Raw genomic sequence first — 854,044 nt, 5'->3', positions numbered from 1 at the left:
ACCACCTTCTCACTCCAATAAATTAAATTTCGATATGGTTGGGGTAATTGGCGGCGAAAGTGCCGCCCCTGAAGCTTGAAGCACGACTCAACGAATTTGTGTCACTTCTCTTGCCCATCTTGTACAATCACAAACATCACGGTTCGCCTACTTCTTCTTATTTTCTGTTCATTTCTTCTCAGGTTCTATGCACTGGCTCTGAAAAGGCCTACAGAGGAGTCTCTCAGCTGGGATCCTGCGTGATCATCAGAGCGAGAGGTTACCCCGTGATCAGCTTCTACACACCGCATTCAAAATCAAATGCAACCTGCCATGTGGCCATATAGCTGATCATTCATGGTTTTCTCGGGGTTGGATTCTAACGCTTCGAAGTTCGCGCTGTAACCAGTTGCCATACGTGCAGACACTGTATGACGGATCTGTGTCCCTGAGCGTGGAACCAGTAGAACAGAAACATATAAAGACGACACACCACGCGCGACAATGCCGCTGCTACTTGCCTCTCACAGTGCGCTACCCTTCGATTTTTGGGATCTACTCGTCGCTTTGTCTGACGCGATGGCGGGATTTTGGTGGTATTTGACTGCTTTTTTGGCTTCGGGGGCTGTTATGAAGCAGAATGGGAGCGGGGGAGTGCAGACAGTGTCAGCTCAGTATTTATTAGGACTTGGTACGTTATGTATCTTTCCTCAGCGTATGAAGGTTCCTCATCTCTACTTATTAGGTATTGGTGATATCACCGGGTACGGTCTCGGAATCTCCAAGATACCTTGAAGTACTGAGTTAGAATCACATTTCTGTTGAATCCGTCGCGCAGGCCAGTTGTCGAAACGAACATGATGGTGCGTTTGGTTTCCGGAGAAGGAGGGTGCTATAGAGATTCAGATAGCTTATCTTCCAACCAGGGCTATGCATCGTTGGCGCAGACCGATACGGGATTGCACATGCGCGAACGAAGTCGTGCGTTTATCGTGGCCGACGCTGCTGCGCCAAGCAACAGGATTGTGTTTATTAATGCCGGTACGTCAGCGCTGTTACACCCGAAAGGAAATCATGACATCATTGATGCAACGACCGTTTTGCTCTTGCAAAGATATCGCAATGGGCGACTCAGGCGTGCGCCGCTCAATTGTCGCCCAATTGTCATCACAGTTTCCGGGACTGTACACGGACGATAATATTGCCTTTGTTGGAACTCACCAGCACTCAGGTGTTGGTGGGTACTTAGAGAACCTGCTGCCCCAGATCACCTCATTGGGGTATGTCAAGCAGACAGCCGATGCGATTGTGGCTGGATCTGTGTTAGCTGTCCAACGCGCCCATGCAAATCTTGCACCAGGGAAGCTCAGTCTTGGGAACACAACGATCTTGAACGCGAACATCAATAGATCACCGACTGCTTATCTCGCGAACCCACCTGAAGAGAGGGCAAGATATCAATTCGACCAGGACAAGGATATGACGGTTCTACGATTTGATGATGATAATGGCAATGCAAGAGGATTGTTGAGCTTCTTTGCTGTGCACGGAACAAGTCTGTACGAGGTAAGTGGTCGTTAAAAACTTGGAAGAATGTTGGGCTTAACTGAGAATGGGATTGCGTTAGAACAACACTTTGGTCAGCGCGGACAATAAAGGAATGGCAGCATTTCTATATGAGTGTAAATATCAGACACCTATTAATTGGTTCAGAGACCCCCAATTTTTTTCTAATTATTTTTTGTCAGCTTCCGTAGAACCAAACACGGCTCCTGGAAATACAACATTTGTAGCTGGATTCACACAATGTAAGAAAGTGTTTGACATATTTCGAACCATCCTCATTTATCTTTCAACTTCGAAAATCCTCAGCCAATGTTGGTGATACAAGTCCAAACACGTGAGCAAGCTCTATTTTTGTTTTTGACTTCGTGCGCAGAGTCTTTCGATGTTGACCTTTTTTGTTTAGGCTGGGTGCCTTCTGCGAAAGTCCCGGACAGCCCTTTGACGGACAACCCTGTGAAGCCAACCATTCAACTTGTGGAGGCACTGTACAAGACTGTCATGGACGGTGCGTTTGCCATGGCACGGCATTATGGCAACGAACTCATCTCATGATCATGTCAATTTCCATTAGGGGACCCGGCTTCCGTACTTCAGACTTCGAATCAAATAGATTGATTGGCCAGGCTCAATTTCTTGGAGCGCAGACAGTCATGAACGGGCCTCTGAGTCCTGTCCATGGCACTGTCAAGAGTGTCCATGTCTATATGGCAATGTGCGTCTTTTCTTCCCTGCAAAGCGAACTGCTTACCGATGTCGAAGTTCATGTCCTTGTCTATGTATGTAGGGCCAATCACTCTTTCACTCTCCCTAACGGAACCACTGTATCGACATGTCCTGCTGCCATGGGTCAGTCAATTGTTGTGCTTTTAGTCTCCTTTCTTGACACCTAATACATCTTTTACTGGTGAATAAACTTCTATTCAACAGGCTTTGCATTTGCTGGTGGAACAACGTATGCCTTTCAAATTGACATATTAGTCATGCCACTGAATATCAGCTTCTCTGTAACTCGACGATTGTTACAGTGATGGCCCCGGAGCATTTGACTTTGTCCAAGGCGACAACTCTTCAACTCCTCAGTAAGTTCACACAGCCTTGGGAAGCGCTTCACAGTAATGAACCTCTTTTCTTGTTGTAGAAATCCATTCTGGGAGATAGTGAAAGGTATGGACGTCGGTGGATGGATTTTGATCCCACAGAAAGTCTGACATCACTTTTGACGTCTCTTCAATCAACTTCTCTCCGATCCTTTCTCTTCCGTGCGCCGAAATGAACCAGGCGCTGTAACCCCTTTCCCCAGTCCGGCACAAATAGCCTGCCAAGATCCTAAACCCATCCTACTGAATACGGTACGTGATTCTAATCCAATGCTGTGGTGTCCCCTGTGCCGTTCATTTCGTTGATTTTTTGACACTTGCCGACTTCTTTTCTTTCTATCAGGGATTCGCGCATACGCCCTACGAATGGGCACCAAATAGCGTCGATATTCAAATGCTGCGCGTTGGGAATTTCGGTGCGTCAATTGTCATGTCTTGTCGTGTTTTATTCTCTATCTCCTTCTCCACCTCGGAGTGGATAATGCTTTGCACCCCAACTTTTTGTTGGATTAGTTTGGATACGGGCCTCATCGATCGTTGTTCTAACATAAATGCTTATCTGATGCCCCCGTTCAGTAATGTTGATAATGCCGGGTAAGACCTTTTAATCCTATTCCCACCTTGAGTTTTCCGCTGAGTGATTATCTGATAGGTGAACTTACCACGATGGCTGGGAGGCGAATTCGGTGAGGACCCCAAATGTTATTCGCATTTATCCCTCTTGACTGACTTTGATATCGCTTCTTTACTTCGTGTCAACATGTTCTCAATTAAAACAAAATGTGTTCTATCTCTATCGGTCCCACCTCACCATATACCTGGAAAACCCAAACTCTAATTCGGCTTCCGTTATCTTTAACGTGGTGATTCACACGGAATGTCGGTGCCAATTTCGAAATTTCCTCTCGAACAGCGAGGCAATTCGGGCTAAGCTCATTTCCACTGGCGTTCTCGGCGCGGATGCGTATGTGGTAGTAGCGGGACCTGCTAATGTATACGCACACTACGTCACTACGCGTGAAGAGTATGGAGTTCAGCGATACGAAGGCGCGAGCACTATTTTTGGCCAATGTAAGTCGTTCTTCTTTGAGAATCCACTCCAACAAACATGGTCTCGTGGGAGGTGAAGGCCTCTTGGATATTTATGGGCATTCCTTTATCCGGACATTTTAAATCTACGCGCATTCAATCCGTGTCTCTTTTAATGAACACGCGTGACTGCACGGAAGTGTCCAATGAGGCCGCGGTTCTGACATATGCCTGCCCTTGGCCAATATTTGCCGCCTTGCCTGCGCCGTTGCAAATGTCTGCCCTTTTATTCTGTTCAATAATCTGATTCATATCAACTTATGGGATATAGTCACTCTGGAAGCGTATATCGACAAGTACTCCAGTCTCGTGCCCTTCCTAGCCGACAATTCCACGGGCACTCCTGCGTCTGACCCTCCACCACCGGAGCAAACATCAAAGGCCATCTCACTACAGGTAGACCCTGCATTATCCCCTTTATGAAGTTTCCGTCAATTTTGGTGATTTTTGTAGACTGGGGTCGTTTTCGATGCTTCGCCGATAGGAAAGAAATTTGGTGCTGTCCTAACCGACGTAAACACCAACGCTCCATATCATGCCGGAGACACTGTATTCGCACAGTTTGTTGGCGCCAATCCACGGGTGCGTTTGCTTAGCTTGAGAATTTTCTGAAAGGGTCCTGAGTTGGTCAATTTGCTGATGTATACCTGTTCATATAGAACAATCTTCGTCTGGAAGGAACGTTCCTAACCGTCGACCAGCTAGTTTCGGGTCAGTGGAAGACTGTGCGGACCGACTCACATCCATCAACGATCTATAGCTGGACAAGAGTTAGCACCGTACGTAATGCGTTCTGTCCTTAGAATCACATTATTAGGGCACCATTTCATTGATGATGCTGATTCCCTTCGAATAGATTCTGGGGACTAGCAATGTAAACATTTCTTGGTAAGAAATTCCCTTTGATATACTTAGCGCACAAGTTTGACGCCTGGGGTGCTATTCTAGGACAATTGAAAGTGGTTCTCCGGGTATGTCCCAAGTCTCTCCACTCTCTCACCACAGACATGCATCATGTGTCTTACTCACTTCAATGATTACAGCGGGAACCTATCGTCTAAGCTATTATGGGGACTCTAAACCACTTATTGGTTCAATATCTTCCTTTACTGGAACATCATCTTCGTTCACAGTAGCGTAACTGAACTTTATTCATTTCGGTGTTACTTATGAACGTCAAGTCTGCATTAACTGTACTATCATCGTGATTGCAACATGTCTCCAAATGGTAGCCTTGTGTACCCCGGATTATTCGAGTATTATTATGTAGCCAATTGTAAAGCCTCGTTGAGGCCGTGCGTATAATTGACGGAGTTGGAACAAATTGCCTCGAGGCCGCCATGTGCTGATGTGTGATGACTCGGTACGACTCGTATACGAGTATCCCAGTGCCAGTGAGAGTCGTTCTTCCTCTCGAACCACATCCTTCTCTTTCTACATCCCGCCTCAAAATAAGCCATGTTTCGTAATCTTAGCAGTCAACTGGCAGGTGCATCCGGAGCAAACGCAGACACCAAGAAGGAAATGTCGCCGTCACTTCGTCCAGACATATATAACTTGATAGACAAGGCAAAGCAATGGATGATAGGCGGAAATGGTGGAGGAGGTCAGGCAGGGGATGGCGTATCCTATAGTCCCCTTTTAGCGGTCATCCAGAAGCATTTGCCTAATACGAAGAAACCCGGACTAGAGTCCTTCGGGCAGGCAGAGGGCGAAATCGCGGTTATTGTGGGGGGCATTACCAACATGATTTTGGAATTGAGCAAGTGGGAAGGTTTGTCGGCAGGGATGGCCATGCGCACATGGGTCGACTCGCTTGTCGAAGCCCGTAACAAGGCTTCTAGCCAGACCAGGATCGACTTAATCGCCAAAGGCGTCACCCGAGGGCTTAACCAGTACACCGACGTGACACTTCTGACAAAGGACTTCACTACTCGAATCCAAATTATATCCTGTCTGAAGACTGGTGAGTGCTCAGAAGAGCGTCCATTTTTGGGATCTGTAGACCATACATACATACTACTTAACAAAATGACTCTGTCGCTCATGAACTGACATTGCCATCACCTCTTTCAGTTAGCTCGAGAATATATGGTGCCGGAACCGATGAAGCCAGGCAAAGCGAAGCTATGTGGAGTTCGAAGTTCATTTAAGGGGTGTTCAAGTAGTTCAATGCTTTTTTCTATATGGATGGGCAAGCGTTACATATACATGTTTTAGTAGCTACTACGGAGATGCTATCACATTTTCATAGGAAGGCCGGACGGCCCAGCCGCTCCCAGTCAATAAATGAGAGAAATAAATGGGGGTATAGATGAATGAATACTACTAAATGACTGCAAAGCAGAATGAGAGCAATAAGAGTGCGAAGAACGAAGCAACAATGATGTCAGTGGTACAATTATCTGTAAAGGAATAGCGTTGAGTTTGTGGAACATATACGTATGATCTCATAAGTGAACGTACACAACTTGGTAGATTGAACTAATGAGGGGGAGCGAGTAGTGGTAGAGATAAAGCAATGGAAATATGATGTACAAGAAAAGAATAAGCCACCCGCATGCGGCATGGAGGAAATCTCTGATGCCTACAAAAATAATGTACGTTAGAACGTGGAGTATCAAGATAAGAAAGATACTCACATACTAATAATGTGAAGAAAATGATGATGTCGGAGACATAAGCTGGTCGTTGTGCATAATACCTGATATTTGTCTATTACAGTCCATGGGACTTGAGTACACAGAGGCGGTTGAAGACGGGGCACTCCAGTCGGACCTCATATAGGAGTGTACGTCGAAGTAATTTGGACCCTTTTGGTAGGCCATCAAATCGGAGAGGCCTTCCGAGTCCATGGTCAGAAGATTGTCAAATGCAAAGTCCTGTTTTTGTGTCTGGGTCTCTATTTGCATCATGTTGTGTGCGGAGTAGGAGTCTTGTGTGTGCGAAGGCTGAGTGATGTTGAACTTGTACATGGCTGAAAATATCGTAGACGACGACGCTGAAGAAGAAGCGGGGTCTTGAACTACTCGCTGAATGATTACATATTGAGAGGCGTCTAAATAAATTGATGGGTAAGGAAGGTTGCAACATTATAATCGGTTGAAAGACGCGACGCACCAGAGCTTTGAGCAATTGTACTCCAGAAACCAGGCACCAGGGAGGTGCTATATAGGTGAGAAGTTTCCGCCGTTGACCTGGGTTCCACCGGCTGCAGCACACTCATCTCAGAAAATGCGATGCCCTCATCGGTGTATACGGTGAAGTATGAATGAGCTGACGTGGTTGATTGGGAAAGAAGTGTGATTGTGGGATCAATATCGCGAATATGGCGGGGCTGTTGAGAAGCCCGGACAACCTTGTATCCTCGTTCGATCCAGGAGCGTTCTTCGGCTACCTGGCTCGGAGAGGACGTCCAAGAGGATTTAAGTGGGTCGATATCACTTCCGTTAGCGTCAATAGGAGCATCGAAGGGAAGAAGATCAATGTAGACGATGGTATCTGGAGTTTCTTCAATACGAGGTTCAACACCTCTGTATAGAAGACTCTGCAATGTTGCATGGGCTTCTGTGGGAGTCGTAGGCGAGCTTGCTGTCGAGTCACTGCAAGACTCAGATTCGTATCTCAGAGAGGGAGGTCCGTAGACTAGATGTCCATCTTTGTGTTGGAACTCGGGCGAAAGCGAAGGGGTACGGCATGGTCGTCGATTGGGCGAAAGAAGGTTAAGTACTGGTGTCGGCGATGGACAGCGTCGTTAATTTAGGCTAGTCTAGAGCTTATTATATGAACAGGGACTCACGTCGTTTTCCGCCACATGTATCTCTGAGCTGCTGCAATCGACTACCGACCTGCTTGGCTGTTCGTCGCTTGCCAGTTTTTTCGAATATCCAGTCCGAAATAAATCTGTTACGCATAGGAAAACGTCCTAGAAGACGCGTCTCTCTTGAATCATCCGGTTGATAGTTCTCAAGCCCTGGACAAGAAAATGTGAGAACATGGAAAGAGAACGAAGACGACAACCAACCTTCGATGAGAGCAGCCTCAAGCTCAGGGGGCCAAACGACTTGACCATCTCGAAGTGTTTTCCAGCTTTTTCGGCCTTTGACAATGGACTGAAAGACGTCCTGGGTGCGAGGGTTGTGAAGAGGAGTACATTTAAGAGGGTCGAGAGAAGAATGGCGCGTCGATGCTGGCGAAGATTCTGGGCTCGATGATGCCATTGGAACTATACCGTGAAGAAAACACACAAGTAATAGGTCAACGGAGCCGTTGTTTATATATCGAACCTGGCTTGTGTATAAAGACGGACATGACACCTTTCCGAAGGAGTTTAATGAATCGAATTGTTCGGTAGCCGTTCCCGATCAGGGTCATAGGAAAGGAGATCTGGTTCTTTGTCAGGTCTTAACCAACAGGAGTAAAGCTGTACAGAGAGATCTAGCTAGAAAATAACACACGCCGAGATGGTGGGTCACTCGGCTTGATCAAGAGATTGTCCGTGGTAGCGCCTCCGGCATAGGGTTCGACGAAGTGGTCCCAAGGTTCCTGACAGGTCTTCTGCAAAATGGCTGCCTACGGATGACCAGCTTGTTTCACTTCCAAGTCAAAGAAAAACAGCTTGAATAATGTCAGTGTTGGTCATCCTGGAGACTGGGGACAAGAGAAGGTTTTGAGATGCGGCGTTTACCTTTTGGTGGAATCTATCTAGACAGTGTCAGTTTTGCGAGATCCTTGAGCTCGTGCGAACCGTCGATCTTCCATAATACAATCTGAGATCCAAATTTTTACAGCCACATCACCGGAGCTAGAGCACCCCGTAAACAAACAAATACAACTTGTACTTCGATTAAAATGGACATTTTTTCCAATGTTTATATAAATTTAAACACGAAAGTTGCCGAACTATTACGGTTTTGCCATAAATCTGGGTCAGTTAGTACGCTCCGAGCAATCCATATTTTCACCTGTTAAAGCTCCGAGTTAAAAGAATCCAAGGAACACAATAAAAAGTTGCGGCAGCCTACTGGATGGGCTCAGGACCGATTCATGCGACTGTTGAGTTCGTATAATGTTCACGGAATTATCGCTAAATGAACATGCAAAGTCGGTTTGTTACCCAGAAAGCACCGTTCAATATTTACAATCAGACACGGTATTGCGGCACTCATAGTGTATGTCCGACGCGCCATGTATTCGCTGTCTGACGCCCAGCTTCTCTGTGAATTATTACTTGGAGGATATATAATAACTCACCGTAACGCAGAGACCACGTACATAAAACTAGGGCATCGATTGTATTATGGCCCACTGATGCACCTAAAATGTGCATTACTATCATTTGCTTCATGTCTCCACCACTGAATGATAGACCTGGAAACACACTCACCCATAAGCATTTTCTGCCTCATCGCATAGAGGCGCCTTGTCTGAGGATCTTCGTCTCACATTATTCATCATTATGCCCGTCGGTCTATTGATGATGTGTAGAGGGAGCATAAGTCGGAAAGGCGACGTTGATGGAACCTTTTGCCAGAGCGATCCATGAACACTGGTTATCGACTGCAAGACAGTGGGCTTGGAAGCGTGTAAAAGTAGACCCGCCTCGGATTCGTAGTTCTGCAAAGACGGAAACTGCTTGGATACTGGTCAAAAGTGGACTCGGGCTTAACTGGCGCTACTTTTCAACGGTCGCTTCTCTTGAACCATAAATCAACCAGTTCGCTACTTCAACGTGATGGCTCCCACAAATGATGGTGATTTTCCAGAAGAAAGGCTCTATGGGATACTACTGAAAACAGAATGTAGAAACTGTATCCAGGATAGACATGAGCTAACGAAACTGACAGATCGGCACAAGCCTTCTTCGTTGGGTGCTCTGGGGACGGTTGAGGTAGGTACCCTCAGAATGAATTATCAAAATTCGAAAGTCACTTTGAGAGGAGCCTGAAAGACCCCAAGAGCATCATCGCCTCCCACTGAACACTAATTGAATTCTTGTATCTGACTTCGCGTAATGATGAAGAGGTCTTGTTTGTCTTTCAGATCGATGTCCGGGTGAGAAGACATAATACAAACACCAGGGGAAATCAAAGATAACAACAGCTTTCCAAAGACATGTATCAAAGTATCAAAGTGTCTAACTGTACAAGGATGTGTACTATGTTGTCCGAGCCACGAGGGTCCAAATTTATTTTGAGATATTTCCACAGCAAAGTGAAAGAAATTAAATTACCGCCGTGTTCATCGCTAACGCTCCCAGAGCTATACCATTTTTTATATCATTACGCTTAGCGGTCCAACTATTTTCAGGCCTTTCGCTTTCTAAGAGCTATGTTTTAGACGCGGAAGGGGCCCACAAACCTCACAGCAAGGTAATCGCGTTCCGTTATAGCGATCATCGCTTTCATTATCGGGGTCATAATTTCCGCGATCCGTTGGCCTCATCGACGTCATTTCAGGATTTTGAGTCTGAGGCGCTGCGCCCTCATGTTTTTTTTTAAAAAAGGCGTGCCGCGCTCTGCGCCAGTGGCACAGCAATCCGCCGCGCCTCGGACCTAATGGCGCTTGTTTTTTCTAAAAAAGGAACCGATCAAAGCTACTTATTGTCAATTTTCCATCAATATTGTGGGAACACCTGACAGACAAACAATGATTACGCCCACTCAAACTCAATTGCGTCAAGTTCTCCTTCCTTGTTTAGGTCGATTGATTCGAGGGAGGCATCCTCGAGGCGGCTTCGGGGAACCCTCATATCTGGGCATCCTCCTTCCCTGAATCCCTTTGAATGGTGTTCCTGGACGCATGGCCAGTCCTAGGCTAGCGTGGGCTAGAATCGATGGGTTACTGATGGTAGATATGGTATATCGATCCCTGGCTTGCCTTGCTTGATATCTCAAGTCAAGCAGATTCACTTGATACCGTCCGTTCTTGACGCTCAGAGGTACTCTTGTTACCTACGACGATTCTCTCTCAGTTCCCACACACGCTTCCCATCACCTCGTTTGCTCAATGGTCGCACAATGCCAACCAGTCGGATTGACAAACGGAGTCCCACGCCTAGATTATGGTTGGCATCGGAGCAGAACTGGAAGGGTTTGCAGTAATATGGGCAAATTTACTTTCATATGTAATGTACGGACATCCAGTTGGCTTCGTACTACCAGAAAATCTTCGGGTGACTGGCGAAGTTTTTCCTCTCTGTACTCGAGTCGGATCCTGGTCGGTCTCTTGGCCGACTAAGAGTCGCTCATGTTTATCCTGCGAACCGAGCATAAGAACGGCGAAATACTCTAAAATTTCATTTAACAGGAAAGTTCCCTGGAGCAGAACGTCATTTCATCTATTCATCTTTCCGGTATCTTTGTAATGAAAATTCTGTCGAAAAGAATTGATAAATCCAAACGTAAACCTTGATCCATTCAGTTTTTCACTCGATGTACGCCTAGTGGTTGGTGAAACTTCTTAATTTCGAGATCATAGGAGCTATGATGGGACTGGTTGTCTTTTATATGGTCCCACAAAATGTATGTATTATCCTACTGAAAATACAGCATCAGAATTCTCCTCGACTCCATGTGGCAGTAAACCTAATATAGACCGTGCAAGTGATTGGATGTGAACATCATCGAATTGTCGATCACGATCAAGACCTCACTGCCAGGAACAACGAGGTGGCAGATGAGCATAGCCAACACTAGCTTGATTTTCTACGCGATGCCGTGATATGGATTCCTACACTGATCCTCCCATATTTATCAGAGTTGAGTGACGAATGCCCTATCTATATCACCTGCATACCCATCATGACTTGTTTATAGCCTCTTTTGAAAGGATGAACTCACCAAGACTGACCTAATGAGTCCGATCTATGCTGGAAGAATCAAAAGTGAATGATATGGATTGGCATATCCTCAATAGACCCTATAAGCGGTTGTACGAGCGCCTACGTCTCTGCTCTACAGTAATCGTCTCTAGACCAATTTTCTTTGGTCTATCAATAGATCATGGCGGCCTGGATAAACAAATGAATTAGTTTGGTGCCACCATGTCGGTATTGAAATTCTCCGTTGACTCTGGGGAGAGTTCCTTCGAGTTCCCAAGTTGTCGCTTCGCATGTATGGGCCGGTTTACACCTCCCTGTGCTACTCATATCTACATATCTGTAGAGCTCCACATTCTTGCTTTGCTATTAATATGCACCACAGGAAAACACATTCCTACAACACGTTATTTCAAGGAACGCGGACGAAGTGGAAGGTGAGAGAGGCGTGTTCGTGTAGAAATGATAGATAGATCCATCAAGCACGGTGTTCTGTTTTGGGGTGCTTGCGGTCGCCCACCTGGATCTTTGACATTTGTGAATGACCAGAATACAAGGCTCATCAAATAGGGGTCTTTATTCTGTGTCGTCCTTACCTGAGAAAGTTCCTGACGTGAGTACAGTTCCTGAGCGGAATTGGCTGAGCGCCATGAATTCCAACCAGTTGGCCATCACGGTATAGGCATGTGTAAAGCACGAGTCTACTAGATGGCTAATAATGTATAATCTGCTAAAAACATTGCGACAAGCACAACAAAAAAGTCCTGGTATGTTCTGTTATATATGTCCACATTATCACGGAAAATCGGAATGAGCGGCATGGGTATAGGAGGCCCTGTAAAACAATATCCAATATAACCCTCGTATACAACCCTTCAAAAATAAAGAAAGGTTTTTGTTGGAAACGACAAATTGTTCCCATGCAATTTGTCGCTGTGTTAATGACGATGATGGCGACTACGCGCAATCATAATGAAGTTCATAACCCGCGTCGAGTCGGAGGTGGTGTAATCACTGCAGGAATAGCCATTGCGACGCCTGTCGGGCAACCAGCTGGGAGTGTGTCGTTGAGTGCATTCCAAGGATCTGGATATGGACATCCCGGAATGGTTGTTGGAGCCAGAGCGTTGTCGTTGATGTTAAACCACCCATTGGCAGTAGCATCAATAGGTTTCCCTTTCCTATCGGTAAATGTGGGCATTGGGAGAGTGACAACTGATCCGGTGGAGGTGTAGACTGGCATTTGGCTAGGAATATTGCCATCAACTAAAGACGCAGGTGGCCATGGGTACTGAACAGTCTCAGTGGGGTCAAGAGTGCCGGCACCAGCGCCGCCAGTCATCCAAGGCTCGAATGTGCCGTCGAAAACGGGGCCTATAGAAGGACCACACGACCCAACAACCGTTCTTGGGTCTTTGGCAATCCAGCCACCTGCAAGACCGAGCGAATATGACCAAAGTGGAGACTCAACAATCCCCCTGTTCGAGGGAGCAATCTGGTGACGATGATGCGTCAACATCGCAAATAATGAACTAATAAAAGGAATTCCCATACTTTCCACGTCCAGAAGAACCAATCTCGTAAGGCGTCCATGCTGGCGGAAGAAAAGGCCAAAAGACCAGCTACAGTTCCAGGAGTCCATTGTGAGGAGTCTTGCCAATCCTGACAGTTGCCGCCATACGTGGTAGAGCCGCCAACGCCGGTCAAAAATAATCCACAGTCGTTGAAACCGTTGCTGAACTCTCCAGCAAAGGTAACACCGAAGTTGGTACGGCTAGGATGCAACGTGAGCAAGAGGTTACTCAAACACAACCTGCCATCCTTACCTAGTGTTCATGATTTTCTCCCATCGGTTGCATGCAGCTTGTGGCCAAGTTCCTCCCGCTCCTGGGCCAACTCCAGTGTCAATGGGATCAGTTGCAGCTCCACCATCAAATGCAAAGTAGGGATGAGTATCGAGCATAACCCTATCAGCTCCCTCCAAGAATCCCTCCCAGATTTGGAGCCCAAGGAAAGCGTCGTGAATACTGATGTAAGGCCCTTTACCGATACCAGTAATGCCTCTGATCATCTCGTAAGCTTCCACATAGCTAATGACCGTTAGAATGAGACACAGGAAGGTTAATAAATGTCTCTCACAAGCCGCGAACTTCAGTCATGCCAATGACTTTGACTTGAACTTCGTTCATGATCCCAAATATTTGCACTACATTCTGCCATTCGGGCTGCGAAATGAACTCAGTAATGATTCGAATATAGTTCAGTGCCCGCTGCGCATTAGCAATGCCCATTATGCCCTGGAGGAAGTTGATCTGGCCATCCTTTCCAGAGTGGTTGAAGCCTACATACAGTTAAGACAACCGACATGTGAGAAAGTAGAAGAACCAACCGTTCTGAGATCCTGGAATTGTGTGTAAATCTAGTTTCACACGGAGCCCATACTTTCTGCACCACTGAAGTGCCTGTACAATATACCTTTGAAAGGTGTCAGTATTATTGCCGCATCCTCGGAGAATGACTATCGGCTACGACTTACTTCCAACTGGTTTTGGCAAGGAAAGGTTCGCCGTCCCATACTTCGATGGCCCAGTATGGGATCGGTATTCTGACCCAGCTTAAACCGGCCGCTGCTATTTGGGCAATATCCTCTTCAGTCTATATTGAAACGTTAATCAATATGTGGTCGACATGACACGAGGCATTACGCACAATGAACGTCTTATAATGGTCCTCTAGCTGGTTCAGGCCCCCGCTGGCTGTATCGGCTGCCATGAGAGTACTGAGCGTCCATTCGTCGACAGCGCCAGGGTACTTCTGGTACAGAGCGGGGGTGATAAATGGCTCTAGCACAAACCAACCGCCAAGATTTACACTAGTGAACGTCAACGTTATGCGTTAAACTGGGACTGCTAACATTGCGGGGATAAGGTGGGCTCGTACCCATGAATTCGCATGCTACCAAAGTCCCAGCTCTGATTCAGAGGGGGCGTCCATGAGTTGGGATAAGCATTGTTATTGTAGGGGTCATCAGGATCGGAATACCCTAGGTGATAACTGTGGTCAGCGATGTATGAAAAAATAGATTGATGGGCAGAAGCTCATGCAACCGCCCGCTGTCTGGAAATAGACAAGCAGATGCGCTCTAGAGAACGTAGGCATCAAGGAAATCGCCGTTGGGTGTATAATGCTTCTAAGAAATCGTGGCTGGGATTGGAGACTTACAGATTCCACCGAAAGGATTATTGTAAGTGAAAGTTGATCCATTGTTAGTCGTGACCGTTGTGCCATCTCCTCCACTGACGATGGCGGAAACGGGAGTAGGTTTTCCATTGGCACCAGTGGTAGTACCTGTAGCTCCACTAGAACCGCTAGAGTTGCCCGTAGATTTTTCATTATGTGGCTTGATGACGGCGAAGTAAAGGGGAATGACAACCGCCGCGGCAACAACAACCAAAAGAATTACACCGATAATGATGAACCGCCCGGTGCGTCTCGGTTTGGTGCGCGGAGTGACGAGAGGCGCCGCCTTCTCTCCATATCCACCATTGTCACCATTGTAGTAGCCTTCGGTTCTTGTTGGAAGGTAAGTATGGGAGTCAGCAACCGACTGAACGTAGGAATCGCGTGGGGAATCCATGCCCTCAGGATAACCTGTGTAATGTGGCTGCGGACGAGCAAAAGAAGAGGCGTCATTAAGAGGTAAAGGAGTGTAGTTAGTCCTGTGCATAGAGTCTGGCTGGGACGCCTGGGAGTAGGGGCGGTCAGCCATTGTACGCCAGCAGAGGGAATGGGCAAAGCGTGTGATGGGTGGTGGAGAGCAAGAAAGGGATGTCGAACAGCCGAATTAAAGCCACAACATGACCCTGTGAGTTAAAGGATATAATAAGAACTACCTAGCTACGTATGTAGTGACCAACATCAATAAAATGACCATTATGTCGAACTCGGCATAGCCCTGCCATAGGCCAGAGGGACGGCCGCACGGCCAGAGTAGCTAGCGGCCAGTGACTTGCCGCATCCGACACATGATGGTTTCGTAAAACGTTGATTGCCCCGTAGATCCACAGAACTTTCAGAATTAACGCCGTCTTTTGAACAAGACATACCAACAATCCACCAATTCTAAGGGCCACTTCTCCTCAGCGTAAACAGTACTCGAGCAGTATTTGCGATTTAAGACGATGGAAAGAACCTTATTATCATCCATCTTTTATTGTACTCAGATACTTCCGACTCCACTCTGCGTAATGCTTCGTCTATAAATAGACGTGCATAGTAGATTGATATATGAACGCAGCAGACGGCGAGCGGCGACCACTTGCCATTGAACACGGGGAAACTTTTGAGCCACTTGTAGTTAGCATTTGCGGTGCTTCATACTCGTTGAAAATGTGCTACACTGAGGCTATTCATGAAAGGGTATACCATTATCGTATCACGGCTGCCTCCTTCACATCAGGTGGAAATTGGACAAGGCAGCCTTCTGACGACTATAAGTTGGCCTCGTGCACACCTCGAAAAAGCATACAAACATCGAGTAAAGAAGAGCTGAACCCGTGCTCAACAGTGGTCATTCCGAGCACAGGTCCCATGCCATCCATAAAAGGCAGAAAACGTTATGGTGCACCTTTCTACTTATAATGACAAGCATCGACAATCCTGGTTGCACTTGCATTTCGCCAAGCTTGCGCCCAAACGAGAGCCAAAGGAGATATAATTAGTGGCGGAACGCCGCCCGATTAACAGGAACACAGTTAACTTCAACATAGCGACTAGAGGAGACTGCAGAGAGTGTACATGGGCTGCATTAGTCCAGAGAAATCATGACCACGGTCTCAACTTGGAAACTAAAGCCAGCCCAATGAAAGCGATCGGCAGGGAAGGGAAATAGTGTATAATTGTTGAGCTCCGACCCAAATAACAACACACAGGCAAAGATCGCAGAAGACAGTTTGTTTGTTGAACAGAACAGGTTGGAAAAAGAAACACAACGTTCCTTCTCTGGGAACGTGTTGACATCACAGCGGGTATACTTTTGTTGCCCACAAAAGACATCGAGGCCCCCACAATAGAAGAAACAACAAACAGATTAGGAACCAGTCCCGAGGTAAGCCAAAGTTGGAGAAATTGCGGAACGTCGAGCCAGTACAAACTGTACAATTGAGCTGTGCCGAGAAAGAAAGACCTACCATTCGATGAATCTGACGAAGGACACGCAAAATGATTAGAGAAACCTGTTGAGATGGATCTCGAATATAATCCATGCAGTCTATCTTGACGTTATCGCGCACCATGCATGGCAGATGTGGAAATGACCTATCAGGCTGAATGGAATAGATAGTGTCGACGATCTCTCCACAGGCCAGCAGATGCCAATAAATCGAAGTGAGGAGACATAATATGTTATGGCTGAAACGTTCCACTTGTTTATCGCATTTCGTTGGGAATGACTATGGTTCCGTATGAATTGAGAATGCTGGAAGATTTGACATCTTTCTTGATGTGAAGCAGATACCCCACCACAGGATGTTAGGAGAAATTGAAGAATGTATGACACATCTTTAGCTGGAAATTAAACTCCGTGAATGATTGCCAGTGGGAAAACTCGTGTGGTGGCTTTCGGTAGGTGTGATGATTTTGGATTTGATGGATGAAGGTGACCAGTCAGTTGCAATGAAAATATGGCCCTTGCGGCACCGGCAGAGCAAGTCCAGATACTCAACATGTGATAATGCAAATCTTTCCTTCCAGATCAATTTGGAACTACAGTCAGTCTCCTCCAAAAATGCCAGAATGTTGCGCACCAATGCAACATTCAAACGCTTTCATATTTGAAACGTGATTTGGCCTTTGCGATGTAGAACTGGTTCCACGGTGATGCAATTTGCACATATATTTATGTTTGAAAAGGTCCAACGTAAACGTAGCTGTCGACGATCCGGATCCGAAATCGAACTCACATTAATGAACGCCTGTTAGAAGTTAAGCCATTTTAGGCCCAATGCGCGGTTTCCATTGTATAGGACGTGTAGTGGTGTCGTGAGAGATCTTTTCAAGATAAGAAGTTCATGAAGATTTGGGCAGTCAAATCGAAAACCTAACCTAACCGCGAAGCCCCTTGGAAAACAAGCCCTCAACCGATGTTGGATGCGTTGATTCAGAGCGCAGGCATTTTTCGTAACAATCTTCTAGGAATATCGATCATCACGGAATTACACGTTGACTGTGCCCACTGAGTCAAGGATATGGGAGGTGTTCATGTTCAATATCAGAGAAAAAAATTTGTGGTCGACGTGAGTGACAGGAGAAGGGGGGTATCAAGTGGAAGTGGCTGTGTTCATTCTTGTTCGTTTCTGTCTTCGATGTCGGTGATGGCCACACAAGCCCATACAAAGCCAAACTTATTGCGTGGCTGAAATTTGGCTGAAATTGGACTTCTTTTGCTTTTCGTCGAACGATATGACTCGAATATGATGAAGTTTTGAAAATTCATTTGTCAGATCCAATGTATAATATATTGAACGAGCTTTTTGACCCGTCGCTACGCGCCGTGGGGTTCGCTTCGCTCACCCACTTGCTTCCGCTGACGGGCCAACAGCTCGCGGGGGCTGCGCCCCTGGACCCCGTCGGCGCTTCGCGCCTCCTCATTGATACATTATTTCAATTTAATCTTTTTATCCCTTTGTATTCTTTCCCTGTAGTACCATATATATTGAATTTCTGAAATGTGTTGTTCGCTTACCTGAACACTGCATAAATAGAAATTATGTCGAACTCAGTTTCGAATCTTCAAGTTTCGATGAATGTTGTTGGGTATTTGAAGTTGAATCTTGAACCAATTGTAGACGTAACCTGATTCTCATGACTTGTTGACTTGGTTCTAAATATTGGACTGGGACAAAAAATAACATAGGCTCATAAGATTTTCCAAGTAGGTCGACGTGACGCCCTTGTCAAGGACTCAATTTAATTGTATAAGTTTAGGAATGACTCCCTAGATAATAGTGAAGTTGACCGGACTTGACTGGAACCTGGCTCGGAGATTACACTCTTCCTCGAGATAGGAGAAATCGGCTCCAATAACTCCTATATGAACATTACTTCCAAATCTTTCTTTGGTACTGCATAGTAAGCAGCCTCTTCCCAAGTTCCTGGAAGTCCCAATGCGTGAGACTATGAACCTTTAAATATACCTGAGAGAAGTTGCGTCCATTCCATTTTTGCCCTGCGCCCATTGCTCTGGGAGCACTAAATTGACACTCTTTATGTTGAAGTTGTAATGAAGTAAACGTGTTTCAATCAGACACTTATTCAGAATCATAGCGCCCGCAGGTTCCGAAGTACCTCAATCGTCTACTGAACGTCCCAACTTTAGTATGGAGTCGTGTTATTCCCCTTTTATTTAATGAGATTGTATGAGCGATGTCAGAATATTCGACAATATGCTTCGTACAACTGGGATTGACATCAACGACCAGTAAAAAATGCAGTAGATATTATGGAACCACAAAAATCTATTGCATTCTTTAATCGAGTTGTGCACATAAACGCATAACATTGCATAAATTTCTCTCCATGCCCGGTACTGTTGTTAGTCTATGAGTCCCACATGCATCCGATATATTAATAGAGAGTGACTTGCGAACAGGTCATTTTCCCAATGTGCAATGTGTTTTAATCCATTCGAGTTACTACTTTGACTGTGTCGTCACCGACAAAACTATAACACATACCTATGTTAGGAGAATGATGTGTGTGCTACTCTGATGTAATTGATATCCTGCAGGATCCACCAAATCCACTAGTCTGAAATTAGCGCCTGGGAAGAATAGGGATCGAATAATAACATTAATAGATGCCTATATATAACGATGACAATATTCGCTTAAACAAATATATGGACGCGAACAAGGGGTTTGGAACATTCTCCATGGCCGCACGTTTACCTTTCGTTACGCTATTCTTGTTTTATAATAATGGTGTTACTTTACAGAAATGACGGTTGTATCTTTGTATCGATTCATTTTTCAATGGAAGGTGGTTACCTCGAACATCTAAATTCCAGGCATGGGTAACAAATCAATCGTCCATAATAGTTTATAATACCTTTGCAGTTTTTATTCAAGAAGCATTGTTTCGTTTTAAATTACCAGTTTGCATAAGCGCCTTCCATATTTGATGGCTGAAGACGCATTGATCGTGCATACACGCACGTTTAAGACGAGACCTTCAGGATGTACGTCGAAAAGTCACAATGAGAAATGAATAGAAGACTCTTCCAATCATATGGTATTGCATCCGATTTCCTTCTTTGCTCTACAAGTTGGAAAATACACAAGACAGGCGCTGTACCAGGCGTCATTTTCTCAAGGCATCGTTGGTGAATATGCACCGGCAGTTAGATGATGTGGATCATGATCATATCAACTGCCATCACAATGGCCATAAACTATGCAATGGAATCAAATACTGCACCACAAGAACCAAGCATATCAAAATATCAGCTTCATAGTGTTGTGTTGATTGGATTGTGTCGCAATTTTCTTAGGTGGCTTATGTAGGTATCTCGATGCGTTCTGAACAAGTACTTCCGAATTATCCTTCAAAAATTTAGGAAAATAAGCGGAAATTAGTTTATCTTCAGGGTATTTTGTTTATCTTTGGAATTTGTTTAAATATATTGAAGAGGAGCTTCGAGTATTGTTCTCTTTTTCTTTAAAAAATTATGGATTTATTCACGATTTGAGGCTGCATTCAGTACACCAAAATGCTGATCACGTTTGCAATCTTGCCAAAATCCTTCATGAACATACTGTCAGTGTTTGAGTCACTAGAATGGTCAGCAACGCAAATAGATCAGTTCAAGGTGTTCCTTCGGCCAGAATATCAGAGGAATGGCCACGGACCTGGAACTGGTTGGCACTGGGAATAATACTTTCAATGTAGATGGTTAGCAGGGTAGAAGACGTATTGCAACATAATTACGAGAGACCTACCTGGTTAATCCAGACGCATGTAGCCCCACTACCGCAGACATTCGGGCCACTGTATCCCAGTCCTGTTGTCGCGTTAAGTAAGACAGAAGTTGAGACCAACCACCCATAATACACGAACCTCCGCATTGCCACCACTAAGCAGGTCATATACCGTATATTGGAGAAAAATTTATGACGATGATATGGTACAATGACTTACCAAGGGAACGCCGGTCTGCCAGGGTAGAAGTGTGACCAGGGTGGTTGTCCAGCAACTCGGTGCAGGATAGCTCGTCGATGCAGTTGTGGTTGTTGGAGGGGGGGTAGGTGTCACAGTCGGGCCATCGGTGCCCGTAAGCACCGAGCCTAGCTAAATTTCAAAGCCGGAACTGGTAAGTGATACGTTCCACGCTGGACTGGAAGTTGGAAAAACTCACCGATATCGTTGGAGCAAGAATAATTAAGCACAGAACTCTGTTGAAGGAGCAAGATATCATACTGGAGCCTAGAAATCCTTCCTTGTTACAACGGGGACTGTTTATATAAGTCTTGTTCTTCACGCTGTATCCTTAAGATGGAGATATCGGAGAATTAGTGTCATTGAAACAGAGAAATCCCCCAAGCGATACCATGTGGTGGTGCTATGATGAGGATTTGCCGAAGGTTCTGTGAACAGATTCGATAACGTATCCTGAACATTAGAGTCGAAGTTGACACAGTACTATGAGTGATCAGTTGTTCGGATTGGACACTGATTCGGATCTCAAGATCCTGTGCTCCGTTCCTCATAAAAATCGGTACATACATTCTAATGTATACTATCTGCATGAAAATATAAAAAAATTGACAGAAAATGAATAGGAAATGGGTAGAACAAATGAATGTCCAAACCGACTTCCCCTCACCTCCCATCATTGCCATCAATCTGAGTTAACAAGCGGCATCGCGTTTCTATGAGCGATCGTATGGTCGGCACGACTCGGAGTTATAAATTTTGCTGTTGACCAACCCATCAATCCGAATGAATGTCCAATCCGCACAAATGATCACCCATAGTAGATTGCCAAGATTTTCGACCTCTCACTCAGGTGACATGCAGTGATTCCGTCTACCGTCTTTATTTATCCGATTTTACTGCAAAAGGCGCTTGTTATACAGATGAAGGGGTTTACAAGCCGTGTCGTCCCAGCCATGGACCAAAATTGAAGCTGCTTGTTGTGTTAGAGATCAAACTTGGATAATTGCATATATCCGGGAAATTGAAGGAGCTGAATCAAATGAGATGAAAAAAGGATTACTATGGATCACTGATATATATACATGACGATATACTTTCGTACACACAGGAAAAAGGTGAGAACGAAGAAAGGAAAAGAAATAACGCACTAAAATCAGCAAAACGTCAATACTGCGACATATTTGTTGAGTTTAACATCCTCCAACATGTGAAGTAAATGACAATACGCACCTTGACCTAAAAACTAATACTCTACAGCGTCATCGTCGTCTGCTTGCATAGCAGAAGAATTATCCTTTTTCTCTGGTTCGCTGGCCGCAGCAGAAATTTTCGATGCCTCCTTAGCTATTACCGGGGTATCATCCACATCCATCGGGGCTTCTTTGATCGTACCTGCATCAGCAGCGTCTTCAACGGTTGCAGATGGAGGTGCTCCATCGTTATGTGAGGGTATATCGGTCTCCATGTCGTCTTTGTCCATATTTTTATCGGCCTTTTGTTTTGATTCTGCTTCTGCTACACGCTGACGAAGTTGTTTGATTTCTTCAATGCCTGCGGACCTTTCGTCACGGAATTGCTCCCATTCTTTTTCGGCAGCCTCATCCACCTGTACGGAAAGTTAAATGATTGATGTGAGAAAAGTTGCCATGATGCTTGCCTCTGCTTTGCGTTTTGCTAAAAATGCCTTCTGCGTAGGTGTGAGAATTGCTGGGAGGTAGTATAGTGGCGGAGGGTGGGATCTTGGAACGGGCATCAATGGATTCGTGGAAGGGGGTGATGATTCGTCTATGGGGATCACATCCGAAGTTACTAAGAAATTGGCCAATAGTGGTAGTCTTGTGCGACGAAGTTTATACTAAGACACATCAGAATAAAACTCATGTCGAAATTAAAAGACATACGATTGAATCCTTCAGCTGCAGGTCCTCCTCTTTCCTATTCGCTGTAGTTTTGTCCTTTTTCGCGTCCTCGGCTCTCCTGACAGAATCAGTTTCTTTTCGCAGCTTAGCTTGTAGTCTCTGTTCAATTAACTGCCTCTTTTTTGCCTATAAGCAATGGTCAGGAACGCGCTTGTTTATTAGCCAACCATAGACATACAGCATCGCTTGCATTTCTCTCTTTATCTTCATTTTTGGCCTTATTCAGGGTTCCGACAAGAATTCCGAACATGCTTTTACCGCGTTTACGTTCTCTCCCACCCAAGGCAGCAGAAAGGTCCAACCGCGGACGCTTCTTGGTATCCCCCGTTGTTTGAGTAGCTTCCCTAGGCGATTGCGGTGCGTCTGCTGCGTCCATTTGAGGCTCTGGAGTGGGATTCCTAATGTTTCGGTGGTCTTAGAATTAAGTGAACTAGTGCACAGGAGAACACATACTCTTCCGAAGACATGATTTGAGGTTGGTGGTCGGGGAAGAGATGCGTCAGAAGTCGTGGGAAATTGTCAGACGACGGCCGAATGTGATATGGTTGCTCGCCAGCATTATTCTTGACAACATTCCTCCACAATGCCTCCAAAGCCGTCCAAGTCGTCTCCTCCTACGCATAAGCCAACATGGAAAGATAATAAAGGAAAACCTAAGCAACAGCCATCTACTGCCGAACGCTTGAGGCGCTTCTTCACGTCCTTGTGTGCCCAAATCGATGGTGGACACTTCAGCAACGCGGTAAAGACATGCGATAAGAGTGCGTCATTAATTTTACAGTATAGAACCCTGGCTAACAATTGAATATAGTACTGCGCTTGGATCCCACAGATGCCGATGCACGACAGACCAAATTGTTCCTTCTATTGCAGACTGAGCAGTACAACGCTGCTCTGAACCTCATTGCCACCGATAATACACATGCGTACGAAAAAGCATACTCTTTATACCGCCTACAGCGTGAATCTGAGGCAAGAAATATTTTGGAATCGATTAAGGGAGAACGCGGGGAGAACGATCGGGGTATCGTTCACCTTGAAGCTCAGCTGGCACGTAACTCTTTCCTGTGGATGGCCGACTACTTTTGACAACTAGTTTAGTGCTACAGGGAAGGGTCTTACCAAGAAGCATTCGATCTCTATAACGATTTACTCGATACTGCTGAAGCTGTGAGTACGTTTTGAAGCCTTTGAAAGTAGCCTATTAACGTCACTCCCAAAGGACTCTGAAGAGCATTCCGATATCTTGACCAATCTCCAAGCTTCGCAAAGACATCTTGATTTCATTAACACTGGCTTTCTCCATGCCTTGGACGCTCTTCCGAATTCAATCACATCAACTTTGGAGTCTGCCCCGCCTCCTTCTCAACAGCAATCCACTGCTGCTGTGATTGCCTCGGCTTCTGCACTGGCGGGTTCATCCAATGAACGTCAGAGTGCCATTCCTGTGGTCAAAAAAGTACGAAAGTCGCGTATCCCAGCTGGTGTGATCCCCGGTGTCACCCCACCCCCTGATCCGGAGAGGTGGTTGAAGAAGAGTGAGCGTTCAACATTCGGGCAAGGAAGGAGAAGAAGAGGAGCAGGTGGTGGAGGTGGAGCAACCCAAGGAAGTGCGACGGTTGAAAGTACAATACAGGCTGGGGGTCACTCCAAGAGTGGCGGGGGAAAGGGAAAGAAGAAAAAGTAGAAGCAGGTACATTATCGTCTTTGATTTCATTCGTGAAAGACTAATCCTTCTCCGGTCTAGAATAATTTTATGTTCTTTACTCCCAAATCCTATATGTATGCCTCATGGATGCCTGTCCGCAATGTTACGTAACGATAAAAGTTTGTCTAAGGACTAAGAGTTCAAGGTACACTAATCAAAGACGGGATTGTAACTCGCTGGCTTCCAGTCCTGTCCTGAAAGTCGGGATGGTATCTTGTCAACCGAACGTGAATGTTGAAATATAGGTACGCAGGTTAGAATATAGATTTTTCATTGGTTAGGCGTACTTACAACTGCCTCGTGTTTGCCTCTAGTCGTTCCCAAGAGCCTCCTTGCACCATGCAATTAGCTGCCGCACCATTTTCACCTCCTGCGCCTGGTTCTCGAAACTTGTTTAGAGTAACGTCTCTTACCACATGACGACCCATGGTTTAATGATTGACATCAACCATCAATGAAAATGCGCAATATCCCTCATTTGCCCCAGCGTAAGTATCCTCAAAGAGAAATGGGTTCTGAATGGGGTATAATCTGCCCTTTGGTACGTGCACCCCTCCATATATGCACACTTCGATGACAGTTTTCATTACAGGTGTTACAGAATTTCCGAACCATTCAACTCGTGTTTCTGCTCCCCTTGTGTACGCGTTGTTCGAATAGAGGATTGTTCATTTTGTAAGCATAAGGATCCATATAAGCTCCAGCTGATTATCTTACCACATTACACGTGTGTAGAAATTGTAACATGTTGAAGTTCGAAGCCTGCTGGCCTACTTGCATCACCAACGCTATCACAACAATGTGTCGGAATATGTGCATGCCCGTCGCCACGCTCAAACTGCCTGGCTCGGACCATTTGTTTGGTCAGCGAGAGGAACAAAGGCGTTTCTCTACCTTAAAAGACAGGACCCACACAGGGATTTGGACTACAACCCATTCCTCCCATTTGCATCTCTAACAATTTAAAATGTTGCTTTCAAAGGTTCTTGGTGTAATTGTCATCGCCCGAAATGGAGATCGCTACAACTACTATCAAGACCCGTTGACATATGCTGGATCTAACACGGAGACCACTGCTCTCGGCGAGGCATGTTGCCTCGTTACCTATCTACTTTCTTTTTTCTGATTGCGCGTTGATATAGGTCCAATCCCACAGCCTTGGCTCCCTCATCCGGTCGACCTACTTCGACAGTTCCTCTCCTTCCTACATTGAAGGAATTCGTTCTGACCTCGTCGACAACAACGAAGTGAAAGTCCGTGTCAAAGCTGGTGTCGAAGGCACCGTCGTCTTTGATTCTGCCATTGCCCTCCTCCAAGGGCTCTTCCCTCCCAACCCAAACAACAAAATTGTTCTTGCCAATGAAACCACCATCGTTGCTCCTCTCGGAGGTTACCAATACGTCCCTGGTGCGTAAATTCATTTAAAATGTAAATACTTGCAACTCATGTTTTTGACATTCCTCAGTTGAGACTGTTGAGCCTGGCAATGATCGTTCGCTTGAAAGCTGGACCAACTGCCCCGTTCGTCGTCTGATATATTGATAGATTTGATCATAGCTCATCACACAAGCGCTCATAGAACTTTGAAAAGCACACCAAAGCTGTCTATGGTTCTGATGACTTCAAGACCAAATCCCAGGAGGCGTCATCTTTCTTCAATGCCGTAAGGGACTACGTCTTTGGTCGCCCAACTACCCTGCAGAACGCCGTATGTTGCTTCCTTTTCTTCTATAGGCCATTACTGATTACATATCTCATGTAGTGGAATGTAAGTGATGGCAATCGCGCCACCTGTTACCTATGAGATGATTAATCATTTCCCCCAGATCTACGATTTTATCAACTCAGAGCTTACTCACAACAAAACCTATGCCCACCGTCTCCCTCCCACTTTCCTTGAGCAGGCGCGCCACTGGGCCAACTATCACGAGCACAGCGTCTTCAGCGACAATGACATTGCTGGCATTGGAAACAGTAAGTTTTGAAGAAACATTCACATGATAACACTCTTAAAATATTGCTGTAGTTGCTGGTCGCACTCTTCTCCACACCGTTCTCGAGTCTTTGGAACGCATTGCTTTCAATGGTGACCCACTCCAATTCATGTTAGTTGAGACGACCTATCAGCCATTCCTTTCTCTTTTCCAACAAACCGGCATCACCAAGGACCGTCCTGACCTTTCAGGATTCCGTAAGCACTGATTTCTTTCATATTTGATACATTTATTCATACATTTGTTGTTACAGCCGATTACGCATCTGCCCTCGCCATCGAGCTCCGCCGTGGATCGCCCCCAGATGTCCGCGACTTCCTCCGCATCCGATTCAAGAACGGAACCTCCCATGGATTTGAAGATGTCCACGTTTTTGGCCACAACGCTGATATCCCATTCACAGAATTTGTCTACCGCGCTGAGGTGCGTATTCCTGTCTACCTTACATAAGACATGTTCTTATAGAGTAATTAATCAGGGTGGTGCCATTACCAGCAACAAGCAGTGGATGGAAGTTTGCGGAATCAAGTCCCCGTCCATGGATATCCTTTCCGTCCCCGCGTTCTCCGACCACGCTTTCACTTACGTCGTAGCCTGCATCGCGCTCGGCGGGTTGCTGTTCAGTGCCGCTTTGGCTGTGAAGAAACGCCGCGCTGAGAAGCGTCGTCTCAGGCTCCTTGGTTCCGAGGTGAGTCAGGTCGTTTTCGCGGACTATGGCTCTGTGGTGTATTCGACGAGAAATCAGAGGGATATTCCTATATCTACTCTCAATGATTCGTTCGGAGAGCATTCATTTGCCGGCGTGGATTATTATCCTGAAAATCCGGTGTGGATTCTTTGAACACGTCAGAGCTGTAGTCCATCCAAGATGAAGCTGGCAGGATCCAGCAAAATTAATTTATGGTCTTGCTTACATTATTTTTGGGTTGTTTTCCACAGACTGCCATTCTTCCGGTTATGAATGAGAAGATCAGGTTGATCTGAAGAGAATAGAGCAGTTGACAGCGATATCAATAACAATGGAAACTGACGGCATTGACAGCGCCCTCGTCCACTTGTTCTTTATCCTCGAATCTCTATTATCTCACCTCTAAAATGCATATCTACTATTTCTTCTGTGTTTTCTTGTTGTCACTGTGTTATATATAAATGGACATTTCTTGCTTCCCTGAAACGCTAATATGAGCGTATAAATTCCTGATGAAGGAGTGTTGTTGTCTAGTTGGCACGCTGAACTCGGTTAGTGATCGCCAAGAACGTTTTCCCCAGGTAAATCCTTTGAACTGTAGTGACAATCACATATTTCCTGCCTAACACGGTGCCAAAACTTTCCCCGTAATTCATGGCAGGACTGGCAAAAAACAAGAATGTATCAATGCTATGAATTATTTTCGAAGCAGAAATCAGGAAACAGGAAGTACCAGCCAATATGAAGTACGTAGTACTGCAAGAGTCTGCACAACACTACAACATCATTAAGAAAGTAGAAAGCACCGACTAGGCAACGATATCTCAACTGCGTTGCCATAATCACTCGGCTAAATGTGTTCTGATCCGAGAATCAGCTCTCTGTTCCGATGCCCATTCTAAGACGTTTACTCCCTCGATTTATACCACCACCTCGATATCAAATGAGTATTTGACTTTCTTCTACAAGCAGCAAAGGCTGTGCTAGAGGCAACGGCGCCATGGACGCGTTATGTGACCTACTATGCTCATTTAAGTTCACAGCAAAGTGCCTATTTGAACAACCCCAACTTCTCGCACAGAAGTTGGCTCGCGCCTTCATTTTCCAAAACTGCATTGCATAGTTCCCTCCTCTCATACAAATATCACACTTTCGCTGGATCATGGCGGACTTTGCTGACTGCTGTGGCGTCTGTTGCTTATGCTGCGCATGTTTTTGTAAGCATTTCACTGTATCGCTGCCAGCCTAAATCCTAATACACCGACACATAGCTGTTTGTGGGAGAGGGTGTCTTTTTTGTAATCAAATTCCTGTGGATATACATTATGGTTACCTATTAACACTCTTTTGTAGGGCCTTGTTGTCCACGCAGAAAGCAAGACGACGATGATGAAGAATTTGCCGCCAGTGTAGAACGTGAAAGTCGATTAAAAGAAATGGACCTGCACACTAATGCGCAGCCAACACAGCACACGAGCATGTCGCCTAATGGCCGCAATGGTGAAAGTTTCACCCAAGGAAGTGAGTCTGTATTGATATTCATAGTCAATGCATTTATTAATGCTCGTTGACCCACCTTAAGGTCACGCCTATCCACCACAGGCGCACGACAGAATCGTGGCCCATGAAGAGAGAAATGGCTATCTTCGAGACGCACCATATCCAGGCCAGCCCTCTCAGAGCAATATCATTCAAAATGGCCATCCGAACGGTCATCCTTCAGCTCCTAGTAAGCCGACATCATGACAACGCCACTTAGATCGGAGTCATCTGCCCAGTGCCCTACCGTATTTTACTAACTTATCCGTCGATGGGTGCTTCTTGACCCTGGCGATATCGTGCAATACCAATTTGTCCTGGTTAAAACCTGTTTCCTTATATCGTGTTAGCATTTACTTATTGTTTTCTTTTTCGAGTTTTTAAGAGACAATATGGCTGATCTGGGCTGATCCTTTGGAAATTGAAATGTTATGGGACTCAATTTCATGAAAATGAAGAGAATCAAACGATTTTACAGGCTCTGCGCGAAGAAGTTCGATTTCAAGACATCGACAACTAGCTGCTGGTGGCAACCAGAAAGCATGCCGAGATTTAAAGGTAAATCCATCTTGCCCCTGCAATTCATTCCTCAAATTTACTTGCCACAGACCCCATGAGACAACGAACAATTTCATCTCTTCTGGGTTCTGGATATGCGTCTCTGTATCATGTTTCTGGGTCCTCCGCTGATTGAGTTGGCACTGCGATCCAGACGGCGCCCATGCAAGCCATTACCACCAATAAACTGATTCATAATCAGACCGTGACAGATAGAGGAGTACTTATGCATGAATAACATACCAGGGCATCAAAATTTCTATGCCCCACCTTAGGGCCATCCTCCCGGTCAGGAATGGTAACAATGCACTCCCCGCCGCCCCACAGGCCGCAATCCAACCTATCACACCCGTAACAAGACTGCGAGGTATCACTCGCGCTGCATGCCGAATTGCAATAGGATAGAGAGGACCCAGAAGTAATCCGATTATGCACACCAACAAGCCATTCAACTCCGAGGAAGAATTGAAGGTAAATACGAGTTGAAAACTAAGTGTAGTAATGATTTACTTCAGAAGCTCGTAGTGGTGGTAAGATACCCACATGAACATGAACGTGATGTATAGGTACACCGCACGGACTTCTCCGAGCTTCGACAGTTTCCAAGTGAGTAGACAGTTGAAACAACCTTCAGGTGAGATACCTTTTTATTCAACGGGATCCAAACAATTCGCGCCATTGTGAAACCTACACCATCGAATATTTCATGCATTAAAAAGACGGAATGCAAGTTGGACACTGACCTGCAAAAAATCCCGCTGCGATATAGCCTGATTCCAATCCACCCCCTCGAGCTACGATGATGAATGTTACAATCCATCCTTAATTCTCAAATGTGAGTGCGAAGCCAAAGGCCCAATTCAAACTCAAGTCGTACCTCCCATTGTAAAAAGGACGCCGTTATACAAAACCAAAAAGAGCGCAAGGAGGTGAACTGCTTTCAGGCGGAAAATTTGGGCGTACTTGCTATTCCCGTTTTCAGTGCAGGTAACACCATTTCTTTTTACCGGTACACTCTCCCCTGCATCGCTTAAACATTCTACATAATAACTCAGTGTGACGCTTGACATCATTGATAAGGTATCAACAACAAATGCATACCATCCTGAGTTTTATTTCGGAACACGCGAACCAAAGTCACTATGTTCACGATAGAAAAGGCAAAAGATACAAGGTAATGGAACGACCAAGGGATAGTATTTGAAGCTTGCGAGAATCGCGTTGCGCACACAGGGGAAAGAAGAGTGCCGAGACCTATACGCGGTTCGTGAATGGAGTAAGTGGAAGTAGAGGATAGTGGACTAACCGTATGCAGCTTGTAATAGGCCCATCTTGAGTTCTCCACTTTGCTTGAGCACTGCAGTGTAAGTGTTAGCCTGAGCGTCCTAATGGTAGGGAATCGTGTTAGGTTGTTATCAATAAGAGGTGCCCGGAAACCGTTATCCTTCAGTTCTAATTTCCAGATGGAATATTTTCTAAGTGTCTACGTGCCTGTATGGCCAACCCAACCCCGCACAAGAAGAAAGATGCTACAAACGCGGGGAAAGCGAGGGTATGCCCGAGTGATTGACTAAGAAATGCGAACGATTGGATCATTGATCCCAATGCAACTGTCTACGTCCAAGGAAGTAAGCCATGGAAAATACACGAACGTTAGAAACAGGTTTGTACCTTGCCGTAACCCAATTTGTCGTTCAGAGGCATCGCTGCTAGTGCCCCAAATATTACTCCCTGAGAAGAAAGCAATAGAGATTTAACAGTAAATTTAGCGGAAATGGTGTGTATAACAAACCATGCATGAAACGACAAATATCCAGGACACAGTTCCGTAGTTCACCTGTTGACCATCGAGATAGCAGAGAAGAACATACACTCCTTAAGCAACGTAAGCCAACCTCATAATATTGCATGATCCTTGGAAGAAGTGGGCCAAGGGAGCCGTCATTCCATCCAACCACAAAAATTGAAATGCATAAAGCGAAGAACTGCAATCGTCCCGTTCGTTTTTGTGCTTTTGAAACAGATAGGGGTTTCGAATTCTCCAGTAGTGGGTCGCGTTCGTCAGGCATCATAGATCTTCTTGTTGAATTAGAGGCCTCAACGGATGGATTAATCTCGAGCATTCTGTACAGATTATTGAGAACGATAGTTTTCAAATTGTCAGTGCTGATCGATAGACGCGACGTCGGAGGAATGAGGGATGACTCCCAACCATATGTGTCCCCTTTCAACTGGTAACCGTTCTATAACTGATTCATAGATCGTCGGGATGATGCGGAGAAGCAGAAGAGGACGCATGATAGAATTTCTGGTCCATGCCGGCTCAACGAGGTAATTATGAGGTATTTATGTCAATGAACAGTCAAGGTCGGGTGATTGGGTGCTTTCTTTACGTTTACACAGTAGTATTAGTATTATCACGGCAAAAACGGCGATCGTTGAAACAGCGGACCTGCAACTGGTGTATTGTTGCACTGAATCTTTATCCTCGCTCATAGGTGCTTGTGAGTCGTGACACTGAGTCGTTGAGTAAAGCGGAAAGTTGACAGAGAAAATGCACTTGGGTTTTCTCAATCACGCCGGCAGCCGTTCGGAAGTGAACAATACAGAAATGCCGAGATGCCGTTTCGGTAACTGCCAAAACAAATCTATTTTTGGTCTTTGCCGAACTCCCTTTGGTATTGACTCATAAAGGTGGCGTTTTTATCATATTAAGAGATGTAATTACACGACTCACGTAGACCCTCTGGAACCGTGTCGCTCAAGCGAATCTTGCGCAACTTGCCTTGGGGTGTATCGTTTCTCCCCGAAAACTATGACAGGAAATGACCTTGAAGAATTGCCAAACGTCTTCTCGAGCGCGCGACAGATCATTGGTACTATCCTATGTGCTTCCGAAGGAGGGCGATAGTCAGAAACAGAACCATATCCAACTTCAAGTATACGTAGATATGGCATAGCGACTGCTGTGTGAAGAATATCATACTGAACACAAAGCGGTTTGGTTAGCGTATCCTTTCCACTCGATATACTAGTATTTGATGTAAAAGCTCACAAGATCATCTATGTGGCCAGCCATAATAGTAACGGTGAGATGCTCCAATTTTTCGCAAACCGAAATAGCGTTCATATCGTCGAGAACGCAGTGCCCTTGCGTATTTGTATTAACCACTTTGAAGTATTTCAAAGTGCTAGCATGAATAGGTAGAGAGTTTTGGCATAATTCATGGTAAAATGCCAAAACGTCGAGCGAATTGGGTCGGGGGATAATAACAGTGATCTGCTCCAGACCTGCATAAGACTGCAGATACAGGTTTAACGAACTGGTTATAGCACCGACAATCTTCCTCAGTTGTATTCCGTTATTGAGGATGCTTGACCAAATTTGAGACTGCGAGAAGGGTTCACTTCCGTGCGACAGGTCGAGAAATGACATCTGGCGTAGATGTGGCATCGTAAGTGAATTTAGCGCAAGTTTCCATCCATGTACTCGTAAGTATTTGATCCTGAGAGGTGTGTTTTTTGGGAGCGCTTTGAAAAACTGATTCATTAATTCTGCATTCTTTGAGGATTCAGAATCTGTAAATCCGATATCCAGCCTCGATAATGATGCTGTGGGCATGATTTTCTGAAGTTGGTTTATCAAACCCTGCGCCAGTAGCGCATTTGCATCACGCGCCAAAAAACCAAACGATTGCAGCTGAGTCGATTTAAATTGACGAAGCGGTATCATTTCAGGAGTTTGCCACCGTAACGGTAGTTTGGAGAAGTCGAAGTAAAGCTCTTGAACATGCGGTAGGTCCATAATCCCCTCCAATACACTGTAGAACCCTTCGAGAGCGGAGATAGTCCACCTAAGAATGTTCATTAATTTTGACATATGATAAGGAAACTCATACCCTACCGGATAGATCTGACCTCGAGCAACGATCGTATGGCATGGTTCAACAAATTCACATATGTCCCTTGACTAGTTGATCCGGAAAGCTGGAGGTTCGTTGACTCGATTACAAGAATTCTGACGCAGTGGCGAATCTCCGTCTTTTGTTGCGCAATGTGGTCAAGCTGTGTCAGAACATCTTCCATTTGGCGCTTGGAAAAGTTGAACTTAAGCTCCGAAAACAGAAAAGTGGTTGCTGCCTCTCGAAATTGCCAGGACACCAGCCTTAGCTGTTTAAGACTTTCTTTTGATAGGCTATCGTCCCAACATTGGCATGCCTGTCAAAGGAATGTTCAACGATGAAGAAAACGTAGTCCCGAGGAACAGTACTCACTCTCACCACAATTTCTTGAACTAATTCCAAAGCCAAATCTTGAATGCAAGTGGGAGGCATCCTGAAAGAGTGCTCCGTTACGAAGTATTAGGTTAGAGTGACTCGGTCCATGGGATTCAAGATAAAACTTGAATACAGCGCCGAAATCGGCACGGGTGGCAACTGACGCCCCACCAAAGGTGAAATTAGTACTCTCGCCGATGAAGTTGGAAGTATTTACCCATCACCAGTACGATGATGCCTTTTGCATCATTATATAGACGAAGTTCGAGAGCAAAGCCGGGAATAATTATAAGAATATTGGTAGGCTCCGGAAGCATGAAAAATGTTGAAATGCGACATTGCGCTCATGCATGACGCAATTAAATATGCTCTATTTTCAAACTCCGACGGAGGTGTTTGTCAGGCATGTAATTTGCAAGCTTGTCATTCCGACTCATCCGCTCTCGCATGCTCCAAGTTCGCTCATGCTTCACTCGCAGTACCAAGAAACGCAGCAAATTCTTGTGATGAGACGCTCAACACATATAAAGAGTTTTAACAACTCACGTCGATGGTTGATGGCATGATATGCGACATTCATACTTTACAACTTCAAAATTATTTCGTTTGAAAGGGTTACCTATCTGCGAAGGGTGTTAACGACGTGGAGATAATAAAAGCAATGAAGCCATAGCTCATTGTTATCCGTCAGAGGCACCATCGGCGAGGATGTGAGTGGACCCGAGAAGTGGCGCGTGGATAAGATCGCCACCGTGAGTATGTCAATGCAAACTGGTTTTTATCTGTTTCTAACATGCCTTTATTGTACAGTTACGGAACGTCTGAACACCTTTATCGCGAAGGTGACAGATAGGCTGCTTAATCTGTCCAGTCTCGATTAGAATCAGCAATCGACGCACGAACGCCGACCATCAAAACATGTCATCCACATCCGTGTACGGTGCTTGCTATAAATTAGCTGAACCCTTGATACCACCCACTGTACCTCCATGCCGCATATCTCTTTCAAGCTGTTCTAAAGGTGTACACAGTTGAATCAGTACTCTGTGGTTGACTTTGTTGACAGTGACAAGTAGCCTGTATCTATCTGGCTTGGGCATTCTGATTTGATTCGCCTCGTTTCTCGACGACTACGATTGCAACTACACCGTTTACTGCAGGGCTTGTTTCTCTCCTTCCCTGGTTCCCTCCCTGCTTGTGTTGCCTTTCCAGGACAGGTCTACCCAATATAGTTGGTTCACCATCGATTCATATCAATCGTGAAAGGGCACTCTTGGATTTTGAATCTGGTTATCGCCCTCCGATTCCCGCTTCCGCCTTTATAAGAGCAAGCAGGTCTTTTTGGCCGTGTGCTCATACTTTTGCCACCAATGGCACGCATACTACGACTTTCGCCTTTGCAGCGCAACACGATTACATGCATTGCCCTCTTCATTATCACAAACATTGTCGTAATCTCACAGTATTGGGGCCCGCGAACTTTAGCCCTTTCATCCTCCCCTTCAGATTCAGATTCCAAAGACGTCGGCCACATTTTTCTCAAGTCAGAGTCCGAAGCTCAGGAGGAGGAAGACGCGATTCTTAACCCACCTCGTATTCTCCTGGTTTCCGCCCTATTTGACTTCCCGACCGCAAGATCATCCGTTTCTAATGCTTCTCATCAATATTTCGAATACCTCCCGCGCTTCCTCGGTTCTATTACCAACGACGTCTATTTCTATACCACCCCCGACCTGGCACCTGCGGTCCGTGCTGCTCACGGTAGCGATGCCGCTTCTAACTTGATGGTTGATACTTCATTCATGTCACCATTTGACATCCCGCCACTCAAAGGCAGGGAGCTGGTTTACAGCCGGATGCGAAACGCAGCGCGGAATATCGATACTACTAACGAGGGGGACGAAGCGGACATTGTCCATAGTCCTAAAACATTGGCTTTGAGAAATGCAAAAATGTTCTTTCTAGAGCATGCGATCCAATCTTCGCGCGGCGGCGAGGAAAATTATTCCGATAACGACTACGACTACATCTTTTGGGTGGACCTTACAGTTTTCAACGATGATCAATCTTACGTCTCTTTCCCCGGCCCTGCCCGCGTGGAGACAGTTTGGAAAGAAGGGAGCCTGCTGACCGGGAGTCCTAAGGAGGACCTACTCTTCTTCCCTATCGACCAAGCGCCTCCACCGGATATGCACGATTGGACGGAGGATATGGGTCCCATTGAAACGAATTTCACTCAAGGTCTGTTTTATTTATCCAATACGTTTCTCGCTCGCCTATTAACTAATCTGACCAAAATGTTTTCCCATCCCACGTTCATAAATTCAGGTTCGTTTTTCGGAGGTCCTCCCCGGTCTATCAAGTGGCTTTCAAAGTCGTTCTATGCGTACCACGACTACTTCATTCAACTTGGTTTTGCCTCTGCACTTCCACGAGCCCGGTTGCCTTCGCATCGTATGGGGATAGTAAACACGCTACTGATGATGTACCCAGAGAGGTTTATCACAGTGTGGCCCAGCGACCCAGAGGTGAATCTTGGTACCAAGAACAAGCCCAAAGGGCTGATACACAGTCTGTTCAATATCAACTGGAAGATCAATCTTAATCAAGCCAGCGGAGCGCAAGTGAAAGGGTATCTAGGTGAATGTGGGGACGAACAGGTCTATTATCAGTGGTGGCTTAGCGGGCATGAGGCGAGAGAGGCTGCGAGGAATTGGTGGAATGGGCTCGGGCGTGACCCTCGCGACCCAACGAGACTTTTTAACGATAATCGTGCGGCGGAAACCGATTGGTGGAAGACAATGGTTCCTGTTCAATCTACACCATGTCATTTGTCGCGGGTGTTGAGTGTCGAGAGTGTTTTACACAGAACGTTCGGGGAGGGGTGGCAGGTCCCCACGGCGACTGTAACAAAACCTAGTCGATCTTGGTGATAGTATTTAGCGTCGAACCTTTATTAACGAACATAGTATATCGCAATGTACAGTAGTGCGTAAAAATTTGCCGTTGGAATGATAATGAGGTGATTCGCTGGCAATGGCACTTCCAGCACTAGCGTGAGGCATATTGAATCATGTCGTGCTATATTTTCTGTTGTAAGTATAATGCGCAGTGGTGGTAAAAGATGTAGATTCACGACGTAGCTACACGGTTGTACCTACAGTAACTACGGAACCTATAGTAGAATAATCTAGAAAAAATATGATAAGATAAACTACAAGAGGAAGATAACGACTTAGCGACCAAGTCGCTCGCCGACTATCATTCCAACACTCCCCCTTAGTCGGCCAAAACTCCCAACTGCAACGTGAAACCATCGTGTGCAACGCGAGGTAAAGCCTTTGTGAAAACGTCTGCCAAATTGTTTGAAGTGTTGATGTAAACCGTGTCGAGCGTCTTCTTCTCCACCAAGTCGCGTAGGAAATGAAATGCAATGTCAATGTGCTTCGTACGGGCATGGAATTCTGGATGATGCGCAATCGAAATGGCTGCCGTATTGTCGGTAAAGATGGTTGACGTTGATGGAATGTGGAAACCGAGCTCCGTGAAGAGTGAGCGGTGCCATAAGACTTGCTTCGCCGCATGCGTTGTGGAAACGTATTCGGCTTCAGCGGTTGAAAGTGCGACCGTATTCTGTTTCTTCGAGCTCCATGCCACAGCGCCGCCTGCTATCGTAACCACGTATCCGCTAGTTGATTTCCGATCGTAGTTTTCAGCCCAATCGGCGTCGCAATAAACATTGAGATTTACGTCCAAAACTTGCGAATCGCCGCCGTAAGTAAGTTTGTGATTGCGCGTGCCCTTCAGATAACGAAATATACGTTTGACAGCGGTCCAATGAGTCGATTTCGGCTTGCTGGTGAATTGCGCGAGTTTGTATACCGCAAACGCGATGTCTGGACGAGTTCCGAGTGCCAGATACATGAGCGAGCCGATGACCGTTGCATAACTGAATCCTAAACGCGAATTAACCTCCCCCTGACCGTCTCCATCCTCCCGAACACCTTCATCCTTATCCAATCGCACGTTCGGGTCCATAGGCGTCGAAACGGGGTTCGCGTCTTGTAAACCAAACTTCTCGAGGAGTTTGTCGATGTAGTGTGCTTGCGAGAGCGAAATGTAATGGTCCTTTTGCTCGAGCTTGAATCCTAGCATCATCGAGGGCTGACCCATCGATTTAACGTCGAATTTCGAGCCTAATTCTCGCTCCAGCTGGTCGTTGAGCGAGTCGTTTGTTGAGAAACTGATTATGTCGTCCACCCAGGTAACCAAAATCGTAAAATCGCCGTTTTCAGCTCGACGGATGTAGCAGCAGTAATCGCTCTTGAGTTTCGTAAAACCGAATGAAGTGAGAGCGTTATCGAGTTCATGGTTCCATACGTTTCCTGCCTGCTTGAGACCGTAAAGCGAACGAATGAGACGGCATGCCTGACCAGTGCCATCGTCATAACCGGGTGGTTGGACCATATATATCTCCTCCGAGATGTAACCATGCAAATATGCACCCTTTATATCGAATTGACGCATCTTGAGATTGTGTACGGCCGAATATGCGAGTAGCGAGCGTAGCGTGTCGAATCGCATGACTGGTGCGAATGTTCCGTCCTCGCTGTAGTCTGTACCAGGTCTCTGAGAGCATCCCTGAACGACTAGTCGGGCCTTGTACTTGATGACGTTCCCGTTTTCGTCCCGTTTCTTCGCGTAGACCCAACGGCATCCAACCAGTTTCCTTCCATCCGGAATCTTCATCATCTCCCAAGTACCCATCCGTAAAAGCGTCTCAATTTCTTCGTCCATAGCTGCCTTCCACGCAGCTGCCTCACAGCTTTCCAAAGCTTCTTCAAGTGTCCGAGGTACGTCCAATTCGCGCATGGCAAAGACACGTTCCGAATCGTCTAAAATCGCGCCCCACAGCTGTTCTTTGACAATGTTTGCTTGCTCCGTTGCTGTAGACTTTGCGCTCGAGGTCTCGGTCGATTTTGTAGCGATTTGTGGTGCGTTTAGAGTCGTTTGGGATCGTGTAGTCGGTAAACGAGCATTCGGGTTGTTTGCCTTCTTGTAATCAACAAAATTGTGTTCACGAGCTGATCGACGTATGCTGGGCTGTGGAATCGATGCTGTAGACGAAATAGGTTCGTTCTTGACGGTTTCTGGCTCGTTTTCGCTGGATTTAACGTCTGTCGATTCGTTACGCTCCCCCTCAGACGATAATCCAGGAATTTCGACGTTCTGCGGCGTTTCGTTTTCGTTAAACGATACGTTTCGCGATGACTTCACTGTGCGCGATTTGGGATCGTAATAACGCACAGACTTCGAGCCTTCGTTAAAACCAACGAATACCATCTTCTTCGACCGTGGCTTGAGCTTCGAAAGCCCCTTCGTCTCGTCTAACACCCATACATCGCATCCGAACTCCCGAAGGTGAGAAACATCCGGTTTCTTGTTGTGCCAGCCTTCATATGGTGTCTTGTCGTCGAGTGCTCGAGTAGGCGCGCGGTTGCGTAAATAATTCGCGTAATTGACCGCCTCGTCCCAGAGAAAGAGAGGTAAATTCTTCGCAATAATCATCGCACGTGCTAGCTCCAACAGCGTACGATTGTAGCGCTCTGCGACGCCGTTCTGAGATGGGGAATATGGCGCCGTCGTCTCGATTTCAATGCCTCTCTCCGCCGCCCACTTCTTAATCCGCTCGTTCACGAGTTCCTTGCCATTGTCCATGCGAATGTACCTCGGATACTGCCCAAACCTCCTCTTCACTCGCTCCCCATGATTCTCAATCGCCTTCGCCGCCTCCTTCTTGTCCTTCAAGAAAACCACGCCGTTGTATCGCTTCGCGTCGTCCATAAACGTAATGTAGTAATAAAATCCATTTACCGAGCGTGTTCCGATAGGACCCCATACGTCGCTCATGGTTCGCTCTCCAGGAACCGTGGATCGATTTTCTGCTTCTCCAGGGAAAGGTTTATGCGTCTGCTTCGCTTGGATGCACGCCTCGCACGATGGGGATGGAATAGACGTTTCGTCCACGGAAAGACCGACGACAAGATCGTTCCGGACGAGTTTCTGCAACGACGACACTGAGATATGGCCAAAACGACGATGCCATTGATCCCAGGTGAGTTTTGGCGAGACGTAGTTGACCTGTTCCCCTGAATTAAGCTGAGCGCGAGCGTGAAGAATATACATCTGACCGCGTTTCGACCCTTTTCCAATAACCTTATCCTTCGCATCCATCAAAAGAACCTTCCCATTCTTAAACGACGAGCTCCTCCCATCCCTCTCAAACCTTCCGAGCGACATCAAAGCATTTTCGGCTTCAGGGATGTGTAAAACGTCTTTCAAACGATGAGTAATCGTCTGCCCGTCGACATCGAAGTTGAGGATGACTGTTCCGCGGCCTGCAATGATAGCTGGACTCTTTCCGACACCACGAACGGAGGAATTAACGAGTGGCGTATACTCGATGAAGGCTTCACGGACGGGACAAACGTGACTGGTGGTTGCAGAATCGTAAAGCCAGTCGTAACGAGAGAAGTTTGACGTCGAGTACGTGTGGTACGCAACCTCATCGTTGAGCGTAGTGTTGACGTCCTCCCGAGCCTGATTCGTCCGCCCTCTATTCTTCGTCTTCCGCCCCCTCGGACCCTTTCCTTCACGACCTCCGCCCTTCGCCCAGCAATCCTTCGAAATGTGCCCCATCTTGTGGCAATTATAGCACTCCTTCCCGCCGCTGCCATCCCTCGAACCATTACCCTTTCCATCCGACGACCCTTGACCTCCACGAACTTGAAGCGTAGTCCCTCCGGCACCATCACCTCCACGCTCCTTCCGACGACGAGCTTCTTCAAGGAGAACACCAACGAGCTCTTGCGAAGTGAGCGTAGGACGATTCCCGCTCGAGCCCAAAAAGGATGACGCATAATTCTCCCAAGATTCCGGCAACGAGGTGAGCAAAATCATGACGAAATCTTCGTCCGATACAATGCTGCCCATGATGTGCAGCTCCTCCTGGAATTGACGTAGCTTTGCGATATGCTCTGCCATGTCGCATCCCTCCTCTGCGGTTGCCCGGAAAAGTGCTCGTCGTGTCGCCAAAACACCGAGTCGTCCCTTGGATTCCTTCACTGTGCACAACTGCGTCCACATCTCGCGCGCCGTGCGCGCTCCCAGGACGTGTACCATCTCCGCATCGCTTAACGCGAGTTCGATCCTGCATCGCGCTTTCGCATCTCCCTTATCCCACGCTGTCTGAGCTGCGATTTCTTCCGCCGTGGGTGCGTTCGGTTTCGCTGATCCTGGTCGAAGCGACGTGCCGTCCACGTATTTCTCCAGTCCGAGGTCCACCAGTACTGCTAGCATGCGCCGCTTCCACGGCATCCAATTGTGGGCCTTCAGTGTGTCGATGCGATATCCGCCGATGTTGACTTCCGCGGTTGTCGAGTCAGCCATTTGACGTCGAGTACAAGTTTAGATATAGATCGATAAGAATAGAACGAGTTTAGAACAAAGCGAGCTTTAGTTATGACCTCTCGGGGCCCATAACCTGTTGTAAGTATAATGCGCAGTGGTGGTAAAAGATGTAGATTCACGACGTAGCTACACGGTTGTACCTACAGTAACTACGGAACCTATAGTAGAATAATCTAGAAAAAATATGATAAGATAAACTACAAGAGGAAGATAACGACTTAGCGACCAAGTCGCTCGCCGACTATCATTCCAACATTTTCATTTCTGAGAATCCGTCTCCTGCACTTCCACCCCTCCTTCATAGAACGTTTGTTGGAAGACTTGAAACGTAGCATGCCCAAGCACAGCAAACACCACTCGGTCAAATGAATGTTTGAACCGCGCATTATCTCCAACAAGGAGATTCTTCCAAATGTCTGCCACGACCTCCACCTTATTGCGGAACACTCCAGTGCCGAAGCTACCCAGAACCAGGTTTCTAACATTATGACGTTCAAAAACGGATAAAATCCGCCCCATACGTTCTCTCATTGCTGCAGAAATATCCTGTTCGACCATGTTTTCGTCGCGCGCGTTTCCGTCCTCCTCTCCGGCTTCCAAATCCTGATTTATGCGAAAACGACGACGGACGACTCCGGCGTTAACTGCTGCACTCGACACCACATCAACTTCAATCGGAGGGAGCCATTCACCAGAGTCCGAGCGGAAGAAGAGCACATGGGGGATGTAGAGTATCGTGTGACTATAGTATCCGCCCTTGGGATCCTTCTTGTGAATACGAAAGAATGGTTGGGATGACGCGGATACGAGGCTAGCGTGGATAGTGGAAGAACGAGCGATGGATTCCTCCTTGAACGCGAATAGATTCCAGATTAGAAATTGCTGTGTACAGGCACGCGTTGGCATAAATGATAAACGCACCTGTGCCTGTGCACCTTTGGCAAAACCTCCACCTGGATTCTTCGCTGATGCAAAATTGAGCACGCCGATTCGTGGGATTTCGTGGGCTTGTTTTGATATGGGCGTTACGCCAGACGATACAAGTTGGTGTAGCGCACGCGCTCCCACAAGAGTCGAACATTCTGAAACTGTGATTGATGCACCTGGGTGGGATATTGTTCGATTCGGATTTGACGTAGCCCAGGTCATGACAGCAGGATCGTCTGCGGCGTAGAGACGTGTTTCTTGGATCATGCTCTCCACTGTGTTCTTGATATCGAAAAGCAGACCATCGACCTCGATTTGTCCGTCCTCAATAACCTGCAAGGTGGACGCTGCTATGTCTCGCAACAAAGTCTTTGTAGATTTTGAGGGGGTCGCGGTTGGTACATCTGTGGAGGAGCTCCCTATTTTCGGAGTTGCTGTGTCCATTCCGAGCAGTTAGTAGATAGGGAAGCGCTTGCCGGGCGCTGAGTGGTAATATGTTGTGTCCATCAATAGAGAATGAAAACTGTTTAGTTCAATTGCGGTGCCGCAGAGACAGTCAGATGGCTGTGACAATAGTAGGATGCAGATGAAAGTGACTCACACGGCTGTTTGCAATTTTTGCTCAGGGCGCTATGGGGCGTTATGAGCGGACACGACAGCGGGCATGCCAAATTGGCTTGGCGCCTGTTTGAACGGGTTTGTTTGTCAAAGACCACCAAAGACCACTGATGTAAACATTGCCATTTCCGAGCCAAGCAAGGTCGGAAACCAGCATTGGGCCCCAAGACGGTTCCATCTTCAATGCTGTCACTGTGTACCATCATGCGGCCTTTTATCTGGTTTCTGTGGGTGATACCTACATACAGAACGGTATGTGCAAATCATACCCTAGAACAGCGTGTATTGACACTGAATTTGCACTAAATATATATGCGCCTCGCGGGCAGAGTAAGCCGAGTCCAAAATTGCAGGGTTGAATGCTCAACATGGCCTAGCATGTTCCTCCTACTTATCGGTGAGCGAGAATCATGCTGTAATTCGAAAGCTGAATTCACAATCAACTTGAAACAGAATTCCCCAAGCCACAATCTTCTTCATTACAATTTCACTGCAACATTTCCGGATATGCAAGAGGCATGTTGCTTTTTGTCGGGGCTATTCCAGATCTACATGCCACCTTCCACTATCAGTTGGATCCTGAGGACTACGTTGTGCCATCTGACTATTCCATCATGTTCCCAGATTCTATAAATAAGGTACCGGTGTATTTCGTCGGCATGGTTGTTTCTGTTGTTTCTGTTGTCCGGGAGAATAGGGCACATTAGAATAAGCAATGCTCAGCAGGCGCGGCTAACAGGTGAATTGTTATTTCGTATCGTGTCATAGTGGCGGAAGAAGCCTCATATTGATATTTAATTCACTTACCACCAAGATAGAACTTGCCGTCTGCCGTCGTCCTTGATGCCTACTCGGGTCTTCAATTCAGACAGGCTTCAAGGCAACGGATTGCAAATCAGCCAGGTGGGCGGTCCGTCTGGTAAACTCGTCGCTCAAGTAACTGGGATTATCCGCACAGCCGTTCATTTTCATTAACCTTATGATGTACTCAGCATCGCAAATTCGTGTACGGGTACTTGGAAAGCGACTCATTCAGTGGGAAGACAGGGCCGATGCGTGGGACACCGAAATTGCGTGAAGTATAACAATCTCCTGAACGAGGCAAGCTTGTGTTTTCCGTACTACCTACGTCCCTATACCACGTATGACACCCATCCGAATCCAGGATCTAGCTCTGGAGCTTGTCCAGGAGATTGTACTCTACGTGAGTAGTTACTCCACCAAAGTATCCGATGGTCTGACGAAGTGATGTTAAGGTCAGCCAGGATTGGGACAAATCGTTTTCCAGAGAAGAGCTTGGCCGGCTGAGGCTAGTATCGCGGCCTTTCAAAGCTGTGGTCGATCCACTACTCTTCTCTGAGGTCAGATTCGACTTTATTAGGCGCCCGGTGGTCGGGGTTCTTCAACAACTCAACGATTTGGCATTCCATATGACCTCGGTCAACCGACATATCAAAACCCTCAAGATTGAGTCAACAGAGATACACTTATCCGGGCCCATTGCACATGGCAAATACGGTTTTTTGTTGATGAATGCCCTGAAATCTTTGGTCAATGTTCGCTCTATCTAGTATGTGACTTGCATCAATGACATACACCAAGGAAACTAACCTTTCACCAGCTGGACGTTGGACCGATTTGAGGGAATATACACCGTATTGGACGGCATTGTGGACTTACCTCTCCTTGAAGATATACGCTTCGAGTTTTCAACACTTCCTCTATTATGGCAAACAACTGACATGATAAACCTCCGACGATTTGCTCACCTTAACTCGGTGGGCTTCCGATGTCGCAATGCTTCCGCCCCATTGGCAGCAAGCTTCATACAGCAGCTACGCCTAATCAGTTCGTATAAACAAACACTACAAAGTTTGGAAATAGATTTCTCCGACGTGGTTGAAGGAAACCTTCTTGGATCAGACGAAGTCTACCCAAAACATTCCATTCTCCACGAATTAGTCAGGAGCATTCCCCAGGGTACTACCCTGAGGCTAAAACATCTGCGGGTGTCCGGTTGGAATTTTTTACTGGACTCAAGCACTGTACCACACCTACGCTGCCTTTCCTCTCTTAATATCGCTTCAATGGAGGATACTAGCTCTGATCATCAGATGCATATTTGGCACGGGATGATTAAAGCCGGCATTCAACTTCAAAAGATTATCACGGCAGCGATCAGTAAACCATTAATTCGCTACCTTGCCTCTTACACGGGGCTCGTTGAACTGAAATTTGCGTATCGCATGACCAATTTTGAATTCACCGACGACTCAGATTCGTCGGACGCCCTCACTGCCGAGTTGTGTCACTCTGCTCTCCCTGTTCACAAAAAGACTTTGAAAATATTCGAGATGCTCGATAGATCCGACAAGAGTCGCTGCATTACTCTTGACACCATTTCTGCCATTCGAACGTACGAGCGACTGGAATCTCTCACAATTACTGTTAGGGTCGAAGAGCTTGATTATCCGGAAAACATAGTGAGTGCATTTCTTGTATTCAAGTGGAAAGTGGTTTCCTGGAATCCTTTTCAATGTATCCAGAAACAAATCATCATTATGGCCCTCGAGATTCCGCATCTAAGGATTCTAGACATAGACTACTCTCGACCGCGTGTGATCGGACATCGATGTCAATGTGGCAACGCACGCAGAATAAGACAAACAAACGACAAGTTTGAGGCCATTATCACATCTATCGACGTGCTAAGGCAGTTCACTCGAAGCTTGGGATCAACTCAGATCATTTTTAATCGTAAGCGTTATATCGCAAAGGTTGTCGAGAACGGTAGGGTACAATTTCAACCGGAAAGCCGGTTGGCGCGCTCTGGGAAGTGGGTGAGTATCGAGGAATAGTATTTGTTGGTAGTATGGGAATACAAATATGAAGGCCACGACTCTGAATACTTCAGTGACAGCAGACATGGACTCAGAGTAAGTTGCCACTGCATAAGCAAGGTCGCTCCAATGAAGACTTCCTCCACAATCAATTTCAACGTCATGGTAATTGGACAGAGAAATTGAGGTTGTTGACCTAGTCCGGGATTCATAACTGACATTAAGGCCATGTGAAGTAGCCTGACTAATAGGTGATAAACAGCACATACAGCATAGTATAAACTGGGAACAGGCACCCGACCAAGATCAAAGAGGGTATTGCAACGGTTGTCCCATCGGACAAAAATAGTGCATAACTTTTCAAGTGGCGTTTCGGCACCGTTGGACATATGACCTCTGATGCATGATGACCTCTCCGGACTCCGCCTATGGGGCAGACGCACCGCGCAGACGTTCCCCACCCTAAGAAAACAGACATTCCATCCACTACCACACATCAACACAATCATTCAACAAAATTAGACTTGCTCTCTTTTCACCTTTAAACAACATGTTCAACCTTGGAGTCGACGCGCAATCTGCAATCGATGCTTACCAGATGTGCAGATTTGCGAACATAATTAGTGGGAACTCAGAGTGAGCTTCAAATTTAAATATAGCGAGATTTCCAAAATTCCAGGACTTTCGGACAAAGTTGTACTGTATATATATTGCGTTTAATCTCACCTTTTACTCTCCTTCCTTCTTCCTCCTGTACACAGGTCTGACTTACTTTGACCCATTTGACAACCATGTCAATTGGCCCCAATGAAATGCTACCTCATTACAATGAAGACAATGTAGAGGCTATTCCTCTCATCGATTCCCACACCGATGAAGTTCTCACGGAAAGGCCGATATCTAAGTCAGAGGAACGTGTAGGTCGGATTCAATTTCTGGCTCTGTGCTTTTCTCTTTTTATGGTCGGGTGGAATGATGGATCGATTGGACCGTTGCTTCCTCGAATTATGCAAGTTTACAATGTTTGTCCACTTCTGAATAATTTCGGATTCATATCGCCACGATGACTTAAAGTTAAATTCACAGGTTAGCTACGGTCATTTGTCTTTTATTTTTGTGGTCAATTGCGTGGTAGGACATTTCTTCTTAAAACTGTATTTTTGCTATCTCAATTGTTAAAGGGTGTAGTACTTGGGGCGCTAGCAAACATGCCATTAAGTGATAGGTTTGGCTACGGCAAAGTAATTGGCTCGTTGGAGTTTTCTGTACCAGCGCATCTAATATTGTATACCCTTCACAGATAATCGTTCTTGGATCTTTTTTTCAATCAATAACCTTTCTGACACAATCCATCGCCCTTTCATTTCCTATCTTCGTATTGTGCTTTTTCATTTCAGGGATTGGTATTGCAATACAAGCGAGTGCTGTCAACTATTCCATGTCTAGTACATTAATTATATCTGCCTTCCAATAGGATGCTCAGTGCAATGGATACATTGCGTTGGTCAAGCACGAAGGGGAGCTCAAAATGGGATTTCTGCAAGCAGCATATGGTAATCTTTTTGCCATTTAATCTCACCTACTTAAAATCAACTTGTTAATAGGTCTCGGAGCCCTCATAGCACCTCTTTCTGCAACACGATTCTCACAGATGACCCACTGGACATTTCATTACCTTGTCTCGTTTCTTTTTTCAGCTTTAAACATGATTTTTCTTTCCGTCATTTTTCGGTTTAGAGAACAAGATGGTGCGTATTTCTTTGATAAACTACAGCATCTACCTTTTATAGTCATATATAATACATGGTAGATTGCTTGCGTGAATCTGGAGAAGTTGTCCCAGAAACTGTGAAAACAGATAACGGCAGTACCAAATACGCTCAGATGCTACGGCTTAGGGCGGTTCATCTTCTGGCATTGTACCTCATTTTGTATATTGGAGTCGAGGTTACTATCGGTGGTCAGTAGTTTGTATCACATCATACATTGTGTTTCATGCTAATAAAGGATTTGAATGATTGTAGGATGGATTGTAACGTATATGATTGATGTTCGTGGAGGCACACCTTCTTCTGGTTATGTTGCCACAGGCTTCTTTGGAGGTGAATACATAGCCTATGAAAAATTCTCGGACCTAAAGCATGACTTTTTTCAGGTCTTACAATAGGGCGAATTGCATTGATAGGGGTCAATCATAAGGCAAGTATTTTGTTTCGACAGATTTCTGTCATTTGGTCTGAGCAGAATATAACCTTGAAGCTTGGCGAGGTTCGCGCAATATACATTTACACGACGGTGGTCATCGTGTAAGCTAAATTCCCTTGATACATAACTTTGCTAACGTGCTTCTTTGTAGATTTCAACTTGTTGTCTGGCTCATTCCTTCTATAATCACGGACTCCATAGCTGTCTGCCTGATTGGGGTATTCCTCGGCCCCCTGTATCCCATTGTGATGAGGCATGCAGCATACATCATTCCCAGAGCGCTGGTTACTGGATCAATAGGATGGATAGCCGCCTGCGGGGCAGCTGGAAGTGCGCTTCTTCCTTTCCTAACTGGAAAGCTTGCAGAAAATTTTGGAATTGCCAGTATAGAGCCATTGTAAGTAGCTTCAAAAAAGTAAGAGACATAAACTAATGTCTCTTCAGTTTGTTAGTCATGATGATCCTCATGGGTATGGTTTGGTCGGTTGTACCTACCCGCCCAGGTGGAGATGTTTGACCTCAGAGATATTTGCAACGTACCAATTACATAAGGACAACCCAAACAATGCTCCTTTCTGCGATTTAAGGCTTATCCTATTCCCTACTTTGTCGTCAAGATTGTATCCGTATATAGCAAGGCTTTAGCGCCCGAGCCAAGGACATCGGAAATTTCTCGGAACATTATGTCAATCCTTCATGACCGACTGATCTCGGTTCCCGGTGTGGCGCATATCCATGTTTTCAGATGACGATAAGATTTATTTAATAATATTACAGATTCTACGATTGTCTTCGTCCTCAATCAAGTAAGTCTGGTGATCATGATATTTGGACAAATAGATCATCGGTACCGGGTTCCAGCAGGTCCCGAGTGAATATATTATGATCAGTGAGATCCAATAGTCACCCCCACATTACTTCATTGCTGTTAAGCAGTTTTTCTGCGCGAGTAACCGCAACCGCAATGCATCGTCCAGGCATGTTATTCGCGACACGTACTTCGGTACTAACTGGCTTCACAAAGGCCGAGAAAAAATTCATGATGACCGCTGCTGCCAGCACTAGAGCTCCCAAAGCGGAGGGTTCTATAGCAGATATCTTCACCTCGCTCACAGGAGAGGAGCACAACGCGCTTCCCCAACGATTCTCTCAGTTGAAAAAAGAGTTATGGAAAGATAGTTTGATTGAAAGCTGGAAAGGGGTGCTCGGATCTCTTCCCCAACACATTAAGGAGATTGAAGAGAAGGGCTCCGAGGTGCGATTATTTTACTTGCAGAAGTGATGACTCTAACCGCATTCAAGATTATTCCCAAGATAAATTACGCTGATCTGGAACGTGGTCTGTCCAAAGAGCAAATTGACAACATTAAAAAAGTCGGTGTTGTAATTGTGAAAGGGGGAGTCCCATCCGATCAGGCTCTTCGTTGGAAGCAAAATATCAAAGACTATGCTGCAACGAATGGCGATCGAGTAACTGGTAACTACGTCGAATAACAATCCTGCGATTTATTTTCACTCGCGATTTATCTTTATTATCAGGTTTCCCTTCCGACAACATTCAAGTCTTTGAGATATATAACTCCGTGGCTCAAACACAGGCACGTACTCATCCTGCACTCATTAAGACACAGAAATTCCTTCTGTCGCTTTGGCATACATCCGATCCACAAACCGAAGTTAGCTTAAACACACCCATATCATATTTTGACCGCTTACGCATTCGGCAACCTGGTGACGCTAAATTCACACTGGGTCCGCATATTGATGGTGGATCTGTAGAGCGCTGGGAGGATTTAGGTCTGAGGAAAGTCTTTGGGAAGATACTTGAGGGCGGGGAAGCGTGGAAAGCACACGACCCATTTGATGTAACACCGAGGATAGGAGCTAAACAGGACATGTATCATGCTCCGTGTGTCATGCTTCTTCTCCACTTTCCCGTTAGGTTGCTAAAGTGTCTCACAGAAACGCGTGTTCAATCTTCCGTGCATGGCAAGGGTGGACTTCGCTCTCTAGCACGGGGCCCGGCGAAGGGACGCTGCGTGTTCTCCCAATGCTCTCACTGGCATCGGCATATACTATTTTACGCCCTTTTTTCCGGCCTTTGAACCCAAGCTCGCCCTCTCTACATTTTGATGATTGGGTCCCTGATTTGGAGAACCCGACATTCCCGGGGAGTAGTATTGGAAAGACACAGGAGTTGAACGAGAAAACACATCCGCACTTGCAGCTCGGGAAGACGATGGTTTCAATTCCAAGAGTCGAGCCTGGGGATCAGGTATACTGTGAGCCATTTAACACATATTTCTTCATAAAATACCAATGATACGATTTGTGAGCTTGGATTGCACAGGGCACTGCGACGTGGTCCATGCTGTTGAGGGCCAGCACGGAGGGCTAGGAGACTCGTCTGTATTTTACATCCCCGCTGTCCCTCTAACTGTACATAAGTAAGCGGATATGATTTGGGCTTCACATTTCTTACTGATGGTGCATTTTCAATCAGCGCGAGTTATCTTCGCGATCAAAGGTTGAATTTCCTAGCTGGCCTACCTCCTCCGTGAGTACAAGAACATCATGGAACACAGTACTTCTCACATTAATTGTCTTCATTGTGGTCAGGGACTTTCCGGGGGGACAAGGGGAGTCCCAATTTGTTGGAAGAGCTTCCGCTGCAGATATTCCCTCCAATGACGAAGCGAGGCGCCTGTATGGGATGCAGGCAGTTGTTCCTAAAGAGGGTTTGAGCAAGGATCTTGCTGAGAAAGTTAACATGTTTTTCTCATAAATAGCTGTGGTCTCTTACAACTACATCTGTGACTCATATACATATACGCAAATTGACCCCATTACCGAGACGTGGCCTAACATGCCGTCATGGACGTGCGGTATAAGCGCCAACGATGCATAACTCGTGGTTATAAAGTTAGACACGATATTTGTATTCTTGGAGAATCATTTTTGGAATCAAGGTGGCATAGGCCTTGAGGCACATTGTTCTCGTTGGTTCGAATAGGAGTCTGTGGAGGCATTCGGCGTTAAGGTGTGGCGCTACTCTAGAGTCGTTGGCTGTAAGTAACATCCGAAGGCACGTTTTTCTACTACGCCTTATTGTCGGCTATCCGGTATCCATTTTGTATGGTTTTCAGGATCTACCAGTGACATGAAAACTATGTCATCCCACTGGCTATGCAGCAGTCGTTCCATCATAGCACTAGAATGTGTGGTCTTCAAATTACTAGTCAAACCAACGGAGGCATTTTGCTATGCCGCTCTGCTACTGGCGACTTCATCCTATTTGATAAGTATATTGCCCTCGTTGCTGACTATAGATTATCGATTTCCTTTTCGTGGTTCCTTTGTTCTTAAGCGCTCAAAGAATTCTGTCTCAGAATAGCGTACAAGTACCCGTGGAAATTCTTTGATCGTTTAAATACGCTCATGAATCAGGATATGATTCGTTCACATCTTTTTGCCAATCCGATTCCATCATCCAAGTTACCTGCTTCACTAGTCATGTCCAACCCTACATCGACGCCTCTCGCTCCCCACCCAGAATACTATATAAACGGGGGAGATTTGTATCTTGTTGTACGTCGCTAAACTTACTTTATTTTCACTCGAGATTGTAGCAACTAATTCTGAGTTAGGCTGGAAATACGCAATATCGGGTTCATTCGTATTTCTTCGAACGCGATTCTGAATATTTCAGAAAGAAGCTCAATTCGCACGCCCCGCTGAGTGCCCCCCGCCTGGGCTCCAGCGATGCCAACGCCATTATAATCAAGCGCGCAGGCCCGAACGAATTTGAAAAACTTTTATGGGTTTTCTATAACCCGTAAGCCTTTGCTTCCGCTCGTCTGTTGCGCCTGGCACTTACAACCATTTTATAAGGAAATATTCCTTATACGAGGCTACCGCGTCCGAATGGATCACCATCCTGAAGCTAGCCTGTGATTATCGATTCAACGAAGTCAAGCTCCTGGCTATTCGTGGCTTGGAGATGAGTAACCTTACCACTGTCCAGCGTATCCAGATCTATGAGCTCTATCATGTGGAGCGCCAGTATTTGGTTCCTTTATATGATGTACTGTGCCGACGGGAGGAGTGTCTAACCGAAGAAGAAGCCAAAGAGCTCGGCTTACCGACTACGCTCTTGATTTTTCGTATAAGGGAGATCCTTCGCTCGCAATCTGGGGATGGATCGGATAAAAGCCCCCTTCCGGCGAGTTTGGACGACGTTTATATTACGAGAACTATTTGTTCATCTCTTGGTGTTGATCCACAGAGCCTACCAGGTGCTGGTTCGTTGGTAATTTCTCTTGTACCATAATTGAATCGCGTGTGGCTTATTTTATTTTTTCATTTTCTCCTCTATCAACACTGTCATTTAGTCAAGAATATGGGCGCCGCTCCGGGATCTCCAATCAAGCCGCAGCTTTCCCCGAAGGATGACAATATCTCAGGACAGCCGCCCAATAAACCTGTCAACTAATAGGCAGGGTATGGTTCTGGACCACATCATTTGTTCTCCAGGACCTGAAGGATGTAGGTTTGCACCGGTCGGTAAAAGATTACTCTCTATAAATTTGACGTTTGGTTGATTATTTTCTTGACAGGCGCCCAAAAGAACGATGTCACTGACGAGAAAGATTCTTGGAGGCTTGAAGATTGGGAAGAAGGCTTAGTCGATACTGGCCATTTGTCTCAATCAAACCCATTTTATTTTGTCTCTATAAGGTTTTCGGGCTCTGTTCGGTTGTCAAACTATTGCTCTAGATGTTTTTTGGATCATGTTCTCTCTTCCAGTTTAGACAAATATATTGAAGGCTTTTCTCGAGCTGCAATGTCAAACTATGATTACCTAGAATCTTCAAGTCCATTTCCCTCGTCATTTACTTGTGGCAATCAAACGCGACGTGTGTCATCCACACTCAGATTCTCAAATGGCCCCAGTGGCCCCCGCCGGAACTTACCGAGTGACTGCCAGTATTGCCGAGACGGCCAAAGATGAGTTCACTTCTGAATCTGAAGTCACCATTACTAATCTCATGCTTGATTGTCAGTCGGAACAGCAAGTTAAAATTCGTTGTTGGGTACTCGATAAAAATGTTCCTCGCTGTGAAGTTTGTCGTCTCTTCTCAAGTGAGTGGGTAAGCTTCTATGGGTTCCCGACCGGCCCGATCGGCTGGTTCAAATTTGCCAAGCGCAACGAGCATGAGCACTCAGCACTACCAAAGTTTACATAATCCTTCAGGACACAGTCCACCATGTTCTCCAGCCCGTACGCGCTGCATATCCTCTATGGCCTTGCTGTAACCTCTATATCTATGAACCTAGTCAGTCTCCGCCGCTCAGCAGAGGATGAAAGGTATCGCATTGAGGCACAACTCTCCATACTCGATTCGATCCGCAAGCAGCTCAAGGACACAACGATGCCGCTTTCGACCGACGAACTAGCAAGATTAAGGCGGTTAGCAGAATCTTCCAAGATCCCTGCTGAGAAATCAAATTTAAATCTCAATGTATCGGAGAACCTAGCCACCACAGATGTTTCGTGGAGTGCCATTTTCCGCGGTAAGGGGCCTGCATTGTCGGAAGAGACTAGCAAGTGGGAGAAGCAGGATATGGAATCTAGTGAGTATTTAAGCGCCTTTATCTGCTTTTTTCGCTTCTCTAACTTTTATACAGTCCGAAAAGAGTTTGAAAAGGATTCATAACGATAATGTTTCCTCTTCGAGGACAAACTCGACCCATGATGCATGAAGCTTCAGAGCTTAACGACGTGACCCTTCTTTGTTGCTCGACTATCTCACGCCAACCAAGAAAACGGACACGCTTCTCAGTATTATCCATTTTCTTTGGTCAAACAAAATTCTGAATCCTCATTGTTAATTTTTATGATTTTAAAGAGATTTTCTCTGGTATTATACAGTGCTCTGACAAGACGATCACGGCTTGAGGCAACAGAACCAACATTTGCCAGAATATTTCGCAACCTGACCTTTTCCGCAATCTGGCCTAGATGAGAAGCACGCTCGCGTGCATTCCAAAGGATGGTCGGGCTGGCAGCAGCCCCATCATCCTATACATCCCGAGGGAGACTCTCCTCTGGGGCAATTAAACTTAGTCAAGGGGCAGACAGCGGGACAGATTCGTAAATCGTATACAACGTCGTGGAGGTCCTGGGGTGCAGCGTGAACCCCTGCTGAAATGGAGGCGAAGGCTGCTTGCAAAATCTCATATTTATTCAGGCTGACAGAAACATCAGGAAAGAAACATTCGCTGCATTACTCATGACGTTCTGGCGACGAACAGATACCCCGAAGATTCTGTACACCTGGTCTTTTCCATGTTTTTTTACCTGCAATTCAAGGAATTTAGGATGGACTTGTGACATCACCGTTGTTCTGCTATTGCACTAGTAAGCACCAAGTTCGTTCAGTCTACGCTAACATGCTTCCAGAATTGTCATGCCGATCACGGTCAACTAAAAATTTACTGCTGCCCTTTACGACCTCATACAACAAGTTGCAGACTTGATGTACCCTGGCCAAGTTGTCAACGATCTCTTGGAATAAAGGGATTGGTATTAACCATCAACCAATACAGGTCTTCTTTTATCTCCCAGGTGTTCGACTGGTAATGACTGAGAGGCTTCTGTTCAAGGCATTAGGAAGGCCAAAAATATATCGACATCGTAAATCGACATCGTAAATTGACATAGTAAGGTTCACTAGTCCTCAAGATATAAACATCTTTCTAATTACTGCCCTCTGATCCTTGCCATGTATCGTCGACATTATTTCTGCGTACCAGAGCAACTGAGCACAACATTTATTGCGCCGGTGACCTCCTGAGCCTCCTCGCGTGTCCGGCGTTTATCGAAATATGGAATGATCGGAGACCATCAGAGACGATCTAATCTAATCTTCAATTTCATAAATAGGGGCTGGGTTGACTGAGTCTGACTTTCTCCTCTCTGAGTCAAAAGAACCGTAGCTGCCTCTATTCACAATCTCTTCGTCGCCATCCATTAAACTATAGAGCATTTATCGACATGAATCCTCCTGAAACGAGACCAAATATCATCCGGGACGAAGATTTTTATTTACAACACTCAATATTCTTGGTCGAAAACCGACTTTTCAAAGTGCCTATTCTCCATCTGGTCGAGGAGTCGGATGTTTTTCGAACTATGTTTCAACTTCCTCAGGCATCCAACTCTGATACCTTAGTTGATGGAATGACAGATGAAAGGCCAATTGTTTTACAGGGTGTCAAGAGCGATGATTTCAAACAGTTCCTCCGCGTTGTATATGCTAGGTGAGCTTTCATGGAGTCATTTGGTTTCAAAGTTAATCGATACGCTCTTCTGTTACACAGAAGACCGCTGGAATACGATGCCTTGACTCTGGACCAGTGGGGCTCTGTCCTTGAACTATCTTCTAAATGGGACATGGAGGGTATAAGAAAAATGGTCATAAGGAACATGACACCCTTATTGGCCAATGATTCGCATAACCTTGTCGTGTGGGGATCAAAATTTAGCGTCATGGGATGGATATCCGACGGCCTTGTTGCACTTGTCAATCGTCTCGACCCCATGACCGAGACTGATGTTGCAAAAGTTGGATTATCGATCGTCATGAAAATTGCGGCCATCAGAGAAGGTGCTAAAGCTCGAGAGGTCATTGAGTACCAGGGTCTGAACTCGTTTGTCAACCGAAGAACTGTAAAAGAAAAAACCGCTCCAGAGACCGAGGAACAAATCCGAACCATGTTGCTTGCGATCTTGAATGGAAGTTCTGCAAAGCCAAGTTAAAAGTTGTTGGGAAATTGATTCAAGTGACTACTTAGTACTTCAAGTCCTGGTTTTAGGGAGCGATAATAACCAACGAGTAGGCTTGGGATTGGCTCCAACTTAATGAATCATTATAATTTTGATTGTCAAGCGTATGGGCATTTGCAAAGGTGTTTCTGGAAACGTTGAAGTCACTAGACTTCCGGGAGACTCAATTTGGAAGTCCGACGTCGGTACCTTTGTCACCGTCTCGTCGCTGTCTCGTCGTCAGTTGCTCTCACGGTTACCTACAACTATAACCACATCATGACCTCTCCGTTGAGCCACGATGGTCTTCCCCTTGAACTTGTGCTGGCAATCATAGACCGAGTAGAAGACGACGAAGATCTTTTACTTCTTGCCAGAGCATCACGGCTCCTCAATCAATTTTCGCTGGCAGCTTTCTTCGCGCGCAACGATTTTGATCCCGCTCCCAGAAGTCTTCTGTTGGGCACATCCGATGGCTCCATGAAGCATTTGACGGGCCTGGTAGCCTCTCTAAGAACCAATGGCGCGTCACTGGAACATCTTTCCTACGACTTTGGGTTCATTAACCACACCAACCACCTCATCAGAGAGGTCAGATTGCTTAGACAATTTGTGAGCAAGCTCTCGACAGTGGACAGAGTTACCCTCCGTTTGGCAACATATTTTACCGGGGATCCCAATCAATGGAGATCCGAGAGCATCGTTCTCCTTCGTACGGTCCTTCAGAAGTCGTGTAAGAACATTCACATCACGACATCGCAACTTTCGTCTTTTTATGAAGAGCCAAAAACACTGCGTTCACCCAAGCCCTCGGAATGGCTAAACAACTACTGGCCGGAGGAAGTAGCACCTTTTTTGAAGGAATCCGGTCACTTGAAAACTTGTTTCATTCAAACCTTTCCCACCTTTCTCAGGCCATTCTATTACCATACACTGAAATGCAACGCCTCCACATTGACCGACCTTTCATTCAAAAATATTTTCGGTGGAGGTTCCGACTGGGCAACAATGATTGCAAACATCCACTTCCCTCGTCTCACCCGCCTGGCCATTATATACGGAGTCATCCCCCGCCAGCCCTTGGTCAAATTCCTAACGAAGCATCCAAATATTCAAGAGCTTGAATACCATCGTATTCGATATGACCCTGTCCCGAAACACCCCGCTCGACTAAGCTCTGCTGTCTTCGAGCATCTTCGCTCTCTTGTCACCACCCCAGAACATATTCTCAACTTCTTTCCCTCCATGGAAAAAATGGTAGCTCTCACAAATCTTTCTATCAAAATCGAAGAGAAAGTGACTAGCTTCAGTGCGCTAGAGGGTGCACTAAAATGCCTGGCTGGCTGTGTGAATAAGATTACCCTGACTCTCGAAGTCACCCGCACTGGGCTTGGTTTTGGGGTCTGGCTAAACACTATCATGCGCACAGGATTGAACTCATCAGGAAGACCAGAATGTCGTTTACAGTGCGTGGAGACCCTAGTGATGGACAATGGGGATTGGGGATTCACCGATGACCTTATCCTTTCCCGTCTTCCTTCTTGGATAAGATTGTTCCCCGCTCTGCGAGTTTTAACTCTTAAGAAGGAGGCGAGTTATTCTGCACTTCGGTCACACAGCCAATCGACTCTGGATGGCGCCGACTCTGACTCGGATTCCACTTTGGATAGACTTAAAGACGCCTGTCCAGGAATTTATATTGAATGGGGCCCATAATACGGTTCAACCCAGCAGTTAACAACTTAACATTAATCTTAACTTAACATAGTTTCTCCCTTTTCCATTGGATATTCGTAGGCAATATTTTTCCTTGCTTGGTTTGTAAACCTTTGGAAACGGTTCCTGGCCAATTAATGGATCCGTGTGACCCCTTTTTGAATGCCGAGATGATTGCTCAGTTGGCCGATCCCTTTCTAATTGAAACCATCACCCAATCATCAATTTTGCAGTCCCTCAACTCTTTATATCTAACCTTGCGGTAGCCTCGCGGACTTGAAAATACAGAAGCACAAATGTTTCGTCTACAAAAAATACACAGCAGTTGTGGAGAGGCACTGTCTAATTGGGGCTAGGTATTTAGGAACCGAGGAGAGTATGTGTACAGATTTGTGTCAAATATCACTGCCTTCAGGTTGATTGACATTTCGTTATGTGGTGGTTTGCGGAAGTGATATATGGGATATCCATAGTTGACAATCATCACTTCTTTCTGCGCTTCACGACATCCTCTCCGACTCCTTCAATATGTTCAGAATCACTAGACGCAACTCAGAGTCTGAAATCTATGAGTCCTCAAGGGAGGATAAGAGGGATGAGGCACCCACAACAGGCTTCTCAAGATTCAGCAAAGACGCTGTATGTGTTTAATACCTTTCTTTGTCAAAAATAGTAAATAATAGCTTCCGCTCAGCGCAAGGAGCCCAAAGTTTGGAAGTGTGGTAACCCACAAAATTCTGAATACAAATTCCCTATGCCAGAGCCAAGTGGCGACCACTGGGAAAAGCTTCTGGCGCCACTTTTGAAAAAGGACAAAATCCAATGTGATTCATGGAAAGAGGAAGTACAAAACCTGCTGATCTTCGTGCGTTTTATCCTGCCACCTGTCTGCGATGCAACGAGTTGCTTAATCATAATTCATAATAGGCGGGTCTTTTCTCCGCTGTCGTCACCGCCTTTGTCGTTGAATCTTACAAGAGGCTTCAACCCGACCCGGACAGCGACGTTGTGAACCTCTTATCGCGCATTGCCGCGCGTCTCGATGATCCTGGAAATGTTACTGGGGTAGCGATTCCTACTGTTGCAAATTTTTCTCCTTCACAATCTGCCGTCCGGCTAAACATATTTTGGTTTCTCAGCTTGGTCCTCAGCCTCACTACCGTTCTTCTTGGAATCATATGCCTTCAGTGGCTCAGGGAGCATCAACACTACCAAGGTACCACCCCAAAACAGTCGTACGCCATCTTTCATATGAGGGCAGAAGCCCTCGAGAAATGGCACGTACCGCAGATCTTCACTGCCCTCCCTTTGCTCCTCCAATGCGCTCTCGTTCTTTTTTTCACAGGAATCATAGAGTTCTTGCTATCACTTGGTTCTAACGTCGCGGCACCCGTCATTGTTGTCATTGCTCTCACATTGTTATTTTTGTTAGCGACGACACTTCTCCCGACGCTGCAAGCTTTACCTCTTTACCTTCCTTTGAAACTCCACAAGGAAGGTTCTCCAGCACAGTGTCCCTACAAGTCCCCACAATCGCAAGCTTTCCGTGCAACATCAACGGTGGTCCTTTGGTTATGGTCCAAATTTATGACAGTCATCATCTATCGTCCCATTGCATGGGCAAGGGGACTACTTCGAGGCTATGAGGACGACGATCCCCCAGCTTGGATAATCAATATAGAAGATATTCGTGTTGCCTGGACAAAGAAGTCGTGGATTGAATTTGACCTGGCATGGTTAGATGTACGTGATAACTATCTGACGACTGGCCAGGGTATACATGCAGCCCCTACTTTCCCTTTGCACGTACCTCTTTACGACCTTATTCAAGGTCTATGTACATCCATCCAAGAGCATGGCGTTGAGGATTCAGAAGAGTTCGTCGCCAGGGTGTATCATTGTTTCCAGGAAGTCGCCCAAAACACTCATGACATTCACCACTGGCAATATCCGTACCAGCTTCATCTTCAGGCTCTCGTAAAACGGTTCCTCAAACGCGGTGTATTTGGGTACGTCTCGGATGTCGTTCACGGCGAAGATGTGGATCTTCTGTACGACGAAAATAATTTGGCATTGCTCAATGTTATGATGGCAAACCGTAACTTGGAAGAGATCATACCGAAGCTTGAGCATTTCCATGAACTTCAGCTCCGCGTCTTAGGGTTCATTACACAGTCTCCACGTCGACTCAAAGATGAACCAACTGGTCAAAATTTCCCCTTCGTCCTCAAGTTTGAGCATCCCGGAATGGAACCTGAATGGGACAAAGATGTATTGATAGGTATAGTTACCATCTTGAATTCGTTTCCGTCACGTTTGGCATGAATTGACTTATCTTTAAATAACAGAATTCAGTGAACAGTGGGCAACGACACTGTATTCGTTTTTCAAAGGGTTCGACACCAAGAGCGCTTCCGATTTTATTCTTGAAAGAAGCTTCCACGCTCATAGCATCTCCCGGGACCTTATCTGGGGCGTTCTGGGGCGTCTTAAGTACTCACATGAAGCGGACGTTGACCCCGAAGACGTGTCGGACGTTTTCGTAGCTGTCGCGGAGATGATTGCGACAGGTCTTAGCGCGTTCCTTGAAGACCAGAATACACGACGCCCGGACTTGTTACTCAACGCTGCCAATTGTTTCGTGGGCTATGTGAGTGGGCAGTCTTGGACTCCAAGCGTAGTGTTTGCTGCACTCGCACAGCTGGCGCCTATCAAGGAACGATACACAGACCTTTCGAATGAATTAGAGAAGAAGGGACAAAAGTCAGTTGTTATTTTTGGTTTCTGTATTTGGTCAAGCGCCGTGGTTTCTGATGCGATGTGTGTTATTTCTGATACAGAAAAATTGCATACATCTCCCCTGTGGGCTATAGTGATTCGGACGCCAGTACTGTAGGCAAGGGCAAGGGTGTTGCGTGAGATAAATGAATTGTCTTGCTCGGTCCACGGCATCACAATGTTCTAAAGTGTACTCCATCCCAAATTTTTTGACGTTTGCTCGTAATTATGCGTTTCATCTTCGTTCTGTGGTTCTTTTAACGTGTTCTTCATACTCTAGTTCATATTGTGGCATTGGTCGTGTTATAATTAACGCCTATAAGTTGCATTCTGTGCCTCTCAAAGCCTCCGGAGACTTCGTTGTGTCAAAATATCCGCCCAGGTAGTACACACACCAGGGCTAGAACCATCAGCTGCCCGCTTTGGCACCGCCAAGGTCCCTATCGTATGTATCTTCGAGCACATCATTTTTAATTCTATCAATCTTCACAAAAACAAAAAATTCTATAAAAATTCGGCATCCGCCAGAACACCCTACAATGCGCCACTGATATCCCAAGTAAGCTTTTCTCCAGATGTCAAACAGCATAAGTCAGTTAAAATGTATATCGGAGCAATCAAATGACCAACGGAGGCGGCTGGTTCGTTTCACTGGTAGACTAATGGTAGGGCTGGGCCGCCTTTACAGGAATGGGTTCCGTCGCGGTATACCCAGGCTCTAGGGTCATAATGCACGATGCCCATGGTATCCTCACTCCAGGGACACTGGATACTACTCTTATTAGCACCGCAAGCTCGTAACGGTAGTCTCCATCGTGCGGGAGAACAGCACAGAATACGAATACCTACCTCTGAATACGACCGCTTGCTATCATTACTTAGTATGGACACTGAATCACTTCCCGACCGCCTTCTGACAAGTTGCAGTCTACATATAGCTACTAGAAGCTTTGCAAGATGAACAGACGTGGGACAGAGCTTGGCAACTCAAAAAAGAAGCTGTCGATTGGATTGAATCCATCAGAATGACAGACAGAAAACAGACAGACAGAAGCGCTACAGGAAGACGAGAAAGGGAAGGGGGTGGGGTGCTATGTGTACAACGAATGAATGAGGGAATGAGGGCGTAATGGGATGCTAAGCTACTGTATCTATGAACTACATTTGGTACATAGAAGAAGAAAAAGGGCAAGGACTCGTGGTGGTGTGTGGTTCAGCTCGTGCAGGGAAGTCCATGGATACAACAAATGAATGAAGGAACGAATGAGATAAGTGATATAAATGCCAGCAATGAATAACCAAGAATATACTAAGATGCTTTTAATATCAAAGGGGACCGTGGGTGACAATGGCGAAGGGGTATACGGTGCGTAGTATACAGAGGCAGGAGGTGACGGAATGACTGACGGAATCGGTGGCATTAGGTGGTCTGGTGGTGCGGTAAGATAAGTCAAGGAGATTAAGATGACCAAACTATCAAGTGAGGTTGACATACCAACACGAACAGAAAACGTTTTTCATTGGGCGGGCGGTCTCACGAATGTCAGTCTTCCAGGCATCAGGTGAGCGCGAAAGGCGGTAATCCGGCTAGATACGCTCTTTTTATGCTGGGTAGTGCGTACGGGGAACGAGCCAATGGCGGAATCGGACGCGTTGGGCACTGACACGGGCATTCGTGGCTTTTGTGGCTCAACGATCATAAACGAGGTCGAATCGTCCTCAAAGTTCAACCGTCTAGGAGTGTAGGTTTCCTGTCAAAGTCAAAGTGTTCAGTTAAGATTAAATTATTGCGGGAGAACATGCCCCTCGCCGAAGGGCACGAGGAGAGAAGAAGAAGAGAGATAACGGGCAGAATTTACTCACATATGACGAGAACTCTCCCACTCGCTGTATGCCTGACCAGACGCCGTTGACAGGAATAGCCTTGATCACGTCTTCTTCGTTGAACGTCCTGCACTCGTCCGAATCTGTATCCGAATCGTCGGAAGAACCGCTGGTAACCATCGCCAGAGGGAAATATGGGCTCTTCCTATCGCCGAAGCTTTGAGTCGGGGCAGGGATAGGCGTAGGCGTAGGCGCTGGCGCTGGCGCACTGCGCTTCTCAGTAGTAGGCAAAACCGGAGGCTCCGCAACCAACCCGTCCTCCCAGCAGACATCGGCAAAAGCGCTCATCGGAGAGTAAATAAGGGTGTCATCAAGCCCGTCAAAACACGACGTATCAAAGCCGACTTCAAGTGTAGTTGGGTCAAAGATAGCGGAGAGTGACAGGTTCATCTCCATTATGGTATCGGAATCTTCGTGGCTTGGTCGTGTAACGTCGCTGGGGAAACTTTGTGTTGAGGGCGAGAGCGATTGTGTCTTCATCATGGCTGACCACGATATGAGTTCGGGGAAAAGGTCGGTATTAATGGTGGAGATACTGAAACGGCTATGCCTGATCTATATAGCACGATTGAATAAAAAACGCAGGATATATAAGCTTTTGTGTTGACAAAGAAGTGAAGAAATACAACGACTTTTACATTCAGTACAGCCTTGGAATCGAGAGCTTGGTGATTGTGGGTTCCTGTGACTGTAGAGGACAGCCATTTTTCGGAGATGGGGGCGCGCGAAATGTTCAGCATGGGGTGCGTTCGTCAATCGTTCAAGACAGAATCGTGGATTGATGAGGTTGCAAGGTGTCTAAGAGGACGCCTTCAATGCACAACAGGGCACGGTATAGACCAGGGAGGGGGAGAGGGGAGAGGGATTTAACGCCGTTCAAATCCTTAGTCCATTTTATGGAAGGAGCTAAAAAGCTTTGGTAAGATGACCCGTTCCTTTTTGTTTGCCAGCCCCTACGTTTAATTGTCCCGAAAGGTTTTGACATCGCCGATTTAGAATTAGATTAATCTACAATTCAACTTGGTTGCAGCCGCCAGCGCGCCCGGACATCATAAACCCTTCGGCTAACTCTAATTATAGTGTTACACCCTCACGTGAAGGGGGAGGGGGGACGCCCTTCTCAGGCAAGGACTTAGCTACCACTTACAATCTGGGTTGCCATTTTAACGTTTTTTAGGATCCAACCCTGAAAGATAAAATGACAATGGACATTGAGATCCCTCCCAAGAAAGACCAGATAGTCGAGCTGCGGTTTCAAGGCGAGGCGGCACAACTCGCGATTTACGGGGTCGCGGACGTGTCCCTGTCCCGAGGATCTGCCTGATAAGGCTACGTACCCGGGGGGGAGGGGATGCATAAATTACGCTTAACATTTTCATGACTCGTCGCTGAGTTTCAGAAAGGCAAATGTCGCCGCCAAGAGCCCAGTGCTCCCCCGGGGCCCCTCATGTTATAATGTAATGTAATGTGATGTGATGTAATACTAACATTAACCATCGATTCTGGTCTACGAACTTCTTTCAAAATTCCGCCCCACTGTCCAGTGTTCATTGTCCAGTCCCAGTGTCCACAGCCCACTGCCCTGAAATTTAAGCTTGAAATATGGTAGTACGAAACTGGGGTTCTGGGGTTCCCTGCCTCATGTCATCTTGTACGTTGGCCCGTGCCCGTTGGCCATTGGCCAGTCCACGCTCCTTATCTGCTGAATATACATAGTTCTGAAACGGCCCGAAATGGATGTAAAATAATATATATCGGATTTAGACGCGTCGAGTCACTTGCCATGCGCACTCCACTGCGAGGCGAGGGGGATTATAATGCGAAGTGTACTGGAATCAGTGATTCGCTCTTACGTGCCTCTGCAACTCCCAACTCCCCATACTCATACTCGCTGGCACAATTATATTGGATTTGGGAGGAGCAGTAGTACTAGCAGCAGTAGCAGCTTGCGTGTACCTTGATTCACCGAAGATCAGGGAGGACTTGATTTAATAGCTGTTCAAAGGGATGGGTTCCCAGTGAGATTAGCTAGACGCGAATCTGGAACGACGTTCAAACTTCCACGAAGGTCGAAGTGCTTGCAATCATCAATTGACGTTGGACAATGATGACATGACCTTTGCATGGTACTGCCCACATGTCTCTTTTAATTTTACGAGTCTAAAAATAAGTTGTGGAGCATCATAAGTACCAGTTTAGATTAGTAGTACATACTACTAATCTATGTAGGAGACGTTCATTCCCATCCCCATAGGTACAATTTTGAACTAGAAGCCAGTGTTATTAATAATAATATTCTCCGCGATAACATACTAGTACTAGTAGTAACGAAGAAACGCTTGAAATTCTGAAATTTCGATCGACGATCGACTCTCGACGACTATCTACATAGTGGTATCGAGTCATACTACAGAAGCATCATGCAACTTCTTCGCGGGTAGATTCATAGCACTATTTCTAACAGTAACAGTAAAAATGTCAGGGTCCAGTGTACGCGATTCAAAAACCCTAGATCGGCGCATTTTCGCCAGTGTGCTTTTTTAAAACGATTAAAAATGCTATCTTCCGCTCAAGGTAGTGCGGTCACGTAGGGGATGGTGTTTACTCAAACACAGTTTCTATCACCGAGTAGACGAATGAATGAGAACCGACGCTATGTGCATCTATTGGGCACCCGGCCAGAGGGTGAGAACGTGTCTGGAAAATGACATATTAGCCTCATTATGAATATGAAGAAAACAATCACCGAGAATATTCAATATGTTGACCAAGTACATACTGATACGACCGTGAGCAAAGCAAATTGACTTTACTTCTTCTCCGCCTCGACTCGACTCTACTCCCCGTCGATCGTGGCATCGTTACCACTATCGAGACTCGACGCGAATGAAACCTACCTAAAGTTAAAGTCAAAACCCGCTAGGTTCTAGGTTCTAGCTTGAGGTCGTGCGTTACAGTTGCTATAATATAACACCGTAACATAATCCTAGCAACATTACCCATTAAACATTGACCATTAACCATTAATCATTAAACGTTTTAATTTCTAATTTCTAATCTAAATCACAGGCAGGCAGGCAGGCACATTAAAAGCATATGTATCATTATCGAGTCGATTCTCAGGGTCTCCATCGCCGTGCAAGGAACATAGGAACACCAGCGTACAGCAGGCAGCCTCGAGGCGCGTCACGGTCCAGCATCCGCTTTCCCTGGCCCCAGCTTACCCGGGGAACACCCACCCAACACAGATTATATCCCACGTATTCCGTTGATTTCTCTTTATCACTTTTCGAGGTACTCTTACTCTTACTCTTACTCTTACTCGTACTGTTATTATTATTGTTGTTGTTATTATGGATGCTATTAGTATTATAGATGATAGATCGACGATCCATCATCACGATTGTATTTTGTAAGTAACATCAAAATTATCGCAAGCGAAATCACACTCGATGCGCATAGTAGTACAAGCGAGTGACAACAAATGCAATCCAACAATTCAAAGAATAACTTGGAACAAAGAACAAAGGAGTCACCTACAGCGCCCCCGGAGTCCAAGTCGGAGTCCGAGTCCTGCGTGTGGACACGCATCACTCAGCACCGCACCACTCCGCACCGCACCGCGACTGCATATGCATATGCGCTTGCTTTGCTTTTCTTTTCTTTGCTTTGTTCACTTTCACTCTGACAAACTTGTGGGATCATTGAGGTGTTACACAGATATCGATGCAGCGTGTATTATAATTTTTTCAAATACAAGTGTCGAGAATCAAGAAAAAAGAACAATATACTTGAATTCAAACCCTCTTAAATCAGCCTCGCTAGCGGTGTCTACACTCTACATACACTCTCGGCGTACACGCGTACACTGCATGGCATGGCATGGCATGGCATTGTGTACCTGGGACTGGAATGGGGTCGATAATACATATCATTGCATCTCTTCACATCCCTTCACACTTCAGACTTCACATGTCAGATATGGTCCGAATCGACTTTAGGAATTTGGACTACATACCCTTATCCTTGAACCTCTCAGCGAATATATGCGCGCTGTCAGTGTAAGCTGTAACCTTGTCCATCTATAGTATATACCCACGCCACGGACTGATGAGTCGTCGCCTCGACGGCAACTCCACACTGAAAAGTGCAGGAGTTCATTGCCAGTGGCAATTTTCATTGTTCAATATTTTTTCTTTTTCGTTCAATGTGCAGTACGATATCCAAAAGCAACATAAGTACAGTCCGTAAAGACAACTGAGCGGACAAAGACAAGCCACACGGCGGCCCACTGGGTCCGCATCGCATTTCGCATTCACGTATCAAGATTCAATTGAACAGCATTATCCTCCTATCCATAAAACGAAATAAAACAAGTACAAAGTGAATAGTGACTTGTGTAACAAAAAAAAAACAAACAGAATATCACGCGTCCACTTCCACCTGCACCGCGCCCTCCACCTCCGCCTTCTTATGCCGCCTCTTCCGCTTCTTCTTCCCTCCTCCCACCGGTGCCGCTGCTGCGTCGACGGAGCCGGGCACAGGCGCGTCGTCGTCGTCGTCGTTGTTGTTGTCGGTTTCGCGCTTACGTTTGTGTCCTGTGCTTGTGCTTGTGCTTGTGCTTGTAGTGGGAGCGGGTGTCGAAGTGGACTTTGACTTGTCCTTCTGTGTCTTATCCTTGTCCTTCTTGCTTTTGCTCTTCGTCTCTAACTCTCCATGCTGTTGTTGCTGTTCCTGCTCAACGTTGGCTTCACCACCCTCGTCATTGCCCTCATCCCCACCAGCACCGGCACCAGCAGCAGCCTTAGCCTTCATCCTCTCCTTCTTCCCCTTCCTCTTCTTCACCTTCTCACCCTCCCCTCCACCAGCACCCGCACCCCTCTTCCCCTCCCACCCTGCATCCCCTCCACCCCACCCATTCCCACCCATCGCACCCCACCCACCAACCCCCACCCCCGCACCAGCCCTCTCCCCAACCCTCACCTTCAACTCCCTCAACTTCTCCTGCGCCCTCCGACTATACCTCGCCCTCTCCGCGTCCTTCCCCCTATCCAGCCGGTACGGCGCGTATTTCTTGACGCTCATGTACTCGTTCAGCTCTTGGTCGGTCGCCATGAGGATTTCGGCGGGTGTCAGTGCGTAGGATTGTTTAGGCACCGGTACGTATTTGAAGCGGGTGGGTAGGCCGCCGGCCTGGATGGAGGTAGAGGTGGGTGGTGAGTATGATGTGATGCGACATGAAGTAAATAAAGGAAGGAAAGGAAGAAAGAAAAAAAAAAAGAGAGAGAGAGGAAATTAAAGGCAGAGTGGTGGTGGTACTACATTACACCAAGAAAAGAGAGGTAAAAGAGACACATACCAAATCATTAAAATCCAACGCATAAATCTCCTCCATATACTCATCAAGCTTGCGCTTCCTCATCTCCTCCGTCCCATCCCACTCCTCATCAGGATCATACGCGCGCTGCACATCCGCGTCCATCATATCCACGTCCACTCCCCCCTCCTCATCCTCCGCACCATTCTTTTTCTTTTTCTTCTTCTTCTTTTTCTCCTCCTTCTGCTCCTTCTTACTTAGCTTGGGCGGGGGCGCATAGACAGCATCGTCGTCCGAGACGTGTATATCCCCAATATCAATATCGTCGTCCCAAATAGGCTTACCATCCGCGTCGTATCTCACATCCTCATCCCCATCCCCCTCCCCATCCCCATCACCGCCTGCGCCGTCATCGACAAACGCATCATCCGCACGATCAAACAAGCCCGCCATCTGCCTATCATGCTTCTCCGGATCCCACTCTCCCTCCAAATCAAGCTCGCGCAGCGCCTCATCCACAAAATCTCCCTCTCCCTCCTCTCCCTCTCCTTCTCCCTCCTTCTTCGCCTTAACCTTCAACCCCCCCATCCGCCCAACAACCTCCAACTTCCTCCTCACCTCCCTCATCTTCAACGCCTTCAACCGCCTCACCTCCTCCCTCCTCCTCTCCACCTCCTCCTTCTTCCTTGCCTTCCTCCGCTCTCTCGCCTCTTTGCGCTTGGACTCCTCCCGCCGTGCGAGGGTGGGCAGTGTGCGTGGGTACGTGGGGATGGAGGATGCGCCGGGCTCTTCGAAGCGGTGGTTGTAGGACGCTTCGAAGAGGGAGGCGAGCGAGTCGAAGGAGGTGTCGGAGAGGAGGCCGGGGTCGTTTTCTTCTTCTTCGGCGTCGGTGGCGGCGCCGTTTTCGTTGGTGTTTTCGTTTTCGCTTTCGTTTTCGTTTTCGGAAGAGACGTCCCCATCCCCTTCAGATTTCTTCTCCTTCTCCTTCTCCTTCTTCTTCTTTTTCGATTTCGATTTTTTGTCGCGTTTATCAGACGTAGCCTCCGTCACCTCTTTATACGTCGGCACATGTCCCTTTGAATGGTCGATCCATCCGCGGTTCAGGATGTAACTGGACATGCAAAGATAAAGATAAGTAAAAGCATACATGCATATATATATATAAGGGAGAGGAAAAAGAAAAGAGAAAGAACGCACTTCATAAGAAACTCCTGGTCCTCCTCCTCCTTTGACTTTTTCTTTTTCATTTCCTTTTCCTTTTTCTTTTCCTTCTTTTTCTGTTTCGACGATGACTCAGCTCCACCCTCCGACGCAGACTTTTTGCTCTTCTTCTCCTTCTTCTTCTTCTTCTTCTCCCCCTCGTCCGCACCCTCGTCCGCACCCTCCTCCCCCTCCTCCTCCCCACCCTCATCCTCATGCGCGCGATCAACACCAACACCAACAAGCTCCCTCAAATCAACCCCCACCTCCCGCTCCAAAAACGCCCGATACTCCCTCTCCTCCCTCTCCCTCTCATCCAGCGTCTTTTCACGGGGTATCAAAAAGTCATCCTCCCCATCCCCATCGTCCTCAGCATCATCTCCATCAAGTGGACCGGGCACGGCGCTGTGGAATGCAGCGATCGTAGCGCGCCGTAGCGCTTCTTGTTCTTGTACGTGTGTGAGCGGTTGTGGTTCTGGTTGGTCTGTGGAGGTGGAGTGTGAGTGGTGGGGACGGGGGTCAGCGGAGGGAGAAGGAGAAGGGGAGCGGGAGGCGTTGATGAGTGAGGCGAGGTTGACTTGGCGGATTGTTAGTGGTTTTGAGGGCTGTGCGGTAGAGTAGGTTAGGTTAGGTTGAGTTGTGTTAGGGTAAGTTAGAGAGGGATGGGGGAAATGAGGGAGGGGTGGGAGGGGAGGGGGAGGGGAAGGAGAAGGGAAAGGGGAGCGTACCTTGCTTTTGGATTTAGATTGCTCATTGAGCAGAGCGGGCGTTTTGGCCGCTAGTCGTTCGCGTTCCTCTATAAAAAGTGAAAAAGTGAGATCGTAAGTATTAGATGAGTAAAAAAAAAATCAAATGTAACGCAAAGCTGAAGTGAAAGATTTAATTGTTAAAGTTCACAAAGCGATAGAGATAGAATCCAAAGCGCACGAAGTACACGCAAAACACGAAAACACGACCACAAAACCACAAAACCACCACCCCAAACCACAAACAAAAAAAAAACGCACCTCCAAAAATACTCCGGCTCGAATCATATATCCCCGGATCGCGCTTCCTGATCCGCGCGAGCGTGCGCAGGATCGCAGCGTCCACGGCGGGTGTCAGTTCTTCGCCGTGTTCGTCTTCTGATTCGGCGCTTTCTGAGTCTGTTGAGTCCGAGTCCGATGAGGAGGAGGAGTTAGAGGAGGAGGAGGAGGAGGCGTAGTCGGAGCCGTATTTGGCTTTTACTGAAAGAAGATGGGTGTTAGTGGAGGTGAAGAGGTAGAGAACGAAGAACGAAGAACGGAGAACGGAGGAAGGGGGAGGGAGGAACGAAGAAAGAAGAAAGGAAGAAGAAAGGAGGAACGGGAAGAAAGGGAAAGGAAGGCAAAGAAAGACGCACACCGCTCAAGCTCCTCGCGCTCCTTCCTATACTCGAACGCTTTGGCATAGTGCTGGTTGATAGTCAGCTGCGTCTTTCTCTCGCCGCTGTCGCTGCCGCTTTCGTCGTCGGAGAAGAGGTTCATTGTAGTCATCCTTTCTTTTCGTTTGGCTTCCTTTCGTTTCTTCTGATTTTTTTTGGTTTTTTTGTCGTTTCAAGTCAAGTTCGCACCCCTCGGATTGCGGGTGTAACTTCACTACCACTTCGCGCGCGCGCGTGTGTGTGTTAGCAGTGTAGTTTTGGCGGTGTGTAGAGATAGATGTGGATATCGACCCTCGCAATCGTCGTCGTCGTCGTCGTCGTCGCTCGCGTCCACTTTCAGACCTTCCTCACACCCACCAGCAGAAAAAAATGATGCACGTGAGACTGACAGTGGCACGTGATAAGGGACGAGGGCCGAGGCCGCTTAGCCGGACCGGGACCGCACATCAGTGGCTGTGTCTTCACAACTTCATGAGAACTTGAACTTGAGAACTTGAGAACTTTTTTCTCCTTCTGACACTGTGAGAAGCCTTCCCACCGTCGCATGTTCATATTTGGAATGCTGGGAATGTGAAGCGTGAAGTGTGAGCTTTCTATGCGGCGCGCTTTGAATTTGACCCGAGCCGCAGCTAGATGTCATAGTACGAGAATTTCTGAATTTCTGAATGTATTTGATTTTAATTCTTATTGTAATTTGTTCGCACGGCTTTGGCAGAACTTGAGAATTTTTTTCTCTTTCTGGCACTGTGAGAAGCTTTCGCACAGTAGCACCGTGTTCATGCCAAACTTCATGCTCATATCGGGAATGCTGGGAAAGTGAAGCGTGAGCTTTTTATGCGGCGCGCTTTGAACTTGGCCCGAGCCGCAGCTAGATGTCATAGTACGAGAATTTCTGAATTTCTGAATGTATTTGATTTTAATTCTTATTGTAATTTGTTCGCACGGCTTTGGCAGAACTTGAGAATTTTTCTCTCTTTCTGTAACTGTGAGAAGCTTTCCCACCGTTTTCATGTTCATATTGGGAGTGCTGGGAATGTGAAGCGTGAACTTTTTATGCGGTCTGCGCTTCTTCCCCTTCCCCGCGGTTTTATGTGTTATTTCTGAAGATCCTAATTAATTGTGATTCTACCCAGAAAAGCGGCGTGCGCAGTACTTCGACATGCGTTCTGTTCTTTTGTGTTGGAAAATGGGAAATTGTTACCAGTAATTGGTGTGAGTTATTTTTGGGTGACTGATTGATTGATGGGAGATGGGAGGTGGGAAATGGGTTTGAGCGTTTGTTCTCACAGGATAATTATAAGTGTGGGGATGCTTGAGGAGGAGGAAGAGGATTAGGCCTAGCATTAAAATCGACGAAAACAACGAACCCACATCGTCCTCACCAGCTAACTTCGAAAGAGCCTAGGCAATCCCAAGGCAGTATTCTGTACACTACGGTTTACTTGAGCCCATTGACCGTTACCAGTTGGGATATTCAGGTATCCAACTCCGTTACTTCACAGCAAGAAGCCAGTTATCTTATTGCTCTTTCTGTCACTGTGAGAAGTCTTCCCACAGTGGCACCGTGTTCATGCTCATATTGGGAATGCTGGGAATGTGGGGCTTGAACTTTTTATGCGGCCTGCGCCAGTGCGCTTTGAGCTTGGTTCTGTTTTATTCTTCCCCTTCCCCGCGGTTTTGATGTGTTATTTCTGAAGATCCTATTTAATTGTGATTCTACACCACAACTTGAAAGCCTCAAGTGAATGAAGACTGCGTGCGTAGTACGTCGGTATGCGTCCTCTGAGTCTTTTGTATTGGAAGATGGGAAATTGTTACCAGTAATTGCTGTGAGTCATGCATTACTTATTTTTGGGTGACTGATTGATTGATGAGATTGAGTATTGTTCTCACAGGAAGTAATTATAACTATAAGTGTGGGGGTGGAAATGCCTAATATAATCACCAGGGAATGTATAAGTAGGTATAGATTTGCAGGAGAAAGAGTATCGAGTCGACGACGACGGAGCCAACCCATCGTTCTCGCCCAACAAACCAACCAACCAACCAACCAACCAGCTAACTATTAACCTCACCTCATTAAACAAACCCAGCATGATGATTGTCCCCCCCGAAGACACACACTCCTCTCCCCCCTCGCCCACCCCCTCCGCCTTCACATCCATCTCCCGCTTCACATCCCCACCTCTCTCGCTATCGCCATCTCTCTCTCCATCGCCCGGGCCGCCTACCAATAGCACCGCACACATGGAACCACACGCGCACGCCCATTCGTACCCGCATCCGTATCCGCCTATGCATATGTACCAGCACGGGCACCACCACAATTATCCACACCCCCAACCGCATATGCATATGCACCACCACGGCCACGGCCACCACGGTCACCACAATTGCCAACATGGTCAACACCACGGCCATCAGCACAATTATCCACAACCTCACCACCACCACGGTCAACACCACCACCACCACCACGATCACGATCACCACCACCGGGACGAGTCCCCGGACCGCAAAGACGGGGGCTCTGACGCTGGCGGAAGCGGCGACGCAGGCGCAGGTAATGGATCGCACAGTGACTCGAACTCGAGCTCGAGCAGGAACAGAAACTGGAGCTGGAGCTGCAACTGTGACACCCCCCACTCCGCGCACTCCAACGCGGGGCAGGCGCACGCGCCTCTTTACACTTATAACAACAACCACGCTCACGCTCATGCCCACAACCACGGCGCGCCTATGTCACCTATGGCGCCTATGGCACCTATGCAACCTATGCAACCTATGCACGTTCCATTCTACGGTGCATGACAGCATTTCGTGATTTACGTTTCCGGATAGGTTGATAAATCGTTAAGTATCTATGCGGTGGGGTGGAGTGGTTGTGTGGCGGGTGATCGTGGTGGGGCCGTGGGCTGTTGGGGACGCCGACGCCGACGCTAATGCCGTTGGGGATGCAGGTGTCGGTGACGACGTTGAGATGGACGCGTAGCGAGTCGCACGTTCTGAATCGCAGCGTGTACATATATTCCAGTGTCCAGTGTTTCAGTGTTTCAGTGTTCCGGATAAGATTGATATTGACGATTTGTGCTTTCTTTTTCTTGCTTCTTTTCATTTCCTTTCCTTTCTCTGCTGTTTTTCACTTGTTTGTACCTTCGTGTTGGCTTGACCTTTGGCCTGGGGTATGAAGGTCACTATCCAGTTTCCAGTTTCGGTTTCCAGTTTCCAGTTTCCAGTTTCCAGTTGCCTGTCCCCGCACAGCCGCCTGCGTTTCGCAATATCGCACTGATGCTGATGCTGCACTGTGTGCACTGTGATATACAAGTATCCTATATTTATTTTCTAAAATACAGTAAAAAAATGTCTTTTTCTTCTTCGACAGTTGCTCGTTGTGTGTGTGACTATCTATCACGACGGACCTCGTTATCTCTGATTAAAGACCACAATAAACAACTCACGCCAGAATAGAAAACGGAAAGGGAAGAACTAAAGTCTAACTAAGTCAATGCGATGTCAAGCGGAGTCTTAAGCGGGAAGCCAATGGGCCAGTCGTGGGAATTTGATGACGCCCCCACGTGTCGTTGAACTTTGACTCGCGCGTCGCGATTGGGGAAATTAGCAACGTCACGTCTCCCGAAACTATATAACTTGAGATGTGCTAGATTCCTGTGGCATAACTTCATCACCGTATCACCTCAATCATACAAACAGCATAACCCACTCAAACGCGCCCCAAGTTCAAGTTGCAAGTTGCAAGCTTCGCCGCCGCTGGTGGCACTCCATATGTGAGCCCCCAACCAACCCCCGTGCCCGTGCCCCGTGCCCCGACGGTGTTTTCTTACATCAAACATCAGAAATCCCTAACTCCTAGCTTAGAACATCCCAAACCCCTCGCACTCTCACCCGCCTCGCCAACGCGTCTTTAAGAGCACAAAAGCATGAGCATCCCAGCAAATCGCACTAGGAATCGGATAGCCCGAGAGATGGACAAGGAAATTATCGTCTGTAGCGTGCAGGACTTTATCAATTCTTATCTCCCCTTCGTCGCTTCTCAAGCTGATCTGGATGGGGTAAAAGATATTCTGAAGCGGAAAGAACTGATTGTTGAGGATCCATTACAATTTACAAAGTTTCCTAGGCAGACGGCTAATATAGCTTGGGGAAGGGGAAGGTCTGCGGAGCAGGGAGATTGCAAATGCGATTGGTGAATATAGGTTTGCCGGGAACAGTCCTGCAAGGAACGATTTTCGCTATTGTGATTGCTCGTCGAATACTTTGACTTCGGATGTTGAGAGGAACGGCGCTTGCTTCACGTCAGATGGTCCTGATACAAAGCGACTATCGATGAGTGGTATAGTCGTCCCTATGCAATTCAAGCTCGATGGGAATGACAGAATAAAGGTGGGCCTTTACCTACTTGCCTCTGTAGTACAATGGGTATGCTGATTTTTTTCTCTGTTTCTCTGTGCTGGTGCCACTAGAACAACATCCAGTTAGTCTCAACGAACGTTCAAATCATGAACAAGGATCTTCGTTGGATGTTTACTTTCGGCGTAAGTAGTAACTTCTAGTGAAATTCTCACTTCAACAACTCCAATCCAATCCAATCTGCGGAATTGTTCGATAATGATTTGCTTTTTAGATCACAATTGAGGGTGACTTAGCGACGTTGTGGTATCATTGCCGATCCCATTCGGCTGCTTCTCATCGATTCAGCTTTGTCGAGGTAAAATCTCTCTCTCTCCCTCCCTCCCTCTCTCTCTCTCTCTCGAGGGTTTGTCGCTATTGTTAACTAACATGAAACTTACACATAATAGGACCCAACCACACTCATCCAAATATTCATCTCATTCATGTTCAGCACACCCGAACAACTGGGATACGATCCCAATGTGACTTTAGACACGACTGCGGACCATCGTTACATATTCACCATCCCCATGCTTCCAGGCGACACACTCAACGCCCAATCTCGGCGTTTTCGCACTGTCGAAACGATTTCTGAGTATCGTTTGAACAATATTACGGGTCGGATGACGCGTATCCTGCTCGTCAAAGAACTCGACACTGGGAAAAAAGATCCACCACGCTTTGTATTGAAGGACATTTGGCTCGACAAAGAAGCACAGACTGAGCGCGAGCTGCAATCGGCCATTTTCTACGATATTCGGGGTTTTTGGCAGGGCAGGTCGCCTGAGAGCGATAGCCTTTCTCTTAAATTGTTTAAAGACTTGCATGCTACACTTGTTAGCACGGGAGAGTATAAGAACTATTTTCTTGATATTGTAGCTGATTATCGTGGAATGGTCTCCCCGGATCCTCCGATTGATGCTGTGTCTACGAGAGGATTGTTGGATGCACGCTACAGCGTAAATCCTGCTAACTTGAAAGTGTACCCCACACCGGTACCACCACCACCTCGAGCTTACCGTGACCAGCAAAAACTACAATACCGTGTTCTTTTCAGAGAATTTTGTACCGCACTAGGCGATCTCGGGACTATAGGTGAAGTCGTGGATGTATTACAGCAAATTCTGACTCGTAAGTTCGCTATTTTTTATACCCTATGATGATGATGGGTACACATTCACTTAGCCTTGCAACTTCTCTTGTGCGCTGGATGGGTCCATCGGGATATTAGCGCTGGAAATATTCTGGCGCACGGTTCGGATGATCATGAATCTGCTAGTGGGCAGTGGCAGGCTAAGTTGGCGGATTTGGAATATGCTACGAGGTTTCCTCCTCCTGCCGGTTACGTCCCTGATGCTGCAGATCACCAGATTGTAAGTCTATACATCAACTTGAACAAATGATTGTGATATCTTAGTGTTTATGGTCGGTCATCGACATCAGGGCACTCCATTTTTTATGGCACACGAGATTATGGCGCATTATCAACTTTGTTCAGTGCAGGATCCATCTGAAAGAATAGTCACTTCTCCAGACAACGAAGACGAATTCGACATGGCTACTATAACATGCGAATACTTTCGACCTTCACCGGCAAAGAAGCACACCGCGAACCCGCTAGCCATCCATAACTTCCAACATGACTTGGAGTCCATCTGGTGGCTTTTACTATGGAGTATAACTTGTCGCGTTCGTTATCTGCCTTCGCAGATATGGGGGCGGTACCGTTTCCGTACCAGTGGAAGTGGCCGATTATCCAAAGTGAGATCCGACTGCTTTCTGTATGAAATGGACGAGTCGCTGTATGAAGCGTTAGAGCCGTCTGTGAAGGTTTTGGCGAGGCTGATGAATGATATGCGGTTTAAAATGCGGCATGCGTTGGAGATGAGGCAGAGGGCTGGGCGGGTTAATGCTGTTCCGGCCTATGCTGTTATTCATGCTAGGTTTTATGGGTGGTTTGAGTACATTCAGCATCGACTACCGGAGATAGCTTGGCGGGATGTTCCACTTGGTAATGGGGTGATGGAGTTGGAGCAATTTGAAGAGACGTGTGCAGCGAACCCGACCGTTGAATATTCGTCTGTGCCTACTATTGGGAGCCCGAGGGACTCAACTTCAGCGCCAGCCTCGGATAGCGGTGCTCCCATCTACCAGGAGCGTCTCGAAGACCTCGACATGCCTGCGGCTTAACTTCACATACACCTCAAGTAAAGGATCATAGTTCACCTTATGTTGCCTATCCGACTTGACTAGCGACTCTGAGCACGAGTCCGATTTTGAACCAGGAAAGATGATACAATCGAATTTAGCTTCGGAAATTATTTTCTGTTTCTGGTTCATCTGGTTCCATTAAAGCGCTGGAAGGATGATAACGGGCATGCGCTATTGCATTTTTTTTAACTCTACAAATTGATCCCTCATTTCTCCAGTTTGTTTGTTTTATTTAGTTATATCTTCATTATAGTCTAGCTTCAGCTGCATTGGATGTAACAGATACGAATTAATGATAGATCTGGTTCAACACGTCGGCGCAGCGCAGTGTGAGAATTTTCAAATCAGATTCCGAGTCGGACACCGCCTATTTAGTATTGACTCTGTATTGATTCAATTGTGTACGACGATACAAAGCGCTTTGGCTTTGGTATAGCTTTTGAGGTCGAAATACGAAGAAGGTCAGAATCAGATTGTGATCATGATGGAGACTTGGCACGCGCGCGCCACCATGCGCCTGTTTGACTATATTTACTTCAACTTCAACTTCATCGCCCGTGCAGTTTACAGGTTTAGTCCTTCTTTTGTAAGTACTATTCAATCATCAGGATTTAGGACACTGGGGTACACCTTACTGAGCACTCGAACGCGAACGCGAAGAAACCAAATTGAAAGCCCAGCCAAACGCGATGGTATTCCAATTTCCACGATCGTCGATTTGGAACTCGTTACTCTACTATGACATAGATCCACGAAAACTCTGAATCGTATCAACTAACAGCGTTCGAAGGAACTTGACTCTTCCTCTTCTTCAAGCTTCAAGCTTCAAGCTTCAACGACGAATCTAAATCTACCCTGCAAATGAGCGAAGCGGGCGTGGTGCTGTTCTGTACCGTGACTGCGACTGGGACTGCGCGCGCAGTACATGGACATGGTTCCACATGATCCCGGGGCGGCTAGAGCCTAGTTGTTGAATTACGCAGTGAGTCATATTTCGGTTGATTGTCAATGACTGATTGACGGGATAGTTCAAGGTTCTCACAGGATATGTGTATGGTGCTTAATATACATACGTGTTATCAATCCATGGAGGTATAAGTAGTAGGTAGGTATGGAGGTTTGAGTCCTTGGTTAGCGGACTCTGACTCTGACTCTGACTTGGAGGAGTTTGTCGGTACCTTTGGCTGTGTTATCACTTATCAGGCTCAGAGCAAAACGACGAGGAGGAGGGATTACATTGTCCTCATCCAACTAACTAACTGGCCAACGTCCAACTATCGTACCGAGCGCCCCAGCGCCTACCCTCACGCTCACCCCGCTCAAACCCTCACCGCACCCCTCACCCTCACCCAACCACAAAAAACGATGATCGTCCTCCCCGAAGACGACCCCTCCACATTCTCCCCCACCTCCCCCCTTTCCCCATTCTCCCCCACTTCCCCCTCCTCACCTGGCACACCCGGCTCACCCACCGAGCGCTCCCCGCTCAAAGGCTCGCTACTAGCACTAGCACACTCCCCAACCACCACACCGCTCCCGCCGCCGACGTATGCGGCGGCGCTTGCGGTGCCTGGGTATAGCGCTGTGGATGTGGGCGTGCAGCATCACCACCATTCGCACCCGCATCCCCATCATGGTCGCCACGGACACGGACACGGGCACCACGGACACGACCGCCACGGCCACGGACACCACGGCCACCACCACAGGGACGAATCCCCGCACCGCAGGGGATCGCGCTGGCACTGGGGCTGGCGCTGGCGCCGTACACACGACCCGCACCATCTGCCTCACCACAGCCCCCCGCATCATCACCCGCACCACCCCCCTCATCACCACCCACACTCCCCTCATCACCCACACTCCCCTCATCACCCACACTCCCCTCATCCCCCTCCGCACCACAATCCCCCTCCGCACCACAACCCACACCACCGCCGCTCGACCGTATGCGCGCGCTTCTTCCGCACACTGTTTCTCGCTGTGTTAGTTCTTATTTTATGGGGCATGTTCGTGGATAGTTTTCCGGGTGTTGTGTGGCCCCGCGCTCTTGCGCTTGGGGGTGGGGGTGGGGGTGGGGGTTGGATATGGACGGATGTCGGTGGTTATGGGACTGCGAATGGGATTATGAATGCGAAGGATATGCGGACTGGGACGACACAGTCGGGGGAACCGTGTCGGTGTCGCGATAGTGATAGTGATAATGACAATACCGGTCCCAGTCCCAGTAATATCGACAGTCCCAGCGAGCGCGACAATGACAATGGCAATGGCAATGTCGGGAACTCCGGAAGCTACGAAAAACAAGGGGGCGATGTCATGCTTGCTTCCCATAGCACCGACATCGACATCGACAGCACCAACAGCAAAACCGAGCGCACGAGCGTGCGGATGATGCCTATCGCGTATCCTGTGCGGGCGCGTATCCGGTGAAGCTGCGGAAAGGCTGCGGTTGTGTCGAGTCCTAGTCCTAGTCCGAGGCTGGATCTAAATCTAATTCCAACTCCAACTCCAAGTCCAAGTCCCAGTTTAACGCCGGTGTCGTGTCGGTGACGGTATCGGTGTCGGTATCGGTGTCCGCGTCGAATTTGATGTCGACGTCGACGTCGCGTTGGGTTGAGTTGGGTTGGATGTGAGGGTGAGGGTGAGGGTGAGATGATGTGAAAGGGGCGCAGGTCGGGCCCGGGCAGCGTAGGACCGTCGTTGGCGGTGTTAGCGTTAGCGTTAGCGTTAGCGTATATGTGTGTATGCGTGTCTGCGTGTCTGCGTGTATGCGTGTATGCGCTGCGATAGGGTGGAGAGGGGTGCAGCGTGCTGTTGCTATTGCTAGTGGTTTTCGAAAATTTGGTTTTTTTTCTTTGATTTTTCTTTTCTTTTTTTTTCTTTGCCTTTTTGCACTTGCACTTGCACTCGCACTTTCACTTGCAGTTTCACGTTGTCCATTCTCCGTTTTCAGTTTTCATTTTTCACTTTTCGGTTTTTACGTTTTTACTTTTTACACTGCGTTTCGTTGTGTTGTCACTACTACTCCTTTCTGTATCTCTCATGCTGTGTAATATATGTGTATATTATTGTGTACATTAGAAGTCTGACTGTGTGAAATCGGGTGGATGATTGAGGAAGTGCAGTCTGGTGTAGAAAATAAGTTTAGGTTACTTATATGCTATAGCTTTTTTGACCCATGGCGGTATACGATACATGAGCAGTGTATCTCTATTATCTCTATTCTCCGTGAAGATCGAGGCTTGAGCTTGGGTTTGGGTTTGAGCTTGGTGACTTGACGATTGACGATTGACGATTGAACGTTGAGCGCGAGCGCAAGCGCAGGCGCAGGCGTAACGTCCGCGTCGATTTCGAACCAAGAGTCGGAGATGGCTATCGCGCTACTTTTAACTGTACAATACAATAGACTCGACGTATCTGTCTAGCTGTGATGTATGATCTATGTTTTCAATGGCGTGCGTTACGCAATAACTGCGGTGTAGACTGCGCCTGCCTGCGCGTCTTTCTGCTTTGATTCTGGAATGTGCTGGCTCTGGCTCAACCCCGGATTTTCTGATTTTTTATGTCCTGGGTCTCCTGAGTGAGTTCCTGATGAATACACAAGGATCATGATGCAAGAGGCTTGGCGTGCCGATCCGTACCCCCCGCGCGTACGTAGAAAATTGAAAAACGCGTCCAAGCCCCCCTAAGAGATGTACAGTAGAATATACGCATGGCGTGGGAATGTTGCGTGATGATATTAACGGTAAGTAAATGGAATGGACAAGTACACCTCTCCTTGTTGTGTTAGTTTGAATCTTTGAATCTTTGAAGGTTGGATGGATATCGGGCTGGAAGGGCACAGCCATTCGGATGATACTGGCAGTTGGGAAACAGCTAACGTGTACTGTGGAAGGAAGGAAGGAAGTCGTAAAGGAGCCGGGAGATGTGTGATTGTAAATAGGCTGACGTCAGACGTAGAAGACAGGGCAGCTTGAGACAAGAGGGGGCAGCAAGGGCGGGCGCCGGGAAATGTTGTCCTTTTAGGCTCGGCGCCGGGGCGGGAGGGGGTGTGCATGCCTAAAAAAGGGAAAGTTGCCCAGCCGATGGGCAGCGATGGACTGCGGGATCGTCTGCATGCCATAGGACGCCATGCCATGCACCAGCCATGCACACCCCCCTCCCAAGCAAAAGCAGGCAAAAAGCAAAATTAGAATTTTGTCGGTTTTGTTTTCCCGGTTTTTCTCATGTTGCTTTGCTTCTGATACGCCCGTTCGTTTTTGGTACTTATACTTATACTTATACTTTGTATATCACGCACGACTCACGTTCACGTACGCTGCACAGCTACAGCTACAGACGCTCTTTCCCCTTTCCCCTTTTCCATTTTCCGTTTTCTCATCCTTTGACGTCGACTCCGACGCTGACTTCGACCTCGATACCCGTTGGGCTATGCTCCAGCGCATTTGAGGGATTCTCCACTGATACATATTCATATTCACATCCATACCATACCCCACACTATACCTGAACTGACTCTTCCCTCGCATATACCGATACCGACTATACCAACACATACCCCCGCCGCATGGCCAACATATTCTGGCTGCAGCTCCGCGCGCTGATATGGAAAAATTGGATTGTGCTCTCTAAACACTCCTTTGTATGTTTTTTTTCATTGATCGGTAATGTCTCACGGCGTAGGCGCAGGCTAACCGGTTTTGGTTTTGTTTTTTTCTCTTTGGATTTGGATTTGGACTTGGGTTTGGGGGGTAGTGGACGATTCTGAGATGCTTTATTCTCCCGATTGCGTATGGCTCTTTTTTGGCGACCGCGCAGGTGTTCTTGAACAGGCTTAACGATGTGCGTGCAACTTTTCCCCCTTGCTTTTTTTGATCTGTGGGGTGTTTTAAGCGAAGGGTGTTGATGATTGATGATTGACGATTGAATATTGACGATTAACCTAATACCTGACAGTACGGCATCGGCGACCCTGTACCCATAAAATCCCTGCAAAGCCAGTTCGACCCGAAACTCGCGTTCATCTGGTCCGACGCTACAGCCAACTCCTCCTCTTCCTCCTCTGCGTCCTCACCTACACCATCCGCGATCATCGAGCGTATCACAGCGGACTTTACACCATCCCAACGCGCCTCCGTGCGCCAAGTCGCGGATCCGCTGAGCATCCCGTCGTTGTGCCCGCAGAATTTTAATTTGTTTTCGCAGTGCTTTGCGGCTGTTGTGTTTTATGATGTGCCTGCGCCCGGTAACGGCAATAGCAATAGTAGCAGCGGGGGCGGGGGTGGAGGAGCGGGAGGGGCAGGGGGAAGAGCGGTGAATTATACGATTTCGGCGGATTCGGGGCTCGGTTTTGTGGATGTTGTACACCATACGAGTGATTTTGAGAAGAGGATTTTGCCGTTGCAGTGGGCGATTGATAAGGTGCGTTTTTTTTTTTTTTTTTTGGTTCTTTCTCTTTCTCTTTCCCCCTCTCTTTCTCGGCTTCTCTGTTTCTCTGCTTCACTCCTTCACTCCTTCTCTGATTCTCTGCTTTTCTGCTTCTGTTTCTTACCTTCACCCTTACCTCATGTGATATCCACAGGCGATCATCGAGCTGCAGACGGGTGTAGAGCAGCAGGTCCCGCTCGAGTGGCCGTTCACGCAGGAGACGAACGAGGAGCAGAAGACGGGTATCAGGCTTAGTTATATCAGGGGGATTAGGTCCTTGCTTGTGCTTGCTTTGTACGTTCCCCCTCCCTCTCTCGCTCTCCCTCTTCTTCTCCATATTCCCCCTTCTCCCCACACCCTTTTTCGTTATGTCGTCCTCGTTGAATGGTATCAAGCTGACTTGCGACTTGCAACTCATGTGTGTGTGCGATGCAGCTTCGTGACGTTTGTAGGCATCTCGTATCAGCTTCCTGGATCGGTCGCGGGGGAACGAGCGTCGTTGATCACGGAGCATATGAAGGCTATGGGGTTGAAAGATTCAGCTAGGATTCTGTGCGTCTTTTCCCTCCTTCGCTTTTAATTTTCTACCCCTAACCCCTAACCGTCTCCCTCTTCCCCCCTCTCACCCACCTTTACCATGCTGCTACCACTCACCCACCCATAGATCCTGGCACATCTCCATATCCCTAACATACCTCCCCGCATGGATAATCGTCTCCCTAACCTGGCACTTCCAAGTCTTCAAATCCTCCTCCGCAGGACTCATCCTAATAATGCACATCCTCCTCGGCCTCGTCCTCGCATCCTACTCCTTCTTCACCTGCGCGCCCTTCGGCAAGTCCCCGCAGCTCGCTGCCGTTGTAACGACGTTTTGGGTGATTGTGCTAGCGATACTGGCGTTGGTTGTAAAGGCGAGTGGGAGCGGGGTGCTGTTTGTGTTTGCGCTGGTTTTTCCGCCGGCGTGGTATGTGTTTGCGGTTAAGGCGCTGTGTGGGTGGGAGAATAGGGAGATTGGGGCGTTGGTGGGTAAGGCGGATCCGGAGAGTGGGATTGTGATTGCGCCGTTGCTTTTGGCTGCTGTGGTGCGTGCTTTTTGTTCTTTATTTTTTGGTTGGGGGTGGGTTGAGATTAACTGGACGATTGCCTTTTTTTTTGCTTTTTGGTAGATTGATATTTTCTTGTGGCCGTATCTTGCTGTCCTCCTCGAACGGCACTTGTACGATGCGCGTCGCGGTCCCTCTTCCTCCCCCTCCCCCTCCCGTCGACCATTCTATAAATTCTGGCAAAGAACGCCCTCCTCGTCATCATCATCATCATCAACACCCGAACACCCGCCAATTGCCGAAAACACCGCGATTTCGATTAGAAATCTGACAAAGACGTACAAGACGACGCGGTGGTTTGGACTTGGGTCGAAGAAGGGCGAGGTCACGGCTGTTCGAGAGCTTAGCCTTGATGTGCCGCGTACGGGGATATTTGTGTTGTTGGGTTCGAATGGGTGCGTGCTTTTTCCCCTCTTTCCTTGTCATTCTGTCATTCTGTATTCTGTGTAATTTTCGCAATGTATGCGTGGATTTTGGATGAAGATTTGATGCTGATTTTTATGTTATTTGTGTTGTTATTATTATTATTGTAGAGCTGGAAAGTCGACTTCGTTGTCTGTTATTGCGGGATTGTCAAGTCCTACAAGCGGGAGCGTCACATTTTCCGTCCCCTCCCCTTCCCCCTCCCCCTCCTCCTCCTCAACCACCACCACCACAACCACCTACACACAAACCACCCTCCCACCCCGCGGCACACTCGGCATCGTCCCACAAAAAAACGTCCTCTTCCCCGAACTCACATGCCTCCAAACGCTCCGCGTCTGGCGCGCCGTCAAGTGGTCTGAGCATTCGGATGAGGGTGAGGATTTGGAGCAGTTGCTGAGGGATTGTGATCTTGGGAGGAAGGTACATGCGAATGCGGATACGCTTTCGGGGGGACAGAAGAGGAAGTTGCAGTTGGCTGTTGGGTTGCTTGGGGGGTCGAAGAGTGCGTGTTTTTTTTCTTGGTTTTTGGTTGTTTTTTTTTTGTTGGGAGAGGTTGGTGTTGATGGTTGACTTTTTTTTGCAGTTGTTTTGGTGGATGAGTGTACGTCGGGCGTGGACCCGCTCAGTAGACGCGCGCTGTGGAAGACTCTGACGGCGTTCCGCGAGGACAGGAGTATAGTCTTCACAACCCACGTACGTCCGCCCTTTCTTGCTATTATTCGGTGAACTCAACCTAACTTTGAATATTGGGCAGTTTTTGGACGAGGCGGATCTGTTGGCGGACTATATCGCGATCCTCGCTGCACCTGGAAAAGTCGTCGCGTCCGGCCCGCCTGTTGCGCTCAAGCGCGATTTGGGAGAGGGGTATTCTATGCAGGTCGCTTTTCCCTCTTTGCACACCGCCAATGCCGATGCCGAAAAGACGTCCCCCGCCGACGCGCTGTTCCACAAAATCTCCGCTATCGCGCCGCAGATGTACACTACCTCGCCTGACCCCGCGCATGTGGTTTATCATCTTAAAACGAGGGATAGTAAGGTTATTAGACAGGTGACGGACTTGTTGGATGAGGAGATGCGCGTGGGCGCGGTGGTTGGGTATGATATCCTCGGCACGACGATTGAGGATATATTTTTGGATTTGATGAATAAGAACGATGCCGTATCCGCCACGGGCGCAGGAGCAAGTGCAAGTGCAAGTGCAAGTGCGGCGGAGCAGGACGAGGAAAAGACGTCGCGGGGCACAGTCACACCATCTCCGCCTCCGCCCGGAATCTCTCTGAAAGCATCGGGACCAGGAGCAGCACTAGACTCGCACATCATCGACTTACCAACAGGCCGCCCGGTGCACGCGTACAAACAGGCGCAGACGGTCTTTTACAAACGATGGCTCATCGCGCGGCGCAGCTGGCTCACGCCCTTCCTCACCGTCCTCCTCGCCGTCGCGGGCGCGTGCATCCCCCTCGTCTTCATCCGGCACAAACAGCAGTCGTGCGTGCGCCGCTTCGATACGCCCGTCTCTATCCCCCTATTCTTCCCAGACTCCCCCATCCTCCTCAGCAGCTTCACCTTCGGCCCGTCGTCCCGCGTACTCAATCAGCCGCCGGGTATTATACGTCAGGCGCTCGGAGCTTCCGCTGGTGCACTGCGCACGACGGATGTGAGGGATAACGCGACGTTTGTGGGGGATATTACGAGTAATTATAGGAATTTTTCACTTGGGGGTGTGTCGTTTGATATGAGCACGGGTGCGGCGCTCGTTGCGTGGGAGGCGACGCCGCCTGGGTTGACGGGCCCGACGATGTTGAATTTGGCGACGAATGTGTTGTATAGTCGTGCGGTGAATGCGAGTGCTGTGGGTGGGGGTGGGGGTGCGCAGGGAGAGGCGGTTATTAAGGCGAATTATGCGGCGTTCCCGCCTGTTGCGGCTGGTACGCTCGTGTCGCTGCGCTGGATCGTATTTTTCGGGGCTGTCATGGTACGTGTCTAACGAAAAAGATTACAATTCGATACACAATTCACCCTTTTTAAAAAAAAATTATTTTTGCAGGCGGTATACCCGGCGTTCTACACACTTTACGTCGCGAAGGAGAGACGGACGTCGGTGCAGGCGATGCAGTTCTCGAATGGACTGACGAACCCGCTTGGGCTGTGGTTAGGCCATTTGATGTTCGATACGCTGTCGGTGGTGGTGTTGTCGACGATTATCACCGTTGTGTTTGCGGCTGCGGCGTCGAATCAGTTCCATGGGCTTGGGTTCTTGGTGCGTTTTTTTTGTCTTTTTTGTTCTTTTTGGATTAGTGGTGGCTTGGAGAATGTACTGACAGAGTGTGGGTTGTTATACAGTGGTTTGTTATGGTGCAGTATGGAATCACTGGGGCGCTGTTTGCGTATTGTGTGTCTTTGATGGTTGCAACGCCTCTCGCGGCCTTTGCAGCTGTGGCTGGATACCAATTCGTCATGTTCATTGTACGTTCATTTCCTTCTATTTTATTTTATTATTTATATGCTAAATTTCTTTCTTGTGAAGCTTTATTTGTCTTCGTACCTTTTGGTATTGACGTATGGAAAAGTCACGGAGGCTACAAGGTTGACTACTATCATCCACTTTTCGACATCGATCGTCGCGCCTGTAGCTAGTGTGGTGAGTATTTCCGTCGCTCGATACAACTAGTCTTGCTAAAATATTTTGTTTTCAGACACGCGCTGCACTGGTCTCCGTCAACCTGTTCTCATTACTCTGCGATGGAACGACTGAAGTCAACGCCTCCTCCATGGGCTCAATCAAGCGCTATGGCGGGCCCATCCTCTACCTCTTCGTCTACGCCTTCATTCTCCTCGCCATCCTCGTCTGGGTCGACTCGGGCACGCGCACCCCACGACGTCTCCGCGCGCGCAAGCTGCCCTCTGGGTCCGGTACGCCCTCCTCCTCCGCGTCCAAGGAGGACGTCATGGCGGCTGCAGAGGCGGTTGCGGGCTCGGATGACCTGTTGCGTGTTGTGAACATTTCGAAGAAGTTTGGGCAGAATCAGGTAGTGGATGATGTTAGCTTGGGGGTGTCAAAGGATACGATTTTTGCGCTCCTTGGACCGAATGGGGCTGGGAAGACGACGACGTTTAATATTATCCGTATGTTTTTTCTATTTTTTTTCTCTCTCCTCCTTTTTATTGATGGTGTGGAATGTAATGTAGGCGGTGATATTCTACCGGATGTCGGAGACGTGTTTATCAACGGTGTGTCTGTCGTGCGGAATCCACGCACGGCTCGCGCGGCGCTTGGCGTCTGTCCGCAGTTCACAGCCATCGACTCGCAGCTCACCGTCGAAGAACATCTCATCATCTACGGACGACTCAAGGGCTTGCAACAAGGTCCAGAGCTAGACTCGAGTGTGCGCGCAGTACTGCTCGGCACCTCGCTGGGGATGTACGCTGATAGACTTGCGAGCAAGCTGTCGGGGGGAAATCAGCGCAAACTGTCGCTTGCGATATCGCTCATTGGTAATCCGTCGGTTGTGTTGATTGATGAGTTCTCGACGGGGATTGATCCGAAGATGAAGAGGGATATGTGGCAGACGCTTAGAAGGGTTGCGGTTGGGAAAGCGGTTGTGATTACGACGCGTATGTTTCTGCCTTTTTTCGTCGTCTTTTTTTTTGGTTTGATTTGTTCAATTTTTTTTACTTGTGTTTTTAGATTCTATGGAGGAGGCGTCTGCTCTGGCGAGTGGTGTTGGTATTTTGGCTAAGCGTATGCTAGGTAGGCTGTCATTTCATTCATCTGTCTCAATCGTGTACTGATTTTATTTTCTATTACTACAAGCTGTTGGCACAACCGAGTCCCTATCCGCGCGTTATGCGACATACGAAGTACACTTTACATGTCGCACGCGCGACGAAATTGTCAAAGCGCGTACACTTATGTCGCACATCCCTGGCTCGCGCATGGCGGACGACGTCGCGACGCGCTTCGAGGTGCCCATCGGGACAGCAGCTGAAGACGGCTCTGAGCCGTTCACGCTCGGACAGCTATTTGACACCCTAGCGACCCATGGCGATTTCACGGAGTACACGGTTGAGAAGGCGAGCTTGGAGAGTGTGTTTTTGAAGGTTATTAGGGAGAATGATGTGAAGGAGGAGGATAGTGCTGCGCGTAGAAGAGAGGGTGCTGGCAAAAAGGCGTGGTGGAGGTTTTGGTGATTGATTGGTTTGTGGGTTTTTTATGGTTATTAATTTGTTTCCTTGCTCTTTTTTTTTTTTTTTTTGTTCATTCATTCGTTTGTCATGGACTATACTGCTTTTTTGCGTCATTCCTTTGGATGGGAGGGTGATAGACTGAGGGGGGTGCATGATCATCTACTACTTACTTACTTTAGCATGTAATAATTATTTGGCCAGTAATATGGCTCAAGTAGATAGATTGTGTATTCAATATTCTTGGAACAAGGGTGTTTACAACACTTTTATGAAAAATACACTTGCCCCACTTGGTGAAATGATATTTCCTGAAGTGTTTAGTACTCTCATTCCAAAGTCCAATCTCCCGGGCTCTTGAAGGTTCCACTGCTACTTAAATCTTCGCGACTTCACACTTTCATTTTTGTCCCAAGTCCTCGGCCATCTGTTATCGCGGTTAGAATGTAAGTGAAGGATAACGGAGATCCAAATATCGCGGATATAAACAAGCATCTGTCAGTAATCTGAAATCTATGCATTTTCGAAAATGGCAAAGCCTATATGTGGACTAGCATGCACCGTCAAAAGCAGTCATTCTCATGTCAGAATAGTCAAAGTAATTTGGTGTGGTGTGGTGTGGGTAAGTTATATGTAGGATATTTGTCAAGGTCAAGTCGAAGCAAAGACGTGGACGTGTTGTGTTATAATTATTTAATACTAATAGAAGTTGAACGTACTATTTGTGCCCTGATTCGTTCTGATTACTCTCCGAGTCCGAGGGTCTGACAGTCGTGAAATCTTTTCGTACGGCCAACTGCGCAGAACCTGCCCACGAACACCGGAGATTCTTTGTGAGATCCAAGCACTGTTCCTAAGTATATGTCTCGAGCATATGCTTTGGTGTACAGTCGACAGAAAGGCGCATTGAGCGGAGAAAAAAAGGCACGAGTCGCGGTGTCCACAGCACGTTGGCCCCCCTCGTGTTTTCGAACGCGACGAAAAAGCCCGCTATTCTAAGTATTCTTCCTGGATTCCCAAAGTCCTGCCCACAGTGTGCAAAAACGCCACCATCCACAAACGTCTTTCTGTCCTGGAATTGTGGATGATTCGAGTGTGTGCGTGTCGTCTAGAAGACGTGGATTATGCCGCAGCTGCACCTAATGACTCCTATGCGTGGCACGAAATACACAAATGAGGGAAAAAGGCCTGCCCACGCTGCAGGAAAACCTCGTCGAAGGATCACAAATAGGCGCCCATTTCGGTTCGATTTCGATTTCACGCACCGCGAGGCGTGTATACACAATGCATTGTGCACTGTGCACGCAGCGCAATTGCGGAAGGCACAATGAGGGGTTCTAGGTGAGGGTAGCTGTGCAACACGTGTAAGCGGCAATTAACGAAATCCGTCGGACCAGCATCATGGAAGAAAAAAACGTTGTTATACTTATCCCCCTCGGTCAAGATGCTCGTCTTATCCAAGGGTTTCTTTCCCGTTTCTCGTTTCCTCCCTCTTCATCCACCGTCGCTACCTTCATTGCTACTTCCCTTCTCATACGACTTCAAAGTTTGAACCTTTGGATCCCGCAAGATGCATCACTCGAGAGAGAGTAGCATATCTATGCCTAAAAGGCATCACAAGTATTACATCGAAGGAGGGGACCTACACATACTGGTACGCATGCTTGTACTTTTTATGCTCTCGCGAGGCAATATGTGATTGACGGTACCTTCTACGTGTCGCTCTTCCAGGCCGGCAAAACACTCTTTCGAGTCCATGGATATTTTTTCTCTAGAGAGTCCCCTATCTTCAGCCGCAAAGTAAACCCTACCTCTCCTGGAGATGTGAAGGAGGGCATGACAGACCATGACCCTGTCATACTCGAAGGTGTACCCCCCGAAGACTTTGAAAAGCTCCTCTGGGTTTTTTATAACCCGTGCGTCCCATCCAACCTCATGTTCCTCTCATTGTATGCGACTAATGCTATACTCGTCACAGAAAGTATTCACTGTACGACGCCAGCGTAGATGACTGGCAATGCATTCTAGACCTTGCCGACCGATGGGACTTTAAGGAGGTCAAAGAGCTCTGCGTGCGCGAGCTCCACAAAAAGCGCGACCTCGACCTCGTACACAAGATGTCCCTATACCAGAAGTACAAGGTCGACCCACGACACCTCGTCCCTCTCTACGCGGAGCTCTGTGCCCGCGATACGCCGCTCACGCTGGCGGAGTCGCAGATCCTCGGGTTAGAATCTGTCGTTCTCATCAATACGACGCGCGAGAAGCTGCGCGCTGACCCTTCGAATGAGGGGCGGAGCCCCCTGCCTAGTGGGCTGGAGGAGGATGATGTGTTCCGAGCGATTGAGCACGATCTGGGCATCGAGCTCGGCGCGTCGATGAAGTATAGGCAGGAGACCCTTGCTTCGCTTTCGCCGTCTTCATCTAGTGAGTTTTTTTTTGACTTGTGCTAGACCTTTCTTCATGACGCGACGCTGACCCTATTTCCTAATTTTTAATATTATATTCGTTTCTAGCTAATGCTCAGAACGACGCTCAAGGATTCAAATTCCGTGGGTCCCCGCGGAAAGGAGGGCGTGGTGTCACCCTTGCTCCTAACGGCAATCATCGTTAGTGGTCAGCGGAACGCGTCCTGCATTCATCTCGCCTTCATCACTATCCGTCCCTCGTATCGCTATCATTTGTCTTCCTACCCCTTTTCTTGATTTGGCTGTCTTCATAATTTTCTGTTCCACATAAAAGCTTACGGACTCACACAACCTCCAACCATTGTAACATAGCTCTTTGCTTGACGCATAATATCTTGGATGTAATGCTTACAATTTACTTACGATATTATCTGTAAATCCATTGTTTACTACGAAAAAGTTGTATTGTACTATTGTACGTGTCTGCATGTTTTATCGCATATTTTTTGGTAGAAGTTTGCACTGCATATATTATAAGATCAACATAGAATCACCTACATGTATAGAACACTGATGTGGTTCCGGGAGATGCTCGTTCGATTGTGCAATCCATTGACGATCGTAGAGCTGTCCGCATTGTCCAGGCGGCCAACACGAGGCAGATGCCGCGCAGCTAGCCGACCCTCCGACGCCGTCACATTTCACGAATCCATGATCGCCATCATCCACAATCATCGCACGAGGTCTCTTTCTGACTCCCAAGACCTCGAAGACAGCGGCGACCTCCTATTCTCTTACGCGCTCTTACTCATACAAAGTATCGATTTCTTGCAATGCACCAGATTACCTCAAAGTTAAGGTGTTGATGCTGGCCTGGAAACCCCTCAAGCCGCGCGTAAAGAGCCTCGGTTCGCCGACTTTGCCCCGTCTGGATTTTACCGCCGCTTGCTCGGGTGCCTCGAGGCGCCGGAGCAGTCAAGAATCCATTGTATCTTTCAGATTTCAGAATCAGAACAATGGGAACGTGTTTCCGCTACACGTGTTCGTTAGTTTTTTCTCTGGGCTAAATACCTGAACACCCGATGGAACCCACTGCCCCACTAACCCACCAACCTATCCACCCTCATCCGATACCCTTTGGACCCAGTCGCGCTTGAAGCGTGTATATAACTGGTTGTGTACTACTCCCTACGCATACGATTACAAGCATGGCGGATACGACGAATGGCAACGGTGCGATCTTGCATGTCGAGAGACATCCTCAGTACTACATCTCTGGCGCTGATCTCAGCATCCTGGTGAGTTTAACACTCATGTAGCATATCTCTTTATTCATCAACACGTTCTCATTCTCTATCCATCGAATCTTTCTATGTAGGTGGAACATATCCAATTCCGAGTCCACCGCTATTTCTTCGAGCGAGAGTCGAAGTATTTTGCGAGCAAGCTCGCTGGGCCTGCTTCACCCGGACAGCAGCCTGTCGGGTCGTCCGACTCCAGTGCGGTGGTACTGGAGGATTTGACCGCATCACAATTTGAGAACTTCCTATGGGTCTTCTACAACCCGTACGTTCCTCTAACCACTGGGCATCTGATTCAAACCCCTGACTCGTTTTGATATTGTCAGCCGCTACTCAATATACGAAGCCGGTGCTGACGTCTGGGAGACGATCCTCACCCTTGCCGAGCGATGGAGCTTCCCTGAGGTCAAATCGCTCTCCGTGCGCGAGCTCGAGAAGAAGTCACTCACGGACGTGAAGAGGATCAAACTATATCACCTGAACAACGTCGACCGCAACATCCTCATCCCACGGTATGCCGCGCTGTGTGAGCGCGAGGAACCATTGACGCTCGAGGAGGGTCTGGATCTTGGGATGGAGACGACGCTGATGATCGCCAAGGGTCGTGAGGAGGTCCGCGCGGCGCGCCTGCCGAGCGGAGCGCGCAGCCCGTTGACGCCGACGGTACATGGCGAGGATCTACGGGCGGTGATTAGGGAGCTGTTTAAGATTGCTCCCAAGGCTGAGAGCGGGGCGGAGGAACCGGAAGCGGCGACACCCATCATCACAGGTGCATTGGTATTGTGTGCTGTTAATTGCGTTTATGTCGTTGATTGCTCATATCTGTCCCCTTCTTTTTTGTTCCACTTCTTTCTTTCATTATAGACAACCACAAAGCCGAAAACGGTGACAGCACCGGCGAAACCGCCAGTGGAGAAGCCGAAGATCCAGACGCAAACGAAAACGAAGGCGGGAAACAAAAAGGCGGCAAAGGGACCGCAAACGGCGGTTCCTCCCTCCTCGACACCGACAACAACGACACTGACTCCGCCAACAAAGGAAACGAAACCCCTGTCTCTGCCAAGCACACAGGAGGTGGTGGACAAAACAACAGGTCAAACAAAGGCGGAGGAGGAGGAAGGAGAAAATAAGGGAGAGGATAAAGCTGAGAAGGGAGAGCCTGTGTCTGCGAAAGATGGTACGGCGGTTGGTGCCGATGGAGGGGCAGTAGCTGTTGATGCACCTGCTGCTGGTGAGACTGACTCGGCGTTGATCGACATCGTCAGTCCTACTCCTACCACCACTACCGCCAATAACACCACCTTACCTGACGACTTGTTCGGCTCCACAACTACGACCACGAACACAAGTCTCCCTGATCCTTTATCTAACCCTTTCTCTTTCTCTTTTGGCTCACCGAGTTCAGCATTTGGGAACACCGGCTTTGAACCCAACCCCAAAAATGTTTTATAAGTCTCCACCGTTGTCGTCTGTATATTCTCTTTTCGTCTGGTTCTTTCTTTTTTTTTTCTCCCTCATTTTTCACCGCTTCTGCGATCTCTGTTTCAACTTGTGGGCCTGGTTTTCTGCTCGTGCGTGTTTGGACGCGTTTGTATATAGTTTTCTCTCACACGGGTTGCTTGTTGTACATTTCTTAGTCAATACTATCGTGGATCACTGCTGAAGAACTTGCTTGGTTTCAACTTCAGTTTTTGAATTTCCAACTCCGAACCATGGGATAGGAATTGAGAATTGACACCGACGCCACGCTTTCTTTTACATCTCATCATTCAACAACCACTGTCGCCCAATTGTCTTTTCTGGTGAAATCCATCGTCTGGAAGGGCCGATATCTCTATTCGAATAGTGCATGGTTCAACCATTCTATTGACGGATTCACAATGCCTCCTTGCGGGATGCAGTTCCTTGTCAAATTGACGCGTTCGATCCATGACACGTTTGTCAGCTGCGGTGTGCCCACACACACTAACGCTCTACCTGAATGAAGACGCCGTTCATCGTGTCATCGCGTCAATATGCCTAACCCTCAGACGGACAGTTCGCTGTTTAATTTGGCGTTCATAATCAAGTTCATTCAGCTTAAATACCTTGTGCCGGCATCATCAGTTCACCGCCAATGGAAGAATAGAAAACTTACACGCGCTAGGCTTGGTCGCCGGTATATCAGCATCTAGCTCTTTCGATCCGAACTCATTCACGTCTCGCAATACGGTCGGAAGGTGGTAAATGAGACTTCGATGTGGCCTGCGATGACTGCGCGAAGTCCTTAGATTAGATTTGGAATGAACCAGCTAAGATCATTTGCAGTGATGACGTCACATTGTCTCCCCCTAGCTTCCGCTCGATTTCGTTTACTAGCACACTCCATTTGACCACCACAGGCGTCAACAACTCGACCTTTCTTATAACAACAGCATAGGATACTTGAGGCACCTATAACCCACTTACTTACCCCTGTTATTCAAAACTTCCAACTACATTCCTTTGCCCGTGAATAATCTTCACTCGTCATGGCCAACCAGTGGCAAACAACCAATACGCCGAAACCGTATTCTGCTGTCTCGAATCCTGGGCCTGTCCTACAACAGCCACATCAATCCCAACAGGAAGCTCCGCCACCGTACACCGGACCACCTGTATACCATGATACTCAACCGATCGTGGAGTATGCCATCATCGTACCTCGACCGGGAGCAGGCCGGCGCTTCCTCAGTTCTTTCTTCGTAGCCACGTTCATCTGGTTGTTGCTCAGTCTACTAGTTCAGAGTTCTGTCAACGCGTTACAGTTCGGCCATAAACACCACGGACGCTCAGTAAGTTTGTTACAGCCTCACAAATGATAATAGTAAATTCAGCTATACAATCTATGTATATAGGTGGGTGGCTCTGCAGTCTCTTCTGACCTGAATTTGGGAAACTGTGTCAGTGGCAAATCTTGGAACCAAGCTCGTCGAACATCACCCTTTGCGCTCTTGAGACTCAATTTCGGAGGTGATGCTCAGGCTTCAGGATCTACCAACTTTACCCTCCCCATCTCCTCCGATGCGCTTCTCTTCCTTTCACGAGGGCAGAATTTAGGTGGATCTATAACAATTATCACCTCACCCACTCAATCTTTTCAATCCGCAACGATCAATGTTCAAGCAACGTCCAACAGCCAACAAGGCCTTCAACAAACGAAAGCTTGTCTCTTGACCCGCAACGCTAATGAAAACGGGGTTGGCGTCTTCGTTAGTTATCCATCATCTCCCCGAAATTGTTTACTAAGAACCCCATATTCCTGTCCCTCGATTCTGTAGACTCCAACAAGTGGATATTCGCCGTTATGGAATGTGAACTTCCATATCACTGTCATCCTACCGGACGTTGGCAATGGTGAACCTCTCCATATCAAGGATTTAGAGACGGACCTCCCGGACAGTAGTCACCAAATAGGGGACTTGAGCACAAAGATTCTCTTCGATTCTATATCTCTTAGTGGATCAAATGGGCCTATAGCTGTTCAGGTGCGTGTCATTCTTCAAGTGGTAGTTTGTTACGGCACTGCAAGAACTGATCTCGTATGCAGTCACTGGCCACTACTTCTGGAAAAATAAACACCAGCAACGGTCAAATTTCAGGGATATTTAACGCTTCGGAGTCCTTGCTTCTGGCCACCACGGATTCCGGTATCCGCGTCGATGTTGGACTCACTAGCCAAGGAAGCGATTCTAACCCAATGCTTACCGCCCGCACTAGTAACGCGTAAAGAACTTTCACCCCACTTGTTTCAATTGCAGCACTAACACTATATTTGACACGCTATTAGGGCCATCGATGCGAACATAAATCTCTTTTCTTCTTCTGGATCTGGAGGGACATTCACAGTAAACGCGGAGACCTCGAACCAGCCGCTCAAAATTGCGTTCCCTAACGCCCCTTCTGGGTCGACCCTCGACCTGCAAGCGTCTACGCAAAACGGACAAGCGTCCGTCATACTAGACGCTGCCTACGCAGGAAGTTTTGACGTTCAGACGTCTGCTTTTGAAGACGCGAAGGTGAATGTGGTTAGACCCAATGTCGATGGACGCCATGTCAATTTTAGTGGCGAAGGGAGAGGAGAGACGGCGGGGACTGTTTCATGGGACAACCAGTCGTCTTCTGGCGCAGGCAAGGTGGTGGTAAGCACAACGAACGGACAAGCTACTCTGTATTTGTAATTCATGCGATCATCTGGATGGTTCTGGACGGTTATATGGTTGGGTAGGTTGAGGTATCTGGTTTATACGTGTACAAAAAGTATTACAATCGGTATGTACAACAGGTCTCGAATATAAAAAACAATGTTTGGTATCAGAGAATCAACTCTCTAGTCTCGTTGACTAAATGCGAGCGTAGAGAGCGGCGTTGGTCCTCACCACCACTGACCCCCTGTAGCTGTTTCGTGGGTCCCAACTGACACGGCCCACAAACTCATTATTATTTTGGTGAGTGAACGCGATATGTCTGTCTCTGTTCTTCCCAGCAGGATCTACGCCTTGGAATAGATCTATATTAACTTTGGAATGCGAGGAGGTGTGTAGGTCGAATGTTCCCTCATATGCTGGATTCAGGGTGACGCTAGCGCGCGCGTCCTTCGTGGATGCGATGAAGTTGAGTGTGGAGTCTACCGGGGATTTGGGAAATTTCACGTCGAGCTGGGCGTCCTTGGTGGTTGTGACTACATCGAAAGAGCCACCGCGCCCGCCATTCACTCTCGAGATTAGGTTGATGTCGGTTTCAATACGGCTACAGGTTACGCATACCAATAGCGTCAAAAAAGATTAAAATCTGCGAAGGCCGAAGTGGCTTACCCGTCTTTAGTGATGGCCTCTAGTTTGGGGCGTGCGGTGGCCGAATCACTTTGTAGATCGACATTCGCAGTGATCCTGCCGTCGCTTGTCACCAGCCGTAGAGTATCGTTTGTGCTGAACTTCCCTGAGATCCTCCCGTTGGTGGTATAAATGTATCCATGTTGGGCGGTTAAAGACTGCACGCTCGTCAAATTCTATTCAAATGGAAAGTGCTAAATCAAAAAGGATGTACCTTTGATTCGAAGCCCGCATTGGTCCCCTTCAGGGAGATGGTTTCAAACAGGACTCTGGATCCAATATCGGCAATATCATGCCTGCCATTGGGGACATCCGTTTCAAAGTTTTTGATGACGAGAGGGTTCAAAGCAGCGTTTTCAGGGAGCGTCACTGTTATTTCAAAGGAGAGCTGATAGTCCCATCCCGGGCGGCCAGGAATTCTGTATACTGGAGCCTGTGTAATGCCACAGGTGAGAAAAAATTTCATCGGTGAAGCTCTGAAAGAAAGTACCCACAAATAAGCCGACGCCATCCTCATTGATGCCTCTGCTCACCAAGCACGCCTTGGTGCGCTCAACTGCAGTAGGAAACCAGTAGCGCATGAGAACATGCACTGAGGCAAACCCACTTGCTTGATACCTTGACGTCTCGACTTTGACCGTACCATCGAGTCTGTCGCCTCGAGATAGAAGGAACAGAGTATCGGATGAAAGGGGCAGCTCAAAGGAAGTTTCAGCAGCCATTCTGTTTGGCACTTTCGTCCATTCGGCCCCTTGTACACAGCTATCAAGGCTCACTTGCGGAGGGACAGAGTAATACCATGAATCCAGCTTCGTAAATTCCACAAATGAAGCGATGCAAGTTAGCACAATTGAAAGTGTATAGGAGCATCCAATGAATGCACACAATAATGAATCGTAAAATTTCGACGTACCCAATCGCCATGTCTGGCCCATCGATGTGCCAATCTCAGACTCTCGATAAAAGCCGTGAGCATGAGCCAGATCAACCCGGCGACAAAGAAAGCGCCAAAGAAGCGCCGGGTGGCATTTCGTCGAGGTTCATATCCAGGATAGAGGAGTCTCCTGTCGGGTGAGCCTAGGTGGGGATGAGGGTATGGACATGATTGAGGCTGCGGTTGAGGGTAATAGCTGTAATTTCCGTAGGACATAGGGAGGGGGAGGACGAGGTGCTCTTGATACCGTTTTCAAGTCTCGTTATCTATCCTTCCGAGTGCTGTTGTCGCTGTAGATTAGGGTATTGAGGAAAGGCAGAGGAGAAACGTGGTAATAACTGTGCGAGCTGCGCTTATATCTCTCATTCATCACCGAACTGCGTAACTTTCTGAATCCTACGACATTAGCGGGTGTCATTCAAGGAGTAGGCTATCATGTGGACCCAACTTAAAAATAGCTGCCATCAAGGAGAAGCGTTGGATGCACAAGTGTATTCTGAGCGTGCAGATAGATGACCTAGAACTTTTCCAAATTTCCCCTGCACAAATGAGATGGTTGGGAAGAATTTAGACCTTGACTGGGCAAGCCGCATGCCTTTTTTGCTGAATGCGAATATGAAAATTGGGAGTATCAATATAATCAAAGCAACATTGCTTTTTCGATCACCCAAAAATTCGAAATATGCCTGAAAATTAACATGATAAATTACCTCCCGTCTTTCCGTGCAAAAACACTAGGGAATAGCATGATGAATTGCTGCCCAACTTTCCGTGCAAAGCACGGGGGCACTGCTAGTTTTCATTATAGCGGAATACCTTCCAGAACTACTCGGAAGCCCACAGGAAATCAAGAAATTATAGTGGTTATATTGAAGCATCTGTCTTACTTTGGTACAAAAATTACATTTAGGATGATGGCAAACATGTTGAACAGAACCAGGCCTTTTGGTATAAGTAACATCGATTTTTTGGACTAAATGCGAGCATAGAGAGCAGAGTTAGTCGTGCTGACCACCACTGATCCCCTGTGAGCGTTTTCTGGATCCCAACTGACGTATCCCTTAGCCTGATTCTTCCTTTCTTGGGTATAAGTAACTAGCCTCTTCCTGTTCTTTCCAGCAGGATCTTCGCCTTGGTATCGGTCGATGTTAAGCTTAGTAAACGAGGACGTGCGCAGGTCAAATGTGCCCTCGTACGCGGGGTTCAAGGTAACTCTAGCGCGTGAGTTTGTGGTAGATGCGGTGAAATCGAGGGTAGAGTCTACTGGAGATTTGGGGAACTTAACATCGAGCTGGGAATTGGTAGTGGTTGTGGATACATCGAAGGCGCCACCTTGCCCTCCACCCAGCTTCGAAATCAGGTTGATATTCGAGTCGATGCGGCTGCAGGTTATGTACGCAGTCTGCGTCAAAAAAGGCCTCGATTTTTTAGGGATAATATGACATACCCATTAGTGGTAGAAGCCTGTAGTTTGGGGCGCACTTCTGTAGATTCACACTCCAGGTTAACATCTGCGGTGATCCTCCCATTGCTTGTCACGAGCCGCAGAGTCTCGTTTGTGCTGAACTTCCCTGCGATGCCACCGTTTGTGGTTTGAATGTACCCTCGGCGGGCGGTTAACGACTAGTCTCTAATCAGATTGAACTGCAATGATTGTTAACATAAAAGGACAGTACCTTCGTTTCAATGCGCCCATTTGTCCCTTTAACGGTAATAGTCTCAAAGAGAACTTTGGCCCCGAGGTCTGCAAAATCGTGCCTGCTATTGTGGACATCCGTCTCAAAGTTTTTGATATCGAGTGGATTTGAAGCAGCGTGTTCAGGGAGAGTGACTGTGATTTCGAATGACACTTGGTATTCTGTTCCGGGAGATCCCCCATGGTATACGGGTGCCTGTGCAGTGGTAGTTAAGCATAACTCGGGAATGAGAGTTGCAGAAAGGTTACCCACAAACAGACCAACACCGTTCTCGTTGTTGCCTTTGTTCACCAAGCACGCTTTAGTGCGCTCAGCTACAATCGGCAAACGGTACCGGATTAGAACGTTCACTAAGGCGGTATCTTTTGCTTGATCATTCGATGTTTTCACTTTGACAGCGCCTCCGAGCCTATCCCCTCGTGAAAGCAGAAACAGGGTTTCGGAGGAGAGGGGAAGTTCGAAGGAAGTCTCGGCAGCCAGTCGGTAGTATTCGCCGGGCACTGGGTTGGGCACTTCTGTCCATTTCGCGCCTTGAACACAGGTGTCGAGATTTACTTGCGGTGGAATTGAATAATCCCAGGAGTCAAGCTATGTTCCAAAGAAATCAAGGAGGGAGCATAAGCACAAAGTATGCAGAGCAATATGCTGCAATATGAGTTAAAAGTAGAATGGTGACTTACCCAGCCACCGTGTCTACTCCGGCGAACCATCAGGTGCAAACTTTGGAAGAACGCAGTAAGCAACAGCCAAATCAAACCCGCGACAAGGAAAGCGCGTAAGAAGCGCCGGCCGGGGCTCTGTCGGTATTCATTTTGAGGATAGAGGAGTGCGCTATCAACTGAAACTACATGAGGTCGGGGATGTAGATACGGTTGATGCTGGGGTTGAGGATAATCACGGTAGTTCTCATACGATGGTGGAGGTGGAGGTGGATGCTGGGAGCTTGCACCTGCCTGGTTGTTCTGGGATGGAATCGGTGACTTGTTATGATTTTTTGGCGTTTCGTTGCCGTGGTATATCATGATGAATAGTAGCAGGGGTAAGCCGTAGTGAATGTTCCTGACGAGTTTATATGTTGTTGTACGTGATAAACCGCAGCAATCAGGACCGCTGCGAGTATAATGGCGAAGCACATGGGATATATTTGTCACCCCCACCTAACCCAACTGCGCAACCTTTGCCGATGACGGACTGGAGTCATTATGCTATTTGATGTCATTGAAATTCCTGGATTCAACCTGTAAGTACCTCCGGCGATATAGCATATAAGAGGCTTACAGCCTATGATAAATTACTCACCAAATAATTATCTTTTCTATGGTTGACCATCAGGAATAAGCATGTTGAACTGGTGGTACCAATATGGTTGACTAGCAGTGGTAGTCGGCAAAGGGCCGGCCAACGTCCGAGTCGGGCATAGAATGCATCGTTACCAACACCATGTGGCCATCCCGATTGGTCCGGGCCCATCTGGTTCCCGGCAAGTTCCCGGCCATCTAAATAACTTGAACATTTTTTCCTGGTCTGGAGTCTGCACAACTTCTGCACAGTGCACCTCCTTTTCTGGTGAACTGAACATCTACGAACAAATTGTATTAACGTTAGCTTCGTCTGATAAGGCTCCTTACAAGTTCTGACACCTTCAGTACAACATAAGATTATTGTATGTTTATCTGGATCAAGCAGATATAACTCTGTAATTTAATTATTGTGTAATGCTATAGTTAATTTTTGGGAGATTTCCGCATAGTGAATAATTTCTCCGGGCGCCAGTTGTCTGTCACTATCACTTATTTGCTTTTCAGTGTCCCCTGTATTCACTTGCTACAATCGTGCACGTGCTTGCGCGTCCCGCGACGCGTCCTGCGTCATGTGACAAACGCGTCTAATGCAGGTTCATACGCTTTCACACGATCGGTCGGTCTATTAATCTGTTTATTAGTGTTTTCGGCCTCTTCCTTTGACCGTCTTCGTTTATTTTGGATTTTCACCCATCTCTTTTGCGAGGTTATCTACACCCTTCTACACCGTAAACTAACAACCCCGCCTTTTTGATTTGAATACCTATCAGAGGTCCTTGAGGATTGACGTAAGGGTTTCGGTTAACATCTAATCTTTAGGATATCGCAGTACTAATCATAATCGATTCCAGGTGAACACATCCTAAAGCATATACCATATTCTTAACATCAACCAGAAGTTCTTGGGTTAGGCATTTACTTCACAACATGCCCAAGACGAGAAACGTTACCCGCTCGCAGTGGGATGCAGCAAATACAGCCAGCACCAGCGGCTCTCGTACTCGACGTCAGAATGTGAACAGCATGGCCGGCAGCGAGAAGGAGAATGCGGGTCCGTCCGGAACTCGAGAAACCAGGTCGCAAGCGCGAGCTGCAGGCCGGACTGGACTATTGGCAGGCTCGAACATTGCCGTTCTCGGGCAAATCACCCCGACGACAAACAAGGTACAGGCAGACAAGACCACCGCAAAAAACAAGACAATCTCGAAGGGAAAGGGCATACGCCCGCCTCCTGCTCTCAAACGAAAGAAGCAACCGCTGCAGGACATCACAGCAGAGTTTCTACCAGCGCAGGCCGAGGCTGCCAACCGTGGCGAGGAAGCTCCTGTTCATGATGGTGCCGATGGTGTGGTAGGTTCTCGACCCACCGAGACCACAAATGTTGTCGCAAGTTTCGCATCTCCTGACATTATCGCCGCATCCGCAATTCCTGTTCCCAAGTTTACATCACCCCTTCCCCCGTCTTCTCCACCCTCCGCTCATTATGCATCGCCATCCATGCGTCCAATTTCTTCTGCTCCAGTACTTCTTGACAACGTCACCTTCCCCTCCACGCACTCAGCTGCACAAGATGTTGATGAACCATGGCAGGACGAAGACATTGGCAATCACGACTCCGAGGCCAGCGTCGGCCCACTCAGCTCGAACTCTGACCCTTTTGGCTTCGTATCCCTGGAGCGCAAACTCAAGGCTGATCGTGAGGCAGCTGCCCTTCTCGTTTCTGGTCATGACCACGAAGAAGAGGCAGTGGTCCTGGTTGCCGAAACATCTTCACCGCGCCCCGTGCCTCGCTTGAAGCGTTCCCTGGAAAACGAAGAAGACGAACCTTCAAAAGCTGTTGAGGAAATACACGACCAGGTCCATTATGCAACCCCGCCGACGCCTCACAAGGACAAGCAAAAGCGAAGGCGAATGTCGCACGAGGGACACGACATCTTCAGCCCTTGCTCCTCTTCTGTCGAGCCTTCTCCCTCCCCTACTAAAGCATCGGCGCGTAAACTGCCGACCCAAGCCCTCTCCAACAATCCTCTTGACAAATTTAACGAGGAGTTTGAGCGCAGCTTCGAGGCCTTGAAAGGGTCGCAACTCGACCTAACCACTACCGTCGATCCTGATGCCGTATCGCGAAACCTTAGGTCTCGAGAGAAGCCTTTGCGCCGATTACAGTTGGGCAGAGAAGAAGAAGACCGTTCAAATAAGCTTGTCGTCAAGAGCAAAGGAAAGAGTGCCCAGAAACCTGTCAGCAAGTCTCGATCGGCAGCAATGAGAAAGAGGCCCACATCGAAGCAGGTGGCTAATATTGTCAATGTTCACGAAGAAGAGTCGGAAGAGGTACGTCTTCATTTGTTGCTCGTTCAACGTATCTATTTTGGCATCGTGTAACTAACCAGGGTTTGTTGTAGAGTTGGGAACGAGCGCGTCAGGAAAGAATTGAATATTTCAAACGCCTCGAGTCCTACGAAGTCGAAAAGGAGGATGTTTTTCTCATCTAATCAACCCAATATGTCTGTACTCCCGCGATGGCGGTCTTCTTTCTATTTTTTATTTCTTTTGGACCCTTTCTTGCATTGATTTTTAATTTCTCCCCTCTATGCTGTTACTGTACCACACATGCATCATGTCGCTATGAAACCCCAACAAAAGTTAAGTCTATGTACCATCACTTCTTGTATATTTGTGCTGCTACTATGTTACACACTACAGCTCACTCTCTACTGTACCTTATTGGATAAATAACATCTTTAAACACGGTTTCCACGATTTTGTCGTACAACGACAAACCCGGTGTACGATCACTCGATACAAGCACTCGGCAGTTGATATCTATATATCTCTTGCTTCCACTATCGCGAAAAAAGGCTGACACAAAATGGCTGGTTGGTACGCTCACTCAATTCAACAATCGGCCTCTTCATTTTGGCATATGCACGCATCAACGAATTACGTGCACCACTGCGCTTAAACCACGCCTGAAGGCCAACTCGCGTTGCAATGCCTTCCATGGTGCAGACAGTCCACGCGTATTGGTTTTTTTATATTCAAACGCTTACTGAAATTTTGTGTATCTGATAATCATTTCTAGAAAATCTACTAACAATTGACCTGAGAAGTATTTAGTACGATGGCGGCGGCCAGTACCCTAGGGTTCAGGTGCAATGACCTACTCTTCAATTTATTTACAGTATATCTGCATCCCCATGGTATTACTTTCTCGACACTGTGCATATGTACTTGTTGGACTCGCGCTGGACCACTCAAGGACCACACAAGACCGGACTCTCATCAAGGATGGTCAATTGGTTCGGAACTTGCCCCTCGCTAGGTGGCTACCTGTGTCTGCACCAAGTGCTGTTACCTCTGATTCTAACCCCAAATTGATGTTCTTGTCGGGCGCGAGATCAATTGAAGTTGTCTAATATACTTTGAACTTGGCCCATATTGATTTTCTCTGTATAACCCTCATACTTTACCGGTATCGATCCCGATCTCTCGCTAAGATCTCGTCTGTGGGCTATCAATTTTAATCTATGATACTTATCGGTGAGACCCAGCGGCTGCCCGATAGTTTCCTCTTATAACTGGTCCTTCATTTTGGCTCAAGTCTCCTTGGTGCTCTGGCCTGGGTGCGCCTCAACTTCCCAGTGGCTACAACTGCAAGGGGACTTCTTCATGGGAAATCGAGTCTAATTCTCTCAGGGCCCTTTCTCGGAAGAATAGACCTCCACGCCCCTTGACATAAAGCTGCTTATAACTGTAACGTGAGTATTTTGAGTCCGATCAGCCGCTTTATTATCTCGACGTATATCACTGCACCTCTTACCTTACTGCTTCCAACTATTGCTTTGTGTGGGTCCATTTCAATATCGCTAAGCCACCGACGCGTCAGCTGCTGTTATTCTTCTTTGAAATAACTTCCCCAATCATCTGCCAGCTCCGCTTCAGAGACCACAACCGTTACACCCCCACCCTTAGCCATTTACCGATGATGTCGTCCGACTCTCTAAACCGCTTCAACCCTAGCGAATCTCCAAACTATGGGTTTGTTGCTCCATCGTCACCATCCCCTAATCTACGCGCGTTTCTTGCATACGTTAAAGCTGCCGAAGCCTGGGACGTCGATCGCACGATGGAATTTTTCGATGACGCTCTTGAACATCGCATCCTGCCACAGTCCCTGGGTCGCCCCGTCCTAAACAAACGACAATACGGAGAGTACCTGAGAGCTTTGCGTCCCTTCTTCAAAACCTACCAGGTGAGTCTCTACCTTGACATCTGCCACTTGTGACCTGTTCTGATACGAATTCTCTTTGTACCTTTTGTTTTCAATCAATCTCAATCCACCCTGACACACCGCTCGACTCAACCCTCAACTCGGAACCTGAATCATTTACAACACAATCATGATGTGCCATAAACTCGTCGGCATGTTCAACCCCCAGGTCACAATACACGAAGTGATTGAAGCCGACAACAAAATGACGGCCCATGTATGTCTTGCACATATTTTTGATTCACTTTGCTCCTCTTCTTGCCAAGATGAGAACGTTGTCTATTTTTAACCCTTCGGCGATCTTTCTGTATGTCAACGGCTAATCATACTTCAATTGAATGGCAGGCTTCTTCAAATGGCGTATCAGTCTCTGGTGTGCCATACGCAAACGAGCACGTCCTCGTTATCCACTACGCTCCAGTGTCAGAATCTGCTGGACCCGACGCGCTTCCGAAGATGCGATTAGTGAAGGAGTATGTTGACAGTTCCTTCAGTTTGACCTTTTTTGCCCAAGAACGGGCAAAAGCAAAAGAGAGACAAGAGCGTTTGGTTCGAAGTAAATAACTGAACTTTTTCGTAGCTTAGAACAATTTCCTTCCATAATTTAACGCATAATTTTGTTTCAATTAGGAAAATGAATAACTGAGTGACGAGTCTCTCAAGTCGGACTATCATCACCGTACTAATAGTGAGTATTGGTTGAGGGGGAGTTTTACAAGTAATTAGACCAATCACTCTCGATCCTCGTTACGCTAATTAACTATTGTTGAGAAGATGCTCATTTACTAAAGCTCTGGCAACCTTCCAAGATTTCATATTCTCCTTGACCCCCTGTCCAGATGATAGTACCTGTGCTCGAATGAAGAATATTTTGGCTACGGTATCCCACTCAAGTGAATATTCCCCGCTGGTAAGGTCCTCGTAGCTAAGGGTGTTTTTTTGAACAAGGTCAACGTATGCATCTCTGAGCCAAATTGTAATGTTGAACTCCTTGGCCGTCTTTATTCTTTCTGCCCAATCTTTATAGATTATGGCAGACGAAAGCCAATTTATGGCCTTATCACGAATCTTTTATAAATTTTATCAATTAAACAATAAAACCAATGTTATCCGTTGCCTGTAGAAAAAAACCCACTTGATCGAATTTCCATAGAGTCGACAGACGAAGAACGCTTTTCCAATCTTCGTACGCCAACGGGTTGTGGCGATCGATACTGTTGAATGAAAATATACTACATTAGCTATTGCATAATCGGAAGCAATACTTTTGTCTCTCACGGGTATATAACACTGAGAAATGAACGAAAATCTCTTTCTGTAATGCCACTTAGATAAATTGGGCCATCATCGTATCTGTCGTCCATTATGGTTCCACAAGCTAGATCATGCCGTAGAACTCGAAAGAACGTGTTCCCAACCTGCCAGTGAGGTTTTGTATATTAGTCCTGTCTCTGTAACAGATACGAGGTCATCAAGGATACCTGAAAGGTGACGAGATCGAAGTAGAAAATTTCGTCAGGCCTTGCTAATTCTTGTGATTCCGACATGTATCTTCGCGTTTTCAGGTTGTGGTATACACTATTAGCAGGATTCCGTTAGTTTCAAGGCAGAAGGTGCCAATGTGAACGAGGGTAGTTATACCCCTACCCCGAATTGCAGTGCATCATATATCCACTGGCTTCCCTTTGTCCATATTATTCGCTTTGTAGGATCCAATTCCAGCTATTCGATACACAAAGAAAGTTGGATATAATTTTTCCAAAAGTCAATCATATCTTTGAAGTTGTTTGATCCCCCTTTATTTTAAAATAAAGCGTTCCATTAACAAGCCTCACTCCCACATCCAAGTCCCTCAGACGGATACATGTCATTTTTTATCAAAACGATCACAACGTAAGACTATTCCAGAACAACACGATGAATTGGAGCAACAAAACCCAAGGTCAGTGGAGGTACATACGTCACTGCCATGTGGGCAAAGTCAATGAGGATCAGCAGTCTGAATTAAATATTCCTAACATCGACCTTAAGGAGGTATTGGTCGACCAATTGTCTCGCTTCATTGGGAAATGATGGCGTTGCTGCTTCGTTCTGTGACCTAATAGGTGCGTTCGCGCAACCAGGAGGGCAATCCAGCATTTCGCGAATGTAAAAGATTTTGGCAATGGTTTCCCAATTCAGTTGGGATTCGCCGAGTTCTGTTAACTCGTCCAAAGTGAGGCGGCGTTTTTGGACAAGATCAATGTAGGCATCTCGACGCCACTCAGCCACGCCAAATTCGTTAGCTAACTTCAGCTTCTCTGTCCATTTCATGAAAAGTATCCTGGTAGAGAGAATGTTCATGGCTGTTTCATGGATCTGCCCCAGCCAAATTCATGATCCGTGAATGTCGCTAGTAATCGTGTTTAGCTTAGGGGCAACGCACTTTATTGAACCTCCACAATACAGAAAGACGTAGCACTGATATCCAATCTTCAGCGATCATTGCAGGGGTGTTACCGTTACTGATTAATGAGGCAAAAAAATGAGAAATACTGGTCAAATGCCAACACTAAAGACGCACGAATGGATAACAACCAGGAATGAGCGAAAATCTTTTGCTGTAAGGCTGATGCCATTAATACCGCATAACGGAATCGGGTATTCGTTACTAGAACCCAGGGTTTCTTTGCTGGATGACTGTGGCACAGAGAGTATCGTCTCAAAAAACGTCCCTGGAAGCATGATGGTGTGCTTCAGAATACGAAATACTGTATTTTCTACCTGCAGCTCATAACAAGCACGTCAGTATCTCATGTATTAAGATGCCACAGAACATGCCTGAAAACATACTAGCTCGAAATTGAATAATGTGTCAGGAACCGTCGAAGTCTGCGCCGTTGACATTGTGTCTTGTGGTTCACTGGAGTTGGTAAGTGAATTACTTCGAGAATGAGTCTGACTGGTGAGAGTTGAATGTAGGACACAGCTCAAGCTCTTCGAATCAAATTTTACCAGTGTAATGGACCCAATGAGTCAAAGGCTTTTATTCAAATGCACGTATGAACGCATTGATTTGAAAAAATCAATGGCTTCTTTGTTCATTTCGTTTGACACCGAAGGCCACTGAGGTGGCCTTGACAGCGGAGCCGTAGTCACTTTGACACAAAAAAACAATTATTGAATCACCTTGCAAAGAAAATTAAACGAACTGATTAAACGTTTTCCATCTATGAAGAAAACGTGTCCATGGCAAGTTGTTTACAAGTCGATATGCCTGTTCTGAAATGAAACCGTCTTCCTCTTACCCATGGTTTATATTGAATAAGCACTGGTTGTACTTGCCACAGTTTGGTCCTGTGTTATTTTGGTAGGGCATTCTCGAATTGAAACTTAAAAATAACTTGATTATGGCGAGAGCGCCGTACCCTCAACGGCCATACTTACCCGAAAATACCCGAGAATTTCAATGCCTTACAAACGACAAACGACCTTCGATAAACCAATCTTGGACCCTATGTCAGAGGCCAAGTCGAACAAGTTCTTTAGGGTCCTTGTGGTTCGTGGGGGGAATTCTCCAGACAGAGTATTTATCAATATCTGACAAAGGAAGAGGATGTACACTTATCTACCACTTTGAAAAGGCACAGGGCAGGAAGATGCAGAGTTCTTTCCAGTCAAAAAACCTTCTCTACCTAGATTATTAGCATATTCAAATTTCCTAAAAATTGGCTTCCTACTTCGGCGTGTAGGTAGAATTTAACTTTCTGAAACCAAACTTAAGCAGCAAGATGGTATCATTAGAGTGATTAGTTATTAGGAGCTTACCTCGTCACGGTCCCCTTCAAAGGTTCATACTCGCGCTAATCGCGATGCGTCCACAACGTGACATATATGTCCTCCGGCTACCGGTAATATCCATAGCCGGTATTGATGAACGACATCCAGCGACATCCGACACACATGGAATGAAATCTGCCATACAAATGGTTTCGTTGAATCTTCGCCATCGATAGCGTCTTTATCCGGTATCGTTTGAGTTATCTTGAATTTAGATGGCAGAAATGGCTGACTGACTCAGGGTAATTCGCGAAGTTTGTGGCGGAGGCATTTGCCGGGGTTGTTCCGCTTGTGTCATCGCCGAGAGATTCATGACACGATAATCACCTCAGGCGAGCCTCGACAATACGATGCTCGCGGGGATCGAACCATGCCGCCCTTTCGGAGGCATGACTTTCTTCAAAATGGTGCACTACACTCTGCTCTCTGATGACACCGACAAGTCGACATTAAGTCAAATCCTTACTCCACGCAATTTCGAGTCCATAAATCAAAGACATTCTTAAAACAAAAAGATCAACTTCCACACTATAACAAAAGACAAAATGTCGACGACATTTGCTCACCGACGTCTATCACACGACTTCATCTTCCGCGCCAGCCCACAACTACGACGATGGATGAGCGTTCGACCTCCATCGCAGGACCCTGCGACGCCTCCAATCCCTCGTAAAAAAGTCACGATTCAAACGTTACAGGCTCTTCGCCAATCTAAGACACCGATTTCAATGTTGACTGCGTACGATTATCCATCCGCACTAGCATGCTCGTCATCACTGCTCACCGATATCACGCTGGTCGGCGATTCGTTGGCGCAAGTATGTCTCGGATATGCATCGACGACACAACTCACATTGTCCGAGATGATTCATCATGCAAAGGCCGCAGCACGGGGCACCACACATCCATTCCTCATCGCCGATATGCCCTTTGGCACCTACCATACGTCGGTACAGAATGCCGTCGCCAATGCTGTTCGGCTAGTTCAGGAGGGCAGAGTTGAAGGTGTCAAGCTTGAAGGTGGTCGCGAAATAGCAGACGTGGTCCGACGGCTAACGGATATTGGGATCCCGGTTATGGCGCACGTTGGACTTCTTCCCCAAAGACACTGCGCGCTGTCGGGCTACAAGGTGCAAGGGAAAAGTGCAGAGGCCGCGAAGAAAGTTGTTACAGATGCGTTGGCTCTTCAGGAGGCTGGCGCATTTGCAGTTGTCGTCGAAGCCGTCCCGTTGGAGCTCGGAAAATACATCACGGACCGACTTAAAATTCCGACAATTGGAATCGGAGCAGGTCCCCACACCAGTGGACAGGTGGGTACATCCTTTGATGTACATTCTTCGTGGCTGACTTGGTGTCGATTAGGTCCTGGTGTACGACGATGTAATGGGCACATGGTCAGGGCACAAAGCAAAATTCGTTCGTCGTTTCGGGAATATGAAAGAGATTCGTGACAATGCAGTCCAGAGTTACGGCGAGGCAGTTAGGGAAGGGTCGTTCCCAGACCCACAAGCCGAAAGTTACACCATGGACAAAATCGAATGGGCACGGTTCTTGGAGAACGAAATTTCGGAGGACATCCGGTAAGAAAAGTGCGTATATGCGCGTTAGGCAGTTGGGGCATGGTAAATGAGAGGGAAAGAATTCAATGTATCATTATTGTCTTTATTCGAGTTACCTTAAAAGCAGTCTATTCAAAGATTCGAGTTGGTTTGCATGAATACATGCTTGTTGAATTTGGAACCGAGTGGAGGTGAAGATTCAAGAACAACCACACTGACACTGACAGCATTAACCCAAATCTCCCGGTTACGTCCGGTCGGGAAATTAAATGTAGAGCAACGGACAACTGTCATTATTGTGGACCTGACGACAACGCCCATCATCACACCACTATCACACCTCCTGAGCCATACAAGAACCCACAAAGCTGACTCTTCATCGAAGAACATTGTAGATCTACCGACTAGGTCCGAACGCGCTTAATCCCCAGAGATATCTATTTGGAGAGCCCTCATTTACAACCTTATTACCAAAGTTTGGCTTGAACGTTGAATTTTCTGACCTCTTCTCGTCTACATGAGATCACAAAGACTCATGCTATCACATACAGCCGAATCTGTATCATTCAATTCCTTGCCTTCATCCCGATAACGGAAGTTTAAGGGGGTCCAACTCACTTCGCTACTTTTGACTCTCTTCGTTTCCCGGCCGGCTTTGTTCTTCTTGCCTGTTTTAAAATTCTGTCTTTCTCCCGGGAGTGCTCATAAACCCGACCGGTCAAGGTATATGCTATCACTTCTTGGAGTACTTCCCCTTGATTCTACGTTGTACCCAATCTCATCCAACGCATCTCGACAATGTCAAACTCGACGAAACCCATGGAAACGACATCCAGCAAGGCAGATTCGCCAAGCAAGGTCCAACGTGCACTGGGATTCTTCCGTACCGGAGTGAGGCCTGAATCAAAAGGGTATCAATGGACTGCGAATACGACTCCGGTAGAACAAAGAGATGTTAAGATCGATGATCCTGCAGTCGTTGATGAAGAAGTCGCCACTTCCGCGACGAGGAACTATGTCTTTGCCCAGTATGTATACTTGTTCCTTCTTTCGCGGAATCGTTGATTTTTACTTTCATTCAACAGTTTCATGGTCGGGAATACCTACGTCCGTAATTTAAAGTGGTCACTGGAGTCCAAAATCTGACAGACGTATTTCTAGCCCTACACCATTGATGACTGGTATCAAGATATCAAACTTGCCGCTTCATATAATATGTACGTTGTTTTCGTGAGAATGTGTTCTTTATGCTGACACCTTTCTTCCAGAGATGGGTTTGTCCTAAATGTAGGGAGAGAAGATTGGCAGAGGCAGCGCTGCGCAGATTGTTTTGCAGCGTCAAAGCGTCTACCAGAGTCCACCAATTTTAAATTCTTCTTTAGTTTTGACATGACGTACGATTCGGTCGCTCTTCTGTCTAGCTTTCATATTGACTTTGGCTGTATTATCAAGCTCAATTCCTGGGGGGTCTTCTGATGATGTTTGGATCTTTCGTGAATACATTTCTGCAAACTATAAAAGCCCTCGAATGTTTAGACATCCCCGAACCAACGGGGTTGTCGTGTCCACGTTTTCAGGAGAGAATAACTCGTTTGGGCGGGGAAGCATGGAAAACGGTTGGGCATACGTAAAATCGGAGCTCAGTAAAATTGTCCCGGTAAGTTCTTCTCCTTCTGGTTTGGTCTTTTTTTTCACGGACGTCATATCTATAAGATCTACTTCATTCCGTCTTTCTTCATCAATCCATCGCGCTATCATGGTATTTCCGCTATGGATGGCGCCTTCAATGTCAGTGATAAGCCACTTCGATACATCACATATAAGTAACCTTTTGGTTATAATGTAGTGGAATGGTGGATGGCCCATCCACTTGCATGCCGGCTCACCACGTCACGAAATAGAAAATCCCTCCCTTGATTCCGACCAGTCACATTTACAGAACCTTTCTGGTGGCCGTACCTTTATGGCAGCAGTATCCCCCTGGTTTTTTACAGTAAGGTCATATCTTCCTCTCCATCCCATATATTTTAACTTTTTTCTTCCTCCTTAGCATTATGGTGTCAATTCCTGGAATAAGAACGTGCGTCCAAGGTTTCTTTGTCCTAACGATAATTCTCACAAATAGCGTTTAGTGGATATATCGTGGGGACGACTGGCTCTACGTTCGGCGATGGGAACAGTTAATTTCGATGCGAGATAACATCGACATCGCTCAAATTATATCATGGAATGGTAAAATGCAATCTTTCCGTCGTTGCTAATATAAATTCACAAGAAAATACGTTTTTAGACTATGGCGAATCTCACTACATTGGACCCATTAAGGTATTCCTTTTAACTGGTCATCATCGTAATTTCTTTTGACTTTCGTAGGGCGCCCAACCCAACTCTCAAGCATGGGTCGACGGTTACCCTCATGAAGCTTGGTTGCCTCTGACTCAATATTATACCAAAGCGTTCCAAACTGGGAAATACCCTGCCATAACCAAGGACAGAGTCTTCATGTGGGCGCGACCTCACCCAAAGCACGCAACGTCTGCAGACCCAGTCCCTCGTCCAAACAACTGGGAATTGGTAAGCATACATATTTGATAGTACAGCGGGTACTATGATAACTGACGATGCGTGAATACATGCAGACGGATGATACTGCCTGGATTGTAGTATTTGCGACCGCTCCCGCTAGGATCTCGGTTTACACAAATGAGAACAGCGCAGACAAGAAGAATTACGACGTTAAGGCCGGCGTGACCAAGCTTTCCTTTGAACTCAAAGCAGACGAGGGTATGAAGGTGTCCCTAATTCGCGATAACAAGACTGTTGTGGTGTGTAACCCAATGGCGTACAGATTCGAGAGCCGGCCAGGAGTGTACAACTTCAACGCATACGTCGCCATATCTCCCTAGACACTTGAAAGAATGATCACCCTGGCTGACACGTCGTTCCTTCTTTTTCTAAAGACTGAAACCACTATAGAGAATGAAAAAAATAATAACGAGAAAGGAAACGTTTTCTTATTCCTCTAATTTAACGGCAGAAGTACTCTAATGTTTATTTTCGAATTATTTGGCTCCAACAATCTCATGTGCTTTGCTCCAAAACTTTCGTAGCTGGTTTCCAGGCGCAGGGCTTGAGTCTGGTTTGTATGGTCGATTCTGGTCGATTCTGGTCACTTCTAGAACGATTCAAAGATAGGTCAGGCTTACACCACTTGGTGGCATCGATTATCCTCGAGGTCGCCTCGTGCCATCGATACTATTCAGAAGAGTGTCGGACCTTTAATTTAGGCGCCCATATCATCAACTTTATAAAGCGGTAGTTCCATTCGACTTCCCTTCAGTGAATCTTTTCCTTCACCTCTGCTTCAGATGTCTCTTTGGGGATCGCCTGTTGAGCTTCCGTCTACATCTCCTGAGAACCCTGTGCCGAGCTCGGTCAACGGGGACTCCAGTCGTCCCAGGACTCCTCATATATCCAGTCCGGCCCCAAATTCTACTGACTCTCGGGAACCTAACGCAGGACCAAGTAATGAAGCTCCCGTAGCACGTCTGGATGGCTTATTCAACTTCCAAATCGTTGTATTCCAGGTGATTCAAATCTGTTTATCTACTTGTATGCTTCCGACCTACGCCATTTGTACAGGTGGAGAACACCCTCTTCCAGGTTCTCAAGAATGGGTTCATGGTTCCTGGAACACCATTTGAGGCCATGTTTGCCTTGCCTACTCCTTCAGACGATGACGAACAACCATTTGCTGAAGGTGACAGTTTGACCAATCCCATATTCCTTCCTGGGGTGGTTGCCTCAGAGTTCCGAGCCTTTTTGAAAATTTTGTATCCATTGTAAGTCGCAAATTAAATTGTCGCAATACCTGTCCTATTAACGCAGTCTTTATCAAAGCATGGGTCCGTCAGTGGTCACTTCGTACGAAGATTGGGTAGGGATTCTGAACTTGGCTACTATGTGGGAATTTACACACGTAAGAGCGTCTCTAAATCAGTTGGTGCAGTTCTAAGGATATCCAGATACGCGAGCAAGCAATTACCCGGCTGTCTATCCTTTTAAAGGATAAGCCAATTCCAGAGCGCATCATTTTGGGCCGCACATATCGCGTTGTAGATTGGCTCAAGGATGAATACATAACCCTCGCTCAGAATCCAAATCTCGATATAAAGAATTTACGCGACCCATCTGGCATACAGTTGGACTGGGAAACGATTGCAAAAATCATGTTCGTGCGTGACAAAAACATGTTAACCAACCTCAGGCAGGGACGATCTTCATCTGGCTATCACTGTGGTACATGCAACATATACTACGGATATCATCATGAGGTTCTCGATTGTCGGTGTCGAATCAAGCCTTTAATCGAAGAAGGCTTTCAAGAGGAGTTTCAAGATTTAGCCGGAGCCCCAAGTGGCGGTTTGAACACTTCGCCACCTCTTCCTACAAGTACGTAATCACCAGTGCGGCTGATGATCTCTCTTTGTACCTCAGGAATTGAGATTTTTGCTCTCGGTCCCCATAGGCACTATTGGTGGAGGGAGGAAGAAAAAAGGGAAGAAGATTTCTAGAAACCCGATATGAACAATGATGATTGGAGTCTGGATTCAGTGTATATCGATATCTTGATGGCCTTTCATTTTTTTCATTTTGACCTGAGATTGTTACAAATTGTATGATATATTTTAACATGCGAAACATCTCTTGGATTTATTGCGATGTTATTACATTATAACTTTGACCGTCCCTGCATATTTCCAGTTATTGAATCAAGTTATGGTGTCGAGTACCACGAAGATACCCATATTTATGGAGTATTTACATTGTGGTCTGTACTGTATGGCCATCATAATTGTTGATTGCTATCGGGACAGCATGTGAAGCATCCATCCGTCAACTCTACTGACTTCATGGGAAATGGGCATGGCAAAGGTCCTGACATGCATAAACTTAAACAGCTAGTTGGAGCTGGACTAGCATTGATACTTCGGAGCGAAAACGATAACCCGGTCGCGATTATTGCCCAAGATAGCTTCATTGTGAAAAGGATTCTGCATAGGAAACAGTCAGTCACTCGAGTGGAAAACAATAATGCATCATAGCACGAATAGTTGTCGTGAGGTGGGATGGAAGTCATCAAGAACGTACCAAGATACAGGGGCCTATTTTCAACTGCCTTTCAGAATGAATTATTTTCAGTCTTTATACAATTCAGATAGTCCGAAGCGTTTCCGTAAACATGCGTTCACGCTGTCTTTCGGATGCCGCTCTAACCTTTAAAGGCAATGCCCAGATATGGGAGTGTAGAGATCTTCTCCGAGAATTTAGAAACGAAAATCCGTTTATCCTCAACAGGATTATGCCTGTTATGCCACTTGATGTTAGGCGTACAGGCGAATACCAATATAGGGATAAAGATTTGAATGATTTCAGGTGATCACGAGGCCACTGACAGAGTAAAAATTTAGACCCCATGTCATACACAGCATAGAACCCAAGATGGGGCCAGAGATAGAATAAGGAGATATTAGAGAGCATAGACCTACATGGTAGCAATCCTTCAGTCGGACTTTATGACAACAAAAAAAGCTATAGTATGTAATGCATTGCGAACAGTGACTGGCGTATAAATTATAATCCCAGATGCAATAGATGAAATAAAAGAAATGGAATCCTTCTGCATATTTCTACCAGGCGAGCTGGTTCACTGTATGGGTTGGGCCCCGTTGGCATTAAGTAAGAACGTGCCTGCAAAGCTACATCACCCGTGGGGAAATGGCGCCCTGTGTGAACTTACCGCCTGCCGACGCTTGTGATGCCGCAAGATTCTACTAGAGCATCTCTGTTTGGCTGCGGCTTTGCCGTGCTTTCAGCCCAGTTCAACCCGCTAGTTTGCCCGAGGTGCAGGGCTTCGGTCTGCATAGGGCGTCAAAACACTGTTTCGAGTATATGTTTCACTTTCTCGGCTTTTCATGAACTTCAGCAGCATTAGACGCCTGGCATTCTATTACTGACCTCGACTAATTAGTAGAAGTTGAGTTGTTGACAGCAAAGATCTACAGCCACGAAGGCAATGCGCCTCGAGGATTCGGTCTGGTTTCCTATCGAAGTATTACAATTGAAATTTGTATTTATACATCACAACGCGTTCAGAATTGTTCTTGTTTGTCGCCGGCATTTAGTTGACTCCGGAAGACACGCTGTGTAAACGAGGGATGTAATTCACCAGAATGTATAAAAATATCTCACTGCCACTCCATCGCTCATCGCTGCTCAACCAAGAGTAAAAACCATTGGTGGATTGCATGCTCTTATTTTCAGCAAGACAACGTCAAAGAGCGACCTTGAAAACCTTCTTGGACGAAGATGTGAGGGTGAAGGCTTTCTTTTTGCAAGACGCGTTCTTGCCTCTGATCTATTCAACTTAAGCGCCCTTGGAGTCGGAAACATTGCCGAACCGAATGGGCGCTATCTACCAATTGCAAAGATAGAACTACTTCATCACTATTGACTCTTGGTCTTCACATCGATAACACATGTTTTTTCATTATATAAAGAAGTGATATATTCTAATACTCCATCTCCCTTCCCAGACACTCCTGCCTGGCTAGCAAAATGTCGCCAAATTTCTTCCGAGTCAATATCCTCCCAACTATTCTCTTTTTGTCAGGATTAATTCACATAGGAGCCTCTCAATTCAACTGCCCGTCTGCATGCTTTCAGGGAACTGTTCAAAACGCAGGTCCTGCAGTATCGGACTCCTTTTGTCCTCTCGCCGCTGATATCGTTAATCCTGTCTATACACCAAACTGCCTTTGCTACACTCCTGAGACGTTCGACGGAACCCCGTAGGCAACCATTGTTCTTTGAAACTCCTATGAGCTCACAGACAAGTCTTTTCTTTGAATCAATTTGTTAGCTGGCTATTTTGCTACACGTGCGGTCCTGTGCTAAGCGGCGACTTTGCAGACGTGTGTGGCACGAGGACAGTCACCCAATCCTGCCCTAATCAGCAAGACGGTATCAATGATGCCTGCAAGGCGAGCAGTAACATCAACGATGTCCTCGGCAAGCTATGCGATAACGGAAAGCCAAGTGCCATCGTTGCAGGGATTGGAGCTGCCATCACATTCTTTATGCCTGAGCTTGCAGAGGGCGCCAGGCCCCGGGAAGCTCCCCTACAGGCGTATCCCCGCCGGACCCAAAATATTTGTCTGAAATCCGCGAGATTTTGGGTCTCCAATCCGCGAAACCGGACGGTCATTTTGCCAAGACCTTCTTATTTAGGTAATTTTTCTCACCCTCGGATGGAGTCAAAGGAGCAAAAAAAAGGCGCAAAAAATTCTACAGCTTTTTTCAAGCAGTCTTTTTCACAGTTCTTCTGTTTTTGGCAGTCAGAAAGCGTTTATGTCCTCACAAGGAAACTAATTTTTGTCCATATTTGGCAGCGCGCCCTATTTGCCGGCCAGACCAGCCGCCTATGCAGATTCTTCTCCTCAAATCCGCAGTGCCCCGGTCAAAGGTAGGCCTCCGGACCTCTCAAATCCGCGAAAAACGGACAGTAAAATGCTATTTTTTCAGGTCTCAAATCCGCGAAAAGTCGATACGCCCCTAGGGGAGCTTCCCGGGGCCTAGGGCGCCCTTTCACTCGTCGAAGAAGGTTGTGTCGAAACCAAAACTGCTTCTACGATTTCATCCACGGTTGGGAAGGTCTGCGATGTGTGGCAAACCGGTAAGACCTACGGTATTGTCGTATTAATTAGTTAACTGACAGACTTTGTAGCCGGATGCGGTACAGTGGCAGCTGTAAACGGGAACACAGGAACTACTTCAAGCTCCAATTTCGCCGAATCAGCAACACAAGGAATGTCGGTCCAACTGGCGTTTGGTATCATGGTGCTTGTTATAATTTTTAGTTGATTGTGTCACTAGCAAGCACAGGGATGTATGCAGAGGTTATGTAGCGCACGATTTGCATTGTTATTGGAGACAGACTAGCTGATAATCGATAATCATTCAATCGGAACGCGCAGGTCGGTAAGCATAACTTCAATTCCCAGGGGTGCGCCACCCACTGGATTGCTGTCTGAAGTCTTAAATTAACCGTCGGTCATAGAGAATACCTTTAGACGCCAAAGAGTAAACCTGCATGATGCATATCGACGGCTGTGCTATTCATTTGAGTCTACATGAACAGACATCGTGAGAGGCGGTTATGGTGCACACGCCTCTGAACGAGGCACCGGACAGCATTCATTTGTGGGACGTGAAATTCAATGAGGACCAGTAGTAGTAATATACACTGGTTTGATGGTGATAGAAAAAGAAATACATAGTCAGCTTCATGTTGCAGAGCAAGATGTCGAAAACCCTTAATCAATCAAATTCTCGTTTGGAGAGTTTGAATAGCTTTCTCATAACATCGACGGAGTCCTTGCGGATGCCGTCATGAACGAGTTGGTTCGTAATGTATTGTTCCGTGTTTTGTATTGTCGCCGCAGTTCTTTGTGCAAGACTGAAGTCCACGTACATATCGTTGAAGTATCTGTTCGTTCGTGAATTAGTGTAACAATAAAAGGCTATACAAAACGGAAAAATAAACATACGTGACAGCAGAAACTTTCACTTCATTCTTTTTGAGCTGATCCAGATCATAGAGAGGACCCCAAGATGAATCCCTGGCTAGAATCTCCGCAGCACCTTTCCATGGGCGAAGATTGGTGTAGTCGTCAAACATATGAGGAAAGATCTATTATTAGATCTAGGAATCAGAAAACCGAATTCGCGATCCAGAAAATCAACGGAAATAGGCGAACCATTTCTCCTGTGAAGAATATGGGGGAAGAATCGTCTTGTGCTTTAACTTTCTGCCAAGAGAAGCTATCAAAATTCTGTACTGTCCGAGCTGCTGACCAGTTTGCCGCTTGGCTACATCACGTATGGGATTAAACAACAGATGGATCTGGGAAAGCATTGGCTCACCCTTGACAATATATTGGTTCGTGCAAAATGGCATATAAGGGGTTTCCATCAAACGTTTGTTGGTTCTGAATGCTTTGAAGAGTTTTGTAAGAAATTTTCTTAAAAAGAGCCAGGTCGTTGGAGGCCCGGAAGACAAGTTCTGCCATGGTTCGCTGAGACCTACCACTAATTGAGCAAGGGGAAACTTACGATGAACAGAATCAATACCACCTGATAACATTGGGAATTAGAGCCATTCAAAGAACACACCTCGAATAAGTTCACTAACCATGCATCCCGAAGTTAATGCCTAGTTGCTGCCATCGACGCGGCGTCAACTGCCCCCCATTAGGAAGGATAACTTCAGTCGAGTCCAGGTAAGCAAGGATATCCCGTATCTAAAGATATCCATAAGCCTTGTAGCTGAATCAAGCACTGTGGCAGCATTCACGCGTTTGATGTCCTGTGGATACTTTCTATAGTAAGCCTCGTTGCGCTTGAGAACTTGGTCTTTTGACCGGCAGAATATCAGAATACCCCGAAAGTTCGCATCCATGGAAAACACCTACGGACTACAGTCTCGTACACCAGGTCAGGTTGTTCTACCAAAGGGGCTAAGCCTCCGGTGATAAAAACTTCCTTCACGCCCTCGCTGTGGAATGACAAATATGTAATTGCACAGAAGCCACCAAAGCTTTGACCCAATAATGTCCACTTTTTGTCTTCTGGTAATTCTTTGTGCCCTAACAATTCCAACCGGATAAATTCACAATCTCTTACTGTTGTAACCAGAACAAAGCAAAGGTCAGCGGGGTGCATCGTATGACACCGACTTCAACAAAATACCGATATTATCCGCTCGGAAATGTTTCAGGTACTGTGCAATCTCCTCGTCGGTTTTCACATGTTCTGGTAAAGTATCGGGTGACAAAGGCGTGCTCAATCCTGTTCCCCTCTGATCGACCCAAAGTGTCTGTTGCATAATTCATCAGCATAGCTTTAACATATAGAACAGTAAGCCAAGGACCTGGTATCCCTTGTCGTGTATCTAAAAAGCTGTGGTTAGGATTTGGACCAGGACTTTAAAACATGGGCCACACCTCTCCAACGTAACCACCACTGGAAGGCAGATTTATTTCGAAACCAGGTCCACCTAAACCGAAATTACCATTCAACCTTACTTCGCCCATTTCATTGAGCTTCAATCTTCCAGACCTTGCAGATACACCACTGAACATGCCATCCGGTTCAGAGAGTTATATAGCAACCAGATGGAGGAGTGAACTCACAAAAAGGCAATTTTGCCTCATCCTCTTGTTTAGGTGCCTTGGATTTAGGTATCACATTCCTCGCAAAAATCGTGATCCTTTCTCCCTTTGGTTTGCTGTAATCCAAAGGAACGGAGAAGAACCTCTCAATGATCTTTAATCCCTCTTGCTCGAATCATCAGCTGAGGATATTGGTTTGAAACTGTAAGAAGTCTCACCTTTGATGGTGTAGGACTCGTGCACGATGCTACTTTTCGCTGCAGCGCCGCCTTGGTTAGAAGGAGTCATACTGGATGAATGTCGTCGAGATGAAAAAATGGGAGCGAGAGGCAAGTTTAGAGGATGGCAAGAGCCTCGTGCCACGGTGAACAGCCCTCTATTAATGGTGACCGTGGCAAATCTCATCGAGACTGGTGCCAGCGAAACCGAAGCCACGTTACTTCTGCGTAGTACTTGGTTTGCGCATGGACGACAAATACTCCTGAGATTTTGTGGCCTTGAAAGGCATCTGGGGTGGGATTGAAGGCGAGACGTCGTGGCAAAACGCGTCAGGAAAAGGACGCGACAACATAATTTGTGATGGTTTGGCTGCAAGTCTATTCCGTCAGCAGCTTATGTACTTGATCCAAGAATCCATGTAACATTCACAAATTTCTAACTGTAAATCCACGTTGGGTTTCCGTCGACCGTAACCCAAAATTGATAGAATGTGGTATAATACAAGATTATTGTACACAAAACATCAAGCATGACGAAAAAAACCAACAGAAGAAAAATTAACCAGAGTTCCAGTCATCCACGAGATTTATAAATTATACTAAGACCAAGCACCTGTTATCGACCTCCCCGAATCATGTCAACGCCTGTGATGTCGTCTTTGCTCTGATCATCTTCAAGATCCATAGGATCGATGTTGTTGGATTTAGGGGATGATTTTTCAGCGTCCACTGGATCGTCGCCGCAGCCACAATCATACTCGTCACTCAAATGAGCGCAGTCAAATTCAGGCTTGTTGAGTCGAGCGTTCACTTGATTGTGGAGAGCGCATAGCCTGAGTTACATCGACAAGGTGATCAGCATGGAGGCAAAAGGGATATTCAGATGACCTCGCACCAAAGAGATACAGCGCGTCTAGAAGATGTCTATAGCAATAGCAACAGTGAGATATAGTTTACAAAATCCAAAAGGTATTAATTTTACCTGCGGAGGGTACTTTTCGAGAAGTTGTTGGAATTCAGCGGCGCATTCGCCACATGGATACAATCTGGAGCTCAAATAGAAGTAGGAGTTTAGCGCCTCTCGTTCATCAGGTGTGGGATGCTTAGTAGTGCTAGAATGAGCCTTTATATGTCCAACTTGGCCTAGAGTGCGCACACCTCAGGGTATCGTAATGTCATGGTATGTCTATTGATTTCAGAACAACATGGGGTGGTGAGGCGTGAATAGGACTCACAATAGTTTCCACGTAGCACGCCCAAGGGCAGCTCTGGAAGAAGTAACACGATTTAGATGCTTCACAGAAGTTCAGAGAAAATAACGAACTTCGCTGTTTCGTTGCCCAGCTTTCCCATAATAACCTTGCCATGCACGCCGCTGATGACAGGCGTCTTTGCATTCGTTTCTGGGTGCAGGGTCTGTTCCACTCCTCCTTCTCCAAATAATTGACCCGTCCGTGAATCGAGGTAAGACCGGGAGGGTGGGTGTACCAGCGCAATCATAGTTAATACAAGCTGTGCAAAAGAGCAGTTCCGTCACTCTAGTATCCTTCAACCTTGAGAATATTTGGCCTCACCATAGCAAACACGACAAGCATTAAGGACTTAGCGAACCTCGAAATCATCTTGAAAAATTATGTTAGAAGCAAGATAACGTCGGGTCTACGAGAGCCGACTTGGCTTGTAGTCGACGACCTGGTCAAAGCCTTCTGTTAATTGGACGGTAGACGTAGTGATCGGGAATGTTGTTGTGCTCTGGCTTGAAAGGAAAACTTACGTAATACTGCCTAAAAAAACCCCCGATTGGGGTGGATAATATTAACATAAAATATTATTAATTAATAATATAAATACTATGATTATGTAAAGCATCAATAAAATAATTAAAATTCGAAACGGAGCCAAAACGGAGCTGAAATTTGCTGGAGAAATTCCAGCTCCGGACAAACGCGCGAGGTTAACCTTGAACCATGTCTTTCTTCTTTACTCGATCTAGCTGCTAAAAGACCTCGTTCTAGAGCATGTCGGTCTCCTACCCGGAAGGCATTCACTATCGATTGAGTGGAGGGTGCATGAATCGAAAAGGGAAAGGATCTTCGTCCATGAGGTCTCCACGATTCACCATGATCGCTCGGTTGGTTCATTCGAAACCTCTGTCTATGGGGAGGAAGTTTCAACGCAATGTTTGACTTCTATGTCATACCAAGGTCATCGCGCTGATAATTTTCGGTGTTTAAAATCATCGATATGCGTATAAATCACAGACTGGAATGTGTCGGGACACAACACTTGCATCCCAGTCTCAACCTCTCCCAATCTCTGTAAACCATGGTGACTACAAAATTTAAAGCAAGGCTTCTTTCTTTCAGTATGGCTGGCTCTAACATAGCTTATCCGTTTCTATAGACTGGCGACCATGTCAAATACCGTGCCATTGGTGGCGAGCCCATTGACGGCAACGAAACCTCCACGACCACTGGAGAAATTATAGATATTATCACTGAAACGCAGCCTCTTGGGTCGACTGGTGTTAGTGCCAAGGTAAGTTTATCACCATTATTACTCGTACTCTATGTTTAATTCTTTTTTAGGCTTCCGAAAATGAGCCTCGTTACCTCATCAGGAATGATAACACAGGAAAAGAAACTGCATATAAAGAGAAGAACATTCTCGGTTCAGCCTGATCTTGAAACGATTGAAACAATGTTTTTTTGTGGCATGCTCGGCCAATTTCGAACGTCTTATGATGCTCACCATTGACTTGACGACCATTCAAATCGAATTGACTCGTAGGCCCATTAATTGAACGCTTGCCCACAACGATGTTATAGAACCATGTATCTCGCTACTCCCTAATATCAGGGTGTGTAACATTTTTGGGGGATATACATATATTTCAGTCACCACATCCTCAGAGAATGGTAAAGGTAACGCTCTTCTCATACTTAGAAGCGGCAAAATTTCCCTGTACCATTTAGCTAACAGACTAGTGTACTTTGTAATATGGTAGTCATCCAATGGGAAGAAGACACATATGCAAACTAGCAGGCAAACCACTAGTTCAGCTAACTTTGTTGCGGCCATTTTTGCTGCTCGGGAAAAAGGACCTTAAAAGGCATTTGCTACTAAAAAAAAAGGCGAGATTAGATAACAGTCGCGATAACAATTTCGAGTCAGAACTTTGACAGCGACAAAAGCCTCCATCTTGGAATCCTGCTGGCAATTGAACCTTGGATACCACCACCAATATCGCTCAGATGTCCTCGATTTTTGTCGATGAAGCCGCTGGCTCTGATACCACTGGACAAGGAACCAAAGAGGCCCCATACCAATCTCTCGCTTATGCCGTCTTCAAGCACGAGACTGCCACTTTTCAAATCCGCAAATCCCCAGAAGCAGAGTACGACGAACCAACCCAGTCATCTTTGAAGAAGGCCAAGAAGAACGCTAGTGGAATCGAAAAGAAGCTTAAGAAACAGGAAGAACTCGCAGAACGTGAGGCAAAGGAAAAGGGCGAGGAGCGAGAGAGGAAGGAGAAGCAGTTGGAAGAAAGCAAGAAAATTGTTCTCGAGGAAGATGCTTCCCTTCCCAAAGCCATCAAGGTGTGTAACTTGCATTGTAAAAGTCTTTTGATCTAATTAAAAAAGTTTCCCAGTCCAAAATCGCTCACTTGGAGGCTCACAGATCGAAACGCGTCCGAGTCTTTGGATGGGTCCATCGTCTTCGCCAGCAAAAAGATATCATCTTTCTTGTCGTTCGAGACGGCACGGGATACTTGCAAACAATCTTATCAGGCCGTGTAGTATGTAGCTTCATACTCTTAAATTTTAATCGTCACATCACTAAACATTTTCAAGGCACAAACTTATCACGCTCTTACTCTTACCCTCGAATCCTCAGTCGAAGTCGTTGGAACACTCCAAGAGGTTCCTGAAGGCAAAACTGCGCCAGGTGGACATGAGCTTATCGTGGACTACTGGAAGGTTGTAGGGTCTGCCCCAGGAGCAGATGACGCGTTCACCAACCGTTTGAACGAGAAATCCGATCCTTCGATCCAGGCCGACCTTCGACACCTCGTTCTTCGCGGAGAGACCGCTTCGAGTGTCCTACGTCTTCGCTCCTATCTTCTATCTGCATTCCGCGAATCACTCACTGCCGAGAATTTGATTGAGGTTACACCCCCATGCTTGGTGCAGACTCAAGTCGAGGGTGGCGCAACACTCTTCAAACTCGATTACTACGGGCAGCCAGCGTTCCTCACCCAGAGCTCCCAGCTGTACCTCGAAACATGCCTTCCCAGTCTTGGAGATGTTTTCTGTGTACAAGAGAGTTTCCGCGCGGAGAACAGTCACACTAGACGCCATCTGAGCGAGTACACTCACCTGGAGGGCGAACTCGCGTTCATCGACTTCAACGACCTCATGGCTCACATTGAGCAAATTATTTGTAAGACGGTCGACATCCTCCTCGCGAACCCCACCTCCGCCGCGCTCATCAAACAGCTCAACCCCAACTTTCAACCTCCCGCGCGTCCCTTCCTCCGCATGTCCTACGTCGAAGCGATCAAGTGGCTCAACGAACACGGCATCCAGCACCCTGCTGAAGATGCGGAAGGTAACCCAATCAAAGATGAGAAAGGTCAGGTGGTGCTGGTAGACCACAAAGTCGGGGACGACATCGCCGAAGCTGCTGAGAGACAGATGACTGACATCATTGGGACGCCCATCTTTCTGCACGGCTTCCCCGCTGAGCTCAAGGCGTTTTACATGAAGAAGGTGCCTGTTGAGCCTGGAACACCCGGACCGATGTTCACTGAGAGCTGCGATTTGCTCATGCCCAATGTCGGCGAAATCGTTGGTAAGTGGGGATTGCTAGTTTTATTTATGGCGCACATGCGCCCGTTCGTGAATCGTATTTATTGGTTATTTCGGAATTTATTTCTGATCTTGCAATCTTTTTTGTGATAGGAGGATCGATGAGGATTGCCGATATGGATGAATTAATCGCGGCATACAAACGAGAGGGAATTGACCCTGAGCCTTACTATTGGTTCACTGATCAACGCAAATACGGTACATGCGAACATGGTGGCTACGGTCTCGGTGTTGAGGTGAGAGGATTTATCATCGCATGGCTAGAAGCACTATCCCTAACATGATCATAGCGATTCTTGGCTTGGCTCGCCAACAGGTACACAGTACGCGAATGCTCCTTGTATCCCAGGTATGTCATTGATTTACTTTTCGGGAGGGGGAGATTGACAAATGAACAGGTGGCCTGGCCGAGCTACCCCGTGAAAGGTCAGAAATTTGTCAGACCTATAGAATATCCTGTTGTATTTCGCTCAAAAAAAATCAATCTAATCCAATGCACATTTGTATTCTTCCTTTGCGATTTTTCTCCAAGTTTCCCGGTTTATAGCAAACTCCTCGGCGTATTCAACTTCTAGGTGATGCAGCCGTTTTCCAACTATGACCAGACTATGTAATGGCTGGCCATATGCTTCGGCAGGGTGATTGAGAAGTTCACGTAGTGTTCCCGCAACTATTCGTTCCTCATCTCCTCCGCCTACGCGTGACAATGCGATAGCTAACGTGGTATCTGGATTCAATACGTTTTCTTGACGCGATTCTTCTGTTTCAATTATCTGTGAGACAGCCGTCGGAATTGACATGTATCTTGGTGGCTCGTATATCTTTCGGCCCCTAGAAGATGACGAAGAAAGTTCGATCAGAAGGGATTATCAGTCAACTGAGATGAGTCCGAATCTCACCTGGCCATATTCTCTTCGCTTTGCTCTTTCACCTTGATGTCCAGCAGAAGAAGGGTATGCATCCCAAGGCCAACATTTTCCTTGATTCTATCGTAGAAGCTATCTGGTTTCCATGTCTCTGTGAAGAACACCAAGGAGACGGTCTGCCCAAAGTTGTATAATTGCAATCCGCAAGCACCCATGGCGTTCATGATTGACGCGTTGTGAATTACGCGAACCGGTATCTTGAGGGCACGCGCGCGCAGCACGATATCGGTATGTGTCGTGGCCCTGAACGGTCAATGATGTTAGTATACATAGCGGATCATTGCAAGAATTGCGCACTATACCCAAACGGATCACCCACTACAAGGAGAGAAATATCCTCGACATCGGCGTTTCGCAAAATTTCGTCGCTTTGGGTCTCAACCATGTCGCGGTCGGCAAGGATCACAGGTTTTTCATAGAAAGCTTCCTTTTATACAGAATAATTCTTCATAAGTGAATTCATAATGCCAGACGATGTGTGGAACTGACCAGACGATCTTTTTCTATCATCAAGATACTAGTGTAGGCCTCCAGATATACTCTAGCCGAGTTTTTGATTGCCTAACAGAAATAATGTCAGTACTCGTGGGTTTTATCGAACAGACTTAGATTACCTGCAGACCACGAAGAGTAATATCCTTTTCATCTGAGAGCCCAAGCCCAATTATGTAGAACATGATCGTTTGGATGGCCGCTCGAACAGCTGTGAATCCTATAATCGCATAAAATCGGGAGCTGAATCTGAGATTGAAACTGAACACTGCTTCAGCGCTTTTGTGTCATGTGATGTTCTTCTCAAATCCCCAATGTCAGGTTAGAAGGGGGTGTGTTTGGTAGCGACCTCCACTATCGACAGTATTGAAATTTGAACACGGTTTATCGCCCTTTTTCAAGCTCAAAGAGGATTCTTGATTGCGGACGTCATATTCTTGCGGTAAGGGTTCACTTGTGCGTGCCTCGGAACTTGGAAGTCCGCTTATGTCCTGGCTCGTCATGTGCAGCTTGATCCTCGAATGACCGGTATTTTTGTCAGATCATCATTTATTTTAGTTTTTTAAATGCCCTGTGTGCTGACTTAGGGCTAGAATCCAATCGCTATCAAGTTTATTCCCCACATTACGCTCTATCGTGCCAGGAATGGGAATGGAACTCATCTGACTTGGCATCTCTTTTATAGATTCATTGAGCGGTACCCGGATCAGTAAGTCTCGGTGTGCTCGGACAACGTTTTCCCTTACACACGCTAATGCCTCTCATTCATAATACCATCATCTAGATTCTATATAATATCTCTGCCATACTCTCATGTACGTCCCCACCCCACCTATATGATATGCGAGCTCAGACACGCCATGAACGTCGCGCACTCTTTAGGGCACCTTTCCAGGAGCTACCTGTCGATATCCTACCTCCTATACTCTCCCATCTCGCCGAAAGGAAAGATTGGCATGCATGTACACTCGTGAGCAAGACTTTCTGCCGAGTGGCTACGCCATTGCTGTATAGCACATTGGACTCGAGGATTATTTCCAAGGTGAGTGTGCGACTGTTTGGCCATAGCAGGGTACCCGCCGTGGTCAGCAGACTAGACTCGAATAATATATCCCTCCAGTGGCGTTTAAGAAGAAACGCGCCGTGTTAGCGTGTCCAAAAGGCACCTATATTTCTCCGCTTCTACGTTTATTCTAACGATATTTCTTGTATTCTTTTACTAGACCTTGTTACACCATCCCTGTACGACTCTACTACGACGACCAGAGCTCGCACGTTACGTACGTCGGGTCACAGAGACTGGTATGTAATCTACTCAAATTCATAATCTCCCTTTCATCCATCACAAAGTCCGTGTCCCATGGATTGCGTTGAGATATTGATAACGAATCAATAACTTTCTTCAGTGTCCTTGATTGATGATGCACTGTCATCTGATATATGTGGTACAATTGATTCTTACTACACTTTTTTTCGTAGGAGCTGTCCATCGAGGAATGTTTTTGACATATCCAAACATAACCAGAGACACTCTGGCGGCACTATCGTTGTGTACGAATCTGCGTTCCATGACTTGGATCGATGATATCTCCTCAAGAACGTCAAGTAATGCAAAATTGCTTGCCTTCATTGATGTCCTTCGTACCCTTCCCATTCGGGAACTTACTATCCGGACGCACACCGATCTCGGAGAGGAGGTTTGGTCACAGCTGATAACCCTCACAGGTTTACAGAAAGTCTCCATCTGGTGCATGGAAGGACCTCCCCGCGTCCTTCAAGGGTGGTCAGGTCCATTGGGAAGCACCCTGACCCACCTTGAACTGGGAGTCAGTGCATTTTTATATCCCTGTTCCGAATGTACGTTTTGATTTTACTCTTCCCATATGACTTCACTTCAAAACAGAGATGTGCTGGTGTTCCACCGACGATCCTTATCACAGTGCTCTCGCAATTGCCGCTTTTGAAGGACCTCCGGCTCAAGGGCGCTCCCGCAACGTCGATCCCCACCATTCTAACATTTTTACCAAACCTGGAGTCTCTGGATACAGAATATCTACTTTCAGGATCAGGCTCTTATTACAACCGGCGCCCAAGACCATATAAAGTAATTCGACCCGGTGACGAAGAAGAGGATGAGGAGCCCGAAGAGCCTCCCTTGCCCGCGCTGCGCAGACTGACGGTGCGCACTAGCTCGATGGACAACCTCGGTCCCCAGAAATTATGGGGATGGATACGGGAGCTTGTGCCACGGCCTGGTTTGGAGTCATTCCGCCTGCATGCGTTTACGTTCAACATGGGCTACACCGGGATTCCACGCATGTTTATTCTCGATCTCGCGGACGCCCACGGCTCAACTCTGAGAGAGTTTATAGTGGGTGATGCCCATTTGACCTTGAAAGACGTGGAGTGCCTGTGTTCAAAATTTCCGAATCTAGAGACACTAAACTGCTCCTTGGCGAGTCCAGATGTGGTAAGCATTGTTCTATATTTCTGCCTCTTCCGAGTTGTCCCTTCATGCCGCAGCGGATTTTGACCCTATGCCCTTTGACTTCACAGGCATCCATTGTGGATGCTATCTCCGCTGCCAAAAATATCCAGACACTTAAACTTCAAGTCAAGTGGATTCCAGACGATAATAACCCTCGCAAGGGGGATAACATCTTTACACTTGAAGATGCTACTGGTATGATGCTTCGCAACGAAAATTTGAAGCTAAGGACCATCTCTATTGGTTATAAGCAATTCACGGTGAGTACCGAATTTTGTAGTTAATTACTTCTTTCGATTCTAACCAAACATTATTTAGGGTAAATGGGTTCTTCAAGAGAGCGACGACGGGGAACTTGGAAAGCTGAATTTTGTAGTATCCGAGGACGTGGCAGAAGATAAATGGAAAACATAATTTTATATCTAGAAACGTCACGGCCTCTGGCAAACTTATGACGACGGAATGTAAAGGCATACTTGGAATGGGCTTTGTACTTCCGTTCGTTGGAAAATGGAAAATGGGCATAGGGATATTTAACTCAAAGGGTGCCGTCATTGATTTAGCGTTTTTTTTCTCCGAGTTATGGAGAAGGTATCCTTAATGATTCACCACCAACATTTTATGCGCCATGGCTTATAGCTGGCTAGTCACAGGCCTCAATCAGATGTTAATAGGCGCCCGCGATAATCAGCACGATCTTGCCCACGACACAACGGCCATCAATCCATCACATCCATTTTTTGATTTACCCTTCCGTGTTGATAAGAACATTTTATTTTTGCCTCACGCCTCGTGTGTGTTATTCCTCAAATACGAGCCTGTTCCCTGTAGTCAACATCTCAGCTAATGATGTCTGAATCTGATGGGTTTCACACATCTACCAATCTCTTGGAGCAACCTGTAGAAACGGTCGTGACACCTACAAGGCACAGTATCTACTATTTTGAATTAGTGATATTTCGTGTGAGTGATAGATCGCCTTTTGTTGCATATGTTATCGATTACATCCCGCCACCAATGCATTTCAGGTTCAAGATGTCCTATTCAAAGTTCCAAAACACGGATTTATGATCGATGGAACAATTTTCCCAGATATGTTTTCTCTTCCAGTCTCAGGAGGAGCTATGCCACAAGGCTCTTGCGACGAAAACCCCATTATGCTTCCCGTGGATATATCCCAAACCGATTTCCATGGATTCTTGCTTCTCCTATACCCGTAGTGAGTTAAATCTGGCCAGAAATTAGCCTACGGCAATATCGACCGAATATCTGTCAGCTTTGACCGCGAACGCGAAACTGGCGTCGCGACATATGAGGAACTCGTGGGTGCCCTTAAACTCGCAACGATGTGGGAATTCGACGAGGTTCGTAAGGATTTTGTAACCACATTTTTCACCCAATTGACCTACGTACCTTGATGATAGGTTAGAAAGAAAGCTATTTTCAGACTTTCCCCGATTTTGACAGAAAGACCAACCGTCGAACAAATTTTATTGGCGAAGGAATACGACGTCAAAAGCTGGCTTCGAGACGGTTACCTAACGTTGATACGCAAAAGTGATCTGTCCATCCAGCAGCTCTGTGACCCATTTCAGCTTGACTGGAAAACCATTGCTAGAGTATTTGCTATACAGTCGTACTCACGTCACAGTACCTGGCGACAAACAATATTCCTTGAGGACGAGTTTCAATACCCAAGCTCAAAACAGGTGGAGGAATATCTTGACACCGTATTTGAAGATGAGTTTAAAGTAATGAGGGTGGATGTCCTGGAGTAATCGTCTGTTCAACGCTAGAGCAACTTAGGATTAGCTATTAGGTCGATTTTCCGCCCGCGCTGATTCAGAACTTTGTTATTTTGTTTTAATTTCCACCAAGTATATCGAGAAATATGATATTAGCTATTGCATACCCCCGGGGGAACAGACCGTGAGTGCTCCCACAACACGAGGCTACAATCAGAGGGGCAGAAGCCTCGAGGCTCTGGTGTAATTGTCATTCCACATCATTCTTTCTTTACCCCCTTCTACCCCTACTTATCTATACACGCCGAGATGCATGAAGACAACGTTTTGGAAGTTCAAACACAGATGCTCGCTTCAGAGCCTGTTGTAATGAACTGTGCCTCTGAAAAACAGGAGGCGGAACCACCACATATCAGACACCACCCTATCTACTACATTGAAATGATGACTATCCAGGTGTGCCATTCTTGCATGAATCGTTCAGTGAACATGGCAATGATTGACCGTGGCTTGTACGACTCAAAGATTGGTGGCGATCTATTTCGCCTTCCAAGTTATGACTTTTCCTTCTTGAAGGAACGTTATCCCGGTTCCACCAATGTCGATGACAGCGCGGTGAATCTGACAGGCGTTATTACTTCTCTATCTTTCTGTAGGTTCCTGATGGTTCTTTATCCCATGTAAGCTGTGTATTCAAGGTTGTTTGCGATTTAACCTTGATTAATGATAATATTAAAGAGTTGAAGTCCGAGCCAATTACGATGAATGGGTGGACACAATTAAACTGTCAACTCTATGGGGATTCAACAAGGTGTGTATGCGAATTGGAAGTACAAGTATACTTTGAGTAGATTGAACTCCTAGATTCGGGCCCAAGGCGTCAAGGCCTTAAACCCTCTCGTAAAAGAGAGAAGCATCACAGAGACAATCCTTACAGCGAAAGCGCTTCGTGTGAGGCCCTGGCTTATAGATGCCTATGAAACTTTGGCCATAAAAGACACGCTCACGGAGGAGGAACTCCGTACTCCGTTTGAACTGGACTGGGAAACAATTGCCAGGATATGTTTGGTGAGGCTTCAGAAACCAGGGACTACTACGAGTAGTAATTCCCAGTCCATGTTCACTGTGGCTCGTCCAAGGACCCATTGTCAATGGTGTGGTATTCAAAGCAAGGCCCATGGTTCACTCTTAAGAAGGCTCCAATGTCCTTATACATGCCGAAATCTTGGACTAAATGGTAACGTCGACATAAACTCCCGGCAGATATCGGAGGCTGGCGATAGCAATACATCGCTGAGTGTAAGCTGGGTAAAAAGAGCGGTTGAGGAGGTTTTCAAGAGTGAATTGAATAGCATGGTGTTTGAATGAATGTTACATAACACCTCCAGTTAAATCTGTTATACAATATGGATGTTATAGGACGCATGCTACTTGCTCGATGACTTTCCGCACAAGAACCCATATTGAATGGGGGTTACAGAAGTGGACTTCGAAAAGCTGAGAGGTGCTATTGAGAACTCCTGAAGCCCTTAAAGTCGTGATGGAAAAATGTACATCAAAACGACAACACGTAAAACATTAATAATAATAAAACCTAAATAAAATTGTTCGTGCCAAAGTGAAACTCTCATGATTTGAGAGATCGAAAATGAACGAAAGCGGCAGAGAAATTTCGGTTTCAACACTGTATTCGTATGCACACACAGAAGAAATCACTGCATCGACCATACTGTCAACGATATCATTATGGGAACGATGACACCAAAAGCGACGGCGCCCAGATTATATCTGGGTATGGCAGCAGAATTTGAGGTCGTTCCTGCATTTGGTGTTGAGTTTCCGCTTGAACTAGAGTCAGTACCACTAGCCCCTGATCCGCTTCCAGTACCAGAGGTAGGGGAAGCTACGTTGCTGGTGCTTGTTGGATTATTTGTAGTAGAGCTTTTCGACAAATTAATCAGGTCGCCCCCCCAGAAGCCATTATCATACTTACTTTGAGAAGACGGTTATAGATCGGATTTCCCAGTATGCATCGTTATAATTTGTAGGGTCAGTGACTAGGTCGGTGCATTTTCCAGACCCACAAGTTGTCGAGAACACATCAACTGCAAAATTCCCGCAAACGTTAGTTTCCTAATCAGCAAAGGGTAATGATCTGTGAGAAAATTTATCCATAAAGAGGGAAGCGTTAAACTCAACCAGAATCATGGTTTGCGGTCCGAAGAACCTGGACACGTCGCACGTTGAGACAGGATATGAGGCCACAGGGGTCGGCCAGCTCGAAGGGTTAGGTGATGGAGAATCGATGTCCGCTGGGATTGGCCCACTGCGAGGGAAGAACCAGATGTTGATGCCATTGCTGTCCCAGAGGGTGGCAAAAACGCCACCTCCGTTATTTGCGAAGGCAGCTCCGTAGGACAACGGACCATCGGCGACAAGACATCCCTCGTTGTGCGAGGCATTGACGAAACAGTTGGCGTTGTTGAGAGTTCCTGTCTCCTGAACGACACCATCCGGAGGGTGGCTGCATCCATCCAGCGTATGGAGAGAGTACTGATTCTTAGTCGCGAGATTGACGTTCTCTACTATATCAATTTCGCCATTAGTAGGCCAATCGGCACCAATCATCCAAAACGCAGGCCAGACCGAACACTACAGCACGATGCTTAGTAAACCCAACAGGAACATGCGGAAAACGTGAGGATACTTACGCCAAAGGGCATGTGGATTGCGTCCAAAACGACAAGACTTCCGGCTGTTATCTGATCTTTGCTAAGCATTTGCACAGAGTTTCGTCCATAGGTTCCACCAGGAGCAGCACTAGTCGTGTTGTCCACCTTGACAATGACATTGCCCACATCGTTAACGAAGGTGAGACCAAAGGCGGCTGAGGTTGCTTGGTCGGTCCAATTCACATTGCCTAGCAGATGGGTGTTTAGGAGTCAGAAACCAGCCGCCATTGGCTTGGCCCAAGCTTGGCCTAACTTCATGGCTCACCGTTATTTCCTGGCTGCCCGAAAAAGTCCGTAGCGTCATTTCCGGTCTTGAAGTTCCATAGGTCGAAGCTAAAGAGTGGATTGTTATGGCGTGCAACCTTGATGTTCCCCACACAACATTGATGCTCACAAGCCACTCCCACTATAGTTTCTAGCCAGGGTAAGTTGTTGTTGGGCAAAAGCAGATTCGAAAAGAATGGCAAGCGCTAATCCACGCAACATTTTCAGAAGGAAGGTGGGGGATCAAGTTGCGAGCGTATACCAGGTTATTAAAGATGAATCGAGTACGGAACAGAAAGGCCGAAGGAACATCGCCTTTTGTAAGGCAATCGCTTTTAAGAGCGAGAACGGCATTGATGGCATTGCCTTGTGAGAAGGGTTAAAATTAGACACATCGTGGTTGCTTAACAGTCAACATCGCTGAGCGATGTCAGATGTCCAACGTTCACTTGCCGCCGTCAGGACTCATGTCTGTAAGAGATCCTTGGTATAAGACTCAGAAATTTTGCTTGAGCGTACCTTTCACCTTCAGTATGATAGAGAAATAATACATCGGCTCCCCACGCGCCTTGCGAATGATTCGGACATTGGACAACTGATTTATTTTCGGTGCTGTCAACAGAGCACGGTCAATAATATGGGATGATTTGTTCAACACCCAGGTTTGACGGAGTGATCCGATTATTAACGTCGCTCTGTGAGGCCCGCTACTTTGGGGCCAGGTTTGTGTTGTGCAGTGCAAAGTTGAACATATGGCCATGGCTTACTTGAACGTTCATCTGCAAGCAAAAACGCGGGTTTCAGGAAAGGTAGGAATCACCATGTTCGAGCCTGTAAAAAGGATCGTTATCCACATGAATTTAGAACTGGCGCCTCAAATATAGGTTCGACATACCTTGGAGTGAGAATTCAATGACCTGATTAAGAACACAGCACGTAGCCAAGAAAAAGAGTAAGCGCCCGCAGGCTAAGACAAACAACTAAGCCGACTTGGACATTTATATATCATTCGCCAAGGCTTGGAAAGCAAGGGTATAACAGTTGTGTCAATCGTGGTTTGAATTACAACATGTAAAACAAACATAGGAAACATTATGGAAATGTAAATAGTAGATCGTCCATTGTCCTTGACGTACGGGTGCGCAGTGGAGTACAAGCTAAAGGGAACAGTGCTTGGGCAATTACAGAAGGATCCAGGCGAATAGGGGAGCCAAGACACTAGCAGCGACTCCGATGGGACCAAGTGTGTGTGAAAGAGCAGCACCAGTTGGTTGCGGTGCGCCTGCACCTGAACCACCTGTGGTGCCCGCACCAGTGCTCCCCGTTGGATTGGTGGTCCCAGATCCCCCAGTGGAACTAGATCCGGGGGTGCTAGTGGTCGTGCTAATGACAAAATAAAGTGAGCAAAAAAACGAAAACATATTAACATCAACTCACTTGGAGAAGACAGTCAATGACTTGATCTCCCAGTACGCGTCGTGATAGTTAGATGGGTCAGTAATGAGATCAACGCACTGCCCACGTCCGGGGCAGGTGGTCGAAAAGACATCGACTGCGAAATTACCACACACATTGGTTTCCTGGTGATAGAGGAAAAAAATAGAAATGGTCGTAAGCAATTACGGCAAGTGCACGTGAAGGTGTCAACTCAACAAGGATCATGGATTGAGGGCCAAAAAATTTAGACGTGTCACACGTAGAGCTAGGGTAGAACGCAACAGGGTTTGGCCAGCCAGCAGGGTTGGGGTTGGTGGTAGTGATATCTGCAGGAATGGTCCCGCTGCGAGAGAAGAACCAGATTTTGATGCCGTCGTCGTTCCAGAGCATAGCAAAGACGCCTCCGCCGGCGTTAGCGAAACCAGAGCCGAACGAAAGGTTAGAGTCGGCGATGAGACAGCCTTGGTTGGTTGCCTGGCCAGTCGCGTTGACGAAGCAGTTGGGGCTGATCAAGTTACCTGTCTCGGAGGACGACATGGTGGGTGGGTGAGCGCAACCGTCAAGGGTGTGGAGCGAGTATTGATTCCTGGTAGCAAGATTGACATTTTCAACAATATCAATTTCACCGCTGGAAGGCCAGTTGGCGCCGCCAGTCATCCAGAAGGCAGGCCACACGGAACACTAGAAGAGGTCAGCACCTTATCCAAAGTAGAAAGGTAGGTTACTTACTCCAAAGGGCATGTGGACAGCATCCAGGATGACAAGGCTCCCCGCAGTAATCTGGTCCTTGCTAACCAGTTGAACAGAGTCTCTACCATATGTTCCACCCGGAGTTGCGCTGGTGAAATCATCCACTTTCATGATGACATTGCCAGCTGCGTTGACTGAAGTAAGGTTTCGGGACGCAGCAGTGGCTTGGTCTAACCAGTTTACGTTGCCTGAATGTGAAAGGTGTCAACAAATCATTGGCAAATAAACCCAATATCACGAACCGTTGTTTCCTGGCTCTCCAAAGAAGTCGGTGGCATCGTTACCTGTCTTGAAGTTCCATTGATCGAAGCTGTAAGCAAAGAATGAGTATGTATGACTGCAGTGTGTCTATATTGACACGCACAAAGTAGTTCCACTATATTTCCTTAGAAGGTTTAGTTGTTGTGAAAAGGCGGTTTCAAAAAGAATGGCGAGCGCGACAGTGCGCAACATTTTGAGTGAATAGTGTAGAAGAAAGAGCCGGTTGCCAGAACAAGGCTCGCAGTGGGAAATATAAGGGCCGCATGTAGTAGCTCCTTCCATCACTGATGCAGATGGACGGACCACCGTGAGAATTCGACTGTCAATCGCCGTAGGGCCCGTACTCAATAAAAATAGAATGTATCCTCGGTTTACATTGCCTGTCTACACATCATCATAAGTTATCGAAGGACTAGGGCAATGCAGCATCAATAAACGCTGGTGCACTGACGAATGCCAAGTGTTTGATATCTGGAAAGCTTACAAGAGATCCACTTTCTAGTTTCTACTGAGGTCACAGGAATTCCCTTTTGATTTCACCCCGAAGACTGCAGGGCCAGGAGCGGACTCAAAAGCCCTACAGGTGAGGACATAGTAAAGTCATGTTGATTTTCCACTCTCCTCACAAATGAAGGATATATACTGATAGGCCAATGAATTAAACTTGAGACTTGAATTTGAGTGCGTGCCAAGTTCACGGACAAGCCTTTTGTAAAAATTGCGAGTTTCCAACCGGACACCTGAAGCTAGACATATAAGCAGAAAAAGAAGGTCTGAAAATGAAAATACCTTCTTTCTCAATCAGGACTGAAGCGATGGGTTGGAGAAATACACCTCCAGGCGAATATCTCCACGTTGGCTGATTAGCTGCGCAGGACACCTACAGTACATGTGCCAAGGATGGGAACAAAGGAAGTGTCATGCCAAGCAGGGGAGGTGTTCAGCCACTTCATAGGCGCCCGTGTGCCAACGCTTTGGATTAGAATATCACCTCGAGTCCATGTTTAGCGTAAGTCTAATCTTTTTAACATGAGTGTGGATGAACTCGATACATGCCAATAGGTGCCCCTATCCACTGCTATATCAAATCTGTGTCCCAGCCAAATGACCTCACGATTAACAGCCTTCGATTTAACAGCCTTCGATTTTTCGGGTCTGAAAAAGTCAACAACTGAAGTGGATTTATTTACTTACTTTGGTTCAGGGGAAGCAGTTGAAGTTCAAATGGCCAGGACAAGACAACCGCAAAAATTGTTGTTGTCGGGTATGGTGTAACGGCTAACATTGCCGCCTCTCATTCTCAGGATCGCGGCAGCTCGGGGTTCGATTCCCCGTACCCGAATTTTTCTCTGGAAACTTATATTTTGCATGCAGCAGTTACTAGCGCATGTATGTTAAATATTGATGTACATTATGGGTACATTATCGCTTACTCCCTATATTTTCTTTTTAATTCTGCTCTGTGGTTAAATAGTTCCAAGCTTGAACCCAATCTCTGACTGAGGAATCGCTGGATAAGTTTAACGGTTCTTAACCTTATTTTCACGCATACAGGTATAGCATATAGCAAGCATATAGGCGGTTATAACATACGCAGAATTGACGTCTATGGCCTCATCGCCGGTACAAAGCATCTGTGTACACATACAGACAAATTCCACGTGTGTCCCTACCTCTGGGGTCTGTTGCATAAAACAAAAAAATGCGAGGTGCATATCAAGGTAGGAAGTTAATCCTTAAATACTAAGAACAAAAAATATCCGCTATCCACTAAGGAATCATTTACTTTTCCACAACAGATATACTGAGCTAGTAAGCTCTGGCCACCTATTTCCTTCTCTTGTAACCAACGGACTTTCTTCCAATGGCTGTTGGTTCTGGGAGTGGATTGGCTTCTGCCTGGACCTCGATTTCTAATTGAGGGGTTTCAGGTCTGAACTCGATTTCCAACTCAGGTGTTTTGTAACCTTCTTCATCTTGACGAATGGCCTGCAGCTCTGGTCCAAAGACAACCTCAACATCGGACACATTCCAACGGTTCTTAATCCTGTCCTCACGCATACGGTATAGCTTGTAGGCGGTGGTAACATAAGTGGAATCGATGTCTATGGCTTCATCGTCCGTAATGCTGTCATACCTTTCGATTAGCCTTACAAACCCTCCTGTGATCCATGAAGAGATGCGATATTTTCTTCCCAGTGTAACCATTTCAATAGAGTCGAGTACGCCGGAGTGCGCCAGCTCCGATATAGCCGCGTTCCTGAGTTTGATAAAATACCACATTGTCGACAACTTTAACACGGAAATCCATTCAGACTTTGAGAGATCTACTGTGATGTTAAATGATCTATGGGGTACATCATCACATCGTTGTACTTGAAATGACACGAAATTTTAATGTTTGTCACTCACAGTGGATAAAGAGCTTTTAAAAGGCTCCGAAAATCCTCCTTCAAGTATTCGTTTGGTAAGATGATCGGTTTGGTAACCGACAATCCTTCCACATTGTCTGGGTTATCAAGGTCGCCTGCTTGGGGAAGGTGGAACATCCCAGAAAAGACTTGAGACTCTGCAGAGAGAAGGTATGTTGGAACGCGAAATAGACAATTTTGGACCTAAGCCAATGGTGGTCGTGGTTAGCGCAGGACTGGCTCCAGGAAACAGAAAATATAACGCTCACCTGGAAGACCATAAATAAACTTTCTATGAAGTAGGTGGAGTCCCTTTCGATTACTTCTGGAGTTTTACCCTTAGATGATGAAGAATTTGCTTCTCCGGGGACAGCCTCTGCGAGATCATCCGCGACCGAGAGCCCAGTCGTTTCGGGGTCATGGTCTGAAATATTAGGATTGAAGTCCGAATATAAAAGAGAGCCTGTGTTGGAATACAAGTCTTTTCATCCCTTTCCATTCTTTTCGCTCCTTTATTTCTGTTTTATCCTCAAAGATTCCTTTCTCGTCATCGGGTCGTTGAGCCGATTTCCCCTGTTCATCTTCCAGACTGAGAAACTCTTCTTCCACTTTAGTACAACGCATCACCTTCCCTTGACCATGATCAACTTCTTCAGCTACGAATTTTTCACTTATACTCGCTACTTTCTGCCTCGGTACCTCAGCCTTTGATTCCTTCAGCTGAGGTACATTCTTATTCTGTTACTCGTAGAAAGTAGCTGACCTAGTTTATAGTTGAGACTCATTTCGTGTTCAGGTCAATATATAAGCCTTTGATTCCTTCAGCTGAGTTGAGACTCATTTCGTGTTCAGTTTCCTTCAGGTTATGGGCCCCGAAAGCGCCTGAATCAGACGAAGACGAAAAGAACTCAGCTTAAAGGCTCACATATTTTCCAAGGGACGATAATCCCTTCAGCATCTCTCTATATCTTTCTCTCAACAAATAGCATATCAAGATGTCGGCTACGTCAGGGGAAAATCCCAGCAATGCCCATACCACCATAAACAATTTCACAATGAATACGAAAATCACACCTGCAAATGCGAAAGTCGATCACATCGTCAATCTTGAAGGGACTTCAAACTTCATAGCGTGGAGAGACGATATGCGTAACATTCTGAAGGACTGCGGTGTATATGGACACATTGAGGGTTCAACCAGTAGAACTGCAAGATATCCGATATCAGCCAAACCTGCAGAACCTGCCGAAGACGCGTCCGACGATGTCATAGCAGCTTACCGGAAATGGTGGAGCGACGACGACAGTGCGAAAACACTGATTACGAGGAAAGTGTCTGCACTAGTCAAATCCAATCTCAATGCGGGCGAAGACATCACAGCACGCATGGTCTGGAGTCAACTCATGACCAGGTACGCACGCGTCGACATAAACGCGCAATTCGCCATCAAGGAAAGACTGGCCTCGATCAAACTCAAGGACTATACGGAAATTGAGAAGTATCTGGGTGAATTCCGAACTGGCAGGGAGCGTCTCAAGGATATGGGGGTAGATTACCCGGAAGGCGACGTGATTCATCACATCATTCGAGGCCTGCCTTCATCAGGTGTATGGCCAAACTTCAAACAGTTGATGATACAACTGTACCAAGATACCCTTGATAGGGATAAAGCTGCGACAGATGAAGGAAGGGCACCATCAGCGCCGAATACTGCACTAGAACGAATCACTTCCCGCTTGACAATTGAATGTCAACGCTTAGAAGCCGAGGCAGGCTCTCGACGCAATCCTCCCGGGTCGGAATACTCAAATTTTTCCAACGACAACCGACCTATCGTGAAACATGTCAACAATCCGAATGGAGTTCGATGCACGAACTGCAAAAATCGGTCTCATGACAAGGAGCACTGTTGGGCGAAAGGAGGTGGCATGGAGGGTCAGGGCCCTGCGTATTGCGCAGCGGTAGCGGCGAAAAAGGCAGCGGAGACTGCTTCACTAGCAGTCGATTCCAATACCCTCGAGACGGGAGAAATTTCTTGTGCACTCATTGAGGAACTTGGAGACGAAGAGCTCGGGCCGCTTGCAGCATCCATCAACGTGAGATCTTTTCTGTCGACATCGATTCTCCTCGATTCAGGAGCCACTTCTCATATCATAAAATCTCGCTCCTCATTCCACACATATTCCGAAGGAGAAGCCAGAAATGTTACCACCGCCAACCTCGGAACTCTCAGAACCCAAGGAGGAGGCACTTGCATAATGAATGTCACTTACCAAGGGAGAACATTGAGAGTCAAACTTAACAATTGTCTACATGCCCCAACTGCCGCTGTAAATCTCCTTTCGGTTAGCCGACTGTTCATTGCAGGCATCGGTTGCAATTTCGACCCTGGAAAAGGAATACATCTTTCCAAACAGGGTATTCCATTTGCTTCCGCCTCATTAGTTCACGGCCTATTTGCCATGGACAAATCCGTCTTCGTGCCAGGCATCAACTCTTCCACCGTCGAACGGGTAATGTTTGTTAAAGTCCCTGAGACGGTGCAACTATATCACCTCCGATTGGGTCATCCTGGTGAGCAGGCGACACGGATGCTGGTCAAGAGAATCCTGAAAGCGGAAGCAAAAGACGATAATATCAAATGTGAAGCATGCATAATCGCTAAACATACCGCTACCCCGCATCCGCCAAGTTCTCTTGGTCAGCGCGCCTATCAACCTCTAGAACTCGTTGTTGCAGACACCTGTGGACCTTTCCCAGTTCAGACCCCACACCACAAAGAGTTTTTCGTAGCCTTTCGATGCTCAGGAATGAAGATCAACAACGTTCAACTCACCGCCGACAAAACCTCTGAGACTATGTTGGAAGCGTTCAAGATCGTCAAGGCTCGCTGGGAAACCCGCACCGGCTTCAAAATCAAACGATTTCGCTGCGACGGAGGGCCTGAGTGGAAGGGGGTTTTCTCTGCTTACCTGTTGGAGGTTGGAATTGAACAGGAGGTTACTCCGGCGCGCGAACATTGGATGAACGGAGAAATCGAACGTTTCATGCGAACGATTCAAGGCAGGATGCTTGCCATGATGACCACCGTGCAACTTCCCATGACTTACTGGGGCGAGGCGGCTCTTACGGCGTCCTACTTGCTCAACATTACCAGCACAGATGAAGATGGCATCACACCTTTTGAAAATATGTATCATCGTCCACCGAATCTCTTGCATCTTCGCGTATGGGGCTGTCGAGCATTTGTTCATGTTCCAGAAGAGTAGCAACTAAAGCTTGGGGCTAAATCTGTACAATGCAGATTTATGGGATATCCACCTGGTGGGAAAGGCTATCGTTTTCGACATCTTGAATCCGGACACTTTTTTGATTCCTCAAATGCTATGTTTGATGAAAATGTACCTTCGCTTGTTTCTGGTAATTACAATTCTGCTCCCATAGATTATTCCTCTTTGCCTTTTCAACCAGATGTATTTTCTTCTTCGTCCACTTCTCCTTCTGCCCCCGCTTCAGCTGTTCCAAATCTTGTAGTTTCGCCTTCCGATTTAGATTCTCCACAACTTCTTGAACCTTCCACTTCTTCCAACCTCTCTTCCTCTTCCTCTTCATCTTCTGTAGATATTCAGGTCGTGCCCTCCACTCCTTTAACATCTAATCCTCTTCCTCCTCCTTCTACCCCCATTCCTCAACGTGTACTTCCTCCACCTCGATCATCCTCTCGCGAACGTCATCCATCCTCAAGAGGTATCCTATACTCTCAACTGCGCGAGGCTGAAAAAGCAAAAAGCGAATCAATCATTGCTTCGCGACGGGCAACGAGTGCTGAACGTTTGTCGAGTATGCAGCCTTCCAACGAGCAAGGGGGTGACGTTGAAAACCCATTCATTTCACTTTGCTCCGTTGGAACGTTAGAACCTTCTCCCTCTCAAGTCATCGACACCTCTCTCATTTCGCTCGACGTTGAAGACTATCTCTCACGAGACAAAGACGCATTTTTCGAGGCCATTCTGCTCTCAGTCAGGAGCGATCGCAAACGGAATCCTCTCTCTCCCAACTATGATCTCAAAATACCACCTGCCAACTATCAGGAGGCCATGCAGCGCCCCGACGCCGATCAGTGGCGAAAGGTCATCGAGAAAGAATTGCACATGCTCAACTCGATGGGTGTCTACACAGACGAGGAGCTTCAAGATGGCATGCACTGCATAGGATGTCGATGGGTCTTTGAGTTCAAGATCGACGATCAGGGACAACTTGTATACAAGGCCAGGCTAGTTGCTCAAGGATTTTCTCAGAAATACCTCATAGATTATCATGAGACCTTCGCGCCCGTGTCCAAATCCGTCAGCATTCGAGCAATTGTTGTTCACGCGGTCCTGAAAGGCTGGCACATTGAGTGCTTTGACGCCACGAGAGCCTTCCTCTGGGGCGACTTGACAGAGGTCATTCACATGAGATGCCCCCCTGGCTACTCGTCGCCTTTTACAAAGGGTGTTTGGAGGTTGAAAAAATCACTCTATGGGTTAAAACAGGCAAGCAGCGTCTGGTACATATTAATCCGCTCAACCCTGCAAGACATAGGTTTTAAACGCTCAGAAAAGGACCATGCCACCTTCATATTCGAGGGAATCTGGAACGGCGAAGACGTCCAATGCTGGTTGTGCATCCACGTAGACGACGGACTTGGGGCATCCAATTCCAAATCGTTCCTCGACCATGCGAAATCGGCAGTCAATCAACGTTTTGGTATCAAGGACCTGGGACCTTTACGTTCATACCTGGGAGTGCAATACGAGAGGAACTTGAGCACTCGAGAAGTATGGATCCATCAACAGCCGTACATCGAGAACATTCTCGATGAATATGGTCTCAGAGAATGCAGCCCTGTATCTACCCCACTTGACGCCAACAACATTTTTGGACGCGACACGGACACCTTCCCTGATATACCTGATCTAAAGGCCACCTTCCAACGGCTGATAGGATCCCTCCTCTTCTTGCAAAGACATTCTCGCCCCGACATCTCAATTGCTGTTCTTCTACTGTCTCAGCATGCTTCAAACCCTTCCCCTCGTCACTTTGCTACTGCTAAACGTGTTCTGCGGTATCTCAGCGGGACAAAAGATTATCGCCTACATTATGGTGGAGATGCCTCCTCGCAGACTCTACAGGGATACTCGGACGCCGACTGGGCTGGCAATAGGGAGTCTCGTGCTTCTGTTTCAGGTTTCGTCTGGATGGTAGCTGGGGGCCCTCTGAGCTGGTCTTCTAAAACGCAAACATGCATATCTACTAGCTCGACAGAGTCGGAATACATTGCGCTAACGCGTACCGTCCAAGAGGGTTTATGGCTGGGATCTTCACTGTCATACTTACACATCACCTGCCCAAATCCTCTCGTCGTCGCGACCGATAATGAAGGTGCAAAGTCTCTGTGCGAAAACGATTCCTCTCATTCGAAAGCTAAACACATAGACATTCGTTACCATTTCATTCGATCTCACATTGAGGCCAAGACCTTCAACATTCTGCACATTCCGGGTAAAGACAACCCTGCCGACATTCTCACCAAACCACTTCAGCGCGTCAAATTTCTTGAGGGCGTTACTCGCTTGGGTCTGGTTGCTCCCAAGAAGGTTCAGCAGGCGATGCGTTGAGGGGGTGTGTTGGAATACAAGTCTTTTCATCCCTTTCCATTCTTTTCGCTCCTTTATTTCTGTTTTATCCTCAAAGATTCCTTTCTCGTCATCGGGTCGTTGAGCCGATTTCCCCTGTTCATCTTCCAGACTGAGAAACTCTTCTTCCACTTTAGTACAACGCATCACCTTCCCTTGACCATGATCAACTTCTTCAGCTACGAATTTTTCACTTATACTCGCTACTTTCTGCCTCGGTACCTCAGCCTTTGATTCCTTCAGCTGAGGTACATTCTTATTCTGTTACTCGTAGAAAGTAGCTGACCTAGTTTATAGTTGAGACTCATTTCGTGTTCAGGTCAATATATAAGCCTTTGATTCCTTCAGCTGAGTTGAGACTCATTTCGTGTTCAGTTTCCTTCAGCCTGAGCTATCGGGCATTCCGTTTTGTACAAGTACGAAGTATTTCAAAGTGTGCAAAGGGAAAAGGCAAAGGTCAAGGTTGGGTCAAGGTTGAAAAGTTCCGTCTTTATCGATGTAAATAGACGCCCGTCACCCACGATCATGCTTACGCTGACCGTCATGTCGGACATTTCTTCTATGATGGCCCCAATGAATCTACCTATATATATATCCTTCCTGTTTCTGACTTGCAAAAATTTAGGTCTGTTTTCATGATATGTAGACATCCTATGATGAGAAGCACGAAGCACTTGTAGACCATACTGTCGTTATCAACGTCTGCTTGGAACTGCTTGATTTTGGTTGCACATTTACTTGTAAAGTCAAAACATCATTTGAGATCCGGCACAAATCCAGCACCGTAATTCAATTTGTGCTTCATGCTTTCGACACAACGTTCGAGCTAGCACACACCTCTGGACGACATTATCAACCCACAATATTACTTATTAGTAAGCACATCGGGTATGGTGTAACGGCTAACATTGCCGCCTCTCATTTCAGGATCGCGGCAGCTCGGGGTTCGATTCCCCGTACCCGAATTTTTTCTCTTGAGCACGATGGCAATTTAATTGTATTTTTTCCGAGTCGGCTTCAAGTCGCCTTGTGTTGCCAATGTGTGCCGGAGTTGAAATTTACATTGGAAATTTAGGCGGAGTGGCCAACAAGTTTGAGCTGTTTGCCGAGTGCCGTACGAGGCCTGAAGATATCTTGCACTTTGCCACAGTTGACAGGGGAAGTCATTTATACTAAAAACTCAATGTAGAAAGATTATGGGCCATTAGAAGGTCTAGCAAGTACAATTTGCCTTGCAAAGAAATATGTCGGAGTCCGGAAATTGCCCGCAAATTGTGTAGTTGCCGGATCAATCGAAGGTGGGAGTTATTCTGAATGCCGTTGTTGTTCGGCATTCTCAACAACACTGTAGTCTGTCTCCACTGACTTGATTTTTTTCACTACCTTGTGTGCTTGTCGGTATTCATTGGCTCCTACTTTTGTAGCGTCAACATGCCGCACTTGTTCTATGTCCGCGATATCGTTTGAAATGGTGGTTATTGGCAATTGCTGTGTATGCGCAACAGCTGCGTTCAACAGCCGGGACACTTGCGTCACTGTATCGGCTCTTGACAGTGCGTTGTTAAATCCTGGGCTTCGGCTTCATATCTGCTTTTTGTTTAACATCCATGCCCTTCTATCCGTTCAGTAGCTTTCCAAAACTCACAGCGACTTCATTCGCACTGCTCATCGCCTTCACTTCCGTCTACATACGCAACCAATCAATGGCTCCTCATCTTTCTGCTATTTCCCAGAGCAATGCTGCTCTTGTTGGAGGTCTCAAAGGCGCCCCTGTAGCCGTTTTTCTTGGAGGAACATCTGGCATTGGTCAAGGACTTGCGGATACCTTCGCCCAGTGGCGCAACGGCAATGCGCACATCATTATTCTTGGACGAAATGAAGCCGCCGCACGAGATATCATTGCTCACTTCCCCAAACCCACCGCTTCTGGGGCTTCTTGGAGCCACGAATTCATCCAATGCGACGCGACCCTTATGAAGAACGTTCGCGCTGCTGCCGAGCAAATACTTGCTAAACACCCCAAAGTCAATTACCTCGTCATGAGTCCTGGATATTTTTCGACGTCTGGAAGAGATGAGACACCAGAAGGAATCGACAAGAAGCTTGCAGTGCATTACTACTCGAGGTGGAGGCTTACATATGATCTTCTACCCGCATTGAACAAGGCCAAAGAGGAGGGGGAAGACGTACGAGTACTTTCTGTTTTCTCTACAGGCTATGGCAGGAAAATCGACGGGAACGATTTGGGGTTGAAGAAAACATTCTCTGTAAAAAATGCGGCAGAATCTGCCGCCACCTATAACGACTTGATGATCGAGGTATGATTCGTATCATTTCATTTCCCTCTCATTTTTGATATATTTTCCTAGGCATTCCATGAACGAAACCCCGGAATCGTTTTCTCACATGTGTTCCCTGGTGGTGTTTCCACCAATCTTATGAACTCCGCGCGTACACCGTGGATGCGTGCTGTCGCACCCGTTGCGAATGCTCTCGCTAAACCATTTCTTGTTACTCAAGACCAATGCGCGGAGTATTTGTGGTCAGGTCTTCTCAATACAACCATTGGTGCTTATAGAATGGGAAGAAAGGGAGAAGATCTAGGCAAGAAAGGGTATTACGGAAACAAAGAACTGACGCAAAAGCTTTGGGAACATTCAAAGGATGCCACTGATGTATGATTGTACGTAGAAATTAATGTATATCGATATGATTTTTGTATAGCTTTAATTGAGACACTATGATACTGCGTGTATGCCGTGCCTGCAGGCCTTATTTACTTCGATTCAATTATCCTAGCATTTCCCTATCTCCCTTGAATGCCACATTGAAAAACTGAAGACATCAACATCATAGTAAGTAGATAACAGGGTACATCAATCAGCATTGCCTCGTTTTGAGCGTTTGGACGGGCCTGCACGTCGAGCAGGCGTCAATTCATCCTCTGACAGCTCCCGTTTGATTCGGGCAGGCTTTTCCAACTGCGCGACGCCGCTAGCAGCCGCGGTGGGACCATTGGCCTCTGTCCCGGCAACATTATCTTCACGTTGTGCACCTGAGCCTGGGGATAGAGTCGTGTGAAGAATTTCCTCCCCGCTACCGTCCTCTGGACCATTGACTACAAGCTTTACTTTGCGCCAGGTAGAAGGAAGCTCGGAAAGAAGGGAATTAAAGACGGTTTCGAACGCATTGTGGATCGGAACGTATGATTCGAAAGAATCAAGGTCGCCGAGCTCTTCACGGGTGACGTATTCTCGTTTCAAGAAATGCCTAAGGTCCTCAATATGGGGTGCAAAACACTTCAGAGGCTTTGCCAGAATACGCTTCATGTCGGTCAAAACCTCGTCGATGATACAGGCTCGTCGGGCCCAAGTTAGATTGAGGGAGTTGTGAAAGACATCTCTCGCCCACTCGTTGGAGATCTTTCGATTACTACGGGCGGTAATGTTCCATAGTAGCACCCACCAGAGGGATTCCAAGTCGTGTTGGAAATTGTGGACGACTATCCGGTTGGGTTTTGTCTCTGCATCGTCATCGTCATCGTCATCGTCCTCGTCCTCGTAGCTTGCGTCAGAGTCCTCCGGTCCATCGTTAATGACTACGCTCCCCTCTAAAAAAGGGTTTGTTTCTTCATGCTCAAAGGGACCGAATACGTCGCCGTCAGACTGATCACCGTTGCCTTGATTCCTACGGTTGAGTGGTGGCAATTGATCGAGCTTGGGATGGTCAACTTGCTCGGTATTGGAGGAGTCGCTGATAGCCTCAGCAGGGAGCTCTTTCTGTGCATTAAACACTGTGCTGTCCTTTTGCACAGTCGTTTCTATCTGAGGCACGGAGTCTTGGACTTGTTCCCCTTGAGAAACAGTGACATCGGGAGTGGCAGGTTGCTGAGTGTCGGCATCCTTCTGGTCCTTCTGTTTGCGGAGCTGCGCATAACTGGCGAATTTGTCAGGTGCAGCATCTGAAGCTATGTAGAGGTACCGCCGGTCGAGAATTTCATGTGGCATAAAATAAGGTGTCCCCTAAAGGAAAATAAGTATCAGGCAAGCGTAGTTGAGGAAATAAACATACAGTTTTAGGGTCAGTAGCAGGTTTGTAATCTTGTGGCGGGGGAAACTGCTTTGCATATTCTAGATCAGACAGCTTGACCTGCCATTTAGCATCATGCATATGAGCTAAGATATTGCCACAGCTGATATCACGGTGAACCCAGCCAGCGCAGAACATGAGCTGCAAAGCTAGACAAGGAGCGATCGTGATTAATGGCCACGAACGTGTAACAACACACCAGACTTACGGGTGAGAACTTGACGTAGCACATCAATCACTTCTCCGACGTAGACCAACTCCCCAATCGACTTGCACACCTCCTTAAAAACGACACGATATTGCTTCTTCTGCAGGTAGTCCCTATGCAAGGTCTGAGGCTTCTCTGCATTTGAGATTGGACGCGGTGTTCCAGCAGAATGACGGGAACCTTGGCCGGAGAAAACTGAACGTTGCTTTGCACGTAGGGGAGGGTTGAACAGTCCTCTCTGGAGAGAATATGCAGGAACAATGTCCTTAGACAAGGAGCCTTCTAGGTCGGTTTCAATGGAAAGAAAATAATCCTTGTACCCTTTACTGGCAACAAGCGCTGCATGCTTCCTTTTGAGATTGGCGAGACCTTCTTTTTCTTCGGGGAGGGTGGTTTCTTGCCAAAATTTCTCAATGTCGGCGAAAATGGCTTCCTGAATCTGTCCCTCTGTGTTCGCAGATTCTTCAATCCAAACATCTTTCAGAACAAAAGTAGATGGGGGATTAGAATTGACTTCCGTGACTTTGAATATCCGTGACATGCGACCCGTAATGTTATTGGAACGGTATATCGATATTGGCCGGATCACTTGAAAATGTCGAACTGGCCCGCCATCCTTCGTCATGTTGAAAACGTAGTTGTGATGTTGATCTAACGTTACCAACGGGTCGTAACCGAGCTTCATCCGTTGCAAACAGGATAGACATGAACACCTTGATCAATTTCTTAGGTTCCTGGTAAGAAAAGTTGTATGAATATAGATTCCCTGTTACATGTCTAATTATCCATACCGTTACAAAACTAAATGGCACGGAAATCGCAGAATGCGATCGACAATGAAACCATAAAGTGACTTGATCACATTCAATTGTGATCTTAAATTTCAAAGTTAGATCAAGACCAGAACTTGTGAAGAGAAACAAGCGCACTCCAAATGTAAACATGCGACGAACGTCACCGTTCATGATCTGGACGTTCGCCGACACGATTTTTTTGTTGTTCTGAAACCGGGATCTCGTTAGAACGTAGAAAATTTCAGGCAAATGAAAGTGAATGACCTCGTGTCTCTTGGACGAAGACAACTTGAACCCAAGTGGCACAGCCATCGAAGTTGTGTTTAATTTCATGGCTTTATTATTTGAACGAGAAGGGGTAGGGTCGGACGTGAAGCAAGCGTCTACTTTGTGAGTAGAGCCAAAAGTTTCGGAAGTGATATGGCTATAGGGGGTATCCCGATAGTGGAACTGATTACGCTTCCGGGTAGGGTGTGCGTATAGGCCAACAGCGTGAGCGATGTCTTGTATCGATTTGTAAGTCTCCATTTCCGAGCTTGCGGTGGTCGGGGGTGCCCGATAATGATTAAAGCAAAGTTTGGACGCGTCGGTGCCCCCCATAAGCTGCCGAGGTCTGAGCTTCTTGTCGATGCATTCCTTAACATCTGCGTCATCCGGCACGAAAGGGAGATACGCTTTCATAAATGCGTCGAATTCGCAACGCACGAATTCACGCTCCATCTCGTGTGCGATCTGAGGTCTGACAGAGGGAAAGGGATGATCGCCAATGTGGAGTAACAGATACTCTGCAAGAACCATGTTAATACGACAATTCAAGTATCAATACACACAAAAGCGGCAGTCGGCACCTCTGCCAGCGTGACGTACACGGCCTGAAGGGTTTGCGGTTCACTGAGCAAAATGATGATAAAGTAAGAAATTAGAACAAGCAAAATGACAAATGATCTACCTAGTTGATTGTTTGTCAGTCATTCTTATGAAGTATACGGAAGTGAAGGTGTCTGTGCACAAACCACCATTATTTCCGATCGCGACCGCGGCCCATTCAACAGCACGTGAGGGCGTCATCAATTCGGGGGTTTTTCACACGGCTTGCCATTGCGCTTTTGTCTTCCATATCGCCCATTAAGTACAAGCCTTCAATGGAAATGGTGGGCCATACGCTTATGTCCTGACTATATATTTCTTTGAAATCCCTTCTTGATTCGTCTTGGAATTCTCAAACACTTTTTCAAGTTCAGTGATTCTACATGTCTTACCACTGGTGAAATTAGTTCACCAGGAACAGCTTTGGTATATCTGGAACCCGCGACTTCGGCTCGCCATATTTTGCACCATGATCAATCCAAGGTCGTATACGGAGGAAAAGGAAAGGTACATTGCTAACGACATTTAACAGCCTTCAACAAGACCACTGGATGTGCAGCACCGGACGCCTTCTCCGGCACAAGTCCCCCCCATAAGAACTTGGTGACTGTCCGAGTCTTTCTCCAACTTCGAAACCTATCCTGCTCATCCTTATTCCGTTCGCGATGTCCCCACCCTCCAACTCATCTTACCGTACTTCACTTTCTAGTCTCTCAAAGCACCGCCGCATCAGCATCCATCGACCCCAACAAGCCATTGGCAATGCTAACTTCTGCTCCAGACTCCAGTGCTTAGTTTAGTACACTCAACGCGTGAACCCTTTAGGGCGTCTGCCAATGGGGTCCGAGGCAGCTGTGATTCGCGAATTTACCTTTTTTGGTGTATGTTTCTCTCTCTGGCGCGGGCGGCAGAGTGGAGCTACTTATGGTACGTGCTTCTAGCGCGGTTTTGCTTGTACAGGATGCCAGATGTGGCCCGTGCGACTGTGTGTATGGCACTGTATGCGGTCAGGGTAGCGTCATCCCCGTCTGGTGTTGAGGTGGGATCTCGTAATAGTGAGTAAATGCTTTGATCACTTGCTCCGCGCAAGTACTACAAATACACTGTTGATTAATTTTTGGTGGGGTCGTTCGAGTTTGATGAAGTTGTTGTTGGGGTGGTATACTATAGAGCTTGTGTTATAGTTGAAGTGTGTTTTCAATTTCCTTTGATATTTGGGACTCGGCGGCGGTGTGCTTGTCCGACGGATATTCGCATTTTCGTTGTCAACAGATATGATAACGAGCTATTCGGGTGGTCCATATTAGTGCATATGACCACTGACCCTAATCAGCCTCGCTGCATTCGCGACTTATCGCACTGACGTTCCCGTTAATTTATCTATGTGCGTTCACGGCTATCTCGACAACGCCAGAAATGAAAATGTCATGTTCATATCATATAAGGCCTACGACTGGTTCGTGATAACGGACATGAGGCGTGACAAGTTCGAATAACCCCCTCTAGACCTCGACCCCATTGGCTACATCACCACTTCAAAGGGCAGAGGGTAAAGCAAAGCAGAGACAATGAGAGCGGCTACCCAGGCTGTCTGGTGGGTTGTCAGTTGAACCGTGTCTGTCAGGATTGATAATGGATATTCCTGGCAGGTATGTGTCGTGCAGACTGACATCACGGAAAAAAAGGTGAATAGAAACAAAAAGAAACACGCAGAAAGTGTCAGTGTCAATGTCAGTTGACTTTTGTGGATTATACCTACACTGTCGGGTGTCGAATTAATTTAATTTATTAACTCGCGAGTAAGTAAAGCGAGTTGGGAAGGCCAATTTTGTGAAAGTGCGTTGAGAGCTCGGAGCTCGGGAGAGACATTTTGAAGGTCACGGTCAGATACGACCAGAGTCGAAAAAAGAAAAAGTGGCAGGATGAATTTAATTAATGTTCTTCCCTGAACATTGAATATTGAATATTGAATATTGAATATTGAATAGTAAATAGTAGATGGTGTTCTCACTCACTGTAACTGTTAACCGAGTGGGCATCGACATTGTCCTCGACGTCCAAATCGACTCCGGTCGGATACCATACAAGCGCTAGACATCGTTTCCGAGTCGATTAGCCCCGTAAGGCTCCTTCAAACCTTGTTCAGTTGAACATTTCTTTCTCCCTCGAAAGATCTCGATTCTCGATTCTCGATTCCTTGAGGACCTGTAAACACGGAGACGCACCATTTCAGGAGGGGAAAACGCCGGGATTGGATTTAACACTTAACACTGCCAATGAGCGGTTCCTGACAGTACAATTTACAACCCCACCACCCACACCCACACCCACACCCACACCCACCATATCCACCAATTACCGCAGCAACCTGGCAAACCCGCTTTCACATCAGTTCGTTCACATTCCACTGGGACCGCCGCACGGCTGTCAGTGACACAGTGTCAATGCAGATATTGTTTTAATATAATTTTAAATTCAATGAAAATTGAGGTACCGGGTCTCGAGGATGCTTGCAAGTGCGAGAGTGAAAGTGAAAATGAAAGTGAAAGCGAGGACGGGAGTGCCAATTGAATATTGAATATTGATCGAGTCCGAGTCGTGGTGGTGTGGTGTCAAGTTGAACACGCCTGATGTTAATTATGTTATTTGGTCCAGGACTCACCAGATATATCAGAATAATCAGATATACTTAGGTGTACCCCGGAATCCGATGATTGGTTTGATGTTCCGTGAGCCAGCCAGCCAGTCAGTCAGCTCAGTCAGTTATTGGCTAGTCTGCGGAAAATCACGATGGATTAAGTGTTAGTAGATGCGTAGGACGTACCCCTTACCCGTACCGATATCCGGAGATTATTTCGTTTATTGGAGGACTCGACGAGAATTTAGATCGTGGATATGGATATGGATGTGGACGTGGAAGTCAGGTACAATTTCCGAATAATGCGGTGGGGTTTTCTATCGCTTCTTGTACTAGGTACATAGTATAGCAGGTGACCTGGAATTTATGAGATTTTAGTTCAATACATCTTCCTCCTCCTCCTCCTCCTCATTTTTTTGGTCCCCGTTACGTATATACACTTAGTAAAAGTAAAGGTGTACTTCCCGTATACCATCTACCAACCAGGCACCGCATTACATTCTGACATTCTGACTCCGAGTCCTGACTCTGAAAGAAAAAGAAAAAGCCTCGTATATTTGCTCAGTGCCTGCTACTGGCACTGGCAGGTCGTCAGCAGGTCAGTTTCAACCCTCCATGTTCCTAACCTTTCACGTCAGGTTTTGGTCAGGTTTTGGTCTGGTTGTTTGTTTGTTTTTCGAGTTTATGTTTATGTTTAAGTTTATGTTTTATCTACGACACTGTCCAGGTCAGGCTTGGGTCAAACTCAGGAGTCAGGTTCAGGTCCCAGGAGAACATGAACGATGCCGTACTAGTGCAAGTACGTGTTACTGTAAGTGTAACGTTAAACCAGTGCGGGTGCGGTGATTTCAGATTATAGCAGGGAGCTCGGAGTGTACGTGCGGACATGGAACTGCGATTTGTTGTAGAATTCGTGTACTGTTGATTTATTGATTGACTGTGAAGAGAAGAATGAAAAGACTGAGAGGAGGATGGGCGCTTATTGCTTGACTAGGAAATAAAATAAAATAAAGTAAAATTGAAGGCGAGGGAAAGAAAGGTACGGCGCTCCGAGGGTAACGATGTGTATGGGCCGTTTACCCGGCTTCAAGGCGTAAGTATAATTACTACTTGGTGATTTAAACTTGATAATAATAAAAGACAAGTATCTCGATCAAGCCGTTGTAATGAACGTGCATTGAATGTATGTATTGAATAGTTTAACCTGTAAGCCTGAGGTACAGAAACGGATTCACGGGTCACGGATTCACGGTTCAGAGGCAACATACGCATACCATAAGCATAAGCATAACATAACATAAATAATATATGTAGAGCAGAATCACGACATACATTACGAGTTGTAATATATACGTAGAGTTTTACCTTTCCCAAGTCCATTCCCAAGTCCAAGTCCATTGACAAGGCGAAGTCAAAGTTCTTCCGGCGTGCCTTGTTCCTGCCCTTCATTTAATTTAATTTAATTTTTACCCCTGGATTTGGATTTCTCCGACTCGTGAATTGTCCGTCCGTGCCAGTCCGTGCCCCTGGAGATTTATGTACATGTGTCTGTAAGTAGGTGTGTGTGTCGGTGTTGGTGTGTTGAGTTACGGTGGAGAGGTACGGTGTTGGATGTTGAGTTGAGTAATTGTCTGTTATTGAATATTGAATGGTGATGGTGATGGTGGGCATAAATTTTGAAAGCTGTGTCCCTCCCCCTCCTCCCCCTCGCCGTCGTCGTCGTGGAGAGCATATGGAACTGATGATTGATCATGGTGGTTTGGTATTTTACTCGAGTCTCGGATGCTTCGGGCACACGTAGTTGTAGATTCAAGTTTAAGTAGAGGTATATGTAGGCAGGCGTACGTGCGTACGTAGGTTTGTGCCATAGAAGTGCTTTTTTGTTTTGTTTTGTTTTCGTTTGGCAGTGGTTTGTAAATTGTAGAGAGCCTTACATTTATTATTAAATTATTGGTTTTCGAAATTCTATCGACTGTCGACTGCTTATTGTCGATTGGATACTGTTTTTTGATTGTTGAGTGGTGAGTGGTGTGGTGAGTGGTGTGGTGATTTGCGCTTGGGATCCGATCGTACAGAGGTGATAAGTATGATAAGTATGCCTACTACTACTACTACTACTAGTGATGATAATTAAAAACTGTAAACGTGGGTAGTCAAGAACATTGTAAAACGTGGTTCAAGTTTAAAACGTGGTGATATAATTGTTTTCATAGAGATGATTTGATGTGATGTGATGTGCGGCGAGGTGATGGGATGGGATGGGATGGGATGTGCGGCGATGGGATGGGACGAAAGAATAAATAGAATAAATGTACTGGTGCTGGTGCTGCTGCGCGTGGGCGGGGGCGGGTACGAGTACGAGGATCATATTAGATTCATGATGATGATGATGGTAATGGTAATGGTTATTATAGTACTTGCAATGCGAGTAGTGTGAGTAGTGTGAGTATGACGACCGTCTTACTTGTGAACATGATCATCAACTGGAATCAACTGGAATCAACCCGAAGAAGAATTTAGATGATTGCTCTGCATGAGGGTTATGGTACCGTGTACGAGGGTGGTGGTACTACTACTAGCTATAGGAAGTATTACTAGTGTGTACTTACTTAGTAAAGATCGGCGTTTGATTTGGATAGTGATACTATAGATCATTGATCGGAGTGATTTTTCTGATAGTTATATATATAGTGATACTTACTATGATAATAGAAAGTAAGGAATGGTAATTGTAAGACGGCAGCGAGGATGGATGGAATGGGGGTGCTGCTGCGCGTACGTAGCGTAGCGCACGTTGACTTAATTTACGACTGGTATGTTATATTATATTATATGTTATTAAGGGGTGTTCATTATTGATTCAGGGCACATTAACTATTAGTATTATTACTTAGTATTATGAAGACCTAGGACCTGGACGGAGATTCGGTGAAGATTGTAATGAAATGGGATTAGGATTGGAGGGGTGTTCGACTCGTGGTGTGATGTGATTGTCTGTGCTGGTGTAGGCAGGTGTAGGTTTAGACGGACGGACGGACGTAAGAAAGCACGCGTACGCGTATATGAATATGAATATGAATATGTTTATGGATATGATATGACATGACACAACTACGAGAGGAGGGGTATGTTGTGAGAGATATCTTGCTTGCAATTAGAATTAGAATTAGAATTATATCTATAACTTATAAGTCGAGTTGGAATTGGTGTTGGTGTTGGAGTGAATATCAATGAGTCGGTTCGCTCGATGCCTCGAATTCGAACTCGAACGTGAACTTGAACTTGAACGTGAACTCGAACTCGGTGGACGTGGGTAGATTGGACAGGAGGGTAAATATAACATTACCATTACCATTAACATAGATAGATAGATAGATATATGTATGCACGACAAAAATGGGCTGCCGTACGTACATACATGTATGCCTACCTACTTGACTGACGGCAGGCATGCGGCATGGGAAGGAGATGCCGGTGTGCCGAGTGCGGCATGCATTGGCAATTGGCATTGGGAGTGGAAGAAGGATGCCTGTCCTTGTCTGCGTTGACTTTTGTGCGGATGGGGGGTGGCAGTGGCATGTGGACGGGTGTGGACGTGGTTCGTGTTCGTGGGTTGTCTAGGACTAGAGAGGCGGAGGAAGAGCTCACTCGGGTGGACTCTGGAGGGATGTAAGACGGCCGCGGGCGTCGTGAGTCACTAGACTGTGGCCGCCAATTCCGAGATGGCAAATCCGATGCCAGTGAGGGCGTTGAGTGGGTTTCCGACTCCTCGAGCTCGGTGCGAGAATAGAATGGGATTCAATTTTTTTTTTTTTTTTTGCAGACGGGACGGACGGGTCGCGGGTCGCACGCGCGCATTCTCACGGCTTGCGAGCCAAGACGCCAAGCCGAGGAAGCAGTCGTACTACGGTTTGTTTTTTGGGGGGTATGGTGCGTACGTACGTACGTAACGTGCGGTGGCATAACACATCTTCCTGGCTGTCTTTGTTATCAATATCACACATCGCACATATCACGCGCGTATACACACGCATAGCTAGGTGGCAGAAATGTAACGGGGTATTTGCAGAAAAGGGAGGGAGGGGGGAAAGTCAGGGCTGAGGGAAGGGAGTTAATGGATAGCCAGGCACGGTCGGAGGTATATTTAGTCAAGACCGGTTTGGTTGGTGGGATGTGGATGATGGATTGATGGGGTGCCTAGTCCTGTGAACGAACGCTGGCTGGCAGGATAGATACGTACCATCCCAGATTCCCTTTTCGCAGGGCTGCGAGCTAAGTAGGATACTTTTGTTTTCTTCTTTCCACTGCTTCTTCTCCCCACCGACGGATTGACGACGAGAGCAGAGGAGGCTTGTGCTGCGAGCGAGCGTTATCGGGGAAAGCACTTGGCCCTGTGTTAAAAAATCGTACAAGACGAATCTCCCATTCTTCTCTACCCCGCCCACTTCTTCCGCTGCCCCCTCCTCCCTCCCTCCCTCCATTCGCTCGCTGTCGGCCCTCCGCATCGCCCGCCGCAACGCACAGAGCAGAGCAGAGCAGGCGGGACACATCACCCACATCGCCAGTGTCATCACCCCGAGAAACGAGAGAGAGAGAGTATTGTGCACTGTGAGTCCCATTCTCCCCGTCATCCTCCACCTCCTGCTTACCCCGCTGGCTGACACCCCACAGCCTAGTCGCCATCTCAATTCCTAATCTCCATCCTATCCGTCATTGACAACATCTCCCTTGCAATTCCTATCACACCGCCTGCGCACCCACGCCCCGTCCCACCACCAACACCAACCTCTACCACCAACACTTTACACACTAAATGCCGCGCGGCCGCCCCCCGTCCTCCGCCCGCCCAACCACATCCGCCTCCGCCCGCCCCACCACCGCCGCAGGCCGCTTCCCCTCCTCATACCTCCACGCCCAATTCGCCCAGCCCTCCCTCGCACACCCACACCATCCATCCCCGCACTATGAGATAGAGGAGGAGTATGAAGAGGAAGAGGAGAGCGACGATGAGGATGTTTTTGCGTTTTTGCCGCCTACTACCGCGGAGCAGGAGCAGGCTCAGCAGGCTCAGGCTCAGGCGCAGTTGAACTCGCATTCGCAGATGCAGACGCAGATGGCGCAGTACCAGGCGAGCTTGAACTCGCCGTATGCCCTCGGCGGCGCGGGCACAGCGGCGTATTATCTCCAGCAACAACACCTCCAGCAGCAGCAACTCCTCCTCGTACAGCAGCAGCATGCGCAGATGCTGCTCCGCCAGCAGCACCCGCCGCCGTTCGCGTACGCGCCGGTGTCCCCGCCCGGGACGAGTGCGGGTGTGTCCGCGGCGGCGTCTGAGCTGGCGACGACGACGACGACGGCTACGAATATTCACGCTCATGCTCATACTTCTACTACGACGACATCCAATACGACTACGAATACCCATACGAACGCAGCTTCTCTCTCCAACTCCAACTCCAACACCACCAACGCCAACGCCAACACCGCCAACGCCTCTAGCTCCGCGGTACCTCCACTCCCCACACACCCCGACCCGACGTTCGACGCCTGGGGCCGCCGCTCCGGTCCCGGTGCTTCTTCTTCTCCCGCTGTTGCTTCGTCATCTGAGAGACCTACATCCACGATCAGCCTCACCAACGCAAACGCAAACTCGAACAACCCGTATGCGAGCTACGTAGCACACGGACAAGGACAAGGAGAGGAATACGAATACGCAGCGTCGCCTACGAGCGCGACCTTCCTCGTCTCCGGTTCCAGCACCGGCACCGGCGCCTCGACGTCGACGCCGGTGAAGGGAAAGGGCGGGATCAGCTATCCCTCCGCGTCGCCTTCTTCTCTCTCCGCCTCCATTTCCGCCGCCGCTTCGACTTCGACTTCTACATCGGCTGCGCCCATCCCAGCGTACACGTCCTCTTCGACGTTCGCATACCCACAAACCCAACCGCAACCGCAAACGCAAACCCAATCGCAGACGCAGACGCAGCATGGCTACTCATACCCGTACTCGTACTCGTACCCGTACCCACCACCGATGTCGCCGCCGTCGCCAAGCACGGATTCGCATCCTAGCACGGGGGTGTCTGCGTCTTTGTCGGGGGGGATAAGTGGGATGGGGATGGGTGGGGGTGGGATGGGTGGGGGGGATGTGTTCAAGTTGAAGCGGATGGGTGCTAGTGCTGGTAATAGTGCGGGTGTGGGTGCGGGTGTTGGTGCGGGTGCGGGTGGTAGTATTAGCACTAGTGGTGCCCAGCAGCAGCAGCAGCAGCAGAAGCGGGTATCGGGTCTCCGCGAGGAAGAAGAGGAGGAGGAGGAAGAAGAAGAAGAAGAGCATGTTGCTGTGCGAGATGAAGGTGAAGATGAAGATGAAGATGAGGAGGATGATGACAGGGAGGGTAGGGCGGGTGGGAGGAGGAAGGAGGTGCGGGTGCGGTTGCCTTTGCCTTTACCCGGACAGGGGCAGGGCCAGGGGCAGGGGAGGAAGAGTTTGGAGGGGGGTGTGAAGAGGAAGAGTGTGAGTTTGAGTAAACGGAGGGGTGAAGAGGAGGAGGGTGTTGAGCAGAACAAAAAGGATGCGAAGGATACGAAGGATGCTAAGAAGGAAAAGGAAAAGGAGAAAGACAAGAAGAAGAAGAGGACTTCGAAGCGCGTCTCGGTGGACGCGTCCTCTCCTTCCTCTCCTTCTGCGCCTGGTGCATCAGCCTCGGCGGACACAGACGCAGACAGAGATGGAGACGCAGATGCGTCAGCGACACCCTCGCCTATGCCCGGTACACCTTCGACTCCACTCACACCGTCCCATCCGTACCCGTACCCGTACACCCATGCATATGGCTACGGACACGGGCAAGGGCAAGGGCAAGGACACGGTTACCCGTACCCCCAGCAGCAGCAGCACGAGCGCCGCCCGCGCAATCCGAACGCGCAGCCTTATTATGCGTATGCGGCGCTTGCGCATGCGTATGGGCATCGGCCTTCTTCTGGTACCGGTGTGGGTGTGGGGGTTAGTACGGGGGTTGGTGCGGGGACGCCGGGGGGTACACCTGGAGGTGCGGGTGGAGGGGCAGGGAGACCTGTGTCTGGTGCGGGCGCGGGGGATATTGATTTGAGGAGGCGTTCGAGAGGCGGGACGCCTGGATACATTGTTGAAAGGGAACGGGATGCGAGTGGAGGTGCAGATAGAGATAGAGATTCGATCGTGAAAGACCCTTCTGCGCTCGCGCGGAGTGGGACGGGGGACGAAAGCTCATTTGTGGATTCGCTGAGTATGAGCGTGCATAGTCGGGTGGGGGATTATTATCGTGACGATGATGGTGGGAGGAGGAGGAGGAGGAGGAGGAGAGGGGGCAAAGCAAAGTCCAAGTCCAAGTCGAGGAGGCAGAGTAGTTCCGATGCGGGGACGGGGACGGGGGATTTGGAGAGAGGGACGGGGACGGGGACGGGGAGCGCGAGTGAGGGTGGATGGAGCGAGTATGGGAGTCGGAGGAGGGGGACGGAGGAGGATGAGGATGGGGATGAGGAGGGCGATGAGGAGGATGAAGAGGGGGATGGGGAGAGTAGGGAGGGGAGTATTAAGTGAGTGTTTTTGTCTTTCTGTCGTTTTTTGGAGATTCTTCTCTTTCTTTCTTGGTTTTCTTTCTTTTCATTTTTTTTTCTTCATTTTCTTTTCTTTCACTTGTGATTCATTTCGTTTGCATTTTTCTTCACTTTTTTCATTTTTCATTTTTCATCTTTCATTTTTCGTCTGTTCGCTCTGGTTTATTCTTATCACTCGCTGGCTCGTGCGCCGTGCGCCGTGCGTGCATCGTGCGAGAATCATCGTCATCATTCCTGACGTCGACGACGGACGCGGATGCTCATGCTCATACGGATATGGATATGGATACGGGCGATGTGCGGACGCGACAAAACTGCCACTTGTAACTTGCAACCTTGCCATTCCGACGTGGTTCTCTGGCACTGGCACTGGCACTGGGTTTGACAGGCAGATCGATGGTGTCCCGGATGGATGGATGGACGAGATGGACGAGATGGATGGTTGCTCTGCCCTCTTTGCTCTGCCCCTGCTCTAGGTTCCTCATCGGCTCGTGATGTCTCTGGTTTGGTCGTCAGGCCTCTGGGATTGTCCGTGCGCGTGTGGGTGGGTTTCTTTATTTGGAGTGTGTTTCTTTTTTTTTTTTTCGAGTTGTGAGATGGGTGGGATGGTGCTGTCGAGTGGCGAGTGGTGCCACGCCGCCCCGCGCATATACTCATGCTCATTCATACTTGTGCTCGTGCTCTCGTATTCGTGCTATGTGCACTGGGACACTCTTACTCGCCTACACCCACGCCCACGCCCACGCTGGCGTACCGCAGCACTGTCACCCCGTTTCCTGGGATTGAGATATTGATAGCGCGGTGTTGCATGGCATGGCATGCCTATCTTTATCCTTTATCTCTCTCTCTCTTTGCTGCTGCTGCTGCTCTGCTGTCTTTTTTGCTTTCCATTCTGTCTTTTCTGTCGCTTTTTTCACTCGAACATTTGAAATGTTCGTCTCCTTCATCTTCATCTTTTTTTTTTCGCGGGGCTATTTCTGGATCGATGCTGGAGCTGGATGGAAGACGGCCTCGTTATGTCCTGATTTTCTCAGTTCCGGTGTGTTGGGTATCCGGGGTTGGTGTGTTACCGTTTCCCGTTGGTGGATTTGCGGTGCTGTTTTTTTTGTGATTTGATGTGATGTGATGCGTGGGTGGAAAAGCGCTGGTGGTCATTTTACGTTTGCCTTTGCCCTTTGGTGTGTTTTTTTTGGGTGGTGTTTTTTTTGTTGCTATTTTTTGCGGTTTTGTGCGAGTTGGTTACCTTTTTTGGGGTTTATTTTTCGTTGCGTGTAAGGCGGTGCGGCGAGGTGTGGGATTGGGATGGGTATGGGATTGGATGGTATGAACTGGGTGAATTTCTTTTTTGGCTTGGAGGATGGGCCTTGGGATGAAACCTGGGGGAGCAAAGGGGGTTGATGGCAACCTGGTTCGGCTTGTGTCGAGTCGAGTCGGGTTGATTTTTTTCTTCGATGTGGCGGTTCGGCTCGCTTTAGTGGGTTGGTTGGTCAATTTCCCTTCTAGCGCTTCGCCCGCAGTGTCCACTCGATCGCTGGATTACCTTACTTCGCGCGTTCGCGGTTGGATTTGCGTTGTGAATTCGTTTCTGGGATGTCCTGTTTTTGCTGTTCTTTGTTGCTGGATTCGCGGGTAGTGCTTCGTTGCGCGTGGATGGGCTGTCTTCCTTTTTGCTTTTTTTAAAATATTTTTTTTTATTATCTGTCCTGTCCTGCTTGTTGTTTTACATCCGCGACCCGCGAGGAAGGGTGTCAGGCGAGAGGTGACGACCTTTTTGCGTTCCTTTATGGCTCTTCGATGTCTTCTCCGCTTCCTATCCTTCTTTCGTCCTTTTGCAATGCGCCAGTGCGCGTGCGCATGCACGATGCCCGACGTTGTGGTTTTGTTTACGTTCCACTTAACTTGGCCCTATTTTTTTTTCGCCGTTACGCCCTTTTGCGTTTCTTTTCTCTGTTTTCCTTTTGGCTTTTTTGATCCTCTTTTGATTGCCTCCACAAATCCCACCGCTTGCTGTTTCTTGCTACTGCTACTGCTACTGCTACTGCCTTATTGCTACCATTTTTTTTCTACTATGGAACTGGATCTGGAGCTAATGCGATCTGCGTCTCCTTCGTTATCTAGGATGGAATTCGACTTTGACGCAATTGAGGAGGAGGACAGTCCGTTCCCCGAGGTTCGCGCGTCCGTGTCGAATATTGACGACCCGGATATGCCTGCTATGACGATCAGGATGTGGTTCGTCGGGCTGCTGCTCTGCATGGTCAGCAGGTGTGTATATCCCCTCCATTTTTTTAAAATTTATTTGCTTCTTATACTCTGACGGCACAGTGCGCTGAACGTGTTCTTCAACTTCCGCTCGCCGGCGCCGACGATCGTGCCGCTTGCGCTGCTCCTCGTGTCGTACCCCTTTGGCAAGTTCCTCGCGTTCACGTTGCCCATCAACACATACCGCGTGCCGCTGCCGCACCTCCCACGGCGCATGCTCCCGTTGCATCAGCCGTCCTTTGCGCCCTTCCGTCTTATCACGAACCTTCTCCTGCCGCTGACGTACCCGCGCACGCTCGAGTTCTCGCTCAACCCTGGACCATGGAATATCAAGGAACACGCGTCTGTGTACATCATGGCGAACGTGTCCACGACGAGCCCGTACGCGCTCAACGCGATCGTCGTCGCGGAGGTGTTTTACCACATCAAGCTTGGATACTGGTTCGGACTGACGCTCGTGCTCGCGACGCAGCTCGTCGGGTTCGGGCTCGCGGGGCTGTGCAGGCGGTTCCTCGTCTGGCCAGCGAGCATGGTGTGGCCGCAGAATCTCGTGGCGTGCACACTGCTCAACACGCTCCATGCGGAGGACGAGGACGACGGGATCGGGATCGTAGGCTACGTCGGCGGCGGACCGGGCGCCAAGGGTATGTCGCGATATAGGTTCTTTGTGATCACGACGCTGGCGGGGTTCGTGTTCTTTGTGCTGCCTGGGTACTTGTTTGAGGCGCTCTCGGTGTTCTCGTTTATTTGTTGGGCGGCGCCGAATAATGTGCCGGTTAATCAGCTGTTTGGGGTGCATTCGGGATTGGGTATGAGTGTGCTCACGTTTGATTGGACACAGATTAGTTGGATTGGGAGTCCGTTGATGGGTAGGGTTTTTTACTTTGTTTCGGGTAGAGTTGAGTTGTTGACGCCGATTCTGTTTTACAGTTCCTTGGTGGGCAGAGGTGCATATCTTTGTTGGATTCGTGTTGTTCTACTGGATCCTCACGCCAGTGCTGTATTACACCAACGTGCGTCTTTTGCGTGTCTTTTCCACATACGCTTTCGGTGCTGATAGATAACCTAGTCATGGAACCTGGCCTACTTCCCCATCTCCGCCAACGAGCCATACGACCGCTTCGGGAACACATACAACGTCACCCGCGTCCTGCGGTCCAACGACACCTTTGACGAAGCCGCATACAACGACTACTCCCCGCTCTACCTGCCCGCAACATACACCATCACATACCTACTCGCATTCGCCCTATCCACCTGCGTCATCGTGCACACGGCGCTGTACCACGGCCGCACGCTGCTCAACGGGTTCAAGAAGATCAGAGTCGAAAAGGATGATATCCATGCGAAGCTCATGAGGAATTACCCGGAAGTACCTGATTGGTGGTTTTTGATTGCGGTTGGTGTGTTTTTCTCGTTGGGGGTTGTCACGGTTGAGGTGTGGTCGACGGATGTGCCGGTCTGGGCGCTGTTGTTGAGTATTTTGCTTCCGGTGATATATATATTGCCTAGTGGGTTCATTTATGCGATGACGGGCCAGGGTGTTAGTACTTCTCTTTCTTTCTCTTTTCATGCTTGTTTTTGCGGTTTCAGCTAACGGTTTTTGTTTGTTGGTTTGTTTGTTTTGTTTTTTTTTTAGATCACACTTAATTTGCTAGCGCAAATTATTCCGGGGACGTTGTTACCTGGTAAACCGCTTGCGAATATGGTGTTCAAGTCGTATGCGGTCCAGACGCTCTCGGCGGGCACGTCGTTCGTGCAGGATCTCAAGTTGGGACATTATGTCAAGGTGCCGCCGCGTGCGACGTTCATGGGTGCGTGTTGGTCTCTCTCTCTTTTTTTTATCTTGTATTTTCTGCGTGGTGTTGTTGGTGTTTTAGCGTGTTTTTTCTTTCGTCGGTTGTTCGGATAACTGATGTTTGTTTTATGAACTTTTAGTGCAAATGGTGGCGACGACGCTAGCGGCGTTTGTGCAGGTTGGCGTGAAGGAGTGGATGTTCTCGAATGTGCCGGATATTTGCCAGAAGGACCAGCCGTCGCAGTTGACATGCCCGCATAACCAGGTGTTCTACACCGCGTCTGCAGTTTGGTACGTTCCGCAACGGGTTATTTTTCTGTGGTGTTGATGTTGATTGGGGGGTGTTGTTTTTATAGGGGTCTTATTGGACCTACGCGCCAATTCGGGACAGGGTCCATTTATCACCCGCACTTGTACGCGATCATCGTCGGCGCGTTCCTCCCACTCCCATTCTTCTTCTGGCAGCGGCGCTATCCAAAATCGTGGGTGCGCTACGTGAGCACGCCCGTCGTGCTGAACGGGGTATCATACATCCCTCCTGCGACGGGCATCAACTACTCGTCTTGGTTCGCGGTCGGGTTCGTGTTCCAGTATTTGATCCGCAAGAAGAACTTTGCGTGGTGGAGCAAGTTTAACTATGTGCTGAGCTCGGCGCTGGATAGCGGCACTGTGATTAGTGTGATGCTTATTTTCTTCACGCTGCAGTTCCCCAAGGGGGGCAAGATTGTGTTGAATTGGTGGGGCAATACGGTGTATACAGAGAGTGCGTGTTTTCGATTTTTATTTTGTTTGTTACTGGTTGTTGATGATGATGTGTGGGTTTTTGTAGCTGCTGATTGGAATAGGACGCCATTTTTGCCTATTCCGGATGGAGGGGTGGTGTGGAAGGGATGGACGCCTGTGCCGCTTCCGACACCAACAGCTACATGATGAATTGGTTGAACGAGAAAAGTTCAACCAAACTCAAAAAAAAAAGTTGAACAAGAACGACAAAGTAAACATTGTACATCACTATTTTTTTTATCCTCTCATTGCTTCGGGTTTTCGATTTTTTTTTTTAAAAAAAAAGAGAACATTCCTTTTTGGGTTAGACGGACGATTCTTTTTTTCTTCAGCTGCATGCGTGATATGCGTATATCCCTCGCTCTCTATCTCTACCTCTACTCCTCGCCGAACAAAACGACTCTTGGGTCGATTTTATCCGACTGTTACTACTACTACCTCCGACTATCTGGCATACTGGCCTCCTACTCTCCTACTCCGATTCCTCTCTCTTCCTCTTTCGGACGATGCTGCATTTGCACGTCTGATCATGATATCCGCTATCTGTACCTCCTGACGGCTGCTGCTGTCATATGTATGGCAGCGGCCTGAGAGGCTATACCACATCGCATTATATCCCTCTACCCAAGCATTTTACCCCATATCTCCAGTTACCCATGCAACCAATCCCCAGCCCCTCCTCCCCTCCCGCCAGCTAGACTGTCCTCCTACTAGGATGACAACCAACATTTTTTTTTTACAAAACAAAAATGTCGAAAGAAGAATCGGTATCTCTCATCGCCCATATACAGTTTCCTTTTTTTTTTGTATCTCTCTCTCTCTCACTCTGTCGATTCTTTTCGAAACCTTGTCGCTTTGTCTCTTATATTTTTTTCCCCCTTTCAATTTGTGTTTCGGTCTCTTTTGGTTTACTTGGTGTAAAAAATTCTTTATATTATATGCTGCAGATGCAGGAGTCGCTTCTCGATCTTCTCCCTACCCCCCCCCCACTGTCTCTCTCTATACTTTACCGACCGTCTTCATAAGTCCTTTATATTCCTTTTTTTTTCGTCTTTCCTTTTACTTTTTTTTCTATCCTGGACTTTTGAATATGAAGCAAAATGTCAAACAGTGGGTGATGATTTAGGTCTTTTTTTCCTCCCTTGATTATCTCTCTTTCAGTTTCTTTTTTTTTTCAAAGTAGATATAGTCTCTTTTTAAATCTGTCTCGTCTAGTCTGGTTCCGTCTTTTTTCTTTTCTTTTTTTTCTTTTAGTCTTCCGTCGACGCCCTATTGGTAGTCGATGACCGGTGGATTTATTCAGTATCTACTAGTAGTAGCCGTGATTCCAAACAAAGCAAATAAAATTCCTCTTTTCTATCAATTGACGTCACTGTGTTATATGAGTTGTAGTTTTGAAGTATTTGTCGACCATCTTAGTTACTTATATTTGTGTTGTGTGCGTGGCAGATTTGACTAGTGCGGCGTGTGGCGTTGAAGCCACTATACTATGCTATGCATGGGGATCTGTTTGAATGCGACGCCCCTCGGCGTTGCCTCTGCGTGTGATTATTTTTCCCGAGGTGCAAATGCGACGTCGAGGAATTCCAGGAATTCTCGAGGCGAGGAGTCGTAACGACCTTCGGCTAGCTAAGCCACTATTTCAATGGGTCGACTATCATATCATGCGCCACAATTATCATATGCATCTGGAGAACCCCTCCCTACCCCTCCCTTGCAAACAAACGCAACATTCGGAAACGCGCCCAGACGCGTCCGCGCCAAACGCAGCGTTGTAATTAGACCTATTTTGGTAAGAGTGGTTTTAATGAGTACCAAGTGCACACCATCGTGATCCCGCTCAGGGGCTGCCTTGGGTTCAAATAATGAAATTATGTGATTCGATGGTGCTGTAAGGTGTAACTACATGAATGGTGGCTTCCACTGTGAGTTATCCTCGTGTTCTCCTGTTTCGGTAATGAGAAAGGGGTTGGTTGGAGGGGCGCTGAGTGGCCAACTTAATTGATAGGAACGCGAGGTGCCAGGGTAGGTAGTGCGTCTGCCTGCCAGGGATAAACGGGAATGGCGCGTTGCAACGTCGGTGCCTGTAGAACACGCACTTTCTCTCCTGTTCAAGCTCGTGCAATTAAATAACAAGCCGGAATGTACAGTACATTTTTGCCTCATTTACACGGCGGGTGAGCGGGCACGGATGTATATAATGGCGGCTGTGGGTTAAATTACCGGCCTACCGCAGCTGGCGCGTCGACTCCCTTTTCGTTTTTGCGGAATTTTTTTTTTTTTCGTTTTCGAAAAGCTCCCATTTACCCTTCCTCGGGAACTTTGGCTTGCTTGCCCTCGTTCCGTCATCTCCTCCATTGCATTCAACACCCCTAGGCGTCCATATAGCCTCTCCGTTCCCTGTGGTAAATATTGATGGGTCACCGATTTGAGGTGAGTTTGTTGCTCGAGTACCACTATAGTCTTGGCTAAATAGGAGAAACCATTAGCTCAACTCACGGGTATACTTGACACCGAGAGGTGTTGAACACCTGTTGAACACGTTTGGGACACTCACTGGTTCACACCACCCATGGACCGTCATTGCACAAACATTTTCGGTGGTATGTATCCATCGAGTACTGTTTTATAGCGTCTATTAACCCTTGTGCTAGATTTCGCCTACATTTTCTATTCGGAGTATAACTGGGATCCTTTATGAAGGCGTCAGGGAGGAACATCTTGAAACGTACGTCATCTTCTGTTCATGCGTAGGGAACTGTGAATTAACAGATTATAATTTTGTAGTGAAGCCGAACGAGCACTAGCACTGAGCTAGTTGGCGCGGTTGTTGCAGTTACGAGTGGCGTCAGCCTTTCGGCGAGGCGTTTGGCTGGCGGGTAGTGTTTGCAGACCAACTTCAATCTCGACCCAACGGATACAAATAATGGACTTCATCAAATAATGAAGGGATGGGCAGAGAGCGAGGAAGTCGGTGATAACTTATGTTAATTGAACTTATGGCTCCAAGAAGACTCCAAGAAGACGAACCACGATTGTACAATACCATTTTGTAACGATGCATTACCCTCACCGAGGAATAATTAACGACAATTTTTGCTTCACCTCAGAACTCTTCAGAGTTGAACTCAGATCTGAACCTTTGGGCTCGTTCGCCTACTTGTGTAAAAAAAAATCTACCGGTTCGGGGCGTCGCCTCCATTCTATCTATTAGATATTTTAGTATGAGTATAGTTCACAGAAAGATGGCTTGTTCTGGATGTTTATCTATCGCGCAGCGTATTGACGAGGACGGGTGGAGAGTGAAGTAACACTGAAGCGAGACCTAGCGAGACAGAGATGAATAGACACGGTATCTGATTGGTCCATGTTGTGGTCACGTTTTTTGATGGCTGGAAAACGCGTCCGTTGATGAGAATCATCATAGGTTTGCTTCCCTACCACTTCCTCTTACCATGGTATGCCATTCCTCCCCGAGTACTCGCTGCTATTAAATGTGTTACATAGCTACCCCTATCGCTGTTAACCGCTGCTCAAAACAAGCCTATGGTACGACTTTGAAACCTTTTAATGTGGGCAAGACACTCACCTCCGTGTCACTTCCTAAAGCTTGTCGAGCTCAAGAACGGCGAAACTCTCAACGGTCATCTGGTCAACTGTGATAACTTCATGAACATTACACTACGAGAGGTCTATCAGACAAATCCAGATGGAGATAGATTCTGGAAGTTGAAGGAATGTTATATTCGAGGGAGCACAGTACGTACAAATCACAAAACGCGCCATTATTTTCTTGGATTGGGCATGGCCTTTGATGATTCGCCTCAAAATCCATAGAACCAGCATTGAATAGCCTTTGACTTTGATATCATCTAGATCAAGTACCTACGGGTACCGGACACGCTTTTAGATGTTGTCAAGGAAGAGCAGAACAGAGCTCGTGATATGAATCGATCAGCTAGGGGAGGACACATGGGCGGAGGTGAGTTGCGGGTATATATGTAATATTGATATATCTTCTGAGATTCCAGTTTCCATCGTTCAGGTCGTGGTGCTCCAAGAGGTGGTCCGTCGTCTCATCATCCCGTATCAAAATTATTTCTTGATGCTAATACTGTAATGTCGTATAGGTCGTGGTGGACGTGGTGGACCTATGCGAGGAGGAAGAGGGCGCGGCAGAGGCGCTTAATACATTTTCATACTGTTCGTCTGTTTGTTTTCTCTATGTCGCGTTCTCCACCGTTTTGCAGGGGTTAATCTTTACGCTAAGTACTATATCCACATCTTTTGTAGACTCTGTCTATTGCTGTATAAAAGATTTATCACAGGTTTTCCTGGATCCTGTCCACCTGTATGCTCTCCTTGGCTGTGGTTTAGTCTCTTGTCAAGATCATTGAATGACCAAAAGGTAACATTACGACTTATGCTATTTCGCTAATCATGGCTGGCGAGTTTATGACTCTCAGCAGTATATCGACTCCAAACCAGAAAATTGAACTTGGATTGGTATTTCAGTTTTCTGCCTCTGAAATTTCTACATCCGTAGGCTTATGAGGTACGTTATCTATCTGTTTCAACGATGTTTTCTGAGTGATGATGTTTACTGTATTAGCGGCAAATTTGGACTTTGTATTATTACAGATCATAGTACATAGCATTGAGTACTCAGTAGGCTCATCTTATACACTGATCGACAAGATCCATTGGATAATCAAAGCAGGTATGACGGTCACAGGTATATAGTTACTCAAACAGAGGAGTGCTAATTTTATGTGCAAGTTTCTCCTCCAAGATCTTCATGACCCTCATTTTGTGGTGATCGTCGTCCTTTCATTTTCCCTTTGAAGATTTTCATGATATCGATCAGTGCGGCGTCTAGGCGCTCCCGTGGAGCGACGTCACCGCCGCGAGCCTTCCATCCGCAGTTTTTCCCACCGACATTGCACTGCCCATGCTCCAAAGGTTATAATTAGTTAGGCTTACATCAACAGTTCCTCTGAATCCACAGCCAGCCTCAAGGCCTCACTTCTGGCTCGACATCACAGGATGCTTACTTGTAGGCCGCAATATTTTTACAGCATCGTTCTATTATTGGAGGAAATGACCCCCTATAAGTATTTCGAAGTCGCCGAAGGACTTGATGTCGTTCCCCTTTCCTCTCCACACCAAAATGCTGCGCATCGCAACTGTCGCCGTTTTACTAGAAACTGCCCTCTCCCAGCAACTAAACCTGCAAACTAACTACAGCGGGTCAAGTTTGTAAGTTGGTGTAGCGTCCTTCAGTTGGCATGTGTGTACTTACCATGGTTTGCAGTTTCGACCAATGGATATTCAAAACGGGCAATGATGCCACGGATTTCTATGGTTTGCCTGGGAATCAAGGTATGTGTAACTCCCGTTGTCAATGCAACTTTTTGTGTTCTTATCCTTCAACTCTTGCCACATAGGAAATGTTAACTGGACAGATCAAGCCTTTGCAGCCGCACAAAATTTGACTTCAGTCAACGCAGCGGGGAACGTTGTAATCAAAGTTGACGACACCACGAGTGCCCAACCTGGAGGCACGTTCGGCAGGAACTCTGTACAACTATTGAGCAAGACTCAAGTCCTTCCCGGTAGCTTGATTATACTGGACGCCATGCACATTCCCTTCGGAGTAAGTTATTCTGCCTCGTGCTTTGCGTGGTGCCGGCGGACTTACAAACATCAATTTACTTCATCACGCTCCACTAGTGCTCAGTTTGGCCAGCGTTCTGGACTACGGGCGGTGCTACCTGGCCTAACACCGGAGAGATTGATATCGTGGAGAACGTCAACCTTTCACCTCACAACCAATATGCTTTGCACACCGTAGATGGATGCACACACCCTACTGATGGTGTGGAGGAGACGGGCAACCTCGTCAGCCCCAACTGCTTCATCAACGCAACCGGCCAGGCGACGAACGAAGGGTGTCTGATTGCTGATACGAGCGACAACTCGTTTGGCCAGGGCTTTGCGACTAATGGCGGTGGAGCCTTCGCGACGCTGTGGAATGATGACGGTATTAAGATCTGGTTCTTCCCGCGTAGCTCTATTCCTTCGGATGCCCTTTCGGCCAATCCTAACCCATCGAATTGGCCCACGCCCACGGCTTTCTATCCCAGCTCGACTTGCAACCCGGCCCAGTTCTTCGGCCCTCAGACTATTATTCTTGTTGAGTCTCTTTTGTCATTTAGTGTTTTGGGACGTCCCTTCTCACAGGCCGTGCCTTTGATTTTATATATAGGAAACGAACGTATGTGGTAACTTTGCAGGCGGTGCTGGTACCTTTCAAGCAACGTGCCCGAACATGGGTAACTGTGTAGACCTCGTTACCGTACCCTCAAACTATGTGAACGCATTCTGGGAGATCCGGTCGATTACTGTCTTCTCAAAGTACGTTTTCAATCTTATTTTGCAAAGCTTAGGACTAATTGTATCATTTTCCTGCTATGAATAGTGCTACATCTCCCTCAAATAATTCTGGTCCTAGCTCTGGATCTGGCGCAGGCTCAGGCAACTCCTCAAATCCAGGAGGCGACAATACGACACAATCCTCTTCTTTGATTAATACTCCAGTTGCTTCCTGGAACTTACTCGCCGGCATGGTTCTAGTGTCTGGGCTTACCCTACTATCATTTTAGTGATTCAATATCATATTCCAAGCTTCCTCCCGTAGTCACCTATGATTATGTGAGACTTTCGCGTATGCCACCGATTTGACATTGTAGCATAACTTCTGTAATACATATTTTAGAGTCATTACACGTCGTCTATATTAGAATTAAGTGCACTGCGATTAGCTCCACGTTGACTTACAGCTACTTTCATATTTACCAAGTCTCGGTGGAATAGGCGAAAAGTCAGGTTTTTGGGAACTTTGATTACACCCTCACGTCCAGTTGATTGATATAATAACCACCACCACCACCAAGTGGGACAACCGATACCGCTCATCTGGAATCTTCTTCCAATGCCCTGCCAATTCCAGATCCGCCTCCCCGCAATTATTTACAAAAACACAGAAACAGCAATACCGTGTCGTTTTCAAGGAACATTGTACTGTCACCCTGTTCTATCATAGGGATGGCCTTGATTGCGAGAAATAAGTACAAGCGTGAAGACAATGGTTAGCTCGTGGGAAATGATGGCACCATCACATGTAGGTTCACTAACGCGGTTGCGACTCGGATTGGAAATTACGAACTTGTCTCTAAACCTGTAAATCGCGCTACTGTGAAGGTACATTCAGTTTAGTAATAACTTTTTATCAAAGTCACTTATTCCGAAGACAGACAAAGTATATTCTAGGTAAAGAACTCACATTTCAACACAATCCCTTAACGTCACGGTCTAGCTAAATTGTTTCGACTTGCTTTCAACTTTATGTCCATTGCAGCCAGACCAAGCCCCGAATGCATGTGCCCCATCGAACTCCCCCTTTGAATTCTGTCCGTTTTTCTGACCCATTGTTCGCAAAGCCACTCAGACACGGCTCGCTTCCCAAGATCTGACGCGGGTATCATCAACATCCCTACAGTACGCCCCCAAATCGCCCACGAAATGGAGCGCGAATTTATAGTTTGCGACCTCGATCAATTCATGAGCTCATACCTGCCTTTTGTGCCGTCAGAAGCAGATGTTTCCAGCTGCATATCTCAGTGCCTTCGGCCAGATAGCATGGTGGTTGGGACTGGTGACACGACCCGCTTCATGCTCTATCTCTCTCCACCGGACGGCTCACAATCAGAGATGAAGACGTACAGAAATTTGGAAAAAATTAGTGCATCCATCGCTAAATTTGAGTATCCCGGTAGAACTCGAAACAGGTTTCACTATAAGCACACTCCGTACGCCTCTATCGCCAAGTCTACTCATAAAATTGACGCATGCTTCACTGCGGACACCTTTTCGTCCGAATCGAAGATATTGAACACCTATGCGATGGCAGTTCCAATGGAGCATAAGGTTGACCCTGCTCAGAGATACGATGTATGCCCATTTTCATGAATGTTAAATCTATTCTAACACTTCAATCATTTAGAGCAACACCAAAGTAGTTTCAGCCAATGTGCGTATTATGAACGATGATGTTCGTCGTATGTTTACTTTTGGGGTAGGTGGCTCTCTATGTCGAAGAAGTATTCTCATATACCTGCTCATAGATAACCATTGAACGAGACGAAGTTACTCTTTGGTTTCATTCGCGGTCTCATTCTGCCATATCGAAATCATTTAGTTTTGTCTATGTGGGTTTTCTTCTATTTCCGTTGTCAACTACCTATTCTAAATCAATTGCAGAAACCAAAGAAGCTTATCAAGGTCTTCTTGTCCATCTTATTTGCAACCGAGGAGGGTCTTGGCTATGACCCCCTAATTACACGGGAGGCAGACTCAAATTACACGTTCGAAATACCTCAAGTAAATGCCCCGAGTCGCTTCTTCCGAACGATCAGCCCTATTAGCGTCTACAATTCCAATAACAGCACTGGAAGAATGACTCGAATTTATCTCGCCGAAGACCTTAGTACTAATCCTCCCAAGCGGTGTGTTTTGAAGGACGTTTGGATTGATTCTACAGAACAGACTGAAGGCCAAATTCAACAAGCACTTTTTGACGATATCGAGGCATTTTGGAAAGAGGAACCAGCCACACCGACGGTACCTGGCGACGAGGACGACATTAACTTTTTTAGGTCTCTTCATTCCGATCTAGTCAAAAGTAAACGGTACAAAGACTTTTTCCTTAGTATTGAAACCGATTATGCCAGTCCAGCTTTGCATGACGTAGCTCCTAAGGCCGTCCCTGTAAGGGGTTTGCTTACTGCTCCTGCTCCTGCCACCCCCCTACCCCCTGCATTTTCCAATTCTGGTCCGGTACCCGATTCTGCTCGCAAAAGCCCTACTCCAAGAAGCTCCCTAAGATCTGCTGGCACGACACGTCCAATGACCAAGGCCAGAGGACAACTTGCAAACTCAAAGCCTGTTGCACCACGTAGGTACATGCCAAAGAAGCGGTACCGCGTGGTATTCCGAGAAATATGTACCCCCGTAGGAAATCTAGGCAAGCTGGGTGAAGTCGTTGACGTACTTCAGCAAGTCCTAATCCGTAAGTTTTTCCACTGAGTTATTTGCGAAATGCTCTCAATTATGGTCATTATGTAGCGCTACAACTCATGTTATGTGCCGGTTGGGTCCACCGTGATATAAGCTCTGGGAATATTTTAGCCTATAAGAGTACTGAAGCCGTCTCCGATGGCACCATGTTGAACTGGCAGGCAAAACTTTCAGACCTTGAATATGCAAAGAAATTTCCGCCTCCAGACGGCTATAAAGGCGCCAGTGACCCTAAAACGGTATATTTCTTGGCTTGATTTTGTCGCCATTATTGAGATATGAATCAACAGGGTACACCTTACTTTATGGCACATGAAGTCCTTGGGAGGAGTTATATATTCCAACCAGTTGCGACTGAAGCAAGATCAGTGACATCGGATGAATCAACAAATCCTTTTGCACCAGTGTCAGAGATGATAGTTGGTGTAAATAGGGAAGTTGTTGCCCACAACTTCCAGCATGACCTAGAATCGATTTGGTGGCTACTTCTGTGGACAATGGCCTGCCGAATTGATTGCAAATCGTCCCATGCATGGGCAAGGCCAATCTTTCAAAACGTTGAAGACCTCACCGAGGAACGAGCCCATTGTTTCTGTTACCCAATCAATCAAGCCATATCGGTCTCATTTCACAAAGACATATCCGAATTTGCGAAACCTATGGAAAAAGTAAGGCTTATAATGCACACTGCCTACTTTGACCGTGTCAGCCTTCGTCGACATTTTGCTCCAGCGGCCTACGTGAAGTTTCATCGATTGTTTCGACTATTCTTCATGGGCATCCAGCTCATTTCAACATCCGACTGGCGTGAAATTCCTCTTATTCCAGACGATCTTACCGTGAAGAGGAACCTCAAAATTCTCTGTTAACTGTAGAAACCGAGACAACAGTGCCGCCATTTATGGGCACTGCCATTGAAACTCACATGCAGCAAGAATGTTCCATCTCACCAGCTGCAACACCGGTTCAGCCAAGTCAAGAGGGTGGTACTCGATTTGAGGGACCAACTAGGGTCAAACGCGGGCACCCAGATGGCGATTTTGACTTACTTTATCTTGGGAATCACCTAACAAAGCGCTCCAAATGGAATGGACTTTGAGCCATGTAATTCATATTTGTCCGGGGATTATAAGCCCCATTGTATAGCAGGATTCGTGTATCGTATATGTGTCCATTTAAGATCATTTGAATGATGCATTTGTTGGCCTATTGCCTCATAAATCGACTTGGAGTGTGCTCTTCATATTTTTGCCAAGCTCTCACCGTCCAACCGGGCTGAGCGAAGAAGTACAACTCGGCGGTGTAATAAATCAGCCCTTGTGAAAATTCTACTGCGGGAACCTCAGCTGATGTGCTTTCAACATCGCCATTGTTCCATACTTTCAGGGCCTGCGGATGACTCTTCGCGATAAGCGTGCACAGCCTTATATACAATTAAACAACAGTCCTGGTCTCCGTTTCATGTTGTTTCAAGATAATTGAAGAGAACAGTAAACGAGATACTGAGGTTTGTGTGCAACGAGCATCGTTTGCTTCGTCCACCACTGATTTGCGTAAATATCGATAGGTGAGCCTTGTTTTGCTACTCATTATATCACCGTGTGATCTTCGGCTGCACTCCGTGGGGAATACGAAACTGTTCTCTTTGCGCTGCGGACCGACGTATTTGCATCTTATTAATGGCATATTACAAGTAACGTTTGCCAGGGGACGAATTACACATTTCCCAACCTCTTTCCTCCCAAGCAGGACTAGCATGATCGTCACTGACTCTGTGGATGGCTCCGATACCGCGTCAATCACGACTCTTGTCACGAAAAGCCCGGAGAAGATGCCTCGTTTCTTCGCAGGTCTTACCTACTCTTCTCTTTTTTTCACCATCTTCCCATTCTCCTTTGCTCTCGTCAATGTGTTAACAACTCGACTTTACACAATACCTACAATCATAGCATACGTCCTCACCACACCTTTCCATGTCGGCGCTCTGCTCATCATCTGGCAACATAAACGCCAAATTGACATGCAACTTCCTTTCAGTCCCACCACCTGGAAAAATATATTCCACATTACGTTTCTTATATGCGTCTGGTTAACCTCCTTCATCGCATCGAGTATTGGCTCGCGGCAGCTGATGGAGAAGAGGCTGTGTTGGGATTCTGAAAGACAGATGGTTGTGTCCTGTGATCAGCACAACTATACCAGAACGGCAGCTACATTTGTTACCTCGGCCTTGCTTTCAGCATTTGAAGTCCTACTCCTTGCAACAATCCTCATTACATGCTACAGGAGCAAACCTCGCGTGGAGCCCCTCCTGGAGATCCCCCTATCACGGACACCGTCGCCAAAAGCCATCTCAGTATGATATCCAACGTATTGTTTGACGGTGAGCATCTGTACTCTACACGTCATGCTAATTTAACTCTAACGTTTGTTGTGAAGGATTGTGCAATAGTCAGTTCTCCTTGAAAATACAAATAATAATATCGCTTATGGTAACGCTTCCTGTACAACGATGACTCCCGCAAAGTATTCGGCAGATTAAAGGACCATGACTTAACAAAAGCCAATATCATATCGATAGCTCAACGTCAGGAAGGATGTACCGCGCTAATGAACACAGGAAATAACTATGTTTGTTAAATCCATTCTTCACCCATTCTAGATCGGCGAGGCCTGGGCTAGAGTTGTAAATCAAAGGTATAAGCAACATATTCAATTGCTTTGAAAATATACACAGAGAGCATAATTTATAGCCGACGCAGTGACGCCCCAGTCGAGTAAGAGGTCAAAAAAATAGAAACAAGGAACTGCATCTAATCCAGAACTAGTCAACTTCCAAAATATCAATTTCAACCAACTGGTGGGCCCCTCCATTGCGACTAGCAGTTACGACGTGGGCCTCAGCCCTCATGAACTCCCCAGCAGTTACAGTCTCGAAGGCTTTGACTTTGGTTCCTGCTTCCGTTTCGGTGCTTTCCAAGGTGCCACCGATTTGAGGCATTTCATCATAACGTTTATTAATTTCCAAATCGCGGAATCCTGGAAAAGACCTCTCTAGAAAGTCGACTGCGGACTGGACGTCAGCGCATGCCGGAAAGCTGGACAGAGAGGTGCCAAGGATGGTGTGGTTGACGACGAGGTCGGCGAGTACAAGGGCCAGCTCCCTGTTCGCTTCTTCTATAGAAATGGTAGACTTGTCTTCGAGTGCATTTTGGGATTTCCGAAACAGATTGATGCAATCTATTTCACAAAGGGAACTCATAAGTTGAGTGAGAGTGATCTACATTTCGATTGCCAGAGTTATGGGTACGAATCAATGGCTGGCATTCTCGGCTGGATGAAAGCTTGACTAACCTTGCTGTTGTTAACAAGCTTGCGAATTGAATTCAAGGTTTCTATCAAATTTTTTGCTCATGAAGAAAGCATCTGCAGCATGTCAAACAAACCCTTACCTTGATTCATATGTGCCATTTTAGAAACTAAAATAATATATATTGCTGAGCGGGGCCAACACTTGAACCAACAAGTTTGATTTCGATAGGCAGCGTGGAAGGAGGAAAGTTAGAATACAGCAAAACGCTACTTAGAGTAGAGTTACCTTGACAATAGTCGGAAAGACGATTGTTGGATAGTGTTTACTGGGGTTGAGGTGGAAGATAGAGGTCTGAAGAGCAGCGACCACTCTGTCCCTTTTATTGCTTTCAACCCTTTGGCAATTAAAAAGTTCCGGCCTGACATTTCTGGACTACAATGGCCATCTATATATGGATATGAGTGGTTTTAGGACGTGCACATTTGGAAACTAGTTGGCGTACTTAGACATAGCATGTGTTATTTGAATTGGGGCCTTCTTTCCATTGTCTTTTTACGAGCAAATTTGGCCCTAATTTACCGAGGGAAGTTATTGATACACTGTAGCCCTATCTAGGACTACGGCACTTAGCGCTCTGGAGGCCCTGTTTCCTTAACGAGGCCGGTGTACGCACATGGCCCGCTGACAGTGCCCCAATATCTTAAAAATAATCTGAAATTCTGCAGGTTCCCGTCATGTAGTGGCGGCTACATAGCTGGTTAATATATCCTTGCTTTAAAATTTTTAGTTCTAATTTCTCTCCTGCCGTCTACTCAAAACAAACAAGTATTATTGTTGCTTCGACGATGCCCAGTTTGTCGAACTTGAAAAAGTGGTTGAGAATTCCAAGACGAATCAGGAAAGGATTTCTAAGAAATATATAGTCAGGACATACGCGTATGGCCCATCATTTCCATTGAAGGCTTGTAATGGGCGATATGGAAGACAAAAGCGCATGGAGATAGGCCAGAAATGGGTTCGGGCATTGCACTTGATTTCTGTGAAGACAATGGCAAGGCGTGTGAAAAAGCCCCTGCTAAATTGGATACTAATAGTAGTCCGGACTCTACTATTTTCATCACGACTTGGAATCACTGCCGGCATCAATCGTAAGATTTGAAACGAATGGGCTCAAGATGTCCTTCACAATTCCCTTATATCGTCTGTAGCTCGAAGGAACTGCTTTGACGCACGAGTGCATCCGGCATTTCATGAGACAATGATACATCAAACATGAACAGGATAACGACCTTCATTCATTCAAGCCATACGTGCGAGCCCATAGCGCACCCTACGAGAGATGTGAAACCAAAGACGAAAGGGAAGATAAGACGAAGCAAGTCCTACTTATGAGGTATAGTATGTTTTCCTAAATTTGTCAAAGGGCCGCTTGGTGGCTCTCATGGAGAATCCTGGTATTATCGACTTCAAGGATAACGAATACTGGTACGTATTATCATACATCAGTGGCATCCTTTGAATGCTCCCAAAGCTTCTGCCTCAATTTTTCGTTCCCGTGATATCCTTGCTTCCCAAGATTTTCTCCCCTTCTCCCCATTCTATACGCACCAATATTCGTATTGAGAAGGCCTGACCATAGATACTCAGCACATTGATCTTGGGTAACGAGGAACGGTTTGGTGAGAGTGTTCACAACAGGCGCAACAGCCCGCATCCAAGGGGTACGTGCTGAGCTCATGAGATTGGTGGAGACGCCGCCAGGAAATGCATGAGAGAAGACGATGCCAGGGTTTCGTTCATGGAATGCCTAGGAACGTTCATTAAAAAAAGGGGGAGAAATAAGAGGAAATAGTTCGTACCTCCACCATTAAGTCATTGTATGTTGCAGCTGACTCCAAGGCATTTTTCATCGAGAATGTTTTCTTCAGCCCAAAATCATCCTCATTGATTGGCCCTCCATAGCCTGTGGAATACACTGAAAGCACTCTCACGTGTTCTCCCTCCTCTTTGGCCTTCTTCAATGCAGGTAGGAGATCATATGTAAGCCTCCACCTAGAGTAGTAATGCACTGCAAGCTTCTTGTCGATCCCTTCTGACGTCTCATCTCTTCCAGATGTCGAGAAATATCCCGGGGTCATGACGAGGTAATTGACTTTGGGATGTTTAGAGAGTATTTTCTCAGCAGCAGCGCGAACGTTCTTCATAAGGGTCGCGTCGCATTGGATGAATTCGTGGCTCCATGAAGCCCCAGAAGCGGTGGGCTTGGGGAAATGGGCAATGATATCTCGTGCAGCGGCCTCGTTCCGTCCAAGAATGATAATGTGCGCATTGCCGTTGCGCCACCGTGCGAAAGTTTCCGCAAGCCCTTGACCAATGCCAGATGTTCCTCCAAGAAAAACAGCCACTGGAGCGCCTTTAAGACCTCCAACAAGAGCAGCATTGCTTTGAGCAATAGCAGAAAGATGAGGAACCATTGATTGGCCGCGAAGGTACACGGAAGTGAATGCAACGAGTAATGCAAGGGAATTAGCTGTGAGTTTCGGAAAGCTAGTGAAAGGATAGAAGGATGAGCGTTGAACAAAAGCAAGTGGAAAGCTCATTTTTATCAACACACTGTCAGGAGCCGATGCAGTGACGCATGTGCCTGGCACCCCGGCCGTTGAAGCAGGTCTTGAGCGTACACTGTAATTGCCCTTATTCATTCGAGGAATTTGATAACGTAGGCATTGCAGTGATACACATGTTGATGCTGCAGGTTTGAGCGAATGAATAACGATGTCAACGAATACTCATTCGCGCAATTAGCAAACTCCGTGGACCTATATTGAGCATGCCGAAAAGCCGCATCTGAAAGTGGAAGTTTTCACGGGTGGTCACTGCTCACGGCAATCATCAATTTGAACTCCGACCTCGACCGGGATACAGTAAAGGATGCGTAAACGGCTCATGGACAAGACTCCAAGGTTAATACATATCGAAGCTCTAAATCATACTTGGACGCTGTGGTGGAATAAAGGTTGAGAACTCCACTGGTACGGGTGCAAGTGCCCCCGTCGCACCTGGCACAATCATCCCAAATCAAAGACGAGTTTCGAGAGGATGAGTTTTCTCTCCTCATCAAGGCCCATCCAAACGTTTTAAAGGATGTAACGACGAATGATTACAGTATATTGTGTTTTGTTGTCCAGCCGCTAACGTGAAATCTCAAGTTCTGAGACTGGACGAATATTTCGATCTCTACGTACATATTAAAATTGATCAATACATTGTGTATTCATAAATGTTCGTATCTACTACATGAAATTCCGTACAAAAAAACTAAACTAGTAAAATGTGAAGTACCATCAAGCTGTGGAAATCTCCATACTCGTAGTCATAAGTGAAAAAGAAAAATCGTGACATCGATGAACGAAGAAGGGATACATAGTACAATTGATTCTGGTACAGATAAAAGGGAGTTTGGTAACAAAGAAGACGAGTGACAAATACTCGGTCACTCAAACATAGGAAAGTCCAGAATTGACAGAAATAGGCCGAGTATGCACCCGTTCTTGCCCGTTGTAAATCGACGTACCCGCACCATGCGGTTGTATCAACTCGCCAGGCCCATTTGCAGACCAAAACGCAGGGTCAACATATTCTGTTGGATCATACTTTGAATAAGAACCCACTGAACGCAGGGATGTCGACGATTTCTGACGCTGCATCATCTTTGGATGTTCGAGATGTAGGCCTGAAGCGTTATTAGGCAACTGGGACGGCGATGCGCTCATATCGGGGTCAGGGTTGTGCAACACAAAGCTAGACTGGCTTTTCTTAGGTCGAAGACTTTCATTTGGTCTTCTGGAAGCATAAGAGCGTACGCTTTCTGGGCGAGGTTGCGGTGGTAATGCTTGTGAAGATGGAGGAAGAAATTGTTGTTGCTGATAAGGCGTCTGCGAAGGTGTTTGGTCGCGGTAGTACTGCCCACTTGCCCGTGAGTGTGCACGAGACGACTGCACTTGTGTTTGTTGCGGCAGGTATTCGTGTTGTTGCTGTAGTGTGTAATTTGAACTATTGTCTTGTGCATACTGATTACCAGCAGCTCGAGACGGGGCGGGAGATGATGTAGGTGGCTGACGAAGTGGGACTTGGGGCTGATGTTGATCATAGTTGGTATAACTTTGACTCGACTTGGACCGAGGATCAGCCACAGACATTGGATGTTCAGCCGGGGTTGAAGCAGAGGGAGGTTCAAGGCGACTACCGCCTTGAGTGTGCAGAGATGTCACTGATTTCATAGCAGCCATTCGTTGACTAGCCTGAGATGGAGGACGATAGACATGGTATGGACTGAGATGATTGACGCCAGTATGAGGTGGTGATTGAACAATGTCAGGTGCCATGCCGGACTTGAGTTCAGTGAACATAGAAAAAATTAAAGGGTGAAGTCAGATAAAGTCTTGAGTCCTTAGCTCATAAAATACTTACAGGAGGAACGACATCAATAACGATAGACGTGTCGGGTGTTGTCTTTTCAGAGATGCGCGATGGCCGCCGCCCTATATCTGCTCCTCCGGTATAGCCGCTCGGCATGCTTTGGCTTCGATTATGACGTGCATAGGCGACACCGAAGGGTTCCAATTCTTCGTCTGGGTCAGGTACAGTGATAGTAGGTGGAGGTGGGCGTCGGGAGTGACGTTTACCCTGCACCTATATATTGATATCGAACCCGGAGGTCAGAAAACTTGGAAATTAACAAAATTATGGCGATGCCTAACTCACCGAGCTTGCCAGTGTGCCATAGGAAGGCTGCTGATGTAACGAAGGCTGTCCAAAGTTAGGCTGGGGTATAGTTTGCATTTGTTCTACCGGGGGGTATGCACCGTGATTATACCTATCGGTACTGGGGGTATTGCCTCTACTAGACGGGTCTTCCTTGATAACACCAAGATAATTATCTTTGGGCTCTTTAACACGCTTGACGCCTTCCTTTCCACTTTTAACGCTCTGCGCTGGAATATATGGTGTGGATAAAAGGTCAAATTCCGATACCCTGGTCGACATGGACATCGCATCTGAACCACGTCTGCGTCTACCATATGCAAAGTCCTGGCTGCGCACAGACGACGCCGCAGGAGGAGCAATGGGTCGGTTTGCTTGATACCATGATATTGGCGGTTGGGGAGGTTGGCCATACATTTCTGCGGAAGCAATGGGTTCGTCCACTGCAGCGTGCGGTTGGGATTCGTTATACAGCGGCGCAGACATCGGTGTTGTTGTGGGAGTAGGAACAGTTTTGGAAGGGGGCTTTTCATTAACTGGGTCGGTGACTGGTTTGGCCTTCTTGCGCAAACTTAGAGAACGATACCAAGATGCGGCCTGTTTGAAAGATGCACGTTGTATAAGGGGGAGCCTAACAACTTTCTGCATCGTCTTCGCCTGGTTATTAGGCGGAGGGTCACGAGGTGGGAGCGTCAATTGCGGAGGCATGTTTTCTGGTGTAGGCATGTCAAGACGTTTCTGCGCAGTCACCCATTGGTCTCGCGGAACTGTTGCGACGTTATGGTGAGGGCTTTCGTTGGCATTACTGACGATCTCGTTCGGAGTTGGCACCGTTACCGACCATGTTACTATATCTGTGCTTCGAACGCTGGGAGGGCGTGGCGCTTGCTGTTGTTCTTGGAATTGTTGCTGCAACTTCTGCGGTGTCGGCGAACGGTGGTGGTTAACTGGAGGTTCGCTGGGTTCAGAAGGTTCGGAATGTGTTTCGGTAGGTGGCTTAAACGGCCTGAGTGGACTCGACTGTGAAGGACCTGCCTGCGATAAGCGGGATGTCGGAGGAAGATTTCTGAGTGGGAGTTGTGATACAGACATCACAGGACTGTCTGGACTAGATATAATATCATCATCCCGTCCTCGAATCGATTCTCTTACTGGAGGGTTTTGGCGCCGGGTATTATTTGGAGGAGGGTCGTGCGGTGGGCTGTCATTATCTTGCTGACTATATGCACGTTCTTTGCCTTTGCCTTTATCGACGCGAACGCTGGGAGCCGGTTCCATTGAAGAGCGACGTTTATGAGTAGGTTTTGGATCGATCGGTGGTTTCTTTGTCCTTGCTGCATGCATCTGGCGTTCTGCCCTAGCATGCTCGAAGCCAGCTTCAAAACCCATCCTCCGCCCTTCTTCCCGAGCAGCAAGCATCAATTTCTCTTCACGCAATTTCCTAGCCTTATCCCGAGCACGGGCGGCTTCCGCCTCCGCCTCATCCCTCTGTTTCTCAATCCTCCTAACCGCCTCTTGACTTCTTTCGATCTCTTTCTGTGCAGTATCAAGCTGAAACTGATACAGCCGCTTTTCCTGGTTTGCTTTATCCGCTGCTTGCTCTGCGGCAAGTTTGTTTTCATGAAGGATCCGAGCGCGATGCTGCGCTTCAAGATTGGCCCGCTGAAGTTCAGTGGCACGCTTTGCCTCCATGATAGCATGCTTCTCCACCGTCTTCAAGATCTCACGAAGCCGCATTACTTCGTCCCGGGGGTCCTTGCGGGAGATATCTACATCCACCAACTGAGAGAGAGCACTCGGTCGTCCGACTTCCAGTGCCAGCTCGCGACGACTGCCCTTCGTCCGCGACTTCCTACGCTTCCCTCTGGTATCGACAATGGCATTGTTAGGGTCAATGTTCTGATGACTTGACACGGGACCAGTTCGTAAAGATGTATGTGAGAGTAAAGCTGATCGTGGTGACATCGATTCCTGGCGATCTTTAGCTGTGAGGTCATTCACAAACTCTCTCAGAATCTCCCTACAAATCGACGATGAGCCTCCTGCGTGCAATGCTCTCTTTTACAGTATGCGTACCCTTCAGAACTTGACTCATCAGATACTGGCGATGGGGTTGAACTTGACATCTTCATGCGTCACAGACTCGCGGAACTTGGGTCAAAGGGCACGATGATATCAGCCTGCCTGTTGGCACAACCACGATGCACAAACAACGGACCTTGAAGTAATGAATCCTTCACGGATATTCAAAATTTGTCAGTGATCTATGATGAAAGGCATTGAGGGAGCAGAACGAGCAAGGCCGACTGAGCAGAGTCAGGACGCCGCTGTGAAAGTCAACATGAACATGACTTTACAGCGGCGCTTGCGGGCCTCGAGGCCGCACAATGCGGACAAATTTCCCATCATTCGGCACTTTTGCTCCGAAACTGAATTTCTCCAGTCTTAGGTTACTGGGGTCCTCTATGCGTCATGGAAAATTGGAAGTGATACTTTGTGTTATCAGATCATGATGATAGTTCTCAGTGAGTACCACTCATTAAGGTGAAAATCAGAAAAATCTCTCGCGAAGCAGTACTATGTTACAATCAAAATGATTACAATTCTGAGAGGCAGAATATTATGTAGTGCACCTGTTTAAGACAGGTTGCCAAAGATTGAAAGTTGGGGGATACTTATGAGGGTGTCGCCGAAGAATAAATAATCCTATAAGATAAAAGAGCGTGTCGTCCTGGAATAAGCATCAGGGGTAAAGAAGACAGGAATGGTTTCATCCATAATACAAAGAAAAAATCCGTGAACCAGAATACACCAACATTTTTCTCTTTATAGAGACACAGTGCCGTGTATGAATAGCTATGGGCGCTCGATGGTTCCGCAAAAGGTCAAAGACAAGGCGCAGTGCGAAGCCCTCTGCGGAAGACCGGTGACCATATTTTCTGAAATAGAGTAAAACGCAAACGCAGATACCATCGGCTATATCAGCTCTCCAGTTCCAGGTATCATATCCTTGGAAACAACACATACCTCATCCCATCGCTCAACCGGGCTGATATCTCCAGCTGAGTGAATGCAGTCCAACGGTACATCTGGACCGCCCACAAAATCATGTGGTGTCCATGATGCAGCCTCTTCTGCTAACTTTGGAGGGAAAAATACGGAGGCCGACCATTCAGTGTTGTAAGAGGTATAAGTCGTATCCACGAACAGAATACGCCCGTTTCCTGACATTGCACCATCTTCTGCGTTTTCAAACGTATCCGGGGTACGGGGAACATCGCTATCAGACAGGGCGGACAGAGTTATCACTTGTTCTGCCATTGCTATATCGTTATCAGGGAATATTCCATTCGAGAAAGGTGCATGCCCGAAAGGTGGAGGCGTGGGTGGTGGTTGAAAGAATGTGCTTTGTGGAGTAAGTAGCAGGACTTGGCTGCCGTCTTCGTCCACGTATACAGCGGAGCTGGGTATCTCAGGGTCGTCCCAGTCTTCAAAAACGGATTTAAGCCCCTCTGCAGGAAGTTCACTGGTACTAGGTGCTGAGTCCCATGTAAGACCAGGTGTGCCAGGCATACTGCTCGCCCCTGATACGCCGCTGGATTGATCCTGGATTTATCCGTTTGAATCAATGAGATGGTTGACACAACACCTATTGTACGACTCACATTCTCGAGTTCTTCCATTTCATCCGAGCTGTAGATACTGGATGGGCTCGACACAAGGCATACAGTTGTCATCCTCGTCGTAATTTCTGGCAAGTTCTCCAAGGATGGCAATTCATGTCGTCCTACACCCGATGAAGTTGAAACAGCTGATTGAGATGCAGACATCATCGAGGGGTTAGTAGAGGGAGTGAGTGTGGCCTGTTGAGTGGATGGCGCTATAAAACACAAGCTGGAAAGAGGCACAACCAGGTTGGCGAATGATGAAACACTTTATACACCCTCCAGAGAACCTTATGACCAACATTTTGGGAATTGCTTGTTATATATATTGTGCAGAAATAGAGCCACACCATCAAGTTCATAGCTACGATCGAAATGACACCGATGCCGAAAGAGCGGTGTTGCGAGGCTTTGACCTGATATGTTGATATTTTGGCACCAATTATTGGAAGCTATGAATAGACGTTTCATCACGGCCAGCCATCTTATCATCATCATGGGTTGATGGTGGGGTATACGTTTTCAACGCTGGAGGGTTCTGGAAGATAAATTATACGTGAAATAGAGTTGATGGATGGGGTCTTCGGTCGGGTGGGTGGGCGCAGATAGATGCCGGAAAAATTGGAGGTACTCAATCGATACCAGATTCAGATTCTTCAGATAACGAATAACCACTTGCAAAGCCGAAGAGTAAACGGGCATCCGATGGGCTTGTCGGTGTATCAACAGTCAAAACTGGAAATGGGAATTATCGTCCGCCACCCGACGTAGCAACGACCTGGGGAATCAAGGGTTATCGCTTATCCAGTGAATGAATTGGGAGGATAATTGTGCAGAAACTGCTCAACCATTGTTGGGTTTGTACGAGCGGAAAAGGCGCACCAAGGGGAACTCTGTTGTTCCTAGTGTCATTCCACCGCCACTAGCCTCAGCAAATCGAACAACCTCGTCGAAAGCCAGTTTTGCGTTATTCTGGAACTGCTCGGCCTTTTTTGACTCTTCAATTAGCTTTGGCTTTACGACCTTGGGTGATACTGGGTCCCACTTGTGCATGCGCGCGTACTTTGATATCAAACGCTCCCTTTCGTTGCCAACCATGAAAGCAAGATTGCGGGTCACTTTGTGGGGTTGACCGCGGGACTGAGACGCCGTATATAAAAAGGAAAGTGTATTATCCACTGTTTTCCGAGGAACTCGATTAAATCCATGTCCAAAGGGGAATTCAAAAACTCACTGCGCTTGTTCCAAACCCTAAGCCAGTCCTCGCGTCCCTTTATCCATGACTCTGACGCGTCTGTTGGTGCATTTTGAAGCTCTCGACTCACTTTCGCCCCTGCGTCGAAAACAGGTCGCCAACGTTGTCGAAGATTTCTCCTAGCTTGTCTGTGGTGAAGCACGGTAGCGGATGCTGTGCGCAGAAATAGACGATACAAGCTGCGGAAGGTTGGGGGCAGTCGAGGTTGTTTGTCCATGACGATTATTGGAACGAAATTGGAACCCGACGCCGCAACTGGGACCTCATAAATTCCCACGCCTCCTGTAAACTAACAACCGGAGAGAATATTTTCTACAACATCGACTTGACCTTGATGAACTTGACCGCCGCCCCCAGCAACATAAGACGTCTCCCGACTGAACAATCTTCACACCTTCATTCCAAACAAGCAAACTTTGGATCATGCTCAATCATACAGAGAAACTATCACAGAATCTTGAGCCCCTAACCAATGTTAATCCTCGACATCGCCAAATGATTGGGTTGATACATCGAAGTTACATCTACCCTATGTATTGGGAACATGTGTAGATAAACTCAGGCAGGTTTGTTTCCGTCAGAAAAGATAGAAGGTCACAGCTTGAGGCACCACAGCCAAAAGTTTTCTCAGATGGATTTTAATTGATTCTCATTATAGAGCAATATAGACCTATCTTTGGCTTGGGGAAAGAACATGATCATGATGCAAACTGTCATCGGTGTGTCCATTACATGGCCAAATTAAACCTGCCTACTGAAAATGAGCACAGCCGTCGTTACGGAGTTGAATTTGAGAGTGGTCCCTTCCCATACTGTATCATGCAGATTGAAAATATGGTGCGCATTCGGGGATCGCAAGTAAGTTTTAACCTCCCATCTGGATTAATTTTTCTCATTTACCCGTAGAAAGAAAAACTTGAAACGAACGATCAAAGCAACGAATAATACGAACTTCGGGGAGCTCTTCCACTGTTTGTATTCTTCCGACCTTTATCAGCATCCTGAATATTCAATCTGGATCCCCGCAGTCGCATGGCTCCTTTTCCTATCTTTCAAGCAAGCAAAATCAAATCCATACATTTCGCAGAAGTTCTGAATGTAATCATTAATTCTTATGAACGTTCACGGATTTGAGGATACACCATGAAGATGATTGAAATAGATGTAATAAAAATAGTCAAGCACAAGTAACGAAACACGAAGCAAACAAAACGAATCCAAAGTCAGTTGTCCAAATGGGCATTCCTCATGAAGTTGTTCCCGTGTCCGTTCTCTGTATTATGATAGCACGGTGAGTCGTCGTAATGCTTTATAGAGGTCGGAATTTACTTACCCCGTGGACATGAATCAGTTGGCCAACGGCAAAAACCAGCTTTTGGCGTCTAATGACCACGCCCAGCCATCTCTCAGGACTATGCTGCGAAAGCATAAGGGTCCCTTTATCTTGCAACTCCCTTGGGAATTCCACTGGTTGGCCCTCTGTTCCGATCATCCGAGGCGACGAACGGCTCTGTACGCGATAATATGAGCCTGAGAGGGCTATCGCTTTCTTAAAATGGTACCTTACCTTTCTTAGCCCAGGAGCGTGGTGCGTAACTTCGATTTCTTTCAATGGCTGGAGGGCTCTCGCTCGGGATCTACTTGACGACATCGTTGTTCTTTGCTGGAGTGTATGTTATGGAATTGGACATCTTCTGGGTACTTATACCCTCCGATATGCACAAAGCAAGTGTAAAACCACGAGGCACATGTGATGGCACGCACGCAATCGTCCCCCTGCCTCAATGCTTTCCGTGACGGTAGGCATGCTTTTTTGCGGGGTGTAAGCTGTTAGTGGCCCGGGCATTGTTTCTGTGGCTAGCAAGCCTGGTTGGGCCAACAGTGTATAGGCCCACAATTTACCACGACGAATTTGCTTGGCGTCGGGCCACACTCACTAATCTTGAACAATGACAGGCCACTCTACAATAATTCAAGTGCCCACATTAATTTACCCGACAGCGAGATATAAGAAGACTTCACTTCTGTATGAACGGCCCCATACCCAAACACTCTATCCTCGCCCAACGATACAAGTTTGCGCATCGATCACAGCTACAGCCTATTTTGAACTTCTAGTCAAACAATCCTTCCTTTATATCAATTTTCTGTTTATCTGTAAACATGGCGCCAACTCGTACTTATCCTCTTGACACCCAACGCTATGATCCAGATTACCACAGTTCCGTAAGCCACATCCAGATTCATCTGTTAATATAATGCTAACTCACCCGCAGAAAAAGGATGATATGGTGGTTAAGGGTGTTCAAGAAGCGCAGTCAGTAGCCACAGCCAAAACATTTCAACCCAACAATCTACTGACCAAAGACATTCTCAGCGCTGCTATCGTCAACGGCGAGGTCGTCAGTGAGGGTTGTCCGATACCGTCTGTTGACAGCAACTCTGTTGCTCATATCGACGGCTCTCAAGTTATATGTGAAAAAATACAGGAAAAAGGCGGTAAAATGGACAGCATCAGACACATTGGTGCACGAAAACTTCTACGTTCTCTAGACTGCAGGCGAAGAACCGCAGCGACTTTGTTTGACGACACCAACAGCGACGTGGTCAAAGTTCCCAAATCCTTAGCATCTGTATCAACCCATGCGAATGTCGATACACTCACGGAGAGCTCTGTGCACAATTCCTGTGGCCCGGAATATAGTGCCTATGTGACCTCGAATCAAGTTCGCCTCACCGAAGAGTGGCAGTATGATGCTACCGATATACGAACCCGCAGTGTCATTCGCACTCGCAAACGGAGCCTCCATGCAGCTAAAAACTCAAAGAGGGGCCGAATTTCCCGTATGCGCAGTTTGGACTGCATGCACAATAACTCTGCGTTTGAGACTAGTGTCGACATCTTTCAAAACCAAACCTTTGGCATTCATCCTGACTTGGTGATCAATGTTGGTGAAAACCAGTCGAAGAAAGAAGATCTCATTGCTCGCCTTCCCAAAGAGGAATGCGAAACCAAAAGAGTATCATTCATTGAAGTCGGCCGACAATGAAAGCATCATGGTGGCTGGGACTTCTCATAGCTCTGAGTTATTTCTACTTTTATATCGACAAATTCTATGGATTCCAGGTCTTTCATCTATCTTGTACACCTACCTTACTTATTGAATAAATCTGGTCGATTTTTACTCTGTATAACAATAAAACAATTGTAAGCAAAGTGCACGGTAGGTGGGAACAGTTTGTCGGACCCAAAACAGAGGATTAACTTTCCAATCATCCTGTTGGCGGTTAGAGGGTATTTCGTTATAAAAATTCACGAAAGTTCCAGATACTTATAAGCATTCATGCCGCTATGGTGAGCAGATATATAACCCATTTCGAAAACTTGTTCAACGTAGCCTTCACTTTGAAGCACTCACTGGCGCTTACGTTCGGCTTACTAGAAACATGATATATCACGGTCAGGGGGCACCCACCGGGGTTTTCCGTTCATAGGAGTGGGTGTCCCAAACGGGAAATGACCAAAAAATGGAGACAAAAAGAGAGAGACTCGCAATGCTTTATTTCTGTCAAAATTTTGAAGAGAAATGAGTTGAAAGTGCTTGACAATATGTACGGATTGTCACAAATACAAATTTTGTTAAATACCGTGTGAAACGAGAGGCTAATTTTCAAAAATTTCGCGCTGACGCGCGTCCAAGAAGTAGTCTACATAAATATGTTTGTCTGTACTCTGAGTTTCTATAATAATTTTTGCCTGGGTATCATGTAATGTACATATAATTCATAATATCACCCGAAGAGCCTCAGCCTCAAAAAACCAAACCAGAATGCCCGTCGAGCGTGAATTGAATGCGCAAGTGCGCAAATGTGGCTGTGTTACGGCACCTCGGCTGGCGGATAACATTGAGCGTGGCAGATAACATCCAGACGAATTCTACTAAATTGATTGCACTTACTCAAAATTTAAAGGCACTGATGTGTATATACGCTTTCTACATGCTTGAATATATAATTTGAAGTCAAATCCATCCAAGGTTTTATGGTGAAAATTTTGAAAAGGGCAAGCTCGGGTTCTGCCGGGCAGATACCTATGATCGGTAAACCCCCACCGGCGCTTACCGAGAAAAACAACGGCCAAGGCAGTGGCTGCGTTGCCGGGGCGGCAAACACTGATGGTCACACTAATGTCACCATTACTGATCTGTGGGGAGACATCTCAAAAGAGAGGAAGGACCTAGTGTAGACATATCTAACACAGCTTGATATATTCTGGATACTAAACTATGTAGCATTTATTAAGGATCCTCAATAAGTAGTCCTAATGTCTTTGTTATATACCTCTTTCACTAGGTCACACCGCCATCACGTTATGGTGATTGCTTCCTCGGCAACACAGCCACTCCCTTGACCTCAAGGGAGAGGTTGTTTTCTCGGTAAGCTCCGGAAATTCCTAACCTTTCCTAACTTGACCCTCTCAGACTTCCTTTCAGAATACAGGACAACACACAGACTCTTTTTTACCTATCTCAAATATCTCTCAAAAAATGTGAAGGTTCACAACCGCACTAACTGTGTTTTTGCAATCAAACGAACAGCGCAATGGTACCGCTCTTAATCGACGGCCGTTGCACCAGACGCTTGCGTCACACTCTCGGCACTTCAGCGCCAGCGTTAACACTGGCAAGTATGAGTTCAAATACCAAGCCAATACAGTAAAGATAAAAGGTCATGTCTTTCCTCTGGTTAAACAGGTTCCCAAAAATCTTTGCGACGGCTGCTGTTTTCAGAAACATGGCTCCTGTACTTGCCGCCTTGGATAACAACAATGCAGCCATCGTGGAAAAACTCTTTGGGACTCCAGTCGCAGTGTTCATTGGTGGAACCTCTGGAATTGGGCAGGGAATGGCCGAAACATTTGCACGGTGGAGAGATGGCAAGGCTCATATCGTTATTGTTGGACGCAATGAAGCCGCAGCAAAGGATATCATATCTCATTTCCCCAAAGCCACCGGCTCTGAGACATGGAGCCACAAATTTGTCCACTGCGATGTGACTCTCATGAAGAATGTTCACATAGCGTCTCAGACAATTTTGGAGAAATACCCCAAGATCAATTTTCTCATTCTGAGTCCTGGCTTTTTCTCTACTTCAGGACGGGATGAGACATTGGAGGGAATTGACAAGACGCTCGCAGTGCATTACTATGCTCGATGGAAATTTATTGACGAGTTACTTTATGCTTTGAAGAAGGCAAATGAGGAGGGAGAAGATGCAAGGGTTATGTCCGTGTTGGCTGCTGGTCGCGGCGGCAAGATTGAATCTAATAATCTTGGGTTGAAGAAAGGTTATTCTTTCCGCACTGCTACCGAAGCGGCAACAACGTACAACGATTTGATGGTGGAGGTGAACCCCTACAGTGCCTGTTAAAAAATGCCCAAATTAACCTGCCTCTTTTTTCAGTCCTTCCAACAGCAAAATCCTGGGATCATTTTCTCCCATTCATTCCCTGGTGCTGTGCTCACCAATATCATGAGCTCAGCACATATGCCATGGCTACGAGCTGTTGCACCTGTGGCCAACCTCATCGCAAAACCGTTCACTGTGACCCAAAATCAATGTGCAGAATACCTATGGTCTGGCCTTCTCAATGGTACCTCAAGGATAGGTAAAAAAGGCGAGGATATTGGGAAGACGGGATATTATGGCAATGATGAGCTGCGGCAGAAACTTTGGGAACATACGGAGGAGGTGACAAAGGTGTAGGTATGTAAATTGTGGTTTATGACGAATATTGAGCGTCAATCCATCATGGTTGGAATAATACCGTGCACCAGCGTCTATAAATTTTAATGAGATGAAAAGTCATGCACGTTTGAGTACGCAGTGAGTCAGAGACTTGATCGAGCACCTCGGCTGATGTTCCTCGCATTGTCATCAGGGGTCTATTCAGTAGATGGCAATTATGCAACTCTGAAACTAGCTGGGCATAATTAAGTTGGAGCCACATCAATCATCGATAGTCGCTATCTTGCATCACTGTAGCACCTGGTATGAATGTCCATCTCCAGTACCTCCAAAATTTTGCTGCAGTGGTATCTCCGACTCCATACCATCGCTTACAAACTGCCCTAACTTTGCCCTGCGCCTCTGTTCCTTTTTGGTCTGCTTGGTAACCCATTTTTTATGCTGTTCTGGCGTCATGTCTGTCAGCCGCGTATCACCCATAGGTCCAGTACCGAATTTTTTTCTAATATCAACCGTAAAAAATATGAGTGTGCAGAGCCACTCTGGAAGAATGTGAAAGATGTAAAATGTCGCCTTTTCTTTGCCTTCGTTTACCGCCATGTGTGCTTCAAGAGATGTAGTCTTGTGTCCCATTACGCTCAGACAATAAACAGCAACCACCAACTATGATAACTGGTGAGCACCGTATAATTTCTTGCGTAAATTTCAACATGCTTACTAGCAAACAGGCTATAGCAGCTATGATTCCAGCAGAACTTTTGGTGTTGGTACGGAACGTGGATACACTCCATCAAGTGATCAAGAGAACAGACACGGACACTGCCAGCGCAATCGCTGAGCTGACGGTTCTGCAATTAAATGAATTGCAATTAGCAAAACATTCATTCAGATCGTGACTTGAGTGTGGTACTAGAAGACCTGCCTAAGGACTGCTGTGACATCTGCTTTGTGCTGATCATCGAAGTCTTGACTATACAGTGAGTTGCCGTATGCTGCTAACACAATTCCGCCTATAAATAACTGCATTTGCAAAGCGCCCATCATCTTCCGACACTGAGATCGTAATCGTTTTCTGTCGGGTACATCGGCGGCTGGTGCGCCGTAGAAGCCTTCCTTGTTTTGCGCGGCAGGCGATTGGTAGTACATGATCGAGCCATATGTCGGGTTCACCAGCACACATCGAAGGATGGCGATCACGTCATGCAGAAGGCCGAGGTATCCCATGGATAATGTGACCTGTGTGTATCTCACAAGGCCAACACGGAAACGTTGCACATAAGACAGTTTATTTATAACGTACATTACCTAAGATTTAATAATAAGGATATTACGTGAGACACGGTGGATTTACTCCCGCTACCTAATTAGGAGATTAGCGTGATGTACGTGTGATTTATCCTGGCAAATCATAGCGTACATGACGTGCCATTTAGCACTAAATGGAGCCGCCGGATGGCATGCGGGATCCGCGTGTCGGGCTGCACGGGAAAAACACGGGCCGCAAATGAACCGGACGGGTCCATCTACATCCCGTGTATTGCAAGCAGACGGATCCGTTTTGACCCGTGTTGTGCTGTCAGACAGACCCATTTGACCCGTGTCTTTCCAGAGAGGGAGGGTTATTTATGGTGTATTGCAAGTCAATGAGCACAAGGGCTCCAAAAATAATTTATTCATCTCTACCGGTATACAAATGCTTTTCCAAACTCGATTCAATCCCTGCCAGCCCAGCGTCAATTTCCTCCAGCGCATTATAAGTCAGAATCTCTGACTGCAGCTGATGCAGCCGGAGGTTCTTGAACGTTGTAACCTTTCCGTCATAACTACTGTCGCCGACGGAACTGTCAATTATTTGGTCGTATGTTGCCCGTAGCTGCTGCTCGGTATAATTCTAAAATAGTTGTCAGTATCTAGTGCTTGGTAATATCTGAGTATATACATATAGAAAAGGAGGGTTAAAATACGCCGTCTGATCTGTTACATTCTCGAACTCAATGTCAGACTGGGTGGGAGGCGAACCGGGGTAGCCGCCCATGGGATCAAACCTGCCGTAGGTTCAAAAATAAGGGTTTTGAAGGAGCAGGTGGCATGCTTCAGGGGGTGGAGAATAGCGACCTTGCTTCCTCTCAGAGGAAATAGCTGGACGAGAGTCCATAATGATTTTGTCGACGACAGACGTGTATGAAACATGTGCTGCCATCAACGGCGGAGCCGCATCATCCCGGATGACAGGCATAGGTGGAGGATCCAGGGTATCTGGAATAACAGGCATAGGGGGAGGATCCAGGGTAGGTGGAATGACTGGCATAGGGGGTGGAGCCAGGCTAGCTGGAATTACTGGCATTGGCGGCGGAGCCAGGTCTTTCCGGATGACTGGCATAGGGGGCGGAGCCAGGTTAGCTGGAATAACAGGCATAGGGGGTGGAGCCAGGTTAGCTGGAATTACTGGCATTGGCGGCGGAGCCAGGTCTTTCCGGATGACTGGCATAGGGGGCGGAGCCAGGTTAGATGAAATGACTGGCATAGGGGGAGGAGCCAGGTTAGCTGGAATAACAGGCATAGGGGGTGGAGCCAGGTTATCTGGAATGACTGGCATTGGCGGCGGAGCCAGGTCATCCGTCCTTGCTGTGCGTTTGCTTTCCTTAGAGTTGCTAATATTTGAAGACATTGCTGATGCTCAGAAATCAATTTAAATTTACTTGAATTAATGCAATTAGTCTTACATTTTATAGGTTTTACGGGAGGAGGTTCCTTCAGTTTTTTGAGAAGCCTGGTAAGATTGTTGAGACTGGTGTAGTCAATGGGGGAATTTTTGCTAGAGGTGGGAATAAAGTTGTAGGAGGACATACAGTCCAGAAAGTGCAACTGGGTGGGCTTGTTTATATATCTCACGGAATACAATACTATCCGAGGATTCTCCATGACACGGAAATAGATTCACCCGTGTATCGAACTTAGCAACTTTTGCACAAACTGGATCTGGTGAAGAAATCACATGACTCAGATTGTACATGTTTGTGTATGGTTTTGTTTTGCGGGACCGCTTTTTTTTAGACTTTTTTTAGACTAACTCCAACCACGATCACCACCCCACGTTCTACCGTGCCTCACCCATTAACGCGTCTTCCCCCCCAAAAAAAACGCTTTCCCAATGGCCTCTTCATCTTCCACCACCGCCACCTTCGCCCAACGCCTTGCTGACTGGGAAAAAACCTTTACAGAGTGCTACCGCAATGGCGAAAGCGCGTTCAACGCTCAGTTGGAGCAGCTCTACAGGGACTTGGTGAGTAATCGATATCCCTTGAGCATAAGACTTACTGAACAAAAAAAATTCATCCAAATAGGTTCCACTGTGTCAAGAACACGTCAGGGACGCGGCCAACTTCCGCCTCGTGGATTATGTCGCAAGCCCTGTCGTGTATTCATACAAGACCAGCCAGGGCAAGGACGGCAAGCAGGTAGGAAGGTTCGAGGTCGACTGGGCAAATTTGCATCATCAAGTCGCAAATTTCAAGGCATACCAGCAAGGCCAGGAGGCACAGAGGAAGAGGAGGGAGGAGGAAGAGCAAGAGAAGAGGAGGGAGAAGGAGGAGCAAGAGGAGGAGGAGAGGCAGAGGGTGGAGGAGAGGAGGAAGAGGGAGGAGAAGAAGAAGAGGGAGGAGGAAGAGGAGAGGCAGAGGGAGGAGGAGGAGGAGAGGCAGAGGGAGGAGGAGAGGAGGAAGAGGGAGGAAGAGAAGCAGAAGGTGGAGGAGAGGAGGAAGGAGGAGAGGAGGAAGAGGGAGCAGGAGAGGAAGACCAGGGAGCAGGAGAGGCAGAAGGCGGAGGAGAGGAGGAAGAGGGAGCAGGAGCAGGAGCAGGAGACAGACGAGGAGAGGAACAAGGAGGAGACGGAGAAGAGACGGGCCGAGAAGGGCAAGGGCAAGGCAGTCGAACCCCCGGTAGAAGACGGACCCGTGACAGACGCCCACCATTCAGTTAGCTCCAGCGGACTACAGGGGCCCACGGACAAAGAAGGGGGAAATCATTCCCCACATCACCGCCTCCAACATGCCTGGTCACCCAGCGTACAGGGAGAAGCTGGAAAGATTGGCGAAGTCCAAGCAGGGGAAGTTCAGGAGCAAAGCAATCATAGGAAGCCACACGGACGAAGACGCGGACGCCGACGTCGACGAGGACGACGAAGGCGATGACCAAGAGGCCCCGCCTACCACCCCCACCCGGAAGATGCTCACCCGGTCTGCAAAGAAGGACGCCAACCAGGACAATATCTCCCCCATCAGGAAGGCGCGGTCGAGATCCGAGAAAGCGCGCCAGGTGCCGGAGGGGATGGTGGATATGGTGGAAAGGTGCACAGGATGCACCAAATTCAAGGTGCCGTGCCATGTCAAGGGAGAGACAGGCACTGAGCCTCTCGTCCCCGTAAAGCACCAATCTTGCGAGTCTTGCAAGTCTCGCAAGATTCACTGCAGTTTCTACCCGGGACGTTTCTACCCGGGACGCAACACTGTCGCCGGGCAATTCAACCTCTCGACGCCGCTGGGAAGTTACGGGGAGGTGTTGAAGTTGGAGGAGGGAGAGGATGTTCCGGCGAAGGGGAAGGCCGGGGAAGGGTCGTTCCCCGAGGATGTGGGAGAGCTGCTTGTGCAGCTGTTTGAGCGACAAGGCCGACTGATGGAACGGATGGATGGCCTTTCCGCGTCCATGACGGCGATAAACGCACGGATTGCAACGTTCGCCGAGACAAACTTGGCGGTGGAGAAGAGGATGAAGACCGTCGAGGACAGCTTCCAAGAGCTGAAGGCCGAGTGGACCACGGCAATAGAACAAGTGGCAGGAAACACTTCGCTTTCCGTCACGATGTTCAACAACATCAAGCAGGCGATCCAGGACGTTCAGTACGTGGTCGGGGTTTTGCTGGAGCAGGATGAACAAAGGAATCCCGCCCCCAAACAGGCAGCAGAACCCTCCAAGACGGAGGTCGAACAAGAATCGGGTCCGTCGCGGACCCGTGAACCCACCTCTGCGCCACAATCCCCCAGCCCACCACCACCGCCAGCACCCCTCCCTTCCCTACCTCCACCTCCAGCAGCACCCATTCTCCCTTCCCCTCCTCCACCACCGCCAGCACCTGTCCTCCCTTCCCCACCCCCACCTCCACCCGCACCCGTCTTCCCTGCCGTGTCTGCGCCACCAACAGCGCTATTCTTGCCCGGTTCGACTCCAGAAGCGCCTTCGCCCCCCCCAGCTGGCCGACCCTCGCTCCCACCGGTACCACCCGTCCTTTCCCTGTCTCCACCACCCCCTCTCCCAGCTCCACGTCCTCGAAGTTCGACGTCAAAGGCCGCACCGTTGTCAAAGGGTGCACCATCGTCAAAGGCCGCGCCATCGTCATCGTCAAAGGCCGGCCCATCCTCAAAGGCTAAGCCATTGTCAAAGGCTAAGCCATCCTCCAAGGCTGGGCCATCCGGGAATGGACACTCATCGGAGTTGTCTGATCCCTCGGACAGCGACGAGGTTGAAATTGTGGAGGAGGATGTTGAGATTGTGGCGTCCACGCTGCCCGCGTCGAACATAGCCACAAAGACAAGGGCTGGACGGAAGCGAAAGGCGGAAACGACTCTGGCTGAAGCATCGCGCTCACCCAAAAAACCCAAGGCCCAAAAAAAGTAGTGTATTTCAAATCTTGTAACTTTTTTTGGTCTCCTTTTTTGCCTTGTCTCATAGATTGCATTGTACAATTTTTAATATTTGGACTGTATATAGTTTTTACTCTCATGTGCTCATCTGTTTTATATCTCTCCCAAAAAGTAGCACTTGATGATTTTTAATGAACCCGCTTTCTGTTTTGATTTTGTGTGAAAACATGTTTGAGAAACATCAAGATAAGAATGAAAAGCATCACATTCAATAGGTATTATGAATCTACTTCAGCAGCTAGGCTTTCAAAGTTTTTTTTCTTTGTCTTTTACCTGCTACAACAAGCAGACTTGCTTCCTGAAGTGCTAAGGCATCCGAAGTCACATTCCTGCGGGCCCGTGTTTCATCCGTATCTGGACTTGTTACTGTCTCCACAAAGGCATCACAAGTCACGTCCCTGCCGGCCCGTGTATTATCCGTGTCTTGGGTTGTTCCTGTCTGAACTCCACTTTCTTCCACTGTGTCAAGTGGATCTGAGTAGGGCTTTGTTTTTTTCCTAGGTTGAATCCTTCTAGTTGGTTTTGGCTTAACTGGGGCCGGTACAGAACTCTCTTCATCGGGTCCGTCCATTTCCGCCGTTCCGACATATGGCTTTGTTCTTTTTCTTGGCATAATCTTTCTAGCTGGCTTGGGAGGCGCCTCCTCAACCTCTGGAGTTGGGCTGGATGATGGATTGACAATTGTTGGGCTGGATCTACTTGGTAGAGAGGGTGGCTCGCTAGATCTTGAAGGTGCGTCGGTAGGAGTCTCATCCGTCTCTGGTGTGACTTCAAATCTGGCAGTAGTGCGTGGCATCGCGGATGCCGGACTGCCCCGTCCATTATCAAACTCTGACAGATTGGATGATTCAGAGTTGCTTGAAGATTGGGTTTGAAGTCGTATAGCTTTTTGCCTCAGGCAACGTTTGGTTATTGCTGCAGGAGGTGGAGGTATCGGGTGGGCTTCTAGGCCGTCAAACAAGTTGGACGGATAGAGAGGTTCCATAATATCATAGCCATTTCCAAAAACCTTTGAAAATTTAAAGGGGATGTCTCCTTGGGCTTGACGGTCCCTCCATAGCTTGAGAATTGCAGAGGTTGACTCCAGGCGGAGCCGGCTTGGATCCGTCACGGGGATTGAACTTGGCCAATACTCTGGATCAATCATTTCTGCAGAACGCCTTTCAAGAGCATCCCAAGGAACACTTGAACCAGGCCTGTCCTTGGCTAAAGCTGTATACATAGTTAGCAAGTTTGTTGAGGACATAGACAAATTACACACCATAAACCTTGTTCATGTAAATTCTAATAATTGACTTTTGTGCATAAGCGACTTCTTTCCCAGTTGAGCCATAGATAGGACTAGGTACTATTGGAAATCCATTGCTGCTAAACTTGAGGGATTTTTCATGAAACGATGCATCTGGCAGTGCTGGATTGGCCACACCCTTCTCTATTTCTGAAATGTGGACGAGGTATTGAACAAACGCTCTGCGAAAAGCGGCCAACTCGGATGGAAAGAGTTGCCCAAAGGAAGGAATTCTGACATCGTCGAGTGCTAGATCGCTTGTCTGGGTCCTTCAATGCCCATCAGTCAACATTAATACGGGCCAAATTATTCCGCCGCGAATGCTTACGGCGGAAACTTTATCCGCCGTAGGGTGTTTACGGCGGATAAAGTTTCCGCCGTAAGCATTCACGGCGGAACTTGTTCATGCCGTGTTTAACACTTACATTGAGTATTCGATTTTACCCTCAATATCATAATGCCCCTCAAAGGTAATGGACCTCATACCCATTCTCTGCCACTTAAGTTTCTCCATTTGTCAAAGTATTTTTCTGCCTTGCCTGGCAGCAGTCCTGCAGATGTCAGATTGACGGCGGAAACAAGTTCCACCGACTCACTTTGCCTTCATTGATTTTGAAACACCTTTCTTATTCCATTCCTCGAGGATCTCCATGAACCTGTCCCGCTCCTCCTGAGTCAATCTGGCCTCAACCTGCTTACGTCCTTGTTGATAAAACTTCATCCAATCTTTACTTCCACGAGCAGCATTCCCTGATAGAAGCGCAACCTCGGAGTCAATCTCTGCCAACTTCTCCTCACGGAATACCGTCTGAAAGGTTATACGGGAGTTCAATCCTTCCAATTTTACACCAATTCGATTTGACGCATGGTTTCTAAACCAATTAAATATTCGCTATTGTGATGGTTTATGTGTGTAACAAAATTTTCAAAGAAACAACGAGCTCACATGCTTCTTCACCTTCCATTCTTTGTGTAGTTGCTTATCTTCCTTCCTAGCACGTCTAGAGTATCTGTGATCCCATGTAGCTTGCAGCTCAGGTATGACAGTGTTCTGTATGTAGTCTGCTTTGGATGACTTTGATGTATCTTTGTAGGGCTGTACATGCTTTTTCAACACGCGCATTTCCTTTGTTGTCCAAATATTTGATTCTTCCGGCGGAAAGTCACCCTCCGCCGTCTGTCCGTTTCTGGGTCCGTTGTGGGTTGTGGCATTTGCGGTAGAAGGAAGCGGATCCGCGTCGGGGGATGCATTGGTGGGCATAATTGCAGTGATGTAACAAGTAGCTTATCGATGAGTATCTGTGTGATCTGGTCAAATCTCACGTCATACGGAGATAAAATAAGCTTCCGATCATACTAAATAAATGATGTGATGTCATATTTTTCCCAATCAGGTAATCCCGCTTCATCGTCGGCCACGATGATCAAAGCATGCTGGTCGCTGTCACATACATTGACCTCATGATTTTGCAATAGTTCCCTCTGCATTCAATCAATAAACATGGAATTTTGTAAACATTTAGCGCTTTATATAAAGATAATTTTACAAGGTTTTAAATTCTTGTCAGATGGCTGTAAAGATACAGAAACACAAAATGCAAATTCACGTCTTCTCACCCAAAACTTGTGAAACCCAAAACGGCAGTTATCTCAGAGACCATGAGAGGTATTCAAATGCATAATTTTTTTTCAAAAAATATAATGATCCCAGTGAGCTCATTTTGACACATTTTCTAGTATATTGAGAATATCTCCTTAAATACAAGGATTCACATTCTACAAAAAATGTCATTCGGTAGCTATTAAAAATATCTTTCATATGATATATGCCGGAGGAATGAGGGGCCAGCCAGTGAAAAGATATTTCAAAAACACTCCAAAGTGTGGTTCTGAAAGGGTCGTTCTGCATCATATTGTACATTTATGATGGGATCACGTCCATTTTGTGCATCTCTGGATTAAGTTTTGTTCATAACATTTCACTCACTCATCCAAATATGCTGCAAGATAAGTCATATGAAAGCTATTTTTCTCCTCTTTAAAACGGCATAATTGAGGGAAATTTATCTACAGAAATGAACATGTTATACTACATTTAGATCTGCACTCACAGGCTGTCAGACTCTTTGTTTCCAACATCCATGGGCTTCAAGAAAGTACCTGATAGGGGATCGGATGAGGAGTTTCCCAATGTTCGGGAGGCCTCCTGGTCTAGTGGGGCCAAGAAACGAAAGAGAGGGCGGCCGAGGATCCACAAACTTCCTGCAGAATCATCATCAACAAACCTCCCTCAAACAACGACTTACTCTTTCCAAAACCATGAACACAACATTCTGGAAGAAGAAATACCTCATTATCCGGGAGATCTAACTGATCAGCAGGTACTTGATAACCTGAGACAGCTAGATGACGACAGAACGGGAGGAAAGGTATGTTTTAACATGTTTTCAGTAGAATGATCAGGATGACTTTACCTATCCAGTCTCAAAATGATTACCTGAGGGAATGGCTCCCGAAACGAGAGGTGTATCTTGGAACAATGATTGGAGGAGAAGCCCCGGATCCGGATCTGAATGGACAGTGTCAGCAATGTCAAGGAATGTCTGGAGTGTGGAGATGTTGCCAATGCTTTGGCTCTAGAATTTTGTGTTCTGAATGCCTGCGAAGAAACCATCAATTTACACCTTTCCACCGCGTTGAGAAGTGGACGGGTCTATATTTCCGTCCGGGAGCTCTGTGGGAAGTGGGTGTCAAGTTGTATTTGGGTCATAATGGGAAACGTTGTCCTTATCCCACGGATCCGAGCCACCTAGGATGGGACGGCGGAAACAATTCATCCGGGAGTCATGGGCACGGCGGAAACAATTCGCCCGTCTTTGAAGATGAACACGGATTGGACCTGGATCCGCTTCCTGCGAGCAATGACCAAGAATCCTTTACGGCTCAGCTTCTGGCGGACCCGGAGGTACCCCATTTGGTTGAGCTGGACGATGGAGACGATGAAGACGATGATCTATTCGAGGAAGTCGATACAACCTATCTGGACCAACCTCGTCCAAAGGCAGCAGACAACAATGGAATTCCTTTCAAGGCAATTGTGCACACCTCCAGAGTCCATTATCTGCCCGTGCGAACATGCACATGCCGGTCCGTCCGCCTTCCGTCTATCGATTTACAGTATCTGGAGATGGGATTATTTGCAGCCAGCTTTGAAAACGTTCAAACTGTGTTCACAGTTGAGGTCCTTGAGGACTTTCGGATGGACAACCTCGAGTGCAAAACGTCGGCTTATCAGTATTACCAAAAGTTGCGAAGACTGACTTCGCCAGCGTTTCCAAAAAAGGTGCTGAACCGCTATCGTGAATTGAGAAGGCTTAGTAGAGAATACAGGGACCTTGTCCTGAGACGACAATACGGAGAAGGGCATACAAGAGAAGTGGTGGTCCCTTACTATCGTCATTGCCATGATTCATCACCAGAGAGGATGGGTATTAATGTATCTAATCCAATTGACGGCGGATCTGATAGTCCGTCTCAAGAAGTCGGAATGTCAACGGACCCGTCTCTGGGACACGGCGGATTAGATGGTCCGCCTGTACCACAAATGACGCGGACCGAGGATCATCCCGAAGTTGAAGATAGGAGAGGGAAGTTGGCCTTATTCTGCCCCGCCTGTCCACAGCCTGGAATAAACCTACCTGATACCTGGATTGATGATGCTGATAGGCAAGTTTTAGTTATTCTTCAAGGGTGACTGCAATTAACAGCAAGTAGCAATCTGTACATATGTAGTTATGTTGCAGATGGTAATTTCAAAGCAGATCACCTCAATCAGAAAAACGAGGGAGACAATGTTTGGTTGAGCGTTGGAGAAGGATACATGACTGCTCCGGGCCCTTACAAGGAGCACATTAAGGAAGCAATTTCTCTTGCTCCACGTTATAAACGGGTGCGTTATCTACCATGATTTATCTTTCACGGCGGATGCTTACGCTCCGTGTCAAAATCTTCTACGGCGGATGCTTACTTTCCGTGTCAAAAAATATCAGGAACAAACATGTCATAACTACCACGCCCAGAAAGCTGAAAACAGAGTCAGCCCGGGTAAGAGAGTACGTGGAATTGGGGCACACGCTTGCGCTAGGCACGGATGCTTCTGTCCATCCAGCGTTGTTGATTTTGACAAAGGTGAAAAGCAGATGCACATGGATTGGTCTTTGACTCAGGCCAGGGAAACTACCAACACACAGGGAATCACAAAACATTTGGAAATCTACGATATAAACTGTCAATATTGCGTTAACTTGGCAAGGCGTCTCTCAGAGTCCACAAAAATGCATTGGCCACCTTCTGTTAAAATGATTTTTGCAATTGGTTTATTTCACGTCCACGGGCACAAGACGGAATGTCTTTACAATTATGCATCCACCTATGTCCCGGGTGTGGGAATCATTGACGGAGAAATCCTGGAGCCGTTGTGGTCCGTGTTAAATGACACATCCCGGAGTACACGTTCCGCTACCACTGCCCATCGAGCAGAGGTTTTGGACGACCACATGGGGGATTCCAACTGGAAGAAGACCATTAATATGGCTGCAACAATTGCTGCAAAGTTCAAACGGGCACGGGAACAGTCTGGAATCACAGACCAATTTTATAGGGGTATCACGGATCAACAAGATTCCGGGCTCATCAACACTTGGGAAGATGAAATTTCAAAAGCAGAAGCGGACCGAGAACAAGGTGTGGCCGACGCTGTTGGCAAGGTAATGGCAAGCAAAGTGAAAACGGCTGCTGGACGCCAAGAAATTGAATTGCATCTTTCAAATATGGAACTTACATCTAATGGTGCTACTGGAAAGGCAGCATGGATATCATCCGGCTTAAAACTGGAGCAAGCGCAGTACGATTATTTCAATTGCATCCTACAGAATTTAACATGTTTTTAGATTGGAGCTCAGGGACCATGTCAGAAAGCTCGGAAAGCATCCTTCCACCGCGCAGAAACTTGACTTGGTCAATAAACGTCGCTCCATGCGGACCCGCGTTGAAGCCTTCTGTCGATCCGCTATGACCTTCATGGGCGAAGATGTCTTGGAGGATATTCAAGGGGACATCGCTCCCATACTTGACTATGAAGTCAGTGACAACGACGATCCTGATCTTGGAAATGTCAACATTACCCGCGCGGATCCGGAACGACAGCCGCTTCCGTTTCCCTCCACCGTCAAACAAGATTTCTTTGACGGCCTTGACGCGGGAACAAACCTCATTTTAAAAGGGCTTCGCAAACTTGAACTTCAAATAAGACATGGCCACGCAGAGGACTGTCTGGAAGCGGTCCGGTCAGCCTTGATCCAGCTTTCTTGGCAGTATAAATATCAGGTTCGGACCGCCGACTCCGTCTATATGGGGACTCGTGCTTGGGATGGCGTCAAGCTTTTGAATGCTTCCTGGAAATTGCACCGGCGACTCTACAACACAAACCGTCAGAAGATGATCTATTTATCTGCTGGCGTGCGAGACGAGGATAATATTCGGAAACAATATCCCATTCTGCAAGTCCATGATTGCAAGCATAGTAATGCCGTGTCGGATCCGAACATTTGCGGAGGAAGCTCGGACCGTCTAAGTTGGATTTGGAGATCCCGTCAGGGCCTGGACAATGATAATCAATTATACGTTAATGAGTGTGAGTACTGCCATTTGTATTTCTAATTTTTTTCTCAAAGGTTTCTTAGTCTTCAGGCTAAACTGGCTCCGCGCGCGAGCTCAGAGAAATAGATGGCAAGAGGAGCTGGCTTTGACAAAAAAGGAAATGGAATGGACTGTCAGATTTTATGTGTATATGGCAAAGACATGGCGTGCACGGCATGATTTTGTTCCTGACAGGTTAGTTGGTCACAGGGCAAATGCTCAAAAGCAGATTGCCATGTGGAATGATCTGGGGCGGGCCGCGGATAAGGTCTTCCGTCAAATTAACCCGGAGTATCCGTCCGTGTGGAGATTTATAATTACAGATTAACCAGTTCTTTGAACATTCTTGTTGTATCTCATCTTGTTGAATTCATGCACTTACCGCGGCTTTTTAAACCTCCTGTCGAGGACAAACATCATCTCCTTACCTATGATGAGCGACGTGCTCTGGCCAAAGTTCATGTCCATATTTGTGGTGCACGGATCCGTGCCGGATACCGTTTGTTCATTGCAAACGGAGACTCTGTTTCCTCCGTGCGTCGCCAAAAATGGATGTATTTGCTTGACCTAGAGGTGGTAAGACAGTAATTTTGAACTATTATATCTTGCATTGAGAACTGCTCGATAGGCTATACTGCTGAGAGTACTCGGATACTGCTATGTCAATGGATTCCAAGTCGATATTCCATTTTTTATATCAGAAATTCTCAATCAGAGCGTACATGCCGTTTTGAACCGAACTCTCCACCATCGAGCTGTTCTATTTGAATCTCTAAATCAAAGCTGGTCAGCATGGGAAGATGATGAAATTTTAAATCAGACCAAGAGCTGGGGATATTGGTGGAGGGACGGATTTGCTGAAGGCGATGAGTGGCAAGTTGCCTTTGTTACCGTTGAATCGCAAGCAAGAGAATTTTGGAACAAGGTATGTTTTTTTATTGCTGTGGATTATATCTGATTTGCGTCCTTCCCACCAGGTGGTTCTGCCTGAATACCAACAAGAGGTACTCCGGCTAAATAATCAGAGGAAAGAAGCTAAGGAGGGCGCAAGTTCATCCACCTCTGGGCCTCCAAGAAATCAAGAAAACAATCCCAAGGGCAAGGGAAAGGCGGCTGAACGGACATCCGTCCCCACCTCGGGGAAGCACGGATCCGCGTTGACGGGAAAGCACGGCTCCGCGTTTTCACCGCCCACGGGGAAACCCAATCCGCCGACCCGTGTTGCAAACACGCGGGATGAAACATCCCCAATTGCAATTTCTGACCACAGACCGCCCTACTGTCCCCGCTGCGGTCAGCCTATCCTAACGGGCGTAATGAGGGAGTTGGCTCACCTGCGCCGGAATGTGGCGGACAAAATGAAGAATGCCCATAAAGCAGTGACTACTTCTTCGGCTGCCTTGGGCAGATATTCTGTATTGGAGAAGATGTGGATTGACTCTAAGGAGCTCCCGTTCTCTAACGGCAAGGGGCTTTCAGCCAAATACAAATTTCAGCATCCCGTTCACCCTTCTCCTGACAGTTGGGGCGCTATAACGGCTCAAGCCCGGTCCTTCGAGGTCTCAAAGCTCAAAGTCGCTTCATTTTACATCAACGACATTTTTTATTCTTTTATTGCCGTCAAGGAACTACCTTTTCATCCACTCTGGTATCATTCGCCGTCCTCCAACACTGCAAATATTCATCTCCCAACAGATACTCTGCCTACGCCCGGTTCCGTCAGCCCTCCGTCAAATGCACACACCAGCAATGCCTTCCTTTTTAACGCAAGGTCAAGACCTGTTTTCCCGGGAGAAGAGGATGATATTGATAGTACGTCCGATACCACTGAATCCTCTACACCAGCTACGTTTTTAGAGCATCTCGCACAGGACTTTGAAGAGGAGGCGGATGAGGAGTCTTCCGCCGGTGATACGACGGAGGAGTCAGATGCTTCCGGTAACTCGGAAGAGCTTAGCGAGGACGTGTCGGAAACACCCTGGGATGAGGAATCTTAGTTGCCCACCTCTCGCACAGGACATCGAAGAGGAGGCGGATGATGCCTTTTCCGCCGGTAATACGACGGCGGAGTCCGATGATTCCGGTAACCTTGGAAGAGCTCAGCGCGGACGCGTCGGAAACACCCTGGGACAGAGAATTCTGGTTGTGCTGTAGCTTTCGTACTGTTTTGGTTTGGAAATATAAAAAAATCTTCCCCAAACCCAACTTCCAAGTCAAAAACTGATCATATTTCAAAATCAAAAGCGTTGGTGGCCGGTAAATTTGCAAAAAGATCGTACGTAGTAGACCATCCCGCCTCTTGGACTCCCAGCTCTTCAAATACAGTCCTACGCATGTAATAGACTATGACTGCCCTGTCTCCATCGCACACCGCGCCGTGTTGAAGCAACCTGCCGGTAATTGCAACAAGGGTCATGGGATCATACTTGTACCGAAGTCCAAGGCCCGGAAGCTCAAGCCGTCCGTGTTTACCCTTCCCAAGTGGCATCAAAAAATCGTACCATGAGTAGCACGACCCATTATCCCGATGGTATGGTGTATCTCGGTTGCTGATCACGGTCATGACTCCAAAGGGCGAACTCCAAATTGTGAGAATTTGCTTCAATATTTCAGCCTTATGGACAAGCTCCGGTTCCGCAGCAAGCCGTTGAAGAAATTTCATTCCCGCCCGGTACTGCTCGGGATGTATAATGCTCAAGATGGCTCCCAGCAAAGCCGAAGATGTCGTCGTGTCTCGTATAAACTCCTGTCCAATTGGATTACACAAGTCCAAGGAGACCTCAAGCGGGTTGGACGTCTGAGGAAAATATGAGGCAGTATAATAATTAGCATACAAGTTTCTCACCTCATGGCCTTGCTGAAACCATGCCGGGGAGAAGTTAATATTTCCAGGTTGAACCCAACCTGGCTCATGTTGAAAGTAACTGTCATTGACCCTCCAGCTTGTGGCCAAAGGTACCGCCTTGTGAATCATTGTTTCAATATCCCGTAATGAATTCCACACACTCTCCTGTTACTCTTTAGAAAGCATAATATATGAATTAATTGGTCTGTTTCTAAAACTCACCACCCTTGTCTCTGACAAAATACCTGGCAGGTACTACACCAATATGTTGCCTGCACTATCGACCACAGTTCCGGGCAGGGTTTGGTACTGTAACGCGGAATGCACTGGAGAAAACTTGTCTTTCAGGCGAGCCTCAACGGTAAAATTCTGACCCGTGCAACGTGCACTGAGATGAGTCAAATATTCTTCTGCATCCCACGTCGTATATTCTGCCATTCACACATTATTTAATCTCAATTTTCAAAGCTTATTGATTGCATACCTTGATTTTCAAATGCCTGCAAAATCACCTCCACAGCTAGATTGCACTCAAACATGGTCTCAGCACTGAAGTTTTCCCGGATTTGATTAGGCAGTTCTGCATGCCAAAGACGACTAGCTATTTGTGCCTTCATGTAGTTTGAGAGGGATTGGGTTAGCTCAAAGGCATAATCCATGCTATCAGGGTATGTGGAAAGGAATGTGCTGCCAGTATAATCTATACACCTTATTACATATATTAACGGTCATCCGATGTATGATTCTTCAAGGCGGATATTTGTCGGAATACAGAAGCGGGTGGATGAATGGACCCGTCTCAGCACAACACGGGTCAAAACGGATCCGTCTGCTTGCAATACACGGGATGTAGATGGACCCGTCCGGTTCATTTGCGGCCCGTGTTTTTCCCGTGCAGCCCGACACGCGGATCCCGCATGCCACCCGGCGGCTCCATTTAGTGCTAAATGGCACGTCATGTACGCTATGATTTGCCAGGATAAATCACACGTACATCACGCTAATCTCCTAATTAGGTAGCGGGAGTAAATCCACCGTGTCTCACGTAATATCCTTATTATTAAATCTTAGGTAATGTACGTTATAAATAAACTGTCTTATGTGAACGTTGCGCCTCATTGCGCGACTGTATTGCCCGTATGACGAATACGGCCATTCTGGATCATTACAGAGTGTCAGTTATTTTCTAGCTGTTAGGTCAAGACATCTCCTACCGCTCCACGCAGCTGAAAGACGCTGCTATCAGCAGTATTGTCCGAGACCTCCTGTTAAGCATTCGGTATAACATAAGAGGGAGCAAAAAGGCATAAAGTGCAATGAAAACAAGCGAAGGCACAAAGTCCGATGGGTATACTATGCCTCCCACTGGTACAGGAAAATTGGCCATCAAAATCACAAAAAATGCCAACAAAAAACAAGGGACACCGATCAGGTGTGGTCGAGGAATATTGAACTAGAAATCAAAGTGTGCACCTTTATATCCAAAACGTCTCTTCATAAATCATAATGACAAAACGGAGAACGGCTTCTTCAAGATATTGCGCAGCCTGTTCTTCGCACTGGCATGCCCAAACAACGTTACTTTTGAAAAAGAAGATTCAATTGGTGTGCAAGTGTCAACAAGCGAACAACCACAAGGCCAACTTTAGATACAAATCCAAGTACGTAGGAGGCGATGTGATACAATTTATAGGGACGAACTGCAAGGAGTCTAACCATTTAGACTGAGGATTTCATTTAACTGAGGGTTGCTGCGTTGCAGGTCACCGCACCAGTGAAGACAATTTTGATCATTAGAGCGATTAAACCACTTGAACAAACCAGTAACCTACCCGCATGAAACCGTAAAACGTAAGCATTCTGACCCAAACAAAGCCGTTGTCCGTTGGTAGACAAATTGATGCACTCAAAGTATACTAGCTGTTCACGTATTCATGTATGTGCTAGGGGAACAAGGCGTCAAATACAATTGGTAGTATCAGTGTATCAATGATAAATGCCACTGTGATCTGTATAAATTAAGAAAAATCAATCTCTTTTGCAACTTTAAGATTGTCTACGTTTGAAGACATAACGAAGCCATGCGCCATGTAGTATGCAAAAGAAGTGTGAGAGCAAAAGGAGCCCATCCATTTGGCTAAGAGGGTGGCAGAAGGAGGATTATTTGGCAGACCCATCGCCGCCACTGCTGGATCCTTGCGAGTTGTAATATTTTGCCTTATATCTCTTGCTGGTGGCGTCACGTACAGCATTATTGTCGATATCATCCGGAAGAGGTCGTTTACGATCCAACAGCTCGATATACTGATCTTGCATGTCCAATCTAGTAGATGACCATTTGTCTTTATGTTCAAGTATATCAATGAAAAATGATCTGAAAGAAACCGTAACTGGGGTATAGGAAGATACATTGGCAAGTTCTTCTCTCATTTCACAAAGTACGTATTGCTTGTACATGGCCTTGCGCATATGATCCATTGGTCCTGCAAAATAACTTGCCAGCGGGCCCAGATGCTCTTCGAGATCCGGTTGGATTGATTCCATGAATACCTTTTGTCTTCGTGGAGAGGCCTCAACGCTGTTCTGAAATATTTGTCGAGCATAGGATTTTGTATCTTCAGGTGCATCATTGACACGAGAAGTAATGGTCCAGAGAATGAGCCACCATATAGATTCCCAGTCATGTTGGAAATTATGCACAATACCATTCCAAGTGACGGTGGTCGCATTTTTAGGGCCAGAAAGTGTATCCTCTTTGAACCGAGCATAGTCATCGTAGTCATCACTATCGGACGATCCAAGATCCAGAGGGGAAACTTGCTCAAGGTGGGACTTCCTGGCGTTCGATTTTTTAATGGCCTTGGTTACAACGTTTTCTTGATTACGGTCGAACAGACTACGTTGCATCATGATTTCAATAGGCATGAAGTACGGGGTGCCCTGCTTACAACCAATTATTAATCGACATGTATACTCAATTTCAAATATTGAGATATAACGTACTACCCTGAAGTCAGAAGAGCTGGACAACTGTTTGAGAGGCGGGTACTTCTTTGCATATTCAAGATCGCCTAGTACCATGCTCCAAGGCTGTTTGGGATTATCGAGATTCTTTCGATATGCCAATACATTGCCTGAACTAATATCCCGGTGAACCCAACCGGCACAGAGCATCATTTCGAGTGCTAAGGCAACAATGAGCATAAAGATTGCGAATTAAAAGTGAGGGCAACATACGAATCAAGGCTTGGAACAAAACATCAATCACTTCTCCTAAAGTCTGGAGGTGTCCGACTGTGGTACACAGCTCGTTGAACACCAGTCGACACTGCTTTTTGGGAGTATAATCGATTTGGGAGAACTTATCGTAAACCGAGCTTCTGCGGAATGCATTGTCCATTACATGGGTCCGAAGAGAGGCATTTGCATGACTTGCTGAGGTCTCAATACTGTTGTCTTCCAGTCTTATAGGATAAAAGCCCTCCGCAAAAGGTTTGGTTAGAGCCCCCTCGTATTCATTCTCGATGGAAAGAAAATACTTAGTGCTCGAGGGGTCCTCCTAGTAGACCAAAATTTTTTGATATTGCTGAAAATTGCATCTTGGAGTGCCTTTTCTGTTTGAACGGTTTCATCTATCCAAACATCTTTGAGCACGTATATTTTGGTTCCATATTTGCCCGTAATGGGATTGAGTTTGACGACCTTGAAGAGGCGGGTCATTTGACCTGTGAAGCTGTTGACTCCAGCTTTCGAAATTGTGCCAACAATTTTGTAAGTCTCGAGAACATTCCGATCTTTGACGTTGGGGATACCGCGGAAAACATACTGCTCTTTCGAAATGTGCACGACTTTTGGGTCATACCCCAGCTCCTCTCTACTTGCAAATAGGAACAAGATAAAAACCTTGAGCAGCAGCTGTGGTTCCTATGAAAATTATGTCCTTGAATGCGAGGATCAGGTACACATTTGCCAACACTTACTTTGACTACACTGAACGGTTCAGACACAGCGGAGTGAGATCGTGAGTGGTACCACAAAGTAACCAAATCTGCCTCAATGATGATCTGTAAAATGTAAGAATCACAGCAGGTGCAGTAGAAAGACACGGGCGAACCGCATATGTGAACATTCGACGGATGTCATCGTTCATAATCTGAATGTTGGCCAAGATTGCCTGTCGGTGGTTGGGCTCTATAACGACTGCAATGTTATGTGTGGACGGCGTCGCAGACTCCTCCCCCTGCATTAAGCAGGCGTCGAGGCTGTTAGTGGACCCATCGATTTCTGACTTCATTGTGTTCGAAGAGACTTGTCGATAATGATATTCATTGTGTTCACGTCCTGGAATGAGATTATCAATCGAAGAAACATACTGAGCAATTTTTTGCAAAAATAAACAAGCAACTTGCTGGGACCCATTTGATGTAGTCGTAAATGCCCCACTGGATGGAAGTGCGAAATTCTTTTTAATGAGATCAATGGCCTCCTGACTTGGAACAAAAGGTAGATATGACTTGATAAAGGAGTCAATTGGCACTTTAACGGTCTCCCTGTCCATCTTGATTGAAATAATGGGTCTCAGATCGGTGCCATTAGAATTTCTTTCATAGCTATAAGATATCGCTTCAGCAATTCTCCTTTTAAAGCCTTTCTCTACGATTACACACCAGTTCGTCTGCTCTCCGATGTGGTTGCCAGTGGTTGAGTTCATGCTTAAGAGGAAACAAAATCAACCCGGGTCCAGGTCAAGCAAATCACCAGAGGAGAGTGAAACTCAACATACCACGGTGGGATGGAATTCATCACGGGGAGAGAATATCAGAGTTGAAACTATGTAGTTGTGCTGCGTGCATGTATCAAGACTGAATTGAATTTTGGATACGTTGAGATGACGGCGTGCCTCCTGACACAATAAGTTGAATTTTGACACGTGGTGGTGTCAACAACATTTCTCACGACCTGATCACTGGTGAAAAGGACGTTACATACACATATTGTTGAAAATATACCGCAGACTCTCCAATGTTATTACTTATTCTGCGTAACTCTGAGTGGTCTAGCTAGTAGCAGAAAAAGATGAGGAAATCTCAAAGGTAGTATATCCTGCACGGTACCACATATATAACTTCAATGCCCCACCACCCACTTGACCTCACTTGATCCACTCAAAGAATATTTAAAAACATGGTTTGAACCGGATACCTTACTAGCAAAATTCGGATACGGGGAATCGAACCCCGAGCTGCCGCGATCTGGATAAATCATGAGAGGCGGCAATGTTAGCCGTTACACCATACCCGATGTTGAATTTGTGATGAAGGGCGCACACCCTTCCAGCCCCATTGCCAATGCTAGCGATTGTAAGCCTGGAGACTTACCACACACGCAAACACGCACCGCAGGCGGACGCGCACAACAAAACGGCGCACAAACGCGAGCCCAGATTGGGTCTCGCTAATCAACTTACAAAGATATTGAGACCGAAAGACAAAAGGGAAACAAATGACCTTCGTTGCTTGACTAGAACGCTACGCAACGAAGGTAAATATATTATAGTAATTTACTACACATCATGTATTGACTAGAACGCTACGCAACGAAGAGAGCGTTGTCCCTTCTGTTTCAGCGAGTGAGGCTGCCGATCCCGACAGCCTTCCACTTTTTTTTTTGAAGCCGACTACGTACCACCGCCGCACACTGTTACCGTTACCGTAAATTGCCCACACTGTATACCGAATCGTCGCGGACCACTCGAGCGTCGACCCAACGACGAGAAGAGCTTGGATTACCCTCAGAGCTTGTTCCAGGCCTTACTGTTTTCCGCAAACCACGAACTGAACCCCAAGGTCCACCGCCGTCACCGTCTGCCTCATCAGTGAATCTCAGCTTCTCAGATTCAGCGACCTCTAACTCAGAGGACGAAGACCATACCGACACACACACTCCCACCGCGATCAGCAATCCGATCAGAGATCGACGCAATCGCCGCAACCCTAGGTATCCCACCGTTGTCAGAGTCAAGATGCCAAACGATGACGATAAACCGCTCGCTACGGTTGTCCAAAATAAGATGAAGGACGTACCGATTCTCACACCAGGGAAGATTGATCCTCTGGTAATGCAGCAGTGGGCGGTTGCTTGCCGCAAATACATGAAGCATGCAGCGAAGTCGCCAAAAGAAGTTGTGAAGTTTGTGGCCGATGGAATGCAAGAACCAAGACTGGTGGCTTGGTATCAAGCAGATTCCACACGGATTGATGAACTGCCGCTGGAGAAATATCTGGAGGAGCTTCAAGTGCTCGTGTTGGAGAAGAAGTGGGCTCACAAAGTCCGTGAACAGATCCTAACGTCCTATCAGGGCGACCGTATTTTCATCGACTGGAAGATCGAAATGGAGAATTTGAATGCGATCTTGAAGACGATGGCACCAGAGGGGTACGCCTTCCCCAATGAAGCATTGAAGATACAGCTCGAGTCACACTTGAACCAGGAGCTTCGTGAGTCGCTCGGATTCGAGCCAGTCAAGGCCACCGAATTAGCCGCCTGGTCACTGGAAGTAAAGGACCGTGACGACCGCCTTCGTGAGGAACGTGCACGCACCCAACGTCAAATCGATGCGAGCTACGCAACACGAGTGGCTGCACGCAGGCTTGACAAGAAATCCTTGTTATTGCGTCTCTCGGATAGTCCAAATCCCAACCCTCGACCATCAAACAGCGAGTTCGATAATGGGGTGCGAAGGCCACTGTTACCTAAAATCACAGCAGAAGAACGTACATTACTCGACAATCACAATGGCTGTACCAAATGCCGTCGATTTTACGTCAACCACCGCGCAAGGAACTGCCCAAATGGATGGCCAACAGCAAACGGATACAAGACCCTTACAGAAGAGATGGCATTAAAGGCACAACGTGAGAAGGATGCCAAAGAGCAGGGCACTAGGAAGTCCTTGCCCGTGGGGCAAATCAATGCTTCCTCCTCATATACCGTGCATGACGAGGAGACAGATTCTGATTCGTACGTCCCTACCATGTCTATGACCGTTCCGCACCTCTTTCCAGTTATGGAGATTGAGGGGCCAGCGGTTGTGGATTTTCCTCTTCGCATTCGACCAATGCTTGATACGGGATCTCCTTCCACAGTGATTGACGAGACACTCGTCACCCAGCTCGGCCTCCCCCGATATCCACTACCACCCGCCGAGGACAATTTGTCATCGATTGACAATACACCGCTAGAATGCAGGGAGTATGTTAAGATTCGGGTTGCATCAGGAAACGGGAGCTGGATATCACGGACACATAAAGCAAAGATTCATCAAAACCTATCTATACCGCTGCTACTTGGATTGTCATTTCTTTCCCCAGAAAATATAGTCATTGATACTCGGAAACGAACGGCTATTGATAAGCGTTCTGGATATGATTTAATGAATCCACCAACAAGAGATACTCTTGCTGCAAAGAGCACTGCTATCTGTGAGGGATTAAAGACGGACGCAGGGATAGATCAGGACAAACAGAGAAGATCGGCCATGGCAAAGGAACAACATCTGCGATCACAGGTCGAACCAGAGCGTGCAAAACAGTTGGTAGCAGCGATTAATGAGCAAATCAGCAACATTCAATTTCAGCAGAAGCTATTGCGCATGGACAAAGAAATGAAAGAGAAATATCGAGATCGCTTTCCTGACCGCCTACCAGACAACGTAGATATTCCTGATCACATATATCACCGGATACGATTGGTGGACAAAGACAAGATACATGCGGGTCGAGGATACGCTGCTCCAAAGAAATATCACGATGCATGGAAGAAGCTTCTTGACGAGCATCTGGCCGCGGGACGTATCCGACCATCCTCATCTGAATATGCATCGCCAGCATTCTGCATTCCAAAGTATAAAAACGGAGTACCTGACCTGTCAGTACCACCACGATGGGTAAACGATTATCGGGAGATCAATAAGAACACTATATCTGACAAATTTCCACTTCCACGAGTAGATGACATTCTTGCAGACTGTGGAAAAGGCAAATTCTTTGCAAAATTAGACATGACCAACAGTTTCTTCCAAACACGAGTACACCCAGACGACATTCACTTGACAGCTGTGCGTACACCATGGGGCCTATACGAATGGGTTGTGATGCCAATGGGCGGGAAGAATGCGCCAGCTACACATCAACGGCGAATGACAGATGCATTACGGGAACTCATTGCACAAGTATGTCACGTCTATCTAGACGATATTGTGATCTGGGCAGACACCTTGGAACAACTATCAGAACGAGTAGAAAAGGTCTTGAAAGCGCTTCGGAAAGCGGGACTTTATTGTAATGCGAAGAAATCAGTCCTTTTTGCAACTGAAATTATCTTTCTGGGACATGTTATTTCCGCAAACGGCATTCACGCAGACCCTGCAAAGACAGACCGAATCAAGAAATGGCCACGACCAACAAACGCAACAAATGTACGTGGATTTCTAGGACTCACAAGATATCTGGCTGTCTTTCTCCCTGCGCTCGCGGAACATACTAGCATCTTATCACCACTGACAAGCAAAGAATGCGATCGCGACTTCCCCAAATGGACCGCCGATCATGATCGAGCCTTTAACGCAATCAAGGAACTGGTTACAGGGGCGGAATGCCTCACTGTCATTGATTACGATGACCCTGAAGGGAAGATCTACGTGACAACAGATGCAAGCGATAGGCGAACAGGTGCAGTCTTGAGTTTTGGAAAAGATTGGGAATCAGCAAGACCAGTTGCATACGATTCATATCAGCTGAAAGACGCAGAAAAGAACTATCCAACACACGAAAAAGAACTCCTGGCAATTGTGAAAGCATTGAAAAAGTGGCGCAGCAGTCTTTTAGGGGTCAAATTTGAAGTCTACACTGACCACCGAACATTGGAATATTTTCAGGCGCAGAAAGAGATGTCACGTCGGCAGATGAGATGGTCGATGTACATGGCAGATTTCGATTTCGAGATATGTTACATCCGAGGGGAGGAAAATGTAGCAGCAGATGCCCTATCAAGGATGCCGGACGAAGAGCCAAATTCAAGATTTGCAGCCTGTGCATTGGCCTATACACGGAACCCTAATCGCGCCCCAAGAGGATTTGTGGGATCAGTGTTATCTATTGAAATTGACCAGGAGTTTGTACAGGCAATAAAGGATGGGTATGATGCCGATCCGTTTGTTAAGCAATTTCGAGATGGAATGCAAAAGCACAGTCTAACAGGAGCACGAGAAGAAGAAGGGCTGATTTATCTTGGACAAAGACTAGTAATCCCAAACGATAGGAAGATCCGAGAACGACTGTATTATCTGGCTCACGATGTTTTGGGTCATTTTGGATTTGACAAATCGTATGAAGCATTACACGGGTCGTACTACTGGCCTAACATGCGAAGAGATCTCGAAAAGGCATATATTCCTTCGTGCACGGAATGTCAGCGAAACAAAGACCGAACAACCAAACCTACAGGACCACTTCACCCACTTCCTGTCCCAGACAAACGACTCACGTCAGTTGCATTGGACTTTATTGGACCATTGCCCGAGGAGAAGGAACGCGACACAATACTCACGATGACTTGCCGTTTAGGTACTGATATACAACTGATTGCAACTCACTCCTCATGGACCACAGAACAAATTGCGCACAAAGTTGTTGACCACTGGATTTGCGAAAATGGATTGATGGAAGAATTAATCTGTGATCGCGACACAATCTTTACATCAGATCTATGGACTGCAATATGCAAGATTTTGAATGTAAAGATCAAGATGTCGACCGCCTATCATCCAGAAACCGATGGAGCGAGCGAGAGAACAAATAAAACCGTCAATCAAGCAATACGATACTATGTGGATAGAAACCAAAAAGGCTGGTTAGACAAGCTCCCTCGCATTCGGTTCGCAATGATGAACACAGTAAATGCATCGACAGGATACTCGGGTTTCCAACTGAAGACAGGTCGATCTCCACGGATTATTCCTACAATGGCAAAGGCAAACAAGGATGCACCAATGGTGGAAACATCAGCAAGAGAGATCATTCGGAAAATTGAGATCGATGTGAAGGAAGCGCAGGATGCCTTACATACAGCCAAGATCCGACAAGCAGCTCAGGCAAATGAGCAGCGAGGTAACGAGATCGTGTACCAACCAGGCGATATGGTAATGCTCTCTACAAAGAACCGGCGACGCAACTACAAACGGAAGGGGAAGAAAAGGGTGGCAAAGTTCATGCCACGGTTTGATGGACCGTACGTTGTAGAGGCTGCCTTCCCCGAACGATCAGAATATACACTGAGGTTACCAAACAACCCAAAGACGTTCCCGGGGTTCCATGCCAGCCTTTTAAAACCATTCGTGCCGAATGATCCAGAGAAATTTCCGGACAGAGAATTGGTACGACCACCAACAGTGATAACCGAGGACGGGGTGGAAGAGACAGTGATAGAGAAAATTGTGGATGCGAGAAAACGTGGTAGAGGGATGCAATATCTGGTACGATGGGCTGGATTTGGGAAGGAGCATGATGAGTGGCTTCCAGGGCGTATGCTTGAAGAGAATGAAGCACTGGATAGATGGGAAGAGGAAGAGGCCGAGGACAAAGAAGACGAATAACGCCATAGAGAACAGACCCTTTCACGATGGAATTCTTCAGAGGGGGGAGGGGTGTAAGCCTGGAGACTTACCACACACGCAAACACGCACCGCAGGCGGACGCGCACAACAAAACGGCGCACAAACGCGAGCCCAGATTGGGTCTCGCTAATCAACTTACAAAGATATTGAGACCGAAAGACAAAAGGGAAACAAATGACCTTCGTTGCTTGACTAGAACGCTACGCAACGAAGGTAAATATATTATAGTAATTTACTACACATCATGTATTGACTAGAACGCTACGCAACGAAGAGAGCGTTGTCCCTTCTGTTTCAGCGAGTGAGGCTGCCGATCCCGACAGCCTTCCAGCGATTAATATGTAGCCGCAAGTGTACCATACAATGCGGAACCCAGAAATTCTTGACATTTTTGGTCTGTATACTGTCTGTATCCCTAATGTATAAATTGAACCCAGCTGACAGAAAGAGATTAGGGCGAGTACAAAGTAGCCAAGAGCAGTGGTGTTACAATGCATATCAAATGTATATTGTACAAATATTCGATTTGGGCGGTGTTGAATGGACGGTGGAGTGAATATATAAGTCAGAAAGAGAGAGCGAGAAGCATAGAATATCGTGATAACAAAGGAAAAATCTTTAATGTCCAAAGTGTTGAGCGTGTCGAGCAAGAAAGCATAAATCCACAATGAAGAACGAAGAAAGCAGAGGAGGCTTAGACGAGGCTGGGCTGTTACATGTGGGTTCCGTCGGGCCCAAATTCCCAGAAGGAATAACTGGTAAAGCCGAACTTTTCCTTGACCAAATCAGAGATCCGTGTGTCGTTGCATATGCCTCTGTATGTCAAATTGAGAATGCTGTTCTGTACTTCCCAGACCTTGATGACGGTAGGAAGGTCCAGCTCTTCGGCCTCCTCTAATGTAAGAGGCGAACGTCTCGAACAGAGTTCGGTGTAGGCAGGAAGAAGCCATTCGTGGTTCGAACCGAATGAGTATTTCTTTGCAATTGCAATTTTCTCAACTGCAGTAGTCAGTGGCCCAAGCTTCTGAATTGCAAGTGCTTTAATTTGGATCATTTGCCACTTCTGTCCCAGAGCTAGAATAGATGTCCAGCCAGACACAGTCGTTATATCAGGTTTTGTAAGGTCGCTGCATTCCCGAAAGATATTGTCAGATGGAAGAAAAATCAAGACGAAAAGCAAAACTTACGTAGGATAGAAAATAGAAAGCAGCCGTTCGAACTCGATCTTCTTAACGTCAGGAAGGAAAACATGGTTCGTCGGGTCAAACCAATACGTAGCCAACATTCTACTCAACGTGTCCGAATGACGATCAAAGAAGTGGCGATGAACCCTATATAAACAGTCCTCAACCTGCGAGCGAATTAGACTTTGATTTGTAACAAATAAACCATGATTGGACTTACTCGGAAGACAACGGTGGCATCGGAAAACCAGTACTTCTTACTTGAAGGATATGTATTATTGGAGAAAACATTCAATGGGATAGCTGGCTGCGGATTCACATTGGGCAAAGGGGGGTTAGGGTAGAGCTGAGGTATTACAGGCGAATGCGCATATGGTCCGTGGTATATATAACTCGGATTGCTGTAAAAGTTGGAGGACGGTAGGGTGCCAAACGACACTGCTACTGGAGTGGGTCCGATACCGAGGCCAACCCGGCCCGCCCCTTGGGATGGCGTAGGCAAAGGCGCGAATCTTAGTCTGCGAGGAGGTAGCTCCCAGTTTGGAGATGCTGGAGCGGGCAACTTACGGTCTCGAGGCAATGTTGAGCCTGTATACTGAGCAGAAGAACCCTGACCGCCTTGGAATGGAGTGCGCTGCCAAGTGGGGCTACAAAAAACAGGTGGCGGTCTCGGTGGAGGAGCAGGGTTGTTCAGCGGAGGGTTAGTGGATGGCCATTGCCAATCATTTGTTCCAGAGGGCATATATGAAGTAACAGAAGGTAAGGCAGGGGGCGGAGGGGAAATGGGGGTGTCGGCTGACGTTGCTGGAGAATGCCAAACCGCTTCGTCCACAGTTATCTGAGGACTGAAAGGTGGCGGAGGTGGAGTAGGTAGAATACGAACACCCCATCCCGAGGGCATCGCCTCTGCAAAGTACTCATGTTGAGTTTGCGGACTCCTCGCCAGGTCAGAACGGAGGGCAAATTGTGGTGTGGGTTCAGTTTCCACTTTCGAGACAGGAACAGGAGGCAATGGCGGTCTCGATCTCGGTACATGATTAGTGGCCGGTGTCGTCTCCGAAGCGCGGAAATGGCTCGACCTGGAAGAATCAGCCAACCACTGAGGGATGCTAGAAACAGGACTCTGAGGAACCTCCAACTCTTGATGAAAGGATTCCGGACTAGCGGAGAATGCGGAACGAGGCAAGGGACGCGAGACGCCAACAGGTGACCCATGTTCCTCATGAGGTGCAGAAATGTTAACCGAGTTCCTAAACGATGATATGATATCCGACATCTCAGATTGCGAGCGCATTGGATTCTGTTCAGATTGAACAGAAAGGATTTCAAAGTCGGGCATGGTGTGGCGGGGGAATTCAGGCGACAAGGAGAATCGGGAACCTCGAGAAATTGATGGCTTTGACACCCTAGGAATGGGTGCACTGCGAATCGCGTAGTTAACACTAGGTAGAATAGGCGCCCGACGAGTGCTTGCAGGAGAACTGGACACAGAAGCAGGAGCAGAACCCTCTGTAGGACTATTCCTTGGGCTCAATTTTGCCGGAAGATCATCATTTGGACTGTTAGGATACAACAGTGGAGGAGAAGGTGGCCATACCGGCGGTCTATTTGAGTGTACCATAGGAGCATTCTCTTCCCTGGTTAATCGACAAAGCAGATTGTTTACGCAGTGATAGGGCATCTGTCCTCTCTCCGAGATAGGTGAAACCTGAGCAGGTTTCCATGAAAGAATACTGTGCTCTGTGGGCGTGGCCGCCCTTTCTGTAGTGCGAGGGGATGACTGGGCGACTTCTTCGGCATCGGCGTGGTTACTATGGTTCTGGTCATTTCCTTGGTTTACCTCAACTGTAGAGGCATGCACACTTTGGATGACGGGAGAGATGGGCTGACTGAAGTAGCTCAAACCAGAGTTAGTACTTGAGGGCCTCGTTGAGGGTTCCACACCAGGGCTTGGTGCTCTAATAGCCAGGTCGTCGGCAGACAGAGCTTTACGTTGGAGGTATTCGCCGATAGAGATAGCCTCTGGTTCAACTTCCTCCGTGGACAGCGCTACAGCTGGAGTTGTGGTGGAGGGGTCGGAAGACATGGCAGAAGAAATGTTATGGTTGGGTACGGTGGGGTGGGCCACTTCAATCACTGGACTATGAGGAATTGACGGGGTTTCGATCACACCTCCATTTCTCGTCTTTGTGGTAGTTGCCATGGAAGCCGAACCCAACGAATCCGGCAAGTGAGGCATAATTATGGTACTGGCAATGGAGGAATCTGGATTTGTGTAGCTTGGGGTCGGGGCGCTTTCACCATCATCATCAACAAACCGCGGGGAGTGATTTCCATCTGAGGAAGAGAACGACAATGATTCTAAAGCAGTTCTGATTCGAAATAATTGTTCCCAAGGCTGAGGGAGGATAGAGTTGATTGGCTTCACTGCCTCCGAATCAACAGGGGCAGTGTTGTCGTCATCAGCCACAGCACCGCTGTCACCTCTACGGATGATGGGCGCTGCTCCCGCCTCCTCGTTGAAGAAGGGGGCAGTCATCTCCCACTGTTCCAGGAAGGGGTCTTCTAGGTCCGACGGCGTCTCGAGCCTGCTATCGTCTGCCAGAGGCAACGAAAAGACAATTGAGGGCGAGAGGGTACCAGGTGGAGGCGAGGGCGTCGCTGTTAAGGTGCCCGGAGACGATAGCTGGAGCAGCTCGCCGTCAGAGTTAGAATTCCAGTCCAAGATGGAGGCCGACCCGGTGCTCGACGTTGGTGAACTGGTGAGGGTGTCGATGGGAACCAGCATATGACTCGGTGTCGCTTGCATGGAATTGAAGGAGGACCTATTGTTCAACTTTACAGTTGGCGAGACCATGATCTGGTCCTGAGTAGCGTTGGCACACCGGTGTGTGATTAGGTATACGGACGGGATGGATAGAGTAGGGGCACGATAACGGTCTCAACGACAATAGAGAAATACGAGTAGAGGTGTAGTTGGGGTCCAACTTATAAAGCAGTGATGAGCGCCTCTACATGGGAAAATACGCTCGCTTGATGGAGAAGACGTCAGGCTCTCAGGAACATTCATTTATAATTAGTCCCCCTCCAGTTTCATTAGTTGAAATAATTTGACGATTCTGATCATGGAGCAACGGGCATGTGTTTAGAAAAATTGAGTGCTACGATAAATTAGTTTGTCCAAGGAAGTCAAAGTCGAGGCAAATCAGAGGAGGTCTCAAGTTCCTTGTCCATCGGCTGAACCGCCATGACCCCCTAAGTACATCACAGCATGCACGTCAATGAGGCGATTTATGAGGGCTGCGTCGACGGTGCACGAACGCATCTTCACACGCTGGAATTAAAAACAGTAAGGAAAATGATATGATGTTCGGAGCATAACTCACTAATGCAAAGCAGACCCCGCGATAGACAAAGTTGAAGAGCTCCTTGAAGTCGGGGTGGCTTTTGACAATGAAACCAGTGGGGTCCTTCGTACGAGCAAGATATTCCGTCGTAGATTTCTTTATGGCCTGTCGGTCGATTAGTAAAAAGAAACAAAAAAGAAGCGATTAAGCGGGTTGCTTACGTTTTTATTTGCCTTCTCGAACGCCGCCTCGTTTTGGGTATCGTCTGACTTTGTTTTGCCTTTCACAACAGTTGCACGTTGAACCTCTGAAACGTCTCCGAACACGTCTCGTTCTTTTTCCTTGCCTTTCGCGGTAGGTTTAACCTGCTTCGGTAGCTCCGGAACTTTGAAGACCCTGTCCCCTTCGACGTCAACAGCACCCAACCGTACCCCACTTCCCAGATCGGCTGCTATTCCAGCAGTTTTTTGCCTTTTCAAAGGCCCTCCACCAACTGTACTGCCGCTCGCCACGCGCTTGAGGTTGCCTAGACTGCCACCTCGCTTAAGGTCGCGAATAAAGAATGCCGGAGGTTTGCGAGGTATTGGGTCATCTGGTCTCGGAGGACGTGGTAGGGAATGTTGAGGTAATGGCCGCGGTGCGATGCGTCCTACTTGTAATCTGATGACCTTTTTCTCGTCGGAAAATCGAGAAACTTGTGCAAAAATAACGACCTGAGTTGTTTCAGGTCCATCTGTAAAGGCATGAGCGAAATATGACTTGTAGGATTAATTTACATACTGCTGTCTCCGAGAGCAACTTTAACGCCAATAACAGACCGTTCTGGAAGCGGATCTTTTGACGTCGAAGCCGAAGAGAATGGTTGCAAACAAAACATATTCTCGAAATAGATTTGCGACAAGGTAGCAAGTGGGTGAATGTCCCTAGGTCATAGTAAACACCTGCGTTACATCGTTTTCCATACGACGCACATTTCTACCTTCCCACTTTCATCCATATACACATCCTTCAATGCGATCGTGCCCATCAAACGTAAAGTCGGCCGTCCACGCATACTTTCCAACGCCAACGCCAGTGGGTTTTCTAAGAGATGAGATGTGCTTTGTTTGGAAGGCGAGTCTAGCCGAGCTGCAAAGGTAAGACCGTCAAGAACAAGTAGAGAGTCAGGTAACGATAAGGCCCCGCGGTAAAGAAGACGGTAAGAAGGCGGTACATTTGCGATCTTTGATGGGGTGAGTGTGCCCTGGGGTTCTAAAATGGTGGATAATCGTGACTGTGAAGATGCATGCACTTGTTGTTCCATGTTAGCACGCAAGGTACTCCTGGAAATGCGGTATTCAGGTCGTAGGATCGTTGTCGTGGTTCATGGTCAAGGTACGCGTTGTTTGTGCTTGTTGGCAGATCACCACCCCGCGTTGACATTCTTTCCCACGACAAACGGTCGCATTGGTGAAGTAACGACTGATGGCTTTCTTCTTTGCTCCCTGGTGGCCACATACATACTCAAAACCCTTTAAAGAAGAAAGATAAATAAAAAACTCTTGACTTCTGTATCTATCCAAGGACACTTGTCTCTACCAACGCAGTGGGTTCTCAGATTTGGTCGTCCTCCACAGTGTCTCACTTAACTATACCTATATCATGCATTCCGTAGTGGTTCATTGCAGTGGTATCAGTTATCCCCCGACTGTACCTTGGACTATCCATTGATCTCAGATGTTTTCCCCCTCCATACCTACTTTTATTCTCTGCGGATTCTCTCCAGCGTCATGGTCCTACTGTCTCAGAACCAGAGTGGAGCATGAGTGTTCTGCGACCGTGATATTCCTATCTAGGATCTGTCCGACGATGTACCAACTTGGGAAATTTAAAGTCCTCCGCGACTTTAATCCAATACCCCATTGCTCTACACCATGCGCATTTTCCCACTCTCCTTGTGGCTCGTCGGTTTGTTGTTGGGTTCTATCGCAACCAATGCGTTATCCCTTTACTCAACGATGTTTGACGACGATGACGGTGACCTTTGTCCAGCGGAAATCTGCGACGAGCAATTAATGAACCCGGCTGCAATCCGCCACTACTCCTCTGAAGCTAAAAGGCCCACTCGCACCACACGACGATTGACAAACGCAATGCGGCTCGCCCTCGGACTTCCCCTCAACCCTCCAAAATCGCGTCGCGCCGATGGTAAATAACGAATACACTCTATCTTCTCTTGGATTCACAGCTCCTGCTTGTAGCTCGGCCGCAGGTATCCCCCGTGCCGCAAACCACCTACGAAGGTCTCATCGAAGTCAGAAATTTGACGGATTCAAGTTCTCTAGGTTACATATCCTTTCGACAAAGAGCCAGCGGCGTATTCAGGATTAGGCCAGAGGTTGAGCATGCCCTGATTGTAACTTTCTCTTTGGATGTTGGTGCAACTTTTGGTTCTGGAATCGGGTTCGAAATGAATGTGCGATTTTCTTGTTTGCTGTTCTATCGCAGTCCAATGACGGTTTGATTCCATAGAATGCAGATGGCCCATTATTGGGCCTGGTTCAAGGGCGAGAGAACAACGGTTCTGATCTTAGTTCCGGCAGCGCTAAGTAATTTTGTTCCTAGTGACTCTGAATGCGCCATTGATCACTTCGAGCAGCTACTTGTATTTTAATGGAATCGGTCTTCCAGGATGTAAGCCTACCTCCGAGTCAAGTCACCTTATCACCGTGTTAATTACATGTCTTCAGCTCCTCCTGGGAGTGTTCCCACAGAATTGCCCAATACATTCACGTTAAGGACAGGGGAACCCAGGACGGCAGAGTCTAGTGTGGTTTGTTTCGGATTTTCTACCATTACAATATCGTTATGGCTAATTCTTGCTTTGACTCAGTGGACCGTTGACCTTGTCACGGGTCAGCTTTCTGTTGTTTGGACTAATTCAGATGGAAGTAAGTTCACTTATCCGTATGCTCCCTGTCTCTAAAGCACTGAGCGCGTCGCAGAACCGGCCACCCCAATTCACACTTGGGTGCAATTTAACTTCCTGTACGCAGGAGGCAACCCCGACCTTTACCAAGATTTGTTTCCCATATATCCTTTGTCGTTAATCGTGAGTATTTCTTGGGTTCATTGACTATCGACATCGACAGTTGACGATGGCACAACAGTCTCTTCACTTCGTTCCTCAAACACCCTCATAGACCTTCTCGTGCTTAAAGTTATAATATGTGTGGTTTACAAGTTCTACTGTATACCATTTCACCACCTGATACGGTGCGACGCCGTGTCTTAGGCATTTGTATTGATTGTTTACAAGTACAGTTGTAGGTTCGATAAGCATATATTTATGATTTTCAAGATCATTTTGTATTGAATGTATTGTTTCTTAAAACCAATATTTACGAATGGACCCGATTTTCTCGCTCAATCATGACTTCTTCACGCTCAATCATGACTTCTTCAAAGATGATTATTGACTTAGCACATCTGGCATTGAGTGTTTTGGTTTGAAACTAGGGAAACAAGCCGTTTTATTTCTTGTTACTAGTGTTGACTTTCTACGCTGGTGTTCTTCATGGTCGGAGGGCAATGTTCTCCAAGGTATGTGATTTTTGGTGTCCTCTATGACGATGTTGATTTCTTTTTGGTATATAGGCGTCTTCACCGCATGACCCAATGGTTCGGTATCCTTCCTGACAAATATATCACCTATTTGCTTTGATAATTTGAAAAATACGAGGTCAAATAACAAGCTTGTATATCCATGTATAAAAGGCTCAAAGGTGGTCTTTTAACCCTCCATTATCGTGTTTTTCCCCTACCGATCCTGTTACAGCCCACATCCCTTTTAGCATCACTCCTTTGCATCTTTTCTTATTGGTTTATAGCCATCTCATTCAGCAACATCAGCACCACTTCCGCCCTTCGACCTAGGGTCAGCTTCATGACGGGCACGGAATGCTTGGCAGAGATCTGTGAAGATATTGCACACCCTCACATCACCGTAGTCCAGCGTAGCACCTGGGGCCTGCCTCAACTCACCTGTTCGTCGCGATGAAGAGTACGCGTACTTTCGTGCATTATTCACTTCCGGGTACTTACCGCGCCTGTAATCAGATAACCCTGATCATCCACTCCGCAAGAGACCTGCGAAGCGATGATTGAAGTCGTTCAGCTGTCAAACGGCCGGAGTCTTGGCTATAGTTCTACCGTAAGATTTACAGCATGTTCCAACATGGAGCGGAAGCAACGGATGCTGTGAATGCCGCCTTTCCGATGGATGTTGGGAGTAAGACTGAGACTTGGGTGTCGTTGACCATGACGGTAAGAAAAACTGCATATCCAATAGTCAGCTCCAGCTATAATATCGTATCCGCTAGGAAGCGCGCCCACCGCTTGCTTGAGTTTTCTTATCGAAGAAAGTTAATATTCCATTTAGTGGTATATTCACCCTCCAATAGACAAATAATGATGGAAGTGAGTTTCGTTACAATCCTTGTTTTCATGTCTAGAATTCCCATAACGCGTTGGTTTGTTTGTAAGCCACGTTAACAAACAAAACCTGGGGTCAATCAGGTTATATTTCCGCAGGAGGAAGTTCTGAGCTTTAAGGAAAGGTATCCAGTGCAATTTTTCTATTTATAAGTCACTTTGGTTTATCTGGAATCATCGTCAACTGATTTTCTTTGTATAGTTGTCCTTCCATGTTGTTCTGGTCAAATCCAGTTCCATATAGTTCCATTTGGTATATCACTATACCAATTGAGAACGGCATTATTTATGAACAGGATCACATTTCCCCTGTCACATAAGCACATTATGAAGCTTAATAAGTGTGGTGCGATTGTCTTCAACCATATCAGAACTCAGGAGCAATGATATTCTCTCCTGAGTGAAGTGGATAGCGGTGCCGTGAAAATTTGACTGTATTTGGCGCAAACCTTACAACTTACCTTTGATGTGTATTGTGATACATACGTACAGCTACTTCAGGGAGTCGAAGTGCAGATGCCAAGTGAGCGCTTGGTGAGCGCCAGGGGTCGCCTAAGTACTTTAATTGGGTCCCAGGGGTTATAATTATCTTACCGTAAGTACAAAGAAATGTCTAGAGGTAGATGAAATGCTTTGATGTTTGCATTATGCCAGGTATACTCACCCTTTAATGTGACAGGGCGTTCCACCTTCAGCTTGACTTTTATGAACTGCGTGAAGAGGCCCAATACGCCAACGATAGCTTCCTCCAACGTAATTCAACGAGCGTCATACGAGAATATTCCAGTCTGGTGCTCAAGGGTGCTCAAGGGTACTTATCGAGGTAGTCAAATATCTTCAAATATTCGGCAAAAATTTAATTTTCATCTACTCAAGGCACGATCGACGGCATCCATCAAACGCAAAGCCATATGTCTTTGTTTACTGTGGGTGTTGGTAAATCGGTGATGGATGTCTATATTATATATATGGTATTACTTTCCTAATCAGGCTTCCCTTTGGGACGGCTATCAGAGGCTATCAGCGGCTATCATACCAGATCCAACGGATTTTGCGATTCAGTTCGTTCCACCGATTACTCGGAAAAGATTGGTGATGCATCACTCTCCGATATCAAATCTGTTCCTTGTTAAATTCATATAATGGCCGCGAGTTCATTTGAACACCACCGGTTCAGTCTTACTCCACGGTTTTCTTCTGATACTCTCACTCTTTTTTCGTCGGGTTCAGAGCCCACGACACAGCGACTATCCATCCACACTCTTTTAACGTTACAGTACTATGCGCCTGTTCACTTCATATGCTCTATGGACTCTGGCGATTTTAGCGGGTCTGTCGACTGCAAATGCAGCCGTCGCATCGGATAGCTCTCAATGCCTTGCTGAGATCTGTGGAGAGCCACTCTTTGGTGTGGAATCCTCCTTGGTTGCGCGAAGCACACCGCAAAAGCCGTGTCCTTCCGCTACAGCCACCCTCAAACATAGGGATCTCACGAATGCCGAACGGCTCGGCCGCGGTCTTCCTCTCAAGCCTCCCGTTCGTCGTGGTCAGTCGAAAACTCATGTACTCCTTTTCCAAAAAGTTCTCAGTTCGTTATTCCCATTTTAAACAGGACATGCCGCACGTTCACAAGTGTCACCAATCCCTCAAGTCCCCGAGCCCGAGGAACCAGAACCTCCCACCACTGAGCCTGAGCCCAAAGAAGTTGTTTACCAGGGTAAAATTGAAGTTCGTAAAACAGATGGAACGTCGCTTGGATATATCTACGCCACTAACAGGGCTAGTGGGCTGTTCACCTATGGAACTGTTGAGGGATCTGCTCTCACAATCTCTTTTTCGTTGAACGAAGGCGTCACCTCTGGCACAAATCTGGCCATTACTATGCTCGTGAGTTGAATGGCTTCAATATTGGTTTATCTACCTAACATCTTGCGCTAGAACTCCGATGGCCCCTTGCTTGGACTTGTTCAAGGTCGCGACAGTACCACTGTTGATATTGCAACCGGTTCATTCAAGTAAGATCCTATTGGATGTCAGACATTAAACCGAGAGAATTAAACATTTCGTTTCAGCTATCTATACATCAACGGGATCGAACTTCCTGGGTGTAAATTTGAAAAACTTTGGGAAATACGGATGCTGATTAGCTTTTAGCATCACCTGGAAGCGTACCCATAACTATGCCCAATGGCTATTCATCAAACAGGGCGGCAGAGTCACATATTGTGCGTTCCCTTGAATGCCGTTCTTTCACTGGACTAACATTATTCTATCTGTTTCACAGTGGAACTTGGATCTGACTACAGGGGATCTTTCCCCTCAATGGATCAACTCTGACGGATGTAAGCCATCCTTGTTCTCCATGACCAATTTTGCATAGTACTTGAATTAACACGACACTCTTCAGCTTCTCCTGTTACCAAGCTTTGGAGTCAAAGTAACTTCCTGTATGCCGGTGCCGACCCCGCTGCCTTCCTTGCGAAGTATCCTTCCGCAGTGACCCCATTGGTGAGTGCATATATATTTGATATACACAAACCCACTATAACATGACCATTAGACGCTTCACTTCGTCGTTGATGATCAATCGTCGACCTGATGTTGCACAACTATTGCTTTTACACCAGCATTGGACATTTACTATTAGAACTAATTCACTAGCCACTTTACACGATCATTCGTACTATAGGATACAGACGATGTAGTCAACGGACCCTCTATTTCCTCATCATCTGCTGAATTTCAAGGGCATCTTCCAGAGAATTCGCATGGAACCCACGTGTTAACCAAAATTTGCGGACCTCAAGGGAAAGGAATAACAAACAAATTTATTCTGCAGTCTGCACAAATCCGTACGACCGATTGCCGTTCATTTTAGAGCTTAAAGCCTTGCTTTAGCAGCAGCAGCGTCTATCAGTGGATTTATCAGCCTAATATCTTGTATGACATCGTCCAGAAGCTTCTTGTATATATTTCGCTATATATACATGCTCTCAGTACTGCCAACCTGTAGAAAACGAATATCTTACCTTGATTAGCCCCCAACATCCGGCCTTTGCATTCACAGAAACTCGATTTGCGACCTCCTCGGCTGCTTTCAAGATATCTTTAGTTGTGCCCTTAACAATGTAGTCTATAACACCATCTTTTAGAGCCTCGGGAGGAGTAAAACGGTGACCTTCGAGAGCAATTTTACGGTGCAGATTGGTGTTCCCATATTTGGAGGTTAGGAGCGAGGCCACGGAAAGAGGATATGGAGCTCCGAAGTGGATCTTTAATTAACTCAAAGCTGAAAAAATTGCCACAGCATTCATGCGTTCCTTGGAGGTACATACCTCGTTCATACAGAGCCATGCATTACGTGTTGAGCCGTCGGTCATTACTCTGTAGTCGCATGCTTGCGCGAGTACGAAACCACCTGCAAAGCAGTGCCCATTGATTGCTGCGATAGTTGGAACTATGTTCTCGAGGTATAAGTACCGAGTCACAAAGAAGAAATCAAGGAAACACACTCGGGAATGTTAATAACCTAGTCAACATAGGATTGAAGGTTTGTTGAAAGAAGTTGGGGTCCGCCAACGACTCTTCATAGTTCAAACCTAAGGATAGTAAGTATAAGTACATATCAGCGCGTAACGCAGGGCGCATTACGCACCGTTGCTGAAGAATTTATCTTGGTCTCTCCTCCCAACTACGATGAGCGCACCATGACCGGCGTCTTCGCGACCCGCCTGCCGTTGCTCTCGCCATTCTCTTTCGACAACATCAAGAGCAGGCTTTATGCCCTTGTTAATGAGCGTATGCGAAAGACGATTATCTACTCCGTTGTGGAGCTCTAGAATCCATAAAGTAGTCGTCGCTGTACAATTCTCCCCGCGTTAGTAACCTCAAGGCTTCTATCTATATACACAAGGGCTGTTGTGACAAACAGACATACGATGGGTCAAAGTAACCATTGAGTCACTGGCAGGCAGCACAGTTATAGGATCTGAGGGCATATTCGCACCTGGCAACTGTGAATATGGGGGTGGAAGAGGCAATCTTCATGCTATGCTGGAAGAGTGGAGAAGGCTAGTCACCTGCCGCCCACAGCTGGCGACATAGATAGGGGCTATGTCCTTGAATCGGCCCTTCATATTTAACTGAGAAAATACTCAGTACTCGGTACTCATTTATTTAGTGCTGACTTTGGCTTTCGACCACGAATAGCACAGGGAAAACCTTTTTGAGCTACTCTTTCCAAATTCTTTCCAACTGACCGGAGACCTTGAAGCTTGACACGTCGTCCGAAATAGGAAGGTTTGGTCCACGCCATTCAACCTCCGGACCCTATGATTTCAACACCCTTCCACCTGCCAGGATTGTGGACATTTTCTCAGGTGGCCGCCACTAGCGCGCCCCTGGCACTGTATACGTGGAGCTCTACTTTTATCACCTTTTCTGCTTCTAACAACTTCTGGTCTCGTTCAACTTCAGATTCAAACCAGGGTGTTTCTGGTCAGCGAGTTATAATCTTTTACAAAAAGATAGGATACGCTCGTCGCTTGGCGAAGGTACAATCTAACTATGGGGACCACCGACCTACTACTTTCAGTCTTCGGGTGGACATTTATCCCCGACTTTGCCACTAAACACCTTCTCAATTTCGTGTACTATCAGTCCCCATTTCGAATTGTCGCTGCGCCTCCACCAGGTAGCCCAAAGCATAGAAGACACTATGCCATCACATACGCCGTGGTTATTTTCTCTTACCTCTCCTACACCCTCTTTCAATCTGCACGTACGATGCCACCAAATTTCTACCAGATTTTGGGTGTCCCACCCGACGTGGACGAGAACGGACTCAAGTTCGCGTTCAGAGCGTTTGCAAAAAGGTATCATCCGGATAAGCCGGGTGTGGGGAAGGACGGAGAACTGCTGTTCATGTATGTGAGGGATGCCTTTGAGGCACTCAAGGACCCTGTGGTGCGCTTTGCTTATGACAGGTGAGAAACAGTGTTACAATTCATTTTAACGCGTTTTTGATACTTTTCGCTGCAAATTGATAGGTTTGGACCCGACGTCCTAGGGTGGCGGAATCAATGTAAAACAACGCGCGAATTCGTGCGGCATGGTCTCTTGGTATCGTCTGGATACCATATTGTGGCCGGTATCATTTTGCTCTTCATGTCCGCTATAGGACGCCCTAGCGTCATCTCCTTCGTGAGTTACTGTTAATCCACTCCACCTCCTCCGAAGTTTAGCTTAAAAACCTACGACAGTGGCGCTACGTCTTATTCGCGGCTTTACTAGCTGGCGAATTGTCCTTCATCCTGTCACCATTCCCCGCTTCGCAATCAAGCATCCATCCTCCTTCCCCATCCCTTTTCTCTTTCCTTGGTTCGTCTGTCCAACCATCAGAAACCGCTGCCCTATCGCTTGCCAGAAATATGGCGCCTAGGTCGTTCTTGCAAACCATTTTCCCCAATCGCATCCCGTACCAGCACATCCTATTCCTGCACCAGGTCTTCATGTTCATGAGCGTCGCTGTCAGCAGGGTCTATCCACGGTTCGTAACGATGTTCAGTGAGGACGGAAGCGGGGAGTCGAAGCAACTCGATGCCCTGGAGAAGGCGGTTTGGGAGAGGGTGTATGGCACGCTCGCCATCGCTGATCGCGAAGGTACGTCCTCATCAGTGACGCCCATAGGCCAAATCATATGGTCTAATTTACGTTGACATCAAATGCAGCTTCCGTCATATTGCACACTGTTCTCCGTTCAATCATGCCTTCCAACTCACCTACGCCCGCGCAGCCATATCATGACCCGACCCTAGCACGCATGCACCCACTCTCCCCGAGTCAGACACTCGAGGCGCTGGAAAAAGTCTCACCTACAATCAGAGACCTCATTATCGAAGCGAACATCAAAAATCAGACAGCGGGGCCGATTGCAGTTGCATGGGATGCTGCCCTCCGCAAGGCGTTGGATGCGCTCATATTAGAGGCCCGGACTAACAGCACCGCTGCTCAGGCGCAAACAAACATGGACGGGGCTGGGGTAGCTGAGACCTCAAGCCCCACCGTCTCCGCTGCTGCTGTGCCAATTACACCCCGCGCGAAGAACTTCTGGGAGAAAGACACTGCTTCCGAGGCCGATGATCTTGTCACACTCGTTTCTGAAAGCGACACGACGTTGGTGAATAAGGGCTCGGAGTCGCGTCCTGCGAGTCCGCACAAGACTCTGGGTCGCGTGCCCTCGACGCCTCGCTTGGCCAGCGGAGGAAGTGGGAGGGTGAGTCCTACAAAGTCGCATTCACCTGTGAGGAAGGCATCCTTCGGGGGTGGAGCTGGAGAGTTTTGATAGTTTGAGAACGTGTTTTCAAATTAAATCATGACACTTATAATTGTATTTCCTGTCATGGAAATCTGGTCGGTGTAACCAGGAGCGATGTTACACGTTGTGATTCCACGGATAATGAGGTAAGAAGAACGCGCAGTATTTAACAAATATGTAAACTGTCGTTTAGGAAAAACCTCAGTACTATCACGCTTGCTGACGCTCGTCGTCGTTTTATTGAGTGCTAGTTCCTCGTTCCTGATGAGAGCATGTACAAATGAACAAGAAGTGGTATACCGGATCTTGGAGAGTGCTTGATAGTGAAATTCCGTTAATATTGAAGCAGGGCCGTCAAGTTAAGAAGTGTCTTGAAGAATCCATCAGACGCCCTGAATAGGACAGACGTTAGTCCCTCTCTCCAAAAATGTCGTGTCCCTCCAATTCCAGCGAGCAACCCATATAAAATGTAAATAGGATTCCCTTGCATTGCAATACGGAAGCAGAGCTTAATCTCTTCTTGAGCACCTTTTTGCTTTTGTTTGAAACTCGACAAAATGCGTTTGTTCATGAAAGGCTCAGAATTTTGAGTAAAAATTCGGGTACGGGGAATCGAACCCCGAGCTGCCGCGATCATGAATGAGAGGCGGCAATGTTAGCCGTTACACCATACCCGATAATAATTGAGAGCCAAAATAGCATATCTATTTTGCAGATGGCATTGAGCAGAATGAATCAACGAAATTACTCTGAGGCTGAACCGTGGTGAGCATGGATCCAGTTTTCGCAACTTGCAACTACTTGAGTGAGAAGTGGTAGCCTTAGCGCTCTTCATTGAGAACTTGAATCTCGAGAGTTCCATTAGAACGTTAAAGGCCGTAGATTCCTTAATGTGTAAAATAGTAAATATTTCTCTTTCTCTATGTATCGTCCGAGTCAATAATGGATTGATAAAAGCCCAAAGAATGTCATTTCACGCGATCGCGACTGTTGCGTAGATTGAATGAAGCATTACGTTATTTGTCCGGCATTTCCCGAAATTCCCGCGCAGTCGTTCGCCACCGTAGTTCGTTTACCAGTTGGTGCTATATAAGTAAGCAGCTCGACTAGTTAAGATTTTCTTTTGACCCTCCATCCTTGCATTTTCTTCACGATTAGATCAAAATCTGATGCCTCTGGAGCAATTTGATGTTCCAGCGCATTCGACAATGTTCAACGGTCAACCGACAACTTATCAAACTTTCACCGCGCATGGTCTGGCATGCGCAGCGGATAGCGCAGCATACATTTGATGGGCTTCGATAGGCGCAGATTCGGCATTACGTTTCTTGTGAGTATCGTCATTATCATTGTCTGTTCTTTGAAGTTTCTCTGGTGTTCTTGTCAATCATTTGCGGGGAAATCGGGCATGTGTAACCCATTTTGCCTTCTGACCTCTACTGATGGAATGTGTCGTGATCAGTTGTGCTGCGCGCAAAGAGTATACATAAAGTGCGATTTTGATATCCCTACGACTCAACCTTACATTCATCCCTAGTTTAACCTCCCATGCAAGCTTACTCTGATAACCCTCTCTTAATCAAGGCTCCTATAGGTCAACAGCCTTACTCACTTTTGCCTACTTCAGAGCAGGCTCAAGTCGACGACCTTGTTAGACTCAGGAAGAAAAGACGAGCAAGACGATTTGGGCATGCCCTTGTATCAACACTGTGTCTGGGCTATTTAGTCTACTTGGCGTCTAAGTACACTGGGATTTTCCACCACGGACATTGCGGCGATAGCGTAGAACACGATGTGAGCGTCTACTCTATGACCGTGTCCCTTGTTGCTACATCTGAATATCCAATCAGGTGGTTCACACGCTTTCTGGAATTGGGTATACTATTCCGAGCAACGTTAGCCTTGTTCATTGCGTTGACGGAACCCAGGACCGGATCGAAACTACCGTTGACTCTTCCCAAGATCTTTATGAGTCGAGGTCATCATTCCAACTTCCGCTTGATTCTGCAACCATCTTTTTGGTATCTCGAGGACAAAACTTACATGGCGCGATCAGCGTTGTGACTAGCGAGGACCAGGAGGTTGATTCTGCTAAAGTTGTCGTTTCTCTTTACCACACAGAAAAGTCTCAAGACTGGGCCAAAGTGTGTTTGCTTTCCCGCGGTCAAGGCGAAAATGGTGTTGGCATCTTTGTGAGTAAAATCAATCCGTTTGGCGTGTCGTACATACACATTCACGCCTACGCATGCTGCGTGCTACCCCTGTAGACACCAATCGGAAGGAGCGGACATCACTGGGATAGGCGATCACTTAGCTATAGCATTGCGGTGATTCTTCCTGCGCTCGATTCCGACAAACCTCTTCAAATCAACAATCTGGAAACAGATTTACCAAACACCTCTCATCACGTTGGTGACCTATCGGACGTCCTCTTCGATCGCATAAGTCTTCGTGCCACAAATGCGCCCATGAATCTGGAGGTTTGTTTGCAAAAAAAATTATCAAGAACCATTGCAGACTGAAAAATCTGCTGCAGTTGCTGGTCACCGATTCAAGTTCAGTCATCACCACTAATGGACCCATTACTGGAACGCTACACAGCTCGCTGCAATCTGTTTTAACTACAACTAATGGGCCAATCAAGGTCAATGTCAACTTGACAAGCACTGAGCAGTCCAATGCCACCTTGATTGCGCATGCGACAAACAGGTATGTCCATCTGATAAATTTTCTGTCAGATCCAGAACAATTGACTGAGCTTCTTCGTAGTCCTATTAATGCAAAAATCAACCTACTCTCTTCTGTTGGTAATGGCGGGACATTCTTTGTCTCGACTACGACCACAAATTCCCCATTGTCGGTTGACTTCCTCACGTCACCTGTGGACTCCACGCTCCACTTGGTCTCGAAGACTACGAATGGATTTGCGTCCGTGGCTTTAGATCCAGCCTATGAAGGAAGCTACGATATCGCCACATCAAGGTACCTTAGTGCACGGGTCCACCATAAGGTACCCGTTCCAGAGGATCCGTCTGGTAAAGGCAGGCCAAGAGAAGGACATGCTATAGGAAGCCGAAACGAAGTTCGTGGTGAAATTTATTGGGGTAGATATGACGAAAACCGAAGCAATGGGACGGTCTTCATCAGAACTACCAACTCACCTGTTTTGTTGGATGTGTGAAGTCCGTAGTATAGGTAGCTTCCTGTTTTCTAGTCGCGCTGAACAACTTAGCATTCGTTTCTGAATATAATGTTCCAATTTTCTTTGGCGGATACTTAGGGCACACCCACGTGCAGGATTGAGCGCGTCGCCGCAGATCCCATTTCCAAATCGTGAACTACTTACTCGGTCATGATGCGGCTTTCTGGGGCATTCTTCCTCTCATTCCATATAAGTAATAAACGATATAAACTCGTCGAGGTGAGACACATCTAGATTTCATCATGACAACTCTGAGATATTCTTATTATTTGCTTCCCTGAAAGTACTGTTCGATGCTGCTCAACGTTGTATGTGTTCAAGATGCTTCGGCGCTTCATCAAATTAAAATAAACAAGCTAAGCTAACGTCGGTTTTAATTTCAGCACTCCCGAAGTCTTTGTCCAACCTCCTCCAGCAATCGCCCAAGAGAAACTTGTAAGGAACCCAGTTGCGGATTACACTGCGTCAGACATCATGGAATACAATGGTCTGATTGGTGCTGCATACCTAACCACCAAACCAAGTAAAACCAGCATTCATTCCGGACAGCGCGACCTTGGCCTTCAAGCATTTTCCGAGATGAAAAAGTTGAACACACCTATGTCGCTCAAGCTAAAAGGGCAAATCCACCTAGGAGTAGAGAGAGTTGCTGAGACTCGGACGTCGTCGAAGGGGGTATTGATCGTTCTGGAATCGTAGAGAATATTGGAGTTAGAATACTTATTTGGACTGCAATGAAGATATTGTAGGTCGTGATTGGCCCGACACATGACATTAGAGACTGGCGTCCATTGTCGTTGGGTTTGGATAATGTCGCCGTAGTCTCGGCCTCCCACCAATATCCGAAAGAGGATGAGGCCGAGACTAATGTCGCCGAGGTGATGGGCCAACAGAAAGACAATGGGAGATCCGTGAGAAATCTAAAAGGCACCCTCACGTGCATCTGATTAAACGCGTCGCGGACATAACGCCAAGGCCTTACAGAACACTACTTAAAGAGCAGCCAAAATTCGGGTTGACATTCGCTTTTCCACCAGTTTTCGCCAAAAATTACCAACAAGAACGAACACGAGTAAGTTTATGGCAACTCTTTTCATCTTGATGCTCAACATACCTTCTTCAGTCTAGGTTCCTTGAAGAACTTGAACCCTTCTAACCCTATCACCAACCATAGTGCCATGTCAAACTCAAAGTCGGGCGTCGTGTAAGTCAGAGCCTCTTTTACTTGTCTCGTACTTTAAACTAACCATATAAATTTATAGAATACCAGACACTCCTCGTAGCCTTAGATCATTTGGAGGCGATGCTGGATTGGTGGATCTACGCCCCACGATTGCCAAAGAAATGGACGGCGAAATTGTGGAGTGCTCCGTTGAAGACTTCATAACTACTTACCTTCCTTTCGCGCCAAATGAAGAGCAGACCCAGCGTCTTGTGCAACAGCTTCTTCAGGAACAACCTCCAGCAGGAGGAAAGGTGGCAACTCGCAGTACTAAGGCTCCTAGGCCCTCGATTTTAGTGGGCAACAAGGATCAGTATACCTTCCGTTCATACCCTAATGAGAAGGGAGATGTCAAGCTATCCTCACACGGCTCTGAGAATGTAGCATTCCGTGGATGGTCAGCTATTGCTGAGGCCATCGCAGCCGCGGCGCCAGCCATAGGACGCCAGGTCACCCAATTCAAGTACCACGATATCCCGAACAAAAGGATTGCTTCGGACATCTTGGGTTCTAATAACAGGATTGATGCAGGATTCATTCGTAATTTTCCGGGTACCTCATCTGAGCCCAGGACCACAGACATAGCCGTCGTCGTAGAGTTCAAACTCGCCACCAATTTGAAACAAGCTGTGAGTTTTCAACCATCTGCTTGGGTACCTCCAAATACTGACCTCTGCCATAGAATGCTCGGCAGGCTGTTTCAGCAAACGTTCAAATTATGAACGACGATGTTCGTCGTATGTTCACCTTTGGTGTCAGTGTTGTAGTATGACCGTATGAATTTGAAGCAAAACTGACCATTTCCAAAGATCACTGCTGAGTCCTCCGAAGTGACTCTCTGGTATCATTGTCGTTCGCACTCTGCGGTATCGAAGCGATTTAATTTTGTCAAGGCAAGGCGAATTTGACAATGGGACTGCTTTTTTCATGTTTACTTATCTGGCCATAGGAACCGCATCTCTTAATCAAAGTGCTCGCCGCTTTCACCTTTGCCACCGAAGAACAACTTGGTTACGACCCTCTGATTACTAGAGAGCAAGATGGTCGTTATACCTTCAACCTGCCTGATCCTACCTCATCTGGTCCTCTTCAACAGTTCAGAACTATTGGAACCCTCTCCGAATATCGTACGAACAACATCACCGGTCGCATGGCTCGTGTATACACAGTCAACAAACTGGACCCCGAAGGGAAACCCGTCGGAGAACCTCTCGTTCTCAAGGACGTTTGGCTGGATGAATCAGCCCAAACTGAGTGGGAAATTCAAAAAGAAATATTCAAAGATATCGAAAAATTTTGGGCCAGCTCGACGGATATACAGGGGATGAAAGAACTTCACGACACCCACAAGCGTCTTGTTACCAGCGGAGAATACAAGAAATACTTTCTCGAAATTGTCCTCGATCATGTTGGTACCGTCACTACGAGCCGTCCGGCAGCATCAACCCCTAAACCAGGGCTACTCTTCAGCTCCACAATGAAAACGCATAATCCGAACATTTCCAGCACCAACAACGTTACGCCTCAGGGTACCGGCACCAGCTCTACCAGCGTTTTTTCCGGGACGCGAAATACAAACGCTGGAACTCATCCCATAGAATTTGACAATGTCACTCCAGTTCCCGTTGCGGAGCGCCCTTTCAAACCTAAAAAGCGTTATCAAGTGGTGTTCAAAGATGTTTGCCTAACCGTGGGGCAACATACAACCCTTGGTGAAGTTGTGCGTGTGCTGCGCCAGACCCTCATTCGTAAGTGATTGACTCGCCATATCTCGACATTATGCTTACGCTTTGTCACGCACTAGCTCTTCAGCTGTTGCTCTGTGCCAATTGGGTCCACCGTGACATCAGTTCGGGAAACATTATGGCACACAAGGTCGAATTAGAGAACGATAAAGAGCCCTGGCAGGCCAAGTTGGCGGATCTCGAATATGCAAAGAAGTTTCCTCAACACGATGCTCATGAAAAATCTGTTGACCCGAAGACGGTACGTTTTGCATGAAAAGGCTCAATTACCGGACCATCATTGATGTGGCGTCTAATAGGGAACCCCATATTTTATGCCACTGGAAATTATGCTCAAGCGCTACCTTTACCATCCGAGAACACGGAAACACACCACTGCTCTGGAAAGGGGAGAAAAGGCTAAACCAGCCAAAGTTGTGTTCCGCGACAGGAAAAAGCTGAGAGGCGTTTCCTCAAAGCCGGCTTCGACTAGACATGTAATTCACAACTTCCAACACGATCTCGAATCTCTTTGGTGGATTCTCCTTTGGACTGTTACTTGCCGCATCGATTCTGAAGCTGCTTACGCTTATGGGAGGCCAATATTTGTCAATCAAATCATTCCAACCGACGAACGACAAGACTGCTTCAACGCCGAGAGCATTCTGGACGAGCTGGAGCAGTTCTTGCCGGCACCCAAATCAGAGGATGAGGACACCTTCGCAGAGATGATTGACAATCTCAGGAACTTCATGAATGACGCCTACGTTGCCCGCGTCTCCGAAGGGAATCAAAACAAACCCGAGCATTATGTTGAAATATTCGCAAACTTCAATGTTTGCTTCGATACAATGCTGGAGACTGCGTCTGATTGGGCTGGACTACCTTTGATTACTCGTTCAGCAACCCAAGGTCAGCCACAATCTGTGGTTCCGGGACGACGAAAACGCACACGCGAGGAAGAAAGCATCGCTGATGCGCGCCTGGTTGACGGCGAGGAGAGATCTGAGGCAAAGCTGCCAAAGATGGAAGACAATGAGGAAGAGGAGTAAAATTTTAATGTCTACTACTCATTTGTTTACTTTTAAATACGCGGCTTGTACCTTCAATGTATATATACATTCCTACATCGTATGTAGGTATTCATGTGTCTACCATACAAATTAACTACTACTTATGAACTAGTACATTATCGTGCTGTCGTCTTGAAGTCTCGAAGAAGGCAAATGATGAACACAAGGCCTACCTTTCTGATCCGCCACAAAAATATGTAAAACAAAACATTCATTCCGTACGTGCAAGGTCGAGGTCGAGGGACGGTCCAAGCTCTGGGATTCAACAGCTTAGAGGGGGGAGGACGTGACGAACAGTGCTTCTTGCTGAGGAGGGATGGATGAGTGCATGACTTGAGGAGGGTTATGGTTGCTTATCGACGATGGGATGAACGACGGGAACGGAGAGCAAGACGACCAACGAGGAGGGAATGGGCGGATGGCATGATAAGCTACTCTGCGGGAAGGTGAAGGGTGCCGGTGGTGGGGAATGAGGAGAGACAGTTGCAGGATGCCATCTTCCGCGACATCGAACGCATCTGGTAAAGGCAGGCCAAGAGAAAGTCATGCTATAGGGAGGCGAAACGAAGTTCGTGGTGATATATATTGGGGTAAATATGACGAAAACCGAAGCAATGAGACGGTCTTCATCAGAACTACCAACTCGCCGGTTTTGTTGGATGTATGCAGTCCGCGTTGCCACTCCCTGTATTCTAGTCGTGTTGAACAAAAATTCACTCTTTCATAAACATGTTATTGCAAGTCTTGGGGCCTGGGCCTGAACGTTGACGGACCGTATCCTGAGTATACTTTGGTTCATTCCGGTTTGGGTTTATGGCAGGCCAAACACGACTTTGAATTTAGTCGCTTGGCTGGTAATTTTCTGGTTAAAAACCAGATGAAATATACTAGAAGAGTATGTGTTACCACGTTTCCACCGATGTACCTTGCAAAAAAAACCTTTGTGGCTATCTCTTGGGCTATCTAGTTCCCTATGATGAATTAAATTCCCAGATGGACCGCCATAGTGCCGCGTCAATCGCACTGAAAACTCCGAATTCATTGACTAATGCCACGGTGAATTGAAACTGTGCACACCAGGCGTTCTGGTTATCGTCGGGTATGGTGTAACGGCTAACATTGCCGCCTCTCACGTGATCGCGGCAGCTCGGGGTTCGATTCCCCGTACCCGAAGTTTTTCCTTCGTCCTTTATCCTGCTTCGCAACTTGTGCCATTTATCTGTGTTCGAGTTATGATTAAGGGCCTAAGGCCCTACTCAGTGTAGTCTCAAACAAAGCTTATGTGGCATACTGCCAATTCTAAGGTCATGAAGCACAATATTTAGGTGAGTCTTTTTGGCGAATTCAAACAATGGAAGGCTTGAGTGTGGCATTTTATGGGCCATCCAGTGCCAAAAGCAATATTCAGCAGAAAGACAGTGGTAATTCGTGAGAATCAAGGGCACCATCACGTGCAAGTTTGAGCGCGTCGCGAATCCATTGCCAAGCTCTTTACGATAAACTACTTAAACTGGCCTGCCATCTGGAGGGTATCCTCAACCCCCTCTCCCCAATACTGCATCATGGTGAAGAACACAAACCCAAGGTGAGGCTTCCACACTCTTTCACTTCGCCGACACTGAGATATAATTAGTATTCCTACTCCTACTAACAATGTTGTCCGAGGCACAACTCTGTATGTGCTCCAGATTATTTAACGCTTGATAATCAGCGAGCTAAAGTTGAATGGTTTACCAGTGTTCCAGACACCCCTCGTAGCCAGAAGTCTTTCGGGCGCGATGTTGGTGTCGTCCAACTTCGTCCGGCAATTGCACAAGAAATGGACGCTGAACTTGTCAGGTGTCCAGTTACGGATTTCATTGAAACATACCTTCCTTTTGCTCCCAATGACGCCGAGATGGCTGTTCTCGTTGAGAAATTACTCAAAGAGATAAATCCCTCGCCTGTTGCGGACGGCGCCAGAATCACTCGTAATGCCGCGAAACCAAAGTCTTCCATCTTGGTTGGAGACGAGAAAGCCTTCCGCTTCCGCAACTATCCAAAACCGGGCATGATCACACAATCTTCTCATGACAGCGAAAGTTCTGCATATAAGGGTTGGCTTGATATCGCTCATGCCATTCGGAACCTCAAATTTTACAACGATAATCGCGCAGCTAACAATTTTGAATATCGGAACATGCCTAATAAAGAGATCGCATCAGATATCAAGGGGTCCAACAACATGATCGATGCTGCGTTTTTAAGGCAGAATGCACATTCAAAAGAACTGCGTACCACGGATATAGCTGTTGTCATCGAACAGAAGCGGTTGAAGACTGCTTCCAAGAGGCGAGAGGTATGTTTCTCTTTGCTACTTGCGGCATGCTCTCCCTTAATTAAATGATTCTGCGTCAGAATGCATTACAGGCTGTTTCTGCAAATGCGCAGATTATGAATGACGATGTGCGACGAATGTTTACATTTGGGGTCAGATATGCTCTGTTTGTTTGAGTTGATGGTAATTAACCGCTATACTGTTCATAGATAACTGTCGAGTGTGATTATGTTACCCTTTGGTATCACTGCCGCTCGCACTCTGCTGTCTCCAAGCCCTTCAATTTCATCACGGCATGTTAATTGACAAGCATATTTTTGACTGTGAACTGACGCTGTAGTTAGGACCCTGGGGTATTAATTCGAGTATTTGCCGCCTTCTTGTTTGCGAAAGAGGCAGAGCTTGGGTACGATCCCACAATCGTTCGGGAGCCAGATGGCCATTACACTTTCAAATTCCCTGACCCGAAACGAGAGAATCATTCCCTACTCTATCGCACCATCAACACACTCTCAGAGTATCGTTCGAACAACATAACTGGACGTATGGCTCGCGTTTATACAGTTACAAGGCTTGATGATCAAGGCGCGCCCTATGGGAATCACCTTGTTCTCAAGGATGTTTGGCTTGACACTTCTGCATGCACAGAAGAAAAAATCCAGGAATCTATCTTCGATGACATCGAAACGTTTTGGAAAAATGAAAAGGCACCGAGTGTGGAAATGAAAAAGCTCAAGGAAAAGTTCAAACACTTGATCGAAAATCAGGAATACAAACAATATTTTCTTCAAATAGTCCTCAGCTTCTCTGGGGAAACTACCCAAGAATATCCCAAAAGTGCCAGAATAGAGAAGAAGATTCTTTTCGACCCATCTCAAAAATCAGCACCTCCCAATCCGAGGAGTGGAACAGCGACTCCATCCTCTCTCGTCCGCGACGTTGGCGAGGATACGCGACCCCCGGTGGATTCTGAAGTCGAACCTAGGCCTATTCGAGGATTTGAACCCAAAAAGCAATATCGCGTAATATATAACGAGGTTTGTAAGACAGTGGGTAAACTTGAAACACTGGGCGAAGTCGTTGATGTTTTGCGACAAGCACTCATCCGTGAGCATTCATTAGATATTCATATAAACGATCGTACGCTTACTTACGTGCTCAACACAAAGCACTTCAACTTCTCTTTTGTGCTGGCTGGGTTCACCGAGACATCAGCTCAGGAAATATTATGGCATATCGTCAAGACCTGGAAAACGGCGACCAACCTTGGGTCGTGAAACTTTCAGACTTGGAATATGCAAAGAAATTTCCCATGCCGCGTTGTGAACCAGCAGCCGACCCCAAGACGGTAGGTTTGACATTCTGCGAGATGAAAGCAACGCAGTTAACGTTTTTGAATTCTAGGGAACACCATACTTCATGCCTCTTGAAGTAATGCAAAAAAGCTATCTGTTCAATGCAAAGCAAGCTACACTGTGGGCAGCTCCCATGGTCAGTGCGTCAGACATCGTAGGCGGGGCATTGAGGGCCACCAGAAAATCCGATGGGCTGGATGCGTCCTCCAAGATAGTCGTGCACAATTTTCAGCATGATCTAGAGTCTCTTTGGTGGATTTTGGTCTGGACTCTCACCTGTCGCATTGGGTCAGACGCCGCCTTCGCATACGGGAGAACTATCTTCGTGAATCAGATGAAGCCATCATATGCAAGAGCTGAATGCTTCACGGATGACGCAGAGCTTCTTGAGAAGCTCATAGGTTTTCTCCCGCCTTCAACTTCAGAGAACAGCCTACCCGAGTTGGTGAATGTCTTGAGATATCTCATGAACTTGCATTACGTCAAACGAGTGGGTACACGGACTCACTTTAACCCCGAACAATACTGCTCTATCTACAACGACTTCGATCTCGTCTTCGATACCATGAAGGCGACCGCAACGGAATGGTCGTCCATTGAATTAATCACACGGAAAAGTACCGATAGTGTCGAGGAGGAATCTGTAGCACCGATTCGTAAACGACAACGAGCTGATTCGGAAGAGAATGTCGAGTCTCAGGGTGATAAGAGAGGGGATGCAGCCCAATCCAAGCCGAACAAGAAGAAAAAGTAAATTCTTCGAATGAGAGTGAAGGAATATATCTGTGTAATAGTTTGTTGGAATATTTACTCAGCCTGTAACACCAATGCTAGATAGAACCATTTGAATGTATTCAATAGTAACAATCCGACTTCGAGGATGGACACGGTAATTTGAGCCTTGTATTATACATCACTAGGCTTTGGAAATCTGTGCTGCAAAGTCGAAGAGTTGTGTCGCGTTCCCACAAGTCGAATCCAAAATTGTTCCTTTGGTAAACACGATCCCCGTTGGATTTAAGAAATTTCCCAGAACAACCGTGCTGTTCGTCGCAGCATCGTACAGAGGCCATCCATAATCGACCAGCCCCCGGTCTGGATTCCTTGCAAAGGCAACCCAAGCACCTTGCATATACTTAGAAAGAGAGATTTCGTTGGTCGTAATGGGAATGGAGGGATTGATCGTTTTGTACGTCCCGAAAATTAATGGGATTTCGGAGAGATGGTAAGACCTGATATCGGGGCGTGGAGATATGTTGGGAAATACAGCTGCAGCATGAAATGTGAGATAAGTGCTTTTAAGTTAGAGAAACCTTACCTTGGTATTGGTAGCGCCAGGTTCGAACGCCTGCATTGACACGATCTTGAGCGGCAGAACCTGCAGGGCACGTAAAATTGACCTGTAGATTGTATAAGTTGGAAGCAGGCAAAAGGTAGTAATAGGGAAGCAGGTTACCTGGGTTAGTACATCTGAGAGTATCTCAGAAACAAAGGGAGAGGCAGGCGGAGACAGCCCAGCCACTTCAGCAGCCACGGTGAGAATATCCCCCTCGTTAGCGGTGCTGCCGCCCAACAACGGCACTTTCAAAAACTTTCCAGCTTTGGCGCGTTCTGGGATGTCCGAGAAAAGGGTAATGTCTAGAAATTTTAATGAGTTCCATCATACTTGGATAGTATAGTGACATACACGTACTATCGAAGAGGAGATTGAACATCAATCCTGATCGGATGACTGTATCTTCCAATGTACGGAAAGGTACAGCTCTCATACAAGCCAGCTGAGCGGCATCTGGAACTGCAAATAATTCGTCATGATAATTGGTATCCGGTCATTCGACATCTTACCTGCTCCACACCCAACCTTTGAGGCTAAAGTATTCCATGTTCCGTCAATGGTTGGACTGCTGAGTAAACCACTTGTTGCGAATCCAAGACTAAAAGAAAGATTTAAAAGAATTCATTTATGTGAAGGTTGACTCACTTTCCAGATTGTTCGATAGCGCCTAAGCTCATTGAAATGTGAATTACCCATGTCTGTGGCATAAAATAAGCGATGACTAACCTTTCACGATGGTGTCATTAGGGTGCGCGTATGTATAAGCTTCAACGGCAAGAGCTCCGGCACTCTGCCCAAAGATAGTGATACGCTCTGGGTCGCCTCCAAACGCACCAATGTTTGCATGCACCCAATGAATAGCTGCATCGATATCAAGTAGGCCGAAGTTCTGCGTTAACATCCTGTTCGCAAGCTGTGGCGAGTTCGGTTGGCCGAATACGTTCAAACGATAGTTAAATGTCACCACAGTAATGTCATCGTGATCATTTACGAAGTGTTCCCCATTATACTGCGGTAAATTGCTCTACATAGACGGGTGTACATTAATTAGCACCAGTCAGCGGTCATCCAAAAGAAAAGAAAATTTTATTACCGAGCCAAATTGAATTCCTCCACCATATATCCAGATGAGGACTGCCGTTTTTTGTTGTCTCCCTATGCTTGGTGCCCATATGTTGGCCGTGAGGCAGTCCTCTGATTCTGATACATTGATGCCTTGCCCTCCCGCAACCAATAACACGCCCTTATTGAGTGGGGAAAGATTCTGAGGACATGTATCACTGTAATTGCTGGCCTTGAAAATAGATGTATGATTAGGTGGGTTGGTGGGCGCCTCCCAGCGTTCAGCCACTGCGTAAGGAATTCCAAGGAACTGGCGAACATTTGGGGTAGCCAGTGTGCCTGATACCGGTCCCTGTGCTGTGTGGATGATCAGGCCGTCCGACTTCAACCCAATGGCCACACAGAAGCTGCAAGATATAACCAAGAATAAGGTCGAGAGGATCATACGGAAACAGATGATTTTGTAGACGCCATTTTGGGCCCGCTTTTATACCTTTTCAAATGTCGGTGAATATCTTTTACAAAGCACACTCGGTGGTGGTTGGGGTGACTCACAATTTCATGCAGCCGAGGTTGCATACGATGCTATATTTAGTCCGCAATTGTTGGACAATCCCTGGATGAGATGTCGCCTCCTGTGTAATACTTTGATTTTTAGCAGGCAGATGCACAGAAGATATCAACATATCCCCCACTGTTTGAATAGATTTTTGTCCGGGTGATTATGGTGGTACCTTCAGAGGTCAATTTGCACAGTCAAGGAGAACAACCTGCCGTCCACATCCCTGTGAGCCCTTGGTGTCCAGCCCAAGTCAGGGTGGAGCGCGAATCCGCCCTCGATGTGAATTAATAAACAGGCCACTGGAAAACAATTTTGTGCCAGTAATGCGTTGTTGACAAACTGAGAGGGTCTTGTCATCCAGTGCAATGGTCGGGACCGCTTCCGATGGCGCGGCTCGTCCTCCGTCTGTGAACTTTGAATAGAAATTGAATGAGAAGTTTCCCAAGCGAATCTCGTTAGTGCACCATAGCGTACTTCAGGATGAACGTTCTGTCAAGAGTGTCAGATCCTTGAAATATGCCGGTATGAATTACTGAAGCAGCAAAGTGTGAGCGGAGGGAAAGGAAGCGGTTCCCGCCGAATTTTCAACGTTAAATCGCGATCGCGTGATTGAAAATTAATGAAATTAGGGGCTTCACATGGTCTTTGATCAAACTATCACATAAAAAAGGGGTATTACAGGATATAACCCACCGTCTGGGTATGGTACTTCAAAGCGTTTTCAACTAAAATGAGAGGATGTACACTCGAGTTGATGAACCTGAGAAACGGAAATACGTGTCTTGATAGGTGAATCAAGGTCTTGAGCATTGCGTTCCTGCTGATATCAAGAGAATACACGTTTCTGTGTACAGACGAAAACATCAATAGCGCGCAAAGAACAGAATAGTTCTATCGGTTTCTGAAGCTATGGCACATCTGCGTATAATACGCTGCCAGCCTCGCAAGTAAACTGGTGTAAATGGAAATTTTCCGACCATTTGCCAGTGCTTTCAACGTAAGCTCACAGAAGTTTATTCAGATAAACTATTGAAGTGTTTACATAGCAATACGAAAAACATTCGAAGATATTATATATAAATGCGATATCATAGGAAGGAAATCGACGGAAATCCCAGAGTGCAAAAGTATGCATCCTTAGACTTGTGTGACAAAGGCCGCAAAGTCGAGGAGCTGTGTAACACTTCCACATGTCGAATCGAGAGTTGCTCCTTTGGTGAATACTGTCCCTGTCGAATTCATGAAATTTCCAAGAACCACTGTGCTGTTTGTCGTAGCGTTGTACAAGGGCCACCCGTAGTCAATTAATCCCCGTCTGGGATTTTTCGCAAAAGCAACCCAAGCGCCTTGAATATACTTGGATAGGGCTCTTTCGTTGGGCGTCACCGGGATGGAAGGGTTCACCGTTTTATATGTGCCAAATACTATAGGGATTTCGGAGAGATGATAGGATCCAAGGTCTGGACGTGGTGAGATATTGGAGAAGACAGCTAAAGAAAATCCAATAAACTAAACGGAAGCTTGAACGAGACATATTGTATCCTTACCCTGATACTGGTAGCGCCATGTAGGTACACCCGCATTCACACGATCTTGGGCTGCAGAGCCTGCCGGGCACGTCCAATTCACCTAAGGTGATGTGTAAATATTTTTGCTAGCCAAAAAGTGGAGGTGCTTACCTGAGTCTGTACATCAGAAACTACCTCGGAAACGAAGGGGGAAGTGGGTGGAGACAGCCCTGCCACGTCAGCAGCCACTGTGAGAACGTTTGCTTCGTTAAGGGTGCTACCACCCAAAAGCGGTACTTGCAAAAAGTTTCCTGCTTTTGCGCGCTCCTGGATATCGGAGAATATAGTGATATCTAGATACTTCGATAAGCTGTAGTCTAATAGCGTAGAAATGAGGACATACTATCAAAGAGGAGATTGAATGTTAATCCCGATTCGCTGACTACATCCCTCAATGTGCGGAAGGGTACGGCTTTCATGCAAGCCAATTGAGCGGAATCAGAAACTGCGAGGAACAATTAGTGGTCGGAACGGGTCATATTCCTTCAACTTACCATTTCCACACCCAACGCTCGACGCCAAAGTGTTCCATGTCCCGTCTATGGTTGAACTGGCAATGAAACCACTTGTCGCAAATCCAAGACTATGATGAAAAATCAAAATTTATCATTCGCGTTTGAGTGGTGTGTAACTTACTTTCCAGACTGTTCGATGGCACCTACATTTCTTGAAGTGTTATTTAACCGTTTCTAAATGGATAGAAGAAACAGAGCCAACCTTTCACCACTGTATCGTTCGGGTGCGCATACGTATAAGCATCGACTGCGAGACCTCCAGCACTTTGCCCAAATATGGTGATACGATCTGGGTCGCCCCCGAATGCACCAATGTTCGCGTGGACCCAATGAATAGCTGCATTGATATCAAGTAGACCAAAGTTCTGAGAAGACGTTGTGTTTGCAAGCTGGGGTGAGTTTGGTTGGCCGAATATGTTCAAACGATAGTTGAATGTCACGACCGTGATGTCGTCGTGATCGTTTACGAAGTTCTCACCACTGTACTGAGGTAGATTGCTCTACATGAAATATGTATAGGTTAGCGACATTAACCACTGTAGTACAAAAACACCTTTACCGAGCCAAATTGGAAACCTCCACCATAAATCCAGACGAGAACCGCCGTTTGTTGCTGTCGCTTTATGCTCGGTGCCCAAATATTGACTGTCAGGCAGTCCTCTGACTCTGGAATATCTATTCCTTGTCCTCCCGCAAGTACCAGGGCTTCTTTAAAAATCGGAGTGAGATTCTGCGGACATGTAGCACTGAAATTGCTGGCTTTGAAGACAGATGTTCGATTCGGTGGGTTGGCAGGCGCCTCCCAACGCTGAGCCACTGCATAGGGTACCCCGAGAAATTGGCGAACATTTTGGGAGACCAATGTGCCAGATACAGGTCCCTGTACCGTTTGGACTGTCAAGCCATCTACCCTTGCAGTAGCGGCCAGAGGCAAGCTAGAAGATATAATCAACAATGTCGTCGAAAATATCGGAAAGTATTTCATGCTTTAACACAACTTGAACGGGACTCATTCCTTCCCTTATTTATACAGCGATAAGCAGCTGTGAAGACGTCGCCTGGCATACATATTAATAAGCCACTTATAGTTGGAGTGACTCATAAGTTCATGGAACCAACGACAGAATGTATAACCGAGGTGTATCATTAGTCATTCGGAAGGGGTTTATCAACCATATTTGATGGCACAATTGTCGAAGTATGGCACGGAGAGTGTTGGATATGGTACCCTGTGAAATGACATGATGAACGGGGGTATAACAACAGAGCGCTTGCATGGCGTAACGTTCGAGCGACCGACTAAACATTTTGTTGTTGCTTGGCCTCAAAGAAAATGGGTAGCGTGCGAGGCGTACTTACCGGGATGAGGTCAAAACTTTGCTTTCATCCAACACCAACTACTTTGAGAGTAAATTCTGGAAGAACCCCGCTATCCCCAGTCCTTCCAAGTCTCGAAAGATGCGAGCGGGATAGTTTGTTGTCAACTCAGCACTGGGACAAGATTTGTCGTCGTCATCTTGCAGCTCCGACGGTTGTGATTCCATGACCTGGCCAAAAATTTGCATAAATGAATAGCCTGACATGACGTATAACGCCGAAAAGAAAGGAGAGTTATAAAGCGACTGTCATTCTGCAGGATGGAGCATTGGTGGGATATGTCGGAGTTGCAGGATAAACTAGAAGGTCAGATTCGCGCGGGTTAAGATCAGGTACGATGCTTGGAGTGCAGTTCAGAGAGCATTGACAACCCTTCGAGCTGGTGGCCGACAGTAACTTCTGATCACATGACCCTAGAATCTCGATCACAGGAGCGACGCGACTGACGCGACTTGAGTTGCATAGGGGTCATTCCGGAATCCGAACGCGAGTTATAGTTACAGAGCAAATTTACTTAGCGAGTTAAGCTATGTATATCTACTGATTCTGTAAATAATAGTATCTGTAAGGGTGATTCTTTTCTCACTAATGAATTATGCCTCACATTGAACACTTGATATCATCATGGGCATAGTTGGATTCACGCTATCCGGATCAATGTTGGGCTGAGCAATTCCAAACATCTGCCAAATAATCTTTTTCCGCCCAAGAGAGAACTCCAGGTTTTGTAAGAGTAAAGAGATGACGGCCTCTACAAATAGGTGTTATAGAACTCCGTTGTATACATGTAGTCAATCCACTTACTCATTTCCAATTGAGAAAACTTGAATCCGCTAAGAAAAATAGATATGTGAGCAATAAATTAACATGGTATTAGACGCTGCAAATTCTCTTACATGCAGGATCTTCCTCCGCCGAGGAAAGTCATTCTGTTGCAATATATTGTGGTTACTATTTTCAACCAGCTTGTTCTTTCCACTTACAAGTGCGAATATATACCAGGGACATGGGCAGCAATCAAATTTTCGGGAAGTGGGTTAAGCCATCTCTCGGGTTTCCACTCGTGAGCGTCCGGCCCCCAAATATTTGGATCTCTGTTTGATGCGAGAATTGATACAAGTACGGTGGTACCTTTTGGTAGGGGGATTTCTCGGATTTCGTTGTTATTACAATCTTTGATAGGATTAAGCAGGGGCAATACGGCGTCCTGACGGGTGCTAAGCTGAGGATTAGTTGCTGTTGGAGCTATCATGGGGAATAATTTCGTACACTCTTTGAACCATAGATACTGGGGGATATCTAGGAGTAAATGGTCAGATCAGCACTCTGGCGTAGGACTGAGAAAAGGTGATAAACTCACAGGCGAAGCGTTTCTCTGCATACTGCATCCAAGAATGGCAGGGACACAAGTTGATCGTAATCAAGGTCTTCAGCTCCGTTGGCCTTTCTCGCGTCGTTCAATTCCTGACGCAGTTTAGCCTGAACATCCGGGTGCATGGCAAGCTGGTGTAAGATTCGAGACAGGGCACCTGAGGTTGTATCAGTGGCCGCAAATGTCAAAGACCTGGAAGAGAAAATGAGTTTCAAATTGCCTCTTGTCAATAGAAGAGAAGAAGGACGTTATCTGAGCGATGACCTCGGCGTCCGAAAGCTTCTCCCCTTCGTCGGCCAGCATATTTGCTTTCACTACAAAACGTCCAGTTAAAACATGATTTTCTTTTTTAAGTTGACCATCTTACTCAGAATGCTAATGATGTCTTTTCCCTTTCCCACCTGGGCTGCAAGTGCTTCGTCTCCCTTCGCAATGGCCTCTTTCTTTGATTCAAAGATTTCCACAGAAGTTCGGTACAGCACATCAATAATATTTTTCATCTCTTTGACGGCTGCAAATGGCATGATGTCGACAACGAACTTTCGGAACGAACGAGTCCCAATTCTGGCTATTTTGGGCATTACAAAATCGCGTATGAACTCGTTTCCTTGCATTGTGCTGGAATCAGAGCATTAGAAATTTTTAAATAGGGTACAACACGGATTGCGGGGGACCAATACTTACACCAACCGTTTAGAGACAACGACGTACTCGTGTTGGACACCATTTTCGGTTAGGTCGTCGAATGTGTAGCCAAGCCCACTTTGACCTATAATCTCCATCGCAAGACGTGTCATCCAACTTACGACGTCAATCTGCCAGCGGACAATCATTGGAGTCTAGCCAATTCATTTGTTATTTAAAACCCACCTCTTGCGGTCCTGTCTGAGTCTTGGCGACTAGGAGATTTTTCACCTGCATTGAGTAGATGTAAGTCCGTAGTGAGATGGATATACCGCCTGTCAACTGTACCTTCCGTGTAACATCATAGAATATGGGGACTGTTATTGAGAACAGCGATTTAATGGCAAAGAGTACTGTGAGAGAGAAAGGATCACCATACCCATATGGCGCATGTGAGCGCTAGAGAAGACGGGATTGAGCATTTTTCGATGTCTCCGATGTTCGTCTCCTATTGTAATCAGAACCGAGTTGTCCGCCTGTCCAATCCGTTACAGGTTTGAAAACTCACCCAACGACGTGAAAATTCCAGAACCAAACATGATTTTATTTCCTCTACAGAGTGGACATAAATATACTGAGCGCAAAACAGCATATTCTATACTCACTCGATGAAAGAGTCAGTTTCTTCGTAAATGTGCTGATCCTTGATGTGATATAATTCTCAGTGAGAATATAAGGGTCACAAAGCGCTTGTGGCCTGATGCATACCTTGACAAGAATATGGTGCATGGCTTTCGGGTCGAAAAGATAGAGATTATCCGCCTGTGAGTAACAAACGTCTCTTTCAGTTAATGACCATCGGTTTACCACAACAACTTTACCCCGAATGCACCCTTAGTCCTCACGACGCTCCCATCTTCGTGCAAATGGTTAATCAGTGCTACTACTAGCAAGAATCGAAATGCACGAACATGTATCGACAATATGCTGGTGAAAATTCCAGGCTTTATGATGCTGCAATTGGCTGAGAGATCCTATATATAGCGTTTCAGGAAAGAATTCAAGTCGACAATTTGCAGAAACACATGGACAACATACCTGTGATCCACGACTCTCCAGGTGGACCACGAATTCTCTCGAGGGCAGTTGGAAACAGACGACGACGGATAAGGCGAAATGAGAGCCACAAAATGGCGAGAGAGGTGATGATAGTCGGAAGGGGAGGCATCACGTCGGATAATTTCATCTCCAATCCCAAGGCTCTTTTTAAATTGCGCTCTATTTCGGGCACGGCGGTATCCACAAGCGCGCATTGGCTCGTCATCCCAAGCGTACTCTATATTTTCTAGGAATTTTGAGAACATCGGGGAGTTTGATCATACCTCTCATGGTCCGAGGCCGTATCATTTATCGAATTTAAGAGGATACATGCCTCCAGAGAGTAATCGAACGAAAACTTCAGACGAGGCGCGGAGCTCAAGTGGGGAGATGTGGTACGGCTGGAAGGAAGCGCTCTATCCGGTCTTGGCTGTGGGTCATGATGGCATTGATTGACCAATCAAACCCCTTATCGACGTGCACTGCATCACCCAAGTGACAATATTAGTCTACCATGATGAGCGAAATAATACAGTCGCGGGTACCATACCGAAACATTCATCGAGAAGGCCTTTCGTTTCCGCAGCATGATTTGATAAAAGGTCATACAATTATATCTATATACATGTAAAGGAAAAATTAGACTGTAGGGACAAACGAGGCGTTTCGAGCATGGCAAGAGAAGTGGGCGCAAGATCTTTGGAGTCGGCTACTTAGCCATGCTGATGATCATCGGCATGGTGGGTATCACACTGTCGGGATCGACGTTGGGTGTGGATATGGCAAACATTTGCCAGATAATCGGTTGTTTGCTGAGCGAAAATTCAAGATTTTCCAGCAACAAAGTGAGGACAACCTCTGAAGAATTCGTCAGATTATCAAGAGTATAGATAGTGTTGGGACCAAACTACGTACTCATCTCCAGTTGGGAAAATTTGAATCCACTGGGGAAGATATCAGTGTGCTTGAGGAATATTGCAAAGAAGGATACTCACAGACAGGACCGACCGCCTCCCAGGAATGTCATCCTGCAGAAGAAAGCGTCACAGGATTAACGCTGCATATCATATCTCGCATACTTGACTTACAAATGTGAGTATATTCCGGGTACATGGGCTTCGACCAAAGCTTCAGGAAGAGGGTTCAACCACCTCTCAGGTTTCCATTCAAGTGCGTCAGGTCCCCACAGATCTGGGTCTCTGTTAGCTGCTAGAAGTGAGACGCTGACATTGGTCCCCTTGGGAACAGGTATTTCCCGAATTTCTTCGCCATTCAAACCTCTGATCGGCTTGGATAGAGGAAGTATAACATCTTCATTGGCCCTGAGAGTGTATAAGCAACAACGCGACCTTGTTAGAGAACGATACTTACTCTCTTGGAACCCATGAAATCGGGGGATAACTGTAGGTAGAGGCAAATCAATGTTTTTTCTATCTCACCAGGTAGTGCCAGTGCATACGTACAGCCGGAGAGTCTCTCTGCATACCGCGTCAAGGTAGGGTAGTGTAGCCAATTCGTCATAGCCAATGTCTTGTCCACCATTCTCCCGTCTCGCTTCTTTGATTTCTTCTCTGACCCTGTCTTGGGCGTCTTTGTGGATAGCCAACTGGTGAAGAATACGGGACAGAGCCCCGGAGGTAGTATCAGTTGCAGCGAACGTCAACGAGCTACAAGCCGATTGTCAGAGGCTATGCAATATAGTGCAGGCTAAAACCCATACGTGATTTGTGCCAAAACCTCCTCGTCAGAGAGCTTGTCTTCATCTGACGCCAGGACGTTTCGTTTCATGGAAAGAGGATTAACGAATATAGTAAAAGTAATCTAGAATACCCACTCAAGATGCTGATGATATCCTTCCCTCTGCCGACCTGGTTTTGCACGGCTTCATCTCCCTCAGCTAATGCCTTTTTCTTCGTTTCAAAGATCAGCACGGAGGTATCGTGCAAGACATTCACGATCTCTTTCATGCCAGCAATTGCCTCAAACGGCATCAAATCGACCAGAAATTTACGGAACGCAGGTGTGCCAATTCTAGTGAGCCTCGGCATAACCCAGTCTCGGACAAATTCGTCCCCTTGCATGGTACTAAGCGCAACCAGATTTTGAGTGTCTATGAGGCGACATGCATCTGAAAAATAACTCACACAAGTTTCTTCGACATCAAACCATATTTATGTTGAGGGCTGGTTTCGGTTAATTCGTCGAACGAGTAACCGAGACCGCTTTGCCCAATGAGTTCCAACGCCAGGCGTGTCATCCAATTGACAACGTCCACCTGTAAACACTTGAGCACACTGTGGACGAAGTAGAGTACAGAAGTATCTACCTCTTGTGGCCCATTCTGAACCTTGTTGAGGAACACGTCTTTTACCTAAGAAAAGAATTGATTAGGAAATGGCGAGGGTTTGGTATAGGAGAGGTGTTTACCTTGTGTGCAACCTCGTAAAATATTGGAATTGTATATTAATAAATACCTAACGGAAGCATCACGCAAGGTAAAAGTATGCGCACCCATTTGTCGCATATGAGCACTTGAGAAGACAGGGTTCAACATCCTCCTATGGCGCCTATGTTCGTCCCCTACAATGAGTTAATATGAGCCATGATTCGTCAAGATTGCGGCGTACGAACCTAGCGAAGTGAATATGCCATGTCCAAACATAATTTTATTTCCCCTTCAAGTCAAGATGAGATATAAGATGTCAATCCAAGCAGTGACAGCTCTTACTCGATAAAAGAGTCTGTTTCTTCATAGATGTTATAGTCCTTGACGTCCGTTGTATCATTACATGAAATACTGCGGGCTAGAAAAATCCTACACACCTTGACCAAAACATGGTACATGGCCTTCTGATCGAATACGAGGAGCCTATCCGACTTCTATGCTCCTTTCAGACGAACAACCTTCCCAACTTGATAATGATAATTAAAAGATGTTTAGCGAAGATGCGAGCGCTTACATGTATCAGCAAGATTTTGGTGATAATCCCATCATTTGTGGTTCCGCACATAATTCAAAGAGCCTGAACATATTCAAAAAAAAAAAAAAAAACATGACAATGTAACAAAGAGAAATGTCGGCTTTAGGGCTTACCTGCAATCCAAGACTCGCCAGGAGGCCCCGGAACATTTTCTAGTACTGTTGGATAGAGACGCCGCCTGAGGAAACCCAAGGAGATCCATAGAACTGTAAGAGCGGATATGATCTGCAGGATAGCCATATTCGTCAAGGGGGTAATGCAGGAATTCCAAGTGCTGGTTAAATATCAAGTCCATATTAAGAAAACTACATGTCTGCTTTCAATAAGCAAACGGAACCCAGTATCGGCCAACCCGGGTCTACGCCTGAGGCCAAAAGGAATTTCGACTAGGATTCGATAAACCAAACGCGGATACCCATTGGAGTCAAGGAAGGTTCTCGTCTAATGTAAATGAAGTCAGAGGCATGCTTTCCGGGTGAAGATGCAATTGTCAACCACAACAAAGCGACAATTGGAAGTTGGTGGGCAAGTTGCAACCGGCGGCATGTGAGATGTTGAGATCCTGTTTGTTGTCGATTGTGACCATCTCATTCCCCACCACCGGCACCCTTCACCGTCCCACAGAGTAGCTTATGATGCCCTCCGCCCACTCCCTCCTCGTTGGTTGTCTTGCTCTCCGTTTCCGTCGTTCATCCCGTCGTCGATAAGCAACCATAACACTCCTCAAGTCATGCATCCCTCCTCAGCAAGAAGCACTGCTCATGCCCTCCCCCTCTACGCTGTTGAATACCAGAGCTTGGACTGTCCCTCGACCTCGACCTCGACCTCGCACCTAACACCCATCCAATTGTATGCCTCACACAAGTCAAGGCTCCCCGATGGACCCATCCGGCGCAGAGCAACGTCGGGAGGGCTGAGTACACTTTGTAGCGCAGAACACAGATCAAGCAAGTAGAACCACGAGTGGGCACTGGTAAGGCGAAAGCGAAAAAACATCGAGCACTGGACCTTTGTGATTGTGGATGTCCCACGGTCCCACAAATTTGCTACCTACCACACGCTATCACCTTTTAGCTTGAGCGACATAGGTGCGTTCAATTTTTTCGTTTCGGAAAATGCTTGAAGGTCAAGCTCGCCATGTCCGGAATGAATGTGGGTTTTAGTTGCTTTTCTGGCGGATTAAACAGGGAGGCCTTGCATTCATTTTGTTCTAAAATAGTAATTAATTTGTATGGTAAACATAGAGTACCAACCTATGATTTAGTATTATCGACTCGGAGACGTTGAAATCACAAACCGCGTGTTCGAAAATGAGTAAATTACATTGACATTTTATTCTTCTTCATCAGATTCCTCCGTTTTTGGCAGCTTTGCCTCAGATCTCTCATCCCCGTCAACCTGACGCGCATCGATGCTTTCTTCCTCGCGTGTGCGTTTGCGTCGTCCCGGAACCACGGATTCTGGTTGAGCTTGGGTCGCTGTACGTACAATCAAAGGTATATCGGCCCAATCAGACGCAGTGTTCTCTATGACATTGAAGCAAAAGGTGAAGTTGTCGAATATTTCAACGTAATGCTCGGGTTTGTCTTCATTGCCTTCGGAGATGCGTGCAACGTATGCGTCATTCATGAAGTCTCTGAGATTGTCGATCATCTCTGCGAGGGTGTCGTCGTCCTCTGTTTTGGGTAGTGGCAAGAACCGCTCTAGCTCCTTCACAATACTTTTGGCTTTGAAGCATTTTCGTCGTTCGTGGGTTGGAATGATTTGATTAACAAAGATTGGCCTCCCATAAGCGAAAGCAGCTTCAGAATCGATGCGGCAAGTAACAGTCCAAAGGAGAATCCACCAAAGAGACTCGAGATCGTGTTGGAAATTGTGAATTACATGTCTGGTTGGATCCGGCTGTGAAGAAACGTCCCCCTTCTGCTTTTTCTTGTCTCGAACCTTGTCTTTGGATGGTTTAGGCTTGTCTCCCCTTGCCACAGCATCCCTATGTTCCTGTGTCCTCGGATCGAAAAGGTAGTGCTTGAGCATAATTTCAAGTGGCATAAAATATGGGGTCCCCTATTGCACACCACATCAACAATGGTATGTTGAATAGACGTTGTCATGCACAACTCACCGTCTTTGGATCACCAGCTTCACGATCGTTTAGCGAAGGAAACTTCTTCGCGTATTCGAGATCGGCCAGTTTGGCCTGCCAGGGCTGTTTGGCAGCCTTTAAATCCGCCCTATGTGCCATAATGTTTCCCGAACTGATGTCGCGGTGTACCCATCCGGCACATAGCAGCAGATGAAGAGCTGGTGCGTGACGATATATAAGCATGATATCAAAATATGGTGCCGAGTCGGTCACTTACGAATGAGGGTCTGGCGCAGCACACGCACAACTTCACCAAGGGTTGTAAGTTGCCCCACGGTTAGGCAAACATCTTTGAACACCACTTGATAACGCTTTTTAGGCTTGAAAGGGCGCTCCGCAACGGGAACTGGAGTGACATTGTCAAATTCTATGGGATGAGTTCCAGCGTTTGTATTTCGCGTCCCGGAAAAAACGCTGGTAGAGCTGGTGCCGGTACCCTGAGGCGTAACGTTGTTGGTGCTGGAAATGTTCGGATTATGCGTTTTCATTGTGGAGCTGAAGAGTAGCCCTGGTTTAGGGGTTGATGCTGCCGGACGGCTCGTAGTGACGGTACCAACATGATCGAGGACAATTTCGAGAAAGTATTTCTTGTATTCTCCGCTGGTAACAAGACGCTTGTGGGTGTCGTGAAGTTCTTTCATCCCCTGTATATCCGTCGAGCTGGCCCAAAATTTTTCGATATCTTTGAATATTTCTTTTTGAATTTCCCACTCAGTTTGGGCTGATTCATCCAGCCAAACGTCCTTGAGAACGAGAGGTTCTCCGACAGGTTTCCCTTCGGGGTCCAGTTTGTTGACTGTGTATACACGAGCCATGCGACCGGTGATGTTGTTCGTACGATATTCGGAGAGGGTTCCAATAGTTCTGAACTGTTGAAGAGGACCAGATGAGGTAGGATCAGGCAGGTTGAAGGTATAACGACCATCTTGCTCTCTAGTAATCAGAGGGTCGTAACCAAGTTGTTCTTCGGTGGCAAAGGTGAAAGCGGCGAGCACTTTGATTAAGAGATGCGGTTCCTATGGCCAGATAAGTAAACATGAAAAAAGCAGTCCCATTGTCAAATTCGCCTTGCCTTGACAAAATTAAATCGCTTCGATACCGCAGAGTGCGAACGACAATGATACCAGAGAGTCACTTCGGAGGACTCAGCAGTGATCTTTGGAAATGGTCAGTTTTGCTTCAAATTCATACGGTCATACTACAACACTGACACCAAAGGTGAACATACGACGAACATCGTCGTTCATAATTTGAACGTTTGCCGAAACAGCCTGCCGAGCATTCTATGGCAGAGGTCAGTATTTGGAGGTGCCCAAGCAGATGGTTGAAAACTCACAGCTTGTTTCAAATTGGTGGCGAGTTTGAACTCTACGACGACGGCTATGTCTGTGGTCCTGGGCTCAGATGAGGTACCCGCAAAATTACGAATGAATCCTGCATCAATCCTGTTATTAGAACCCAAGATGTCCGAAGCAATCCTTTTGTTCGGGATATCGTGGTACTTGAATTGGGTGACCTGGCGTCCTATGGCTGGCGCCGCGGCTGCGATGGCCTCAGCAATAGCTGACCATCCACGGAATGCTACATTCTCAGAGCCGTGTGAGGATAGCTTGACATCTCCCTTCTCATTAGGGTATGAACGGAAGGTATACTGATCCTTGTTGCCCACTAAAATCGAGGGCCTAGGAGCCTTAGTACTGCGAGTTGCCACCTTTCCTCCTGCTGGAGGTTGTTCCTGAAGAAGCTGTTGCACAAGACGCTGGGTCTGCTCTTCATTTGGCGCGAAAGGAAGGTAAGTAGTTATGAAGTCTTCAACGGAGCACTCCACAATTTCGCCGTCCATTTCTTTGGCAATCGTGGGGCGTAGATCCACCAATCCAGCATCGCCTCCAAATGATCTAAGGCTACGAGGAGTGTCTGGTATTCTATAAATTTATATGGTTAGTTTAAAGTACGAGACAAGTAAAAGAGGCTCTGACTTACACGACGCCCGACTTTGAGTTTGACATGGCACTATGGTTGGTGATAGGGTTAGAAGGGTTCAAGTTCTTCAAGGAACCTAGACTGAAGAAGATATGTTGAGCATCAAGATGAAAAGAGTTGCCATAAACTTACTCGTGTTCGTTCTTGCTGGTCATTTGTGGCGAAAACTGGTGGAAAAGCGAATGTCAACCCGAATTTTGGCTGCTCTTTAAGTAGTGTTCTGTAAGGCCTTGGCGTTATGTCCGCGACGCGTTTAATCAGATGCACGTGAGGGTGCCTTTTAGATTTCTCACGGATCTCCCATTGTCTTTTTGTTGGCCCATCATCTCGGCGACATTATCCAAACCCAATGACAAAGGAGGCCAGTCTCTAATGCCATGTGTCGAGCCAAAAACGATCCACAATGTCTTCGTTACGGGACTAAAAAGTATTCTAATTTCATTATTCTTCGCGATTCTAGAACCTTGTCAAGATCAATAGTACCCCTTTCAACGATGACGTCTCAGTAACACCCTCAAGTCAAAGTTCGTCGAACCTCTGCAATTATAGTCACTGCTACACCTTTCCTTGAGATTTGCGCTCTTTTTTAACGGTCATTGATGTTACTGCCATAGTATTTTATTTGTTACTATAATATAGATAGCTTAAGAAATACACTTGAACTAGAGTTTGGCAATCACGATTCTCATGTTTTAGGCAACTTCATCTTGGGTTCTGCTCCGTCGTCAATGAGCCCCGGAAAGCCTTCGTCGTCATCCGGACGGGGTCGCTTGCGTTCAGCTGGATCAATGTAATGGTTTTGAGCGATCAACGGAATATTCGCCCAAATATCTTTAGTCTTTTCAATATCCTGGAAGAAAGTCCGGAAGGCTTGAGAGATCGGCACATAGGAGGAAACTTCCTTCGTTTTGTCATCGCGCTCTCGCTCTATGTAGGTGAGGAGCATCGCACTTCGTAGATCTTCCAGCTGTCCCGCAAAATAATCGCCCAGGGGACCCATACATTTCCTGAGTTCTTCTTCGATTTCGCAAATTACCGCCTGCCATCGTTCGGGGACGAACTGCATGGTATTCTGAAAGATCTGTCGGCTATATTCTTGGGCAGGTTTGTCTCCAGTGCGAGAAGTTATCAACCAAAGTACGAGCCTCCAAGTGGACTCGAGGTCGTGCTGGAAGTTATGAGCGACGCCTTTAGGGCGTTCAACGTCTTTCTCTTTCTCTTTCTTTTCCCGTGCTGCTTGTCTTTTCCTCTGCGCGCGGAGGTATATGTCTTCCTCCTGTGAAACTGAAGACGAAGATTCAAATATACCTGTACAACCACCAGCGCTGCTTTTATTGGTGCTGGACGCCACTAGTTCCCGACAAACATTGCCAGAAAAGAGTGTCATCATCGTCATAATCTCGACGGGCATGAAATACGGTGTACCCTAAAATGCATATTAATCTTTAGGGAGTGTCTAGACATTGAAACTTATATACGACCTACAGTTTTGGGATCCAGCGATGGCAAATAGTCCTCTCCAGGTGGAAATTTTTTTGCATATTCAAGGTCAGCAAGAATGACCCTCCAAGGTTGATTATCGTCGTCAAGATTCTTGCAATAACCCATGATGTTTCCCCGTTTTCCCCACTGATATTGCAATGGACTCATCCGGCGCAGAGCAACAACTCGAGGGCTTGGTATAATTGTCAGTTCAGACAGACCACAGCTCATGAGATTGTAACTTACGAGGCACTGATGTAGAACATCAAAAACTGTGCAGTAGTTGCCACTCGCACAGCAACGGCCCCTGTGCCATTTTAAGGTACACAACAATGCTTTTCATCGTATTCTACTAAAACCATAATATATCGAACTTGCAATAAATCCTGAGGTGCGTTGTCAGCAATGGTATGATTTGGTGTGACTATTTGCTTTGTGCAGCCTCCTGACCACGGTATCATTGCATTCTTTTTTTTGTTTTGAAGTTTAAAGGGGTGCCCTCCTAGAAAAAATGTCGGACACTGGCTTCAAGTCAGCTTTCATTTCATTCAATATCAAATCGTCGCTGATCCAATGTTGATACAACTAAATCGCAAATACTAAGGGTACGAGTACAGATTAAAGTAGTAGCTCGAATTGATTCATATCTTAGACACACGAGCACCAACATAAAAGAGGCAACAAACCACCGTGTTGATATTGAAACTTTATTCCTATTTCCTGTCTTCCAGAGTCTCTTCTATCTTTGGCATCTTCGCCTCAGATCTTTCCTCTCCGTCAACCTGGCGCGCATCGGCAATGCTTTCTTCCTCGCGTGTGCGTTTTCGTCGTCCCGGAACCACAGATACTGGCTGATTTTGGGTCGATATATCAACAATTAAATGTATTCCTGCCCAATCAGACGCAGTCCTCTCCATGGTATTGAAGCAAATAGTGAAGATGTTGAATATTCCAACATAATGCTCGGGTTTGCCTTGATTGTCTCCTGCGACGCGCGAAATGTAGTGGCTATTCATGAAGTCTCGTAGATTTTCAATCATCTCTGCAAACGTGTGGTCATCCTCTGATTTGGGTGTAGGCAAGAATTTCTCCAGCTCGTCCAAAATGCTGACAGCAGTGAAGCATAGTCGTCGTTCATTCTGGTTAACAAAGATTCGCCTCCCATAAGCAAACGCAGCATTGGAATAGATACGGCAAGTAACAGTCCAGAGGAGAATCCACCATACAGACTCAAGATCGTGTTGGAAGTTGTGAATCACGTATTTAGGAGATTTCGACTGCAACAAAGCAGCTCTTTGTTTCTTCCTTTCACGGATAAAATCTTCAAGTGGTTGTTTGATATCATATTCTCCCCTTGCAGCAGCTTGTAACCTTGGATCGTAAAGGTAACTATTGAACATAACCTCAAGTGGCATAAAATAAGGGGTTCCCTATTGGATACTAGATCAACAACGATCTTGTAGTGATTCCATTCAGAACATACCGTTTTAGGGTCACGGGGTGTCAAATAACTATGGGAAAACTTCTTCGCGTATTCGAAATCGGCCAGTTTGGCCTGCCAGGGTTGTTGATTGGCCTTTAAATTGGCCCTGTGTGCCAATATGTTCCCCGAACTGATGTCGCGGTGGACCCATCCAGCACAGAGTAATAATTGAAGAGCTAGTGCGTGACAATGTGTAAGTATGATATCAGGATCTGAGAGCGAATCAATGTGGCACTAACGAATGAGGGTCTGGCGTAGCACCTCCACCACTTCGCCAAGAAATTTAAGCTGCCCCACGGTCCGGCAAACATCTTTGAAAATTACTTGATAACGCTTTTTAGGATCAAAAGGGCGATGCGAAACGGGAACTTTATCAATATTTTCAAATTCTATGGGATGAGTTCCAGCGTTGGTGTTTCGCGTCTCGGAAAAAACGCTGGTAGAGCTGGTGCCGGTACCCTGAGACGTAACGGTGCTGGTGCTAGAGAGCTTTGGAATATCTGTTTCCCATATGGAGTCAAGAAGTAGCCCCCGTCTAAGGGTAGACGCTCTAGGACGCTCGGTGGTGACGGTACCCACATGATCGAGGACGATTTCGAGAAAATATTTCTTGTATTCTCCGCTGTTAACGAGATGTTTGTGGGTGTCCTGAATTTTTTTCATCTCCTGTATGTCTGTTGGGCGGGCCCAAAATTCTTCAATATCTTTGAATATTTCTTTTTGAATTTCCCCCTCCGTTTTCGCAGATTTGTCTAGCCAGACATCCTTAAGAACGAGTGGTCCTCCGACAACTTTTCCTTCGCCATCGAGCTTGTTGACTGTGTACACACGAGTCATGCGGCCAGTAATGTTATTCGTACGATACTCAGAGAGTGTCTTAATAGTTCTGAAGTTTTGAAAACCAGATGAGGTAGGATCAGGTAGCTTGAAGGTATAGCGCCCATCTTGCTCTCTAGTAATCATGGGGTCATAACCGAGTTGCTCTTCTGTGGCAAACGAGAAAGCTGCGAGCACCCTGAGCAAGAGATGCGGTTTCTATTTTCAGATAAGTAAACAGGCGGACGTATCAGAGTCAAAAATCGTCTTACCTTGACTAAATTAAAACGCTTCGATACCGCAGAGTGGGAACGACAATGATACCAGAGAATGACTTCAGAGGATTCAACAGTTATCTTTGAATTTTGTTAGCTTGAGGTTTATTTGCAAAGTCATACTACAACACTGACACCAAATGTGAACATGCGACGAGCATCGTCGTTCATGATTTGAACATTTGCAGAAACGGCCTTGAGGGCGTTCTATGGCAGCAATCAGTTTGAAAGTTCTAAAGAAATGTTTGAAAACTAACATGTTGATATAACTTGGGTAAGGGTCTGTGCTCTATGACGACAGCTATATCTGTTGTACTGAGCTCTTTACAGCCCTCCCCCCCTTTTCGAATAAATCCAGCATCAATTCTGTTATTTAAACCCCGTATTCCCGAAGCAAGCCTTTTGTTAGGCATGTTATGATATTTAAATTGGTTGACCTGTCGCCCTACTTCTGGGGCCGCCGATGCAATTGCCTTTGTAATATCTGCCCATCCATTGAATGCAGTAATGTCAGGGCTTCCTCCTGCTAAAGGGGACTCCTGAAGAAGCCTCTGGACGATACACTGGGTCTGTGCTTTATTCGGAGCGAAAGGAAGATACGTCTTTATGAAGTCTATAACTGAACACTCCACAAACTCGCCGACCATCTCTCGGGCAATCGTTGTGGGATCCATCAGTTCTACATCACTTCCAAATGATGTAAGGCTACAGGGAGTGTCTGGAAATCTACAAATTGTTTGGCTTATTAGTTTAAACTACGAGACAAGTAAAGCATGCTCCAAGCTTACAGGATTCCTGCCTCTAAGTTTGAAATATTTGCACTGTGGTTGCCACTGGTGATGGGACTATCGGAAGGGCCTTGCAAGTTGGACCTGAAGAAGGTACGTTCAGCATCAAGATAGAGAAATTGGTAAGAAATTTACTTGTTCTCGTTTTTGGGTGTCATTTGTAGGTTGTAGCAGAAACTGGGGAAGCAGTTAAGCCAGATCAAGTAGTGTCCCACACCTGATCAAACGCGTAGCCGCCAAAGTTGTTGCACGTGAGGGTGCCTCTAGGATTTCCCACGAATCTCAAAGACATGATGCTGGCCCATCATCCAGCAAACCCAACAACAATGGATGCAACAGTCTCTAACGCCATGTGTCGGGCCGAAAATCACCTACAATGTCTTCGTTACAGGCCAAAAAAGTATTCTAATTTCAATATTCTCCACGATTCTAGAACCTTGTCAAGATCATACCCCCTCGACGACTTCAGTAACATCCTATGTAATAGATAAGATAAGACTTGCTTGATGTGCTCACATTGAAGGTAAATCTATCTGCATTTTCTCGCCGATACCAGGCCCCCATCTCACAAGGATCATGATGTGTACGGCACATTGTTCCTGGATCGAGGAATCGGTTATACATTCGAAGGATTGAACAGGCTACCACCTCGACGATAACCTATTCAAGTGGTGAGCGATATGTCAATATATTCAGTCTAGTGTTTCCTTCAAATTGAGACAATTACTCAAGGGTTCAAATGTTCCCTGACCTTGTTCATTAAATCGGTGCTAAATATAGCACCCTATACGTTGTATAGTAAAGGTATAAATGTGGGGCCAAAATGAAGTTCACAGTATCATTGGTTTCCGTATGCACTTCCTCCAGATCCTCTCGAAATCGTTGTTAGCAATATATCACACCGTCCGCGTGGACGTTACAGCGACATCAGATGGCCTGACTGTCCAGACAGCACAGGGGCCAGTTTCAGGTACATTGGTCACCCCAAGTGTTCGCCAATTCCTAGGAATACCGTATGCAGTAGCGCAACGCTGGGAAGCACCGAATAACCCACCTAACCGCACATCTGTTCTCAAGGCCACAAATTACAGTTTTACCTGCCCACAGAATCTTTCTCCGATCTATAAAGGGATCTTATTGGTCGCGGGAGGGCAAGGTATTGATGTACCAGAATCAGAGGATTGCCTGACGGTCAACATATGGGCTCCAAGTGTAAAGAGGCAGCAAAAAACGGCAGTACTCATCTGGATATACGGTGGCGGGTTTCAATTTGGCTCAGTAAATATTTTTTATACAACTTATTCAAGCGATCGCTAACTTATACGTATTCTATGTAGAGCAATCTACCTGAGTACGGTGGTGAACACTTCGTAAATGATCACGACGACATCACCGTGGTGACATTCAACTATCGTATGAACATATTCGGCCAACCAAACTCGCCACAGCTTGCGAACAGGACGTTAACGCAAAACTTTGGCCTGCTTGATATCAATGCAGCTATTCATTGGGTATATGCAAATATTGGTGCCTTTGGGGGCGATCCAGACCGTATCACCATCTTTGGGCAGAGTGCCGGAGCCTTTGCAGTCGAGGCTTATACATACGCCCATCTTAATGACACCATCGTGAAAGGTTGGTCGTCGTTTGTCTCCATACCATACACACAGGTTAATTAACATTAGGTGCCATCGAACAATCTGGAAAGTGAGTGAATATTCACATAAACGATTTCATCTAAGTCTTCCTTTTAGTCTTGGATTCGCGACAAGTGGTTTACTCGTCAGTCCAGCCATTGACGGAACATGGAATACTTTAGCCTCAAAAGTTGGGTGTGGAGCCGGTACGTTATGAAATGACAGGATGTCAATCACTATGACTGAATCTCTGATAGTTCCTGATGCCGCTCAGCTGGCTTGTATGAAAGCTGTACCCTTCCGTACATTGGAAGATATAATTATACAATCGGGATTAACGTTCAATCTGCTCTTCGATAGTACGTGTATTGTTACTATACTATCCAAGTATGATGGAATTCATTCAAATTTCTAGACATTACCATTTTCTCGGACATCCCAGAGCGCGCCAAAGCTGGAAAGTTTTTGAAAGTGCCGTTGTTGGGAGGCAGCACCGCTAACGAGGGGGATATTCTCACCGTAGCCGCTGAAGTGGCTGGACTGTCTCCGCCAGCTTCCCCCTTCGTTTCTGAGATACTTTCAGATGTGCAAACCCAGGTAAGCCACCAGCATATGCCATCGTTTGACTATTGCAAAGACCTACTATAAAATTCGGCAGGTCAATTTTACGTGCCCTGCAGGCTCTGCCGCTCAAGATCGTGTCAATGCAGGCGTTCGAACCTGGCGCTACCAATACCAGGGTACGATTACTTCTAGTTTGAAAATTCATCTACCTCATTTTTTGCTGCAGGTGTATTCCCCAATATCTCTCCACGCCCGGACACTAGGGCTTATCATCTCGCCGAAATACCTATTATTTTCGGGACGTACAGAACGATAAATCCATCTATTCTCATTACGCCAAATGAAATCGCGCTTTCCAAGTATATGCAAGGTGCCTGGGTCGCTTTTGCAAGGAATCCCGGCCGGGGGTTGATCGACTACGGATGGCCTCTGTACGACGCCACGACGAACACCACGGTGGTTCTCGGAAATTTCGTAAATCCAACGGGGATGGAGTTCACCAAAGGAACAATTTTGGATTCGACCTGCGGAAATATAACCCAACTCCTGGACTTTGCAGCTCTGGTTTCAAGCGCCTAGTGATATATAATTTCGTCAAATTACCGTGCATGTCCTGGGATTGCTACTATTGGATCCCGATTATGGTAACGCTTTGTACAAATTACATCAAGGCTTTGGTGTTACAGGCTGAATAAATACTCCTACAAATTATAAAAATACATTCTTTGACTTTACGTTTGGTCCGAGCTATAGTATGAGCAAACACTAGTAATACAGTGGCAACGGCTTCATAGCTGAGAAGTCCGTTTCGAGTCCGTTTGTAGTTACAGTCCTTGAGCGACGATCAAAAAAATATTACGTTTCGATAAATTTCATGGTCTAGATATTGTGGATGAGCTGTGTGACATTCCCAATGCCATGTTATCACTTACAAGGTGCGTAGCCTCGCCTTGGAAGAAGGAAAGCAGAGCCTCGGGGTCTCCTGTAGCGTACAAGATGCCTCTGAACGAATATATGTATGTGTCAGGTTGACCTGTGGATAATAACGTCAATCTGTGTCGTTGAGTAGTAGAATCCAAAAGCAGACTTACTTCCGTCCTCATTCGTCCATTGAGCGATCATGTTCCCTGTCTCAGTGTTAACGCTCCACTAAAGCCGAAATCCATCAGACATGAAAAATTGCAACCTCAAAAATCGAAACATACCACGCTAGTTTCTACTCCTCTTTCGACGCTCGTAAAGTTCGAGAGACTGTTGTTAAGAGTGACAGCAGGGGTCAATGGTGGGGCTATAGAATCCGAACATCAGAATCTAGGCTGATCATAAGATGACATTGAGCACATACTTCCAGGAAGCTCCACACCGCCAAAGATAAGGTAGCTAAACAACGACGATGTCAGTCATTACGGGAGGGAATTTGCAGGGAATCGTGGTGACTTACTGTGTAGACTGAGGCCCAATATTAGTATCATTATTATGCACACCTTGCACCAAACCAAGCAGAGGGAACGCCCTGCGAAGTTCCCATTCACTCTACAATGACAATGACATAAGACGCATGAACAAGTGAATAAAGGTAACACATACAGCCAAAAAGAACGGCACGTTCCGCGCGCGCACGCGGCCTACGCGGGTGGTGAAGCAGACCGTCACAGCGTCCGAAAGATCTTCTTGAACGCGGATATACGCAGAGTCAGGTGCGTTGCTCCCAACGTATCCAACCAATTTATCGTTATCGTCCCGGAGAGCGACGACACCACAGCGCTCGATGGTTGAAATGCGCGCTGAATCAGGCGACGCGCGCGGTTGGGGAGGTGACGCGGGCGCAGGGGAGCGGTTCCACAGCGGGGCTAGCAAGATGTACCATGAGTACTTGATTTAGAAGCACAAAAGCAATGAAGACGAGCTCACCGTTCTTCATACGGAAGATGGGCGGGTTGAGCGGGATCCCACCCGCGAGGCGCTGGGCGTTCGTCTTGAACTCGATCGTAGGCGACGGCGCCCTCCTCCCCCGCGGCGGGAAGTTCGCAAAGTACTTTGGACAATACCCAACAATGCATTGAGATCCAGGCTGGGGGAGTGGGAGCGGGTTCGCGGTGCATGTCTCGAATAGCACCAGCGCAATCGCCAGGACATAGAACACGGCGTGGAAATTGGACCCCATCTGGACTGATGGGCGGTGAAAGCGAAAGAGAGCAAGCAAGCCTCACACAAGGGGAAAAATAGCAAGATTAAATATGAAAAAGTCAGTCTAGCTTGAATCCCCTCAAACAATGAAGAGCGGCGTGTTTGAACGGCGACGTTAACAAAAAAAAACAAAAAGGGTTACATTTTTCAAGTGGGGCGGCGAGAAGATGTGAGATGGAAAGCGTCGTCTCCACCACCCCGCAAGATAAAACAAAGAGCGTGAAAAGGGACTTTGTCATAGTAGTCTAGGCAGAGATATAATCGGTGTGATTTGTGGCCTGAAAAAGGAAGTACGACGAAAATGGTAATGGATCGAACTTCCAAATTGGGAAACACACCTTCCGCATACATCCAGGTTGGGAAGAGTGACCAACCGTCGATCAAAGCACCTTTAGCGTCCTTGATAGTTTTGTGTTCGACGGCCTATATCTTTGAAAAATTAAAATGAGTCCATTGGATTTCTAATTCCCCCAAAAACAAATCCGGGGAGAAAGGAGATTAGGTCAGTCAACTCTAATAGTTTTTACACGGACCTTACTTACTAGTACTACACGTCTGAGACACTCGTGTTTCGCAGGGCATCCTACTTTTGCATATTGTAAGGTGAGCCCAATTCCGCGTGAAATTAAAGGTACGTCATAGCCAAAAAAAAAAAACCACGCTTAATGACGCAGGGAAGAATGAACTTTGCGGTGTTCCATACCCCAGTGAAGATTGCAAGTTGGATTGAACAAAGAGCGCAACCAACTCCAAGAGACGCAGAGGACGACGGGCACAAACGCCCAAATCGGGAAAGAGCAGCGGAGTCCATAAAGCAGCACAAACACAAAATGGAAAATTCCGCAACGGACCAAGGAGATTGCAGAACATCTATAGATTGCGGTGGGGGTAATAGTAAACCAGATATACAAGTGGAAATGGAAACATAACCGTGAAAAGTCAAACGCTGAACATCAGAAATTCAAATCTGGTAATGTCGTGCATGGGGGGCATGGTTCATGGTCATGGGCATGGTGTCTATTAAAAGGGGGAGAGATAGAGTAAAAAAAAAATGTAAGTGCAAGTGCAGCATGGATGGATGAAAGTATAGAGTCGACGTTACCGCGACAAGTGAATGACGGAAGAAAAACATTTTGATATCCAAGGTATAACCAAAATCAGCAAGTAGATGAAGCTCTACACCACCCTTCCTCCATTATTGACCCGCAATATCCATTCGTCGTATATCCCTTCCTTTCCGTTCCCAACGATCCCAATGTGCGCGATCGATCAGAGAGTGTATCCGTCTGTAGTATGATAATAATTTTTTTTGCGTCCGTCCACAATCTATCGATTTATCCTTCATTAACGTCATTGTCGTGGTCGTCGTCCATTACATTGTGTTTTTTTTTGTGATCGTGATCGTCTCTGTACACGTTTCGTAATTCGTAATCGTTTCACCGACTTCCAAGATAATTCGATTCCCGCATACGAGCATACGCAGATCCTTCGACGATCGCCATCGCATCAGCGACATTGTCTCTAAACGCACCAGACCCAAGCAAGTCAAAGATATGTGCTTTGATGAAGGTTTTCTCTACAGTCGGCCTGAGATGCGTGATGAACAGTCCAACACCGCGGTTCTGAGACACGACACAGCACAACCACCGTAAGTCAATAAAAATGGCATGGGGGGAAATGAATAGAGACAAGAAATACCTTGTATTCTTCAAGCAATTCGTAGAATATCTGCGCGGCGCTATGATAACAAACTTTGTTCAGTGAATGTAACAAAAGAGGTTCAAGTGAAGACTCACGAAGCATCGCAGCTATCCACATCAGCCAAATGGAAGACCAACACAGACGTCTGCCCGCGTCTAGGCTCCTCCGACGGATGGGACTTATGAATCCCATACAATTCCAGCCTACGAAGTCTCTCTGATACGATACATAGACAAACTCGAATTAGCCACTATTCACCTATCAATGCAGAAAACAGCATTACCTTTTATTTGAGCGGTATTGGCTGTGAACAACGAACCAAGTTAAACACAGAATTCTCCCAATACGCTAACTTGTCGAACAGAGTCCACTCACCAAAGTCCAAGTTCTCGCGAATCCGTACGATCAATGCGCCTGCTACACTTTCCTCGGCCTCAGGATTCTCCTTCAAAGGTTTCCATCGATCCGTACCGGGAATACGGCCCTAAAGAAGAAGAACAAAGAACATTAAACCAAGAAGTCAATGGACGTCAACTCTCGCAAATTTCATAACAAGCGTGGGACACAAAAAGAGAGAGAGAGAAAGAGAAAGAGATTTTAAGACCCTCACCAAAATAGTCATCCTCGTTTTCGACGAGCGGTGTACGACCAACAGGAGCGAGACGACTAGTCCCACTACCACTCCCACTTCGATATTCCAGATTATAGAAAGGAAAAAGGTGAGACCCATGATGGTTAAGTCAACCCACGCTCCCATGCTATAATAAATTAGCCCCGTGTTCAGAAGGAATTTTTTGGGTAGTATGAAGCGAGGAAATTTGGATTCTTACTTCCAGTAATATAAAATTTCATGGGGAGCCTCGGCAAGAAGTGAATAAACCACAAGCCCGATGCTATACGAAAAAAAAAATCAGTCATATCCCCATCGTCAAAGAACGTTATCACATACATAGCAGCCAAAACGCATTTCGGCAGGAAGAAAAGCCAAGGCAGAAGGAAAAACGTAGCCAGCAGAATAACACTGGAGCAAACCAACGATGCCATCTGAGTACGTCCTCCTACATCACCGTTGATTCGTGACCTACACACAGAGAGAGACAGAGCGGGAGGGGAATAGGTCAGGGGAGAGAGATTCTCAAAATTATCACATCCTTAGAGACGTGATTCAGAATTCCCCCTACTTACCTCGTGATGGATCCAAATGCCGGCAGCGTTCCCGGAATAAACGACCCGGCCAGATTAGCAGCTCCAAGTGCCACCAACTCGCGATTGGGGCTGATCGAATACCCGAATCGCGCGGCGTTCTGTTTGGCTGCAACGATACTGTCCAAGAATCCGACGACGGCAATGACACTGCGATTTGTTAAAAACGTCAGTAAAAGAACGGTTGGAAGGGGTATTATGCAAACTGATGTGTACATACACTGCGGTGGACGTTGTGCGCCGAAGGAACCTAAAGTTGGATCGGCGGAAGGGGAACTCGATAAATGAACTACTGTTTTGGACGTCAACTGCTCCAAGGATGTTCACGCCCAATTTGTCCCATCTAAGTTGTTCACATAACACTAAACGCATGTTTATTAGTTTTGTCTGAGTAGGATTGGAATTAACTGCTTACCAGTTGACACAATGACCACGACCAAGACTTCAGGCACGCGATAAATCCACCAGGTGTTCTTAAATCGGTTTTTTATGGATCGTAGGGCTACCAAGGTGAAAAGGGCCGAGAAACTGATGAGCGTAGTAGGTACATGGGAGTGGGTGAACGCATTTTTGATAAGGAATATGGCCTTGTCATAGGTTGTTTCGGGGTCAGCACTGTGCAGGAGCGCAGTGAGGCCAAGCATGGGAATAAACTGTTCGCTATAACACCGTTAAAGATGAGCATAGCTAGTAACAAATGAAATGGCTCACATCATAATTACAACAGCAACTGCCGAAATGAAACCCCGCAAGAGTGCCCGACTCAATACAACATCGATGAATCCCAGTCGAAAGAATCCAAGAAGGAACGAGATCAAACCAACCTGCGCAGATAGTAATTAGACACGTTTAGAACCCAAGGTGCTATAACTAACCTGAAGCGTGATCATTGTAGCTACGCTAAGTCCAACAAGATCCGCCTGGCCGTCATGGGGATCAGGATAATCGTGACGGATCTCGGAAACAGCTTGGCCAAGTAGAAGACTTAGAGCAGCTTCAGGGGCTACATTCAACTGCTTAGAGGTCCCCAAAAGAGCGTATGCAATGCCTGGAATGGACGCTGAAAACTAAAAAAAAATCTCATGAGCAGAAGGAAAGTGTGCAATAAGAAAACGGCGCACCAATCCCGTAACTGGACTAAGCTTTGCCAAAGACGTGGCGTAACTGACGGACTGGGGAATGAGCATAGAAGCGACTGTAATTCCAGCCAAAAAATCGCCACCGAATCTGCGAAAGGAATTGGTGAGATTGAGCCGAACAGGGGTCCGAGGTCATTGGACATACAATGACGGGGAGTAACTGGGTATCCATGCGGTGGATGGTATATAGTACTTGATCCTTTTTAACAGTATATCTCGTTTCTGGTGAGAGTTGGATGGCACTATTAGAGGATGGGTTAGCGCAAGCTTGGCCCCTAGGTTTGCAGGCGCGGTGGGAATCCGTACGACCACGAGGCAAAATCATTTGAGCGTACAGATTGATTTCTGCTCGTTGGATGACGCCGAAAAAAGTGATGTTCAGAGATTAAAGATAAGGGAGTGCTTACAGTAGTGCGGAGTGCCTGCAGCGCCATAAGAATCAGGCCCTCGTTCAACATCCAGCAAAGCAGTCCTTTCCTCTGTCTCCTGGGTGGGCTCCGGGGAAACTGAGTCGATTGCCATGATGGAGGTGGTCGACGCTGCAGATGATGCAGGTGGATCGGGTGGAAGTAAGCTGTGGCTCATGTGAATCGGATTCCAATATAAGATGGGTGCAGCGCTGAAAAACTGTGGTCCGGACGGCGCACAACTTTGTTGACCAATGACGTGAGTTTATATTATTAATACTTTCTCACGCATAATTAAGCCCCCTGTCTGGCCTCAAAGCTCTCAATGTATGCCAGCTACTGGCCAACTAGTTGCACTTGTCGTTATGAACGGTTGGCCTTCCTCGGAGTTCCACCACTCCTTAATTGAGGTCGAACAGATCCACTGTGGCAGACCTGACCTTGATGTAGCCAGCATTGTACGTCATTGATGATTGAGAGCCAACTGCTTCTTTCGCATTACTGGAGGAATATTCTTTCCGTACATAATGCGCCAATCACTTCCGACTTGCAACTTTCTTCACTGTCCTCCCGACTCCGATTGATGTTTCAGTCTGAGGGTGAAATACACTGGCTGTCACTCTGCGTTGCTTCAATCAAGTCAACCCTCCGGAACATCCGGCCAAGCAATACCCTATCTGGCATACTCACCCCCCACAGCTGAAGCCCATAATCCACCCCGGCTCATTCTTCTCTGCACCGTGAACCGTTGCGACATCTTGTCAGATACCTATCCGCCAAGTCATGAGCATGAACGCGCGCATGAACTGTTACGCTCCCATCAGAATACTGGACAAGGCATGGTCTCACAACTGGCTCGCGAAAGTTCATCACCGTCATGAACGGTCATTGAATTTGAGGATAATAACCGCGACCGCCCCCTTCTGGCTGCGTTGATGGATATGCCCCGCCAGTCTAGGCTCTTTTTAAATGCTTGCCTCTTTCCCAACGCGATGTCGTTAGTAATCTGAATCTGCCGCGCATATAACTGCTTCTACGATCATTACTACAACCGACTCAACATCGCATTCAGGGCTAAGGAGACCTTTCCTAGTTATACGAGTTCGCTCGCTTATTCGACAGACGTTGTGAACACAATTACAAAAAAATTAGTACGCATATGCTCTCAAATCTACCATGTCAATGACTCTATATGCGCATATATTTGCCCTGACCTCGCAGTTGGGCATTCCAGAGAGAGCTTGCCACATTCCAAATTAAAATCCGCAGACTATTCTGCTTATATCGCTGCAAGTAACTTCGGTAGGATATACACACCCCACACGGGGATCATCGTAGGATAATTTTCGTATACCCCAGCGGGCCGCCTATTCCACAGGGGTAAGCGCCTTGAGCTAATGGCCAAAAAAACCCACTGATGTTCTGCAACGCCAAGAAACTCAAATACACGCTTCCATGACCACGATGGCAATTGAACGACGCTCGGGCTCAAATCCCCCACTGCTCAATCTGCTTCTTTCAGTTCAACGGATGTTTTTCGGTCACGCATTCGATGTTTTTGACTCCAACGGAAGTTTCATTCTGATAATAATTTCCCCGGTCCCTCGACCACGAGGCAGCCACGCGTAGTATTTGCCTCTTTTTCGAATTCCTTCCATCGGTTGATCATCGGCAATAGACGGTGTCGTTGCAAAGGGGTGTCGACTCACAACTCATCTCTCAATCTTGTGGCGGGCCGGATGAGTCCGTCGACCAAGAAAAGCAATTGTTTGTCGGTGCGCGCACACACAAGCCATGTACTACTTGCCTTGATGTTATCACCATAGACAAATTTTTCTCATTTATTTTTTCTTTTTCTCATTGAAGTACATAAAAATGAATATGTAAGCCGCTCGAGGACCCACCTTATAAGGCATCGAGGTCCGACATACTTGGGTTGAACAAGTAGTACCGAAGGAGAATCATGAAGCAATGGGTATTTTTGCCGCAATGACTGTACCTCGCTCAGCAAACAAACTCGTACATGAGTAAAGGAGCGGCCCGGTGGATCTACACAAATTCGACGCTGAAAGGTATAAAAGCTTTGCTTTTCTAGCTAACATGTTTCTATAGTTCAACAACAGCCATGAAATTCCAAGGCAGCTTCAAATTCCTGCTCGCATACCTCTCTGTCGCTCTCCCAGCTCTAGCACAGTCGAGCTGCGGCACTCTTCCATCCTCCATCAACTTTTCCGATTCCAAGCTCAGCAGTCCCTTCGTCTTCCTCAACGGCACCGCTGTCACAACCAAAGAGCAATTCGCATGTCGTCAAGCCGAAATAAGCGCCTTATTCCAGAAATACGAGCTCGGCACGCTCCCACCCAAACCATCGTCAGTCACCGGCTCCGTCTCTGGAAACACCATCTCCGTGACAGCCAGTAATGGTGGAACCTCCATCTCATTTACCGCAACCATCACCCCTCCTTCTGGTGTAAGCGGCAAATACCCTGCTATCATCGCTATAGGGGGGATGAGCATTCCGAGCCAGGCAGGCGTCGCAACAATCACATTCAACAACGACGATATTGCCCTGCAGAACGACTCGACGAGCCGCGGGAAAGGAAAATTCTTCACGCTGTACGGCGCCAATCACTCAGCAGGCGCCATGATCGCTTGGACATGGGGTATCTCGCGGATCATCGATGTCCTCGAGTCAAGCAGCACCACGCACAACATCGACACCAGCAAACTCGGCGTCACAGGCTGCTCGCGGAACGGGAAAGGCGCGTTCGTCGCCGCCGCGTTCGAGCCGCGCATTGCGCTCGGGCTGGTGCAGGAGTCCGGGTCCGGCGGCGCAGGGTGCTGGCGGATTTCGAAAGCCATGCTCCAAGCTGGCGTGTCCACGCAGGACGCAGTCGAGATTGTCGGCGAGAACGTGTGGTTCTCGCCTAATTTCAACCAATACGTGAATAACCTCCCCGCGCTCCCGTTCGATCACCACATGCTCGCTGCGCTAGTCGCTCCGCGCGGGCTGCTGATCATTGAGAACGACGGGATCGACTGGCTTGGTCCGGAGTCTGTCTGGGGGTGCCAGACAACGGGCGCTAAAAGCTACCAGGCGCTGGGTATTAGTGATTCCATGGGAATTTCTATGGTGGGGAACCACGCGCACTGCGCGATGCCGTCGTCGCAGAACGGGGACGTCGCTGCGTTCGTCAATAGGTTTTTGAAGGGCCAGTCGGGTGTGAACACCAATATCATGCACACGGACGGCGCTAATAATGCCGGGTTTGTGCCTGGCAATTGGGTTACGTGGATCGTCCCTACTCTCAGCGGAGATGCCATTCCGCCTGTTGGGACTTCTTCGACTGATGCTGGAGGTTCTTCTACGGTTGCCTCGTCTACTTCTACTGCTACTTCTACTGCTCCGCCAGCTACCACTACGGCGCCTGCTCCTGCGCCTCAACAGACTAAATACGGACAATGTGGAGGTAAGGATGTTATATCCATACAAATGAAGTGGCTTAAATCTAATAAATGGATTAGGAAATGGTTGGACGGGTCCTACTGTCTGCCAAAGCGGATCGACGTGCAAAGCCGTCTCTCCGCCCTATTACTCTCAGGTGTGTAACACTCGGTAAACGAGGACATTTGGCTAAACATAATTTCACTTCAGTGCTTGTAAAGGCGGTGGGATCAGGGATATCTGGGTAATGTACGAGATAGGGTCTGAAGCGGAACTATGCCTTGTTATTTGACGAGTAGTACTCTTTATTAAAGCTAAAAACTAAGAATAAATGCGAAATGTTCACTCTGAGTCAAAGAATATTTCCAAGTCAGCTAAAGCCGCAACTTGCCGAGACAAAAGAACGCCTTTAAAAAATCGGGGTGAAATTATTAATAGCACAGCACAAAATTGTAAAATGTGACGACCGGCATATTCCCGTCGTATTGTCACAATCCCTGGCAATATGACGGGAATGTACTTGAAATGTGCACGTTTAGACATTGTAGGACCTTTCCTCAATTTAGACGGCAATGTGCTCAGAATGTACTCGGAATATACTCAGAATGTATGTAGTTTTGGTCGGAACATTTTACTTGGGGTAAAAATAAATCGAGGGTACAGTCAGGGTCTACTGGCAGTAGCGGGGTATACATTCCTTGGGGTCCCTTCCAGCAGCATACTACAGTTTTGTCCAGTAGAATACAACAGGTTTTATAAAAAATTATAGTGGTGAAGAGATATACAAGTAATAATCTAGAGAGAAAGAGTACAATGTATGCGAACTGCCCGCATTGGCAGTACCGTCTAAAGGCTTCACGACCATGAACCGATAAACACCCCGCCGTTAGAATGTCCAACCCAATTCCACCTTGCTTTATACATGAGTGTTAAATTACTTGGTAAGATTCTTTAACACACCTTATGCTTGTGATAGTGTTAAAGTTGGTTAGGTTAGGGGTTGGTCTGCAAGGCGGCGGTCATACAGATTCATTGAAGTTAATACGCACCAGCTTATACTAATAGTGCCCGCCTACTACCCGCTAATTTTTTTTCTACTTCTTGAGATCACAGCATATCTCCGGTTCGCTCGCCGAGTCGAAAGAAATGATGAGTGATTGGCGGGGAGATATAATGTGTCACGAGTAGGTGTAATGGCGAGTGGGTGACAATGGCAAGTTAGTGGCATTGGCGAGCAGGTGATAATGGCGAGTAGAGTGGCAATGGCGAGTAGGTAACAATGGCGAGTAAGTGGCAAGGACGAGTAGGTGATGGATGCAACAAAGGCGAAAGAGAAGGAACAGCGCAAGACCTGGTGATTCAGGCTCCGTGCTAAATCGAGCGGCAGAAGCACGTGATATCCTTGATTGAAAAATTCACTAAGTTCTTTTCCAGAGCAGGACATTTTGAATGAATTTTTGTCACATTCTCGGCTTCCAAAATCTGTCAAAATCTCGTAGAATGCAACGTTTTCACATTTTCGGCAGTCACATTTTCGGCACATTCCCAGATCTTTTCATAATCTCCCACAATTTGCGCGTTTCACATTTTACAATTTTGTGCTGTGTAGTCGCCTATAACACACTCAAATATCATTTATATCAAAATTCAAATCAAGCGGTCTGAGCAATAGTAACACAGCACCCCCAGCACCCCTCGCTCCCAAGGGGAACCTGTCCCGCAGGGCACGAAGGCTTCTCAGCCAAACAGACGTCCTTGCAATCCTGGACCTGCACCGTGCAGCACCCCGTGCACCCATCGCCAAAGACCCTGGGTGCAAAGCCAGTGGGACAGGCTGGTAAGGTCTCTGGTTGGCAGACGATGGTGGAGCAGGCGACGCCTATTGGTGAGGTCACTCTGATTTGAGGCACGGCGGAGGCGTGTAGGAGAGATGCGAGGAGGATGGTAGATGTGGTGAGTAGCTTCATTGGTGGTGATAGCTGGTTAATCAGGGATTAGTTGCTAATTAGATGGTGGAAGCACTAGAATCAGCGCTTACATGTAAAAGATGTTCAATCTGGCCGCGAAAATGTGTGTACAAATTGTAGTGAGCTATAAATATTAGTTAGCGTGTTATCTACTAAAAGACGAGTCGTAGACAGAAAGGGCACCTGTCGAGGACAATGTTCAGTATCGTCTATGCCTTAAAATTGGCCTACCTTGTAGGCTTTTATGGTCTCAAAGCTAGTTCTGCTGACATGCTGCGCATGTATTAATTGGCATCAGTTACGATGGTTGTGGAATTATTGAAACTTGGAGTTGACAAAAGTGACAGTTTCACCGATCATCGAATGACCCCTGCTCACGCCCATACTTGCTTAAAATTCACTGACACCCTGTCAAACTACTTGCCGAACGTCATAGCTCGTCCCTCATTTCGCTCCAAACAATTAGAGAGAAAATAAGGATAACGACAACCTGCTCTCTCAAAAATACATCGGTCATACAAGCTCGATCGGAATAATGGTGGCTGACTGTGGATGACGATACCACCAGTGTCAAACTTCCCTGCAGCCCTACTCCGACTTGGAATCCGGGTTACCAAGATATTGCCTCCATTTTGCTCCTCGATACATGAGGAAAACAATCGGTAAAAAAGAGACGATACTTTACAATGGGAAGCATAAGAAACGACTCGTATACGAATGAGATAAGTAAGGACGGACCATATACCAGCAAAAAAGGTGAAGGACCATTCGAAGCCGATCTGACGAAGGAAACGGAAAAATTCCCAAAAATAAGTCTCTTCAAAAGTCAAGATTGGTACCCAGAAAGAAATGTGACCTTTTCACCGAAAGGGATTCTGTTCAAAATGAGCATTACAACAATAAGTCATACTGTGGCAGAGCGCTCACGAGTAGAATCCCAAGGTCAAGCCGAGCACCTGTCGAAAGAAGCTGCAGAGCAGTTGGTAAGGATCGGAGGGTGAGTTGAACTCGTCCATGGGGTAACATACTTGAAGCATTGGCTGACGTCGTTACTTCTCGAGCGGTAGCAATCGCTGCAGCTGTACGTGTAGCATACAGAGGTAACGATTTGGACTGGGTGTCTGTTTCAGTATGAAAGCCGACACGAATAACAAAGGTTCTCACTTCCAAAGCAGGCTACCGCTGGTAAGGAGGTCGTGGATGCCGAACATGAGTTACTTAAAATTTATTTTTACGCAAAAAAAGCAAAGTTAACGCACCCATGCCTATGCACGGCGCGATGAAGGTAATTGAAAAGTGGATTGTTAACCCATCTAACAACAGGGTTTAAGATCATCTCTGACATTCGCATTCGGAACGGAATGACTTGCATCTAAACATTTAATTAGTCATTGATATATCATTGACATATTCCAAAAAAGTACATACATGAGCAATCCAAGGGGGACAGTCACGGCCCCTGTCCAGATTCCTTGAAGGCGCACCTCTGGTGCGGCGGTTTCACCCCGTATAAGAGCCTGCCGCCGTGCACGAGCCATCATGGCGTCTGTTACAGGGCCTGAACACAGTTCTCCCAATGTCCTATCAGGTGTATGAATATCATTTAACTCAGAACTTGAAAGTAAACACGTACGCTCCAACCAGGAGACTCACGCCGTTGGCCAGGCTAGGTCGTGGCGTTTTTTATCAGGCATGTAGTGAGCAATTTGAATTAAAGCGAAGCTGACCCGTTTCTAATGGTGTCAAAGTGATATATTTTGGTGAATAATGTCGCCACTGTGAGAGCAGGTTCGATAGATGCGAAACCATACGTCACGGCGCTAGGTGATATTTTCGTTATAATCGAATGCACCGAGTGGGGAGGAAACTCTTACTAGTACAACGCTGGAAAAGCCACAGAAGGATATTTGAGCATGCTCAACGGTTTGACGAGGAAGTCAGTTGCTTTTATTTTTCGTGTAGCAGGTTTGTCGAGATCCCATATCCAAAGCCGACGTATGTAGGTCTTTAGGGACATTGGAGGCGCCTTGCACACGTCACCCGTTATAGCATCCTCTATCCTCTCTTCACTGTCTTTGAGATCGTCCAACACATTCTCATCGGTGCTACGTTCTTTCGGTCGATCGAATATAGTTTCCGGCATAAATATGCATGCCATGACAAAGAACGCGCCGTTTAAAATTGCTCCAACCCAAAAGGTCCATCGCCAACCTCTTGCCTGTGCGACGTATCCACCGACCTTTGAGACGTAGAAAATCATGTGTTAGCCGGATGACAACGCAAGCATATCTACCTACAATGGGAGCTAAATGAGCACCATTCGTGGACATCAAAGCGAATATCCCCATTGCCCTGCCTCGATGGTGTTCAAAGAAGAGATCTACCACCGTTCCAGCACCTAGTCCAAGAGCAGCCGAAGAGCCCATCCCATTGAATATTCGAGCAACGATAAGTGTGCGAAACGATGTTGCCTTGGCTGAACCAACAGCAGATGCAAAGCCGAGAAATACAGATAACAGGTACGCTGGTCGCCGACCGTAGACATTTGCTATTGGAGTAAGAAGAAGTGGACCCAGTGCGCTTGTACCGATTGCGACAGTGGTCTGATATGTTGCAGTTACTGGCTTCAGGTTGAACTCCTCGGCTAGTAGAATGACTGCCGGATTGACGATGGCGACATTCATCGTGGATAAGAAAGCAAGAAAGGATACTTGAGCCAGGATTGTGTACTTCAACCACTAAAGGCATTGCATTAGAAATGTATTTCCCTTGTATTATTATCGGATCAAGTGGATTAGACACACATTTGGGTAGTTCAGAGGGTCAATTGGTGAATTCGTTGGTTGTGGAATCAACGGAAGTCCTGTGTTGTCCAGTTTGAGACGATTCTCTGATAAAGATACGACTTTTTCATTTCTAGAAGAAATTTCTTTGGTTGAATCCATAAAATGGTTCGTGGGGTATGTGTGGGGATGCCTTGAAGACCAAATTGGATGAATGCTTCTGCACCTTCCACATATTTATAGCGGACTAGAATAGATAGGGAGTTACTGGGAAATTTGTTCATCCTATGGAGGTAAAGTAAAGTAATTAATGATTTTCGGTATGCATTACCTCCTCGCAAGAAGATGATGGGGGACAGATATGACCGGATAACATAAACGTGTACTGAAGTCAAATAGAGGTTGGAGGCAAGTTGTGGCATCGAAAGAAAAGAAAAGAATGCAATCAAGTCTGAGCGTGAACCGAATGATCACATGACCTAGATATCTCCATTTGCGACGTGGGTGTGCGCGACGTGGACACTCGAAAGCTGTAGGCGACTGCCAACGCAATAAATCTTTTGACTAGAACCCCTCCACTTTCTATCTCTCCGCAGATTTAAGGAATAGGCAGAGGGATATACGCTTAAAATGCGGTCCTGGTCTATCCTTGGCACCGTAGCACTCCTACTGGTCAGCGATTCCTGGGCATTCAAGGCTCACGATTTCAAGACATGCTCGCAATCGGGATTCTGTAGGCGCGGTCGCGCACTCTCAGCACGCGCCAAAGAAGCAAAGTCGTCTTGGGTTTCGCCGTACCGCATTCAAGAGGACTCCATCAACATTTCTCCTAGCCAAGCTGTATTTACGGCAGCCGTGAAGGGCCTCTACGAAGAAATCAATTTCGGTTTGGAGGTTCGCATCCAAGACGATGGTGTTGTTCGAGTGCGGATGGATGAGGTTGGGGGTCTTCGTAAACGATACGATGAGACTGCATCTTGGGCACTCATTGCGGAACCTGTGATCAGCGAGGACATAAAATGGGCGAAGTCGAAAGGAGCAACACGCGCCACATATGGGCAGAAGAAAGAATTCGAGGTCATCGTCAAACACCAACCTCTGCAGATATCTTTGCTTCGTAACGGAAAGGAACAAATCGTTTTGAATGGGGATGGACTACTACACATGGAACACTTCCGCAATAAAGTCGAGCCTCCAACCTCAACAGAGGAACCAGAACCTGTTGAAGGAGAAAGTGCAGAAGAGGAAGCTGGAACTCAGAAGGTTCTCGAGGTGAAGACTCGTCCCACAGCCTGGTTCGAGGGCGAAACTGAGGATGCGCTCTTCGAAGAAACTTTCTCTTCATGGACAGATTCAAAGCCAAAGGGTGCGCTCTCTATTAATGACGTTATGTTGAGATTCGCTAAAGACCCCACACAGGCCCTGAGTCCTTGTCTCTCGACATTAACTTCCCAAATCATGGAACTGTCTATGGTATTCCCCAGCATGCCACGCGCCTTGCTTTACCTTCAACTGCAGGCGAAGACCCCACCTTCTCGGACCCCTATCGCCTATACAATTCCGACGTTTTCGAATATCTCGCATCCTCTCCCGTTTCTCTATACGGCTCTATTCCTCTTATGCACGCTCACTCTGTCGACTCGACGGTCGCCGTGTTCCACGTAGTTGGCTCTGAAACCTGGATCGACGTCTCTCACGCTTCGGACAAATCAACCCAAACTCACTGGATATCCGAGTCTGGTATTCTTGATACTTTCCTCCTTCCAGGACCCACTGCGGAGGACGTCTTCAAGCAATATGCGCGTCTTACGGGGGCACCAGTTCTTCCCGCGGCCTGGAGTTTGGGATATCATCAATGCCGTTGGAACTATGTCAGCAGTGATGATGTTCGTACAGTCCAGAAACGTTTCGATGAGGAGGATATGCCAGTCGATGTTTTCTGGCTCGATATTGAGTATGCTGAAGATCACGAGTACTTCATGTGGAAGGAGAAGAACTTCCCCGACCCTGTTGAGATGACCAATGATGTTGCCGCTAATGGCAGAAAGGTCAGCGAACAAACAACTCTCACCCGCTCGTCACTAAATTTTCCTTTTCAGATGGTCGTCATTGTCGATCCCCATCTCAAGAGGGATGATAACTACCCTGCATTCAAACAAGCTTCCGAACTTGGCATCCTTGTTAAGCCAAAATCTGGAGAGGGCGAATATGAGGGATGGTGTTGGCCTGGAAGCAGTTCTTGGACAGATTTCTTCAACCCTGCCTCATGGGACTGGTGGAAGGGTATCTTCAAACCCGAAGGCAATCCAGACAAATGGACCTGGACTAAGAGCACAACTGACATTCATATCTGGAATGACATGAATGAGGTAAATCCATTTTCATAGACCGATTTCTTCACCGTTGACCTCAGGTTTAATGGATTACAGCCTTCCGTCTTCAACGGCCCCGAAATTACGATGCCAAAGGACAATATCCATTATGGAGGATGGGAACACCGTGATGTCCACAACATCAACGGTATGCTCTACGTGAGTAATTTGCGGCAGCTACTAAATGTATGCTTTCTGATGTGTCATACCAGTCCAATTTGACCTACCAAGCAGTGGCAGAACGAACAAACCCTCCAATGAGGCCCTTCGTCTTGACTCGTGCATTCTTCGCAGGATCTCAACGCTTTGGCGCGATGTGGACTGGAGACAATCTTGGTACATGGGAGCACATGGCCGTTGGGATAAAGATGGTGTTGGCTAACGGCCTAGGAGGCCTCAGCTTTGCAGGATGTATGTACATAATCTGGCCTGCTTTGGCTTCTGGTTCTAACGCTTTGGTTGTGCATTCCAGCTGACGTTGGTGGTTTCTTTGGAAACCCTGAGCCGGAGATGCTAGTTAGGTGGTATCAAGTTGGCGCGTTTGCTCCGTTCTTCAGAGCTCACGCCCACATCGACACTAAGCGTCGCGAACCGTTCCTGTTGGATGAGCCTTACAAGTCGATTGTCAAGGATATTCTACGCCTTCGTTACACCTTGCTGCCTGTGTGGTACACCGCGTTCCGCGAGACAACCGTTACTGGAATGCCAATCTTGAGGTAAATTGCATATTATACATTTTATCGAAGTCATGTTCCTGATTTATTTATCAGGCCTCAGTTCATTATGTTCCCTAAGGATAAGGCTGGCTTCGACATTGACGACCAATATTATATTGGATCAACTGGATTACTTGTCAAACCTGTCACAGAAAAGGGAGCCACAGAGGCGAAGGTCTACCTCGCTGAGGATGAAGTATGTACTCATATCTTTCTCTCGCTCGTCGAATCTTAAATCTACGATTAGGTATACTATGACTACCTTACCAATCAAGCTTACCGCGGCGCCGCCAAAGGAAAGGAAATCACCGTCCCTGCTGCCCTCCACCAGTTGCCCCTCTTCCTGCGCGGCGGTTCCATTCTCGCCACGCGCGAACGCCCAAGGCGGGCCTCATCGCTCATGAAGCGTGATCCATTCACCCTCAAGATTGCACTGAGCAAATCTGGCAGCGCGCGCGGCGAACTCTACCTCGACGATGGCGAGTCGTACAACCACATGCAGGGCGACCTCATCTGGCGAGAGTTCTCAGCGAAGGAGCACGGCAAGCACGGGCTGCGCATCTCAAGCGCGGATCTTGCTGCTGCGAAGCCAGACGAAGCGGTTGACGGCGTTGCGCTCAAGACCTATAATCCGGCAAACGAGTTTGTGAAGAGTGTTGCAGATGTCCGTGTGGAGAAAATAGTGGTGTTGGGCCTGCGCAGTAAGCCGCGCAGCGTTAAAGTGCAGGGCGGCGGTGAGCTTGTGTATGAGTATACCCCTGGTGTTGCCGCCAGCGACAAGAAGGGTGGAAGCCCTAGTGTCTTGGAGATCAAAGATCCTAGAGTTTTGATCAAAGAGGATTGGAGCATTGTAATCGATTAAACAGCAACTTGGGGGAGGACGCATGTAGAGTATGGGTAGCATGCGTGTTTTCTACACCCACATATACATTTATCCAAAATGATACCAGAACTTGCATGAAAGATAATGTTTCTGCGATGCATCTGACTGCCGAAGATTGTATATATAACAATTGAGCAAGAAAACCAAGAAAAAACTGGCCCAAAATATGAGAATGTGTTGGCGTTAGAACCCGTCTGGCTGGTAATATCAGAGGCCAACTTCCAACGTGAATGCAACAGGCACAAAAAGTGGAGAAAAGGAGAAGCAAGAGAATAGGTGCTAAGAAGGATCCGGGATTTGAACTACGCGATGAGTTGGTTTTGATGTATATTCACAAACTACTTAATGCAATAAAGGGGAAAAGGTCCAGAAGCAAACCATATCAACTAGCAGAGCAGAGACAGCTGGAAAAGAATACATGCATACTAAAGAGAAGAAGGAAATAGAGAAGATGGATGGTTATGAAGGTTACGAAGAGGATGAGGTTTAGTAAATAATAATGTGTATTGTTTTTTGTGACGTTCACCACAGAGTATGCTTCGCCCTGTGAGACGTTGTCACATTTGGCGAGGATATCGCTGACGCCATGTTCATAGCAGGCTTCGTTGGAGCCCCAAGAGTCGGCATCATATATTGAATTCCGGCCATGGGGTGAACAACTGTGCCAGCAGTTGGAACCAGATGGGCACCATGCCCATGCATTGGCATACCCATCGGATAACCTGGCATCTGCAAAAACGCCGCAGCGTAAGGAGAAGTCATGGGAACTGCTGGGTACGCAGGAAAGAAATAGGGGAACGCGGCTGTTTGAGGAGAAACCATGTGCTGGGAGTGTGGATGTGGGATTAACGTAGGCGAGAGCTGGGGATAGCATGGGGAAGCTGCACTGAAGGTTTGTACATGAGAAGAAGAGGTGGATGATATAGATGTGCGGGAGCTGTGGTGGGAGGACCTCTTCCGCGAATGTGAGTGAGAATCCTTGGGGTTGGATGGCGCCGTCTTGGACTTCTTTTGCGGTTCTGGTGGCACGTTAGGTTTACTTTCGATCCAACCATCGGAACTTGCCGCAGCGTTGGAGGTGGATGTGTTTAAAGGAGACGGTGACGGTGACGGTGCAGGCGATGGAGATGTTGACATATCGCGTGGGTTTGGCAGTGCAGAATCCACTGCTAACCTAGTTTCCTTAGGATCGCCTGAGGATGATGAGTCTGTCCGTCGCCGTGTGAGAGCAAGGAAAAGCTCTCGAGTTCGTTTCGATTTTTGTTCAGCTTCAGGCATAGCGACAGGTTGACTGATGTCGATCCAACCATCATCATCATCCCAAGGTGTTGAAAGACGAGAAGGACCGCCTCCATCTTCAGAGACACTCAGCCGAGGTTTTGCAGCAGTCGTGTCTTCTTCGCTTGTTGGACTTGTACTAAGGCTAGCATAATTAGGTGTAATCATGCTAATGTCAAGATTGGGGCTTGACTTAGTGAAATCCGGAGCGGTTTGAGACCGAAGCTGATCAACGATTTCACGGGTCCTGGATTTTCGAGAACGGTTGCGCTGAGATGGATTTTGCAAGAACGCAGGCAACAAATCAGACGAAGACCGTGCAGCTGCCGAACCATCGCCCTGCACATCGCTGAAGAAGCCTTGATCGTCTTTCTTGACTTTGGTAGCGGAAGGCGAAGCTGGGTTCAATGTAGGGAATGTGAAATTGGCAAAGGCCGAGGAAGGAGAAAAGAGGGAAGGAGGGGTTGTGGGGTTTTCGGATGATAAAGCTAACTGGGTGGGCTCGTCGCTTAACTGTGAGCAAAAGGTGGGGACGAATGAAGACGCCGTCGCACTGAGGGACCTGGTTGGTGACAAGTGGGGTGCGTGCCTCCGGTTTCCATCAGGACTTCCGCTGGGGGAGGATGTCTTGATTTCCACGTCGCTGAAGTAAGGCTTTGGCTTTGGAGTTGTCGGCATGGGAATTGAGTCAATAGAACCTTAAGATGAAAGCATGTCAATAGGCAAACGAACAGAGGTTCGATGAATGAACTTACCATAAGACGATATGGAATCTATGAAAGAGCTTTCCAACGATTCATCACTATCTGTCGTGCTTTCAAAGGCCGGGCCATTCATCAGTTCCTCCAACATCTCGTTCCACTGATCCTTTCCGACTTGCAAATCTTTCTCGTCAACGTCTGCACTCAAATCGAGTTTGTTTGCCAACGACGACGACAGAATACCAAGGTCCAAAAAGTCAAACCCAACATCCTTCTCGTATGCCTTAACGGCCTCCAAGGCAAACTTCACCCCAACCAATTCCAAATTCAATTCATCGTCTTCTTCGGAACTTCGGCGTGCTTTACTCAAGACTCTGGGAGAAAGATCTACAGGCGAAGGCGAACACCCCAACGTCGATTTTTCAGAAACAAAAAGCGAGCCTTGAAAGCGAGTTCGGTGTGGTGTACTGCCTTGCAGATAGTTGTAGGACCACGAGACTGCCATGAACGAGGTGTTCCACCAATCGAAAGGAACGATCTCCCAATCCAAGTCCTCCTCACCAACATAACTTCCAGGATTTGTGTTCATTAATTAGATTGGAATTCCCGCAGTCGTATCTAGCATTGAAATGGCTGTCAGAATGGAGAGGTGGTGCAATTGAAATGACTCCAAATCTCACGAAGTGGCACCAAGACGCGAACAAAACTTGGTGAGACCTTCACAGAGGACCAGGAGAGAACAAAGAAGGACCCAGATAGATAATTGTGGCGGGTTCGCAAGGAATAAAATGGATTTACAACATGCGGACGGCCTTGCCACCCTCGAGTTGCAAGGACAAAAAAGCTCGAGCACGTTCAACCAACCGGGAGTCACAGCGGGTCACGTCAACGAGGCGGATACATCACGCAACTCTTCCTTGTCCGAAACCATTATCCACATTACAAAGGGATCTAGTCAAACTACTCCAACCTAGTCCGACTACTCGACATAGCATTATGAATGTCATTTCGACTCAAAAAGAACAACCAATTCACTTTAACACCCATGATTAACCGATTCGTTATCAACATCCCATCGGGGAATGGGAAGGCGTTTGGGCAGCTTGGCGTTTCCCCGCAATCCGTTTTTCTTCGGTTGGTTGGCGGCGACCACGGGCCCTACCCCATTTTCATCCGGCACACCTGCACACGCCTTTGCTGTCAGTGATGTCTTAGGAGGCGCGTTATTTTGGACTCCTTCGTGCGAGCCAGCGCTGGATATCACCGCGTCTACTCTTGCTATCACCGCCTCTGGTCCGAAATTCTTCAAGTCTGTCAAAAGACTTCCATTACCATTAGAGGGTATGTCAGAAGGTCTCGATATCCTCCGTGATTTTTGCATTTCCTGCACCATCATTTCAAAAGTCGGCTCTTTCTTTCGCATACTTGCTTTCACGGGGCCAAGTGGTCGCTTGCGGCGTAGAGTTGGTGCAGGGGGCTGTTGGTCCATCTGTCAGTTATAGGTTTCAAAGAGAAGAGACGAAGGACAACCAGGACGAACAACGTCGTTAGATATAATCCCCCGACATGGTTTTGGAGTCGGTGACAATCCAGAGGGTGGTCCAGGAAGAAAATCTATATTGGACAACGAAATGTCTCCAAACGCCGATATAACGTGTTCTCCTTCGTCTTCAGAATCGGTATCGTTTTGCAGTTTTGGTTTCTGTGTGCTGATGGGTACCATACCGTCCGCCTTAGTTTCGGCAATTAATTCTTCTGTAGGTTCCTATTCCTTATTGAGTCAAAGGAGGGGACCATAAAACATCGACTTACAGGACGCAGCATGATTTGTGGGTGCAAAAGTGAGCATAACGAAGAAAGGTCGGGCCATTTTATACCAAACCTGATTGGGCCACTGTGGAACGTCGTCCATTGTTTCTCATAGCCTCAGCAACGCAAGAGTGCCACTGCTTTGCCATCGGCCTTTTCGTGACAAAGGATGTTGACGGTTGGGGTATAACCTTTTACCGCGCAGTTTGAAATTGGATTGATTTTGCCACCCGACCACTTCGATATCTCCTCTTTGTGCTGCACCTTAGAAGTCTCATCTTCGGTCCAAACCGATAAATTTCCTTGTCCTAAAAAATGGTACATGACTTCCAAACATGGTAATTGTACGACGCTCATCACTCTTCTCGTTCTCTTAGCCACCAAATAATATCGCCGTGAGCTGGTTCCCAATAGCCGTTAACTCTGCCACATTGTTGCAACCAAAATCTATCAAATTTGCCTTCGTAAACACTACACCAGTTGCATTCGCTATGTTCCCGAGTTGTGCCAGGCTTGTCGTATTTGGGTTGTATAAGGGCCACCCGAAGTTAAGGAGGCCCTCGGTCGGATCGCGGGCAAAGGCAACCCACGCACTTTGCATGTATCTTGACAACGCCATTTCAGTCGGTGTTGCTGGAATACCAAGGGTGCTGGCATTGTATGTCCCAAAAACGAGCGGAATCTCGGTGGAATGGTACGCCCGTAGCTCAGGGCGAGTTGTGAGGTCTGGGAAGATGGCTTGCAGTTGGTAGCGCCATGTTGGGACGTTGGCGTTTATTCGAGAGACAGCCGCTTCACCTGTCAAACAAGTTTCTTCGACCTGCCATGAACCACATCAAAATGGGTTCGGTCGTTTGATCGGCACAGGTAACTAAAGCTCTTACCAAGGTGTTGATGTCTGAAATCATTTCGGTCAATACTGGCGGTGCGAATCCAAGGGTTATCAATTCCGTGTCAAGTTGGAAGACGTCATCCTCGTTGGCCGTTGTTCCACCCAGCAGCGGGACTTTGAGGAAATTGCCATTCGCTAGCCGAGCTGGGTTGTCGTCGAAAATGGTGACTCCTGGGACGAGTTGATCAGGTAAATATTTTGATTATTCATGAGCGTATTTCGCTTTATTTACCATCGATAAGGATACTAAAGCTCGTTCCTGTGCTGACCACCGTCTCTGCAAGTTTCTCTGCTGGTACCTTTTGCATACATGAGAACTGCTGGGGGGTTCCATCTATCCATTCCATCAGATTGGTGTTGGATAAATCACGATTCAACCTACTTGCTCCACATCCTACGGCTACAGCTACACTGGTCCAGTCAGAATGGTTACCAGGCAGCATTGCTAGGCTTGCTGCTCCTGGTGATCCTGAAATTCTGTAATTATTTATCAGTATATGTGGTTGATAATAGGTAAGACACTTGCGTTCCTGATTCCTCGATAAGTCCTATCATTCACAAAGCTGATAGTCAGTCATTTGTTTAGTTTTTGTGTATGCAAAAAGGTTCTCACCTTTGACTATAGTATCATGAGGGTGTGAAAACGCATACGCATCTACTGCCACTCCTCCTGCACTCTGCCCAAAAATTACAATTCGATCAGGGTCGCCTCCGAAGTTCTCTATGTTAGCATGGACCCATTGAATCGCCGCGTCGATATCCAGAAGTCCAAAATTCACGTTTTTCCCAGCTCCTAGCTGTGGCGCATTTGGTTGCCCAAATATATTGAGGCGATAGTTAAAAGTGACGATCGTCACGTCGTCGTTGTCGCGCACGAAGTTTTGGCCATCGTATAATGGTAAGTTACTCTTTTGATCTCGTGGTTCAACGGATTGAACATGAAATATTTCTCAAATGAATATGCTTACAGATCCAAACGTAAATCCTCCTCCATAAATCCAGACCATAACTGCCGTTTTCTGCTTCCTATCGACGCTTGGAGACCAGATGTTCGCGGTCAAGCAGTCTTCCGACGAAGTGGCATTGATTCCTTGTGTCTGTTGCGCCAGCACGAGGTATCCGACATTGAACGCACTCATTTCCTGAAAGCATACGTCGCTGAACTTGTTTGCCTGAAATACGCCTTTTCGTTTTGCTGGGAGTTCAGGGGCCTGCCATCTTTTTGCGGTGGCAAAAGGAATACCCAAAAATCGCCGTACAGTGGGTAGCACCAACGTTCCAGTCACGGGGCCCTGCTGCGTCGACACCGTCAACCCAGAATTTTGTGCTGAGACCTGGAGTAGAAATCCGAAAACGCAGAAGAGAAGATTGGACCTCATCGTTGGTTCGCAGACCTTCAGTGACCGGGTTAAAATGTTTAGTTGGAAAGTTATTTTCAGTCATTGGGTTCGCTTCGAAGCTGTCTGTGGAGATTTAGCCGCAGCATGGAAAGAAAGGCACCGGACCGATGATAGCTTCGGGACGTAGATGGATTGTGTTTCCCAGAAATCTTGAAGAACAACGCCTCAAGGCAGTTCCAGAGTTGCCTTTGTTGCATATTACGGGTGACTATGCAGCTCATTTCATATCGACATATGCTGTAAAGCATGACGCGGCATGAGATCCGTGTTTCAACTTTCCCAGCATTCCCTTCGACGCCTTCTTTTTGCAGCGCTCAATCTGGACTTTTTCATTCGATGGGTAACATGACTGTGGACACCTGCTGCAGTGTGTGTTTACGTAAGACTATTTTGTTGGCATCTTATCATAGCGTCGCTGAAGATTCATTTTTAATATCTGCCAGTACAGTGGCATTTGCGCACGCGAAGTCAACAATTCTTCCTTATGCGAAGACGACTCCGGTCTCATTAGCTGAATTGCCGAGTTGCCAGGATAATATTTTTGTCGCTATGTTCGAACAACAAGTCTCATTACCAACTTCGCAGAGGGATTCGGCCTTTTACCCATTTGCCCTATCCAGAAAAGAAGCCAACTATTTTGCATGGTCTGTCACCTTCAATGAAAATAATGGAAAGTATAATATTCATGTACCCTATGTTCATCCTTTACCCTCCTTCAACCATCGTCAAAATTGGTACGTTATTATACGTCATATGCTTTTCCAGGATTGATCAGTGTCAGGCTCCTAAGATGCCCAAGAGTTGATTCTGGATTTCGATTAGTGCAGCCTGGTTACCACAAGCAAAATCGACCAAGTTTCCTTGTGTGAAAACCACTCCGGTTTGGTTCGCGGCGTTTCCTAGTTGTGCCAGGCTGGTCGTGTTTGGGTTGTACATTGGCCATCCGAAGTCAAGCAAGCCTTGCGCAGGATTACGAGCGAAAGCCACCCATGCACTTTGTATGTATCGAGACAGAGCTACTTCTTCCTGTGTTGCAGGAATATCGCTGACATTGTAGGTTCCAAAGACCAAGGGTATCTCGGAAGCGTGATAAGCGCGCAGGTCCGGACGTGTCGAGATATCCGGAAACACGGCTACAATGTGGAATCATTCCGACTTGTTCATTTTGCTCTCCAACATTGATCCTTACCTTGATGTTGATATCTCCAAGTGGGAACGTTCGCGTTGATACGATGTAGAGCTGTGACTCCAGCCGGGCACGTAAATCCGAGCTTGCAAAAAAGTCAGACAGAATGACATGACGGCAGGGAATATGGTACTTACAAGCGTCTCAACGTCTGACAGCATTTCTGTGACCGACGGAATAACAATCCCCGCCGTCACTAACTCTTGTGCAACGATGAAGATATCGTCTTCATTTGCAGCAGTTCCGCCGAGCAGAGGTACGTGGAGGAATTGACCATTCGCGGCGCGTGCATTGGTATCCGCGAAGATGGTGGTGTCTGTTTTAGTTGATTAACATTCTGCCAGAGGGTTGTTGCGAGTTTTCATTTCTTACTGTCAATTACAAGATTAAAAGTTGCACCTGTACTGACTACGGCATTTTCTAGAGTATTCGCTTCGGTTTTCTGCATGCATGCAAATTGGCTGGGGGTCGGAGCTGGGACAGAAATGTCAAAATCGACGAATTGCACCATTGGTACAAACAATTGTGCAAACGGTACCTTGGCCACAACCTACGGATGCTGCAACTGTATTCCATGCGCTCTGGTTGGCAGAGGTAGACGCTATGACCAGAACACCAGAACCAGATATGCTGCAGATGGGTTTATTGGAACCGTTTAGAGCATATTCAACCAACGACATACCTTCCGGACTCTTGTATGACACCTTGGATGGTAAGGTCAGATAGGGTAATTGCTAAAATACGTGCTTGCCGATACTTGCCTTTGACAATGGTGTCATTGGGATGGGCAAATGTATACGCATCGGTTGCCGCCGCTCCTGCACTTTGGCCGAAGAGAATAATTCGATCCGGATCGCCTCCGAAGTTAGCGATGTTTGCATGGACCCATTGAACAGCAGCGTCAATATCAAGGAGGCCAAAATTGAGGTTGTCTTTCCCCAACTGTGGGGCATTTGGTTGCCCAAAGATATTCGTGCGGTAATTGAAAGTCACAATGGTAACATCATCATTGTCTCGTACAAAGTTCTGCCCGTCATACACAGGTATATTACTCTTTTCAGCGTCGATTGTCAGTATCATGTTGCAGAGGGACTACAAAAAAAATCTACCGTTCCGAAGACGAAGCCACCTCCATATATCCATATCATCACTGACGTTTTCTGCTTCCTCTCCACACTAGGTGCCCATATGTTGACGCTCATACAGTCTTCTGAAGAGGTGACATTAATCCCCAGCCCACCAGCAAGCTTCAAGAACTCCACATTTGGTGGACTGAGCTCCTGGATACAAGAGTCGCCGAACTTTGTGGCTTGGAAGACGCCTTTCCGAACAGCAGGGAGATGAGGGGGTTTCCATCTATCGGCAGTAGCATAAGGTATACCCAAGAACTGTCGTACAGTAGGCACAACAAGAGTCCCTACGACGGGGCCTTGTTGCGTCTGTACGGTTAGCCCAGGGGCACCGACTGCGTACACCGGCAGCAGAAAGGCAGATAGAAGCACCAATGAAAGGTTCATTTAGAGACCTACAGTTTAATGGTCTTTGCTCCTTCTTGTTAAATCATTTCCTGCCCATTCTATTTTCAACTTGATGAAAGCGGCAGCCCATCTGCTTGACGTCAGAAATCCCGCTTACTGCGCCGTCAAATCACATTCATTCTGATTTGAACAGAGACAGGCAGTCATAATTCTTTAGACCATGGAGTATCCTGCTTGAAATGACCTGGAACGCGCGTGTATGCGCGTCGTGTTCAGCATCCGTGCGTTTAGGAATTCCATCCGTAGGTTCGGCTACAGTCTAAAGGCGTTGCGTCAAATCATCCGTGGTAGGACAAGTTACTCTTTAGCAACATTTTAAAATTGAGTAGGTTTAGTAAATGCAAAAGGATTGCCCTATGGTGAATGTTGCCATATTTAAAATACCTAATTACTCGCAGCATCTCGGCTCTAATTATATTCTTGAGTCAGTTGAGCATCCAGGAAGCAATTCGTTCGTGGAAATAACCCACGCACCTAACCTAGCCATTTTCACCGTTAGCAATCGGGGACGTTTCCATCGTATTAACAGACTGCGCAAATATTAGACATTGACATTAAATTGTCCCGATTAATGGGATGATGATACTTTATCTTATCATCTTGGGCCATGGCGTTTAACCCATAGAATTGGTAGGTGAAAATGCTTGATCTGTAGACCAGACCAAGTGTTCTCAAAGAAGACAACGTGTGGGAAAATCAAATTCTGAGGTTCAGGCTTGAAACCAGCCGTATGGATTGAGAGTACCATTAATTATTAATATTGGAATAGAATCGATAATTTTGTACTAACGTGGGTTGTAGTAAGTCTCCAATGACCTTCGGAGTTGATTACTGGAACAGTAGTAGGTCATCCTGAAACTGCGCACCATATATAACAATAGCTCGCTTCAAACTGACGGAGGGAGTTACCTAATACGTGAGAGAGAGGAAAGTCTAGAGTATCGACCTTCTTCGCCTCAGAGTGGCTGAATCATGCGTAAACTCTTTGCTATCATGGTGTTCTTTGGGTGTTCTGGATCACGTCGAAGATAGGAGGTTGGCGAACTGCGTTGAAGCCGTCGGAGTTTAGAACTATGCCGAGAATAGGCCAATCATTTTTCCAACTGGCCTTCATCGACGTTCAACATGCCACATCGCATTTATCTTGTCAAATGCCACTTCAGCGAACGCATGCGCAGATCCACGTAGACAAAAACTATGATGAACATTTCACCACTGCTCAACCTTGTAGATCCAAACTCATTGGCAGGCAACTGCGTCACATTCCGCCGGAAGAATGCCTGAACACATCCGAATTGTATTATCAAGTTTACTCAAGTATTCTAAGCGAAGTTGGAAGATAGTTGGATAGCAAAGGTGAGCAATTCATCAGAATGATTGCAGGTGTGGTCAAGCAAAGAGCCTTGTCCGAGGGATAATCCGGATGGATTAGCTGGTCCGCCGAGCTGCACAAGGCTGTCTGATGTTGCGTTGTAGGTTGGCCAGCCATAGTTGGTCAATCCATTCGCAGGATCTCTGGCAAACGCTACCCAAGCTTTCTGCATATACTTGGACAGATTTACCTCTGTGGTAGTAGACTTCACAGCGGAAATCGCTGTATCGTAGGTGCCGAATACGATGGGGACTTCTGCCTGATGGTAGGACCTCAACTCTGGACGCGTGGAGAGGTCGGAAAATACAGCTGGCAGAGAAACTTGTCGTCAATTAAATGTTGTAAATCGATCGCTCTTTTCACACCTTGATATTGATATCTCCAGACAGGTAAATTGACGTTGAGCCGATCTTGGGCATTGGTTCCAGCTGGACAAGTGAAAGCAACCTGCCCAAACAAATGAGCTGCACCCACACATCAGGGAATAAAAATCCGCGTACCTGCGTTTGGAGATCTGCAGCTACCTCCGTTAACAAGGGGAAAACAATACTAGGAGGGGTAGTGAGTTCAGCAGCAACCACAAATATGTCGTTCTCGTTCAGGACACTACCCGACAGCAAAGGCACCTTCAAAAACTTTCCAGATGCTATGCGCTGTGGAAGATCAGTGAAAAGGGTGATATCTACAATGGAACATCACAACTTCAGTTTCTTCTTATAAAATTGGGTGAGAAAACTGAGCACCATCTATAAAGGCTTTGAATACAATGGCACCAAATTTCATGACAGCATCCTCCAACGTCCTAAACGGAACTGCTTTCATGCAGGCGAGCTGCGCGTCATCGGGATCTAAAATAGGTAGGAGTTTAGTAAAAGTTTGAGTATTGAACTTGGACTTGCCATTTCCACAGTTGAGGCTCTCTGCCAAACTATTCCAAATGTCGCCTTCATATGTTGCATTCGCCAACCCTCCTGGAGAATCGCCTTGTATGAGGCTGAGAAGGTCAACGGATGACACTTTTCAGAATCGGTACTTCTGTCCTATTCTTATTCAAGTCCACTCACGTTCCGGACATTTGAATTGTCCCTGAGTACAGATTTTCAGATTGCAGGTCGTGCATATAATAAGGCAAAGCCACCTTTGACAATTGTATCGTTTGGATGCATGAACGAATACGCATCCACAGCCATACTCCCGGCGCTCTGGCCAAACAACGAGATGCGCTCAGGGTCGCCTCCAAATGCAGCAATATTAGTATGAACCCATTGGATGGCAGCGTCAATATCGAGTAAGCCAAAGTTCTGCGATTTTGTCTTGCTCAAAAGCTGGGGTGCATTTGGCTGGCCAAACACGTTCAAGCGGTAGTTGAACGTGACTATGGCGATGTCATCGTTGTCGCGAACAAAATTCTGGCCATTGTAGATGGCAAGGTTGCTCTTGGGAGATAGGATTAGCTGCAGAACAGGTGATATGGTGAGACATTGAGCATACTGTTCCCCACTGAAACCCGCCACCATGAATCCATATCAGCACAGCGGTCTTTTGCTTTCTGTTGAGACTAGGCACCCATATGTTGGCGGTTAAGCAATCTTCCGACTCTGGAATACCGATTCCTTGACCTCCTGACAGTTTTAGGAACTCCAAGTTGGATGGGGCCAAATTCTGAACGCATGCGTCGCTGAACTTTGTCGCTTTGAAAATTGTGGTACGATTAAGCGGAAGTGTCGGTGCCTCCCAACGCCCTGCGGAAGCGTACGGTACACCAAGAAATTGGCGGACGTTTGCAGTTGCCATTGACCCGGACACAGGGCCTTGCTGAGTATTCACAACCAATCCATTGGTTGAATCTGCGCCGGAGTCAGCTGCTAGCACGCCACAATGGCAAGTCAAGGCGGAAAGCAACACAATGTTTCCGAGATATTTCGTGGTTGTTATGAGTTGTAGGTGTATCGCTTGAGTGTCGACGAGCAGACTTTGTTGTGTTTTACGCGCCTTTTATACAGGGGTATATAGTCATACATCGCCTATCTATTTGATCAATTCCATGTGGTAGGCACTTGTACATTTGAGGTTTCAGCCAAAGCATGGCGCAACTGGTGGCTAACGGCGTTCCGAGAGGTCATACATCTGAAGTAAGCGCTATCCTTTCTACCTTGTCCCTATTGTTATATGGATGACCAACTTGTTCTCGTTATGATAATATGAAACTATAGTGATGTACAAGTTACATGCTATGCATTTAAATGTATTCGTCCAATCTCTGCTAGGAAGTTTGTTAAGCCCCGCGGATTTTTCGCCATTGTCCAGGCTACGCCGACATGGCTAGCTGAATCCCGATAACCACATTGTACATAGAGAGTTTCTACTGGTTTGGACTATTTCGCTATCTTTGGTAAGGACCTGATATCCTCATTACCACTGTCATTCAGTATGAATTTCTCATAGCATTGACTAAGATTTAAATCAAGTGTATTTGTTTTAAAGTGGCAACTACATTTTGTTGTCCCACGTTTACATCTGTTCATGACGAATTAAACTGTGGTAGATTCTGGACAACAGTCCCAACAGCCAGTGGTTCCAACGACTACATCTCCTTCCGGGCAGAACGGTTTGGTAGGAAGACACGCCGAACCACAAATCTTCCTACAACATCCCCAGCAACCATCTCCTCCAGTTGGTGCTTCCCCAGGTGGACAGGTTGGCTTTACCTCCCTGCATATATCTGGACACTCTTGGGCAGCACGAGTGCTAGCGACAATCGATAGTACCATGACGGCAATTGCAAAAACGACCTTCATATCTATGGTTTTGGTAAGTGGATGGCCAAACAAGGTCAATTATAAAATCATTCTGACTATTCTTGTTACTCTTATGGAAATCTACGAAGAAGTGTATAGTAAATGTATACTGTTGCCGTGAATCATATGAGCACATACCAAAATGAGGGCAGTAGGCCTGTTGCGCTGAACAATGATATGGGTGACTTAGATTGAGAATTAAAACCAGAAAAACCTCGTTTCGTTCATTTATACACTGCAATTGATATTTTTGGCGACCGCCCAGGAACGTCTACTATTTCTGTTAGATCAATATCTAGAGTCCAGCAAAATATCCGTGTTTAATATTTGATATTGTAATTCATTTCATCTCCGTTGACAATACTTCATTCGTGTCTAATTAGCATGAGAAAAATACCAACATTCATTTCAATCTATTGACCCCTCCAACACTAAGGTCCTATAACCTGAGCTTATTATTAAACAGACTCAATGGTATTTATTTGATGTTGAAAAATGTTTGATTGTCGTTTGATATGACGCCTTGTTAGATGCTTGCCGTGTCAATGGGCTCCAAGAGGTAGACATCCAATTATTGTAGTTATTTCTATCAATTTAGTATACTCTACGAGCCTTAAAACAGTTCCCATGTATCACTACTATTTATGAAGTTCATGAATTAAAGAATGATACTGTAGGTCTAATCGTTGCGTTCAATTTCTCACGGATCTTCAGGTCGAGTCGGAAGATAAGTCGGTAGAATGAATTATGGGACACAGTTATTGCATTTAGCTACGTATGGGCTCGCAACATCCCCAACACCCAGGTCCTCCAGTCGGTGCCTCTCCTGGAAAACAGTCGGGTTTATCCTCCCCACAAGCCACCCCGCAAGGCCTAAGTGTAGTTACGGAGGCGTGGGCGCTTGTCAGGAATGTTATAGCTACTATTGCGACTGTAAAAAACTTCATTTTCTCAGGTGTTCGACGGTTCTATACGACTATGAAAAACAGTGTCAGTGCGTAATTTCTCGTTTCGGATAAATCAGAACACCCACTATGCAAACAGTCTTGGTGATTAGGCGCTGAAGTTGGTACTCTGCGTAAAGCTGAATAAAAAAAGGCACTTGTCCTTGAAAGTAGCTGTACTCACCAAAGAGCCAGAAGCGTTTTCTATGGGATGTTCTCCTCTTCTCGATGCCTGTTTTTAAGTATTCTTGCCCACCGAATGGAGATCAAAATGGCAATGACATTGTCTCTTCATGACAACCAAAGCCTGCATTCTAATACAGATTTTCCGAGCGTTCATTTGATGTAGTTTCATCTTATCCGAAACTTTCGGTACGCTCTGAGTGGAACATTTATTCTAATCTGAGGACTGAATCCCCGGTGATGTGTGTAGGCAATGGATATTTATTTACAGAATATTCAAGTCGTGGCTTTGGGGCTAACTACTTTGCGTAGAAGAGTTTTTGGAATGAAAGTAAATTCGAGTTCTTCAACATGAGATTTGTTTAGCCCCCCCCACTCCCGCTCTGCTCACTATCTACACCGCAACACAGCATCCCCAGCATCCTTCCTGTCCGGTTGGGGCCTCACCCTCTGGGCATACAGGCTTTTCTTCGCGGCATACAGCGGTGCAAACAGTGGGCGGATCATCAGGTGTCAGAGCTGCCGGAACAATATCCACGCAGCATCCCCAGCAGCCTTCTACTCCGGTGGCTTGTTGTCCGGGCTTACAGACCGGCTTTACTGGGCGGCAAACGGTCGCGCATACGTCTTGACGGGTCACCAAAGCGTTAGAGCTCACAACGATGGAGGAGAGCAAAAGGATGTTGGCAAAGATTGATTTCATCGTGTAGAAACCTAAGGAAAAGGTTTTCATGAATGAGTTCTCAGAGTCTTGGAGTGAACGAGTGACGTACTTGGGTTTCAATGTACAAGTCGCGTTTTAGACAATGCTCTAAAACAGACATAAAGTGTCAAAAGTTAACGTCAAACTGTGTAAGAAAAGTCAGGAAGCTCACCTTTGATGAGGCTGACCTTTCGATGAGGGTGTAGACAAAGTATCTTGAGTATTTATAGGCATTCGGCTATGCCAAGATAAAGTGTTCGGAGGTCAGAATTCGAGGTCACTTGAAGCTGAAAGCATTGCTCACGTCAGACTGCTTATTTGCATATCCGTGTATAATGGGTGAAGCTATCCCACATTGAGCACAAGCAAGTAAGCGACGGTCAAATCGCAGTCTCGAAGTATCTTTGAGTTGTTTATTATCTCCAAATATTGAAGGTTAGAACATAGGGAGACTTTAAGACCTGTACAAGCTTTCATTCCATCACTTGGCAAAAGAGCAAAAGATGACTTTTTAAATTTAGGTCTACCCACGACGAGGAGTAACTTATGATTTTGAATATCGGATGGAGCACTGCGGAGGCTAGAGACTGTCCTGTGATCTATGAAACGTTCGAGAAGAAGGAACGTGTCGTAAATCATTCAGCTTCGTGCCCAGGCGCCTTGGTTGATAACCTCGGAGATGTGCAGATCAACCACCTAATAGCGCCAGGATCCCTCTTAATTGGGTCTCTTAATAAACTTGGTAGACCTGGAACACAAGACTAGTTCCAGTCCCTTACACAAATTCGGATTTTTCCGCTTACTGAAGTGAAAGAACGTTCAAGTCCAAATTGAATCCATAATTAATTTTCGACTGCCAAGCAGTATTCTCTACTTTGTCCAAGAAAAATAATGATGATGCGCTAATGTCATGCAGACCCCACATTTACGTGAGGGTTGCTGAAATTCTGAACGCATAGTAAGCAATGACGAGATATAACGGAAATAGTGTTACAAAAACCAGTAAAAACGGTGGATGAAATGCTAATACACCACTGTTACGCATCTTTCACGGGAAATTTGCGAGTGTCGCCGAGTATCACTTTCGTAAATTATGTGATTTGCACCTAAAACGTTGACAGTCATCGTTCTTTCATGGAGTAATCAGCAATTCACCATTTACAGACGGCCAAGTGACATTTCAATTTTTTGTCAGTCCCGACGGATGAGTAACCTGACTGAATCTAGAATACCTTCTAAAATTTGTACTAATAAGCTATAGTATGAAAAATTAACCCCAAAATACTACGTCACTCGCTTAGAATTGAGGGTGCAAAGGACAGAAAAGACCTGGATGGTACTCTGGAACTTGGGTCCGACAAGCAGTGTGCGGTTGATGTTGGTAACATACGGGCGGAGCTCAAGTATTGTAGATCCGTAGTCAAAGAGGGTGTGAAAGTTAGAACCTGGAAGTCAACAGACCATGAGGACGGTACCATATTGATACGAAACAAAGGTAACCAACAGGTTTATGATACTATGTGGGATTTTGGTACCATTTCCGAGCTTGCCAACGAGTGAGAGATTAAGCATGTTTTGAATAGGATATGTGAGGCCCATTGTACGTTAGTCATAGCAGGAAGAAACCAGTAAGGGAGCCCTTAAGCACGGTCCAGAAGAAAATGTCGCAAGTTTGTTTCTTGAAGTGCGCAACTTCAATAAAGTTGGCATTCGGACTCTGAACCTTTTAAACTCAGAAGGTCCAACCGGCGACCAACTTTCCCGAGGCCCGGACCTTTTTGCAGATGAAAACTGAGTTGCGCTCAAAGTGCGTTTCTTCGTTCTACCTCGTGGCTCATAACGTTCTTCACTTCTTTCGACCACGTATACATGCAGCGCTGGACTGGTTGCATCAGTTCATGAAAAAGGACTTTGCTTGGGATTTGGCTAGACCGGAAGTCAATTTCGACGCTCTTGTTCTTGGAATCCGCGTCTCACCTCTTGGTTTTCTCTGCTCTAACTCTGCCTTCATTCCTACATCGCGTACTTAGTTGCGCAAATGCACTAAATATAGAATCTGTTATACGGGTTCGGCGGTGGATCACGATGGCCAAAGGGTTTCGTTAACCGCGTGTCCATAGGGTCATGGCGCACGGCGGGCCGCCTTTCTGGAAAACAGCTTGACGTCGAGCGGGTTTGGTATCCCAGGTTCTGCTCCATTCCATATGCCTCTAGACAACCTTCTTTTCTATGTTTAACACACGATGGGGGGCATATTTATTATGCATGACTTGGTGTTGTCGAAAAAAGGCCCACTTTTCCTTTGGATTGTCATGGGCATTCTTACCGCACTTTTCCTAGTGTATTCGCTCGTTGCTCGGGAATTTTATCTTGGAGATGGTGTATTACTGTTCGCTGCTGCTAAATCCCCCCCTCTTGTATCGGCCACGACATTTCACGTCACAAGTGGAAGTAACGAGAACTATTTCTATCGGGATAACATCACGACCGCCCAATTACTGCTGACGAGCACCACCGCCAGTAACAACGTTACCCGACGTCTTGTTGCGGCTCTTCCAGCAGGGAATAATGGAGCGTTGGTCTATTTCCTACCCCAAAAAGAACCCTCTTCGGTTCCTCTCAACCTGGAACTGGTGAATGGCTCGATGAAAAGTGTTTCCCTGGCGGACGGAAACCGCGGAATTCAGGCTGATATGACGCTTACCGCCAATGCGACTTTAGGCGTTACAATTGTTGGTGCTGTACGAGCTTTAAGAGGTGAGACTTTCGAATAATGATGAGCGTGGACATTGTAATTGAGCGAGATCAACTATGTCGAACATAAGATTACGTCGAAGGCTCTGGGACTATGCACGAAATATTTAACTATACCTTGGCATCTCATTCCCCGACAGAGGTCAGGCTCCACAGGCAGTACATAAACAGCACATCTGTATCTCCAGAAACACATGACGTCCTGAGCTCCACTGACAATACCATTCTCAAAGCTAAGCCGTCGGCCCAGACGTTCAAATCCGTCGATCTCTACCTCTCAGTACCACCCGGAAGCTCTGCGAGATTCTCTGTCGACGCGCGAAATGAATCCTCTCCTGTTATTAACATTGTTATACCTACTGTCCAACGTCAACCGGTGGCTGGAATGAGACCTCCGACGGTTGACGCGAAATACAACGTCCGCATACAGGTGGTGACGAACGAGACAAGCCTTGCGGGACTGGATGTAGGCGACTTGTTCTTGAGCCCTGTTGATGCTGCGACGGATAGTGTTAAAACTGCATTGCAAAACTTACCTGCAGATGTTTCCGAGCAAGTAGGTCCTTCCTGATATTCTATTTCCTTGTATATGTGGTCAAATCACTAACATGATATTGTAAGGTTTCGTTCTTGACTTTCCAGAACAAGTTCACGGCGGGAGGATGGAGATTTTTAACTGTGAGGTTTAGTCCTCCCACTACCCATCTATCTGAATTTTGACCATTTTCTTCATGTTCGAAGTACTTTGGACGGGATTCACTTATCGCATTGCGGATGCTAATGCCGCTGCTCACACCAAGCGCCATTGAAGATGCCCTTGGTGCTGTTATTGAAAGAGCCAATAGCACTGGTGCTTTGTGCCACGAGGAAACAATTGGTTCGTCTTCATACTAAATATTCGTTAATTGTTATTTCTCATAACATTGGATACTCTCAGGGGATTATGCGTCGTTCGTACGTTGAACAGTATGTTTATATCGAGGTAATTATCTAATTATCGTATTCAGGTCAACATTGGAAATGGCAGACCCGATCTTGGAAACACTCCGTTTTATGACTATAAAGTATAGTACTTCTCACTGTTCCTATTATGATGCAGCTAACATAGACTACTATAGATGATTGATACAGGTATATATTTTTTTTGCCTATTCAATCCAATGAAATTATCTTAAATGTCGATTAACAGACCTGTTGCTCCTACCTGCACTGCAACACTACTTTGTAGAGTTGCCTCAGGGACAGAATCGATCTGCTCAATTTTTATCGAAGCAGGCAACGTTACAGAACGGAACGTACCTGGATATCATTAACAGGTAAGAGAGCGCCCTTCTCCACCATCATTCTGCGCGAAAGGTTATAACGTTTGTTTGTTATCAGGATCGCGTCCTATAATGTCAACCGCGCTTTGCCATTCTTTACTGCAAATCCAGCGACATCTTCTCAATTGCTTGCGTTCCGGCCAGGGGAGACTGTTGGAAACTGGCGGGACAGCAATGGCGGAACCGGATTCGGCACCATACCATTCGACGTTAATGTCGCGCTTGTTCCAGCCAACCTACGTGCAATAGATAGCCTCGCCCGCTCGGGGATTCTCAGCCTTCAAGATCTCGATGTGGATGGCGGTGCGACGAATATTGTGCAGATGGCGGAAAAGTGGGAAAGCGAGGCGCCAGGCATGTTTGAGGTCGTGGTGGATGCTGATACGGCGGAGCAGAGGCTTAAGAACTTTGTGCAAGCTGTTGACCTAGATGACAGTTTGTTGGGTAATGGGACGGCGACGACGGGAAATGTTAGCTTCTACGCGCTATCGTTGATGCCTGATGGAACTCCAGTTGAGGTGAGTAAGGTGGCGTTGTATTTGGCTCTACAGAGAATCGCGCGATTTACTGGAAGGGTCGCGCTTACTGTGTTTTGATTAATCGGTTCGATCAATCTGTAGGTCCTCAATTCGGATTTGGGATTCAATTTGATGTACGGCACGAACGTGAGCGCGGTATTTTTGCAGCGTGTGGTTGACGCTTTGACGCCTTACCCCCGAGGTATGCTGTGTAAATTTGTCTTCCATTGTGCTCCATCGCATACTAGATATTGTGCAGGTCTTTTGACAAACATTGGAATGGTGGTGGCCAACCCAGCATATGATTCCAACACTGCCGATATACAGCTTTTAGACCGAACAGCGTATCATGGAACAGTTGTTTGGTGAGTCGAACTGCGTAACGTTTGGTCACCTCTTTCTCTGGATTCTAGCGCTAACGTCTATTTACCCTTATGGTACAAATGACACGTCACCTCCGTCGCTCAGGTCGTTCCAGCAAGCGTTAATGGCCGGAGGACTAGCAAGACAGCTGAAATTCTGCCTAACGAATACAACGAGTGTGGATATTAATCCACTGCCTTCTCCACCCCCGGCCTGGTGCGGCGATGCAGAACTCGTGCAGAGCTTGCAGGATGCACAGACACGCTTATGGGCCTCTATCAACGGTGCTTCTGATAGTGAGTTGCACAGTCTATCTGATAGTCTTCTCTCCTATGCTGCCACTCGTTTTGGGGTGGCTTGGCTTTTCTTGGGAGGATGTGTAGCCGAACATGTGCTAAAAATAGACTGGATGTTTAATGAACAGACATCTATTCCGAGGTGTGGTCGTATGCGTTTGATCAGAGCACAAAGACGTTTTCTGTGGCGGATATAGCGGCACTGTCGAGCGGGGTAGAGTCTGATGCGATCCAACTTTGGTCGTATGGGTTTTTGGGGTTGATTGAACCCGAGTAAAGGTGAGGCGACGCGAGCTTGTGAAGACCGGGCCGTGGAGGTACTGTTAGCGACAAGACGTATTTAGCTGCGATGTCGCTCTGTCGTGCTACAATGCCTACTAGTGTATATGTAAGGAAAGTTGTGATGGAAGATAATTTCGTCTGTTACTGTGCTGCGCATTGCTGTTTGTTGAAATTGAACTGGAAGCTACTGGAGCGGAGCCAAGCATTGTGCGTTGTCTAGCTATCCCGAAAATATATGATGCATTTCCAACGTTCTGCTGCACATTGTCGCGAAAAAAGTGGCGCACTGATGCCATACTGCTATGTATTGAGTATGACCGTTTGCCTAATTGGAGTACCGCATTTTTGTTACTTTCGAGTGCCAAGAGAACGCTCCAGCATCTGTACATAGTTATGCCCTCGGAAACTGGAGTCGAGGAACGATTCCCCGAGAGAGGAGACATGTGAGTTATATGTTATGGAGGCAATACATACACGATAGCAAAAGCCGGAAGGGGCTCCGTATGGTGACTCGACTGAATCGGACTGACGTGGGCGGGAGCTATTGCCAAATAAGGAACAACAAATGACTATGACTTCCCCAGCTCCGCGTAAGCCTGTCTTTCCTTACAACCACAACCATGTCCGCCCTATTCCAATGGTCCCTGCTGGCGGTCTCAATAGCCTCCACCGCCTTCTCCACCCCCCTCTCCACTAGCCCCAACTTCCAGGCCCCCTCTTCTCCCCTATCCGTAGCCCCCCTCGTCGCTACAGAGCACATTTATGGCTCCATTAACAACTCATACATCGTTGTGCTCAAGGATGACATCCCTTCTAGTCTCATTCAGAACCACATGAACTTCCTCCAGGCCGCCCACGCCTCGGACCCGCTCGTTGGCGACGACTTTGCTGGTGTACAACAGGTCTACGACGGCCACATCAATGGCTACGCTGGCCGTTTCACTGACTCGGTCGTAGACCAAATCAGGAAGATGCCAGAGGTCGCATATGTGGAGAAGGACCAGATTGTGCGCACACAGGAAGTCCAGAAAGGCGCTCCTTGGGTAAGTTATCTCTTATCTTACTCTCTGCACCGCCCCGTGTTGTGTCAATTTGAATTCTGATGTTCATTCTCCAAATAGGGTCTTGCTCGTATCAGTCACCGTCCCAAGTTGACTTTCGGTACTTTCACCAAGTATCTGTACAACTCTGACGGCGGAGACGGTGTTGACGTATACGTCATTGACACTGGCATTAACGTGGCGCACGTGGAATTCGAAGGTCGTGCTTCATGGGGCAAGACCGTCCCCGCCAACGACGTTGACGACGATGGCAACGGTCATGGAACCCACTGCGCGGGTACCATTGCCTCCAAGAAGTACGGTGTCGCGAAGAAGGCCAATGTCATTGCTGTCAAGGTCTTGGGCTCCAATGGAAGTGGCAGCATGTCTGACGTTGTCTCTGGTGTCGTCTGGGCTGCCAACCAGGCCAAAGTCAAGGCTGCCGCTGCTGCTGCCGAACTTGCCTCCACTGGAAAGACCAAGCACAAAGGATCTGTTGCTAACATGAGCCTTGGAGGTGGAAAGTCGCAAGCCTTGGACGACGCCGTCAACAAGGCCGTTAAGGGTGGACTCCACTTCGCCGTTGCTGCTGGTGTGTACAATGATCAATCCAATCATCTATTAGTCTAACCCACGTATAGGTAATGACAACCGTGACGCCTGCAACTACTCTCCTGCTGCTGCTGCCAATGCTGTCACTGTCGGAGCCTCCACTTTGGGTGATGAACGCGCCTATTTCTCCAACCACGGCGAATGTGTTGACGTCTTCGCTCCTGGTTTGAACATTGTGTCCACTTTCAAGGGAAGCAACACTGCTATTGCCACCCTCTCTGGTACCTCCATGGCATCCCCCCACACCGCTGGACTCCTTGCCTACCTTCTTTCTATCTACCCATCAAAGGAATTTGACCCTTCTTTCAACTCTGCGGATGAGCTTCTCTCCCTCCAATCCCAGCGTGTACTATCTTCCCCCTTCACCCAATCCGTCTCACCCTCATCACTTTACGCTGTTGTGCATCGTGCTCTCCCATCCTTCATGACTACATATCTCCCCTCCCCCAAGTTCTTCGATATCGTGCTCGGCAACGCTGACGATGTTGCTCCCATCCCTAGCACTCTCACCCCTGCTCAGTTGAAGAAGGCTCTCATTGCTCTGTCGACACCAGACGTCCTGTCTGATCTCCCAGCGAAGACAGTGAACAAGTTGATCTTCAATAACTACACCTCTTCTGCCTGAATGGGGTATGATTAGGAGCAGGGAATGGTGTCTCGGTCGTGGTAGGTTATGTTGTAGACTGAAATGATCTTGTTGAGGTTTATCCGTTCGTCATTCTTGACGCTGGGGGGATGGTTGGTGGACTCAAAGACAAGGCTGGCCAACGCCTTCACTGGCGTGTTACTGGCCAACTTGACATGCGGACTCTGCTATCAACGACTATTCCCCAATGTTCTCTTAGGCCTTCTGTCCTTGTTGATTTGACTTTCCTTTGGTTATACCCCGACGACTGTCTTTGATTTACATACGCATTGCCATTCTCCCCCACCAAGCGTCGCATTCCAACACTGTCGTATTCCCATCTCATCCCAACCCACAAGTCTAGACTTTTATCGCATCTACAATTTATCCAACCATGATCCTGGCATTTGTCACCTCTCACAGTCACCATCTCACGGCGCGCTCACCTGCGTCCTTAGTTGTACATATATTCAGACATAACATACATATTTGTTTTTGTTCTCATTTCTTGTTTGACACCCGCAGATTGGGGGACCTTCGGATCTTCTTCTGGTGAGGTCATATGTATATATAGTTTATATTTTTTGTGTTTGTGTTTGTGTTTGTGTTCGCAGTACATAGCTTTCTGATATCCAGTCATGCATACACAGTTGGGTGATATACGTACACACCACTGAAGTTGACGAGGTTCCTAACGCCAATGACGTTTCGCGAAACTCACGTGCCATTTCGGCTTTCGGTGCGCGAATGCGGTACACTAGCACAGCTTGCACACTTAGGGGGCTGAGGCAGTGGTCACCCATGTAGAGTTGTTCCCGTTTATACACTTTCTTGCTGTGATCTCTATGCATCTTTCGACCTTCTTTCCAAGTTCCGAGTGGATTCGCACTATGTGGAGCAAATCAGAAACCAAAATCTCTAAAAGTTTCTTGAGTTAACCAATGACTATCAGAGTTGTATTAGACAGTTGACTCGGTACAAATGTAGTACCGGAATGAAAGAGACAAATATCCAGATGTTCAGATGTGCTATGATTGTGGAAGTCATTCTTGAGTTACGAGTAGACGGAATGAAAAGATTTTCTTGTGTTGTGATGGAATAAGTTATGAGAGAATCCGTCCGAAAGTGTAGGATCCATCCCTCGGCTGAGATGTAAAAATGTAATACGGCACACAGGCTGAAGGGGTGCCTTGGTGCCTGACATCGCAGGAGCATGAGGCTTCGACTGATCGATGACCAGAAAAGAGCGATGACATTGACGGACTGATGTTATCATATGAAGAAGAAGTCATGACTAATGGACGCGTCCTCTCTCTCAAAAAAAACGTTCTGTGATTAGTCGGGTCTGTGCCAATTATGACGCGTCGTTCAAGAGGCGGATCAGTACGTAAAGTTTGTCTTGTGAGTCTGTAAGTCTGTTTGTCAGACACCGCATCGCAATGAGAAGTGTAAAACCGCGTAATTGGCATCGTTCATCAATATGTTTTTTTGACGACTGATGTGTTTTTTGCTATCGAGCCATATGGTCTGGCTTCTTGCTTTCACAATAATCAGAATCTGGGACAAACAATGTGGTTACCCGATGTCTGCGCGTAATTAACGAAAGAAAAATAGAATGACAGAGCGGAAACATGCATGTCAGTGAGAGTGTTCTCTTAGAACGCTCCAGAACACTTATTCTCGTCTATACACACTGTTCCAATGTATTTTACGCCCACGGCTTGAATATTTCCCAATTTTTTACGTTTTTCTCAAAGGTTTGAAAAGATTCGGGCGACACACTCCTACGTCGTCTTGATCTACTAACTATCACGACGTTGAGTGCAGATGTCGCCACCTTGTTCCTAAGTCGCTGAGATGCTCTTCAAGATTTGCAGTTGAATGAATATCAATCATTCTTTTGTTAGTTACGGCAGTGATTCCTCGCTTTGATATATCGTTGCCAATATAACTGTCGTTGTTGACGTTGAAAATCGGACAAACAACTGGAGCGAATAGCATGATTTATGAAATGGCAAAGAAGAGTCATTTCGTCCCCAACTGCATGTTTTAGTCTCAAAACATCCATCCGATCCTCAGGGAGTGGCATAGAACAGCATACATAGCATGCTGTGCAACGATTATCAACACACGGAGGTGAAAACGTCGGAGATTAAACTTCCAATTTTAGCGCCTGTATAGGCGCTTTTAACCTTCGGAGGATATATATAGTACGGGCCAGTGTGGAGTTGCGCATCAAGACCTAAACGTCAGCTGTCTGCGTTATTCAGCATAAGGATTTCATGCTAACGATTCCAAATTGGGATTATACCACCTTCAAACGAAGGGCCACTACATTCTTAGATCTTAGCGTTACTAACAAAGATAAAAAGTATCGGTGTAACGCTCCCGTACAACGGTGCAAACAAAGATAGTAGAGACATCGTCCTTAAACCGAAACATAAATAACAAGAATGATGCGTATATGAGTAATAGCAACATACATCTACGGGGCTCATTGACTGATGGAAAGCAAACACCTCGCTTTTTGACAAAACACCCAATAGCCAGTATTATTGCAACAATCTGAAAAAAAAGATACATATAAATCCCAATACTCTGCTTTATTTCTGTTCTCAACAGCATCTAAAATACTATTCTCCGTCGCACAGTATGAGGAACAGAGATGGATCGACTTGGTTTGAATGAAATCAGTGTCGGCCAGGAAGTATCTATGAGGCCCCGTGCAATAATTCCGATACCCATGGCTCCTTCATCACTGTTACTAAGAAAATTCACTAATTAGGGATTTAAAACATCAAAATGAACTTAGGCAACATTTTGATGCCAGATGTTGTTATATACCGCGTGGAAAGCCGTCAAGATTGGTGTTTCACGGATGGTGTGTATGGTAAAAACAATGTATATTGGTACATGCACCCCAAAAGACTCAGGATTGAATCCAAAAATGAACCATTGCTCTAAGGTTTTACTTCCTCACGGTGGGTGTAAATGAATCTAAGGTTTCCGGGGCATTAAGCTCTGTCTTACGCCAAAGAGGTGACAGCAAGTACAATATCAATCGGAAACCGTATCGGTGGTTTCTTCGATGAACCTAGGATAGCATAAACATAAGTTAACCTCGCAAGCCCTCATGGACAAAGAAAGGGTTAGCTCAATTCTATCCGTGTTCTGGCGGTACACAAAAGGAATACTGTTCTGTGCAAGTACTGCAATTTGCAATGTGATTTCTTAAAATCCAGGCTATGTACTACTCAGAAGCCAAAAAAATCTTCAAGAAAGAGTTTTAAACTGTTTCAGGGTGCAATTAGGCTCCATTGGAACAAACTGCATCCAGTCTTTTGACAAGCTGTTTGAAAGTCACAGAGCACAAGTGGAAATCGGACGGAAATCAAACTTTACATGGATGTGATTTGAAGTAGATTGTCGGCGCTTGTCTCTACTTTCTGCTTGCGAATTGCAGATTTCTCTTAGGTTTACGGATTTTGTTAGGTACAGATACACTACCCATAAGTTGAATGTAATCCGTTTTGGTACTCGGATTCATCTTTTAGATCCATTGATTCGCTACTGTCTTAAATAATTCTAATCCACAAAGCTTGACTAAAAAAGCATAGCTTTGATTTTAACATTCCATCCATAGACGTTGTGTTGAGTCTATACCTCCATAATCGTAGCCGGGTACATGTCTAGAATGATTCTCGTAGTATAATTTATTCAACCATGCTCGTAGGCGGGCTTACTCCTCCGTGGCTATACACTAAACCGTAAAAAGACATTTGAACTCAACATCCAATTTAGCCAGGCACGTTTTGTCACTCCAATTCTACAACTAATGGTTGAATTTAGTTCAGCGTAAAAACTGAGTTCAACAACTATTATTATCAAACTTGGAGCTGGTGTCTCTTTGAGGTCGCATCAAATTACAAGGCATCGTGAAACTATGTATCCAAGTAGACAAGTTGAAAACATGAAAGAACGGAGGGTGATAATTTGGTTGCGTGTTAAACGGATGCAAATTTGACAGATCCGTTTACAAGCGATGAGATTTACTGAACTTTATTTTGTGAGCTCTTTAGATCTAACGAAGAGAAGCAATAGGCACAAATGGCTTTCTGAAGTGTATTCCTCCAGCCCTCGTTTTGCTGCCTATGTTTGTCAAAACAAACACTGTTCAGTACAAAGTGTAACTATTGTGAAGTCATATTGCTGATTTGCAACTGAGAGTGAATCATTAAAAATTCTCAGTTTAGTATCTCAGTCTTTCATTGTTGTTCTTGTTTTGCTTATTTACTTGGGCCCAAATTTAAAAATATCGACAGAGACAAATGATCCTTGAGCTTCTGTACAGAGGGCGGTACGTTTTAAACAGTAGTCCTTAACAAAGTTCAACATGTGAGATGACCAACCGGTTGGACTGTCATTGGCTCGGGCTTCAAGCTTCAAGCTTCATGCATGATGATCATGAGTCATGCACAAGTCAAATGATGAATGATGGCAATCGATGATGTCGGCAAATGCCATGATGTCACGGGCGCCTTTTTATTCATCGCAGCGGTGCAGCAGTGTAGAGACAGTCGGTTGACCTTCTGAGTAAATAAAATGAAGTACAGTCCCACAATTTATCCCGAGATAAATTCTTTTGTTCTTAAATTGACAATGTTATGACAATGTAGCAGAGGGCAATTCGACCTTGGCAGCGCCCAAAATCAGCACTGGCGCCTAATTATAATCTATATAGGAGCAAGATTCGCGTGCTTGTGTCACATCCTTGATAGATGGTACCGAGTTGAGACATGTGTTGACACATTTGGCTTCTGGGAAACTGGGAGAGGCCGAGAAGCGCGTTGCTTTGCCCTATTGGGTGGCATCTACACAGATGCGTGGAAGTTCCAAAAGACACTTGCCTTAACAGAAATGTGAGTGTAATTGGAAAATTTTGCAAAAAATTATAGGTGTGTGATACTAGTATTGAGATACAAGCAAGCCTACAGTATTGATTAATGCACGGTCAACGAGGGAGTGAAACATAATTTTTCACAATCCCCATCTTGATAGTGGAGTGGATAGTGGCATCAAAAAACATATGGTGAACTGTAAGAAGGACAGCTGAAATATCCGATCTCCACACTATTGCGGCATATGCCACTTAAAATAGACACGATATAACAATACCGCAAGTGAAGGGCGTGGAGTACATGATAACCTCGTATCTTCAGCTTTTTATCAATGCACCAATAAGAGAATAGCTATTGATTAAGTTCCGTTAGCACTTTATACGTTGGCCAACTCGATGAGGTTAAATAATTCAGATGAAAACCCAAACACATTGGAGTTCCGATTAACCCTGATTTTCTTCTAATGCGCAATCATGATCTAGTATGTCATATTCTAAAATTTAAACATATTCATTGCACGGATAATGCTTAATTTTACTCCTCTGGTTTACATTGCTATGTTAGATGTACGTTGGTCTTTTATAATAATACAGATGGCCTCAGAATGGTGAATACGCTTTGGGGCCCAGCTACCCCGAATTTCAATTAGAATTTTCCGTGTGAAAAGGCCAAATTTGTAGCGTAGTGAAGAGGCTATGATTCAGTGGACTTAAGGGGGGTGACATGCGAATCTTGCTGCAATTGAAGTTGCGCATCTCCTGGGTCGGATTCAAAAAGATTCTCACGATAATATTAACGGGTGAATGGCAAATCCATGGCAGTTTGGGCATTGCCACAGTCACTAATTCTTGATCAAACTTTGTTCCTTATAGGTCTATCAGTTGCGATAAGCGCTCGGATGTTATCAACAAGCAACATGTCGCAAAAATGGTTCGGTATGTTCGATACAGGACAACACGATGTTGGGATCAGTGGTATTCGTACTATTACGGGTGCCACATTGTCAGCCTTGGATTACAACCCAAACGGTCCACATCAAAAGAAACCAAAGGCGCTAAGCTCACATTTACGGTGTGATCTTCGATCGCGATGTTGGGTTCGCCGTTAATGCCATTATACCAACAGTACAATGGGTGTACTATGTGGGCTGTGGCAGATACAACACGGAGTTAGTGTCTGTAAAATTGCCTGCTCCAGAGTACTCAGCAAATCTGCCTCCCCCCTTGAAGATTTGTCTCTGCCAGATTCTTCGGCAATCGTGTGTATCGACATCACTGAGTTCGATGTGGCTGTCAAATATCTACTCTACATACTCTAGTTTTGTACAGCGTTGACTAAAGTAGCCGATGGATGTGTAGATTCACTAATCCCAAGGTTTCAATCAGGTTGTGCATCTGTATGCACCTCAGTTCCGTCGATTGGGTCATTCACGCGGATTTGCGTGGTTGATATCATTAACTCTGGTTAGAAAAGCACAATGGCTTTTGCACTCTGGAATTCGCTTTACTGTTTATTTCGAATGGCCATACTTCAGGTAACACGGGCAATGTGCATCATCCAGCACAGAATTCCATTATGATTTTGGTAACAGGCATCTGCAATTACCTAGATAGCAAACATATTCAAGAAGATATACAGAGAATGTACAGATAACAGTTTAAAGAGACGATAGTACATCACATACATACGGTAGGTAATGTTCAGGTAATCATTCACTGTTGTTACGGGCAGGCGAGTCATTTGCTCGCGAACGTATCACAATTCAATGCATTGAATGGCCAGAAAGAGGTAATGTTTCTCGTGAGAAGGAATCTTAGAGACCAAGAAGAGACCTCGCTGTTAAGGTTGCGAGCCTACAAAGAATCGTGCGACGAAATATCGAGGGAAAATACGCCTCGAGGTAAAGTTTAAAAAAACTTTTTGTCGATTCTTCGCCTACAAGTGGAAAAGTTCGCTGATTTCAGTCCTTATCACTGTCAACAGTTGAAGAAGCAGATAACGAATACTGGGCAATATGACTCGAATTTGTTGTCAAGATCCGTCTGAGAAGTTCATGTAGTGTTATTTGTACTGTGACATCATATACTATCAAGTAAATCTTTAAGACAAACCATGCAGAATCCTGGTGCGAACCCTCTACAGTGGTAATTTGATGGGACGGTAGGATTATTGCGAAGAAGATTTGCACCAAGGAGTCCTTCCAATGCTCTCTGCCGCGTGCATTAAGTATCATTAAGGTAATAGGAAACGAAAATTTGGATATTAGGCTTTTGTCGATTGACTCGCACAGAAGTTGAGCTAAAATCCACAGAAACCAAATTGAACCTGGGTTCGCTGAATCCCGGCGAGATTGCACTGGATGACGTGGGAAGGTGCTATCCGCCCATCAACTTCCGAAAATGGAGTCTGGACTCTTTGGTTTCAACTGTCTCCCAACACATTCGGAAAATACTTTTTTAGCGCCAACGAGTAACGATGAATTGTATCGACGACTGCCATGCAGGCTGTACTGCATAAACTTGATGTTTTGGCACGTTTCGAGCAGGTACTTACACGTGTCCGCTCTGTACCACTGGAAAACGTCGCACATTTCCACGGAATGTGGTTGAAAAATGTAAAACCAAGTAAGGCGCTAAATTCTCCAGTATGACTCGGAAATGACTAGGGTGCTGATTCTTTGACCTTTTATGGAATAATTAGGCAACAAGCTGGTACGGTTCATACCTGGCATTCTATGAGTCACTTGGAATCTCGGACGTGCCCACCTTTCCAAGTTGTGCCTACGGAAACCCAGTCCCCCTCATCCAAGCTCCATCAATTCCGAAATCAGGTCTATACTCGTGGAAATACTATAGAATTAGGCTGCCGGAACTAAATCTCATGATTGGATCTTTTTTGGTGTGTGAGATGACATGCAATCAAGTATCTCATACGGTTGCGGTGCCCATAGGATCTTTGAATTAGGATCGATTCCAGCCTGGCAAGGAACTCAAGACTCGGATTACACCAGAATACACTGCCGCTTCCGCTACAAGTTGTTTTCTCCATCGATTCCGGTTAACAGTGCAGTCTATGGGATGATATAAAAGGTCCCATCTGTGTGCAACCATTTTATCATCCACCCGTTCTCTACCCTTTCGTCTGCATCCAATCCCCTTCATATTATCATGCCAGTCTCGAACTCCCCTTATTCGACTGAACTGCAGATTGTGACCGTCTCGGAAGCGCGTCGATTTCCGGTCTTTGCTAAGCGCGTCTTGGATTCAGATCCAGTTCGCGCTAACTTGATTCTCCCTACTCTTCTAAAATGCTATGCTGCAGAAAGCAAGGGACAAGTCATGAATGGCCACCTATGGATTGTCGTTCATGTCGCTGGCGCGGTGTATTTCATTGCGTCATGCACTCGAGGATATATGGGAGACTACCCACTCTTTATCTATACCCCCATACCATCCGACCAACTCATCCCTCACTACATAAGGCCGGCTCTGACGATGATTGCAACCACCTTGTTCCATAGCCGTCTAATCTCTCCTCGACGTATCTATTCAGTTTTTGCTCAAGAGACAGTGACTTTAACCTTTGCCTCTGTATGGACCGAGATCACCGGCATTGCTCCCGAGTCTACGCCATACTACCACGCAAAGATCAGTTATGCCACTCAAGACTCTGTGGCCAGGTCCAATAGGGATGTCAGTCCAATCAGAAATGCTTTCTGCGAAATGCGCCCTGCAGTCGCTAGTGATGTCGTGGGCATTGCTGACTTGTGCTTCCGCTTTGCCAAGGAATCGGTAAGCAAAAGTCCACCGATGTTTTTCTATTCACTGGAATGCTGATATGATTTTAGGAGCCCTTCGTACTTTCATGGCAAGCCGCACTGGAAGAGGCCAGGATTCTCGTGCAGTGCGGCCAGGTGTGGGTTTACACGGCGACATTTCCGGGACGACCCACCGCCATTGCCTCCATTGTTGCGACCACTCGTAACACTGACGTGGCAGCAGCGATTACCAAAGTTCGTCCCATATTTTTCTCATCTAATTGTAACTTCGGTTGACATTCTGTCTTTGCAGGTGTATACACACCCTGACTTTAGGAGTCAAGGCTGCGCAGAGAGGCTTGTGCGCAAAGTTTGTTTCCAGTACGTTTTATCTCTCTGCTGTGTTTTGCGTATAACTTACAATAGCTTCTACCAGCCTGCTACAGACTAAGAAATATATTGTTCTCTACGTTGGGCTTGACAATCGCGCGGCCAACGTATATCAAAAAGTCGGATTCCTCGGTATCGGCCAGAACGCTCAGCCCGTCCCTTTGGTCGATAATTGGCTTGAGATTGGCTTTGACCGTAACCAGGTCAAGCTTGGTCACTGGTAAACAGTTTTCGGCCCAAATAGACGTCCCTTCGCCAATCATCCACCGCTCGCGCTCATACATACGATCGATACAATCTCGTCAATCATCAATAGACCACATATGACTGACACATTAGACAACGCCCCCGAACACCTTTGGTATTTAACGACTTCGGTGACCCATTAATCAGGCATTAGTATCTATACTATATTTCCCTTAATAATATTATACTACATCTTGCTTCTCCACTTTGTCCTCTTCATGTTTCGTCTCTTTTATTGTTTGTCATTTTGTATTTATAGAAGGACATCCCGACTTATAGTTCCTGGCATTTTACAACTTTGTCATTATCACCACCATTTACACTCGCATATCAGGTAGCTTTCTGTAGCATAACTCAATGTCCCAATCCTTCCATAAATATACACTGTTGTCCTTGTTCGTTTCGAAAGTTGGCGTCTTGCTCGTTCTGGGGCAAGGCAATGCAAAAAGATTGACTGATATCAAACAGAGAAGGAGAAAAGTACATAGATTCTTAATATATATAGTCTCAATCGGACTCGCATCGCACTAGAAACTATCATTCTGCAAATGATAGATATTTGGATGAACAAGTCTTCATCTACAATGACGTAGGTTTCTAGGGAGCAACGGACGCTAGGGGCAGTATAGTCGTGTTTAAAGGGATTTGATAGTATGTCAGAATACTTTTGGGTAGTCCAAATATGTGGAATTCACCCTGGATAGGGACGATGGGCGACGCGACGTGTATTCACGCGAATCCGGATAGAGTAGGCAAACATAATGGGACATCCATCTGTAACGCACTCCGAGATCCGGAGAGAATTATGAAGGGCGTCTGTTTTTGAAGATGGCCTGTGCCTGTTCTGCGAGCGTCTGTTCGACTTCTTCTGAGATTTCCTGGAAGCATGCGAGGCGATGCACACATCGTAATATATGTTCTTAATATCGGAAGTAAAAAAGCTGCGGATTTATTTTCTACGTACCTCCTTCTTAGGTTTGGTTAGTGGCAATCCCAATGCCTTTCTTTCAAGCATGATCTGGAGGGTTTGATTAAACCGATTGACAGAGACTATACATGAAACAACACACCTCTGTATTCCCAGAATGATGGTAAGTGCATGCTATGCATACGAGGAAATATTTACACACCTTCGCCCCTTCGGATAGTGTCCCGATGGATGAGAACTGACATAACCACGCCGTACACAGTCAGCCCAGCTAACGAATACACTACTCCTCTATGGAGTATATCCACCAGCGGTAGTCGAGGCATTGTGCGATATTTTGGTGACTAGTCGCGACAAACAGGATGTGTGAGTATTGTTTGGACCGAATCCCATTGACACATGATGCAAACAATGTCTCAAACTCATACTGTTCGTCTTCTCTGCAATCATTCATCTCTTTTCTGTCTCGCCGTCACTTACCTCCGCCGAGTACACCAACAATAAAGATTATTCCACTGCCTCATCTCATTCAATCTCATAAGGGCCTTTTTGTATTTGAGAATTTCTTTCATCCGACAGGAGACCAGACGATCTGGAATGCCCAATCAACCAGTGCCAGTGAATGCCTTATTGGAATGGTGCACAGCGAATGGCCTCTTTATTGATTCTAGGATTAAGATCGGGTTAGATGAGCATGATGGAATTGGGGTCTACACTACAAATGCCTTCATTTCTCCCAAGCAAACCTGTACGTTTTTCCTTTTGATGCATTCCGACAAATTGACAATGAACCACAACTCACTGAACCGAAGTGGTGAGGATACCCAAGGACACCATACTGTCAGTCAGAACATGTTCACTGGCAAGTCATATTCCCTTTAACCCGTATGGACTCGGTGCACAACTTTCATTATCCACGGCACTGTATGCAGAAATGTATAGTACGATTTCCACACAAATCATATACCTGTTTTTCAATTATACCTGTTGCATTTTACAGACTAAAAGGTTCTAAATCGAAATGGTCCGCGTATATCGACGCCATGCCTGAGAAGGTCGACCTTCCTATGTTTTGGGGATTAGATGCGAACTCTCAGGATTCAATGGACGCGCTGGACTGGCTGACTGGAACGGAAGCTGGTAAATTGCTTCAAGCTAAGAACGACGATAACTTGACAAAACTAGTAAGTAGAAAACCATCTGATTAAATGCCAGATTCATCTTACCTGTATCCATAATCAGGAAGAAATTGACAAGTTCTATTATAATACAGCCGAATCCCTCCTTTTGCTTCATCTCCAGGAATCTAAGCCAACGCTGATGGGGTTTCATCACGCGTTCTCTTTGGTTTCGTCTCGTGCTTTTCTTGTGGATGCGTATCATGGTTTGTCAATGGTACCGATTGCCGATGTGTGCGTTTAAGTCTAGTTTTATCTCAACAACTCGGTACTTACTTACAGATACCAGTTTCAACCACGGCGCTGATAATCAAGTACATCTTGAGGTATGTAGGTTGCAAATTTAATCAAATTATTAACCACATGTTCGTCAGAGCGATTATAATGTGTGTCCGGAATGCGGCTCCTTGCAAGAATGTCCCCACGATAAAGACGATCTCACGGATGTCGAACACAAACTTGCAAGCTCGGAGAACCAGGAAGACAACCTGGATACAAGCCTCTTGATGGTCACCAATGCCGGTATACCACCAGATACAGAAGTCTTCAATACATACGGAGAAACTCTTTCAAATTCTCAACTCCTAAACCAGTATGGTTTTATGCTAGAGACCAACGACAACATGCGTCTGTCTTGGACAATGTATAATGTAGTCCAAGAACTTTACACCGACCTATTCCTTATCGAACGGCTACCGACAACAGAGAGGCGAAATATTGTGACATATATGTTTCAGGTTCTAACTGCATTAGAAGTAGAAGAGGTGGAGAAGCTTCTTTCTACTCAATCCGACCTTGTTTACTATGAAGACACCAAAGAGGAGCACTTTTTCGTCAAATACGAAGGGTTATCACATCCACTGTGGGCGCTTCTTTTTGTGTTATCCCTCATACGATATCGACAGAGCAACAAAAACTTTGATGTGGACCCCGCCGCATTAGCTCTGGATGTTTTGAAGCTACAAACCACATTAGAGGCTTTAGAGGGTGACGATGAAGGTCAGATTTATGAAAATGATCCTGTTTTCAACAAATCCGGGAAAGCCGACAAAGCAGCAGTCGAACTTTTGAGAGGGATGAGTAATTTGAGTGTCGCTCTTTGCGATCACCGAGGACGGAACAGCGGAAAGCCTGGTTCTTTTGACTATGATCTTTTCAAGCTGCTAGACGTATGTTATCATTTACCTTGGAATTTTTGATTGTCTGATTCTTATCGTGAATCATGAACTCCAGGAACTACCGAAAGGCAACACACGGACGCGTCTGGCAGTCTCTCTGGTGATCACCGAGAGATCCATCCTGAAGAATTGTCAAGCGGGGTGGCAATCCATGGCTAAACGCATCTCCTCGACACTGCCTGGTCTCAGTTGACGCGTTGATCCTTTAATTCCTCACGGGCCCATGTGCATTGTGCGGCAAGGCAGCACATCATACTCCTTGTCAATTACTGAATATAGATACACACCGCAATTGTTCTATGCGTCAATTTAAACGAGCAAGATCACCGAAAAAGAATCACCGAGAAAAGAAAACGTCAGGGACGCTCAACTGGCTGGATCACCGAGCAGACAGCCACACTCGACACCTTGATGTCGTGGCAGTTCGTGATGTCTTTGAGAGAGAAATTAGTCGAACGACGACGATCATGGTCTCTAATCATAGTCTATCGTATCACATATCCCTCTCGCACAGTGGTAAGCAAATTCAAGAGTCGTGCGACAATGAATATTATTATGGTTCTGAAAAAAATGGACGTAGGAAGAAATTGTGTCGGACATACTACGGACGGATGATTCCGGGGTCAGAAGTGTTGAAATGGCAAACGTATGTTTTCATAATCGAGGAGAGAACTAACATAAACTATGTGCCGGTCCCTAAGTTGCCGTGGAGATTGAGGGATGATAGAATCAAAAGAAGACGGTGAGCGACCTTGTTCCAGCGATGGTCGTCTTTGTACTGGCCGAATTGCCCCTGGCTGCCCTTGTATTTGGTCATGTGATGCACCGGTTCCTATCAATATCGCTTAATCGAACAATGGATAATTGAAAGGAGTTCTGTAGATTCTTTTCTCCCCACACCCCACAACGACGGCCCACGACTAGATCGCTCACATACCCTCTTACCACGTCGAGTTATATGTTGAGGAAAATGGCCTCTAGATTTCATATGGGTCTTCAAAAAGTAGAAGAGAATCAGGTTGCCGCATCACCTGCAGTCCATGTCACCGCCAATTCCCACCACCTAAACCACGCCTCGATGTATGACCATAGGGGATCAATATCAACAGAACGAACGTCAGCGAGCATGGACTACTCAGAAGAGGCCGTGGAAAACAAAAGAGTGCGGAGAACGCCAACGCGTCCGAAGGGGACTTATCGTCTTGCCGACTTTATCATTCAGCGCACGTTGGGGACGGGGAGTTTCGGGAGAGTGCATTTAGGTGAGTATATCTACACATATCCTTTCCTCTTACTTACGATGTGCACTCCCTCAGTTCGCAGTAAACATAATCTACGGTTCTATGCCATCAAAGTCCTGAATAAAGAGCGAATAGTGAGAATGAAGCAGGTTGAGCACACAAACAACGAGCAGCAGATGTTGGCATCGGTGCAGCACCCGTTTATCATCAATCTTTGGGGCGTCTTTCAGGATTCTGGAAACTTATACATGGTTATGGACTTCGTTCCCGGCGGCGAGCTGTTCACTCTTTTGAGACGATCGAATGTAATTTGCTTCCGCTCTTCGCTCGAAATGGACGCTCATCGTCATCCAGCGCTTTCCAGATCCTGTTGCAAAATTCTACGCCGCTGAGGTAGCCCTAGCGCTGAATCACCTGCATGACGAAGACATAGTATATCGTGATCTCAAACCTGAAAATATTCTCCTCAACGGAGACGGTCATATCAAAATTGCTGATTTCGGCTTTGCGAAATCTTGCGAAACGACGACGTGGACGTTGTGCGGCACCCCGGATTATCTGGCACCCGAAGTATGTGGACCCGCGTTCATCATTTCTGACTTATCAATTTCATTTATCCATTTCTCTTAGATCATCCTGCAGCAGCGGTACAACAAAAGTGTGGATTGGTATGCTCTTGGGGTTCTCATCTACGAAATGCTGTCAGGTCTACCTCCATATCATCAAACGGAGACCAACCACATGTTGCTTTACGAACGGATCACGCGTGGGCCAACCCACATCAAGTTCCCAACGGCATTTAACGATAATGCGACGGACATCATCATGAAGTTGATGGAGAGTGACGCTTCAAAACGGTACGGGAACTTGCATCATGGAGCAGGCGATGTGTTCGCGCATCCGTGGTTTAGAGAGGTCGACTGGAATAGATTAGCTGCGAGAGAGATCACGGCCCCATACCTACCTAGAATAAACGGCGATGGGGATGCCAGCGCGTAAGCACTATCTTGCGTTACGCTTTGTTCTGTTGTTAACTATGCTTCTAGCTTCGATAATTACCCAGAGGATAACGCTGCGGCGCTATACGGTCTTCCCGGTCCAGATCCTCATGGGAGCCAATTCCCTGACTTTGAATACACAGCTCCTTCGTTATAGGTCCCACAGGTGTGGCCTTGTACAGACTCTATACCTTATTATTTAATGCTCTATGTATGTATGTACCGATACCGATGTTTAGAGACGAGTCATGAATCAATACCACGAACAACTATACATTCGGTGCATCTGAATTAGGGTTGCGATAATATTGTCTATTAGTTTCGTCATTACATGGTTGTAAAGGGTGTTTGTCATAGCCAAACAAAGGCGTATCAGCTACCAAAAAATAATGCCAGCCCAAAGGGTATCTTCTTGCAAACACAGGGCGCGTCCGCCATAACCAGCTTACAGCGTTAATTCAATCGACTTCTCCACACGTTTGGCTACCGGTCCATCCAAGAATTACCTCAAACCACCCAGAATTTCTGAAGATTAGGCCTTTGTCGTCGTTACTGCACCGTGTGATCACTCACGCCACCAACTTGAACGCAAGAGAGGAATGCGCGGTCTTGGTCGAACACTCTAACAGTAGGAGCACACTGTTCATGATATTCGCATGTCTTGGAACGGAACGAATGGGTCTGTGGCCGGGAGCGGGGTATCGGGGACGAGGAGTAGAGTGCGCGCATCCGCACGCTCGGTATTTATTGACGATGCGGAAGAGGTCAACGATTTGAAGAAGAGAACTCGGCGAAGCGCACAGGTGGTAGAATCCACGGCGGACACATTAGAGTTCGAAAGAGCAGCGTTGTTGGCGAATAAACAGGTAGAGTTGGAACAAGTAGTCGACCGACACGATGACTTGGTATGTTCTTTGTACGTCTTTTATGACTATACCCATTCATTCTTCTTCTCGCTGTGTAGGTCAGGGAGCTCTTCCACATGGAGAACTTCACCATGATGCTCTCATACGATCCTGCAGTAAGTAATTTACGTGCCTCGGTTAGCAATACTGACGTAGCCTGCTTACAGGAAGCCAAAAAAGATCGCACTGTTGTGTTTAGAGAGGTCAGGTTACACGTTACTCACAACTGGTTGTTCAAGACATACTAACATTGTTCTCTAGTACAAGTCGAAGTACGATCTTATTGATAATGTCACCCCATCTGCTGGACCTTCACGGCAAACTCGCGGAAGACATAATGAACGGCGTCAAATACTTTCCAACCCATCAATATCATCCTCTCTGTCGCAACCTCAGCCATCCAGACGCAAAGGAAAATCAAAGATGAACTCATCAGAGATAATGGAAACGTTGCACAATGCAGCTACAAAAGGAAAAGGAAAGAGGAAAGAACAAGAACAAGAACCGACAAAGGAATCCATATCCTCAGCGCCACGAATTATTACGCGTTATCCTCCTGAACCAATTTCTGCACCCATCTCCGTCTCCGTCTTACCCATTGTTCATGATCTTGGTTCAGCTTCCATTCCTTCACCGCCTGCGGAGAACCTCGCTCCTTCGACCTCCAAATTTGCAACACCATCCCATGAAGCTCTTGGTGAACAACCAGCAATCGTTGCAGATACTACCTCTACCGTGCCCGAGGATTCAGTGGTTGTTGTTAACCGCAAATCGGAGCAACATGTTACAGTACCCAATTCCAAAACGATATCAAATGTAGTTCCGATACCAGCAACGTCTGCGCCTTCTCCGCCTTCCCCGACTGTGATCAACCAGCCAGCAGCGGACGTGGTCGCAGTCTCTGCCCCCGTAGACCTGCCCGAATTTGTTGTACGCCGGAAATCGGCACGAAATGTGAAAGAACCCGATACGGTATCAATACCAATAAAATCCAATAATGCTTCACCTATCGTTGCTGCAGCGCCATTCGTGGATTTAACAACCCTTGGAAAACCTCATAGTGTCACAGGGAAGAAAAGGCGGCACTCCGACCACGAGAAGCAGGCGGTCTCCCTGGATGTCATGAACAATGCAGGGAAAACGTCTTCGAATGCACATACGAATGATATGGCACCTTGCTTCACAGAGACACCGGAGGAATCGATATCAACAAATCTCAAAAGGCGCAGTGAAAGGTTTAACATCCCTACTCCTGGAAGTGTCCAGCCAAAAGCACCCAAAATCAAGGTAAAAATGATGCGTCTCCAAATTTATGGATATAGCTAAACATTCATCTTGTAGCTCAAACCACCTGTTGCAGACGAGGACCGAGCTCCTTTACGTGAACCTCTTGCAATCCAATCAAATGTAGTCCTTCCTTCTCCTTCCAAAATCAAGCGGATCAAATTAATTGTCCGCCGACCTCCTCCATTGATCTCAAGTCCTCGTCAATTTCCTCCTGAACCGAAATTCAATTCATCTTTGCCTTCTTTTCTATCTTCCTATATCAATATCGATGAAGAAGACATGACAATGTCCGCTCTGGAGGAAGAGGCCAAATCGGAGGCCTCCATCAGAGAACAAGTTGTGCGCTTCAATAGGGAGGGAAGGTTTATCCCGGGAACTGATGTTCTCTTTGGCACTGAACCTCCGACTGTCGAGCACACCAGTCCACAGCGATCAACTACGGACACATGGGATCACATTGTGGAAGCGGTTATAGCTAGGGGCAAGGCCAAACCTAAAAAATCCATTGGTTTACAGATAACGTCGCAAATTTCATCGAAACTACAGGCACACTTCGATGGATTAGAGTCAAGGAAAGCTAAAGCCAAAGAGGCAGAGGAGAAACGGTTACGGAAACTTGCCAAATCCACCATGATGATAGTCATTGGAGAATGGAAGAAAGCTGTTTATGTAAGATTTTTTCAGCGCCTTGTTATCAAGCAGGTTGACTGACCAATTACATGCTTAGCATCTAAGAGAGCAACAGAGACTGGAGGAAGAAGCAGAGGAGCGCCGGCTTGGGCGTGAACATCTCGATGCCATTTTGGATCAATCAGGTCAACTTCTTGAAACTCAACAGGGGGATTTATTGCGCGGCGACATGTATGGCTCTCGTAGTAGCTCTGGGAGTATGCACGATTTCGACACAGATGAGGATGACGACGAAGCAGATGAAAATGATGGTGAGGGTGATGATGGTGACGACGAAGATGACGATGAGGAGGAGGACAACGACGATGAAAATGATGACGCTGGCACCCAAAGTCTGCTAGGCGAGAGTTCTGTCAATGAAATGGGTGTAGACAACTTAGACCCCCTACTATCTACACCACGGTCTCTTGCGTCGCGTGCCACTACCGAAGCATTCGATTCTGAACATACCGAACTGGATGACCCAGAAGTGTCCACAGCGCAGCTTCTAAATAGCGGTTTGGACCAGCGAGATGATGATATGGATTCTAACAACTCCTTTGATCGGACTCTGGAAAACCTGGCGATACCGGAACCTGAATCATCTCCTCAACGACCACTTAAAGTTTCTGTTCTACATCCATCCGACCTTCTTAAAGCAGGTAGCAGCGATATTCCAATGCAAGGCTCGGAACCATTACCTGAATCAGTATCGCATAATACGCTGGGTCTAGACTATGTATCACAATCCGAATCAGACATTGGACCTGAGAACAACGAAGATGTTGAACCCAACGACTCGACAACTCGCTCAGGACCACCCCAAGCGGCCTCTGCGTCTCCCAAAACCAATGTTCTTAACACTGACAGGGACGTTCCACCTGTCCTGTCTGACAATGCAGAGGATTCTGAAATGGTTGATCTCCCAAGTGCTGATAACGAGATTGTGGATGAGCCTGAAGCGATCAACGTCTCTAAAAAGCCAAATACGCCTGAAAAGGATCTCCCAGAGTTTGATGGTGATCTGGAGGCACACATTCCAGAATACCTCAAACCGTATGCTGTTGCTCCTGTGGACTGGGACCCGGAGGCCAAAATTACTCCTCCTCTTTTACTTCGTGGAGTTTTGCGACCGTATCAGCAATCAGGGTTGGAATGGTTAGCAAGTCTTCATCTCAATAGGTTGAACGGAATTTTGGCAGACGAAATGGGTTTGGGGTGTGTATCCTTGTAGCTTCTATTGTGAGAGTCGATTGTTGACATAAATTACATTTTCAGAAAAACTATTCAGACTATTGCGTTACTTGCCCATTTGGCTTGCGACCGTGGCATTTGGGGCCCACATCTGATTGTACGTATACATATATTGCTTCAATTTCTATGCTAATCTATCTGTAGGTTGTACCCACCAGCGTTTTGCTAAACTGGGAAATGGAATTCAAAAAGTTTTTGCCTGGCTTCAGGGTTCTCAGCTACCACGGCAGCACGAAGCGACGCAAGGAACTCCGTCAAGGGTGGAATGATAAGCATCATTTCAACGTCTGCATAACATCGTACACTTTGGCAAGCAGAGATGCACACATCTTCAAACGAAAGCCGTGGTATTATATGATCCTTGACGAGGCACATATGATCAAAAATTTCAAATCTCAACGGTGGAACATTCTTCTCATGTTCAGATCATTCCGAAGGCTCCTGTTAACGGGAACACCCCTTCAAAACAATCTTACTGAACTTTGGGCTCTCCTTCAATTCCTAATGTCTGGGGCCAACTTTGCCAACTTGAAAGAGTTTGGAGAGTGGTTTTCGAGTAAGGTTTCTAATTATCATACATATATGTCTTCTAATTTCATTTAACAGACCCGTTGGAAAAGGCAATTGAAATGGGAGGAACCTACGATGACGAAACAATGCAACGTGTCTCTAAGTTACACACCGTCTTGCGGCCTTACCTTCTCCGCAGACTCAAGCGAGATGTCGAGAAAGAACTTCCCAGCAAATTTGATCATCTTACCCTATGTCCACTTTCCAAACGGCAGCGTTTCCTCTACGACGAATTCATGTCCCGAGCACAAACCAAAGATGCATTGGAGTCAGGGGTTTACCAGAAAATTGCAAATGTCTTGATGCAACTACGAAAAGTATGCAACCATCCAGATCTTTTTGAGGTTCGACCAATTGTTACCTCTTTTGCTATGACCCGATCTGCCATTGCCGATTATGAAATCAAGGAGCTACTGGTGCGAAGAAGGTTGCTAATGGATGAGGATGAGACTGTCGATTTGAATGTTGTGGGGCTTCGTTTTGTTGATCACCAAAACGTGCCGCTTATGACTTCCATACCGACGCGAAATTTGAACGCGACCAAATTGTTTCCCTATTACGCAGAAACATTGGACGACCCTCCGCCCAAAGATTTTCGTACCGTTGCTGGTTTCAAGAAATATTCGGCTTACGTCAAGAAAGCAAATGATATCGCTCGCTGGAACCACTTAGGATATCTCAACAATATTCGTTGTTCAAGAATGCCATTCTACCCTGAAGAAATGATATCTGTTGTCGAACGGATGACAAAACCGATTGTTCCTTTGACCAACCTCAATCCTTCCGCGACATATCTAGACAATGTAGATCGTGTTAACCAAGCTGTCAAATCGTACGCAACCAGAGCGAAGGAAATGGAAAACTTGATTGATAATTTTGCCTTCGTTACCCCTGCTGTAGTCGCTCTGGATTTGCCTCGTCTCGCTCTATCTGGGTATCAGGATACGATTCAGGCGCAACCTTTGGATTTCGACAGTGTTCTGCACCGAGCCACCGTCAAATTGCAGATCGCATTTCCAGATCCATCATTGCTCCAGTACGACTGCGGCAAACTGCAGCGACTGGCTACATTGCTGCGGGAAAAGAAAAGCGGAGGTCACCGGGTGTTAATTTTTACGCAGATGACTCGTATTTTGGATATCTTGGAAATCTTCCTCAACTTCCATGGTTACCTCTACCTCCGACTCGACGGAGCTACCAAAATTGAGGATCGGCAATACATCACTGAGCGATTCAATGCTGATCCAAGAATATTCTGCTTCATTGCCTCATCCAGATCCGGTGGGGTGGGCATCAAGTAAGTCAAAGTCACTTTTTCATTATATTTTAAGCGACTCTGTGTGCTAAATATTTTTTTTTTTTCGTTCAACAGTTTGACAGGAGCCGATACAGTCATTTTCTACGATAGCGACTTCAATCCCCAGATGGACAAACAATGCGAGGACCGGTAAGTGCTTTCCCGACCGATTTTTAGCAAAGTGTGGTTATACTCATACTTGGCCGCCCACAGAGCACATCGCATTGGCCAAATCCGTGATGTCCACATATACCGTTTTATATCCCAACACACAGTAGAGGAAGCGATGTTGCTGAAAGCCAATCAAAAACGATCACTGGACGACCTTGTCATTCAAAAGGGCGAATTCGACTGGCGCACGCTGTTCAAAGACGAAGGCGCGTTGACAAAGGCACTGGAGAACTTTGAGGACGCAGAAGATAGGCGCGCTGCGATGATTGCCGCGCGTGAGGAGATCTCCTTGGTGGGTGCTGATGAGGACGACTTTGGCGAGATGGCTGCAAACAACACACGGGCCAGATCAACGCCCGCTGATGAAGTCGATATGACACAGGACAATTTGGGTGATGATGTTGAGATGGATGGTGGTGTTGGCCCTGCTGGCAATGAAGATCGAGAGTATGGTGGCGGTTCTGTTGTTGATTACATGCTCGCGTTCATCGAAGACGATTGGGACTTTTTCGAGGAATCGCGGTTATATTATTAGCATACCTTCCACGGTTTGATTATATCCCCCCATTTTATTTATATGTTTATATTTGACTCGACGCCCTTCGAGAATCTTGTGTAGAATACATGGGACGCGTACAATGTAGATCTGTAGTATAATATGATACTTCTATAATAGTTTATTACTTGTATCTTTTGCGGCAGTGTGCTATGGTATCATTGTGTGAACCCTTTCTAAAGGAAATGAGGGGGTAATAGGGTATTAGTTGAGAGTGAGTGATGATCCCCATCACTCACTCTCAAGTAACGAAAGCGAAGCATAGAAAGCAATTACACAATAGCTAGTACAGATAACCATTTTTCTTCTTTTTTTTTTTTAAAAAAAAACACATTAGTGATTGAAGGGATGTTTGCAGAAGTGTTGACATACAGAATGTATACAAGAAAGGAAGTTGTGTTGCATATATTTATGAGTTTTCAAGAGATTGCATAAGTTGGTTCATTTGTTCTTCGTAGAGTTCAAACATTTGGTTAAACTCGGTGGACGATAAAGGACGAGCTGTATCTTGGGTAGTTGGAGTTGACGTGGCGTCTGCAACTCCTTGCAATATTGCATGAAACAAAGGAGTAATTGTAGGCTTTGAGCATTCTTGTGGCTGTGCGGATGAATGTGTGGGTAGAGATTGCTGTTGCTGTTGCTGCTGTTGTTGCTGCTGCTGTTGTTGTTGTTGCTGCTGCTGCCGTAATAGACGAGGATCAACAACTTTAACGGAAGAATGCTCTGCCGTATTTGCATTAGGATGAGACAAGTTTTTTATCCTAGCAGGAAATGCGGATGCGGATTGAACTGCGGCTCCAACAGGTGATACAGGTGTTGGGGGAGGCCGTGAGGATGATATACTGGAATTGGAAGCTAGCGAGGCGGATGAGGATGGTGGATATCTGCCAGCCGCTTGATGACTCGGCACGTAAACATTGGTATGTTGTGTAACAGTCGCATTGGGAATTATGAGCGGGGCCAACGTCGGCGACTGCAGGAGCTCCCGCTTCACACTAGTGGTACTTGGATAATTGTTATTCTGAGTTTCCGTGTGGTTTATTACAGGCGATGACGGTGGCAGCGAAGGCGAGTGTGAAGGCGACGCTGTATCGGCCGGAGTGGGTAGACGAGTGTTTGTAGGGGGTTTGTTAACGTTGAGCTTGTTTGTGTTCACCCAGTTGATCACATCCTGGTACGCAACGCCGTGCGATGCAAGCATGGATGCCCATGTTTCCACCGCTACTTGCGAAGGTTCTGGTTGGTCGCGCAGCAAGACCGTTAGTTGCTCGATCGCACGCGCCGTTAGCGTGGACGATGGTGCTGAAAGAAAATGATGGAATTTGAGCGGGCTGGGTGCATATATGCGCTTATTCTGATACACATACCCCCAGATTGGCGCCATTTCTTTACTCTTCGTTCAAACCACGACTTTGTGAGTGCAGATGTGTAATATTCATGCCCTGGTATTTGCTATAATGGCTTAAAATGGTGCAAGCTTGAAGGGTGTTAATTTGATCCAATCACCTTGACTTGATTTGTTAGAATGCGCCTCATGACATGTGATGGTGTTTGTCCAATGTTTTGATGCCAGTAATCTGAGAGGAGGAAAATAAAAAAAAGAAGTGAGTACCACGGTCCATTTAATATGGTGAGCAGTGTTTACCCTCGAATATTTTGAGAGCATCGTCACGTAAGCGGTGTTTTGCTTGTGGTTGTGGGTCAAAAGTAAAGTTTACATTCATTTCCGGGGAGGGTTATTTGTGGCCTGCAACAGACAATGTCTCGGGAATGGTTTTGAACAATGTCTATATTCCGAGTTTTATGTGTTCCAGATGGTGCAGTCTGTTCTGGAACCAGGTAAAACAAGAGGATATAGGGTCAATGCAAGTCAAAGGTAACTCTAGTAACAAGTCAGGGACAAAAACTTGAATGAAAGACTTTCGTGTTTTGTTAGAGCCTTTGCAGGGCTCATTGAAGTGGGAAGAACAGGAAGGGTCAATTGGAAAATGGGAGACTTGGGGCTTTTATATAGTGCATGTCTCAGATCCCAGATAGTGGTCTCCAAACTTTCATGTAAGCAATTAACCCTGTGGCAACTATTATTTGAGGCACCATTTCAAAAAAATTTCCCAATGACAAGAGATCCCTTTGATTATCGCATTCATCATTAAGAAGGCAGCAGTGCTATATCAGGTCAATCAGCGTGAGTTTCCCGCCAAATGTACGTCTAACTTCGAGATTCGTGTGCTTTGTTGCAATTCTTGAATTGCGTCCATCCGATTTGGGTGCCTCAGGACGCCTCAAGTTGACCTCGAGGCACCTGTCGGCAATAGAAGGCATTTTCACATCCTTCTTGAGAAGGAAAGTGCTGCGGCAGAAGGAGAGCAAGGGCCTGACACCGATTTGACGATTGCCCCCGCAATAATGGGATGTGATTGTGAGCAGAAAGAAAGATCAACCTGGATGATACAGATGAGCTGGCGCATGCGTTTATGGTTTACGTACTTGGAACTAACATTTGATGATCGCCGTCTGTTAGTGGTTGTGATTGTCAACACTGCCAAGTTCTAGACATGGTAATTGCCGCCGAGGAGAAACCGAACTTGCCCGCCTTTAGGATCAGACTTGACCCTGAGGGTACCATCTGTACTATTAGGGGCACTTCTCGGCGAAAGCTGGACGTTGGCTGATGTTGGGCGCCTGTTCCGAACATCTAGCCGACGGTGTGCCTTCGCTGTGGGGAACAACATATACGGGAAAAGCAAAAGGCGTCAATCCAACCGAGACAGGCTCGTTATAATGTTTTCTTTCACGGTATGTCTTCGCACGCTCCTTATAATGGCAAGTGCTCCAGAAAGGAGATAGGCGGATTGACCATCCTTCGTTTACAGCATTCGAACGACACAAAATGCTACAAGTCTAACCGTATGATGTCGAGAGACGTAAAGAAAAGTGGAAAAAGAGCGGACTTCCGCATCGGTACCACTGAAGGAGACGGAACAAGGCGTGCGGCTGACGCGGTTCCTCTTGTCGCCGGATGGAATGTACGGATATGGTCCTGTGGGGCTCCCATTCACATGATATTCTCCCCCGGCCTGTTCTGTTCTGCAGTTGCGCTTTGGTCTGAAATACGAAAGAATTTATAACCATGGCCCGCGTCATATCTGGACTGTTCTCTCCGCCTTTTTGTATTCTGCCTTTGCATCGCCATCGACGCCCGACCCCACGACCGACGGACTACGCGACGGATATATTCCCCACACCGACACTGAGCACATTTTCCCCGCATCACCAATTAACCAATGTCTCGGAACAGCAACAAGAAACCCGTCGGGTTCGCTACGCACATCATTGCTGGAGGTATCGCTGGTGGGTGTGAAGCGGTGAGTTGTGATCTGAACAACAACGATGAGATAGTTTTTGAACATTTTCACTCCGTCTGCAGCTAGCATGTCAGCCATTGGACACCATCAAGGTCCGAATGCAACTTTCAAAATCTGGATTGACACCTGGAGTATGTTCGTCGAATTTTTTACGTGCCCATACGTTTTGACATTCCCTTGCAGACTAAACCTCGAGGATTCATCGCGACCGGAGCATACATCGTCAAACGCGAAACACCATTAGCGCTCTACAAAGGTCTCGGCGCCGTTCTGTCAGGGATCGTGCCGAAGATGGCCATCCGCTTTGCTAGTTTCGAGGCATACAAGGGCTGGCTTGCCGATAAGCAAACAGGGAAGACAAGCATTGGGAATATCTTCATTGGTATGTGATTCTTTTCTCTTGCCGCGAAGGTGTTGAGCTGATGTCATCTTTTAATTACTTGCGTATAGCCGGTCTTGGGGCTGGAGTAACGGAAGCTGTTGCGGTCGTGACGCCCATGGAAGTGGTGAAGATTCGTCTACAAGCTCAACAACATTCATTGGCCGATCCTCTTGAAGCCCCTCGGTACCGTAATGCTGGCCATGCTGTGTACACCATCATTCGTGAGGAAGGAATCTCGACATTGTATCGTGGTGTCTCTTTGACGGCACTGAGACAAGCTACGAACCAGGGTACGTCTTCATTCGTGATTAGCCGACGAACGACTTCTTAAGGCTTGTGTGTCCACATTAGGTGCCAACTTCACCGCGTACCAAGAAATAAAGAAGCTTGCGCATAAGTACCAGCCAGACTTGGTCGAGCTACCATCCTACCAACACATGATGATTGGTCTTATCTCTGGAGCTATGGGTCCGTTCTCAAATGCACCAATAGACACTATCAAAACTCGTACGTCCTTTGTTTATTATCTTTTCTCTGCCTGTCATACTCAAAACATACATCAATTAAATTAGGTCTACAAAAAGCCAAAGCAACTCCAGGCCAATCCTCCTTCCAGCGCATATTCGCGATCGCTGCAGATATGTGGAAGATGGAAGGTGTGCGGTCATTCTACAAGGGCATCACCCCGCGCGTGCTGCGCGTGGCACCCGGGCAGGCGATCGTGTTCGCGGTTTATGAACGCGTGAGCGGCGTTATTGAGACGATCAGCCCAAGAGTGAGAGAAGACGACGGGTATTCAGAGTAAACCCCGCAGGGGTGTGTGTATTAACTTAATTTTACTTTCACTTTCCTTTTTGTTTGCGCACGGGCTGTGGGTTGGGCAGGAGATAGGCGTAATACCGGCGGAGGTGATGTGATTGCGAGCGGAGGCGAGCTTTGCTTTTTCCATGTCATTCGACGTGTAGTCTCTGTGCGGTGCAGTTGGACACTCGGATACCATTCGGGAAACTTAAGACAGTCGGGACATTTGTAGATGCTGTCTATCATACACACCAGACGTGTCGGGCTGAGGAACATACATATATACTGTACTATACCATTCATTCAAAAATCTACTAGTGGCTCCTAATGGGCCTTCGAAACATTCAAACGCATTTTTGAGTGTGATATTAAGTCGCAAATTATAACTGCGTGTCTATTTGAGTACGTCAATTTAATGCATCAGATATGTTTTTCACGAGCCTACGCGGTTCTTTCACATCGTGGTGAATGCACCTTTCATGAGCGCGAAAATACTGATTTAAATTTAGCTCAGGGGCCGACGGCCGGGTTCGGCAAAAAAGATTGCCGGAATATTAATTTTCAATAATAACGGGCCGGACAGCCGGACTTACCAAGATGCAAAGAAACCCTTCTCTTGCTATTGAACGCTCATCTACTCAGGCGCACGTTTGGGGGTCCAGTGAACGTCTGGCTACATCAGCGGGTATCCCAACTATCTTATTTCAAGACCTTAGAACCGGAATTTCTGTGTTAGATTAGATTAACTTTGCGCCTTCTCGACTATTACACAAATACCCATAGATTAAATGGCAGGCTCGGTTTTGAAGAGGGTACTCGTGTTGCATGGGTGCGTATGGTTTATAATTTTCGTCGGTTGAAATTTACTAAATGTAAACGCGTTTCGGTTATCAGATACTCACAGAATGCAGTTGTGTTCAGCAAGCGGGTGCGTGATTTGATCCCATCCGTCCAGCGATGTCGCGAGGAAAACTCATGCCTGTTTTCTAGCTAGGCGCACTGAGGAAGGAAAGAAAGGACCTGGAATTCGGTGTGTTATTCCAGTTTATCGCGTAGACTCACAATACATGAGGTTAACCGGATCCTACCCCTCAATGCCGTGCATCAACAGTTTTTGTGAATGCCCCACATATACTCCAGGCGGCTGAAATGTTCGCGTCTGAGCAGGCGTCCATGGCCGATACCCAGTCTGACCCTAACACTGCGCTGAGAGGATGGTGGAAGGCGAACAAGGAAAAGACCAAGGTTGAGGGTCTGGAAGAGTCACTCTCACTGATTAGGGACGTTTTGAAGGAACAGCGATTTGATGTGTGTATTGCTTCTCTTCGATTCTACGATTGCATCATGAATCTCGATGCTTACCGGCTTCTCTTTTTGCAATGTGCAGGGTATTTTCGGATTTAGGTGGGTGTGATGCTTGTTATGGGGTGGTGGTGGTTATTGACTTTGTTGTTCTGGGAATACGCAGCCAGGGAGCAGCATTTGCGGCTGTAATTTCGGCACTTGTAGGTCCATTCAGCTAGTCGTTATTATGCATAGGTTGTCATGGAAGGCTGATAAAGTCTTTACTATCACTTTTATTTAAATAGCTGGAGCGACCACACCTATACCCTGCATTTTTGGAAGATGGAAAGCCACTTCATCCGCCTTTGTATGCCTTTTTATCTATTCCACACTGTCAATTAATGCTGATGATAGTTTGACCTTTTCAGCCAGTTTTGTGTTGCCGTTTCTGGTTTTAGACTGAAAGATCCCTTCTGTGATCCTGTCTTTGAGCAAAAATATACGACCCCAACGTTGCATGTTTTAGGACGGACTGATGTCGTTGTCGTGGAAGAGCGTTCCAGGTCGTTAGTTGACGTTTCTGCGAACGCAAGAGTGGAGGAACATGATGGGGGTAAGTAATCCTGATTTCATAACGCCCTCATTGGAGCCGTTGCCTCAATACTTATTTATGAACGTCCTTAGGGCATTTTGTCCCATCTAAAGGAAACTGGCGCAAGTTCTTGGTAAATTGGATGATGGATCCTAGTGCACCACACTTTGCCCCTAGTACAACCTCTGCCATGTCACAACCGGGCTCGGGGGCAGCGACACCTGTAGGAACGGGAGCTGATAACAAGGAGGCTTTGTTGATGAAGTTGTAATTATTTTAAGGTTTCTTGTGATAAAATGACGTGTATTTCTTTTGGACAGCGACCGAAGCACCCATTTGTGTACCGAGGTTTAAGTACAGTTCAATGGCTATGTACGTCAGGATCAATTTCCGTGAGAGTGCTAGTTCATGTCGCAATTGAGCCGTTCATTTCTCGGGAGTTGCGTTGCATGCAAACTACCGGGCAAGGACAAATGAAAGGGATATACAGGCATACATACTACGTGACGGACGACTACTGCGAGCGACGTTCCATCGATTCTATTCTGTCATTAAGTTGATCGATGATCAAAAGATCTTCCATTTTCTGCTTTAGTGTGCCAGAGATGTGGCCTCGAGGCGCAACATACACGTGTCTCGCCACATATGTGGGCGTTGAGCAAGAATAGGCGACTGAATAGAGGCCAGAGGAATCGTGGCTTTAATGAGTGGGGAACTTGCGAGTTTAATCGCTGATTTCGGGGGTGAACATCCGACTGCAGGACAGACTGAATGGTCGGTGTGCAGCGAGAAGAGCGTGACACTGATGTGTGACACTTTGGTCGCTGATGGGAAACAATGATCAACAAAGAGTCAAGGCGAAAGATTATTGAGGGAAATCTCCAACGCTTGCCCCTTCCCTTCATTCTCCCATTTTCTCCTCGGTTTTCTCCATTTCAAACGCGTATTCTCTTTCAAAATGGCGCCTTGGACTCCCCAGCCCGCGGGTCTCCAGGAAATCCTCCAAACCATCCACGAATCAACCGCAACCAGCGCCACTGTACAGCGTAATATCACAGAGGTATGTCCACTCCTTATATCAGCCGTGCTCACAGCACACAGCGCTTATTTCTCTTCTTATATCACAGAAACTAAATCAATTCACGCGTGCGCCAGAGTATGTCGCCTATCTCGCGTACATCTTGAGTTCTATGCCCCAGGAGGAGGATCGCATACGCACAATTGCTGGATATCTGCTCAAGAACAATGCACGACTCATCCTGTCTGCACCCCAAGAGGTTGCAGAGTTTGTCAAATCGGCGGTGCTTTCTGCCTTTAACGATACATCGATTATGATTCGTAATGCCGCGAGTCAAGACATCGTCGCCTTTCTCGGCGTCCTCGAGCCGAGAAATTGGCCAGAATGCCTGCAGCACTTGGTTCTGGCTCTTGATTCCACCGATTTCGACAGGCAAGAGGTTCGTCTCGTTTATATTAACTTTCTCTCTCACTTTACATCGTCTCTTTCATCCGGTCGTTCTGAGATTTTGAATCTCGGTGTGACGCGGTTTGCGAGTGCACCCTTCAACTTTCTCTTAAACTTATTATACATATCCTGGCTTCGATGCTGACAGTTCTTCTTGTTAGGCTGCCTTTAATGCGCTAGAGAAGGCATGCGAAGATTATCCTCGCAAAATGGATGTCGAGATTAATGGAACACGACCCCTCGATTTCATGATTCCCAAGTTCCTCTCGCTTTCTGATCATCCTTCAGCTAAGATGCGCTCCCATGCCGTAGCATGCCTTTCATATTTCGTCCCCATCAATTGCCAATCGCTCTTTGTTCATATCGATGCCTTTATCGCTTGTCTCTTCAAACGAGCATCTGACGATGATCCTTCGGTCCGCCGTCACGTCTGCCAAGCTCTGGTCTTACTTCTAGCAGCCAGACCTGAAAAACTTATGCCAGAGATGTCCAATGTGGCCCAGTACATGCTCTATTCAACAAAGGACAAGAACGAAAACGTCGCTTTGGAAGCTTGCGAGTTTTGGCTGACCTTCGCCGAAGACCAGGAGTTAGCTCCATACCTGCACCCTTTGTTAGATCAGGTTGGACCAACTCTGTTGGATTGCATGGTTTATGGAGACGACGATTTGCTCTGGCTGGAGGGTGACGCGGAGGAGGATAACGCCGCCGTACCGGACAAAGACACCGACATCAAACCGCGTCATTATGGAGGAAGCAAATCCCATGGTTATGAACGAGAAACTAACGGAGAAGAGGCGCAAGAAGCTCCCAAGACGCGTATTGGTGCATACGGCCAGGAGCTCCTCGACTCGGACGACGAGGAAGACTACGACCTCGATGACGACGATTTCGCCGATGAGATGACAACAGAGTGGAATCTGCGGAAATGTGCGGCCGCAGCACTGGATGTTCTTGCTGTACGCTTTTCAGGAGATTTATTGAAGGTTTTGTTGGGCCCCTTGAGAGAGAAGCTTTGGAGCCAAGATTGGCTGCAACGAGAGAGCGGTATCTTAGCTCTCGGTGCTATGGCAGAAGGTATGCTTTTTTCCCCTTCCATACAATGATTTTAATTACTTACCAATGACATCTTGTGGTCGTTTTATCATCTAGGTTGTATCGAAGCTATTGAACCTCATTTGCCAACTTTAGTCCCATATCTCATCAATACCTTGAATGATCCAAAGGTTGGTGTCTTCCGTCATCCGCTGCTTTTTACCTCCGCATTCTAAATTTATGCGCTATCTTCAACAGCCTCTGGTACGATCAATCACATGCTGGACCTTGGGCCGCTACGCCAGCTGGTGCACTCAGCCTAAGTCAGAAGAGCACAAAAATCAGTATTTCATTCCTACTATGGAGGGTGTACGTCATCTTTTTGATTTGAGGACAGAATGATTTCTCATGTTCATTTATCTTCTTTTCTATGTTTCACAGTTACTGAGAATGGTACTTGATAATAATAAGCGTGTCCAAGAGGCAGGTTGCAGCGCATTCGCTACGCTGGAGGAAGATGCAGGGCCTGCTCTTGCCCCTTATCTTGAACCAGTGCTGAGGAACCTGGTTATTGCATTTGATAAGTACCAACACAAGAATATGCTTATCCTTTATGATGCCGTCGGTACTCTTGCCGATGCTGTGGGCAAAGCTCTGCAGAATCCTGTCTATGTAGAAATTCTCATGCCACCACTGACAGGCCGGTGGGCCAAGTTAAAGGATGACGACGAAGATCTAATTCCTCTGCTAGAGGTCTGTTATGTTTTCTCTTTGCGAAGGCCGTCTTTATAACATTTTCATGTCAGTGCCTTGCCTCAGTCACCATTGCTATGGGGCCCGCTTTCCTGCCCTACGCCGGACCGGTGTTCGACCGCTGCAATAATATCATCCATAACTCGCTCCTCGCGTACCAACAATATCAACAGAATCCAGATCTTGACGAACCAGACAAAGCTTTCCTCGTCGTCGCACTGGACCTGCTTTCAGGACTCATCCAAGGTCTTGGCATGGGTTTGGAGCCTCTGCTTACCGCCAGCAATCCTAATTTGCTGTCTCTGCTCACGGTATGCTTGAAACATCCTCAAGCCCCTGTAAGGCAGTCAGCGTACGCCCTTGTTGGTGATCTCGCCATGGGCTGCTTCCCCCTTCTTCGTCCTGCCATGCCTGGGATTATGCAGGAGTTGATTCTCCAACTTGACCCTGAACCTAAGTTTGAGTTTGTCAGTGCGTCGAACAATGCTGCGTGGAGTGTTGGCGAGGTCGCGTTACGCTATGGACGAGGTTCGTCTATTTTTGTCTTGTAGGACCACCGAATTCTGGGGTAGCTCATGCTTTGATCCTCTGTTCTAGACGAACCTGAATTCCAGCAATGGGTTCTGCCATTGATCTCTAGGCTGATCCCTATCTTGCTCCACCCTAAGGCACCGAGAAGTTTGCATGAGAATGCAGCGGTGTCGATAGGAAGGATCGGATTGATGCATCCAAATCTCGTGGCTCCCCATCTTCCCGAGTTTGCACAGGCTTGGTGCCAGGCCTTGTACGAGATTAGGGACAACGAAGAGAAAGATTCTGCGTTCCGTGGCCTGTGCACTCTTGTACAGACTAATCCCGCTGGTATGGCCAAGGTGTGTAATGAATTTTCATATTGTATATTGTTTGACTAAAATTCTTGTTCTCAATCCTTTTCTACGCGACTTCAGAGTTTATTGTGGTTCTGCAACTCGATTATTCGTTGGAACCAACCATCGCCCGAGTTGAACAACATGTTCCAGACCCTTTTACAAGGATTCAAGCAGCATGATGAAGCTGGATGGGCGGCACAAGTCTCATCATTCCCACCAGTGATACAAGAACGTCTTGCGGCTCGTTATGGTGTCTAAGGCTTATATGATTTGTCAACGTTTACCATCGAGTCTAGGAGATGGAGTGTGTTGTATCGATTGGATCTTCTCTTTTTGTATACCACACTTCGTCTTTTTGATTTTTCAACGCTATAATGTCGTCTATTTCTTTTCTATCGCGCAAAGCTCAACCTCGCTCGACTCGCCTCATGCCCCAATCAAGCTATGACTTTCTTTTTGTGTTTTTTTGTTTACCAAAATTGTGCTTTATTCGTCGTATCACCTCGTCTCTTGCATCTGGATCTTTTTAGTAGTGTAGTCATTTTATCTTCGTTTACTGTATCTTCGTTCGATCTGCCGCTCATGGCCTCCTTTACATCGTGCCTCGCTGCGCCTCGTCATCTACCTTCCACCAGGCTATCCTCCGTCATCCGCCACCAATCCATCCGCGCGTGCCATAATCCGTTCGTTTTGCGTGATGTTACCCACTCCCTCGTTATCCTTTTGACCTGCAGGAAGGGCGTTGATACTTCGTATTTCTGTTCCTTTTGATTTGTCTTTTCTTTTTGCGTCGTTTTTCCTTTTTTTTCCTTTGTGTTTTCTCCCTTAATCTCCCACTGTATTGAAGTGACATTTTTCATCGCCCTCGCCTACCGACGAACTTTTATATTCAACACACGCACATGCACACGTACATGAACACCCCATCCCAACCCAACACGTACCCTTTCTTTTCTACGTAACGACCTCGTCCACGCCCCTTCAAATACACTCAAAGTATCCGAAGTATCATCAAACAAACACACCACAGTCACGCCAAAACAATACAGTCAACCAAAGAAGTTCCAAAGCATCTCAAACCCATTTTTCTTCCACCTTTTGTTTGTTCCACTTTCGCGTTCAATTTTCTCTTTTTTTACGTAGCATTAGTATTTCAGTAGTTTACATATTGTAGTGTAGTTTTTCTTTCAAACCATAGCATCCTGCAAGTAGATCCAATCATCTGTCATTTCCTCTCTCTCTCAGTGTGGATGGTAGGTAGTATAACTATAAGCCGTTGAAAAATGTGCATGACTTCATACTGGTTGACGCCCACAAGGTCCAGAATCATGTACGTGAAGATACGAGAAAGCAACGCATTGACAAAGCCTGCTGCTAAGCTACATTACTGAGACAACAAAAAAGACATCCAAGAGCAAACATTAAATTACCCCCCTTAAACTCCCATCCGCCTAAAAAGCTACTGCTATCTAGCCTCCGACCGCAATATAATCATTAATAACGCTTGCTGCTATAATCCCCAAATCCGCCATTCACGCCCGCGCTGCGCATACCGTACCCTCCCATTCCAGTGCCACCAGCGCTGACTGGTGACCGTACGCTGCCGCCCATGTTACCCATGCCTCCCATGCCCATACCACCGCCGAACCCGGAATACCGCTGCCTGCGCTTGTACTCCTTCCAGCCGTAGTACCCACCGGCACCAACCCCTGCGAGGAGGAAGAGCTTAAAGAAGAAGCCGAGCCAGGTGCCGGGGTTACCTTCGCCGGAGGAAGCGAAGAGGGTTGATTTTTTGTGTTTGTTCCGCGGTTCGTCAGGCTGTGAGACGATGGCGGAGTAGGATGTGACGGAGATGATGCTGGAGTGTGACGAGGCGAGACAGTGAGGTGAGGGATGGGTTAGTTAGAGGGGAAAGGACGGAAGAGAAAGAAGGCGTACTCGTGTGCGTCTGAGACGTCGCCAGTCATTGCTGAGAAACCGAGGAAGGGAGCGGTAGGCAAAGAAGGCTTCTCGATACGGAAGCAGTCTGTCCAGTCATCCCCTAGTAGTCATGTCAGTCGCCCATTATACGGACAAACTATAAAGAGAGTAGCTTACAGGCTTTGTATTGAATTTTGACCTATACACAAAGGATGATATTTAGCTATTTGCATGGTTATGGAGCAAGATGGGGAAGACGTGCATCTAGGAATGAATCTTTCACGTATGTGACTTTGAGCTTGGTAGCGACGTTTGTCCTTCGGAAGTTGGCCTAGAACAATAAAAAGAGAAGTATGGTAGTCAGCTCGAGTTAAGGGTCAGAGATAAAATAACTGCGTACGGAGCAAGAGCCCAAAGCCTGGCTGTCACCATCGTTGCCAAAATCATACTTCATTTGACCGTCACCAATAATACCTACAATTCGGGGGAAGGAATAAGAGTGCTTAGAATTTGCGTATCTGTTCAATACAAAGCATCAAGACGGTGAACGGGATGATGAAAATGGAGGATCCAAAATGACATACGTGTCTAGTATTATTCCAAGGCCAGTGAATTGGTCTGTAAATCAAGCAACGGTGTGAAAGGTTGTTAGAAAACGTTGAAAAATGCGAGTGCCTAACCTCTATTTCCGAATACAGGTCCTGGCTGCGCTCTCTCTTTGGTGATCCACATCGCGAGGCCGTCACCAAACAGATGTGATGAGTCTCCTGACACTTTGAATTCTACTTCAATGACATAGTTTGACGGGGTGAGTGCGAGGCGGGACCATAGCCAGCCCTAGAATGGATGGGCAGTAAGAAATAATGAAGGTATGAGGATGTTGAATTGGAACCGACCATTTGTGAGGGCCTGTTTCGTGTCAATCGAATGTGTTTGTTCGTGTTCTGGGAATATATACGTGAGGGGTTACATAGAAGTTTATAGATGGACACCTACAACGTAAGCATCGGCGCCAAAGTCCCACCATCTGAAGAGAGTGAATATTAGGCAAGTTTAGGGGGGATACAGCAATGCGACTTGCCGATTTTGCAGGTCTTGGTCAATGTAAGGGGCGTATATTGAATGTGTTCGGAGTTGCAGGGTCTGTAGATCAAGTAAATGAGTTTGATCGTTAATCAGAGGATTTATAGAAACAAAAGTGGGAATTCATGCGCATCATACACATTTGGGCTGCAAAGAACATGGAAGGTGGCAAACATTTCTTTCTTTTGCTGTCCGCCTCAAAATAGATACGCGCTCGTCCACTGTCTTTCCTTTGGAACAGAGAGAATAATTAACACTCACGCGGTCAATAGTATTATTTCCTAATCTCGTTTTATCATCTGTGGCCGCCTGGGCAACTCCGAAGAAAAGGCTCGTAAACGAAAGTAGGAGCGCGACTGTCGCCATGCTCAGCAGGTTATTGCACCGTGAGATCTCCATCCTGAAGACGACTTGCGTTGGTGTTAGGTCGGCTGGAGTTCTCTATATGTCCGTTTATGTCTTGTCCTGGACCTGTATTGTGTTCGGGTGACTAGAGAGGTGAAAGGGAGCTGAGATTGAGTTGAGACCCAAAGGGTTTTGGAGACTGAGAAGCTGCCACGACGGTCAATACGGAGCATTCACGTGACTTCACATCATCCGCAATAGGTGTTGGCAAAAAGCTTTTAAGTTCGTCAGGAACCACCATCATCGTTGTTTTGCTGTTTCTACTGCACTATCTCAGTTCTGCCATGTCATCTTTGACGGTAAAGTATTTGGTGAATTTCAAAAGAATGCATTTGTTCCAAGTTCAGAATCATACCCTCAGGCTGTCTTGGTACACATATTGGTGGCCATTTTTTGTTTAGGTTAGGCTCCGGGTCAACTTCCACCTTCTGGTCATTGTTCAAATCTCTGTGTCTTATATACCATACCTTGCTGGCTTCCAGAACATAGACATGGATGATCTGGCGGCACTGTTCAAACGTTATGGAGCTTTCTCTTTCAGGTGATAGTGCCTTTTAGCTGGACAAGATCCTGACATACACGGCCAGTCATTGAACTGGCTATGCATGCGCTTGGATCCCTTTGGCAGTGCTTTTAATGTTTTACATCCCGACAAGTTCTGACTAGAATTCTTTTTAAATTCGTCTCGACGCTAGAATCGTAGTGACGGCTGACCGATATCCCCAGCACCGCCAAACTTTTAACTGCATCCTTCTTGTGTATCACTATTAGACAGATTTCTTGCAGTGTAGTGGTCTCTTGAATATTTTATGGGTTTCCTGCTGACCTGGGATATAGCTCTTGGGAACTTGTAGGTAAGGAAACGGACACCTACACATATCTTAGCTCCATCTTTACTCCATCCTGTGGGGTACAGATAGATATTTGAATTTGTTGCTCAGATGGGATGACGGAATACCGCTTGAATATTTAGATAGAATAGAGAGGATCTCTTCGAAGTCGCATATATTTACCGACACTATACAATGTTCAAATTAAAAATTCACCACTAACCCTCTAGTGCCAAAAATAAAACCCACCAAGTGAAGCAAAAATAGGACATTTATTGTGACACATTTCCTTTTCAGTGATATCATGAAGTCACGGCTCGCAAATCTGGATTGACTTGTGAAGTCATAATTATATTACTCATTCAATCACTTCCAACATGGTTATCAATAGCGAAATTATACATCTGGAGCCATCTTTCTTCTAGATGCGTTTGTATATATCAACAAGAAATACGTACACCAGCTTACACAAATGTCCTTCGCGGATGCCCACGCGTTTGGTGCCAACTGGCAGTGGATCCAATTTTGAACATTCCAATATGGACTCCGATGACTCTGAAACATCGACCGCCGGGCCCATTGGACCCTCTTGAATCTGTTCTTCTACCCTCATCTTCACCAGGATCGGTATTCTCTCCGAGGGCCTCACCGAACATCGTTTCTGGTCTAGCTACCTCGCACCAGTGACCAGTCAGCCTCTTGGTGGTCTCGGCATTCCCGAAGGTTCCGAGTGACAAGCACTGCCTCGTCTATCCGCTATTCAAATCAATATAGAAGTTTCGCTGAAGGGGCAAGATTCAATTTGAAAGGGCGAGAGTCGACAAGGTGTGTAAACGGGATCATATGCATCACGCTTTATAGAGAAAATCGCGCATGCCCCTTCTGACCTCATCCGTCTGATTTTCCTACCCTTTATGGACGTTATACACAAATTATGCCATGCACCTCGTCATATGCAGAGCATAGCCTCGCGGTTAAAAACCTCGGACGGTTCCAGTTGGAGTCGGGCACCTGAATTTTTGCACCCCTCTCTGAATCTGCCGCTGTGCCTCTATCTGTACACGCTGCAGTGCCATATCAAGAGTCATTTCAAGCTTTGAACCCTTGACAGTAAGATTGCACGTGTAGACAAGACGTACGACCTCGTTCAAGTTACCAGTCATACCATATCGTGTCGCACACGAACCACGACTCAAACTCTTGAAACCGAGCCGCATACATTGAGAAACCAGTACTGCTGTGGTAGCCATCAAAATGTACGTCCAGTGGGCGTCAACAGATGCAGAAGTATGATTCACACTGCCGGAACTTTATAAAAGTTCCCGGCTTTGACATTTGTCTTGCATTATTGCTGTGGACCGACCTTTCATACTTGCTGTTTAAAAACTTCCACCTTCCCGTTTTCCTCGCGCTCCAACCAACGCAGAACCTAGCTCAAACATATATTGCTTCACAGATTTCTCGCCAGAACGATCACAACATGGCCGACATTGTTGTTGAGAAGAGAAAATCGACACCGTACGATTGCTTTTCATGATGCATCAAATCGTATTGTGCTAATAATTCTGTTCTTATCATTTCCAGTAAAATCGAATTTGAAGATAGAAAGCGAATACAATTTCACGGTACGAAAATGCCCCTCTTCTTCTGTTCAGGTCTCAACCTTCATTCAGTTATTAGCGTTAAAGGATTACCCCAGTCCACAGGATGGCAAACCATGTCATCGATATCTGTGTCTGTGGAAAGCCTTGAAACCAGAGACTCTTTTGCCACTGAGCAGAAGAAAAGCGGTTCCTTAATTTCATGGGGCGAGAATATGCCTCAGTTCGTCATTTTCGCATCTGATATCATTTTCTGTTCTTATACCTCTTGGCAGATTGGACCTGAAAGACAGCTCCAAAGTTCGTTTCGAACTAAAGAGCCAAGTCCTGTGGAAGAACAAAACGGTGTTGGGATCAACGGACACCCTCACCGTTGGTCAGCTACTGAAAATGCAGAGTGAAGCAGGCGAAGACCGCGACGCGCGTAAGTCTTATTTTGCTTCCCTACAGGTAGTCAGCCTCTTGACTCGATTTACTCTTCTTCAGATGTCGACCTTCTCGTGTCTACAAAATCTTCGGCAACTAACAGCCCCAAGCAAGCTGTTCTGAGCATAATAGTGCGGCAGACTGCGATGAAAGACCGAAACAGTGTAATCACAGCAGCAGATCAGTCGCGTTTTGTGGAAATGTGCTCGAGGCAGTCGTCGGAAGAATTGAGGGCTTTCGTTGGGAAGATGGTCCGATTTAGGAAAGCTCTAGAAGACACGCCTGTAAGTGTGTTTTGTTTCTATTTTCACCTCGCCTTCTGTGGAGTGGATGTGTTCCCAGCCGGCAGCCGCGAACGTTGAGTGGTATTGATGACTGATTCACTAACGCTTCGCATGATTTTTTGTTTCCTTTTCTAGTTCTTGTGTCTCATCGATATCATCCTTGGCGCGGCAGAAGGTGTTCGTAAGGCGAGTAGCTTCACACTGCGCTGAAAATAGGAATCAAATTGCTAACTTTAGGCTACTTCGCTTTTGCCACTGCTACCGTATTTCGATTACAGATCATTGAGAATCCTGTGACGAAGAATATCAACAAGAATACCGTCGCGCTCTCGAGCTCGCTGAACGAGGCGTTCACGCCCTTTGAATCGCTTTCTGCGAGACATATGGGCAAGCAAAGTGAACACACAATGCAAATGATGGGTGAGATGATGTGTGGTGTTGTGAAGGCGCTTGTGTCAGTTGAAAACTTTCTGAGAATGCAAGATGGTAGGTCTCTGATTTTCGACATGCTAAGTGATGAAACTTGATCGGTTCTAACGAAAATATATTTCTTTAGTTTTTGCAAAGGATAAGCTTGAGTTCAAGGTGACGTACTGGATAAAGTATTTCGAAGACTGCGCAAAGTTTTTGCTTGAAAAGGACACCAAGCGACCCGTTCCTTTGATCAACAAGACTTCGAGAAGGATCGCTCTACAATCTCCGTTAGGTACGCTTTTGTTCTTATAAATCTCTCTTCGACTCATCGATATGCCAATTCTCAGTTGCGAATGGAGAACTGCCAAAACATAATATGCTTCCCATGGAAATCCCAGCAACTTATTCTTCTGGGTCGTATGATAGACCCGACCTTGTGAGACTTGTCGCAGAATGGATATTCTCACCTTCTTTCCGGGAGACTGGGCGTCCAGACAGTCCAAACGCGGGGTCTCGTAGAAGCAGCAGTCACAGTGTCCACACCAGCAGCGGCATAACTGCGAACAATGTATTTTGTCTTTCAGGAGCACCAGGCTGCGGTAAGACACAGCTCGCTGCGCATATCATGGACTGGTTGCGAGATATGGGATGTCTCGGTGGATACTTCTCTTTCGACCTGGATTCTTCATCGTCGGCGAAGCGTACCCCGAGCCAGATACTCGACGCCTTGCCGATGACTATCATTCACCAAATATCCGTTGCGGAGCCGGACGCCGAGGGGCATCTAAAAGCTGCGTTCACGAAAGCCCAGGCTTCTGCCGCTATCCACGGAAACTTGGAAGAGCGCTTCGAGAAACTGTTTGTAGGCCCCATGCGCGAGTTTGAGAAAGGTCGTGTCGCTCCTCTTTGGAACCCACTTGAGCCATTGGTTTTTGTCATTGACGGAGTAGGCTCACGCACTGGAGTTGGCGAATGTGATTCAGCAGAGGCGAAGGCAGAGTATCAGAGGATGGTCGAGGTGTTGGCAGGATTTTTGAGCTCAAAAGCTATGAGTAGAGTGCCGCAGTATATCAAATTTTTGGTACTCTGTCGACCGGAAACGGGATTGGCCAGGATGTTGAGCCAAACTGGGACGGGGTACGTGAGTGAGATGGGCCATATCGTGCAGTATGTCGAGTCGTCTTCGTTTTCGTCACCCCCTTCGCCCTTGCCTACGCCTTCCCCCGGCTCAACGACTGAGTCTGGAATTTACGGGCCGACATTCTTTAATGGAAATACATCTGGGCCGCCGAGTCCTAATCCTAAAGGTGAACGAATTCCTCTTCCTTTTTCTGTAAATACTGTTTTCTGACTGGCTGTTTTGTGTTATAGTTTCGATTCAGGCGTTCTGATGTATTAGCCTTTTGTCCAAAGCCTAACACCATTTCATTCGTATTCTCTTAGATTTTGACTTCGTATATATGCGCCTCTTTTTGCTCACTGGTAATGTTCAATCGTCATGATAATTGGACCAGTTTATTTTTTTATTGAGAGGTGAAAAAACTTTAATATCTCAATATCGAGCTTTATCCAAGTGCCCGAAAGTCGCGAATCGCGTTAAGACGCGACGTGTCTAAACCTATAACGTGACTTGAATCTTACCTCCAATCCCACGTGAGGCATGCCGCAAAACTGAAAACAAATGAATGTTTGGCATCACAAAGCTTTACTTATACCTTCATATTCAACTTTCCAACCATCTTCTGGAAATCCTGGAGCATGCGCAGTACTTCCATCCCAGCCTGCACTCATCATAGCTACTGCGAGAAGTAAGGCTCCTGCTCCTGGAAAATACGGTGTCGGTACTTGAACACCACCCCCTGGCATACCGACGTCGTCGAAAGTGAATAAAGGACTCAAAAGCCAGTCGATAGCCTTGTCGGGATTTCCGTTTCTGGCCGCGGACATGGCTAGCATTGGGAAGTCCCATCTGTCGACCCATGTCAGCCCTTTAATCAGGTCCTTCAGGGTTATAGTGCCTACCCCCAAAAGTCAGTTGCATTCCATGACGCCCACACCTTCTCAGCAGTTGCCTTAGCCATGTTAATGTCCAAGCCCTGTGTTGGTGGGAGCCAGCCGTGGAGTCCAACAAGTGCAGGATGGTTACTTGTGAAAGCTGGGTCTGTCCAGAAGTCGGGCTCGATCCCTTCATATACGTCGTATGTCCCATTGCTGGAAGGAAGTTTTGCAAGTTTATTTCGGACATTTGTCCATTGCACCGGCACTTCTTTTCCTAGCTTCTGCATCCACGTCTCAGCTAATCCTAGGCCGAATCGCCAGTATGAAAGCTCGAACGCTGCGTTTCTGGTAACGTTTGGACTGGTATCCTCGCTGACGATGTACATGGGTGGTCCAATATCATACACCCCGCTGGTCTCATTCCACCACGCAAACGCCGCCATCCAATCTGCTGTTTCTTTCACGACGTCTTCCCACTTTTGCAATGTGGCCGCGGTTGGAAATGCTCGGTACTCATACTCTGCAAACACGAGCGGATGCGGCTGTTCCCATATGAGCAGGTTGTTTATTTCTCCCGGTGCGGATCTGCCGCTTGGGTCCGTCATCTTTGGCCATCTGGCGCCGGCTGGCCAGCCTTGTTGGATTTGAGCGCGTTGGATAGAGCTTCGCAGAAAACGCGAGTATATGTCGTTCGAGCGCGATAGCAGATCCCAGTTTGACCAAAGCGCCCAATGTATACTATGCCAGAAATACATCTCTGCCGCGTTCTCAGCACATTATCATGTTCGTGTGGAATTGAGCATACCCATGTGGAATTTTCTGTCGACATCGGCGTCAGCATATACACATCAGGATTCTTTTATTCTACGCCTACCCGTACTGGTTTCCCAAAGGTATAGTTTTTAAACATTAATTCCCCCAAGATAACTCAGGAAACTCACCCATCCATTGTTTGTTAGACCTGACTGTCAATTGCTGTTCAAATCTTTCAGGTTACCTGAATGATTAACTTATACTTACCTCTTGTGGTGGCGTACTTCCTGCTTCGTTCACTTTCATCAAATACCTTGATAAAATTATTCTTCTCTGTAACTCGGGTGCTCGAGAATCAGAAGAACCTGTTAACACATCTACAAAGCCATGATTTAACCAGTAACCTTGCCAGGTGTCCCTTGACGATTCAAAAATATCGGATGGTGATGAAATAGCACCGTTAATTGCAGTGGCATTCCCAAAGGCCACCGCAATGGAAAATACATTCGATTGGGATTTGGATGGCCGCACAATATACCGATGTGTGCTCGGTGATAGCCTCGTTACTTTCATGTCATCTCCGGCGAGCGACGTAAAGAACGAGTTCCCATCCATCTCGTGTGTGATTTCCGCTTGGACCTTTCCAGGCTCGTATATCTTGCTGGACGAAACGGTTAACACGGATGTATGCTTCTCTGGTACACTCCAATTCCCAACAAACGGCGCGCTGAACTTGGATGACCCGTCGTTCCATGGGAAATCAAGAAACATACCGAGCCTCCCGTCCTTTACTAGACCCGAGGTAATACGTATGCCAACAACATCTGTATCCTGCGCGCATGCTACCTCTACCAATACTTTGGCACCTTCCAATTCGAAGCTGCTGCTGATGATACCAGTCCATAAATCGAGCTTCTGGGAAACTTTTCTAAGATCATTCTCCGTCACATTGGTTAGGATATTTCCTTCGGCGTCCATAAACTGGAGGCCAATGCGCCCAAGGTTGACGCGGTTTGGATTCGAAATGAGCCACTGCTCAATTGGATTTCCCCCTCCGAAGTCGTATTGTACAGGCCGTCCGTGGTTCAGCCAGCTCACGCCCTTGTAATCGTCCACGTCGGCTTGTGTAACACCCAGCGGAAGGCTGTCGTTCTTCCACCCCCACGAGGAAAGGATGCCAAAGGGCTGGAATGTCTGCAGGCCTGTTACGTCTGCGCCGAAGGCGAAGTTCCCGTTGCCCACTTGCATCGGTGTGGTGAGACTCGAGGCGTTACGTGTTGGGTTGAATCGAGAGACGAGGGCTTTGCGGTTGATGAGGGCGTTGCATCGGTTCCATGTCAGTGCTACAGAAATGGAGGCAAGTAATATTGTGCGCTTCATCGTGGATCTTTAGTGGAGATGTGAGCTTGTTCGTGGGCACTGGTGATCAACGTCTTCGTTTTCTTTTATGGTTCTCCTGGCTTTCACCGGGACGCATGGTATGTCATGGATATAACTTCCTCACTTCGCCCTTGTACCCACATGACACCATTTTCCTCATAATCAGACGAAGTCTGCAATGTTGGGCCCATATATGTTCCTGGCAGCTTCTTTGCTTGATACAACGGATCGTCCTGCCCTTGCGGACCGACGTAGAGAATGGACTATATTTAGCTCCAGTCTATGACTTACTGCGAAATGTCATCTAGCATCGAAGGTTGTCCTCGCCTTTTGGAGAACTGGGATCCAAGATGTCCAATCCGAAGAAGCTGTTTTTTATTGCTGCCTATTTTTGTGGAACTATCAAAACCTTTGCTGAAAGTAGAAATCAAAGTCAATATACGTTGGGCATATACATTTCTGACAACGTGGATGCGCTGTAAACATGATCCATTCAGGGTGAGTACTGTGCTGCAAGTGTTGACATCTTCAAAGACACAAAGGGTCAGATTCAACACAAAGGCGGAAAATGCCGCCTCTCCTTTATAACATTCGCCAATGGCTAGTCGCCACTTTATCCCGTCCCTATCATCTTCACCACCAACTCCAGGCCCATCACACCATACTTTGACGAGGTCAGCTCATGACAGTTATGAATATTGAAGACCTTTGATTGATTTTAAAAGTTGCAGATGTCGAAAGACCTAGTTGAGAAATTCAACGCATTACCTCGTAACCCCAGGTCGCCGTCTGGGTGGGCGCCCAACGAGTGGCACTTTGATGTTCGATATGTTCAACTGGAACCGAACCCAGCTCATGTTGTGTTCTTTTTTCAACCTCAATCTCATCTCATATATACGCTAAGGTTGCCTATTGACCTAGCCAGCGACGAGGTCAATCTTAAATTCTTTCCTGAGACTGCGAAGGAGGCGGCGCCGACGGTTGTCAAAGGCATTCTTCGCGCGTTTGTTGACAACATGGGCCGGAACGACAGAAGAATGTACCCTGAACCTCCAAGTGCGCTCGCTCCGTGGAAACTTATGACTGACGACAAGGCCCTTGCTACTGCTGTTGGACATGAACTGAAGCGTGTTGGAGTCAAATCTGAAGCTCTGTGGGACATCAGCATTTCGAGCGAGACAGTTGTTGATGGTGCTATGCAGACCTTTGGCCTGTTTTTCCGTAATCTGGTTAATGTCTGTGTTCTGGACGATACTATGGCTGCTATCGTTCAGACTCCTGGCCCTATTGTATGGGAAGGTTGTCGTGTTCCTAAGGCTGTCTCTGAAAAGCGCAATGATCTCGATGATGAAGAGAATAGTGATTTCCGGGTGATGCTCGAATATACTACCCTTTGGGCCACCGTATTGCCGTCAGATGGCACTGAATACGAGGCCAAGCGGTACCAGGAAAACAGAGAGCGGGAATTCACGAGAATCGAGACGCTTTTGAAAGAAAAGCCAGAGCGTATCATCAATGCAGCGGCTGATCGAGGAGACGCCGATGCAGCCTTGGATTATGGGATGAGGTAAGTCGCTATTTCCAAACGTTTAAAACGCACATTTTCTTTCACTGAGCTTCCATTTACAGGCTTACGGTTGGTTTAGGGTGTAAACGCAACCGCAAACGTGCCCGCGATTATCTCGTTAAGGCTGCACATTCCGAAAGCGCCTCGAAAACGATCAAGGCCATGGCTCATGGCGTTCTTATAGAATGGTATTTGCACAGTGATAGAATCACTCCTCGGTACGCTTTTGCAGCCTCACATCACTGCAACGAAGCTGCACAGTTGTGTGCTGAGGTTTCCGGTTCAGATGTATGCGCATCTCCGGCCGTGCTTTGGTTTATGAAAAAGACGTTCAAAACCCTGGCTGAGGATGTCCCCGAATTTTATATCTGGTTTATCGAGGCTGTCGATGCGTTGGAAGCGAGAGACAGACAATATGAGGAAAATCAGGCCAAGATAGCGCGAAAGAGGGCGCTAAATGCGTCTCGATATCGATGTGCTGCTCCGGGATGTGAGATTGAAGCAGATAAAGGCTCGAAGCTGTCACGGTGTACGTCCCCTTCCTCTTCGTCAAGTTGACATATATGAGTTAGATATTTATCTTCTCTTTCCAGGCTCTGGTCCATGTGATATCGACAAGAAGCCTTATTATTGCACCCAAGAGTGTCAGAGAGAAGACTGGCGGAATCATAAACCATTTTGTCGCCCCGGAGCGGAGAGCTCAGTTATCGATGATGGGACGAAGTACGACCTTGCAGAAACGTCACCTGCTCGGAAGACTGTGGATGGGGCGTTGATGATTCCCATTACGTTCAGGGAAAGTGGCAAGACTCTTATGGTTTGCTCAACTACGATGGACGCGAAGATGTTGAAGGAAATGAAAAGATACAACGAGATGGATATTGGACAGGCGTAAAACTGGACCAAATTGATGGATGCCGGTATTTGTGGGTGGTTGTGTACTCGAGCATGAGAGCCTTCGCAAGAAATATAATTCAGGGATCCGGCAATTTCCGTCGCCCTCTTAATTAAAACCGCAGAATAAACAAACCATAATTCGTCCCTTGCTTCCACTTTTGTTCCACCGTTGCTCTTCACAGATACTTGGATATGCAACGCCTGAATGTAAGCGTAATGGCATCAGATCGAAATGAAAGTAAGTTTACTAACTTTTGTCGACCGGGTTGTAGATGTCAAAAGAACTCGTTGAGGCGTTCAACGCCCTGCCTCGCCGGGCGAAAACACCGTCGGGACGCGTGTCAAATGAATGGCATTTCGATATTCGCTACATACAAATGGAACCTGGACCATCCCATGTTGTCTACTTTATTCAGCCTCAGTCTCAGTTCACCCATATGGAAAGATTGCCCGTCGGGTTGGCGAGTAATCAAAGCGGTCTCGTGTTCTTCCCTGAGACTGCAAAGGATGCTGCACCGGTACTCGCCAAAGGCATTCTCCATGCTTTCATCAACAATATGGGTATGAACGACAAGAGAATGTATCCCAACGCGCCTGCGCCATACGCCCCGTGGAAACTCTCGACCAACGACAAATCGCTCGCGGCCGCCGTTGGCAACGAGTTGAAGCGCCTGGGGGTTCGCCCTGAGGCGTTGTGTACAATTGGAATTTCTGGACAATCGACTACTCGTCTCGCACAGGAGTCCTTCGCCCGATTCTTTGAAACTCTCAAGATGGCGTGCGGATTGGAAGGGATAGTGGCCGCTTCCATCGAAGCTCCGCAGTCCATTGGCTTTGAGAACTATCAAGTGCCGCCCGCTCTGCGTCGTTCTTCCTTCGATGACGATACTGATGATGAGGGTAAACAACTGAACGCGGTTTTGCAATACTACAATGTCTGGTCCAGGGGAGTGCCTTCTGATGGTGTCGAATACGATGCCAAGAGGAGTGGGGACGAGATGTATAAGCAGATGGAAATCATCAAAGCGCGCCTTCAGGAGAAACCAGAGAGTGTTGTTAATGCTGCTGCTGACCGAGGTGACGCAGAGGCAGCTTTGGACTATGGTATCCGGTAAGCTATGATCCCTCTTATTTATTTGCCATTTTTCGACTGATTCCGATCTCAGGCTTATGGTTGGTCTCGGGTGCAAGGCAAATCGCAAGCGTTGCCGTGAATATCTTATCAAAGCCGCATACTCCCCAAATGCATCTCCACTTGTGCAAGAAATGGCGCATTCGATACTGATTCATTGGTACCTTGAGTCTGTAGATGGAAAAATACGCACTCGTTACGCTTTCGCTGCCGCACACCATTGCGAAACTGCGGCAAAATTGTGCCCCACTCTGTCCTCAGCTCCAGCGCCTGGCTCCCCTGGAGTCCTCTTTTTTATGTCGAGGACTTTCAACAAGGTGTCTGAAAGGTATCCAGAGTTCTATTACTGGTACAAACAGTCTATACACGCGCTCAAGGCGAGGGAGATGGAGATGGAGAAAGGCCGAGCTAAGATGTTGAAAAAGAGATTGAAGAACACCATTCGCTACCGTTGTGCTGCGCCTAATTGCGACATTGAAGCGGACACTGGCTCAAAGCTGTCGCGCTGTAGGTTTCATGTCATTTGCTCCCACTTGTCGTGTGACTTACAAACAATTAGGTTCTGGTCCCTGCGACGATGACAAGAAGCCCTACTACTGCAGCAAGAAATGCCAAAGGGACGACTGGAAAAATCATAAACCATTCTGTCTCCCTGGAGCTGAGTGCTCTATCATTGACAACGGTACCAAATACGACATGGCGGCTACAGCCCCTGCGAACAAATCCGAATCCGGTGCTCTGCAGGTCCCCATCAGCCTGAACAATGGCGAAACTATCATGATATCATCCTCGACCATGGACGCTGAGATGCTGAAGGGGATTCAGGATATTAGTTTGAAGATGAATCGTAGGGGTCAATAAGCAAAGGCAAAATGTACCCCAATTCGATTTTATTACTCCAGAAATGTGTAATCAATCCCCATTCGCAACTTCTTTTTACAAGCCTGTTTACACCAATTTTGGACTTAATGGAAACTCTTCGGAGAGAGTTTGGAAATGTCCTTTTAGGTCCTGTTTTATGTATTGAACATAGTAAAGTTGTGTGTATAACTGGCGACTCCGATTATGTATCTAATAGTCTATCTTGATTTGAGCTCTGAAATTTATGACTTCCACAGATACCGTTTTTCTTCCATACGAGGCTGCAGCCCATGTTCAAGCAGATGTTCCTTTTCAAGTTGTTCTTCTGCTGTTATCGGCCACGGACTTGGAGCCTTTGGTGTATAAAGACACGAAGCTGTCCAGGCCACCAATAGCGTCTTCCAATCCAATCCCACGTTTTTGTACTATTGTTACTTTGCACTGGACTATATCGCCTGCTCTCGTTACTGTCACCCTTCTTTTTCCAAACTCGGGCCAAACTCTAACCCACGGTGAACTTTCAGACTCCACATGAGGACGAACCTCTCCGCAAACGCGAGGATGTAGACCATAAAAATGATAAGTTTCTCAGTGCCACCTTAAGGCCTTAGGGACGAAATCTTCATTGAGATGTGGCTTGAAGGAACTTAGATAAGGCTGGCCATGTTCGAAGGCTATTTGAAATTTGAAATAGTGGGTGTAATGGGCGCGTAAGTTCGGAGTTTTTAAAGCTTTGTGGAGGTCGCTAATTATGTGGCATGGCAAAGAGCGGCGAAGTCGCGTTTGCTAAAGTTGAAATACTCTGGTATATGGAAGATTTAAATCGAGATTTAAGCTAGCCATTACGTCCCAATCCGTTTCTTGTGAATCCTCTTGAGAATAGCGATAAAAAGTTCGAATTTGTGGCCGTCGGTAAATTCCGACGTACGGTGCCCCTAATTCTATATAAAATACATCCTTCACTAAATTTATCATCTTCTCTATCATCTCATCTTACCCCTTGCTTGTTGTAGATGTCCAAAGAACTTGTTGAATCCTTCAATGCTCTGCCTCGCAGGGCAAAAATACCGTCTAAACGAACCTCCAATGAGTGGCATTTCGACGTTCGATACATTCAAATTGAACCCAATCCATCCCACGTTGTCTACTTTCTCCAACCTCACTCGCAGCTCACGCATATGGAGAGGTTGCCTATCGGGCTAGCTACCAATCAAGATGGTCTTGATTTTTTTCCTGAGACTGCAAAGGATTCTGCGCCGGTTCTCGCCAAAGGCATTCTCCATGCTTTCGTCAACAATATAAGCAAGAACGACATGCATCCCAACACCTCTGAGCCATACGCTCCGTGGAAGCTCTCGACAAATGACAGGTCTCTGGCTACTGCCGTTGGCAACGAATTGAAGCGTTTGGGTGTTCTCCCTGAAGCGCTATGCAACATCGTCTTTTGCGGTGATACGCACATCCGACTCGCTCAGGAAGCGTTTGACCGAGATTTTCAACGTCTTAAGGTCGCACGCGGGTTGCAGGGAATTGTAGCCGCTGCCATTCGAACCCCGGAATGCATCGGCTTCAGCAACTATCAAGTTCCTCCTGCTTTAAGGCCCGTATCCAGTGCAGCAGCTGCACTGGACGCCGAATTGACCGACGAAATCAGACACATGAATCACATTCTACAATACATCCAAGTCTGGCAGAAGGGCCTGCCTTCGGAAGGTGGAGAATATGATTCCTCAAAGTTCGGCGACGTTGTGTACAGTGAGATGGAAATTATCAAAGCGCGCCTCGAGGAGAAACCAGAGAGCGTCATTAACGCTGCCGCTGATCGTGGTGATGCGGATGCAGCCTTGGACTATGGCATTAGGTGTGGAATCTTGGCTAGTCATGATTTCTTTTTATGATTAATATTATTTACTCTATATACAGGCTCACAGTTGGTTTGGGATGCAAAGCTAATCGCAAACGCAGTCGCGAATATCTTATCAAAGCCGCATATTCCCCTAATGCATCTCCCATGGTCCAACAAATGGCGCATGCTATCCTCATCCAGTGGTATATGGAGAATGTGGACGGGTCTATTCGTTCTCGTTACTTATTTGCCGCGTCTCATCATTGCAATATCGCAGCAAGATTGTGCACCACTCTGTCCCCAGCACAATCACCTGCGTCCCCCGCTATACTTTGGTTCATGTCCAAAACTTTTCACATGATGGCCGATAGATATCCAGAACTTTACTACTGGTACAAGGATGCCGTTCGGGCATTTGAAGCACGAGAGAAAGAAGTGCAACAGGCCAGGGAAAAAATGGTAAAGAAAAGATTGAAACATACGACTCGTTATCGTTGCGCCGCTCCAAATTGTGATATTGAGGCAGACACTGGCTCTAAGCTATCTCGTTGTAAGTTTGGGGTTTTTATGTTTGCTGAACAATTTCCTTCATCTATCTGCAGGCTCAGGTCCCTGTGACGAAGACAAAAAACCTTATTACTGCAGCAAGGAGTGTCAAAGGGAAGATTGGAAAAATCACAAGCCCTTCTGTCGCCCTGGAGCCGAGTGTTCAATCATTGATAATGGCACTAAACTTGACATCACCTCTACGGCTCCTATAAACAAGTCTGAGGATGGCGCTCTGCAAGTCCCTATTACCATTCCAAACGGCGAGACAGTGATGTTATCATCCTCAAGCATGGACGCTAAGATGTTGAAGGAAATTCAAGATCTCAGCCTGAAAAGGAATATTAGGCACCGCTGATGTTGCGAGAAGAGATTCTTTTTTGATTTGGAGCGTGCCAAACTGAATTATGTAGTATTAATTGAAATCTTAGGGCAGGCCACAGCCCGAAAAGACCACTTCATTTTGTTCCCGACATGTACATATTCGAGCGCTTCCTTCACATCTGTCAAATATTACACCTTCAACGATGCATCATATTGGAAATTTAAACTTCAACACCACTCCCCAACCATTATACCATACAAGGCATATAATCCACTACGGTACTCACAAACCTATTAACATCCAGATATTACGCACCAGAGTGCGAGGCGCTACCAAAGGAGGCCCACTGTATCAGTAGAGTTTGAAAAGAATAGTTTAGAAGCAAAATAGTACAGGAGGAGTAGTAGTAGACGTCCTACATAAGGCATAGCCTCAAAGGACAATAAATGGATTTAAAAAAAAAAAAAAATGAAATCTTGTGGCAAATTTCAACCTTGATTTCCATTACAAAAAAATCAAACCGCCCCTCTAAAGATACAATGAAATGCTTCAACGTGAACCACGACTTGAATCATGACCGACAACTAAGCAGCACGAAAAGCAAGCGCGTGCGGTAAAAATATAGGTAAGCGGGGAAATATGAATGCGTGGGAACCATCCATTTCGGGGCATGGATCCTTCCAATCACGGAGTCAAGACGGAGTACGATGATGATGGTGACGATGTTGAACTACTTACAATGGCACCCGCATTCGAACTTCGCTTTCAACGACTCGTACCATAATCTTCCATACTGAGCTCTAGTGAGCATGCAGCCCGAAAATCAATGGAACTCAGAGGATTCTCGGACAACCTTGCTCCGCGAAGAAGGGGAATCTATGAAACGCAAAATTAGGAGTGTATGGGCAGGCTTTGTGGAGTTTGCTCTCAGGGACAATGTGCTCGAAGTCGCGGTTGGTCTAATGTGAGCACTTTGTGTATAAGATTAGAAACAGGGATTGACGAAAGTTTACAGAATTGCCACTGCGTTTACAGGCGTCGTCAACTCACTCGTTACTGATGTTATCCTGCCTCCTATATCGCTGCTCCCTTTCATGTCCCGTAATCTCGAAGAGAAATTCCTGGTTCTGAGGAAGGGACCTCACTATTTGAAGCCTCATGGATATAACACACGACAACAAGCTGTGGACGATGGAGCTGTCGTTCTCACTTACGGGTGAGTAATCTATCATCCCAAATGATATACATACCAGATATGCTTAAACATTACGCAGGGTTTTCATCGACCAATTCGTCAACTTCATTGGCATTGGTCTTGTGCTGTACACAATTGCGAATGTTTATGGATATTTCAGCCGTGATTCCATCATTCGACACACAGTCAAGTGCACTTATTGTAGGAAGGAGATCAGTTCCAAGGTGTGTTATTATCTAGGACAGTGTGAATACCTGCCTTATTCCTGAGCTATGATAGGCTAAGCGATGCCCAATGTGCACAAGCTGGCTAGATGGTCGGGAAGACGTAGAGACCAGCGCTTTACCCTTGTCACGTCCAGGACAGGCATAATTGAGCATGCTTTTTCCTTCTAAGCTACCGCGTGTTAACTCTCGATACACTCACTTTCAATATACTGACTCTATTGAATACTTTCTCGGATAGCGGTGTTTGCTTTACAACTTGGCGAAGTATATCTGCAGTTGAGAGTCTTGGTCACTCAAGGTTACGCATGCTCTCGACGACACCAAGGCAAGCCGTGACACTAACATGACGAACTCTATGTGGATCAGATTCGTTCAAACTTAACTGGATGAGTACGGAGCGGCGTTGAGAACGGGATAAACACGTGTGTCCAACGGGGTCATATCTCACATGATCGACTAAGCGTTGTATCGTTGTGGAAGACCTCCTTGACATCCTCGAGGGCTAAGCATAGATAGGAGCGCTTCATCTGAGCGGCTACACGAGTACGTGAATCTCTGTCTGTGGACCACTTGTACCGCATGGCTACCTACTCTGACTGATAATGGCGCAATTCAGTGCTACCACTGTCGTCCTAGCTCCTAAATTACTTGGAAAAGACCCCAGGGTTTTCAGAAGCCTGCATACAATATGTTCGTGTGTCTCTCAGTGATCTAGTTAAGGTGATTACATTGTTTATTTCCCGAATGACTCGCATTTGTTCGGATTGCGACCTTAACCAACACATGCTTTTTATGCAATGATGTAATGGTCAGCCGGAGGACCATGAGCTCAAAGATAGCGAGGAATGGTTTTCATGTGGAATGCCGAACAATCTACATCTAATCGTCTCTCAAGCCTTGATCTTATTCTCTTTTGACTTCTTTCGACCTCCCATAATGCTAGCAAGTCATTGAGTACGGGGTAGTCGTTATCAGCATCAGTGCACGCGATCACACTGTTCTCGACAGTCCTTGGCGCGTCGGCATTGACTGATTCGGCAGCCTTGTCGGCACCTTTACTGTGGTCGGTCTTTCTGCCTGCGCGCTTGCTAATTTGCCTCGCTAACTACGAGTTCAGGCGCGTTTGAATCGTTTTGCTGTCATCACCCGTTGGCGGTGTACCGAAACTGTTAAATTTACCACATGTGTGCATTGCGACAACAAGATTCATTTACTGCAACGACTTTCCGTGAAAGGGTTGACACGATGCTATTGTATCGAAAGGGTGGCCAGGGTATTATTATCTCGTCAGCGGTATGTGGCAGTACCATATCGGTCAAGTAAATGATGCTGAAAACTCGTGTTTACCCGTCGCTTCACAGACGTCGTTGTTGAGCCAATTACCAATTTTGGTGTCCTAAGAGCTCTTAAGCCTTTTCGAACCCACCACCTATGCAAGACGACCGCTCTTTTTTTTGGTTATCTCCGTCTTCTCCATACGCCCCACTATCTTGGCTAACATTATGGCGATATAGGTACTCATCTGCGTAACTGTATAAGAGCAGGCATAATTTTGTCTAATTCCCTGTGCCCTTTCACTTCGAAGAGCTCATCTGGTCTACCTTCCTCCGTCGTCTGATTCAACATGCAATTCTTCACTGCCATCCTTCTCGCTGTCTCACTGGTGCTCCCCACCACCCTCGCTGCACCTCGCCCTTTGCGCGCAGTGCAGAGGTTCAGCGGAGAGACTTCTGGCAAATACATTGTCAAGTTCAAGTCAGGCGCTTCGAGGAAGAACTTCATCCAGAAGCACGGCCTCAAGAACAAGGTTGCTGAGTGGGACCTCCTCAACGGCTTCGCTGGTATGTTCTTCCAGCACTTTTTGTACAGAAAATATTCACTAAAGTACATCTCTTCATAGGCAACTTCGACGATGCCGTTCTCGACGAGCTCCGCCTCGACGAGGATGTTGAGTACATTGCTGAGGATGGTATCATGCACACCATGGCTACCGTTACCCAGTACGTGATATTTTTTTTTAATGAAGCTTCTCTTACTTAATTGAAAACGTAGAACCAACGCTCCTTGGGGCCTCCAGCGTATCAGCCAGGATGCCAAGCTCAGCAGCACCTCTACCACGTCTGTAAACTTTATTCTCGCGTCCGAAAGTAGAATCGCTGACTTTTGTCGTCTTTAAACTAGCGCTTTGACCTACACTTACAAGTATGATTCCACTGCCGGAGCTGGCGTTGACATCTACGTTGTTGGTTAGTACAGTAAATTGGTTGAGATATTTTTTTCATGTGCTGACTTGAATTGTTAATAGACACTGGTATCTACACCGCCCACGTTGGTACCTCTGCTTTCTTCCTTTTTTCGATACTAAATCCTCTTTAGTCCGACTTCGGTGGTCGTGCTCGCTGGGGAGCTAGCTTCAACAACCTTGGCAACTCCGATGGAAATGGCCACGGAACTCACTGCGCGTAAGTCAAATTAAAAGGTGGTATTCGACAGTTTTCTTACTTTGAACGCGTATATCCAGTGGAACTGCCGGTGGTACTCGCTATGGTGTTGCTAAGGTAATTATGACGAGCCTTGTAAAACCACATAATGCATGCCTAACTTCATTTCCTGCAGGCTGCCAACCTCATTGCTGTTAAGGTCTTGAGCGACTCTGGATCTGGTGCTACCTCAGGAATGTGAGCATATTTGTTTCTTTCCTCTTTTGAAAATTCTTTTATTAATTCATTTTTAGTGTCTCTGGATTGAACTGGGTCTTGACTCAGGCTAGGGCTTCTGGTCGTCCCTCTGTTGTCTCCATGTCTCTCGGTGGAAGTGCCTCCACTGCTCTCGATAACGCCGTCACCAGTGTAAGTACTTAGCCGTATACCTTCATTAGCCGACAATTCATGGTTTAATTTAGCTCACTGCCGCCGGTGTCCATGTCGTCGTCGCTGCCGGAAACTCCAACACCAACGCTGCCAACACCTCCCCTGCTCGTGCTCCCTCTGCCATCACCGTCGGTGCCAGCACAATCGGTGACGTCAGGAGCTCCTTCTCCAACTACGGTGCCGTCGTCGACATCTTCGCCCCCGGAACTGGCATTACCTCCACCTGGATTGGCTCCACCACCGCCACAAACAACATCTCTGGAACCTCCATGGCCACTCCCCATGTTGCAGGTCTCGTCGCCTACTTGATTGCCAAGGATGGCAACGTTTCCCCCGCTGCCATGGCTACTAAGCTCCAGAGCTTGGCTGTTAAGGGTGTTTTGACCTCCATCCGTCAGTATTTCCAAGTTCGTTTTTTTGCTACAGCTGTACTGATATTATGCTTTACTGCAGCTTCTGGCACCGTCAACTCCCTTGCCAACAACTCCTAAATTATAACGATTTTTATACGCGAACGCGACAAGGATAGAACCTGGGCGATGATTTATCTAATGTAATGATATCTCTCATGTATCTAACTATAATACAACGGATTGCTCTATTAACCTTGAGTGACTTCGTATTTTAAGAAACCTTTTTCTGGACTCGATTTTATGGATTAAGAAAAAAGGGTGTCATTTTGACCCTATTTGCTGAAATCTTCTCGGTTTTGCCGTGTGTATAGTAACATTTTCGCAACCTCCATTGTACCGGCTAGGTTTACAAATGGCCATCGGAGTATGTTAGCTGGCATAAGTTAGTATCTTGCTTTGAAACACCCACATAATATTTACAAATATCGATGTTGTTTACTGCAGCTGATCATCAGAACGATTAATTTGCTATGCCAGTACCTGGCATGCTCTAGGTAGAATCTTGCCGCATCACAAACGTCGGCAGGTCTCGCTGGTAAGTTCACACAGGGTGCCATTTTCTCACGGGGTGACGATCAAAACACTGGTGGATCACGTGTGCTTAAGCATTTTGGGTCCCCACCAGTACAAAGGGGAGCAAGCTCCCCAATCAATCTCGACGCAGATAGTTTGATAGGAAACGGAATCCATTTTCGCCACGCATGTCAAAATTTAATGGATCTGGATATTGCATTTATCCATACAGTAGCCAGTCTAGGTACCAGACAAAAACTAACTAAAGAAGGATTACTCTAACTTAAGCAAAGAGAAAGAATACAAATGATGATCTAAGAAAGCAAAGTGATGTCGAGAGAGCGAAAGATACAAATGATAGTCGGGTACAATATGATACAAAACCGAGAACCAAAGAGTGAATAGTACCAGACTATTTATCCGCGCCAAACCGCAGGTCCGGGGACGGTGTAGGGCTTGCCCTTGTTGTTGTATATGTCGACAGTGACACCAGGGTCTGACGAAAAAAGTCAATATGATGCTTTGGATAGGATGGAAAGGGAAAGCATACCGTTGTCTTGGATGTATCCTGGGATGGAGACAGTTGGCGGCGTGCCAGAGCCTCCTCCGGTGACCTTGATCTGAGCGCATGAAACGAATATCTCCGGAACACCTGTGCCTAGGTGAAGAGCGATTTGCTCAATACGAGCGAGGTACTAACGAGAAAAGATTAAGGTTAAATAAGTTCGGTTGTCGAAGAAAGCAAAGCTTACCTCTCCAGGAGGAGTGTTTTCAGGGATAGATGTCAGAAATTCTGACATGCCGACAGACGAGAACTGTAGGGGGTTGAGGTTGCTGGCACCCCACTCGGCGATCTATCGTCGATATTGTTAGACTTATCGAGTTATGATTAAAAGACCAACGCACCTTGAACCAATTTTGGCCACTGCCATCCCAATCCGCAGCGCTTCCAGGAGCCTTGCCGAGATATATGGAGACAGGCCCCTGGTGGTACATGTTGTTGCTCAGTTGGAATCCGAGCTTGCCACCAGCGGGAACCTCGACGGTCTCTTGGGCAGCGGAGGGGTTGTGATTACAGGTCGTATCGGGAGACGTGATACCATGGAATGGCTCGACACTCTGAGGCTGGCGTACAGCTGCTGTTGAAGACTTGTCGCCAGCGATCACAGTCTTGAAGATGTCTATAAAACAAAGTCAACTCCTGCGATAGAGAAAAACATGAAGAACGCACAGTGAGCAGACACGCTCTGGGTGGCAAGGAGGGCAGATGCGAGGATGGCGGAGAACTTCATGACGCAGTCGATGAAAGGCTCAGATGAAATAGGTAACAAGTCAAGTCTAAGTGTTGAAGGGGGTTAAATAAAGGGAATCAACCCGAAGGAGACTTGGGTACTTGGTGGTTGGGTTGCGACAGGATATCCAAATCGTCCTCTTTTATACCTTTTCGTTCTGGGGAGTGCATTGCCTCTTGGCAAAAGAATGAGTCTGCCTACAGAAAATTTTTGAAGAGAATGAGTAAGCTCATAGATGATCGAGGCATAATTTTGAAGCAATGAACATTCAACGAGAAAAAAATTAGGGGAGCAAGTTCTCATTCAACAAATTTTTTCTCGTGTCATATATTATGCTTAAAGAATACCACTCACCAGTTCAATGTGTCCTATCACAGTCCTTTTAGCTTTGAACGATGACTTAGGTCAGCGCGTGCGCCTCGCAGTGGATTCATCAGAGTGTCCACTATGAACAGTGGAACTATGAGCTTGGTCCATACTGCGACGAAGGCCAACCAGTCTAGAGAATGTTGGGGTTAGGATTAGGGTGCATCCTCAAAGTAATCGAGTGACCTTCTGCTGACTCAGGGCGGAACGTGATCGCAATGCCTGGGTCTTCGATCTCCATCAAGGTGAAGCCGTGTCTATTTTTAGCAATACCCTCGTTTGATTAGCGCCCGTGATTTTGATTTCTTTGGACCTCGCTTGCGTAACCGGTTCTTGTGCACTGTTGTGTGTGTGTGATTATCGAGGGTCATATATGGTCATAGGAGTGTTTTAATTCAAAAATGAAAAATGGCCAAAGACATGCTGGAAATGTCCTTGGCGAATCCTTGATCCCTCGTAACGAGGGTTCATTGAGCAAACTGGGAAAAATCATGACCCGGAGTTTCGAGAATTGAGTCGAAAAAAATTCTGAAAAACTTGAGCCTCAATATTAATCAAAACCAAGTCACTTATGCTTTCTCCAGTCATGAATAATGCAACTATGAGCGAATTTGTGTCTTGCGACCCTCCGGACAGGTAGCTGATGTTGAATTCTGACCTAGCAATCTACACAAGCCTCAAAAGATCTAAAATAAATATTCACTTCAGTAAATTTTGTGAATAAAATTTATGGTGCTCCGAAGAGAGAACGAAAGCGAGCCATTGGATGCTATTGGCATGTCATTCTGTCTATAGGCAATTTGGAGAGAATCAAAGTGTCCATGACCATCATATTCGTCATTCCAAGAAACATATACCTCATTTTCGCAGATCTAGATTAGCAGATGCCCCAGGAAGCACCCTTCTAAACATGTCCGCCTGTGACCCCGGTTTTTACCCTCAAATCCACTAAAAATTCGGGTTTGAAATCGGCGAAATCGACAATGCACCTCAAAGTACTTCCCAATTCGGCAATTTTTCGGGCTACACGTAGCCGCTACAGGGCACCTGTATTGGTTTTGAAAAATAAATTTGGCCCAAAATGTAGACCTTAAATCCGTCAAATGAGACAATGTTCTGCCCCCAATTGGCCTGCGGTGCCCTGAAATCCGCGAGGAATGGACAATAAAATCACGACTTTGGGGTCTCAAATCCGACAAAATTTAGACCATGCATTTAGGGGAGCTTCCAGAGCCTATGGCAATGGCCCAGTAATCAGAGCAGAAGACTCATTCTTTGACGTGGTCACTGCTACATTTTCGCATCATTCGCAACCAAGTTGTAAGACGGGACCATATTAGATGTTGTTCATTCCGTAGTTAGACTTACTTTGGGCACGGACATCCGTACAAGTGAAGAATTTGTGATCTCCGACTGGCTTAGATTAAACTAAGAAACATTGGACATTTGCGATCTTACATGTCTGAATTCCAATGAGAAGGTAGGCCGGATATGAAAATTGAAAGAAAAAAGTCCCCTGAAAAATAGTGGATTGGTGAAACTGCATGGTTTATACGATCTGCTTCATCCTAGAGAACGACCTGGCAAGGATGTTTCGATGCGGTTGGATATGGTTGGACTCGGTGTCAATGTGCGAGCAGCTGTGGTGCTAAAAATGGGACTAGGACGAAGGAGTCTAAAACGAGCGTGTGAAATGTTTAGTCATGAACTGCACGAACACGTCGCATTCACAGCCAGCGTCACCGATCACCACTCCTACCAACGTTCACCAAGACAGAGTCCTCGCAGTGTTCGTGCAGTTCCCTGCCCGCCTTGTCATATATAGTGCTCTACGTGGCTCTCTAGGAACTTGTTCATCCCTCTTGTATTCCGCGAGCCAGCTCTTTCGTCTGTTGCACGACTACAAAACATGAATTTGTTCCGGTTGCTTGGTACGTGTATTCTCCAGTCACCGTAGAAGACAAGTAGTGAATTTTCGTTTCTTTCTAGGTGATTTATCACATTTGGCCTCCATTCTTATTTTGCTACACAAGATACAGACTTCTCGATCATGTAGAGGTGGGCCGATTCATACGTCTTTGCGGAAGTGGACGTTGACGAGGGCCATATAGGAATTTCCTTTAAGACGCAGATGCTCTATGTCATCGTGTTTGTTACGCGCTATTTGGACCTGTTCTTCCGATATGTGTCGTTGTACAACTCGGTCATGAAGTTGTTCTTCATCACAAGCAGTTGCTACATCCTTTACCTCATGAAGTTCAAGTACAGGTTTGTTGCCACTTCCATCCTTCCATCTGCATGGGCCACCTATCTATGCAGGATTGTACCGAATACTCAACAGTTGCCATTTCCAGACCAACGCACGACCCCTCTATTGATACGTTCAAGATCGAATATCTCATTGGCCCCAGTGTCCTTTTCGCCCTCCTTTTCCACTACCACTTTTGGGTCTCCGAACTTCTTTGGTCTTTCTCTATTTGGCTGGAAGCTGTCGCCATTCTTCCTCAGTTGTTCATGCTTCAGCGCACCGGAGAGGCGGAGACTATCACGACTCATTACCTAGCGGCGCTAGGTGCATACAGGGCTTTATACATCCCTAATTGGATTTATAGGTGTGTCCCACCCAATTTATTGCTATTACACCGAAGAGCAGAGTCACTGGATGAAATAACTCAATGACATCATCGCCTTTGGTGCACTAGTTCTCAAATACATGTCCCCTTACTAACTTGTTTTCATCTCGCTAGATATTTCACTGAAGGACTTGTAGACCCAATTGCAGTGACGGCTGGAATCGTCCAAACCGGCCTATACATTGACTTCTTCTATGTCTATTTCACAAAGTACGTGATTTGGTTCGGTTGCAGTTGACGTTGACTGATCAATGTTCTCTTTTTTTAACTAAAAAGAGTATTACAAGGTCAGAAATTCGAGCTCCCTGCATGAGGGAAGCGTTGGCATCGTAAATGTATACCGATTGAACCAATTAAACCCGTTCGTTCTTCATGTCATGGCTTTAGCACTTGTCACGCATCTTCGCTTCCCCCTGTATACCGCCTCCCTATCTATCAACTTTCGTTTGAGATTTCTGTACTCCTCACATCTTCTCGAGGTATTCGGCCATCCGTGACGTTCAACGTTGGTTTATCCTTTTCCTTTTAATAATATTGGAGTCTGGGTTAGGCAGCGAGTTACGGTACTGGTCTTTCAAGATAATGATTGGATAATGACTCTCCCATAATAAGTTACTTGTCAAAAATCTCGAATACTTAACCTGGATGAAAACTTTGTATACTGACGAATTGCGACTATTTTATGCATAATGTCGACGTCTTGGTTCGGTGACTTGCCCTGTCGCGTCCACAGGAAGTGTTAAACAGTGCCACGTGATTTATTACTACCGTCCCGTCATCGAATTGGAGCCGTGCTCGTCGACATCCGAGTCGTTGAAACGCAGTCTTCGTTCATCTTCTCCTCCATATCATATTTTGGTATCAACTTGGCCTCCCGAATGCGACGATTAAATACGGCTTGGTGACCTCGACATCTCCGTGGAAAGATCTTGACGTCGAACGTTACAAACCCTCGTTGAAAACCAACCTACAACAAGACAGATAATCATATATCCCGATGGAAGAATACCTGCAAGGACATCTATGCGATACCACTCGTTGACGGATGATAGGTCAAGATGGCGACATCTTGAGGCATTGAGTGCTCAGATCGACAATAAAATCATGAAGCCAAAATTCACCTGTGAGTGCTGATCATCTATTCCTTCCACGAGGCGAGGATGTTTTAGTAAAAGGGTCGATTCCAACTGCGTTGCATCTGTATGCCATGGACCCGCGTTTCACCCATTGTCCTTTCTTCTTCTCATTAAACCCTTCTTATTTTGTTTCCCTTTTCTTCGTTTTACCTTGTTCATCATCCCGGGTTGTACTCCCTTGTTGGAGCTCAAGACTCTCCTTACCCTTTCGCAGGGCGGAGTAGGCGGTATGGAATCAGGCAGAATGCGATAAGAAGCCGCCCAAAGTGTCCGTTCCCCGATCTGCGCTCAGAGCCTAACAGCGTTTTGCGATCGTAAGGCTGGACCGACATTCTAGTACACGACCTAAACACGTCAGTGTAGGCGATACCGTCCCAAGTATTAAGACGGTCATTTCGCAAAGGCATGGTCGTATACAACTCCTTTCGAGAGTTGCTTCCAAAACTCGGTTGATAGCTAAGCCAGCGTCGAGTATTTCTGGAGGGAGACGGGAGTCTTCCTTTCATGAGATCTCACTTGGCTGCTGGTGGTCCCGGACGTGGTGTTCTTTGTTATTTCTAGACCGATATATTACTTTTCTCTGTTTTTATCAGGGAAAAGAGGCGTACTCAACAGCGCTCGCACGGATAAGACCAACCGTGTGGTCGTCTTTGTCAACAGAGATGAACGTGGCGTGTGGTAGTGCGCTTACATGTGCTGGTTTCTTTGGTTTATTCGCATTTTTGTGTTGCCTATCTTCGGGATATGTCTTTGGTGTTACGACGGGGGAACATGGTGCTCTCCTGGGATTTAATGGTGGATAGGGTTTGAGGTTGCGATCTGGTTATGAAATGGAGTTGGGCGAGTCGAAGGGGGATGATGGACGTGGGGACAGTTTTTGGCATATCGACGCACACTGGTTGCGAACATGAGATCTTCTTTCAAGTCTGCATTTTGTGCAGCGCTGAGCCTTTCTCTTCTATTTTTGTTTTGTTAAATGCTTCATACCGACTTATCTTGCTCTTTTTTATAGATCAATGACCAGATTTTGATCTAACAAACAGAGCTCATGACCGGGATCTTCCTTCGTTGTCTCTTTAGACCACGTTCAGGACTTTTAGGACTGTCACCACCCATGTCTGTCATCTCAATGCGGATGCATTTTTTTTTCGTATCTGCATGTCAAGTTTCAGGATCATATCTCGGTCTTCAGGTTGTCGGATCCGTAAAGCGTGGGCATGAAATCGTGGACTAGTATTTTCAAATCCGGTTGTGTGCTCAAATATCTGGTGCGTAAAGAGCTTCTTTCTATCCTTGTACCTATTCCACAAAAATATACAATACCTCGTGGGTTTATTGTTTCCTCTTGGCTGTATGCTGAGCCCATTCGTTCTTCAGTTCACCGAACCAAGAGGCTTCAAATGTCCTCGATGGTTGTTGGATGACCTTGGCACCCTACCTAGCGCCATCTCAGCAGCTATCATAGGACTTACCTTCGCTCTTGTCATTTTCGGGCGTTGCTGAGATATATTTGGCGGACTACGAACGGAAGTTTAATTCGGTTTTTTTCGGGTCGAACTTGCCTTTGTTGGATTGAAATCGCGGCACACCAATTGGACGACATTTTCCTTGTTCCAAGAAGATGGCGACATCCCCAAAAAATAGGCAGCAGCTTGTGTATTGCTCGACGAGGACATGGCGTATTTCCAGTTTTCCCTTTCAACCCAGCACCTTGTTCGCTCCCATGCCTAGCCGATTATGATACGTGAAACTCATGGACTACGTGATATCTTAAACTAGTTTAACGCCACCATCGAGCAGCATGCGTGGTATATCTGCTGCGTACTGGATAGGGGTGGGAAAGACATACCGGGGATCTCAACATGTTCTGACATTGGAGTTATCTACCTTGGATGGTTTATTTCTGCACACAAGTCGCATGGTGTTCTGTGAGTAAATTTGTTACTTGGTATTTCATATGCTCATGAATTTGATGATTTTCTTTTTCTCACTGGTTTTTGTTTGTAAAGCCCAGACTTTTTCGAATCGTTATTATTCCACTTTCCGCCATTAATATGTACGGGAAGACAGAAGACCCATACTTCTCTGTCCAAGAAGACCAGGCTTATATGTTACGGCATGCCAATTTGGCCCAAGCATTTGGATGCTAAGCTTAAAATGAGACCACATCAAAAAGACATCGTTCCACCCAATCAAATAGCAGCTGAACGACTAAGACAACAAAAATGAGTATGTCGGATGTCCTAGTTAGCAGCGAGATCTATATTGACATCTCTAGATATAAGGGGAATAGATGAAGCAAGGTCCTAGGCTAGGATTTCATACAAATGACGATCGTTCTAAAGTCATCTGGACTTTTTTTGGTTGGCAGGGCAAGACACGAGGAAATCTTGTCCCTGTTGGGTTGACCTTTGCCGTATTTCGCTCTTTGCAGAGCAAAGGAGGCCGCTCTGAGAACAGTTTTCCCATCAGAGCGCTCGCATGCAGATTGCAAGGGCTATGCGGCAACAATGAAGGATTGGTTTCAGGTCCAATCCTAAATCACAATCCGTAGGACTCATTCTCCCATCGGCATCTACTTTTCGCCCTCGAAATCCATCCCAAATAGTTTCTCGCATTCATCTCGGACCTAAGTTATCGATCATTATTCTCCGCCGCCATTTCGGTGGTGCCTCCTATACGCTCGTTTACCCTTTCAGAAACCAGGCGAAACCAACCGCCCCCACGCGTTTTCGCCGAATTTCGCGAGAGAACATAAACCACGACAGGCAGTACTCGGAGTAAGCAAATAGGTCGGAAAAGGAAACTAAAATCAAACTAAATACCGTCATCTAGCTGCTTAAACCCGTTTTCGCCGTTTTTTTCTTTCCAGAAAGTCTTCAAGGTCCAACTCCTCTCAGGACCCAGCCTTCAGGCATTATCCTGCGTTCCCCACGAGTAATCCGTAATCTGATGCCGCCCAAAATGCACATACAGGCGTACAAAACTCGGATTTCTCCTGAAACCCTCTACCCGCTTCAAAACCCCACATCAAACGACACCGTAAACCCCTCGCCAAAATGAAATTGTGATTCACACACACGCATCGGTTTTCATGAAAACCTGTCATCCTCACAACGCGCAAAATACCTCCAAAATTCTGTATATAATAAATTCCCCTATGCAATCCCTACCAGTTTGCTCGGAGGTGGCAAGGAATGGGACTGTCGATGCTTTGGGGTGGGTTTCTTGCGTAGGCCTGGCTCCCGGCGATGGAATTGCAAGTTACGGAGATAAAACCGTTATCGCCGTGAGCCGGCCGTATCACGTGCTGTGACGTCATAATCTATTGATAGAATGTGGGAATACGTATATAAAGGCCCATGTTCTATTTGAATGCAGGTCACTTTTTTCTGCCATTTCTGCATCTCGACACCCCTCGCTTCATCAATTCCCAAAGGGCGTCGAATACTGAGTGGAGCCATATCTGCTGATAGGTATTCGCAGCCTTTATTTCACTTTATTTTGAGATGGTGGTAGGGTGGTAGTGATTTCTTGCCTTGCATGTTGGGCCTGTCGCTTCCAAATCAGTCGAGCATGTTTCTTTGCAATGCTTATTGAAGATGATTATTGGTAGCATTAGGCTGACTATTTTTTTGGGCCGTAGATCGTCAGAATATTGGGGTTGGATACCCGGCCGTTATAATCCTATACACATTGGGTATTTTTTACTTGTATTCGTAGAATCCTTTCCCGTTCTTTTTTCCATACCATTGCGCATCAACCATGCGCTCCAATAGGATGCTTGGTCGGTATTTGGAATCGCGCGTGCCCTCGTATAGAGTCTGCTGAATAGCTAGACAGGTATCTAAACCGATACTAAGCAATAATTCGTCAGATAATCACACTTAGAAGCGATAAAAACAGGTCACAAACAAATCGGCTGTATAATTCGAATCAATATACTTTGTTCAATAGTAAATTACACAACATACCAAGCTGTAGTGGGCCCATGGGATGGTTCATTCCTAGTTTTAGTGTGGTATCAATATCCTCGCGCGTCGCCGTACCCTAAGAAACGTTAACAGGTAAGTCGAATCATTCCAATGGTAATCGAACCTTCTCCAAGCACATAATAGCCTACAAATGGATAAGCGTTGTTAATAAATTGCATATACAAATCAAGAGCGAATTCTTACCTCGTTAATGAATGGCATCAAGAGTGCGTTTGAAACAAATCCAGGAACATCTTTTGACACGGTGACCTCTGCAAAGCCAAAGGTTATTTGTGTATCACAGTAAATTAGGTCCTTGGAGGAGAACTCACCCTTTCCACATGCAACGGCAAAAGATCGGGCTCTCTCGAGGGTTTCTTCCGATGTTTGGAGGGCAGAAATCAACTCCACGAGTTTCTATGAGAGGTGTAGGTCTTCGGTTAAATCTCTGCACAATGTTGGGATACGTGTGGAATTACACACACCATAACTGGCACTGGGTTGAAGAAATGTAGTCCTGTTTTCCATCTTCGGTCAGAATATCCAGAACCGTAACCGACAGGGATTCGACAGACCAACAACGCGCGACGCGCTTTTCTTCCCTACTTCGCTCGCAGCACTGAGTCCATTGGGGATGGATGCAGCTGCTATTTTGGTGATGCTGATGGAGCTGGTATTTGTGGCCAGAATCGCGTCGGGCCTCAGCTCAGCTGCGAATGATCCGAATATTGACTGCTTGAGAGGCAGAGACTCTGAGACTGCCTAAGGACCACCAATTATGAATGCGGGGAGGATATGGCTTCCGGACACGGACACACCTCGATGACCATGTCGACGTCTCTCAGCCCCTTGATCCCAGCCTCCGATCCAACAACAGTGATCCTATCTCGAGCCTCTTTGGCCTCTTCGTTTGTCAAACGCCCTTTTGATACATCTTTGGCCAGGAGCTTGTCCACTAGGGAAAGTCCCTTGGTTACTTGTTCACTTGAGCGATCGTGTAGCAGCACTGGCACTTTGGCGCGAAGGGCTGCAACCATCGCGATGCCAGTACCCATCTGGCCTGCTCCGAGGACGCCCAAAGTACGGATTCCGTGAGCAATAGACATTTTAGATAACGACTGCCGTGGATTGCTGAAAAGAGTATTTGAGGTCTACGAGGGGGAATATAATGCTGAACAGTGTAAACTCGTATGGCCTTGGGGCAAGTTACTGACGTCGGGAGGCATATAACCCGGAAGTGCCGGACCATGATGGAGCGCGCGAGCCACGTGAAATAGTTGTGCACCGACTCGCGGCGCAATGACGCGTGCTACTTGCCAGCGCGTCTTGGTCGCGTACTCTGTGCTTACTCTGAGTTCTTCTCCCAATACTACATGAGCGAATTTACGATTTGATCCATACACAAGAAATACAGATACGTGTTTACACTTCACAAAGTAGTCTGACCACTAGAAAAAGGTGCACAATGACCTGGGAACTCTCCCCGGTTGGTCTATCCGCCCTTTGGTGTGAGTGAGGGGCAAAATCTTGACCTTGAATGCATTGACCTATTTCGAAATTGCTGTCCAAGGTTTGAAGGATTTGACGGCTTTACTTAGGGTGGAAGTGGTCAGACCTTTAAGGGGAACCGCGGATCCTCATGTACTCGAATGCATCTTGAGTAGACCAAAATAAAATTATATTCATCAAAGTCTACTTCGCTTCGCTATACTTTAGCAGCCGATCTCCTAAGTTTGGCCAGATAGGCTGCAATCACCAGCTGTTCAATTCTGGTAGCAATATTTGAATAACCATCAACATGAAGACTTGGTCCATACATAGAATTCAAAACATACCTGCCCTTCACTAAAAATGTAACCCCTTGACTAAGAAAAACCGTGATAAGTTTGATTTGAAGACCTTGGTATAGTCCTTTCACCCCGACAATTCCACGGTCTTCCGGTTTTTCTTCCTCGCATTCGTGAATTTTTCTGTGAGCAAGAAAATCTTCACCACGATACGCGTCAACTAGAACATCCTGAATGGAGGCTGAAGACGACATCTGCACGCGTTTCTTGCCGAGTATTAGTGGGTATAAAAGCATGACAGCTATACCAAGTACCACTAAGCGTTTGTTTGATTTGTTACAAGCAACGACTTACCGATTGAGTTGGAGATAGCACCTCCAAAAAAGGCTTCCCAAGGGTGAAGGTTTGCGCTCGGTGGTGTCAATTTGAGAGCGTGAGATGCCGTTTGAATAGATCTGAATCTTGAAGACTTGGCAATTGTGAGTAACCGTCGGTACATTTGGAAAAATGCAAGAGTTATAGATGGGTTTAGAGATAATAATATCGATGTTTGAAACCCTGCACCAACTTGTTAGCCCCATTCCATCTCTATGTAGGAGCCAAAGACATTACCGCGCCAAAACCCTGCAAGACCCTGCTGCTTGTAGATGGATTTTACGACATCAATCATCCCCATTGACTTTGAGCTGGCACTTTCCTCCTCCTCGTCTTCGCGTTCTGTTTGAAGTTTGAGGGTTACAATGTTGAGCGGAGTGGATACAGCTCGAGAAGCAACTCCGGCTATGAAACCCAGAACCAGTTCCTCAAACATTGATGGTTTGTATAGCCCTGAAGATCGTGTTTTAGAAGGTCTTGAAAAAACGAGCCTTTTCGTATAAACCGATCGAAGCGACGAATAGAAAAGAAAATAGAAAAAACTAGAGAAGGCATTCGTCAACGTCTCGACCTCTAAAGAAAAGTTCAGGCAGTACATACTTTGCTAGTAATGTGGCACATGAATCTGCCCACAGGCCATCGTAAAATGCATCCAATCCATAGTCCCTGAATATGCGTCTGAAAGTCAGAGCTGCGCCGTAGATTCCGCCGCGTCGTCTACTCTTTTGAGGTGAATCCAATTGCAATCTTGTTGTTACAAGATCGAGAGGGTATGTTAAAGTATTTGCAGAGACACTTCCTATAGCTCCAGAGAAAGCCTGGACAATAGGGGGTAGGGTGCTTGTCATGATTGGGGAACAGAGAGGTAAGTCAACTCGTTCGACGTTTTCTTCCATCATCCAATGACGTCACGAACAGGATCCGGGCACACCGGAAACCGAGATAGCCGAAGCTTTTTTTTTTTGCAGAGTTGTAGCAATAGACAAATATTCATTCAAATGAAAAATATACCATATAGCAATGTGTTAAGGCTTTCCAAATAATTCTTACTCGGGCTGAGGTACCGCGACCAACTTGTGCAGGCTGTACGCAGACTCTGGCATGCGAAGGACCTCTTTTAACTTCCATCCCGACTTCTGCAAGATCGATGCGTATTGTTCAACAGTGCGCTCAACTCCATGGGCAACAATCGCCATCTATTCCAATATCAAGTGCGTAATTCATGAAAACGAAAGGATAAAGCTGTCCTCTTACCTGAAGGTCAATAAGATAGTGAAAAATTCGTGCATAGCCAAGATTGGGTAATAATGGAGACGGGGGTGGTTTGAACCGACCACCAGGAATGCTCTTCGATATATCCGACTCTGTCGAGCAGGCATACTGAATCAGGCATTCGTTGATGATGAGTTCGGTATCCGGAGCAGCTACTTCTCTGAGATTCTTCAAGATCTTAACACAAGTAGCATCGGGCCAGTCGTGTAGAATAAAGCGCATGAAGAACACACGAGCATTGGTGACTGGGTTAGGAGTAAAGAAATCGTGAGCTAAAAAAGAGTTAAGTCAGAATGGTTAACACATGGGTGGTTCTTAACATGCCCTGGAATGTAACTTGACCAGATGACAGCCCTTCTGGGAATCGGGTTTCATAGAACTGCAGGGCATTAGTCTTCATAAAAAGCAGTGTTATATTGGAATGTACCTTGACCCCGTTTGCCACTACACCTTCTGCATCTTGAATGATTACCTTGAGGTCTGGAAACGTCTTTGCTATCTTCATGGATTCGGACCCAACACCCCCGCCAACATCAACAACTATACTTCCTTTAGGGAGCGATCCCCAACGGTACCCTACGAAGTAAATGAAATTGAGTACGGATACTCAGTGACAATTTTGGAAGCAGTCACCCTTTGTGACTCCATTAACAGGTAGCATCTTGTCGAAACCGTCGAAAGCTATCCCAAACCGTTGAAGTCTGTATTCATTTCCTTTCTGTGCCAGCCATGAAAATATGTGTAGTTCTGTGTTAAAGGCTAAATTGAACGGTGAAGGAGGCGAAGGAGCTTTCTCTGAGCTGGAGTAGGTGAGAGCTTCATAGAGGAATCCAGATGATTTCACAGATTCATCAGTTCTAAAGAGGATTAAAAACAAAAGATTTAAAGATAAAATTGGCACAGCCTTACGAGCGGGATATGTAGGCTGCAATGCCGTTAGTTCCGATTAATTTTTCTCCGGGGCTACACGACATTGATTGAATAGATTGAATTAGCAAATAAAACAGTTGCCCATAGATGTTACAGCGTACTTTTTGACCAGTTCCTCATATGGTTTGCCAGTGTCCAAAGCAGACGAGATACGGTTGGTGGCAAAAACATCCGGAGTGATCTCTGAGAGTTTTATGAAATCAAATGTTATATGGAGGGCTTAAAGCGAATGTTCGTAAAATGATGGATTACCCTTGAACATGTGCTCTGATGCAAGAAGTCGTAATAACCTTCCTAGTTGATAGCCATGAATAGTTGATGTTTAACCAACGGAGAATGGCTACCTAATTTTCCAGCCTCGACTCCATTCTTTTCTGAAATCTTTTTTACATGAAGACCCTTCGTAAAGTGATGTAATTAGCGAAACTAGGAAGCACGATACAAACTTTTACAAACCTGAGGTCCGGCTTCCCGGAGAATTTCAACTACGTTTGAGTCTACTACAACGCGCAACGCCGAAGAGACATGGACCTAGATAGAAATATTACCGACGAGTATGAGCGTTATAAACATCCTTACATGAATGGCGCTCGTCGATAAAGTGACAGGAACTGGCCTCAAGATGGCAATAAGCTGAGCTGCTGCGCTGATAATATAGTTTGCAGCCTCGGCTACTTCTGGGTGCAACTTGATGCTTTCGCTCTCGGTCGTGAAGGGGTCATCAAGAGACGGGAAAATGACACCCTGTTCAATACAGAGTTGATCCACCTTGGCCACTGAGTCAGAAATGAGTTTTGCCAAAGCCAGCATCATTGGTTGAGCCATTGGTCTCGTAGGGTGTAAGCAGCAAGATCCAGATGCCTGATGTTTGCGAAGTTGTCGAATAAGATATACCCCCGGTCCCTTATACCCTTTATATTGTAGATGATCAGATGCCACCGCTTCAGTTCCAATTTATAGCTTATCTTTGAAAGGAGTCAGGATCGAGCTCCTCTCAAGATATCTTGTATTTTCAGAATTGATCAATGACCTTTACGATCTCCGAGGCGCCCTTGCTAAATGTTTTTGAGCAAGACATCAGATTGATGCAGAATTTCTTTGCTAAAAGCGGATAGCACATACAGACCTGACGCTGACCTTTCAACATTGTAGATTCAGTGATAATTCGGCGATAGACGCCAAACATTTGTACCCGCGAAAGATTGCCTATTCTTCGGAGAGCTATAGCATATGCAGCATTGAGCGTTATTTCGTGGCGAGAAAAATAGCAACTTAGAGAGATGAGGACTAACGTATAAAAATACCCATACGGAAAATTTTGCTTGCCCACTTTCACGGGATTTTGACCCACCCGTAAAATACCCATACCCGGGAATGGTGCGCAAATGTTAAACCAGAACAGTTGAATGTCTGGCACCGTCCCAAACCCATCGAGACCAGTCGTTATTTGGCATAAATTCAATGCACGGTGTTGTGACAGTGTGCACAAATCAATCTTCCCGCCATGGTCACCCAGTCGACCCCGCCAATGTTTTGTGAAGGATTGAGGCGAAGGAACGGGATGAGAAATCACTTTTTGATATGCAGGACGCTGCATGCATCAAAATGTATCTCCAGACAACTCAAAGGCATTTGAATGCACATAGGGGCAGCACACGGGTGAGAGTTCTAATAAAAGGCCGAGGACTGGAAAGGTGCAGTCCGTATTTGTCATTTTCCCACAACCAGTGGCAGTACAGTAAGCGTCGAAAACATTGTTTAACTGAAGTGACCTCATTGACTGGTGGCCGAGTGGTCTCGTCCTTATTTACAGATGTAATTCTACTGGAATGACACATAAACTTCCAGGAGTCTCGAAGGAACTATACTGTCAACACTGCTGCGGGAATCGTTCTTGACTTAAAATGGGATCTTATTCAGCACTCGTTTCATCACACGATCAAGGAACCGCTGGCGTTCATTGCTGGCAATACCACTCCATCGCCTTCTCATCTCTTTCATGCCACGCGCTCCTGGTATCATGAGAAAGCTCGTTGAGTGTTAAGGAAATAGCATGGGTCAAAACATCATCTTGTATGTCGGTTTTAATCTTAGACCAAAGGAAATATCAACGTAACCTGCAATCTCTGGAATTTGAAGTACGTATTCAATCCCATTCCTTTCTTATAAGCGCTAAATAGATGCAGATACTCATCTAGCTCACCTATCCTCAAATATCGACGTTCATGATGGACTGTCGTCATTTGTAATAGCGAGCACGTCGTGCAAAATAACTGCCGCTGATTCTTTCGGTTGCTTTGTCTATTTTTATTTTGCAACGCTGTCGAGATTAAAGTGTTGGTGAAACTGGAGAGCATAAAAGAGAAAGCTTTCAAAGTAAACGAAAACTTGGCTCTTTCTGCTTGCCATGAAATTTCTTCTTGTGGTGTTGACTTCTGCCTTGTCCGTCTGCCATGCCATCAGTATTCACTCGAGAACAAATGGCGGCCTCATTGTGAATACCGTACAGGGAACCGTTTCTGGTACATTTGTTACACCTACAGTCCGTCAATTTCTGGGTATACCGTATGCCTCCGCCGGCCGTTGGCAACCACCAACCAGTCCTCCGAAGCGGCGTTCAATCCTCAGCGCCACTAGCTACAGTGATACTTGTCCTCAAAATCTTGCGCCTGCGAACCTGGAGTTCTTAAAACTTGCTGGAGGGCAAGGCATTGATATTCCGGAATCCGAAAGTTGTCTTACTGCGAATATCTGGGCCCCAAGTCTTAATAGGAAGCAGAAAACTGCAGTATTGATATGGATTTACGGGGGTGCATTCCAATTCGGATCTGTAAGTTGTTCTTACCATATTTTTATTCTTTGCTGCTATTTTCATTTTAAAATCATGCAGAGCAATCTTCCAATCTACAATGGTCAAAATTTCGTGCGTGATAATGAAGATATCACTATTGTAACCTTCAATTATCGTCTTAACATCTTTGGACAACCAAACGCTCCCCAACTTGTCAGCAAAACTGGTTCCCAAAATTTTGGTCTTCTCGATATTGAAGCCGCTGTTCAATGGGTGCACGAAAATATTGCTGCATTCGGGGGCGATCCTGACCGTATCTCTTTATTCGGTCAAAGCGCAGGAAGTACAGCGACAGACGCATATGCATTTTCTCATCCTCAAGACAAGATTGTAAAAGGTATACTTATTGCTTTTATTTATTTAGCAATACCTAACCGCAATCGCATTAGGTATTATTCAACAATCGGGAAAGTGAGTAAAATTACCGCCAGACGGTCTCTCGGTCTAACTTGGCCATAGTCTTGGGCTTGTAACAAATGGTCTACTTGCAAACCCCACACTTGATGAAACCACGTGGAATAACTTAGCGTCATCTTTGGGTTGTGGAAAGAGTAAGCTGTCAAAAGTATCTCATTGTTAACTGACCTAAAGTGATATGCAGCTGCCAACAGCGCTCAGCTCTCCTGCATGAAAGAAATACCCTCGCGTACACTAGAAAACGCGGTCATCAAAACTGGCTCAAACTTCAACCTTGTTACCGATAGTACGTCCATGTCTCTTTCCATCCAATGATTGTATTGGACTAACGTTAATGTAAATTGTAGATATTACCATATTTTCTGACATAGCATCGCGCTCTGCCGCTGGAAATTTCTTGAAAGTCCCTGTCCTAGGCGGAAGTACCCTGAATGAGGGAGACATTTTTACGGTTGCTTCTCAACTAATTTCACCGTCGGGAGTTGCTCTACCGTTTGTGACTGAGATTCTTTCCGATATACAAACACAGGTTCGTAATTTTCTGGCACTATAACTTAACGCTTAATTTTTTTTTCAGACAACATTTACCTGTCCGGCAGGAGCCTCTGCTCAAATCCGCCTCAACGCAAAAGTCCCTACCTGGAGATACCAATATCAAGGTCAGACAATCATTACTCTAGGGATTTTGTCGCTGCTCACACTCGCATTTCAAGCTGTATTCCCAAATATTTCCCCAAGGCCGGATTTGCGATCTTACCACGCTTCAGAAATTCCTATTGTCTTTGGAACATTCAACACTACTCCTTCGGTACCCTCCACACCAACAGAAATACTATTGTCCCATTACATGCAATCGGCTTGGGTAGCATTTGCTAGGAATCCCTCCGAAGGACTAGTCAATTTCGGGTGGCCGCTGTACGACCCAACATCGCCCACTCTAGTCCAGATTGGGAATGCTGCCAACGCAACTGGGATGGTTCTAACAACTGGCTCGCTCCTTGATACAACTTGTGGGAACGTACCTGAACTCCTTGAATTTTCAGGTCAACTTTCTGCCAATTTTGCTTGAACAAAAACGATTTCTCTCTTGGTAATCGTAACACAAAGTTTTGAATATATATCACATTCAGAGTATTGGTTTAAACATATGTCCAGGCACCTGACGATGCTTTTCCGTAATTCTGCCAGATTGAATGGCGATGCAAGTCGAATGGCTCCTCTTGACATATCATCTTGGCTAGCGGTGTATCATTTTCATCGTCCAAAAGGAAACGATCATTTTGTATGCACGCCAAATTATCCACAGGCAGCGTTGACATTTACTTTGTGTATCATGTCAACACTATTTATTCAGGTGCATCATTCAGGCGCTCACGGTTCATTTCATTCACGCGTTTTAAGTAATTCATACGGAGCACCATGCAGCGCAGATTTTGACTGGATATATCAGAACTTGAACACCTCACTGGAAATGCAGAAGTGCGGGACTTGGGTCGAGTCGGTAAAATACAAGCTATTTGTCCGAAGTTCAGTTGAATACATTCCTATGCAAGTAAAGCGGAAGATAGATAACTATCAGTGCCACTGGGAGTCATTGAGCAGATGACTTCCAGCTTTTCTCAAGGTAACGATGCTTAAAACTGGCAGAAAAGGGGGCACCCAACCGTCATAAATCACGGGGTAGTAATATATTTCTCTGGCAGAAAAAATGTTGTACTTCACAAGCCACAGCCTACAAGTAGTTGTAACGCTTGAAAACCAATTTCAAGGTTGTATGACGAAACGAATTTGATTTCACTCTATTTCCGGACAATGCTTGGCAAACTCTTTCTCGTACTTGGCTTTACGTTCGAAAATGCGACGTTTCCCCTGTTGGGACAGACTTCAGCAGACTTCAATGAAATCAACGTAAATCTTAAAACGGTTCCTGACCCTCTTTTTAATCCGAACCGATACAAATATCCGCTGAAAGGAAGGATAATGCGCCAGTCTTCTCTCTGCTACAGATTCGTAAGGTTTTACCCCAATCACTTGGAAATTGTGTGTTAACAAAAATGCTACTCTCAGAATAATGGCGTACTTTAAATCAATCCTTCTGGCCCTTGTCATGGCCAGGTCCTTCTCTATGGACACCACTGTCACTGCCCAAGACGTCGACGTAGTCCCATGTCTTGCCGTTTGCCGCAAAACAAAGCCTATTTGTCCCATAGGAGAGGCTCCGAGCGGTGGCCCAGACTGCTGGGGATGCTGCACACCAATTTGTAGGCGTATTTGTGTTATCACTCCATTAAGCTCGTCTGCGATTATTTCCCCACCCACTTGCCTTGCGACCGAAACCCTCGTTACAACGGATACTACCGGCTGCTGGGGATGTTGCAAGCCTCTCTGCGGTGGGAAGTGTTTGAAAGAGAGGCCACAAATATGTCTTTCAGGATATGAAGTTGTAGGAGCAGAAGGATGCTGGAGTTGCTGTCCAATCACGCCTGATCCAACAAGTTAAATACATATCCCCATACCCCAGTTGCGTGTTGATGTAGGTAATAAAGAAGAAATTATATCAAGTTCAGATAAATGTAAAAATTCCACTATCAAAGAAATCGTACGAAGTCCGCATCAAATCGCTCGTATTTTTTGACTCCCTGTTTGACAACATTCATTCGCCAGGGTGTGGAAACTGCTTGACTGTACAGGCCGGAGTCAAATGATTTTCGTGATGCCCACCCATGTACAGCGAGGTAGTCTGGTGGTGGACCGCCCATTTCGTGCAGGGAGAAAGACACTATAATATATCTGTCCGAGTACAACCACCCAGGTACCCGACTGAGGAGAAGAATATGTTCATCGGTGTACCATTTGTTAAAGTCTTCCACTCGATCTGTAAGCGGAGTCATTCCGACAGCTACCAAAAGATGAGGTTGAAATGGATATTTCTGTGCGGCATTAACAATTGCTGGGAGTCGCTGATAAAGACGCCAGGTCCCCTCTACGTCACGAAGTCGGCTGGTCATTTGTCTGGTGTCCGCGTCCGCAAAGGCGTATATAATTATTTGCATACTTTTACTTCTGTATAGGACCGGTATCTTGTTGAAAAGATGCTGATTGTCACCCCAAATGCCTTTAACGAGGTTCGTTATGCCACCTACCCTCGGTCGTGGTTTCGGTATAGTAAATTACTGTTAGGGCATTGAAAACACTCACGACACCAATCCTCCTTTGTGGTATCAGAAATATCGCCTTCCCCGTGATTGTGCAGAAAGGTTAAGATTCCCTCCATGTTTAGAGGCGAAGATGTTCAACGCTTTGAAAGTTAGGTTAGGTTGCGCCAATGCACAACCAGGATACAAGTTGGTGCTGTCGACTAAAGCGTGGGGACGGTGTTCTGCGATAAAGCGAGTGAGTAAATATTTATCTGCCTCGTATCGATCTTAGTATACTTAGAGGCATGAGAAAGATCTTTAAACGGATGAACAGAAGGGCGATGTAGAGGTTCCGGTCTTATTTAATTGGTCAGCCAGAGACGACTCCTACAATGTGGGAATACATTACAAATGTTCTGACACGATCACGTACTCTAGGACAGGGTTTCCACAGTGCACACAACTTGAACCGTTGAAGGTTGAACTTCCACTCCCGCGGTTATACGAGTCACTTGTAATATTTCAACGTACTTTGGTTACTGAGTCTGGTGAAACACAGATACATGACACATCAGAGCCCGTGAGTATTCAATATCTACTGGTGTAGTACTATGATGTTGAACCTGTCGTTTCAACTTTCAAAAGGCTGCACAAGGCCCTCCACACTTCCAGTGCATGTTGCATTCCGAATCAGAGATGCATTTGACGTAGCTATAGCTTTGGCTATAGGTCTTTGTCGTGTAACACCATTCAGCACCTTCAACCAATGGGAAGCCTGTATTGCATCCGGCCCAACAATATCCTTTCCAGCAGCCTCCTCGAGGAGCGCTGCAGCGAAAGCTGCAAGACGCCCGGCACCCAACCCATGCACCGGCTTCCCCATCACGGTAGTTCGTTGGCTTGAATTGGCCACAGTTCTGGAGGCATTTATCCATCCCCTCCGAGCAAGCCTGAGCGGTTTCTATACCCTCATCAGAGCGTCCAGTGAGCTTGCTTTGAGCAATGTTCAGACCGACACGCAGAAGATTAGAATGAGGAACTCACGGCCCCGAAGAAACCAATGCATTCGGAACGCAATATTCCTTTTCATCAGACCAGACCCAATTTTGGGGATTCTTGATACCGTTCTTCTTTGCATCATCTTGGCAGACAGTATTATAGGATTTCTGTGGGACGGGATTAAGGATAGGTTTCGTGTTATTGAATGCCGTCGCATTGTGTCCCTTTTTCAGTCCCATGGGCGCGTCTATCATTGCACCCAGGACTAGAGATCCAGCCGCGATAGCAACGAAGGTGACTGTAACTTTCATGATGATTATGGCTGTTTACTGAGCTTCTTGAAGTCAAAGCAAAGAGGGATAGAGAACTAAAGTTTAATTCGATACTTTGGCATTATATAGTAGTCGGTGACTTTGTAAAAGCATGGCTTTCAATAGAGGCTAGACACTAGCGCTGCACTCGACTCACAAAACGTTCTGTACATCTGGATTGGTCTTCGTACCATAGCGCTAATTTGGATGCATAGGCAGCCAATGTGAGCTAACTTACGCTCTGTCATACGCGTGAATAGTTGCTTACCTGCATTTCAGGTTTTCATAGTCTGTGTATTGTGAACAAAATTCACTACAGCTCTAGCTAACAGCGTAAGACTGCAGTAACGTTTTGCAATTCCAAACGGTGCTCAATCTGAATATTTAGGATTACAGTGGCGTAGGCCAGTAATTGTGGGAACCGTCTGTGGGCAAACTGCGCTGTACTTGCAACCAAAATCGACAAAAAACGAGAGTCCTGATTATTGAGACAAAACCCGCTATGTAGTGGGTACAAGATGCTTGAGTATGTAAGTATGTAAGTAACATTTTCAATCATATGCATAAATTGAGTACACACCATAGCGATTAAAACTATTTAAAAAGATCTACAGGCGCCACGCACGTCGCATTAACGTCTAACCAGCGCCGAGCACAAGGACGAGTCTCTGAGCACTCTTTACAGACTACAGGATTAGCATAGCCATAGGCCATCATCTCAATGCGAGAGCTTTGTTGGGTGTGACGTGATCGCCTGCTCAGGCCTGAAAGCGTAAGTGGTCGACAATAGCCACAATTTTGACCTTAAAGTAAAGTTTAGAATGTCAAATAAATTAGCCGCCTCAAACACTGACGACTGAAAAAATTTGCCCATCGAGTCTAAGCTGTCCAAGGGCGTTTATGGGTAGTTTGGACCTCCATGCTATGTCCTACCTAATTACGAGTGTCCTGGTAAATAATTATAATAAAGTCTACTCAATATAACAGCAAGGAATGGTATCTAAAACGATGTTCCATGTAGCTGTCCAAGATGCACAGCAAATCCATTAGATTAGATCGACGGGTCAGGTATGAGAATGCAGCATCAAGCATCTTTTTTGTGGATTGCATCGTTTACAACGGAACTTGAGAACTCGAATCTCCCAGATTCTTCTAGACGCTGAATTAGCACATCACCAAACGCTGTGACGGGAGTCAAAACGCCGCCCTTTTGCGCTAAGGGAGGTAGAGAATGAATGTTGCCAATTTTTCCAGGTTGGATTTTGGACGATTCTGATACTGGTGGTAACAGGAAGCAAAGAGCAGATTCGGATATCATGACTAGAGAAGGGGATCGGCGAAAATGAGACTCGAGAGTAACAATGAAACTCACTGGCTGTCAGTAAGTAACCGGGGTCGCCCTTTCCTTTAATCACAGTCTCGACCTTGAGGGAAGGAGAGGACGTTGAAGTGGTGATATTGGTCATTTTCAAGAAACCCTTTTGCATATCCCTTGAAAGTTGTTATTAACTAGGAATAAAAATCAGCTACGTAAAGGCTTACTCGTCTGTCGGGCCATCTCCAGATTTTGGCAAGAATGCTTTAGCAACATGGCGAATCTGGAGTCCTGTTCATATTATAGATTATTGTGACAGTGGCAACTGCTTACCGGCTTAACCAACAATAAACCAAACCCAATAAGCAGAGTCGCAGTCAATACAATGGCAGACACCGCGCCAGAGGTGACCATAAATTCGTGATAGCTAAATTGGGGACCATATCGAGCAATTTGTGAATCTTTGTTCTTGGCTGGTATGACGTCAGATGTCAGTAGACCAAGAATGAAATACAGCCATTCTCACCAGTCAGATTTTGTATTTCCAATAGTCCAAATGAGCGCTCAACGATAGCCTTGTTGGATGCAGCCATAACCCAATGCCCTCCGGTTAATGTTTTAGATCCAGGAATGACAAGATTGTACAAGAAACGGAAAGGCTGGGTTTTCAGGCCAATGAACGGGCTTATCGAGTACGGAAGCATAGACTCTTTGGTTTCGTTCTTCGGAACAGCTTCGAGCGCTACCATCATTGACGCCACTGTCCCTCCAGATACACCGCCCACAGTCATGACCGCACTCGTGGATTCGCCTGCGGCCAGATACTCCCCGGTAGGAGTAGGGCCAAGCGATTTCAAAGTTTTGTTGGCCAAATACGCAGTGATATCTGAAGGTATAGAATCAAATCCACATGCAGGTACAATGATTGACCCTGTTTTGGTGGCAAAATAATCGAACCTTTAGATGAATAGATCAGTCGCAGTCAGAAAACATAGATTTAAGAGCGTACTCGGTAATTATTCGTCTGATGAACGTCGTCTCCCCAGTTAGATCGACATAATGCACGCCATTGCGAACACATGATCTATATACCAGTATTTTTAAGAATTATCGACCCATTATAGAATGTAAGGACTGACCTGACAACTGGTGTTCCCCAGAGCCAGTATGGACCAACAGTGTTGATGACAACTCTAGTGCTCTTCACCGCCGCTTCAACCTCGTCTTCCTTGGTGACGTCGACCTGCACAAATTTAACTGAGCCCGATAAACCGAGCTCCTGAGCGAACTTTTTAAGCTTGTCCGCAGACCTTGCTCCAAGTGCCAACGAGAAATGTGCTCGTTGCGGGTGCACTGAGAGATAACGTGTGATGAGACCTCCTGTATAGCCTGTCGCACCGAGAAGGAGAATATCTGTCTTCTCATTCATCGTTGATGTGGTGGTGTTCAAGATGGCTCAATCATCGAATCGGGCTGATGTCGGCCTCGTCATTGTTACTTCTCACGCGTTACGGTAACGCTACAATCACAAGCCAGCGAACATCGCCTATCTAAAAATAGCTTGACGCTCACGCGCATATATTCGCAATTACGTTTATTTAATTACTTAGGAAACGAGGTTTGCGAGCTATAACAAACAAGGCTTGTACATCTACACATGACGGCCTACATTTTGCCTGGGGACATTGCATCAATTGCCTTTCTTACCGACCGACCAGAGAATACAACACTTACCGGAATTGGCCCATGACATTTCCAGGAGGTGAATAGCGGCAGACTAGGTATGTGGCTGGTAGCGTTGGAAAGATGGTTCCAGCCGGACAATTTGCCGATGCACAAGCAACCTGGGTCGTAGCCTTCCATACCACCTGTGGATTGAATAAGGCACTTAGTAGGACGGTGCTTCCACTTAGGCAATATTATGATCAACCGACCTGTGTAAAATGGCCAGTCGCGGAAGAAAATCCAGGGTTATTGTCTAGATACAAAGGGAATTGTTAAGCTTCCTACGAAACGAAGGATCAGAGTTAGGCGTACAATCGTATTTAGAGGCTTCCGACATCCACGCTTTCATGCCATCCGCCATAATGTTGCTACTGCCACTTGCTGCGTACTAGGAATTGGAAATACCGATTTAACATTTGAAAATGGCTTAAAGAGACAAAAGAAGTATAAGCAAAAAACGTGCAGGACGTACAAGGTTCTCTCCATAGTTTCCTCCGCTATTGAAGGCGCACGGCATTAGATAGACCAAAGGTAAAAGTAAGTTAATGACACACCTATGTTGAAACTTGCATGCCTGCGCCCATGAAAGTGCACCAGGGTACAAGTTAGCATTCCAGGTTACAGCTGATGCACCATAGGCTGCACGATTTGTGTTGTGAGAAGAGATAACCGAATTCATCCAGCTATCGTCAGCCGCTCTGGACTTGATTAGCTCTGCTGGCTCAACATCCACGCTCTGGGAGGATGGTAGCGCAGAAACAGAAGTGATAAGCGCAATGAGGGCGAAGAAGGTTGAGATCTTGGCCATTGTAGTCACAAAAATGAGCTGCATGAAAAGGCGGATGGGTTCAACCTTTATACATTTCGCCTGATGGTTTTGTGGGCACTGCGGCGTCTACTTTCGGTTTCAACGTCCCAAAGATAGTTTGAAACGCGGAAGTAGAATACGGTCCGATATATCGTCATAATTCATGTCGATTTTCTCCAGCGCTAACCAAATACGAGGCTAGCCCATCCAAGAGGAGTGGATTTCGGATGCTTACCATAGACCCATACTAGTGTAACGTGCATCCTTCATGCCTTGGGACTTCGAGAGACGCAGACCAGTCATATACCAGATCCTCAACCGTTGGACTAAGATCAGTGCCCTGCGTGCAACAGTGGTACTGGGTCGCATTGCGCAACAGAGTCATTGCTGCAGAATCCAGATGACAAGTAGAACCAGAATATTGTGATGTGTATCACAAGATGACGAAGCATTGGAAGCATCTTGATGCAAATTTAGAAATAAAAGAAGTGATCAATGACAAAAAGATGCAAATGCTCGCACTTGCAAACCGGAATTTGCCAGCAGCCATCTAAACAGGCGGGCTCTCGATGTGACAGTTTCTGTTGATATACCAGTCCAGACAGACAGCAACGGGGATACAGCCAATTCACCGTCAGCGCAAACGAACGATTGAGAATTGCGTCTATAATTTAAACAATCGCTTGAAGATATACAAGCAAGGAAACATCAAGCTACACAATGGCATACCGAATGACCCCAATTACCCTGAGACTAAAACAAAGAAGGACAAGTGACGAACTGGAGCGTACTAAAAACAATGCATAGCTCATACGCTAATGCTTATGCTTCCAGTGGCTTATTGGGAAATGGGCGCCCATAGCCTGTTATGCCTTGGCCACAGTGATTAAAATAGGCATAGTTGGAGCATTACTGTTAGATTCAAGGTAAGGCTGAGCGATCGCGTTCATGTGCCATATGATAGTGTCCGTTCCTAGTGAGAATTCTAGAGCTTCTACAAGTAATGCGAGGACGACCTCTGAGGAAGATATCCCAAATCAGTATAGACTTCCAGTGGCACAACATTTATTAATGAATTGACATACTCATCTCCAATTCTGCAAATTTGAAACCACTATGTGGAGTCGCGCAATCACTTGGGTTTAGCACTTACATAACGACAATAACACTCACACACATGCTCTTACACCAGCGAGAAATGTCATCCTATCGAGCAAAAACTTAAGGACCAACACCGTGTTCGGACAGCGAGAAAAAGGCATTACGTACATATGAGAATACACTCCGGGGACTCGCGCGTTGATTAAGGATTCGGGCAACGGCTGGAGCCACCTTTCCGGCTTCCACTCTTGAGAATCTACCCCCCAAATAGTTTGATTTCTATTCGAGCCTATGATAGACACAACGATGGTCGTTCCTTTAGGTACATCGATGTGGCTAATGGCATCTCCGTTGATACCTTGGATGGGAGTGGCAAGAGGTAGAACAGTGTCTCGTCGAGCACTAATGGAATGTATAAGTATGCCAAATATTATTCCAGGATACTATCAGGAAAGCCAAAAATTGGTCTTACGTTCTCTGAGTTGTAACTGTTGGAGGATACCTTCAAACAAGACGAGATTTATAATTATTTCGGTGAACTATAGCTGGAAAACTCACAGTCGTAAGGTTTCCTTAATGACTGCGTCAAGCAAAGGTAGAGACATGATTTCATCATGAGTAAAACCTTGTTCCCCAGATATTTTGCGTGCCTGTCGGATCTCTTCCCGCAATTTGACCTGGACATCTTGATGAAGTGCCAGTGTATGAATTACTCTACAGAGGGCGCTAGCAGTTGTATCAGTGGCCGCAAAAGCCAATAAGCTGATGATAAACCGAGGTCAGCCTATGTCATTCACTATAAGTTGCAGAACCGCACTTTATATGACTTATAACTTCATCGTCCGCCAGTTTATCGATAGTTGAAGCCGTGACATTGGCTCTCACTGCAGGGATAAATTGAGCAAAGCTAACAATTTGGAGAATAATGTAAAAACTTACTCAGTGCAGTGATGATATCGCTCCCTTTCCCATTTCTAGAGACATTTTGTCCTTCCCAGTGAATCAATGCCTTTTTCGATTTGAAAATATCGATAGAAGTATTATGCATGACTTGTACGATTCGGCGCATTTCCTGAACAAATTTCAGAGGCATGTGTTCGACTACGAATTTTCGAAACGCAGGACTTCCTATTGTAGTTATTTTCGGGGTAATAATGGTTCGCAAAAATGCATTTTGACCTGGAACATTGTTATTGGCATTTATTAATACTCAGAATGTCATCAAATAGACTCACTATACGATCCCGCGAGTTGCTTAGCTGCTTGTTCGTAAGGATGCTCAACAGAATTATCTGTGAGATCATCAAAGGTGTAACCCAGTCCAGCTTTACCAACTAGCTCTAAGGATAGTCGGGTCATCCAGCTCAGCATGTCAACCTGACGTACAACATAAGACGGTGCTTTTAGATGAAGAACAATTACTAACCTTGGTTGGTTTCTCATTCGCCTTCATTATCAGAGATTGTTGCACCTAATGATCAAATAAGATAATGAAAGTCGAAACGGATCTGCTAATAACCTTTCGGCCCACAGCATGGAAGATCGGAGCTATTGTTCCAGGAATTAAATATTTCAAGGCTAAAATTCTACGAAAACATACCTAGCTCGCGCATTTGAGTGTTTGAAAAGATTGGATTGATTATCTTTCGCAGGTGACTGTGTTCGCGGCCTATTTTGATAGCAGCTGAGTACGAGGACCAATGAACCGTGATGGGGATAGATCATACCGTGTGTGGTAAGAAGGCAATTTCCAAACAGATTTTTCATTCCTCTAGGTATTCAAATTATGAGAATAATTGTGAAAACGGTAACCAATACGCACTCCACAAACCAATCCGGTTGTCCGAAAACATCCTGTTCCTGGCATGCCTCAAATCGTCAAAAAAATCGAGCATATAATTAAATGAACTCCCGTATTTCTCACTTTTGCTACGATGTGATGAACAACGCTAGGATCATAAACATAAAGTTGATTAGACTTTTTGTATCGTTAGAGAATTAGGGCGGTTTTGTGTTAGCTGTAGGAAGCACGACGAACCCCAAAGGCCCCCTTGACTCGAACAATGGATCCATCTTGAAAAGTATTCAGACCAAATGTGGAGAGAAGGGATAGCCTGCTTACATTCCTGAGCAATCCTATCGTGGAATCCCCATGCGTCAGGGTTAAAAAGTTCGATAATCGAGCCTTAACAAAGTGTGCCCGTGTTAGATGGCGTACTATGATATCAAAATCAGCCTTACCAAACACCCAAGATGCTCCCGGAGGGCCTGGAATATTATCCAATGCTGTAGAGGCAGAAAGGTATCGTTTAAGTTGCCACACGGCAATTATAACCGCAAGAGACATTAGAGCCTGAATGAAGTCCGGCATTGGTAACAGTTTGGACTTGTTATCGGAATGATAGCTGCTGGTAAACAAGAAATGCTCAAGTTCTATATAGCGTTCCTCGATATTTTGTCTTGGGTGAATGATCCCAGCCAAAGAAAGGTAGTGTAATGCAGTAGCTGGGAAGAATTGGGCAATTATAGGCTGAGCGTGGACATTTGCAGTTCAAAAGGCGAGTATTCTTGTCTTGAACACATGTTTGACGTGTACTCGCTTCAATAAACATCGACATTGATGACTGAGGATTATAAAAAGTTGAGTTAAATGAAGATAACAACTTGGTATCAACACGACTCGGGGGTTGAATCGATTAAGAGAGACAGTAATAAGTGAGGTTGGTGGTACCAAGCTCCATGACAGGGACCACAAAGCGAAATTTCTGATCAGCTGATGAGTTTGTAGTTTCACGTGACCTACTGTTACCGTGTACGCGACGCGGTGGCAACGCGTTCGCTCGTGCGTAGATCCCAGTTGGAGTTAAACTCCGTCACTTTCTGGTAGGAGGTATAACCTGAACACTGCTTAGCCGCCCTTATACTAATTATTAGAATGAATATGTAAGGGAACGATCAACTACGGATGCTTCTTGCCACAGTCGGTCCAAATTGCAAGACTGGTACTGCGGTTAAACCTTTTAAACATTCTTCTATGCAAAGTTAGGTATGCTGACTACAATTTTGAAGATACAAAGCGCTCGATATTTGCATATTTCAGTACAGGTAGTAAAATGGAATCTACCAGGTACGTCCCTTCCAAATTATACCGTTGTAAGCTATATCCTTAATCTGAATTCCATATTTGGATTTACAGACCAGTGATGAAACTGGGGGGATATATCTACTTAAACATGTCGGCCAACATTTGCTCTGATGAACAAAGAAGTTAAGTAGCGATCGATGCAGATGTGGTTCTGTAAGATACATACGGGAACTGCCCAATGACGTTTCCTGCAGGAGAGTATCGACATACGAGGTATTTTGATGGTTGCGAAAAGATAGATCCACCCGGACAGTTAGCTAAAGCACACAAAACCTGCTTTGATCCCTTCCACACGACCTAATTTTTCAATATGAGTGAAATGATAATTGAGCCTATATAATAACAACAGGCAAAACCAACCTGAGTGAAGTGACCAGTTCCCGAGGAGAAACCCGGTTTGTTCCCTGTATAAGTTGCGTGAGCAAACGCAGCCGTGTGATGTTCATTCTGGGCCTCACAGTCATATTTCGATGCTTCATCCATCCACGATTTGACCCCTGGACCAAGGCCAGTGTTTCCAGTTCCAGCGAACTAAACAGTATCGGTAATTTGATTTTCAGAAAGACGAAGTGCTAAAGAGGTCCTACGGTAGCTTACAAGGTTCTCACCATATTTGCCTCCACCGGCGCTATGGTTTAGAAGGAATGCTGATTAGCTGTCAGGCGAGGACTTGGAGGCACAAAAGGCGAGACGAAACAACGAGAAGAGAGTCGTATTGACAAGGTCAAGACTAAGGTACAAGAGGGAGGGGCTCGACCTTTATAGGAAAATGGGGTCGAGCCCGATATGGTAATGGTAACTACCTAAAGAGGGAGACGAGGAGAGGTCATGTCATAACATCACCCCCTCCTTAAGAAACGTCGCCGGGGGGAGGCGTGCTTTGGGAGGAAAGATAAATATTAATAAGATTATTAGGGTCGAAGAGGGTATTACGTGCAGCCCAAATACAATGATTAGAGTCGAGGCCTTCTAGAGTGACATAAAAGAGAGTGGAATTGCGTAGAAATTTGTGGTCGAGGACTGAAGCAACAGCGCGAGTAGGGGAGTCAACCGCGACATCGGGGGCGGGTTGCGAGGGTTCCTGTAAGGGTGAAGAAGCGGGCCGGAAGGGGTGGAGCTTGGAAACGTGGAAAACGTTGTGTATTCGCCAACCGGCTGGGAGTTTGAGCCTGTAAGACTGTAGACCAACTTTCTCGATGACTTCGAATGGACCATGGCGCTTGTCGTCGAGTTTTTTACAGGGTCTGCTCGTCTTGATGTCGGATGCGTCGAGTAGCACGAGGTCGCCTGGTTGGAGGTCGGGGGCTGCTTTGTGTGACTTGTTGTATGCTCTCGACATTGCGTCCGCGGCCAATTTGAGTGCTGATGAGGATTCTGCGGCAAGGGCACCCATTTTCGCAGCGAACTCGTTCGCTTTCTTAACGGAGGTTGGGGAAGAGCGGACGGGTTGCAATGGACGGCGTGGATCGCGACCGTAGTTGAGGAAGAACGGAGAGAAGCCTGTTGACGTGTTCACCTTGTTGTTAATGGCAAACTCAGCGCAAGCCAGCCACTCGGCCCAATCGGTCTGCCGGTTGTTGACAAAGATCCGGAGGTATTGCTCGATTTCCTGGTTGGCGCGTTCGGTCTGGCCGTCGGTTTGGGGTCGGAAGGCGGTAGAGGCGTTCTCAGAGATGCCCAGTAGCGCATTCAGTGCCCTCATGAAGTTGGCGAGGAAGACCGAACCTCTGTCAGAGATGATGCGACGTGGTAGGCCAAAGAATCTCCATACATGGTCCCGGTAGAGCCTGGCCAAACCCTCGGCAGTAATTGTCTTGCGACACGGCATGATTCGCACCATTTTGCTGAGACGGTCGACCACCACAAAGATTGCGTCGTAACCTGAAGATCGCGGCAGGTCGACAATGAGGTCGACGGATATGACATCCCAGTTGCAGTCCGGAATGGCGTTTGGCGTGAGGAGGCCCTGGGGTCTTTGACGCAGTGGTTTGCATTTCTGACAAGCTGCACAACCGTCGACGTAGCGATGGGCATCGCGAGACAAAGTCGGCCACCAGTAGTCCCTAAGTACAAGCTCCACGGTCTTCGCCCGGCCAGGGTGACCCGCTGAGATAGAGTCATGGTTGGCGTGAAGGATGCGTTGACGGAGGTCACCTTTGTCTGGTACGTAGATCCGATTGTGCCAGGTAACAACCCCATCTGCAAAGAGCCAGCCGTCGGAGTTGCAATGACGGTCGTACATCTCGGCGAGCTGGTGTTTGTGCTGCTTGATTTCAGTGAGGAACGGGGAGTCGGGAAGGTCGACGTGGGATTGGCGGATGAGATGCGCTTTCAACAGAATGACATCGGCGTTGTCCTCACAACCCTTCTCGTGATCGGGGCGGCGAGAGAGAGCATCGGCGCACACCATTGTGGGACCGGGTTTGTGCACCAGGATGAAGTTATACTCAGACAGTTCCAACGACCAGCGGGCTTGACGGCGGTTAAGCTTTTGATTTGTCATGAAATATTGGAGGTTGCGGTGGTCAGATAAAATCTCAACGGGTGTGGAGGAGCCGTGTAGATAGCGACGCCAATCCTCCAACGCGCGCATGATCGACAGGAGCTCGCGGTCGTGGATGTCGTAGTTGCGCTCGACCTCCGAAAGAGACTTTGAAGAGAAGGCGACGGGTCGCCAGACAGAGTCCTGCAGTTGGGAGAGAACAGCCCCCGTCGCAAACCCAGAGCTGTCGGCTTCAATGCGGAAAGGGGCGTCGTCAAGAGGCAAAGCAAGAACGGGGCTGGACGCGGCAGCAGAACGGAGTTGATCAAAGGCGAGGTTGTGTGTGTCGGACCATACCCAGGCAGACTTACCACAGAGGCGGTTGAGAGGGGCAGCGAGTTTGGCGAAGGAGCGGATGAAACGGCGGTAAAAGTTGCAGAACCCGAGGAATTGTTGAACGTCCTTTTTTGACCTGGGAACGGGCCACTCCTTGATTGCTACCACCTTCTTGGGATCCATGCGCAGGCAACCCTCGGAAACAATGACACCTAGAAACTCCACCTCTGACTTCTCGAATTCGCATTTCTCCGGTTTCAGATACAAGTTGTTGTCCTTGAGGATCTGTAACACCTTATTGACGAGACGGCGGTGTTCAGCAAGGTCATTAGAGAAGATTAGAATATCATCCATGTAAATGATGACGTGACCTTCATCAATGAGCGTTTTGAACAAGTCATTCATCATGTTTTGGAAGGTGGCCGGAGAGTTGCAGAGGCCGAAATACATAACGAGGGGTTCGAAGAGGCCGCGGTTGGTGATAAAAGCCGCTTTGTGCTCGTCGCCCTCGCGAATGCGCACATTATTATAACCCCAACGGATATCGAGCTTGGTGAAGTATTTTGCCCCCTTGAGTTTGTCCATCAGTTCCGAGATGAGGGGTAATGGGTAGCGGTTGCGAATAGTCATCTCGTTGAGCTTGCGGTAATCCTGGACAGGGCGTAAGGAGCCGTCTTTCTTTTTCACAAAGAAGAAGGGTGAAGCAAAAGGTGAGATCGATGGTCGGATACGGCCTGTACGCAACTCTTCATTAAGAAACTCATCGGCAGCGGCAGATTCTATGGGGGACAGCGGGTAGATCTTCGCCTTGATGGTGTGGGCGTCAGGCTGGAGGTTGATGGCATGGTCCCAGGGTCGGCGAGGGGGTAACTTGTCGAACTCGGACTTCTCAAACACGGGGGCAAAGTCCTTGATGTAACGGTCGGGGTACGAGGCGGCTTCGCGTTGGGCACGTAGATACTCATGCACAATTGAGGGCTCAGGTGTGTGCGGTTTTGTCAGCTCATTGATGTCGACGCAAAGCATCTCGTCGTCGGGATCAATTGACTCACGGATGGCACGAGCCCATTCTTCTACTGTCGGTGCGTTGTCGTCGGGGGAGGCATCATCCTCGGTAACGTCGTCGTCGTCGTGGACCTCGGAACAGGCCGCAATGCGGCATTGTACATTTGCATCGGGGTGAGTCTGACGAACGACGTCGGAGCCGCAGGATGAGGGACAACGAGAGAAGCAGAGCCTGGCGAGCTTCCAATTGATATTCGGATTGTGGAAGCGAAGCCAGGAGAGCCCGAGTATGATCTTGGAAGAGCCCGTGTTGGTGACGGAGAACCGCAGGTTTTCAACGTGGTCGCCGATGGTGACCTGCAGGGTAGTAGTGTGGGTGATTGAACCCGCACTATTACGGGATCCGTCGACGTTGTAAACCGCAATGGGGTGGGGTAACTGCGTCAGTTCGGCATTGAGCAAGGTAGCAAACTTAGTATCAATGTAACAGCCCGAGGCACCGCTGTCAAGCAGCGCAACAACATCGACGGGGGCGGCAACAGCAGAGGACTGAACGGACATGGGGATGTGCATAGAGTTGCTACCCAGGCGCGATATGTACTCCTTCTGTTGACGGAGTTGACGCAGAACCTGCAAGGCAAGATCCTCGGGTAGAGAGCAGAGGGCATCAATGAGTGATTCGTCGATCTCATCCCAACGTTCCTTAGATACCCACTTGAATAACATGCGGCGACAGGACGAGTAGTTAGGGTAGGAGGTCTTACAGCGTAGCAGCAGGGACAAAGCGGCGGATTTTGGGGAGTTGCCAGCGGTGTTGGGTGTTTGGGTAGTGGTAACAGTGGTGGGGGTGTCAGTTTGCACGTCGATATGGCACAGGATGGACCCGTCGATGGGCAAGGGTGCAATGCGAGATGGTTCCTCGTCGGGCACATCTTCGCACAGGGCTCGGGGAGGGGGAGGGCATGGGAAGGGGCATTGAGGGTGTTGGGCAGGGGGTGTGGGTAAGTTTAGCTTAGAAGGCAATGTGGTTGTGGAATGAGGAAACAGTTGTATTGCAGTAAGACATACAGACAGAAACTCTTTAACCGTCGAGGACACATTCAACACTCGGCGGCTTGTACAAAATCCTCCTGAGCGCCATCCTCCTCTTCACCCTCAACAACCTTGAAGATCTCCTCCCTTTCCTCCTCGGGTAGGGCAGCAAATTCTTCGACAAGATTGCGCGCTTGTAAAAGGCGGTTGCGAGAGTTACGGCGGAATTGGGCATCGTAGGGGCGAGGACAGTTGCGGGCGAAATGACCCCGGGTGCCACAGTTGTGGCAGTTAACAGTTGCGGGGTCGACGCGAGCGCGTGGAGCGTTGACGACAGGGGCGGGTTGAGGAAGTGTTGCATGTGGGGCAGGGGTTGTGGTGCTGGTAACGACAGTTGGTTTAGGAGTGGTAGTAGGAACGGTGATGGCGGTGGGGTAGTTTGGGGTGGGGTTGGTGTTGGTGTTGGTGTTACGGAGATGGGGGGGATGATACGTGTTGCGTCGCGCATGCGCCAGGGTAGCGTCAACCTCCGAGAGACGGTGAGACTGCTCCAGTGCGACTCTACGCCATTCCTGCCACGTTGTGGGTGCGGGGAAGACCCGAGTACATTCCCTGAGTAGGTCGGGGCGCAGAGCCTGCTTGAAGTGGAAGACAATTGCTTTGTCATCGAATGCGGAGCGTCGTACGAGACCGTCAAAGGCGATGTGGAACTCCTGGGTCGGAGTAGAGCCTTGCCTGATGGTGTCGATGCCACGAGCGGCATCGTCCTCGGTGTAGTGGGACAAGAAGGTGCGCTTGAATAACTTCTCGAAGTCGTCCCACGTCGTGATGACGTAATCGCCGGACTCAATGTCCTCCATCATGAGGACACGCCAGTCGCGGGCCGCGCCGGAGCCGCAGTGTGAAAGACAAAACAACACCTGAGTGCGTACGTCGTCGAAATCCTGACGATTTGCTGAAATATATGCGCGGACCATAGCAAGGAAATCAGGGCAGTCTTCAGAGGAGCCATTGAAAGAGGGAGGCTTGTTTAATTTGGGTGCACGGCGGGCAGGTGGAGGTGTAGCGTGAGTGTGAGCGGGGCCTCGCAATGTGTTGAGTTCGTCCAAGGCTGTGACCATGGCGGCGATGAAGGCATTGCGATTGTCGCTCAGGATGAAGCGTAAGTTACTAGGAGTGAAGAAAACAGGCCGCTCAGTCGCAGGGGGAATACCAGCAGAGCCAGAAGAGCCACCCAAGGGGTCGGTTGTTGCAGACGACCCCTGGTTGACAGTGTTCAGTGCGGCAACTTGGCCAGAACCAGGGTTCGGAGTAGAGCCAGCATTGTCGGACGGAGTCTGACCCGCGTTAGCACCGGAGCGTAAGGCAGTCGGCATGAGGTAATAGATGGGAGAATTAAAGGAAAATGGAACGGTTTTTACTGTATACGATAGAGTAGCGATCACGGAACGGAACCTCTATGAAAGAGCCGAAACAGAGAAGAAAGACGACGGGGCCCGTCCAAGGACGAGGTTTAGGTACGGAGCGGTAGTAAAGATGGATACGACTGCGTCGTACACGGCGAGAATGACGGTTTGCGAAGCGAGCGAAAGCGGCAGAAAACAAGCGAGCCGTGGCGGGCAAGAACAGAACGTGAGACAAGACACAAGAGGTGACTATATGCGCTTTTAAGGCGCGGCGGCGTGAAGGTATATGCGCTTTTTAGGGCGCTTCAGACACAATACGGAGGTAAGCGTTTGGTTTTAGTCTTGACCTGATGTCAGGCGAGGACTTGGAGGCACAAAAGGCGAGACGAAACAACGAGAAGAGAGTCGTATTGACAAGGTCAAGACTAAGGTACAAGAGGGAGGGGCTCGACCTTTATAGGAAAATGGGGTCGAGCCCGATATGGTAATGGTAACTACCTAAAGAGGGAGACGAGGAGAGGTCATGTCATAACATTAGCATCAGTTAATCTTATGAAACGAAAATATTGGATTATCCAACCTGTGACGGAATTGGCATTGCCTAGCCCACGCAAGTGTACCTGCGTAGAGATCATTGCTCCAGGTGACGGGCGGTGCGCGATATTGGGCACGATACTTGTTGTGTGTGTTGACCACTTCGTTTGTCCAAGCATCAACCATAGTGTTGTTGAGGTCAAGTTCGTATTGAATTTGAGGATCCGGTGTGTTGAATCCTACGTAAATGAGAGATTTAAGTACATCTTGAGCAGTGGGTAATGCGAGGACTGCCGTCGCAGCTATGAAGGCTGAACATAAAGCTAGAAGTTTGAACATATTGAAGAGACACAGGGGATTTACGGCCACGAAATATGTCCCTTCAAAGCATCTCATTAAGTAGTTCTCCATGCTTGTTGCCAGAAAGCACGGTGTTTAGTCAAAACCATGTCCCGAGATGACCTTGTACTGCCATCAGGCAATAGTGTGGATGGGCGCCTTTTACGAGACTGAATACAAATCTTAGATTCTGGTGGCGTCAGGTCATTATAATCCGAAGTTGGGTAGCACAGACAGTGCTGCCACGTTTAGCGTAAAATAAAAACATGGGGGCGGCGTTGTTTCATGGCTTAATACAGGTTTTGGATTATGTTAAATCTGCTGTTCAGGGTACAAGATGCAACCTGGAAATTGTCTGTCGTCCAAACATCTGTGATGAAGGTTGCAAATGGTAGAATTTGTTGGGGTGTTGCGAGAATTATGGTAAAATGTCAGATCGTAGTGGAAGAACATGCATCCAGGAGATATTTCTTGACCACCCGTGAGTCCGCGACGGATCGGAGCTCCAAAATTTACCAACCACGGCAAACCAAGGCCTTCTCACTGTCAACTGAGCTGAACAGTTTCCAGTGCTCTCATATTCTGTTATTTTGATCCTTGGTAAAGACCTTTCTTATACATCAGTCATCTCTATAGCTGACTTGCCGGTGGTTAGTGCTTCTACAACACGTAACGCGCGGGCGCAATGTCTTTTTCTGACATACGGTATATCTTGGCCTCCGACACACTCCTAGCGTCTTTTATCCCACTAATCATTCTTGTTATCGGATATAAGCATTTCTCCTTCAACGTCTCAAATTTGCGCGACTTGCTCTCCGTCGGGTATCGTAAACGACCTGTCTATGGATACTTCTCCCTGCCCCGAGCCTACTTTTCCTTTGACCAATATGCTCAACTTTCTGCACGCGAACTTTCCAAGATGCGCGCATCTTACAGGAAACTTGGAAGGGCTAATGAAAAGATTGGTTTCAAGATCGGCTATCCGAAAAAACTGGATCGACTTCAAGAAGAAATTGCCAATAATGCCACGATCACCGCTGGTATCACATCACTCGCCCTTGACGAATTCCCGTCTCTCAAGACGAATGTCGATGCACCTATCGACCCAAATTCTGCGGACCTTGGAAGGGTCCGCGAATCGCTGAAGCACTATGTTCGGGACTGGAGTAGTGAAGGCAAACCCGAGCGGGCGCGTATATTTGCACCAATCCTTAAACTCCTTCAAAAAGTTCCTGCAAACTCAAGACAGGACTTGAAAGTACTCGTTCCTGGTTGTGGGCTTGGGAGATTGGCATGGGAAATATCTGAACTTGGTGAGTCACTCCATTGCTTTATCTCTTCTTTCTAAGCGACGGTCGTGTTTAGGTTTCGACACCACCGCGAACGAGTTATCCTACTTTATGATCCTGGCTCTAAGATTTCTTTGTTCTGAAAAGACGACAAAATCGGTCAACCAGCACAATTTGGCCCCTTATGCCCATTGGTTCTCTCATCAACTAACCAACGAATCGTTGTTCAGACAAATTTCCTTTCCTGACGTTCTTCCTCGGTTCAGTTCGAACTTTCATCTTGCCGAAGGCGATTTCTTGGAGCTGAAAGCACCTCTCTCACACACCTCTCATCTGAAAGGCTATGACTTTATCATAACGCTCTTTTTCATTGACACCTCTCTTGACGTCCTCGCTACTTTAAACCACATCTACAATCTATTGAAACCAGGAGGAACATGGGTTAACCTTGGGCCTCTGCTATGGACAGGGGGTGGACAGGCCAAGCTTGAACTCAGTCTTGAAGAGGTACTGCTCGCTGTTGAAGAAATCGGATTCATACTCAATGCTGGCAAAACTGGTGCTGGTTCGCGTAAAACAATCGAATGCGAATACACTGGCGACAAAAATGCCATGATGCGCTGGATATACAAAGCTGAATTTTGGGTTGCTACAAAACCCCAATCGCTGTGATAAGTAGACGGCAAAACCGCTTTCGACGTGTATGTATTGATGGATCTCAATATACCCTTTGTTATCCCTACAACGAAGAGTATGACTTCTTTGGGAAATTCGATGGTTTATCATCAGATAAACTGTGTCTATTTCCACCTCTGCCTTTGAGCGCGATCGTCCTTCGTTTCCTCGTTTTTCGTTTGTCTTCACGTGATCGCGGGTGTAGCATTGTAGGCCTGTGGCACGAGGCGAAAGCTTGGGCCCAGAGTCGTCAAAACGATGCAAACTGATGTGCCTCTCATCAACGGTATTTATAGCGTGAGTCAGTAGGATGCGCAGGGCACAACTTGCTTTCAACTCCCACCTCTGACCCCGAGTCCAATAACTGTAAACGCCCACTTGACGCCCAGAATAACTTGGAAGCTGTTCTCCGTTTGCCGCGATGACCTCATTCTATGTGTCGGAGAACATCTCTTTCGAAATCCCGTGGGAAGACGTTAAATCCGATCGCGCCAAATTCTTGGACGATCCAAACATCCTTGCTCGAAATGACACTTCGCGAAAGCAGCTCCGCGAACCTCAGTACACTCCAAGGTCTGGACGCGTCGTTGCAGGTAATAAGCGAGTAGCACAATATCGGAATACACAAGGATATAAGTCGGGTGGCGGGCAGGTCCTGCAAAGTATTACAGCCACACCGGCGCTTAACCATTCTAGCTTTGAGGTGCTCCCCTGTCATTGCTGATGTACCAGCAGTTGCTAATGTCAACCTGCTAGGAACTTCGAGTCGAGTGTTACGCGCAGTCCCAGATCGCAAAAGGTTGCCCGCCCTCCGTCGTCGATCCCGTCAAAGCACCTTGGGCGGTGATTCCTCCTGTGTACAACGCATTTTTAGACACCTCTGATGATCAGAAGGAAACTGACACAGTCTTGACCGACGTAACGATGAAGGATTAAAGCCGTCTACCGCCCATACTACCTCTCCAGATTCTTACCAATTTCTTTTGTCAGATTTAGGCAGTTGTACATATCCCAATACAGTTATACGGTGTTCATAAAAATACAACCATCAGAGTAAACTGCGAGTCAATTACTATTGTTACAGTATCAGAGATAAAGACACATAACAGGTCCATGATGTTATGATGATTTTGCACTTTTCGTGGAGAAGGACCATGCAGGAAACCTGGAATCTGATGATCCGCACGAGTAACCGTCCTCTTCATACATGCCGGAGAATTGACTTCTCGTGCCATACGATTTGCTATAAGAGTCGCAGAACATTGAAGAGTTCTGTATGGAGTCTTCAAAGATGGTAGTAAATGATATGTCGGTTGTGGAATCTTGTTCCGACGACGATGTTGTCTGTGACTCTACGCTTTCAGGTGCCTCGTTCGGTTTGGCCTTTTCGGTTGCTACATTGGTATAACTTTCCTTTTGGGAGGTCCCGCCAGTACCCTCTGTCTGTGATGTAGTAGGCAATGAACATACAGTCCGTGGTGACGCCTCTTTATCTTCTGCAGAAATGGTCTCCCGTGTCAAAATGCAATAGAACATCATTGTGACCACGACTAGGTTGGATACCAGTAGAGCAATCGCAGCCTGTAAGTTGTGTTACGTCTTTAGTACCTGAATAGAGAAGTTTTTGTCGCATTAGCAAATACCTCTATTTGTCCGACCATTCGAATGACCATGCGAGATTGCGCCCCGAAGCGAGCGTTCAGGGCCCAAACAATACAGAACGCTGTAGATGCAAACAAAGACAATATACTGCTCGAGAAAAGCGTAAGTATCAAGGTCCGCTCGCGCTTCGGAAGTTTGATTTTCCAGAGCATTGTCAACGGTGTGACGATGAGCAAGATGTCAGCGACGAAGTCCACTTTGTCCGGCGATCCGTTAATGCATGCGTGTCCATGTCATTTAGATATGCACTTACGCGCCAGTGATGTGAACACTGCTGCAGAAGGTGCTGGTCGATTTTTGACACAGTCAATGAGGGGCATGCGGTACCACTTGACCAGCTGGTTCTCGCATTCGAATATTGGCATGAGCACGTTTGGTATGTAGAGTGCTATAAATAGCACAGTGAGAGCGAACGCGATTCGTCTGCAAGCGTGTCTTGGTGGAAATATTCTGGCGATGGACAAGGAAAGGCTAATTCGCGATATCCTGTTGATTTTCAGTGCTCAAGTTGCATGGGAACCCAGCGTGCCCAGGGGCACTCACCATATAACGGTAAAGTACATAAACGTACCGAACCAAGGGGAAAAGAGCAAGCTTTGAGATGTTCCTAATAGGCAGTTGGACCGTTTGTATGGAGTTTCTTTTCACATGACACAATGACTCTCACCCACAGCTGTCGCTGCCAACCAATCGATGACGACCAGAAAGACATCTACGGAGAGCGGGATGAAGACAATCCAGTCATCCCACCACATTCGCCTCGTCCGCCAGCGATGCACAAGGCGTACGGTAGTAGACCCTGCACAGACTATCTGCAGAAGGAGAGTGGATACTGCGATAGAAAATTATTGATTTAGAATTGGCATTACGGATAAGCAGGTTAATCCGAGCGCACCTTCCCATGCTACTGTATGTTGAGAGGGTTGAGGCGGGGACATCGCTTTGGTTGGAAGCGGTTCTCAATTGACTTGGCCATGAATTAGAGGTATAAGTAGGAATTGAGCAGAGAAGACATAATGGCTAAGGTGTGAAGAATCTCACGACCAGGAGCTCACCTATTTTAAGGCGTCAGTTTATTTATAGACCGATGAATACCCGTATTTTCACCCAATTTGTAGCCTTTTATGGCTGATTTCTAGTCAATCAGACGAAGTTCTTGCAATTACCGAACGCCAATCCTTCGAAACTTTGTACAACAACGATCGTTTATGTCCGCGGCGGCCATAACTACTTACATAAAGATGTGTCCAGAAGAGTCCAAGTTACTACAGGGAGGAAAGTGCAAATACAGAATGGAAACAAGGTCATGGTGGTAGAGATGGTGAGTGGCTGGCTTTACTTTTTTCCGAGAAAGACCAGGAGAACTGAGAAGCATTGATATTATTTTCTTCATCGTAGCGGGAGAATGTCGATTCGTGAACAGAGGAGTTGGGGAAAGAGGATTGTTGGGTAGATTCGTCGTATATGGAGGTTAACACCAAGGACGGACTCAAAGATGACTGTTGGGTTATAATTGTCGACTGGGCTTCCAAGTTAACCTCCTCTACCCTTAACTGGGTTTGTAGAGTAGAGGTATTTCTGGTCGATTCTGAAATCTGTTTCTCTGTTGATGGTGCTGCCTGTGGTTGAGGCGGGCGCTCGGCAGCGGGGTCAGGAACTATCTCTCTTCGCACAATGCGATAGAACAGCATGGTAACAACAAGTAAGTTGCAGACAAGTAACGAAATACCGGCCTAGGAATATGAGATGATGATAGCTTTATTCGCGAATTGAAAACGCTCACCTGCAATTGACTCATTATTCTCAAGATCAATAAAAAGTCTGGCCCGATTCGGGAGCTGAGACCCCAAATCACGCAGTAAACAACAGATGCAAGGAGGGGCACCAGACTGCTAGAGAAGAGGGCGAGTACTAGCCGGCGCTGCGTCCGTGGAAGTTTGATTTTCCACAGCATGGTTAGCGGAGAAATGACCAGCAAAAAATCTGAAAGAAGGTCCACTTTGAATAGCAGGGTCAGTTGAATGAAATAACCAACTTTAAAGCTCACGAAGATACTTACAGACCATGGTGGCATAAAGGCCGACCAAAGCACCTTTATTATTTACACAATTTTTAAAAACCATATTATACCATGCACTGGACGGTTTGTAGCAATCAAATGTCGACATTAAGACATTCGCAATAAAAATAATGATAAAGAGTGTGGTGATTGCGAATGCAAAACGACGACAGGCGTGCCGAGGGGGAAAGATTCGCGCTATTGAGAGCGCAAGGCTGATTCTCGAAACCCTGCAATAGGCAGCTTGACTGGTCTATTTTTTTTTTGGATCACAAGAGAAAAGAACGTACCATACGATAATGTAAAAAAGAAAGGTGCCAAACCAAGGCGAGAATAAGACGTTCATAGAATTGGACTCCACTGTGAAACGGATGGAGCATTGGTACCTCGTTATGAGCAAGCCAACGGGAAAGGCAGCAAGTATTGAAACACACCCCCACCGCCAAGATCCAACCACATAATAACGACATCCAGAATATTTCCAAGAAGAGGGATGATGGCAATCCAATCATCCCACCACATACGTTTCGTGGCCCATCTGTGTCCTAGGCGCACGAATGTTGATCCTATTGATACTACTTGCAGTAATGTGATGCAAGCTTCATTTCGGGAGTTAATATAGAAGGAGGGGAGGTCATTAACGGAACCGTACCTTTCCATGCTGCGGGGTTTACAGTCATAACACGCGAAATGGCGCTCGAAGGTGAAGATAAGTCCTCAAGTGGGATAGATCTGGTTCTAGCAGTAGAGGGTCCTCATTCCAAGGACTCTGGATCGTGATGCAAAAATGTTGTGGAAAAGCTACAAAGGTACGACGATGAGGGGGATAAACGGTATTCAATGGCAACCTCTTAGACTACCAGGCATAGAAGAACAGCAGGGTGTCTGGAAGCAAGTTTTCAATGCTGCCACCGTGTAAAACTCGTTCTGTGGTGGTTATTTTTGGCCGTCACGGGCCATCAATCTCCGCCAACTTGGTTCTAAACTTCAACGAAAGGAGAAAGTTGAAGAAGAAGATATTATTATCCCCACACCGGAAGACTATATGGAGTTTATACCGACGACATGTACTTGAGGGCGACGGCAGTTTGCGACCAGGCTAAATCCTATCGGCGACAGTGTGAGACGGTCGCATACTATTCAGGAGCAGGCAGAGCTCAGAGATTGCTTGTAGGCGCTGAATATGTTTTATGTTGGATGAAATCAATTAACGGGCACGGACAGTGTTCGCATTACTCCGTCTTGTCTCCGTTTATCCGTCAACGCTCCCTAAATCCAACGCCAGTGTTGTAGGTTTACCGGTCCTTTTCCATTAGCGTTAGTGAGGACAACCTGTTGTATAGAGGTGAACAACTGGAAAGAAATGAGAAAAGTTGATTGAGATATCCGAGAATGTTTGATGGAAACAATAGGTAGGGTCCGTGCGCCATCAAGGGGTGTGTGGGATAGTTTTATGGAAATGGCAAGGTGTTTGAGAAAAATGGGCTGGACTGCTGTTGTCGTTGTTCGTCTTTGGTCGTTTGTTTTTTGTCGTTGTTCCCCGCGTCTTCGTCGTTGTTCCCGTCGTTGACACCTCATCCACGCATTAAGCGCCCTTTTCTGCGCAGAGTCTTCGTTCAATTCTCTCCTTGTTGAACTTTTTCTTCTCTTTTGCGTGCGTGTCTTTTTATTTTACCCCAACCACCACTCTCTTTTGCTGCTTAACAGCCCACACGCTCTCTACCCTACAAGTTAGTATCTACGTTTCTCTAACTCGTTTTCCCCTTTTCTTTGCCATAATTCCCGCCGTTGCCATACATACACCTCCATTTTACCCGCTGTTCTACCCCTTGCCCCCCACCAAATGGACGACTCCCAAGCAGCCTTTGTCCAATATCCTTCCTACTTTGAAATCGATATGATGAAGGTATATGCCTCCGTGTTCTCCTCCTTTCCGTGCTCACAACCCCTTTTCAGCGCTCTATGGAAACCGCTGGTGGCCCTGATGCTAAAAAAGCGCGTTGGTCTCCCACTTCCGCCTTTTCTGCTCAAAACAACGGCACGGCTGTTCAAAATAACTCGTCTCGCAGCGATGCTTTCGCCAACTATGGCTACGGGCCCAACGCCAACATCGCACAACCCGCGTTCAATAGCTCCCAGGCCAACGGGGCCTCGTTTGCTGGCAGTCCCCTATACTCGACCCCTTCTCTTGCGGTCAACACTCAGACTAACGGGAATGTGATGAATGCTCAGCTTAGCCCCAACACAGCAGCAGCATTTGCCGTTCAACAACAGCAGCAACAGCAGCAACAACAGCAGCAGCAACAGCAACAGCAGCAAGGCAGCCCTAATGGCACCTACAACGCCTTCAATGCTTACAACATGCTGGGTATGGGTATGCCGGGCATGGGAATGCTCGGTAGTTTCCCGTACAACGGGCAAATGGGTAACTTCGCCCAGGTGAGCACCCGAACCCCCTATCTCGCATGCCAACAAGGCAAGCTTATGCACGTTGCCACCAACGCAGAACTTTGCCCAGCAGAGGTTGCCTTCGCTCAACCTGAACATTCCGTCTGCTCAAGCCGGGGCCTACTCTCCCGTCGCGCTCACTGCCGCACTAAATGCCTCGTCCAATGCTACTGGTCGTACGGTATACGTCGGCAACCTCCCCGCGACCGCCTCTGTTGACGAACTGTTAAACCTTGTCCATTTCGGCCCTCTCGAATCAATTCGCGTCTTGCCGGAGAAGTCGTGCGTCTTCCTCTCCTTCTTGGACGGCGCCACCGCTGCGGCGTTCCATGCTGATGCGACCATTAAAAAACTGTCGCTCCATGGCCAAGAATTGAAGATTGGTTGGGGAAAGCCATCCCCAGTACCAGCTCAGGTTGCCCTGGCCATCAGCCAGAGCAACGCCAGCCGAAACGTCTACGTTGGCGGTTTGGACGAGGGCATGACGGAGGAACAGCTCCGCGATGAGCTGAGCCGATTTGGTCTTATTGACCAAGTGAAGATTGTCAGAGATAAGAACATTGGATTTGTTCACTTCTTGAGCATTTCCATTGCGACCAAAGTGAGTATTTTTATTTTCTATTCTGTTAACACAATGTAAATATTTTTTGCACAGGTTGTAAACACCCTGCCTACAGAACCCGCTTGGGCAGGCAAACGTGTCAACTACGGCAAAGATCGATGTGCATACATCCCCAAATCGCAGCAGGCCGCTGCCCAACAGGCACAGGCCGCCGCGGCTCAGTCGCTCGTCGCACAACAAGCGATGTCTCCCCAGCAGGCGAACTTTGCTCCGTTCAATAACTACACTGGCGCGCCATTCACGCCAGTCGACATAATGGGCGCGGGCAACATGGCGAATGGCATGGGTGTACAGGCAATGAACAGGACGGTGTACCTTGGAAACATTCACCCCGAGACAACCACGGAGGATTTGTGCAATGCTATTCGCGGAGGTGTATTGCAGAGCATTAGGTATATGCAGGATAAACACATTGCTGTACGTCTTTTTTTTCTCTTCTGTTTACCGCAACACTTGTTGCGGTATAGGTTCCATATGGGACCCGAACAAACAAGTTAATTTTGACCCTTTCCTTTGGTACTTCTAGTTCGTGACCTTCGTCGACCCTGCAGCTGCATTCACATTCTTCCAGGTGGCGTCGTATCAGGGCCTGACCCTGAACAACCGCCGCCTGAAGATCGGTTGGGGCAAGAACTCAGGACCGCTCCCACCGACACTCGCCCTCGCTGTGCATTCTGGCGCCACGAGGAATGTGTACATTGGCAATGTCGAGGACTACGAGGCATTCACTGAAGACAAGCTCAAGCGTGACTTTGGAGAGTATGGGGATATTGAGCTGGTCAACTTTTTGAAGGAGAAGTACGTGTTTCTGGTTTCTTTCACATTTCTATTTTAAGAAATTGATGGTATATGTGTTTTTTTAAACGTAGGAATTGCGCGTTCGTCAACTTTACGAACATTTCGAACGCCATCAAGGCGATTGATGCAATTAAGAACAAGCCGGAGTACGCTAACCTGCGCATCGCGCATGGGAAGGATAGGTGCGCGAACCCACCTCGTTCTGGACCGCAAGGAGGGTCTGGAGCGAAGCGCATGGCGAGCGGCAACGGCGCAAACGGTGGAGATGCTATGGGTGTCGGCCTTGGCGTTGGCGCCCTGGGTGATGGAAACGACGACGCGGACGCCGCGTTTTTGAACGGAGATGACGAACATGTGGATATGCATGTGGACGGCATCCAGACTAATGGTGCCACGCTCTAAAGTCACTAGTGCCCGGACGGAAAGGGGGGAAATTTTGCTTCGTATTTCCTTCAATTTCCTGTTCCTGTGGTTTTTTCTGCTTCTTCCTTCTTCATCTCCCTTTACTTAACCATACCCCAGAATTATGTCACTCGTGTTTGTTTCGTGTTCTAATCTTTTCCCTTTTAAACCTTCGACCTTCTCTTTACCTTCTCTTTTTCTTTCTAATTGCGATTATTGTGTGTAAACAAGATTTTTAATTATCGGATACCCCTTTTTTACACACGTATCGCTGTCGCCTATTGATTCGCCACGCCACACCACCTCACTCCTCCCGACTCGACAGACCCTTACCGTTGTTTCATAATCTCTGGCCGCGTATCTCTATGCCTTCTTTCCTTCTTTTTCATATATCTCTGCCTGCTTGCCTGTTTCCCTGCCTGTTCTCTCGCCGTTCTCACCCGCAGTCGCTCTTTGCTACGAAACACATCCTGCGATATATCAAATCGAATCGAGTCAATAATCCGCTGCAACCTCCCCTCCCAAAAAAGCATCTCGCCTGCGCCCTCTTTCATCTTCCCTCTCAAGTTGGCGCCTCCGCCCTCCTGTGGACGTTGATAATAATGGAGAAATAAAAGTACGGCTGTCCAACAACCTCGGGATATTATTTCATCCTCCTCTACCCTCCCAATCTCCCTTTCCCTTCCGACTTACTTTACTTACTTACTCACTTGTAGGTTAGGTTTGTGTTTTTTGGGGCTTACTATTATCGTAAAATATGCTTGTAGTTTCATTTTGTTTCGCTCGATTTTTTATTTACTTCCTTTAACTTTTCTTCGAGAAAACAAAGTTTATTTTACACGTTTGTGTTATCATTATGACTCTTGCTTTGCTCCTTCCTCTTTCCTTCAAGCTTCAATTCAACTTCAAGTTTTCAATGGTTATCTTTTTGGTGGGCTTGTTTTCCGCCGTCCGCTCTTTTTTTCTTGGATCTCTTTCTATTCTTTCTTCTGTGCCTTGCGTCCTACGATCACCTACATCCCTCGATCTTGCGCGACCACTGCGACCGACGACGACGACCCGAACAAGATTGGAACGCAAACAAACGTTCCTGCAACCCTGTCTCTCCCTCTCGCATACCGCCAGCTGCTTGTTATCTACCCGGATACACTAGCTTCCACCGCGGCGGTGGACTCAGTTGGTCCGGCCTCCGGAAAACCCAGCCCAAACGTCCCTGATCTCTGTCCCTTGGCTCTCTTTTCACTCGCTCACTGCTCGCTGTGTCCAAAATGCTATCAAACTCTCTCTTTTTTGGTTAAATAATACGTAACAGGACGGCAGCCGTGCTTATTGGTGCTGCTGCTGTATGTTACTTGAAACAAACAAGTTCGGCCCTCGTCCGTCGTCCCTCTCTCCATAGTCAATCGTCATCATCGTCATATCTTTTCATCCGTACACATATCGATACCATAGCCATATGTAACTCTAGTCTCTAAATATCCTCCCACAGCAATCCACTTTTATAATTCCTGTCTGACTTCCTTTGCGACACTTATATCTGGCTACTTCGGAGGTTGCTTTGCTTGAAGCATGTGCGTTTAACACTCGACGAGTTCCTGGCAGCAAAGCGCGCCACCGGTTCAATCCTGTCATTCACGTACCGGCCGGCGACATCCCCCTGCTCTACTAGTATGTCTTCATCCTACACGCCTATCCTGGGCCATTGAGTAATTTCGCCATGTTGGGAATATGGCAGCTTGTCTTCTCGTTTTAGCGTCTGATTATTGGTTCCACCCCTTGGTTTCGTGCCATGGAGTTAGCCAATCATGGACGTACAGTGTTTTTCTCATCATCATTCGCTCTCTGGGACTCCGCTGTTATCCGTTTCGATTCAGAAGTTGCTGGACATCGCCAGGATGGTGTATGATTGGGTTTCAACATTTTTTCTGTGGCGTCTATCCACTTATTCCGGCCTTTGTTCCGTGTTTGATTGATTTCTCTTGTGGTATTTGTCATAGGATGTTTTCTTATCGAGCGAGAAGTAATGCTACAAGAACAATTTCGTGGATGTTCTGAACAACTTATACATAGTGAGTCATCTAAGCCTCATATTGTGTAAAACCCAACATCACGCTAAGTATTTTCAAAACCTTGAACCTAGCCGGGAATTGGCTATCAGTTCTTCTGTCATATACAATTCTTTGAGTATTTGCATCCTCCACTTTGGAGTCTGCGACAAAGTCTGTCGAGACTGCCGGGCGCCACCCCTGGCATGCCGGACGTTGCCAGCGGACTTCAAACTGTCTGATTAGGTCTAGACCGCCGGTATTCTTGTAGAATTCTTCCACGTCCACACGATACACCCAAGATACACCCATTCAATTTTTTGTACGCCGGTTTTTGCGGATTGATGCCATATGCGAAGGAGTATGTTTTTTGCTCGATGCTGATTGGGATAAGGACTGACAGCTTCTGACTGCAGGTCCAAGTTCAGTGGGAGGTTGACGCGATAAACTGCGCACATAGATACCCATTTTGACCCGGCCTTGATACACGATGCGGCACAGCGCAGGTAGGTCAGATAAAGTAGGCAATCGTTAGGCCCTTGGCTAAGGGATCTTCTCTCAGATATATATGGTTCTGAAAAGTATTTGGTCGTTACAGGGACCAGGCTTCAGGGTTGCCTCTGGTTATTTCCTCGGCCATTCAGTTTAAATATCGACTTTTACTCCCGCGTCTATCTACTCTGCCTTGAACCCTTGCCCACAGAATATGCTGTCTGAATCTCAAAACACTTTGGCCTGGAAAAGTATGTTCTATGCTGCAACAAATTCATTCTACTGCGTCTGTCATTACACCTGGCTGACATCCTTCTGCTTCAGTATCCCTTACGTTTATTCATGCCCTAGCTATTTCTTCCGGGTGTATTCGTGTATCGCAACGCTGGCGAAAAAAGCTTATGTGGTGGGACGACTATGCCGTTATTCCCCCCATTGTCTGTAATTTTATAGGCATTCTACTGTTTTGGTTGCAGTTCAAAAACCACAGTGAGTTGGCTCATTAAACATCAATAAACGCTCCATCGTTGGTCATATATTAATTTTTTCCAAAGACACTATCACTTGGGACACTGTCGACGAAGATAGCAACACCTTCCTGTTCTCCTGGTGGCTCTATTTTTTTGTTGGCTATTCAATGCTTTGGTATTATATTTTCTTGACGTAGAAACACGTAAATACCTGACCAATCTTTTTTATGTTTTAGGGGCTCTCGGTTATCGTTGTCTCTGACACTAGCCAGGCTTTTTATGCCAGGAAATCCATGTAGAAAGTTGGCACTGGTTCTTTCGGGGGCAACCTCGCTTCTTTACATTGCCAGCATATTGGTAACAACGCTCGGTTGTCGCGGCTCGCCTTGGTGGAAGCTCAAAATCGAAACTTGCTTTACCACTACGACGACTGTATCTTTCGGAAGACTGATTGCAACATTGTTTGCATGTACGTTACAAAATTTAACTTCACTTTCAGTCGTTGAATGACTTGATCTACTTTTTACAGTAGAATTTATTTCAGATCTGTTTCTCATTGCAGGGCCACTGACTCTTCTCTGGCGCATCAAGTTCCCGCCGACCGAGCGGCTGCTTATCTTATCCCTATTTTCAAGCAGCATTCTGACTCTACTGGCATCTATATTGTATGCTATCCTATACTACGCTACAACATTTCGTCGACGGTCAGACTCCAGGCTACTTTTCACCGCAATGGGACACATCCAGGTAAACTCTCCTCTTTCGTTGACTAATCACTGTGCTGATAACGTCAGGCGTGTCTATCATTGCTGGCCGCTAACATTCTCGTGGTGACCATGCTCATATACAAGACTATACGAAAGTGGCAAGCAGCCGCACAACGCCCGGCAAGACCTCGTGTTAACTCTGCTAGGAGTCACAAGGCCGTAGCTGCAATGGGAGCACCGGTTCAGAATAGTTTAGACGATCAAACTACGACGACGGAGTCAATCACTCCGCAAGCAACCATACTCCTCAGTCTTACTGTGCTATCTGAAATCCGCTCTTACCCTGGCTCACCTATGGATGCCTATGGACACTTTGCCATACGCTCTGCCGAACTGTCAAGAGGTACATCACATAACAATGACCAGACTAGCAACATCTCTGTAGAAGAAAGGGAAAGCCGTGTCCAATAAACCTGGGTCATGTGCTGGTACTAGCATCTCTTAACAATCAATGCCAGAAAATTACTCTGCAGGCGCCTCTCGAATCAACTTCTAGTGTTTCATGTACAAAGGGCTATAAAAGCTCGGCAAAGTTCTAGTCATCGAGTGCATACTCACGTCGGCGGTGAAGCTACTCTCAATGGCGTATAGTAACATAGCCGACTTCGCCGCACAGCGTGAGCTACAGGCCAAATGGCTGGGCCAAAACAACCAATAGCCCCTTGTGCCGTCAAACCGAAAGCTTCAGTCGCCTAGGGATCAAGTCTGGATTGTATTCACCTGGAGTGCCTGGTCGCACCATCGACTACCAATTAGATTTTAGAGTTTTTGAATTCAATTTTCTTTCGTGAAGCAGGCTTTAATTAGTACCTTGCCCTAGCTGTTGTAATCAACTGATATATATCTTTTTCTCTCTGACTTTCACCGATCATTCTGTATGTGGTATATCAGCTCAAGATTGTTAGCTCCATTATGGGTATCTAATGAGACAATCTGGAAAACCATTTGGGTGTTTTACAGCAGGTAATGCAATGCCAAGCAGTAAATATCTTAAACTAGCGCCCGTGCCTCGGCTATGACCTGCAGTACTTAACAGGAGCGAGTAATGGTGGGTTATTTCCGAAAATTCCTGCTTATTACTCTGCTATGACTCAAACAGCCTGGTTCCAATCCGTATATGAGTATGAGATATTTGTGAACGTGTGATACTTGGAATTTGGGTTTGATATCATTTCAGGGTTTGGATCGAGTGCTTTAGAAACAAGGTATGGTAGATAGCAATATTAGCCCAATCTCAAAATACGATTATCGTGACCCGGGCAGGATATTATAAATGTCCCCAGGAAAATGACTGAGGTACCAACATGTTTAAAGATATCACTTTGTGCACTCAGGTACCCAGTAGTACCTATAGACAAGTATCAAGCTTTAGTCTCGGAAACTATGTATACGACATGCACTTGGGTTACGTTTTGTAGTCACCTACTTGTTCGAGTGACCAGCGCTAAAAATCTCTTGCGAACTTGTAGCTTCTATCAATTCACCGTATATAAGAATATGGATAATAATACGCGTTATGCCGCTTGTAAACCCCAATGATATCGTGATATGGCGCCATACTCGTCACCGCCTATTCACGTCCGTTGGTAATCTAAAAATAAGCTTAGACACTCACTTACACGATGGGCACCTAACTGTCATGTGGCTATCTAACATGTTAGCTAGGTTGTTGCCATAATATTGTACTATGTTAATTGTCATGTAATTGTTATGTTAACTGTCATGTTTTTTGAGTCACACTCTGCCTTGTCACTCAAGACCATGGGGTCCAGCAGATGCATATCCGGTTGACTTGGGGGAAAATTGAAAGGACATGTAGAGTGTATACATTAACACTACACCACCTGGCCAATATTAAACACTAGGGGCATTGGCTTAAGAAAACAGTAATTTGTCTGAATTGATTTGATTGATCAAATTGCAATTAAATTGCAAGATTTATTGACAATAAAATACAAAGGGTTTAATCACATATTGCCCCCAAGTCGACCGGTTATGTAACTGCCAGACTCCATTTTTGATTGCTAGCTTTGGGACTTGAAGACTATTCACGGTTCACAGAGACTTACTGGGTCTTGAGTGACAAGGTAGAGTGTGACCCAAAAAACATGACAGTTAACTTGCAGTTAACATAACAATTACATGACAATTAACATAGTACAATATTATGGCAACAACCTAGCTAACATGTTAGATAGCCACATGACAGTTAGGTGCCCATCGTGTTACCTTTCATAACCAGTTAGCTTGAAGTGTTTGTTTATACATGCATAAAATTGGCAACATTGCTTCAAAGCCTCGTCGGTATAAGCTTTATATGTAGATATGTAAAACTCTGGATATCCACTAGTCGTCCTGGAAATGATGATGAACTTTTCTATCATCCAACGTCGTTAAGCGCCCGTGAATACGTGATATTTTCCATAATGCTTCAGAGAGATTGGTAGTCCGAAAATAGTCGGATTTTCGTGACATTTTGATAGATAGAGGTTATGATTGTTGGGCAATATAATGATATTAACTTTCATTGACAATATGAATATGATTAGTATAGGTGTAGTAGTAATAACGTAACCTGTATGCTCTGCTAAGCCAAAGAAGTCATAGCATCAACACATACAAGTATTGGTGTACTATTGGTGTACTTGAGCTCGGTTTAGTATCTTAATACACCGATATCTGGTTTGCCATTGTTGGTGACTCGGGACTCACGCCTTCGGAATAGTTTCCAGGGCATCATTCATAGTCGTATCAGGCGCTCATTGTGCCATGCATATTCCCATCCATTGTAAGAGCGACTTCCACCGAAATTGGCGCAATAAACCAAAGTAGGCAAGAGCGTTGGTAGTATAAGATAGAGCAGGGAACGGGGATTGATTCACAGACTCGATGATGGTTTCCTCAAATTCTGAACGAGATCAACAAATGGCTCAAAAACAGAACTTCCCGCCGTTCTTTCTTTGGTTGTCCATAATTATCTCGGCCATTTCGCTTGGTCTTACAATTCCGGAAGCCCGGTCGCTTCCAATATTTGTCGCATTGATGTTCTTCACCGCCTGCTACCATTCAACCTTGCTAGTATCGAGTCTCGTTAATTCAAGATCTCATGCGAGCACCAACGGTAGAAGCACATTTTACATGGACCCGCTCGAAGGCGCGCATGTGGGCTGGACCCTCGGATTCACTATGTTTTGGTTGACGGTGTTCACTCTCAAATTCGGAGCGGTCGTCAAAGGAATCGCAGAGGAAGATAAAGATATTGTCCTGGGTATACTGTCAGGAGTGGAGTCTATCCTTAATATTCAACTCTTGTGCTGGACAATTATCAAATGGAGGAAGGCAGGCACACTCTGGCAGAGTAGTTATGGGCTTCGAGCTGCAGATGATGATCTGGAATCCGGTGAAATGGATGACTTAATCGAGTATGTTTAAATGCCATTTACGGTATATTTGCTGGTGCATGTGGCTAACTTGGGTTAATTTCCATTTAGCGAGGAAGATATCATGGAGATAGTCCAGTTTTTGGCGGAGCATATGCAAAGAGCAGGGTTGTAAGTACATTGTCTCAGAGAAATCGGTGTGCCGATCTGATTGCTGACGCCTTTTTAGAACTCATTGCCAGCATCAGTGCCAGCACTCCAATTCTCATCAGTACTTTCATGAGACGCCCGTCAAAGATGATATGCTTGATCGCGAGAAAGAAAACATCAGGATATTTCCACCCGCATGAGAAGCTGTTGGCCAACATATCATCAGCCACACTACCTTGAAGGTCTCCGATGTCTGCCCACGTATAAATTTGCCCGGTGCAATATTGTGTTTGCTGTCGATTTTCTTGCCCTTTTTAATTGTTTCTCAAAGCGCGGCTATGATAATCTGCAATTGTAATATATTTAATCTCAATTGAAGCGTCACTGATAAACACGAACCAGTTGTGTAGTCACTTCCCTGTACAGTAGGATAATGATTTATTTAATTACCGAAATTTGGAAGAATCCGATGGTCTGGAGATCCTAACTTCTTTGCGATTGTAGAGAAAACGATATTTCAGTGAAGTGGGCATCTCGGTATGAAGGTGTTCAGATAAGGAGGTTGTCGGATCGCTTGTCAGTGGGTGAAGACGCTGACTTGGCATAGTTTCAAGATATCAAAATGTTGACTTCATAAATCGAGGTTCATTTTGCCACAGGTGCGCATACAAGGCCGCTTTGAACGTGTACTCGGAGTAATCATGCACAAGAGAGATCACCAAGACGGTATACAATATGGCTTCATAGGACTGCTAACTGAGTTCTTCGCCGCATTCAACTTCGGATTGCTGCCTTTTAAACCTGGTGATAGTCGGCACGTCCGGATGCAGGCAGTTCCGCCCCGGAGACAGCGGAATGACATTGACGCCATGTTCAAGTGGTAAGAAACACAGAGAATTGTGTATTTGTGAATCCATCAAAAGTCCGCCCACACTAGGAATAGACCTTGAACACCGAACGATGCTCAAAAGCGATGCTGGAAGCTTCCAGCTAGTGAGGGCATGGGATGGGCAGATACAAGAAAAGGTTGGATTTACATTGGCAGGCAGGTTTGTTGGTTTGTTGTGACACCAACATTGGTATTGATGATCATGATCAACCTGACGAAAGACTATACTGAGCTCGAGCGCCGAGACTCTGCTGACAGTGAATTAAACACTGAACAGATGTGTAAAACAAATGCGGTTCATTAGTACTTGTGCTTGGAGGAGAGAGAGAAGTCATCTTACCAAAGTCGAAAATCAAAAGTAATGACAAGAGGAGTCGATTACTGGCAAGATGGCGGTAAAAAAGTAGTGATTCGAATGACACTGGAGCTTGAGCGGTTGAACCGGAAGCTGTGTTGTAACATCGGCACGTGCAGGCAGGGTAACTGGCGCTCGAGAACATAACGCCCAACTTGAACCCTTGTTCAATCTCTCTCGTCGTCTCTTTCTATATCTTTTACTTTTCTCATTTCTGTACTGTTTTCGCCCTCCTTCACCATTATGTCGGCAAGGAGGCAACCTTCGACGACGTCCCTATCAAAATTCGCGCGTACTAACTCTCCCATCTCGCAAAACCGATCGCTTGATTTCTGCAATTCATTCTGGGGTATCGGCGATGGGGGCGTCGATGTCTTGTTCGCGAGAATGAGGGGTGCTACTAGGACTATGGAGGAGCTTAAAGTGTTCTGGAAGGAGAGGTCAGTTCGTCCAGTCCCACCTCATCGCCGACTGCTCACCCATCGCCGCTTCTAGAGCCGCCATCGAAGACGAATACGCAAAACGATTAGCAAAACTCGCTAAAATGACCCTTGGACGCGATGAAATTGGGTCAGTGAATTTTTCTCCTATCTACAACCGCCAGGCGACGTGTGTTACCCCACACATTGTGCTTCGACATATGTGTTTATTCTACTACGCGTGGCTGCGGTGTGTTTCCCTGCACCCTCGGTCAATATTCATTTCATGGATATCTAATATGGATAGCTTATCATATCCGTATTTATATGTATATCTTGAATCGTAATACTGAATTGTCCTTTGATCAAACTGCAGGGAGCTCCGCAATTCACTGGACACTGTCCGTCTCGAAACGGATCGTCAAGCCGGATATCACCTCAATCTATCTCAACAAATCCGAACAGAACTTGAGGGGCCCGCTGCAGCTTTTCATGCTCGCCAACTACATCACAAGAAAACCTATCAAACGACCATTGAGAAGGAATTCAAGACGAAGCAGACACAAGAGTCATACGTCAACAAAGCACGCGAAAAGTATGAACAAGATTGTCTCAGGATCAATTCTTTTACTGCGCAGGCATCGTTGGTCCAAGGAAAAGATCTCGAAAAGATCCAACTCAAGCTGGAAAGGACACAACAGACGGTTCAAACTAACGAACGGGAATTTGCAAGTTTCTCCAAAGCCCTACAGGATACCGTTCAGAAATGGGAACAGGATTGGAAAAGCTTTTGCGACAGTTGTCAAGATCTCGAGGAGCAACGAATGGAATTTATGAAGGACAACATTTGGGGTTATGCAAACGCTGTTTCTACTGTCTGTGTTGCTGATGACGAGGTGAGTTGCAATGGTCCTGACTAATTACAAACTCAAACTCGTTTCCCCAAGTCTTGTGAACATATACGAGTGGCCCTTGAGCAGGTTGAACCCGACAAGGACATGGAAAACTTCGTTCGGGACTATGGTACAGGCAACCAAATTCCTGACCCTCCCGCTTTCGTCAACTATCAGGCTCCGGATGCGATTCCATCGTCATCAGCTCGTCCTACTAGCCGGATTGCCAACTTTGCTCGTGCGACCACACGTGAACTTCCTTTACGATCAAGCTCTATGCCTCCGGATGACGAGCCATCTATCAATACAGCTGGCATCGGTGCCGGAGGGGGAGGCACCCGAAGAGCAGATTCTTATATATCAGACTCTGAAGTCTCTCGTCAACCTACTCGTAATGGTGCTGGATCTAGTTCTCAGTCTCAACAACCGCATATCAATGGAAACTCTTCTCATCATGCAACATCGAGTGTTGGGTCGAACTCAGCAGCTGCTTCCTCTCAACAAGCTGTTCGTAGGCAGTCTACTGTATCGCCACCATTTACACAGCAGCAGCAATTGCAAAGAGTGCTCCAGGATCCACACGCCGAGACTATTGACCCCACAGCGGAGACGTACATCAAGGTTGGCAACCAGGCGTACAAAGTCGATCTCAATAATGATCCTCAACAGCAAGCTTCGGGCTCATCGGCATCACGTCAGAATACAACCGCATCTCCTTCGAAGCAGAATGGCGGTGTCGACCCATTGATGAAGCAGCTAGAAGAACTGAAGAACGCTGTCTCAACATCTGGAAGTGTCAGGCGAAACACCCTACACAAGCCAAAGACGGGTTCTACTGGCGCGGAGCCGAAACCGGGGCATGCATCTACGCCTTCGATTTCGTCACGTAGTGTAGGACCAGCGTCCTCATCGTTGTCGTTGCCTGGAGGGAGCTCTGCGCATGCAGGAGGATCCGGGTCCCAAAATCGCTCGCCTTCGCCTGCTCGCGACTATAGAAACTCGGCTGAAATTGTCGTTGGCGCCCATCCGTCCGCGTCGAGGCCAGTTTCGCCTGCAGCTCCCACTGCAGCCTTTATGCTTCCCAAATCTGGTACACCTGTTGGAGCAGAGATTGTGCAGGAAGTGTTGGCTGATTATCAACAATCATTACCTGGCGAGAGAAAGTCGATTAGTCGCAGCAACAGTGTTAATAGGGAACATGCGCATACTATGAGCCAGGGGTCAATTGCGGCTCCTGCCAATGCTGGGCAAAACCTTGCTAGGCCACCCAGTCAGCTGGGGCACGCGGGTATTGGTGCCCATGGTGGTTCGAGGAGCAACAGTCCACAACCTATTTCTAGAGGCCCGAGTCCTGCACCTAATAACAGCGTTGGCATAACAGGAAGGAACAGCCTTGCTTCTCCAACACAGGCCGGACCGGGCGTTGCGCGCGCGCCGAGTCCGAATACTGTTGGTATCGCTCTCGATCCAAGCGGGCGGGTGCTACACGATGAGATGGCACAGAGGTATCAGCAGCAACAACAACTGCAGCAGCAGCAGCAGCAGCATCAGATACCTAGGCAAGTGATTCCACCTCAGACAGTGCAGCCAACGTACCAGCCGCCCCCGCCGCCGGTGCAACAGCAGCCATCGCCCATTCAGCAACAGCCAGTGCAGCGTAGGAATAGCTATGTCAACCCGCTCGCCGCACCCGTTCAGGGGTATGCAGGGATGACCCCTCCACCACCGCCGCAAGCCGCGTACCAGACGCCCTCGCCGCAGCCTAGTTATGTCCAGCAGCAGCAGCAACAGAGTGTGCCGCCGGTGTATAACCAGCCGCCGGCTCAGCAATACCAGGTTCCACCTCAGCAACAGCAGCAGCAGAGGTATGGTGCACCACAGCAGCAACAGCCACAACAACAGGCGGTGTATGGCAATATGGGTATGAATGGTGTGCAGAGGGGGTATTATGGCAATCAGACGCCGCCTCAGCAACAACCGGTCCAGCAAGTCCAGCAGCAAGGACGTGTTGTGCAACAGCAACAGCAGCAGCCCCAACAACTGAGAGGGTATCAGCAACAGCAGCAACAGCCTAGCCAGCTTGCATATGCGCGTGATCCTAGTCCTGTTGGACGATCGCCGTCCCCGCAACCACCTCCACAGATTACGGATGACGGGAGCAACGTTCTCTTCTATGGTGCGTGTCCATTCTGTGTTTTCAATATCATTATATTTTGCTTACCCTTGAACCTTTTTTCTTTAGTGAAAGCGTTGTATGATTACACAGCGACGATTGATGAGGAGTTTGACTTCCAGGCGGGAGATATTATTGCTGTTACGGCTACGCCGGAGGATGGGTGGTGGAGTGGTGAGCTGCTTGATGAGGCGCGTAGGCAGAAGGGAAGGAATGTGTTCCCGAGCAATTTCGTCTGCTTGTTCTGAGGTGGTTTTTTTTTACCGGCGGGGCAAACCTGCACTACAACGATAACAACATCACAACATCGTTTTGCCAGTGCTCGATTGTCTTCTCTGATCACATTTGCCTCGACCTGTTTTTTTACCTGATTTCGGCTGTGGATATTTTACTCGATTTTCTTTTCTTTTTTTTTCGTTCCCTGTTTGCTTGCTTCTTTGCTTTGATGATATGCCATGATACGATATCTCTCCACTATGTTACCTGGATGCTTTATCTGGAGTTGGGATTTTATTTTATTGATTTTCTCCGCCTTTTTTTTTTCTTTCTTTCTTTCTTCTTCTTCTTCTTCTTCTTCGAAGATTACGTGATATCCATCTCATTCACAATTTGAATTTTACTCCTTCCTTCCTTTTTTACGCTACCCGTTTTTTTGTATGTTGTACTACCTACACCTCCCTGCCTCCCTCCCTGCCTCACTTTCTTCCTCCCGCCTCCCACCCCTACCTACCTCCCGCATCCCTGCCTCCTTTTACACCCTCCAAATTCCGCACTATGTCAGCTTCTATCGCAACGGCGATGGTAATCAAGACGGAAGAGGATTCATACGTACTCGTACTCGAGCCGGCTCGTGTCGTGTCGTGTCCCCCCCTCTCCCCTTTTTTTTTCCGGATCATCATTTACAATCTGCAATCATATCCGTGAAGCTGTGAAGACAAATAATTGTAATGAAACGCATGCGGAGAAAGGCAAAGGGACATTTGTGTCGTCATCGAGCTGCGCTTGTGCTCGTGCTCGTGCTTGCGCTTGTGTGGTTATTCGTGCGCTTGTTCGTGCGCTTGTTGTTTTTGTGGTGGCTTCAATTGTCTTGTTGATGGTGTCTGTTGGATTCTTGCATTCTTGTTACTTGCTTCTTAGACTTTAGTCAGTTCCGTTGCATTTGCGTTTGTGTTGCGTTGTGTTGTGTAAATTAGTCATAGTAGTTGGTAGTAGTTGTTGTTCTTGGAGTTGGAGTTGGAGTTGCAGGGTGGGCGTTTCCTACTAGTATGCCTTTTTTTTGATCTGATTTTTGTCATTTGTGATATGATTATGATGTGATGCTTCTTGTACATAACATACCTTACCCATCTCTATATCATCTGCCGTTCGTTTTCTCCTTTATCTCCCCGCGGTGACGTACTCCCAACGTACTGCTCCTAGATCATGGTATGACCCTGCTTATGTTTCTTATGTCAAGAGGTGTATGTGCGTATTTCTTGTGTCTTTGTTTAATCTCCGGAGTCCTTGGGTCACTTTCGAATTTCGTAGTAGGTACGCGACGCTAAACTTTGCAAGGTGAAGGCGGATATCGGATTCGGATGGTAGATGCTACACACGTATTATGGCTATGTCGGTGTGATAAACGGTTTGATGCAGTGTGAATTATTGTAACGGTGAGGTATTTTTATATTATATGATGAGTTGTAATAGCTATACATACGTACGAGACTATCGTCAACTGACAATTGACAACTGGCAATTGGCAATTGGTAGTTGAGTTGGACGCCTTGGGCTAGGGTTTTTGGTTGGGTTCTGACTTCTCAGATCTCAGGGTTCGACGTCGTCTAATGGTTATTTAATAAAATTAAAAGCTAGCTAGTGAGTAAGGAGAAGTGGAAGTGGAAGTTCGGTAGCGTAACAGCGTTCATATACATGTGGGATGGGTGGAAAAGGGTTCAAGCACACACACACTGATGTGTCTTTTTTTGTCATTTTTCACATGTAAATTATTTTCAAGGAGTGTGCAAGTGCTTCAAGTTTGTCGTTTCATCGTTGTGGGTAGAGTTCGTTGGACTTTTTCTTCCGTCATTCTTGCTGTCTGTTTGTGGGGTTTGTGTAGCGTGCCGGCTATGTCTGTCATATGTCTGGCGCGCGGCACTCACTCGTCTGTGACTCTATGACGGAATACGGTTTAGTGCCTTTTTGTGTTTTTTAATGTCTGTTATCTTTGTGTGAGGAATTTAGGCTGGAAAATGGGATAGTATAGCGAGTTAATCGTTATAGTATTAAGTTCAAGGACGATGACAAAGGATGAATCGGTTTGGGCAAATAAGTTTTGTCATAGTGGTAAACACTTATTTTTTTATTAGGTATGTGGTGGAGATTGTAGGGGTTGGTTGTCTCCGGCGGTGAAGAGACCCGAGCAGTGGAAGATATTCGCGTGCCAGTTTTTTCTGATAATGCGCATATATACAGATGGATTCCTCGTTGATCGTGGAAAGAGATAGGACGCGGATACATCGTAGATGTCAGTGCCAGTACATAACGATCTTTGCGATCTAGACGGTCTCGAATGTACTGTGAAAAAATTGGATACATATTTATGTTTTGTTTGAACAGAGCCAGGCTGCTTCGGGCATGTTACGGTGGTGCGATCGTCACATCCTGCGACCCCGAGTGCAGTATGGCGCGTCCAAAGGGGCAGAAGCACACCCGAGGTCGATCGTGTTTCCGCTCTGGTCGTCAGGCTGGGGGGTGGAAGGCTAGGAGAGGACTTGGGTGGCCGAGTCATGGACAAGCGCGCTTTGATCGACTATCACTAGATGCCCTGTGCCGCGGCTTGCTAGCTAGCCAGACGTCGATCCCAGTTGTTGACAAGCGTCGGATATTCGCTAGTTCGCTTAGATAGAGAGAAAGAGAGCTGTAGGTAGATGCCAGAGGTGTGATGTGGATTGTCAAAATGGGTCGGTGTAAGAGTTGGATGGAGGACCGAGAGGGCGGAGTAACGAGTCGGGTCGGAGGAGAGGACTAAAATGGCCGCTGGCTATTATTCCGGCTCAGTCAGCTGGTCTCTCCTTTGACGCTATTACTATTCGGATTCGGGCGTATATAAAACCAGGGCTTTCTCATTTTACAATCCATCCATCCTTGCCGAATCTCTATATTAAAGTATACCACGCGTCTGCCAGCACCCACCGAGGTCTACGCGAGCTTCGACGAGAGAGCTCGACTTTTGAGGATCTGCACGCCTTGTGTTCAAGTTCTGGAAAAAACCGACAGACGACGACCGCATTTTCTAGCGAGGATCCTGCAGTCTTCTGTTGATTGTGATTGTGATTGTGATTGTCCCAAGACGGTTTCATCACGCTCGTGATCCACGTCTCTGCGCGTTTCAGCCGCTCCCCACCGCCATTTAAACCACCTGGCTTGCTCTTTCCTTCCATCTAACCACCCATCCGAATACAAGCTTAACCTTGTTCATATATCAAGGCCACGCTTTGACCTTGCCGCACAGACTCAGAACAAACTTGTGCCTGGACCCCACATTACATTGAGCTAAACCCCCACACCCCACAACCTCAAACCAAACCAACTAAAACATGCGCGCAGCACAAAAGCTCTACATCCACCCCGAACTCTCAGACTCGGAGGTCTGGGCGACAGACGCCTACAACCGCTCGGGCAAGACCCGCCTCGCCGCCGTCGTCGCCGTCTTCTGGACGTCCGTGCTTTCGACGGTTGCGGTCTGCCAGTTCATGGGATACCTCGACGTGCGTGCGTTACAGACCAAGTGAGTGATACGGTTGAGTTGTGGTGAAAAGTGCTGATTAAGATTGTCTAATATAGCCCGTGGTTCAGCGCTATTCTATAGCATGTCTTTGCGTCGAGGTGAATGAACGTGCGGACTACGCACTAGCCCAGCCCAGCCCATCCGACCATCCTGCATCAGCAACAAGCGCAGCGGTTTGCCCGTCATCCAAGCCCTCTGCGTATCCCATCTTCCCGACTTTTTCGAATCCATTCATCTCCCAACTCACACACATTCATCTGTATCATATGTATTATCACCCCTCATCCTCATCCCCGTCCCCCATCCCCATCGATCGCATCGTATTCTATCACATCATGCCCTGCACACGCACAAGCTCAAGCACAAGACCAATACCCAGCCTTTGACCGTTGCTCTCGCCGTTGCCCTTTGACGTTTTACATTTAACATTTTACATTTAGGTTTTTTTACCCTGCTCCCGCACATTTTCATCAACTCCCAATCCAGCACTTTGATAAATCATATTCATATCGCATAATTCCGAATTCCTCTAGATCTGGGGGGTGCTCGTTATGCTTATGCTTGTGCATATTCAAATCCGCTATCCCACTATTCTACTATTCGACATATGTTCATTGCGCTTTCGGCGCCGTAGCTCCCTACCTACCTACCATTCGCGACCCACGGAACGACTTCCGACGACGGTACTCACTGGGTATCATCCGACTGGAAGTGGAAGTGGAAGTGTCGTTACTACGGATGACACTTCATAGCTTCATTCTTCATTCTTCATTTGCCGCTTCATGGGGAATCTTGGATACCTATCTATCGTCGGTTTTACCGCTTTGGGTCCTTTTTGGCATTAGCACCACCGCTACCACCACTGCTACTACTACCCACTACCCACTACCCACTACCGCAACTAGCACTACCAGCACCACTACTACTAGTAGTACGATCAGTCAGCACTACCACCGCTACGACTCAGAGTACCTGAACTACCAGAACTACCAGAATTGCTATCGGCAGATTGGCTTGTGGCGCCCCCGGCTTGCGGATTGCAGATTGAGCTGGCGAAGACTCGAGACTCGAAGTAGGGTTTTAGGGTTGGGAAATGGATTTGAATCCTTCTTTATGGGTATCATGACCGTTTGTGTTCGACGTCTGACGTCCGATGTTGGATTGTGTGTGTGTCGCGGCTAGTTCTGAGCTGGGATGAGGTGGCTGCTATGTCGACCCCTTCTCGTCGATATTCTAACTCGACTCAACTCGAGAAGAATGACGAGGGTCGAGTGTTGGGGTGGTTTGGAGGGTATGCGTATATGCGTTCTTTTTTCTTTCTTTTTCTTTCTCTGTGTCTATGGCTCTGTCTCTTTCACTTTCTTTTGTTTGACCGCCTGTTGTGGTTGTATTTTTTATATCTCTTCCCTCCCACTCAATCTATCGCTCTTTTTACATCGCTCATTTCATTTCATTTTCACTTTCATTCATTTGACTTCGCTTTCATCCCTCCGTCTCCGTGCGCGAGACTCTTCTTCCAACCTAACCTAAACGAAACAAAAAGAATCGGCATTGTCATAGTCATTGGCAGTGATATTGGCCTTGGCGCTTGTGCATATACTTCCTTCCTTCCATCTTTTTCACTTTTTCTCTCTTCTCTTCTATCATTTCAACATTTCGCAATGCAATACGATACAATACAATACATTATATCTCCATCATCCCATTCATCCATTGTTTCATTCATTCATTCATTCATTCATTGTAGGAATATTTATATTATGGTCTGTCTGAAGTTAAAGTAGCTATGTACAAATAAAATTTCGGGTTTTTTCTTTTTCGTTTTCGTTTTTTGTGATGTGCTGTGCTGTGCTCTGGAGTGGAGTGGAATTTGGGGGATGGGCAGTGAGTGTGCTGTGTGCTGTGTTAGTATTAGGTCGGGTGAGATTGAAGCTTGAAGGATTGGGTTGTAAATTGCACTATGCACTACTAACTAGTAAGAAAGTAATGGTGTCTGGTCACATTGACACTGGACAGTGCTCAAAAATTTTTCTGGTTGTAAGTCGTGAATTATAATTGTGCTTTTCCTAGATTAGCTTTAGGCGCCAAACCCAAAGAACGGGTAAAGTGGAATGGAAGTACGGTGCGGAACGGTATGATACATGATAAGATGGACGCGGAGATGAAGTAAAAAATACTGTGATATGTGTTAACTATTATGTCCCCCCTGGATAATCGTACATGGAACTACTACTAAAGATGATAGAACTATGGAACCTATCGAATTATGGATCACGGATCTATGGACGAATGGATGGATGGATGGATTGTTACAGTGAACATTGATATTGATATTGATATTAAAAGCTGACATTGCACTGCATACTGCATACTGAAATATTTTTTTACAAGGATGAACTTCGAACTTCGAAGTTGGATGTCACTGGACACTGGACACGATCATAGTATCCCTATGTATGGTTTCTTAGATGGAACTTGATACGGCTATAGATATAGTTATCATAACCCCCGCTGCAGTTCTACTGGTCTAATACCAGTAGTTGATGGGTAATCTTTCTTTCGAACTTCGAACGGTATCTGTGTAATTAATTATAAAGACTCATAGTTCTCGAGATGCAATCAGTCAATCAGTTATGCACCACCCATAGCCAGCTGCTATCTTGAGGCGCTGGGGTATGCGTGTGTGTGAGTCTTCCATTTCCATTCTTCCAGCTGTTCTTTTTAAAGACTGACTGGCACGAGCGTGAATCAGGTAGGATAGGGATCGCCCTCTGATGCGGATGCGTTACATTCCACAGTCGAAAATAGAGGATCCGGAATTTTTGAGTCTGAGGCAGAGGCGGAGGTAAGAGGTAAGAGTCAAAAATCAAGGGGTCAGACCTTCATAGTTTGGATGTACCAGGTTTCACGAGAAACGCATATAGGGTATGATGTGGATGAAATTTTTGGCACAGACAGACAGAAAAAAAAGAGAAATCAAAAGATATGGGACCTTGAGGGGGTAGTGGGAATGATTGATTATACAGCGTGATTGTATATTCGTTGATACATCAACGAGGGGTGGTGGGGTGGATATATCATGTTTGGGTGGTGTGGATGGGTGCGAGTGGATATGGAGAGGCCGACGGTGGGGGGATGGTCTAGGGAGCGGAGGGGGGTGGACGCGGGTCGGGGTATGGCTTGAATGCAACCCGACCGAGCGGTGATTTTGCAGTTGCAGAGCAAAGCCAGGGACGTAGATTCTATAGCTGACCTATTCTCTGCTGCATCTTCTCTTTGACGGTGAGGTATGCGCTCATGAGTGTCTGCTCGTTGATGACAATCTCGGTGGTGTCTGCGCGCGGGCGGCTCACGCGCGAGGCGATAGCTGCCGAGTCAGTGTCGACGATGATTCTGTAATATGCGTAGAAGTCAGTACGAGTAGAGGAAGAATGGAAGGGGAGGAGAGGAGAGACGGACCCGTCGTCGATGGTCTCGTCGAGACAGAGGAGGACGAGATCGAGGTTCTCGAGGACGGCGCGCTTCTCGAGGGCGTTGCGGAGGAGAATGCTGAGTGCGTCTGTGAGAGAGCTGAGGGCGGAGTAGAGCATGAGCTCGTTCTCAGTCGGGCCGGCGATGAAGTAGAGGATGAGGTCGAGCGAGTGTTTGTACACGATCAGATGCGAGTCGTACAGGATGATGTCGCCTGTGAGCTGTCTGTTAGTTATTGGCTATAAGCTGGGGGCAGCGGTGTACCTCCGGCTTTCTTTGTTTTCTGCCATAGCCCCTTCTCAAATGCCTTTTGCTCTTTCAGCGTGAGCAGGTTCTTGGACTCGCCCTGTGGATGGCTTTTGGGGCGGTAGTATTTCGCGAGCACGCGGTTGCCCTCGGTGTCGAGGACAATGAACGCTTGGACGCTGTATAGTGAGAGATTCATCTATGAACAGATCAGAGGTCGGTCAGAATTGGAGAGGCAGCGCAGGACGTACCTTGGACACGTCGAACGTGTAAGCAGTACCGTAACAAGTTATCGCTCACAGCGGAGTTTGAATCACTTGCCTCTCATTTCGCTTTGTATCTACAATGTCAATAACGCGATTTAAACTCGTGTTTTTCTCCCCAAAGGAAAGCACGAGCAAGATTTTGGACCACCTCTTCCGCGCCTGTCCAAAGACGCTAGGCAATATTGGAGAATATGAGCGATGCGCGTTTGTCACGCGTGGAACTGGTCAGCGCGCGTATCGGAGGAAAGGGTTGTGTTTCTGAGACTTGTTACGCCTCTCTTTGCAGGTCAATTTATGCCCAAGCAAACTGCGAATCCAACCATTGGGTCTGCTGGTCAGTTGGAGTTTGTAGAAGAGGATAGAGTCGAAGTGCTCGTGAGCGATGCGACAAGCACTAGGGAAGAGGTGAAACAGGCTATAAAGGAGCTTAAAAATGTGCGCTTTGCCCTTTCTAATTTATTTGACTGGCTAATATAACCTGGAGCGCAGATTCATCCTTACGAAGAAGTCGCGTACGATGTTTACAAGCTCGAAGATCTACGAAGACACCGTTTTATCCTGTGCAGCGCGCATACATATTAACCAAAAGACGGTGGAGATGCCATAGCCTTCATCTCGTATACCTCCGCTCCCATGAATACGGAGTAATTCATGAGAGCATCCTCGAGCACACCACGCGTATTCGTCGGTAAAAAACGTGATAACATGTCCAAAGGGAGGGAATTCCAAGTACACTGGTATATGGAATATTTATACATGTCCTGTTGCGACGGGATTTTGCATAAATCAGGAAAGGTTCAAGGGACTTTTGGCGCCGTGGCGGTGTCGCGTACGGAAGTGATGCACGCGGGTTGCGGGGGCTTCTATGCGTTTTCTGTCGTCATTGGTCAGGGATGGGGCGCAGGCTGCGTTACCCGCCCCTCCGTATCTATTTATACCCGCCACCCCCACACGCTTTCCCTTCTTTGCTCAAAATATTGACGGGCTTCGCGTTTCGTACATAAGTGCTAGATCACATCTTTTCTTCGTTTCATTCAGTTCGCTCGCTTGCTTGATTTAGTGCTCGAGGAAACTCTTCGTTGCAATTTCCTGGTGAAATCTCAGCGCGCTCTGACGTGACTATCACTACATCTACCGCAACGCGGTCGCAATGCTCTTACCTACCACCTATACCCTGGCGCTGCTCCAGCTCCTGCGCTCTTTCCCGGTAGTCTCTGCATGCCCAGACCACGACAGCAACGATCACGAGCACGCTCTGAATCACGGACACAGTCATACTCACGCCGCGGCGCGACGAGCTGAGCCGTCAATCCTGCTCGCGCCCCCGACGCGCCCGCTCGAATGGGGCGATATCAACTTTATACATACGACGGATAGCCATGGGTGGTTGTTGGGCCACCAGAAGGCGTCCTTCCCGGAGCCTAACTATAGGTATGTGGTTCTGGTTTACTTCAGATCTTCGTCTTTGAGTCTTTGAGTCTTTAGACTTTGAGGGCGGGGACTCTTGGATGTGTAGTATTGATCGTGATTTTTTTTTCTTCTGCTTCCTCTAGTGGTGATTTTGGAGATTTTGCATCGTTCGTGGCGCATATGAAGGAATTGGCACTTGTAAGCTTCGTTTCTAATTTAACCTTTCCAACTTTTGCGTTGCTTGATGTGCTGTAAAGAAGAGATTGCTGACTTTGTGCTCTTTTGTTGAACGATGACGATGACGTAGGAACGCGACGTGGATCTTCTGCTTATTGATTCGGGTGATTTGCACGATGGTATGTTATTTTCTGGTTTTTCTGTGTGTCAGTCTAAAGTGCCGTACTGAGAGAGGCTTTTTTGATTTTAGGAACTGGGCTGACGGATGGGTTTCCACCTGGTGGCATCGATGCGCATGATGTACGCTTATTGTCCTAGGGACCAGATCGGATGTCTGCGCTGACTGAATTTTTTTGGGTAGGCTAACCAGTTTATTAAAAAACTTCCTTACGATGTGATGGCTATTGGAAAGTAAGCATTCATACCTGTCTTCGTCTTCTAACCTAGCCTCGTATATCTAAAAATTGTGTAGCCACGAACTGTATTTATATCCCAACGCGCTCGATATGTATGTCCATTCTGATACTCAACAAACACTCAAAATTCTAATCGATATCGCGGTGTACAGGCACCAAAACTTCGCTCCGAGTCTGAAAGGCCGATACCTCACTTCGAACGTGAACATCACCCTCCTCAACGACGCAGGCCAGGTCGTCTCTGTGCCCATCGGAGAGCGGTTTGTAAAGTTCAAAACTAGAAAGTAAGTATATAAATTATAATGCTTCTATATTTCGTATATACATACTAAGCCTTTTGGTTTTTTTTTTGTAACGCTTTTGTTTTGCTTTTGGTTTTTGGTTGGTAGAGGACGGAAAGTGACGTCGTTGGGTGTTCTATTTGATTTTACGTCGAATGATCGGAATACTACGGTGCAGAAGGTGGTGGATATGGTTCAGGAGTCGTGGGTAGGTTTATTGGTTTTTGGGAGGTATAGCGCGCGGTATTGATGATCTGGTGGTAGTTTCATGAAGCTATTCAGGAGGAACCGGACTTTTTCTTGCTTGTTGGGTCAGTCCACCTTTCCCCCCCTCGTTTTAGGTTAAAAAGATCTGATGTTGATTGTATAGACATATGCCTGTTTCGCGTGATGATTGTGTGTTCTTAGAGATATCATTTTGGAGAGTGCCAACTTGGAGCTGATTTTTTGGTATAGGGCCTCTGGTGTTCAATCCTATCCGCGCGCTCCATCCCACCACCCCAATTCTAATCTTTGGCGGTATGCGTATCTTTAGTTTTGGTGTCGATTGTGACTCTTATGCGATTCTTTGGCTAGGCCATACACATATTCGTGATTGTTGTATGTACACGACCTTCTGTTTTTGTTTGGGGTGTCTGATAGACTTTTTTTTTATTTTTTTGTAGTGCAGTTTGATGGTCGTTCGATGTCGTTGGAGAGTGGAAGGTATATGGAAACTGTTGGTGAGTTCGAAAGTGGAGAGTGGGTTTCTGCTTGTATCTTAAGCTGATTTATGGTTTTATAGGATGGCTAAGTACGTTGTACTTTTTGGATGATGTATGGTCTCTGGAGTTGACTGATGCATTTACAGGCGCGAAACTTGATAAGAAAGGGAGTACGAAGAATATCACGTTCAGCCGTAGATATCTTGATCCCAATCGTGTCACGTATGAAGTACACTTTTTTTTCCTTCATTTCATTTTTCATAAAGTTTATACTTTTATTTTCTAGTTCCACACGAGAAAAACTGAACACAACTTTGATACACCTCTGAGGAAGAGTATCACGAAGGGCCTGAACGCTTTGGCTCAGCGATTTGATTTGTCGTTCTTGTTTGGTACTGCGCCGCATGATTTTACTATAAGCCGGTAGGCCTTTTTCCCGCTTTGTGGATTTATGTTGCTTTAAACTTATTCTTTCTGTAAGATCGCCGTACACTTCTGAGACGTCTCTTCCGCGTCTCTTTATTGAACAGGTGCCGAACCCTCTTCTCAAACTTACAGTTGTACATTTAACTGAATGACCGATCTAGGCCGTTCCAGTAGCATTAGCCATCAACAACACCCGAGCCTCAATCCCCAATCTCATCATCTCCAACACCGGATCGCTGCGCTTCGACATCTACGCTGGAGAATTCACAAAGAACGACCAGCTGACAATTTCACCTTTTACTAATGGGTTTGTGTACATCCCTAATGTACCGCTTGGGCTGGCGAATCGGGTTGTCCCTGCGCTGAATGACCCTGAGCAGGCGAATGTGAAGAGGCATTATCATGGGACGTTGGAGTATAAGCGTAGGTTGGATGAGGCGTTTAGGAGGTATGGTGTTGAGAGGCGGGAAGCGGCGAATTTGACGCTTGGATATGTCACCTCCGACGTAAGATTTTCTCCCCCGCGTTCTATCATTTCACCCAACTACAACTATGTCGGTAGTCTTGTCCAGGAATAGGCGACGACATCATCCACGCGCCTCTACCCTCGTTTGATGTTCCGGACTACGTCAGCTCGGTCCCGCCGCAGCTGGCGGACGACGCGCCCATCGACCTCGTCTTCCGCGACTTTGACGAGCCGGCGGTACTGCAGATTTTGAATTCGGCACAGACGACGACGGAGTATACCCCTGATGATGTGTTTTCGTACAGCCCAGTGCTGGCGACGCAGGTTTTGGGGCTGTATGCGCAGGCTGCGTGGAATTGAGTTGGATGCGATGACCTAGGTGTTGGTGGGTGTTGGTGTGATGCCGCGTTTAGGGGCGGAATGAGACGCGACGCGACGCGTGTTGTGTCATGCTTGATGGGAGTCATGGGACGGAGTAGTGTCGGAGTTTGATTCTGACTTGGGATCACGTTTTTACGTCATTGATATTTATGATCTTGAGCCTTGAGACTCATCACCCTTCTGACATCTGTTCGTTCTACTTTTTAACGCTACCTTAATGCCTTTTGCTTTGATACAAATCAATAAAGGCGCAACATACATGTGCGTTTCTCTCTGTAAAGCAGTTTTGGCACTGTCAGTGTGATGAAGTTATGATTCGAACGACTTGGTTCGGGTGTCGTGGTCAGCTGAAGAACTTGGGACAGGTTTGGGACAGGTATGAAGATAGGGCGGAGGTGGCTGTCAAAAAAACATGGCAAACGAACGTGAGCGAGAGTGTGCATAAGTAGCGCACTGATGTAAACGTGCGTTGCGTTTCCAATTTATCGAAAAAAATCTTCGTATCATGGGAAGGCGGCGTACTTATGGAGGGCGGGATTATTGTGGCATCTTGACATCTAGCAACTACGAGGTCGAGGTTACTACTACGCAGTCTCCGGCTGTCCAAAGTGTACGCTTGAGGGTGTCACATTCGCCTCGGGTGCAAGTGGGGACATTGGATCTGCATGGGACATGGGAATTGTAGCCTCCTTCCAGTAATCTAACGCCGAAGATTCCGTGTTCGTGTTCGTGTTTATAGGCGCATGATATACGGAGACGAGGACTTGCGAATGAATAAAAGATCTTTCTCGATATGGGCAAGTCGAAAACTTGTAGGCGTTTCGTGTTGGGCACGGTTTCACAATGAGATGTCGGCTAGCGTCTCCAAGCAGTTTTACCTTCCAAAGGTGTCCAATCAGGTCGGCTTTAACATCCACTTTCCACATCGTCTGCGCCCCATCTGACATTATCTGACAGCTCCGTGTCCAGGGATAAGGAAATTTTGGCATAAACACATTATTACGCGGACGAAAAAAGATGCGAAAAAGCCAACGCACCATATGCTCTATCGTCGACAACGTTCTATTTTTATCCCGCGCCATCGTGATTCTCTCCATAGTTAACGTTGTGTTTTGGAAGGGGGATAGAAATGTTTATATAAGAAGCTTCCCCGACCGATCGCTTCGTTGTACGTGGTGTTCACTCGCTTCCTTGACGGGTTGCCCATTCAGAGCCTAGAGTCGAGAGTATGTTGTTGCTCACACCCAGCTTCGTCCTAGGACTTCTTGGGTCTTTGGCCGCGGTTTCTACGACCAGCGCGTGTGAAGATGGTCATGCTCACGATCACGCGAAGAGGACTACCCCGTCTGTCCAGTTGACCCCACCAACGCGCCAGCTCGAATGGGGCGACATCAACATTATCCACACCACTGATAGTCATGGATGGCTTCTTGGACATCAGAAATCGTCTTTCCCAGAGCCTAATTACAGGTACGTGTCGCTTTACTTTGATGCTATGGATAATGATGCTTATGCTCTTGTGTACTGTTAGCGGTACCTTTGGGGACTTTGCATCTTTTGTGACCCATATGAAGGAATTGGCCATTGTACGTCGAATATTTGTCTCTTCCTAGATAAGTTGCAAATAACTTTTTGAAGGAACGCGACACAGATCTTTTACTTGTCGATTCTGGTGACCTTCATGACGGTGCGGAAAAATCAATCGACTATTCGAGTCTACATTTCTAAATGTTGGCAAATATCATAGGCACTGGCTTGACCGATGGGTTCCCAGCTGGTGGCATTGATGCGCATGATGTACGGTGCTGTTTGATTGCGCTCACAGCATCAGCTAATTATGAGATTTTCTAGGCCAACCAATTCATCAAACAATTGCCGTACGATATAATGGCCATCGGAAAGTCAGTCTTTATTGTCTCTTAGACATATACATATTGTTTTCTGAACCCGCATTCCATCGAAGTCACGAGCTGTATATCTATGCCAATGCCCTCGACATGTACGCCGCTATCGACCAATTCAGTCCTGATTCCTAACCATACGAATTTAGGCATCAAAACTTTGCACCGAGTCTGAAGGGACGCTACTTGTCCTCCAACGTCAACATTACGGTTCTCAATGAAAAAGGACAGGTAGTCAGTGTACCTGTTGGAGGTGAGTCATTTTGTCCTGATATGCTGCATGAAACTTACAATATTTCCAGAACGATTCGCTAAGTTCAAGACGAGAAAGTGCGCTGTTTCTTTGAATTATTTTAGCAATTATTCAACTATATCATAGGGGTCGTAAAGTCACTTCTCTCGGTGTTTTGTTCGATTTCACTGGAAACGACCACAATACGAAGGTGCAGAAAGTTTCGGATATGGTGAAAGAAACTTGGGTATGGATATATCATCTTGAGTCTTTTTTTTTATCTTAAAACGTGCCACTTAGTTTGCAGAAGCTATCAAGGAAGAGCCAGACTTTTTCTTGCTCGTTGGGTGAGTTTGTAGTTAAAAAGGGCTATCTTCGCTTCTGACCTCCTTCAAGGCATATGCCAATTGCTCGTGACGATTGTGAGTCTCCTGAATGCGCCAACAAGACTCAAGTCTGATCATGTATATCTAACAGGGCCTCTTGTTTTCAATGCTGTTCGTGCTGTTCATCCCACCACGCCCATTCTGATCCTTGGTGGTAGGTTCTACCATTATTGTTTATGATGGTTTTTGAGCTTCATTCATTTGTAGGACACACCCATATTCGCGACTGCCGTATGTCCATATTGTTGCAAGTGTTATATTTGCTTGAACACTGACTTTTTTGAAGTTCAACTCGATGGTCGTTCAATGTCACTGGAGAGTGGAAGGTACATGGAAACCATTGGTAAATTCAACTTTCATATCTCAGGCCGAGTTGAAGTACTTATTATTCCGCTTTTCCAGGGTGGCTCAGTGAGTTTCCAAACCCTTTGGAGTTAAAGACGCGTATCTAACCTAAACGCAGGCGCCAAATTGGATAAAAAGGGGAGCAAAAAGAACATCACGTTCAGTCGTAGGTATCTTGACCCCAATCGAGTAACTTTTGAGGTAAGCTTGCGTTTTCGTTCATGTACTTTGTTATAAGGCTTCAATCCTGTTGTTGTAGTTCCATACCAGAAAGAACAGCTTCAATTTCGACACCCTTCAAGGAGAGAGCATAACTAAAGGATTGAACAATCTAGCCAAGAAATTCGATCTTTCCTTCCAATTTGGAACTGCTCCTCACGATTTCACAATCAGCCAGTAAGGCCAACTTGTTATATTACTGTATGGCCGATCTCATACAATTATATTACCCAGGGCGCCATTCCCATCCAACGATTCTCTTCTTAGTCTGTTCATTGAAAATGTATGAGCTCAATGATTGTGTATTCGAATGATGTTCTAACGAAGGTCCTAGGCCGTCCCCGTTGCTTTAGCTATCAATAACACCAGAGCTTCGATACCCAACATCATGATTACCAACTCGGGCTCGCAGCGATTTGACATATACGCCGGACCTTTCACCAAGAACGACCAGCTGACAGCGTCGCCATTCGACGATTCGTTCTTGTTCATCCCTAATGTGCCATTCTCCATTGCCAACAAAGTTCTCCCCGCCCTCAATGAAGCCGGTGCGAACGAAAGACGAGAACTTTTGGAGGAGAGAGAGCGTGAGCTTTATGGTCGCGGTCACGTCGATATGGTTTACAACCGCTGGCTGGAGGAACAGGATAGAAGGAGCGGGATCGAGAGAAGGGCCGCGCAAAACTTGACACTTGGATACGTTACCAGCGATGTAAGCAATCAGAATATTACTCTCTGTTTCGTGCCACTGATGACGTTTATGACCGCTCCAGGCTTGCCCAGGTGTCGGAGACGATGTTCTCCATGCTCCATTACCTTTCTTCCCGACACCCGACTTTATCGGTTCTGTGCCACCCACAGTAGCTGACGATGCACCTATCGACCTTGTATTTGTTGATTTCATCGAAACACAGCTGTTACAGATTCTCAACTCAGTGCAATCGGACAAGACGTTCACCACCGCGGATGTGTCGTTATATAGCCCGATTCTGGCTACACAGGCGGCCGCTGGACACATTTTTGGATGTGTTTGGCCGATGTATGTCAGACACAAATAAACATGTGTCTGCCACCTCCATCCGATATCAGTGGGTGACACAACAGGCCGAAATTCATGTGGCTGCCACATAAGTGCCAAGCACCGTTTGTGTCAGCCACATTCTAGCAAATACATATTTTTTTGTAGGCTTTTCATATGTATTCACAGTATAATATCATTGTGAAATTTTATTTTTGGTCTTTCATACAAGATTAGGTTATAATAAAACACCATATATTGAGCATGAAGCTGAAGCTAAATAACTACTAATCTAACGTCTATCCTATAAAGTACTCACTGGGTTATTGCATCCACAAATACCCATTCCACAGAGCCAAACTATGGTGTCGACAATGGCGATCGATTCCGGCTATGGCGTTGACGATGTTGTGTTGCGCATCCAACTATCACCCATTCTCCAGAGCCAAACTATGGTGTCAACGATGGCTATCGATTCCGGCAATGGTGTTCTTGGACCTTGTCAAACTTCAAAGCACATATTCTTGAACCTGTGGTGTTAAAATAAGTAATTTTCGCCATGGATAGCTGTCTAAAAATACTCAGCAATAAGCAGGTTCTTGCACCAGTGTGCGATCTACAAATCAAATGTCAGTCACCAAAAAAAAACTATGCCCAACCATGCCGCTCAACGCGTTCCCACATATTGGGAATCTGGATCTTTCCAGTGCATGGCTTTTAGTACATGAAAGGGCTGGATCTCTTAACAATGCACGGCGGAAAACACGGTGCCGCTGTGCGAGATCATGGAGGAAAAGATGAAAGCGATAACTCGTTGCTGTTGATCAAATGATCACCGGTGCCAAACACTAGCAAACTGAATATTAGGGGCTACATGTTCTCAACATCAACTTCAGATTTAGTTGCGTTTACACATACATTTCCGCATAATTAATAACTATATTGTAGTGGAGTCTAGTGGCTAAAAAGGTCTACCTGTTGAAGGACCACTAAATAATTGAGCAATTGCATTACCAAAATTTAAATGAGGTTCAGGCAGCCTCGAAGAAGAATTGGAAGGAAAGGACTGTATAGTGGTGGGTTGTGGGTCGGATGTGACATCGCTAGGGCTGGTAAAAGAGCGCTCGGAAGGGTGGCTTGAGAAATCTAAGCCTTTATTGGTCCTGAGAGAGTCCATCTCCAGACATTCAGCAATAAATCTATTCACAAGCTTAGCATAACTCATTGAGAATACAAGAGAAAACTCGGACTGTTTCAACTCAGCTGTATTATCTCCCAGCTCATCGTCAAGCCTCTTGAGCCATTGATCAACTTTGGACCAATAGTCTTCGCCATCAGCCACCCGACCGCGAGTTTTCCCAGCGGGAATGTTTGTTTTTTGCAATTTACGTTTTTGGTAGCAGAATGACCCGAATCGCTAGAGTTGTCGGTGCTTGGTGTTCCAAAATCCTGGTCATTGTTCTCCTCTTCTGAGTTGTTGTCATCCTTCTCAAGTTCAAAGGCCGAAAACATAGATGAATGGTCCCAGAAAAACCGCCACTTTACATTGCCACGTTAGTGAAACTTTTTGAATCAGAAATATTGAAGACACACCAATAACACATGTTTTGAGAGGTAAGCTGTATTGGAATTTGCACCAGACTCTGACGTAGGCAGACAATATTTCACAATGAGGCCCGCCGCAAATTCTTGCACAGAAGTAAACTTTGGGCCTGGAGTTATGCTTTGTATGATCTTTAATTTCACACATCAGTACACGGCATATGGTAAACCGGACAACCACACACCTCTTTTCGAAGCGTGTTTCTCTGAATTGTACAAACGGTTTGTATATGCGCCATCCATTTGGCCTCACGTCCCAGCCGATTCAGGATGTTGTCAAGGTAATTGTCTGCGGGCTTTTTTTTCATCTTTGCCTGCAAATGCATTTGTTTTAGACCGCCAATTAAAGTGAAAAGAACGCACCTCAACATCGATGTGAAGCGTCTTAAAGGACTGTCTAGAGGGCTTTAGAAGCTCTTTGATACAGGTTGATTTAATGGCCATCTAAAAGCTGGCTCAGACCACCGTGTTCATAAAGGCAAACAATGACTCACCTTTTGTGCATTTGATAACACAAAGTTCTCATCTTTTTGCAGCTCATAATCAGCCAAAAAACTGCTCAGCTGCCCGAGTCCTTGTAGATGTGTTTGCGTGGCAGTCAGTGCTTTATGCAGACGAACTTCGGCCCCAAACTGGCAGGCCAACATCATGATTCGACTTATCACTTCGGTCTAAGGAGGTTGCTCTTCAGGCACGGCTGTACAGATCTGCGGGTTTACGAGTTAGAAGCAGTTTGATGTAGGCGTTATGTAAAAAACAAGTTTACCTGATAAAGAAAAGTGAGATCTGCACTGTGGTTGCTTGTGAGGTTGAATCGGTGAACCAGGTTGTCAATAAACAGCTATGTACCAGTTGGGCGGTCCACGTCACGAGAAACAGGCTGTGATGCAAAAGCTGGGTCAATCGAAGAATGAGACATTGTGGATTCAGAATCAAGCAAACATCTCTTACCTTGCTTTTATACCCCAAGTTTGATTTGCCATGTTTGCCACAACAAACGAATCACATCGCGTTTGAGGTCAATCAACAATTCGCGTCGCGTTCGAGGTCAATCAACAATTCGCGTCGTGTCACATCAACAACAACAAACCTATGCGTCACATAAAAAGGAGGCGTCAAAGTTATTCCAAAGGTTTGCTCACCTTTTGTCTCACTCTCTCACTCCCTTAACCATCAGTCTGATATTTGTGTGGTTTCGTTATCTTGAACCGCTCAACATGTCTACCAACACTCTTGACAATTGTCTACCATCCCGCCTGCTGTCGCCTAAGACTCCATCGCCAAAAAAAAGTTTCAGGAAGCACAACCAAGATGAAGACGATGAGGCACCTAAAAAGTACCTGTCAACTCTGAATGCAGGTCAGTAAACAAACCTTGTTAAACCTCAGCATAACCTACCCTGACCTCCCACCCGTAGGGCTTGACGTTACTGATGGTCTGCCCAACTACAGTTTTTACGGCCTTGGTAAATAGAATCTTATCACGAATGCACTTGAACTTACACCATCCAAACTCAACTAGGTGATACCCCTGGATCAACGTGCCAAAGCGATCTCGAAGACCAGCCGGTTGTATCCAAAATGCCTGAAAAGAATGGTGCGTTTCATAAGTTGACAGTATTGCTGTGAAAGGTTGAGACCACTCACATCCACTTTATTAGACCATTCCTCCAAGGTTCCCCGCAACAAAACCACAATCAGCTTGAACAGGGCCTATCCACGTTCCCGACGCGATCTGGAGGCAGAGATTACTGTTTGGCGTGAAATAGCCATCGAGGCAACAAGAGAAGCTGTGGCCTATAAGAATCAGCTTTGAACGGCATGGTTGGACCTTGCCGCAGCACGCCAGGAGGCCCAGTCAACTAAAAAGGCGGTAAAAAACTTGGTTAGGTCTGTGAAGAATTCCAAACAACGCTCTGCATACCTGACGTTGGTGGTGGAGGGTCTAGAAGAGCAGTTGAGGACATATGTCAGACAGGAACACAACACAGCAATTATGCTGGTAGAAGAGAGGCATTGGAGCCAACAGCTGAAAGCAGCGTTGACGTCCCATGGCATTAACGTACCGGTTTACATTCCTCCTCAGCCTTTGCAGTCTGACAATCCCATTGCTATTGTTTAGACGGTTTGTGAAATAGAATCTGCAGCACTTTCAATACTATATTGTCAATTTGGCCTTACAAAAGGGATGCATGAAATATAACGCACCTGGGTAGTATTCCTGAGACCTGCATTACTCTGCGGTGTTTGTGTTTGTAGCGGACTGACGTATTACCAGGTGTTCTGAGGTCAAAGCAGTTGAAGTGTGTCGCGGGTGCAACGCGTCCACCTACGTCACCTGACCCCTATCACCTGACCCCTATCACCTGACCCCTGATCTGTTTAATGAGGTTCAACATTCCCCTCATTCGCGTTCGTATAAATACCCGTCCCACCGGTAAGCAAACGTTCGTATATCAGAAACGCGACAGGGCCCAGCTCTCGCGTTGGTTAGAGGCTTGCCAGGCGAGGGATCACCCCTGGACCGGGTCTGTCAAACTGCCAGCCAACGCAGGAGCTGGGGCGTGTCATGATTGCAAGAACCCTGCTCACCGTTGGTTTTTGCATGCACAGATGTCGGCCTGCCAATAGGCGCGCTATACGGTACGTCCTTGGAAACTTTTCTATGCATATACCAAGTTTTAAATCGGAAATCTGTTCAAGCAGACATGATCTGGGAGGGTGTATGCCCAGTGTCAGCCTGAGGTATGGGAGGATCCGTTGGCTTTTGACTTGATCTCTGCCTGGCGGGCAGCAGATGCAAGGGAGGACACAGACTTGTTAGATCTAGATCAAGGTGAGTCACCATGTTTGCCTACTCGTCATCTGCCCATTCACGTACTTGTCAATAGATGTCTTGATTCCATCGACCGACGATACGTCGACGCCATCCGTTCACAACATCTGGACGCCGTCGATCCACGATGCGTCAAAGAATCGGTCGACGGACGATACCTGGATGCAGTTTACGAACAATACGTCGACGCCGACGGCGTTGATCCACGACGTGTCGACCCCGTCAACCCGTGAATCGATGACGTCGATCCACGACGTGTCAACGCCGTCAACCCGCGAATCGACGACGTCAGCCCACAACGCATCGACCCCGTCAACCTGCGAGTCGATGCTGTCAGCCCACAACGCGTCGACCCTGTCAACCCGCGAGTCGATGCTGTCAGTCTATAACGCGTCGACCCCATCAACCCGCGAATCGACGACGTCAGCCCACGACGTGTCGATCCCGTCAACCCGTGAATCGACGACGTCAGCCCACAACGCGTCGACCCCGTCAACCCGCGAGTCGATGCTGTCAGTCCATAACGCGTCGACCCCGTCAACCCGCGAATCGACGACGTCAGCCCACGATGTGTCGATCCCGTCAACCCGCGAATCGACGACGTCAGCCCACAACGCGTCGACCCCGTCAACCCGCGAGTCGATGCTGTCAGCCCACGATGCGTTGACACCATCGGTTGACAATATGTTGACACCGCCGATTGTACCTTCGCAATCGTCGACCAAGCTTTCGCTTTCGTTACCTCAGCGAGACCCATCCGTGCAAACCGCCAGCCTGAAAAGGCCATACAATGGGCTTTCCAACAGTCATCGCAGCCGCAAGTATCAGCGGACGTTACAATACAATAAGCACGGACACACACCAAAACCCAGTCTTTTAAGCATGCTTCCCAGCTGCCAGCCAGAGGCTCTCAACGTCAAGCTTGACACTTTGCCTGCCACGCAAGGCGCCTATGGTGCTAAACCAACAAAACCCCACAAAAGTCACCTATATAGCTTGGATGCCATCAAGGCCCTTGGGTTCCGCATTATACCTTGGGATAGATGGTGAGTTACAACTCTTCTGATCTGTTCAGTTTGATGGAGTTAAAGCTAATGCACTATAGCACCCCCGTCCCGTTTGTTTCTGAAGACGGACGTATTTTTATGGTTCTGGCAGGCCGTCCTAAGGACCCTGCATACGAACGTGCCACGGAGGAAGCATTTGATCTACTGAGGGAGGCCGGACACACCACAGTGTTTACACACAAAGACTATTCAGAAAATCGTGGTCATTATCCCGCACTCAACATCGGCGTTACACACGGTGTAGGGACACACTCTCCACTCAACCGCGTCCAGCGCCATCCCAAAATCACTGCCAAGCTCTTGCAGTCGGAAAGCATTCAACAAATGGCCAGTTTTGCCAGCAGTAAGTGACTCCTATGCCTGTTTTGTGAACCTGTTTTTAAACACATCCACAGGTGCATTTGCTACATGGAGCCCTAAAGTGTACAACCACTATAAGTTGTACATGGATAAGATATTCGCCAATGACTCCACGCTAGTCCGACTGTTTCGCCGCAGCATATTTCCGGCGGCCACCTTCAACCTAGGGTCTGTGGTTTGCACCATCCCGCATTTTGATATCAAAAACTGTCCATATGGCTGGTGCGCCATCCAGTCTTTAGGGAAATTCAATGCCAAAAAGGGTGGTCACTTTGTGGTGTGGGGCCTGAAAGTGGCCATTGAGTTCCCTGCAGGATCTACCATCCTTATGCTGTCCGCCGTCCTAGAACATTCAAACACCAGCATTGAACACGGAGAGGAGCGTGCTTCCTTTACTCAGTATGCTTCAGGTGGCCTGTTTAGATGGGTTGATTATGGCTACCGCACCGAGAAGGAGTTAAAACGTACAAACCCCAAGCTTTATCAAGAGCAAATGGAGCTTAGGCCAACACGATGGAAGAGGGGGTTGGGCATGTTGTGCACCTTACAAGATCTTATTTCAAAAGCTGCGTTTGAGGTCTCTGGACAAGTTTGATCTGCTATTCTTCTTGTAGAATTCTAGTAAATAAATACAGTATGGTTTTACTTCTATCGAAAGTCCAATGTTATTTGACCTGGATATACCACAGATGCTTGCCTGCTACGTCGAGGTGAACTAACACCTCCAGAAGATGTTCCTGCTGAAGCATGTTGAGGCAAACTGACACCCCCAGAAGGTGTGGCTGCTAGAGTAGGGGTGCCCAAGGGGCTCTGGGCATGTTGTCTCAAGGCGGCTGTTGGTGTTTTGGTTGGTTTGGAAGTACTTGATTGGGAGGCTTCTCCTACCTTCCGTTGAACAATGGCTTGAGCCACACTTCTTTGAATTATAGCATCTTCGTTTAACGGGGCAGAGTGGAGGTGAAAACTTTGGAGATGAGCAGCATCGCGCATTTGACACATATTGAGGAGGAGCATATCATCCAATGAGTTTTGATGCAGTATTGTTGCCTTAGTCTGATCAGTTTGTATTTGCTCTTGATAGATGTATTGTAGCCCATTTGCCTGGCATCCATGACGTTGACAGTCATGTTGAGTATTTACGGTGCAAAGAAGGCAACTCCACGGAATGAAGGACCATTCCTGCTGAAGAATCAGACGGAGCATAAAAACTGGCTGCAGTTGTCCAGCAGGCAATATGTGCGACGGCGGTTGGTGTAAAGCTGTTTGAATAAGAATACCATCGGGCCGGTTTTGAAGATGGTTTGGAGAGCCAACCTGCTGCAAGATCTCTCGAACACACCCTATCAGAGGCGGCTGGGATGGATGAATTTGGGCAATGACAAACTGTCCTATGGTGCATAGATCCTCGTTTCTCAGATAGACCTGGGAATTGGTTACATACAGTTGTTGGCTGGCTGCAGTATTGAGCACAATGTTGGGAAGCTTTTGGCCACATAATGTGCGATGAAATGGTTGAGGATCTGTGCCATTAGATTTGCATGAACCTAGGCCATTGCATTAGACCGCTCACTAGTAGTATAGATTTGTAAATATAACTTACCAGCCTTACTGGCAGCAGGTTTCTGCAGTCCCAAATAGCTAGCTGGTGTTGAGTCTGGAGCATCAATAAGGTGAAGACCTCCAGGTCCAGCAGTGCGCCACTCTGAATTAGCCACATTTGTTGGATCCTTTTTCCAAGACTGATAAAGCTCTTGTGGAAGAAAAAAACCACCACTAAGAAGATGGCGAATCCGATTGCCTTGCGCAAAGCCACGGGCAATATCATGTGAAGGTGCTTGGTGATTACTGTGAATGCTTTTTGCACGGATAATAGCATTGAATGACTCAAACGATTCCGTGGCAAACAATATTGCTGGCCCAAACCGACGGACATGTTCTGGAAGATGAAGAATAATGTGAAATTTGGTTTTGTTAAACCACGCGCAGGTCCATGTTGCCGTTTTCAACAAAAAGTATTTGATGTCGGCCTCTAATCTGGGCTAAAACATGATTTAATTTAATAAAACAATTTAAAGAAAGACACAATGAAGACGCACCAGGTACTCATCAATGTTAGAGATTGCTGGCTGCCAAATAACTGGAACTAACGTAGATAGGGACACCCATGCATCATAAACCTCCTGAGAAACCATGTTGTAGATGACAAATGGCGCTACTTGAGCAATAATTCGGAAATCGCGACCAGTTAGTGACCCGGCATAGTTCACTAGTGTGGAGCCATTTAATGTGGGTATACCTAGACCTGCCACACTGAGGCTGTTTAAACGAATAATCAAAGTTTGCTTTTTAGCAGGAGTAACCTGATTTTGAACTAGGTCTCTCCAAAAATATTTAACGAAACCCAGCAATACAACATGCAGAATTTTGACGGGAGTGTCCTGATGAGGATCCAAGCCTGGAATATAGATTTAGCTAGTAAATTAAAGCAAAATATTTCAATCGCACCAAGTTTCCATACGGGACTTTTGATGTCTCCAGGAAGCTTATCGACAGCCGCTTTAAGAGCTTTTTCCTTTGCCTGAGTAGAAACTTTTCCCTTATAAGATTTGAAAAGCTTTTCAATAAAGAAGTCCTGGAAAACATCCTTGATGCCAGTTTCCGTTTTTGCAGCTCTAAGTTTTGATTTTGTGCCAATCATCTTAGCTTGCTCCAAAAAAGAGTCAAGAGTAGCCATAGTCTCTTTCTTGCGACGCGGTTTGCCAATCTTAGAATCAAAGGTGATTAAAATATAAATTGTTATAAAACAACTTTTACGCACCTTTATAAAATCACTAACCCTTCGAAGCATTGACTCCATAGACTCCTTGTACCTCCGCCGTTTGTGAGAAGGCCGTGTGAAGGTATCTTCAGAATCAACATCACTATGGATTGAAAGGGTAGGAAAGTTGGGTCGAGCACAACTGTCATGTGGAAGATTTTTGTGTGGGCATTCTTGACTGTCAACTCCTTTGGCCCAGCAAATCTGGCAAAAATATTTCCCTTGCATTCCAATATGACAAGCAAACTCGCTATGCATAGGGTTGTCACCCAGAAGTGCAAATACAGGTGGAAAAATCATAACGGCCTCTTTGTGTATACAGTCCCATACCCAAATACCATGTTTTTGAGCCAATCTAAAGTTAAAATGATTAGAATATGTGCAGCAAATATAAGATAGTGACAACTTACTGAAGTTGATCAACCACACCATCAAGCATTTCTAGAGGTGGCGCAATATCTGAAGTGCATAGAAAATGGATATTGTATTCTTGTGAACTCTTTTTGCGAGGAAGACCAGCTAGAATAAATAGGTAGCTGTTGTGCTTATTCCACTTCTTGGACTGGTTTCCCGACGTATCGTCACAGTACATCCATAGCGGCAGAGAATAGACTCGGTATCCCTTTGCTAATACACGCCAACGATTGCCAATAGTAGGATCTGTACGTGTCCATTTCGACAGCCCAGGCCCCGAATGGATCGCACACCTGTTTACTTATAAGAAATTGAATAAAATATATAAAATATAGTCCATACCAAATATTCGTGAAGGGTGTGACAAGTTATACAACAAGTGATCCTTTGACAACTGAATAAAATTCTTTAGCAATTGGCTTTGCGTGATTTTGATTTCGCGATCTTCGGACACAACCCAACCACTAGGAGTATCTTCCATAAGCCAGGCTTTGGCATAAAATACACCTTCTCGGAGAAACCATTGAATAGGAATGCAGCAACGTCCATCAATCAGCATAGTTGGTTCAAAGATGAAAAAATCATTATTATTGAGCCGTATCATTGGAGTACCATCCTCAGGATTGATTTCACGCAGCCAACCCGAAGCTTGATAGGTTTCGCTAATCGATTTGCCCGTATCTTCAGGATAGAAGTAAAGGAACGGTCGGACTTGAGGATTAGACATTTCCTATTCAGATTGGTTAGAAATCAAAAGTATTCATTTGTAACATATAGATTCATACCTGGGCAAGAATTTGAGACAGAGAATTTACAAAGTATACATTGCCCAGCTTGCCCTTGTACTCCTTCGTCTCAATTCCACACAAATTCTGCAATGCCTTGTTAATGCCTTGCATAGCCTTAACGCTAGGCACATCGTTGACGCCATTGATACGCAGTAGCCAGAGAAATAAATCCAGCTGACGACGTGAAAATAGTGATCGTGGAAGGTGCATCAAAACATCAAGAGAACAAGTCTGATTTATTGATTGAGCAGAAAATCTAACCGATGGCAGGCAAAGACTCACAATTTTATCAATCCACAGATACCATTTTCGAGCTTCAGCCGGGTCGGTGTGAATACCGCGCATACGTTTTCGGGGCAAAGATTCATTATCAACTTGTTCAGTGTCTGATTAAAAGTTAAGGACTCAAACAATATGCGCTATTTAGACGTTACACACCTGAATTGGCTTGCTCATTGCTACTCTCAGAAAGCGGAGGACTGCCACCACCATCATCAGATCCATCACTCTCGTTATTAGAATTTAGAAAATCCAGAGTAGCTTGACATATTTGGGCAGACGCAAAGTCGATGGGAGATGGATCCGACATAATTTCATCATCGTTGAATAGATTCCAGTCAATCCTGGTGAGTGGAGAGACCGTCGACAAAGTGGTTGAAGAAGGTGCAGCCGAGACCCTAGAAAGGCGAGGGTCATTGGCAGGATACAAAGGCTGGTGTGGTTGACGAGATGCAGACACAAGAATTGCACGTAAGGCGTCCTCTAACAAAAGGGACTTGTTAACCGGTGGCAACGAGGTTTGTGAAGAAGCAGAGGATTTCTCTTTGGTATGAAATGCCTGCAGAGCTGTTTGGTGTTTTGTGGTGTTGAAGTGCTCATTGAGGTGGTGTTTTTGGCGACCTTTTGTATCTTGACAGACCCGGCAATAATAGAGTGTTTGACCGTGTACAACTTGTCGTTGAACGACTATTCTTAATTCAGCCGAGTAGTAAGGTGGACCGAGAGTGATGTCACTAACCAGCAGGGTCAATGCCGAAGACCATTATTAGGCTGCCGTCAAATTAGCTGCCACAAAAAAAAAGAATCAGAACACGACTGTGGTAAGGAAGTGGATTTGAAGCTATAAAACAGAGACTCATTGACGCACTGGTTATTTTGTGATTTTTAACGCGGCTAAACACATCGCCGACGGATGCTAATTTTCAGTATTAAATTTGGTTTTATTTTGTAAATCTAAACGTATTTATTTGTAACTCCGATCGACGCCAAAAAAACAGTGGCGAAGGTCCCGCCGTGTAACGAAGCCCTTGGCTTGTTTGCCCAAAGAGCTTGGAATTGATCCGTGCGTTTGGATATGGTTGGTTGTAGGCGACGCGACTACTATGTGCCGCTGTAGTAGTTGCGTGAATTCAAATGTATCGATATGATGTTGACAATATGAATCAATAACGCTTCTTGTCGAATTCTCCTGTGACCACTGACTATACAAGGTGACGCAAAGCAAATATATTGAGGCTGCCTTCCATACTTTTTCAGTTTCACTGACAGGGATAAAAAACAGTGCATCTCAAAGTTAATTTGCAGATGCAAAACGATATGTATACGATCCATTACACATTCATTTTTCTGAGTAATATATACACTCACCCTAATAATCTTATCGGAAGTGTGGATAATGACTTTTTGATCCGTCGTATCATCATGTCATGATATCCCCAAAGAGCTAGACGAACAATACGCGAAGTTCAAACACAATGAAGCTGCTAGCTTACGGTTACAGGTCGACCGCTTCCATAGTTCCCCTCTTACAGGAGGTGCAGGCTTTGTGATTCTTGACGGGTCAGAGCTATGCCCATGTTCATTCCTAGCTTTTCTCCGAGTCTAGGGCTGGTTGCGTTACTGGCAGCGGCGGTTTCTAGTGCTACTGCCTGCGAGGATGGACATACTCAGTTTCACGCCAAGGTGTTTACTCCATCTATCCCGTTACCTCCTCCGACTCGCCAGCTCGACTGGGGAGATATCAACATCATCCACACCACCGACAGTCATGGATGGCTTCTTGGCCACCAGAAAACATCCTACCCGGAGCCTAATTACAGGTACGTTAATATCGAAGAGCTTTCATGAGTCTGTGATCGGAACCCTTGATTCATTTGGGTATTTGCAGTGGCACCTTGGGAGATTTCGCGTCTTTTGTTGCGCACATGAAAGAAATTGCCATCGTGTGTGATGTGTTTATATGGTGTCCTTGGTGAAATGACTCATAACGCTGCAAAGGAACGCGACGTGGATCTATTACTCGTCGATTCTGGTGACCTCCACGATGGTAGGGGCTTTATACCCAAATTGATGAAGTTTATTCCCTTGGTGATTATTCATGTCTCCAGGTACTGGCTTGACAGATGGGTTTCCTGCTGGTGGAATAGATGCGCATGATGTACGGCTTTTTGTGACTCTAGATATCCTGGTTTTCTTATACTGATAATTTCTTTAGGCCAACCAATTCATCAAACAACTTCCATACGATGTGATGGCCATTGGAAAGTCAGTCATTGTCTTCGCATTTTTAAAAGACTTGATTTTCAACACTTCAATACGGTTCCAGCCATGAGTTGTACGTCTACGCCAACGCTCTGGACATGTAAGCTGTTTTCAGGTAATTCAATTGCTATTTTCTGAAAGTTTAATCTTAAGGCACCGTAACTTCGCACCGAGCTTGAAGGGACGGTACCTCTCCTCAAACGCCAATATCACTGTTTTCAACGAGAACGGACAAGCAGTTAGCGTCCCTGTTGGAGGTGCGTCTACGACCTCCCAAAAGTTGGAACATCGTTTGATCTGCTGCCAGAACGGTTTGCGAAATTCAAGACCAGAAAGTACGCAGTTGTTTCCAGTGTTTTATCGAATCATTCATGGTGAATGACATAGGGGCCGAAAAGTCACATCTCTTGGTGTTTTGTTCAACTTCACTAGGAACAGCCACAATACGACAATCCAGAAGGTTTCCGACATGGTCAAAGAAAACTGGGTTCGATTAATATCTTTAGCCTTATTTCATTCAATCTTACCGCATTCCCTAGTTTGTAGATGCAATTGAAGAAGAACCGGATTTTTTCTTGCTTGTTGGGTGAGAATAATCTCCTTTGCGACAACTTTAAATACCAGAACTGGGTTTTAATTTAGGCATATGCCAATTGACCTTGACTCTGAATGTGGGTTTGTTAGAAAAATATTATATTTCCCGTTTATTGACTGCATATCTAGGGTCCATCGTCTTTAACGCTGTTCGTGCTGTTCACCCCACAACGCCAATTCTTATTTTTGGTGGCATGTCTCTATCCTTATCAAACCAGAGAATCCTCCTCACCGTTGATATACCTTTGTAGGACACACACATATCCGTGATTGCCGTATGTTTCCATTTCACCAGTGTAGCTCTGGCATCTATATTAAAATTTCCCAAAATTCTTACAGTTCAACTTGATGGCCGTTCTATGTCTCTGGAAAGTGGAAGGTATATGGAAACTATAGGTAAGTCCAGTACTCTTACCTGACTGGCACCGACTCAGTACTCTCTTGGACAGGATGGATGAGTTAGTAGTGTAAATCTTCAGAATTGAAAGCCATAACTCATCTAAAATGCAGGTGCCAAATTAGATCATCAGGGCAGTAAAGAAAATATTACGTTCAGCCGCAGGTATCTGGACCCAAATCGTGCCACCTTCCAGGAAAGTTTGAGTTCCTTTAGTATTGATTGACCATAAATACTGAACTTTCATAATTAGTTCCACACCGGGAAGAACGAATTTGATTATGATACCCTTCAAGGAGAGAACATAACCATGGGTTTGAAGCAATTGGCGGAGAAATTCGACCTTTCCTTCCAGTTTGGAATTGCTCCACACGATTTCACGATCAGCCAGTAAGCCAAATATCATTTGCTGTTGCACGTCTGTCTCACAGGATGGTATTCAATCAGGGCACCATTCCCGTCCAATGGTAGCCTTCTTAGCCTATATATCGAAAATGTGCGAGCTTGTTAGCCTTGAACAAAAGTGTCATGTTCTGACAGGATATCCAGGCCGTCCCCGCCGCACTGGCTATCAACAACACCAGAGCCTCAATACCTAACCTTGTGATTACCAACTCCGGCGCGCAGAGATTCGACATCTATTCAGGCCCATTTACCAGGAACGACCAGTTAACAGCTTCACCCTTCGTCAATACATTTTTGTTTATACCTAACGTGCCTTTTTCCGTGGCCAGCAAAGTTCTCCAAGGTCTCAACGACGCCGGTGAAAACCAAAGTCGAGGTCTTTTGAAGTCAAGAGAGCGTGAACTTTATGGGAGTGGTTATGTTGATATGATTTATAATCGCTGGCTGGCAGAGCAGGACAGAAGAGGTGGGCTTGAGCGAAGGGCAGCGCAGAACTTGACACTGGGTTACGTGACCACCGATGTGAGATTCCAGTTCGTTGAATCCTATTCCTGACCGACCTAATTGGATGACTTTCAAACAGGCTTGCCCAGGGGTCGGGGACGACATTCTCCATGCGCCATTACCTTCGTACTCGATCCCAGAATTCATCAGTTCCATTCCCCCGGTAGTGGCTGACGACGCGCCAATCGACCTCATCTTTGTGTCCTTCATTGAAACGGATCTGTTACAGATCCTTAACTCAGTGCAAACGGACAAAACTTTCGTCACCGCCGACGTGTCGTTGTACAGCTCGGTTTTATCTAACGAGGTTCTAGGGCTGTATGCACAATATAATTGGAACTGATTCTTACGTCGAATATGGTTGTTTGGGTGTGATACGTCAGCCTTCAGCGCCACTGTGTGGATTCGGTGAAGTTGAATGTGTACACAAATAACAATATCGTCAAAATGCATCATTTTCCGGCGTGCTCGGACGTGCTAGCTCTGACCGTAAGTATGTTGGACAAATGTAAAAGAAAGTCACGCAACAATGGACAAAGAAAGTCATTTCCGATACTTGAACGGGTATTTCGACACCATGAACTTATATACGGAGGGCAAGCAACCGAATACATTCAGCTGGATTTAATGCCTGACTCAGCAAAAGCCTCAACCACTAGACCTGAGCGGGGTTCCTTGATAGGTTTAACCATTTTACCCCGTCGTACTTTTGTTTCACTGAGTGGGTACCTTTACCCGACAGGAGGTATTTTTCGTCCATGGGGCAAGATGAAAGCATTTAGAAAGCTAGCATCGGAAGGATCCTGAAAGTTTGCGAAACATTTGCGTAGTTCTTGTAGATGTCTTTTTTGTCGCGCATACTGTGGGTATGTGTGCCATTTCATTCCACGAGTGTGTATTACCCTAGGCGATCTACAAAATCGTCGTCATCTAAATCGAAGACTGATTGTTTTTGAATTTGCTTCATGCGATCGTCTTTGAGCATGCTGTTCACGTCGGGTAAGAGAAGGTATGGATGTACAAGGAAGAAAGGTCGTACCGAGCATCCACTCTTGCATCTTCACCTTCAACCGCAAGTACGGCTTGAGGCGTCTTTGCCTCGATAACCTTGGGAGATTAGTCAGTAAAAATACACAAGTGACAATGCATAGAAACACACGTAGTGATTATCGCAATGTGGACAAAATTCGTCGCTCTCTTCGTACACAGTCATGTCCTTTCTAAAGGCCTTTTTGCATTTCTTGCACATGAACACCATCTCGGTGGTCTTTGCCAGTTTATGCGACTGAGATTCGGCGTGGCATTCAGGACAGTCATACCACTGTTTGCAACATGGTGCTCGAATGGACACCTGGGCGTTCAAGATGTGTTTGCTGTGAAGGTTCGCATCAGCTAGTTGTGAAATGGTTCAATCACGCTGGTACTGGGAGAATCCAGCTGATGAACTTTGTAGGAGAGGCAGAGAGAGAAAAGCAGTAGAACTATACTTACCACATAGTATTGTTTTAACCAAGGATCGGCGACGAAAGAATAGGGACGATTAAAGATCGGTTAGGAGTCTGTTATGTTGTCGGTATGGTCGAAGTACAGTCTTGAAGATTCTAGGAAGTCCGGAGAACCGGCCCGGTCATCCGTAGACTCTCATTCCATGGAAGGCTTGGACGTTGGACGCTGTGCTAACAAATGGGCTACAACGTCATAGGTAACAATCGAGATAAAAAATCACACATGCTTCGAAGGAACCTGGGGTAGGTATAAAAAGGGACAACAAATAAATTCAACGATAAAGTAAATATGCAATGGTATATGGTAGAAATACAAAAACGTATTTGATAAGGAGTGTACGATTGTCAAGTTGTGACAGTAGTGATAGTAGTAGCTACATTCCCAGGCGCGAGACTGACAGCAGTTTGTAGAGAAACATAGAAATAGACATTGTGATGTGATGGTAAATAGTTTTGAACCGTTAATAATTTCGACGATCTATTTTATGTCTTGCGACTCGAGAAGGTCAAACGCGAATTGTTTCCGCTTGCATCAACCCCACGGAAGTCTATAAAAAGGCCTGTTTAATAACTAGCAACAGCAATCATCGTTAATCAAAGACTGACCAATTGGTGACCTAAAGTTCGAAATCATAGGATTGACACCTGACACTCTCAAGTTGTGGGCAGAGAGGTTGCTCTCTGACAACGTATCCACGGTGCTCATTTCTATGTCATGACCTTGTTTCTTCCGAAGGGGTTTCATTGCAGGCAAAGCCGCAGGGATATCACGCTCTTCGTCGAAGTTGTCCCAGGTGTTATGACCAATATGGAAGGCAATGTCGTTGCTTTGATCATGATGTCCATCGAGACTCAGCGTCTGCTTGACTGGCGACGAGGTGAGCAGGTAAGTGCCGCCGGTAGAAACCTGATTATTTTGGAAGGTGGTCGGTTGCCTGTGTAGTGAATCCATGTCCGCCGCACTGGCCGAGTACCCAGCTGATCGGGTTCGCTTGCGTTCCTTCGCAGCGTCGCGCGCCGCAATTTCACCCTCGATGGACCTGGGGAAGAAAATCTGAAATCATGGATAAGGTTATGAAGGAAGGATCCATTCAAGGAGCGTGACATACAACAAGTGTGATACCGGAGGAAATGCAGCAGCCAAGACCCGCAACGGTGGTCAAGAAATCTATAAAATTGAGCGTTAGAAGATTTTTGTTTTCCACAACCATTAATCGGCATTACGAACCTGTCCATAGCATGCTTTCGTTTACGTGATTGTGTGGACGAACGCCATCGACTCCCAAGATCAGCAATGGAACAGTGAACAAGAATCGGAAGACAACGCGAATCAACTGATAAATGGTTCAGTCCTGAAGATCAACAACTCAAGTGAGTTTGACATACATTAAGTTCAGAAAATTTAGTCAGCCTAACGATGGTTTCAGTGTCAACTCCTTCGGCTCTCTGTGTGATGGATTAGCATTCTGAACAATTTCGACAGAATGACGTCGTGACGACATACCAAGTTGTTTAGGAAGCTAGGGAAAGTCCATCTGTAACCAATTCAATTGAGCATGAATATATCAGAAGTTTAAAAAAATATCAGGGTTACACACAGAACGGGGGTAAACCACAAGGTCAATGAAAGACTACCCAGGCTCCCAGCTAAAAATGTAAATGCCTCACTCTGAAATCGAAGGTCAGGTTAGTAGCGCAGGGGGAATGGTTTACTTGCTAACGTACTTTGAGTGGGTCGTGCCTAGTGAAGATTGTCACCAGGGGCATGTAGATGACGGCGATTGTTGAACCCCCAATCCACACCTTGAAATAAAGGCTCTGGAACCAGTTCTGCTGCGCGGAGCCTGAGTTGACCAGGAACAGCCAAAAACATAACTCTGTGAAGTCCATCAGCTTCTATCGCTCAGAAATTCGACCTTGACATTGACCCACCTTCCAGATGGGTGACCCTTGAAAAAAGTGGCAATGTTAAAATTAGCGCTTTGACATATATTGGTACAAGTTTGCCCTTACATTTCAAGACTCCACCCGATGGAGAAAATCAACATGAAGGGGAAAATAGTACTCCTGGCAAATGGCTCCCAAAGTTGATAAGGCTTGGCGATGACTGACAGGCAAATAATCTTCAGGATCGTCTTAGGGGCGGGAAATTGAAGAAAGACTGACCCCCATGCTCAGGCAAGAAGATGAAGCCTTCATGATACTTGATACACATGTTTCCCAGCGCGTACACAAATATTAACGGTATGGTTAATAGATATGAGTACTATACAACGATTAATACAGGTCATGCTTAAATGCGAATGGATACATACAGTCATAACCCGTTTGAATGCTCCTGAGGATGCCCCGCTATTCCATCTAAACCAGAATCATGAATACATATGCAATTATTCGGTATCGGAGGAATGTTGTGTCCTACTTAAGGCATCTGAAGCGGTCGAATGACCACAGATGGAACAAAAGGAACGATCCAAGCTATAGAATTATGGATTGGTTAAGTTGTCGACCTTTTGGGGCGCGTTGCTCACCATTGCAATGAGCAATGTCCATACTAGGTAGCTTGCTGGCGACGAATGGGACATGGCTCAAGAGTCAACAGACTGGAACCGGAGAGGGATGGAGGAGGGGACAACTCCCAGTGTCTACGCAAAAAGCGGTCGATGGAAAGAGAAACCGGAGGCTTTGGATCGCATCTCGGTATATATGCAACTTGGTGGTAACAGCTTCATTCCCAAACTGAATTTGGAGAGGCTCGCGTATCTAATAACAGCCAAGTCCCTCCAAGTCCATGTGTCGCGTTTCGTTTGCAATGCACTCGGCACCATCAATAGTACCACATGCACAACGGCGGTTCGTTTGATGGATATAATGTCCCGTCGCCGGTCGGACGATATGAGTTGCGTAGATGTGTATACTTGTTGTTCGTGAATTTCCCTGTTACAAATCTGCTATTTTTGATACCACGGAGGATGAATGACCGGTGCCTCTGGTAGTACCAGATGCGACATTGACATGCTGTGTTTAAAGCGGGAACGGGATGCCATGAGATACAGAAGAGTGTGGGGAAGTATATGAGTTGCGTAGTGGCAAAGTTGGAACTTGGAAGGTCCGTCATGCAGAGAAAATGAAATTTTGTGATGTTCGATTGGGCCATGTGAAATTTCAAGTCCGAAACTAACTAACTATCAATCGCTCTCTGCACCGCCTTCAATGTCCTCAAATCCCTCTGATGACGACAAATCTGAAGTCCTCCTCTCCTGTAGATACGGCGATCTGGAGGATGTTCAGGATTATGTGAACAAGTTTGGAGCCCCGTCGCTGACCGATGTTCGAGATGAAAACAAAAACACTATTTTGCATATGATATGTGCAAACGGGCATCTTGGTGAGGGACTCCAGCCGATAACTGAGATGGAAAAACATTCTGATAGCTACAGGATAAATTGTAGACCTCTTGAGTTACCTTCTCCCTCTTGTTTCATCCGAATTGCTGTCGGCCCAAAATGTTTCGGGCTCAACGCCTCTGCACTGGGCGGCCCTCAACACCCATCTCGATATTGCAAAAAAACTTGTCCTATTCGATGGTGGTCCTGGGCGCGATCTCATTGATATAAAAAACAACGCCGGACTATCACCTCTGGGCGAAGCTGAAATCGCGGGTTGGGATGAAGGTGCTAAGTGGTTCGTTGAAGTTATGAACCTTGAATCAGAAGGATCAAAAGAGGAAGAGGAGGCTACACTCGACACTGAGGATAGGTCCAACCGCGAGATAGAGGTGGAAATTGAGGACGCCGACGGCCAGATCGCCAAAATGACGATTTCGGGGTCAACACCCAACGCCGCGTCTGAAGCTTCCGTGTCATGACCGTCCCCAAAAGAAAGAAAGCACAAGAAGTGGCGTATTTTACCTAAAATCCACCAGATGACAATCTAATCTTGTATCCGAACAGGGTACTTGGCTTCGAATCACATTCAAAGTCGTTATCTATCCCGTTCTGTCCTGTTTTCTGATATTCGATGTATCGTGGTGGGATCCAGCGTATAAATATCACATCCTTTGGACGCAACTTTAATGCCCTGTGGGCTTCTTTCCCACTCAAGGTATAAGCACATGGTTTTGGCTAGCCTTTTCTGAATTTACATCTCGACAAGCTGCGTTTCCGACACTTTCAACAAGCTTGTGTTTTGACAGAAAATCATTTCGTTACCCACCAGCCAACCTTCTACAAAGTACCTACTCTTCATCCGCTTTCATTGTTATTAACCTGTCTCCCCGATCTCCTGATTTCAAGATCAGCTGTTACAGTAGGCAGCATAAAAATTCGATGCGACAGAGATGGTTGGTTGGTTCAGGCTTCTCCAACCAAAATCTCTCGACGAGGTGATGGATCCATCAGCCTAAGCCTCCACTATCGACCTTCAGACGTGGATTGCCATACCACCCAGATGGCAATATATATCAAAGGGATATCGGGACGAAGAAGTTGTGATTTACTTCATTTTCAATCAGTGCATACATCTTCTTATGGAATGACAACGCCACAATCGAACCGGTGGTCCTGGTCTCTTGTGAGTCCTGGAGCATTCTGGCCCCATACCGAGGCATGAAAAGGCTGTATGTATCACGAATCCTTTGACGTTTTCCGACGCTCATATGGAGCTCCAGGCAAAGAATCCAATGCAGATCTTACCTCTTTTTTGAATCTTTCAGATTATACTGCAAATCCCCGACCATGCTTGCCACTAAACATAGTACAACTAGGGCGGTACAATTGATCACTACTGAGGGTATTTGGGCTGTCGCCAACGAACTTTGAAGCGTGTCTGGCAGATATAAGGCTCGATGCACCCACATAATTCTTCATGATGAAGCTGCAAGGCCCGGATTTTGTCCCGAATGTTGCTGTGAAGTTTAGGCACGTTCATAATGGGAGGCCACGATAGAACTAATGAGCTTATGTCCAGAGTACTCCGTTCGTCATAGCCTCAACAAAACAACCCTCGGACCGTCCAATGAAACATGTACGCGTAGGTTTCAAATCCAAATTATTTGATGTAAATTTACTCGTCAGTGAGCCTACGAGTACGAAGTGACAATATGCGCACGGAATTTGGGGTCAATGATCTATCCACTGTCCAGACCGTGAAATTCCATGTGCTCTCAAGTACAGCGACTGCCTAGGACATCGTGCATTTTACCTGCCAACATCAAGTCGATTTCGTGGAGCGGCTGTTCAACGGATAATTTCAACTGGACCTGAATAATTTTCAAATTCTGACAATGTATTGATTGAATGTATTGCACGCCTCTCAGCAAACATTCATTCTTGCATTCTGCGTCCGTCGCCAACCTTCGTAACGTTAGCCCGTACTACGTAGCCCCTTTTGCTTTTTCCCGGCCCTTGTCCCGACAACACCGGCAAATTCATGATGGCATCAACGATCAATGCATTTTTACGGAATTCCCACTTAAAGTGGTACTGTCTCTAAGGAGCTCCGTTCACTAAGCGCTCAATATTAAAGGCAATCTTAACACAACAAAATATCTCTCCTAACTTCCAAGTTATGACTACTTCTTCACGAATGTCTCGCAGCGCGTAGGTTAAGGTTGCTTCCGGTGAATTCCCTTTTGACTTCGTTTACTAACTGATATTTCTCAAGACGGCGACAGCCGAATGAAGTTTAACGAGATGCTCCCCACGAGTTTCAAGTTAATTAGACATTTTTGCGGGAGTAGCAGATCTATACGCCAAGACTTTGGTGTGTAAGAACCTGAATTCACTGTTAGCTATACTGGTGAAGATGTCCTCAAGCCTGCCATGCTAGACAGTGTACACTGGGACGGTTGTATCCGGCAGCAATAACGTACTCTTGGTCCGTACGCCTGCATTTTTATCTTACTTGACATCCTATGCCTCAGTTTCGACCCTGATTTTATATTCATTTGTGAATAACTCGAATAGAGATAGTCACACGAGCATTAGACATCCCCTGCGAACTTACAAGAGAATACCGCTCCAGCTCTTTAATTTTGTCAAAGAATCTTCGTGTACCCAGTAACTGGAGTCAACCGAAGCATGGGGAAAGTGTGGTGTCTGAGCCTTAATGACGAACCGATGAAGTTCCATCACAGGACTAGCAGCTTGTCAAGCTTCTCTGCCCTTCTCTGAGTCGGAATTGGTACCCATTCCCTACTAGGCCAAATTTATTCGACTAGAGGGATACATGCTTCACTACAAGGACACCGGAAGGTTCGGAAAAGATACTATTCTCTGAGAACTCCGTCGTTCCAATGGTCCAATTTGTATATGGCACCACTGCGACTGCTGCGTAGTTTTTGAAAATAACTAAAGTTTGACCGCCAAATGTATTTGTAGAAAAAATTCAAATAAGACAAGATCAAGCGTGTAACTTTGCAAGAGATACCCGTCGAAACCGCACGCAAAGAAATACATTAATTTAGAATAAATTGTTAACAGTAAACTGGGACTCCAAGAGCATTTATAAAACAAGAGGTGCCTTTCGGCTTGGACGGCCTGTGTGAACATAATAACACACGTGTCTATACGGCATTAAGGACGAGTTCAGCGCAAAAAAAAAACTACATACCGGCAATTTGATAACGTTTCTGAAGCAGACCCATGCTTCGAATATCCTGTGATTAGATACTTGGATATTTAGTGCACGGGGTGATAAGAAGAGGTCCACGAATGGCCTTTATGATATGCTCCTTAAAATATATCGCATTCTTTTGTGTTCTCCGCGAAGCGTGTTGCTGGTGAACGTCATCTGATGTGTTTCGAAGTTAAAAGAAGCAACGAGGTATTGTAAAACAAATTTCACCCCGTAATATGGCTCTACGAAATGGATATAGTTACGTCCAAATTTTATTCACTCGCTCAATGATCATTATTAGGTTTATCTGCTGCCATATCTACCAGAAGGACCTCATGTCCCTGCAGAATACTGCAGAATTTTTTAGATTAACGACGCCGACTACGGCTTCAAACAAGATCAATTGTAATTTATTACTAATTAGTATACGTACTTTCGGGAGTAGCTGCAAAACTGTTGATATACTAAAAACAGATGATAAATTGAGACTATGAGAATATAAAGAGATGTACAGGGTTCTAAGGGTTCGATTGATGTGCAAGTAACGAGAGTGTGATTCTCAGGTGGAGGATATTCAAACCCAGCGCTTTATGTCCTTGTCAAACCTTCCCTTTCGATTAAGTCATGGGAATCTCCCGTAAATTTTCCTCTCATAACTTCGGACACGACAATAGTATCATTGTCCCAGAGCAGATCGTGGAATGCCAGAAGCAAAAAAAACTGCAAGCTTACGAAATGGAATTACTTCATATACCACAGAGAAAGGGAGCGTGCCACTTCATGAAGTTCATACACGGAATGGGTAAACGAAATAGGCCGAAGACTCCGTAGTACATGCGTTGAAGGAACTCAAGCATTACCAGGCAATCAAAGGAAGATGAACGGAAATACTCACAGAAAGTTAAGATAGTATGTACCAGTTAATGTCCCGAACCTGCGGCAGTCACGGTCCAAGGTTTCACTACCAGAGATTGATCACTGCTATCTCTTTTGAGAGAGAAGTGGGTGGATTGGATGCTGCACATTTAAGGTGAGAATGAAAGAATCCGAAGAGGTAAAGCTTCCTGTAGAAAAACCGAAGCAACTGAGTAGAATTTGAAGTGAGTTGAATAGCTCAGAGTTTCGAGGATGGCTTAAAACTGCGATTGGAAGTCCGAGATCGACCTCGCCCGATTCGGTAATTGTCAATATGAATTGATCGTTCTGGGTGCCTTGGAGTACCCTAACGTGACAGTAAGAGCCGACCTCTTCTTATAAAAACCCAATGCATTTCCCTCCTTCACATCCATCTCGCAATGCCTCCAACCGTTGAACCGCTCTCCAAAGAGCTCTACGAGGAGCTTGGATCTTCTGTTCGCGGTCAAGTCTATCGGAGAGACGAACCTGGGTGAGACTTTTTGCGTCCACACTGCTAATTTGCCTTGAGTAACACATATAATCGAACGTTAGGTTCGCCGATTACTCGACTATATTCAATGGGAATGTAGTAAGTGCCTCCAAGGCAGTTGTCTGCCCTTTGGATGCAGAGGATGTCAGCAAGTACACATTGTTCGGTTTAACAATTCGGAATAATAGCTCACTAACAAATCATTAGAATTGTACTATTTTGCGTTAAGCACTCCTTGTCACCATCGGTCAAGGCTGGTGGATACGGTACCGCAGGCTGGGCCATTGGAGGCGATATAATCATAGATCTCAGCAAGCTTGCGGAGGTGGAGATCGAACCACCCAACGAGGACGGCACCTTCACCAGTCTACGTGATGTCGCATCTGTCAACAGCAAAGGGAAAAAAGTACAGTCTAATCTCTCTGTGGCTAGCTCTGGGAAACGACGCAGAGAAGAGGACGCTAATCTTCGCCATTACGATTCTGCATCTCTCGCAGTCGCTTCGTTTTTACGTGGCCCAGCTTTCCCGCCGCGTTCCTCGAAGCAGGAAGATGGTCCGTCCCCAAGCGTTCGAAGACGCATTGATCATCACGAATCATCTTCATCTTCTTTGTCTCCCGCACCTGTAATTTCTCAGACATCCTCTGGCTCGTCCAATTCTGGTTCAGACTTTCGCGAGCAATCCTCTTCTACTGTTGGCACAACTCCATCACCACCTCCAGAAGATTGTGCAACCTCGGGTAATGGTGCAAATGCACTGTATTTACCTCCAAGTATCGGTGCCCCACCGGGAGCCAACCCTTTCGGCTATCTTGACACGACAAATAATTTCCCCTCAATTCCTCCACCGACCGTTTTACCATCTTCGTATAATTCTCTTCCGGTGATGTCTTCCTGGGGTACCCCGTCAGATTCTTTGATTTCCAATGGCCCATTTAGCTTTGGGGATGCCCAGATGCAAATTCCAGCTGAGGTTGAACCTATCTACCCGCACGCATATGTCACTTTTGGGGCAGGAATGAGACAAAAAGAAATTGATACTTACACTGCCCGACAGAAATTGGAGGCCAGATATATTACGGGTAGTGGAGACGGAATTCCCTATCACGTTCCATTGTGAGTAAATGAGTGCCTTAATTTAAATTCATGTGGTTCTGCCAGACTAACTTGCGTTATATTCAGTGCGGCGCATCCTGTGGGATCTTCCATCATGCTTTTGGGAGGTTTCGGCTTCCTGAGCCGCCTACACGGATTGAGCGTTGACAACCTCGTTGAGGTGGAAATGGTGTTAGCCGATGGTCGCATTGTGGTTGCAAGTGAAGATGAATACACTGGTGCGCCGAATCCATGTATCTGAGAATAGATCGTAGACTCATAGGGCCATAAAGATCTTTTCTATGCTGTCCGGGGAGCTGGTTCTTGCTTCGGAATAGCCACCCGGTACAAGGCCAAAGCATACCCCGTCCCCGTCGTTTTCGCGGGCAATCTCTTATAGTTCGTCCCCATATAATTGAGTTTAGCATCTTGATCATAACCTCATATAATTCTTATAGCCGTTTCAACAAAGCAACTGCCCCATCTCTCATTAAGCATTTCAGGGACTGTGTCAAAGGTGCCCCTCGTGAGCTCTATGCCAATGTTCTTCTTACTGCTGGGCCAGCAGGCAAAGACTCCTTGGTAGTCATACAAATGTGTTATGTTGGCCCTGAAGACAAGGGAAAGGAGTATCTTCAGGCTCTATCGTCGTGGAATGGAGAAAGTTGCTTGTTGAATGAAGTCAACGAAAAAAGTTTCTTGCACCAACAAGACAGCGTCGCCCAAGTCCTTCGTGGAAAAGGTGCACCGTGTATGTTTCTTCTGACTCACTTGGAAACTAAAAGTATTTATTTTTTCAGCTGGGAGACAGTGGTTCATTCGCTCTGCCTTGATTTCTTCTCTACCTGATGACATCATCAATGAGACCGTTTTACAGTTTGCAGATACTCCTGTTGGTTGCAGTGAGTGGTCCTTTGTCGTGCCTCGCCCTTTGCATACGATAACATTCCCCACAAACAATAGCCTGGCTTTTCGAATTAGCTGGTGGTGCCATCAGTGACTTCGAAAATACATGTATACCTAAGTCTCAGCGCGAGGCTTCTTTCACAATTGCTGCTCTTCATCAGTGGGAAATGGACATAGACGACGACCGTTGCATAGATTCGGCGGAAGAAGTAAGTCTTTACTTTCACCTCTTCGTCTTTGTGATTTTTCCATTACTGTTCATATCACGGAGTTGGTCCCTGTTGCTAACTGACTTCCTTTCGGCAGTGGATTGCAGGAACTCTCAAACCAGTTCACGTAGGTGGACCTCTCCCGAGTGTAAGTTACCTCCACTTAATATCCACACTACGACAATCTGAACGCAGTGTTTTTACGTCTTTGGTGCTGATTCTTGCCTTTTCGATAGTTTCTCGGTCGTCATGAACCTGCAGAGCGTGTCAAAGCATGCTTCGGGGCAAACTGGTCACGTCTGTGTGAGATCAAAGGCTTCTATGATCCGAAGAACCTATTCAAGAATTCCTTTTGGCCTCTCGATGCTGAGGGGGAGATCGTGGAACCTCAGACACATGAGCCTCCCACGCCAGAGTTTCTGACAACTTCTGTTCGGGGACAAAAGCGAAAAATCTTCACCTAGATATGGTGGCTCAAATTTTCGTCGCCAGTTGACGCCAACGATCTATTTTACGACTCAAAGAGGACGCCAAATCTGGTATTTTGGCACGCATATACTCATCTATTGTTTGTGAATCTCACTCATCTTTGTAACACGTCGTATTCGTGGAATTTTTTTGATTTTTTGGGTTCGTAGTTATTCACAGGATCAAAACCCTCTTTATCCCATGTCACGGATACTTACTTCCATATATACATTTTGGATAACCAGGCGAGAATAATAATATGGTTTTACCTTCCCATAGCATAGCAGGCAATCAACGATTTACACCACCACGGCGATTTTGGGAGCACATGTGTGATGTCATCAAGGCGTCTAATTCAAATGTGGACCGAAGTTGAATTGGAAAACATTCTGTTGATGACGCATGCCACTACATGTAACGTTTGGGAAACGAGTGTCTACTTGAAGTGTTTTAAATTGGCTTGGCGTTAGCAATCTTCTTCTTTGCAGCGGCAGCGGCAGCCTGAGTGCAGCACAGTGTCTTGATTCCAGTGATGCAGCAGGCGCCGTCGCCGCACCCGCCACGATCGATCTCGGTATACCCTTGGGCGCACGAACCTGCACAGAAGGGTGCAGTGCCCTCCCAGTGGCATCCGTTGGGTGCCGTGCCGTCCTGCGCGAATTGAAGGGAGGAGGTTGTGTCCTCGGCAGGAGAGGCGAGCACGGTAGAGGCGCTGGCGAGGAGGGCGCTGAAGACGATGAAGAATTTCATTCTATTAGAGTGTAAAGTTGTCAGTGTTTGGTGGATCACATCCACGGCTGCAGAATGTACTTACGCTTGTTCGCAATCTATCCCAAGTATAATGATGATTTGAAATCAGTTGAATAGAATGGTTGGAAGAGTGCAGGTGGCTTACAATAGTAAACGAGATACTTCGCTGAGGATATTCCACGATCCATGCCTCTCCTTTATACCTTTTCTCCAAGCAAATTTCTACCGGTTTTTCTGCTTTTTGTTGCGATTATTCCGTAGTTTCTTCAACATTACGATACCTCTATTCTGTAAGGGGATCTGTGATGAGTACTAAATATTTAGTAGCACTTACCTTTGTCGCAGATTGCGTGGAATAGCAAGGGAGATATGCTATAGCCCCCTTATCTTTCACCTCTTGAATACCCATGCGTCTGCCTTCAAACCACAGCAAAACTTAAGTCCCAAATTTACAGATTTGTAAGTTAATAGTGCATCGACTTCAAGCTAGCAATTGTTTTAGTGTTTTGATAGGATAGCCTTTGATTGACAGAGAAGGCCGATGTTTACTATTTGGGGGCATAGGACTTGCTCCAAGGCGTCTTAAGTTATGAGCTGGACGCATTGAGGACTAAACTTGGAACTATATTAACGTGTGTAAAATCATGCAACAGAATTTTAGCGTCTCCATCCACATGACATAAAGGCTTACTATGTATTTGAATCCCATTAAATGCTTGGATGAGGCGATCTCTGTGTTTGCGTCTTTACGTGTCAAACACACGAATTGCTACTACAAACTCGTGTCCAAGGCTTGATTACGATCATTATACCATGATTTTGGGGATACCTATGCGCTTTCATAGAGTATACACCTACAGCCTAATTCTGATTCCAGAGGACCAAACAAGTCCATTCGTCCTTCCGTGAACCAAAACGAAAGGGTGGCAAGAAAGAGAGCGAAAACAAAAGAAAAAACAGTGAGAGGTAAAAGATGAGTGCAGAAGGGTGATAAAGAGAGAGAGAGAGAGAGTATGTTCATCCAAGAAGAAAGAAAAATGAGATGGGTGTCGGTTGACAATACGAGTTTCATGATGATGCAAGGCCCATATTATGATAAGTGGTATTGAGAGTGTGTTGGATTCCCGATTCCAATTCCGAAGGACAACATCGTGCAGTAATGCTTCATGTGTATAAATGCAGGCTATGCCATATGCAAAGAGATTTAGAATGAGAGTGGAAGAGAAAAGAAAAGGAGCAGAGGAAAACAAGAAATAGGGAAACGTGACCCAGTGCTGGTTCGGATTCCCCGGCAATCACTCGGCATTCCCGCCGGACAATGTCTGGACTGCAATCACCAGCAAAAATACCGCAGTCAAAGTGAAGCCGATTGATGCCGGCTAAAAAAGGGGGCAATCCTTACAGGACTGGTGCCTTATAAGAGACGATCCTCTGAGGGAGGATTTGCAACAATGCAATACAATAGAATACACGGTGATTTATACAAGTATATCTCACTTATCATCTTTACAACAAGTCGCAAATATGGTATTTTCATGAATTTTTCTTGGCTTCGCAATTTGCCGGACTAAAGGCTTGATGGTCATGACTCATCAAGGCGCCTAATTTGAATGGACCAAAATAACTCAGGCTATGGAAGGAAGGCAACAGTGCCAACATTGAAAAACTCTTCTCTTGACAGCGTAAACATTTGATAAAATGGGTACATAACTGTGTGTACGATATGCTCCATCGAATTTAGAATGTTTTAAATTTGCTGGGGATGAGTGATCTTCTTCTTTGCAGCGGCAGTGGCAGCCTTGGTGCAGCAGAGCGTCTTGGTGCCGGTCCAGCAGCAGGCGCCGTCGCCGCAATTGCCACGGTCGATCTCGGTATATCCTTGGGTGCACGAGCTTGCACCGCAGAAGGGGGCTGCGCCCTCCTAGTAGCAGCCGTCCGGTGCGGGACCGTCCTGCGCGAATTGAAGGGAGGAAACACATCTGCAGAAAAAGAAAAAATTCAGTAGTGCTATGGTTGTATAATAGGCTGGGTAGTCTTGTTGACTGCCCTCCTATTTTATTGCTCCTGTAGCTTCCTACCAAAAGTCAGTAGATTCTGTAGATTTCTTAGTCATATATGTAGCTTTTGTAGTCTTCTGTAATTTTAATAAATAGTATAATATTAATCTATAGGTACTACATTGCTAACTATATATTTTTATGCGCAATTTAATATTGAGTAAAAATCATTAATAGGACAGTTGGTATCATTAATATCTTTATTAGCCATTCTACTCCGTCCAATTAGCTGACTTTGGATAGTAAGCCTCCATCCAGTCTAACAATATATTATACCTCTATCTAACTCTCTTCAACTTGTCTACTATCAGAATCTGTTAAGTAAATAACAACAGAAAAGATATGGTTAGGACTAGAATCGAACCAATGACTCCCAAGTATGTTGCCAATACTTTACCACTGAGCTATATGACCTATAAATAGATTGAGAGTTATATGTCAATATCCACTATTGAATCCATTATTTGGACTCTGTGTTGTGTTTGTTAACATTGACATTAGTATTGTTGTTATTCCACTTATTCTATTCCATCTAATTCCATATCATAAAATCCCATAACTCAATTGACATTTATGCTATAGTCCATATTGTTTTGTAAAGTCTTATGGTCTACTGGTTAAGGACAGTCTATTTTTGGCTAAGGTTGACGGTTCAATCCTTGAGCAGGCCATTTATTTCGCTCGCAGACTACAAAGTCTATAAGTATATTGTAAGTACTACTGTATGTTGCATGGGCCTTGATTATATAGTTTCCATAAATTACTGTATATTGTGAATACAATGTATTAAACCTATGTAATGAAAATATATTAGATAATGATGTTATGTAAGGCTACTAAGTGCAAAAAAGGCTACTGGAAAGTGTGGTTACTACGGTGTCTACTGTAATATAGGTGTGTACTACTGAAAAAAACCTTTTCCGCTGATGCATTGTCCTCGACTGGAGAGGCGAGTACGGTAGTGGCGCTGGCGAGGAGGGCGCTGAGAACGATGAAGAATTTCATTCTGGTAGGACATTCGTCAGTCGTTGGTGGTTCACATCCATGGATGTAGAATGTGCATACACTTGTTCAGAATCTATCCCAAGTATGACGATTTGAAATTAGTTGAATGGAATGGCTAAAAAGGAGCAGGTAGCTCACAACAGTAGACGAGTTATTTTGCTGGGGATATACTACGATGCTCTCCCCTCCTTTTATACCTTTTCTTCATACACATTTTGGTTATATTTTCTGTGTTTTATTTGCGGATATCCATAATATCTTCAACCATAACATATCTCTATTCTGTCAAGGGATTGGAGATGAGTACTAAAATTTTAGCGGCAGCTTGCCCGTGTCATAGATCGTTTGGAATGTCACGGGTGATATGATAGTATGATACAACCAGATTGATCACACCTTATCTTTCACCTCTCGCATACACATACGCATGTCTTCAAACTACCGCAGGAATAAAATACCGACTTCGGAATGTAAATATTCGAAAGTTATTAGTATGTCGACTACAAGATGGGCCAGGCTAGCCTCGAGTGTTTTAGCGCTTTCATAGGCTGCTTTGAATGGACGGAGAAGGTGTTTTCTATTTTTTGTGTTACCTCTGATGACCTGATCTATCGATGTACGTTTTACTCTCTTCTATCTGCACTTGCACCACATAGGGCCCTCAATATATGCAACAAACTCGCCCCCAAACCTTAATCTCAATAATTATATCATGTTTTTGTGAACAGCTACGCTACTTACAGGGTACACATCTACAACCTACAGAAACCATACAACCCAAACCTGGTTCCAGATTCCATGAAGACCAAACAAAAGTCTACCTGTCTGTCTGTGAACCAAAACAAAAAAGGGTAGAAAAAGGAGTGGATGGTGGATGAACTCAGAACAGAAAATAGAGAGAGAGAAGGAGAGACCAGAGATGAGTTGACAAGGAGAGAGAAAGAGACAACAGTTATCCAAGAAAAAAGAATGAGATGGGTGTCGGTTGACAGTTTGAGTTACAAGACGATGCAATGTTGTTGTATAGATAGGGATGTGTGTGTTGTGTGTTGTGTGTATCGGTTTTCCGATTCCAATTCCGAGGGATAGTAGCGTGCAGCGGTGCTGGGATGTGTGAAGATGGAGATGCAATGCAATGAGAATGGAGGATGAGATAGAATGATAGTGGAGATGGAGAAAAGAAAAGAAAAGGAGAGTGCGGATAGTAATGATGTAGATGGATAGATGGGTGGAGGAGCGGAAGAGAGCAAGAGATGGGGAAAACACAAGTACAATGCAGTACAATAGAATACAAGGGGCGATATACAACATATTACATTAGGATCAAACATCACAGCACAAGAGTCCGACAAAAGGAGAGAGAAAAAGAGAACATATGGCACAGGAGACAAAAGAACAAAAAATAAAGAAAAAGCAGAGAACAAAAAACTGCAAAGAGAAAAAAAAAATCAAAACCAAATCAGCAATGACACAAAAAAAAAAAACCTCAACATTCCCCCCCTCGCTTTCACCGATGACAATTCATACCTATCACCAAAAACTTCACCCGACAATATCAACCGGCTCCAAAAAGCTCGCCAGCGCCCATCCAACCACACCCCGCCCGTCCCGACACAGCAACAAGCAATCCTCGCCATCGTCAACATACAGCGGCAACTTTGGGTGGATGCTCGGGTGCCCGGCCTCCTGGAGCACCTCATACAGCTCGCCCTCGCGCAGCGTGAAGAACGGGAAGGAGTAGTACGATATCGACGGCGGCGGTTTGCATGGATGGATCACTTGACAGAAGTATTTCGCGGGTTTGGATGCCCACGAGTCGCGCTGTGCCGAGGTGAGCGGTTGTGGGTCCGACGAGGCAGTGGTTTGGGGCGCGGCAGCAGCAGAGGCAGCGGCGGCAGCGGTGGAGGAGATGTTGGGGTTGGACGAAGTGAAGAAAGCCGTGATGGACTTGACGGACCCTGAGCGCTTCCGCGAGTGCGTCTGCTCCTTCGACCGCCTCTTTGGACTTTTCGTCAGCCGCTTTCCATCGAACTCGCGGTCCCTCTGCTGCTCGTGCTCCCTGGCATCTCGCCCGCGCTCCTGGGGCCGCAGTTGCTGATGCTGTGGCGCATAAGCGTCATACTCCTCCCACTCAGGCTCCTGGCGATACACCCTTTCCTCGCGCTCATCAACCTGCACATGTCCGTTTCCGTGCCCGCCCAAGCTCACAGGCATAGACTTCATCCGCGAAATACCCTGCCTAGAACTCGCGGTGCCATTACCACCACTCCCAGACGGGGGCGAATACGGGTACTCCCGCGCACCCTCATACGGCGGCGGCAGCGCCCCGCCATGCATGGCAACATACTCCGCAAACTCATCCGCGAGGGCTACATGGCCTTGGGTACGCCTCCGCGCAGGGATCGGCGGCGACTGGGGCGGCGGCGAACGTGCCATGTGCTGCTGGGGCAACGGCGGCGGAGGTGGTGGAGATTGCGGGTAATGAGGGTACTGGCGGTCCTGCGAGGCGGGTCGTCGCCCGCTCGTACCGTATCCCGCCTTGTTGGAGCTGGCATCACTCGCGCCGCGGCCGCGGCCTCTGCTATCTCGCTCTTTCTCCTTTTTATCACGCGGGACAGGCACAGAGCCTAAGGGCAACGGGCCCGAGACGCTGTACATCGACGCTCCGCCGCCAAACAAGGAGCTGCTGACCATCGACGGCACGAAGCCACCCGACGGCGAGGCGACGTTGGCCGTCGAGCTCGATGCGGTCGCGGGCGCGGGTGCTGGTGCTGGCGAGGATGCGAATGAGGAACTGTTGATCGTCGATTTTTTGTGGTGAACAGGCGAATGTGCCGGTTCGAGCGCGGCGAACATGGATTGTACTGTCGCAGCGGCGGCGGCGTTATCCTTGTTGTTGCCATTGCTGTTATGCGCACCCTTGCCGCTGTGCCCGCTAGATTTCGAGTTGTGTTTCTCCAGCTTACTGTTACTATTCCCACTGCTCCCACTCTCGCGTCGGTCCTTGGGCGTCGCAGGCGCAGGTACCATCGGCATATAAAAATTAGGATACGCAAAATACTCCGCGAGCTCCGTTGGCTGCTGCTGCTGTTGCTGCTGAGCGACCAGCGGGCTCGCCACAACCGCAGCAGCAGCAGCAGGCGTGGCAGCCCCCGAAGGCGGAAGCTGGTACGTATAAAAGTACGTCCGCGGCGTAGGCTGCAAATGCGGCACAGGGCCCGTGATCGCGAGCGTCTTGACGACCTCATCCACATCCGCCCAGCGCGCACACCACACCGCACACGTCTCCTCCCACCCTACATTCAACTCACTCTCCACGCGGAGCATATCCCACAGCTCCGCCCAGTGCTCCTTCACATCGCGCCAGAACCGCGTCTGCAACTCGGCGAGCCGCCGGATGAGCACGCTGAACCCGCGGTGCAGCAGCTGCAGGTACGTCGGCAGTTCCGCGGCGAGCTGGCCGCGCAGCGCGAGGTAGTTGGTCGATGCGGCGAGGAGCGCGGCGGGGGGTCGGTTCTTGGCGGAGAGGGGCATCGTGAGGAGGTGGTAGTGGTACGGCTCCTGCTCGCCCATCGACGCGAGAAGCTTGAGCGGCTGCGTCATCGTCCCGAGGAGGTGCGCGAGGTCCTTGAGCAGCCGTTCGTTGATCGCTGCTTCGAGGTCCGCAGAAAGAGGCATAAGTTTCTCGCGGATGACCGCGACGAACGCGTCGAATGCCTCCGAGTGCTGCTGCTGGCCCGCCGCATCAGACGCCGCATGAGGGTCAAGCGCAAGCCCAATAACTTTGGCAAAGGACAACGCCCACGTGCGCAGCGCGAGCATCATATTGGACATCATCTTACCCCAATCCACCACATTCCTCGCAAACTGCTGCGCAAACACCTCGATCTGCTTCAGCTCGCCCTGCAGCGCGTCCACCAGCGCCGCTTCGCTGCCCCCACCTGTACCTCCGGGCCGGCTGCCGTCCAGCGCGTCGCTGCTGCCCACGCGCATCGTCGCCGCCGTCACCCCGCCGTGCCGCAGACTCTTCACTTTACTCAGACTCACACCCGCACTCACACCCACGGGCGCACTAGGCTTCTTTACCCCTTTACTCGTCAACACATCCTTCACCACCTCCGCGCGCCTTCTCCCCTCATTCACATTCCTTGCCAGCTCCTCAATACGCTCTTTCGCAGCCTTGAGGTTCTCCTTGTCCGGATGCGAATCCGGCGTCTCGTCGATGATCGTGTGCAGGAGCAGCGGGTACTTGAGCAGCCGCTGCACGGGCTTGATGAGCAGCGACGCGAGATCCCACGCGTGCGTAAGCGCGGACGCGACGCGCTGCGTGTACGCAAGATACGCCGTCAGCGCGGGTGTCTGTGGTAGATTCTGCAGGTGCTGCAGCGCGCTTGGATGCCGCGTAATATATTGCTTGTACGGCCGCTCCCACATCGGGACCTACCCAAAAGATTTGAATAAAGCCTGAAAAGTAAAAAAAGAAATAAATACGCACGCATTCCAGGAACAGTGCACCGATAGTATCGTCCCCTTCGGCTCCTCCGTCCAACACGCTACCCAGCGCAACCTCGAGCCGATCCGCAAACGCATCGCTCAGCAGCGCCAGCTCTTCAACATTGCCAAAGATAACCTTGACATCCTCAGGCGCCATCGCCGGTCCCAGCGACGCAGTCGACGAGTCAGAGGCCGTGGAGAGCGTGCGGGTGGACGAGGAGCCCGAGGTCGGGTTAGATGTCGTCGTAGTTGTTGACGTGAATGCTGATGCTGATGTTGACGACGCGGATGTCAAGTTGGGAGTGGACGCCGGCGCGAAGGAAGACCCGGAGGCGGGCGGCGGGGATAGAGGTATGTTTTGCAGCATTGGCGTCTGGCCTAGAATCCAAAGAAAAATTAGTTTTTAGTTTCATCTCCACAAGTGGATCATAAGAAAAAAAAATTAATTAAAAAGAGAAGCGAAAAAGAAAAGTGAAAGTGAAAAGTAGAGTTTGGTATAGTAACGTATAGCGCGAAAGCGGAGTGCGCGAGAAGTCCAGGAAAGAAAGTAAGTGGCGGAGGAATGGAGGAAGGGCGGCGCGGAGAGTAGTGTAGGCTGTCAGAGTGGCTCAAGGCTACACTCTACCGCGGACTAGACCTCCCAAAGCTAATCTAACCAACAACCAAACCAGCAACCAAGAAGCACCAGTCTAGGGAGTCTAGAGGCAGCAAAAACCCGTTCTATCCCAAGCGTATGCCGAGTGGGGTAGAGCGGGAGTGAGGGGGAGGGGAAGTACATAAAATCAAATGGATACCATCGCCGCCTCAACGGCATACTACTAGCCAAAACGAAATTTGAATGCGAACGGAAATGGTCGTTCCCATAAGCCGTAAAGCATTGCAAAAGATGTGAAAGGAAGAAAAAAGGATAACGTCATGCAAGCAAGCAAAAGCGAAAATAATCGATCAGAGCAAAAAGTCCATCGTTCCCAAATCTGTGAATTGCTCCAACGAAAAAAGACAAGAGCATGCTCCAAGAGTAAATCCGAGGTAGTGGCTCCTAACATCGCACATCGCACGTTGCGTTTCCACCTTCCAAGGAGAACAAGACACGGACACGACCAGAATACCGATCGTTCCGTTTTCTCGAACCGTTCTCGGAGAAAGACACCCGAGGATTTGTTCGGCGCAGCTCCCCGTTGCGCAGGGTATGGTGCGTGTTGTGCAGAAAGCTGCTGAGCTGAAGAACAGCGCGTTGTACGGCTGCACGTACCGAACGTACCGTACGGACGGACGTGTGTACGTACAAAAGTACACGGACTCTATAGTACCGATGTGCGATGTGCAATGTGCAGTGTGCAATGTGCCAAACCCCATGCCTCCAGCCACACGCCAAAAGAGTAATGAAAGGTAGTGAAAGGAAAGAAAACGAAAGAAAGTCATGGAATGAAAGAAGAGAAAAGAAAGAAAAAATGAGAAAATAAAAGATGAAACGCACCTAACGCCAATGGGATGTGTACCTCCCTAATGAGAGCTAGATCGGACGCATACGCGCGCTCGGAGGAGAGCAGCTCGTGCATTGCATGGTATCGTTTCGACATGGCTTGTGGTGGTTTTGTAGTGGTGGTAGCGGTAGTATCATGTTTTTGCGGCCGAGGTTGGGGCTGAGGCTCGGACACGGAGGATAAGGATGTGATGGATGTGGGCGCTGAGGACCGGGAGGAGGAGGATATCGATGTTGATGTTGAGGTAGATGGCGAGGAGGTGGATGTGGACGCTAAAGAGGACATGTAGCTGGACATGTAGGCAGCAGCGGAGGCGGAGGTTGTGAAATTGGTAGGGTTTGCTAAAGCGTCGTCCTGGTCATTTTCTGGGTGTTGGGAATGTGAATGCGAAGAATCGTCTTCTGCTTCGAGGTCTATGCTAAGTGGCGTCTCTGGTCTTTCAGGAAGTTCTTTTTCAATCTCCCTTTCTCTTTCTCGTGGAGCGAACTCTTTGACTGCATTCCGGTCCTTTTCTCGTTCTCTCTCTTGTTTAGCAGGCAAGAGGTCGACACTAAAGCTGTCGATGGTAGCTAGGAGTGGGTCGATGAGTTCGTTGAGGTACGGATAGGCGTTCTCTCTGTCCCTGTCTCTGTCCTTTTCTCGTTCTCTTTCTCTCTCCCTATCGCGCATCTGGATGCGCAGGGCCGGTGTGGACGGCATGGGGTGAGTGGTCATGGGGAGAGTGACTGTCTGATCCTGCTCGTCTGTTCCTGGGGGTGTCTTGGGCGACAGAGGGGCGTCTGAGTCTAGTGTGGGGGTGGCGGAGTTGTTGGAAATGGAACGGGCAGGTGGACGGAGGGGAGAACGGACTGGGAGAGTTGGTGGTGGTAGTTGTGAAGAAGAAGAGAGAGGAGAGGGACTCGGATGCACGCGGACAGAACGAGGCGAGTGAGGGATCGAGTGCGAGTTGGAAGGAGTGGTGGTCCCTGCAGAAGCGACCGTGTCCTCCATAATAATACAAAGTAAGTCGCCAACCGAATAAGCGCTGGACAACGACGATGACCTAGAGCAGAACAAGGCGTTGAGTTGGATGAGATGGTGAAGACGAGTTTCTTGCGAGCGTCAACACAGTACCGATCACGCGCAGCCTATTCTTGGCAGGACTTCCCGTCTTTCCTCCATGTTTAGTCCGCCTTGTTGCTATTCACACATGATTCTCACATGCACTCTGTCCCCACCATGTGTCCCTCCTAGACCTCGCTGGCAAATTCCACATGCCAAAACCGCAGCGTAACTACTCCACCGGCCCCGTCGTGATAAATTGACGCGATAACCAACAGAAATAGCAAGGATACTCATGCCTACTATTTGCTTGCTATCTTGAGCATCTATCTCATCTAAAATATGTCTTTGGCGCAACGGCTCAAATCCATCCTTGATGTCCGTCTTCTTAGGTTCCCGGTCCTGGTACGGTCCTCGCCCTCCCGGCTCTCATCGAGAGCTCTGTGAATGTGCCAAGATAGACTCGTGGGCGCTATTGCAATGATGTCAGTGATATATGCTACTGCAATTTATCACCCGTCCACCGGTGACTGCGGTGCTCTCATTATCCAACCCAGGCCAAGCAAAAACACACAAACCCCGCTCACAAGTCCCATTCAATTAATTATCCAAAATTGCCATCTTCGACTTCGACTTCGAATACAATTAAAATCCACAACCACTCCAAAAATTCGGCGCCTATTACCACTATCCATATACCCAAACTCCAGTAAAAAAAAGAAACGCATCGGAGCCGGACTGTCTCCGGTGATCCTCCAATATCCATATACAGAGGTAGCGCCTACTACAATCTAACAAGCTACAAGGTCCAATTTCTCCGACAATTCCTCTCAAGCAGTGCTTATACCTACCTAAAACCATCCAAAGAGGCAAAACAAAAGCACCGAACCGCCTCCGCACTCCGCATTCTATTCCATTCAGCCCCGGTCCAACTTGACTATCCAAACTCCACAACACAGCACATTTACAGGTCAACATCCTATTCAAAGTGTATTCAACGCGCCCGGGAAAACCTAGGGCTAATCCACGTAGCGTACACGTCGACTTGGAGCTGATTGTTTTGTTTTACAAAATTTTGACATAACTTAGAACTAGTTATGCATCGTCACCACAGGCTAGAAGCAATCCAAGGTCGATCTAAGTATTCGTCTATTTCGAACATACCGATGACAATGACAATCAAACTGAAAATGAAAAGCCGGTGTCAATATTGTAAGTAAAGTAAATGCACTAAAAAAATCAAGATGTTCTAAATAAAACAGAAACCTTGTCTACAGGTACTAGCAATACATAAATCCCTCCGAGATGAACCGACAATCTACACATACGTATAGATATATGTATATACAGATATACATAGTACCTGTGGGGGTGTGCGGGGAAACGATCTGAGGAGACCTCGGAGGTGATCCTCCGCAGCCTTCAAACAATTTACATACCCCGCCGGATCAAACCTATCAAACAGGACTCGAGTACCCTTCCGTCCCACCTCCGACAACAAATTATTACATTATCACAGTACAGTGAAATGAAACTCACAAAATACCAAACGAACAACGAAAAAAACGAAAAAAAAAAAGAAAACACGAAGTCGTCTTCAATAGAAGAGGAACCAACCCAGGTAGACACATACTGTAACTTGATAATCACTACAATACACAAGCATCTGTTTTAATTTTCGGCGGACGGATGGAGAGCAACGACAACAGCAGAAGGAGATCGAGAAGGAGGAGGAGGAATAGAACTAGAACTAGGACTAGGAATAGAAAATGTGGTATAAATTAAGGTATTCCAAAGTATCATACTAAAAAAACAAAAAAACAAAACCTGTTACCCCGACGTACTATATAAATATATACGTAAAACAAAAAAACAAAAACAGAAAAGCGCTTTGTTAATTTTTAGAACACGCAAGTGGTGCTTGTCGTCTGTCGTCTGTGTCATCCATCCATCCATCCGTCCGTCCGTCCGTTCGTTCGTCGTCGATACCATACACGTAAATCCCCCCATCCCATTATCCCATACCATGCCATACCATACCATTAACCCAATACACCCAACCCAACCCACCTACGCCAACTCCTCCATCACAGTCGCATACGTATCATCCGCATCAATCCTCCGCTCATACCACCTCCTCCCCTCATGCAACACCAAACTCACCCCCGCCAACCCAAGAATAATCCCCAAATCATGCATCCCCAGCGCATCCGTCTGAAAGATCTTCTGCATAAACCCAACATACACCAGCGCAAGCTGCGTGAGGAACGAAATCGACACCGTCGTAATCAGCATCTTGTTCTGGAACAGCGCGCACCCGAGGCCGCGGTTCTGGATCGCGGATACGAGGTCTAGGAAGACGAACGCGGTGAATGTCTGACGCGGGGAACGAAGAAAAAAAGCAAATGCAATCAGAATTGGCTAAAATGTGGGATAAAGAAAGGGGGGGAACTGTACCATCGTTTGTTCCCGTCTTGACATATCCTCGTCCTTGAGCGCAAAGACGTACACGAACAGTGTCCCGACGACAATGATTGATGCCGAGAAGAGAACTCTGCAGAGCAGCCTCTTCGTGATGATCGGCGCGTTCTTTTTGCGTGGTGGGCGGCGCATCACAGCGGGATCTACAGGGTCTACTCCGAGCGACTGACTAGGCGGGCCTGCAATCAACGTAATGAGGGTATGATAAAGACATGGGTGAGGACAAAGACATACCGTCCATGAGGATGTTGATAAACAGGATTTGCATGGCATTTAGCGGGTTGTCCAGACCCAGCATCGTACTCAGCGAAATGAGTGTCAACGCAGCAGCAGCCGTGCTAAGCTGGAACGACAGGAAATTCTGGATGTTGTGGAATATCGATTTACCTACACCAATACGAATTCAACACCTCCCCCCAACTTCCAAACAGATAGGGAAAAAAAGACAAACCTTCCTCAACGGCGGGCAATATCGTGCTGAAATTATCGTCGACGAGAATCATATCAGCAGCTTCCTTCGCCACGTCCGTGCCGCTCTTGCCCATAGAAATTCCAATATCCGCCATCTTGAGCGCCGGTGCGTCATTAACTACACACCCCTTCTTAGAAATATATACGCTAAAAAACAGAAAGGAGCGCACCTCCATCACCCGTCATAGCCACAATCTTCCCTCTCGCCTGGAACGCCTCCACAATCGCCATCTTATGCTTCGGCGTCGTGCGCGCAAACACACTGACGCTCCCCACCCTTTCCTTCAGCTGCGCCTTGGTCATCTGATCAATCGCCTTGCCCGTCAAACAATGCGCAGACGACACCCCCGCCGCACCCCCGCTTCCCGCTCCCAGACGTCCGACGCGCAGCCCGAGTTTCTGAGCGATGGAGAGAGCAGTGGGCTCAGCGTCACCCGTGATCATGACCACTTGCACACCACCAGACTGCAGCAGATTGATCGAGTCCGCGACACCCTTGCGCGGTGGATCAAGCATGGCCTGGAATCCCACAAACACCAAGTTCGTTTTCTCACCAGCTTTATCCCCTGCCCCATTAGGCCCAGGCGACGGTGCGCGCGAGCCGTGCGGTGTACTACCCAACGAGCTCGTATTGCCGTTCCCGTTCAGCCCATTTACAGGGTTCGCAGATCCGTACCCAAATGCCATCGCAATGACCCGCAGGCCTCTCGCTGCGGTCGCGTTGGCTCGCGTCATGATCACATTCTTGGTGTTCGCGTCGAGTGCGGGCGTCGATTCCTCGCTGACATAGTAGAACTTGCACCGGTCGATGATAGCCTCTATTGAGCCTTTGATGTAGTACATCTCCCTCGGAGAGCCGTTCACTTGCAGGTGGGGTGAACCATCTTCGTGGATACCGGATACAGCCATATATTTTTGTTCAGAATTGAAGGATTTCTCTGCGAGGCGTTTGAATGTCTGTAGTATGAATATGATTAGTAACCAAACAACCGCAGAAAAGAGGCGACACTCGACATACCTCGCGTCTGTCAGGGACGCCGAACAGCTGTAGGACATTGAGCAAAGCAACATCAGTAGATTGCCCGACATATACTCCATCTTCATTGCGAATAAGAGATGCATTATTGCATAGAGCACCAATATCTAGCGCCCGTTTGATAGCTGGTGATACAGTGCCTGTGTAGGGTATCGAGGAGCTTGGGTCCAAGAACAGAGTCTCGTCAACAGCATAAGCCTCCGTCACCGTTTGCTCGTTTTTAGTCAACGTTCCTGTGTAGTATCAGAATCGATCTAGAAAGTAGCCAAAACCTCAACACCTACCTGTTTTATCTGAACAAATAACAGAAACAGATCCGAGAGACTCGACCGAATGCAACTTCTTCACGATGGCTTTCCGCTTGGCCATCCGCAAAACTCCAAGCGCCAATGTAACGGTAGTGACAATCGGCAAACCTTCAGGGATGGCAGCTACGGCAAGCGAAACACCGATCGTAAACATCTCCAACCACGATCTTTTTTGTAGAACACCAATCAGACAAATTACGCCAATAACGCCGAAGGACATGAATGAAAGCTTTTTCGCGAGTTCGTCCATGTTGAGTTGGAGGGGTGTCCGACGCTCCTCAACCTACACGCACCCTGTGATTAAGTCAATGGGCCTTGGATTTTTTTGCAAAACGGTACATACATCCTGCATCATCGAGAAAATGACACCGAACTCCGTTTCTGCGCCTGTAGCAATGACAATTCCGGTACCGCGCCCTTCAACCCGAACATCATCAAAACCTGGCAGACAAACGTGGCAAAGGAGAAGCCAAGCCCGACGTACCGTTTCGGACCAACGTGCCCATGTAGACGATGCACGTCCGCTCCGCCAGCGCGACTGGTTCCCCAGGAGCCGCACCGTGCTCAAATCGACATGTGGCTGTATCCTTCCTGCGCGCTTCCGTCTCTCCCGTCAAACTGCTTTCGTCCACTTCGAGGTCAATTGCGTCGACAAGACGGATATCGGCCGGTATACGATCGCCGGTGGCGAACTTGACTAGATCACCTGGTACGAGTTCATTGGCAAGTACGTGAATCGCTTCGCCCTCGCTAAAATGATATATTAATAAGACTTTGGTGAGAACCGTAATACAGATCCGAGAGGACGTACCGGATAACATGACAGTGGTGAGGAACCAGTTTATTTAGAGCTTCCAGACTCTTTTCGGACCGTCGTTCTTGCACAAAGCCAACTGAGTTGTAGATATGGTTTCGTCAGTGCTCGAACAGCATCGAGGATGGGTAGGCAACACACCCGTTAGAACAATTAGTACTGCGACCGTGATACTGACTGCATCATCTATGTTTCCCATAATAGCGCTGATAGTTGCGCTGGCACATAATAGAAGGATCAAAGGAGATTCGTAAATCGTTTTGGCAAATTTGAGAAGTAGTGGTTCTGGCGATGAGACAGAGAATTCGTTATAGCCATGGTGTTCGCGTAGTGTGTTAATGTCTGTGTGTAGCAATCCGTCTGTCCCAGAGCTTCTAAAGTAGCTGATAGTGGCCTTGAGGGGAGTTAAAGTCGGACATAGAGGAGAAAGTGGTTATAAAGCCTCACCTCCGCTGACATATGCGCAAACTTCCCAGACGCGGTGTCTTTACTTTGCTCACGGGAGGCAGGTGGCGTCTCTCGTCCATTCTCGACCACCTGATACTCGTTCGTCTGTCGACCGGTTATGGTATTGACAGCTCGCGTCCAGAGACTAGTGGCTTCTGCGTTGACAGCTGCAGCGAAGACGGCTGGTGAAGCGAGGGCTGCTGCACTCTCTGACTGGTGCCGCCTGAGAGTTGTACTATACGCAAAGTGGGCGTCGGCATCGGGTGTTGGCCGCAGACGTGTGGTGTTGTCTCCAGAGAGTAGAGGAAAGTAGGCGGATGCTGGAGGAGAAGGACTGCGCCCTGGTATGCTGGCCGAATGCTGATTTCCGTAGCGGTAATTTGACGAGCTGGAGGCGGCCATTGGAGAGGTAATTGGAATTGCGGTGAGATTCCTCTTTTTTCGTTCGTAGCCCATCCCGGATGAGCTCTTTGGAGGCGGCATAGTACTAGTTGTACAAAACGTGAATATGAAATGGAAATGAAGACGCGCTACGGTGAGCTCGCTTTATATAGTGTGGAGGACGGGTAGAGGTGGGAAGCAGTATTATCTGGACGAGAAGCCAGGGTGATATAGAAGTGAGAACTTTTGTCAACAAAGTCGGTAAAGACTTGTCGACTGCGATTAGACAACTCGAAGAAGCTCCCCTGTTCCGCGCACAACTCTCTCGGCGCAACACGTCTTTGTCTGCCTAGCCCTTTACAACCAAACAAACAAATGCCTTCTTGATCCTGACAATACTCTTATGACTAACCTTTTCAGTGACTCTGTTGTTGGTCCTTCACCCAGTCTTCAAGTTTCTTGAACCTTGGCTCTGGGTATTTCTCCACAGCAGAATGGTTTCACCGTCCAGAATACACCCAATCTTTTCATTCCTGACAACTATCCGTCTATTGTTATGTTACCCCTAGTAATAAGATCTACTGCAAACACTGCCAAAATGCCCCCACAATCACGAAGAAATACAATTGGAGACAGAGAGGAAGCTCAAAGAGCGCATCAAATTATTTTTGATCCATAAGTAGTCCGTTTACATTTCATCGCTGGGTCATTCGCAAGCAAACGATGTATCATGTAATTCGTTTCTATTAGTGTCGTGCAGCGGTATTTGAATGGGTTTTCATCAGTGTACACGCAAGTCCGAGTCCTAATCATACAGCAACTCCGCGGTAAAATATACTTATAGCTAAATAAAATAAATCCATGTTTTTTTAAGCCACTTCAACGGAATGGAAGAAAGCAAAAATCGCCAAGAAAAGAATGGATTGAAATGACTTGAAGTTGGTATCGCCTTTAGCACTTATACACCTTCGCAGGGTATCTTAGATAGTAACTCCATATCGTGGTCAACCTGAGGGCGTGCGCGATATGAACATAGCGACATCACAATGTTGGCTAGTTGTTTGCGTCTTGTTCGTTATGCCTGCGGAATTTTTGCAGAGGTTCGTGTTGGCATGTCTAAGCTTCCAGCAAAGATCCTATGCCGCCGGGGGTGAAGTGCTCATGCATCTGACAGGATTTTGCTTGTCAGTGATATAAAATGCACATGATGATCCTGACAACCACCGTCCAAATGGCCAAGCCATTTCTTGACTCTAAGAATATAGCTTTTGTTGAGGTTACAAAACTTTAGACCCACCACCACCACCGCCAAGTGACCATAATGTTCAGGGTATAGTATTCGGAAACGGATACATGCTGAGTAAACAAATAGCCAAGGTACTCTGTATTTCTTGTACACTACTAGGATATGCATCGCCTTTCCCAATCGCTGTTATATAAGGAGTTTCCAGTTTTTCGATGCAAATGTATACACATTTCCCAGTTATCCGGTATGGCATCCTCAGATCGTCGGAAACTTGGTCTTTTAAATCTAACCCATGGAGTCACCAATGGGGACTCAAGTACCTTCTCCCCAGTTCTTTGTACACCTACGGAGTCGCCTACCGCGAGTCCCAGCCATGGTAGGTGATGCGCTTTTCCTGACCATCTGTGATGATCAGATTCCTGTTTTATACCAAGATTCACAAATTGTGGAAGAAGAGGAACGAGCCGTGCGACGCCTACTCGAATCGTGGATGGATCGACTCCAATTGATCAGCGTTCTCGTATGTATTCAAGCTTCTCATGATCTTCACGGTAATTGACGTTGATCCACAATGACCTTCCACGCTCTGCCTATTTTAGGCAATATTCTTCGCTTCCACTGAGGCGACGCTCCTGAGCATTACGATGCCGCAAGACCAATACAATCCAGACCTTTCTATTGCATCCCAAGCCGCGAACGTTGGCCTCACAGGGGGGCTGCTTCTTCACATCCTAGCAGGTGCGTCTATGTTTCGAAAGACCTATGGATCTCTATAACACATATTTATGCTATAGCATTTATATCATTTCTGGGAGGCTTCTTTCTGATTAAATACCGCATCATGTGGGCTAAAGTCGAGCAAGATACAGTCATCATGAGAAGAAATCACGGCTCTGGCTCTGGCAGCACCGATGCATTCTTCCCCTCCCCCACCGCCGCAGAGCGCTCTGATATTGACCTCGGCGTAGGCGGCGCTGGGAAGCTTTACACGGCCACCGGAAACATGAGTGGAATTCCTCAATATCAATACGCACAGCCAATGATGACAACCCAGCACCGAGTACAAGAAGCTTCCGCTGACTCGACTTCCCATTTTTGCTTCACGCGCCCTCCACCAAGTCTCACGGAAAGCCCACGCAAACGCAGCAGGCGCAGATCAATCTGGGTGCTCAAGGAGTATCCAAGTGTATATTCATCTAACCACAACAGGGTAACTTCGGGTGCCGGAGCTACTACTCGTGGGTCAGGATCTGGCCAGGCGACGGTCAACGACCTTCCAGGCCGCAAACTCCATCCCCTCCCCACAAAGCTCCTTCAACGCTTTCACGTCCTATGCGTCATACTTACGCTACTTGGTTTCGTCTTCAGCTTGCTCGGAATTGTGTGTAATGTCTGGGAGCGGCTCCCCCATGTCGTAGGGATCGCGTGCACAATCTTCGTGTGCACTACACTGGTTATTGTACTTGGGATGATATTTATCCCCGACTTAGATCCAGAGGACAATCTAGTATACCCAAGCAGCTGACCACATTTGGTGGTTTTTGGCAGTCAGCATACATCGAATTTCTGATTCAGAATTGGACCATAACAAGTAGCACAACAGTAGTACCCTGGTGTTTGATTGGACAAATCGCCGTTTCGCATCTCTAGTAAATCTTCGTATGTAGTAGTAGTAGGAAGGATAGTCTCTCCCCATCATTAGCCAAGTTCCTTTTGTATTCTTTGCGCGATCTCCTATATTACGAGTTATGTTAAGCGCGTTAGGCGAATAAGCGCCCGTCGGCCACATAAAAAGCCAGCAACCCCACTCGGGGAATGATTTTCACCGCTTGGCAGTAAGCACTCTCCCGACTCTTATCATGGCTTCAATCAGTTTCCGACAGCTTCCCAACTTACAGTACTCGTCTATTCTGGCACTGATTGACACAATCTGAGATTTTTAAAGATATCGATTCACTTATCTAGTACAGCAGAGGTAATGGTGTTTCTCTATCGATCATATGCGCCATCATACAACCACAATGGTGTATAATGCATTCGGGAAATTGTATGCCAAAAACGGTAAGCTTCTATCCCGAGGCTTTGGACTGGTACGGGTTGGTAGACACGGAAAACGACGACCAGTGACCATCTTTGTTGTCGCACGGGCCGGTTTTGGCGGACCGAGACTCCGGGATGGGAAGTGTTCTTTATAAGGGTCCGAGAGTCACCTCAATATGCAAAGGGATTTCCCTCGAAGCTCCGCCTACTTACCACCAACGTATTAACTTTATCGATAACATTATGTCGTTTGGAAAGACGATCACCCTCTCTGACGGTTCGAAGATTCCTCAGATCGGACTAGGGACATGGTTGTCCAAACCTCATGAAGTCGAGAAAGCGGTGCGTTGGATAGATATGATGTCAAACATTGTAAACGATGCTCATCGATCGCCTATGTCCCTAGGTTGAGATTGCCGTAAGAAATGGGTACCGACACCTTGATCTCGCGATGGTGTATCGCAATCAAGACGAAGTTGGTGCTGCGCTCAAGAAAGTCATCCCCTCTGTCGTCAAGCGCGAAGAGCTTTTCATTACATCGAAGCTCTGGAACTCTGCACATCAGCCGCAAGAGGTCGAGAAGGAGCTCAACGAGACACTCACCCAGCTCGGACTCGAGTATTTGGACCTATATCGTAAGTGCCCCATTTTAGACATAGCAATGACAGCTGCGGCTGTGGAAGTGCGCCACACTGTGTTAATACTGACATCTCGACAATCCGTAGTTGTTCATTGGCCAGTTGCATTTGCCTCTGGAAGAGGACTCTTCCCTCCTCACCCCACGAAGGAAGGACAAGTCGAATTGGATACTGAAACAAGTTTGGTCGATACATGGAAAGCGATGATTAAAATCCCCAAGTCGAAAGTAGGTGCATCAAATCAACACGAGTCCAGAGAAAAATTGTAACATACCGAACAGGTCAGATCTTTGGGAGTGTCGAATTTCACTATTGAACATTTGGAAGCGATTATCAATGCGACAGGCGTTGTTCCAGTAAGACGGCTTTCTTAATGCCCACTTCGTCAACGCAATGAAGCGAATACTAATCTGTCGTGCAGATCGTGAACCAAATCGAAGCACACCCTCTCCTTCCTCAAGACGACTTGGTTGAATATTGCAAAGAAAAGAACATCCACATCACCGCGTACAGTCCTCTTGGAAACAACGGTGCGTGAGAGCAATATTTCATATGAAAGTTTGCATTTACTGACACCCGTTGTACACAGTGCTCGGAAAACCAAAGTTGACAGACCATGATGTCATTATAGAGACAGCCTCGAAGTTGAATGCCACGCCAGCACAAGTATTGATAGCATGGGGGGCAGCGCGGGGATATTCGGTCATCCCAAAGAGCGTACAGGAACACCGCATCTTGTCCAACTTCCAGCAGATCGAGCTAAGTCCAGAAGACTATGCAAAGGTCTCCAGTATCGTCGAGGGCAATCGCACTAGGTAAGCGTACTTTGCGTGTAAATTGACAACACCAATAACTGTTGTGCAGATTTAACATCCCCTATACTACGTGTGATCCTGTTTGGGATATTAACTTGTACGAAGAAGAGGACGAGAAACCGGCCACTCACCGAGTTAAAATTCAATGATTGGCCAACAGTCGCCGTGGGAGATCTGCGACTACAATTTGGCAAGCTGAACTGTACATAGGTGAAAAGAAACTTCATATATATCAATTTTGTAAGCCATGCATCAGGTCCTCAACGACTATTCGAGTTAGAAGCTTTTAGAAGTGGTCAAGAATCGGTACCGAAGGCGAGGCACGAGATCAAAAAGATGTGTAAACAAGCTCAAATGGTCCGTGCACAGATAGCCAGTATAAATACATCGCACCGACATCCGAACAACTCATTCCACGATGAGTGCGTAGCACTCATCTATGGATAAGATAGCAGCGAGGATGACGATTGCTTATTTGAGTTTTGTCTTCTCTGTTTTAATGATCGTCTTAACGTCTTCCGGTTCCTGAACCTGACACTTGTCAGGTCTCACCTGTCATACCTCCCCAGTCTCTTCTGTTGATTCTTTAATTTCTGTACATCTATATAATAAAAGTTGTCCTCGTATTTTTCTCCCCTACCGGCTCGTCTTCAGACTCGTCCAGTCTCATCTCGTCTTTCCCCTCGACTCGCCTCCGATTTTTCTTTTGAGCTCGCCATGTCTGAAGCCGGCCAATCCGTTCACGACTCTCGCGCACCGTCTCCCGTCCCAGCGCCGCCTGCTAATCCTCCCAGAGCGCACATTACCCGTGCTGTTCCCGCTGCTTATGCTGTCTTAAAATCTCTGCCTCTGCCTCTGAAACTGGCTCGCAACAAGGCCATTGTGGCAAAAAATCTCGAGCGCATCACCAAAACTGCTAATCATAGTCTGGATCCCGCGGCTTTTCCTATGCCCGGATCCCCCGAGGCCTCCGTTATCTCTCTTTCACCCGATGACGAGGCTCAGCTCAGAATTCCTGCTATTGCTAAAAAATATCTGGATAAAGATGAAATCCCTGATTATCTCATTGCCTGGCTCTCTGAACAGGACTCCCTTGCCAGAGAACAGAAAAGATCTATCGAGGACTCTTCCATCAAAGACCTCCCTTCCTCTGCTGAGGACAGAATTGCCAAGCGCAGATGCATGCAAGGCTCGTCCCTTTCTATTCGTGATCCGATGGCTCCTACCGTCATTGCTTTTCCAGAAATCATGTTCCAGACGGAAAAAGCTCAGGCTAATCTCCCTCTTCCCTTTTTCACTCAAAAAAGTCTCCGTTACATCATTGACAACCTTGCCAGCCTTCCTATCAAGAAGTCCAATTCAATTTCTCCAGACTCGAAAGCTCTCTACATCCTCGACATCGAAAAGCTTACCGCCAAATTGGGGGAAGAGCTTTCCCTTGATTTTGGTTCTTTCATGCAAGCTGCCGATCAATATACCCGCTTTCAGAGGGAGCGCGCTTCTGATGATGAGTGGATTTCCATTTGGACTGGTCATTTTTCTTTCTGGAGCTCTCGCCCTGATTCTGTCGCCCTTTATCCGGCATGGAAGGTGGCAGAGTTCAAATTGCGTCGTGATACTCACACTTTCCTTCAACGTTTCTCTGTTCTTGACTACGAGACCGCGTTTAACCATGCTATCTCGGAGTACAGACAGGCCCAGGCTGCACAATCTCAGGTGGCAGCCCTCTCCTCCAAACTTGCTTCACTCGAAGAGTCCGTATCTCGTTTCAAATCCTTCTCCTCTAATCGCCGCTCTGGCAATTCCTCCTCCAACACTCTTTTTCAATCAGGCAATAGGTCATCTACCGGCCCACCTATCTGCCTCCTTTGTGCAGAGGTCGGTCACTCCCTCGGCTCCCATCCCAAAGACAAAGTCCCGGCTAAGTTCCCAGATGGTAAGAATGCCTGGGCCCACTCCCAAGATGGGAAACTCCTTGCTCCTGACAACAGAGAAATCTGTCTTTCCTTTAACATCAGGGGCCCCAACAACCCTACCCCATGCGGACACGGCACTGCCCGTTCCCACATCTGCTGCTTCTGTGGTTCTAAATCCCATCACGCTTTCTCCTTCACCTGTCGGGCAAGACCTGCCTACAACTAATTCATCTTTCTTCTCTTCTCCTCCCCGCCTTTTTTATCCCGACTTTTCCTCTCGCATTCATGTCCGCCCCCCATTCTCTCCTTCTTTACACACTCTCCCCAATATCTTTTCGCGCATTGTCACTCCCTACTCACCCGCTGCCTTTCATTCCGCTCTCAAAAAATTCAACCTCTCCTCAACTTACCCACTCCTTGTTCGCAACCTTTCATCCGGCTTTCCTCTTGGTCCCATGCCTCCTCTCTCCTCCACCCACATCCTAAAAAACCATCCCTCTTGTTCTCTCTTTCCTGCGGAGGTTTCGGCCTACATCAATGACGAGGTTTCTGCTGGTCGTATGACTGGTCCTTTCCCCAGAGATCTCATTGAAAAAATCCTCCGCGGACCTTTCCAATCCTCCCCTCTCATTGTTGCAATCCAACCTCAAGCTCCTGGAGAGCCCGACAAAATTCGTATTTGTCGCAATCTCTCCAAGGCTACCTCCCAAGTTCCATCGGTGAACTCTTTCATCCGTAAATCCGATTTTCCGACACGCTTTGACACTGCCGTCCGCGTGGCTGACATCGTACGTCTATCCTCCTCTCCTCCATCCCCTCCTTCTCCTTTCATCCCCTCCCCTCCCTTCATCCCTTCCTTTTCTCCTCCCCTCCCTCCTCCTCCACCTTTCCCTTTCTCCTCTATCCGCACAATGCACTCCCTCATCTCTTTGCTTCCCTTCCTACTTCATCTTATCTTGACTTTCCCTCTTCCTCTCTGATACCTTCTTCAGGTTGCTATGGCCCCCCCGGGCACTCAGGCGGTGACGGTAGACATTGAAAAATTCCACCGCACATGCCCTGTCTTCCCAGACCACAAGCCATGGCTTGTTGTTCAAGGTCTTGGGGAAGACGAGTTCTACATCGATCATGTTCATCCCTTCGGTGCTGCTTGCGCCAGTTCCAATGCAGGCATGATTGCCAATGCTCTAGTTGATATCTGGATTGCATCTGGCGTCAAGCCTATCCTGAAGTACGAGGATGACCTCAACATCCTTCGCAGCCCCTCCCTCTCTGGCCCCTTTGTGGACGGAGCCTTCCGCTACGACTACGATTGGGACTCAATGATGTCGCATGTCAGTGACCTAGGTGTCCCTTGGCATCCCACCAAGGGCACTCGCACTTTCTCCTCCTCCACTATCTTTTTGGGCCTGGTCTGGGACTTTGCCAACCACACAGTTGCGTTGGCCGATCCTAAGCGCCTAAAATTCCTCGCCCGCGCTCGTCACTTCCTTGACAATTTCAGTGGCCATCGGTGTCGACTCAGTCAGGTGGAGAGTTTGCACGGTTCTCTCTGCTACATTACCATTGTATATCCCCTTGGTCGTTCACACCTCCCTTCCCTCTCTAACTTCGCTGCCTCCTTTAATGACAATGAATACGCAAGCCGTTACCCCCCTCCATCGGTTTTGACAGACGTCAGTTGGTGGATTCCCATTTTATCCTCTGTGGGCATCACCCGTCTCCTTTCACCGCTTGGTCCCGTCGTTGATCGACAGATCTTCGTGGACGCCAGCACCTCCTGGGGCATTGGTATTGTTATTGATGGGAAATGGGCGGCCTTCCAGTTGTCCTCTTCCTGGAAGGTTGGCCGACGCGACATCTGTTGGCTGGAAACCATCGCTATTGAACTCCTCATCTACATCATTGAGGGCTTACCTCTATCCAACATCCGCCTCCTGATTCACTCAGATAATCAAGGCACTATAGGCGCCTTTACCAAGGGCCGCAGTGCTAACCCTCACATCAACCTCTCCATCCGTCGTTCTTGTGCTGTCCTCTCTTCCATTTATATTGTTCCAGAATTATCCTACGTTGCTTCCAAAGAGAATCCTGCTGACCCCCTCTCGCGCGGATTGGGTGGTCCTCTCGGCTTTGAATTGGAGGTTCGCTTCTCGCTGCCTGGCGAGCTCCGCTCCTCTTTCCTGCCCAATGCATTGTTCGCATAAAGGGCCTCGGGAAGGCCGATGCTCCACGTGTGGGGAGTCCGCTTCCTCGACTTCCCTTCCGCGCCGCGTGTCGCTATCAAACATCCCCATTTCACAGTTCCAATCTCATCCCTTTTCCTCTTTGCTTTCTGACCCCCCTTCTTCTAAAATTGTACGTTCTAGTAAACCTCGTCGTAGCCGCTCTTCTTCTTCTTTCCCTTCTAAAGTTTCTTCACTTCCAATTCTATCTTCTTCCAAAAAGTTTCACCCTCGCCCTGTTCCTTTCCTGCTTCCCCCCGGATCCCCTTCTTCTTATTTAAACCCTCAGATTCCAGTACTTTCTCCAGTTTCACAACCCCTTCCCTCACCATCCTGTTCCCCTTCGTTAGCTAAGGTCTCTTCACCTCCCGTGTTAAATAACCTTCCTCCTGTTTCATCAAACCCTTTATCATCATCTCATCCTTTCCGCCCCAACGTTCCTGCTGCTGCTCGCCTCACTTCTTGGACTTCCTCTTTTGATCAGTCTCACAGAATGGACCTGTCCTCATCTCATCCCCCAGCTGTAGTGGACCGGGCTTACGACCTCGTGGCACGGGCCCTCGCTGATAATTCAAAATCCACCTATGCGGCAGGTCTCAAACGTTTTCATGAATTCTGCGACGAATCTTCCATCTCCGAGCCTTCCCGCATGCCCGCATCCATCGTTACCCTTACTGCCTTTGTTGACTGGGCCTCCGGTCGCGTTTCTGGCAATACAGTCAAATCCTGGCTTGCCGGTGTCAGAGCTTGGCATGTCCTCAAAGGGGCTGATTGGCACGGAGACAACGAATGGCTGTCTCTTGCACGGAAAGCAGCCAGTAAGGCTGGTGTAGCCTTCAAGCGTCCTCCGCGTGCTCCGGTTTCCATCGAACATCTTCTTGCCCTCCGCAATTCCATCGACATCTCAAAACCCTTCGATGCGGCAGTTTGGGCTTGTGCCCTTGTTACCTTTTTCGGCTGTCGTCGTCTTGGGGAAACCACTGTCAAGTCTGCCTCCTCCTTCTCTCCACTGCTCAACGTTTGCGCCTCCGACTCTCTCATAAACTTTCGCTATATCAATGGTTCTGCCGTCTCGGCTAGTTTCCACATCCCCTGGACCAAAACCACACACGAGGAGGGCGCAGATATCATCATCACTGCCCGCAGAGATGCTCTGTGCCCTGTCTCTGCTCTTCTCAACCATATGATTATCAACAGAAATCCTCCTCCCTTATCATCTCTCTTCGCTTACCGCACCAACAATGGGGGTTGGGCCCACTTGTACAAACACACTTTTCTGCAATTTGTGTGCAAAGTGTGGGACCGTCTTAACCTCGCTCACATATCCGGCCACTCCTTCCGCATTGGTGGTGCGGTTACCCTCCTCCTTGCCGGTGTCCCTCCTGAGGTATTTCTCTTCATCTCCTTCCCTTCATATCTCTTATCTCTTTCTCTCCAGGTTGTGGCCGCCACCGGTGGCTGGACCTCGCTCGCTTTCCTTCTTTATTGGCGCCGTATGGCTGAAATCATCCCATCCTGTACATCTGCTGCATATTCCAAATCAAACCTAGATAATGTTTCCGCTTCTGTCGAACAATTCCGCATCAACTGTAACATCTCGCAATCCTCGCTCTCCAATGCTGCTTCTCTCAACTTATAGACCATTGTACTTTATTTACCTACTCTCTGCTGCAATATTTCCCTTCTCGCTACTTTATTCCGGTATAAACTTATCCTGTGTTCACTCAATTAAATCATGCTTATTTTCTTGACATCTGGTTTGATATCAACGTCCGTCCTCTTCTAACATTGGTGCTCAGCTCTGCTTGGGTCTTCCTTGTGGCCCGAGAACCCACGGCGTTGGTGGTGAGCTTGCGCTCCGTCTGGTACTGCCACCGTTGGTTCTCGTTTGCGATTTCCACGTGGTTCGATCCAAGCGCTCAGGCCTTTGGCGGCTAAACCTTTCTCCTCGCTTTCGTTTCCTCACGACTCGCGCTTTGCGTGTCTCACTTCGAATCCGGTCATTTCTCGTGACCTTCACTTGGTCTTTCCTGACCACCCGCCAAAGCCCTACGCACCCACGGAATATCAGATAACTCGGATATTCTGTCACCTTCTCCTCCTTTCACTTCTACTCAAATTTAGCACATTCCGAAAAAGTGCAATTTAATCCGAGCGAAATATATCTTATTCCACGATGAGTGCGTAGCACTCATCTATGGATAAGATAGCAGCGAGGATGACGATTGCTTATTTGAGTTTTGTCTTCTCTGTTTTAATGATCGTCTTAACGTCTTCCGGTTCCTGAACCTGACACTTGTCAGGTCTCACCTGTCATACCTCCCCAGTCTCTTCTGTTGATTCTTTAATTTCTGTACATCTATATAATAAAAGTTGTCCTCGTATTTTTCTCCCCTACCGGCTCGTCTTCAGACTCGTCCAGTCTCATCTCGTCTTTCCCCTCGACTCGCCTCCGATTTTTCTTTTGAGCCCACCCTCCTCTCCCTTTTCTTTCCTTTTTCCAGTGTTTGGTACTGCCACCGTTGGTTCTCGTTTGCGATTTCCACGTGGTTCGATCCAAGCGCTCAGGCCTTTGGCGGCTAAACCTTTCTCCTCGCTTTCGTTTCCTCACGACTCGCGCTTTGCGTGTCTCACTTCGAATCCGGTCATTTCTCGTGACCTTCACTTGGTCTTTCCTGACCACCCGCCAAAGCCCTACGCACCCACGGAATATCAGATAACTCGGATATTCTGTCACCTTCTCCTCCTTTCACTTCTACTCAAATTTAGCACATTCCGAAAAAGTGCAATTTAATCCGAGCGAAATATATCTTATACTTACCTTGATGGCATAAGCCCCTTCAAGTACCTGGGTTTGTGGGCCGTGGAAATCCCCCATAGCACGGCGACCATGTCCTCAGGGGGTGTCTGCGGTTTGTATGGGCTTAGGCTCATGCACCGTCTCAATATTTTCCTGTCCTGCTTCGGCCACTCTGGCTGGGCAGGCTCTCTTTTTTGACTTTTCTTTCTTTTAACCCTAACCCTATGTACACATTTATTGGCTACAAATATATCTTTTTTTGGTAAAACAACTACAAATTTGTGTGCATTTCGTGTGAAATAATAAATAGGCTGCCTTAATGCATCCAGTTCGGTACCAAATGTTAAGATGCACACTGTTCAGGTGGCGTGTAATGTGTGGGAGTACACAACTGCCAGAAGGAGCAAATACTGTATCTTCGCAAATCCACTTTCTGCGATAACAATTCAGTCACCAGTCAAGGTCAATTCCATTCAATTACTGCGATTTTAATGCGTAACTAGATAGAGTATTATCAATAATTTACAAAAGTAAAAATGTTCAAGAGAAGTCAAGGTTTTTGGTAGTAGTGACACAAGAAAACGGGGATGGAACAGCGGTAATGGGCCCGACACTACATAACAAAAACACATCTATCCACGGTTGGAGCAAGCCGGCGCGAGGTAGAGTAAACATATGGTACACAAAACTAAAAAATACATGTTACGCGCACGTCGTATACATGTCGAAAATCAAAGGAAAAACAGAAGATGGATAAAGAATACACGGGTGGATTTTTGTGGGGGTAAAATTGGGTAGGATATATCGGATATGAAATGTGCAGTGGGAATAGGTAAATGAACAGTTGGAAATATTAGGTATAAAGGTAGTGGGAATGACAGGATGTGGGGGAATGATGTCGGTAGAAGGTGTCGTCGATATGCGTATGTGGGTCGTTACTTGGTGGGGTATAGAATACTATGTCAACACTGCAAAAAAAAATAAAACAAAGCAAAGTGTGAAATGGTATCAAGATATAAAAAAGATACAAATCGCAGTGAGTGAATGCGAAAGAGGTTGCTGTATTTTTTTTTGTCTTCCAGGTTTTACACCATATGTGCATGTCCCGGGGATATATGTGGATGCAGCGGCGGCCGTTCTGCGTGAGGGGTATCGAGTAGATCAATAGGAGACGTGAAGTTGACCAGCTGTAAGGAAAGGGAAATAAAAATATAGTTTGCATCAGTCAACTGCACTTGGACACTGACATAAACAAGACACGAGTCAAAAAGCCAAAACTCACATATGGATGGAGTAGAGATGGAGTGGCCGCACGCTCACGGTCATTTGACCTCTGTTCCTCCTCCTCGGAAGCGGGCCCGCTTGCTGGGATTGTAGCCACAATCACACCCTGGCGATTATACACAAACGGACCGTCGGCGTGCTGCCGTCGGGTAGTAGACGAATAATCGTCATGCCGCTCCCATACAGTATCGTCTGACCTGCCTCCAGACGTAGGTCGCAATGTCGCTGTCTGAGAGCTCTCCTGCCGCGGCGTCATCGACTGGAAGTGTACAGCTGACGGCGACGCCAGTGCTATACTCTCGGCATCCGATTCATATCCCGGTGAAGTCTCACTCTCGGCAGAACGTCGGGGATAACCTGCCTGGGAATTTGTGGATTGTACCTCTCGAGGACTCCGCTGTTCGTTTGGAAACCGGAATGAACTCATGTGGGTGGCTGAAACGGGAGTTGCTACAGTATGCGTCTTGGGAGATGAGGGCTCCTGGTCATGAGGATGATAGTAATGGGGGAGCGGCGCGCCAACGCTTGGCGCTTTGGTATTGTGGGGTGTGACAATTTTAGCTTTGTAGCCAGATTCGCGCGTAATGGACCGGGGAAAGAAAATCTAATGGAGGCGTTGAGTGATCTTTCCAGAAAAGCAAAAAAAAAAGTGCCTTACTAAGAGTGTTATTGCGGAAGAGATAAAACACCCAATTCCTCCCATCATTATAAGAAAATCTACGAGTGAAATTTGAACGCTGTATCTAATGAGAAAATAGGCTGGGCGCCGCTACATACCCACAGCAAACCTATCCGCGTAACCGTTAATGTTTGCTTATTAAAGGGGACACACAAAAACTCACGGATCGTTTATTACTGGGAAAGGCGGCTTAACTGCGTCGATGCCTATGATAAGGAGAGGCACCGTGAACAGGAAACGAAACATAACGCGGATTCGCTGAGATCGTGCGAATGACCAGGTCAGATGGCTACAATATCAAACAATCGTTTATGCTCACATTTAGAGAGTAAAACGTAGCCAATCGAATGACAACGTCAGGTTCTGCTCCCCCTTCCTTGACGTAACGAATAAATCCTGGGAAACGCGCAAGAACATAGAGAAATGCCAGCGTTGTCGTTGTGCTTGCGCTCGCTCCCACCAAGAATATCCAACCTTGAGTCTGTGAAGAAGGGTCTAGACATGAGCGATGGAAAGGGGGAGGACGCGATGAAGCAATGGACCTTCTCAATCTCTCTCCTCGACACTAGAGTAGTTAGAGGCATTCCCAGAATGGCCACAATACTTCCTGGAAGTCAGATGATGATAAGTACAATGGAAGATATGAAATGAATCCATTCGCACCGTAATACCAAGACCTAAATTCCCAACTATGAAACCATTCGCGTTTACCGGGACCCTGATGCAAAAGAAATAGCCAGAAAGCGAGCTCTACATTCATAATGAGCATGGCCAAGGGACAACAGACGATTTCAATTCATACCTTCAAGATGTGTTACACTAAAGCGAGACAGAGAACGCGTAAGCGAAGCATAGAAAACGATAACCATCATACGCGTACAGTTCAAGTGACCATGCAATGCTAAGAACAAAATACAAGGGAAGCAACCAGTGCCTATGATGCGGGGCCCAAAAGGCTAACGGTCGAGGGATGACTGGATAGGTATGTAAACGCGAAGTGCTTCACTAACGATCTGAGGGCGCTTACTCTGGCCATCCGGGGTCACCCAAAATCCTTCGTGCAAGTGTTATTTGATGAAAAATGAATGAGAATGAAGGCTAGCACACCTTCCATGAATTTAAGCGCCGTCATGGCCAAACTAAAGACGACCAAGAGGGGAAGTGTGGCGATGTACGAGTACCTAAATGGTTGCACATGAATCGGTGAGAATGAAGCATGCGGACCACCCTTCGCAAGTAGAATGGATCAGACATACGTCATTACTCGCTTGAACGCTCCTGGCTGTCTCCCCGCGTCCCATCTCAAACATTTGAATCGATCATACGCCCACAGATGAAGCAGCAAAAACGCGAGAAACTGGTGGAGAGCACAATCTGGTCAGCATGGGCAGTTAAATGATCGTAGTGGCATCTCTGAGTACGCACGATGCATGATAGTATGGCCCAGAGCAAAAAGGCAGTCGCTGATCCGTTGCTCATGAAAAATAATGGGTGCGCGCTGCTGGGGATGTAGAGAAAGCCAGTTTGATAGGACGGAAAGAGGGAAAGACTTGAGTTGGTCAACGTCCAAGAATAATTCAATAGACGTTCCCAGTGTCGGCTATTTCCGTCTACTCAGCTCTTCTACTGAACAGGGACATCCATAAATCGATCAGTTGGCGCAGTCCCCCATCAAAACACATCTCCTTGGCCTTACAGTCTTTGCGAAATGAATCTTATACTCTGACATGGGATTTGTACGCTTTTTTACTGCCCCACCGCTTCTCCCTCGACTCTCCTCCTCGAACGTTGTGTGCTCTCAAAACCAGAGAAGTCGCTCAACGCAATGGTTACCGTCTCCATGATTTTTAGTTGGTCGCGCTGTTGCGGCATCAGTGGTTGTGTGTCAATCTGACATTATTGGTATATTACTGTCAACAAGTCGGCAAGGGATCATGCTCAAGAGCAGCAACCAAGCCCTTGAACAAGGACCACCATCATCTATGGTGGCCCGGCGTCCAGCCTCTCCGTGGCTCAAGGGACTAGTACCTTGTCTCTGACAAGGGAAGCCAATGGACGTCCTCTACTTCAGTGTGAGGTTAAACCATCGCAGACTGCGATGTAACGGGACTGCCTCAGGCAGACCCGGCCACAGTCTGTGGCCTCTGTCGATATCCTGAGGAATCGTGCAGAAAGTGGCGCAGAGCCATATAGACGTTATTAGTCCACGCATACCGCAAACTATATACTATCTGTGTATTATTCGCGAACTTGAATACACCACGTTATGCTATGATTATTGCAGTGGACAGTGGACAGTGGTCTCCGCACGAGAACTGTACGCGGTAAACCCACGTGTAAACAATGACTAACGAACCGAGCTTGGTGACACCAACGACTTCGTTACTGCTCCCCTCAAGCTCAACATTGCGAAACCCAGCCTCGGAACCATCGCAGAAGGCGGGCTATGCGCCCCCGACCCAGACACCGTGTGCCACTGGAATACGAAGTTGGAGGTATGCCACGGTGGCACTTAGTATTAAGTCACAACCGAATCAGATGGAACAAAGGCGAGCAAAGCAATAGTTACAAAGACTCGTACGGCCCTTTCACTGAGTGGCACCAAATAGGCATATAAAAGATCCCCAATCACGCCCCCGCCCACGAATCTCCCCATATCTTGACTGCCCTGTGTCATAGTAGTGGCACACTCACCCTTCCAAACTGTCGAATTTGAAGAACGACCGTACCCCCTCTAACGAGGAAGAAGCCCAGCGCAGGAAAAGACGGCGCAGAGGTAGCGGGGCATCGGAAGAAGAAGTAGATGAAGAGATGTTGAACGGCACCCTGCCCGCACCATTTACCTTCCCCGACCCATTCGACGTTGATACGCCCCCCGCTGAGCGTGAAATGAATCCACATTTCCAGCTTGCTGGCAGAGGCGAAATCCCCACGCTCCCCCCCACTCTCAGTGCTCAATACACGAGAGCTCACTTCCCAAGGGTTGTAATCCCTTATGAACAACTTGTGCACAATATGGCTGAGGAACAGGTGGAGCAAATCAGTAGGGATCCCGCGAATCACATAGCTATCGTCCCCTTTGGCGCCGGGAAGTGGTACTACGATCAGAACCCAACATGCAATCGCGAGATAGTGGCCTTCCTAAAATCGTTGGGCTTTGAAGGCAACGATGAAATCCAGTTGGCGAAACCAATCCCTCGAAACGAATCTTCTAAGAGGCGTCGCTTCGAAGGACCATGGCCAATGATCCTCAAGCGGGCGAGTGCAGAGATGCGCAGCTTCCTCCTATGGCAACAAACCTTCGCAATCTCCCCTGTCATCACGTTCAATGCAATTGCCTTTGACACATCCGTTCAGAGCTGGGTTATCATGAATATTACCGGGGATGCCGTTGAAGATACCAAGCGTGCTCGACAGCAAGTCATGGGGACTATCAAGAAGCGCTTCTGGGAAGAGCTGAACGTTCGCTCAGAGATTAGCCGCCACATTGCGGCAGCCGGCAACGCTAGCCTCTCTGTGGGTGCGCAGGTCGACAAAATCACCTCGACACTCGAACTCACCTTCATCGACGCGCTGGATGCTCAGGGTCGACCAAATCCCATCTTCCAGCTGACAGGCAAGCCTGCGACAGCAAATATTCGAGACCACAAGATCCTCCTCTCCTGCATGCGGGCACCGGGTCAAGCATCGGTACAAGTCACCAACAAAGGGAAAGCAAAACCTGTTTCCATCAAGAAAGCGCAGCCCTTTGTTACCCCGGACGGCCACAAGCTCATCGTAAACCGCACCTTTGTTGGTTGTATCTGGTGCAAGGCCGACACCCACCCTGCCCATAAATGCCCTTTTCCAGCAATTGAAGACTGGCTCGGCCCCAAAAACAATGCAAAGGTTGAAAAGGAGGAAGAATGGGGAGCAGAGGCAACCAGTGCCGGAGGTTCTGGACCGAGTCGCGGTGGTCGGGGACGAGGCAAGCCGCCCCACCAGCGAGGAAGCAACAGAGAAAGCTCTGGTGGAGGTTGGACCAAGGTACCTGTGAGCAAACGCCGGGGCTAGCATATGTCCTCGTACATGTATAATATGTCTCAATAGTGATGTTAATAAATTGTGTCATCCATCTTAATGCTTGTCAAAGAGCTGAAAACCCAGTCTGGGCCTAAATGTAGATTTAGAAGAAGTCGGAGGAGTCTGCACTAAATATAGAGTAGCCTCTGCAAACGCCGGACACCGAATTTACTGCTTAGAACAGGAAAGTCGAAGGCATTTTAAAAGAAGAGTCAAGGCTACTGATGGGGTCGCGCCGGACATACAGGCAATCCTTACGTTGAAGAGTAGTGTTCTACAACACCTCGGAGACGTCGGGAAACCATCAGACCTGGACTGGGCTTGGCCTGTCCTCTCTAGGTAACTTTTATTTGTGCAACTAACCCTACTAACAATACAGGATTAGACACTACCCTCTTAGGTAGACCCCAAGGATGCTGGAGAAATGGACCTCGGGCTGTCGCACCAGGAGAGGATGTGGCCTCCTCCATTGGGCCCATCCTTAGGGATCGGGCGGCAGTTTATGGAAATGGAGTTCTAGGGAGCCAAAGGGAGTCTGGGATGTGCAGCCAGACGACTACTGGGCACCCAGATTATGATCAGCGGATACCTAGAGGTGGATCATCCACCGTTGACTCACAGACTGTGACAGATCGCCTGACTGAGAACAGGGGCGATGGTGGGAACCAAAACGGACCTACACAAAACCCAGATGCATACCTGGTAGCGCAGACTGCGCAAAGCCTGAGGACAAGTTCTCAGCACAACCCACAGACTGTGGGGGAGCCTATGGATATGGCTCAAGATGGGGACCGCCATGAGCGCCCGTCTCAAGCAACTACCCAGATGGTAGCTAATATAAATGGTCTAAACCGTAGAGCACGCCGGAATGCAGATAGAGCATTCAAAAAAGCCGCTATTGGTATAGCGTCGCTAAATATGAAGGGATTTGGAAGTGCTAACTCAAATCATCCGAATAATAAATGGCTACACATAAATCAGGAGATGCGTGAACGTAAAATCGCAATCTTGGCCCTACAAGAGACCCACATGGACGAAGCAAAATGTCGGGAGATTGAGAGACAATTTGGCCGTCGACTGAAAATTTTCTATAGCTCGGACCCACAGAACCCAACTGGAAAGGGCGGGGTAGCAATAGTAATCAACAAACAACTAATCGAGGCAACACATGCTAAATCAACTGAAATAACTAAAGGAAGGGCTCTGAGCGTCAAAATTAAGTGGCATGGAGAGGATGAGCTTACTATATTGGCCGTCTATGCTCCATGCGAGACTCCAGAAAATGGCCCCTTCTGGGTAGAAATAAAGAGGTACCTAGAACAACACCCATCTGCGTACCCTGACATAATGTTGGGAGATTTTAACATGGTGGAAAGTGAGATAGACCGATGCCCTATGAAAAGTGATAGAGATACTAATACTATACAAGAGGCGTTTGATGAGCTCAAAACGCTGGCAAGACTCCACGATGGATGGAGAGACACATACCCGGACTCTAAGGCCTATACATTCCAACAACAGAATGGTCGGGCATCACAGTCACGAATTGACCGCATCTATGTCAAGCAAAGAATCTTGGAAACGGCACGAGAATGGACAATCTGTACGAGTGGTGTTCCCAATGCTGACCACCGCATGGTGTCAGTCAAGGTTGTTAACGAAAATACACCAGAAGTAGGCAAAGGGAGATGGGCATTACCCTCATATCTGCTAAAGGATAGGATCCTTCTGGACTATATTGACAAGAAAGGTTTAGAAACAATGAAACGAGCAGAAGCTATTTCACACCAAAGGACAGACACAAAAAATGTCCAGAGACTGTTTGCATCGTTCAAAAAGGATATCATGGAAAAAGCAAGAAGCAGAGACAGGGCCATAGTGCCTAAAGTTGTTAATCAACTACGAGATCTAGAAACAGAGCTTGATAGGGTTAATAATAGTGATGAACACGAAGAAACACGAAACAGAAAGGCATCGGAGATACGAACCAGAATTAAAAAACTGGAGGTTAGCCGCCACCAAAAACGACGAACCAATGTTGCAGCTTTGAATAGACTGGAAGGGGAAACAATCAGTACATACTGGTCAAACATTAATAAAGAGAACAAACCCAGAGATGTAATACGAGCACTACGAAAGCCAGTTGCACAAGCGGAAGGTGCACATGCCACAATGATTGGCGACCCATACGAAAAACACTCTCCAAAGATGGCAGAGCTGGCAAGGGATTACCACGAAAACCTACAGAACCTAGGCACCGATGTGGATCCAAGACTTAGGGAGGCTAGTACAGACAAAGTCCTCGGAGCCATCACAACAAGAGTGAGACGCGATCAAGTCAGCGACCTTGAGAAAAAAATTGATGCCGCTGAAGTTAGCATGGCACTTTCAAAAGGTCAGCTACGCAAAGCTGCGGGAACCGACGGAATTACTTATGAGCTGTGGAAAAAGCTAAATGCAACATACCTGGAAACAGAAGCTAAGCGTCAAAATGAAACTGACAAAGTGAATGTTGACAAAGAAGATATGAGCCCTCAAAAATTCAATATAGTGGGACTACTAACCGCCGTCTTTAACGATATAGAAGAACACGGAGTTGACTCGTCAACCGGTTTTTCGGATGGGTGGATGTGCCCACTATATAAAAAGAACGATCGCAATGAGATATCTAACTATAGACCAATAACAATACTCAACACAGATTACAAAATCTTCACAAAAGTACTAGCAATGAGACTTGCCCAGGTAGCACCCAACCTACTACATAAAAGCCAGGCTGGCTTTGTACCTGGCAGAAAAATAGCAGATCAAACAAAACTGATTGAGATGATGATCGAGTATGCCGAGGCGACAGAGCAGAATGGCCTGATAATAGCCCTAGATCAGGAAAAGGCATATGATAAGATAGACCATGAATACTTATGGAAAACACTACGCACCTACAATATCCCGGAAAAATTTATTACAACTATTCAATCGCTCTATCAGCATGCAAAAACAAAAGTAATGGTGAATGGATACCTTAGCTCGTGCTTTGATGTGACTAGGGGTGTGCGACAAGGAGATCCTATGTCGTGTCTGCTCTTTGATCTGGCAATTGAACCTTTAGCTGCCCGACTGCGAGAATCACACCTAGAGGGATATAAGATCCCCAATAATACAGAAAAACTAATTGCCAACCTGTTTGCAGACGATACGACAACCTTCTTGTCGGAGAAAGATGACTTCAATGACCTACAAGCTATACTTGATGAATGGTGTAAAGCATCACTGGCCAAGTTTAATATTCAGAAAACCGAAATCATCCCAATAGGAACATCGGAATACAGAGCAAGGGTAATAGAAACACGTACGACAAAACAAAATGGGGAACCTATACCAGCAAATATGCATATAGCAGAAGATGGCGAAGCCGTCCGGATCCTGGGAGCATGGGTAGGTAATAATGTTGACACGGTAGATGTCTGGGCACCCGTATTAGAAAAGATCGACAAGAATCTTGAACGGTGGGAGAAAAGTCACCCAACGATGGAAGGCAGACGCCTAATTATACAGATGGTAATAGGCGGGATGACACAGTACCTGACAACAGTCCAAGGTATGCCTGTGGAGGTTGAAAGACGTATAACAAAACGTGTGCGCCAGTTTTTCTGGGACAATCGGAAATTAATACCAGTAAATGAAAAAACTATATACTCGCCAATCACCGCTGGAGGAAGGGCAGTCCTGGATATTAACGCTCGAAACAAGGCTATTGAGCTGATGTGGCTAAAGTCGTACCTGAGCTTTGGACCAGACAGACCAACATGGGCAGTTGTTGCGGATGCCCTGATGTCAAAACAAGTACCAAAAACGGAGAAAAATGTACCGCCTGAAGCGCATGTAAATATTTTTCTGCAATCATGGACAACCATGCAAGGGACGGAGGCAGCGCCCAGTGTAAGAAGGCTTATCAAAATTGCAGCGGAATATAATACCCGCATTGAATGCCTTGAAGTGTCGTCAGACATAAGACGAGAAATGCCTTTGTGGTACCATAAGGCAGCGGCTCCAAGGCTGCGACGGCTGAATCACAGTGGTGCCAGTAAATGCATAAGAAACAACCATAATGCAATCAGTGTTGGACAAATTGAAAGGATCCGCAACGTACTTGAAAGTGTGGACCACACAAGAGATAGCTGGTGCGAATGCAACGAATGCACCACAGCACGCAATACACTAGGATGTGAAAACCCAAATAAATGTTTTGAAAAGGCAAAAGAACTGCTAGAAACGCTTACCATAAAATGGCACCCACAAACTCGTCCGATAGGTGAACAATACGCAAACGAGGACAAACCCATTACAAAATATCCATTTAGTAGGACCATTGAAACTAGTGGATCGCTTGCAAATATCTTCAGAGTATTCACAGAGGGAGAGCCGAACAATACATTACCAAAGATACAAGCTAAATTCGAGGGGGAGATAACCACGATACATGCAACAATAAGTACTATCTCATTCAAGGAGACACAAACAACCGGAATCGGTGTGTTTGTTAGCGACGGTAGCCCAAAAAACCTATCACTCAAACTGTCAACAAGCCCAGAACAAAGTGATAGAATAGGCGAACTGACCGCAATCAAACTGCTTGCGGACCGCACAGCGAGCTCTGAAAAACTAACAGTAGAAATTGATTCTATTGGCACAGTCAAGGATTTGACAATTGATGCAATGAAAAATGAACGAAGAGATTACCTTGGAGTGCCCGACGCGAAACTTGTCCGAGCGACAATTGCTAGTCTGCGACATCTGAGCTGTGAACCTATTATACTGTGGAAACAAAATCGTGAACCAAACCAACGAGATAAGGATGCTGAAAAACTAGCTGACATTGGAGTCCTCCAAGGAGTAGTTGCTGAACCAGACACACAAATCATGAATGGGTGGAATCTATCCGGAGCGGACATAGCAAATCTGACACAATCGGAAGCATACAAGCTAGTCCGTAAGCACAAGATGAGAAACTATGAGGAACGACACCAAACACGGACTAACCTGACAAAAATTGAGGCGGCTGCCAAAGAAAATCAGGAACTGGATTATAAAACCAGCCTAATCTGGAAGGCTATTAGGAACAAGGATGTAACAAGAACAATCCGTAACTTCCTATGGATGGTGATTCACGATGGTTATATGATAGGAAATAACTGGAGAAAACCAGGTTTTGGGCTAGAATTCCAGGAACGTAGCGTATGCAAACAATGTGGAAGAGAGACGGAGTCGATGACTCACATCATTGAGAAGTGTCCGACATCGGGACGAGCCCAAATATGGAACCTAGCGAGGGAACTCTGGGGTATGAGGACTAGCAGCCCCTGGCCGGAACCAACTCTAGAAGAGATAATATTAAGCACAAGACCGATGAAACGTGATAAGAAAAAAGGCAAACGGGTGGACAATGCTGAGGGGGAAGCAAGGCTGCTCCGAATCTTGATGACGGAATCAGCATATCTAATATGGAAACTACGTTGCGAAGCAGTAATCCAGAATGAGGACGGGATACCGGTATCAGGAATCGAAGTCCATAATAGATGGGTGAAAACCATTAACCTGAGGTTAGAATTGGACTCCGTACTGACGCGAGCCAAATACGGTAAGAAAGCCTTGCGAAAAAAGCTGGTATTTAACACGTGGCGAGGCACGCTCCGGGATGAGGAGAACCTACCCAAAGATTGGGTAGGCAGTTTTGGGGTTTTAGTGGGTATTGAACCGCGAAGGATTGATGGAAGGAGGCGTGGAAGGTAAGTATGGGGGGGCACGCAGGAGGATCCATCAACGGTTTAGTCTTGAGTCCCACACAAAGTGCTTAAACGCATTTCCCCAGGGTGAATACGGTCTGGATATTTTCGTTAAGGTCAATTGTCCTTGAAATCAACTAGCGGGTCCTGAGTGTCGAAAAGTCGCGCACGAAAGGACTGGTGTTACAACAGTAACATCAACGCTCCACCAAAAAAAAAAAAAAAAAAAAAAAAAAAAAAAAGAGCAGCAACCAAGTCTCCTAAATTCGAGGCATAGCGCAGTGCGCTAGTACTTCTGGAATAACGAAATCCGTATGTGAACACGGCCAGAAGAGGAACGGTTGTATCGCGTTTCAAACTCATTGCTTGCGACACGTCGTAGATTTTCCTGCGTCTGGTCTGCGGAAGGTACTGTCTCTTATCATGGTGGGTTTGCGGTAGAACTAACTGCGTTTCGCTTGCACGTCATGGCAAAGCACACTTCGGAGTATAGAACACCAAGTGAGAACTAAAACGCCACCACCCATCTCTCACGTTCTCCGTGCTTTTGTCCCGTAACAGCTAACGCACTGCCCTTATCTTGAACAATGTTAAGCAAAGGTTTCGAGATATTCCAAGTAGCAACAACATAGATATTAATTTGTGTTTGGGACGCCAACAAACTTGGGCACTATTTGTGCCCCTGGTAATACTACCTTTCAACGGTAGACGAGTATCAGGCATGATGCATGATCCGTAGTACTGGTGGATCGGGCAATCCAACAACGGGCTCGGGAGCAAAGTGGCACTGCTTGTTACTGCGCCCGTTCGTCGTCCTGAGCAATGAAGAAAAGGGCGCCCAACATTAGTGTTCCATTACAGAAGCCGAACACGTTGAGGATGCCTATGGGAACGGATAGGCTCGACGCCAGAAGTAGAGACAAATCGGTCACAAAGCCAGACCTTTCAGAAGGATTGGAAATGACAGCCACTGAGGAAAATGTAGGAGATGGTGAGAACAAAGTCGGCTCTCGGATCCAGGAAATCAGTCAAGCGTTCAGGAGTTGGTATGGTTGTTCGCGGTAAACCACCTTATGATCCACTATGGCCGCCGAGTATACCCCTGCTTGCTCTTCATAGTAGGTTGGTCCGAGTTGAGCCATTTGCTTGCATTGACTTGGATAGCTCTTAACGGCTTCTGATTGTAGTGAAGACCTTTGGAATGGAGTAGAGACGAACGATGGAATGCCGAGCGAGTGTCAATGAAGCAAAAGGGAGACGCCAAGTCGCGACGATCAAGTGACCTTTCGCTTAGGATGCGAGCTCGACATCAAATGGTCCGTGCACGGCTGAATGATATATAAGCGATGCCTCGACATCCGAACAACTCATACTTACCTTGATGGCATAAGCCCCTTCAAGTACCTGGGTTTGTGGGCCGTGGAAATCCCCCATAGCACGGCGACCATGTCCTCAGGGGGTGTCTGCGGTTTGTATGGGCTTAGGCTCATGCACCGTCTCAATATTTTCCTGTCCTGCTTCGGCCACTCTGGCTGGGCAGGCTCTCTTTTTTGACTTTTCTTTCTTCTAACCCTAACCTTATGGCACGCAAAATTTCCTTAATTGGGTCTATCTTTTCTATTTTGGGAGTCGCTTCATTTCAATAGATTTTGTTCTCAGAAAGTATGTTGACAATAGTAATACACATGAGAGAGAAGAAAGCAAATGCAACAGAGAAACCAGAATCAACTTGAATCTTCATCATCGTCATCAAAGAACTCATCCCGCTCTTCCACCTCTTCTTTCGACATCGATGGAGCACTCGCAGCATTCTTTTCCTGCGGCCACTTTTGTGCACGAGACTTGCCATGCTGTGAACCTAGCTCGATTTCTGGCTCCCCGGGTAAATCACCTTGCTCCATTTGTTCTCGTATCCATTTTCGCACTTCAGCACGCTCCTTGTCTGTCTTTTTCTTTTCGGCTTCGCTGGCAGCGGATACAGCTTCGCCTTTTCTGACTTCAGGAGGGAATAATGATATGTATTTCTTCATTTTGGGATAATGCTGGTCAAATGTCAGTTCAACGCCTCATCTATGGATGATTGCAAAGCCGTACTAGGATATAGTTCAGATCGACGCGCAAGTCCTGTAGTTCCGATGATAGCTTCTTCTTTTCGGCGTCATTGCTAGCAGCTTCCAGTCCTTTTTTGGTTTGTCTGAGTTTCCGTGTTACCTTTTGGCGCTCTAAAGAAATATCAGATGTGTAAAGGGAAAGAAATCTAGTAAACACACCAAAGAATTTTATCTTATGATATCGCACTGCGAATGCTCTTTCCTTCTTCGCCGCCTCTGCTTGATTTAGCTCTGCTTCCAAGGCTTTTATCCGTCTTTCCGTCTCGACTCGAACATCTGCTGCTAGCTTGTCCTAAATGAATGGATCAGATTAAAAATCCATTTGTATTCAAGCAACCCTATCGACCTTGGCAAGAAGTCTTCTGGCCTGTCGCAGCGCAGCTTTAACTTTCTGGACGCCTGGCACGGCGTTCGAATCGTGTTCCTGTGTCCTTCGCTGGTATTGTCGTTTTGATTTTGCGTCTGGTTTGGAGGAAGAAGATGAAGCTTCCGCATTTTTGTTCGATGTACGCGTGGGAGGCATGATGACAAGGAATTCGAGTTGGGTATGGTCGAAGGCGTCCCTGAAGAAAAAGGAAAGTGAGCCAAGAATAACCAAAGTTTGGCTGGCACGGCTAGTGCAAACAATGTTGGCCAATCTGGATCATCGCGTTTTGGAGTCAAGCGAGACTCGACTGTTGGGACCGCAAAACATAGATCTTTTTACATTTCACACTATCCTTATCCTTTTTTTACTATGAGGAATTTATCGCTCATATCATCATGGGCCTCGTATATTCCATCTGCAAATATCACCGCAACAACTTTTGATCTTGACGAAAATGTAATCTATGTTTCATCCGAACGCGATGCTCTCGACGGAGAAATCGAGGTCGAGCTTTGGAAAATCGACCAGTCCCAGGGATTCAGTAAACCTCCAGTACGGCCGATTTTTCGAATCTTCCATAACCCTGGTGTTAACGTAATGTACAGTCAACGCCAGAACCGGCGGCAAAATTTCGTGCAGTAGCTGCTTCCAATGTACCCAACGCCTCTCAGACTGTTGCGCTCCGATTTCTGGCAGAGACACGGCAGATTTGTGCCATTATGAGGGGCGGAGATGTTGTGATGATCTCTATTGAGGAGCCTGGCGCGCCGGTACGCCAGATCTTCAAGTTTTGTCTTTCAGATGTTAATTTTATCTAGTTTGAGGTGGAAGGAACCTTTGATTCAGGAATATTGGCTGCGTCATGGAATCCAGATGAATCTGTTGTCGCTATCGTCACAGGTGAGGCCATTCTCAATACCCAAAGTCTTTCCACAAAGCTGACTATTCTGCAAGGCGAACACAAACTGTTAATCTTGACCTCGACTTTCGATGTGTTATCAGAAAAACCCATGTATGTAACAGAGTTTGGAGAGGGTGAGTCTCGCGTTCATAGGCTACTACATCTTCCACAACCCAATGTGTTGAGACCTTTCTAGATGCACCTATCAACGTGGGTTGGGGATCGAAGCAGACGCAATTCCATGGATCTTTGGGTAAAGCAGCTGCCCAAGCCGCGCCAAAAATAAAAGTAGGGATCAGCCCAGACGATGACATCCTACCGCGGATTAGCTGGAGAGGTGACGGAAGTTACTTTGTCGTGTCGTCGTTGTCCCCGGGTGAGGATCCACACAGGACGCTGCGCGTGTATGATCGTCAGGGCGCGCTACAGTCGACGTCGGAGGAGGTGGCTGGGCTGGAGCATACGCTTGTCTGGCGGCCGTCAGGAAACTTGATTGTTGGCACTCAACGATTTGGGTTTGAGGGTGGAGGGGCCGGTCGGGAAGGACGTCATGATGTCATCTTCTTTGAGCGTAATGGACTTCGACACGGAGAGTTCAGTTTGGATGCGGATAAGATACCTATACGAGGTGAGGGTGGCAAAGATAGAAAATGGGGGTATCGAGTACGAGATTTATCTTGGAACTCTGACTCGACGATCCTCGCTATCTGGATAGAAGGAGACAAGGGTGATATCGGTAGGTCCGTCCATGTCTAGCACCAGCTGAAGTGTTTTAACCCCTTTTTATAGTTCAGTTTTGGACGACAGGAAACTATCACTGGTGAGCATACCTTCTTTATCACAGTCCTATCTCTGATGAAGATTTTCAGGTATCTGAAGCACGAGATTGCTGCACCATCGACATCTCCCAATGAACCTGGACGATTTTCGTCGTTGCATTGGCATCCTGAATTGGCTTTACATTTGACATTGACAACTACCAGTAAGGTTTATCTGTCTACATTTTATTGTGCACGTCTTGACGGTGTATAGCGCATATGATGCAAAGAATTTACTCCTGGGACACGTACATCTCTCAATCTGTGGCTCCCAATGACTCCGGCGCAGTTGCCGTACTTGATGCCTGTATGCGCACATATCATCTGACGTTCATATTTTGTTCTAACTCACGTCGCAGCGTCAATACTCTTGACGCCGTTCCGAAGCCAAAATGTCCCACCTCCCATGTCATCTTATCAGCTATCTGCCTCCCCTGATCCAAAATACTCCCCAGACGCACCCCCTGCATCCATACCGATCTATGTCACATTTTCACCTCAGAATGATGCCATGGCGATTCTTTGGGAGCACGGATACATCGAGCTATGGGATCTGAAAATGAGGCTTATTCCAGGACCTGGAAAAATCATGGATCCATCCAAGATCTATGCCGGAAGTGTTAGCGATAAGATTCACATCCACTGGCGGCAACTCTCTGTAAAGTTCGATGGATCGTACACTTTTGTTACACTCGGGACGGATCCAACCAACCACAGAGACGTTATCTCCAGGGTAACTATTGATAATGGTACTGCCTCTGTACAAACGATATTCGATCTGCCTTTCAGAAATTGCCGACTGGTGAATGGAGCGGTGGAAGGTGTATACCAAAGTGCAGAGGGTGATATCTTCCAATGTGAGCCATCCTATCGTATATTTTAACATGCTCTAATAATGTTTTTTAGATTCTCCAGAGGAAGAAATCTCTACTCCGGTTGCCAAATTCTCTGAATTTTGCGTGAATGCACATCAGATAGCCGTATCATCTGAGGGTTCCGAGCAAGTGTTCTACGTCGGTCTTGCAAAGTCAGGTAAATTGTACGTGTCGAAATCGGATGAGGATGTTCGGACAATAGCCACCAACGCTACCTCTTTTACTATTGCCTCTGGGTTTGTGATCTTCACATCGACTTCACATGAAGCGACGTTTGTCCCCACTACATCATTGTCCAAGCTATTTGAACAAGAAGAGGGCGCAGCAGCCAAGGAGATTCCTGCAGACTGGGCTGTGAGGAAGGTGGAGAGAGGATCAAGAATTGTTGTAGCTGTACCGAGCTCGATGAGCCTGGTCTTACAGATGCCCAGAGGCAATCTTGAAACTATCAACCCGCGACCGTTGGTCATGGAGGTCGTCAAACAAGATTTAGAGGCGTGAGTTTCGTTTTCCTTCTCGTGACGCTTTACTCAGTTATATTGGGAACAGCGGAAACTACCGCAAAGCATTCTTTGCTTGCCGTAAACATCGCATAGACCTGAATGTCATCGTGGACCATAACCCAGATAGACTGCTCGAGAAAATTCCATCTTTCGTAGACCAAATCCCTGAGGTTGAGCATCTCAATCTTTTCCTGGCTCTCATCGGGTGAGCACCATTTTTGTACCAATTCATTACTGTACTACTCGGGACCTAATAATTGTTCTTCAGCCGCGGTAATAACACGCCTGAATTTATCGCCAAAATTTGTGACTCCTTCCGTGCTGAGCTCGAGAAGAGAGATCTAACGAAATACGTCAACTCAATATTGACGGCACATGTAGTCAAAACGCCTCCGGATCATGAGGCTGGATTAGCGCTCCTTCTCCGATTGCGAGGTACGTACTAGTGGAACGGATCATTCGACCACGTTTTCTTAATACTTACGCATTCTGTCAATTTCGCCCGCAGAGACCGACCCCAGCGTTGTCGAGGAAGCGGTGAAATATATCATCTTCCTCGTTGATGCGAATCAACTGTTTGACACTGCTCTTGGGATGTACGATTTCTCCCTCGTGATCATGATTGCTCAGCACGCCCAAAAGGTGATTTATGTTTCATTCTCCTTGAACCCCCGTTCTTTCACAGTTGTACCCCCGAGATACCTTACTTGTGCAAGAAATTTGCGTTCCTGATTCACGGATGTTGTTTTTGAGGATTACCAAACTGATTCGTTTTTTTAGGATCCCCGAGAGTATCTTCCGTTCCTACGCGAACTTCGCGCTCTCGATACATACTACCAAAGATTCCGCATTGACGATCACCTGAAACGGCATGAAAAAGCACTCAAGAATTTGAGTCTAGCTGGTGTGTTGAGTACTTCTTCGTATGGATTTGTTGGCTTACTACGCGTTCCGTTTGGTAGGGCCTGAACGATTTGAAGAAGCCCTTGCTTACGTAGAACTTCATCGTCTCTACAATTCAGCCCTATTAATCTGGAAAGGAAAGGACGAATACCCTGTCAGTCCAATTATACACAATGTCAATCGTTTCATGCTTTTTACCAACATTTTATATGTAATTTTCAGGAGGTCCTCAATTCCTATGGAGATTGGCTGTATGAAAGGCGAGAATTCAGGCAGGCGGCGACAGGTGACGTTACGCTCAATTGTGTGTGATACCATGGCCGTTCTGAACGGTTATCTAGTTTTTATTGAAGCCAAGAGAACGGAGAAAGCGTTGTATTCGTTTGAGAAAGCGCTTGACTGGCAGGAACTATTTGACCTAGCGATGCTCACTGAAATGGACGAAGAGGATCTTATTGCTATGGGGTACCGTGTTGCAGGTTTGTCTATTCACCGTCTGACTTGGCTAAATATTGAACCATCTATCTAATACAGAGGAGCTTGTGTCGAAAAAGAGACATTCCGAAGCGGCACAAATCTTGCTGGATTACTGTAAAGACGTGAGAGAGGCTGTGATTGCACTCGTGCAAGGCAATTCATTTTCCGAGGCGCGGAGAATTGTAAGTTGGGAAAGCATTTCCTTTTGGTGTTTGCTAATTCCCGAAAACTCTCGTCAGATCAGTCTGCATTCAATGCCGGAGTTGCAGGAAGATATCCTCCACCCCGCGGCGTTGGACACAAAGGCGCAAATCTTAGAAGATATAGGAGAAATGAGAGAGCAAATTCGTAAACAGCTCGCCCGCCTTCGTGAGCTTCGTATCAAAAAGATAGAAGAGCCAGGTTCGTGCGCTTTATCTTTAGTCTTGTGAATGGCTGTGACTCCGTACGCGATATGCATAGATGCATTTTACGGCACAGAAGACAACGCGGCTCTACACAATATAGACGTCATGACAGACGTTTCGATGCCGGCCACGGCTTTCACCCGCTATACAGCTGCACCATCGGCGACATCTCGCTCCTCGCGGTAAGTTTTCATCTCACCTCACATGCACGTGGATTCCATTGATAATCCAATGCGATTAGACGCACTTCTCGTTCAAAGCGGAAGATGGAGAGGAAAGTCGGTTCCGGAAGAAAGGGCACAGTGGATGAAGAGGAATATCTGCTTCGGTCTGTTGGGAAGCTCGTGGAAAGGTTCCTGACGACACAAGGTGCGTTTTTCAGTGACTTTTTCCGCGCTTATCGCATTGGACATTGATTTTTGCCAAGGCGAGGCGCGTAGCCTGTTGCCTCATTTGCTCCGATTTACGGATGATCACCGTGAAGAAGGGATTGAATTGCAACGTAAGGTTGGCGAATTTGAAGTTGAACTAAAGACCGCCATTGATGAAATCTGGACTCCCCCTCCTCCCACCGACGAAGAGGAAGCAATCCCCGATGGATGGGCAGCGAGGATGGCTGAGAGAGAGAAAAACAAGGCTACTAATCTTTTGGACAAGATTCCCAAGCCTGACGTGTCTCGGTCGAAGGACTGGCGCGTCAATCTGCTGGATTTACAATGAGAAACAGCGCCGAAGAAAGCAAATTAGGGCGGTTATGTGGGGCCTTTAAAACCGAATGCGGACCAATGAGAATTTGGATCTGCATATTGATACACGGTGACCAAGCGGTAGGCGCGCTTTGGACTTTGTAATTGTGACAAAGTTGTAGCGAAGCTGGAAAGACCTGGGCACGCCAGACGGCGAGTGTGAAATTTGCAGACTGAAGTATTCATCGCCATCGCAACGATAAAGAAAAGTCCACGTGAAAGTATAATTAAGAGGCATCTACAAAGTCAGAGATTTCCGCGAGAATGACTAGTCAGTTCTGGAGATTTCGGCCAGATCTGTCACCGCCGGCCGTAGCGAATCAGGAATGGCTTCAGCCTCCGGTTTCGTAGTCGGTCGGTCCTGTTTCCGTCTTGGATGAATTACATTCCCTAACCAAATTCGTCTCATCATCATCACGACCCATCTGTCATCTAACATCTCCTTGCTTTCTTCCTCTTTTCCGCACACGCATCTCTGCTTTTTCTTCTACTAACCATTATCCACCATGGCCGCCCGCGGTCACTCTGCAACCTCACTCCAGCGATATGCCACCGCGAAGCAGCCCGATATCGATTTGTTCAACGGAAGTACATCAAGGGATTACTGCAATTCCTTCTGGGGCCTTAGTGATGCTGGGCCAAACATCATGTTTGCCCGAATGCGGGGCGCTTCGAAAACCACGGATGAGCTCAGAAATTTTTGGAATGAGAGGTAGGAGTCCCTCTTCTCTGAGCCTTTAAATCGGGCTAAGCACACGATCAAATTTTGTTTAATAGAAGCATCATTGAGGAGGAGTATGCTAACCGGCTAGCGAAACTGGCGAAAGCGCCCATTGGAGGCGACGAAATTGGGCAAGTCTTCTCCGGTTCGTGTTTATCGTATCACTAACTTTTCGTTACAGAGAGCTTCGTAATTCACTCGATACTCTACGGATCGAAACAGAGAAACTGGCAGAGAGTCATCTTGAGCTAGCCCAACAAATGCGTCTTGATCTCGAAGGTCCCACTGCCCAATTTCATCAAAAGCAAGTTAATCATCGACGAACGATTCAAGCGCCTCTGGAGCGCAAATTCAAGGAAAAACAAGTTCAGGAATCGTATGTCAAGAAATCCAGGGAGAAGTACGAAGCCGACTGTCTGCGTATAAACTCATATGCACAACAGGCGACATACATGCAGGGCTCAGATCTGCAAAAAGTGCAGCAAAAGCTTATTCGAACAAAACAGACTATGCAAGGAAACGAGCGGGATTTTGCCAAATTCACGAAGGAACTGTCGGAAATGCTTCGAACCTGGGAGAAGGAATGGAAAGATTTCTGTGATTCCTGTCAGGACTTGGAGGAAGAACGTATCGATTTCATGAAGGACATAATTTGGGCCTATGCAAACGACATTTCCATAGTCTGCGTTTCTGATGATCAGGTGCGTCATTTATTTTGCATATTTGTTGGCTGCTCTGTAATTTCTTGAGCTTTGATAGTCCTGCGAACGAATTCGCACTGCGCTTGATCAACTTGAACCAGAAAAGGATGTAGAGAATTTTGTGAACGAATACGGCACTGGCAATTCTATCGCAACACCCGCAGAATTTACACCCAGCAATGGACATCTTGACCCACAACTCCCTGACTCACCCGTCATACGAGCAGTCGATTATCAACGGGTCACTCGGCGAGCGGCTCCTGCATACCATTCCGATGCTGCCGCCCTCACCAACAATCACCCAACCTCGACATCAACAGACGCTAGCAGCACCCATCGTTCGACGAATGATATAAATGGTAGAACAGATTCTCCATATGACGATACCCTCTCGTATACTAGTCAAAAGGCCTCCCCTCCGATAACGAGCCCTCCCAACCAACCTATACCGCCGGTTCCAGAAGCAGCCTCAGCTGTGGCTGCATCATCCTCGTCATCATCGCGTCCCACTCCTGCTACTACTACAACTCCTTCACCAGCTGTTGCTCCAAAATCCAATCATCGAGACTCGTTGCCTATGCTCCCTCAAAACAGTACATCTCGAGCACCGGCACGGTCACAGACTCCGCCTCCGCCTCTGCCTCAACAGGGCAACCGAATTTTGTTTTACGGTATGTATTTTACTCATCTCGAATGCAATACAACTTCTCAATTATTTATGCAATGCACACTTGGGTTTGAAACTTGAAAGTGAAAGCGCTTTACGATTACACCGCCACAATCCATGAAGAATTCGACTTCCAGGCCGGCGATGTAATTGCAGTGACGGCAACACCTGATGATGGATGGTGGAGCGGTGAGCTGCTTGATGAAGCTAGAAGAGTGGAGGGCAGAAACGTCTTCCCAAGCAATTTTGTTTGTTTGTTCTAGCCAAATTTTCCATTCGTTTCTATCCTTGTCCTCTTTTTCTTCTTTTTTCTCTAGGTCGGCAGTGATATTTCAAATTCAACTATCTCGATTTAGGCGATCCACGCAAAAGATCCACACCATTTTTAACTCGACAATCTATCTTTCTTTACCGTTCACCGTGTATGCCAACTCATCTTTCAAACTTCGTCATCTTTTGCCACCTAGCTTGTCATTTATTGATTCCTTATGTTTCATTTTTATTCCTTTGGGTGAACTTCAGAGGTGGTTTTAGTACATTTGGTTTAATCCTCACTTTCTTTTGGACATTCTCAACCTTCTATTTTTATGCTTGTACTGTGCCGCAATCTCTTGTACCCAACTCAGTCTGCTAAGTGCTAAATCTGTGCTCGTCATGGCATTTTTGTCGACCTTGCCACCACTATCCCGGAAAAACACTATACTAGCAACTTAACATCAAGATACAGATAATAGAACACATTGAACACACAGGCATGCGTGTACTTGAAATGGCGTCTGCGCTAGTACACAACATACACCACACCATACATTTTCATAATTGATGGGTACCCTGGTAATTGTGGGACTCCAATAGCTCCATACTGGCTTACGTTGTTGGTTCATGTTCACTGTTATAGACTGGCCTAACCGCATTGTTGTACTTTCCAAGGCCAAAGTTTACAGATGCCTAACCTCGACTATAATTAGCTATGATTGATGACACCCACAATCAAGAGAGATAATTCTTGGATGCTCTGCCCTGCTCGCGCCAGACGGTCATTTTTGGCAGCGCCCATACCCTACTGAACGTACGGCCCTCAGGCTTATTTAGTAACGGATAGGTTATTGGATTGACAAATGTGATGGAACCGCGCTCTGTAGTCACTGTAACACAGGGCAAGTTCGAGCAAACAACAAACTTGAAAGTTTGATAGATAATAATTTTTCCATGACGGCCGCACCTGAAATAGTCAAACATTGTAATGGTGGCAATGCACAGTATTGTTATTCTGTTATGTGCTGTGAATCGGAGATCAGAGTCTAGTACTATATGGACTGGGGATGACCGGCCCGTCGATGACAAGTCGAGAAGTACTAAGCGCCCGCTATGTTGTGGGGGGTTAAATTTTTAGACCGTTAAAACGCGTTCAGGAGGAATCCATATCTCGTTTGAACTATAGGAGATATCAATCCATGTCGCTTGAAACTGTCTTTTCTAGATAATGATCGCTGCTTCCCCCAAGCTCCCAGCTTGCAACAAGAGAAAGAGTATCGGGTATGTAGGTGTATTTAAGCAATGGTCTATCAAGATTGTATGTTTGCTGAGAAAGGACAGTGAGCTTGATCCGATAAACCTGACAAAAGATTCTCGACCACAAAGAGGGGAATGCTCAACACGGAGGCTGAGCACAAGAAATGATATCAACCTTCAAGAGTTTGATTGAAATAGATTGAAATAAGCTTTGTCAAGTGAACTATCAACTCTATGCGTGGGTAGCAGGTTAACTGATTCCAATATAAATGTCTCTTCAAGTCATCAATAAACCGGACCACTCTGTGCTGCTGACTCGGAATTTTTGACGTTAGAACTTATCATGAGGGAAGTGTCTGACTTGGTGATGATGGTTGACACGAGCCGTCTGTCCGACGGTACTGGTGTTACTCTAATTAAAGCTCTGGCTTTTGTGCCATAGATTAAAAATTGAAGATCTGGATATTTTACGCAAGTCAACTTCAGCGGAAACTACTAACTAGAGCCAACCTAAGTATTTGAAAGCAATAGTAGTTGTTGCACTCGAACGTGACCTAAATAGTATGGTCGACAAAATATACGAGTAATCATAGCCCTGGCTGATATTTTTTATTTGTCAGTTCTGCTTGATTTTTGAATGATACGACGTTCAAAATGGCGATCGAAACGGATATCAGACTCCAACTTCATCTGATTCATCCTCAGGATGCAGCCACAATCTGAAAGTTGAATGAGAAATACTTATGCATTGATTGCCCCATACACCCCAGTTACAGAATTAGCCGCTTTGGCATGCATTCTATACTGACGCCTCGAATAAAGGCGGTCAGACGTATTTTGGCCCAAACTTGTTTGATTTGTGTTTGATGCAAGCTGCAACGCCGCATTTACTAAGTCCCTTAATGATATAGCTAAAAATAGAATGTCTGATCATGTGATGACCAAGCTACTGTGACGGTTTGGCCGTGCCCGGCGTAGTTTCCGTCAAGTTCAGAACGGTGCAAGAATGGTGGACTGTATTGGCAGTGTTGGCTCCCTCCGACTCGGAAATCAACGCTGTGCAATCAAATATGCTGCGCAGAAATGCCTTTCACCAATTCACCTGGTACCATGTTTGTTGCATTTCTCGAATGACTATTCAGGACTCAACTATGATGTACCACCGAATCAGTGTTCTCCTTCTGGGTTTCAAGGGGTTCAGTGAAGTCACGAACGGATTTCTTTAACGGTATGTAATTCCCCGAGGCGGTGTTGATAAATAAAAGGCTCTTGAACTTGCTCACTCGCGAATCATCTTTTATTCTTCTCTTTCAAGGCTGAGCCTTTGTTCTGCTTCAGATTCCGTATCGAGTGTCCTGGCCGACCTATGACTGCTTTGCAGCTCGACTCCGAAGAATCTTCAAACATGGTCCCTGGAATCAAGCATAGATGCCTTCGAAGGAGATCTTTGCGGATTTACGAGTTGTTGGATCCAAAGAGACCTGTGGATGTCCTTTCGTTTGATGTCGGCCAGATCAGGGCCATCGTTGAGATGGATGGGAGAATCCGAGAAGGCAAACACACCACATCCATTCCCGCTGGCTACTCAGAATTCGCTGCTCGATTCAACGAATACACTACTGGCCCAGAGCGATTCGCAACTTTATCGTATGCGCATGGAAAGCTAGAAACATACACCCCCGGGATCCCCGTTGTTTGGGAGCAGTTCTTGATAGATGATTCTCTCGTGGGTTGGAACTCAGAATCATCTTCATCTGTGCGAGAACCGACTGCCCTGTTATCTCAACTTCCTGGATCTTTTCATCATACCCAACAACCCTTGGTATCTCAATTATCGGATGTGGGGAAAATAGAGTTTCCTCAGTTACAAGCTCTGTCTGCTTACATGAAGGGTGCATTAGAAACCACAGATCAACTTGCGCATTTCTGGATCAAAAGGTCGTAAAATACTATATGCATTATACCGCAGTATTAATATAAAATTTCCACGTCCAGAGGCGCCATTGAGCACGATTATGCTTCGCGATTAGCCACACTGGCTGAACGGACTATGGGTGAAAAGGAACCGTCGTAAGTATATATGTTGGAGTGCTTTATCAAACAGCTATTCAAAGTGACTAAATGCATGTGTACAGAGAATTTCGCGATGCTATTGATGGTTTTAGGGTGGAGGCTGCAAGACAGGCGATGAACCACCACACATTGGCCATGCAAATTGCACTGGAACTAGAAGCTCGATGTCTAAATCTCCGATTCGACCAGATCTTACATTGGCGCGAGGTGTATGAACCAGGCGTGAAAAAACTGGAGGAAATGTTGCTTCAGGGGCGCAAACCTCAGACAGGAATTTCTGCAGAATGGAAAAGGCAGTACAGGAACGTCCGTCATTCCTTGGATCTGACCAGGCTCCAGTCGATGAAAAACAGCATCCAATCTCCATTCCGTTTGGTCACTGTTTCCGACTTTAGCCCAAAGCCTGAAAGCCAACCTGTTCAGGAGCTACGAGGCCACGGAAGAGAATGGGAGGCATTGCTTAGTTCTTGTCGGAAGATGGAGGTGAACAGGTCGCAGTTCATGAAGGATCTTCTCTCATCTTTCACCGATATGTTGGGATCAGTGCGAGGTTCCCAGGATGAGGTATGTACTGTATTGATGGATTTTAGTGGATCATTATTTCGTCCTAACGGCCTTTCTCCAATATAGTCGCACACAATGATTATTCGTTCTTTCGACCTATTCAGACCCAAAGAAGTTGTAGAAGAATTTCATAAAAACTTCTCAGCTGCAGGAGAAAATCATAGTTCACAGAACTTTAGCAAAGACAATGGAGCCAAAATTCCTGTGCAAGAATATTCTTTGAGTCCATCAAATGTGATGTCTCCGAGACCATTACCACCACCTCCCACCTTGATCGCACCTCCTTCTAATCGCAAGTTTATTTTAGTTTACTTGCTTTGTGAACCAATTCTAATTCCCATCTCTTCAGTGAAAAATAAAGGCAAAGAAAAGGAAACGCAGTTCGAAATCCATGATAATGCATCGTCGAACGCCAACCCGTGGCCAGGTCAGACTCACACCATCCATGACAAGAAACCTGGAATGAGGGTCCACAATCAGACGCAAGTTCAGAAGGATATGATTTCACCTGGACCTAAACACACGAGCATTGCCAATGTTCCGACAACCTTACCCTTGCTATCTATATCGCGGTCGACCAGTTTAACGGGAAACAGAACAGTTAGGCGCATGCCATTGCCACCCCACAGGCGGGAAGACCATCAACAGCTTCACCCATTGGTGACAGCACCTGTGTACACAGCCCAAGCAACACGGCCTAAATTGGTATGCCTTTAATGTCTTGATTAATCAAATCGTTTACCTTGCTTAACTTTTGATCCTTTGTTATAGCCAAAACTCAATACACAGTTCGACTCTTGATAGAAGTGACGAACACATTGGTAACAAAGATTTCACCTTGGCATTTCCCTCGCATTCTTCGCCAAATTTTTCAAGGCCTTTGCTTTGAGCCGGGTCTTAACCATCTAATTTATTTTCCATCCATTGTATATCCTGCCTTCACGTCATTCTATGCATGTTCATTCAGCTTTTGCGATATCATTTATCTACTCCAACCATTTGTAACAACAACTCATCGGATCTCAACTTACGCATTTCTTATAACCACCACTCAACGCGTTCCTATCCCTATTCGCACCGGACATTAGTATGCTTTTATTGCTTTCGATACCCACGTATTATGTCGCTGTACTTTGTATTCATTTTGCTTTGTACTGTTTGGGTTTATTTTTACGCTTGAATCGCCAAATGTCTTTAGCTGGCGAGTTGTTTCTGAGCCAAATCTGAGAATTGGAGCCGGGATTGATAGATTAAATAAATCCCGCTTCTCTTTCTCACTTTGTAACCATTACTGTATCTTTCGAATGCCCAGCTTGAATCAAGCATAGCTTATTGTATCTCTTTGCACTGGCAAGCCTGAGGATGACTTTGAGAGAAAAAGAGGCAACAATTGCGACATCCCGCAGAGGACAATTGTCGATTTGTGTGTGCTGGTTGCACACGAAGACTTCGGAACGTGATGTAACCATGCGTAGAGGGGATGATGTCGGCGATATAGTTCTATGATATGCTATGATATCACCACCACGGTGTGGAAAAGGATTTCAGAAGGACGAATGTTACTGGCTTGTGATCGGTGCTAGTGCATTTCTTATGTCCAACCTGAGAGCTCTAGTAATGAAATGTATTTTCATGGGAAGAGAGATGTCTATAGCACGGTTGTTAACGTTCTTATTCTGTTGTAATAAACCCAAAATAGTTTAACAAGATGTTGGTACCTCGGTTTGTTGCCGAGACGTGGAATATTGTGGCGAGTACATATTGCGACGGGCGGCCTTCCCTCTCTTCCTTGTTCTCCTATGCACGCGCCCTTACCTTCACGACTTTCCCTCTCTTTTATATCCTCATAGCCATCTTGGCTCTCTTTCTTCCCAATGGCTCACGACTTTACGCTTTTCGACAGGCCGGACCTGAATCTTCGGACATCTGCTCGACGGCGTCTGCCACACCCAACAAGCGCGAGCGCCACCTCGTCCACACTCCAGAATGGCGTAGCGCATTTCTCTCCAGAGTTTGTTACGTATTCTGAGTTTCTTGGGATTCTTGACGATGGCCAAGGTCCAATCGCTAACGGTGTCCAACCCTCGAGTCTGCTGTCTTTCATGGCAGAAAACTTGAATCCTTTAAACACCTACGAATCGGATCCATTTGCAGCCGGCCCAAGTCGTCCACGAACACATGCATACGAAATATTTCCTAGCCCGACTCCTGAATACGAGACAGGATGGATCAAGGATGTGTTTGGTAAAGATCAATATGTTGGGCATGGGAGGATCGAAGAAGTGGAGGACGACGACGCCGAAGGGAATGCTAGCATTGAGGAACACAACGACATTGAGGCACCACGCACACGACGGCTTGATACCCCGCTATCTTTCCCTTTCACCAATGATGTAGATCGCCATGCTGAATCAGACCTCCCTCATAACGCCTCACCACCTCCACGGCCAAGACCCAGAAAACTTCCGAGTCTCAAGGCAACATCTGATTTTCAAAGTGTAAAGGCAGTTTCTTCTGCAGTTCCCGGCATGGCTCCTCCAGTTAATTCCGCTCCTGGCCTATCAACCGTGTTGGATGATCCAACCGAAGTCTCCCTTGTAAAAGAAAATATCAATCTTCTTTCATTATGTGCAGAAGATGTAAAGTTTATGAATACTGTATGTTTTTCTTTCATTATCAACTCAATATTCATCTCAACGCTTTTCATTATGTAGTTCTTCCTTGCGCAAAGTCAAGACCTATCCCAACACATTGATGCATGCTCGCAGATCGAAGAATATCTGAGGTCTTTACGTGATACCCTCACCCATCGTGTGCAGATGGGGGCGGAGGAGTGGAACGTACGATCTTCCTCGTGGCATCAAAAGTACTCAAAGCGGCTCCTCTCTCTCAGAACGTACGTGCCTTATGTTATCACTTCTTGCCTCCATTTTTGATATCTCTCCAGTACTCTTCAACGGCTAACGCGTGTTAGACAACTGATTGAGACTCAGCCCCTCCGACCTCGTCAAATCCAGGCAATCTTAACTAAATTAAAAGAACACGAGGCGAAAATCAAGGACTTGGCATCTAAATACAGTGTAAGTCCGATGTATATCTTCCCAATCGTTTATTTACAGTGCGTAGGTCTCTTTTGATCGACTTCGACTCCGACATTTACACTTTTTGTTATTACAATCACATAACGAATCCAAGGCCCAGAAAGCACAAAAGACGCGACTCATGTCGCGTGCCTCGTTTGAGCGGCAATGGGAAGCAAGTAAAGCCTTCCGTGCTGGCCTACGTCATGCCTTTAACGATTTACGTCAAGAATTTTACAACAATCCTCGTGCTGGACGCCATACAACTGCACCATGACACCCCTCATTTTAAACAACTTTTTTTGCTTGGACTCTAAGGATCATGCTTATTTTTTTTTGATGTGACGATTAAATTATGACCCCCTACGCCTTGTTACGGTTATGCCATGCTATCGATCCGCCTCGTTTTCTCTGTGTTATGGACCATTCCATAACATCCTGAAACCATCATCTCACTATTCAACCGACTATTTGTCCGCTATACCCTTAGCTTGTTTTGGCTCATTGACACTGCTAATTGCTTTGGACTCTCTTGCTCATATTCTATAGAATATAATTATCATCCTCCGCAATTCTTGGATAACTGTATGTGTTCTTTCGTGTGCATATCTACGTACAATATACAATTCTTTGTAGTTCTGAACTCAAGTACTAAACATACCAACAAACGCCAATTGTATAGAATTTGTAGACCTCAAGTGGACTGTTCTTTTGTTGTACGATTCGAGGTCGCGTCTGAATATTAGATCACGTGCTGGAAATACCTTACCAATTACGGTGTCTATCAACCATTGATGCACTTGTACACTAGACCTAAACCCCAACCTTCACCAATTACTCGCACTCAAAGACCTCCTTTCTCCCACACCGTCTACCTAGAATGTCTACAGCCCACAGACCAACATGGGACCCCGCACAAGCTAAGGATGTCAAGGGCGGGTCGCGCCAGTTCTCTGTTCGTGACATGGCCGCCCACACCAAACTCAAATTCCGGTACGCCGATAGTCAATGTCTTTTTAGAACGATTTTTAGGTGACCATATTTTAATTTTCACTTTGAAGTCAAGTTGGCCAGACATCAGCAAACGAAGTAAAGAAACGGGATCTGCGTGCTGAGCTACTTGCAGCTGAACAAGAGGCGAGGAACAAGAAAAGGAAAGCAGAGGGGAAGCCACCTCTCGTGGAAGACACACCGGCGCCAGCGGACGAAGAATCTAATAAGCGGAGAAAGCTTTTGGAGGAAGCTTTGGAGCTGGACAAAGATGACGACGATGAAGAAGAGGAAGAAGAGAAGGACAAAGGCGATGATGACGATGAAAGGTTGGTTGTCCGTTAATACTTTCTTCTAGCTTTTCCTCTGGTTTTTTTTTTTTGGGCTGACACACTGTTATTTTACTCAGTGAAGAAGATTCTGATGAAGAGGAGGATGATACTGCGGAGCTATTGCGAGAATTGGAGAAGATCAAACGTGAACGTGCTGCAGAGAAAGAACGACTGGAACGGGAGCAATCAGAAAGCGCCGCCGCGTCTCGAGAGGCAGAGATTGCGACAGCCAATCCTCTATTAAATCTTGCTGCTGCTTTGGGACAGCAAACCCAGGGAGGTGTTAACACCACTGTTCCAGGCACATTCCAAGTGAAGAAACGATGGGACGATGGTAAGTTTTCGCATCTGCGAGATTACAATACCTACTTTGACCCCATTTCTGCTATTTCTGCAGACCTTATATTCAAGAACCAAGCTATGACCCAGAAGTCGACTCAAGGTAACTTTGTCAACGATTTACTCCGGACGGAATTCCACAAGTTCGTCTTCTATCATCTTAAATTTGTTTACATTTGGTTGACCCTGAATTGTATTGAAGGAAATTTATGGCCAAGTTTATTAAGGTTAGACATCGTTTCATTTTCACAACCAATTTGCCTGACATCGTCGCTGTATTAGTAACTGCTTTTTGTTACGATACCCATCCCGGGCATGCAATATATATTATCGATACATTCTATATCCAAACACACCGTTCACCAGCACCTAATTTTGCTATCAGGTTTGATCCCATTCAAAACCTTCCGCCGCCCAGTCTGGCATCTCTGTGGAGAATTCTCCTAGGCTGATAGTATACTTCAGCGCATGTAAGAAGATATACAGCTTTTCGGGTTTCGGGTCGGGATGAAGAGGTAGGTAACATTCAGGACAGTAAATCGGGTCATTTGATGGGCCCACATCTAGTCCAGTATATGGAGCTGCTGAAATCTTTTCGGTGACTTCGTCTAATGTGAGCTGTGAAGGTGAACCCGAAGCAGCTTCTTCTGTTGGCGTGGGGGTCGGGTCTTCTGCCAGCAGTGCATTCGAGGTAGCAGCCGGCCCAGGAGAAGTGTCGGCGTCAGCGCACACGGCGGTGCCCTCAACAGAATGGTGACTATCCAAGACATCGGGGTCGGTAACAGAGGGTGGTTGAGATACGACTTCGGCTCTCCCTCCCTTTTTCCTTTTGTTCTGGGGAGGGGGAGGTTTGATAACCAGATCCTTTGGCCGCATTAAGCCTTTGGCTCGGAAGACTACATCTCGCCATCTACTCCAGTCTTCGTCTTCATCCTATGGAACAAATCAGCGATCACTCTCAGCGAAAGACATCTTATCTGTAACATTGCACTTACTTTCATGTTCCTAAGTCGTGTTATTACACCCACAGCCTCACTTGAAAGTGGTACTGGCGAACCCATTCCAATATCCTCACCTGTTTCGCGAGGTAACAACTTTGTAGCCGCGGAATCACCACTGACATTTTCCGATGATTTTGAAAGTGATTCAGGGCTTCCTACTGAATTGACAAGAGCTTGGAGGTGTGATGGGGGCGCGGGAGCTTCACGGTTTTCGCTTGGAGTGACATCAATGCCTCCTTTGCCAACATTCTCTCCCTAGCACCATTCTGAATGTCACTTCATATATCAGTCGGAAATAAAGCAGAATGCACATACCCAAATTTTTTTTTCAGAATATACAGGATCATTTGCTATCGGATGTCCTAAGAATTGCAAGTGCACACGGAGTTGATGTGCTAAGATAGTGAATATAAAATTATGGATATTTACATCATTGATGCGCACACAAACTCACATCGTCCAGTAAAAGGTCGGCCTTTGAAACGAGTTAGAACCTGTGTGCGCGGTCTAGACAAAGAAGACTCACATCGAACCACACTACTGTCGGTGTTTTCATCATACCGTATGAGATTAAAAACTGTTTTTGCGTGCTTGGTACAATGATATGAGAGATAGGCCAAATATTTCAATTTTGTAAAACTCACCTTGCCCTCAGGATGGACAATATTTAACCCCATTTGCCGATCTACTGTCAACAGAGGTTCCTCACATACGATTTCTTCGCTAGAAGACAATCATTCAGTACGTTTAATTTGTACCAGAAAGGGAATATCTTACGAAGGGAATTTGCCTTTGACTCTTGCGACGTACTCCTTTCGAACGGTTCCGTTCATGAACTCTGCGGTTAATTGCCTAGCTCGGCTGGCCGATAATGGAATTATCATACACCCGGAGGTGAGACGATCCAGGCGATTGACAGCTGTAAGGCTGTTAGTGCGAATGGAAGCTGGAGCTGTTCTGAACATACGGTAACATTTCTCATATCCAAAATCGTTCACGAGGATTTCAATGAGCGAATTGCGGTAATAGCGCCCAGATGCGTGGACAGGCTATCAGGTGTATTTGTTAGGTTAAGCCCAGGCACAAAGATAGTTAGGACGAACGAACGATGCTACCAGGTTTGTCGACTACTATAAATTCTCGTTCCACATCGTGCAGAAGGACTTTGACAGGCTTGGACGTCACTGGCGGTTCATGCCTGTGAACCACGTTTCTGTGAAAGGGATGAATCCGTCAGTGAGAATGTACTAAAGATTAAGAAGTGCCACATGGCTCACTCGACACGGTCCCCATCTTTCAAGATGGTATCTGGTCTTGCAATCTTCCCATTGACAGTAGTAACGCCTGATTCTAGAGCGTACCTCTATAGTCAACTGTTAGCTTCAGTTTCTCGAGCCTTTTCAAGAAAAACTTCTGACGGACGTAATATTCCATGGATCGATCACGAAATTCCGTAGACACAACTTCTAGCAACTCCCTTCCAATCCATCGCAACTTGGTCATGGTGGTATATGGGTACCAATATGGAGGTATCTTTTTCAAACCATGTACTTCTTTAGGCTTGAATGTGGTATGTTGGTCGGCCATGATGGTTGATCGTAAAAGACTGTAGATATTCTGACGGAACTGCTCGCGGCCCGAGGCTGGGATGACTGGGAGATGGATTCTAGTTTTTCTAGACAATTCACTAAACCGTGAACTGGACATGCAGAAAGGGGCCAACGTCTATTTGTCTGAACCCCAGAATTGGGCAGTGAGGAGGCCGTAGCGCTGTGAAATTAGAAATTGACAGATCATGGTCGCAAGTCGTGTTGATGAGCTATGATTGAATACATTTGGAGCAGTAAACAACATACGGGTACAATATGTATCGCTGGCGCCAATAACTATACAGCAGAGAATTGGACCCAGGTGTGGCAGCAATGAAATTGCTTGCTGCCGAGCAGTTTATTTTGACGCTGCTTATGTCATCCGCGCACACAATGTTCTTTTTTTGGAAGGTGTTGGGACTTGCCGAACATCTCGTTTGAAAATTGTCAAAATACATCACAAGAACTTTGTTCATTAGTTTTTGTAGTTTATTCATGATGCATAAAATATTGTGCAATCAATGTATTGATTGTTTTCTTAGTGATATCTTGGTAGGATATTTATATATATTATACATGATCATACAATCTATATTCAGTGGATCCATCACCGTGTCCTGGGTTTTGCATTTCCCCTACATTTAGACTACGAGATTACAAAAAATAACAGAGTTCCATTTAGCAGGGTGAATCAGACCCCTTTCTGTAAAAGTTTCAGGGATACTTTGCTTGAAATCTTTCATTTTCATACTTTCGATTGTAGAGCCAAAAAATGGTACGGGTAGGTACGGGTATCATGATTGTTGTGGTACTCAGGTAATTTTTTCTATAAACTGACACTGTTATGGTATTTTAAATTTACATGCCACTTCAGCGTACAAGGAAGCTAGCCGCTATAATGATAATAGCCAGCAATCAGTGTATTATATGTATACAATGGAGCGTTATGTTTGCAAACATGAGAAACCAACTGTAATTGTGATTCTAGACAAAAAATGGTAAAAATGTCCGCTGTTGAAACTTAAAGAAGTACGCAGTTTCAATAGTATCAAGGGTGCATTTCAACAACCTAGGTCTGAATTCTGATACGCTTGATAGCAGTTAGTACCGTAAGTTGAAAATCGGCCAATCGTAGATAAGCTTGGTAAGGGCCCATACCTCAGCACATGACTATTACTGTGTCGTCGGGGTATTTCTGGGTTACGCGCCCGCTTACTGCTCAGGTCCTCATCTTTTTTTAGGCCATATCATCAGTCTTCATATTGATCGCCCATTTTGGATGCAAACAACATATGAGTTCCTTTATATAGTCAAATAAAAAGGGGACTCACTTTTAGTTTTATTGCCATTAAGCATACGATATATCAGTGATAATAATGATTCAGTAAACCTTGGGTAAACTACGACTTTCTGTTAAGTTTGTAAGCAAGCACATCCTTCATTGATAGATAGATTGTGTTGTCGCATCTTGTCATTTTTTTATGTGTAAGCACGTCGTACCTAAGTTTCCGACGGGAACGATCATACTACAATGTAAATTGGTACTAACCGCGTAGAACTAGTGAAAAGTACTTATTAGCAAAGCTTTCCTCCGCTTGCATTGGCAATGTACTGGAGAACTGGAGAACTTCGGGAGTTAAATTCTAAAAGACAGTTGGGATGCGCCGCTCTACAGTTTTATTGAAAAATGTCTGGATTTATGGCTGAAGTTGTTTCGTTGCTCACGGATGCTACTGTGTAGTGGCACAGAGTAAGCGCCGGTGTGAATGTATTGAGTGGTCGTGAATTTGAATGTCAAAATCAAAATCAGACGCTGTTCCGACGATCCGGCAAGTCAGCATCAAAGGATAAACAATGCCAAACTCGACCTGAATAATTTTAAGGTGTTACGTATTAACCTCGAAGTATACTCGTTCACTTGGAATACTCATGGGACAAATACCAACACCGTCGCTTTTCTGTGAAAATTTATCAAATGGCAAATCGGGAATGCCGACTGCTTAACAACTAGCTCAAGGCCGCACTCTGATATCAATCCTGATGCACAAAGTCTGCGCTCTTCTTCTCGCTTGGGGTAGACCCCTAGCTATGCATATACACACTCAAACTCGATACCCAAAACAATAACCTGTGTCTAGTATCAGTTCAAATCTTTATCTGGCTACAGATGATCACTCTATATCTTGTCTGGGTTTTGCGCACATATCTTTACCGTGTTGGTGTTGATGTCCCGAGTGGGTACCATAAAGTCATTGCCCGAATCGACATATGCTTTCGTACATGTCTGTGAATCGGCATGTTACCTCGCTTTTCTCCATGTAGTGATGATGTCAAGGTCATGTCCTTGGATGGGTCTGGCTGTATGATCCGTTGATGATGGAACAACAACAACAGCCAATGTGACTTCAAAGTTCGGGCTTGAAGTAGGCAGCGCGCCTTCTGTTGCTTCATTTACGGTCTTTTGCCTTCCAATGCTTAGGTTCTCATTTTACTCAATCACTATGAATTCCATCTTGGTACTAGCTTCCCGTATGTTTTCCGCGTTGATCTGGTGGACATTTTGCAAGAGATCAAATATAGGGGCTTGACAAACGATCTTGAATCTCGCATGAACTGTAATGGGAGGCGCGCCTTTCGGTACTTGGTGAATAGAAGATTTATTTTTACTAGTAGATCCTTGGCCTTCTGACTTAGCCGGCCAGACTATGGCGGTGCTTTGAAACTAGATACACTTGCGGAAGTAACGCTTTGTTCAAGTTTGACCATGATAGATCTATCCACCTGTCACACCTATTCTAACAAACTACCCCGATTACTATGTCCCCCACTTAGGTTCTGGGATCCATCGGCCAGGGAAACTGCACCTTGCAGATATAAAAGACCTTGACGAAAGACCTTCCTGCCTAACCACCTCTCCTCATCTCTCCTACCTTTTCAGTAATCTACATCTTCTAGGACATGCGCAACTCTAAAGGCCATCTAAACGGGCCGACTTCTACCAAAGGGCTCGGTCTATCTCATAAACGCTCCGGCTTCTTATCACGAATCAGCCTTGGGTGTACCTCAATAAATTCTTTCGACAGCGAGGATTTTACACCGGAAATTTCTCAGCTAGTCAACGAAAAGACGATATCAGTCGATCATCTTCAACTTTATCAACCCCGCACATTTGTTCCCTCTGTTGCTTATTCTCCGGCTGCAGTACGTTTGGATTCTAATGAGGAAGAAAGAGCCTTCGAAGCCTTTCTTCAGGAATATCCCGGTGAGTCTGCATTGCCTCTGGTGTCTGCCGCTCTTCTCATCGCCCAACAGAATATCAATTAACCTGGATACTGGACACCCTTCGCCGCACAGATTTTGCTAGATTGGAGCGAGCAGACGAAACCTATGTAGACTACATGGGGGGATCCCTTTACCCGGAGAGCCTGATCAGGGCCCATACCGATTTCCTGAATGGCAGTATTCTCGGAAATACACATTCTGTCAGCAATACGTAAGTATATGCGCAATATAATCATGAATCATCATGATTCACGGCTTTCATTCTAGCTCCAAGTTATCCCTAAAATGTGCAGATGAGGCACGCCAGTCGGTACTATCACATTTCAGTGCCCCCTCGGATTACACGGTAGTTTTTACCGCCAACGCGAGTGGGGCATTGAAGCTAGTTGCGGAATCTTATCCTTTTACGCAAGGAAGTAGCTTGGTTCTCGGAACCGATGCACACAACAGCGTGCGTGGACGCTCTTAATATGGACCACAATGTCAATTTTAACTTGGTGATATGATCTTTTAGGTCCACGGAATCCGAGAATTTGCTAAGGCTAAGAACGCCGAAGTAGCCTATATACCTTCAACTTCTCGAGGAGGATTTGATGTCCAAACGGCAAAGGTAAGAAGAAAAGTGATCGTTCAACACAGGATTATTATTTATCATATTGCCAGAACATACTTCTTCAACACCGGCCGAGATCTACGGACACGTCTCCAAGCCTGTTTGTGCAAACGAGCCAGTCAAATGTGACAAACAGCAAAACACCTCTCTCCATGACGGAGTATGCTGCATCGCTCGGGTATCACGTTGTTGTAGACGGTGCCGCACTAGCCCCAACATCTATCGTCAATCTCTCACAATATCCGATCGACGCAATGGCTGTATCATTCTATAAGATGTTCGGCTACCCTACAGGCGTCGGCGCGTTAATCGTTAAGAAGTCATTTTTGGCTCAATTAAAACGACCCTGGTTCGCTGGGGGAACTGTGGACGTAGTTCAGGTACCTGGTGATATAATGACACGAGCGCATGAAATGCACGAGCAATTTGAGGTGTGTCTGTCACCCGTCTGAAGGATGAACCCTTAGAAATGCTGACTTCGGCGCTTATTCCTAGGATGGAACTATCAATTATCTCCAACTATCAGCCATTACAAACGGGCTGCGCTTCTTATCTGCCTACTTACCCTTTTTACCACTTAGGTTATCTTCGCTCATTTTCTATTTAACATCTACGCTGTCCAAAATACGACACGACACTTCCGGACGGCCTGTAGTACAGATTCTGTCCCGAGCACCTACCAAACGGCTTCGTTCCGTTGGCGATCAGTCAGATGCGGGTTCCATTCTGGCACTGCTTTTCTTCAACGTATGTCTACTACATCTTCCATTCTCTTGTCGATTGATTGACAAGCGGCACATAACTCCACAGGCTTCTGGGGAGATGATCCCTAATTCGTTTATCGAATACGCGGCATCTTTACAGAATATATCCTTGCGAACAGGGTGCATGTGCAATCCCGGGGGTGCAGCAGCTATTTTAGATATAGTGGAAGAGATGGGCCGCCTTTACCCCGGTGTCACTTTACAGGACTTTGAAGACAAAATGGGAAGAGAGCTCGGAGTCGTCAGGATCAGTCTTGGAATTGCCACTAATTTTCATGACGCATGGCGGGTCATTCAATTTGTGGCATCCATTGGAAACGAGTTCAAGCGCCAGAAGCTATGGAAGCAATGGGCAGCCACCCGTTCCGATACGGGACATGGCCATGCCTCATAGGCATGCCATGTGCTTTGATTATTTCCGGAGCATTTTCATCTGGATGAAACACACATATAAACTTTCTCTTGTCCATAATATTTTCTACCATTTTGTGTATTTATTTCGTTGTAATAACTTATAGTAAAAGCTAACATAGGGACAAATTATCTTCTTCCATTCGATAGAACCGTTTCACTCTGATGTGTCTTATTTCAGAATCACTATCTCTGTCTTTAAAGCGCTCTTTTGGCCTTTTTGACGAGCAGCGGAAGATATCGTGTCTTCTTGACATGACCTTCAATTGTTGGTGCCATGACTAGGCAGGCTTCTCTGCGAATCATGCTTGCTTCTGGTGTTGGTGAGAATTCAAAATTGCCCACAAGTTCCACAAGGAACGCCTGAAGCTCCATGACCGCAAATCTCCATCCTATACAAGAACTTGAAGGATTGAAGTTAGATATTTAACTTTAAGGCAGTACAACAATTGTTGTGCTTACCGAATACCTCCAGAAAAGGTAATTCTGCAAAACCCCAAATGTTGATTAATTGCAGATGCAAGATTGAAACAGGCAAATTCTTACGAGTTCCCATAAACTCCAACATTGACGGATTTATTAACTCTACCCGGCGTCAACCACCGGTCGGGGTCAAAAAGTTGTGAATCGTGTCCAAAAATGGCCTTATTTCTTCGGCGCTTAAGTTCGCTGGAGGTCATGAAATAAGCGGAGATCCACACACCTGTTGTATCCGTTGATCGATATCGTGATTTTTGTGTTTTTTGGGACGACGATTTCATTAAGTATTTTTCCAGAGGGCGAGGTGATCGGGGTTGACAATGGAATGACCTCATCTTTGCTGGGTTGTCGGTATATATAATACGCTGCTGGGTTGAAGCGCAGAGATTCCTTTAAATGCGAGTAACCAAGTGTTTAGGGCTGCTAGTGGAAAAATGGCATTTTATAATTGAAATACTTACTTTGAGTACTGCCGTTAGATAAGGCATATCTTCAAAATCATTGGGTGTAAAAGCGATATCCCCTCGAGCTTTGATTTCTCGTTCCTTCTGGTGTATCTCCTGCCGGAGCCTGTCCTGTACATCCGCATGAAGCGCGAGTTCAAATAAAGTCCATGTCAAGCTAGTGGCTGTTGTCTCAAATCCAGCAAGAAGCATCGTTCTTTATCAATTGATCAAGCACCCGCAAAAATACAAGCAGAAGGAAGGTCATTACCTCATCTGAGCTACCATCTCATGGTCGGACATTCTAGTCTTCTCATTCTCTGATTCATTTGCCCGTACTATTGGGTGTCTGAGCGCCAGGATTTCAAGGTGAATTCTAAGAAAAGACTTGCCTAATAGGCTCATTACATCGTGGCTGTTTGAAGAGGTTGAATCATGACTTTTAGAAGCGATCAAGTCTTTTGCTACTTTCGTGGCCACTATGGAGGCGTTTATTAAAGTTTGAATTCTTGGATTAGGAGATTCCCCCTTGAGGCCCTTGAGACAAGACAGCAGCTTCTTGGGAATGATGAGGCCTAACGCTTGCATATAAAGTTCACGAGTGGACACCTGTCCAAAAACATCCAAGCTAACGTTGAGTGGTCAACGGTTAGGCAACTAGTAACAATGATAATGAATATTACCATAAGTTGGTGTAAGTATTCCCCAATTCATTGTTTCCATTTTCAAGAGTATCGAAATGATAATCAAACGCAGCTAGATAAAGACGCCGTTAGTGTCCAGATGATCATTCGAAGGTGCCCAAGCAATTCGCACCAACACCCATGGCATCTAAAGTGGCCCTAGCAGTCCAGTCAGACACATCCAGAACCATCTTTTCATCCGTTGCAGACAAAGTAAGCGCATCATTCCATTTGTCCGAAATCTCATGAGTTTGAAAACGGATAAGCAAACCTCTGATTTCTGCCTCTGTGTCACTGGCACACTCACTTTGCTTGCATAGGTGAAGAACAACGGTACGAGTTCTTTGCTCTCTTTCATTCCGAAAGCAGGTGTCATAATCCTTCTTTGTCTTTTATGAGCGAGACCTGGGAATCTACTTGTCAGGAACGCGATTTGAACGGCCAGATCACGAAAGAAGTGTACCTTCGGCCCAGACGAGTCCCATGCCCGAAAGCAAGGCTGATACAGCTCTGCGCTCGGGTGGTTTCATGAATCTGTATGCAGCAGTATGCAATATATACTGGAGGGCCTTAGGATCCGAAATCATAAGGTGATCTTCCTGTGTTGTTAAATTGCGTGTCAGTTTCGAAGGAAAACCATAGAGGTAAGTGTATTGATCTCACGCCGAAGAAACCTTTGAAATTGACAACATCGCCGTACTGTTCTTGCCAGGCGAAGTCAATCTAGTATGTCAATGAGCTTTGGGTGAGCTTTCGAAATATTCAGGCCGTACTTCTCCTGCTTGGGTATGAAAATATTCTCGAAGATTCCCTGATAAATTGTCAGCGATTCGCGAAGATATTGAATGACAGGTGTTGGTATACCTATAATATATGATTCTGAAGGAGGTCCGTGTAATTTGGACAGGGTGGCATGCTTGACTTTTCGATAGATTCGATATATAATGACTCCAGCACCGATCAAGGCCAAGACCACCAAGGATGGTGGTGTCATTCTGAAGTAGAATGGGTCCAGAAAAAAGTGTCAAGTGAAACGATGTGGGATTTATAGTGACTTTTTGGCGGAGAGGGAAAAGTAGACGATCTCATTCGTGCCGGTGCCACCGCGTTTGATAACATGAGGCGTCCTTGCAGAATACACACCGGCCCTGTTGCTGTTGAAGCCTCTACGTCGTTAAGGTTATTTTAGTTCACGCAGTCAAAATGACACAAATGTGCCTCGGAGATCAAAGTATGAATGTGGATAGAAGGGCACTTCGTGAGAAACCAAGGAGCGGATAACTTACCGGCATGGTTTCTGAAGCGTTTGCAAATTTTCGGATACGTGAAGACGACATTGAATGAATATAATCGAAGTTCAGGGTGTGGAATAAACCTCCATGTGAATTCAACATCCCACTGTACAGGCAAAAGCAGGTTTAAGGAATCCGTAGCAGCCAAGAACATAGTCACCCGAGACGAATATGCCATTGGGGGCAAACTCCTGAAGATAATACACCACACCACGCAGATATGTAGACACGTTGCGTTACAACATGATTGAATTTAGACGATCAGGTTCTGCGAATCTTGAGAACATGGATGGGTATCAGATATATGGAATATTGAGCAACGAAAGGTTTTGCGAATGGGTGCGATGTGGCGTTTTCAAGAGTTGATAAGGCTGAAGCCCTGATGCAACGACACGTGCCACGTGGTTTAGCGAAAGGTAATACTCGTCAGTGTTAAAAGTTGACCGTGGTCATCCTTCGGCCTCACCACCGTCAGATACCCTCTGTATTTCCGGAGACTGCGAATCGATGGAATTCTTCTCGCAAACATACGTTGCCCTTCGTGGTCCTACTGGGGCACCGCAGACCCCCACTGAGATCATTAGCAAACTCAGTGATCGCCTTTCTCCCGCAACCCTCCTGGCAGATAGACGAGCAGCTGTATTGTCTTTAAAGGGGCTTGCACGCGATTGCAGGCAAGAAGTTGGAGAAATGGCTCTTCCGGGGCTCTTGGATGTACTATTCAATGATGCGGAGGTTGATGCAGAGATAGGTAAAGCAGTTCTGGAAACATTGGACACCCTTTGCGATACCGAAGATGTGACATCTGGAAGTAGAGAATCAGGATTCAAATATACCGATAAAGTCGTTGCATCCGATAAAACGACGCACTTCTTGTTCGCTCTACTTGCAGACTCTTATGTCCGGCTCCCGACTCTGCAATTCCTCACTACCCTACTACATAATCGACGTCAAGTCATTCAGAGCTATTTTTTGACAGCACCTGCAGGCCCAGGTAGCATCATTGCCGTGTTGGAGGACAAACGTGACGTTATTCGAAATGGTGAGTTGCACTACGCATTGTTAACCGTCGCTCGAAATCATATATTGAGGTCTTTTAATTAATGTATACTTACTTTCAATCATCAGAGGCAATTACCATGGTTCAGGCTCTTATTTCACAAAGCCCTGACATCCAGAAAGTTCTCGCCTTCGAAGGTGCTTTCGAAAAATTATTTAACATCATCACCCAAGAGGGAGGCGTCGATGGTGGTCTAGTTGCTCAGAGCGCGTTAACCTGCGTTGACGGTTTGCTACGCTTTAATAATTCTAATCAGGTATTCCTCATCATCGTTATGAAACTTTATACACTTATAGATCTGTCATAGAGTTACTTTCGTGAAACGTCACTACCACCAGTTCTCTGCGCCCTCCTTCAATTTCCGGTATCATTGGACATTCAAACAACAGCACCACAAGAGTTCGCTTTGCAATTCTGGGATACTGACAAGCAGGCTAATACATCTCTTATTGTTGGTATAATGGGTATGCTTGTCGGTTCAAAAGGGCACGGTGTAAGTTCGCAGGTTTATGTCCTTATGGCGTGCAATAATATCTAAGATATAGGTGCAAGAAACACTGCCATATACGCGATGTCTAATAGAGATGGCTTTGGCATCAAATGCTCCCACAGCTCTAAAAATCCAGGTAAGATACTTCGAGATAGCAGGGTTGCAAACCTGATAATGGACTCCGTCAGGCTCTTCGACTCTTACCTACCAACATTAACTTCCCCTTATCCGAGATATCTTTGACGCCATACGTACCTGTACCTGATACCAATGGGGAAGAATGGGATAGATTAGAGCTTGCGTCTGCTTTGGATGCTCTTATAGAATTGGCCATTCACGGGGAATATAATGGATTAGATGCCGGCAAGCGAACCAAAGAAAGCTTGGAGTTACGAACAGCGGCTGCTAGCGTCTTTGAGGTTTGATATTTACTCTCCCTTTTGGAAAACTAACTCAGATCCAAACAGAATTTTGTCCGTAAAGATGAAATTCGACAAGCTATCGTGCAGTCCATGGTTCCACCTGAAGATCCAGGTGAATTTTTGTGTATCACCCGTAATTAATGCTTTGTTTTGAATATGAGGATGCAGATTCCCCGCAACGTTCAAGGACAACCCCACTTTTACATGCACTTGCATCGCCGCCCAATACTGCATCTGCTTTGGAACCTGCAGATGTTATCTCTACTCATATAGCGACTCTCATGTTTTCACATCTCCTTCGATCTTCACCTCGTGCCAAGGCATCGGCGAGATTGATTATACCTGGACCCTTGCAACCGACACATGATCAGGCTTCAAACTTTTTCGTACCAGCCGATGGTACGCCTGCTGAACCTGCCCAGGAAGAACCCGAAGACGAAGACGAACCTCAAACATTGTTACAAATTCTCACCGAGAACCTTTCCTTGGCCCTTCTTTCTCGGTCAAGAACAAATGCCTCTGATAGAGAGGCAAGAGAGTGGGACCGATATGTGGTCGGATATTTGTGTTTGCTCTCGCAGTGGTTATGGGAAGACCCTAAGTCTGTCAAGGACTTCTTGGATGCCGGAGGTCTTGGTGTCGTGAGTGATTTGTTGCAGTGCTGAAGATGTTCAGTATTGACCGACCCAACAGCTCGTGGAGCCAATTAACCAAACATCAGAAGTAGATTCTGTTGTTCCAGGACTTTGTTCTTTCCTTCTTGGAATATGTTACGAATATAACCGTCAACCAGGAGAGATCACAAGGTATGTGCAAGTTTATATCCAAAGTACCTCATATCGAAGCTAATGAAGAAGCAAAAAGGGCCACTATTCATCCAATCATTAATCGATTGAGCGTCGATATGTTAATAGGCCAAATGGCACGGTTTAGGGAAGACGAGAGGTTCAAGTCAGTTGGACCCGACTCTATCGTTCTTTCTTTCCCTCCCCCTAGTCTGCAGCCATCGGTAAAACCAGCTGTTGGTACACTAGATGAAGGCGAAATTTGGTTTGATTGGGCCTTTGTTGATTTCTGGAAATCCAATTATTGTAGGGGCGTTTATGTAAAAGATCGTCCATCTTTTCTGATACTTTGGGACAGATACCGTGCAACGCGGGTTCTCCACTGATCCTGACCAGTTATCATCCTCTGCTGGTATGCATCTTTCGGAAGAATTGAATGGACACCACGCTGACCTCCTTTCAGGCCAAAGCGCGGAGGCTACTATGCTTATTGCATCTCTTAGAGATGTCATACGTCAGCAAACTGGGGAAATTGAATCCCTGCAAAAGCGGTTGAACGAAGTCAACAATGTCGAATCTCAGGTAGCCTGCGTCATCGCGTTGAATGCATTATATAGAGCGCTGACCATATGCATACAGGTCGCCGAACTCCAAAAGCAGGTAGAGTCACTACACTCTCAACTTGCAAGCTCCGAAACGAAAAGGAAAGACGTCGAGAAAGAGCAGGAGGATCTTTTGGTTCTCCTTGATGAAGTTACCAGTAAGCGGCGGAAAGATAAGGCCCGTCTGCGTGAAGCAGGCCTAGAAGTATCTGAAGACGAAGCTGATGACGATGATGACGACGACGACGAGGAATAGATGGACACACTCAAGTATTATCGGACATTTTTATTACTACCTCATTGCTATTCGATCAAGGAAATTTTCGGCTTGTTTACTATATGCTTTTTCGTCGTCGAGTCATCCTCTAATTGTGTCCTAATCGGTATTCAATTTCCCCCCTTTGTTTCCTTGGTTTGATCATTCCCTTTGGTTTAGCCGTTTTAAGTCGCTTGGGATAATTTTGAACGTCTGGAGATAGTAAATCATTTACATTAGCTGTCCTCAATGGTATGCCGGAAGTTGCTTGTGTAGTGTGAACGAGTGCATGCGGTGCTATGGAATTTACATTTGCTGTGCAATGCTTGGATCCGACGTACAAATATACAAACAATTGGCCAGCACCTATTGCTTCCGATACCATACTAACCCACGTCCTCATAAATACGCGTCGAAATGCCACTGAACATTCCAGCTCTGCTGGTCCCATTTCAGTTATCAATTTTCCCAAGATTGGTTATTCCAGCACTCGTAGTTCATGGTATGCCTAAATTTCTGTTAAATTGTTTCGCATTCTGACCACGAGCCGCGCAGTAAGATATTCGCCAGGTTGATTTTCAAGCTCTGAGAAGAGCTGGCTACCGAGGCGCTATTTTCGACAAAGACAACTGCTTGGTGCGCCTTCGTCATCGTTCCCTTGAATAGAGCTATTCTGACAATAACATACGTCTAGACTCTGCCACATAAAGACACTCTTATACCCGAACTCCAGGTTCGTTATGATCAACGTTTGGATTTGTGCTGATGCTGACATTAACGCGTGCAGGAAGCCTGGAAATCATGCAAAGAGACATTCGGTGAAAGGAACGTTCTTATAGTGAGCAATTCTGCTGGAACGCACCTCGACGCAGGCGGCATTCAGGTCCGTGCAATCTCCTCTCCTTCGAAATCCCCGTGCCCATCTTTGTTTGAGTTAGGCCGAATCTGTGTCCCATCATCTAGGCGTACCAGTTCTTTCACATAAAGCCATGAAACCCGCCTATTCATGTATCACTGCCATCAGAGGATACTTTAAATCCCTCCCAGACCCAGTTGAGGATAACGAACTCATTGTCGTAGGTGACCGCGTGTTCACGGACTTGGTACTAGCGAACCGGATGCGTATGCAATATCAGAGACGCAGCTCCAAAACCCGACCTCTACCGGATGCCAGTAATGAAAACCAAGAATCATGCCCTGTGCCACAAGGCCCTCTATCGATCTGGACAAAGGGTGTTTGGGAGCGAGAGAGTATGCTGATGCGGAAAATGGAGTATGGGCTGATATCTCTCATGGAAGGCTTGACAGTGCCACCGAAGGAGGAATTTGTGAACGTCGGTGCGTTTGTGAAGCCTTTTCCAGTAAGGAAAGACGCGAAGCCGACGGGGCTGCTGGCGTTCTTGAAATTCATGTACAAGCGGGAAATCTAGGTCATTATCGTAGACATTTTCTTGATATAATTGGACAGCATACATCATATAATCGTCAGGGTCAGATATTATAGATTACAGGTAAGTTTGAAAGTACATTAATTACAAAAAAATGATGATACACTGATTAGTCTTCATATATAAGTAACAAAGTGGGTGAATCATGTATCCTCAGGTAGGACCATCACCAATAACTGCTTAAAGCAGCGATTTGTCTAACCGTCTAGGTGGCTGTTTGACAAAAATGGCAGAGACAATCTCGTTTGCGATTGACTGACTTTCTTGACTACTCAAACTTGTCCGACAACCACAGCAACCAACTCTTTGCCTATAAAGATCCCTCGATGCCGCTACTTTCGTGAAATTACGAATACCGAGACTCATCGTCATGGGTAAAGTGAGAGGCTCAGAACGTTGGCATAATGTTGCAAATGCTGAAAGCAAGAGGTCGGGGTCAAGGTGGAATTCTTCCCAGATAGCTATTTTCCGTATTGGGTCGATAGGCAGGTCGTCGAGCTGGTCAGTCGCAATATTGCGGACGCGCTCCATTTGGAAGCTGGTGGCGACTCTGAGCACCGAAAGTAGTGCATCGACGGTGTGGAATATCTTGGCTGGTTTATCAGGCCTGTGTTGTGTTCATCAGTACAAAGCCGCCGTGTCGAATAATTTGAAGGCCCAACTCACGACGGGAAAAGGATGGAACAAAGCCGGACAAAATCAATTTCAGTTATTTGGTGGAGAATGAGGGGACGCTTGTTGTTGTAGCCTACAATAGGCAAGGCCCTTCCAGATTGTAAAGGTGTAATTGTACTTCGCAACACCGGCGAGTGTTCATGGAGGACAGCAAGTTTGAGTCGGAACAAGGTGTTTTCAACCTTTGAAAAGCATAGATTAGAAAAGAACAGCTTGAAAATAAATATAATGAGCACCTGTATAATGATGTCCCCCTCTGGCATGTAAAACCTCTTGTGCTTCTTTGGTTTTGGAGAGTCGATGGGTTTACCTACGCCATCGGGCTTGAGGATAACGGGTGCACAGGGTTGTACTATCTCCATAGCTGGACCTGTCTGAACTTCAAGCATCGTAGCACTGAGCTCCTTTTGCGTAGCCTGGCTGGATAGTGGCGGAGGTGAACGGTAAAAGGTAAAGGATCGAAGCAGGCCTGAAATTGACAGCCAGAAAGGCTAAAGCACCCTTAAACAGTTCCCTAAGCACAAAATACTGTCCGCAAGCCTACAATAAACGTGGAGCCCTTAAGGCGACAGGAAGGCGAGAGACAATCCCGATTAGTCCTCGGTGGTTAACCAGGCTGCTTAGTGCTGAGACACAAAGGGCTTAGGGTCGTCATGTTGGTTCGCCGGAAATTGGATAAATATACCCGTTCAGGGTGTCGACGGCTGGATCAGCGTTGCGAAGGCCAAACGGTTACGATGGTTGATAGCTCTGAGGTTTTTATTGTTTACAGTTCCAGTTCCAACTTGATTCCAGCCATGTTGAACTTGCCCTCCACCTCGATACCCGATTCAACGACGGAATTTGAAATGTACTGTTGACGAGTGGTTGACGAGAACAGAATGAATCAAATATGTTTTAGTTTTTTGAAAGAGTCAGAAAGAGTATTGGTCAAAAGATTTGCCAACATAACGCGTTTATCGAGAGATAATATGGGGTGACAGCGACAGGCAACTGACGGGCCACAATGACGCTGTTGGACAGAAAGTTCTCACGATCTTAAAATACCTCGTCTTTGTTGCATGTTTGTTCTTCTACTCATCATCACTCACCATGCTCATCAATGATACTATGCTATTATAATCCCGGAGTTCCCTTCCAAATTTCCTAAATGCTAATAAAGAAAGTTGCTACCAAGAACTGCGTCGAATATTATGGACGATAGTCCTCAGCTTTTCAATCTTTCGGGACCGTGTCCGAGTTCACAGCATCTTCTACTCCCACAAGATTATCTATCGACAACAGAATCAGATGAGCGATCATGTGGTCGGCGTGCCACCTATGCTACCACAAGAGACCATTAAAATACACTTATGGAGCCCGTTCTATCGTCGTCGTCTCGCTACAGTGTTTTGACCGTTTGACTGTTCCTCAAGCGTGTTCTGGAAAAAACTTCCCATCTGAAGGGTGTGACGAAATATGGGGGTTGTGCGTATGTATGGACGCTAACTGTACCCCGGACCGCCAGGATATGTTACCTTTCTCAAAGCTATGAAGGAAGCCCTAGCGTCGGACCGCCGCTCTCATTCTGGTGGAGTATAAAGTGGCAAGGAACATATGTTGTGATGACAGATGATACCTGAGTACCTCATCATGCGCTTTAGTCTTGCAACATTTACGTTGTTAGGTCTTTTTCCCTTTGCCTTTGCCAGAAGCCCTGAGCATCGACCTACCAAACCAAAATTTCCCCCTGGACCTCCTCCTAAAATTTCATGCACTTTGTCAGCTAGTGGTGGAGACGATGCGCCCAACTTCTTGAAGGCTGTGAACGCGTGTCCGACTGTGACTATTCCAAAATCAACTACTTTGAACATTGAAACGAGGTTGAATATGACCGGACTGCGCAACAAACATATCGTGAGTCTTTCCTGCACGCCAACACCACAATTCGTCCTTAAAAATTTAGAGCCTCGAAGGTACAATCAAATTCAGCCCAGACATTCCATATTGGAGTGGGGTAAGCTTTAACGAATGTTGAGGCGTCGGCCGCCTAAAATCTTGGTTGTAGAATGGATTCTTTATCCCTTTCCAAACGCAAATTACCTTCTGGTTGCTTGGAGGAGAAAACATATTATTTGATGGCGGAGGCACCCTTGACGGTTCCGGGCAGGTTAATTTCTCTGATGATCCTTCCAACATTGGTGTATACTCATCTACCCTTAATTCTAGATTTGGTGGGACACTTTGTAGGTATTCCTTCTTGGCTCTATCCCTGCCATTGCTCAAACGAACAAAACGGTTGATCAGTGCTTCAAATTCTTCGCTTTTGCGGCCCATCACTCTTACCGTCTTCCAAGCCAAAAATGTATTGATTGAAAACATCAATATGATTAACAGCCCTGAATGGCATAATCTGGTTAGTTTTTTACAATATATTCGGCTCCGTAATACTGAACAGCTACGCAGGTCAATGAAGGCCAGAACATCTCATACAACAATATTAATATCAACGCTGTTTCCAACTCAAGCCATAATGCAGCCAACACGGACGGATGGAATGTGTATCGCAGCGACAACGTAGCCATTCTTAATTCTGTTATTGTTAATGGAGATGATTGTGTGGCCTTTAAACCAAGTAAGCACAAATTTTGGTCAAAGTCGATAATCTAATAAACCCAATGCTAGATGCTACTAATGTACTCGTTGAAAACCTTGACTGCACTGGCTCACAGTAAGTTCAAGTATTGTCTACAGAAATCAATTGCGTCACTAATGATTTCCCTAGTGGTATCTCTGTCGGGTATATTTTGTCGCTTTTAATTGGGAATCAGTATTTAAAATCGTAAAATTCAAAGGTCTCTTGGACAATTTCCTGGAATGTTTGACATCGTGGAAAATGTTTTGGCGAAGTCAGTCCAATTTACATTTTGTCTTTCTTTGCTTATCTGTTATGTGCAGGAATATTAAAATGACGAAAGCACAAAATGGTGCAAGGATAAAAGCATGGGCAGGTCCTAACGTTGGAAGCGGCATCGTGAAAAACATTACGTTTGAAAACTTCTTGGAAACTGCAGTTGACAATCCCATTATTATTGACCAGGTAAATCAGTCTGCAGGTCACATATATGCGCAATCCTTATACTCTTTCTCAGTGCTATATGACGAACGCCACCGCGTGTGCGCAATTTCCATCAAACACGTTTATTCAGGACATCTGGTTTACCAAGTGAATAGTTTGGATCATCTCAAGTTGATATTTTCGCTTATCAATTTTTGATAGCATAACTGGAACTGGAACCAAGAGCACTGTGGCTTCTCTCTCCTGTTCGCCTGATGGTCGTTGTTCTGACATCAATTTGAACGATATCTCTCTTTCGTGAGTCAATATTCTGCGCGCGCTTTCTTATTCCGTCAAGGCTAATTTGTTTCCAAAGATTTCCCTCAGGAACGACCTCGTTTTTTTGCCAAAATGTAAACATTACTGGCGATGCCTCCGATCTCTTCCCTATCTGCAAAACGACTTAGAAGATAATTTTTGAGACTGTCGGTTGCAAGCCTTTTGATCATTGAAGCAAACATTTTTGTCATTCTTGTAGAGACAGTGGAATACGGGAAGTAGTGGAGTGACGCGCATATATGTAGTCGCACCCGCTTAGCAGTCACGATCCATGCGCGTAATGAAAATTAATACCCCCAAACATTTCTTGGTGTCGCAGGAATCATGCAATCCGTGCTTATAGGTACCTCATACACCGCTTCAGCAATCGGATAATTGTAAACCTGCTGCACACCGACGGAATTTTCTGCCGGATTGGCGCTGAAATCGAGGTTCGGGTCAAAACACCACGCCAATAAACAGGGTTCAGACAAAGCCATTAGTGTTGATGGAGAGATGGAGCGGACGAAAGGTCGCGTAGCCGGTCCTCCTATCACTTCTGGCCATGGTTGGTTCCTTATAAGAGCTGTGTCTTCAGGAATATTAAAAAGAGGTACAATAGGAAGAATTGGACTTGGAGTCGGGGCTGTGATCTCGATGTGCGGGAAAGAGCTTGGGACCGAATCGTTTAACATTTGCGGGACTGAATCCCCGTTAATGCCGTCCTCATCGTCTGCAATGCCAATGATCATCCATATTTGAAAGCCGGCTTGCGCAGAGTAACGTACCATCTTCTCCTATCGATAATATAGATCTCAACGCTGCTTTCCCTCTGACAGCATAGGAGAGGGGCACTGGTGCTGTTATGGGTATCCCGCCAAATTGATTGTTCGCGTTTTCTTTCTCCTCTGAGAATAAATATGGCTCAGCAGATTTCTCGTGATGAAAATGGGGGTTATTGAGAAGCAGCAATGCTTCAGCCGACGCATGGAGAGGCGAATCATGCTGGGGACTGTCTTGGTTGGATTGAGTATTCACCCAACCCTGCGGAAGAGATCCCAAGGCAGATCTATCTGAGCTGCGAGGTCTTTTGGTCCCCTCCGCAGAGCGGCGTAGATATGAGGCAAAGGGATCCATTATGTATGGTATTAACACCTAGAACTGAACTGGACCGGAAAGGCCAGAAAAGGTATTGACATAGCCCGAATAGGAAGTGGCAACACGTGTTATTTCTGGTTATTTTCATCCTGAGGCAAGGAACTTTCAGTCGTATTCAATTTGTATTTTGAGCCAAATTTAAGCAGCTGGGTGGTCATGCAGTATTCTGCGTATATGTGATGAAGTTGGACCACACAGTTACCCTCCACAAATAATTCGATTAAAGAGTCAATCGTCCACACTGATTCCACACATAACTTCAACCGACATCATAGGCTAATCCCGATCTATGTGCTTTTCCATGAAATCACTGGCACGAGGGAATGCTGCTGGCCTTGTTCTTTTCGCTGACAATAGCGGATGACGTCCGGATTGTCACCGGACCTCATTCTAATCGCACGTTGAAATCGAACCTGAGTCCAAATAGAGCCATACTGGAATTTTGTCGTATATAAACCCGGCTCTCCTATCGATCGATCTTTCTTCCCTATCGCCACCATCTCGTTCTTAATTCGTCCAACAAACCGATATTCCCTCCACATCTCGCCCCCATCAGATCTCTCAACGATGCAACAGTGGCTTAAACGTTCCTTGTCTCGGCGCTCCCTCGGTCATTGACAATAAATGAATTCGATGCCAAAACCAAATACATTTGCTGCAGCCTGTAATCCTCAAGCTCTGTCGATAGGCAAAGCCTCTGCTTGCTGGCTACTGGATAGAAGCCAGTGAGTCTCGTTTGATGATTTTCAAGTGGCTGAGTCGTCCTGGACCTATCAAAGCATTCAACATTAATGAAAAAGGTTGGCAACTAAAGTTGTCATATCAAAATTTATCCGTCCGAAAAGACCATACAACAGAAATACGGCGAAAGGAAAAAGAGAAACAACAAGATCATCATCTTCTCAAGCGCCTTGTATACGACACTAAATCATATCCCCAGAGGAAAGGAAAAACGTGGAAACATGAAAAACGGACATTGCGAGAATCGTCGACGAGCCAAAGAAATAAAGAAGAAATAGGCGCAGAGGTCCTAACAAGTTGATTTCAAGATAATTAGCAAATGCAGTGAAATGGACGCACAATTACTACACCAAGTCAACATTAACTATACAAACACTGCAAATTCCGGTGTTAGAGAACTGAAGTTGGACATCTAGTCACCTTTGCCTAGATGAATAAAGGGTACCCAACGACGGAATTCGACTCCACTCAGACGCAACTTGAGTGCAGCGGTATGAAGAGCCCTAGCAGACTTCCGTATATTAGGACGAGAAGCTCTCGCTCCATCTGCACCTCTAAAAAGGTATTCGTAAAAGGCTTCTGAGATTACAGGCCCATCTTCATCTGTCATTTTCCTGAAGAGTGCATGCCCTTTAAGGTTCATTATACTTTTAGGAAAAGTAAAAGCTTACCACATCGTTGCAACAACACTTCGGTATCCAGAGAAAAGCAATGAGGCACCAAGGCTCATTGCTTCGTCAGGTATTATCGAGTCGCCCATACCCGTCTCACAGGCACATAAAAAGGCGATTGAAACGTTTTGGGGTTGGAATTGCATGACTTTAGAGAGAGATAGCCTTCCATCGCCGACCAGCAAAGCACTATCTAGAGGACTAGATTGGTCTTGTATACCATGGCAAGCAAAGTGGGCTATTGAGGCTGTCTGAAGAATTGAACAAATTGTTTCGATGGTAGCTGGTTTATTCGCAACACCCAACTCAACCATGGATTCCGGATCAGATGATGTCTGGGATCTGATTTTAGCCAACTCCTCTCGGGCAAAAGGAAGACCGTCATCGATAACGGCCAACATCTTAAACGGCTGGTTTGACAAAGGGGGTTCTTCCTGTGGTAACAATAGTGTAGCGGTAGGTGTATAGGAAGAAATGATAAAATCCGAAGCACATTCATTTGATGTACCGTCGATGTTGTAGCAACCAGCTGCATGAAGAGGCAGAAAAGTAAATATCCCAGTCGGACACCATTGCAAGATTGGCAGATCATCGACATCGGATTTCTGTGATAATTGTCAAATCTTGTCTCACAGCGATTAGCTTGCGTACACACCTGAAATCCGAGAAAGTCAATGACAGGTTTGACAACATCAAACCACAAAATCTTTAAAACATATGCAAAGATTGCATTCGGGGAGGGTCTGGTCCGCCGCGGTCTCCGACTGAATGCCCCCGCCGATCTATCTCGTGTAATGTCAAGCTCTTCTGCTACAGTATTCAAAACCTCTTCAACGCTTGTTTCAACGCCTGTTTGATTCGATAGACTACGTGAAGCTGTAGTCCGCATGGCATTGTAGTCAACCAGGTCAACAAGGTTGCGCAAAATTTTCAAGGATACGTCCTTTAGCGACAAATGGTGGATCCCAGAAGATGTCAAAATTAGGCAATCACTGTGTTGTTCATTTGGGAGAAGAAATACAATAGGGGTATTCAACGCTGCGGCCTTCAGGGACGCTAATCCAGGAGTTTTCAGAAAATCTTCAAAACCTTCCAAGTTTCGTGCTTGCTCCACGCAATTGCGCCAGTCTTCATCCAACCGTCTGAAACGGGATGCTTCCCTTTCTAGCGATATCTTCGATTCAAAATCGGGGATGTTTACATTGCTCCGATATGACCCACGCTCCAACTCGGAAGCAACAGTCTTTAGCTTATCCGCAAGCTCTGGAGCCTTGATTTGAAGCTTGTCCAAAGGTGAACGAAGTCGGAGTATTTGCGACCAAAAAACACCACGTCCTTCCTCTAAAAGCATGACTGCTTGATCCAGATGTGCACGGGAGATTGCTGATTGCGCAGCTTTTCTTGCCAGTCCATCGCTGACCGAACGGAGAATATTTTGTCGTTTGAAAACGTCCAAACTAAAAGAAGCCATTTCCGTCAAACACCTCAGGGCCATGCTGTATGCCATCAAGGCAGAATCATGGTGAGATTTATCAGCAATCTCAGACCACAAGGTTGCCGTGTCAAATGAGGAAGTTGGTCTTCTAGATGGACACTCCATAGCTAAAGCGAACGAACTCAGAGATTCTTCCAGGTGAAGAGGATTCCCCAATATTGTATAAGCTTGATGAAAAACCTTTCCTAGATTTGCCCAGCACGTGAAGCGACCAGGATGTTGGAAAGGATAAATATCGAGGGCTTGTCTATTCAAAGCCACACTTTCTTGAAAGTCACTTGCATTATGGTCTGCCCCATAGTAAAATCTGGCTTGAAGTGCGCCAGCGAGGTTTGTAAGGAAAATGACTCGGTCAGGATGAGATGGTCCCTGTGAAAGGAGTTCCTGCCGTTGTAACAAAATGGCTTTATCGATGTCTTCTATTTGCCTTGAAATCTTGAATCGAGCATTCAGTAAACCTGCCAGCCTTCCGACATAGGCTTGTCGATGTACGTGCTGGTCAGGAAGTAAGTCGATTGCGCTTTTGCAAAGAATGACCGATTTGTTAAGGAGGTTATATTGATCTACTGTGGGTAGATTTTCACCTTGAGCTTCAAGCAGACCTGAGAGATGGAAGACAGATAAAGACCAGTCCGGATGAGGTGGAGACCGCAATTTAAGAGCTTCGGCGACTAGTGAAATAACTTCTTCGACAATGTTATCTTGCTGACCAAAAATTTCGCTACTTCGAGAGCTGATGAGTCTATTGGCCAGGTTGTTCAGACACATGGGTCGTAAAGGGTGTGATTTAGGGAAAATTAGCAGAGCTTCCCTGTAACATATTATTGCTTCATCGAGACTGCGACGTTGGCCCGTTTGTGTAAAATGTGTACCAAGCGCTCCAGCAAGATTCATGAGGGAAGAAGCTCTATCGGGATGTGGCGCTGCCCTACGCTCAAGGGCCTGTTTATGCAGTTCAATTGCTTCATTAAGGTCATCTAACCGACCAACTTGGTCAAATAGCGTCATGAGAGCATTTGCGAGATTGTTCAGTGACATATGGCGGCTAGGATGGTTGCCGCTGCGAAGTTCCAGGGCAGCTTTGTGTAACGCAATAGCCTCCTCGAGATTCTCTTGTTCCGATGTCACCTCGAAACGTGCTTGAAGGGTGTAGGCAAGATTGTTCAGGGATAGCGACCTGTCAAATTGAGAAGTGGTTCGAAGTTTGAGGGCTTCTCGATGGAGCAATACTGCCTCCTCAAGATCAGTTGAAATGCCCGTGTTCTGGAAACGTTCCGTTAATGCGGTCGCAAGGTTATCCAGTGAATAGGGTCGGTTTGGATGCGTTGGAGGGTGCAATTCAAGTGAATCTTTTTGGATTTGAATAGCGGCGTCGAGATCAGTGATCTGGCCATTATGCTTGAATCGCGTGTGTAGGACGTGCCCTAGGTTATTAAGAGAGGATGCATGGTCGGGATCTGACTTGGGTCGTAATTCAAGTGCCTTTCTGTGAAGCATGATTGATTGATTCAAATCTTCCATGTGGCCTGTTTGTGCGAACAGAGTCTCCAATGCATTTGCAAGGTTGTTCAAAACCGTCGCTCTTGTGGATTGAGGAGCATTTTCAACACTTTCTGCTATCCTATTCAGTGATATCGCTTCGTCGAGGTCTGCACGCTGGCCTGAATGTTGAAATCGCCGTTCAAGCGAGTTAGCAAGATTAATAAGCGAGGAGAGTCGATCAGGATGCAAGGGGGGGCAATGCTTCAGGGCTTTTCTATGAGAATAAATGGCCTCATCAAGGTCTTTCTTTTGGTTCGATAGATGAAAGCGGCTAGAGAGTGCACATCCAAGATTATTCAAACACTTGGGTATATTAGGATCGTCTGCTCCACTAAGTCGAAGAAACTTTCTATGATTCAGAATTTCTTCCTCGAGGTCCTCTTGTTGTTGTGTCATCTGATATCGGGAAGCCAGACTATCGGCGAGATGAAAAGTGACTTCACCCCGCATTTCGTGAAAGGCGGGCAGGTAATCAATTATTGACCTCAAATTAGATATAACTTTGTCAAGATCTTCTAATTTTCTTGTTTGTCGAAAAAGTGTTTGAAGTGCTGCTACCAGACGCACAAGGAGGGCCAGCCGATCGGGATCAAAAGGAAAGTGAGGTAGAAGCTCGATGCTTTCTTGACGCAATAAAACGACTTCTTCCATGTCACCTCTTTCGCCAACTTGACGGAAACGAGTCTGAAGTGCAGTTGCGAGATCATTCACGAAGGTCGGTCGTTTCTCGTCAGACTGATCGAGGCATTGAATAGCCTGTCTGTATGCAACAATGGCTTCATCAAGGCAAGCCAACTCATCGGTGTGTTCGAATAGCATCTCAAGCGACACAGCCAAGCTATGAAAGAAGCGTGGTTGGTCAAGCTGTGATGTTCCGATGCATGCAAGGGAATTTTTGAGCAGCAGAATCGCATAGTCGAGGTCGTGTCTCTGACGCTTTTGTTCCGAACGTATTTGGAGCGCGACTACGAGGTTTAGGATGACGCTGGAACGACTATTGTGTTCGGCAGGCAGGAGAGGAAGAGCTCGTTTGTTCAGTATTATTGCTTGATCTATATAATGACCAACGCTGCCGCCTTTAGATTGTGAGATTAGAAGGGCAGCTAGGCTGATTAGACTGATTGGAAAATCATCATGGTCCACCGGCATTCGTAAAATGGTCTGACGGAGGTCATGAATAGCTTGGTCATAGTCGGGCAAAGTAGCATCTTTGATGCGCTTGAGTAGATTGTGGAAGGTCTCGACTTCTTTAGGCGGATTATCTACTACAAAAACGACACTGGTAATATCGCTATCGTTTTTGAGCAGATTGGAAGCTTTCTCGAGGTCTGACGGATCGCCCAAGGAAGCATATCGTTCTATCATCACAATGCCAAGCAGTTGACGCATCCTTGGATGCTCAGGATTTCCGTTTTCACATCGGAAGCCTCTTTGTAGGCATAGTATAACATTGTCCAGGTCGTCAATCGATTTCGACTGTTGAAACCGCGAATAAACAGCCAGAGCAAGGTGATGCAATGCCCATAAATGCTCCGGAAATTCTCGAGGGCGTAGAACGGCGAGCGATGTTTGTAGATATGAGTAAATGATGTCCAGAGAATTAGAAGAGATTGACGAAGTGAAATTTGATAGCGATTTTATGGCAATTTCCACAAGGGTGTCAGTATACTCGTGGTTAACATCAACAAGGGGCGTAGGGTCTTCAGCTGTTACACAATTAACTATTATGTGTTTGGACGTGTACTCAAAAACAGACCTGGAGGGTTGTGATTTACTTTCAGATATAAATCTAGTGACTCTTGTAGGTCGATTGGTTGACTTTTGTATGCACATCTAATGCACAATGCGTGGGCAAGAGTTTCCAAAGCATTAACGCGGAATGGTTGATCCTTGATAACTTGACGCAGCAGGTGAATAGCATGGTCGAGATCTTTGAACGCCGCTTGTGCTAGACAATTCTGCATTAATGAGCGAGCCTTCTCCGCGTAGATTCTGGCTTCTTCATCAATCTTTGAGATTTCTGAGACACCTTGAGCCTAGTAACAAATGAGCAACGCTGTTTAGAGTACAAAGCAATGTCACCTAGTTACTGTGGATAAATCGCTGCTCCGAACGGAGATGTTATTGCTTGCGTTCATTGAGTTGGGCGCTGAATGGGGCTCCTTCATAAGTCGTGACTTTTGTTGTGATTCCGAACCTTTGTCTTGCTCAAGAATTTCTTGATTCGAATCGTTATTTGCCATCTCTCCTTTGTAATGCGGCGGATCTATGAAAGTTGTGAAGTCCTTGGTGGTAGATGTTGAGATAGATCGAAGAGCGGTCGGGTAGTATTGTGTTTACAAGTGCCCCGATTATGAGGACAATTGGTATGAGCTGCGGGACTCTCACAAGGGATCCATGTCATTCGGAAATGGTGCCTTACATATTACAGTTCAATAATAACTCTGATGAGCTGTCTTGAGGAGAGCATCGTTGGCAGGGTTGATATCGCGGTTGATACCAGAAAATGTTTGAAAATTATTCTTCAATGCTTTCCGTAGATGTTTTCTTTTTTCCTTAGAAGATCGGGTAGAGTCATGAATGGAAAATAGAGAAAAAAGAAAGACAAAGAGTGTCGATAACAAGAAACAAGTCGACTCATCGCAAAATGTGCCAGGGCCAAGTTAATGGATCCCGAGATGGGAGTTTTGTCTCACGATTTGATGTACCGCTGTTGCACCTTGAATTGAAGTAACCACTTTCAACAACGACCACAGCAAACAAAACAGCTCAGTGCAACGTCTACCATGAGCGACTTACTGGGCGGCGACTTCTCTTCCTCTTTCCAGTCAAATAATAGCGATGAAATTGACTTTGAACGTGCCGCATCAGCATTCCCTGACATCTCTCTCGATGGTGATACCGACATCCCAAGTGCACCCCCGGCTGCAGGAAGGTCAAATAGTGGCTTCGCATTCGACGAATTCGATGGAACTGGGTTTGACCAGAGAGACTCTGCAGTGAGAGTCACCGGAGATGATGAGATTGACAAGTTCGAGAGTGACTTCCCTGATATTGATGTCCCACAGGTGAGCTTTCTGTTTGGTTTCTAGCCTTAACAACGGAGAAGAGAGCTGCTTATCCTTTTTCGGTGAACCTGAGGCGGGTGTCGTGTTTTTCCAAAGTTTTCTATTGCAATACTTCAATATTGTTCAGCGCAATCGCTAATACGTCTTCTTTCTGGATCTCATAGCAACACTATGTACCTCCGCAGCAAACGTCGTTTACCCCTACATTTGCTCCTCAACCCCAACCTTCTGCGTTTTCATCTACTCCCATTCTGAGCCAGACCATTGAGGATGAGCCTCAGGTCATCAAGTGGGGTTATTCTTTATTCAATAAACTATTATTGCTAATGAGTTGACGCGTCATCAGAGATTGGCGCGAAAAGCAGCAGAAAGAGATTAACGCTCGCGATGAAGCATCGAAAATTCGTCGGGAGGAAACAATAGACAAAGCTGAACGCGCTATCGAAGAGTTCTACGAGAACTATGCTAAGAAAAAGGAGAGGAGCATCCGTGACAACAAGTACGTAGCATCAATTCCAGCAAATAAGGCCCCTAAATGGCTCATATTTCCCCTATAGAAACTCTGAATCAGAGTACCTCGAAGAACTTCGCTCATCTCTAGCTTCCGGGACGACCTGGGATCGCATCTGCAATTTGGTTGAGCTGCAGAACTCTCAGAGCAAGACTATTGCTCGCACAGGGGCAGGCACGACTGATCTCTCGAGGTTCAAGGAAGTCTTACTCAGACTCAAGCGTGAGGGAGATGCCGCGCCTGGAGCAGCAGGCTACTAAATGGTGGATAATTACCTTGCACCGTCTACTTTTTGTTTGGCACGTCAACACGGGCAGTTTTGGCTCTTGTGTAACTGTTACACTGGACCCTGCTTACCATTACCCAAATCGTTTTGGTTTCCACTTAATTCATGCCCTCGATGCAACTTTCAGTATTCATATAATCCGATGAACAATGGCAGAGATGAGATTATTGGGAATGTTACATGATAATTAGTAATAGTATTCAGAGCAATGTCCTCATGGACACTCATCAATTTAGAAAAAATGGACAAATAGAAATAGCATCAAGAGCCTCAGGCAAAAATTACATCTTTGCCCTGGCTGGACTGACTCCAGTGGGTTCCACTGAGGCCTCTGTTGGTATTGTTGGCTCAGTTGATGACTCTACGGGCACCATTTCAGTCTGCACAACATATGTTGCAGACGTTGATAAATGCTTTTCGATGAAGGCAATAATTTCATCAGCTAACTTCTCCTTGACGCCATCAGGTTCATTTTGAAGTTCGTGAAACCCTCCCTAGTTTTAGAAAACCTGTTAACATGCACGCACATATTATGAATAGACGACCATAAATCACCTCGTAGAGAGACAGTTCCTTGAAATCTGCAGGAAGTTTCGATTGCAATTCCTTTGATGCCTTGTGAGAGGTTACCTACAGATAGTACCTATTTTAATATGTGTTAGAACAAGAAACAACTGAGAGATCTTACCTTATCCTCAGTGCCGTGCAAAATGAGCACCTAAAAAGAATGTGAAAATTTGCGTTCTACAGTTTGGTAAAAGATGACATAAACGTACAGGAAGATACTTTGGCCAATTTGCATAATCACTTGACAGTAATTTTTCCCCCTAAAATCCTCATTCAATACGGTATGCGCAATACTAAAATTTAAATACATACGTTGGCAAGCATGTCGCTGACTCCTTTGAGAGATCCAGATTGTTTTACCAAGGGGTCTTTCAGGTATGCGCCGTTGACTTCTGGGTCGTGCGACAGTTGCTAATCAAGACAAGAGGTCCATCAGAAAGATGAATATTATGATGGTGATGGGTAATCACAAACCTCAGCTTTCACTCCAACAGGTATCAGAGTAGATGGTAAAATTGCGCTCAATTTGCTACCGATCCACAGTTGAAATTTGGGTGCCGGTGTCGTAGTCAAAATGAGTGGGCTAGTCGATATGACACCGGAGAGGGAGCTCAAGGTTGATTTATAGGGGCCATTCTCGCCTTGAGCACAGAATCCCAAAACCTCTCCGCCTCCCTATATGCAGGTGGAATAAGAGAAGACATCTATGGCAGAGAAAAGCGGCATACCATAGAATGGCCCATCAGAAATATAGGCACACCCTTAAAAGAGGTCTTAACATGTCCCAATGCCCAGTCGATGTCCAACATTTGTTCTTTCCAGGATGTCTTGCCATAAGCACTTGACTTGCTTTTCTTTCCAGTCGTATCCTGCCCCGTTAATCCAAAACCACGTTGATCATAGGCAAAAACCGATATTCCACGAGATGCGAGAATCGGATGGAAATGAGAATAACGCCCAATATGTTCTGCAAAGCCATGGACGAATACGACGACAGCTTTAGGTGGAGAAGTAGATGCCGGGTATGTTCGCGTATAGAATTGAGTAGCTTTAGGCCCTTCAAGCCATGACTCGGTGAAAGCTTCAGTTGACATATTACCAGAGCTACTAAACCGAGGTAGAAACGGGGTATATAGAGACTTCGAAGGAAATAGCTTGAGTGGACTGCGGAGGAGTTGTGAAATAGGCTCTTGCCAAAGGCGGACGAACATTCCAAATTAATGGCAAAGAAGAAGCAATGCTGTGCTATTTTAAACTTTGATCTACACCTTGGCTATTTTGATGGTAATTACGTTGATTTTATTCTGCTTATACGGATTACGGTCATGTAACTGCGTTGGGGTAGAATTAAATTATGCAGCACGGGCAAAAAAAGGGCCTGAAATGTTTGTCTGTAGATGTCTGAGTGATGGTCAGTTCAACAGGACTGATTATTTAACATAGCAGATAAGATTAGATCTTCCAGAACCACGTGCTTGTTAACCGAGAAGTTATCCCGAGTCCGTTCGCCGACAGTCTTTCGCAAGCAAATACCCTTGGACTTACACGGCTTCAACTCAGCTTTCACAACGCGCACTCTCAGGCAGCAGTGCCTCAAAGACTGCCATTTGGATTCGTTTAAACGTGGAATACACTAAGGATGCTGGGTCTCTGGGCCAGGTCGTGCCAACGACCTCCAGTATCCATTTTCATCAACTTGAAGGGTTCGAATTCGCCGTTGGACAGTACACAGAAATACCATGTTCAAGTCGCGTTCAGCATCCGGAATTGGGTTTTTAGAGACATTAATGCCTCTTATATTACTAGATCACCCCTCCGAAGGTTTAATTCAACAAAAGCGACGCCTCCGACGCCTCGACCTCCCGAACTGCTCCCCAAACGGTCGCTCCTCTCACGCTTTATTCCCTCATCTTTGACCTCAAAGGATGCAAATGGATCTTCTTCTTTCGGTAAAATTATGTCTTTGGCGAAACCAGAATGGAAACCATTGACAATGGCCATTGGTTTACTCTTGGTCTCTTCGGCTGTTTCGATGAGTGTCCCATTTACTATTGGCAAACTTATTGATTTCTTCTCTACCACAAACCCAGTAAGTAACTTCTCTTCTCCGAAAATGACATGTCGCTCAGATATATCTTTCCAGCAAATTCCATTTGGCTTGTCTGTTTGGCAAGCGTCTGGTGGTCTCATGCTATTGTTTACATTGGGTGCCACTGCAAATGCTGGTCGTGCTATTCTCATGCGACTATCGGGTATTGATGCTTTCATATACTTTCTAAGCTATGGTTACAATATATTAATAATTATTATATTAGGTCAGAGAATCGTCGGCCGTCTTCGCGAACGAACATATGCCGCAGCCCTTAGACAAGAGGTAGAATTTGTCGAAAGAGGTGAAGGTGATGTTCTCAGTCGATTAACCACAGACACAAGCATTGTTGGTGAAAGGTGAAACCGCCTTCAATTAATCTTTGCATCTTACATTGACTGCATATATCATCCCAGCGTCACCCAAAACTTATCTGATGGTCTCCGTGCCATTGTGATGTCAACAGTTGGATGTACGTCTATCTTGAAACTTTACTTAACTTTTCTAAACTCTGGAATAGTGGGTGCAATGATTTATGTTTCACCGAAGTTGACGATGTTGATGTTGGCTGTCGTTCCACCGGTGTCTTTGGGAGCTGTAGGTGTCTCCTTAATTTTGAGAGAGACGAATTGTTTTAAAGCATTATTCTTAGGTATTTTACGGTCGCTATCTAAAACAACTCTCCAATAAAACACAAGAAGCGATGGGTGAAATGACCAAGGTGGTTATATTACTCATCCACTCTGTTCAATCGAACTGACATCCTTAAGATTGCCTCAGAATCTCTTACTGCTTTGCGCACAGTTCAATCGTATAACGCTATACCACAAGAAGAAGAAAAGTTCCACCAAAAAATTCTGAAAGTGCTGGCACTTGCCAGAAAAGAAGCCATTGCTAGTGGTATATTCTTTGGAAGCACCGGATGGAGTGGCAACATCACTCTCTTGGCCCTTCTTTCCTATGGTCAGCCATCACTGGTTCCACATATAAAACATGCTCATTTTGCTATCTAGGTGGCACACTGGTCTCTCATGGAGATATATCTATGGGCGATTTAACAAGTCTCTTACTTTATACAGTTTATGTGGGAAGTGGCTTACAGATGCTTACGTAGGTAACTGACCTCCATTCTACGTATAATAAATTAATCAATTTGTCCACAGCACCTTCTTCGTGAGTCTGGTTTTCTAAAATTGAATACACGGAAATTTACATGCCAAAAAAGTCCTCTATTATGCGTGGAGTTGGTGCAGGTGTGCGTGTCTTCGAAGTTCTTGACAGGAAACCAGAAATACCGTACGGTACGGGCGAAGAAGTTCCGGGCAACCAATTCGAAACCATCAAGTTCGAACGTGTGCATTTCGAATATCCCAGCCGTCGAGGCATTGAGATCTTGAAAGATTTTAACTTGGAGCTGAAAGCCGGAGAAAGTGTTGCTATTGTGTATGTCCGTTTATTTTCTGTCTATTATGCAGAAAGTAACGTCACTTTGTAGCGGCGAGAGTGGTGGTGGAAAGTCATCTATTCATTCACTCCTTCTCCGCTATTATGATCCAGTCCAGGGAAAGATTACTTGCGATGGAAAAGGTTTGCTTGCCTCCTAATTTCTGTCGTTCTTCTTGACCTTTCACTTCATTCAGACATCCGTGATTTTTCAACAACTTCATGGCGATCAATCATTGGCGTTGTTCCTCAAGATCCGGTTTTGTTTACTGGAACAATAGCGTCTAATATCGCCTTTGGGAATCCAGGGGCGACCCGTGAAGATATTGAACATGCAGCACGAGAGGCCAATTGCGAGTTCGTATGGGGTATGCCTAACGGATTCGACACTGAAAGTGAGCTTTTGACATCGATATGTCGTTGGAAACCATTTAACACACGTTAGTTGGACGACTCAGTCTCAGTGGGGGTCAGCGTCAACGCCTTGCCATAGCCCGTGCACTTTTAAAGAAACCAGTTATACTGGCTCTCGATGAAGCCACTAGCTCACTGGATGCAACCTCCGAGCGCAGGGTAAGTGGATCTATGACGTCAGTGCGAATGTTATTTATATCACCACAGGTAAACGACGCTGTCGATAAGATCCTGCGTTCACGTCAAACTACGGTACTTTTTGTTGCTCATCGGTTGTCAACGATTGCTCGGGCAGAACGCATTGTTGTTTTAGAAGGTGGGCGTATCACCGAGTCCGGAACATATCGCGAATTAGTATGTGTGCTTTCTATTCGATCGTGTTTTGTTCTCACCTGCGTCAGGTCGGTCGAAAGGATTCACGTTTCCGAGTTCTCATGGCGGCTCAGCTCAATGCTGCTGCAGGAGAGAAGCTCTACCTCGGAGAAGAAATAGAAACAGAGCAAGATGAAGACGATGATTTGGAAATCACAGAAGAGGAAGGTGGATCTTCAGTGTCCGAAAAAACTCGGTCGGCTTCATCATGACGCTCAGGCACGTACGTGTAATTCATAATAAATAGATATTGCCCTCCACTCCACACTTGTAGCGAACTTACATCACCTCGATATTTATTTACATTTAGTAGCATATTAGATACACCTCATCAAATGAACGATCTACCCACGGAACAGTTTGGGAACACCTTGTCCTCGGAGGCGGTCACGAGTATGCCTCATGCACGGCATCATGGACGAGAGTTGGACACCGCATGTTTTTGGGGCAGGGTGACATCATCCTTTTGCTCATTTATTAAGGCTCAACCGTCCTCCCTGGATACAACGTCCCCGTCATGGAACATCCTACTTCAAGTACCGCAGAGAACACAGTTACCTCGTCTCTTAGCCCCATTTCCATCAACAATGATGTCGGTGTTGAGAAATCGAGCGTCTATATCAACCAGATTAAAGAGCCTTTAGGAAACCTAACGGTGGGTATTTTTAGCTAAAGCTCACTGCTTGGGAACATGACGCCAAGATCCTTTCAGGCTGCTATAGATGCTTTACAGAACCAGACTATGCAAATAGCGCTCTTGGGGGAGCCTGGAACCAAGCAAGAGATATCAGAGTCTGTGTACAGTAAATCTCTGTGAATGCCTTGCTTATAAAAAGAGCAGACTTCGCGAACAAATTCGTGGACAAGACCTAAAGCATAAGGAAGGTCTCATCGAAATTCAGAGTGCATAGATTCCTTTTCTTGATAAGCGGTATTTCCTGATCATTCGTATTTTATTTCAGACATTCTGGACGAGATTCTGGACCGTCAAGTCCAAGAAACCATGCGAGAAAAGGGTTTTTTTGATTTTGCTTGGAGCCCCGCAATTTCCAAATTGACATTTTAATAGTGGAGCAAGAGATCACAAATCAGATAGACGAATTGGTTAGAGAGCAAGTCGCGGAGTGTCTCAAGGCGCATATTCCTCAGGAGCTTCAAGACGAGGTTGCAATGAGTAAGAAGGAACTCGAAGAATTGAATCTTCGCTTGCATAATTCGTGAGTAGTTCCTTGGTATTTTTGGAGTTTTCAAAGAGTCGTCGTAATATTTTACTGCAGCGAGAGCCGCCGCACAAACGGGAATTTGCGTCACAATAAAACGGATGACCTTCTTGCTACTATGCTGAAGGCGGACGGGACTGTCAGTGCACAATACCCGAAGGATCTCAAAGAACTTTTCCAGCTCGACGGTATGTTAAATACGTCATGGTATGAGCTAAAAGATGTGATTTCTTAATAATATATTGCACGTTCAGGAGATACAACCAAGGCTCTGATGAATGAATACGAATTGCCGGAGCCCACCACATCTAGAGATCACAACCTTAATAGATTCATGCAATTCTGTGGTGTTAGATACCAGCTGGTGACACGAGTCCCTTCCTATGTTTTCTATCATGACTGATCAATCAAAGTATACTCAGGTTCGCCGCCCTGGGGCATAGAGTCTGGAATTCTGTCTTTAGATCATACAACGGTTATTTGACCCGATGAATGAATATTTTCGTCCCAATTTGTGCCCAATCGATCTACAATTCACGATATCCATGCCGCCAATACACGACTTGGGACTATTCCTCTGCAGAATGAAGACACGGTTATGTTTTTCAGATGATGTTCTCCTGGCGATTCTGCATGTCTACAAAAGAAACACGATACTTTACTCGACACAGTGGCACTAAAAAATGATGTTTAGATTTCATTTATCAAAAATATCCTTCGAATCGGTATCGAACCGATGCCTGCCCACTCACACACACTATTATGCTCCTTTGGATTGACATTTTTTTTCAAAGTCTTTGTCATTCTCTCTTAAGGTCTTGTTCAGTAGCGACCTCCCGGACAGAATATTCAGTTATTGGGAGGCCTGGCCTGTTTGTTCATGGCGATGGGTTCTATGAAATGTTGCAGTAAAGGAAGCAACAGCGAGACCCAAATTATCCCAGAACAATAACTGGGTATCCAGCCATTTCTTAAGCCCTTTCTTTTATTATATGACGTCGTCGTCGTCGTTAAAGAAGCCGTACGTATCGTTGCCTGTCTAGGAGAGACTAGGTTAGGTGATAAAATTGCCTTTAACAAACCCGCATAGTCAAAGATTGATTAGAATCATTTGTGCGAAATTTACAGATAGAATGGATTAATTTGACAGTTAATAATAACACAGAATAACTCTTCAACTCCTTCAACTCCTGAAGACTGGCAATGAAAGCATAGTGCTAATAATTTTGGTCAATAGGAATAGGTGTTTGTAGTGCTGTAGTGATGTGCTATCCACGGTAACTCAGAACTTCATTGAATCAGGATTTCGCCACAACTGGCATACCATAGCAATCAGATCATACTAGTGTGCTTCGCATTGCGGAAGGATACCGTGAGGTTGGCCCATCTTTGTTGTACTTGAAACATCCTTTAGTTAAGTTTCCTAGATTTAAAGGTGGATTTAGACATCAACAGACCCGATTATCACATTTTTACCGATATCAAATGTAGTCAATTATGGACTGAACAGCTAAACGACGAAGATACCTATTAATATAACTAAATAATGAAAAAAGTCGCATTCAATGTCTCTGCAAGTCCGCCGGGACTTCACGATGACTGGAGGTTTCAATGAAGTATATGTGGGAGAGGCAAGCCTGGCTTGTCAGACGTTTTCCGGGATCATATTCCAGGAGATTTTTTATGCAGCTGAGAAGAGAGGCTGGGACCGTTGGTTCAAAGAATGAAGAGAAAGGTCTTGGAACGATCTAGAGAGACGAAAAGAAGGTCTAAGAATAAAACTTAACAAGTTGATTTCTCACTCACAGCCGGGAACTGATAACCAACGATTTGAGCCAATCGAATGCCTTCGGGCCATGCTCCCCCATCCAGCCGGTCACCGTTCTCATCCAATCGCGCTTCGTCAGAAGGACTGCCAAGAACTTCGCATATTTTCATACATTGGTCGATTATGCTATTTCCAGGAAACAAGGGAGAGAGGTTCAAAACCTCCGCTGCGATGGCCCCAAAGGCCCACATGTCGATAGCACTGGTGTAGTTCCGGCTTAGAAGCAAAACTTCGGGTGAGCGATACCAACGAACGGTAACATATTCGGTATAGGGTCCTTCGCTTCCGAGCTCTCGAGCTAGACCGAAGTCACTGATTTTGACAATGACAACAACGTCTTTTTCTTCAACTGCATCAGGAGCTGTGGTGGTATTGGTCAGTATGGAAAGGTAGTTAAACAGACCCTGGGTTGTGATAAGAATATTTTCCGGTATCAAGTCGCGATGGAAATAACCGTTCGAATGGATGTGATTTAATCCAAGGAGCGTTTGAAAAAGGATGGAAGACACGAGACCACCTGCTAATGCTCTTCCTTTGCGAGCCTTTATAAATTGATAAAGATTTCCTTCCATTGCACCGGTGGCAAGATATAATTTTCGTTGATCTAAAGAGAAAAAGTAATCGTAGAGGCTGACAATATTCCTGTGAGGTGAAAGTTTCCGGAGAGCCTAGCAAACAGACATGGTCCATCAGGGATGCACTAAAACTACAGAAAGATAGTGCTGACGTCAAGTTCTTTGATTTGGGGAATATTTGAGGAAGACAATGTCGGACAGTCAATGCATTTGAGTGCTATGAGCCGAGAGTTTTCTCCAAACCGGAAAATTTCGATTAGAGGTGGCGATCCCTCCTTGGGACGCAATGGACTATGCCAATTACACATGTACAGAGAGGACCATGGGCTCTGATGAAGAACTTTGAGTATGGTATAGATGCGTACAGAGCGGTCTATTGAATCAAAATGTAACCAGTTATTTAATTAAAGAAACGATAGCATACCTTCATCAAGTACTTCATTTCCAGGAAGATGATCTTCAATATGCTTAGACAGGCTTGGAAAGCCTAGCACTTCAGCACGTATTCCAGATCCTTGGATTGATGGAGGCAGAGGAAGACCCGGGGGAAGGAGAGGGTCAGACATGGAAATATGAGTCACTAATTGTTCAAAATAAGTTCAGTATCCAACAGTAGAAGAGACTCGTAAACAAGCTTCAAGAAGCATTTATAACCACTGCAGTCCCGAGTTCGAAGTACCAGATGCGGTAATGAGATCAGGACAGAAAAGAAGCTTCAATAAGACCGTCATAGTAAACGCGGGCATGGCATATACATTTACCTTCGAATGAATGTTTGATCTCGTAGCACACCGGGCGACCGCAGCCGAAGACCAATGATATCACGGAACCACCGGAACTGGAAGCGCAATAGGACCATGTTTGATGAATTGTAGAACACGCGTCATCCTTCTTTGATTTGAACAACAGAGTAGATATCACATTGCACCGGACATAGCAACACGAGGATTCAGGATGTAATAGAACCTGTTTGAAACGCTTTGAATAACATTTTTCCTGCACTTGTCAGATCTTCTGTCTTCAAAATGTGTTCATCAACTCCGTAAAGATCTGAAAAGGAGATATTATGTGAGTGACAGAGGAGATAAACTCAAACGCACGCATAGACATCAGCATAAAACAGACGTCGATGTCCAATGAGAAAAACATACAGGCAGATTTATGGAGCAGTAATTAACTCGGTCATCCAGATAGTCAAGTTTTCGTCTGCATGTTGGTTACTTTGGCCATCCAGAATTATCGCTGGCACTTGTTGATAATTCCGGGTAGGAGCTCTTGGGAATAGCATCAAATGAATTGCCATGGGGCGAACTGATGGCCAATGGGCGGGTATTGACGTTGCGATAAATGATAAAATCAAACTAGACGTTAAATTGATGAGCCATTTCTGGGCCCAGTACTTTGATCTCATAAGAGTTCCGGCAAGAAGAATAGTGAATGAAGATCTAGCGCAAAAGAACCCTTGGTCAAGACTTGGCTTCAAGCCAGAAAACAAACCGAATGAAATAAGTTAGAGTATAATTTGACAAGCGGACAGGGAGAACGACAGGAAGCAGCCCATAGGATGATGGAGACTAACGAAGAGATCGTCAGTCACTGGACGTCAAGAAATGAAACATGCCAATTAACTATTTGTAATTCGTAAAATCTACAACTTGCGTACTTGCGTGTCCGAAGGGGCTTTATGTTCGAAAACATCATGTGAGTATCAAGCATTCGAAGGATCCTAAATGCAATTCGATAGTGCAGAAATTAAGTCGTGTGTCATGGAACTACTTGATTGAAACCTACCACCTTAACTTTTGAGTACCAGTCGGTAAACTAGGTTCGCCAATAAGTACACAGCAGAACAAAAAATTTCAGTTCTTTTAAGGATCGGTAGTCGATTTTGGTTGATCAAATGGTTCGCGCGTTTTTATCTATACCCTACGTTTGCTAATGCCTATAATGCCTGCAAAGTCAACAAAAATGCAAATATTGATGGTTTGACTCACTCGAGCGTAAATTACCAACTTGAATACTTCGCACCGGAAATTCTTTGAATTAGCATGTGGAGGATTTATTTTATGCTGGTTTACTTGAAAAAGGCAGCGGCTTGAAGTATTGAAAACGTATTATTGAAGGTTAAACCGCGGCAGTGGCATTCATGTAGTGGAAGTGGTACGGCTGGGCGAACCGGCGAGACGCCGGCCTGGATTGTGCCCCCGTGATGGGTCTTCTTCCGCTACTTTTTCTTTCAATCTTTCAACATCGCATTTCAGTCATTTTTGTTCCATTGGAGCATATACTTTTTATTGTCTCGCACAGACCAGATATTGCGATATCGTTCACAATGCAAGTCAAGTTTGGTTTCAAATCGGTGTGTCGAATTCGAGCGCGGTGCCACAAGATGAGACAATGAGCCTCATCAACCGATTTCACTGTCCGTCAATGCTCAAACCTTACCAGAAAGACGATTGACGTCAATACCAGCTTTGACACCATGCTGTGGACGCAAAATAATGAGCGCGATGAATATGTGTTTGGCGGCACCCCCTACCTTCCAGGTCATTACTCCACCGGTGATCTATGTCTTTGGGCGACTCAACGCAGTAAATGGCACACTGGTAGCAAAGCTGCTCGAGGCGTTTGACGCTGTGAGTAGAGGTGTAGGATGAGATTAGGAGACTAGGAATATGACGGCGTGTTTCTTTCTATCATCATCCGCAAGTTGCACCCGAACACAAGCCATAGCCAGTCAACGGCCAGCAACCGCTTTTTCGACAGATCTCGGTCGTCCTTGGTGTTGGATATTGTGTGCCGCCACAGGACATTGTTTTTCCGCGATCTGTTCTAGAACGTCGCATAACAGCCCACATCGCCCACAGAAATGGATTCGGACAAAATACATGGCCTTTTATGCAGGAACTGGATCATCATACAGACGCATGGATATGCCCGCAATAATGGGCAAAGTCTTTTTACCTGTCTGCAGTTATTGAACATGGCGTTTTGGGACATCCTCCAACGTGAACCATAGAACAGGCCCTGGAGTCCTTGGTGTTTTCGTGCAACTCCTCACCTCCACACATGCAATATGAGATTGTGGTGTTGTGGGCGTCGAGAGTTCAGCTCAACGCAAGATGACATCCTGTCAATAGTAAGTCCTTTGCTCTTTAACCAAATCGTTGTGGTTTCTTCTTGTCCAGATTTTGCTAGGATTATATTCTCTGTTCTGGCGTGTTTCTGGCATCCACTGGCTGGGTGGTTGGCACTTCCTTCTCATTTTCTCCCGCGCTTGACTTTGCTTTCTGGATTGGAGGGCCATTATGCTTTTGCCAGAATTTATTCTTGTTGTCTTGTATTTTGAGGGACTTGCTGATCTTGAAGCACGCCTTACAGGATTACGAACAGGGCCTGTTAATGCAATTAATATCGCCAGATCACACATTCGAAGAGAAAAACGAAGAATGACTCCTCTGATCCATTTTAATTGGACGTGACATCAATCATGTGACGTATCAATATCACACTTGGAGGAAGACCATAGCAGTAGCCATCCACGAAAAGAGTAGGCTTCTAGGATTAAATGGAGGGTGACAGGGCTGAATCAGGATTGTTCCTACCATGCGTTTTCTGGTACTCGGCAGTCGCGACCGTCCTGGATTGCAACTCAGGCCTGTCCTGTCTGGGCAGCCTTGCAGTTGTCTTATTGACTAAGAACAGCATGATTAATACGGAGCCAACAACAAAACATCGATGCGGAATACCTCTTCTCACATTAACCAGCAAATCTATCTCAGACCTCCAGCTAACAATAAATTACGAATAAATCACGATATTCGAAGCATCTTCGTCTCCCAGGAGACCAATGTTGGCTTTGAATGACTGTCAAGGCTGTAGAGGATGGGAAGTCGCGTTTGAGGATTACAGACACAGGTTGACAAGTAAGATTGATCTTCATGGTGCAGATCCAGAAAGAGAAGGTGGTAGAAACGCCTGGAGAGAGACTCTTGCTGAGTGGGTGTTTAGGAAGGTCGCCCACTTCCAGTTATACATTTCCACGACTTCGAGACGGAATGGACACAGGCTATTCCACTGCGTAAATCAATGCACCGCTAACGTCAATCATGGGCATGTTCGAATACGCCCACCGATTCCTAGTCGTGATGGGGGTACGATCCTAATATTCCCGTGGAACAACATTCTATGTTTGTTTTGTCCAAATTCGAATTTTGATCACAAGTCGGGAGATGTCCATGTTAAGAGTTCTAGCCATGGGGATCAATTCTGGGAGTGACACTCCCGGGCAGCTCTCGGAATGCTTGGACCAGCCTTGAAATCTTTCGATAATTTGCGGTCTATCAACCAGAGCAATCGATTGCTGACATTTTGGCCACGCCCTTCTCGCTTCACTGGAGCACTTATTGAAAATTTTGTCGACGTATATCCTTCCTCGAAGTCTGTCCCTTTGCAACACCTGTGGGTCATGGTTCTTTTGGTGGAGTACATTTAACCAATGCTGCTGTCAATCTTCCCGACATGAGAAGAATTGGTTGGCTGCGACCATAAGTTCTTGTTTTAGAAGGATGTCGGGTTCGGTAAAATGTATTTTTGGGACGGACTTCGTAGCCATCAACGCTCCAGGACAAGGTGTTATGAATACGTCGAGAACAGGCTTTGCCGGCAATAGTCCTTTGTTTCGATAGGCGGACAGATACTCACGGTATATGGAATGTCTTCAAGTCGTAATACAAAATTGATCCAACCAGGCGAGGTCGGTTGGTCGGAGGTCCTTGGTAGCTGTTTGCTGGTATATCGAACGTCGAATTCGGCCTAGCGAAAGAGTGATTCTACCTCCCGCAAGATCTGTCTCCGACAACAACACATACTGGATCAATGCGACTCACTCATGCATGACAAGTGGGTACATTGTTGTTGGTATTCCAAATGCCATTGAGCGTCAAATCCTTTCTAGATGTTCATCTGGGTGTTGAGTTTTGGAAGCCGTCGAACCATCTTTATACCTTGCTGAGGGTAACAATACGGGCAAGTCGAGTAACAAGGTCCGCCTCTGCGTAGATGGTCAAATTTGGGGAAGGGAAAGGGAAGTCCGTGACACTTCGAGTATGCATGTTAGTTGGCAGTGCCGGTCCCAATCATTTTTTGGTGCTAATTTTGTGTGCTGACGCGTGTCTCCGTTGATTCCAAACTATGTAGTTTTTGCAGAGTTCGAAAGAATGGCAAATAACGGGAATTGGCATGTATCGTCATTGACCATTGTCATGAGGATGATTTTGGTTTGTTGCAAAACCCGTGTGTGTGTGTGAATACTAGGAGAGCGGCATTCGTCAATCTAACTTTTCAGAACTAGCCGCTTTTCATTGTGTTCATCTGATCGATTTTGTTCCTCGATTTAATATCCCTCACCCCATTTTTCTTTTATCACTTCAACAATTTTGTTTTGCTGCAGGTCGACGCGGCCGCCTGTCCTTTCTTTTGACTTTAAATTCTATCCTCTTCATTAACGATTCCATGGCCTGCAGCCCCTTGGCATCTATCCGCCAAGTCCTCGAGCTTGGGCACCCTTTCGTGCCAACTCACCGCGATGCGGTGGAAGGGCTCCATCTTCCTGGCGTACGTCCAGTACATGCTCAGGCTCAGCCAGAGGAGAATGAGGAGGTGAGTGGCATTTTTTGCTGCGTTTCCTATTTTACCCCACTGCTGCGGGATTTTCTCAAATTAATATAAACAATTGAACATTCAAGCTGACTGTGGTTCTCAAGGTACAAGATCGCGACGATGCTTCAGATGAATCTCACGCAGGAAGAGGAGAAGCTGGCCCGGTGCAAGGCCAGATACTACAGGCTCAAAACCAACAGGCGCCCGTGGTAAACCCACACCCGAATCCAAACGCCAACGCGGCCCATGGAGGAGATGGATTTATCAAGGTAAAGTGGAGAGATCAACTTTTCTCATAATTCGTAGTGTTGACGGACGATATTTCCTGTACCTGTAGGCGAAACTTCGAGCTCTAGCCGCAGCATTCCGTCGGCTCTTCCCTGTTATGGTTCTCGAGAGGTGGATCCGCCAAGTTATTCGAAACCAGTAATTCTGCTAAAAAAATCCACCGCGTCAAATCGCAACAAAGACGCGAACATTCACCTGTTCGCAAAATTCCGCCTGTATCATATCCACCCATCGGTCTCATGCCCCATTCAAGCCACAGAAAAGCCAACTTCGAGGCCCTTTCCCACAGCCCCCTCGAACATGCCAAATTTTCTTGAAAAATAAGCGCCCTGGCCCTTGTTGTATATATCCCTTGGTCATCTACTGGAACCCAACCCACATCCCTCGCACACACTGTTCATTGTTCGAAGTGAAAAAAATTCAACCCGGTGCCGAGCTATAATAAAAAAGACCCTTCATTTTGATATAATTATCACCGTTCATCTCCTGCACGGCGGTCTACGCGGTATACTGCCACTTACTAAGACCATCGATCGTCGGTTTGTTAGATTTTTCTCATAGCTGTCGTTGTCATATATGCACATTCTGAATCATCTGTTGTTCCGTTTTTATCACTTCACAACGGTCCATGCTGCCTTGTTGGTTATTACTCTCCTAGTTTCTTGGTATCTTAATTAGCATTTTTTTAGTCTTGTACTGTCGTTTTAAACTATCATTGTCGCTGTCGTAGCAATTCGAATCATGTACATAAAATTTACGAGTTCTCACTTGCAATATTCTCTTTCCTGGAAAATACGAATATAGCCATAATTTCGTTGACAAGATGCAAAATTCGATTGATCTATGATACACAACGTGTTAGAGGTGGAGGGTAAAAACAGACAGGTGTAATCGGCGGCGGTGTGATCATACTAATGAGGGCCCTAAGGCGCGGGAAGCAAAGGATAAGATATTACGTCTAAGCACTGCAGGATAAAAAGGGGTAGATGTGTACTGTAGGTCAAGAAACCAAGCTAACTAAAAAAAAAATCAAAATCAACAGATCAATCGAATCAGATGAGAGCAACGAGACGGGCGCGACCAGATACACTACACTACACTAAGCACAGAAACAGAACAGATAGGACAGCGAGGACAACACATATACCAGAAATGAGGGAGATAAAGGCAGAGGGTAGAAAACGGGGCGACAGTATAGGAAATGGGAAAAGGTCGGGGTTAGATGCGGGTACGTGGTTGTAATAGTATGGTGTTTTTTAAAAAAAATTTCGGACATGGTACAGCATTGAGAACGGGCGGTCGACGAAATCTAAAAAGAAGCACCCTGGGACCCAATCAAAATAATCACCGCTCTGAACAGTGAATACGGATTTGGGACTGTCCAATCGCGAATAGATAGCAAATTGGATTGGCGCGACCGACCGGCCGTAAGTAGATCTTCTGCGAGACAAAAGCAAAAAGCAAGAAGTGAAAAGTGAAAAGTGGAAAAGTGGAAAAGAGGAGAGAGCCAAAATCGACGTGATTCGTTTCTGACTTGAAGAATTCGAGTTTCCCGGTATCGCCTTCTCGTACTGCATGTATACCGCAGATCGCAGATCGCAGATAAACGAGATGAAGCACGAGGCCAGAAAGCAGGGAGCGAAGTGACCGCATTCTACGTTTTAGGGGTAGATGTGGGGGTGGCGGGAATAGGCATGCGGTCCTTAGTCGTCATTGTAAAAAGGCGCTACTCGGCATGGAGGCTGCTTATAATTACGATAGATCGAAAGGTTATTTGAAAGGCCAGTCCAGTGAAAGATTTGAAAAGTAGGTCGAGATTCGCGAAGCCTTTGACACATTACACATTTTTTTGTGAACAAGGACGGAATCTGTAAAGATTCAAGAAGCTGACAGAACATAGGTCCTAGATCGAGGGTGTCACTGTGCTGGGATACCGATTCGTGGCGGTCCAATCACGAAAAGCGATTTGGCACAACCAACCAAACAAGCAAAGAGTCTAGAGGAACGCAGAAAAGGTAAATCGCGATATCTTCGTTTCTGGGTCGAATTTGTTACGGCATATGCAGTGCGTCCTGCCAGTCCTGGTACGCGTCCACCCACGCTCACATCTTTTCATGATCATAGCCTCGTCATTGTCATTGTCCTTGTCCTGCCGATCTTACAGATTCATCGCCTACGCACTCATTCTTTTCTTTCTCGTTTTCAATTTCCTTTGTTCTCCTCTTTCTTCAGCCTGTCAATGACAATCCCATTTCTTTTTTTCTTTTTTCTTTTTTTGCAATTTTGACATTTGCCCTGTAACACCCCTCTTCACAAAAAAGAAAAACCTCGAATCCCAAATTTGGACTCCCAAATCCATTGATTTGAACCCAAACAACCCCAATATTTGAACCAACATGGAAACTGTAAATAAAGCAAGCAAGCTCAGGGGCTTTTCGATAGTCGACAGTCGATAGTCGATGGTCGTCTGCCCGAGTTGACTTTTTTTTTGTCGGGTCCGGGCAAAAAACCATGATGGGAAGAAAAGCGGAATATGTTTTAAATAAAGCAAGCTTTCCGGGCGTCTTCGATGGTCGTCGGTCGTCGATTGTCAGTCGCCCGTTAATATTATCGAGCCCCGCCAAATAACCCTATGGCAATATCCACAAGTGCATGCATGCATGTATAGTACACGCCGCAAAACCTTCCCATAATCCAAGCCTAAATCCCCAGCGAGAACAAAACGAAAGAGGCCAGATGAGGCAAGGAATCCGACTCTGCAAAAAAAAAAAACAAAAAAAATGCACAAAACAAAGAGACTTTTCATCTGTACACCGTCGAGTCCTGTAACCGCCAGCGCCACAGCGGACCCCACCACCACACAGAGCGCGGACGGGTAGCAGCGACGGGTTCCGCGCCCGTAGGTGCATTAGGGACAACCTGCGCCTGCGCCTGCGCTTCTTGTTCCTGATGTTGTTGTGCAGCAGCCGTCCGCCGGCGCACCCGATCTCTCCCTCTTTCCCGCTCGCGCTCGCGCCGCCTCGCACGCCTATCCTCATCAGAAACATACATATCATCCTCCTCCTCCTCCTCCTCCTCCTCGTCTGATGGATCGGAAGACGATGCAGATGACCATTGGCTCCCGCTCCCATTCTCCTCCGCCCCCCTTCTCCGTCGCGTACGGCCCCGACTGCGGCCCTGTCGTTCGAACTCAAAGTCCCGCTCCATCTGGGCATCCGTATCGCGCTCGGCGCGCCTCTGCCGGCGCCGCCAGCCAAAGCCCTCCCATCCCCATCCCCACCCAACCACCTCGACCTGCCCTCGACGCGCACCAGCAGCACCACTAGCATTAGCATTGTTATTCTTGTTGTTATTGGCACTAGCATTGCGTGCCGCAGCTTTCTCCACAGTAAGCGGATCGTCCTCCGCATTTCGGGTGCTCACATCCGTCATCTCGATGCCCATCTCCCCTGATCCTGGACCCGCCGCACTAGCGCTCGGCCCAGCACCCGCACTCCCAGCCGGCACCGCGCCGATCTCGCGCATCCGCTCGACACGCTCGGCGGCCTGCACGCGCGCGGCGGCGTTGTGCTCACGGCGCAGCGACGCGTACCAGCGCCAGACGACGCCAGGGAGGTACTGCGGCAGACGGCCGCTCGGGCGCGTGCGCAGGGAGGAGGAGGCGTAAGACGATGCGGAGGTCGTTGTGTCGCTGAGCGAGGTCGAGTTGGTGTTGGTGTTGGTGTTAGTGCGGGGGGAGGTAGGGGAAGCGGTGAGCGGCTCGCTCGAGTTGGTCTGAGATATTTCGCGCGGGGCGATAGAGGATGGGGATACGCCATGGCGCAGATACGCGTTGGAGGAGCGCGAGAGGGACTGGCCCGACGCGGACGCAGAGGACGTGGGTACAGCTAGCATGCCTGTCCCATTCCGGGACTCGCTTCGTGCGAGCATGGTGCTTCGCAGTCTGCCCATTTCCTTCTTCTTCTCACGTTTTTCCCTGCGACGGGCGTCGCGCTTAGCCTGCCTGCGAAGCTTGTCCTCCATATTTTCGTCTTCGCTCGCAAAGGCGCCGCCCGAGCCAGCGCCGACCCACCACCACCAGCCGAGGAAGCTCTGCCAGAGAACGACGGCCCACATGAGGGCAGGGAGCCAGACGAATTCTTCCTCCTTGTGGACGTAGAGGAAGTTGAGGGCGGTACTGACGACGGCGAGGGAGAGGGCGGCGCAGCCAAAGACAGCGGTGCCGCCGTCTGTGCGCCAGGCCTGGCGGCGGTTAACGAGGAGACCCCAGATAAAGAGGGAGAGGGTGAAGAGGAGGGAGAGGGTGGCGTTGCAGACGTTGCGGACGGCGGAAGCAATGTTGTTGACGTAGGTGTTGCCGCTGATGGGAAGGAGCTGCATGACGGCAGCGACGACGGCGAGGGGCCCTAGAAGGGCGAAGATGAGACGGCCCTCGAGCTTGGAGGGATAGAGTAGAGTGAGAAATTGAATGTGTGTTATCTTGGGAAATAAAGTGATCAGATGCAAATAAGATGGAGCTAGAAGAAACAATACCTGGATGAGACCCGAGGTTGAGGCATTCATAACGAGCCAGGTGGCCCTCTCTGCGACGGACCAGCCCTCTGTGTTGGTATCGATGTCGAGGGGTGGAACATTGACGGCGATGTATGAGAGCATATAAGGCCACTTTTCGCTCTCGGCAAAGGTGGCGGAGAGAACGACATGGATGGTAGCGATGAGAGAGATGAGCAGAGTGGTGACACCGGAGAGCTGGAGAACATAGTTTACGGGGGCGAGAGGCCAGTGATACTGAGCGGTGAACATGAGATGGATGAAAAGGACGGCGACGAGGGTGAGGACGACGCCGGTGAGCATGATCTGGACGGGGAGGGAACGGGCGAACTGTGGACGGAAGGCGAGGTAGGGGTCATGCTGGAATCTAGCAGAGAGTCAGTAGCAGTCAGACAAAGGATCTGTGGACATACTCTGACGTGCTGTCGTCTGCAGCAACGATGTGCAGCAGCGAGCACAGGACGAGTATCGCAGACATGGTCGCTGTGGCCACACACAGATTCTATCGCCGCCTCCACAACATACTCCCCTGCCAAACACACACAAACATTCTAATGAGCCCGGCCCGCCAGCCCCTGTTTCTCTCTGGTGTGGATCCACCATGTTCGCCCATCGCCCTCTGGCCCTCTACAGGCCTGTCTCTCTGCTCGCCGTCGCTCTTTTGTTCTCTGCCTGTCTGCTATTTCTATTTGTCTCGCTGTCTCTCACCATCATCAAGCCCATCTATCTTTTTTCTCTCGTCTCCACTGCACCCCCGCCAGAATCTGCCCCGCTCAGTCTCGCCACAGAATTGCGCTTCGGCATCTGGGGATTCTGCGCATACAATGCTCTCGGCGTCACTCCTCTTTGCGTCGGTCCCACCCTGGGATACACCATCCCCTCCTTCGTAGCCACCGACGTCCCGGGCCTCTCCCAACCCATCGTCGACGCCGTTCAGCAGGCCCTCTTTGCCATCCTCATCCTTCACCCCATCACAGCAGCCGTCTCCCTCTTCCCCCTCTTCTTCTCTCTATTTCTTGCCTCACACCCGATGGCGATTACCGCCCTGATCCTGAGTGTCGTCACCGCCCTCCTCGCATCCGCCGCACTCGCCATCGATCTTGCCCTCGTACTGGTGGCCAGATCACAGCTGAAGAACGTCGCAGATGGGAGCATACACTTTGCCTTTAATTTTGGGCCAGCATTCTGGATGATCATGGTGGGCACTATCCTTACATGGCTGGCACTTATCGCCCTTTCCGCCAGGGCGTGCTATTGTCTTGGTGTCCGAAGGTGAGTGATGACGTAGATATATGCGTCTTTATTATTAAATGTTGTCATCAGGCATCCAAAGGATATCCCCCGCCATCGGCGCAGGCATAGTCGCCACCACGCACATCTCATCGACATCACTTCCGACAAGTAATTGTATTTTACCAAGATACCCACATCACACACGGACGGACCAGCACTAACGACCATTAACGACTACTAACGACTACTAGCGACCCACCAACCCCAGCGTGACCCAACTTGTAAATATATACATCATCTATGTACCAATTTTACTCGCTCGATGAGCCTGGCAAGCCTTAACTGTTCAGGCTATTTTAAGCACAAGCACATGGACTCGAGGCATCGATTCAAAGTTAGCACAGTGCTTGAGCCGGACTGCCACTCTGACTGTGTAACTTCAGGTTTCCAAAGTGATAAGGAGGAAAAAAGCAGAAAAATTTAACAAGGTCGAGTTGTGGATCAATGATTGACACTGACATCAATCTCACGAACGACCCGTTTACGCCACCTTTGCTTGAAATGGACGAAATTGCCATGTTTGGTCAGTGGGCTCCCTTATCCGGAGGTAAGTGTTTACACGGAGTTTGCACATGTCAGAGAGACAGGAGACAGGTTGATGCATGTAAGCGCTGAAGCTGCAGTGCGCTTCCAGCGATGCCTGCGCGACACCCCGAACTTTCAAAATGTCCTTTGGCAACTGTAGAATTGAATTTCTCCCCCTGTCTGTTCAAAACTACAGAAAGTTATATTCGGGAGTCACCTACATATGCTATTCTCGTAGGCCATGCACGTACCGCAGATTCTATTTGTCGCAAGTTAAAGCCTTTCAGCCTTCAACAAGTCGTTGACTGTCCCCTCTGAGCCCCTATGTAGCCGTAGATGCCATCAATCAGCCACCCCTAAAGCTACTATTAATATTTGCATCCGCGTGTCTAAATTGGGAAGGATCACCGTTGACATCAGCGGAACCTAAGCGGACCCTTTTGTCCTTCGGCAAACATGATGAAGGCCTTGCAAAGCGCGACATCGTGCGACTCGCGCGAGGCCACCGACATGAATAAACAAATCGAACCTAACGGCACAATGGCTGGCTCCTGCAATATGATTTGCTCTTACAAAACTGCGCGGAAGCGCACGACAGCGTGAATGGGTCCCGCTCACACTTGCAGGGCTCGTGTAGCAACGAACGAACGCGTCCAGACTCCAGATGACAGCTTCGGCGTCTATGCTACACCGTAAGTGCACTTTTCTGATGCTTTACCGTTGGAGGGTTCCTGATATCTGTCTAGGGTACGATGTTACCTGGCCTGAATAGGATTAGGAGCTCGCACGATGGGCGGGTCAAGTACGCAATGGGCGCGACTAAGGGACGGGGGCGTTTCAGTAGTTTGTACTTTGCCCTTTCTTTTCCTGTCGTGTATCCCGGCTTTCTTTGCTTGGGGTCGTCGGCGTCCTTTGTTGTATCTGGTCTAAAGGTGTGTCTGTGTGCCCTCGTTCTTCATATGGGCCTTCAAATTGCATGATGGCTAGCTGACATGCTGTACTATTGACATAGGCGCATACACGGGCAGAACCAATACAGCATCCCTATCTCTGTGAACCACACTCCTTTCGAATCTACCTATTCATTCTTTTATTGTTCTACAAAAAAACTCTTTAGGCTTGGCTCCAGCGCAATGTCTCTATACGAGGGCTCGATCGACGACAACGACCCGCAGATCATATACTCGGACGGCTGGGAGCTCGTCACGAGCGACGGAAACTGGCACGGCACCATGCACTCAACATCGACCATCGTCTCCAGCGCGCGCGTGCGGTTCACAGGTACGCTTTTCCCTCCCTACACTACACAGGAGTCCACCACCGAAACCCAACCGCATACTAATAGTAATATCATCTTCCTCCGCACAGGCACGCGCATCGCATTTATATGCACGATCCCGACGGGCGACGGGCAGCTGAGCCAGGCGTCCTTCGTAGTGGACGGCGGCGCGCCGGTGCGCATCGCACACGCCACGACGCCGCCTGTGCAGTGGCAGACGACGTTCTGGGACTCGGGCCCGCTCCCGTATGGCTCGCACCTCGTCACGATGACGAATACGGGCAACGACGCGTATTTGCGGCTTGACCGCATTGACTATGACCCGACGACGGGGAACGCACCGTCGTCGCGCGCTGCGGTGCCGCAGACGAAGACGGTGGTGGGTGGGACGGCGACGGTGCAGTCGACGGTGACGTCTGTTGTGGTTGTGTCTGAGTCGAGTGGTGCGGTGTCGTCGTCGTCGTCCGTGACGAGTACAGGCGGTCAATCGTGTGAGTCGCTTCTGCTGTTTTGTCTTTTGCTTGCCCAAGCTGATTCGCGAGGAATATAATCGTAGCGCAGTCCTCTTCCGTCTCTCTGACATCCTCGGACCTTACAGTGCAAACCGGGACTGTGGCAGTACCCACAAACTCCAATACCAGTCCTGAACCATCATCGTCTGCTGGTGCGAAGCTGAACGACTCCGACACAGGGTCCTCGCCAGACGCGCAGAAGTCTAGCAGCGCCACGCCGCCTGTGGCTGCGATTGTAGGATGTGTACTTGGCGCGCTGCTGGCTATTGCGCTTATTGCTTTGGTTCTGCTATTTTATCGGAGGAAAAAGTCGCAGAGGGCGATGTCGGCGTATCTGGACGAGTCTGCTATCCATGGTGGTGGTGGTACAGGAGCTCAGGGCTTGGTGGGGTCGAGATGTATGTGCAATTTAACCCTTACATTATGCTTGTGATGCTTATACTTTTTTGCTATGCCATGCAGGGAGAGGAGTAAAGCGTACGATGCCTACACCATTCAGCATCGCGCGCGGATCGACCTCCAATTTAGCGCCGCAGAGCAACACGGAGCCGTCTTTGGATACCTCGCCAACGGGCGAAAGCAGTAATATCAGCCTTACATCGCTCTCATCGCCGTTCAACTACTACGACTCGAGCAGAGGCGTTGTGTCTGCATCCGCGTCGGTGTATCACCATGCTAGTGAGAGCTCTTCGCAGGCGCATGGAAGCTATGGGTCGTATATGTACCAGTATAATGGTGCTGCCGGTGCAGGGTCTAGTGTTGGTGGACAAATAACTGGCGGGTCGAGCTCAAAACATGCAGAATTCGTCGCTGAGCAACAGCACCAATATAATCAGCGCCAACAACAACAACAGCAAATGCAACAAATTGACCCTCGAGCCGTTGTATTCGGCCGCGCTGGCACGTTGAGTAATAGAGCACTTCCACTTCCGCCGCCGCCGTCGCAGTCGCAATTACAATCGCAATCGCACCATCAGCACTACGAAGAGTCCGATGCCGGTGGTGCACCGAGCAGCGTGGGTCCGTTTATGGACGAAGTGCCTCCGCCAGCGTACCCTGGTTGTGTTGTGCATAATCTGAATAATCAGGGTGGTGGTGGTGCCACGCAGATGTCCGGCTCGGGGTGAAAACTTTTTAAAGACTACTCTTACTACGAAAAGAGGTTTTTTGACTTGGGTGTATTATTTTGCTGCATGGTTTCGTTACTATTCCAGCGTGTGCCAATGTATATGTAGTCCGACAACTTTTTTGTGTGTTTTTTGTTAGTGGTGTCTTATTGTCTGTCTTTTCGTGTGTTATAATTGTTATTCAAGGTTTTTGGTTGTGAATGCTGCAGTGAGTCACTGGTAGAAATTGAAATTCATACATACGAGCGTCTAAGGTGTATAATGCCTCCGTCATCATCCCCAGGCGGATAATAGACACCGTAGTTTACCCATGGAAGGGAATATGTGGGAATTATGATATAAATCTATCATGGGTCTAATTGTTTAGGGCGATGCAATGCAAGACTAAAATCATTTTTGAAAGCAGTTTATAAGCCCTATCATTTGAAGCAACGGCATGTAGTTATGAGCAGTCAATCCAACATCACCCCCGGCACTGAGAGATATATCTATGACAGTAAATATTTTAATAACTTATTACATGTAAAAAAAGGATTGAGCGGGTGGCCTGAGCCAATTTAAATAGGTGGAAACAATAATAGTACATGGCGAGTAAAGTTGCTGAAATATAGAGTTGAATTGAGTAATAAAGCAAGGAGTGAGTTCGATGTAATGAGTGAAGGAGTCAAGTGATAGTGAAAGCTGACAACAGATATGTTATATGTTCCAAAGGAAGTAGTGCCTCGACGACATTCTCAGAATGTCATTCACAATGCAGCGGCTGGATGGAGGCGCGTCCATGTAGTAGTAGTAGGAGGAGAGGAAAGGAAGGGGGAAATGATGGCTCAAGAAATAGACAACCAATTAGTGAAAAAGATTGTGTATGTTGAATTAAATGAGTCGAGGATTGGGCAGATATAGGAGGACGTCTGAGTTGGGCGCGCTGCAATCAAGACATAGCACCCAACAAGGAGGGCGAAGAAGAGAACCGTTAAGGCGAGATGGGACCAAGGACACAAACTTCGAGTTGAAGTTCGGGTTGAAGAGGTGAGCGTAATCTGAATGCACAACATCTAAATCCAGGTTGGACTATGATAATCTCCTTCGAAGGAGAGCTTCTGCCATAGCAGTCGGTATCAATTTTTGGGCGCCTTTTGTGAGTAACAGAAATTTATCCTGCAATGAAATAATAAATTAAAACTTCTTGTAAGCAAACATCATAAACACTGCATTACTTACCTTGATAAAATCATTGGAGTATAGTCCATTACTCTCAACTGATGCAAACCGAAATCCTCGAGAAGTATTGGGGCGACGAGCAACAAAGTCCGCGCTCGATTCGGCGTCGTCCTGTTTGATGACAATACATTTTAAGTAAATACCCATAAAGAAGGTAAGTACACACCTCGGCCTCGTCCGGGAAGCATACAACGTACGAAAAGTGCTCCACACCCTCTTGGGCAGGTTGTGCGCCTTGTATATCAATAGTTTTCTGGATAAAGTTAGTGACAACTATAAATCGACGAGATACAAGCGTCCACGTACCATTAAACGTGTCAAGGGTGTCTGTGGACGTTTAGTGCTTGTGGGTCTGCTGACGGGCATGAGATGGACGGGGTCCACCCAAATTAAGACCGACGAAGAGCCCTCACAATATGGCCGCGGCTGATGACATCCGTTTTCAAGGACTTGTGTGATAGATGGGAGAAAAGAGGTGCGAGGACGATGCATAGTCTAATGAAAGACTCCAAGAGTCCAAAATGAATGTACCGCTATTAAAATGTGTTTGGAGGGAAGGGGGAAAGGACCGTCTATGGAATATCAAGTTCCAGGAAATATTATAGTGAGTGTAGTAGGAAAGAAAGGAACGAAGGAGCCTCAGGCGTGTTGGAACAAGTTGAAACATAAAAATGTTTTCTTCGGGCCCTTCACATAATTGCGTATATGACTAGATGCAACATGTTGGCATGATGAATTAATTGAAGGTAGGCGGCACCGCATTGATTACGTCCAAAGAAGCTGTCTTTTCTTAGATACCAGTTCAGTTTAATTGCCGTAGCCAACTAGCAGATTACCATCTGTTTCAACGGTATCCTTTGAAGATTCTCGTCTCATTCCCAAGGATACAATCACCATAGCTCAATGATCATGTTCTGAGAACGATATTTTATTCTTCCAAAATTCTCGAAGCCAACAACAACGCCGCAACAGTCTGCAAAGCCAAGATAGTGAGATATTCAATGTGATGTAGGAACTCGGGGAGAGGGAGGGAACTTCAGGTTGGCTAAGTTGAAAAACTGACTGTGGGCGATGATATTAGAACTGACGAGCTTTGGAGAAGGGAACACGCTCGTCGTATAATAAAAAGCCCCATCGAACAATGCCCTTGTTCCAATATCGAAAACTCCAAGAATCCCGACAGCCAGCTAACAAGGCTAAAACTGTAAAGCTACGAAGCCTGAGAAAAAAATTTTGATGCATGCAACACCCACTTGTTGTGGCGCCCCACCGCCGTCGTAGCCATAGGAAACATTCAACAGTACATAAAGTCGGGGGCCTGATCTTCAATCCATGATTCCCGAAGACATGCAGAGGACTGAAAAAGGTAGCTTCTAAGGTAATGAGCGAGTAAATGTTCTCGGGTTTCGAGCCCTCCTGTTGTCTCCTCGTGCTGATTCCGTGCGCTAGGTCCTCCAAGAATGACAGATGGCATAGTTTGAAGGTCAAATTTTACCCTTGCAAACGAGATTCTCCATGATTGGAACAGCCGCAGTGACGAGAAACACGAGCACCCGGACCAAGCCAAGCTTCAGGATACAAGCGACTGCGACACCAAAATCCAGGAGCTTGCATGAAGGATTAATCAATTTCACTTGATTCCACGAAATCGATTGTTGTGTCTCCTCTGTTGAGCGTTGTGACGACTGGCAGGTGGGTAGACGGATAGCGAGTTCGTTAAGTTAACCCAAGGTTACTTGACACGCCATGCTTATACGTCATGTTCACCATCTTCGATTCCGACGCGCTATCCTGTACGCTCTTGCAGATACAATTTAATGAAGCCAAACTTCGTACTGCTGCGTATAGCATCGCCCATCATGTCCAGGGGACCTTGTAGGAAAGATGGACGTTTCGGCGTAATACATTGCTTCCGATTGTTGTCTCTTCTGTAACGTAGTTCCGACAGCATTCGTTCGTAAACCTCTTTTGCGATCGGAACAAGGAATCTTGGGGTGGTTTCAAAACCAGAACAACAGGTGAGTAACGAACGGCCTTCGTGGAATGACGAAGAAGTAGTGTCTGTAAAAGTGATGATGAAAACAAGTGCAAGCTGTTTGTGGTTGTTTCAACGGCCAAAGCACCACTCTTGGCAAACTCTTCAAAGTGAAGCGTGGGTTTATAAAACCATCTCTGGGGGCTGCTGTTTTCAATACCTCTTGACAAAATATTGATCTCATCCTTCTAATCGATTAAGCTTGGAAAGACTGGAACGGTGGAACCTGAGCTAGAACGATCGCAATATTCATACATCAGGAAATGGAGTCTCCACATGCAGTTAAAGATCGACCTCTAGGAGACCACGACCTTGTGCATCGGACAATTCAGAATTCAGCTTCAAATTTCTTCTGTGAATGGATAGAGATGTGCTCCATGAACGTCTGACAAATGGATCCAATCACGAGTTGGCATGCGTATACACACTGGGGGGCGGAAGTGGTATTAATTATATATGAGCAGATAGGTATACACCTAGACTGTACAGTAAGTATGTCACAGATCTAAATGATAGTAAACAAGTACATAGATATGTTACGATTATACAGTGAAGTGGTACTTGGTCAAAGACCATCATTAATACAAACATAGGGGTAGATGTTTCGATGATCAACATCGCGATTAGGGAAGATGTTCCAACAACATGATTACTGATTATATGCTGAACTGTTTTTTGCTAAAGGGTTGAGGAAATTTTAACTGTTTTGCTTGGGTAGAGTTTACGGAGGGCACCCATGAAAACAGAGATGCTGAGCTAATGACTACGGTTCAGTCCCGAAGAAAAGATGATAACTCAAAATTTACCTTGACCTTCGCGTTTGAGTGTATCGAAGCGTCATTGAAATCAGGGTGCCCCCGAGAAGTATATGGTCGCTGCTCTTTCACTGGCTGGCCGACAACGTTGTATTGCTGCATGGTTGGTCTCTACCAATTCATTCCTTCATAATTAACACAGCACATTATGTGGTCAAGCAAATCTCCCGACATACCGTGCCTTGAGGGAAATGTACAACAAAAGAAAAATGCTCGTCTCCCTCTAGTTCCTCATTAACCATATTCACCGGTTTCTACGCGAAGTGTGAGTTCCGTGCGATAACACAAAGTAATAACGCATTTCATACCGAAATGTAGGGAAGGTGATGATTTGCATATTTTGGGGGCACATCGACTGGTATGAGCACTGAGGACTCTGGCTCTAGAATGCAGCACTGAGGTTCTTCTTCTAGAACGAGGCTTATAGATGGCATATAGACACGAGAAAGAGCCATTTAATTGCGGTAGTGGATTAGAAGAGTAGAGCGAGGGTCAAGCAAAAGTATCAAACAATTCGACCAGAGAAAATGAATGTGTGGGCAAGCTCAGCGGGAAAGGCAAAAGAGGCCAAGACGTGAAAGTGAGGGACGCTAATCAAGAAGGGCAGAAACCCTGTAGGGGACTAGATGGCCTTCTGCCTTCTTTTTTAGCGTCTCCGGCGCGCATTTTTGGATCGGAAAACCGATGTAAGCGTCGAAAAGATTGGCTCCATTGGTCGTTTATTATGGCTCAAGTCACCCTAATTGGGCTATTTAGGATTTTGGTAATCAGGAACCCGCTTATCCCTATAAGTAACTTGGCTATCAAGGGACTACATACAGAGAATAAGCTGACTTTCAGCCTGTTTGTCTAGTTGTTCCCAGTGAGTAGTCAACTTGAATCGGAAAAACGTGATATCTCCACAGCTTGTGGACTTTCATCCATCCAAGTAGCCCACACCTCACAATGGAAACTCTGAAAGCGACGGTGAATTTGAGTCTGCGACTCTGCGTGGATATTCTGGTGCGCTCACGCACCAGCCACAGAGCAATTGTCTTTTTTAAGGTGCCGGTGCTTTCCGCTTGGAATACGCCTACGGAAATACCGATGACAACCATGCGGACGGGCAGATGGATCATGGGGCTGATTTGGACGGGTCCCATAATCCTACTCCTTGCATATCGGAAAAAGGATGCCTATGTTGCGAAGGAGCATGTTGATAAGCAAAACGGGCTTCCAAATGAATTGGGTTTAACAGTGAGTTGCTCCGAATATTGAGTTGATGGAAATCGTAGCCGCCTTGGTTCGCGCAGAAACTAAAAAAGGCTACTAGATTGATATAATCAAGTTGTGGTTTGCCGATTTGGTAAAAAGATACACATTACTATACATTGTTTCTTGTTAATATGATATTCGCGGGCAATCCACAATCAACCCCTCCAGATTGGACAAATCCATACGGTCACTTCAAATCGCAGGATAATCGGCAGGATCGCAGACAATCAGTACATCTCGAGACTCATTCCGTCGTGAATTTCATAATCCGCCAGAGTGATATGATCTTTATAGGTTGTGTACCTGTGACATAGAGGAGTTAGAGAAATCGGAAGGCACCACCATAACGATGTTTGCAAGGAATATAACAGCGAGAAAAAGCGACGTACCATTTCTTGAGTTGGATCTTTGAAGCATCGGTACCGGTTTGCGCTGCAATGAGTTTCTTCAAGTCGCCGACGGTATCATCAGGGCTACACTTGACGCGGACTAGAGGTATGCCGTGGCAGATGGGAAATCACAAGGCCGTGAGTGATAATGAAAGAATTAATGGTACATGGCACACAAACCTTTACGCCCAAGGCGGTCATTCGCAATGATCTGAAACAAGAATCAAGGAAGATCGATCATGATTTGGAAGGAGTATATCTCACCTCGATAAGAGCCATTCAGTCCAATTGTAATCTCAAGCAAGAAAGTAATGGAATACGGAAGGATTGAAGACAGATTGAGGTCTATGTAGGCAACAGCTGGTCATTGAATTCTTATGTAATCGATGAATTGCCTTTCGTCATCCCGAAAGTAGAACTTGGCAATAACACGGTGTTGACCAACTCTCTCGGGTCCAGCGTATTCATTTCCATCCTTCAATATATAATAAATATACCAGCTAACTTTATGAGGTGACGCCAGTTGATCTCTATGTTTTCGTTCTTCCTCTTTTTCTAAACAGTTTGTTCAATATGCCAGGAGGGCCATCATATTCTACCATTTACGATCGTCAACTGCGTTATAAACGATGAACTCATACCCTCCCGAACTTTTGGCCCAATTGGCACCGGTCATGTTTGTTGCGGGACTTGACCTCCCTCCAGCACCTCCCCCGGCATCCCCAAGTACCCCTGCACCCGTATCGAAACCTCACGATGCATTTCAAGTCCTGACCCTTCGCCTCCGAGAGGCACTGTTGGCACAACGAAAGGTAGCTATCTGGCAACCGGAAAAAAATAAATCCTTCCAAGTCATCCTAGTTGACAGGGACGTGAAATTTCCTCCAAGAAAGCTAGTTGCGCCTGATGATCCCCAATACTCCGCTGCACATTCTCCTCTATCTCCTCTCACACCTACTTCCCCACTTCACCCTGATGGACTTATTGCTCCGATTTGGATAAGAAAGCACACCTCTCTTTTACCCTCTGTTTTTGTTTTGTTCCTACGCATCTTCGAATATCCTCCGCACGTTTCACGGACACCTTTAGACTTGCCAGATGCCGATCGAGAGCGTGACCGAGAAACAGAAGAAAGGAAAAAGGATACTGAACTTGCCGCAGATGTTGCTGCGAGGAAGAAGATCACGAACGAACGTGGCATCAAGCTTACGGTGGTTCTTATGGCCAGTAGAAAGATGTTAGGTTCGTTCATTTTGCTTACGTAATGAAAGAAATACTCAATTCTTGTTGCGGCGGTGTAGATGACCCATCTCTGGATGCTAGACTGACATTTATTAGAAGACAAAGTGGGCTCGACTCTAGAGCCGCACTCTTCGTTCTTAGCCCCGTGAGCGCATCTGAACTCAATGAATTTGTCAGAAGGTATATGTTCTTTTTACTGAGTTGAAATGTAATGCTAAAGGTTTATTGATAGCCTCCAGCAAGCTCTATACGAACCAGCAGTCGAATATTACACAGCTCACTCAAAGCGTGTTAGAAGAAAGCGAAATAGACATTCTCAAGCCATCTCTTCATATCCCAACACGGCAGTGGCCTTGGGAGGGCTCCCCATCGCACGTCCTCTTCGTCCAGAAGGATGGACAGTTCGTTATGAATACAAGATGGCATGTTTCGCGGAATTTAGAAGTGAAGACGAGGTCGCATTGAAGTACGTATCGACTTGAAATCGCTTCATTAGACATCATTTTCTCACATGAGTGTAGACATTATCAGGATGCGTATGAAATGCTTACCATAATGTTTGGTTCTACAGCAATACTCCCTCCTCGTACAAAACGATGGGCAGAAGCCAAGGTCCTTGCTGATTGTATCAACATAAAGGTATTATTTTGTGGACGCTTTTAATGGTTATTGCTGATGTCTAACAGATCGTTAAATTATATCTGTACAATAACGAGCATGCGCTTGCTCTTTCTCATCATAACGCGCATATCCGAGTATTTGGCGATTTCTCTAGGGGATGGGGAATCGGGGAAGAAACCTTCGAATTTTGGAGCTGGATTGCACGGCAGTGCGTAATCTCAGTATATCCTTTGCTCCTAACTCTTAATACTGCAGCAGACATCGTGTTCTTGCGGAGCTTCTAGAACAAGGGACACGATCTAACTTGGTGCTCCCTGTACATAAACCTGTTCCAGCAAGCGCTGCCGCCTCCCAGCAGACTACAAGGCCATCACATAATGTTGAATATGATGCTGTGCGGTCCTTGGGCATCAATCCAAGTCATGCTCTGCAGCATCCAGGGTTTTATTATTATGTGGCAGCAAGGTGCACGGAGATGCGCAGAGAGAGATTCATGGCCATTGCCGATGCCGAGGTTCGTAGCTTTTTTTATTGTTGAGGGCATTCATTGACACTATCTCCTACAGCTAAGTCAAAAACCAATAGCGCTTTCTCCTGGTTATTCCAATGAGAAAAAGGTTGAACATCTGGCCATCATCAATGAGGTAGTTTCCAACATTTTTACTTCTTCCACACAGCCTAATTGTGCCAGCTATATACAAAAGCATATGAACTTTTCAAAAAATATTCTTCGGCATCGAATCAAGGCCAAGGGCGTTTGACGCTATGGATTGCGTACAGAATCGCACAAACTTACTATGAGGCAGGAAAATTTGATATGGCAGTTCGGTGGGTATATTTACAACGGCATCAACTGCGATATTTAATGCACCATTAGGTTCTTTGAGCGAATAGCCAAAACGTATAGACGCGAAAGGTGGAACTCTATGTTAAGGCCTCTTTTGTCAACGTGGTATGCCTGCGCTCAACAGTTGGGTGATGTTGAACTGAGCATCAAATTGTTGGTGGAAATGTTGGGTCATGGTACGCATCATGCTCACATGCAATACGTGCCACATATGGAACCACGATTTAGATGCTACTGACCTTGAAGACTCGGATTCACTGGAAGAAGATTTGGTAACGGTATTAAAGGTCCGTGCGCATTATCTTCTAATTTTGCTATTCAAACGCTTAAATGTCTTTTAGAGTACTGTGCCTGCAACACCCGATGAAACGCTGGTAATTGATCTGGCGGATGCACAACCCATATGTACGTATGGTATATCGGCTCCATAGACGAGTCCATGTTTTTTGACTTGTCTTCAAGTTGACTCGGATGTCATTTTCTGGTCTCCTGAAGTCAAAGTTGGGGAACAGGTTGCCTTCCAGGTAACATTGACCGCTCCAAGCACAATAGGCATTTCATCAATACCATTTTCTTGGGTTGCGCTTCACTTTGGCGACGACGTCTCTCCAGTGATCGTCGAGCATCAATCCTCGGAGAAAAAGGATGACGTCCAGGTTGTACAAATTGGACAGGTCATAATTTCGGAGAACGAACGTCCTACTGTGAAAGCTGACCTGCGCTGGTCGAAAGCCGGCTCGATCATCTTCACGGGTTCAATATCTTCTGAAGTACCAAGTGTTATAAAGGCAAGATAATTTGATTTATTTTCACCATAACTTTCATCCTGAATGTTTTCTTAGCTTTCATCCATCGTACTTTCTATCGAGGAGAATGGTTGGAAAATCAATATCACGTCTGAGCCGCGTGCAGCACGCTCTAACCCAAGGTTACCTGCGAGATGGCTGAGCTCCCTTGATCCACTTAGGTTTATCCATGCCCCGAGAGAAGACTATTCATCCACCCTGTATGCTTTTCAGCTTACGTTTTCGATTATGCGAGCTGACACCTGATATACAGGGTAAAACTTCGAGAACATCATTTGCATATCGCCTTCCACCACCGTTCTCCTTCATACCTCGATGAGGATTACCCGATAGAAGTTGAAGTGACAAACACTGACACTCGCGAGTTGGACGTGATTGTGAATTTTTTGCTCCAGCCGACGGAAATTGACGACGCAGGTGGGTTTACACATTTGAATAATAATCTCATAGAAACTGACAGACAATACAGTCAACTGGATGGTCGTTGACGACGTGCGATCTACAAGCCTGGTCAAAGGCATTCATTTAGGTGTCCTTGTTCCCGGAACAAGCGCAGTAAAAACTCTACACCTCTTTAATACAGGGGCTGGTGGGGATAGAGTGGTAGATGTTTCTGTTCAGACACGAACTAAAATAGCTTTGAAGACACCCGACGATGAAAGGGAGGATGATGGGGACAATGATGGTCCGGAGACAGAGGCAGATGACGAAGGCCGCACGGATTCCAGAAATGACACTATGGAGCATTTGAAGTTACTCGTCGTGCCGACAGTCAAAGCGATTCAAATCACGAATAACGTTGTTTACCGACGAGCTTTGGACCCGTGGTCAGGCTTGGCCGACCTCAGGACATTCGACGAATCTTTCTGGGACAGCCGGCAGGGAGGCGAGGCTCTGGTGAACTTTGTTATGACGTGTGCTGGACCTTGGAGCATTATCATCCAGCGTATCGAGCTCGAACGTCTAGTAAGTTCTACCGACATATGCAATAGAACAGTGGTGCTGAAGTAATTTTAGGACAATTCGCACGCGTATATTATCAATTCGTCGACCGATATTGACGACGAAGGTACAACCGAATTTCCTGCGGGTAGCAAACATCATTATAAACAGTTTAAACTGCCACCTGACTTTGCCGTTCCACAGAATACCTGGCCGGCGACGAGTATTGTGCAAGCAGCCGGATTGCCTTTTCTCTCAATGAGGAAGAAGACACAAAACAGGAAGTAATTGAAGGTCCGGGGCGTTACGTTGTTACTTGGCGCAGGTATGTCTGTCAGTATTTAACAAATTGATACTTGCTTACAGCGTCCCATGATCTCAGAGTGTTTCAAAAAGGCGAATTGGGGCCTACAGCTGTCAGTTTCTTCCCTTTGCCATCACTTCAGCCACCTTTAAATGATCTGGTCGCCCTTCTCGATGTGCCGCCCAAAGCCACTCTGCATGTCCCTGTGTCATTTTCTATCACGATTCGCAATTATCATCCAACACGATCTGCAAACATTGTTGTACAATTGGAGGGCGATTCATTAGATGCATTTGTAGTGTCAGGACTACGCAACGCTCGTGTGCCTGTCCTTCTTCCTGGATCCGAAGAGAAACTGGTGTGGAGGATGATACCAATCGAGTGCGGGTATGTGAAGATACCACGGATCAAGGTTATAGATAGACGAAAGCCCCTCTCACCGTCTCAAAGCGCTGGGGAACCTGGAGTACCTGCTGACGTTTCTACTGGGGATACTATCAAGGTCATTGATCTTAGATGGGATGCCCGGAAAGCCTCTGCAGTGCATGGCGATCCCGAGTCTGCCATGCCGAAAGAAACGAGTGCGGAAGAGGCAGATGAGAAGCCTTTTACGATACTTGTGTTGCCTTGATGACATTGTACTGTATTCATAGCTGGATGGACCGTCTGCTATAATTGTATGATCATGATCATGATGCTAGATGGCGAAAATAAGGCTACAGGAGATGTGGATCACGTGTTGGTGTGTTTCGCTTGTACATATGGCTGTTTTGGTGAAACTCTAAATGTGTTGCTCCCGCCACCACCACTCTCCCGAGACAACAGGCTCGCCCTGGTTGTGCTCAACCCTGATTCACTGCCTACTCCTTTGTATTTTATAGACGGTATGCTTCTGCATTTTTTCTGCGAATATCTCTAGACATACGAGTCAGGTCACGACTCCAAATCATCCCCCATATACTCCGCCTAGAACTCCTGAAATCTGGGGTTCTTTGGTATAACTATGGTCCCCGCTGCTTCCCAGGCTTTGCTTTACTCGGATTTTGAACAAGCCGCACTATTGCCTGGTTTCCAAAGTGGTCAGGAAGCTACTCGAAGAGGTGAAGATTTTCTTCAGCCCACACGCCCTTCAAGTCGCCTTGGTTTCAACCGGACCATCTTATCGACAAACTCGCCTGAGGCGTTTCCTGATTCAAGAGCAGTACAATGGTCCCATAGTTTATTCCAAAGCGTCGGTATTTCTGATCTGCGTTTGTCTTCCATTAAACCTCACCTTCAAGCAAAGGCGGACGTAAAGGCAATGGAACCCGCAACCCTGACGCCAGTGGGTACAGGCCAAGAATGCCAGACACTCAATGCCAACAACCCCAAGTCTCAAGATTTCGTTCGTAATTCTGTTTCGCGTGATTGCATTGGATCGCCGGTAGCTCCTAGCAAATCTCCCAAGGGTCCACCACCCCCTGTGTCCCGACTATGTTTCCCCTTCGTTACGACATCTTCCCGCCGCAACAAAGCGCCCCCGTCCCCACCTCCCACCCGCCATAAATATTCATGTTTCCCTTCTCCGATGTCTCCTTCTTCGACTGGTCGTTCTTTGCCTAAACATCAACGTCATAATTACCGTCAACACGGGTACTCGCGTCTTGCACTTCAACAAATCAAATGGTTTTGGTCCACACGAGAGGAAGACTGGGAGGGTTACACTATGTATCATCATGATGCATTGCCGTACGAAGGTGTTCCCCCTAAAGGCAATCAGTCCCTTCCTACAAGCCGCCCCTCAACACCGCCGCGGTTATTGCAAACAGATGTCTTTTCTGAAGATCTACCTTCGTTGACTATTCATCCTCGACGTGGAGATATATCCGCATTGAGAGATCCATATTGTGTGCATATAGACCGCTGTTTTGCTAACGTGCCAACTTGGACAATTGGCAAGACAATTTGGATGCACGAAATGCATATGGTGACCGATGAACGGAACACGGATTTCCGACTTTCATCGCACGAAGATGTATCGGACGCGGAATCGGAATGCGAATTTGAGATGTCGACCTCGACTGGCTTCAGCGACGATTCAGACTCCACACTTGTAGAAAGCGAAAGTGAAACGGATCTTCCAAATATCTTGGCCAGCAAACTCGATATCAAAGCCAGCAACCAGTTTGAATCAGGACAACTGTTTGAGGGAGGTTCTTCGTTGTTGATAGGCTCGCATTTACCCTGCAACATTTCGAACTTGGACGTTGGTCACTGGTTCCGGACTGTTAATGTTCTTCATGCTAAGGCGTCACCGAGATTCACTGCTCGTACGAAAAAAGGCCGACCACTAAACTGGTACCGACGCTGGGAACTTCTCGTGGAACTATCTCGAGGTGCTTGGGACCGAACGCATCAGTTCTTTGAGACACCAGCGCCTGCTCCTCTTTTGGAATATGGACTCTGTGCAAGTAACACACGACGATTTTTCCTGATGCACAAGGAGATGGACTCGGAAGATGATGCTTAGAATGTGAGATTCGAATGCACCGATGCTTAAGCAATGTTTATCTGTCATCGAGTGCATTTTTCTGATATGCTTGTGATCCTATTCTTCGACGACGCCATGTATCTGAACCCGTCGTGTGCAAACTTTGTCATACCTTCATCCTGTGCACCTTTTTTTCTCTACTTGCGATACTTTCTATCTCTGATGGTCAGAATGCATCCTCCACTACACGCCATTCTCAACTACGATCTTCGAGCTATTTTCTTTACGACATCGGACTCTAGCTAGATTTTACTACATTTTAATCATTTTGTTGACACCTTACTTCTTTCTTTTCAATGGGTGTTTTCAACCTTCTTACTTTGTCATTGAACCCAAAATTATTATATCCGGAATCTGTATCAACACCAATATAGATGTCATATTTTCGATAATCTTGTCATGAGGTTCCAACAATAAAATAAATTCCTGGTGGCTCAAAATACACCGTACAACACCCCCACGAGTCTCATTTTCTGGTAGGAGTGGTACCAAAACGTTATTCATAGTCTTCCAGGGAAATTGACGCCATATCTCGATAAATCATAGATAAAGCTGAGAATTTTTTGTAGAATGTTCCCAACCTCCCGCTACGCTTTACCATGGGCATTCCAGATGAACAGATCTTCCCTCATGCTACTGCTGCTGCTGCAGAAACTGTGGCGAAACACCAAGAACCCCAGGATTTGATTTTTTACAGTGGATGGGTAATATGGGTCATATACACAGAAGATTGATAATTGAGCAACTAACAAACATATTCCAGTTTTGCCCGTATGTACAGCGCGCCTGGATTACGTTGGAGGAGAAGGACATCCCATACCAGTACAAGGAGGTTAATCCGTACAAAAAAGAGGCACACTTTCTAGGTACGAAAACTGAAGGAATATATATATTGAAATGCTGAATGGAGTATTCCTCAAGCATTAAATCCCAAAGGTCTCGTTCCTGCTGCCGAATACAAAGGACGAGCACTGTACGAGTCTCTAGTCTTGTGTGAATTTTTTGAGGATGCATATCCTTCTCACAAACCAAATCTGCTCCCGAATGACCCTGTCGATCGAGCGGTTGCGCGAATATGGCTGGACCATATCAGCAAAACGTTCATCCCAGCTCATCACCGGCTTCTTCAACTTCAAGACCCGGAGAAACAGCATCAAGCTCTGCAGGACACTTATGCGTCGCTCAAGAAGTTGGCGGACAACATAAAGGGGCCGTACTTCTTCGGCGAGGAGTTTAGCATTGTGGATGTAGCCATTGCACCCTGGATTGTGCGAGACTGGGTAGTCCAAGAGCATCGAGGATTTAAGAGAGAGGATGTCAGTCCAGGCTGGAAAGCATACTCTGAATTGGTGGAGAAAAGGGACAGTGTAGTGAAAACAACAAGTGTAAGGGGCGGCCCGTTTCTATATTTTTGAGGTTGTTGCTGACGTGAAGATCGCTTTGTCCAGCTCCGAGAACATACAGTTGAAATTTACGGGCGCTACCTCCGCGATGAGGCACAAAGTGTCGCTGCGAAGGCCATCCGGGCAGGGGGAGTAATTCCATGAAAACATCTCAGGCAATGAGCTTGGCCGCCTTTATGTGATGTATCATAGTCCGTTGTAACGCGATGTAAGCTGGTAAAATGTAACTACATCTAAATCTGATCGACACAGTCAATCGGAGAACATGCGAAAATCGGAAATGGCAGCATAATATTAATTTTCAAAATAAATGGCTTACATACATGCAGCAATCAAATTGTAAGCTCAAAATTTGAAGTAACTCAGAGTGCTTATTATCAGGAAATGAAGGGGGAGATAGTTTATGTCGAGCATTTTTCATGTCAGCATTACAAAGTGAATGAACGCTGAACAGTAATATCATCGCCTTCAAAGCCAAGTGATCATTTGTCTAATTCCATTGAGTTTTGATCGGACCTGGAGGCCCAACTTCAGTTACCTCTTTTCCGTCCCGCATGGGTCAAGGCATTCGATTGCGACGAAACACTCTCTGCTCTATTATATATATATCACAGTCATCACCTCGGCGCGCCTAATGCTAGCTGATGGTCAACGTTCTCACTCCATAACTCCCTACTAGTCTTAAGTCTGCCATGTTTGCCAATTCTTTAACTCGTGAGGTATCCCTGAAGGTCGGGCCCGTCATCTTGGAGGTTCTCGTCAAACACTACTTCGACCGACTCAAAGGCGATGCGGACAGTGCAGGGCTGGAGGGTAATTTGAAGCAGGATGATGTCTTGTATCACGAGGCTTTTACAATTGTTAAGGTCAGTTTCTTGCAGTTCGCATTTGTGGTATTTATTAAATTCGAACGGCAGTCTTTTTTAAATGCCTCTAGTTTGTGAGAAAGTCATTTGAATTATTGCGATACCATCACTCTAACCACATATCTATAGCCATACCATCGAGGAACTTCAGGGTGAGGGGTCTGATCGCGAGTTATAAATGATATCTTACCAGCAGTGGTCCTTGTCATAATTTAGCTTTCTCGAATACACGAACCCCGTCACCGCCATGGACCCACATGGTCAGAGTGCTCGTTCCCATGTCTTGCTGCGAAGACGCTGCGCCATATCTGATCACTGCCCTCGGAGGTGAAGATGTTGCGCAACGTCTAGTCGGGGGTGTCAAATGGTGGCAAGTTCGTGGAGTCAATGGGTGCGTTCTCCTTGTTAATAACACCACACTGTGTTGATCCAACTCTAGTGTTGATGCTCAGTGGTTAACTGCCAGAAAGGATTGGCAAGATGCTAAGCGAAGACACAAGAAGCGGCAGCAACAGAGCAAGAAAAACGGTCCATTGAATCCATCATCACCTGTTGGTGATGTTTTCCCGGATTCATCATCCCCAACGGACGGGGCCTTTTCTTCGTCAACGCCAGAAGGCGAAGACCAGGACAAGAATGAGGGAACATATGAAAAGAACATGGATGAGATGCGGTGTATTTTATATCTTCATGGAGGTAATTAATTTCTCAGAAATCTTTTGTTTTTTTTTTACCCATGCACATCTTCAGGGGGTTACTATTTTGGAAGTGTGGATCAGGAAAGGTTTGTCTCATAAGATATCAACACACCCGAGATCTTAACAATATTGCAACAACAGATACAGTATACAACGTTTTGCTCGCAAAATCAATGGTCGGGTTTTCGGTATGTCAATAGTGTGTTACAAAGCAATTGGATCTTGACCTTCCAATTAGCTATCAATTATAGACTAGCGCCACAGTACCCATTCCCCTGTGGACTTCAAGATGCTCTGGCTGCATGTATGTCTTCTATCAAAAATACTTGTTTTTGCCTCGCTCACTTAAGCAATATTAGATCTATATCTTATAAGACCTCCGGCTGGTTCTGCTCATCGTGCTGTTGACCCTGGTCATATAATTATATCAGGTGATTCCGCAGGAGGAGGCTTGTCGCTTGCTCTTCTGCAGGTGATTCGTGACACTGGTTTACCAGCACCTGCTGGAGGAGTTCTTATATCTCCATGGTGCGACCTTACCCATTCCTTTCCTAGTGTCCACATCAATACACAGACGGTTCGTCGCATTCCTTTTATTGAAGAGCTGACCAGCTCAAAAATACAGCAGGACATTATACCCGATTCCGGCCTTTCTTTCCACAAACCAAGTCTTCTCTGGCCACCACCTTCAGAAGATCTATCAAACCGGGTGCACGCTTCTCTACGTTTTCGAATACGTCAAGCATTCAAATCCGATGAATCGGCTCGGCAAACGCAAGAATCAACATTCTCTGAAGCTCAGGGCGATGCTCCAGTCACTCCAGTAGCACCTTCGAAGGCCCTCTTCGACCCTGAGAAGGTTATATTGCAAACAGAATCTGGTGAAACGATTGAAGTAACCCAACAACTACAATTTTATGCTAGAAATAGCATGCTGGGCCATCCGTTGGTCAGTCCGGTAATGGCGTATCTCGGTGGTCTTCCTCCTTTACTATTCATTGCAGGCGATAAGGAGGTCCTCCGGGACGAGATTATTTACACGTATGCTTTCAGATTCCTAACCTAGTATTTTGTTGCTCATGAATTCTTCAGTGCTCACAAGGCTGCCTATCCTGAAAAATTTCCGGTACAGGATCGTACACGAGATTTGTGCCCACATCTAGATGGTGTCGAGAAAAGGTATAAAGCGACATCGGTCCATCTACAAGTGTACGACGGTATGCAAACACTCGGTATCACCTGTGCTCGAACATGCTCTGATAACTCCACAGACAGCCCTCATATTTTACCCGTCTTGTTCTCGTTCACTACCCCTGCCAAATTCTGCTTCCGCGGTATCGCAAGCTTTTCGAAGTTTGTAACGGGACTGGCGACTGTACCTTCTTCCTCCAGCAGCAATAGCCCAACGCCAACACCGCCGCCTATTTCGCGGCGTCAGAGTCTATTCGCTGGTTTTAAATCTACCCCCCGCCGTCACGAGAAAGAGCAATATGTTCCTGCTCTCGTTGTGAACGGGACAGCTTTTGCTGATCCGCCTGAGGATAAAGGGCCTGCGCAACCGAAAGGTGTCAAACCTGTTCTTCAACGTTCATTTTCTTCACATCTGTCTCGAGCTGGAAGCATTCTTCGGCGGCAGACGTCTTCTCCAGGCATGATTGTAACATCTTCAGAAACTTCTGCGCGGAATCAGACACTTTCTAGAGATGTTGGTTCCCCCACTAGCAGAGGGTCGGTCACCTCAAGCGATGTTGGAGGCCATAGATTCCAGACATCCCCCGCCCACTCCATAACCCCTGCAACAGAGGAACTTTTCGCAGGCGATATGGCAGTTTATCAGGGCATCAAGGTAAGTCGTATATCTTCGTTAATTCATTGTAGCCTGAGAGTTTCATTTTCAGGATATTCATTCCTGGGAATGTCGGATGATCCGCGAACGAATATCTACTGCAGGAATATCTCGACCTCTCGAACCTGAAACGGAGCTGGACGCTATTCAAATGCCACCTGAACGCATCGGAATATTTGGAGAGAAAACCACCACTCGTTTTTTCAAGGAGCGTGCTTTGTTCGAGAAAAAGTTTGCCAAGGTTTACAAAGCAGTTGAAAAGCAACGTCGACGCAACCTTGAGAGGGCTAAAACGGATACTATCAAAAAATTGGGTATTCTCAAACAATCAATACGGCGAGACGGTGCTGCGGCTGTAAATGGCAATAAGAAAGTTTTAAGAGAGAACGTACTGGCATCACCCGGTTGGGGGTGGGCATGGGCCTTGGACGGAGAATACCCACCGCCTAGCAGCATTGTCTCCAGAAGGGATACTGAAGAAGCCCAGAAGCTTGCGGATATCGCAGATAAAGCTGTTCTGAGTGGGGACCAGACTTTCAGCGGCAATAATTTGTGGGCTGTTGTCATAAACTTTTTGACTGCAACGCCTGGGAGGCAGACGCATACATTGTACACTAAAGCTTCTGTAGAGTCGTCGGAGGGGACATCAAGTGAAGCTGGGACGTCCACTTCTGGCGAAAATCGCGCACCCAGAAAACAAAGGTCGAAGCTGTCCTTGTTTCACCTCTGGAAACGATCTAGCTCAGGAGAGCGCCAACGTGAACTGTCATAGGCCCACACCGCAAACACACACGCACTATTAACCTTACTCATATTTTGTTTTGTTTTAATGGTTTGACAGCCGTACATTTTACTACTAAACGTACATATAATGTTGTCGTTCGACGTTGGAAGTTTATCAATATATTACGGTATAGATGTTGTTTGTATGTAGTTAATGTTCAGCGATGTCACATCTTCGATGCTGTGTTTAAAATTATACCCTCGTCCTCCAACACTTGTTTTGCTAGTCCACCGAACATCGGGAAACCAAAGACATGTAGATGCGCTCTTTCTGAGCTTGCTTGTCGTCGCGCATAACGAGCTGCAATGCCTTGGGAAATGACCGATAACTAAAAAAGGTCAAAACAACAGCATATATTCCATGAACTAAATCTTACTCTAAAAAGCATCCAGCTCCTAACAAAAATCATCTCGTCAATGGGGTAGGGTCGGTTACTCAAACGACAGTATTCCCGCTCCAGGTCTTCGAGGGATATCGGCACATCTTTGGTAGTATTTTTGAATCCATGCATGAAGAATCTTCCTTGCTCGGGAATGTTGTTGCTATCGACTGACCAAGGCATAGTCAAGTTTCCGAGATCAGCGAGCTGTTTTAGGTTTCAATTGAGATAATGATACGAAGGATAGACAGATAGAGACGTACTGGGCTTCCCAAAGTACATAATTCCCAGTCTAGAATACCAATGACTCTATTTTCCGTAGGGTGGAAGATAAGATTGTCTAATTTATAGTCTCCATGGACAATACGCAGGCCTGTCTTGGATTCATCAGGGAGGTTTTGTTTGTACCATGCGATTAATTCATGGAAGAAGGGAATGTCCCCGGTTTTCTTTCCGGATTCTACATCAACAGCCTCGGCTTGCGCAGCCGATACTCGAGAAAGCGACTTGATTTGACGAGGAAAGTAGGGTGTCGAAGGCCCAAAGTTGGATAGTCCTACTTCAGATGGGGATACTGCACCGAGAGAAGCAAGTGCACTGATAGCGGATAACCAACTTCATTAATATTAGTAAACAGACTTGTAATCCACACAACACGTATATTTACCATTCGCGTCTGTCCTTGGGAGACACTTCTAACATTTTTGTATCTGTGAAAATGCGACCGTCCAGAAATTCCATGATGTAGAATGGTGTACCGACAACGGAGCTGTCTTCGCAGAGAATGATAGGCTCGGGAACTGGCACACGTTTCGATGGTGGTGTGGTGGGTTTGATGTTGTACCTGTGCAGAGCGGCCAACATGGCATATTCTCTCTCGACTTGATGAGCTGTTTGAGATAGAAGCTGTCCCGCTGGCTTTTTTCGCAGGACAAAGCGCGTTTTACTGGATTTACATTCGGGTGAATATGTCCATACGTTAACAATAGCCAAACTTCAACTCACGCTGCATCTGTAAGGAAGTATGTAGGATTGGACTACAGTGCGTATTTAAGTGCCTGCAGTAATCTCCCACAAACGAGAAAAGAATTGTTACCTGGCCGAACTATATGTCAATGTTGTCAGTATAGTGAGGCAACCACCAATGATATAAGCACCTTGAACTGCTTCACTTCCACGGGTGTTTTGATATTGGTATGCTTGGAAAGGTATGCATTGAGATTTTCTATATCAATTGCAGCTCTTATGTCTCCATATTCGCCACCAATCTTAGGAGAAGCACCTGACATTTCAGTTTAAGTATATGGGAGAGGGGAAGAGTAGGAGGGAGAGACTTGCGATGAGAAGTTCATAATAAGGTATAGCCGCTATTAATAGGGGCCTTTGCCTCTCAAGTCGGCAGTCGGTCAACTATGAACCGGATGGGGTTGGATAGCTTAACCTTGGCAAAAAAAATTTGCAAAGTTGACTTAACTAAATATTATGTAATTATAGCATTGCATCCGGAACGCCGGCGTAATTACGTGGATGTTTCTGGAATGATCGGTAAAGACCGGTCGGCAAACCAGGTACATAACTGGAAAAAAAAGTTCGTGACGGAGTTCACCTTTCTTATTTTCCAACCATCAACCACCATGTTGTCAGCTAGGCTGTCTTCCTCATCTCGGGCGACCCAGTATGCTGTAAGTTCTCCGACATTAAATGTATCGTCCCTTTGCTTATTTCACTATTCAGGGTCTTACCCGCAGCATGATTGTACGAAACATGAACTCAAAAGTCAATGGTAAAATTGCAAGACACGTATGCTTCAACCAATTCTCAACTATGTTTCTTTTCAGGCCCTGTCATTGGTATTGACTTGGGTACCACAAACTCATGTGTAGCCGTCATGGAGGGAAAGACTGCCCGTGTCATCGAAAACGCCGAGGGTGCCCGAACGACGCCTTCAGTGGTCGCGTTCACCAAGCATGGCGAACGCCTCGTTGGTCTGCCAGCAAAGCGACAGGCTGTTGTTAACTCAGCTAATACCGTTTTTGCTTTCAAGCGCTTGATTGGTCGCCAATTCAAGGATAAGGAAGTCCAGGATGATATGCGTCACTGGTAAATTTTATTTCTCACGCTCCACCGCGACTCCTTCACAGTCTTTTTCCGTCCTCAGGCCATTCACTCTCGTCCCAAAGTCCGATGGCCGCCCTGCTGTCCAGGTTGACAATGGAGGAAAAAAGCAAGAATTTGTACGTTCACTGTGATCTTTTCTATTCTTGTTGTGGATCCTCAATGTATGATACATAGGCTGCCGAAGAACTGTCTTCAATGGTTCTATCCAAGATGAAGGAAACCGCTGAACAGTTCCTGAACAAGAAGGTCAAGTAAGTTGTTCCTTTTGTGCCTCACCCTGAATTATATCTCACAATTTATTGTAGCCATGCTGTCGTTACTGTTCCTGCTTATTTCAACGATGCCCAGCGTCAAGCTACCAAAAACGCTGGTCAGATTGCTGGACTTGAAGTTCTTCGCGTCATCAATGAGCCCACTGCTGCCGCTCTTGCTTACGGTCTCGACCGCGCAGATAATGCTGTGATTGCCGTCTATGATCTTGGAGGTGGCACTTTTGATATCTCTATCCTTGAAATGCAGAAGGGTGTTTTCGAGGTCAAGTCTACCAATGGTGATACTCATCTTGGTGGTGAAGATTTCGACATCGTTCTGGTGGAACATATCTTGAATGAGTTCAAGAAAGAGACCGGTGTTGATCTTCGCGGCGACCAAATGGCCATTCAACGTGTTCGTGAGGCTGCTGAGAAGGCCAAGATTGAACTGTCCTCGACTTCGCAAACCGAGATCAATCTTCCCTTCATTACTGCAGATGCTGCTGGTCCCAAGCATATCAACACCAAGCTCATGCGTTCTCAATTCGAGTCTCTCGTTGGCCCCCTTATTCAACGCACTGTGGAGCCCTGCAAGAAGGCCCTTAGTGACGCTGGTGTCAAGGCTAATGAAATTAACGAGGTTATTCTCGTCGGTGGTATGACTCGTATGCCACGCGTTGGCGAGACCGTCAAGAGTATCTTCGGTCGTGAGCCTAGCAAGGGTGTCAACCCTGATGAGGCTGTGGCCATCGGTGCCGCCATTCAAGGTGGTGTTCTTGCCGGAAACGTGACGGATATTTTGCTTTTGGATGTTACTCCTCTGTCGCTCGGTAAATTTTCATTCAATTATGTGGCTTTCGCCCGATGCTCAATGTCATTGCCTTAGGTATCGAAACTCTCGGTGGTATCATGACCAAACTCATCAGCCGCAATACTACCATACCAACAAAGAAGTCGCAAGTCTTCTCTACTGCTGCTGACGGTCAGACCGCTATCGAAGTCAAGATCTACCAAGGTGAACGTGAACTCGTTCGTGACAACAAACTCCTCGGCAACTTCAACCTCGTCGGTATCCCTCCCGCACCCAAGGGTGTCCCTCAGATCGAGATCACGTTTGACATTGACGCCGGTTCGTAACGTACGATTTATCACTTGTCACAAACTCATTTTTTTTCTAGATGGTATCGTTAACGTTTCTGCTAAGGACAAGGCCACTGGAAAGGATCAGTCTATGACGATTGCCTCCTCGTCTGGTCTCTCTGACAAGGATATTGAGAAAATGGTTTCGGATGCCGAGCAATTTGCAGAGGCTGACAAGGCTCGCCGTGCTTTGATTGAGGAGGCCAACAAGGCTGACTCTGTCTGTGCTGACACTGAAAAGGGTATGTCTACACGACATTTTGCTGCGACTTTCTAACGCGTCTTTTTCTAGCTATGAATGAATTCAAGGATCAACTTGATGCTACTGAGAAGGATAAGGTTTCAAAGCTCGTCACCGAACTGCGCGAACTCGCCACCAAGGGGCAATCTGGAGATGCTTCCATCACTGCCGACCAAATTCGTGAAAAGATTGGCGAGACACAGAACGCTTCCCTCGGCCTTTTCCAGAAGGTTTACGAGAAGCGCGCTGCAGAGAATTCGTCATCTGAGCAGCCTGCCTCTGAGAACAAGGAAGAGAAGAAAGATTAATAAAAACCTTCCTCCAGCTTTCCTCTGGTTGTTGATCTCTTTCCCCTTCCAGTCGTCAACGACGTTCCGCTTTCATTGGTCCTTTGATGCCTGTACACTTTTGGTCCAGGTGGTTGATGGATGTCCCCTCGTTGTTTATGCTTGACTTATATTCGTCAAAAGTACTTGCTTCTGCTATCTTGTATTGCTACACTATCATCTTCTTAGAGTTTGTTGCACCCCCACTCAAGTAACTAATTATTTACCACGCATTGTAATCACATATTTCACGCTATTGCAAAGGATTTTTTATGCATATAATGACTGTTATATTGGTTCAGAGTGTCTGGCTTATGAGTGCTTGTACCACTATAGCACAGTACTTGGTAGATGCAATTGTGTTTTGTTTGGTTAACGCTTATACCTGAACGATATCAAAGAATCCTGGAGTACAAAAATTGTATTTGACATTGGTTTAACATGCTGCTAGATACATCTTCGAGGAAACACCTTTGAAGTTAAAACTCTACGCCCTTCTGTGTTCTCCAAATATAAATAGCGTGAATTCAAACGTTCAGTGTATTCCTTCGGGCCTCCTGGATCCATCCTGTAGTCGTGTGAAATCACTCGTGACTCTGAGGTTGAGAGAAAGCTAGAAAAGTGCGTGTTATTTGATGTGGCATCGGACAGAGGATGTGTTGGAAAGAGTATCGATTGTTTGAAGGAAGAATTGTAACTAAATCGAATATCGTTGTTGTTTAAGAGATTACCACACAGCCCTCAACAGAGCCACCCGGTGTGTAGCAGCAGAAGGCACCTGTCCTACACAGGTCATCATAGGTTGGTACAAAAGATACTGAGCAAGACTTCACCTCATACACCAAAAAGGGCAAGTATTTGGCAATCATTCGAATTGGTCATATTTACCATCAATTTTACCTTCTACTACACAACGTCTAACATCCTAAGGATTGATCTAGAGAAAGAAGCTTGAGCATCATTGAACTGATGAAGCTTGAAGGGCTAGTGCATCGATTCGACATTGACCCTACAAGAAAAAGGGCAAAAACTGGGTAAATGAATGATCCTAATATCCGTGGCATGATATCGTTGTGATATTTTCTCCAACGGGCACACCATTGGCCCCTACGGCGTAAATTGCAACTCTCTATTGGTTGTCGTGACTGCTTGAAAGAGGGGCATGGAATAGCAGCGGCAGCGTAATGAGACTAGAACTCATTTTCGTAGAAAAGATGTCGGAACGAGATGAACACCAAATACCATATCACTTTTTCAGAATGTTCTTCCTGAATTATGTTTGTCGATACGTCAAATAAATAAACAAGAGGCCACTAACCCGTTACCTTCGTTAAGAATGTAATTAGTGTTATTTCAGGTTCCGTCACTGGTCCAAAGCCTGAAAGCGTGTATAATATTGCTTTGTTTGGGCCTCTACCATTTCCTGAGTAGACTCTGGCAAGTCTTCTTGGAAGCGCCCTGTCAAGGCGGGTCAGAAAGCGAGACGTTGCGGTAGCCAGGCACGAACCTGGGGAGCCAGAAAATAACGACAAAGCAGGAACGACAGTGTTGGGAGGAATTATAGAGTTGTCTGCAATCCTTGCACAGTCTTTTATGATTGTGAACTTTCCCTAAACCAATAATAAGCTATCTCATTCATAGAGAAGCGCAATACCGTACAATCACGCAGTTCTTGCCTATTTCAACATGGTTGCCGATCTGAGCAGCTTCGACAATAGTATTAGCCCCAATGTGAACATGGTCGCCTATTTTCATAGGATAGTAGTTGAAGTTGCCTCGATATGTTTTGTATGGAGGTCTAAGGGGCATAATTAAATTATTTAGTGAAGAAAGCGACTACGTATCGATTGTGCATACCTCATGACGCAACCTTCTCCTACAAGGCAGTATCGTCCTAGAGATATGACAACTGCATGACCAGGACCTGTTCTCCTCAAGTCTCCTCGGATAATTGCGCCGCTAGATATGATAGTCTTGCCACCAAGGATGATGTTCTGCGGCCCAGCAATGGTGGCGCGACGCGAGACTTTGTTTCCTGTGTCCTAAATAGAAGATTGGAACAAAAAATTGAGATTTTACTTCATATTTCATACAGTCTCAATAAATTCAGCCTTCGAGTAGTATATAGGCAGGTCCATGAACAAACCGGGAATAGGACTGTGATGGGATGAGGAAGCAAATGACAAAGTTTCGCCGCCGCCGCATGCTGAATGTGGTAATACTTACTGTGTTTGGAGTACTTGCTGTGCTTACTCGGTCACGACCTTTCGTGTTTTAACTGTTAACTCGCGTTGGTATTGACGATGAATTCACTACTTCGACCGGCAGACTTTAGAGTCTGTCGCAGTGTACAACTATCAACCGCCTTACGGACTTCCACCTACTCCAAGTTCCCCACCATCGTACTCTCGGCCAACAGAAATCAACTTTTTCTCCGACACCTCTCCCACTCTCCGTCACGCACAGCAGAAGCCACAGTTTCAGTTTCCGAGGCCGAGTCCACAAAACATACTGTCACAGAAGATCCCTTTGTCTACCATGGCCCACTAACATCAGCTTTCCATCGCCTAAAATTGTTTTCACTTGGGTCATTTGGTGTTTCACTGGCACTGTCGCCCTTTATCTTCATTGTTGACTCTGCTTTACCGCTGAATGCTCGTATTGCGCTTGCTGGGATTGCTGTTGGGACGTCTGGCATGAGCACAACGCTTGTAGCATGGTGTGCTAAACCATATGTGACGGAGATGCATCGTTTCCGTCCTGACGGTGTAGGTTGCGCAGAGGAAGTGGAAATGACTACTTACACGATGACTCTGCAACCCAGATTTACGAAGGTTGATCTTCAAAACCTTTTATGTCCCTCTGAAATGCAATGCTGATGTCTATCAAATACAGGTATATGACCCTTCTTTCTTGATCGAAACGCGAAGGCCTTTGGCTAGATGGGAATTGGCACAGCGAATCTCTCTTACACGAAGCCGGACCGATGCCGTTGGGACCAATGTGCATCCTTCGCCTGGCGAAGAGGAAACCGTGGCTGAAACTCGAGACTCAAAGGGGGAAGTTCTCGGAAGGTGGATTGTCAAATGGGAAGAAAACGGAGCAGGAACTTGCCATGAAGTTGGCCATGTAGTACGGTAAGCTACCATCGGTTTATATTTTTCTGCACAACTAGTGACCAACAGTAAATAGGCATTTCAATGTCCATGAAGAGCTATTGAAGTAGTCTCTCCGGTGTCCACCTTTCGCCTCGCTTCCTTGATCATCGACAGATGTAGTAATTCGACTAATTAAGCTAGCCGATATATTGAAAAGGAAATTGCGCACACTTTAATGTCAAGGCTTGTCAACATAAGCACACTAGTCTTGGAGATTAACACAACTAACTTAAAATTAGCTAGTGCAAAGCTCCAAGTTGGCGAAGTAGTCGATGAGGCTGTGTATGTGACATGTACTCCACCTTGTTTCTTGGATGGTTTATCCACTTGGGCGAGAAGTGACCATCAAATCTACAATGCACATGACGTTCGAGCTTCCTTTTCGTAACACCATCTGTTCCGCCAACAAGGACGACCTCGTTGTATTGGAACCACCGCGCAAACTTCAGAGACATTTTAGGCCCCGTTCGGTAACCCTGTTAAAGTCGGTTAGGTTAGGTTAAGTCAGGTTTTGTCACGATTTGTCACGGTTTTGCCTGCCAAAAAGTGACATAGCGTGACAGACGTAACCAGAGGTAACCGACTTGGCTCGGCTTCAGAAAGTCGGATCGACTGGGTCACAGGTCCAACATGGACCGTGGCCCAGACTTGGACTTGGACTTCGGGGCTTGACCGAGATAAAATCTCACCGTGGCCCACATATGGCCTTTGTGTAAACCTCCAGTGGACTAGATATGTTCCACATATATTCCTGTTGTTGTACCATGAGTGACAAACATGGAGCTTAAGGGGAACCTGTGGGATGAGTCACCTGATTGGATCAAACTCGAAAACTCAGCCGAAACTCAGCTTGAACTTGGAATATTTGCGGCATATTGAGACTCATTCAACTGCTTTTAACATCATTTGTGGTGGTGCATTGCTCAAAAAGATTTAAATGGTTCTCTATCACCAGAAGAATTATTGTTTAGATATTTATGAATATTGACCAAATCTCTAGTGCTTTAAACAATATTAGGGCTCTTCAGAATGATCAATGTTATATCAAATTTATATAGGGAGTTACTTGGATTACTTAGAAAATTAATGCCATAGTACCATGCTAGTTTATAATGAGTTAGAGAAGCTACTTAATCCAATTTTTTAAATTCAGTGGTAATTTACTGGTTATTTATCAGATTCTGTCAGCTGTGGCACAAACACAATGGCAATGACGGGCAAAGGTAACACTAAAATAACACCTACGATGGACCTTGCCTTGGACCTTGGGAAAATCTGACAAATATTCCCAGATTCATGTGAGGGCCAAGTCCAGGTCCAGGTCCAGGTCCATTTGGCCCTCGCTCCCAGTCGATCCGACGCTCTCCTCGGCTTGGCGCAAAATTTGGCGGGGGAAAACCTAACCTAACCGACTCTAACAGGGTTACCGAACGGGGCCTTAATCGTTCTCACAAGCTATCGCACGATTCTGATTCTTACATAACATTGAATAATTGAATGATTAAAATTTTGCTCTCAATTTCCCGACAGAATCTATCTGAATTAAGTGCATGGATTCTTTCTTCCGTGTCTGTTTACTGACAGTAATGTGTAGTCATTTCCAGATTGTTCGACCACTCCACTACAATTTTCTCTTCAGTGGTATAAATTCTTCAGGCCGATTGAAAAGCCTACAAACAGATTGCTGCGTGCTGCGCTGGAGAGAAAATCCGCTCTAGCGCCGCAAGGAACTGCTTCAACGTATCAGTTCTCCCTTCCAAAAAAAAACAAATGGTGAGTCGTACTGCAGTGTCCACTACCTATCCTTGTGCTTACACGACCCACGATATACCAAGTGGGAACTAATAGTTTTACGTCTGTATTGACTCCACCGTTCGGGCCTCGTGTTTCTCCAGGACCCATTCTTTTACTTCCTCTATGATTCAACCTCTTGGCAAAGTCAAAATTGCACTCATCACGACCCGTACTGGCGTGCGCTTCTTCACTAGAACTACAAAATAACGGCATAACATGGTTTTCACCGAAAAAACTTCTTCGCAATGTCATAACGCTCACCAATGTTTTTACACAGACTTGTTGAGTTTTCCATCTCCATATAGCGCATGTCGAGACCACGGTATGTGTATAAATGTCAAGTGACAAAAATAGTTCATTGAGATGGAAAACTGCCAAGACTTGTGTTTTCCGGCTATGCAATTTTGGATTTTCGACAGTTCTTCTTTTGAAGTTTTGAATTACACGCTTTTGCTTTAAATTGGCTGACTTTGGGCTACAACCTCATCGAAATTCGAGCCACACCTAGTTCCTCTTCAGCCCCCTTCTCTGCTATCCAGCAATGCCAGGCCTTGAATTTTACTCGAAAACCGAGACTGCCCCACCAAGCAATTCTCGCTCAGAGTCTCGTCCAGAGGCGCGTGAGGATCTTAATGACGGGCCATCTCGTCCTGGCGTCTACTATAATGCTCGTCTGGACCCAAAAAACTATTTGGAAGGACCGCTATCTGTGAACGCCGCCACTCGGTTGCGACAGATGTTAGCCCGACCCGGAATAGTTGTACGTCACCAATGTAAAATTTCCCTTTGTTCAGGTGTCAAAGCGAAGTCGTCTTGCAGGTTGCTCCCGGAATTTGTGATGGTATCAGCGCCCGATGCGCAATCGAAGCCGGTTTCGATTGCATGTATCAAAGGTATACCTTTTGTCGCGGCCTAAAGTTCCTCCTCGCATATACCGACCTTCGTTTTAGTGGTGCGGCAACTACAGCGTCTCGTTTGGGACAACCAGACCTTGCCATCGCGACCCTCAATGACTTCGTTGGAGTGCGTCTATACTAATATCATTATCTTTGTTTTGCAATTGACAAGCTTTCCTAGGCGGCACAGATGGTGTGCAGCATTAATCCTTCAATACCAGTCATTGCAGATGCCGACACTGGGTATGCACCGTTTGACCCATCCTATATAATACTGGTTGAATCTTACTGATAATTTGATACAGGTTCGGCGGTCCCGTGAATGTCGCTCGCACTGTGAGACAATATATCAGTGCAGGAGTCGCTGGCATGCACATCGAAGATCAAGTTCAGACTAAGCGCTGCGGCCATTTGATGGGCAAGCAAGTCGTCTCTCGTGAGGAATTTTTAACGAGGATCAGGGCAGCTGTCATTGCTCGCGATTCTATCCCAGGAGGTTCTGATTTTGTACGCACCTACTCTACCTCCTATGTTCATAGGCAAAACTAAGCAATTCTACGTAGGTCATCATTGGCCGAACCGACTCCGCTCAGGTGTTGGGAATGGAAGAGGCGATCACTAGGCTCAAACTGGCAGCAGATGCAGGCGCTGATGTTTGCTTCATCGAAGGAGTCAAGACGGCGGAGTTGCTACAATCGACTGTCGCTGCACTGGCTCCAAAACCCGTACGTATTCCGATTGCCGCTAATCTTCCTTTGTAACTAACATTCGTCTTCGCCAAATAGGTACTCGTAAACGTGATATCTGGTGGTCTGACACCATCATTTACATATCATGAAGCCGAAAAACTTGGTGCTAAAATCATCAGTTGGTATATTGTTCCAAGTATAACATACATATGCTAACAGTTCATGCAGTATTCTCGCTGGTATCATGCGTCGCAATGGTCCACTCAGTCCGCGCTGCCATGCAATCTTTGAAGAAAACGGGTACAGACTTTACCTCAGCTAAAGGAATGGACCCTAAGTCATTCTTCGAAGTGATGGGTAACACGTTTTTTCTTTTTCTTATATGTGCACTTCTAAATTCTCGTTCTTAACAGGTTTGAATGAAGTAATCGAACTTGATGCAAAGGCTGGTGGATCAGCCTTCAATGTCGTATGATTTCGTCGTCCATGGACGATACTTGAGGCTATTACTGAGTTATGCTTGGTGAAGCCAGCGTCATTTTGAGATGAGGTTGACCTTTTTTAGTTATTAGCTATTAGAGTCAGTATATACATATCACCCTTCACATTGTACCTCCATATACCATTAGGACATGTGTCTAGACTACGTACGCATGACACATCTTCGTTGTATACCCTATAATGGACTTCAAAATTCTTCTAAAATCTTTGTGACCTCCTCATCAAAATCATGATGCCAGAGATTCTGTATCCACTGATCTTCGTACATCATCCTTATCCGCTGTCTCGTTACATCCTCTCCTCCAGGAATGAAGCACTCTAAATTATCTCCAGCCACCAAGCTCTGTTCCAAAGTTTTATTAGCAAGGGGTCGCCTATAGTTGTCGTACATGACAAATGCATCCTTTGAAAAATAATAAAAACAGGAAAGCCATTATATCCAACTGCTACTCACGGACAGCCTGCTTTTTGTAACCTTGGGATGGGATAAAATACGACAGATGGCGTAAACATCTTCAAAGCCTTGCCCGGCTCCAGCACCTATGAATGGAACCATTGCATGAGCCTTCAATGACATACATCAGTGACTGCACAATATAAATGCGATAAAAATACTTTACAGCGTCTCCAATTAATGCAATCCTGTCCTTGACATAGGTCTTGAGAGGAGGATATATCATATGCAGGGCCCATCTCTTTGGCCTTGTCATTAGCCGAATAATTGCTAGAATGTCGCCCCCAAACTCAGGTTCATAAGCTTTGAGCAACTCCTCTTGATCGACATCCTGTACCCACGGAGCGGGTATTGCTGGAGAAGGAGGCATCCCTGGAGCGTGAACATTTACTGCTGCAGTGATGCTGAGCTGAAGAAACCATTATCAACGACGAACGTCCTATTCTGTGTATCAGGTATCAATGCATAAACATACAATGGTGTGGTCATTGACCGGAAACGTCACTATTTGCTAAAGATATGTTAATGTCGGTTTTTCTTTCAAAGGTGGGTTGTCGAACCTTTCCATTGCCTAGCCAAGCCTGTAAACGAGAGTAAACCTCTCCCTTAACTCCAAGTGCTTTGAGGTCTTCTATCGAGACCCTGTCACGATATATGTACCTATTGGAGAATGCCAGCAGACCCTCATCTGGTACCGCTACAGAGTTGCGTACAGTACTTTTAATACCATCAGCTCCGATTACAACGTCTGCATCGTATGTTGTGTTATCAGAAAAATGAAGTCGATATGCTCCGGACTTCGATGTTGTCAACAATGTCAGGCGCTTCAGAAAGCAGACGACGTTTGGATCGATGAGAGGCAAGAGCGCGTCTAAAAAAGTTGGCCTGCCAGTGATGATGCAGTGAGAATTGAGGATTAGCAAACGCGTCAATACCTTTACCTGTATATTCCAAATCCTGTTTTTTCCAAATTTCCTTTATCATTCGGATTAACATCCTATTGAATGTCTTGTTAGCACTAGTAACGGTATTTTGTGGAAAAGGGATGATTCAAGTCACAGGAAGGTCATAGATTAGTTCGTGAGTTCCTGTTCCCTGAACAAACTGAATGCTCGTTTGTGTTGTTAAATCGGCAACGTTGACTGCCTCAAGAATAGGCTCCAGTAAACCCATTAATTTTAATGCACGGACAGCATTGGGGCCTAAACCTATCCCAGCACCGATTTCTTCAAATCTGGACTGCAATACAGTTGAAAATATATTCATGCCAATAACAAAAAAAAAACATACCGTTCGCTCAAAAAGCTTCACATTTAACCCAGCTCGAGATAAGATGATGGCACTAAATGGTAAAGATATATAACATGAGCAATAAACCCAGTTGTATCACTAATAAATTCACCAAGACAAGCCGCAAATCCCCCCACCGACAATTGCAACAGTAAAGTCCTTCTGAGAAGGTATTCCTGGCATACTTTTACAAGATGAAAACTCCTGCGAGGGCTTTTATAGGGTCGAGAGTCTGGAATGTGATGTCGCTAGGACCCAATCAGGATTCGGGTACTGCGATCCAAACAGTTGTGCAAAAATTCTGCGATGCACACGGATCTAGAAGCATGTATTTGTGTTATTATGATAGAAAATATATGATAAAGTTTTGGCCAAAGAGGCTTTGCTTTTTTTCGAAGTCACTTGAAGAAGTCCGGGCGACACGGTGTTTCTTGGCATGTCTCCGACAGATGCAAAATGGGCTGATTTTCTTATAACAGGGGCTCAATACAAGTACCGGTATCCTTTTCTCCTTTGCATAGCCTGTTCGAAAGTGATACCTTCCAATTTTGCGGCTTCTTGAACGCGAGTTCGGTCCATATCTTCAGTAGTAGCTTTCCCATCTGCATCCAACCTCCTGTTCTCATGTACAAGTATTTGACGGATCACTATCGGGAACAGTGATTCGCAGGTCAGTGATTCGCAATTAAAAAGGCAGTGGGAAACTAACCCAAGGCCAGTAAAGCGCTAATCACCAGCGCCCCGAGAGATACGGCCATCGATGGGTAGTAATTAGGAGACCAGACAACTTTCCAGGTGTATGAGCCCATTCTTAGGTATAAAACTTGAGGATACAGCATTAAGATTTTAAAAAAGGAAGTCTTACACCATTCCAACATTTCCAATTCCGTTAACTAGGCCGATTGCGGCTGCCCTTTTTCTAGCCAAAAAGTCGTTATGTGTAGCGTTCTATCATAGAGCTAAATACTTACGCTGGTGGACGTGGAAATGTATTTGCCACCCAAACTAGGGTTATAGCAGAGCCTGGAAATATATATATGTGTGTTGAAAAGAAGTGAAACATATTCACTGACCAGCGTAACCACCTGCCATGAAGAAAAGCGAGATGTAACGTACAGCTATTGATTTGGTCGAAAACGCGATGATATATCCTATCACTACGCTTGCCCACCAACCGACCATGTGGAAAAAGCGTTCGCCTGTTCGATCTGAGGCAGAAAATCATCACTGCAGCAGAGCATACAAGCGAGATAATGAAAGTTACCTGCGTGCCATGCATTCCAAAAACATAATATTGATGCTAAAATCCACGGGGGTCTAAATCCATCAACAAATCGGAAATAAAGGTTCAAAATAATACTACTTACGAAGCTAGAAGGAGTGTGTTTGTGGTATTGAATCCCAGTGTCTGTGCAAGGCTGTATTACGATCAGCAAACAAATGTACGTTCAATGGAAAGACCACGATTACGTAGGGAAATACTGTGAAAAGCTCAATCCCAGAAGTTGCGCTGTTGTCATGATTGAAAACAGGGCAACTTTTGGATCTTTGAGAGCCAAAAATAATCCATGCATAGGACTAGCTAATATTGAGAGACGACTCCTGTGAGAGAAATAGGGCTTACGAATCAGTTCCATTATCCATATCAGCTTCGCCAACATCCTCAGAGAGCCGAACTTGCGCAAGTTTACACTCCAGGCTGGACATCCACCTCGTATTGTGAGGCTGCATACTTTAGATGAAAGTTCAGAGATTGATGAGCAGAAGTACTGACATAATCCGGTAGTGACCACCTATATGATGTATCCCATCAGATGTTACTAATGTATATTGGCAGGACAAGAGAGAAGACACCAACATGCTAATAAGGCCAACACATATTGTGAGAGCACCCTTGTGGAACGATTTAGTTTGCGAGGGACCAAAGGCAGATATTTGGTACCTCAATAAAGAATAACCTGAGCAAGTTAATGAAAATCTAGATACGACAAGATCAGTATTTCAACATTACCATCTCCAGGCGCGAATACCACGTTTGCCTTCCATATTTGCAAGGATGCCAGCAGCCAATAACTACAACGAATATGTCAGTGGTCGTCTCAAAATTTTTTTGATAGTGTTTACCGTGCCAAAAGCGTTTGAGATAAGTAGTCCAACGTATAAAAAGGCGGATCGAAACGCCAATTCCTAGGAGGATTCGATGAATAGAAGGCGAAAATATGGATCATTGACGCGTACTTTCTTTGTGTACCATCTAGATAGAACATAGATGGCACCAGGATAAAAAACAGATTCCGGAAGGCCTATAAATATACGGCAAGCCACGATCCCCGCAAAATTTTTGGTGATCTTATTGGGCAAAAAAATCAACGAAAAGGAGGCGCGTCAGGAAACGGAAATACCCCAGTGAGAAGACTTGTTAGGCCCCATAGACACGTGCATACACCAATGTACAAAGAAGGTCTTCCTTTAATAATCAACAAAATTTGCACCGAAGATGATATTTGGGCAAGCTCACCGATTGACTTTGTTGATGATCTGAATTTTAAGAATAGGATTGTCGTATGAATGAAATGCTCCAGAAAAATAAATTATAAGACACACCATATTAGATGGTATTTGTGCAGGACAGTAAGAGACAAACAATATGGCGATAACTGTCTGGTATTGAACATCTGAAGTTCAGACGGCAGTATCCCGATTTTGTCAGGCTTGATTGATTTCAGGCCAAGCTGCCACATACCGCTCAGGTGGAGGTCTTTCTGCAATCCTTTCAATCTTGCGGTCGTGACGCCGTTCCGCTTTTTTGAAGCTCTTTCAACATCTATATCGTCGCCAGAGGGAAAAGGACACCTACATCAATATAGTTCATGATGAATATAACAAATATGGTAGGCAGAAGGCGCATATCCAGTTTCCGAACCAACGCACGCTCAGCCGATATTCGTTCAGGGGATCCAACTTTTGGAAGAGCAATTCTGTTGAAAAAATCCACCCCTTCCTTGCTCCCGGCCGCAGCTGTATCGTTTTTGCCTTTTTCTGACATCCTGGATGAGGGGCGCAAGGATGCGTGGTGTCTACAGCGACCCGGAATGAGCGATGGATGGCGTAAGGAGAGCCTCACTGAGTTATAGGCTGAAGATATAGCGACACGATCGCGGGTTTTATTGCCCAACCCGGAAATGAAGGAAGTTTAGGATGGATATTTTCAGTACTCCGGTTTTCCAACCATCTGACGAGATATGAAGAACCTTCTCTTTCAACGAGGCGCTTGAAGGGGATATGTTAAATTCAAGGACAAATCCACCCCAGGTCCCAAAGTATGTCCTTGTGCTTTGTCGAGAAACGCCTGTGCTGTGTTACACAAATATTGGCGCAATCACTCTTGTTCGTGAGGTTGGTTATGGTAGACCTGACTATAGGAAGTCATGGACAAACTCTCGCCAGCATGGCGGGTACGATTGTAGACAAATCAAGTAACCAAAGACGATTAAGAAGAACCCTAAACGGTCAAGGGTGGTTCGAACATGCACGGATATCGCGGAAGTAAGGGCTCGAGAAGCATCCATCCATCCGAACTTGTTTGTCTGTATTAGCTCATAAAAATACGGATGGCCGGACTTTATGAGTTAGGTTGCCAGTTGAGGCGCTCGTTTATTGAAGCGGATTTCAAAAGGAGCTGGATCAGCTGATAGAGATCGTTACAAAACCAAGTGCATAACTTGAAGAAAAGAATGAAACCCGAATAGTTACCTTCGACCAAGTTCAATTTCGATACATATGGAGATACTGGATTGAGGTTATTTCTCCATTTCATAGTACTTATGTAGTATATATTTGAAGTTGAATTTGTTTCCATTCAAGATTTCTTAGGTAGATATTGGATCCTATAAACACAAAGTCCATGCACCCATACGAGATCATCATTGCCCCCATCGGTGTTGGCAAATTTACATCTTTGATTTGATTTCCCGCAATTTGGCGTGTTGCATGCTTTCATCTAGTAACAAGGTCGCATCAATATATGCGATGAGCTTGAAATAAGTGGGCTCCTTACAGTTACTATCGTAAAGCCTGTCTGTGGGTGTTGACGCGATATGTGAACTGATATTTGTAGCATCGACCATGTCTGGGGTGATATCTTGGATGGATTTAGCTCCAATTAAACGCATGTTCATTTCAAATTCATCCTTTGCGATAAATCAAAATCTATGAAGGTCTTATTAATGAAGATATGGGTGACATACTTGTAAAATCTTCAACGCTTTATCGACACCTTGTTCTCCGTAAGAGGAGAAAGCATAGATGAAAGGCCGCCCAATCCCCACTACAGACCATACTTTTAGCAGAATAATTGACTGACTAGGAATATGGTTCGCACCTGCTGTTGCACCCAGAGCAATGGCTTTGATAACATCGGTAGCACGTCGTACACCTCCGTCCACGAACAGTTGAAATTTGTCATTTGGGAAAGAAAGGCCACGCTTTTGTTTCAAATTTGTGACAACTTCAACGAGTACCTCAACGCCAGAGCGTGCAAAATCTAATTGTCGGCCCCCGTGGTTCGATAAAACAACCCCAGCAAGGCCCAAGTCGTATGCCTTCAAAGCATCCTGATAGAGTTTAACATCAAAAATAGGTCATAAATATCGAATGATAGAGCAAAATACTTTCCTCCCACCGCTGAACGCCTTTGAGAATGAGAGGCACTGACAGCTTCATTAGTTTGGTATATGTTTTAGACAACAACAATGAATACTTTTGGTGATGCTTTTAAACCAATCTAGGTCACTCCACTGCAGACCAGGGTCTATAAACGACTGTGTAAGCATGCATCCATGGTCAGCTTTGAATTTGGTATGCTGCTGAGTAACAAACACTGATAGCTCGTGCAGCCCCTTGCGACCTGTCAATGCCGTCTGACCCTGACTTGACTACTTCTGAAGGGTCTTCCGCCGTGAATTTCATCCTCATGTCCTGCATTTTTTAAAATGTTTTATCAGGCATATGTATTATGAGCTGCGTTGCGGTGTAAGGCACCTTTTCACGCCGGCCAAGTTGGGGCGCATCAACTGTAATAAACAGACCTTTTATACCCCGCTGCTCAGCATGTTGTACCAGGCGTTTGGTGATATTTCTATCTTTGTTAACGTATCTAGTCGGATTTGAGTTAGATATTCGGCATAATGCTTGTGAGCTTACATACAATTGCAGAAATTGTACTTGTCCAGGCTGAGCAGCATCCACAATTTCGTCAAAAGAGCAAGACGCTAAGGTCGGAATCTTCGATAGAAACGTTAACAGTAGGCATGGGAGGAAGTATAAGTATGTTGATTTACCATCTGGATAACATTATGTCGAGCTGCAGCTCGCGTAAGATTGAGTTCGCCGTCAGGGTGTCCAAGCTTCCCGAGAGCTGTTGCTGTCTAAAACGAGAAAGAAGCATCAACTCGAACAAGAACCGCATGTTCAAAACTGAATCGACAGGACGTACTATGTACACGGGCATGGATGACTTGTGACCCAAAATTCTAGTCGACCAATCAACCTTCGTAACGTCAACAAGAATTTGGGGTCGGAACCAGATTCTAGGTTAGTTCGCAGGTAAGTGCCTTTTCGGATGCAGTAAATAACCCCTTGATTTACCTGTGATACGCTGAGTGATTTTCCCTATGTGTGATCTCGTCATCAGCTGCTGAAGAATAATATGCCCATGCTTTCTCGGGCATCACTTGTCGTGCAATGGACTAGTTAAAGGATTACATCAGACTGAGCGAAGTCCCCTGTTAGGTCTCACCTCAAAATCGTGAAGGTTTAATATCTCATCTAGAGGTGGTCTGTTTGACATGCGTTCCTGGCGGGCCATCTCTTCATCGGTTATGCGGACTTCTACTTTTTCAACGGTGTTTGGTTCAACTGGACCTAAACTTGCGAAAATTCCTCAGCTTTGAGTCGTTAGGTATAGTGTGGTAAAATTTACTGTTTTTCGGGAGGAAGGTTATTTTCAATGGCGTCTGGCGGGTGTATAGGATCGTATTCCTGCCTGAGATACTCGGGAAGGTCATGGGGGGGATAATTCTATTGAAGCTTGCAGTACGCACGTTGCATCCTTTCCAGCATATTTCAAGATTATTTTGCTGCCACCTTGTTGAACATGCGTCAGATTACTCGTTACTGATAGCATGGCAGCGCGTCGGTAGCGCACCTGGATGCTCTACAAATACAACCCCTTAGTACAAAAAGAAATTTATAAGTAGCTATATTACACACCATCCAAGAATTCCGTAACATCGTAGATCTTTCCTGCATTACATATTGTTAATTTTCGCAAAGGATTTCCAACCTGGGCTGAAACCGACGATACCATGGACAATTATCCAACAACTTTCCCTGCTGTTGTGTGTTGCAACTTCCTTTCCGGAGATCATCTTCTGAGATGCCATTATCAGATTTGTGTTCAGTACAGTCCTTTATTTAAGTTGAGCAAATTGTCAAGATTTAGGTATACGTTTGGTAGGGTTGGTCCAAAGGGATGCTGGGTGTAGTGAGAACAATTGCAAAGCAAGTTGTTGAGTCGGAATAATGATTAAGCCGGGCCGCAGAGCCGCTCTCTGTGCCGGCCAACCGGTTACAGCTGATGACGTCAAGGTTGGTCCACGGTAGCGTGATTGATTCATAGTCCGGTTTGACGCGTTTTTTGAGGGCTGCGTCGGGGCCCCGCGTTTCCCAAATACAGAATCTCATCATCTACCATTCATAGAAAAGGCTAGATGCCACTGGAATAATCCTAACGAATGGCAGCAAATTGTGGATTCCGGTATCTTGAGCGCTATGAGTATGATTTGGTTATATCTATACATGAGAATGAGGTCTAAAAATACGATGTGAGTGAACGTCTACATGATATATGCATATCTCATTATATGTTACATATCCTACACCAATTTAAAGGCCGTCCCTCCAGCCTTTGCATCCAAACTTACGACCTCATCCAGTCCTAAATCAGGTGTGAGTAACGCCACACGAAATAGAAGAAGTCACTCAATGACATACCCATGACTTCGAAAAATGATTTGGGATCCATCCCTTTTGCAGTACTGAAGTCCGTCCCTGTTACTTTAAGCGATTTCATAGCTGCTCGCACGCCGTGTACCATCGCTACACATGACACCAGTGAAAATACTGGAGAATTCATGAGACAAGGTCGATAAGCGCTGGTAGAGCTAACATACTGATAATTTTGGCTCCCATCCTCTCAGCTTCAGAAGAAGTGAATGATGGCGTAAGTCCGCCGGAGATTACGTTCACTAAGACGGGCTTGGGAGCGAGAGCGGCAACAGTCGAACGAAGCAGCTCTTCGGTTTTGACTCCTTCAATGAAACAAACGTCGGCACCAGCGTCGGCGGCAAGCTTTAAACGTGTGATAGCCTCTTCCATACCCAATACTTGCGCAGAGTCCGTTCTTCCGATAATAACCTGGGTGGGTGGTACAATCAGCGGTTTATTTTATTTCCTCTCGAAGTTGTACTGACGAAATCAGAGCCACCTGGAATGGAGTCGCGAGCAATGACTGCAGCCCGGATTCGAGTGAGGAATTCCTCCCTAGAAACCACTTGTTTGCCCATGAGATGACCACAACGTTTTGTTTGTACTTGATCTTCGATGTGTAACCCAGCAATACCAGCTTGAATGTATTGCTTCACCGTCCGAGCGACATTGGCAGGACCTCCAAATCTGGCAAGAGAAATTACTATCTCGTTAAATGGATATAATGAATGCATTTACCCAGTGTCGGCGTCCGCAATCACAGGTATGGTAGGATTAATGCTGGAAACCATCTCTCCCGCCTTACAGATAACGAAGAATGTGAGTCAAGATAATCATCATAGTGTAATGATCACTTACTTCCACAAAATCGTTCAGCGTGGCAATAGCCAGATCAGGTTGACCCATCCTAGACGCTGTGGTAGCCGCGCCACTGTAATTTAGGACATTAGAACTATTTCTTCGTTCAATGTATGGAAATTGTCTCGCCTTTGGTAGAGACATTCGAATCCTGCTTCGATTGCGCAACGAGCGCTAATGCCGTCACAAATACCGGGTGCAACCTATAAATGTAAGTAACTCAAATGAATTAACGAGCAGGCTGGGGCATACTATTATTCCTGGCCTCGCCAACAGTTGTCGTAGACGTGTGGCAGGGTTCAGTGATAAGGGGCCCGCTAGATAGTTTTTCGGATCCAGTCGCGGGTTGTAATACTTTTTGTTTTCGCTGCTATCAACAACTTTCTGGACCGAATTGATCTTTGGCGGGGGTTCGATTGCCCGGCGAACCTCTTCCGCAGTAGTGATAGAAAACAGCCATGTAAGTGGTGACAAAATGAAGCGAAGCGACGCCCAAAGACCTCGAAAAATACTTGACATATTTGCGAGAGGATGGCAAGTGTGCTTTCCAAGCCTTCCAAGCTCGTCCAAAGATATAGTCTGTAGCTGGAGCCGTCACGATAATGGCAAAACTTCTATTATATGTTGCCGCGTAACTCCACCGAGATCCTACAAGGGAGTTAAACCAGATTTACTTGAAAGCTGCCAAGAAGATACACGGTAACCCGAGTCGAACAACCGCCTTTGGTAAATGAAGTGGGAAAAAGATGATCAGAAGCTTTATGTCCTAATGTTCCACTTTCGCCAGTAACAGATAGACCTGCATGTGTGAGTCGGGTACGTGGGTTAAGCACGGCGATGAGAACCAGCCACTAGCTCTAGACGAATGAGCTGAGAGAAGTAATGAAATGTGCAAAAAAAAATAACCGAACGAAGCGAACTCCACAGCGCACTTTCCCCTATATGTACTTTCAAAGCGAATAAGGCTAAGTTTAGTTCATGTTTTTTGCTTCTTTATTCTGCCAACATGGAACGAATGCTATCGCTGTCAAATCGTTGTTTAGGCGCCCAGCCACTTTTTCATCCTGTATCAAGATATGTGGCGTTACCCTAAAAGGTCTCGGAAAGTTTAAGTTTAAACGACGTCTCGGGAAGATCTAATTTGATAGAAAAATCGTCTGCTCCGTCGACTCCGTTGAATTTTTTTCGCGAGTAGGAGCGGAGTTAAAGTGGACTTGCGCACAGATGTTTCTATTTATAGCGCTGCGGAGACCGGCTTCGTATGTACGCAACCCTTACAATGAATTTTCGGAGTCTCCGGTTCACGACTCGGCAAATAGTAAACTAAACAAATGCCACCATTATTTTCATACATAAGTGTACACAGGTGGAAATCAATCGAAGATGCGATCAGTGCGTCGCAACTTAATCAGGTTGTTGACCACACACTTTCTTCAATCCTCCATATACCACTTTTCTACCTTGAACCATACCTAATTCCGAGGTAAGTCAGAGAATCTTCTGCCGTCAGACACTAGCAATTGTGGACTACAGTATTGATTCGGCAGGCGTGGAGAAACTTCCGGTTCGAGACAAGGTTATAGTAAGGTATGACACTTGACAGTGACATTGATGGCTCTTCGTATCACCCAACACATATATTTATTTGAAGTGAATAAACGATTATTATATCAACATATATGTCGACATCGTCGGCGGTCAACAAACGTGTCGGACAGCCGTTGAGACAATTGGGCATGTAATTAAAAATTTTAATGACCGGGAGCTGATAGACAACTTCTTACCGAGCTGTCTCGTAAGTAGCATGCAGTTCAGTTCGGCGAGAACAAAAAATTATTTATGTGAATGTAACAGATAGGACTACGATATAATGCAGCGCAATGAGAGTAACGATGAGGTATCTAAATTCAATGTACTTACATGCGGTGGGAATCAGATACTCGACTCTCCGAGCACGACGACTTAATGGAACAGAAACCTCCACTTTAATGATCTGGTTTACAAATGGAGATGCTCCACTCACATGGAAGGGTCTACCAACTTGCCGAGTTTTTTTTTTCTAACTTAAGTTGACTGAGATTCCTATTGGTTATTTTAAAGAGCTGTAAGCAAAATATTTTATAGCAGTTCGAATTAGTGTATGAATATACAACTTAACTGTGTGATGCCAGAGTCGGCCTGAAGCCATTGGGTGTAGATTAGTATCATAAAAATGCATTGAATTCCGACCCCAGATATATGGCTTTCTCTACACCTGCCTTGGCCTGGCGGAAATCATTGCGCTCACGCCAAATGCAGACATGAGTTCTCCAAAAGTAGTAAGAATGTCTATTTTAGGCCATTTACGTGTGCTTACGTATGCTTGATACCGGCTTGGCACACCCTGACCAATTACATTTACATTGACAGACCATTGCCAAGACTGTAGCATATCCCTCTACTCAATCTAAGATTGGGCTCATCAGGAACCAGCACCCCCTTAGGTAAGCAAAAGTTGGCTTACCTCCGAACCTTTTCAACCCTTCTGCACTCACACTATTCTACATTTTTGAACCACAGATATGTAGGTTATGCTTCTTTGAACACATCTGTGGTTTTTTTTTTCAAAAAAATTTTGATCTCAAGAAGTTATAAAGATTTTAATTTTTTTCCTTTTTTTTTAGTCTAACACGTCAGAAATGGTGTTTTCTCGAGTTTGGGAGATTTTCGAAAATTTGACAATGTTCTTTTGGCCGCTTATATAATGGTACACGTGACCACACGTGACAATAAGTCACGCCTAAGTAATACCTCTCAGACTCATTATGGACTTCCAGAGACTACAATTTGACCTCTGAGGTGTAATTCTATTATTGTGGGCATAAAGGCTAGTAGTAAGGATTGTATATGCACATTTATGAATTTTTTTTTTTTAAACTTTTTGTCTGAAACCATTTTCCGTCAACATAACTTTTGATTTTTTTTTCGAGCTGGATTTTGGCCGCTCTTGGCGCCAAGCCCATTGATTACGTAAGGGTGCTGGTTTCTGATGAGCCCAATCTTATCATGATCCGCCTGGGCTTCCCCAGATTTCTACAATTCACTCATTCTATGGTGCACCACACGAGTGTAGAGGGGTTCAACCGTAATATTCAACCGTAATACGTGTTTGTGATAGGCTTGTTGTGCACTCGGTGTCTCACCATCTTTACGAATGCTTAACAAATCCAAGAATTTTCTTGAGCTTAGTAGAGATTCTGCCAGTGTCCGGCTTGGTTAGTACTTTATCAAAGACAACTTTGGACGAGCAATCGTTGAGGGACGAACATTTGCCCTTTACATCGGCGATTAAGAGGTCTTCGGAACATCCGGTAAGTAGGTTATATTTCTCATTATTTTCACCAGGAAGTAGCATTTACAAGTTGTAGATTTATTAATAAAAGCACACAACTTGACGATCTATGTGCCACATTGAGTTTACCTTTCCACAATCTACAAATGGTGCGGCCATGTGTGGCTTATAATATATCATTATAAACGGAGGAAACAGAACGGAACAGGGGTTTTATGGTCAAATACGTACATGCGAACTGACCTCTCTAACTCCGATTTCGACTTTCACATTTTACAACTCGCTCTTTTTCCGTCGTTTCGGATCCACGGAATATGGAAACGAAAAAGGAGTCGTGGTCGTTCCCGACGCTTCTCATGAAAGAGTCGGCCTCCCTGGATCCCGAATATGTATATCTACCTGGCGAACTATGGATAACTCAAGCTCTTCCCTCTAACCAGCTAGAAAATGTCCTTCATCTCCGGAGAAACTCTTGCCGAACATGCCAGCCGCGACAGTTGCTGGATCATTGTCCATAGTAAGTTTCTTCACCTCTACTATCATCTGCCAATGCTAACTTCTTGGAAGGCAAGGTCTACGACGTCACAGACTTCTTAGACGGTATCTACAATCGTTGACAGTAAACGACGTGAAACTTACACTTATTTTGCAGAGCACCCAGGAGGGAGCAAAATCATCTTGAAGTATGCGGGCAAGGATGCAACGTAAGCATAACTCTTGTTGTAGAGGCTCAAAATATGCTTATCCCCTCGCAGTGAAGCTTATGAGCCCATCCACCCTCCTAATGCTATCACGGATAATTTGCCCATTGAGAAACAGTACGTGCACATTTATTGCCTAAAGATTTGATACCAAATTAGTAATGGTGTGGTATAGCATCGGCGCCATTGATCCCAGCACAATTGTTAAAGCCATAAAAGAAGTCACAGAAGAAGATAAAAGACGGCAAGCGTTGATGGACGCTAGGCCTCCTCTCGATGAGATCCTAAATTTGCACGACTTCGAGGTAAATGCATATTCTACCTTTCTGTCTTTTTTATGCAAAACTATTGAAAATCTTGGTTATATATACCTCGCTAACACGCCCCATCTCAATAGGCAGTTGCAAAAGCCGTACTTCCTCCGAAGGCTTGGGCATACTATTCCTCTGCATCAGATGATGAAATCACCATCCGCGAGAATCGAGCTGCCTTCCAAAGGTGAGAAAATTCATTTTCCCATACAATTTCGCATGACTGAGGTCAGCGCAGAGTCTGGTTCCGGCCAAGAATATTGCGCGATGTCACTTCAGTCGATTGGTCGACGACCATCCTTGGATGTAAATCTTCCCTCCCTATCTACATCGTAAGTCGCCGAGTTTATTGTACTCGACGTTTCGCATGTTCTCTGACATTATATCCCTTAGTCCGCTACCGCCCTTGGTAAACTTGGCCACCCCGACGGTGAATTGAATCTCACCAGGGCGGCCGCAAAACATGGAGTTATCCAGATGGTAGGCAACTTAATTATTCCTTTGAACCAAGTCGGTGGTCTGATTTGTTATAAGATTCCAACCCTCGCTTCTTGTTCCTTCGACGAAATTGTTGACGCTGCTACTCCAGGTCAACCCCTCTTCCTTCAGTTGTGAGTTGGTCATCGTAGGCACTTCAAAGCAGATATTGACATTCCCGTCACAGGTATGTAAACCGTGACAGAGAAATTACCAAGAAATATGTACAGCACGCAGAGAAACGAGGTGTTAAGGCACTTTTTATTACTGTCGATGCACCCCAACTTGGACGTCGTGAAAAGGATATGCGCATGAAGTTTGTCGACGACGGAGCTGGTGCAAAGGTCCAAGAAAATCAGAAGGATGTCAAGAAGGATCAAGGTGTTGCCCGAGCCATCAGCGTAAAATACTTCCTTCGATTGCGCATTATTCTAGCTAACACATTTATTGCTTTCAGTCATTCATTGATCCCAGTCTCTCCTGGAAAGATATCCCATGGTTTAGGAGCATTACCAATATGCACATCATTCTCAAAGGTGTTGCCACTCCAGAAGATGCTATTCTAGCATACGAAGCAGGATGCCAAGGAATCGTTCTCAGTAACCACGGTGGTCGACAGCTTGATACGTCGCGCTCCGGCCTTGAGAATTTGGTTGACATCGTTGCTGCGCTGAAAACCAAAGGGCCTTGGCCTAACCCCAACTTCGCTGTCTTTGTAGATGGTGGTGTTCGTCGTGCTAGCGATGTACTTAAGGCGATTGCTCTGGGTGCCTCCGCAGTTGGCGTGGGTCGCGGTTTCTTGTACGCTTTCTCTAGTTATGGACAAGAGGGTGTCGAGAGGGCTATTGAAATCTTGCGGGTACGTCGTATGTCAACGGAGTTTTCATCCTTCTGATATCCGTATTGCAGGACGAGTTTGAAATGAACATGCGGCTTCTGGGGGCCCGTTCCATCAGCGAAATCGTTCCAGAGATGGTTGATGCCAGTGCCTTACGCTCGCACGCTGGTCTAACCCCGACTGACAACTTGTACAACACAACATGTAAGTGGGGTTTTCTTCTTCGATATTCTAGCTTTCTAATTAGATCTTTCCACATAGACCAACCTCTTAGCCTTGCTGCTTTCAAAAATAAGTTGTGAATGGTCATTGCTTGCTGTGGTTATCGACGCCTTCCTGTTGTGTTCCTCTCATATTTCATTGTAATTAATCTCATTCACATTAGACCATCACGTTACATACTTTTGAAATACTAAATCTAACTTGAAGTATCGAACCTTCAGCAACTCGTCTGACATTCATCATCCTTAGTATATGTGTTCTTGCTTATTTCCAGGTCAACTGAACGTAAGCGACCTGTAGTAGCCTGTAGTAGTGCAGGCCAGTGCAGTGCCAGTGCTTGGCGGGTCAATTTCATTTGAACTTGGCATATCGAACCAAACGAGGGGTGCATCCCCCGCGAGCTGTTGGCAGTCTGTTGGCCCGTCAGCGAAGCAAGAACGTGGGTTCGCTTCGCTCACCCCACGGTGCGTAGCGACGGGTCATACTAGTAAAGTTTGTCGAACCAGATCAAATCACGTAGCCGTTTGACTACGTAAGCACTTTTTTCTTCCGAAGGTCATGGCAGCTAACGTTGAGCTTGGACGCACCCTCTGATACAAACTGTCAACACAACGACTCATCTCGTACACAACCCGTCCAGAATACATCCGCAAATGCTATTCGTCTTTTACTCTTTCAATTTTGTTGGGAAAGCGTGTATGCATGCATAAGGCCAATCGTTTTTCCCCACAAAATTTACTATTACCTGCTGTGGGCAAATGTTTTTCAGGTATTTAACTGCAATCTAGTACGCTAAAGTAAAAACAAGTTTTTATGGCAGGTAATTGCGGCAAAGCTGCCTTTTCGAGTGTAATTAAATTCCGAAATGAGGGATTTTCATTCCCGGTGCGCCATGCCTCAGTCAGCGCGAAGCATCCAACATGTAGCAGCTACCCAGTGTCTGCTTCCTAGTTGGTCGATTCACCTACAAACCTGTAAGTACTGTTATATGTTATATTATTATCTAAATCCATCAAGATGTTATATTCGTATCACTGGGCATCCAGTACTTTCTTGACTGAAGGCTGTTCACTCAATGAACTCGCGCTTCAGAGTGACTCGTCTGCTCGCAGACCGAATCTTCTCTCTGACTCCACCTTTCATATTAAAACGTTGCAGCTTTTCTTCCTAGACTAATCCCTTTTCGTTGTGTAGATCTCTGGTTTTATTACAGTATCTTCTCGACGTGAATTATCGGAAATACACATACATGTCTGGCTTTCACCAAAGCCACCGCATCTTAAAGGCGCTTTCCACCTTTCTGGGGGTGGAGTTGACCACACGCTGCCTTTTTCCACGGAAGAACACTCCGCATTCTTCAGACAAGGCTATTTTGACAAGGCCACCTCGGTGATACAGGTAAAGAGCTCTAATATTAGGTATCATCTAACGCTTGAAATATTCTGTCACGTAGTCGTAAACGAAGTAGAAGCCCTCGATAACGCGACGCATATGCACAGCCTTGACATTCGCAGAGGCTAGTTCCTCTTCATATTTCAGTGAAACGAAGACATCTTGGGATGCTCACCACCGAGTTCCCGAATTCCGTGGTTCAAAGATCCCTGAAAGACATCCCACTACGTCAATCGGCCCAGATGGTTCGGCCGTAGATAATGGCATCACCGATGTAAGAAAATCAAGTCAGATTTCGGAATGACCACTTTTGCCTTTCCGTTCCGCTGGCCCTGAGTGATCTCCTACTCATCGTTCCGCCCCTCTACCTCCGCGAATCCGCAGGGAAAATAGTCGGCATTGTGATAGAGATATCATGGTATCGAGGAAAGCGATGTTGCAACACATGCCCTTTCTCAGACATTTCCCCATTTTGTGAGTGCTTTGGAATATTAGACCCCCGAAAGGAAACTGGACGTCCATTTTTAGTCGCTTTCTAATGGTTGTTCCATTTACTTGGCTCAGCAGACCCGCCTCCCCTTCTTTAGATTTCAATTCCTTTCAGGTGGTGTAATTTCTCATCCTGGGATTCCAGGGCGGAGCCAAGACTTGTTGGTACACAGATACTCACTTAGCGCCGTTCCGGCCTCGTGCTCAGTTTCCTTTCTTTGATGTCCCAAAGTAGGCTGAGTCCTAGTATGAGCCACCATTTGAGTATTAAAGCTTGAGAACATACTGCCTCCAATCTTACTTCACTGGTGTTCTGCACTCATCCTTCAAACTCACCCTTCGGCACCACACCTTACAGACATCGATTATGCCTGGCCTCGATTACTTCTCCAACAGCAAGGATGTTGCCTCCACCAAGAGCACATCAACAGACACCGTTGTGGAAACAGCACCTGGTGTATACTACAATGCACGACTGGATCCAAAAAACTTCCTGGAAGGGCCTCTGTCTTTGAACCCTGCCACTCGTCTCCGACAGATGCTTGCTAGGCCTGGTATTGTAGTGAGTAAATTTTTACCAATTATCTTAGAGTAATTGTTACTTCAGTGTCTAATTCTTGACACCAAGGTCGCCCCAGGTATATGCGATGGTATTAGTGCTCGATGCGCCCTCGAAGCCGGATTTAACTGCATGTATCAGAGGTGAATCAGTTTAATAAGTTTTTAAATCTAACATCAATCTAACTTTCGACTCTCCAAGTGGCGCTGCCACAACCGCTTCTCGCCTCGGACAACCTGACCTTGCCATTGCTACTATGAACGATTTCGTTCAGGTATATCTTTAAATAACACATTGCTTTCATAGTGAGCTGAAGTGGAATACTAGGCTGCTCAAATGGTATGCAGCTTGGACCCAACGGTGCCTGTTATTGCCGATGCAGATACAGGGTAAGCATCGAGGATCTCATAACTATTCAAGCGAGCGGTTGGTAAAATGCTTGTAGATTCGGCGGTCCCATAAATGTAGCTCGTACTGTGAGACAGTATGTGAAGGCTGGTGTGGCCGCCATGCATATCGAGGACCAAGTCCAAACCAAACGATGCGGTCACTTGATGGGAAAACAGGTTGTTTCTCGTGAGGAATTCTTAACTAGAATCAGGGCGGCGGTTATTGCTCGTGATTCGATACCTGGAGGCTCCGACTTCGTACGTGATATTTCTGATTATTGTTAAAGAAAGATCACTGAATGGCTGTTTAGGTTATCATTGGTAGAACGGACTCTGCCCAGGTCCTTGGCATGGAGGAGGCTATTACGCGTCTTAAACTCGCAGCTGATGCTGGTGCCGACGTGTGTTTCATCGAAGGCGTTAAAACAGAAGAATTACTTCGATCTACTGTCGCCGCCCTTGCACCAAAACCTGTGCTGGTAAACGTTATTTCTGGTGGCCTCACACCTTCTTTTACGAGCCAAGAAGCCGAAACTATGGGTGCTAAAATCATTAGTTCGTTTCTTATATTCAAATCATATTAAGTTGTAGCTCATTATCCCCCCTCTAGTCTTCTCATTAGTTTCGTCTGTGGCTATGGTGCACGCCGTGAGGGCTGCAATGAGGTCACTGAAGAAGACGGGGACAGATTTCACATCCGCGCAGGGAATGGACCCAAAATCCTTTTTCGAGGTCATGGGTTAGTCCCCATCACTTTTCACTTTTTAAATGTACCTGACAATTTACTCAGGCCTTAACGAGGTCATTGAATTGGACGCAAAAGCCGGTGGCTCAGCATTCCAGGTTGTTTAGATTTCACATTTATCATTGCTTGTTTAGCATTGAGTAGATTTCTCGCTATTTTTAATCATTTACACGCCTGGAGCATACATACTCGCTGTCATCCTTTAATCAGGCTACAAACTCAAACACCTTTTTCCACAAATAAATAACGGCTCCCTACATTCAATTATTTTTCGAGCTAAGGCTAGCTAAGACTTCTTAGTTAATCCCCAATGGCCCCAGTGTGAGCCGAGTTCTCGTGATCCTAAAAACAACCCCCATGAAATAGCGTAGTGAGCCAAGACGAGGTCAAGCTCTTCGGTTTCATCTAGAAACTCTACTTTAGATATTCTTCACAGAAGTTGGTCAGACCTTTGGTGTGCAAAATCAGAATAAGTTAAAATCACCTTTCAAGCTCTTCCCTAGCAATGTAGGCCTTTTTTATCTCATCGAGTGTAACGGCTACGGCGGCTATAAATCCCGCTCTGAGGAACCGATTAGAAAGGCTTTCTTTAGTCGTGTAAGGCAGGGCGCCAGGGAGTGCAATATGACGTTCCTAAGAACCTGTAAGATATCAGATTCACCTTACAAATGGGAAGTCACGGAACACCTTTAAGTTGTTGATCATAACACGGCCGAATGCATCGTTGAGACCGAACATTTCGTAAATAACGCAGCCTAACACGCCTCGTTGTGCTCTTTCAAAGACCTTAATAAAATATTCGAGAAGCCTTGAGGAAGCTTGAGGTTCCATATAAACGAGAACGCATTCAAAGAGAAGAAGAGTCGGCAAAGATGGATCCAAAGTCGATGGATATTCCGTGTTTGCGGAGAACAACATTGGCTCAATAGTATCTGAAGGTGACAATCGGAGGTCCGCGGGTAGAAGATGATATTTTTCTGAATGGAGGGCTGTGCCGCCTTGTCCTAGAAAGACCGGAGTTAGGCGACAAAAAGAGAAACGATTACATCGCGTTTGTACCCAAAGACACGGCCTGGGGATCGCCCAAACCAACCATAAGATCTTTACTTTTGCGAATAGACATTGCCTTCTTTGTCGTAATTTCAGGAAAATCAATTTCTACATATGTTTTCAGATGGTCTCTCATCTGTCCCGCCTACTCGAAGGACGATGCATGAATTCGATGGTTATGAGTACAGACATGGACTCAACGTGCCGCAATTCGCCAGAACCTAGTATCACTGCCCGATCCGAGACTGATGATTTGACATCGTAGACCACCCCTTGCTGAAAGCTCTATCCATTGATCTACAAGGGCATCAATCCCTGCGCTCCTGACGTAGGTACCAATGTTGATAAGAGGTGGACGAGGAGATATCAAATGGGCACGAGGAACTAAATATTTGATATAGGGGTCGTTAAGATATCCTTTCTGAACTGCAGAGAGTCGGGCAACTGCAGCATCATTATCAGTAGAACGGATTGGAGCGTCACCAGCCTGTGCTGTGGATGGAGGGAACATGTGTTGATTGCGGGTGAAGGTGAAGGTGGAACTTCACGTGAACAGACGCGTTGACTCGACTTTCGACAGTGACATTACGACATCATATCTGAACTGAGTCAACTTGACAATCGGGACACAATGCCATGGCTCCGCTCTACATCATGTGCAAAGTACTTTCTTTGTGTCTAAGCTCCATATAAAGCCCACGATGCGAATTATTCCACGAAGCAAGAAATGAGTCCCAAGAAATCTTTAACAGCCACCAACCTTGCGATCTATCAGCAACTTGACTGCGATCTTTATATCCACAATGTCTACAATGACACCGGTAGCTCAGGGCCTCACGCAGCCACCGCCAGTCCTTCGGAATTGTCTAAGGCACACTTCAAGCGTGGTTTAGACTGGGAGGCGTATCTTTACTCGTGGTTGGATGCCTCGCAACTTCTCCTCAAGGTTCCTTCCGTTCCATTGGACGGACCATCCAGTCTTTTGGAAAATATTCTCGCTGACGATCGAAAGCATTTTTTCATAACCGGCCTTTCATTTTGGCCTCCAAAAGCCGGGCTTGCAGATCGCTTTTCAAGTTTTAGAAATGAACCGCTTACATTTGGTCTTGCTAAACCGGACTTGCTTGAAATCAAGCAAACCGACACCGGTATCTATTGGAGAGTTATTGATGCTAAAGCTTCAAAACATGTCAAGGTGAAAATTCATAAAATTATATATCGCATTGAATCAAGTATCTTACTCTATGTTCACCAGACATCTCATCACATTCAAATATACTTTTATACTCTTTGTCTGAACTATCTCCTTACTCAACCACACTTCAGAAATGCAGATAGTGCTGGAATCTGGCTTGCTCCGCAAGATGGCTTCGATGTATTTCCGCCATCCATGGACGACATAAAAACCATAACAATTTCTCTCCTATCTCCCACTTTGGACACCCTCTTGTTTCGAGATCTCCCTAAAATTATCTCGAAGCCTGTCGAACGTGTTAAATGGCATTATAATCCTTTATGTCGCGGGTGTCGTTTTGAGTCAGAATGTAGGCCCAGGGCGCAGGCTCAGGGCGAATTGGGAAGTATGCCAAACATCTCTATAGACGACGCGAAGACATTGCAAGATCTTTTGCGCATTTCTCGTGTATCGAGCATACCCAATTCAGGTGTGCGTTTACCGGACATTGAAGAATTGCACCAGCTTGTTGGCAATACCACAAAATTTGAAACTATCGCAAAGTCTTCGCCAATCATTGTCAAGAGAGCCAAGCATATATTGGGTCTCCCAAAGAAGACACGAATGCAGAATGTTGCAGCCTACAGTCCAGCGATCGAAGCAGTTCGAAGAAACAATGTACAAGTGAGCCAATTGCCAGAGGATGTCGCGAAAAGTGTGTGCTTACCAAATCCATGAGATTATCCCTCGACGCAATTTTACGTGTCCACAACAAGAAGATGTAGCGATTGTTCTATCTGTTGTCAACGATCCTTCATCGCCCAACTCGAACGGAGACTATTTCTGTGTTACGACACATTGTAAGATCGCCAACATCGTCCTTCCGACGTCTATATTGTGCTCAGCAAGCGCCATCATTGTTGAATTGGCAGGACTGCTGCGGTTGGTCGACGCCGTCCTCAAAGACTGTGGATCACCTTGTACATCTCAGTTCTATGTCTGGTCATCTAGTGAACAGTCCTTGCTCCAAACCCATATCATCAATGCAGCACTAACTTCTACCTCAAATGACCAAGATATTCGTATGTGCATAGGCGCTCTTGCACAAGGAGCTTCTCTACTACAAACAACATTCCAACCTATCTTGCTTTCTGGGGCTCTTCTCAAATTTTTGGGGAAAGGCAAGCTACTGAAAGCGGAGTATAAAGCATGCTTAGAACGAATGGGTCTGTCGTCCGAAGGTACCGTTGAGATCCTTAAGAAGAGGGTTGATAATGAGGTTCGAAGGCTTCAAGAATCAACCGCTCCTGGATACCAACAGCGTCGCAAAGAACTCGGTCAACTCCCTCGTGTTGTTGTCTTGAAGAAAGAAATCGAGCGACAGCTTGCCTTGCCCATCCCCGGATATTGGGATCTTCCTGAGTGTATATCTATTCTTCTGCCTGGAGCTGAGGCATGTCCTTCAGAAGAACAAATTTTCGCCGCATACAAGGATCCACGAGATGCCCATGAACTTGGAAAACTTTTGTTGCGTCGGAATACCTGCGTATTCTACTTGTTGAATGAATTAAGAAACCGGGCCCTCTCAACAAACGGCACCTCACTACTGGTCAATGATGCGAAGATATTGTCAACCCAATTTATGGACCTCTGTAGAGAAACACACATACGCAAACTATTTTTTATGCAGCAGGTACGTATATGTCTTTGTCAAGTTTGAACCGCGACCATGAGCTCATCTTTACAAGTTTGAAGTTCTCACAAAGCTAAGCGAACTTTGGCAAGCACGCATTGATGCCTGTCCGGAGGCACCAACCCTCGAATTCTGCAACGTCATCCAAGGTATCAACGGAGTTGAATATGTTTTCCGCCTCGTCTCCGGTGCCGTTGATGTTCCGTCATCAGACAGAGATTATGCTTTCTACGATAAACTGCTGGTCCTTGACACTCCCGGTGTCTCAGGAATGGAGGATAGTGTTCCTGTTGAAGCACTCTTTGATGATTTAGGCGTATCTGGGCTTGTATTCCCGCTAAACCGATATACCAGAGCCAGCTGGTATCAGCAACATGGCAGGGTACAAAACGAGCTTTTGTTAGCTGATGTTAGGAATGTATATGCAGACCGTGACCGACCTCACACATTAGTCTCCTTACGCACGTGGGGCACGGCAACAATGAAGTTTGAGAAAGGTGCTATCTATCGTCTATCGCCGCGTTTAATTGATTTCAACACCGCAAAAGTTCTATCGTCGTTATTTGAGATAGATCTTCATTGGGGCTCAGAGGAGGAGTTTTACGAAGACGATAATTCACATCCGCATCGAGATATTCCTTTTCTTCAACTCATCGTCGAGCCAACTTCTTTGGGCAAGGTTGCAGTGGCCAGACACTATGTGAAGATCGAACGGGAGATTCAAAAACTTTTCCGTGATCTCAAAGATCTTGGCAATAGTGTAGCGGGCACACTTGTACTCAAAGCGTCTCAGCACACGGCCACCCAACGTATCCTTTCAAATCGGTTGTCGGTGATTTGGGGGCCTCCAGGTGAATCCAAAATACGAGGTTCTGCAGACTATTATTAATTCATCATCATATTCAGGGACTGGAAAAACATATACAATTTCTCTCTCGCTTTTGCGCCTTATTGAAGTAGAACGTCGGCAATGTGGGCCACAACAGAAGGTCGTGTTCGTTACTGCCGTTACGCATGCCGCAATTGAGGCCTGTCGAAACAAACTTGTACATTTAATGGATGCATACCGATCAATAGATGATTTACCCAGCAAATGGCTCGATGATGTCAAAATTGAAGTAGTTTCCAAAGGCAGCGACCATCCAGCCCCCTCGAAATGTGGCAGCAACGTCCAGATTTATGCAGGAACCATTTACCAGGTATAGTCAATGTTTCTAGATGTATTTGGTTGCTCATTGAAGGGCAATAGTTATATAATTTCACCAAAAAATGTTCAATTCAAGTTGATTGTCTCATTATCGATGAGGCAGGCCAAATTTCTCTTGGATCTATTTCTCTTGTATTGCGGTCTCTTAGCCCTCATGGTCGCATAATAATTGCTGGAGACTCCGAGCAATTGGCTCCCATTCTCAGTGGACAATATCCTTTGCTCAAGTCAAATGTGCTCTTTGGGTCCGTGTTAGACTGTATCATGTTCTCAAAGTCGGCAACAGCGTTTGCAGAGAAATCTCGTTCCTCTTTGCCTAGTTCGGATGACGACGCCGACATGACATCTACCCAAGGGACAATAGTGCAGTTGATAGAAAATTTTAGGTATATTCTTTAAATTTTTTATAAATCTGTGGCATGCTCATGAGACTTCACATACACACAGGTTGAACCCAGATCTAGGGGAATTTGTGTCGACAATTTACTCTCGTCAATTTAAACCTCAGAAATTTCAGGCACGCCAGCTAGCAGCTGCCCTTGGAACATTGGCAGAAGGAGGGTGCCAATATCCGAACCCCAGTGTCCAGCAAAATATTACCAGTGCAGTGCAGAAGTTTTTCGTTGCATTGTCTGACGTCATGTTAAGACGACCTCAGTCTGTACTTGCGGAGCCGGAAGTGCACTCTATAAACCCGTTTGCCCTGCTGAAAGGGACATCCCAACTTGCGGTGGCACATCGCCCTGTATCTCTCTCCCTCATCCAACTACGAAGCTGGTCGGCTCATACTCCTCTTATACCGTACGAGCTACATGTGCATGGAGAAGCCGCCGTAGCAGCCTCCCTGGTTGCATCCTTACAAAAGTGTTGTCCAAATGATGACATTTTTGTAGCAACTCCGCACCGAATTCAGCGAGAAGCCGTGAAAGCTGCATTGACTAGGGCAAACAGTCAACTTCCTATGGACGTAGCTTTTGAAAAGATGCATCTTGCAAGTGGAGATAGGAAACCCAACGTCATTGTTGATACAATTGAACGACTGCAAGGTGATTTTATCTTTCCTGCGACTGGAAGCTCGGTTAATATCTGATCATCGCCTTATATCAAGGTTCTGAAGCCGCCTTCGTAATATGTTTGTTCTCTGTCCCAAAGAGTTTCACCTCAGATATTGGATTCCTCCTCGAACGGAGGCGGCTGAATGTAGCAATCAGTCGCGCGAAGACGTTATGCATTTTAATCAGCTCGAATGAAGTCCTCTGTCCATCTGTAAAGGTCCTTGCAAACGATGAAATTGCTAAGGGGTACGCGTTCCTGAAAGCATACGAAAAAAGGGCATGGTCTTATCACCTCTCGGTCAATGTTGATAACATGGCGTGATGGTTCCAAACTTCCGACCCCAACTCGCCTTGATATCTTTGCTCAGAGTGGATATTTTAAACTCAAATCCTGTATTCCATAGATAACTCGGCTTCACGCTCGGCTGTTAACCAGGCGTGCCATGGATCCAGCGTTGTTCATTGAGTAACACGTACTAACACACCTGTACATATTCACAATAAACGATTTTGTGGAAGAATAATCCTAGCTCACGGACACTGCCAGATGGATGGACATGATATTGATAATACTCGGAAGTTCTCCAGGTTCTATATATGGGCTCTACCTGCTCTGATTCTTGAGGACGCCGGTCAACTTTTTCAAAGCATACAACTTTGAGAAACTTTTGAAATTGAAACGGTCGTCAAATTGTCGTTCCAATTTTACCGTTTTTACCGTTTTGGCATTAACATTACCCTGAATGCTGTGCTTCAATTTGGTTCAATCACCGTGTCCCAAATATATACGGTCAGGTCAGCATAAATGAGTCATGACCCAGCCTTGTGAGGGATGGCAGTGGTCCATCATTGTGACCCTGTCTTCTTTGTTTTCAAAGAACGTTACAAAATAGCTCAATTCCTTAACGATGCCACTTCTTTCGAGTATGAACGACATGCGAAAGATACCCGCCCGAATGGGGAGGTCTATCATGAAGTCTCATCGAGTTCAGATACCGAAGTACGAAATGCCCATACGATTGCGACCAGTGAGCCTTCCGGATGCAGCCCTAATAGCACAACATTGGCGAGTTCTGACGATATACAGTGGTTTCTCGCGTTTACCTGCATTATCATGGTGCTACTTGGCTTTTTGGGGTTTACCAACTTCTCGAGGTCTCTACCTCTTAACGACAAGCTGCTACATTTTTTGTGCTTTTGCATTGCAACTATCGTTTTCTACTTCATTGTTGACGTCGAAGAGTACGTCCTCTGAAAATGAAGTTTCTTTTACTTTAATTTCAATACAACATCAACAGATCCTCACGAAGGATTTGGTTTTGGAGATACTCGGGGCTCATCTTTACAACAATTACATGCGGCTTCTTCGGAGGCATAATGAGTGAAGTCGTTCAATCCGCTCTTCCAGTTGAGTGTGTTGGATTCCTCCCGATATACATCATGTTAACAATTTTGAAACTAGTATAAAGTATTTGATTGGGGGGACATCTTTGTGCGCATCTTAACTTGCTGTATTGCCACTACCTTACCTCGTTATAGGCCAATCTTTTGGGGTCAACCTTAGGACTTGTTGTAGCTTACTATCTTGAACGTTATTACCGCCATAGAAGAGAGGCACGTAAAGCACTACTTCTCAGCAAACAAAACAATCAACACCTCTTTGTTCAACAGATTGCGCGTCTGTATCGCCCTATATCAAGCTCGTATTCTGATCTCGAAGAGGACGAAGAGGATATTGATTCTACGCAGCTTCTACCTACTCATAATGGTCACACTCAAGCAAAACACGCTGGGAAGTCAACACGACTGACCGACGTCTGGGACGAGCGTGAAGAACTATTCGACATTGGCGATGGTGATGACGAAAATGATCAGTCCCAACTTCAAGTTGGTCATAGCTTGCAGAGACCTGAAATGCCTCGCATCGTAATTTCTCATCTGTGAGCCTCTACCTTGAAGCCAGAAGTCAAAAAAATATTGGGACAACTCAGCGGGGCATTTGGCGTAAGGGTACCGCAAGAGGGAGCACTTTATGGTTTGCATTGTGATCCATGCAGCACCTCATCGACCCCAGCTTGTATCTCTTCAATCCTTGCGACTACGTCGGCAAGCTCTTTCTCTTGTGCTCGTATGGATTTTTCCATCCCATCACATGCCGTTTCCCCCAAGATAACAACTTGTCGTTCCATCGTGGTTTGGAGTTTGACCTAGGAATAGTTAAACACTGAGGGGAAAAGCAGATTGCTGAAGTATACCTTGAGATCTCTTTCGAGTCCCTCACCCACTCTAGCCAAATCTTGCCACCATCTTGATTTTGACTTCTCCCATCTCCCTACTGCCCATCGGATGCTTGCAACTGCGCTCATCATACCTACTCCCATTGCAGTGCCAGCATCTATCCCAATAAACCCCAGCATACCCTCACCACTACCGAGAAGCCAGCCTAACCAACCTGCCCACCCAATCCCTGCACCTCCAACGATTCCCCCTGTCATTCCAAGAACTGCCCTCTGGCCGGTGATATGGAGGCGCATTGTCGGATACTCTATAATTTGATTGCGACGCGAAGATATGGGTTGCGTAAGACTTTCTGGTGTTAGATAATACCCTGGTGATCTTTTAATTTGCAGAAGAGTATTCTTAAGAACAGCAGTAGCAACTGTGGGATGACTGGAGAGGAGGGAGAGGGCTGATTCGGACGTCTCATTTTGTAAGGCTGCAAGATGACCTGTTTCCAATATCAACTATATGTATGGGTCAGCAAACGTAGGAAAATTATGTGCTGCGAATCAGTATAACACCTTTTTCTCGAGATTGGAACACCATGTCCGCTCTACGGCAGTTGCGACAATGTTACTAATTTCGTCCACTCTCCAGATCATTTGCCACCAAGTGAGTCTGTCCATGACTGGCCGCATATCCCGTTCAGCCTGTTTGATAGCTTCGGAGACTATATTAATGGGCGTCTTCTCATCACTCTGACCGCGACCTTGAAAAATGTCGACCTCTATCCTGGCTCGGTGCTCTTCCAGCGTCTCTTTTAACGAAGTCTGGTCAAGGAAGGCATTGTCCAGTTCGTTCCGCGTACGGAGAATGGCGACAGAAAACCAGTGCAACACATCCTGCACACGCTCTAAACCCAGCTTCCGTTGTACCGTTTTCATACTCTTAGTTGGTACCAATTTGTCATGTAGAGACTTAGTCACTTGAGATAACTGTGATTCTACGAAGTCGGTGCTGTACTTTTGAATAGCAGATGGGGAAGTTGGGTTCGCCTGCAAAATCCTGATTGCCCGGATTGCGCGTCCAGGGTCCGCTGATATAATGTGGAAATCCCTGGACTGAGTGCGAGGATGCAGCGAGTGTGTATTATGACGCGACATTTGTTGATGTACTACAGCTTCCAATTCCTTTTTCTGAAAGTTTGAGGACAATACCAGTATCGTTTTGGAAGGCAGGTGTTCTTCGAGGATGGCATTTATTGGCATTGTCACCGGGTTGCAAACAATGATGCGGATGTCGCTCTCCAGGAAAGTAGGGCTTCTGAGGATATCGCGAAGGGTTTCGTGTACCTTTGAGAACGAGGATGTTAAGGGAAGTGAAGGTGAGCGAAGTTCGGATATCTCCACCGGGATGGGAAATTGTGCAAGATAGCCTGACGAGAGGTTGAACAACGAAGGAGTGCTAACACAGGATCCGTTTTGATACCTTCAAAAAAGTGTGAATGTTCTGCTAGGCCAGATGTCAGGATATAAGTACGAACGAAAATTGTATTTTCTGGAGTGTAGGATCTAACCACCTGTTCTCCAACGCATCTAACTGGGTCTTTTCTGATGACAAAGGGTCTGCAAGCATCGCAGTCACTAGATTTTGAGCTCCTGACCAATGGTCCAGGCCGCAAACTAGATTTCGTGATAAAAGGAAATTATCAGAGGTCGCAGTTCGTTGGGATATTGGTAAACAACGCGCCTACAACTTTTGCTGATCTTTGCTCAGTTACTGCCAATAGATCATCATACGCTTTGGACAGAACTGACTCCAAAGTGTGCGATACTTCCGCCATCTGCTGGAAACCCGGCCCACCTTTCCCGACAATGCGAGGCAATAGGCTCCTCGTTTTATGCAGTAGAGTCAGTGGTTCAGGTATAGCATGCTGCGCATCCTTCTCTGATTTTGCTGAGTCTGATACTGCAGAAGTGGACGAACTGGCCAATCGTACGGAACCTCTCGATAGGTAAGAAGATGCGCTGGAACCAGAAAGGCTTGCAAGGGATTTGGCAATCACTTTACGGGTAGTTAAGTAGTTCGGGCATGGTGACATCGGTCAGGACGGTAGGCGATGTTTGGGGAATAGTCCTCCGGCGCCTAGGCGTTGGTTAAGAGTAAAAATATTCGACGCGGTTGTACGCCCAAGTCGCTCTCAGTCATATGAAGAAGTCACGTGAAAGAACATTTGATGCAATTCATGCAATGATGCCTTTTTATTGGGCGAACATACAACTTTGGCTCTGACTCTCTGGAAGGCATCGCATAAATTGAGTGAAGGTCATTCTCTATCAGTACGGGTCCGATGGCGGAAAATGCTCTGTGTTGAAGAAAAATTAAGATTCAAACTCTATGCAAAGCTCTTCAAAATTTCAAATATCATGATCAGTAGTAGTAGAGGCCAATAATAATGTACTACTCCGAGAGCCTCAATAATTAGTTTGATAATTGCACTGGGAAGTCGCTGACACTGCATTGAAACGTCTACCTCTGCGATGACAAATCACTACCGATGCCAGCAGCGTCACTAAAAGTAGAAAATACCATGAGTATTGTAGGAGAATGAAGGACATGTGTATGTTCTATAGGTGCAAGCAGCGACGTGGGATAGATGGCACCAAAATGACACAGGTACCAAATCAGAGACTCGCCGCGACCATAGCCAAACCACCAAGCTGGACAAAAAGCTCATTTAAATCCTGTAAATTCGAGGGTGTAGATCCAGTGCGATCAATCGTGCCCGTAGGAATAGCAAGACCACTCGCGGCACCAGTCAGATAATTGATAGATGAGGTTGGACTGACGGGACTGGTGCTTGAGATGGAAGAAATTGAGGACACTTTGTTTGAGAATGACAAGATCGAGCTGGAAGAGAATTTTCTGCTCGTAGTCGTGCTGCTGTGCTTGCTGGTGGTGGTGATACTGGCAGGTGCGGGCTTGGGAGTGACAGTTGGTTTACTTGTGGTGATTGGCGGTGAAACAGGCTTAGCAGGAATTGCATCCGTGAACTCCCAGTCACCAGTAAAAACACCTCCGCCTTCGGGCCATCTCCCAAGGAAGAAAGCAAAGAGGCCTTCAGTCAGATCAAGTCCACCATACGGACAGCCTGGACACTGTAAAAAAACGTATGAGTTGAAGGATAAAGCTATTAAAGAAAAATATCAGACCGTGTCGCTGATTGTAGCTGTTGTACTCTTTGAACCTAACGTCAACACAATCGTTTTAAAGCACCACCCAGGATTCATTTGCTACCAGGAAGAAAAACAATGAGCAATGCGCCAACACCGTGTGACTGCGATTCTTCCACTCACAGCAGCGTTCATCGCGACAGTCTATACATAAAACGTAAGTCAAGACATGAAATTTTTCTTTCTCTACATAGAAATGAAAAGACATACAAAATCAGTATTAACATGATGCTTTCCACACGACCCTCTGAGAAAAATGGGTCAGAAATACTGCAATGAATCGTAAATTGTAAAAAGATCGTACGCATTACCAGTTTCTTCAACATCGTAGTAGGTCCAGTGAGATCCTGCAAAGCGTTTAAAGACTTGAATATCGCTGTCGGCACGTTTTGCTAGATCCGAATGACGATTAACATGACGCGCGTTGTGAGATACACTCAGAACTGGTAGGGTCGCTGCTAGAAGCGAGATGCAGAGAATCTTAGCAAACATGATGTGCACGACAGGGGCACGCCTTTCGAGTTAAATGGTTTAGAGAGACTTAAAGGAATGTCGCGATGTAAAGAGCGTGAGCGGAACTGCGTGGAGGATGAACGAAGAAGAGATAGGTATGTCGGGTTCGAAAGGGGAATGAATTGGTGTTGTTATGCGCACATGGCCATTAGGTTGAAACTTGTTGGAAAATTATAACTCTTACACAATAACTCCCAGGAACGCCACGTTATTGATGCCATCAAAAACTTCATGAAAGTTATAAATAGATTCAGGGAATGTGGCATCGAACTCGAGTCGTCTTATGCGATTCGCGCAGTTAGTTGAAAGTGAAATTTTTCTATTCGTAACTACCGACAGTTACTAATAATCATCGCAGTTAGATAGAGAGTACCAATGTTTTCTGAAAGGAGACGAAGAAGATTATTAACCCTTATTTAGCAAGTATACATCTGCCAATCCGGCAATCAGTGCTCTCAAGGCTGTTTGCCAGATCTAACGACGCTGTCCAGTTATGTCATTTAAAAACTGTATACGCTTACAAAGGAATTAAAAAAAATATATCCTGAGCATAATAAAAGGATTTTTGTGTTCAAAGTAACACATAACGTTAAAAATATCTTGATCACATACTCTGGGAGTAGGTATATGGGACATAAGAACATCTAATCCTTTCCAGCAGCCAAAACTAGCCCGCCAAGCTGGATAATGACTGAATTTAATATCTCGATATTGGAGGTATTATTGATAGCTTTGGTTGATCCAGTGGGTACTGCAAGGCTACTGGCTAACCCGCTCAAGTATCCGACAGACGATGGGGTGCTAGTACTGCTAGCAGACATGGAAAAGATTATTGTTGTGTTTGCAGTAGCAGAAGTTGAGGTGGCTCTGGTAGTACTCGGAGTTATTGCACTTGATGCGACTGGCTTGTGTGAAGTCACGGTGGAGGTAGAAAGTGGAGGTACCAATGGCAAAGGCTTAGTGGTCTTGACCGGAGGTGGAGAAAAGAGAGCCGACGGCTTTGGAGGGGTGTCATCGATAAACTCCCAGTCGCCAATTAACACTCCGCCTTGAGTGGGCCAGTATCCGACGAAAAATGCAAAGAGACCCTCAGTGAGATCGATTCCACCGTAGTCACATCCCATACACTGCACTTGTATAAGATTTATTAAAAATGCTTCAATAACCGTGATTACTAACCGTGTCGCTTATAGTCGCAGTGGTACTTTTACCACCTTGAGTCAGCTTAATAGTTTTGAAGCACCAGTCGGGATTCATTTGCTGGAGGATAAAGTCGTGAAGTTAGACAGGGGGACATACTGCTCATATATATAGAGAAATATGGTCGTACTGCAACGTTCATTGCAACTGTCTGTTGGTTTTTTCAAGTCATCTGTTGGTATTCCGAGAAACATAATATGATTGATGGAAGATGACTCACGAAATCAGTATTGACATGCTTCGATCCGCAAGAACCGCTATAAAATCGAAGTCAGAAAAATCAAGGAAATAACATTAAATGAAGATATTTAACGGATTTCCAGTCTCGACATTGTAATATTTCCAAGTCGATCCAGCAGCGCGCTTGGGAAGTTGAAGGCCACCCGCGCCGTGCAAAGCGAGCGAGTGAGCATGTCGGTTAAGATAGTGCCAAAAACCAGAACTGATGACACATGGTATATTCAAGGCCAGAATAGAGAATACCAGAGATGCTCCGATTTTCATATGCATCAAAAAAGATTAAGCTTATTGAAGTCGTATAGTGTGGAACAAGTGTGTTTGGATAGAGAATGTAATATAAGAGTGTCAAAGGAATGATGGGGGAAAAGAGCACAATACGAGACTTTTAAATCTTTTGAGCCCTCTAGGGTAGCTATAAATTATGTATATATGATAGATTGCCCCGTTGAAATTACGGATTTGTTGTATTAACACAAACGTGATTAGTACACGTTGAAAAAACCAAATTGCGCCTCCCACAAAATTGGACAGAGGAAAAAATTAGCATTATAATTTCAAAAAACCATCATCTTTCTGGTTATGACAATCAGGCTGACATTCATCGAGCGCTCTGGGCAGCGTAAGGGAAACAGGACATTCGTGACCGAGAATAGAATTGTTATAAATAGATTACGCGGATCTATTTTTAAATCACACACACTTGCATCGTAATACGGTCACACCAGAGGTGAGCACCCGCCGTTGTAAGTTCCTCAATAAAGTGTTATGTAACAAAGCCGGGACCGAAGTGTCCCAATAGAAAGGTGCGGCTTCTGGATACTGATTACTGAGGAAACTCTGCAAAAGGGAAAAATAGGTTGAGTCGATGACCGCGTACGTGTACCACACCTTCAAGGAGTTTTTCGTAAGCTGAGGTATTCAGGCACACAAAATACAGAAAGGTAGATTGTTAGAGCCACACAGGGAAAGACAGCCAGGAACACTTAATTAGTAATACGTTGGGAAATACGATCCGAACCAGTTTTTTTTTCTTTCTTTTTTGAATCTGTTTATTATTGTGCAACAAGCAACTTGAATATAAGTGCTAAGACGCACGGGTGAGTGTTGCTCACCCATCTACGCTACCATGCCTACTTTGTACGAAGTGTCGGTATTTGTATATCTAATCGATCAACTATAGGTATATGTTTGGATATTGTTGCTTAAGGCGTCGTGTATGATAAAACTCAAACCAGTTATCTGTCTTCCTTCATTTTCCTTCATCCGATTGAGAAGCTTGTTTCATAGTTCACATCTGGCACGAGCAGGATGTAGCTTTCGAACTCACCGAGATATTTTCTATTATCTCCAGCGAGCAGCAAACTAACGGCTATGGAGCAGGTGAAAGCGACGTGGGCCACTTCTGAAAGAAGACGGAGCAGGTTGGTGCGTTTCGAGTCAGGATCATGCCGGAGGTACCTTGGTAATTGTACGGAACAAAACAAAAGCATACTAGAGCATAAACAATTAAACAACATGCAATGTGCCAGATCCATGGCCATTTTTGTGAAGTTTAACTACCATATCAAAACCAACCTTGTAAAACGACTGTACGGCAGAATATAAATAATTTAGGCGACCCAGCACCTTGATTTCGAGGGAGCCTTGGGGTATAGCGCAAATGGATGATATCGGGAAACAATGGTGAAGGTAGGGGGGCATTGGAATAGATACATGGTTATACAAGCGGAGAGAGAACAACGCAATGAACAACGCTATAAAGCGCAACCAAAGTATTTAGAGAGCGCCTGCCGCCATGGCCAGGCCTCCAACTTGGATGAGGAACTGATTAAGGTCTTGCAAATTGGAGGGAGACGAGTCGGTGCGGTCGATAGAGCCAGTGGGAATAGCAAGACCGCTCGCTGGACCACTGAGGTAATCGATAGAAGTCGATGCAATAGTTGAAGAGCTGGAGACACTTGAAGAAGTTTTGGAAATAGTAGAACTGGATATCTTTGTGCTGGTGGATGTTGGCTTGTGACTGACGATTGAGCTGGTAGTTTTGGGTTTAGCGTTTGTTGTGACGGGAGGTGGAGGAGGCGGTTTTGAGGTTGGTTTGGGAGGCGGTGGCGGAGGGGCCGCATCCGTAAATTCCCAATCCCCAGACAAAACTCCTCCCCCTACAGGCCAATGCCCGATGAAAAATCCGAATAGACCTTCAGTAAGGTCGAGTCCCCCCCACGGACATCCTGGGCACTGAGGTCGAATTACATCAGGAATGGAGCAAATCAGAATCGAGAAAAAGGCACTAACTGTGTCTGTGACTGTGGCAGTAGTTGTCTTTCCGCCTTGAGTCATCCTGATAGTTTTAAAGCACCATCCTGGGTTCATTTGCTATAGGGAAAATTTTTTGGTCAACATAGAGTCGATTAGATTTTGTTTTGTCTCACAGCAGCGTTCATCGCAACAGTCTGTGAGTCGCAGAGTCGCATGAATGAGTTAATCTAAGTTAATGATAATATACTGGACATACAAAATCGGTGTTCACATGCTTTTTCCCGCAAGATCCCCTGCATGAAATACATCAGCGTGACGGAAGTGAGATTGGGCAAAAGATAAACGAACGCGTTGCCAGTTTCAACGTTATAGTAGGTCCACCTTGAGCCTGTTACTCTCCTGAAAAGTTGGACATCAGAATCGGCACGTTTAGCCAGCTCAGCGTGCCGGCTCAAATGTGGTCCATGGCTGGATGCTGCAGCGGCTTTGGGAACGAGACAAGCCAAACTGAGAGATGCACAGAGGATTTTGGTAAGTTTAGCGTACATAGGATAGAGGTTTCAAGAACAGCAAAAGAATGTCGTGACGGAATGAATGTGTGGCTAGAACGTATGAACTGTAGGGTCGAAAAGACGTAGGCGTTCAGAAGGGAAAGTACTCCGAGTACTCCGTGTCTTTGATGGACATAGCTGAAGGCTTGGCGTGTGATTAAATCGAAATGGGCATCTTGTGTCCAGGAGACCAGAGGCAACATGAAGCGTTATAAATAGCGATCTGCCGAGAGTTGAGATTTTCAGTCAAGTAAACTCGAATGAACCTTGACGAAATCAGAAGAGTGAAAACGTATGAAGACAGCAAGGCAACTGCATTCTCCAAATGAGAAAATACCTATAATGCTTGAAAGATAAAGGGTTGTCAGGAACGAAAGTGGCCGGAATCCGGTGTTAAGCATTGACATGTCGGCTGATGAATATGATGTTTAACCTATAATATGCTGTATTAACCCAAGGTGAAGGCCTGAGGCGGCGTAGTATCGGATTTACCAACCAATTGAGCATTATCACTGAGTCGACGACGATGCCTGCAGGAAGAACAATCGTGCAATGGTGCTGGTTGAGACAACAAGTTAGATGGTCAAGTTATTGTAAATAACTTTCTTATTAACTTCTCGGAAGGAATTGGGTATGTTAATAATGCTACCCCAAAACTTTGCGAACAGTCGGAATTGAAGACCGTAGACTCGTCGTTATCGGAAAGCTATTGTGGGTCATCGGCGTTGATGTTCCCATAGATGTCTGTAGCAAAGGATTATTAGGTCAGTCAGGAATTGCATCTGAATATTTCGAAGATGCCAATCTTCTAATTGTTAGATTATTGCCAGTTCCGAGTAGATTAGACATCTGTTTGATGTGGACATGCAAGAGATTCAGAGGGGAAAGGAAGTTTATATGGTAATGGTCAACATGGAGGTCAGTTACGTTTTGCCCCAAAACTAGATATATATGGAAAAATATTTATGTGGATTTCGGAAGCTTAGCACTTCTTCTCACAAGTATTCACAAAAACGCCTTCCTGGTGTTTCGGTGTGCCCCAGTGGTCTCCGTAACCTTTGCGATGTCCACAACGTCGACAGCAACGCCAGGATCCCGTTCATCGTCTCCATTGACTCCTGAGCCTTCAGAATCTCCTGAGCCAGTCACCATTCAGGGTGAGCTAGACCTCACGTCCTCGTGGTACCTTTCAATGCAAGCAAAGTCGACACTATCACCATGGCCGTCGGAACCCTCTGTATACGCACCCCCGCATAAATCAGAAGAGGAGCAAATGCTGCGCCTAGATGACCTGATAGAGCAACACGCTTATGAGGAGTATGTCTTCTATATTGTTTACGTTCCAATCTTTCCTGACTCGACTCCAGTTCTCCTTCAGTGTTTAACTCAAGCCTAAGCTATACATCGCCTCCTACATACCCTCAGAACTCTAATAACACTCCTTTAACTCGAGACCTTCAATCCGAATCTCGCAATACCAATCCTTTAATTTCTTCTCGACACACTCCTCTTTCCCTGACAAAGCCGATACCTCCTCCCCCTGCATCTTTACCTCGTAAAACAGATTCATCTATATTGAACCAGAGGGTTGTATATCCACCTAAGGAATCATGCTTCAAGTGAGTGATTATCCCAGTGGCACTCCGAACTTCCATTGACCCATAATAGTATGCCTATCATGTTCCCTAGTATACCAGAAGGCGGGACTAAATCGCGAGTAGAAACTCAAGTCAGAGTGACCGTTGATTTGGCAGACTCAAGCTCATCCTCGGATCCGTATAAATATGACCGAATAGGGTCCTGGAAATGGTTGAAATTACCGCAAGGAACAGCAACCAAGAAACGCACAAGGAAGCAGGGGAAAATAGGTAGAATTATTTTGATTACTTTCACGTAACAACTCACATCTCGTAGCAGACCCAGATCCCCAAGACATGCTCCATCTCTCTGCTACGATAACTTGTGCGTCACCTCCCCATAACCGCGTATTAAGCTGCTCAAGCTGCCAATCACGTGAAGTAAGTAGCTCATTTTCTCTGGGGTCTCTCAATCTTATTTCAATCAGGCGAAGCGTGTGGCAAAAAAGTTAGCCGCCCGAGTGCGTCCCGCTCGCTCAGAATCCGAAGTTGAGGGCGATCCTAGCAAGCCCAGTAGACCAAAGCATCATGAAGATACTACGAGCATTATCCAGTTCAACTGTGCAGAAATCCTGGACTTTTCAACCGGTTCCGTTGTTCTTCCTCTTCGGATTACTTGTTACTGTCGTCATCATCGTGAAAAGGTTGGGTTCAATGTGCATTTCTCGATGATGGATCATGCAGGCCGGATTGTGGGCTCAGGTATGTCGAGACCGATAATGATAACCGACGATCATAAAACGTCGACTGCCAACAAACCTCATGAATTAATTGGAAGCTTTACTGCTATGGAGCCTCCGGATTGGGCGCAAGGCAGCGGGATGATCAACGAGCTTTCCTCTATCTCAGATTCCAGAGCACCCTCAAGGCGTAAAAAAGAGTTATCATCAAACACAGGCCCAATGAAACCCCGACCAAAGCCCTACGATTCCTCTTCCAAACCTAACCGCGTCTCGCGTGAGGGCAGTGTCTCTAGTGCTCCTTCTCCGTCTACATCCTATTCTCCACTCCCCGCAACGAGAGCCTCGACACCATTTTCAAACCTTCAGACTGGGGTAGTTTTAGAATCTTCTACCTCAAATATTCCTCCACCTTTACACGATGGTGTGCATGGATCCGAAACGTCGTCCCCAGATACCCTTGCCACACCCCTAGATGGTAATTCCGATATCCAAATGCCCGAACTTAGCTTTGGGGCATCGGATTTGCAGGGTGATAGGCGGCTTTCCACAGCATCTGCAACGCAACACCCCGCAAATTTGATCATGTCAACTTTACCTCATTCCATGCCATATATGTTCTTTGACCCCACACAATCATCCCAAACAGTCCAAGTACAGCCACCTACGATACATCGTCTTATACCTAACTCTGGACCAACTCATGGTGGCATCGAAGTTACAGTTCTCGGGGCAAATTTTCATCCAACAGTTCAGCTTAATTGTGTCTTCGGTGATGTGGCCGCTAGTTCGACGCAGCGGTGGAGCGACAACACACTGGTTTGTGTACTGCCTCCTCGGTCAATGCCAGGTGTTGTCGCTGTCTGGTTTGAAGGGTTTGCGAAGGCTGATGAGCAAACACATACTCCTCCTTCATTATTTACATACTCTGATGAATCAGACCGTGCTTTGTTAGTCTTTTCTTTGTCTTACTGGAATCGTTGCTTATTAATGTTGTTAGGATGGAACTTGCTTTGCAAGTAGTAGGCCTCAAAATGACGGGCAAAATCGAAGACGCTAAGAATGTCGCCATGAGAATTGTGGGGACCGCTGGAAGTGACAACTCTGATTCAAACCACGGTAATAATACTGGTATGATGCAAATGGGAACCTCTCCATCAATTCGTCCACTTCTATTCAATCAAGGTCAAGGAGATATCAAAGATTTTGAGAAACAACTCCTTCAATTACTTACGGTCCTGGATACTTCCATAGGCAGCGCAGCACCTAACGCAATCCCCACCTCACAAGCCATTTCCTACCCATCTGCGACTGGACAAACACTACTTCACTTGTCTGCCTTTTTGGGACTTTCTCATGTAACGCGCTTCCTTGTAAATCACGGCGCAGATGTCGATGCTCGAGATCGTAATGGTTTCACTCCACTCCACTTTGCCGCTCTTTCCCAGTCGAAGTTGTGCTCTAACATCTTATTGCAGGGTGGAGCCGACGTGGAAATTGTCAATTCTCTAGGAAAGACGGCATATGAGATCGCCACCACAGGGTTCTTTGAAGAATTACCTTCGTCTTTATACTGTGATAGTGACAGTGATGGCGAATGGTCGGAAGACGAGGATGCCAACCTAGGAGATGCTGAGGGAGATGATGACCTTCCATCTCGCCGCGTTATAAACCGTCGCGTCTCTCGCCGACTGTCCCGACTGAGCCTACTGCAGTCTGGTCGAGGAACACCCAGACGATCGGTGGATGTGTCTCGAGCGGCTACGCCTCCACCACCACCTCCTCCTCCTCCACCTCCTCCCACCATCGATGTTGGCAGCGAAGACGACAAGAAAGGAGAGGTTGATTTAAACACTGCTGACGCCAAGCGTGCGGCCTCCTTCATGGAGAAAATGATTCAGCGCACCCTAGCCCAGATACCTGCCCAAGGAATCATCCCAAATATGCCCCAGCTTCCTTTACCACATCTTCCTCACTTGCCTGATCTTCCTGCCGTCCCATGGGGTGCACTGCCACAACTGCCCATGGTGTTCCCTGTATTTGTGCCAATGATGCCAGGCTGGCCCTCATTTTTTGGTGGCGAGCCAGGAACAGGAGCTCCAGGAGAAAGGATGCACAATGAAGGAGAGGGTGGTCCACCCAATATGGGCGCTGGTGCTGTTGCTTTGCGAGCTGCACAGGAGTGGCGTGCGACTTGGGAAAAATGGGTCGCATTGGCAGTGGCAACGACTGCTAGACAGCAAACTGAGGAACTTCCCCCTCCTGTGTATACTCCTCGTGCAGGCGATAATGAGTCAGTACAGATATCAGCGCAGACTCAAGACGATGCTGAAGCTCAGGAGCCTTCTTCCTCCTCCACCCGCCCCTCATCCGAAATTCGCCCTGTTGGATACGATAGCACTCCGGTGCCAGATAAAGTCGTTGAATCATTTGGATATCAGCCTCCTGCAAACCAAACCCAAAAAAAACGTGAGTTCTCCCTTTATCGGTTTGACTACCTATTAATCACTAGCTTTCAGATGATCGTATGTTATTGCTGTTTTGGTTACCAATTCTTTTTTGTGAGTATATTCTATTCTAATTAATCACCGTGAAAACAAACCTGACTACGAATTTCAGTGTCTATGCTCTGGGCTTTTCATAATGGCATACGCTTTGCCTTTCAGACCATCAAGATGGCCCTTCCAATGAGGATCCCTCTTCAATGAGTCCACATAAATAATTTTAGACTGATATTTCAGTATTCTGTTCCATTTGTTACTTTTATTGTTCTAGCCTCCCCATGTAGGATTCTTGCTGTTTGTTGTTCACGGATGGACATGCCTTTATTTAGTGCTGGCATTAGCTGGTCACATATCCTAGCGCTTTCTTTCCTTGTATTACTACAATTTGTTATTAGATAATCAAGAATGGTTTACAAGTTTGGATGGTACAAAGAATTTGTTTGGTGGCAGGTTCACGTCCTGATTGTGGGAATAATTGAGAACAACGCGTGCACCGCGATTCAAACAAGCAAAACGAGGCTTGAGCGTGACCGCATCTGCCACTCTGCAGAGGCATCTGTTTATTTCATAACTTTCATAACTAACATGAAGCGTCAAGCCGACAAGCAAATCGCAAGGGATGACCGCGAGGAGGAAGAAATTGAGGTTCCGAATCTATCTTTTCAAATCTTCATTTTGCTCAACGTTTGAACAGGAGAACCCTGGGCAAGGGTTCAAGAAGGCGGATGAGAATGTTTTGGCTACGAGGGTGTCCGTTAACTCACTAATGGACGATATCTTTTATTAACTAAGCCTACAGGATTCGTGGCCTTCCTAAACGCGGAGGAGCCCGCGCACCCGACAATATACCATCAGTAACTATTAAGCAATTTATTGGAACGTTACGGATAGAAGAACTCATCCCGACCTCGTTATTATAGCCCACCTCTTCACCTCTTGCACCGGCTTCAACTCCGGGTATAACCACATTCAACACTGGCCCTATTGGGACACCTGTGACAAGTGTTTGTAGTGTAAACTCACTCTCATAACAGCCATTACTCATCATTTGGCGTCTAGTCACCTTTCTCCACTGGAGTTGCATTTAAGACAACTACAGAGACAGGAGACAAGCTTCCCAATGCTTCGAATGTGAGCCAGCATTCTTCATTGAATACCTTCATAAATATTAACACAACAATAGAACTTCTTCTCTGTAAAACCTTCATTTTCCCCTTTTACAACCACACTATCCCAGCCTTCGTCAGGGTTTTCTCCTTCATCAAACCCCTTTTCTAACTCTCCGTCTTCCGCAAGTAATACATCAAAAACATTTGCTTCGATAATCAGCAATTCCAGCACGGCCAACCCGCTAAACCCAACTCCCCAGACTGCTCACAGTTCTAGCAGTGCAAAACCTTTCAATGATTCTGTTCCCGAAAAGTACTATACAGATCTCCGTGGGTTGAATACATCTGTTCTTTCCGCCATTACGAAAACAGTGGAAAGTGATCCCTTCATCGACATATCGGAACTTTTAGAGCAGTATAAAACCCTCCGCTTGAAAATCCAAAAAGATTTCGACGAATCATCCAGTCTGGACCCAAAGCCCACTCCAAAGAGTGATATGTCGGCACCAGTAGTAAGTAACACACCTGCCATGCCTGTTCCTCCAGCTTCATTTACGGGTTTCAACGCCGGGAAAACAACGACAATGAGCCCTACGCCGGCCACCACTGGGTCTCCCAAGAGTAGTCTGTTCGATTTTAAAGCAATTGGTTCTGGTGCATCAAATCCTTTTGCAGTGGCAAAAGATGCTACGGCTACCCCTAGCGTATTCGGAAACTCGTCATCAACCACGCCGATTGCATCCTCTGCCACTCCTCCTCCTACTGTGCCATCTTTCTTTGCTTTCAGTGATTCATCGACCAAAACATCTACATCCTCGCCTTTTGGTACTTTTGGTAACCCCGCACCTTCTGTATTCAATGTGGGAGGCACGTCTACTTCAACCTCCAATACGAAGTCAGTATTCGGTTCTTTGCCGACAAAGGCAACCACTCCGTTTGGTGGGTTCGGATCAACTCCTACCGATAAATCCGACAAGCCTACATCCTTCAATCCCTTTGGTGGCCCAGACAAGCCGCCGGGAAGTTTCACATTTGGGAAACCTTCTCCTTCCACTGAGGCTCCCAAGACCGCCTCCTTATTTGGATCTGGAAATTCAGCATCAACATTTGGAGGAGAAAAATCATCTACTGAAAACACGACAGTTGAGAAGCCTACTTCAGACGATGCTACACCTCAGACAACTGTGGACAATGCTTCACCCACAACTACAGAAGGAGCCGATCCAGCTACGTCGGGTTTAATGGCCAGTATTAACCCTCATGATGAAGATGGAGAGGGCGAGGAAAACGAAGAGACAACTCATAGTTCAAGATTGAAAGCCTACAAACTAACTAAGGATGCTGAGGGCTCTATGAAATGGGTGAACATTGGATCTGGTTAAGCGTCTGATTCGGTTACTGTTATTCCAACTACTGACAAAACTCTTAAGGCCTTTTGAAATTGAAAAAAGACAAGACTAGTGGAGCACGTCGGGTGCTGTTACGAAATAGTACAAACGGGAAAGTCATTATGGTGTGTATAATTCTTTATTTCTTATGAATGTCACTCCACAAACTTGATTATAGAATTTCAATTTGTACTCGGGTCTCAAACCCACACAAACCAAGAACTCCGTGACGTTCATGGGCCATGATGCGGGAACTTCTCAAACGTACTCTGTGCGTATGCCGACTGAAACCGATGCCCAAGAACTTAAGGGAGCTCTTGAGCGAGAAATCGCATTCGTCAAAGCCAAAGAACCTTGAGGGGTGACTGGGTTCATTTATACCATGTCAATAGCTCTTGGTTTAATATGAACGTTTCACATTTACTCTTTGGCACATCGCACATTTCGTTAGTCGCTGTGTTCGCATTGTACAATGTTTGACGCTAGATACGTGTCCATAAATAACAATACAGTGAGTGAGATTTCATTTGCCATTGAAATGGCTTTGTGCGTTGTGCCATATTGAGTTGAGAACAAACGCTTCGCTAAGAAGCATTTCAATTTCGTGATCTCCCCAATCTTGGGTTGGCAAGGACTGTAAAAACATGATGATTCCCTGAGGAAAATACCATTTGTTAAGCAGCCTCGCATGACGTATTGTTTGCAACACACTTGGAAATCCATTTTTCTTAATTTATCACTCCAGCGCACCAGGAATGCTGAGCAAACATATAAGTGGAACTGGGAAAATGCATCAGGGCCTTCTGCCTGCAGCACCAAAGAGAAATTTCAGAAATGCGACACACGAAGGATAGATTACTCACTAGGTATGTATCCCACATCCGAATGGTATTCTGCACGCTAATCTCTCGCATTAACAAACAATTCATCCAGCGGAACGCGAATTGCATGAATTCAACATTCTGCGACTCCAAGTGAGCGGATAAAGGAGCTGGGAAACTCTATGAGCTGGGAGAAGGAAAAAAGTACATCGCGAAGAGCTACAGACCATCGATGCGTGCAACTAGCTCCGCCATCCGCCTTACACTTCTCTGGATCCCGGGTTGGGCAAAGATATAATTGTCCTGGATTCCGTCAAGTAGCCGAGATAGACACCAAAAAGAATCGGCTTCTATCGCCAATAGAGCATGTGAAGGGAGGAGAGAGGTATCAAATTCTTCGGGCTCAGAATCTGTGTTCTATCAGTATGTATGTCAGTGTCGAGCTGTATAAATTCATCACCTATATAAGCCGAAAGGAAAACTTGGAAAAAGGGAGTCACAAGATCATTGATCCCTTGCACATAACCACTAGCTGGATGTCTGATGGCCCAGACATATAGAATGCGCTCGAGGCTCTGTGGTTTCCAGATTAGTTGAGAAAGTGGTATAGAACCTAGTATTCACCCGCTGTGTTGTTTCATGCATCCATAACCGAACACCGGGTCGAGTTCTAGGGACGTCAATCTCGATTTGATGCCATATTTGTTGATCTAGTCCTTCCCTCCCTCTGGCAAAAGCAAGATCTACCATGTTTTGATATTCGCCTCGTTTCCTTTTCAGAGTACTCGAACGTAGAGGTGTTGGTAGAGGTAAATATCCCTAATTCCATTAGTTTCAGTATTGTATCAAGTAGTTGTCAAAAACGACTAACGAGCAACAATTGCCAGGCCATAGGACGAAGATCATTTGGTATGCCAGCCCATGCCAGTTTCCGCAACTCGCCTAGATTCATCGGTAAGAAGATGTCTAAAGATGGTCATAGCGGCTACACACTAATATTGACGTCTTGACTGGATAGGCATTCTACGAACTTGTGTCTGCGATTCGATCGAATAGAGTTTTCACGAAGAATCTTTTCCGATCTTTCGCGCTGATGAGTCGAGGGTATAGGCTTGTTTTCTGACTGGTAAGTTGGCAACGGTGAGGAACCCCTAAGACGACTACGATTTATGATGCCATTAAGAGGATCTAAGTGCAACACATGACTATATTTTCAGTAACACAATGCATAAGCACCAAAGGTTATTTTACCTGTGACGATGTCGTCGATATCTAAGCGTATAGAACCATAGTTATGTTTTGGTTTAGATTGGAGGGGAATCTGAGCGTCATTTGTATCTGTTGCATTTGCTTCAGGTTCAAGATCGCCCAAGATCATATCGCCTTCTACATCTAGATCCCCAGAGCCGGTAGAATATCGATCGTATTCACCATCCTTTGTCTGAGCTCTTTGAGTGCTTTGACCTTCTCCATCTTTCCCGCCATGGGATGTACGGATCATAGTCCAACCATTCTTCGGAGCGGCTTCAGCCAATGAGTTGTCTGATTTTGGAGGGTATGAACTGGGCGCTTGGAGATGCGTATATGAGAAAGCTAATGTTGACGAAGATGAATTAGAAGATGTCCTTGGAACCATCTTCGGGGCCGTTGTTGATGAAGCTGCGGGCGGACGATTCCATGAAGAATTTAGGGTCGACTGACGAGGAGACTCTGAATCTGAGGTGCTGTCCCAGGCATCATCTTCGCCCCAGTCGGCATTTTTTGAAAAATGGGATGAGTGTATGCCAATATGGGGACGAGCAGGAGGCGACCGAGGATTCATTATGCTGGATACAATTAGGAGCTTGTTCACGACATGAGTTTGAAATTGGACATAATTCTGCCATTGACGTTCTGAGAGTAAAAGCAATAGTCACTTTACACGTGCGACTCTATATTATCTTATCTTATCTATTGACTGAAGTCAAAGAGTCCGTCCGTCGGGTATCCGTTACCCTGTTTTCTTTCTACCTTCATGAATCGTGCATTCTCTACCATCAACACTGTTTTGAAGGCCATGTCGAACCCCTCTTTGAAAGATTTCTCAACATGCGAGATATCTGACGCCTTGATCAAACTCTCTGTCCCCCACGGAGGCCATATCCCTGACATCCATATGACCTGCCCGAGCCCAGACGTTAAATTATGCAGCCCAGCATACACTGTCCAAATGGTGCTAGCATCAAACACAACCGCTCCAAAGCTTACTGCCCACTTTGTTGACACTGCTCCTGCAGGCTCAGTCATCGTCATCGATGCACCTCCCGGTTCAGTGCTGTTTTATCTGGCTTCGCCCGATCTATGTCCACTTATGAATTCATCGTGAGGTAGAGGCTAAAAGTGCAGTGTGGGGAGGGCTCATGACTGCAGGTGCGCAAGCGCGTGGTGTAACTGGCGTCGTTATATCTGGTCGCTGCAGAGACCTTGCAGAGCACAGAGCACTCGGTTTTCCAGTTTTCTCTCGCGGACATTCAACTCTTGGACAATCCCCATTCACGAGACCATCTGCCATAAACATCGAGTTAACCATAACCCCTCAAGGCCCAGGTGCAGACAGCTTCCCTGCTGTTACTATTCAACCCGGTGACTGGATTGTTGCCGATGAGGATGGCATTGTATGTGTTCCACGAGATCTTGAAGCTCAGGTGGTCGATTTGGCCTTCAAAGGGAGGGAAATCGACGCTCGCTGTATGGAAGATATCAAGGCAGGAAAAGGTATCCAGCAGTCTTTCAAGCAGCACAGAGGGAAATGAACTGTTCAGCGACGTTGAACCTAATTTACTGAAAATACAAATTCCAAATTCCAATAAAAAATGACATCTAAAATACATACATACATACATGTTCAAAGGGTGTCCTCATTTCCCCCGTTTGGAAGAACCTGGTTTTTTTGGATTTTCGGGTTTTGCATTGAATTTTTTTCGTGGTTCTGGTTTAGGCCATCCCTTGTAGGTGGCGGTACTTTTGATAATTTTCGTAGCAGAACCTTGAGCCTCCATGATAGCACCACGACTTAAGCAGAAATCAACATGAGCATTGAGGCCCTGATTATCGGTTTCCAAGGTCTTGCTACAGATTGGGCATTCATGTGTTTCTACAGCTTTGATAGACTTTGGGCTGAATGGCTTTGCCTCGCTGTTACTTCTTGGTCTCGAGGGCGGGCCCAGATCGCTTGCAGAAGCATGTGCGTTGGACGTTGAATGAGGTGGTCGCCTCGAGGGAGATATCGAAGTGTCTAGATTCTCCTGGATATTCGTCAGGTCGATAATCTCATCACCTTCAAAAGAATCGTCTTCTAGCTTGTAGTCCGTCTCATCATGTTCATGGTATCCAGGCATAGCCTCCTCCATGTAATCGTGATCTTCCAGCTCTTCATTTGATAACTTGGCTCGTTTCCGAGGGCTTCCATTTTTACTAGCAGGCTCAAAAAACTAAAGAATGTTAGCCAAGACGCAAGATAGATCCAACAGAAATACGAACGCGCTTGATACCGTTCGTCCCTGTATCTCGAAGGTCTTTCAGTTTAGTTACTCGTAGGCCGATAAGTCGAATTGTAACAGGTAGCTCCGGTGCAAGCAGTTCCTTCCCAATCTGACCATGAATGAGGGAAAGCAAGTAGATTTAAAAAAATATCCCACAAACCTCAAAAAGCTCCTCTTTTTTCGTTACCCAATGGTTAAGTGACTTCGCCCGAGTAAACACTGAACAGAATCAGCATTCAGTTTATGGAAGAACTTCAAACTCCATCTCGTGAAACAGACCTTGATATGTATTTAGCTTGAATTTTAATGTAACCGTTCGCCCTGCCCAACCATTTTCTTCCATATCTCTCTCCAGTTCGTCAGCAACCTCGGCCAGTTTCTCGTGGATCTGTTGGATATTCCTCAGAGACGGAAACGTTCTGGGTCATAATTATTTATTGAGGGAGATATGTAGTAAAGTGTCTGGAAAAAACAGTACCTTTCGGCACCTATGCTCTTTCGTTCCTCCCGTCGATAGGCCTCGACAGTGTTGCTTGCAATGCCCAAGTAGGTTCGTAGTAAAAAAACCAGACCAAATTGTTTGTCCATCAATGAAAGAACGGCTCTCTGCGTATAGATGTCTCCACAAGTCTGATAATATTTTGTTTTAATATAGTCACTTACTATAACACTATACAACACACCTTGATACCAATTGCATCCAGTAACCTTTCATTAACCCGACCAATTCCCGGGACCTTGCGGATGGAGAGATCGTGCATGAAACTTTTGATAGACTCGGAATCGAATTCAAGCTGGAACTGCCCGTTGGGTTTATTCTGCACAAAAAAAACAAACATATGTTAATTTCCGAATTTGCTTAAACAGTATGACATAGATACTGACCTTGTCGGAACATATCTGAAAGTCGTAAATTTCCATTAGAGCGAAAGAGCCGAGCACGGTGAAATGCACACCTTTGCAAGCATCTGATTGCATTTTAGATGTCAATTAACTCTGCCCCGAGTATACAATTAGACACACCTTGTTTGGAGCTATTCCAGCGCTGACTGTCAGTTTAGTCTCTCGAAATACAGTTTCTCGCATTTCCTTGACGCATTCTTCGGCCGTCATTGAGTGTTCCTCACAATACAATGTAATACTTTGATTGCGGATCAGCTACAAAATGTCTGGGGTAGGAAATAAATATCGCATACTTTAGATACCCCTCATCACATCCAGCTGGACACATATCTGGGTCATATCTGTGAAATATCTCCATCACCTTGCTTGACATTTCCGAATATCTGGCAAAATGGTTGGGAATAAATATGAGTTCTGGACAGAGTTTCTTTGCGATGAAGCCTATGTCGATATTAAAAATTCCGTTTGGCGGCATTTGAAGGCCATGACTTGCCCGCCATTCCAGACCGAACTCCGTATTTTCTGGCGTCATATGATGCAGTCGTCAAAACCCCCTTTCCAACCTAAGTAAACATGAGGTGGGATCTCCAAAATAATCACATGGAACGCCTTACAGCAAAAGGTTTCCCTTTGAGATCTGGGTTGTCCAACAATTCTACACTCTTTAATCGAATGTCATTGAATTCATTAAATAACGATCTGGCTAACTCACTGCATAGAATGCATCCATATCGACGTGAACAATGATTTGAGTTAGGTCTCGTTGAGATTCAATCTTGTTTATCTGTGCCATGCTAGATGACATATTGGTTAACGGGTAATATAATCAATCCACTTACCATCTGGTCAACAGCTGCCTCTATTTTCGCTAGAAATAGTGTATTGGTTTAGGGCACCCGAGTCACAGATTTTACACAAGGGCTCAAACACACCGATATCAACTCCATTTATTGCCTCGTCCCTTTGTTTCAATATCCTGTTAATTTTAATCGTTAACTCCTTGTCCTTCTTTTTTTCATTCTGTTGCAAGCTCTATATTATTCCTCCATGGATGGCTGAATGTCATATATACGCACTTCATAGAACTTGGATCCCTTGGAGGCATCGGAGATAATTCGATTTATTTCAGTTTGATCTTTAGCTAGTCTGATATCCATGTTAGACAGTTTGAATAGGAATTGATTTGGGAAGAATCGACAGACCCCGCCTTCCCGGACGAAGGACCCGCAAGACGTTTCACTAAGCTTTCAGTTTCTTGAGAGAATTTGATGGGTTGTTCGGTGGATAGATATGACGCCATTGATTTGGTAAGAAAACACAATTATTGGAGGCACTGATTTTCCATGTAGGATGTCTCGAAGGCTGAAGCTAAGAAATGCAAACGGCGAGTCGAAGGACCGAACCTGCAATTGGATGCAATGGAACTTGAATCTTGGCTGAGCTTTATGTTGAGCTGGACAGTGCAATTGAGACTTCTGAGAAATTTTGACTTTATGAAGTCCGAAAAGCACCACTGTAACAAAAACTTGGGTGGAATGCAATGATCGGGGACGGTAAGTTGGAAATCAAGGTATTTAGCCAGGGGCACAACTAGCCAGTGTTGTGACCTGGTGTGACCCATTGTAATTGTATGAACGCGTGACATCGATCACGCGGTTCATGTGACATTATCACAATGACGTCACGCGTGTACATGGCCGAGCTTACAATGTAAGTTAACATATATGCAATAAGATTGTAAAAATATGAGTAAATTTAGTAGGCTGTTGAAATAGAAAGAAAGAAGAGTGCTACTGGGCTGAAATGATGGTGTGGCAATATTGAAAATAATATACAAACTAGCACTGATATACCATTCTACAGGTCTATCCCGGAGCAATCACGGCTCAGTAGACCTACGTAGAGTCGGCATCGGTTTGCAGATGACTATAGACTCCATCAAGAATTTCCATCTGGATGTCTGAGGAATGTGAGAGACGCAAGTGCTGTATCCCATATTATTTCTCTTCCGGAATCCGTGAGAATATTCCTTGCTACTTGCGTTTTCTGATCAATCCAATATGGGAGTGGGTCTTGTTCCAAGAGCTCCATTTCAACTGGGACGGATGATAGAAAAAGTTTAAGATATGCAAGGTTGACATTATTTTTGCCTGCTGAGGACAGAGCTTCCGCACCAAATCGACCAGCCCCAATACTGAGAGAGCCATCACGCGGGAGAGGTGCACACTGATAGGAATCTGGTTTATATATCAAGGTGCTGCGGTAGCAGTTAGGGTCCATGTAGAATAGATATGGCCATATATCAATTTTGGACTTGTTGTGAAGAGCGATGTCATAGACGGCTCCGTTTTGGTGAATCAGCGTCGCCCTTCCGTTAAGGAGATAACTATGCCCAACCTTCGACCAAGAAATAGGATCCAAACGAGAAATTTCCATCTCTACAAGGTCCCGCAAAGGGTTATCGACATTGTGACGAAGAAGATGAAGATTGAAACGAGCAGCATCGTCTATAACGGCAAGTGGGCTCTTATCTTCGATCTCGACAAAATGACGATCCTTCTCAGGATACACAGCATTTTTCTGCGCAAGTACAGAGCATCTCTGTCTGAGTGAGAGTAAAAGGTCTGCGGTATTGGGGTTCGTGACCCTTGAGATACTGACACCACTTTTGAAGGGAGTCACGGAATCTTGTTCTTTCGGAAACGACTTCTTCAGTTTAAATATACGTAGTAGAGAAAGAAGTGTCGATTTAAAATAGACGCAAAAAGGCCGCCGATTGTTCCACTGGATGACTTTCGCCCAGCACAATTCAGGTATGTCGATGTTTTGAAGTTTAATCCGGGCGACACAGCTAGTAGGATTGACTTCAGAAACAACTGAAAGGGCAATCGGTGGATTGAAAGAACAACGGTAGTTATGAAGATGCAGAGATATTTCACTGCCCTCGACAACGCCATGAATTGTGCCAAGGTTAACCTTAAGCAACTTGGAGACTTTATCGAAGGTAGTAGGGGTAAAGAGGCTATCGGGCGTGAATGGTACCTGATTGAATAAAACCTTCCCTTTCTGACTACCAAAACAGACGAATCTTTGAGATTCCCCATCGATTTCGAGAAGGTAGTCGATAAGAGCAGTATATGTTGTGCGATAAAGAGGCATGTGCGATGCTGCTTCAAGGAAGCATGAAGTAAAACGGCCTCCATCTTTGCCCTCGACAGCCTTGTGCCCAGGCGGACATGCTGCCAGCAGCGTATGCACAGATAACGGATTGAAAAACCCATAACTGGAGTTTTGAAGTTTGCCACGAGCGCCGACCCATAGGTCACGATACAAATCCTCTGAGGTGGCCTTCGTCGTCTTGGTCCAACGAGTGATGGAGCGATCGCGATCGTTAACTGAATTTTGATTGGGTGAAAAGCAACAATCGAAAAAGAGTGTAATATTGTCCCCTTTAACAGAGGCAAGGTCGTCAAGCATGGCGTAGAGTGAGCGGTCGGAGATACCTGAGACCCGGCCATGATGGGACTTAGTGTCGTGGTCGTAAGGGCAAAGGACTTCGACAGTTCCCTTCTTTTTCTCCTCTTGGCCAAGGAACCAACCAACAGGAGCAGGCATGCAACTTCCATGCCCCGCAAAATATAGAAAAATGGAATCACCCGGTTCAATGGAAGGATTGTTGACTAGGTGCGCCATGAACGAATCTTCTATTTTATTTTTCGTGGCATGGTGGTCCAGAAGAAGACATATGTGATCTTTTGGGACATTCAGCTCGTTCGCCAACCAACGCTTCATTTTTTTGGCATCTTCTACGCAAGAATGAAGATTCCAAACATTTCCCGATTTGTAGGAGTCAATCCCTATTAGCAACGCAAATATACGACTGGCAGTCATCTAAGACATTATTAGCGATATAATGATGATATATTAAACATATTCACTCACTGTGTCTTTGCGACAAGCTTGAAGCCTAAGTATAAAGGTAAGAAGAGCGATAGTTAGTGGCAAAACAAGTTGTGTGGTATAAGTATTCCCTCAGCGCGTGCAATGCATGCTTAGTCCAGATCGCATGCAAAGCTTCGAGACGCAAGACATTAAAGACACCATTAGAGCACATGTTCTACCTTTCGACCTCTGTGATCGAACGAGTATAGAGCCGTGTCCATTCTCAAGAACCATGTACCGTCCCGGACGGCGTACAACTAGCTGAGGTTGGAGTCTGGCGAGTCAGCTTTTGCAGTTCCTCCTCGTTGGACTACGCTGCCCAAGGAGATATGCCTATGGATCTGGGTAAGTTAAATAACATTCAATCGCCCCGAAGCGCCAACTTTTGAGCACCCATGAGGAAAAAGGGCCTAAAACGTCAACAATGCCCGATTTCTATCAAAATCTAGAGGTGACGTGTCGGACACAATGAAACGATCAAATAGGAAGCTCTGAAAAGGTATAACAAGGGATTGGTCAACATAATACGGTCCAAGTACGGTCGCTGAACGAGAAAAGCAAGGATACAAGGCAAAGGTCATTGCAGACTTGTGGTGTGTACAAGCAAACGCAAATAATAGACTGTACGGCATATGCCATAACGCGAGTGACTTCAGTCTCCGTGAGGGCTTTGTAACTCTTACATTTCACTTCATTGCACCCCAATACACTCTTGATTCATCGATCACTGCTATATAACTCTCTGACGTTACTTTCAAAGCTATGAGTTTTGGACCTGTGTGTCAACAATGTAAAGAACCCCTTCAGGTAGACAACTATACAATGTTGGATTTCTGGTGCAGCCTTTGATGAAATGTCCTGGCTAGATAGACGGCTCACTCATAGACCTGGCACCGTCAGCGTATGATATGATTGTCGCTTCTTTGCCTTCTTCCTCGACACCGATATCGACATCCAACAAAGTCCTAGAACAATCTGACACGGGACAAGGATCGCCATCAAAAGCAGCGTGGCACCATGCTAAATCATCTAGTAAATCCTTCGGGAGTAACCTATCTTCTCGTGCTCAAGGGAAACAAGCGCAACGTAGTACCCCTCTTCCAAATGAATCGTTCGTCCTACTGCAAGACAGCATTATTCGGAACATTCCCTCACCAATCCCATCGCCAACACGAACCAGGAGAAGCACAACTATTAAACCCAAGTCCACCCCTACAAAAACAGTCGCGAGAAACGAACCGCAATCTCGAACACAGGAACAGGACCATGCCGATCCATCACCCTTATCGCATCACCTACGCTCGACCGCTCGTTTATTCAACCTATTATCTACGCGAACTGACATTGATCACCCTCTTTGCGCAGAGTGTACCCAAATCCTTTTGACAAACCTGCAGCGGAAGTTGGATGAAACAAAGAAGGAGAGAGACGGTTATATTGCCTTCGAGAAGGAGGTTCGCAAAGAAAAAGAGAAGGAAGCTCAGACTCCTTTCTCAAAGGAGGAGACCGAACGGAGGATAGAAAGGCTGAAACAGGAGGAAGCCATCGCCATTGAGCAATTGAAAGAAGCTGAAAGGGAAAGGGAACAATTGGATTTTGAATTGCAACAGCTAGAGACAAGCGAGAAGGCCCTTGAACTTGAAGAAGCTGAGTGAGTATAGCAGTTTTCTTCTGACTTGACCTGCTAACCTCGATCAGATTTTGGCAATCATACAACGACCACACCTTAGGTTTAGAACATCAAGCTTCACAGCTAGCGGCTTTGCGAGCAGCATATGTTTCTGGAGTTGCCACACTGGAGAAACTTGAGAGAACTAATGTTTACAACGACGCGTTTTGCATTGGTCATGACGGAGTATTTGGAACGATCAACGGTCTTCGTCTCGGACGAGTTCCTGGGATACCAGTATGCCCCTACTTTTTCGCTAGCTGGTTTACGTTATAACCACATTCTTAGGTTGAATGGGCGGAGATCAACGCTGCTTGGGGCCAAACACTGCTTCTCCTTTACACCATTGCCCGCAAGCTTGACTACACCTTCGAAAAGTTCGTTGAAAGTCGTCGACATTGCTTTTTATTAACATCTTTTTTACAGTTACCGTTTAGTTCCGATGGGATCTTTTTCCAGGATTGAAAAAACAACAGGGGACAAGGCCAACTATGAGCTATACGGATCTGGGGATCTGCACTTCGGAAGGCTGCTGCATAACCGCCGGTTCGATATAGCAATGGTGGCTTTTCTTGACTGTTTGAAGCATTTGATGGATCATGTTAAGTCGCAGGACTCTACTGTCGACTTCCCTCATCAGTGAGTTATTCCAGCTCTAATCTTAGAAGGCATCAACCCTGAATTTGCGGAAAGGATATCAAAGGATAAGATAGGCGATGTTTCTGTTAAGCTCCAGTTTAACCAAGAGGAAGCGTGGACGCGATCGCTTCGACATGTTCTCCTGGCCCTTAAAATCTGCCTTAAATGGGCAACCAATGGCGCTAACGGTTGATCTCATGACTGTCTGATGTATCAGCAATTTATTCTCGTCCTTCGCCCTCGTGGTTATGTGGCGTAATAGGAAAGGACGCGCACACTGACTGTAGTGGTATAGAGGCACAGGTGCCTTGTCGTTCAAAGATGATTAGATATTGCTTGCTGTTGTGACTGATATGTCTAATGAAGTGACGAGATCATGTCGTAATTCTTTAGTTATATTGTGTTTTGGATGGCCCTACGGTCCTCAGACCTGAATCTTCACCTGGATCCATTCAATCTATTTCTCTGTGTCTCCTTTTTCCCGTGGGCTGACGAAGCTGTTCCTATACCCGTGAGCGAATACCATTTCATCGTTTAGAAAATAGACGAATAAATTCGGCCCGAGTGGTTTGTATCTTCCGCATGGAAGTTCGCTCTAAATATTAGCAATCGCGGCCGTCCTTACAAAGACGGGTTTTTATTTAAGAAAGTTCTTTCAAGTCCTGGGACTCCTATAGTAGTTCTCCCCTCCTGATGCTCTATCTCGGTCTCTCTTATACATCCTAAACCGACCCCATCTCGACAAATTTCCAATAAATTTCCAAAGCTTCAAAGTCTACAAGCCTGCTCCATCATGGGGTTACTATATCTTGGAACACCACTGGTCTGGGAGGAAGCCAAAAAATACGCGGACCATGTACGAAATCACGGAATAACACAATTTTTGCACATTTGGGACCGATTCAAAGACAGGCAGGGAGACGAACTACTGTGGGGAGATGAGGTGCGTCTTCTTTTAAACTCCGAGCACTCCATGACTCTTTACGCCCTTGCTAGGTTGAATACATGGTTGTTTCCTTCGACGATAAGGAAAAGAATGCGAAATTGTCTCTGAGACAAACCGAGATCCTCGCGAAATTGAGCGCAATTGTTGATGACATAGGTGCTGACTGCCCAGATAAGTGAGTACAACGCAAAATCGATGATCACATCTCAACAGCCTGTTCTCAGCATCTCTATACCCAAGTTCCATCCAGAGTATGGTCGATTCATGCTGGAATCCACACCGGGTTCCCCCTACACTGGCTCTATCCCTGATTTGCTTTCGGTGGAAAGCAACATGCGCTACAGGCAAGAACTATATTAAGTGATATTCAGAATCATTCTTATATCCTTGGTCAGGCGTAATTTGGCACGTAGACATCTGAACCCCAATGAAATCCCGGTTACATTCACCTCCTTTCCTCGACTTGGCGTCCCGGGCCAATTCACTGAACCCTATTTTAGTCCTTCCGATGCGGTTTCAAGTCATAGTCTATTCTTACCAGAAGAGATCACAAATCCACACGCACGTTTCCCGTCAGTGTAATTTCAAGATAGTGGCTCATATGCTGACCCATCATAATCAGGACTCTCACGGCCAACATTAGGCGCAGAAGGGGGTCCAAGGTCGCGATTAATCTTCCTATATACGTAGATGAAAAGACGCCTCGCCCTTTTATTGACCCCTCAATTCCATGGGACAGAGACATATACCCAGAAGATTCAGGTATATTTTTGTTCTGCTTGTCGTTCATACTTTTAACTTTTTTTAAATTTTACTATAGAGGCCAAACTCGGAGCTGCTAAACCAGATCATATCTATCTGGATGCCATGGGTTTTGGGATGGGATGCTCTTGCCTTCAATTGACATTCCAGGCATGTAATTTGGGTGATGCGCGTAGAATGTATGACGGGCTTATACCTATTGGTCCTATCTTGGTAAGGAGTGTACAGTTTGTTCTCGTTCCTACATCGACTTAGATATCAAGCCCAGTTAGCGCTGACAGCTGCAAGCCCTATATGGCGCGGTTATCTTGCCGACGTCGATTGTCGTTGGAATGTCATTGCGGGAAGTGTAGATGATCGAACGGAGGAAGAGCGAGGGCTGAAAGTAGGTCGATCTCTTGTGCACTGACTCTCAGTCCTCTAATCCTCCTGACGATCTATTTAGCCTCTCAAAGAAAACAAATTTGTTATTCCGAAGTCGCGTTACGACAGTGTCGATCTTTATATCTCTGATGACTGGATCAATCGGCCAGAATACAACGACAATCCGTTGCCATATGATGAAATCATTTACGATCGTCTGCGCAGACATGGTATGTGTTGTTGTCCTTATGAATTATCACTCAAAAACTTCAGCTTTATCGAAAAAGGTCTGGACGATCTATTATCGAGGCATATATCCCATCTGTTTATTCGTGACCCTTTGGTAATCTTTTCCGAGACTATCGATCAGGACGATACATCTAGCAGCGACCACTTTGAGGCAAGTTATTGTTCTACTTTAAAATGAAATAAAGTTGTAACACAATTTCCAGAATATTCAATCAACAAATTGGCAAACCCTTCGCTTTAAGCCACCGCCTCCAAACTCGCCCATAGGCTGGAGAGTTGAGTTTAGAAGCATGGAAGTCCAGATGACAGATTTTGAGAACGCAGCTTTCGCTGTGTTTGTGGTTCTTCTGTCTCGCGCTATACTTGCGTTCAACCTCAATCTTTACATTCCGATATCCAAGGTGAGTCGTATTTGAGAGATAAAACAGGCAGTAGGAATAAACAATATCCTGAACAGGTCGACGAAAACATGAGGAGGGCACAACTGCGAGATGCCTCTGTATCAAATAAATTTTTTTTCAGAAAGGACATCTACACTAACACAAGCTCAACCTCGAGTACAGCGTCGTCGTCGGGTGGGAGCAGCCCCATAGACGGAATGCCTAAGAAGAAAGAGAAAAAGATGAAAAATTGCTTCCCACCTAGGCCTCAACCAGAGAATGGTTTCACTCACCGGTTCCCAGTAGAAGAAGAATACGAAGAAATGACAATGAATGAGATCATGAACGGAAAAGTAATTTTTCAAACACGATTCTGTTTGCGTAAATTAACAAAGGTTACCATTCTAGGGCGTTGATTTCCCGGGTTTGTTACCTTTGATAAACGCATATCTGGATACTTTGGACATCGAGCTTGGAGACATGGTTAAAATACGCAGATATTTGGACCTTGTTCGGCGACGCTCGGATGGTATGCCTCATGCTACACCCTTTTACATATTTTCCCACAACCGTTTCATGATGCAGGAACTCTTCTGACACCCGCAACTTGGATAAGAAACTTTGTAAAGTCTCATCCCGATTACAAGAAAGACTCTGTGGTGTCACAAGAAATAAACTATGACCTGCTTAAAGCTGTTGATGAAATGTATGTGCTTTTTTCTCTTTGACTGATGAACCTCACACAAGCTGGTACAGTGAACGCGGAGTGCGTAAGGCGACAGACTTGCTTCCTGTTGACTATGAAGGTGGGAATACAGATCGCGGGTCAATTGGATTTTAAATTATATAAGTAACGATGTAGATGTATATATGGGTCAGAGATACATATTTAACGGACACTTCTACGCTTCCGGTTTTTGTAATCTCGTTCACATTCTGGGAGATACCGGCCCGTGTGAGCAAGCGCCCGGATTTTGCCGAGCCAGTGCATCCGTAAACGCACGGAACGACGTTGTCATCATCCAAAATGTCCTCCCTACGACTTCTCTCCTCTGCTGCTCGACGGGCCACCTCTTTCTCTCTGACCCGCCGCGGATATGCCGATGTTAGCGACAAGCTGAACCTTTCCCTAACGCTTCCCCACAAGGTCTGAAAGGTTGATGAACGGGTCACTTGAATACTCTATTCATCAATTTCAACTCTAGACTGTCTTTAACTCGCAAGATGTCGTGCAAGTAAATATCCCAGCGGAGTCTGGTGATATGGGAATTCTGTCGAACCACGTACCCTCCATTGAGGCCCTCCGACCTGGTGTTGTTGAAGTCATCGAATCGTCAGGAACTCAGAAATTTTTCGGTACGATGCACGTTATTTCTTTCAGCTCATCCTTTTATGTGTTACCCATAGTCTCCGCTGGCTTCGCTACCGTTCACCCCAACAACAAGCTCACGATTAACGTCGTTGAGGGTGCTCCTCTCGAGGACTTCTCTCTTGAGGTATGCCTTATGTCATTTTGGTAGCCATTTTCGTGTCTAATCATTAATGAAATTTATAAGGCTGTCCGTTCCAACTTGCAAGAGGCTTTGAAGACTGCTTCGGGTTCTGGATCAGAGGCTGACAAGTTGGAGGCACGCATTGAGGCAGACGTGTACGAATCTATCCAAAATGCGCTTGCAAAGTAGATTGGTTTTGGTATTAGATTATCACTTTCTTTTCAATAAAATAAAGTGGAGGACTTGGGATGTCCAAGATGACTGCTACAGGAATTGAAAGCACTGGTTAATTGAGATTCAGGCCTCGGCCTCAGGTTTATATTGGGTTTATAGTGGGCAAGCTTTAAACTATTTTATCACGTGTCCCGAAATTGATCATTGTCCTTGGAAAAACCAAGACCTTTGTTCGGAACCTCCACTTTCATCTCTTATTTTTTTCTTTAACATTCAATTTTTTGTCGGTGGGAGCAAATGAGATGAACAAATGAGGAAGGAACAAGGGTATGTCATTGCAAATCTTGCTGTCAGCAAACTTACTCAAGTTGGTTTTTAGTCAAGCCCCACAAGAGTTCCTGCTTATTTCTCACTGCATGTAAAGTGTCAGTTGGCTTAGCGCAACTTTTTCCTGGATCACCTTTGATAGAATATTACTTTCAAATTTCCAATCCAATGAGGAACCCCATAGACATTTACGACAAGAGCATTGCTAACCAAGAACCACTTCGATCTCTATTTGAGAAACAGATTATTTCCGGTGCCAACAACATAAGTGCTGACGACATTGACAGATGTGCTCAAGATTTGATCAGAAACAACGTATGTGTGCATTGTTACTACTTCTCTGCCTGTAGTGACACAAACCATAAGCTCGATGCCGTTAACGCTTGGCTAGAATTGTCCTTTCCTGCGAATAATGGCCCCAATGGACAAACTATTTTGGCAAATAACGCATCGGCACGCTTTTTCATTGAATTTCATTGGATTAATCGCAGTAAAGGATTTCATCATGCTAGGAGGTTTCTTGACGAGGAACGGACTAGAAGGAAATGGCGCTTCAGAACAGGATGTGTGATTCAGAAGGGTTCGAAAGTAGCTTCGGATAAAGCCCAGGCAAAACGTCCGGGATCACTATCAGCCAACGCGGCACCTTCACACGTCATGGTATCATTGAAATCTAACAAAAACATTCACACCAAATCAGATACCGTCAGATGTGGAAGTGCGCCTGTGCCCAAGTATAAGAATCCACACAACCTTGTGGCGCTGACAAGTGACCCTCGACGATCGACCGGTTCTGTGATGGAAACTTCGTCAACTGTACCACCCAAGAGTTCATCGAGTCCAACATACCACCGCAGTGAAAGGCTATATTCCTCCCAAAATAAACGAAAATTTTGGACTACCAACCCGTCGTCTATCAATAATATTGAATCTAGCGTTACATCAGTTCATCCTTCAAAACGATTACGCACTGTCTGTGATGCCGATGGCGGGACCAGCAAAATTTCCGCCGGCTCGGTAAAGAAGAAATGGGTTCCAGTGCATGCAGCACCGTCTTTATTATATGTTCGCAAATTACGACCTCGGAAGGCCAACCAGGACTTGAGTCAAGATCTACATCAGTCTTCCACGCCAAATATTTTGACAATGGATAATCAAAGAGTCAAAAATCTTGATAATACCTCACTCTTTTCCAATGATCAGCAAACAAAAGGCACAGGCTCTGTACCGAAGTTAGTCCCTCTTGATAACAGTATAGCAGGCGATACCAAGGACGTTGTATTACACGAGGCTATCATGGATGCTGACGAAACACAGACTGACGGTGCCACCTGGAGGGTAAAGGGTGCCAAGGTGACCACGAATACGGACTCTAAGTTGCACGAGTGGCAAGAACCTAGACGGTCTCCCCGAATCAGGGAGATTGAATCAAAGGATATGAACACTTGTATGTCTGTTACGTTGCTGTCGTCCAATACTCAAAATGCAACGGGGGGCCCGGCTTCAAATTCACGACCCAGGAAGAAAAAAGAATGCGATCTGCGATCCTCTCAAATATCTGGTGCATTAAGTAGGAAAAGAAAAAAATCCTCGGAGTCGAATATGAAGCAATATCGGATCAAATTGGATTCCTCGTCCCTCCCCGTTGAATCTGCTACACAGAAAGGGGAGCAATCTACGTCAGTCAACGGAAAGCCCATAAATGATGGCTTTAATTTTCATTCAGCGAAAAGCCATCGCAAGAAAATGGATAATACCATTCATCTATCGGTACCATCTTCAGTGGTCGACGCGAAATCTTTCACCAAGAAAAAGCAAACAAAAAATCGCTTTCGCAAGATATCTGCTTCCGTGACGGGAAGCGCAATAAATCAACGATTCAAATCGGACAATGTTCCTATTACTTCGCAGGAGAGGGATAGTGATGCCCTTTTGTTTGACCGACAATCCGAACGTTCCAAACAGTCAGACAAATTAGATTTCTTCCAGTCGTTAGATATTCAAACGAACAAGGTTGATCTTCCGGTTCGAACTTTGCCACTGATGGAAGTAACAGTTCCAACGCCTGCTGGAATTCAACATTCGGCGACTTGTCAAGGCGATATGACGACAAGTTTGGTTCCACACTCCGTCTCTTCAGTAAATTCTGAACATACAGTAGCTGAAGCCTCCACAGCTGTGCTTGAATCAAATGCTGTGCAATCTAACTCTATGGCATCCGAATGCCCTTCTACCTCTGCATACCACGTAAATCAACACGTCGAAATACTCGAAGAAGAATTACAACAACCAGATGCTGGTTTTTCCTCAAAGCCTTTTCCCATATACCTCAGAGAAGTGGGTATGGACGACGAGAATACTTCAATCATGCCTTTTGATGATGACATGAACCTTCCTGCTGATTTAACCTATTTGGAAGCAGAAGATGTGGAGAATGAACAGGACGACGTTATCGATACCCTTTGCAGGTTTCCCAAAACTCCATTGCAATTTTTGCCCCCCCTTTGGGCCGAGGTTAGCTTACTCGGCTTCAAATACAGACTACAACTAATGCTTTCAATAGTCTCGGCAAGAGATCTGCGAATCATTCGACTGGTTTCGCAGCTATCAAGGTGGTGTCTACCATGCTCATAATGTGGCCAAAGGATATCTTTTGGGGGGGTTTCCTGCCAGGTGCGATCCGTGAAATATCCACATATTTTCGATTTGCTGAAATGCAGCATATCATCCAGACGTGATACCTTTGCGCACGGTGGTCGTTTAATCATTTCCCACGGGTCTGTCTTCTTTCTTTTATCCATCTTTTTTTCCTGTTCTCATTGCTTGTACAGAGGTGGTAAGGCTGAAAGTATCCACTCCAAGCAAGGACAACTATCGTCTCAGCCAGCCACTGACCAATTGGCGCAAGATAAATCAGTTCGTGCGCTCTGGAATACTTATCAAAATAATCGACCACTCGTACTATTAGTGGACGAAAGATATGCTCTTTTCCCTTATGATCTCAAAGCAAAAAATGTCTCGTATGCTGTTCTTGGATTTTACACGATTTCGGACGCTTGGGGTAAGCGCGAATTCGCTACTTGAACTTGCACCGTTCTAAATTAATGCAATCAGCTGAATACCAACCGTCAAATAACGAGAGCGGCCGCGTTGTAAGATACAAATTTGCATTCAGATGGTGCGATGACCAGGTAATCAATCACTACTACATTACCATTCCGAGAATTAACTTGCCCGTACTTTGATAAGGGCATTCCGTGGTGGCATAAAGAAGCAAGCGACGAAAGTTGTTTCAGTGTTCCCAGTGCTGCCAATGATGACTTGAATGACACCGCTCGTGCTGAAATTATTGCAGAGGGTTGCAACGCGACAGGATTTACTACGACTGTTATGTCCCAGTGGTCTAATAACCATGGTACCTTCTCTTTTCGATCATTTCAATTAAATTATATCTCTTACGTTTACTCACTCAGATGCTGCATCAGAACTGAAGGGCATTATAAGGTTGATCAATTACCCCCTTTTCTACCTCACATTCTCTTGTTGACTAAACATTATCTTCTCTCAGTCATAAAGCCGACGACGAAGATGATATTGACTCAAAGAAGTGAGTTCATTTATTTCTGGAAGAAATGAGATCTTATGTCTCGAAGGTCACTCCTTGGTTCCCAAGAAAGAATCAAGCAATCTTGTCTTTTTTGTTCCAAACCTTATCCTCAAGTGTATGACTTGTCCTGGACATGCCTAAACCCAGATTGCTCCAAGTTCTTTACGCTGCCTAACGGACAAATGCTCCCCGATAATCTTGAATACTCTCGTGACTTCATTCAGCTGACCCCTTCGATGCCAATTCCAGTAGGTTTTGGGACCCTGATGCCTGCACCTGTCCGCTCTTTAGATATCAAAGACAAAACGGCCTATGCTTTTACGAGAGGCTTTCACTGCGATAAATGTGGCCGTCTTTCTTGCAGGTCCGTTTACAGAACTTTGCCACCAACCTGGTGATTAAAAGGCTTGTAGGTATCAATGGGAAATGTGGCAGTGTCGAAATTGCGGTGTACGTGTTTGGTCTGAATTTCTCTATACTGACTGACTATGTTATATCCAGAACCAGGTGCCGTCTGCACCTGCAATTCGTGAGGCGTCAGGCCTTCTATATCAAACCCCATCGTCGAGTATCAAAAATTATTCTCTAAACTCTATACCTGGTAGATAAATATTGCTACCGTTATGTATATCCACTGATTGCTGTATACACAGATATTATTCAACTGTCTCCAAGAAGTTTCCGACATGACAAAGGCAGAGGCACTGTGGTCACCTTCATCTTACCCCACAATAGGTCGGCCAATCTTGTTGACCGGAAATCGAAACATTGACATTTCTTCAGCGCCAAAATCCATCATATACAACCCGGTAACGCGTTGGGCAGAGAAGAAGCAGATTCAATATTTTCAGACTATCAGACGCAAGCGATGAGTGGTGATCTTAAATTTCGTCGTTGGCCTATGAGAGCTGTGAGTCGGAATGCTTTATAACTCGATTTGATTGTTTTCTCACAATCCTCAATTATAAGCACAAATGTATACCCCTTCATCGTCAATTGTTATCCCTACTGATCATTAGAGTATAGGCAGGGGTTCTTTGTTGACTAATTATTTTTCACAAAATTGTGTGTGTGTTTTTCATGGTATCGGTTTCATTTTTGACGTGTGTTCCTAGCGGGTGCGCCATACAAAGTATGTAGACCTTGCAACATAGTTTTACACGTTTTCATTCGTTTGAGTCCAGTACGTTGGAGGAGATGCGCACACTGTACCTTTTGACCAAGCTCCCCTTGCGGTTGTTCGCGCCCGTGACTTCATGCAGAAACGTGTCTTGCAGGCTCTGAATATCCCTGCCCAATTTAACGAAGTCTTGAGGTCCGCAAACTCTTTAGATCCATTTCTTCTGATTAAAATCCGCTTTCATCTAGCGCCGCCTACATGGAGAGGCAAAAAATGGCAGTGAGTCAGTTTAGCAATATCATATACAAATTAAACTTACTCATTCTGCTCATTGCAAGTTTCACAGCGATAATGAAAAGGGACTTGGTCCTGTGGTTGCAGGTTTGTCTTTAGGGTCACCAGCTCTAATGCACTTTCGCCTCCTCGCGAAACATGACCCAGAACGAAGGAAGCGAGGAATACTTTTAAGCATCGTTCTCCGCCATGTAAGATATTTCGTACCGCAAAAAAGTTAGTCTTTTGACCACGAAAATAGGGTGATATCCTTGTGATGGACGGCAATGCTGTCCAAAATTACTACGAGTACGTATGTGCCCTTGACCAATCACCTCTTTCCCTCACCCTGCTTGTTTTCAGACACACGGTTGTGCCAACCAACTTCAGGATTGCAGCAACCGCTCGTCAAATCAATGCCGACCATGCATAGAGCAAATATTTGCTCTATATCATTTAATTATTTTCTTGATTTAATTCAATCCCACACACTGGAAATTACCGCGGACGCGGATAATGAGACAGCGCTCGGTGCTGGTTTGATCTCGGTATATTTGCTCGAGGCGTCTCTTGTGGGTACCTTCCTGGTATTCCTGTATTTTGAATGGCCTGCAAAGGCTAAGAATCCTCAGCAATGAGGGTGTGTAGAAATAAATTAAACTGTAACGGTACCATTTCTGCTTGCTTGTGTTTCGAGTAAAAAGAAAATAGATCTGATATTTGGTTCTCTATTTGTTGTTTTTCACGGTGGAGACGCCCCACTTCTTCTGTCATGGCCATCACTTCTTTGTTGAGTTCCTGTTTAAACTGCTCGACATGTACTGCAAGTTGCATCAGACCCATGTTAACAAGTCGCAAAGCATCAGGGTTTCTTTCTTACATTGTACGTTGATGGCCGTTGCTTCTTTCATAGCATCTACGAACCTAAGCCGCTCTCCTTTAATTTCGCCAGATATTTCTGCAGAAATGTTAACTATGAAGAGTATATGAACGGTCGCAATATATTCACCACTGGTAAAAGCCCTGAACATGGCCTCTTGGGCATGTCGCTGTCGTTCCATTAGCCCAGCAATAGCCTGCGAATCTAATGCGTTTTAAAGTTCATCCTAAGCATGATCACGAAGAAGAGCTAAAAAGAACAACCACTAACCTGCACCTTGCTGCGTTTGGGAGACGGTTAGCACTTCAAGGAGACCGTGTACTGCAGCCTGGAGAGAGGCAAAATTTTGGTCTCTGGCTTTCATTCCTGCCACGAGCTGACGGATATCATTCACTAGATTTGACCGGGCACCTGGGGTTCCTGGCCTGGAAGGACCTGCCCCGAGATCGTTGCACAGACGTTCGATGTTGGCCGAGATACCCTGAATCTGGGATGTGCCATTGTTTACGAAAGATTCAAGCCACTGCCGACGTAGAGGTTCAGAAAACCTATTTTTATAAATGGGATAGAGATCACCCACCGAGTTGAGCTCATTCAAATAACGAACACTGTCAGCTTGCTGCTGAGCCAAAAGAGTTTGTTTATTTCCATCTTCTTGAACTATAGCGAGGAGCTTAGTTAAACTCTAAAAATTAGATTAGTAAAGGTAATTCAAAAGCAATACATGAATAAAGTGGTACCTCTTGTAATCCAGTAACCTCATTTTTAATTGTATCATCTGTGTTTCCTCGCTCAGGAGATTGACACAATTTTTTAACTTCCTCCAGTTTATCGAGTAGTAACTTGGGATCCATACTCTTAGAAAGATCTTCTGGAGGAACTGCCGCAGGCTGCGATGTTGCGTTGACTATAGCACTGCTTGCGACCTTTTCTTGGGCATTTTGGATATCTTGCAGTTTGCTGACCAGCACCGGCAAGTCGGTATATAACCGCTCCTTGACTTCATTGAGGGCTTGTACAATTTTTCGATCTTCCTTTTCCGACTTTTCCCGTTCCAAAGGGATGGTTGACGGAGGAGGAGCGTCCGCCATTGTTCTGGTCTTTGTTGTTTCGACAACTTCCGCCACTTGATCCCCTAAGACTTTGAGGGTATCCTTGATAGCGCGCAAATCTTTCTTGTCGCCTTGTGCGCGCTGCTCTAGGCCGATGACGATTTCTTGCACACTGCGATTTCCAGTTTCTCTACCGAGCACATTACGGATGCTTGTAACTTCGCGCGAGAGTTTGCGCATATCATCTTTGGAACACAAATCCATTGTCCAAGTAGGGGTACTATCCGTAGCTGTTTTGCTTTTGTGTTGAGACTTGGCCTTTGGGGTGACATCGTCTTTGCCTTGTCCCGAATCCTCTGTCTTCCTTGAGAAATCAGGTGTTGATACTTGATTCAAAGGCGAGACAACTTTGCTAGATCCCGCCTTTGAACTGGATCTGGACATAACCCCTGTTCTCGTCCCCGCGTTATAGAACACAGCTTCCCTTTTCGACCACCCTGAGCCTGCCGGGGACACAGGACCCGACGTCGGCGTGGTACAAGCACTGGAATACCTGCTCTCTGCAGACAGCTCAGAGTGATTGCGCTCAATCTGTGCTAGGCGCTGCCTCACAACCGAAAGCTGGCTGAGATTTCGTATAGATGGACTGTTAGGGCACGGTGATCCAGAGCCTACGGTCAGACCAGACGTTGGGCTAATGGGGGATGCGATAAACGTGGACACTGGCCGCGAAGTAGGTGGATATATGCTAGGAGATATAACCCTTTCGCTCGGCGTAAGTTGACCACGGTTGTGAGATGTACGTTGGCTCGTGTGTGGAGGTGAAATTGGTGTTTTAAATTCAGATAGGTCTAGGTGAAGACTTGGACCTTTCTTTGGAGTAAATAGCGGTGCTACAGGCGGTAACGACAACGGAAGAGTAGCAGGAGGTGAAATGGGTGATTTTGGAGGTAGAGCTGGAAGAGATCTTTCCAAGTATGTTGGACTGACAGGCGCGTCCGACCGAGGGCTCGACACTGGATATTTGACTGGTTGTTGACACACTGAAGGTGCACAAGCAGCATCTTGTATTTGGTCCGTTCGTGGTCTATATTCTTTAGCGTCTTGGATAGGTAAGATAGCATCCCTGGATAAGAGTAATTCAGCTTGCATTCTTTTCGCATGCCACAAGCAACATACCAGATAGCACCAATCCATCCCGCTCTCTCTCGCACAGAACGAGCAGCAAATTTTTCATTCGAGCGTCCACTACCTTCCTCGAATAAAATTTCAAATACCTTCAGTGCATCAATTCCCTGTGTTCCTCCCTCTTCCAGCAAAAGTTGTGCCTCCTTTGAAGTCAATTGCGCGGTTGAGAGCGAGCGTATATTGACACATCGACTTAAAGCAATTTCATGTATATGCAGTTCCATTCCTTCACCCGGAAGATTGCCTGAGGCAGGAGTGAAAGATGAAACCTGGAGTTTATGGGTTTCTGGCTCGAGCGTTACACTACACGCCGCCCACGAGATCGAGTCCGGAGAGGATGAGCTATGAGTGAGGTAATGCAACGACCCCGTCATCTTCTTTTTTGGTCGACCAGAAGCATCTGCGAGTGGAGGTAGTGCTTTGTTTATACCCCTCACAGAATCTTCAGAGTAAGGATGAACCGCTCCTGCTAATCCTACCCCAGCCGCTCCCAATGCAAGAAGCGATTCACGTTCTTCCGGCCTCTTCTTCGTCAATCCACCAGCACCTTTCTTGAGTACCGAAAACAGATTCTTCAAGCTCTGCCTAATCGGCGAACGATCTTTCTTCATCCCCGAGCCGCTGGTTCTGTGGGATTCCGCATCCAGAGGGGTCCTCAGCGCGCCTGTGCCTGCACTGTACCGTCTTTCGACAGACGCAGACGCATCGTCCGTTCGATACTCTCGACGGAACGTCGATCTTTCCGATGGCGGAGTCTGCGGGGGCGGAGGCGTGTTCAGTCGCTCGTACCGCTCGATGAGCCGCTGGGCAGGCGTAAGACATGGATTCGGGTGTCTTTCAGCAGCAGCAGCAGAAGAAGGAGAAGACGCGCTATCGTACGTGTTCTCCGTGCCGTTCATTGTACCAGCACCAGCACCAGCACCACCGGGGTGTGAATGGGACGAATGAGACGAGGATGATCCATGGCGCAGGGTGCCTGCACCCATGCTAGTACGCTGCTGTCCAGACATCGCGCAGCGAAGTAGGCGGTCTACCGTCAGAGCTCAGACAGTTGCTGTGTCCAAAGGCAATTGCATTTCTCATTTCGACTCGGACTGCTTGTTCATTGAAAGGAGGATTTGCGCGTAATCGATGATATATTTGTGGACCACGACTGAAACCACTAAAGCGATGGGAGCGCCGTATGCTGCATGACGCGCAAGGATTCATATGGAGTTCGCAAGTAGGTGCAGAGGTATATTTGAGCCATAACAGTTCAGTAAAACCGCGACCTCTTGCTACCCAACGCCAGGAATCATGGTATTTTCAACGGTGAACGTTGTGTCGCGAGAGCCAGTGAAATGTTTTTTTTGCAAGGAAGATGACGCAGTACACGTAGATTGTCGATGCAACTGCAGCGGATGTAGGCGCACAGAGTTGAGACGCGGTTTGGATGCGGTCATGATCAAAAAAGGGGCTGCAATAGTTTGTCATTGTTGATCAACGCGCTCAAACTTGTCGGTGTATGCTTACCACTTAGACTTGTTTGCCACTTGCTAACACAACTCTCAATCTAAAAGAAATAGAATCTCGAGTAACCAATGCATTCAACAATCGACCGGGCCTGAAAGTTGATTACGCTTTCCGGTGGCTACAATGTAACCTGCAGTGGGCGGGTCAAAGTTGACATTAGCAAACAGCGACAGGGATACTTGTGCCACAGCACTTTGAAGGCGGATTCATTGCGACGCGTCTCCAAAACGAGTCTTAACGCGCCTCCAAAACGCGCCTCAACGCGTCCAAGGGAACCCCAAAACGAAAAATAAACCTGGCGAGTGAAGCAAGAATATTAACACAACGCGCCAATCGGACGGCACGCCGTCAAGGTCCAGGTCAAGGTCAAGGTCAAGGAGGTAACTCACCGCAAAAATATATTCCCCGCGATAGCACCTGCATCGACTTCGGAATTCAAAAAGAACATGGCCCGTGTCATCGATGATGCCAACCATGATGTTATCCAGGACAACACACTGTCAGAGTTCAAAGAAATGCATCCACGTAATGTCAATAAAGAGAAAGAAGCTGCTGGTAAACTCACTCATTAACAATGGCACAATCACAATCACAAATTCAATTGAACGCAATTATCTCGAAGACCTATCTCGCAACTGAACTCGAGGGGTCCCGGTCGACCCTTGTCACAATGTCAAACGACGCTCCGCCATTGGCTGGCTGCACACCATAAAACCAAGAAAAAGCATACACGACAGGGCCAACCAATCACGATTCACAATCAACGACTCTTTAAACTTAAAAGAGCTTATATACCACCGTGCGCGCACACACGCGCGCAACCAATGACGATCCAAATGACGCGCACCGCCTCACCCATCCCATCCCATCAACTCACCACGCACACGCAGAAACACACGCGCACGCGCTCTCAAAATTCAATGAAAAGAAGCCCGATCAATGATCAAAGCATCATATCTACATATCTATCATCCATGAATCATCGGTCGTTCGTGCACTCTCAAGGCCAGACCAATAACGAATGACTAGTGACTGGTGAAGGACCAATGGCGATATAACGTCAACCATAACCATCAACTTCGCACCTCATTCCTCGTTCGCCGTTCCTCGTTTCTCTGTTCTCGAGTCTAAAGTCTAGACTCTAGACTCTATCCTCCCACTGCTACCTGACCATTGAACGAAGCTTCGAAAACCCCTGATCTTGATTCCCGAGTCCCGATGTCCCAACCGCGTTACCGCTCTTAAGTAGCAGTATCGCTATTACCATTGGACCAATAGCAATCAATCAAGCAAGTAATATCATTGATCAATACCTACCCGACTTGCCTGTCCAGGCCAGCCCGTCCGCGTCATTGGTTGGTGGACTTTTTCATTTGCACTTCGACTTCTATTAATTATCTCATTCAACCGAGACTGTAACCGACCCGCGACTATACAAACGAGAATCCAGAATCCAGAATCCAGAGGTGACCTCGACACCTCTACACTTCTACACCGCGACCTCGACCACGATCTCGCCCTCGAAGCTCAAAGCTCAATTCAATCCTTCATAAATAAAAAACGCGCCATAATCCCACTTCCCTCTTACCACTTTCCAGCATCTATCCTCAAATCAAACTCGCACACAAAAAAAGTAAATCCACAAACATAAATATATCGCTGGTTGGCAATACTAATACTAATACTAATGCTGTACAACATGCATGCTAGTTGCTACAGATATCAGAAACCCTACTTGCAAGTATCAAGTATCAAGTACTAAACAGTAAACAGTAAAAAGGAGACTGGAGACTCAAGAGAGGAACAAAACGTAAGTACCGATGTAGTACATATGCATGTATGTATTACGGTGAGTATATTATAATATATTATATTACAACGCTAGGGAGATGATACGAGAGAAATCGAATTTAATTTCAAGACAAGACGCGAAACAAAAAAGAAAAAATTAGGAACAGAATCAGAATCAAGAGACGACCAGTTTGGTTTTGGGTTTTGTTCAAGGCATACAAACAACACCACAAACCGCTCACACCCAAACTAAACCTCCAACTCAACTTTCAAACGTACAAGAAGAAACAGAGAGAGAAGAGAGAAAAAAGAGACACAAGGCAAGCAGAGGGGTAAAAATGCAATATAGTATAGTAATGTGTAATGTATACATGTAAAAAAACAAAAACAAAAAAACAAAAAAAAAAACAGGAGAACAATAATAAACGGGACGTGTGATATAGTGGTAGTAGTAGTATAATCAACGGCTCGATCTCAAGAGAGACGGTCAAATATTAAAAACAGCTCATGGGACGAGGAGGAGGAGGAGGAGGAAGAGGAGGGAAAAAAGTAAGAAGAAAAAAAAAGAGTATATGCGCGAAAAAACTGCCAGTGGGTCGTGTAGGATGGATCAGCGAGGGTGAGTGAGTGAGTAATTAAAAAGAAAAAAAGCGGTGTGGCGTGGCCTTTTTCCTTTCCTCCATCAAAAAGATAAAAAAAAGCGGAAAGAAAACACAACATAAAAAAAATACAAGGATGGGATCCAAGACCGCTTCCCGAGTCCGAGTCCGTTGCAGGGGAGAATATATGATGGAGTCGAATGCACGGTATACGTTTTTTTTGTGTCGAATCGATGGACATGCGTTTCAGTATGAGCTATATTGCAAAATGTAATGCTATGGAGGGGCGAGTTGGAATCATGATGATTGTGGATTGTTGGAACATGGAAACATTGCTGTTAATGATTTGATGATGATGATGTTGATATTGATGATTGGTATACGTTATGATGAATCCTTCATGGACGTTTGATGAAGTTGACGTTACGATGCGATGAAAAAAAAAAACATAAAAAAGCAAGCAAATAAAGATCAAGGGAGGTCCAAGGGTCCGGTAAAGAGGTGGTTTTCGGAGAAAGAGGAGAGGCCTCGTGCAAGTGGAGCTGTGGTGGAGGGATAGATAAATATCGAATGTCCGGGGTAATGCTGAAAATAAACGTGGGCAATACATGCGCCTAGGATGGGGTGCGATTTTGCACAAGTGCATGAATTGAAGGCACTAAGCGCGTGAATATCCATACGAGGGACCACTGTATCCAATTCCTCCTGAACGCGAAGACTGTGACTGCCAGACAACTGGAGATGTGCGCCTCGGAACGACAATCCTCAACATGACACCATCAAACTCTGCTCGCACCTGGACCAGGTCCGCATCATATCCAAACGATATCCGTCTTTCAAAGTGTCCTAAAAAGGGGAAAGGGATTGGGAAAATTATATTGACCTGGTGAAAAAAAAAATAGACGCACCTCCGCCGTTTTCCCAGCTGTCTGCTACAACATGTAGGATGCGCCTGCGTTTGGTTGCAAGGGTGATGCCCTCTCTACTAAAGCCGGGCAAGCGGACATTTAGGCGATACTCGTTCATGGTCGTTTCGACTTGAATCCAGCTATCCGGCGGGGGAGGGGCATGACTTAGAAAGGGTACATACGGTGGTTGGGAGCGTGATGATGTAGATGCAGGAGCAGTGGACGAGGAGGAATTGGAGGCAGAAAAAGAAGTAGAATCGTCGGCCGAGTCATAGGGAAGAATGACCGGGGGCTCGGGGGGCGGGTAAGAGGTGGGAAGACTGGTGGCCGAAGGGGCGGAGGATGATGAGGGCGTCATGAAACGACGCATGGCAGTGTGGAAATCAGAGGGAGTTGGAGGGGGACGACGCTGTGGAGGGGGTTGGGGGGCGCGGAAGGGAGAAACAGGGCGTGGCTGTGGACGGGGAAGATGAGAGGCGTCATTTGTGGATTGTGAGTCAGAGATGCGGGATTTGGATGGGGACGATGGATTGTCCGAGGTGGATCGGACAGAAGTCGGTGCAGAAGAGGAGGCGTTGTCACTCGAGTCGGATGTGTTTATAGAGTCACGGGATGAGCTACTCGAGGATGAGCTGATCTCGTCGAGGGGAGGAAACCGGTGGGGCATGGCGAGATCAGAGTTTGCTCTGGGGAGAGTGTGGAAGGGAATCTGGGAGGGCGGAGGGAGACTTGCAGAGGAGAATCTAGTCGACGGCAAGTCGTCTGGCTGGGGAACAGGCGGCGTGGGCGGCGGAGGTGCGGGTTCTGCAGGACGGGGGGGGACTGTCTGCGGCAGAGAAAAGGGCCGTGACGGTGGATATGCGCGGTCGCTGTTGACGCGTGATATCGGGGGCCGGGGAGGCTGGATGAGGGAGTCTGCAGAGAGCTGTCTTGTGAGGGGCTGCCTGGGTGGCTCGGTGGGTGCAGAGAAGAGGGCAAAGGGATTAGAGTCAGTGTGGGTGGGAGAGGGCAGAGGGACCTCTCTTGGAGAGTTAAAAGAGGCATGGCGTTTGGAGTGCGAGTAGCGGGGGGCAGCGGCAGGGCGGGTCTCTGCCTCTGACATCCTGTTGTCGTGGTTCTAAGCAGAGTTGAAAGCGCCAGGCCAACGCCGCCAATCCTTCAACCAGGCCAAACAAACTCTCTGACGTCACTCATCAATATCTCGCATCTCCCCGATTCGGCCTTCCTCGGCTGCCCACGTCATTCTCCCGCAGCCCAACGCCGTGGGGCACGCATTCCACTCTGCCATCCTACCGGGCCAACCTTGCCCTCTATATTTATTCCTCTTTTCCGCTCCACTATTCTCCGCTTTTAATTCTCCCTGGAAATATCTCCCCTCAGTATTTGGAGCTGCAAGCTCCTATATCAACCCCACCTGGTGCTATTCGGTCCACCCCATCCTGCCACAAAACGAGGGTCTGGGCCCTCTCTCATTACCTCTTTTGCGAATTGAGGATCATCGCGCCCTCCACACATCCGCTAGATTTTTCTTTTAGAATCAATCCACCTCCACCACCTGTCCTTCTCCACCCGTGCGATGCGCCCTCCCAAACCATTCGCCAATTTTTCATCCCACTCCAACTCGAGAAATTAATCATCAATCACTGCTCCAATCCAATTATTAATCCACAGCAACACCACCACTGCCCGCAGCCATCACAAGCAGCAGCGGCGGCGGCGCCTTCTACGCGTGTCGACGGTGCATCACAACCCGCCTGACGCATTTTGATTCCATATGCTCACCACCGACCCAGCGCCCCCGACCAAATTCTCGGAATGCCCATATTCCATCTCAAGGCGTCACCCTCGGATTCGCGGGACGACCCACACCCCGTTTCATCATTCTCTTCTCCAACTGCTTCTGTAGGACGATCGTCGTTGATTGATTGACCACCACTTCGATTTCGATATTCCGTTTCAAAAGCTGCGTTCATACACCGCTGGTCATCACCACGTAAACGCGCCATTCACGTCGTACGTTATATCCCAACAGGCGCCAAAAATTTGCATCGCGTCATTAGGGTCAACACGGAAATGCAATAAGCGATGCACATTCCCGTTCAACATTTTTCAATGCGCGGAAATGAAATGACTATGTGCGTTTTGTTCTGGCGTCTAAAAAGGTCTCTCTCTCTCTATGTCCTGCCATGCCGCGTTCGCAGTCTTGGTTCCAAATCACCAAAAGCCCCTCGGCGGAGACGTGCACACTGCAAACACTACCTTCAACGATCTATACGCTTTCGTTAACCTAGCTGAGGGTTCAACGTTCAAGCATGGGCCAAGACCTCCCTTCTCCTTCTCCTTCTGCTCAAAGCTCGCTCTTACCATTGGCTCGATTTCCTGCCGACTAGCCATACCATGTCAATGTTTCTCGCTCCACCCGGCACCGCCTACCTCACACCTCACACCTTGACTTCTCTCTCTATTTCTCTCTTTTCTCATTGGTGGCTTGAAGGCTAAGTTAACCGATATCTAACTATGTTTCTGTTCGTGGGTTGGTTTTGTTTACAGCTGCCCCTTTTCTGATTCTTTGTTCTCTGCGGCTTCTCTGATCTCTCACTGGCATGCTCGTGTTTGTGGTATATCCATACATCTTCTCGCCTCGCCTCGATGTCTTTGTCTTCGTCTTCGTCTTCTGTCAAGTCTCGACAGTGCTGCGTCGTTTTCGATCTGCGGTTATTCTACTACGCCTCGTTTTACTTTCTTTCTTTCGTCGTGTTTGATTGGTTGGTTTACTCTCAAACGTTAAAATCCACAAATGAAAGTCAACGGCTCCGTGCTCCGTGTACTTTGTATGAATCCTAATTTATATCTTGACACCACCAAATCTCCATCGGACAACTGTCAAGAGACAACAGAGAACAGACGACTGAGGACTGACTGGCCCACGAGGTTCAATTTCATCCTGATACCGGATGCCGTATTGATCCATCAAGCGCTTCACAGTTCAACCTCGAGATAAGACAAGACACTCTGCTGCACTCGCACTGTCTATATTATTTGAATGTATATCTGTATGATCTCACTATTGGTCGAATATTTATTGCGCTGTCTGTCATTCAGTGTCCAGTGTCCAGTGTCACTGTTTATTTTGTGCGCAGGCACGTTTTTCGTCTGTCCTTCCAACTCCCGGTCCCGTCGTACGTGCTACTACTTACCCACCCCTTACCTACTTACTCACTACTCACCTTGCTGCCACAGTTCTTAACTTACACCAACGCACCACGCATTGAACCACGCACCACGCATTGAACCACGCACCACGCGCCATGCGCTATGCGAAAATAACATAACATCAACGTACAACATTGGACACCATCTCCATCTCCAAAATACCACACCAGTTTTTTCCCTCGCTGTGTCCAGTCAGTCGAGTCTCGACCGCTTCCTTTATTTTACCTTACCTTTTTGCCTTTGTGCCCCTGGGCCCTGGGATTCTGTCCGCTGCCATCCTGATTCCTGAGGCTGTTGGACGTGGGATTCCGGCGTCCGTCAGGGGGTGTGGATGTCGATGTGATTGGACGTTTTTGATTGAAGGAAGTGCCAGAGGAAGTGGTGCATAAATAGGATGAGAAGAGAATGTACGTACGTACGTACTTTGACCCAAAGTTTGGCCAGCAAATATGTGATATGTGATATGTATAAATGTATAACATTGACACAATGGTACTGGCTGAGTCGGTCGGAAGACTTGACTTGTGAGTTCCCCCATGATGAACCTCGAGGGAAAAAAATACATATGTACATAATTGATATCGCATGGTTCGATTGGTTCGCATGCTATACCCAAATGATACCTTGACCATCTATGCTGATTCCTAACCTGGACGTCTTTGCCATTTCTCTTCTGTTTCTCTTCTCTTCGCTTTCTCTCTCTATCCCGCCTTTGTTTCTGTAGACAACTTGAAATGATAGATATTACGCCGAAAAGCAGGCGATGAGAAAAATCAACTTTTTTAATATGATAAGCTGGAAAAAACTCTTCAATTGAAGAGAAAAAACACTGCGTATGTATAAATTTAATATTACGACCCCGTGAACTTTGCTTTGCTTAATACTTATCCGATGTTATTCGACTCGATTATTCACCGACGGGCGCCGCGCGGGTAGAATATGAATAAACTACAAGTTGAACGAGAGAGTTCAAAATAGAGCGAATCATTGAAGTGCTTGAAATTTCGCATAAGGCCTTGAGGCCTGGCCTGACTTCTGCGCTTGGGACTCCGAGGGCGGTTACATAAAACCAAAATACCAAGGGTTTATGTGTCAGAATTATAGCCGCAGACACTGGCATGCAAACAGATAGACAGATAGACAGGCAGGCAGATAGACAGGCAGACACACCAGAGAAATACTAGCCTGCTTCGTTGGTGTTGAGGATAAGTACGATAAACCCGCAATCATATGACCCTGAACGAGTCCTTAGCGTCACATCGCCTTTCGCCTGAGGCTTTGCACATGTACTTACATGCACTAGATCACAGATGTCTGTGTGAACTGTGAAAAAAAAGCATTTTCACCCGAGATTTTGAGCTTGACAGAACAATGGGTCCGGTTATATATTCGCGGCTTTGACTTTAAGGTTTTCCTTTGCATTTGGATGGGCCTCCGAGATTGAAGGGAAAGAAGAAAAAAAAGGTAGCGAGCGTTTGGTTGTTCATTCAATTGTAAATCGATACCGTTTGAAATACGCTAGATGTCCATGCCCGCCGCCGCTCGCCCGAAGCGAGCGTCAACAAACAAAGATCTGAGCGATTCGCGAAAAAAAAACCACACATCTGGCCAGCCGTCCTACTTCTCCCTCATTGATCATACTGATATGATCTGATAATGTCCAGTGATAATCCTCGTCTTCCGTCCAAGTTCCGGTTCAAGTTCTCATAACTAACTGACTGACACCCATCCTGCGATTCCTATTGGAGTTTCCGCACTCAGGCTCGGCGCAATGGGCAGAAGTTACTTGACTTCTCGTGGAAAACGGGAAACAATTAATGTCTTGGAGTATTTGCCGGACCCGTGTGTCCCAGAGTATTAACCCCGGCGGTGGACGCAATAAAACAAAATGCGGCTTCGTTTACATGTACAGATAAACAAAATAGGTTGTATGCCTCGCCGGTGTCAATTACAAGCACCACGGCCTGAAATCGCAAAAAAATGGCGTCAGCTCGCCATCATAGAATCCAAAGGCACACGGAATCGCGCAGTCGGGTGAATTAGTGCTTTGTAGCCAAAAAAAGGGACAGGTCATTGGGTCGCGGTGATCTTGGGAAGTGGAAGGTGGTAAGAAGCGGACTTCTTTCCTCTGGTGACTTGAATTTGCCTTTTGTGCTTCCTACAGAGTGAGACGGGCGAAAAGGAACAGCAAGCCTTAAAAGGCATTTTCGGTCATCTAAACTTGCTTCCCACCATTTGCTGCCAAGCGCAATACGAGCCTTATTCCACGAAGGGGTATTCCCATGTCGGCCCAGACTTCAACGGCGAACCACGAAGAAACATGCCAAACGTGGTACAGAGTAATACACCTGGCAAATGCGACAACCAAATGCATTGGGAAAAGCCAAAGCGTTCAGCCAATCCTACTCCCAAACAAGATATTTTTTCCAGTTTCTAATCTTTTGGCGTTCTCTCGACGCTGCGTTTGACTTCCGTGTCTGTTTCTAGCTTTGTTCTTTTTTCGGGGCGGGCGTAAAGTTTAGGGCCCAAGCCCCACGCTTTCGCTCCAGGCCCCCAGTCTTCTCTAACTCCCCAAACATGGTCTGCATTGATTCGCGGGGCCTGTGGGCGCTTGAAAGACGGACCAACGGTTTCGCACGATGCTTCCGTGGCAAAATCGTCACTGTCGTAGGTGGCCGAGCGACTAGGCGCTTCCGGCCTAGGCTGCGTAAGCTGATGCTGCTGAGCGTACTCTGCGCTCGCCCGTGGTTCTGCCTTGGCGATGAAAGCAGATGACGATTCCACTGTGCCTGTATGCGGTAATTCTGTTTCCCACCTCCGGTCGCTCAGAGGAAGGGGAGACCACTGATTGGTGCGGTTGTATGCCGCGCTCGTCATTTCTGATAGACGCGACAGGGCGCGTTTGAACGCAAACTGTTCTTCTTCCCCTGAAAGATGGAAGCAGGTACTCAAGTCAATTCGTTGATCGCACATGTTAATGTCAGAAAACAAGACAAAGACGAACCAGAAAAGATGGACAGAGTGTCAATGGAAAGCGCGACTTTCGGAACAGACGGTGCTTCACGCATCTGAGGTGTATCGTAGGATGATATGTTGGGTCTATAGATGTCCTGCGTCTCGGCAACTGATTCGGCCATCATCATGTCAACTTCGCTGTGTGCAGATGATTCCGGAAAGAAGAGCTTGTCTGGAGTCGTTTCACCGAGACAGATTATTCTGCACCGGGATTCGTACAGCGCGTCAATCAGCGAGATAAAACGACGCGCTTGATCCTTGAGTGATAACGGTAAAATTGGAATGTCAGTTATAACAATTACTGAGAAATTAGATGCTATTGTCAGATAGTCTGCCGGTCCGAGTGTCTGTAATATCAAAACAACTGAGACGCATGGCTAAATTTTCTGGTTAAAAAAGAATTACCTCGTTGCACAGTTCAGAGAATGAGAATTTACACAGTTGTCCAGAAGCAGATGGGATATATATTGTTCTGCCAAACACACGCAACATTCGACTTGTCGACTCTAAACAACCCATCAGTAAAAATTTCAGGGGAAATGACGTTAACGCCAACCTTTATCGACCGGATAATATCTTTCAACGATGTCATTGAAGGCGGAACGTTGATCAAAGGTAAACCAGGAACGGCCGTCGGTCTCTGACGCGCTTTGTACCTCCCGCCAGTCTTTTTGACCGTCCAAAACTGTGACAGGACACCTGAGTTTCAGAGCCTCTACGAAAGGTTCCAATCTTTCCCGCTGAACTCCGTTGCGGTAAAGTTCATCAGGAACTTTGTTCGAAGTGCCAACAATGACACCACCCATACGCCAATACCAAGTCAGCACATCAGCAAGTAAATTTGCACTCGAGACGTCTAGAAGCTGAATTTCATCGAAGACTAGCAACCAATGTCTGAGTAAAAGTCTCTTTGCGACCATGAACGCGATGGATGGATTCGTATATTCCGCGGAAACGCGTCTGAAAGTTCCCCATCGAATAGGGAGAGAACCTGCGCGCAAAAGGCGCTCCATTTGTCCGCGAATGTTCTTATTCCATGGACCTCTTTCCTCGGATACGATTTGATTCTGTGCTCCCATCCGTCGTTTAGTCTCCTCCCATACTCCACGATAGATCTCTAACACAAGCTGACTATAGTGCTTTCGAACTTTGTATGGCGTTGGGACGGACTGAAACCAAAGATCGACCAAGAAACTCTTTCCAGACCCCGGAGGTCCCGTCAAAAGGAGACCCTGGGTAGAGAAAGTGCATAAGCTGGACTGGGCGAAAACACAAGAGCCTGCTATACATACTTTGGGCGTTTCCAGAGCCCCTAACTCTTCGGCGTGGCCCCGGAGTGTGACAAGCGCTTTCCCGAATTGCTTTGTTTCCATTTCTTTCTCTGAGAAGACCCACCAAGGCTTCTCTTGTTCTGGATCTTCACAGGGCGGATGGGCAAGTGGGCCCAGAAGGTTGGCAGAATGCGCCGGTGGGGCATAATCTATCAACTCCTTGTGCAGGCGTCGAAGCTGCAAGGATGTCAATTTTCTTATAATCGTCAAATTAATGTGGATAGAACAACCTTCATGACAGCTCTTATCTGTTCTTCGTCGTATTTAATATGCCCAAGGGTCACCAGGCCCCGGTATTTCTCCAAAAGGTCTGTTTGCGTAGGTAAATTGGAGGCGTGCATTTCTTGCCGAGGATGAATGTCGGAGTGAAACCGCCTCGTACAATCGGTGGTTTTGTGAAGCCATTTTGTAGAATAAATTTTCGAAGCTCGCATCCCTGAGCTCTGTTCGCGGCAGGACTGCTTGATGCTCGATAGACAGGGCGGCCGTAGCGGATGGAGTGTGATAATGATCATCGTGCTTCGAATTTGTTCGCGTCACTGTGCTGCATGCGATGTGTCTTACCTCAAAAATGACTGTCCCGGTGAGGATTTGAAGCCAGACATGGTGTGTGTTGGTACACGGCTAATCAGCAACAAATTTCGTAAAAGTCTGAGCTCAAGTTGCAATCGGGCGTACATTTTCAAAAACGGCAAACGGCGGTCCGCAAATAGTCTATTTTGGATTGGTATAGTACAGTTGAAGGGAAATGTAAAATGAATACGGTAATGAAATCGATATATGGTGTGAGAAATCACAAGAGTCACGAAATGTATTTTGGAGTAGGAGTGGGCGTTGGCGAGATGGGGCATGGTGTGGGATGGAAGCTTGAAGGCGACATCCGGAACTGCGATGAGGTTCGGCCGCGCCAGAAGTGGTCGGAAAATGCTGATGGTGCTTGCTGGAGAGGTCATCTCTGGTGCTGACGCCACTGATTTTGGTCCCCTCGAGGAGTTGAAGAGACAGGGCTGTGGGTAACCCCTCTAGGTAGGCTCTTCTAGTCGGGTTATTGTGGGTTCTTTTGTGTTTTCCGCATGTGACGCGTCTGGATCACTCGGAAGAAAGAACATGGATCCCACACAAAAAGAATGCAGAGGGCAGTTAGGACGACCTCCCGATAGGCGCATACATAGCTGACTGCATAGAGGCGACTGCGGATGTGCGACGTGGAATAGTGACACGAAGCAAATCAGAATGAAAATCAGCCTTGACCTGAGTGAGATCGGCGTCGTATCCAAACGCGACACGACGTTCAAAATGACCTGTAGCAAGTCATAAGTACCAGGACAATGCAACAAGACCAGAGGCGGCAGGAGAACGACGCGGGAAGTTGACTCGGGATATTGAACACGGCAAGAATCATGATCGGAAAGTTAAAAGGTTAAAACGCGACAGAACGGCACTCACCCCCACCATGGTCCCAACGATCGGCGACTACATGCAGAATGCGGCGGCGCTTTGTGGCGAGAGTGATGCCATCCCAGCTGAAGCCGGGGAGCTTGACATGGAGCTGGTACTCGTGCTGAAGAGTATGGACCTCGATAGCGCTGCCTGGAGCAGGGGTGCTGCTGAGAAAAGATCTGCTGCTGCTGGTAGGACGGCCGTTGTCTGTATAGTCCTCTGGAAGAATGACGGGGGGATCTGGAGCAGGATATGATATTGAAGAGGTGGAGGAGGAGGGAGTCGAGTGAGAAGCCATAGGAAATGGGGTGGAGGATGCGGGGGAGAGAAAGGTGGCAATTACAGGGCGATTGTTTTGTGTATTTTTGAGAATATCTCGGACAGGGATGGCAGCTATTTAGGGAGCCGGAGTGGTGCAGGAGGATGGCCTCATGGCAGACAATTTGTCTAGATAAGCAGGAGACCCATCACGCGCCATCCATCCACACACAAATACCTCCCAGAACTGTCCAACTCTCAACACCTATATCTTCCGTGATGCGCGTCAACTGTCCTTCCCATACAGTTCCTAATTTGATCGACGTCTGACCACCAATACAATAATATTTCTGTCAGCCAGCGTCAGCCTCTCACAGACCAATATTTAAGCCGTCTTGCAGTTCAATCTTCTCTATCTCTCTCCAGTCTTCTCTTTCTTCGCCATGCGCAACGTCATCTATGTCATCGTCCCTGCTCTTTCTCTCCTCAACATGGGCGTCGAGGCAGCTACCATCGCAAAGACCCTCACAAGCAATCACTCTTCCGATGGTCTTCACGTCCGCAAAATTGTCCATGATCGCCAGTTCCACAACGCCGACTTTGGCCTAGATTCGGAACACATCGCAAGGAACCAAATCGATGATGTGGTCGAGAAAGACGGCAAGATTTCTACAGGCGACGGTAATGGCTCATCTCTCGATCTTGGCGCAAACAGAGAATTTTTTGAAACTGTGGCTGGAGAGACAAATACTGGCTCTACCTCGACGACACCGCCCTATGTCAAGGTCGATACCCCCGAACCTAGTGTCGACACCGTCACAAGCAAAGGCTCTAGTATCACTGGCTCTAAGATCGTTACCTCTAACATGGCCAGTGGCAGTCCTAGTTCTACCAGTTCTGACTCTGGTGTTGTCACCATAACCAACGATTCCTCCAGCCCGAGTGACCCGGGCGTCGTTTCAGACTCTTCGAGCTCCAATACTAATGTCAATCCAACTGGTATCGTCAAGGACGGATCAGCTTTGTCCAACTCTGGCACTGGTGAGGCGGGAAGCACTGTTGCCTCCCTCGTTGGGTCAGAGGACGGCGTTCTGACAGAAGTCTCGAGCCTTGTCACGTCGTTACTCACCCCCGCTGTGGGCCAATACGTCAATTTTCCTTCAACTGACCTACTCTATGGGACTTCTGGCAACGAAAATCCTAGTGGAACATTCGCCGCGTCTGTTGCGAATAGCAATGTCGCAATTTCTCAGCCTGCTAAACGGCAGGACGCCGAGTCTGAAACTGAGGATGACAATAGCTCTGAGGCAATCGACACTATGGAACTTGACCCCATGTCTTCTTCTTTACAGAAGGCGTCTCAGTCATTGAAGAGTGCCATGGTCGTCCCTCAAAGTTTTGAACGTCGCATGATCAAAGTCAAAATGCCCAGAGCCAGTGATGTGAACGATGAGACTGTTGGTGTGGACATCGCAGATGAACCTTTGGTAAAGGAATCTCTTCCTAATGTCGCGACCAAGAGAGACGACGATTCGTCAGATCAACAAGTTCCCTCCGACGCCTCCATTGAAGACCTCGATTGAATGTCCATTGCCCGCCTTATCTTTAATTTATCTTAAATTATTTTTGTCCCTCATGTACTTGGAGCTTGTAATATTTACTGTAGATTCGACTTTCTAGAATTACAATACCTTCATTTGATTGTTTACACCTATAACTTGAAGAAGCGTTTATAAGCGAACCGAGTCTATTTATGGAAGTGGCACGACGCCACAACTGCCACAAGTAGTGTCAGTACTCGTTAAACGAACCACAACTAACCACGTTGTATCACTCAAATTATCTCTTGTCATTCCAGTTTACTCATCTCTGCCAGCCGCTGTCGATTGCAGGTCATCACTCTGCTGTACGTTTCCAATTACTAGGACACCTTGAGTTGGACAACAATTTCAAACCCCTTGGAACTCGACAGGGGCTTCGCTTGTCTGATTATCGTTTCACCAACGAAAGCTAGAACTCTCGCCAACGTCTTTAATCGCCGCTTTGATTTAATGCCGGAAAGCAGTACGAAGGCCAGACATGACAGGGAACCTTCCAGTTCTCCACCGAAACATGTCTCTGGATCGCAGGATCCTCGGACGCAGCTCAACCCTATGGGCGTTCATGAAGAGGGTCTTCCCAGAGGTTGGGAGATAGCGCTTGACAGTAAAGGTCGCAAGTACTACATTGATCATAACACGGGCACGACGACATGGACACGGCCACCGTACGATGGGTCGTCGGCTTATCCAGAGGACTCGCCGTTGCCCGCTGGCTGGGTTTGCCGTATTGATAGCAAAGGGCGCAAATACTATGTGGATCACAATACCAGGACAACTACGTGGATCCACCCTCCGCCATTCGATGTCGTAGAAGAGATCGAAGGATTGGGCCCGCTTCCTCCTGGTTGGGAAATCCGTGTCGTACCTGGGAAAATGAGCACGTACTTTGTGGACCATAATACTAGAACAACGACTTGGGAAGATCCTAGGAGAAAGTTGGATGTGACAGACCCTTTTTCGAAACTTAGGCGGAAAGTTCTGTATCTCAACAGTCGACATCGTCTGAAATTGCAGCCAGGTGTTTTCGAAATTAGAGTTAAGAAGAGCCGTATCGTTCAGGACAGTTTCTCGATCTTCAGTAAATTGAGGTCGCTTGCGGATCTAAGACGACGTCCATCCGTCGTATTCGAGGACGACTTGATGTGTAGAAATCCGGTGAAGTCAGTCTCAGACCCCCAAACTTCGTGTAGAATACTCATCTCGTTCTAACAGTACTTGGTTAGACCTGTTGCTAGATACATTTTTCCATCCAGACCTTGGTTTCTTCCTTCCGGACGGATCCACAGGGCAGTTGAAGATCAATCCCTCATCCAGTACTACAATACCGGATTATCTGAATTACTTCAAGTTCATTGGCCAGCTTCACGGACTGGCTATTTTTCATGGGTACCTACTAGACCCTAAACTTGTGCCGCTCTTCTATCCTTCTCTGTGTGGGACATCCGATAACCCCAAAGACACTTCTGACACTACCAACACATCTAAACAAAGACATTCATTACTTGACGGATTTTATGATCTGATAGGCCGACGTTCGTTTATAGGATATTCTCAAGCCGAGGTTGAACAAGTTTTTGGCGGAATAACCGTCCTGGAGAAGTAAGTTTTCTGAAAGCTGAAGTTTTGGAATTGTATACCAACAATAATGTCCAGGGACCGATGTTCGACGTATACCATTGCCGATGAAACTATCGAAGGCTCCTCCGAACCTGACATCCACCTCGAGTGGTTTTGGGCAATCACGAAGTCCTGGACACCTGAACGCCAGCATGCGCTTTTTGTATTCCTGACAGGCCTGGAACGCGTTCCTGTTACAGACCAGATAAAAGTGATGAAAGCCCCGGACGGCGACATTCAACGCGTAACCATTCTGGGGAATACAGAACGCTCCGTTCCCAGAAAGTATGATGATGCTCCGGAGCACATTCTGTTCATACCTCCGTTTAACAGCTATGAGGAGATGGAAAATTGTCTGATATCTTCCATAGTTGATTGTAGCTGGGTAAGTGGTTTGTTCTTTATGACAATGATGGGCACTCATGGTCAATTGTTTCTTAGCGTGATCCAGATACTACAGAATAATCAGCATATAGCTGATATAGAGAGGCTTTAAACTCGACACGACTTTACTATCATCATATCATGGAACTTGCATACATGCCTATTTGAAGCAACATATGGTCTTCATTGTTCATTCTGAAAGAACTTTATATTTTCATTGCTGATTTTGTATCGGGAGACCACACAACTCAGAGGACACAGTTACTGTCCAATAGCAGATGCGCTGAGTTGTTTCGACGATTTCACAACGCTAACAGTTAGAATCCACTGCCAGCAGTGTTGGAAATCACGGCTCGAGGCTGGTCAAATTTGGTCGTACTTTGAGGGAGCCAGATACAAGGATGAATTAACTTGTACTTTTGTTCACGCCCAAAGTATCAGTGTTCTCAGTCCCAGCCATCTAAATTTATGCTACAACCCCGCCAAAACCCCGCTACTAGCTTTCATGTACCCCTGAGGCCTTTCCGCGGTTATTTCCTTTTTAGGGGGGCTTGTTGTCCAACCCGAAGGTGTTTTTGTTTCTTGCTTAAACCACAAATCTGAACGTACCAAAAACCTATAAAACCTATGAACCTCGCCACACAGAGACACACACTCGCATACTATTGATTAATGGTCTTTTGCACGTCTACTTGGTCACAGCCCCTTATATCTTCTCTTCATACTTGGAAAGTCATACTTGGACAGCAGACAGCAGACTAATCGGGGCTACAGAAATGACATGCTTTCAAGGCTACATATGTCACCGACCGCCACCAGCTCCTTGTTAACTCTTTTTCTCTTCCTATACGGTCGGATCAGGCGCTATGGCTTGGAGCTCGCTGAAGCATTGCAATATTAAAGGAACAAACAACGCTGCAAAGGCGCCTAACGGCAACATGACTTTACTCATCGACAACGTTGGAGACAATACACCGTCAGAATCGGCGGCATACAACCAAGATGATGGTCGCTGGCACCCAAAAGTCTCTGCGTATCGTTTATCCGTGATCACGACGACGATCGCCTTCGGAACGGCAAAGGCGATATCGTTTCAAACTGGAAACACTTTCATATCGACTACTCTCGAATGGGCGGCAGGGACTGTTATCGCTACAATGTAGGTGGTGGTATCAAACGCTGTATTATCAATTTCAAGGATTTCTGACATTCATGGTCTATAACAGCTTTTTTAGTGTGAGCTCCTACGACTCCATCGATCGAGGCCAATCAAACCTCCCAAACTGTCTTGCTTGGTTTTTCGAAGTAGAAAGCTTGAACTGTGTATGGTCAACCTTCGAGTTCTTGTTCACTTTTAAGCGGCCAAGATACTCTTCTAAGGAATGTGTACATGATCTTCATGCGTATGCATCGCACCCATTATTCACTTATTATCAACTTCTTGTGTGCACAACTGTGTCGACATTTGGACTGTCGAAGGCAATGCTGGCGTATTTTACTAATCAGTCAGTCGTTATGAATTGGATGGACTGGACATTCGCCGTGCCTACAACCACAATGTGGGTGAATTTTTCAATTGCAGCAAACTTGGGAAATCTCAGCAATTTGATACAACAGATTTTATATTCTTGGACTCTATGAATATAACAACAACGCTCGAATATGGCCCTCATTCTATCTTTACGACCGAAAACGTGCCTTATCGCTTGGTAAGTTGATGCCCTGCGTTGTTTCGTTTTTAATTGCGCAAATTCTTTTCATACTTATTCTAATCTAACACCCAGGATTAATGTCAAGCATTGGCATAACTATTTCTTTGGCATGTATCTTGGGAATATCGGTGTTCGGGTTCTACTATGTTTGGGGAAGCCCGGATATCTTGGAAAAGCCCAGTCGCCATGATTCCAAGGACTCCAAAGAATTTGTCTTTCGTTCTGGCTTTTACCACTCCATGCGCTTATTTGCGTCAGCCTTTTGTTCTAATCTTCGTATACTTTGGGTTTATCTTACTCCGGCGGTCACTTCGTATAATTCCACCACCTATCATGGGCAAATTGGTATCATTGGCTACATACCTCTACAACGCTTTGAAGCATGCTTTGTTTAGAATGGTGTTCATGTTGGCCTTGAGGCTACATTCCATTTTAAAATCCGTATCAATCTTTGATACAAACCTGAGGGAAACAAATCGGAGGCGATTCAAACATCTAAATGATTGGTCTTTACCTTGTAGGTAATTCCCCATCTTCGTCGGAGATTGAACTCGCTGAAAATTTCTGATGTAGCCCTCCGAACTACATTCAAGTACACGGTCCACATTGTGGTCATCTCCTAGCGCTTGTGGTCTGTCTGATGTATCTAGGTGTCCTAGTTGGATTGTCATACGCAATATATGATAGTCGAACCAAAATCTGGAATTTTGGAAGCATAGTCGGCGCAATCATTGTTTCTGCCCTTGGACTGTTCGTTTTCTTCGGGCTCTTTTTCGTGATGTTTATGGTTATTTTATCAATGTTCAAACTTATATGATGTATGTGACTTTCCTTGGATTATTTAACGCACTGATAGTTAACATCCATACTCAGACGTGTTAGACCTCCTCGCAGCAGTCTTTCTTACACAGGACTGTACAATGAATAGATGAATAATAATCTAATTTTGGAATCTATCATACTGATATCATCTCAGAAAGACGAGTTGGGACGAGTCACTGTTCTTACATCTCCTGGCCGCCAGCGATCGGGGCTCACGACTGGCGATGCACACCGCCATATCGGTGTTCAACAAATCTGCTATGAATATATCAAAGTTCAAGTGGCTCTTACATATAGCCTTTCTACCTATTTAACCCAAGTGAATCAGTCCACACATAGTATTGTTCCATCCTTCATGCTACAACTTGGATCATCAAAACGTAGCTCCAGTTCTCGATTCAAGCGGCCACTAATACGTGTAGCCGTTGGGTTGAGTGGTTGCGGCCTACGTTTTATCTTCACATGGCCTCGACTTCGTTCAAAGGGATTTTCGCAGGCACAATTTCCAAAAAAGCGGAAACCCGGTACAAGAATGCATGTAGAAGGATCAGATCCAATGCCCGTTTACGCAGATAAAACTTCCTTGCTATCGTCACTTGACAACAACATGTCCCCCAACTCAGACAATGTACCTCTACCCACTGGGTGGGTACTTTGCATAGACGGCACAAATCGCAGATTTTATGCCAATCATCACACCAGAACCACCCTATGGAAAGGTACGCCGATGGCCTCCGATGTTTCCAAGGAAAATCCAGACCTTGAAGAGTTGCCTCCTGGATGGGCGATTGGAGTAACCGAAAGTTCCCAGATATATTTCATTGATCACATCACTCAGACTACAACATGGACCGACCCAAGACTTCCATCCGGATGGGAAAAGCGATACGACCATAAGTGCAGGCCGTATTTTGTTGACCATAGCAGTAGAACCACGACGTGGGATGACCCTAGGCAAACGACGTTCTCGACAGACCCGTTGTCTATGTATATGCGCAAGGTTTTATTTCTGAACAGGAAACATTGTAACAAAACTCGGCGAGGAGTCTTTGAAATTAGAATTCGAAAGGGCTACATTGTCCCAGACACCTTTTCAGTGCTCAGCAAAATCAAGAAACCAAGGAATATTTTGCGTCGCTATCCTCATGTCACGTTTAAGGATGATCCGGATTGCGAAGAGCCTGTCCAGTAAGCATATAACAGTTTGCGAAGAATGTAACCTTAGCTTATCTTCATCGGATTGTTACTTCAGAGAATGGCTTAATTTGCTGCTAGATGTTTTGTTCGAGCCTCGCCTTGGGTTCTTCGTGCTAGACGGTAACGGGTTTTTAGAAATCAACACATCATTCAGTACACCCAGTTTCTTCAAAGTCTTTACTTACGTCGGGTGGATTTATGGCATGGCAGTCTTCCATGGATACTTGGTGGACCCTAGATTGATCACAATCTTACATCGCAATCTAAGCTGCAATGGCGCCATTACTGAACAAAACGCTCAGATGTCCAGTCACAGTTATATAACCGACCCCCAGGGCTCGTTTCTCCGTGGTTTCTATGATGTGATAGACCGCCGGTCATTGAAGGGGTATTCCCTAATTGAACTGGAACGGCTATTTGGAGGAGTGACCACACTTCACAAGTAAGCGGGAGAATAATCTTCATTTACCTTTCTGCTGTTCTGACGAGTACTTTCTTCTAGAGAGTACTGTGCAACGTACACCATATCCGATGAAAAAATTGGAACGGGCAGCGACAAGGACTCCACAGCAGTCAATGCATCTTCAGTCTCTTCCGAATCCGATATCCATCTGGATTGGTTCTGGAAAATTGCCAGCTCCTGGGCTCCTGAAGGACAACAAGCAATATTTGTCTACGTAACGGGCAGCGTGCGTGTACCCGCGACAGACCTGATCAAAATTATGAAAACCCCAGACGGGGGCATCCAGCGAGTTAGTGTTCCAGGGAACAAGCTCAAACGGGGGGCTTTGCCAGTGAGGGATGATGATGTCCCCCAACATATTTTGTTTATCCCACCGTTCGACGACTATGAAGAGATGGAACGCACTTTGAGATCAATTGTATTTGATGTGGATGATGAGATAGATAAAACTTCCCGTAAGGATGTGTGTATGGGGGGGAGGGGGGGAGTGCAATCGACCCAGAAGGTCCGTGAAGGATCTATCATAAAGCAATAATCAGAGACTAGTCGTGAAGAGAAGTTCATTTTTATAGATTCTGCTGATGGTAAAGCATCTATTGCGCATTCATAGTGCCTGTTATATTTATATAATTACCGTATGCGTACACCGAGCAATGAGCTATGTAACATTATCAAAAAGAGTAAATCAGGATGCTACAATTTTTTTACAAATCACCTGGACGGCAAGATGAGCATGAATTACAGTGCATGTAGACGATTGGAAAGAGATAAATACAATTTGGTACAGCGGTGAAGGATGAGCGATGAAACTGGATAGATGGATGGAAATGATGATGGATCATAGTTGGCCAGAGAGAAATCTCAAGCAGCGCGTTACGCGTTGTTTCGTGACATGCCTAACAGAGGTAGTGCGGCATGTACTATACCGTTGCGAGTCCAATCCAAGTACTCAATCTCGAACAACTTGGCCGCTCTGTTTGCTTTTTCTCTACCTCTGCAGGCGGCAGGTGCGCGCCAAAGATTTTGCTCGACGCTAACGCGCTCGCCTCCTGCTCCCTGGGCAGAGACTCCTGTGACACGTCTGGGTTATCTACGACACGCGTTGCCCCGTATTGTGTTTGAACACGACCCAGAATGGCTTGAACGACCTAGCATGAATATTTGACATGACAAGTACGAGCGGGTTTCCGATCATCTTGAACTTGGAACAATTCAGCAATTTAATACAAACCCCATTTCCATGACCGAAATCATGCATTATCACTTGGTAAGTTGGAACTTGCTCATTCGTTTTCATTTCAATTGCGCAAACTTTTTCATACTCATTCAAATTTAACACTCAGGATTAACATCAATCATTGTCATAACGGGTGGATTTGGGGAATATTCGTGTTCTATCTCAACTATGTTTGGGAAGGCCCGGACGTCCTGTATCAACTCAATCGTGACGATTGCAAGGGTTCCAAAGATTTATCTTTCGTGCTGACTTTGATCACTCCGACGTGCGCCTATTTGTGCCAGCATATCTTCTAGATCTCGTACACTTTGGATTTATCTTACTCCACGGCCGCTTCGCGTTATTCAGCCACCTGTTGACAACGAATAGAACCTGTGTCATTGTCAAAATACCACAAAAATGAACTCGGCTGTATCCTGCTCAAAACATCGCTCTTGTTGGTATCGAGGCTGCGTTCCATTCTGCCCCATGTATCAACTTTTGTGTTTACGCTTCGGACGGGTATCTGAGACCTATAATCATTCTTTGCCTTGACAATATTGGTCAGTGATTAGAATAACTGCCAATAACTGATCCAGTCTTCCGAAATGCATCCCAGCACCCGGTTTGCAGTCCATCTGCTAACCCTTGCGGTACAGTGTTTGATGTATGTAGGAGTTCTACTCGGGTTGATCTTGCGTAATAAATTGTAATCAAAGCAAAGATTCTAGGAACATGGTCTGTGCAAAGTTTGTCTTTGTCTATGGGCTCTTCCTTTTCTTTTTTTTTGTTACCATATTATTCTATCAATGCTCGAACTTATTTGATGTGTTGCTTCAGATACTGAGCTGTGTTATAATTAAACCCAATCTAGCAACTGATTTTGAACAGGACTGCAAGATACAACAAATAGGTGAGTAGCGATCTAATTTTGATATCAAAGAAATTGATGTCATCTTAGAAGGATGATTTGGGACAAGTCATTGTTCTCAGATCTCCTAACAAGTAATCGAGGTTTGCGACTGGCGATGCACACCAAGTTGTATCGGGGTTCAACGGATCCGCTATTAATACCTGTTACACAAGGTTAGTGGTTCCTCTCTATAGCCTTTCTACCTATTTAACCCAAGTGAACTGGTTAGTATTGTATCGTTCAATCCTTCATGGTATACCTTGAAACATCAGAACTCGGCTTTAGTTTTCGATTCAAACGGCCAATTAATCGCTTGGCCTCCTGTTTGAACAGTTGTCGCCTACGACTCAGCTCCACTTGGCCTCAACTTCGCTCAAACAGGTTTACAAGGGCACCATCTCACAAGGAGAGGAAACCCAGTACAACTGAGGACACAGAAGGATCAATATCGAAACCTGTTCAAAAACCTTTGTTACCAGTATTTGATAACAATGCATCCCTCGACACAGATGGCACACCTCTACCTACTGGGTGGGTACCTTGCATAGACAGCGCGAATCGCAAATTCTATGCCAATAATTACACGAGGACCACGTTATGGAAAAGCAAGCCAACAACCTTGGATCTCGGCGACAAAAATCGTAACCTCAAAGATTTACCTACTGGATGGGTGACTGGTGTAACCACAGATTCTCGGATATGTTTCGTCAATCGCAATACTCAGACCCAAAGTTGGACCGATCCAAGGAGTCCTCCTGGATGGAGCAAGAGATTCGACGAAGAAGGCAGGCCGTATTTTGTTGACTATAACAATTTAACTGCGACTTGGGACGACCCAATGCAAAATATGTTTGCGACAGACCCTTTGGATATCTTCATGCGCAAGATTTTATTCTTCAATAGAAGAAATTCTATCAGAATTCAAGAAGGAGCCTCTGAAATAAGCGTGCGAAAGAGCGTCATCCGTAAAGATACCTTTGCGTTTCTCAGGAAAATACAGGAGACACCAAGGGCCTCTCTGCGTCGCTATCCTCGCGTGACGTTTAAGGATGATTTGGATTGCAAAGAGCCTGTCCAGTAAGCATATACCAGTTTGCGAAGGATGTAATCGTAACTTATTTTACCGTGTTGTTACCTCAGAGAATGGCTCGATTTGGTACGAGATGATTTGCTGCAGGAAGATGGACCCTTCGAGATAGACGATACCGGTTCTTTTAAAAAACTCAAGAGATCACTTTGGACACGTATCTTAATGGTTTTCTGTCATAAATATGGATGGCTTTGTGGGATGGCTGTATTCCATGGGTTTTTCGTGGACCCTAGACTGGCCTCAATCTTACATGGCGATCTCACCCGCATTAGCCCAGTCACCGAACGAAATCCCGTTAATTTTGGACATACCAAGATACTTGACCCAAAAGACTACCTTTTACTTGGCTTTTGTAATGTGGTAGATCGTCAGATGTTTGAAGGGTATTCCCTCATTGAACTGGAACGGCTATTTGGAAGAGTGACCACACTTCAGAAGTAAGTGGAGGAATAATCTTCGTTTGCCTGTCTGCTGTTCTGACGAGTTCTTCAAGAGAATACTGTGCAACATACACCATGTTCGATGAAAAAATCGAAAAACGCACTGACAAGGACTCCATGGCTGTTAATGGCTCTTCAATTTCTTCTAAATCCGATATTCACCTGGATTGGTTCTGGAAAATTGCCGGCTCATGGGCTCCTGAGGAACAACGAGCGCTATTTACCTATGTAACGGGAAGCGTGCGCATACCCGCGAGTGACCTGATCAAAGTCATGAAAACCCCAGACGGAAACATCCAACGCGTCACTATACCAGGAAAAAAGGTCAAACGCGAAGCTCTCCCACTAAGGGACATTGATGTCCCCCAACATATTTTGTTTATCCCACCGTTCGAAAACTACGAGGCGATGGAACGCGCTTTGAGATCAGTCGTGTTTGATGATGACAAGGCGGTAGGTAAAACTTATCTTGGGTATGAGTGTATGTAAAAAGGCGCATTTTGATCCCATTGTCATTCTAAACAATCTGAAACCTGACGAGAACAGAACTCCAAATTTATCTTTCATCAAGCTGATGGATTGTCAGGCTCAAGGCCAAAAATCTAAATGTACAGCGAGCAATAAGCTATGTATCATTATTAAAAAAAGAAAGTCATGGAAAAACAAGATGCTACAAATTTTGAAAAATCGTCTCGATGTCCAGATGAGTACGAACTATGATGTGTATGGGCAAAAATGACAAGATTGGATATACGCGTGTGCATGAGTATAAATGTGGGGTAGGTATAATACAACAGGGTGAAAAGGCTACATAGAGATGAGTGATGATGGATGCGATGATGGATGATAGTTGGTCCAAGATGGGTAAGTGGCTGTCGTTTGGAGCGCATACGCGCGTTTGCATTAATTAAAGAATAAGATACCTATAGTGATCGAAGAAGAATGGGTCGTAAGAAATGTGTTCATGAAAGCAAGGACATCAACGTCAAATGAAAGTCAAGAAACAGAAACGCAAAACAATCAGGGATCACAAATCAGATAGCATGCACGAACGGATTCGTCTGCATACTTTTCCTCAGATCCGCAGCACCAGGGTCATCAACAACCTGTACACGATGTTCGTCATCAAACGGCGTGATAAACGGGTTGATGCTCGAGCTTTGTCTCGCATGTCCTTGTCGTGGCGCCGTCAACAGCCTCGTCAGATTGGAGCTTGCCGTTGTAATATCTTCCTTCGACTGTTGGCCGGCATACACCTTTGGAGCGAGTGCCATAGCAGCCAAAGATGCCGTCGAGGTGTGTGCAGACGAAGTCGCGTCGCCTGGAACAAAGTTTGTTACGCGCCAAGCTGTGCCTGTCGACGAAGCTCGTCGGTGCTTGTCCTGCAGAGGGGGAGGCGACAGAGCAAATTGGGGCTGCAGCATGCGCGGCGACTTTAGCGGTGGCGGCGGGGATGAGCCCTTTCGCCGTCTTCCCGCCACTTCGAGCTGCGGGAATGTCGGATGTGGGCGCGGCGTGCGCTGCTGTTGGGATTGTTGTGTCTGGTTCTCAAAGCTGGTATAGAGAGGCACGGGTAGAATAGGGGTAGTCGCTACATGCGGAGGCGCCCTCGCGACTGAGTCTTCATATACAGGCCCAACATCATTCGGAACGCTGACAACCTGCTGTCGCTCCCTATTTATGATAGGAACACCGATCGGCGGAGGCGGGAAATTGAACTCAGCCACAGAGGAAATCGCCGGCTGCTGAGACACGTTGACCTGGGGCGGCGTTGCGGGGGCCATGACACGGGTCCAGTCAGCGTGTGTCACGGGTGGTGAAGGAGGCCATGAAATAGCCGCGCTCTGGCGTCGTCCGCGCGTCTGAGTCTGTGGTTGAGGTGGGGACGGTGCTCGGACTTGGTTCGGTGGCGTCCAAGTGTGAGTTTGGTATCTCTGCGGTGGCGGCGGGCCATATTTGTCGATCCCTCGCTGCGTATAGACTTGTAGCTTTGGTTTGTCCTGTGTTTTGTCAGCCTGGACCATGGCAGTGGGATCCCAATAATCGCTTCCACTGCTGCGAGAAGAGTCGTTATCCCCATTGCCTTGCTTTTTCCCTGAAAGCAAAGCAGCGATCCTGGTGTACCAGGGAGCGTTGGTATCGTTGTCATTAGCGCGACGATTAGGTTCATGGACGAGCGTCGGCGAAAGTGGCACTGCCAGCTCCTCCTCTGTGCCATCTTTCTTTAATCTTTCCCTCCTTACCGCCTTTTTCCCAACTGCCAACAACTTGGCTGCCCCGGTCTGCTTTCTCTCCATCTGCGCAGGTGGTAGGTGTGCGCCAAACTCCTCGCTCGACGCCAGGGCGCTCGCCTCCTGCCCCCTCGGCAGAGACTCCTGTGACGCGTCGGGGCTCAGCTGCGGCACGCGTTGTCCCGCAGGTGAGTTTGAGCGCGACCCCCAGAAAGGCTTGAACGCGCTACCCCTTGGAGAAGGCAGCGGCGAGAACGACCTGGCAAACACTCCTCCATTTCCATTGCCGTCCTTCTCGTTACCCGATCCAGCGGGATATGGCCCAATATTTTCCAGTCCAACGCGCTGTTCCGCCTCCCACTTTCTGCGCGATCTCTTCTCGCGCATGGGGCGGATAACTGAGTGCCATAGTACAACGGATAAACCCATGAGAATGACGATCCCCCACAAACCCATGAAAATGGCAAACATGACGCGTTCCTTCCTCAGCGATGCGGCATAGGAGTTGACGAGCCGAATGAGAAGACCGCCGTCATCGTTGCCGTCAGCGTCTGTGCCGCCACCAATGGCGGCTGCAGCGATTGGCTGCGCAGCCTCATTAACTGAGTCGGGGGAGAGTACAAGCGCAGTCTGGTTGACACGCGGCATGTCGATCTTAAGGTTGTCGTGTAAGAACGTGAGCGCACTCTCGATTGCGTCGACCTTGCCACCTATGAAACATTTCAGGAATTCATTGACTGGGCTCTCGAGAATTGTGCCGCCAAAAATGGTCGTGACGGTGTTCTGGATGTCGTCGTAAAACCCGTTAATTGTGGCGTTGAGGGTGGTGGTGGTGCCGTTAACCCAGCCGAAGAGACCGTCATTGATCGTCGATTGGATGCTGGCAACTTGTCCGTTGACTTCGTTGGCATACAAAGACGATTGGTTGTACATGCTGTCGTTAATGCTGGTAGCAATGATACTCGAGAAGTCTGATACAGTAGACTGTGAGCGAGCCTGGTACTTTGAAACGAGGGGCCCGATGGCCATAAGTTGTATCTGAACAGACAACAAGCCAAAGAAGCCGATAAGGAAGCACGCTAGGGCAGGGGCATGGAAAATATAGTTGAAAAACCATTGGGTGTGTGTATGCTGAGCAGGAGTCAACCTGAAGCGAGCAGAAATTTGGTTGGTGATTCTGGTAATAAGTGGGTGCTCGGAGTTGGCATTGAGCATCATCAAGTTATGGTCGCTCATGGTGATCTGGGGCGAAGACGACGTTGGCTTCGCATGAACCATAGTAGGGTCTGAGATCCAGGCTTCACGAGTGTACTGGAGATGGTTTCTCATGCAACGCCATTTGTACCAGGTCAAGAGACAGTTGAGCCCAATGAGAAGAAGGGCAAGAAGGACGAGAACAACAACTCCAATTTTTGCAGTCTTGATAAAGTCACGGCCGATGTCATCAATGACGGAGGTGTCGAGATTGTCGCAGAATTTGATGGTGCTGAGCTCTGGGACGGGAAGGCCGTCAGGTTGAAAATTGATACCTGCGAAGGTATCGTTGATGTCCTTCTTAAGAAGCTCGAACGGTGTATCTATGCTGTATGAACCTGTAAATATGGTATCGAAATGAAGAGATATTCGCGCACGCACATAGATTCTACTTTGTCCTTCAGATCGGATATCGAAGGAAGTGACGCATTAAGTTTCGTTAAGGAATCTGTAAATGATGAAGGAAGGGAAACGTTCTGAAGACCATCAAGGCTCGGAACTGTAATCTGAGGAGCTTTAATATCTCCAAAAGGGTTGACTTTGTTAATGGCGTCGATGGCGGATTTGATGACATTGTTCGCGGTCGAAATATCATTCTGGATGCTGGTTCGCAAACCATTTGTAACAGTACCAATGAGGTCATTAAGCTACGAAACTGTCAATACTGCATATAGAAAGGATGGTGCAATGGTTACTCACCTCATTGACGGCACCAATCAGAATCGCAAGTCCACCTCTCACCACCAACTCAAGGAAACACAGGAAAGTTGAGCGATAGATATCGACAATGAAGTTGATAATGGCTTCCATAACTGTGAGAGCAAGGACGAGAGTTGCACGCGCGGCATTAGCAGACCCGTTGACTGCATCTGCAAACTGCTTGTTAGTGGCAATCGCCATGAAGCGCGGCATGCTGGACGCGGATGTAGCGGCCTGTTCGGCGGCCTTGCAGCTCGCGAGAAGATCATCCTTTGCACCGGCGACAGCATTCTGAGCATCAGCAAGAGAGAGCTGGAGACGGAAAGCGACGAAGATGAGAGAAAGTATAGGGTATGCGAGCCATGTGAGGGAGAGTAGATGGGATAGCTGGAGATAGGGCGTGAGGGTGGTAGACGATGAGTGAGCGTCGTAAGTTGGGGGAGGAGCGTTCCAGTTAGCAGACATTGAGACTGCGTAGGTCGACCTGCGACGGCGCTGGGAGGTATAAGAGAGAGAGAAGGGACGAGGCCCGCTTCTTTTGAGAACATTGTCCACCCATTGTCGCCGTAATAGCACGCCCCTAACGAGAACAATAATTACCTTTGTCCTCGTCACGCTTCTATTGTGACACTCCGTGACCGCACTTTGCCGACCTGATGGCCCACACCGGCACGCCAACTCCGTTCGACATTCAATCCTTCCTCCTCATCGTCTGGACTCTGATCATCGTCCACTGCGAGTCACTCGATTCACGCATGCCAGCCACTGTTTGTCGATGCTCAGGCGTCTTCTGCGACGTTGTAACACCTCCATCTCACCGCGCTTATTCAAGAACAACAAACTTGCCGTCTCCATTCCACTCTTCGCCGCCCATGTGAGCCAACTCCGAGCACTGCTTCATCTTGCCCAATCGACGCGTTTCTTTGTCTTTGCCCTACTCCCATGTCAACTCTCATGTACCACTACCGGAACAACCTCCCGGACCTTTTATTGTCTTCTACTAGCGCCTCCTTCAACCCCATAGTAATACCTTGCCAAACATAGGCTGTCCAATGATATGCATCCATACAATAGTTACTGATAACAAGCCGTAAAATCATGCAAGTAATAAAAAAAGAAGAATATGTATGCGTAATGTACTTCCGTCATTCAATGTGTAGCATGGCGTCCTCAAGTTCTAGCACCCTTCAAAGCTGTCGAGATCGCAATTCGTCTTTGACCTCTTGCTCCGCAGCGTTTTCCTCCGCACGAGTCATCGCTGGCACAGCTGGTGCTAGCGCGGGCTCCGAAAACTGCTCGCGCAGGCGGGCTACGGCTTGCCGCTGGACCTGCATAACAAAAATGTCAACCAAGTCGGAACTAAGGATTACAACAAAAAACTAACTTCGCCACCAACAGTTTTCACCACCTGGAACAGTGGCCCCACCAACCCAAGCTGGATGGTAATATACCTTCATCGAAACCATCAGAAAAGACAACCTCCAAAAAGCAACGCCAAACATAAACTCACGAAGCAGCGAGAACAATCAGCAAAAACGTGAAATACAGTGGGTTGAACAACACCGCCATAGCTTCGTTCCATCCCAGCACAACAAGCACACCATACATCCAATATGGAATCTGTGCAATACTCGACACTGTGCTCCTCTTTGCCTCCACGTAGTATGCGTCCGCATCCTTGCGGAACTTGTTAGTTAAATCGACTGCCTTCGTCTCGGAGAATACGGTTAGTGATGCCGTAAAATCAAAGTCTTCCGACTCGAGCAAAGAATCAGACGGTTCCGAGGGTAGGTCGTACTCTAACGATGAGTCCTCCGGGGATATTCTCGAGTACAAAGGGACAAGCTCCAGGGTCTAAAAATAGAATACAAAGTTAAGCACAAACATTGCACAAGAGGCAAAGTAGAATCTAGAAATATACCTGGTCTTTGGCCTTTTTGAATGCACCATCGATGTCATCCTCGGGCTTCCAGACCCGCGGGACACCCTGTTCGTCGTATCGGAAACGCTCCTCAAAATGGTTCCGCAGTTTACTGAGGAATGCTTGTTCTGCTGTCTGCTCGTCGATTTTCGCCCGAAGAGCTAGCCAGGCGCGTTTTCGGAGTGAAGCTAACGAAGACGCGTTTTCTTCTTCTGTGCAGTTGAAACCTGAGAACACGCAGAGCATAAGCAATAAATCAATGGTTTAGTTCAAGAATACCGACTTGTGGCTTTGATCAAGTATGCACTCTCAGCCTTTCCTAGTACATCACGGAACGTCATCAAGACGCTGTCCCACATGCCCTTCGAAGGCCTATTGAGGTGTAATTCAACAGGCTCCGACAACTGCTTCTTGACATTGCGCTACAACCCAACATAGCATTAATATCCCACCCATATTGCGAGAAACCAAGCGGAGGAAAACACACCTCAATCTGATTAATCATCTTCTTCGTCTCATCTTTCCTGCACTGATCAGCCACGACACCAATTTCCTCCTTCAATAGCTGCAGTTCTTCTTCCCAGCTCCACTCCGTCTCCTCGATTGTCGCCTCCTTCGCCGCACTCGTGAATGTGCCCTCGCACGTCCGCCTTGCCTTCGCGACGACGTCCGCGAAGCTGTACCCTTCGCCCTTGAGCCCATCCAACATCTCCTTCTTGAAGGCTGCGAGGCACGACTTGTGCAGGTTTTTAAGCTGCCCGAGATAGAGCGGCGAGAGTGTAGCGTCAATGTTGGCAATGAGGTCAACCCGCTTGCGGCCATAGACACCCTTGTGGTACCGCGAGGCATCACGGTCGTAACGAGCTAGTATGCGCCATACTCGATGAATAAACTGACATATGTGAGGGTATACACATACCAAGAGCATTCGATCTCCAATTCTTCATCAATGCACCCAGGCCCTCTACAACTTTGCCAGCTTCCACAGGCCGTTTCTGCGACTTAGCCTGGTCATGGAACTCGGTCAAAGCGACAGCAGAAATCTCGTCGCATCGGAACTGCGCCAGCAGCTCCTGTTGAGTAGGCAGGTCAAGGTCCTTGTTAGTCTGGACTTGTTCCTGTAAAAGGAGGCGAAGTTAATATATGTAAATTTCCAGGACTGTCGGTCGTATGGCGTGGTCAGACAAGCGTGACTTACCCAGATCCCCTCCATGTAAAATGCCACGCCATCTGCAGGGATACGCTTGTGGTACGCCGGCTTGAAGAGATAATTCGATGCGGATTTATCCGCAAAGCGCGTTCTTAGATTCAGGACCTCCGACTCGAACTTGTCGGCCGCGAGGATTTTGTGTGGCAACGCAGTGAATGCAAGGTCGAAATAGTCGGAAAGTTTAAGGTCTTTCAAATCCGCAGGCTTGCTTAGACCCTCCCAAATGGCGGTGAGATCGGAAGTGAGAGTGGCTTCAAGGTTGGCGAGGGGTGTTTGCCCTATGTGGTCTCGAATGACGAATAGAAGCAAAGTTCGACCACTCGTTCTAAGTATAGATTATTAACATAGACTTGAGTTTTTGAAGGAACAGACCCACCCATCCTTGGCTTTCTTTCCGAAGAGACCCAGGTTCACTTCGAAAACTGTTTTGAGGAGGCCCATGTTGGCGCCTTGGTAGAGACCAACTTGGTGTTCCCAAAGGTTGACAATAAGAATTTCTGACGACGCGAGCGAGAACAAGGCCGATTTGCGTTCGAAATCCTACAAAAATATTTCAATGATTAACTTCAGAAGATAGTATGCCATACAACATACCTGGTCCTCTCCTCTTTCCCGTCCATCAGTGCCCTCGACATCCATAACCATAACGTTCATGTCCTTGGCACGACACATCCATATGCCTAGGAGTAGAAATGCATAAGTGCCACACCGTATCGCATCTCAGCCAAACACGTACCCTTCGTTGTCTGCTGGCGTCTCGACTCATCCATGACGTCGAACGTTGTCCCGAAGAGCCTATTGAGCAAGGTACCTTTATAAAGAATCCAGAGTTAGTCAATAACGCTGCATCTGTCTGTAGATGTCTCGACTAAGGCGCACTCTTCCCGGTTGACTGCGACCCAAACACCGAGACGATGTTGTACGCAAATCCGACATCCCTAAGGCCCCATTTGTCGATTTGGGAGCCCAAGTCCGGTCTGTAAGAATAGTAAACGAGCGTCAGTAAACGCAGAGCAGCGGGCCACAGCAACTGACGTAAATTGTTTTTCTTCGTTCACGATCTGAATGCGCTCCGTGCTTTTACTAGGCGAGGAGGCGTTACCAGCTACGTGGCCGTTCGCAGTGGTGACACCCCCACCACCCGTCGCAGGCAGCGTGTCATTGCCATTCGGCAGTGTAGTCGTAGACATTTATTTGTTTAGTGAGAGCTTGGTGGCGTTCGTAAACGGGATATCTTGCTAAACGAGGTATAAGATGCGATGGCGTTGTATCTGCCTATTGCGGAGGATTGAGAGGGTGAAAGGAATTGAATTGAGGAGTGTTGGTGGTGGCTGTAATGCTCAGTCCTGCCAATATGGTGGCGACCCCAACTTTTGCCACGTGCAACCTTTCCACTTTCGTCAAGCCTGAGGATGGTGTACAGTCGCCTCCTGTTTGCAATGAACCACCACCACATCGTCGCGTTCAATTACGTTGAGCCTCTTTTCCTCGCCTCTTTAAACTTTTTATTTTGCTCCGCATGAGAACGCCACAGGATTTTACTATCAATCATTTTTCACCTCATATCGAACAGCGCGGCGCGCTCGCCGCTAATCAACGAACTTTGAACATTCCTCGAACTCAGAACCCATTAGTATGAAAATTTGTCAAATCTCATACAGTAAATCGAAACAATGATTCGGAAGATTCCTACCCGTGATCTTCAGTGAAGAACCAAGACGCTGTTCGAAACCTCGCTTCTAGTCTGTTCGTGCAGAGAGTACACAGGGTTTAAAGATGTTATGGTCGGCCTTTGACTAGGTTTTATGTTATAATGATGTGTTTTTAAATAAAATTGAGTATTCCCATTCCCTGTACTTCATAGACTGTACCTCTGAAGATATGAATTTTATTTGCTGATGAATGAATATGATAATCTAAGAACGTAGACCTCCAAAAATTGTTGGATTGAAGCATCCGGAATTCGGTCTTTATTCTCCCGTAACGTCTCGACTACCTTCTCCCAAATAGCTCCCAGAATGCTTCGTTACCTGTCGTGTCGGATCTTATGACCGCCTCTGTCCGTTCACACATGTAATTGCATCACGCTTTGGCGGTACATATAAGGACATACCCCGCCTTTTCAAAATTGAACCTTACCCCACATCCAGCTCAGCCCTCCTATGGAATCCTATTTCGCCCAGTCCAAACTTCTTTGGTCGCCAATCCAGCCGAGGACAGCATTCGTCGAAGTGCTTCGAAGAGAGATAAACAGAAAGCATGGTTTGAATCTCAGTGAGCGTTTACGATGATCGTCTGGGAACGCCCCTAATTGCCTTTCCGGACCTACCAATCATCCTTATCGAATCATAGAAACCTATCACGATCTTCACAAATACTCCATTGAAGATTACACTTTCTGGCTGGACCTCTGGCATTTCCTTGGAATCATCTCCTCTGTTCCTCCGAGCAAGGTCAGCCGCCGTGCGTTTTGCACCAAGCGAGAAAAAGATGAATATTCTGTTGTAGGATGCAATCTTGGAACCAGGAAAATATCCAGAAATACCCAACTGGTTCCCAACGGCACGACTCAACTACGCGGAGAATCTGCTGTACAGGAAGGACGACGCGATCGCGCTCACGGGAGCAGGCGAATCCGGAGCTTTGATACATATATCGTTCAGGGAGCTGAATGAGCGTGTTCGTGCCATGTCCACAGCGCTGCGGGTTAATGGGTTGCAAGTAGGTGACCGTGTTGCCGGTAAGCATCGGTGAATATGTTTTTTTTACTCAAGGTACTGACGTGGAGACTTATAGCGATTGTAACCAATTCTGTCAACGCTGTTGTCGTGGCCATCGCGACTGCTGCTGTCGGAGGAATATTCTCAAGCACTGCAACGGACATGGGAACCCAGGTTGGTCAACATTCGATCCATTCACATTCAAATCAGCACACCGAACTTAATAACTGATTTATCTAGGGCATTCTGGATAGATATCGTCAAATTCAACCGAAGTTCATATTTGCTGAAACCGAAACTTTGTATGCCGGAAAGATCATCAACCTTCTTCCCAAAGTGGCTGAAGTTGTTGGCGACCTATCCACACAAGGCTTACAACAAGCTATCTTGCTACCAAGTCGGATTTCAGGCAAGGAGCTCCGAATCCCAAATATGTCGAAAAGGTCTCATACCTTCCTTCGTCGCGTCTCTCGATGTTTATTTACTTGGCGTTAGTACGACTCTTGCCTCGTTCTTGAAAGCAGATGACAAAAGCCCTATGAAATTCGAGCAATTACCTTTCGGCCAACCCCTCTACATCCTTTATAGCTCTGGAACATCCGGAAAGCCCAAGTGTATCATACACTCAGCGGGTGTAAGAAGTTTTGTTTTACATTTTAGCATGTTTCCCTGACCGCTAAATTTTTAGGGTGTACTTCTGAATACCAAGAAATGTGTTAAAGTAGGCTACAATTTATCTTCAGAAGATACCTATTTCCAATACACGACGGTAAGCGAAAGACAGTGATTATGTCGTCAAATTCACTCATTAGAGTCTTTTTTAGACTGGCTGGATGATGTGGACCTTTATGCTGACTGGTTTGGCATGCGGTTCTCGAATCATACTATACGATGGCTCGCCGTTCCATCCGAGTGTGGAAACATATCTAAAATTTATCAGTGACCAAGGGTGTGCAATCTCCTTTTTTAACTTAAAATCATGCGTTGATGCATTTGTTTCCAAACAGTGTAACTACTCTGGGCACAAGTCCTCGGTTCTTATCTGAGGTGCAAGGACGAGGAATCAAGCCTCGTGAGTGTCTCTTACGATCAATAGACCTTGGACTGACGCAGGCCTCATTCCCTTGCACAGTGGAATTAGGATCCTTTGAGTCTCTAAGAACAATGGGTGTTACAGGTGCTATTTTTACTCCTCCAATGTTTGAGTGGACGCAAGAGGCATTCGGGAAACACGTGCATCTCGTCTCAACTAGTGGGGGTACAGATATCTGCAGTTCATGTATGTAACTTCACTTATGTACTGATTGGATACTGAGTAATGCATGGCAGTTGTGACTGGGACTCCTAGCGAACCTGTTTATAGCGGAGGTACGCACGAAGCTGTAATCAGGAATTTATAGGAGGTTTAAATTAACTATGTTTTGTGTCTGCAGAGATTCAGGTGAAAGACCTTGGCATGAAGGTCGAGGTATTCGATCCATCTGGACAGAACATTGAGCATACCGGCCTTCCTGGTGAACTTGTTTGCACTCGACCTCATCCATCATTGCCTCTGGGATTCTGGGGTGATGAATCTGGCCAAAAATTGAGGGATGCCTATTTCAACATGTATCCAGGTTCTTTGCTTTTCGATATTGTGTCATCTGAAGTATGTTGACGAACTTGATACATAGGGGTCTGGAGACAAGGGGACTTTATTGTGGTTAACCCTGAAACGAAGGGATTGATGATCTTGGGTAGAAGGTATCTTCACTGAGTTATTACCATTTGATCATTTTTTGACAAATTTTTTACCTACAAGTGATGGTGTCCTCAATCCAAGTGGCGTACGTTTTGGCTCAGGGGAGATCTATACGATCATGGAGCAATTCTCCACTCATGTCGATGATTCTTTATGCATCGGTCAGCGCCGCCAACATGACAAAGACGAGCGTGTTCTGCTCTTCTTGAAAATGCGTCCAGGGTGCAAATTCACTCCCGAATTTGAAGCTTCGATCAAACAAGCGATCAGAAAAGGACTCAGTGCTCGCCATGTCCCCGCCTACATCTTTGAAGTGACTGATATACCCGTGAGTGTTTTTGGTTCATTAATTCATGTGAAGATAGTAATTGATTTCTCATGCTCACGTATGCTTCGTTGATAATAGTATACTGTCAATGGGAAGAAGATCGAAATTGCAGTCAAGCAGATTGTTTCTGGGTCGAATCTACAACCGAGTGGAACGGTTGCCAATCCAGAGTCGCTTCAACTATATTACAAATACAGAGACATAGAGTCGGTGGTAGGAGCTGTCAAGGCCAAGCTGTAAATTGAAGAAGACTGTGTTAGAATTTACTGTACTTACAAAGCTGGAAAATCTTTCTCAATAGGCAGAAGTTTTGTCAACTCTCTTACTAAAGTCATCACTGACAGAAATATCCAGATCTTGATAATAATTGCCCGACAAGAGCCAATATCAGAAGTGTTACACGGAAGCATCCTTTCATCTATGGTGTTATCTATGACAGTTGATGAGCACAGAATCTCAGTTGAGTCGAGAAAAAAAAAGGTTGCTTTTCAGAAGCTTGGAACTAAATGTCGCCGTGTACAAAAACCGCAAATAGATATCATAAGTTCTGCAAGAAGCTAGTCTATGAGATACACTCAGCTACTGTTACTACCATGATGCAGCAATGAGGCATTAATGCATTCATGGGTTATAGTCAACGATGTGGCTATTATTGGCACATCAGAGAGTTGGAGTAGGGTCAACTTGAACGGCACTGCCTGTTCCGCAAGACACAGACTATGGGAACCGGGAATGCGGGAGGAAGGATACATGATTCTTGCGCCTTTTACTGTAGGATTGTCTTCAACCTGAAAAATTCTCTGCCATTTAACCGAGCTGTATACAATCATTTGACGGGAATTGACGCCGACAATTGGTCGCGGACGGATCACCATTTCAGTTTCCTCTTATGGTAATTTAATTGACGAATGAATCGACGAGTGGGTGAGCCCACTTGAAAGTCCAAACTGACGTTTCCAGTATAAAAACTATACATATAGAGTAGCTTGTTAATATTCTAACTACTTAGAGAGAGTGCACCAACAGTATGTACTTTGTCTCTAATTCACAGTAAGAAATGTGGAAATTTGCGGATATCCGCCGACATCTTTACTCACATTGACATATAGTACGCGATGGTACCACATATATCTAGACGCTTTGGCAGACGTTTCATAAGCAGCCAGAGCGAGACTTATGATTTTGACAGAGTGCTGCAACCACATTTTCCGAGAGACACAGGGATAATATCCAGCTTAACAACAATGATCGGGTTTCGTTACCCTTGACGTTTGGGGACGGTACCAACCGTATTGAACAGACAGCGACCTCCCCTCATCGGCGGTGCAGACAATATGCGTGGAATTTGAAATGCGAAAGCATCTATACGTCTTGCTCAGAAAACATCTCACCGTCGGTCCCTGTTAATGTTTGTACAATTGGCATTGTACGCATCGTTTAAAGATAGAGTTTTGGATATTCGGACCGAATATGCTTTGTTCTGCGCATGTTACGAAAGGTTGACTCGGACATAGACATGATACTTTTAGGGACAGAAGTTCAGGAGAAATATGTAATGCAGCGGGAGCGGGTGTGCTAGTAGGCCTATAGACAGGCTACGAAAATAGGTAAGCTGACCGCAAAAACACATTTTCGTTCGCTACGGCTGCGGCACTGCGCGGCGACGAACGCATACGGCATGTTGTACGAGATATCCTGTTGGAAATAGCACGATGTAAACATAAATATGGGCAGAGTTACATGCGCCAGATGTTTTCGAAATTATACCCAGCGGCGTGTCGCGTTGAATTTGAATGATGTTGGGAGGATAAATGCAATAGAAGCTGCATCCCCAGACAGAAAGCGTCACCAGACACCAAAATAAACGGATCCAGGAGAGATAAGACGAGAATAAGTTGCCCTTGAATTTGACAAGGTCAAAAACGTGATTGACAAACCCACGTCGATGTGATAACGCTGTGATGAACCTTAGTTTTAGGCGGCCATGCGACACGGATGTGGGCTGTTTAATTGGAAGATCACCTACTGAATTCAGAGAACGTTGAGAAAGAAGAAGCATAATAAACTTTGAAGCTATTTAGTCGACCAAAAGTGGTATGTTTCTCTTTGAAGGAAGACCACTGTAGCCCGGATGGATGTCGCAGGGACGTATGACAGCCGGTTCCGACGCAAGATATTCCGGGATTCCAGAGAAAGCTGGGAAATATTTCGTGAATATTTTGCCGCGGGTTCCTGAGCTCTTCAGCAGTGTAAAGGGTAAGGAGTTCATGTGGACAGAGTGTAACCAAAGACATTGTGGTGCTGATGATCGTTTACCTCAAGAAAGACTCTAGCCCAGCCTAGACAGATAGTGTTTATGAAGAGAGCAGACAGGATTATTGGTTTGTCAGGTTGTCGAAATAGTTAGAAGTGACGTATGTATGATATCGGAGGTTATTGGGAGAGGCAATTGTAGAGGTATCGACTGGTATCCATCACGACGGAGGGATAGTTGAGGTTTGGGTGGTTGGAGTTTGAAAGTAGATTTGAAGTGGTTGGGTGATAGCCGTAGCCACATGGCAGCGCACGCGGGAGAATTGCCACGTGTGCGGGCGGTATATTTTGATAGTGTGTGTCCTTGTTCCCCAGTTGGACAGACTTTGGTCGCACAGAGACGGCTCTCGTCCATACTCACACCAACTACCTTTTCTTCTCTTTTCTCTTCCACCACAATGCATATCTTTGGTTTGAGGCGCACAAAGTCAATCGCCAGCAAGAATAACTCCAAGCACCTCGACTCCCCTCCCTCGTCCGCCACATCCTCCAAGCTCCAGCTCGTCCCCAACCTTCCCAACCCCGCACGCCCGTCCCCGTCCCCCTCTACCTCCCCAGTTCTTCCAAACAATCACCCAACCCAACCCGTTTCTTCTGCTCATACTTCAAGCCCAACAAAGCGTGCCATTGCTTCCAAAATCAGTCATCGCGATGTCCTCGACGACAGGTCTAAAACAGTACAGTAAGTATGGTTTCCAACATCAGTGTCAGGCATTTCTCTGAACCCGCTTTAGGTCAGCGTCGCCCTCGCCCATAGACACTCAGGCATATCAGGGGCTGACTCCAGCTCCACCTCGTTCGCCTCGGGCATCTAAGCCTACTTACTCCGAACTGTACACCCAGAACGACCTGTCGACATTTTCGTTTGGCGCAGCTCCAGCAGTCGCCTCTTCATCAGTTTCGCAGCTTCCAGTTGACCCTCTCACCCGGCTTCCCGAGGACGATGAAATATCATTAACGCCGAGTGCACTCCAGGACACCACTCCTCGTCCCTCAGTTGTAGGGGCACAACCTCCTCTCGTTCACAACTTGCAGCGTCCAACACACAACAACTGGGATTCACAAAATCGATTAAACCCTGCAAGCAGGGGTGCCAGGGCGGCCGGAAAAGCCAAGGCACACGATTCCGATTCCGCCTCTTCCCATACCTTTGGTACATCTTCTGCGTCTGCCTCCGTATCGTCGTTATCCAGGCCCAGAGGAGACAACTCCCGCGCTGCATCTAGGACCAGTGGCTATTCCAGCACAACTCCGCAAACATCTGCGAACGATCTCACGTCGGATGAGGATGACGACATGATTGGTCGCCACCCTCTCCCTCCTGAACCTCGGCCGCCGGGACCACCCTTTCGTTACACCTCACCAGATCAAGAGTCTTCTCTTTTTCTTTCCGAAGAAGAGTTTGATGGCGAGGGCTATGTGGAGGAGTACGAGCCTGACATCGAAATAGAGTCCGTAGTTCCAGACAGCGATCGCGGGACCATCGATTATATGAACGACAGTCAGGAGAGCTTCCAGCCAATTCAAACCGAAAGAAGGGGTAGTGCCGCCATGGCTATTCCTAAGAAACAATTCGACAGCACATACCACGATTCATTTCAGGACAATAACAGCAGCGCATGGGAGTTTGACTACAGTAACCGACGGGGTAGCAAGAGCATGATAGAACGCAGCTTCATACAAGGTGCGGAGTCATCTCACGGACATTCTCTGCCTCCAGCTCCGGCTTCTGTGCCCGAAAGCGAAGGTGATTGGCAGAATTTGCGAAAACGGTCAATGACTGCCCAAAGAGACAACAATCTTGCACCGGTTCCAGCAGCTACCCCTTCTTTTTCTGTGTCATCTTCCTCGACGCAGTTTTCCTCAAATAACGGTTCAACGCCGGCGCCAGATGCTGTTCCCGCTACCGATAGTTGGTTTATTGGTGCCGGGATTAATGGTCTTGTTGATATCGATTCGTCTGAAATGCAAGACATCGTTGACACTGATGTGGGCGGTAGATTTTTCCGAAAGGGAAGCACCAACAGTGCAGCCAGGCGAACAAGCACGGTCTCTAGCACAGACATTATTCATAAGAATATAACGACATCATGGGAGACCGAGAGGGATCGAGAACGAAGGTTAAAATGGAGCAGCTTCAAAGCCAAAGAGGGGGATGAGCAGGCCAATCGTCGACAAAATGGCGAGAGAGAACGTCCAAGCATTGCCAACCTCTTTCCGCGTACGAGTACCAGCACAAGCACTGATGTGCGCACCAATGGATCAAGCCTATTCCTCGACAAGCCTGATACCAAACACAAAGAAAAGGAAAAGACGGGTAGCAGTAAAGCCAAATGGACTGGGATGGCCCCCGACTCGGAGGAGATTTGGTACAATTCTCACCTTGGGAAACACAAGGTTCAGCGCAAGAACGCGCCGGGTACGTGATAATATCTTATAAAATGAATTGTCTATAAAGTCTCCTTTTGTTGTTTAGCTACTGAACCTGGCAAGCCTCAGCAGCAGCGCCTACAAGCTCAGCATCTGCGTAGTCCCAATGGTGGTCGTGACCAACCCGATGGACCCAACATAACCATCCATAAACACTCTAAGGCAGCAGCATTCTCGCTCAGTCGGAGCCATCGCAGAACCACATCGTCCTCCACCACTGGACAAGCTACCGGCTCGGGAGGATCCCGAAATCTCACTTCTTCCGGCGGCCAGGTATCCTCCAGAGACTCTACTGGCAATAATCGCAAGAAGTCCAACATGATTTTGCTGGCTACGCGTCGTGTACAAAAGGCCTATACGAGTACTAATACTACGCGTAAATTAGACACACATGGTTTGTTGGATGACAATGGTCGCACTAGCCCTCAACCTCAGCATGCTGAAAGTTCTAGAAGGGCAGCTGAACGTGAACATGACAGGCATCGGTCGGCGAAAACCAAGGATAAGGAATCGAGGACGAGGGACAAGGAAGCCAAGGCAAAGGACAAGGAGCGCAAGGAGAAGAGTCGGTCAGGCGAAGGGTCTTCTTCGAAGCGCCTTACGTCGAAAAGCGAGGGAAAGTTGCGAGAGGTTGTGGCTGCCGAGACCCCACTCCCAGATAGTTCCGAAAGCAGCGCAGGCAGTGTTTCTTACGCCATCTCTAGTGGTGACAGTGGAACAATGGTTGACTCTTCTTCTGGGACATCTCCTGACCAAACTCAAGTAACGGACCCCACCGGTTCGAATGGTTCCATCGAGCCTTCCATTCGCAGTCAAGAAACTGCCTCCTCTGATCGCACAATCTCTCGTGGCATCTATAAAGGCTACTTGAAACCACGTCGCCGTGGCGATTACGACTCTTACGACGACTTGGGTGAGGACGAAGAGGACGACAGCTCGGACGGAATTTCCGGAATACCCAGACCTCCAACGCGCACCCCACATCGTGAAACCTACGCTGCTCTTCCTCCCGAAGTTTTCGAAGCCGCTCATCAAGAACCCTCTTCCACCGGTCTCTTTTCTTCGTGGAAGAAGCCCAAACTAGACGGTACTTCGCGCATCATAGAAAGTTCATATAAACCTCCATGGCCTGTGAGCCACCCTCGCACTAACTCTGAGACGCGCAAAGGTATCGTTGACGATTTAAATTCGTCTTTCCAAGACGTCGGCCTCCTTCCTGCCACCGGAGAAATAAAGGGTTCGAGTCACAGCGGACAGCGACGGAAACATGACCAGCACCCTAAAAAGTCCAAGCGAAATGGCAATTCTCAAAACCCAGACCAGCCGGACATATTCGACTCTGTGCCTGACGAAGCACTCTACATGCTTTTACCCTTATATCCCTCAGATACCGACCCATATTCGAGCCGCAAATATCCATTCACTATGCCTACAATTCCGGCGCATGCGCGCCAATATTTGATGATTTTCTATAAGACTTACGACCCGCGCCATCCAACAGAGGAAAATGGCAAAAGTAGATCAGGAGAAAAGAAACGTGCACATGAGTCGGCTGACACGACCACCGACAAATCCGTTCTTCTTCACACCTTCCATATTACCGCTCGTGTGTTTTCCTATCGCGATTTGCAAGGGTCTGGCGTCCGCATTCCCGAGGTCGGCCTCGCTGTTTGTGGCCCTCTCGAGGAAGCATATAATAGCATTCCTCTGTGCCAGCGCAAAGACCAATATGTTATCGGCGTCTGCCACTCACGCGAATCGGGTATCCAGTTCATCCCTGATGGATTTGAGAAGATGGGCTTGACGATGGCTGGCCCCAATGTTCCAGAGACTTCTGACGAGGAGGATAACAGCCCTATCGACCCATTGAGGGACATGCTGACACCCATCGGACGTGCAGTCGTGGAGATGGCCTGGGTCGGAGCTCTGGCTGTCTCCAGCTTCAACCCAAACCACTCTTAGATGTATGGCATTTAATTAACACCTGCTCCCCTCTGTTTTCAGTGATTTATATCATTACCACCACTTTATGCCACCAATGTCAATATCTCAACAATCTACACCTTTTCTTATATGTTTACTTCAAATGTTTCACCGTATTGAACCCGTGTGTTTCTACTGCCCTCGCTGGGCTCCTCATCATCGCTACTGTATCATATATCTTCCAGTACATCGGTTCTTTGCTATACAATTTATATACACTATTTACCATGTCAATATTTTGTGCCCTGGTGATATTTTCGATGTGCCATATTATGGTTTTCTGGATTTATTGAGCTTCCTCATGTCACTGACACTCTGATCTGCCCTTATACCATTGAACACTTCTTACATTATGACGTTACGCAAATGAACAACTTTATGAATAACGATAGCACGGCTTCTATTCTCCAGAGTATATACTTAGTCACGTACAGTGACAGACAGCAACTGGTACCGCCCAGCGCGTGGTAAATTAGACTTATACATATTCGCCGATTGAACAGCTCGACATGAACTGTCGTATGTAGGAAAAACTGCCCGACACTTGTCAATCGATAACCCCGACCCCATCAAGTGCTTCTGCCTGCGGCGCCGTTCTGCCTCTCTATAAACATCTCTGAGTCACTACCACAACTGGATCGAGAGGAGACACAATCGTCATCGATTTCGTTTTCCTCTTCTGCCTCCGCTTTATCGATAGCCTCCTTTTCGAGGTTGGCGCGAGCTCGTTTGTTGGACTTGCGACCGGCGGTGTGCATCGTTGGATTAGCTTTCGCGGGTCGTAGTGACGCTGTGCACATAGTGAAAATCCAATATCAGCAATCGGTGACTTAATGGTGTCAATCAAATCCAGATACCATAATTTACAGGCTGCAGATTGTACATTCGATGCAAATACAAAACTGCTTGTTCTTTATCCTTTGCCTGAGGTTAAAACATTAGCGTCTATGGCAAGATTTAGACTTAGTGTGTGTATATTTGCCTCTATCATAAGATCTACATGACGCCAGTTAGTAATAGTTACAAAACGATTGTCACATCCGACTTACCCATGTCATCGGGCAAATCATCGGGCAAATTTTCGCACCTATCTGCGTGTGCTCTCCGCTCCATAACAGTCACAGCTCCTGGACGTTGCTCACTTAGGTGTTGCTTTGGCTTTATCCCCCGCCGCTGCCAAATTACGTTGGCTCTTTCTATTATTTTAGCAGGAGGAATGGAAGATGGGAATATCTTGTCGTGGTGATAATCTAAATGGCATGTTAAGGGGATCTTCATGGTACAGACATCCTTGTAAAACGAACCGAAAACTAGAGGGATACTCAGCTCCTCGCAGATTGGTAGTAGATCTTCGGCATTATAACACATCTGTCAGATTTCAATAAGACTCCATCATCCATCCCAGGATGCAATGCCAATATCTCACCTCATCGTTTTCCAGTACTAATCGATTGCGAATGTTATCAGGTAAATTTTTGATCGATTGCTTTAAACGTTCCAGCGTGGCTAGTTTATCACCATAAACACCACCACCCTGTTAAAGTATGAATACCCAGTTACACCGAAATGGTGGAGTAAAACGTACATGAATTATCATGACGCTGTCCTGGTCTAGACCCATTAGGTCCAACATCTGTGCGTGATAAGCCAAGTCACGAATAGCAGCGTCGACGACAGCAGGCTTAGGGCTCCCTAGTTGCGTAAATTGGCCAGGATGTGTTGTAAGGCGGTGCCCGTATTTTTTTGCAAGATCGCCTGCTTTGGCCAGCTCTGGAGCACAAAATTCAAGAGAATAGCCATGGACACCATGCGAGGCAAAAGGAAACATTTCTGAGGAGACTCTAAAAAATCGAATGTGCTAAGATATGTATTAGTCAAAAGCATATACACACTTTTATTCAAAGAATCCTACGTTATCTTCATTCCATTGTATGAGAGTCAAAAGATCCTGGACATTTTTTCTTCCCAGATCTTTGACCCACTCTATGCCATTTTTAAGAACTGAATCAAGCCTGTTTGAATATCAGTAAGATGCGAAAACGTTTTGAAATTGGTTCAATTTTTGCGTACCGACAAGTCCGTGAACAAAACACAGATTCAGATGCCGGTTTCTTGTTTCGCATTATGGTATTAAGACACGCATATCCTACAAGTATAGACCAACATTGAGCGATTGCACAGCCTAGTCCTAAAAATGACACACACCAAGTCGACCACGGAAAGACGTTTCCTTCCTCTGAACATCGGGTATCACATACACTGGGCTAGGCTTGCGCTCTCTTATCCTCTTTGCCTTTGATTGGCCTACCCTAGACGGGAGTTCGTCGTCGTCATTGGCCGTGGACACTGACATTTGTTCTTTGGGCGCTTGCAGATTTCTTTTCTTGCTTCCCGTATACGTTTTAGGCGCCAGAACGCCTGATGATTGATCCTGCGACGCCTCCTGGACACTGCGTTTGCGTTTTTGAAGTATGGAAGATGTGGTTTCACGGTCTACAGGTTTTTCGGCGTCAATGGGCGTGTCAGTAGCCACGTTATTAGATACCGAGAGGAGGCGCGAGCTTCGACGCAGCACTCGGCAGCTTGTCATGTCATTCATTACAAGAGAGAGCAGAATCCTTGAACGGAGTAATCCCAATGCAAATGGTGTGGAAAAAGAGGGCATTCAAGGACGACATTTGGCACTTGTGAATATGTTAGGCGAAGGATGTTTTGGAGCGAACAGGCTCGATCGCAGGCCAAGATCAGGCGTACAAATCAAGTTCTATAATAAGCAACCTCTACATATGATGTAATCATGTAACCGCATTTTCCGACTCTGTATCGGAAGACTCGTGTTATAATTTGCAGACATTCTAGATAGCTGTCTCCGGAATTTGAGTCGCATTCACTAGACGAACCCGTTATCACTGTCCGCCGAGTTCTTGAGGAACCACCGCTCGCAGACGTCCACGTCCCACAGAGACATTCTACATATGTCATCGGCAGTAATTCGTATTTCCAGGTTTGGAAAAGAGTAGCTTAGATCACCCGATGAGGATGACACCGAATTGAAGGAAAGTACAGGTAGCGCACAGATTGTATCATGTGGGAAACATGATTGCGAAACAGGTGGACGAGGATAGTCGTCCGAATACCATGTACAAAGTTTTCGGTGGAAAAAGTCAAGAAAATGAACGGTTTTTTGACAGTTTTTGACGCGACTCCATTTGTTGCCTATGGCGAAGGGAATGATGAAAATCTTTCGAATACAAATATGAGAATAATATAATCAGAATAACGGAAATTGAATGAAGCTACTGGTAGACTTGGGGCTTAAGCACGATGTTTTCAATTCTTAAATGTTTCATGCATTTTTCCGGAGTTTCTAGAATTTCAATTTGATTTTATGAAGAGAGTAAGAATAAGAAGTTAGATCCATATCTTGATAATCCAAATGTCCAGGTATTGTGTGTGTAGCAGCGTTGAAGATCACGGTTGAGACGTTGAGGAGTGATTTAAATAACTGGTCAATGTATTCAAACTCAGATAAGCTGACTAAGCCTTACCTAGGGGATCATGGTTGCAGTGAGGGGTGCAAAGTTTAAAGGGTGCTATTGATCTCCTCTCGCTACAATGAGTTGGGCAGGGTATGTTTCAAGGAATATATCCTTTACACATATCTAATCTCGTTTAATATAGTTTCAAGAAGTCCGTTAATAGGGCCGGGACGACCGTAAGCTGCCCTCGTCTCGATCTCCTGTTTTGTTACATGAATTTATGATCTATTGGGGTGGTCTTTAGCTGCTGCAAAAAACTGGACAAATTGAAAGGACCGTCGACCGAGAATTTGCGGATGAAGAGGCAAAATACCGCATGTATGAAATTTTTGATTATATACCTCTGGCCAATCGTTAATTAGAGTGCCAACGCGGCTTCCATCACCTCAGATTCGAGAAGGAATGCCAGGCTCTCCAGAAGGATAGCAAGGCTTATTGGGATGCAATGCGAGGTGTGGAAACTCGAAATACTCTCTTGCGAAGCTGATCTCCATGGACGGCCTTTCTAATCAGCCATGACCGCCGCTCAAAGTCGAATAGCTGAGACATTGGAGACATTCTACAGCGCGGCTGATCGGACATCTGAGGGTGCAATGGCGGGCCACGCCTACAAACGATCTGTGGATGACTTGGACACCACATTCACACGCGAGCTTGTACGTTCAGATATCACTCTTTATCCTCCATGATTGCTCATGAATCGTGGCTAGGATGTTCCATACCGAACAACCATTTCCGAGCCACTTGGGAAAATGTGTGCTTATTTCCCGGTCGTAAACGAGCACATAGCCAAACGAAACAAGAAGGTGAGGGGTAGCTTTCTCGGCCGGTTTTTTTATTGTTAACCTCGCTTCCAGCTGTTGGATTATGATTCTGCCAGAAGCAAATTGAAAAAACTCATTGACAAGCCCAGTGAGGATCCCACGAAGCTGCCCAAGGTATTAGATTTTTCATTTTTACTGTAATTCATTTCTGTGCTGAGTTATGAACAGGCACAACAAGAGAACGACGAATGCAAGGAGATGTTTGACATGCTAAATGATCAACTAATTGCAGAACTGCCTCAGCTCTTGGATCTTCGGGTACCCTACTTCGATCCCAGCTTCGAGGCTATGATTCGCATGCAAGCCAAATTCGCTGAAGAGGGCTATGAGAAGCTCAGCGGCGTTCAGCGGTACAAAAAAATCTCCTTCACGATTCAAATGTGACTCACCTTTTTTTATAGTTATTTTGCTGATAACGTGAGAGACGATTACGCGGCTGGACAATTGGATGCTCAGGTATGTCTCTGAGGCATTGCAAATGCCCTGTACGCTTACATTACCAACTGCACAGGTCGAAGGTATACTTCAGGAAATGCGGGAACTTTCAATCTGTGGAGGAAATTAGGGATATGACATGTCATTGTACACTATTATCATTTTCTGAAATATTTTAAGAATTCAAGTCTGAAATGCTTTTCCGAATCCTCTTACCGGAAGAAGAAAAGGGACAAAATTGCATATATTTAAATCAAGGTTATGATAAACTAAACGAACACAGGTCGTTATCTTTACTGCTTCAATGCAAAAGTTAAAATACACATTTGAGGAGGAACATAAGCCATGCTTCTGAGAATCGGGATAATTTAATATTCATGTTACACTTGTCAGGGCTGGTATGAAAACGATTCAACTCAGTAGAAAGACGAGAACCTTGAAAAGAGAGAAAACACACATTTTTCTTTTATTCTTGAGCTGGTGGGGCTTGTTCTATTCGGTAGATCAGTGAGTTTTTGTGATTCGTGTTCATGCGCTGCCCAAGAGACGAATGGTGATAATTGGGGCGAGGATTCGGATGTCTGGTGGAACGACCACGAGCAACTCTGTGCTGCGAAGCTGGATAATGTTGAGCCGGTTCAGATGGCGGAGTAGTCGTTCTTCCTTGATCAGTGAACCGGCTCAACAAAAGCGGCTGGAAATCGCTATTGGACTCCCTGTAGTTTTGCCTTTGGTATGGGATTGAATTGTACTCATGGTTGTTATAATTTGAGGGGTTTGACGTTAGTGCTGAATTATGTTCATTGGGATGTCGGCGCTGGGCAACGTTAGGACGCCCTTGACTTCCTCTATAACCTGATCGACCGTGGTTAAAGTTGGCTGGTTCCAGGGCTGGCTCTGGCGATGGGGAAGGGGTGTAATTAGCAACGCGACTCCATTCTTCTCTTTGTGGATCAGGCTGTTGAGGCAAAACCAAAGAATGCTCGCCTATTTCATAGCGCTCTGTAGTTCGGTCATTGTCTGCACGCTGGCGTCGCAACGGAGGGCCCCCGTGATCTTGGTCATCGCGCGGCCTTTTTCTTGCATATTGAGAGTTAGGCTCCGATGCCATGGAAATTCCGTTGTTACTGCGTATGTTCTCGCCATGACCAACAGGAGACACACCCCTTGAGTGATTTCCACCACCCGAACGCCGACGAGGTGGGCCCGAGAAAAATTCTGGTGATCTGGGAGGAGAATAATGGTCACCTCTGCGGTTTATCTGTCGAGGTCGCGTTGGCGGGGTCCTAGGACGAGGTGAAGGAGAGGGTGAATAATGATCAATATTTTGTGGTGCACGCGTTGTATCACGACGCCTTGCAGCCAATGAATTTGCTTCAGCAGGAGTAGAACGCAAAGCTTCGGCTGAAGATATTCCTGATCTCGTTCGATGGTTTGGTTGGTCAAAGAAATCATTATTCCCAATGGGTCGACGTATCGTTTGAGACGAGGCCATCTGGGGGATTGCAGAAGCTTTGAATGTTTGATTCTGTACAAGTTGAGCCTCAGAAGAAGCATTGGTTGATGCTTCGGTTGGGAGATCTTGACGCGACACGTTGGAAGATATCTTGGAAGAAAGTTGAGGGAAGCGCGATGGCAACACTGGCTGGGAGGCGTGTGGGCCCGAAGAGGTAGTTTCAAAAGTTGGAAGGTTGTCCTCGACATTGAGCTTAGGTGTAGAAGGAGAGGATGGCATAGATAAACGAGGTATTTCGATGTCATCTGGTATTTCTGTCTTCACGATCGAACTCAGAGAATCGGTTTGGATTGACGGTGGCAAGGCAGCGGAAGTAGGAGCAGGCTGTTGAGGAACTTGACCTCTTTCAGACTTGGCCAAAGGCTTTATTTTCTTTACATCTTGATTATCGTCCTCTTGTTGACGACTGCATGTGCCATGATGTTCACTTAATCTTGCTAAATTGGCTTTCTGCGCATCACCTAACATGGGTGAGATCTGCGGACAGGGTGACACGAGACCACCCGGATGGTAATAACCCTGTTTGTGCACAGACACATCAGCATGTTCGATGGCTGACGGCAAGCTCAATGGCTTGACAGGCAAGTTTGCGTGAACAAGTGGCGGTTTAATCTGAGAAGACCCAAGTTTTACCTGACCCTGTCCGCCAGCAGTCGCATCCTTGGCGAGGGTATGCATCGCCGCAGAGTGCGGCTGTATCATTTCGGAGGGAGGAGAAGGGAGACCACTCGACGGCCGAATTGTCGATACATAGATTCCTGTACCAATTGGAGGATTATTTAAGGTGGAATTAGGTTGAGATGGTCCATCAGGTTGTCCTTTCGAGGAAATATTACTTGACATAGTGGTTGGAGCCTGTCTGTATTGCAAGTTTTGCATTCCATTGCCTTTAGAGACTTGCACAGAGTTTGCTGCAGCGGTTTGAGGGATAACGTTCACTGGAATAGGTTTATTACTCGGAACTGACAGTTGAGAAACATAAGGGGAAGCTGCGACGTTATTTGAGTGTTTTGTTGGAGATGCTAAGTCTTGGGAAGCCTTATTGCGTTTCTGTGCAACAGCCACTTTCGCGTTTTCTTTCAAAGCAAGCTGTTTTTGAGCAGAGACTTGCTGCCGTCGTTTGTCTTGCTCTTTCAAAGCATCCTGGTGGATTTTTTCTTCGAGTGTCTCTGCATGTTGTCGTGCGATTGTTGCCTCCTCTTCCTCTTTTCGTTTCCGCTCTTCTTGCTCCATGCGAACCCTTCTATCCCTTTCCTCTCTCTCAGCTGCTAGCTTCTCTTCGAGCAGAGCTTTTTTGCTCGCCCTCTCAGCCTCCCTTTTCTCGTTTTCTTCAGTTTGGTTTTTAGGGGCTGTTTGAGTCTCCTGCAGAGAATGGAACTTTTTTTGAGCCACCATTCGGGCAAGCTCTTCCTGTTTGCGCTTTGCAGTTTCATAAGCTGCGCGGTGACGTTCGGCATTCGCAGCATTCTCCGCATCCATGCGAGCAAGTTCAGCAGCCATCTCGGCTTCTTTGGCTCGTCGATTTGCTTGTTGCTCTTCTTCCATAGCTTGCTTTCGTGCAGCCATTGCAGCAAGTTGCTCATTAGCGGCGATTAGCTGCTCGCGATCTGTCAAATTTGGTTTGGGAGGCCCAGTGAAACTATTGCATGATGTCCCTGCTGAATTTGATGTCCCGCTCTGGATCTTTTGTCGCTCCTGTTCGCACCTCGTCTGAGCGTCGATCTTGATTCGCTGGTCCATCTGGGAGGAGATTACTTTTACGTTGTCGAATAGCCTTTTGTGGCGATCAAGGCCTTCGACGTCGCTGAAAAGAGTATTCAATCGATTGTGAAATGGTTGGAGAAGTCGCACACAATTCTGTGTGGCATTAGCTAAACTTTGTGCTATTTCCGAAACCGTTTGCATAGAAGAACTTAGTTCAGTGAATTGAGCTCTGCAGGAATCTAGCAACTGTAAGACGTCGGGATTTATTGGGCGGTAATCGGAAAGTGTCATGTTCATTTGGTTAACAAGATCGCTGAATAAGGGGACACCGGAACTTGCAGAGGAAGAGGGAGTGTCATCTATCAGCGATGCATCTAGAGGCTGAGAAACCCGAGATTCTCTGGAACTAGGTTGCACTGTTGATGACGCGTCTGCATTCACATCCACGTTCGATGATCCATTCCTGGGGATGGAAGCTGCAGAAAACTCAGATCCCTGACTGATGTTGAACAGCTGGAGAATATGGCCATGGTGTTTGGATGAGGATGCACCAGAAAAGGAGGCGATGGTGTTGATACCAGAGTGTGACGAAAGAGGCGTCTTACTGGATCTGGCGAGGTCGGAGTTGAGAGCAACATTTGCAGTATGACGCTCAATGACAACTGACGACCCAGACGAATTTTGATCGTTCGGTTGAGTGGGTTGAATCGTAGTGTCAGAATTCTCTCTCGTCAACGTAGACTTATCATCAGTCATTTTGTCAATTGCGCCAGTTGTGGATTCGGGAATAGCAATTCGTGCAAATAAAGAACGTCCCTGGTTCTTTGAGTCGGCGGTCGAGTCTGAGATAAGTAATTCGCCCTCTAAATCGGGTGAAGGAGAACGAGATTCTTCGTTGCTTTCGTTAGAAATGTTGGTGCCAGGACCTGGATCCTTCATGCGTTGCAGCAACGAGGGGGGCTGGCCAATTTTCTTGAATTCGAAAGTAGCAAAATTAATGGCAGGTGGGGCCTGTGGTACAGTAGTCGAGGTGGCAAGAGGGAGGGCGGGCTTTCCAAAGTTAAATCCGTCAACTGAAGGTTTATGCATTATGGTGCACAGCTGAGGATAAGACTAGCGTAAGGCCTCGCGCATATATTCCGAGGAAAAGGTGCGAACTTTTGGAGTTTATTTCTGTCCTTCAGGTTTGCCTTCCTCCCGCAAAAAGTGTATATCGGTAAATATAATTTGATAGAAAGAATTAAGTGTTTTATGGTTGAGGAGATCGGAAAAAGAGGATAATCGAAGTAAAAAGAAGAGAATAATGATGAAGGTCAAAGGAAAGAAAAATCTACAATAATTCAATATCTGTCTGGACTAATTTCTTTTGTTCGATGCTGACTCATCACTCGAAGTCTCACACGCATCGTTCAAAAACCTTTATCCCTTCAAGTTCAAAAGCCCCTGTCTTTGATATTCACTTCCACCAACGCTTCTTCAAATCACTCTGGCTCATATATTACTGCATTTATTATTTCTATTATCATTGGACTTGAAGCTTGAAATTTGAAAGCTTGAAACTCGATCACGACACTGGGCGGAACTCTACTCAAACCCACCTACCAAGACCGCTCACTTCCCTCGTTACTTTGACTGCAAAACACTGCTTCAACATAATTGCTCGATCTGCCTTCATGTCTACTTCTACCTCTGTGTCTGATATGTTCACAGGGATTTTCAGATCTCCTTTATACATTCTTGCTGAGTCTCGTTGAAATAATTTCGGCCGTTTTAAAGCATCGAAAGCTGCTTGATATGGTTTGCATCCTCCAGGCTGTTATGTCCAAGTCATTGACTGCCCCGACTACATCAATCAACTTACAAGCACAAGTCTGCTCTTCATTTAAATTAAAGCCACTGTTGTTGCGCATATATCAACATTAGCAACACATGTACCCATACCTGATCCGTCGTGTCGTGTGATAACAAACTCAACATCATCTCTATTGCGCAAAAAGAAAGTCAAATTACATCATACACCCTCATTTTTTCAATAGAAATATGCTTCCTCTCAGGAAACCTTTGCAAATGCTGCTGAAACGGTTTGTTTGCCACTTTGCGTTTCGTTTTCGTCGTAGCAATCTGAGTGCCAGGTTGCTTTTCCCGGATGTACACACGCACGTCCTTGTATCGATCCATTGCAGCCCATGCAGACTGAGTATGGGGTGGTCTTCGCAGGTACTCTTTTGTACACCTCCGTAGGTGCAGCTTGTTCTTTCGCAACTGCAGAGCCCAATGTAAGCTGGGGAACGGTGTAGTATCACCCAGCCGCAAAGTTAATTGGCATACCAATAACCATGACTTGTACCTGAAATGATCTGAAAATTTTAGGGACCTTCTTCCTTGAAATACCAGAGAGAATGTGATCCTGAAGTTAAGATCTGAATAGTGTTCGAGCCTCTAAGCGGTATTTCACTTGCTGAACTCAGGGAATATGAAGAAACTTTGGACGTCTGCTCACCTACAATTGGAACACTCTTACCACAATACCTTTCCCTCTGAAATTTGGCTTGTAATTAAAGTTTTCCAGAACTCCTATTGACATTTGTAAATGGAAGGAAGGAAGGAAACTGGTTTGTCTCGCAATGCGGTCTAAAAATAGGATCCAGTCGAAACATGATGACGTTGCTGATTCATTAAGTATATTTGGAAGCTAACGGCATCAATTAATTTCTCTGTCAATGTGTCAACACAAGTTAAAAAGCAAAGTATTTTAGGGTCTACTGATCACAGAGCAGTATTTTAACGACTGCAGATACATAAATGGCAGGTATGTTGCAACATGTAGCGATGTGTGCAAACACACTGTTTAACTACTCTAAGTTCAATTAGTAATAACTTTTTATTCTTGAACGGTGTTGAATAGTAGTACTCTACTAGATGTTCAACATTCAAGCTCTCTAAACAACGATGCATGCTTATACCGTCGCATCTGTTAAGACTTTGAAATATCTGCAGTTTATAACATTAGGAAACCCTTAGTAAAACCTTTTAAACACAGACACTGTGCTATCTTATACGTATGGTACTACGGAGGTACCAGTGTGGATATTTCGATGACGGATATGACTCATGACAGAGCCTTCAGAGATGAGATTGCTAGAGGTTTACTATCGTAACCTTTATCTTTCTGCGTTCCATTGCTTGACCTTGGTATAATGTATGCAAGATGTGTTCCGCTGGTATAAAACGACCCTGACCGAAGTGGCATGAACCAAAGAATATACATTACATATTCATTACCTGACAATGGACGATTGACATTATGGTAGGTCAGGTGTGAATCACCCGATTCTTCTGATTCTTACGGAATTCTATAGTTTGAAGAAGCTCATTTAGAAGGCAACGTGGTCTGAGTGTGGATTGCGGGCACCGTCTTCTCTAACGCGACACACCTTGAAGTTATGGAAGAGCTTGCGTATAAATACCCGGAGCTTCATCAAACCTCAGATTTTCAAACACTTTCCCCAACAAGATGGGATACAGTTCAGACTCCACTCTACCCGCTGGCGTGGTGGCAGAGGAGATCGTCAAACACGACGGTATAAACCTGGATTTAAGGTACGTGAAGCAAAACCCATCTATTTTGCATAAACGTTGAGGAGCACAATGATTGTGGCATAGTTCCCGTAAAAAAATTGTTATCATGCCCATGCTGAACAAGGAAGCAACTGCACGGTCGAAATCCGGGGCACCTCCAAAGACTCTCATACTTGGAACATCGGTCTTCAGTCGTATGAAGGTCACGAAAAAAAACCAACGAATCAACGCCGACGCTGCATCTAACAAACAACACCTCACAAGACCATGCGTGGAGAAAGTTGGAGATATGGAAACTGAGGATGTATTGTCATCAATAGAATTTGAATGCGACCCCAAAGCCGCGATTCCAATGGCGACATCTGCCTGCACAAAAGGTGCCGATGCAGTGGAGTGCGAGGCCGCTTTGCAATCGAGAAAGGTTGAGATAAATCCTCTCCCATTAGAACAAGACGAGCCATCCCCATATGCAGATGAATACGCAAAATGTGGATGTCGCTTAGATGAAACTCAATGCCCAAGGTGTCGAATTCTAAAACTGACAGACATGTAAGTATCCAAATGAATTTGGCAAACAAGGAACCTGACAGACATTGAAAAGGTTTTGTATCCGGGTCAGCACGCAGTGCAAGAAATGGAATATGGATGTATGAAGTTTAGGGTATTTTTCGAAGTCGTAGATGAATACGGTTATGACCAAGTCCCTTTATTGGAATACTGTGTCGTCGGTGGTCTGGATGTCTGTTTGTTGTATGAGTTCTGAACCGATTAATCTGATACGTACATTCTTGATGGTAAAACGGTACTTGACAGACCTTTGATGCTTCCAGATTACCAACAGATTACACAAAAAAGTTTCGAAAACCACTCCTTTACTGGAACTTCAAAATAAGGAGAAACACATTTGATGCAACAATGCCCAGTAAGTTGTCAAATAATTAGTGTGATATGAAGACATAATTTTGTTACGAGACAAGGTTGATTGAAGGTCGGAATCAAGGTCCTCGCTGTTCGTTGCAATTTCGGCATTGTTCCGGTCACGAGATCTCTTTCGGTGGGTTGAATTTTGCATGACGTCCGTACAAGAACTTCTGGGCGGCCATTTTTCTGCTCCTTCAATCTTCCAGTGGGCTTGTTGGGAGGTCTTTGTGGTCCCCAAATATTTCTTAGGGATGTTAACATCTCGTTTATCCACGGTTTCGCGCAGCTATAGCGCTAGGTTAACTCCTCGCAATGCCACCAATTTCGCTGCTCTGGACAGATATAGCATTATACGCAACTTCTTCAGAGAACAACATATTCTCGCCTCTTCGCCAGCTCATCTTCAAAATCGAAAAGCGGTACCATACTCTAAAACATTAGCATTGCTCTCTTTGAACTCGCCATTAGGAAGGCAGAGATGTACGCGTCCTTGTATCCCTCTTGGCCGAGCATTCGCCACCAACCAGAATCTTCCTGGAGCCTCTACCCAAGATAATTCCAAAAACCCTAAACCCCCAGAGGAGTCTAACTTAAGTTCACATAATTCAGAAAAAGGCGTCGATGGTTTACATTCCCAATTTCCCCACGCACGCGACTACGAAAATTACTCCCGTTTCTTCCAAAGACTGGCGATGTCGTTACCACACCCTCACAGACCAACTCGAGACGAGCTTCTAAACGTGGCCACTGGTTTCTGGCAGCGAATGCGCATTCGATTCAAATGGTTTACTGTTAGGGGATTTCGCAAGTTCAATGCCGATGATATTTCTGCCTTCATTACTTGGTTTGTCATGAGTCAAACGTTGTGGATATTAATTGGAACGTACGTATTCCTTCTAATGATGCGATTTTGAGAAAATTAATTTGCAAAATATGTAGGACAACTTTCTTTTCAGTAGTATTCGCTGTGGTTAATAGTCTACAGCTGCAAAGTACGGAATTCTTCGACTTCTCGATTAGTGACAACCTTTTTATCGTACGTTCTACAGGATATGTGGCCAGAGCCATAAGCGACTATCTTACCTCAGAAACGGGAATCACCATAATATTTGAAACCGCTATAGTTCCTAAATGGAAAGACTCTCGGTTGTCTTTCAAAAATGTGTACGTCTCACGGCGACCTACCCAGGTTACATTAGGGGAGAGTCTGGAGAAACGTCATTCGCACATGGCTGCTGTTGGATACGACGTTAGCAATCACCCGGCCCTTCACCGCTTTGAAGGTGATGACGACGAATTCTCTAAGACGGCTTTACATGACGAAGACTTCAACTATACCATGTTCGACATTACGATTGATTCTGTGGATGTGACTTTGTCATTGAAAAGATGGTTAGATGGAAAAGGACTTGTCGAAGATGCTGTTGTCAGAGGTGTAAGAGGTATTGTCGGTATGTGGATTGCAAACTTAGTCTTCGATACATTTTCGATACATTACTTTATTTAGATCGCAGAAACGTTTTTTGGGACCCTGACAACCCATTGGACCCCGCCCTATTCCGTCATGAAAGTAGGCCTGGAGACTTTGAACTAGAAAGCCTGCAGCTCGAAGACGTTTTGGTGACGGTTTATCAACCAGGAGATTTTCGCCCATATACCTCTTCTATATTCCGCGCTGACATCCGATTATTCCGCAAAAGATGGATGTTCTATGATTTCCTATGCGCAGAAAATGTGGTGGGCCAATTTGACAACTGCCTGTTCAGTTTGCATAAACCCCAAAGCATCGGCCGAACCAATGAAAAAGACCTAAAAGATGGCGACTGGGCGAGAATGGTATTCTTTCATCGTGGTCATTCTTAGTTCTATCCCTAATGCTTCATACAGTCAAGGATTCGGATTGATGGTGTCAATATTGACCATCTACAAAATTCTACAACAATGGAGGGCCCAATTTCTTGGATTACTTCAGGAAAAGTTGATGCAGTACTGGATATCAAGTTTCCTCGAGACCCTGAAAATGACCTTGCTCTGAATGTCATCCTTGGCGAGATTGCGGACGCCATATCCACTTCATTGTCTACCGATATAACGCGTATTCCTGGACAAAGGGAGCTAGCTAAGCCGCCGCTGACTGTTCCTCCGGAAGAGGAGGCCGAAGAAGAGACTTTGGGGGACTACAAACCCAAGGTAGTCATTGACATCGATTTAAGGTTCAGAGATTTAAAAGCTGCTGTTCCTATTTTCACGTCGGATCTGTCCTACGTAAACTATGCCCTCATTCGACCGATTGTTGCCTTTATGAAGTCAGAACCTTTTGTTTTTCTTGGCCAAATTTCTTATTCCTATTTACAGTGCAAATCGGACCTTGGTACCAATCCATTGCCGAGTTATCAAGGACCTTAACGAATTCGATGGGGCATGGACGGTAATGTTCTTTTTCTGTGTTTTACAACTTGTGCTCACTTCGCTTGAAAGATGTGGGAAAGTAAGGGGAAGCCATCTATGCTACTACGATATTCTTACTTGAATTTTCTAGCTGGTCTGATGGACGAAATCTCATTGAAAGTAAGGTCCTTTTGTCTGCGCTTTTTGATAAATCTGATCGACCTTCATGGTGGTAGACATATGACGCTCTGGCGTACCATGTATCACAATCCCATATGAACCGACAGCGAATGAAGGCGGTTAGCTTGTGGAGTCTTCAGAGAACGGCGAGCGCTGTCATGTCTACTCTGCGATACATGACAGATCCAATGTCTGCACAGATGAAGGATGCATACTTGAATGGTCAGCTGCAGTCTGGCTTGTTCAATGCTATACCACTTGGATCTGAATTCTAGTTGTAGCAATACCAGCACCAGATCCCCTTCCTCAGTATGGCCTTATTGTTAGAGAAGGGGGAAGACGTGATTAAAAATTATTAATTCATCGGAATGCTCTCAACTGTTTTCTACCACCGTGGTTCATCACCCACCCAATTGGTGTATATGTATAGTATAGTTCACTTCATTTATGTGTCCTAGGTCCGCTTCAACATCTGCTTACCATCTTTACTTTCTCTGAATTTTATATTCCACCATTTTTCCGTGGTTTTTGGCTTCCATCCTTTTTAGCCGGCGATGCGAATATCCTATCAAGGAGGCTACCGATTGTTGCACTGGCCTTTGTGTGACATAGACATTGCTCGTCATGGCCACAACACCAGGTAACCTATTTAATTTTGCTACTTGAAGTTTCTATCAAAATCACGCCGCCGACGCTGCGTCCACTTCCACGAAAAACACTCCTGGGCTGGGTATTTGATTTGAAGGTGGGGTGAGCACATTTCTAACTAGGCAGCATGTCATTGTTCTGTTAGGCTGTACGTCAACAATGTACGCTTCTAATATTTCTGAATGAACAGTAAAATCTGTCATGCCATTCTGGCTGTGTCAGCCTAATCTCGTTTTCAGGCAGGGTTGTGATCATTATCTCAATGAAGCGAGGTAAGCGAGGTAGGAAAATTATCTTTTCTGCTGGTTTCGAAGACAAATGTTGGTTATATTGTAGCACTGTTGATGTTATTTTCCACAAATATTCACCATTGTTCATCATTTAACAACACATAGTATAAAGATAACAAGTTAAACGACGTCTGTGTTCTGTTAGATAGACGCAAAAAGAGAAAACTGTCCAAACACTAGAGGATGCCTGTGGCTAAATTCTTCAACGATCTTGGAGATCGTTAAGGAGACGCAAGATGTTAAGGACTAAAAGAGTGACGATAAACGGAGGGCGGAACCAGACAGAAAGAGGAAAACATACATAAATTTATAAAACTGTATAGAGGAGTGTTTGATTAGCAGGTTGTTATGGGTATGTATGAACTGATAGGTCGCCACTTACTCAAGATAGAGGCTGATTGAACCCATGATATACTCATCCGGCGACAAACGCTTGTTGATGATATACGTGTCATAGACTATGTAACCACTGAAGATGAGGCAGCCCCCAATTGCCATAACAAGGTCCATCGTGCGACTGAATGGGATGAAGATGCCAACGAGACCAGTCATACCTAAAGATGTAAGATGTCAAGGCTTTAATCACCGCGGATGAGTATTGATGCAACGTACAGAGAGCCATCAAACCACCGAATAGGAATGGCCCCATTCCGTCAAATTCATACTACGACGATTTGAGCACGAATTTACACTGTCTTGGTTAATAGAACGGACCTTGGACTGCAGAGTAAATAACGACAATCCCAAGAAGACGCCGGTGGTGATAAGCCTGAAATGATTGTTCATGAAATCAAATCTGCTAGACACTTTGAACAAAATTATACTTACAAAGCCTGGAGAACGAGTGTGGTTTGATAAAATGAAATTGCGACACCAAGAGTAGAGGCTTCCAAAAGGGTAAACGTGGACAATAAGACAAGATTCCATGGGTGGGTGTGTCGTTTCCAATAAAGAAGCCCCAAGTTGACGAGGGTGCCAATCAATGTTATATAGAAAATCCATGTACTATGTATGTATGAATCAGATATTTAGCCAAGGAAACAAAACGGCGGGAATCATACTGTGTTTGAACCCAAAAGATGGCCTCGGGCGATTGGGAGATGAGTCCACCAAGGACTGTCGTTGCACCCTATCAGAAATTTAGCATCTCGTGTGTGCCAACTGAATTGAGTACATACAATCTGGCAGACTAACAATACGAGGTGGGGTCAGTCATGGATATCACTCGACTATTACTAGGCACCTGCTCACGAAGGATCATATAGACTTTGCGAATAAAGGCATTACGAATCTCAGGAGAGCTCTCAGAGACCGAAACACCATACTGGAACCTGTTATTCAGTCCAGATTCCTCGAATGTAAAGGACTATTGTTTACCTTGAAGTCATCAGGGAGGTCTCCCTCGCCTGGTTGGTCATAGTATCCACCAGTGCCGCCATTGCGACTGGAGCCGGCTAGAAGAGGTTCACGAGATTCTTCTTGTATGGTATGATAATTTGTGGTCTTATTCGAGCCTGTCGGACCATAGGCAGGGGGGGGAACTGGATAGTTGCTCATGATGGAGAAACAGTGGATGAGAAAGCTCGGAAAGGTCAGAAGGTCAGAATTGGACACAATTAAGATTGGGCTCATCAGGAACCAGCACGTTTACGTAATCAAAAGGCTTGGCGCCAAGAGCGGCCAAAATCGACTTCAGAAAAAATCAAAAGTTATGTCGACGGAAATTTAGTACAAACACAAGAATAAATGGTAGAAAGTATCATGTAGAATAACATTTGTGCACTAGATAAGTGTATCTATGGTTTTCAAATGATAGAAACAGACTCTTATGCAGACATATACTCTGCACGTACTTTGGCAATCATATCTGGAGGAAGTGTACGGTGACTATGATATCTCTTGTTTATCCAGTGAACTTGTGGACCAGTTAGACCATGCTCATAGCCTGAAATAAACCTTGCTGATCGGTTTGCATATCTATTGAACATAATTAGTGAAAAGTTAAACTTTTATTTGTGAAAAGTATAAAAGAATACCTTCTAATCTGAAGTAAAGGAATATCATCAAGGCATTGAATTACATTGGCTTCCATTTCATCAATGTTGCTTGTTTTGGGTGTATTACGATAGCGAAGCTTTGCTGCTCCCCAGTATTGTTCAATGAAATTGAGTTCACAATGATATTTCGGATAAAAATCACAGATGTGACCGCGGGAAGTGATCAATTCCTCAAGGCGTGATTTTTGAGCCACAAAGTCAGGTTGCATGAATAGAATACGTCGACAGCAGCAATCAGTCTTGCCTGGTTCGCATTTAAATCCTTCACATTGGGCAAGAAGTCCAGATTCTTTCCAAAGACCTCTTTCCCGGATAATTAATTCCATTCCTTTAAACCATCCGGGCATGGTGGGATGGTTATCATCAAAATAGAAGGACTGTATTTGGCCATTTGGAAGGGTAGTAGTTCGCATTTTGGCACCTCCTTTACGATGAGTCCAATATTGTGATGGATTTTTAGGCATTCTTCTTGCAGATAATGCATCATCAGCACGTTTTTGATGACTTGGGGCATTGTCAAACAAAAAAAGGCCAGTAGCAAATCCATTGGTCCGTCCTTCAAAAATGTCAATTGCATGATCCACCTGATTAATCAAATCATCCGAGGTGAAATATCCATCACGATTTTTTCCTGCTTTGAATAAAATTCGTGCTGATCTAAAATTGATATTTATTAATTCAAACACATATGGATAAAATTTAAATAACATACTCTGAACCATCTTGACTTTGCAATCGGCCCCATTCCACAGTAAGAAATTCTGATGGCATGATTGATGTACCTTCTCCTTTTTTTATTGGAACCGGGTTGGTAGATTTGTGTGACCATACATTTTTACGGCGATCTGTTTCATAGAATGTTGATTCATCATGGGTAATAAGGATAAGGCGAAAGCGCTGGCCAGCAGGAACAGAAAAGCCTGAAAGCTGAGAGTTACAATTTCCATCATTATCATAGGAATACATCCGTTTTTCATAGTCCTTCCAGCGCTTGATAAATTCAATCCGGTACTGCACAACATCTTCCCGCTCATGACCATCTATATACATACCATTTCGTATTTTTCCATATCGCCAACCCATTTTGTGTAGCCATCGTTTGGCAGTAGAAAGATGAATTGATTTTTTTTCAACTCCAAGTTCCTCTAGTTTTTCTTGCATTTCAGGTGTTTGGATAAAGTCCACGATATCTTGAGCACAAATATAGCCAGTTTTTGCAATGCTAGAAAGATGGAGCTGTATTGCCTCTGAAAAATCTTCATCATCAAGAAGAGAAGGCTGAATACGTGTAACACGGCGGAGTGGAAGCTTTCCAGATTTCAAAAACGTGTGGATCCAGCTGCGTATATTCCGAGCATGATTAACCCCACAGCCTTGGGATTTAGCAACTATCAAAGAAGATTCACGCCAACCATAGGAAAGTTGTGGATCAAGATATAAGTTCAACACGCCAACCATTGCAGTAAGTCTTGCTCGAAGAATAATGTCAAGTGTCTTTTCCTTGCTTCGTACAGTCAAGGCTGCACAGACCCGACGAAGTTTTGGAAAGTCTTTGTAGCTGAGTTGATCAAGTATGGCATCAGATTCCGTAGGCAAGCTAAAATCCTCAACCTTTCCACCTGCTTGTAAATGTTGCAAGAAATTATTGACAGTTTCTTGTGCATCCGAAATTGTAGAGTTGGCAGGCAAGTTAGATTGGGGTGGGTCATTATTTGCAATAGGTTGTGCATGATCCAGCTGGGAATTAATATCTCCATCACTTTGTGTATCAGAAGAGCTGTCGGAATCAGATATGGTAATAATATCCACGTTATTTGTATTGACAGTAGTGGCTGAAGAGGTTGCTGTGGAAGGATTTTTTGGTGTCTTTGAAAACCACTCGGAAATGGGGTGTATTCCTTTATCCCTAAGATCCTTTCTTGCTCTCTTCTGTCGACGCTTGGTCCTAGCAGAGTTTTTAAGGTACATTTTTGGCCTATTAGTCCTTTCATTCTCAAGCTCCACTGCAATCCGTTGGGCCTCCAGTAAAATGTTTGAGAATGTTTGTAAATCTGAAGGAGTATTGATCTCTGAGTTCTCTGGCTGCTGTTCCATTTCGCCATCTGATTCAGAATCAGAATCTTCATCTGAAAGAGTAGAAGAAGATGGTTCTTCAAAGTAATCAAGAAATCCTTGCAAGGTGAAGGAGCCATCTTCATTATATGTTATAATCCCTTCATCACTGATATACTCTGCAAGGCTCTTCACATTTGGGCCAGATTGGGGACTAGGGGTTGAGGATTGGATGTCCTCCTCCGGAATATCTTCAATAGAAACTGAATGATGTTTCTTTTGTGCATATTTGCCCAGGTTTTTGGCTCTAGAAAGTGAGGCTTTGGATTTTCGGGCCATAGATATGATGTATGATGATAGTCGAGTGGTTCCAAGTGGTCTACTTTATTTTATATCGCTCAAATCACTGCCAACGAGGCTGAGAAACATGCATCGAGGCGTTATCATGATCTTCCGGGAGGTCACGTGATCTATTATATAAGCGGCCAAAAGTGACTTCGTCGAATTTTCAGAAATTGCCCAAACTCGTTAAAACATCATTTCCAATGCTTTACAATAAAAAAGGGGGGGAAAATTTTGTAAGCCTTATATCTTTCTCAAAAAAAATTTTTTTTTCAAAAAAAAACCGCAGATCTATTCAGAAATACACCTTCTACATATCTGTGGTTTAAAAATGCAGGATAATGTGGTTGTGCGAGTGGTGAAAACGTTCGGAGGTAAGCCAACTTTTGCTTACCTAAGGGGGTGCTGGTTCCTGATGAGCCCAATCTTAAGCTGTGCAGCGCTTCCCCCGCGCCGGCGTTCCCAAAGCGGCATGACGCTATACTTCCAAAATAGAGTTACTATATGGCTTGGCCCCTTTTAGTTCTTAACCACGACCACCTTGGATTGCATTTGGGTTGCATCATGCTCATTGACTGGTACTTTTATCACTGTCAACATACCTGTGTCTCCACTCTTCAAGTTTCTTCTGAATGCACCATGCATGGATTCTGTAGCATCGCGCACAGTAGAAATCCAAAATATGTTTAGAGATTTCAATCGAATCAGGCCAGATCGAAATTTGTGGAAGCCGCCTGGCGATCGACAATGTCAGCCTCTATGGTGTGCCCTATAAATTCGAGATATCTGTATGTTTTCTTCGCATTATAATTTATATCACTGAACTTACCTTTCATATCTGTTCAGCGGTTACTATGTCTTTCTCGTCAGGCTCATCTTTTCATGAGGTCATCCTTCAACAACTTGGAGGCACCTTTGACCACGGGAGGCCTGCCAAGCTTCGCCAACTCTGCTCAGCCACCTCACCTCACAATAACAATACGGTCGCTGTGAGTAATGTTTTGGCGGCCATCCTTTCCTCCTGGGGTCCCAACATTCTCAGCGGCAGTCTTCATGGTCATATCCGCACTCAACCCAACAATGCTTCTGCATTTACTCTAGCTGTCAACGTGATTAAAGCCCAATTCCTCCAATATAGACGTCGAATTCATGCTCTGGAAGCTGAAGTTGAAGATCTTAGGCATGACAACGTAATGTACCACTCGGACGTAGGCGCTCTCGAGTCAGAGCTCTCTAATATGCGAGTCAACTATTACACCGAAGTCTCACAGCGTCATCAATACGAGGAACTTGCTAAGAAGGACGATGAGTTGGTGAAGAACCTTCAAATGGAAATCGCCTTACTTAAAAGGAAAATTGCGCTGGCCGAGCAAGAAAAAGACGAAAACAATTTTCTCAAGGCAGAGAACGGTATCCTCCAGGCAGAGCTTGAGGCAGTGCGGTCGACACATTCTCGTGCGGATTTGTTGAAGTGCGAGGAGTTGAGGGCTCTGAAAGCTGTTCTCGAAGAGGAGCGTTCCCAGGCGGAACTCGACGAGCACGAAATAAAGTTACTCAAGACTGAAGTTGATGTTCTCAGAGAGAACCATCGTCGAGCAGAGCTCGATAAATGTCAAATCAAATTATTGAAGGCTGAGATATCCTCCCTGAAAGAAGAGCATACGCAGGCGGAGCACTTCATCCGAGCCATGGTCGACATTAAGGCTTGTGGTTCTGTGCTATCTGGTGCTGCCCAGGCAGTATTAGCGGGAGGAGATGCTGAGGACGTGCTTGTTGAGGCAGTCAAATTAGCATCAAGCCGCAAAGGATCTCCATGGTCTCGCATTATCCCCGCTGTCGTCGGCCCTCGTGCTCCCGAACACTATCTCTCTGCTATTGAAATTGCCCTCAAAGCCAGGAAAGAATTGCAGGAACGCCGAAAGGCTGCAAAATTCTGGAAACTCGCTGCTTTGGCATCAACTGCCAACACCGGTATTATTACACCCTCTTCCTCACAAATCTCTGATATCTGCGACGACATGGTCAAAGGACAGCGTTATCCCGAAGTCAATGAACCACTTCCTGCCGAGCCGCCTGTCTCTTATACTGCTAAAACCGATGAAAATCTTCCGCCTACCAAGGTGAATGCTGAGGCTTTGACAATCGGATCGACACCCGATTCGATATATGAGGTCAGTTTTTATTTCTTCAAATGTATCCGCTCCTACTCATTTTCATCAAGTCGGCAGAACCTCCTGTTGGCTCGTTTGCAAGTTTTCAATCCGAATCAACACAAACCATCAAGGTTTCAACCCCTGCTTTGCAACGGAATGGTTCCGTTGACGAACATACCGAAAATCAGTCATTCGCCTTCGCAGAAAGGACACCTTCAGAGTCAATAAACCCCGTGCTTTTGGGTATCCAAACTACTCAGGCCATCATTGAAGACATCAGGGAATCTTTCACTGTCGTGGAACAAAGCACCAAACTGGCAGAAAATGAAAATGCGCATGTTGAGAGCACAACCCAATCAAAGGCAGTTTTTCTACCCCAAAGTAAGGTGACTTCTGAAAGTGCTCTTCAGGACGAAAGTGTTCTTCAGGACGAAAATGTTCTTCAGGACGAAAGTGTTCTTCAGGACGAAAGTGTTCTTCAGGACGAAAGTGTTCAGGACGAAAGCGTTCTACAGCCAGAAGAAATTCTTCGGCATACACTCTCTCATTCTAACAACAGTGATCCACCCTCGAGCATCACAGAGAGTGAAGGTGCTGTAGCGCCGGATATCATTGAAGCCGACAGAGAAACTCAATCCTCTTCGCCATCATTCAATTCAGAGCGATCTACGACGCCGATTCGTAGCATTACAGCTCCCCACAGTCGTACACCGTCCAAAATTTCCCGACCTACATCCGCCAAGAGCAAGCCTGCTACACCTGTTATGGATAGGACTCGTCCTCGACTAATTAGTCCTTTGAAATCCCCATCTCCCAATACGTTTTTGAAAAGTTCACGAGTCGCAGAGTTCCTTCAGACTTCCCGTAAAAACTCAGAACTTTTCGTCAAACCCCTCAAAACCGTGGGCCGCCCAACTTCTCCCATTAGGTCAAGGTTGTCTACGTCTCGAACTAATGTTCTCCAGCGCCCCGCTCTCCAGACTTTCAACCTCAATGTGCCTGCTTCAGCTACCAAAGAACAAAAGGCGAAAGAGGCGGACAAAAAGACAAGGTCCTCTGTCAAGTTGGAATCTGTGGGTAATCAGGCTTTACCTAAACCAATCAACAAGGACATCCGGAAACGTCGCGGTGTCATCATGATAGAAAGGGTAGACATCAATGGGTCTTCGGTACGTGACATTTTTATTTCGTCGCCGTCGCGCGATATTGATTCCTTTTGTTCCATCACTTTCTTTAGAATATAGATAAAGTTACTAATACTCACGAAATTCAAGACAAAGTTCAAGACATGCCTCGCTTCCCTTCCTCTGTCTCGACGGATGTTTTCAGCGACCAAAGTAATACGAAAGTAAAGGAGGGAGACGTCAAGATCAACATGGAGTCAAAGTCCAAAGGTAATTCTTACTATGACCCTCTTGATGATATATAGATTAGACTGACCTATAAACGTGTCTCTCCATTGTTTTAGATGCTATTAAACTAACTTCTGGAAACGAATCGCAATTCTTATCACCTGGCCCGTTTCCAGAAGCGAAACTTGCCGACCAAGAGCGGAAACCACTAGAAATTGCTGTTTCACCAACTGCCAAAATAGGCTCGCGTCTTGTTGAACAGTTCAGTGATGGTGATCTCGCCTCGTTGGAGACGAATTTAGTCGATGAAGATTCTGATTCCGATTGTGAGGACATTCGAAGAATTCAAGTTGAAATCGACGACCGCCCGATTGATTTGACCGTTCTGCCGCACATTAAACGAGCTCTATCAGAAGAAAATCATCAAAAACTGAACCAGCGGACAGACATTAAAGATGGACATGACGAGCCCTCCCACAAGAAAGGCCAGACCCACGACGTCGAACTTGGTTCGACGTCTGCACCACATCTACCTGATTTAATTACTCCTAGGACCTCGAGACCAGCTACACCATTTTCAAAATCACCTTCACGGTCATTGGACATAAACGACGGCGAAAGGTTGTCCCCTTCTACGTCAGGTTCATCATATACAACCTCTTCGTCGGGCTCAGTCAGTATCCCAACAAAAAAGGCTTCCAGACTTCCTTTACGAGGTCTTGCTCAACATCTCCGCTCTGGTAGCAGCTCAGTCAAACCTGCAAATATAACTGCAGCACTGTCGTCTTTACCACTGGCAATCACACGTACACAATTACCTTCACTTGGGGTCTCTTCAACGGTGGAAGGTGACAAACCTCTTGCTTATGGTACCAAAAAGCCCACGAGTAAGCCATTAGTTGGCAGCTTGGATACACGGACCCAGGGTTCTATCAACCCTGATACGACTGCAATCCCACATACCCCGCCCAAAAAGGGTGTGCCTTTATCGGGGTATAAACAAGCCTCTTCAATATCCAGTGGTACAATTTACCAACGCACACCTGCTGTCGCCGAGAAGAACTCTTCTAAATCTTCCATGGGACAAAGTTTCATACGTCGCCTTTCGAATTCACCTCTTTCTAAACCCAAACCTAACTCTACTACACCATCGGTCAGATGTGATATTACCCACCTTGCCCCTCCTTCTAGCCCACCATCTCCAGGTTCACTTACTAAGCCCCGCTCACATACTATCAACACGGTTTCCCCTCTACCTCCAACTTTATCTACTCCCAGTCCAGAAGCCTTGAGAGCTAAATCAACTAAGCCCAGATCGCACACTGTCAATTCCTATTCCCCAACCACTCGCTCTCCTTTATCTCGGCTTGCTGCAGATGCTTCTGCCGAGTACAACGCCAATTTCACGCCGACTAAGGACACCCGTTCAAACCAACACTCTCCTCCAGTGAAATCACTTGCACCCAAATCTTCATTATCTCCTAGAACAGGTGTAGCAACCAGCAACTCTCCTGCTTCTCCTTCTCCTCTTCGTGTTCGTGACAAGTCGTCTTTAATCAAACGTCAGGGTTCTCAGTCGTCGTCTGAAGAGGTCAACCCTGCTCCACCTACTGCTGCTTTCATGCGCCCCGCCGTGAGCCCAGCATCGAATACGAAAAGGATGACAAATTCCATTGCACCATTGATTCCTAACTGGTCGCCGGCTACTGCAAACGGTGGGGGCCTTACCCCCAAGCAATGCAGGAGTATGTTCAGGAACAGTTTGAGCATGGTCGTCCGGTAGCACATTTCACATCACTACACTTTACTATACCAACTATCGGCAAACTACATCTATTTGCAATATCGTCCACAATTATAAGAAATCTGTATTTTTATATCCTAAATTATATCCTATTTATTCAATTCCGTACGGGGAATATTTGGTGACATCTTGGATATAATGTACATTATGAGTCGTATGGTGGTAGGCCCCATTCCTCGGGTTTAAAATCTTCTAAAGAGGCAAGTACTTGGTCGGGAACTTCTTCAGTTTGGTGCGTTAACTTCAGAAGGTTTGGGTCGGGGACCCATACGACTAGAAACAGGTATGGCTTGCGAATCAGGAAAGAAAGAAAAGAACATAAATACTTTGAGAGCGTACCTGACATGCCTGCACTTTTACCGGCTTGTATCCCCGGCAAAGCATCCTCGAATACAAGTCCTTTCGCTCTTTCAACGAGGTGGATGGCCTCGGGAACTTCGTCTAGTTTGCCAACATTTTTCCCCAAGACCGTAGCAGCAACCAGAAAGATATCCGGAGCGGGTTTGCCTTTCATATTGTATTGCCTATCGTCGCCGCAGACAATTTTGCCATCAAAAAGCGAGAAGAACTCTTGATGGAGTGCAGTTTTCATCTCGAAATTCCTGCGGCGAGAACTGGTGGCTACGGCCATTGGAATATTGTGTTTTTTTAGATGGTGCACAAGCTTGCTTATGCCGGGAAGTAGCGACACTGTGTGATATAGTGTGTCCTGAACGCGGTTTCTCTCCACTAGAAATTCATCGACAGTAATAGGTATGCCAGGGAAGAACGACAGAGTATGTATAGCGGCCTCTCTCTCAGCTGCATCGATCGATTAAAGTTGAGTCGGCAATCGACGCAGAAAAGATTGGAACGTAGCGCATACTGACGTTTGCCCATACATCCTGCTTTCATGTCCCAGGTCATCTCCTTCCCAAATTTTCCGAGCACTTCATCTGTTACAGACCTTGTACCTCAGAGATCTGATAGCATGATTTGATACTAACTAGTAGCGATAGTGTAGATCTTTTCAGAATCAATCATCAGGCCTGTAGAAAATAAACTCAGTTGTTCATGAGCCTTCGACAGTGCTTAGCACGTACCATCCATGTCAAAGAGGACATACTCGACATTTCTTCTTTGTAAAAGTGGACCCGACATGGTTGATTAAAAGATACCAAATGAGGTTCCGTAACTTCCGTTCGAAGGTTGTTGTAAATTTAGACATTTGATCATTGATTTGCACAGGTTTATAATGAACGGCCCCAAGGGACAGTCAGCTCGTCACCACCGGGTTATGTACCTCCCACCACTTGGCTTTTAACAACATACCCTCAACTTTGCTAGACACCCACACAACCATTGCCCTCCTTCCTTGCGAAAATTTGATATGTCAGGCCAGTATGCCTTGAAGCACAGCAAGGGCGTCAATACAATTCGAAGACGTCGCTTCACCCTAGGAGCGATCCTGCTAGTGGGTGTACTCCTCTTTTTCTTCGTGCCTTGGGAGATTCCTCTTTCATTTGGAACCACACTGTCGCGTGCAAACGTTGCACGTCTTACCAAGTCGAAGAAGGGGAAAGTTGGAGAAATTTATGGCCTCCTGCATCTCGTTACTGGAGACCACGAGCAAGAACACGTCCTGAGTAATGCTGTTCAGCTGGACCCAACTCTTCCCATTGATCTATCTTTCTACGGTGGTCAAACGGCTTTGGACTGGAGTGTGGAGCGTGACTATATTGATACCAAATATCCCGTTATCGTATTCAGCAAGGTGTGAAGTTTTCCTCTTTGCCTTCTTTGCTCTCATTATTCACCGTATACTCGATAGACATATTGCCGGTCAGCTTTGTAATTAGGTTTTATTGCCAGGATTTAACGTCTGATGATGTGCAGGTTTTCTCAACGTGCAAAAGACCTAATTGCCACCTATAACCTTGAACCTCCCCCGCATATCGTTGAGGTGGATATGAGAGGTATGTTTTTTCGTTGATGCGTGGATATCGACGCGTTAAAAGACCCATTTTTATCAGATGATGGCAATGTGATCAAGACCCTATTGACTCGCCTAACGGGTCAATCTACTTTCCCCAATATTCTTCTACAAGGGAAATCTATTGGAGGTTCGGATCGGCTCCAGGAACTTCATGACCAAAAACTTCTCAAGAAGATGTTCCAAGAAGCTGGCGCGAATCCAAATTAACACCAGGAGACAAAGTCTGTCGCACTCGGAGAACATTTACTACTAATCTTTGATATCCTGTACACTAACCCTAACGAACTGCAATGCATATATCATGTAATTTTCGTAGAACGGCTGTGTGGATTTATCCATACGGTAGCTGGACAAGGGTTAGCGTTCATTGCACATGTTATGGAATGTGGCATATGAATATGTAGTATGGCTGTTGAAACGCGACGGCGAAACGCCGACGCTGTCAATGGATGCTTGCCTTGACGTGAAGCTAAAAACCAAGGTAAACTCGCATTGTCGTTTCTTAAACAGTTTGCATAGATTTTTCAGAGAACTGAGGATGTGTTCATAATTTCTGCATCTGGAATGAGTTAAATTGCCTTTTTTCAAGACAATCACGGATGATATATGTTTTCCAGACCCTGATGGACTACCGAGATGTTGTGTCGGCAATCTAACGGCCGGCAGATACAAACATGATGGTTATTTCTCAGCATCTCCTGTACCACCTAGCTGCCTTCGGGTCGGCGCCTCGAGCACTTGTGAGCTGCCTTCGGGTCGGCGTTTCGAGTATTTGTGAGCTGCCTTCGGGTCGGCGCTTCGAGCATACTCCAGATCTCCCAACATTCACCAGCTGCCTTCGTGTCGGCGCATCGTGGTTGTTGCAAGGGAAGAGGGAGTTGGATAAAGCTTATCGACGTGGTGAAGAAGGCACATTCGCGCCCCCTCCATTCCAGCTGCCTTCGGGTCGGCGCTTCGAGCATACGTGAGCTGCCTTCGGGACGGCATTTCGAGCATTTGTGAGCTGCCTTCCGGTCGGCGCTTCGAGCATAATCTCATCCGTCGCCTATCAGCCTTCCGACTGCTCCCAATAATGTAACCACACCAAACATTCACCAGCTGCCTTCGGGTCGACGCATCGAGCATACGAAGCTGCCTACAGACTGACGAGTTATGGGGATTTGGTATCCGTGTGGCCCTACCTGAGGTGGTCCCGCACGGGGGAGCTGGCTTCATGATGACCAGTCAGGCTCATCAGACCTGATACGCTCACACATGGACTCACTCCTACACTACGGGTGGTTCTTACTTTGTTACACGTCTTCTCTGGGACACACGACCTGCCATCCATAGCGCGCAGCCTGCTTTGATGTCTGCTGCCCACCAGGACCGACACGCCATCCCCCACCCTCCAGCTGTCTGAAGCGGAACTTGGGCGGAGCGCCTTGTGGGTAAGACAGTAAGCTGAGTCAGCGAGTCAGCGCCGCCACCCATACCAAACCTTGTCTGTGCGCCCGCGGGACACTGATTAGAGAGTTTCTGGGAAGGTGGCTCAGAGTGCAATAAGCCCGGTGACGCCCAAGAGTTCCTATGACTCTGACGCTACCATGACCTTGTCCGACGAAGACCCTTTGAAACCCGGAGAACTTCAGCTGGCGTTATGCTCCGCCGCCTGCAGGCGGGAGCGGCCGCTCAGACTCTTCGTCATGTGGACCGTCGCCAGGGCAAGATTCCGCGCTCGCACAGGCTTTGCAGGATGTGCAAGCGGGAGATGGAAGATGAAGTACACGCCCTGATGCTATGCACAAATGTTTCGGACCAACTACAAACGAGACGCGCGGCTTTCTTGGACACGATGAAAAAACAGTATTTAAACGTCACATCGCGTGTGGAAGCGGACTGGACACTTTGAAACACCTCTGCAATTGGGACCAGACTGTGGAGGCAACGGCCGCATACACATACCATGTTCTCAAGGAATTTGCGCAGGTGGAGATATATAGACACCCCCTCTACAGAGGGATGATACAATTGGAAGATCACAAATTAGACAGCCTAACAGACATGGAGAACATGTAATAACCCACTGTATAGCTAACCACAATATAACAAATGTTACTCACTTGCCCATGGTAGTGTTGTACCGGGCCAATGATACTGCTACCCTGTAGAACAGCGGCTATGCTGGTTCCCTGGAGCCTCCTACTAAAAGAAGGCAAGGAAGGCACAGAGTTACGTCAAAACCACGAAAACCTGTAAAACCTCAGGCTCTACGTTACCCGGACCATGGAGATCTTCGCTCAGCGAAAGCGCTGGGTCGATTATTCGTATCTGTGTAGGCTCGTGCCCAGCCATTTCTGACTCAGCTATTTCGAGCTCCGCTCGGTTTCGTCAGAAACGGCTGGGCGTAACGAAGCACTTCTTGTCGAGTCACACAATGTCACAAAAGACTTAGTCAAAATCCACGGATTTCAGAGGGACCGAGGTATGTCATTCGATAACATTTTACTCCACAACGCTCAATCCCACTCGAAATCGCCCTCGTCACTGCTAATCGACTCATCTGTGTCTACTTCCTCATCATCGGCATCTATCTCATCCATATCAAAAGCAACATCATCTTCTGTCAACCGAGGTAAAGTGGTATAATCACTTTCATCCATGTCTTCCAAGTTGGAGCTGAATATTGCATTTAGATCCGGGTCTTCGATTGTATCAGGTTCGGTTTTGACATCTTGGTCGGCCGGTGGAGTATCTGAATGAGCTATCTGTTCAAGGTATGTTGCCACATCTGTCACCGGCTTCATTTTTCGACGTAGCTGCAATTTCTTGAAAGATAGGTTGTATTTGGCAAGCAGGTTTTTTTCTCCTGCGGTAAGGTTGTGCAGTCCTGTGGCTATAACATCCTTAACAATTTTGTCGTGCTTAAGAATCCGGCCTTTCTGTACATTATAAACACCATGGTCAGCAAGACTTTGCATGAGACTTTCTATGTCAGCTTGGAGATCAGGTGGAGCAAGGCTTCAACACCCATCCACACCCAATCATCCATACAGTACCTGGTCCTTGTACTATCCCAACTATTACCATCCTCAGTCTCTCATAACACCACAAAGAGGATACTATAACCCATATCACCACACATCTCAACCACCACCACCACCTCCTCCTCCTCCTCCCCCTCCCTAGTACATAGTCCTTTTGTCAAAAAAAAAAGTATGTTATAGCCTATATATCTGAATAGATTGTGACAAGTACATTCTGAAAATACATACTTGAAAAATACTTTTTTTTGGCAATGTGGCCACTTTGAGGGAGGCGGGGATGTGTGAGGATCGCGAAATTTCGCGAATTTCGCTAAGTCCCAGTCACAAACTGTCACCTCGACAAGATCGTCCAAGTTCTGCCCAGACCTTCTGAGGTGACCTTGATTTTCGCAGTCCGATCCTTGTCCGCGCGATCCGGTTGTGTTCCGGTTGATGTTTGGTCGTACAAACATTGACCCGAGGTATCGGATCGGGACCAGAAAATCAGGTCACCTCAGAAGGTCTGGCTTGCGAGACTAGTATCTGTGAGGGAGCAGTGAGGCGGCCGGGGGACGGCAGGCATCCTTTTTAGGTCCGAAAAACTGCTTTCCTAATATGTACCTACCTACCTACCAAAATAAGTGAGCCATCAGTGTCAATAATAAGACACTTGGCTTTTTCTGGTTCATATACTAGCTAGATCTTTAGTCGCTGCGTGGGGCCCTGCTCTAACGCTTCTACACATGTTGTCTCGTATTAAGTCCTTGATCTTTCTTACCGTCCTTCTGGTGACTGCGGTTTCGTTGGCCTATTCTTCCATCCTTCTCCTGTTCGCCCCGCCAAGTCGGAATATCTATCAATACCCGCCATCTTCAAAACCACCCTTAAACCCTCTACATTGTATACCGCCTCCACAGAATCCCCTCATAAAGCCAGCTTTGCGGGAGAACATCGCTAAAACGAAAGAATCGCCACCTCTAAAGGAATGGGACTCATCTAAATACCTGAAAGGACCTCCAACTGACAAGTTCAGAGGCGAGTCTGACTTCATGGCGTTCCCACCGAAACTCACAACGCGTTTTAGATAATCTTCTAGAAAATGAAGTATATATCACAGCGGGGTCGAATGCAGGGTTCAGTACGTGTTTTTGTTAGTGGGATTTAAGTTACCTTCTGAAGTCAAGTCATTATTATGAAGCCAATCAACTCATGAGCTATGTACGTCGCCTTGATGTCTAGTCGGAATACTATGTTCATCTAACCTATAGACCAACATGATTTATCTGGGAATGATATCGGGACGAGTACCGATTATACCACCGTTTGGACCAGATCACCACATCTGTGAGTGCTGCTATGTTTTATGCGATTAATTACGCAGACCGACACTTCCAAAGCCCTGGACGCCGGCGTCGTTCCTTTCGGGAATATTTTTAATATGAGCCGCGCCAGAGACCTTATGAGATATCCTTTGCTGGAATGGCGCGACGTGAAGAAACTGCCTTCAACGAGCTCAAGCGAAATCCCTCTACCCGAAGAGCGTGAAGAGCTGGGCTGTTGGTCAACCCGGCACGGAAATGACCCACTTCCCTTGCGAGTCAAATGGGTGATGGATCATCTCAAGCTGGATATCTCATACACTCGCGCCCCAACCGAGGCCCGCAACAATCCCAGCGATGGGAATGACGATTTTCTCATTTTCCATAAGATGATGCAGTTCATTTTCCCTCGGAAACCCCGTCCACCGCCGAACGGGCATTACGAGATCATGATGGAATCGCCTCTGGGAAGACGTCTCCTACCTGACGAGCATATGTCGTGTTTCGATTTTCTCTACTATGTCACTACAGGCGAGACCTACGAGTACAAGTTTGCATGGTCACCTGCCTGGACAAAGGTCGCAACACATTTGCACTTTACCGATGACTTGGTTAAAATGGTTGAAGGCTACCTTGCAAGAGCCTTTGGTACTTCAGAGAACAATATCCCACAGGTGATTGTCTTCTCGCTTCTTTCTTCATTAATGGCTAAATTTAGGTCACAGTTTATTGCTGTTCATATCAGGCGGGGTGACTTCGCGAACCAATGTTGGGATACCCCTGGGAACTGCTTAGCACCTCTCTCCACATTCGAGAAGCGCGTCGAAAAGATACGAAGAGAGCTCCGCGATAAGCACAATAAACGCGTGAAGCATGTTCTCGTCACATCAGGTATGTGTGTGTGTCCCATTGCTTAAAGAAGAAGACAATGTGTGTTGAATCCCCCTTCACGGAAGACGAAAAGGATCCAGAATTTTGGGATGAGGTTCAGGAACTTGGATGGGTAACCATTAATCACGAAGAAGAGCGCACATTTAAAAAATACGGCGAATGGTACCTTCCGATTGTGGAATTTGTGGCACAAAGTATGGCCGTTGGTTTTGTAGGCACACACGACTCCACGTTCAGTCTGGTCAGCGCGCGGCGGGTAGAAGATTGGAACAATGGACCGACATCATATGTTCAACATTTTGAGAAGGAGTAACCGATATTTAAACAACTCCCATCAAGATTGAAAAAGTATAAAAACCCAATTGGCCCAGTCGAGACTTCATTGACTCACCTTCGAACCTACATCCACTCTCATTATACACACTACGCATACATGCAACACACACACAAACGGCACACCTTGGGATAATTAGATTAGCGGACAGTAATCATCAGCATCAGCATCATCATGTATTTAATACACATACGTAGTAGATGAGGAACAGACTAAATTATTTTTTGTATCACGAATGTAATTGTTTCTTTTCATCTTTATCTTTAGCGCTCGTCTGATCACTTACTCCTAATGAGTGGACAAAGATTCGATGGATATGCCAGTGTGTAATGTGGTTTAATCGCGTTCGTTTGTCGGTATAGCACATCAGGTTCTCAATTTCTAACAGTATTTGATTTTCGGTTAGACCTCAACTACCTGTTGAGTAGAAGCTATTGAATGGACGTAAACAAAGCCATCAAAAATGCCGTGCCCTGGATTCCAGTCAAATGTTAGAAATGCAGAGTTGAACACCGTTGATGTCTCCCAAAAATAATTCCTTATCACTCGTTCCATTTTTCATGCCATAAGACAGACACTGCTCCTCACTTTAAAACTTGACATCCGCAAAAAAAGACACAAATTCTGGCAAATTCAATTGGTAGGAAAGTGCGGCAAGATCGGACGATTCAGGATAACTGCAAGTTGGACCTGGACTGAGGGCAGGTGGCGTGAAGGGAGTAGTGCACAAGCTCCCAGCCACCGAAACAAGACACGTTCTATAGATTATTAGACTCGTCGACGGAGGCGCCTCTACCGCTGGCAAAAGACAATCCACGAACGGTTTGAATCCCTAGCAAGATGGTGAATGAGCGCGTCCACATTTCCGATCGTTATTTCAGACCGAGGGCTGGCACAGGTGGTTCTCTCCCGCTAGGCTCCACAGGCCCATCAGGCTCGAAAACGAGACAACGACATGGCTCTCGTATCCAACGATTTTTACAACGCCTGCGAATGTGGTTCATGTTATCAACCAGAGGAAGACGCACACTTGCCGCTGTTGTTTTTTTCTTCTCGGTGTTGCTCTGCATATTCATACTGGAGCCCCATAAAGTGTACCCTTCAAACCGATTTGCATTGCGCGAGTTCAATATACGTCGATGGGGGGCGGCTAAAGGGGCTGAAGTGTCATCTGAAGCAGTGAATGGACCCGCCACGCGAAAGTTTAGAGGTGAGTGCTGCATCGGCTTCGTGCTATTAAAACCATCGCGGCTCAATGGAAGGAACCATGCAGACAACCTTCGGAACGATACTAGCTACATTACTAGCTGGTCAAATGCGGGCTTTAGTAGGTTCTACTCCCTATTCGCTAATTCTCAGATTGTCTTACGCATGATTGTACAGCAAATCAATTCATGGGCTATGTACGTAGCCTTTGAGCCAATTCTGCTTGATTAATGAATTAAAAGGCTTCTGTCTTCTTTGAGGATTTAGGTTAACATGATTTATCTTGGATTGCTCACTGACAGAGTTCCTATTTTGCCTCCATTTGCTCCTGACCATCATATCTGTGCGTGCCGCTCACTCTTTCGTGAAGTGAAATACTAATTGGTGAAATTTATTAGCAAGCTCTGCTGGTATAATACCCTTTGGCGACTTATTTGATTTAGATCATTTAAGAAAGCAGCTTCGAACACCCATCTTAGAGTGGCGCGACGTGAAGGCTTTGCCATCGCGCTACTCTGCAGATCCGTACTCAACGCGTGAAGTCGAACCCCTGGGCTGCTGGACCACGCGCAAAGAAAGCGAAGGGAATCCTATACGCGCTGAAAACGTGGTACATCATCTCGGACTTGATGTATCCTACACCAGGGTTCCAAGCCACACGCGACTCGACCCCTCGAATCCAGAAGAGACGCACGTCGTATTCCCGCATCTCGCCGCTCTAATTTACCCTATCGATCCCATTGCTGATCCTGAAAGTTTCCGCACTCTGGCTCCTTCGCCAGGAGGGCACTGGGACACACCTGAATCACAGCTATCGTGTTTCGATACGATGTACTATGCAACATCCGGGGCAAAGGCATTTGAATGGCAATATTCCTGGTCACCTGTGTGGCGCACTGTCGGGCGACATGTGCGGTTCACAAGAGAAATTGAAGACCTTGGATATCAATACCTTTCGAATGTGTTCGGTCTGGATGAAGCAGAGGAAGTTCCACCGGTAGAATTTTTGTGATTCTAGAAATAGACCCGCGCTTATTGTTCATTTTTAGTTCATCATTGTTCACATCCGGCGGGGTGATTTCGCGATGTTCTGCTCGCATAGTGGACAGGTGGATTGTTTCCCCCCTCTTTCAACATACAAAAAGCGCGTCGACGACGTCAAGATGGAGCTGATGGAAAGAGACATTCCTGTTACGAATGTCGTCGTCGTTTCAGGTACCTAAAGCTACCTATCTACACGTTGATGAACCTGACTCGCGATTTGATTGCTGCATTTTAAGATGAGAAGTCGCCCCGGTTTTGGGCGAACGTAAAAAATCAGGAGTGGTTCTACATCAATCACACCGCAGAGCGGACCTTGGAGCGTTTCGGCGAGTGGTACCCACCGCTCGTTGACATCGTGGTACAAAGTTATGCATTTGGATTCGTCGGCACTGAAGACTCTACGTTTAGTCTGGTCGGGCAGCGGAGAGTTGAAGACTGGAATGGGGGCGTAACGATGAATGTTAAGGTGCAGGTAGGATACTAAGTATATGGTATTTAATATTATAAGTAGTTAGTCCGAGGCACGATGCGCCTTGTAATGCGGCACAGTGGTGCCGCGCAATCGTAATGACGAAAGAAAGTGTCTGGGAATATTAACTAGTGCTACGTGGAGTTGAATGGAAATCAGAGGACTAAAAGAGTACGGTGCGGTGCTTTCTGGCCAGGAACAAGGGTGTCCATTTTGAAGGAATTAAAACTGGGTCGGAGAGTGGGTCAACCGTCGCGTCAATGTTAGGAGAAGTCTCGGTTGTGGCTTGTTTGGACCGGACGGAATACAAGGAAGTTTGCCAAGCCTATTCGCTGCACTAACATCCACACTACATTCTTTTCTAACTTCTCTCATTATAATCCCTCTTTTGTCCTGGCTTATCTATTGTATGTCTTTCCCTCGTCTCAATAGTCGATCACCACCCCGCTCCAGTACCACCTTTGTCCGTTCATATTTGCCTCCTTCGTCGTCAATGTCATTGCCCCCGCAGTTAGCCAATGTTCTCGCCGCTTTCCACCCTCGGAAACCGAAGCAACGAGCCACTTTCGTCGCCCTGATCATCCTCGTGTGTCTTTCCAGCTACATTTTCATCGCAAACAGCGCCTCCTTTTCCCCAGCTATGGCTCTCCGGCGGTCGGACTCGGCTGCCGCAGAGCAGCTGGCTATAGCCTTGGAGACGATTCAAAACTCGCGACTGGCCGGCGGGTCAGGCCACAAGCACCTGAAAGGGGGTCATCATCGAAAGATGTCTCTGAAGCTTGACCAAGCGCAGGAACTCGCTGCCGTTACCAGCTTTCTTGCGAGCCTTCCTCAGAATGTCATCCCTCCCTCCGTAGACCCGTCAATACCAATCGACCCTTCGTTAGTGTTGGACTTTGATACACGGGGGCCACGCGCTCGTGAGGAAGTCAAGGCAATGGTTGAGGATGTTTGGCTAAGAAATCCAGTTTTCCTTTGGTCAAAGGTTCGCTTTGGTTGTCATCGTTCTTTTGCTCTTTCTCAACCTTTTTCTAGGTGTATTCGCCTGCGTCACGAGAAATCAAAAGCATTCTTGCAGATCTATATCTCCGTCCTGCGCCTACTATCATAGACGTTGACATCCGGGACGATGCAGACGTGCTAATACCCATGCTTGCCCGCCTCACTTCTTATCCCGAACTCCCCGTGTTGCTCATCGGCGGCAAGCCCGTTGATACATCTGTCGATAATATTCGTGCTCTAGAAAAGAGTGGTGAATTACAAAAGATGATCACGGAGGCTGGTTCCCTTATCAATGGCTCGAAGAAGAAGAAAAACAGAAAATGATCCGTTAGATATTTTTCTTCTCTCTTCACGACGATACACGAACCAGACGATATTTATGGTGCAGAAGCAATTGTGTTTATCAGCTCAACTGCTATCCTTGCAACACCCGCAACAACGCACAGGCCGTACTACACACTCATTCACATTCTTTTCAAGACTCACACTGGTTGGAATCCTACTACCTGCAAAGGACGGCAGGCTGAAATACTCATTCGTCACACAGTACCTCACCATTACGCCCGAGATAGCTTGTCGGACATTTCATTTAATTTTTTTATCAGGGCTTCTGCTTCTTGCAGATTTTGTGTCAATAGCATGATTTCATTCTATGGGTTGCAATTGCGCCTGTATCACAAGCGTTACATACCATTGCTCGCATTGTGACTTGGGAGCTTTTCTGTTCGGCTTGGATAGCAGGTATTGATCACAGACCAACGATGACCCTGCTCGGGCCTTGCGACCCTCCGTGTTCGGGCAAAGCAAAAACCATTTTAAACCTCTCGCATTCCGTTTTCTTATTTTCCATTGGTCACTTTGCCTCTTGCCTCGACGATCGATCACTTTTTTCCTTTGTTTTCATTGTACATAGACCCCATCCTCTCTTCCGTGACGTTATTTACCATACCCGCTTGTCTTGTGCTATTAGCAGTGCGCTCAGCCTCCATCCGTCTAAACCTCCTATCCCCCACACCACGCACCATTGCTTTCTCATAGCTACATCTGTGCTCTCTATCTCTACAGTACCGTACATTTTCTTTCTGTAACAATCTAGAATGAAGATACCACAATATTTAAATGCGGTGAATTGCGGAAGGTGGTTTCGTGTCTCGGGTTGCTTGGGGACAATTGAAACGCCTACATGCCCGATGTGATGCGTGAACCGTAAGTGAGTGAATCGACTTCTGTATACATTATAACGTGCGTTTTGGGATTGCTGCAAGTCTGTTGGTGCTCACTAAGTGTATTGAAGTTGCGGCTGATACTAGTGAGGCTGCACCAATTTCTACACAAAGGGTTTGTAAACATTTCTTACCATCATTCAGACGTGACGTTGGAACTGGTTGACAGTGAGAGAAGGGATCATAGATTTTGTGTCAATGTTGCCGATTCCAAGCTGATTCCGTCATGACATGATGTCGCCAATATAATTGCAAGATCACGTCTTTCTCTATCATTTGTCATCCGATCCCAAGTTGATGTAGGTGGAATGCTTTCCCATCCTGAAAATTTTGCGAGTCTTGCGCGAGGTCCTAGTAGGATGAACTCTGTGACAGGAATAGGATTGTACTTTCTCTCACAATCATTTTTTCAAGTAGAAATGCAACGTAGAGGGATCGGCACGCCTGAGAAATGTGATCTGAGACACGTACTCAAAGCATTGATTGGTGCTTATAATTACCTTTTTGGGCCATTTCTAGTGTTCCAAGCCTTTCCCATATCTGGTATTGAAATTCGGCACTTCGGCAGGTGGACGAGAGTTGAGGGACTTCGTCTATTTCGCTGTACGACATAAATATTATGTACGACTCGGCGCAAACCCAGGTTCGTCATTCTGATGCCTCAAGAGGAGACCTTTGGCAGCATATATGGCATCGGGGTATACCTCTGATCATGCTCCGATAGTTTCGATAATGGAACCCTTGCTTAACTTTCGAACCTCTTCCTAAGGGTGAAGTCGTGAATAGGCGTTCTTGGTATTCCGATCTTCCAGGGCAAACATAAATATGGATTGGATTGACCATGAAGGTTGCACACCGCTTGCAGTCATATGAGCTGCATCGTAAGATCCCCCATGGAGGCCTTCAAATTAATTTTAAAGCTTAGCTGATCGCGCTTCCAAGCTTCTGGCATGAAATGTCTGACCCGAATCGAAGCTGCAGAGGTACGTGCTATTTTTAAACTTGCTACTGTCAATCATATAAACTTTGGCTTCTTGAGTATTGCCAGCCAATCGCCACAAACAGCTTCGGCATATGCAAACAATGCGTGAAGACACCACTGAGCAAAACTGGCGCCATGAAGCGACCCTGTGTTTTATTGACATATGCTATTCCCGCTAAGTCAGTTCATGCTCCAAGGTCGATACTGCAACCGGATTGCAGGCGTCACGTAGGTTACTTGACTGGTGCTTGTTGTACAACATCTGTGGAGTGCTTCTTTGACGTTGGGCGTCGAATAGTTTCGTGCAATCTATGGAGGTTAAGGTCATGTGAATGGGGTGATGTGTACTAGCAACGACTGGTATATTCTTTCTTCAAGCAATCAGCTCTACTACGAAACGAGACAAAGTCCCCCATTAAGGTAAAATGCACGGGTATTAAGAAACAAGTATTTCTATCTCATTGGCGTTAAGCAATTGGCGAATATGAAGTAAGTTAACTTATACATACGTATCTCTCAATCTTGATAGAAGGAGAAAACACTGTTTGAGCACTGAGATAGAGAATGAATGTAATTATCATGCCTCCTGAAAAATTATCGCCGAAGCATTCAGGAAGATGGTACTCTGTCAACTAACACAACTTACCATAAACTCAAATACCTCATGCTCTGAACTTTGTTTAGTCTCGGTTACCTATAATTTTGCCTACAGCCCTATAGTTGATCTCCCAAGAACTGACGCAAATCATCAAGCAACGTGTCAGTCGGATGGTTCTCCTATTGAAGCTTTCGAAGATACTTATTAGGACGCCCACCTGTATCTTACCCACGAAGGTTAATTTGTAACGTAGCTCATCGTGACCTTATGATTACCTTGTGAAAGAACCTGAATTGATTGAAGTACTCGAGCCATGTTGTCGGCGCAGACACGTATCTCGCAATGGCTAAAGGATAACGCACTGGACTCTCATAATACGACGAGTACCTCACGTCAAATTGTCAACGAAGGCAGGTTCTGTGCCCTAGCGTATAGACCTCCTGGACCAACATAACTATACATCTTAGATAACTGTGATGGCAAGATCTCAATTGAATCGCAGTCTACTTTTCCAAGTTTTCAAAGAGGGGTAGAGTCATCTATGATATCATTGCAGTCTCTGCCAATGCTTGGGCTCGCTGCCGACCTTCAAAATTAGTCCGGCTTACGGCTTTGACGCGGGGTTGTGGCATTCTGATCAACCAGCCACGCACAAAAGAATGACATTGGCATTTGCGGCGTATGCCAGCGGAGACGTGAAGACAGGTAGATGCCCTCGCAAAAGTGGAGCAAAGCTGCAAAGACGAATGGGATTGGTCGAGCGCTGGTTCGCGGGTTCATCGAATCTGCCATAAGCTTTTGTTAGAGATTCAGCACGGTGAACTCACTAGGTATGTTACTAGAACATAGTTGGTGCATTCCATAATGCAATGCATATCACGGACTTGCAAAGCACACTCGTGAGAATCTGTCAAAGAGAATTTACCTTGAATATGATCTTGGTACGATGGTTCAGCAAATCAAGGTTACCTGAAGACGCGCTCCGAGTCGGCACCACAGTTTTTCCTTGTAGGTCTGAACGAACTTAGCGAGTGGCAGAAGTAACGGACAACTGCCCTTCTCCGCACTACAGGACGAGAGCGCTTTATTGTCTGTTATTCACGTTTGTTGCCAATTACCGATTCAAATTGCGTGTTGATTATTATATCAGCTTCAACTATAGCAATCAAGCAATAATTAAGGCTTGTTTTACGTTGCCCCTGGTAAGGTTATTTGAAATTTGAAAGGAATAGAGGCTTACCGGTATCATAACAAAGATTAGTTAAATTTGGGACTCAAAGACTTGCTTGATTTTAAACCGGTACCTTGAGAACGAACTGAAAATAAGGAAAAAGCGACGATTAAACGGCGCAAAAAGTGATGTGCCTTTCTTTAGGGACAATCACTCTATTTTGGTTGATCTCCATGTTCTTCGGGAACTAGCGGATAGAGACTTATCTCTTGAGTGCTTTAATTACTATTTTGGCAAGGGGATCGCTCTTCCGAGCTCTACATGAGTCGATCAACGACAATCGTGCTTGCGCAGACCTGATCTTTCGCCATTTTCTGGACATCAGATTGTAGGTATCTCCGTTGAGCATAACGCGTGTTAATGGCTGTCGGAAGTAAAAATCCAATTATTGAGGAAACGATTTCTCAGGTCTTCGGTTTGAAACCACTTGTATAAATTCTATCTTTAAGTCATGGGCGCTTATTGAGAGCAACAACAGCAAATACTACACAACTCGAGCAAGGCCTCTGAATCCAATTCAACATTCTGTGGTCTAGGTAGCTCAAGGAAATATAGACACGCTCTATCTGATAAGGAGGTGATCAGGGCACGGAGATATTATATCTATCGAAGTGTATATTCGTTTCACGATCAGACATTCTTTTAAGTCTTTGATATGTTCGCGGATCACCCTCGAGACAAAAAGGAGGCTTGCTTAAATTCAGATGCCCAAGACTATGGGTGGCGATAATACAGTTGTTTTAGTGTAGCACGGATGCTAATCCGAACTATGGCCAACCCGTCGATTAGAGCGAGAATGGCTGTCAGTCTTATGTCCTAAATAGAAAATTACTGGACAAACAGACGGCGATATTCAATACCTCATCACCGCACTTTATAGGGGAGGCGAATTACCCTTCGTTGATGATAGCGCTTGAATTGAACAATTGGACGTCTGCAGGTAGTCTGTTCCCGCTACGGAGGCAAATGAGCACTCGAAAGATCGTCGAATAAACCCTTGAGGTGGACAAGCATGCATAAAAAAGCACAGATCGTGTTTAGGCCCGAACTTCCGAGTCTTTCCCTTCTTTGTTCAAAGCCTTGCATCGTTTTCTGTGAATGCCTGTTGTATCTCAATTGTCGAACTGACAGAGCAGGCACCTTGGCAGAAATGAATTAAGCAGGTGCTCTGGGTGACTTATAAATGGCAAAAGCAATCCAAAGGTATTCCATGAACTATTGGTACATCAACGCCAAGTTTGGGCCAAGTTTGGGCCAAGGTGATGTATGTGTACTCGATTAGATATTCATTTTGACCACGATTGGTGGGACATATCGGTGAAGAGCTTTGAGAAGATAATGCATGTCAATTCTGCTCATAGTTCGAAATTGTCATGAGTGTAGTTGTAGGAGTCTGTGAGGAAATACAGCTCGAGGGCGATATCATAGCCGGCTTGCAAGGAAAGAAATTAGCGTATAAGCGTCCCGGATTTATGTTCGGAACAAGAGACAAATTCCCCAGGTTGCAAGATAACCGACCGAGGACGGGGATAAATTGTTATTGCAGGTGGTAGTGCCTAGACCGCGGATAATAAGATGAATGTTGGGGGAGGAGACTGGCGCCTAGTGGAAGTTCAAGTGAAGGTATCGGACCGAAGAATATGACTAGATATAGAGTGTTAATTAGCATCGTCTATTGCCGGCAAAGGGCGAGGAATATGCCGGAGTAGAGATTGGCAACCAACCTGCGTCATCCGCTGCAATTTCACCTCTATCAAATCTCTGCCAATCCCCGGCATACATCCTCCCGTCCAACTTTTCTTCAGTCTCCTCCCTTTCTACTCTCCTCCCACTCTTCTGCCTCCTCCACCTCCGGTATTCCTCCTTCTCTTCCCTCCCCTTTCCGTGTATTCTTTATTTATCGGTTGCACCGCTCAGGCACACGTCTATTAGGTTCCATTAATTCACATCCGATTTGTCCCTGATCTCCAAGGGATTTCTAAAACTCTAATATTGGACGGCCTTTTTCGAAGTCATGCTACATAGTTCATGTCGTAAACCCAAATACCCCATCCGTCGTGAGGTCCTGTGAAAACTTGATGGCGCTTGCGATCCATCCTGTTAAAGGCAGGGCCCATTCCTATGTCATAAACCACTTGCTTCCTTCTACCCTCCCCGTTTCTCAAATGCAGCGCGCAACAATAACTGGCATTCGCATTCGCTCCCCTGCCGATGCCCGTGTAATCTTCCATTCCGTCTACCTCAATATGTTCCCTATGGTCACTCGTCGTCTCGACACCGAGGAGCGCAGTCTTATATCAACGGGATCCGTCTATGTTTGGGAGGAAAGAGGTCCACAGGCCGAGTTGACTGGGGTAACACACCTCTTTTTTATCCCGCAGGTTCCCGCTGACTTTTAGGTCTCAGGTGGGCATCGAAAGATGGACTGATGGCGAGTTTGACTTACATTAGACTGTTTTCATCGATCCTTACGCCATATCCATCAGGTATCCGCTGGGGTCCATCAAGAGTGCGAGAAGTAAGGCCCGGGGCTGCGGTCCCAACTCAACTCCTATGTTCTTTCACCATTGACTGAACACAATTTGACACTTTAGGGGTTTCTTTTTTATCACGAAAAACCTTCATCCCAACAATTATACGCAGATAGTTTGTACGATCGCCTTTCATCGTTGTCTTTTCGTTTCGCCGATGCCCCTCTTCTATCTCCTCCCACAGGTCCCCATCTTATGATCCTATGCGGTCCGTTTTGATCAAACAGACATATACTGTGTATGTCGATACACCGCGTGGCCGGCGGAAGTGGCATCTTAGTACGGTCCTCTCATCTCAGCGTTGCGATTAAGCTACTAACCGACTGCTGTCGCATTCTCAGTCGCATACTTTACCGAAGACACTGTTAGTCGGCTCAGATCAATCGATGATATTCCTCAATTAGCCAACTTGGCCGTTCCTCATGGAAAATACAAAAGCGCACGGTCTGCAAAAGGGAGGCCTGACCATATTTTTAATCCTGACTCCGAATCTTCTGTGTTCTCTCGACTGGAATACGTGCCATATGCACCTAGACCTTCCTCGCCACCCACAGCCTCTCCAACATCCACACACCCTTCACACACAGATACGTGGCCTCCGGAGAGTCCAGCACACGAAGAACAACACATCCCCCATCGTCCTGGACCAGCCAGTTCAAGCTCCTCTGACGACGGGAAACGGGAGAGATCCCTACAACCACTACACTATCTTGAAATGAATGCTCCACCCCGACGGGATCCTGCAGATGAGAGGATCTTGATGCTATTGACGGCTCGCCGTGCCCAGGGTTTTGGTGACGGACCACTGCTTGGCCCATGATCTCATTCCTAGAACCGACAATCAACTACTTTACGAGCTTCGGCGTCATCATCGTACGTTTGACATCTGTCTACTATCGTATGTAAAGGAACTTTCTGGGGGGTGAATAATCACCCAACTTCTATCTAATAGAAGGGATCTTGCATGCCATGACCCTTCCTCCTGGCTAGCTCTAAACTAAACTAGCTAGCCTACTAGTGGCTTTCAATAGTTCTTTGTTGTTTTCGTAAAATTTTATACTTGCCATCTTTTGTCTATGTAGACATCTTTTTTTTGGAAAGATAAATTGAACGAACGGAACAGACGACAGGCCAATTAGAACCCCCCCGATCCCGCTGTCAAATTATGGAGATGAAGGATTAAGATTGTCGTGAGAGAAGCCTAGTGAAAGTTAATACTTTCTGGTGCGTATCAGTAAGACGTAAACCTAAACTGCTATATATATGGCCGTCCAGCGCAGTTGCGTGCCTTCATACTCCAGTGGTCCACAGGTCTCTGTGACGTTAAAATGCGCATCAGAAGAGACGCACAGGCCCTGGAAGATTTTACGATCGTTATTTACGGATGTGATTGGCATCAGAGCGGTAGACCTCTTTGACATCACTGAATGAATTATGCACATGTGGATAGCAAAGGTTAAACTCGTCGAATTCGGCTCCGTAGTTCTTGGGGACCAGTTTCGCGGAGTAGGAAATGTATATGCATTGGGAAATCAGTGAGGGTCATCGGTCAATGGGCAGAACGCCTACCAAACGTTTGGCGTCATCGAATTTGTTGTCATGACTTGTTCCGCCTATGCATGAATTTATCATTTGGTAAAAATGTTCGAAACACCAACTCTTTCGGCTGAAGGGTCGGCGGCAACCCGAGCGAAAGACTCTGTGGGTCGCTGTTCTTGACGTGAGAGTCGTTGATATCTGGGAGACTATGTCCTAGAGCAGCATAGGGTGAGATAGGCCCAGAAAACCCACGGCTCGAGCTCGATCCCTTCCCCCGCCGCATCGCAAAGTTACGTCAAACGATGACCAGATGTTGCACATGACCTAATGCCGCCACCAATGCAAACCTGTAAATTCGGACCCCATATGAACGAGAGACACTCGGCGGGGAACAAATGAGGGTTTCGAATGTAATGGTGAAACCTTTACCAGAGCCAGGTCGGCAGGAGAATGACCTGCCATCATCCTCGAAAAGCCCACCAATCAATATCAGAATCACTATCGGGCATGTATGCTATCCTGTGGTTTTGATAGGCGGTCCATGTGTTAAAATACTCGACAATGTATCGTCCACACACAGAATATAACACGATCCAGATTGGTGGTAGACTTTCTGAACGTTTCAGCATCTTCAGGTGACCAATGACGTCCCATAAAGTGGCAGCAGCTGAATAGATTAATTGTAGAGAATTAGAAACAGTAAATTGAATTGAATAGAAAGAGGGACGAGACCTTCACTATATTTGTTCAGGTGGGTAAGTCAGGTAAGTATCGAAAAGTGCACATGGGTCCTGCGATGTATAAAAAGCCTACACTATCGAAATGGGATAACTTTATCTGAGGGTAGGAATGACATGAGTAAAGCAAGTCGCAGTGTCTTGACACGAGAGCGAAGGGACTCCTTCGCCGAGATTCGACGCCGAAAAATCAGCAATCCTCGATATACAAATAGGTGAACTGTCATTAGACCAACTGTAATTTTATCATAATTGGGAATGTCCTGATACTACAACAAACAGCAAACTAGAGGCGGGTGGAGTCTGCACAGTGACGGTTCCAAGATCAATTTCGTGGCAGGAATGCTCGCAAGCTGCATGCCGATGTGGATAGCGCGCGGGGCCGGAGGAGGTCATAAGACTAGTCTTTCATTCCTTTTTGGTAGGAACAGCAGTTGCTAACAGGGTGCTTGGCAAGGGTTGATCCCCTACAGTGTAAAGTAGAGAAATGGAGCCAACGATGAGCAAAATAATCACGATCACAGTTCCAGTGAGTAGAACAAATGGACTGAGAAAAAATTGAATTGCCAATTTTACGAGATGAAAAATTTGGTCACTTACCCACTGATGTCCTTACGTTCACAGCTTTCGCCTGCCCAGTGATCAGTCTTGATTTTGTTTCCCTCTCCAGTGGTTGTTATGCCACAGCTGCATACAAAACATGTTCGCCCAGCCTTTGAAGCTTGGAGGCATTGGCCTCTGCCTGAGCAAGTAGAGGTGCCGTTATTACAGGCGTCCAAGGTCGTAAAACAGGTCGAAATCGATCCAATAGGTTGTTGTGGGGGTAGCTTATCTGATGGAGGGAGAGGTGCCTGAGTTTCTTGAGGTGCAGCTCGTTTGTTCACTGAAGGGGAGGTATAGGTAAGAACCGCCACGGTAAAGCGATCGTCGTCTATGAGTTGTTGCAACAAGGCACGGATTTCATCAGCAATGTCCAAGTATTCTTCACTGTATCGTCCTCCTTGCTCTCCAATATCATGTAGCTTGGACAACTCGACTGCAGCAAACGCAGGTTGTTCTGAGGTTTTGAAGAAAGATACAAGGGATGCTACGTCATTTGATTGCCCGAATTGGAAAGAAGAAAAGATGGACGCGAAGTTGGTGCTGGCTTGATGTAGGTATGTCGACAATACTGACGATAATGAGTAGATTTCTGCTGAAGGTGGCGTGTTTAAAGAAAAGGATTGATGCAGTGAGGTTGGTAGAACAGCTGCAGAATGTCAAATGTCGTCAGTTACCGAAGTGCGGCCATATTTGTGAGGACTTTACCTGGTGCGTCTCTTTCTTCGACAGTGACGAGAAGCGCACTCTTAGGCCCTTGTCCTACAAAAAGCTCTTCACTGTATACAGGATCTGAATTTCCCCACAACGGTTCAAAAGCCTCGAGTCCAAGGTGCCGAGAAAGCGCAGTGCTCGCGTCCTCTGGCGACAAATCCGAGTGAAGATACAAGGCTGAAGGAGATAAATACACGTCCACAGCGTTCGTAAAGTGTAGACAGGCTGCCAGTATTGCAGCTAGAGAACAAGACGCCAACATGATTAAGAGGGGTTGATAGACGACTTGGCAGTTGCAATAAGCCGCAGGTGTACTGCGACACCCATTCCGAACGTATTTGCAGTTATTTGTGCAGTCGACAAATATAGGAGGCTAATATAGCCAATGTCACGTCGGCACTCTTTGTTTCTGACTCTTCTCAATATCATGTTGGATGTCTTCCATCGGTTGCGGAATCTAATATACTGCTCCTCCGCCTGGTAAATATCTCTTTCCGAATGTTGTCAAATGTCGTCACAGGGTCCTTACTTCGAAGCAGTCCCCTCAAGTTAACCACTCCTTCCTGGCCAAAGATGTCATTAACCCCTGAGTGCGATTGTGAACACACACAACCGATTACAACATACTACCACCGGAGAACAGTCACTCCTCAATTGCCACCAGAGCTGTGGTTGGAAATATTTGAATTCGCTACTTATGTCCACAGTCAATCTACCATTACACCCCTCGACCCTTTTACCCCAAGACATGTCTGCAGAAGTGCTCTGGGTGCCAACTCACCCTCATTGGCATCGCGAACAAAGCTCGTACTTGTGCTTGTATCTAAAGAGTGGAGGAACATTGCGTTGCAACTGCTATACCGGCATATCGAAGTACGCAGCATCCATCGTGCCCAACTCATTCTCAGGGCTTTGCAACACGGCGTGTCAAACCACGAGCCTTATGGACAATGGACGCGCCACATTGAGATCTTCACGTTCACGCGCGGTGCTAATGACATAAGATATTTGCATGCAATCTACAAGATCCTCGAATTATGTCCAGAGCTCAGGATCTTGAGCGGAAACTGGACAAATCTTATTCATGTCGACTTTCTGCAGGCGGTAGCGAAACTTCTTGGCCCTTCACTGCGTGCATTGTTTTGGAAAGAAACAACCCCCAAGCCATTACGACAATCTAAATTTCTTACAGCTACAACGCCAGAATTTTTGGGAGCCTTCCAATCCCTCCGTACTCTTGACCTCCATCATTTTCTGGGAAGCGAGCCAAACACTTGGTCAGAACCACCCACACCAAAATTACCATACCTTCAAGATCTCATTCTGTCCATGCGTCCTGAATGTTTAAAAGTTGCGACTTTCATAGCAATGCCATCGCTGAGAAACCTCACTCTTCAAACCACCGGTTGGTGCATTGAGAGCGAGAAGCTCTTGGCCAATTTTCTGAAGATAAACGGGGCGTTCATAACAACAGTTGACGTCCCGCTCCCACTAGAATTTGAAACCGAATCCCAAATACGCGAACCAACAACACCATACGTTAACGTCAATATATTCCTTAATCAAGATTTATGTCCCATATTGGACACCATTTCCTTCCCTGCAAATGCAATGCAAATTACTTCTCATATCCATCGTACTCTTCGTCGTATAGGTTTTAGAGGCTGCAAACTCGACGGGCTATATCCCCAGAAATCTTCAACTCTGCGAGACCATTTAATGGCGATCAACTTCGATAAATATCCCAGACTTCAGGTTATACAAATTATAGGCTTTCTAGTCGACGCACATGCAGAAAGAATCGCCCGAGATATCTTTATTTGGTGGGCAGAGCGGTTCGAATCTGAAATGGGAGTAGCCTTCCTTGATGGAGAAGCTGTGCTGTGGCAATATGACGTGGATCAAGACAAAATTGCCCCTACCCCAATTGAAGGTTGAGGTCGATCCCACAATCTTTCGAAGGATGCTTTATTAAACAGTTGTGCGAGAAGCAGGATTAGAAGTTGTACAACAAAAAACCTATAATCATCAATTACGTGTTAAATGCCTGTCTATATCCTGTCTAGCCATTCTAGTGCTCGAGGATGGTGTGTGTTGGGGGCATATTATTGCATGGTTATGAAAGGGTATACTACTGAGTGCCCAGCGGAAATTGATAATAAAACCATTCAAATATTGTCTGCGCAGCTTTGACAGCCATGAGAAGTAATCATAGTTTATCCAGTACACGCATGGCCATTTCGAACCCTACGAAGGTGGCACCATTTGCGAAAGGCGAACTGTAACACGAGCGTAAGTGCATGTGTTTAGTTTTTTAACTTTAATTGACATACCGGATCAGTGTCGGGACTATTCCTCGAATGAAAGCACCAGGCCCTTCAGTTCGCCAGACAGTGCGCACACAATCCAGTGTAGATTTATATTTCTGGCCAGTGGCTGGCGAGAATCCATCCGTTTGCATTCGAGACTTGATCATATCGATGGGGTAAATGATGGCCCATAGCTAATGTTATTGGTTTTTAGTCAATTAGAACCATTTAATGAAATGCTGAAGGCTCACAGCGTATCCAGCAGCAGCACCATATCCAACTGCATTGATGAGGGGAATTTCATCTCGTCTGATGTTCTTCTTGGCCATCTCTCGTTGGACTAGCTTCTCGTATGTCAAGAAATAGACACCATAACCGGAAGCTTCACGCAACAGGGTAACAGCTTGTCCCTTGTAAATGCCAGCAATACCACTTTGCCCGTAAATTTTCTTGATAGCATCCCAAGGACCATTATACAGAGGGTTGGTATTTGACTGAGTCTGTAATCCTGACGGGTGCGTGTTAGCGAAAAAAAAAGGTACTTGGGATTAGCAACTCACGAATACGGATGTGTTCTACGGGCCCTGAAACGACACCATTTGAGAGACCAGCAAAAACACCAGCTGCAAATAATTGTTGTCCAGTCAGTACCTTTCCTCCTTCTCCTCCTCTCCCAAGGGCGACATTCTGGGAAGCAAATATTCTTTTGGCGTATTCTAGAGCGCCAAATTGGATGGACACGCAAACACCAATGCCCAGAAGCGGTGTCAAGGTGCCCTGAAATAACTTCAGAAGTGGCCCTCTCTGGGTTCACATGGTGCGCAATACCTTGTAGAATGCCAAGGGACCTTCGTTTTTCAATATTCCGCCGGCACAGTGCACCATTCCATTGTATGTCCCTTTGGGCGCAGTTTGCATACGCTATGGGAGAACAGCATTGAATGGGAATGGAAGATGGACAAGAATTTATGGCTAACTGACCACTTTGACAATGTCAAATGGCTGGCCCACGAGCACCTAAAACGACCATGTGAACTGGAGATCATGCATCAAACATACGGTCAAACCGACCTGGGCAATTCCACCAGCGGTCCCAGCGGTCAAATCCTTTACGGTCTTCGACATTGTCACTGGCGAGAAGAAGGATGGCGAAACGTGCTCAAGGCTCTGCCAGCTGCAAGTGTACGATTTTTATAAAAACTTTGATTCGGCAATACTTTGCAGGGTGCACTGATCGGCGCGTCACAAATTTGTACAAATCAAGCTGATAAGATAAACCAACGGCTTTAGATTCAATCAAGTACAACTCCGCCCCTTCCTAAACAAGACTCCCATTCATCCAAACTAGTCGGCCACAAAATTTGGCGGCGCCCTTTACTCTCTTTTCCAACCTCGCATTCGTATCGGGTGCACGCGACAATAGGTTAGTCATAATTGCTACAAACTTGGGTCAGGGTGTTAATGGAAGAGCCACCCCCCAATATTTCGACGGACATGGACACGGGTGAGCAGCCTGAGGAAGAATGGGATGACGATGAGGACTATGACGATGACGATGATGCCGACATCGATGCTGAAGCTCAAGAGATAGCCAGAAGACTAGGAGAGCAACTTTGGGCAGATATTACCAAGGTCACCGCAGAGAATGCTGCTTCGGCTGAAACTGTGCCCATCCCTATTGAAGGGCGAAATATTCCTACAGCCAGTGGGGGTTCGCATGCGGCTGCTGCACAGGTTATTTCTCATCTACCGCGTAAAGAGGAGGCTATCGTCGCCACTATGAAAGCTATTCTCACTCTTGTAGAGAATGACCCACTTGCCAAAAGCACCCTTGTATCCACCACCATACCTAATGGGCCAAATGTTCATGATATCCTGTTGCAATGTAGTACCCTTGGGACCATCTCTAGCGGCATTGCAGGACCGTTGAGTCAAGTTATTGTCACTTTGGCACGGTCCACAAGCCTATTCGGGAATTTGAAGCAATCTAATGCGTCTGCCATCCAACTAGACAAAGGAAAACGTAAACGGGAGTTCGATGACGGAAATTATCAACCTACCTACGCCTTCAAACGTCCGTACATGCCAGATTTTGACCTTCAGAATCAGGTTGTGGAAGCCGTGCGTATCATCTCACAAGCGCTCGGGACTTCACCTTCACAGGCCCTCGACCCTGCTTTAGTGTCTTCTATTCGCCTTCAATTGCACCAGGTCTTCCTGTTTGCTGTGACGTCTGCAGCTGTTGCTGGCCCTACTATGCATGCACTACAAGAAATTGGCGGGTTAATTCAGGTCATTGGTGTGCTCAGTGGAATCCAAATTGGGCACTCACCGGACAATATCCCTCACCCACATGGGCAATCGTTTGGCGCAAATGCTTCTTATCCATGGAGTCAAAATCAGCACTCCGCGACTACAGACATTGGTACAGCTGTTTACCCGTGCCTCGTTGTTGGTTGCCACAAAGTCTTTTCCCGATTATACACTCTACGTGCACATCAACGAAGCCATGCTTCACATCGACCATACCGTTGCAGTGTCTGTCCCGCCTCTTTTGCTCGAAACCATGACCTGAAACGGCATCTGAAACTTCACGACAAAAAGGCATGGAAGTGCGAGGGCTGCCATAAAATTTTTTCTAGAAGAGATGCTATCAAACGCCATAAAACAGGGACAAAAAATCGGGGGCCCAAGAGCGAAATCTGCTTAATGGCAGACATTATCGAGGTCCAGTTGGACGGCGAAGAGGGCGAGGACACTTTGAGGGAGGAAAGAAGGGCCAAAATATGGAATGGGATCGTTGTTAACGAGGCGTCGGGTGTGTCGACTTCCAATATTCAGAACCATTTCCGAGATATCAAGACCATCGACGAAGGGGAGATTAACCCAGCCGTCATAGCACATATCCAAAGCTCCGTGCTTGGTCTGCACGGTCTCCTCCAGGTTCTGGTCGGGAATGCTCTGGGAAACCCTGTTGGGCATCCGTCGACAGTACCCATGGACCCATCAGCAGGTCAAGCAACTTTGGCGAGTGTTATCGCCCGTGCTCAATCACAGAGTATACCTGCCTCCACGTTTGTAACTTCTCCTCTTTCAGGAAATGGCACTTTCGGAGAGGCGTCTGATAATTCTGTGGGAACCAATGCGCCCACTTCAGATGAAAACTTGGTCCTGCCTCAAACGGCGGGAGAGAATCCGGAGATCCCTCAACCACCACACACTTCCCTATCTATGTACGGTCTTTCTGACGAACAGGCCCAGCTTCTGGAAATTGCGATTGCCAGTGCTGCATCTGCCGCGCAAGCCCAGGCTGAAGCTGAGGCAGCTCTCGAGGAAGAGGAAGAGGATTACGATCAGGATGACAATGACTACGATGACAGCGAGATGGAACAAGATAAAGAACCCGTTCCGGAGTGAGTATTATATTGGGCCGAGAAGAATGTACAGGAAAGCAGGTTCGTTCTTTCAATCTTTGATTTGCTACAGTAAACTTTGACGGGATAAATAATTTCAACGTCAGAAACAGGAACCACACTCGTGGACAACGTTCAAAAAGTGGTCGGCATGACATATCTGCTCCGAAGTCGAAGATAATGAGCAGATATGTTTGCAATCGCGCTGTAGGGTGCTCAAATGTCAGTAAGACAGAACAATGCGCAAGCAATATAGGAGCCGCGCTTACCCGACATACGGCCCGCCGCGCAACGGCTACATCTTTGTCTTTGCATCTGGTAGTCTTGCCGGCGTATTATACCGCGCCTTCACCTCTGCGTCAATCTTTCTCCACTTTTCTTGATTTTCTCGCGTTTCTCTTTTCCATGCCTCCAAAATTGCTTGAGCAGGGGTGATTGTTGGGCTTGATGGGCAAACCTGTTTCCGCACGTTCTGCGGTGATGGTGAATCGGATGTCATCTGTGCATGGATTGAAGCATACAACGCTTGAGAAAGGAGCGATGAGATGCGCAAGGGGTGAAGAGTGCGTACAACGGTAACGAGCGCTTCGTCAAAAATGTGATTGGGAACAATGCCTGTCCATTCTTATATCAGAATTACGGCCAAGGGGTGAGGCAGAATGCAAGGACTTGTGCTGGAGCTCGTTGAACGGGCAACTGGTCGGACGTATCTTTCACACCTGCAAAATTGCAGAACAAAGGGTATCCTATATCAGGCAAGTTCAAAGGATGTTACAAGGACAGACGCGATCTCGACATGCCTTTTCGGGCTTCGGGATCAAGCGTTAGTGTAGGCAAAGCGGACAATGGAGCGAGGGCTACTAGGATTGGGGGATTTTAATTTTGTGAAATAGGCGGATAAGGAACAAGAATAATATTCTGGTTATAAAACGCGAGTTTGCGAGGAATGCGGATAACACATTTGAGGGCCTGAGATAGAATTGATGGCTTATGGATTTTGGCTTGACACGGAATTGATGGCTATACCTCACCAGAGACTCATGTTTACGGCGAGGCAATTAGCATGCCCTATTCTCGAATCGTGTCAGAGGGGCGTCGCAACCTCGGATTAACTTGTAACGAAGCTGGGAAATGGTTCAGTGGGGAGGTATTCTGGTACCTGATGGCCCAATAACTCAGAGGCAGTAGCACCCTTCCTTTTCGTGCATTTTGGGAGAATCAGGTTCCATGGAACATATCGCAGATTCGTAAGTTACCCGGTCGTACTTGCACACCTGTCCCAAGAATGTGCCACTTCCCCGCGTTCGGAGACATTAGCTCTTTCGAGCTTAATGACAAGGTCCGTAAATATCTCGAGAAAAACACAAGAGTGCCCATATTTATCAAACTGGCGTAGTTCTGCATGCAGGCTATGAACCCCGGACGCACGAAGAGGTGATCTGTATGAAGCCGGAATTCGAGAAAATGCTCCATTGCTGCCGTAACATCGATGTGATTTTGGCAACCTCGACGCGTAACACAAGATATTGAAGTCGAGCAAAGCTCGTCCAGACGAAGTCAATTGGTAGGTCCAAGTAGATATGTCAGGACACATACGAAGGCGTATAACGTTATAGCGTCATAGCCCACAGTACTTTTGACGCGCTTAGGACCAACAGATATGCATCGTGGCCACGACGCCTTGCCCACACGCGCGCCACAGAAACTAATGTAGTTTTGATGCGGCATGCCCCGACCGTTCAAGCGAGTGTTTTTTGGAGCTGCTCCGCCGTACATAGCTTATCATCTACCTTTCTAGAATGGAGGGCTTGTATTTTCGCGTCAGCTGGTTATCTACGAGCTTGTATCCATGAATCAGCGCCGACCATCCAGATGGTCAGAAAATATGATGATATGATGCTCCGATGAATATGTATCACCTCCCGGCTGAGATGTGCTCATCATCAAGAGAGAGAAGTAGACGTTGAAGGAGAGGCGCATCAAGTGAAAGAGACCAAATTTATGTCAATGTTGTCCTAAATGAGCAGAGTCGACGCCGCCTGAAAATACATGATACCGTGACATTTTATTAACAGCCCCCGATCTTTTGGGCAGAAATGATGCAAGAAAATAAATATCATCGAGGAACATTTCATCCCATGAGGCAAGCTAATCGGCAACTCCGAGTATTTTAAAAGTTATACAGCTATGATTGTGATGTGTCAGGAAGTTTAAGTTGACTATTCAACGCACCCTCCGTGCAACGGGTACTAAAATCCACTTCATGTCCGTCTTGATCTCGTATGGCCGAATGTACGTTATGTTACGAGGCGTAAAGCGCGATGACCACCAAGAACAACAGGGCATGCCACACCGCTTGTGCGCCCTCGAGGCGCTCTGAGAAGCCAGAGGAATGAGGCAGATTATTGCCTCCTTGAGTCGTGTTCCACGACGAGACCAAGTTTGGCCCGCCATTCTGGGTCGCATTCACTAAACGCATTTAATTTTTCGTAAAAATGTGTCGGGGTTGCGTTGAAATCAGGGACTTACGAATAGAATCCAGTAAAGTGTCATTGAAGTCCCCACCCGCTTCCCAAATCGCAAACCCCTTTAAACCGGCCGCTTGGATGAAACCGCCTTTGATGGCGAACGACTGCGCATTATCATACGAGACGTAAATACCACTTGTCTTGTTATACAGGGAAGGCTATTCGGAAGGATAAGCAAAATTCTTGTAGAGTTTCAACCGACTTACTGTTTGACTGCAATTATCGAAACGGGATAGAATACCATCTTTCACTGAGCCATCTTGGTTCAAGAAGCCCTCCTCCATCAAACCCCAGTAAGTATAGATGCCACCAGGGCCTTCCAAAACACCGCAGACGTCTAATCCGCCATCACCGTCCCACCTATCACCACGGCGTGACGCATTGACAGCATAGGGGGGATAATACAGAAATTGTGGGTTCTGGAGCGTCGTATTGGAACCTCCAAGATAAGGAATGGCAGCAACAAACGAATGGCCATAAGCAGGTACACCGAGGACAATTTGGTGCGCGGGCATCCCTGCAGATGTCCAGTCTTTGACCGCTGAGACAGCAGAGCCAAAGCGCGCCCCAACAGGTGCACATGAATCGTCCAAAGGTGAACTTGGACCAGCTCCTACGGAGGCGTTGGACTTAACATCATAATTCATGATGGCGATATAATCCAACACTTGACTGAATTCAGAGATGTTCATCGATGGCAAGCCCGTGGAATCCACCCATGGAGTATCGAAAGTCGCGGCAGAAAGAATAAGATTCTTCCCCGTTGGTGTGTTGCGAAGTTCATGGAGGAAAGCAAGGAAGTTATTGGTGTCGTTGGGATCAACAAGGTTACATCCAATACCCTGTATACCTGGAAACTCCCAGCTGTTTAAGCGATCAATCAGTTCCTACGGCGAATTTATACACAACGAAACTACGCACTCGAAATCCACACCATCAAGGTTGTATTTTTCGGCCAGGGAAGTGACAGTTTTTACGAACGCTGTCCGATTAGTGGCTGTCCTCACGTTCGAAGAAAAATAGCGGGAACCGGTCCAGCCACCTATAGAAATGCTGGCTTTCACACCCTATTGGAAGACAAAAGGTTATTTTCGCACAGCAAATTTAGAAGAGGTTGGAGTAATTCACATGTTGTTTAGCCAAGGAAACAAATTGCGGGAGCAGCTTGACGTCCGAGGAATCCAAAGAGAGGATGTTGACGTCTGGGGTTGTGATACTGTAGAAACGTTGAGAGATTAAGAATTTGAGAAACCGATTAGAGGTTGAATTAATGATCGCAAGCAACGGAGACACGACTCACGCAAATGCATAAGTTAAGTGAGTGTATTTCGACCAGCTAACATTGGATAGTGGAAAATCTGTCGCATGCCAGCCTGTGTACCATGCCGCAGAAATAGTAGAGTTGCTACGAGTTATAGTGGTGTTAAAAGTATCGAGAGCGACGACGGTGGTTGTCAAAAGGGAGAGAGGAAGCAGCAACAGGTTTAACATCTTGATTGAGAAGATTGTATGCAGTGGGTCATAAAGGAGACAAGGAGAATGCAAAAGCTCTTTAAGCGGGTGGATGGAGCTTTATGAGGCCATAACGAAGGAGTCGGAGTGGTCACCGCTGGTGCTAAAAAGAATAATTTATACCGTGATGTAAGTAGGTAGCGCCGCCTGCGAAGATGCTGCAATTTCATTTTTAGCATGACTGCCCGACCGCATGTGATCCCCTTTATCCACCGTTGTTGCACGGAGCAACAGCAGAGTAATATTGCAAGAGCTGCGTAGGAAATCAAGGTGGTGTTCAGAAGACAAGGTACAGACACATGTACAGAAATGAGCCTCCGAAAAACCATTCATCATACAACACTTAACTCAACGTTCATGTGAATTGTACCAACGTGTTAAGTATGAGGAAATTAAACAGATTGCAAGTACAAGTACGATACAACAACGTTGCTTCATATCTACAACAAACTGCGAGCAATGTCATCTCCCTCAACAAGAAGACAAGGTCCTCCATAGATTACTTTGTCCTCTAGACCATTCGCCTTGACATAGTCAATAACGGCATCATCTTCCGCTCCAGGTTGGAGCCAAAGTGCAGGAACTTCAAGGTCTTTAGCCTGCTGCAAAATTGAGAGGGTAACCTGTGTATTCAGGCATTAGTAACCGATGGCTAACGAGTGCATCACGCTGAATCCTACCTTTGGAGGGGTTATAATAGAAATACTGGTCTCCTTTGGTGAAGGCAATTCACCGATAGTGGGGATGGTAGACAGTCCTTCCAATTCTTTTTCTTTCTGTTGGGTACATGATGAATAGGTATGGCCACCAACACATCAGATATCGAAATCCTACGGGGTGAACTGGCGTGACATTAAATGTACGAGCCTGGTACCATTTGAGAATCTATGCAATCCATATAAGCTGCTCTCTTGTGAAAGGAAACTGGGGGAGGACTCACTCTTGTTCCATACTTGGTGGTATCCTTCGACGCGCCGACAACAGCAAAATAAGGCGCGGCTAAGAAGGTCTTTTTGACGGGGGTGATGTTGGACATACTGAAGAAACGTTTTCTGAATGATATGAGAGCACTGATTTTCGCTGGCATGGACAGAGGATCTTTATATCAGAGTTCCCAAGTCAAGTGACGAATGGTATGATTTTAGTCAGACTATCGCGTCACCGACATGGGCCATGCGAACGACTTCGATAAGTGCACTCGGATCCATTCATTCCTAAGATGACAAGCGCAAGTCGTGATGCTACTACGACCGACTCAGTTTTTCCTGGGAACTCGATATGTGGCGAATAAACAGTTGAAAGTTGGATTGCAACCCAAAATAGGGGTCACTTTTTGTCCCGCGCATGAGCGGACATATCGGCCCGGTGCCGCGACATATCCGGCGACGCGTTTGTTTGGTGGAGCACAACCGCCATGGCTTGGACATCTATCATCGTCCCAGAATCGCTGTTGTCGTGGCTGCGTTGGCCATCTCGATCTGCAACTAAACATTTTCTGATTGGTGTCTTTATTGGTTTCTCGTTCTCTCTGACTTCGACATCTCTCGCATTCTATTGGCAACAGCGCAGGAAGGATAGACACATTCCAAATTTTTCGCCGCGTCCGATTGAATTACGAAGCGATGAGGTTGTAAAAGGAGTCACAGGTCTTATAGGTAGCTCTGAATACTATCAAAACTGCTGTAAACTGTTCATCTTTTTGCTGCTAAACAGGAAACACGCCGTTGGTCAGAATTAATTCCTTAAGCAATGCTCTCGGTATAGAGATTCTGGGTAAAGCCGAGGTAAACATTCTATAAACTTCTGTAAACCCTTGTTTCGTCTTACCCGAGATAATAGTTTCTGAATATCGGTGGAAGCGTTAAAGATCGCGTAGCATTGCAAAGTATGTTTTGATTGCAACAGCCATATACACATTTCAACAAGACAATCTGCAGTGATAAATGATGCAGAGAGGGAAGGCCTCATCAGGCCGTACACTGGCTCGCGTATATTTGAAGGCACCGTTGGATCTACTGGCATTTCAATAGCCACTATTGCTCGTGCTAGGCAAGTGTTGTTATTTAATTTGATACACCTTGATATTAAATGAGCACAGAGGTTACGAAACGAGTTTGTATCAAAATCTTCAAGGGAAAATAGTTGCCTAAATGATGACTATTATCTAGCTATCATCATGCCCGACGATGTGGCAGAGGAAAAAGTCAAAGCCTTACAAGCATTGGGTGCGGAGGTGCAAAAAGTCAGGCCTGCCAGTATCGTCGACAAAAAACAGGTCCGTGTAAACGTTTTTAAGCATGACCACAGTACTTACTTGAATTTTAGTATGTCGTAAGTCCAGCTTTTTTCATGATCGTTCCTTGTATGCTGAAGTGCATTAGAATCTGGCAAAGCAGCAAGCCAGCAATTATGGACAAACTGACATCATCGATGAGAAAAATCTTGAAATGAACATCAGACATATCTCGCATACCTTTGAATCGCCATCTACCTCCGTTTTGGTTGCAGAGCCCCCTCAACACGTACATTTTGAGGAGAGTCAAGGAAACGGGCTCAGCAATGATAACAACCAGGCTAGAGGATATTTTGCTGATCAATTTGAGGTTAGATACTTTCATTCACAAGCCCAGGAACTATCCAACTCTAACATATTCTTTCAGAATAAGAGTAATTTCTATGCTCATTACAACGGAACCGGCCCAGAAATTTGGAGACAGACAAGCGGCCGTATCGATGCATTCGTTGCAGGTGCCGGTACGATCTACCGTCGTATACTGTCAGATGTACGACATTTTTGATTTACTTGTGTACATAGGCACTGGAGGTACTGTCGCTGGAACTGGCCAATATCTGAAATCCATGAACCAAGACCTACTGGTCGCGATTGCAGACCCAGATGGTAGTGGATTATACAACAAGGTATGTGGCGCATTTTCTTGTCATCCTGTAATTGAGATTGGGACAATGTATTTCAGGTAAAATACGGTGTGATGTTTGACCGTAAAGAAAGCGAAGGTACCAAACGGCGGCATCAGGTAGACACGGTCGTGGAAGGCATGTAAGTGGATACCTCAACCCCAACCCTCTTTACCACCAATGCTGATTATGTGCAAAGAGGTATAAACCGACTGACGCGTAATATTGAATTGGCCCTTCCTATTCTCGATGATGCCTTTCGGTAAATTTCGCACCTTGTGCCCTTTTCTGATTACTGATGGAAACATTCGCCGGTTCTCAGGATAACGGACGCAGAGGCTGTAGCAATGTCGCGGTATCTCGTGAAACATGACGGGCTCTTTTTAGGGTCGAGTAGTGCATGCAATCTCGTAGCGTGTGTTAAGTTGGCCAAGCAAAAAGGGTGGACGCATGGAAAGACAATTGTCACTATCCTGTATGTTCTCGACATCCCGAACCCTACACTTCTTTATGACACCATGCTTTTATTTAACAGTTGTGACTCTGGAACGCGCCATTATTCCAAGGTGGGTTTCTTGCCATATCCCCTTGAATCTGTGCTTATAGTTGCAACTTTAATACAGTTCTGGTATGTTTTTGACCTGATAATGCACCAAGAACAAGAACTCTCATGCTACACCTAGGAACGATGACTACCTCCGTAATGCCAATATTCCTATTGACCCCAAGATTATGGAAGATATGTTGCAGACTGATTCGCGACCATAACCTGATTAGTCTTACACCTTATCAAATCCTGACAAGCTGGGTAAATCGCTCGTCAGGTAGCGTAAATTTACAAAACTTGGCATCTACTCCTGCACTATCGAATATCCTTCAACATGAGGCCCAATTGCTATTCTCAGCCCCGGCCAAATGCAATCCACGAGAGCAGCCCCATTGGCACACGCGAAAACTAGCGTTGATGCGTAGAAAAAATTAGCGTTTCCTGTCCCTTGGCTCAGCCATAAATGGTGGAACAGTGGCATCAGGAGAGATGCATGAAGATGAAGAAGCACGGTGACTATGGGGTAACGCATATCTAGAATAGAAAAAGCTCAGATATCATCCCTTTAATTTGGGATGACATGATCGATACTTACATGGGTATATTTCCGGAAAAATAGCGAATACGGTGAGGAAAAGGCCAGGGTCTGAAAGCGTTGTATATGGTTTGAATGTCCCCAGGATGCCTAGCATGATGAACACCGCGTAGAGGGCATCGTGTCTTAAATGATAAACTGAGTCAACTTGAAGAATAAATGAATATGAAGGGCATACTGGAACTTGAGGCAAACAGGCACGACATAAATGAATAGGTGGACCTGTGACAAAAGTGAGATCCAAATACATTTTGGTAAGCGATAAAAGACATACAGTGAATACCATCAAGAAAAATGGGCGGAAATGATCAAACATCTCGGTGAAGAAATACCACCAAAGGCCTGTATTAGGGGCTAAATCGGGTAGCGTTAATCTAGCGGAATAGAATTAATTATTTTGTCAACAGATTGGACCATCATGAACTTACGTTGCACCCCAAGTCTGCGGTATCCATGACCAGCTCCCTGCAACGAAGGTTGAGATCAACGTGAGGATACCCATGTAAAATAGAAATTCTCCAAGAAGGGGATATGCTTTCTTGAGAGGCGTCGACAGCGGTTTGGGTGAGGCGATGTGCGAGTGAGGGTCGGTGATGAGAAGTAGAAGAATGGGCAAGAGCATTACACCCGACGAGAAAGATAGGTGAATTACAGAAGATAATAGGAATAACGAGGCTGATGCTTTGCCTGGAGACACGCCGTTAATTAGAGTGATAGGGTAAGGAGACATTGGTCGCACCATTACATGCGAACATTATTGAAAGCAGTAGTGCAGTATTTTCAAGTGAAGATGTTGACAATGCTAGTGAAGGGAGGAATAAATATGGATTCAAGAGGTAACTTCATCTAGTGGTTAGATATGTCTATGGCGACTGCAAGAGGTTGGGACAAGCTCACGATGCTGCGACCAACAGGTCCCTTGAACTCCTTCTAAGATTTTGCCGGGCTCTCCATATTTCAACCAAAGCCCATGCGCCTACGGCATCGCTTGCTGTCCACAGCGCAGACGCAAGTCTCCTCGAACTTGGTAGAACCGTCGCAAAGAAGGAAAGAAGGAGTGGGGACTATTAGGCTGAACCTGAGTAACCTAGTATGGGTTGTAATCAAGAGGTTTGGCGCGTACGTGACGAAACGATCCTCCCGAGTAAGGATCTATGTCATGATTGAAAAGGAATATTCCTTCTTTTACTAGTAAGAGTCCTGTTTATTGAGAAAAACCAGAAGGAATTGATGACGAAATTCGCACATTGAGAAAACGAAGTCAATGGAGAGGACAATTGTTGATCGTTCTTCAAGATTTCAGAAACGTCAGTAAATGATATCCAAAGTCTAACGGCAATTAAAAGAAAGAAAATGGGAGTAAATGAGGAGTGTTCTGGTGACGACGGTCTTTTCGACGTGGGGGACATAACTGACTCTATTGGGTTCACGCGCTGAACTTCAAGGGAGGTGCGCCAGTGGTTTCGCACGACATAATGTAAATTTGTATTTTAATATTTGTATACTTGATGTCGGTTCGATGGCGTAGTTGGTTATCGCATCTGTCTAACACACAGAAGGTCCTCAGTTCGAGCCTGGGTCGAATCACATTTTTGCTTTCTTCGAAGATGAATCTATGACCTGCGCATTCCTTGACACACATATTTTATCACTTGAAAACACCTGGCTGGCCACATATATTGCTATATATATTGTACTCTTTTGCGGGTTCCCAATAATTTGTGGTCAACTATGCCGCCTTTGGTCGCAACCGCATTAAGACGTACCTTGAAGTTGACAGGCTGGTTGTTTGCGCTCTTGTATCTTACAGTCATTGATCATTTACTGCAATTGTTTCGCTCCTTTCCTATCCTCATTTAACATGTTCATACGCTATCGTTGCTCTTCTCAGGCTTTTCTTTACAACGGCAATTACATACACATAATCAACCCTTAGTGTCTTGGGCCCCTCGTTAGACGCGACACTAGCAAGACGCTATCCAATCCAATTTGATATCCCACAATCTGCGACTCAGCGGTGTCTTCACCCTCCTTCACACTTTCTCTCGTCAATCGTAACTATCCTTGCATTGAAGTCGTTTCCAGTCTCTGCCCTTTTCAAGGCGTACATTGATGACGTCGCTGGCGCTTAGAGAATCGATTGCCCAGATTACCTGAAGGGACGAAGTACTCTTATACCATTGCCCCAGAGGATCCCTAAACCCCACTGCTACTGTCCGTATGCCTCTCATGTCTATCCCAATTCCCATGTTCTTCTACAAACACCTGTTGCAACAAACTTCTTCCAAGGCTTGGCTACTTCTTGTCGGGGTGTCTGGGAATTATTCAATTCGGATCTTCTCCAGTTTGCTCGTTACCATGAAATTCCTTCATGCAACATGCGCTTGGACTTAGATTTACATGATATCATTGACAGCAATGTCAGTAAAGTTACTCTACTTGGTATCCAGTAACCCTTGACCCCGTGGCAATGGCGATACTTCAATCAACGACACGAAGCCTCGACCTTTACTGCGAAAATTTCTTGTTTGCCTGTGGGGTAATAGAAGCTCTTCGACATCGCAAAGGGCGGATCTACTTAAGCGAAGATGACTGTTATACCAGGGTCCGGTGCCGTGGAATTCATAGACAACCGGGCAGAGGTAAAAGTATGATAAAGATAGAATCCGCTAGGTCATGGTCCTTTATACTATACACGAGGTGCGGGCATCTTTCTGAAAAACCTTTCGGAGCCCACTAAATGTACCAACTTTGGACTTTACATCAAGACAGTGTCTCCGAGCCATGCAAGCGAAAGAACTTGGTGGTTGACTGCTGGCGCGAGGCTGGCTCGGTGAACCTTGATGCAAACACTCCGCGAAGAGTGGTATAGGCTCGCATCTCTTACATGGAACTTGAATAGGAATATTTGTACCCCGAATCCCATTCACACGAGGTATTCACCTTCTTAGTTCAACATAACTATGAAAACAGAGACACCTCTGTTAATTTACCTCAAACCTTGTCTGTGCGCAATGTCTCCGAGGACTGAAAAATATGGAATACAGAGTATCACTGCGTTGTCTTACTCGGAGAATTACCTGTCGTGTGACATAGAAATCATCTTTACTGTAGTCGGGAGCGTCATTGTCTGCCGTATGAAGTCCTTTCTGGGTTCCTAATTCGTGGTGGGATCGTGAGGTGAGTCCCCTCCATGAGAATATCGAACTTGCTGCCCAATCTCATTAATTTCAGTGTAACACATTTCTCAGGTTTTATTCGGACATTCACAAACTGCACAAGCTACCCGTCAATAGTCAATTAACAGGAAGTTGAACTCTAGAGAGAGAAATTGCTGGCTCTTTTTGCGATTCAATATATCAAAGCTATACACAAGTGATCCCCAACCTATTGAAGTACGAAAGACTCTTGTACGAAACGTCATGGTGGAGTGATTCATGTAATCATACATCAAAAACCCGTTGCAAAGTCTCCGCCTTTGTTGACGAAGGCCTACACCCTCAGAGTTACCTGAACGTTCTCTACCGTGGGGCATATGCGTCATTTCAACCCTTTGACAACCGGCGGCTGGATCACGATCGACAGTAAATGAAGATGGCGCGAGTGACTCTGACTTACCTAGCGGACCTTCTCAAACCCAGGGTTTCTTCAGGAACCACTCCTTCACACTGCCATTTTGTTACGTTGGCTTGATTTATTACGGACACATGACCTATTCAATCGTTTTGCAACGCGTTCTTGCTCGCTCTTCCATCATACTTGGCTCGTGGTGTCATACAAGGATATTTTGGCCCGGAAATTCCAAACTGTTCCTATTCCATGCAGTATCCTCTACGGTTGCTGAGTCTAGGATTATCTCAGCTTCTTTTATATCGCATCGGACTGACTATGACTACAAGATGTAACAACAGTTTCCTGAGATGCGGTGCCACTGTTCTTGTATACTTCCTTTGAAGCGAATAATTGACTTCCACCTTCGTAATGACCATAATTATGAAACACTGTGCTAATCCACTGCCGTATAACAGGGCATTACCCAATATGAATGCGATTTATCCTGGTGCATTGTGGACGATGAGGTGAAGGTTTTGGGAAATACCCTTCAAGTCAAATAGCACGGCGCTTTCCCTCTCCTCATCAGTGTAACAAGTACCTACCTCCAAATTTTACTAGATTTTGTATCGATTATATTAATTCAAGCAAGTAGAATACGCTGCTAAGAATATTTTACACGATGAGGCAATGGCACGGTAATAAGCGCTCATGGTTGGCTTGATGTCAATCCTTGGACAACTCAGACACCCGTCGTACACAAGGCCGCACGGATTCCAAAATGGTTGATATGGCTTCATGGCCCTGTAGTATTTCAATGTACCATCTGGATCCGAATTGGTGGGTGTAATGTGTAGATCATGGGGGTATGAATTAGAACGCGATGTCTTTTCTTTATTTTACATCTATATTTATTTCTAGGGAATTAATTTGCTCGAGTTCTGCGAAGCACAAAATCCGAATGGAATGGAGGAAATACGTTAATGTATTATAAAAATTTGTATAGCCGCAAGACTGTTTTCTGCGTTGCGATGGTTTTCCTTTGTCTATATAATGTTTGACATTTTTCTTTTATGATAAAAAGGGTTCAGTTTGAGTGATATCACCCCTCAGGATGATTGTGGGCGCTACTTCGAGGTAAAGACGCGCTAATCGGACTTTCTGAAGACAACTTCTAAAAGCGGAAAACCTGCATCCTGCTCAATCTCGGGGCCGTGGAGAGCTTGGTTAGAACAGCTATGTGTGCTGGCTCGGGAATGAGAACTTCATACTACCCATAATGACCGGTCAATACTTTCAGTTATGGTCACGACATAACTTACCACACACTATGAGGAAAGTACGGTCAGTATTGGCAGGCCGGTACTATATTCGACAGAAGTTCTGTGAAAACGACTACTCAAGCTTTAGAGGTCAACTGTTCGCAAAGTCTCTCCCAAGTGCCCTATATTAGTACCTCACACCATCATAATACAAAGCAATAAAATAGCAAGTTGAATTGGGAGTTGAAATCGCCAAACAACGTGACGAAGCATATTTAGTAGCAACATAACTTCCGCAAAGAGTGCTCGCACACTGTCATTCAGTAATTGTTCTGATCAGAAGCTTTCACTCACAGTATTCAATTTGAAGTAAATGATAATTGACTGAGTGCTTTATGAACTGCTTGAGCTTTATTGCGTAAAGTTGTTCATGGCATTTAATTGCTGTGATGATGGGTACTCCAATAATCACCAGCTTACCATCTGCATAAACGGGGGCGCAATGGCGCATCGTTTCCAAGCGAAATATGCGCTGTTCTTTAGGTCATGTCGCTAGAACAACGATGAGATCGTCGCAAGAACCACCAATTCCCGAGCCATCGCGAGCAATAGTAAATACAGTTCATGCATATTATTGTTAGACTGTCTACCCGACGGGGTGAGAATATAGTCGGGGTTCAGTATCATACAATCACGGTCTGGAGCTGTGGTGCTCCGCATTGAGGTTATCTAAGATGTCAATGGTCAGTTTGTCCGGCATCTAGTGAACAGAAGCCTTACAGGTATTCGAACTCTACAAGGTATTTGATTGAGTTTTCGCGTCTACACGTTTGAGGACCTAGGCGATAAACTATCGCAACATTCGCCTTTATATAACCATCTCACAGTGTTGGTAGTTTATAGATCAAAGCCGCGGACACGAGACGGCAACAGGTATCATTTAAGAGAATTTGTTGACCTGCTCTTGATATCGGGCCGCATCCTATCCCGAGAACATCTCCGAACGGCAAAGTCTATGAACCATCCAACAGAGCTTAACTGAAAAGCAGTAAACAATGAACCGAAGGGCATGGAAAGCAGTTTCGTTGTACTTGGACACCTGAGGTATTGAAGCTAAGATGTGTGTCCCGAGAGTAAACTGTGTTAAGCATCATAAGGGGTCTTAGTAGATTATGGGATGACTGAACTCACATAAATCCATAAATGTGTTGAGAAGCTATGTGAAAACCTATATTTCAACAGATGAAATTCGACATTGCGCCGTTCCATCGACGGCAACCCTATTTGCAGCATTGTATTACTCTTGTTCAGGTGATATGGTTTCGAAACCTGTTTACAGTTGTCAAAGTCTATATGGTTCTGCATGGTTGATTAGGCGACAAAAGTACACACATGGTGTCGCACTGGCAGTGTGTGTGGTGGTCGTAATCAAAACTTGATCAAAACCGTACATGAGTGTAGAGAGGAGTTGAAAGATTCAAAATATTGGCCCTCCGCAGTTACTAAATCTCACCATTCACATATCCCGAGCTCAATTCAAAGGCATTGAATAGAAACAAGGCAACAGCTGGAGGAATGACTCAAGTTTCTGGTGTATCTGACCAACCTAACCCAGTCTATTAAACGTCCACTATGGACGTGTATATGCATAATGACGACAGTGCCTACTTCGCCCCACCATAACGAGCTTTGCGGCCGATATCAAAGGGTATATACTTGTATTTTATCATATGCCTATCAAAAATGGTTAGCGACTCCTCGAAAAATTTTGGTCTAGTCAGAGTTGACATACTGGATCTGCCTGCGCATTGTCAGCGCAAATAGAGTGAAGAAATATACAACGAGAATTGGCCAGTAGACGGGTACATCAAATGCCGAAGAAAATGTACAGAAAAGAGCAATAATTGTAGCACGAGTCGAAGACAGCCTATAGTGGAATGAGATTACGACCATCCAAAAATTTGCCACGAAAAACATACCAAAACTGCCACTCGGGCAGACGCCTGACAAACGGCCTGAACTCATCATCCCGCTGTGAGGGCAATGGGCTAACAGGATCTCCCCCTTCTTCTATTTCATCTGCCATGAGATCATCCTGTAGGGATGGGTCGAACTTCGGTTGAAGGAAAGCGAGGAGGAGATTGAGGAGGTAGATGGCATGGGCGTCTGAAGATAAATCGAAAAATTAGCGGGAAATTTTATTGAGAAGAAATCATACGTACAGCATACTAAAGTAAGCGATACAAGGTAAGAACAAGAGCGTAGAGAAAGAAAAGAAAAACGAACCAATATACCACTGAGATGAAGACGTGTCAGTATTGGTGAACAATGCACATACACATAAGCGGAGATTATGCGAGAATCTCAACTTACCCCCTGAGCAATTATAATCCTGAGCATAAACACAACCAAAAGACCAGCTGTTGAGAGCCAGCGTTGGAGGACATGGGGCGTCCAGCGATCCAGTATTTGTTGATATTGCCGCTGTATTTTAGCATATTGTGCTGAAATATTCTGAACTGGCGAGGGTTCAACACCAGAGCCGGTGTCAGACATCATTATGGGCGTAAAACGTAGTAAGAGCGTAAGGAGTGGCCAAGGCGTTGAACAGACGTGTAATTTTGCCAGGAACAGCGCTGCTGTCAAATTCGAGCGGAGTTTCAATTGTTTATGACTAATTTACTAAACGCGTACGAATTTGGCATCACTCTTGGCGATCAACACGATTCTACACGATTATGACTGCTCTCAATCTCATCGCGGAGTATGTGCTGCGCAAACTCTCTCAACATAGACCTCTTTTCGTTGCAATCCAGGGTCCACAGGGCTCCGGAAAATCGTATCTCGCCACTCACGTACAATCTTTGCTGCAGAAACCACCGCATTCTCTCCGTGTCGCAGTCCTATCTATCGATGATTTGTATCTTCCTCACAAAGATTTAGTGCTCCTGGCCGCCGCTAACTCAGACAATCCACTTTTGAATGGCCGCGGACAACCCGGGACCCATGATGTTGATCTTGGAGTGCAAATTTTGTCTGCATTGAAAACCGGCAACAGCACTATTGAGTTGCCAAGATTTGACAAAAGCTTACATTCAGGTGAAGGCGACCGTCTTCCTGTCGATGGAACTGGCACAATCGTAGTACAGCCTCCCAGGATAGATGTTGTAATCTTCGAAGGCTGGTGTGTCGGCTTTTCCCCTATATCAGAACAAGAAATTTTATCTCGGTGGAGAGGTGTTTGGGACTCAGAACGGCGGAAGCTGAACCGTGGGCTCGACAACATTTGTCGACCTGCAGATTTAAAAATTATCAATGAATACCTAAAACAGTACTCGCGACTATGGAGCTTTTTTGACATCTTCGTGCAGGTAGAGTGTGCTTCGCCTAGGGCGTTACTTTAATCACTGGGTGATTGATCTCGCTCCAGCTCAAACCGGAGGAGCCACCATTTAGCCACGTATCGCGCTATGAGGTGGTGTACAAGTGGAGACTGGATCAGGAACATAATATGAAATCCCGCAATGGTGGAAAAGGAATGTCAGATACTGCCGTCCAATCGTTCGTGGTCCTCTGTTTCTGGTGTAGCCTGCCGGTCCTAATTGTTTGGCAGATTCGTTGACAGGTACATACCTGGTTATGTCTTTTTTGGAGATTTTCCCCCTTTGAGGCATGAAGAGAATCTGGAAGGCACTTCTATTCAAGCAGTATCAGGGTTATCCATTGTGCTTGATGAAGCAAGAAACGTGATTGCTAGCTCAACATTCTAAATTGTGAAAAGTTTGTGATCCATTTTTCTGTGACTAGATTAAGTCCTCATTTCTAAGTAGCACCGTCCATTTTAGCAGCTTAGGGCCATACTCAAGACATGCACACAGCCTTGCGACTCGGAGATTTGCAATTTGGTGTCTCTCAATGAAGCACGTTTGTGTCCTAAGGGCTAAGCCGCAAGCACTCGGAGTAAACAAAATCACAGTACAGATAGATGACATTGCTGATTTATATCCCATGCTTGGATGCGAAGTGCACGATGTGAAAATTATTTACAGCTTTACCTTTTGGTTCCGTTACCACACTCATCGTCAGAAGCCGCACTGTGAGTCGTAAACATCTATAGACAATTTTCGGTGACTTTCATTGACTGATCGATTTACCAGCCACATTGATCCAGCATGCACCTTTCGTCTGTAAAATATAAAGCGAAGAATGAATTCGCCTAAGAAAGTTGGGCATGACTTTAGACATCTCAATTCCTACTTACCCACCAGTCATTTCGCCTCAAGACTCGAATTGGCATCTACGGATTATATTCAGTTCTTAACAAGTGCAATAGGAGTTAAATGACCGAAACCGTGAGAAAGCCTTAGTTAGGTGTGGTTTTGCAGTGCTCTTGGCTTTCGCATAGTACAAAAATTAGTTCTTGAAACAGGGAATGCGGTTGAATCCCTTGAGAACTGGAACCCTCTCTAAATGTATTCACGAGAGAGTTCTGATCGTCGGAGAACTTTCAACAAGGATCTATCATCAACTGTACATATCGAAGTTGCTACTTTGAACTGCATCTCCACTGCATCTTGGTCGCCTCTCAAAATAACTTTCCCATACTCCCGAAGATTTTGCGATCGAGGGTACGTTCTCTTCAGTGGGTATCAGTAGCGATCGCGTCATCTAAAATTTCTTCATTGTACATACTTATTAACACAACCGGTTCCGATTTTTTAAGTAGAGCGACCGATAATAAATACCCGCCGATGAGTGCTACACAGGGATGATGCGACCGATTGTGGACCGGGAGTGAGATGTCGCGCGTTCAAGTTGAGTCTACTCTCTTACTAGGTAACTAGTCAAAGATTTCGGCTCAACCTTAACACTTTCTTATGTCGCTGACATCAATCTGTTCAGTTGCACTGCCCGCCGAATTCGGCGCTTTCCCCGAGTCCATGATTGTTCACAGGCGTCGTCACTAATCATCTCTTCATCTCCTATATGTTGATGATCCTATGGAGCGATTCTACGCGACCTTACCGTTCCATTACAGTAACAACCGGTTAAATACCCTCTTTCACCGGAAAATGGAACCCACCTGACTCCCATAAGCTACACATCGAAAGGATAGCGGTGATAACGAAAGGAACCAGGGCACAGTCTGCCAGTGGCGCATCTCATTCATACATGTCCCCAAAGCTACGTCGGCCCTCTTATTATAGCATGGAAAATTTGAATCAGGTCGAATTCGAAGGCAGAGGAAGGCAGTCGGAGACGGTGGGCAATTGGACTTGATCGCTGCGGAAAGTGGAAAAAACCAGATCAGGGGCTGTGTCCGGCAAATGACGTTTATTTCCTTTCTGGGAAGTATGTGTCAAGATACCGGAGCACCCACAACACATGGCAAGAAGGAAAACAAACTAGGATGGATAAAACATAAGATCCCAAAATTTCAGCAGGAGCAGATGCTAGAATGTATTTACCCGCGATTTTTGTTTTGGTTGCATTTGAAAAGTAGCTTGTATCCATTTATCGGGCTTTGCAATTCGGGTTATGGCTGAGAACGTAAATGGACGGATGGGATCAAGACTCCGGGCAATCGGAATATTTCAACGATGTTGGATGTCACGAAGCTGAATGAAAAGATGCTCGAAACAAATGTCAAAAGTCAAATTTCGCTCTAAATTTTCAGGGATTTGCTTTACCTTATGCCCGTGGAATGAAATCGGTGGCGTAAACATATTAGGCAAAGTGGAAGCCGAGTATTTTTTTATGGGCGCTTGCCTTAATAATCAATTATAATGAGAGTGGCACTTAGTAATCAATGCATCTATTTTGAAAGCGATAATCGGATACGGAAACGCAAGTTAACGAAAAGTTGGTAATCTAATAACCAGCCGTTAATACCAAGTTCTGTTGAGCTAAAATTGTCTTGAACCTCATCCGGGTAAAGGAGGGACAAGTGCCTAAATTTGCTTGAGGCTTTGATCATTACGTATTTAAAGATAGAAGACAAATAAGTAATTACATCACAATGAGCCATATCTTAACTAGATACGACCAAAAGCTATCATTTTTTCATGTCACACGCTCTCCGTACGATGTTTTCGGTAACCTACAATGGGTTATCGATCTTGAAAGCAAATTGTAGTCAGTTGTCCCATTCACTCCGACCATATCATGAGTCGATCTATGAGCTTTCATCATTTCACAGAAGTGATTCAAACTCGGTAGTATAAATCATGAGTCCAACTTGATCGAACTCTTGTCCTCCGGTAGACCAACTTTGGATCCGAAAGACGGTAAAATTCATCTATGCACACGCTATTTCTGACACGACTCACGGTACGACCTTCCGTAAGCAGAGTCAAATTCTCCGTTAACTAGAAAAGTTGTGGAAGTTTCGAGAAAGACCTTTGCAGTGCCACTTGTGGCCACTCGAGGAGGACAATGGCCAGGGGAGGGTGACCTGTGCTACTTGATTAGGAGAGGACAGGGGAGGACCTGGTCAGTGAGGCAATCAAATTTGTTTAATTGAAGGCCTTATATGACTCACCGGTCCCGAGTCGTCATTATCGGCACGACAAAATCATGGGTCTTTATTTCCCCACGAGGAACGGTTGGTATATAAGTTGACCCAATCAACTTGGCTGGCACTCAATGGCATGACCACGCACCGCGTTTGAAGCTTTGCGAAACTTCGATACACCGAGTCAGTCTCTAGTTTAGCTTCTAACCTATTGTTTCTGGGTTACTTGTCAAGACGTGGAGTGCGTCCAGTGAGCTAGTATCATACCATATTACCCCCTATCTCCAACGAATGTGTTCAACCCGCTCCTAATTAATTTTTGATGGGCAGCGACACGTGGAAGGCTGGCGCTTATCTGATAAGGAGATGAAGGAAAATCAGAATGCGAGAAAAAGTTCTCAGGCTGATAAGGCCGACACTTTTTTCATTGTGTGAAAGGACCGGCAAACGTTCTGACGATCGCCTTCAATTTTTCTTTGCTATACAAGTATACTTAACATGTCTGCGTACGGCGACATAAAACGCACAGTAGCTACTTCGGCTCTGCCAACCACGATTTGGACCCGGTTCTCGCCACAAAATGCGAATACTGGCGAGTCTGGCACTGATCAATTCATCTCTGTGCACCACTTGACACTGGGAATGGCGAGTGCGCTGCCGGGGCTTCTCGGATACCTGGGCACGGTGTTTGCGAAGGAGATCGAGGACGGGCTGACGTACCCGCAGGAGGGCGAGATGGAGCAGAAGACGTTCGAAGCCTACTTTTTCGCGGCTGATGTCTTTGTCGGGATCGTCGGCGAGTCTTTGCCGAGAACCGCATCAGGGGAGCGCGTCCGCTCAGGCGATCAGGCAGCCGTGCAGGACATCGACGCTGCGCGCGGAACGCGAACATGGGAAGAGTGCGTCGCTGGTTATTACTACGTATGTACCCCCCCCCCTCGTCCACCCGGCTGTTCTGCCAACTGCCGTACTTTTTTTTAAATGTGTACAACCGAGAGCCCTCATGTTAAATGCTTTTTTTTGTTCTTCTCCAAGATTAAACCCAATTATCCAGGACGCTCTTCGCATGTGGGTGGTTTTTTGTGTTTCTGTTGTTCGCAAAGTTGTTCTGATTAGTATTGTCTGATGCACACCACACACCACCGCTCACTCGGGAACGCTCTCGGACTGTCATGTCAACTTTCGTCTTTTTATTATCCCGCTCGCTGACAACATGACGTGGTAGATCTGCAATGCAGGCTTCGTCGTGCCGCCGGTACAACGAAAGAAAGGCTACGGGTCGCTTCTCTCGCAATCATATGTCCACTACGCGCCCCGGTTAGGATACCAAGGCAGCGTGTTCAACCTGGTCTACGTGAACAACGTTGCTTCAGTCAGGTATTTAAGCATCTCCGGCGGGGATTTCACCCCGCTCAGTGATGTATATCCTGATCGCAATTGTTTTATATTTTTTTTCGCAGACTATGGGAGAAACTGGGATTTACAAAAGTAGGACGCATCCCGCGCGCAGGACGGCTTCGCACTGCAGATGGCCAGGGCGAGGAATACGTAGACGCGTGGGTGGTTTATAAAAGCTTTTACTGAACGATCGTTTTGCTAGTATAATAGTTTCAATAAAAACGCAAAAGTTAACCGTCTCAATTTCCCGAGACGCACGCAATATATCATTCATTTCTATAAAATCAAACGGGCCTCCCTACTCTGGGACAAGTACGGGGAGAGCGCAAGCGCCACCTGTAGTTTTGCAATTGAAACTGTATGGATTAAATAGCCACAGAATGGATATGTATTAGTGCATGCCGTGGTTATCGCTGTTTTGCAACTGCGGGACGCGTGAAGGCAGGTGCCGCGGCGGCAGCGTCGCAGACTCTGTTCGTCACAGGGCGCCGCATCAAACAACCTTGGCTTTCGTTGCTAATGTCAGAAGTTTCAGCTGCATAAAGTCAGAGTCATAGAAAAATGTGAACTTTTTCAAAGCAACTCATTGTCAGGCACCACAACCACACCATGCAGGCCGTTCGTGTCGCGTTGGTGCATTTCCGTGATGAGCGCCTAAATGCGTCAACCCTGGTACAGAAATGGAAGGTATGCGCTCATACAACTCGTGTTGTGTAACCCCGCCTGTGACATGCAGATGGAAGAATGGAGGTGCGTCTCGAGTAAGGCGCATCATGGCGCTTCCTTGGACACCGTGGCTATTTTTGGGCGCTACGAGTCCACTTCACTGACTCGCCGGAAAACTAATCTGGGGTTGGAAAGTATGAGAGAAGACGTAAGAAAATCGTTTGGAGCATCCCTTGGAGTCATGATGTATGCGTTTGTCAGCTTTTTTGGGGCGTTGGACTCTAGTACTAATTAAAAAACGCTGGATGATACCTACTCGAGGAATTTTTAGCAAGCCAGCATTTCGAGTACGTTGGTGAACATTTCAGAAACCCGGTACGGTGTTCCATAACAGAAGTCAGAAAAATGAATCACAGAGGCACGTTCGCGCTGAGCGGGCCTCCGAGTCGCCATGCATTAATTGCTCGATAACCGACTCCGTGAATGACACACGGACGTATGTGTTAAAAGAAAGGTATGGAGGTGTCATCGATTCATGTATCAGAATACCAGTGGAAAACGAAGTAGTGCATGATTGGCAATCATTGAGCGCCCGGTTTTCTGACTGGTAGCACCCATTAAGACTCTCTTGGGGTTGGTGGTAGATAAAATTAATGTTAGAGAACTATTAATATCAGCGCTGCATTTAGCACGTACAGAGCATAAGTGTAATGCAAGTATACTGGACATAGAGCAGCACGATGGGGCATGTCATGCTAGGACAAGAGGATCAGGGATAATCAGGGACAAGAGGCCATCGTTTAGAAGATGCCTCATGGTGAGAGATAGCTGGGGTTAAAGTTTGGGTCAGAGAGCGAGGGTAGATAACGGTTGCTTGCAGCAGTAGATGTATGAAAAAGCTTATGGTAGGAGGACAAGCGATAACACAAGATAATAAGACAGAAGGTGGGATCAAGATGAATACGTAAAATTGACGTGTGTAGATTGAAATAGACAGGTGGTTGAACGTGGGCAAAGAGGTAATTGTTTGATATTGGGTATGTCCCAGAGTTCTCGCGGAGGAGGCATGGATCGCAGGTGTGTCGGCGAAACCGAGGAAAGGATAGGGCTCTCAGACGGATGTGATCCGTAGAGCGATCCCGAAGAAGGCGAGTGGTAGCTGCGGCCCGCGGGGCTGTCCTGCAGGCTGGGACTGGGGAGAGAGTCGGCCGATGGGGCTGTGCAAGGGACTTTGTGATTTGCAGGCCGCTGGACAACCTAAATGGGGATATCCGTTGACAAAAAGTTTTTTTCGCTTGCTGTACAGTCAAGATCTTTGCACGCGGCCATCCGGGGCAACTCCCTTCCTCGTGCCACTTGTAAATTGCCTTTCTTATAATCCACCCCGCCGTACCATTCCCTGACAATTTGCGTCCCAGGTTTACGCATCAATGGCATCTCACAATTCTGCCTCAGGTGCTCCCAGGCGCTCTTATGCTGTTCCACCGGTGCGTTGCTCTACTTTCTTCTTCTTCTTGTCTTTTCTTAGCTGTCTACCAGGCATCCCATCCACCAGCTAAAAACGACCCATACCATGGCCAGGAGTCCCTCGCAAAACTAGCTGCACGCTTCATCACTCATCTATTCGCTTGCCCAGAGTACCCCCAGTCGGCCACTCAGTCCCAGGCAAAGCTCCCCTATTTCATCGCCTATGCTCTCCACCGCACAAAGTTACATGCCGCTGTCACCTTTGCTGCTCTCGTTCTTCTCCAGCGTCTCAAGGCCCGCTTTCCCTCTGCCCGTGGCTCTTCTGGCCACCGTCTCTTCATCTCTGCTTATATGATTTCTTCAAAAGTCATGTGCGATGACACCTACTCAAACAAGTCCTGGTGTATTGTCGCTCAGGGCATGTTTTCTCTGCGCGAGGTCAATCAGATGGAGCGCGAAATGTGCACCTATCTCGACTGGGAACTCACTGTAGACGACCCCATACTCACAAATTTCGAAAACGCCGTCCGCACTGACTTTGCCCAGAGCAAGGCACAGTATCCAAATTATCCTACCACTTTCGTATCAAAACGAGCTGCCAGAGCAGAGGCTTCCAGCACAAGTACTCCCTTCCAAGAGAAATCTGGCACCACCAGTCCCGTACCAGGCTTCCCCGCAGAGCGCAATCCAGCTCCAAAAATCCCAGGCGCACCTGGAACGCCCACAAAGGGCCCTTGGGGTGCCGATCCAAACACTCCCGATACCCCCTCCCCAACCTTCTCAAACACAACTTCTCCTACATCTTCTGGTTCTCCTGCTACTCCCGTTGGCGGTCCAGAAACGAATCCAAAGATTCGCGGCATCGACACTTCTCCACATTTTGGCTTGACAGACGGTGTTCCTGCAACACATCCTCTAAAGCCGAAAATGTTCGCTTTTGCGGTGCCTTCTGGCTGGTAGCCTCTGCTTTCATGGACTTATGATCTCCTACAGTCGCTCCTTTCGTCTCTGTTTCTTTTCTCATTTTCTTGTCTCTCTCAACATCATCTTCCTTATCTCTCACTGACATCAATTGTAGCATTATCCCACATACCCCGCATCCTTTTTTCTTTTCTTGCCTCTCATGCTGCATCAGCATTCATTGCCTTATATCATTTTGCATACCTCATTCATCACCCTGCATTGCATAGGTTATTGTTTCTACATAGCATCTTATACTTATTACTGGGCTCATACTTGCATAGGCTACTTACATACATGTACACACAACACAAAGAAATCAATAAAACAGGTTATAACATCACAAACAGTTTGCTTATTTTTAAAATTCCAGTTTACACCAAGACGCAGCACTCGAATCTGGCGTCTGACAAACGTCAATGGCATTGTGCTTTCCGACGATCTGGAGAACGCCTCGATGCGCGTCTGGGGAAACAAGACTGCTACACGAGGGAAGTACGAGAACAATCTCATAAAATGTCACGCAATGATACAAGCTTTCTAGATCCCTTGAACGTGTTCACCACGCCCCACTTATCTCAGCTCTGTCATGATGGACCAGGGAATCAGCGCCCCAACTAATTTGAAGAATTTCGGAAGTTTCTCATCAGAAACTTTTTGCCCTCATGTATGAAAACACGTTTTTTATTTTCGCTTCAACTGTTTGTTTCTTTTATCATTTGTAGTAATAATCCCACCCAACGACAAGTGTGCTCTGATGGATATCGCGATATCTGGGGAAGGGGAAGTTCGTGCGCAGTGCTCACATCTCCGGAATTTCCATTGTCATGCCCGTTGGATCGTTTGAAACGTCGAACCACTTTTTTTTTTCCCTTTGGAAACGACGGGTCCCAGCGTGCGATGGTGCGCCCATGCCACCTCATTTTTTCTGCATCTGCATGGTGTGTGTTCTCTCAATCAGCTTTATACTTTTTAATTTCCCCATGCATTTACTACTGGGCAGCAGCTTTTTTTTAATCTGTTCGTAGCCTCGCTCACTGCCCTCGGGTTGTAACCATCTTTCAGAGGCGGCGCTGTTGAGCTAGAATCAAACAATATGATGGTTTAATGTTCTTTTTCATAACAATCCTGAGAAACCACGTTTTTATGATAGGAGACAATGAGGCGGCGGCGGGTTGTTGGCAGGTGTATTTTTCCCACTGAGGAAGTTCTTCAATCAAGGCAAAAATGCCCCGTCCAGGGTATCGGAAGCGTCGGGCCTGTTCCTTGGTTATTTGCTACTACTTATCGTCAACTTGGATCAAGGCTTTTTGGCTCGGGGTCTCGCGTCATAATCATATTGGAATTATCTACTTATCATCTGACTTGGCTGCCAATTGCTCTGGTACGTACCCGAGACTGAACCCAGTTAGTAAAACAAAAATGCCTCGCAACACTCAAACAGTAAACTTTCGCAGTAGTAACAGGCTGTACGCTCTTGGTGATACTTGAATCACTTGTCATCATTTATTATCATTATTGCATGTTGCGGGGATGTTATAATACTATTGTCTATTATTTGTATGTACTTGAGATGCATCTCTTTGAACATCATAGTTCGACATTGATGGGTGACATTGCAAGTTGCAGTTAGACTTTTTGGCAAGATTGACATGTTCGACAGTGTTTTGAAAATCCCACACTCAGGCATGCCGGAGGAAAAAGGTCACATAGAACGGTTCTTTGACTGGTTCTTGGTTCGAACTATTAGAACACTCACCAACAAGGGGAAGCATGTCAAGACAAGGTAAGGTGTTCTTTCACTGTAACTTGTGAACCCTTTTGTATTTGTGTCCCAAGTAAGCTCCCACAGATTCACTTGGAAGGGTTCTCGAGCACCAGTTTGCCACGTTTTTGTTCCCTTTTGCAAAGTTTTTATTCTCTTATTATTTCTTCTTCCTCTGTTTCTTGAGACGAGTAGTATCGGACGTGAACGACCGAAGAAGTCAAACAACGTATAGTGTGGGGTAAGGGACCCAGGTATTTTTTTCTCTCTTGAAGGGGGGAGTCGAAACCCAAGGGTTGGGGGAAGTGATAGGCAAAAGGAAGTTTGTATGTGGCAGGCAGGTATTGAAACGGTGCCTTTAAGAGCGGAACGAGGTGGGTCATGTGCGTTCCCGGGAGGAGTCCCCTTCTAATCGCTACAGAGCGATCTCGCGGAGAGCTATTCTTACTCTGACTAACTTGTTGGGGCCAGGTAAATGCCAAAGGCGGTAATTGTAGGAAAACCTCGAGGCGTGACTGTGTCATTGGGTTCATTAGCATGACAAACCGTGTACACCGATGGTCTGTAATGGGATGGAAATTGTCATGGGTGAACGCCGCCGGTGCTTTTTATAAAGTACCCGGTGTGCGTGATGGGCTTCTTATACTCACAGAGATGTCGCCGGCATATGGTTATACAGATAGAAGGGCTCGTCTCCCCAAGTGCACGGTGTGCCCTGCGGGATAATAATGTAAATACGAATTGGGTGATTGAGTGGATATAACGGAAGGCGTGGGTGAGCATGGACTGATGACCCAAAGGTCCTTGATATGATCTCATGGACTCCTTTGATTGTGCAAAAATCACATCGCGTACTATACCTCTTCCGAGTCCGAAAACATATTGATGCCATAACTTTCGACGATGAAAAGGCACCATGGGCGTTTAAAAAATGGAGTCTTCTTGCAGATCCTCTTGTTTAGGCAGCATGAGAGCGACCGCGATCATTAAAGCACGAGATCGATCACCGATTGGGCGCCTAAACGAACGCGGAGGCAACTTTAATCTTTTGGGTTGACCCAGACTCGATTGTGATCGAAAATGGTGACGCCCACTTGTGTCCTTTTTAGATCGAGTGGTTAGATAAGATCACATTCGGCCGCGGTAGATATAAAGCAGCCTGGGAGTCTGCTGAATCGCCATTTGCGCGTCGAAGGCTAGATGAATGTGGGAAAATCTAGGTGCTCCGCAGGCGCAAAGGTCAAAAGGCAATCCTGAACTCATTCTCTACACTAAACAATGTAGGACGCCCTAGTTCACTAACAATGGTGTCGTATGGCCACCCAAAGACCCTCATATGGCCACACTGGTCCCATTGCCACTCGTCCTCAAAATCAAAGGATGACTCAAGATGTATAATCCTTTGGCCAGTGGCCCCAACTCCCGAGTAATTGCCCTTGCCATCGCTTCAAGTCCGCTCTTGGCCCCCTTTGGAAGAGGAGGGTGCGATACCGGGCACTCAATATTGTGATCCCGTTGATCCTGGAGTCTAAAGGTTCCTCTCTCGGTCCTTTCCCTGGCACTTGACTCTGACTCGGGGAATTGATGCTCCCAGTTACACGACTGCATCAGAAAAGCGCGTCATTATGTATCATGGTATAATTCCAATTTACCGTGGGTGTTACTAGATGCGCCACATATTGCAGGGTTCAAGTAGTTAGTATGTTGTCGTTATTTGACTGAGGAACTCTTACATGATGAAAGGGGGTCAATACTGTGTTCACAACATAAATAGAACTTCACATAATGTTACTACATATAACTCAGTCAGTGTTATAACGCACAAAGGCAACTCGACCTGACCTTGTTGGAATGCGGATGGAGTTTGTGTGATTCATCAGTAGGTCAATAGTCGTGTGATACAATTGACCGGAATTCAAACGATTTCCGTCGACATTCACGTTAGCGGCGGCGAGTTGACATTTGTAGGTTCTGGGGTAAAGACTTTGAGTGTAACTCCTCCACTTAACGGCGGGCTATGTCGCATAAGTCAATCTTACCAACACTTGGGCTGTGCGTGAGAGATACATCAGACTGGAAAAGATGGAATCATTATTCAAAGAAGTTCTATGAAAAACATGATTTTCTCTGCCTTACACGGTGTGTCTATGTTCAGGGAATCTTTTCTTGTTCAATGGAAGAAAGTCGTTTAGGCTATCCATGGGATGAAAAAGATTTTACTTACACAGACATCGGTGGAGGCGCAAATGAAGAGTATCGAATTAACTATTGCACAGCGGCATAGCCCCAAAGCTGAACATCGCGAAAGTGAAGCTACCGACGACTCGGGAACCTGAATGCGAGAGCACGAATCAGAACACTTCCAGATACAAACTTCTAGGGCAATACTTCAAAATCAAATATCAGTAGAGCAAAAAGAAACTGTAAAACTAAATGCATTAAGGGGGAATCGAACCCCCGGCGGGTCGAATCAATGTTCGACGATTGGCAACGACCCAGGTTACCACTACCCCATTAATGCTTGTGAAGGGTGTGCTAGAGTGCGCTCGCGGCCAGGCAGCGGTCATGGACGGGTGGAAACACTGGGAGTCTCTGTTTTAGGGTTTAGTCAGCGCAGCGCCACTTAGTTGCCTTTGTTTGGCGGAGGCCCTAGAGAAGCGGAGTTCCAACCCGACCTCCACGCTCGTCGTCGCCTGAATCGTCGTCGTAGTTCAACTTTCCCTTAGACGCCCTACACCATGTCGTTCGGACTCACCATTGGCACAGAACGTGCCCAAGCGCTTCAGGTATATCTTGCGTTCTTTCTCTTGGTGACTCTAGCTCATAGTTTCGACAGGCATCCATCCAGGATGAACTCATGAAAAGGGGATATAGCACGGAGCCAGGTGCGTTTTTTTCTGAGCGACTCAATTCTCTATTTCTTATATGCTTGCAGATCCCGTTATGGCTGAATTTATTACTATCATGGTAATCAACAACAAAACACCTGGTTTGTATCGAACTTTCTCTTCATTAGATGGATCTTACTGACAATGCATCCACAGCTCAGGTCAGCTTGGAGTTGGAAGATAGTACGCTTTTTCCTTTTTTTCTCTTTATATTGTTCCTCTTAACGCTGTTTTATCTCTAGTCATCGGTTCAGACTTTAGTACGCTCTCCACTTCGATATCATCTAGCGCTGTATATCTAACAAACTTTTCAGAGCCTGATTTCACGGATTGGATCTTCGCAGAGGCAGCAAAAGGCGCCTCGGTTTCCGATGTTACTCCTCAATCCCCTCCTGCAAAGCCTGAAACCCCAGCAGATCCCACACCTGCACGAGATGCCCCTCCTCACCTACCTAATGACTCGTCACGAACCAATGCCCCCCGCAGCGGCGTATACCAACATGCAATTTCGCAAGCCCTTCCATCTTCCTCATCCCAAAAACGAACAGCCTCTGCTCGTTCTCCTTCTCCCAGTCACCCAAATAAATCAAGACGGACAGACCTTCCAACAGGTCCTCGGGCCATGTATCGCGACGGCTCTGGCCCAAACGGTAACCCCCATCCCAACACCCGTAGTTTGATTGAGCGTGTTGGAGGTCCCGCCGGTCGCAACAAAAATTTCCAGCGAGATGATATTCAAGCTCGGATTGACAATATCGTGGGCAACGCACCTGAGTCAACTATGATGATGCCTCCTCAGGGATTTCCGATGGGTATGGATATGCAGGCACTGGCTGCTAATATGGCAAGCCCTTTGATGTTGCAGGAGATGATGATGAACCAAATGGCACTGATGGCGCAAATGGCATCAACAATGGGAATAATCAACCCTGCTAATGGGCAGTTTAACGCCCCAGGCTTCGCTCCTCCGGGCATGCAAGGAGACATGGGAATGTTCCCAAATAACATAAACAACAGTTTCCCCCATCAGCAACAGCAGCCTGGTAGTAATGGCGTTATTAACGGTGCGGGTCGTGGTCGTGGTGGTGCAAGGGGTGGACGTGGTACAGGAAGGGGAAGAGGAGGGCCACTCGGAGGTGGAAGTTCTGATCGACCTGTTGGAAACATTAATTCTTCACCAGCTCCACCCACCAATGCCGGCACTTCTGCTGCTATTCCAATAGTTGCACCCACTCCAGTGACCCCGGCGCCTTCAACATCTGCCCCATCCGCTGCCGCCCGCGCTGCTGCCCCTCCTGTGCAGGCCCAAGCGCCTGCAACCTACGCTATCCCTGAACGGCCCCAGTCCCCTACTTTGTGTAAATTCGCATTGAAATGTACAAATGCTCATTGTCGATATTCGCATCCATCTCCCGTTGCGACAGCTGAGAGTGGCATTGTTCTCAGCAATGAGGCTTGCGACAAGGGCAAGAACTGCAAGGACAAGGATTGCATTAAGGCCCATGTCAGCCCTGCGGTCCTCAACCCTCAAGGTAAACCATATTCATGTTGTAATGTTATCTCATTTCTGATAATTATTTTAGCCGAACATTCCATACCAAATGCAACAGCGCCTATGCCTCCAACGCATCACAATCCGGTTCCATGCAGATTTGGTGCTGCTTGCACACGCCCAGGGTGTACATTCAATCACCCTCCCCGTCAAACTCAATTTGCAACACAATGTCGATTTGGCGCTGCCTGCACGCGCGCTCAATGCGCGTTCCAACATCCTGAAGGTCGTGTGCTCCCTTCTACTTTCCATCGTGGGTTATCCACGACAGGTCCGATCGTTAACGTTCCCACTCCGGAGACCGGCTCGATGGGTGTCAGCCAGAATAGAAGTATGACTTTCAATAACCCTGCCTCATCTGCAAAGCAGAAGTTAGAACAACAAGTGAAAGAGGCCGAGGAAAGGAAAAATAAGGCTGAGAAGGCTGTGAAGGATGCGGAGGCAGCTGCGACCAGCAAGAAGGCAGACGCCAAACCTGTTTCTATCACCGCATAGATCATGGAAGAAAAGGCATGATCGTGTGTCATATCGTTGATTTTATAGGTCAACGACATTTCGGACCTCATTTTCACTCTCACCACTTCAAAGAAGCATCTTCAATGAAGACATACCAAGTGTGTTTCTACAACCCAACCAAGGACGCCTGCCCACGCAATACTTCTCGTATTTGTTTATGTTTCAATTGTCTTGTACACATCGTTCAGTCTCGTAGTATTCCCTGTCCGATTATTATGATTTTTTTCATTTACAACCGCTACATCTTTTTCTCTCTTTTTCTCGCTCTCTTTCTCGACACTTATTTGCATAGTCTGGTACCTGTAGCTTATCATACGTAATTTCGCCATTGCGTCCATAAAATTTGGGCGGATAGGCCGAACCAAGAGGAGCAATAACATCGCCTGCTTTGTTTGTTGCCTTGCCGTACACATTGGCATTGGCATCGACACCCCTCCTCTTTCAAGTGAACAACCTAAGGAAATTTTCAAGCATTTCGAAAGAGTTTTTTTATTACACCAAATAGTTTGCCTAATATTCGATCTACGAGGAAGGGCAACTTTTAAAGCTCGTACAAGCAAGAAAGTTAATAACGATGAGATGATAGCATACATAGATACAGATGATACGCAGGTAAATAAATAAAAGCTAAATGAGTGGAAGGAGTATTACAATACTCAAATGATAACAACACGTTATCAATCGTCGTCGTCGTTGATAGTGGCTAGTAGTTCCTCTCCGCGCTTATCGACGGCTAGTCTGACCATGTCGCCTTTTCCGAGGTCTTTGAACTGGTTGAGAAAGAGAAGTCAATCTCCAGACCAATAGAAAGGAGAGGAGGTTCATACAGTAAGCTCGCGAGTTCTGTGAAGACTTTCAATCTCGTCGATACGGTCGCGGACATTGTTGAGAAGATCGTCGAATCCTTCTTCTTGGGTAACTTCTTGCGCAGCATGAAGGATCAGGTTTGAGTCTGGTCGGACATCATGCTGAATCTGTGCAACCGAAATGAAGGAGTAAGATACGAAAGTGTGATGCTGAGCCAATATGAACGTACGTCTATTGAGATGATATTCAAGCGATCGAGTTCTGAAATGAACAGGTTAATACGCTTTGCACCGCCTGGATTTGCAAACCTAACAATGCACACCTTCCATGAAATCGGCGCGTGTCATGATTTGACGACATCTCCACTGCAAGGCGGAGTCAGCGTGCATCCTAAATCATCGGATGGACATGGTGACGTACGTAAGGTATTGAAGGCAAAGGCAGGTTGTCTGTACTTTCACCGGCTTCTTCTCGGGCAGCGATTTGTTCCTCACGTAACTTTACAAATTCGTGTAGTAGCAGCCATGAACATGAACTCCATTTTTGCTAAAAAAAAGGTAGCGTATGTCAATTAAATGCCTCTTTCTTACTCAAAATTTAGCAAATGGACCAACCTCGTCCATAACGTCGTCGTCGCAGTCAGGGATAAGTCCTTGGAAGAAAATCAATGAAAAGAGAAAAAAAATATCTTAACAAAGAGATGATACCGATTTGACTTTGCAACCATGCTTTTTCGACCTCGAGCAAATGTTTGGCCATGCCAACCATATCCTTCGCTTTGGATACCTGAAGTATTAGTCGAAGAATAAATATTATTTCGAATCTGAGTGAACGTGGAAAATACCTTGTTCAGGTAAGATAGTCGACCGCCAACTAAAGAGACGGCCTTCTGGAGTTCGGGGTTTTCGATACTAGTCAGGCGGCCTGTGTCGTGTCGAATCCGAGCGGCGGCATGCAAAGCCTCCTCGCTATTTAGATCGCCTACAGATATCACCTAAAGGAAGATTAACGGTATAGTCTAACGATCAGATAACAAGAAACTTGCATGCATACGGCTCCCATTTCTACCTGTTGAAGGATTTGAATACAAGTACAACTAAGCCTAGCTCATAGTTGAGACTTACGCATAACATGGAATGGCCAGAAATCATCTCTAAGATAGGGATGATAGGAGGTTTATGGTACACCCTAAGTACATAAATACAGGAACTCACGAGCTGAATACCATTGTTAATACACCTTTTCATTGAGTTAGAAACCAGTTTCACGATATTATTTAATGTTGATTGAACTTACCACTGGCCGCCCATGCCTCTGCTTTTTGTTGGAGTTGGAGCAGCATATTTCTACCCTCTTCGTCGTTTTGGAAGAAATGAACATTGTTGATTACCAGGACCAAAGGTTTATTGCGAACAGGAGCACAGCGCAGTGCGACCTTTTCCAATTTGTTCATGGCTCGTTCGATATCTAAAGCAGGTCCGCCTATAGAGAGTTGTTAACAGCTAGGCTTAAAAGGTGCGCTGACAATTACCTTCCCTAGGATCTCTCCGTTGGAATAGGCCTGTCTGTGTGTCTTCATTGTACTCAAAGTTCAATGCTTTGCCAAGTCGCAATCGGAAGACTTCTAGATCTGGGTGCGCATCGCACATGGACACTCCCTCAGCATTGCACTTGGCCATGGACTCGAATATCATCGTCCCTTTCCCTGAGCCCTAAGAGGATAAAATATTACAATCAATTAGTGATAAGATGAATAGGGGTCGTACCTTGGGACCAAGAAGCATAAAATAGTGACCAGCCTCTTCTCCGTGTATAATGGGGTCTATCATATCTTGTTCTTTCCGCCGCAAGCTATGTGTCCATGGTTCAACCTCCGTAAATATAGGATCTGTTGCGTCTTCATCTGGTGGTGCTCTTTTGACAACATGTGCTTTTGCAAGCTCAAGAGCAGGGTCATAGCCAGCAGCAAAAGCGTCTTCTATCTGAGTGAATCAAGAATAAGAGATAAAAATAGATAGACGAAATTATGGCAGATCTCAGGTATACCTTGTCAAGGACGTTCTTTTTGTACCACTTCACATAAGCAATGCCACCTACGAAGACTGCAGAAGTTAGGGGTTGGTGAGCATGGAACACGATGCAGAGATAAAGGAGACATACCAGCACCAAGCCCTATCGCGGTGGTCAGGATTGCGTCCAAGACAGGAGAATTGGTAAACGAGAAGCCTCCTCCTGAAGTCCCTGGACCAGAGGGCCCGCCTCCGGGAGGGTTGAAAGGCATGCTGATGGCTGCGGTTCCCTCATGAACCTCATGACGGGCCTGGGGATACTCAAATGTAGTTGGAGAAGGAATGTGGGAGACAGGTGTCTGTTTACGAGTCGTATGGGTAGGCTTCTTTGGTGATGCTACGTTCTTATTTCGCTCATTCGGTGTCGTGGTTCCATGGTTCGCTGGAATGGTATATTGACGGCCAGCTATTACCGTTGCGTGGGTATGTGATCCGGACGGACGAGGACGGGTGAGCGCAGTTAGAGAGAGGAGACGTCGCTGTGACCGTCCAGCCATGCTCGCCGCCGTTGTGTACGGCATCAGTCGAGCAGCCCCAAGAACGCACAGAAAGAGAAGCTAGGTGTCCTTGGCGTTGCGGGGAACTTGAAAGAGCTTATACACGTCACGCACGTATGTTCAGGCGAAAGTAACTCAAATTATTAGACAACAATAAAATACAATTCAAGTCTGCTCCATCCAGCCTGTCACCATCACCGCTCACCACACATGCCGTCTTGCGGCTGCTTCCAACGTTGCTCACGACAACTCTGGTGTCCAGTCATTCCACCCTTCCTCTTCCAGATACTTTTGCCAGTCCTTCCGCGCATCTGCTCTCATGCTCTCCAAATCGTCCACCTGCAACAATCTGTAGATAACTTCCCTTTCATATAGCTGTCGCCTGAATTTCATCTCTTCCAGCAGCAATGCCCCACTCTCCAACGCGTCCATGGCGTACGCGAGACTCAACTTTGACTCGTTCAACTTGTTTCGCAATTTGTCGCGTTCCTCTCCCAACTCTACAAGCACTTTGTGCAGCTCGTGAATATCTTGCGTGGTTGGTTTCTTCGAGTTAGTGGTTGATCCCGCATTGTCAGTTTGCGCTCCGGAGATCTGTCGGGCATTGATTGAGACTTGCGACACCCTATCTTTTCGAGCTTGTTGCTTTTCAGGATCGATGTGTCGCTTAACGTCCTCTCGATTTTGAATGTCTGCTGAGTGTTCGTTTGGATTAGGGGGTTGCGCAATAGCTCTTCTTCCTCTTGCTCGTTTGGAGCTCTTCTTTGTTTCATTGGATGGCTGATCCGGTGAAGCTCTCTTTGTTGTCCTCCTGGTCGTCCTCAAAGCTGGGACAGACTCTGATATTGGAAAAAATCAGATTATTGACTGCAAACAACCTCGTAAAATAACTAACCTTCTTCCACTAAGGGTTCTTCGAGAGCTGTGGGTTCCTCTGGCTTCTTTGTTGCATTTGAAAACCTCTTCGGAGAAGTTTTAGGGCTCTGGCTTCGTCTGAGATCTGCCTTGGCCAATATATCGGTGATGATTTGCTCTGTTCTAAGGTTCGCCTTCACACCATAATTCTACATGCTCGTTAAACACTTATCGACGCATAGATATCCAGATAGAACTTTACCTTTGCCAGTCCTTGAATTTGCAGGCGTGTTAACGTCTGTAGATAATCGATATTCAGTGTCTTTGGATGGATGTCCTTTTTAGCAGCTCTGCGCGCGCGAGGCATCGTTTCAATATAGTGATGGGCAATTGGTGGCGGCTTCTGATTCAGTGGTTTTGGTGCACAGAAAGATTTGTTGTGGTAGTTGTTGAGAGGTAAGGAGCATGAATTTACATCGTTGGGATACCGATTCTGAAAGCGGAAATAATCATAGTATTGTTCTCGCGTCTCAACACCGGAAATAATGGCACCTCTAAGCACGCGCCACTCGACCCAGGTCTTTTGCGCAAACGCTGTATTGTACTGCCCGTGTAAATTGGCCTTCATTGTGATCATTGTCTGTATTTAAGAATTTTTTTATTCTTTTAACTGACCCCGTTCGAAGGTCGTATGCTGTCAATATCATTCGTTATTTTCACAAAGATCGTTTGTCTCCAAGCACACTCCATTCTTTGTCATTGCACAGGCCGTGCGCTTACTTATTGTGCCAAGAATTTTTTGAGCTATTGTTGTACCTATGGATCATCGGATCGGTGATCTAAATTCCTTTTCGGCCAGATTGGGAAATGCTACCCTCCCTTGTTTAACAGAGTTTAACCCAAGTTTGTTGGATTTGTTGGGTGTACCAGCTCAGCCAAAGCTCTCCTGCTCAAGGATATAGAAATTGATAAATCGGAATCATTGTACGTTCAAGTTTCTCTTTTTCTTGCTCCTGTATATGGACGTTCAACTCACAATCTTTGCATCAGAATTCTGTCTGTTGAATTGGGGACAATATCTCTCGACAGAGTAAGCGAGAAGATGCGACCATTTCAACAATAAATCGCCCACATTCATCATTAGTCTCTTGTTCCCGGTTAGACTTTCTGGAGGCACGAGTGGCCCAATGTTTGGACTTGCTTTCCCACAATTCCATTTCAGAACCTTTAAAGTAACCGGGCCCTTGCGCCACTCAAAAACTTGAACACTTACCACAACCATCTACGACCACGAGAAATAAATGATGACTGCTGAATCGCCCCTCACCTGGCAATCGATAACGTTGGAACAAATCCCGAAGTTGCATCTATGGCAATTGATCGAGCTTTCTGAGGTATGGAGTAAGCTTCTTGATTTGTAGCGGGTGATCTGACGCTTTTTATCTAATGCAGGCACGAAAGCGAGACCTGAAGGCCGAAAATGTTGCTGATCGTGCTAAACAGAGAGGCAGTTTTGAAGATCAGTCTGCACAGCACGGCACGCCTACCACGAACGACAACGTCAATTCTCGACTAGAACCAAGAGTTGCAGAGTGCTCGACGGCGGGTCCGTCGCGTTCTCCAAAACGATCTGTAAAAGGACATCCTTATTGTAAGCTTTAAACCACATTCAACCATCTCCTGCTTCCCTGATGACAATCCAGCTCGTTCAGCGAGAGGTAAAACATCAAATAGGAAAGCCGTTATTGCAGAGGGTCGATCCCCAACTTCTGTCGCATTAAATTCGACGTCCGGATCTGGTTACAATGACGCAGCACAAGAAGAAGCTATCCGAGAAATTCTAGAGGTCATCAATCAATACAACAAAGAATTGACCGAACTGGAAAACCAGCATAATGACGTCCTACAGACTGCAGTCAATGCCCGTCTCATTTCAGCTCGGCTCAAAGAGAAGATTTTATTCGAACGTAAGAAGACAGACAAGCTTGTGGGCTTCTTGACGAGATGGCAGAAGAGTCATCTAGGGTCCAGCTTTGATGAACTACCCGTTGAAGAGCCGTTGGAACCTGAGCATGCCATCGATGAAGAGTTGGGCGCGGACATGCTAGCACGCTTGAAACGCGATTTTGAAAAGGTCCTGACGAAGAAGCAATTTAGCCAGCTCAAGCGACGTTTTGTAGCGGTCGAACAGAAAAAGAAGAGACAACAATCCAGGTATGTGCATTGGTCGCTTATGCAAATACCTAAGAGGTTCTGAATATTCCATTCCTTCAGAAACACTGATGGGAGTCCCGCTGTCACTCACGTAGGTACAGACGCAATCTCTAACAAACGAAAGGGGAAAGCGTAAGGCACATCGTATCTGTCTCTAAAGCCACGTCGCTCATCGATTTCATTATTGAGCAGGAAAGGCAAAGAGAAAGAGTAAGTATATGTAATCATGTTTGGTATATGTGGATAGTGTGTTTACATTTTTATTACAGTTCTGGTCATGACGAAGCTTCTGCCGTTCGTAATAAGGGCAAAGGGAAAGGAAAAGCAAAGGAGTGAGTATTTCTGTCCTTTTTCTTGTAGATTTTTGACATTTATATTTTCTCTCTGACGCAGAGTTGATATGTCTGCTTTGAGTCCTGCCGCGAAGAAACGGTACGCACCATTTCAATTTCTCGAGACGAGCATACTTCATAACATTTGTACAGACTAGTCTCCGACTACTTGAAAGAAAACCCTGCTATGTAGCTCTGTGTTTGCTAGTCAATGTGCAACATTCTGCTAATCTGTTTCCACAGACTCCGCTCTATCGAAGAATCTGACTTGAACCTTGCCATAGAGAGATCACGGTATGTGGCTTGACATATTAGGGATTCGATAAAGCTTATTGTGGAATCGATAGCAATGATATTCTCAATGGTGGCCGCAGTGGTGGCAATAGCTCTGGTCATGCCGGGGCCAGTGGAAGCCGAGCTCACTCACCTAAAGCCAGTGGAAGTGGTACTCGACGACTGGACAATGTCGTGGAACGTGGGAGAGGCATCGATGCAGTAGATGAAGAACACCCCCGTAAGCGCCGACGAATCCACCTTGACACCTCGGAGCCCTCCCCTCCCAAAGACTCCTCGCCCCCTTCTTTCCTGGCAAAGACCCTTTCGTTCGGTCAGCGGTTGCTAGATCGCAGCCTTTAGCAGCAACAAAATCAACCCTCGCCGCCATTCTACAGCTCGATATTTGTTTGTCACCAAGTCGGATGATTTCAACGATGCTGCTCAGGAGCCTGACACAAGAATATCTAATATTTAATGGGAAAACGCCGCAAGATTTATCCTGCGCGCTGCTCATCCTGAGTACGACTGGTTGCCTAGCATGGCTGTATCTTATCAAGGAAATTGGTACCACGGAGCACGCTTTCGCCCGTATTGGTGAAGACAGAAGGATTTCTGGTGAACTACGGCACTGTTGGCAGAAGAGCAGCTTCAAGAACTTCTGGGCGGGAACGGTGACGCGTCGGATCGACGCTGATGGTAATTCTATTGCGGATAATGTTGGCCAGATGGTTTATCTTTCTTGATTGGAACCTGCCTGTAGTACCATCCAACCTGCCCCATCGGAGTCCATAAACTCTTGTGTTTCCTTTCAAAATCATGTGGATGTTTGTAATATTTGATGTATTCTATATCTCTTTAACTCTTGTTTGTTTAGTATCCAATTCTTTTTTGCCCTTCAGCCCTGATTTATGCCTGAAGACAAAGAATGGACTTATGAACTTCAAGGTGGCGTACACAAGCTGCCACATATACAATTGTCCACTATCGAAAGCGCCTAACATGCTGCTCGGGGTTATAAGGGATATACACATATAGGGGGGTCATCTTCAATGCTCACTGCATCATTGTCCATTGTCCATTCGTCATTACCAATGCAGTCTCAAGAACTGTATCGTTAGGGGTCAGAACCTTGTTTCTCGGTTTTTTCATTCGCCTTGAAATGTGGTTAATGTTTATTGGCGGGCACTCAACGTGGCCGAATAAACGCAAGTTCTTAATTTTGGCAGATTGTTTAGTACAGTAGTACGTGGTTTAAATGATGCTAATTTAATGGCTTCTCGAAGACAGTAAAATGCTACGCATGATGAAATTATGCGACGTCTCTTCTACTAGTTCTAGTGCACAACTAGTGCAACGCTGCTTTTATTTTGACTTCTTTTAACTCTAAAATGTGTCATAATTTGTTCATTGTGCATACAGTAAGTGCCGCATGGTACGCTCAGTTGCCTGCTTCTACAATACTGAAACGTATTCTGATGTACATGGTTTATTCAGCCATGAGGCCTGAGGCCTTAGGGTGCTATCGACACCTATAATTTCGATGGACACCAAAAAACATGATCTGGGTACATAGGCGACAAATTATGCCTTTTACCTGATAGAATGAATTCAGAATTGGGTGTCAAATCCTGGGGCCCGGCCAAACTGGGTTTGATTTACGTCTCCTTTTGCGACGTAACATACTCGGCTGCGATGTTTTCATATTGCTGCATTACACCATCTAGCTAGTGATACCTACCATGGCGAGTTTTTATATGGCTAACTGGTTTCTTTGGTAGAAAGCTCACCTAGCACGTATGGATTCCAACGAAAACAAAGTGATTGTTTTTCACCTGAATCATTTATTTTAGACAACAAATGAAGCAGATATCCCTGTGTAATAAACCTTGAGCGGGTGGGCGAGGAGGCCTAATCATTTTATAAAATGTTGTTTGTTGCTGTCTCAAAATGGCGAGGTATGAAAGTCTCTAGCAGCCTGGAGATTCAAAAAAAATATCTGGAATTGTGGTGTACAATTTCGAATAGGCGCGTGTGGTCTGTAACTCCTTTCCTTTCCGAGTTTCTTCAGTAAGTCTCGTCGGTATGAAAGGATGCTCGTCTAGATAAACTGCAGTAAATAAGATAAGCAACTGGAGAACGGTATCGTTTTGATCTTAACGTGTTGGCCTGGGATGAGAGGCACTGCTTGGGGGCACCCTTTTAGGAATGCCGCACAGTACGCCGTCTAATATACAGGGGTGACTCCATTGACGGAAGCGAATGATTACGCAATCAGGGTTACTGGGGTCCCTGCTGGGAGTTTTTTTGGTTCTTTGAGAGAGTTGTTGTCCTTGTCCACCGTCCTCACCCACAGGACAGACATTCAACATTGCCGGTTCGCTATCACCAGCGTCCGTCGCATTTTATTCTTCGAGTCTTTCACTCTTCTCCAGCTGCATTCTCGCCTGCTGGCAGGTCATTTTTGACGACCGATCCACACGAGATTCTGTTCAACACACGACAAAAGCAAGCCTAAAATCGAGCTCTCTCTTTGCACATTTCGTATGTTTTTTCTTTCTCAATCAATGTCTTCCAAAGTCTTATATCGTCTTCTTTTACCCCTATTGTCAGAATGAGCAAGTCTTCTACTGCAACTGCACCAAAGAATCCGACTCCGCTTCCAGCAAAGTCAGCCTGGGCAAAGGGCCCCCCGCAGACAGCGACAGCGCCTTCCCCTCGCTCACAATCTCCGGCTCCTTCCACACCCACTCATCAGACCCATTCTCGTCGACCTAGCACTCTAGGCCAGGGTATACCCATCAAAGATGGCGTTAGTGTTCCTCGGAATAACGTAGGAGCTGTAAAACAAGGTTCGTCATCGCCCACATCCACCCCGGTTACACTGCTCACAGTTAATCTATAGGCTCAGCAGTGACTTTTGGATCAATAGATGACGTTTCAGCGCCAATATCCTCGTCACCAGCAGCCGCCCCATCTCTTAAAGCCGAAGTCGTAAAATCCTTCGGGACCGTGCCTGCTACCGGCCATGTCAATGGGAAAGCCTCTATATCATCAAGGGCGTCAGTCGCCACACCTGCCGCTTCATCATCATCGGCCTCATCGTCATCATCGACGGCTACCCCAGCAGCTGCTTCCTCAGCTGCGGCTTTGCCAAAGCCAAAAATTGACATCAAGAAGATGTTCCAAAATCCCACCTCCGCCCCCGCCTCAAATCCCCCGCCTGACACTTCATCACCCTCGCAACGAAATGTAAATCTACCTGTTCAACAATCGCCATTACATCAAAGCCAATCCGTCCATACCCCACTTACTCCTCACTCCTTTTCTACATTCGTACCCAGACTCCCTCAAAATACTGGGCCAAATGGTGGACCACCCCGTTCTCCTCAATACCCTCGTCAACTTCCTAATGGAAATGGCCCGCGGCCTCAGGGAGGGCAGAATGGCGGCCCTTCGACTGGTATGCCTTCACCTCGCCTTGGCCCACATCCTCACAATGGCCAGCCGTCTCAAATGGCACCTGCACCCCAAATGCAGCCTCAGATGCCTGCTCAGATGCCAATGGGGATGCCTTGGGGGGGATACTATGTAAGTCTACCTTTTATCAATTGCGTACATGCGATTCTCATTTGTATCTTTTAGCCTTATCCTCCTGATCAGCAGTACATGTATTCAGCGCAGTGGTATCCTTCAATGCCTATGCAACAGCCTCACGGCCAGCATCAACCTCCAACACCCGGTCTTCCTCCTCACGGCGGTATGCCAATGTCTCCTAGAAACCCTCCCGCATCTCTTCAAACCCCAGGTACACCTATCTTATCACAGGCACTACCAAATCCTACGCATGCTCCACACCCGCCTCCTGTTCTTTCTCACCCAACGCATTCCATGGGTGGCCTAACATCCCCACCGACAACTCCGTCTACTTCCTCCATACCTAATCGTCTCAATGCCGCTTCAAATGCATTTGTGCCACGGCAGCCCTCTCGGGTGACGCTGAAAAAGGAAGACGGTACTGAAGTTAAGCTAGAGAATCTTAAATCTCCTGCACCATCATCAAACACATCTGCACCTACGCCACAAGGTTCTGCGTACAGGCAGGGTAGTCCTGGGACGCCTACACGGCGGCCAGCCAGTGTTCGTATAGAATCTGAGGATCAGAGAAAGATCAGACTAGCTGAGGAGGAGAATAAGGAGAAAGAAAAGGCCCGGCTGAAGGCCGAAGCCGAGGAAAAGGCTAGGAAGGAGAAAGAAGAGGCCGAGCGCAAGGTGAGGGAGGCCGAGGAGAAGAAAAGGCAAGAAGAAGAGGCTGAGAAGGAACGGATTCGCAAAGAGGAAGAGGAGAAAGAAGCAGAGCGCTTGCGTAGAGAGGAAGAGGAGCGCGCGCGCAAGGAGGCCGAGGAGCGTGAGGCTCAGCGCCTTAGGGAGGAAGAAGAACGTAAGCGTCAGGAGGAGGAAGCTGCAGAAGCGAAGAGGATTGCGGAGGAAAAGGCCAAGAAGGAGGCTGAGGAACGGGCAGAACAAGAAAGAATTGAGAAGGAGAAAGCTGAACAGGCCCGCCTTGCCAAAGAGGCTGAAGAGGAGCGATTGCGAATTGAGGAGGAGGAGAAACGACGCCTTGAGGAAGAGGCTGCAAAGTCGGCAAAGGAGCCCGAGCCGGAACTTGATGGCAAGTCTGAATCGACACTTGAAGAGGGAGAAGTCGTTGAGGACAATAATACCGATGCGAAAGATGATGGGAAGGATAAACCCAAGGAATCTCTTCGAATCAACACAGGTGCTACATCTCCAACAGTGGATAGAAGGCAACGACCTGGTCCTCTCGACCTAACCAACGCCAAGAATTCAAACATTCCTGCACCTCAGACGGCCCTCGCTACTGCGCGCATCATCTCTGATATCAGTTCTGTTCAATACCCTGCTGGCGTCAGTAGCCCACGTCCTGACCTCAATGAAAATGCGAAAGAAGGAAAATTCAGGTGTGTTGTTTTGTATTCGAAAATCCATTGAAGTCTACCTCTAACTGCCGTCTAGGTACGACCGAGACTTCCTTCTGCAATTCATGTCCATTTGCAAGGAGAAGCCTGCTATGCTCCCTCCTCTGGATGCCATCGGCTTAGAACCTGCCGATCAATCACAACACCAGATGACTCGCACTCAATCTGGCCGTCGCACTGGTCCCGGAGGCGCCCCCGCTTCTCGCCAATCATCAATCGGCCTTGGATTCCCTGCTGGTACCTTCAACAAAGGCTCTGGCTCATTATCCAGCATGGGTCAATTCAGCACAGTAGGTGCAAGCAAGCTCAGCAGTCAGGAGCGTTTCGAGGCTGCTCGACCCGTGTCTGTCAGCGGTGCTTCAGGTATGCAATTTACCAACCGACCGCAACCAATGACTCGGACCACCAGTCAGGGTGGTCCTGGTGGTCCTCTGCGCGATCGTACTCGTAGTAAGCGTGGCGAGAAACGCGGAGAAAACAACAAGGCTGCTGGGGGTAACGCTGGCGGACAACAGGGCCATGGTGGCGCATTTAATAACTACCACCAGCAGCAACAGCAGCAGAACCTCGAACCCGTGGCCCCTCTACAAGCCACTGCTAACCGATGGGATAGGAAGGCTATACAAGCTGACGCCGATTCTCCTGAGATGGTTGACCGTAAGGTCAAGGGCCTTTTGAACAAGTTGACGATGGAGAAGTTTGATTCGATTTCTGACCAAATTATTGCATGGGCCAACAAATCGGAGAAGGAGAAGGATGGTCGTACGCTTATTCAGGTCATCCGATTGGTGTTCGAGAAAGCTACAGACGAGGCTACTTGGTCAGAGATGTATGCACGTCTTTGCCGAAAGATGATGGAACAGATCAGCCCCAAAGTTCAGGATGACGGTATCAAGAACAACGAGGGAAAACCTATTGCGGGAGGCCAGTTATTCCGCAAATACTTGCTGAATCGTTGCCAGGAGGACTTCGAGCGAGGGTGGGTGGCTAAGGAGGCTACCGCTGCAGCTGCCGCTTCTAAAGCATTGGAGGATGAAGCCATCAAGGCAGCTCATGAGAAAGGTAAAGCAGATGGGAAAGATGAGGAGGTTGCCCTCTATTCCGACGAGTACTACGCTGCACAGAAGGCCAAGCGTCAAGGTCTCGGTCTCATCAAGTTCATTGGTGAACTATTCAAGCTTCAGATGCTTACGGAGCGTATCATGCACGAGTGTGTGAAGAAGCTTCTCGGCAACGTTGATAATCCTGAGGAAGAGGAAATCGAATCTTTGTGCAAACTCCTGGGTACTGTCGGTGGCATTCTGGATACGCCCAAAGCTCGCGCCCACCTGGATGTGTACTTTGCCCGCATGAAGGAGCTTATCAAAAGCCCCAATGTTACTCCTCGTATGCAATATATGCTGCAGGTGTGTGGTGTCATCATTGTTATCCATACATAATGTACTGATGCCTATACTTTAGGATCTTGTAGAACTTCGTGAGAGGAAGTGGGTTGCTCGTAATGCGGTTGCGGCTCCAACTACCATTGCAGCCATTCACGAAAACGTGAGAACCGTGTTTAAATTCTATCATGAATATTTTCTTACATTGTCTTGTATACACAGGCTGCGAAAGAGAAGGCCGCCGCTGAGAAGGAGTCATACCAAAGACAGATCAGCATGTCTCGTGGTGGTTCAAGACGCGGTGGTGACCGCAACGATTTCAACCAGGTCAACCCTGACGGGTGGGCGGTCGCTGGAGGTGGATCAGGTCCTTCGCGACCACCACCGAAGGCTGGCGATCTTTCCAACTTCGGCAAGATCAGCAAAGCTCAGCCCATGACATTCGGCCCGAGCAGCGTCTTTGCTGGTAAGAAGGGAGCCGAGAATAAGCGGGAATCTATCTCTCGAACTAGTTCAAGCTCGAACATGTTTTCTATGCTTAGCGCCCAAGGTGCAGAGTCGAGCGAACCTGCGACCAAACGTAAGTCTTCATCTCACTATGCAAGTTGACGAACAGGTGTCTAATATATTTTATACATTGCAGCCGCTGAACCAGCTCAAAGGAAACGGCTTGTCCTTCAACCTCGTTCGAAGCCTGTCGAATCTGAAGCTACTGAGTTGGAGACGGCATCCCCCGTCGCTGGATCAGAATCCGATTCGGATGAAGAGGCTGCCTCTGAGGTAGAAATGTCAGAAGCTGACGCCCTCAAGAAGATCAAAGAGGACTTGAAGGAATTCTTTGCCGTGCGCAATCTTGAGGAGGCTGAGGTGTACTTCAAGATCCCCGCCCAACATCATCATACCCTGGTCGACAAGTTTGTCTCTAGCGCTGTCGAGTCGAAGGAAGCTGATGCCAAACTGGTATCCGATTTCTTTGAAGCCGCCGCATCGAAGGAACTTTGCACTGCTCAAGCCTTCGAAGATGGTTTCACGCCAATTGCTGAAGTCATCGATGATATCGCCATCGATGCTCCTAAGGCATTCCAGTTGTTTGCGCTAATGATCAAAGGTGCCAAACTGGACGACGACAGACGACAGCGATTGGCCTCGAAATCTATGGACAGCGACAAGCTTTTGGCACTGTTACAGTAGTTTAGTACTCCTCGCTTAATCATTTTTATTCGCGCACACTCTCTCGGCCTCTTATATACTCTCTTGTGCGCAGCATGCCCCATTTTTTTTACGGTTCACCCCAGCATCGATCATTCATCTCATCTAGCTTATTATCATTGTCTGGCCTACATCCTTTGCATACTCGTGCTGTTAGTCGTTTCTCTCACATGTTCGCCTACCTCTGTCCCTCTCTGTGTGTTTTACTATATCATCAATTTTTCATTCTCTCTTTTGTTCACATGTTGCATTTTCCATCCGATACTCTCTCTCTGTCTCTCATTTCTTTACTCTACTACTTATATCTGTGATTGATTAGGACTTGTTTACCGTAAACTTTCTTCTGGTACTTTATGTACATATGTGTAGGTGATCCCCAGATTGGTGATGCTCACCTTAAGATTAGCGTACTCTATGTACAGTATGTCGGTTTTTGAGATATAGATGGATTGTCTTCTACCAGTATGATACCCAGCTTACAGATGGAATGCTCACAAACTGTCAGGGATTATACAAAGGTTCGTTCGTATGGAACCATTGTCAAAAGATTTTCTGCCGCCATGTCATCGATTGTCCCACCGTTCGTGATATCTTAGTAAGTCGGGTTTTATTATCCTTTACTTATTTGGAGCATTCAGAATCCTACATCAATGCTATATGTAGTTCAACATGTGTTGTATAATTGCCCGTTTCGTGCACAACGTTTCTCAGGCAACGTCATTTGTTGACGCTATAGATTGTATTATTGTATCCGACTAATTCTCCAACGTTCGTGATCATCGTTGAAAACTGGTCAAACATTTTTATCAATGGGAACTATATTTATTGTGGACAGCATCATCGGAGCTGTCTTCATTTTATAACAAGATTTGCTTCCGCCCAGTTCTCTTGCCAAGTCACCTGCTTGCCACAGATCACCAGCGACGCCTTTGCCTTCTAAGACCTGACTAGCACCTGCTAGCTCTCTCATCATCGCTTTCTCCTTTCGTTCTGTTCATATACCACCTCAAAGGCCTTCGGGCTCAGGCGCTTTTGCGCTTTTCGCTACAAATTCGGGGGCGATCCTTGGTATGACTTCGATCCTCTCCAATACCTCCCAGTCCAAACCCCAGAACATTTTTCATCGCATTTACCATCAACTTAACTTCTATCGCGTCCACCTCCTATTTTTGTGAGTAAAGGCAAAAAACGCCCTTTGTTGCCGCTGTCATTTTCTTTTGCTAATCAGATCATACCCATCGTTGGGATCATAGTACTTTCACCCCTCTTATATTCTCTGGTATCTTCTATGCAAGCAATGGGCGGTACAAAATATCTTACATCGACTCGCTCTTCAATTGTGTCAGCGCCATGACAGTCTGTGGGCTTGCAACCATAAACTTGAGCTCTTTGACGGGGTTCCAGCAATCAATTTTATTTATGCTCATGTGCATAGGAAACCCGGTATACATTAACACTTCGCTGGCATCAATTATGCAATGCTAACTACTATGAACAGGTCATCGTATCATGGGTGATAGTCTATATGCGCAGGTCAGTACATCGATCGTAATCATTTGTGTTCAAATACCATTTCTCTACGATTAGGTACTTTTTTGCCAAAAAATTCGAGGGTATTCTGGAAGCTGTCGCCGCTCAAAAGGCCACCCGCCTGGTTGAAACCGCCAGAAAACAGCACAGGCCTTGGCCGCACCGGTTCATTGCTTTCCTGCAAGGCAGACACATATCTGTTGAGGATGAAGATCAGGTGGAAGAAGGGGCAAAAAAGGGAGATGGAAACGCCATTCGAAAGCTGAGACCGGACATGATCCGCCGTATGGACGATGCACCCAAACTCGTCAATCCTAGTGGTTGGGTCTCCGAGGGGCGAGCACCATCTATTCGTAAAGGCTCTGTCTCAAGCACTCGGTTGCAGCTGAAGACGATTTCAAGCCCCTCGGATCCAAACAGCGACTCAGATGGTGACCGTGCTGATTCTCAAAACCGCGATATAGTCATTGACTTCGTTGAGCCCCCGTCAGTATCTTCACTCATACCATTTCCTTTGCCTCTGACTAACTTCAAACGTGATGCAGTCGAAGACCCAGACGCCTGTCTGATCCTGGCCACCCCTCAAGGCCTAACTCTCCAACTTCTAGTAAGTGGTTACGACTCTCTGCTTTCATCTATCTTTCAATATCCCTTGGTAGCGAAAATGCATAGATTCGAAACGGTTGCAGATGCCGCCCCTAGTCCTTCTGGTTCCCCTAAACGGTTTCCCCGCACACAGACCGTGGAGTTTGCTCCTCCTCCTAAACGTCCGGCTAGACTGGGACAAACCATACCAGAAAATAGCACAATCCGTGAAGAACCTCAAGGTATTGTCTCCACAGAGCCTCGTTAGCCACTCATCTTCACTTTGATATTTTGCCTATTACTGACTAATTTTTGTGATGGTTAGGGGCGAGCCGCCATTTCTTCCATACGTCAACTATGCCGCAATCGTTAAATACCTATCCGACTTCTCATTCCCACCATAGCATACATAGTCACCACACCATTCACCCTGCAACCAGTCTCACTCGCGATTTTGGAGGGTTCCCTTCTCTGTTTTCAATCATCAAGCAAATTGTCAAACGTTTATTCCCAACTCTGGAGCGCAAGCTAACACGGACTGTGACCATTCCTGCAACTGTGTCATTAACTCCTGGACTTCCTGGTTCAGAGCCTGGAAAAAAGCAAGTGCCGTATATTACTTTTGAAGCCGTTGTGGGGAGAAATTCTGCGTTCCACCTATTGACCAGTGAACAATTGGATGAAATAGGTGGCGTGGAATACCGTGCTTTGAACGCTTTGCTATGGATTGTTCCACTTGTACGTTTAGTATCAAAGTTACCGCTTATGTTCGCTCATAATTCCTCCCAGTATCACTTTGGCATCCAACTCATCGCATTTACTGTCATCGCTCCTTACATTTCTGCCCATAGATGGGACTCAATATTTAATGAGCAAATCCGACCTCTTAATCGAATATGGTTTGAACGGCGCGCTTTCTTTCTGGCTAGAATCAAGTGTTGACCCCTCTTCCTTCAGGTATTCCGCCTTTCAAGTGGTCTCAGCATACACGAATACCGGCACCTCTCTTGTCGATGAATCCATGGTGCCATTCCAGACCGCATACCCAATGATTTTTATGTTAATTATTTTAATTTTGGCTGGAAACACTGCCTTTGTGAGTTAATCGTTTAACTCTTCGTCTCACTTTTGCTTACCCTGACATAATAAATAGCCTGTTTTGTAAGCATGTCTTTCCAAAAAAAATAATATATCAATGCTCATCGACGGGTCATTATCCAGTTTACGTTTTATGATGTGAGTATGACCTGGGTTCATTATGATACTATGATATATCTTTTCATTATATCTCTAGTTGGTGCCTTAGCAAGTGTATGGCTTCACGTCCGCGCATGCACGAAACATTGCATTTCTTACTGGATCATCCTCGCCGATGTTTTATATACCTTTTTCCATCCCATCAAACTTGGTTCCTCCTCACAATAGTCCTAGGCCTTACGTATGGATTTTCCAACGCATCTCAACTGAAGATAAATTGCTGATATCACGTACAGATCTATTGATTGGTTCTTCTTTTTGATACTAGATCTCCACAATCCTGCAATTGACAGCATCCCAGTCGGTGTTCGAGTCTTGGCCGGCGTAATGCAAGCAGCTGCTGTTCGGGCGGCAGGATTTGCCATTGTACCGCTCGCCGCTCTTGCTCCAGCTGTGAAAGTATTGTATGTCGTTATGATGTACATAAGCGTCTGTATGTTATGTTTGCTTCTTTAGTTAGCGCTTCTCTTATATTTGTTTTCCCAGATCCTATTGCCATGAGGTGGGAATTTTGTTTGAAGCTGGAAACATTGCCTTCTTACTTTCACTCATCAGCGTACGGTCCACGAATGTTTACGAAGAACAATCCCTTGGTGTTTTTAATCCTCTTGATCATGACATAGAAGATGAACAAGATTTTGTCGCTTCTGGCCCAAGAATGAACGTGTGGAGCCGGTACCTTGCAATGCACGCCCGAAAGCAGCTCGCGTTTGGTGCGTTTCAACTCAAGTCAATTTTATGGGTTTACTAGGTTTACTAATAGTGATATGAAGATATGTGGTGGTTGGCATTGTCGCTGTTTGTCATCTGCATCATCGAGGTATGAAAGGTAACTACAAAGGATTGCACGAACTAATCTACCTATAACTTATAAGAAAAACAACCTCGAAAACCCCGAGCAGTTCGGGTGGTTCAATATCTTTCGTATAAGTATGCATATCGGCTTCAACAATTGCTTGTATATACTAACGTGAGCCCCAGTATTTGAACTTGTCTCCGCGTATGGAACGGTTGGACTTAGTCTAGGGATACCAGATGTAAGTTTTACAGATATCTAGCCTGCACATTACCTGAAGATATATTTGTCCTTGTCATAGCAAAACTACTCCTTCGTTGGCGCAATGCACACGTTATCAAAACTTATCATCTGCATTGTCATGATTCGTGGCCGCCATCGTGGGCTTCCCGTCGCTATTGATCGTGCTATCATGCTTCCTTCCGAATTTAAGAAAAACAAAGACGACGATGATAAAAATATTACAAACGTCGACAGCAGCACCGATAGCCGACCTTTCGTGTATTCAGAGACGATGAATAGCCGAGTTCCTCCCGACATGCGGCAGAGGACACGACGAGGGTCCAGAAAGTGGAGTGTTGGCAGTGGACAGATGGGAAATAAGAACGACGACGAAGGGGAAGGAACCGCTCACATCCCGGATCATGACAGTAATAAACGCAGCAGTTAAAGGCTGCATCTTTCAACACTTGTCCCAGTTTACTTTTCTTACTTGATTCTCTTATGGTTATACATAGATTTATAGACAAAAGGATTGTTCAAGCACATCATGTATAATGTTGTTGTAGTAGTATTAATATTAGTAGCGGTATCAAGTACTATACTAGTTCATTTGAATAATTGTTAATTGTTATTCATGTATATCACTTATCATACGTTGTCTTTCCTGCCATGAGTATAATGGGCGACAATATTGACCTACAATGGCGCGTGTCAGGAGCATGGCCAGGCATCAATATCATACTACAGACTTGACGACATAGCCATGGTGCGTGATATTTCTCTTCTTCTCCACTATTCAACATCAACTCCGAGATTCCTATTCTTTTTCTCTATACCCACCGCAGCATCCACCTACATTCATAGTGATCCAGGGTGGTTAATAGGCCAAGATGTTGTATTGCCACCTGAATAAGTTTCACCGGTGATTATAACGCCTCACTGGAACGTGTTTGCCTCGCCAGATTACTAGGCTTCCGCTCTTATTTGGCTTATCGGAAGATGGATTCAAGATCACTCTACATTTTCTACACTAAAGGATAAACCTGGTCAGTCATGCGATATACATGAGGCCTGCGCACGTCATACGTCTTGCATGTGCTCCGAGATCGACATCTGTGACTCCGCGAGAATGCTACATAACCAGAAGACGACGGAGTTGGTCTGCACTAGCACTCACAACTCTCTTTGGGACCTCCAGTATACTGAAAAAGTAACCTTCAAGACGATATGCCCTACGCCACGCATGAAGTTCCCTTGGTTGGAGCCTCCCAGGTGTGACTGTACCCCGCTATATGTCTTAGGAGAAACTTTAGCAATTGACGGCCATACCCACTAATAGGAGTACTCTGTCGAAACGGATCTCTGTGATCTCCTTCAAACCATGAATATAGACACATCCGTTCATAATCCGAGAGTGAGATTGGATATCTGTGTCCACTGTTCAACAACTTATCCTATCTTATTATTTGGAGAAAGAAACTTACCCAAGAATCCATCAGCTTACCATGTTATCCAACAAACGAGCGCGACGATTGCATGTCAGACGATCCAAGCTATCAAGTAAGTAGCAAGGTTAAAGCCCGTGGATTTCTTTACAAATACGTCTACAGCATCTTCATCCAAGTATTCAGGCCGAAAGCTCGACCCCATACTCAAGCAAGGAGCAAGAAAAATCGTACGGCTGCGCCTTTCTCCAAATGGTCCGCTCACAAATGGAGGATTATCCAACCACCAATGGCGAATATCTCGACGCCATCTTCACCCACCGCGAAATCTTGTACTCGTATCCGGCTGCCCACTGGGAGTGCGCCCGTGCCTTCACTGACATCGCCTATATGTTGGAGAAAAGGGCATGGCGAGCAGACCGAGAGGCGGACACTGAAGCTGTGTCTGCATTCCGACATGAAGCATGGGTTATCGCATCATCTCTGTGAGTTTATTGTGTTACTGACAATCAATAACTTGCCTTATAACGACTTTTTGTAGGGCCCCTATACCAATTAATCCAGTCGAACCGACAGCCACTACGATGAGTTCAGGTGCACCATTCGTGTGCACCATGATGCCCATGATGTAGCTCTACAATAGAACACTGCTTAGATTGTTAGAGAGGTTCAATTTATCTACATCATTGCACACCGTTTTACGCTCACGCTCATCGTACTGTCATAGAACTTCTACACTAATTCATATCATCTTCATCAGGTCACGCCGAGACCAAAAGCACAACACTGGACAGGCTAAACTTATAATTAGTTCTTACTGCATATGCCCATTTGTTTTGTTTTCTCACAACAGTGGCAAATCTGGGTAGGTTAGCCGTTCAGGGCTTTGCCATAGACTGAGTCATTCCCAAATGAATATTTTTCGAAGCAAGAGAGCGTACCCATTTCAACGCGGTAAGCTCGCGTCTATGCCAATTGGTGAGTATAAGGTCCGCGTTGAGACGGTTCTAATAAGACTCAATAGATACACTTTATGACCACACCTCGAGGCCAAATGTTGATTTGAAGAGATGTGGTATGTATGGCCTTTGTTTACCACTTCCATAAAATTATTTATGGCACCCATATTACACGGAGGCAGTAACACAAGAGGAGCAAAACGAAGACGATGAAAAGGCTCGCCGAGAGGCGTTGAGGGACCTCATCGAGTCATGGATGGACAGGCTCCAACTAATCAGCGTTATTGTGAGTGTCGCAAAAGAGTTGTCTGGCCGCCTTGATGTTGCTAAAGGTGTTCGGTACTCAAGACAACCTTCTTTGCTTCAACTGAAGCTAGTATGATTACGATAAGTGCCCCCAGTTCAGATGGCACGGGGCCAATGTCAGTAATTGCCCAAGTCGCAAATATCGGGATAATGGGTGCATTAGTTGTTCATTCAAATGCGGGTGCGCACGCCTTTCGACCTTTGGTAACTGAGCTCTTCGTCTGATTATGACACATGTGAACATGACGCCGGTATTCAGCTTTTATATCGTTTCTTGCGTCGTTCTTCTTGATTAGATATAAATTAAAGATGGCTAGAAATGAGGAACAACAAACCGAAGAGAAAGGAAATCTCCTCAAAAAAAGTCATCAAATGGCTACCCTACCAACAGCACCGTCTAGATCTGAAGACCTCGAACGCGTCGAACGGTCACCAAAATTCTCCACTTCCGAACGCTCTACGGACCCTACTCCGGGCATGATCAGAATGTCATCTCCTGTCAATCCAGGCAAAGTAGTCTATTCAACCAACCCCCATCTGGTTCAAGTCGGGCCATTTCAAGGCCTTCCACCAACTCACCTTTTGAGCCGTTGCCACACACTCTGCGTGTACCTGACAGTTCTTGGCTTTGTACTAGCACTGATAGGAATCATCTGCTTTGCATGGGACCGCCTTCCTCGTAGCGTTGGCATATCATCCAGCTCCTTCATGGTCTTGTGTTTGCTTGCGGGGGTGTATATATGGGTTAAACCAGACCCAGAGGAAGGAACAGACTCGCATATTTATTACACCGGTTAGGTGTTTTCGTGGATACGACCAAGCTTGTTCGACGTTCAGACGAGGTTACCCTTGTGTGCTTTTCAAATTATGATGTTGATTAATCTTTTCACGTATGATGGCTCTTTATAAACTGAAATAAGGTAGGTGTTGAAGAATTCCAATCCATTATTCAGAAGTTAATGTATCGGCTTCATTTTGAATGCCATAGGGTCGGCTTCAATATTTTGGGGAACGGCACTAATATGCCCTCCTGTTGCGAATTCAACGGCCCCCGTTGAGAATTCACCACCGACCCATTCCAATTGAGGTCGACGTGCGTGATCGCGCATATGAAGAATTACACGCGTTGCAAGCATGGAGTGCAAGCACCTTTCCATCCTGTCAGAAAATGGGTCAGGATTGAACCCGTTAAGTGTTCTTAAGGACTCACGAAGTAAGTACGAAGCGCCGTGTTGGCTGGAATATGATCAGATATGACTATGACTATGGATAACTACTCGTGACTCACAGCTGCCGCAATCGCGAGGACGATATTTAAAACAGATAGGACTAAATGTGGAGCAATTAACGGAGGTGAACAACAAAGTGGCGTCCAGCTTACTGAAAAGGTAGATATAATAAAATGTGCCTAAATTTGCGCTTCGGTCAGTACCGAAAATATGGAGAATTCCATGTAGGTTCAACATACCGTCCCGATACACGATTGTGGATAATGTAGAGTTGACTCCAATTTTATCTGTATGAACCCGTTGAGTTTTGGAAGACAGTTGAACATGCTATCGGAGACTTACATGCTCTCCAACCAGGAATAAGCATGAGAATCAAAGTAACTATAATTTTCGCTATTGTAACCAATTTGAACAGTATAAGAAAGCTGGAATCGCTTACTAGTATTCCAGATTATAAGTGAAGTCCAGCACCATATTACAAGGTTCGACGCATGAATAACGAAACAACCCGTGATCCCAGGAAGAGGAGGTTCCTTTGAAACTGAGAGGGAGAAAAAAAATTAGCCAGACAAATATCACCATTTCCCCATGAACGCACATTGGAGTGAGTTGGCGAAGAAGAACATAAAGACATATGCCGGGACCCATACGGCGATGAATGCCATAGGCAAAAGATATCCAAGCGCTTTACTGCGGTTCCAAACGGCCCAGACACGCATGGTAAGCAAAACTAAGTATAAAGGGTAAATGTTCCTAGCAGTTAAAATGAAGGGAAGTTGACAGACGTTCTGATACAGCAAACCCAGTGATATATAGGACTACGTTTTGGTTCAGTACCATTTCTTGTGCGAGTAAAATTGAAGACATACATCCGGTGGCCTTTTGAAAACTCGTACACTCGTCGTGGCCTCGAGGAACCAAATCACCTAGTGCATTCACCGTAAGTTAAACTAGGAGGAGGAGGAGAGAATCCCGGACGTACGATAAAGGGTCAAAATGCAAGTGTCGATGAAAGGAAGATATCTTTGAATGAGGAAGAGAACCTTAATTGAATTCCACCGCGACGTCCAGACAAGATCAACTTCCATGCCAATGGTGATGAAGTAGTCCCAGACAAACAAGGCGGCAGCGGCCACTAAGAAGTTAAATCAGGTTCATTCTCTGACCACCAGTTATCGGAAAACTCACCCTCCGCCCGCTAGTTTCGAAGATTTACTGATATTAATGAAGTAGTTCTGTGTAACTCAGAAAAAGAACACGTACAGTGACCATGCTCACTCCATGCATTGCATCTATGATCAGGGCAAGGTTTGATAACTCGGACTCCATCGTGGTGTTGGTTTTGTTAAAAGAGCGCAAGAGTACAAGTTCGTGGAATAGTTAGAGTGCAACGAAGAGATCGGAATCAGGGTACCTCGACCGGCTACACAAACATTAGCCCAGGGGAAGAGGGACTGTGGTTGTGGGGATGACAGTCACAGTCAAGGAAGAAATGCACCGGCCGCAAATGCCCTCATTGACCAGTTGTCACAGAGGCTATAGATATACATATGAAGCATCGATAGCAAAGAGTGTATTCAAATTGATATTTGCTGAAACTGTGCATCACAACCTATCACAACCCCTGGAGGCCTTTATTGATCGAGTCTATGCACCCGGTGGGCCCAGGACTGTTTTGCCTAGCGATTGACCCTTCGATGTTCTTTATGCATGCGATCCAGATAGAATCACAGAACGTCTCTTGAGTCAAAGATTGTGTACTAGGGGTTACCAATGGCCTCAGTCTTACTAGTTTCAATGCGGCTATTCTGATTGAGTTGTAAACGTTCTGCAAGTTAAATAGCCCCTAAGTCGAAGCCGCTCCAGTTTGCCGATACACATGGAGACCTGAGATGGAGACAGATGGAGATCCGCATGCATGTGAGCGATCACGACGAGGATTTGACTGGATTTGAGCATTCAGTAGACTAATAGCCGTCCAGGCAAATACAAATAGTGTCGGAATGAGTCGTTCCATAATAATGATTGGTATTGACTTGCAGAAATACGATGTCCTGGAGCAACACCCTGTAACATCTATAGAGAATGCTGTCATGTAGCAAGCTCGTAAGCTTCCTGTGGTGGCTGGGGTTGACTAGTGGCAGGTGGGTACAGAATATCATGTGGTGGCTGGCGTTGGTAACGCTGAAGTTCTCTCCGGACGATCGATCTGACTTTTGTAGACGACTCATTCGAATATGCCGTTATCGAGATGTAATCCAGATCAGTGTGTGTCGTGTTGCCAAGAACAATAATGTGAGTAACTCTGCTGGCCGGTATAAGCGGATTGGCAGTCTTGAAGAGGACCAAAGGTCACCATCTAGGTCATCATCGCAACATCATCTGGCAGAATTTGTCAAAAGGAGTCGGTATGTGATTATTGACTCTTGGGCCATGATGATACCATGGCTCCTGGCTGCTAGCAGATCCTGGTTTGAACAAAGCTTACAAGGGCAAGATAACCAGGCAGCAGTATTGTCAGGGCATGATGCATGATGCTTTGGTGACCGAAATGGGAAGAGTTGCAAGCGCAAACAAACAATGAAATTGGTAATGTCAATCACGATGGCAAGGTCATTCTTTTGCTTGTACAGGCTTGTACTACTCACAAGCTTTTTCTAAAGGTTTTTATCGAAGAACCTGGCTTTACAGGGGATTTGACATGTGGCTTGACATGCACCATTGCCCTCTAAAATGCAGTCTCCGTTCGATATGTGTTTAGTTTTACAAGGTAAACTGTGCATGTGTGGCTCAGTTAGCTCTTGGCATCTCGTGGTCATGTGAATAGATCCAAAAATCTCGATAATTTCATATAAACAAGCGACATGCGCGTACAAAATAGGCGCTCGGAGTTAAGCAGAGCGTATGAAAACCATAGTTTATACACCAGAAATAAACCTATCTAAACCTTTGTAGTCGACAAAATATATCATTGTATCCCAACTCTTTTGAACTGCATGTCCTCGTAGATGAATAGAAAGAGAGCGTTGTCAAGGACGTGTCGATCGCTGGGTTACCGAGTCCTTCGTGACCATGGGACTTGTTACCTGCTGCTCACGAGGGGGTGGTCAACCTGCAAGACACCATAGGACAACGACTGTGAAGGAAAGACGCCTAAAATGATTAAATCGCTAACAAGGCCGCGAACCCGGCCGAAAATTCTCTTAATGGCATCTGCATCATCATTGAAAAGTTCAAGTCGCTGTCGCCTTGAAGTTGCAAAAAGACTGGCAAGGGTTTGATTCGGTATATAATCCTCATTGACGGGGATCTGACAAACAAAAAACAGGTGTACCGCGTAGCACATATATAGGATCTGATGTATCTTCTATTTGGAACGGTTTAACTTTGATAATAAGTCAACTCATTAACGAGAAGCAGTGGGGTCAAGGTGGGGTAGTCAGGATTGCTATGTAAGCGATTATTCCCACGCAACTCTGGCTCTTTTTTTCTGTCGTTCATTCTGACACTCTTCAAAGTTCACAGCAAGCGGGTGTATGCTATCTGCATACTTGTCTCGTTGTGTATCATCCGCACAATCAGGGCCTCATCGTTCCTTTCATTTCATTTCAACTAAGTATAGTTATCGCTTCGCAAATTCGGCACATGAAATGAATCAGATCCTCATGCCCTTCTGGGATTTTGTATGAAAGCTTGGGTTACCCATGTACACCAAACTGAGACTGAATGTGTGTGTTTCCTTGTATTTCTCCTTTGAATAAACATCTTTCTCTCAGGACGGGGTGGAGCTGGGTGTGCTCTTTGCTTGAAAAACTTGTGTTTGTGATGTCATTTTGGCATCACCACTCACACGCCGACCAATCAAAGTTAATCTCAGCTTGCGTTCCTTACGTCTTTTTTGTTGATTCTTCCTGGTAGAAGGCAGCGTAAAAAATGCAGCTGTATCCAGCTGGCATCTTACTTCCCTTTCACCTCCCACCTCCGACTCTTTCCTTTTACTTTGGACCAACATGCGATTCGCCCTCCTTGTATGCTCCCAATATGTCAGTGCTGATGCTAGGCTCATTATATTCCATTTTTTATAGGTTGCCGCTTTTGTCGTCTCTGCATGCGCAAAGACAATCGTGATCACCGTTGGAGGTAACACTACCAGTGACCCTGGTGCAGTCTTCAATCCTCAAACTGTGGTCGCCTCTGCAGGCGATGTTGTCATGTTCAATTGTAAGATTCTCCTCGCTGAAGCCTCCTTTTATACGTCTGAACCATTTTTTTCTAGTCACCCAGGGCAACCATACCGCAACGCAGTCTACTTTCGCGTCCCCTTGTACGGCCGTCCACTTCACAAACTCTAGTATCAATGGCTTCGACACTTCTTTCCGTGACACACACAATGGAACAGCCATCACTCAATTCACCCTCCCGATAACTGACAATACCACCACCATCTGGTTTTTCGACTGGAACACGTGCCCAGAAGGTGGTGTCGGAGGAATCAACCTCAATGACTCGAGCCTTGAAACATTGGAAGGCATCACTGTAAGTTTTCACGCGTTGACCTTGACAAGAAACGCGTTATTAATCTCAAGTTATTTTTATATTATACTTAGCGTAACGCCATCCGGTTGAATGGAACGGGGTCTTCTAGTTCCTCAAGCAGTGCCTCTCACACTGGTAGTTCTACTCAATCTGCAACCTCACCAACGTCTTCGGCCAACAATGTTGACAACTCTTCCTCTGCTGATCGTGCTGTAGTTCTTGGGCTCTCCGGCGTCTTGCCTGCGTTGGCCATGTTGCTCGCTCTTTCTTTGTAACGAACCTCAGTTTTTTTGGATCGGAATTGTGGCACCTTCATTCTTTCTTGCTGAATTATGTGGATCTGTAGACTTTCTTTTGACAGCGCGTTGTCATATTCCTCCCGTCTTTATCATTTTTGAGGGTTTTAATTCTTTGCCCATTACTTTGCGAACACGTACTTCTGGACTATACATTGCTCTGTTATTGGGAAAGATATGGACTATTAGTTATTGTTTGTGAATATCTTGAATAGATGGACTTCAAATTCTCAGCTTTGTTCGATGAACATGGCTTAGCACTTCTCTTTTAACCTTGTAAAAGATTTGGTAGGCTTGGGGGAGAACAAGAACCACTCTCAAGCTGTTGCACGGTAACCCTCACGCTAATGGCTATGATATATGTCGTTAAATTCGATTTTCGTCCATCTTCACTTTGAGACTTGGACTTCACCGGTTCACCGCTCAGGTAAACCCGCTAACCTTAGGCTGCCTCACCCGTGCGTCTTAGCACATCGATTGCTTGTTGCACGATAATAAATAGAATACAGCACGATAATAAATAGCATACAAACAAACCCTTAGGCTGCGGCCAGCTAAATTGGGTAATTGATTGACGACTCGGCATTTTCGCATCAATCTCGGTCATCCTCTTTCGGATCAATTACCTAATATGGCTTACCGAGACTAATCGGCGCGTATCACGCACAACCTCGACGCCTGTTTACTCTTTTAACTTTTCACATTGTAGAATCTATGCGAACCTCGGAAATTGTCTTTTTCTTTTTTTTTGACTTTTTAACACGCCATGCTCTGCGTTTAATTCCTCCCGGACTCAGTAAAATTCCCCGCGTGAATGGATCGAGACGGGAAGCCTAATTTCGATGCAAGCGGAGTGCACCTCAAAGTGGAGACACTGGAGAACTTGAAATTTATCTGGTTTTTATTAGTATCTGGTCCAGCAGGGTCCAGCTTAAAAAGAGCGGTAGCAATAAACGCGAACATATCTATAGCATTTGAAATTCTGGCGATCGCGACATGTGGGTGTCTTGACCACGACGTGGACGACAGCAGACGACAGCGATCCTCGTGTTAACTGTTACTGGACGTTGCTGACTTGGTCCGAGCCACTATGATCTGGCATCATTCAGGTTCATTCAAAATACTATTGATCCACGATGCAGCATCTCTTGAAGTATTTAATTGCATTTGTCTCTGGGAGCAATCTGGAGCAATCGACTATCGCAATGGCCTGCAATCTCCAACATGGTAGTATCCGACCGTTACCCGACCATGCAGGAACATATACCGGTATTTTGGCCCTTTTAGCTCACGCTTGGCTGGTGTTGCAATGATACAAAGACAGATAAACGCCTTCCCTTCGCATTATGATATATTTCTGCATCTTCATTTCCGCCATTTTTTCTGGCCTAGCTGTCTAGGGTCCAACAAACTCAAGTTCGAAAATGTCAGGATTTGTTTCTACTGGGGACCCCTTGATAGATGCATTGTTAGCAGCTGGGCTTATTGGTCCATTCGTGACAGTGCGTACACTTTGTACTGTCCTTCCTACAAGCACAATGATGTTAACGATGTACAGTATTCAGATGGTGCGTTTTCATTCGTTTCAATGAACCACACAAATCCATCTTACACAGTTCATAAGTTTCGGCAAGCACGGTATTCCTCTACGATTACCTCCTCACACTCTCTATGGAAATCGACCTGATATGGCGCTCACCTTGGAATGTCATTAAAATTATATTTATTATTCAAAGATACTTGCCATTCATTGACACTTGCTTTTTGACAATCTATCGTGAGTTTTGCACCAATTAAGCGCCATCATGATTCTAACATCGCGGTGACAGGACAACTTGGTAAACTTACAATAGCTCAGTGCGAAATTCTGCCATACTTTAACGGCTGTAAGTACTCCTCGAAGGATCGGGTGAATGCAGTTGGGCTCACAACACGGTTTATAGTCATGTATATGTTTGGACTAGCCCTTTCTGAAAGTTCGTACGATTTTTGTTTGACACGAACATGCTTAACCGTTATGTTTGCAACAGTTCTCCTCAGCATCCGTGTGTGGGCAATTTGGGATCGGAACATGAAGCTGGCCTACTTTCAAGCCGTTTTGTTTGTAATTATATGGTCTCCGGCCTTTTATGCGATGTACGCATATGTCTCGTCTTTGCGATGTACGCAACGTCCTCCTCGCATTAGTACAACTTCCTATTGACATGCGTTCATCTTTAGACGCCAACCCTCCTGCAAACTTGCTTGATTATAGAGGGTGTTTCATCGTGGACGCCAAAGAATATGTTCTCTGGTCGTGGGTCGGAGTTTTGCTGTGGAATACAGGTGCAAAAGTTAACTCATTGAAAAAATAATGATTCTAAAAGTTGTTTTCCTCCTCAGTAACCCTAACTTTCACCTTGATACACAGTTTCCGCTCTTGTCCGTATATCTGGTGTCCATAAAATTTGGCATAGCTAATGTTTCCGTCTTCCAGATCGAGCTGGGCTAGTTTCAGGACTAGCTGCCGTCATTTACCGCGATGGTAGGCCTACTTAAAATATGTATTTTGAATTCTTCTCACTTGTTCTTCTCAAGGTGCCTACTTTTATGTGTATCTTTTCAGTAAGTTGTTAATTAGGATTTAGTAAACATAGCTGATCATCTCTTCAACTCAGTTTTCTCGGCTTTAAATATTGTTTTTACGACCACACTTCAGGCAAGAATTTAGCACCACCACTAGGCATTTCATATTCACTGATTGGTGGTATCATTTATTATAGCCGGCGAAAAGAGTCATAGTTCTGTCGTAAGTGGCGATTTTCTGTAGCATCAGGTGGCGCTTACGGACCGTCATTCTCTACAGCCTTGAACGTTGTTTGCATTCTATGATTGCTAGTCGGGTTATACTCCATATGCGCGCGCAGGCTAAGAAAACCGACCTAATGAGATGGACAACCACGGGTCGAAATACCACAAGGCAACAGACGTACCCCAGTGCGGTAGGCGTCCAGTCGAAAGATTTGACTGTTACGATAAACCACAAAGTGCCGGAGGATCCCAGTGGATATGTTATGCACCTACGGCAACTCAGCCAGGCTCCATTGGATACAGCGAAACCAATCGTTTGAAGGTGTAAACCAGGGCAATCTAGCTTTTTTTTTGTGTAAGTAATACTTTTTTCACCTGGTTGAAGATCCCGTCATCATGACATTCGACCACAGATGTAGGCCTGAAGATATACCAGTATTCTATTTAATTCTATCTAACTCCCTTTTTCTGGCCTCTACATTCCATGGGGAAAAATCGGCATGCGTGATTCAAAACATCATGTTCTGATTGGTCAATCGAAGTCATTCGAGCAACATTTAGGACTTTTTGACCGGTTGGTATCAGCCGGCTTGCCTTCGTGGTAAGTATTTTAGTATACATCCAATCGGTCATAGAGGAGGCCGAGACTGTTGAAGTTGGACCTATAACATGTTCCGCCATGTTCTAACTTGGGAGAGCTCTTGTCTGGAACCCTCCGTTCGAGGCCTTGGCAAAGAGTCCTAGTTGAATCCTGTGCATCCTGGAAAAGATTTGTAGCGCATCTATGACAATGTTTACGAAATAATAAAGGGAAGGCATATTGGAATGTACCATTTTCCCAGTAAGCGGTGGAATCGTTGGACCTGGTGGGTATGGTGGGTAAGTTTGTAGCGACGTTGCAGCTCGTTGCAGTTGGCGACGTGTGTGCTTTGATCAAATTGGAATATTCCGGGAAGTTTGCCGTTAGGGAAGTCGTTGATCAGAATTGATTGGCATGTCAGGGGAGCAACGTCTCCCCAGTGACTTGCATTCCAAATTGCAGTAAACTTTTGTATAAAGATCGCAGTGCGGGAAAAATGAGAAAAACAGGTGTTCCAGGTGCTGAAAAGGGTGAATGCTGCTCACGCCCATTTATACTCGAGGAACCCTGCCCGACCGAGACCTTTTCGCCAAGATCCCTTCCTCAATGCTCTCCGCTCAGTCTTGAAAAATTCTTATCAGCAAGATTATCTCCTCGACTCGCAATTTCACGCCATTTGTATAACTATTAACTATGCATTCACAAACTCATTCCCATAATGACAAGACGAAACGGAGCAATTCTGTCTCAATACGCCTAACCGAGTCGGCTGTCTTTTTGCGTACCGACGGCGCGCCAGTTAGGCGAGGAGCAATACCAGATCCTCGTACTTCTTTGGTCCGCGGCTTGTTAATCCTTGACCTAGTGAAACCCACAAAGTTAACAAGTATCGAGGTTGAACTCTCTGCTACAACTGCAAATGCATGGCCCGAAGGTTCGTGCATCGGTTAACTTTATCGGTACCGCTAATATTTCTAACCCTAGGCATTGGTGCCCGTCGCATAGATGTGACCGAAGAGCACAGAGTATTTCGTGCTACAACAACCTATTTTAATGCCGGAAAATCTCAGCATCCTACCCGACGGACTGCCTCCATTGGACCTGGAATTCTCTATTCTCAACAGTACAACCAAAACCTAGATTTTGATAATAGTAGTGGGGATTTGGAAGATGATTTTGAAGACGATTGGGACTACTTGAGGGACCAAGCATCTCGTGCGGATACGTCGGTCACACGATTTGCTCGCTCGAGGTCGAGAGACGCTCGTAGGACAAGCACTTCAGAATTCAATCATAGGAATGGGAGGTCGAGCTCTATCGGTCTCCAACCCTCACAGGCAAGCCCCCATACATCACAGACGACCCAGGTTGATGAGCCTTCCCCTGTTCCCCCGGTCGCAGCACCTGTTGCTACTTCCTCCTTCCGCGCTTCATTTATGGACTCACGAACTCGTCCCAATCGACGGATGAGCATCGACAACGGCCAATTTCAGCGGATGCCGCTTTACGAGGCGTACCACCAGGAAGATGAAGACTTACAGAGATTGGCCCCAATTCCACCATATTCACCATTTCCTCCATCGCCTATGGAGCATAACGTTTTTTTGATGGATAGACAAAACAGTGGCCAGGCGGACTCACCGATGTTTTCCGGTCTGCGCTATTCTCAAAATCATGGCAGTGAGTTGTTACTTTGATTTACAAAGTTATATTATAAAAAATTTCCGATATGCTAGGTCAAACAAACTTGTCGCCGTCCATACAGCCAAACCACCTTGAACCGTCTCTCTCACGTCACACAGGCTTACCCAACCCAATTATGGAGCATGGGGAATTAGAAGCATCGACGCTGGGCCAACAACATCCATCCGATAATGAGAACCACGACCAAGCTCCTCGGGATATTCTCACTGCGTCGAGCATGCGCATATCGCGCCTTCCACATTCACCGAGAGCTCTGCCATATACATCTCCGATGTTAGATACCCGTCTATCAGCATCTTCGTCAATGTCTTCCTCTTCATCGTCTTCGCATCCTCCTCACACACCTCTCACCGCACAAGATTCGCCGACGATTGGGTCGAATCATGAAAGGGGAAGAAAGGGTTCTCGATTCAGTTTCGCGGCGGTTTCTAACATATTCATGGATGCTGTACGACCGAAGCTGTCAACATCGAAGGAGAGAGGTTTAGCCGGACCGAGGGAGTCCTCTGTGGACGGCAACAGTCTCCATCATCATCGACGAGGAAGGACTATGGAGAGAGAATGTGCAACAGACCTGCATGAAGATCTGACAGAAGAAAACGAGGGATCAAGAGGAAGAGGTTCTACAGAACGTGGACGCCATGTTTTGGGTAGAATTTTGAAGGACATGGAGCACAAACCAAGGTCAGACGGTTGGAAAGAGTTCAAAAAAGGTACGCAATCATTTTCATTCAAATCAATATAAGCTCAACACTTTTATTTAGGAACATATACATATCCAATATCTTTCACTATACCTGCTAATGCGCCTCCAACAATGCAATGTGACTATGGGTCTGTAGGGTGGAAACTCAAAGCCAGTGTTCATCGGCCTGGAGCATTCAAGTCCAAGATGACTGCCGTTCGCGAGGTCATCACTGTTGCTTGCCCTACGGAAGAGGACACCGAAGATACTGAGAATATCATTGTCGAGAGACAGTGGGAGCAACAATTACAATACTTGATCTCAATCTCTGGAAGAAGTTTCTATATCGGTGGAACGGTTCCGGTTACATTCACATTCATGCCTCTTACAAAGATGCGGATACATCGGTTGTCGGTTTACATTGAAGGTGATTACACTCGTCACGTTGATTACACAGGAAACCTCACTTTATATCACAGAACGGGTGGACTATTATACCAATATGCGTCGTATTGCTCGTACTGATCCACTCACTCGTTTCACACTTTTATCTATCAAAGGGGAAGGGAAAGGCGCGGATCCAATACTACCACTCGACTCCGATTCTCCAGATGCATTCCGCCAATCTCCTCTGTATTCTCTAGTCAGCCACCCATCGTCCGAAGTAGACCTTTCTGAATTAGCATCGAACCTCATGGGACCTGGGCCTTGGACTTTCCACCAGGATTTACAACTTCCCAAATCTTGTAACACAATGCATTTTACGAATAAAAATCGTCGAAGCAACATTGTTGTGTCGCATATGCTCAAAGTTGTCATCAGAGTCGAAAGAGGAGACGATGTCCATGTGGATGGAAGGACGGGTAAACGGAAACTATTTGACATTGTGGTCCAGACGCCGGTACTGATACTTTCGGTAAGTGACTAAATATTGATCGACGACATTCTGTTTGCTGAGAATGACGCTGGATTTGTAGTGCCGGTGTAATCCTGAATGGACTTCCCTGCCTCGATACGACGCTGTCTTCGATGATTCTCAGACAATAACACCGAACTGCCCTTGTCAAGTCGCGCGCGTGAAAGCGCAAGCAGAAGCTACTTCGCGTGCTATGAGCAATGTGTCTTCGGTGTTGGATCGTGTCACCTCCAGACAGTCATCTGATTCGTCTGGGGCGTCAGCAGCGGAGACAACCGTTGTTTCTCCTTCTACGACGTTTTCTTTGATGCGGCTGAACCAACACGACGCCTTGCTGCGCTCCAATGATCTCTACGAACGATTAATGTCAGGGCAAGAAACGGAGAGCGGAGAAGCACCGCCTGCATATGACGCGTCCTCAACTTCGCCTCACGGGATCCCTATTTCACCAGCTCCTGCACGGACGAGTTCCGCGAATGAGGTTGCTGTCGTTTGATCTACCTCTGTATCACACTTTTTTGTATTGCTTATGTAGTTCGCTTGTTGTACCTTTTGTTTTTTTAACACTTTGTTCAGCTAAAAGTCCCTTGGATTGTAGACCGGGGGCAACAAGTCATTCCTTGAAGTTACCGCTCCGTTGACTTGGTGCAGCCTACACTACACATAGTTCAAAATCATCCTTTGCCGTTCGAGCAGGAGAGTGGTGTAAGTAATGGTTCCGATTAGGTATTGATACTGGTACAATGCGTTAGAATGGAAATATAAGTTACATCTAAAGGGTAAATGAAGGTCGCTAGTCCTCGCTAGACAGGCGGATAATTAGAAGGATTCAAATAAACAATGCAATTGGACGTACTCAGCCGGCTCTCTTCGTAAGAACAATAAATCGATAGCTGCTGAGAAAGCGGCGAAAGCCAGTCCGCCGCCAACAGCAGCTTTGGGCCCCGAATTACGAGCAAGAATTCCTCCGGATACAAATCCTGCTGAAACCGAGTTATAGATATCATTTTTGGCACGGTACTACAATGATTGAAATTATATTAACATTTTTTTGAAATAGGACTTGGAAGGAGCAAGACTTGCCGATTCTATCACACATTCAATACCAGCAAAGAGAGCACCGATTTTTCCAAAGGATTTTCCACTCGTCCACATGCCTTTGCCCATTTCTTTGAAGATGGCGCTGGCTTTTTGTGTGGTATTTAGGGTAGCCTGTGCTTGTGTTTGCGACCGTAGATATGGGTCCTCGTATGCAAATGACGCAGACATGAGCGAGAAGAACGCGCCAATACCGAACCCTAATATTTGATATCAGAAAATCACTCATTCGAAAGCAACTAGTGAATCGCGCACCTGCACCTCCGGCCAACACAGTTTTCACTGGACATGACTCCATGGCCGATGTCATATAACCTTCCCAGCGTTTGTTTTGCTCGTATATCGGTCTGTCCTCCTCCTGAAAACCAGGAGGTAAAGGTTCCTTGTGAGGGGCCCATATGGGTACGCGACCCGGAAGGTGGTTTGTGCTCGGGTTCACGTTCATTCTCGTATTTTTGTCTCACCCTCTAGGTTGTCGGACAGTGGACTAACCAACGAGCGTTGGGGAACGGAGCAAATAATGACAGGCGCGTTTGAGCTTTACTTCGAGTTGCCGAAATTTTGTGCGGACAAGCCGAAGTCTCATGACCGGCTTTCTTATTTAATGCCGCAATAGAGCCAGCCGCCCACATTCTTGACTTTCTTTCCTGTTCTTTGTATACACGATTCTTGTCTATGTTAGTTGCCATCGAACAACGTCTGGAAAACACTACCTCCTCCTCTCTGTGCAGTCTTGAAACGCCTATAAGAAAGAGCATCAACAAACAAACAACTATAGCAATCGACGATGTACCCGACCAAATCATCCATAGGATTTTGGACTTTTATATGAAGACGCCAAGGCAGAATGTCGGTCAGCTCAGGCTGGTAAACAAACGTCTGGCAGAACTTTCTCTTTGCTACACTATGAGGACCATAATAATATCCTCGCCCGCACAATTTGTGAAACTATGCTCTTCTGGTCATGGTCCTCTATTGAACCAAAGCTTAGGCAAGCACGTACACTGCTTCGAGTTACGTTTTATGTCGCGGATTCCGGAAGTCGTGGAAATCAATGATCGTATTGCATTGGCGTTCCCCAATCTAAAAGTTGTGCGTTTTAAATTTTCCACTGGGGTTCTGATATACTCCGGCGACTCTCTACAAACATTGTTGACGGAAGACACACTCTTCCGGTCCTATGGTGTAAATTCTGATTCGTCTTTGCATCGTTTTTTGGCGAGGCTTCATCCCCAGAGATTCGAATGGATCTCGCCCGAGAAACATGACATCTACTTGGTTGGCATGTACCGCAAGCTGCGCTACATTTTTCGCTCCTGGAAAACGCTTTCCTCGGTCTATCTGGAAGGGATATGTCTGGTTGAACAACAACACCTGGGTACCTGGAACTTTGCTCTCTTTGCCGACAGGGTTCACATAAAAGGCTCCTTCTCGAGTACAGAACCGGTGTTACTGCAGGGGCTTCGAAGGATGAAGGATTCCAATAAATGTCGCCATCTAGTATTTGAAGAAACTTGGCCAACCGATCAATGTTACCAAGAGATGTGTAAAGAAGAGGTGTCCGTTCTTACGTATGGAAACACCATGGTGTCATTGAAGCACTGGAGCGCCTTGAATCGTCAACGACTAAAAGCTTGTGCAACTGGACGCACCGTACCTCCTTGTGTCTCCAGGTATTCTCCGAGAAAGACCAAAAATGTTTGCAATGACGCGCCCCCTATTACGCGACCTTTAATGGAACTTGTTCTACTGGTGGCGCTCTGTGCTCTCCTCTGCATCCTGCATCTAATTAGCCCGCAACACAGCCTGCTAGGGCAGATGCATCTTTCCTTATTTGACGTATTTGGAGGACCGTATAGGTTTGATCTTAAAAGCATATATTGGATTATTTGTCGCGATGGGTCTTATCTTGGAAAAAAATTCTGCGCTAGTGACTCTTCTTTGTGGTTCCCTGACAGGAGCCTCATGTACCACCCCACTTAATGCCAAACGTTGGCAACTATCTTTTGGAAATTATGATCTTCGAAAATGTAATATCTTGTGTACGATCCAAACTGAATGTGTACTTGGCCAATGTTCCAAAAAATAGGTCTGATTCAGAAAAGGACCACAAGTGCAGTATCCATCTTTTGACTGTCGCTAATTGATCGGTGACGTCAATGAATCGATTTGAGGAGTCCCGTTGTATCTGAACGTGCACACGGCTCTCATTCTCGTATGCTGCTCATTGAACTGTGACGATTTACAAGGGCACCTAAAAATCGCTGAAATAGAGCTCGAGTCGAAGTAATGTGTTTCATCTCTTTCCGTGCGTTCTATTGTCTAAACGGTATTTGAGCGATATTAATAGGCAGTTATAGGGGTTTCTATTTTGTTGATCACACATCCGACAATCATGAGAGAACCCTCCACAATGTTTCCTGACCTGAAATCCGTTCACACGATTTCTCAAGTCTTAAAGTGGCCTATAGTGACGAAGTAGGCAGAGCTGTGGGCCTATAAAATCGTCGGCAGATGGTTTTCTGCGAACGCTGGATCCTGTACATCAACTATGTCCTATATTATGGGCATCTCCTCTTTTGGTGTACCTTTTCTACTTGCCTTCTTGAGAATGCATACATAATGGATGTGCATTTTCTTTAGGCTGTGTGTCCTCGGCAATGATGTGGTCATAATTCAAGCAACTCGTGTTTGGAATCTATGATAGGAAGCTTCCAATGTGCACAATTTTTGTGTTAAGTGATCTTTGGTCTTTCCTTTGTAGGGGATTACATTGTGCCAGCAAGTACGCTGCGCTATATCTTTCTCAAAAATACGCTAAATTATGTCAACACGCTCCGCATATCATTATCATCTACATTTAATATCCAGGGCTTGACTTTAATCTAAAATCTTTCTCTCTCAGAAACTAGGCATGGCAGGGAAATGCCAGGAGGGCCCAGAACGTCTTGTCAGCTTGAGCCTTGTGCATTATATTTCCATCTAACACGAGTTTCAATAATCGAACAAGAGCTTATCGTTCTGCGGCTTGGCTGCTCCCAAGTGAAAAGTGAACGAGATATGTTGAACGTTTCTATGAGACTGTAGTCGTCAGCGAGGACTATGTTCCAGTAGGCAAGAAGTGAAAACCCTTTCATACTATGTCACAAATCACCTCTAACCAACTTGAAGTCCGTTTATTTTTAGAACCAATACCAACGATCTCATGGAAGCAAAATGGCTTTAGGGATTGGGAGATGCATGCGCACGTCATTAAGAAGTCAGTTTAACTGTCCAACTTTTCCATCTTTCTCTGATGACGGCTTGCAAGCAATTGCCAGAAAAACCTTGCAAAGTGTGTTCAAGGGATGAGGAATAAACTAGCTTCCTAAACCGGACAATGGAATCAAGAAGTGGGTTAAAGTCTCGATTTGGAAGAGTGTTTATGTACTGCACCCTTTTGGACTACTACGCCCATGATGGTAAGAAAAGATCAAGGTAGGGCAACATGGTACGGCCAATCTCAATCAGCAACGCTCCGATACTCAGTGACCATGGCCAGCATTAGGTCCGGTCTAGTTTCTTTTTTTCGTGTTTTCCTTCGACCTTTTTGCTAATTACTCATCTCTCACTAGGTTTTTTGGCTCTCGAGTAGAGCAAGAATCAAGATCGTCAGCATCTTTTAATTTCAGATGAATTACGGAGATAGAACAACGAAATCTATAATAAAATGTATATGCACCCTCTACCCACCACTCCGTAAAGCAAAGTATATGGGGTCTAAACGGACGGCAAGTCGCCTTTGCTGCCGTTGCCGATGCTCTTGTTCGAATTCTTTGCAGAGTTCTCATCGACTGACAGATACCCGAATCCCGCGTTTTAATTCGGTCTCGATCCTCTTTTGGAGTATACCTTGTCTACACTCCTGCCTTCGCGACCTTTTCCCAATTCGCATATAAAGAAGGATGTACTTCAAAGGACGGTTCCTCGGCATTCTACAAAGTAACCCACTGCACCTTTCGTCCTCTTCGTTTTCGGTCAATCTTTGCAAACATGCAATTCAACCTGCTCACCGCTCTTTTCTTTGCCTGCAGTAAGTCGTCAACTCTTTATCGTTCTCGATCATGGTACTGATATCGTCGACAAGTGACCGCAGTTGTATCAGCAGCCCCAGTCCCCGTCGTCATCCCTCCCCTTGACGTTGAATCCCGAGATGCTACAGTAAGTATTTTGGCCTAACATGACTAGCAGGATAGAGGGTCTGACTTTTGTGTAGGCACGGGAAATCGTCGCTGAAGTTGCTCGTGAGGCTGCCCCAGAGCCATTTTGCAGCAAGTATGCTTGCATGTAACGAACCCCCACCCCCTTCACCATGCTAGCTGTGCTTCATGTCGCCATCAGCTCGCTCTTGAGATACCACGACCGAAAACAATCTAAAAAATCACATCCCTCTCCTCACCCGCATTGTCAATCTACTCCTCTCCAACACCAAGGATTCATGCATTTATGCAACATATCTTATTGCTATTTCCACCCACTACAATCTTTACCAATTTTTTGCCATCTCTTTTGGCTCTTGATCGGAGGACTTGCTAGACTCACTGGCAACCCCACCCACGCTCTTTTATGGAATCCATCGCTATTTTGTTCTCTTGAATCTATCCCTCCCTCAGCCCAACGCTGCCAGAAGCTACCGCGGGTCCTTTTCACCCTTTACTGAATTTTCTTCAGTCTTCCTATCTTCCCGCATCCCACTTTCCCATCCGTCACCCAACTTCCCTTACTCCTGATCCGCGCTGGCACGCAAGCCTTCTCAGCTTCTTGTTTTCGTATTGGGACTCACTGAACTCCTTAAGAGTTCCTTCTGTAATCCGCCTATCTGTCACCGTGCCTTGACTATCCCCTCTGTATCGATTAGCATTTGATTTCGTCTTTAGGTAGTATAATATATAGATTGTATTTCTCCCTAGTTTGTTCAGCTGGTTAGCTGATATCTCTGTCATCGCAAGTGTACATTACCATTGTTAGCTTAAATATCATCAAAGATTTTCTGGAGCAACACGGTCTTGTTAAAAGGATATCCATTTCAATTAGTCAAGCAGCAATGTAAGTGCAAGAAATAAACAAAGGAATAATCATCGAAAGGAACAAGGTTGTGATAATAACTTCGCTGTGTCCCCCGGGTATCATAGTTCTTGCTTGTCAGCCTTGTTCCACCAAACTTCGTCGTAATTTGTACTTTCGATGACATGTGCTTCTACATTTGCAGAGATAGTAGGAAAATTTGTCATCATATCTTGAAAATGGTCCCGGTCAAGCAGAAACCTTCTGATTGGACGTCCATGAGTGCGACGATGAACCAGAATGGCATGAAGGATGCCATAAAGTCTGTCCCTGGCGCTACGCGACTCTCTGAACATTGTGAAGACGAGGGTATCCATGGATGCCCAGCCATCTTCCAGGGCCTTCTGTAACGTATTCACCGCTGAGAAAAATGGGCGTGCGAGATGGAGGTGTGTGACAGTGGGGAAGATCTCAGAGAACTTTACACAATCAGCGAGACTGCCGCTGAGTGTTGTCAAATATTTGAGCGCCGGGAATTTTGAACGTCCGTCGGTGACAACCATCTGTGGGGCGTCGAAAAGAAAGTGGAAATTGTCCGAGTTGGTGTCCAGCCACAGTGATTTGAGTTGAGGAGCGGATACAGAGAGCAAAAATTTTGCAGCAACTATTCCGAGGCTAATTAACCGAAGACCTGTTAATTTTTTCAGTACAAACTGTGGGCCACCAGTATGTAACGGCCAAGTATTCATATTAATGTTGCCTTCGATGGATAAGTATTGGAGTGCGCGCGGGGCTTTGAGCATCTCGACGAAAGAATCGTAAGTGTGTCGAGTCGTGCCTGCGACTATGTGCAGGTCAAGTGTGGTTAAATTTCGAAGTGAATCCAGATTTGATCGAGTGTCAATCATATCCGACTCCAAATACCATAGACGAGGGGCACCTCCGTTTAACACAGGTGTACTTCGATTGTTCTGAATGTGATTGCCTTCGTCTGAGCAGATGTCGTATTTCATCACAAGGCTCTGAATACCGGGGGCTGTCGACTTCGAAATCGGGCGCATGATATTGATGAGAGTCTGTTTGCTGTAACAAATGCATGAGAGTCTCCGAATTCGATGGATATTTTGAAGTATATACGCCCCAACAGCTTTTTGGAACAAAGTTGCCTTTGGGATCGCGTCAATCGCCAACAGGGTTTTGTCATAATGGTAGACATCAACATCGATGTCTAGGAGAAGTGTGGGGCCAGATCTTTCCAGGTATGTTGGAATTCTCTTCAACGACCGATTCGAGTGAATACTGATATGATTCCACAGACGAGGTTCCGTCAGAGCGACTGCTCTCCAGTAGCCGCAGACGTGGCTGACAGTAATTTCTATTCGAGGAACTTTGTTATGCGTGTACTGGCACGGTTGTGCGAGTTGAAAGACATAGGACAATAGTTCCGGAGGCAAATCTGGGGCGATTGGCTCAGAATCCTTGGCCGATATGCGGAAGGAAGGAATTGGGCCTGTTATGTGGTTGGTTGTAAAGAATGAGGGGTTATATTGGAGGATAAATATATTGGAGACGAACTTCGCATTTGTCCCAAAGGTTCAGCTTTCAACTTGTTAAAGTGCTGGCTAGTTAGGACGGTAACGGACCTGGAACAGTGGACTGAAGAACTTTACTTTCCAGTCGAGGCTCACCCCAAGCAATATATATGCTCTATACACAACCAGAAATATGACTTGGTTTTGTACCGCAACCGCAGGGATGATACTCAAGGGGGAATAAAGTCCCAACAAGCGAGCGTCGCATTCTTTAAATGGCACTGACAAGCGCGCAACTGCGCGCGTAATCACTGTTACCGCAGAACGGTCATGACTCGGCGCTCCGCGTGACTCATTTTGAGACGCGCCGCGTGCCACGCGCGAAGCCGTGACTATGATTGGATGCTGTACTTTTAGTAGTAATAAGGGTCAGAAAAGATGGTTGTACACTTGTACTTGAGAATTAACGGGTTTGACTTTAAAAGACAGTAGGTTGAAGAGGACAGTGATTGCTTCCAGTGTAACTTAACAAATTCTCGATAGAAATTTATCTACTACGCTTTAATACAATCACGAATTGCTGTTCGGCAATTTAAATATCTTTACTCCATACCTTGACACCCTTCACCCAGGTACTAAGAACAATACCTTGCCTATCTAGTATGATGAGATCAGCATGAGCTCCCGGGCGTAGAGTCCCTTTCTTGTTTTCAATGCCTAAACATCTGCAATGATATTTCAGCATATTATTAATTTGTGAGAATTGGTGCGCAAACCTGGCTGGATTGTAAGTCGCGCATTTGATAGCCTCCCCTAAAGAGCAACCAGTAAACCGAGATAAATTTCTGACGCAGTGGTCTAATGTAACCACGCTAATTGAAGATGTCTTTGAGTTGAGAATAGGCACTAACGGTAGGAAGGACTCACCTTCCGGCGAGAGTAGTCGTTCCCTCAATGAATAGTTTTGCACCATCTTTCAAAAATCTTTTCCCATCACGCCACTCATGGATACCATCCTTGAGATTTGGATCAAGAATTTTCATGGCGTCTGTGATTAAGATGCAGCCCTCAGGATACGAAGAGTACGCCAGCTAAAGATAAGTGATGTAAATACAAAAGAAAAACGTAATTTCCTGGCACATACCCGGACTGAATTAGGATGACAATGTATTCCATCGACGATGAGACCGTAGTATGGACGCTCAAAAGCCATGTCTGCAATTTGGCCTTTATCTAGATGGAGGCTCGGCCTGCTCTGTTTCTTGAACGGCTGCTTGGACGACGGTGCGTGTCCGTTGAGAATGGTACCCTCCCTCTTAGGAGTAATTATTCCTGAGTCATCGAATGCTTCTGAGGATGTCTGGAAGGCAGATTCTTCCTTTTCAGTAGGACTTTCGATGACTTGGGCGCCGGGAAGTTCAAAGGAAGGGATCGACTCTGGCAACGCGCATGGAAGTTGAGGAGCCAGTGGAGTTGGAGACGAAAGATGCGGAGATGCTCCTAACAAACCGATGATAGAGGGGTCTCGATGGTGTAGCTGGGGCATTGCATTGAAGAGATGTGTAATTAATCGTGCACCATGCTGCACGGCCGCTGTGGCAATTTCTGTTGTCGCAACACTGAAAACACAAGGTTCAGTATTTGAGCTTTGGTAAAGGAAATATGATTAACCTGTGTCCTATGGAGAACGCAATACCCCTCTTGTTAAATTCGTCCAATGCTGTCATTACACCGGGAATTTCAGGTGCAGCGGTGATCAGCCGAACAGCAGGATCATTGTTTGGTTTGACCCATTCCCCTCCGTCAACAAGATTTTCAGCGCCATAAACGTCTTCGAAAGATTTAAATCCATCTACTGCTGGTAAAAGGTACGCGGGAGCGTGAGCTCCTCGTTTTGTGAGATCAATAAATGGGCCTTCTGCATGCCATCCCAAGAGGGTTGCGGATGTTTGTGTAGAAAATGGTTTTAGTAAACTCAGTAGCTTTGGGTATATCGATTTCTCTTGAGTCTAACACAAAGAAATCTGAATGAGTTTATCTCGTTATCCCATGGCGAGGAATAGGGACCATACAATGATGGTCGGTAAAAGTCTAGAATGTCGATACTGAGCCAATAAGTCAAGATTCGCTGAAAGCAAATAGACATACGAAGTGACTCCAGTTTCTACAATCCTTTCGGCAATCATCTTCATACCCTGACGGTATTTCTCGTCATCGTTTTCATATACAGAGAAGTCGAAATTATAAGCGCCATTGATTTGAATATCTAAAAAGCCAGGACTGAAGGTAGATGACGTGGTAAGTCCATAGGGTATTTCACGTTACAGTAACCTCAACCAAGACGGTCAAGAGAAAGAGAGGCTTTACCTCAGGATGTTTCCGCCAACGTCAATGATTCTGTCTGGGCGCTCTCTACGCATATAAAACGTTTCCTGAACCAAACGAACAGTCTGTGTAAACATACAGTTTAAAAGCAGTACATAAATTTCTGCATACCTGAGCATTGAGGATGGTGCCGCTTGCTTCGTCAATCCACAAGTCTCGGGCCACCAAGCTCCCATCTTCCTGCGGAAGTAAGCAATTAGTGAAGCAAATGAGCGCGTTTGTGGATGTCATTGCAGTTTCCCCGTCAAGTGGAATGCAACAGCAGAGATTGCTTCTTAAATCATGTCCGCCGTTCTATTTGGGGAGTACTGAAGATAGCATTGCGATGTCTTCGAGGACACATGATACCATATCGCACATGTACCAGACCCACTTGTATCGGGTTGGAAATGATGATTGAGGAAAATGCACGTTCGTGTCATCAATTCAACAATTGACACGTACAAGGTCATACATAACGTTGACGGTAAAGTACAAGGTGACCATCAAGACCTTAGTTAACCCTGAGCCGCACCATGTTACATTTTGTGACGCAACGAAGCTTTCCTTTTAACTATCATCATCCCTCTGCCTGATGGATTCTTCAATCGGAATTCGACCCATACGCAACGCAAAATCTTTGAATGCTTGTTTTAGACTGTCTCCATGCGTACAGTATAAAGTCCACATGCTAGAACGAATGAATATCCCTCTCTCGGAGACTGGGAAGGTTAACCTGTCAGAGGCAACCAGATGGTCAAGCGTTCCTACCACAAGCCAGAAGTATGTTCTTCTTCCCGTATCTTGCTCCTTTGTTTTAAGCCAACCTAGTTCTAGACAGTTACTGCCTGATCCTCGGTCAAAATAGGCCTCTGTATTTTCCAAGATGCCCTGAGAATGCCGAGATCCTTGAGCGTTGCGCTTTCCCGACAAACGAGCGTCTCCATCTATGAACTCAATGTCAACTCAATAATATGCGCGGTGGTCCATGATCTTTATATCAACATCAAAGCTATGGATCGACTTTACTGTAGGTTTGTTCATGCTTTATTGATAAATAAGCGATTCACAACTTTTCCAGGAGAATTGCAACGGATCTCAAGGCAAACTTCACACTAAGTACTCTCTTGCAATCGGAAAATCTAATCTGATTATGCCTACACTGATGGAACCAATTGTACACGGAGCCAAGCCCCATCGGTTCGTTTTATGCGTCGAGACGTCATGGTTTTGTGCTGTGCTGTTCTTGGATAGCACAATCAAAGATAGACGAACGCGGTCAATCAGTTCGTCCAACAATCCTGTGTTTATTTTCACGCGATACGGCGGCACAGGAGCGTCAGTTGAGCGGGATCCTCACACGAAAGACGGGAATGCGGGGTTTATCTACCCTGCTCAATTATGGCCGCGGCGAAAATTCACGACACAGTTCAATCTACTAGCATATGAGGCATTACTATCGCTTTCCCTGCCTTTTTTGTGCCCACGAATAAAAGCGCCGAAGGAAATGTGTCCTTCTATGCGACCAGGCAATTGTTTTCCGATAATGGGTCGAAACAGCAAGTTGCAAAACACAAGTAACAATGACTTCCAACCTTGGCTTGTGCTCAAAAGACATTCCGCGCGCCATCTAACGCCGTGTTTAAACGTCAACGCCACTCTTAATAAAGGGAGGGCGTATGTATCTGCCACTTGCCACTTTGTCAATTTGTTTGACATATATGTCATGCCTAAGTGACACCAACAAGACCTACTTTGCCTGACGCCTGTCTCATCCTTCATTGATTTAACCCGAAGTTGTAACTGGCTGAAAATTTTCTTCTGGACTACTTACCCACGATATAATTAGGTCGCGAACAGATCAAAACATAATCAGCATCAGAAAAATAGTAACGGATGGCGGACAGAACCTAGGACTCAGGAGCACAAAGTATCCATAAATCTCTCCATCGTAATCGTCGCCATGTCTTCGGTTAATCTCAAGGCAGAATCGCAGCTGCTCCAAATTTTTCTCACTTGTACGGAGTATCTGCATTGCATTGAATACTTTGCACCACAGCATGTGTTTTTCAACAAACTTTGCATTTTCCTGGACGCGAGCCTCAAGGCAGCAAGACGAACTATCTGGAATGCTCGTTTGAATTTCACACCAGTATGCCGTAGATGCATCTCTGCACATTCGGAAAACGGCCTTCGGACACATGGGTAATCCGGTAACCACCGCATCCCAATCGTCATATCTTGTTACAGCGTACGAAATCTCCAAATCGCAATAGCGGCGGCATCAACAGACATCAAACCTTTTTTCCCCTTTTCCATTATCAGTTGCTCAATATCGCGTGCTGAAGCCGCGTAAAGAGTCCGCCCATTATCCCCCCTAGTTGCTAGCTTATTTCGGGCAACTGATAGTGTGCTCTCTAAGGTCTTTTACGCTTTCAAGTACCAGAACTACTGGGGTGCTAGTTCAGAAAACCTTTCAGTAACGAGGCTATTCGTCGAGCTAAATGAAACTTGATAATCAGCCTTGATCCTCCATATCAACCTCATCTTATCAACAAAAGGGCACTCCACCATCCATGTTGCATCATAAGAGATCAGAACCCCGAAAAAAAAAGAGCAGACGACAGTTGAACTGGGGTGTCGCGAATGGCGATAGTCGTTTGCAATCGTCGCTATCCATTAAGATGAACCAGGCAGGCGAGGCTCCCCCCCAGTTCCAAATTTAGGCCGGCCATAACCTAGGCACCATCGCAAACAAAAAATATACATAACTTGAGTTTACTCGGACACTCACAGTGTCCCCATCAATGGTAGACGGTGTGCCTCCAGCCCCCCACGACTGTCTAAATTGTCAGGCAGGGGGAGTGGGTAAAAAGGAGGAGTTTGGGCTTTAAGCGTTCAACGGACGGGCGAAAGGCCTATTTGCGATCAACATGACTATCTTATTTGACAAAGTGTGGGTGGGCCTTTTTTTTTCGACGGTTCAGAACTTCAGTGGACGTAATGTACGTATAGGCTTATAGCACTATGCAGTAAGGTAACTTGCTACACTTTCCGTCTCGGGCACGGCCTGCCTGGAACCTGGAACAATTTGCACAGAAGAAGAATTGAATAGCCTGCGGCGGCTCGTCGAAAACACGCCGTGGTTTTGATGCTTTATTTTATTTCTGGAGGCGTCCGGACGCGTTTCCACTCCCATTCAATGAATGCTATCATTGCTGTGCCGCCGTCCCGTCGGGCAAGACACGGCCACGGACCACGGCGCTTTGATCATACGGCAACAAGCTCTACAAAAAAAGCTGATTGCAACAAGTTTGAAAGGCCTGAGCGCGTGGATCAGGCGGTAGATGATTGATTGCAACTTGTGGAGAACAAAAAGTTCTGGTAACGTTTGTCTTTGCTTTGCCCGAGGCGGGGAGCGGGAGCGGGCTGAATCGCGCCGCGCGGCGTAGGAATACCGATTAACATTTAATGGCAGGCCCGGAGGTATATTAGTAGTGTGTAGTATGTATGCAGTGCATATGCACGCATGTCGACTATCGAGCCAAGGCAAGGCGGAGACAAAACGAGGCTACGTAGTACGAACCAGGCAAGTAATGTTCGCAAATACCCGGGGGGGCAACATGGGAAATGGGCCACTGGGAAATAAATGATCATGAAGGGGGGGGGGGGGGGGGGGGGGAGTCGTTGTGGGGAAGAACTTGAGCGAACCGAGCTGATCTGATCTGACATGAACATGAATATGAACCGACTGTGCGTGCAACCGACTAGGTATAGTCCGTTCGAATTTCCCGCGCCGTTGCGAGTTGTAGAGCTGAACCAGCTACTGATTGGACTGGAGCTGGAGCTGGAGACTAGGGAAAAGACAGACAGACAGACGGGCAATCGCGGAATCCACCAAAAAAAACCGCTGTTTAGCCTAAAGTTTACATCCCAAGTCCATTGCAAAGCTAACCTCTCTAAAACCCAAACTAAAAACTAAAAACAAAAAGCAAAGGGAAACTAACGGCGGCCTAAAGGCTACTGAGTACTAATTGTATGCGTGCATGCAATGTCATTTTTTTGGGTGGGGCTGAAAGTACAAATACTAAAGAAGCTATTATATTGAAACATTGTCGGCGGTGACGAGTATTAGGGTAGTCTATGGGGTTGGGTGGGATATCTGATCAGGTAGGCAGGGTAGGAGGAAGGAAGGTTGCTACTGCTACTGCTACTACCTACTACTACTGCTGCGCACCGCTAGCTAATAGTAAAAAGAAAAAGGGTTGGACGTGATGCAACAATACAAAGGGTTGAGAGAGGCCGAGAGAAAGACGACGAAATTCCACATGTAAAACCAAGAGAAGAGGGACGAAGTGAACGAGCGGACGGGGCCGAAGAGAGTGTGGCAGAGTCGAGGTGTGCGATACAGTGAAGTAGGCCACTCACTCAAATAAAAAGAGAATACGAAGGTGGTATCTGAAAAAAAAAAAAAAAAGAAAAAAAGAAAAAGAAAAAAAAAAGAAAAGAAAAAAGAGAAAAAAGAGAAAGGAGGACCCTAAGGACATAGCCAGTCGGGTGGTAACACATTTGCGCGGATTGCAGGCCACGGCCAAAGCCAAGATGCAAGGGGAGCGATGGGTCACTTTTTTAATAGGGACTAGTAGGTAGGTAGATAGGTAGTATGACAAACCGACAAAAGAAAAAAAAAAGTTATCGAAATAAAAGGTAGTGGGTATCATTATGAAAAAGAGGGGGCAACGCGGGCGGTATAAGATATGTGTTTTTCGTTGCGTGTCGATATGCCTGGGCTGCGCGTTTGGGTTGTCGAAGCGGTCGTGGATGTGTGTGGCCGTAGATTAAAGAGGTGGTGGTGCGGCTGGCGGAGGACATAGGCATAGGC

General features: G+C 46.3%; 263 protein-coding genes and 7 non-coding genes across 270 annotated transcripts; 150 read left to right on the top strand and 120 right to left on the bottom strand.

The window, feature by feature from the left end:
• Positions 1-836: 836 nt before the first annotated feature.
• On the top strand, positions 837-2,097 carry JR316_0002684 (Neutral ceramidase; the record flags this gene model as incomplete). The annotated part of the gene is made up of 4 exons (XM_047888471.1): positions 837-842; positions 906-1,020; positions 1,094-1,534; positions 1,949-2,097. 4 exons carry the CDS (start codon positions 837-839, stop codon positions 2,095-2,097), a joined length of 711 nt encoding a protein of 236 aa, XP_047753394.1.
• A 2-nt stretch (positions 2,098-2,099) lies between these two features.
• Positions 2,100-4,623, top strand: JR316_0002683 (Neutral ceramidase 2; the record flags this gene model as incomplete). The annotated part of the gene is made up of 14 exons (XM_047888470.1): positions 2,100-2,257; positions 2,330-2,391; positions 2,473-2,497; positions 2,571-2,624; positions 2,684-2,709; positions 2,824-2,894; positions 2,986-3,058; positions 3,219-3,236; positions 3,295-3,328; positions 3,556-3,713; positions 4,003-4,127; positions 4,185-4,313; positions 4,391-4,510; positions 4,588-4,623. The coding sequence occupies 14 exons, from the start codon at positions 2,100-2,102 to the stop codon at positions 4,621-4,623; spliced, it is 1,089 nt and encodes a 362-aa protein (XP_047753393.1).
• A 566-nt stretch (positions 4,624-5,189) lies between these two features.
• JR316_0002682 (uncharacterized protein) lies at positions 5,190-5,884 on the top strand (the record flags this gene model as incomplete). The annotated part of the gene is made up of 2 exons (XM_047888469.1): positions 5,190-5,697; positions 5,808-5,884. The coding sequence occupies 2 exons, from the start codon at positions 5,190-5,192 to the stop codon at positions 5,882-5,884; spliced, it is 585 nt and encodes a 194-aa protein (XP_047753392.1).
• Positions 5,885-6,376: 492 nt separating this feature from the next.
• JR316_0002681 (Conidiophore development regulator abaA) lies at positions 6,377-7,951 on the bottom strand (the record flags this gene model as incomplete). The annotated part of the gene is made up of 4 exons (XM_047888468.1): positions 6,377-6,789; positions 6,852-7,460; positions 7,531-7,704; positions 7,756-7,951. The coding sequence occupies 4 exons, from the start codon at positions 7,949-7,951 to the stop codon at positions 6,377-6,379; spliced, it is 1,392 nt and encodes a 463-aa protein (XP_047753391.1).
• Positions 7,952-12,529: 4,578 nt separating this feature from the next.
• On the bottom strand, positions 12,530-15,319 carry JR316_0002680 (putative glucan 1,3-beta-glucosidase D; the record flags this gene model as incomplete). Its single annotated transcript, XM_047888467.1, has 9 exons — positions 12,530-13,045; positions 13,105-13,324; positions 13,377-13,640; positions 13,690-13,891; positions 13,940-14,025; positions 14,087-14,205; positions 14,260-14,422; positions 14,491-14,593; positions 14,773-15,319. 9 exons carry the CDS (start codon positions 15,317-15,319, stop codon positions 12,530-12,532), a joined length of 2,220 nt encoding a protein of 739 aa, XP_047753390.1.
• Positions 15,320-22,006: 6,687 nt separating this feature from the next.
• JR316_0002679 (uncharacterized protein) lies at positions 22,007-23,149 on the bottom strand (the record flags this gene model as incomplete). Its single annotated transcript, XM_047888466.1, has 5 exons — positions 22,007-22,369; positions 22,421-22,618; positions 22,665-22,808; positions 22,861-23,080; positions 23,136-23,149. The coding sequence occupies 5 exons, from the start codon at positions 23,147-23,149 to the stop codon at positions 22,007-22,009; spliced, it is 939 nt and encodes a 312-aa protein (XP_047753389.1).
• A 116-nt stretch (positions 23,150-23,265) lies between these two features.
• Positions 23,266-24,369, top strand: JR316_0002678 (Signal recognition particle subunit SRP72; the record flags this gene model as incomplete). The annotated part of the gene is made up of 4 exons (XM_047888465.1): positions 23,266-23,443; positions 23,494-23,749; positions 23,792-23,852; positions 23,905-24,369. The coding sequence occupies 4 exons, from the start codon at positions 23,266-23,268 to the stop codon at positions 24,367-24,369; spliced, it is 960 nt and encodes a 319-aa protein (XP_047753388.1).
• Positions 24,370-25,357: 988 nt separating this feature from the next.
• On the top strand, positions 25,358-27,225 carry JR316_0002677 (uncharacterized protein; the record flags this gene model as incomplete). The annotated part of the gene is made up of 8 exons (XM_047888464.1): positions 25,358-25,477; positions 25,533-25,797; positions 25,856-25,911; positions 25,970-26,098; positions 26,217-26,364; positions 26,417-26,581; positions 26,638-26,807; positions 26,863-27,225. The coding sequence occupies 8 exons, from the start codon at positions 25,358-25,360 to the stop codon at positions 27,223-27,225; spliced, it is 1,416 nt and encodes a 471-aa protein (XP_047753387.1).
• Positions 27,226-28,508: 1,283 nt separating this feature from the next.
• On the top strand, positions 28,509-28,818 carry JR316_0002676 (uncharacterized protein; the record flags this gene model as incomplete). The annotated part of the gene is made up of 2 exons (XM_047888463.1): positions 28,509-28,593; positions 28,655-28,818. The coding sequence occupies 2 exons, from the start codon at positions 28,509-28,511 to the stop codon at positions 28,816-28,818; spliced, it is 249 nt and encodes an 82-aa protein (XP_047753386.1).
• Positions 28,819-32,200: 3,382 nt separating this feature from the next.
• Positions 32,201-33,503, bottom strand: JR316_0002675 (uncharacterized protein; the record flags this gene model as incomplete). The annotated part of the gene is made up of 3 exons (XM_047888462.1): positions 32,201-33,023; positions 33,074-33,387; positions 33,444-33,503. 3 exons carry the CDS (start codon positions 33,501-33,503, stop codon positions 32,201-32,203), a joined length of 1,197 nt encoding a protein of 398 aa, XP_047753385.1.
• A 1,313-nt stretch (positions 33,504-34,816) lies between these two features.
• Positions 34,817-36,379, top strand: JR316_0002674 (uncharacterized protein; the record flags this gene model as incomplete). The annotated part of the gene is made up of 2 exons (XM_047888461.1): positions 34,817-35,687; positions 35,775-36,379. 2 exons carry the CDS (start codon positions 34,817-34,819, stop codon positions 36,377-36,379), a joined length of 1,476 nt encoding a protein of 491 aa, XP_047753384.1.
• A 4,795-nt stretch (positions 36,380-41,174) lies between these two features.
• Positions 41,175-42,287, bottom strand: JR316_0002673 (uncharacterized protein; the record flags this gene model as incomplete). Its single annotated transcript, XM_047888460.1, has 2 exons — positions 41,175-41,765; positions 41,838-42,287. 2 exons carry the CDS (start codon positions 42,285-42,287, stop codon positions 41,175-41,177), a joined length of 1,041 nt encoding a protein of 346 aa, XP_047753383.1.
• A 1,318-nt stretch (positions 42,288-43,605) lies between these two features.
• On the top strand, positions 43,606-45,319 carry JR316_0002672 (uncharacterized protein; the record flags this gene model as incomplete). Its single annotated transcript, XM_047888459.1, has 4 exons — positions 43,606-43,665; positions 43,718-44,031; positions 44,083-44,944; positions 45,008-45,319. 4 exons carry the CDS (start codon positions 43,606-43,608, stop codon positions 45,317-45,319), a joined length of 1,548 nt encoding a protein of 515 aa, XP_047753382.1.
• A 773-nt stretch (positions 45,320-46,092) lies between these two features.
• JR316_0002671 (Putative protein YbiU) lies at positions 46,093-50,291 on the top strand (the record flags this gene model as incomplete). Its single annotated transcript, XM_047888458.1, has 19 exons — positions 46,093-46,323; positions 46,388-46,432; positions 46,483-46,542; positions 46,602-46,718; positions 46,776-46,854; positions 46,906-47,049; positions 47,112-47,261; positions 47,326-47,403; positions 47,457-47,500; positions 47,561-47,607; positions 47,658-47,903; positions 47,951-48,017; positions 48,531-48,761; positions 48,809-48,983; positions 49,046-49,415; positions 49,469-49,788; positions 49,857-49,953; positions 50,010-50,063; positions 50,126-50,291. The coding sequence occupies 19 exons, from the start codon at positions 46,093-46,095 to the stop codon at positions 50,289-50,291; spliced, it is 2,721 nt and encodes a 906-aa protein (XP_047753381.1).
• A 728-nt stretch (positions 50,292-51,019) lies between these two features.
• Positions 51,020-51,836, top strand: JR316_0002670 (uncharacterized protein; the record flags this gene model as incomplete). The annotated part of the gene is made up of 3 exons (XM_047888457.1): positions 51,020-51,094; positions 51,154-51,341; positions 51,398-51,836. 3 exons carry the CDS (start codon positions 51,020-51,022, stop codon positions 51,834-51,836), a joined length of 702 nt encoding a protein of 233 aa, XP_047753380.1.
• Positions 51,837-52,773: 937 nt separating this feature from the next.
• JR316_0002669 (uncharacterized protein) lies at positions 52,774-53,223 on the top strand (the record flags this gene model as incomplete). The annotated part of the gene is made up of 2 exons (XM_047888456.1): positions 52,774-53,140; positions 53,195-53,223. 2 exons carry the CDS (start codon positions 52,774-52,776, stop codon positions 53,221-53,223), a joined length of 396 nt encoding a protein of 131 aa, XP_047753379.1.
• Positions 53,224-54,563: 1,340 nt separating this feature from the next.
• On the top strand, positions 54,564-55,328 carry JR316_0002668 (uncharacterized protein; the record flags this gene model as incomplete). Its single annotated transcript, XM_047888455.1, has 2 exons — positions 54,564-54,829; positions 54,890-55,328. The coding sequence occupies 2 exons, from the start codon at positions 54,564-54,566 to the stop codon at positions 55,326-55,328; spliced, it is 705 nt and encodes a 234-aa protein (XP_047753378.1).
• Positions 55,329-55,613: 285 nt separating this feature from the next.
• JR316_0002667 (uncharacterized protein) lies at positions 55,614-57,050 on the top strand (the record flags this gene model as incomplete). Its single annotated transcript, XM_047888454.1, has 1 exon — positions 55,614-57,050. One exon carries the CDS (start codon positions 55,614-55,616, stop codon positions 57,048-57,050), a length of 1,437 nt encoding a protein of 478 aa, XP_047753377.1.
• Positions 57,051-57,578: 528 nt separating this feature from the next.
• JR316_0002666 (uncharacterized protein) lies at positions 57,579-59,969 on the top strand (the record flags this gene model as incomplete). Its single annotated transcript, XM_047888453.1, has 5 exons — positions 57,579-57,689; positions 57,745-57,915; positions 57,978-59,331; positions 59,399-59,813; positions 59,891-59,969. The coding sequence occupies 5 exons, from the start codon at positions 57,579-57,581 to the stop codon at positions 59,967-59,969; spliced, it is 2,130 nt and encodes a 709-aa protein (XP_047753376.1).
• Positions 59,970-61,345: 1,376 nt separating this feature from the next.
• Positions 61,346-62,452, bottom strand: JR316_0002665 (uncharacterized protein; the record flags this gene model as incomplete). The annotated part of the gene is made up of 3 exons (XM_047888452.1): positions 61,346-61,579; positions 61,692-62,267; positions 62,351-62,452. 3 exons carry the CDS (start codon positions 62,450-62,452, stop codon positions 61,346-61,348), a joined length of 912 nt encoding a protein of 303 aa, XP_047753375.1.
• A 3,685-nt stretch (positions 62,453-66,137) lies between these two features.
• Positions 66,138-69,734, bottom strand: JR316_0002664 (Protein kri1; the record flags this gene model as incomplete). Its single annotated transcript, XM_047888451.1, has 6 exons — positions 66,138-66,905; positions 67,072-68,140; positions 68,227-68,834; positions 68,958-69,025; positions 69,237-69,455; positions 69,611-69,734. The coding sequence occupies 6 exons, from the start codon at positions 69,732-69,734 to the stop codon at positions 66,138-66,140; spliced, it is 2,856 nt and encodes a 951-aa protein (XP_047753374.1).
• A 1,991-nt stretch (positions 69,735-71,725) lies between these two features.
• JR316_0002663 (uncharacterized protein) lies at positions 71,726-72,442 on the top strand (the record flags this gene model as incomplete). The annotated part of the gene is made up of 1 exon (XM_047888450.1): positions 71,726-72,442. The coding sequence occupies one exon, from the start codon at positions 71,726-71,728 to the stop codon at positions 72,440-72,442; it is 717 nt and encodes a 238-aa protein (XP_047753373.1).
• A 2,042-nt stretch (positions 72,443-74,484) lies between these two features.
• JR316_0002662 (uncharacterized protein) lies at positions 74,485-76,231 on the top strand (the record flags this gene model as incomplete). Its single annotated transcript, XM_047888449.1, has 3 exons — positions 74,485-75,172; positions 75,227-75,414; positions 75,545-76,231. The coding sequence occupies 3 exons, from the start codon at positions 74,485-74,487 to the stop codon at positions 76,229-76,231; spliced, it is 1,563 nt and encodes a 520-aa protein (XP_047753372.1).
• Positions 76,232-77,617: 1,386 nt separating this feature from the next.
• JR316_0002661 (uncharacterized protein) lies at positions 77,618-78,685 on the top strand (the record flags this gene model as incomplete). Its single annotated transcript, XM_047888448.1, has 3 exons — positions 77,618-77,826; positions 77,855-78,199; positions 78,274-78,685. 3 exons carry the CDS (start codon positions 77,618-77,620, stop codon positions 78,683-78,685), a joined length of 966 nt encoding a protein of 321 aa, XP_047753371.1.
• A 2,137-nt stretch (positions 78,686-80,822) lies between these two features.
• Positions 80,823-87,402, top strand: JR316_0002660 (ABC transporter A family member 2; the record flags this gene model as incomplete). The annotated part of the gene is made up of 15 exons (XM_047888447.1): positions 80,823-80,897; positions 81,212-81,676; positions 81,837-82,234; positions 82,347-82,764; positions 82,849-83,180; positions 83,319-83,713; positions 83,795-83,904; positions 83,966-85,186; positions 85,259-85,471; positions 85,510-85,677; positions 85,739-85,852; positions 85,908-86,337; positions 86,401-86,826; positions 86,900-86,962; positions 87,026-87,402. The coding sequence occupies 15 exons, from the start codon at positions 80,823-80,825 to the stop codon at positions 87,400-87,402; spliced, it is 5,205 nt and encodes a 1,734-aa protein (XP_047753370.1).
• A 1,564-nt stretch (positions 87,403-88,966) lies between these two features.
• JR316_0002659 (uncharacterized protein) lies at positions 88,967-90,010 on the top strand (the record flags this gene model as incomplete). The annotated part of the gene is made up of 4 exons (XM_047888446.1): positions 88,967-89,050; positions 89,128-89,312; positions 89,375-89,823; positions 89,913-90,010. The coding sequence occupies 4 exons, from the start codon at positions 88,967-88,969 to the stop codon at positions 90,008-90,010; spliced, it is 816 nt and encodes a 271-aa protein (XP_047753369.1).
• Positions 90,011-91,012: 1,002 nt separating this feature from the next.
• On the top strand, positions 91,013-92,557 carry JR316_0002658 (uncharacterized protein; the record flags this gene model as incomplete). Its single annotated transcript, XM_047888445.1, is given in 5 exon segments — positions 91,013-91,102; positions 91,183-91,370; positions 91,432-91,874; positions 91,970-92,157; positions 92,177-92,557. The coding sequence occupies 5 exon segments, from the start codon at positions 91,013-91,015 to the stop codon at positions 92,555-92,557; spliced, it is 1,290 nt and encodes a 429-aa protein (XP_047753368.1).
• Positions 92,558-93,615: 1,058 nt separating this feature from the next.
• Positions 93,616-95,457, top strand: JR316_0002657 (uncharacterized protein; the record flags this gene model as incomplete). Its single annotated transcript, XM_047888444.1, has 7 exons — positions 93,616-93,918; positions 93,982-94,335; positions 94,405-94,611; positions 94,674-94,849; positions 94,914-95,265; positions 95,352-95,395; positions 95,442-95,457. 7 exons carry the CDS (start codon positions 93,616-93,618, stop codon positions 95,455-95,457), a joined length of 1,452 nt encoding a protein of 483 aa, XP_047753367.1.
• A 9-nt stretch (positions 95,458-95,466) lies between these two features.
• JR316_0002656 (uncharacterized protein) lies at positions 95,467-96,677 on the bottom strand (the record flags this gene model as incomplete). The annotated part of the gene is made up of 4 exons (XM_047888443.1): positions 95,467-95,872; positions 95,938-96,131; positions 96,170-96,388; positions 96,450-96,677. The coding sequence occupies 4 exons, from the start codon at positions 96,675-96,677 to the stop codon at positions 95,467-95,469; spliced, it is 1,047 nt and encodes a 348-aa protein (XP_047753366.1).
• A 1,185-nt stretch (positions 96,678-97,862) lies between these two features.
• JR316_0002655 (uncharacterized protein) lies at positions 97,863-99,608 on the bottom strand (the record flags this gene model as incomplete). Its single annotated transcript, XM_047888442.1, has 5 exons — positions 97,863-98,271; positions 98,337-98,512; positions 98,566-98,781; positions 98,839-99,174; positions 99,267-99,608. 5 exons carry the CDS (start codon positions 99,606-99,608, stop codon positions 97,863-97,865), a joined length of 1,479 nt encoding a protein of 492 aa, XP_047753365.1.
• A 1,206-nt stretch (positions 99,609-100,814) lies between these two features.
• JR316_0002654 (uncharacterized protein) lies at positions 100,815-103,303 on the top strand (the record flags this gene model as incomplete). The annotated part of the gene is made up of 3 exons (XM_047888441.1): positions 100,815-102,218; positions 102,290-102,364; positions 103,070-103,303. 3 exons carry the CDS (start codon positions 100,815-100,817, stop codon positions 103,301-103,303), a joined length of 1,713 nt encoding a protein of 570 aa, XP_047753364.1.
• Positions 103,304-103,869: 566 nt separating this feature from the next.
• On the top strand, positions 103,870-104,721 carry JR316_0002653 (uncharacterized protein; the record flags this gene model as incomplete). Its single annotated transcript, XM_047888440.1, has 3 exons — positions 103,870-104,139; positions 104,327-104,374; positions 104,503-104,721. The coding sequence occupies 3 exons, from the start codon at positions 103,870-103,872 to the stop codon at positions 104,719-104,721; spliced, it is 537 nt and encodes a 178-aa protein (XP_047753363.1).
• A 192-nt stretch (positions 104,722-104,913) lies between these two features.
• JR316_0002652 (uncharacterized protein) lies at positions 104,914-105,521 on the bottom strand (the record flags this gene model as incomplete). The annotated part of the gene is made up of 3 exons (XM_047888439.1): positions 104,914-105,225; positions 105,293-105,371; positions 105,436-105,521. 3 exons carry the CDS (start codon positions 105,519-105,521, stop codon positions 104,914-104,916), a joined length of 477 nt encoding a protein of 158 aa, XP_047753362.1.
• Positions 105,522-106,161: 640 nt separating this feature from the next.
• Positions 106,162-106,881, bottom strand: JR316_0002651 (uncharacterized protein; the record flags this gene model as incomplete). The annotated part of the gene is made up of 3 exons (XM_047888438.1): positions 106,162-106,515; positions 106,583-106,661; positions 106,721-106,881. The coding sequence occupies 3 exons, from the start codon at positions 106,879-106,881 to the stop codon at positions 106,162-106,164; spliced, it is 594 nt and encodes a 197-aa protein (XP_047753361.1).
• Positions 106,882-108,521: 1,640 nt separating this feature from the next.
• On the top strand, positions 108,522-109,560 carry JR316_0002650 (3-methyl-2-oxobutanoate hydroxymethyltransferase; the record flags this gene model as incomplete). The annotated part of the gene is made up of 2 exons (XM_047888437.1): positions 108,522-109,286; positions 109,339-109,560. 2 exons carry the CDS (start codon positions 108,522-108,524, stop codon positions 109,558-109,560), a joined length of 987 nt encoding a protein of 328 aa, XP_047753360.1.
• Positions 109,561-110,333: 773 nt separating this feature from the next.
• On the top strand, positions 110,334-112,441 carry JR316_0002649 (Glucan endo-1,3-alpha-glucosidase agn1; the record flags this gene model as incomplete). The annotated part of the gene is made up of 12 exons (XM_047888436.1): positions 110,334-110,563; positions 110,621-110,642; positions 110,697-110,752; positions 110,804-110,929; positions 110,988-111,192; positions 111,249-111,323; positions 111,382-111,528; positions 111,586-111,615; positions 111,668-111,767; positions 111,826-111,860; positions 111,909-112,109; positions 112,175-112,441. The coding sequence occupies 12 exons, from the start codon at positions 110,334-110,336 to the stop codon at positions 112,439-112,441; spliced, it is 1,494 nt and encodes a 497-aa protein (XP_047753359.1).
• Positions 112,442-112,903: 462 nt separating this feature from the next.
• JR316_0002648 (uncharacterized protein) lies at positions 112,904-113,995 on the top strand (the record flags this gene model as incomplete). The annotated part of the gene is made up of 4 exons (XM_047888435.1): positions 112,904-113,122; positions 113,178-113,377; positions 113,436-113,538; positions 113,603-113,995. 4 exons carry the CDS (start codon positions 112,904-112,906, stop codon positions 113,993-113,995), a joined length of 915 nt encoding a protein of 304 aa, XP_047753358.1.
• A 3,919-nt stretch (positions 113,996-117,914) lies between these two features.
• Positions 117,915-120,055, bottom strand: JR316_0002647 (Proline iminopeptidase aneH; the record flags this gene model as incomplete). The annotated part of the gene is made up of 13 exons (XM_047888434.1): positions 117,915-118,083; positions 118,145-118,287; positions 118,355-118,466; positions 118,521-118,659; positions 118,710-118,730; positions 118,789-118,897; positions 118,951-119,009; positions 119,069-119,278; positions 119,346-119,472; positions 119,527-119,547; positions 119,600-119,652; positions 119,789-119,932; positions 119,986-120,055. 13 exons carry the CDS (start codon positions 120,053-120,055, stop codon positions 117,915-117,917), a joined length of 1,377 nt encoding a protein of 458 aa, XP_047753357.1.
• Positions 120,056-120,601: 546 nt separating this feature from the next.
• On the bottom strand, positions 120,602-121,485 carry JR316_0002646 (FAD-linked sulfhydryl oxidase ERV2; the record flags this gene model as incomplete). The annotated part of the gene is made up of 6 exons (XM_047888433.1): positions 120,602-120,818; positions 120,881-120,909; positions 120,968-121,087; positions 121,144-121,171; positions 121,221-121,253; positions 121,310-121,485. The coding sequence occupies 6 exons, from the start codon at positions 121,483-121,485 to the stop codon at positions 120,602-120,604; spliced, it is 603 nt and encodes a 200-aa protein (XP_047753356.1).
• Positions 121,486-122,310: 825 nt separating this feature from the next.
• Positions 122,311-122,666, top strand: JR316_0002645 (uncharacterized protein; the record flags this gene model as incomplete). Its single annotated transcript, XM_047888432.1, has 3 exons — positions 122,311-122,331; positions 122,389-122,523; positions 122,574-122,666. The coding sequence occupies 3 exons, from the start codon at positions 122,311-122,313 to the stop codon at positions 122,664-122,666; spliced, it is 249 nt and encodes an 82-aa protein (XP_047753355.1).
• A 573-nt stretch (positions 122,667-123,239) lies between these two features.
• On the top strand, positions 123,240-125,279 carry JR316_0002644 (Asparagine--tRNA ligase, cytoplasmic; the record flags this gene model as incomplete). The annotated part of the gene is made up of 6 exons (XM_047888431.1): positions 123,240-123,584; positions 123,638-123,784; positions 123,840-124,839; positions 124,950-125,092; positions 125,147-125,205; positions 125,255-125,279. The coding sequence occupies 6 exons, from the start codon at positions 123,240-123,242 to the stop codon at positions 125,277-125,279; spliced, it is 1,719 nt and encodes a 572-aa protein (XP_047753354.1).
• A 62-nt stretch (positions 125,280-125,341) lies between these two features.
• On the bottom strand, positions 125,342-126,459 carry JR316_0002643 (diphthine synthase; the record flags this gene model as incomplete). The annotated part of the gene is made up of 5 exons (XM_047888430.1): positions 125,342-125,687; positions 125,756-126,025; positions 126,085-126,209; positions 126,272-126,343; positions 126,397-126,459. 5 exons carry the CDS (start codon positions 126,457-126,459, stop codon positions 125,342-125,344), a joined length of 876 nt encoding a protein of 291 aa, XP_047753353.1.
• A 656-nt stretch (positions 126,460-127,115) lies between these two features.
• JR316_0002642 (uncharacterized protein) lies at positions 127,116-129,176 on the top strand (the record flags this gene model as incomplete). Its single annotated transcript, XM_047888429.1, has 6 exons — positions 127,116-127,316; positions 127,498-127,576; positions 127,754-128,100; positions 128,178-128,744; positions 128,831-129,022; positions 129,081-129,176. 6 exons carry the CDS (start codon positions 127,116-127,118, stop codon positions 129,174-129,176), a joined length of 1,482 nt encoding a protein of 493 aa, XP_047753352.1.
• A 435-nt stretch (positions 129,177-129,611) lies between these two features.
• JR316_0002641 (uncharacterized protein) lies at positions 129,612-130,540 on the top strand (the record flags this gene model as incomplete). The annotated part of the gene is made up of 4 exons (XM_047888428.1): positions 129,612-129,725; positions 129,791-129,981; positions 130,039-130,126; positions 130,187-130,540. The coding sequence occupies 4 exons, from the start codon at positions 129,612-129,614 to the stop codon at positions 130,538-130,540; spliced, it is 747 nt and encodes a 248-aa protein (XP_047753351.1).
• Positions 130,541-130,816: 276 nt separating this feature from the next.
• On the top strand, positions 130,817-131,875 carry JR316_0002640 (uncharacterized protein; the record flags this gene model as incomplete). The annotated part of the gene is made up of 3 exons (XM_047888427.1): positions 130,817-131,187; positions 131,246-131,318; positions 131,372-131,875. 3 exons carry the CDS (start codon positions 130,817-130,819, stop codon positions 131,873-131,875), a joined length of 948 nt encoding a protein of 315 aa, XP_047753350.1.
• Positions 131,876-132,219: 344 nt separating this feature from the next.
• JR316_0002639 (putative glycosidase C21B10.07) lies at positions 132,220-133,725 on the bottom strand (the record flags this gene model as incomplete). The annotated part of the gene is made up of 6 exons (XM_047888426.1): positions 132,220-132,448; positions 132,501-132,640; positions 132,707-133,159; positions 133,219-133,427; positions 133,505-133,572; positions 133,634-133,725. 6 exons carry the CDS (start codon positions 133,723-133,725, stop codon positions 132,220-132,222), a joined length of 1,191 nt encoding a protein of 396 aa, XP_047753349.1.
• A 959-nt stretch (positions 133,726-134,684) lies between these two features.
• On the bottom strand, positions 134,685-136,143 carry JR316_0002638 (putative glycosidase C21B10.07; the record flags this gene model as incomplete). The annotated part of the gene is made up of 6 exons (XM_047888425.1): positions 134,685-134,886; positions 134,941-135,083; positions 135,157-135,621; positions 135,670-135,878; positions 135,933-136,000; positions 136,055-136,143. The coding sequence occupies 6 exons, from the start codon at positions 136,141-136,143 to the stop codon at positions 134,685-134,687; spliced, it is 1,176 nt and encodes a 391-aa protein (XP_047753348.1).
• A 1,068-nt stretch (positions 136,144-137,211) lies between these two features.
• Positions 137,212-137,293, top strand: JR316_0002637. The gene has a single exon. It is a non-coding gene; the product is annotated as a tRNA-Glu (tRNA).
• Positions 137,294-137,778: 485 nt separating this feature from the next.
• On the bottom strand, positions 137,779-138,861 carry JR316_0002636 (uncharacterized protein; the record flags this gene model as incomplete). Its single annotated transcript, XM_047888424.1, has 4 exons — positions 137,779-138,298; positions 138,364-138,566; positions 138,632-138,786; positions 138,840-138,861. 4 exons carry the CDS (start codon positions 138,859-138,861, stop codon positions 137,779-137,781), a joined length of 900 nt encoding a protein of 299 aa, XP_047753347.1.
• A 6,063-nt stretch (positions 138,862-144,924) lies between these two features.
• Positions 144,925-145,005, top strand: JR316_0002635. The gene has a single exon. It is a non-coding gene; the product is annotated as a tRNA-Glu (tRNA).
• A 738-nt stretch (positions 145,006-145,743) lies between these two features.
• On the top strand, positions 145,744-146,721 carry JR316_0002634 (Oxidoreductase; the record flags this gene model as incomplete). The annotated part of the gene is made up of 2 exons (XM_047888423.1): positions 145,744-146,358; positions 146,410-146,721. The coding sequence occupies 2 exons, from the start codon at positions 145,744-145,746 to the stop codon at positions 146,719-146,721; spliced, it is 927 nt and encodes a 308-aa protein (XP_047753346.1).
• Positions 146,722-146,916: 195 nt separating this feature from the next.
• On the bottom strand, positions 146,917-149,929 carry JR316_0002633 (uncharacterized protein; the record flags this gene model as incomplete). The annotated part of the gene is made up of 6 exons (XM_047888422.1): positions 146,917-148,062; positions 148,112-148,278; positions 148,338-148,953; positions 148,994-149,071; positions 149,129-149,212; positions 149,267-149,929. The coding sequence occupies 6 exons, from the start codon at positions 149,927-149,929 to the stop codon at positions 146,917-146,919; spliced, it is 2,754 nt and encodes a 917-aa protein (XP_047753345.1).
• A 12,368-nt stretch (positions 149,930-162,297) lies between these two features.
• Positions 162,298-165,219, top strand: JR316_0002632 (Glutathione transporter 1; the record flags this gene model as incomplete). The annotated part of the gene is made up of 8 exons (XM_047888421.1): positions 162,298-162,494; positions 162,555-163,360; positions 163,422-163,504; positions 163,561-163,983; positions 164,131-164,305; positions 164,430-164,580; positions 164,646-165,052; positions 165,119-165,219. 8 exons carry the CDS (start codon positions 162,298-162,300, stop codon positions 165,217-165,219), a joined length of 2,343 nt encoding a protein of 780 aa, XP_047753344.1.
• A 3,308-nt stretch (positions 165,220-168,527) lies between these two features.
• JR316_0002631 (RNA processing protein) lies at positions 168,528-169,386 on the top strand (the record flags this gene model as incomplete). The annotated part of the gene is made up of 7 exons (XM_047888420.1): positions 168,528-168,530; positions 168,580-168,621; positions 168,682-168,831; positions 168,949-169,065; positions 169,118-169,138; positions 169,203-169,298; positions 169,366-169,386. 7 exons carry the CDS (start codon positions 168,528-168,530, stop codon positions 169,384-169,386), a joined length of 450 nt encoding a protein of 149 aa, XP_047753343.1.
• An 856-nt stretch (positions 169,387-170,242) lies between these two features.
• Positions 170,243-171,737, top strand: JR316_0002630 (putative glycosidase C21B10.07; the record flags this gene model as incomplete). The annotated part of the gene is given in 6 exon segments (XM_047888419.1): positions 170,243-170,331; positions 170,387-170,454; positions 170,520-170,728; positions 170,806-171,349; positions 171,369-171,489; positions 171,554-171,737. The coding sequence occupies 6 exon segments, from the start codon at positions 170,243-170,245 to the stop codon at positions 171,735-171,737; spliced, it is 1,215 nt and encodes a 404-aa protein (XP_047753342.1).
• A 919-nt stretch (positions 171,738-172,656) lies between these two features.
• On the top strand, positions 172,657-175,079 carry JR316_0002629 (uncharacterized protein; the record flags this gene model as incomplete). The annotated part of the gene is made up of 5 exons (XM_047888418.1): positions 172,657-173,085; positions 173,138-173,164; positions 173,395-174,202; positions 174,322-174,449; positions 174,501-175,079. 5 exons carry the CDS (start codon positions 172,657-172,659, stop codon positions 175,077-175,079), a joined length of 1,971 nt encoding a protein of 656 aa, XP_047753341.1.
• Positions 175,080-177,034: 1,955 nt separating this feature from the next.
• JR316_0002628 (uncharacterized protein) lies at positions 177,035-177,681 on the bottom strand (the record flags this gene model as incomplete). Its single annotated transcript, XM_047888417.1, has 2 exons — positions 177,035-177,450; positions 177,663-177,681. The coding sequence occupies 2 exons, from the start codon at positions 177,679-177,681 to the stop codon at positions 177,035-177,037; spliced, it is 435 nt and encodes a 144-aa protein (XP_047753340.1).
• Positions 177,682-179,018: 1,337 nt separating this feature from the next.
• On the bottom strand, positions 179,019-180,225 carry JR316_0002627 (Oxidoreductase; the record flags this gene model as incomplete). Its single annotated transcript, XM_047888416.1, has 3 exons — positions 179,019-179,330; positions 179,383-180,053; positions 180,138-180,225. The coding sequence occupies 3 exons, from the start codon at positions 180,223-180,225 to the stop codon at positions 179,019-179,021; spliced, it is 1,071 nt and encodes a 356-aa protein (XP_047753339.1).
• Positions 180,226-180,727: 502 nt separating this feature from the next.
• On the bottom strand, positions 180,728-184,252 carry JR316_0002626 (uncharacterized protein; the record flags this gene model as incomplete). The annotated part of the gene is made up of 4 exons (XM_047888415.1): positions 180,728-180,760; positions 181,069-181,914; positions 181,994-182,215; positions 182,288-184,252. 4 exons carry the CDS (start codon positions 184,250-184,252, stop codon positions 180,728-180,730), a joined length of 3,066 nt encoding a protein of 1,021 aa, XP_047753338.1.
• A 1,011-nt stretch (positions 184,253-185,263) lies between these two features.
• JR316_0002625 (uncharacterized protein) lies at positions 185,264-186,117 on the bottom strand (the record flags this gene model as incomplete). The annotated part of the gene is made up of 2 exons (XM_047888414.1): positions 185,264-185,893; positions 185,953-186,117. The coding sequence occupies 2 exons, from the start codon at positions 186,115-186,117 to the stop codon at positions 185,264-185,266; spliced, it is 795 nt and encodes a 264-aa protein (XP_047753337.1).
• Positions 186,118-186,795: 678 nt separating this feature from the next.
• Positions 186,796-187,424, bottom strand: JR316_0002624 (uncharacterized protein; the record flags this gene model as incomplete). The annotated part of the gene is made up of 2 exons (XM_047888413.1): positions 186,796-187,130; positions 187,187-187,424. The coding sequence occupies 2 exons, from the start codon at positions 187,422-187,424 to the stop codon at positions 186,796-186,798; spliced, it is 573 nt and encodes a 190-aa protein (XP_047753336.1).
• A 1,946-nt stretch (positions 187,425-189,370) lies between these two features.
• Positions 189,371-190,257, top strand: JR316_0002623 (uncharacterized protein; the record flags this gene model as incomplete). Its single annotated transcript, XM_047888412.1, has 3 exons — positions 189,371-189,433; positions 189,484-189,524; positions 189,585-190,257. The coding sequence occupies 3 exons, from the start codon at positions 189,371-189,373 to the stop codon at positions 190,255-190,257; spliced, it is 777 nt and encodes a 258-aa protein (XP_047753335.1).
• A 1,744-nt stretch (positions 190,258-192,001) lies between these two features.
• On the top strand, positions 192,002-192,973 carry JR316_0002622 (Oxidoreductase; the record flags this gene model as incomplete). Its single annotated transcript, XM_047888411.1, has 2 exons — positions 192,002-192,613; positions 192,671-192,973. 2 exons carry the CDS (start codon positions 192,002-192,004, stop codon positions 192,971-192,973), a joined length of 915 nt encoding a protein of 304 aa, XP_047753334.1.
• Positions 192,974-193,864: 891 nt separating this feature from the next.
• Positions 193,865-194,257, bottom strand: JR316_0002621 (uncharacterized protein; the record flags this gene model as incomplete). The annotated part of the gene is made up of 1 exon (XM_047888410.1): positions 193,865-194,257. One exon carries the CDS (start codon positions 194,255-194,257, stop codon positions 193,865-193,867), a length of 393 nt encoding a protein of 130 aa, XP_047753333.1.
• A 367-nt stretch (positions 194,258-194,624) lies between these two features.
• On the bottom strand, positions 194,625-195,623 carry JR316_0002620 (uncharacterized protein; the record flags this gene model as incomplete). The annotated part of the gene is made up of 3 exons (XM_047888409.1): positions 194,625-194,846; positions 194,975-195,000; positions 195,071-195,623. The coding sequence occupies 3 exons, from the start codon at positions 195,621-195,623 to the stop codon at positions 194,625-194,627; spliced, it is 801 nt and encodes a 266-aa protein (XP_047753332.1).
• Positions 195,624-196,106: 483 nt separating this feature from the next.
• On the top strand, positions 196,107-198,625 carry JR316_0002619 (uncharacterized protein; the record flags this gene model as incomplete). Its single annotated transcript, XM_047888408.1, has 3 exons — positions 196,107-196,238; positions 196,300-196,908; positions 196,931-198,625. 3 exons carry the CDS (start codon positions 196,107-196,109, stop codon positions 198,623-198,625), a joined length of 2,436 nt encoding a protein of 811 aa, XP_047753331.1.
• A 264-nt stretch (positions 198,626-198,889) lies between these two features.
• On the bottom strand, positions 198,890-201,200 carry JR316_0002618 (uncharacterized protein; the record flags this gene model as incomplete). Its single annotated transcript, XM_047888407.1, has 4 exons — positions 198,890-199,863; positions 199,913-200,208; positions 200,536-200,831; positions 200,886-201,200. The coding sequence occupies 4 exons, from the start codon at positions 201,198-201,200 to the stop codon at positions 198,890-198,892; spliced, it is 1,881 nt and encodes a 626-aa protein (XP_047753330.1).
• Positions 201,201-202,080: 880 nt separating this feature from the next.
• JR316_0002617 (uncharacterized protein) lies at positions 202,081-203,693 on the top strand (the record flags this gene model as incomplete). The annotated part of the gene is made up of 2 exons (XM_047888406.1): positions 202,081-202,368; positions 202,422-203,693. 2 exons carry the CDS (start codon positions 202,081-202,083, stop codon positions 203,691-203,693), a joined length of 1,560 nt encoding a protein of 519 aa, XP_047753329.1.
• A 580-nt stretch (positions 203,694-204,273) lies between these two features.
• Positions 204,274-207,633, top strand: JR316_0002616 (uncharacterized protein; the record flags this gene model as incomplete). Its single annotated transcript, XM_047888405.1, is given in 7 exon segments — positions 204,274-204,842; positions 204,889-205,631; positions 205,681-205,831; positions 205,847-205,933; positions 205,960-206,212; positions 206,265-206,561; positions 206,614-207,633. The coding sequence occupies 7 exon segments, from the start codon at positions 204,274-204,276 to the stop codon at positions 207,631-207,633; spliced, it is 3,120 nt and encodes a 1,039-aa protein (XP_047753328.1).
• A 227-nt stretch (positions 207,634-207,860) lies between these two features.
• JR316_0002615 (uncharacterized protein) lies at positions 207,861-209,098 on the bottom strand (the record flags this gene model as incomplete). The annotated part of the gene is made up of 4 exons (XM_047888404.1): positions 207,861-208,433; positions 208,482-208,641; positions 208,741-208,912; positions 208,966-209,098. The coding sequence occupies 4 exons, from the start codon at positions 209,096-209,098 to the stop codon at positions 207,861-207,863; spliced, it is 1,038 nt and encodes a 345-aa protein (XP_047753327.1).
• A 1,543-nt stretch (positions 209,099-210,641) lies between these two features.
• JR316_0002614 (uncharacterized protein) lies at positions 210,642-213,039 on the bottom strand (the record flags this gene model as incomplete). Its single annotated transcript, XM_047888403.1, has 6 exons — positions 210,642-211,421; positions 211,485-211,666; positions 211,719-212,040; positions 212,106-212,405; positions 212,462-212,545; positions 212,596-213,039. 6 exons carry the CDS (start codon positions 213,037-213,039, stop codon positions 210,642-210,644), a joined length of 2,112 nt encoding a protein of 703 aa, XP_047753326.1.
• Positions 213,040-213,696: 657 nt separating this feature from the next.
• JR316_0002613 lies at positions 213,697-213,782 on the bottom strand. The gene has a single exon. It is a non-coding gene; the product is annotated as a tRNA-Glu (tRNA).
• A 6,083-nt stretch (positions 213,783-219,865) lies between these two features.
• JR316_0002612 (uncharacterized protein) lies at positions 219,866-223,146 on the bottom strand (the record flags this gene model as incomplete). The annotated part of the gene is made up of 3 exons (XM_047888402.1): positions 219,866-220,280; positions 220,341-220,504; positions 220,558-223,146. The coding sequence occupies 3 exons, from the start codon at positions 223,144-223,146 to the stop codon at positions 219,866-219,868; spliced, it is 3,168 nt and encodes a 1,055-aa protein (XP_047753325.1).
• Positions 223,147-223,554: 408 nt separating this feature from the next.
• JR316_0002611 (uncharacterized protein) lies at positions 223,555-224,987 on the bottom strand (the record flags this gene model as incomplete). The annotated part of the gene is made up of 5 exons (XM_047888401.1): positions 223,555-223,671; positions 223,724-223,849; positions 223,906-224,417; positions 224,465-224,607; positions 224,656-224,987. The coding sequence occupies 5 exons, from the start codon at positions 224,985-224,987 to the stop codon at positions 223,555-223,557; spliced, it is 1,230 nt and encodes a 409-aa protein (XP_047753324.1).
• A 610-nt stretch (positions 224,988-225,597) lies between these two features.
• JR316_0002610 (uncharacterized protein) lies at positions 225,598-226,866 on the top strand (the record flags this gene model as incomplete). The annotated part of the gene is made up of 8 exons (XM_047888400.1): positions 225,598-225,871; positions 225,925-226,139; positions 226,196-226,272; positions 226,323-226,357; positions 226,414-226,496; positions 226,557-226,614; positions 226,669-226,775; positions 226,834-226,866. 8 exons carry the CDS (start codon positions 225,598-225,600, stop codon positions 226,864-226,866), a joined length of 882 nt encoding a protein of 293 aa, XP_047753323.1.
• A 2,572-nt stretch (positions 226,867-229,438) lies between these two features.
• On the top strand, positions 229,439-230,756 carry JR316_0002609 (uncharacterized protein; the record flags this gene model as incomplete). The annotated part of the gene is made up of 8 exons (XM_047888399.1): positions 229,439-229,703; positions 229,770-230,044; positions 230,096-230,172; positions 230,230-230,264; positions 230,312-230,382; positions 230,442-230,499; positions 230,565-230,665; positions 230,718-230,756. 8 exons carry the CDS (start codon positions 229,439-229,441, stop codon positions 230,754-230,756), a joined length of 921 nt encoding a protein of 306 aa, XP_047753322.1.
• A 282-nt stretch (positions 230,757-231,038) lies between these two features.
• Positions 231,039-232,155, bottom strand: JR316_0002608 (Enoyl-CoA delta isomerase 3; the record flags this gene model as incomplete). The annotated part of the gene is made up of 6 exons (XM_047888398.1): positions 231,039-231,134; positions 231,187-231,429; positions 231,493-231,614; positions 231,670-231,756; positions 231,813-232,016; positions 232,095-232,155. The coding sequence occupies 6 exons, from the start codon at positions 232,153-232,155 to the stop codon at positions 231,039-231,041; spliced, it is 813 nt and encodes a 270-aa protein (XP_047753321.1).
• A 568-nt stretch (positions 232,156-232,723) lies between these two features.
• On the top strand, positions 232,724-234,500 carry JR316_0002607 (Chaperone protein DnaJ; the record flags this gene model as incomplete). The annotated part of the gene is made up of 4 exons (XM_047888397.1): positions 232,724-233,142; positions 233,206-233,359; positions 233,419-233,818; positions 233,887-234,500. The coding sequence occupies 4 exons, from the start codon at positions 232,724-232,726 to the stop codon at positions 234,498-234,500; spliced, it is 1,587 nt and encodes a 528-aa protein (XP_047753320.1).
• A 570-nt stretch (positions 234,501-235,070) lies between these two features.
• Positions 235,071-235,150, bottom strand: JR316_0002606. Its single transcript has one exon. It is a non-coding gene; the product is annotated as a tRNA-Glu (tRNA).
• Positions 235,151-236,021: 871 nt separating this feature from the next.
• Positions 236,022-237,654, top strand: JR316_0002605 (uncharacterized protein; the record flags this gene model as incomplete). The annotated part of the gene is made up of 5 exons (XM_047888396.1): positions 236,022-236,267; positions 236,324-236,665; positions 236,741-236,953; positions 237,010-237,182; positions 237,243-237,654. The coding sequence occupies 5 exons, from the start codon at positions 236,022-236,024 to the stop codon at positions 237,652-237,654; spliced, it is 1,386 nt and encodes a 461-aa protein (XP_047753319.1).
• A 1,199-nt stretch (positions 237,655-238,853) lies between these two features.
• On the top strand, positions 238,854-241,673 carry JR316_0002604 (uncharacterized protein; the record flags this gene model as incomplete). The annotated part of the gene is made up of 7 exons (XM_047888395.1): positions 238,854-238,879; positions 238,938-239,526; positions 239,580-239,651; positions 239,707-239,784; positions 239,847-240,645; positions 240,702-240,883; positions 240,942-241,673. 7 exons carry the CDS (start codon positions 238,854-238,856, stop codon positions 241,671-241,673), a joined length of 2,478 nt encoding a protein of 825 aa, XP_047753318.1.
• Positions 241,674-242,789: 1,116 nt separating this feature from the next.
• JR316_0002603 lies at positions 242,790-242,867 on the top strand. The gene has a single exon. It is a non-coding gene; the product is annotated as a tRNA-Glu (tRNA).
• A 389-nt stretch (positions 242,868-243,256) lies between these two features.
• JR316_0002602 (uncharacterized protein) lies at positions 243,257-246,120 on the top strand (the record flags this gene model as incomplete). Its single annotated transcript, XM_047888394.1, has 7 exons — positions 243,257-243,279; positions 243,328-243,369; positions 243,432-244,032; positions 244,104-244,139; positions 244,356-245,118; positions 245,181-245,359; positions 245,416-246,120. The coding sequence occupies 7 exons, from the start codon at positions 243,257-243,259 to the stop codon at positions 246,118-246,120; spliced, it is 2,349 nt and encodes a 782-aa protein (XP_047753317.1).
• Positions 246,121-246,282: 162 nt separating this feature from the next.
• On the bottom strand, positions 246,283-248,209 carry JR316_0002601 (Acetylcholinesterase; the record flags this gene model as incomplete). The annotated part of the gene is made up of 8 exons (XM_047888393.1): positions 246,283-246,635; positions 246,685-246,766; positions 246,823-247,004; positions 247,060-247,161; positions 247,212-247,300; positions 247,348-247,369; positions 247,429-247,726; positions 247,796-248,209. 8 exons carry the CDS (start codon positions 248,207-248,209, stop codon positions 246,283-246,285), a joined length of 1,542 nt encoding a protein of 513 aa, XP_047753316.1.
• A 1,254-nt stretch (positions 248,210-249,463) lies between these two features.
• On the bottom strand, positions 249,464-251,992 carry JR316_0002600 (Para-nitrobenzyl esterase; the record flags this gene model as incomplete). The annotated part of the gene is made up of 9 exons (XM_047888392.1): positions 249,464-249,816; positions 249,874-249,955; positions 250,006-250,187; positions 250,238-250,339; positions 250,389-250,477; positions 250,531-250,552; positions 250,612-250,909; positions 250,963-251,344; positions 251,811-251,992. 9 exons carry the CDS (start codon positions 251,990-251,992, stop codon positions 249,464-249,466), a joined length of 1,692 nt encoding a protein of 563 aa, XP_047753315.1.
• Positions 251,993-252,379: 387 nt separating this feature from the next.
• On the bottom strand, positions 252,380-255,010 carry JR316_0002599 (Cytochrome P450 monooxygenase 91; the record flags this gene model as incomplete). Its single annotated transcript, XM_047888391.1, has 18 exons — positions 252,380-252,537; positions 252,591-252,619; positions 252,683-252,715; positions 252,770-253,003; positions 253,056-253,085; positions 253,147-253,350; positions 253,406-253,472; positions 253,526-253,776; positions 253,843-253,973; positions 254,029-254,073; positions 254,131-254,159; positions 254,222-254,290; positions 254,351-254,394; positions 254,448-254,485; positions 254,551-254,604; positions 254,664-254,698; positions 254,754-254,816; positions 254,881-255,010. 18 exons carry the CDS (start codon positions 255,008-255,010, stop codon positions 252,380-252,382), a joined length of 1,644 nt encoding a protein of 547 aa, XP_047753314.1.
• Positions 255,011-255,589: 579 nt separating this feature from the next.
• JR316_0002598 (Cytochrome P450 monooxygenase 91) lies at positions 255,590-258,101 on the bottom strand (the record flags this gene model as incomplete). Its single annotated transcript, XM_047888390.1, has 16 exons — positions 255,590-255,738; positions 255,796-255,824; positions 255,876-255,908; positions 255,969-256,202; positions 256,252-256,281; positions 256,344-256,547; positions 256,601-256,701; positions 256,749-256,965; positions 257,025-257,155; positions 257,207-257,244; positions 257,392-257,460; positions 257,512-257,555; positions 257,609-257,646; positions 257,704-257,760; positions 257,890-257,903; positions 257,975-258,101. 16 exons carry the CDS (start codon positions 258,099-258,101, stop codon positions 255,590-255,592), a joined length of 1,515 nt encoding a protein of 504 aa, XP_047753313.1.
• A 1,092-nt stretch (positions 258,102-259,193) lies between these two features.
• On the bottom strand, positions 259,194-262,142 carry JR316_0002597 (uncharacterized protein; the record flags this gene model as incomplete). Its single annotated transcript, XM_047888389.1, has 7 exons — positions 259,194-259,925; positions 259,984-260,162; positions 260,222-261,020; positions 261,240-261,287; positions 261,341-261,929; positions 261,988-262,068; positions 262,120-262,142. The coding sequence occupies 7 exons, from the start codon at positions 262,140-262,142 to the stop codon at positions 259,194-259,196; spliced, it is 2,451 nt and encodes an 816-aa protein (XP_047753312.1).
• A 530-nt stretch (positions 262,143-262,672) lies between these two features.
• On the bottom strand, positions 262,673-263,735 carry JR316_0002596 (uncharacterized protein; the record flags this gene model as incomplete). Its single annotated transcript, XM_047888388.1, has 3 exons — positions 262,673-263,413; positions 263,473-263,662; positions 263,716-263,735. 3 exons carry the CDS (start codon positions 263,733-263,735, stop codon positions 262,673-262,675), a joined length of 951 nt encoding a protein of 316 aa, XP_047753311.1.
• A 447-nt stretch (positions 263,736-264,182) lies between these two features.
• JR316_0002595 (uncharacterized protein) lies at positions 264,183-266,989 on the bottom strand (the record flags this gene model as incomplete). Its single annotated transcript, XM_047888387.1, has 8 exons — positions 264,183-264,899; positions 264,953-265,128; positions 265,192-265,987; positions 266,041-266,124; positions 266,179-266,250; positions 266,301-266,748; positions 266,832-266,915; positions 266,967-266,989. The coding sequence occupies 8 exons, from the start codon at positions 266,987-266,989 to the stop codon at positions 264,183-264,185; spliced, it is 2,400 nt and encodes a 799-aa protein (XP_047753310.1).
• A 652-nt stretch (positions 266,990-267,641) lies between these two features.
• On the top strand, positions 267,642-269,611 carry JR316_0002594 (Acetylcholinesterase; the record flags this gene model as incomplete). Its single annotated transcript, XM_047888386.1, has 8 exons — positions 267,642-268,109; positions 268,169-268,466; positions 268,517-268,538; positions 268,586-268,674; positions 268,726-268,827; positions 268,884-269,065; positions 269,127-269,208; positions 269,259-269,611. 8 exons carry the CDS (start codon positions 267,642-267,644, stop codon positions 269,609-269,611), a joined length of 1,596 nt encoding a protein of 531 aa, XP_047753309.1.
• A 276-nt stretch (positions 269,612-269,887) lies between these two features.
• On the bottom strand, positions 269,888-271,196 carry JR316_0002593 (uncharacterized protein; the record flags this gene model as incomplete). The annotated part of the gene is made up of 8 exons (XM_047888385.1): positions 269,888-269,911; positions 269,965-270,065; positions 270,124-270,181; positions 270,238-270,320; positions 270,378-270,412; positions 270,474-270,565; positions 270,620-270,882; positions 270,944-271,196. The coding sequence occupies 8 exons, from the start codon at positions 271,194-271,196 to the stop codon at positions 269,888-269,890; spliced, it is 909 nt and encodes a 302-aa protein (XP_047753308.1).
• A 1,459-nt stretch (positions 271,197-272,655) lies between these two features.
• JR316_0002592 (Putative sulfate transporter) lies at positions 272,656-275,784 on the bottom strand (the record flags this gene model as incomplete). The annotated part of the gene is made up of 15 exons (XM_047888384.1): positions 272,656-272,841; positions 272,918-272,957; positions 273,016-273,136; positions 273,204-273,224; positions 273,296-273,404; positions 273,531-273,678; positions 273,751-273,813; positions 274,106-274,273; positions 274,344-274,485; positions 274,539-274,783; positions 274,835-274,947; positions 274,999-275,190; positions 275,245-275,350; positions 275,408-275,504; positions 275,670-275,784. 15 exons carry the CDS (start codon positions 275,782-275,784, stop codon positions 272,656-272,658), a joined length of 1,866 nt encoding a protein of 621 aa, XP_047753307.1.
• Positions 275,785-277,794: 2,010 nt separating this feature from the next.
• On the top strand, positions 277,795-279,333 carry JR316_0002591 (4-O-methyl-glucuronoyl methylesterase; the record flags this gene model as incomplete). The annotated part of the gene is made up of 3 exons (XM_047888383.1): positions 277,795-279,139; positions 279,195-279,271; positions 279,325-279,333. 3 exons carry the CDS (start codon positions 277,795-277,797, stop codon positions 279,331-279,333), a joined length of 1,431 nt encoding a protein of 476 aa, XP_047753306.1.
• A 2,336-nt stretch (positions 279,334-281,669) lies between these two features.
• On the bottom strand, positions 281,670-283,765 carry JR316_0002590 (MFS transporter cpaT; the record flags this gene model as incomplete). The annotated part of the gene is made up of 13 exons (XM_047888382.1): positions 281,670-281,760; positions 281,820-281,860; positions 281,938-281,956; positions 282,009-282,050; positions 282,110-282,194; positions 282,246-282,263; positions 282,341-282,346; positions 282,425-282,453; positions 282,510-282,662; positions 282,715-282,747; positions 282,809-282,901; positions 282,956-283,320; positions 283,379-283,765. The coding sequence occupies 13 exons, from the start codon at positions 283,763-283,765 to the stop codon at positions 281,670-281,672; spliced, it is 1,362 nt and encodes a 453-aa protein (XP_047753305.1).
• Positions 283,766-284,494: 729 nt separating this feature from the next.
• On the top strand, positions 284,495-287,814 carry JR316_0002589 (Glucosidase 2 subunit alpha; the record flags this gene model as incomplete). Its single annotated transcript, XM_047888381.1, has 8 exons — positions 284,495-285,230; positions 285,284-285,912; positions 285,964-286,233; positions 286,294-286,395; positions 286,449-286,647; positions 286,709-286,952; positions 287,007-287,148; positions 287,200-287,814. 8 exons carry the CDS (start codon positions 284,495-284,497, stop codon positions 287,812-287,814), a joined length of 2,937 nt encoding a protein of 978 aa, XP_047753304.1.
• A 543-nt stretch (positions 287,815-288,357) lies between these two features.
• JR316_0002588 (uncharacterized protein) lies at positions 288,358-290,403 on the bottom strand (the record flags this gene model as incomplete). The annotated part of the gene is made up of 2 exons (XM_047888380.1): positions 288,358-289,811; positions 289,869-290,403. 2 exons carry the CDS (start codon positions 290,401-290,403, stop codon positions 288,358-288,360), a joined length of 1,989 nt encoding a protein of 662 aa, XP_047753303.1.
• Positions 290,404-290,850: 447 nt separating this feature from the next.
• Positions 290,851-291,638, bottom strand: JR316_0002587 (uncharacterized protein; the record flags this gene model as incomplete). Its single annotated transcript, XM_047888379.1, has 3 exons — positions 290,851-291,303; positions 291,355-291,579; positions 291,627-291,638. 3 exons carry the CDS (start codon positions 291,636-291,638, stop codon positions 290,851-290,853), a joined length of 690 nt encoding a protein of 229 aa, XP_047753302.1.
• A 358-nt stretch (positions 291,639-291,996) lies between these two features.
• JR316_0002586 (Para-nitrobenzyl esterase) lies at positions 291,997-293,958 on the bottom strand (the record flags this gene model as incomplete). The annotated part of the gene is made up of 7 exons (XM_047888378.1): positions 291,997-292,443; positions 292,508-292,686; positions 292,748-292,849; positions 292,898-292,984; positions 293,129-293,423; positions 293,484-293,849; positions 293,890-293,958. 7 exons carry the CDS (start codon positions 293,956-293,958, stop codon positions 291,997-291,999), a joined length of 1,545 nt encoding a protein of 514 aa, XP_047753301.1.
• Positions 293,959-294,692: 734 nt separating this feature from the next.
• JR316_0002585 (Fumonisin B1 esterase) lies at positions 294,693-296,618 on the bottom strand (the record flags this gene model as incomplete). The annotated part of the gene is given in 7 exon segments (XM_047888377.1): positions 294,693-295,048; positions 295,105-295,186; positions 295,239-295,417; positions 295,474-295,575; positions 295,640-295,731; positions 295,784-296,193; positions 296,211-296,618. 7 exon segments carry the CDS (start codon positions 296,616-296,618, stop codon positions 294,693-294,695), a joined length of 1,629 nt encoding a protein of 542 aa, XP_047753300.1.
• Positions 296,619-297,961: 1,343 nt separating this feature from the next.
• JR316_0002584 (Cholinesterase) lies at positions 297,962-299,805 on the bottom strand (the record flags this gene model as incomplete). The annotated part of the gene is made up of 7 exons (XM_047888376.1): positions 297,962-298,320; positions 298,377-298,458; positions 298,512-298,693; positions 298,755-299,005; positions 299,076-299,097; positions 299,150-299,465; positions 299,503-299,805. The coding sequence occupies 7 exons, from the start codon at positions 299,803-299,805 to the stop codon at positions 297,962-297,964; spliced, it is 1,515 nt and encodes a 504-aa protein (XP_047753299.1).
• A 5,095-nt stretch (positions 299,806-304,900) lies between these two features.
• On the top strand, positions 304,901-308,169 carry JR316_0002583 (uncharacterized protein; the record flags this gene model as incomplete). Its single annotated transcript, XM_047888375.1, has 10 exons — positions 304,901-305,396; positions 305,465-305,949; positions 306,015-306,071; positions 306,135-306,270; positions 306,583-306,709; positions 306,774-307,233; positions 307,336-307,435; positions 307,493-307,598; positions 307,702-307,892; positions 308,021-308,169. 10 exons carry the CDS (start codon positions 304,901-304,903, stop codon positions 308,167-308,169), a joined length of 2,307 nt encoding a protein of 768 aa, XP_047753298.1.
• A 625-nt stretch (positions 308,170-308,794) lies between these two features.
• JR316_0002582 (Subtilisin-like serine protease) lies at positions 308,795-310,451 on the top strand (the record flags this gene model as incomplete). Its single annotated transcript, XM_047888374.1, has 3 exons — positions 308,795-309,217; positions 309,296-309,806; positions 309,856-310,451. 3 exons carry the CDS (start codon positions 308,795-308,797, stop codon positions 310,449-310,451), a joined length of 1,530 nt encoding a protein of 509 aa, XP_047753297.1.
• Positions 310,452-318,516: 8,065 nt separating this feature from the next.
• Positions 318,517-319,720, top strand: JR316_0002581 (uncharacterized protein; the record flags this gene model as incomplete). Its single annotated transcript, XM_047888373.1, has 4 exons — positions 318,517-319,140; positions 319,197-319,361; positions 319,420-319,487; positions 319,543-319,720. 4 exons carry the CDS (start codon positions 318,517-318,519, stop codon positions 319,718-319,720), a joined length of 1,035 nt encoding a protein of 344 aa, XP_047753296.1.
• An 825-nt stretch (positions 319,721-320,545) lies between these two features.
• Positions 320,546-320,996, bottom strand: JR316_0002580 (uncharacterized protein; the record flags this gene model as incomplete). The annotated part of the gene is made up of 3 exons (XM_047888372.1): positions 320,546-320,620; positions 320,707-320,792; positions 320,873-320,996. 3 exons carry the CDS (start codon positions 320,994-320,996, stop codon positions 320,546-320,548), a joined length of 285 nt encoding a protein of 94 aa, XP_047753295.1.
• A 717-nt stretch (positions 320,997-321,713) lies between these two features.
• On the top strand, positions 321,714-323,219 carry JR316_0002579 (Ribosomal lysine N-methyltransferase 3; the record flags this gene model as incomplete). The annotated part of the gene is made up of 5 exons (XM_047888371.1): positions 321,714-321,854; positions 321,913-322,082; positions 322,138-322,174; positions 322,223-323,017; positions 323,082-323,219. 5 exons carry the CDS (start codon positions 321,714-321,716, stop codon positions 323,217-323,219), a joined length of 1,281 nt encoding a protein of 426 aa, XP_047753294.1.
• Positions 323,220-324,104: 885 nt separating this feature from the next.
• On the top strand, positions 324,105-325,422 carry JR316_0002578 (cAMP-dependent protein kinase type 2; the record flags this gene model as incomplete). The annotated part of the gene is made up of 5 exons (XM_047888370.1): positions 324,105-324,288; positions 324,343-324,572; positions 324,622-324,837; positions 324,898-325,262; positions 325,314-325,422. The coding sequence occupies 5 exons, from the start codon at positions 324,105-324,107 to the stop codon at positions 325,420-325,422; spliced, it is 1,104 nt and encodes a 367-aa protein (XP_047753293.1).
• A 499-nt stretch (positions 325,423-325,921) lies between these two features.
• JR316_0002577 (Helicase SWR1) lies at positions 325,922-331,953 on the top strand (the record flags this gene model as incomplete). Its single annotated transcript, XM_047888369.1, has 11 exons — positions 325,922-326,170; positions 326,230-326,286; positions 326,338-326,373; positions 326,432-327,457; positions 327,512-328,126; positions 328,185-329,344; positions 329,405-329,477; positions 329,525-329,936; positions 329,987-331,247; positions 331,323-331,397; positions 331,461-331,953. 11 exons carry the CDS (start codon positions 325,922-325,924, stop codon positions 331,951-331,953), a joined length of 5,457 nt encoding a protein of 1,818 aa, XP_047753292.1.
• Positions 331,954-332,383: 430 nt separating this feature from the next.
• On the bottom strand, positions 332,384-333,698 carry JR316_0002576 (uncharacterized protein; the record flags this gene model as incomplete). The annotated part of the gene is made up of 4 exons (XM_047888368.1): positions 332,384-333,276; positions 333,342-333,426; positions 333,481-333,551; positions 333,620-333,698. 4 exons carry the CDS (start codon positions 333,696-333,698, stop codon positions 332,384-332,386), a joined length of 1,128 nt encoding a protein of 375 aa, XP_047753291.1.
• A 1,560-nt stretch (positions 333,699-335,258) lies between these two features.
• On the top strand, positions 335,259-336,526 carry JR316_0002575 (Succinate/fumarate mitochondrial transporter; the record flags this gene model as incomplete). Its single annotated transcript, XM_047888367.1, has 6 exons — positions 335,259-335,339; positions 335,402-335,470; positions 335,523-335,721; positions 335,790-336,011; positions 336,073-336,228; positions 336,294-336,526. The coding sequence occupies 6 exons, from the start codon at positions 335,259-335,261 to the stop codon at positions 336,524-336,526; spliced, it is 960 nt and encodes a 319-aa protein (XP_047753290.1).
• Positions 336,527-337,310: 784 nt separating this feature from the next.
• On the top strand, positions 337,311-338,669 carry JR316_0002574 (Esterase; the record flags this gene model as incomplete). Its single annotated transcript, XM_047888366.1, has 7 exons — positions 337,311-337,351; positions 337,417-337,450; positions 337,513-337,552; positions 337,634-337,830; positions 338,112-338,173; positions 338,235-338,419; positions 338,491-338,669. 7 exons carry the CDS (start codon positions 337,311-337,313, stop codon positions 338,667-338,669), a joined length of 738 nt encoding a protein of 245 aa, XP_047753289.1.
• Positions 338,670-339,356: 687 nt separating this feature from the next.
• On the top strand, positions 339,357-342,778 carry JR316_0002573 (Transportin-1; the record flags this gene model as incomplete). The annotated part of the gene is made up of 9 exons (XM_047888365.1): positions 339,357-339,458; positions 339,526-339,855; positions 340,025-340,940; positions 341,016-341,089; positions 341,157-341,267; positions 341,340-341,651; positions 341,705-342,179; positions 342,249-342,523; positions 342,599-342,778. The coding sequence occupies 9 exons, from the start codon at positions 339,357-339,359 to the stop codon at positions 342,776-342,778; spliced, it is 2,775 nt and encodes a 924-aa protein (XP_047753288.1).
• A 1,236-nt stretch (positions 342,779-344,014) lies between these two features.
• On the bottom strand, positions 344,015-345,683 carry JR316_0002572 (VIP36-like protein; the record flags this gene model as incomplete). The annotated part of the gene is made up of 9 exons (XM_047888364.1): positions 344,015-344,378; positions 344,459-344,561; positions 344,699-344,771; positions 344,841-344,958; positions 345,025-345,058; positions 345,121-345,277; positions 345,337-345,384; positions 345,437-345,467; positions 345,664-345,683. 9 exons carry the CDS (start codon positions 345,681-345,683, stop codon positions 344,015-344,017), a joined length of 948 nt encoding a protein of 315 aa, XP_047753287.1.
• A 2,555-nt stretch (positions 345,684-348,238) lies between these two features.
• On the top strand, positions 348,239-350,874 carry JR316_0002571 (uncharacterized protein; the record flags this gene model as incomplete). The annotated part of the gene is made up of 10 exons (XM_047888363.1): positions 348,239-348,276; positions 348,343-348,383; positions 348,432-348,582; positions 348,635-348,783; positions 348,846-349,069; positions 349,242-349,259; positions 349,348-349,555; positions 349,626-349,775; positions 349,831-350,790; positions 350,855-350,874. The coding sequence occupies 10 exons, from the start codon at positions 348,239-348,241 to the stop codon at positions 350,872-350,874; spliced, it is 1,959 nt and encodes a 652-aa protein (XP_047753286.1).
• A 304-nt stretch (positions 350,875-351,178) lies between these two features.
• JR316_0002570 (uncharacterized protein) lies at positions 351,179-353,614 on the bottom strand (the record flags this gene model as incomplete). Its single annotated transcript, XM_047888362.1, has 4 exons — positions 351,179-351,452; positions 351,506-352,238; positions 352,410-352,446; positions 352,502-353,614. 4 exons carry the CDS (start codon positions 353,612-353,614, stop codon positions 351,179-351,181), a joined length of 2,157 nt encoding a protein of 718 aa, XP_047753285.1.
• A 731-nt stretch (positions 353,615-354,345) lies between these two features.
• On the top strand, positions 354,346-356,076 carry JR316_0002569 (uncharacterized protein; the record flags this gene model as incomplete). The annotated part of the gene is made up of 3 exons (XM_047888361.1): positions 354,346-355,181; positions 355,244-355,710; positions 355,775-356,076. 3 exons carry the CDS (start codon positions 354,346-354,348, stop codon positions 356,074-356,076), a joined length of 1,605 nt encoding a protein of 534 aa, XP_047753284.1.
• A 234-nt stretch (positions 356,077-356,310) lies between these two features.
• Positions 356,311-358,071, top strand: JR316_0002568 (uncharacterized protein; the record flags this gene model as incomplete). Its single annotated transcript, XM_047888360.1, has 4 exons — positions 356,311-356,316; positions 356,351-357,189; positions 357,245-357,717; positions 357,770-358,071. The coding sequence occupies 4 exons, from the start codon at positions 356,311-356,313 to the stop codon at positions 358,069-358,071; spliced, it is 1,620 nt and encodes a 539-aa protein (XP_047753283.1).
• Positions 358,072-359,084: 1,013 nt separating this feature from the next.
• On the top strand, positions 359,085-360,821 carry JR316_0002567 (uncharacterized protein; the record flags this gene model as incomplete). Its single annotated transcript, XM_047888359.1, has 3 exons — positions 359,085-359,932; positions 359,995-360,467; positions 360,520-360,821. 3 exons carry the CDS (start codon positions 359,085-359,087, stop codon positions 360,819-360,821), a joined length of 1,623 nt encoding a protein of 540 aa, XP_047753282.1.
• A 776-nt stretch (positions 360,822-361,597) lies between these two features.
• JR316_0002566 (Anditomin synthesis protein L) lies at positions 361,598-362,355 on the top strand (the record flags this gene model as incomplete). Its single annotated transcript, XM_047888358.1, has 4 exons — positions 361,598-361,752; positions 361,804-362,004; positions 362,063-362,207; positions 362,263-362,355. 4 exons carry the CDS (start codon positions 361,598-361,600, stop codon positions 362,353-362,355), a joined length of 594 nt encoding a protein of 197 aa, XP_047753281.1.
• Positions 362,356-363,834: 1,479 nt separating this feature from the next.
• On the top strand, positions 363,835-365,571 carry JR316_0002565 (Alkaline serine protease; the record flags this gene model as incomplete). Its single annotated transcript, XM_047888357.1, has 11 exons — positions 363,835-364,051; positions 364,111-364,210; positions 364,263-364,328; positions 364,392-364,456; positions 364,516-364,538; positions 364,587-364,672; positions 364,732-364,768; positions 364,827-364,888; positions 364,945-365,059; positions 365,113-365,473; positions 365,534-365,571. 11 exons carry the CDS (start codon positions 363,835-363,837, stop codon positions 365,569-365,571), a joined length of 1,170 nt encoding a protein of 389 aa, XP_047753280.1.
• An 851-nt stretch (positions 365,572-366,422) lies between these two features.
• Positions 366,423-367,298, bottom strand: JR316_0002564 (putative endo-beta-1,4-glucanase D; the record flags this gene model as incomplete). The annotated part of the gene is made up of 5 exons (XM_047888356.1): positions 366,423-366,502; positions 366,557-366,701; positions 366,759-366,860; positions 366,913-367,187; positions 367,238-367,298. The coding sequence occupies 5 exons, from the start codon at positions 367,296-367,298 to the stop codon at positions 366,423-366,425; spliced, it is 663 nt and encodes a 220-aa protein (XP_047753279.1).
• Positions 367,299-369,573: 2,275 nt separating this feature from the next.
• Positions 369,574-370,610, top strand: JR316_0002563 (ER lumen protein-retaining receptor; the record flags this gene model as incomplete). Its single annotated transcript, XM_047888355.1, has 6 exons — positions 369,574-369,595; positions 369,654-369,722; positions 369,776-369,932; positions 370,019-370,276; positions 370,412-370,507; positions 370,574-370,610. The coding sequence occupies 6 exons, from the start codon at positions 369,574-369,576 to the stop codon at positions 370,608-370,610; spliced, it is 639 nt and encodes a 212-aa protein (XP_047753278.1).
• A 4,530-nt stretch (positions 370,611-375,140) lies between these two features.
• Positions 375,141-376,513, bottom strand: JR316_0002562 (3-hydroxybutyryl-CoA dehydrogenase; the record flags this gene model as incomplete). Its single annotated transcript, XM_047888354.1, has 8 exons — positions 375,141-375,280; positions 375,408-375,483; positions 375,532-375,552; positions 375,612-375,679; positions 375,740-375,824; positions 375,893-375,924; positions 375,983-376,169; positions 376,226-376,513. 8 exons carry the CDS (start codon positions 376,511-376,513, stop codon positions 375,141-375,143), a joined length of 897 nt encoding a protein of 298 aa, XP_047753277.1.
• Positions 376,514-377,112: 599 nt separating this feature from the next.
• On the bottom strand, positions 377,113-377,693 carry JR316_0002561 (uncharacterized protein; the record flags this gene model as incomplete). Its single annotated transcript, XM_047888353.1, has 3 exons — positions 377,113-377,176; positions 377,243-377,495; positions 377,549-377,693. 3 exons carry the CDS (start codon positions 377,691-377,693, stop codon positions 377,113-377,115), a joined length of 462 nt encoding a protein of 153 aa, XP_047753276.1.
• Positions 377,694-377,765: 72 nt separating this feature from the next.
• Positions 377,766-378,417, bottom strand: JR316_0002560 (Kidney mitochondrial carrier protein 1; the record flags this gene model as incomplete). The annotated part of the gene is made up of 2 exons (XM_047888352.1): positions 377,766-378,045; positions 378,170-378,417. The coding sequence occupies 2 exons, from the start codon at positions 378,415-378,417 to the stop codon at positions 377,766-377,768; spliced, it is 528 nt and encodes a 175-aa protein (XP_047753275.1).
• A 198-nt stretch (positions 378,418-378,615) lies between these two features.
• JR316_0002559 (O-methyltransferase) lies at positions 378,616-380,596 on the bottom strand (the record flags this gene model as incomplete). Its single annotated transcript, XM_047888351.1, has 9 exons — positions 378,616-378,765; positions 378,824-379,113; positions 379,184-379,235; positions 379,269-379,417; positions 379,475-379,698; positions 379,873-379,954; positions 380,116-380,170; positions 380,228-380,302; positions 380,351-380,596. The coding sequence occupies 9 exons, from the start codon at positions 380,594-380,596 to the stop codon at positions 378,616-378,618; spliced, it is 1,323 nt and encodes a 440-aa protein (XP_047753274.1).
• A 1,582-nt stretch (positions 380,597-382,178) lies between these two features.
• Positions 382,179-384,108, top strand: JR316_0002558 (Para-nitrobenzyl esterase; the record flags this gene model as incomplete). The annotated part of the gene is made up of 8 exons (XM_047888350.1): positions 382,179-382,601; positions 382,662-382,959; positions 383,012-383,033; positions 383,082-383,173; positions 383,224-383,325; positions 383,387-383,568; positions 383,617-383,698; positions 383,753-384,108. 8 exons carry the CDS (start codon positions 382,179-382,181, stop codon positions 384,106-384,108), a joined length of 1,557 nt encoding a protein of 518 aa, XP_047753273.1.
• Positions 384,109-386,807: 2,699 nt separating this feature from the next.
• JR316_0002557 (uncharacterized protein) lies at positions 386,808-387,486 on the bottom strand (the record flags this gene model as incomplete). Its single annotated transcript, XM_047888349.1, has 2 exons — positions 386,808-387,126; positions 387,221-387,486. 2 exons carry the CDS (start codon positions 387,484-387,486, stop codon positions 386,808-386,810), a joined length of 585 nt encoding a protein of 194 aa, XP_047753272.1.
• A 1,084-nt stretch (positions 387,487-388,570) lies between these two features.
• On the bottom strand, positions 388,571-390,230 carry JR316_0002556 (Putative trans-acting enoyl reductase; the record flags this gene model as incomplete). The annotated part of the gene is made up of 7 exons (XM_047888348.1): positions 388,571-388,806; positions 388,859-388,977; positions 389,029-389,084; positions 389,135-389,274; positions 389,328-389,758; positions 389,811-389,885; positions 389,941-390,230. 7 exons carry the CDS (start codon positions 390,228-390,230, stop codon positions 388,571-388,573), a joined length of 1,347 nt encoding a protein of 448 aa, XP_047753271.1.
• A 222-nt stretch (positions 390,231-390,452) lies between these two features.
• JR316_0002555 (Pathogenesis-related protein PRB1-3) lies at positions 390,453-391,572 on the bottom strand (the record flags this gene model as incomplete). The annotated part of the gene is made up of 8 exons (XM_047888347.1): positions 390,453-390,477; positions 390,536-390,669; positions 390,736-390,779; positions 390,839-390,914; positions 390,999-391,023; positions 391,081-391,325; positions 391,380-391,394; positions 391,570-391,572. 8 exons carry the CDS (start codon positions 391,570-391,572, stop codon positions 390,453-390,455), a joined length of 567 nt encoding a protein of 188 aa, XP_047753270.1.
• A 628-nt stretch (positions 391,573-392,200) lies between these two features.
• On the bottom strand, positions 392,201-394,048 carry JR316_0002554 (Cytochrome P450 monooxygenase 91; the record flags this gene model as incomplete). The annotated part of the gene is made up of 12 exons (XM_047888346.1): positions 392,201-392,352; positions 392,420-392,448; positions 392,508-392,540; positions 392,604-392,837; positions 392,908-392,937; positions 392,994-393,149; positions 393,253-393,319; positions 393,375-393,614; positions 393,671-393,812; positions 393,862-393,906; positions 393,955-393,983; positions 394,036-394,048. 12 exons carry the CDS (start codon positions 394,046-394,048, stop codon positions 392,201-392,203), a joined length of 1,170 nt encoding a protein of 389 aa, XP_047753269.1.
• An 8,247-nt stretch (positions 394,049-402,295) lies between these two features.
• Positions 402,296-402,714, bottom strand: JR316_0002553 (uncharacterized protein; the record flags this gene model as incomplete). The annotated part of the gene is made up of 2 exons (XM_047888345.1): positions 402,296-402,339; positions 402,462-402,714. The coding sequence occupies 2 exons, from the start codon at positions 402,712-402,714 to the stop codon at positions 402,296-402,298; spliced, it is 297 nt and encodes a 98-aa protein (XP_047753268.1).
• A 685-nt stretch (positions 402,715-403,399) lies between these two features.
• Positions 403,400-404,675, top strand: JR316_0002552 (Carnosine N-methyltransferase; the record flags this gene model as incomplete). The annotated part of the gene is made up of 2 exons (XM_047888344.1): positions 403,400-404,027; positions 404,080-404,675. The coding sequence occupies 2 exons, from the start codon at positions 403,400-403,402 to the stop codon at positions 404,673-404,675; spliced, it is 1,224 nt and encodes a 407-aa protein (XP_047753267.1).
• Positions 404,676-405,099: 424 nt separating this feature from the next.
• Positions 405,100-405,614, top strand: JR316_0002551 (uncharacterized protein; the record flags this gene model as incomplete). Its single annotated transcript, XM_047888343.1, has 2 exons — positions 405,100-405,381; positions 405,435-405,614. The coding sequence occupies 2 exons, from the start codon at positions 405,100-405,102 to the stop codon at positions 405,612-405,614; spliced, it is 462 nt and encodes a 153-aa protein (XP_047753266.1).
• Positions 405,615-405,797: 183 nt separating this feature from the next.
• On the bottom strand, positions 405,798-407,278 carry JR316_0002550 (uncharacterized protein; the record flags this gene model as incomplete). The annotated part of the gene is made up of 5 exons (XM_047888342.1): positions 405,798-406,259; positions 406,322-406,536; positions 406,594-406,728; positions 407,008-407,172; positions 407,236-407,278. 5 exons carry the CDS (start codon positions 407,276-407,278, stop codon positions 405,798-405,800), a joined length of 1,020 nt encoding a protein of 339 aa, XP_047753265.1.
• Positions 407,279-407,644: 366 nt separating this feature from the next.
• Positions 407,645-409,079, bottom strand: JR316_0002549 (uncharacterized protein; the record flags this gene model as incomplete). Its single annotated transcript, XM_047888341.1, has 6 exons — positions 407,645-408,073; positions 408,124-408,323; positions 408,400-408,476; positions 408,690-408,759; positions 408,834-408,965; positions 409,052-409,079. 6 exons carry the CDS (start codon positions 409,077-409,079, stop codon positions 407,645-407,647), a joined length of 936 nt encoding a protein of 311 aa, XP_047753264.1.
• Positions 409,080-410,242: 1,163 nt separating this feature from the next.
• JR316_0002548 (Negative regulator of differentiation 1) lies at positions 410,243-412,669 on the top strand (the record flags this gene model as incomplete). Its single annotated transcript, XM_047888340.1, has 6 exons — positions 410,243-410,305; positions 410,356-410,838; positions 410,906-411,448; positions 411,503-411,886; positions 411,996-412,267; positions 412,339-412,669. The coding sequence occupies 6 exons, from the start codon at positions 410,243-410,245 to the stop codon at positions 412,667-412,669; spliced, it is 2,076 nt and encodes a 691-aa protein (XP_047753263.1).
• Positions 412,670-415,420: 2,751 nt separating this feature from the next.
• Positions 415,421-416,854, top strand: JR316_0002547 (uncharacterized protein; the record flags this gene model as incomplete). Its single annotated transcript, XM_047888339.1, has 6 exons — positions 415,421-415,457; positions 415,531-415,695; positions 415,761-415,851; positions 415,913-416,145; positions 416,206-416,423; positions 416,471-416,854. The coding sequence occupies 6 exons, from the start codon at positions 415,421-415,423 to the stop codon at positions 416,852-416,854; spliced, it is 1,128 nt and encodes a 375-aa protein (XP_047753262.1).
• Positions 416,855-419,368: 2,514 nt separating this feature from the next.
• On the top strand, positions 419,369-420,173 carry JR316_0002546 (uncharacterized protein; the record flags this gene model as incomplete). Its single annotated transcript, XM_047888338.1, has 3 exons — positions 419,369-419,865; positions 419,935-419,994; positions 420,053-420,173. 3 exons carry the CDS (start codon positions 419,369-419,371, stop codon positions 420,171-420,173), a joined length of 678 nt encoding a protein of 225 aa, XP_047753261.1.
• Positions 420,174-421,460: 1,287 nt separating this feature from the next.
• On the top strand, positions 421,461-424,950 carry JR316_0002545 (Septation protein imp2; the record flags this gene model as incomplete). Its single annotated transcript, XM_047888337.1, has 5 exons — positions 421,461-421,657; positions 421,713-421,787; positions 422,013-422,532; positions 422,584-424,705; positions 424,772-424,950. The coding sequence occupies 5 exons, from the start codon at positions 421,461-421,463 to the stop codon at positions 424,948-424,950; spliced, it is 3,093 nt and encodes a 1,030-aa protein (XP_047753260.1).
• Positions 424,951-428,280: 3,330 nt separating this feature from the next.
• Positions 428,281-428,552, top strand: JR316_0002544 (uncharacterized protein; the record flags this gene model as incomplete). The annotated part of the gene is made up of 2 exons (XM_047888336.1): positions 428,281-428,471; positions 428,528-428,552. The coding sequence occupies 2 exons, from the start codon at positions 428,281-428,283 to the stop codon at positions 428,550-428,552; spliced, it is 216 nt and encodes a 71-aa protein (XP_047753259.1).
• A 3,161-nt stretch (positions 428,553-431,713) lies between these two features.
• On the bottom strand, positions 431,714-432,387 carry JR316_0002543 (putative coatomer subunit zeta; the record flags this gene model as incomplete). The annotated part of the gene is made up of 3 exons (XM_047888335.1): positions 431,714-431,864; positions 431,931-432,156; positions 432,207-432,387. 3 exons carry the CDS (start codon positions 432,385-432,387, stop codon positions 431,714-431,716), a joined length of 558 nt encoding a protein of 185 aa, XP_047753258.1.
• A 146-nt stretch (positions 432,388-432,533) lies between these two features.
• Positions 432,534-433,036, top strand: JR316_0002542 (GTP cyclohydrolase 1 type 2-like protein; the record flags this gene model as incomplete). Its single annotated transcript, XM_047888334.1, has 3 exons — positions 432,534-432,678; positions 432,741-432,889; positions 432,944-433,036. The coding sequence occupies 3 exons, from the start codon at positions 432,534-432,536 to the stop codon at positions 433,034-433,036; spliced, it is 387 nt and encodes a 128-aa protein (XP_047753257.1).
• A 568-nt stretch (positions 433,037-433,604) lies between these two features.
• On the top strand, positions 433,605-436,694 carry JR316_0002541 (uncharacterized protein; the record flags this gene model as incomplete). The annotated part of the gene is made up of 18 exons (XM_047888333.1): positions 433,605-433,885; positions 434,008-434,062; positions 434,172-434,220; positions 434,292-434,341; positions 434,403-434,452; positions 434,514-434,741; positions 434,847-434,946; positions 435,003-435,049; positions 435,109-435,134; positions 435,195-435,257; positions 435,315-435,338; positions 435,404-435,460; positions 435,523-435,531; positions 435,589-435,671; positions 435,729-435,865; positions 435,924-435,972; positions 436,030-436,374; positions 436,431-436,694. 18 exons carry the CDS (start codon positions 433,605-433,607, stop codon positions 436,692-436,694), a joined length of 1,917 nt encoding a protein of 638 aa, XP_047753256.1.
• Positions 436,695-437,943: 1,249 nt separating this feature from the next.
• JR316_0002540 (Secreted protein) lies at positions 437,944-441,100 on the top strand (the record flags this gene model as incomplete). The annotated part of the gene is made up of 21 exons (XM_047888332.1): positions 437,944-438,185; positions 438,247-438,301; positions 438,354-438,402; positions 438,463-438,512; positions 438,567-438,616; positions 438,679-438,714; positions 438,766-438,869; positions 438,919-438,946; positions 438,996-439,095; positions 439,149-439,195; positions 439,245-439,270; positions 439,326-439,388; positions 439,442-439,465; positions 439,521-439,577; positions 439,637-439,645; positions 439,698-439,780; positions 439,839-439,975; positions 440,033-440,081; positions 440,133-440,510; positions 440,572-440,837; positions 441,049-441,100. The coding sequence occupies 21 exons, from the start codon at positions 437,944-437,946 to the stop codon at positions 441,098-441,100; spliced, it is 1,905 nt and encodes a 634-aa protein (XP_047753255.1).
• Positions 441,101-442,070: 970 nt separating this feature from the next.
• Positions 442,071-443,065, bottom strand: JR316_0002539 (uncharacterized protein; the record flags this gene model as incomplete). The annotated part of the gene is made up of 5 exons (XM_047888331.1): positions 442,071-442,355; positions 442,410-442,550; positions 442,604-442,732; positions 442,782-442,862; positions 442,913-443,065. The coding sequence occupies 5 exons, from the start codon at positions 443,063-443,065 to the stop codon at positions 442,071-442,073; spliced, it is 789 nt and encodes a 262-aa protein (XP_047753254.1).
• A 570-nt stretch (positions 443,066-443,635) lies between these two features.
• JR316_0002538 (uncharacterized protein) lies at positions 443,636-444,233 on the top strand (the record flags this gene model as incomplete). The annotated part of the gene is made up of 3 exons (XM_047888330.1): positions 443,636-443,777; positions 443,940-444,014; positions 444,079-444,233. 3 exons carry the CDS (start codon positions 443,636-443,638, stop codon positions 444,231-444,233), a joined length of 372 nt encoding a protein of 123 aa, XP_047753253.1.
• Positions 444,234-445,263: 1,030 nt separating this feature from the next.
• Positions 445,264-447,275, top strand: JR316_0002537 (uncharacterized protein; the record flags this gene model as incomplete). Its single annotated transcript, XM_047888329.1, is given in 4 exon segments — positions 445,264-445,294; positions 445,309-446,299; positions 446,359-446,663; positions 446,716-447,275. 4 exon segments carry the CDS (start codon positions 445,264-445,266, stop codon positions 447,273-447,275), a joined length of 1,887 nt encoding a protein of 628 aa, XP_047753252.1.
• A 53-nt stretch (positions 447,276-447,328) lies between these two features.
• JR316_0002536 (uncharacterized protein) lies at positions 447,329-451,289 on the bottom strand (the record flags this gene model as incomplete). Its single annotated transcript, XM_047888328.1, has 10 exons — positions 447,329-448,224; positions 448,281-448,719; positions 448,777-449,135; positions 449,186-449,444; positions 449,517-449,853; positions 449,909-450,212; positions 450,255-450,642; positions 450,698-450,874; positions 450,983-451,086; positions 451,139-451,289. The coding sequence occupies 10 exons, from the start codon at positions 451,287-451,289 to the stop codon at positions 447,329-447,331; spliced, it is 3,414 nt and encodes a 1,137-aa protein (XP_047753251.1).
• Positions 451,290-452,548: 1,259 nt separating this feature from the next.
• On the top strand, positions 452,549-455,484 carry JR316_0002535 (uncharacterized protein; the record flags this gene model as incomplete). Its single annotated transcript, XM_047888327.1, has 19 exons — positions 452,549-452,799; positions 452,868-452,922; positions 452,978-453,026; positions 453,088-453,137; positions 453,195-453,244; positions 453,306-453,341; positions 453,395-453,498; positions 453,549-453,576; positions 453,629-453,728; positions 453,781-453,827; positions 453,884-453,912; positions 453,965-454,082; positions 454,131-454,214; positions 454,270-454,293; positions 454,366-454,432; positions 454,486-454,622; positions 454,680-454,728; positions 454,782-455,159; positions 455,221-455,484. The coding sequence occupies 19 exons, from the start codon at positions 452,549-452,551 to the stop codon at positions 455,482-455,484; spliced, it is 1,920 nt and encodes a 639-aa protein (XP_047753250.1).
• A 555-nt stretch (positions 455,485-456,039) lies between these two features.
• JR316_0002534 (uncharacterized protein) lies at positions 456,040-456,637 on the bottom strand (the record flags this gene model as incomplete). Its single annotated transcript, XM_047888326.1, has 4 exons — positions 456,040-456,127; positions 456,181-456,248; positions 456,301-456,514; positions 456,633-456,637. 4 exons carry the CDS (start codon positions 456,635-456,637, stop codon positions 456,040-456,042), a joined length of 375 nt encoding a protein of 124 aa, XP_047753249.1.
• Positions 456,638-457,129: 492 nt separating this feature from the next.
• On the bottom strand, positions 457,130-458,413 carry JR316_0002533 (uncharacterized protein; the record flags this gene model as incomplete). Its single annotated transcript, XM_047888325.1, has 8 exons — positions 457,130-457,194; positions 457,253-457,700; positions 457,756-457,814; positions 457,875-457,980; positions 458,033-458,092; positions 458,151-458,181; positions 458,245-458,315; positions 458,372-458,413. 8 exons carry the CDS (start codon positions 458,411-458,413, stop codon positions 457,130-457,132), a joined length of 882 nt encoding a protein of 293 aa, XP_047753248.1.
• Positions 458,414-459,859: 1,446 nt separating this feature from the next.
• Positions 459,860-460,514, top strand: JR316_0002532 (Ankyrin repeat-containing protein P16F5.05c; the record flags this gene model as incomplete). Its single annotated transcript, XM_047888324.1, has 2 exons — positions 459,860-460,034; positions 460,099-460,514. The coding sequence occupies 2 exons, from the start codon at positions 459,860-459,862 to the stop codon at positions 460,512-460,514; spliced, it is 591 nt and encodes a 196-aa protein (XP_047753247.1).
• A 4,045-nt stretch (positions 460,515-464,559) lies between these two features.
• On the top strand, positions 464,560-467,325 carry JR316_0002531 (FAD-linked oxidoreductase; the record flags this gene model as incomplete). The annotated part of the gene is made up of 10 exons (XM_047888323.1): positions 464,560-464,651; positions 464,714-464,803; positions 464,859-465,767; positions 465,834-465,985; positions 466,040-466,145; positions 466,205-466,488; positions 466,547-466,648; positions 466,710-466,861; positions 466,959-467,009; positions 467,098-467,325. The coding sequence occupies 10 exons, from the start codon at positions 464,560-464,562 to the stop codon at positions 467,323-467,325; spliced, it is 2,166 nt and encodes a 721-aa protein (XP_047753246.1).
• A 454-nt stretch (positions 467,326-467,779) lies between these two features.
• Positions 467,780-468,267, bottom strand: JR316_0002530 (uncharacterized protein; the record flags this gene model as incomplete). The annotated part of the gene is made up of 3 exons (XM_047888322.1): positions 467,780-468,080; positions 468,144-468,156; positions 468,225-468,267. 3 exons carry the CDS (start codon positions 468,265-468,267, stop codon positions 467,780-467,782), a joined length of 357 nt encoding a protein of 118 aa, XP_047753245.1.
• A 4,416-nt stretch (positions 468,268-472,683) lies between these two features.
• Positions 472,684-478,109, bottom strand: JR316_0002529 (Rho guanine nucleotide exchange factor gef1; the record flags this gene model as incomplete). Its single annotated transcript, XM_047888321.1, has 3 exons — positions 472,684-475,581; positions 475,637-476,013; positions 477,113-478,109. 3 exons carry the CDS (start codon positions 478,107-478,109, stop codon positions 472,684-472,686), a joined length of 4,272 nt encoding a protein of 1,423 aa, XP_047753244.1.
• A 2,121-nt stretch (positions 478,110-480,230) lies between these two features.
• JR316_0002528 (Calcium-transporting ATPase 1) lies at positions 480,231-484,200 on the bottom strand (the record flags this gene model as incomplete). The annotated part of the gene is made up of 12 exons (XM_047888320.1): positions 480,231-480,536; positions 480,618-480,820; positions 480,876-481,028; positions 481,093-481,230; positions 481,283-482,069; positions 482,131-482,381; positions 482,433-482,739; positions 482,800-482,873; positions 482,941-483,206; positions 483,268-483,349; positions 483,412-483,664; positions 483,718-484,200. The coding sequence occupies 12 exons, from the start codon at positions 484,198-484,200 to the stop codon at positions 480,231-480,233; spliced, it is 3,303 nt and encodes a 1,100-aa protein (XP_047753243.1).
• Positions 484,201-485,590: 1,390 nt separating this feature from the next.
• Positions 485,591-486,869, top strand: JR316_0002527 (uncharacterized protein; the record flags this gene model as incomplete). Its single annotated transcript, XM_047888319.1, has 4 exons — positions 485,591-485,720; positions 485,779-485,864; positions 485,944-486,082; positions 486,139-486,869. 4 exons carry the CDS (start codon positions 485,591-485,593, stop codon positions 486,867-486,869), a joined length of 1,086 nt encoding a protein of 361 aa, XP_047753242.1.
• Positions 486,870-487,627: 758 nt separating this feature from the next.
• Positions 487,628-488,986, top strand: JR316_0002526 (D/L-glyceraldehyde reductase; the record flags this gene model as incomplete). The annotated part of the gene is made up of 7 exons (XM_047888318.1): positions 487,628-487,726; positions 487,791-488,019; positions 488,110-488,249; positions 488,304-488,378; positions 488,444-488,552; positions 488,612-488,837; positions 488,887-488,986. 7 exons carry the CDS (start codon positions 487,628-487,630, stop codon positions 488,984-488,986), a joined length of 978 nt encoding a protein of 325 aa, XP_047753241.1.
• A 7,877-nt stretch (positions 488,987-496,863) lies between these two features.
• On the bottom strand, positions 496,864-498,873 carry JR316_0002525 (uncharacterized protein; the record flags this gene model as incomplete). Its single annotated transcript, XM_047888317.1, has 12 exons — positions 496,864-496,965; positions 497,061-497,666; positions 497,721-497,779; positions 497,840-497,850; positions 497,905-497,999; positions 498,061-498,222; positions 498,284-498,348; positions 498,405-498,491; positions 498,544-498,560; positions 498,616-498,715; positions 498,769-498,795; positions 498,849-498,873. The coding sequence occupies 12 exons, from the start codon at positions 498,871-498,873 to the stop codon at positions 496,864-496,866; spliced, it is 1,356 nt and encodes a 451-aa protein (XP_047753240.1).
• Positions 498,874-509,310: 10,437 nt separating this feature from the next.
• JR316_0002524 (rRNA-processing protein EFG1) lies at positions 509,311-510,220 on the bottom strand (the record flags this gene model as incomplete). Its single annotated transcript, XM_047888316.1, has 4 exons — positions 509,311-509,628; positions 509,681-509,808; positions 509,857-509,989; positions 510,044-510,220. 4 exons carry the CDS (start codon positions 510,218-510,220, stop codon positions 509,311-509,313), a joined length of 756 nt encoding a protein of 251 aa, XP_047753239.1.
• A 5,980-nt stretch (positions 510,221-516,200) lies between these two features.
• On the top strand, positions 516,201-518,046 carry JR316_0002523 (Septation protein imp2; the record flags this gene model as incomplete). The annotated part of the gene is made up of 5 exons (XM_047888315.1): positions 516,201-516,406; positions 516,472-516,546; positions 516,597-517,116; positions 517,175-517,787; positions 517,868-518,046. The coding sequence occupies 5 exons, from the start codon at positions 516,201-516,203 to the stop codon at positions 518,044-518,046; spliced, it is 1,593 nt and encodes a 530-aa protein (XP_047753238.1).
• Positions 518,047-520,661: 2,615 nt separating this feature from the next.
• Positions 520,662-522,733, top strand: JR316_0002522 (uncharacterized protein; the record flags this gene model as incomplete). Its single annotated transcript, XM_047888314.1, has 5 exons — positions 520,662-521,236; positions 521,291-521,365; positions 521,431-521,932; positions 521,999-522,637; positions 522,704-522,733. 5 exons carry the CDS (start codon positions 520,662-520,664, stop codon positions 522,731-522,733), a joined length of 1,821 nt encoding a protein of 606 aa, XP_047753237.1.
• Positions 522,734-523,806: 1,073 nt separating this feature from the next.
• Positions 523,807-525,289, top strand: JR316_0002521 (uncharacterized protein; the record flags this gene model as incomplete). The annotated part of the gene is made up of 4 exons (XM_047888313.1): positions 523,807-524,589; positions 524,647-524,828; positions 524,880-525,012; positions 525,059-525,289. 4 exons carry the CDS (start codon positions 523,807-523,809, stop codon positions 525,287-525,289), a joined length of 1,329 nt encoding a protein of 442 aa, XP_047753236.1.
• Positions 525,290-525,892: 603 nt separating this feature from the next.
• On the top strand, positions 525,893-526,955 carry JR316_0002520 (Pre-mRNA-splicing factor cwc15; the record flags this gene model as incomplete). Its single annotated transcript, XM_047888312.1, has 3 exons — positions 525,893-526,005; positions 526,074-526,331; positions 526,412-526,955. 3 exons carry the CDS (start codon positions 525,893-525,895, stop codon positions 526,953-526,955), a joined length of 915 nt encoding a protein of 304 aa, XP_047753235.1.
• A 99-nt stretch (positions 526,956-527,054) lies between these two features.
• JR316_0002519 (uncharacterized protein) lies at positions 527,055-529,261 on the bottom strand (the record flags this gene model as incomplete). Its single annotated transcript, XM_047888311.1, has 11 exons — positions 527,055-527,606; positions 527,669-527,929; positions 527,990-528,069; positions 528,129-528,149; positions 528,201-528,264; positions 528,319-528,397; positions 528,452-528,593; positions 528,642-528,723; positions 528,782-528,887; positions 528,952-529,037; positions 529,097-529,261. The coding sequence occupies 11 exons, from the start codon at positions 529,259-529,261 to the stop codon at positions 527,055-527,057; spliced, it is 1,638 nt and encodes a 545-aa protein (XP_047753234.1).
• A 2,960-nt stretch (positions 529,262-532,221) lies between these two features.
• On the top strand, positions 532,222-534,316 carry JR316_0002518 (Molybdenum cofactor sulfurase; the record flags this gene model as incomplete). The annotated part of the gene is made up of 7 exons (XM_047888310.1): positions 532,222-532,525; positions 532,576-532,756; positions 532,813-532,996; positions 533,060-533,155; positions 533,209-533,589; positions 533,654-533,905; positions 533,969-534,316. The coding sequence occupies 7 exons, from the start codon at positions 532,222-532,224 to the stop codon at positions 534,314-534,316; spliced, it is 1,746 nt and encodes a 581-aa protein (XP_047753233.1).
• Positions 534,317-534,531: 215 nt separating this feature from the next.
• On the bottom strand, positions 534,532-535,469 carry JR316_0002517 (Cytochrome P450 monooxygenase 128; the record flags this gene model as incomplete). The annotated part of the gene is made up of 5 exons (XM_047888309.1): positions 534,532-534,736; positions 534,796-534,819; positions 534,880-534,984; positions 535,037-535,203; positions 535,275-535,469. The coding sequence occupies 5 exons, from the start codon at positions 535,467-535,469 to the stop codon at positions 534,532-534,534; spliced, it is 696 nt and encodes a 231-aa protein (XP_047753232.1).
• A 2,269-nt stretch (positions 535,470-537,738) lies between these two features.
• On the top strand, positions 537,739-540,846 carry JR316_0002516 (General vesicular transport factor p115; the record flags this gene model as incomplete). The annotated part of the gene is made up of 11 exons (XM_047888308.1): positions 537,739-538,273; positions 538,360-538,547; positions 538,599-538,784; positions 538,837-538,917; positions 538,970-539,200; positions 539,249-539,315; positions 539,372-539,844; positions 539,897-540,009; positions 540,068-540,294; positions 540,347-540,570; positions 540,628-540,846. The coding sequence occupies 11 exons, from the start codon at positions 537,739-537,741 to the stop codon at positions 540,844-540,846; spliced, it is 2,544 nt and encodes an 847-aa protein (XP_047753231.1).
• A 417-nt stretch (positions 540,847-541,263) lies between these two features.
• On the top strand, positions 541,264-542,276 carry JR316_0002515 (Phosphatidylglycerophosphate phosphatase 1, chloroplastic; the record flags this gene model as incomplete). The annotated part of the gene is made up of 5 exons (XM_047888307.1): positions 541,264-541,348; positions 541,406-541,482; positions 541,541-541,579; positions 541,634-541,729; positions 541,785-542,276. The coding sequence occupies 5 exons, from the start codon at positions 541,264-541,266 to the stop codon at positions 542,274-542,276; spliced, it is 789 nt and encodes a 262-aa protein (XP_047753230.1).
• A 198-nt stretch (positions 542,277-542,474) lies between these two features.
• On the bottom strand, positions 542,475-543,358 carry JR316_0002514 (uncharacterized protein; the record flags this gene model as incomplete). Its single annotated transcript, XM_047888306.1, has 3 exons — positions 542,475-542,901; positions 542,961-543,151; positions 543,206-543,358. The coding sequence occupies 3 exons, from the start codon at positions 543,356-543,358 to the stop codon at positions 542,475-542,477; spliced, it is 771 nt and encodes a 256-aa protein (XP_047753229.1).
• A 1,243-nt stretch (positions 543,359-544,601) lies between these two features.
• JR316_0002513 (Exopolygalacturonase) lies at positions 544,602-546,473 on the top strand (the record flags this gene model as incomplete). Its single annotated transcript, XM_047888305.1, has 10 exons — positions 544,602-544,865; positions 544,915-544,965; positions 545,017-545,364; positions 545,415-545,583; positions 545,634-545,679; positions 545,804-545,857; positions 545,907-546,048; positions 546,101-546,174; positions 546,229-546,324; positions 546,383-546,473. The coding sequence occupies 10 exons, from the start codon at positions 544,602-544,604 to the stop codon at positions 546,471-546,473; spliced, it is 1,335 nt and encodes a 444-aa protein (XP_047753228.1).
• A 159-nt stretch (positions 546,474-546,632) lies between these two features.
• Positions 546,633-547,461, bottom strand: JR316_0002512 (uncharacterized protein; the record flags this gene model as incomplete). Its single annotated transcript, XM_047888304.1, has 2 exons — positions 546,633-547,057; positions 547,113-547,461. 2 exons carry the CDS (start codon positions 547,459-547,461, stop codon positions 546,633-546,635), a joined length of 774 nt encoding a protein of 257 aa, XP_047753227.1.
• Positions 547,462-548,635: 1,174 nt separating this feature from the next.
• JR316_0002511 (uncharacterized protein) lies at positions 548,636-554,174 on the bottom strand (the record flags this gene model as incomplete). Its single annotated transcript, XM_047888303.1, has 5 exons — positions 548,636-548,870; positions 548,895-549,499; positions 549,550-553,637; positions 553,688-553,967; positions 554,022-554,174. 5 exons carry the CDS (start codon positions 554,172-554,174, stop codon positions 548,636-548,638), a joined length of 5,361 nt encoding a protein of 1,786 aa, XP_047753226.1.
• A 543-nt stretch (positions 554,175-554,717) lies between these two features.
• Positions 554,718-555,770, top strand: JR316_0002510 (Clathrin light chain; the record flags this gene model as incomplete). The annotated part of the gene is made up of 4 exons (XM_047888302.1): positions 554,718-554,999; positions 555,164-555,288; positions 555,346-555,498; positions 555,557-555,770. 4 exons carry the CDS (start codon positions 554,718-554,720, stop codon positions 555,768-555,770), a joined length of 774 nt encoding a protein of 257 aa, XP_047753225.1.
• Positions 555,771-556,077: 307 nt separating this feature from the next.
• JR316_0002509 (Putative monoglyceride lipase) lies at positions 556,078-557,457 on the bottom strand (the record flags this gene model as incomplete). The annotated part of the gene is made up of 7 exons (XM_047888301.1): positions 556,078-556,290; positions 556,352-556,426; positions 556,485-556,514; positions 556,573-556,623; positions 556,676-556,774; positions 556,838-557,038; positions 557,092-557,457. 7 exons carry the CDS (start codon positions 557,455-557,457, stop codon positions 556,078-556,080), a joined length of 1,035 nt encoding a protein of 344 aa, XP_047753224.1.
• A 545-nt stretch (positions 557,458-558,002) lies between these two features.
• Positions 558,003-560,893, top strand: JR316_0002508 (ABC multidrug transporter mdr2; the record flags this gene model as incomplete). Its single annotated transcript, XM_047888300.1, has 15 exons — positions 558,003-558,452; positions 558,507-558,615; positions 558,679-558,811; positions 558,869-558,924; positions 558,973-559,049; positions 559,105-559,173; positions 559,223-559,415; positions 559,466-559,562; positions 559,616-559,625; positions 559,678-559,895; positions 559,948-560,039; positions 560,093-560,290; positions 560,341-560,468; positions 560,517-560,663; positions 560,711-560,893. The coding sequence occupies 15 exons, from the start codon at positions 558,003-558,005 to the stop codon at positions 560,891-560,893; spliced, it is 2,160 nt and encodes a 719-aa protein (XP_047753223.1).
• A 123-nt stretch (positions 560,894-561,016) lies between these two features.
• JR316_0002507 (uncharacterized protein) lies at positions 561,017-562,304 on the top strand (the record flags this gene model as incomplete). Its single annotated transcript, XM_047888299.1, has 8 exons — positions 561,017-561,074; positions 561,164-561,336; positions 561,415-561,473; positions 561,523-561,584; positions 561,644-561,697; positions 561,751-561,898; positions 561,959-562,089; positions 562,156-562,304. 8 exons carry the CDS (start codon positions 561,017-561,019, stop codon positions 562,302-562,304), a joined length of 834 nt encoding a protein of 277 aa, XP_047753222.1.
• Positions 562,305-563,463: 1,159 nt separating this feature from the next.
• On the bottom strand, positions 563,464-564,870 carry JR316_0002506 (Sporulation protein kinase pit1; the record flags this gene model as incomplete). The annotated part of the gene is made up of 3 exons (XM_047888298.1): positions 563,464-563,649; positions 563,708-564,333; positions 564,729-564,870. 3 exons carry the CDS (start codon positions 564,868-564,870, stop codon positions 563,464-563,466), a joined length of 954 nt encoding a protein of 317 aa, XP_047753221.1.
• A 4,948-nt stretch (positions 564,871-569,818) lies between these two features.
• Positions 569,819-570,395, top strand: JR316_0002505 (uncharacterized protein; the record flags this gene model as incomplete). The annotated part of the gene is made up of 3 exons (XM_047888297.1): positions 569,819-569,965; positions 570,070-570,234; positions 570,303-570,395. 3 exons carry the CDS (start codon positions 569,819-569,821, stop codon positions 570,393-570,395), a joined length of 405 nt encoding a protein of 134 aa, XP_047753220.1.
• Positions 570,396-573,055: 2,660 nt separating this feature from the next.
• On the bottom strand, positions 573,056-575,282 carry JR316_0002504 (uncharacterized protein; the record flags this gene model as incomplete). Its single annotated transcript, XM_047888296.1, has 3 exons — positions 573,056-574,732; positions 574,787-575,171; positions 575,218-575,282. 3 exons carry the CDS (start codon positions 575,280-575,282, stop codon positions 573,056-573,058), a joined length of 2,127 nt encoding a protein of 708 aa, XP_047753219.1.
• Positions 575,283-575,405: 123 nt separating this feature from the next.
• On the top strand, positions 575,406-576,080 carry JR316_0002503 (uncharacterized protein; the record flags this gene model as incomplete). The annotated part of the gene is made up of 1 exon (XM_047888295.1): positions 575,406-576,080. One exon carries the CDS (start codon positions 575,406-575,408, stop codon positions 576,078-576,080), a length of 675 nt encoding a protein of 224 aa, XP_047753218.1.
• A 1,675-nt stretch (positions 576,081-577,755) lies between these two features.
• Positions 577,756-579,540, top strand: JR316_0002502 (uncharacterized protein; the record flags this gene model as incomplete). The annotated part of the gene is made up of 4 exons (XM_047888294.1): positions 577,756-577,903; positions 577,991-578,392; positions 578,500-578,811; positions 578,876-579,540. 4 exons carry the CDS (start codon positions 577,756-577,758, stop codon positions 579,538-579,540), a joined length of 1,527 nt encoding a protein of 508 aa, XP_047753217.1.
• A 1,068-nt stretch (positions 579,541-580,608) lies between these two features.
• Positions 580,609-581,124, bottom strand: JR316_0002501 (uncharacterized protein; the record flags this gene model as incomplete). Its single annotated transcript, XM_047888293.1, has 4 exons — positions 580,609-580,695; positions 580,759-580,869; positions 580,925-581,011; positions 581,065-581,124. The coding sequence occupies 4 exons, from the start codon at positions 581,122-581,124 to the stop codon at positions 580,609-580,611; spliced, it is 345 nt and encodes a 114-aa protein (XP_047753216.1).
• Positions 581,125-585,089: 3,965 nt separating this feature from the next.
• Positions 585,090-585,530, bottom strand: JR316_0002500 (ubiquitin-like modifier hub1; the record flags this gene model as incomplete). The annotated part of the gene is made up of 4 exons (XM_047888292.1): positions 585,090-585,165; positions 585,252-585,351; positions 585,432-585,462; positions 585,516-585,530. 4 exons carry the CDS (start codon positions 585,528-585,530, stop codon positions 585,090-585,092), a joined length of 222 nt encoding a protein of 73 aa, XP_047753215.1.
• Positions 585,531-585,880: 350 nt separating this feature from the next.
• JR316_0002499 (Trafficking protein particle complex subunit 11) lies at positions 585,881-590,644 on the top strand (the record flags this gene model as incomplete). The annotated part of the gene is made up of 18 exons (XM_047888291.1): positions 585,881-586,493; positions 586,553-586,673; positions 586,726-586,959; positions 587,015-587,132; positions 587,180-587,322; positions 587,373-587,628; positions 587,681-587,758; positions 587,806-587,942; positions 587,992-588,137; positions 588,190-588,248; positions 588,303-588,366; positions 588,424-588,731; positions 588,804-588,967; positions 589,021-589,184; positions 589,237-589,733; positions 589,785-589,836; positions 589,914-590,042; positions 590,076-590,644. The coding sequence occupies 18 exons, from the start codon at positions 585,881-585,883 to the stop codon at positions 590,642-590,644; spliced, it is 3,852 nt and encodes a 1,283-aa protein (XP_047753214.1).
• A 372-nt stretch (positions 590,645-591,016) lies between these two features.
• Positions 591,017-592,522, top strand: JR316_0002498 (uncharacterized protein; the record flags this gene model as incomplete). The annotated part of the gene is made up of 1 exon (XM_047888290.1): positions 591,017-592,522. The coding sequence occupies one exon, from the start codon at positions 591,017-591,019 to the stop codon at positions 592,520-592,522; it is 1,506 nt and encodes a 501-aa protein (XP_047753213.1).
• Positions 592,523-593,142: 620 nt separating this feature from the next.
• Positions 593,143-594,090, top strand: JR316_0002497 (putative glutathione S-transferase parC; the record flags this gene model as incomplete). Its single annotated transcript, XM_047888289.1, has 4 exons — positions 593,143-593,247; positions 593,307-593,409; positions 593,465-593,928; positions 593,992-594,090. 4 exons carry the CDS (start codon positions 593,143-593,145, stop codon positions 594,088-594,090), a joined length of 771 nt encoding a protein of 256 aa, XP_047753212.1.
• Positions 594,091-594,638: 548 nt separating this feature from the next.
• Positions 594,639-598,128, top strand: JR316_0002496 (AB hydrolase superfamily protein C4A8.06c; the record flags this gene model as incomplete). The annotated part of the gene is made up of 12 exons (XM_047888288.1): positions 594,639-594,812; positions 594,864-594,886; positions 594,942-594,964; positions 595,029-595,203; positions 595,252-595,508; positions 595,563-595,596; positions 595,652-595,698; positions 595,749-595,814; positions 595,870-596,551; positions 596,603-596,727; positions 596,782-597,356; positions 597,409-598,128. 12 exons carry the CDS (start codon positions 594,639-594,641, stop codon positions 598,126-598,128), a joined length of 2,901 nt encoding a protein of 966 aa, XP_047753211.1.
• A 234-nt stretch (positions 598,129-598,362) lies between these two features.
• JR316_0002495 (putative acyl-CoA dehydrogenase IBR3) lies at positions 598,363-599,808 on the bottom strand (the record flags this gene model as incomplete). Its single annotated transcript, XM_047888287.1, has 7 exons — positions 598,363-598,449; positions 598,517-598,726; positions 598,783-599,134; positions 599,187-599,465; positions 599,525-599,556; positions 599,616-599,624; positions 599,677-599,808. 7 exons carry the CDS (start codon positions 599,806-599,808, stop codon positions 598,363-598,365), a joined length of 1,101 nt encoding a protein of 366 aa, XP_047753210.1.
• A 345-nt stretch (positions 599,809-600,153) lies between these two features.
• On the top strand, positions 600,154-602,577 carry JR316_0002494 (Heat shock 70 kDa protein; the record flags this gene model as incomplete). Its single annotated transcript, XM_047888286.1, has 9 exons — positions 600,154-600,201; positions 600,254-600,302; positions 600,358-600,619; positions 600,678-600,753; positions 600,812-600,888; positions 600,943-601,718; positions 601,775-602,017; positions 602,067-602,270; positions 602,321-602,577. The coding sequence occupies 9 exons, from the start codon at positions 600,154-600,156 to the stop codon at positions 602,575-602,577; spliced, it is 1,992 nt and encodes a 663-aa protein (XP_047753209.1).
• Positions 602,578-603,958: 1,381 nt separating this feature from the next.
• JR316_0002493 (Dynactin subunit 5) lies at positions 603,959-604,733 on the bottom strand (the record flags this gene model as incomplete). The annotated part of the gene is made up of 5 exons (XM_047888285.1): positions 603,959-604,053; positions 604,103-604,205; positions 604,255-604,393; positions 604,453-604,637; positions 604,689-604,733. 5 exons carry the CDS (start codon positions 604,731-604,733, stop codon positions 603,959-603,961), a joined length of 567 nt encoding a protein of 188 aa, XP_047753208.1.
• Positions 604,734-604,898: 165 nt separating this feature from the next.
• On the top strand, positions 604,899-605,736 carry JR316_0002492 (uncharacterized protein; the record flags this gene model as incomplete). The annotated part of the gene is made up of 2 exons (XM_047888284.1): positions 604,899-605,429; positions 605,491-605,736. 2 exons carry the CDS (start codon positions 604,899-604,901, stop codon positions 605,734-605,736), a joined length of 777 nt encoding a protein of 258 aa, XP_047753207.1.
• A 2,352-nt stretch (positions 605,737-608,088) lies between these two features.
• On the top strand, positions 608,089-609,607 carry JR316_0002491 (2,3-dimethylmalate lyase; the record flags this gene model as incomplete). Its single annotated transcript, XM_047888283.1, has 8 exons — positions 608,089-608,307; positions 608,367-608,570; positions 608,625-608,686; positions 608,749-608,950; positions 609,007-609,168; positions 609,229-609,310; positions 609,361-609,489; positions 609,546-609,607. 8 exons carry the CDS (start codon positions 608,089-608,091, stop codon positions 609,605-609,607), a joined length of 1,122 nt encoding a protein of 373 aa, XP_047753206.1.
• A 213-nt stretch (positions 609,608-609,820) lies between these two features.
• JR316_0002490 (Salicylate hydroxylase) lies at positions 609,821-610,457 on the bottom strand (the record flags this gene model as incomplete). Its single annotated transcript, XM_047888282.1, has 2 exons — positions 609,821-610,036; positions 610,254-610,457. 2 exons carry the CDS (start codon positions 610,455-610,457, stop codon positions 609,821-609,823), a joined length of 420 nt encoding a protein of 139 aa, XP_047753205.1.
• Positions 610,458-615,327: 4,870 nt separating this feature from the next.
• On the bottom strand, positions 615,328-617,561 carry JR316_0002489 (Cytochrome b2, mitochondrial; the record flags this gene model as incomplete). The annotated part of the gene is made up of 13 exons (XM_047888281.1): positions 615,328-615,377; positions 615,435-615,567; positions 615,625-615,704; positions 615,759-615,990; positions 616,256-616,354; positions 616,418-616,532; positions 616,584-616,660; positions 616,717-616,803; positions 616,872-616,965; positions 617,024-617,124; positions 617,175-617,304; positions 617,358-617,420; positions 617,479-617,561. The coding sequence occupies 13 exons, from the start codon at positions 617,559-617,561 to the stop codon at positions 615,328-615,330; spliced, it is 1,344 nt and encodes a 447-aa protein (XP_047753204.1).
• A 751-nt stretch (positions 617,562-618,312) lies between these two features.
• On the bottom strand, positions 618,313-619,801 carry JR316_0002488 (2,3-dimethylmalate lyase; the record flags this gene model as incomplete). Its single annotated transcript, XM_047888280.1, has 8 exons — positions 618,313-618,374; positions 618,431-618,559; positions 618,610-618,853; positions 618,910-619,111; positions 619,163-619,224; positions 619,283-619,355; positions 619,412-619,485; positions 619,535-619,801. The coding sequence occupies 8 exons, from the start codon at positions 619,799-619,801 to the stop codon at positions 618,313-618,315; spliced, it is 1,113 nt and encodes a 370-aa protein (XP_047753203.1).
• Positions 619,802-623,060: 3,259 nt separating this feature from the next.
• On the top strand, positions 623,061-625,242 carry JR316_0002487 (Cytochrome b2, mitochondrial; the record flags this gene model as incomplete). Its single annotated transcript, XM_047888279.1, has 13 exons — positions 623,061-623,130; positions 623,181-623,213; positions 623,266-623,317; positions 623,369-623,431; positions 623,490-623,619; positions 623,712-623,812; positions 623,864-623,957; positions 624,019-624,105; positions 624,160-624,236; positions 624,290-624,503; positions 624,560-624,961; positions 625,012-625,144; positions 625,202-625,242. 13 exons carry the CDS (start codon positions 623,061-623,063, stop codon positions 625,240-625,242), a joined length of 1,497 nt encoding a protein of 498 aa, XP_047753202.1.
• Positions 625,243-627,410: 2,168 nt separating this feature from the next.
• On the top strand, positions 627,411-628,843 carry JR316_0002486 (2,3-dimethylmalate lyase; the record flags this gene model as incomplete). The annotated part of the gene is made up of 8 exons (XM_047888278.1): positions 627,411-627,605; positions 627,672-627,745; positions 627,804-627,876; positions 627,930-627,991; positions 628,048-628,249; positions 628,303-628,546; positions 628,602-628,730; positions 628,782-628,843. 8 exons carry the CDS (start codon positions 627,411-627,413, stop codon positions 628,841-628,843), a joined length of 1,041 nt encoding a protein of 346 aa, XP_047753201.1.
• A 179-nt stretch (positions 628,844-629,022) lies between these two features.
• On the bottom strand, positions 629,023-630,297 carry JR316_0002485 (Leucine carboxyl methyltransferase 1; the record flags this gene model as incomplete). Its single annotated transcript, XM_047888277.1, has 4 exons — positions 629,023-629,164; positions 629,221-629,369; positions 629,424-629,740; positions 629,988-630,297. 4 exons carry the CDS (start codon positions 630,295-630,297, stop codon positions 629,023-629,025), a joined length of 918 nt encoding a protein of 305 aa, XP_047753200.1.
• Positions 630,298-630,513: 216 nt separating this feature from the next.
• JR316_0002484 (uncharacterized protein) lies at positions 630,514-636,859 on the top strand (the record flags this gene model as incomplete). The annotated part of the gene is made up of 12 exons (XM_047888276.1): positions 630,514-630,981; positions 631,042-631,675; positions 631,737-632,653; positions 632,709-633,504; positions 633,560-633,852; positions 633,903-634,246; positions 634,308-634,906; positions 634,969-634,992; positions 635,746-636,157; positions 636,214-636,322; positions 636,378-636,407; positions 636,455-636,859. The coding sequence occupies 12 exons, from the start codon at positions 630,514-630,516 to the stop codon at positions 636,857-636,859; spliced, it is 5,031 nt and encodes a 1,676-aa protein (XP_047753199.1).
• An 86-nt stretch (positions 636,860-636,945) lies between these two features.
• On the bottom strand, positions 636,946-639,236 carry JR316_0002483 (uncharacterized protein; the record flags this gene model as incomplete). Its single annotated transcript, XM_047888275.1, has 4 exons — positions 636,946-637,122; positions 637,171-637,659; positions 637,717-638,623; positions 638,935-639,236. The coding sequence occupies 4 exons, from the start codon at positions 639,234-639,236 to the stop codon at positions 636,946-636,948; spliced, it is 1,875 nt and encodes a 624-aa protein (XP_047753198.1).
• A 583-nt stretch (positions 639,237-639,819) lies between these two features.
• Positions 639,820-640,860, bottom strand: JR316_0002482 (uncharacterized protein; the record flags this gene model as incomplete). The annotated part of the gene is made up of 5 exons (XM_047888274.1): positions 639,820-640,293; positions 640,348-640,428; positions 640,492-640,512; positions 640,579-640,615; positions 640,673-640,860. 5 exons carry the CDS (start codon positions 640,858-640,860, stop codon positions 639,820-639,822), a joined length of 801 nt encoding a protein of 266 aa, XP_047753197.1.
• A 665-nt stretch (positions 640,861-641,525) lies between these two features.
• On the bottom strand, positions 641,526-642,585 carry JR316_0002481 (uncharacterized protein; the record flags this gene model as incomplete). The annotated part of the gene is made up of 5 exons (XM_047888273.1): positions 641,526-642,008; positions 642,061-642,141; positions 642,212-642,232; positions 642,302-642,338; positions 642,395-642,585. The coding sequence occupies 5 exons, from the start codon at positions 642,583-642,585 to the stop codon at positions 641,526-641,528; spliced, it is 813 nt and encodes a 270-aa protein (XP_047753196.1).
• Positions 642,586-644,097: 1,512 nt separating this feature from the next.
• Positions 644,098-645,125, bottom strand: JR316_0002480 (uncharacterized protein; the record flags this gene model as incomplete). Its single annotated transcript, XM_047888272.1, has 5 exons — positions 644,098-644,556; positions 644,614-644,694; positions 644,751-644,771; positions 644,834-644,870; positions 644,926-645,125. The coding sequence occupies 5 exons, from the start codon at positions 645,123-645,125 to the stop codon at positions 644,098-644,100; spliced, it is 798 nt and encodes a 265-aa protein (XP_047753195.1).
• A 1,066-nt stretch (positions 645,126-646,191) lies between these two features.
• Positions 646,192-650,167, top strand: JR316_0002479 (Ankyrin and IPT/TIG repeat-containing protein C26H5.05; the record flags this gene model as incomplete). Its single annotated transcript, XM_047888271.1, has 7 exons — positions 646,192-646,445; positions 646,496-646,747; positions 646,797-646,996; positions 647,046-647,146; positions 647,194-648,395; positions 648,446-649,914; positions 650,112-650,167. The coding sequence occupies 7 exons, from the start codon at positions 646,192-646,194 to the stop codon at positions 650,165-650,167; spliced, it is 3,534 nt and encodes a 1,177-aa protein (XP_047753194.1).
• Positions 650,168-650,534: 367 nt separating this feature from the next.
• On the top strand, positions 650,535-652,804 carry JR316_0002478 (uncharacterized protein; the record flags this gene model as incomplete). The annotated part of the gene is made up of 8 exons (XM_047888270.1): positions 650,535-650,594; positions 650,644-650,699; positions 650,749-650,803; positions 650,870-650,953; positions 651,009-651,080; positions 651,133-652,435; positions 652,489-652,571; positions 652,625-652,804. The coding sequence occupies 8 exons, from the start codon at positions 650,535-650,537 to the stop codon at positions 652,802-652,804; spliced, it is 1,893 nt and encodes a 630-aa protein (XP_047753193.1).
• Positions 652,805-652,969: 165 nt separating this feature from the next.
• On the bottom strand, positions 652,970-655,089 carry JR316_0002477 (GTPase-activating protein gyp1; the record flags this gene model as incomplete). The annotated part of the gene is made up of 9 exons (XM_047888269.1): positions 652,970-653,101; positions 653,158-653,253; positions 653,310-653,437; positions 653,495-653,677; positions 653,728-653,842; positions 653,892-654,086; positions 654,139-654,209; positions 654,261-654,455; positions 654,519-655,089. 9 exons carry the CDS (start codon positions 655,087-655,089, stop codon positions 652,970-652,972), a joined length of 1,686 nt encoding a protein of 561 aa, XP_047753192.1.
• Positions 655,090-655,281: 192 nt separating this feature from the next.
• JR316_0002476 (4-hydroxy-4-methyl-2-oxoglutarate aldolase) lies at positions 655,282-656,059 on the top strand (the record flags this gene model as incomplete). Its single annotated transcript, XM_047888268.1, has 2 exons — positions 655,282-655,573; positions 655,638-656,059. The coding sequence occupies 2 exons, from the start codon at positions 655,282-655,284 to the stop codon at positions 656,057-656,059; spliced, it is 714 nt and encodes a 237-aa protein (XP_047753191.1).
• Positions 656,060-656,164: 105 nt separating this feature from the next.
• JR316_0002475 (DNA polymerase kappa) lies at positions 656,165-658,991 on the bottom strand (the record flags this gene model as incomplete). The annotated part of the gene is made up of 14 exons (XM_047888267.1): positions 656,165-656,737; positions 656,787-656,897; positions 656,949-657,007; positions 657,068-657,207; positions 657,267-657,418; positions 657,472-657,606; positions 657,674-657,688; positions 657,745-657,756; positions 657,812-657,946; positions 658,404-658,475; positions 658,531-658,559; positions 658,624-658,711; positions 658,768-658,837; positions 658,894-658,991. The coding sequence occupies 14 exons, from the start codon at positions 658,989-658,991 to the stop codon at positions 656,165-656,167; spliced, it is 1,689 nt and encodes a 562-aa protein (XP_047753190.1).
• Positions 658,992-659,629: 638 nt separating this feature from the next.
• JR316_0002474 (Metacaspase-3) lies at positions 659,630-661,582 on the bottom strand (the record flags this gene model as incomplete). Its single annotated transcript, XM_047888266.1, has 1 exon — positions 659,630-661,582. The coding sequence occupies one exon, from the start codon at positions 661,580-661,582 to the stop codon at positions 659,630-659,632; it is 1,953 nt and encodes a 650-aa protein (XP_047753189.1).
• Positions 661,583-662,395: 813 nt separating this feature from the next.
• On the top strand, positions 662,396-664,134 carry JR316_0002473 (Vacuolar protein sorting-associated protein 30; the record flags this gene model as incomplete). The annotated part of the gene is made up of 6 exons (XM_047888265.1): positions 662,396-662,440; positions 662,500-663,284; positions 663,332-663,539; positions 663,591-663,679; positions 663,729-663,941; positions 663,996-664,134. The coding sequence occupies 6 exons, from the start codon at positions 662,396-662,398 to the stop codon at positions 664,132-664,134; spliced, it is 1,479 nt and encodes a 492-aa protein (XP_047753188.1).
• A 600-nt stretch (positions 664,135-664,734) lies between these two features.
• JR316_0002472 (Glutamate--cysteine ligase) lies at positions 664,735-667,482 on the top strand (the record flags this gene model as incomplete). Its single annotated transcript, XM_047888264.1, has 14 exons — positions 664,735-664,884; positions 664,938-665,062; positions 665,112-665,231; positions 665,283-665,459; positions 665,510-665,649; positions 665,708-665,862; positions 665,918-666,034; positions 666,095-666,242; positions 666,300-666,412; positions 666,465-666,662; positions 666,719-666,994; positions 667,050-667,170; positions 667,227-667,347; positions 667,398-667,482. 14 exons carry the CDS (start codon positions 664,735-664,737, stop codon positions 667,480-667,482), a joined length of 2,046 nt encoding a protein of 681 aa, XP_047753187.1.
• Positions 667,483-667,668: 186 nt separating this feature from the next.
• JR316_0002471 (ATP synthase subunit delta, mitochondrial) lies at positions 667,669-668,323 on the top strand (the record flags this gene model as incomplete). The annotated part of the gene is made up of 4 exons (XM_047888263.1): positions 667,669-667,788; positions 667,847-667,997; positions 668,049-668,137; positions 668,198-668,323. 4 exons carry the CDS (start codon positions 667,669-667,671, stop codon positions 668,321-668,323), a joined length of 486 nt encoding a protein of 161 aa, XP_047753186.1.
• A 480-nt stretch (positions 668,324-668,803) lies between these two features.
• On the top strand, positions 668,804-672,246 carry JR316_0002470 (uncharacterized protein; the record flags this gene model as incomplete). The annotated part of the gene is made up of 8 exons (XM_047888262.1): positions 668,804-668,950; positions 669,002-671,149; positions 671,199-671,308; positions 671,368-671,412; positions 671,467-671,696; positions 671,859-672,050; positions 672,109-672,139; positions 672,204-672,246. The coding sequence occupies 8 exons, from the start codon at positions 668,804-668,806 to the stop codon at positions 672,244-672,246; spliced, it is 2,946 nt and encodes a 981-aa protein (XP_047753185.1).
• Positions 672,247-673,110: 864 nt separating this feature from the next.
• JR316_0002469 (uncharacterized protein) lies at positions 673,111-674,068 on the top strand (the record flags this gene model as incomplete). The annotated part of the gene is made up of 7 exons (XM_047888261.1): positions 673,111-673,152; positions 673,262-673,349; positions 673,422-673,557; positions 673,611-673,641; positions 673,701-673,847; positions 673,898-673,944; positions 673,999-674,068. 7 exons carry the CDS (start codon positions 673,111-673,113, stop codon positions 674,066-674,068), a joined length of 561 nt encoding a protein of 186 aa, XP_047753184.1.
• A 185-nt stretch (positions 674,069-674,253) lies between these two features.
• On the bottom strand, positions 674,254-677,765 carry JR316_0002468 (uncharacterized protein; the record flags this gene model as incomplete). The annotated part of the gene is made up of 7 exons (XM_047888260.1): positions 674,254-674,456; positions 674,516-674,593; positions 674,645-674,719; positions 674,786-675,038; positions 675,096-675,200; positions 675,256-676,693; positions 676,747-677,765. 7 exons carry the CDS (start codon positions 677,763-677,765, stop codon positions 674,254-674,256), a joined length of 3,171 nt encoding a protein of 1,056 aa, XP_047753183.1.
• A 3,550-nt stretch (positions 677,766-681,315) lies between these two features.
• Positions 681,316-682,667, bottom strand: JR316_0002467 (uncharacterized protein; the record flags this gene model as incomplete). The annotated part of the gene is made up of 2 exons (XM_047888259.1): positions 681,316-681,503; positions 681,566-682,667. The coding sequence occupies 2 exons, from the start codon at positions 682,665-682,667 to the stop codon at positions 681,316-681,318; spliced, it is 1,290 nt and encodes a 429-aa protein (XP_047753182.1).
• A 4,544-nt stretch (positions 682,668-687,211) lies between these two features.
• JR316_0002466 (Lactation elevated protein 1-like protein B) lies at positions 687,212-689,465 on the bottom strand (the record flags this gene model as incomplete). Its single annotated transcript, XM_047888258.1, has 6 exons — positions 687,212-687,705; positions 687,783-688,140; positions 688,199-688,299; positions 688,350-689,025; positions 689,086-689,301; positions 689,355-689,465. The coding sequence occupies 6 exons, from the start codon at positions 689,463-689,465 to the stop codon at positions 687,212-687,214; spliced, it is 1,956 nt and encodes a 651-aa protein (XP_047753181.1).
• Positions 689,466-690,264: 799 nt separating this feature from the next.
• Positions 690,265-690,862, bottom strand: JR316_0002465 (uncharacterized protein; the record flags this gene model as incomplete). The annotated part of the gene is made up of 2 exons (XM_047888257.1): positions 690,265-690,425; positions 690,571-690,862. 2 exons carry the CDS (start codon positions 690,860-690,862, stop codon positions 690,265-690,267), a joined length of 453 nt encoding a protein of 150 aa, XP_047753180.1.
• A 403-nt stretch (positions 690,863-691,265) lies between these two features.
• JR316_0002464 (uncharacterized protein) lies at positions 691,266-692,405 on the top strand (the record flags this gene model as incomplete). The annotated part of the gene is made up of 1 exon (XM_047888256.1): positions 691,266-692,405. One exon carries the CDS (start codon positions 691,266-691,268, stop codon positions 692,403-692,405), a length of 1,140 nt encoding a protein of 379 aa, XP_047753179.1.
• Positions 692,406-692,873: 468 nt separating this feature from the next.
• On the top strand, positions 692,874-694,505 carry JR316_0002463 (E3 ubiquitin-protein ligase RSP5; the record flags this gene model as incomplete). Its single annotated transcript, XM_047888255.1, has 4 exons — positions 692,874-693,583; positions 693,636-694,022; positions 694,077-694,425; positions 694,482-694,505. The coding sequence occupies 4 exons, from the start codon at positions 692,874-692,876 to the stop codon at positions 694,503-694,505; spliced, it is 1,470 nt and encodes a 489-aa protein (XP_047753178.1).
• A 785-nt stretch (positions 694,506-695,290) lies between these two features.
• Positions 695,291-696,759, top strand: JR316_0002462 (uncharacterized protein; the record flags this gene model as incomplete). The annotated part of the gene is made up of 5 exons (XM_047888254.1): positions 695,291-695,583; positions 695,651-695,983; positions 696,042-696,133; positions 696,209-696,348; positions 696,658-696,759. The coding sequence occupies 5 exons, from the start codon at positions 695,291-695,293 to the stop codon at positions 696,757-696,759; spliced, it is 960 nt and encodes a 319-aa protein (XP_047753177.1).
• A 305-nt stretch (positions 696,760-697,064) lies between these two features.
• Positions 697,065-699,153, top strand: JR316_0002461 (E3 ubiquitin-protein ligase Nedd-4; the record flags this gene model as incomplete). The annotated part of the gene is made up of 3 exons (XM_047888253.1): positions 697,065-698,146; positions 698,211-698,597; positions 698,658-699,153. The coding sequence occupies 3 exons, from the start codon at positions 697,065-697,067 to the stop codon at positions 699,151-699,153; spliced, it is 1,965 nt and encodes a 654-aa protein (XP_047753176.1).
• A 1,844-nt stretch (positions 699,154-700,997) lies between these two features.
• Positions 700,998-702,766, top strand: JR316_0002460 (uncharacterized protein; the record flags this gene model as incomplete). The annotated part of the gene is made up of 3 exons (XM_047888252.1): positions 700,998-701,824; positions 701,888-702,274; positions 702,331-702,766. 3 exons carry the CDS (start codon positions 700,998-701,000, stop codon positions 702,764-702,766), a joined length of 1,650 nt encoding a protein of 549 aa, XP_047753175.1.
• A 545-nt stretch (positions 702,767-703,311) lies between these two features.
• On the bottom strand, positions 703,312-706,926 carry JR316_0002459 (Plasma membrane fusion protein PRM1; the record flags this gene model as incomplete). Its single annotated transcript, XM_047888251.1, has 3 exons — positions 703,312-706,090; positions 706,144-706,409; positions 706,462-706,926. 3 exons carry the CDS (start codon positions 706,924-706,926, stop codon positions 703,312-703,314), a joined length of 3,510 nt encoding a protein of 1,169 aa, XP_047753174.1.
• Positions 706,927-707,648: 722 nt separating this feature from the next.
• Positions 707,649-710,782, bottom strand: JR316_0002458 (Dynamin-like GTPase that mediates homotypic ER fusion; the record flags this gene model as incomplete). Its single annotated transcript, XM_047888250.1, has 13 exons — positions 707,649-707,789; positions 707,846-707,912; positions 707,972-708,315; positions 708,383-708,609; positions 708,666-708,804; positions 708,870-709,246; positions 709,302-709,500; positions 709,581-709,917; positions 709,969-710,132; positions 710,187-710,272; positions 710,329-710,403; positions 710,472-710,569; positions 710,628-710,782. 13 exons carry the CDS (start codon positions 710,780-710,782, stop codon positions 707,649-707,651), a joined length of 2,409 nt encoding a protein of 802 aa, XP_047753173.1.
• Positions 710,783-711,754: 972 nt separating this feature from the next.
• JR316_0002457 (Acetoacetyl-CoA synthetase) lies at positions 711,755-714,621 on the top strand (the record flags this gene model as incomplete). Its single annotated transcript, XM_047888249.1, has 15 exons — positions 711,755-711,866; positions 711,945-712,045; positions 712,101-712,332; positions 712,389-712,486; positions 712,553-712,755; positions 712,808-712,946; positions 713,001-713,081; positions 713,137-713,261; positions 713,320-713,384; positions 713,445-713,591; positions 713,642-713,680; positions 713,746-713,928; positions 713,986-714,055; positions 714,114-714,381; positions 714,460-714,621. The coding sequence occupies 15 exons, from the start codon at positions 711,755-711,757 to the stop codon at positions 714,619-714,621; spliced, it is 2,025 nt and encodes a 674-aa protein (XP_047753172.1).
• Positions 714,622-717,092: 2,471 nt separating this feature from the next.
• On the top strand, positions 717,093-721,086 carry JR316_0002456 (uncharacterized protein; the record flags this gene model as incomplete). Its single annotated transcript, XM_047888248.1, has 3 exons — positions 717,093-717,376; positions 717,429-719,113; positions 719,171-721,086. 3 exons carry the CDS (start codon positions 717,093-717,095, stop codon positions 721,084-721,086), a joined length of 3,885 nt encoding a protein of 1,294 aa, XP_047753171.1.
• Positions 721,087-721,676: 590 nt separating this feature from the next.
• On the bottom strand, positions 721,677-723,706 carry JR316_0002455 (UV-damage endonuclease; the record flags this gene model as incomplete). The annotated part of the gene is made up of 7 exons (XM_047888247.1): positions 721,677-721,897; positions 722,157-722,357; positions 722,412-722,475; positions 722,534-722,641; positions 722,693-722,965; positions 723,020-723,090; positions 723,313-723,706. The coding sequence occupies 7 exons, from the start codon at positions 723,704-723,706 to the stop codon at positions 721,677-721,679; spliced, it is 1,332 nt and encodes a 443-aa protein (XP_047753170.1).
• Positions 723,707-724,722: 1,016 nt separating this feature from the next.
• On the top strand, positions 724,723-726,035 carry JR316_0002454 (Protein hob3; the record flags this gene model as incomplete). Its single annotated transcript, XM_047888246.1, has 10 exons — positions 724,723-724,736; positions 724,789-724,822; positions 724,891-724,964; positions 725,037-725,098; positions 725,160-725,302; positions 725,357-725,452; positions 725,504-725,584; positions 725,639-725,820; positions 725,872-725,926; positions 725,982-726,035. The coding sequence occupies 10 exons, from the start codon at positions 724,723-724,725 to the stop codon at positions 726,033-726,035; spliced, it is 795 nt and encodes a 264-aa protein (XP_047753169.1).
• A 336-nt stretch (positions 726,036-726,371) lies between these two features.
• On the bottom strand, positions 726,372-730,214 carry JR316_0002453 (uncharacterized protein; the record flags this gene model as incomplete). Its single annotated transcript, XM_047888245.1, has 1 exon — positions 726,372-730,214. One exon carries the CDS (start codon positions 730,212-730,214, stop codon positions 726,372-726,374), a length of 3,843 nt encoding a protein of 1,280 aa, XP_047753168.1.
• A 961-nt stretch (positions 730,215-731,175) lies between these two features.
• JR316_0002452 (uncharacterized protein) lies at positions 731,176-731,463 on the bottom strand (the record flags this gene model as incomplete). Its single annotated transcript, XM_047888244.1, has 2 exons — positions 731,176-731,387; positions 731,454-731,463. 2 exons carry the CDS (start codon positions 731,461-731,463, stop codon positions 731,176-731,178), a joined length of 222 nt encoding a protein of 73 aa, XP_047753167.1.
• Positions 731,464-732,639: 1,176 nt separating this feature from the next.
• On the top strand, positions 732,640-733,257 carry JR316_0002451 (uncharacterized protein; the record flags this gene model as incomplete). Its single annotated transcript, XM_047888243.1, has 2 exons — positions 732,640-732,725; positions 732,789-733,257. The coding sequence occupies 2 exons, from the start codon at positions 732,640-732,642 to the stop codon at positions 733,255-733,257; spliced, it is 555 nt and encodes a 184-aa protein (XP_047753166.1).
• Positions 733,258-734,317: 1,060 nt separating this feature from the next.
• JR316_0002450 (Mitochondrial distribution and morphology protein 31) lies at positions 734,318-736,468 on the top strand (the record flags this gene model as incomplete). Its single annotated transcript, XM_047888242.1, has 8 exons — positions 734,318-734,508; positions 734,565-734,617; positions 734,675-735,076; positions 735,133-735,461; positions 735,513-735,931; positions 735,981-736,069; positions 736,165-736,193; positions 736,250-736,468. The coding sequence occupies 8 exons, from the start codon at positions 734,318-734,320 to the stop codon at positions 736,466-736,468; spliced, it is 1,731 nt and encodes a 576-aa protein (XP_047753165.1).
• A 1,041-nt stretch (positions 736,469-737,509) lies between these two features.
• Positions 737,510-738,688, bottom strand: JR316_0002449 (Bax inhibitor 1; the record flags this gene model as incomplete). The annotated part of the gene is made up of 7 exons (XM_047888241.1): positions 737,510-737,685; positions 737,744-737,795; positions 737,846-737,900; positions 737,960-738,136; positions 738,193-738,260; positions 738,375-738,455; positions 738,509-738,688. The coding sequence occupies 7 exons, from the start codon at positions 738,686-738,688 to the stop codon at positions 737,510-737,512; spliced, it is 789 nt and encodes a 262-aa protein (XP_047753164.1).
• A 3,748-nt stretch (positions 738,689-742,436) lies between these two features.
• Positions 742,437-746,870, top strand: JR316_0002448 (uncharacterized protein; the record flags this gene model as incomplete). The annotated part of the gene is made up of 4 exons (XM_047888240.1): positions 742,437-743,753; positions 743,804-744,904; positions 744,973-745,129; positions 745,204-746,870. The coding sequence occupies 4 exons, from the start codon at positions 742,437-742,439 to the stop codon at positions 746,868-746,870; spliced, it is 4,242 nt and encodes a 1,413-aa protein (XP_047753163.1).
• Positions 746,871-747,036: 166 nt separating this feature from the next.
• JR316_0002447 ((DL)-glycerol-3-phosphatase 2) lies at positions 747,037-748,031 on the bottom strand (the record flags this gene model as incomplete). Its single annotated transcript, XM_047888239.1, has 5 exons — positions 747,037-747,164; positions 747,231-747,692; positions 747,761-747,826; positions 747,878-747,919; positions 747,974-748,031. The coding sequence occupies 5 exons, from the start codon at positions 748,029-748,031 to the stop codon at positions 747,037-747,039; spliced, it is 756 nt and encodes a 251-aa protein (XP_047753162.1).
• A 229-nt stretch (positions 748,032-748,260) lies between these two features.
• On the top strand, positions 748,261-749,073 carry JR316_0002446 (Glutaredoxin-C1; the record flags this gene model as incomplete). Its single annotated transcript, XM_047888238.1, has 4 exons — positions 748,261-748,644; positions 748,702-748,712; positions 748,767-748,846; positions 748,904-749,073. 4 exons carry the CDS (start codon positions 748,261-748,263, stop codon positions 749,071-749,073), a joined length of 645 nt encoding a protein of 214 aa, XP_047753161.1.
• Positions 749,074-751,364: 2,291 nt separating this feature from the next.
• JR316_0002445 (uncharacterized protein) lies at positions 751,365-751,826 on the bottom strand (the record flags this gene model as incomplete). Its single annotated transcript, XM_047888237.1, has 1 exon — positions 751,365-751,826. The coding sequence occupies one exon, from the start codon at positions 751,824-751,826 to the stop codon at positions 751,365-751,367; it is 462 nt and encodes a 153-aa protein (XP_047753160.1).
• Positions 751,827-752,614: 788 nt separating this feature from the next.
• Positions 752,615-754,394, top strand: JR316_0002444 (uncharacterized protein; the record flags this gene model as incomplete). Its single annotated transcript, XM_047888236.1, has 6 exons — positions 752,615-752,898; positions 753,056-753,089; positions 753,140-753,215; positions 753,269-753,864; positions 753,916-754,081; positions 754,147-754,394. The coding sequence occupies 6 exons, from the start codon at positions 752,615-752,617 to the stop codon at positions 754,392-754,394; spliced, it is 1,404 nt and encodes a 467-aa protein (XP_047753159.1).
• An 861-nt stretch (positions 754,395-755,255) lies between these two features.
• Positions 755,256-757,149, top strand: JR316_0002443 (uncharacterized protein; the record flags this gene model as incomplete). The annotated part of the gene is made up of 6 exons (XM_047888235.1): positions 755,256-755,742; positions 755,799-755,818; positions 755,889-755,964; positions 756,020-756,618; positions 756,671-756,836; positions 756,902-757,149. 6 exons carry the CDS (start codon positions 755,256-755,258, stop codon positions 757,147-757,149), a joined length of 1,596 nt encoding a protein of 531 aa, XP_047753158.1.
• Positions 757,150-757,543: 394 nt separating this feature from the next.
• On the top strand, positions 757,544-758,460 carry JR316_0002442 (uncharacterized protein; the record flags this gene model as incomplete). Its single annotated transcript, XM_047888234.1, has 2 exons — positions 757,544-758,119; positions 758,170-758,460. 2 exons carry the CDS (start codon positions 757,544-757,546, stop codon positions 758,458-758,460), a joined length of 867 nt encoding a protein of 288 aa, XP_047753157.1.
• A 5,875-nt stretch (positions 758,461-764,335) lies between these two features.
• JR316_0002441 (cAMP-independent regulatory protein pac2) lies at positions 764,336-765,521 on the top strand (the record flags this gene model as incomplete). The annotated part of the gene is made up of 5 exons (XM_047888233.1): positions 764,336-764,501; positions 764,570-764,688; positions 764,765-764,820; positions 764,886-764,980; positions 765,043-765,521. 5 exons carry the CDS (start codon positions 764,336-764,338, stop codon positions 765,519-765,521), a joined length of 915 nt encoding a protein of 304 aa, XP_047753156.1.
• A 1,864-nt stretch (positions 765,522-767,385) lies between these two features.
• Positions 767,386-768,553, bottom strand: JR316_0002440 (putative endoplasmic reticulum membrane protein; the record flags this gene model as incomplete). The annotated part of the gene is made up of 3 exons (XM_047888232.1): positions 767,386-767,524; positions 767,578-768,148; positions 768,286-768,553. 3 exons carry the CDS (start codon positions 768,551-768,553, stop codon positions 767,386-767,388), a joined length of 978 nt encoding a protein of 325 aa, XP_047753155.1.
• Positions 768,554-768,789: 236 nt separating this feature from the next.
• Positions 768,790-770,229, top strand: JR316_0002439 (uncharacterized protein; the record flags this gene model as incomplete). Its single annotated transcript, XM_047888231.1, has 1 exon — positions 768,790-770,229. The coding sequence occupies one exon, from the start codon at positions 768,790-768,792 to the stop codon at positions 770,227-770,229; it is 1,440 nt and encodes a 479-aa protein (XP_047753154.1).
• Positions 770,230-770,500: 271 nt separating this feature from the next.
• Positions 770,501-771,725, bottom strand: JR316_0002438 (putative mitochondrial carrier C4G9.20c; the record flags this gene model as incomplete). The annotated part of the gene is made up of 7 exons (XM_047888230.1): positions 770,501-770,570; positions 770,625-770,794; positions 770,852-771,108; positions 771,161-771,377; positions 771,429-771,521; positions 771,582-771,617; positions 771,672-771,725. The coding sequence occupies 7 exons, from the start codon at positions 771,723-771,725 to the stop codon at positions 770,501-770,503; spliced, it is 897 nt and encodes a 298-aa protein (XP_047753153.1).
• Positions 771,726-772,094: 369 nt separating this feature from the next.
• On the top strand, positions 772,095-774,017 carry JR316_0002437 (Transcriptional regulator CRZ1; the record flags this gene model as incomplete). The annotated part of the gene is made up of 1 exon (XM_047888229.1): positions 772,095-774,017. The coding sequence occupies one exon, from the start codon at positions 772,095-772,097 to the stop codon at positions 774,015-774,017; it is 1,923 nt and encodes a 640-aa protein (XP_047753152.1).
• Positions 774,018-776,315: 2,298 nt separating this feature from the next.
• On the bottom strand, positions 776,316-779,089 carry JR316_0002436 (Chitinase A1; the record flags this gene model as incomplete). Its single annotated transcript, XM_047888228.1, has 10 exons — positions 776,316-776,482; positions 776,543-776,699; positions 776,748-777,405; positions 777,463-777,608; positions 777,670-777,757; positions 777,842-777,946; positions 778,501-778,676; positions 778,734-778,829; positions 778,888-778,938; positions 778,994-779,089. 10 exons carry the CDS (start codon positions 779,087-779,089, stop codon positions 776,316-776,318), a joined length of 1,740 nt encoding a protein of 579 aa, XP_047753151.1.
• A 1,140-nt stretch (positions 779,090-780,229) lies between these two features.
• On the top strand, positions 780,230-781,737 carry JR316_0002435 (Cysteine synthase 2; the record flags this gene model as incomplete). The annotated part of the gene is made up of 9 exons (XM_047888227.1): positions 780,230-780,328; positions 780,435-780,656; positions 780,714-780,807; positions 780,869-780,972; positions 781,029-781,111; positions 781,169-781,231; positions 781,292-781,444; positions 781,505-781,535; positions 781,633-781,737. The coding sequence occupies 9 exons, from the start codon at positions 780,230-780,232 to the stop codon at positions 781,735-781,737; spliced, it is 954 nt and encodes a 317-aa protein (XP_047753150.1).
• Positions 781,738-781,820: 83 nt separating this feature from the next.
• On the bottom strand, positions 781,821-783,520 carry JR316_0002434 (GPI transamidase component GAB1; the record flags this gene model as incomplete). The annotated part of the gene is made up of 9 exons (XM_047888226.1): positions 781,821-782,050; positions 782,112-782,236; positions 782,290-782,333; positions 782,386-782,485; positions 782,540-782,798; positions 782,851-782,951; positions 783,009-783,175; positions 783,235-783,299; positions 783,358-783,520. The coding sequence occupies 9 exons, from the start codon at positions 783,518-783,520 to the stop codon at positions 781,821-781,823; spliced, it is 1,254 nt and encodes a 417-aa protein (XP_047753149.1).
• A 104-nt stretch (positions 783,521-783,624) lies between these two features.
• On the top strand, positions 783,625-783,698 carry JR316_0002433. Its single transcript has one exon. It is a non-coding gene; the product is annotated as a tRNA-Val (tRNA).
• Positions 783,699-788,589: 4,891 nt separating this feature from the next.
• JR316_0002432 (Protein rer1) lies at positions 788,590-789,484 on the bottom strand (the record flags this gene model as incomplete). The annotated part of the gene is made up of 5 exons (XM_047888225.1): positions 788,590-788,659; positions 788,718-788,852; positions 788,905-789,091; positions 789,144-789,153; positions 789,299-789,484. 5 exons carry the CDS (start codon positions 789,482-789,484, stop codon positions 788,590-788,592), a joined length of 588 nt encoding a protein of 195 aa, XP_047753148.1.
• A 179-nt stretch (positions 789,485-789,663) lies between these two features.
• JR316_0002431 (putative ATP-dependent kinase TDA10) lies at positions 789,664-790,695 on the top strand (the record flags this gene model as incomplete). The annotated part of the gene is made up of 3 exons (XM_047888224.1): positions 789,664-790,296; positions 790,356-790,486; positions 790,539-790,695. 3 exons carry the CDS (start codon positions 789,664-789,666, stop codon positions 790,693-790,695), a joined length of 921 nt encoding a protein of 306 aa, XP_047753147.1.
• Positions 790,696-793,937: 3,242 nt separating this feature from the next.
• JR316_0002430 (N-acetyltransferase aca1) lies at positions 793,938-795,023 on the top strand (the record flags this gene model as incomplete). The annotated part of the gene is made up of 4 exons (XM_047888223.1): positions 793,938-794,360; positions 794,475-794,507; positions 794,665-794,816; positions 794,900-795,023. The coding sequence occupies 4 exons, from the start codon at positions 793,938-793,940 to the stop codon at positions 795,021-795,023; spliced, it is 732 nt and encodes a 243-aa protein (XP_047753146.1).
• Positions 795,024-796,933: 1,910 nt separating this feature from the next.
• On the top strand, positions 796,934-797,930 carry JR316_0002429 (PHO85 cyclin-9; the record flags this gene model as incomplete). Its single annotated transcript, XM_047888222.1, has 2 exons — positions 796,934-796,990; positions 797,043-797,930. The coding sequence occupies 2 exons, from the start codon at positions 796,934-796,936 to the stop codon at positions 797,928-797,930; spliced, it is 945 nt and encodes a 314-aa protein (XP_047753145.1).
• Positions 797,931-802,129: 4,199 nt separating this feature from the next.
• JR316_0002428 lies at positions 802,130-802,216 on the bottom strand. The gene has a single exon. It is a non-coding gene; the product is annotated as a tRNA-Gly (tRNA).
• A 217-nt stretch (positions 802,217-802,433) lies between these two features.
• Positions 802,434-804,630, top strand: JR316_0002427 (uncharacterized protein; the record flags this gene model as incomplete). The annotated part of the gene is made up of 6 exons (XM_047888221.1): positions 802,434-802,481; positions 802,532-802,580; positions 802,631-802,684; positions 802,740-802,766; positions 802,898-804,115; positions 804,167-804,630. The coding sequence occupies 6 exons, from the start codon at positions 802,434-802,436 to the stop codon at positions 804,628-804,630; spliced, it is 1,860 nt and encodes a 619-aa protein (XP_047753144.1).
• A 698-nt stretch (positions 804,631-805,328) lies between these two features.
• JR316_0002426 (uncharacterized protein) lies at positions 805,329-808,024 on the bottom strand (the record flags this gene model as incomplete). Its single annotated transcript, XM_047888220.1, has 16 exons — positions 805,329-805,421; positions 805,479-805,625; positions 805,688-805,719; positions 805,781-805,823; positions 805,879-806,004; positions 806,073-806,110; positions 806,166-806,244; positions 806,303-806,439; positions 806,482-806,526; positions 806,583-806,611; positions 806,673-806,697; positions 806,755-806,940; positions 806,990-807,170; positions 807,225-807,440; positions 807,505-807,551; positions 807,619-808,024. 16 exons carry the CDS (start codon positions 808,022-808,024, stop codon positions 805,329-805,331), a joined length of 1,830 nt encoding a protein of 609 aa, XP_047753143.1.
• A 240-nt stretch (positions 808,025-808,264) lies between these two features.
• JR316_0002425 (uncharacterized protein) lies at positions 808,265-809,507 on the bottom strand (the record flags this gene model as incomplete). Its single annotated transcript, XM_047888219.1, has 3 exons — positions 808,265-808,863; positions 808,920-809,088; positions 809,142-809,507. The coding sequence occupies 3 exons, from the start codon at positions 809,505-809,507 to the stop codon at positions 808,265-808,267; spliced, it is 1,134 nt and encodes a 377-aa protein (XP_047753142.1).
• Positions 809,508-810,183: 676 nt separating this feature from the next.
• Positions 810,184-812,176, top strand: JR316_0002424 (uncharacterized protein; the record flags this gene model as incomplete). The annotated part of the gene is made up of 10 exons (XM_047888218.1): positions 810,184-810,273; positions 810,332-810,530; positions 810,583-811,093; positions 811,286-811,303; positions 811,363-811,425; positions 811,487-811,525; positions 811,579-811,614; positions 811,669-811,719; positions 811,773-812,032; positions 812,097-812,176. The coding sequence occupies 10 exons, from the start codon at positions 810,184-810,186 to the stop codon at positions 812,174-812,176; spliced, it is 1,347 nt and encodes a 448-aa protein (XP_047753141.1).
• A 2,136-nt stretch (positions 812,177-814,312) lies between these two features.
• Positions 814,313-819,271, top strand: JR316_0002423 (Eukaryotic translation initiation factor 4 gamma; the record flags this gene model as incomplete). The annotated part of the gene is made up of 7 exons (XM_047888217.1): positions 814,313-814,550; positions 814,604-815,289; positions 815,344-816,680; positions 816,736-818,104; positions 818,160-818,243; positions 818,303-818,660; positions 818,724-819,271. The coding sequence occupies 7 exons, from the start codon at positions 814,313-814,315 to the stop codon at positions 819,269-819,271; spliced, it is 4,620 nt and encodes a 1,539-aa protein (XP_047753140.1).
• A 1,543-nt stretch (positions 819,272-820,814) lies between these two features.
• On the top strand, positions 820,815-824,127 carry JR316_0002422 (Low-affinity potassium transport protein; the record flags this gene model as incomplete). The annotated part of the gene is made up of 11 exons (XM_047888216.1): positions 820,815-820,822; positions 820,877-821,305; positions 821,365-821,426; positions 821,479-821,646; positions 821,730-822,142; positions 822,194-822,303; positions 822,699-822,715; positions 822,930-823,065; positions 823,148-823,374; positions 823,643-823,698; positions 823,759-824,127. 11 exons carry the CDS (start codon positions 820,815-820,817, stop codon positions 824,125-824,127), a joined length of 1,995 nt encoding a protein of 664 aa, XP_047753139.1.
• A 1,088-nt stretch (positions 824,128-825,215) lies between these two features.
• JR316_0002421 (uncharacterized protein) lies at positions 825,216-825,931 on the top strand (the record flags this gene model as incomplete). The annotated part of the gene is made up of 4 exons (XM_047888215.1): positions 825,216-825,239; positions 825,290-825,609; positions 825,666-825,718; positions 825,885-825,931. The coding sequence occupies 4 exons, from the start codon at positions 825,216-825,218 to the stop codon at positions 825,929-825,931; spliced, it is 444 nt and encodes a 147-aa protein (XP_047753138.1).
• Positions 825,932-827,345: 1,414 nt separating this feature from the next.
• On the bottom strand, positions 827,346-828,947 carry JR316_0002420 (uncharacterized protein; the record flags this gene model as incomplete). Its single annotated transcript, XM_047888214.1, has 13 exons — positions 827,346-827,547; positions 827,600-827,625; positions 827,678-827,718; positions 827,771-827,797; positions 827,858-827,905; positions 827,961-827,999; positions 828,058-828,159; positions 828,217-828,348; positions 828,404-828,436; positions 828,488-828,544; positions 828,601-828,753; positions 828,807-828,816; positions 828,882-828,947. The coding sequence occupies 13 exons, from the start codon at positions 828,945-828,947 to the stop codon at positions 827,346-827,348; spliced, it is 936 nt and encodes a 311-aa protein (XP_047753137.1).
• A 2,681-nt stretch (positions 828,948-831,628) lies between these two features.
• JR316_0002419 (uncharacterized protein) lies at positions 831,629-832,429 on the top strand (the record flags this gene model as incomplete). The annotated part of the gene is made up of 4 exons (XM_047888213.1): positions 831,629-831,646; positions 831,704-831,839; positions 831,895-832,154; positions 832,226-832,429. The coding sequence occupies 4 exons, from the start codon at positions 831,629-831,631 to the stop codon at positions 832,427-832,429; spliced, it is 618 nt and encodes a 205-aa protein (XP_047753136.1).
• A 1,445-nt stretch (positions 832,430-833,874) lies between these two features.
• On the top strand, positions 833,875-835,160 carry JR316_0002418 (uncharacterized protein; the record flags this gene model as incomplete). Its single annotated transcript, XM_047888212.1, has 11 exons — positions 833,875-833,952; positions 834,009-834,018; positions 834,075-834,227; positions 834,280-834,336; positions 834,394-834,426; positions 834,481-834,612; positions 834,671-834,775; positions 834,833-834,871; positions 834,927-834,974; positions 835,028-835,054; positions 835,108-835,160. The coding sequence occupies 11 exons, from the start codon at positions 833,875-833,877 to the stop codon at positions 835,158-835,160; spliced, it is 735 nt and encodes a 244-aa protein (XP_047753135.1).
• Positions 835,161-836,513: 1,353 nt separating this feature from the next.
• JR316_0002417 (Arrestin-related trafficking adapter 3) lies at positions 836,514-839,621 on the top strand (the record flags this gene model as incomplete). Its single annotated transcript, XM_047888211.1, has 6 exons — positions 836,514-836,754; positions 836,805-837,500; positions 837,557-838,237; positions 838,289-838,636; positions 838,689-839,125; positions 839,187-839,621. 6 exons carry the CDS (start codon positions 836,514-836,516, stop codon positions 839,619-839,621), a joined length of 2,838 nt encoding a protein of 945 aa, XP_047753134.1.
• A 297-nt stretch (positions 839,622-839,918) lies between these two features.
• Positions 839,919-840,668, bottom strand: JR316_0002416 (Mitochondrial import inner membrane translocase subunit TIM22; the record flags this gene model as incomplete). Its single annotated transcript, XM_047888210.1, has 4 exons — positions 839,919-839,928; positions 839,982-840,145; positions 840,221-840,423; positions 840,479-840,668. 4 exons carry the CDS (start codon positions 840,666-840,668, stop codon positions 839,919-839,921), a joined length of 567 nt encoding a protein of 188 aa, XP_047753133.1.
• A 4,720-nt stretch (positions 840,669-845,388) lies between these two features.
• JR316_0002415 (N-acetylglucosamine-6-phosphate deacetylase) lies at positions 845,389-849,414 on the bottom strand (the record flags this gene model as incomplete). The annotated part of the gene is made up of 11 exons (XM_047888209.1): positions 845,389-846,776; positions 846,842-846,909; positions 847,085-847,203; positions 847,412-847,523; positions 847,575-847,670; positions 847,726-847,889; positions 847,943-848,417; positions 848,470-848,807; positions 848,928-849,078; positions 849,166-849,230; positions 849,295-849,414. The coding sequence occupies 11 exons, from the start codon at positions 849,412-849,414 to the stop codon at positions 845,389-845,391; spliced, it is 3,096 nt and encodes a 1,031-aa protein (XP_047753132.1).
• Between the last annotated feature and the right edge of the window lie 4,630 nt (positions 849,415-854,044).

Source organism: Psilocybe cubensis, chromosome 2 (genome assembly GCF_017499595.1).
Source record: "Psilocybe cubensis strain MGC-MH-2018 chromosome 2, whole genome shotgun sequence".
Taxonomy (NCBI): domain Eukaryota; kingdom Fungi; phylum Basidiomycota; class Agaricomycetes; order Agaricales; family Agrocybaceae; genus Psilocybe; species Psilocybe cubensis.
Note: the sequence above shows the minus strand (reverse complement) of the source record. Positions and strands in the feature narration are given on the sequence as shown.